This window comes from Andrena cerasifolii, chromosome 5, assembly GCF_050908995.1.
Source record: "Andrena cerasifolii isolate SP2316 chromosome 5, iyAndCera1_principal, whole genome shotgun sequence".
Classification (NCBI taxonomy): domain Eukaryota; kingdom Metazoa; phylum Arthropoda; class Insecta; order Hymenoptera; family Andrenidae; genus Andrena; species Andrena cerasifolii.
Window position 1 is genome coordinate 3444323 of NC_135122.1, and position 1146772 is coordinate 4591094.

At 37.2% G+C, this 1146772-nt stretch overlaps 49 protein-coding genes, 6 long non-coding RNA genes and 1 pseudogene across 100 annotated transcripts; 30 read left to right on the top strand and 26 right to left on the bottom strand.

The window, feature by feature from the left end:
* Positions 1-1590: 1590 nt before the first annotated feature.
* Positions 1591-5558, top strand: LOC143369101 (leucine-rich PPR motif-containing protein, mitochondrial-like). The gene is made up of 3 exons (XM_076812557.1): positions 1591-4994; positions 5081-5234; positions 5306-5558. Exons 1-3 carry the CDS (start codon positions 2295-2297, stop codon positions 5503-5505), a joined length of 3054 nt encoding a protein of 1017 aa, XP_076668672.1. The 5' UTR covers positions 1591-2294; the 3' UTR covers positions 5506-5558.
* Positions 4373-7656, bottom strand: LOC143369110 (intraflagellar transport protein 74 homolog). The gene is made up of 2 exons (XM_076812580.1): positions 7116-7656; positions 4373-7023 (listed from the first exon to the last, which is right to left on the bottom strand). The coding sequence occupies exons 1-2, from the start codon at positions 7448-7450 to the stop codon at positions 5499-5501; spliced, it is 1860 nt and encodes a 619-aa protein (XP_076668695.1). The 5' UTR covers positions 7451-7656; the 3' UTR covers positions 4373-5498.
* Positions 7657-8866: 1210 nt separating this feature from the next.
* On the top strand, positions 8867-16187 carry LOC143369120 (trans-1,2-dihydrobenzene-1,2-diol dehydrogenase). The gene is made up of 5 exons (XM_076812612.1): positions 8867-9153; positions 10908-11109; positions 14044-14335; positions 15111-15508; positions 15974-16187. Exons 2-5 carry the CDS (start codon positions 10908-10910, stop codon positions 16075-16077), a joined length of 996 nt encoding a protein of 331 aa, XP_076668727.1. The 5' UTR covers positions 8867-9153; the 3' UTR covers positions 16078-16187.
* Positions 16188-17618: 1431 nt separating this feature from the next.
* Positions 17619-20837, top strand: LOC143369116 (senecionine N-oxygenase-like). Of its 2 annotated transcripts, XM_076812603.1 has the most exons (8): positions 17619-17864; positions 18208-18444; positions 18519-18657; positions 18742-19003; positions 19781-19884; positions 19949-20036; positions 20094-20257; positions 20333-20837. In XM_076812603.1, exons 2-8 carry the CDS (start codon positions 18251-18253, stop codon positions 20639-20641), a joined length of 1260 nt encoding a protein of 419 aa, XP_076668718.1. In that variant the 5' UTR covers positions 17619-17864; positions 18208-18250; the 3' UTR covers positions 20642-20837. The 2 variants fall into 2 exon arrangements, with proteins under 2 accessions (XP_076668718.1, XP_076668717.1); XM_076812602.1 differs by lacking the exon at positions 17619-17864 and having other exon boundaries at positions 17886-18444.
* A 139-nt stretch (positions 20838-20976) lies between these two features.
* On the top strand, positions 20977-23599 carry LOC143369117 (uncharacterized). Of its 2 annotated transcripts, none has more exons than XM_076812605.1 (2): positions 20977-21627; positions 22374-23599. In XM_076812605.1, the coding sequence occupies exons 1-2, from the start codon at positions 21590-21592 to the stop codon at positions 23542-23544; spliced, it is 1209 nt and encodes a 402-aa protein (XP_076668720.1). In that variant the 5' UTR covers positions 20977-21589; the 3' UTR covers positions 23545-23599. The 2 variants fall into 2 exon arrangements, with proteins under 2 accessions (XP_076668720.1, XP_076668719.1); XM_076812604.1 differs by having other exon boundaries at positions 22387-23599.
* A 1345-nt stretch (positions 23600-24944) lies between these two features.
* Positions 24945-31806, top strand: LOC143369105 (uncharacterized). The gene is made up of 13 exons (XM_076812571.1): positions 24945-25157; positions 26852-27021; positions 27127-27405; positions 27481-27705; positions 27778-27969; positions 28236-28430; positions 28867-29000; positions 29606-29978; positions 30075-30287; positions 30378-30446; positions 30560-30612; positions 30677-30830; positions 31225-31806. The coding sequence occupies exons 1-13, from the start codon at positions 25112-25114 to the stop codon at positions 31408-31410; spliced, it is 2289 nt and encodes a 762-aa protein (XP_076668686.1). The 5' UTR covers positions 24945-25111; the 3' UTR covers positions 31411-31806.
* A 1247-nt stretch (positions 31807-33053) lies between these two features.
* On the top strand, positions 33054-38196 carry LOC143369114 (tether containing UBX domain for GLUT4). Of its 4 annotated transcripts, none has more exons than XM_076812596.1 (8): positions 33054-33215; positions 33362-33478; positions 33581-33636; positions 33724-33973; positions 35299-35721; positions 35803-36160; positions 37638-37803; positions 37881-38196. In XM_076812596.1, the coding sequence occupies exons 2-8, from the start codon at positions 33392-33394 to the stop codon at positions 38029-38031; spliced, it is 1491 nt and encodes a 496-aa protein (XP_076668711.1). In that variant the 5' UTR covers positions 33054-33215; positions 33362-33391; the 3' UTR covers positions 38032-38196. The 4 variants fall into 4 exon arrangements, 3 of the variants coding, with proteins under 3 accessions (XP_076668711.1, XP_076668712.1, XP_076668713.1); XM_076812597.1 differs by having other exon boundaries at positions 33208-33226; XM_076812598.1 differs by lacking the exon at positions 33054-33215 and adding an exon at positions 33226-33244.
* Positions 38197-38632: 436 nt separating this feature from the next.
* On the bottom strand, positions 38633-43612 carry Ecd (ecdysoneless cell cycle regulator). Its single transcript, XM_076812579.1, has 6 exons — positions 43218-43612; positions 41392-41807; positions 40827-41320; positions 40248-40746; positions 39247-39445; positions 38633-39173 (listed from the first exon to the last, which is right to left on the bottom strand). The coding sequence occupies exons 2-6, from the start codon at positions 41663-41665 to the stop codon at positions 38756-38758; spliced, it is 1884 nt and encodes a 627-aa protein (XP_076668694.1). The 5' UTR covers positions 41666-41807; positions 43218-43612; the 3' UTR covers positions 38633-38755.
* A 1422-nt stretch (positions 43613-45034) lies between these two features.
* On the bottom strand, positions 45035-50528 carry LOC143369119 (uncharacterized). Of its 4 annotated transcripts, XM_076812608.1 has the most exons (9): positions 50374-50526; positions 49181-49318; positions 48048-48384; positions 47589-47770; positions 46032-46142; positions 45861-45957; positions 45653-45700; positions 45378-45585; positions 45035-45306 (listed from the first exon to the last, which is right to left on the bottom strand). In XM_076812608.1, exons 3-9 carry the CDS (start codon positions 48380-48382, stop codon positions 45154-45156), a joined length of 1134 nt encoding a protein of 377 aa, XP_076668723.1. In that variant the 5' UTR covers positions 48383-48384; positions 49181-49318; positions 50374-50526; the 3' UTR covers positions 45035-45153. The 4 variants fall into 4 exon arrangements, with proteins under 4 accessions (XP_076668723.1, XP_076668726.1, XP_076668724.1 ...); XM_076812611.1 differs by lacking the exon at positions 49181-49318 and having other exon boundaries at positions 45378-45564; positions 50374-50528; XM_076812609.1 differs by lacking the exons at positions 49181-49318; positions 50374-50526 and adding an exon at positions 48500-49127.
* A 2000-nt stretch (positions 50529-52528) lies between these two features.
* On the bottom strand, positions 52529-94868 carry Dat (Sodium-dependent dopamine transporter). The gene is made up of 12 exons (XM_076812578.1): positions 94616-94868; positions 87667-87840; positions 74093-74227; positions 70322-70640; positions 69091-69229; positions 68180-68314; positions 63502-63605; positions 61295-61532; positions 58935-59063; positions 57393-57593; positions 56690-56857; positions 52529-55416 (listed from the first exon to the last, which is right to left on the bottom strand). The coding sequence occupies exons 2-12, from the start codon at positions 87827-87829 to the stop codon at positions 55204-55206; spliced, it is 1944 nt and encodes a 647-aa protein (XP_076668693.1). The 5' UTR covers positions 87830-87840; positions 94616-94868; the 3' UTR covers positions 52529-55203.
* A 516-nt stretch (positions 94869-95384) lies between these two features.
* Positions 95385-100514, bottom strand: LOC143368819 (uncharacterized). The gene is made up of 5 exons (XM_076811920.1): positions 100308-100514; positions 99821-100056; positions 99098-99299; positions 98370-98497; positions 95385-95486 (listed from the first exon to the last, which is right to left on the bottom strand). Exons 1-5 carry the CDS (start codon positions 100498-100500, stop codon positions 95385-95387), a joined length of 861 nt encoding a protein of 286 aa, XP_076668035.1. The 5' UTR covers positions 100501-100514.
* A 2380-nt stretch (positions 100515-102894) lies between these two features.
* Positions 102895-112609, top strand: LOC143369236 (E3 ubiquitin-protein ligase RNF10). Of its 2 annotated transcripts, none has more exons than XM_076812917.1 (12): positions 102895-103330; positions 105603-105778; positions 107348-107514; positions 108099-108189; positions 108251-108435; positions 108528-108720; positions 108798-108932; positions 109006-109246; positions 109317-109568; positions 109649-109823; positions 110529-110863; positions 111340-112609. In XM_076812917.1, the coding sequence occupies exons 1-12, from the start codon at positions 103261-103263 to the stop codon at positions 111426-111428; spliced, it is 2109 nt and encodes a 702-aa protein (XP_076669032.1). In that variant the 5' UTR covers positions 102895-103260; the 3' UTR covers positions 111429-112609. The 2 variants fall into 2 exon arrangements, with proteins under 2 accessions (XP_076669032.1, XP_076669031.1); XM_076812916.1 differs by having other exon boundaries at positions 102896-103330; positions 107288-107514.
* A 2283-nt stretch (positions 112610-114892) lies between these two features.
* Positions 114893-120664, bottom strand: Hsc70-4 (heat shock protein cognate 4). Of its 3 annotated transcripts, none has more exons than XM_076812918.1 (3): positions 120510-120664; positions 120178-120387; positions 114893-116990 (listed from the first exon to the last, which is right to left on the bottom strand). In XM_076812918.1, the coding sequence occupies exons 2-3, from the start codon at positions 120380-120382 to the stop codon at positions 115252-115254; spliced, it is 1944 nt and encodes a 647-aa protein (XP_076669033.1). In that variant the 5' UTR covers positions 120383-120387; positions 120510-120664; the 3' UTR covers positions 114893-115251. The 3 variants fall into 3 exon arrangements, with proteins under 3 accessions (XP_076669033.1, XP_076669034.1, XP_076669037.1); XM_076812919.1 differs by having other exon boundaries at positions 120178-120388; positions 120513-120662; XM_076812922.1 differs by having other exon boundaries at positions 120178-120382; positions 120506-120578.
* Positions 120665-126974: 6310 nt separating this feature from the next.
* Positions 126975-130684, bottom strand: LOC143369239 (uncharacterized). Its single transcript, XR_013085358.1, has 3 exons — positions 130670-130684; positions 128555-129268; positions 126975-128377 (listed from the first exon to the last, which is right to left on the bottom strand). It is a non-coding gene; the product is annotated as an uncharacterized LOC143369239 (long non-coding RNA).
* On the top strand, positions 128880-132380 carry LOC143369238 (malectin-A). The gene is made up of 4 exons (XM_076812923.1): positions 128880-129245; positions 130299-130481; positions 131227-131284; positions 131358-132380. The coding sequence occupies exons 1-4, from the start codon at positions 128880-128882 to the stop codon at positions 131564-131566; spliced, it is 816 nt and encodes a 271-aa protein (XP_076669038.1). The 3' UTR covers positions 131567-132380.
* Positions 132381-133277: 897 nt separating this feature from the next.
* Positions 133278-135909, top strand: LOC143369067 (uncharacterized). 3 transcript variants are annotated; one of them, XR_013085332.1, is made up of 4 exons: positions 133278-133462; positions 134382-134493; positions 134684-134764; positions 134835-135909. It is a non-coding gene; the product is annotated as an uncharacterized LOC143369067 (long non-coding RNA). The 3 variants fall into 3 exon arrangements; XR_013085331.1 differs by lacking the exon at positions 133278-133462 and having other exon boundaries at positions 133672-134493; positions 134835-134942; positions 134986-135909; XR_013085330.1 differs by lacking the exon at positions 133278-133462 and adding an exon at positions 133672-134338.
* A 14549-nt stretch (positions 135910-150458) lies between these two features.
* Fabpl (FABP-like protein) lies at positions 150459-154064 on the top strand. Its single transcript, XM_076812631.1, has 3 exons — positions 150459-150786; positions 152765-152869; positions 153936-154064. The coding sequence occupies exons 1-3, from the start codon at positions 150544-150546 to the stop codon at positions 153990-153992; spliced, it is 405 nt and encodes a 134-aa protein (XP_076668746.1). The 5' UTR covers positions 150459-150543; the 3' UTR covers positions 153993-154064.
* A 4027-nt stretch (positions 154065-158091) lies between these two features.
* Positions 158092-322115, bottom strand: LOC143369097 (uncharacterized). Its single transcript, XM_076812549.1, has 10 exons — positions 321937-322115; positions 314648-314757; positions 314356-314567; positions 314084-314272; positions 313846-313989; positions 312779-312875; positions 301754-301918; positions 205363-206079; positions 164832-165361; positions 158092-162352 (listed from the first exon to the last, which is right to left on the bottom strand). Exons 1-10 carry the CDS (start codon positions 322113-322115, stop codon positions 158408-158410), a joined length of 6288 nt encoding a protein of 2095 aa, XP_076668664.1. The 3' UTR covers positions 158092-158407.
* Positions 176402-179686, top strand: LOC143369138 (uncharacterized). Its single transcript, XR_013085345.1, has 3 exons — positions 176402-176857; positions 177066-177423; positions 177557-179686. It is a non-coding gene; the product is annotated as an uncharacterized LOC143369138 (long non-coding RNA).
* LOC143369127 (fatty acid-binding protein) lies at positions 310505-321687 on the top strand. 3 transcript variants are annotated; one of them, XM_076812623.1, is made up of 5 exons: positions 310505-310651; positions 316471-316618; positions 317091-317275; positions 320066-320170; positions 321347-321680. In XM_076812623.1, the coding sequence occupies exons 2-5, from the start codon at positions 316549-316551 to the stop codon at positions 321404-321406; spliced, it is 420 nt and encodes a 139-aa protein (XP_076668738.1). In that variant the 5' UTR covers positions 310505-310651; positions 316471-316548; the 3' UTR covers positions 321407-321680. The 3 variants fall into 3 exon arrangements, with proteins under 3 accessions (XP_076668738.1, XP_076668739.1, XP_076668737.1); XM_076812624.1 differs by having other exon boundaries at positions 310509-310651; positions 317103-317275; positions 321347-321668; XM_076812622.1 differs by lacking the exon at positions 310505-310651 and having other exon boundaries at positions 316471-316679; positions 317077-317275; positions 321347-321687.
* On the top strand, positions 312809-313851 carry LOC143369126 (cilia- and flagella-associated protein 299-like). The gene has a single exon (XM_076812621.1). It carries the CDS (start codon positions 313064-313066, stop codon positions 313763-313765), a length of 702 nt encoding a protein of 233 aa, XP_076668736.1. The 5' UTR covers positions 312809-313063; the 3' UTR covers positions 313766-313851.
* A 690-nt stretch (positions 322116-322805) lies between the features above and the next one.
* On the top strand, positions 322806-330226 carry LOC143369135 (uncharacterized). 2 transcript variants are annotated; one of them, XM_076812642.1, is made up of 3 exons: positions 322806-323442; positions 328997-329208; positions 329692-330226. In XM_076812642.1, the coding sequence occupies exons 1-3, from the start codon at positions 323410-323412 to the stop codon at positions 329783-329785; spliced, it is 339 nt and encodes a 112-aa protein (XP_076668757.1). In that variant the 5' UTR covers positions 322806-323409; the 3' UTR covers positions 329786-330226. The 2 variants fall into 2 exon arrangements, with proteins under 2 accessions (XP_076668757.1, XP_076668758.1); XM_076812643.1 differs by lacking the exon at positions 322806-323442 and adding an exon at positions 327224-328049.
* LOC143369128 (synaptic plasticity regulator PANTS) lies at positions 324392-325626 on the bottom strand. 2 transcript variants are annotated; one of them, XM_076812627.1, is made up of 4 exons: positions 325477-325626; positions 325092-325211; positions 324793-324957; positions 324392-324705 (listed from the first exon to the last, which is right to left on the bottom strand). In XM_076812627.1, the coding sequence occupies exons 2-4, from the start codon at positions 325161-325163 to the stop codon at positions 324484-324486; spliced, it is 459 nt and encodes a 152-aa protein (XP_076668742.1). In that variant the 5' UTR covers positions 325164-325211; positions 325477-325626; the 3' UTR covers positions 324392-324483. The 2 variants fall into 2 exon arrangements, with proteins under 2 accessions (XP_076668742.1, XP_076668740.1); XM_076812625.1 differs by having other exon boundaries at positions 325092-325577.
* Positions 330227-333430: 3204 nt separating the features above from the next.
* LOC143369130 (histone H3-like) lies at positions 333431-334002 on the bottom strand. Its single transcript, XM_076812630.1, has one exon. The coding sequence runs from the start codon at positions 333928-333930 to the stop codon at positions 333520-333522; it is 411 nt and encodes a 136-aa protein (XP_076668745.1). The 5' UTR covers positions 333931-334002; the 3' UTR covers positions 333431-333519.
* Positions 334003-334157: 155 nt separating this feature from the next.
* Positions 334158-334587, top strand: LOC143369137 (histone H4-like; annotated as a pseudogene).
* A 742-nt stretch (positions 334588-335329) lies between these two features.
* LOC143369132 (histone H2B-like) lies at positions 335330-335909 on the bottom strand. Its single transcript, XM_076812632.1, has one exon. It carries the CDS (start codon positions 335868-335870, stop codon positions 335490-335492), a length of 381 nt encoding a protein of 126 aa, XP_076668747.1. The 5' UTR covers positions 335871-335909; the 3' UTR covers positions 335330-335489.
* A 1905-nt stretch (positions 335910-337814) lies between these two features.
* On the top strand, positions 337815-342730 carry Bcl7-like (chromatin remodeling complex subunit BCL7B-like protein). 2 transcript variants are annotated; one of them, XM_076812628.1, is made up of 5 exons: positions 337815-338027; positions 338370-338445; positions 339738-339843; positions 339927-340029; positions 342382-342730. In XM_076812628.1, exons 1-5 carry the CDS (start codon positions 337936-337938, stop codon positions 342428-342430), a joined length of 426 nt encoding a protein of 141 aa, XP_076668743.1. In that variant the 5' UTR covers positions 337815-337935; the 3' UTR covers positions 342431-342730. The 2 variants fall into 2 exon arrangements, with proteins under 2 accessions (XP_076668743.1, XP_076668744.1); XM_076812629.1 differs by having other exon boundaries at positions 339741-339843.
* On the bottom strand, positions 340244-341737 carry LOC143369140 (uncharacterized). The gene is made up of 2 exons (XR_013085347.1): positions 340803-341737; positions 340244-340755 (listed from the first exon to the last, which is right to left on the bottom strand). It is a non-coding gene; the product is annotated as an uncharacterized LOC143369140 (long non-coding RNA).
* On the bottom strand, positions 342652-351179 carry Sni (SDR family oxidoreductase sniffer). 2 transcript variants are annotated; one of them, XM_076812619.1, is made up of 5 exons: positions 351046-351179; positions 350245-350296; positions 344776-344966; positions 344065-344217; positions 342652-342997 (listed from the first exon to the last, which is right to left on the bottom strand). In XM_076812619.1, the coding sequence occupies exons 1-5, from the start codon at positions 351169-351171 to the stop codon at positions 342773-342775; spliced, it is 747 nt and encodes a 248-aa protein (XP_076668734.1). In that variant the 5' UTR covers positions 351172-351179; the 3' UTR covers positions 342652-342772. The 2 variants fall into 2 exon arrangements, with proteins under 2 accessions (XP_076668734.1, XP_076668735.1); XM_076812620.1 differs by lacking the exon at positions 351046-351179 and adding an exon at positions 350548-350671.
* On the top strand, positions 346673-357752 carry Trxr1 (Thioredoxin reductase 1). Of its 4 annotated transcripts, XM_076812582.1 has the most exons (9): positions 351330-351453; positions 352829-352885; positions 354385-354608; positions 354684-354814; positions 354892-355121; positions 355204-355418; positions 355493-355675; positions 356761-357119; positions 357193-357752. In XM_076812582.1, the coding sequence occupies exons 1-9, from the start codon at positions 351330-351332 to the stop codon at positions 357320-357322; spliced, it is 1653 nt and encodes a 550-aa protein (XP_076668697.1). In that variant the 3' UTR covers positions 357323-357752. The 4 variants fall into 4 exon arrangements, with proteins under 4 accessions (XP_076668698.1, XP_076668700.1, XP_076668699.1 ...); XM_076812583.1 differs by lacking the exons at positions 351330-351453; positions 352829-352885 and adding an exon at positions 346673-346928; XM_076812585.1 differs by lacking the exons at positions 351330-351453; positions 352829-352885 and adding an exon at positions 350801-350970.
* On the bottom strand, positions 346942-348041 carry LOC143368774 (uncharacterized; the record flags this gene model as incomplete). The annotated part of the gene is made up of 1 exon (XM_076811833.1): positions 346942-348041. A coding segment is annotated over one exon (1074 nt), but the record flags the coding sequence as incomplete, so codon positions are not given.
* On the bottom strand, positions 357745-359253 carry LOC143369133 (matrix metalloproteinase-24). Its single transcript, XM_076812633.1, has 3 exons — positions 358944-359253; positions 358449-358601; positions 357745-357989 (listed from the first exon to the last, which is right to left on the bottom strand). The coding sequence occupies exons 1-3, from the start codon at positions 359049-359051 to the stop codon at positions 357894-357896; spliced, it is 357 nt and encodes a 118-aa protein (XP_076668748.1). The 5' UTR covers positions 359052-359253; the 3' UTR covers positions 357745-357893.
* A 226-nt stretch (positions 359254-359479) lies between these two features.
* Positions 359480-375140, top strand: LOC143368820 (cilia- and flagella-associated protein 251). Its single transcript, XM_076811921.1, has 21 exons — positions 359480-359742; positions 360351-360497; positions 361307-361410; positions 361570-361724; positions 363195-363310; positions 363690-363810; positions 364547-364673; positions 364829-364992; positions 365123-365398; positions 370414-370522; positions 370669-370940; positions 371302-371453; positions 372168-372367; positions 372440-372569; positions 372820-372909; positions 372990-373121; positions 373182-373273; positions 373575-373809; positions 373913-374195; positions 374282-374415; positions 374948-375140. The coding sequence occupies exons 1-21, from the start codon at positions 359626-359628 to the stop codon at positions 375023-375025; spliced, it is 3234 nt and encodes a 1077-aa protein (XP_076668036.1). The 5' UTR covers positions 359480-359625; the 3' UTR covers positions 375026-375140.
* Positions 375141-376216: 1076 nt separating this feature from the next.
* Mesr4 (misexpression suppressor of ras 4) lies at positions 376217-384689 on the bottom strand. 4 transcript variants are annotated; one of them, XM_076812553.1, is made up of 2 exons: positions 384441-384689; positions 376217-383474 (listed from the first exon to the last, which is right to left on the bottom strand). In XM_076812553.1, the coding sequence occupies exon 2, from the start codon at positions 383442-383444 to the stop codon at positions 378015-378017; it is 5430 nt and encodes a 1809-aa protein (XP_076668668.1). In that variant the 5' UTR covers positions 383445-383474; positions 384441-384689; the 3' UTR covers positions 376217-378014. The 4 variants fall into 4 exon arrangements, with proteins under 4 accessions (XP_076668668.1, XP_076668666.1, XP_076668665.1 ...); XM_076812551.1 differs by having other exon boundaries at positions 384337-384689; XM_076812550.1 differs by having other exon boundaries at positions 384222-384689.
* A 2237-nt stretch (positions 384690-386926) lies between these two features.
* Not3 (CCR4-associated factor Not3) lies at positions 386927-392806 on the top strand. 3 transcript variants are annotated; one of them, XM_076813028.1, is made up of 10 exons: positions 386927-387348; positions 388280-388512; positions 388595-388750; positions 388835-389014; positions 389119-389406; positions 390591-390846; positions 390929-391195; positions 391268-391536; positions 391642-391851; positions 391944-392806. In XM_076813028.1, exons 1-10 carry the CDS (start codon positions 387324-387326, stop codon positions 392040-392042), a joined length of 1983 nt encoding a protein of 660 aa, XP_076669143.1. In that variant the 5' UTR covers positions 386927-387323; the 3' UTR covers positions 392043-392806. The 3 variants fall into 3 exon arrangements, with proteins under 3 accessions (XP_076669143.1, XP_076669145.1, XP_076669142.1); XM_076813027.1 differs by having other exon boundaries at positions 386928-387348; positions 390929-391536; XM_076813030.1 differs by lacking the exon at positions 388835-389014 and having other exon boundaries at positions 390929-391536.
* A 2088-nt stretch (positions 392807-394894) lies between these two features.
* Pths (probable ATP-dependent RNA helicase DDX47) lies at positions 394895-397754 on the bottom strand. The gene is made up of 8 exons (XM_076813059.1): positions 397585-397754; positions 396645-396738; positions 396391-396555; positions 396135-396301; positions 395820-396056; positions 395532-395755; positions 395182-395443; positions 394895-395103 (listed from the first exon to the last, which is right to left on the bottom strand). Exons 1-8 carry the CDS (start codon positions 397651-397653, stop codon positions 394951-394953), a joined length of 1371 nt encoding a protein of 456 aa, XP_076669174.1. The 5' UTR covers positions 397654-397754; the 3' UTR covers positions 394895-394950.
* A 1082-nt stretch (positions 397755-398836) lies between these two features.
* Positions 398837-399765, top strand: LOC143369309 (uncharacterized). The gene has a single exon (XM_076813094.1). It carries the CDS (start codon positions 398968-398970, stop codon positions 399220-399222), a length of 255 nt encoding a protein of 84 aa, XP_076669209.1. The 5' UTR covers positions 398837-398967; the 3' UTR covers positions 399223-399765.
* A 49-nt stretch (positions 399766-399814) lies between these two features.
* Positions 399815-403512, top strand: Ppcdc (phosphopantothenoylcysteine decarboxylase). Its single transcript, XM_076813090.1, has 2 exons — positions 399815-400240; positions 401754-403512. Exons 1-2 carry the CDS (start codon positions 399815-399817, stop codon positions 401922-401924), a joined length of 597 nt encoding a protein of 198 aa, XP_076669205.1. The 3' UTR covers positions 401925-403512.
* Positions 403513-403707: 195 nt separating this feature from the next.
* Mmp2 (Matrix metalloproteinase 2) lies at positions 403708-623005 on the bottom strand. Of its 2 annotated transcripts, XM_076813040.1 has the most exons (12): positions 622834-623005; positions 615893-616222; positions 610295-611085; positions 551269-551370; positions 549524-549693; positions 438333-438479; positions 432457-432599; positions 418225-418383; positions 408208-408665; positions 406653-406951; positions 404980-405083; positions 403708-404108 (listed from the first exon to the last, which is right to left on the bottom strand). In XM_076813040.1, the coding sequence occupies exons 3-12, from the start codon at positions 610385-610387 to the stop codon at positions 403870-403872; spliced, it is 1914 nt and encodes a 637-aa protein (XP_076669155.1). In that variant the 5' UTR covers positions 610388-611085; positions 615893-616222; positions 622834-623005; the 3' UTR covers positions 403708-403869. The 2 variants fall into 2 exon arrangements, with proteins under 2 accessions (XP_076669155.1, XP_076669156.1); XM_076813041.1 differs by lacking the exon at positions 418225-418383.
* Positions 623006-630785: 7780 nt separating this feature from the next.
* On the bottom strand, positions 630786-633065 carry LOC143369223 (uncharacterized). Its single transcript, XR_013085356.1, has 2 exons — positions 632540-633065; positions 630786-631119 (listed from the first exon to the last, which is right to left on the bottom strand). It is a non-coding gene; the product is annotated as an uncharacterized LOC143369223 (long non-coding RNA).
* A 4303-nt stretch (positions 633066-637368) lies between these two features.
* LOC143369281 (beta-glucuronidase) lies at positions 637369-658884 on the top strand. 2 transcript variants are annotated; one of them, XM_076813034.1, is made up of 11 exons: positions 637369-637521; positions 646636-646818; positions 647367-647465; positions 648211-648387; positions 648846-649078; positions 653591-653870; positions 654434-654708; positions 655048-655309; positions 656797-656985; positions 658406-658544; positions 658630-658884. In XM_076813034.1, exons 2-11 carry the CDS (start codon positions 646651-646653, stop codon positions 658809-658811), a joined length of 2004 nt encoding a protein of 667 aa, XP_076669149.1. In that variant the 5' UTR covers positions 637369-637521; positions 646636-646650; the 3' UTR covers positions 658812-658884. The 2 variants fall into 2 exon arrangements, with proteins under 2 accessions (XP_076669149.1, XP_076669148.1); XM_076813033.1 differs by lacking the exon at positions 637369-637521 and adding an exon at positions 640305-640618.
* A 1454-nt stretch (positions 658885-660338) lies between these two features.
* Positions 660339-669807, top strand: LOC143369271 (uncharacterized). 2 transcript variants are annotated; one of them, XM_076813010.1, is made up of 2 exons: positions 660339-660460; positions 660927-669805. In XM_076813010.1, exons 1-2 carry the CDS (start codon positions 660364-660366, stop codon positions 667181-667183), a joined length of 6354 nt encoding a protein of 2117 aa, XP_076669125.1. In that variant the 5' UTR covers positions 660339-660363; the 3' UTR covers positions 667184-669805. The 2 variants fall into 2 exon arrangements, with proteins under 2 accessions (XP_076669125.1, XP_076669126.1); XM_076813011.1 differs by having other exon boundaries at positions 660403-660460; positions 661656-669807.
* A 2099-nt stretch (positions 669808-671906) lies between these two features.
* On the top strand, positions 671907-684449 carry LOC143369289 (ornithine decarboxylase 2-like). Of its 6 annotated transcripts, none has more exons than XM_076813049.1 (8): positions 671907-672124; positions 680790-681041; positions 681118-681194; positions 681282-681454; positions 681538-681838; positions 681919-682158; positions 683392-683600; positions 683686-684449. In XM_076813049.1, exons 2-8 carry the CDS (start codon positions 680858-680860, stop codon positions 683888-683890), a joined length of 1389 nt encoding a protein of 462 aa, XP_076669164.1. In that variant the 5' UTR covers positions 671907-672124; positions 680790-680857; the 3' UTR covers positions 683891-684449. The 6 variants fall into 6 exon arrangements, with proteins under 6 accessions (XP_076669164.1, XP_076669166.1, XP_076669163.1 ...); XM_076813051.1 differs by having other exon boundaries at positions 680801-681041; XM_076813048.1 differs by lacking the exons at positions 680790-681041; positions 681118-681194; positions 681282-681454; ... (1 more) ...; positions 681919-682158; positions 683392-683600 and adding exons at positions 673848-674100; positions 674180-674256; positions 674343-674515; ... (1 more) ...; positions 674980-675219; positions 675315-675523 and having other exon boundaries at positions 671947-672124; positions 683686-683990.
* Positions 684450-684511: 62 nt separating this feature from the next.
* On the bottom strand, positions 684512-690899 carry LOC143369293 (dipeptidase 1). Its single transcript, XM_076813060.1, has 10 exons — positions 690602-690899; positions 688921-689083; positions 687207-687490; positions 686263-686320; positions 686011-686187; positions 685845-685935; positions 685188-685263; positions 684963-685110; positions 684757-684872; positions 684512-684666 (listed from the first exon to the last, which is right to left on the bottom strand). Exons 1-10 carry the CDS (start codon positions 690724-690726, stop codon positions 684624-684626), a joined length of 1281 nt encoding a protein of 426 aa, XP_076669175.1. The 5' UTR covers positions 690727-690899; the 3' UTR covers positions 684512-684623.
* Positions 690900-694076: 3177 nt separating this feature from the next.
* On the top strand, positions 694077-697082 carry LOC143368726 (zinc finger HIT domain-containing protein 3). Its single transcript, XM_076811746.1, has 2 exons — positions 694077-694270; positions 696413-697082. Exons 1-2 carry the CDS (start codon positions 694119-694121, stop codon positions 696750-696752), a joined length of 492 nt encoding a protein of 163 aa, XP_076667861.1. The 5' UTR covers positions 694077-694118; the 3' UTR covers positions 696753-697082.
* On the bottom strand, positions 696960-703705 carry LOC143368725 (uncharacterized). Its single transcript, XM_076811745.1, has 3 exons — positions 703544-703705; positions 697409-703141; positions 696960-697323 (listed from the first exon to the last, which is right to left on the bottom strand). The coding sequence occupies exons 1-2, from the start codon at positions 703584-703586 to the stop codon at positions 698532-698534; spliced, it is 4653 nt and encodes a 1550-aa protein (XP_076667860.1). The 5' UTR covers positions 703587-703705; the 3' UTR covers positions 696960-697323; positions 697409-698531.
* A 767-nt stretch (positions 703706-704472) lies between these two features.
* On the bottom strand, positions 704473-708226 carry LOC143369034 (ornithine decarboxylase 1-like). Of its 4 annotated transcripts, none has more exons than XM_076812405.1 (8): positions 708085-708226; positions 706447-706699; positions 706290-706366; positions 706031-706203; positions 705652-705952; positions 705332-705571; positions 704777-704985; positions 704473-704686 (listed from the first exon to the last, which is right to left on the bottom strand). In XM_076812405.1, exons 2-8 carry the CDS (start codon positions 706628-706630, stop codon positions 704644-704646), a joined length of 1227 nt encoding a protein of 408 aa, XP_076668520.1. In that variant the 5' UTR covers positions 706631-706699; positions 708085-708226; the 3' UTR covers positions 704473-704643. The 4 variants fall into 4 exon arrangements, with proteins under 4 accessions (XP_076668520.1, XP_076668521.1, XP_076668523.1 ...); XM_076812406.1 differs by having other exon boundaries at positions 708060-708222; XM_076812408.1 differs by having other exon boundaries at positions 706447-706688; positions 708085-708189.
* Positions 708227-711911: 3685 nt separating this feature from the next.
* On the top strand, positions 711912-713775 carry LOC143369057 (homologous-pairing protein 2 homolog). Of its 4 annotated transcripts, none has more exons than XM_076812474.1 (3): positions 711912-712066; positions 712717-712904; positions 712966-713775. In XM_076812474.1, the coding sequence occupies exons 2-3, from the start codon at positions 712755-712757 to the stop codon at positions 713416-713418; spliced, it is 603 nt and encodes a 200-aa protein (XP_076668589.1). In that variant the 5' UTR covers positions 711912-712066; positions 712717-712754; the 3' UTR covers positions 713419-713775. The 4 variants fall into 4 exon arrangements, with proteins under 4 accessions (XP_076668589.1, XP_076668588.1, XP_076668590.1 ...); XM_076812473.1 differs by having other exon boundaries at positions 711915-712066; positions 712571-712904; XM_076812475.1 differs by having other exon boundaries at positions 711915-712066; positions 712732-712904.
* Positions 713776-718506: 4731 nt separating this feature from the next.
* Positions 718507-765289, top strand: LOC143369295 (trace amine-associated receptor 9). 2 transcript variants are annotated; one of them, XM_076813063.1, is made up of 10 exons: positions 718507-719126; positions 732499-733091; positions 740690-740815; positions 741703-741819; positions 743379-743518; positions 744882-745029; positions 751839-752093; positions 758841-758940; positions 762613-762741; positions 764183-765289. In XM_076813063.1, the coding sequence occupies exons 2-9, from the start codon at positions 732876-732878 to the stop codon at positions 762738-762740; spliced, it is 1230 nt and encodes a 409-aa protein (XP_076669178.1). In that variant the 5' UTR covers positions 718507-719126; positions 732499-732875; the 3' UTR covers position 762741; positions 764183-765289. The 2 variants fall into 2 exon arrangements, with proteins under 2 accessions (XP_076669178.1, XP_076669177.1); XM_076813062.1 differs by having other exon boundaries at positions 718509-719126; positions 743364-743518.
* Positions 765290-782440: 17151 nt separating this feature from the next.
* Invadolysin (leishmanolysin-like peptidase, invadolysin) lies at positions 782441-1092520 on the bottom strand. The gene is made up of 15 exons (XM_076813031.1): positions 1092380-1092520; positions 1081634-1081944; positions 869810-869910; positions 809896-809926; positions 803841-803923; positions 793853-793964; positions 792559-792740; positions 791380-791583; positions 789720-789945; positions 789375-789568; positions 788354-788486; positions 785843-786002; positions 784928-785094; positions 784055-784174; positions 782441-783388 (listed from the first exon to the last, which is right to left on the bottom strand). Exons 2-15 carry the CDS (start codon positions 1081811-1081813, stop codon positions 783233-783235), a joined length of 2049 nt encoding a protein of 682 aa, XP_076669146.1. The 5' UTR covers positions 1081814-1081944; positions 1092380-1092520; the 3' UTR covers positions 782441-783232.
* LOC143369085 (uncharacterized) lies at positions 928068-996989 on the top strand. Its single transcript, XR_013085337.1, has 2 exons — positions 928068-928238; positions 996928-996989. It is a non-coding gene; the product is annotated as an uncharacterized LOC143369085 (long non-coding RNA).
* On the bottom strand, positions 1083219-1092518 carry Fech (ferrochelatase, mitochondrial). 4 transcript variants are annotated; one of them, XM_076813073.1, is made up of 8 exons: positions 1092380-1092518; positions 1091474-1091672; positions 1091174-1091395; positions 1090955-1091056; positions 1089497-1089662; positions 1089293-1089400; positions 1083635-1083799; positions 1083219-1083558 (listed from the first exon to the last, which is right to left on the bottom strand). In XM_076813073.1, the coding sequence occupies exons 2-8, from the start codon at positions 1091629-1091631 to the stop codon at positions 1083361-1083363; spliced, it is 1119 nt and encodes a 372-aa protein (XP_076669188.1). In that variant the 5' UTR covers positions 1091632-1091672; positions 1092380-1092518; the 3' UTR covers positions 1083219-1083360. The 4 variants fall into 4 exon arrangements, with proteins under 4 accessions (XP_076669188.1, XP_076669187.1, XP_076669191.1 ...); XM_076813072.1 differs by lacking the exon at positions 1092380-1092518 and adding an exon at positions 1091949-1092089; XM_076813075.1 differs by lacking the exon at positions 1092380-1092518 and adding an exon at positions 1091949-1092089 and having other exon boundaries at positions 1083418-1083558; positions 1083635-1083815.
* LOC143369303 (EEF1A lysine methyltransferase 2) lies at positions 1092223-1094572 on the top strand. Its single transcript, XM_076813087.1, has 4 exons — positions 1092223-1092364; positions 1092446-1092544; positions 1093526-1093944; positions 1094453-1094572. The coding sequence occupies exons 1-4, from the start codon at positions 1092309-1092311 to the stop codon at positions 1094545-1094547; spliced, it is 669 nt and encodes a 222-aa protein (XP_076669202.1). The 5' UTR covers positions 1092223-1092308; the 3' UTR covers positions 1094548-1094572.
* Positions 1094573-1098279: 3707 nt separating this feature from the next.
* Sosie (oogenesis-related protein sosie) lies at positions 1098280-1104391 on the bottom strand. The gene is made up of 4 exons (XM_076813091.1): positions 1103871-1104391; positions 1103250-1103399; positions 1098930-1099067; positions 1098280-1098756 (listed from the first exon to the last, which is right to left on the bottom strand). The coding sequence occupies exons 1-4, from the start codon at positions 1104016-1104018 to the stop codon at positions 1098665-1098667; spliced, it is 528 nt and encodes a 175-aa protein (XP_076669206.1). The 5' UTR covers positions 1104019-1104391; the 3' UTR covers positions 1098280-1098664.
* Positions 1104392-1113787: 9396 nt separating this feature from the next.
* Positions 1113788-1120578, bottom strand: LOC143369285 (uncharacterized). The gene is made up of 4 exons (XM_076813043.1): positions 1120277-1120578; positions 1119220-1119614; positions 1116913-1118231; positions 1113788-1116848 (listed from the first exon to the last, which is right to left on the bottom strand). Exons 1-4 carry the CDS (start codon positions 1120302-1120304, stop codon positions 1116686-1116688), a joined length of 1905 nt encoding a protein of 634 aa, XP_076669158.1. The 5' UTR covers positions 1120305-1120578; the 3' UTR covers positions 1113788-1116685.
* A 1775-nt stretch (positions 1120579-1122353) lies between these two features.
* On the top strand, positions 1122354-1133882 carry LOC143369287 (uncharacterized). The gene is made up of 13 exons (XM_076813045.1): positions 1122354-1122513; positions 1122707-1122901; positions 1123016-1123153; positions 1123222-1123362; positions 1124605-1124754; positions 1124839-1124970; positions 1125774-1125896; positions 1125988-1126287; positions 1127873-1127989; positions 1128463-1128582; positions 1130215-1130370; positions 1131865-1132023; positions 1133603-1133882. Exons 1-13 carry the CDS (start codon positions 1122450-1122452, stop codon positions 1133680-1133682), a joined length of 1875 nt encoding a protein of 624 aa, XP_076669160.1. The 5' UTR covers positions 1122354-1122449; the 3' UTR covers positions 1133683-1133882.
* Positions 1133883-1146772: the final 12890 nt, after the last annotated feature.

A 1146772-nucleotide genomic window follows, 5' to 3' on the forward strand; every position in this document is an offset into this window, starting at 1 on the left:
AGTTATTTTAAGCTGAACAATAATTTTAATCAACCGCATTGAAAACTGCCATTAATTTAAAAAGTAAAATGCCGAAATTTTATTTTTCATAGGCGGAAATGTCTAAGGAATAAGTAAAAAAAAGGTTAGTGTTTAAGGCCAAGATAGGAATTAATCAAACTTATTCCAGGGCTGTGTTTAATAATTAAGATTAATTTTATATTAATTTGGGGTACAATCAAAATTCGAATTTTACCGACCAGGTTTGCAGGCACCTACCTTAACGTGCATCGATAAAGTCTAGTCCAAATACACGTTGCTGATACATCGAATTTGATCTCACTGTGAGAATAATCTTACATATTTTATAAAAACCAAAAGACAAGCCTATTCTTAACGTACAAGTAACGATCCAAAAATTATAACGAATTCTAGTCATGGAAATACGTAAATAAGACAAGCGTGTAGTTTATCTATGAAAGTAAATTAGTTACTAAGAGTGGCATCTAGTCAAGGAGACCACGGACGCCAACTCGAACAGTTTACACCAGGTGCATAATTTTCGAGACAAGAAAAAAGAACTGCAACAGTCATTGCAAAAGTTAACTAATGAAGAAAGGTTCCGTTTGTATTCTTTGCCCAATTTGCTTCTGAATTTAACTTGGGAAGCTTAGTAGAGTACTCGATCTCAGTCCGTGGTTAATGCATTTAGTATAATGTAATATTGTAAGTCAGATTATGTCAGTAGCTTTATGAAAACGTGACAAAAATATTAGGATTTGGCGGGAAAGCTTTCACTGCTATTGATTTTATATGGAAGTAATAATAAGGTATAGAATACTTGTATGTACATATTTCAAAGACAATACAATAGGTATGTATCGGGACGAATACCATGTTATAAGACAGTTGTGTGTGAAACATGTAACAAATCGGATGTTCTATATAATCATTTAATTTATAAGCTACTCGTATTGTATGTATTTAATTCATCATTTATTTATACTATCATGCGTATTGTGTGAGCGTGGGTGTGTCTTACCTATTTATTTATTTATTACATATTTATCAATAATATATTAATATATATCGCGACTTATATACGTTTTTGCATATTTAATCGTATCGTATACATTTTATCAAATTGGTTTGTTTCGTGTGTGTACTGTTTGTATCAAGTATATTTATTCATCCACTATATAGCTCAATTTGTATCCACCATTTTCGTTTATGGACTAAATTGTATTCACAAATATTAACAGTCAATTGCACGTAAATCTGAAATATTTCGATCGTTCCAAAATCGCCAAAAGTTTCCCCTGAAACATCAAATTGTGGAAATAAAGTTGTACAAAAAACAGAAACAATGCTTACCTTACTGATTACCCTACCGTCTCTTTCAATCGAAATGCTGATTTACTTATACTCTGAAACCTTAAGTGCTCAAAAGAATAAAGTACAAAACACTTTTTAAGCGTAACACGTGCCAAACAAGTTAAATTAAAAATATCGAATATTTATATTCAACTTTCTCCTTTTCAACTTTCAACTGTCCACTTCGATGGAAACGGCTTTTAAGCCTTATCGCAGTTGATACAATTTTATCATTCCCGTGCAATTAATGTATAGTACGTGTTTAAAAATATTTACACTGACATGGATAAATATATAATCCCATTAAACAACTTTTGAAGAAAATAAAATATGTTTTACCAAAATATAGTTTTCAAAAAGTAGAGTTGGCGTGACATGCTCACGTGTGTATACCTTCCTAACCTGAATTTGTTGGTCAAGTTTGATTTTTTAAACAAGTATGTAAAAATACAAACTTTAAATGCTTCTCATAAATAATTATTTAACTGTATAATCGATATAGAAAGTTTGCTTAATTAAAATATCAGTGGTCGATTTAATCCCGTGTTCTAAACTGCAAAATCAATATTTTATAACGGTTAGGGCACCGGCGAAACACAGTTGTGCCCGGTTAAGTTAATAATTTTACGGTTAGGTTTATACAAAATCATCCCCACCAGCATTTTTAACGAAGTTGATTCTGTACATTAATTTGTAGTCGAATTTGTAGTGTTGCTCGTGCAAAGTCATATTTCGTATCTTCGATTAAAAATACGATTGTTCGATAATATTATTTTGAAAAACGTACATAAAGCCTTGTACGATAATTTAGAAGTTAATAAACAGTAGTTTCTCTATGTCATCCGATTTTACGTTGCCAAAGATTATGCACTTGCATTTAAAACCATATTAATGAACGACACATGAAGTAGATTATACGTAAATAATAAAATATTGATACAATGATTCTGCTAAGAGGGTCCAACAAACTATTTACAAGCATAAGATGCGTGTCCGCTTATTCGAAAATTTCATCCTTATCCTCACATAACCAATTCGTCGGAAAATACATCGTGGCGTTGCGTGGTTGCGCGGCCGAAATTTCACCTTACAAATGCTGTGCAATGAGGAAAAGATATTTTAGCAATGATAGCGACAGAGATGACGATCAGAGCTTCGAATATAAGATAATGATGCTACGCCAAAGTATCAACAACCAAAATGTGAACTTGGATGAGTTGGAACAAATCATCCAGAGATTAGAAAGCAATGATTGTAATTTGCCAGCAAGTTTGGGTGTAATGTTGCTTAAATGTTGCGGAAATTTGTTATACGATACACCCTTGAAAACCAGGCAAGAATTGACTAGCCGCACGTGGAACCTTTTGAAAATAAGTAACTGCAAGTTGTCAATAGACCACTATCATGCGTTGTTGCACACTTACATTGATAATGCTTGCACTGTTGATCCGTATGAATTTTTGAACAGTATGACTGTTAAACCAGAGTACGAGACATATTGTCTTTTGTTGAAAGTATTATCAAATGTAGGAGACTTTAAATCAGCTGAGGCTGTTCTATCAGAAATGGGCAAAGAAGGATTGCCTTTGGGCGAACAAGAATACAATGCATTGGTGCATGCATACTCTGTAAATGGAAATACAGCGAAAGCCAAAGAAGTAATATCTTCTATGGCGGAAGCAAATATTCAACCATCGCCTACAACCAATGTACAACTATTGTTTGCCTCTGCCAAAAATAAATGCAATTTTGGGGACTTAATGGAAGTTATGAGAACCACTGTAATACCTACATCAGATATTCTGAAGCTTGTTAAACTTCTTAGTTTATCAGATAATGGAATGTATATACCGAATGTATTAAGATTTATGCAGCCAATAGATAAAGCAGAACTGGACGTTTTATCTGTTATCGCGCAGCTCGTGCACGAACAGCACTCTTTAGATGCGTATGCAGTTATTAATCATGTTCCTATAAATACTGGAGTCCGACAAGTAAGACGGACTCTTGCATTTTGCCTTGTAAAGGAAATGATTAAGATGAACGTGGACCCAAAACTTGTGTTGAAAATTGTAGCTGATTTTGCAATAGAGCATAATATTACAGAGATTTGGGAGAAAGCGGTTCAGTTTGCTTTATACAAGAATAATCAAACGTTAGTCTTTGCACTGTTTGAAGAAATGAAGGCAAAGAACGTAATTGTTAGGTCCGAATATTATTGGTCTTTGCTTTCGATTGCGTGTGAAAATGGCGAGGACAGCGATATATTTTCAATTATCAAACACATGATAGCTCTGAAGAACAAAATAGATTCCAGGAGTTTAACGCATTATGTATTTCCACATATCAATACCAGCGATCCTGCCCTTACAGTTAAGAAAATGTTTAATCACGGAATAGCGCCTATCTACGTAATACAGCCACTCATGATGTATTTATTAAACGAAAAAAGAGTTGAAGAAAGCCTTCAGTTGTGTAAGACTTATAAGAAGAAGATCGATTGTCAGAGCATGCTGAACCCTTTGATTTCTAATTATAAAACTTCGAAAAACATCGATCATTGCATAGAACTTTTATTCAAATTATCCCGTAATGGTCAGGGTTTTGCTGGTTCATTTTTACGAAAATTAGTAGATCAACCTGAATTAGAATTGAGAGATTTTACGAAATTTTTGAATGCTATGCGGGATCATAAAGCATTTATGTCTGCCAAGGACATAATGTACATGGAGAACAAAGTACTCTGTATGAATTTAGAGGAACAAGTTAAGCAAAATATTTTGCAGCTACTTGTGGCCTTAACTGCAGATGAAAATGAACACAACTATAATAGCGGAGAATTCGTGCATCCAGAGTACATGAATGAAAATCAATTACAGTCACATTTACAGGACCTTAAGAATACAGGGAAGAATGCCAGAGGTGTCTTACGAAAACTATTGATAATAGCCTGTAAGAAAAATGATGCAAAGCAGGTAGATGAAATTTTAGAAGAACTTAAATCGAAGGGTATGAAATCTTCACCTGGGATGAGAATAGCTTTATTCGATTTCTATACAAAAAATAAAATGATTAAGGAGGCCTCAATAGAGTTACAAGAGATTCAATCTCTATTCTCATACTTTCGAATCGATAACTTTAAAATTCTGCAGTTTGTTCTATTATTACTGCAGGAGAATATGGTAGAGGATGCTTTCAATATAATAAAGGAATGTAAGGAGATCAATCAGAAACCAGATGTAATTTCATTGTGCTCAAAAGTGTTAAGTCAACTAGCATGCAGCGATTACTTCAATCACACCGAAACGATGGTGCACCTTCTCGTTGAAAAAGGATATTGTACATATAACTCTTCTATTTTGAGATGGTTAGTAGTCGGCCCGTTGTTAAAAGGTGATATTGAATCAGCTGTAAAAGTATTCAGAAGATGTGTAAGCGAGTACAACAAAACCCCGGGGAAGCAAGAATTGTTAACTGAATTAATTAAGCAAGTATCGAAATCATCCCCAGAGCACAATCAATTTCTACAAGATGTTTATGGCCTCATAGACAGAGTTCATGGGCATAATGTCACAATTGCCAATCTCGCGATAGCGTTAGCGCTATGTAATAAAATAAACGAACTACGAAATTTAGTCGAAGTAATACATTATTTGTATTTACTGTTTACAATAAGTGGTGCACGGCACTCGTATCGAATAACTAATTGGAATGGTTTATTTTTCAGAAAGAAAATATATCTGGAGATCGTTTGCTAAGTCAAATTCAATTTTTAAAGGAGGACGACATTATAAAAGCTGCATTGACAATGCTAGAAGTAGGAGGAGAAATATTTCAAGGAGACTTTGAACCTATATGTTATTTAATCCTGACTATATACAGTGAGTGACTATATTTTTAATTCACAACTAGCGCTTGAACAAGTTTAAACTTAACAAACATTTATGTACAGATGAGCGGGGCGATTTTAAAAGTGCCGAGGAACTAGAGGAAAAAATGAGAAAATGCGGGGTAACACCTGGTGAAGATTTTCAAATAGTCTTCAATACGTTGAGAAGTCATAAATTCCCGGTATCGAATTTAAATACTGTATTCGATAATACGATTATAAATAAGTACGAAAAAGAAGAGAAGCATAATGTTATTCAATAAATAATCTTTAAATTGTCCTTTAAGATAGTATTATAAGTAGTCATTGAAGTAAATGTGTCTTCTTTCACTAAACCATAATTACCACGTTCCCTTTGCTTAGCAATAAAATCTGCAATATTTTCATATTCTTCCTTCAACTTTTCTACTGTATTCTCCAATACATTAATCTGACTGTATATTTCATTATTTTCTAACTGTTGTTTCATTTCATTATATTCAAGTTGAACTGCTTTGAGTTCTGGTTCACATTTTGATCGCTGCTTTTTTAACTGTTCGCAGTCCGCGATCAATTGTCCTTGTTTTAGTGTTAATTTAGCTTTTAGACTATCTAGATCCTCTAAACCCATTAGTTTACTATCTTTCTTATTCATTCGTTCATTCAAGTCGGTAAATTCTACTTTAAGTTTTCGCTCCAGTATCTCCATTTTACTTAATACTTGCTGCATCTTTAAGTTTTCTTTTGTCAGGCTTTCAAAGCTTTGATCATTGTCCATATTAGCGTAGTCGTCGTAAGAAGGTACACTGTTCAAAATAGCCATTTCATCACCGCCAGCGAAATCTATATCAATATCTACCATATTCGAAATATTTTTCAAATATTCAATTATCGTTTTCTCTAATTTGTGTAATTTGTTTGTCTCGTCAAGTTTATTTTGTTCAAACGAAGACATGAATTGTTCCATAAGCTCTTCTCGTGCACGAAGTTCGTTGTATTTAATTTGTTTCTCGGATTGCGTGTCCTCCATGTCAGTTTGCAATTGTTCGAGTTCTTGTTCCATTTCTTGCATTCGCTTTTTCTTCTCGGAAAGTTGCGCTTCTGCAGCTGCGATGTCCGTATTATCTTGTTTAATTTTCTGTAACAACCTTTCCTTTTCTTCCTCCGGCGAAATCCTGCGTTTCTCTTCTTCTCGTAACTTAGCTCTCTTCTCTTCTGCTTCTATAACTTTCAGATGTAATTTAAACGCTTCTTGTTTTAGAGGCGACAATGCTACCTCTTCCTCTAGATAAGCTTGTTCTTTGGACAAGTCGTCTAATTCCTGCTGCATTACATTTGCCTTTTCTTGTAAGCTTGTTTTCTCTTGCAATAATTCATCATACTTTTCTTTTGTACTCGAGTCCATGCTCTCTATAAGTCTCTCTGTCCTCTTCTTTTCATTTTCTAACTGGTTTTCTGTCTTACGCAATTGTTGTTCCAATTGCTTCCTTTCCTCAAACATGTTTTCAATTTTCACTAAACATTGCTCATTCTTCATGGCAAGTTCTTCCGTTTCTTGTTCTAGAATTTCCTTTCCAATATCTGATGTCATCTTGTCTACGACAATGTTATAGTCAGCTAACTGTCCTTGCAAGGCTGTCAATTCAGCAGCCAAGTCTTTGGCTCTCTTATCGTAATGCAGATAGGTGGCTCTTTCTTTATTTTGGTCTTCTATGTCTTTTACAATAGTGACAATTTCTTGATTCAGCTCTCTTGTCTTCAATTGCATGAGTCCGATATAGTATCTCTTGTCTTGAATTTGTCTGAAAGGAAGAGTTTTAAGGTAGTATGTAAAAGAGTCTGTTGATTACTTATAACTAGGAGACCATAGTTTTCAGACTGGAGACAAATTTACCTTGACAATCCTCTGCCTGTTCCAGGTCTAACACCTGCAACTCCGTACTGAGTGATTGGTCTTTCCATCATGCTCATATTCATCTGACCAGGAATTGAAAGTCCTACATTCATAGAGCCAGAACTAATTGAACTCATTGTAGCCAATCTCGAACCCCCTGCTTGATTGAATGTGGCTGGGGTCGACGGCGGTCTTGCCAGGACATTTTGTCCAGGCGTCGCTGGACGATTGGTTCCAGAAGTAATACGAGATTCTCCAAAATCATTTTTCAACGCCTTGCGAGGCCGTTCGAGTCTGCTTTGTGGTAGACTTATACCTGTTGATGGCCTCTGCATTGCGCTCAGTTTACTTCAAGTATTTTCATAATCTCAATATCACTCAGATACTGTTTTCACTGTAGCTTGCTATCAGACTAAACTAATTTGCATGCCACAGAAACTGAGCAATGAAAGTTTACAATTAGCTTTACTGAAATATTTCTCAACAACTGAAAGTGCCTTCCCCTTGTTTTATTTCTTGTTACCATGGAAACTAGTCGTGTAACATGGGATGTAAAATTTAAGACATAATCAGCTTGCACAGTTGTCTCAAAACACAATTTTTTATTAGATTGCAGGAATGGGGATTTATAAATAAATGTGAAGGGGGGAAGTTATATGGTTGGAACCTATTTTTGTCAATATTTTACTACAACTTATTTTAATATAAAATGTGTAGGAAATCAAGTTTTATGAATAAAACATACACTCTTTTTTACGTAATTTTATTTTCGAATTCTAATATTACAGTGAACGCACATTAAGTACTTACATACACCCAGGGTTGCTAGATCAGGCCTTATCTTTTGTCGGACATTTCAATTTCGCTGAGGATTGCAGACTGGCGGAGGGGGGAAGGGGGGGAGTGAGAGGAAAAAGTGCCAATAAGAAAACAGACATGTAAAATTCATTATAATAATTACTTCTTATAAAGGAGTAATAATAATAAAAGTATTATGAATATTTATTAGGATTTGTTACAGATTTTAAGTTTTTTATTTTTTTATTGCATGCTACACCAGTGCCACTGCGTGCCTGCCGAATTCGCTAATATTCTCTATTCTGTCGGAAATTTTTATTGTGCCTGCCTGAGGCCGGAGATAACGGTTCAAAACCTGAGACTCCGGCTGAATGCCGAAGATCTGGCAACTCTGCATACACCGCTAAATAAAGTACTTGACCATCCCACTCTTGCCTCTCGAGATACGCTGCGAAAAACGGCATTCCCATCTATGACACGAGGTTTTGTGACGTAGTGATCCTCCAGGGAGTGATCGGCATAACCGCAGCCATTTGGGGCAAAACCGGAAATAAATATAACCTAAACGTTTATCTATCTCTTTCTATCAGTATTTCTGTCCCTTTCTATCAGTATTTATATCTCTTTCTTTTTTACAGTTTCTTTCTCTATCTTCTTCCGCTTTTGCCCCAAATCGCGGCAACCAATCAGCGACGATACATGTTGTTCCTATCACTGCTTAGAAGATCACTATTGTGACGCAGGCCGCAGCGCCACGTTCACGTGGTCATTGATTGGTTCGTTTGAATTTCTAACTGTTGATCTAAAAAAGTTTCTTCAACTTTTACACCGATTACGATGCGAATGAGAATATAATATTATGAACAATATTCTGTGCAAATAAATAGCGATACAGAATGCCTCTTTCAGGACTACGTGTTACATATGCATATATATATGTAAATAATAAAAAACGTACGACATATATTTTGAATAAAACGTACGTTTTTGAACAATCTGTACCATATCGCCAACAAACTACTTATCGCTACTTATATCTATAAGTACTTATCTACACTCTACAGTTTCACAATTCGTATCTATTGCTCATGTAACCTGCATGAAGGATATTCAAGAGTCAAAGCAATAAGCTGTGTGGCAGTAGTACTATCTTTGTGGCAGTTATTGCAGTGTGTAAAATAGCAGATCAGAAAAAATATATGAAATCGTATTTACGCTTCATTGTATCTTCGTAAAAACAGTAAGTTGTTTCGCCATATTATTATAGGCTAGAGAAAGTACCTACTGTACCCTATTTAATAATAATACATCTTAATAAATAAAGCAAAAAGCTTCTATATGTTTGTGTGTATGTCTGTCGCCTAAAAACTTTCAAACGATAAACTCTGGGATCACGAAATGAGCCCCAGCTCAGTATGCCTGATTAATCCAGATGAATTTGACTATTTTCACAAAAATAACTAAACACAAATTTTTCTTATAAAATCAGAAAAAAAATCGGGCGAAGCCGAGTAGTAAAGCTAGTTAACTATATGTGTATGCAAGTACACGTACACAGAGTGATTTATGCAGCAGTTCTAGATTACCCATGAATAGTTCGTTCCATGAACGAGAGGTTGAAACAGAAATTGAATAGTGTTCAAGCAATATTTAAGACAACATTTTATACAACTACATAGGAATTAAAGTTTATTTGTATGTATATTCTTTATGATTTTAATGATACGTAATGGATCAAACTACTAAAGATAGAAAGTACGTAATGTAACGATTATTGGACTACTTTTTATAATAAAACGTATTGTGTAATATGTAAAAATCATTTAGTCAGGTCCTATATTCTATAACATTTTGTTACTTAATACTTAGAATTCTTGAAGAAAATATTAGATGTCCTGTTTAAACAAAGGAAGTATTTCTTCGTTTGATACAATCCAATTGTTCAAACAATTTTATACGATACACTGTTATTTAAAGCTATGGAGATGAATAAATTGCTCTCTGTGCAGTTTATTGAATTATATGTTTTATTATTATTAATGTTTAATAATTCACCATGAAACAATTATTTTTTTAATATTAATAATTAGGAACACATTTTCTTCTACAATGTATTTATCATGAAATATATTTAACACTTTGTTATGTATCATTTTCAAAATTTAAGTTATCAGTATAAATGAATCTGTTGTGGAAAAATAATAAGCTCCAAAAATTACAAAGAAGTTTAAAATAGAAAGGATTATTAACGCTTGAAAATTACATATATAGTTACTCATAAATAAGTATCCACTTACAGCCAAGACCCGATCTAATTCTTTCATGATTTTTGCCGCCCTAAATATTTAATTATAAATTATAAATAATTATTTTAAAATATAATGTTTGACAGTGAGTGAAATTTTTTGTGGGTAGTTGTTGAATAACAAAAGCGTTACCTACTTTATACCGCTTCTTCAAAATCTTTACTTTTTTATTGGTTTCTATTGATTTTAATTTTCTCTTTCTGCCAAATTGCCGCTCTGGGCAGTTCCCCTGCTGCAAATTTAATTTACGTTAGAATGAATCTCGAGTAATATATCTTTAGTTATTACTGTTTACCAAAGAAACTTTCAAATCAATTTTGGTTGAATGTTGGAACAAAATAAGTACGTATATCACAAAATTACTAGTTCCATCAATGCATAATAGATGAAAACTTATAATAAGATCATAGAGATATCCAAGAAGATATTTATTGTAATTAAACTCATATAGAATAAATATTGAATTTGTTCAGATACTTTTTTTGCATGTTCCTTTGATGCTTCTATCAACACCAATACTTTTTTAAGTTAACTATGTATAATTTTCCAAATCACTGCACTGCACCCACCCTACATATTTACTCGATATTCCTACAATATAGAAACTAAAACATTAATCGGGAATTTTTTTAATCGAGATTTCTTCTGTGTCATTTAATTAAATTTTTAACACTTTGTTTCATTACAGATGGCTCTTTGTTGGGGTATAGCAGGCGCTGGAAAGATATCTCATGACTTTGTAACGGCCATACAAGCATTCCCAGAATCCAAACATGTAGTTGTTGCTGTAGCAGCACGCGAATTATCTCGCGCACAAACGTTTTCTAATTTGCACAAAATTAAAACAGCGTACGACAGTTATGCAAAATTGGCAGAGGATAAAAATATTGGTATGCTTTTACATTTAAATATATGTATCGCAGTAAATGGGCCTTTATTATAGGTGTTACTGCTCAAAAAATTATCGTACACTAAGTACATCCCAATCATGCGTTCCGACCGACCAAATACGCACGTTGGAGAAACTGTCTCTTCCTACACTGCATTCCATATAAGAGTGTACCAGCGCCCCTACCGATTTGCGACCGATCTGCGCAGCTCCCACGGATCTGACGCACGCGATTGGTCGTAGCAGGTTCCCTGCCGGTTTACTACCAATCAGCAGTGTATCCCTGCGCGAAACGAGTATGCTTTAATGTGGAATGCAGTGTATTTAGGTGTCTTCGCATAAATGCGCACCTTCCTCGCTGTCTCTCCCTCTCTCTCTGATTAGCAGACGCGTAAGAATGGGTACATTCTCCACCATGCATGTGGTCGGCTAGAACGATTCATCAAGACGCAATGTACACCCGAGTAATTTGAACCTTTCGCACCGACTATAGGTTAGCATCACGGTGTATGAATCGATCCTTCCTAAGCGCAATGCACAAACGAAAGGAGTGCGAAATTAGTCTGCTCTCGGTTCTGGGAGGCGGGTCCCAGCTTATGAAGTACCATATTTCGGCGCCATATAGTCCCTTGACTCCCGGAATAGATTTTCCGAGAGACATCCACGTTAGTCGTTGACAAACCGAGTGAAAGGACAGCATAGCGAGAATCTGCTGTGTGTGTATGCCAAACTCTCCCTCTAAAGAAGTCACATGTACGCAAGCATCACACCTTTCGGAATTTCAACACATTTTAAAGTAGTTCTTGAGTTGCACGCTGTTTATGAACAGAGGACACTAAGTTCAGTTCTCAAATTATGGGTCGGTAACACAGTTTTGCTCGAGACTAATAAAACAGTACAAAATATTTGAGATCGAAAGGCAAAAAATAAACCTATTTACTACTACTACAGTAAAAAATATTTATACTTATTTTAAAAAATTTCAGTTTATTTAATGTTTATGGAACTACAAAAATATAACAAAATCACATTTACTCTGTATAAAGCCAATTAAAAAGAAACTAAAATAATTAAAATCCGTGCAAAATATAAATTATATCTTAAATTATAATATAAATTAAATCTTTATTTCATTTAGTATTATTCTTCTGGAAATATGAACTCACATGAAGATTAGTTTTACAATAAACTTTTACTACAATATATTTGTGCCCGAGGCGATTGCAAGTCAAAATGTTAACGTTTTTAATTAAATAATTTATTAATTTTTACATATTAATTCAAGTATCTAAAACCGGTTTTCGAATTTTACAAATTTATCAAAAACCACGGTTTATAAACCCAGTTTTGAAAAACCAACAAACCCTACAATGACCACGGTGCATCGCTGAAGAAAATGGACTTTAAATTTGTACAGAGAAAACGCAGTAGTGCCATCATCGAGCGGGAAGATATAATTCGTTGGCGCCGAAGTTATACCACGAGAATTCGAGAATTTAGAGCGGGGGGTAGGCCAATTTATAATTTGGGCGTGACATGGGCAAATGCGGGTGTCACACGACAGCGAGTGTGGGTGGACAACACCATAGCTTCGGCATCGAACGTTAGAGAAAAGGGCAAATGCGATTGGCACACCTGCTCGGACTTTAATGGGAAAGCGCCTCGTCGTGCTTCATATTGGATCAGAGGATGGTTTTGTCCCAAATGGCTTGCTGTATTTTGAGTCGAAGACCAAGAGCGCTGATTACCACGATGAGATGAATGCAGAAACATTTTTCGAGTGGTTTCAGCGCATTCTACCATATTTCAAGGAAATTCCGTTATTGTGATGGATAACGTACCATACCACTCTGCGAAACAGGAGCGTTTTTCCGTGCAGGACCGGACGAAACCGCAGATAAAACAGTGGCTTTCTAGCAAGGGGATAATAATGCCAGATACTGCACTGAAGTACGAAATAATGGACGAGATATGCAGAATTAAGCCTAATTACAATAAATATGTAATCGATGAATTCGCCAAAGAATCTGAGAAAACTGTTCTCCGACTACCGCCTTACCATTGCGACGTGAATCCAATCGAGTTAGCGTGGGCTGCAGTAACAAGCCACGTAAAATCAAATAACAAGACTTTCCACCTAACCGAAGTAAAACAGTGTACTTAGTTTTCCACCCCTACTGAGAGGGTGAAAAATTTTGTCGTCCACGCGAAGAAGGTAGTAGACCTCCGGAGTAAACCACATAATTATATATCTCCTTAAGTTACGATACTAAAAATGTTTGAAATAATTTTCAAGCGAGTTATGTACCAATGTTATTTTACATGTAAATACTTTGTATCTTGTACATACGTTGTAGTTGACATTAATATGAAATATATAACAGTGTAAGAACCTAAAGCTTCAGAATTTAAATATATTTAAATTCTCACCGCTATTGAAACTTTAATTCCTACCGCTAGTAGCGCTGCACTCTAATTTCATACTTAGCCGCTAACGTTGGTAGTGACACGGAAATGGTAATAGGGCTTATGAGTCCCAAAACCGTGGGACAGACAATATGTAGCATTGGGTAACAGGTCTATCGTACATCTCGCCTGTGCCAACAGTGTAAACAACTTTTACTCATTCGTACGTACTGTCGATCACATCTATTTGCTATTCTCTTTCATTCATACACTCCCTCTCGCTCTTCTCTCGCAAATGCATGCCTTACGACGCCAATGATCTTGTCCAATCAATTAAATGAGCAAGTATAGTTGTGAGGTGATGCTAGAATGTTTATAGTATGTTTATTGTATGAAAAAAATATTTATGAAAATATGTATAGGAAAACATTAGAAAGAGTTAATTCTTTTAATTTTAATATTATAGTTTTACATCATTACTGGACTTCGAATTTTGTTATATTATTTTATACTTATTCTGTTTTTGTAGATGTTGTATATATCGGAACTTTAAATCCACAACACTTTGAAATAGCAAAATTAATGTTGGATCATGGGAAACATGTTTTATGCGAGAAACCTTTAACTATGAATCTAAAACAAACAACCGAGTTAATTAATTTGGCGAAGAGCAAAAAATTGTTTTTAATGGAAGGTATTTGGAGTCGATGTTTTCCCGCATATGAAATCGTTAAAAAGGCGATTGACTCTGGAAGCATTGGGGAAATTCACCAAGTTATTGTGTCCTTTGGATTTAACTTGACGGGTGTTGAAAGACTTAAGTATGTAAATAATATTTCCCTTGCGTTTATTCTCTTATTTATCTGACTTATTTATGTATACACATATATACAGGATGGCTCTTTTAAATAGATCGTATAATTATCTCCCTATATGTGAGAATACAAAACAATGTTTTCTAGATAATTACACTGCATGAAAAAATTTCTTTAATTTAATTTCTTCGAGTCTTCAAGATCATGCATGTTTTTTTTTAAATGAAATTCAAAATAAGAATGTATTTATAATTTTGAATGTTAAAAAATGAGTTTGCAATATGAAAAAATATTCAGAGGGGCCACATCTTCTAGATTAAAATAAAAAAAAGAACGAACTCAATACGATAAATAATTTCCGAGATATAAAATTATAAGTACAGCGTGGATTCACAAAAGAAAAGCAAAAATTAGAAGAGTCAAAGCTCTTTATTTTTTAAACAAATTCGAAACCACCAAAATGATGACTTAAAACTTAAACTGTCCCTAATTTCATACGAACTATGTCATATCTTATTTTGAACAAAATCCTTGATGTCGACGTCAAAAAGTGATCCACGTACCGACTTGCGTACTGACGTCTGAGTTTATTTTGTACGTGCTGATAGCGCAGTTTTAAATGATAGAAGAATATTTTTTGTATTTCTTTTGTTCCAACTGGTCTCATTATTTTGGAATTCTTGTGTATAAGAGAATGTATGGTAATGCCAACCGGCTGTTTTACATATTTTTAATACAACACAGTCAAAGCTACTACACAGAAAATACTTTGTTTCTTTAGCACAAAAAGTTTAGGAGGTGGCACGGTATTAGATTTGGGTGTGTATGCAATACAGTTCGCTTGTTTGGTGTTTAACAATGAAGTACCTCATACTGTGCGAGCTTCTGGTTGTTTAAATGAGGAGGGTGTCGACGAATCTGTGTCTGTAAGTCTTTCTTACAAAGGAAATCGGACTGCCACCATCATCACTCAAGCTTTAGTTGAGTTACCCAATATCGCTTATGTTATTGGAACGAAAGGAATAATAAAAGTACCGAAGTTCTGGTGCCCAACGACTGTAGAACTACCAGGTGATACAATAAATGTGCCACTTCCAGAAGGGGATGGCAAATTCAATTTCATTAACAGCAGTGGATTCATATACGAAGCCGATGAAGTTCGCAACTGCATTTTGAAAGGTATTGTGTATATATTAAGCTATTTAAATTTTAAAATTTTACTGTGTGAATTCAGCACTGAAAAATAATTTAATATGTTCGTACTTTTTTCTATTACACCTCGTGTCATTCCAGAAACAATTTTCACACCCGTGTTCATCCCTTGTAAGAGCGATAATCCCGATACACTGTTTTAGTTATCCATTGATGAAAATTAAAATATTATATTTTTATATTTTTCAATGCATCTTCGTACGAGTATTAAATAAATAGACGAGGTTTCCCTCGTGAAATTGAGTTCAAACACGCCCCCGCCCGAACTATTTGTAATTCTATAAACTTTGGATCATTTTTTAACTCAATAGATTAACCATACATTTTGTACAATTACGAATGGCCCGAAAAAGCTCACACTTTGAGCTCGAATTCCCCGAAAAAATCTTGCCACTTTATTTCGTTAATTTTTCTTGCTATTGTATGTTTTAGGTATAACTGAAAGCCCCAAGGTGTCGCATGAAACATCTTTATTGGTGGCGCAATTAGAAGACGAAATTCGAAAACAAGTCGGCGTTGTGTATCCTGAAGATTGAAATGTGATATATAAATTAGATCAAGTTGCAAAAAGATACTTGACACGTGTGAGTCATCAATATACTATGTAACTTCTTACATTAAAAGTAAATACTTGATTGACAATGAAGGAACAGTCTACATTGACCTACTTTACTTTAACTCTTTTCCTACTAAGGCTATAACTACAACAGCCACCCATCGCCGAGCGCTCTCTGTTTACTAATTGTAAGGCCCAGTCACCCGCCGCTATTCTATCACAACAGCTAATAAAATAATACAAAAAAATAGTGCTAATGATAACGTTTTTTAAACATTACATTTGTTAAACTGTTAATAATTTGTCCAAGGAAAGCTGAAAGATGTTTTATAACTCTGAAAAATATATTAAATCCATTCCGTAAACAATGCGATTTTCCAAGGCGATAACAATGCAGAAAGTATTAATTCAATTATTACAATGTCTATTATTAAAATTCATTTGAGTATTCTTTAAATTCCAATTTCTAAATTACGAATCTATACTAAATTATGCATTGCATGGGAAATCGAAAATATCTGAGTTCTTGACAAATTTTTTGGAAAAGATATTTCTAATGTACATACAGGAGCACATCAAAGACTGTCTGACCACTCCGTTTACTTCTGATAAAGCGTTGATGACTCTTACGATTTCGATACGCGATTGCCGAGTTCAATCCCCTCTGTTCCCCTATCAACACTTCTTTAGTCAATAATTCATCATGTGCCCGTCATTCGTGAGCAAAGGATACTAATGTCCTGGGCCATGCTTTGCATACACCCAAAACGCGAGTCCGACCAATTCTCCCACAAATTTAATGCCCAATTTTATTCAGAGCAGTTCTGTAGCTTTGTGGGCACTAGCAACAAATTGCGATATTTAATGCGAAAGTTTATGTCAGCGAGTAACACCAGCAAGCTCAGTTTGTTTACGACAATTGGTCCCGGCCAGTGAATTCTCTCATAGTGTAAACATCTGATAATATTCTTCCAGAGAGAAACGTTTTATTTCGCTTCCGAATCCACGGGCACGCCAGCAGTTCCCTCACAGCACTTTTCTCATTTTCAGAAAATCTTCAGTTCTCAAGGAAGCAAGTAGCAGGAATAAACTCATAAAGCTAACAGACGTAACATCAGTCAATGCCTTTCAAGTCCACGCCAGCTTTTTCTTAAAAGAGAAAACTTTCACTTCCTATAGGTACTCTGTCCGCATTGTTTCCAGATCTACCAGTTTTATGACTCTGCATTTTGTATGTGTCAGATGCTCTGAGGCACTGACAAAAGTGGTTCCAATTTTCTAAACTACTGACTCATTGCTAGATATACCAATCCACGAAATTGATCTCGTAATGAAACTAGTACAACCTTTGTCTATCTACTCTAAACGAGAACCCTGAATTCGGTATGCGTATGGAAAAGTTTTCTGCGCCCAAGTATCATTTCCTGAATTAGATGCGCCCGTCTAAATGCTCGTTAAAAAAACTTCACTATCTTAAAAGTCCACCAACCAATTCAGGGTTAATGCAACAGCCGGCAGACTTCCACAGACAACGCGAGGTCGTCGATGATCGTGACCGTTTCCTGAAACAAGAGTTTTATAAGGCGTTTCTCCTATATAGCAGAGTTGAATACACGACGACCTTGTTATCAGTAACAGCCTCCTTTCGAACGATACACTTCGACTCGCCACACACTGATTACTTTACGATTCGTCATTTCGTATTTCTCCTCTGACTACAATACACCGATTCTGCTGGACAAACGTGCGCTTACGGTTTCTCGATTCGTGAGTGACTTGATTAATATTTGCTGGATCATTGTTTTATCTTATAAATCCTCGTCATCACATTCTGCCATCGAATGTTGTAACGAAGTTACCACGTCGATGCCGCTGCGCGCGTTTGATAAGCGGTGCAATACACTCGCGTAATAGCGAGGAAAGTGTATTACAAGACAAAAAGAAAGAAACGTTCGCGCGTACGACTTTCGATCGCAGCACCTTTCTCGCTTGTAACGTGGCTGACCCGAAAGAGATTGTACTACTCACGCTTCTCATTATTTTATCCGATTTTCGACAGCGATAAGCGACACGTGTCCGAGAGTGGATTATTCTTCCGAACTATCTGTAGCTGCTACCAAGACGGAAAAATTTCCTCGAGATCGTCAGCGAACATGAAGATCGCCGTAATCGGTGCTGGGTCCGCTGGTCTCGCGGCCCTAAGGCACTGCACTGCCGGCGCATACGACTGCGAAGTAGTTTGCTACGAGAAAACAGACCAAGTTGGAGGCACGTGGGTCTACAGGGAGGAAACTGGAGTGGACCAGTATGGTTTACAGATACACACGAGCATGTACAAAAATCTAAGGTAAACTCTACTGTATACAAGCGCAGAACACATTATCCTGAGTGGTGTCACTGAAGCCTATTCGCACCGTGCAGGACAAATCTTCCAAAGGAGGTAATGGGATATCCTGACTACCCTGTGCCGGACGCGCCTGAAAGTTACTTGACCCGCAAGCAAATACTCGACTTCCTCAACTCGTATTGCGACCATTTCAACCTCCGCCAGTATATTCGGGTTCATATCTCGCAGTGCCTATGAGCAAATTATGGTAATTGGTCGTGGAGGGGAGAAGTGTCTGAGTACATACGTATTTTGCAGCTGCAACACAACGTCGAGTTAGTGGAGCCAACGAATGGGGAGCGGAAGTGGTCGATCAAGGTGAAGGATCTGCCGAAGAATACCGTCGTAAGTGAATCGTTCGACGCCGTTATGGTATGTAACGGGCATTACTTCCAACCTAGTATGCCGACATTGAAAGGGCAGAATATTTTCCAAGGCCAACAACTGCACAGCCACGATTACAGGGTGCCCGAATTATTTGCTGATAAGACGGTGGTGGTTCTGGGGGCTGGTCCTTCCGGTACGTTATTATGTCACGTTACCACTGCTGGATTAACTAGTAAACAAAATAAGCAGGTGCTTAGGGCATCGGTAGAAAGGGAGAGCCATAGAAATTTTTTTAATTTTAAAATTGAACTTCTGTTAGAAACAGTTTTTAGTCAAATTATCGGAAATGGCTAACAAGGGAAGATCCCGAACTCGGAAATTAAAAAAAAATTCTGAAACTTTGTGAATATGTAGGGGATTTCCTCCTGATTACAACGCATTTTTTTTTGCTCCCCAAACTCACTCTAAGGGGGTGAAATCGACCCCTTAAATTCCGACTATTTTCCGATTTTCTGTTATAACTCGCGGAACTGTAAGAACTGTAGGTTGCCAAATGATAGTTCTAATTAAAAGAAGTAACTTTTATCTTGAAACTTTTTTTCTATCTCTTACAGATTGTGAGTTACAAAATAAAATCGGAAAAGAGCCGAATTTTCAGGGGTTAATTTCACCCGCTTAGAATGAATTTGGGCAGCAAACAAAAATTGCGTTGTAATCAGGAGGAAATCCCCTATAATATAGGGCTTACATATTCACAAAGTTTCAGATTTTTTTGAATTTCCGGTATCGGGATCTTCCCTTGTAAGAAATCATACATTGCGTTGAAGTGGTCACTTTGTATAAGGGGGCCTCAAAATCTTTAAAGTGCTTAAAGCCTCTGAAGGTCTTAATTCGGCCCTGCACGTTACTCTCGCCCTTTTTACGCCACTTTTCTGCTGTAAACATTAATATCTCGCGATAAACACGACAGGGATGGATCTGGCATTGGATATATCAAAGAAAGCGAAGCGAGTGATTCTAAGCCACCACCTGAAGGACCCTATTGGCACTGTGTTTCCTGGCAATGTCGTTCAGGTAATTGATGAACGACGGAGGGGGATGGATTAAAGGATCGTATGAAAGTGTATTGAATTTTCAGAAGCCTGATGTACAAGAGTTGACTGAACACGGAGTCCTCTTTAAGGATGGTGCCAGCGAAACCGTGGATATTATTTTCTACTGTACAGGTACACATTTCGTTAAATTGTATGTGTTAAAGTGGGTTGACGGGTTTTTAATCGTAGGATACAAGTACAGCTTTCCCTTTTTGAGCGAGAAATGTGGGGTGCGAGTGGACTCTAACATGGTGACACCGTTGTGGAAGCATCTTGTATCGATCGAGAGTCCCACCCTCGCTTTGATCGGTCTTCCGTTTTACGTATGCGCCTTCGACATGTTCGATCTGCAGGTGTGACCCGAAGGAAAATCAATGTTCCGATGAAACTTTTATGGAAACCATTTAGTTGCACCCTCTTGATTGCAGGTCCGATTCGTCCTCAAGTTTTGGTACGGTAAGAAGGATCTTCCTTCCAAGGCGGACATGCTGCGACAAGAGAGGGAGGAGCTGGTGAAACGGGAGAAGGAGGGCCTGCAGAAAAAGCACTTCCACATGATGGGGCCCAAACAAGGCGATTACTATGACGATCTCGCGGACACGGCGGGAATAACACCGCTGCCCCCTGTTTTCACGAAGCTGCACAACGAGAGCAGCGATGGATTCCTGAACGACTTGGTCCATTACAGAGAGAAAAGATACAGAATCATTGACGACTACAATTACATTGTACTTTGAATTCTAACGTCGTACATTTCTATTCATTTATCTCCTAATATGAAACGAACATAGACAAACCTCGCGAGAGGCATTCAGAAACTCGTGACATCGACAGAAAATCGCCACAAATTGAATACCCCTAATGTAAACTCTGTAAAGGCAGTTTGTAGTACGAGCTGACAAATAAACTCATATACGAGGGCATCGAGAAAAATTGATCCCTTTTGAGTGCATCGCACGATCAAATGTCGCGCCACGTTGCCTTGATCTAACCGTAAGGTGATGCACCAGCCGCGGCGCTCGGTTAAATGCCTCGCCGTTGAGTGGGAGGTGCGTGTGCCGTGCCATGTGTGATGTACATATGTATTGCCTATGTCTGGGCTGCAGGGGGTCATCCGGAGTCTCACCTGGTTAAAACCGTTCCCACCCTCGTTAATTTGTCTTTTTCTCCTTCCATTTCTATGAAGGAAGAGTCCGCGAAGGTCAAGAAACTTTGTTCCACCTACGAATCATATTTTTTTTTAACAGAAGTAACACTGCATTTGCAGCAGCATATCAAGATTTCTCTCGCAACTACTTGCAGGCAGTGATATGCGGGAACAAATCGTCGTAGTGGTAAACGCACATGCAAGTTTATAGTGCAATAAATGTCGCTAATTGCTTGCTGGTCCACAAGGCTTAAGGATTGGTGGGGATGGAAACACGCACTATGGGAAGCGCGAGAACCGCGCACTGTGGAAGCCACTAATTTATGCATTATGCATGAGAGAGACAGAGACAATTCGCATTCTAAACTCATTCTCTTGACTTTCACTTTTACTAGTAGGATCGTCGAATGAAAGTCTTCAGGAGTGTAAAGTTGTACTTGCGATCTTGATACTGTGGCAAGGATATAAATTTGCGTTTCAGTTTCTTTCGTCATTATCATGGGATATTCAAATTTGATTTTGCACATCACTGTCTGGCATGCGTTTTTTACCGTATGCATCCAATCTGAAATTTCTGTAAGTAATTAAAAATATTCGGCCATGTAATAAGTTTGCATATACTCTCCAGCAATGTAACATGGGATTACTTTGTTTAAAAATCTTTTCAGTTTGTTCTATACATTATGTAACTTACACCTCACCTTTGTAGAGTTTTGTTTTTGTATGCGAAACTTTTAAATACAAAAATAATATTTATATTTAATAACTGGTAAATAATTTTAGCAGAAATTGTTTACACTGCCTTCTCAGTGTTGTTCTTTGATATTAGAGAGTAAACTAAAATCTTTAAAATTGTTGCACAAAGCACACTTTCTTTAAAGAAAGTAAATTGAGTAATTTCATTTCTTAAAAATCGTACGTTATGAAACTACATACCAACAGTTTTTTATCGTTCTAAAATTCACATTCTTCTAAAGGATTAATGTAAACAATGCAACCACATTATTAGATCAGAGATGTGTAAAATAATTCTTAAACTTAAATGAATATTTACTGTTAATCGTGAAATTAATATTAAAGTAACATGGAAATAAAATTGAAGAATGTAATGTTGGTTTATATCTCAATGTTTTTAATTGAAGATCTTATTGTAGGAGTAACAATTGAGCCGTTTATTTTGAAAGTGGCGTAAGTCCATTCATAGCCATCAAACACATATTATTTCTTAAATAATGTTAATTATGCTATTATAATTTCTTATAAAACTGTGCAACAATTATTTTAATTTTCACAACATTGATAGTAAATTTTATTACATTCAGATATACTTTGCAGAACACTGCAATTCCTGTCAAGACCAATTTTTCGTGCCTGGATAAGACTGCTGGCTTTTACGCTGATATCAGTGCCGATTGTAAGATATATCATACCTGCGATGAATACGGAAACATATTTACTTATCGCTGCCCCGAGGAAACTGCGTTCCGACAGGATGCATTAATATGCGATCATGCGCATCTTGTCAATTGCCAAGGATCAATATTTTCTAACACGGAAGGCATAAGGGAAAGGTACAACAATTACTCTTGCGAGAAAAAGTCGGTGGACGATATTGGAGGTGAATTCCTTCCTCAACCGCTACAAGTGGCGCAATCAATAAAACCAAATACTAAAGTACAACATGGATTTACATTTAGTTCAAGACAGTTTCTTAGGAATCCTAACGAAACAGAAACCACTAAAAACAAAGGAACGAAATTGTTTCATCCATCGTTGAGCGAATTCAATTCCACGACAGACGTTCCTATTAATCAGTTTGCAAATATTAGAACGCAGTCTACTGCTTCAGTAAATCAAATTCAGCAAAGCGGTCTAAGAAAAGAGGAGAACTTTTTCATTCAAAGTCAACGTTCCGTGGATAAGGATAAATTCATGGAAGAAGGCATTAACGAGAAACATTATCCAAATCCAAGAACGAACGATGCCGCACGTACTTTTTGGAAGCCTACATCGAACACATTTCTGAGAAGTCGGAATCAGCAAGACGATACGAGTAGAAATGAAACTGCAAAAAATTCTCAAGATGGTTTGAAATTATCCTCTACGAATCACAGAAATTATCCTTATATCGAAACCCTACAATCTATACAAAAAAGCACAAAAATACCTTCAACTAGAGATAGTATTACAATAGCAGATGCTTTCCCTACGACTACAGAAATATCTGTGTATGCCCTGACACTGTCTTTAAAACCTTTATTGCCGAATGAAGCTGAAGACGACCCATACTATCCAAAACTTTCAACATCAACAGAATCGTATTATACCCCTACCCATACTAATAAGGAGCGACTACATGTCGGAGTTGGCACTCAGGCATTGTGGTCTAATACTCATTTGAAACTTCCATCTATTTTGCCGGATTTAAGTTCCTTAGAAGACATCGTGGACCGAAGGAAGCTATTTTATATTCCTCGTATTAAATTTCATTAATCTGAATGTTCTTTTTACATAGGTAAAATAAAACATGCAAATATTCATCACCTGTGTATTAATTTGTCCATAACAAATTCGATAGTTACGCGAGTTATGTCGCATGTCTTTTTGCGCATGGTCACGCAAACTGACAAGGGTAGATCCCGAACCTGGAACTTCAAAAAAATCTGAAACTTTTGGAATAAGTAGGGGATTTCCTCCTGATTACAACGCAATTTTTGTTTGCTGCCCAAATTCACTCGAAGGGGGTGAAATTAACCCCCGAAAATTCGGCTATTTTCCGATTTTGTATTATAACTCGCGAAATATAAGAGATAGAAAAAAAGTTTCAAGACAGTAGTTACTTCTTTTAATTAGATCTATCATTTGGTACAAAAATTATTTTACAGTTCACGAGTTATAGCAGAAAATCTAAAAATATCCGGATTTTCAGGGGTCAATTACACCTCCTTAGAGTGAATTTGGGCAGCAAACAAAAATTGCGTCGTAATCAGGGTGAAATTCTCTACATATTCGCAGTTTCAGAATTTTTTGAATTTCCGGGTTCGGGATGTTCCCTTGTGAGATGAAAAGATAAAAATATTTTATGAAACACGACTGAGTAAAAATAACAACCTAAACAATATTCATTGGTTTTTATTTCACATCAGATCAGAAAAAAATAACTCGACGTTTTTTTGTGGAAGATAAACGTACATAGTATAAATATATAAACATTTAGCAGTAAACTTCGCAGATTTTACTTTGCTATACAATACCATCATTACTTGCACCATCTGTTGATTGTTGAACATCGTATCGTATGCCCCGCTTCGTGCCTCTTTCACTGTGTTAGTGCGAGCCTGTCCGCACCTGTTCGAGCTTGAGATTTATCTTCACCCGGTGTACACTGGAATAAAATTATAAAAATTTATTTACTAGAAAGAATATTTTAATTCATAAATATTATACTATGTATATAAATAGGTATTAGTGCGTTTAAATTTTAAGGAAGGGGTACGGTGACTGTCACTACGTCACTGGTTTAAACACAGACTTGCCTGTCTTGGGATTGGTTGCTTGCGCAACTCATGCCCTTTGATTCGCTGTTGCGCCCTATTGCACCCATGTTCAAATTGTGTAACCGTCAATTGGAAAAACCGTTCCGCATGAAGAAATGTTTAGAAGGATTGTGCGAAGGGTGGGCTGAACAATCTTTCCCTCGCATACTGGCATACAGAGTTACCATACATACGGATTAAATAGCGGTGTGCCGAGGCATATTACGTCTACGGAATAGGAGAAGGGGAACACCTACAGCAATAACGGTATACTTGTGTTGGTGACGTCAAGCGACGTCATATGTTTTGGCGCGTACCGACTTCGCCTGGCAACGCTGCTACCCCTGCTGGCAATGCTGCCATACGAGCTGAGCGAGCGTTAGAATTCGAAGCGCGTAAGTAACGTATCTCGGGGATCGCGTGTGTCTGAAAACCAAGTCTCGTGGAAAGTGTCGATCAGGAAATTGATCCCAACGGTTTCTATCGTTTGTGTATTCATTTGATACGTTAAAGAACACTGTACAATGTCGTTTCCAAAAGCCAGAATCCAACGATTCAATGAATGCGAAAGTAAGTAGATACGTTCCTTTATTAACTTCTTAATTATGCAGAAAAATATGAGACCGCGAGTGTGTAAACAAATATAATGTACACGCTAAGTAATAGTAGTCGATTTTCTGTTAGGGTATATATTTATATGGCGATGTAATGAATATAATAAACAAATTTTGTGCACCCTGCACAGATAAATCGTAACACATAAAATATATGTAACTTCATCATTATAATGCCATGGTAAAGGACAGTGTGTAGTTTACATTTAACTGAACGTTTATTATATGGGTGATTCATAAATGCATGCCAATACTTGAAGGGGTAAATCGACACACTAATTTAAGTAAAAACGTCACGTGAACATATCGACGCCCCTTATGAAGAGCAGCACGTTTCATTTTTTTCTTACGGACAACTGCATGTAGAAAAAATGAAACGTGCTACTTTTCGTAACGCGCGTCGATATGTCCTATATATCTTGGTTTTCGAGTTATGGATGATTAATAAAGAAAATGATCGAAGTGTCCGGCATCGTGCCTCAACACACGCTATTGCATGCCTTGACACTTCTTGACCTTATCTAAATGTTTACAAACAATATCCATCGATATGAAGTAGGCAAAACTTCGGGCACCCAGTGCCTTATTCTCGTAAGTTCAATATTTTTCTAAAATCGGCAAAATAGTTATGTACACCGCTGCTGAAATGACCGACATGAATAACGTGCACTATCTGCGAGAAAATATATAAAATGGATTTAAGACTACATATTCGAAGAATACCTGGTAAATACGGGCGGGTGCGGAACTAAATGCTACGGCGTGCAGTGGCGCGTGTTGAGGCACGAGGCGGCGGGCAATTCAAACATTTTCTTTAACCATCCATAACTCGAAAACTAAGGTATACCTATGAATAGACATATGTTTATATGACGTTTTTACTTAATTAGTGTAGTATATATATATATGCATTTACTTGATTTAATAGCATGTATTGTATCCTTTTACCTTCATAACCACATTGAAATACACTGACATGCTATAAAGTGTAAACTAATAGATTAATAAGTTGCGGTATAATATTGGCCCACTCTTCTGCTAAAACTTTATAAAAGTCATTTTATTTTATCCATTATTTGTAGAAGCTTCGCCATTTAAATAATTCCTCAGGTACTCAATAAGATTTTAAACTTTGGGAAAGGCATTACAGTTGCAGTACATTACTTTCAAAAATAGTTTTTAGTTTATTTCATTAGATCATTGTGTTGCTGCTTAAAGCAATCACTTTAAAAAACCCTCTTTGGCAAAATTTATCTTTGCCTGACCATGACTAGCTCATTTGAGTTCCCTCAATTAAGGGGGGTCAACAGGGTAATGGCCCGAAAAGGAAAGGTATCTTTGGAAATTTATTAAAAGCAGACTACTGAATGAATCTTTTTGAAACTTTCAGGACTTTTTACTGGATATTTAAGTTACACGAATTGTTTGTTTGAAATTTATTTAAAGCAGATTTACAATTATATTTCATTTGACAAATATCATTTTTCTTACACACTTTGCATATATAGGGTATTCCATAATATGTGGGACCAACTACAGGGATGAATTCAGAACTTGAAAATAATCAAGAAAGTTCATATAAATATATATTCTATTTAATCTTGTTTCCAAGTTTTTTCTGTATTATTTAAAAAAAAAAAAAACTTACAGATGATGTCCCTCCACCAGGCACATATGATCCAAAGTTTGATCTTACGGGAAAAGGTCATGTTATTGACAAATCAGAAAGATTTCATGGTGGTAAAAGCATAAGTAGCGCAGAATGCGGTTTATCAGTTTGTACAAAAAGTACGAGCAACTTGGTTGGAAGTTTTAGAACGGTAAGGAACTATGTTTGAAGAAGAATCATGATAATTGAATTATTAAAAAAATGTCCGCTGCTTTTTCAAATGAATTTTCAATTGAACGAATCTATTATTTTTCAGCCGCCAATTCCACCGAAAAAGTTTCTTTCCAGGTCATGTTCAAAAGTGGCACCACGTTCCATTATTCCAACCAGAGAGAAGGAATTCAAATATAAATCACAGCATCGACTAGCAGACCTTCAAGTGGAATGCTCGAACAAAAGCAAAACTCTGCAAGAGCATGAAAAATACCTAGAAAATGTGAAGGAAGAACTGAAAAACTTAAAATTACAGTTGGAGGAATCACATGGAAAGCAACTCGATGTGGTGGAGCAGCACAAAAGAGACATAGAAATAATGGTTGCGGAATATCTTTTCTAATTGAAAATTTGATTTTATTTTCTTGGACCTTTGACTTGGAATTTTCATTTGTAGGCCAAACTGCAACAAGACATCTTGAACGCTCATAATGAAAAATATCAATCCGAAGTGGAGAACCTTCGTTGTCAATTATTGGAGGTTTCAGATGAGAAACAGCTCGAAATGCAGATCAGAAAAGCAACGGAGGGCGATCTAAGAAGTCACATTGCTGATTCCACCAAAAAGATTACTGCCTTAGAGTATGAATTGGCCGATGAAAGACATACAAGCAGCGCGAAAGTAAGCCGATTCAAAAAAATTAATTTCTGAAAAATTGTGAATTGATTTGGGAAATGCATTTTTAACTTATAGATTCGAAGTCTCGAAGCACAAATCGCAGAACTGAAAATGAAGCTGGAGAAATTAATTGAGAGTCACAAATACGAAGTCAATGTGTTAGAACAGGAGAAGTTTGAACTTGATTCTAGCGTTAAAAGTTTAACCGACAAGCTTGCCGAATGCGAGGAAAAATTAAACAGAGTGATGGCCGAGAGCAACGAGAAAGTAAGCTGGACGCGTGACATAAAATGCAAAACATCACTGGCTGTGTGCTTTTTTCTGATAATTTTGATAAAAATTTGTTTGTTACATATCAGAATAGAATATGCTAAACGAATTTCTATCGTTCAAGTTACATTGTCCAGTTCTCAAAGTTTTAGAGTTACTACTTACCAGTTTCTGTGATGTTTGCTAAATATTCTGTGATCTGGATTTCTGAATCCATGCTCTAGCATGAGCGTTCAACTTTTAATGGAAAATTATTGACGCAGGCAAATGCTATGATAATGGAAGCAAAAACCGCCGTGGAGGAGGAAATGCGACTCAACACAGAAAGATATAAAAGTTGTTTAGCACAAGTAGAAATGGACCGAGTAGCGTTAACCGAGAAACTCGTGGAAAAAGACGCTGAGATAACTCGACTCTCTGTTACCCTTGAAGAGTTAAAATCTTCTGCAGACACTCAGGTAATTGATATCATATGGAACAGACAAAAGGATGAAGTTGGGCATTATTCGACTAAATTGTTCTTCGACTAATCTTCGAATAAAAATTTTGAATACAGTGAAGTTATTCGAGAATAACGAATAAATTTTTATTCGACTAAATTTTTAGTCGTTATTCGAAGGACCGCCGTAGCGACTAAGCGTCACGAATAAGTCGCTTCGGCTCGAGTAGGTACAATCGAAAAGTGTTCCCCTTGCCTCATGATATCACCGTCGGCCCGGCCGGAGGCCGAGGGCCTCGGGGCCCGAGCTGGAGCGGCTCGGTTTCTGACCCCCGCGTATTCGTGTCGCTTAGTCGCCACGGCGGTCCTTCGAATAACGAATAACGACTAAAAATGTATTGTTAATTATATATTATGGTAGCAATATGTGAAAAGATTTGATTTGCAAACTTTAGGAGAGCTTTGGGCAAAGTCTGCAAATGGAACTGGATCGGGCAGAAACTGAGCTAGCAGAGAAGAAGGAAGAATTGAGAGCTTTCAAAGATCAAATTTTGTCGGAGGCCGCCGAAATAGTGGCTAGGAGACATAGGTACTTACATTTATTTATTTATACATATGCTAGCAAATATACCCGCGCTTCGCTTCGGGCCTAACAGATATTAAGGAATCCGAGAAAATACATTTTACACGTTTTCACCCCTTTGGGGACGGAATTTCCAAAAATCCTTGCTTAGTGGACGCCTACGTCATGAAAACAATGTACCTTCCAAATTTCACGTTCCTAGATTAAACAGTTTGAGCTGGGTGTTGATGACTCAGTCAGTCAGTCAGTCAGTCAGTCAGGACTTCTTTTATATATATGTATTGACAAACGATGTGATCCTCAAGCATCCCCACTGTGCGGGAAACCGTCACGCGCATCTCTTGCGCGCTGAACGGTGGGCGCCATGTAAGAGAAGGTCTATCTGCCTCTCTACACTATTTCGCTTATTACTCAGTCCCATTTAGTAATATCGAGATGAAATATAGCCTTAAACCTTCCCTGAGAATTGTACTACACGCTAAAAAAAGCCGCAACGAAATTGATCTATTAGTTCCTGAGTTGTGAGGGAACAGGAAAACATACGTTTTCCTTTATGTATGTAGAGAAGAAGATGTGTGTCCATATAATTGAAATACTGAAATATCGTTTAGGTTCGCAGTTATAATGGCGGAAAATCAATCTTCGGTTGCTGCTTTAACCAACCGCTTGACACAAAATAATGCTGAAGGAGAGAGACTGCAACATGAACTAAAGCGTGGTGAAGATTGCATAAACGAGCATCGCGATTTATTGAACATTATGCGTAATAACTCTGAGATCGTGCACGGACAAGTACATGCTTTGATGGAAGAGTTAGATGCCAAGAGGGGATTAGTTAACCAACTGGAAATCGACAGTTCGAGCGAAGTGGAATCAATGAAATTAGTGTTCGAAGCTAAAATCAAAGATCTTAAGGAAATAGCAACAAAGGAAGTAACAAAATTGCAAGCTGACTGTGACGCAAAAGATGCTCAAAACGTTGAGGTGCCTTTGTTTCTTTGATATTACAAATATTCAATAGAATAATAGCTTATTTCATAAAAAAGGTATTGTTAATCGCTATTTAATTTTATATATTAGACGAAAAACCAACTTCACAAGATGACTAATCATCTAAACGCAGCAGAAGCCATGTTACTTCAGTTAGAGGAGAGGACCGATGCTCTAGAGCTCGAAATTTCTAGAATGGAATTACTCAACGGTAAACTGAACGAGCAACTGAAAGAAAATAATGTAGCTTTGGAGAAGGCTAATAAACTGTTAGAGGATAAATCGGAAATCAGTTTGCATGAGGTATATATTCAAAAGTGTTGTGTTAGCTATCTCTCTTTTACGTAAAATAATGTGAAAGTAACATCACGTATCGTCGTGTGACATTTTTAGGCACAATCTAAAATCCAAGAACTTTCCGATGAAATTAAATCTCTTCGAGAGAACGAGAATGACATTCAGGTAATTGATACCCATCAGATAAATCGTTTTAATGTATAAAAAAATATTTGATTTATACATGAATTAATATATTGGGAACAATTTAAAGCATTCATTAAAATGTTTCTGTACAGGAGAAGACTGAGCTGCTTAAAGAAGAAAAATCCCGACGAGAAGCAGCTGAAGAGTAAGTTTTCCTCGTCATAGAGTTATTTGATAATGTTGTAATGAACCCGCTTTTATCTATTCAGGGAAGTGCGAAAACTTGTCGGATATAACGAGCGTCTCAGAAAAGATTATGAAGAAATAAGCGAGAAGTATGCGGAACTAGTTGGCCATCAGAATCATAGGCAAAGGATTAAGCATGTCAGCCAGTTGAAAGATAAAATCAACCAGCTGGAACAGGTGCGTCTCGTTTTCTTGGACTCGGTTTACAATTTAAATAAACAAGGAAAATATATAAGCATTCTTTGTTGGTCCTTTCGAGGAATTATATTCAGTCTGTTCTTATATATCAGCGCTGTCCAAGGTCGCTCACGCGTGAGCTTGGGGTTCTCCCAGTCTCGTCCGCGTTGTCAGGGATACCGTACGACGCTAACCGTGAAGACGCTAGCCGGGATAGCCCGTCATGGCAGCCTTCGTAGCGTCGCGCGGTCTCCTTGACAACGGAAGGCACGCTGCGGGAAAGATAGATTGGAAGGAGAAGCAGCCGCGTGAGAGGCCCCTGCGCTGGACAGCGCTGTTATATGTTAATACATACCCTAAGTATGACCTGAATAAGACGTTTATATATTTTTAGGACATGCGCGTCAAGATAAGAACGATAGAGCAGCAGCAAAGAGTCATAGAAAAGCTAAAAGCAGATGAAAAACGGACACATATAAAAGGGAAGGAAAATACGATAGGATTGTCAAAGATCGATCTATCGTCGCCTGTTTCTTCTCCGCAGAAACCACTGACGCCTCTGAGAAATCGAAATGAATAACTAGTTATTTCAGGCATGTTATTTGTATATAGTTGCAGTAAATGCATGCTGATGAAACTTATTGCAAGGATGACTCTAGTACAATTAAGTCGTATGATAATTTGTACAAATATGTACTTTAGCATTAACCTCGCGATACAGATGGGAATACATTTTTTGAATCAGGATTTCAATTTTTCCCCATAGTACATATTCCTAACTTGTTTAATGTAAAAAGCTTAATTAACATATTTTATTTCATGTAAAACGTTCAGTTTCGCAAGATTTTGTTTATAATCTGTGATGATAATGTTTAGTTATAGTTTACATTTTTATGCAATACCGACTGATTGAAAAGTATATTCAGTTTATAAGATCAATCTTCCTCTTCAGTATTTTAATAAATGTAGTTTTGCACACGGGCAAATGTTTGTTTTTTTTTTGTTATTTCATTGCACGTATTATGTCCGGAGAGGACTGCGAATCACCCTGAGCGGTTAGAGCGATTCGAGGGGTTCTTGCTCTTTTCAGGTGCGGAGGCACAACACCTTGATTATACCTACCGGTGGAAAAGAATAAGGAATGGAAATAGAAGGCTAGTAATTGACGCGAGATCTAGATCTAACAATACACACACAGATATTCTATAATGAAATAAAGAATTCACAAAACATACCCTTGAAGGGGATTTTACTTCTAGGTGAGAACACGGTTGGTTTCTCGTGTCTGATAATGAGCCGATCGTGCAGTCCCGTTACGGGTGTCTAGCTCACGCTCACGCGGTGATCAGGACCATGGGCGTCCGGAGGGGGGTACAAAAAGGCTAGTTGTCCCCCCATCCGGCTTTTGAGAAAAGATCGCTTATTTTTCAAAACTGATCTTTATTAAGTTTATACTAAAAAAAGCGAATATTTCTAAATTTTTTATTTAAATTTTTAAAAGGAATCCAACTCCCATGTAAACAAAATGTAAATGTATTTTTTTTTATTGTACCTCGTAAAGACAAAACATATTAAATAGAAAACAGGTGCAAAAATTTGGGGGCGCCAAAAATTTTCTTGCATAAGGGCGCCAACCATCCTTGCGCCGGCCCTGTTCCGTAACTCTATTTGTATTATATGAATTTTGCTCATAATATTTTATCCGCATTCGTATTATTTTAGCATTAGCATTACTATCATCGTTAAAGTCGAAGAAATTTTGTTAGAACACAAGTCAAATATTCAAAGGAGTCGATTATTACTGACAGAACGGCCACAGAATGTGGCGCTGTGGTCCGCGCCACAGTAGTGATCCTCCTTGTCATTTGACTGAACCTTGGCGTCGATTGATTTGACGCCAAGAGGTCATCACGCACATGCGTGGCGTGTTCCCCTTCCACTACGAGTAGGAATTCCATACCAGGCCTCTATATATATACGTAAATGCCGTTACACAGCTACGAAATCTGCCGGCCGCCAGAAGAACTAGGATGAAAAAGTCACACATACTGGACAGGAGTTGGAACACCTGTCTCTTACACCGTGGCCCAGAGGATCATACGCCACAGAACCTCGTGCCATAGATAGGACTGCCGTTTTCTGTAGCATCGCGTAGCATGCTCAGGAGGCAGGAGTGGTGGAGTAGTCAGGTATTTTGTTCGGCCGTGCACACAGCAAATCACAGCGAATTTAAAGGGCCGAGTCACCGAGCGCTAGCGGCTTCAAAGGTGCCGTTCGGAGTGTCATCTCGTATGATCTCGTATTGTTTTCCCTGTTTCCTCCTCCTTGACTAGAGCGAGTTAGAGCGTGAAAACGCATCATTGCCGGTCAGAAAGTTCGCATTGTGTATGTAAATGGTATATATATAATGAATGGTATATATATATAATAAATATATAAATTCACTAAATAGTAAGAGCGTACATATTGACAAATTTAACTTTTCACTTTACGTATTATATACATAAATTTTTCATATTCTTGCATATTAGTTTCGACAAGCAACTAAAATCTAACGTACTATGGCTATGAATAAAAACGTCATCGTACTTATGCCGAATGGTCATCGGCAGAATATTAAAGTTACACCAAATACTACAATACTACAAGTAAGTTATTCATATATATATATCAGTGTTTGTTTAAACCTACTCATAATTATAACATTTTATTACATACACTAATATTAAGCCAAACACGTTTTTCTGTAGGTACTGGAAGAAATTTGTAAAAAGCATGGATACAGCTCAGATGATTATGATATCAAGTAAATACTACCTAATAAATAAATTAATATAACGTACAGAAATTACAATAGGTTTTAATTGGTTATAATGTTTTATTTATCTTTTAGACACTTTAACCGTGTGTTAGAGCCTAATTCAATATTGCGGTTCACAGGATTATCGAACAATGCTCAACTAGAAATGATACCTTGTAAAAAAGCACATTCTACCTCTCCTGTTACCATAGCTATACAATTAGAGAATGGAGAACGATTACTGGGTGAATTTATACCTAATATAACATTAGCCGAAGTTTTACAACATGTACGTCTTGATCAGGATCTTGACAGAACTGTTTTAACTTACATGCATTGTGAGGTATAAGAATATATACAACGTAACTTAGAGTATAATTCATACTAATGTTATATAGAGTTTATACTGGTTAAATTTAATTTAACAAGCAGGGGGTATATTTAAAATAAGGGATCAAACTTTAGGAGTGTATCCTACTGATCGCAGTAATAGAAAAGCATAAACATAGGTCCACAAATGTTTTATTTCCAAGATACAGCATTCCAGAGTTTCTTAGGAGAGTAAATGAAATAACGTAAACAGTCATGTAAGAATGACAGTATTGGTTTATGATTGGACTGGAAATAATGGCAAACATTAGTCTAACACTGAAAAGACATGTATCGAATAATAGAGGTGGTCAGAGAGTGAGAGAGAGAGGGTTTAGAAAGAAGGAAAGGTCTCCACAATCATATTGCAGAAGGTTGTTAAAATATTCGAAATAATAAAAAGACTCTTGTGCGTGTATAGCAATCCATGAGGCAACACTGCAAAGCGTGTATTTTTGCTTGAGAAAATTGTGTTTTCGATACTTCCTCTAATAAAAAAGACTTTGAAACACTACAGCTGAAAATAAAGATTGACGGACGTGTGTTTATATGATGTTTTATCACTGAAGCGAGTAGAATGGAATCATAAAGTTTGACCCCTTATTTTGGGGTGAATCAGTATAATTATACCGGCTGAGTCGCGTAATTGGCATGGACAATATCTCTTATGTGGTTAATTATATGCAATAGTGGTAGAGGAAAATGTTGAATGTTAATTGTTGTTGCACATCGGTCTAGTCTGCGTGGCTCCATAACAATCAATTGTTTATAAACTTTTCTCTTTGTATCGCCGCGCTTCGGCCTTTAAAGGAAACCATATGCTTTTTTTTACATACCGTAAATTAATTCTTTTCCACATCCCGCGCATTCATTCATTCGAATCTCTTACAATGGCATTGTAACGGGTTCGCTCCTACGGCTTTCGTTCGTAAACATTTCTACCATGATATAATAAGATAATATTAATTCCATTGACTCTTCTATGAATTAGCGATAATCATAAAACGTGAAATAAAGTCTGTCGTTATTTTTAAATTTTTGGGAGCATAGTTTACTTAATTGTATCAAAATGAAGGTTCCACTTTTTACAAAAACAAACATAAATAAACAAAGATTCGCAAGTCACGTATATTACAAAATGGGAAATCTGAAAGTCGTAACTTACAATATTGCTATAAAATAAAATCTGTTGACTGAACAAAAATCTGAATTACTGTAAACCACTAATAAAGTTATAAAGATATTTAAGAGAAACCAAGTTCTACGAGATCTTTCTTACATTATGTAATTATTTTGCAGATTTATGGAAAGGAAGCTTTGAAGAATACCACCTTAAAATCATTAGGACTTAATAATGGTAGAGCCGTGTTACGATTAATGTATCGAGATCGTCAACAGATAAGCACTGAAGTGTCTACTTCTGATGCATCAGGAGTTGGTCAGGACTCCGTTGCAAGTAATAAGAATAGTGAAAGCGAATCATCTCTAGTTATTGGTTCTAACCAAAGTCTGGATGCGCCTAAAGACTCTGAAGCTAGTTCCCAGAGCGTAGAAATAACTAAACCTGTACTAAAAGAAATAAATGAAGAAGACAAAATTCTCATGACAGAGAAATGTGATTCGGCAGCATCGACTAGTACCGACTATTGTTTTGCTGAAAGCCAAACTTTAGGAAATTCATATGCTGAAAGTGAAGTAACAGATACAAAAGACATAAAATTTGTAAGAGTTACTTATTTAAACACACTGATTTAAAAGCAGGTTTTAAAATACGAGTATAATATTCGTACATTTTTGTTATAGTTAGGTGAAAGAAATGCTATAATATTTAATCAAGCTGCAATTCAAGCATTGCCCAGAGATGAGTTACCAGATGAGTTTTACGACTTAACTTTCGACGATGCGAAAGTACTGTTAAGGGATGCTAAACGTCGTAGAGAAGAGCTGGAAGAAGCCCCTCTTCTAACAAATGTTCAACGGCAATTTAATCGAGAAAAACAAACATTAACTCTATTAAATAAGTATCATTATACAATAATTCGCATACAATTTCCAGATCAGTTTATCCTTCAAGGTTTATTTCGGCCATTGGAAACCGTACAAACAATCAAAGATTTTGTGAAAAATTATTTAAATGATCCAAATAGTGATTTTATAATCTGTAAGTAAGACTAATAATTCACAATATACAGGTTGGTTCGGTAGTTTTTGCTACTCAAATATATTTGAAATTATGAGAATTAAAAACGAATTTTTTTAACCACACGATTTAGCAGGACCCGCTTTCTGTAGATTTGTATGCTTTTAACAATTAACCAGATGCACGTTCGAAGGGAAAACTTGCATAAACCACCAACCATTGTTAAAGGTAGGGCGCATCACATTTATGTTTATTAGTGATCCTCTAGGCCAGGCCTTCCCTATATTTTCACGTACTTTCTTTGATAAGATTTCAAGTTTTTTCATTAATAAGAACATAACTGTGTAGCATACGGACATACACGTAATTTAACATGGTTGCATAAATTATAGTGGTCTTCATGCGAGCTGTTTATTTTGAAAGTGGTGTAAGTCCATTTTCTCTTGTGACGAGATATTTAAGGGGGCAGACCACTGTAAAATATCGGAAAAATCGATTTTTTCTTTTTCACATTTTCTGAAAGACGTGCGTTTCAAGAATGCCCTCTCCAAATTTTATGAAGAAATTCATTATGTAACGATTTTTATAAAAACCACCTAAAAAAGTGTTTTTATAGACCATAAATGAACTTATACCACTTTCATAATTATTGCACTGTGGAAGTCGTCAGTTGTGAAGCATTTAAGTTTCACTTTCAGTTGAATCACGCTATGGTCTTAATCAGTTCTTAATATTAAAAAAAAAACGACTTATAAGCTAAAAGCGTAATGACTGTGATGAAATCCGAGCTATTCGTTATGTAGTTTATTTCTTAATTTTTTTACATTAACTTTATTATAATATGATTATGTATATGTTTATAATTATATTCAATTCTTCATTTAGCATCGTTATGTGAAAGTGTTTTAAAATATTCATACTGTACAGAAGTATTTTTCGGATGCACTGGATCTAACAGTATTATATAATTATGTCTAAATAGGCTTTGCGGAAAGTGGATTTGCATCACTTTCATAATAAATGATATTGCAATTTAAATAAAATGATTTAGAATTTCGACCGTAAAGAATTTTTAAAACTTAAAAGTAAATGTTATCGGCGCACCGGTTCGGTCTTGCAATTTAATTTAACAACGAAACCTATATCGTCCGAGGCATATGGATATTTTAAAATCTGGACTGTAAATTGTTTATAAATAAAAAGTTCAAATTAAATTCTAACAAAATTAAGCTCTCACTGAATTTTGTTAAAAAAATGGAGTCACACCACTTCCATAATAAACGGCTCACATCTTAATAGCACTTAAATTTGATAAAAGTTACCAAAGATCTGTGGGCAATGTAATTTAGAAAAAGTTTGTCGCGTGATTCTCATAGATCGATAAATATTTAGGTAGCAATAGTTATTGAACTACCCTAATCATTCTAATTTTAGAATATTCAAATTAGAATTATACATTACTTTTAAAATGTATTAAATATGTAATATTACACAATAGTTACTACTCCACCTAAACATATTTTGAATCCTGAAGCTCATTTAGTTGACGAGGACTTAGTTCCCTCGGCTATTGTTTATTATTCTGGATCATCGGATCTACAATTAGATGTAAAAGAAAGATCGACCGATCCTAAAGATGTTAAAATGCAAGTTTCTAGAATTAGGTAAGTGGTTATTAATGGCATTGAGCACAACTCGCAACAAAATTACTATTTAATTTCTTGCACTAACTCATTTTCAGAATATCAATGATGAGTCGAGAAAGTCAAATAATTAACGAGGATGCGATTGCTACTGCAAGTAGCAAATCAACTTGCGACGAAGATAGTACTGAATCATTAAGCAAAAATAAAAAAATACCAAAGTGGTTAATAAGTTCGTCATTTAAATAATTGATTGCCATTGTTATTATTAATAAATTTAAATAATTTTTATAAGTATGTATATTGTAAAGGTATTGCATTAATTTTTGTGTATGTACATGCACATGGTTTAAGTGTATGCAGTTGTGTATTATTGGTATATTCAGTATCATAATAAAATATACTTTCATAGAACGAATATTGAAATGAAATGAAATTTTTATACACGTAAAGAGGATTCTATTTTTTTTTTTGCAGTTTTCACTCACCAAAAGTGATACAAATTATGATATAATACAGCAGGGTTGACTAACTGGTGGCTCGCTACGCTGAACGGCCCCCCTCCATACCTACCAGACTCTGACGATCGCAATGGATTTCTCCTTCTTTCCTTCTATTTTCGACTGCGATCGTCAGAGTCTGGTAGGTATGGAGGGAGGCCGTTCATCGTAGCAGCAAGGCGGAGGTGACCCCAGTGGCCCGCGAGCCACCAGTTGGGCAACCCTGTAATACAGTATGACAATGAAAATAATTCATTTTCTCAATTATTGTTATTCGATAATGCTATATGTATGCATAAATACGAGACATTCTTTTTGTGCGTAATAAAGATATTATCCATATTAAATAATTTTTCTTTCAAAATCATAAATAGTCATAGCTTTATTTGTTTGCGCAAGATGATTAACAAGTTTTACCGAATTAAGTGGTAGTAACACATTTTCACGAAAATTTCTCTACAAGGTCGGTGTTATTAACTTTGTAAATCTGGAGGTACCGTAGGAGATGACTGTAATTGCAAATGCATAAGCCGCCGAACAGGTCCACCTATGATATTACCTGTCGGTCCTGAGCCACCTGCTTCTTCTTTAATACTTTTCATTAAATTCTCTTCTATTGCGTCAGAACTTTTATTCGAATCGCTTTCAGTTTTCGCCATTTCGGATTGTAAATTCGAATTTAATAATCGCATATACTTATCCATTTCACCGCCTTTATCTTCATCGTCTTCACCTAAAGATCCTTCCGAACTCCCTTCGAATTCACCTTCGCTCCCTGGTACAACTAAATCCAGTATATCTCGTAAAGTACAGTCAAATATGTCCGAATCAAATTCAATTTTCCCATTATCTTCCGAATCATGCATTATATCAGCTTCCGTGGAATGATCGCTAAAGAAAAAGAAAGCAACATAGAAATTGTACTGAATGGGATATCGTTAGAATTACAGTTTCTGTAACATACTCTAGAAATTGTACGCCATCGATATCGCTAGTCTGATTGAAGAAGGATTGTACTTTTTCTCTAAGACTCATCGATTCCTGTCCATGTTTTTTGTTTTTAACATTTCCCCATTGTTCGCTTAAAAATGCTTCTAACTGTACTGGATCTACATTTAACCAACTATCGTTATCCGCCGGACTTAATGTCGCTTCGTCTTGAGCTATACATCAAATATAATATAATGCTATAATTAAATATTAATGGAAGCTTTAAGGGGGAACAACACCTTGAAGCCTGGAAAAAAGTGCAATTTTTTTGAATTTTATGTTAGATATCCATACTTCGTAGGAAAGTCATTGATATGGGGTTTAAATGTGCATGTAGTGGACAGTATTTTAGAATTTTTGTGTGATAAAATATACAGTTTTAATCAAGTTATAGAGGTCGCCGTAGAGCGCGACGCGTCGAACACGATCTGATGGTTTCCCACTTTATTCACGTCGCGTTCATCTGAGAAAAAAAGGAGAACATTTTTTAATCTGCATTTCTAAGCGTACGGAAATTAAAAATAAATTATTTTTACTATTTTTTCCACCCCAAAATATATTAATTTTTTCCTTAAACTGACTCGAAATTTTAGAACTTTCCCCTTTAAGCTCCGCCATTTCTCCAAAAATTATTGTAATTAAATTTCCGTACGCTTAACTGTAGCTATATTAATATAGATTTAAAAAATGCTCTTCTTTTTTTTCTCAGATGAACGCGACGTGAATAAAGTGGGAAACCATCAGATCGTGTTCGACGCGTCGCGCTTTACGGCGACCTCTATAACTTGATTAAAACTGTATATTTTATCACACAAAAATTCTAAAATACTGTCCACTATATGTACATTTAAATCCCATATCAATAACTTTCCTACGAAGTATGGATATCTAACAAAATTTTTTAAAAAATTGCCCTTTTTTGCGGGCTTCAAGGTGTTGTTCCCCCTTAATAAAAATCAATTTCAAACAAATTACCATGCAGTTCAATGTCATTGGACTGTATATTTTCCCACGCTTCTAAAACTTTCTCCGCATTACTTTTAACAATATTTGCAGCAGAATGAAAGAAATTTGAATGTTTTAAATAATAATCTTTCGCTGCGCTTAGCAGCTTCTCGTATTCTTGACTACCTCTCACTAAATTTCTAAAGTAGCCGCTAGCTTCTAAACGTGCTAAATACGCATTTAGAGCATATTCGTTTGGTCTTAATTTCTCTGGATTATTGACTGTTTCTTTTACTCTTCTTCTACGTTCTTCGTTTGCATGAGCAACTAACATTTCTAAACCACATGCTATTTTAACACCAAGTATATGAGCATTGTACTTTGAACAAGTTATTGGTGGTATGTTCCAGCCTGTTCTTGGATCTCCTGTGTAACGGCAATGAATTGCCATTGCGTACAAACATTTAGTCATTTTTACATTAACCATAATTCGTTGCTCAGGAGGAAAGTATCTCATGGCACGGCAAACCTGTATCGCATAAAACATTTTATGAGAACAAATTAAAATTTTAATTGCATATTCAACTAAATATGATACTGAGTTTTTACTTTTCTCTCGAGCGGATCGGAGTGACAAATAGTTCTAATAGCTGGTGCGATAAGGCTTGGTTCTTGATGAAGTATCGAAACTGCTTTCTCTGGCAAAAAGACTCTAGCTTTGTGATGTCTCTTCTTAATCTCATTGGGATAAATACTAATTCGTTTCTTCACGACATCTTGGACTTTGTCAGAAGCTTTAGAAAGGTATGGATTTTTTTGTATATTATTCAATAGATCAAGAAACATTTTGTATTTCTCACACATAATATGCAACTCTCCGTTATAAATAAACACACGATTTTCGCATGTTTCAGGACTAGCCCATGAAGGTAGAACATTAGCTGCTTCGATTAACAGAAACTCTCCGTCGGAATCCGCTACCTTGGCGATTAATCCATCAAAAGTCTGTGTAAGTTTAAATATTAAGAACACTGTGAACCATTCGTCGCTTATATCTTCATCGAAATGCAGTGATATGTAAACATGAGGTAATGTATCGTATTCTATAAGAAAAGTACAAATTAATATACAATTATTACTGTCGCAAAGCTTTAGAACTAAAATGATATTTTACCTTCGATGGTCATTACATTTTCAACAAGTTTCTCTAACAATAATGCTTGCTTCGTTCTAGGACGGAAAATCAAAGGATCGCTATGCCAAATGTAATCTTTAATGTACGGTGCAATTTCTTCATTGAATTTTGCTATTTCTTGTAAAAGCATATCCTCCGTTACATTTTCTGAAGGATTTGTGTAACAGATTTTTGGATAAAGGAAACATTCAAGTACATCGTCTTCTTTTATTTTAGATATCTTTGTATCTGTCATAGTTTTACTATTCAACATTTTTAATATCTTAAATAGCAAAATAGTTTTTAATATTTTTCATTTTATCATTTTCTTTATATACAATAACAATATGTTTTAAGAAATATCAATAACATCATAGAGGAGCTCTGCTTGGTAATATTTCTTACACCAAATGTCCCTGTAAAAGTTTATGAGTATTTAATTAATCACTTTAACAGAGAGAGAAATAGAGTTATAAACAGAGGATTTGAAGCGGATGATTTATCCAAAACAGATATCAACACAGATAGCAACTAAGGTCGCCATCGGATATATTGGCCGGTGAGTTTTGTGAGGGATATTCTTCCACCACACCATTTGCCTGCCTCGGTGCACCTTTTCTCAACGTTTTCTGACTCAGTGAATAGAATGAATAACAATGTCAAACTTTTTTTTCCGTTTATTAAGCTACTTATAATGTATACGGAACAATTGTTTAAATACACTTTTAATTGTGTTTTTTCAATGTTATCTGGAGTTAAAAATCGCACCTTTGAAAAGACGGCGGGAGTGATTTCAGCTCACAGACTCATCTGAAACAAAAAAACCAAGCTGATTCTTAATCATTATGAGCACCGCTATCGCAAGTGCCAGAATTAGCCACGTAAGTCAAAATTTAACAAAATTGCGCGCATTCAAACTTCAGGTTTCGAAATTTTCCATTTTTACTTGAAGTTTGAATGCGCGCAATTTTGTTAAAATTTGACTCATGTGGCTAATTTTGGCACCTGCGATAGCGGTGCTCATAATGATTAAGAATCAGCTTGGTTTTTTTGTTTCAGATGAGTCTGTGAGCAGAAATCACTCCTGCCAGGGAGGTGGTTCTTTTTGAAGGCATGATTTTGAAGGCATGATTTTCAGGTAGGGCAAAACCGAGGTAATGCAAGTCTAGATGTGAGTGTGAAAAGAAGTCGCGCCGAGGCGAGGCAAAGCGTAGTGGGAGCCTATCTTTATTCATTCAACAATCACGGTATTCAGCAGCAAATCAAAGAAATTTATGTTATAGTCTTTAATAGCGAATTCGGTACCTCGCGCTGACTCTGCACTGGTGCCAGAAAATGACTTTGATTGGTTGATTCTTATAGAGCTCTCTTCGTTTCTATCAGAAACAACCAATCCAAGTCATTTTCTGGCACTGGTGCAGAATCAGTGCAAGGTACCGAATTCGCTATATCGATGTTCTTAACCTGCGCCACCTTACGATTTTCGAATATTCCAAGTGGGACCAACGAGAGAATTATAAAGAAATTTTAATATTTGCGGGTTCTTAAAATCAGAGTTAACGTGTGTAATAAATTCTAGTTGCTATAGTTATGTTAGCGATGATATTCGTATATTAAGATTTAGTTTATTGTTTTTAGATTAGGTTAAGAACGTGTCAATGTTAAGCTGCGAAACAAATACGAAATGATTGTTAATAACAGTAATGAATAACAACGGTCGAAGAATATTTTTCAGAAGTTTTATAAATTGATATTACTATATCGTACTTTCTGTTCAATTGAAATCGATTTGTATATCCAATATATCCAATTTTGAACATATTTACCTGGAACAAGTAGTGTCTTTCGGCCGTTTTACAAATGTAACTTAAATATTCTTCAAATTATCCAAGTTAGTGAGGGTTACCAGATACACTGCATATTTTGTTCCAGTTCCGATGTAGGTCATGTAACTTGCACGCTGTTATAAGGAGTGTATGCACTTTCGCAAACAAACTCTTGACTTAGTAGCACTATTCGATACGAAAATTTGTACATACGTATCTTGAATACAAGATGTTCGAAATAGTTATGTAGTACACAATCTAAGATAGAATAAATCTGACAAACAATTCCAGCCCCACAATATGTACTCCGGTTAAAAAATATCTTTTTATAATTACCACAGATACACTTTGGGGAAGGTTTAGGTATGTATTACCCCTTCCTAGGTGCCGGTCGACTCTGGAGGCAATGCGCAGGCTGGATGCTCATGAAATTATTATGTCGTCCGCTGCTCGATGTCGCGGATGAACGAGATATAACCTATGTGTCCTATGTGCTATATGGAAACAACTGTTTAGTTGCTACTTCGTTATTTTGCACGGTATTTGTAAACTTTTTATGATTTCGAACATCCTGAATAAGATACTATTATTGCATCGCATTTATGATGATGAGAAATGTAATTAATCGGGGTTGCAAAATAAACGTTTTATTTTACATATGTTCTGGTTTTGTATTTACATTTGTTTACTAATATTTTACCAACACTTTCACGCGGCATCACGCAGTTACATTAAAAAGTGACAAATATGTATTGTGTTAGAGGTGTTTATGTGCGATCACTTTAAAAAAATTCCTCCTTCACGGTTAGCATGATTGTGTCCGTTGTGTTCATCCGGAATAAAAAAAAAAACACTTTCGTTATATTCAGTAAACTTGCCTTTATCGTCCCTACCTGTCATTCATTCATTAATATCGAAGGGAAAAATGGCGGCGACCCATTGAAGAAGAAAATTTCATTTACACAAGTAAACAAATTTTTTTCCTTTAATCTGTTATAAAACATGGAAATATTGCTGATACAACCAGTGGCGGATTTAAGAAAAAGACCCAGGTGGCAAACGTTCTGAGGGGCCCATTTTTCGGGAAAATAATGCGGTAGTTTACTAAAAACGGGCTCAGTGTAATAATACAAAACAAAATATACTTTGGATAAAATCATAATTTCTTTTAAGGATCGGGCCCTGGGTGGGCCTTCTGGGCAGGGGCCCAGGTGGCACCTGCTCATCGGCCGCCCTGTTAAATTCACCACTGGCTGATACTTTTATAATTTTGGTAGGGACGATAAAGAGTGGCAATACTGTTGCGGTAATGATCCTTCTGATTGCAATTGAAACATTTAAAACTACCAGTATCAGTAGTGACCACCGTAACGTCACGAAGCACAGCTGGTTCCAAGTGCAGATAGAACAAAATCGTAGAGGAAAATTTTGCACTGTTTAATAAACACTATCATCCTGCGCAGTTACTTTTTTCGTAGGTGCGGCGGTACACTTGAAAACTGCATTTGAACTCATTTTTTAAATGGAACCATACAATTTTGTTTACATGAATTTATTCCTTGCGTTATTCTGCGTATAAAAAGTATAAGGTAAGATAGTCGAAAACTCAATAGCTTACGAGATATTTAATTTTATATAGGAAAAAATATTAGTACGAAGTTTCATCGTTTGGGGGCGCCACTTTTGGCGGCCGCAGAAATCGACAAACTGCGACTTCTCGATGGTCGGCGTTTCTCGAAGCCTTCCTTTTCTACATGCCACAATAGTAATTATTTTTCTTAAAAATATGGTAATAAAACTTGATTTAACATATGTCGTCGGATTAAATAAAACAGTCATATTTTATTTCCACAATTAATACTTGTAAAAGATAATTCGACAAACTTGAGTTAATTGTTTAACAACACTAAATGAATTTAAGTCACAATTATGTTACTTAATATTTTGTAGCGATATATATTTGCTGATCCACCATTGATCGTGGTGGAAATGTTCGTAGAGGTCTCATCATAGGAGGATGTGTATTATCTCCAAGAGGTCCTCGAATTGGGCCCCACGGTCCAACCATTAATGGTCTCGGTTGAAAATTCTGAGCAAAGAAATAAATGAGTTTTATATCATGGCTAAATTATCGCATTTTTATGTAAATAAAGTACCTACTCCATAATACATAGGAACAGGAATTCGTCCAATATAACGCCCTGGGGGAACCCTTTGTTCTCTAGACCTATATCTTTCTCTAGATCTATCTGTTTGCCTCCTGCCTCGGGAATGATTTCTGCGCCGCTCTCGATGGTCTCGGTAAGATCTCTCACCATCTTTTCGTTCTCTACTATGATCTTTCTCCCTATATAAATAATGTAATAGTCTGGTGAAATACAATTGGAAGAAATGTAATGAACGCAGATACATGAAAGTGTAATAATAGCTTTTACCTATCACTTCTGTAACTTCCTTCATCTTCATGCTTAGAATTGTCATACCTGAAAGAGGGTAAACAAAGTAGTAAAAAATTTATTTCCCTAAACAATTTCAGATTCTACATTAACACATTTAAAACAGCAAGTTCTTTGTACATGATTTACACTTATGTTTAACTTATGTTTATATTGCAATATTCTTGTGTAAAATCCAGGCACGAACCTGGAGTGATGTGAGCACGTGCGTCTAGGACTCTGATTTCGGGTTCTTGTAGGACTCAAGGACGCCGAATGTCTTCTCAATGTTTTCAACTTGTTTTCTACAAATTAAAGTGTCCATATTTGTGAAACAGAAGTTGTAATAAATTTTGTCAATTTGAAATAATAAACATACCTGAATTTTCCAAATTCACAGTTACGACAGTACGATGTTCCTCAACTTCTTCTGTTTCGCTTGTTGCTCTCTTTATTTCTTCTCTATCAAATATCGGCTTGGATCCCTCTCCTGCAGTTAAGTTTAGTAAAGTTAATAATAGAAAAGCAATCGTATGTAAAAATCAGGAAAGCATTTCAGCAATACTACCAGCTGTGACAGATCTTGAACATATCAACCTCGCTACTCAGATAAACCAACTCGCTCTGAACAATTGTAAGCCAAGTCATTCCGTATTGTCAATTTCAAATTATTTAAATAAATTATTGTTAATTTATATGATTATATATACTAAAAGTATGTATAAATTTATTTTTGTTCCTCAAAAATAAAGAGTATTTTACATAATTAAAAATGGCTTACAACTTTCTTGAGTGCCAGATATATTAAGAGAAATTTATTTTTTATAATTGTTTATTTTTTATAACTCTATATACAATGCTTTGGAACGCATACTTTTCAAACTAACTAAATTAAGTCTACGAGTACTCATACTTTAAAAAGAAAGTACCTATTTTCCAATTGTAGTTATTTATTTAATGCAATAAAATAAAAGATGAATAAGAATAAGAAATACCACACTATGCAAAAATTTCGAAAAATTCTAAGATTTAATTTCTGATTTCGTTTCTTCCAGTGTTGGAGCCTAATGTTTAATGTTTCACTATGCCTCTTCAGTTGTTGAATATCAAGATTTAAAACATCTTCCAAGATGCGAAAATCTTCCAGTTGGTCTGTTTTTAGTAAATAAAGCATATAAAAAAAAAAACACTTATTTGAACATGCACACATTCCCAAAACCAGGTCACAAGGAGAATGCACAAAACATGTTTGAACTACGTTTTTGGGGGAAAAATCAATTTGTACCAAAATATATTATAAGGTCATTCTTATTATAATCATTATAGCAGTTAACATAGCTGAAGCATAATTCTTTGTGCAAGCTCGTAAAAAACAAAAATACTGTACATAAAGCAACAAGCAAGAGATATGTTAATAAGCATAGCAATCTTAAAACAGTCAAAGTATAAAAAAAATTGTGCTTACATATTGCACATTATGCGATCAATATAGTGATCCAACGTTGTATTCCAAATTTGCTATATCCTGGACGAATCAAAAACACGTTAGTTATTTGATGAATAAAGTTGAGAAAATTCTTGAATATTACAGAAAGTAAAGTCCAGAATCTTCATGACTGTAGAAATCAGTGACAGGGATTCCATTCTTCAAATGTAGCGCTTGGTAAGGTGAAAACGTGGAAATATTTATCTAGACTTCGATAATACATTTAAACAGAAACTAAATGGATTCTAAAAAGTGGAGAGTAATATCTCACAGAGAAGAGACATTTTTACATTAGAAAGCATACAATGTTCTCAAATTTCAATTTGTTGATCAAGATTTCTATAAAACTCGAGAATCATCTTCCGCGTTGAGCTTATTTTCCTTTGTGGTACTCGTTCACTAAATGCCCGAAAATTCTTAAGAAGTTACGGTAAAAAAATAACACGTTACCCGCTCTTCTTTTAAGCACCACATCTTCCTTGTTGAGTATATCCCGTTTGAGTTCATTGGTAGATACTCTTCCAGGAATCTTTCTATGAATATCTACTTTGATTTTGCGAAGTTCTGTTGAACTAATTTTTGTGCCTTCAGGTCCTTTAAATAAGGGCGTTGTACAACTTAATGTTTCAAATCTAAAGTCCAGAATAATATTATTTGTACATATGGTTTCATAGATTTATACTTGAGACTTACTACAACTGTATTGAAAAATTATATCAACTAAATTCGATATTTTTTACAAATACAAGTTAACACTTTATCAGTGTACTTTTCTGGATATTGCCAAAAACATATTTAATTTAAATATATCCGTCTGAAGACGAAAATTGTTCTTTGTCTATGAAATCCTCCAGAATGAGACACTGCGTCTATTTCAACAGTTAATAATTAAAGACAGTTTATACTTACTTTTTAGAAAGTACAGTATCTTCGGGTCTATGATACGCAGAAGTTCTTCTATATCGACTAGGTGGAGATTCACTTCTACTCCTACGAGGTCTGTTGCATCTTCCTTCGGGAAATGCTAAGCTCATATTACGAGCGCGTCGTATCTCATACTCCATAATCATTTTTCTTTTCAGTCGATTATGACTGTTAATTTTTTCTTGTTCGATCATCCATTCGCGTCTACGCCGCCGCCTCTCTTCTGTCGTTCTTGCACGTAGAACCGCGTCACTATCTTCATTGCGCGAGGGATTAGGTTTTTCATCATGATGCGAAGTCCTCGATGTATGCCGTTTCATTCCTACAACGTAGCAGCGATAGATTATATTACGTATCAAAGAATTTCTTACTGGTTAGCCAAACGCAAAAATTGAATAGGTTTGTACTTTATACCGAATTGATGTAAAAGAAATTACCTCGTTATCACGCAGAAAAATGACGACAATGAACAGAATAACGAGTAAATGAAAGCATAAGAATTAAATATATAAGTATTATTTGTAAACTTTAAGAAAGAAACGCCTCACACACGCGCTCACTTCTACAAATGCAGCAAAGTGCAGCCAATCGGAGCCAGGGTCCCCGGACAACGTCTTGCAGAGCCGAATGTTTCGCGGAGGGGGAACACCTAGAGGAGTGGTGGTAATGTGTGCGCAAGACGCCGCGGCGGGAAACAAACCGACGCTACAGCCCAGCCAACCAGCGTCGACAACATATTTCCCGGCGACGCTGGTTGGCCGTGACTGGCTTCACGTTGAGGCCACTTGGCTGACTTGGCGCTGGCGTCGGTTCACGCATACATTACCACCACTCCTGTAGGTGCTTCCCCCTCCACCAGGGATTTATTCGTTGAGAATGTAATCGTCGAATATAACAATACATTCTTATTCGTCTCTAACCGGTGGTTTACCCGCGTTCTAGCGCGCGTTCGAGACGCCGAGGATCGGGTCGAAAAAAACTTACTCTTTCTTATCGACTTATAATAAGTAAATAAGTCGAGAAAAAAGAATACAATTTTTTGATATTGCGCTTCATTTTCGAGAAAATTGACTTTGAAATTCTTAACGATGCGTCCAGTCGCGTACAGGGAAACCTACCCTAATGAAACTCACGGGCGATTTGAGCGTAAGTGGAATTCGCTCATTGTAACGCGACGGGCCAGACCACGTAACCTCAACTCCCCGGTTCTCGGCGGCTCGGACGCACGTCACAAAATTATTCGACGTTGAATGAAGCTAAAGATAAAGTTAAAGATAAGTTAGTTTAAGTTGAAAACTTTCTTCGACGCTGAAGTTGAAACGCTCAACGAATAAAAGAATTAACTTCATTCATCGAATAAAAAAATTATTCGTCGTGCGTCGAATAAAGTTAATCCGGATAATCTTTATAAAACACATGACGAATAATTTTTGTAATTTTTATTCGTTATTCGAAATGTTTATTCAAATAAAAATTTTGCCTCATAACGTTTGCCACCTGTGCCATTTTCCTTAAATCCGTCACTGATTACGACTTCAATATTTATCAACATACGGCTTATAATATGCGATGCCCGACTGAAGGACGTATAGAAATACATTATAACGTAACAGGTCTCAGACGACATGAGACACGACCCAAAATATTTCGTTTACATGATCGGATGGCCGGTACTGGGTCGCGAGATGTATTTAGTATCATCCAATCATGAAAATTTCAATTTCTATGATTTTCGTTCCATCTTTTTAATACTATCTTAATTCGTACGTCTTATTCCGATCATTATTCAGGATAATATATATTCAAATTGGCTACTATTAAAACTAGTGCGATATATGTCGTGTTTCGGGTTATTTCCGTCGGGAAAACTTCACCAATCTATGGGTACAATTTTTAACAAGATAGGTTAGAAATTACGGGACACCCTTAAGTCTGAGACAGACGAGCGAGTTCCTAAACGGTCATTTAGCGGTCGTCAACTTAAGCATTGAAAAATCGACACTTGAGAGGGTTATAAACAAAGTCTTTCCGAGAACTGCGTCGTGGCCTGAACAATACAGGCTTTCGACAACTGCGATGCGGAGAAGCATTCGTGAATGTATCGCATTGTCGACAACGACGCATCATTATACTTTATCGGAGGAATTTAACATTTTAAACATTAATCTCCTGCGTTTTATTATTTTATTAGTCTTACACGACAGAAATGCCCGCGCGACAAAACTCGCTCGTCTGCAGCATGCAAGACATGTCTTATATATACCGATTTCCGCGAAGGAGATAATTTGAAATTATAATTGTTCATAATTACATATCTCTTCTTGGTGTTCAGAAGATGTTATTACGACACGTGGTACAATCACTTTGAATTCCTTGTTCTGCGTTGCACCTGTGCACTGCGACGGTTCAGCTCGGAGTGTTCGAGACAAGTTCGAGACCTACACGCTCTACATCTAACAAAAGAGGAGATATAATAAGAGGCGTCACTCCGGGCGGAACCTTTGAAGTCCTTACTTGCCCTTGGCATTTAAATTGGTTGTCTATTCGAGCGGGATATTCAAATCGACTAAATGTACCTTATCGCAATTTGCTGATTATTGCCGAAGTTTAGCGTGGTTTACCGATCATTGCCGAATGGGCATTTAAATTGGTTGTCTAGTGATTTTCCTAGTTTATGTCTGTCCTTGTCGAGTGACGCCTCTTATGTTATTTAACTATTAGTTGTTATCCCTTTGTATTGAGAAATATAGTTTTGTGTTACTGTGTTTAATCGAACCGTCAACCATGTCCGGGAGACATAGAGTTGGGATTTACGAATCCGAGATCTGTGCTCGTTTCTCGGCGTCATCACGCGCATGCGTGGACATGGATAGCCGGCCCCACTCGCAAATAGCTACCACTGGTAGCCAGTTTCCTCGCCACTGCTACCGCGTTTCCAGAGAAATGACAAGAAAACGTAATGTTACTTAACGCAAAACGTAATAAAGTATTTCGATAGATCGATATTTACTAAAAAGTGCTCTTTGATCGTCGATTGTTTACCTAGGCCAGCTTCAGAGAAAAGCTACAAATCACAAAAATGTCGGAGGTAGGAGCTACAAGCAAAGATCAGTTTTATAAGTTATTAAAATCGAACCTTCAACCATGGCCGCGATACCGCGGAAACGCAACAATATATGTTTCCTGCAATAATTCCCTTTCATGTGGAAAAATTATTAAATAAAAATTCTCTCGAAGATGTTATTTGTGAATATTTTTCTTAACCGGTTGGAAGGACGGCAGAAATGTAGAGAACCTTTTATTGAAAAACACGATAATATAGTTTAGGGAGAGTTATATTCCTCAAAGTAACAAGATGACACATAAAAAAATTGGTTTACAAATGGTTATACCATTACTAAGGTTACACGAAAAATGAAAGGGAAGGTCATTCCATGCAAAGTTGGACACTTTTCGGAGTAACATTTCAGATTTAGGTGAAACTTGGATATGTTGTAGTCTTTAGGGATATATAAACATATTTCAACGGATTTTTCAAAATGTCAAAAATTGTGGATCTTACAGCTCCTTGAAATATAGTGTTAATTTGTTTAAAAAAAATTATAACTGTTGAACTAACAAACTGATCAAAATGAGCTATTGGGTGCTTACAATGAAGACATAAGAGTATCTAATAAAAATTATTTCACGAAAAAAAAAAAATTTTTGACCGTTTATTTTGCAATTGCTCTAAACAATTGCCATGTTTTAATAGCGGGGCACTATTTAAAAATTTAAAAAGAAAATGAGGGTATAGTCCTATTTGCCCCTTTTACGGATTTGTTTTCAGAAATACAGACTTAATACTATGAATTGAAAGAATATTAATTTACTTATGATATAATGGCTGATTTTTTGTGAATATTTATTTATATATTTATTAGGTCAACAAGGCCTGAGCTGCTACCTATGGCTGTGGTCGCAACTCAGATGCGATGTATAAAATATAACATAATTTTACAGGATGATTTGTTTCCAATGGGACACCAGAATGCTTTTCTTAATTGTTGGGAATTAGAAAGATGTAAACATGATTGAAGTGTTTGTCAATGGAATTCATTATTTAAATCTTATTCAGGACATTCTTCCGAATTCTCACAATTAGGGGAAACATTTAGATATTGTATTTCTGGTGGTTTACTTTATACATATGTAAAAGTACGTGTACACACGTTCAGATACAATTATACGTACATACGTACCATTTTAGCTAACAACAACAACTATAAACTATATCGTGCATATAAGGCGGTAACAGTCATAGTGGTGTAAGTCAGCTAAACCTTATTCCGAGAACCAATGGTTCTATCAGAGTGATTGTAATACATGTTAGTGATCGTAACGCGTTTAATATTGTTACGAAGTCTTATTACAAAGTATTAGAATCGACAGAAGACTTAGATCCTTCAGTAAATATGATTTTCAGCTTCTGAAGTGTGCTTATATCTAACACTGTGTACTGGAATATTGGGTACTGATTTGAATAAAGAGAAATTGTTGGTTGTTTGAAAACTCTTATTACAAACACACACAGATGGCGTGGAACGAATTGAATTTTAGTGAAATGTTATATTTCTCTGTTTTCACTGTGTAAGAACTCCAGCGGACCTACAGCAGCGCTGCTCAAGGTCGATCCCACGGGAGATTGGGGTTCTTCCACTCTCGTCCGCGTTGTCAGGGATACCGCGCGAGCTATCCTATAGTTTTGTATTCCAGAAATATAAATTTTGTAATATTTTTTTCAATTTCTCGAGAATTCTCAAGAAGTATGATCTAATTTCTTATTTCTCGAGAAAGAAGAAATATCGAGAAATCAGGAACACTACTTGCACCACTACGATTGGTAACAAAACAACTGTTCCATACATTTGTTCTGCTAGTTCTGTCACTCACTGACCCATAAGCATATTAACGACTTGCACTTCTTCTTCTATCAATGAAGAGACATGCATAGATTTTGACTTTTTGACTTTTCACTTTGACTTTTATCGCCTCATATATATCTGTGTATATCTGCACATAGAATGTTTTCTAACAAATTTACGATGATAGTTTTTCGAATGCTTAACATCTATTCAATTACTGACACTGTCGATTCTTAAAATGAAGGATACAGCCAATTACAGTGGAACTCCTTATCAAAAGTACTGCGACAGATTAAAAAAGAACACATAATGTACAAGTTATCTAAAATAGTTAAGAAAATATATCAGAATTAAGTATTGAATTAAGTTTTATAATATTACAAAAAAAGGAACAAATGGAAAGTTACAATTCAAGGACCAAGTTAAATTCAACATTTTACCAAATAAAGCTAAAAATAATTAAATACAACAATTATCTTAATCGACTGAAGATAATTATCTGGTGTTAAATAATGTAGAAACTATGCAAATTCTATTTAAAAATTTCATTCCTTTAACAGGTACCTACAATTTCTCCAACATTGCCTATCTGTGAACAGAGCTACTCTAAATATTAGATCGACAAAGCCTGGATGCTTCTCGATGATGGGCTTCGTAATTTCAATACCTTGTAAACATTAACATCGTTTAATACAACATTTTACACCTGATCGCGGTGATTATAATTTGCGTATAGTCTACACAGCAGGTACGTCTGGCCGAGCCAGACGATGTAAAAGCATTTGAACAATCAAATGGAAATAATTCGGCATGATAATACTGTCTTCGATGTGCAATCTTAGTTTTGTACAAAATTTCTGTTAAACCTTTGCAATAGGTACAAATGAACCGCTTTATTTTGTATATTTCTCATTGAACAATTATTCGCGATACTGTGTCCAAGTTTGTACATTCATTTCAGTTTGCACTCTAACGCATTTCAACAAGTTTGTTTTTTTAATACTAGTTGAATTCAATTGTGTGATTATAAAGAACAAGTTATTTCATAATGAAATAAGGTAGAAAGGCTTGCAAATGCTGAGCAATCCTATTACACAGTAATTTACAGAAAAGCTATATTTGTAAAGGATTACTTTAAAAATATCTTTCCCCAAAAGAATTGCATACTGTGATATTTATTTGTCGTAAGGTGGAACAAAATTCACTGAGCTTGATGTAAGAACTTGAATAAAGATTCTTCTTAGTGCAACAATAAGACTAGGAACTTCAGAAGTACAGTGTAGTTTATAAATACATACATGGCGGTACCATTGAACTAGATAGATGGTGTTTCTTATTACTTTCAATCATCGGTTTTCTTCAACTTTACCCATGTCTGTTTCATGGTTTACTGTAGGTATATTTAGTATCTTCGTGTCAAAGATTTAATTTAATCCCATTAAACTTAAAGCTGTTGCTTATAGAGACCTTCTACTTCTAACTAACGAGAGCCTTACACATATTCTTTAGATTTATAGTTAAATCTACAAATTTAACGAGTTCGCCTAACAAGTTCTGCGATGTGCTCTCCCTTAAACATTGTAGGGAAAACTTGGAAAGGAAAACTTGTTCTAAAAATCGTAAAAATTGAAATAGAAGGTGATGTTCTGCTGGATCAATCCATTTCTAAGAAAGTCACCCTTTCAATGCATTTAACCCGTTCGCTACGATATCAGTTAGTAGAACTGAAGTGGAGCTATATAGTATGTCAAAGAATAAGTAAGATCTTATCTTAGACAAAATAATTGATCAGTTGAGTGTAATCTTGAAGGATACAGCTTGTTCGCAAACTGCAGGAAAAATAGATCGATTACTACCAGTGCCATTATTCGTAACAAAAGAGTCAACTATGCATTGAAAGGTTCTGTAAAGTGATTAAAAAGTTGTTTAGAAACCTGAGGACATTGTGGCCTATGACAGAAAGAGTTCTAACAGTGTCTCTTCAGACAACTTCCTGAATGTGTGCTTCTTCGCTGTCAAAAGACTTGAGTTCACTGTGCAAAGGTGTTGTAGTGAATCTTTGCCATTCAGGGAGTAAAGAATCATCGAAAGGATCGTGTCGTACAGTCTAAGTGAGTGCGTTCGAAGTCCACATGATTCAGTCCAAAGACTTCTGCATAAAATCAAATCCCGACGACGGAGTCTTAGCAAAGGTATACTTGGAACCTAGCACCGTGCAAAATCACAACCGCACTGTCCTAGACTGGTTCTGGAGGTGGATCCCCGTTAACATCTTCTCTAGACTGGATCATCACCTCTGTTTGCTCTTTGGTCAATTCTTGTTGGTCTTTGCTTAGAGTCAAGTCCTGGTCCCCAATGAAACTGCGGCGAATTGCACCATTTGCCACTGAAGACAAATCTGTGTTCATTTGTTGAGTATCCCTCCAGGGAGTTGTGAGAATATGCAATCTCTAAAAAATTGATTGATCAATGAATTTATCACGTGTTTCCAATACTTTAAGATTACGTAATATTTATTCCTCTCAAAATTATGAATGATTGGCGACACTTCCGAAAACCGGTCAAACCCGATTGGGCTGAAATTTTGAAAATAGCTTCATTTTGCATAAAAATAACGTTTGCGAGAAGGATTTTTGGCGACTCGAAATATTTTTTTTACCATTTCAATGTCGTTCCCTATCTTACCGACCTGGACTGATCTCTCTTCTAGGTAGACGCTAGGCTTCGCCCCGTGCGTAAGGCTCCAACAATAATAAAACATCCCCCTGGACGACCGATCAGTATCAAGCTGATATCTCTATCTAAGTTGATCTCTGTTTTATAGATTTTAGGAGATTAATAAGGAGAATGCATTGAATAACTGTTGTATCCGATTCTCCGCTCTGTCAGTAAGGTAGGGAACGACAATATATTTATAAATAACGGATCAAAGGGGGAAGTACACCCGAAATGCACTCATTTTTGCAGATATCTTTCAATTTATTTTAAAAATTAGGGGTCCAGAAGAAAATCTGACTACTCCACGCGATGCAGTAGATATTTTTCCTTCGGAGAACATCAACAAAAGTGGTAAGTCACGTTTTGTTTTCAATACCGGAGCGAAATAGTTTGGCAAAATGTGCGGCGCCGACAGCGGTAGTCGCGCGCGTAAGTAGCAGCTGAGTGGCAGTGGATACGCCCGCCGCTGTTGGCTTCTGTATTGAAAGCAAAACGTGACTTACCACTTTTATCGATGTTTTCTAGGGGAAAAATGTCTGCTGATGAGTTTATCCTTTAACTAATTTCACCATCTTTCCTTTCCCTACTATATTCAACCATGTCATACATTCGATTAATCATCCCACTTTTCAGAAAAGTGACCGCCAGGCGGCGCCCTCCGCGGTACTTACCTAGCCCAACATTAGGTGTAAACAAACGACTGACAGTGAGCGTTAGAGCTAAATTCTCTACAAGATGATTCGAAGTAATTAGTGTACACTGCAAAAATTCCAAAGTACAAAAAAAATCCGAGAGGGCCACTTGACGGCGTTCCCTTGTAATCCCCGCAGCGAAAGAAAATTAATTTAACATTTTCGACTAGTATTGACACGAAGACGGTTGTATTTTCTCTTAGAATATTTTATACACGGCATAGCTTCGGCATAATACTACAAACTAAAGATTTCTGCACGGAAGTGTGGAAGAATATAGAAAAACCGAGTACTTTAAGATCGAGTCAATTACCTGCATGAAGGTTCCGGGCGTTACGATTATCTTGTAAATTGCGACGCCTGGTATCATGGCAACTGAGGAAGTCGCAATTAACCAGCCTATTACGTTTGCCCAGACAGGGTACACGTAATCCTCGTAAGTCAGTGGTTGGTAGCCCATTAAACCATAAACGATAATGAACTATAAGAATACAAAAACCACTTTTATAAGCAAATTCTTTGCATGATAAGATGATTAGAATATTACACCAAAGTTCGACTATGTTTTTGACAGCAAAAGAATTTATATTACAATCTTGACATTTATTATATGGGGGGTTGAAGTTTTTATGATATTAACAGACATTGTTTACAAGAATTTCAAGATATCAAAGCATGGTGAAATCTCAATTTCGTCATTCTTATTTAAAATCGTAATTATACGATTTGAACGAGCTATAATGGAAATTTACAGAAATATTGGCAAATATAAATCCTGAGGTGCGATACACCTCGTGTCACCACGAAGGGTTAAGCCCCAATTCCGCCACCTACAACATTAAGTCCTTCAAGGTCACTAAAGCTCGTACAAACAAAATTTTCTGTGAACTGACGTTTTGTTTAATTTTCGACCTTTTGGCTTATAAATATAGCCGAGATATTTCGGGTGATAAAGTTAGGTGGAACACCCTGTATAAATTATTTAATTGCATTTAAAGCATAGACAGTATATGTACCATAAGAAATATCGGAGCGACGAATTTCCAGCAGACCCGCCAGTAGATCCCGGGCGAAAACCCGATCATGTCTTTAATATCCGCACAAAATCTGTCCACCCCGTAGATCCAGCTAATGGCGATCGCCTCTGCCAAAACTGCGAATAACATCGAGTAGCCGGCTGCGTAACGATCCAACAGGTGGAAAAAGTAGAAACCGCCCTGTGTGCAGATGCAAAGTGTATTCAATAATTAATTTAGTCGAAAAGTGGTGCTCGGTTACATTTCAATGAAATCTCCCTGGTAAAATTTCAACGGACCATTCCCACCACCTATTTTGTGTGACCGTCTTCACCTTGATCCTTCATTGCTTCGAGCTCGGCGAAACATAACAGATTCGCAAAGAAAGTGAAGAGATATATAAAAATTTCACTTTCTACAATTTCTATCCTGTCTTTATGAAAATAAGTTTGCGTGCGCGATGGTCGCAAGCGCTTACCGTGAACCGGGCCTGCGTCAAGAGTTTGCGAACCGGTTTTCGTGCTCACGTTAAGCGCTTGCGACCACCGCGCATGCTCGCCGCGCACGCAGTGTTGCAGCTCGCTCTCCCCCCTTCGGTCAGAAAGAAACGAGAAACGAACACTCGATATTAGGGCTCTGTTCACGATAAGGGCTCAACGCCGGTCCAGCGAGCCGTTAACGAGGAAATACTGTAGCATTTATAACGTTAATGTTAAAAGTATCCTAGAAAGAGTAGATAGATTTCTACGTTCATAAATTATGATAAAAATTAAATATGTAGGCTTCATCTATAAGCATACCTTAAATAAGTTCAGAGTAATCTCAATGCTGCCTCGTTATTGTTAGATTTTTTAAATCGATCAGTCGAATTTTCAAAAACTAAGGTTTACGCGCGAAAATTTGATTTCTCAGTTTCGAATTATTTTTTCGTGATGAATCCCTCTATAGTTGGATCGTAAATGCCGGCCCACGCCATACAAATCTGCGCGTCATAGGCATTAATTGGTTATCTTATTAATAATTTTGTCAATAATGATAATGGAGCTGTCTTTTAAACTGGTGCTAACTTTGAATAAGTTCGCTACGAATTCTGTCAACTTTAATTGAGAGACGATACAGCGCAGGTATTTGGAAAAACTCCATTCTTAGAGTCATTAATCAATTTCTTAATACTTAATAAGAATTAATTATTTACTTTTCACAAACGAAGCCTGTCCTTTGGAATCGTAAAAGTTTTTAGATTTTATTGATATTTCATAAGGATAGGTCAGATCAGATAAATAATTCAAATACATGGAAATTTAATTTTAATAATTCTCACTCAAAAATATAATAATAATGAGCCCACTTCTTCCTGAAAGTCTTTCCTTTAAAGTTAATCGAAAGAATGTTTAAAACGAGAATGATAAATATATAGAAATGCTCGACTGATCAATCATAATTATTTCGAATTCGATTGTGCCTACTTAGGACCTAAGTCTTAGGTAATCTTCATTAACCGAATATACTGTTAACATTAGCTTAATTAAATGTTAATTTTACCTGGGAGCAAGAGGCTAATCCAACGACGAAATAAAGCGTGAAAAGCAAAGCGACGAATATTTCCCGATTGTTTCCAATAATTGGGAATTCGTCGCTAAGAGCAGTTATTATAGCTTCTGAACCTCCAAACTAGAAGTAAATTCATACGTGATTATATCTTCTAATCGATCACATAATCTGTAAAAATAGAACTTATAGAAAAGTTCATTGAAACAGTGAAAGGGAAAGCAAATTTTATTTACTTAGGGGGGGGGGGCTAGTTGATACAGGGGTAGGTTGATACATATAGAGAAAAAGTAAATAGTTGTGTTCACTTTCCAATCCGTCTTGAGACGATATAGAGAATTTTATAACCCGAATTAATTAGGCATCACATTGAGCCTTTTGAAGGTAAGGTAATTACGTTTTGTTATTTTATTGATATGCTCTACATTTTTATGGACATGTTTGTACATAATGACTTCCAGTGGGGTAAGTTGATACGTTTTCTCTTGGGGATATTGACGCAGTGTATCAATCTTCCCCGACTACTTTTAATTGAATTTTGAAATGGTTCGAAATTATATCAAAAAGACAAATCGTGGCGAAATATCACAAAATATTTTTCAGAAAATTTGCGTCGCAATAGAAAATGACTCAATATTATTAGGGCAAAGCGCAAAATTATACAATATTGACAAAATGAGTTTATTAAGATATAGTACAAAAGAAGAAGACACCTTATGTTAAAGTGGGATATTTCAGGCATAAAAAAAATAAAAATAAAAATGTTTTTCTATGTTTGTTCAAAAATCTGTTTGGTTTTTAGAATACGTTTTTGTTCATTTTTAGTCTATATTGTTGGAAAGGTATTTAGATTAGAATTATATTTTTCAAATTTATTAGTTATTCATTAAACGGATATTTTACAGATGTATCAACATGACCCAGAGCAGTATCAACTTGCCCCGCAGTGGGGTAAATTGATACATTTTGCCATCGTCCAAATAACATTTTTTCATTCATTTTGTATGTATTTTCTCAAGTTTTCGTTTACTATAAATAAATAGTTTAATAAAAGAGGAAGGAGCAAAGTATATTTTAGCATATTTGTTATTAAGTAATTCATTCAAATAAAAATGAATAAAAATAAAAATTGAATAACGTATCAACTAGCCCCAGTCTCCCCTATACAGGGTCAGCGTTTTATTCTGCAACCCGCGCTCGCGCGAACAGGTAAAATGGCAACAGCGCCTCACGGACGCATATATATATATATAATTTGAAGATTTGAAAGAGTATATATATATAAGAGAAGAACTTACTTCATTTCAGAGAATTGTATTAATTATTGTTCAAAACCACTATACTCGAAAACCTTTGAGATCGAACCATTATATATAAGTTCTTCTCGGTAATAAGTATTTAATATTAATCAATCTCGGCCACAATCTAAGATTCACTAAAGGGAGAACCTGGTTTAGGACGCTGAAAGAGCTGATTTTCGCGAATTTTTGAAACACAGATGAGTAAAGCAGATCTTTCCAGAACTTTAGTGGTATTTTAATCTTATATATTTAAACAATAAAAAAAAAGTTAATTGAAAAATTTCAAGTTCATCGCGCCGAAATTGACTAATCATTGTCCATTGATGCGTCTCGCCACTGTAATTGTGAAATGGCGGCAAAAATACAGCCTTAGCTTTTGCCCAAAATGAATAAACCGAATTTGCTCTTAATTTTCATGAACTTACATTGTCGATGCACTAAGAAGATAAAAAAGTCTAAAATTTACAAAATTGTAGGACGTAGAGGAAAAGTTACGGTTTTGAGGACAAAATTTCGATGTTTATATGCAAAAAGTATAGTTTAATTGAATTTTTCATAATTGTTTCCAGTTCATCGACGATGGTTGGTCATTATTTAACTAAAAAGCCCCGGGAAAAGTGGATCGGTCAAATAGTTTTCTTGCCATCTTTCCTGCCAAACTTGAAAAATATTGTTTTGCGAAAAAGCGTTTTAAAGTTTGCGGTTTCCGGTAGGTAGAGGTAGGTACTGCGCGACACGTAACTGCTGATACTTCCGAAATTCTTTTGGAATATCACTCTGAAACTTTAGGAATATATTCTCGAAGAGTATTACTATCGATCAAAGCAAAAAAAAAAAGAAAATAGAAAATTTCTACCCTCTAAACCAGGTTCTCCCCTTGATATATCTTTCATAAAGAGTGACTAGAAATTAGTCATGAAGTCCTCTGTAATAAAATATTTAGATATACAAGCCGGTGTTCTATCCGTGTACGATTTGCAATTTATATTGTTTTTGTCTCCATTTCAACAGCTACAAGACAATGGTTCATCGAAATCGGAAGTAAATCTGTACCGAGCTGTCCAGTCCCAGCGTAAGCAGCATCATGAAAAAGATGAGCGCCCAAAACATCGAACCAGGCATGGTGGCGATAGCAGCGGGGTAGACGATAAACACTAGACCAGGACCTTCGGTTGCCACCTCCTGAATGGGCTTTCCACTTGCTTTAGCCATATATCCTAGCACGGAGAAAATCACAAATCCAGCAACGAAAGACGTCACGCTGTTGATCACGCTGGTCAACAAAGCGTCCCTGAAAATTCGAGCAACAGGTTTCATAGCGGCGACTTGTCGATCTGTGTTTATAGATTTGTCTCGAAAGAAGGTGACGGGGGGTACTTTTGGCTTGTCTTTATTCTTTTATCGCGTAGAGTGAGAGACACTAGCAAGGGGAGGACACCAAGTGATAGGCTCATTTTGATGAGCTTTGGCACGATGGATCTATGTCGAAAATAAGTAAATAGATGTTTGAGCGTTTCTGCCAATGGGCCTTAATAATAGAGATATTTACATGTAAATTATTAAACATTTCATAGCGCTCATGTAAACACACAAAAGCCATAATCTCTACTTAAAGATATGCCGTGGAGCGTTCGGTATGACGTTGGCGTGGTGTGTTGTTGCGGTCGTGAGTTCGATTCCGCCTTTGTCTATATATTTTTTTTATACATTATTTTTTTCCACACTGTATGAACAGTGAGAGAAAAAGGTAACGATAGTAACGTTCATTATTAATTCTTTTAAATGTATAAATAGAATTAAAGTTTTTTGTTTTAACGTGGGGAAGACTTATAAAGAAACCCTGACACCTTCAGAGGGGAATCCCCCGAGGGCGCCAGGTTACTATCGTTACCTTTTTGCTCACTGTTCATACAGTGTGGAAAAAATACAGTGTGAAAAACATAAAGTATAAAAAAAAATATATAGACAAAGGCGGAATCGAACTCACGACCGCAACAACACAACGCTTTTTTTTTAAATATGTGTTTATTTTGCCATATAAAATACATAAAAGATCATATAAATGAGAACTAGGTATAAACACAGCCGATATGGCACATCGTTACAATAACAACTTAAGAAATGCCACAGTCTCACTCAATTAATAATATATATAAAAAAGCATTAGATATGAAAGAAACTTTTCCAAATGTGGAAATTATTTTGAAAATTTTGTTAACCATGCCAATTTCAAACGCATCGGGGGAACGCCCTTTTTCTTGTCTAAAAAGAATAAAAAATTATCTAAGAAACTCAATGTCGGAGGAAAGATTAAATAATATGGCTATTTTATATATAGAGAGCGAGTTAGTTAAAATTATTGATTGTGACGAGATAGTTAATAAGTTTGCAAAACAAAAAGCAAGAAAAAAATTTATTTAAATTTTTCACTTCTGTAATTATAATTTTAAGTAAAGTTCTATAATTTTTGTTGTTTAAATGGCTAATTATTAGTTTATTATACGTATAGTATCATTAATTATAACCATACTTTTTCGTGTGTTCAACTATTAATTCAAAACTTTGTGATTATAATTGTATTATTAATTATATTGTACATATACTTTATTAAAATTTTATTGAAATTAAAACATTATGAGTACATAATCTGTTTATGTGTTTAAAGATATGGTTAACGTGATTTTATTTCTCCTGTCTTTCCCTTTTTTGTAAGGGGCCCTATTTTTTCTTTTGCACCCGGGGCCTCAACCGACCTTAATCCGCCTCTGATTCCTTTCAATAAATAACTATTGCTTCTCGGTAATGTATTAGAAAGAATTCGTTGAACCGAAAGAAGGAAAGCGTAGAATGTATAACAGATTTAACAAATAGGTTGAGAACATGAAATTTACCGCGGATAACATTAACCGAGCTACCAAAGGAGAATTCGTCAGCGTCGCTTTCCGAGCAATGACGTTATAACTCGCGTAGGTATCTATTAGATTTAACACGTTTGAATCACTTAAACGCCGAGGAAGAAGGTTGCACAGAAGAAATTTGCAGAGATCTGTAATATTTTTCATTTAACAGGAGATAAATTAACGGTAACAACCGCAACCTCGCATCAGGGTGAAACGGCCCACAGTGTCTATGCGGAAGAATGAGATCAACAGATATATTAAAGAAAAATGTGCCCACTTTGCATGCTTATGAGTAATGAAAATTCATTTTGCGGGGATTATTTTAAATTAAATATTGTTAACTTTGTATGGATTATTTACTTGTAAACGTTGTTGTGATATTTATTGTAACTCGCATAAGCCAGCAGCACCCCGAAGCCCGGGCCGAGGGAGAAAAACACCTGTGTCGCGGCATCCACCCACACCTGAAACGAGATTAAAGGTTCTTAACAAAAAGCCACGCAACAGTCTCGTATACCATGTTTAAGTATAGTTAAAATCAGATTTCACGTTTCTCCAAACAAACCAATGAAATCTTGAAATGTCGCATCGGTGAGTGTAGAGACTATCCTTATCTAGTGAATGTTTTAAAAAATAGCTTTCGCAAAATGTAATATTTACGCTACGCTCAGTTCATTGGGTATAATCAAAGTTACGGCTCGTGTTGGTGCCAAATATTTATTTAAATATTTTCAACGAATGCTGTCTATTTTTACTCACAACCAGTGTTTGCTGGAAAACACAGGTGAATCTGGAAATACTGTTCAATTTAATTTAGTTGTAAAATGCATGCTATATTTAAAAAAAAATTAAATTTGAACACTGGAACGTTAATATTCTTGATAATGCATATTTTATGTTAACTTTCCTTATTAAGAAAGGCTTCTTCGTTTTAAACGATTATACACTTGCATGTGCAGTAATGAAGTCTGTAATAAAATCAAACAACACACATATAAGTTTAGTGTGCTTCAATCTTTCCAAAACTGAAAATTCACTTTTATAAGTCTCTACAAACTTAAAAAAGAAAACAATTAATCAGTAAATTTATGGTGCGTTTTATATTACTGGTTACATAATTGAGTAATAATAGTAAGCCTTTGAATAGTCAATCAGTTTCTGCTGCTACATTTCTACGTAACTGTAACTGTAACTGTAACTGTAACTGTAACTGTAACTGTAACTGTAACTGTAACTGTAACTGTAACTGTAACTGTAACTGTAACTGTAACTGTAACTGTAACTGTAACTGTAACTGTAACTGTAACTGTAACTGTAACTGTAACTGTAACTGTAACTGTAACTGTAACTGTAACTGTCACTGTCACTGTCACTGTCACTGTCACTGCCACTGTCACTGTCACTGTCACTGCCACTGCCACTGTCACTGTCACTGGCACTGTGACTGTCACTGTCACTGTCACTGTCACTGTCACTGTCACTGCCACTGTCACTGTCACTGTGACTGTCACTGTCAGTGTAACTTTGTAACTGTAACTTTAACTTTAACTTTAACTTTAACTTTAACTTTAACTGTAACTGTAACTTTAACTTTAACTTTAACTTTAACTTTAACTTTAACTTTAACTGTAACTGTAACTGTCACTGTAACTGTAACTGTCACTGTAACTGTAACTGTAACTGTCACTGTCACTGTCAGTGTAACTTTGTAACTGTAACTTTAACTTTAACTTTAACTTTAACTTTAACTGTAACTGTAACTGTAACTGTCACTGTCACTGTCACTGTCACTGTAACTGTCACTGTCACTGTCACTGTCACTGTCACTGTCACTGTCACTGTCACTGTCACTGTCACTGTCACTGTCACTGGCAGTGTAACTTTAACTTTAACTTTAATCGACACTTGACGAATAATTTTGTTAACTTTTGTTCGTTATTTGAAATTTGTATTTAAATAAAAATTGCGCCCCTCTCTGAGTGAAACCACTGTTTATACCTAAATCTAACCGTAATCACTGAATCTTACACCACTTATATCACTTATATCACTGAATCGTCCTATTGAAGGAAAACTTTCTTCTACCTTTTTTATTTCGCGAATGGCGGTAGGAGGGGAATATCTCTCGAGACGCGAGGGACAAACCCGAGGCGGTTCTCCGCAGAAAAGGACGGCGTTAAAATGATTCCTCGTAAATCCACGGATTCCAGGAATCAACAAATTTCCACGGTCGCTGTATAAAATCCATTCCAGCAATCCAGAAGCTCGGCTAAGTCACTCGAGGGAAATGCATTCCACTTGCGAGTCGACGAGGGTCGAACGTGGCCAGCCAAACTCTAATGGTCATTATGACAGGTACACAGAGTTTCCATTTTCAGCGTCGTCAGATAAACCTGGCACGTTCCTTTCCCGGTCATTTTTCTCACGACGATTTCCCCGACCCTCTTATACGCCGCGCATTAACTCCCTGCCCTTCAGTTTTTCATTCTTCTCAGTGGCTACTGTAAGTGACCACTTCATAACCGGCGGGCGGGGATTCATCGAGTCCAGAAAGCTCCACAATCGGTCATGAAAGCGAAAGTTTCTGTGTAGGAGTTGCCGCGATAATCCTTTGATTACAACTGCAATTTATAGATTTCAATGGAGTCAAATTTTGGTGTTGTAAAATCGACCGATATCCATGTACCTACATACTTTATCATTAGAAGCAGATGGCGTTTCATTGTCTTTGGGCAATAATGTGATGATTAAACGAAATTTTGTTATTGTAAAATTATTTAATATTACGATGTAATCTGAATAACCAAATTACTTTCGATGGTCGTAAATTTCCAATCTTGATACCAAGGAAAATTAATCTGTACATTGTATGTACAGCTATGTTTAAAAGAAGAAGAAATATAAAATTATTTTTATGTTTTTACTATTTTGATACATTTATTGAAAAGCTTGGAATGATCTTTCTGAGTTTTTTTTCTATATTCAAACGTTGAACATTATTCATTATTCTCATCACTATATTAAAATAAATTCATATTTCACAGTTGATTCAAGAAAGTGTCACAAATATTTTAACGATTTTAAAAGAAAATTTTTAATGTGTTTATTTTCACCTCTCCGTATTTTTCTTCTTCAATTCACTGGCTTAAATAAATTTTAACAATCCCCATTTTCAACTTTGCAAGTTATATTTTATGAAATTCTCCAAGTTCGAAGTACACTTGAATTTGTTAGAAACAGTGTTTCTTAGTTCAGTCAACAAAAGAAAACATACATATACATATGTAGCTTTACTGCCCAGCTTCGTCCGGAATTTAGATTCTGATTTTATTAAAAAAAAATTATGTTTTATTTCCCTTTTTGTGAAAATAGTCACATTCATCTGGATTAGCCAGGCATAATGAGCTGAGGCACGTTTCGTGGCCCCGCAGGGTTTACCGTTCGAAAATTTTTGGGCCACAGAGAAACACTCAAACATATAAACTTTCTGCTTTATATATTAAGATTTGTATCTAAAGTTTATCTTTCAATAATAAATTATATCAGTTCAATTGGTAATTTGAAAAATGAGCAGCGATTTACTAACTGCTTACCGCTTCAATTAGATTTCAGATAACGTTAATCTGTTTTCTAATACATGTGCAGTAATTTATCACTGTATATTTTTAAATAATATTGATGAGTTTTTGCATTAGTATGCAAAAGATTCCAGTAAAACAAAAAAATAATCTCAAAGCATTCGGTCCGAGACTGATGATGATCTCACATATTCTATGCAGTGACGTAGAATTAATATTGTAACTTAAGAAGTCTTTTTATCGTTATTTATGACGGTGAGTTTCATATTTCCTTTATCGTTAAAGCCACTGTATTAACGAAGAGGAAATGTGGGTTAGGTAAATGGCTTAAGGGGAGGTTCCGGTCTAAAAGTCGATTTTTTTTATTTCATTTTGCGAATGTTCAATCTTTTAGGAATACGTGTTTAAAAGAATTTGTTGAAATTCGTAAAATTTCCGAAGTTATAGGCATTTGAGTAGCGGCAAGTGTTTGGGTAACACCCGGCGACTCGGCACTCACGTAAAACTTTAAACGCGTTTTTCTCGAAACAGTGTTCTCAAAACGGTGGGACCTGTATCTCCAAAAGTTATTATCCGATTCGACTGAAACTTTTTTTACTTTGAAGAATATACTTCTGCCTAGGAGGGATACCAGAAAAAAATACAAGAAATTGGAAATTTATAATTTTCAAAGGCGTTGAAAGGGTGACAAATATGGGGAAAATGTGATTTCAAACTTCAAGTGTCGTTATTTTCTAAAAAACTGTCATTTTTGCATTTTTTTTGTTTCCCCTCTAGCCAGAAGTATATTCTTCAAAATAAGAAAAGTTTCAGTCGATTCGGATAATAACTATTGGAGATACATGTCCCACCGATTTGGATCAATTTTTTGACGCCTTGACTTTAACAACTCCCCAGTGCTGTCTGTAACGAATTATTATAAATAAAAAAATATATTTCTGTAGCTTAAGACATCCTTAATACAATGCAAAAAGTCCCATTAAATTATATATAGTAGTTTTCCTTTAATTAATTCCTAAATATCACCTATTTTTGGGGGCTCTAGACCGGAACCTCCCCTTAATCTTGCTACATTTAACATTATTTAACATAATATCAAGGAATGAGGAGCATGCTACGTATTAGTAATAACTTTCTTAAAAACGAGAAGTATATTGGGTGGAAACAGACTCAAGGGATGTAATAAGAATTGAACTTGTGAAAAGTGATGTTTAATATTTCCAATAACACAATTCAATGTGCATATTTCACGTTGATAAATACATTTTCGGAGAAAACCGCGAAGAATTCACTTTGACTTACTAACGCCTAAGTTACCTAAGAATTAAATTGTCAAATCTTCAAGATTTGTTGAAAATTGCTGCAGTGGAGTTGCAAGTGATATTCTCAAAATATATGTATACACGCCCCGCCGCGGTATAGAAATGGCAGGAATTGTAAAAGTGGCTTTTATTCATTACCTCTGCTTTTGTGATGGCAGAGAAGTTTGGATTGAGGTAGTAGCGTATCCCTTCTAGACTTCCTGGCAGTGTGACACCTCGAATAAGTAGAATCAGTAGAACAGCGTAGGGAAACAAAGCCGTGAACCAAACTACCTGTGACAAAGAAGGTCGTTTTCCCTTTGTTGGTACAAGAAATATTAATTGCCCCTCCTTAACTAGAATCTGATATTACAATTTCAAAAATATTTTCCACAATTTAACGGAATTCGAAATCTACGATATTGAAAAATTATGAAACAAAGAAATCAGCAACTTGGGAAATAAAAAACTTAAGAAATTAAAAAGTAGAGGGCAAGCAATTGGAACAGAATTTTATTTACTTTACAAAAGTAAAATTTTTCTTTAAATTAATTCTTAGTTTTAGAAATATTGATATTATCGTTCACTGTAAACTTTTAGAAACTTCTGAAAGGATTGAAAATTGGAAGTATAATATTCATGTTAATTGTAACATCGAGGGTGTTCGGTAGCAGGAAATAGAAAATGAAATGGGCAATTAATATTTACGTGACGAAGTAAGACGAAAATCAAGGGTAACGAAATTGCAGTGGAGACTTTATTTTTTAGTTATTACTGTTTAAAAAAGAAAGACACATGGGCAGCGGTCGTAGAAATAGTAATAAATATGTCGCTGTTTTTCAATAACTAAAATTAAGTCTACATTAACTCTAAATTAGTAATTAAAAAACAAAGCCTCCACTGTATTTTCTTTACTCATTTTCGTCTCATTTTTACACGTAGAATCGCCCATTTCATTTTTCACTCTAGGTACTTGTTGTACCTGCAGTTTATTATAGAATAATCATCGGACTATTTCAAGGGAGAAGGCTTTGAAATATTTAAATATGAAGGATATACGCGGATCTCACCTTGCCGGATGTAGAAATGCCCTTCCACAGAGAGAAGTAACAGATGATGTAGACCACCAGCAAGCACAACGCAATGTCCCATTTAATTGCTCCAAGATCGTGCAAGCCTTCACTTTTATGAAGCTCTAGAATGGCTCGACTTTAAATAAAATTATTAAATTAGTAATTCTTCTTCTTTATTCGATAATAATTTTCGTTGTGAAATAATGCAGAAATAAAGGGAAACTCCACTATTCCCAAAAAACCGGTTAAACCGGTTTTCGAATTCCACTATTCCCAAAATACCGGTTTTCGAATTCCACTATTCCCAAAAAACCGGTTAAACCGGTTTTCGAATTCCACTATTCCCAAAATACCGGTTTTCGAATTCCACTATTCCCAAAAAACCGGTTAGACCGGTTTTCGAATTCCACTATTCCCAAAAAACCGGTTAAACCGGTTTTCGAATTCCACTATTCCCAAAATACCGGTTTTCGAATTCCACTATTCCCAAAAAACCGGTTAGACCGGTTTTCGAATTCCACTATTCCCAAAAAACCGGTTAAACCGGTTTTCGAATTCCACTGTTCCCAAAATACCGGTTTTCGAATTCCACTATTCCCAAAAAACCGGTTAAACCGGTTTTCGAATTCCACTATTCCCCAGAAACCGGTTAAACTGGTTTTCGAATTTTCACAAAAAATATATAATTAAAATGGTAAATAAATATTTGTACTTAATATTAGTGACTCATAGAAAAGCGGTTACTTTGGTCTTCCCAAATTGAATATGTTTGACGAATCAACTATACATGTTTCCCTACCCTCTTAAAACGTAAAGCGTTCAAAATTATGCCCCCGCGACTTTTTGGGACAACCAGTGGCATTTTATGTATCAACCAGCTGTGTCATACTGAGCAAATTATTTGCGTTTTAAACGAGTAATGAGTACCATTTTTTGGACAAGGATCCACCCCACCTGCACTTGTTCCACGGTTACTCCTTTAGTCTCCCCAATTCCCAGCCAAGTGTATGCGCGCTAAACGAGTTTTCAAATTCGACTTTCTCGTAAATGGACTTTCGTGTAAAAAAAAATTCGTTCTACACTTGCGACTGATTTTTTAAACGAGAAATCATTCTTCCAATTGTACTGCGATTTCGGAAGCGCCCTGTGTTTATTTGGAATCTAGGGATAGGCACAGTAACGCTATCGAAAGCGTCGATAGTAAAAAGGGATCAAAGAGTAGACTTACTTGAAATATTCTTGGGAAGCGGTCGTGTACCATGTACTAGTGTAGCTTTCGTTCGAGGTCCTGTCCAATTGTTCCTCGGTTAGGGACGCGTTGCTGAAGTCCTGTGAATCGAACGATTCGACGAGAGACAAGTCGTCGAACGCGTATGAGATATTCGCATCGAATACGCGACAATGCGGCGTGTTCCATGGATTGTCGCAGGTGGTCCAGGGTAGGATGCTGGAGAACGAGGCAAAGAAGTACCTCAGTGCCCAGGCGATGATCACGTTGTAGTAGAAGTCGACGTAGAATGCGATTAAGGCCACTGCGTATCCGATTCCTGCTCAAGGAAAAACTAGTATGTTAAATGTTTGGACAAAACATTTGCTTCCACTAAAAGAGTGAGGGGTCATCCTTAAATTACGTAAGGCTTTTTTTGGGGGGAGGGAGGGGGTCGCGAATTTCTTACGTTTTCTTACACGGGTGGGGGGGAGTCAGGTAGAGATTTACGTAATATTTTTAACCTAATTTTCAATAAATAGAAATTCTATCATTAATGTTCCGGAAAAGTAGTTTTAGTTTAAATTCCCCGAAACCGAGTTCAATGAATTATGTAAACGTTTAAAAGAATTTTTATAACTGAAAAAATTAAGCGTCAAAAATATTACGCAAGGAGGGGGTTGGAATATCAAATCTTACGAATTCTTATACTGGGGGAGGGAGGGGGTAAGAATTCGCGAAAACTACCCTTACGTAATTAAAGGACGACCCCTAATGCATTGCCTTATCTTTTCATTCATACTAGAAATACGATTTCTTTGCTTTGTCAACATGGAAACTTGGAAACTCAACTGTGTTTTAACATATAGAATACAGTACTGTACACGCTCGCAAATCAACTAGCACCAGATCAATTTTTGTTATTTGTAAATTTGCTTTCTGGGTGTAAATTCCATTATTCAAAAAGCGCAGTATTTTCGCGCCTATCTTCGCAGATGTAGTCCTCTTTTGTATCTATTCATTCCTATGCTATAAATGTTCGATAGTGAATAAAGAGTAATCTAAGAACACCTGCGCGTCACTTGTACGCCAGAATCTGGAAATGTAGACTGCTGTTCGTAAGTTAAATTAAAATTCCTACAATATGCGGAAAAATTTATTGAAATTTTTTTTAAATTTATTGGAGGCCTCTAACAAATTTTACTTTATTTGGTACTAGCGTCCCCCTTGTCGGAATCTGGAAATGTAGACTGCTGTTCGTAAGTTAAATTAAAATCCCTACAATATGCGGAAAAATTTATTGAAAATTTTTTTAAATTTATTGGAGGCCTCTAACAAATTTTACTTTATTTGGTACTAGCGTCCCCCTTGTCGGAATCTGGAAATGTAGACTGCTGTTCGTAAGTTAAATTAAAATCCCTACAATATACGGAAAAATTTATTGAAAATTTTTTTAAATTTTTTGGAGGCTTCTAACAAATTTTACTTTATTTGGTACTAGCGTCCCCCGTGTCGGCTCCGCCCGAGATATTAGCGTGAGTGCTTCATGCTTATTAGAATTAATATCTTTCAAGAAAATTAAGTATTTTGAAAAAAGGTTAATTTCATAATATTTCGGAAAATATAACATTCTCTTCTTTGGTAGATTTACTTTCCCTCCAGTGCCACATGTTCCAGACGCTTCTTCGTCCCACGTTAATAACGCGCTTTTGAGACATGCTACAGAGCCTATGTCCGCCCTAGAGTATCCAGGAATAACGAGTTAAAATTTGAGGAAGATCGGTTCAGTAGGTTTTGAGTTTTGCGCGAACATAAAAATCGGCTCTGTCTTTATATAATAGTATAGATTTTAATTTAAGGGGGTATACCCGTTTGAACCCTCGGAAAATGTATACATTTTGTGGATTTTTTTACAAGTCAACGGTTTGATGCAGATTTCCCGTTTTTTAACTATGTTTACATAGTATTATGAACTACTTATAAAAAAAGTTTCAGTTAAAAAACTATTGTTTTTCGGAAGTTACGGATACATGTCCGAAAGTCTCTCGATTTTAGACGGCTAAACGGTGGCCCTAAAAACTCGCGCTACGTTCAATCAATTCACTTCCAATTTTGCACGCAGAATCATAATAAGATTCCGCATCGTCCAACGAAGGCTTTTTTTATTTCGATTCCCCGTTTATTATTTATAAAGGAAAAAGGTGGATTTTTCTCTTAGAAAAATTTAACTTTACCTTTGATCTCTCACCATTTCTTTATTTTTCAAAATTTTCAAAATCGCCTTCGTTGGACGATGTGGAATCTTATTATGATTCTGCATGCAAAATTTGAAGTAAATTGGTTGAACGTAGCGCGAGTTTTTAGGGCCACCGTTTAGCCGTCTAAAATCGAGCGACTTTCGGACATGTATCCGTAACTTCCGAAAAACAATAGTTTTTTAACTGAAACTTTTTTTATAAGTAGTTCATAATACTATGTAAACATAGTTAAAAAACGGGAAATCTGCATCAAACCGTTGACTTGTAAAAAAATCCACAAAATGTATACATTTTCCGAGGGTTCAAACGGGTATACCCCCTTAAAGACAGCGAAGAGTATTCAATCCGTTCCAAATGTCACATTTTGCGCAAATGCAGCAGGTGTCCCAATATTTACGAACGGCATTGGATTTAATATCTCCTAATTTGCCAGTACCTAATTATCACGTAGTGCACATTGATATAGCATTTTGCAGCCAGAATCATTTATAGAATCTGCTGTCTGAGTATCGACATTTCCTCCCGGAGCATCGCGCATATAGAGCGCTAGCCTCGAAAGGATTAAAGTCCCCCGAGACGCGTTCTTATATCTCGATTCCCGAGTCGTGGAATATTCCATTATCCCGCGGGAGGGATTTGAACGGCGAATGAATTACGTGGTTCATCGATGCGGATCAGAAGGAAGAAGTACACGGGAGACAAGAGTCAAGAGGAATCCCCTCGCTTACATCGATCATGGCGACCGTCCCAGTTGAAATCGCCGCGATGAAGCAGGAAATTGACGGAAATGGAAGCTCTCCTCTAAGGGTGGTCGGCCACCCTCGGGTTTCCCCAGATTTATACGCGTCACATGCCGCGCACCCCGCCGCAGTGTGCAATAAAAGAAAATACACTGAGTGTGCCTAATGCGTCGCTCTTGATTGTGGGGGATGCCAGAAAAGTGCTCCAAGGAACGTTTTCAAAGATCTTCCGGTAGTTGGTCAGAAAAGTATTGCAATCTCGTGCATTAGGCGAAATGGCAGAAGTACCCTTTCCAATATTCTTGCTTTGAAGTTCGACATATTTATTTTCTGATCCTCCTAAACGCAATTCGTAATTGTCTACTAGCAGTAGTTGCCCCACATGTTTATCAGCAACTGCACGTGTATGAACAGTCGAGAATAAAGAATCGCTGATTTACTACAGCGATGATTAAAACTAATCATTTTTTGTTATTAATTGTACACTTCGAAACGTCATGCTTGAGTCTGGGAGATCCCAGGGGTAGATTGAGAGAACATATCGCAGTGTAAGTATGCCAGTTGGAGAAGCAATCAATTAGGAGCATGAAAGTTTGAATTTCGAAAATGTCAATACCAGGAATGGAGAATAACAGAATTCATAGATGAAGTGACTGAATTGTTGTGCAATTAGCTGTAAATAACTGAAACAGCAATGTGGCATCTTGAATTCGGAGATGAATAATGTTTACGTGCAATGCAGAATACCTAACGGAAGACAGAAGAGGAGGGAATAGGAATTAACGTCCACTTACCCTTGAGAAGTGGTACTAGGCGGCCCCAGCAGGTGATTGCACCCTTTCTATTGAACTGGCCTAGAGCGAGCTCCATATAAAAGAGAGGGATCCCACCTACCACCAGCATTATGCAATACGGAACCAAAAAGGCACCTGTGAACAGAAATCGATCCGCAAATTAGTCTCTTCCCTGTAGCGATTCGAGTTTCAAACTATGATTTTTTCATTTATCATTTACACTTTGCATATTTTATTATTTAACACTTTGTATAATTTAGATTTTCGCCTGCAAAACCACGTCCCTTTAATTAATTACTCAGTAGATTTTTATTGTATTATTTCGGTTCATAATACTCCTACAGCTTTTACATATTTTATGCATGTATACAGGGTGTTTCATTTAAATCGCAATGTTGGAATATTTCGCGAGGGGCTGAAACTATCAAAAAAATGTTTTTACAAAAGTTGTTTGGTCACATGGTGCAAATTATTTTTCAACAAAGATTCTTTATTTACAGCGTACAAGCAAATTGCCACCACCCAACGATTCAGGCTTACTCGACGCTTAATTTTTTCGGCCGATCACAGTAGAATCCAGGCTTCTCTTTCCTCTCATTTCCCCCATCTTCTTACATTATTCCTGCTGTATACCTACCCACAACTGTCCTTTTTCTATTCTAACCCCCTTTTCCTTAAGGGGGTAGGTTACCCTCGAGAGCCCTAAAAAAGGCCTTTTTTCAAACGCAAATTGTAAAGTGATAAATAACAGTAGAGAGAACGTTTTTCTCTAGTTTTAATCGTTATTCCATGAGCTTTAACACAAAAAAAGAAAAGTCTAACTATCTCTATGTACATAAAAGTTGTGAGTAAAAACGTAAAGGCGTGTACGCGGTGCACCGTTTGATGGTGAACATAAAATCTTGAAAACCGCTCCAACGATTTGGATGAAAATTTAATGAGAGATGCAGAAAACCATTCCCTACGATATGTCGAAAGCAGATTTTCTAGATAAATTCTTAAAAAAAAGATAAAAAATATTTTTCAGACAAGACATCGATAAAATCGTATTTTTCAACATAAAAATTGTATTATTATTTTTTTTCGAAAATCTGCTCTCGACATATCGTAGGGAATGGTTTTCTGCATCTCTCATTAAATTTTCATCCAAATCGTTTGTTTTCAAGATTTTATATTCACCATCAAACGGTACACCGGGCACACGCCTTTACGTTTTTACTCACAACTTTTATATTTATAGAGATATTTAGAGTTTTCTTTTTTGCTGTCAAAGCTCATAGAATAACGATTAAAACTAGAGAAAAACGTTCCCTCTACTGTTATTTATCACTTTACAACTTGCGTTTGAAAAAAGGCCTTTTTTAGGGCTATCGAGGGTAACCTACCCCCTCAAACCCTCTTCACCTTCCCTACAATTTACCGCATCTGTCACCCTTTCCCCCTACTTCCTACTGTAGACCATTCAACCACTTTTCAGTTAATCCCCTATCATCCAAAATTCTCCTCATCATCCCTCCTATTTCCCCTTTACTCTCTGACTCTCCTTTTCTATCCAATATGCATACGTAGGTACGTTACCATGTTTCCTCTTCCTTATCATACATCACGCAACCCTATTTCCCATTTTTTCTCCTAGGATCTATATTTTCTCGTCCATCCCCTATTCTTGTCACTCTAACCGTTTTTTCTTCTCCCTTTCTCATATCGCCTATTTTTCAGTGCTTACAATACTCGCATCTTCTCGTTAGATGTTTCCCTTAATCGCGATTTAAAATGCCTCTGATTAATTATCAGCGAATGCGCTGTTTGCTCGTTGATATACGAAAATGATGCAAAGCGACGAGGTCGGGTCAGTGGCTTCCAAGGAAGCTTAAAAACACTTTCGTTTTATTCGCGCGGCTCCGAGAACAACCCTCGGTTTTCATATCGTCTTTAATGACGTCCGCTGTGTGTCAAGAGAGCGGCGCCAAGAGCGGGGCAAAAGAGAGTGATGCGCGAGCCACTCGCATCACCGTGTTAGCTGCATAACTGAATTGCAGGATATTCAGAGCGCAGGCAGCGGGCGAGGTGCTTTTAGGTGCGTAATTCGATAGTGAACTTTCGAAAATGCGGCAAGGTGGAGCTAAAATGGCGATTCCGATGAGGCCGATTCGTCAAACGAACATAGACATACAGAGGCTGTCAAAAGGAAATCTGGGACATTTTTTTCAGGATCGATTCTGGGCGCCAAGATAATGGGAAAGGTTCGTGCACACGTGTGTCCGACAGCCTTTTGTTTTTTTTAGTTGGAACTCATTTTTTAAATATAATACAAACGGAATGGTTCACAGAACTCGATTTATATGTATAAGTTCTTGATAGCATTAAGGGGACTAACAACAAGTAGGCAGTCAAGTCTGAAATTAGAAAATGAAGAAGATTCTGTTAATATATGAGTTTATCTGGTTCGTGAACGAAGGATTTTTCAAAAAAAAGATTTCAGACAAAATGACGGCCGTTTAACGCAATCATTTCATTAAAAATAGAGTTTTCATTAAGAACAAAAATCCTTCGTTCACGAATTAGATAAACTCATATACTAACAGAATCTTCTTCATCTTTCGATTTCAGATGATCCGGCTCGGAGAAATCGGGCTCACCACAAAAAAAATAGCTTCCGGAAGAGTGGCTGTTATTTTTTCATTTTTTAAATATTTTAGTATAACAAAATTACTGAGAGTTGCTGAATATATGTACTTTTAAAATAAACAAATAGTTGTAAAAAATATACATTAGATTTTTCACAAAAAATTCTTGAAATCCACGTTTTTTCGCCTGCCAAGACCTACTAGGCATGACCTCTTAAAGATGGAAAGTCTTCAATATTATTTTAAATTTTCTATAGTTTCAAAGGGAAAAGGACACCCGAAATGCACCAATTTTTGCAGATATCTTGCTATATATTTTAAAAACTAAGGGTCTAGGAGAAAATTTAATTACACCACGCGATGCAGCAGAAAATTTTCTTTCGGAAACCACCAACAGAAGTGGTAAGTCACGTTTTGTTTTCAATACAGAAGCGAAATAGTTTGGCAAAACGTGCGGCGCCGACAGTGGTAGTCAACGGCGGCGCGCGAGCCACTGCTGCCCAGCGTTACAGAATCGCGTAACGCGCGTGACAACCACTGTCCGCGCCGCACGTTTTGCCAAACTATTTCGCTTCTGTATTGAAAACAAAATGTGTTTTACCACTTCTGTTGATGCTTTCCGAAGGAAAAATGTCTGCCGCGTCGCGTGGAGTAGTCAGATTTCCTCCTAGACCCTTAGTTGTGGAAATAAATTTAAAAATATCTGCAAAAGTGGGTGCATTTCGGGGGTTCTTCTCACTTTGATCGTTGTTTAAATATATTTAAATGTTCATAATGCACCAATAACTTATATCGCTGTACTCAGGAGGATTCATAGAATAATTTGACGCAACAAGCAACCGAATAACTATTACTGTTTCGACGCAAAAGATGTTCAAAGTTGAAAATTCGCAGTTTTTTTTTTCAAAATCGAATTTCTCAAAAACTGAGGGCGATGGCGACAAACGGTTTGCGGATTCGTTTTCAGCGCACAAAAATCTATAAGAAACGGCTATTGAATGTTACAGAACAGAAAAAAAGTTTAATTTTGTTGTACTGTAAGAGTTGTTCTTTGGGGTGATAAATTTTTGCAAAATAAAGATCACAAGATTTTGGGATCCGTGCTGGGTTTAACTACTTAATTAGTTGTCATTTTGAGGATTGGTGGGTTTCTGCATAACTTGGCCCATTTATTTCCTATGGACTCTACATATATTGCATCGCTATTTCACTCTGCCGAAATAAAAAACACCTTTCGTCTCTAAATTAAGGTAAACTACGTTGTGATAATCACTCTAAAAGGCTTTTGAAGGTCAGGCCGTAATCCACCAGACACGAATAGGCGGTAAGCGTGGCTACTGCCATTGCGTCTTTAAACGCGAATCCTCTGAAATATAGTGCACATTCCTTTCCACCGTTCTATTTTCTCTCCGATCAGTTCTCCATCGTAACCACGGAAACGTAATCGCATTAAGAAAGAATATTCCCTTCTCCTTATGTCTCGCGGTTGCATTGATTAATTTTGTCTTCTCGATGACGAGCAAATTCGATAAAAGTGCCGCCCTAATGATTTTCAATTCATTTATCCAGCAGCAACAGCAAATTTATTTCTACCTTACTGTTCGCGGACTGAACATTTGCTTTGAAAGAAGATAATAGAAAAACAATGTAGACTTACTTTATGGAACAAAGGAGTTCTGTGTTATTTGTCAAGAGGACGAGTAGGGGAGACCGGGGCTAATTGATACGTTTTTCAGTTTTTAATATTTTTCATTTTTGTTTGAATTAATTGTTTGATAGCAAATATGCTAAAATATACTTCGGTCCTTCCTCTTTAATATATTGTAAATGAAAAGTTGAGAAAATACGTACAAAATGAATGAAAAAATATTATTTGGACGAAGGTAAAATGTATCAATTTACCCCACTGCGGGGCTAGTTGATACGTTAAGGTGAATGTCCCAATTTGCATTGTAGGGATTAGGAATCTGAGACGAAGTCCTGATTTTCTGTGATTTCGTTTCGATTCACCTAGACCACATAAAGACATTTCCCTCTTGTGTCGCGAGCACATGTCCGGTTCCAAATGACACTTCCGTTTAATTCTCGTCCTTTGAGACCCGCTGTTTTGCATTTGACATCGAATCCCCGGTAAATTTAGCGTTTAAATAAAGAAACTAAAATAACTACGAGCTTCAAATTATCTTTAGATTCATCAAAGAGTAATAAACTTTAAGCCCTCAATTTTGATTAGGTGAAAAAGATGGACTGTAAAAATATTTTTATCATGAATTCGTATAGTACAAAGTGTGAGGTAATATCTAATTGTATCTATTCTGCACAGTTCTCGAACATGTTACCCTAATCAAACATGTCATTATTCTGATCTGATGTATGTAAAGGATTTTCCTGTAAATATAAGTAAATAACTCACAAGGGATGCTCGGCAAGTAGAAAATTAAAAAAAAAATTGAAAAACATTTTACAAAAATGTACTTCAAGTGATGCTGATAACGTAACCATTTTTCGTTTCTAGGGGTGAGAACACCCCCTCAAAGAAATTATAAGTTTTCATATTATAATGAATATCCGCGAAATCAGAAAAGATATCGAAGAAAAGCTTCATTTAAAGTTCTATTGTTCTTAAAATCCTACAACGTGGTTATAACAAAATTTAAAAAAAAAACGGCGATGGGCGTAGATTTTTAAAAAATTATTCTTTTTTCGAAAACTCTTCATCACCATATTGTAGGTATATGTATGTTATGGTTCGAAACCATAAAACTTTGAATTAATTTGTTTTCCGATGTCTTTTACGGTTTTGCAGATATTCCCGATAATATGAAAAATCACAATTTCTTTGATGGGGTATTTTCACCCCTAGGACCGTTTCATTTCCGGAACAATAAATGGTTACGTTATTAGAGTTACTTGAACTACATTTCTACAAAGTTTGAAATTTTTTCTTGAATTTTCAAGTTACCGAACATCCATTATCACAGTGTTTCCCAACCTTTTTCGAGTCACGACATCCTTTTATAATATTCAAAGAACCTGCGACTCCCCCCCCCCCCATATAAGGTAAGTAAAATTTAATAAGGGTGAAGAAAACACATTAAAAATAGGTATTTCAGAATATAATTCTAACTTAATAATATTTAAAAAATAAAAACCGTTACTACCCCCTAGAAAACAGTTCGAGACTGACTTGGGGGTCGCGATCCACCGGTTGGGAATCACTGTATATCAGATGTATATATATATGTATTGGATTGAACGGAAAGGTTTTGTGTTTTGTGCGGGGTACCGCTATCACATCCTATTACATAATTCCTTAGTACTTATTGTTTTTTACTATTTAATCTAGTAGATATTCTATCACGTGCTGTGTTTATAATTATTAGAGACTAGCAAAATACCCCCGCGCTTCGCTTCGGCCCTAAAACATATTATGGACTCCATGAAAACACATTTCACCCCTTTTCACCACCCCCTTAGGGGTTCATTAGGGCAAAATACTGAAATTGGGTTTTAGGAATTTATGTGGGTAACCTTTCGAAGTAAAAACCAAGTTCATATCTAATCGGGCCGAAGAGATTTTAAGAAATCCGTGGAAACACGTTTCACCCCTTTTCACCACCCCCTTAGGGGTTGATCAGGGCAAAATGCTGAATCTAGTTTTTAGGCATTTGTATGGGTAACCTTTGTAAGTAAAAATGATGTTGACATCTAATCGGGCCTAAGAAATAATGAGTCCGAGAAAACATATTTCACCCCTTTTTACCTCCTTCGGGGTGGAATTTAAAAAAATCCCTTCTTGTCGAGCATCTACGTCGCAAAAGGAATATACCTCCGAATTTCATGTTTCTAGGGTCAGCGGTTTGGGCTGGACCGTGAATCAGTGACACAACGATTATGTAAGTATCGATTATAGATGTACCGACTAAGGTTTTGGCCGACTAAAGCCGATTAATCGGCCCCCCAAAAGCCGACTAAGTAGTCGGCCCCCCAAAAGCCGACTAAGCAGTCGGCCATTCGTTTTCGTTGCTACAGTATTTACTCGATAAAAGCTCGCAATTCGCGATTGACAGCGAGCATATAACGTGTAGAGTACACATTTCTCAAATGAATGAATTCTCAATTTCTTCTTTTAGTCCAGGAAACAGCTGTATCACTTGCTTTCGTTTAAATACCAGAAATGGAGGGGATAGCGACGAGCTAATAGCGTAGAGGGCAAGCTGAGCTTAAAACGAGGAAGTACTGTACTTATTTAGTTGGTTTCGCTAAATAATAATTATTATTTCTAATGTTTTATGTAATTATTATGTTACATACAAATATGTAGGTGTAAATAAGTATACTACATATTAAAAAATATTAAAACTATACTAAGGATAGTAAAGAAAGAGCATTGTATATTTATTTCTATGCCAAATCAAGTTAACCGAGTTGTCGGTCAGTAAGTGGTCGATGCGTGTCTAATAATTATACATATTTTGAGTGTTCCCTTTAATTCTTTGTTCTAAACTTCGGTCCGACATGTCAGTTAGTAAAGTCCATACTCAACACGCACTACGTTATGAGTCCCGAAGAGGCACTAGAGTCACAGAAAGAGTAAAAAAGATTTGCGAAGTATATAGCGAATGTGGTGTTAAAGTTCGAATGTGTCAACTGTGGTTTGAATGATGCACCACGTTCTGGGCGACTAAATGCAATAAATAAGGACGATTAAATTTACAGGCTAGGGCTACCTTATGGCCGATTTATATCGACTTATATCACTACTAGAGAACTCGCGATGAAGTTTAACGTATCTCAAACATGTGTCCATACTTGAAACACTCTGTAAGAGTAATGCAGTGTTATCTACTAAAACAAGAACGTAAAAACTTTCCGTTCCACCCAATATATTCTAGCAAGCCAGTCTGCGAGGAGGCGAGAGGGGCGATCTTAGAGAAGAAACGCGGAACGTTCGGCAGAAATCGCGCGACATAATGGATCGCGTACGGTGATGTGGAGCAGGTGGAGGCGCCGCTGGCGTCCATGATCAAAGGCCGGCCCGAATGGGAAATTATAATTAATTAAGGTAATTGGAAATTAGCGACCGATCTTGCTGGTACTAATGGCTCGACCTGCTCTCCTCTTAATCGAGTTAGCAGCCGCTTTTGAGGAGGCCCCGTATCGCTGATAGCCATCCGTGTAATCGTGTTCCTACGGGGGGGGGGGGAGACACGATAGAGCAAGGCTAATAGAATCGTCGTAGACGAGCGTGGTCTCTTCTAAGTCGCCGGGATGCTTACAGGGAGTAGTTGTTGGAAGGTTTGTAAAAGGGAGCGATGGTACGCGAGCGTCAAAGGTGGCTTCGATTTCAGGGCAGGCAAATGCCGGCCCACTGATTCTGAGTCACGGAATTATTGTTGGGGCTAGAAGCTTGAACGAATTTCAGGTAAAAGCTGAATGAAAATATTTTCACCACTTTTGGGCAACAGCTTTGCGGGAAGATAGAGTAATTCGAATGCAATAGGGGATAGAAAGATTGTCTGAACTGGATAAGCAACGGAATATGCGAGCAAAGGAAAAGCTAGCGAAAGGGGGTGGCGAAATTGAGTAGCGGAAAGTGTAAAAATTGCGAAGAAGAAGGAATCTTAGAGTATATGTTGAAGAGATAGTAAGGGTGTAAAAATGGAGGATAAGGACATTGTTGAAGAGAACAAGGGAAGAAGTAAAGAGTGTAAGGGAATGGAGAAAATATGTGTGCTAGAGGTTTTATTGTAAATCAAGATATGCAGAGCCCAAATCTTAAGGGGTTGTGCCTAGTCAGGCGGTCGAAAAGAGGCGAATATTTGTGAATTTTTTTTGAAGAAGCGGAAGCGTATATTTTTACAGAACTTTTTGCGCTTAAAAGAGCAACATTTAAAGAACGTTTGGTAATTTTTTCGTAGAAAAATATTTTCGTTTATAATAAAATAACAAGCGACATCCAAGAAGCATTTTTAAAAATTTGCTTTTGCGGTGAGCATTGGCATTCGGAACCAGATTATCTAAAATCAAAAAACGAAAAAGATTTCGTTAGTATATTAATGTATCCTCAGGTTGACGGAGAGAATTTTCCGAAATATTAGGTTAAAACAAAATGGCGGCTATTTAAATTTGAAATCCTGATTTTTCGCGTGATTTTTGCAGTATCGTGTTGAGAATCACTGTTATAAAAAATTCAGGTCCAATATCATATTTCGTTTCTTTTCTAGGAAATAATAATTCATGTACATGCGAATAATAATATTTTTAACAACTGTATATTAAACATAAATATGGCAACATAGCACTCTAATAATTCGTATCTTTGCATAAAATGCGAAGAGAAGAGACCAACACCTGAAAATTTGTCCGTAGTCTGTAATAAGTTTGTCTGAAATTTAACAGAAATGAAAACCTAAGCTAAGACGTCGGAAAGAAATGAGGTCCCGAGATCACTCAAAGTATGAGATAGAAAATTAAATCCATTTGAACGGCGCAATCTGTTGAGCCGGTGGGTCACCCTTAAATTACTCTTTCGCTTTAATTTCGGCCAATTTCGAGTCCCACGGAGGCTTTCGCGGATAAGAACCTTGAAGTGAAATCTAAATATCTCGGGTCATTTTCCACGAGGTAAATGCCAATTAGCCGACCGGTTAACGCGGTATTACCTGGCTGGAGGAGTGCATTACTTGCTGCATCCCCCATTGCAACAGCGAAATAACGGTTGACGATGTTACGAGGCCCCGCCATGACAAAATCGCAGCACGTTCAAGTGAGAATGTTTCGTGACTGTGAAAAGTAGGGGACATACTTTTCTCTGCGACAGATAATGCTGCAAGTATTTTAATTCCACAACTAATCCTACAATTTATTAATTTTGGAATGTTTTTTTATTTTCTTCAATATAGGGGGATTTGGGGCCCTTTAATGCAAGGGGCACAATGAAACATCAAAATCATCTTGATATCTGTAGGGCATCATCTTATAACCTTATATCATCTACAGTTGTTCCATCCTAAGAAAAACCTCGTTCGCGCAGGGATGATTCTGAGGAGGCGCTGATTGGGCCGACTCCCCACTTAACCGCCTACGTTTTTCTCCGTCTTACCCTCTGTTACCTCTCTGTCAGCCGTTCCGCAACCTGCAGTGTTGACATCGGTCACGTCCCGCCCTTGGAGAAGCAGGGAACCCGGCAGGTAAAGCGCTGCGAACAATCGCCTGCGTCGGGCCCGTAAGCAGTAGTGGGGGGCTGAGCAGATCGCTCACAAAACGGTATGGACGTTAGGGTTTTTCTTAGGATGGATTCAGTATATCAAGATGATAGCTTATAGGGGTCTTGTGATCATGTTTTAAACTTCTAACTGTTTCTAGATATCAAGATAATATTAATTCATTGTGCCCCTTGCACCAAAGTGCCTCAACTTCCCCTACATATTCCTTGCTGGCACTGCTATGGACTCTGCCCGTTTTGAATAAAGGATTATGATTGAAACTTTTTTTTGTATTTATTACCGTACACATGACGTGGGTATTAAAAGTTGAGAAATTGTTTACAGTGGAAAAGGGCGAGAATATTGTTGCGAGCACCGGGTATAGGCCTGTGCATGGCCTGCTGGTGTTCGCAGCCGAATAGAAAAGAAGGTCACCCCTTCAAGAGGACGATCAGGAGGCCGACCAGAAGACGGTCTTGTACCGAACGCCATGGCGTTCGGTCGTACGGGTTGGGCTTGTACCACTGTATAGTGCCTCTCCGAGATATAGTGACTTAGGTGTGCAGTCCCTCAGCGGGGTCTTACCCGACTCTACTACCTCTTGCAGGACTGTATTTAGAGAAGATCGGGACAAAACCGGGGCCCTAGCAGAAAATAAAAGAGAAATTGAAGATACAGTTTATCATTATTAAAAGACATCAATTCAGCTTTGCTACTGGCTATTAAAAATTGTCTCATATTAAATACAAATACATTTTAGTAAGGTTTATGCACTGCATTAGAACAGTAGTGGAGAATTTATGAATCAATATAGTAATTAATCAAAGCTTAATTGATGTATTTTAATAATGATAAACCGTATCTTCAATTTCTGTTTTATTTCTGTTAGAGCCCCGGTTTTGTCCTGGTCTTCTCTAAATACAGTCCTGCAAAAGGTAGTAGGGGGGCACGTTTAGCGACCAGTACCCAGCAGGATGTCGGGTAAGACCTCGCTGAGGGACTTCACACCTAAGTCATCCGAAATATACAGGGTCAGCGTTTTATCCTGCAACCCGCGCTCGCGCGAACTTGTAAAATGGCAACAGCGCCTCACGAACGCATTCCACTACAACCATGCACCGGCCCAGCGGAGAGCTGTCAGCGACCGCTGGACAGCAGTGATGCCCAGAGTTCGGAGGGATTCGGCTCCACTGATGGAGGGGGAAGCACCTACAGGAGCGGTGGTAATGTGTGCGCCAACTGACGCCAGCGCCAAGCTAGTCAAGTGGCCCCAACGCGAAGCCAGCCACTGCCAACCAGCGTTGCCGGGAAATAGGTTGTCGACGCTGGTTGGTCGTGGCTGGCTTCGCGTTAGGGCCACTTGACTGGCTTGGCGCTGGCGTCAGTTCGCGCACACATTACCACCGCTCCTGTAGGTGTTTCCCCCTCCGTCGCTCCTAACTCTGGTGATGCCTGAGAATTTCCCGGCCCAGGTAATCAAGCCGCGCGCTCCACTTTTATGATCGGTTTACCACTCGCACCCCAGATTACTGTAATGAGGTTTGAAAATAAGGTCGACTGATTTCGTACTCGTCTCAATTTAAATTTTTTTAGCTACGACAGGGTTGACCGCGGCGCTATACCCTTGTACGGAGAGATTTTTCGCTACCTGCGTGTAAAAGCCACAATAATGGCGCATCGTTCCAAAAAATGAAACTAACGGAAGCCGCTATAGGCGTGGCGTTGAATAGCTAAAACATGCAGACACAAAAATTCTAGAAAAAAAATTCAAACACCGCTACAGTCAAAGACACGTCCCATTAGCTACCCCTTACGTCTGATCTAGGTATGCACTGCATTAAGGATAAAATCATAAAAAAGAAAATCAGAACAATAGATTCTGAGATCTGCAGAACTAACACATAATTGAATAACAATTTAATTTCTCAATTTCTGAAAGTAACGATACAGAAACAACTAGCCTATTGTTTACCAACACCACGAATTTTAAACACAGCATTAAATACAATATCAAATAAACAGTGTGCAAAAGCTTTTTACAACACTTATGGTTAAAAAATTGATAGAAAAAAAATTAAGTAAATGTAAAGTATTTTAAATTATTTATAGTTCAAAAGTTATACGAAAAAGGCCCAAAAATGTTCAACCCGGGCCGGGAAATTCTGAATAGCTTTTTGCGACGTTAATTTGAAAGAGACCATCCCAAAATTCTCGAAGCTCGGGCATCACTGCTGTCCAGCGGTGGCTAGCAGCTCTCCGAACGCCGGGACGGTGCATGGTTGCAGTGGAATGCGTCCGCGAGGCGCTGTTGCCATTTTACCTGTTCGCGCGAGCGCGGGTTGCAGGATAAAACGATGACCCTGTAGTTGTACAGTGTGTACGCCCGTGTAATTATTTTCTACTCCTTTGAGTCGGGGTGGCCAACGAGGAAACACCCCGGCGCAACAATATTGTGAATATAACGCTGCCAAAAAAAAGACGATGCTATATAGGCATGTACATGTATCTATAAAAGAACATCATAAGCGTTATAAGCAATTTTTTCAAGCACCAACCCAGTATATGTATAAAAAACATAATAACATATTCCAATGTAACTTTCCAATTATTTATACAGGGTGATTCATAAATACATGTCAATACTTCAGAGGGTAAATCTGCGCACTAACATAGTCATATGAACATATCACCAATATACATACCTTAGTTCTAGAGTTCTAGATTAAAGAAAATGTTCTGCACGCCGCACAGTGGGACAAACTGTACTGTCTTGTGCCAAATCGTAGAACTTTTGATAGAAATAAGACAGAGGGGCGAGTCTTTTTCGAGGTTTAAGCTAAGATGTTGTAGAATAAGGCAAAAATATTGAAGAAGTATGATAAACAAGTTTTGACTTTGAAAATCTATGTCAAAGAATCCTGAAGGGCAAGACGAATTCGAATACTGAACTAGTGGGAGTCTATAAATTTATGCACAAATTGCGTGAGCAATAGAAAATTGCCTATGCTACGGAACGCAGTCGAATAATTACGCTGTAAATATTAGGACTTAGTAAAACTTGGCTTCAACAAAAATTTTACGATTTAAAGAAAGCAGATGTTACATCTTATATAATTTCGTTAGTTATAGGAAGAAGTTTTGTCCTAAAACAATTTATCTTTTTAAGAAATAACCATATCTAGTCCAGTTGTACCTACTTTGTATTTTGGAATTGGTTGCACTTTGAACTCGTGAAAGAAATGGACAACTAGGTAAAGATGATAGGTATGACACGCATTTGAGTATTGGACTTCAAGAGCCTCGGAACGATTTTCTATAATTTTTTAACGCTATTATAGCTGTCTATGAAAGTGCAAATCTTGCTAAATTTACATATTTCCCAGCTATAATTATGCCAAGAGCCTTAAAGTGGTAAAAATTTACACATATTCGTTCTTTAAAAATATTTGATAATTAACTAGTTTTATGAAAAACTATTTCTCTGATGGGCTGGCAAACGAGTATAAGTCAGAATTATTAGTTTTGCAGGAAGACACTTAGGATATTCAAAATACTATGTAAGATCAGGTGTTAAATTTTGGACGTGAAAATTGCTAATATATAGTTAAAAGAAACTTTTATTTTTAATTTCGATTTACAAAAAAAAAAATAATAAAAAACTGTTTAAGCTTGACTTATACTCGTTTGCCCGCCCACCAGAGATTAATAAGCTTCGATGGGAAATATTTTATTCACTTACCACCACCGTTTTTGTAGCAAAGGTAAGGGAATCTCCACACATTGGCGAGGTCCACAGCAAATCCGATGACCGATAAAAGGAAGTCGACTTTGCCGGACCAAGTCTCCCTACCATCGGCCACGGCCTCCAGCTTCGCCGGATTCTTCACCACCCTCGACGACATGTCTTTCTTTCCTGCAAGCGATTGATCAATTAATCCCCGACTTCTTAGCAAAACTTTGTCAAAGGCATCTGCTAAGAGCGTAACTCCATAGCCATTGTTACAACATAATGGAACATCACTGATTCGTTGTTGTAGTGTTAGAATCTGGGCGAGAAACTCGCGAACCGCTTGTATTTTAATAATAGTAAAACGATAATATTTCATAATTTTAAAAATATGTTTTCCTATACGTGTCTAAGCGCAGCGTCAAGGAATTCAAAGTCGATTTCCCCGAAAACGAAGCGCGATATCAAAAAATGTTACCGCTTCTTTTTAGGGGTTGAAAACAGTTATAGTATCAGTTTCGGTTCCCGAAACATTTATGAGAACTGTTCTGGCCTACATCGGTTTCGATTCCAGTTCTACAGAACCGATGTTATATCAGTTCCGCGACGGTTATACCTATATCAGTTATACAGTAAACTCTCGCTATGGGCTGGGCTCACCCCTAACTTCAGGCATGGAAGCTCGGCCACCGGCTCGCGCGATTGCACGACTAATCATCGCTGCCGGACAATTTTAATCGCGGTCAGGGAACGCACTCCAGGAATCTCCGTTATGAAACGCGGCAACAGGATCGAGATTCATCGAGCGGACAGGGGTATCTCGATCGAGTGACAAGCGTAATAGGGTCCTCGTTCAGCGACGGATTTCCCTTTAACGGGGCGCGTCTAAAAAAATCGCTAATCCCCCGCCAATGCAGTTATTATATATAATTATACGGGGTGTGGGGGATGACGGGGGAGGGGAGGGAGAGGAGAGGGTGGCGCGAGGAATGGCAGTTGGGGAGGGCGGAGGAAGAGAGAAAAGGGGGTGGTCGAGGCGCGCACGGGCGCGGCCGCAGTCGCGATCGCGATCGCGTGTGTAATTTGGCGACGACAAGTTATCGATAGCCCTTCAGGCGACAACGCTTAAGCCCCCGAGCGAGGCTCATTGTGCCTCTGTGACGGGTTACGGACAAACAGCGTATATTTCAAAGGCGGCTGCGGCATCGGCCTCGAGGGGGCTCTTGACGAGGGGTTTTCTGTCACACGCACTGATCCACGCTTGTCTATGGATCGACCCGATTAATTGATATTCGGCAGTTATCGCCCGAACCGCGATGGAATACTCTCTGCACAGGTGCGATGAAAAATGCCGCCACCAAGTCATCGGTCAGCTCGGGCTCAAGTTAGGTTTTTTTTTGGACCGCCGTCGCTGACGCTGTTTGACGAAATATGACGATCTCGTTTTTCCACCTGTCCCGCGTGAGCCGCTGTAGCTTAGCGTCTCGAATAACTCTTTAATTCTTCGCGTGAGGCAAAGGGGTATGGGAATAGTGCGCTCCGTTCAAAGGGGTGCGTCGAACGACGGGATGGAATTTCTTTTGTAAATCCTGGTTTGTTTCTAGGATTTTAAGGATACCTTGCAGAGACCAGAAGTAATAGATACTTTTTTTTTAATTTTTTTGAAAAAAATCATTGAGAAAAAGTTAATTTTTATTTAAATGCGAGGCAGTGTTCATTAAATACTGCATCAATTTTCCGAAAGATAAAGGGATTAAAATGTATTCAGATTTATTTGTTTTGGTTACTGATAACCAGTATTGTCAACGGAATTATTTTTTGGTCACTAATAACCATTATTGACAAGGGAAATATTTTTTGGTCATTAATAACTGTTATAGACGACGGAAATTGTTTTCGGTTACGAATAACCATTATCGATGACCAGATTTTTTTCTGGTTACGAATAACCATTATCGATGACCAGAATTTTTTTTTGGTTACGAATAACCATTATCGTTGACGAGAATTTTTTTTCGTTAGGGTATAACCAATATCTATTGCGGAAATTTTATTTTGGTTACGGCGAAAAAAATATATAATGCGGAATTTTTTTTGGTTAGGTATAACCAATGAATTTTTTTTGTATAGTCTCTTAAGACAGCGTACTAAAGGTAGGCAATAACAATTTTTTATGAAAACTGTAAATTATTCCTGAAAAAAATTCTTAAAAATGGCTTACTTCTCCGGCCGTCACAGTGGTGTTACCCCTTAAAACAGAAACGCTCGGACACCTATTTACTTATTTTCGACATAGACCCATCGTGCCAAGGCTCGTCAAAATCTGTGTCTACCACATGGTGTCCTCCCCTTGTCAGTAGAAAACGATTAATTCGTTTATAAAGCAATACTGTAAGAAGCACCGTGGTGTCCAAATGTTAATGCGAGCCACTCGAAGTGCAGTAATTCATACCACTTTGAGTGGGGCAAATGGCACAAGAACTGTTGCATCAGTGTAATCACATTTCCGACATATATTTTGTAGAACGAGAAACGATACTAATCATGGGATAACCTGATAAAAAGCACTGCACCGACGCGCAATTAGATTCAATCTCGCAGACGTGCGAACGAGCGAGTTACGAAACAACGGCTTGCCCGAGAGGCAATTCTGATAATTCTGAGGCACGCACCCGGTCTGAGAGGCCACTGAGAAATCCAGAGAAACGCCTTGTTGGGACTAATTGTAAGGTGAACGAATCGAAGGTTGTAGGATATAAATGGTGCCACGCGAATGCGATCAAGTGAGAGACAGGAGGGATGCAGGTGCGGGGCTAGGTATTTTAAGTAACACACAAAATTGCTGTGTTAATTAATTTGTCGTTGAAGAAGTTGTTGGAGCTTCGACAGATATTATAAAACATACAAGACGAATTACTTCGATCACGCTCCTATTCTTCTTACTGCATGTCAACTTTAAAGTTCGCCTTTCTTCTTCACTGATGCCTTTTATTTTACTTCACTTCTTAATTCTGTAGCTTTACAAATTTTTTCTTCTGATTAAACTCGTTACAAACCTATTTCATCTTCACTGATGCCTTTTATTTTACTTCACTTCTTAATTCTGTAGCTTTACAAATATTTTTCTTCTGATTAAATTCGTTACAAACCTATTTCTTCTTCAGTGATGCCTTTTATTTTACTTTACTTCTTATTTCTCTAGCTTTACAAATTTTTTCTTCTGATTAACTTCGTTACGAACCTATTTCTTCTTCACTGATGCCTTTTATTTTACTTCACTTCTTATTTCTCAACCTTTACAAATACTTTTCTTCGGATTAATTTCGTTATGAACCTATTTCTTCTTCACTGATGCCTTTTATTTTACTTCACTTCTTATTTCTCTACCTTTACAAATACTTTTCTTCTGATTAACTTCGTTAAAAACCTATTTCTTCTTCACTGATGCCTTTTATTTTACTTCACTTCTTAATTCTGTAGCTTTACAAATATTTTTCTTCTGATTAAATTCGTTACAAACCTATTTCTTCTTCAGTGATGCCTTTTATTTTACTTTACTTCTTATTTCTCTAGCTTTACAAATTTTTTCTTCTGATTAACTTCGTTACGAACCTATTTCTTCTTCACTGATGCCTTTTATTTTACTTCACTTCTTATTTCTCAACCTTTACAAATACTTTTCTTCGGATTAATTTCGTTATGAACCTATTTCTTCTTCACTGATGCCTTTTATTTTACTTCACTTCTTATTTCTCTACCTTTACAAATACTTTTCTTCTGATTAACTTCGTTAAAAACCTATTTCTTCTTCACTGATGCCTTTTATTTTACTTCACTTCTTATTTCTCTAGCTTTACAAAAATTTTTCTTCTGATTAAATTCGTTACAAACCTATTTCTTCTTCACTGATGCCTTTTATTTTACTTCACTTCTTATTTCTCTACCTTTACAAATACTTTTCTTCTCATTAACTTAGTTACGAACCTATTTCTTCTTTAATTGAAAAGTCCTTTTAGAAAACACTGTAAGTGCCAAAAAATCAAATTCAATACTATATTATTACCATTGCCACTTAAAACATATTCCGATACATTTTTTTTTTAATTTTTGCACTTGCAGTGTTTTCTACAAGGATTCTTCAATTGCGTAGTAGCGAATGTGCAAAGTGTTTGTCGCGAGAGTAACCTGCTTATGTTAATCGAGATAGTTTTTTTTGCGAAAAATTGTGCAAATAAAAGTATCAATTTTCAAGCAATTTTTCTGTCCTAATAATTTTGCAACTCATGAATCTGTAGCTAAAACATCCAGCATTTCCCAGGCTTCTAATGATAAAAGACATTCAAATTTGCAAGTATAGCGTGGCGTTTTCCAATCAGTCCAGATTTCTCATTGCCTCAGTTAAGCAGAACTATATATGTTATGTTTAAATACCAATTAGTGTACTTTGTCGTATAAATTGCACAATTATTAATTTTCCCATTGCAATCTCCAAGGAAGAAGTACCTAGGTGCATTTGGTATCCAAACTTAAAAAAGCTTACAAGAAGTACTCGCGAAGTGTCTCACGCATTCTCATATTCACCGAATAAACAAAATGAGGAGGCACATTTTGTTGTCTGCAGAGCTCAAGTTGAACAGTCAAATATTGCCAATCAAGCAAATGCATAGTTTTAATACTTTGAAGATTTATTGTAAAGGAAATAATAAATTCGTTAAACTGTTAAGAAATTATTAACGAATTGTTGAAGACTTGCCAGAAAGGTTGCAGTAAATTCGCACAATGAATATGATAATGGGAACCATAGAAGAAACGATACTTATTTAAATTACAAAGGCACTGTTGCTTAAATTACAATAATCTGTTGCTAATTTCTTTCAGAGACGTTAACAACTGTTTCAACAATTTTGCCTCATTCGCCACATTTTTTCCAAGAAAAAATCTCCTCTCTTGGAAGAATCGTGCCTAACAAAACCTTTCGATTTTCCGCAAACACCACGCTTGTGACGAGAATCAATTTAATACATGCGATAAGTGTATCGAAAGGGAAATAGGCGATGAGCCACGAGACTAAGGATAATCACTGAAAACCGCAAACGACCGTGAAAGCTAAGAGTACTTGTGGACGCGACTCGCACATCTGCGACATCAAATCTGCATAAGCAGTTGCGCCAATTAAATTTATCACAAATCCTCGAATCTTCGGAATTCAAGTTCACAATTTCCTTTCTGTCTCTTTCTTCTGAACTTTCAATCATCCATCAATAAATCTTGAATGAAACGATAAGCCTGCTTGAACGACGTAAATATTCTCTATGAATCATTTTCCACCTCGTATCGATTACAAGGAATGGAATAAAAAACAGTTCGATCTCCCAGGACTGATTTTTAGAGTCACTTCGGAAAACGAAAAAGATAGCAGATTACTTATTAAGATCGCCTCGATGTAATTCCAAAGTTTCATAAATTTTTCAATTTTCGAGTTTAAAATTTCCCCTTCTCGGTGACGTTACCTTAAAAATTAGATCGCGAAGAGTGACCTGGGCATGTCACGTCACTGGCAAATATTATCAGCATTTGATGCCACATTAAACCACTACCGAAGGGTACTAGGCAGTCGTTTTGTCGAAAGTGAAGCATTTCGTTTTCATTTAATTACAAAGAAATAATTTGCAGCTGAGACTTCTTCTTTAACACAATGTTTATTAACATCATAAGCTTTAAAAAAATCACGTTTGTTTGGTGAAAAATATGCATTATACGCTACAGATGGATCATTAAAGAAGCACTTTAAAAAAAACTTTTTTTGTTTTGCAGTGATAACTAATAAGTTAATAAAACCTGTTATTCTGAATGAAAAGAAGCTAAAACCTCATCATATCTACAGAAACGCTCCCTTATTTAAAAAATCACCATTTCGTAGCTGTCATTTTCATAATTATGCTTATTTTCAATGCTGAACCAGAGGTATTCTGAAGTAGAATTTAGAAGCAAGTCACTAAATTTCGTTTCATTTCGTTAAAGTCGCTGCAAAAGAAAATAAACTTTTTTAAAAAGACTGTTTAATGATCCATGTGTAGTGTCATCTATAATGCATATTTTTGGCGAAAAACACATGTTATTTTAAACCTTATTATGTTAATAAACATTGCGTCAAAGGACAAGTCTCACAAGGGATGATCCCGAACCCGGATAATTAAAAAAATTCCGACACTTTGTGAATATGTAGGAGATTTCCTCCCGATTACAACGCAATTTTTGTTTGCTGCCCAAATTCACTCGAAGGGGGTGAAATTAACCCCTGAAAATTCGGCTATTTCCAGATTTCGTGTTATAACTCGCGAACTGTAAGAGATAGAAAAAAAGTTTCAAGACAAAATTTACTTCCTTTAATTAGATCTAGCATTTGGTAAAAAAAAATATTTTACAGTTCACGAGTTATAACACAAAATCGGAAATTCAGGGGTCAATTGCACCCCCTTAGAGTGAATTTAGGTAGCAAACAAAAATTTGTTTTACCAAATGCTAGATCTACTTAAAAGAAGTAACTTTTGTCTTGAAACTTTTTATCCATCTCATACAGTTCGCGAGTTATAACACAAAATCTGAAAATAGCCAAATTTACAGGGGTTAATTTGACCCCCTTCGAGTGAATTTGTGCAGCAAACAAAAATTGCGTTGCAATCAGGAGGAAATCCCCTACATATTCAGAGAGCTTCCGAATTTTTCGAATTTCCGAGTTCGGGATGTTCCTATGTCAGGTTCAACGTATTCCTTGGTAATTAAATTGCAAAAGCAATGCTTCATTTTCGACAAAAACGGCTGCTTAAGTGGTACCCTGCAGAAACGTACAGTGAAGGAAGCTCTACTTGTACAGAACCAGATAACTTCCCTCGCAACGCTGAAGCATACGGTTAATTCGTCTCATCCTCGAGAGTATATTCTTATCGTGCGCTCTACTTACCGAGGAGACACGGCCAGAACGATTAACGAACGAGACTGCCGACGCTGCGACTTTGCGAGATGCCGCGGCACTGACCGCGGGCCCCTTCGGTCCACGCGACTCCGTCGACGAGAACCCGCCACAGGGTCAAAAGTACCTCGAAACTCGTGTCCGTCAGACCCATTCCCGCGTCACTAGCCCGGCTGCGGAATGCTGCTATCCCTCCGGACGCGACGATCAACCCCCGAGGCGAGCAGCAGCTTAAACGAACTTGTTGTCGCCCGAAAGGTACAGCGGGGGTCGCGCGTATTTCCTTCCCGTCGTCTTCCTTAGTTCTTACAGGCGTCACGAGATCTCTGGATACCGAATCACGTGGATATCGCGCGGATCTACGGTCGGTCTTCCTTACGCGCGCTTTTTCGGATCGTTACGACAGGGCGGCCCGCGAGAGTTGCCGTCGCAAGAACGAACGGTATGCCCCTCTGCAGACAGAGCTCGCAAGCGGAGCGCACATCGGTGACGACAATGTCCCATCGGAGAACATGCGAATTCAAAAAGGGGAACCGCGCCGCAAAGGTTCGAAAGAGTGAGTGAGGAACTCTGCCCTGCGGGGGTAGGTATATACACGCTGCGGTCATGTGACGCCGCGCCGAGGCACGTGACGCGAGGACGGGGCCAATCGCTGTGCGCGGGCTTCTGCGGCCGACGAAAAGGCGCGCGCATCGCTCTTTCGGCTCCGAGCGAAACGATTCTTCGCAGGTAGGAGTATAATGCGGTGAAACAGATGCCATTAGGATTGTAGTGGTTTGATGGGCTTGCGAAGTCTTTCTGCTATTGTACTGTTGGATCCAAGAAGGCCAGAAGTGTCAAAAGTCAGTTCCGAGGAAAGTGCCTGTAAACATGACGAAGTTAGATATTTCTTGTACATACACTGCCCGAAATTACCATAAAGCCACTGTGTTTATTGATAAAATCTTATACTTATTCCATACTATTGATAATTTTGTGTAACATACCATTTTGGCAGAGTTAAAAAACAGCATATAGATCGGTTGGAATAATAGAAGTAACATTTCTTTTAAAAAAAACGTAAAAATAGAATTTAACAAGGAACAAAGTGCGAAATATCTATAAAGCCACTGGCTTTTTAAATAAATAAAATCAAAATTAACCATAGTTCATTTCTTTATCCTTCCGAGTACAGCCTTATTGGAAATATGGTTACAACTATGGTTTATTGAGTACAAAATTCATAAAGATTGCTCAATTTTTCGGCCGGATGACCAGAGTATGTACTCCCTTAAGTGTCTGCCTAGACTAGACTGTCTTATGTTAATAGTAACCTACTACGAGCTGATTAACCGGCTCTTTCTAGAATTTAGAAACCGTTCTCTCGCGGTAAGTATGGATTACAGTAACCTTCCTTGGTTAACCAGCTTCGGGTTAGGGTACAGCGCGGGTTACAATCCCTGCTTTATAGCGATGTGTGCCGCTTGCGTGGACAAAAAAATGCGTTACATGTACAATAAGCTGTGTAATTGAAAGCGAAACGTTTGTATCAGTTTTCGTAAAACACGTTGCGAAATCCTGGCGTGCCAGTGAAATTTTATACAACGCGCCATCTTCACACTGTTACTCGGGAAAATGGGAATTTTTACAAAAGTCTTGTGTTCCGCATCCCTCACAATAAAATAATAAAGTATATGTCAGCTTAGCGATAATGGCGTAGCTAGAATTAGGGTGGTAGCTTTAAGTAGTTTATAGTATTATTCTCAAGTCCCTTAGGAATAAGTTTTCTTCTATACATTGTCTTCCCCTGACGGGACTCGGTCCTTGCATATTTTTGTACCTGGTCGACAGTCGATCACAAAACATCAAACAAAAGGGTCATAAACCCCCACCGTCGGTAGACATTCAGAAACTCGGCTAAGGTGATCCACAAAACCTTTCCCCTTTTATAACTCCCCTGAAAATGTAAGGGTGGTTCCCTATCTTCAAAATCCAACCAGTTACAAATGACAATTCGTAGCTTTCCTCACGAGTGCAAGACTTTCGAAAAGTCAGTTAGCATCTTAAGTCAACGCAGAACGATCAACGCGAATCCGTCAACGCATTACGGTTAGCATAATACAGGTCATCCGCAAAACATTCTTCAGTATTTACTTGTCCATTCCGTTTATTTGGTGAGGTCGAGTCTCTTGGAAGTTACGCGCGGAAACTTGTATATTAGTCCACTGGAATTAGGATCTGTCTTCGGAATAAATCCCAGCAAGTTAAATATTGGTATGGGCCTTTATTTTGTCGTTTTAAATAATATGTCAAAAGTCCCTCAGGGGATACTGTACTTCTAACAAAATGAGGCGCATATCGATACAATTTTACTGAAATTTCGATTTTTGTACAACATATCATCTAAGCTAAACGGTCACAATATTTTCTCAACACTTATTAACACTTTTTCAAATAAGGTATATATTTATAAAACACATACGAATGTTATTAAAAAGTGATTACTACATAGATATGTACATAATTGTATATGTATAAAAAGAATATGTAAGATATCATTACCGCATAAAAATATGGGCTTGTGTCGACGTATTCATTCGTATGTACACCTTTTATTACTCTAGTCATATTTCAATTAACTCCTTCGGCGCGACATTGGTGCAGCACAGTTCATTCTTGAAACTTTCATAAGACACTTCATAATAGCTAGTTTACTATGCGACGGCTTCTTATTTTATTCTCGTTTATGAATGAAGCACCAGCGTCACATAAATATCCGTTACGTTATAGTTAATTATTATCTCGAAACAACTATGAAAAACATTACTTACTCTTATAATAGTATCGTCTATGTTATCCCCTGTCTTCTTGTTGATATAATACTGATGCTTACAATATAAAGAAAAGTAGTTGCGGGACGGAATTTTCAAGTGCTCGCTCGATGAGCATTCTTGATAGTGTGTGGGTGCCTTTAGTATTGTCAGCACCTATTCGTAATAGCCGCCGGGCCATTTGAAAATTCTGCAAAATAAATAGAATTTGTTTTATTTTATATGCTTGTACTCAGAGGTAGGCAAAATTTGTATTTAAATAAAAATTCCGAATGATGAATAAAAATTAAAGGAATTATTCGTCATGTGTCGAATAAAGTTATTATTTTTATTCGACGGATAAAGTAAAATTTTCAACTTTGACTTTAACTTTATTCGTCGTCGAATAATTTTTTGGCGTGCGTCCGAGCCGCCGAGAACCATCATTGAGCGATACTACTAATTGTAACGCGCGCGCCAGGCCTTAACACCCGGTCCGCGGTGGTTCGAATGCGCGCCCAAGAAGTATACGATGTCGAATAAAGTAAAAGTTGAAGTTGAAAAATTTATTCGACGCTGAAGTTGAAATTTCATAAAAAAATTAAGTTTATTCGTCGAATAATCGAAAGTTAAAGTAACTTTTACTCAATCTGTTATTTAAATAATTTTTTATTTAGTTAATCCTCAACTCTGCTTATACTGTATCAACTAATATGTAATTTCTAAGATTTCAATACTAATAAAAAGTAGATTAAGATGCTATTAATCAGCTATTAACCCTCTGAGTACCGTGGAAGTAGTAAACAAACATGATCGTAGAATTTCCACCTACAACATGCGTGTAACAGTGAAACTTTAACACTGAAAGGGTTAATACTAGACTTTCAATATATTATATCGAAAGAATGATATTTCAGTTACCTTTAAGGCAGTCATTTAGCTCAAGTTCGCCAAACTTCGACGAATTTGCTACCGGTGATAGGAATGCCTAGAATGTCCTTTATCTGGCTGGTCGCGATGATAATCGCTGCTGCCGATGTGAAGCCGACCGAAACCGGCCCCGATATGAAGTCTAACAGAAACCCTGATAAAAGAAGATATGGGAGAATTTATTAAATGCACTTACATTAGTACTTTCAACACTTTCGTGTATTACATGAAGGCACGTTAGAAAACTTGTGTGCTAATATTAAATAAATTATTAGATTCTACAAAGGTATTCTTCCTGTATGAATCACACAGAGTTATATAACACTGTAATATACGATGTCCAAAAATAAATGGTGCAGTACAAGTGGTGGTGATTCTTTTCGATAGAATTAGTCGAAAATGTGGAACAAGATTTATTTATAAGGAGCCTTCGATCATTACCTTATCGATTTCGATTTTTTTTTCCTCTTATTGATTAGTAAATTGACAAGGATACTGAATCAAAGAGATGCAAGGAAATGTACTTAATTAAAGTAAATTTTGCGTAGTTTTTTGAAAAAATAATGTAACTAGTTGTAAATTACTATTTCCTTACAAAGGAAATCTTCTTCTTTTGAGATGTTATTTACTTTGGAGCACCTTATCTATTTTAAACAACATAATAATATTTATATTAAAAGTTCAATATCGTTTGCAAGCTGACACAGAGAAACTGGACGAACTCTAATTTAAGAATCTTCAATGATGTAATTACCTAATCGTAATATTCCCATCAGCAAACACACGCAGCCAGATACGAAGGTTAAAAGGACCGCAAATTCGGGACCCAAGTCGGATTTTTGTAATGTTTCTCTAGTTAATATCCCGATAATCGCTGTTGGTCCAACTGGCACATCTTTGCAAGATCCTAGTATGGTGTAGACGAAGCAAGCCATGAAAGAAGAATACAAGCCGTACTGCAAAAAAAAATGTTTTCAATTGTTAAGGTTTTTTTTTAGTATTACTCTACTTTCTTAGCAGTTATCAAGCTTAACATCAAATGTGAATTTTAATCATTGAAATGATACTGCTGGAACGACACAAGAAGTGTCTGTTGCCTTAGACAGAATTATGAAAATTTATTCTTCTTGGTGATGAAAATTTGAACAAAAGAACGAAACTAATTACCACTTAAATCGAGAAATTATTGCTAACAAATTACTAAACTTTGAATTATATTTATGTAGAATCGTGGGGATCTAGATCTTCTGAATTTCAAAACCACACGTTCCAATGTCAATTAATAAACGTACAAAGTTTGGAATTATAATACTCAATACTTTTCTTTTAAAAAATTCCCCCAAATTTGCCTTAATTTCATAGCGTCAAACTAGAGAGATCCCTTAAACGAAGTAACAGCCTAGCAACATTTTATTCCTGAACTACGAAACTGGTCCACGGAGGATTTGCAAAGGTGAACGAATGTTAATGTCCTTACCTGTAAAGGAAGTCCTGCAACATTCGCGTAAGCTATTGCTTGTGGTATAACAGTTAGGCCTACGGTAATACCAGCAACCAGATCACTTGCTATGTAGTCCTTGCGATACGTTTGCGACCACGCTACAATGGGCACCCTTTTGTACAGTAACTTTTTCCAGCAAGTCTTTTTGATCCTCTGGTACAGATATTTCCTTCCGAGCGTGCACAGGATATTCTTTTCTGGACTGTGTGCAACTGAAACAAATTTCACGGACGATTGTATATGTATACTTCTTTACTTCTTTTTTAATACAACTTTTATGAGATGATATAATAAGAATTGCTAGTGAGTTACTAGGATTCTAATTTGATTTGTGGATCCACGAGGCTTCGGGGAAATTTGTCCTTTTTGTGAAACAGAGTTATTTAATTTCTTTTAAATTCATCAATATTATAATGAATTTCATTCATAATGAATCACTGAATTAGTGAAACCTGAAACTCACCATCGTTGTTTACAGCTTCGTCGTCCTTGCTGCAAATGTCGATGCTGGACAGCCCGTTGTCCAGGTGGCTAGTCTTATCAGGATTATTGTCGTAGCTGTTAAGTGGATCTTCGAAAGCGGCGTTGCTGTAGCCGGTCAGCCAGACCTGCTTCCCCGTTTCTAGGTCGAATTCTTGGATGTTGTACTTCGACATGTTCGTTGCAGAATATGACGTGTCGGATAAAGGAGTAAGTTTGGGCCAGTCTTTTTCGATCTGGTGGAGGGACAGTGGTGGTCTAGGGTAGCTAAGCTGCTGTACAAGTTCCGTTCAGACAGACTCCATCTTTACGACCCTGAAAAAATAAAAATACACAAATTGAAGTTATTCTTTAAGCTTTGCTTTAGCTAAACATTGAAGCTAAATATGATGTAATTTAATAGTTTACAGAACTATTCCCACCCACTATAAACACCTACAAACTACTTTCTATATATACATAGTCCAGTGATATTAGACGGAAATTTCGGGCAGCAAACAAAATTGCGTTATACTCAGGGGGACATCCCCTACATATTTACAGAATTTCATAATTTTCTGAATTTCCAGGTTCGAGATCTTTCCTTGTCAAAAGTATTGGGGTTGAAACTTAGTAACCCGACATACATGAAAATAGTTACTCCTACGACAAAAACTCATAACACTTTTTTTGTAGAGAATTTCCTAAGCTATAAGATTCATAATAACTCTTTTTATCGGAAAACTGCCAGATAACGAGATATTCGCGAAAAACTATTATTTTTTTCAACCCTCTCTCAAATTTTGGGATTTATTTATTCCGAAGACAGATCCTACTTCCACTGGACTAATATACAAGTGTTCGCGCGTAACTTCGAAGAGACTCGACCTCACCAAATAAACGGAATGGACAAGTGAATACTGAAGAATGTTTTGCAGATGACCCGTTGGTCGGAATTGCGATTTCAACTGTCTTATGCTAACCGTAATGCGTTGACGGATTCGCGTTAACCGTTCTGCGTTGACGGAAGATGTTGGCTGACTTTTCGAAACTCTTGCACTCGTGAGGAAAGCTCGAACAACTGAGTAGGCGGTTACGAATTGTCATTTGTAATTGGTTGGATCTTGAAGATAGGGAACCCCCCTTACATTTTCAGTGGAGTTATAGAAGGGGAAAGGTTTTGTGGATCACCTTAGCCGGGCCGAGTTCATGAGTGTCTACCGACGGGGGGGGGTTTATGACCCTTTTGTTCGATGTTTCGTGATCGACTGTTGACCAGGTACGAAAATATATTTGTATACCAGCAATTTAGAGTTTTTATGTAAAGCTTATATTATAGAAATGAAGGGGATGCCCAGGCTTGGATAGAATTGAAGGGGACGCACAGGCTTGGATGGATAGAAATGAAGGGCATGCACAGTGTTGAAGTTAATGTTTCAGTACTTTAACAAATGTATATTCATCTGTGATCTTGTACTACATTTTAAGATGCCACTTCCGCTGCAGCGAGCGTGCAGCAAACGGAGATTTTCAGAGGCGAAGCAGTCACTGCGCGCGCGCGCATGCGTATTTGTTTCTACAATCTTTGATTATGCGGCGTCCTCTACTAACCTAGTAGCTAGTAAAGGATGCCGAATGCTTAAGCATTTGCTTAAGAATAAGTAGCGACTATGAATACCGGCCTAAGCATATATTATTCTAAGCAAATGCTTAAGATCATCTTAAGCAACGTCTATGAATTCCTGATGTCTTAAGTGAAATAGGATCGTCTTCTAGAAGATGGTCTTAAGCATTTGCTTAAGAAACGTTTGTAAATACCGCCCTAAAACGGAACGGTTGGCTCTGTACTTCATGCGCAGTATTGGGAAATACTGTGAGAACGCCATCTACTAAAGTAAGTTCTGTAATCGGGTCAATCGCGTTACAGGACTGGTGTCACACAAGTATTGAAACAGTGCAATAACGTTTTTGTCATTAAATAGTCTGTTATATTTTACAAAATCGATCATCAGACAGTCGAAATTCCCAATACTGTCAATTACATGTGACAGCTAACCCGATTAGACTGCTTTAATTTTCGCCACCAGAGCGCGTAGCAGAAATAAGAAAATGCCAATGCGTGAATCGGAACGCACCCATTGTCCTAGGGAATATCCACTAGCTAATACTTCAAAAAAACGCGACTCATATCCAAGCCGATATCTCCTTTAGTTAATAATAATATCTCGTGAAAATTTAGAATAGTATTGTTAAAAAATGTACCTTTTAGTAGACAAACATTGTGTATGATTTTCACTTATACTTTTCCCCCCAAAAATTCTGAACTTGTACGTTGTTTCCGAACCTCTAGAGTGGACGTAACCCCTTAAAACGATTCAAAGAATCGCTACACGCGATAAGCTTTCAAATGCCGGAAGTCAGGGGACTGAGTGACGATCCAAATAAGACACGGTCATAAAAGCAAAATGGATTCTATGCTTGTATATCACTTCATTATTTTGGGCTTATGTATATATAAGCAAAGGGTATGCACTCGAAAGCCGTTCCAAGGATGCTCGCTTATTTAACCGAGTGTCTGCGAACCGTCAGGTTAGTCGATGTGTGTTGAACGTTGCACTTCCGGTTGCGCAAGTCATTAGTTTCGTCGCCATCATAGCGACGAGATCGCGACCACTTTTGGCCGCAGAGCCAGGGAATCGAGGTAATCGTCGTTTACGACGAGAAACCGAGGCAGAGCTCTTGCTCTGCTGAACACACGTGTGCGTAGGCAAGCGTAACACCGTCACATCGGGCGTCGATCATCGGCATCTCGAAGGTCTTTTCTCCATCTTTGACGCTGACAAAACATGGCTTATTGAGGAAGATGAAGGGCCTGCAGAAATACGCCGTTTCTCCATACGGAGGAGACCGCAGCCTCAACCACGCTGGAAATAAGCGCGACCAGATTCGTGCCGGAAATGGAAAGGAACACCAAATTCCCGCAGTCCTCTACGAAGGGGGTTCCTGCTGATTCAAAGAAGACTCAAGGTGCGTTGTTGATCGAACGTCGATCGCTCCGATGACGACGTCATCTTTATTTGCTGACGTCTTATGTGTGTATCTCGTTCAGGAACAGCGATTTTGTCCGTTACGATCCAAGGTATTCTTGAGATTCTATTTTCCCTCCTCGTTTTCGCTAATTTGTATTTCTTTTTTCAAGATTTTTTCTCCGTTCGCGGGTCCGTGAATTATATAAGAATCCTTCGTGTCCTTCAACAGGGTCTCAAGGTCACGAAATGAGCGATAATAATATGTAGAATATTTTATTTTAAACAGCATTATTTATATGTATCAGTGGCAGGTACTTTGTTACAACATTCGCGAAGAAACATTTGCTGTGAATATAGCAAGCAATATGTTTCAGGTTTCGTGAGCAAACGAGCAACTGGTATGCTTGGTCCTCTTCTCTGCACATGAATAAGCGAAAACAAAGCTATTAAAGAGACTTCGATTGTAACAGTGGAGACAAATCTATATTAACCCTCGTACAACGAATGCAGGGTCATTTTTGATCCAACTCTGACAAAGTCGATGCTACATTTCTGATGGCAATGGCAAAATATAGCAGGGATTGAAACGGTTCCGAAAATAACTGTTTCAAACAGTTATATATCGGTTCTGACTGAAAGTTAGAAACAGTTATATATTGGTTCAGAATATCGCTTCTTCATAACTGTTATAAGGAACCGAAATTTCTGACTATATCGATTTTGGTTATGGTTCTACAGAACCGATATTATATCGGTTGTAACGGTTCTAAAACGGTTCTGGAATCGATTCTCGCATCGATTTTACAGGAATTGAAATAAGTAGATATTACGCTTACAGATTACTGGTTCTAGAACCAAACGGTTCTAGAACCGTTATAACCGATATAATATCGGTTCTAGAACTGTAACCGAAATCGATATAGTCAGAAAATTCGATTCCTTGTTACAGTTATCCAAAATATCGGTTCTTCATAACTGTTTTAAACCCCTGCGTACAACGAATGCAGGGTCATTTTAATCCAACTCTGACAAAGTCGATCACCTTACATTTGTGATGACAGTGGCAAAATATAGTATAAGATGCCTAAATTGCAGTAACATTATTTGTAAAAATCATGCAAGAGATACACCGTTTTTATGTATCAAATGTACGTGAATATTTTTTGATGTATTTTCTTATTACTTATTTATGTGGGATTAATTCATTTAGAGGCGTATCTAGGGTGGGGCAAGTAGGGCTCATGCCTCTGGGTGCCAATTGCGGGGAGGGGGGGGGGGCAAAGAAGCCGAAAGAAATAGTGTTTCTTGAATAAATTTATTTGGATGGTTAAGGGTAGTAGTTTACACTTGTTATTTGTTTGCTTTGCATGCCTCTTTAGGGAAGTTTCGAAAAAAACTTGCTGCACTTTTCGGCTTCATTTCCCTCCAACTTTCGTCTCTTTCCCCCTTCAGCTCCAATACCAGTGAATGACCATTAGGCAAAGAAATTATAAATTTAAACATTATTATATATTTATAAATGGAGTGTAGTTGCACTTTTAATATCCTATATTTTTAGTTACGCGTATTAAGCAAACATTAATAAGTACAATTCTTATTAAAAGTATGTCCATAGATTCAACAATTCGGTCATACACTGGTTGGTTTACTCTATTCACTTTTTTATCGTGAAACCCGTTTACCATAGAAATGTTGCTATGAGTCATACTGACCCTGCATTCGTCTTACGCGACCATATCCACCATTCGTCTTCCGAGGGTTAACTTACGTAAAGAACGATCGGTCTTACCCAAATTTCTCTAATAAACCTAAAGTGACAATGAACAGGCACATTTGTTATACAAATATCATTAACCATGGGAATCCTTACATCGGAATCTGGCGTTCATGTATTAGAATCGTTGTTGGGCTTACTTTTATCTTTATTGTAAGTGCCATGTCTCTAGCAATATTACTTTTCATAGTTTTAATCAGGGAACGAAAAAATTCTCGAATCCTCGTTTTAAAAAAATACTGTTAGAACTTAAATGTTTCGTTTAAGAAATTATTTGTTCCTGTGGAATTTTTATTGAGAAAATTGTTACCTTTAGGAACTTCTTTAAAAAGTGTTCTCAAGGTGCGTCTCAGATCCCAATAGAAATTTTTTTATTTTTATATTTTATAAGTCCCATTCCAACTAGAACTTTTATTTTATCGGTTCTCCTGGGAATTTCCAAATTCTTGTGTAAGGCAGAAGTATACAAAACTAAATTCCAGTACTATTTCTACAGATATTACTAATAACAAGCACGTCCCAAGGACCTCGCGTCGACGAGAACCAACTGGCACTAGTAGCTTCTCAAAGTACGAACAACCACGGAAGTGCAATGTACAGAAAGCAAAAAGTTTTGATAAGAGACCAAAACCTAAAGGACAATATTATGGCAGTTCAAAGGAGGATACCAAGGTTCGTACCTTATATTTAATTGTTCTATCATGTTTAACTCTTTCAATGCTGTGCACTCATATGTATTTGGCAAATGTAATTAATGTACATATTCAACTTGTATTCTTGACAACAGGGATGGATTTGCATATAGCCTAAAGCCGGGAATCCACCGGGAAGCTAAGCTAAGCTATGCTATGCGATGCTGTTTTAACGTAGCTTTTGGTGGAAACGGTTCCATAAGAATGTATTGAAGCTAATTTTTATAAAACGTAGCATGGCATAGCATAGCATCGCATAGTATAGCTTAGCTTCCCGGTGGATTCCCGGCTTAATGCTGAGTTTACACCTGACGAGTGTTCGGCCGAGTGAGCCCACTGAGCACTCGCCCAGTCTGAATGCATATTCTAGTACTCGGCCGATTAATCCGGCGGGGAAGATTTTCACTCGGCTGAGTAGCAGACCCATGACTCGGCCGAGTCACTTGTCAGGTGTAAACCTACCTTTAAATAGCCTGCAGCCTAGGGTGGGAAATTTCAGGTCGAAAAAAATTGAAAAAGATAGCAAAATGTTTTTTCCTCTAACTTTTTATTATTTCATCATTCTAAAATAAAATGTCTGTGTATTTTCCCTAACGCCGAAGGTGATAGGTGATCTTTAAACATAGGGGCTTGAGGCAACTTTAAAAACAATTCACTTCTCTTCATGTAGCAAATCAGCAATAACTCATGTGAGTTGTCATATCGAATTAATTTTAAAATTGTCTCAACTCTTTTAAGGGGTCATATACGTTTCTCGGCGCTAAAACGTAGTCAATGTTTGCGAGTGATTCAGGGATAAACTATTAATCCGATTGGTTTAATTCTTTTTATGTTTTATAGGTATAGATTATAAAACAGGTATGAGAGAACAGGTATCAGATATTCTTTTTCTCGCAACATCATTTTCCAAGACGGTGGGCATGATAATTACCTCACCGTTCATCCGATTAACTTCATCATTTATACACATATTCTACGTAAGATTCGTTATCGGTTAACGGGAGCTTTTTTTAATTATATTGAAGCATTTTTGAATAACAAGAAGAAATGTACAACTTTTATAGCGAAAATCACGACCATTTTCTTCAGTGCTACTTTTTGTGTTACCATTGCTGCAAATTTTTTTTTCGAAAAATGGCACTTAAAAAAAGAATTAAACCAATCGGATTAACAGTTTATTCTTGAATCACTTGCAAACATTGACCACGTTTTAGCGCCGAGAAACATATATGACCCCTTAAATTAAAATATTTGATGATATTTCACGGAAAGGGCGGTAGACGCTTGTTAGCCTAGGGGTGCCAATCTTCAAACACGCCCCTGTTTAACAAGTGTATATTCAGCAGACCTCGGTGTTTGTAAAATATCGATATCTTTAAAAAAATAATGATTTTGCATGTTCACCTTTGAATTATTCTGCATGGAAAAATTTAATATAACATTTATTCCTCAATTTGGATGTTAATTGAGCTTCCTAATGTGTTCGTAGGTAGTGCAAGCAGAGTCAGCTGAGCCTGGCTCAGTCGTGGTCCAAGGAAGTAAAAAGCAGAATTTGAATCATCTGCTGAATTTTCACTATGAACCGCGCGATATGCAAAGTGGTTCAGGAGCATGGAACCACGGGAAATCGACAAAGGGTTATTCCCGCCACAGTAATAGATGGTTTCCACCAGTGCAGAGACACAAGTACAACAAGGAACAGTTTTTACAAGCCAGGTTTGAAATTGAAACAGATGATTTAATATATCTAGGTGTAGCCACCCAGAACAGAATTTATGGAGTTAGGTAACAGGAAAGTAGGGGAGTCGGTGTGGAATCGAACAAACCTTGACTGGACATTGATCCGTTAAACTTTCTTCGCGAACTTCTAGCTCTGATATTCTCCCTAACATAAACGAATATTCAATGAACACTCTCTGCACTGACAGAGCATATAAGTAAAGAATCATTTGTTTTGAGGAGTTTCCAACAATTGGTAACGTAGCTGGTAAACGCTATTGGATGATTGACAGTAAGGCCTTAGATACATAGGCGTTTAACGCCGCGTCAGACTTTCTCGATTCGATTTGCTTGGAGACCATGACTAATGAGATTCGAAGCGAGTCTATCGGTCATGAGCCCATTACTACTCGGAGGTAAAATTATAATGCGCGATCTGTAACACGCCGCGTGCAAAACGTCTATCTGCGGTCTAAAAGGCAGTCTACAAATGTCTGTTTTCCCCAGCTCCTTCAATTTTTCTCTGGGCAGCTACACATTCAAGTTTTATGTGTATGTATTGAACGTGATTCTTCTTTCAGCTGTCAGTTTGTTGTAACTACCAATGGCAATTATTCATTATATCTGAATGATCCCGATGCTCTAGTTGATTGGAAATTGGTTGAACAAATTGTAAGTCACAAGTACAATTGTTAGAAGGCTCCCGGAATTAATCAATATTTGACAATTTCAGATAATTCATAGTCCTGAAAACTTATCTTGCCCAATCTGTTTGTGTTCACCGGTTGCTGGAAAAATGACACACTGCGGTCATGTTTATTGTTGGCCCTGCATTCTTCATTATTTATCGCTGTCAGACAAAACCTGGCGTAAATGTCCTATTTGTGACGAGGCTGTTCAGAAATCTGATTTGAAAAGGTAATGCGTCAGCGGGACACGAAAATGAACGGAACTTTACCATTTTATAATCTCGAAGATTAAAAAAATCCCTTCTTATCTTTCGCTCTCAGTGTCACCGAAATTACGCAGGACACGTTAAATTTGGGAGATATCGTCACGTTACGTTTGATGCGCCGTGAAAAGGGATCGTTGCTTGCAGTGCCTTTTGGGTCAATAACACAAAGCCCAACAAATTTCTTCCCAGCTTCGGAAACAATTAGCAGACAGGTGTATTCGAAACTCCTTATCGCGAATACGAATGACGTAAGGAGCTTAGACTCTATAAAGATGACATACACGTAACTATGAAAACTTCAATGCTCTTCTACGAAATTTTTCAGGTCATGAACATCATCGAAAGGGAACGTGCCCAGTTAAACTTCGAGCTATTGGATAATCCTGATTCACCAGAAAATTGTTTCATCGAACAAGCACTAGACGAACTTGCCAAACGGGAGGAAGCATTGATGCAAGAGGTAACACTAATTCGCTTTAGTAAAGTAACGTTTCTCTAATTCTTTAAGGCATTATTGAGATTTCTATGTATAGGTAAAATCGAAACCAAAAGCAGAAGTGTCTATGGACGAGGCTACTGCTACACTGGAGCAGGAGAATGACACTGAAAAATCGGAGCCAGTTCAACAGGAATTCCACGACTGTGAGGAAACTAATAATATTTCGAGCAAAAAGGATGTAGAAAATATGGACGAAGAATCATCCAAGAACGTAGGGAATTCTAGTGGTATTCAATCAACTTTGGGCATGCAGAAATTCTTTTACTTTTATCAAGGTATCTACTTGATAATATTTATGTTTCGTTTCTCTCAATGAATTTATATTACAAAATAAATTTATTTCAGCTAACGATGGGCAACATTTATACCTTCACGCGATGAACGTAAAGATGCTGGAAATGCAGTACGGAAGGCTTGAGAACTCGCCTCACGTAATAACAGGGAAGCTTTTGGAAAAAGAGGGTGGGAGTCTTACAGAAGATCTAAGACGTAGAGTGAGGTATCTGTGCCACTTGCCACTTACTTCTCAGTTCGAAGTAGCCGAAATCGAGTTGAAACCACCGATTGTATCGGAAGAGGTTCTGTCTTCGTTTCACGGTGATTTTCTTTGTCTATTAAATAAAATGTCAGTCGATCTGCACTGAAACTTAAATCAGCATCGAAATTATTCCGTGCAGATCAAATTGCGCTGAGGCACAAACGCAGGCAACAGCAAGAACGCGAGGAAAGAAAAAGGGAGAAAAAGATCACCGAAGAAGAAAACAAACGAATGGGAAAGTATCCAACGCCTGTGGTGCACATAGATTCACAACGACATTTCCCCCAATGGCAGCCAGACTTGTTGTTTTCAGAGTATGTATATTGTCTTATATTAGATAATTAGATACTTGTTTGTAGTGTCACTGAATAATACAGTGTTCCGTAAGGGTCATTCCATGCGAAGTCGGACACTTTTCGGAGTAACATTTCAGATTTAGGTGAAACTTGGATATGTTGTAGTCTTTAGGGATATATGAACGTATCTTGACGGATTTTTCAAAATGTCAAAAATTGTGGATCTTACAGCTCCATGAAATATAGTGTTAACTTTTTTTCAAAAAATTATAACTGTTGAACTAACAAACTGATCAAAATGAGCTTTTGGGTGCTTACAATGAAGACATAAGAGTATCGAATAAAAATTATTTCACGGGACAAAAACAAATTGTTGACCATTTATTTTGCCTCAAAAATTTTTGGTAAAAAATTTGTTTGTGTCCCGTGAAATAAATTTTTATTAGATACTCTTATGTATTCTATTAGAGTTTTATAAGATTTATCCTATAAACTTCGATTCATTGTGCCATTTAGTCTTCTTCTAAAGTTTCTAACAAATATTGCCCAAGATAATTATTTGTACTATATAATCATTCAAAGAATTCCCCTTATTGACAGTTTTAGAGCAAGATTGCATGTTTCCGAGTGCTAAAGTAGGAGACAGAATATTTTTTCGCTAAGTCGACGTTCCCACGCATAGATATGTGAACTGCAGAGTTAAAGCGTTACCCTTGTTTGCAGGGATAGCGTTCCATCACCACAAGAGTCTGCGACCTCAAGCGTGGCAAGCAGTCCATCTTTGAGCACGTTTGATGAAATTGTTGCAAGCAGACAAGCTGACAACACAACTCACGAACAGGGACCATCGTTCGCGCAGATGTTACGAAATACCGGCACACGTAAACCGCAGGTCGCTTGGCCGTCTGTGAGCTCTACTCACGGGAAGTCTTACTCGAGCATGGCTCAATCGTCATCCAAAGACACCGAGGAAGAGGATTACGCCTCGGTGCCATCGTACAGTCAGAGCTTCCTTGGTGATGCCTTGCAAGCCGCTTTGGAACAAACAAAGTTGTCAAGTACGCTTTATAAATTTATAACTAGACGCTGGTTGTTTGTGCAAATGTAGTGTATCCTAGGTGCGGCAGAACTCGAAATGAATCAAAATTATTAGTACAGATTTGTCCCCTTAAGAAGACGCTCGGTGAACAAGCCACCCCCTTAACGAAACGGTATGCTATTCGGGCCGCCTTTCGTCTTTGCTGTCTCCTGTTAATTAAGTACTACGATGCCGCCGACATATCGAACGAAATTTATGGCTTGTCGCCGTCGCGTGTCTTCTTGCCTCGTCCCCATAGCGGGACAACTCTGTAGAGCCAAGTTTTATACGTAATTGATAGATATTAATCGATTTGACTAGCTCGCCCGAATTTAAATTGGCGGAAATGAATTTGGCAGTGTTATTTCTTCTATTTTCTATGAAAAATATACATTTGTATAAACATTAGCGGTATATTTGTGATTTTATTTTTATTATTACCACTATTATTTTTAGGATCAACGATGGATGGTGGAGGAAAGAAGAAGAAGAAAAAAGGGAAATCGACTGTACTGTTCGCAAATACTATGGCGCATTCATCTTAATTTGTTGTCCTTTTAATGTTTGCACTCTACGTTCTTATTTTCAACTTTCATGATTCAGTTGTTTCGTCACTTACTATATTCTAGATTACTTGCGACACACGTTAGAAAATTTGTGAAGTCTTATAATAGCAGTAAATTCTCGTTGTAAGATCGCCAATTTGTTCGTTGCATGATTATCTCTATCCTCCCGACTGAGAAGATCCCCCTCGGAACCAGAGAAACATAAAAGACGACGAAATTCTTTCTCATTCGCTCTTCCTTCTTTGCCCCATTTCACACATTCACGGCGTCCGTTTAGGCCCGGTGTAGACGAGCGGTTTGCGGCAGTTTGCCGCTGCGTTCATTCGCGGTGTAGAAATACGTGCGTTCGTCAAAACCAGCGCTGTCCGGCGTAGGGGCTACTCACGCGCCTGCTTCTCCTTCCAATCTATCTTTCCCGCAGCGTGCCTTCCGTTGTCAAGAAGACCGCGCGACGCTACGAAGGCTGCCATGACGGGCTAGCCTGGCTACCGTCTTCGCGGTTAGCGTCGCACGGTATTTCTGACAACGCGGACGAGAGTGGGAGAATCCCAAGCTCACGCGTGAGCGACCTTGGACAGCGCTGGTCAACACGAACGCAGACATGCCGCCTAGTAGCCGCAAAACTTTGCGTCCCGTGTGAACTGCTTCATATAAATTTATGTTCTGCTAAAACGCGCGCGGCAGATTGCCCGACGGCAAACTGTCGCAAACCGCTCGTATGCACCGGGCCTTGTACGGTAAAAAGAACGAAGATCATATGAGATCTTTCACACTTGCCGTCGCCGCATAGACGGAAGACTTCTATATGATCTTCGCAATTTTTAGCGTGAAAACGGTGCCGTATAAACGGATTCCGTGCATGTATGAAACGGGGCTTACTCACAAGGTGAGGTTTTCTTCGACTGCCGACTGCCACTATTGACAGAACGTAATAAACATCAGCTCGAGCCGGAACACGGTGCTAATCGCTTGCACCTTGCACTGTGCACGTCGTAACATGCTGCACAGTCCGAAGTGGCGATCTTACACCGAGAATTTACTGTATATAGTGTCCCATTGCACGCCTTGTCAGATTTCCGTCATTGTATTGTCGATTATCAAAATAATTGTTTTCTGTAGCAGCCTATTCTGCTTGCCAATAAAATTTCATTTCCTGGAAATTGTTTCCAATTGATTGCCTGTTAAGGCTGCCGTTCAAATGGGCGGCTGGCGACTGCGCCACTAGTGCAAGGGAGAAACAGATACTTCTCCCTTACACTAGTGTCGCAGTCGCCAGCCGCCCATTGGAACGGCAGCCTTTAGTAAGATACTTCTATATAATGCAGTAACGAATATTTGCTGCATTTTAAACGTTACCCACAAATAGGGAATACAATCTCGGGATCGTGATCCTGGCTGTATTTTTGGATTCCAGTTTTATATTTTTCAGTTGTTCGTAAAGTAATTCACGTTTTTAAAAAAATCCCGAAATTCTTGGGATTAGTTATATGAAATCCCGGGATTTTTGGAATCCAAAAAACAGCCGGCATTACAACCCCCGGATTGTATTCCCTATCCACAAAGCAAGATCACCTGCATTTGTGTAAATATACCAAAATTTGTTTATTTCCGTACGTGAATTTTTATATTTTTATTACTGTGCGATTAGTATTGGCGTGTTTACGTTGCAGGAACTCAGAAAGTGTTGGCGAAACATTTGATCAGTCGTCAATTTGTTGACTCCTAGACATTTGAAACCACTGCTAATTTCACAAAGTTTTGATGTAGCTAAACTTGTTGCACTTATTCGTAAAAATCAATCTTATTTGTACAATATATTGGTATTTCCTAATTTATGGTACGAGGGTGATTTGAACACTTGGCAGTTGTAACGGAGTATTTTGCAAAGCAGAACGAGACCTTTTACCAGTCCTAGATCATGGCATTGCAAGAGCAATAGGTCAGGTGTAGAGATTTGAAAAGGGGTTAATCCTTACTAATATATAAACGTGAAACGTTGTCTGTTCGTTTGTCCTTCTTTCACGCCTAAACGACTGAACTTATTTCAATGAAATTTTGAATATACATTACATACGTCCTAGATTAGATTATAGGCTATTTATTTTTTTAACCTTTTTTATTTTGGAAACATAAATAATTCCCGAGTGAAACGGAGTAACGGGTCAGCTAGTGTTGAATACCAATTGAACAAAATTCTTCAAAACACCCTTGTACATAGAAATATAGAAAATAAATACTGTATTAGCTGGGGTTACACGAGATAAGCTGGATGATGCTTCCCCGTAGGTAACTAATGCGCGAAAAGGCTTTCCAGATTTGAGACGATACATCTAGTGCCTTCCTGCCAATTACAGTCAATTATAAGTACTTACAACGCTATTTTATTAGACAGCATGTTCCAACTACATATAGTATGGTATAACTCCTATACGAAGTGATTTCTTTTGAAAAAACGGAAAATATAGGGGACACTCCTGCGAGCCTTCGATTTCGAGAAAATTGATCTTGAAACTGTGTGGAGTTATCGCGAAGACATAAATGATAAAAACAACAAACATGACAAAGAGTGTATAAAGATAAAAAAGTGTGTATTTGAATTATAATCATAATAAATGAGAAAGTACAGGATTAAATGTCTGATATCTACGAGCTCTTTAATCAGTATTTTCAATTTGTCTGCAGATAAAAGGAGCTAATTATTGAAACTAATATAGAGATCGCCTTATTAAAAGCAGATCAGCTTATTATCTTTTTTTAAATTGAAATTTATGTTGATTTACTGATTGATTATTTCATTGTCTCAAATACACAAAGTGTATTATCAAAATTACGTTGTAAAAAGAGATTATTGCATTTCGAACTTGTTAACCAAAGAAGATGGTTTAACTCGTCACTAATATTAAAAAATTGCCTGCATTGCGAAAGAATACAACTATCATGTTTGTTATTACCACTATAGAGGCAGTATACCTTCTAATATTTTCGTTTTTTATACTTTTATCATTTCCAACGCATATGGTCAGTAAATTAAAATTCATCTGTTTATGAATATTTTTGGAGTAACTTATTTATCGGCGAAACCTTCTGTCTTTAGGTTTGTCATTCTATTTATATCAGAAATAACATTAAGGCACATTCAGACCTGCTACAGGCAAGACTAACTCGTAATTCATTTGTCATTTATCACTACTCAACTAGAGAACACTTTTGATCGAAAAATGTGCTGGTTACAAATTAAAAAGAAATAACCGTGTAATGTTGTTTCGAAATTGGAGACCTGATCACAAATATATAGAGGTATAAAGAAATGTAACTAACGATTTCCCTTTAGAATAAGAATAATGCAGAATTTCGTAAGCTTTCACTGACAAATTTTATAAAATTTCTATTAATGCAAAATATGAAGTTCGCAAGAGAATGAAATGGGAGAATAAATCAAACAATTATATGTTTGGAGATTGTTTTTATTCGAACACAGAAAATCCACAACCGGATCTTTTATCCCTATCATGAAAATAATACAATAGTACGCAGTATAATTAAAATAAAGTTATATTTTGTACGCGTTCTATTTCGTGAGAAGGATTCACGAATAAATTACTATATCCCAGGCTTTAAAGGAAAATAAAATAAATAAATCGATGTATTGGTTGCTGAACGACGCATACAGGGGCAGTAACTAAAACATAAGCTAAATCATACTGAAAGAATGAAAGACCGCAGCTGTAATAATTCCATGTTCGGATGCTTCTTCGGATTCAGTCGTTTTCTCTATACAAGATGGCAAGCGAGAACACAGGATTTAGTCGACTTCCTCGATGGTAGGTCCACTGGATGCGCCGCCGCTAGGAGTTGCACCTGGAGCGGCACCACCTGCTCCTGGGAAGCCACCAGGCATACCTCCAGTTCCCTGATACAGCTTCGTGACAATAGGATTACATATAGCCTCCAACTCTTTCTGCTTATGTTCGTACTCCTCCTTATCAGCCAGCTGATTGGCGTCGAGCCACTTGATGATGTCGTTGCATTTATCCACCACTACCTGCTTGTCGCTGGCGCTAATCTTGTCTTTCAGCTTCTCGTCTTCCGCCGTACTCTTCATGTTGAAGCAATAAGACTCGAGACCATTCTTAGCAGCGATGGTTTCCTTCTGCTTCTCATCTTCGCTTCGATACTGCTCGGCTTCGTTAACCATCCTCTCGATGTCCTCCTTGCTAAGACGGCCTTTGTCGTTGGTGATGGTGATCTTGTTCTCCTTGCCCGTAGATTTGTCCACCGCGGAGACGTTCAGGATACCATTGGCGTCGATGTCGAACGTGACTTCGATTTGAGGAACGCCTCGAGGTGCTGGCGGGATCCCGCTCAGCTCGAATTTACCTAATAGATTGTTGTCCCTCGTCATGGCGCGCTCTCCTTCGTAGACTTGGATCAACACACCGGGCTGGTTGTCGGCGTACGTGGTGAATGTTTGCGTCTGTTTCGTTGGGATGGTTGTGTTCCTCTTAATGAGAGCGGTCATGACACCGCCAGCGGTTTCAATACCAAGAGACAAAGGCGTGACGTCGAGGAGCAACAGGTCTTGCACTTCCTCGGATTTGTCACCGTGCAGGATGGCAGCTTGTACAGCAGCTCCGTAAGCCACAGCCTCGTCGGGGTTGATGGACTTGTTCAGCTCCTTGCCGTTGAAGAAGTCTTGCAGCAACTTCTGAATCTTGGGGATACGCGTGGATCCACCAACCAGTACGATGTCATGAATCTGGGCCTTATCCATCTTGGCATCGCGCAAAGATTTCTCCACCGGCTCGAGGGTTCCTCTGAAGAGATCAGCGCAGAGCTCTTCGAAGCGAGCCCTGGTGATCGAAGTGTAGAAGTCGATTCCCTCGTAGAGCGAATCGATCTCGATGCTAGCCTGAGTAGACGACGACAGGGTACGCTTGGCACGCTCGCAAGAGGTTCTCAGACGACGAAGGGAACGCTTGTTTTGGGTCAGATCTTTCTTGTATTTACGCTTGAATTCCTGAACGAAGTGATTCACCATACGGTTGTCGAAGTCTTCACCGCCAAGGTGAGTATCTCCCGCGGTGGCCTTGACCTCGAAAATACCATCTTCGATGGTCAGAATTGAGACATCGAAGGTGCCACCACCAAGGTCGAAGATTAGGACGTTACGCTCGCCGGTGGTTTTCTTGTCCAAGCCGTAGGCAATGGCGGCAGCGGTGGGCTCGTTGATGATACGTAAAACGTTCAAGCCCGAGATGGTACCAGCGTCCTTGGTTGCCTGACGCTGCGAGTCGTTGAAGTAAGCAGGTACAGTGATCACGGCGTTGGTGACAGTCTTTCCGAGGTATGCCTCAGCAGTTTCCTTCATCTTCACCAGGACCATTGAACTCACTTCTTCAGGGAAGAAAGTCTTCGCTTCTCCTTTGTACTGTACTTCGATTTTGGGCTTGCCGCCATTGTTTACTACCGTAAACGGCCAGTGTATCATATCGGCTTGGACTGTGGTGTCTTCGAATCGACGTCCAATAAGGCGCTTGGCATCTGGAAATAAATCGACATTGTTATTCCAACGTAACTATAAAATACTTAGCACGCAACAACATTTTCAAATCAAAACTCTAATAGTGTCGCAAGCTTAGCACTTTTGCTGCAGATAACACTAATTAGCGTAAATTGGATTAACACTAGATCTACCAAAGGGGGTCAAAATGACTCGTTTGGCATTTCTTCTAATCATTACTCATTTCCAGTACAATTCTGTTTTCTAAAATTTTGTATGACTTTTTCTAAAATATGTAAATAATTCTGTAAAATAGTTTTGTTCTTCGTTTGTTTTTTCTTTAAAATTTATATGTATAGTTCAAGTACATTTTTAGAAAACTAAGTATATTTTCATACATATACGTCGTACAAAAAGTGCCATTAAAAGGTGTCAAATAGCATATTGTACTAATAATAAAGCGAAGAATATTTAAAAACTTGTAAAAAACTTGTAACTTGTAAAAAATGTCTTTGAATTTTATGCGTAATTATTTTCAAAATTACTATCATTATATTATTATTATTATTATTATACAGATTATATTCAATTTTCGCTCATAAAATAGGAAAATATATAACAACAAAATAAACTGCAAAGTCCTTTCTTAAATGACTTGTTAACAGGGCCGGCTTTGAGGGGGGGGGGGCAGGCAGGGCGACTGACCGGGGCGCTAAATCTGTAGGGGCGCCGCTGTATGCGTTTATTCATTTATATCCGTTCTGCTAATTGATTTTCGTGCCCTTGGAGGGGCGCCATGATAATCCCGGGGTGCCAAGTATGCTAAAGCCGCCCCTGCTTGTCAATTTAAGAAACAAGTCATTTGACCCCTCCGGTAGAAGTATACGTCAATCGTTGGTTGTTCTAGTGTTAATTACTAATCTTATACATGCCAATACAACCCGCGGAAAATGTGCGAAGAGCTTAGCAAGCTGGTATGAGAAACCCAATTTTAAAAAAATGTATTCCACAAAAAGGGTAGACATTAGTAGGAATTCTTTGTTAGTGGCAATAATCCGAATATTGCATACTAAACCAAAAGTCCCACCCCGTATGAGTGCCTGATTCATTCATCAGAGCAGAGTATTAACAGCTCTTGAAATATTAATCATTAATTGTTAACCACCTTTGTTGAAGAATGACTCTACATGTTATGATTCGAAGTTATTCAACAAATCTGTTAGACTTTAAAGTTTTCAAATAGTAAAATGCCCAATAGAAACGTCCCAGGTTACAGCCAGAAATATTGAACTTCTGAAGTTTGCAAAAGATGACTATTCTAATTCTAATTTTATGTTACTTTATGTCAAGTCAAAGAAGCTTTATTATTCAAGGTTTCTGATTTTCAGGAACATCTAGCAAAGTGAGTATTACACAAATTATACAGGGTGTAATATAATATGTATGATTTGCTTCAAAGATGATTCAGCATTTGAAAACAAAACATAAGGTCGTATAAATACATGTTCAATTTTCCCATGGTCCCGAGTTATGGCAAAGTGTTTGTTCCAAAAATTCTAACTAGTTTTATTCAAGTACTTGTAAATAATGCCCAGGTACCACATATCATGCATAAGCTTGTTGACTGTTCTCTAAATGCAATCTAATAGTATTCTATTGACAATTTTAGTTTGTTCTCTTCATAAGGGTAAGTAGTGTTACCAACCCTACGGATTTTTTTACCTTTTTCATGAGTTAGTAACCTATAATCAGCAAAAGAATCACTTTTTTGTAACGACTAATAGCGACATCTGTTGCCATTGATTTCCCGATCCAAACCGCCGATTTACTGCGGGTTGCTAAATTTCACTTCACTACAAGAGCTTTTGATCACAATTATCAAAGTTGATTTCAGAATCTTTGCATGTGAACATTTTTAATTCCTTTTCATGAATTTACGTCAGGACGAAAGTCTTTGGCGACAACGACTTTTGGAGAAATATTATTTTTGGGAAAAGCTCTTGTACTGAAGTGGAATGAGTAAAAGTCGATTTCACAACTTTTGCACGTGAACTTTTTTCGTAATTTGTGAATTTTTGTTGTGACAATAATTTTTTTGAGGTTGGAGGGTCGAAATACAAGATTTCTAAAAAGGATTTGGGAAAGGACGGATTCCATGAGCAGGGGAATTAGCTAGCTTCTTTCATACATGTAATAATTAACACTTATGAAGAAAATCCGTAGAACAACGGATTTTTCAAAGGGGTATCTACGTGAATGTTGAAATTTTCTCTACGGATTTTCAAAAATCTTAGTTGGCAACACTGTGAGTAAGCACGTACGAGTTATTAAAAATTGTAACGATTATTAGAACACGAAGTTCAGTACAAATTGGAACAAGCGGTTAAATGAATTTATACTATTGTTTTTAAGTGGCAAATTCTCAAGCTTTCTTCTGTTCAAGAACATTAAGCAGTTTCTTTCATAAAACAACTTCCAGAAAAGTTATTATCCTTGAGTTGACATTAGTCAGTTCCTCCAGTTTTAAACCAGATTCCAAAATGAAAAAAACACCCATTCATCGTATCATGACCTCCACTTCTAAAGAAGAGGCCTCTAGGAGCCATGACCCTAACCGCATCACCGCGCGTGCGTGTCATATCTATGTATATAGTATAAGTAATTGACCTTGCAGTCTTTTGCAATGTATGAATTTTTCGACACCTACTCGCAAAATTCTCATAATTTTGTTTTAAAATAACTTTCGGTCAGAACGCTAGTACCTTTCTTGATAAATGTTCTATATGAAAAACCACGATATTCGGTTAAAATATTTCGAAGAATGTTAAGAAAAAAGTTTGGAAGGACCAACGGTCGATCGTAATTCATTTAGTTTCCTACAAACAATTCGCAATTAATTCGTTAAATTCCAATAAATGCATTAATCGATTAAAACGAATTATCAACGTAAGTGTATGATTTCACTGTAATATGAATTTCGTTTCATCATCATCATTTCGAAGAATGAATATTGAGTCATAAAAAGTATTGCCACTTCAAGAGGGAAATTCCATTGTGTGGATAACGATAATCCTTAAACTACCTATAAGAATGGATTTCAAGAAACGCAAGGAACATCGTGATGTTCGAAAGTCCTACAGGAATTCCCACAAAACTAGCGCACTGACTAAAATGGAAGCTGCAACGGATTTCCTCGATGTGATGAGTCCATTTCATGAGTATGCTTACCGAAGATGGTGTTGTTGGGGTTCATGGCGACTTGGTTTTTGGCGGCATCTCCAATTAATCGTTCGGTGTCCGTGAACGCAACGTAGCTAGGTGTGGTACGGTTTCCTTGATCATTGGCGATGATTTCCACCTTTCCATGCTGGAATACGCCAACACAGGAATAGGTGGTGCCCAAATCAATACCAACTGCGGGTGCTTTGGCCATCTTTGCTGTTTTGTAAAAACACAGAGAAAAAACATTTGAATATTTATCAGAAATAACTAAATTTCTATGGAGAAGACTCTGAACAATCAAATCCGTTAAACTATCGAAATTAACTACGAGAACACACCTTTTTTTCGTTCGCTTTTCTATGCTGATTAAAAAGGACAGTGAAGAAGTTCGTCGCTCGACGATTCGCAGCGTGAGTGACGAGACCGCACTCGCGCGCCCGTATATATTACTTTCCTAAAGGACGCTTCTGGAATGTTCTTCCCGCCCAAGTGCCTCGCGCTAACCAATCAGAGGAGAGTTTCCATCGGCGCTAGGCAACCATTGGCGGGCGCGGCGGACTACGCGCGTCAACAGTGAAATTTTACAGAGAATATCGATCGACAAGAACGTGCTTTATGTTTCCAGCAGATATTTCAAATTTCATTTCTTCTTGCTCGATTAAAAATCCCCTTCTATTTCTGCGATTAATCAAGAAGGGGTCGTTTCGCGCGCGAAATCATTTACGGGCCTATTTCCTGCTGGAGCGGCAGACGACGAGGCGGAAGTGGATCGACAGGAAAGTTGGAGAAGCGTCTAGTAACTAATTCTAGAAGGTACAGTGCATGGCATACTCACACACAGCCACTATTTACATTTACACACAATTTACAGTCTCATAGTATTGATCGACCGTGTGTTTCTCAAGGACTTCTGTATTTCTTTGACAGACACAACCTTTGTGGTTTGCCTGTTCTCCTCGGTTTTTTTCATCATGCCATTTTTAACACGTGCGAGGCGAGACGAAGTATTTTGCGAGGTTTCGTGTCGTTTCAAGCAATACGGTTAATTCAATGATAGGTACATTGTGGATGGAATGATAGCGACAGGTGATGTCAATGAATCACGCGATGCTGTATCATCACGGAAATGATAATCGAGTTCCTTGTCATCGATAATGTTGTTAAGAGTGTGAGAATTCTCGTTTAAATATCGTATTTGCTAGCGAACCAGGCGTAATTTAGTTTTGGAATAAAAATGTATGTATAGTTCAAGTATATGAAATCCATTCGAACATCAGTTTAAAATTTCCAGTAAAAATAAATGTACGGTGTTCGAGATTTTGGCGGAGTTCGAGTTTTATATAAGTTATTATTGCAATTTTCCACATTTACCGCGGAAGTTTAACGTCCTAGTAACCAAGGTTAATTTAGTTGGTTGAGTTTACGTTTATTCGTTTATAGTTTTGCTGTGATAGATTTCAATCTGTGGACTTGATTACATCGTTGAAGGATAATGAGCGTACTGCGAGATAGAGGTTAGATAGGCACATGGCTCGATGATATAAACATTTGCTGCGTGTGCATATGTTGACAACGCTTCTTTGTCCCATATCGAAACCTAGAAAATTTCATGACGAACGGCTAAATGCGCATTTGAGGATTTTAAGGTTTCCATGTAACAAAAATACCTCGATTCACGTGTCCATGCGTACAAATTCCGTGAAACACGCATATGTACACGTGCGCGCGCAAATTATGCTTCATACATCATTGTGACTCGCATTTTGTGACGCACGAAGTATGTGCACATGTAAACCGCATGGTCTTCAAATAAATCTACAATATCATAAGTTTAATTACAATTAGGAATAGTTTCTGGACGGATGAGACGCAGACGGAGTGGCGCACCCAGAGGGAGGGGAGGGGGGAAGGGGCCCTGGCGCCCCCAAAGAAAAAGGAAGAAGGGACATTTCGTTAGGAGATCGACGCACGCAAAGGACGGAGTATCAGGCGCCCAATAGACGGAGCGAGACAGAGTATAAACGCGTTATCTGTCTCGTACCAAATCTCGCTCGCTTTCAGTCCCTCTGACTCGCTTTTATTGAATTTGCATTCAAAATATTTCTATCCGTTCAACTCGGCAGATGTGTACATAAATAAATATCTCATAGATTTGGTCATAATATTAGAGTAGATTTTTGTAAGGCGATTCCAAAAATGGTGTACTTTATTAGCAATGCATATATTAACAACAGTATTATATTCTTTTATACCTATATAATTTTGAATTATGTTACATTAATATAATTCATTTTGAATGTTTTACTATACATTAAATATAATCGGTTTATTCAGTTATATTAATTGAACAATAATATAATTATTCCATGAAATGACTTTCTTTTATCAGGAAATTTATGTTTAAAAATCTTTCCACGACATTAGTCGATTCTTTTATCAGCAGATACTTTATACGTCTAATCGCAGAATGTGCAACGCGCTTATTAGCTTAATACGTATTTATTTATCACCGTTTATATTCTATGAAATTGTGTTAAGATAAATGCAATTATCGAGTTTTTATTAGCCAGAATATAACATTAAAATTAGTAAAGGCATCTGTTCGTGATAGTTGTGCAAAAATGCGAAGTTTTATTTCTTCAAATTTTGCATTCCCTTCGGCACACGGCAACATATAAATTTTGCGGATATAATAATTATTAAACGACTAAAATTATCGAGTTTAAAAATGTTTATGTTGGAGTTTAAATTTTTAAAAAACAATTTTTTCCTAGTAGGTGCATTCGTATCTCGAAAACTATTTAAGACGAGAACTGAAATTGTTTGTAGTTTTTTAAAGTAAAGTTTAAATTAAAATAGACTTTTATTATTTCAGAAACGTAAAATTCAACAAACTTTGGCTGTAATGTAACGCAAAGGAAATCAAGTTCAGTATTCTATACATCAAGAAAAAATATTTCCATAGAAAATACAACTCTCGGAACATCATGTAAGTGTATTTTCAGCATAAGTACACATATCAGGAAAATGCATAAAAATTACAAGCCTCTAGTCTCCTTTCCAAAGAATCTACTTGTAAAGTTGTGCATATACAAAGAAGTTTATTGGAGCTGTCCAACTAAAAATGTCTAGGATAAAATTGTGAAACAACACCAGCAATTTCTAAATAAAATATTCCCAAAGCACTTACTATATATATATCCTATTATAGTTATAGCAAAAGTGGAAAGTTACAGGGCACATAGTAAGTGCTTTGGGAATATTATATATATATATATATTAGCAACATTTGCACATAGCTTTTTACTCGCAAGTACCTTGAAGTTATAACCGACGTTATATCTTCCGTATACGGAAATTTCTGTCCAAGGAAAACGCAGCCAATGCGGTAAAGTACAGTGTATGCAATCGATAAGCATTGCGGTAAAGTTTGCGAGCATCGTAGAAACGTTTACCGCTTTCTGGCACAGTAAGTACAGTTTTGCCACATCCGTTCAATAAGGTGGTAGCGTCGCATGTGTTTGTCTGTAAATAATTGCTGGTGCTATTTTATTATTTATTGCCGTCGGTCTTTGCAGTTTCCCAATGCATACCGTAAGTCAAGTGGTGAAGTTGTACAATCGCTTGCGCTGAAATCGTCCACCATATAGTTTTGATTTTATACATTAGTCTTTATGAAAGTTCGTGTGCAGTGTGAATTACGCAACTAGGATAAGTCATATATTTTTTTGGCTGCAATTAGAAAAAAAATACGGCACCGTGAAAAAAGTTGAATGATTAAAGAGATCTATTTCCGTATGACCAAGTCCTTTCTGCAAGTGCAACAGTGCATCTGTAATATGTAGATACTTTTTTTTGTACATCAGTTGATTCTTCTCGACATTCTGCGTGCAAAAATGATGAAGTACAAATCGCGCAATATGGCCGTCGGCGTTCTTTTAATAATTCGTTTGGAAAAACGTGCGATCGCACACGGACGAGTATCACACAAAGTAACAGGTAGCGCGATACTCATGCGTGTGCGATCGTATGTTTTTCGAACCAAATTAAAAGAACGCCGACCAGGGGCGGCTTTAGCATACTTGGCACCCCGGGCAAGATTATCATGGCGCCCCACCAAGGGCACGAAAATCAATTAGCAGAACGGATATAAATGAACAAACGCATACAGCGGCGCCCCTACAGATTTAGCGCCCCGGGCGGTCGCCCTACCTGCCCCCCCTTAAAGCCGGCCCTGACGCCGACGGTCGGTTTTTCTCGCACCCACGGCTGACTCACTGCCCACTCACGAGGGAAGGTCGCGAAACCGAAAATTCTGAAACTTTGTGAATACGTAGGGGATTTCCTCCTGATTGCAACGCAATTTTTGTTTGCTGCCCAAATTCACTCGAAGGAGGTGAAATTAACCTCTAAAAATTCGGCTATTTTCCGATTTTGAGTTATAACTCGCGAACTATCCTACCTTTCTTATCCTAAAACCAATTAACAACGTAGAAAACAATTTTTTTCGTACGAGGCTTCGCGTACAGGAAAATTCACTCTGAAGATGCGCAAAAAGCGGGTGCGCAGTGCTGAAGTTTGATTCAATAAATTGTTGTATAAGATTGTGAAAAATGGTATTCTTATACAATTAGTTTTGTGTAATTTGTGTATAAACTTGATAGTGACTTGTAGAAAAATTTACAAAATTGAGGCCTTTATTTTTAAAGCAGATCGTTTCGAATATAACATCTGGAAGGAAATTTTTGTTTTTAGTTTTTATTCATTTGGACGTCGAAACATTTTACTTTTATGATTACACAACATAATCGAAAAATGCAAAATTTTAAACAACGATAATTACAGTACTTATTGTTAGTTGAAATGCAATGTAATAAATGGACGTATTACTTGAAAGTTTCCACAATAAAATTGAAATAAACCGATGTACATACTTTTAATTCCAAATAAAATGGTAAAATGTAATTTATAATTTTTTTGCATATTTTCATTTCAAATAAAATTTACTCGACTCTGGAATATACCACACATTCTTGCAAGAAAATATATTCGCGTTTTTGTTAGTTGTTACGCGTTATGCAATAATTACATAAATAGGCTAATCGACTACCGAGAAAACATGCACGATGATAATTACATTGGACTGTTTGAACGTCATAAGGTACATTTGTAACGTTCACTAATACAATTTTCTTTTAACATTAGATTGAACTTTTAGAAATTATTAACATTTTTATTCCAACTAAATTTTAAAACAAAAAAGATATAAACTAAAGTTACGTGTGTTTAGCCTTGATTTGACAATAAATAATAATTTAAGAATATGAAATTATGTCAAACCATGTTATTCATGGATATAAAAAACAAATAGAAAATACAAATAGGACAGAACATATAAATGTGTATCGTATGTGTGATTTTAATATTAAATAAAGAAGGTGTATATTATTATTAAAATTGTGAAAATGAACTTCCAATGGTGTGTACCATTAATTATATTTGAAACTCTTTAACTTAGGGGTCTCTACCCCCCTCTTCTTCTTACCACCGGGACGACGGATACGGAACTAACACGGAACGGATATGTGTGCGCAGACCTTAAAGAGACGACCATGACAGACCATCCGCTAGCCTGGCTAGCCCGTTATGGGAGCCTTCGTAGCGTCGCGCGGTCTCCTTGACAACGGAAGGCACGCTACGGGAAAGAAAGATTGGAAGGGGGAAGCAGGCCCGTGAGGGGCCCCTACGCTGGGCAGCGCTGATATAGACGCTTTCTGCTTTATATATTAAGATTTATTGTAATGACGAATTTGCAGAATTTGCGAGTACATATCGCATACAGTCTTCCTCGAATTATTGACATACTTTTTACCCGCATTGGTGGCCGCTCGTTGAGACGACGCACTGGCCCAACGGGCAACGAGGAGCCGCCGAGTTTCCACCGAGTTCGGCGGCATCTCGCTGTCCATAAGCTTAGCATAGAGGCTCGGCACGGCACGGACGGCCCGGCTCGGTGGCTGTATAAACCGACCTTTATCGGGAGAGAGTCTTTCCGAAAGACCAGAGGCGGATTAAGGTCGGTTGAGGCCCCGGGCACAAAAGAAAATATTGGGCCCCTTACAAAACAGGGAAAGACAGGAAAAATAAAATCACGTTAACCATATTTTTAAACACATAAACAGATTATGTACTCATAATGTTATAATTAATAATACAATTACAATCACAAAGTTTTGAACTAATAGTTGAACATACGAAAAAGTATGGTTATAATTAATGGTACTATACGTATAATAAACTAATAATTTGACATTTAAACAACAAAAATTATAGAACTTTACTTAAAATTAAAATTACGATCCGCTTACAATATGAAATCAAATTTGGTGTGATTAAAAAAAAGTGGAAAGTTGGTTTATGTGGGGCCCCTCGGTTTGGTTAATCAAAATCAAAAGACAACTATCCCGCACCCAGGCCAACTGAAAATTTAAATTTAAATTTTCCGCTCCGCCCTACTATATAGTCTGTTATTACACAGCGTCAGCACTGATCACAGACAGACACTGCTACGCTCAGGTACACGTGTGCCCTGTGGGAACACGCGTTGAATCATACCTATACAGATATAAAATCTTATGTGCATTATTATATAGCGTTTTCAAAGGATCACCGTTTATACATACGATGGTCATCAAAAGACTTATTCTGCAAGGGAAACCGTCTGCTGCCGGCAGGTGTGCAACGTGTGCAACGTTCGCATTAACGGTCTTCTGAACGCCGTTAAGGCGCACTTTCATGCATGCTCGTGCGTACATACTGCGAAACATGTTTCGTGAATCCGTCTATCACACAACGTACGTGTATAATAGAATTATTCAAAATAATGAAGCTTATTGATTGTGAATTAATTTTACTTTAACAATTGCTTCTATAATTAAATCTGCATTATATATAACATTGCAGTCATATCGGTAGTGTGTAAATACTTGTAATTATTTCGAGTTGTAAAATAAAAATGTTTTTTTTTCACCGACAGAACCAGAATGCATAATATTTTCCTTTCCCCTCTTATTCGTTTCTCATACAAAAATGCAATATTAATACAATAATATGAACAGAAAGATCAAAGAAAGGAATACTAATAAATAATAAAATGTTCAAATAACTATCGCTATTATTAGAGAGGGCAAAATAGAGAGGTTATAATTAACTTATAAACGGATGGTTTTCAGATTCACGTTTATTACCACCGTCCTGTTCCTTTTTTTGATGAGTATAGTCATTTTACAATTGTTTCTTGAGATTATAAAGACCTTCACAGAGCCGCCCTTATAGTTTGCGGGGCCCGGGGCCAAAGTCAATATTATTGAAAACAGATAACCTTACTCGCCTCTGTACTTTATGCGTCACTCGAGCTTACTGAAACTCTATTCTACGAAAATTTGCTGCCTCGACAATACAACTTGATTCATTTAATTTTTACAAATCAAGTCCCTAAGCGCGGGGCCCGGAGCAAGGGCCCCGCCTGTCCGGTGCTAAGGGCGGCTCTGAAGCTTCGATAACGTTAATATATAATAAAACTCGCATTTGGAAGAAAAATTCCAAGTGTAATATGTACATCAGATGCACTTTTTACAAATGTAAAAAAGATTTTTGACTTACACGCTAATAAACGAGACAAAACAAACTTTTTATACAAACTGACATTTATTTTTTATGTGTACATATTTAGTAAAAGCATTAAGTTAAATTAGTAAAACGATTTGAAAATAGAATGCCCACAAAAAATTCTAACTTAACTCAGTAACCAGGGTTGCCAGATCAGGCTTGATCTTTTGCCGGAGATTTCAATTTCGTTGAGGATCATTGAGGATTGCAGTCGGGGTGGGGGGGGGGGGGAGTGAGAGAGAAAAAGGGCCAATAAGAAAACAGGCATCTAAACTTCATTATAATAATGACTTCTTATAAAGGAGTAATAATAATAAAAGTATTATATGAACAATTATTAGAATTTCTTACAGATTTGAATAGTTTTTTATTTTTTTATGGCATGTTACACCAGTGCAGTGCCAGTGCGTGCCTGCCGAATTCGCATTAGCGAATATTAATTCTCTATTCTGCCGGAGATTTTTATTGTGCCTGCCAGAGGCCGGGGACAACGGTTCGAAACCTGAGACTCCGGCTGAATGCCGAAGATCTGGCAACCCTGTCAGTAACATATAGTTTGAGAAATATTGAAACTATACACGAGTATCTCACAAAATTGTTAAAAATGTAATAAAAATCACACTTGCAAAGAAGCTAATCTTGTTCCCGATTGAAACGCGGCAAGTGCTTATCTTGCGTTATAAAAGCAGTTTCACATGTCCAGTGGTCACCTAACCTGGCAATCCGATGACCCACGTAATCCTAACGTGGCTGTTGTCACATATGTTTAGAAGCGCGTGAGTCGTGGCTCGAGGGTGCCGATATTTGTTGACAAAATAGAAGCAACGTGTAATGTCTTGACTTCGATTGAACGACACTAGAATCCCACGGAATCGAGTAACATGCGGATATTCTCGCACGTAGCATCGACGCGCCGCTGGCCTTAAATGTTCCTCCACATTTCAAGTGTAACCTCACTCGCCGGGAAAGACGAATTCAGGAGCAGCAAGTTATGATTATATCGTCGCGTCGGGAGAGTTGAACATCCACTTTATTCTGTAATGAGAAAGATGATGTCAAGATGGGAAATACATTCGCTAACAATATTAACATTGTTGTTCGCTCTCCGGGTACAAAGCTTCCAAAGTCTGGAGGTGATATACGCGATAAATACTGGCGGGGAGGCGCACACCGATAGTTATGGGATTCGCTACCTTAAAGACCCTTTGTTGGGTAAGGTCGGAACAGCCTCTGACTACGGCAAGCAATTAATTATCGGACGGGTAAACGCCATCGATCAAATATTGTATCAAACAGAGCGTTATCACCACAGTACCTTCGGGTACGACGTGCCGATCAGCGAAGACGGAGATTATGTTATGATATTAAAGTTTTGCGAAGTTTATTTTAATTCCCCGAATATGAAGGTAACATTTCATCACGCTTCCACCTAAGGATGCGAACTGTTGTAGAAATGGCTGTTAAAAGTTGTCTTAAAAAGAGTTCTTCTCAACTAGTTATAAGGAGCAAAGATAATTATTATAAAGAGCAAAGATAATATTATAACGTTACTCAAATTAAATTTTGAGAAAGGCATCGTTGCCAGAAACTTTTTTATGCACGAGGATTAGACACGTTAAAATTGTAGCCACACACTGATGTGTTCAGTAATTTTTGGTTCTTTACAACTGTTATTCGCTGTAATGGTTTTTGGAAATGTTTGTCATTTGGAAACGATATTGCAGAGGTTTTAAAATCATGTTCACGATTTTGATATTGAAACTTAAAATGTTTCCGATAGCACTTAGCTCAACTTGAAATGATTGGAAGATGAGTCCTTAAAAATGGGAACGATGGAAGGCTGCTTTGGACTCTAATAGCGAATTCGGTACCTCGCACTGACTCTGCACTGGTGCCAGAAAATGACTTTGATTGGTTGATTCTTATAGAGCTCTCTTCGTTTCTATCAGAAGCAACAAATCGAAATCATTTTCTGGCACCAGTGCAGAGTCAGTGCGAGGTACCGAATTCGCTATAAGAATTCAATTTTATTTAATACTAGCTTAAAGCACCCAGCGTTGCCCGGGTAAAGCTTATAAGGATTGTCACAGAGTGTCAAGGGGGTGAAATAAGGGGGAAGGGGTGGGATTTACTGGTAGATTTCATGGTAGTCCATATTTTCCGCAGGGTTCTAGAGAGTAATTATGTAAATTTTAGTCCAGATCGGTTAAAAAAGTCGGGATAAAAAGTATCCTATGTGTTATTCCTGGTCTTAGACTATGTATGTACAAAATTTCAGAAAGATTCGTTGCGTAGTTGTGACGTGATTGAGTAACAAACATCCAAACACACTGTCGCATTTATTATATTATAGTTTTCTAACATGCCTGGCTTGCACCATTCTCATTCTTAGGATTGTAAATCATATCTACGATACACAATACTGTTGATTAATTATTTTGTTTTAAAACACTTTTCAGGTGTTTGATGTAGTTTTAAACGGAGACCATACTGTTGTTACTGACTTAGATATCTTTGAGAGGGTTGGACGAGGTATAGCGCACGACGAATATATTCCATTCAAAGTTCAAGGAGGAAAATTAATATACAATGACGAAGAGTCTGACATCTTAGCTGGAAAAATTCGAGTGGAATTTATAAAAGTACTGAGCCTATTTTTGTTATTTATTTCGGATATACTACGGTACAACCCAACCACCGGAATGAACTGAAATTATGAGGGGTTGGGCGAGAGGGGGGGAGAACCTCTAGTATAAAATTTTAGCTGCGGGTATTTGTTAGTTTCTGAGATATTAATAAAAAACTTTCGGCATAATACATTGAAATCTACCTATACAGACGTTACTAACACAACCATCTTCTCGTCGCCGTCGACTGTTCACAGCCGACGATACAATGTACGATATTGACCTCATCGCGCAATGCTTGTAACTGCAGTCTCATTTTTAGTATTCCCAAACTCACATCGGTTCGGTACTATGCTTTACGCGCCCGCGAGCGGGCGCGCACCCTCCGCACTGATCTAGCCCCAACTAATACTAATACCTGGAAGAAGTTGGAAAGTGGAATGCGTTGTCAACAGCAATAATATCTGAGTTTCTCAACAACGATCGCACTTGGCTTGGTGAAGACCGTTCGCGTCCAACTTTTGTTACCACATCCCTGTACATACATTTTAAGACCAATATCGTACATTGTATCGTCGGCTGACAGCCAAACTAACAAATACCCGCAGCTAAAATTTTATATTAGAGGTTCCTTCCCCCTCCCGCTCAACCCCTCAAAATTTCGGTTCATTCCGGTGGTTGGGTCATACGGTAGTACAGTCTTCATTCCATGCTCTTCGCTTTCATTAATATTTCGTTAATTTCAATGAATCACTTGTAGGGTTACAGAGATAATCCGAAGATAAATGCTATCGCCGTTGTGAAAGGAAACATAGAAGGTAGTATTTAAAATTCTGGAATATCGGTTTGGAAATTAGATTATATTTTGTTATTAATCTCGACGATTTTCAGATATACCGCAGTTAGGCCCAATTCCTCAGGAGCCAGAGGAGTATCACAATATACAGGAAGACGAGGAGGAGTCTACGGTTCGTAGTCGGCACACAAGTGGACCCAGAACTCCAGATCCCTACTCGATTGACGACTCTTCGGTAATGTTACCGGTCTTTGTAGCTATTGGAACGTTTATTCCTTTACTGTTTTGCCTATGCAAACTGTAGGCGGTGAAATGTTTTGCACAGGAATGCCTTGTACTTAAAGAATAATAGTGTTCTGATCAGCTTAGGTGAATTTAGCGCATCCTGAGGAGATGCCTGCATCGATCGTGTATATAGAAAGAACATTTTCGTATTTAAGCTATGTCGTCGCACTTCATCGAAGCTATTTATTATTAATTTAATCAAATGAACATATCTAGAGGATGTTTTTGTATGAGAAACGACTAAAATTTTTGAACGAGATACAAGAGTTAGGGATGGGTGAAGATTTGTGCAATTACAACTTTTTTTTGCCATTTTTATGTGTTCATTCGTTGTATTGTTTAGTGTTCAACGTTTCGCTGCCAATTAGCACAAAGTTTTGCACAAGTCTTGTTCGCCTAGTCTTGAACCATTTGGTCCTAAGTATTTTAAACACGGTGCTGGCACACAATTATTAATTTTAAGAAAGGCTTTGTAACTTAAAGTGTTCGAGGGAGAATTGTAATGAATTTCGTGTGGTGTGAGACGTTTCCATTCGGAGATAAGAAGAACAGTATGAAGGATGTCACACAATGTAACGAGGCGAAGTATTTTCTTCCGTTACACGCACACGTAATGTTTCGATTACAGTGTATGAATTATGTACTGTAGAAAATTTGGGAAATCGCTATTTTCACCTGTTTCCGTTGTCTTTAGTGCGAAACGTGTTGCTTATAATTACACTCCGTGTATTATATATGTTTAGAAACGAAAATGAACCCAATAGTCCGTTAAATACCAAAGTAATTTCGAACTTTTGTGAATCAGAGCAAATAAAGCTGTTATTATTGTCATACCAACGTCGTTTTCTTCGTTTTTCATGCAAACTTTTTCCAATCCGTCGATTTACATTACTATAATAATCTATGTTAACGAGAATTAGTAGAACTTCTTTGGTATTCTCATCCGTTCATTCTTAAATCGAGTATCTGCTAATTATGGAACTATTCCATAGAATTATGCGAATTAGGTGTTAATTTTTTTCATTTCACATTTTATCCACAATTATATAAATTCTGTTTTTAATATATATTATACATGTATGTGTATATTTGTACATACTATCGCAGACAAGTATATGTAGAATAGACCGAACATTTTATGGGACTTACAAGGGAAGCCATTTTGATAAGCCTTGGCACAATGGATCTATGTCGTAAATAAGTAAATAAGTAGGTGTCCGAGCGTTTCAGCCAATAGGCCTTAATAATAGAGATATTTACCTGTAAATTATTAAAACTTTCATAATGGCCATGGGGTTTTAGTGGGTAAAAATCCCACACTACCTTGACGCCCCAGGGGGATTCCCCTCTGGAGGAGTCGGGGTGCCTTTTGAAGATTTCCCCAAGTTAAAGAAAAATTTATAAAAAAAATTATAAATTTTGTAGATATAAAAAGACACCCCGACGCCTCCAGGAGGGAATTCCCCGCGGGCGCCAGGGCAGTTGTGGCATTTTTACCCAGTAAAACCCCACGGCCACTATGAAATTTTTAATAGTTTACATGTAAATATCTCTATTATTAAGGGGGTAGACACATCACGTGACCTGGCCGATTCGGCAGGTCGGTATTATAGCATTTTTTTCTGCACAGAAATGGTAATACCGATAGATCGACGATTACCCGGTGAACGCGAGAGGGAGCTGTTTGCTATTTCTGTATTCTATTCTGAATAAGGAAAGAAATTCTCAGCTGTTCCGTTATATTTATAAAAATTTAAACGGAAAGTCGGCTGGTACTGTAAACTTAAAAAATTCATTGTACATTTTAATTACTTGAAATGTGCTTATGCTACAATATTCTACGTTAGCAGTAAGGAATTCTAAGTGAAAAGGGAAAATAGATGAGGGAATGTCCCCAGAAAATGAAATTTGTTAGGTTAGTCATTTTTTTACTAGCAAAGCACCGAAACAGAACATGAAATACACTTATTACACGTCCTCTGCAGAAAGCAGTTAGCAACAAACATTATATATACAAAATTGTATTGAATGTTGAATTGGACTAGTGAAAATGCGCAGACTGGATGCGCGTGATTATTATGTGGTCGGCTCCTCGAAATGAGAGAAAATATAACCTAAATATATGCTATATGACAACAAATGTTTAGTGGCTATTTCAGCTTCAAAGGCATCGCTTTAAAGTTGCAAATAAGAGGCGCAGGCCTTTCAAGAGGCGTTCGAAAATTCTGCGTCTCTTCGTTAAACAGTCACTGTCTCGAAACATCTGCGCCACTTCTCGCTCTTTGATTTGCTTTCCGGAGACGTTACTTTGTGCAATCTCTTTCGACGGCATGTTCTCCTGTTACAAAGCTCAATTTTGTGCATCCTGAAAATTTTCGCCCGATTTTGGCCAATATATCAGGAGAACATGAAGTGGAAAGAGGTATACTAAAGGGTATAGCCGGTTAAGATGGTCAAATGTGCCCTTGAACCGAATTCGACTCACGATGAATCATTCGAAAGCTTATTAAAAAAGAAACATTTGTGGCAATTTTCAACTTCGTATCTCCACCCGGAGGGTAGTAAAGGGCAAAAATAGGAAATCAGGTTTTTGCCGAATTTCTCCTATACTAGGGGATGAAAAATTTTGAAAAAAATCAGAGGCATTTCCGTTATCAGGGCACATATTAGAGAATCGTTTCAGATTTTTAAATTGAAAAACCAAGCTGTGAAAAATAAAAAACGCCCAAAAATGCTGAAAAATGCCGATTGTGTATCGAAGCAGGCTTGGCACTATAATTATATTTTTACTGTAAGTACGTATGATTGTTACTATTGTCCTGAATTTTTTTCAGATTTTTAAATTGAAAAACCAAGCTGTGAAAAATAAGACACGCCCAAAAATGCTGAAAAATGCAGATTGTGTATCGAAGCAGGCTTGGCACTATAATTATATTTTTACTGCAAGTACGTATGATTGTTACTATTGTCCTGAATTTTTTTCAGATTTTTAAATTGAAAAACCAAGCTGTGAAAAATAAAAAACGCCCAAAAATGCTGAAAAATGCCGATTGTGTATCGAAGTAGGCTTGGCACTATAATTATATTTTTACTGTAAGTACGTATGATTGTTACTATTGTCCTGAATTTTTTTCAGATTTTTAAATTGAAAAACCAAGCTGTCAAAAATAAAAAACGCCAAAAAATGCTGAAAAATGACGATTGTGTATCGAAGCAGGTTTGGCACTATAATTATATTTTTACTGTAAGTACGTATGATTGTTACTATTGTCCTGAATTTTTTTCAGATTTTTAAATTGAAAAACCAAGCTGTGAAAAATAAAACACGCCCAAAAATGCTGAAAAATGCAGATTGTGTATCGAAGCAGGCTTGGCACTATAATTATATTTTTACTGTAAGTACGTATGATTGTTACTATTGTCCTGAATTTTTTTCAGATTTTTAAATTGAAAAACCAAGCTGTGAAAAATAAAACACGCCCAAAAATGCTGAAAAATGCAGATTGTGTATCGAAGCAGGTTTGGCACTATAATTATATTTTTACTGTAAGTACGTATGATTGTTACTATTGTCCTGAATTTTTTTCAGATTTTTTAATTCGGTGCGCCGCAGTTAAAAAAATTAAAAACCGATTTTTTCGTCGTTTTTTCCGGGTCAGAGTAACTTATACGTCGAATAGCTTCATGAAATAAGTGTTTTATGCGATCTTCAATGTTTATACGTACAGCAAAACATCATAGGAATTAAAGAAACTGAAAAAACCTAATCATTTGCCTTAAAGTTGCAAATAAGAGGCGCAGGCCTTTCACGAGACGTTCGAAAATTCTGCGTCTCTTCGTTAAACAGTCACTGTCTCGAAACATCTACGCCACTTCTCGCTCTTTGATTTGCTCTCCGGAGACGTTACTTTGTGCCACCTCTTTCGACATCATGTTATCCTGTTACGAAGCCCAATTTTGTGCATTCTGAAAATTTTTGCCAGATTTTGGCTCAGGTATCAGGAGAACATGAAGCGAAAAGAGGTATTCTGAATTTCAGCTTCGAAGGCATCCTCGATTCTCTCTCCGAAGACGTTACTTAGTGCCACCTCTTTCGACATCATGTTATCCTGTTACGAAGCCCAATTTTGTGCATTCTGAAAATTTTTGCCAGATTTTGGCTCAGGTATCAGGAGAACATGAAGCGAAAAGAGGTATTCTGAATTTCAGCTTCGAAGGCATCCTCGATTCTCTCTCCGAAGACGCTACTTAGTGCCACCTCTTTCGACATCATGTTATCCTGTTACGAAGCCTAATTTTGTGCATTCTGAAAATTTTTGCCAGATTTTGGCTCAGCTATCAGGAGAACATGAAGCGAAAAGAGGTATTTTGAATTTCAGCTTCGAAGGCATCCTCGATTCCCTCTCCGAAGACGTTACTTAGTGCCACCTCTTTCGACATCATGTTATCCTGTTACGAAGCCCAATTTTGTGCATTCTGAAAATTTTCCTCAGATTTTGGCTCAGGTATCAGGAGAACATGAAGCGAAAAGAGGTATTCTGAATTTCAGCTTCGAAGGCATCCTCGATTCTCTCTCCGAAGACGTTACTTAGTGCCACCTCTTTCGACATCATGTTATCCTGTTACGAAGCCCAATTTTGTGCTTTCTGAAAATTTTTGCCAGATTTTGGCCCAGGTATCAGGAGAACATGAAGCGAAAAGAGGTATTCTGAATTTCAGCTTCGAAGGCATCCTCGATTCTCTCTCCGAAGACGTTACTTAGTGCCACCTCTTTCGACATCATGTTATCCTGTTACGAAGCCCAATTTTGTGCTTTCTGAAAATTTTGCCAGATTTTGGCCCAGGTATCAGGAGAACATGAAGCGAAAAGAGGTATTCTGAATTTCAGCTGCGAAGGCATCCTCGATTCTCTCTCCGGAGACATTACTTTGTGCCACCTCTTTCGACGGCATGTTCTCCTGTTACAAAGCCCAATTTTGTGCATTCTGAAAATTTTTGCTAGATTTTGGCCCAGGTATCAGGAGAACATGAAGCGGAAAGAGGTATTCTGAATTTCAGCTTCGAAGGCATCCTCGATTCTCTCTCCGAAGACGTTACTTAGTGCCACCTCTTTCGACATCATGTTATCCTGTTACGAAGCCCAATTTTGTGCATTCTGAAAATTTTGCCAGATTTTGGCTCAGCTATCAGGAGAACATGAAGCGAAAAGAGGTATTTTGAATTTCATCTTCGAAGGCATCCTCGATTCTCTCTCCGAAGACGTTACTTAGTGCCACCTCTTTCGACATCATGTTATCCTGTTACGAAGCCCAATTTTGTGCATTCTGAAAATTTTTGCCAGATTTTGGCCCAGGTATCAGGAGAACATGAAGCGAAGAGAGGTATTCTGAATTTCAGCTGCGAAGGCATCCTCGATTCTCTCTCCGGAGATATTACTTTGTGCCATCTCTTTCGACGGCATGTTCTCCTGTTACAAAGCCCAATTTTGTGCATTCTGAAAATTTTTGCCAGATTTTGGCCCAGGTATCAGGAGAACATGAAGCGAAAAGAGGTATTCTGAATTTCAGCTGCGAAGGCATCCTCGATTCTCTCTCCGGAGACATTACTTTGTGCCACCTCTTTCGACGGCATGTTCTCCTGTTACAAAGCCCAATTTTGTGCATTCTGAAAATTTTTGCTAGATTTTGGCCCAGGTATCAGGAGAACATGAAGCGAAAAGAGGTATTCTGAATTTCAGCTGCGAAGGCATCCTCGATTCTCTCTCCGGAGACATTACTTTGTGCCATCTCTTTCGACGGCATGTTCTCCTGTTACAAAGCCCAATTTTGTGCATTCTGAAAATTTTTGCCAGATTTTGGCCCAGGTATCAGGAGAACATGAAGCGAAAAGAGGTATTCTGAATTTCAGCTGCGAAGGCATCGCCTTAAAGTAGCAAACAAGAGCTACGCCTTTCATGGGCCTTTAAACAGTTCTCGGTTAATGTGATGCTTTTGAAAGACTCGAAGCTTGTAATTTCTGAATTTTCAAAATTTTCTTCAATATCGACTTATTAACAAAGGAAATCTATGGTATTCTTAAGGAAATACCATAGATATTTGAAATTTGGATAGGAATATGTAAAAGGTATTTCTGAATAATAATACAGTTTGTTTCAAGTTTCTTTCATTTTATTTGCATAAAAGGCCTTTACAGTGTTACAATAAAGTATAAGGTATATAAAGTCACTATTTTCTTGTGATTACTATCAAGGTTTCCATCATTCCGTCGAAATATTCCGAAGTTAAAACCTGTAAGAAGAAAAATATTTTTAGTAACTTGACTTGTCTATTATTGAAAATGGGAGAAACGTTACAACATTTTGTCACGTATGAAAATATATTAGTAAAGGGAATAATTCGCTCCAAAATTCTGTGTCTCTTCGTTAAACAGTCACTGTCTCGAAACATCTGCGCCACTTCTCGCTCTTTGATTTGCTCTCCGGAGACGTTACTGGATGAAAATAGTCTTGGAAAAATGTAACAATAAATAAAAAAAATTTAAAGTGTTCCTACATCTACCGCGAATTACTTTTTTATTCCTGTTACTTTAAAAATAAATATAATATTGAAGTGAGATTATTTCCAGTATTATTCCTTTCATTCATTTTTATATAATATCATTCAGTATAGTATGTCCTCCTCTGTACTTGGTTACAATAGCATGTCCAACTTCCAAGCAATATTGTCGAGTTATTATTATAATTTTGCAGATTCTAACTTATACTACTAATTACATACTTTCAGTGATACCTATATTACAATAATGCAAAAAGTATTTATGTAATTATAAAGTACCATTGAATGTTTGAACCTGTTTTTCTCAAAAACGCTAAAAGTGGACATACAATATGTGTGCACTAATTGTAAGCCATCGATGTACAATAGGAAATTTATTTTTAAGGTAGGTTAGTCCGTTGTTGTTCTAACTGCCTGAATTACTATGACATAAATACGACAGCGATTTCAAGTGATGTATATGTAACGATAAAAGCGTTAATTTAGTAAATGTATACAATTCCCAGCAGTTCCTATGTCAATGTATGCCTAAAATGAATATAACCTAACCTACAATCGTCTGAAAATGCATACATTGACTCCATCATGCTTCTTTGTGGCTCGTATATTCAGCTATCGCTTCAGTTTTGCTATGAATCCACGTTGGCAGTCCTCCCGAGTAGGCGCCATCTCGTATCTACTACCTCAACTAAATTTGTCACGTGACTTGCTATGTATTATCGCCAATATGGCGGAACTCTGATTTGGGAATGTAGTCACGAGTTTTCGTTTTTCGTTCTTATATGAGCAGATTTTGGCCTAGGAGAGGTCTCATTCGAAAGAAGAAGATTCAATGCGGAGCGCTCTGCTCACCGTTTTAGTCACAAAACGCTTTTAGTGACCTAAAAATGCTTGGATTCTGCGGGTATATTTTGTCGACTTTTGCTTTACTTTGGACACTGATATTATTACATATCAACACAATCACGTTGAACCATGAGCAGAGCATGAGACCTCGCCCAGCCCCAAATCTGCTCATATAAGGACGAAAAACGAAAAATTCCGAACCCATGTTTCGGGCCAGATTGTGTCGGTATACAGCGCGCTGCAGTACCCGTGTCTACCCCCTTAAATAAGTAACAATTACCCCTACAGCACCGGAACATTGCCGGAACGTTACAGCTATGTTACGGTGCAAGATTGCAACGATGCAACATCGCAAGGATGCTGCAATGAATTGTGCTGTATGGGTAATAATAATAAAGTGGATAAAATAAAAGAAATTCATTCTTCCTAATAAAAATGTCAAAGAAAAGAAAATTGTGTTGGAAATAAACACAAGTTACTGTAGACTGTGCATCACTTGAAAGATTTCTCTAATGAAAGTACAATACATAATGATTATGATTGAAAGATAAAAAATAAAATATTACATATAAAGTCAAACATATAAAATTATTCTGCCTACTTTAATTTTTGTGAATTCTTTTTTAAAGGCAGGTCTTGCAGACGCCATAGTAACAAAAAATTAATAAGTCTTTATAATACCAATATTGGGTTAAGGACACAATGTTTAAATTGATGCTTCCAATTTCATTCAAATAAGTCAAAAATTTCCAGTCTTGCACAATTAAGAAATCAGTTTTTATCGTAATGATCTGTGGTCGAAGAAGAATTGTTGCTATCTTATCAATCACGAACAGATAACGCTCTCTGCTAATGTGCAGTTAAACATTGGACTATGTTGATATTTTTTGATCGATAATTTGATCGATGATTTACCGAATTCAGGAATCGTGCCATATGTATTTACATGAATGAAACTTTTAGGATATTTAATAGAGATTTAGTATACCATACTTTAGTAATTGCAGTTTAGTAAGCTCTTTCGTTAAGAGAAATAATTAAAGTATCACCTATAAAGGTGATAAGGTGATTAAGGCCTTAATCCTCAATCGATTTATTCGGATAATCGTTATTTATTGGGTAATATTACACTCATAATTAAAAAATTAGAAACACAATAAATCCCTTGCCTGTTTGCGATAAAATTTTTGAATCTGCAAAGGTTTCAGAAAATTTTATGGGGCAAGTTGAATCGTACAAATTCCGTTTCCCTTTACCGTTTTGCAATCGGAGTCTTCGCTTGCAGTTTAGGGGGATTCCCTTCCGGAGCGCGCTGTTTAAATCTCAGACAGCTTAACATCCTTATACCTAAATTGTTTTAAACACATTTATTACCCAATCACAACAAAGTAACCTGGCATTCAATTACAGTGAAGAAAATGTTTTGTTATGTAATTTAAAATTTAAAATACGCTGTTGCTAACACATCAATGTATTATAATATTTATAAGGAATACATGTGGTATGGATATTTCTCTTCATCCTTGTACAATTCAAGGTAACTCTGGTGTCATTGCACAATAAATGTGTTTAAAACAATAGTAAAAATATAAGGACTGTGTGGTTTCAATGTGAGAAAAATTATTGAAACTAGTGCAGAAATATGTGAAGTATGCATCAACGCATGCTCCTTGTGTCGCGTGCGCCTCTGTCTGGGATTTGAACTGCGCGCCACGGAAGTCGGACCCATAAATTTCAATTGCTTATTGTATCTCTAAAACGAAGCCCCAATTTTCAAAAAATTAGGTAAAGGAGTTTTTCACCTTCATTTGCACCTGGAATTTGTACATATCGGCTCGTTTCAGAATTTTTCGGCACCCTGTACAGAAGTATTATTTTTAAAAGTATAATCTTCCTCTTCGTTAATACTACAGTAACTTTATTCTATATATTTACGTGCTTCACTATGTATTTTTTTGCAATGTTAATAACTACTATAGAGTAGCTTTCAAGACAGTCACTAATATAATTTTTTTATTTTATTAAATGCTGTTCGGATAATAGTTGAACATTCGGTTAAACGATTTTAAGGCAATAAGCGTTCTACTGTATCTAAAAATTGCCCATGACTGGCTCGAAACAGGCGCGACTTAATTGTTTAAAAATTTTGAAGTAACCTCAGGGCCCGATCTAGGCGGGCGCAAGCAGGGCAACTGCCTCGAACGGGAAATTTGGTGGCAACAAAATTGGTGGGAGGAGAAAATTAAAATCAATAAAACTGTTTACGTTGTTCACTTATTCATTTTTCAAAATATTTTATATGAGTTGTGTTTTTTTTAGATTTAAAAAGTAGGTAGGTACCTACCTCCTAGCTATTTAAGTTTGTATAAAACAAAAGTCTTTTTTGCTATTCAACAAATAGCTACCAAAAATTTCACGCACTGTCAAAAATTGGTCACTATTGGTATTCGATAATTGGGTAGAAAATAATTTTTGCAGTAAAAGTTCTTACTTAATAACAAAAACAGATACCGTATTGTGCTCTGGATGTAGTTTTTTTACTATTTTTGATTATTTTAAGTAGAAAAGAGGTGATTAGGTTTAGGGTCAAGTGAATCACCGTCGCGTCCGCATTTCTACTCACCAAAATTTTAGCAACATAACCTCACAATTCAATATATGCTGTAACCTCTATTTCTATTCGAAGGCATTTTATTTTTTGTTTATCATTATTTTATGCTTTAGTCTTGTGTTATAAAACATCTCCATAAAAGCTGTAACTTATTTTACCCTGAAAAGGCAACATATTATGTGAGCAGAAATTGGTACAAATGGTGAGTAGAAATACGTACATCGCTATTTTTCGATTACAAGTAGTTAAACATCTTGAAATATCTTTCTTAAATAGTTTTCGACTGGTTGATTTATTATTAAATAATTAATCAATTACTCTGCAAATTTTCATCGCAAACAAATTTTTTACACCTTCTTTCCGACGAGTAACCTCTTGAACGAGCAGAAATTGGGACATTCGCCTTACATGAGCGAAGGGTCGAAAACTCGAGTGTAAGAACGCCCGTTGCGCGGGCATTGGCTTTGTAAAGCAGATTTGGAAGGCCTCCTGTACCACGAACCCGCCTCAGGATGCGGTTGATGATCGATCGTGTGATTCGCGCCGATGAACAGAAGAAAGCACTTACCAACAAGTTCAATTGGCCGTGGAGCACTGCGAAAGCTGGTACGTGCATGCGCGTGTGTACGTCGACCGGCGTGTTCTTAATGGGAATAAGCTCATTCATCCCATATGAAACGGAAGATCATGCGACCTCCGATCGTCTAGGCCTCTGATGTATGCCCATCACCGGCAATTAACTGTCAATTCGAGGCCGCACTTGTGTGCCTACGAAACCCTCAGCCCTAAGTCTCGAGTGCCAATCATCCCCCGAAGAAGAAAACCAAATCCTTGGCAGTAACGTTCAAAAGTCCCTTTATATTCTCGATGCTTACTTTACCGGGGTTTCCCATGTTTTCTTTCAATCGCCAAAACTATTGTTGTGATATAAAAATGGGCGGATCAACTTGACGCTTCATTTGATTCGAGTCTATAGATTCCATCTCATTTGATATTCAGGACTGGGCAAAGTCTCTAATTGCAAAGAACTCGATTCTGTTGGGTAAGATGCGCTTGTAAATAATCCAAAGAATCAATTAATAATTTAGAAATTTTACAGTCAGACAGTGTTGAAGTCCATCCAGTGATTTTACGATCGTTAAATCGATCGCAATTAGACCGACTGTAATTGCAACAGGTCATCGATAAGCCCTCGTAAAGAGGAACCAGCTGATACCGTTTTTATCCGGACAATCGGATGAAAACACCTGCAAACGTGGCCTTAAAGATCGCGATATCAAACTTGATAAAATAAATGTTTGTATCTACTCGTATCTGGGCGGAATGACTTCGGGATAATATTTCTTATGTCATGGATCCGTCTGACAGTCTAAAGAAGCCTATGGATTCGTTCTCAGAGTATAACGATTTTAAACGTGTGAAATAAAAGATATGGATTCACAAAGGGAATAAAATATTGAAATGTAGTTGTCAAAAATATAAAAAAAATGTATGACGCAGCAGTACTTCTTTATTCATAAATTAAATACCAAGGCAATATATTTCGACTATATATCGCCCCCCCCCCTCCTCCAAGAGTAATAAAATAGAAAAATATTGTGACATTGTGTATTGTCCTGTATAAATAATTAATGTGAATTTAATTATTTAGGCTATAGTATCAGATAGAGATGTTGAAATATAAATTACAAGCAGATTTTAAATCCTGTAAAAGAAGGTTAAAAAGTGTACTTTTACATATTTCGCCCCCTCCAAGAAAGGCTCCTAAATCCGCCTCCGCAAAGCTTTGGGCGAGATGGTTTTTTTTTCGAGGAAAAAAAATTACCGTCACGAGAATTCAGAATGAATGATAATCTTGAATTGTAATATTTCACGAGGCAATGCATCCCAGCGAAGCGTAATTTTTGTCTGGCAGTGAAAGAGACACGAGGGTCGGGCATTGACACCCTTCCTATTGGCTAATGCTGTACGTTTTTCCTGTCTGGTTGCCTTTAATCCAACCAGTTGTTAGCAGTACTTGTTCGAATTCATCGTCTGATCGTGTGGCAAGAACTCATATCACTCGATTTCTTTCCAATCCTATCGTGCCCGGAGAATGACTCTCCTCGGGCAAAAATTGTTTTGGGAAAGGTTACCGGTAATTTATCGCGTTTAACCCTTAGTATTATGATTTTCTTATTTTACTTTTAAAAAATTTATTTTATTTTTTTACTTTTAAAAATTTTATTTTTTTTTACTTTTAAAAAATTTATTTTATTTTTTTACTTTTAAAAAATTTATTTTATTTTTTTACTTTTAAAAAATTTATTTTATTTTTTTTTACTTTTCAAAAATTTATTTTATTTTTTTACTTTTAAAAAATTTATTTTATTTTTTACTTTTAAAAAATTTATTTTATTTTTTTTTACTTTTAAAAAATTTATAATGTAACAACTTTTTATACAAACGAAAAAATATGGATATAACAGCAGTCTTACACAATGTATGAAGGCACCTATGTATTATAATGTTAAACCAATGCTCGGTTTTGCAGAATGTTACAATAGCGTTACATACATTATTATGTTCGACATCAAATTCATTCAAAAAGGAAAACTGACATAACTGAGGGAAAATTAGCATTTACCTGGTATTTTCAATGGTCCTGGCGAAACCAATCCTCGTAAAAGTTGTAATCAACAATACGAGAGTGTATCACAATAGGACGTGTTTCTAGAACCAATGTGTGAACCATTTATTTACAATGTACCTAAATTAATTAAATTCCAAGTATTTTTCAAAATTAAACATTTTGCACGGAAATGCAAGAATATTCAAATTCTTAATTTTCCTTCAACATCACTAATTTTTCATTTACAAGGTCACTTGAAGGTCAATGTATGATACATGGTTGAATTCGTGTTACTGTTCACTTACAAAGATATGATAATAAAAATGTGTTACCAACGTTAAAAACGTACGATGTTCTTGACCTTAAAAACTCAAAAGAGGCCTTGGAAGAAATTTTCTCTTTAATATTTATCTCTTTACAACAGTCGTGTTATTTCTGACAAATTCTTCCGTATCACTAAAAGTAGCGAAATTATTTAGATGAACAAAATAATTGAAGCACTCTGCATATTATGTTTTGCTATTTACGAATATACATGTATGTACTGCCTTAAATGAACGATTCTTATTGGCAGTGTCTTCCGTTTCCAACTCTCAAGTATGTTAAATGTATTTATCGTAGCTGAAGTTCCTACTTGATTAGTGATATGCATCAAATGTAAACAGGTTACGGCATTTCTCCTTAAAATAATTTAACCTTAAATATTCGTACGTAAATGTATTTTCAGCGTCACGCAATACGGCGACATTAACTGTAGCTGGCGTATCTCGTCTCGAATGTGACGCATTCAACGTTCCAGGATTAAGTGCGCGCGCAGACTCGACTTCACGCACGTACCAACACTTGCGTGGCGTCTCCGCTTCATTAAAAGCGCAGACAGCGGGCACGATGGGGAACGAGCCAGTCGGATTAAAATATAGAGTGGCAGACGTGTACATACTCGCAAGCATACGAATATATCAGTTTTTACTACTATAATGTCACATAGGAAGGAAATAAATTAATTTTCACCATGGCCTTTCTTAACGTGTATTTATACACTTTGAAAACACAAAGTAATTTTAAGTTACCTTCGAGGTTAAAAAGGGTAACACAAATAATTGATAGCTTTAGTCCCTATTGTTACGGACACAAACTTATGAACAACGTCATTGCAATGTATTATTAGTAGGTATACCTACTACTTTTGAGAACAGATATTAACATCTGTTCCAGTTATTGTAAGGTTAATATTTTGTCACCTTGCCATTTTGTTTATCGACTGAAGCACAACGTCTTTGTACAGATTTAATCGAACGAACACATCGGGCGACGGGAATAGAACACCGTGCATGTTCAATTACTTTATATAATTCATTGACAGTTTTTAAAGTACACATATAAACACACGTTAAAAATCATGAAAATTAATTCATTTCTTTCCTATATGATATTATAGCCAGTAAAAACTGATACATACTTATGTACCCACATACATACACACGTACATACGTACGTTCGTAAGTACATATATGTATGTTCGCCACTGTACATACGTATACGTCGATTCAGCATCGTTTCCAGGGGCGGATTTGGGTATAGGCCAAGTACCCTGCGGCCTAGAGCGGCAAATTTTGGGAAGCGACAAATTTTGGGATGCGACAAATTTTGAGGAGCAGCAAATTTTGGGGGCGACATATTTTGGGGAGTGGCAAATGTTGGGAATTAGCAATTTCCGAGAAGCGGCAAATTTTTTTTGGGGGGGGGGGCGACAAATTTTGGGGAGCGAAAAATTTTGAGGAGCCTCAAATTTTGAGGGGCGATAAATTTTGGGGAGTGACAAATTTTGGGAAAGCGACCAATTTTTTGGGGGGAGGGGCGATAAATTTTGGGGAGCATCAAATTTTGGGGAGTGGCAAATTTTGGGGGGCGAAAAATTTTGAGGAGCATCAAATTTTGGGGAGCGGCAAATTTTGGAGAGCGGCGAATTTGGAAGCAACAAATTTGGGGAGGGGCAATTTTTGAGAAGCAGCAAATGTTGGAGAGCAACAAATTTTGAGCGAGAGTAATTGGAAAAGGTTTAAACACAGAGGCTTCAGACAACTTTAAAACCAATTCCCTTTTTTTCTTGTGGCGAATTAGCAATGACTCAGATGTAAGTTGCCATACTGAATTAATTTTGAAATTGTCTTGACACTTTTAAATCGAAATATTTGATGATATTTCACGGAAAGGGCGGCAGGCGCTTGTTAGCCTATGGGCGTCAAATCTTCAGATCCGCCCCTGATCGTTTCCCAGCGATTGTTAGCCGAATAAGTAATCTTGTTTGCTCGGACCCCATTATCTGATGTGCAGTTGGTGAAATTCGAGCTTATGTATAGCGATAGGATCGATTTAACTCTTGATTATCCACCGATATGAGGTTTAGGGGAAACTGTCGATGAGATACTTAGTATGATTAATTCTGGCCGATTTTTTTCAGGATTCAAGTGGGAAAAGGAACGTGAGAAATAAAGCACAGTGAATTCATTTTCTTCATCTTTCTCTTTCGCTTTCTCTATCTACGGTCCCTCGGCCGTCAATCACAACTGGTTGTTTCAATTTGCTAATGTGCAACGTTAATTGTCCAGTTAAAGTAGTTAGTTGAATTAGCGGATCGACGAACTCTCTCGATCGGCACATCGCGTTGCGACTCGGTGGCAAATGCGATTTTCTGTGAGAGTTTCTGATAGACTTGTGAATGAAAGTCTGTCGCGTCTCGGTTGACGAATCAATAATTGCACACTACTCTTCAGCTGTGGAAATAAAGAGCCAATTCATTGATGAAATTTCTTTCAAGAGGACAATACAGTGTGGACATTCGAAAACAAGAATTTTTCTGGATTTTCTGATAGGATTCCATTAAAATTCATAGAAAACACTAAGATGACTATAAACGTTTTACCACCCTAGGGAAGACAAGAGGTCTGTTAGGTCCCAGTATTATTATTGCGCCATTATTTTATAAAGTTATTCTCGAACGAATTTCGTTGCATCGTGTCGGGGCTTCCCTATGATCCAGTTACATCGCGGTGGCAGCACGTGTACGCAGCGCTAAACTGTATCAAGTTATTGGGTATTTATAGTTTCAAGTAATATAGATTTAATATTTAATTCAATGTAATTATATAGATTTATAACGTTCAATGATAATTACAGTATATCCTGTGCGACGTTGATCAATTGAATATACATATTTACTTATAGGTTAGGTATCACGGTATGAATAGTCCGTAGGGAATAAGAAGGAAGCACAAAATTATCAACATGTTAACGTAATGAATAAAAATTATTTTTAATGTAAATTTAATAAAATTCATTAGGTGATTATAAAATTTATTTAAAGAATAAAATTCATTTTTTTTTCTTTTTACAAAGCTGTTGAATTACTTCAGTCGTAGTTACATTAATCTAGAGGTCCTTGCCCACTAATAGATGAAAAATACAATGTAAAAAATATTACGTAAGGAATGGGGGTGGGGTTGGAATATAAAACTTTACGAATTCTTATACTGGGAGAGGGAGGGGGTAAGGAATTGCCAAAATTACCCTTACCTAATTTAAGGGCGGTTCCCTACGGAAACGTTCAACCGTACTGGCCACAGTGAACAAACATTTGTTTCAGTCTCCGTTCTATGCGCTCTAAAAACATCGACCACTGACCTTCAAATGCCAGTTATCTTCGCGAGTGCGAAAGAACCGAGAGAAGGCAGCTGATTGCCTGCCGATTGCTCGAGTGCAGTAGGACATGTTTACTTTAACAGCTCTTCTCTGAAAAAGTTGTTTTCGAACGTTAACCGCCTTTTCGTAGTCCAGGGCAGATTAATATCATAATTGATAATTGAATATTTCATAATTGAAACGAAGTCATTTTTTTAAGCGTTAAACTTGAAAAATTCTAGGAAAGAATCGATATGCCTTGCTTAATATGTCGCCCGTTTGCTAAGTAGTTATTTTATATTTTTCGTTTATTATAGTTCGGGCGACAGCCGTAGATATTGTAGATTAATAATGCCGTTACATTTTTTATTACGAGCAGCGGGAGTATTGAAATGATGTCGGCAGGTGGACACTTTTTAAACGATTTTATAATAAAGGAATTCAACTCCCATATAAACAAAATGTAAATGTAATTTTTTTGTATTGTACCTCGTAAAGGCAAAACATATTTATAGAAAACAGGTGCAAAAATTGGGGGGCGCTAAAAATTTTCTTGCATAAGGGCACCAACCATCCTCGCGCCGGCCCTGCTTCAAATCTGGCAACGCAAATTTAACCCACTTCCAACTATCCAATTGTCTTGAAACTTTGCAGGCGTGCGTAGTTTGGATGACAATACAATATTAAAAAAAAAAATTAACCCCGAGCGGGTGAAAAAATTACCCAGTCATCAATAAACATAACCTATAACCACAAATCCAGGCGACTTGAAATGAGCCACTCGCGTTCTTTACGAAAACGACAAAAAGCCGCTGCGTTCGGGACGCTAAATACACAATTTATCAAGAAATGATCCGTCACGTATCACAGTGGGGAAATTTTGCGATTTTATGACCAAAACCACAAAAATAAATTTTTGAATTCGACAAAGTAAATGCAAATGTCAATTGAAGAACTAATATTAGCATCAAATGCCTCCAATTTTACTGTTAAATGTTTTAATACAAAGCTCGTGTAGACTCTCAAATATTTATGTTCGTGTGAGGTTAGAACGATCGCAAAGAATTAATCTAGATTTTCGAGTTACTTCAAACATTTGTATTGTATTATCCGAAGCTCCGAAAATAATTTGAAGGCATGGATTCAATTCCTCATGGTGCGTAAGATATCTTTTTGTCCTCAAAATAATTATGTTTCTGTCTTTAATACGCAATTTATACAATTTTTAAAGTAGCCTACTACTGTACACAAAATTTTAATTCATGGTCCTCACATAATCGAAAATTCTGTCCTTCAACTTGGACAGCTTTCGGGGGAAGCTCAAGAAGCACGGAATAAGGATATTAAAAAGTACCGACAAAATTTTTTCTCGAAAATGCTCGAGGGAAAAAACTACGGAGGATGTTTTCAATTGGCTTCTATTATCGTCAAATCCACTAATTAGTAATTTAAGAAAACTTCCCGATAAAAAATTAAAAAGCTTGTCACCAGAAGCGATAACCCTTCTTCTATGCCCTGCTGCACTGCAGCAGAGGCATGCTCTGACAAAGAAAAAAGCGATTGGGAGTACTAGTTTTAAGGGCATGTAATTTCATAGGCTTAAGTGTATAAATGTAAATAATAAAAAAATCTTTATCGTTCGTAATTTTTGTAAGTGCTGTTTTTTGGATAATTTATTCCCTCGTGTTTCAGAACGTAAAAGTGCTGAATTTTATGTATTAAAAATAAGTTTTCAGGTTTTAACCACGAAAATGAATATAGTTCTTCAATTCACATTTGCATTAATTTTGTCAAATTCAAAAAAATCATTTTTATGGTTTTGACGATAAAATCGCAAATTTTCCCCACTGTGCGTATGTGCGAATATTAAAACTAAAACTTTGCAGGCATTCGTAGTACATCACCCTCGAAATTGTAGTACAAGAAAATTATTTTTCAGTGACACTACAACGTTTAAGCAAACTGTTAAACCATATGCAGCAATAAAAGATATTTGTAAAGAGGTCTGAGCTGTGAAATGTAAATCCACAAACACTAGATACTAGAAAATAAAAAAATATATAAAATAAATTATGTTAAACGATTTTATTAAAAATGTAGTAAAAACCAAATTAAAATACCCTAAAAACTAAAAAATACTTCTTTTCTTGTACTTCAATTTTGACGGTGTTAATATCACTTTAAATAAAATCGTGGGGCTCCATGAGCAACCAGAAGTTGAAGGATTAAAGTGATTCATATGCTGTTTTGAAATATCGTGCCCCACGATTTTATTTAAAGTGATATTAACACCGTCAAAATTGAAGTACAAGAAAATAATTATTTTTTATTTTTTAGTGCCCTTATTAGTATGCTTATTTCAATTGTACGTCAGTAATTATTGAAAATATGAAAAGACTATCTAAGATAAATTATTTATTTGAAGTCATTCGAATAATGCCCGAGCTTGTAAGCAACAATAGCTACGCGACATCACCGCTGATGATAATCCCATTGGACACTTTGCTTTGCCGATCGTGTATTACATTGTGCGGGGCGGTGTGAGCTGACACACGTACACACCACTCCTCGCTGAGTACCCCCCCAGTGATCTTATAAAAGCGGCGGATTGCCCCTGGTACCGGCATATTTGCGCTGTCAGCAACATCTATACCGTGTCGAATTTTTCGCGTGTACCCCGAAACGCCGGCTTCAAGATGGTGCAGATCGTAGGGAAGTATCAATACCTGTCGAACGAGAACTTCGAGGAATTCGTGAAGGGCATGGGCTTGGCGGAGATGGCAACCCCGTTCGCAGGCTCGAAGCCCACCGTCGAGATCTCAAAAGACGGCGACCAATGGACCATCGTTGTCACCGCCGAAGACAGGACTAGCTCGACAACCTTCAAACTGAGCGAGCCCTACGAGGAGAAACTACCCTCCTTCGACCGCAAATTCCAGGTCAGTCGCTAAACCGTGAACCAGAGATTCTAAATATCCCTCTGCGCTTGGAGATACTTAAGGTGCTTCTAACGAAGTTAGCACAATCCAAGGGTCCTTGTAGACAACCCTATAACAGCCAAAATTAAAAAAAAAATTTAGCGGAAAATATTAATATAGTACTGTAGCATAGAATTTTATTTCTGGGACTTGCAGGGTTTTCTACGAGGACTCTTTGATCAGTAACATTTGGGACAGGTGTCGATATATAGTTTTGAGTTCTCAAGTGAGCTTTTTTTATGGAGTATGCTAATAGTAGGGAGTCTTATCGGTTAACTACGATCAGGGCATCGAACTCGAGGAGACTGACTGCCACTATACCCTAAGCGGCAATTGACATCACTTTGCTTGCGATGTATTATAATTTAGATGGTACATGATGTCGATATATGAGGCGATGAACTTTGTACAATATTAAGCCTGATAAGAGGGAGTTTGATAATATTCGCTATCTAGATTTTGAGGGACAACAAGAAGCAGGGCCGCATTTATTCGTTTGGAGGCCCTAGGGGCAACAGCATTATGGGCCTCAAAAGAACAAGTCTATTTCTACGATTGTGTGAAATATGTAGAACAACATAGATACTGGCCCAAAAGTTTTTTGCCTCGTTGGTGGTACGCTCACGTACACGAATTTTGTGGAATACAGTAGTTCCTGTTAGTTTTATATTCTGAGGAAAGAACGACGATTCTTTTCGAAGAAGAAATTTTTCAGATGTCTCGAGTTTTTATATTATTAATTTAATATTTTGAAAGAAGTATTTTATTTTGCTACCATGTATAACTAGGCTGTTTTTTTTTATTTTGTTGCTTGCGAGAAGTAAGGTTTTAAAGTGTGAAGTTCCCTGCGTGAAATGTTGCTTCGAAATGCACGTTCTCGTTTCAAATTTTAATGTGCAGGAAACACTTTCTAAGCAGAAAGAGAATTGTACTTTTTCAGTAACCATTCGAGCGAAAGTTTCAGTTAGTAACTTATAAGGGATATTTGACAAAATTAAAAAAAAAATGAAACTTCGCAGAAATGTAGTTTAAGTGAGGCTTAACGGAACCACATTTCGTTCCGGTAATGAAACGCCCATTGAGGTAAAAACACCCCATCAAAGAAATTGTAAGTTTTCATATTATCGTGAATATCTGCGAAACTGTAAAAGATATCGAGGAAAAGTTTAATTAAAAGTTTTATGGTTTTTGACACCCTAGCATATGGCGATAAAGAATTTTTGAAAGAAATTCATTTTTTAAAAATGTACCATACCACACTTTTTGTGGAAAATTCTGTATCACCATATTGTAGGATATTAAAAATCATAAAATTTTGAATTAATCTTCTTCGAATATGAAAACTCACCATTTGTTTGAGGAGGTGTTCTCACGTCTTATTTTCGAAGCAAAAAATAGTTACGGTTAGCATCGCTTGACTACAATTCTACAAATTTCCTAATTTTTTTTAATTTTCGTGTTACTGAGCATCCCTTGTTAGTTTAAGTTCCTAGCTAAAGGTCTGGTTACGAATAATAAATATTAGGCAAATCTATCCCGTCTACCCGGAGTAGTCATAGATAATTGATATTTCAGTTTTTTTTAAAAAACCTAATAGATGTATAAATTGTTGCATTTTGATTGAGATATAATCAAATTTAGTGTATTATGTACCTAATTTTAGTGATTCGGCTTTAGAACTCGACTATTATCATTAAATATTATTACATGTTGTATTTCTAAGTAATTTTACAGAATCTTAATATGTAGAGAGTTGTTTAAAATGCTAAGGTTATGTAATATGTGACGGTTGCTGAGGTTATGTAATTAAAATTCAGTCTATAGACCCGGTTCATCCAGTGATTAAACTCCACTCGCGCGAATAACATCCGTCACCTGTCATATCGATGGAAATATTCAGGATATCGCTAAATGAAATTTTCCTTTGATCGTTTTGCAGAGCTTGACGGTACAGGAAGGGGATAATTTCAGAACGGAAACGACGGTGAAGGATGCTATCAAGATCATTCGCGTCTACGAATTTACAGATGCCGGCATGCATGTGGTAAGCGAATTTTTTTCCTACCCACTTTTCGCCGTTTACGATTAAAACATTAACGAGCATCGTTTAGAAAATTGACATGAAACGATAGAATTGTTACAAACGGTAACACAAATGAAATATTTTCCAAACTATTTTACAATTACCCCACGTTTTCATCAACCAAGGAAGAAATAATGAAAATTATAAGATGCTCAACTGAAACTCGTATAATGTTAATAAATAATATTATTGTATTTGTATTTTTGTTTTTCCTGTGTTATTTACACAGGATGACGTTTCAAGCATTTTGCTTATATTGTCCAACGAACATTAAAAAGTCATTTCCATTTTTTCTCTCCTCTCTCCTTCGAGTCCCAGCAGCAGCAGCGCACCGGGAGAAAGGTGGTGTGGTCGTCCCCGGTCGGTCACCCATCTTTCCCCAGTACACCGCCCCGTGACGCTTAACTTCGGTAATCTAAAAGGCTGCCGTTCCAATGGGCGGCTGGCGACTGCACTACTAGTGTAAGGGAGACACAGATACGTACTTCTCCCTTGCACTAGTGGCGCAGTTGCCAGCCGCCCATTCGAACCGCCCTTAACGAGAACCGGTGTAAATAATATTATTGTTGTTTGTTTGTTTTTACTGTTTTCCTATGCTTTAAGCAGAATGGCATTTCAAGCTTATTTTTGCTTATAATGCCCAACGAACACTATTAGTCCCATTTTTTTGTTCCCTCCTCTCTCCTTCGGGTCCCAGCAGCAGCAGCGCACCGGGAGAAAGGTGGTCTCCCATCTTTCCCCAGTACGCCGCCCCGTGATGCTTAACTTCGGTGATCTAACGAGAACCGGTGTTTTCCATCACGGCTACGGCCGCTTGTAAATAATATTATTAAATAGAGTGATTGAAAACAATATTAACTAAGTCACCTTACATATTGAATAGTCAGGTATTTAAGAGTTTCAGCATTTCTGCAAAAAACAATTTTAAAAAATTAAAAAAGAACATTATTGTTTAATCGTGAATTGCGTATCTGTTACATAACGTTTTGGAGGTTATCCTTTAATTACTTGTAACCTTCTTTTTCAGCACCTGTCCTCCAATGTCAGCGATGCCAAGGCAGTACGTACATACAAAAGGCTCTAAAGTACAGGAATAATTAGATAAATAACATCGCCTTTTTATATTAACTAAAAATAAAAGCTTTTTACGATTTTACTTCGATTTTTTTCTTCCTCGATCCAACCTTTCTTTGCTTTCCTGGTGACAGCGAAGTCGAATCTTGTGGGAACTCAAAATACATAAAAGTTAGGTACAGTGAATGACACAACGTATTTACTTAATTATCATTAATTCTAAAATTTGTACTGAATCGTACTAATTCTTCAAGTTATTCTGTATATGTGTTCCAAAATTATGGGACAAGACGAAACTTTGTAGGCCCCTGGAATTTAAATAGTACGCCCCTTAACAATAAATCGGATTATTACGAATCCACTGCCTCTTCTCATACATTGTATATATTATTACTATTACTATCCGTGTCGTTACTATTATTATTATTACTATCACTGCTATTATTATTATTCTTATTGGTATCGTCACCATTACAATAGTTGTTAGCATCGACGTCATCAGATCTAAAACTCTTTTCCCTCCCACCACGCACCCATTGCAGCTCCTAACTTCCTCTCCGAGTTTTCCTTTACGACTATTCCGAAGAACCTGGTCACTCTGACCTCAGCAACCAGAAAAGTAAAGAAATAAAACAAACGTTAAACAGCTTTTGGAAATCTGGGCCCACGACGGTGGCCCCGTCAAGTTCGAGTTCTTATTTCTGGAACCCAGCATTCAGTGGCGGATTTAAGAAAAGAGGCCCAGGTGGCAAACGTTCTGAAGGGCCCATTTTGGGGGGAAAATGAAGAGTTAGTTTACTAAAAACGGGCTAAGTGTAGTAGTACGAAAAAAATGTAGCGTTTGGATGCCTACACCTAATCATAATTTTTTTCTGGTCATGGGGCCCTGCGGGGACTTTCTATGCAGGGGCCTAGATGGCAACTGCTCATCAGCCGCCTTGTTAAATCCGCCACTGCCAGTATTTTAACGGTTCCAAACGTCACGGCTCATTTCTTAACACGGAATGGTTCTGTTAACTTTAACTACTTATTTCTCAAAAACGAAACCACAGATTGCAAAATGGTAAAGGGCTTTTCGATTTCTATTCCCACGAGGAACTTGCAGGTTTGTCTTGTGTCATAATTTTGGGCCCGCTGTATAAACTTCGTCAGTAAATTCGAATGATTACAATTCTACTTTTTAGTAACTAAATAATTATCAAAGTATAACCTATATTCGAGGTTACGATTCAGTTGCTCTTGAAATTAAACCTTTCTGCTCGTGTCATTCCATTTGGAATCATTAAATTAGTTAACATTTATCACTCATACCATCAGCTAGCCGAAAGATTACTTTTTCAATCGCTAGAAAAAGTGAAGAGCAGAAAGGGTTGTTATATCTCATTTCCAATAAATACCATCGAGTGGCAGCGGGCATAGTAGGTACCTACTTTATATTCAGTAATTCTATAAGTACGCTTTCGTACTTATAGAATTTAGCTGTAATAGACGATTAGCATTCATTGGACAATATAGGGACTTAACGCTCCTGAAAGTGATGCCAAGGCACCGCCTAGCGACCTCCAAGGAAAAAAAGATTCATTAATTAATTAAAATTTAGCAGATATAGTATCGGGACATTACTGTCAGGTGGCTGACCAGCCAAGATCTTCCATGGGCTTCTCCTCGTCTCTGATCCCTTAGTCTTACCTAATTCTTCCTATAAACCTCCACTATTGGTCTGTAAAATATGTACTTATAACATACTTTTTGAACGATTGCGTCCTGCAAATTTCTCTTTTTTTTTTTTAGAAATTTACGAACAAGCAAACAAGAAAAGAACTTCAAAGTTTAATAACTCAGGCCTCATTTTGCATGTTCTGTATTTTGGATGTGATGGGCGGAGTAAAGAGCATGGTGGGAGCACTCATTTCGATTATTGTTAGGATTACTACGTACTTTGTCCTCAAATTGCGTTTAACGTAAGGCAAGTATTATGGGTGAGCTCCAACAGCAGACCTTCGGGCGAAACGTCGACTTCTGTGTGCTTTTCCTAGTAAAAAAGATGTTAATTTTCGCATTAGTGGAGCTCAAGTACAAGTGACCATCCTGTGTTAAATAAGTTACAACTTACTTGGAAAAGGATTTGGATCGCAGCCTGATATTTAGGTAATTATATCTTGGGAATTATCAACAGCAGAATTTAGATTGCTTGAATTGGTAAATTAAAACTGTACCGAGTGCTCTATTTAGCATAAAACTTTAAATATCCTTGCCTCTAAAAACCTGAAAAAGCATCTAAGGAAAAAAATCGTAAAGAATGAGGGTGTAAACATGATGGTATAAAGAAATTTTGCTTTTAATATAAGGCCATGTTTCTGGACATCACACTTGCATCTTTTAATCGTATAATTTTTTGTTTCAAGCTGGTTTTGTAACTTTAAAAATAATGAAGGTATTTTAAGGGTTCGTGATAAATGACACACTTGGCACATAAAATAACGTTTACTTCTTATGTTTTCCCATTTTAAAAAATAAACGCTAACACGATAAATGCATGAGAATTTTTCCTGTTTAACAAATTTTGAACTTTTCAATGTAAGCTATTTAATTACATTTTTTAAAAACATAATATTCGAAAATATTAAGAGAAAATTCAAGAAAAGGAAAATACGTTTTTACTTCATCAGGACGTAAAATAGCAATTCTGCGTTGTCAATCATCCACGGTTGTCTACTTAGTAGACAACATTTGCGAATGAACATTTTTTTGTATATAATGTGACACAATAATAAATCAATAATATTAATAATAGTTTAACAATAAATGTTTGTACGAATTCTTTTAAAAACATTTTTATGCATACTTATTGACAAAAGAAAAGGATTGGAGTTGTGTGTCGCAACAAATGACATTAAAATTGGGAGTGAAATCGGAAAATTGGATATTCTTGCGCGGTGAAATTCTTTGGCAGTTAAAAACACTCTGTGGTTCTGTTACAAATCGTTTAAAACATTCTTTGCATCTTTATTCGTATCGATTAGTGGCAGTAAAGACCGAATACCTGTTTCGCAGAGTGTATAATCAGTCGCATCCTTAAAATTCACAACGAAATGGTCCTACGAGGGGGTTAAAAACAATTCCTTCTACAGGATACAAAATTTCTTCCTTCGAAACATCGATCACTGAATGATGAACGATCCCTTGCTGTTAATCTCGTTTACTCTCCCTCTCTCCATCTCTTGAAGACATTGGTTCTCCGATCGAACGATTTTCGCGTGTGTGCACAAATCGTCTCTCTCGTTTCGTATTTGTTCGAATTTTTATTTTAATATAATATGTATCACATTGACTCATAAAAGTGCTGTACACATAAATGGATAGAGAATACATAAGAAATGGTGTTAATGAATGACGAGTGTATAATATTCTCTCGCATGTATACTCAACTTCGGAATAGGAACAAACAAATAAAAGAAAAAATAAATATATGGTACTTGTAGTTCGTTCGTGTATCAATGTTGTGCTCGTGTGTATGTGTACGTGATCGAGCGCGCGCGCGCGCGTGTATGTCAGCGCATGTTGTGTGTCCTCTGTGTGGGTGTACATAGTAAGTTCTTCTCCATAAAAAGTACGACGATTAATCCATTATCAAGTATAATGCACATATAAAATTAAGAAGTATAAAAAGACCGTCCAACTTCGTGTTTTACGTTAAGAATATGTTAAGAAACCGATTTCGTACGGTCAAGCGAGACGCGTCACGCTCCCATCGGATCTCGAATTTTCATTCTCGGCGACTACGTTTGGGCCTGTTCGTGTTTTTTCGTTTCTGTCTCTGTGTGTGTGTGTCGTTTTACAGGCCGATTACAGCACCACGTGGACATCCTTCCCCCGGTAATCTCAGAGACCGCTTGGAAACGCGTTCGATGTATTTACAATCAACCGATAGCTCCTGTCCGCAATTTCTCCTCTCATAATCTCTCCTCCTCTCAGCGGAGACATGTGTTCTATCCCAGCACGATCGAAACAATCCAGAAAGCCAAATCATAACATATATTTGTTTCCGTGTTCCTTTTTCAGGGCATGGTCTCTATCTCTCCCATCCCTCCTCTTTCTCTCTCTCTCTCTCTCGCTATCTCTTTCACACTCTCGCTCTTTCTCTCCTCACCAGATACAGATAAACAGAGTCATTATTTCATCGGTACATATACACATTAATATATATAATATATTATCTTTTATACTTTACGCTAGTTAATAGGTAAAAACTCCTCCCGTGTGTGTTCACGTTACATGTTCCCTAAGTAAACTACTTTTAGCGGATGTCTCCAGAGGCTCGTTCCTCGCAAAGAAAGGGCAACGTTTTGAAATTGGTGCACGACGTACGGTACGGATCAACATAAAACTAAGGGATAGAACCCGGTCATTCTATTCGCCCTGGATTCAATCGGAGCTCATGATCAGCTGATTATCGTTCGGGGTGACCACAGGCGAGAGGTCTTTCTTCGGCACGTCGTCGATTATCGCGTTCAACTCCACGTTCTCGGATACTCCGTTCTGCAGGACCTTCCTCTTTTCGACGGCCGTCGTCGTTTTTCCGCTTGCCGAGGTTCTGCTGGACACCTTGGTCGTGGCGGTGAGCTTTTTGGCGGGCGAGGCTGCCGTGGTGCTCTTGGTGGTGGAAGAGAGGCGTTTCACCGTGCTCGTAGTGGAGGTCTTTGAAGCGGACAAGCGACTCGTCGTCTTGGACGCGGAGCTGGTCCTTGCCATGGAGATCTGCTTGTTGGCCGTCTCTTTCACCTGCTTGTCGATGATGGGTGACTTCGCAGTTAACAAGCTGCGAGGTTTCGTTGCGTTTCCAGCGACGGGAGCTGTCTTCGGTCTGGCCGCAGGCGTTGTGCTCGCGGTGGTGCCTGTCTTTGCGGCCGGGCTGGGTTTGCTAGCCGTCGTGACCGACGCTGGTCTTGCTTTTGTCGTTGTCGTCGTCGTTCCTGCGGAGACTCGAGTGGAAGAAGCAGCGGTCTTGACTAGCGAGGTCTTCGTCGTCGTTGAAACCTTACTGGTGGGAGGTTTAGCCGTGGCTGGTTTGCTCAAGGATTTCACCTCGCCGTTTGTCGTGGGTTTCTTATCACTGGCGGCTGGTTTAGCAGCGGTCGTAGTAACTGGTTTCGGCTTCGAAGCGGCGCTAGTGGAAGTCTTGGTCGTGGATTTTGTCGTGGAAGAGCTTATAGCGGTCGCTTTTGCAGCGGGTTTTGCTGACGGCGGCTTGCTGGCCGTTGTGCTCGATACTGCGGCCTTCTTCGGCGCGTCCAAATCCTTCGGGCGAGCTGTCGTAGTCGTAGTCGACTTCTTTGCTGTCGTGGTCGACGTTTTCGTTGTGGAAGTTACGGCTTTCGAGGGAGACGTCGGTGTTGACTTCTGCGCAGTCTTTGCGGTCGCGGTTTTCGTTGGTTTCGTAGCGACTTTAGTTTTCGTTTTGCTCTGCGCCGCGGCTGCGACTGCGACTGCACCTGCTGCAGCTGCGGCTGTCACTACAGCAATCTCTGCGACTTTGCTCTCTGTAGCCTCGGTTGCTATTTCTGTTGTGGGTTCTTTGACTTCTGAAAGAGCTTCCTCGGCTTCCGAAAGAGCTTCTTCGACTTTCAGCGGAGCTTCTTCGACCTTTAGCGGATCTTCTTCGAATTTTAGGGGAGCTTCTTCGAATTTTAGGGGAGCTTCTTCGATTTTTAGGGGAGCTTCTTCGATTTTTACGGGAGCTTCTTCGACTGTTAAAGGAGCTTCTTCGGCTATTAAAGGAGCTTCTTCGGCTGTTAAAGGAGCTTTTTCGACTGTTAAAGGAGCTTCTTCGACCGTTAAAGGAGCTTCTTCGACTGTTAAAGGAGCTTCTTCAATTTTCGAAAGAGCTGCTTCTAGTTCTGAAGGAACTTCATCGACCTTACAAGGAGCTTCTTCCATTTTTGAAACAGCCGCTTCGATTTCTGCAGGAACTTCATCGACTTTACGAGGAGCTTCTTCCATTTTTAAAAGAGCCGTTTCGAGTTCTGAAGGAACTTCATCGACTTTACGAGGGGCTTCGTCCATTTTTAAAACAGCTGTTTCGAGTTCTGAAGGAACTTCGTCGACTTTACAGGGAGCTTCTTCCATTTCTAAAAGAGCTGCTTCAAGTTCTGAAGGAACTTCATCGATTTTACAGGGAGCTTCTTCTGTTTCTAAAAGAGCTGCTTCAAGTTCTGCAGAAACTTTATCAACTTTACAAGGAGCTTCTTCCGTTTCTATAAGAGCTGCTTCGAGTTCTGAAGGAACTTCACTGACTTCTGAAGGAACGTTCTTAACCTCTTCCTCCCGAATGTTATATTTCATATCGATTAGCGGTTCGACGAGCTTCTCCGACTCTACAGCCTCCTTTAGTTCTTCTGTCTTCAGAATTTCCTCCTGAAGCTCTGGAATAATTTTGGATACCGGTGTTTCCACTGACGTTTCCTCCAATTTCGGTTGCAACTGGCTCTCCAACCCCGTGAACTCCTGCATGGATTCAGACAAATTCAAAGCAGACTTCTGCACCGTTTCCTCCACTCCCTGTGCCTTCGCTATGGAGACTTCTGTCTCCACTGGTGCTTCTTTCAACTCAGCAATCTCCTCGGCTTTCTCCTCAGCTGTGGATTGAATAGGACAAATGATGTCATCGACACTGTCCGCAACTTCATCAGGTATGCGCGGACTAGAAGGAGGTGTTGGAATTTCGAACTGACTTTTCGTGCAAACTTCCTCTTCTGTCAGTTCACCAAAGTTCAGCAAGTTCTCCTGTGCTGGTTCTGCGGATACCATGTCAATGAGCTTTTCTTCAGTTGACTCGATGTCCTTATCCAAATTATGGGCAACCGGCGCCTTCGCGTCGCCAGCTTCCAGAAGAGGCGAGTGACAAACCTCGCCCATTTCAATGGTAGGTAACTGACAAACATCGCCTGTTTCAGTATCAGATAACTGACAAACTTCGTCAGTTTTCATGATGAGGGATTGACGAACCTCATCCGCTTGAGTGGTAGATGACTGACAAACATCATCCAGTTCAGCAGTAGGTGCCTCGCAAGCGTCGCCAGTCTCATCAGCGACCGAGTGGAAACTGTAATGCCCAGGCATGAATTCCGGAGCATCAGCGTGCAACGAGGACAGAATCGAGGTAGAAGAAACCTCCGACTCTTTGTCCTTCACTGAAGCCACAACGTCATCTTCGTCATTTACCGCCACTTCCTTCTCCATTGTATCAGGGACAGGCGACAGCGACGACGGCGTATCTGCCTCCTTTGCAGGCGCTTCCTTCTGCAAGGTAGTTTCCGGAACGGCCGCGTCCTCACTGGTTTCATCTATAGGCTTCGTCTCGTCGATGTCGATGCTAGAGGGCGACAAGGGTCGTTCGTTGTCCACAGAGAGGGCCTCCTTCTCCGACTCGCATTCTGCCGAATAGTTGTCCGTCAAAGGAGAATGGTCTGACCTCGTGACTTCCTGCTCAAGCTGTAAGGATTCCGATTGCACGCTCAGCAGGTCGACGGCGGCTTTTGGCTCGTCCGCGTGCCCGATGAAAGTGGTTTCGCTGTCCACTTGTTGCGCGGACAGGTCCACCAGCTCGGCGGGCTCTCCTGGGAAGGCGGGCGTGTATGTCGGTTGTTCAGTTTCAGGAGAAGCCAGAGTGGTTAGTTCAGGATGCGGCTCCGGAAACGGTGCGTTCAGACCCTCCTCCTCTTCCTCTATACTCCCGTTCTTGTCGTCCAAGTCGGTGTTGCTGAGACTGTGAACGGCGTTTAAGTCGACGCCCTTGTCGAACGCTGCTTCGAAATCACTGGGCGTGAAGGACATGGCCATAGGATCCTTGGCGATATCGTAGTCGCGCTCTGAACTGGAAAACGATTCGTCTATCGCCGAGATACCTGTTCTGTGGAATTCGGAGGCTGTTAGGAAGCTCGCTGCTGATTCATCGCCGAACTCAGCTTTCGTTGACGATATTTCGGAATCGTCCAGGTTCGCAGGGAAGGCGATAACTTTCTGCCGATCGGCCATGAAGTCAGTCTCGTCTGTACGCTGCGAATGGTCGCCATTTTGGTACTCTTTATCCTCGGCTTCGACTTCTCTTGGTCGTCGACATACTTCCTCGTCGAATTCGCTCTGGCTGGGCACTTGGATGTCGTCCATCTCGGAGACTTGTTTTAAGGGCGAGCCAGAGATGGGGAAATCCTCGGCGAGGTTCATTCTATTATTCATAAACTGAGGCGAGACCGGGACGAACTCTGCCGCGTTTGGGTTCAGTTGAAAACTCATGTCTTTTTGCTCCTCTTCCTCCTCTTCGATAGTCTTCTTCTTTTGTTCTGGTACCAATGCTCTGTCCTCTGCGCTAATCTGTATGTGAAAAAGGTGTTTCTGTTAGTAATACGATAGGGTTTAAGATATTCCGGGGAGGGCGCAAATTAATTCGAAAGGTAGCGGTGTGAACAAGCAGAGATTCATAAAAACATGTTTAAATCTATATTTTTAAATTCCTTCGTACGGGTGTAAAGGTTGACCCATTAGAAAAGGGTGACCTTAATATTCTCCGTTAGGCTATTGTTACAACAAATAGTATACTGAAGCAAGCTGGGTGGTTTCCAGGAGCAAAGAGAATCAAGGTCACTAGTAATTTCTTTTATAAAACCATTTGTTTCTATTATCATATTCTTATAATTAAGGAAAAGAATTTATTCATGTAGAATGTCGATCTGGAAGAGAGAGAGCAGGAAGAGTGGATACGTGCGTCTCTCCTCCCTCCATTGTATAGGTCCTCCTCCAAGGGCCAAAATATCATACATGGACGAATTCGTTTTTTCGTAAACTATAAAAATATGGGCATAAAAACCAATACTAGTGACATTGGTACCTTTGAAAAAAATTACCCTTGAACAGAACACATTATGTCACACCCTATTTACCGCTTGAAACCGTCTAGTGCTTGTCAATATACTCTTTTGTAACAGTCACTTAACAGAGGATGATATTGAGATGGCTTGTTTTTACGGGACCACCCTGTATGGAAATGAAAAGTCTTGATTATTAGTTGGAAAGTTACCACAACCTCAATCGCAGAAAATTAATGCAAGATGGTTATTCAAACTACCTCCTGATACGAAGGTTCTTTTCAAATAATTGTACTTCAGTTTATTTGAAGTTATCTAACGACTGATCAAATCGATTATTTTACCTGGCACTTGAATTTTGTATTCTGATAAATTTTCGAAGGAACACTCAAGCAATTATCACTGGAAAATTAATTGCTACAACAGAGAAGTATCAATGTGTGATAAATAATCTAACAAAATTAATTCATTAATTTATGTATGCAGTTTCTGCATTCGCAAATGAACATTACTTGCTTTGTATATCTCATAATAAGTGTTATATTTCTATGTAAAGCAAGAGAGAGGCTGTATTTTTGTAAAGTCTCATTATACGTGGTACCTTAAAGTTAGGTCTGGGGTAAGCACTTCATTGTTAGGTGCAATTACTTCTTTCTGGAATTCAAATTTAAGTTTCTTTTCTCGACAAGGCTGCAATGTTGGTGAAAAGAAGTTTAAAAAGGATTTTCCTTGTATTATATAAGACGAAAATAGCTTCAATACTGGGCCATCCCTAGTGTATTCTAAGCAATTCCTTTACATTATGAAATGTACGTATTTTCTCTTCAGTGGTAGTACCTTTATTACACTGTCCAACAAAATTGAACTTTTTTTCTGTTCTGTAACATTCAATAGCCGTTTCTTACAGATTTCTGTGCGCTGAAAACGAATCCGCAAACCGTTTATCGTCATCACCCTCAGTTTTTGAGAAAGTCGATTTAAAAAAAAAAAATACAAATTTTCAACTTTGAACATCTTTTGCGTTCAAACTATTGTTGCGTCAAATTATTCTATAAACCCTCCCGAATACAGCGATCAAAGGAAAAAGAACACCCGAAATGCACCAATTTTTGCATATATCTTTCTATATATTTTAAAAACTAAGGGTCTAGGAGAAAATCTGACTGCTCCACGCGATGCAGCAGACATTTTTCCATCGGAAACCATCAACAAAAGTGGTAAACCACCATTTGTTTTCACTACAGAAAAGAAAGAGTTTGGCAAAACGTGCGGCGCGGACAGTGGTTGTCACGCGCGCCGCCGTTGACTACCACTGTCGGCGCCGCACGTTTTGCCAAACTATTTCGCTTCTGTATTGAAAACAAAACGTGACTTACCACTGCTGTTGACGCTTCCCAAAGGAAAAATGTCTGCTGCATCGCGTGGAGTACTCAGATTTTCTCCTAGACCCTTAGTTTTGGAAATAAATTGAAAAATATCTGCAAAAGTGGGTGCATTCAGGTATTCCTTCCCCTTTGATCGTTCTTTAAACATATTTAAACGTTCATAATACACCAACAACTTATATCCTTGTATTCGGGAGGATTTATAGATTAATTTGACGCACCAAGCAACCGAATAACTATCACCGTTTCGACACAAAAAATGTTAAAATTTGAATATTTGCAGTTTTCTTGAAAATCGAATTTCTCAGAAACTGAGGGCGATGGCGACAAACGGTTTGCGGCTTTGTTTTCAGCGCACAAAAATCTATAACAAAACGGCTACTAAATGTTACAAACCAAAATAGCTGTTTAACAGTGTTATCATTCATCTCTTGCACTTTCTTTCGATCACCACTGTAATTTATTTCAGTTGTACAAATGTAATTCTTTAGCCCGGATCTAATTCGGACCTGATGTCCTTCTTAATGTTACAGCAATTTGTGGAGTACTACTAGGCAAAGGATCTGTCAGAAGAAAGAAGCAACTTGGTGTTAGAAAACGCACCTCTGTGTCAATAAGCTCAGGAAATTCTTCCTTCGGACTTTCGCATTTAATATCCTTCTCCTCTACGTCCTGGGATTGTGTTTTCGCGTCGGTATCCTCGACAAGAAGCTTTGAAGTTTGAAGAAGGCAGGCCAACTCGTCTCTGTGAGTTTCAACTTCCTCCGCGTTCTTTATCTCCTGGAGCTCCTCTCCGACAGGCGTTGTTGAATCCTCCTGCTTATTCGTGTCAACGCCAAAGCAGTTCCAGGCGTCTTCCGGTGTATCGAATTTCGCTTCGTTCTTCGGCTCCTGCAGCTCGTTGCCAGGCGCCGCCGAGTTTTTCTCCTTGCTCGTATCAACACCGAAGTTGTTCCACGCGTCTTCCGGGCTTTCAACTTCTCCCTCGTTCTTTCGCTCCCGCAGCTCGTCGGCAGGCGTTGCGGCGTCCTTACCCTTGTTCGGATCAACGCGAAAGTAATTCCACTCGTCCTCCGAATCCTCGCTGTCCGCTACATTATCCGCTTCAGGAGTCAGTGCACGCTGAAGAGGTTCTGCAATGAACAAACAGGGACAAATTAATCTCAGTTAAATCGGTCCACAATCAGAAGAGTAAAATAAACGATGAAACCAGGCGAAACGAAAAACATCCTGTTCTTAAGTGTAAACTGAAAACCTTGAGTAGATACTCGCAATATTGCCGGTACATTCACCGCGTTTATAAATTAACCCTTAACTGGTATACTGGGGTCGTGGCAGACCCCAAATAAAAAAGGACACAGAAATTTGTAAAGTCGAGAGCAACCACTATGAATATTTTCTTCTTAGGTAATGTAGAAAATAATAGAAGCGTAGAAAGTTAAACTATTATTATAAAATTAATTAGAAATTCAGTTTACCAACTTAGACAACCGAAAATTGTACATCGAACTTTGGGTGCTTGGGCTCACGAGCGACCCCAGGATACCAGTTAAGGGTTAAAGAAATTGTAAACGTGTGAGAGAATATGCTTAATGGAGCAAAACAAGTGGAAAACTTGGCTCTACTTCAGTTTATATTTCATCGAAAAGAAGTCAAGTAAGATCGCTGATACGGTTAATAGACAGTCTTTTTATTAATTTGTGATAAATAATCTAATAGCTTATTAGTTTATAAAATAAACATTCTGATCATTTGTACGAATTTATAACAGAAAATTGTAATCTAATTAATAGTGCGATTTAAATGGTTGTTGGGGGCTTTTGTTCTGAATTCTGAATTCAATGTGAAATCTTTTTCTTGAATCTTAAAGGTATTAAAGAGTGTTTACTCTAGATTCGTATTTTATAATTCTGGAAGGATAATTAGAATAAAATTTATCTGCTTCGATACGTGCAGAAATAATAGCTTTTATCCTGAATTTTATTTTTCTGCTTAAACTGTAGTGTCATTATTATTATTCCCAGGTATAATTTACGACATAGTTAATGTACGTTTTGTTCATACGAGGCCCATTAAAAATCTTATAAAAAATTCAGTAATAAATCTACTGCCATAAAATTTGAATAAATTCCAATTAGATTCCTTAACGGCAAACCTGAACTCAATAAGAAAATCATACGACTGGAATTTAGACGATAAGAAACTGAAGAATTATACATTAAGGTGAATGCCCCAATTTCTGCTGATGTCCCCATTTTTGCTCATTTAGTATTTTTCTTATTATAAGCGTCACGTTTGTACTGTAGTTGCAACAAAATAATTCTAAATTATTTGAACATTTCCGCGAGTTTTGGGGCTAATCAAAGTGCAGCATAAGCAACGAAAAACTTTTAACAGGGTCACTATTGGTATTCGATAATTGAGCAGAAAATAGTTTTCGCAGTAAAAGTTCTTATTTAACAAAAAAAAACAGATACCGTATTGCGCTCTGGACGTAGATTTTTGTACTATTTTTAATTTTTTTTAAGTAGAAACCAGGTGATTAGGTTTAGGGTCAAGTGAATCACAATGCAATAAATGCTGTAACCTCTATTTCTATTCGCAGGCATTCTATTTTTTCTTTATCATTATTTAAGCTAGACATTTAGAGCATTGTATTTAATTACAAATTACTAATAGTTAAACACCTTGAAACATCTTTCTTAAATACTTTCCGACCGGTTGATTAATTATTAAAGAATAATAAAAACAAATTTTCTACACCTTCTTTTTGAGACGAGTAACCTCTTAAATGACCACAAAATTGGGACGTTCACCTTATCACATCTCTGTAATACAGAAATAGTTTGGAGCATAATACTTCATCCAGTATCCTTAAAAACCGACGAACTTTCCGCATTCCTTCCACTTTCGACTGCGAAAGCTTCTGAATTTTTATGAGAACAATTTTTTCGTCGGGAAGAATCTTTCAACTCGACAGCTATTTCCTTCATTCTGCTCCCTCGGATTTCGCCGCATTACTGCGCTATTTCATTCTCGGGGGTGGGTATTTGAAATTGACGGCTGACCGCATTCGTTTCAGTCCGGACTGCCGAAAACTCTTCCACTCCCGCAAGGATAATAATCTGTCAGCACACTCCGACAGATGACACTTCATCCGCGCCATTCAATTTTTCAAAGAGAACTCCTAGCTTCCTCGCAGGGGTAGTTCCACTAAATTCACTTTCCGAGAACCATTCCGCAAGAGACACAACGCTGCGAGCCTCAAGACGATACAAAAAATCAAAAGAAGCTATTTCTCACCAAGCACGAAGCAACTACCCTACTCCCGGCCACAGAGGACGAGTGACAGTCGTTGGGCATCAAGGAAAGTCAACCAACGCAATCAGCAAAAAAAGGCGAGTTCGAGGCACTGATCTTAACGAAAACCTGCTGGTAGATTCCAAGGGGGAAGAGACCGTAACAGCGATCGATTCTAACTTCAGCATTCGATCCTGACACCTTCACCTCCGCATAGGGGGCAACCGAAGCAAGCATGAGAGAAAAGAAAAACAGCTAATACAGCAGGGGCCCGAGAAACTTGTTCCTGGCGGACGGTTCCGGTAGTGGCCGCGGTGGATGCCGGTACTCACGGGTTCCAGGAGGAAACGAGCAGGATACCTGGCCGCAGGAGCAATCGCCGCTGACTAAGAGGCACTACGCCCGCCAAGAGATGCATTATCGATCTAGTCTAGAGCCCCCGGAGCACCCCGCCCTGCTGTCGACCACGCCACCACCCACCTGTCCCTCCTCCTCCTCCTCTTCCACCACCACCACCACCACGGCGTAGCGCAACAGTCGCACCTCATCTCCGGCAGGAACGCCGCGCGGCTCCTGCGATTGGTGGTCCTGGCTTCGGTGCGCAACGTGGCTCACCCTGATGCAGGCCAGGGTGCAAAGATGAGTCTTTCGAGTTTAAAGACGAGCAACCAGCGATGCCTCGTCGATTTCAACGCGCTGATTCCGGATGACGGCGTGCAGGGGACCTGGGAGGATTTCGGTGAGTGAAGGGTGTGGGTCCTTGAGCTGGTCAGGGTGGTCATGCGCCCTCGATGGGACGGCTTCGCTGGCGCACCGGGTCAACCGTCCGCGAAATATTTAAACCCCTCCGGGCCACTAAAGGGTGGTAAACCCCGTGCTCCGCGTTTCATGTGTGTTCGATTTGCCCGAGTGGCTGCTTTAAAGGAAGAAAGCGCGATCTGTGGGAAAGGGGTAGTGGCGTTAAGACAGGGCGATGGATATCTGTGGGAGGACAGTGGGGAAGTGAATGTAGAAGTGACGCAGAGGCGATTAGGTTCCGCTGGAGGAACGACAGGCGAAACTGATGCTGACAAGGGAGTATTTTAGGTGTCCGCCTCCGATCGTTTTGATTTTTGGATATGTTACGGAGGACCGAAAATTAAGAAATACGTGTTTTTTTATTTTTCCCTGTTTTCATATTTGGGGGGTGAAAGCTGCGTTCGAAGTTAGGGGTGAAAAGTCATTTTTGTGGATTTTTGAAAATCTGGTGAGTCAGTCGTATTTTGTATTCAAAGACACAAAATTCGTCCATTGACACTGTTCCCCTATCTCTAATAGTTCTCGAGATATTCCACAAAAATGATTTTTCACCCCTAACTTTGAACGCAGCTTTCACCCCCCAAATTTGAAAACGGGGGAAAATAAAAAAACACGTATTTCTTATTTTTCGGTTCTTTATAACATATCCAAAAATCAAAATGATCGGAGGCGGACACCTAAAATACTCTCCTTGTGAGAATGGTGCCTTGATGTTTATTAACATCATAAGCTTTAAAAAAATATGTTTGTTCAGGCGAAAATGTGCGCTGTATGCGACGCTACAGATGGATCGTTAAGGGGAGGTTTCGGTCTAAATGTCGATTTTTTTCATTTCATTTTTCGAATGTTCGACCTTTTAGAAAAACGTGTTTAAAAGGATTTGTTGAAATTAGTAAAATTCCCGAAGTTATAAGCATTTGAGTAGGGGGAAATGCATGGGACTCACGTAAAACTTTAAACGCGTTTTTCTCGAAACAGTGTTCTCAAAACGGTGGGCGCTGTATCTCCAAAATTATTATCCGATTCGACTGAAACTTCTTTTATTTTGAAGAATATAGTTCTAGCTGGGGGGGGGGCTAGAAAAATTGTGGATCCAAGTGGATAACTTCTTACAAGGGAAGACCCCGAACTCGAAAATTCAAAATATTTTGAAACTGTGAATATGTAGAGGATTCCCTCTTGTTTATAACGCAATTTTTATTTACCGCCGAAATTCACTCAAGGGGGTGAAATTAGCCCCTGAATATTCGCCTATTTTCCGATTCTGTGTTATAACTCGTTAACTGTAAGAGATAGGAAAAAAGTTTCAACGCAAAAGTTACTTCTTTTAACGAGATCTATCATTCGGTAAAAAAAGAATTATATTACACTTCAGGAGTTACAACACAAAATCGGAAAATAACCAATTTTCAGGGGTCAATTTTGGGCGGCAAACAAAAATTGCGTTGCAATCAGGAGAAAATTCCCTACATACTCACAAAGTTTCAGAATTTTTTGAATTTGCGTGTTCGGGATGTTCCCTTTTAGAAGATTGCATGTAACGGGGGAGTTAGCGAAACATTCTATATTTTTTATATCTATTCTAAACATTTCTAAATAAGAGATTTATTCGCCCCAGAAAATGAACTTCAAGTTCCTCCACGGATAAGGAGGTAGTGAAATTTTCCTTATGCTACAACTACGAAATGAACGATAAATCACGAGGAACAAAGGAATCGAGGCTAACGAATCAGCAGCGAATCAACTGTGTTTCAATGAAGCGGGATAATTAATGGTTCGAATGACGATTGCTTGAATCGTGTCTAAGAGAATTTGATGGCAATCAGAATGCATGAAAGGAGTTAAGGATATTCAGAAAGAAACGCAGTTCTCCATACACAGGTTCCATATTAAAGAACGGACACTCTGGTACACAGTAATTCCTTTTATTTGCAAACATTCTCTTAATCCTTTATTTCAGAAAGTATTCTAAGCTACAATGCGCTACGTATCTATTAGACCGTTAATATTAAGTAAGGATTACTCTCTACACCTTGGAGAGACTTACGTTTACAGCATTCATTACACCAGCGACGGGTATAATACGTTTTATTTATTAACGGCGATCACTTATCTCCTAGAACTTCCAAAACCTGATAATCCTTTCTACTTATAGTAAGCTTAAAATAACATTACATGTAGCATCTATTCATTTACACCTACATCGAAAACTGCTGAAATAGTAAAAACTGATCAATGTAACGTGAATTATTTGTCGATCGAATTGTTACTTCACTAAAACAATTTTACCGAAATAATAATTGTTATTATTAATATAACTGTTAATAATTATTATTAATATAACTGTTAATAATTATTTTTAATATAACTGTTAATAATTATTATTAATATAACTGTTAATAATTATTTTTAATATAACTGTTAATAATTATTATTAATATAACTGTTAATAATTATTATTAATATAACTGTTAATAATTATTATTAATATAACTGTTAACAATTATTATTAATATAACTGTTAACAATTATTTTTAATATAACTGTTAATAATTATTATTAATATAACTGTTAACAATTATTATTAATACAACTGTTAATAATTATTATTAATATAACTGTTAACAATTATTATTAATATAACTGTTAACAATTATTTTTAATATAACTGTTAATAATTATTATTAATATAACTGTTAACAATTATTATTAATACAACTGTTAATAATTATTATTAATATAACTACTAATAATTATTTTTAATATAACTATTAATAATTATTTTTAATATAACTGTTAATAATTATTATTAATATAACTGTTAATAATTATTATTAATATAACTGTTAATAATTATTATTAATATAACTATTAATAATATTTATATATTTATATTAATAATAAGAATAAGAATAAGAATAATAATACTGTACTTAAATATCCCATGCTTATAACTGATCAATAATAATATGTAAGTTACATTAATTAATAAGTCGGAACTTGGAAATTACGGAGATGCAGCGGCTATGACGTCGTCGTGCAACAGAAGGTTCTAGAACTTTGCAGCGCGTAGAGAAACAGGCTAAAGGGATGCCAAAAAAAAGGGCAACCCACGCGGAGAGAACGTTGTCTTAACCCGTTCCTAATTCTAACCTTCCTTTACCACCAACGCGAATTCATTCAAACGATCTCTGTGCGGGACTTTCAACATTATCTGTTCCCACGAAGTTTCCCCTCGAGGAAGCAAGTGTTAAAACCCGATGGCCTTTTCAAGATTTTGTTCGTCGAGATTACTAGTTTACAGTACTGCTATGCTATTTAACTGGCAAAGAAAGCATCACAGGCTTCAATCGTCGAGAAATATTGAATCGCAGTTCTACTATTTATATAGGGTGGACAGAAATATATGAAACAATTTAACAGCTGATCCTGTGCCTTAAGGGGACTAGGCAGTCGATAAATCGATTTTTTTATCGCATTTTCCGAAAGTACTATCTTTTCTCAACAAAATGCCGCGTGGTTTATAGTAAAATTCGTAAAATTGTTGATTTGGTAGCTAAAAAGGTCGAGCGGCAACCTACAGCGTCACCTTTGCCCAGAAACTTTAAACGCGTTTTTCTTGAATATTTTTTTCCGGAAATTCGATTATAAACCCGGAGATGGAAAAAGCAAAAAAAAAGTGTGGTTCGCGAATATCCGAAAAACAAATGTGCAATTCTTTTAAACTCAAACATTTCAGAATTTAAAAGTATCTGTTTTTTAAATTAATAACTTTTATTCAATATAAAATTGAAACCATTGCATAATACCACAATTTCTTATTGTCTCATTTTTTTTTCAAACCCGGAGATTTTTCCAGTAAACCGGAGCCCGGAGATTTGCTTTAAAACCCGAAGTCTCCGGGTGAAAACCGGAGGAGGTGGCAACACTGGCTCCACCTAGGGTTGCCAACCTTTTTAGTACTATTCAGAGGAAAGTGGTACAGCATCAAACTAAATTAAAACATCTTATTTTTTAAACGTATACTTTATGTGCATTTTGCATTATTAATTAATTCATTGTCTTTAACAAATATGTCAAAGGTGTGATTGCACTGAAAGTCCAAATTAAGATAAAATAAGGAGCTCAATTTTTATGAGAGACAGACTGGCTCTGTTTCTCTCTTCCCGTCACTTCATATTGATTATAGAAAATATCCTCCCTGCTGAACTTAAAATTCGCAAATTAAAGTTTTGAGGTAGCTATAGAATGGAAAAGTAAGTAAACTTGTAGAATTTTATCGGTGTAACGGAAATATAGTATTTTCACGTACTCCATCTTTTTCTAACAGTATATAGTACACCAGACAAAAATATAGCACAATGCTATATATTATAATACAGTTGGCAACCCTAGCTGCATCCTGTACAGAGAAATCGCAATCGTGGTTTGAGTATTATGTTGCCTTCATCTCTCGTGGTTCGTCTCTCACACGTTCTTCTCAAATGACTTTTGTAAACGCCTTGTTATTATAATTGTACCACATTATGACGAGTATGTAGGTATATTACATCTAGCCGCGGTTTGGTACCGCAAACAGTATTATATACTGTCCATTGTGTGTCAATAATAAGTCTTCAGCTCAGAATACTTTATCTTACGTGCAAGTAAAGCGTGCAACGCGCTATAAAATTCCGCGATGTGATTACTCTATTTCACAATTTTTAATCTGTGCAAAATGAGCTACGAAAAGTTTTGCCATATTCCTACGAAAACTCTCGATTAAGAAAAAAGGTATTAATAAAATGGTTGGGCAACCTAAATTGAAGTGAACAACAGTCAGTGTACAGAATTTATACGGATTGAAACGAGAGCTACACGATTCATGGAAATGAAACACGAAACGCAAATACCCGGCGAAAAAAGGAGCAAGCTGGAAGAGATTTCGTCCCGAAAAAGGATCCCCGTTCGTGTCCCTACGCGTGCCTTCTTTTCGTTTTCGCCTGTCCTTTCTCTTTTTATTCCGATGGCACGATGTAACACGTATCGGTTCGGCGTGTGTGTATATATATATATATATATAAGGAGCAATGGGGAGCTAATTTTAACCCGGCGACAGCGGCGAGGAGAAGAGAAAATAAAAAACAAAAACGAACACACAGCAGACACTCCTCTCAGTCCTCTTTGCCTTGCTATTCAAGGCTCGAGGAGTTTCTCTCTCCACTGCACCTGACAGAAGCGCGATTCGGTTCGCAGTATGGGATTTGGTGGGCAAAAAATACGGTTACGAAAATACAGCCGAGTCGTAATTATCCGAATTCTGGTTAACCCGTCTGACTACGGACGAGCGGGACCATTCGCCTTGAATAATTAAACGCTACTAGGTACGTTAATAGTTACTAGGTAATTTCAGTGTTAACTTTTAGAACGGAAAATTCAGTTATGCGTATATGCTTAAATTCCCAATAAAATCGAATGGAAATTGCTTATAATGTCTACGCAGAAAGAACGTGCATTTGAAATTTTATTCTGCCGCAATTTCAGCGCCACTCAACTGAACACGACGCCTCCAGCCAAACGGTTTAACTAAGACGTTGGCTTGTTGGTAAAACTGACCAACTCCATATTTCTTAATTTTCGCTAAATACAAATTTAGAGTTCGATCTACTGCAATAAATCAGGTAATAATTAAAAGCTATTACAAAATGCATATTATATTTATTTTCCCCATTATATTTTCCCCCATACGAATTTTTATTGAACTATTGTTGCGAAAAACTAAGAAGGTAATTGCTGCCATTAATCATTAAGGATTTTAGGATGCAATGATGGACTTGGCCATGTATTTAAAATTTTTCATATATACTTCCGTAGTAGGTAGATATTAAAAAGAGTTACAGTATTTCCTCGTTATAATAAGTATATAACTTTCAGATTCCACTTCAGTGTTTCGCTAATAAAAAAAATGCCTAACCTAACCTAACAAACTTCATTTTCTGGGGACATCCCCTCATCTATTTTTTCTTTTCATTTATAATTCCTTACTGCTAACGTAGAATATTGTAGCATAAGCACATTTTTACAAGCAACAGTTGAGACTTTCTTTCCATATTCAGAATAGAATTAGGAAGCTGTGATGCCAGATCGGGGACGGGTTCCCTCGAGAATTCCCCCCACCTCGCGCATACTACGCCGGAGCAGCGTGTCCGTGAGCTCGGCGCTTCGGAGTCCAACTCACGGACACGCAGCTCCGGCGTAGTGTGCGCGAGGTGGGGGAAATTCTCGAGGGAACCCGTCCCCGATCTGGCATCACCGTATGGAAGTAGCAAGCAGTTCCCTCTCGCGTTCACAAGGCAGCCGCGTATCTGTCGGTATTATCATTTCTGTGCAGAAAAAAAACTGCTGTTTTACCGACCTGCCAAATCGGCGAGGTGTCCCCTTAAGTACGTCAAGCTTGTTTACTCTCAATATATGTAAGTGATGATCAGATAAGGAATAAAATAATTTTATTTTAAGAGCGAATAAAAATGTCCTTGTTTAGTTTCTATATTCCATGGTTGCAGAAACAATTTCATTTCTACTTTTCAACTATTTGAAATATTTAAAAAAAAAATCCTAAGGATGGAAATAGGGCAAGGTAATATAAATAAGGAAATACACTTAGAAAGGAATTCTTTGATAATAAAGATTGAGTAACGAAGACGTTCTGGTGCAACGAAGTTAAAGAATTCGTATACACATTGAATCCTAAGAATGATCGAAAAAGAGAAGAAAATTTCACTCGCGTGCATTTAATAGCTGGCGCTAATGTCATGCTTCCATAATTATCCGTTTCTCTATTACATGTTACATTTCTTCGTGCTGTGATAAATCTTTTGATACCGCGGATAAAAAGAATCGTTTCTGCTAATCAATTCCCAGGAATGCACATGCTAAAGATATACAACAACGCGTATCTTCATTTCTGATACCACTGATATAACGGTGCAATAACTTAATGTATGTACAGTTACTGAAATCGTTTTACCTTCAACTGTAATTACAAAAATCGCTGCATCTCCATTCATTGTCATTTGCTTAATGCGTTAAGCACGCCGCGGTGATCATACCGTTTTATTTAGTACAGGGTGCGTTCAACGAACAAACGTCTGTTCATTGTAAACATCCATCGCGTATGAAACTTGACCTACTCAAAAGCAAAGTGGACCAAGGTTTGCATAATTCATTCCTTATGCAAATACAGCGTGGCCTAAAAGTCAATTTACTTTAAAGGGGGAGATTACACTAAAAAAGATCGTCCCAAAAAATCGACTCTCGTATTTTTCTGAAAAGTCGACTTTTTCTACGATCACTTTCAGAAAACTAATTACCTATTTACTACGTTGTCCAATAAGCTCGTGCTGTTCTTGTTCCACGAACATTTAAAGCCAGAAAAAATAGGATGTTAAGTTCATGTTCCTACCATTGTAAAGCCTGTAATTTCCTCTATCTGACTAAGGGGTCTCCCTAGTTTAACGGGTTGCAAAAATCTTTTTTGTGCGCATTTTCTTACAGTTTACAAAGCATTACAGCTGAATTTGAAAATTTGACAGCGCTGGAAAACATTTAACCTTTAGAGGGCCGAGATTTTTTCATTGAAATTGAAAATTTTATTTACTCAAAATTTATGCATATATACCAACAAAATGGCCGGCAAAGTATCCAAATTCTTAGGTGGCCACTATAGTGGCCAGCCCGGCCCTCTAGAGGTTAAAGGTATTATAGATTTCAATCCATACGACGTGGAAATTAAAAAAACAAAATGCGTTTCGCACGTAGAGAAAGAAATGGGATCTAGATTGAGAAGGGAAAAGAAAAGACAGAAAGTTATAGGAGGAAAGGGACCTGGGAAATTAACCGATAAGCTGGTAATGATCTGACTGCTTATTACAGATTAGCGATTACACGAGATACAGATTCGCTTGATGAAGTGAGAAATGCGAGGAGTTAAGCGACTTACCGTCACAAATGTTCTACAGATAAAGAGTCTGAAACACGACTGTTGTCCTGCCGGAGCCAACAGCTGGTGTTTCTTGGCGTTGCGTCGAAGCCGATAGAACGCTGAAAGATTATACCTAAGTATGTACATATGCACGATCCACTATTCAGTGATCTTGTTCGACCAACACCTTATAAAACCGATTTATACTGGTTTATCTGCAAATGAATTACTGGAGCGATGTTTGGGCGGAAATACCCAGAATGATAATGGAAGTTTCAATGGATATTCTGGAGCAAATACTGTTGACACAGCTGGTTATTTAGCAACAGGAATATATAGGGAAGGCTATTACTTAATTTTGGAAACATTTGAAACAGGAATGGGCCCAGGAGCTAAAAGTTATGCCGACACTTGGGACGCAAAGTAATTACAGTTGCTGAGAGAAGACACTACAAAGCTACGAAGGAAGTTCAGACTGCTCGGAAAAAGGCAAATACGTACATAGTGCTTTGCATGAGTTTTACGAGGAAGAGGAAGGCGTTCTTTATGACCCTGGAGTAGCTTATTAATTGTAAGTATGATTTGTTACTTGTTATGCACTCTAAAACAGTGCCTGAAACTTTGAATGCGTTTTTCTCAAAATAGCTTTTTTCGATTTGACGAATATCATATTTCAAAAACCAATCGACTAAATTCCTTGACACTTGACAGATATATTAAGTACATGTCCTGTTTTCGCGCGAACTAGAATTAAGCCATTACTTAATTCTTAATTCTAGTATATACATATATATTTAACTATATTCGTATAAACTACTATTCAAAAAATGAAATGGAAAACTAAACAAAACGAAAACTACTGCACGTGCGTACAAACACATAAAATGAAAGAAAGCAAGTCTAATAACACGTGCCGAGATACAACCATTATGCACTGCGTCGCAAGCAACAAACACATCCTTCCAACGACCAACGGAGTCACGACGCGTGCACGTCAGACACCAGCGCGCCACTAACCGCTTAGCACCAATGCCAGAACGCACAAGCGTCTTACGAAACACGCGGGCCATCCAAAATACCAAAAACAAAAGTATTCGTTAGTACAACGCGGACTATATATACAGAAAAGGATACAAGGTAATTATGTAGGACAGATAAATAATAGTGCCGATTTATACAAGGTCCAACTGACGCGCTGCGCCTCAGAGTTTCCTCTATAGCAGCATTGAAACCAAGCAAGATGGAGTGAGCATTTTTAATCTCTTTCTAGGAGACCACCGTGCAGGCCACAGGGTGGACGGAAGAAAGCAGAGTGAGGTCTGAAAGACCACGTCTTAACTCGATGGGATATCACCGTAAGGAATTTTTGCTATTGGGCAGACCATAAGCTCACGAATTATAAACGTTCGCAACCGGGGAAACCTACCCGTAAGGTTGCCAGCAGCAAGCAACGCACCACGAGAAAAACGGTCACCCATCTTTCCGCGATACGCGCCCCACGATGCTTAACTTCAGTGATCGAACGAGAACCGCTGTTTCCATCGCGGCCACTGCCGCTGGCATTATATACGACAGGTGTTTCCTCACCCATTTAAATGATTTTTGGATACGTTGTCGGGGACATGGTTCTGAACAACTTTTTCCTATACATGTTTTACCGCCGCCCGACCTTAGTTTCCAAGATATTCGCGAAAAGCTGCTGCTAGTACTACAATGTATTCTCCCGTATACCTACCGATAAATTATTAATACTAAGACAATTAGCATTTCTTCGGTTTCGCAGCGCCAAGTATTTTGAATAATATATTTATTCGTATTAAAATATTTATTTGCATAAAAATATATCTGCTTAATATTATTTAATACCTTTTTTTCTTTGTAGGAATAGCTATTGTTATAATTGGCGCAATTTTTGTATATCATTAATTTTGATTCTTTTAGATGGGTTCATTAAAATGTCCGCGATATGAGTAATGGAAGCTATGAACACAGCATTTTAGCTGTGTATATGTAGTTGTGTCATCTTAAGCGCAGTGGGAAAGTACCTTTATGTACTTGCAGCTCATTTTGATTTCACATATTTTTTTTATTTTGTAATTATTATTGTCTTCTGTTTTCTGTGATTTATTTGATTTCATGTACTTGGCGTAATTTTTTTACTTTTTTAAAAGTTTTTTATGGGGATACCTATCGACTGTTCGCGTTCGTGGCAGCGTATGCGCCAGCATGGGACAAAACAAATTACGAAGCTGACCTTTGTTTCCGAGATATTTAAAAGAAAATTTGGGATTTTTTTTTATTGACTTTCATTGAGTCTAAACGTTATCAATTCATCGTACAAATTATACCGACAGTGAGAATATTCAAATAAAATATGTGAGAGTGCAATTGTGCCTCTGCCGTCCGTTAACGTTGTCAAATTGTGCCGTCTGACGAGGGTTAGTCGAGTATACACATTATTGTGACGTGACGTATTTGGCGGGAAGATTTGGATCTAACAGTTCCGTTATTATATTTTATACCCTACTTTCTCCTTTATGCTATTTCTTGCTTAATTTTCTAATTATTTCTTCACACTCCACTACTATGTTGCCATGCCAAAACCCATCAACAATTATGATATGTTGATGAATAAATGACAGATTAGAAAACGATGAAATTGCGATCATTATAATGTTAATTAGTTTGTCCTAGAAATACAATCTAATACATCCCTCAATATATTTCAACGAAAGGCAAAGTATCCAAATTTTAGCTGCACGTTGATGAAAAGAAAATTTCAGCAGATTTCTTTTCGTAATATCTTTGAATATAAAGGCAAGTATAAATTTCCGATATTATCAAAGATAATCTACGATACTAGTTACTCAAATATTAAATAATAAATTGGCGATTGTTATTGTAATATTAACAGCTATTTCTTTCCCATTTTCATTAATAAATATAAACAAATTGTTACATTTTTAGGTGCATCCACGTGCAATGCAATTTCTAAAAGTATCATCTTTTAATACAATGCGTTGTAAAAATATAAAGTAATAATATTGTTATTGCAGAACCGAGTCACCTTACTTTTTCATAGCGCAAAATTTATTTTTAGCTTCCATTTATAAAAGTTTGTCGTATATACTGACCATAATACCATAATGCTGGTAAATAATTATTTACTTCACTTCGATAGTCAATTATTGTCGATTCGTTCGCTGCTGAATTGAAGTTTATTGCAATGTTTTAAATTCCACTCACACAGTTTTTCAACAAGCATCAATGATAGATTACTGCAGGAAGTTGAGCGCCATGTTGAATTTAACAATCGTCCACTGATATGAAATATACTCTTACTTTATCGGCGAGGAACCGCGCGAGAGAGTATCATTTGCTAAAAATAGATCTTACCCTTGAAAAGTGTGCTTGTGTGTAACATCGAAGGTCTGCCTGTGATGTATCACTGATACAATTTACGTGCATTTAAAAAGAAGCTAAACTCTCCTTATGAATCGCGAAATAACAATTAATTACTCTGCAAAAACACTAAAATGATAAAAAATATATGCGTGTTGATAGACTTGCTCGAGAATCTAGGAGGACTTATGTACAACAAATGTAATTGCCGAATTTGTAATTCCTACTTTTTTTTTAATTATCCTATAACATGATTTTGCCTTTTAACAATTGATTTTGCACTCCGCTCAATTGTAATCGTTCTTAGCGATAGATCTTGTAGAATCTTCGATAAGGATTCAAGATAATCTAGAGCGATATTTCTTCGCTATACAGTTTTGTTTAAGAGGGGCATTATTTTCCACTGGCCTTAATTTATAGCTCCAGATTAATAGTTATGGAAACGTACAAAAATAAACGTCTGACGTTTGTAACAAAATCTTAAGAAATGTCTAATATAAAGAATCAACAAGTAAAAGGACATAGGTTTTTGATGAATATACAGTATATATATATCTAAGTCAGGGGAACTTTAAAAAAAAAAAACAAAAACAAAACATTTCTACAGATCTAATAATTTTCCACATTATTAAAAGCAGTTTTCCACATTATTAATAGCATTCTTCTATTATTTTATACATTACCTAAGATGAAAATATTCATAGTGGTTGCTCTAGTGTCGACTTTACAAATTTCTGTGTCCTTTTTTACTTGGGGTCTGCCACGACCCCAGTATACCAGTCACGTTTGTCAAAAACAGTATACCAGTTAAGGGTTAATCTGTCTGTACAAACTACCGAAGGGTCAAATTATTATTCCAATTATCCTTGACAAGATTTACTTAAATGAATCTGAGAAAAGACATCTTTTCTCCTCTGTTTAAACCTGCATTATTTACATCTACCTGCAATATCTTCACCTCACCCGTATGTAGGGTAAAGGACCCAATTACTGACACCTAAGCAACTACTGTCACCTTAAGCTATTTTACTTAAAATAACGAATAAATAAACTATAGTATATAATCTATAGTATAGATTATAGGTTGAATTACATAATTCTTTTGTGTATGACTTTACAACGTTTATTTATTTGTTATTTTAAGTAAACTAGCTTAAGGTGACAGTAATTGGGTCCTTTACCCTACTGTTTTTTGTATCGTATAAATAACAGTTTCAGTTGCATGCTAAAATTTTTTTATGCATCATTTTACAAGATTTATTCGTTATTTTACGTAAAACACCTTAAGCTATTTTACTTAAAATAACGAATAAATAAATTATAGCATATAATCTATAGTACAGATTATAGGTTGAATTATATAATTCTTTTGTGTGTGACTTTACAACGTTTATTTATTTGTTATTTTAAGTAAAATAGCTTAAGGTGACAGTAATTGGTTAGGTGTCAGTAATTGGGTCCTTTACCCTAATTTAACGCAAATTTATAGTAACAGATTAGAATCCCTCCACGCATCATGTAACACTTTTTACTGTTTTGTATATCAAAGGATTATTGCCGTTTATTAAAATAAATTAAAAAAAAACTGACTGAATGGAATAGAATAGGCAAAACTCATTCTAGATAGGATCGGGTCAACCCAGTCAATAAGAAGAGCGCATGAAAGTCATCGCGCACCAGTTACCCGTCCTTCTGAAATTTCAATCGCAATAAACAACTTGCAAGAATACAAACACGTGCACCGACTGCCAGCCACGTGAAGACCTGGTTATTAGTAACGGCATCGAGTTCAATATGTACTCGCAAATCTGAATCGATATAATGCTTGTGTGACCTGTGAGGAAAGTATGTATATTAATGCCGGTGTAAAGTTCACTGGATGAACCTGTCAAAATATTTGCGATCAAACATGCCAGCCAGAATAATTGCGAACAGAATGTGTAAGTAGATGGCCCCATTACGGCCAACTGTACGTACAAGTGTTTGTACTTTCCTATTAAAAATTACACGTAAATAAATCCAGTGTTATTTTATATTGTAAATAAATTCATTTTGTTATTTTTAGATAATAATTGTTAATTGTTCTACGGGCGATTGTGACGCGCATGCAGATTAAGAACCTTTTCGAATTTTTAGTTTTAGATGGCGGTATAAAAAATATTTAAAACAAATTAAAAATTTTTTTTATATTTTTTGTATAGCCTCAGAGTAGCTTAATAAATTCAGAGGAGAAAAATCAGTAAAAATAACTCAATTTTTCGAATAATGACTTAAAATAATCTTGCTACTGTAAGGTCGTAAATCTCTAAAAGTGTATTTCTTGTCACATTAATATTCGTAAGTTATTTAATAGCCTAATAAATTTCTAATAATAAATTTAGCGACACACATACTACTTTATATTTCATTGAAATATCTTTTCGTGTATTTAATGAAGAACTTTCGAACTCTACACTCAATGAAAGTCTTAATAAATTTGATAATAAAATTGCTACCTAATATACAAAATACGTTTAGCATTCACGCTTAACCATACAGCTCAACGCGTTTATTTACTTACCGTTTTTAAAGAACAAATGAGGAGCAACGCTTAGTGTTCCTTCTTGAAAATTTCTCGAGAAATATTGTAATTTCTATGAAAATCTAGGAAAATTATTATAAATCTCATTTAATTTCGGAAATGAATTTTTAGTTAGTTCAAATTGTGTATTTCTAGTTAATCCTGAACGTATAAACACATCCATAATTTTTTAAAAATCTTATTAATAATATTAGAGTCTATATGAATTATAATAGAAAATCCGAGTAGAGAAGTTTCGACATTATTAACTGCTCAAGGTGGCCTTATAAAATTTTAATTAAAATTTTAGAAAAATTGTATTCTGAATTAAATAATGATTTTCTTGTGGCTACTAAAGAAGAAATATAGAGATATATAAAAAAAGAATCCTTATAAAATTTTTGCATAATCAAGAATCTCTTCAAAAAAATTTAAAAAAAAACGCATTTTTCATTTAACATTCAAGACAGATATGTATGAAACGGCAAAACAAATTAATAAGTAGCTTGACTTTTCGGAAATTATAAGAGTAACCATGATTCTTCTAAAAATACTGAAAAACTTACGGATCCTCAAAATGAAGAATTACCATTAAAGACAATTAGAGTTAGTAATCGCAGAGGGCCTCCAAGAATTTAGTGTTAACCAAGAAGATAAATTCCAGACTTCAACAAAGAAATCTCATATTTTTTAGTCCACTGGAAAAAGGACACCCAATTCGCAATACCTAACTTTTAAAACGAAATAAATTTTTCTACAGATTTTGTTACAAAAAAGAGAAACAGATTGGCTGACGCTACATTAGACGCATTGTGCTTTTTAAACAACTACTTTAAAACAAAAAAGCAATGTCTCGCTTTGCACAAACGTTATATTAAATAAATAAATTTATCAATTATATTTAAATATCTGTGTTTTAATTTACACAAGTTTTGCATAAATCAGACAGGAATAATCATCTAGTTAAATTTTTCTTGTGCTTTTGATAAATATTACCAGCATAACTCCAGAAATATAAATTTTGCAATATTTTTTCTCGGCAAATTCTCAAAAAACATCATCTGATTCCTGACTTCTCAAGCAACAAAAAATATCGAGAAATTAGGAACATTAGCGACGCTTGATCTTGACCGTTAACAATTGATTTTAACAATTGAACTTGTCATGGAAAACGAAGAAGACAATACCACATACCTCCTACAAATATTCGCGGTACGTATACGAACTGCAGAGGTCTTGAAAACCGGATATTCGGTTAATAACCAATGAAACGATTAATATCCGGGTATACGGGTAATACAGTTACCATTATCTCTAACTGCAAACAGCGAGCTAACCCATACCATAGTTCAGTAGTATCCAGCAAAAGTGCATGCAAATTATTATTCTAATATAATTTCATTCGTTGCTATTCGTACACGTTTCAGTCATTAGCCAGCAAGTTTATAATTATTTAGAAATTAGACACTAGTCAAATTTTATTTGAATAGACACAACGAAAAACAACTTCTCCAATATGGAGAATATTACAAAGAGATAAAGTGAAAATTATAATTTGTTCAGATGCTAGTGACCCTGTAATAAAATGTTTCTAAATAACTGGTACAATATGTTTGGTCGAGTGTCGGCTCTATTTAGAAGCAACGATATTATTTTTCAATGTTCTCGCGCGGTATCGGGTTTCGATACAACCTGCGATACTTTTAATCCCACTAGGTGCTTATTATTAGCGCGGCGAAGATCGCGACCACGAAGACGTAAACGCATTATACGTAGGCCAGCATAATTTGCTTAAGTTTCGAGGTAAGCCAATCCAACCTACCTACCACCAATGCCACACCACACACGCACGCGCGCGCGTATACAGGGTGTCTGAGAGGTTTGTGCACCGACCTTTGCCAGCGCGTTGCATCGCTAAAAATAATATGAAAATGTTACATAAATGTTGGACCTATCAATGCCTTATTAACCCATTAACTGCCAAATTTTTTTTTTTAATTTTTGGCCGGATAAGTTATATATATATATATGCACAAAAAGTTGTGTAACAGTATAATTATATTCAACTTGCTTTGTTTTGAAAATATTTTTACAAAGTGCCAAATGGGGATTGTGGCAGGTTGCGCAAAAGAAAATTAATAAGAAATTAGTTATTTTATTATAAGCTTTATCTTATACATACAAAAATAGCTGTTATTTGTGCCATTTTTCCATACAGCCCACATGTAACCCGAGGCAGTTCCAATTCCGTTCCGTTCAACTTACAGACGCATTTCAAATTTGTTCGCTTGTAAAGAAACGAAGCACAGAATACACACTTTCAGGCGTACCAAATATATTTTCGGCGCCGAGTGGTGTGCGTAAAATTCCCAAATTTACAGATGGGGATCGCGGCAGCTAATGGGTTAAACAGTTACAACAGGAATATGGAATGTAAAGGAAATTATAACGAGCTTGTGTGCGTCTGATACAAAGTAAGAATAGGTTTCCAGTGTTTGTTGTTTGCTCATTCAAATTGTATTCACTATTTTACAATAGATCAGTACGGTCGCATAATTTAAAAAAATGAATATCAAAAATGGCTGGGCACGCGATCAGATGACTTTGTAGCACATAATGCACGAAAAGTAAACAAATTTCTTGGACGGGGGACCAGTTTTTTTAGTACCTGGGTCACTGGAGATTGCGCACCTTCAAATTTTGTGTAGGAAAGTGTGAAAGAGATTATACAAGGAGAGATAATTAATTTCAATGAAATGAATTAGTTGAGAGAATTAATATTGCATTTGTTGACGTGGGGAGAAATCGCAACGGAATTCGACCCATAACAAATTCTATGTGACGTCAGATTCGTGTTGGGGAGACACGTTGAAATGCAAGAATAGCTGCAGAGTTGGCTTCACTTTTTATTCTTTAACACTATTTCTACCGACACTTCACGTTTACCTATTCCTACCGTCAAATGACCGGTCGTGGAAGGTAAGACAGACTACAAATTTTTCCCCGAAAATAAACAATAAAAAAATAAGTGAATATTGAAAAATGTATTATACGTATATTTGAGGAAAAGGCGGGAAGTTCAACCCTTCGTGGTCACGCGGGGTATATTGTTCCCCAAGAATGATTTTCGAGCTAAAATGTCGTGTCTTTACGACTTCCAAAGGGGACTTATCGCAAGAAAAAAAAAATTTTAAAATCGCTTTTTTCCCACAACTGTGGAAAATCGCTTATTTTCAACTACAAATTTTATCATATCGAAATTTACATTTGTAGAAAAAAACTATTAGACTATGATTGCATAAGTATTACGAGCGTACAATTATCACTGAAAAGTTAAAAAATTGAAAAATACGGAAATGGTAATTTAAAAAATGACGCTGGGGTACAATGAACCCTGTGTGAGCAACTTGTGATTATAAGAAGGTGTGACCACGAAGGGTTAAAGGCGATTCCATTACGTTGTATATATGAAATTCTAATTGAAATTTTAAAAACGGTCATGTGACCGGTCGTGGTAGGAATAGTGTTAACCCTCGTTAGACGGCATAGGTACAATTGTAACTTTTGCGTCTTTAAATTGCGATAACTTTTTTTTCGAGAAACCGTGGAGGGCTGAAGTTTCGTGACATCTTTAAATTTTTGGTCCAGATTATATAGACCAAATTTCAGAAAAATATCTCAACCCCCTTCCGAGATAGGAGGTCGAGTCGAGGGTTGCATCCATAACAGCGGCATAGGCACAATGGCGCCCCCATATATTTTGTATGAAGATAATGCAAGAAAAAATGAATGCGATTTTTTTTTAATGATAATGTTATTTTATTAAAAAAAAACTAAAAAAAATAGATAATTTACATTATAAAAGAAAATTTGGGAAATTTTTTCTAAAAAAATGTTATCAATTTATCGTACAAATTATACCAACAGTGAGAATATTCAAATAAAATATGTGAGGGTGTAATTGTGCCTCTGCTGTCTGTTAACTTTGTAAAATTGTGCCGTCTGACGAGGGTTAAATTTAATTATTTTAAGTTGAATCAACTTCAATAATTTGGTTTCTTTCATATTTTTTTTATAACTTGTGGGTAAAGTTTTCATGGACTTATGTTTATTCTAGCTTTACAAATTTATACTAGCTTTACTATTCTGATTTTAGAAGAAAAAAAGTATTTTATTTTTTTTAGTTTTTTTTTTTTGGAAATATTCACATTCATCTGAATTAGTCAGGCATAATGAGCTGAGGCACATTTCGGGATCCCAGAGTTTATCGTTCGACAGTTTTTAGGCGACAGACACGCAAACATACAGAAGCTTTCTGCCTTATATATTAAGATAATACTTTCGTCTTACTTTTAGTCACAGGCCATGCTGGCAAATGATGTTACAGAAACCTTTTAGACATCCTGTATATGCACATCCAATTACCGACAAGTAGATGACGCGAAATACCTCGTCGTTAATGTCGTGACACAGAAAACTGGCCAGTAATGTATCGTCGAGTTCTCGAAACATTAAATACGGTCAGTAACACGCGATTCACGGGGCGCCTGGGGTGTCGAGGATTAATTACATAATTAAATAATAAAAAAAAGCACCCACTGGGACGCACCGCACAGCACGCGAACTTGTTAATTACACTGAGCATTGCGTTCTAATTTTTGCTGCGGAGCCCGATACAATCCGCAATGTCTATTTCGTGGTATAGAAGATGATCCGTGTGTGTATCATGACCGCTCGAAATAGAAAGTGTTCCAAGTCACTACCCATTTCACGAAATTCGGTGATTTTCAGACAAATCACTTACTGACCTGCTTTCACGCATATTTCTGTTTCAAATAGGGTTGCCAACTTTTTTTCGGGAAAATATAGTACTGTAAGTCCAAAAGTGAAAAAAATATAGTACTTTGTAAAATAATATAGTACTTTACAGAGGACAGTGATGAGAAAAATAATACTACGTTAAAACAACGACATCTTATTTTCTAACCGACTTCAAAAAGGAGGAGGTTTTATAAATTCAACCTGTATTTTTTTTTTTTAAGTTTGTTACCGCATAACTTCTCAGCATATGGACCGATTTTGATGATCTTTTTTTTATTCGAAAGAGGGTGGTGCCTAATACTTTGCCAGTACTGGTTAATAATAAAGACTATTGTCACCTAATTATTATTATGTTATGTACGTAAGTACACGCATATCTCCTAAGCATGTTGTATCAAAATATATGTAAAAGTGAAAAGACAAAAAAAATTAAATTAAAACCGACTCCAAGAAAATAAAAATTCACTAAAAAATAAACAATAATTTCATCCCTTATTTAATCTGCGACTCTCATATTTTTTAAGTCGGCGTCTCATCATTCGCACTGTATAAATCTGGCGCCAATTTAAAAAATATGAGAGTCGCAGATTAAATAAGGGATTACATTATTTTTACTTTTTAGAGCATTTTTATTTTTCTGAAGTCGGGTTTAATTTTTTATTTAAATATATATTTTTGTGCACTTTGCATTATTAATCAATTTATTGTCTTTAACAAATATGTCAAAGGTTTGATTGCACTGAAAGGCCAAATTAACATAGATATATGAGGGGGCTCATTCTTTATGAGAGAAAGCTTCCCGCCATTTCATATTAATGAATATAATAATAAGAAAAAACCTACCCGTTAAGATTTAAATCCGCAAATTAAAGTTTCGACGTTGCCATAGAATAAAAAAATAAGGAAAAATTATAAAATTCTATCGATGTATCGGAAATATAGTATTTTTACATACTATATCTTGTTCTGGCAGTATATAGTACATTAAATCAAAATATAGTACAGCACTATACACATAATACGGTTGGCAACCCTAGTTCCAAATAAGTATTTGCACCGAGTTGTAATAATTACATTTTAATTTTCTATGATTCCTTGAATCCTACTTTTTCAAGATGATATTCTCCATATTGTGATCTTCCAATATTATGCAGGGTGCGACAAACAATCATCTTCCAAATTGGTGGATTAGGGGTATGGAGCACATTGACCCTAGGCGACACGAATTCCAGACCTAATCCCACTAGATTTATTTACCTGATACTTCATTAAATTAGAGGTATGTATACCACAGAAGAATGCAGGATTAACAAGACTTTCGAAAGCACATTATGCAGGCACTTTCAAAAATACCTCCTAAAATGCTAATAAATGTGTTTCTCAATGCAGTCGACCGGTTTGGGATGTGCAGAAACGCTAATGACGTGTACGTGGAAAGTAATAACCAATGGCTTTGGCAGTGTATGTATTCTTTCCTTTACGGTTGATATACATACAGTGGATCACAGCCATAAACGTACACTCTTTAAAATGGCATAACTATTTTAAAATTAATCCAAACGACTTGAGTTTTTTTCAGAAGCTAGTAGGATTATTTTGCTACGTGACATGTTTCATCGTTTTGAAAGAAATGCAATTGGCCGGAGTAGCAAAAAAAAATAGTAAAGGTTGTTTTTCAACTTTTTCTGTGAGCCCGTAATGAAAATTAAAAAAAAAAAACCGTTTGTAGATTGAAGTAAGTTATATACGTGCCTAAAAATTCATGAAAATCGGTTAACCTTGCTCTGAGCTATAAACGTTTATAAAGGCTCCCCTAAACCAACACGAATATCCGCTCGGCGTCGCGGATCAGATAAGGCAGCAGTTTTTTGTACGTGACGGCTTATGGGCAGCCTTAAGGCTCCCCCAAACCAACCTTAGCTTTTTTTAAAAGCAGATTTCGGCATTGTCTTCATTTTCAACATAGAATTCTGTTTTTTATGGAGCATACTTTTAACAAAAGTTTATACACTGTTGTGTACGGTACCGCATACACACGCACACTACTTTGAGAAATAATGAGAAGCCCGCAAATTCTTTTTGCCAACAGAAAATGCAAAATCTGCTACGATTTTGCAATTCAAGGTTTCGTTGTTAAAATATAAATAATTAAAATATGCAGGAGTTTAGTTTTCCGTATAGACAGTGTTTGAATACCGAGTGAATGCACCGAGGATGCGCGGTGCATTCACTCCTTTTTTCCATGCATTTACTGATTATTTTAAAAGTATATGTATCCCTGACTTTTTCGAAGTTTTTGAGAATGTTTCAAATTCCGTTGTTTATACGAAATTAAATAAAACATTTGCAAGAAGTGCAAATTAATTCACGCTGAGGAGCTGTAATTTTTTTTACTTTGTTTTCGTACTACAAATTGTCGAAATTGTATATAAACTTGTCCTCTCTTGTGTAGTAAATGCAGTAATTTTATTAACGAGGTAAACAGAAGTAATTACAATTTTGCCACCTCATACCACGCACGTCGACCCCAAGTTTCACTTAACGCAACCTGACTTTCCAGTTACCTGCGGGTTGCGACAATTTCTTTTCGTTAATTAAGAAATGTATTCAATGTTAACAGGGGCATTTCGAAATGTAGAGAAATATTCGATAATAACTTGTTTCAGTGCATTACATATGAAGCTGGGTTCCCTCGATTATCGCGAAAAACATATTTCACTTATAACTTTATTTAATTGTTTATCGAAATACAATTTCGGTCCCGAACAATCGCCGTCTTTTTAGTTTGCCTTTATTCCTTCCCTTGTCGTATAGAATAAGAGAGACTGCGAATGAGTGAAAGAAACTGACAAAGGAACTTCGAAAATCTGAAAAAATCCGATTTTTTTAACTCGGTGGGAGGCGCTACTGGGTAAAATTTACCACAGAGGCGCTAGTTGCGAAAATACGAAGACTGCTTGAGTTTTTGTTACAATTTTTGAAAGAACTTTAACCAAGATTTTAAGATATTTCATAAATTTTCTTCGATTCTTAAAACACTGTAAAAAAAAATATTCTGAAACCGTGATTTTTACGTTTCAATGTTGGGTATTTTTTACCCGGCAGCGACAACCTGTGTTACAATATGGGGTGCGCCTCCCGCCGGGTTAAAATTTGTAGCTTTACAGAGCACCTCGATAGAAGTATCAGACAATTTTTCTTTTCTGCTACTTTTTGGTTCTTCAGGGTGAAAACGCCCCTTAAAGTTTGAGGTGCGTTTTCCTATTTTCCTATTTATACCTTGAAAGTATTCTTCACAGTGAATCGCATTGTATTATTGATTCAAGCCAATAAAAAAAGAAGCTAAAGAATAAGCGCCCGTAGATGATATTACAGAGAACTGATAACAGCTACCGGAAACCCGTATTCAGATCCTCACAAATGCAACCACGCTAATCGTTCGAAGACTAATACGGGTGAAATGATAAAAACAATCTTCGACAGACTGGCGCACCCGTTACAAACCCGCTGTAATATTCTGCGACATTAATATCGTTTCCATATGTAAATAATATTCCAGATAAATCGAATACGGATGTGATACTGAGAGGATCCAAAACACCAGTCGTATTTCATGAACACAAACTGGTTCATAATTTCAAAGGTGAATTCAGCACGCAGTAAGAAGTCGCTACGAACGTTGGTCCTGCTGGCATTTTCTTACTTCCGCTGCGCCATCTGGTGGCGAAAATTGAAGCAGTCTAATCGGGTTAGTTGTCAGCTGTTATTGGCAGTATTGGGAATTTCGACTGTTTGATATGATCGATTTTATAAAATTTAACAGACTATTAAATAACAAAAACATTATTGCACTGTTTCAATACTTGTGTGACCGGATTGCAGACCTGTATCTCCAAAAGTTATTATCCGATTCGACTGAAACCTTTTTTATTTTGAAGATTATTCTTTTTTCTAGGGGGGAACTAAACAAAATTACAAAAATGACATTTTTTTTAGAAAATAACGACACTTCAAGTTTGAAATCACTTTTCCCTGTATTTTTCGTCCTTTCATCGCCTTTGAAAATTATAAATTTTCAACTTTTTGTCACTTTTTTTAGTTCCCCCCTAGTCAGAACTATATTCTTCAAAATAAAAAAAGTTTCAGTCGAATCGGATAATAACTTTCGGAAATACAGGTCCCACCGTTTTGAGAACAATGTTTCGAGAAAAACGCGTTTAAAGTTTTACGTGGGCACCGAGTGGCCGGTTGTTGCCATGCATTTGCCGCTACTGAACTTCGAGAATTTTACGAATTTCAACAAATCCTTTTAAGGGGACCGTCCGCTCTAAAAATCGATTTTTTTATTTCATTTTTCGAATATTCAACCCTATAACAATACGTGTTTAAAATGATTTTTTGAAATTCGTAAAATTCCCGAAGTTATAGGCATTTGAGTAGCGGCAAATTCATGGGTAAAACCCGGCCACTTGGCACTCACGTAAAACTTGAAACGCGTTTTTCTCGCATCATGATTTTTCCGCTCGGTAGACAGTCTAACAAAATAAATTATTTTAACCGATTCCAAAAACCTTGGTGGCATTTTCTTCGTAATTGAATTCACTATCGCATCACCCTTTGATCATCAATTTTAGAGGTCATAGTTCTTCGTTATTAACATTTTTAGGCGCAGAATTACCCCCTCCTCTCTGGCTTGTTTGTGTTCAAACGTGTAGCAAACATCGCCATTTTGCTTTATTTGCATTCTTAAAGGCTGATGCGATAGTGAATGATACAATCTATAAGAATATGTTTGGCTTTTCGATGTCAGACAATCCTACGTCGCATTCAGGCTCCCCCAAATCGACGCGAATATCCGCTCCGCGCCGCGGATCAGATAAGGCAGCAGTTTTTTATACGTGGTGGCTTATGGGCAGTGTTATCTGATCCGCTCCGCGCGGCGAAATTCGCGTTGGTTTGGGGGAGCCTTTCTACTGTCTACCGTTTACGCCTCTTTTATTGCAGCAGTGCCCTGAGCGTCACGTAAAATTCGACCCACTATAGGAAAATGAAAAAAAAAGTTTCTAATACATCCTTGACGAACGAATAAAGAAAGACCATAAAGTTTTTTACTGCAAGTGCTATACGTTTTTGAAGAAAAAAAAATCTAAAGATCACCTATTTTTCAAGTGTTTTAACAGGACGGTCCCCTTAAACGCGTATTCCTAAAAGGTTGAAAACATTCGAAAAATGAAATAAAAAAAAATCGACCTTTAGACCGGAAGGTTCCCTTAATGAAATAGTGCATATAAAATTCTTATTTTTTATAACTCCTGCTTTAAAGTAAAAGAGAACGTAGTGCAGAAAAAAGGCAGCGAAAGCTGTATATCTTAAAACTGCGGCACTGGTTGATAACGAAATGTATATACAAGTATAATTAATGCTAAGTATGATAAAGTTAAAAAATTTCAAAAGAAACATTCAACAACGAGGTGTTACCCCCCCCCCCCCAAAAAAAAATCATTAATTCGTGAAGCTTACAAATTCCAATCTATAACCACTGGTTCGTAAACGTCGAATCGTATATTCCACGTTTAATCGTTATTATTATTTATTTATCGTTACGATGTTTTACGCTCTGCTATCCCAAACACGCAGTTAACGCATTTCACGTGCGTGATATTCGCAATCAAAAGAAACGAGAAGCCCCGACGATATGCGTTTGGGTGTCGTAATAAATCGATACCTACGTGCAATTCCCAAATCGACTATACAACCGCTTTTTGTAAACCACGAATTATGTACGCGTACATTCCTCACTATTTCTTTATTGTTACGCTCTAGCATCCCATTGTTTCATGCTCTAAGATTATCCAAACGGGATCCAGAAAATCCTCGCGACCAATCGGGCTGCAAAACAAAACATCAGAATCGCGCAGGATTTCGTAAACGTTGCACCGTTTGGTCCGTGGCGGGCCGCGCGACACGCAAATACCTGCAGCTTCATGCGCACTCGGCTCAAGTGCACACACGATATGTCGTCACTAGGCCACGAAACTTTTTCTACGAACCATTTTAGAAGCGCACGCGTCATTGCGCGGAATGCCCGGCCGTCGGGGACCGACCAGAAGCGCGTACATACACGCTGGGACAGGTTCCTAATTACGCAGCGACAAAAGAGAACGCATCTGCGGAACTTCCAGAATGATTATATCTCCCCCAAGAGATGCGGGAGCGAAAAGAATCCCTCGCACCTGGTGCGCGCATCTTGGCTAGGCGTCAACGCGAAATCGCGTTCGAATTCGTTTCCAAGAAATCCCGGCCAAGCCCGCAAAGTAAGATCACGTCGGCCCTCTCGCGAGGCGAACAAGAAAACGTCGCAGAAGACAATCTAGCGAACTGAACGTCGTAAGCGGCAGAGGGGAACGTGCGAGCACTCGTTCCACGAGCAACGCCGTGAACCGTCGCCGAGGAATCCACGGAATGACACGAAATCAGCGGGCGCACGACGCCGGCCGGCATCCGTTCCAAATTTAAATTCGCCGCAGACCGTTCATGGTGGACGTGATTAACGTACCTTGCAGAACGCTCTTTCGCTGGCACCGTGTCGACGTTTCTCTCCCTCGCGAACGGTGCTTTTTTACCAAGACCTAACGCCGACGAACCGCTCGATTGCGGGCTGCGACGGATCGCTCAGGGAGCACACAATGCACAAGCCTAATCGCGTTTGACGCACCACGAAAACACTTCGACCAAGATCAGGGAAGACGCACATTCGCGACCGTTCGGTGCTCGAGTCTAACTGCCGGAACCCCCTTCCAAACGGCCCACGCGGTACGCGGCGCGATTGGCCAACGCCCGCTGCGCCGGCAGCCAATAGCCGCGCGCCGTGGCCCTGCCGGCGAATCCTACTCGCCCGGCGACCGTTCGGGATTGCTTTTGTCAGCTGGCGGTAAATTTGACGGGGATTTCGCGTGCACGCCGGCAGAGGTGTTATCGGCGGCAGTCCGAAAGGTATTCCGAAGGATTACAATTGATGTGATTATGCCGATGTCTATAAAAGGCCTCGTTTTATATACTGCATGTAGAATAATCTAGCATGTGTATGCTTTTTTTATCTATACTGAAGTTAAGTAAGTTATAGAAAGTCAGGCACCGTAAAGCGTATCAACTGAATATTTTCAAAAGTATTGGTAATAGCAGAAAATGTTATTTGGCAAAGTTAACATGTTTTAGGGGACTTACTTTTTGGCATAGTTTACTTTTATGTATAGGAAGGATATATCAAGGGCGTACATGTTTTTTTAAATGAAACCAAATATTTTCACTGCTAGATTATTGTAGTGCACAGCAAGACGAGTTTAACTGGTGATATACATTTCAATTAATCTGCTTTATGTATGTAGCGCTTAACGGTATTATGATAGGTGTACAAAATGGTCACCATTTATGTCAATGTGATTTGGAGGTTTACAATGATATAACGATGAAATTTAGATACATGCAACAATAATTTCTTGTATCATACCTTCTGGGATTGTAGAATTATTTTAATGATTTGAATTACACTACTTAAAATATTAATTATTATTATTAAATTCCTCGTTTTATGCACTATAATAATATATTCGTCGACGTGGATGGTTCCATTTAAAAAAAAAATCATCAATAAGCATCTTTGACACCTTCCTTTACATAAAAGCAAATTAAAATCAAATGGTAAGTCCCCTAAAACAGTTTAACACTGCCTAACAACATTTTTTTATATCGTGAATATTTTTTAAATATTCAGTCGTCACGCGTTACGTGCCTTGGCCTGTATAAACAACTGAAATTATTGGGTATAAAATATTTTTTTGAAAAATTACTTTTTTTATGGAAGATAAACCACTTAAAAAATACGTAGAAAACCGTACTGTCAGATAATTTCGTAACTAAACAGACCACTAAAATCTTCGAATAATTAACCAGACAACATTGATTTATATATTTATGTCTCCATGTTGTTATTTAAGTGTTTATCGTTTTATTTCTATTTAATACTGACAAAATTATTCATACACCCGAGAATTATTACGTAACAGTGAAACTTGTAATTATTGAAAAGCTGTTGCACTGGGATGAATCTTATTTTCGACTTTTGAATTTTCTTCGAGGTACCCCCTCCAGAATAGTTCCAAATAATTAAAAAAAAATCCGTGTAAAGTTTGAGCTCGATCGGATAACGGGAAAGGGTGCCCCTGGACCCTTAAACATTTAAATCATTATTTAACAGCTCGCGAAGTCGATTTTGTATATCCTCCAAGTTATTGATTAAATAAAAAAATATCTCAAACGAAAGTTGCATATCCGGGCAAGGAGCATCTTTTATGTTCTATTACTTTTTCTCGTGCGTCAAACGGTTTTCGAAAAAAGTCCGAAAAACTAAAAAAACAAACTTTTTTTCTCAAATTTTGAAAGTTTAAATGCTTCTAACACTTTTTATTTATGAAGACGAACAAAAAAAATGGAATTTTTATTTTTGAGGACTACTTTTTTAACATTTCAGGGGGGGGGGGGCATATACCGAAATATGCGAAAAAGGTAAAAAAAATTTCTTATTTTCTGTGTTTGATATGTCATGAATGTTTACTGAAAATTTGGGACCGAAATTCGCAAAAATATCGAAAATATATATTGTTGTGTTATATTTTTGTAGATACATAAATATTAAATGAACTGAACATTTTTAAAATAAGTACAACTATTGATTTACTATTTTAATTATACTTTTTTTATGAAAAATGAAAATTCGAAAACCGGTCGAACCGGTTTTTTGGGAATAGTGGAATTCGAAACCGGTCGAACCGGTTTTTTGGGAATAGTGGAATTCGAAACCGGTCGAACCGGTTTTTTGGGAATAGTGGAATTCGAAAACCGGTTTCTTCAAAAGCCGGTGTTGTATAAACTCTGGATTCCAACTAGTGTTCCCCGGTTTAACGAAATTGGAAAAGTTTTTACTCCCCCCTCCCCACATTGTTTTGTTTCCTCGCTGCGAGCGGGAGCCTTCGGATTTATTTCGGAGAGCAATAAAGCCGGCGGGGACAGATAAAGGTGCGTCTCCACCAGCGTTCGCGAACTGTTGACGAACAGTATGGGAATTGAATTTCCTAGAAATCGTCTGTTCGTGAACAGTTTGCGAACGCTGGTGGAGACGCACCTTAAGCTGTTCATATTTTTGATAAATGTTCGTGAAAGTATTACCAATGGATTTAATGGTGTTAATGTTAATGGTCAGGTTGAAAATGTTTCTCAAATGTTTTGCTTTAATGTGCTGTCTCTACCTGTTAACCTTAACTAAAGCAATTAAAATTCAATTTAACAAGGAATCTTAACAATTGTATCTCCCATCGTTAATTCAATTGATTCACTGTATTCCCAAAGTAATTGCTCTCTAATAGAATGATAACATTAAAGAACCACGAGTAGCTAGTATTGGGACGTCCATACATTTATTTGCAAACAGTCAAATAAGTCAAGAATAGGTTGTGTTGAACCACTTTATTATTTATTAATTATAACTTACTTATCTTTATCATACTGAAAAATCTGCTCGCGTTTATTTCGTACAACTGATTTTATCCATAGTAATTGCCAATAATTCTGAACACACAAGGCGTCCAAAGTATTTGTCGTTCATTTCTGCGATTTAAATGATAGCCATTTGCTAAATGATGCAATGTGAAACTGACGTAGTTAACTGATTTTCATATAAATGACTGAATGATTTTCTATCATTTCAGGAAGATAATAATCGGTATCAAGAAGTAGGGGAAAGTGGGGCTAAACCGGGTACGCGGGTCAGACCGCGTATTATTGTTTTTCTAAGATAAGAGCTGCGCTATACGCACCCCAACGTATGGTGTTACATTCGGGTGGACCTCACGACGGTATGAGATCAATCGCAGCGCAAAGACCGTCGTAGTTTTTCGTCCGGAGAAGTTTGAAAATTTGAAGTTGAAAAGTTCCAGTGTTGCGTTGGTGAATTGCTTTTTTTTAGACCACTTGGATTTAAAGAATCTATTGCGGTAAGTGCTGCATTGTATTTGGCAGTCTTTACACAGTATTTTTACGTTTTACCCGGCTGTTTATCGCATGCTGAAGTGTAAATATTTAATGTTTAGTAAATCTCCTCATTTGGGGCAAAATCGGGTATTTGAGTATGGGGCAAAATCGGGTACCCATACTTTCTATGTATGGCGTAAATGTCTTATAGAAGCTGATTTTTAATCTTTATAAAATCCAATAATAATCTTGATTATATGTATAGATCGCGGATGGGCTCATGAGATTTGCAGAAATATTGAGGAGAGCGACGAGATCTTTATTTGTGATTTTTGTGCACTAGATAAATTGAAATAAATTTATGTACAAATTAATATTTGTAAAATATCTTTCTTTATGATTTCTAAAATAATAGTAATAATGGTTTTATAATTATATCATATTTTATGCGTTGTTTAATAGGTAGGGGAGACCGGGGCTAGTTGATACAGACGAATTATCTCGACACCGTATATATGTAGCTCCATTTGAGCGAGATATGTGAAGATTGTTGTTCACTTCTTTCCTACGAACCAGCGTACATGTCTGTACTTACATTGACGTTAATAATCATTTTTTAACTGTTTTCGTTTATATAGAGAAAAAGTAAATAGTTTTGATACATCCAAATTGATCGTCCAAATAACATTTTTGTCATTCATTTTATATGTATTTTCTCAAGCTTCCGCTTACTATATATTAAAGAGGAAGGACGAAAGTATATTTTGGCATATTTGTTATTTCGTAATTAATTCAAATTCAAAATGAAAAAAATTGAAAACGGAATGACGTATCAACTAGCCCCGCAGTGGGGGAAATTGATACATTTTAACATTTTTTCATTCATTTTGTATGTATTTCCTCAACTTTTCATTTAGAACATATTAAAGAGAAAGGACCAAAGTATATTTTAGCATATTTGTTATTAAGTAATTAATTCAAATACAAAATGAAAAAAATTGAAAACGGAATAACGTATCAACTAGCCCCGCAGTGGGGTAAATTCATACATTCTAACATTTTTTCATTCATTTTGTATGTATTTTCTCAACTTTTCATTTAGAACATATTAAAGAGGAAGGGCCAAAGTATATTTTGGCATATTTGTTATTACGTAATTAATTCAAATACAAAATTAAAAAAATTGTAAACGGAATAACGTATCAACTAGCCCCGCAGTGGGGTGAATTGATACATTTTAACATTTTTTTCATTCATTTTCTATGTATTTTCTCAACTTTTCATTTAGCACATATTAAAGAGGAAGCACCAAAGTATATTTTGGCATATTTGTTATCACGTAATTAATTCAAACAGAAATGAAAAAATTAAAACATATGATTTCGGCACACAGTTTCGGTCAATTAAAAGAATAAAAGCTAATTTGCAAATATAAGAAGTATCATCTTCGGAAGATTATATTTGCAAATTAGCTTTTATTCTTTTAATTGACCGAAACTGTGCGCCGAAATCATATCTCCGGAAGATGATACTTCTTATATTTGCAAATTAGCTTTTATTCTTTTAATTGACCGAAACTGTGCGCCGAAATCATGTTTTAATTTAAAAAAAAAAAATTACGGTCGAAATTCCGACTTCATTATTTAAAAATGAAAAACATTGAAAACTGAAAAACGTATCAACTAGCCCCGATCTCCCCTACCCGATATTACCCTCACCTATAGTGTAAAACCAGGTACTTGCATACTTCCAAGAAAACTTGTTTTCCTGCGAGCCAAATAGTTTTCTCAAATAAGAACTCTGATTTTCTGATCCTGTAAGGTCGAATTAAGATTTCTAGCTGTGTCCAAAGTTGATTTTGCCGTCAGACTTTATACTGACAGGAAAAATACATTAGGCACCCGGTTATGCCCCACTCTCCCCTACCAGTAAAAACGCCATTTTGCTAAGTGCTTAACATCTTAAAAGCCAATAAAATAACTATCGCTTTCCAATAACTAGATCATTCACGCGGCCAAAAACTTTCTCGAACTCAGAGCATTCAAAATCCTCGGTACTTCGCAAGATTGCGAACCTTCCATCTTTAATCACCACAAACGTTTCAAGATTTCTAGAGGTTCCTTTCTTGACAGAAGAGGTCTCGGGACGGTTTGAAATCCGTCACTGACCACGATCCAATCTCGATGAGTCATTCATAGGGTAGGCGTAATTCGGGGGGGGATTTCCCTGATACAGTCTATTACTCAGAGACCCTGAAGAGTTGAGGATTAAAACGTGGCAGAGAGCCCTCGGATGAATCCACTGCAAAAGGTCGACGCGAAGTTGCCGTAAGAATGGAAAGGGGAAGGAAGAGCACGAACTAGGAAGATTTGCTGTCAGATTTGCGAGGCGGATGACAATCAGTGCAGGAAGTTCAGTGACTGGCACGAGGTGGTGAAAGCCGAAGTGTGCAGCGGAAAGTGGGCCGGGTTCCTGGGCGATATAAAGAAATGCTGCAAGAGCTCCAACGTCCCACGTTTGGCATCCATATTTATGAGCGGGGCGCGGGTATGCATCGACAAATTCGCCGGCAGGCTGACCAAAACTTGACACTGAGGAAACCACGCGGGGGAGGAAATGTTTGAATTGCGCGGCACTTGGCGGAGTTCTACAGAACGCGCACAGCTGTTGGGTCACCAGCCTTCTGTTAGGACTGACTCACCGAACAGCCTAATCGATAAATGCGAACGAATTCGCGCGAAACCTGACTAACTCATCTACATAGTGTCTAAGGGTTAAGGGGTAGCTCTCCCCGCTTAATATACAGGATGTTCACAAATTAGCAAATTCTAATGCGACCTTCACGCGCATGCAGTAGGTTGGACCGGGGTCGAGAGTTAAGCCGGGAGTCCACTGGGAAGCTAAGCTAAGGTAAGCTAAGCTAAGCTGTGCTATGAGATTGCTATGTTTTAGCTTAGCTTTTGGTGGAAACGGTTCCATAAGGATGTATTGAAGATAGTTCTTTTTAAATGTAGCATGGTATAGCATAGCTTAGCTTAGGTTCCTGGTGGATTCCCGGCTTGACAATGGAGAACCTTGCAGCAAGAGGGTGCAGCTTCTGTTGGATTACTATAATTATTAAAAGGCAAAAATGATTGAATATTCAGGGGAACCTGAATATAGTAAAAGATAATGATACGTGTGCAGAGTGTCTTTTTGTTTCAATATCTGGCAACGGTGATAAAACAGACCGTTGTTAGAGAAGAGCTCACTTCTGTGAGGTATACTGTCTTTGAAAGACTTTCTTTCCTAGCTGCTAGAAATAAAATTAGAATATTAATCTAGAAGGCTGATTTATTTAATATCCAATTTCCAAGAGCTTCATCCTCACCAACATCGAGTAAATTAGGGAAAACTGTTTATAGAATTATTAATTTGACTTATTGGGAATAACTACCAGGGTTGCGCTGGTGCAACACTCATTTTAAGGGGACGGTCTAGAAGTAGATTTTTTTTTTATTTCAGTTTTCGAATGTTCAAGTGTTCTCAAAACGGTGGGACCTGTATTTCCAAAAGTTATTAGCCGATTCGACTGAAACTTTTTTTATTTTGAAGAATATAGTTCTGGCTAGGGGGGAACTAAAAAAAATTACAAAAAGTTGAAAATTTATAATTTTCAAAGACGATGAAAGGACGAAAAATACAGGGAAAAGTGAGTTCAAACTTGAAGTGGCGTTATTTTCTAAAAAAAATGTAATTTTTGTAATTTTTTTAGTTCCCCCCTAGCCAAAAGAATAATCTTCAAAATAAACAAGGTTTCAGTCGAATCGGATAATAACTTTTGGAGATAGAGGTCCCACCGATGTGGATGAATTTTTTGACGCCTTGACTTTAACGACTCCCCAAGGCTGTCTGCAATGATTAATTATAAAACAAAAAATATATTTCTATAATCTAAGACATCCTTGATACAATGCAACAAGTCCCATTAAATTATATATAGTAGTTTTCCTTTAATTAATTCCTAAATATCACCTATTTTTGGGGGCTCTAGACCGGAACCTCCCCTTAATGAACACAAAAAAAAAGAAGAAGGGTATGGTGTAAGTCATCAGACCGCCTTAAGAAGCGAAATATCCAATCAACCATTAAATACGACGGTGGCTCGATAATGCTTTGGGGCTGTTTTTCGAAAACGGGAACTGGAAAATTAGTCAGAATTGAAGGAAAAAAGACTGGTATTAGTTATGTTAATATTTTAAGCAATAATTTATCGCAGTCAGCAGAAAGAATGCACTTGGGGTCATTTATCTTTCAACAAGATAACGACCCCAAAGCACACTTCAAAAGTGGCATCCAAATTTTTCGCCGAAAATAACATAAAAAAACTCGAGCGGCCACCACAATCGCCAGACCTCGACCCGATTGAGAATCTTTGGACACTATTAGATGAGCATATTCCCTTAAGGGGTTACGCCACCCTGAGGCGCTCGAAAAAGCACTAAACTACACGAATTTTTTTTACCAATACTATGAGGTTGAAAATGATTTATTTTCTTCTTATGGGTAGAGCATGTATTAGTGCATATATTGTATAAATACTGTACAAAAATATTAAAAAATGACCGAGTTATTTGTTCTCCCGCGAAGCTCGTCCGCCGTTACACGCGTGACTAACCTAACAAATTATAACGAACATGTTCGTCTGAAATAAAAAACCCGATGATTTTCGTGGTCCTTAATAAAATACCTACGATGTAGCATAGGGATTTGAGAAAGAAAAAAATTATTGCACAAATGAGAGCAAAGTGAAAAAAATTATACGTTTTTCACATGAAAAAACGAATTTAAACCATTAATTATATATGAATGGGGCGTAGGATGGAAAAAACTGATATGCTACATCGTAGATAATACCATTAAGAATATGCGTGCCAAGTTTCAACTCAATCGGACAAATAGTTTTGGAGATATGGGTATTCGTTCATTTTTTTAATGTTTTTCTATAACAAAATTACTGGGAGTTGCTGCATATATGTACTTCTAAAATAAGCGAATAGCTGTAATAAAATATACAGCAGAAATTCCACAAAAAATTCTTGAAAATCGCGTTCTTTTTCGGAAGCTGACTAGGCATAACCCACCCCTTAAGCTACCTGCGAGCAGTTTCCCAATGGTTTTGGAATTTTTCTCTCCAGGGAACTCGCGACACTGTATGAAATTATTCCTGCACGGAATTCGTTGCTGGACGAGTATTTCTGCGTACAGAATTTCGAGCGCAGGGTTAAGAGCTTTCGCGGTGGCTAAATGCGTCGAGACGGTCGCCACCACCGAAGGGTAGAAGCTATTTCCGGTACTCCGCATGTGTGGGGGACAGCCGAAGAATGTGAAAATTCAAAAGAGTCACGCTCTACAGGCTCTTCTAGGAAAACATGCGTGTATTCCGTTAATGGCTTCTAAAGTTTCTTTCAAGTGCTTAATGCTTCTCTCAGCATTAACATACCCCCAGAAATAACAAATCTGAAGTAACAACCCCGAATAGCTTCGTTTTTTATGCAATTTTCTCCGGAAGCAATATTCAGGCGATGAAGACAAACAGAACACGTTGTAGATGTACGTACATGTGATAAGTAAAGGAAAAGTAAGATTAGTTTCAAAGGAGGGCAGCTAAAGCTAATCTGGCTTTCGAACTTTGAACCTCCCTCGTGACAACTATGGACATTAGAGAAATAATGTGTTAACGTTTAAGTCTCTGTATCCTTTCTTTTCGGTACTAGAAATGGCTAATTGAATGCCCTTGAAATGTGTAGATCAATCACATTTATCAAATCGCATAAGTGTGGCTCAATCTTAAAAGGCTATCATTACTATCGCACTCTCTACCTGTCAACGACTACGCAGCACGTACACTTACAAGGGGAGGACAGCATGTGGTAGACGCCGATTTTTATGAGCCTTGGCACGATGGATTTATGTTGGAAATAAGTAAATAGGTGTCCGAGCGTTTCAGCCAATAATAGAGATATTTACATGTGAATTATTATGAATTTAGGGTTTCAGGGGGTAAAAATCCCACACTACCCTGGCGCCCGCGGGAGATTCCCTTCTGAAGGCGTCGGGGTGCCTTTTGAAGATTTCTCCAAGTTAAAAAAATAATTTATAAAGTTTTACTAGTTTAGGGATTCCCCTCTGAAGGAGTCGTGGTGCCTTTTGAAGATTTCTCCAGGTTAGAAAATAATTTATAAAGTTTTACTAGTTTAGTAGTTAAAAAAATAATTTATAAAGTTTTACTAGTTTAGTAGTTAAAAAAATAATTTATAAAGTTTTACTAGTTTAGTAGTAAACTTTATAAATTATTTTTTTAACGTTTTACTAGTTTAGTAGTAAACTTTATAAATTATTTTTTTAACGTTTTACTAGTTTAGTAGTAAACTTTATAAATTATTTTTTTAACGTTTTACTAGTTTAGTAGTAAACTTTATAACTATTTTTTTAACGTTTTACTAGTTTAGTAGTAAACTTTATAAATTATTTTTTTAACTTGGAGAAATCTTCAAAAGGCACCACGACTCCTTCAGAGGGGAATCCCCCGGGGGCGCCAGGGTAGTGTGGGATTTTTACTCATTAAAACCCCACGGCGACTATAAAAATTTTAATAATTTCCATTTAAATATCTTTATTATTAAGGCCCATTGGCAAAAACGCTCGGACACCTATTTACTTATTTTCGACATAGATCCACTGTGCCAAGGCAGTTGAAATCATGATTTTTTCTTCGCGTGATTTTTGCACGAAAAGATCAGGATTTCAACTTTAAATAGCCGCCATTTTGTTTTAAATTAATATTTCGGAAAATTCTCTCCGTCAACCCGAGGGTACATTAATATACTAACGAAATCTTTTTTGTTTTTTTTATTTTAGATAATCTGGTTCCGAATGGCAGTGCTCACCGCAAAACCAAATTTTTAAAAAGGCTTCTTGGATGTGGGTTGTTATTTTATTATAAACTTAAATATTTCCCTACGAAAAAATTACCAAATGTTCTTTAAATGTTGCTCTTTTAAGTGCAATAAGTTCTGTAAGAATATATGCTTCCGCTTGTTCAAAAAAAATTCACAAATATTCGCCTCTTTTCGGCCGCCTGACTAGGTATAACCCCTTAACATGTTCCGATGATCTGTGGATTAGGGCGGAGCGACACTATATAGGTGAAAATTTAAATTGGAATTTTCAGTTGGCCTGGGTGCAGGATAGTTATCTTTTGATTATCCAAACACAACTGTAAAAAAATTTGGAAAATATTCATGTCTGCAGGTTCCTTTTTCTCCTAAAAATGATTATATGATTATACAATCATTTAAAAAAAAAATTGTAAAAAAATTTTGGAAAAAAATTCATGTCTGCAGGTTCCTTTTTCTCCTAAAAATGATTATATGATTATAAACATGAATATTTTTCCAAATTTTGTTTACAAATATAATCATATAATCATTTTTAGGAAAAAAAGGAACCTGCAGACACGAATATTTTTCCAAAAATTTTGTACAGTTGTGTTTGGTTAATCAAAAGACAACTATCCCGCACCCAGGAAAACTGTAAATTCAAATTTTAATTTTCGCATATAGAGTATGACAATATAATCATTTTTATGAGAAAAAGGAACCTGCACACATGAATATTTTCCAAATTTTTTTTACAGTTGTGTTTGGTTAATCAAAAGACAACTATCCCGCACCCAGGCCAACTGTAAATTCAAATTTAAATTTTCCGCTCCGCCCTACTGTGTATTCTGCTTCCAGAAGAACATCAAAAAGCAACGCCAAGGAAAAGGAACAAATGAAAGAATCAAAGTGTAAACAATAACAATTAAATATAGAGACACTAATGTTGACTTGCTACACAAGGAACTTGATTCCTCACAGTTGTTTCTAAATAAATAAAAACCTCTTTACGCTATAGCTCTCATAACCACCCATACTTCGCGTTGCCTCCCAACAGTGCTAAATCCTGATTGTCCAAGTGGCTAAATATTTATCAGCAGAAGTGTACTCGCTAAATTCCCCAGACTCCCTCTACCTCAGCCAACTAACCACCTACCAGCAAAATGAACATCAATCTGATTTCCTCGCTACAGAACAGAGGACTCGTCGGTTCCCCTCAGAATCCCGAGGAATCGTACACAGAGACGAACCTGAAGAGAATGAGCTTGCCGACCAAGAACGCGCACTTGAGGATCCAATCGGAAACGATTCGCCCGTAGGAGCGCGGCTCAATTTGTGATTCAGACTTACTGTTGGCTGGAGACCCCACGCGATCGTCGTCCTTCATCTCGGCTTCTTCCTCGTTCACGTTCTCCTCGATCTGCTCCCGAACACCCTCGCGGATGTCGTCGAGAGTCTGCACGGAGACTTGCTCCTGGACCACTACGTTGGCCGCCATAATTTCGTCGAGAAGCTTATTCTCATCAGCCCCGCGCAAACTGTCCTCAGCATCAGGCTGGTGGTTATCGTTGATCGTCGTTTCGTCGACGTCGGCCAGCAGGTTCGAGTCCTTGTCCGGGTGGTCGTCGTCGTCGTCCTTGTAGAACTCGTAGCTGAGATTCTTCACGGGAGTTGTGGCGACGTCGTCGATGGCGTCGACGTCAGTCTCCGGGCCCAGGTCCGCGTAATCGTAGTCGGCGTCGCCGTTCTCGTGTTTCCCGTTGCTGGCCGCCAGGATCCCGTCGTCTTCGTGGTCCCGCGGGTCCTGGGAGATGATCGCCTGCTTCAGTATGTTCGAGTTGATCGCGTTGTGCGCATCGTCGATTTCCAGGAACAACGGTTTCTCCTTCGAGTTCATCTTCTCGAGTATATCATTCACTTGCGAGCTATGGAGCGGATGAGAGTTTGGCGGCCTGGCTGCGATCTCGCCGGCTGGGGTCAACAGGACCACGACCAAGGTGATGTTGTCCTTGGAGCCCGCGTGCTTCGCCCACTGCAGCAGGATCTGATGCGCGCGCTTTAGTCCGTCTGGAACACGAAAGGACACCTCTGCTGTAGAATGTATGTTTTCTCAATTAAATCGGCTATTTCGGAAAGGACACCTGTGGCATTTTTTTGGGGCTTTCAGTTGGAAATATATCGTTATTCTGGTTAGCAGGATGAATCGTTTGGGTAGAAATGACACAGACAGAGCTTGAAACGGTTGAGAAAATAACTGTTTAAAAGTGTTATATAAGGTTCTGATTAAAACTGTTATGAAGAATCGAAATTTCCAACTATTTTCTGTTTCGGTTACTGTTCCTATTTCCCTCCTCATATCGGTTCCATGACTGTTATTTTTTTGGTTCCGAAACGGTTTCAGAATCAATTCTTGTGTCGACTTTTCTCTAATTGATATTTATTATTGTATCCTTATTGGAATTCTTGTGGAAACAGGAGGAACTGTTGATTTACTATTTTTGATAATATAGTGTGTGTGTGAATGTAAAAAATATGTGGTTGATTTGTTTATTTCAACGCTTTATTAGAAATCAATGATATGTATAAATGTTTCTCCTTTTTTTATAATACAAGAATTGATTTTAGAACCGTTTCGGAACCGATATAGAACCGAAAAAATAACGATTATGCAACCGATATGAGGAAGGAAATAGGAACCGTAACCGAAACAGATAATAGTTGGAAATTTCGGTTCGGAGGCCGAAAAAGGGTGGTCTTTGGAATTTTTTTACTCCAAAGCTATAACACATTTCTCACATTTTATGTACGTACGCGCATATCTCCTCAGCATATTGTGTAAATATATATAAAACTAAAAAGTTAAAAATAAAAAAATTTTAAAAAATTAAAACCGTCCTCAAAATAATAAAATTGTATTAAAAAGTTAAAAATAATTTTTTCCCGTATTTAATATACGACTCTCATATTTTTTAGATCGGTGCCTCATCATTTGCACTGTGTAAATCTGACGCCGGCTTAAAAAATATGAGAGTCGTAGATTAAATAGGGGAAAAAATTATTTTTAACTTTTTAGTGCAATTTTATTTTTTTGAAGACGGTTTATTTTTTTTTTTTAATTTTTTATAAAATATATATTTCTCAACTGATTTTTAGAGCAGGAATTATTGGGATGAAACAGTTTTTATCGGTTTTCGCACAAACTGGAAAGTGTCACATATGTCGTTTCTGAAATAACCGATTCAATAATCGACGAAACGATCTTGGATCGGGGTGATGGAACGATAAGATAGATTTAACGTGAAATGTCTTTTAACCCTTTCTGCTCTAATCTATTTGCGCATGGATCGATCAGATATATTTCTGTACCATGCTGCGCTTACCGAATACAGGGTTTTGAAGTGGGAAACACTATAGTTGAATGATTGCAAAACCAGCAGTTCACTCAACTCTACGAATTATAGATTCTTTCATGCTTGTGCCAGAATACCGAGAAGTTGTATAATTTTTCGTTACATAATAAAATCGTCCAATTTTAATTAAGAGGCACATTGCAAAAATTAAGGTTTGATTTGAAAACTCACGACACTCCTCAATAATTTTTTTTTGTATTTTGGTTCATCACACTGAAGCTGCCTGTGTATAAAGTAAAATAACGCCCTTTCAATTTTCTGTTTCAGCACAAATGATCATGCACAACTACTTATTATTGAAAATTAATAAAAAAAAAACTGCAGCTTCTTGAAAAATGCATAAAAATATGGTTCAAATTTCAGATGAATCGAATCGGTGGTTTTGCTAAATTTGGCTATGTTTTTAGCCCAAAAATTAGGATTCACCCTTGAGGGGTCTGTGACGGTTTGAAAAATTAAGCTGTTTTTAAAGATTTTTTTCTCAGTAGATAGGTACAACATATAATGCAATAAATCTTTTTGGTATTTATTAATCTGCTCTTATATTATACAAAAATATTAAAAATAATTTTTTTAATTTGTTTTAAAACTTTAAACGCAATTATCTCAAAACGACATTTTTTCAACTGCTGCAAGTGATTGCGAAACAACTATTTGACCAAATCAGTCTGAAATTTGTACACGTTATTCAGTACATTTTTTTATTAACCATTTCATATTTTTTACAAGGCAAAATGTTAGAAAAAAATCACCGTATTTCGACACTTAAAGTTCAAACGTCCGCCATTTCGTTAATTTTTTATCAGTAAATATAATCCTAGTCCCGGCCATAGCCACTGATGTGCTGAATAACGTGTGCAAATTTCAGACTGATTGGTCAAAAAGTTTTTTTGCAATTACCTGCACCATTTGAAAAATTGTCGTTTTGAGATAATCGCGTTTAAAGTTTTAGAACAAATTAAAAAAAATTGTTTTAATTTTTTTTGTATAATATAAGAGTAGATTAAAAAATACCAAAAAGATTTATTGCATTATATGTTGTGCCTATCTACGTAGAAAAAATCTTTAAAAAGAGCTTAATTTTTCGAACCGTCACAGTGGACTGACCCCTTAATGAAATCAATATGTAACATCGATTGAAACTTCGGCGTGCCGGGTAAGCATACTCGAAGTGAGAGAAGTTAGCCTCTTAAGCGGTTCGTTATATTCAGCACAGTGTGTTTCTAGGCGAGTGTATGAACATGACAATTAAAAAAAGAAGTCGTGTATACAGCTCCGCGACTATTTATTCGACGTGAATATATCCAGCTTAAGTGCTCCGTGATGCACAAGTACACGACGATTATATCCGCCACAAGCACTTAAGAGGTTAAACGATGCAGGAAGATACAAGGTGTGATGGAGAAAGCAAGGGAATGGTGATTGCCTATCGCCGGGCGCACTTTGAAAAGCAATGTGATGGCAACTATATTTCTCTGTAGCTTTTTCTCACGCATTATTGTGTATGCTACAATGAATTTACTATTTCTTCCTTTTAAATCCCCGAAAATACACATTTTTCTACACCTGCAAAGTAGAACCACCCTTAAGTGCTTGTATGTAAATATAAAACGTGTTTACCTTATTTTAAGCTACATTTTTTCAGGTGTAAGTGTTTTTCGTGCTATTGGAATATTGTTTCGGAATTGATTTCATTTTCACTTGAAACTTGCCTCGAACACAAGCAGATTGTAGTATGTAATAGTGTACTCATTAGGTATTGTAAAAGTGTATTCACGAGTTCATATTTTCTGAAGAGAAATACTAAATGGAATACAAATTTATAATTTGGTACCACTGCAAAAAATTTATATTTTGTGCGGATTTTAGTTTTCGTTTTCATTTGGTTTTGTGCGCAATCTATTTTATTGTGTTACATTTTTGTAGATCCATAAATATTAAATAAACTCAAAAATTGTACGGATTTTAGGTAATTTAATTTTTATTTTTTTGATTTTGTACAAATGCAGTATACTTTATTTTGTTATATTTTTATAATTCCATAAATATTAAAGAAACTGAAAATTTTAAAATAAGTACAAATATTTATTTCCTATTTTAATTAAATTTTTTAATCGAAATCTTCACTGCACCCCAGCGTCATTTACAAGCTTTTAACTTCCATGCACATTACAATCATCTCTAATAGTCTTTTTCTAGAAATGTAAATTTTGATGGGTTGAAATTTGTGTTTGAAAAAATAGTTGAGCTTTGTTTAAAATTATTAAGGTCTAACAATTTACAGAAATCATGCTCTAATAGTCTTTTTCTAGAAATGTAAATTTTGATGGGTTGAAATTTGTGTTTGAAAAAATAGTTGTGGATAAAAGCGATGTTTATGTTTAAAATTCACCAAATTTTTCAATTTTATTATTAAGGTCTAACAATTTACAGAAATATTTACGAAGACATATTATAGAGTCAATATTCATGGCAACGAAGGTAGAGGGATGGTGACTAGGGCGGAGCGAAAAATTTAAATTTGAATTTTCAGTTGGTCTGGGTGCGGGATAGTTATCCTTTGATTAACCAAACAAAAAAAGTTATTAGGAAATATAGTTTACATATATGTTTAATATATTCACTCGCCTAGTGGCGTCCACAGGATTTCATCTTGGGGGAGCCGAGTTGAACGGATAATAATATTTTTAATGCAAATTCAATAAGATTCATTAGGTGATTATACAAATTTATTTAAAGAATAAAATTCAGTATTCTTTTCTTCTTACAACGTCTGTTACAGTGTATATTCATGAAATTTATTAATTTTTATCTTCCTCGTAAACTGATAGAATATAATTATTATTTTTATGTTACGAGGAAGATAAAAATTAAAAAATTATTAATAGCATATAATTATAGAATATAATACTTATTCTCTCTATTTTTACTAATGTCTACAACTGCTCACAGATTTTACCATTCATTCCCATTTATATTTCTTAATCTGGTGCCACCGGAGATTTCGCACCATTTTGCTTATCGGCCTAATACCAGTTAAAGGTCGGTCACGTTCCTTTATATTCTCCGTCCTACGATTTGCAATGTACAATAGCTATTTGTGGCGCATGAATCAGCAACGATAACAGTGATTCATGTGCCCCGAAGCGCCTCAACGCAAAATTACGTAATTGTAATTATTACATTGCCGGTCTGCCGCCCGATATAATATTACGCGCGCAACAGTGGAAACGTAATGCAACAAGAAACACTGAAACCAACAGCGACTGCTGCTATATAGTTCTCATAGCGCTGTTTCAATATAAATAGTATAACTTTACGTAATAGAGAGGCCGGGAGGAAGTAATTATATTGCCTTCGAATTTTACATTTTTAATTGGCGAGTGGATTTTACACGGAAGATTAAAAGAAGTCTGGAGAAGATCGTCTTACAACACAAGAGTGGAACGTCAAAGAACCTTACCATTCAAAAAGTTCTTCTTGCCATCGGCGATACAACACACTGTCTGAGAAGACAATTTTTTAAGAAGAATTTTTTAAAATATTAAGAAGATCACTAAGGTTCCTTGAAACGGGTCTATGTACATAGTTTGTGTGCGTATGATTGTTTAACTAAAATCAAAATTTGACATATACTGCCCTCTTTAGTTAAATTGTCCTATCTAACATTTTGAAACAACCGAGAAAACTGAAGTTTTATCATTTACTTTGTACCGTCCTTATTTTCCTTCATTTAAATTAAAACATGTTGTTATTATCTCGTAACAGCCTAATATAATTTTTTGTAATAGGTGTACCGGTAGGTGATGTATTATTACCGTACCAATTGATTAATTGTTTTAGATAGGATATTATAACCATTTGGAAATAAGTTAGGTTAAATACATTATACTGTTTATAAACTTTTACGAAGCACGTAGAGTTTTCTAACTTTACGTAAAAGGTAAAAGACGCGTGGAACTTCAAATATTTCAACATATCTTGAAAAATGTAAAAATGCTAGATAGGACAGTTTAACTGGGGAGGGCAGTATAGTCTGTGTCATTTAAGAAGGAACCTGCCGACCGACGAGTTTAAACCGGTTCTGCGCAGGTTGACGCTCATTGGTGCCGGGAGAAGCCACTATTGGCTGTACCCCCACCAACGCTTTTTTAGAGCCAATGAGCTCATTCTACATGCGCGAAACGGGTTCCTTCTTAAATGACTGGGAGTATAGATACTATGAGGTGATGTTCTGATATCACAGATTTTCCACTGAAAACTGGAACTGTTACTGTGTTGAATTTGTATAAATATCAAGTAGAGTAGTTTGCGAAGAAACGTGCAATCAGTTCTGAAAGATGACCTTCGAATCTTGGACAGTATGAAACTGATAACAATGATTTGCTAATCTTAATACTTGGCCTTTTCATCCACTTTCTCCTGGTTCATTGGGTTGTATGCAGACATCATAATTGTTATATGATAAATTTTAAAAGTTATGGTGTAAGAGTTAATATCTTTCATTAAATGATTTTGGTTACGACTAACCAGTATGAATGATTAAAACTGTTTTGGCTTCCAGTAACCATTATCGATGACCGAAATTTAATTTTGGTTACCAGTAACCAATATAAATGACCAAATTTTTTTGTGGTTACCAGTAATTATTATTAATAACTCGATTTTTTTTTGTTACGGATAACCAATATCGACGGCAAAATTTTTGCTTTTCTTTTTTTTCTGAAGAGAATTTATTCGACGAATAAATGGTATTTATTCGACTCTACTGGTACCTTTACCCTACTTTCTTCTATTTTTTTTATGATTTGTTTAATAATACTGTTTTTCGTCCTCGACTTTTTCATGTACTTGGCGTAATTTTGTACCTTTTTGAAGTTTTTTTTATGGGGATAAAGTTAACCCGGTTTAACTTTATTCGACACATGACGAATAATTTTTTTAACTTTTATTCGTTATCCGAAATTTTTATTTAAATAAAATTTTTGTCTCTCTCTGTTCCACTGATATTAAAAAAGAGAACACTAAATAATATAGAGTATTCCATTATTTATGGCGCAGCCGCCATAGCAGTGATTCTTTATAAAAAATAATATCTAAAAACTATTTCAAATATCCAACAAATTTCATTATAAACTATGCCTCTGTCGTTATGTTTGCAAGTGGCATTAGTACCAGAGTACTATAAATCCAAATTTGGGATACTTGAAGTGACAACACTTTGCACCCATTAAAACACATTAAATATGTACAGAAATTGTCATTGCATAAAATTCATAAAAATCGTTATTACATACGCGATTCTGCTCTAAAAAATCTAAAATATGAATTCTTCTTACTATTGGTAATATTTGTAAAAACAAGCAAACAAAATATGGCCCGTAACAAGTTGCATCAGAGTAATTTTCAGCTCACTGCTCTTAATTAAACACGACAGCTAATTTACAAAAACTTTGTTCTGCATCTCCAATTTATTTTTACACAATGCCTTTCACCAGCCCACGCCGCACTTTCGATCGCACCAGCATAGCAGATTAATCCGCAGATGAAAATAAATTAAAGAAGAAACCAAGTGCCGAAAATTATTTTCCCAAAAATGTAAGATTCGTCGCAATAAAATTCTAACAAGCAAGCTCGTTTCGTGTCGACTAGCTGCGATAGTAAATGTTGCTTGCAAGCATCCGAGCAGTTACGGAACAGCGGTGTGTACCTATGCGTCTCTGAGAGCAAGTGCAACGACCCACGATCCACGTCTGCGTAGGTTTCCCTTCCCACCCTCTTCTGCGCCCCATCCTATTTCTCCTATTTTCCCTCTGCCAGCTCGTCTCAAGCTCCCCTATTTCGGTATTTCGTTTGCACGCCTGACTCCAGCGCGACGGAAAGCATCCATCCACCGCCCTTTTCCCATATTAAAGGTGGATTCACACTGCCCGCCTAGCCGGCGGCAGATTACCATCCGTCGGAACATTCTTCAATGGGTTTCGCGTGGGGACATTCACGTTGCCCCGTCCGACGACCGTTTAACGTCACCATGTAAAAGCCATTGAAGAATGTTTCGACGGTCGGTACCCTGCCGCCGGCTAGACGAATGGTGTGTGAATCTACCTTAATTCTCCTTTGGTCTGCTTTTCCACCGTCGTGTCATCCAACCCTCTCCTTTCTAGATTATTCCTAGCCAGACTCGTCCATTTCTCTTCCCCACGCGCCTTCGGAAATATGTACATACACAGTGAAATCTCTGCTATCCGAATTAGTAAGACGGCATAACTACTCGGAATTTAGGGATTGTAGTCGGGGGTTGAAACGGTTCCAGAAGTAACTGTTCCGAATTGTTATATATCGGCTCTGAATGGAACATTTATGAAGAACCGATATGAATAACTGTTATAAGCGACTGAAATTTCTAACTACGTCGATTTCGGTTACGGTACGGTACCGATATTATACAGTCGAACCTCGAGAACTCGGAAACCTTTATAAGTGGAAAATTTTCATCATTCCCTTTCGCTCCGGTGTAAACACCTCTACAACTCGAAATAAAACTTCCTTAACTCGAACTATATTTTGCATGTTAAATTATGTATTTCGCCTCTACAACTCGAATTCAGAACTCAGACCTCTACGAGTCGAAGTTTACTTCTACTAATAATTTTATAGGAACTTTTAGACTAAATTAAATTTTAATTTTTCCTACTATTTTTAAGTCATTATGAAATTTCCTATAAAAACTTGACACACTTGGCAGTTTCACCCTAACGCGCCCCCACATGCTTCCTAGCGGCGTTACTGTCTCCTCAGAGAAAAGGTAGTAGAAATCGTCCCACCTTAGCTGAAGGGGTAGCGTTGGAGGGAGAACCGAAATATGTGTTTCAGGAGTGGTTTACCCCTACTTGGGAAGGCCCGAAGTAAATAGCCACCCAATACTAGTTTGACGGGTGATAGGATCGTCCGGCTACGCGCGTCCCGCAAGGTGAATCGGGCCTTACAACCCTGAAAGAAAAATCGAGTTTTTGCACGCGCGTGTCGGTACGAACATAATTCAAATGGCCCAACAAATCCAACAAACTATATCGTCCAATTATATTTTCCGTTGCTTTTGAGAACATTTTCTGGATAAACAAAAATTTTGCACGGCGAATACAGTGTACTACAGATAGGTACGGTTATTTTCTATTTGAGAACGGAAGAAATAGTCGATCAAACCAATTTTAGCTCCCTTTGGATCAAAATTAAAATCATGAAATATTAAAATAGGAAGCGGTATTATACCTAACCAGGTGAACGGATCAATCTTAAACGGGGTGTAAAATATTCACGTAGGGGAGACCGGGGCAAAGTGAACTCCGGGGTAAAATGAGCTTCCTTAATTTATTCTTTAACAATAGAATATATTTACAAATTTTGGTGACGTAATAAATGTATGTAATACGACAATGATAATTATGCACATTCAGGTATCGAAAAATGGAAATTCATTTAAAAAATTAAAAATGAAGTTTTAGAGACTTCCAATTTTTTTTTTCAATTTAGCTTTTTAGATAAATGAGTCTTAAATGTGTTATTTTAACTCCATTTTTTTTCTGCGTGTTTATAACAAGCTTATAAACATACATGTACACGCGTTTGAGAAAACATTAATCCTAACATTATTAAATAATTAATTTTCCACTGAGTACACATTCGGGGCAAAGTGGCCGGGGTAAACTGAGCTGCAAAGAAAAGATGCGCGAGTGATGTGCGCAATAACCTGTCAGGTACCTAGGAAACGACGCGGAGTGGTGGTTCCAGCGTCCTCGCAAATAATTATTTTCAATATATAAGAAAAAAATGAGTTTAAGTTAGTAACAGAAAGTACAAATTATTAACATTAAGCTTGTATTAATGAAATATATTTAAAAAAAAATAGTTTAAATAGTTTAAAAGTTCTAATAAAGTTCTAATTAAATTTTATTTCTGCTCACTTTACCCCAGTAAAGTGGTCGATTTTGCATTTTCTTTTCAAGTTGAATTTTAATATACTTTGCGTTAATTTTAAGTATCGATATTCGTCATTTATCAATAGTAATGTTCAAATTATATTATAAATCTATTTTCACACATTTCTATTGAAAGGGAAAAATTTTATTCGACTTCAAACATTTTTCGTCCCACTTTGCCCCGGCTCCCCTACTTCGCGGAAACTTTCCTGACTAAAACAATCGGAGAACGGTACATCCCAATGAAAGTCGTGAATTATTTGCTTGATCGAGAACGCCAGAAACGGCTGCAAATTGGGTGTAATCCAATTTGATTCGTGAAAACGAGCTGCCACTTTTGGCGATCGAGCTGAAGTCGTGACTGAAGTAATAATCGCGAGTTATCCGACGTTCAGTTGCACTAAACGTCTCATCCTCAGGAACGTCGAGCACCGTCATCAAGCAAGTTGAAACGTGTGATCAGAATCAATTCGCGAATGCGATATTCCTGCGATTTGCGAATGAATACGGCGCGCCTCGGGATGCATCAATTGTGGATGAAGCATCGACGAACAATGGGAACGTGAAATTATCGACAGGCTTTCTGCGAAACAATCGTTTATCAAAACGGTACGCCCCGCTTTGCAGATGAATCACGAAAGGAAGGTGTTGCTTCTTCTTTTCAATTGTCCTCACGGCAGGGAGAGAATTGTGATATTTTTGTCATGAAAATTCATGACAATTTGTTGCAAAAGGAAAGTATTATTAATCACAGCAGTAAGTAATATTTTCATAATATTAATGTTAAAGCTGAAATTAATAAAAAATAAATTCATATACATGAATTTATTTATTTTTATGTGTATTTGACTGAACTATTTATGAGGTTGGATTTATGAATTTTAGTATAACTATTTATGTTGATTATGTTAGTATAATATTTTTAGGAGTGGTTTTGATTATTTCTTTAATAGTTCTTTTGTATAGGATGGATTATATATCTGGGGATAAGACTATTGATCGGTTGAAAAATCTTATTTTTTTTATTTGTTTTGTCTATATGTTTAATGGTTTTAAGACCTAATATTTTAAGTATTCTTTTAGGCTGGGATGCATTCCAACTAACAATTTTCAATAATTCCCGACCTAGAATGTTTAAAAAATGATAGAACCTGGCGATGTATAGAATGTATTTTAGGAATAATATGCTATTTTATACTGTCCTGTTTTTGGTTTTGCATTATTCTTCAGAAATAGTACAGAATATATAATTTATAAAAAAAATATATATCCTTTAAGTAAGCTTATCTGATTTAGTAAAAATGACCACTCATGTGAGTACAAAAAATTGATCTGTTTACAAAAAAAAAATGCACAGAAAAATTTTTGAAAATAATAATGCAAGTGATGATTGTAGACCTCTTTAAAAAATATTCAACTGCAGGCTGGTGGAGGGGGTGACACCCACAAGGGAAGATCCCGAACTCGAAAACTCAAAAAATTCTGAAACTTTGTAAATAAAAGGGGAATTTTCTCCTGATTACAGCGCATTTTTGTTTGCTGCCCAAATTCACTCGAACGGGGTGAAATTAACCCCTGAAAAATCGGCTATTTTCCGATTTTTCTGTTATAACTCGCGAACTGTAAGAGATAGAAGAAAACTTTCAAGACAAAAGTTACTTCTTTTAATTAGATCTAGCATTTGGTAAAAAAATTATTTTACAGTTCACAAGTTATAACACAAAATCTGAAAATAATCTGATATTCAGGGGTCAATTTCACCCCCTTAGAGTGAATTTCGGCAGCAAACAAAAATTGCGTTGTAATCAGGAGGAAATCCCCTACTAATTCACAAAGTTTCAGAATTTATGTTCGATTCTGATCCTGTTAATATAAAAAATTCGTGTTCTCTATAAACAAGTGATATCCATTTCAACTAATAAGCAATAACTGACGCCAGCAGATGGGTCTAAATGGATTTTCTGGGCACGAGATCTCCCCTACTCGAAAGATTCAATACTCTTTGCGAACTTCTAAATTTTCAAGCCAAACGAGGCAGGAGTTGGAGACTTTCTGCAATGGAGAGGACGTGCCAACATCACGGTGAGAAATCGTCACTTCATCGTGCAACGTACTTTACAGGCGAGGAGCGGTTTATATTACACGGAAATATTGGATTACACACACCACGATATTGCAACAGCGGTTAGACAATAAACGGCTATGTTAACGCCCGCGTAGCTCCTTTTATTCTGCATTACTTTTAGCTTCGAAGCTTCGTAAAATACGTCTGTGAAGTCCAAGTAACAGTAAGAACAGAAGAATCATGTCAACAAATTCTACAAAAAAAAAATTATATACTCAGTACCTATTTAGAAAATATGTTTACAAATATATTCGCGGAATTGGCCATTGAGTTTTGTTTAATATATTCATAGAAATCTATTTTTTTCTTCTGTTATTTTATTTATAACTTTTGTGTTTTTCCTAATAGAAAAATAAATTTCAGTATCCAATAGATAAGTTCGTGCACTTTGTCGTTTATTATTTACATAGCAAGGTGAACGTCTTAATTTTAATCTTTAACTGTGTACACTTACAGTAGGGTGGCTCTTATTTACTTAGTACAATTTTTTTTCAAGATTCTCTTCGGGGCACCCTTCAGAATAGTTCCAAATAATTAAAAAAAAATATCCGTGTAAACTTTGAGTTCGATTGGATAACGGGAAAGGGTGCCCCTGAGCCCTTAAACATTTAAATCATTGTTTAGCAGCTCGCGAAGTCGATTTTGTATAATATCCTCCAAGTTATTGAATAACTAAAAAAATATGTCAAACAAAAGTTGTACATCCGGACAAGGAGCATCGTTTATGTTGTATTACTTTTTCTCGTGCGACAAAGGGTTTTCGAAAAACGTTCGAAAAACTAAAAAAAAAAAACTTTTTCCTGAAATTTTGAAAGTTTAAATGCTTCTAGAACACTTTTTATTTATGAAGGAGAGCAAAAAAATGGAATTTCTATTTTCTCATATCTTAAGGGGAGGTTCTGGTCTAGAGCCCAAAAAATAGGTGATATTTAGGAATTAATTAAAGGAAAACTACTATATATAATTTAATGGGACTTTTTGCATTGTATTAAGGATGTCTTAAGTTATAGAAATATATTTTTTGTTTTGTAATTAATCATTGCAGACGGCACTGGGGAGTCGTTAAAGTCAAGGCGTCAAAAAATTCATCCAAATCGGTGGGACCTATATCTCCAAAAGTTATTATCCGATTCGACTGAAACTTTTTTTATTTTGAAGAATATACTTCTGGCTAGGGGGTAAACCAGAAAAAAAATGCAAAAATGACATTTTTAAGAAAATAACGATACTTGAAGTTTGAAATCACTTTTCCCCTATAGTTTTCGTCCTTTCAACGCCTTTGAAAATTACAATTCTTCTTTTTTTTTAAATTTTACTGGTTTATCCACGAGCCAGAAGTATATTTTTCGAAATAAAAAAAGTTTCAGTCGAATCGGATAATATCTTTTCGAGATACAGGTTCCACCGATTTTAAGAACACTGTCTCGAGAAAAACGCGTTGTTGCCCATGCATTTGCCGCAACTCAAATGCCTATAACTTCGGGAATTTTACGAATTTCAACAAATCCTTTTAAACACGTATTCCTAAAAGATTGAACATTCGAAAAAAAAAAAATCGACATTTAGACCGGAACCACCCCTTAATATATAAAGCAGAAAGTGTTGGTGTGTTTGTCTGTCGCCTAAAACCTTTCGAACGGTAAATTCTAGAGTCACGAAATGCGTTCCAGCTCATTATGCCTAGCTAATCCAGACGAATATGACTATTTTCACAAAAAAAACTTACTAAATAAAATAAAAAATTTTTAATCGCAATAAAACCAGAATCTAAATTTCAGGTGAAGCCGAGTAGTAAAGCTAGTCCTACGTGGTCCAAGAATCAGTTGAGTGTAACATATGCCATCGGTTTAGTCTACCGATTTGGCGAATTCGTACTTCCGGCTTTCATTGTCCGTTCTGCGTCTGTATCGTCGATGGGAATTCGTGGGTTGCACTAAACTGTTATCGATTGGCCCGCCCCAACGAAACGGGGTTGACAGTCGGCTCTAGCACGCATCCCACCGAACCAGATGGACATTCGACCGGATCGATAGTTTCCTTAGTTACAAAGATCGGTTCGAACGTATTTATTGCCGCGACATATTCACCAATTCCCAGCTATTACGCGATACCCAGGAGTATATAAGGTGTCTCAAAAACGTCGGTCTAAACTTATTGTTAGTTCGGTTATAGAACTTGGAAAAAGGAACAGAAATAGCTGAACACTTCAGGATTCTCATAACATAATTTAGAGACGTATTTAAAATAATATTTAAATATTCATGAGAATAATGTGCATGCAAGATGCACATTCTGCTTATACATGCTTGGTGAATCTTTTGCTCCAAGCCTGTATAAACGGAATTCAGTTTAAATTGTAGGTTTTCAGTTTGTAATTCAGGGTTCATTGGTAATGCAGGGAATAATTGAAGAGTCCTTGCAGAAAACACTAGGTAAATGCTAAAAATCAAAGTTTATACTATAGCATTACCATTGGCGCATAGAAAATTTTCTGATAACTTTTTTTTTAATTTTGGCACAGACAGTGTTTTCTACGAGGACTGTTTAAATCATCACCATCAGTACAGGCGCGATGATGGTCGGTTAGTAACAAAAAAGGTTCACAAACTACTTAGTCGTTTATAAGCTACAGGTTCTAAGTGGACTTTACGAAAACAATCAAATGAAAAAAAACAATGAGGAAGAGGAAAATCTATAAGTTTCATAATTTCTGAGAAAAATACAATGTATAAAAATTTTCTATCATTTCTTGCACAAAAATAAGACGTTTATATGAAAAATCTGTTTTTTTTTTCAATTACCAAAATAGCCTACCTTCTATATGCAAAATAAATACGTATTCTCCAAAACCGACTTACAAAATATTTTTTTCCTCAAAATATTATATCTACACAACAACTCTGTAGATTTGTAGGTTGTAATATTGAAATTTGTATGAGTTATAATTTTTTGAAGATATCCTTCGTCTTTTCTCGATATATGGTAATCTAGATTTTTTTTCACAAAAACTGTGATAAAATTTCAATATTGTCTGAAGTTATTTGAACAGGGACTATGATCTTCATAAAAAATTGCAATTAAGTTTATAATACTTTCAGTTGATTCTATAAAATCATGTCAAAAATGCATACTAATACTATTCACAATAGATTAAACGAGTCTGTTATCCGTTTATATTCGACACGATATAAGGGTGTTAATTCGTTCCACACGAAGGGCACATGCAATTTGGGATTAGTCACGATACGCGGCGCACAGGGGGAGATCGTAGAGGGTTAGGGATTTTCACGAATCTTGTCCAACTTGTCTCGATCAATATAATTTGGAAAGGCTCGCAACCTATAATCCTCCTCCCTTCAGAATTGGTTAAGGGGAGAGCCTTGTGTAACTGAGAATCCAGACATTTCCGGGAATTTTTTTTTTAGGAAAGTATTTAATCGATCGCCTGAAACTTTCAGGATATTGTATCGTCAGGTTAAGGTAAATAAAATAATTTTTTTGTTAAAAAAGAATGGCAAATAACACAGTTCGACAAATTTGATTTGTGTTTCGGACTTGTAACAATCAATAGCCGTTTCTTATAGGTTTTCGTGCCCTGAAACCCCCATCACCCTCAGTTTTTGAAAAATTTGATTTTGAAAAAACTGCAAATTTTCAAATTTTAACATTTTTTCTGTCGAAACGGTAATAGTTATTCGGTTGGTTGTTGCGAAAAAATTATTCTATGAATCCTCCCGAATACAACGCTATAAGTTATTATTGCATTATGAACATTTAAATATGTTTAAACATCGATATATATATATAAATGAATAATAAGATAAAAACTTATCACTGGTGTTGATATAAATGATACATAATTCTTTTCGACTCGGTCTCCTCTTAATAGCTGGCTTTCGAGTAGGGCTGGGACTAACTATTTGTCGAATTTTTCGGTATTCGAATACTTCAGTTGCTCAATTATTTCGCGAATATAATTCGAATATTCAAGTGTTCAAATACTATTCGAAAATCCAAGTATTCGAATACTATTCGAATATCCAAGTATTCGAATACTATTCGAATATCCAAGTATTCGAATACCATTCGAATATTTAAGAATTCGAATACTGATGTGTTCGAAAATATTCGAAGTTTATTCGTAGCATTCGAATACTCAAATATTCGAAGTTTATTCGTAGCATTCGAATACTCAAATATTCGAAGTTTATTCGTAGCATTCGAATACTGAAATATGCAAAGTTTATTCGTAGCATTCGAATACTTGTAAAATATTCGAATATTAAATTATTCGAATACTCCCAACCCTACTTTCCAGCCGATCGCGTCCGAGTTTTGCCGGGCCGACCTGAAATCAAATTGCCCGCTCATGGCGGTCATGCTTGTAGCCCGAATCGAGTCTCGGGATCCCGAAAACTTCGGGATCTCGAGCAATACGAAAGTATCGGGACCCCGCCCAATCCCGCCCGAATTTTCCCGACCCGTCCCGAAGGCCGAGAACCCGAGCCTCGGGACGATCCGCCCACTCCTAATGTATACCTACTATATATATTACTTCCCTACCCTTAAACATAAACTTACGGACATATCCTATTGCCCAAAGTTTTCGAAAACGAAGTTTAATACATAAAAATTCTACTGTAAAATTTCTGTTAAATATTCTTAATACTATTACGTAACCCGTGTTTAACTATTCTCCAAGCGCAGCAGAATCAAGCGTTTTAAAGAGTCTATCTTTATTATTCTCGCTATATTTGATACAGGTAAATCAACGCGATGATTAATTCAGCAGTTACTATTTATTACCCATTCAAATTACCATTCTCCTTATTATCGTATCAATCGCAACCTGCTTCAGAATTTGTTGCAACAGTTGAACGGGATTACTAACACAGTGTCCAGGGAACGATCCTAATAACTTCGACTTATTTAAATCGATTTATTTGTTAACGACGTAAAGAAATCGGGCCAGTACCGCTCTCGATCGCAGGCAAAGCTTCCTGTCCCGGAGCTTTTCTGCTTTCGAATTGTTACTGTATAGAAGCGATATGAATTATGTAGGTGGTGCGTGCATAAATCAAGGTCTGCTCGCGGAACGATCGTTGAACCAATGCTCATCGGCCCTGACCGTCGGCATCGCGAGCCTCCTTCGCTATTTTACCATAAGAATCTCACTACTTACGATCGAGTATGTTCGTTTCGTACCAATATCGCTGCGGTTTAAAATATTCGTGCCTTAGGCAGAGCTTAGCAAAGCTGAACGAGAATCGTGTTTTAATGCCAGGAAAGTTCTCTCTCTCTCTCTCTCTCTCTCTCTCTCTCTCTCTCTCTCTCTCTCTCTCTCTCTCTCTCTCTCTCTCTCTCTCTCCTTCTCTCTCTCTCCTTCTCTCTCTCCTTCTCTCTCTCTCTCTCCTTCTCTCTCTCTCTCTCCTTCTCTCTCTCTCTCTCCTTCTCTCTCTCTCTCTCTCTCTCCTTCTCTCTCTCTCTCTCTCCTTCTCTCTCCCCTCTCCTTAGATGCCAGAGGTTTCACTTATCCACCAATTCGAACAACGAACGTTTTGCTTCCCTATTTATTCCAGCAATAATTTAGGTAGCACGTTTCTACTAATCTCACTAGCAGGGTTCGCATACACCTGTGTCAGCTCTAATCGTGGAAATCCTGCTTCTCCCAAGGTTCGAATAATGAACATTATCTCTTTAATCGGTTATAAATAGTTCATTGATGCGTAAAATGGGGTGAGCAAATCCGAAACATATTTAACGCATTCACTGTCCATGCGTCACATCTGAGTCATGGCCACCGTACCGTTCATACGTCCATCTAGGATACGTGATTCATTCGGTGGTTTAAAATTAAACATACCTGCGCAAGGTCGGCGCAGGGTGGATTATAAAAAAATTAGCAGACGACGAATCTTTCGATTTCATTTGCCGTGAATATTGAACAAAAGTCTGACAGATATTTTCAGGTTTTTAGCTAAAATAATTAATTTTATTTCTTGGGCTTCTGTTGGAGGGATCAAATTATTACTAAAATTGTCAAGAGCTTTTTTTATAATTTAAATGCTGCAAATTTTTAATAACAAGTTTTTCTGAACTTGGTTGTATTTTTAACTACTGTACTTTGCAATATTCTGCTTAATTGTTTGTATAAAAAATATTCTGTATTGTATGTTAAAAAATATCATATAAGTTCAGTCATAAGTCACTAAGTGAAACACCAATGTCTAATCCCATGGTTTCGAGACTCGTTTTTATCAGAGAATTTAGTCTCAGAGGCAGAATCTGGATCAGTCACGCAACAGGGTACCCTGAATTCGCACTACAAAATTAATGTGACGTATACGAAATTCGAAAGTCCATTTAACGAACTGTTAACAACAAACTATTAATGAGTTCGTTAACAAAGCCACTGACTAGAAGAGTTTAATTAATAACACTATTACTTCCCATTATCTTCTTTGACGGTAATGTTCCCCAGATTTGCGTTATAATCCAATTAATCATCATACAGAGATTTATTTCGTCCGCCTGATGCTTATCCGCTTATTTGTGTTTAAACGATTTGATGCGAGTGATAACAACATTTACGGCTGCCAAAGCCTATCAGATCTACTTTCATTTACAGCCACAATGCGTATGCCATTCAATGCACAGTGGGGTTGCGATTTTATGGCCAAAACTACAGAAATGAAATTTTCGAATTTTACAAATTTAATACAAATGTCAATTGAAGAACTGTATCCATATTCGTGGTCAAAACCTCAAAACTTATTTCTAATATATAAAATTCGGCACTTAATTAACGCTGTTCTAGCGCGGTCGTCGCTTCTCGAAAATTACTGCAGCAAAAAATTAATATTCAGTGGATTAAGAGCAAATATTTAGCAAAAAATATGCTGCAAAGACAGCGTCGATATCTTTGTTATGTACTATGATACACATGTGGCTATGTTAGCTTAATATTACGGTAGCATAGCCACAGTTTTTCGAAAATGGCTGAGGAAAAAAAATTAATATTCAGTGAATTAAGAGCAATAAATTAGCAAAAAAATATGCTGCAAGATTGGGATTGATATCTTTCTTAGGTACAGTGATGCAATAAGTGGCTACGCCAGCTTAATATTACGGTAGCGTAGCCATTGTTTCTCGAAAACGGCTGGAGCAAAAAAATTAATTCTTTGGCAAATAATTAGCAAATAAATAGGTAAAAAATATCATATTAATTTTGTGTTGGGCTTTTCAAATGGCTAGGCCAGCTTAATATACGTCCCCGAAGAACAACTTAAGCGACAAAGGATCAACGCAAAGATTATTAGATTACCTAAAACATACCAAGCTGTACAATCAACTGTATACTAGACCCTAGGTCGCTAATAGCCCACACTAGTGGTTGATGCGACATTAAATAATGAAAAAAAAACATCCTGCTACAAAACGATAATTCGAAGAGCTTAAAATACTCTCATTTGTTAGTAAGATTTCTAATAAAGGATTGTCCAAGAAACAGTAAGCCTAGGGCTACGGTCAGTGGCGCACCCAGAGGGACAAGGGGTGGTCCTGGTACCCCCAAAGAAGGGGGGTTATTTTTTAGAAAAGAAAACTGAATTTTACTCTTTAAATAAGGTTTCATAATCACCTAATGGACTTTATTGAATTTGCATTAATATTTTTATCCCTTCAACTCGGCACCCCCCAAGATTAAATCCTGAGTGCGCCACTGGTTATCGTTAATTACACTGGATGCGCATTCGAATGATTAGCTTGTCGTCCGTATACATAGGTATACATCATACATACGTCCGAATTGGGTGGTAATAATGGAAAAAAATACCCTGAATTCACAGTTTTCCCAAATTATAATTTATTGCTTTAAAACGGTGTAGTGAAAACAATTGAAACGATAACAAAAAATACGTGTCAAATATGTTTCACTATTCCGCAAATCTGCGGAGTCTCGTCAAAATCGGCATCTGCGGGTTCCAAATGTTCCCTTTAAGAAATGGCAATTCATTGCTGAACTCGTGGAATTGTAGGTAACAATATATTCCTACTCCCTTCTGGTCTTGTGTTCCCCACTTGCAAGGGAACATCTCGAACCCAAAAATTCAAAAAAATTCTGAAACTTTATGCCCAAATTCACTCGAAGGGGATGAAATTAACCCCTGAAAATTCGGCTATTTTCCGATTTTTTGCTATAACTCGCGAACTGTAAGAGATAGAAGAAAAATTTCAAGACAAAAGTTACTTCCTTTAATTAGATCCAGCATTTGGTAAAAAAATTATTTCACAGTTCACAAGTTATAACACAAAATCTGATAATAATCGGATATTCGAGGGCCAATTACACCCCCTTAGACTGAATTTGGGCAGCAAACAAAAATTGCATTGTAATCAAGACGAAATTCCCTACATATTCCCAAAGTTTCAGAATTTTTTGAATTTCCGGGTTCGGAATGTTCCCTTGTTAGCCATTTTGACAATGAAAATGGTCAAATGCCGATAATCGCTACATTTTTTACATGTTTAACCCACACTAATTATAAAAATCTTAATTTATTTAGGAAACTAAAATTTCAAATGTTATTACAAGAATATTATATTTTAATTTACACAGCCTGGATTTTATAAATCATGGAAATGAATATTGTGTCCGGTAATAGGGGGCCGTCCGGTATATGGCTCATTTACCCTTAATGTTGCGCTTGGATAGGGGGCGGTTACGCCACGTGCCAAAATTAATTTCACTAAAATTAATTTCAAAATTAATTTCACTAAAAATTGCTGTCTATATTTGGGCCTATTTTTGCATTACCGATAATAAAAACGGTTAAGTCTTCGAACTGAATCGCGCGCATCTATGTAAAGCTGTGGTCGCCGCGCCCCACGCATCCGCCGCTATGTGCATAAATTTTCATAAAAATGCGGAGATCCGCTTTCTTTCCTGTTACACGGTGCAACGCGATACCACGCTGTCCATTGCACTCTCATGGTAATTCCGGCAATAAAGTCGGGCGCTAAAAATGACCGTTTGGTTTCACGCATTCCTGGACCACTTAGAGCCCGCAGCTCGAGAGCATTGGCTTTTCGAATGAATGCACAGGCAATATCGTAGAAAACAAAAAAGCAACGAAGATGGAAAGACCGACAGCAGTTTATACAGGCTCGATTTCGTCGCAGCTGAACGTTCGACGGCAGTCGAAGCGAGGGAGAAGTGATATCGATACAGTGGAGTACTGTTAGGGAAAGAAATCGAAATCGGAGGGGATGAGCAACGGGAAACAATGGCCCTGTTGTGTGATTTCGAGGAGGGACTGAGAATTATGATTTTGAGAAGACTAGACTTGAAATGCTACTTAACCCTTAACTGGTATCTTGGGGTCGCTCGTGACCCCAGGCACGCAAAGTTCGCTGCAAAATTTTTGGTTGTCTAAGCTCGTAAACTGTTTTTCTAATTAATTTTATAATAACAGTTTAACTTTCTAGGTTTCTATTATTTTACACATTACCTAAGGACAAAATATTCATAGAGGTTGATTCAGGGTCGACTTTACAAATTTCTGTGTCCTTTTTTATTTGGGGTCTGCCACGACCCCAGGATAACAGTTACGTTTGAAAAAAACAGTATACCAGTTAAGGGTTAAGCATTAGGTACAGTGGAATGGAGAATTTAAGGGGACTTTTTTTGCATACATCTGCAGTACAGTATTTGAAGAATATTCAGTAAAATTTATAACACGAAATTCGCAACGGTATAGATTCTATAACGATAGAAGCGAATCGACCGCCTTCGAACAGACGCAATATATGTGCAAGCAAAACTTTAAACGGTAATAAATTATGGACCAAACTATGATCAAGAAATTTAAAATCTTTGAATAACGAATAAAGAAAGGCTATAAAAGTTTTTTTTACTGCAAGTTGTGTACTTTTTATTTTAAAAAAAATCCTAAAGATCACATAATTTTTTAGCGATTTGATGAGAATGTCCCCTTAACTTCAGTAACATTCAAAATAAGCGAAAATGTTTGAAAATTGGAGGCGTCAATCTTTGTGCAATAGTAAAACCCTCTGCAAAATTTTAGAAAAATTGATTCGGTAGCTTTCAAATTATTTAACTTTCAATTTAACATGTATTCTTATGGGGAAACGCAATGTTGAGAATATAACTTCAAAATTAAGAGTGAAATAATGGGCCAAAGTTTTTAAAATCTTGTGTACAGAAAGATCAAACACTGAAGAAAATTGTCACAAAAATTCCGGACAATTGATTCGATGGTTTTTGTTTAAACGAAAGAAAATGACACGGAAAACTGGTTCTTCTTCGATTGTCAGCTGAGTGATTGTGAAAGTGCGGCAACGCCGCAATCACCTCTAGAGGCGGGAATATTTGAAACACATTACTGCGTTTTGTTCCATATTCGTTTTTTAAGTCACCAAGTATTCAATAAATTAGCAAAATAAAATTAAAAAAAATAAGAGCGAATTCAACTGAATTTGCGATAAAAATACACCATTGCCATTTCTGACTGGTTTTCGTCACAGGGAAAAGCCTTATTAATATCTTGGAAATGGATTAACTTTTGGCTAAGAGTGTCACTGAAGTTCATCCTTAATAGAAAACAAGCAAATTTCAGTTCTATCTAAACAAATCTCATGGAACCATATTTGAACTTTTTTTATTATCAAGGAATAGCTGATGAACGTTGCTATATTTGCAGCATCTACAGTTATAATGCATTCTGAAGTTCAGATATTTCAGTAATTTATGTCCCCAATTTCCCCAAAAAGATTTAATGGTACAGAAAAAGAGACACGAATATACCCACCGTGAATTAGAGAAAGAAATAATTTCCACAATCTATTTCGTAATTAATTTCTTTGAAAATAGTCAAATTTTTGTTTTTATGCATCACAAGAAATAACATTTCAAAAGTAACACATGCCTTTCATCCAAGTTGGTATATGAATGGATGCTTGGGTATGCAACTTACATATTACTTAAAACAATTCGAAAACCTCAGTGAACAATCTTGAAAATATTTTTTAAGCAAGTTGGTAAGCTTGAGCAATAAAATATTGTAATGACTTTGGTTGTCGTATCGTCTCCAACGTCCAAAGGAATATATCTAACCATCGATACCCAGTTTCAGGATCCCAAAATATATAAAGTACTTTAGTACTTCGTTACCACTAATTGAAGAGTCCTTGTAGAAAACACTGTAAGTGCCAAAATTAAAAAAAAAATGTTATCGGAAAATGTTCCACCAGCCGATGGTAATACTATAGCATTGAATTCGATTTTTGGCACTCACAGTTTTTTCTACAAAGCCTCTTCAATTCTTATTCCTATCATTACTTGTTCCACTTTAAATTTTTCAATTAAATTATCACCTTAAGTTTTACGTATATTGCTGAGACAGTACACTTCTAGCCAGTTCCTAAGCTAGTTTGTTTTACACGATAACACTGTGCGGATAATCGAATATTCAATTGGACGTTGCTCGTACAACAGACGCTCTAGTCTAGTCGATCACATTCTCCGCTACAAAAGGAAACCATGCAAGAAGTGTGTTATTCACGGTATCCGTTTCTTTTTCTTCTTCCTTCGAGGCGCTCTCCGCTTCAGAGATCCGACACTTTTCAAACAGAAAGTCCAGGCTAGGTTTTTCGAACGGCGGTCGGGCGGTTTTTTTTCTCGGCTTTTGTCCCGGTGCACGGGTGTTACGTTACGTTGCAGGGCCTGCGGCTTACCGCGTTCGCTCTGCTTTCGTTCCTGCCTTTGCTTCCCCGCACGAAACGCAATTAAGCACGGCGTCTATCGTCGCTCTGCGGTCTACCGAGTGCGCCGCCTAGAGTTACCGACCGAGGAAAATTCACGGCCACCTTTAGAGGCTCGATTCTACTTCCGCTTACGCGCTATACCGGCCAGCTAATTGGTGAATTTCGCGGGGACGTTTAGTGATACGAGACGCGAACTCTTCACTCTACCGAACTGTGCAATCGTGGAAACACTCGTGCTCGTCCACTCCTGCAGTGGGTCCCCATTAGGGACGTGCGTGTACCGAAGATTACGGGCTCGGGACGGGTCGGAAAAATTCGGGCGGGTTCGGGAGGGATGCCGATACATACTCTCGTCTTGCTCGGGATCCCGAAAGTTTCGGAATCCGGCTTCGGGTCGCCTCGCTAAAAATCGGACGCGATCGGCTCAAGAGCTAGCTATTAATGGAGACGGAAAGGCTTATATATCACCTTCCTGTCTCCTGTTAAAACATTCTTTGTATCTTATTATTCATTTGCATATATGTATTTTTTAATTGTTACCGAAGAGTCTGTAAATACTGAATATGTCTATGTACTTAAATAAATACCTATCATATTAAAAACTTGGCAGAAAGACTATTTTTACTTCAACAGTAATTTAAAATGTTAATAAAATATACTTTGCACTTACAATTAATAGTTTATGTGAAGGGAATATATATGATATTATGTTTTTCGGGCTAGGTTCAGATTTAAAATAGGAAAGGTATATGCAAACAACTAAAAACGCAGAAATTAATGTTTCCTGCATATTTTATGGTAACAAAAATATGCAAGGGGAATGTTTTATTCTTTTAAATTTATATGTAAAAAGCATAACTATTCTGCGTTCTTAGGTAACAATTGCGTTCGGTTATTGCTGACGATATTTCCAGCAGTGGAAAATAAGCGTTTACTTGTTTATGTAGTCGGAATTGCAAGTACATGTTTGCCGCTAATTGTAGGAGCAGGTACTACGTTTTCGGGATACAATTTTTTCATAAAAATAGGTGTGTATCTTCCGATTTTTAGGGGCAGTAAAACTTTGAGTTATTTCTGTTGATCCAAATGTTTTGCCGACAAAGTTAATTAAGTTCGATTGTCTTACATCTGATCAGTAAGAAATGCGTTGGAAATTCATTAACATAGTGTGATTCATTCCACATTTTTAACCCCTTGGCCTACAACATCGAGTGAGACTCGTGGCACGTCGATTGGGCCAAAGATGGAAAGCACGAGCGAGACTCGTGGTACGTCGATCGGGCGAAACGTAAACACCAAGGGTCAGGCTCGAGGTTAGTAGATACTGCGACTCAACTTTTCGCCGATGTATTTTCATCTCACAAGGGAACATCCCGTACCCGAAAATTAAAAAAATCTGAAACTTTGTGAATATGTAGGGGATTTCCTCCTGATTACAACGCAATTTTTGTTTGCTGCCCAAATTCACTCTAAGGGGTTGAAATTAACTCCTGAAAATTCGGCTATTTTCCGATTTTATTTTGTAACTCGCGAACTGTAAGAGATGGAAAAAAAGTTTCAAGACAAAAGCTACTTCTTTTAATTAGAGCTATCATTTGGTAAAAAAATATTTTACAGTTCACGAGTAATCAGACAAAATTGGAAAATAGCCGGAATTTAAGGGGTCAATTTCAGCCCCTTAAATTGAATTTGGGCAGCAAACAAAAATTGCGTTGTAATCAGGAGGAAATCCCCTACATATTCACAAAGTTTCAGAATTTTTTTGATTTTCGGGTTCGGGATCTTCCCTTGTTAGTATCATTCAACTCTGTTCGAAACTTACAATGCATTCACACTGAACCCCTGGTGAGCAGCATTCGAACCTTATCGAATGTATTAAAATATATGTATGTATAATGCGTTTATGAGTGAACGCGTGAGAACGAAAAAGAGATCATACCAGGGACGGCGCGAGGATAGTTGGCGCCCTTATGCAAGAAATTTTTTGGCGCCCCAAATTTTTGCACCTGTTTCCTATTTAATACGTTTCGCCTTTACGGAGTGCAAAAAGGAATAATTACGTTTACATTTTGTTTATGAGGGAGTTGGATTCCTTTATTATTAAGCGTGTGACATATTTTTTTAACGCCCCCTTCGGCTGGCGCCCTTATGCGGCGCATAACTTGCATAATGGCTGCCGCCGGCCCTGGATCATACCTACAAGAATTTAAAAAATATATTCTGTAAAAGAGAGACACTTTTGCGCCTAGGGATTGGTGCTTCGAATATTTTCATGTTTTCTTACACCAGCTACGAAGAGGCTCTAACAGTTCGATTGTGCTGAATACCTAAATGTTGTTTTTGTTTCTAAACAGTACTCTGTGACTATCAAATATATTGGATCATGCTTCAGTACTGTGATACCTACTTAATGTCTTTATTACGCTAATTTCGGTAAGATATATTTATTCATTATAATTATTTAATGTAAGCGTAATTGGTGAAATGCAGCAGAGTTGCTGTATTCAAACCTAGCCATAAGTATTTCTGTAGGTATGTACCTACTTTAAAAAGTATATGATTGAAATACTTCACTGCCCTAAGGGCGAATAAAGATTTGATTTTTTAATCAAGGGAAAGGAATACTTCCACTCGTTTAATTGTTATTTATTTCAGTACCTACTATTCGATTCTGAGGAAATGAGTCTTGGCTATCAAATGGATTGATAATTGTGAATTTAGGTTGAACATTTAGTTTTAGTTTTGATTTAGTTTAACTTAATATATTTGAGTTGACTATGAAAGCTTGAATGGTTGTATATTTTTGTAAACTATGGGATTTTCCTGTTTGTAATAAATAATAATAATAATAATAATATGATTTAAACAGTAATCAGAAATTTTATATAATGATCATAGAAATAAAATACTGCACATTTTTTGCTATCTTTTGTTTGATACAGTTGATATTTCTTAGAATCACAGAAAGAATTGAACTAAGGCATCTCTCACTAAATCAAAATACTTGCAATATGTTTGAGCTCATCACTACTATTTTTACCAAATAAGCTATAAATAATGCTCGACTCATTTCGATATATGTATACTTTCCCAAACATCTTGTTTAAATTTTCTCTTCCGTTAAAGTTCCATTATCTGATTCCTCGATATCAATATTCACTTATCACGAATGTTTAATTTTTTGCCTCAAATTTAAAAACCTTGACCTTTAGTGCCGTTCTAATAAAAAAATTTAAGCTTTTATGATTGCTTTTTATATCCATATAACTGCTTTTTACGTAACGTCTGATGCTTTATCGCCCCTAAATTTCGTTATCTAAAGAAATGCTATTCCAAGACATTCAACGAACCATGAAAATCATTCGCATTCATATGCTGCGTATCAAGTACAAATCGTCTGGTTAAATTTGAATGACCAACAGTACAGTCCTTACAGCTTATTTGCAGAGTGTACATGCTACGAAAACAGAAATTCGTGCATTTTATTTTAAAAATACGACCATTAAGTCCATCACGTTTGTTTGTAAAATTAAGCCGATTTTAAATTACTAAATATAAAAATGTCTCAATTTTTTAACAAATAACACGTGTACTAACATTGTCAGTTAGTGTTAATTTAATTTGTTCTTAATAAGCACAATTACTCCTTTGAAACACTTTTTGAAAAGACTATGACAACGGCAGCGACAACCAAACTTGAAATTAATGTGATTTATTAACTGACTAATAAAATTAAATAATACACCTAACATTGTTGATCTATTATATGTATTAAATATTAATAATATTGAGAAATTAGTGATAAGAGAAAACCTGTTATCGCATTATCTGTGAAATAAAATTCTGCAATATACAAATTGAAAAAATTATTAAAAGTATTTTGTTAGAAAATGCAAACATCTGACGTCATTTAATCCCCCCAAAAATAAAATTTACTTTTACAGTTCAGTTGATCTTTCAGTTCTATAACAAAAAAATGCAAACTCCTCCGATTAATGGTTCTGACAGTAAAAGTTATCTACATACATATTGTGTAACCAACCGAAGACAATTTCGAATAAGTGATGCAAGAGATATTATTTAACCTAATTGCCGAAACCCACTTTAATCAACTTATATTAATGGCGATGTCAATTTGTCTAAAATTAAAAAAGTTTAATGAACATGAATTTTCTAAAACAATTAAGAATTCAAACAAAAATATAAAAAAAAATTATTTCTAATAGCAGATCCACAAATCAGAAAATGTTTTAATTTAACAAAATTTAAAGCATCTACCAATAACGGTAATCAGACAACGCAATCTAATTTTTCATTTCCAAAATATTCAGGTAAAACCTACATTTTTAATCAAATTAATCACTTTATCAAACTCATTCATTTGGCAAAATCTCTATTTGATAACGTTTTATTGCAGACAGAATTTGTTATTACCAGGTCGCGATCACAATACCGTAAAATCGTGAAATTTAATACGAAACTTTATACAGACTATTTTTCTCGACATCGTAACAATTTCGTCGCGTGCTTGTTTGGTGAAAGCGGATATTAATGGAGTCGTAACTGTGAAAGAAATTAAAAATAAAAATTGTACCTATGCTCGAATTAATAGTAAAAACGATTCAATATATATATATTAAAAAAGTAGGCCATTGCACTGTTTTTGGCCATGTGCTTAATTATCTAATTTTTAAATAGCTTGCAGATCATTATTATGTGGAAAATTTCACATCATAAATATTTTGTTTAGTATACCGTCAGAAATATAAGGTTACATTTATTGCTTACACGCAAAAATATTATATTTTTTTAAGAAGTGGCCAAAACTGGTATAATACATTAAAATGGCCACAGATGGTGCATCCACCCAATTCCAAATAAATCAGTGCAAGGACATTTTACTTGTCACTCACTATGACTAATTTGCAAAAGTAAATTCACTAATTGGCTAAATTCTATCGAAAATAAAAATAAAATTACGGTGTAAAACAGAATGATTTGCATATTTTCTTCTATTTTGAATAAATAAATTTACATCAATTCATAAAATATCAGAAATTCTTGAGTTTCGTAGCCCTAGAATTAAATGTATAGTTTTAACAGAAATCACTTTCTTTTGTCTACACATGTTCGTAAGCCTGATTATCGAAAGCTATTCTAAAAAATAATTATTATTCATAAATCTACCCGAAGAAAATACTTATTTTCCTACCTCGAATAAAACATAAAAAATAAAGCATAGCTACATTGCCGCTTGTCAAAATAAAAGAAACAAAAATCATACACAATTTGTTCAGACGCCATCTACATGCACCCGAAGTTCGACGAATATTAATTTCTGGTTCGAAGTACTTTTTCCGTACGCCAGCGCCGGTGCGAAACTGCCGTTACTGGATAATCACTTCCGGAGAAAATCTCAGAGAGTTAACATCAATCGATAACTAATTCCGAACTTCGGCCGAACCGAGTCGGTAATTTGAAAAATATTAAGTCAGCAATTTTCCTTTAAGCTAACGAATTCCTATAATATCAAAGAGCGACGTGATAGCAATTATCGAAACATATCCATTTACTTATTTTTTCTCAAAGAAAATAAACTTTATTCGTCCCTGAACAATACACTAAACATTACACAAAATTGCCAATTCAATTTGCAAGAGTGAATCGTAGAATGTCTCGCTTTACTACCTTTTCCAGTAAAATCTTCCCCAAACAAAGAATTCGAACCTCTCCCCCAAGCAATAAAAATTCCTCATAGTCAATAAATTCGCGTAATGTGAGTGAAAGAAAGTCCTCTATACACGATACATACATATAACGGGTGGAAAAAATATAGCGAGGCAGTAAAAGCAGTATGAAGGGGAGACGGTAGTGCACTAGAGCAGAGATGGGCAAAATCTTGATTTAAATAAGAGTCAAAAGATACAAAATTAATCGTCATGTGAAATGATATTTCGAGTTTCCTGTATTAGACGAGCAACGGATGATTTCTGATATTGATTACTGTTAAAACTGTTTGCGATGCATACCGCGTTCAGGCTTATTTTCGCCGGGAAAATTTCACCAATCCGTTGCAACTATTTCCAAGAAGATAGGAGGAAAATTATGGAGACCGAAATTTTGAAATTAAAATTATAACGCGGGCGCTACAAAATTATTCAAGTTTGAATACACGTTCGATTAAAAATACAGGTACCTACAGCTGAAACGTTCGACGAATAAAGAAAATATCGACTAACTAGGATTAATCGAACCTCGAGTGAGAACTAAGGATAAAGCAGTATCTTTAATTCGATTCGTTACTTAAATAATTTCTTATTTATATATTGCCCAACTCTGCACCACAGTATCGAAAGTCAAGGGCTCAGGGACGCCGGTCGTGCTGTATCTCGACACCATACAACACAAAGGACCTGGACACACCAAGGTAAACAGGCGTTTAAAGCCCGTAACGAGGTTCGAAATTACCGGCTTGCATCCTCGAGGTGCAAAGTCTTACGGTTTTACACATCACTTAAGTATGCCCCCCAAGTACCTCACTAGATTTCTTCCACCCACTGTGCATTCCATTCCGAAATTACACCATGAAATATTCTCGGGCCACTCACACCGGCGGGATTTCAGCTGAGCGACGAAGAAACGACAACAGAATCAACTCACTGTCGTGTACCGGCACCGGGGAAACGTGGTCCAGGCAGGCGGCCGTCACAGAGAGAAACACCACTCGACGAGGAAAGCCGGCTACTCCCGGTCAGCTGGAGAAATCGTTCTCGTGTTCGTCCGTTTGCGTGCGCAGGCTCTCCCGGCCCGGTTTCCCTCGCGTTCGCGAAACGATCGTACGAGGGCCCTGTGGCTATCGGAACACACAACACACACACAGAGAGGGACCACGCAGAGAGAGAGATAAAGGAGTTTCTCGCAGATTCGAAACGGCGGGCGTGGCGTTTCGCGACCGACTGGCGGATTGCCGGCCACCGGATGTCGCCACCAGACCGTTGCCGATGACTCACGCCACCCTCCTCGAGCTCTCGGCTTGATTGGTCCTTTCGCAACCCCCACCCCTCGGCTCGGTCATCGCTCGGGGTCCCCGTTCGCCCCACTGGCCGCCGCGTGCTCCGCTCGCCGTCTGGTCTGCCCTGCGCGAACGAAAAGATAGCGATCTGGTACGTGGCGTACCAGGATCCGTGAAATCGCTTGGATCTACGAGGAGGTTTAGAGACGAAAGTTGGAACAAGCGTGGCGAGTATTTCGGTGGTAAGAAAGCAGGAGTGCAGAGACTATGGATTTCTGTTTGCTTTTCTTTAAGTCTGCGCCTATATACCACTCGCGCCACTGATTACCGAGGTAACTTGAGAGGGCAGATCCTGCGTTATTCCTTTTTCAGGTTAGTGTGCACGCTATAGGGTGAGCCTTACTGAAAGGTATGTGAGAAAATAATCGTAGAAGGTGTGTTTCTTGAATCTCTGTAGAGAGCAAGCGTAATCCAGATTATAGTTGGGGGAATACAGGCACATTTCTGACTGTATTTTATCATTTTATGAAGCAGGGAAAGTGTTAACACGCCAATGTCCGACTGCGCGTGTTGCCGGCGAACTTCTGCGCATGCGCGTCCATAGTACAAGCTTATAAAAGTCGCCGTAACTTCAAGAACGCGACGCGTATCGACATGAAAACTTGGGCTGAGGCACTTAATAAGTAAATATTTTCTGCTTTTGGGGGTGTATCTTGTATTATACGTACTAGGTTCCTAGCAAGAGGAGGTTGTCGATCGGAATGAGCGCTTTCTATATTGATGGAACCGAAATCGAATATATAAAATGAGTATAAAATAGTATGTACTTGTTTATAATAAAAAAAAAAACAGGCAAACAAACATTTTTAATTAATAATACAATTGCAAAAGGGAGTATATCAAAAAAATATTATTTCTTAATATTATATTAAAAAAATATTATTTCTTAATATTATATAAAAAAATATTATTTATTAATATTTTCCAAAGAAATATTATTTCTTAACCCTTCATTAACACACCTCTTTTGTGAAATACCTCGGTGGCTCACACTCAGGTCAATTTTTGAACGGCTGCCATTCTCACCTAAGGAATCCAATCGTTATGAAAAAAATCATAGGTCATTTTCAAGATCTCTAGAATGTATTCCAATAGTTTTTTTTATTGAAATTTTACCACAATTTTTGTGGAAAAATTCTACATTACCATATGTCGAGAAAAATCAAAGAAAATCTTCAAAAAATTGTAACTTTTACAAATTTCAATATTAAAAGCTAAAAATCTACAGAGTTATTCAGATATAATAATATAATAATATTTTGAGAAAAAAAATAGTTTATAAGTCGGCTTTGGAGAAAAGGTATTTATTTTGCATATAGAAGATACAGAGCGTCAAAATCAGCTTATGGGTGCCTCACACCCACAGTGCCCAACGAAGGGTTGATATTATCTCAAAGAAATATTATTTCTTAATATTACTTTCAAGGATTATTATTTCTTAATATTACTTTCAAGGACTATTATTACTTGATATTACTTTCAAGAAATTTTATTTTTTAATATTACTTTCAAGGAATATTATTTCTTAATATTACTTTCAAGGAATATTATTTCTTAATATTACTTTCAAGAAATATTATTTCTTAATATTTTCCAAAGAAATATTATTTCTTAATATTTTCCAAAGAAATATTATTTCCAAGAATTATTATGTCTTAATATTATTTCTTAACATTATTTCAAACCATTAACATTATTCCAATTTCTTTACAAAATCTGTAAGTAAATTCAGGGGAAAAGGAAGAACCATGATACTTTCCTACAATTAAATACTGCAATCTAACTTTCTGATCAAATATTAAGCTTCTACCTGCCTAATACCCGAGAACTTGAAGAACATTGCACGCGATAAGTTTCTTTCGCTCCTTATTATAAAAACACTCACATGTAATAAATGTTCTTGGTAAGCAACCGCGGATTATTCAGAGCAACGATTATTATCGGAAAAAGAAGGGCTAAAGTAGGTGAACGGGGGGGCCTATAGAAGTCACGATGTCCCTTTCTCGAAGGCGCAAAACTCGATTTCTGGGGCAGAAGATGACCGGAACCGCAGAAGTCACGTATGTGCTTATACCAAGTCATCAACCAGCTTCGTGCATATTAATAAGCGCGTTATGTACTTCAAAAAACTTTCGTCCACTCGCTGCTTCTTCTTAATTAGTAGTGAGAAGCTTTTAACCGCTTTGAGCCACTTCGATCATACGAAGAAAATTTCGAGTCATTTTGAATATCATTCGAATCTCAAAAACGTTGAAAACTCTTAACGAGTTTTGAAAGCACTGGCAGTCTTGAAAAATCTTGTTACATTTTTATTTCATTACCAATACAAATAAGTATATGGAGTTAGAATTAGAACAGCAAGCAGGGGCGGCTTTAGCGTACTTGGCACCCCGGGCAAGATTTTCATGGCGCCCCTACAAGGCAACGAAAATCAATTAGCAGAACGGATATAAATGAATAAACTCATACAGCGGCGCCCCTACAGATTTAGCGCCCCGGGCGGTCGCCCTGCCCCCCTAAAAGCCGGCCCTGATAGCAGGACTCCACATTATGTGTTACAAATGTTTTTCAATACCAACTTCTTGTAAATCGAGTACTGAACAAAATATTAATGCAGAACCTTCAAGGCCCCTTGGGACTTAAAATTTTTGAGACTCAAAAATTATTCAGGGGAATAATTCATATTTGGAATACAAATATTAAATTTACATTTATTGTTTTGAAACACGCTTCATAATTTTACCTAATAATACATCAAGTTTTGTTTTTTGTTTTTGGAATTAATCAGTAATCTTAATAAATAAAGCAGAAAGCTTCTAATAAGTTCGTGTGTTTGTCGCCTAAAAACTTTCAACCGATAAACTCTGGGATCACAAAATGTGCCTCAGCTCATTATGCTTGACTAATCCAGATAAACGTGACTATTAAAAAAAAAAAAAAAAAAAAAAAAATTATAAAATCAGAAACTAAATTTCGGGCGAAATCGAGTATTAAAGCTAGCATACTGATAAGCGCAAATATTTGACCGAAGTGACTAAAAATCTACTACGGTCAGCACTATGGATCAGCGTTCGACATTCTCGACGCGTTAGGGGAAACAATGCCCCGTTCCCTTGTGTGTGCCCCACGGCCCAGGCGCTACAGTACCCTCCCTTCTTCTTTCAATGCACACATTTACTGGACCCCGCCATTTCTCCTCCCCTCCTCCCCTCCCCCACCCCCCCCCCCCCCTCGCCCGGGCACCTTCACCATTGCTCATTGTTATTATAACGTTCCGTTTATTCCGCGTCTATTTACATATGCATGGAGGAGAACCGTGTACGCGCGCGAGACACGTCATCTGGGACGATGAGCTCTGTGAAATTTCGCGATCGCCATTTTGGATGCTCTTACGGACAGATTAATAGAGCGTGGAATGGCGAAGCATCCACGACAGCAGTTTTCTTCGCCGAGGTGAAGTGCCCTCTGCTGTCGTACGAATTATGGGCATTGGAAATTCTCTGGTCGCAATAACATTTTCGATTACTATAGACGGGGTATCCTTGAACACTATGCTCTTCCGAAGACAGGCGATTGGAAAGATGGAATGAGAAAAGGCCTAAACATGGTGCTTGAAATGTATCATTTATGAGATAAAGCCGTTCTAGCTTGGCATTCCAAATTTCATAAAGCTACAGTAAGTTCCTGAGATGGTCATCATTTTCTTGTATAGGGTTTGTCGGATTTTAAAAATCGGGTTTGGTTTTGTTAATACATCTGTGAAATTCGGAAACCGGGTTTTCAATTTAAAAACCCGGTTGTAGACAGTAGAATTAATATGTAAAAATTAATTAATTATTTAATTAAAAACGGTAACATTTTTACCTGAAATCGCCTCGGGCACAAGCATATTGTAGTAAAATTTTACTGTATTAAAAATACTAAATAAAATATATTAGTTATTTTAGTTTGTTTTTATTTGGTTTTGTATGGAGTATATTTTATTTTATTATATTTTTGTAATTCCCCAAATATTTAATGAACTAAAAAATTGTAAGATAAGTATATATATTTTTTTTACTGTTTTAGTTATATTTTTTTAAAATTCGAAAATCGATTTTTTGGAATACTGGAATTTGAAAAGCAATTTTTTCAAAAGTCGGTTTGTGTATAAACCCTATTCATGTGCACACATATGTCCGTTCGATAGTAACACAATCATTACTGTTTAAGTATCAGCCTACGATCTAGTCCTTCTTGTAATTAACCCAGAGCTGGTTTAATGCAACTAATCGATTACGCTATAGCTACCGTTCCTGAAGGTATTAAAACGAAATAAGAAAAATCGTTCTGTCCCAAGAGAAACAGTCAAGGTCCGAATGAGTTCTGTAACAGACCAGGGAGTGTAGAGGCTAATACCATCGACAACTTCTAAAATTAATATCTATTAATGATTAACAAAATTTGTATATAAAATTACTTCGTACATCTTTGTCAGTGTTTAACATCTTACAAGGAAAGATCCTGAACTCGGAAATTAAAAAAAATCTGAGACTGCGAATATGTAGGGGATTTCCTCTTGATTAGAACGCAATTTTTGTTTCCCACCCAAATTCGCTCTAAGGGGGTGAAATTAATATGCTGAAGAGTTATGCGGAGACAAACATAAAAAAAAAATACAAACGGGTCGAATCTATAACCTCCTCCTCCTTTTTGAAGTCGGTTAAAAAATCAGGCAATTTGGACGTTTTATGTTTTTAACTCTGGAATTTCCAAATCGTAAAATCCCTCTGATAAGTGACACCATTTTATTTACAGGTGGTGCCTGTCCTACTTCGTCCCTCGTACGAAGATTTAGGAGACAAACCTCTGCACAGTTGAACTAACAGTGAGTCACTAATTCCATATGTTGAGAACTGGCCATTCCCCCCAAAGTAATGAAGGAGGCATTAAGGCATATCGCTGAATAAATAGAATCCAACTGTTTAATTTCCTCAATCCCAGAATTATATGGCATTGGCTTAAAAATAGTTTGGACAAGATGTAAGACGCTTAATATACACTATCGCCGAAACATCTAGAGCAGTGATGGCAAAACAATGGAACGCGTGCCAATTCTGGCACATAGCAAATTTTTGCACTCAGCCTCAGGCATGTTCCATTCTTAATTTTAATACAGACACCGAAATGTTCAAACTATGGCAAAGTGTACGAAATATATTTTTTTTTTCTTTTAACAATTTCCTTCTTAACATATTTATGCCAGAGTTTATTTTCAACAGTGAATCATTTTTATCCCTCCAAAGAATAAAGAGACCAAAAGTTAAAAATAATGAATGATTTCTTCTTTAAGAATGATCCAACAAAAATCAAAGCTGATGTGTTTCTAACTATAAATTTATATTTATTCTTTCATTTAATATTGTTTATCAAACTTCACTTTTCAAGTATTGAATTTGGGGGAGAAATGAATTACTCGAATTTTGTAAGTTTTTTGGACAGCACATGTTTGATGACATATCCTGATATAAGTATACCCTGACTCTTATACTGTAAACACGCGAGCAGTTTCTGATTTGTCATCACTGGTGTAAAGTCATCGTGCTTCTGTTTTGTCAATTAGTTCTTAGCTTCTTAACACATGGCGCGCCCTGTATAACGTATACCGAGTTTCTTTGCTTTAGTTTTAACTCTTTAGTATATTTAGACTATAGTAGGAAAAAATAATAAATCGTCGAAATACGATGTTATTATACAATTAGCAATATTCCCATAATTTTTGTATCATATTTGATTTAATAAATTTTGTTCGTTCTTAAAAAGTATTCAGATAAATTAATGCATCAATTATCGAGATGTTTCTTTTTAATCAACCTACGCGATTATCTGCAAAATTTTTAGCCATGTAAAAGGAAGCTTCAGATAAAAGCTGAGAGATTTCAAAAGGGACATTACACAGTGACGACAACTTTTTTTTCATATCAAATTAATTTCATGATAATAATCATAATTAATTTTTCTCATTGAACAAATAGGATGAAATCCTTAAATAACTAAATTTTCGGAACTTTTTAGTACCATGGGCTGATTTAATCCTTTAACATATAATATATGCTCGATGAATATTTAAGTAATTGTAAAAACACTTAGAAATGCTCTGAGAGTTGTGTTTATTACATCGTCAAGCGCATCTTAGGATATTTTTTAATATCTCACACCATGGAAGTTACAGATTTAATAATTTAGTAAGCAAAATAGGTTTAGAAAAGCTAAATATTCTCAATAATTCTGTTGATCAGTCGAGCGAGAGCCATACGTTAAATTCTGTTAATTAAAAAGATCAAGGGCATGAAATAAGAGGTGCCCAAGGACGAGTTGAAATTTCACATAGTTTTTGCGAATCGCCATAAACGCAATGAATCATAAATGGTAGTTGAAGAATTACTTTTAATGTTTCGTGTAATTTACTAATGCAAATAACAATCTTTCTACTAAAACAATCTGACCACGAAAATGATCAGAGGTTCCAAAGCATTCATTACTCATCAAAGAAATAGGCATTACAACGAATGCCATGTGTATGTAATAAATAGCTTTCACAACAAGCACCTAGTATGAACGAGATAATAAGCATTAAAAGGAAATTTAATTAAATTTAATTAAAAGGAAAAAATATTATGTAACATTGGAATTGACTTTTTTTCTAAGATGATTACTTTTAAAGATTTCACTGTCGCCTCTATTCTTTTTAAATACAACTACATGCATATTTTGATCACACCCACTTTATTCTGCGTTGGAAAGCACACTCAACGATGTAAACAAGGTGCTTTTTTTATTTACAGGTTGACTGACACGTGTATAATTACTGGCTCAGATTATTATTGGCAATCTGTTAGTAGAACCACTTATAAGATCCTTGTGGTCGTCATGGTACAACTTCTTGCCAAATATCAACGTATAACTAACAACGTAACACTTATACATCTTTTTTTTATGTTATATAATACTAGATGCATACGGTACATCAATTCTGATACCAGATATGTTTTACACATTTAATTAATTAAATCTCTATAATGAAAATACATTGTGGCGGTATCATAAAATCTGTTAATCAAGTGCCAGCTAAACCAGCGGCCATGGCCGTGATGGAAACACCGGTTCCCGTAAGATCACCGAAGTTAATCATCACGGGCGGCGTACTGGGGAAAGATGGGTGACCATCACCTGTCTCCCGGTGCGTCGCTGCTGCTGGGACCTGAGGAGAGAGGAGGGAAAAAGGAAAAATGACTATCGTTCGTTGGGCAATATAACTACATTTTTATTCGACTAAATTTGTATTCGACTAAATTTCTATTCGACTAAATTTCTATTCGAATAAATTTGTATTCGACTAAATTTGTATTCGACTAAATTTCTATTCGACTAAATTTGTATTCGACTAAATCTGTATTCGACTAAATTTTTAGTCGTTATTCGTTATTCGAAGGACCGCCGTGGCGACTAATCGTCACGAATAAGCGGGGGTCAGAACCCGAGCCGGAGCGGCTCAAGCCCCTCGGCCCTCGTCCTCCGGCCGGGCCGAGAGGGGTATCATGAGGGAAGGGGAACACTTTTCGAGTGTACCTACTCGAGCCGCAGCGGCTTATTCGTGACGCTTAGTCGCCACAGCGGTCCTTCGAATAACGAATAACGAGGAGCGAATAACGACTAAAAATTTATTCGAATAAAAATTTAGTCGACTAAAAATTTATTCGTTATTCTCGAATAACTTCACTGTATTAAAAATTTTTATTCGAAGGTTAGTCGAAGAACAATTTAGTCGAATAACGTCCAACTCTGCTTGACGTTTCACATTTACTAGATGTGAAAGATCACTATTGGCATAGAAATTGTCCAAAGTACCTACAGAACGATTTCACAGTAGCAATCCACTTCCTTAATTTATTTTCAAACATGTACCTAACCAAAGTGAATCAGATGACTGCTTCTGCGGTCAGGCTGTATGAAATTGAGTTTACCATTGAATCAATGAATAAATGAAAATTCATAAATCTGCTTGCAAAATCAGCTGGCGCGGTTATCCAACTGGAGCCATCGACTTGCAGCTTCCCCGAGCAACAGCCGCGAAAAGTTTTGACGGGCCATCGAGCTGGAGCAACGGGCAGACCGGGTCAAACGTGACGTAATATCCGGACGACTTCTGTCGGCCGAGGTGGAAACACTGGAAACGCTCGAAGGGAACCGACGGAGCGTGCAGACACCACGCGTCGATCGCTTCTTCTCGCCCCCTCCCCGTTATATCCTCGCGCCGTCCTCCACCGTCTGTCTCTCGCGTCGCCCTATGGTGCATTGCCAGTTGCCACATCGCATTCCCCGCGAATGAATCACTAAGAACCTGACGTTGATACGCGAAAACACACCATCGCCGGACTCTCTTTGCTTCCTCCAAACGCCTCGAGACTCGAAGTTCGCGGGAACAAATTTTCTTTTACTACTCCGACGACTATAAGAGAGATCTCATGATCGGTATGCTACTACACCTAAAAATCAGCGCATATTATCGAATAACTTGTAAGGTGTCTCGTAACTGGACTAACAAGGGAAGATTGTTGTTCCGCATAATATAAAAAATTATTAAACCTTGGGGATGTGTAGAGGGTATATAAGTATGTATTACAAATTTTTTGTTTGCTACCCAAATTCACTCTAAGGGGGTGAAAGTGACAAATGAAAATCCGGCTGTTTTCCGATTTTTAACCGATTTTTGTGAAACTTATTGCATTTAGTTTAGCTTCAACTGACTTAGGTCATGGGGAAAGATTAATAAAAATCGGTTAAGTAGTTTTGAAGTTACACCAAAAATAAGAAATCTGTTTCATTATTATTATCAAGTCGCTTAATTTTGGACTCTTCCGTTTTTAGCAAACGGATCTTTTTCCGAGCAGCTCTTTTTGTAGGCCTACCCGTATTTTTTTAAATAAATGTAGTTGTATAACTTAAATAACTAAAAAGTAAAAAATAAAAATATTTTAGAAAATTAAAATCGACTTCAAAATTATAAAAATGCATTGAAAAGTGAAAAATAAGTTTCCTTATTTAATCTACGACTCAATTTTTTTAAGTTGGCGCCAGATTTACACAGTGCAAATGATGAGGCGCCGACATAAAAAATTGAGAATCATAGATGAAATAAGGAAAAAACTTATTTTTCATTTTTCAGTGCGTTTTTATTGTTTTGAAGTCGGTTCTAATTTTTCATTCTTTTTTGTGTTATAACTCGCGAACTGTAGAAGACAGAAACAAAGCTTTCACACAAAAGTTATTTCATTTAATTAGGATTATCATTTGATAATTTAAAGTTCGCGAGTTATAACAGAAAATCGGAAAATAGCCAGATTTTCAGGGGTCAGTTTTACCCCCCTAGAGTGAATTTGGGCAGCAAATAAAAATATATAAAAGAGTTTCATAATTTTTTGAATTTCCGGGTCTTCCCTTGTAAGCAGTATCGCAGAAACAAATAGGCAGAGAAGAGAAAGAAAGCATTCTCGTACAATTTTCCATGTTAAAGGAGGGTGGTAGAAAACGCCAAAGTTATGATTCTCCTAAAATATTCACACCTAAAATATTAGTAAGTGGTAATTTTACAGGTCCCAAGGAATTACAAAAGCACAATTGTTTATGGCAAATACAATGGGTGAGTTGAAAAAAAAAATGGAGATAAAGAGCACGGTGCATCGAGCGACAAATTCGACGCTGTTGACCACAGTAAGAAGCGTGAAAGCCTCAACGTAAATAAACACGCTTGACGAAAGCTTGTTATGGCCACGATGCGCCTTCCTTCACGCATCGCCTACTGTATAGATTCACTATAATTCTTTCATTGGGAACATCGAACTCCCTATTAAATAATTGTAATGTATAATTTGTTCAGTGGGTAATACTTTTTAATTACTATATTAGTCTCATCTTCCTCACATCTGACATACTTAGGGAAAACGTGAACAGGTTAACTTGTGTCCCTAGCACAGTGAAACAGAGTTCGGCGACAGCGAAGTGTGAAACCTTTGTTCCGGCTGCTGAACTCAGCCGGTGCGGGTAAACACAAAGCAACATGTGTAGAAGAAGGCTAGTCAGTCTGTCCACTGTTCTCGACGTGCGCTCCTGGCAGACGGTTGGCCTATTTTGTGCGCGCGGCTTCATAAAATCGACCCTTTCAAGTGCTCGAAATGTTTTGCGCGGCGCGCAGTTGCACAGATGAAACTCTTTAGGGGGAATCCGCAGAGTTCGGAGGGATTCGGCTGCACTGATGGAGGGGGAAACAGCTACAGGAGCGGTGGTAATGTGTGAATGAACTGCGCCTGCGTCAGCCACGCACACATTACCAACGCTCCTGTAGGTGTTTCCCCCTCCATCAGTGCAGCCGATCCCCTCCGAACCCTGGGAATCCCAATCAACGAGCGCAAGTTCATATAAATTTTTCTTTTTTCGGAAACTAAGCTGAGGTTCCATTTCGAATCCACTTGCGTTAACAAAATTTTGAAAAGAGTTAACAAAAAAAATATATAACTCACGAAAAAATTATTTTCAAAATTTTGTTAACGCAAGTTTGTAGCGCTTATTGCACCACTAAACTTTTGTTTGAAACATTTTTTTCCGTCTGTTGTACTTTGAGAGTTATACGCGAAAAAGTGGAAGTGCCAATTTGACTTTGAGGTTAGTTTTCACCTCCTTAAAGGGCAATAGGGCCCAAATGAAAGACACCATTGTTGTTGTTTTGAATCACTCTAAAACCCCCACAAAGTTGCGTTCCAATCGGTGAGTACGGGTTCGCGGTGTTGCCTTGTCAGATCTGGACCCACCCTAAAGGCGGATCCACACATTCGGCATTTGCCCAACGCGAAATGTGTGGTTCCGCCTTAAGGCTTAAGGTTGGGGAAGTGCAGGGTGTTCCATAGGGCACTGCGTATTTTATTCGAATAAAGTCCCCACTGAACGTAGCTTCTTATATAAAAATAAAAAGGTACCTTAACGGTCATTGCGCATTTTAGTGAAATGGCATTGACCTTGACGCGTTTGAATAATTCCTCGGACCCAATGCTCCTCTGCACGGTTCTAATTGCTTAACTGTCTTGTCTATATCGAAGAAACTTCCATCGAGTCCACCATTATATCTTCACTTTGTAAATCTTACGCGTAAAATGATCTTTGAATACTGCGGCGGCCAGGAAATTGGAGAGCATGGAGAAAGGCGTTTAAACTCGAACGAGCTTACTCATTCGGCCATGAATGGCAGTACATTTTCGAATCCGTTGCCGACACGCGGCAAGAGAGAGAGACAGAGAGGTGACAAGCAATATTACGGCCGTTAAACTGAATAGAAACGCGGCTGGCTAGAAAATATGACGCAGATGAGTTGCAGTTCTGTCGATCTAATAGGAATCTTCTCATCGAGCTGTTATGTCTTTCGAATTGTACAGAGTGTAAAGAACAGGTGTCAAACTTTAGCAGTGTATTTTATTTACTTCAAGGATGAAAGGAGTAAACATGAATCCAAAAGCTCTTCCCTGCGAGACATAAACCGTCTATGTTTACAGTAGAGTACTGTAAGAAAACTTCGTTAAAAAATTGTTGGAAATCATTTCCTACTACAGTAATGCGCAGTTCGCACCACAGTTCCGAAACTAGCGAAGATGTCCAAATAATCGCGAATTAGGTACCCAAATATCGTTGCATAAAGCAATGATACTACTAACTATTTTCACAAAAAAAAAGATCAGAATCTAAATTCCGCGCGCAGACAGGTGTAGCGGACCTATATACCTATAAATAAAATTCCAGGGGATTTAAATTAAGAAAATGTTCTCTTCTGCCAGTCTTGCCAAACGTCATCGCATACAAAAATATTTATATCTCGGACAGTAAGCATTTGCGAACATAAGCTTATACGACTTTCCTTCACCCCAAGGATGATCAGAATATACTCCTAAAGTTTAACCATCTATCCTTGCACACTCTGTATAGAAAGTGTAGTATGTACACACTGCTCCAAACTGTGGTAATGTAGTCAGTGGCAAAGAAGATATTCCAAATTTTTAATATGAGAATCGACAGGAGCAATTTTTATAAATTTCAAGGATATATCTATACTATTATATAAAGAGAGAGCCGATTTTTATGTTCGCGCAAAACTCAGGATCTATTGAACCGATCTTCCTCAAATTTTAACACGTTATTCCTTCAGACTCTAGGATGGACATAGGCTATGTAGCATGGCTCAGAAACGCGTTATTAACATGTAATTTATGTGTAAACATTTCATGTGTACGGCTGTTTTAAGACCACGTGACCTGGGTATACGACAGTCTACATCATGCGCGCATGCGCATATTCGACCCGCGCGATACCTCGCTCGCAGCAGTACCGTGATGTCACCACCAGATGGCAAAGCTTTTCACGCGCTTTCTCGCTAGAAAAGTGGATTACCGTGGAAATATATGTTAGAATGATCGAATGGTTAGAAATTGCTGTTGCAGATTTATTGTACCCCGTGTGGATGTTATTATGCCCCGGGTGCGATCAAATTTTTTGTCAAGATCAATCCACTCCTGCTCGACGTATGCAATACTAGCTTTTTGCTACTCAGCTTTACCCGAAATTTAGATTCTGTTTTTATAAAAAAATCTTAAAAATGGCTTACTTTTTCGGCGGTCACAGTGGTGTTTTTCCCCCTTAAGAAAAAAATCCTTTGAGCCATATTGCGTGTTAACAAGCCAGAAACCTCCAAAATAATAAATCTTTCATTAAAATAAAATTAGCAAAATTCATAAGAAAATGAATTGCTTGCAAAATACAAACACTAAAAAGTAAAAATAAAAAAAAATTAAGTTAAACGATTTCATTTAAATTGATCAATAAAGCACTAAAAATTAACAACCAATTCTTTTTTTGTACCACAATTAATTAATTCAATTAATAATGTTTTTTTACCTTTCAAATCAATTGTAAATAGGCTAATCACAGAGTTTTTAGGTAGCAGTGTAAAATAATTTTTTTAATCAATTTTTCATACGTTAACACTCTATGACTGACTGGATTATTAAATTATTCTGCCCCACGATTTTATTTAACGCCACATATCACCATCGGTATTGTAGTACAAGAAAAGAATTATTTTTAAATTTTTAATGATCACGCTAAATAAAATCGTTAACTTTTTTAAATATATTTTTTTGCACTATTATACATTAAAAAATTGTGTAGTTTAAATGCCTTAGTTTCGGATTTTGTTCGATTGCATTGGGTTTCTAGACTTCTCGGTGAAAGTATATGTACTTGTTTTCAGTAGCCGAGCGGCTGAATCGAATCTAGTCGGGCAATTTAACAGAACTAGGAGACCCCGACGTTCCCGAGCGATCGTTAGCCGGCGTCTGGAGTCGTATCTCTTCAAATTACACAGTGAGTCATCGTCGCTTGTTGCCACTGAAGCGAAACCCATTAAAGATCGAACGATAGAACGTATCAGGATCTCGGAAAGCATGGATCAGATCATTATCTTGTCAGCCCTAAATGCGGGCTGATTCCCAATTGATGTCTGATGTGTACTTAAGCTCGAGAGCAACAAAAAGGTCTCAACAAACACGAGGCATTTGCCTCTAACGTAGAACCAATTCAATTTTCTGAAAGATAATTTAGTTTCCTCCCTTTTAGCGATGTAGGCATCGCATACGATTTTGTGATTATTATTAGTTGAAGAGCAAGCCAGCTTTTCTTCATAAAAATTTGTATTTCTGCTTACGGTTCACAAAATGGAAATCAATAATAGTACAATACACTTCTTCGATATTGTCAGAATAAAATTTGGATTACTGATAGCATTCCTAATAATTATTAAAAATTGTTCCTCAACAAATCTTCTGTATTAAAATTAAATAAATAATAACAGAGCATGGCATTTGTTGTTAGTTCAATTTTCTTTATATACTTAGGATTCCCATCCACGCTAATTTAATTTAATTTAAAGATTCCAAGGGTCTGGGTTACATAGTAACTTTAAACTAAAAACGGACTTATCACTGCCACTACCAACAGTCGAAATTTAAACGGATATCTGCATCTGCAATTTTTTCTATGACACTATGAAAATGTGAAAGCACAAGTGCTCCACTTTACAAGATACCCTGCGAGCTAGCTACTTAATGACATCTGTATCAACGTTGACACGTACACTTCCGACCGCTATATTAGAACCACCCTGTACATTGGGCGTTGACAAAGTCAGCAAAGCACGAGACACACCCACGGTGTTTCGTTACAACGTTGCGATCATGCGCCTAATTAATGCCAAAGCCTTCTCCCCCGATGTGCTGCGTTCAACTACGACACGAACTTTCGACGAATAATTAACGTATAAATTCTCTGTCACGGGATATAATTAAACACGTAATGAGCGTGTGACTGTAATTAAATGGCTGTAGAAAAACGTCGTGTAGCGACGAATATATTTTGTTTTAAAAATAGTTACAATAATGGGCACTCAGCTACTTGTTACTTGGTTAAATTTTTTATGGAAAGAATTCCAATCTGGAATTTTATTATTCTTTCTAAGTCCTTAGAGATGACAGAACACTTAGTGACTTTGTGCATTCTATTAATGTGGTTGCACAGAAATTATTTACAGTGTTGAACAGCTTCGAATACTGCTTTTAAAAACAAGTAACAGTGATTACAAACATTTCTTTATATCTCAGGTAGTTGAGGAAATATTCTAGAACGTATAATCCACTAAAAATAATTTAAGGTGAAGATATGGTAAGGTTAATAACAGCTGACAGATGTACCTCGCCTTTTGCACTCCTCTAGTATTATTAGTGCTATTCAAATCTAACTATTCTTTTTCTCTTTCTTTTTCTTTTTCTTTTTCTTTTTCTTTTTCTTTTTCTTTTTCTTTTTCTCACTTCTTTTTCTTTTTCTCACTTCTTTTTCTTTTTCTCACTTCTTTTTCTTTTTCTCACTTCTTTTTCTTTTTCTCACTTCTTTTTCTTTTTCTCACTTCTTTTTCTTTTTCTCACTTCTTTTTCTTTTTCTCACTTCTTTTTCTTTTTCTCACTTCTTTTTCTTTTTCTCACTTCTTTTTCTTTTTCTTTTTCTTTTTCTTTTTCTTTTTCTTTTTCTTTTTCTTTTTCTTTTTCTTTTTCTTTTTCTTTTTCTTTTCCTTTTCCTTTTCCTTTTCCTTTTCCTTTTCCTTTTCCTTTTCCTTTTCCTTTTCCTTTTCTTTTTCCTTTTCCTTTTCCTTTTCTTTTTCCTTTTCTTTTTCTTTTTCTTTTTCTCACTTCTTTTTCTTTTTCTTTTTCTCACTTCTTTATATGTTTTCTATTGTAAAATCTACTGTGCAATAAAGAATTATTATTATCACTATTATATGACGTTTTATTATTTAAAATGTATGAGCATTTTCTAAATAAATCAGTCTGACGACTAACGTACAAGTTCTGAAAAATAAATCCTGCATTTTCTGTCGAAGCTTAGTCACGCGCATTTTGGGACTCGATTTTTTTCAAAAAGAGAGGTTCGCATATAAAAAGCATTCTTCTAAATTTTCGACGCGTTCAATTATTTCCCCCTAGTTGTGCCACTGATTGTGGATCACTCTGTACGTTGGAGGCATTTTTCAGTCACGTTGGATTTTTTTATTACGAAGCCCAACCACAAATAAAGGAGCATTACGTCCCTTCCTTGCGTTGCCACAACTGATACGGCACCGTGGCGTGCTGCGACGAAGCTACGGCCGGGAACCTGTTGCGCCACGATACTCCCGGAGTCTGCGCTGAGAACCTCGAAGGAGGAAGGAATCGCCGAGTGCGGCGCGTAGGTGTGGCAGACGCAGTCGGTTCCCAGAAAATTGTCATTTTTACGGCAATATATCTGGCCCCGCCGAGACGAGAGGCCTTTCACCTGGGGAACAAGATTAGTTCCGTGCATCGACCGAGGCGAGCAAAGATCAAAAGGGGTTGTGCAATTCGAATGATCGGCATCTGCAACAAGTGCAGCTGGCATTGTTATCCTGGTCCGAAGAGCAAACGAAAGGTCACGTCTTCGAGGAAGCAGCCGGGGGAATGGTGTTCAGAGTGGATACACCCGAGAAATTCTATTATTATCATCGTTAAGACTGCCATAAAGCCCCTAGAGAAGTGCATCCGCGAGTAATGCTGCGATCTGTGCAGCACTGCTCTGGCATTATACAGCACCATAATACGAGAAATAAGAGGGCAGCAGTGGAAGAAATTTAATATGCAATTAACAGATTCAAGGAGCACACAGTAAAATCGCTGGTGTCCAAATAGAGCATATCTTCACAGAGCATCCTTTCACTGAGATTTCGTTTAGAACTGTTAAAACTACAGTAGAATATTGGTTATCCCAGTGGTTCCTAACCTTTTTTGAGCTGCGACTAGGGTTTGTCGGGTTTTAAAAACCGGGTTTGTAAACCGGTTTATATCTATAAATTTGTACAATTCGAAAACCGGTTTTTAAATGTAAAAACCGGTTTTAAAATGTAAAAAACCGGTTTTAAAATTTAAAAAACCGGTTTAAAATGTAAGAAACCGGTTTTAAAATATAAAAAACCGGTTTTAAAATTTAAGAAACCGGTTTTAAAATTTAAGAAACCGGTTTTAAAATGTAAAAAACCGGTTTTAAAATTTTAAAAACCGGTTTTAAAATTTTAAAAACCGGTTTTACATACTAGAATTAATGTGCAGAAATGAATTAATTATTTAATTAAAAACGTTAACATTTTTATTTGAAATCGCCTCGGACACAAGCATATTGTAGTTGGTAATAGTTTACTGTAAAACTATGATGGGTTTTGATGGGTTTTGAAGATTCATGGGTTCATATTTTCTGGCGAAAAATACTAAATGGAATAAAGATTTATAATTTGGTACCATTGTAAAGATTCATATTTTTTGCAGATTTTAGTTATTTGGTTTTGTATGCAGTCTATTTTATTTTGTTATATTTTTGTAATTCCATAAATACTAAGGAAACTGAACCTTTTTAAAAGTAAGTACAAACACTTATTTACCATTTTAAGACTATAAGGAGTTGAAAAAAGAAAACTCAACGACCAGAGGGATATTAAAGGGAGAAGGAGAAGCAGCGGAGTGGATGCGTATGGTTCTGGAAAATAGGAGAAGAAAAGAAGAACAAGATGAAGGAAGAAGTCAAAACGAAACCTCAATCTTAAGTTAACAGTCCCAGAAACACACACGAAACACATGTAACCCCATTATGAGGCCGAAAGGCGAAAAATAAACCTATTTACTACTATTTATTTACCATTTTAATTATATATTTTTGTAAAAATTCGAAAACCGGTTTACCCGTTTTTTTTGTTGGGAATAGTGCAATTCGAAAACAGGTTTTTGTATAAACCCTAGTTGCAACCCCCTTTTATAATATTCAAATAACCTGCAAACCCCCACCCAAATTTAATAAGCTAAAGAAGACACATTAAAAATAGGTGCTTCAGAATATTTTTCTAACTTAATAATATCTAATTACCTTAATGAGAGAGACCTACCTAGAACGGTCTAAACAATATGTTTCCTTGAGCTTTTTTCAATAAAGATACTGTCAAAATTTCGTTCATCTTAACAAATTCTTCAGTTGATACCAATGAACTTTTGTCTGCAACATTTGTTTGTTTAACCAACTGAAATATCGTGACAACCGTTTCACAGATCACCCTCTACACATTCAACCTTTCATTTTTGTTGCTAAAAGAAGTTAACTAAACCGAATATGTAACAAGCTAATCGAAGGTATACAAAACTTTTAGAGCATTGTGTAGAACATCACGTGGAGCAATCTATGAATGAAGAAAACGTTTCGATTTAGTTTTTACGACCAATTTAGACGGAAGTCGCTACCGGTTCAAGTACAGTTAACATCTACATAATTCGTGACTGATTGACTAATAGATGGCCTAGAAAATAACTAACCACAAATAGTCTATTCGGAATACATATATCTTCTCTGTTGACATATTTTATCGCAATGATTGCTGTTTCTAAAATGCACCACCAAATCGCGATACTTTCGCTACCTGTTTAAAGTTGTATTTTAACCTGTATCAATTTCCTTGTCATCCACGTCTAGTAATAGAAGTTAAACAAGTTTCATGACCAAAGAGTTGTTTATATGTATGAGGTGGGTTATTGGCTGATCCTGCTACTCCATATTTATACAATGTAAATGTATATCGGCCAGACCGAAGGCTGCGTCTCAGAGAAATTAGAAATTAAAAATACACTATAAAACACTATAAAAAAAGACGAAAACCTGTCACAGAGTTTTTAATGGTTAATGTCTATACTGTGGGTAAACATAGTCGCAAATGATTTTTGAAATAGAAAACTAGTAACACTTAGACTTCCAAGACAGGATTTGTTGCATAAGATTTGACAGTAGAACAGTTTTTGGGAACTCGAAAATTGAGAATTCTTATACATTAAAAGCCACATAGTAATATTAATATTTTCCTTTTTATTTTGTTCTACTACTTTGATTTTACAGCTGTTTGAAGGTAAGTGCTAACTTTTTTTCAATAAATTATAACTATGGAAGTAGTAAACGGATGGAGATGAGGTTTACGGCGATTTGTAGAAAAGACATTGATGTTTTAAGAAAAAATTATTTCAGTTTCAGAAACAATTTTTTTTAACCATTTTTGTGCAATTATTTTAAACAAATGCAGTTTTTTACAACGGGGGCGATTTTAAAAATCTGATAAAAAAACAGAATATAGTTCTATCCTTCCCCTTCATGGTCTAATTGTCAAAAATATGGGCATTTTAAAATTGGCCTTGTAAAAATTGACGAAAGGTGACGCTGCGTCGCCCAGCACCGCGGTACTCGCAGCGGCTATACCTGATATTCTTATACAGGATTCTCGAAAATGGTAAGTATTTGAAAAAAACTGAAGGAGGAAAACTTCTACTGTTTTTCATATCCAACATAATACGATATCTCAATTTTTGGTGTTCGCAATATTTTCCTTGAAACGAGGGTGACTTTTAGTTTTTTAAATGGAATGCTATATATTTGATTACCCAATATGAAAGCGACTGTCAAGACAAATTCAACCATATGATACACTATGACCTTCAAGGCCACAGAAGGTTAGGAATGCAAGAAGGAAACCCTATCTACTAGATAGATAGTTCAATATATTTACTTCATTCCTAACCTTGCGTCAACTTTCGGCAATTCTTACAAGGCCAATTTTAAAATGCCCATATTTTGACCATCAGACCACGAAGGGGAAGGATAAAACTATATTCTGTTTTTTCAGATTTTTAAAATCGCGCCCGTTGTTAAAAATCTGCATTTGCTTAAAACAATTGCACAAAAATGTTTAAAAAAAATTGTTTCCGAAACTGAAATAATTTTTTCTTAAAACTTCAATGTCTTCTCTACAAATCGCCGCAAACCTCATCTCCATCCGTTTACTACTTCCATAGTTATAATTTATTGAAAAAAAGTTAGCACTTACCTTCAAACAGCTGTAAAATCGACATTTTTCAAAATTATCAAATATCCTTCGAGGTACGTTTATATATCCCTAAAGACTACAACATATTCAAATTTCAGCCACATCCGAAATGTTACTCCAAGAAGTGTCCGATCTCGCGTGAAAAGCCCATTTACAAGTTTACTGCCCCTAAGTAATTGAATTAAAAAGTCAAGATTAAACGAAAGAGTGGGAGTTCAGGGAGGTATACATATATATATAAACGGAGTACAGGAGAAGAATAATTATAGAACGATAGGGTAACTGCTCCAGACAACTAATTAACTAAGGCCGTGCTCGACATACACGTAACGCCAATAAAGTCGCGACAAACAATTCAATTTAAGAGCTCCAGCGGCGTCCCGTCTAATTAATCGGTAAAATTAGCAGACAACGAGGTGCGATATCCCCCTCTGCCATGGACGAACTTTTCATTCATCAAACCGCCATGACCCCATACTGCCTCATTAACAGGATACCGTCTAACGATAATGGCACAGAAGCACGCAAACTAAATTTCACGAAATTGTCATTCTCAAGGTCTTTTCTTTTCCAACGATAACTTTTCGCTATTAAATTCGTCTTATGGGAGCTGTGTATTATGCGAAGGCTGCAGGGGGAAACTAGAGCATTGGATAAAGGACTGCGAAAAGCTAAAACGATTGAATTCTATTGAATCAATGGTTGAAGATTGAATGTCACGGAGGAAGGCCAAAGTAACAGAGTGGCTAACAATGAGATAGTTTGAGAGGCAGAAGAGGGAAGCTAGGGAAAAAAAGAATTCCAAAGCGAAATATAGATCCTGTGTAGAGCTACTAGGCTAAAGTGACCAGATATTTTCTGTTCAAACGTGGGACCAGCAAGCAAGCAAAGAAAGGGTTAACAGATCCGTCAGATCTTTTCCGTAGTTTATTAAAGCATTTACAATATATTTAAAGATGCATACTTGTGACGATGAAGTGATACATTGAAACGAAATTAAAGATATTTCTTTTTTCACGACAAAAAAAGTAGAGGAAACTAACTTTATGCCACTGCGAAGATGTAAAAGGTTACATGTCCAATCCGGGACACTTTTCAATGCGGGACAAAGGGCTGAAATGTGGGACTGTCCCGCACAATGCGGGGCGTCTGATCACTTCATACTAGGGATCCCTATTTCACGTGTATTTAAATACACGTGAATTTAGATACACGTGTATTTATAATATATTAACGTATCCGTATTTTGATTCGTCTGATTCTTAATATCTATAGATATCCCAGAACTCTGAGGGATTGCGAAATTCATAAAAGAATTAATGTATTTAAATATATTTACTAGAATAATATGCGGAAAGTATGGTTTTACAAATTTTTAGATTGTAACTAATAACACAATTATAAAATTAACAAGATTTATTTAATCGATTACCTATTTTGATACAAAAAATTAAGGCACTACTGGTAATAAGCGAGCTTCTTTTTAGACGCAACGATAATCCTTAAAATTGAGAAACATCACTCGGTTTTATTACACTTATTGCTTAAGTGACCGCCATTGCCCATTCCCCCGTAGTTAATGCCCAATTCTGATCAAAATAAACAAATACGTTGATACACGTGTATTTAAATACACGTGAAATAGTGCACGGGTACCCGTGTATTAAAAGCTATACGGATCGAGGTACGGATATATGTAATACACGTGTCTTTTTGCTACACGTACCATACCGTGGTCTCTACTTCATACTAGGCGAATATATAAAGAGTTTAATATATTGTTGGAGAACATCCTATGGATGGAATCCAGGGCCTACGGGTGCTCGCGACAGAAACAAGAAGACGAGCGAGAAGAAGGCGATCCGATCGATCGCCTGTCAAGCTGGGATTCGAGAGTCGGACGTGATAGCGAACAGACATCGAGATTGCCACATTAAGGGGGTATACCCGTTTGAACCCTCGGAAAATGTATACATTTTGTGGATTTTTTTACAAGTCAACGGTTTGATGCAGATTTCCCGTTTTTTAACTATGTTTACATAGTATTATGAACTACTTATAAAAAAAGTTTCAGTTAAAAAACTATTGTTTTTCGGAAGTTACGGATACATGTCCGAAAGTCTCTCGATTTTAGACGGCTAAACGGTGGCCCTAAAATCTCGCGCTACGTTCAACCAATTTACTTCAAATTTTGCATGCAGAATCATAATAAGATTCCGCATCGTCCAACGAAGGCTTTTTTTATTTCGATTCCCCGTTTATTATTTATAAAGGAAAAAGGTGGATTTTTCTCTTAGAAAAATTTAACTTTACCTTTGATCTCTCACCATTCCTTTATTTTTCAAAATTTTCAAAATCGCCTTCGTTGGACGATGTGGAATCTTATTATGATTCTGCATGCAAAATTTGAAGTAAATTGGTTGAACGTAGCGCGAGTTTTTAGGGCCACCGTTTAGCCGTCTAAAATCGAGAGACTTTCGGACATGTATCCGTAACTTCCGAAAAACAATAGTTTTTTAACTGAAACTTTTTTTATAAGTAGTTCATAATACTATGTAAACATAGTTAAAAAACGGGAAATCTGCATCAAACCGTTGACTTGTAAAAAAATCCACAAAATGTATACATTTTCCGAGGGTTCAAACGGGTATACCCCCTTAACTAAGTCGTCGCAAGCCATTGTGCTTAAACAATTTGCAATTTCTTCCGCCCCAAATTTGTCGTCCCCCAAAATTTGCCACCCTAGCCTGCAGCCTACTTAACCCACACCCAAATCCGTCCGTGCAAATAATAAATAAGTTTCTTTAAAAAAAATACACGTACACAGCAAATTCAAAGTAGCAAAAAACCATTGTCAAGTTTTTTCGTGTTTCTGTTGCGTAGAAATAATTGCACTGTACAAATCAGACGATACTAATTAATGGAAATAATTAAGTAAACTCACGACAGACATGAAAACAGTCAGATCTCTAGAAATAACGTTTCCACAGACTTGCAAGCGTTCGCGTCTTCAGACACGGCTCTTAAAACGGTAAGAAGCGCAACAGCAGTCACACTTTGTGAAAATACTCGCTGCAAAAGGAATATGCGGCCAGATAACCCAGAAAGATTGAGTAGGTAACTATATACAGCAGTAAGGTGAAGGGAATCATTAAATTTCAATGGAGATTCTGATTTACAAATCGTAATAATTTATTATTGCCGATGCTCGAGTGGAATCGTTTAATTACTCGAAAATCTGATCCCTCGAAATAATTGACGTTCCGCTGCATGCACATGCAGATGAAAAAATAAAAGAAGAAACGACGGAAAGAAGAGAAACGTTCATTCCTCCCGCTGGTTATTCCCGTGAATGATGTAACACGTAATAACGTGGTATGCTAACGGGTGTGAGTCACTCGGGCACACGTACGTAATTCTACTAGTTTTACACATTCAGCACGTGACACCGGTGCAATTTTCCTATCAAACGGTTAACACCAGCGGCAACGCCTTCGCGATGCCACTGTCAGACGAGATTAGTCTGCATCCTTCCGACGAAGAGGCGTTCTCGTCGCACGAGCTTGTTTCGCGCTGCATTTTATTTATCCACGTAAGCAGGGCAATTCTCGCCGATGCAGAACTAATCAGGGGGGAGAAAATGTCACAAACTTGGGGCGTGACTGGAAATCTTTTTAGAGAGATTTACAGAAAATGCTGTTTCATTCCTGGCCACAAGTAATGAAACGCAATTGAGGACCTCTAGCCAGAGAGGTGCAGGTCTATTTTTTACAGTCTTTGAGTTATGACGTGTAATATGTGGAAAAGAAAAAATTCTACATCGTTTGGTGCACGGTTGATGCGATATTTGGTGAATGTTTACTTTTGGGCACAGTTGTGCTAATTCAATTACACTGTAATTTAATTACGTAATTTAATTATATTGTATTTCAATTACATAGTAATTCAATTATATTGTATTTCAATTACATAGTAATTCAATTACGTTGTAACTCAATTACATAGTAATTCAATTACGTTGTAACTCAATTACATAGTAATTCAATTACGTTGTAACTCAATTACATAATTGAAACTTTTCAATTAATTCAATTTCTAATTACTGTAATTGTGTGTGTAATTGAATTACAATGTAATTGAAATACAATGTAATTAAATGACAGCTCAAAACTCTGAAGAAGTGAGAAAAAAAGTGGAAAAAATGTAACAAAGGAGATTATTTCTCTTTATGTGTTATAAAGTAAACTTATGAATAATACTATATTCAGCACTCATAATAATTCTTTTCTGTTCGCAACCTTTACCTACATATTTCTTTCCCACCTCTTCCCTAGTAGCACAAAATATTGAATACACATACGTCCAATATTAAAAAGAGGTTCAATCTCTTTTTGATATTTAAATACGAATTACAATGTAATTGAATACGATGTAATTTAATTACTTTGTAATTATAATTCATGGAGTAATTCAATTGTAATTCTGCACAACTCTGCTTTCGTTTTTTTGTTGTATTTAAAAGATTGAAGGAGAAACCTTTCCAGCCGCGGAACACTGCTTTTCAGAAGAAGCTTCATTTGTTGCCCTGTGGCGCCGCCATTTCGTATTAAAAAAATTAAAAAATAATTTTCATCATACTTCAAGATATGTACAATAAACTCCTTCGCACAGATTCTGTGTTCCACTCACTATACTCGCATAAAAAATTCTCAAAATCAAGCTGCCTTTCCAGCTTCTACAGTGGCATTACCCCTTAAGTCAAAGCAATAATTTTATAAACAATTTTTTTCTAATTAACTTGGAGTTGGTAAAGATGGAGCTGCACCCCTCGTGCTCCATTTAGGTTCAATATATGGAGTATTCTCTCTTCCATTTTTAAGAATACATATCGCTAAAAACCAGACCAAATTTTACGATAATATAATCCACTTCAATTTTTTATAACACTGTTTCTCAGTGTAATTAGGATTTATACTCCGGTCTGCTGTTACGAAATTTCTGAATAGGGATATATCGAGCACCAGTCTTGGATTGCTTGACATTCCTGGGCAGGTATTGAACTTGGTCTTTAGAAAGACTCCGTACCGTACAGGTCGAGGACAGACTCAACGGCGAGAAAATTAGTAACGATGTTTGGACGGGATCCAAGTTATTTTCCTGGCATTCGACGTTGCGGTAGGCTAGCCTGTGCATCAGACTCAATTTATTAGGGAGCGTTTCGCCGCACAGATTTCCCGGCCTTTAAATGGAACGCTTTCCACCTCTTCGTGCTAGTATCCTGCCTAATTTGTATGGGTAACGATAGTTGGCAAGGGAGCAACTTCAATTAAATCTGACAGATTGATATCGGCGATTACGTAACTCTCCTTAATTATTATTAGGAGAGTAGGTATCTATCGTATTTCCTCGTGCACTGGCTTATTTACAAGTAACATTGTTAATATGGTTGTCAATGTTTGCATTTTTAAGTTATTTACGCTAAGTGACTGTATGCTTCAAACATTAATATATAAATGAATATTTATTATTGATTATGACAAACATAAGTGTTTTGATATAGTAAATGAAAATTCAGAAGGGGCAGTATTAAAAATGGGTCTCGACGAAGGATTTGGTTCCCAACAGGACGATGACTCTAAATACACTGTCGCGGAAAGTGAGAAATTTTTTGAGGATTCCAATATTAAATTGCTTGAATGGTCGACACAGAACACCAGCTTGAATCCTATAGTGAACTTATGGAGTTTACTCTACGCATAAGTTCCATTGGATAAGCGAAATAATGAAATTGACTTTTTCAAGAATTTACAGTCAGCAGTTAAAAATATTAGTAAAGATTATATTGGAAATTTAATAAACAGTATTCCACGACGTTTGGAAGCAGTAATTCAAGCAAAAAGCGGCAATACCAAGTATCAATTTTATTATGTGTTTTATTTATTACGTAAAACTTCAAATGCGTTTTTCTCGAAACAGTGTTCTTAAAATCGGTGGAAGCTGTATCTCGAAAAGTTATTACCCGATTCGACTGAAACTTTTTTTATTTCGAAAAATATACTTCTCGCTCGTGGATGAACCAGTAGAATTTAAAAAAAATGAAAAATTGTAATTTTCAAAGGCGTTGAAAGGGTGAAAACTAGAGGGGAAAAATGATTTCAAACTTCAAGTGTCGTTATTTTCTGAAAAAATGTTATTTTTGTAATTTTCTCTGGTTTACCCCCTAGCCAGAACTATATTCTTCAGAATAAGAAAAGTTTCAGTCGAATCGGATAATAACTTTTGGAGATACAGCGCCCACCGATTTGGATGAATTTTTTGACGCCTCGACTTTAACGACTCCCCAGTGCCGTCTGCAATGATTAATTATAAAACAAAAAATATATTTCTATAACCTAAGGCATCCTTAATACAATGCAAAAAGTCCCATTAAATTATATATAGTAGTTTTCCTTTAATTAATTCCTAAAGATCACCTATTTTTGGGGGATCTAGTCCCCTTAAATGAGCAGAAATTGGGACATTCACCTTATTGCCCACTGTTGTTCCTCATAAATAGTGTTAATAAAGAAACAGCTAATTTCGAACAACGAATTTCAACATCGTAATACTAACAAATCCTAATAAATTATGGCGAGAGATCATTTCAGACTATTCTACAAAAACATACACCAAGGAAAAAACAACAGGGAAATCACGGTGAAAAGAGAAAGAAATGGAACCACCACTACTACTGGTCAATTTTGCATCAACCTTGTGATAAAAAACTATCACCGCTACGTTTCCAGTAATCAACGTGAGCCTTGAATTATCCACACACAGCAGCCTGTCAAAACTAAACAGTGATATTTTCATAATGCACCGATAAGATCGATTATCCTTGTAATACAGTTTAACTTTAAATCGCGTGTGTAGTATGAATGCCATGTAAACGATATTACCCTGCTGCCTGCCAACGCAGATAATATCTTCTTGCTCGAATGTCCCTGCATATCGTTAGTTCGCTGCACGTACCTATCGGTAGCAGGCGTTTCTAAACACGTTGCAAGGTGCGTGATAAAAGCCAAGAGGAAAACGGTAGCGCTACAATTGAAAAGGAGGAGGATGGATATTATTAAGAACAGAAAAAAAAGAAGAGTGTTTCTGCCATAGTAAAGAAAACACAATATTGGAAATTCGATCGGCACTGGGACATTTCGCTCTGACAGAAAAATCAGGAATTAAAGAATTTAATTTAAAAAGTAAGTTTGGCATGGATAATTTAAAATTGTGGTACTGTGCACGACCTAACATCGCATTTTATACAACAGTATCGTGCACTGGGCCTTTTCTTATTTTTAGCACGTGCGACGCAGCTTCTTAGTGGATTTTTTATCCTCCTTGTTTTATCATTCCTGAACATAAGTGGAAAATTTCTTTTTACGAAGCGAAGGAAATTACGGGTACCGACAATCAGAGGCGCGCTCAGGATTTAATAGAAATATTTAATTAGGATATTCTCAACGCAAATTCAATAAAATTCATTGGGTGAATTATGCAAAATAATTTTTGGCGCCTCCAATTTGTGCAACTGAAATTTTTGCACCTGTTTTCTGTTTAAATTAAATTTACATTTTGTTTATGTGGGAGTTGGACTTCTTTATTATTAAGTGGCGATATAGTTTTTAGAGCGTCCTCTTTGGCTGGCGCCCTTATGCGTTAACTTGTGTAATGGGTCAGCCGGCCCACAGTGGTACATAATGACATTTTTTGTTCAAATCACCCTGCAGGTCGTAATTTTGCAGAAAACTTGACGATTTTTTTTTAAATTCTTCGCAATTAAATTCTCTATCGATCTGTCCGGCCGAAATTTTGAATTTCGATGCTGATTTTTTTATATTTAGCGAGTTATACAGCACTTTTCGAAGATCAGTATCTGTGGGCTTTTTTGGCCGCCTGCTCTGAATTTAAAGTTAGATTTTCAAAATTGCTGTCTAAAATGAAGCATTTCTGTTTCAATTAATTACAAAGAAACAAATTGAAACTCAGACTTGTCCTTTGGCATGAAGTTTATTAACATCGTAAGCTTTAAAAAACATTTTTGTTTAGTAAAAAGTATGAATTATATATGACGCCACAGATGGATCATTAAATAGGCTTTTTAAAAAAAGTTTATTTTGTTTTGCAGTGATAATTCAAAAACGGAGGTTCCAATCGATTCAAAACAAACTCGAGCATCTTCGCAAAACGTGTAGTTTCGGGCCAGACCTAAATTAAAGTTAATGAAAACTCTTATTCTTTATGAAAAGAAACTAAGACCTCACCTTTTGGGGTTTGGAGGATGGTAAAACCTCATCAATGGGGTTTTAATTTATTTTTATAAAGAATAAGAGTTTTCATTAACTTTAATTTAGATCTGGTCCGAAGCCACACATTTTGTGAAGATCCTCGAATTTGTTTTGAATCGATTGGAACCTCCGTTTCTGAGTTATCACTGCAAAACAAAAGAAACTTTTTTTAATAAGCCTTTTTAATGATCCGTCTGTGGCGTAATATATAATGCATATTTTTGACTACACAAACAATTTTTTTAAAGCTTACGATGTTAGTAAACTTCATGCCAAAGGACAAGTCTGAGTTTCAATTTGTTTCTTCCTAATTAATTGAAACAGAACTGCTTCATATTAATCTACAAACGGTTTTTGTTTTAATTTTCATTACAAGCTCACAAAAAAAGTTTAAAAATCGACCTTTACAATTCTTATCGCTATTCCAATCAAATACATTTTTTTCAAAACGACCAAATACGTCAGTTAGCAAACTAATCCTTCTAGCTTCTCAAAAAAACTCAAGTTCTTTGGACCAATTCTAAAAAAGTTATGCGATTTTAAAAAGTGTCGGAATATTAATGCGAGCCACTGTACCTTAGTTCTGTTGCCACAGAAAGGGCGAGACAGAGCACAGGTTATGCTTCCATTTCGCTCGTTTCTAAACGTTCCAAGCTGAAGTCGAGTCGGGTAGGTGAATTTTCGAAGAAGCGACTTTACGATACCTGGAATGTGCCTGCGCGTGAGTTCACTTGCCAACGGAAAGCTCGGAAAACGAGTGTAAGAGGCCGGCGAGCCGCCGCTTCCTCGATGAGAAATGCCTGTCAGCTGTTGAAATCGTTCAAACGCTGAAATGGTCATGGGAGATCACGCGAGCGATCGTATTCTCGGCGCCAAAACGTACAAGGAAGTAGCTAGCGAAAGGACGTCGAAAACGAAATCGATTTTCTTGAATTGGCATTTTGACGTATGTGCCCTTTTTCCACCAAATGCCTCAATTAAAAGCAGGCTGAATACGACGAATTTTATCTTCATTATTGCTTACATCTTAATAAGTATTAATTTTAAAATATGTGTCTACGAAAACTATCTTACTTGTTCGCATATCAGTCTTCAAAGTTTGTACAGGGAGTTAAAAAAGTGGTGGTCACTGTTTTTTCAGGGGTGAATCTACACCCCTGTATCCGTGGAGATTTGTAGAAAGACACTTGCTGCAGAATTGTATGTGTCATTGAAAATTAATGCTTAGGGATTCACTACATTACAAATTTATGAATATATGGAAGCACCTTTCTGTTTCAACGATAGAATTTATGGCTCAATTTTCTTCATAGCAACTGGATTCCACGGTTCACACGTAAATATTGGATTAATTTTTCTATCAGCTTGTTTTATCCGATTAAATATAAATCACTTTTTTAACACCCTGTAGCTTTGTATTAACTGAACTTCCAAACTGTCAGAGCTCGTACTTGAACTCCCCCAATTTCTGCAATCCTGAATGCCAAAGTTTCACATTTGTACCCCAGAATTGTGTGCAATCCCGAAGTTTAAACATTTTAGGCCTGTGGTCGAAATCCTATTTGTAACTGGGCTTAACCCTTAACTGGTATACTGTTTTTTCAAACGTAACTGTTATCCTGGGGTCGTGGCAGATTCCAAATGAAAAAGGACACAGAAATTTGTAAAGTCGACATTAGATCAACCTCTATGAATGCCTATTTTGTTCGTAGGTAATGTATAAAATAATAGATACGTAGAAAGTTAAACTATTGTGATGGAATTAATTAGAAATTCAGTTTACAAACTTGGACAACCAAATATTTTGCAGCGAACCTTGCGTGCTTGGGGTCACGACTGACCCCAGGATACCAGTTAAGGGGGTATACCCGTTTGAACCCTCGGAAAATGTATACATTTTGTGGATTTTTTTACAAGTCAACGGTTTGATGCAGATTTCCCGTTTTTTAACTATGTTTACATAGTATTATGAACTACTTATAAAAAAAGTTTCAGTTAAAAAACTATTGTTTTTCGGAAGTTACGGATACATGTCCGAAAGTCTCTCGATTTTAGACGGCTAAACGGTGGCCCTAAAAACTCGCGCTACGTTCAACCAATTCACTTCAAATTTTGCATGCAGAATCATAATAAGATTCCACATCGTCCAACGAAGGCGATTTTGAAAATTTTGAAAAATAAAGAAATGGTGAGAGATCAAAGGTAAAGTTAAATTTTTCTAAGAGAAAAATCCACCTTTTTCCTTTATAAATAATAAACGGGGAATCGAAATAAAAAAAGCCTTCGTTGGACGATGCGGAATCTTATTATGATTCTGCATGCAAAATTTGAAGTAAATTGGTTGAACGTAGCGCGAGTTTTTAGCGCCACCGTTTAGCCGTCTAAAATCGAGAGACTTTCGGACATGTATCCGTAACTTCCGAAAAACAATAGTTTTTTAACTGAAACTTTTTTTATAAGTAGTTCATAATACTATGTAAACATAGTTAAAAAACGGGAAATCTGCATCAAACCGTTGACTTGTAAAAAAATCCACAAAATGTATACACTTTCCGAGGGTTCAAACGGGTATACACCCTTAAGGGTTAAATTCATTGGTGTCGGTGGAAGAAATAAATTGTTGCGCCGGCAAATAAAACTTTCCCCTCGCTGCATATTCGGCTCGGCGAGCCGAGCTGGAGCCACCGCCAGGCTTCCTTTGTTCGCACGAAAATATAACCGGTGGCATCGTGGCCGGTGCACATCTCCAGGAACCGTGTCTCGTTCGTTTTTGCCGGGCAAAAATGAAATTCATCCGGCAAGTGATGCCAGGAATGTCGTCATGAGTCAGACGCGAGCGTACGCGTACGCGTTCGCGCGCCCGCGCGCTAAAATTGGAACCCCCGGCCGGCGTCATAAGCGCAAAAAGCCGCGTGGAAACGCTGCTTTCCGCCGTAGTGGATATCTCGATTCGTTCTTCGAGCGCCAGCTCGGGCGAGCATTCGGGACGGACGGAAAGGACAGATCGCGCGCGAGCGACGATTTCATCAGTCCGAACGGAAATCGTGTTTCAGCTTTTAACAGAAATTAGGGTAGGTACATGCAGGGCCGTTCCTGGGTTTTGGCCGCTCAGGTGCAAAAACAATATTTTGCCGCCCTTATTGATTCAATATTCTTTAATTAAGAATTTAATATGCAGTGTTTACTTTTATATATATATATAGATAAATAAATAACACAAAAAATAACAATTTACAAAAAATAAATAAATTATATATATATATATATATATATATATATATATATATATATATATATATATATATATAGCTGAGTATCTAAGAATTATTTTTTCTAAGATTTTTGATTTCGTTAATATTTATAGGATTTAGTTTGTTTAGGTTAAGATTTATTTTAGTTTGAATATTTCATATTTTTTTTATTATTTGAATTCGTGGAGTTATACCACGTATACGACATGATGAATTAATATATATGTGTTGAAAGAAGTTTCTTTCTTGTGTATTAATTTATTTATTTTTTGTGTTTGGTATTAAGTTATTTATTCAAATATTTATTTAAAGTTAATAGAAAATATTATTTCTATTCTATATTTTCAAAATATATGTCTTATTTATATATATATAAATAAAATTCTTATTCTAGTCTTATAAATAAAATATATATATATATATATAAATAAGACATATATTTTGAAAATATAGAATAGAAATAATATTTTCTATTAACTTTAAATAAATATTTGAATAAATAACTTAATACCAAACACAAAAAAATAAATAAATTAATATGCAGTAAACACTGCACATTAAATTCTTAATTAAAGATATAAAGAAATATATAGAAATATATAAGAAATATATAGAAAATAGATAGATAATACATAAGAAATACAAAATATTATCATCGATTAGTTGAAAAATAACAAAATAGCTACGCTTTGAAGCAAAAACCTCAGTTTCGTGTGTAAGAAAATTTTTTCGCGTAATTTTTGCAGGAAAAAATCATGATTTCAACTTTAAATAGTCGCCATGTTGTTTTACTTAATATTTCGGAAAATTCTCTCCGTCAACCTGAGGATACATTAATATACTACCGAAATCTTTTTTGTTCTTTGATTTTAAATAATCTGGTTCCGAATGTCAGTGCTCACCGCAAAACCAAATGTTTAAAAATGCTTCTCGGATGTCGCATGTTATTTTATTATAAACGTAAATATTTTTCCACGAAAAAATTACCAAATGTTCCTTAAATGTTGCCCTTTTAATTGCAAAAAGTTCTGTAAAAATATACACTTTCTTTTCTTCAAAAAAAATTCACAAACATTCGCCTCTTTTCGACCGCCTGACTAGGCATAACCCCTTAAGGTAAATTTTAAACCTGTTCCCCTCAGATATTCTACAAAAAAAATAACATCACGTGATTATCCCCGAGGAGCAGTTTCCAACAATCGCGGCTGGCTTATCAGACACAAGTCACCCCACAGATTTCTCATCGTCGATGCTGATGAAATAACCGATGATGAAGAAACCGCGCAGGCAAAGTATGCGTTTGGATGGTCATGGAAATTCAGACTGAGTTCGCTGTCTTATCAGAAGCTCCGTAAGCGTCTATAATGTTGCAATATTTCCTGGGTGCGTTTCTTCGTAGGAATTGGTAAAGAAGAGAGAGGACTGTACCCTGCTAAGGAGGAGCGACGTGCACTGCATGGTTTGTCGTGAAATCTTTCGACGACGAAGAAATCGCGTGAGAATAAAGTGGGACAAAATCAGTCGAACCACGACTTGCTGCTGCGGAATTTTTTCGCAGCATTTTTATTCCCCCCGGGTCGCATTAATTGCTCTGCGCTCGTTACTCATTCCACTTTGCGCAAATTCTAGAGTAAATTCATAATTACCGCGGCATGCCACAAGCTGCCCGTCCAATTTTTCCTTCACCTTTCTCCAGTGGCGAATTAACAGTCAAGCTTTTATGCAAAACACCTGGACTCTGCTACGCGGCTCTACTGTTGACCAGTCAGGGTGACGCGACTGGCAGAAGGCATTGCAACTTGCGACCGAAATCGATCAATGCAGCACGACTATTGTTCTTTGAAATTTGTTGGTGTGCCGCAGTCATTGTATCATTAGAAGGTGTCTGCGGACGAAACGCTTCGCGGTCTTCTTTTTTCACTGATACCGTTAAGAATTTGCTAGAAAATCGCGCCCCGGGAACGAAAGCGGTCTCGCAACATCCTCTCCGTTTCTAATTAGATCAACAAGCCGCGTTGTCGTTTCCTTTCCACCTTGCAAACACTCTGAGGTGATTCGTTTGCGACCAGAGCGTTGGAGCGGAGCTCGGAGCTGGAGCGCGGAGCAATAGGGTCTCGCCCGGAGCAGGAACGGAGCCGGGGAATTTTTACTGGGTCACTTTGCTACATTTTTCGTTTTATTTGAAATTTTTTATAAAAGGGGATGAATACAATTTTTTTAAATACTAACTTTCAATTTTTCATCGTTGAGGAAATGAAGTTTTATATTTGACACTTGGCAACACTGGTTATTTGATCTCACAGTTATTTGACGAAATCTGTTAAAAAGTTCGCGAGGGGTTAGATCATTTTTATTTACAAGGGAACCCGGACTCGTCGATTGCAGCGCAACTTTGTGGGCTTTCAGAGTGACTCAAAACAAGAACAACGGTGGTGCGCTACCAAAATCCGGTGATTTTTTAATTTTTTTACGAAAATCTCGAACTTTTACGGACCCTATTTCAATTATGTTAATAAGCAATCGATTAAAGTTGTACGAACAAAATAATGAATCGGCAGAAATTAAAAAATTCGTTGATGAGAAGTAAGGTAAAAAGATTAAATAATTAGCTTAATTCGTGTGCAAATGACAGCGATAGTGACAGCGATACGTCAAGTGATTACGAGATGTAAAGCATTCAATATTTTAAAATAAATATTAAAAAAATTATTTTGATTGTGTAATAATAAATGGAAATACAATATACCTTCAAACCAGTGGGTTATCAAGTCATTTCAACGAAAAAATTATGATTCATTAGTTTATTTCACAAAAATCAATTTTTTTTTCAAAATCCTGAGGGAGTAGACAAATTTTGCGAACGGATTTGAAATCAGCGCGACAAAATCTATGGGAAATGATGTGCCACATGTCAAAAAAAAAATTCTAACCGAACATGGTAATGGATAAAACATAATTTTATTGTAAAATTTCAAGTTTAACACAGATTTTCAAAGGTAAAAAACGTTCCTACCATAATTTCATTAATTTTCCCACATTCTGCAATCTTTCAGCTATAATTTAAAAAAAAAATCATCGCTCTATCTCATTTCTATCAAAAGTTCATTGATTTTAAAACAAACCACCTCACTTTTGCCCACTGTGCGCCGTTCTAGTTTAATGTTTATCCGAATTGACTGTGCGACGATCAACCGAGCATTTAAAAATACCTAAATTCTGATTAAAGATAGACAGTTTAAGTGCTGATAACGCAGAGGAAGAACAGATGTGGGTATTTTTGAATCTGAATGTTTTATGTGTCGCAATATCTCCTACTTTTACCCACGCCATCCTGATAGGTACTTATTCTAATTACCCTGCCACTTTGCTCGTTTGCTCACTTCGCACGAATATCGCTGGAATTAGGAGACATGCCAGGCGAAGAAATTAAATTGATGACAACGTACAGCCGGATAAAAGTTCAAGTAGACGAGAAAACTAACAGCTTGATAAACACAAGACTGGGTGGAACTGAGGGGAAGAAAACAAGCGTGGAAGGCAGTTTTCACAAAAGCTTACGAGTATCGTTCAAAGAGACATCAGCTTTTTGGGAAGTGAAGTGCCTCGCGAGCGTAGAATTACGGTGAAATCGGAAATACGAGGAAGAGTTTCAAGTTTACACTGTGAAACACTCAGAAAAATCAGTCTTGGAGAAACATCATTCCTAAGGAGATAATTTGGAGTTTCTAAGCGGGGTTAATTAATCGACGCAAAATCATCGATAGCAGTGGATTAAAAAATGATCGTATCACTTCCAGTTTAGAATGGAAGCTTCGAATTGTTTCGACTCAATAATACCGGAATCGCGAAATCTCGAGAAGCTTTGGAAGTTTCTTGAGATTTCTGAGTGTTCTGATGGTCGATTATCTATCTAGGGTAAATAGTACAATGGTTGGCCACTTAAGGGGAGGTTCTGGTCTAGAGCCCAAAAAATAGGTGATCTTTAGGAATTAATTAAAGGAAAACTACTATATATAATTTAATGGGACTTGTTGCATTGTATTAAGGATGTCTTATATTATAGAAATATATTTTTTGTTTTATAATTAATCATTGCAGACAGCCTTGGGGAGTCGTTAAAGTCAAGGCGCCAAAAAATTCATCCAAATCGGTGGGAACTGTTATATAACCAAAAGTTATTATCCGATTCGACTGAAACTTTTTTTATTTTGAAGAATATTCTTTGGGCTAGGGGGGGACTAAAAAAATACAAATAACATTTTTTTTAGAAAATAACGACACTTGAAGTTTGAAATCACTTTCCCCCTATATTTTTCACCCTTTCAACGGCTTTGAAAATTATAAATTTTCAATTTTTTGTATTTTTTTCTGGTACCCCCCCTAGCGAAAAGAAGAATCTTCAAAATAAAAAAAGTTTCAGTCGAATCGGATAATAACTTTTCGAGATACAGGTTCCACCGATTTTAAGAACCCTGTTTCGAGAAAAACGCGTTGTTGCCCATGCATTTGCCGCGACTCAAATGCCTATAACTTGGGGAATTTTACGAATTTGAACAAATCCTTTTAAACACCTATTCCTAAAAGATTGAACATTCGAAAAATGAATAAAAAAAAATCGACATTTAGACCAGAACCTCCCCTTAAGGGGTTACGCCACCCTGAGGCGCTCGAAAAAGCACTAAACTACACGAATTTTTTTTACTGATACTATGAGTTTGAAAATTATTTATTTTCTTCTTATGGGTAGAGCATGTATTAGTGCATATATTGTATAAATACTGTACAAAAATATTAAAAAATGACCGAGTTATTTGTTCTCCCGCGAAGCTCGTCCGCCGTTACACGCGTGACTAACCTAACAAATTATAACGAACATGTTCGTCTGAAATCAAAAACCCGATGATTTTCGTGTTCCTTAATAAAATACCTGCGATGTAGCATAGGGATTTGAGAAAATCCCTTAGGCCCGATTAGATATCAACTTGGTTCTTACTCACAAAGATTGCTCATACAAATGCCTAAAAATCAATTTCAGGATTCTGCACTAATCTACCCCTAAGGGGGTGAAAAGGGGTAAAATGTATTTTCTCGAATTCCTTAATATCTCTTAGGCGCGATTAGATATCAACTTGGTTCTTACTCACAAAGATTGCCCATACAAATGCCTAAAAATCAATTTCAGGATTCTGCACTAATCTACCCCTAAGGGGTTGAAAAGGGGTAAACTGTATTTTCTCGAATTCCTTAATATCTCTTAGGCCCGATTAGATATCAACTTGGTTCTTACGAAGAATGCTCATACAAATGCCTAAAAATCAATTTCAGGATTTTGCACTAATCTACCCCTAAGGGGGTGAAAAGGGGTAAACTGTATTTTCTCGGATTCCTTAATATCTCTTAGGCCCGAAGCGAAGCGCGAGGTATTTTGCTAGTTGTGAATTAAATGTGTTATATAATTTGTACCTTATTACAAACACATACCACAAATATCATTTACATAACAAGTAAATATTTAAATATAACACCCCTTTAGGGGCCTTTCCAATTACATTTTGCCCAACTCTGTTGCTTTACCCAAAATAGGTGGGTGTAATATGCGCTGTAAAAAGAGACGCCTCAATTGTGCGATCGATTTTGGAGGAACCATGTATCTAAAACAACAAACCCAAAAAGCTTCCTAATCACTATGCCTGCCGCTATGTCCCTAACTAAGTAGATTTAATTGTATTGCTGAAGAATTAACAAAATGGTGGACGTTCAAAGTTGAAACCTCGAAATTAGCTAAACTTTTTAATAATTTTGCAACGCAAAAGGTAAGGAAAAAACACCGAAAATGTGCGAATCCAGTTCCAGCCACAGCGACAGTCACACCGATTACACACCTCCCTGATTTCCCCGCCCCAGATATGTACATGGTCCCTCCAAAACCAATCACGCAATCGAGGTCTCTTCTTCTTCACAGCGCACACTACACCCACCTATTTTGGCGAAAGCAAGCATTAAAAAAACACGACATAAATCCCTTCGCATTCCCAAAGCACGCACTAGCAAGCAGAAAAAGCCTCAACCCAGGAGGACCATTCTTTATTCAACAAAAGCCAGTTCCAAAAAAAACAGCAATTCTCTAGGTGCTTATAGTTGCTCTTAATCAATCCAACTATGTTATTTGAGTAAAACTTTATTTCGTCACTCACGGGAAACAAGTTTCAAGCCTGAATTATGCCCGACACTTTTCAACAGTCCTGCTACATTCGAGCACTGCTCTTAAAACGATCTAGCAATGATACGAGATGCTGTGTTTATCTTAAAAAATCAAAGCGTCCGATGCTTCCAAGGCTTTCAACATTATCACGACCTTCAGGACTTTCTAAAATATCTTCTCCGGATCGAGATTCGAAGTGGCGCTCGGATCTTCGGTGGCATTGAATTGCTTGGAACCTTTTTCGGAATCGAAATTCCAAAGGCCGCGGCTACTCCTCCGCCACTTTCTTTAGAGGCTCCTCGATCAGGATTAGTCTAGACTTTTTCCGTTTCCACGCCGGCGAGGAAGAGAAGTCGGATTGCTCGGGGTTATTGCGCGGCTGGAGGATTCTGCCGATCCCATCCTGAATATCGCGGACGATGGATGAACAGAAAAATAAAAAGGTGCGAGACGGCTGTGAGGAGACAGGGAGAGAGAGCGTCCTTCGGGTGATTCACCGGGTTTGCGGTTAGGTTACTCCAGTCTGCACGTTGCCAGACGAGTACCAGGCAAGTGGTTCTCATCGCTGATGCGAAGCCCAGTGATCTTTCGAATTCTGAGAGGCTGCGGGGGACGACTCCTTCTGGATTTCACTCCCCAATGTCGTCACTGCGAAATCCTCTCGTCCGCGGTTATTGATGATGATTACGTTCGGGCGAGAATCCTCAAAGCACCCGAAGGGTACAATAGGGAGGAAATAACACCCGCGTTTACATACTCAACATCTCCCAGTGACTCTTTACAGGAGAAGTAGGAGAGTTCGAGCCACTTTCAGGAGCAATGTTGAAATTCAGAAAATTCCCAAGTAAAATTAACTAAGGGAAATAAAAATTTATTTTTTTGGAGGGTGCGAGGGTCTCCCGGCCTCCCCTCTGGGTGCGCCATTGCCGATAACGCTAAATAGTAATTTATTTGAGTCTTCAGCAATAAGAGGTGTGTTATAATATTACAAAATTATTTAATTTTTATTCATATTAGTAATTACATCTAACAAGGGAAGATCCCGCACTTGGAAATTCAAAAAATTCTGAAACTTTGTGAATATGTAGGGGATTTCTTTCTGATTACAACACAATTTTTATTTGCTGTCCAAATTTACTCGAGGGGGGTGAAATTAACCCCCGAAAATTCGGTTATTTTCCGATTTTTGTGTTATAACTCGTGAACTGTAAAATAATTTTTTCACCAAATGATAGATCTAATTAAAAGAAGTAACTTTTGTCTTGAAACTTTTTTCCTATCTCTTACAGAATGCTAGTTACAAAATAAAATAGCCGAATTTCCAGGGGTTAATTCCACCCGCTTAGAGTGAATTTGGGCAGCAAAAAAAAAATTGCGTTGTAATCAGGAGGAAATCCCCTATATATTCACGAAGTTTCAGAATTTTTTTAATCTTCGGGTTTGGGATCTACCCTTGTTAGATGTAATTACTAATATGAATGAAAATTAAATAATTTTGTAATATTATAACACACCTCTTATTGCTGAAGAATCAAATAAATTGCTATTTAGCGTTATCGACAATGGCGCACCCAGAGGGGAGGCCGGGAGACCCTCGCACCCCCCAAAGAAATAAATTTTTATAATCACTAATTATCATGCAAATACATATCTTTATAAGCAAAAAATATAGTAATGGGACCTAGACAGAAATTTGCTTTGAAATTACAGAAATTCAAAATTATACTTTTTATTTTGCATATTATGCATATAGCATATGTTTCGCATAATGCATATTTTGTGCATATTGCATATTCTTTGTATATTATTTGCACATTTCTTGCATATTTCGTGCATATTTCTTATATGTTTCAATAATTTTACATATAATACCTAAATAAAATAATAAAATGATGAATGTCCTATAGATACTTCTGCGTGAAACATTTTTAGCTACAATTAGCAGTTTCCAAGAAATATTTCAGGTTTCAACTTTGGATGCCTCACTTTCTATTTTGCATATATGTTGCACGACATATTATAGTGAAATTGTAATGTAAATTTTATTGAATTTGCATTAAAAATATTTTCATCCGTTCAATTCGGCTCCCCCGAAGATTAAATCCCGAGTGCGCCACTGATTATCGAAAACAAGTCACATCTACCTATTTCTGATAAGTTTAATTTTTCGATCTATATTTATAAACTATTTTTTTTAGTCAGTTTAGCGAATACTATGCACCTTTTAAATCTTGAACCCCCCTTTTTTAACATATTATATTATTAAGCAAACACATTCATACACGCTTAATTATGAATTTCAATTTCGATTAAAAAAAATATATAAAATTGTCTGAGCGTAAATCATTCCACAAACTCAAAATCACTTTCGCGGTTCTAGAAACTTTTTAGACAACGAATTAAGACACTGCCACTCAATTGATGGGACTCACTTCAATGGTGGACGAAGTACAAAAAAAAAAAAAACGATGAAGAAAGTCCAAGTAAACATGTGCCCCATTTGACTTCTTTCCCCAGTTTTTGGTACTGCAACAATTCTTAATGGCAAACAGAGATAGCGTAACTGGTTCTACTAAATGTTTGTATTCATTGTATTGACTGTATTGATTTTAGTAAATTTTAACAGTAATGGATTTATTTGCATATTTTTAATAAGAAATTGCAATAAATTAGAAAACTGATTTCTAAAGACTGATTTTTTAATTTACAGCACTCTCAGGAGTAGCTACTGTGCACCACTAAATTCCAGAGCCCCTGTGCTAAATACTCTGTGGTCAAAAAGCGACATTGTAAATAAATCGTGACAAGTCAATTCGATAGGAGGTGCGAAAACCGCGGGAAAAAAAACACACAAGTCATGAGACGAATAAGCAGGGAGGTAGGGAAATCGAAGAGAGAAAGCGACGTTACGGAGTAAGTACAGAGTGTCTGAAAAGTCATCGTACAATTTCTCTGCGAATAGCAGCTAAAGGAAAGGCGAAGGGAGGGATCCGCTATCTGCGTTTGCGAACACGGTTCTCGGAATTTTAGCAGCCATGTGGTGCTTCGCAGGAAAGCAACGTGCTCTCTGCGTGCCCACTTACTATCAAAACAACAATTGAGGAGTCCTTGTAGAAGGCAGTGTAAGTCCCCAAAAACAAATTTTTCAGAAGAGGGAACAAAACTACCAGGCTTTAAATTAATCACGAAATTTGATTTGTTTTGATTGCTAAATATGCTTAAGGGGACTAGGCAGTCAGAAACTCGATTTTTTTTGTTGCACTTTTCGAAAGTACCACCCTTCCCGAGTAAAATGCCGTTTGGTTCATGTTAAAATTCGTAGAATGAAAGATTTTGCAGCCAAAAAGGTCGAGCGCGTCATAAAACGTTTCTGCGCGCACGCAGGTAGACTAATTCCTCTTTCGAAACTTTAACCTTCAGAGGGCCGGGCTGGCCACTATATTGGCCACCTAAGAATTTGCATACTTTGCCGGCCATTTGGTGGTATATATGCATAAATTTTAAGTGATAAAATTTACAGTTTCAATGAAAAAAATCCCGGCCCTCTGAAGGTTAAACGCGTTTTTCTCGGAATCATATTTCCTCTTCGTTTGGCAGTGATTGCGAAAAAACGGAGGTACAAATCGATTTGAAAAAAAATTCACATATGTGAAACACGTCTAGTTACGACCTGGACCTAAGCATAAGTCTGTGAAAACTCCTATTTTGACAAAAAAAAATAAAATAAAGTCGCTCTTCTCCCTGGCGAAAAATCACATTTCTTTAAAATTTGTCGTTTTGCAACCGCTATACTTATAATTTTGATTTTTTTTTATTTTTTAATAGGTTCAGGGCAGAATGGGGTATAAATGGTCTGAGCTATAAACACTTAAAAACCGCAGAACACTCGAAATTAGGGCTCTGTTCACGATAAGGGCTCAACGCCGGTCCCGACCAGCGAGCCGTTAACGAGGAAATACTGTATTGGTAACTTATTTACAAAGGAAAACTGCATTAAAATTCTATGCTATAGTATTACCATTGGCAGGTAGAAACATTTTAAAAAAATTCTTTTTAATTTTGGCACTTATAGTATTTTCTACAAAGACTCTGTAATTATCTCGTTACAGCTCGACGTACAGACGTATGCACCGAGACCACTGCAATTTAACGGTGTTGGATTCGGCGCCGTGCAATTCTTTGATTAGGCACCGGATTAAGACATTTAAGGAAATCGAATCGACACTCGTGCCTAAACGTTCGGGTCGGTCAAATTCATCGAGACGCAATCAAACTGTGAAGAGTATGGTACGGGGTACACTTAAGGGTAAGGTGCATGAAAATTCTGTAACCAGCACCACTATAGCCGGAGTTAGTGTTCCTGATTTCTCCATATTTTTTGTTTCCCGAGAAATCAGAAATTAGCAATTATAAAATTTCTCGAGAAGGGACACTAGCTGGAGTCTAATATCGAGGAAGAAATTAATAACATTTCATCACATCTCTTACGCCACGTTGTCTATAATTTACAATTTACAGTTACGATTTGGGGAATGTCAGCGACCTGACAGAGGACATCTCAATGATGCGATTTTCCAAGCACAATTTCCCAATGATTTGTAGCACAACTTAACCAATAAAAATATCGTAGGTACCACTTACAATTCTCAGATTTCTTTTTCCCCAAAATGTACAAATACATTTAAGACACCCTGTAGTGTATACCACTCCTGAAGCTTTCCTTCAACATGACCTGTTCTCTCCCGTTGTGAAAATCTATTGACAAAATCTCGGACGTTTAACCAGAGAATATCAAATCTATCAAAGCTTTGATTTGGAGTCTATCTGAAGCCTAGATAACAATAGCCTTGGTATTTTCGCTCCAGGTTTAAAATTCCAATAGTGCGAGCCAAAATGGTCAAAATACGTGTTGCTCGTTCTGCTGAACGGAAGAAGAAGCTATTTGAAATTTAAACGACCAAAACTAGGGGAAACCTCGAGCTCTCACGGCCTACGCGCATTCGTTACGCGCGGCACGTAAGACGTTGTGATTAAGAAAACAGATCTGCCGTGTCTCGATTAAGACGCTAGATCTGGATGCCTCCTAAAATCAACGGCGGAAAGGACTCCGGGAGGCAGGAAGGTGGGGCGGGCGAAGAGGAGCGGAGTATTGTGAATGGAAGACTCCGGGGAGCGAGTCATTCCAAGCCGAAGAAACACACCAACACCGGCCGTTTCGCTTCAGTAACCGCGGTCTCGCTTCAGCTCCTCCCGGATTCCTTTGTTTAATGCCTTATTGCGATATTTTAACACGGTTCCGCTGTTGCCATGCGGCTCCATGCTTGCCCTCCTCTCGTCGTGTGTCGCCACAGTCGAGGAGGAAATATCGTCCTCCGTCTTGATGCAGTTATGCAATCGGGGCCCTGTTTTTCCTCGGGGATTCCACCTGACCTTTTTAAGAGGATCGCTAAGGTGAATGCCCCCCACCGACGACCTCGCCCCACTATTTATCCACCGACTGTTTTTATTTTTCTGCCACTTCTTGGACGCCTAGGTTTAGGTGTATGCCGCATAAGCTGGAGGCTGTCTGGGCCTGCGGTGCGTGCCCCTAATTATAAGATATTCTTCATCTAGCATTACCATATGGCAACAAAGGCTTTAGGGTCAATAGCACTTGTGCGTGAAAAGAAATTACGTCACATGCAGATGAGTGCTTTCAGAATGTTTCAAGATTAGAATTAGTGGTTAACGTTCCACAGTTTTTGTAGGTATTTGTAACTAGATGGTTGAAAGGAAAAGTAGATTTTATAGACGTAGCTTGAGATGTTTCCCAGATGATACTTGAGCTAAAAGTTCGAAGCTACTACTATATACAGTGACTCGCATTAATATTCCGACACTTTTTAAAATCGCATAACTTTTTTAGAATTGGTCCAAACGACTTGAATTTTTTTGAGAAGCTAGAAGGATTAGTTTGCTAAATGACGTATTTGGTCGTTTTGAAAAAAAATGTATTTGGACGGAATAGCGGAAAGAACAGTGAAGGTCAATTTTTAAACTTTTTTTGTGAGCTTGTAATGAAAATTTAAAAAAACGAATTGGATATGTTTCTACATAAAGGCGACGTGCTGAAGAAGTATTTCCATTGACAAGATCATTCATAAAATGCATGGCTACCATTTTTAACCGACTTCGAAAAGAAAGAGGTTCTCAGTTCGAGGTGTTTGTATGTTACACGTATTATGTTTGTCCGCGAATTTCTCCGTAACTACTGAACCGATTTCGGTGAAACTTATTGCATTTTGTTTGGCTTCGATCAACTTAGGTCATGGAGAAAGAATTATCAAAATCGGTCCAGTAGTTTTGAAGATATACCAAAAATTAGAAATCTGTTCATTTAAATACATTGTATGCACAGGCTGGTAAAGGACGGAGTATCCGGCGTTCGAAAAACAGAGCGAGACAAAATATCAACGCGTCGTCTTTCTCGTACCGTTTCTCGGTCGCTTTCAGTCTCTCTGATTCGCTCTCGTTCCATCTCGCTCTCGCCATGGGCAAGAAATGAGCGAAAACGATCGCTCGGAATCGTGTCCCCTCTACGTTGTTTGTAATATTATATTATATTTATTATATTATAATATATATTGTATATCATGTTATATTTATATTATATATTATATTATTTAAACAAATGTAGGCATATAACTTAAATAACTAAAAAGTACAAAATATTTTTTTTTATAAATTTAAAAAAAAATTAAACCGACTTCAAAAAAATAAAAATGCGCTAAAAAGTAAAAAATAATTTTGTTCCTTATTTAACCTACGACTCTCAATTTTTTATGTCGGCGCCTCATCATTTGCATTGTGTAAATATGGCGTGGACTTAAAAATTTTGAGAGTCGTAGATTAAATAAGGAACAAAATTATTTTTTACTTTTTAGCGCATTTTTATTTTTTTGAAGTTGGTTTTATTTTTTTTTTAAATTTTTTATATTTGAATAATGAGCCAATATTGACAACGAAATGATACCAATTGTCACTGTGTTATGGATAAGTACAGACAACTCGAGCTAGGTTTCTGTCTACTAAGTAATTTTTGTTGATATCAGTGATAACCTTTTGTTGTCATACAATCTACTAATAATCCTACGAGGGACGTTGCGTCGGCGTGTTTCCACGCCGAGGGATTTGCATCCTGTGCACGTTTTTGGCGTATGTTATGTCAATATGTTCTGAAAAGCATCGAAAATATTGCCCGAGTGTCTCCGAATGTTTGCTCGGGCCGAGTTAAGCATAAGTTTGTCGACAGAAGCGATCGCTTGGGAAGGCCGATTTGAAGGGGTATTTCTCAAAATATTGCGTCACTCAAAGTGCTAATGCACTTTCACACTGATTCCTTCCGTTTACATTCAATACGTTGCGAAAAGACCCACTTACGTTACCGAATACTCGTAAACACTAAAGTAAATTTTATACAGGAGGGAGCGATTTTAGAACCTACTTATGTCCATAAAGCATTTTTTTTACTCCTCTCGCCGAGTACAATAAGGGGCCGTCCTTAAATTACGTAAGGGTAATTTTGGCGATTTCTTACCCCCACGATCCTCGAGTATGGGAATTTGTAAGATTTTATATTCCACCCCCACTCCCACCCCCACCTTCCTTACGTAATATTTTTTTACATTGCATTTTTTTCTTCTAACCCACTGGGTTCTTTGAAGCTTTCCGTGTAAATTGAGCGGATTCTGGTTATTTTAATTTTTTATTTCGTTTTGAATTGATAAAGTATATTTTATTTTGTTATACTTTTGTAATTCCATAATATTAAGGAAACTGAGATTTTTTAAAATATGTACAAATATTTATTTACTATTTCAATTTTTTTGTGAAAATTTGAAAACCGGTTTAACCGGTTTTTGGGGGAATAGTGGAATTCGAAAACCGGTTTAACCGTTTTTTTGGGGGAATAGTGGAATTAGAAAACCGGTTTAACCGGTTTTTGGCGAACAGTGGAATTCGAAAACCGGTTTAACCGGTGTTTGGGGAATAGTGGAATTCGAAAACCGGTTTAACCGGTTCTTTGGGGAATAGTGGAATTCGAAAACCGCTTTTTCACAAAACGGTTTTGGTAAAAACCCTACAAAGAATGCCTCGAAAGCGTTGAAATGAACGCAACAAAGTACTAAAGCCCTGTCATCCAGGTAGTTCCGTTAGCAGAGAACTTAATAACACCGTTAACCCTTTGACTACGGAAGGCGTACATATACGCTCTCACACGTCTGTCAATATATACGAAAGAAAAACTGAATATTTTTAACTTATTCGCAATTATTTATTTTTTTTAACCCCTAAGAATGGTATCAAATCTCCGAGTACCGTTTTGGTCAGTAGGTAGTCAGCGGACAACCAGTCGCAGCGACTGATATGCGAATATCGCGCCGTCTGTATTGGGAAATATTGTGAGAGCGCCATCTACTAAAGTAAGCTCTGTAATCGGGTCAATCGCGTTACAGGACCGGTGTCACACAAGTATTGAAACAGTGCAATAACGTTTTTGTCATTAAATAGTCTGTTATATTTTACAAAATCGATCATCAAAACAGTCGAAATTCCCAATACTACCAATAACAGGTGACAACTAACCCGATTAGACTGCTTTAATTTTCGCCACCAGATGGCGTAGCGGAAATAAGAAAATGCCAATTGATGGTTCCCTCCGAGAGTGCGCCGCAGTCAAAAGGTGAAACAATGTAAGGGACGTAACAAGCAATTCGAACGAGCGACTTCGGCTTCTTCGACCAGCGCAAATAACAGGCTACAGGAATCGCGGATATCCGGCGGATATCCGCAACCAAGGATCTCTCAAGGGTCTCCGTTTAGACATCATAGACAAATCAGCCACTTTGTTGTACACATTCAAAATCCTTTACACATCGTTGTACGTTTCCTCTGCTTCCGTTACCCGGAAACTAGCGCGGCGCAACAACAGGATACGCGGCCCTCGCACAGCAAGCAACTATCGAGGACCATGCAATCGTTTTCCGTAACGTTCTGTAGAAGCAAAAGGCTGGATGATACTTCTGATCTTTTTAACAATTCAAATATTTCGCTGTATTTCCAAAATGCACCGGTGTCTGATCGAGATGAAACTCGGTGGGTATTACGAGGGGTGTGGAAAGACCCCAAATATAAAATTTTAGCTTCCCTAGTAGCATCTATTGTTGGCATTTTGATGGCCAACTAATTCCCAACTTGGGGATACTGTGGGCCAACCAGAAATGCTACTAGGGTTACCACGGTCCCCCCTCTTAACAATATTTCTGTTGACTTATAGCGACCCAACGCATTCCACTTTCCAACTTGTCCCGGGTATTAGTATTGGTTGGGGCTAGATTAGTGCGGCGTCGGCAGGCGGCAAACAAGTAGTCCGGGTCTACAAAAAGCCAACGCGACGTCAGAAAGCGAGGGAACTGCCCCGTCGGGTTAAGGAGGTGCCTTTTGGTAATGCAAGTCCGTTAGGACATGTCTCTCCCTTTGTGGCCTCTGCGCATCACGCCACCCCGACATACATATAAACTAAACTAAACTCTACTCCGTGTCATTTAAGAAGGAACCTGCCGACCGACGAGTTTAAACCGGTTCTGCGCAGGTTGACGCTCATTGGCGCCGAGAGAAGCCACTATTGGCTGTACCCCCACCAACGCTTTTTCGGAGCCAATGAGCTCATCCTACATGCGCGGAACGGGTTCCTTCTTAAATGAGTTCTGGTATAGATTAGCGCGGGGGGTGCGTAAAGCGCGGTGGAGAACCGATCTGAGTTTGGCAATGCTTAAAATGATTGTGGTTAGAAGCATCGCGTGACGGCGTGCAACGTGCAACAATTGTTCCTTGAAGAAACGCGAGACAGTTCGAATTGTGTCGTGGAGCGTGCGCTACCGTTTATTCGATTCTGTTTTTTTCGATCGTTTTAATGGCATTAGCAGACCTAAATAACTGTCTTCAGAGAAATTGGAATCTACAGGGTGTCCCACTAAGGAGTGGACAGCGCGATATCTCTTAAAGTATTGTCGATAAAAATATAAAAAAAATAGGGAATTGCATGGTTCGAGGGGGCCCATTTATTAGCGCGAACGAATTTTGTTTTCGATTATTATTATAAAAGATACGATGGTCAAGTTCGGTTTTTCAAATGGAACTATTTTTTTTGAAGACCTGAGTTGATAGTGCGTTCCAAGACAAATTCAATAAGCTTTAATGTATACACTTTATTTCCACTGGTTTTTAAGATATTGCGCTTGCAAATTTACTGATTTTCACTGCAAGAAACCCCTCTGGAATGGCAAAAACCGGGGGCGGTCTTACTGGCGCCACGGGTGGCACTGCCTGTTGAAATGGATACTTACCTGCCAAAGGTCTACGCCAGAAATGGCAGGCCCAAAGGCTGGACAATTCTTTTCTTTTGACACAATCTGCTCCCTATGGTTGAAATTTAGTCTAGCAACTTTCACTCCTCCTAACCTAACCAATCCAACTTGCATCCCTTCCAAAAGAACCGGCCATCCGAGCGTAGAAGCAAGTGCGAAATAAAAGTAACGATGCGCTTCTCGATACGGCAGATGTACCTACCTAAGTAGCATTTCTGACGGAAAAGAATTGTCCAGCTTTTGGGCCTGCGAACCCTGTCGTAGACCTTTGGCAGGTAGGTATCAGTTTCAACAGGCAATGCCACCCGTAGCGCCAGTAAGACCGACCCCGGTCCTTCCTATTCCAGAGGGTTTTCTTCCAGTGAAAATCAGTAATTTTGCAAGCGCAATATCTTAAAAACCAGTGGAAATAAAGTGTATGCATTAAAGCTTATTGAATTTGTCTTGGAACGCACTATCAACTCAGGTCTTCAAAAAAAATAGTTCCATTTGAAAAACCGAACTTGACCATCGTATCTTTTAAAATAATAATCGAAAACAAAATTCGTTCGCGCTAATAAATGGGCCCCCTCGAACCATGCAATTCCCTATTTTTTTTATATTTTTATCGATAATACTTTAAGAGATATCGCGCTGTCCACTCCTTAGTGGGACACCCTGTAGAAAGGCTTGGTTTAGGGGTATTAGTGTCGCGGGAGAGGTGTATCTTGTGGTGTCAAAGTATTGGACTATTACCATCCAGGCGAAAATGCCCGTGATTTTAATTAATTCGCTAAGATATTCGGTTGGAGGAGCTAAATTTGATTAAATTTCGTTGAGTTTGGCGATGCTATAAATGAGACTGAGGCTGCAAAATTTCGAAATGAAAAAATTGGGGGACGGGAGGGTGCCCGGGTAAGGGGGCATACGCCAACGTCCAAAAAATTTTCCCCTCTAGCCAGAAGTATATTCTTCAAAATAAAAAAAGTTTCAGTCGAATCGGATAATAACTTTTGGTTATATAACAGGTCCCACCGATTTGGATCAATTTTTTGTCGCCTTGACTTTAACGAATCCCCAGTGCTGTCTGTCATGATTAATTATAAAATAAAAAATATATTTCTAAAATTTAAGACATCCTTAATACAATGCAAAAAGTCCCATTAAATTATATACAGTAGTTTTCCTTTAATTAATTCCTAAAGATCGCCTATTTTTTGGGCTCTAGACTGGAAGGTCCCCTTAAATAAAAATTTCGCCCACCTCTGCCACGAAGCCCTAAAGTGACTGTATCCTAAATGGTCACAGCGCGTACAGTATTCTGAATACAGTATGGGTTATTAAATACACGGACTCCCCAGGAACAGCTGGTATATTTCGCCGCGCATGCACCGCGAGTACCCGCGAGGATGCTTTAATGCCCGCGTCATGAAAACAAGAAGAAACACAGCTCCGAGTGACATCGGGCGTCTAAAGTGCAGCTGCAAGTGGACGAGCGTGCGGTGAATTCCCAGCGCGTCTAATTAAAAGTCATCTGCATATTTATGGAAGGGGAGGGACGGTGGATGAACGCAGGGGAAAGAGCAGAGAAGAGGAGCATGGCGTATTAAAAACTAAGGGGCGAGACAAAGAAGCGGAAGAAACCTGTGCGTCTGGTTAAAGTGGACGAGCGTTTGCTACTTTTCGTGTCTCTCGTTACGCACCGGCGTTTCCGTTTCTCTACGAATCTTTGTTTTCGCGACACTTGGCCATTTCCAACAACCATAGCGACTTAACGAGGAACAGACCTCTTTTACCAGAGAAAAGAGGGCAAATTGAATGGCTCGAGGGTTAGCAAAGTTTTTTTTTTTAAATGAAAGGAAAAACCTGTTAACAAATGTTATTTTTCAAGATTTATTCATATGTTTCTAAACATTATTTAACTGTACACTGAGACGTCTGCCTTCGTTGCGATATAATATAGTTATAAAATCCTTCGAGCATCACCCAAGTGGTTACGAGTTTAAATCAATATCTGCTAAATGTAAATTAGATGCACAGATTTCGACATTTTATTCTTTCACATTCGCATCGCTTTCTGTCGTAGAAAAATTGACAAAGCACTCATACAAGCGTAGTGTACCTAATTGTACATTAGGGCGGAGCGATACTATATAGCCGAAAATTTCAGTTTGAATTTTCAGTTGGCCTGGGTGCGGGATAGTTGTGTTTTGATTAAGCAAACACAACTGTAAAAAAATTTTGGAAAAATTATATTCATGCCTGCAGGTTTCTTTTTCACCTAAACAATCTTATAATCATATAATAATTTTTAGGAAACAAATCATTTTTAGGGGAAAAAGACACCTGCAGATATGAATATTTTTCCAAAAATTTTTTACAGTTGTGTTTGGTTAATCAAGAGACAACTATCCCGCACCCAGACCAACTGAAAATTCAAATTTTAATTTTCCGCTTGGCCCTATTGTACATGCTACTGTGTGTTTAACATCTTAAAGGTATTTGACAAAAAAGAATTTAAAATAGTATTATGCTCGTGCTCAAATTTGTTGCACATTTTTTTTGTTATGATTGAAAAGCATATCTTCAAAGCGTGTTAAAGGGGTAGGTTACTAAAGGTAGGTTTATAAAGGAAATAAAATGTGATCGGAACTAATTAATTAACAACGTAAGAGGTGGGATTTCCCCTAATCCTACTGTTCGATTACATTTGTTTTATAAATAATGTTTACGTATAAATACTGTTTCCCACTAGTATGTGCATTCCATATCAATTTTTGTTTTATATGTGTTTCTTCTAAAATATAATATTATTACTGAAGAGTATCTCCTGAATTTCCACCCACTATTATAAAATCTCAATATAAGACATTTCGACTACCACAGAGGGGGCAAGATGCGTTGTAATAAACTACTGAAAAATGTCCAACTGAAATTATTGTGTATTCTTGTTTAAAATTGTATACATTCTATAAATCGCATGTAATCTGTTTTTTTTTCAAAGGGTATGACAATTTCAACCAATATCATCGAACTTTCATAAATTCAGAGGCGAGGCGAATTGATCAACAGCCGTGAAACAAAAAGGGATCCACTAACGCTTCGTCTAAGAACGATAATTACACGGTTCACGACCGAGAAGTATATTTTCACAGGCGACCGTGCCGGAGTTTCGCGGAGAAAGAGATTTCCGGGCTCCTTTCAATGGGCGGCCAACATTCTCTCGGTGAGAAAATATATTTCACACGACGATGATCATCGTCCTCGCGTTTCTCTTCCTTTCCAAAACTTGGCAGGCATATACAGCGAACTCGTGAAATAATGAGTTGCGTCACGCCTGAAAATTGTCCATTGACACCACCAACCCCGAATTTTCACAGTTGCTGCGGAACGAACTCGCAAAGTAACTGATATGCGGAGGGTTTAGAAGCCAGTCAGTGTAAGTCCAGTAGCATTAAAACCGAGATAAAAGAGATTTTTACAAATTAGTCGGCAAATAAAAAAATATATATAAAAGAAATTTAAGTTAAACGATTTTATTTAATTTCATCGAAAATGCAATAAAAAATAAATCTTTTCTTGTACTACAAATACGATGGTGATATGTCACTTTAAATAAAATCGTGCGACAGGATATTTCATCGCTTTTCGTCGCTCATGTCGACTCTGGATTCTGTATTAAATTGATTCGTATCCTGTTATGAAATATCATGCCCCACGAGTGTATTTAAAGTGACATATCATCATCGTAATTGTAGTACAAGAAAAGACTTATTTTTTAATTTTTAGTGCTTTTAATTTAGTTTTTACTACATTTTTAATAAAATCGTTTAACATACAAATTTTTTTATATATTTTTTTATATTCTTACGATATAAAAAAACAAGAATCGTCGATGGATAAGAAGCGAGGATCCTGTACGACAATTATATTCCAGTCACGCATACACAAGCGCATAATTGCATGCCCTTCGTTCGACGCTGGAATACGAAATACCGAGAAACATTGTCCGCAAACTATCGCCGATATTAATTAGAAAATCAGCTTCCTTCGCAGGAAGCAGGGTCGAGAATATTTATCGTCGCATTTCGCCAAAACTATCAACGACCGAATGAGCGCATCATCGATGCTCGGTGAAAAGCAAGGATTGTCGTCGACGTGGGTGTGGTGTTATTACATTCCTTACAATAAATATCTAAACGTAGTGTCATACCTTACGAATGAGAAAATGGAACTGCATCAACGAATTTCATTTTAAAATATTAAACTGTACGAATAATCTGTAACGCAATCATTAAATGGAATATTTTAGTAATAAATAATTTCCATGAAAATGTTATGGTGGAAATACGAAGTTAAAATTAAAGTTGCATAGTTTGAAATGCGGTTTCTCAGTAAATTTGAACTGTACGCACAAATGTGTTACATCACTTTGTTCGTTTTGGCGAGAGGAAGGGTGTAACGTTTTTATATTTTTTAAATACTGATTTTTAAATAAGAGTAGTTCGGGACGCCACCGCCAGGTGGCGGCGACCGGGCGAGCGCTTCTCGCTTGCGGTAGAGCAACGGTAGGGAATAAGTGGCCGAGGGCTTTCGAGTTTACAGATTGCAGATTACAGATTATGAATCAGTCACGCTAATATTTCGGGCGAGGCCGAGGCGGGGGATGTTAGTAAAAATATAAATTTGAGAAAGTAAATAAATGTTGTAAATAAATATACCCCTTAGAGCGAATTTGGCAAGCAAACAAAAATTGGGTTGTAATCAGGAGGAAATTCCCAACATATTCACAAAGTTTCAGAATTTTTTGAATTTCCGGATTCGGGATCTTCCCTTGTGAGTTATGCCTAGTGGCATGCAACGTTGCCAAATTTCCGAAGGGAAGCCGTTTTGACACCTAGTGTATGCACAGCCATTATTAAAATAGAACAAGAAAGTTCAGCACTCTGCAGATGGATTTTAAACGACATTTTAAAAACAAATCAGATACAGATGACGAAATAAGTGATGAATAAGTTATATACATTCATATTACATATATTTATTAAAACAGTTTTTAAAAATTTATAAATAAATCAATAATTTTAATACCTCATTACAAGGATTTAATCAATAAAATATACCTAATACCTACTTAGTCAACAGCCTGTTGCCTCCTCATTATAATGTTTACACCCTGTATATATACACCTATCTTGACATAATTTTATACATCTCTAAGAACTGTAACGAACAGTATTTTGCCTTGTGATTTACATTCACAAAAACATCCGCAGATCTACAGATTTTCCACGAGAGCATCTACAGAATTCTCCAGAATTTTCAGTTCTTCCATACGGACTTAGAAAAATCTACGGTGGCAACACTGCACAGAGGTTTTGTATAATGCGCGTGTGAATTCAATCGGTTTGATTTAAAATTTGACAGACCTAAATCTCTTGTACTCTCCTTGCAAGTAGAAGTATGCTCTACGAATATAAAATATAGCTTTACTTCTCGGCTTCGCTCGGAATTTAGATTCTGATTTTTTTTTTAAATTAATTTTTGTGAAAAAACTCACATTCATCTGAATTAGCCAGGCAAAATGAGCGCAGGCGTATTTCGTCACCCCAGAGTTTACCGTTCGAATCTTTTTGGGTGGCAGATAAAGACACTAACATAAACTTTCTGCTTTATATATATTACGATATGGATAAAGAAAATGTTGTCAATGCTGTGTTAAATAAACTGGCGAATTAAGAGAAATAATGCGCAGAGAGGCGCATTGAGAACCACCTCTGAACACTGTCTCCGATCACTGCACTCGGAAGGGAGGCGCACGCTTAAGTAATTACGGTGATTAAAGCGGACGAAAGACCGACATCTCGACCAAAACTACGCGCATTTATTCACAAGAGGAAGTGACGTCACAAGGAAGTCCCCCGACACGGCCTTCCTACTGTGCTCAATAACTCACGCGATCGCCTTCGAAAAGCTTATTTTTTTTATAGAAAAAAAGCTGGTATGAAATCGTTTAAAAATATGCAGAGCAACAGCCGAAAAAGTGAGCATCTCAATATTTCTGTTCCTTCCACATTTTTGGAAACGGGGCAGGAATAAGAGTTGCTCAATTCGAAAGGGGAAATTAAAAGAGGATTTTTTCTCGTGATTAGTTTCTTTAAAAAGTAGGGCGAATATTTTTTAATTTCAATTTTACTCCGCAAAATTTGTATTTTCATCGATAATTTTGTTTTAATCACATCTGACACTTTCACGCGCGATCAAACTAATTAAATAGAACTCTTCTTATTGCTCTGCATGAACATAAGTAAGGTGAATGTCTCAATTTCTGCTGATTTAAGAGGTAACTCGTCATAAAGGTGTGAAAAATTTGTTTGTGATCAAAATTTGCAGACTAACTGATTAATTCTTTAATAATAAATCAACTAATTCAAAAACTATTTAACAAAGATATTTCAAGATGTTTAACTACTAGAACTTTTTTATTAAATATATAATACTCTAAATGTCCGTATTTCTGCTGATTAGTTTAGAATTATTTTGTTGCAACTATAGTACAAACGTAACGCATATAATAATAAGAAAAATACGAAATGAGCAGAAATGGGGACACGAGCAAAAATTGGGACATTCACCTTACACGACAAATTGTAGCCAAATTTTAAATCTATCCTGTCCCGTTAGTTCCTTTTCCGTGAGAATTCGGACACCCTGTGAAACGTTACAAACAACAAATTCGTGCGCAGAGTTTCGACGCCAATGAGATATCCATAATTGTTAATTCTGATCTATTGTTACACAGACCGTGTAAAATGGCCCGAAGGAAAAACTAAAGTCTAACTGTAAATTCACTTCTGTTACAGATACCTTTAGGATGTAATTATAACTGGGAAAAATAGATAAAATCAAGCGCAGAACCCCGACACTACACTACCTTAGTTTCTCATATAAACAAAGCGATACTTTGCGAATAAAAATAAATAAAAAAAATGTCCCCAAAATTTTATATTACATCACCATTAGGATTTTCTTTGTCACTTCTCATCTAGCAAATTCCTTTTACATTGGAAAATAAATTCGTTCAGTTTGGAGTTAATGCACCTTCGCAAGAACGTCACTTCTGCTTTCTAAAACCTTCGGATCTGAGACTTACCAAGGCAGCGGAGAATTCGTAGGAAACGATCACCGCGAACGATATCCTCTTCCTTCCCCCGACGTCGATGCACACTACAGATCACTGTGAACCACCAAATTCGACTGCCGAATAACCTGCTTCGATTAACTCCAGCGAATGCGGTCGCAAATTCTAGAAATGAGCTCTGCCCTATGTCGATTAAAAAAGGAACTTGCGAGATTTAGAAAAGCCTGCCCCACTGTTTGCCTTCGCGACCCGTCGACCTCTACCGATCCTCTTATCAACCACGAATTTCGCTCGCGGATTCTGCGTGCGGCGTAAAATCGGCGGCAGGATGTTGGAAAGTGCCGAGCGCGAGACACCGGAAGGAACGTGACCGACGGAAAGGCGAGGTGTGCCGGCGTGGCCTCTGACAGACAACTTCGCAAACGAGTGACGAACGAGCGAATGGTTGGAGGATCCGTGGGCATCGGCTCTTTTGCCCGAGGATGAAGGAAGAGGCAGGCGCCGAGCCATGGCGCAGCCTGGAGCACCGACACGTTGCAACAGGCCCGCCTCGCATTCAAAAGCTTCGCGAGAAGAAATGTTCGAAAGCTTTTTTTAATTACGGACGCCCCTTCGACTCAACAGATGCTAAGCTATCTGTAGTTGAGGCCAAGTGAGACACAAAATTATTAGGACAGGTGGAAACTCGATAAAGAAAATACAGGGTGCCACACCTAAAATGGTCCAAATTTTTTTTTTTTTTTGCGAGACGATTAAAGATGGGGATAAAATTTGTCTGGTACCTAGTTATTGTAAGTGTTCGCTGGGGTTTTAGCATAAATTATAGGTAGAATGTCGGTATTGGGCTGGATATTTTTTAATACCTCTCTTCAACTGCAACACTTATCTGGCAAGGGAGCATCCCGAACCCGGAAATTCAAAAAATTCTGAAACTTTGTGAATATGTAGGGGATTTCCTCCTGATTACAACGCAACTTTTGTTTGCTGCCCAAATTCACTCTAAGGGGGTGTAATTGACCCCTGAAAATCCGGTTATTTTCCGATTTTCTGTTATAACTCGTGAAATGTAAGAGATAGAAAACAAGTTTCAAGACAATATTTTTCTACGAAAAAATTACCAAATATTCTTTAAATGTTGCTCTTTTAAGCGCAAAAAGTTCTGTAAAAATATACGCTTCCGCTTCTTCAAAAAAAATTCACAAATATTCGCCTCTTTTCGACCGCCTGACTAGGCATAACCCCTTAAACAAATTCTTTTCAACAATACACTGAAAGTAGGAATTCCTCTAAATGTCAATTTTTTCAAATAAAAGTATTACGAAACACAGAGTGTCTCTAATTGCAAGTGAACGAAACTACAGTTGACACAATTGGACTTTTTGCAATTTCTAGCAAATACAATAATTTCACAGAGTCGCCACTCTAACAATTGTCTTCGATGTTTAATTCGTCTTAATAAATATTAAAACATACCATCAGGTCTCAAATAAAAAGAGACACGCCCCATCGCCAATTTCGTATTAAAATAATTAATCATGTCAGTCTAGAATTGAAAATTTATTAGACAATCCGTTCCTGTTTTTAACAGAAAGCAAGTTGTTCTATCGAATCTTTTATCAGGCCAATTTCATGTGGCATTTATTAGTTTAACAAGAATGTTCATTAGCTGCACGAGACAGAAACTAATTTTATCGTCATTCTATAAAACCCTCTGGTTCTCGCCAATCTCGTGCTTGTAAAAAGGGAGGCACGGGAACGTGACAATTTCTCTCTGCACATCCGAGGTCCCTATCCCACCAGAAAGAGAGAGCTTCCTGCTAGGATGCACTTGACGGCCATGCTGCTTCAGACATTTCCATCTTTTTCCCTCACGGTTGGCCAAGCTGCCTCTCAATTTTATTTCGTTCCTCGATCATACACCGTGCTTCGTGGATGCTGCAATGCGGCCCTCCTGGCTCCCATCGATTCCACGAGCGTCGCTTTTCAACGAAGGGAAAAATAATGATTGGCTCAGTCTATGCACAGGGTGCTCCTAAATTATTCAGCCAAATTTTGCCAGTGTGCCGTACTAATTACAGTAATGAACTAGCGTCCCCCATCTCGGCTTCGCCCGCAATATTAGCGTGACTGATTCATGTTTATTAGAATTAATATCTTTTAAGGGAATTAAATAAGCATTTTGAAAAAAAGAATTAATTTATTCATAATATTTGTGGAAAGGATAACATTCTCTTCTTTGGGAGATTTATTTTCCCCCCACCGCAACACAAACCAGGCGCTTCTTCCTAACGCGGTTTTTACCGCAAACTGGGATAAATGGCTGAGTTTTAGGCGTTTTCATAAAATTTCGATAAGGGGTGGGTAAGTATATTTTGTCGCTTTATAACTAAGTAATGGATTGAAATACAGATCTACTAAGTGTTGTAATATTTAACAGTGAATGAAATAGTCTGTTTAAACACTTTAAACTTCGTTTTTAACTACATATGTGTTTCTATATAACCTCAAATTTTAGGGTGTCAATGATTGTACTTTTATGCCTATTTTTGTTTTTCTTTGAATATTTTTAAAATAAAAGACTTAATATGTACTCAAGATGTTTTAATTTAAAGCGAAATCTACAATCATTGATAATAACTGAAAATTAACCAGCGGCCGTAGCCGAGATGAATACGCCGGTTCTCGTTAGATCACCGAAGTTAAGCATCACGGGGCGGTGTACTGGAGAAAGATGGGTGACCGACCACCGAGGACCACCAACACCAAAACCACCTTTTCTGCGGCTACTGGGACCCGAAGGAGAAGAGGAAGGGAATAATAATGGAATGACTAAAATTAATGTTCATTGGACAATATAAACAAAATGCTTGATTTGCCATCCTGTGTAAAAAAACACAGGAAAAACAAAATACAAATACAACTGAAAATGAAAATTAAGACCATATAAAAAAATATACATATTCCAATTGGGATTTCCAGCTTAGGGTGCCAATCATTGAGAAAACAGTCCACCCTATTTGAGTTCCCGAATACACTGTATCAATTTGTTCTCAATCCTTCAAGACACCCTGTATGCAAATACAAACATTGCAGTGCAAAGTGATTGTTCTGAATACGAATTAACACGAATGAAAATTTCCTTCAGCGATTGCGAGGAATTGAAGACTTTGCAGCAAGGACAAAACCTCCAAATCTATTAACTTTTGGAAAATTAATAAGAGCAGTGTTAACAAAATATTTGTAGACATATGTCCAAAGTATTTTACTCACTTAAAATCTGCATATGAACACCGCATTTAGCAGGATTATTTAGCAAAAATATCTTTTCTCCATGCCAAGGTAAATTTTCAAAATTTGAAGCTGCCCCATTTTTGCACTAAATTGTAAAAAAAATCCATTTACCCCGGGTAAATAATTGCATCAAACACCATTATTATATTGTAAAAAACTATGCACTGGTATATACAGTATTGGAGACATCAGATAAATCAATCTACACAATTTAAAAAAAATTCTAGTGACATCCCTTCTTTCACTAAATCCAGATAGGGTGAACTGGCACCCTTATAATTTGCGACTGGATTATTTATTAAATCTGCCTCTTTCTTGTGGCAAAGTCTTCAATCCACAACTGACAGGGTATCTGTCACGGACAAGGGGATGATCGATCGAGGCCGTTTCAACGACACAAACTTTCCTGCACGCGCCAAATACTGCTTTCATTAGTCGATTGATTAACATGCACATGGCGCACGATTCTTATCCGCCTAATGGATCTTAGAAATCGCGAAATAGCCAGGAACAAGTGTTTCATGGCTGATCAAAATTCTCATCCGCGATCCCGTCAACTCGAGCGTGGGTAATTGCACTTGTCCAGAGTGCAGCTAGCGATGGGATCGAGTTCGATACGTAGGTACTAGAGTGGCTCTTATTTTCGACTTTACAATTTTCTTCGGGGCACCCTCCAGAATAGTTCTAAATAATTAAAAAAAATCTGTGTAAGGTTTGAGCTCGTGAAGCATAGACCAACAAGTGGTCGAAATTATATTTGAAAACGTATTCTAATTTTTTATCTTTACTGTAATAACTGAATACTGCAGCTTCTAAATTTAGATTTTAATTAAACACGCGGCGCGAATTGCCGATTACGAAAGTATTAATTACTCTCCCAATAAATAATGCATATCCTTAAAAAAAAACAGCCTTTAGAAGACTAGAAGCTTATTTATTTCGTGAATATGTACTTCGAAATATTTACTTACACTAAATAGACCAGTTTCATTCGCAAGACATAGCCGTTAAGATTTTCGGGAATCAATGAATAGTTGGGAAATTTGAGAAACGATTGACGAGAAATATGATTTTGGTCCAGAACGCACGTCAAATTGTGTTACAGTAGCTAACTTTGGAGCTAATTCTGTTGATATTATGGAGACTATATAACTTGTGGGTGAAATCTAATGTGAATTAATATTAAGGTGGCAATGTTTGAAACTGAAACTGTAATACAGTAATATAAATATATGGACATTAAGACGTACATCATTGAAATGAGAAGTAATGCGGTTATAAACGTTCATGAAACTGACAAGGAGAATAACGACTTCAGATTAAAGCTAATTTTCACAGATTGGAGAGAAATTACCGTAGCAAACAAATCTCATAACGTTCATCAGTGAAAACTGGAAAACAAATGAAAACTTTTATGCCGATCACGCGATTTCTACACAACAGTGAACAAGTAGCAATCGTAAAATTGATGATGATTTGTGTCTTAGGCTCAACGTACCAAGTCTTCAGATCACGATCTCAAAATATACGTTGAAATCTGCATAATTAATGAAATTATGATAATTTAAACAACCCCCTTGCTAGACAGGTCAATATGATATCCAATTTTGTTGTTATCTGCACACAGTTACCTACCACTACATTATAGTAAAATACAATATACATACATATATATATGTTTTACTTTAAAAGTATCTTTTACTAAATCTATAGCTGTGATTTTCTGAAAATTATATTTTTAAAGAATGATAAATTAACATCTTATCTATTTACTTGAAATTTTCAGAGAAATGAGAAAAAGGAGAGATTTTCTTGAAATTTGAATTTTGCTACCTCTTAATTTTTCTATAATTCCTTTCATTAGGAAAAGAATTAACATTCGTAAGTGCAAGGACTGTTACTCCATTTTAACTAAAAAATTTTAACTTCTGTGAACGCAAGCATCTAGGAGGTTACATGTACTTTGAAAATTTGTTTGACTTTCTCGTTTACAACGTTAAAACATTTGAGCAAGACAAAGATTAAAGAAAAAGAAAAATGGTATCAATATATCAGCTTGTCAGTATATCTTGAATAGTGTTTATAAAGTGTAGAAGTTGCTGGTTGGACGTCCTGAAGGAAAAGAAAGATGAACATATTTTGGAGGGAAGGAAATTGTACTAATGAGTGGAGTAGTACGAAAATGTTCCCTAATATTTGAAAGTATGACGTGAAGGGCAACGAGATCATTTTCACGTATCATAAAAATGGAGTTTGTCACACTGGCACTCATGATTGGTACAAAGTAGTTGGTGTAAATAGAAAAATGCCTAACCTATGTAAATAACATTAATAAATATAATATACTAGCAAAATACCCCCGCGCTTCGCTTTGGGCCTAAGAGATATTAAGGACTCCATGAAAACACAGCTTTCCTTTTTACCCCCTTAGGGGTTAATTAGTGCAAAATCCTGAAACTGATTTTTAAGGATATGTGTGGGAAACCTCCATATGCAAGAGCCAAGTTGATGTCTAATGGGGCCTAAGAGATATTGAGAAGTCCGTGAAAACACATTTTACCCCTTTTCCCCTTACGGATTGATTAGTGCAAAATCCTGAAATTTATTTTTAGGCATTTGTGTGGGCAATCTTTGTGAGTAAGAACCAAGTTGATATCTAATCGGGTCTAAGAGATATTAAGGAATCCGAGAAAATACATTTTACCCCTTTTCACCCCCTTAGGGATTGATTAGGGCAAAATCCTGAAATTGATTTTTAGGCACTTATATGAGCAATCTTTGTGAGTAAGAACCAAGTTGATATCTAATCGGGTCTAAGAGATACCTATTAAGAAATAAAAAAAATACATTTTACACCTTTTCAACCCGTTAGGGGTTGATTAGTGCAAAATCCTGAAATTGATTTTTAGGCACTTACATGAGCAATCTTTGTGAGTAAGAACCAAGATGATATCTAATCGGACCTAAACGATATTAAGGAATCCGAAAAAATACATTTTACCCCTTCCCAACCCTTTTGGGATGGAATTTCCAAAAACCCTTCTTTAGTTACAGGCGCCTACGTCATGAAAACAATGTACCTTCCAAAATTCACGTTCGTAAGTTAAACGGTTTGAGCTGGGCGTTGATGAGTCAGTCAGTCAGTCAGTCAGTCAAGATTTCTTCTAAAATTAATTTAAATAAACCAAAATGTATACTGTGCGACTCGTAACTGTCGTCCTACTTCACGTCCTGCTTTCTGAAATGTGGCAACCCTACTCGCGATTCACTCAATTCCATCCCTAGCTGGAACAATCCTGAATATCTGACGAAGGAAGCCACAAACGCGACCGACGTGTACGTGTGCCACGTGCCCGTAACACGCTCCTGCAATTAGGCTTAGGACTCGCCATTGTATCCAGAGGCTGACCCCTCTGAAACAGAATACCAACGATGAGAATGCCAGCAATTTGCTGAGAGCAACTGGCCCAATTGCAGCTTGATCAGGGAATCGGGCGAGCTCGAGGAATGGGCTGCTCCCCCATCCGAATCAGCATCCAATTCTATTTCACATTGTTGTTCAATTAAACGAACGATTCCTCGGCTGTATTTTCTTCTTTCCTGCCCGACGGTTCATTAATTACTGAAATGAAGGCGTCAAGTCGAGAGTAATCCATTCCTCTAGCAGTGTATCGCCGGATGATGGTCCTAGATCACGAAATGCATATCGAGTACGAATTTCAGCGAGAGCCAGAATATTCGCAAAATGACTGGACAGCTCGGCAAGAACGGTCAACGAACTTTCCATCGAGGAATTTCAAGCAGCAACAACGGGGAAAGATTTTCTTTGGGATGAACGGACGTTCGTGAAACGGGCACTGGGCAATCCGTTCCGTTCTTCGTCCCTGAAGCGGCAAGAAGCAGAGCATGACAGCGCCACGAAGAACAACTGGACACAGTTTGTTGGCAGCCGCTTCTAAGGAGTACGAATCGTTACGAGATTCGCATTTTCCACCGCGAAACTCCTTGCGAGACGGCATTCCCCTTACTTTCTAGAACCATCAGACGTTCGTCATCTTTTGCTCAACATTCGAGCCGCCACGAGAAACTTCAGCATTAGAATCTCTCGGCGGCGGCGGAGATGATAAGTGAAGGATAAGCGAGGCTAGTGTCATCGTGAATGGAGGCCGAGATGACATTCGACTACGGGAACAGAGAATTTAACAACCCAACTTCGGACGACTACGTTTTCAATCACTCTCTCGAATCTTCCTGTAGTTTGTGATTAATAGATTCACGCTTATTCACTGGACTATTTATTAACGACGTGCAGGGTGTCCCACGCAAGTGTCGCTACGATATTTCGGGACTTTCCTTGAACTTTGCAAAGAATTGTTTTAGACACAAATTGAACTATGTGTATATATTTATGTGTGCATAATTTCAGTGAAACAGAGTTTCTGTATCTGCACTTTTTCGGAGATGTGGATTAGGGTTATTAATGATATTCTAAGTATTCGAATACCAGAAAGTTTGAATATTGTAAGTATTCGAATACTAGAGAATTCTAATTCGAGATTCGAATATTCTAAGTATTCGGATATCAGAGAATTCGAATTTGGGATTTGAATATCAGAGAATTCAAATTTGGGATTCGAATATCAGAGAATTCGAATTTGGGATTCGAATATCAGAGAATTCGAATTTGGGATTCGAATATCAGAGAATTCGAATTTGGGATTCGAATATCAGAGAATTCGAATTTGGGATTCGAATATCAGAGAATTCGAATTTGGGATTCGAATATTCTAAGTATTCGAATACCAGAGAATTCTAATTCGGGATTCGAATATTCTAAGTATTCGAATATCAGGGAATTCGAATTTGGGATTCGAATATCAGAGAATTCGAATTTGGGATTCAAATATCAGAGAATTCGAATTTGGGATTCGAATATTCTAAGTATTCGAGTACCAGAGAATTCTAATTCGAGATCCGAATATTCTAAGTATTCGAATACCAGAGAATTCGAATTTGGGATTCGAATATTCTAAGTATTCGAATACCAGAAAGTTTGAATATTCTAAGCATTGGAATACCAAAAAGTTTGAATATTCTAAGTATTCGAATACCAGAGAATTCTAATTTGAGTTTCGAATAATCTAAGTATTCGAATATTAAAGAATTCTAATTTCTCTTAAATCGAAAAAAGAGTTACGTACAGAATGTGATTAAACGATATAGGAAGTTAGTGCTGAATAAATAATTTTTCTACATACAATCAAGACATGTCTATTATTTGTACTGATTGAAATTTGTTTGTATTCAAAAAGCATCATCGATTACGAAGTTGTATCCGATGGTGAACGAAATCGTTTACCTCGAATCAATAAAGCGTTTCTTAAAGCAAATCAGAGAATCAAATTCATAAATTAAGAACTAATGTTGTGTGCTTGAATCCATTGAAATGTATTAATTCTTGAACTAAATGAGAATTTATGTTCCTAGCCTGTTTCACTCAATCAATATGGAAATAAAAATCAAATTGATTTTCTGATTACATTATAAATGTATAAACAACAGCTAAGCACTTTTTGAACCCTGATCATGAATTTGCATTCGATCGTTAATAAAAACTACAACCTATAAAATAGTAGGTCAACTAAACAAACAAGTGTGTATACTGGTGCGATAATTGAAATTTTATTGTACATGGCCTACGATAAATACGAACTAATTGTAAGTAGTTTATTGTAGTTTCTATCGTTAACACTCGCTTGGGGGGTGCAGAGTCTATTTCGATCCATCCCAACTATCAAACTATTGTACATGAATTTCTTTAGCATGCCTTCTTCAAGAAAGTAAAGAGTCTAGATGGGAAATAAACAAAAAAAAATTAAAATAAATTATAACGAGATTGGATTCTAATCTGACAGCTTACTTTGAAGATATTAAAATTAACCCACCAAAGGAACTTTTTATAACAGGGAAACCCTCTGTACTCCTAACCCAGATCTTTTGTTTTATTACCTAAGTTAAAATAACACACTGTAGGCAACGTTTTTTACGGTGGAATTGAAGCAATTTCCGCTAAACAAATCTCTAGAAAATCAGTAGCAAGTTGTAGTAAGCGTAATGGCAACACGATTTAGGAAAATGTGTCGTAGAAATCGTCGGTAAATCTGCCTCGTTCCAAGTGTTAGAAAGTGTTTGGATGAACAAATACTTTATGAATACATCAAACAAGACAAAAGTATTAAAAACAGATGTGTTGGAGCAATAAATGAATTTTCAACCCGGCCAGATTCTTTGGCATCGTTCGCAAGACATATCTAATTAGACTAATAACGACTGAACGGGCCAAGATAATTTCGTATGGATCTGTTCCATCACGGCTCTGTAATTATTCGCTTCGATGGCTCCATTCATGACGCGTAAATCTTCTCCGCGTTCCAGCGATAGATCAACCAAATTAATGGAACACAACTAAGCACGCTGCTCGAACGACGACTCATAGAAGCATCGTTTTCTCTTCATTTTCTCTCGAGTGGGAATAATAAAATTAGATACACCGGAATGGTCGCGATTCCCATTTAATCTATTCCCATCACTTTTGAATACTAAAATTTTTTGTTACTCCTAATATCCTCCAGATTGTATGATCTTCCCCGGATATTCAACACTTATAGATAATTGTATTATATCATACAAACTTTTTTCTGCTTTATAGTAAATTTATTTCGTTAATTCGTCACTTCGTCATTTCGTCACTTCGTCACTCCGTCACTCCGTCACTTCGTCACTTCGTCACTTCGTCACTTCGTCACTTCGTCACTTCGTCACTTCGTCACTTCGTCACTTCGTCACTTCGTCACTTCGTCACTTCGTCACTTCGTCACTTCGTCACTTCGTCACTTCGTCATTTCGTCACTTCGTCACTTCGTCACTTCGTCATTTCGTCATTTCGTCATTTCGTCACTTCGTATTTTGTTATTTTGTTATTCTCGATGTATCTCAACAACATTTAAATATGTTACAAACTAATCATTTAATATTCCGTATACCCATTTGCCAAAATAATAAATAATACACTGCAGAGTACAATGTCCGCGTGATTGGTCCATTTATGTACATTTTTTCTTAATTATACTGAAGTACTAAACGAAGAAAGATCAAATACTGTCACGTGCGAAAACTCTTGGCGATCTTTTAACTGAAAATAGCAGACGTGCAACAGTTATGTAAGAAAAATTTTACTCACTCGGGTTGCGATGCATTTCATGGTAGAGAACAGACAAAATCTGCGTAGGTCCAACGTAATCTGTTAATCCATCGGTGGCAATGACAAGGAAATCCTCTGTGCCGTCCAGAGGAAACTGTTTAATTTCAGGGTCGCCTGATACAAACGGTTTATATCGAACGTCACCTGAAACAAAAAGATTGCACTAAGTTAAGGGCATCTGTGCCAGAACATCTGTCAAGAAACCGAAGTATGTGCGAAATAAACATTTCCTTATAATCGTCTGGTTAGAAATGGGTGAAGATAAACAAGCTTTTGATGCAATTCCTGATCTTAAAATTTTTTTTATCACTTTAAATTTTAATATGATATATTAAAGGTATAGTTCACATAAAATTAGAGGGGGTTTAAGTCATAATTTTTTCAATATCGTAATTGTTTACAAAATAGAGGCCCCCAAAGTTGACAGTTTTTGCCGCCTTTTTCTCGCAAACTGCCTTCACAAATGAATTCGTATTTTTGAAACTATTAAACATCCGGATCTCGTTTTTCTTTCATCTTAATCGCGAAGAATAGACCCTCCTCGTGGATTTTTTGTTTTATTCCGAAAGTCGTTTTTACAACATAAAAGTAATAAAAATATTTTTATTTTCATTTCCTGTCAGCGCTATATTCTTAACATATTTATATATATCGTCATATCTTCTACAATTATTTATTAATCAGTGTGAAAATTGTTGAAAATCTTCCTTGCATATTAAAGAAAAACTTTGTCGCTGCAAGTTATATGTACCTCGAAATTGCCTCGATACTTTTTAACGGCGAACGTTGAGAAACATGAGTTATGTCTAGTATTACTTTTTAATTAAATATTATTACATTTGTTAACATAAGGGGTTTGTGCATACATTTTGCGGCCTCGCTAGAGTTTTCTGAGGTTATGTTTTAAATCTCATAACGATCCGTTAATATTTACTCAAGTTATCGCGATTTATGTTTAAAGAAATAATGATCTTGGACCATGAAAATTTTTTTGTTTATAATTTTTAACTCGAATACTATTGTTTGGATAAACAAACTGTAAATAGAAAAAATGTGTGTCGTGGCGAGCTTTACAACACTATATTTTTTAAAATTCAGTTTAACAACATTTAATTTTCCACTCATTCTTAGCGTTTTTGCAATAATTTCTCCCATTTTCATCTGACCCTTCAATTACAGTCCTCGGAAATTGATGAATTACAAACGTAAGTGATAAGGGTACCTACCATAAATTAACGATTAAACACAACAAATAGTAATTAAAGGATTCAAATTCGACGAAATAATCTAATGATGGCAAAATTGCTTAAATACACAAAAGTGGTTATTGCTCGCAAAAAATGAAATGCGTTGTACAGGGCGTTCCGTAATATGTAGAACCCACTTCAGGGATAGATTTAGCACTTGAGAATAATAAACAAACGTCATGTAACCACATGCCCTACTTCACCGTGTTTACAAACTATAACGAATCTTGTATTCAATCAACCTGTATAATTGATTATCTCCAAAATAGATGCTCAAAATGGCCTCTTTACAGCTCAATGCATGCCTATGTAAGTACATCTTGTTACTGATCTTACCACTCTGCCGATACGTTTATTTAGGTAATGCTTTATCTAATTACTTTATTTAATTCTCTGGTGGAACACTTTAACTTCGCCTGTCGAAAGAAGAACTACAATACAGTACTTGCTATAACTCCTAACGAAAATCAAATAGGGCGGATGCTTAAGGGGGTAGGTTACCCTCGATAGCCCTAAAAAAGTCCCTTTTTCAAACGCAAATTGTAAAGTGATGAATAACAGTAGAGAGAACGTTTTTTTTCTAGTTTTAATCGTTATTCTATGAGCTTTAACCCTTAGTATCATGATCTTTCTATTTCACCCAGAAAAATTCTTATCGTTTCATTTTTCCCACATTTCAAAGTGAAAAAACCAGCAAGCAATTCCTAGTGTAACAAGTTTTTATATGAATGAAGAAATGTGGATATAACACCACTGTTAAACCATGCATAAAGGTACCTATGTATTATAATGTTAAGCCAATGCTCGTCTCTGCAGAGTGTTACATACGTTATTATGTTCGACATCAAATTTAATGAAAAAGAAAATTCGAAATAATTGAGAGAACAAATTAGCATTTACTTGGTACTTTCAGTGGTCCTGGCGAAATTAAGAGGTGTAATCAACAATACGAGACAGTGTATCACAGTAGAATTTCTACGAATGTATTTCTGCGCCCGATGGGGCCGGTTTTTGATGACATGACCTGCGCTTCGGCGTGTAACTTGTACAAATTTCAATATAATGCATTCCAAAAATTTGTGTTGATAGTTCAAACACTACTAAATATGTGTGCAAAACCCCTGCCCTGTAGGTGTGATAGGTTTTCCAGAATTAATTTCCAAATATCATCTTCAAAAACGAGTGTCTAGACTAGAACACCCCCTTAAACAGCAATTCATATAAATAATTTTTAAACATTGCTATACCCAAGATCACATAGAGGTCATTATGCAGCACTAGACCCATTAATGCGTCGTCTTAGTTGACACTCTGGGTGTGAGCCACCCACGAGCTGATATTGACGCTCTCTGCCTTCTAATATACAAAATAAATACCTTCCTTCCAAAGCCAACTTACAATCTATTTTTTTCTCAAAATATAATATCTGAACAACAACTCTGTAGATTTTTAGCTTCTAATATTAAAATTTGTAAAAGTTACAATTTTTTAAAAATTTTCTTCGTTTTTTCTGGACATGTAGTAATCTAGATTTTTTTTACAAAAAACGGGCATAAAAATTAAATAAAGAATCTACTGGAATACATTCTAGAGACTTCGAAATTGACCCATGATTTTTTCACAAAAATTGGATTTGTTAGAGGAGAATGGCAGTCGGTCAAAAATTGCTCTGGGTCCGAGCCACCCAGGTATGTCAAAGTCGATCGAAAAAGGAGGTGTGACGAGGAAGGGCTAAAACTTTTCGCATCATCGAAATCACCAAAAATGTTTAGAGTGGTCGCATTAAATGGAGCATCCTGTACAACACTGTGTAACAGACAATTTATTCTTAGATTATAATATAACCTTTTTTTTTTCTTTTCGCGAATGATGGCGAAGATTAGTCGTTGTTGTTCTCCTTTCGTTCGCGAACTGCCAGGTTTTATTTAGTCATTAACCGTGTACGGTTTCATTCATAGTTGTGGCAAAGCGGTAGAAATGACCGCATAAATTTATAGTAACCGGAAGCGTCTATGTTACGGCGGTGCCATTATTCAAATTAGTCGCGCCATTCATTAAATAGATAATTAAAGTTAATTACGGGCCAGTTGAATACTGATACTCCCCACGCTTCGCCACATCGCGTGGTTTCCAGATGTAAAAAGCATCTCTTCTGTGTAATGGATAACTGTAACAGTTCCCTCGGATTCCATAAAATTGCGCGCCATGGGGAATGAAATTTTCTGTCTGTCTCAATTTCAATCGAAAACCTTGCCCTCGAAACATACTAACCCTTCGCGGCCACACGGGGTGTACCGCACTCCAGGATATGTATTTGCCAATATTTCTGTAAATTTTTAGACCTCAATAATAAAGCTTAAAAATTTGGCAAATTTTAACAAAAAAAGAGAAAGAAATAGCTTTCTATTCACAACTATTTTTTCCAATACAAATACATTGCTCGTGTAAATTCAGATTATTGAATTATTAATTATGGAATTGTTGTGTTACTTTCGTACACTGATTTGTGGCATCTCTAATTTTCAGATCCAACAAGGGTTTAGCTTTTTCAATTGTAACATGAAAAGAGGAGCTGTGATTTGAATACAATTTTGCATGAATATTATAAAACTTAAAACTAAAAAAAAATTATTTTCAAACATATGATTTTCGATCTAAGTTTTCATCTTCTTTGGTTAATAAAAAACAAAGCAAGGCAGTAATTGAAAAATCGTCTCGACATGTACTAGATTGTGGTCTTAAGAATATTCGTGAAAAATTTCATTCAAATCGGTCCACTAATCTTTGAGATATTTTCGCTACAACAAATGCTGCAACTGTGAAGAGGCCTTGAAAGAAGAGGCTGCGCTATGGCACCATTTCTTAAGGTATCAAATATCCTTTTGAAGAGAATACAGTTTAATTTATACACGACAAGTTGTATATCTTGATTTTTAAATATGACGTTTCTTTATATGAAAAAAAAATCATCAAAATGACCCCATTTTCCAACCTGTCCAGTGTGTAATGATTGGATAAACAAGCTGTAAATAGAAAAATGGTGTGTCGTGGCGAGCTTTACAGCACTATATTTTTTAAAATACAGTTTAACAACATTTAATTTTCCAATATTTCTTAACGTTTGGACAATAATTTTTCCCATTTTCGAGCGCTAGTCCCCTTATTGCATCCGAGCCCTCAATTTATACATTTGCGGCGGGGCAAGTTTTTACGATAACAACGTGCCCCCAAGTCACGGTAACAACTACCCCTACCGACACATGTAGCAATTTGAAAGACTATTCTGCTTATACATATATTCAAACGATAAACGCTATAACACCACGTTCTTAAATGTCATTTGATCCATAAGAACGAATCAATCTATAATATCGACGTTACATAATTGAAATAGACCAAAAAAATAATTACAGACAAATTTTTACTTATCCGGTACGCGACTAATAGGTTCTTGCTTACAACCACACGATTCGCTGTCGCGGGCGCTATTAACCCTCGTCAGACGGCAAAATTTTACAACATTAACAGACGGCAGAAGCATAATTGCACCGTAACATATTTTATATGAATATTCTCACTATCGGTATAATTTATACCATAAATTGATAACATTTAGACTCAATAAAAATCAATATAAAAAATTCCCAAATTTTCTTTTATAACGTAAATTATCTATTTTTTCACTTTTTTTATAATAAAATAACATTATCATTAAAAAAAAATCGCATCCTTTTTTTCTTGCCCTATCTTCATAAAAAATATATAGGGGCGCCATTGTGCCTATGCCGCTGTTATCGATGCAACCCTCAACTCGACCCCTTATCTCGCAAGGGGGTTGAGATATTTTTCTGTAATTTGATCTATATAATCTAGACCAAACATTTAGAGATGTCATGAAACTTCAGCCCTTCCCGGCTTCTCGAAAAAATATTATCGAAATTTAAAAACGCAAAAGTTACAATTGTACCTGTGCCGTCTGACGAGGGTTAAAGTGGGCGACAGAGTGGCGTGATACACTCACGCGGAAAAAATAATTTAAGGTACAACGCTCTTTTTATTTTGAAGATAGAGCCGTCGGAACAACTTACCCCCGGAACTTTTAGCCCCTACAAAAACAAATCGATTTTCTGAAAAATTTTAACCGTTCCCTTAAGAATTTAAAAATAAGGATCACTTATTGCCGGTATTAATTTACGCAGGCCAGAGATCCATCATATCCGAGCTATTGCAGTGCAAGAATCAAGAACCATAAGCTCAGCGCTCGTAATGAGTCGCGCACTACTGAAACTTTCAAGTTATCTATTTATCGTTGCATCTTCATGAAAGTGGCACCAATAGATTCCTGAGATTTTCCTTATCAAAATGAGTTCACATACGACGTTATTCGAACTGTATCTAATTATGAGGAATGTAAAATTAATTTGCACAATGTGGAAATTATTCCACTGCCACATCGTTGAAAAGAATCGGAATAACGTCGTCTTTGGACTCGTTCTAATCAAGAGGATCTGAGGGACCCATTGGTGTCACTTTCGTAAAGATGCGATGTAAAATAGGAATCTTGAAAATTTCAGTTATGCGTGACTTATCCCGAGCGTCCAAGTTATCGCTGTCGGTTTCCACGTGGAATAGTTCTACCATAAAACTCAATGAAGCGTTGACAGATTCGCTACCTTAACCGAGCAGTACTGTATCTACTTACATACGTTAGCATACATTTAATGCGATACTATTATCTTAAATTCCGAATAACAGTAATCTAAATAGTACATTCCTTAATAGCTGACTGATAAAAACGATGAGAACTGGAAAAATATCCTTATTTACTGGTTATAAAGCCAAAGAGAATTATTAAAATATATAAATATTCCTGTAATTAATGTATCTTTGGGAACAGAACGTTTGCATTCGTGTTTTTAATTCAGTTACTACTTACTACTAAATTAAAAATGTAGGTTACTATTATTTGCAATGCAGAATGATTATTAGAACATGTTTTGTTTTTAATTTGTCAAATATTTCTGATTGCACTCATCCTTTAATTGAAAGTCGTTAACAATAATAATATAATACAGTTGATCAATTCTCCATTATGTAAGAAACTCCAAAGTAAAAAATGTTACAGATAGAAGCATTCGGTACAAAATTGCCTTTTTGTAAACTACCACAGGACAACCAAACATCAACAATCCCATTAATCAAGTATAAGAAACGTTGATAACTCCATCAATTTCAGCTACCAAATTCTGTTTGGTGTTCCACTAATTTTGGCTGGGTAAGCAGTTGCATCTTGATTATGAAATCCATACAGGATTCTGTGAATAATAATTAATGTTTTATTCTATAACATCAGGTTATCATTGCTACTTATTTTTAGGGCGAATCACCCTTTTTTATTCGCACCTACTGACGAGTCCAACAACACTAGTGTTCCTGATTTCTCCATATTTTTTGTTCCTCGAGAAATCAGAAATGAGATCATATTTCTTGAGAATTGAACAAAAATATTGCAAAAATTATATTTTTGGAATAATGTTGATAATATTTATCAGAAACACAAGGAAACTTTAACTAAATGATTATTCCTGTCTAATTTATACAAAACTTGTGTTCTTCATATACCACATCTGTGTATGCAGATTGGTTTCATTATTCGTATAATTTTTTCAACAGGGTCCATATCAAGAATCAAAATGCGGATGATGCATAATTTGATAATAAAAACAGCGTTTATTGCTACGCGTGGTAACTGTTATTTTTAACTACGCCGGCTACCTTCGTCCAATTATGATGATGCATCGTTGCTGCTTTCAGCAGTGCCCTAATAAGGCGCACCATTAGCAACCGCGCCACCGATCACAACTATCGAAATTTCGCGAAGGCGAAGAGAAACTGCCGCGTAGAACGGACAATCGCGAAGACAGCAGTCCTCTCGCGATGCAAAAGCGGTGTAATGAGCTGTTAATTATTCCGGGCATGCGATTGTAGCAGCCAGCCAGTAAAGCGTGCATTGCTCGGAGCATGGCTGCACGTACGATTGTGTCAGCGGTCGAACGGAACCAACAGGATACCTGACACGCGTCCAGATTCTTTTCTTTCCTTTTTCCTCGGCGATACTTAAGCCATAGTTGGCCGGCTGCTAAGCAGCATGCCGCCGCTCCTCCCTGCTCGGATTCATCGCGAGCACGCAACTTTTGGCAGCGCGAAATATTTGTTTATATATTTAAGGTGAATGTCCCAATTTCTGCTCATTTCAGAGATAACTCGCCATAAAGAAGGTGTAAAACACTTTGTTTGTGATCAAAATTTGCAGAGTAATTGATTAATTCTTTAATAATAAATCAGCCAATTCAAAAACTATTTAAGAAATATATTTCAAGATTGTTAGCTATTAGTCATTTCTAATCTATGCTAATATATAAAGAGAGAGCCGATGTTTATGTTCGCGCAAAACTCAAGACCTATTGAACCGATCTTCCTCAAATTTTGACACGTTATTCGTGCATACTCTAGGATGGACATATGCTATGTAGTATGTCTCAGAAACGCGTTATTAAGATGTAATTAATGTGTAAACATTTCATGTGTACGGCTGTTTTAAGACCACGTGACCTGGGTATGCGACAGTCTACATCACGCGCGCATGCGCATATTCGGCCCGCGCGATACTTCGCCCGCAGCAGTACCGTGATGTCACCACCAGATGGCAAAGCTTTTCGCGCGCTTTCTCGCTAGAGAAGTGGATTACCGTGGACATATATGTTAGAATGATCGTATGGTTAAAAATTGCTGTTGCAGTTTTATGTGTACCCCGTGTGGATGGAACTGTGCCTTGGGTGCGATCAAATTATGCCCTTGTGCGGCGCATAACTTGCATAATGGGTTCCGCTGGCCCTGGCTGGAAGCACATGTACATACATAGGACGAATTCCACTTACGCCCAAATCGCCCACGAACGTAGAATTTTTCCGTTTTGATAATAAAATGAATATCATAAATTATATGTTCCTGTTCTCAAGTCGTAGTTCATAGTTAAAACCCTACCAGCGGCCATGGCCGTGATGGAAACGCCGGTTCCCGTAAGATCACCGAAGTTAAACATCACGGGGCGGCGTACTGGGGAAAGATGGGTGACCGCCCGACCACTTTGTCTCCCGGTGCGTCGCTGCTGCTGGGACCCGAAGGAGAGAGGAGGGAAAAAGGAAAAAATGGACTATCGTTCGTTGGGCAATATAAGCGAAATGCTTGAAACGTCATCCTGCGTGTTAGGAACACACAGGAAAAACAAAAAATACAAATAGTTAAAAACCTGCATTTTCCAGTAAAATGGCTCTTTCACAGATTTCTCTTCCATATTTCAAGAGATTTTCATAAATCTTGGAATGTTATCTACGGGCGTTGCGAGCGATTTGGGCGTAGGTGGAATTTGCCCATAGTACTAGATGCACTTGACCAATTGCAAAAGAGTACATGCATCGCCATCTAGTGAATACTAGGCTCCTATGCAGGCGCACAGTGAAAGTAGTGCCACATCGACAGAACTCTATGAAGTGTCAAGTTGAATGAAGATAGAATTGATCGTGCAGAGGTATCGTTCACCTTGTGTGTTATATATGTGTCAACGACGAACGTGAGTACGAAGAATAGATACATAAATGACAATCGATAAAAGTCCTCAAGATACGACCACGCCTTAAATATGCGCAGTTTCCTTGTTCCCTGTTCGACATTTGTTGAAATGTCATTATGACAATTCCCGGATACACAAACGTATTCTTTTAAATCGCCGCGGCGAGTTAACCTAGACTTTTAACAGAGATCTGTAACAGTGAACACAAATAAATAAATCACAGAAACGTAATTATTTACTCGACGCTTTTATCTCTAAATCTTTGTTTACGAATTTATAGTCACGATGATAACGCATTTTATTCGATAAGAGGACGTTTAAGTACTCCATCGTTGATAAACTGGCTTCTAATACAATTATATAGAATTTTAATTACTTTCAGTTATAACACGTAGCAACAGAATTGTGACATTAATACCTTGTATATTTGCCATAAAACTTATCTGTTTTCTAAGAGGGAGATATAAGTGTTTAAATAAACACGAGTATGTGACGTGCTCTGGTAAAGAGAGGTTAAGGCGCGAAGAAATCGATTTTGAATTTTCCGTGATTTTTTTACAGGCAAACCCCAATTTACTACAATAATTACTGACTGCACAATTCACAATTACATTCGTGTATTGATAATGAAAGTAGACAATCGAGTATTAATAAAAATTGCAAAACATTTTTAAAAAATGATCAAATCAATAATTTCTTTTGAAGAGGTAGAAGGCAGTGGCGTATCTAGTGTAAACAGTGCCTAGGGCAAGGGTATATAGAATTTGCGCCCCCCCCCCCAAAAAAAAAACATTCAGAAATATATTATTTAGAATTTAGATAATCCTTTTAAAAAAAAGCAGAGCTGAAGAGCGAAAGAGACGAAAGTTGGAGGCAAATGAAGCCGAAAAGCAGGGCCGGCGCGAGGATGGTTGGCGCCCTTATGCAAGAATATTTTTGGCGCCCCCAAATTTTTGCACCTGTTTTCTATTTAATATGTTTTGTCTTCACGAGGTACAATAAAAAAAATTACATTTACATTTTGTTTATGTGGGAGTTGGATTCCTTTATTATTAAATGTGCGATATAGTTTTTTACCGCCCCCTTCGGCTGGCGCCCTTATGCGACGCATTACTTGCATTATGAGTTCTGCCGGCCTTGCCAAAAAGTGCAGCAAGTTTTTTTCCAAGCTTCTCTAAAGAGGCATGCGAAGCACACGAATAACAAGCGTAAACTACTAACATTAACCATCCAAATAAATTTATTCAAGAAACAATATTTTTTTCGGCTTTTTTGCGACTCCCGACAGTAGCGCCCAGGGCACCAGCCCAACTTGCCCCACCCTAGATACGCCCCTGGTAGAAGGAACACATGTAATTGATTGTACAAACTTCATTACTCAAAAATGCTGTGAACTAAGTACACGAGCATACATAATCTGATAAACTTTAATTGAAATACGTAATACCATCCAGCTGGAAATAACAGTATGGAAATGCAAGAGAAAAAGCTAAAAACGAAACAAACAACCTCACTATGGAGTACATAACTTTAAACAGTTTTATTTTTAAAAGTCATTTTGCACATTAGCCTCTTTTTACCAGAGCAAATAGCGTATTTTCAAACAGAGAAACCATCCTTTTTTTAGTATCACAGTTTATAAGTCGCAAAAAATAATAAACATACGACTTGTAAAGATGACAAAGCTGTGCTTAATTTTCTTGTATTTCCTCGTTATTTATTTTGGGTATCAGTGAACCCTTACTTGACGGATAAAAGATTCATTTAAACCCATTTGGAGAACTATTTACGTTTAAGTCTTCATTACAGTGCATTTTACACATCATGGCATGCAATTTCTATCAATTTTAAAGAAAACTTATGAGAATGTTATTAACGATTTAGATATCAAAGGTCTATTAAGTTCTGTTTTTAAGATACCAATCAATAGCAGAGCAACCATACTAAGTCTGTGACTATTCACAGGGAATCAAGTAGCTATTAATATGTTATTAATAAATTTTACTATAGTTGATATTTATGTCTCATATACAAACGAAAATAAAACAGAACATGGGAGATCATATATATTATATAGTATTTGCATGAATAAGAAAATATCTACTAGCAAACAAAATACTAACTTACCTATTGCTCTTGAAACACTTAATACTCCATTAACTCTCATAATTCCCATACTTCGCATCACCACTCCTCCCATCTTTCGTATCCTTTGTATTTCATCCTAGGAGAAGAAATCAATATGTCACGTACGCTTTATTATAAACCTTGCAAACACGCTATGTCTAACAAATATCATTTGTTTCTTACACCAGCATCGTCTAACCCAAAGTTCCCTGTCAAACGTGTCATTCAAACGGGAATTTGACAAATTATCGTGAAAATTATCAATCAAGAAAATTGCATTTCAAGATGACGGTCATAGGAACACAGATAGATAGTGATAAAAGATTATTAAAATTCAAAAGTTACGAAGATTATTTAGATTCGCTAGTAACATTTGTTGATCTCGGATATTTAGGAAATCTTAATGTCGCGCATGAATTAGCTGCGCTTGGGTATCGCTGTACAGGTGAAACTCTCAGTAAAAATGCATTCTATAAGCGTTTGGCAGCTTTAAAAGCTTTACTCTTTCCAATCTATAAACCATACGAGTTAACATCGGAATTTGTAAAGCCAGCTAACAACGTGATGGAAGAACTTACGCTCCGAGAGCGTGCGAACAGACTAAAGACCATATCTACTATTATATTCATCAGAAATCTTAAAAAACTGCAGTTCGAGGTGTCTGGTTACATTGATTTCAGCGAAAGACTTGAAAGGGAAGATTGGTGGGCATATTTTACAGGGCAAAAAAAATTATGGCCCCATCCATCTGATCTTGCTTACTATGATTGGAGAGCGAGCAAAACATATCTGAACGACACTTCAAACTATCAGCCAATTGTAGATCCAGATCGAGGCCTCCAATTCAAAAATTGTCACGACAGACAGATGATTAATGTTGACCCTGAAGCACCGTCTCCGGGTGTCGATACCACACGAATAAGAATACATTCTTCGGATTACGAGCATATAGTACTATACGATCATGTTATGCGGAGGAAAACTTAAAGAATATTTCAAAGATTCCCCAGTCTGTGTTCTAGCGCATTTGCAATGTATTAAGTAAATAACTCTGTACGTATGCTTACTTCGCGATGAAGACGATGAGGATTTACTAATTGAACAATACTGTCACGTTTTATTAGCATAGCTGAGGAATCTCCTACCCAGGAAACGTATAATTTTTTATTCAACAATAAGGTGCACACTGCAGTAGTTCCGCCGCATACTTTCTAAAAGAAGAGAAAAGATATTGGTAGCATTTTAAATGTTGATCATATTCATCTAAGAGAAACGTGTCGCTTTACGTCGATTTCTGTTACTCACTTGAGTCTTTGATTTCTCTATGAACTGTGCGTCGGTAGTAACAAAAGCATCACGTAAGGCACGCTCTGGGTTAGTAGGATAAAATATGCTTTCCGCTAAATACTGATGAAGGTGCGTAGCGCAATATACAGCTGCGTCTTGTCCTGCGTGTCCATCGAATACTGCATAATAATTTGCTATAGAATCATCCTGGAAATTAGAAATACTTGTTTAATATAACAATCGCTGTATATCTACGTATACTACAATAAAAATTTCATGGTAATACTTACGGTAATACCAAACGTAGCATGTAAGTCATGTAAGACCACGTAGCGGTCCTCCATTTTTCTTCTGCAATTCTTGTTCCCACCTGCTGCGACTTGTGGCAGTGGTGTTGACGGAGGTGGTGGCAGTAATGCCAGCCTACTATTGTCCAGGTAGCGAGTACATATTTCATTCACTTTTCCAGTAATGGCTTGCATCAATTTTAGCGAAGTGTATGCTGCAAGATAATGCGTGTCATTGAAGACTTGTTCTGTTTGTATGTAGCAAAATAAAGAAATTTATTGGGAGGAAACGTACTTTTCTCTTGAGACTTAAATCCACAATCTTCTGGCTGCTTCTTGCACATGGATTTGATTTCCTGTATTACTTGATGAGCCAAGTGTGCTTGTAAGCTGCATGGACATTGCCTAAAAAATTTTAAAATAACATTAAATGTTGTAGGAAACTGTGGTCCACTAAAATAACAAACTTCATTAGTTAGAAACTATTCTGAACATAGAACGTAACCTACACAAGATACCTGACAGTGAGAGATGTACGTAACTTTGGATTGGAAAGATTCGAATACTGTTTCATATAGTAAAAATTATATCGTCATAGTCGTAATCATGGATTTTTCGTTTCGAAATTCTTTCAACCGTAAGCGTAACAAATTTAATTTGTATAATTCCAAATTGCATAGAAACCCCTCTAACATTATAGACCTGTATTAACGTTTAGGAGGATCTTTTTTTATCAATTCCCATTTCTGATAATTGTTTAGAAAAGAAGCTTTGTCTTTTATTAATGAAGCTATATAATACTAAGAAATATTAGCAATAAAACATTTAAAACATTATGTTGTACGAAGACTCTTTGTTAGACTTTGGAACATGTTTAACGTGTAATATAAAAAAGATATGTTAGTAAGGGAATATTAACCCTTAAGTAGGCGCATTGGGGAAATCACACAAGTGGGCGCATGGGGTCAGCAGTGACACCAACTTCTTTTTCATATTTATCATAACTCAAAAGGTATTGAAAAGTAAAAACAAGTATATATGTTAATCAACATTTATTACTTTTACAAACACCACAAAAATGAAACCTATGCGTTCTGTATTTTCTTAGCGATCAAAGTGGCCTCAACCCCATGCACCTACTTACGGGTTAATGGCACTTAATTTAACCCAAGAATAATTTATTTGTTATTTGAAAATAATGTGTTTTTCATTCGTTATCTAGTAAAGGTAAATGAGGAATAATTTATTATTATAATACTTAGAAATGCATAATGTTTTAAAAAAACAAATATTAAATTAAATATGAAATAATTCATAACTTAGATATTTTACAGAGCTCATTAACACAAAGCTATGTCATTTACATGGTTATTATTTAAAATAACAAAGAATGTTAATACGTATGTTACAAAATAAGTACCTTAAACAAAGAATAATAAATAATATTATATTTTAATAATTTTTCACATGAAACTTTTACTCGCAAGCAGACGTTGTCAAGGCGATATCTCACTTTTTGATGAGACTCGTATTACTTAAAGTAGAGACTACGTAGAGATTAATGCATTAACCCTATTGGCTTTCCCTCCCATGGACCGTTTAAAAAAAAAATTAAATTTTGCAAACGCTTTCGAGTTTATAATCTTCACATTCCTTCTTTGGTGAACATTTATCAAGAACATGAACAGTTTGGTTCTCTGTACTGTATAATGGCGAAGCACATTTTCGTCATAGTCCCACTTGTTCAGTCCTTTCCTATAAAAATATGCATTTGCATAAACTTTCGCAATCTACTTATCAATTTTATATTTTCTTCTGATCATCCATTTAAACATTTACTAACAATTTGTGCAAAAAAAGGCAAATCTAGCGGACAGTAAACAACATTTCAACACCAAAAAATTGATATTACGCTATTTAGATATGAGAAAGTTATGGAGTGGAGAAGTAATTCGGAAACAGTCTTCGCCTCGGGAACAAGGAGACTGCGGTTTCGATAAATATTTAACCGAGATCGGAAGTACACGCAACAGCGACACGCACGTTGCGAGTATATTAGAATCCGAGTCTCTTCAACTTTTGCATGGAAGTAGGATTGAAGAACAGGCTTTGTTGCAGCCGTTGAAAGCAGAAGCTCCTGGAGAACCGAGCGCTACTATCTTATTACCAATTTTGCAACATCAAACGGTCCCCGGAATGACGTCGCTCGTTGGCAATTATCAACATGAACGAAATGACAATCTCGACGAGTATTTCAAGGCTGTGGGTATGTTTAAAAGTGCAACTAAAAATGATTGCGGCGTACCTTACGATGGCAGCAAAAATAAGTATGATCTGTAATATTATCTTCCGGGCATAATTATGGACGAAACGCGATCGTGAAACGAACGAAACTAAAACTTGATTTCAATGGACACTGTGTTCTTCAAAATTTTGTATTTTAACTAAGATGATATTTATATATTTTTATAACTATTTACGTTCACATCGCATATGGTATATTGCGATTTTGTGCTTATTAAATATTCCTTTTGTTAAATAAAAAATCAAACCATCGACAGTCTCAATGTATTATTAATTTGAAGACCTAGTTGTTAAATTGCATTTGAACGATATATTCTCGGTTTTACATGGGTAAGTAAAATTTTGTCCCGAGCGGTATCGCATTGGAAATTGCCACACGGCAAATCGAAATTAAAAAAGTTTAGTTTCTAATGATTGTAGATATGCACTCACAGCCTGTGTCACAGGTGTACCATACATTCCACGGAAAATGATGAGCATGTCCCATCCGCAACTGCAAATTTCAAACGACGGTGATAAATGGACTATTCGTACCATTTCAATGATACGAACGGTAGAACTGACGTTCACCCTAGGTGAAGAATACGAGGAGTACATGCCGGCTGGGGTTACGTTAAAAGTAACTTTTTCTGCATTTTATTAGGCTTTTCACGCAATTATCTCCAAACATTTAGGATCACATCGCCGCGACGCAATATTGGTTGTTACGGCAGTTAGAGTGTTATCCGGTTATGAGGACGGGTCCTCCGTTCATGAGGTCATGCTCAGTTAGGAGCAGAGTTAGGAGCGGTGGGGCCTAAGTGATGGAGGGGGAAACACCTACTGGAGCGGTGATAATGTGTGCGCGAACTGACGCCAGCGCCAAGCCAGTCAAGTGGCCCCAACGCGAAGCCAGCCACGGCCAATCAGCGTCGACAATCTATTTCCCGGCGACACTGGTTGGTCGTGGCTGGCTTCGCGTTGAGGCCACTTAACTGGCTTGGCGCTGGCGTCAGTTCGCGCACACATTACCACCGCTCCTGTAGGTGTTTCCCCCTCCATCACTTAGGCCCCATCGCTCCTAAGTCTGGTCAGGAGGCCGAAGAAGAGTGATTTTGAAGAGATTTTTTCTCAAAAACTGTGAGACCTTTTTCAAAACCTATTTTTGTGTTTGAAATAGAGTATTTTAGAGAGTATCTCATAATTTTGTTAGTTAAATTTTTTTATCAATAACGAAGTTGTGGCTGATCTCCCGGAGGTCTTGTAAAAAGAGGGGTTTTGCGGTGACCACTGCTGCTCGATTCTGGATCATCAGGAATTAAAAATTCAAAAAGCTTTATTTAAGATATTAAATTGTCTAGTTTTTGAATGAACTTTTCGAGACTTTTCGAAACAGTAATTCCAGACAAAATGGCGGACATTCTAAGCTAAAGTTGGACTTTTTAACCGACTTCAAAAAGGAGGAGGTTATAGATTCGACTCGTATGTATTTTTTTTTATGTTTGTCCACGTATAACTCCTCAGCACATGGACCGATTTTGATAATCATTTTTTTATTCGAAAGAGGGCGATGCCCCGGTGGACCCATCCTACACTGCATCAATATTGGGTCAATATTTTGCCAGTTCTGGTTAATAATAAAGTCTATTGTCGCCTAATTATTATTATTTTTATGTTCGAACGCACATATCTCATCAGTATGTTGTGTCAATATATATATAAAACTATAAAGTCAAAAATAATTTTTTTTTTTTGAAGTCGGTTTTAATTTTTTAAAAAATTTTTATTAACAAAACAGAGCCAGCGTCGCGAAGCATCGTACATGCATTTACACACACGCGAGCGCACAGGCGCACATTGGCATTTCCTTATTTCCGTTACACCATCTGGTGGCGAAAATTAAAGCAGTCTAATCGGGTTAGTTGTCACCTGTTATTGGTAGTATTGGGAATTTCGACTGTTTGATGATCGATTCTGTAAAATTTAACAGACTATTTAATGACAAAAACATTATTGCGATATTTCAATACTTGTGTGACACCGGTCCTGTAACGCGATTGACCCGATTACAGAGCTTACTTAAGTAGATGGCGCTCTCACAATATTTCCCAATTGCCTCCCCTACTTCGGGGAAGAGTTCGTCAACTGGCCGTCGTTCATGAACAGAGGACACTACAATCAGTCGCGCATTTCTAGATCGGTAAAGCAGTCAATGTTGGGCCGCGGAAGTCCACAAAATGTTATATCTATTCTGTACCATGTCTATTACCTGACTATGATAAGTTGTGTCTACTTAGTTACCAATAATCGTTCCAAACAAACACAAATGTAGATCGGAAACGCGTCAGTTTCTAACGCGAGTAATCGCCGTGTATTGGTTTCGAGTGGCACGAATTATCAACGGTCTTTACAGATTCAGAAGGGTTAGGGAAACGTGACGATGAACTGGGCCCTCGCCGATTTCGACGACCTTCACATATGTTGTCAAAGTCGTCATTCTGAACATTTCCCTTTAAACTTTTTGGTGGTCGGCTTTGGTTAACGAGATATTCGCAAAAAACGTAACTTAACATTAGAATTACCGAGTTTAACCCTCGTCAGACGGCACAATTTTTACAACGTTAACAGACGGCAGAGGCACAATTACACCCTCACATATTTTATATGAATATTCTCACTGTCGGTATAATTTGTACGATAAATTGATAACATTTAGACTCAATGAAAATCAATAAAAAAAATTTCCCAAATTTTCTTTTATAATGTAAATTATGTATTTTTTTCACTTTTTTATAATAAAATAACGTTATCATTAAAAAAAAAGTCGCATTGTTTTTTTATTGCATTATCTTCATTAAAAATATATAGGGGCGCCATTGTGCCTATGCCGCTGTTATCGATGCAACCCTCAACTCGACCCCTTATCTCGGAAGGGGGTTGAGATATTTTTCTGAAATTCGGTCTATATAATCTAGACCAAAAAATTAGAGATAAAAAAGTTATCGCAATTTAAAAACGCAAATTGTACCTATACCGTCTGACGAGGGTTAACACATACATCGGTTCGCTACCATGCTTTACGCCCCCCCCCCCCCGCTCCATCTAGCCCTAACCAGTACTAATTCCGTCCGCTGTGAAACAGATTTCAATATATTATGCCGAAAGTTTTTTATTAATATCTCCGAAACTAAGGCCGACCGCCAAAAAGTTTAAAGGGAAATGTTGATCAGAATGACGACCTTGACAACATATGTGAAGGTCATCGAAATCGGCGAGGACACAGTTCTTCGGCAAGTTTACCAAGGGTTAAAATATACCCAATTCGTTTCAAATATTTTTTTAGCATTTTTACATTAAAAAAAAAATAGTGCGTCGACTTTCACGTTTTTATCATTTATACTCACACAAATGTTTGCATGTTTCTGTTTAGAACGTGACTACAATGGAAGGTGATAGTCTGGTGACAGTTTCAGTAGGTCCAGATAACAACAAAGTCGTGCGGAAGTATGAAACCACAGAGGATGGTGTGCTGTTGGTACGTTCCATTTCATTATTTTCAACGACATTGGAAAGATACTTCTAATTTATTCTTATTGCTAATTTGGTAGAAGTAATTATAAGTATTTTAAATGAAAAAAAAACAATTTATTTTTATTTTTAAAATGTATGGAAAACAAGGTTGGATACAACTGTGTAGAACTAACGATCAAATGTTAAGTGAGAATTTTTTATTAGTAACTCCCGCGTTGCGAAAAAGTCACGCAATATCGATTTACCTCCATTTTGAAATATTGAATCCAAAAATAAAAAATACAATTTGTACAATTATACAAGTATAATTTTGATATAATATATAAAGTCACACAAAATCAAAAAAGAAGGAAAATATATAAAGGAAAACCACCCTCCTTACTCAAGCCTCCAACCCAAGTTTCCCCGGTTGTGATTCAGCAGACTTGACCTATGGCTACCGCAGCAATTGCGAGATCGTTGTCAGTTTCCAGTAATTACGGGTATACGATTAATATTATCCTCTATCAGAATGACGAAGCGTTAGCACCTAATATCCTAGAATTTGTTTATTTTCATCGGCCCGCACATTTTCGACAGGAATTCTTTTACATAAAAACAGCTGATTTTGTTGTGGAAACAAAATCGAGCGCCTATAGGTGTTAAAGCATTAATAAGATAAATTTAATTCGGAGATGTGCAAATTAAGTTCCGGAGCTTATTATTAACCACCTTCGCTAGTTAATAATACTATCGCTAGATAAAACCCCTTAAGGGCTCCATCTGTAGTCATCGCCGATATAAACTATGATTCATTGTTTAAATTGCATTATAATTTGTTTATCATGCGTGGGGAGTATATGTTTACGGTGTCTTAAAATTAATTTTAAATAAACCTACCTAAAAGAATTTTTTCATTAGAATCGTAACTTAAAGCTTAACATTCGTAGAGGATACTTAGGCATTGCAATTTTGCACATTTATATTATTTATAAATACATTTGAAGTCACAAATGCCTTTGAATTAATTTTGTTTAATTACTAGAATCATGAGTACTTAACATTGGTAACAAATATTTGGCCCTTCGAGTTTCACGTATTTATATAACGTAGATATCTCTCTTCTATATTCTTCTATTCCATAAGTTCCCAAAAATCTGGCAAAATACTAGAACACTCATGTCGCATTCTCTATTTTCAGACAATGACCCACGAAAAGAGCGGCCAAGTAGCGAAACGCTATTTTACGCGTCTTTCGTAAACCTCGAGTCACACTCGCAATGGGGAAAAGCGATTCTTCTATTTCTTATTCGCGTCACTGATACGTCAAAATAATTTAAAGATGGCAAATGTGTCGCGCGAGAACAAAAGCACCCCCCCGAAAAATGCCCGCGATCGCCGTAGGAAAAAAAAAGCTGGCGGATCGATTGTAAACGTTCCCACTGTCATTTAAAGCGTTACAGCCCCACCTACTTTTATTATCCCGTCACGTGTTGCCCGACGCGACGAACGTGCGGATACACAATAATTGCACGTGCACGAAGAAAAATAAAGTGACGATAAACCTTTTAAATACTTGTCTGTTATTCCACCAAAAGCCACCAGATTCTATCGACATAAGCACGTGACGCGGGTGAAAAGTCGCGAGAAATTGTCAGATGGCAATACCTGTACCGCGTCTGTTTACATTCGGAGCCGGCCGCCATAAAAGCCATCAAACGAATAAACACAGCCGATGCCTGTCCCCACGCAGCGCGCTGTATGGGTTGTTTAAAAACTACAGTGACTTACGTTTGGTTGAGATACTGTAGCGTCACATTGATGATCTCACCGACGATCTCGGCGTCGGTCACGTTATACGAGTTGACCGATACGGGCAGCTGATCGTACGGGTTTACCCTGGCGACGAATTCGGCGAAGAAGCGGCTGTACGCTCCGAGATAATCGGCATCGGTGCAATCTTCCGCCATTCTTTTCTATCCACGCGAAAAGTAGCAGGCGAACGAGCACTTCTGTTCGCACAAAGAGCACGCAACCCTACGCCACAACAAAAAAAAAACAGCGACTCTAACCGTTCACGAGGAGACGTTAACACGATACTGCGGCGGCTGTGTCTGCCGGGGAGTTGGATTACCGCACACGGAAATAGGAGAGCGGAAGTAGGAGAAAAAGTCTGTATGTAAATGAACGAGAGTGTGCGTCGTGTGCGTCTCGAGCGATGCACAGAACTGTCGTTCTTCCAACCGAGCCTGTACTCAGCGATCAGCCTAATCGACGATAGGCGATATTTGTATTTAGGTTACGTCACTCATTCAACATTGCTTACGCCCGTCGCACTACGGGCCGCCGGATCGAACGACGCGTTTCTCCGCTGCGTGTCTCGCTTTCTTTCTCTCTCTCTCTCCCTCTCTCGGAGAGCGGTGGGGAGGATTTGCCGCGACGTTTAAAACACTATCTCTCCCGCTTCTTCGACTCGCTTTTTGCGTTTCCTTTTGCCAGACTGGCCACTTGCGGATCGACTCTCTCGTAACGGAGGAAAAAATGCGTAACGGAATTCACCCGTGCGGCGCAGTGCGCATGCCCGGCACGGAATACTGCGTTCCCCGCGCGTGCACTACTCCGCCTCTTCTCTTTGTTAGGCGATTCTGCCGATTGTTATCTTCGAGGTAACCTGTGCTGGCGCACTAGTATACTTCCTTACGATTTTTATCGCCATTAAGGGCCTCGCACACGCTGAGATCTGTATCGGTATACATGTTGCAAATATCAGTGTCGCAATAGAAATTCCAATGTGTATTTGACTGCCTCGGTATCGATGCATCAGTATCAGCTGGTATCGTCGCCTGTATCAATCGCCGCAGATGTCGATACCTCGAGCGTGCAACAGATATAAATATCGACATGTTTCAGTGTACATGTTGCCCTTGTATCGCGCTACCGAAGTCTACTTTTTTTCGTAAGCAGACACTTTTCGATGCTTTAGATGCAACAACTGAGAAATAAGTTTAGCGTTTGAGAATGTTACCAGGAAATTCCACGAGACACGAGTGCAATCGGAGTAACGCATGAAATTCAGAATTACGCGCAGATGTAGAGTTGTGGTTGTATTTATTGCTGTTCTCGCTGATAATGTCGTTATGTTTCATTTCTAATGTTATTAATTGCACACGATTGAAAATTGTGGGCATTATGTTTTATTAAATATTTAGTGTATCGGAGAACTCAAGGCCGAACTCGATGTTTCGTGATTCCGCCTGAACGTGTATGTGTTGTTTGATACTAGACACAAATCGCAACGTAAATAGGCCCCTTTATTCGTTCGCGTATCATGGTGCGATGAAAACGTTTTGATTTCGATGAAAACATCACAAGTATTGTTACTTTTGAAACAATTTCACGCGCAAATTTTTAAATTCATAATGTCGTGTAAAGTATAAAGTATTTCGTTTATTTCACCGTGCGCAAATGACACACGTTTAGGTACGGTTTTGAGATTGATGTACATTGTATAGCTGATTTTTTATGTCTCCCTTGGAAACACTTGTATGCTACCACCCAAAGTAGATTTATCGGCCGGTATAAATTTTTGGTTCTGTTTAATTAAGTATGAAAATTTGTCAAATCGAGTATGAATAATGTAATGCAATTGCAAAAAGTTGTCTTCCTGTGTATCTCTTCGTTATTCGTGTCGTAATTTATCATTAACAATCATATGGATGTTTGCCTTTATAAATAAAAATATATATGTTGAATGAAAAAGTCAGGAAAAGATTTTGTATAATATATTAATAGAATTATGAGTTTTATGTACATTCTATACTATATGTACAGATTACTATACAGTTTTACCTATGAGAAACTCACATGCCAAATGACATAAATCTGTTTCCAGTTTTCACATGTTTTATTAATGTATATACACTTGACTGTTTCCTAAACTTATGTTTTTCACATTGTGCTTTGCAATCAATTATAACGACGTGCGTTGCGAAAAGTAGCACGTTTCAATTTCGTTACGAAAAACAGCACGTTTGTCTTCATTGTTACGAAAACTATCACGCTTCGGTTTTCGCTGCGAAAACAAGAATGTTTGAGCCGCGAAGTACGAAATGTGCTTCTTTACAACCTGCTGTTTTTCGTACGAAAAATGAAACGTGCTACTTTTCGTAACGCGCGTTGATAAATTCAGTAAATTTTCAGAGGCTTCACCGAAATTTAAATATCTTAATAAAATTTAATGCAAGAGTTAATTCCTTAACACGTATTTTAATGGATTTATGTTAATTTGTACCTTCGTTTCTCATGCCGCAATATTTTAAAAAGCTATATGTATGTTCTTTACATTATGGTACAATAACTTTTTTTTTTCCCTTCTCTTTCTGCTTTCATGTCGTCGCTCATGTACTTCAAATATGTATTCTCATATTTTTTAGCTATCTCCTCGGGTAACGGTGCGTTCCAATCCTCTGGAGGCTTATCCCTTCTCGTCCAAACATTGTTTCTATAATGGCCTTCTAACCTTTCCATTCTATGTTTCTTCTCACTGCTTATTAATTTTTCCTGTGTACGATAAAATACTTTTTAAAACGCTTGAGATATTAATATAAGCAAACCTTTGTGGATTATATTTTTGTAGTGATATTTTACATATGCTTTGTCAGATTTATATTTATCCCAGAGGTAACAGTTTTCGTAGTCCTCTTTCCACTGTGTGCAATCAATTGTTTTTCCAAAGACAAAATACTGATGGAAGCGTGCCCTTATGCTCCTACAGTCATCGTATTCTTCCTTGTATATCTCGCATGGTCTTACCTGAAATATACAAAGTATTAAACCATGATTACTTTGTAAAGTAATAATGCTATCACTTTATTACAAAAATAATATATTCAATAAATCATTATAGAAGTCTAAATATTTCATGCCACTATAATGTAAGACTGTACCATCCATGTATCTTTGCGGAATTCATTTTCTGGTTCAGGCCCTGTTTCAGTTGTTTTGTTTGGTTCAGGCATCTTATTTCGTATTTTTTTTGTATAATGGGGTTACCCCGTTCACGTTCCCTTTAATTATACAAATAATTATGACAATTTAAACTAACAATCACAAACGACCGATATACTTAGATTATTTAGAAAATTAAATTTTGTCGGGTATCATTTTTATACAATAATAGCATAAATGTTTAACCGCTACAAGAGGTTATAAAGTCTTTGGAATATCCCCCATTGCGTAATATTCATCGTGAGAAACAATTATGATAATGTCCCAACGCTCACATAACACGTACAAGTATTCAAAAACTACAAAATGAAATTTAATACTTGCTTTGAAATATTTTTTAATTTTCATCATCAGGTATTCAATTCATTGTTTGAATCACATTAAATCACATGTCTGTGTCGTCTGCAATCGTCTGTATATGTTATAGTTTGAACCATAGTGTAATTACAGACCAAAGAGGATAAAATAGAGTAGAAGCAAAAATATGCGCTGCAAGCGACACCTGTCTGTTCAGACTCAATAATATTCAGTTTGCGGGCAGCAGAGTGGGAAGTAAAGAAGCCAAGCCAAGCCAAACTGCCAAAGACCCCTGTTTGTAGCCATTGGAAGCCATTTGTAGCTGTTTGTAGTAGGCTTGGGATATTCGTTGATTTAAAGGTGAAGAAAGTGTAAAAAATGGTTCGTTAAAGGATGCCATAGATCACAAGCCAAAGACAAAAATCACCACTTTCTCTCAGAACCTGCAAATTTAATGATGTACGCATAATGATTTCAAGCAATAACCTAACTTTCAATGTTATTAAATAATGAAGTTTATGAAATTAGTGTCAATAACGAAATCTCTTTTCACCTTCAATTACTTCCTTATACTTATACTTTATGTATAATTTAAAAAATTAGTTTAACTTTATTTATTATGTTTTGTTTATATATGTATATGTAATGTAATGTATGTATGTAATATGTCTGTAATATTCTTAATGTAATTCACCATTAATAAATTTTAACATAATATCAAGTTTACAGTTCTTTTCATTATTTCTCCTTTAATTAATATTTTATTTCATTCATTTCTAACTTTAAAAATTTTAAATATTGCCGCTTTTATTGAAATTTCGAGGGCCTGAAGCACCAGAGGGCGCTGAAGCTCGTACATTACTTTTTAACACGGGCTCTTATAGGATGGTTCCATTCTGTCTTAACCTCTTTGTTACAGGCCTGAAGGATGGAGGGAGCATAGTTCCGAGCTTAAAGCCTCGTTCAAAATAATCAGGTTAACTTCAAGTCGCTTGAATTCAACCCAGATAGCAGACAGACGTCTAAAGACGCCCGAAAGGCGTCCTAAAGCTGTCTAGACCTAAAACGGACGTACAATTGACGTCTTTAAGACGTCTGTGCTATGTGTGAAGTAACTTGAATCTACTTTAACAATGTGAAATTGTTATTCACTTGACTTGAAATACCCTTCCAAGTTTCTTTCTCGAATAGTGTGACCATTCGTACAAGTGTGAATTCGAAGTCACTTGAAGTAAGCTGACAGCCTATTGTTTTTGAAAAGTTAGGTTATAATCATAAAACAATGACTACTTAAGAATATACAGGTGGAGTAATGACAAGATTTCTAAATTCTTAGAAATGTATCAAATCTTACGAATTCTTATACTGGGTAGGGAGGGGGTAAAACATCACCAAAATTACCCTTACGTAATTTAAGGACGGCCCCTAAAACAGAACCGAAGAATTTTTAATAAAGTTCTTGTTTCCTAGAAATGAATTATCTCGAGTCCTTAAAAATTTAATTTTTAACTAACCCAGACCTAACCTAGACCTTAAAAATTTAAGGACTCGGGATAATTAATTTCTAGGAAATAAGAACTTTATTAAAAATTCTTCGGTTCTGTTTTAGGGGCCGTCCTAACAATTCGTAATAAATCCTAAACAAATCGTAAGTGATAAGACCAAAGTACCTCCGTCTAATAGACCCATGGTCTGAAATACAGTAAAATAAATAAATAAATAAATAAATAATTTAAACAAATCTGCCTACTTTATTTCAACAATATTAAACAAACCTTTACAATCAATATATATATATATATATTCTTTAAAAAAATTTCATTGGAAGTTAAATTTAATTAATTTATACTATATATATTCTGCGATCTGCTGCAATCCTACCAGACTCGTACATAAAAATGCAATCAGGAAAGTATGGGGTCTCGTCATCAGTGTATCTGCAGCGGGAGAGATTTCATACGCATTGGCGGCTAAACGCGCTACACGGCGCAACCGCAGCGGCGATACGTCCCTCTTATAATGTTTCTTACAACGTCGTCGTTTCAAATTATATCGAAACGATATTTTCAAACCGAAAACGAACAGTCCCGCACCTACGTCATTATAATACAGTGTGCTTCTAATTTCGTTACATTCTGCGTTACTAAAGCAAGGTAATTGCCGTAAGCGTTGTCGTCGGCAAGAACGGCCGCCACAAGACCATGCAAGGCGCCGGCGGCCGCTCCTCGCACATGCAACCTATTGGAAAGCGATATTTTAAACATTTAATGGCGTATTGTAGCGATATTGTTGGTTCGTCTAAGAAGAACAAAAATATGTTTTTATGTCGTTATTCGAAGAGATACTTTACACTACATGCGCTAACTTAAATTAATAAGATAGAGTGTGGTTGGCCGCTACAAGGGCGGCTAACACTCATCGACGAAGGCGGCCAAAACGGCGCTGCTTTTACCGGCTTGATACATAAGGGACTGGGATAAAATGCCAGCTCAGTCTTCCTCGTCCACGCACCCAGTTACAACGCTACATTTCCTTCATAGTTCTGTAGAATTTGTTTAAATTCTTATTATAATATTAAATAATATATCTGGCACGAAAATGTACGTCAGAAGTATACGTTACGTTTTCAAATTTTGCAAATGCATCGTCCACTGTGCAATTCCTTTTTTACATCCAATTTGTTTCACTCTCATTTTGCTCAGAAGATATATATATATATATAATACTAGCTGAGCTCCGTTACCCGCTTTCACCCGGGAATTATTATTATTATTATTTATTATTTTAGTATATTCAAAATTTTACTGAAATCCGTTCAGCCTTTTAGACGTGAATGCAGGACAAACAAATAGACAACGTTTCACTTTTCTATATTAGTAAGGATAAAGATAAATACTCGGGATAATATTAAATGTTTTAGCGTAAAAAAGATAGAAATATCGATTTTTCTGAAGTGAGTATTTGTTAGGTTAGAGTACGTCTTGTAGTCGATCCGACTTAACGTAAGTAATTATCACGTGACATTTATAATTCGTTATTTGTTTCCATCGTATATATAAATTGTGGATTTAAATGCAACTTTGCAGGCTACTATGATCTTATAAGAAGTTCATCGTGTTCGTAATAGCATAAAATATATGATAATTGATAAAATTAAGGCAAAATTATATCGATATTATAAAGTTTACATTTTTTTAAATTTTGCTAAAATACTGTAAAAAGCTTCTATCTTTTTAGAAACGTTACATTGTATTACACTTCATTATGCGTAATTACTGTTTGGGCTCTATAATTTTGAAATACCATAAAATAATCTTAATAAAGTCAGAAGGAAGCAAATATGGATATTCACATAATTGTTAAGATACAAAATAAGCAACATAATTTGTTAAAAACTAGATATGCCCGGCTCATATTATCACTGTCCACGTTCTTTCATTGCGTTTCTATCGAATCCATTTGTCTCTTCTGCAAAAATCCTATAGATGAAGAAAAACGATACTTTGATTAATGTAATGTATGTTAATACCGTATTTACACATTATAGAAAATCATGCGGGCGAGCATAATCATCGTTCTGGTTTTCGCTGCCGGAATTGCTGTAGCGATATCTGAAAATCATCATTACTCGGAATTTAGTCCACATCCGAGCACAGGGACGGCGTACTTGTATGGAAAAAGGCAAAGTGTCGTTGATGCTCCGATGATGAATGAACACGAACAAATTTTATCCACGCTTTTGCGATATTTTCCACAGGGGTACGTATATACATATCTTCGTATTACCTGCAGTACAACGTCGATTATTATAAAATCTATTATTTCAAATAATAAAAAATGGTGGAAGTGCTTCTCATTAGTGTTCTGACGTAATAAATTGTTACCGTTCAAATTATATGCTTCTCCTATTCTCGTGTGACAGACTTCGCCTGTTTAGTCTTCTACACTCCCTATCAGTTAAGAAAGAACCCGTTTCGCGCATGTAGAATGAGCTCATTGGCTCCGAGAAAGCGTTGGTGGGGGTACAGCCAATAGTGGCGTCTCCCGGCACCAATGAGCGTCAACCTGCGCAGAACCGGTCTAAACTCGTCGGTCGGCAGGTTCCTTCTTACATGACATGGAGTATAGATCTATTATTTAAAATTTAATAACGACATCTCTACACCCCAAGGGGCAATGTAATCGTAATTAAAAATCCTGTAAACATTCAATTTCGTATTATATAAAATCTGTCGATTTTAGAATACCCATGGAGTGGCTATTCCAGCAGATGAAAACAAATCCTACTTTCGCTGCGAAGTTAACGCAGATACTGATGGACGTCCCGTCGATTTAACGTCAATAATGGATCCTTCCAATTCAGAGACCACCTGGTTATATTAAATCTATTATCTAGCAATCGAGTGGTGTACACGATTTCCAGCTCTATAAACCTGCGATGTGCGAATGATCATTTTACTGCTCTTAATACACTCATTTCTCGTTTGTACGTGCATTCGATTTTCAAAACCAGAAATCTCTATGCGTTACTTAATCATGTAAGCTAAATAATAAATGTATTAAAAATATTTCAAATGAATTTATACTTATTTGATATTTGAATGCATGTTGAAAAAAGGCATTCGGCAGTGCTATTTATTTGTGGTTTACGAATATTTCTCGTAATACTATATTCGCATTGGTACCATTTACGCATTAACATTAACATCAGTGTGAAAGTCGAAGAAATTTTGTTGGACTAGGTCAGATATTCAAAGGAGAATTCCCACAACTAACAACTCTTATTACTGTCAAAACTTTAATATTACCAAAAATATGATCTCTAATTTTAAGTCCGATGTTATTTATAATACTTATAAAAAAGAAAATGGTACAGAAGAAGAATTATAAATTTTTGGTGAATTTGGACAATGCTTCTCGTATCTCCTGAGTTTTTTTATTTTATAAAACAGTTTAGCATTGTTGTGTTAAAATGTTAATTTTAATTTTCACATCAGTTTTATTTAAACTTCTTCTTGTTCAAGTAGAGTTTATTTGTTGTACCTAATAGAAATAAAGAAAACAGTTCCAGAACAATATTAAGAAAATATGTAAACATCCTTCTCATTCAAGATATTTGAATTTTGGCGCTTTTGGGCTACTTTTCCTACGTGATCTGGCGGCTCGATATTAGGGCCGGTATTCATTGTCGCTACTTATTCTTAAGCAAATAAGGGACTATAGTTCGTTGGGCTATATAAGATATGTCTTGAAATGCCGTTTTGGTATAGTGTGTTTGTAACTGTATCAAAAGGAAAAATAAACCTAACCTAACCTAACCTAATTTTGAATCGACGTTCGGTTACGGCCCGAGCCGCAAAACGCAAGATCTATTGAACCGATCTTCCTCAAATATTAACACTGTTTTATCAAGGTGAAGCGCAGAAAACGAAGTTACAGAAATTTTTCCCTAGTTTGAACGTATGCACGGGCCAAAAAAATTATTCTCAGATAAATCTAATGGAGAGCTCTAATAGAGCAAACATTTCTCTTTAATTTCGTTGGTTCTTGTTTTGTTGTACGATTCTTATTGACCGAGTTATTCGCGATCAAAGCAAAAATGGTACTTTTCAATTTGAACACCTAGGTATAACTTGCGAACTCATGATGGTAGATAAATTTTCATGAGTGTGTTGGAAAGCTAAGAATGTTTGCTTTCGGGACCTTTAGTTGCCAATTTAATCAGATTTTCTTTTAATCGTATTAAATTAATTTTAAAATGATCCCAAATATTGGATATTTTCCATTTTTCCATCCAGACAATATAATCGCTATTGCTGCGTGACATGGCTTCACTCAATGAAAGCTCCGAAATTAAATTAACTTTAAAACCGATCTGAAAAAGATTCGAAATTCGAAATAACGTTACTCTTTACCGATATGATGAGAATGATTTCTTTATGCGAAAATACAAAATCTTTTTAACATAAACCCCTCTGTCGCTAAGATGTGCTATGTGAAACTGTATTTTAAACTTCAGCTTAAACAGACAAAGATTACAACGTTCTTTAATAAGGTAAGTTCGAGTAATAAGGCCCAGCAGGTAATAAGGCCCACCTGTAATTTATCCTTGGTAGGTCAATCCACAATCTTGTTAAGGCCATCTATTGCTTTTACTACACGTGATTAATATAACATTTGTCGGCTGTAAATTCAAGAAATGTTTTGCCGGCAACTTGTGTTGCTACAATTATAAGAATTACGACGGTTCCTTGGCTTTGTATTGGGAGTACTCATTATCCAATTACTGTACAACTATAGGTATGTACAAATACATATGTTGGCAACATATTCCCAGAAAAATAATGATTTTGTAAAGTACATGCTTAACATATAACCTTGGCAATGAGGAAGAGACAAAACAGAACAGATAATAAGGCCCACCAAAATATTAAGTGGGCTTTAAGGCTCAGGAAGTAACCAGAGACCCCTTCCAAAGCAGGAACGATATTAAGAAGAGCTTCCAAGCACGTGTCACTTCAACCGGAAGGAAAAAGACAAGATTGTGTGAACAAGAGCTCATGCCATCCACCTCCAGAGAAAACGTGGATGGGAACTGTGCAGACAATTGGTTTTGCAAATTATGCAGAACTGCATTCAAGACAGATATGCGACAGTGTGTAATATGCCTCACTTGGATACACGAGGAATACGTTTTTGTTTCCCCGAATTGTACATATTAAATAAGTGGGCCTTATTATGCACTACAGGAAATAAGGCCCGTTTACAAGGTTTTGAAAATCCTATTAATTTCCGTTGTTGTTGTGTTCATATATTGCTACAAATATTACAGTGTACAGTTTAATGTCCATAGATTTCTATAAAAAAAAAGTTTTCAAAAATATGTACGTTTTTTTTTAAAAAATTATAGAACCTTAGGTGGGCCTTATTACCCGAACTTACCTTACTATCGATACAATGAACAAACGTGCAATTCCAACTTAACTCTTTCCGTCACATTTGTCTTCTGTTATTAACGATCAATAAATGAAAAGCATGGTTACTTACAGGGCAAACTCGCGAGAATATAATTGCAGATATTAACTTACAATACAGTTTCTTTAAATATTGCAATGGGGACCAGTTAATTCAAGTACAGCGTATTCACTGATACTGTATAACCTCAAAGGTTCCACGTTTCGATTCGATAGATATATAGTAGCAAAGGTTCTTTTTCCTGATATAGCATTAACGGTGCTAGTAAGTATGTAGGAATAAGTATTGAGACGCGATCAAGGAAAATACGTATTTTATAAATGTCCTTTAGACATCAATAATTAATGTTACTCGATTATTTCACTCATCAGGACGGACAAAAAATGAAACCGCTTTAATGATTCGTGAGATTAGTAGGAATTACTACTGTTAACATAAAAATTAGTTTAAGTATCGCTGTACTTCACTCAATAAAAACGTCTGATGTATTCAATAACGGTTACGTCTACGATACATATATGCGATTGTATTCTATTGCTTAACCCAGACCATCTTCTTTACTAAGCAAATTTTAAGTTCGGACTGAAAGTACATGAAGTCTTAAGCTCGTCTTATTCGAATAAGGCGAACTTTGTTAAGCGCATGCTTAAGCAACGACTGATAATACCGCCCCTGGATCAGGAACCTAATAACAATATGTATAAACCAACATATAACGCTCACGATATTCATAATTCTAATGATTTCGAGAAAATCATTATTAGATGCACATTAATATAATCCCTATTAGAACACTTTCGTGTAAATTGCATCGACTTTGACATATGCGATGCTAAATGCATGAATCAAGCGTATGCTATTTCAACCATGCCGTTACTTGAACAAGTCCTAACGTGTTTTGATCCTAATACTTAAAAAACTTCCCTAGTTTCTATAGCATATCATTCATACAGGTTTTTATTAATTATCAGCGTGGATGGGATTTGATGAAAGGTAATATGGTATGTTAAGTTTAATATTTAAGAGTTGTATCTTCGATAGGATGATTTTTTGGCTCTTAAAAGGGCCGTTTTGTTTCTTCTTATAGTGTAAACCTTAAGCTCTCTCTCCACGGATTCTGCGGGCTAGCTGGATGTCCTTGGGCATGATAGTTACCCTCTTAGCGTGGATGGCGCAAAGGTTGGTGTCTTCAAAAAGACCGACGAGGTATGCCTCGCTGGCTTCTTGAAGGGCCATGATTGCAGAGCTCTGGAAGCGGAGATCAGTTTTGAAGTCTTGGGCAATCTCACGAACGAGTCGCTGGAACGGCAATTTCCGGATCAGGAGTTCGGTGCTCTTCTGGTATCTACGGATCTCACGCAGGGCAACGGTCCCGGGCCTGTAGCGATGGGGCTTCTTCACTCCTCCAGTTGCCGGTGCACTTTTACGTGCAGCTTTTGTAGCCAATTGCTTGCGAGGTGCCTTGCCACCAGTCGATTTCCTAGCGGTCTGCTTGGTACGAGCCATGTCGCTTCGAGAACGTTTGAGGTTGATACGTACCTAACGACAGCCAAAAAGAGTTTGTGCCTCGCGTTCCGAAAAATTGCGCTTTTATGTTCTGGAAGCGCCAACTGCTGACTTCTGATTCGTGCGTTGGCCAGTGGAGGGGGAGGAACGGTTGCAGCTGCGCACAACGATTCAGTGCGTAGGCGGGAAGCGTAGTAGCAAGAGGGGGGATAAACCTAAGGCATGCAATCGAGGTACCCAAAAAAATTTTCAAAAAAATTGATTTTGATTTCGCAGAGTCCAAAGGTATCTGTTCGCAATGACTGGTCGTGGAAAAGGAGGAAAGGGATTGGGAAAGGGAGGCGCAAAGAGGTACAGGAAAGTACTGCGCGATAATATTCAAGGAATTACCAAGCCAGCCATCCGTAGATTGGCAAGAAGAGGTGGTGTGAAGAGAATCAGTGGCTTGATTTACGAAGAGACACGTGGGTGTTTTAAAAGTGTTTCTCGAAAACGTGATTCGAGATGCTGTCACGTACACTGAACACGCAAAGAGGAAGACCGTGACATCTGTGGACGTGGTATATGCGTTGAAACGTCAAGGCAGAACACTGTACGGTTTTGGCGGTTAAAGTTGAACAAAGGAGTCTGTGAAGAATCAAATCGGCCTTTTTCAGGGTCACCAAATCATTTTAACGTGTGATGACATTTTGGTTACTCAAGCAGGGTGTAATGGAGCTTGAAGTATTTCAAAATTAAATGCTAGGGGTCTGAATACTAATGTCCTTTTCTAATTCCAATGCTGCTCGAAAAGTTGAATCCTTTATTGCCGTAAATTTGTAGATACAATACACTTTCAGAATTGTGAAATTCAGAAAACGTAATGTAGGTTTCTTGAACTCGCTGCAACTGGTAATTGTTTGACTTGTAAAGTTTTGGTACTTTTCAATTTGACTTACTATACTTTATAAAATACATGCTATAGCAAGGGTTCTGAAATTTATTTCTCGCGTATCTCCCAAATATCTACACGAACCGTCACGTACCAGCCATTAAAATTAGATGAATACTGCAGTCCAGTCTACGTATGCTACACTTTAACAATGTTAAAACATGCTATGGACGTAACTGACTTATTGCACACAAAAAGTATTCGAAAAGCATTCGCGTACCAGTGGGCAGCGCTACTCCTCCCATAGTTTGAGAAACCTTATTAATACTTACATATGTACACAGTATATTTCTGTCTACAAGCCTAGTCTCTACGCCGTAAATTCTGGAGTTCACAGCGTCAGCTTATCGCTGTTGTTCGTTCCTCCTCACTCGCTCTCACATTCTCTTACTCTCGAATGTTTCGCGCCAGGATCGTAGCTAGAACTGGGCCCATTACGGAGTTATAGACAGAAAATACTTTACGTACTTTCATTTCAGTTTGTAAATAGATTATGTTTATTGAGGGATAGTAAGTATTAAACCACTGAACGCAGATTGGAATTCCAACGAAAAAAGTAATTCATGGCCCTGAAAAGGGCCGTTTGCATTGTGGTCCGGAAAAAGACCTTGTCTTTCTTCTTCTTCATTCACTTCGAGCTCGTGAACTTAGTGACGGCTTTCGTTCCTTCACTGACTGCGTGCTTAGCGAGCTCGCCTGGCAATAAAAGTCTGACGGCAGTCTGCACCTCCCTTGAAGTAATAGTGCTTCGTTTGTTGTAGTGTGACAGACGAGACGCTTCGGTGGCAATCCGTTCGAAAATGTCGTTAGCGAAACTGTTCATGATGCTCATGGCTTTGGTCGAGACGCTTGTGTCTGGATGAACTTGTTTCAAAACCTTGTAGATGTAGATCCCGTAACTCTCCGTCCTCTTCTTCCTCCTCTTCTTCCCGTCCGATTTACTCATGATAATATTCTTCTGAGCTTTCCCGGACTTATTCAACGCATTTCCAACAGATTTTGGAGGCATGATGGAACACTATGTAAGCACGTCCAAATATAAGCACTGACTAAGTATTCTCGTCGTACCGTCACTCCTTAAGTCCCCTGCTTTTATACAGTAAACAGACCGCAGCGCCGCTCCAATCACCGTTAAGCGCGCTATTAAACACGTTCCTTTCGCATTCCTATTGGACGAAGGTATTCATGTTTGAACGTCCCCATCTAACGGCTTTCGACGCTCGAAAGTTTTAACGGTAGCGGACAAAGGGTTTGCGACGCGAGGGGAGAATCCATTTATAGTCTAGTGAAATTAGGTGCTGCCTTCGGAATAAATACCAGCAAGCTAAATTTTGGTATGGGCATTTATTTGGTCGTTTTAAGCAATCTGTCAAAAGTTCCCATCGATCCGACCGCCGCTAAAACTTTTACAGAGGGTTGAAAAGAAAACTGTTTTTCGAGAATATCTCGTAATCTAGCAGTTTAGCGACAAAAATAGTTATTACACAATTTATAGAATAGGAAATTCTCTACAGAAAAGGTCCTATGAGTGTTTTTCGTAGGAGTAATGAGAACGTCAGCATCGTCTTAAGCGTGTTTCACGTTGATGTTGGCAGCTTCCAATTTTTGAAACAGCATAGCAATAAACCTACTCTTGTTCTTTCTATTCGCTCTACACGGGCTATATCCATTGATGCTGACGTTCTCATTACTCCTACGAAAAAAACTCATAGAACCTTTTTTATAGAGAATTTCCTTGGCTATAAATTGTATCATAACTATTTTGTCGCAAAACTGCTAGATAACGAGATATTCGCGAAAAACAGTTGTTTTTTTCAACCTTCTGTAAAATTTTTAGCAGCGGTTGGATTGATGGGGAATTTTGACATATTGTTTAAAACGACCAAATAAATGCACATACCAAAATTTAGCTTGCTGGTATTTATTCCGACGACAGATCCTAATTTCACTGGACTATGACGAGGGGGAACAGAGGCAGCTGTTGCGCGCGCGGCCGTTTGGGGAACTTGTGCTTCGTGGGAATGTTCTGCTCGTTCGATTCAAACTTAACAAACTGAAACTAAATTAAATTGTTCAATAATTCACTACTCTTTAGGAACAGAACGAGGATATTTTATGGAGATCAAAACTGGTTTTATTATGACACATCTAGATTTTAACAAGATCAATGACGAATTGTCAAGATAAGAAAGAGGCTTCTTCGTATGTTCCTCTTTTTTATCGATACATATATTGTTTTCGAGCATTTAAGAAGGAGGCGAAGACAAATATCTAAATATCTAATGTTGAAACGTTCACCTTTAACTCTTTTCTAATAAATGAAACTTGTCCAGTTCAAACTTCGCGGTTTAGGAGCTTACGCTAAACACCGCTAGGGCGAGGATCGCAACACCGCTTAGTGATCCTCTAGGGGATCCTCCCTGGACCCAGATAGCACACGTCGTCTATAAGCCGTCTTTAAGACGGCTTTCAGACTTTCAAGACGAACGAAGACGTCTTAAAGACGGGTTATAGACGACGTGTGCTATCTGGGGAGGATTACTAACACAGAGGCCGGTTTTCTCAGTCGCTACTTATTCTTAAGCAAGTGCTTAAGCATTCGGCATCCTTTACTAGCTACTAGGTTAGTAGAGGATATAAGTAGCGACTGAGAATACCGCCCAGAGTGGGAGATACAGGGGTCATTTCGTTTCCCATCTTGGCGTTGATTGGTTGACGTCCCGACGTGATTTACCGCCAAACCAAGCTAGCCAAGCCAAGTGAGGCCGAAGCCAACCAGCGTCGACAACAGCTTCCCCGGCGACGCTGGTTGGACTAGCTTGCCTAGCTTGGCTTGGCTCGACGGTGGCGCCGTTTTGTTTCCCACCTCGGCGTGACGCTATCGCGCGCATGCGTGGCGTTCCCCCACCGCTGAAATAACTACCCGATAAGTTATTTCCACCCCACGCTGATTACAACACAACTCCATAGGAATTCTTACATACCTACTGTCAGTTTCCTAACCTCTCCACCGACGACGAATGTCCCGGTATTTCGTGTTGTGTTCAATTGTTAGTGAATTATAATCGCATAACATGATGTCGCGGTCAGTGCGTGCAGAGACTCGTAGTCGTGCCAAGGATGATATTAAGCGTGTAATGCAAGTTGTTGACAAAGTTCGCCATTGGTAAATCTCTTAACACATTTTATAGATGCACGAGGAAACGTCGAAATGTCTTGCTGAGAAAGAGTCAAGGGAAAAGAAAGAAATTAGTAGAACCGTATGGATATGTATCGGGAAAATGAATTAACGTTTCTGTCGCTCGCGGGATTAATAGAGATTTTGCATTACACATTTATCGGCTGTTTAAACAAACCTCTGTAGCTCTGAAATGTTTCGATGCGTGTTGATTGAGTAATAGCTGTTCTCTATGTGCGCTTTTTTAATAACAGTAAAGAAGGTAGCTTCTCTATCTGTTGCTTCGGTATTTATTCGAGGAATGTGTCTTTCATGCGGACACTTTTGTAGGGAAAAGAAATGGGTTACGATAGGGGAAACCACTATGAAAATTTACAAGTGGGTGCCTATATCAACGCTCGATCAGGTGAGTAGCAATTGCATGGTGTACTGTGTGTCGACGAGATCAAGGTCCTCAGAATTGCTCAGGGAGTTTCTTCGCTCGCACTATCTGTGTTATGTTCAGGGCTGCGGAGTTGGCAGTCAAAACTGCCAACCCTGACTCCAGCATTTATAATAGATTGTTAATATACTCAGTACATGTGTGTATATATATATATATATATATATATATATATATATAAGAAAGAACACATTTCTGCATTCATATATACAAACATACTATACATTAAATATTATTAATTTTTTTACTCAATTATTTTAATTTTAATAATGGTAATTGGAATGGCTTTTTTAATTTCCTTGTTATATATATATATAAGTTAAAAAAGCCATTCCAATTATCCTTATTAAAATTAAAATAATTGAGTAAAAATTTTTAACAATAAATAAATAATGAATTAATAAATTATTACCAATAATTTATTTACATATTTTAAATTCTAAATTTAACGTACTATTCTGCCAAAGAAGTAATTTATTTAAAATCTTAATATAATTAAAGAAAATAGTTTATAAATTAAGTCCTTTCGTACAAAAATTTATTAAATAAATATAGATAGAAACCAATCTGGCTCACGCTGATTTGAACTCAAATCATGTAAGATTTTAAAAGTCGATATATATATATATATCTTTCAAAGTAGCTATATGTATATAACTAAATTACTAATATTTAATATATAATATGTTTGTATATATGTATGCAGAAATGTGTTCTTTCATAGTAGGTACCCCGCTCACCATAGCAAAACAATAACGAAACAAAGTGCTGGCAGTGTTGCTTCAGAGCGACAACGAGTGTTCGAAAACTCCGTTGGCGATTTTAATCTGAGAACTGAGTCGAAGCCTGACTTTGTCAAAGTTGCGCCAAAATGACCCTGCATTCGTCGTACGACTGTTAAACAAAAATATATCGCGAGTGTGTATAAACACGCACAGCTCAACAGACTCGGATTTTTATAAAATTTACTAATATGAAGTCGGTGTTGGAGTCGGCATATATTTTTTCGACTCTGACTCCGGTAATCAGATATTCCTTCTGAACTCCGACTCCGACTCCACAGCCCTGGTCCCGTTCGCTTTTTTTGTATTTGTTGACATCGCATCGGCCAATAGCGACAATACGCGTGCCCTGCCTCTACAACTGTGTTAGAGAAGGGGCACATACCAATCGGAGGCTCGAGTTTCTCGTGACAACATCTCGTCGACGCACAGTACGTAAAAACAAAAATTAAAAATGAATGTCTTGTTGTTTAGAAGAAGAAAGGGAAAACAGCTGTGGACAAGGAAAATGGTTTGCCTAGAAAGTCTGGCCTAGATTCTTCGAATTCCAACTTCGGACTTACGGAAGATTCTAATACGTGTGAGTAGAATGTTAATTATTATATAGAATTAATTGCTATCGATTGGTGAATTGTACGTAACATGAATTCTTTGACGTACCAGGTTTCTCGACAGTCAGCGATTCTCAGGGATTAACCGATTTCTCTGCGCATCTGGGATTTTCGGAAGACTCGAATTCGCAAAATAGCGAATCAACGCCTAAAAGGTTAAAGACTGATTAATATTTGTTCTGTGACTGTTATTTCGAACATGGGATATTTAGAAAATCATTTATATCTTTTACCGACTCGCGCATGACGAAATTCCGAAATCATAGTTACGAATGGATAGATTAAAAGAAATTTCTTCATTTCCCACTTTAGCCTATATATTTAACAGAAACTTAATGTATCGAAGAGAAGAATAGTTGTACGAAATAATTCAAATTATGCGTAGTGGAATTTATTTTTTTATACATGAATTTATTATAAATTTCCAAAATGGTTCGGTTCGGAAGCTAGAATCAATGATAGCATATGAAAAATTAGTGTTGAATGTTCAGTCCGTTTACGCGCCTACTCTGGAGAAAATAAAAAGTCATTGGAAAACGGATTGTACGTTCTAAAGGATCTTCGTTCATCACAGTATTATTTCATTCTTCAGATAAGCATATAACATTTTCATTCGCTTCACAGATATATCTTACAAAAATCATAACAAAATATTGAAGCACTGTAATCTTAAAAATGTATGATATACAGCATGTTCGACTGCACGTGGGAGAAAATTAAAAATTCGGCAACGTTCAGGCTTTTTTTCTCAGCGAATACAATGAATAGCAATGTCAAACTTTTTTTCATTTATTAAGCTACTTGTAATGTATACGGAACAATTTTTTAAGTACACTTTTAATTATGTTTTTTCAATGTTTTCTGGAGTTCAAAATCGCGCCCTTGAAAAGAAAAACCTTCCTGGCGGGAGTAATTTAAGCTCACAGACTAATCTGAAACAAAAGAACCAAGCTGATTCTTAATCATTATGAGTACCGCTATTGCAGGTGCCAGAATTAGCCACGTAAGTCAAAATTTAACAAAATTGCGCACATTCAAACTTCGTTTCGAAATTTTCCATTCGTACTTAAATTTTGACTTACGTGGCTAATTCTGGCCCCTGCGATAGCGGTACTCATAATGATTAAGAATCAGTTTGTTTTTCTTGTTTTGAGATGAGTCTGTGAGCAGAAATCACTCCCGCCATCTTTTCAAAAGAGCGATTATTGAACTCCAGATAACATTGAAAGAAACACAATTAAAAGTGTATTTAAACAACTGTTTCATATACATTATAAGTAGCTTAATAAATGAAAAAAAAGTTTGACATTGTTACTCATTGTATTCACTGAGAAAAAAACCTGAATGTTGTCGAATTTTACGGCGTGATTACCAGAATGACCCCTTAAGGAGTGATTCTACATGAAAAATGAGACGATTAGGTGAAATGAAATAACGGTCTTATACTTTGTCGAACAAGTGAATATATTTTCGCTGAATACACCGCGGTACAAAACAGACAGCCCCGAAGCGTGCTGGCCTGTGTCTCGTCGCTAACTGTACCGTCCCTTCAATCGCAGCGTTTCTTCACAAGGGAAAGTCCCGAAATAGAGAGGCTGAGAAGGTTCCCTGGCCGAACGCCGAAGGAAAACGTCCCCAGCTGCAAAGCAACTGTTTTAATATTTTACGGCTTTGGCCATGGCCCGTTCCTCCTCTAAATGGGACTTTCGTCATCCGCCACAAAAGAAATGCGAAGAAAATATATAATAAAATTTTTTCATATCGCGCTTTCTTTTTGAGAAAATTCACTTTGAATTTTAGTTCACGCATGCACCGAAGTAGAGTTGTAGGCGCCTACGTAAAGCGCGGTGTATTCTCCTTACCTTCGCGTACTCGGCTAAAATTCAGAGCGATTTTTCTCGAAAACGAAGAGCGATGTGAAAAAATTTTAATCTCCATTTTCAACTCATTTCTTCGTGTAGAAATACCCCTTAAATTTCCTCCCACACGTAGCCGAACACTCTGTATAACGATACACTTAGTTTTGCTGTAAAATACTATTCTTAAAAATACTTATACATAATGCATATTACATTTATCTACGAGGTATTTATACCTCCAAACATGGTCATGTATTCGATAGTTGCTTAATAATTGAGGCTCATTGTACATATATCAAATATCATTTGCCAATTTAATATTCTAGAACAAATTTGCATTCCTTTGGATTATGTGATAGCACCGTGACATGTACAAAATAAGCTTTGACACGTATAAATAAATTAATACAATTGCGAACACTTGAATTCATGCCTGTAAAGGTTTTCTACAGAGGAAAAGGGCGTTCGACGAAATTATTAATAAATCGTTCTGATTTGTTCCAGAATAATTCTACTTAACGTTTATGATCTCTAAATACCTGCATCAACATTAATATAAAAGAATATCATCTAAATATTATAATTTCTGTATGACGGCTGTATATATGAATTCTTATTGATTATTTTAATACTCTCTGTTTGTTACAGAATATATACAAAGGAATATGTGAATATGAAAAAAGTTTGCTTGTTTTAATGCCTTTGCTTTTTCTATAATTAATCGGAATTGTGCGTAAATTTAATTTCACTCGACAACCTTTAATCATTAACCCTTTCCGCTCCGCAATGATCTGGAACGAAGTATTACATGGAGTCTGTGCAACATTGGAGTTTTAAGGGTTAAGGATGTAAAAGTCTGTTATCAATGTACATGGTTTTTTTTCTCGATAATATTAATATTATTTTAAGTCGTATAGCTTCCTTAAAAGAAATTTATTTGTACGAATACACTTCACGAAAAGTGCGAAATAAAAATCTGTTGATCATAGCACGGAAAGTTATGCCAAATTGTAGTGATTAATCGGAACACAACAACCATTCACCAAGGTAAACTGCTCCCGTCGTGTTGAATAAAGCAGCCTGTGTGCTCTTCAGTTAACGAACCTAGTGTACGCAGAATGTTACTGACACTGGTATCAACGTCCATGGGTGCATTGCTCCCTCCCATATCTGTCCGCACCCAGCCAGGATGTAAACAAGCGACTAGGATCCCGTCTTCCTTCAAATCGATGCTCATGGACTTAGTTGCTGCATTGAGTGCTGCCTAGAAATTAAATATGCTTTATCAACCATAATGTAGATTGCATAATTGCTTAGCTCTTATCTTGCTTAGAAATTATAGGTTTTTAGTAGACTTATAGGTAAAGATCAAATTATCTTAGTAAGATATTTGGTAAATAAACAATAAACACAAGTGGAATCAAACTTTGGATTTGGGAATACATACGATTTAAATGTAAAAATGAAAGGTTCTTCAAATGATAAATGGGAAACATAACACAGAAAATACGTCGATATTTATGGTTTTCTTAAAACAAGGTAATACATTTGTTATTCATACAATAAATAGTATGAAAGATTTTTACAGTGGCGTGCAAAAGTATTCGGCCACCCTTTAAAATCGCATAACTTTTTCAATATTAATCCAAACGATTTGAGTTTTTTTGAGAAGCTAGAAGGCTTAGTTTGCTAAGTGACGTGATTCGTCGTTTTGAAAAAAATGCTCTTGGAATAGCAAAAAAAAAAATAGTAAAAGTCGTTTTTTAAACTTTTTTTTATGAGCCTGTAATGAAAATTCACGTTACTTAGCAAACTAATCCTTCTAGCTTCTAAAAAAAACTCAAGTCGTTTGGATTGATTTTAAAAAAGTTATGCGATTTTAAAGGGTGGCCGAATACTTATGCACGCCACTGTATATCGGATTACAGTTTTGAAAAAATTGTATTCATTGTATATAATTTTCCTGTACTTTCACTTGTTTTATTTTATTTTTAATTAAATAGAGAGGGGGAGGGCGGAAGAAAATTATCTCTAATGAATGAAATGCAGGGGCGGATTTGGGTATAAGCAACAAATTTCGAACGAAGGAATTTGGAAAAGGTTTAAACACAGAGGTTTGAGACAGCTTTAAAAGCAATTCATATTTTTTTTTAATTAGTGAATTAGCTAGCAATGCCGCGTATGTTAGTTGCCATACATTGAATTAATTTTGAAATTGTCTCGACTCTTTTAGATGAAAACATTTGATGATATTTCGCGAAAGGGCCTAGTGGCGTCAATCTTCAAATCCGCCCCTGATAAAATGTGCTAATATATTTGACCGCGTATTACCTTGCTACATCTGTAAGCATACTGTCCACCCTGACTGTTCTCAGTGATACTTCCAAGTAAAGAGCTCATGTTGATGACTGCTGACCTGTTGATGCTCATCTTCGATTTCTCATCAAAATTTTTAGATGCTGCTTTCAACAGTGGCAAAAATGCCTTCAAATTTACAAAATTATTAACGTTTCTTTTTATAAACTGTAGGGATTCAAAGCTTGAGCCAGAGTGTATTGAAATATACAAATAAATGTTATAAAGTGATTTTAAAATTTCACAACAATTTTTAAGTGATTATAAAATTTCACAACAATTTTTAAGTGATTATAAAATTTCTAGAAGATGTTCAATCAAACTTGTAAAAATTAAATATCTTGCAGTCTGTTATATTTGGCCAAAAAATGTATTCCCAACTCATTTTAAGTTTACCTAATAACATTTTTGCTATCACTAACATTTCCGAGGTTTCTTTACTTCGAATAATTTTTGTGTTTTATATTTAAGTTTAAAATGGTATTTTAAAAAGATAAAAGAAAGCAAGTGGAATGTTCTATCATTGAGAAAGGAAACTTCGAACAGAATATAAAAATTATTCAAATATAAATACTGTTATATCCGTTACAGATTATAAATGTACTTTCTTAACATTATTTGTTACTCTTTGCTGAGTGATTATTAAATAGCGATTATGTTCCTCGAATTTTTATGAAATAGACTTACTTTTGTTAAAACAATCGGCACAACAACATTCACGAAATATGTACTCGTAAGTTGGTCTGGTTTCAGGAAACCTAGTCTCGCAAATTTCGGACTGATCCCAGCATTGTTAAACAAAACGTTCAATCCAGCCTCGCCCACTTTCTCACTTACAGTTTGCACAATTTCCTTGTACTTATCTATGTGCACCAGATCTGCAAATAAAAAGACGAAATGAATTAGAAAAACTACTCAAAATGCGACTGCCATTAAACGTAAATTAGATGCAATTAATTAAATAAAAACCTTTGAAAAGAAGTCGATTGCAAATTCAGTTATAATACAGAATAGTTCCTATATCTAATAACCATATGAGAGAAATTAAAGTAAACATTTTTTCAACTTAGATATAAATTTTTCAACTTAGATTTCCAATGGTAAAAACGATGCCACTACAGATGTACATATACTATTGCACGGTTCGCAATAAAATTCCGAATTCCAAGAATCTTTTTTCTAAAAACTAGTTTTGCTTAGATATTGTAAACGAAGTTGCGTGCTTCCTACTAAATTGTCATAAATTTCAGCATGCTTTTGTTCTTGAGTTCCACGAGTGTGAAAATAATTTGTTCAAATTACTTAAACCTTATCTCTTCGGTGTAAATAATTGTTTTCATATGACTGCAAATAAATGTTGACAAATAAATAAACAAGAAGCAAGGTCTTGCGCATAGCTAAATAGTCGCAAAGTAGTTTTGTCCAAGATTATTTTTTCAGAAACTATCGCGGCTAATCGATAAAATTAATTGTATATTTTTTTACATGTGAGGAATCACTTGCTGCTCGTTTGCGCCGCAATTTCCTGGACACCCTGTATGGTGCGAATAAACAGCTTTGCCAGTGATCTCTGATTCTTTGACTGTCGTGTATTAATGCAGCAAATGTTGTTCTGCTTTTGCACCATAGCAACTGTTCTAATCAATGTGCCTAGTGGTATTTTTCATAGAGTGACTACGTGGACCATATTTAGGTACTACATTTTCCGGAAAGTTTTCGAAAGATGGGCGTTTCGAGTTACTGCGATTTGCAGCGAGTGTACCATCGTTAATTTGGTAGTAACTACACTCTCCTCCCTTCGTTTGGATCTAGTGATATTCCGGCCATTTGTAAGTTGCCCTATTTTTTAATTAAATTAACTTAGATTAATTTTTCGTTAGCTACTTTATTTATCGTATAATACTCTTTTCACACCGCATTGCATACTTAATTAAGTCGTCTTATTACCAAAGATTATGTACTGTAATAAAACTTAGACAATTACATGAAACGTAGAGGAGTAGATTGTTTCTTATTCTTGTTGCCTTTTTGCAATCTTATTTGCCAATAAATAGATGCCTCTCAATTTTCTGGGTTGCAGGATAAATATAGAAGTACCTAAATACGTTGGTGTTACATTTGTTTTTTTTTGTTCATTAAAATTTATTTTTTTTTACGAAAACGTTGAACGTTTTACTTTATTAATTTTTCCTAGAATATCTTACCTTTGTGGCATATTTATTGCAGCGAGTTAAAAAAATTGTTTCTTAATTTTCCTCAGTATACTATACAGTAAATCGACATTCTTAATTTTTGTTGCTTTCTTCATCCCACAGAAACAATATTTCTCGATTTCTTACTGTTCTTCATTTCGCGAAATCTTCAGTTCTCAATCGCTTAATATTTCCCACGGCGCAGAGTTTATATCTGAGTTTTTCCTCGATTGTTCTCCAGGATTAGAAGCTTTCCTCTTGCGCAAGATTTAGAATACTCGACATTCCACCGATTAAGGTGGAAAAAATACTGGAATACTTATTATCAGATAGCAGAGGCGCGTATCGATCAGTACGGTTCAGCAGCTCTAATGAAATTTCAACGTTTCCATATCGGGAAACACGACTGATCGAATTCCTGCCTGTTTGAGTTGTGGCGCGAGTGTCTGTCAATCAATTTGCCGAACAACCTACCTTCTTCCTTCTGACGCGATATGAAATCTCGTAGCTCGAAGAAGAAGAAAATATCGTGGTGCTTGAGCTGCCGAGAAAAGCCACAAACTGTGTATTCAGACTCGAGCGATCAAGAAACTGAAGATAACATGAAGCCATTGGAGGAACTCGCAGAGAAGCAAAATGATTCAGCAGGTCAGTGGCGAGTCATCAACTTTGTTATGATTAGGGTTCTTACTGTTTCTCGGATTTACGTATATCCGAGTCTTGGGTACCCGAGTCTTGAGTATCGAAGTCTTTAATATCCGAGTCATTAGTATCCGAGTCATTAGTATCCGAGTCATTAGTATCCGAGTCATTAGTATCCGAGTCATTAGTATCCGAGTCATTAGTATCCGAGTCATTAGTATCCGAGTCATTAGTATCCGAGTCATTAGTATCCGAGTCTTTAGTATCCGAGTCTTTAGTATCCGAGTCTTTAGTATCCGACTCTTGAGTATCGGAGTCTTTAGTATCCGAGTCTTTAGTATCGGAGTCTTGAGTATCGGAGTCTTTAGTATCCGAGTCATTAGTATCCGAGTCATTAGTATCCGAGTCATTAGTATCCGAGTCATTAGTATCCGAGTCTTTAGTATCCGAGTCTTTAGTATCCGAGTCTTTAGTATCGGAGTCTTTAGTATCCGAGTCTTTAGTATCCAACTCTTGAGTATCGGAGTCTTTAGTATCCGAGTCATTAGTATCCGAGTCATTAGTATCCGAGTCATTAGTATCCGAGTCATTAGTATCCGAGTCATTAGTATCCGAGTCTTTAGTATCCGAGTTTTTAGTATCCGAGTCTTTAGTATCCGAGTCTTTAGTATCCGACTCTTGAGTATCGGAGTCTTTAGTATCCGAGTCTTGAGTATCGGAGTCTTGAGTATCGGAGTCTTGTGTATCCGAGTCTTGTGTATCCGAGTCTTTAGTATCCGAGTCTTTAGTATCCGAGTCTTGAGTATCCGAGTCTTGAGTATTCGAGTCTTGAGTATTCGAGTCTTGAGTGTCCGAGTCTTGAGTGTCCGAGTCTTGAGTGTCCGAGTCTTGAGTGTCCGAGTCTTGAGTATCCGAGTCTTGAGTACAGGACCGTTCCTGGCGGGGGTGCAGAAGGTGCCCCCGCAACTGGGCGGCTAAACTTAAGGGCGGCCGCAGGCCGTTTATTACATGTAAAGGTTTGACTAATAACAATAGTAACCGAAACTCTTTTGCACGATAACTGTTTAAAATGATGTATATATAGATATAAAAGTAAACACTGCATATCAAATTCTTAATTAAAAAATATTAAATTAATAAGGGCGGCAATATTGTTTTTGCACCTGGGCGGCCAAAACTTATTGAAATTTAGCTGAAATTCAAAGCCAATTTTCTCGAAAACGCAGCGCGATATTAAAGAAATGTATTCTATATTTTTGTCTTACTTTGGCCTGTAGAATCACTCCCCTAGAGTGTTGACTATCAATAGAGTAATAGGTATCCACCGTGTATAATAAGATGGAACGCATCCGCAAGTTTCTGGTTTAAATCTCCAACCTTAATTTTTTCTACACAAAATTCGCCAATTTTCTTATGTAACAAAAAAAACTTATCGGCATTCTGGTTCAGCAAATTGAAGCTACATATGTATAAAGTGAAACGCTGTGTCATTTTTCTGATTATCTGGAAGATAAATATCATGCACACCAACGGACGACGAACTTTGCGCGGCGTGAACTCCTATATTTATTATTAAAAATGAATAAAAAAACTGCAACTTCTTCAAAGATACATAAAAACATGGTCCAAATTTAAGACGAATTGAATCGGTAGTTTCTTAAAAAAAACATTCCCAAATTTTGCTGTTTTTTTCCAAAAAAAATAAATTTCGTACACGTTGTTGCGCAGATAGAAATTTAAAAATATGTACTTTTGCATGGTTTTTTATATTAAATACAATGGTGCAAAAATCAATTTTTGAGAAAAAATAATTACTTTTATTATGCATCTTTTTAAAATTTATACTAGGAAATTAAGTAAAAGATTAATGATAAGAAAACGTTTCCTAATAATCAGGAAAGTAATCTTCAAAATCTCAATCTCTGTTTTCTTTCCTTCATCTTTGGATTTGATGTTTTTCCCATTGAGCCAATTCTAAAGAAACTAGAATGCTCCACTTGTATACTGCCCGGATTATCGAAACGAAGGTTACTCATTGCCAGCTTCGGTGGGGGAAGTTTCGCCGCATCGGCCATACTCCAGATTTTACCCCGATTCGCTTCAAAGCATTCCAGTCGCTTCAGAATTAGCTGAATGGAAGAACTTCGAGACCAAAGATAAAGGAACGAAAACAATCCAGTAGATTCAAAATCATTCGGCTTCTGGGTCAAAGGGACAACTGATTTTCCAAATCAGTGGTTCTTAATTTGAGAATTTAAAAGTGATTACTCTCCCGATAATTAAAAATGTTTTCTTATTGCCATTCCGTTACCTACTTTTATAGTATAAAAGTTAAAAAGTTGTATAATAAAAGAGCACGGAGTTTTTAATCAACCAGATAGATAGTAAAATAATAGCGTGACGAGGGTAAAAATAAATCATAACCTGCCAAATCCTGACGCCGAAACTAACGGAAAATAAGAGCGCCGTTCACATTCTGATTCAAAAGTATTTTACGTTATTATACGTAAATGTACTGTGTACTTTTGAATAACAATAAAGTATGCGAAAATACTTTATTTCACGATTAATGATATTACGTGAAACGTAACGCAATATTATTGTACGTAATTCCCAAACGTACACAAACCATGATCACCCCGAAGCAATTCCTTATCTTCTGTCTGTTCCTGCCACTACGGCATTTACTGAGAAAGTTTTCTTTGCCATGAATGCGAAGTGGCCGGATGAGAGACACAAGGCCCCTCTTAATTTAATAAAGTACGAAAATTGTATATATTTTAATATCAATATTGAGTGTAACGCCATTGAGTTATTTAAAAATCATAAAAAGTTGCTGTGTAATGCTAAACGCAACAAAAAATATGTTTGGAAGAAATAAAAACTAATAAGATTAAAATGTACTTTTAGTTTCTTCGAACGTACTCTTTTTTACATTCCACAAAAGCAAATTTAGGTTATTTTCCTGTGAAAAAGGTGCCAACCCGGAAATTAAAATTTTTAAGGGGATGAAATTGATCCCTTGAAATTCGGGTATTTTCAGATTTTGTGTTATAACTCGCGAACTGTAGAGATAGAAAAAAGTTTTCAGACAGATGTTACGTCTTTTAATTAGGACTATCATTTGGTAACTTACAGTTCTCACAGTTCGCAATTCTGTTTTGTATTATCGCAAACGAGGTATAGAAATCCATACCTCGTCTGTAATATTTAATATGATCGTTATAAGGTATCCTCATCTATATCGACACTGAAGTGTTTTAAATTATCCCTCAACGATAAATAAGATAATCATTTTCCAATGATACGCTGCTGTACTTACCTATTTCGATAATGTGTACATTTTTTGACTCCTGAGCCAGCGCAGTTAATTCCTGAAAGAGAATATACGATTCCGTTATGATAAAAAAAATCGATCGTAACAAGGATTATCTTGATCGCAATAATTGCAAATTACTCCGCAAAAGCGAAACGTCTCCGAGCCTTTGCAATTTACGATTAAATTGAAACAAGTAATCAATTAATCTTAAAGACCGCCTGCAATTTCGAACCGCAGAAATAGAAAATATTTCGAAAAGCGACCTTTCGAAATATGTACATACTTGGCAAGCGCGAAAAAAAGTACCATATGCCATTCGCGAGAATTTCTATGAGCATCGATCTTTTGGTTATTTTAAATTTATGTAGTTGTACATCGATATCATCCCGCGAAAACCGGTTGTCAAAGCTCATTCTATAACGAAATCTACCGTGACTTGCACGCCATCGTTTTCTTGCGTAATCGGGGAATCGCGAATCGCATGAGTCACTATAAGTCAGACTTAAAACTCGTGCGTTTGTAGCAACCGTGTAACAGATGGCAGTGAACAAACCAAGTAGGCGTCAGTTCGTTCTTGTCTTCCAGTCGTGGGTAACCGTTCGAGTGTAGTGCATCGCGCAACGTTTCTCCTTTCTCTCGTTCGAGAAGTGAAATAAAGTATTATTCGTTACATTCCTTCGAAGCGTGGATTTTGTTAGCGACAATAGAAACCGAAGATGGCACCGATTTGTAAGTAGAGCTTGCGAAACATATCCGGTTATTGCGTAACGTCCCTTCCTCGTTTACTTCGGGGGCCGATCTTACCCTTGCTTTATTCACGTCCCGACAAGTCGCGAAGATATGCTGCGGCGGTTGCGGAACTTTCATCAAGTGTTTCAGCAGGCCTAGACCGAGGCCGCGATTGCAACCGGTGATCAGGATCGACCTCATTTTTTGCCACGCGTTTTCGGCCCCCGGGGGACTGTTCTCGGCACGATTCTTTAACCACGTTACGGATACTCGAGTAATCTTTTTCAAAAGTGTGTGTGTCGAGAAACTCGAGTGTCACTGGGGTGACGTCACGTGGCCGTGATCGCCTGGCAATAATCATGGCGACGTTAACGCTGCTCGCCAGGCTTGTGTCATTTCGTTCTGCTCACGCCAAATTGCTCGAGTTCCCATGGACTAGGTGCACGGTTCCCTATGGTAGAACTGCGATGGCCTGCATGTGTAGTGAGTCTCGGGATTTCATCATATTTATGTGTGCGGACGCGGCTTAACTCTGCTCTCGTTTACGACGTTACGCGAGAACTGTTTAGCGTATTTGACAGACTATCATTACACCGGCTAGGTTAAGGTCGTTCGAGTTCATTTCACGTAGCTAGATGATTTATGTATATAGTGGAATATCAGTCTGCTTGTATACAGTGTTTCTTTTTTTTAAATTGGAAACGCTGGAATATCTCGTAGGCCGTTAAAGATACGAAGAAATTGTTATTATGAGACTTGTTTGGTACAGGGGGTACGTTATGTTGTTTAAATATTTCTTTTATAATAATAGAATTTTTATATGAAATTGCAGAGATTTTAAGATCACTTTAATTTTTTTTCAAATGGAATGTTATACGTTTTTATTTATAGTTCGATCGCGTTTGTATGAGTTCAACATTGTTACGTAAATTAGTGATAATTAGTCATAAATTAGTGAGATCCCAAGGAGCAGGGGCGGATTTGTGAATAGGCTAAGCAGGCTGCAGTCTATATAGGGCGGCAAATTTAAATAGAAATAAAGTAGAACTTGGGTAAACTTTTCCTCTGGGAAACCTTTTTTTTTCACCGAAAATTTATACGGATCGAAATCACGTATCAAACAACATGCAAAGATAACAATTTTGAGTTTAGAAATCTATTCAATAAAAAGTTCGTAAAAGGGACTATGAAATTTTCGATCCGTATAAATTTTCAATGAAAAAAAAAAAGGTTTCCCAGGCTGCAGTCTAGGGTGGGAAATTTTTGGATGGTGGTAATTTCGGAGAGCCACAAATTTTGAGGAGCAGCTTTCTTCTCGGGGGCGGCAAATTTAGATCGAAATAAATTAGAACTTTAAAAACAATTCACTTTTTTCCGTGTAGCGAATTAGCAAAAACTCTCATGTGAGTAGACGTATCGAATTAATTCTGAAATTGTCTCAGCTCTTTTCAATTAAAATATTTGATGATATTTCACGAAAACGGCGGCAGACGCTTGTCAGCTTATGGCCGCCAAATCTCAAAATCCACCCCTGCCACGAGTTAAGTCAATATGAACCGCGTGTTGTTGGTTAGCTGTAAATGTTATTGTATCTTATCCAATCACAACTGTTACAGAGAGATAGGGATAGGGAATTCAATCCCGGGATCCCGGCTGTTTGTTGGATTCCATTTTTATATTTTTCAGTTGTTCATAAAGTAATTTACGTTTTTAAAAATTCCCGAAATTCTCGGGATAAGTTATAACTTGATATATCAAATCCCGGGAGTTTTAGAATCCAAAAAACAGCCGGGATCCCGGGATTACGATCTCGGGATTGAATTCCCCAGATAGGGATTAAAATTATTAAATGTATTAGTTTTCGCAGCTGTAACGAAGACTGTTTTCAAACAGAGGAACAACAAAAACGGTTTAAGTAATTTTACTGTTACTTCTATTTAGAAGTAATTCTTATATATATATATATATATGTATACTAGTAAATAGGTTTAATTTTTGCCTTTCGGCCTCAATATGAGGTTACATGCGTTACGTGTGTGTTTCTGGGACTGTTAACTCAAAATCGTGCTTTCGTTTTGAGTTCTTCCTTCATCTTGGCCTTCTTTCCTTCTCCTTTTCTCCAGAACCATGCGCATCCACTCCGCTCCTTCTTCTCCCTTTAGTATCCTGCTTATCATTGAATTTTCTCTTTTCAACCCCTTACAGTCTTGTAACACGTAACCCAGCACTCTCCAGCATAGCCCCTCGTGCGCCTGCTTCCCCTACCAATCTTTCGCGCAGTATGCCTTCTGTTGTCAAAGAGACTGCGCGATAGGGTGCTTCGATTTTCCAAAAGTGCTTTTTTCATGTAACTTCGCTCGTCTCCTTGGTTTTATTCGTCCAAGTGATTTGTATGCCAAATTTTAGACAAATTTAATAATAATTAGGGGTTGCACAGTTTTCTCACTAGGGTAGGCCAGCATTCTTCTACTATTTTACTCTTGTTCAGCCTTTTCGTTTTCTCCTCATATTTTATTGCTCTTTTCCCCACTTCTATGCTTGCTTTGTCCGTTTTTGCTTCCTCCAAAATTAGATATACTGGTGTATTGAAGTCTAAAAGTAAGTCCACCTTACGTACTTCTCCTGTATTTCCTCCACTTTTCCTGCTTCCCTCCATCCCCAAATTTCTGATGCATACAGCAAGATACTTCTTTCACTATGCTTCTGAATATTCTCATTCATCTCTCAAAATTGTTCTTTAACATTCTTCATCCAAATCCTTATATCTGCGCAGTTGCTATTCTTGCTTTCTTTATGACTTGCCCTATATGTCTGTCTCTGCCCCCATTTTTCTAAAAATTACACCCTAAGTCAGGGTTGCACAGGCTGCTGTCTTCAGCGCCTAGCGGCGAGCAACCCACTGTGTGTCGAGCTGTCCCATTGCTAAGGGTAGAATCAGTGAGGAGAACTGCAGTAGCGTAGGTGCAAATCCAAACGACTTGAAATCAGCTACTCGCGTTCTCTATGTAAACAGTTCTCCTCACTGATTCTACCCTTAGGTGGGTTGCTCGCAGCTAGGCGCTGAAAATAGCACCCTGTGTAGCCCTGCCTTCTCTCTTTTTCTTTCCTCTTCCTTTATGGAAAACCAACACCTTTGATTTCTCTGCGTTCAGTTGTAGCCCTTTCTTTTACATATATGTATATATAACATATATTGGCTACTATAGATGTGGTTACTTTTGATTTTTTATTTAATGTTCACAATAATTGAGAGCTAATATAGCAATCGGAATTGCTGTGTTCACTAATTTTGGTTCCTCATAACCATTATTAACATAATTATTCTTTAACGCTGTTTTAATTCCGTGGCCAGAAATTGCAAACGCGAAAGGATTCGGTTTCTTACGTTTTTAATAATTGTTCTCTTCTTCACAGCGGATCAGAAATTCATGTATGATCTCCTCGTCATTGGCGGTGGATCTGGCGGCTTAGCAGCAGCCAAAGAAGCAGTGAATCTAGGTGCAAAAGTTGCAGTTCTTGATTTCGTCACGCCATCTCCAAGAGGCACTGTTTGGGGCTTAGGCGGCACCTGTATAAATGTCGGTTGTATACCGAAGAAACTATTCCATCAAGCCGCACTGCTTGGTGAAGCCATCCACGTATGTTATTTGTTAAAAGAGACATTGCGAACGTCGAAGAACTACAGAAACTTAATGACTTCATTCTTTCTTTAGGAGGCAACTTTCTATGGTTGGCAATTGCCGGACCCAAAAACTGTTAAAAACGATTGGGAGGAATTGAAAACCGCTGTACAGAATCATATAAAATCTGTGAATTGGGTCACACGTGTGGAACTTAGAACAAAGTTAGTATCGCTGTAATTCTACGGGTAAGATGTAACTTTTCATTCTTTTGTAAGGGTGTTCGTTTTTGTTACTCTAGACAAATTGAGTATATCAATGCGAATGGATACTTTAAAGACCAGCACACGATATGCGGAAAAATGAAGAACGGGGAAGAAAAAGAGTTTACAGCAGAAAATATATTAATTGCCGTAGGCGGTAGACCAAACTATCCCGACATCCCTGGTGCTTTAGAGTATGGCGTAACCAGCGATGACATTTTTACCTTGAAGAAAGCACCGGGGAAAACCCTCGTTATTGGCGCAGGGTGTATCCTTTTCCACGACAGATCCTAATGTTACTTATTCTTCTCTTACATGTACATCCATCGTTTTCCTTAATAAATGATTAGATATTGGTTTGGAGTGTGCTGGTTTCTTAAACGGCTTAGGTTACGATGCAACAATAATGGTGCGTTCGATAGTCTTGAGAGGGTTCGATCAGCAAATGGCAAATACCGTTGCCGAGGAAATGACGAACCGCGGTGTGCACTTCATTTACCAAGCTAAGCCATCCAAGATTGAGAAACAAACCGACGGTCGGCTGCTTGTCTCTTGGGTTGATAAAGTATGCGCGAGGCTGCTTTTCAGTAAAGAATAATTTTGCATCTGACTAAAACGCCAAACTTGATATTGTTTTAGGACGGAAAAGTTCATCAAGATGTTTTCGATACTGTTCTCTTCGCTATTGGTCGTAAACCGCTCACTCAGGAGTTGAAACCTGAGAATGTTGGCCTGAAACTCGTTCCAGACACTGGGAAGATCGACGCGATTGACGAACAAACGAACGTTCCAAATATATACGCCGTCGGTGATGTCCTCCACGTATGTTTTGCATTTGTCAATCTATGTAAATTTTAATTCTTGCAAATAGACTATGCTTTCTTCCTTCATTCATTTATTTCAGATACATGTTTAATTTCGTACTACAATTTATTGTTTTTTATGATACAGTATGTGTTATTGTAGATATAATATATCAGGGAAGTAAATTTCTCAACGAGATTTTCTACAAATGAAAATATGTCTTTGAGATCCAAACACTTCAAATTTAAATTCATCTGTCTATACTTTTCCCAGTGGAAATTTTGCCCAGTTTACATATTCCTTGATCCATGAAAGTTTTCCATAAAAGATATGACGCTATATATAAATCCTGCGCGGCACCAACAGTCAACGCGAGCGCTAACAAGGGGACCTTCAGGTTTGGCAATTTCAGAAAATTTGGATACTGCCAAACCTGAAGATTCCCTTGTAAGACTGCTTAGTAGCGCATTATACGCGGCCGCTGACTGTTGGTGGCACGAGAGATTTATATATATCGTCATATCTTTTACAATTATTTATTAATCAGTGTGGAAATTGGTGAAAATCTTCCTTGTATATTAAGGAAAAACTTGGTCCCTGCAAGTTATATGTACCTCAAAATTGCCTCGATACTTTTTAACAGCGAACGTTGAAAGACATGGATTATGTCCAAAATTACTTTTCACTTAAATATTATTACATTTGTTAACATAAGGGTTTTGCGCATACATTTGACGGCTTCGCTAGAGTTTTCTGAAGTTATGTTTTAAGTCTCATAACGATCCGTTAATATTTACTCAAGTTATCGCAATTTATGTTTAAAGAAATAATGACTATGAACGATGAAAAATTTGTTGTTTATAATTTTTAGCGCGAATAGTAATGATTGGATAAACAAACTGTAAATAGAAAAAAAGTATGTCGTGACGAGCTTCACAACACTATATTTTTTAAAATTCAGTTTAACAACATTTAATTTTCCAATCTTTCTTAGCGTTTGGACAATCATTTTCCCCATTTTCGAGCGCTAGTCCCCTCATTGCACCCGACCCTTCGATTAACGATAGTAGTGGCTATTTACGATAATTTTTTGTACATTTTAGAAAAAACCGGAGCTTACACCTGTTGCTATACACGCGGGCCGATTGTTGGCAAAAAGGTTGTTCGGAAACTCAACGGAACAAATGGATTACATAAATATAGCGACTACCGTGTTCAGTCCTCTGGAGTATGGCTGCGTCGGTCTTAGCGAAGAGTCAGCAATCGCCATTCACGGGGACGAAAAAGTCGAAGTTTACCATGCATATTACAAACCAACAGAATTCTTCATACCCCAGAAGGATATTTCTCATTGTTACCTAAAAGTTATCACTCTTAGAGATGGTGACCAAAGAGTGCTTGGCATTCATTTCATTGGACCGAATGCTGGCGAAGTGATCCAAGGCTACGCTGTTGCTATGAAGTACGCGTTCATCCATGTTTCTTCTTACAATTTTGATTACGTTTCGTATTACTAATTCTTATTTCGTTTCCAGATGCAACGTAACATTCCCAAAACTGAAAGAGACGGTTGGCATTCATCCGACCGTCGCACAGGAATTCACGCGCGTGACCGTAACTAAACGTTCTGGGCTCGACCCCAAGCCACAGAGCTGTTGCAGTTAAAGTGCACGAATTCTGGACTCGTTGCATCGCTGGTATTTGTAAATATGTACTTTTAAGTACGATCGGCAGTATGCGTTCGTTCTTGCGCGCAATCATCATTCGCCTCGACGCTAATTTACCAAGAGGAGGGGCTTTAAAGTGGAAACATTTCTTTTTTTAATAAGCGCGAATAGAAGAATTTTCTTACAACGTTACAGTATTTTGGTCACGATATCCTAGTACTTAGATTGGTAAAGGAATTTATGACGTGTAACGTCATACGGAGATAGCTGCTTCTGTCGGAGCACATATCCACGCGAATCTGATTCCTAATTTTCTCGTCCAATCTGTTTTACTTGCAGCAACTTTTAGAAACATAACTTTGCCGCGTAACAACATACTATTCCCTTGTATACATTCGAATGGAAATAAAGAGCAGTAAAGAGGTTTACACGTGTTTATAAATATTTATTAGACGATACGTTACGTTAAAGCGTAAAATTGTGATGGATAAACTGCGCATAAGGGTACCAAAATTCGGCTGTTAATAAGGTACGCTATTGTCATGCTCGAGGTTTCTCTTTTTTCTCTCTCAGCCTTCTGATCCTATTAGGTAACGTTTCTCGCGTTGTTGGTCTTCTTTCTTTCTTAAGATGTCGGTAACACCGCATCTCGGAGCTGCCATTAACTATAACCAATATTACAGTCATACAACAACGAAGTGTACTTTGAATCTCACTATTTGGCCAGGATAAATGGGCGAAAAGTCCTTTAAACACGTTTGGAGATGCGGGAAAAGTATGAAAAGCGGGTGTGCAAACATTAACTGGTCGAAGAAGACAGAAAGACGTAACTTCGCAGGGAAAATATTAGAAAGGCTGAAAGGAACGTTTGGATGCACGCAAAAGAAATTTATGTGTGTGTGTGTGTGTGCCAGAATTTGTTTTAATGTTGGTTAGAAAGAATAAAGGGTGACGAAGGGAAGACTGATGAAAAGCAGAAGGATAATGGAACTCACCCCGCAAGGACAGAGAAGATTAGAAGGCATTAAGAGGAAATCTCGCTGCAGTCTTTAGTCTTTCACGAAAGAGCCATGTAAATGCACTAAACGCAAAATAAAAATTCACTAAATGTGCTGTAAATGCACCTCGAGCGTCATGTTATCCAGCTGCCCCGTGATTGGAATATTGCCAAATTTCTGCAAAGCTTTTATGGCACTTGTTATAGCGATTTCCTCGTGCAGCGCATCCGAATCGGCGGTGCCGGTTTCTAGGTACCCGTACTTTTTCATGAAATCCATCTACAACATAATGCAAATACTTGTACAGTTTTATTAATATCTTTGTGGACATGTACGGAAGTTTTAGTTCTAGTCTACGTGTTCGTTCACATTTTCTATAGCCGCACTATTTTTAAGTGCTAAGAAAAAAATAAATACGCATTTCGATGAGTTTGTAATTCGGAGAAGATTATCTCAATATATATTCCTTTGAAGTTGCATTTTTCTAACTTAACGGGAAACAAAAAGTTTCATACTGAAATACTTCGAAAAATGCTACTCTTTCAAATTAACTAACTTTAACGTAGAGTTGAACTTAAGGCTGCCGTCTTATTTTAGACTTATTAATTCATTTTTACCTACCGCAGACAACGATACCGAGGAATTGTTAACTTTCGAACGGACCGGCGCCGACTCGTATTTTCCCGGAAGAAAAAATATACAGAATAAGAGAATACATGACACCTCCATCAATGCAATGGCTTCACTGAGCTGTAAAATCACTTCAATTAGCCGCGATTTTATTCTTCTAACTTTGTCCCACAAGAGTTCACGAGACACCGAAGCAGTTCGTTTCCTTTTAAATTGAATGAACTTTCAATCTCCTCGCAAGTAGCTGCTCTTACTAGCTAGGAACGTCCACAGTGCTGTGGCTGCTTAATACAACAAAGAACGCTTCGGCAAATTGATAAAACGGGTCGATAATGGCGCCTGACCTCTGACAACATAGAAATTAACGAAGAGAGAGGGAAGAAGAGATGAGAAAGGGTGGGGCAGAGAATAAATTTATGTAACTATTGAATACAAACGCGCTATATATGTGTCGATGATTAATTAGAATTGTTCTCGATTCATTTCAGAAGGTCCCTTCCTTTATCAGGCGAAAATTTAACACGTAAAGGAAATGTTGCAACTGGACATTCATTGCCAAAATATCGAATAAGAAGCTTCATAGGGGAAAGAAACTGTTGAATAGCGTTTTGCTAATTTCAGGTCGTAAACATTAAGCTTTCCTTTAAACGTATGCGTTACCTATTTAATCAAAATGTCATCAAATAATTCGACGTGCTTGACTTCGAGTAATTCAACGGATTCCTCAGAGGAATCTGATGATGCGGGGACATCTAAAAGAGAGGACAATAAATCTAGTCTTTGTCCATTTGTAAGTGATATATTGCATTGACTCTGAATTTTTTCAACGGCTTAATTTATAGTGTATATTAAAGATTCTACCAATATTATCACGGATACATTATACAGGCTTAATTCATATTAATACTTTGAGTACCACTTTAAGTATAAGTCATACGTATGACATCAGTAACATTAAATGCGAGGACGTCTCACCAATGTACGAACGTAACTTTGAGCGATACTTTAATGAAGGTCATCCGTCAAAGCTATTTTTCACTGTTACGCATCGTTATTGGAGGGAAAATAGATTTATACACTGCTGGACAAAATTAAAGGATCGCTATAATTTCCCGAAAATTTTTGTAATTTTCAAACGGCTGTGTCTCCGCGAAAAATGGTCGCAGAAAATATCATTTTAACGCTTGAAGTTTCTAGTTTTGGAATCAAGGATAATTTTACTAAATCTATCAACTTAAACGGGCACAGCTGTAGTTTTAAAATGTTTTGTCCTAAACAGAGAAATTCGTAGGGGCCTGAGGCTTCCATTGATTCTAAATAATATTGTGACTATCGCTGTAGAGCTATACTACTATTACGAATGAAGTCCAGCAGTTCCTTTTATTTAAACACGTGTAGGAATTAATGTGGTCGTTCGGAATGAATGCGGAAGTGCCCCTGATAAATCTGACAACAGAAAACCGGACGATCATCACTTACGCCTGTTCGCATGTTGTAATAATCTACAATTATAAGTCAAAGGGAGTGACAACTCTTCAAGGTCACGTATGTATCTTCTTTTGCAACACTGTAATTAGGGCCGAGTTAAGAGCTTTATAGGCCCTGAGACTTAAAAGATTTTGAAGCCCCCTTATACAGGGTGATCGCTTCAACACAATGTACAATTTCTTAGGCATTTCCGATAATTTGCCTAAAAAGTATTCCCGACAAAAGTTAGATATTAAAATTCAGAAAATTTTTATGATGCTTATTTTGCTTATTGGTTAAGAGGCTGTCCCGGTGTATATAGAGCCCATTCAAATATGTGATCTTTAGGAATTAATTCAAGGAAAAGTACTACATATAATTTAATGGGACTTTTTGCATTGTATTAAGGATATCTTAAACTATAGAAATGCATTTTTTGTTTTATAATTAATCATTGCAGACGGCACTGGGGAGTCGTTAAAGTCAAGGCGTCAAAAAATTCACCCAAACCGGTGGAACCTGTAGCACCTAAACCATTGGTCTGAAATAAAAAATAATACCAGATTATTAAAGGGCATGAAACTCGCTCGTGGACTAAGCAGTAAAAATTACAAAAAATAACATTTTGTGAGAAAATAACGACACTTGAAGTTTGAAATCACTTTTTCCCTATATTCTTCGCCCTTTCAACGCCTTTAAAATTACAATTTTTCATTTTTTTTTTAATTTTACTGGTTTATCCACGAGCCAGAAGTATATTTTTCGAAATAAAAAAAGTTTCAATCGAATCGGATAATAACTTTTCGAGATACAGGTTCCACCGGTTTTAAGAACACTGTTTCGAGAAAAACGCGATTAAAGTCAATCATCATTTTTTGCTCTTGCAGCAAAATGCAGTTAGAACTCTGTCGATCTCAAAAGATGGAAAATGGTTGTTGTCGGCAGACTTCGAAAAGGATCCCGTGGTTGTAGTCTGGGACACCGAAACTGGGTAAATAGAACTAATAACAATACACAAAGAAAAATCAATTTAATTGAATAAAAGAATCTGTGAGAACAATAGAATTATCTTTTGCCGAAATTATGTTATACAGAATACAAGATATTGCAGGGGTGTCTTTTATAATTATTATTAAAATCTTTTCTTCAGCGTACCGATTTGCACATTATTCAATTCACACGACGGGAACGAAATTGCAGCTGCAAGAATTAGCCCAAATGCTAAATACATAGTGACTGTTGGCAACGAAAGACATCAGAAGGTCCATTTTTGGTTATGGACGTACGGGAAGGATAAACCTGATGGTTAATTAATTGAACTAAATTTTACTGTTCCGATGATATCAAGATAATCAATTATTTCAAGCGTAAGTGAACCAATTCAAGCATTTCTCAAAGATCTGTTGTCTTTGCTGAACTCGTCTTGCTACTGACTGAAATCTTAATGAATAAAATCACAAGATTCCATTCAAAGAAACTAAAGGTGATTTTGGAAACTTCGAGCCGGAAAATAATTTATAAGAAATATGCTTTATCCTTTAAAAAGGAACTTTGAATTGGTCCACTAGAAATAATCGAGTTGATCGAGTCATGTATTTAGTTCACTTATTATTTTGAAACTTATATTGAATTGAAAAAAACTGCTTTTGGGAGATTAAAGAATTTTGGTTATTCTATGATTGAAGTATTTCGAGAGGCGTTAAGTGAATTTTAAATTCGGTTTCGTTTTTTAGTTATAAATATCTCAAAATTCCGGTCAGGAACGCCTGAAGAATGGCAATTCGACGATCAGCGGCGCGCGTTGCGTAAGTAGCAGAGTTGCCAGGAAAGTCTCTAGCGTAGTAGAAGGGGAACATCTACAGCACGGCTCTCCAGCGTAGGGGCCCCTCACGCGCCTGCTTCCCCTTCCAATCCCCGTCTGCCATGACGGGCTAGCCCGGCTAGCGTCTTCGCGGTTAGCATCGCGCGATATCCCTGACAATGCGGATGAGAGTGGGAGAACCCCAAGCTCACGCGTGAGCGACCTTGAAGAGCCCTGATCTACAGAAATAACGGTATATTTGTGTTGGTGTATATGTGTCCCCTTTCTACTGCGCATAGGGATTTTCCTGGCAACCCTGCTGGGTAGGGCCTCGTACAGTCGCAGTAAAAAACACAGCGACACATTTATGTACATATCTGCATTATCAGCCAAAAGTTTAGGACCACAACATTCTTGTGCGGTGGTCCCAAACTTTTAGCCATTACTGTATGTACGACGTAAGCTGCTGTGTATTCGTATTTGTCTCTTGACAGCGACTGTACGCCCGCCTTCTGACCTACGCAATGCGCCCTGTTGATTCGTCGTTGCTCAAGCGTTCCTGACCCATTTTTTTTAAACATTTATAAGTAAAAAAATGAAACGTCCACCGCAATTTCGAATCTTTTGATTTTCGTCTTATTTTGTCACGTAGAATCACCTTTTTCATTTTCTATTATCTGTTCAACACCCTGTATTAAGCATCGTATATTTTTTTTTCCACCGAGAGATGGGAAGTGAGGGGATGAATTCAATGACACAAAAAATTTTCATAATTTCATTAGAATGTTCAGCAATAAAATAACAAAAGTAGTTGCCTTCAATCGATGTAGTTTTTTCGAAATACATATTATGAATATCTGTTTATGGATAACATGTGTCATCTTGTATTAGCTCTGTCTTCTGTAAAACCTTTTCACTCATAGATATACATCTTTCAATATTAATAACAATTTTGGAAATATATTTTTTTGTAGCTAATTTGGAGCTGACGAAACTTGTCTCGGATAGAGTAAAGGAAATAACTTTTAATGAAGATATTCCGGAAGAATTTGCTTTGATCGCCGATCACAATATCATATTTCTCACTTGGGTTCGTATTGAACGCTGAAATAAGAATTTCAGAAGAATATAAAATACGGAAATCACTACTATTTTATCTCGTTATGAATACGACGAAATGTAAAAAGAATCTGCTTATAGAAGTTTTCTTTTTCAAAGAAACCAACTTTAAAAAGTTGTAAGATAAGCGTACGCCTAATTAAAAATTCGCAAACATAGAAATCGGTTCCATATTTATAACCGATTTTCTTGAAAACGAGGGCTTCCATAAAAAAATTATTCTATATTTTAACTTGCTTTTGCATGTAACCTCCTTCTTGGTTGTACCACTCCTTGCAGGACATTGTGCATACATATAGCGTCCCATTATTTCGATGAAAAAGAGTAAATTACGATTGTTGTTTAATTAGGAGGGCGGCACGTTGCAGTACCATTATCCTAAAATTGTTGGTGATACAAGAAGATACGGCGTATTCAATTGCTCTTGTTACGTGCCGAAAATGAATCGGGCATTAACAGCAACAATAAACGGTACTGTTAAACCAATATTCCAATATTTAACCTTGCCACAGCCTTCAGTCATTTATACATTTATGATAATATCAAAGAACGAGAAACACACTGAGGGCCAATCTGGAACATGCAATATCCTGGTGCAAAAAGACATCGAAAAGTCCTTTACCGTTTCGGGATTCGAGGCTTCGTTCTCGAGATATTAACAGTTGAATATTACCGGCGGAACTTCCGGGCCGCGCAGTTTAAACTGCTTTAAAGCCGAGTCAGCTAAGCGCACGGTAGCGCGTAGATATAGGTTCGCATAGAGTAGATAAGCCGCGTTGATTCAACCGTAAAAATCAGTTACGTCTGGGTTAGCGCCGCTAACCCATTTTCACGGTTTGAACAAGCGCGGTCGGCTTTACTCTGTGTGTGGACTGTAACGGTAACCCTGGTTTGTATCTACACGTGCCTCCTCTGCTGCGTGCCAGGGGTCACTGCTCCGCGTCAGCTGTTTCGGCTTTATGATACGCAGTAAAACGTATCGCAACTCCCACGGATCTGACACACGCGATTGGTCGTAGCATTTTCGCCATTGGTCGTAGCACTTTCCCTGCCGGTTTACTACCAATCAACAGTGTATCCCACGCAAAACGAGTATGCTCTAATGTGGAACGCAGTGTATTAGAGATAGACGAAAAATTGGAAGCAAGGCATAATTAATTGAATTAACTCCGCTGCATACATTTAATTATTCAATTCTTACGTACAGGATACATTTTGATTTGGAATGTAATTTCTGAAAAGGGAAATGGCAACGTCGGCAAGGCAGAAAGGATTCACAGCAAGACCATACGATTGCAAAAAAGCAGCATCACTGCAATGCTACATCACGATGGGTATTTTCTATTTCAATTTACTGAAGATTAAATTACAAGAAGGGTCAAACTCTGCTTCTTTCAATGAATATTAAGAACTTTAAAATTAAATGTTTTTTAGTTTATTTCGTTTCGAAAGTTAACTTAAGTAATACATGTGTCAATTGTGATTTCAGAATGATAGTGACGGGGACTACGGAAGGTCGGATTAACTTCTACGATCTGAACTTAAAAATTCTTTACTGGTGTGAAACTAGTGGCTTGGATTCTATCCGATCAATTAGCTTCGATCTGCGTTCCACATTATTGGCCCCTGCAACTACTGTCATTGCATTTCATGGTCAGTTATTCCTTCTCAAATATTATAAATGTTATTTTACTGAAAATATTCAAAAACACAGAAAATATAAATAAATATTATATGTTATTTAAATGTCAAAGAGGGGTCATATATGCATTGTCTGTTACAGAAGAAAGTGATGAGAATGAGTTAGAGTACGAAGGAGAATTCGAAGAATATTCAGGAAGCAATATGCAAGACAATATTTGTGATGAAAAACTACAGTATTTACAGAAAATGCGGACCAGAACTTTGTCAGACGAGCAGAAAGTTTCTTCCTCATTGTCTGTAAATATAGAACACATGATCACCCATCGTCATAAGAATTACGAAACAATTATAAAACCACTTCCCGTAGACGCTACACTCGAGAATGCTCCATTTCACGCAGACAACTTCTTTACCAGTATGTCTATCTGAATCATTGTATTAAAGGGGATTTGCGCTTTGTTGGGCCGAAAAATAGGTAATTCTTTGTGAATTTTTTCTGCAAAAACGGTTCGACAAATTAATTTGAGGTTTGGCAGGCTGTTTTATTGTATCTGGAACTATTGTTCTGAATTTTTGTGTAACAATGAAAAAAAAACATGGCAGATACAAAAAGATCGTTGAAAAATAATCCGGTAGTCCTGGCGTTGACGAAAAGTACTGTAAGGTTTATCCGAAACCAAAAAAAGAAAAGAGTTTCTTAATCTATATGAATGTGGCTATCGGTGGTAGTCGCAAAACCCCCGTAAGGGGGTAGACACGTCACGTGACCTGGCCGATTCGGCAGGTCGGTATTACAGCATTTTTTTCTGCACAGAAATAGTAATACCGATAGATCGACGATTACCCGGTGAACGCGAGAGAGAGCTGTTTGCTATTTCTGAATTCTATTCTGAATAAGGAAAGAAATTCTCAGCTGTTCCGTTATACTTATAAAAATTTAAACGGAAAGTCGGCTGGTACTGTAAACTTAAAAAATTCATTGTACATTTTAATTACTTGAAATGTGCTTATGCTACAATATTCTACGTTAGCAGTAAGGAATTCTAAGTGAAAAGGGAAAATAGATAAGGGAATGTCCCCAGAAAATGAAATTTGTTAGGTTAGTCATTTTTTTACTAGCAAAGCACCGAAACAGAACATGAAATACACTTATTACACGTCCTCTGCAGAAAGCAGTTAGCAACAAACATTATATATACAAAATTGTATTGAATGTTGAATTGGACTAGTGAAAATGCGCAGACTGGATGCGCGTGATTATTATGTGGTCGGCTCCTCGAAATGAGAGAAAATATAACCTAAATATATGCTATATGACAACAAATGTTTAGTGGCTATTTCAGCTTCAAAGGCATCGCTTTAAAGTTGCAAATAAGAGGCGCAGGCCTTTCAAGAGGCGTTCGAAAATTCTGCGTCTCTTCGTTAAACAGTCACTGTCTCGAAACATCTGCGCCACTTCTCGCTCTTTGATTTGCTCTTCGGAGACGTTACTTTGTGCAATCTCTTTCGACATCATGTTATCCTGTTACGAAGCCCAATTTTGTGCATTCTGAAAATTTTCCTCAGATTTTGGCCAATATATCAGGAGAACATGAAGTGGAAAGAGTTACTCTAAATTTCAGAACAGTCACTGTCTCGAAACATCTGCGCCACTTTTCGCTCTTTGATTTGCTTTCCGGAGATGTTACTTTGTGCCATCTCTTTCGACGGCATGTTCTCCTGTTACAAAGTCCAATTTTGTGCATTCTGAAAATTTTCGCCAGATTTTGGCCAATATATCAGGAGAACATGAAGTGGAAAGAGGTATACTAAAGGGTATAGCCGGTTAAGATGGTCAAATGTGCCCTTGAACCGAATTCGACTCACGATGAATCATTCGAAAGCTTATTAAAAAAGAAACATTTGTGGCAATTTTCAACTTCGTATCTCCACCCGGAGGGTAGTAAAGGGCAAAAATAGGAAATCAGGTTTTTGCCGAATTTCTCCTATACTAGGGGATGAAAAATTTTGAAAAAAATCAGAGGCATTTCCGTTATCAGGGCACATATTAGAGAATCGTTTCAGATTTTTAAATTGAAAAACCAAGCTGTGAAAAATAAAAAACGCCCAAAAATGCTGAAAAATGCCGATTGTGTATCGAAGCAGCCTTGGCACTATAATTATATTTATACTGTAAGTACGTATGATTGTTACTATTGTCCTGAATTTTTTTCAGATTTTTAAATTGAAAAACCAAGCTGTGAAAAATAAAACACGCCCAAAAATGCTGAAAAATGCAGATTGTGTATCGAAGCAGGCTTGGCACTATAATTATATTTTTACTGTAAGTACGTATGATTGTTACTATTGTCCTGAATTTTTTTCAGATTTTTAAATTGAAAAACCAAGCTGTGAAAAATAAAAAACGCCCAAAAATGCTGAAAAATGCCGATTCTGTATCGAAGCAGGCTTGGCACTATAATTATATTTTTACTGTAAGTACGTATGATTGTTACTATTGTCCTGAATTTTTTCCAGATTTTTAAATTGAAAAACCAAGCTGTGAAAAATAAAACACGCCCAAAAATGCTGAAAAATGCAGATTGTGTATCGAAGCAGGCTTGGCACTATAATTATATTTTTACTGTAAGTACGTATGATTGTTACTATTGTCCTGAATTTTTTTCAGATTTTTTAATTCGGTGCGCCGCAGTTAAAAAAATTAAAAACCGATTTTTTCGTCGTTTTTTCGGGGTCAGAGTAACTTATACGTCGAATAGCTTCATGAAATAAGTGTTTTATGCGATCTTCAATGTTTATACGTACAGCAAAACATCATAGGAATTAAAGAAACTGAAAAAACCTAATCATTTGCCTTAAAGTTGCAAATAAGAGGCGCAGGCCTTTCACGAGACGTTCGAAAATTCTGCGTCTCTTCGTTAAACAATCACTGTCTCGAAACATCTACGCCACTTCTCGCTCTTTGATTTGCTCTCCGGAGACGTTACTTTGTGCCACCTCTTTCGACATCATGTTATCCTGTTACGAAGCCCAATTTTGTGCATTCTGAAAATTTTTGCCAGATTTTGGCTCAGGTATCAGGAGAACATGAAGCGAAAAGAGGTATTCTGAATTTCAGCTTCGAAGGCATACTCGATTCTCTCTCCGAAGACGTTACTTAGTGCCACCTCTTTCGACATCATGTTATCCTGTTACGAAGCTTGATTTTAGAGATATCTGAAAATTTTCGCCAGATTTTGGCCCAGGTATCAGGAGAACATGAAGCGAAAAGAGGTATTCTGAATTTCAGCTTCGAAGGCATCCTCGATTCTCTCTCCGAAGACGTTACTTAGTGCCACCTCTTTCGACATCATGTTATCCTGTTACGAAGCTTGATTTTAGAGATATCTGAAAATTTTCGCCAGATTTTGGCCCAGGTATCAGGAGAACATGAAGCGAAAAGAGGTATTCTGAATTTCAGCTTCGAAGGCATCCTCGATTCTCTCTCCGAAGACGTTACTTAGTGCCACCTCTTTCGACATCATGTTATCCTGTTACGAAGCCCAATTTTGTGCATTCTGAAAATTTTTGCCAGATTTTGGCTCAGGTATCAGGAGAACATGAAGTGGAAAGAGGTATACTAAATTTCAGCTTCAACGGCATCGCCTTAAAGTTGCAAATAAGACGCGCAGGCCTTTCAAGAGGCGTTCAAAAATTCTGTGTCTCTTTGTTAAACAGTCACTGTCTCGAAACATCTGCGCCACTTCTCGCTCTTTGATTTGCTCTCCGGAGACGTTACTGGATGAAAATAGTCTTGGAAAAATGTAACAATAAATTAAAAAATTTTAAAGTCTTCCTATATCTACCGCGAATTACTTTTTTATTCCTGTTACTTTAAAAATAAATATAATATTGAAGTGAGATTATTTCCAGTATTATTCCTTTCATTCATTTTTATATATCATTCAGTATAGTATGTCCTCCTCTGTACTTGGTTACAATAGCATGTCCAACTTCCAAGCATTATTGTCGAGTTATTATTATAATTTTGCAGATTCTAACTTATACTACTAATTACATACTTTCAGTGATACCTATATTACAATAATGCAAAAAGTATGAACCTGTATTGAACCTGTTTTTCTCAAAAACGCTAAAAGTGGACATACAATATGTGTGCACTAATTGTAAGCCATCGATGTACAATAGGAAATTTTTTTTTAATGTAGTTTAGTCCGTTGTTCTAACTGCCTGAATTACTATGACATAAATACGACAGCGATTTCAAGTGATGTATATGTAACGATAAAAGCGTTAATTTAGTAAATGTATACAATTCCCAGCAGTTCCTATGTCAATGTATGCCTAAAATGAATATAACCTAACCTACAATCGTCCGAAAATGCATACATTGACTGCATCATGCTTTTATTGTGGCTCGTATATCCAGCTATCGCTCCAGTTTTGCTATGAATCCACGTTGGCAGTCCTCCCGAGTAGGCGCCATCTCGTATCTACTACCTCAACTAAATTTGTCACGTGACTTGCTATGTATTATCGCCAATATGGCGGAACTCTGATTTGGGAATGTAGTCACGATTTTTCGTTTTTCGTTCTTATATGAGCAGATTTTGGCCTAGGAGAGGTCTCATTCGAAAGAAGAAGATTCAATGCGGAGCGCTCTGCTCACCGTTTTAGTCACAAAACGCTTTTAGTGACCTAAAAATGCTTGGATTCTGCGGGTATATTTTGTCGACTTTTGCTTTACTTTAGACACTGATATTATTACATATCAACACAATCTCGTTGAACCATGAGCAGAGCGCTCCGCATTGAACCTTCCTCTTTCGAATGAGACCTCGCCCAGCCCCAAATCTGCTCATATAAGGACGAAAAACGAAAAATTCCGAACCCATGTTTCGGGCCAGATTGTGTCGGTATACAGCGCGCTGCAGTACCCGTGTCTACCCCCTTAAACCTCTTTTTGCCATTTTATTAAATAGGTTTAAGTATGTTAGTTTCTTTCTTTTACTCAAGCAGGGTGTACCCTTTGCACCCTAAATAATTATGCGTTTCCTTCAATATTAGGGAGAACTATAGGATCATTCAAATTTGAAGATTACTGCCTGCATTAACCCGCTGTGGGCACACTGGGTCGTTTAGGTCCCGGCGAATTGCCTCTTTTCTGGAACTTCCTTCCGAATTTTTATTTTTCCTAATTAATCCTTTAAACGTACGACTCAAAGAACGAGCATATATTAAAGTAGACATTTGAACAAGTATCCCATAATTTTTTTAGATTTTTTGATAGGCAAAAGCTGTAGAAAAACAGCTATGGACATAAACGACTGAATGTGCCCATAGGCGGTGCAAAAATCAGTGTGCCCACGGCGGGTTGAATATTAGAAATCAAATTACAATATTAGAATAATTTGTAATATTTCTGTAAAGGTACTGCGACTGGAATAGTGGCGTTAATAGAAATTGCCACGCAAAAGTGTCATTTCATCTCGCAAAGTGTGGGCGCACCAATCACCAGTTTGGATGCACATCCTCAAAGGTATTTATAGATGTGTGTAACAGTAAATTGTAACAAAGTACAAAGTTTATTAATAATTTTATTTTCGTGTTTACCTCTATTCATGTCCTATGTTCTATGAAATTATAATTCTTCCCAATATTCTAATGCTAGCTTTTATTTATAAGTAATTACATAGTCACTGGAAATGCTCAGGGTACGTTGTGCTTGTACGACTATGAGACATACAAGCTCGTTGTATGCAGAAAAACTCCTCGTCTCCCAGATTTTAACGAACTACTTGATAAACAGGCAAAATGTGGTAATATAATTTACATCACATGCCCAAGTAGACACGAAAAATTGACCGCGATTACTGCGCTAAAATTTTCACCAAAGAGCAAGTATTTTATTAATCTCTATGCACAGGGTGGTTCAACAGTTATTTTCAGCGTAATATGATGCTATTCCTCTATGATAATTAGAAAAAAATTTATTTAGCCCCGCGGCTCCAATTTCTTTACTTCCAACAGAAATACGAAATATATATTTAATTGAAAAAAAGGTGTCGATATAAACAAAGTGATGAAGAAAAGCCTCTTATATTTCCTCATATTATTCCTGCGTATAAAAAAAGTCCAAGCGATTTTCTTATTTTGAATGCCAGTTAGAAAATCCTTACTGCTATATGTAATTCCTTTTTCCTCTCTCACCTTATTTTTCCGTGACTTATAGCATCAAAGATATCAGAGTAGCAATAATTACTGGATCACCCTGTATGTGAAAGTGTGAATTGTTTAAGTAAGAAGCTTTACGTGTAGATGATATGCTCATGTGTGGCCTCGAAAGTGGAGTCCTATGGATATTGCATCCCATCACTCTGGAATGCCTCGATGAAATTCCTTACAAGCATTCTACAGAGTCCATACTCAAAATAATTGTCGCAGAGTGCGCCGAGTACATGGCCTACTCAGTAAATATTAGAACAATTTGTTACAACAGCTAGGAAATACTTCAGTCTGAAATTTTTATATAATATAGAAAACTAAAATCTAAAAATCGTTTGACAACAGTCTGTAGTATTTCAATGAGCATTCTGACAAAGAGAGGTTCCCAGGTGTCCGCCACCGATTGCTTTGAAATTTTTATATGATTTAGAGGACCCAAAAATAATATATACGTGTTTTTTTTTATAGCAGCCCGTTTTCACATTTAGGGGGTGAAACCACCCCTGAAAGTTATATGGGTCCTCTAAAACATATCCAAAAACTAAAGCAATCGGAGTTGGGCACCAACTATTCTTATGAACTTTGGGGGGTGGTTTTACCCCCTAAACATGCAAACGGGCCAAAATAAAAAGACACGTATTTCTTATTTTTCGATCCTCTAAATCATATAAAAAAACCAAAGCAATCGGAGATGAAAACCTGAAAATCTTATAACTTTGGGGGTTGGTTTCACCCCCTAAATATGAAAACGGGCCGCTATAAAAAAACACGTATATCTTATTTTTCGGTCCTCTGAAACATATCCAAAATTCAAAGCAACTGGAGGCGGACACCTGGGAACCTCTCATTGTGAAAGAAACTGTCCCAACAAGAAGAAAATGTGGCAATTGATATATTATAAAATAACGTTGTCAATTTTTATTTCTTTGACAAATATAATGAGTCATTGACCTTTCTAGGATAATACATTCGTGATAGCAGCATTTAAGAGAAACCATGACTCGGTGATGACAGTATGGAACTTCATTGGAAAATATCGTTCACATTATGCAACGATAAGAGATATACTTTTTGAACCTGTTATTTCACCTAGCGATGTTCCTCGATTATTCTCTTTGGGGGAAGATAAGAAGCTAATTGAATACGATCTCAACACTAGGTACGAGAACATTTATAATCGAAAGAAATTTTCTTAGTACTAATTCTATGGTAATTGGTTTGTACTTTACAGTGGGCCTTATCCTTATCCTGGTCTAGTGATACTTAAAATTTATCAAATTGAGTGCACTGCGACTCCTCTTTGCTTCTCCTGGTATCCCGAATATGGCATCGAAAGATTTCTAATGGTTTCTAATTCGGAAGTAAGTATTTGAAAATTTTTTAAGTTTTATAGCATAAAGAATCCAAAATAGCATCTCCTGGACTCCATGCTATCAAGTGTCATTTATTTATTACGTATTTTCTATATAATATGCATTATACAGCCGATAAATCCTAAAGTATTCATTAGCATTCGCAATTATTTGAACAATAATACAAGTTATTCTTTGATGTCAGAGACAGACAAGTTTAAAACAAAATACTTCGTTAACACCATTATCTTTTCTTTAGTATAAATATAGATTGTTAAACGACACATCGAAAATGATACGAGGAACATTCCTAGGACCACTTTTTGGCGCACCCGTTCAACATTTTAAGGTAATCAACCGTATTAAATTGAATTTTATAAATGATATTTTCAACAATAATAAGTCGAACAAATATTACTAATCCTATAGCTATTATCTAGCAGAGGACATAACAATGATAAGCACATAGTGTTTGCAACTGATAAGGAAATTGGCCTTCAAATACTGCCTTTCGATGGCAACCCGTACAAAAGTTTGGGAATGATAGGTCATCCACGCAAGGTATTGGGAAATTTACACGTACAAAGGGAGCCTGAATTTTTATAAACCCGTTTTTAATAGATTACTAACGTTTGCATTAATCACGATGGAAACATTCTATTCACCTCCGGTTATAACGATCTCTGTGTTTTGATGTGGAAAATAAATTGCAGGTGAATTTTTATAAGTTGCATGTATCATATTGCTCTTTTACAAAAATTGCCTAACATGTAAGAAATATTGATTATTTACATTTATATTTTATAGTTACATTCAATTGCACATTTTCCTACAATGTGTCTATAATATTTACAGAGATCCTGAAATTTCAATTTATTTTACAACTGTACGTATTCGCTCTAATTGTTAGATTCTTTTCATTTTCTTCACATTTCCGAAATTTTTGAAACATAAATTAAACAGTTCCTTCTATATCCTCATTTTATGATCATTTCTGATATTACGTTTTCTTAGATCTGTGGATGTATTGGCACACATTGGAGGTGAAGGCCTCTCGTCATATTATTGCCTCATCCAGGGTGGGAGGAAAGGTTGGCTCATCAAAGAAATGGAAGATCTCTTTTATTATGCTCAAATTTTGCATCAAGGAGAGAACACAACTGCTACTAGGATGGTATCCGAGAAAGTAGCTATCAACCAGATACCAAATCTCATGCGCGCTATAGGATATTATCCCAGTAATGAAGAGGTAAGAATTTTACTTTTTTTTTATAAAAAAATTTCCCTGGAACATTGATTCACTCGCAAAGCAATGTATTATTCTGTTGTAATATACCTGTTTAATATTCCAGATAGAGACTTTTATGGGCGAGATCTCTTACAGAGATTATGCGGAAACTGGTCAATTGGTGGAAGAAATTACATTCGAGGACTTTGTGAAGCTATATATAAACCATCGTCCACCCTTTGGAATCTCTTTGCGTCAGTTGCGAGAAGCTTTTCAGGTTTTCACGAATTCGATATGCGATCCGTTTATGGCTGATGCAAATCCAGTTTTGACTCGAGAAAAGTTTATGAGCATAATATTTGGCGATGGTCCTGAAGAGTTATCGGAGAAAAGTGATGAAGTTTTTGGTTGGTTTACATTCCTTTTCCTAGTATTAGATATTCCAATAAAATTTTTGGAGTATTGATTATTCCAATTCCATGACGTCTTTCAGGTGAACCATTAACGCGTCAAGAAGCACACATGTACCTCAAGTTTCTTACTGGGTCTACTGACAATTTAGATGAAAAGCATCATCACGATTATAAGAAACGACCTGTGCCCACCGATTTTACATTTTTACCAGAGGTACCCTTTAATAAATTTAACTTTACAGAATGGTAGTCAATTCATTAGTTTTCGAACTTTAAATTAGAAATACTAAAAGGAACCCACCGTTATTTGTAGAACAGATTAATGTATTTTTTTTTATCTCGTATTACTAAATTCTTATGGAAGGGTTGCAGAGATTTTAATTGCTTTTTACTTATTGAAAGGAAAGACATCGTGTCACAAAAATGAGAAATTCTCTGTTATCTGTACATATCCAAATTTATTTTCCGATCTGTTCAGACTGTTATTGAAATATTTAACTTCGCTGTACAATGCAAGAATGCTATAAATGTCATTTTCAACCAGCTGAAAGTCTCACGAGCCGAATAAATAATAAAAAATTACAAACATCGGTAGAAAGCACATAGTTAAATGTTGAATGAAACATTGCTGGAAAATGTGCATCACCTCAGCGCGAAGAAGTTAAAATAAATAGGTGTTAACAGCAAGAAAGAAGAGTAATCGTTTAGGCTCGCCGAAAGTAATGTATTATTATTTTATGATACAGAGGATATCTTACAAAGATTTCATCGCGGACATCATGGGTATTGAATTGTCAGAGGAAACGAGGGCTGACGACGAATAATTAATCCGTGCCATTTTAGTTGCATCACTGGCACCTGAATGTCGATTACTATTATTATTAATATTATTATCTTTACAATGTACTGCAAGTTCTATTAAACATGTATGAACACTAACGTGTTTAGCAATCTTTCCTGTTTTATGCGTTAGAAGGGAACGATGTTCCAGCGACAGACTCAATTCCACGAAATTCATTTAACAATTACATGGGCCAGAGAATGCGGACGTCGAATATAATGTTAGTCCAGGAGCGACGGTACAAACTGTTTTTCCCTGCCTTCGGTACCGACTGATGTTCGTTCCTTTTTTTTTTCTGCTGTGGGATTTCATTGCAGTTGATATTAAAGAAGTCGAATACAATTCAGAACTACAGATCTTGCTACCGAACATCATTTTCTTTGCTGTTCTCGAAGGATTAAAGTATTCATTTATTAGAAATCGTACCGGGTGTGTCGAATTTATATCCACAGAATATCACGCTAACGGTTTTATCGAATTTCGCTGAACAAGAAGAGAAAAGTCGGAACGCTCGTTATAGGCCTGGCAACAGATTTCGATAAAGTCGTACAGCTGCGTACAATTATTTAGGAATCTTTCGTCGGCAAAAGAGCTGTTGCGAAGAACGAATAACTACTGGACTAGAAAATGATAAAAGATCCGCTCGTTAACTTTTCGATTACTCTAAAAACAAAGCATGTAGAAACCAATGGAAAAAGTCATAACAGGAAGTTTCGCTTTCCGTAACGTAAGGATAAAAGAAACATAATGGTGGGTGAAGAATGGGGGGGGAGGTAGGGGAAGGAACAGAAACCTCAATGTGCATAGTTATAAAATTTTTTAGCGATTAGAGTAATAAAAAGGAAAATAAGGCCGTGGTCTAAATGATAACACGGGTAGTTTAAAGCTTGCAAAATAATTAAAACTGTTTTTTTTTTTTAAGGGATGCGATAATCCAACGGAACACAGACACCGCCAGCAGTGCCGACAGTCGTATCAGCCACAATATCGCGATTATTTCGAGTTGATAAAAAACAACACAGCCCTCCCCTCTCGTGCTAGAACCGAAGAATTCTCGCTCTACAACGTAGTCTAGGATTTCGCTCTAGAATGCTACCAACCGCCTATCGGCTCGACTACGATCGAATTTATACACGGCGCGTTTTTGTCGTTTCAAAAGAAGTACAAACAAATGTACACAAAAAACCTTACTTCATTGTTATAAACTCTAGGGCGTATGTACAAGTTATATACAAATATTTTTTCTTTTTCGTTATTGTATCAGCTTAAGAAAAATATCAACGTGGAACAATATTCGTTTGTTCACTAAGAAGAAAAGAAGGAAAACGCTGAGAGTAACCCGTGACCAATCGATCTTCTTTCTCTTTCGGCCAGATTTTCTGGCATGTTCCTGCACACAATTACGTCGAATGTCGTTCAATAATTGTGAAAATGCGTCAACGTTTTTTTTTTTTTTTGGCAAGTGGTTGTTTTCAGGAATTTGAACGAATCGAATGTTTCATGAAGAATTGGAATTTCTTGAGAGATTTAAACTATCGAAGTCTGTAGTGAAATTGTGTAAGCGAAAAGTTATAGTAGGTCCTAAGATGAAGCTTTAATTGCTACGCCTCAAAATGTTTAGATTTTATTATGGTAATAGTCATTAATCATGTTAGGCATTTGGAATCTTCAAGAACATCGAATTTTCAATAGTGTCGTTCAGAGTATTTTAAAGCATTCAGTTTTAACAATAGGTAACAGTGTAACTAGCGATAGTTGTAATTACTTTACAAAACTGGTTGAGGATCTAAAAATGTTTGGAAGACTTGATAGTATCGACGAATATAAAAAAGTTAAAATTTTTAAACAGAACGATGTTTCACCACTGAAAGTTACAAATAATTGCAAATAAATCTATAGAAGTTACGACTAACTTTCGTGAAGATAAATTTGTTCAATTTGGAATATATATATAGAGCAACGTGATGAATGACTTTCGCAAAAATAATTCAAATTCTTTGATTTCTGGTATCAAGTTATAGCCAGATGTATAAATCGAAATTGTGGGGCCTCATAGCACTCTAAAACTAATTGTAAATAAATATCCCTATCTTTGAAAATTACCTACAAGAATTTCGAGCTATTTGTCAACTTCAATTCACTTTCTTTACAGTCTTTTCTGAAACTACGTCAAATAAAAAGAAAAGTAAGTTGCGCAATACTCTCTGAAGTGTAATTTCGTTATTGCACATAGTATGTACAGAGAGTGGCAATAATTAAGTTCCAGGACTGAGATCATTATGTGCATTTTAAAAGTATGTAGGAAAAAAGTAATTTAAAATGCAGAAAGATCTATTTCGAAGAAAACTGGAAGTTAGTATTTATTTCAGCACAATGCAAGGCTCACTCTGCAACATTGTACAAACATTTGTTCTTATTCATCAAAGTTCGATTTATGCTGAAAGGCAGAGATTTTGCAAATGCAGAGAACGTTAAAAGAAATGTGATAAAGTAGTTACTTCTGACTTTACCAGTGAATACAAAATTATGTGACGTTTGAAGCACATCATTTTAAAAAATATTAAATAAGATTGTTTTTAAACTTATAGTCCTAGTACTTAATTGCTTAACTTTGAATTTACTTTCTCCTAAATTCTTATATGATTTTGCAATCATTCTCATTTTATCATTTTATAGTATTTCATATTACGATCCATGTATTTTAACGTACGCTTAGAATTTCAAGGCTCTCAAGATATTCCAATGTAACGGAACTTGAAAAACCTTCATTTACCTCCAGAAGTCCCTAGGATTTATCAAGCTGTTAAAGAATTTCAAGTTCCACGAACACTTCCTGATTTGAACAACACTCGAAGTAACTCGAACATGCTTCACCGAGTCATTGGAAAACTTGCAAGAGGAAGAAACCCAAATGGCCATTCTCAAGTACGTCTAGAAAGCAAATTTCAACACGCAGACACTATCTGCTGCTATCAGTCGTAGTAGTCCTCGCTATTCTGCACGATATCGTGCTTCTTTCTACAGTCCGGACAGTACCACTTGCCCTTTGGAGGCACCATGATGCCCACGCACTCAAAATGAAACCATTCGATGCGACAGTCCTCTCCGTCACAGGCTATCATTTCTGAGACTTCGTCGTATGGACACTGACAGTAGCAATACAAATTAACTGGTCGCTCAGGCATCTGCGCGTTGCTTTCCGGTAGGTGGGTCTGAATCTGCTGGCTACTCTCTACTTCAGAGTCACTGGAATCGCTGCTACTTTCGGCAGGTTCCTCTGATTCTGTCGCCGAGGCCGTGGCGATTCTCAGACTCTCGGCCTGGCTTTCCGTCGGCCTGTACGGTATGGTTTTACCGCCGAAAGAGAGTCTCGGTGGCAACGGCTTGACGCTCGGCACTGGCACGAAAGGCGTGTCTACTTTCCTCCACTTTATCGTCGGCTGCTTCTCCACTTCCTCGTCGCTGGAGTCCCCATAAAATCGTTTTGGTACACGTTTCCGCTTCGATGACCGTTTATTCTCCGTCTCTGAGCCGCTACCGCCGATGCTCTGGCTCATTATTTGCATGGTCTGAGGCTCAACCCTCGTATTCACGGCATGCATATCGTTAGAAGAGATACTCGGCGCCGACGCTATATGTGGCTGCATCAACGCCGGCGACGAAGCCGAGAAACCCAAGCTCTTTTCGTAAAACGCTTTAGGAATGTTTAGTTTAATGGACTCCACGGCTCCTGTCGCGTTGCACTGCTTCGTCCTGTCACCCTTTTTCCGTTTCTTCGTTTTTACTTTCTTCTTCTGCTGTGGCTGATCCTCCGTAGTTCCGGGCATCGGGTCATGGGAGGGAATCGCGGTGTCTGTGTCTGTTAAACCATTGTTCAACGGGACCGCAGACTCTGCGGACGCTGGGGCGACTGCTGCTAGAAGGAGTAGTTGATTCCGCTTCTCCGCGAGCAGTTTGTTCGCGAGCTGTTGCGGATGCTCGTCGTAGAAGTCTTCGTCGGTCTCCGTCTCCTCGGTTTCCAGGTCTGACTCTCTCAGCAGAAGCAGCGGCGGGCAAACTGGCTCAAGTGGAACGCCCGCTTCTCCGTTCTCAATCTCTGCTGAGACCCCCTTGCTCTGAATATCTACGGATCCGACTTCCGCCTGTTGCGCACTTTCCTTATCTTTCTTCCGTTCCTTATGACTAGACTGCTTCTTCGGAGAGCCCTCCGAGGTGGAGCTGTCCGAATCTGAACTACTGCTGGAGCTGGAAGAACTACCAGACGAAGAACTACTGCAACTGCAGTTCGTCCCACAAGAACAACTGCTAGAGTCACTGTCACTAGACGAGTCGCTCGACGAAGTACTTCCGCTCCGCTTCTTCTTCTTCGGACTCTTCACTTTCTTTTTGTTCGGATCGTTTTCGCTGACGCTTTGCACTCCGTTGCTGCCAGAGGGACTCTTTTGTGCCTTGCTCGTGGAATCTTGGTCCCCGCCAGCGTTCACCTCTTCTTTGTCGTCCATTTTAGACCCAGACTCCTCGGTTTTCTCCTTGTCCGACCATACAACGCAGTAATCGTGGTCGGCCAATACAATGCTCCTCAGGAATGCTACATCAGTCTCTGTCTCTGGCTCTTGATCTTTGGTTGTGAAATTGCTGACCGAATCTTTCATCTCTAAGCTCGCGGTGTATGTTTTGAAGTTGTCCCAGATGCCGTCCATGATTTGTGCACCCTGCTCTTTCTCTTCCTCGTTCTGCTCGACCTCCACTATGCTGTCCGGGGCTGGGTGTGGAGAAGTAGCAGGCTTCGGCTGATCCGCGGGAGACGCTACACTCTCTTCCGTTAACTTAGGCTTCTCAGTTACCTCAGGTTCCTTCATCTCCGTTTTCTCCTCCTCGGAATCCGTGTCACTTTCAGAGGATAGATTTAGAGGTGGCAAGTCGTAAACGTCTAACACTTTCTTCACCGTTTCCTTGGGCTCCTTCGCCAAATCGGAGGTCGCAGTGACGCTGTCGATTACATCTACCTTTTCTTTGTCAGACTTTTCTTCGTCAACCACCAGTTGTTGATTTACCGCATCCGTCAGGTTTGAACTGATGGGGCACGGCTCTCTGTGAGTGTCCTTGTGCTTGGCTAACAATTTCCGGGATATGAAGCGCTCGGAGCAGTCGCTGCAAGCGTACGGTTGATCCCCGGAGTGTAACCTCTTGTGCACTTTAAGGGCAACAGCTCGGGAGAAACTGGATCCACATTCCTCGCAAACGAAAGCAGTGGGTGGTATGCAAAAGTGATAGATGTGCGGCCACTTTTTCTGCAAGCATTTCTTGCAGAGCACGCTTTCCGTTCCATGCTTCCAAAACAAATGTTTCGTGATGTCCGGCTTGTTTCTGTACGCAATGCCGCATCTGTAGCATAGATGATGGAGCTTGTGCTTCCAAACGTGGTTTGAAAGACGCTGCTGATTCCCAGTGGACTCCAGGCAAACGTCACACGCATGGTGCCTCTTGCGCAAGTGTACCATTAATCTGAATGCAGATGGAAGGCTTGCCATGGGACAAAGACAGCATCTGTATTTAACGTTAATGTTTGGAGAGTACGTGCCAGGGCATAAATGGCAAAGTAATTCGCTGTAACTATAGAAAGTGGATTTACACATTATACAGATTAAGATTGTCTTTTGATGCATCTTTCGATTATGCAGATAAAGTTCCTTGTGCACGGCAGAGTGAAATCTACAATGAAAGCACTCGTACGTCCGTATGCCTGGAACGTTGTAGGTACCATTTGCGCTGCTATAAGAGTCAAGGTTAAAATAATGTGTGTCCAGTTCGTTAAGAGACTTTTTCACTCTGATGATAAACTGTTCTGCATGGATAATTATGGCAGGGTGCTGCGGTTGAAATTTGTGTTCCGCGAGCATGTGTAATCCTAATTGTTTACCATTCACCGCTATATGGCGTGCGTGGTTACAGTAGACACAGAAAGGACTGGCTATTTCTATGCAACGTTTCAACAGATCTTCTGTCTCTATACTGTCCAATGTACCATCAACGTTAAGGTCGTTACAAGGAACATCCTCTCCAGCCAGCATAATTCCGTCGCTTTGCTGTGTTTGAAGTTGCGCATCACTGTTCGTCTCATTATGATTTACAGCATCAATTTCCTCCTCGTTAATTTGCTGCTTTTCTTTTGCATCTATATCAGTGGCTATTTCTTCAGCGTCTTCTTCGACTGGTTTCTCATTTTCCTCGACATCCATGGTCGACTCAGATCTAACTTCCGAAGCCACTTTAGTTTCAGCAGTTTCTTCGATTTCCTCGGCCTCGTCAGCCTCGTTACTGTCCACCACTGCTAATTTGAAGCTATCAGAATCGCTGTCACCATCGTTCATTTGAAAACTGTTATTATTGTCCCTTTCCCTCTCAAAAACATTAGAGTCTTTTTCTTCCACCAACAAACTCTCCGCATTGTTATTTTCCTCGGACTCTTTCGAAACATCGTGATCCTCTGCATTGTCATTACTAGTTGCAACAGAGAACTGGGAGTTCCGGTTGGTACAAATTTTTATAACTAAACTCCTGTCGGAAGAAGCGGTGGCGTTGAACGACACCAAAGACTGAGATTCATTAGGTACATCGAGGTTCTCTTTATCTTCGTTTTCGTCGATCTCTTCTTTACTCTGTTGGTCTGACAAATGTGATTCGTGTTGCGGACTGAATAACGACCGATTGATAGGACTTTGAATAGAGCTGTCAGACGCGTGAGAACTAGAAGCATCTTTCGTTTCCGACATAGATTCCTCTGTTTTGTCGTTAGTTGCATCTTCTTCTGCTATATGATCCACCGAATTAAGTTCATTCGTCCTAATATTACTTTCATCCGATGAATTTAAAACCTCCGTATCAAGCCTGCCTGCTTCATCAGAATCCGATTCCGGTTTATCAGACGCGTCTAAAGTATTAATCGAACCTGTGTCTTCCTTCTTACTGGTATCATCCGAATCTTCTATATTATTTGTACAACGCGATACCTCCATAATAACTTCTGTTATACTATCATATGGCTTATCATGGCTGATTGCATCAGGTAACGATTTATCTTCAGAATCATTCCGATAGATTTCCCTTTCGCTGGTCTCTTCTTTCTCTTCGGAAGAATCTTCGATATACTTTGAGACTTCCATTATTGTCTCCGAAACTGTGTCTTTAACTTCTGCATGAACTTCGCTTTTAGGAGCTTCGTCCACATTCATCGCGTCCGCAGGTGGCTGACTTTCGGTTAACAGAGACACAGTTTTGTTATTTGCCTTCTTCGCGTGCGTGTTCGCTCTCTGCTGATTCGGAACGCAGTCTTCTATGTGCCTGGACCTGTTATTCTTTACCGGCTTCCTCGAAACCATTTTGTTCCCAACGATCACTGCTCTGTCGAGTATATGCGTCGCGCTTGTCTGCGTAGTAGCTACTAAAGCGGAACTGACCTCTCTACTCGTCTCGTTACTCAAACTGCACGTACTAGCGTGCGAACCAGTCTGCCTACACAAGGTGCATATAGACGCGGTAACGTCCTGCTTGGTGGCTGGCGAACAAAAGTGATTATAAAAATTATCCGTCTCGGAAAAAACCTTCTCGCAGGTACAACAAACTAAATAACAAGATCCTTTGAAAGCACCATAAAAATCTTCAACAGACGTAAATGCCATTTCTGGAACACTATGCTTCTTCATCAGATGATACAGCAGCCTTTCCGCTTGGCCGAACATTCCCAGGCAAAATAAACATATGTGACGCTTGTGTATGTCCCTCATATGTAAAAATAAATTCCAATTCTCGAAGTAGGTGCCGCACGCCGCGCACAAGTAAACCTTCCTCGTGATCTTGAAGTTGGGGGAATGCGGCACCGTCGGTGATTCCGATGTGCTCGGCATCGGTGTCATCGTGGAGTTGCAAGTGCACAGATTCTGCTTCAGCATAGAACAGAAGCTTGGCGACGAGTCGCACTTCGAACACTTGCTCTTCGACGAAGGCTGGAGACCCAGGTATTGCGCATATTCCGTTATTTTCCCCCGCTTGATCTCCGCCCTTTTCTCCTTGCTAATCTTCGACGACGCATTAGAATGAGCCAATTGTTGCTCTGGCGTTATGCTTTTTAAAGTATTCGTCTGCGTCTCTTGAGCCTGTGCCAAAATACGCTTTTTGAAACCTTTAAATACACTTTTCGTTCCTGTACTGTTATTTTTGCTCGGCGAGTCTTTAATCCCGATTGAATTATACCGCAACAATTGCTTTTCTTCCTCTATTACATCGGTGTAAGCGGCGTCTATCGAAGGCTTCAATGGATTCCCAAGAGATGCGTCTTTAAATTGCTGTTCTCCCAAAATGCTCCACATATCCACAACTTTACTTTCACCGTCCTCATCTTCCATAATAGCACTCCTTGGCTATAGCGGTATTACCTATAACAAATAACATATAAAATATTAATATAACGACACTAACAATCTCAGCAAGCAATTTAACAACTTAAAAATCACTGTAGCTACTGTCGAGTGTTAGAAGCATAAAATAAACTTTTCACAAAATTATAGCAACAGTAAATTGTTGTAACATATTTGTCAACACGTTCGTGTCGACTGAGATGAATTTGCAAGCATTGCGTTACCACGTAGAAACCTATTATAATTGCCATTCTAATCGGTAAACGCGCAAAGCCACCTGTTACACTTGATATACATTTTTTAAGAATTTCGCTACAGTAATACCAATGTGCCTAGATAGCAAATTCTTCTGTGCACAAGACTCGAGCTATCGTGTTGCAGTTTCATGGAAATTAACATTGTGTTTGGAAATGGCAACCATGTAATACATTATATACATCGTGCCAACAACAGAGCGGACATTGGGTTTGAACTACGCTCGATCAGGTAAGGAGCATTTAGTATAATACCTCTGACGAAGGTATTAAAAAACTGAGCACATGGTACGACGCGTAAGAAGCCCTTCGCTGTGACCATCGGTTCGCTACGGTTCAGCCCTGAAGTTGCCATGAAAATCAGGTTGCTGCGACGAAACGAAGGTCGTGAGAGGACTAACGAGAGTGTACGCGGAATCGGGACGCCGGGATTAACGAGGTTTACTAAGAGAGTGTTGCTGTAAGCTTTTGCTGCACACAAGGATGATCCCAGTGCGACGAGGTTGCGTACCTTCCGGTAAACTCCGGCTCGGGCAAAATGTTTGGAATTACGAAGGAGCGTGCGTGAATCGTAAGCGGTGAACGACACGATCGAGACGCCGTGGAAACGTTTAGAAGTGGAGCACCTTAAGCGATTCGTCGCGATCCGCGCCGAAAAGGTTAGTAAAATGGCGTCATATCAATGAGCACGGCTCCGTCCGTGCTTCCAACACATCCCCAGTGATGCCACCTTTCGTCATGTTCCACCATAGCCCGCCGTAGGAGAGGTTAGACCGAAGCCGTCGAGAGGAGGATTCGTGGTGTTTCGGTTATTTGGTAATCGGCACGGGGCTTCGTATCTTCCTCGGTAAATGCGATCCGACTTGAGCGCGAGCGCGCTGTTGCCTGGTCCACGGCTGTTTTGCGAAAACTCGAAACGCGAAGCGACGGCATCTCTCGTGGACGTACTCATGTACGCCCAACGTAGTGTGTACTAGTGATACCCCCACTCCGTGCCCCAACGTGACCCAGCCATCCAGAGCGTCGAACTTGGGCGAACATCGGCTGACGGTGCTCTTTGCTCTCCTCCTCATGGATCTTGCAAAAGTATCAACATCGTTCCAATATCTGTCAGGTCACTGACAAAGTAGTCCGGTGTCATACTCAATTACTCTTTCACTGAAATCTTTTGAGTAATGGGGATCTTGTTTCTGCGGCATAGCTGCTCTTACCTTACCTTTGATTGAGTGAACATGCGCTTTGAATACGATTTCTAGACGCAGTTTTATTAAATACCGATAACACGTGATTTTGATGTTACGCGAAATTGCAAAAGACCTCCATTACGTCCTGTAATGTAAATTAAGTATACGTGCTGTGATAAAACTTATTGAAATGTATTAATAATTCGTTTAAATTTTACTTGTGTATTTTTTTATTGTATTTAATGTGCAACATAAAGAGAAGTCTGTTAATACTCGTTTTGTTCATTTTTCTAAACCCAACAAATTCGTAAAGTACTCGACATAGTTGTCGATTTTAAATAGTTCAGTGCTATTTTTTAGCATTATTATAAACATTGTATGTTAGGAGTTAGCTCTTTGAAATATCTTACATTTATTAAACAAAATTATTTGTGACTTTATTTCTAGGAAAATAATTTAATGCCTTTTCAGTTATTATGTTTATTTCCGCCGACTCATTAATATTTGTAATGTGTTACTGCCACTACTTCGAAATTTGTATCACTGGCATATAGGTAAAATTTATTTATCGTTTCGCAGTTAACCTATATATATAATTTAATTGGATGTTTATCTTTTTTCTTTAAATAAATTTCTCCCAAATCTAATTTGAAAATTTCTAGTAACGACAATATAACTTTACTTTAATACGGCGCAAAGCGGTTTCGCAAAAAAACGATTTGTTTTCCTAAATTAAAATATAATTAGAATGGGGAAGGTGACTGCAACTTTTTCCCACCCGTGACGCCACAAGCACACGTGCCACTTGTCAAAGGTGTGTTATAAAACATTAATATGTAAATACCAACTTCATACAATCCGCAAATGAAAAATTCGCGCCCAAACCATTCACACATGCGCACTCATGCAAAACCGCAGTACATGCGGTAGTGGCGCCTTCTGCGCCAACTTTGCGGCATCTTCCCCAATGCAATGATAATACGACGCAGGGCGAATTCCACTTACGCCCAAATCGCCCGTGATTTTCATTAAGGTAGGTTTTCCTATACGCGACTGGGCGCAACGTGGAGAGTTTCAAAGTCGATTTTCTCGAAAATGAAGCGCGATCTCAAAAAAAGTTACTCTTTCTTTTCGACTTGTAACAAATGAATAAGTCGAAAAAAAGGAATAAAATTTTTTGATATTGCGCGTCATTTTCGAGAAAATCGGCTTTGAAATTCTTCAAGTTGCGTCCAGTCACGTACAGGAAAACCTACCTTAATGAAAATCACGGGCGATTTGGGTCTAAATGGAATGCGCCCTTAGTCGAGTAGCGAGTAATTTAGTAATTTACCATTGTTTTTCTAAACTACTTGACTACATTTTAGTGTTCACAGATGAAAAATTACTAAATTACTCGCTGCTCGACTAAATTACTCGACGTGTCTGAATCAGCCTTTAAGGATAAACTTTACTACGTTAGAAATTTGTTTTCGCCTCCTTCCTTATCGCTCGAAAAAACAATGTATTGATAAAAAAGAGGAACGAACGTACGAAGAAGCCTGTTTCTTCGCCTCGCAATTCATCACCGACGTTGTTAGACCACACACGTGGTGCAATAAAAATCCAGCTTTTATCAATCCTAAAATATCTTTGTTTCGTTTCTTAATAGTTCCAGATAATATTCTATAATTTAATTTAGTTCAATTCAATAAGCTTTATTGAATTCAAAGTTATTCGTTACAAGTCGTTTCATTCAATTAACTTCACATGTTTTGCGAGCAGAGCTCATCAGGACTCCACGGACCACATAGAAATTCCCTCAAACCACCTTTACTAGCTACTAGGTTAGTAGAGGATGCTGCATGCTTAAGCATTTACTTAAGAATAAGTAGCGACTGAGAATACCGCCCCTAAACCTGAACCTAACTATTTACGAGTTCGTTGTTTTCAATGAAAGGTTAAATACGGCTTCAGTCTTATAAAAGAACATCCGCGTAGCGACCGTTGAGAACGCGGCGAAAGGTCCAATCGTATTTCGATTGGTTTACGAACACGGATGCATTAAGTATGTGCGTTAGGTAGAATGTGTGAATGCGCCAATGCATAATACATCATCTCATTTATTCAGTATTTCATATATATCATTTGTTGATGCTATCATTTTTTGTGTATTTCTACGTGCTGTTGATTTACGACCGAGCGTATCGTATATTGCACACCACCGGGGTTACAAGATTTGACGGTTAAACCAGAGCCAAGCATCAACGCAACTCGTTCACGGACGGTCGGACGTTGTCATTTGAAAACGGAAGCCATCTTGTGGCCGAGCCTCCCGTATTATACAGGGAATAATAGTTCAGCGACTATTTGTTCCGTAAAATTGTTCCGTACATTTTCCACTACGTCTAGACTATGCATGAATTATTCTATCACATGTTTACATAGCCATGGCTGCGACGAGAAAGTTGCAAGGTGAGGAGAAAATGTTTCCAGCATGTTTACATTTTAGTAAAATTTTGTTATGGCCCTCCACCACTACAACAATCCCTTCGATCTTGTCTTGAGTTCTGCAGTTCTCTACCGGTTTAAACGCTCGTATTTTCCGACTAGTAGCCGCCTATTTATAACCCGCGTTACCTATTTGCATGCAGGCTTCTGTGCCTGACAGTTGGTACAGGTTGTCAGGGTACGATGGATTGGTATGTTCTGCTCAACTTTTCACATGTTTCATTCGGAGAATTTTCTTCCTTTTCACACGGATCGTGTTCACTGTAGCCTAATGCTGCTTCCTTATGTCAGCATAACCCTCCAAAGCGGCTCCTCATTTAGCTTGTACGATACACACATATAGTGGTGCGAGGCACGGCATATATAAGGCTTTCGTCTGCGTAAGCTTTTACCATAAGTTGCTTAGATATAGGGCAATGTATTTATAAGAATCTGTAGATTACCACCGGTCTTGCGTTTCTATATTAGCACTTTTTAAAGAAGTTTATAACGAAAAAAAAAAAATAAAGACTTCTCACTGTTACTTACAATGTTTTATTGCACCCAGTACTCTTTCAGCTAGATTAGTCGTAGCGTTTAAGTTGTGCGATACAGAGAGATATTTAAAATGGCCTGATAATATATTTCATTTGATATTCTAGTTCTGCGAAATATATATATTACGTGCATCGTAACAAGTTTACTCGCTTCTCGTTCAAGCGAAGATAAACTTGTTACTCAAAGAATCATCCTTGATTCACTCTCGTGTATCTGTGTTGAACTTTTAGACTTTCGAGATAGATGTGCATATTCGTCGATAGAATTGCTCGCTAATAACATATGAGATTAAATTCGAATGTAAATGTTTCTTGTAGTTGCGCCGATTCACTGTATACCTGTGTTTTTTCAATTTTAGGTGAAATAGATCGGTGCCTTAAAAAAGTAACGGAAGGTGTAGAGACGTTCGAGGACATTTGGCAAAAGGTTCACAATGCTACGAACAGCAATCAGAAGGAGAAATATGAAGCGGACCTTAAGAAGGAAATCAAAAAACTCCAGAGGCTACGTGATCAGATCAAAACTTGGCTCGCGTCAGGCGAGATTAAGGATAAGAGCACGCTTCTCGAGTATAGGAAGTTAATTGAGACTGTAAGTATAGCTTATCGAGAATGAAAGTCGACGTTGGGAATGTTACTGCGCGATACTATATAGAATGTGTGTGTTCCTTTAGCAAATGGAAAGGTTTAAAGTTGTGGAGAGAGAAACGAAAACGAAAGCTTATTCGAAGGAGGGCTTAGGAGCAGCTCAGAAGCTGGATCCGGCGCAGAAAGAAAGGGAAGAAGTTAGCAATTGGCTTGCAAATTCCATAGACGCTTTGAACCTTCAGGTATGGAATAGGGGATTGTTTTTAATCAGACTGAAGAAAGTCCTTTATACGTCGAGTATAATATGCTGATTGGTTTTGGTATAGCTGGATACGTTTGAATCCGAGATAGAATCATTACTCGCAGGGAAGAAAAAAAGGTTAGATAAAGATAAGCAGGATAGGATGGATGAGTTAAAGGGGAAGCTCGATAAACACCGTTACCATATCCGTAAATTGGAAACATTGTTACGCATGTTAGACAATATGTCCGTTGAAGTTAACACTGTGAGTGTACAGACAAAAGAATAATCATTAAATCAGATTCCGTTTTATGTCGAGACTTCAACGCCTTGCAATCAATTAATTTCTGTCCTTTGCTCGTTCCGCAGATTAAGAGGATAAAAGATGACGTAGAGTATTATATCGAATCCTCGCAAGAACCGGATTTCGAGGAGAACGAATATATTTATGATGATATTATTGGTCTCGATGAAGTAGAGTTGTCTGGGGTTGGCATTCCTTCGTCGGCAACGACGGACAGCAACAACAGCAACGAGACTGGAGGAACACCGACTTCGACTAACTCTGGTACTTCGCCTATACCGTCGCCCCCATTGAGTTCCACCATGCACAATCATTCGAGTGATAGTTCTACAGATAATGACAAAAAAACAAAGGTGTGTACACCTACTAGTTGAGATTTGGTAGCGCAGTATCCAGTGGCGGATTTAAGAAAACAGGCCCAGGTGGCAAACATTCTGAGGGGCCCAATTTTTGAAGGAAATGAAGAGGTAGTTTACTAAAAGCGGGTTAAGTGTAATAGTACAGAAAAATATATAGTATTTGGATAGGGCCCTAGGGTCCTTCTGTACAAAGGCCCATTTTTCGGGAAACTGAAGAGGTAGTTTAATAAAAACGGGTTAAGTGTAGTAGTATGAAAAAAATGTAGCGTTTGGATACTTATACGTAATCATAATTGTTGTTGGTCATGGGGCCCTGCGGGGCCTTCTGTACAGGGGCCTAGGCGGCAACTGCTCATCAGCCACACTGTTAAATCCGCCACTGGCAGTATCCTCTCGCGATGGGCTCGCGGTTCGGAGGCGGCGCCGATTCCAAAGTTCCGAGCCGCTCGTTCGAATGCTCGAAAAATCGTGGGCATAGTGACGAGCGCTTAGCGCAGGGACCAAAGCGAGCCCATAGCGAAAGGACACTGTATGATACTATTGTCAAATGAGAAAAAGAACGACTACCCACAAGCTGAAATGTCACACGGGCAAGGGAAATCGCCCACTCGCTCCACCCAATTTCTTGCAACAAAGTCTACCGCGTATTCACCTGTGCATTCGCCCCGAATATGCATTCGGCGCGCACCGATTTTTTGCTCGTTCGGAGCTCGGCGCGCGTTCGGGGTTGAGTGAAATTTGCGGCGTCCATTTCATGGTATTGTTCGGATCCAAATGCACGCTTTGATGGACCGCCAGTAAAGCCGCGTATTCACCTGTGCATTCGAGGCTTAAGCGGTTCGGCCCGAACGCGCGCCGCACACCGGACGAGCAAACAATCGGTGCGCGCCGAATGCACATTCGGGGCGAATGCACAGGTGAATACGCGGCTTAACGCAGAACGCGAACGAAACAAATGACGACAGCCCGCGGATATGGACAGCCGCTAAGAACCTAAAAGGTAGGACTTCTTGGAGGGGATAGGGTGAAGCGAGCGGGCGATTCCCCATGCCCCTGTGATATTTCAGCTCGCGGGTAGTCGTTCTTCTTCTCATCTGGCAATAGTACTTTAACGATTCAGAATATCAGGTTTTAATAATTCATAATAAGCAGATTTTCATGAAATACTTTGATTTCAGCCTGTGAAACCTACAGCAGTCAGGCCACTATTAAATTCACAGGCGAGCATTCCAACCACGGGAAGCATTGCCACCATAAAATCGAATTTATTATCGAGCAGCACTCCAAGCAAGACCATTCCCATGACACCTAGCCATAGCTCGCCTAGTTCTACGAGTAATCACATTGCTACGACTAATGCAGGCAACTTTGCTACAGTAGCTGCTTCGCATAGTAATTCGCAAGCCATCCATTCTACCTCTAGTAAAACATCTTGTAAGTACTTTTTAAACGATCCACTGATCGATTTCTGATAATTATTCTAGTATGTTTGACGGTTTGCCTGTTGAATTTCAAGCTCACAGCAGTGAAAATGGTTTGTTGTCATCCTCATCCACGTCCAGTGTTACCTCGAACGTGCCGCAAACGATCTCACAGCAGCACAATAACCCGGCACCTATACAGGCGACACACGTGTTGCACAATCAACAAAACCAGAATCACAACAGTGAAACCGAAATGACGACGCCAATCCCGCCGTCTTCGTCACCGCAATCGTCAGTTAGCAGTAGGTCTTCGCCTCTGCCTGCAAATTCCTGCTCGCCAGCGCCATCCACTGCCAATGGTCTCATCCCTAAGCTTCCTGACGACATGTCCTCTTTGAAATCTATAGCCCAACAAGTAATTGTCCGAGCAGGTCTGGAAATACCGCCGTCCGAGTCGAATAGAAACATTTTTGATAGCGCTAAAGCGAACAATAACAACAACAACGCTACCTCGGAAGCGCATATCCCTCCTTTGCTTGGCGTCGCGCCGCTCGGACCAGTACCTCTTCAAAAAGAACACCAGCTGCAGTTCCAGATGATGGAGGCGGCCTACTACCATATGCCCCATCCGTCTGATTCTGAACGGCTGCGATCGTATTTACCGAGAAATCTGTGCCCAACGCCTCCCTACTACCAGCAGGTAACGTTGCATCATTTGACCTTCACAAGCCAATTGTATTTTAGAAATATCACAGTAATTCTTGCCGCGTTGTCTATTTTTCTTCATGTTTACTTTGCTCCTCAGGTCCAACTTCCCCATTCCGACACTGTCGAGTTCTTTCAACGTCTTTCTACGGAAACGTTATTCTTCATATTTTATTATATGGAGGGTTCCAAAGGCCAGTACCTGGCTGCGAAAGCTCTAAAGAAACAAAGTTGGAGGTTTCATACCAAGTACATGATGTGGTTTCAAAGACACGAGGAGCCGAAAGTGATCAACGAGGAATACGAGCAGGTTAGCGATGTAAAAGTATTAATATCAGATTGGGGAAGGAACGATAGAGATTTAGTGGGGAAACTAGAGCTTATCGTGTGATATCATTTCAGGGAACCTACATTTATTTTGATTACGAGAAATGGGGGCAAAGGAAGAAGGAAGGCTTTACTTTTGAGTACAAGTACTTAGAGGACAGAGATCTGAATTAACAGTCCTGTTGCTCGTGGAGTCTCCGAAAAATGCACTATTTCTGTACCGGTATTATCCAAAAAAGAAAAAAAGAAATCGAAAAGACAGATTTTATTTTTTACAATTCTATATTTTCGCAAAATATAATTTTATTTATTGGTAAAGAGTATCTCAGAAAGAAACGTAAATACGAAACGAAAAAAAGAAAGAAGAGCTCGTGCATACAGCAGGCAATGAAGGTACTTCATTATATTTCGATGTTGCGACGGTAATATCTTCTGTGTATATTCCTTTTTGAGAACAAAAAAAAAACGAAACCGAAACACTCGAATCACGCAATCGAAAGAAACAAAAAGAACAAAATGCAACTTTATTGGAAAGAAAATGAGGATGGAGTTAATCGGGGGACACAGTAAATTGTAACTATATATATATATAAAAGAAAAAAAAAAGTGAAAAGAAAAGAAGAGTAACAATACGAAAGGCACCAGAGACACACTTTCGACAGTTTAGTGTGCGGTGTGTGATAAAAGAGGAAGAAGTTATACTCGCTGGCGACTGACTCTGTAATACCAGTACAAACATGCGTGCGACCCATCTGCCGTTTGGCGGTAAGGTGGAGGGCGCTCATGCTATGGTATGTCTTAATGTTAGATTATAAGTAGCCTTTTTGTATAAAGTATATTGAGGTATAAAAACCCTTAAATTGAATTACTGTACAGAATGTGTAGAAATAGTGAATAATAATATTATGGAATATATTTTATTTCTCATTTAAATGAAACCTAAGTTGTTTCAATTTTTGTCACATCTGGCGCATCTTTGACACTACCTTGCATTCGGAACATTCCATCCATTAGAATTCTCAGCCCTCAAGACCGGGTCACTTGTTAGGCGTTATTTCGACGGATTTAAAGGTCGAGAGCGCGTTCGTTACTTAATGGTAGCATACTTACGATTAGTAAGCTGCCGTTGCTGCTGCGCATGTATATTGCTCTCTCAGGAGTCTGTTGATTTCGTGTTTCTTTTTCTCGGCAATCCCTGCGCGTAACACATTGTGTTCGTCTAACGGCGATTCGTGATAATCACTGTGCATATGTATTTATGAATTACTGAAAGAACGAGAGGGAGAGAGAGAAAGGGAGCGAGTGAGAGAGATAGAGCTATATTGTACGAACTTATTTATTATGAATTGCCGGTACTACCGAGGGCGGGAAGAGCGAAAGGCGAAACATTTTTCGGTAGTTTGATATATGTACATACATGTATATTTCCTTACCTTTTTGATCTCCAATGTTTCCTGTTGGAACGCCACCAGGCAGTATCGGCGTTCCGAATAAATAATTTCAGACAAAACAGTTTTCGCTTCGGAGACTGAAGTGATCGCTTGCATTACAAAAGCCTTCAACAACGAGATTAGCCGTATATTGCATCCCTTAGTAATTAAAGAGAACAAGTTGAGATTTCTCGTATGATCAAGTTTAGCGCTAGGATGGAGATCCATTTACCGAACAAAAGAATACAGACGTATTCTGAGCAGATACTCTTGTTACGAATGAAGTTCTGATCGCTCTGTTTGCATAATGATATATAGCCCATGGTCTTTTATCAATTTACTTTACTTTAGAAGCCATATCCGACGAGATGTAATCTCTCCGAAAGCAGATGGTGTTGCAGTAAATGTTGGCTTGCAAGCTCGCGGTGCATTTGAAATTTAGTTATTACCGACATATCCTGCAGAAATCTCGCGATATGTTTGGTAGACCATCCGCAGTTGATGACCCTTCAATAGTGTTTAATACGTTAACGTGTATCAAAGGTGTCACGCTTGTTAATAATACATTAATGGAAAATTAGGTCAGTAAGACTTACAGAATTACAATAAACCAAGGATTTTTCACTTTACGCAGCACTACATTATTCACCAGTGCACATCTTATCAAGATTCATTTTACAAATCCCCGACATTTGGAAGCAGACGTAATTGTTCGATGTTGTGCAGAAAGAGAAGGCGAGATAAGGATTTGTTGCCACTTTATATGGATGAATAACATCATAGTCTTTAGAAGTTGCATTATAATCGTAATGTTAATAAAATGGAACAGTATTGTTCCCGGATATTTTGTATTACGAGGACCTGTACAATGCTGATCCATCATTTTCTATAGAGTTTTAACGAGAAAGTTCAAAAGATTTTACAACAATACACTCTGTACTACACTTTCGCATTTGTTACAAGGTTTCGCTGCTATTTCGATGTATTACATTGCTTCTGATCTTTGTCTTGTATTTTCTAATAAACCCGAGGTTTCGCTTTGTAATCCAGGTAGAGGCACACGAGCAAGAAGCTACTATTGGTTGTGTACGTTGATGAGTTCTGCTTTCTAGTGCTTCATTAACTACTTTTAACAAATATTGTTGCAAGCGATAAATCATAACAGTTAACCGATTGTAATTTCCATTACATATCTTACGTTGTTTTTATCTGGGAGGAAAGATGTTTGTTCTGTGCAAAAGACTGGAAGGGAAACCATTATAACAGAACAGTGATTTGTTTTAATACTAAGAAACTTTTCTTACTTTACGAACTTAGGAGATAAACAGTTGGTTGTTCTTTGAAAGTGCTAGATTTAATCAGTTCGAGTAGTTGCGTAGTGATAAATTCAGCAGTTAGTCCATCGAAGGGATCCGTTCCTGTTATTCTGTTAGACATTCGAAAGTCGTAAAAGTGAGTAAAATGTGATTTTGTAAATTAACAGTGAATTAAGGATCTTAATACAAACTAATTTTTTGATCACCTCGCTCATGAGGGAAGTGGTGGTATGATTTATAAATAAAACAAACGACAATGATAATAAAAACAAATATCAACTCGTGTTCATGTTATTTATTAAGAAACAAGAAGCGCATCTAACAAGTCGAAATCATTTAACTCTTTCTTCCCTTCGATTTCCCCATATGTTTCCCTTTTATTCTTTTCCTCACTCCGACAAACTGCTCCGTGTCGTCGTCGTCGTCATTGTCACCTTGACGCTTCCTCCGTTTGCCCAGCTTCTTACTCTCCTCGATGTCCTTGATTTCCTGAAGCGATACAACGATGTGTTTCTGATTTTTCTTACGCTAACACGCTCGGTTTAAGTAACGAAAAATCGGATGTACCATTTTTACGATACGTTGCGCCTCAGCTACTCTTTCTTCGAGAACCATTACTTCCTCCTCCTCCGTGGGGTACAACGGCAATTGCTTCGATATTAATTGCTCTATCCTCTGATACAGTTCCACGTCGTACTGTGTTACGAATGTGATGGACCGACCAGAACGACCAGCACGCGCGGTACGCCCAACTCTGTGTATGTAATCCTTGCTGTGCGTAGGTATGTCGAAATTTATTACGATATCCACGTGAGGAATATCAAGACCCCTGTTAAAATTAGATAAAAATATCAATTAATAACTATCAGAGGAAATTACTTTTTTTAATTTTCCTCGGACTATATTTCACTCTTCACCTGCTGGCAACGTCTGTAGAAATAAGTATAGATCGGTTCCTCGCTTTGAATTTAGTGAGAGCAGCTATCCTTTTATTTTGCGACATTTGTCCGTGCAGCGGGACCGCAGTAAAGCCTAAGTTTCGTAAGAGAAGAGCAGTCCTTACTGTGTTGTTACAAGTTCCACAAAAAATCATAAAACTGTTGCCGGCTAGTTCGTTTAAAATATGTACCAGGTACACATCCTGCAATGAGAATTATTTGTAACGAGAGAAGTAAAAACTAGATAATTAGTTAAGATATTTTTACCTTGAATTTCACCGGAATGAATATGTAGTATTGCTGCAATTTTTCAACTGTCTGATATTTTGTAGAGACTTCCACCTTAACCGGATTCTGCAAAGATGCCCGTTGCAGTTTCTGCACTTTCTTGGTCATTGTTGCAGAGAACAATAACGTTCTCCTTTCCCGTGGAATCACTCTTAAAATCTTATCCACTTCTACCTCGAAGTCCATGTTCAGAATACGATCCGCTTCGTCCATGACCTACCAAAAACCGTATTAAAAATACAGAATTGTTCGCAGTTACCAGCAAGAGCCAGAATACAATGGAATACCAATTACCAAAAATTTTAAAGAGCGCAGATTAAAGCCCTTAGTATTTTCCAAGTGGTCAACCAATCTTCCTGGTGTGGCAATTAAAACGTGTGGCTTTTTTGCCAACAGTAGCGCTTGGGACATCATGTCCATTCCACCTACTATTACAGCACATTTTACGCCGATACTTGACCCTAAAGTATAGGAAAATTACAAATAATAACTAAGAGATCACGGTGCATCTTAGAACATCGAAACTATACAGCGTTACAACAATTATTACCTAAAGCTTCAAACTGTTCTGATATCTGAAATGCCAATTCTCTGGTAGGTGTTAAAATTAAGGCGAAATATCTTTGAGGGCTCTCTAATAATGCCTGTAGTATGGGAAGGGCAAAGGCGGCAGTTTTACCAGAACCAGTTTCTGCCAACCCTATTATATCTTTACCTACAAAATAAGGTTTTTTTTAAAAAGAAAAATGTATCAATGTATTCTTCTAATTTGTATTTGCAATGTACACACATTGCTGAATTTACCCTGTAATGTTAATGGAATGGCTTCGGATTGAATTTTTGTTGGTGACTTCCACTTCAAATCCTCGCATGCCTTACATAAAGTATCTACGATTCCCTAGAAATAATTAATTGTGGTAAATAATGCGTTATTATTATACATATAACATCAGTGGCGGATTTAACAGGGCGGCTGATGAGCAGTTCCGCTTAGGCCCCTGCACAGAAGGCCCCCACAGGGCCCCATGACCAAAAAAAATTATGATTAGTATCCAAACACTACATTTTTTTTCATACTACTACACTTGGCCTGTTTTTAGTAAACTACCTCTTCATTTTCCCGAAAAATGAGCCCCTGTCCAGAAGGCCCCCTAGGACCCATTTAAAAAAAAAATGATTTTAACCAAACACTATATTTTTTTTTCATGTATTAGTAGTAATACATAAAAAAAATATAGTTTGATTAAAATCATTTTTTTTTGTGTAGACAGCCCGTTTTTAATAAACTACCTCTTCATTTTTCCCCAAAAATGGGAACTGAGAACGTTTGTCACGAGGGTCTTTTTTCTTAAATCCGCCTCTGTATAACATACCCTATTTATCGTCTTTCGTAAAATACTTCGCATTTTACGTGTTTAATACAAAAATGTAAGTGCTAGATATTCAGCCGTAACATTTGAAATACTGTTTAGAACTATCACGAAATTTATTAATATGTTTTGTATCGTTATTTTTATTTACAATGCATTATAACCTAACCTACTATAACCTAACCACCAATGTTCCTTTTTTAAAAATGTATTTACATTTATAATCATCGAAGGACACATCACACAATCACATTATTAAAATGTGTATCCAATTAATTGTTATATCAATATTACTTAACAAGTGTTGGAAAAAGGTACATGAGGTGATTATTTTATTTAGGTTATATTTTTAGACATGAACGTTTTGGGCTTACCAAATCTTGCCACGTTATTTCCTTAGTATCTTCTTCATCTGCCTGCTCTGTTGGATTATTTTCTTCCATTTTTCTATATCTAATATTTACAAATCTATTTGCTTTTTGAATTTATCAAGATAGCTCGTTTCTGCTTTCTTATTATACAATAATTACACTGCCCACACTGGCTCACACTGTTAGACAGAAGACAAGAAAAACCTGTCAACCCCACTCCAGCAGCAGGGCCCCGGCCAACGTGGGGTGGAAATAACTTATCGGGTAGTTATTTTAGCGGGACGTCAACCAATCAACGCCAAGATGGAAAACGAAACGACGCCAGCGTCAAGCTAAGTCAACTACCAAGTCAAGCGAGGCGGCAGCCAACCAGCGTCGACAACCTAAGTATTTTCTGGCGACGCTAGTTGGCCGCGGTTGGGTTCGCGTTGGCGCCACTGGGGTTTGGCTTGGCGCTGGGGTCAGTTCACGCTAGAGCACTAAAGAGGTGAGTATGCGCATCCGCCATATTGGGTCCTCTGGAGAGAGAAGATTATTGAGTACCCGTCTTTTTGAGTATTGTCAAATTCGCTTTATAAACAAAATAGGCGTTGTTGATATTGATGCATGGTGGTACGATACATTATTAGAGTATTTTATTAGATTCAAGTTTATATTTGGTTTATACAGCGAATTTGGCAATACTCAAAAAGGCGGATACTCAATAATCTTCTCTCTCCAGAGGACCCAATATGGCGGATGCGCATACTTACCTCCTTAGGGCGGTATTCTCAGTCGCTACTTATTCTTAAGCAAGTGCTTGAGCATTCGGCATCCATTACTAGCTACTATGTTAGTAGAGGATGCCGCATGCTTAAGCATTTGCTTAAGAATAAGTAGCGACTATGAATACCGCCCTAGATTGGCTAAGCCTCGATATGCTACCTGATGGCGAAAATCAGAACCTGAAGGAGTAGGTCACCAGCAGGCAGCGTAAAGCCCGTTTCAGTAGCTGAACTCAATCCATATCCATAATTATCGCCAAAGTAAATTATTTTTCCGAAGAACGGGTATATAATTAACTGACTATTTTCTACAGATTTTTATTACACACTCCATTTTTTCAAAATCATTACTCTTAAATGTAAAACGTATTAAATTTTCATTGAAAACAGAAATATTCCGTTTACTGATTTAAATCTGCTGGAAACCCACTACGCATATGTAGCTGCGCAGAGGAAAGTTAAAAATACAATCGTATGACGGTGCTGATCGTATTTGTGTCATAATGGCGGTCACGGTTCTTCGTACGGTCCGCGAGAATTTCCCGTAAAGGAGGACATTCGTGCGTTTCGTTTTCCACATTAGTGCGTTGATTCTTCTGCATGATCACCACCGAGGGTAGTGATGACCTCGTACACGTTTTCGCAGAAGTCATTCAAGCCTGTGCCGCCGGAAAAGGGCAGCTTCCCCCTCGACCATGAGGGTTCGTGCAAAATGCTCATGATCGAGTATATGCGCTGTTTGTACAAGAATCAGAACGAAAACACAATGTGCAGAACCCTCGCCAAGGATTACCTTGCCTGTCGAATGGATAACCAGCTGATGGCGCGAGAGGAATGGTCTAATCTCGGTTACGCTGACCAAGTCAAGGAGACATAACAGCACGCGATTTATTGCTAATCGATTCTCGCGACCTTGTAGATCGCTCTTATCAGCCGACCAGAATTTACGAACTGTTACGCTGTGGCATTTCTCTTTCGTCTCGTCGAGAGGAATCTACGGATTTCAGAGGATATATACAAATTCACAGATAATAATATATACGCATTATAGATACGTGCGCGTTTATGTAAATACATCGGCAAACGATGGATCGATGGCTTCAACAGTGAATTTCATTCGAAACACGATCAAATTAAAGTGCAGTGAAGCCATTGAAACAATTTAACCCAGCATTTAAGATAGCCTGTTCCACAAAGACAATACCGCGTTTGTCATAAACATTTCGTAAGAAGATAAATCATCGTTAAACTTAGAGTCCCATTGTAGTTCCCTGTTGATCGAACTGATCGAGGCATCTTGAGTCAGGTGGCCTAAAACGTAGTCGTGTGTTGCAATATTCGGCTGGCTCGAGCCTACTTTATATTTCTCGTTGATATTACCCATAGCTTAGAGGTACATTTTATATTGCGACAGATAGCAGACAACGAATTATTAAGAAAGAAATAAAGACAAATAAGAATCCGTTAGAATGGCGTGTATTTCTAGAAAGAAAGTTCTGATTGGATGTACTGGTAGCGTAGCCACGATTAAATTGCCAATGTTAGTAGAGAAGTTATGTCACAGCAATTTGGAAGTAAGAGTAGTAGTTACTGAGAAAGCAAAGCATTTCTTGAAGGAGGCAGTGTTGCCACTAGGAATCCAGGTTTTATCGGACACAGTAGAATGGGCAGCCTGGGAAGATAGAGGCGACCCTGTGTTACATATCGATTTAGTGAAATGGGCAGATTTATTCTTAATTGCTCCGTTAGATGCTAACACGCTTGGCAAGATAGCTAATGGTATATGCGATAATATTTTAACCTGTGTCGCACGTGCCTGGGAACCTTCGAAACCTTTGGTCTTTTGCCCTGCAATGAACACAAAAATGTGGGAGCATCCTGTTACTGTTCCGCAGGTATGGACTATCATCAAAAACAATATTTTTCATTTTTCCGTTTTGTGTGATTTAATATATTCATGATATCTAATGTAAGATTCTTTCATTTTTTTTCAATGTCGATGTTTAGGTAATTATTTAGAAGTTTTCCATCCTCGCCGATTTCAATGATTTTTGGATATGTTGTCGGGGACACGATTCTGAACAACTTTTTCCTATACATGTTACGGCCGCTCGACCTTCGTTTCCGAGATTTTCGCGAAAAACTGCTGCTACTAGACAACTAGGGAATTCAATCCCGGGATCCTGGGATCCCGGCTGTTTTTTGGATTCTAAAACTCCCAGGATTTGATAAATCAAGTTATAACTTATCCCGAGAATTTCGGGAATTTTTAAAAACGTAAATTACTTTATGAACAACTGAAAAATATAAAAATGGAATCCAAGAAACAGCTGGGATCCCGGGATTGAATTCCCTATACACAATGTATTCTGCCGTATACCTACCTACAGTACGCGTCCGCGGCAGTGTATGCGCCAGCATGGGACAAAACAAATGACGAAGTTGACCTTCGTTTCCGAGATATTTGCGAAAAACTTCTTTTGACTTATTCCGACGCAACGCATTTCCACTTTCCAACTTGTCCCGGGTATTATAGTCTGATTTTCGAGAGTTGAGACCTGAGGTGGGTCCCTCGAACGGGGCGTGGTTAAGGAGGAACCAATGGTACGCTACGCCGCACGCAATCCGTAGCGTACCATTGGTTCCTCCTTAACCCCGCTCCGCCCGAGGGACCCGCCTCAGGTCTCAACTCTCGAAAATCAAACTATAGTTGGTTGGGAGTGGACTAGGGCGGCGGGCGCGTGCCCGCTCGCGGGCGCGTAAAGCATGATAGCGAACCGATATGAGTCAGGGTGTTGACGGGCATCCGCAAGTTTCTGGTTCAAATCTCTAAACTCACATCAGTTCGCTATCATGCTTTACGCGTCCCCCGCACTAATCTAGCCCAACCCATACTAATACCCGAGGATGGAAAACTACTAAATAATTACCGATGTTCATTAACAATCGTGATAGCAATTTTGCTTTGATATCTAAGTAGTTATTGATAGCGAATTCGGTACCTTGCACTGACTCTGCACTGGTGCTAGAAAATAACTTGGATTGGTTGCTTCTGGTAGAAAGGAAGATAGCTGTATAAGAATCAACCAATCCAAGTCATTTTTTGGCACCAGTGCAGAGTCAGTGCGAGTTACCGAATTCGCTATATGTCTACAAAAGAACCAGTACACTAGGCGTCAAAATCGGCTTCCCTTCGGAAATTTGGCAACGTTGCATGTCACTAGGCATAGCGCAGTGGTTCCAGTGACATGCAACGTTGCCAAATTTCCGAAGGGAAGCCGGTTTTGACGCCTAGTGTGCATTAGATTTAGTTTATATCAGTACTCTCGTGGTTCTATCCCATAATTCAAATTTATTTTTTTATCGACATAATATTTAATCTGTTTTGTATATTCTTATGTTGTCTAGATATCTCTGCTTAAGTCATGGGGATACAAGGAAGTTACTTGCATTTCTAAAACTCTTATGTGCGGTGATATTGGAATGGGTGGAATGGCAGAGGTGGATACTATCGTTCAAACAACATTGAGATTAATTAATCCTTGGGACCCATATTCGCCAGCAGATCTACGTTTCTAGCATCAGGAGGAAGTAACAAAATGTTCAACGAAGCTTTATTATCGTACATACTAAATGCAGAATATTTTATGGAAAGAAGAGAATTGGGAAGATAGAGGGCTGAGACCAATGTGTACTACAGCACTGTCTCCATAAGTGATACATATCGTGATAATTCGCCAGCTGCACCACAGTAACCTCTCGTTCGGGGCTCGCTTTGGCCGCTGCGTTAAGCGCTCGTTGGTACCCCCGCCAGTTCTTGGAATCATTCGATCGAGAGTGAGAGAACCCGGGAACAAGCGGCAGAGGACGAAAGACTCGACGCGACGTGACCGTCTGCTACGAATGAGAGAAAGCCTGATGCGATGTGAGCCGATATTGAATGAGCACTATGTATTGGAGTAGACTCGCACGCGGGTCGAGTTCGAAGAGAGAGCGTAGGCACATGAAAAACGAAGCGAGACAAAGTGTCATACTTTCTCTCTTTCGTAGCAGACGATAACGTCACGTCGACTTTCGTCCCCTCTCGCTCCCGCCATTGGGTGCGTTCCGCGGACTCAACCGTTCAGCTCAACCATTGAGAACTCAACGGTGATCAGTTCTGAGCAGCCCATCGTTCCGCTGAACGACACATGGGAGGGTAGGGATATTTGTAGCAACTTAACACGTTCCGTAAACGTAGCGGAGTTTCTTCAACTACAATTAAGCTAAACAAAAATGGCGACCGATCACTAAACGTGTTGAGAAGTGAGCAACTGAGCGGTAGCATTCAGCGAAAAATCAGTGAGCGGTTATTCAACGGTTGAGTTCGCTGAACGCACCCATTGGAATCATCGACGTTATTCGTTCAGCCAGAGTCGCTCAGTCGGGAGCAGAGTTGCCAGGCAATTCCCTACGCATGATCTCACATAGACTTATATACACTAATACGATTTGTGCACGCCACGCGATGAATTGTGGTACGTCAACGCGTCACCAACACGAATATACCGTTATTGCTGTATGTGTTCCCCCGTAGTAGAAACTACCTTGCATACTTGGATTGCTTGGCAACTCTGGTCGGGAGCCGTAAACCTCCTTAAGTTCTGGAACCTGGGTTCCGACCTTTTGCTGTGGTTAGCATCATAACAATTCAGCGCTCGGTTGTTCTCCGGGTCTCAGAACCTATAGAGAGCTGCGCTGGATACATGTATCCGGGGATTGTTGCCCAGTCTATACGTGTCTTTACGCGTCGCGGCGGAGAATAAAGGCAAGCCGAATAGACTACCCGATTCGAAAGCTGAGACCAGTGTCGAGCCAATTTCACTTTTGGAGACAGTACTGTACAGTGCAATTCAAATAATTTGCGCTCACAGTCAAGTTCAAGTCCAACAACAAGTTTTAACTTGTGCAACTACGCTTTTCTAAATGCACTGTGGTCGCAATATTTCGTTGCTCAAGTAAATGTGTTTCTTGTAATATCTGCGGCAAGAAAAGTAAGGTAGAATGAAGTTCACTCGACAAAGCGGAATATAAAAATTGTAAAGGAGTTCTGTTAACATATCCTTTAAAGTTGATCCACTGGACAAAAGTGTACATGGTTTTTGTTAAATATATGAGTTAAAGAATACGCGAAGGCTTATTTTCTCTCTCTGAGGTCTTTTTTAAATATAATAATTATTCAGTGCCAAAAATAAATGAAGGAAGTACTACATTTAAGCAATATTGTTAAATTGCAATTTATGTATTAAGTCTTTTGTATCCCAGGGGGGAAAGTACTTCAGAATGGACAAGAAAAAAACTTAAGAATCGGCATAAGTCGTAGTTTATTATTAAAATTATTTAAAAATTACTTTATTAAAATTACTTTAATTATACATAATCAGTATAAGGGAAGTGCGTTAAAATTTAGTCGTGTGCAGACTGGAGACATGTAAACGTGTCACGTGCCTCACTTTTGCACGCGGCTTTACATAAATATCACAGTTTACAAATATGTACTAAAATATACTATAAAAAGTAACCCGAGAGAAGTTTTCGGTGTGAGTGCGCGGCTGGTCAGCATGATCTTCGATTTTCTTGGATAATTCTCGACGTCGTTAGTCTCCAATTCTCGAGGACAACCCATCCAGACGGGCGCCGACAGTTTTTGCTTTTCGTGTGCGACCTTCATCCTCAGATCGTCGAATTCCCAAAAGCCTTTTCCTTTGAAGAAGTAGGTTTTGCCTAGGAAAGAATTATTCTATGTGACGCTTCATTTTTTGTGCGTGTACGATTTTCGCTTAAGAAATGTTTTCTACCTCTTATACTCTCAGTGATAGGGGTGTGCGAGTACTCGAATTCGGAGTTTGTCGAACTGTTTGAAAAAAAATGCAAGCTACTTGAAAAACTAAAACGGCTCGAATATTCGAGCCCTTGTTAGTTCGAGTTACTTGGAGATAAATTTTCAGCTCGAAAATGGTCGAATTGCTCGAATATTGCCGAACAAATCGCCAACTTTCGAGTTACTCGTGAATATTCGAATTACTCGAGTTACACGAATACTATCAAATACTATATTAAATATATACTATATTTACTATCAAATACTATTCTACGTGTAAGGAAGAAATATATAAGACTCTAATTTAATGTCTCTGCTTTATTTTCATGTTTTCACGAAGATAACATATTTCTTCTACATGCCGTAAAATCTTTGAAGGCAGGGCAGCGTGGAGCCATCCGCCCTCGACTCCGCCCCTAAATACGGTGACGCTAACATATTCGCGTAACTGGAATATTTACGAGCAACTTGAAAGTTGGAGATCTGTTTGAATATATTCGAGTAATTTGAAAACTTTTCAGCTGAAAATTTATCTCCAAGTAACTCGAAGCCCACGGTTTACACCGTGCTCAAGCCGTTTGATTTATTCAAGTAGCTCGCATTTCTTTCAAACAGTTCGTCGATTTCAAGCAGCTTAGAAAATTCAAACACTCGACTCGGCTCGAACAGTCGAACCCAGTTCAGCTTAATTCGTAAATTCCGGGTATTCGCACACCCCTAGTGATAGTTAAGGTGCTAGTAGGGAACCACCCTGTATAATATTCAAGTACTTACCATTTTTCCATTGGAAAACTGCATCGATATCGTTCCCGACACCGGCGAACATGCTGATGTCTCTTGGATAATCAAGTTCTACGTAGTTCGCGGATTCGTCAAACCTGCACGAATAAAGTTAATAATTAATAACAGCATGTTATAGCAATACCGTTTACAACAATACATTTACAAATGAAGAAACTTTAATGATTAGGGTAAATTTGTCTATGATTTTCATTATTCATCAAATTATGGATGTAATAAATGTGTAGTATGTCTCCAAATACATATCGGGGAGCTTGTAATGCCTTGTGGACACTAACAAGGAGAGTATTTTAGGTGTCCGCCTCCGATCGTTTTGATTTTTGGATATGTTATAGAGGACCGAAAAATAAGAAATACGTGTTTTTTTATTTTTCCCCGTTTTCATATTTGGGGGGTGAAAGCTGCGTTCGAAGTTAGGGGTGAAAAGTCATTTTTGTGGATTTTTGAAAATCTGGTGAGTCAGTCGTATTTTGTATTCAAAGACACAAAATTCGTCCATTGACACTATTTCCCTATCTCTAATAATTCTCGAGATATCCCACAAAAATGATTTTTCACCCCTAACTTTGAACGCAGTTTTCACCCCCCAAATATGAAAACGGGGAAAAATAAAAAAACACGTATTTCTTATTTTTCGGTCCTCTATAACATATCCAAAAATCAAAATGATCGGAGGCGGACACCTAAAATACTCTCCTTGTAAGTAGCAACGAATTGCGACATTTATTGCTGAGAGTAATGCCAGCAAGTTCAGTTTATTTGCGACAGTAGGTCTCGGCAAGTGAATGTTTTAAATATTTCCAAACGTGCCTGGATAATTTTGGGGAGAGTAGACCGCAAGTAGGCGCACCATAGTATTCGGTCCCGAATTGGGGATGTAAATATTTGAATGATTCGAATAGTACGGGGTATTCGAATAATTCGGAGGATTCGAAGAATTCAGTGTTCGAATTTCGGATTGTACCGAACACGAGTCTAAACGCGAAATATTGTTTCACACTTTATTGGGCTATTCTTTTTCACATTGGCCTTTACAATTATTTGTTTTTTCAATAAAAAACACGAATAAGAATATGATGAATTTTGTGACAGGTTTGTTAATGAAACTTATAAGAAAAGTTGTAATCATTACTCTTTTTAAATTTTGTACACCGCGTACAATGGACAATACTTTTTGAAATTCCTTTTCTCTTTCAATTTCGCTCTCAAGTATAAAACTAATTGATGGCCTTGCAGCAAGGCCGGTGCAGCGCCATATTTCCCAACTTCGAGTAAATTAGAAAAAATTGTTTATAAAATTATTACTTTGATTTAACATTAAAAGGAGAACACTAATTGAAAAATATATTGTGTTCACGCAATAAGTAGTAGTTACTGAGTTGATAAGTTTTTATTTCTAGTTTTGGCGAAAAAATATTCTATAACAAAAATATTAATATTTATCCGACTTGCATCAAACGCTGTAGAATTTTTTTTACGTACATCACACGTTATAACTCAAAAACTGTAAAAAATAGAGCAGCACCTCTCTTGCTGCAAGGTCCCCAATTGTGTCATGGTATTTAACTTTACATGTTGGGTTCTGCGAACTAAGAAGACAGTTTAATTTCACATAAATAATCTGAGACAAAAATTCTTCGACGTACCTCCAATACATGGACCCACTGAAGAAGTAAGTTTTCCCATTGTGTCCCCAAATCATTGCGCCGTCGATTTTCTCCAGCGATTCGGGGAGCCCTAATGTGGTCAGTGGCTTCGGATAATTGGGCTCGAGATTGTTAGCGTTGAAAACATAATACTTTTTGCCGATAAAAAAGACTATCTTCTTATCAGGCCTTTCGTAAACAGCGTCCACGTGGACGATGTCCTCTGGCAGATTGAACAGGCGTGTGATTTCTGCCGGATATCCTTCGTATAATCCTTGCTCGCCGATCCTCCACAGATACTAACAAGATTATCAGAAACGAAAACAAAATTATTATATACAACGATACGAAGAGTGCTACGTTTTATATAATTTTATTATTTCATTTCCTTGGCGTACAAGAGGAAATAAAATAATAACGTGTGTCTACCACTTTCGAATGTGAAAATGTTTTTATTCGAATTGCAATAATTTTGAAAAAGAAAGAATTGCGTACTCATTGCCGAATTAATTGCTTTATATTTTATTAATAAGACAAACGGTTTGCGGATTCGTTTTCAGCGCACAAATATCTATAAGAATCGGCTATTGAATCTTACAGACCAAAATGGCTGTTGGACAGTGTTATTTGATGAATGAAATTAATTTTTGTATTTGACGAATAAAGTTGAATTTTTTAATTCGTACAGCGTTTCAACTTCAGCGTCGAATAAATTTTTCAACTTCAACTTTAACTTCAACTTTATTCGACATCGCATTTGGGCAGTACCAAAGTTGGGCATTATTCGAATACATTTTTATTCGAATGATCCCGAATGAGAATTGCGAATAAAATGATGTCATTCGAGAATAACGAATAATGTTTTATTCGAATAAATTTGACTAAGAATTGCGAATAAAACGAAGTTATTCGAGAATAACGAATAATTTTTTATTCGGAATAAAATTTTATTCGAAGCAGCGAGTAAGTCTTCCGCATGGTACGCGCCGCGACATTTATTCGAATAAAAATTTACTCATTATTCTCGAATAACTTCATTTTATTCGCGATTCTTAGATTATTCGAATAATGCCCAACTCTGGGCGATACTCCATTGATAGCGCGCGCGCCAGGCCTCAATCCCCGGGAATCCCCCGGTGCAAACGAGCAGTTCGCGGCAGTTTGCCGCTGCGTTCATTCGCGGTGAAGCAATACGTGCGTCCGTCAAAACGAACGCAAACATACCGCCTAGTAGCCGCAAAACTTTGCGTCCCGTGTGAACTGCTTCATATGAATTTATGTTCTGCTAAAACGCGCGCGGCAGACTGCGGCAAACCGCTCGTCCGCACCGGGCCTAACATGATTAGACACATGGCGAATAACTTTTTTAGCTTTTATTCGTTATTCTAAATTTTGATTTAAACAAAATCGTTGCCCGTCTCTGTTTGAAAACAATACAAGCTGGAAGATCGCTTTGTACATATTTCCCGCTGGTAAAACCCTGATCGACTCGAAGGGACATCTTCCAAAACCTAGCGCCGCTCAAAGTGTTAATCGCAGTTTATCTAACACTCACTCGTCCTGTGAACACGAAAATCTCCCTGCGAATGATGCTGATGGCGTCGTAGCTGGTGTCACATTTATCCGGCACGTCGTTCCTGGGTGTTGGGGTCCACCGATGCCTCGGCCTCGATGTACTCGTGGTTCTCATGGTCGTGGTGGTGGTAGTGGTAGTCGTGGTGGTGGTAGTAGTAGTCGTAGTAGTGGTAGTGGATGTGGTATGATGTCTGTGGGGTTTGTGAGGTCTCTGAGATCGATCATCCGGCCTTTCCGTCCTGTAATCCGGCTTTTGGGGGTAACGATCAGGGCGTCGAGGTCGGTCGTCATTTGGATAGTGATTCGGTCTAGTCGGTCGTGTTCTCCATGGTCTGTAAGTTGTCCCAACGCTTGTCGTCGTTGTTCTGGCCGTTGTAGGACGTTCCGGAGGCGACGGACCGCCTGGCAAGTTACCCCAGAGCCTCTCCTCAGGAGCACCTACAACACAATCACGTGTTCCTCGGTGATCCTTAATTACTAGTTACGTGGGCGGTATTGTTTGTAATTTGAAGGATCAATTAAAACTATAGAAAATTTCTTTAAGCCCTTGAAAGCTGTGAACTGTCTACTGTATTATTAATGGACTTGTAAACGTTACTCTGATTTTCCCTATCACGTGTTAGAGACTACACAGGATGCACCCAGTAATAGTGCTACAACTGAGAGTAGACTTATTTTTCATGCAAAAACAAATAAGAAATGTAGAATACAATTTTTTTCACGAGCTTCTGTTATCGAGGAAAACCACTTTAAATATCCGTGAAGTATGCATTCTATTTTTTTTATCGAGGCTTGTAAAATAAAAGCTTATTCTGTGTATAAGAAAAGTGTTGAGGGGCAAAAGGCACAGGTTCTTGCAGTATTCGAGGAATTAGACACGTAACACACTGGAGTGCATAATAATTTTATTTACAGAGCGTCATCAGCCATTTTTTTCCAAATCAATATTTCGAAAAATCCTTCGTTCAAATACTAGATAATAAAATATAATAAGTAGATTCTTTTGAATTTTCTATTTTAGATGATCGACTTTCGAGCAGCAGTGGCCACCGCAGAAGCCTTTTTATTTAGAGAGCCTTCGAGTGATGGACAATAACTTAGTTATTGATAAATATTATTAAATAAAAAAATTACGATGCACAGTACTAGAGGCAATCCTTAAAAGGAAAAAAGATTTTTTGAGAAATGTTTTCTAGCTTTTGAGTAAAAAATTTCCAAAGACCACCCTTTTTTCGGCCCCCTTAAATACCTACCGCCACTTTTTAATTATGAAATCAAAAGTAATTTGTACAAGTACCGTACGTGTTGCTGCATTTATTCATTTCTACTGCTGTCAGAGGGGAAACGAAAAGGGCAGAAGCGGCGAGTTGGGAGTTGGAACGAGTTCAACTCGGAGGTAGGAGGCTCTCGGAATGAACGGACGCGAATCGATGAATCGACTCGTATAATATGCTGTAACTGAAATGAGAGGGGCGATAAGGGAAACTTATTTAGAAATCCGAGGGTCTATTATCCCCCTCGGCGAATGGTTCTATGCTAAATCCGTTTCCAATACGACAAAACCAGAGGGAGGGGGAGGGGGTGGAGGGATTTATTCTATGCTCAACGATGAAATCAATTTATCATGTCGCCTTTCACAGAATCTCCTTTTCAAAAGGGAACTTATTTGTGCTCCCGGTGCAGGACACGAGGCATGCAGAACCAGATTAATCTTATCTCCGCAAAAATAAATTGAGTTGCCCTGGATGCAATTAAGGGTACGACTAAAGCCAATTGCGAATCAATGGCCCTTTGAATTTTCTACGAGTGCAAATATTTGTCGGATCGATACTTGACCTTAAACGAATTTAGTAATATTAAAATGAAACGCGATTGAAGAAATTTTCGTAACCAGATAAACACAATACTTTTAAGCATTCGCATCCGCATTTGTTTTCGCGACAGCTATAGGTCTTTTGTACGTCCTGCGGCGTTAGAAAAAGGGTCGAGAACTTATATGATGGATTTGGTGCTAATGAAACTGACAAGGGACGCACCGATTTTTATGAAACTTTGTGCAATTGTTCACTACTTACAAGGGGAGGACACCATGAGGTAGACACCGAATTTGATGAGTCTTGGTACGATGAATCTATGTCGAAAATAAGTAAATAGGTGTCCGAGCGTTTCTGCCAATGGGCTTTAATAATAGAGATATTTACATGGAAATTATTAAAAAAATTATAGTGGCCGTGGGGTTTTAATGGGTAAAAATCCCATACTACGCCCCCGGGGATTCCCTTCTGAAGAAGTCGGGGTGCCTTTTGAAGATTTTCCCAAGTTAAAAAAAAAATTTATAAAATTTTATTTTCCCAAGTTAAAAAAAAAATTATAAAATTTTTTTTTTCCCAAGTTAAAAAAAAATTTATAAAATTTTATTTTTATAAATTTTTTTTTTAACTTGGGAAAATCTTCAAAAGGCACCTCAAAGCCTCCAGACGGGAATCTCCCGCGGACGCCAGGGTAGTGTGGGATTTTTAACCATTAAAATCCCACGACCATTATGAAATTTTTAATAATTTCCATGTAAATATTATTAAGGCCCATTGACAGAAACGCTCGGACACCTATTTACTTATTTACTTATTTCTTTTCTTTTGGTAGTGCGACACAGCATAAAGAGTGACAAACTCTTATATTTAAAGTTTTGTTCCATCTCACAGCATTATAAAGTTACCTACATTAAAAAAATAAAAATACGCGATAACTTTAAGGGCTGTTTGCATCACTAAAGAGTAAATTTTCGCAGAAAAGAAATTGCTGCTTGCCTACTCTAATATGCTCTACGTTCACACGAAGCTTAATTAAAAAAAGAATTCCGCACGTTTCCCTGTTAGACTAGTATCGCAAGCATCAGTGCGAAGGAAAAGTACCTCTCGAAATTTGAGGATGAAGATAAGGGTAATTATCGAGAGGCAAGATTATTACTGCATCGACCGCTGAGGGATTGGATAGGATTAAATTCGAGAAGCGGCAAGCATCGTCGAGTTGATGGTGCTCTGTCTGTTTATATCGGTTCCTTGAATCCGACGCGTCTACCTTACACAGCTAGCTGCAGATTCCGCTAATTGTTGAGTCCCTAGCGAATATTAATTATCATTCGATTCTGGAACACACGCTGTTCCTGAATAATGCAATAACGCGGATGGAACACTGATGTATACTTTGCACGCCATGTATTATGCATTACGTGGCCATTGACTTTTCTTGCTCGCGCAATTAGTGATCAGTTTTCAGAGAAACTTAATCTTTCTATGTGTATCTGAAGGTAAAAGCGGTTTATCCATTAACGTTAAAATTGAAGACAATGTTTAAAATAATAACAAAAAATATTCGTATTCTTTGGCCTTTCGATTTCAATGCACAATAATTTTTTACATAAAATTTTAAATAAGAATTATGTATTTCGGAAAATGGCCTAACTGTCTATCTTTTAGAAAATATATGTTTTATGTATTTATAAGAACATATCGGCTTCACTGCTTATATTATATTTTTCTGTATATCCTTTTTTCTATTTGAGTATAAAAACGCGTTAGTATAATGTAGATAATTTATGTTCGGAATTAGCCCTTTATTTATAATACTTTAATTTTATTATTTATAATACTTTAATTTTATTATTTATAATACTTTAATTTTATTATTTATAATACTTTAATTTTATTATTTATAATACTTTAATATTTATTCGAGCTTTTTCATGACCTTGTTCTGAAAATATGCCAACAATGAAAAGACTATTTTGCGCCCTTTGTCAACTTTACGCCCTAAATAGGCAGTTAACTAATTTTGCCTACAGGGAGGAGTCTGTGGGGGAAAATAAAACACACACACTTATCAGATTATCTAAGAAAAATAGTACCTAATAAGAATATATTATAGAAAAGAACAAAATACACGTGCGTATCATTTCATGCATGCTGACCATGAGGCCGGAACAGGAAGAGTAACCAATATATAAGGTGGATGTCCCAATTTCTGCTCATGTCCCCATTTCTGCTCATTTCGTATTTTTCTTATTATTATAAGCGTCACGTTTGTACTATAGTTACATCAAAATAATTCTAAATTATTTGTAGTATATAAGTAGTATATGCCAAGAGGGGAATCCCGCTTGGCGAGTGGCGGCGCTCGCAGCGCCATCTCATAGTAGAGTTGCCAATATTCAACCAACAAGTAGTTTATCGCTTTCTAATTTCGAAGCAAGTCTTAAACTCATTTTTAACACTCGGTATAATATTTTTTACTTATTTTAGTGCGTAGATCCACCCCCTCAAGTATCGACGTACATTTACGAATTGTCGCCTATACAGGTCTCTTCACTTCGAACATTCTACTTTTCAGTTTCCATCCCCTTGTCGAGCTTCGACCCTAACTCAAGGGCGAGCTACAAAGTGACTTCAATTAAGCGGCCACTCTTTCTGATGGTAATGACTCTTTAACGCCACCGCCACGTCGGCAGAGTGAAACCGAAAGACTGGCAGGGAATTTTATAAATTGTTTGAAGCAAGTTATTCGAAAGTTACATTATAAAATCATTTGCAGCTTTATGATCCATTAGTGATCCTGGAATTATAACAGAATTCCATAGATTACATGTCATAAAATAGCGAGACAAGCCGAAACATGCAAGCTCGTCATACCAAAGTGAATCGAAAAGTATAGTTTTCGAATTTTTATAAAAAAAAAATTAAAACAGTAAAAATATTTACGCATATTTTAAAATTGTTGAGTTTTTTTATAATATTTATGGAACTACAAAAATATAATAAAATAAAATATACTCCGTACAAAAAAAAAAACTAAAATAATTCATTTAGTATTTTTCTTCAGCAAATATGAACTCACGAAGATTAGTTTTAGAGTACACTTTTACAACAATATGCATGTGCCCGAGGCGATTTCAAGTCAAAATGTTAACGTTTTTAATTAAATAATTAATTACTTTTCACATATTAATTCTAGCATCTAAAACCGGTTTTCGAATTTTACAAATTTATCCTAAAAAGCGGTTTTCAAAAAACCGACAAAAACATTTCTTCCTGACTCTAAAATTAAAGAAGTTAAACTCGGGTGGCCTGCTTCAAGTGCCTCGTTCGGTATTCGTAACAGATTCCTTGGCCGAATACGCGCGAATCCTCTACAATGATGTTATACTTTGGCACGAGCCGTAAATCTCATAATTCCCCACCATTACCCCACGTGTAGGAAGCGGTACAGTTTCCGGGGAAAGCCATACATATCCGAACGCGTCGGGAAGAAACGTGAGAAATCAGAGGAGCGGGTGGTTTGGCAGAGGCTTTAGGCTCGTTCAGGTAGGATCAATAGGATCCACTATGCCGATGGCCTCGAAGGAGAGTCATCTTATTCCGAGAGTAAGGAAGGATTAAGTAGAGGAAGCTCCAGCTGGCGAGTGCATAATGAGCGCACTTCAAAGTGGCTGCCTATCCAAAGGGGGAAATGCACACGGTTCTTCGTGTTCTCATTCTCAGGAAACAGGGTTCTTGCTTTGTTACTGATACTTCCCCGAAGTTGAAATCCTGATTTTTTCGTGAAACAAATCAGGATTTCAACTTTAAATAGCCGCCATTTTGTTTTAAATTACTATTTCGGAAAATTACCACCGTCAACCTGAGGATACATTAATATACTAACGAAATGTTTTTTGTTTTTTGATTTTAGATAATCTGGTTCCGAATGGCAGTGCTCACAGCAAAACCAAATTTTTAAAAAGGCTTCTTGGATGTCGCTTTTTATTTTATTATAAACTTAAATATTTTTCTACGAAAAAATTACCAAATGTTCTTTAAATGTTGCTCTTTGAAATGAAAAAAGTATTGTAAGAATATATGCTTCCGCTTTTTTTAAAAAAAATCACAAACATTCGCCTCTTTTCGGCCGCCTGACTAGGTATAACCCCTTAATTTGAAAATTAAATTCTTCATCGTTTTCGATAATTCAAGACCCTAAGAGTTGCCTACCTTCAAACTATTATATTATTACAATGCCTGGCGAAGACGTCATTTAAATTATTTATTATAAAGATTCAGCAATATATAAGTTAGTTGATAAAGATTGCTTGCGATGTTTCCTTGTATGTACGTTATATTTTTGTTGAAATTTGTCTTTGCCTCGACATTCAGATCTTTCGGTTTCTCGTACGAAATTCCGTGCAGCCCGCAGTGGAGATCTTCGCGTTTCGACTTATTTACCGTTGGTAGAGCAACCCTTAAAGTTCTTGCAGCACAAAAGCTCGAGCTTTTGCGTAGGATGAAAGGAAAGCCGAGGGAAAACGTGTCGACGGGAAAGAAACGCGAAGAAACGATAAAAGAAACGCGCGAGCGTTGCAGCGGTAAAACTCGAGTAGAAGTTTCGATTAAACAGCGAAGGGAGGGGGGGTAGACTTCCGGCGAAAGGACTGCAGCTCCCTCGGAGGGTAAAAGGTAACCGAAAAAACGAGGTAATTAAGGCAGAGAGTAAAGGATCTTGAGAGGGACGTTTGTTAAACATCGCTTCGCAATACGAGTAAACACGATTCAGCCGGATAAAAGAGAAATATACGAGAATAATTCGGAGATTTGTATCTTGTTTCTCCCCTGGCGAATCTAAAATCAGGTATGAGAAAGGAGGAAAGACAAAGTGAAGGATTCACAAATTTGGAAAATGTATTGCACTCAAGCGAGATTAGACAACTAATTTTGAAGCATACAAAAACTGTATTTAATCAAATATGCAAGAGAAACGAATATGCACTTATATGCAAAAATGCATGGACGATCTTGAAAACTCGACCGAGAAAATTGACCTTGGAACAAAAATATTTTTTGCAGCGTATTCGTCCTTTGATACAATTCAAATTATTATGTAGGTAGCCTGTTTTATGTCAGACACCCTGTATGTTAATTATGGTAACTACTGTCCCTCAACGGCAATGTGTTTAACCCTTCGTTGACACTTTGGGTGTGAGCGACCCATAAGCTGATTTTGACGCACTGTACCTTTTCCAAAACGTAGAATATCCGGTTAGTGGCAGCATCTAGTGTTAGATTGGAAAGTTTACTACACTTTAGGATTATTACTCTAACGTGGCAAGCGGCAATTGTTGTCCTGGGGTCGTAGGTAACAGGGTATGGGTGTGAACCACCCAATGTGTGTTAAAGACGTCAATTTAGAGTGAAGAAAAACGTAATGTGCTCTCAGCTGTTTTCGTTCACACTTTTGAGAAAAAACTGTGAAAACTTTCTTTGTTACAATCTGCCCCTGTCTCCCCTACAGTGCACAACTTTAGCACCACTTAGATACATGTTCAAAGCATTCGAACTTTAGAGTAAGAATGCATAAATATTAATCATACAAGCTGCAAGAGCATGATAAACAATGAATTTCAACAAAATCTCATTGTAATCTCGTGAAAATACGAATTCCTTCAAACTTATAAATGAACTTATAACGAACAAGCTCGTCCTACTGGTTGTTAAGCTCTCTTTGTTGTATCTTGATTATTACTATTATTATTATTTACTTTTGCTGATATGAATCACGTTTCTTATTACAGGAATGTCTTGATTATAACTATTATTCTAATTTATTTTCGCTGATATGAACCACGTTTCTTATTACATTCTTGTAAGGAATGTAATAAGAAACGTGATTCATATCAGCGAAAGTAAATTGTAATAATAGTAATAATCAAGATGTAACAAAGAGAGCTTACTAACCAGTAGGACCGCCTTGTTCGTTATAAGTTCCAAAATACGATCCAACATGCTTTCAATGAGTTTTCGAAATGTTTCTTCAAGGATTTCATTGCACGCTGTAATTTTATCGTATTTTTTTTAATTCTGAAAAGTTTTGAAACTATTGATTTTCAGCATAAACGTGCCCACCGATAATGCCCCAGATATTTTCCATGGGATTTTGATCGGGTGAGATTTTTCATGGGATTTGATAATATTAATTTGATTTGTTTGAAACCATAACTTGGGGAAATCTTCAAAAGGCACCCCGACTCCTTCAGAGGGGAATCCCCCGGGTGCGCCAGGGTAGTGTGGGATTTTTACCCATTAAAACCCCACGGCCACTATGAAAATTTTAATAATTTTCATATAAATATCTCCATTATTAGGCCCATTGACAGAAACGCTCGGACACCTATTTACTTATTTTCGACATAGATCCAGCGTGCCAAGGCTCATCAAAATCGGTGTCTACCTCATGGTGTCGTCCTCCCCTTGTAAGTACCATTATCGACAATTTTTACATCGATAAATCACAACAAGAATTCAACAATACTTTAGCTTCATGCACAAACATATCCTAAATAGATTCATAGTATTTTTATATTTATCCCAACTTCAAATCAAAGCACCCAACACGTGTAAGAAGCTGTAGGCACTGCACCCTGAAAGTTGCTTTAACGAATTTTCAAACTCGTTCATCTCAAAAACTAAAGTTGACTTGTAAACACTATTCCCCATTTTTTATTTAATTCCCCCTAAAAAATAACTCCTCTTATTGGTTGCACCACCAATGTTGGATATATGTAAGTACCTAATATCTACATGCTGCACTCTACATGGCCGAAGGAAGAGGGTACGAACGATGTGCAGGAAGATTAGGGAGCCGGGATACAGATGCAAAAGAAAGGGGGAAGGGAAAAGGTCGAGTAAAGACGAAGGAAAAAAATCGCAGGGGATGAATAAAATTGAGTTGAGCAAACTGGAGAATTGAAACAAGTAGAAGCCTTTGTGCAAGCGAGGGACGGTTAAAGGGTGTAAAGGACGAAAAGGATGCGGATGCGAGAAGAAAGGGATGACAAGAATAGAAGCGGAAACTGGATCCTCTGGGATATGCAAAGCTTTCCAGGACACTAAATCACTCGAACGTACGGCCAACATATCCTGCTGGAAGCAAAGAGAAGGGTAGTCCTTCTTTATATTTTATTCACGCTTCATTTCACCCGCTCGTTACCACCGGGGGATGTCTTCCCGCGCCTCTAGCTGCTGCGATTATCCCGCGGGATTGTTTTTTCCGATTTATCACGAAATACGGTGGCGGCTATGTATTTTTCACATTTCAATTATCCGCTGTTACTGCCACCCCTGCCCTGTCAGATTTTTCTGTCTACGCACTTCTGTTTTTCGTGTTTCGCTAGAATAACCGAAAGTTCGTCTTGCAGGTTTGATTTTTTTTTATTAATTCAGCATGTGCACTCTTCAAAAATGGTTAGAATGAAAATTTAACGATTTTTATACTGGATATAACTATGCATTCAAATTGTTTAAATTATGTAGTTTAAATAAACAAACCTTCCTCGCTGAAAATTTTAAACAATTTGATTACACAGGTTTGTAGAGCATAAAAACATTAAATTTCATTCTAACAATTTTTTCATATCTATCATAGTTTTAAAGATATACAGGAAAATAGAAAAATTCACTAACATTTAAGGGATGATTTCATCCTCTAAATCAAAAAGTAGCAAAAAGTAAAAATTATCTGATACTTCTATTAAAGTTTCTAACAAACCTGCAGTGTAAAAAAAAACAAAATATCGGGGTTATCGAGGTTCCCTTGTTAGGAACAATTACTAGTGTTCTTTTTTTTTCTGTTCGACCACGTGGGTTAGAGAGTTTTCCATCGGGCGGGTTGTTTCCGGGTGTATCGGGTACTCGACTGCAGCCCATTGTTTGCCCGACGAATAAGGCGTTTTCCTCGAGTGAGAACAAAGCAGCAAACAAGAAAAGCGCAAAGAGAAACAGAAAGCAGATTTCGTTAGATCAGATAGGAAGCAATGATTAGCCGCCTGATCAGTAGATATTTAAAACGCCGGAGAGGTCCGCCGAGTGTGGAACTCCAGTTGCTCAGAACTGGCGAAAGTGGATTCTGTTGTCTCGCTAACGCGGATGTAACTACTAATTTCAGACGTGACTATCGTATACGCAGGCCCACTCACCGTACATCTGTTGAATCCCGTGTCTGTCGTCCTCCGGTAGCTCGTAATTAGAGCTCAATCCTTGGTACCACGGATACATGAGCGCCCCAGGGACCGAGCTGTGCGCCAAACCGAGAGAGTGGCCAAATTCATGCGCGGCCACCGCGAAAAGGCTAGTCCCTGAAAACCAAAAAGAACGTTCGAGACTCGCCGTCTTATCCCACCATTCATCCTGACCCCCAACTTGTCTTCATTCGCGCGATCCAGCTTTTCTTTGGGGTTCTTTTTAAAGAACGAAAGGGGTCTCATAAAATACGACGGGCTAGACCGAGGATCTCCGTTTCAAAAGGGAAAAGGGCGGATGACTTTGAGGCTCCCTCTGAGAGGACACTTGAGTTGATGCTTTGGTCATCTGTTTATAGTTCAATAGACGATTCTCGGTTTCGGCTTTTGTGTAAATTATGAAATGATGAAAGGTGACAAAATTGTAAATTCCAAACGTGAGGCCCTCTTTTTGACACTTTGAATGCCATGGTGTCATTTAGTAAAGGGCCATTCAGGGCTTCCCGAGATTCTTGAATACGTTAATAAACTACAGCCAATCTTTCATCAGACACTCTTCCATCCCCATTCGTAATTACTCATTATCGCTACAACTGGGCTATTCTCCACTTGTGATTAAAGCAAAAGCTCTGTGGATATCAATGCTGTCATTTGCCGCGGCAAATGTGTTTAGTCAGCACACGAGGACTTAACCATCATGCGGTGACTAATGTGTCCAGACTCTTCTTCTGCATCCCTTGGCAATCGACTGACATCTTTTACGAGAAACATTCCGCATATCGTCAATTAGTACATGATTCCTGCATATTTCTACAAATCCTACCAATCCAAATTAGGCAAACAGCCAACGCCTTCGGGGGTCTCACTAACAAGGAGAGGTCTGGGTTGGCCGTGGGGTTTTAGTGGGTAAAAATCCAACACTACCTTGGCGCCCCCGAGGGATGCCCTCCTGGAGGCGTCGGGTGTCTGTTGAAGATTTACGCACGTTAAAAAAAAATTATAAATAGAATTAACATTTTATTTCTTTATTTATATATTTATTAACGTGGAGAAATCTTCAAAGGGACTCCGACGCCCCTAGAGGGTATTTCCCCCCCCCCTCCGGATTTGTGGGGTTTTTCCCACTGAAACCCCACGGCCACGATGAAATGTTTAATAATGCATCGAACATAGATCCATCGTGCTAAGGCTCATCAAAATCGATGTCTACTATATCATGTACAAGTAGTTTGACGCTCTGAAAATACGGCACATTTTGGGGAATTTTTTAAAAGAGAAGTATTGGGTATTATAATTCCAAACTTTGTACGTTTATTAACTGACGTTCGAAGAATGTCTTCAATTTTTTTTAAGCAATAATAATAATTTTGTTCAAAGTTATAGTGGTAGTAGGAAAACGGGATTGAAAAAAGTGTGTTGCTGGCGACCATGAGTCTGGATGTCGTAGTTTTCTGAAATAAAAATTGCAAAATTATTTTTAATCTGTATGAGCATGGTTTTCGATTGACCGAGACTCAAGTATACATATATTTGCAAAAATCGAGTCACCGGCAACAATTTTTTTCCTTCAAACCCGGCTTAATATTGCTACTACGACTTTGAACAAAATTATTATTATTGTATAAAAAAAATTTGAACACATTCTTCGAATGTCAATTAATAAACGTACTGAGTTTGGAATTATACTACTGAATACTTTTCTTTTAAAAAATTCCTAAAAAATGGGCCTTATTTTTGGAGCGTTAAACGAGGGAGACCCGTTAAGAACGCATTAAGGGGAGGTTCACTTAAAAAAATTGCGAATTTTTAATTTTCAAAGGCGTCGAAAGGACGAAAAATATAAGGGAGAATGTGATTTCAAACTTCAAGTGTCGTTATTTTCTGAAAAAATGTCACGTTTTGTAATTTAAACTGATATATTCTGATATTTAGGTTCTTTATAACGCTTATTCATAATAAAGGTTCTTTATAACTCTTCCAAGACCCGAAATCTTTATAAAAACGGTTTCAAGCCCTGGTCAGAAGCAGCGGCATAGAACGTACAAATGGTGATCATAATTCCGCCGAAAACACACAGCTGTTTCAGAAAACAATTCCCTAAGGAAAAAGGTTTGATTGCGAGACCGAATTGTTTCTCGACCAGCGGTAATTCTCTGGAGGAAACCGTATCGGGGCGGTTTTCGTGGCCGCGCGTTGCTTTTTCCGGGCAATTACCTCCGGAACTGCGACGACTGCCTTGACGGTCTTGGCTTTGGAAGTTCTCCAATCGTAGTTATGCAAAAATCACATTTTACCATTATCTACACAAACATTATGGACATTTAATCAAAATCTGATTTATAATTACGTATATTTAACGAAAAACGTGAAGAAATGTTATTTTTTATGGATGGGAAATAACTTAAATTAGATAGTTCGTGGCTAGAATTGTAATTACCAAGATTTACGAGGAAAAAGAAAGAATGAGTGAAAGTAGTACCATAATGTCGATCACAATTGTTTATATTTGTTAATCTATCAAATACGTACAACATTTATGTTTATTAGGATATTAACGAAATTTGAGGATATTGCTTTTGGATAAATTGGGTTAATAGTTTCTTGCCAGAAACTTAAATTAAAATAACCGGCCACGAATTTGGTTATTTGCTTATTTCGTTTTTTTCACTAAATGATTCGTGCATAAAAGTTCCTTGTGACATGAATTACGTATAATTGATTTCGTGTAATTATCGTTTAACAAGTGAACGTGTTTCAGTAGAGGGTAAATTGCATTCGCTTAATTCATTCTTTCATTCACTGTTTAATAACATTTTTCGCAATGAAAATTAAATTTCTTTCGACCTTATAGCCTTCAATGCGACTGCAATTATACATTTAAATGTAACTGTTTTTTATGTAACACAATAAGAACGAGGCACTGCATTTAGTTACGAAATACTTTCTGTGCTATGAAAAAAAGAAAAACTTAATTATAAAATATACATTCATTTTCTAAATAAATTACATCGGATAATCATATCGTTTCAGTGAATTAAATTGATAAAGTAATGAACTACCGAATTCGTAATCACTTATATCGTTTACGTCGCAAATAAATATTTATTTCAAATTAATTTCGCGCAGATCTACTTACTGCGTACGTACGTATATATTTGTGTTTCGTCAAGTTGTGCCCTCGTTCCAGTTTGCCTCGCATCAAGGACGATTCGTGTGGAATTTGGGTCGAAATCATAAAATTAAAGCTGCCCGGACTATCGTTGAAAGACGACCGCTCACAAGGGAAGTTTGATTGCCCGAACATTCCGATTTTTTTTAAATTGTGCAGGTTTGCAGAGGACCCCAATAGATGTATGAAGCAATTTTGTGCCCTTCCTCGATTTTTCAGGGTGAAAATACCCTTTAAAGGTTAAGCAGTGTTTTCTTATTTGTCCAGTACATCTTGAAAAATATAGTAAATATAAAAGAATTATTAGAATAACAACTTAACGGCTTCTTATGACCTATAAAACTGTGTATTCGAATTGTTTAAAATTTGTGGTGTGGAAGATTTTACTGTTTAAATTACGAATTTTAAACAATTTGTTTACACAATTTTGTAGGTCGTAAGAAGCTGTTGAGTTGTTATTGTAATAATTTTTTTACATCTACTATAGTTTTGAAGATATTCTGAACAAATATAACACTGATTAACCTTTAGGGGGTATTTTCACCCTGAAGAAACGCGAATGTCTCGCTGAAATGGAGAATATTGGTGCTTCGTTACAAATATGCAAGTAGATTTTCACACACGGGTGTGCGCTAACTTTTTTGAGTTTACAAGGGCGGGCGCTCATCTTTCGAAAATGAAGACATTAGTTCAAAGAGCAGGTTTATAACTTTAATTTACTTTACAACAAAGTTGAAATCCATTATCGGTCGATTCCTCAGCATAACAAAAGCGATGTTAGTTTAAACTTAGATGAGATTTCCTGCCCCTATTAGCGCGCAATCCGCTGGTAAAATGTTGAAACAACGTCGATACGATGTCGATACTTCGTAACGAGAAAGTTTCCTTCGTCTCAAGGCTCTCCATAGATTAAACTAGTTGCAAAGTTTCTTGAACCAAACAGGATCAGAGATAGTTTAGATCTACTTAGTTATAGGAGTCTTCGGCAACGAAGTGATGAAAAACGGTCCCAATTAAGCTACTCGTTTTTATTCTCCAACCAAAAATATCTTAAAGCAAACTTGACGATCTCATTCGCTTTGCAAATTTCATTCGATTATTCGCGAAAATAGATAAGTATAATTTATTTCGTTTTTGCAAATTAAATATCTGCATGAAGTTAGTCTCCAAATTTTGTGGTACTAAAGATTATAAGTCAATGAGTAAATTTAATTCTAATCCGGTTACGCATGTACGATTGTGTCCAAAAATCAAATTGGCCGCTTATTCTACTTCAGTGCCTGATGACTACATTTTTGACAAAACATTAGTTGAAAAATTATGTCTAATTGTCTCTACTCTTTCTCTACGTAATTCAAATTTATTTACAAAGTGTTCAAGTATAAAGCTTCTTCAAATTAAATTTTAATCGTTGTGTGCTTGTGTGTGAATGAGAACATAAAATAATAATTTTGTAAGCAAATGGCCTGCTTCTTGAACACTAGAAGACACGAACAGAAATTCGTTTGGTGTAACTGTTACTTTATTTTTTCAAGTTTTGTCAGTAGTAATTCAATTTTATGTATCCTGGCTTGTATTTCAAAATTTTTAAATTATAAATATGATTATTTACAAAGTAAATTATTATTATTAGATGTCTTTATTAACGGAATAATTATCAACAGAAAACGAAGCATATTTTACCACTTTGTATAACTGATTTCAAAGGAGAAGCTGAATCTTTGCTAATATGTCCTATTTAATTGAAAAGTGAAAACAAGATTCCTATAGTCGTAGATTCATTTGAGACCTGTATTTTTCTTTTACGCTTGTAGGGGGTGGTTCAGATTTAAAAGCAATGATTTAACTGGTAATAGTACTTTCAGGAAGAAATAAAGAAGTTTGAATAAACACAGGCTCGGAAACTAATTATTTTAAAAATATTTAGCGTTTCCCTTCAGTGCATCTTTATCAAAATCGTCTGTAGTGCCTACCTAGTGGCATAATACAATTGCCATTCCCTTCTGGAACCTCTTGATTCACAGTTTCTTAAAGTTCACACTTTCTTTTAAACACGGATTAAAACTATACTCAACAATGTAGTCGCGGTGGTTTCGTACATGCATATTAATTTGTGATTTATAGTTCGGTTTAGACGCATCGAATAATGTAATTGAGTTGGAGGGTTTAATGAAGTGATTTGTTCACATCAATGAAGAAGCTCAGTCGGGTGGAGTGATTTAGTGGAATTGGGGTTGTTATTCACACCAGTTTAGCGAAACGTTTTAATTTAGTAGTTTAGTTCTGTTGAACAACGTACGTGTCATATGTTCGCCACCCCTGTTCTAACACTTCCCTCAGTGTGTCTAAAAAAAATAGAGTTAGCGCAGGGAGTGGAGACTCTCGTTCCTGAATTGTTTCCACATTGCACAAGTTCTTTCTTCCTCCGACCCAATAGTATTATAATTTACCGCCCTCGAATCTTGTGTTTAAACCAGTCGAACATAAATTACTAATGGAATCGATAATCGTCTGGACTGAGCTTATTTGCTGGTGCGTCATTGCTGATCAACCACAAAGACGGCGTTCATGTAGGCCTACCGTGGCATCGCCCAACACGATCTTCCGGAGGAAGTTTCCCCGCTATTCGAACTTTCGCCGCCGCGATACTTTGGGATCTCAACGTTAACAGCACCTGACTGCAATATACCGGCGAGTAAAGTGCTCTTAATCAAAAGCTCGCTCGAGGATGAGTAAGAAAATAAGTGGAACGGATTACGGTCGCCTTCGAAGTCCACTTCAGATCGGCGGGTCTCGGTAGCCCTACGAGATCTTCGCCAACTTCTAAGTCCTTACTGTTCTAGAAGAAGCTGAGCAGCTTTTGTCGCGACCCAGAGTCGAGACAAGATCAATTGGCAGCTCAAAGCCACTTGCTCGATTCAGTATTGCGCCTGGTAATACCTGTGCAGGTGTGCACCAGGGGTGGGACAATTTTTCAAGGATCAGCGTCATAGAATTTTGGAAGGAAGGTTTTCGGTTATGCTTACACGCGTTGAAGTGTCTGAGACGATAGAGAAACTTTTGTATGTGTTTGTAGGGAAGAGCTGCCAATACTGGTCATCTACATCGTACCGCATCAATTTCTCAATAATTAGTTAATATAAACGACATGTAATGGTAAGAATATCAAGTAAATGTGAAAGAGGAACAGAAACAAATCCTTTCGAACTTACACCCTATTTTGTGCGTGTTATAAACATTTTAAAGATTTATGATGTAACTTTTTTACCAGTTTATTTTAGCGGATAATAATCAAATAATGCGGTTTTATCCTGTATTTTTGTATTTTTCTAAAAGTGGGACTATTGTAGAATATTTTAGATTCGTTTTATGTAGCTACATATTACATTTATTATAAAGTTTAAATCGATATTGATAAATACATTGATCATGTTTCGTAAATCGTACCACTACAATCGTGCCAGTACGATTTGAGAATTCATACAATCTTATACATATAGGTTATGTACAATTTTTTTAATTATATAAACGATTCCATTTTTTCACCCAGATTTTTACTATTATTTTCAAATGACGATTTACTATTTTTAGAAGAGGTACGATTTTGGGAACCGAGAAATACGATTTAGGAGACCGGTTGCCTAAACAAAAAGATTAATAACAAATTAATTTGTTCTGGACAAAAGATTAAATATCTAATAGTAGGTGCCTAAACCATCACGCTACAATCTCCAATATTACCTTGCATTCAAATTAGTACCAAATACGAAATATAACGCAAAATATATTAAGTGGCACGATATTGGCAACCCTCTCCTACATTAATCCTTTTAATAGCCGGTCATCTAAAATTCATAGTTCTAATCATAAATACCCCGAGTAATTTAGATATCGTAATAGTGGATCAGATAATCTATATCTATACTATTATATAAGATTGAAATTGCATACTTTGAAATGCGATTTCTCAGTACTTTGTTCGTCTTGGCGAGAGGAAGGTTCTAACGTTTTCCATCCACAACGATTTCTTCAAATACAAATTTCAACGTATCAAAATTTACATTTTTAGAAAAACACTATTAGAGCAATTATCATTCAAAAGTTAAAAGATTCAGGAATACGAAAATGCTAACTCAAAAATGACGCTGGGGTGCAGTGACCCCGTGTGACCAATTTCTGATTACAAGGTGCGACCACGGAGGGTTGAACGAAATAGTGGTGTTCGTTCAATATCATTGTGAATTCGCTATTGATTCCAAAATGGTTTCGTTCTTTGGTAGACCGTTCGTATACGAAATGTAACACATGATGTGTTAGAATTCAGGATGAATCTGGCAGGGCCAATCTCGGAGAATGCTAATTTCCCAATAGATTTGCAAATCGCGGTTTCTCTCATAGCCATTTGTAAACGTTCTGGGGCTCCGAACGGGATGTGTCAGCGGCAACATTAATAATTCATAACCGACGTCGGTGCCGCATAATATTGCACATAGATAGCTACCCTTCTTCTAGTTCTTATTTTTCAATGTGACTGCCCCTAATTTATGAACAAGGTTCAAAGTAGAGATGATTTGAGGTAGTATTCTTATAATTACCTACGGATTTTGCAATCATACTCACGGCCCACTCGAAATTAAAATTACGAGACGATTTTATCACCCCAAAGTATGCATTATAATAGCAAACATGATTGTTACAGGTACAGAATCCCCTAACCATGCAAAGAGACCAAAATAAAAAGACACCTGTTCTTATTTTTCGATCCTCTAAAACATATCCAAAAACCAGAACAATCGGAGGCGAACACCAGAAAACCTTTGAAGGGTGGTTTCACCCTATAAACATGCAAACAGGCCAAAATAAAAAGATACCTGTTCTTATTTTTCTGTCCTCTAAAACATATCCAAAAACCAGAACAATCGGAGGTGAACACCTGAAAACCTTTGAAGGGTGGTTTCACCCTATAAACATGGAAACAGGCCAAAATAAAAGGATTCCTGTTCTTATTTTTCTGTCCTCTAAAACATATCCAAAAACCAGAACAATCGGAGGTGAACACCTGAAAACCTTTGAGGGGTGGTTTCATCCCCTAAATATGCAAACAGGCCAAAATAAAAAGACACCTGTTCTTATTTTTCTGTCCTCTAAAACATATCCAAAAACCAGAACAATCGGAGGCGAACACCTGAAAACCTTTGAGGGGTGGTTTCACCCCCTAAACATGCAAACAGGCCAAAATAAAAAGACACCTGTTCTTATTTTGCTGTCCTCTAAAACATATCCAAAAACCAGAACAATCGGAGGCGAACACCTGAAAACCTTTGAGGGGTGGTTTCACCCCCTAAACATGCAAACAGGCCAAAATAAAAAGACACCTGTTCTTATTTTTCTGTCCTCTAAAACATATCCAAAAACCAGAACAATCGGAGGTGAACACCTGAAAACCTTTGAGGGGTGGTTTCATCCCCTAAATATGCAAACAGGCCAAAATAAAAAGACACCTGTGTCTTATATTTCTGTCCTCTAAGTAATCATTGCCCGACACAGGAAACGGTTCGTGACTGTGATTATCCTGTCCGATGTCTTGCTCTCTGTACGCTGCCACCATGCTTGACAATCGTGACTCGAGTGGATGGACTCTCTCAACCGCACGAAGTCGTTTCCGAGGTCAATGATGCAAGAAATTCTAAAGTTCCGTTTCGCGGAGCCACGTGAAATCGTTATTGCTAATGGTATTAGACGAAACGCTACGATTACGATGCTCACCAAGTGCAATCGATTTCAACGTTCTCAGCTTTGTGTCTTCTAGCGCGTGCCACGTTCGTATTAGATACACCATTTAGACAAAGGCAACGGATTTCTGTTTAATACTTTAAAGGTGGAATGATGAACCGATGGGGATGGTGATATGCTGAATGGTGATTCCAACACGGAATCACTTTTCATTCTCACACGACTCCTTAAGGGGGTAGGTTACCCTCAAAATTTTCCAAAATTAGTTTTTAGGGTGTTTGCGTTATTCGCTAGCTACATCTTTTCTACGTATTTTAAACGCAACCGGGCCGCCAAACTCCAAAAATTGAAGGAATTACAGTAAAAAATATACGAGCCTGTACGTGAGATCGGATAACGATGTCCAACTTTAAACGCGATTTCCCAGAAACTACGATTTCCAACATGGTGAACATAAAATCTCGAAAACCGCTCCAACGATTTGAATGAAAATTTGCAGGCAGCTGCAGGAAACTATTTCCCTCCATTGGGAGCACATTTTCAATATAAATTCTTTAAAAAAAAAAAGATAAAAATATTTTTCCTGCAGAAAAAGGTTAAAATCAGAAATATCAACATAAAAATTGTATTAATTTGTTTATCAAAATTTTGCTTCCTGCACAAGATGGAGACTGTCTTACAGATTATAAAAATTACTTTACTTTGTGTTTTAGGCAATTCACCATGTCAAAGGTTTGGCGTAAAATGGCACATGTTTTACACATCCTGTCATTTTTTCAAGTCGATCTGAAGCTCTTTTTATTCGCGACTAGCTGAAAACCAAGAGAGAAAAGGATTCTGGGCAAAAACGACGTTATAAATTACCGCTTGACCTTTTTAGCTGTAAAATCAATAATTTTGCGAATTTCAATATAAACCAAGCGGCATTTTATTCGGAAAAGATAGTACTTTCGGAAAATGCATTAAAAAAAACGTCCCAAACGATTATTTGTTTCTTACTTTTGCCAGTAAGTGTACATGAAAAAAGATGAAAAATGGGAGATCTGAATTTAGTACTCGTTTTCAATAGTTGCGGAATATTTTCATTTACAGTTTACATTTTAATTATTCAAATTATGAAGGACCATTATTTACGTTCCAGTAGATAAACATTTCCTAAAATATTCGAAACCTTCGTACTCCCCGAAACGTTCAAGCCTCAAGCTACTCGACCCTCGCTACTCGAGCCCCGAGCCGAGCACCACTTTAGGCACATGTATAATTAAAAACAGTCCGTGTGAGGTCGAGTTTAGATTCGTTTTTACCAGTAGAATCTCGTTAGTCCATTGGGAGTACTTTCGCGAAGATATAATGGCGAATATCGAAATTAAAATTTTCAGTGTCAACCCCTCATCAGAGGCCCGGTTGCCGCGTGAGCGAACGATCGCCGAGGTGGCGAAGTACAAAGGGAACTTTGAGCGTAGTTAGATTATTCCGTGACTTTCGGACAATACTGTCGATGCTTTTGACAACATATCGACGTTTAAACACGTCGACACCGTGCAAGGGGTAGGTACAAATCTCAGTGTGTGAAAATACGCCGATGCCACTCGCAATGTTGAATTCTAGAGGCCCAGACCACTTGGGGTGCATTATTATGACTAATGGGGTAATTCTGGTAGAGATGGACCGCTGGGAGAGACGGACCAGGTAAATACTTTTCAACTATCCGTCGAATGCGCAATGTGTCAGTGTTCCTTTGTTATAATGATTGTATTCGAGCGTGTCTGTGAATTTTACATCACAGTTCTATAATTTTGACGAAACCCAACATTTCAATTTCTGGAAAGGATGATAATTTTTTTCGTAGTCATAAGAATTAGTATAACTCTGTTGTTTAAAGAGATATTTACACCGTTGTCATAAAATAAGTTCTAATAATATATAGCTATAATGCTAATAGTCCAGTGACATTAGACGGAAAACTGCCCAATCTACGAAATAAATCCCCGCAAGCTAAATTTTGGTATGGGCCTTCGTCTGGTTGTTTTAAAGAATATGTCAAAAGTCTGTAAAATTTTTACAGAGGGTTAAAAAAAATAAAAACTGATTTTCGCGAATATCTCGTTATCTAGCAGTTTTATGACAAAAATAGTTATTATGAAAATTATAGCTTAGGAAATTCTCTACTGAAAAGGTGGTATGAGTTTTTTTCTAGGAGTAACCATTTTCATGTGTGACGGGTTACCAAGTTTCAACCCTCATATTTTTGACAAGGGATAATAACTTTTTTATTTTGAAGAATACTTCTGTATAGTGGAGAAACCACTAATGTTTCAAGTGGGACACACTGTATGTTTACATATATTTCTGATAAACCCTTGTTCCTTCATAGCTTCGAAAATCCCCCAGATATTTGGTTCGTTCTTCTCCAGCAGCGAAAGAAAATATTTGAATTCTCGAGGTAAAGCTACACCTAGAGTCACACACTCATTCCTGGCTGATGCAAAACGGCTGCTATCGATCGAGAGTAACGATACGGCAATATGGTGGAAGGAAGGAACGCTTTGTCGTCGTTCCCTTATTTCTTCTCGGTCACGGGGTGACCGAATTGGCGAATCGCCAGGGAACCGTAAGGACTCGTTCGCCCTGGTGAAAATTCCACGGTTCAGAGGTCCTTTCTTCCACCCGCAAGTCTAGAAACTTCATTCCCGCTACGCTTTCTCCTGTTTTCTCTACGAGAACTAATTTGGAATCAGGATTTCAAACTGCCTCGGCAGAGGCAAATAGCCTAGACTGCGTACTGTTTTTGTCTGAATATTTCAACGAACTCACATCCCTACTTTGAAATTTAATTGCTGAAATTAAGTATACTGTTCTCGGTGGACATTTTGGACCACAGTGGCTAAGTTATGGGTCTGATTATTGCACGGTTTGCACCACTGTGAAGAGGCTCTCGGTTTATCCCGCCAGTCTGTAACGTAATGAAGAAATGTGAACACATAATTGGGCCAAGTTGTGCAGAAAGCTACCAACCCTCAATAATCTAAAATTTAGGGTTCAATAATCTAAGATTTTAATTCTTAAAGAAAAGTAGCTTTATTTCTGTTGTGTATATTTTATTCCTTGTTACTGTTTTACATTGTTTTTTAATTGGATATTTAATAGTGAGTAGTAGGAGGATAGAGGAACGGAGAGAGGGATGTGTGTGAGAAGAGGGAAGAGAGGAGGGGTGAATGAGGAGATGAGAGCGAAAGGGCGGCGGAGTTGAAGCGGGGGTCCAGGAGCGGGAGCGGAGACGGGATCGCGGACGAGCGAGTGGAGCGAGCGAGCGATAGAGTTGGCGTTAAGGTTAAGAGATTAGCATTAAGGAGGAGGATAGGGAATAGGTTAAGAGATAGATGTAAGTAGTTGTTTATGTATTGGGAGATTATAACCCCTAGGGGGAATAATAAATTTTATATGATTACGTCCGAAACCGAGATGGTGATTGATTCCGGTTTGATTGATTCCGGAACGTAAAGAGGGATGATCTTGCCCCGTCGCCTCCGGCGTAACCGTAATATCCCTCGGGCCGGTCAACGCTTTTTGGAGTACTGTGCGGGGCAGGTGGATTGGCATTAAAGATCGAGGAGGAAAAGAAGATGAGGTGCGGGGGTGTTTTTCATCTTGAGACCGTCAGCCCGACTCTCATCAGTGTAGGGCTATAGCTGACGGTCCCTGCCCTAGACACACGGGGACTAACAGGAAATAACTTGGAACTTGTATATATACGAACGAGAGTGGACGATAGGACTTGCGAGAATAGTAGACCTCTAGCGGCGCCGGCGGAGACTAACCGGCGTGACCCATGTGGTGGGGCCGGGAGAGATTCTCGCAAGCCCTATCGTCCACTCTCATAATAGTGAGTAGTATAATTAATATTATTTTAAATTTCCTCTAGTTTTGGTTTCTCAAGCCTAAAATGGAACTATGGCTTGGTAGTTTTAATAATTTTATAATGTAAGAGTTGTTCTATGGGTTGGTAATTTTTGCAAAATAAAGATCTGTGTTTAACTAACTTTTTGTTATTTAGGGGGTTGGTAGGTTTCTGCGTAACTTGGCTCAATTAATACCAAGACCACGAGAAGACACGATTATTGTATCCCTGTTTATCAATATTGTAATTTATTCTTTATTTTGAAAATAGATGTATTTCTTTCATATTCTCTTCCGTATGACCTACTGAAATTAGTTCCTCTGCTGAATAAGCATTGGAACAACATTTTAATAGGACACGGTTTACACCCTGAAGCTTCAAGCAACCCGAGCTGTGAAAGCCCTAAACGTCTCATAGGTGTAGATAGCCCCAGTCCAATTGGTCGCTCGAGGCTGTTTTTCCGACCGTGCATCACGTCGAGTGGCCCATAGACGGTTAAACATGCCTGCCATTCATCGTGCTTACACAAGCATTTTGATCATGTAAAGGTTAATTCTTAACAGCGCTCAAGGGACACTACACTCAAGCGACGCTCACGCTCGACAAAAAAGAATGGCCACGCTGTTTTAAACGCAAGCATTCACATCAGAGAAGATTCTCCGCCCACGCTATATCCGTTTAAAACAACGTAATCATTTTTCATTTCTCGAGGCTCGCGGCACGTCGCTAGTAACTATGTAGCGTTTCTAGAGCGATAGTGGGATTCAATCTTCAACCCTTAAGTAGGCGCACTGGCAAAATCACACAAGTGGGCGCATGGGGTCAGCATTGACCCCAACTTATGTTTTATATTTATGGTAAATCAAAAGGTATTGAAAAATTAAAACAAGTATATTTGTTAATCAACATTTATTACTCTTACAAAAAACAAAAATCAAATCCATGCGTTCTCTATTTTTTTAGCGATTAAAATGCGCCTACTTAAGGGGGGAATCCCATTCTTTGGGCTAAGAACATAGTGAAATTTTCGATTTTTTTTAAGAAACTAGCCATTCGAATAATGTAAAATTTGGACCATTGTTTTATGCATCATTGAAGAAGTTGTGGTTATTTATTTATTAATTTTTAATAATAAATGTATGAGTCAAGGAAATGTGGGCTTAATGCCCACCAGGCATTGAAACTTTTTTCAACATCTTGTAGAATAAAACATCCACTATATAGATCCACCCAATTATTGTGTATCGCTGAACGACTGAACGAACACAAATATATCGTATGTTGATCGACTATTACTACACAGTGGTCGAGCACTTCGCCATTATTTTCTTTCCTCCCGATGGAAGGGAAGATTGAAACGGTAAATGTGGTTTATCGAATTCCTCCTTACCTTCTTCGTTTTTATCGTCCTGCAGCATCCATATTTCTTCCTCGTCGAAATGAACGTCCCCACCGCGATCTTTACCTGGAAAGAAAGCGTGCGCCAGGATCTGGCCCCTGCCATCAAAAGGATATCCATCGCCGTGATAACCGCTGGAACAAGAGAGAAGAGGAGTGAGTGACCCAATTAAAAGTTTAACTGCCACTCCGTGTTTTTGTGACTTCGAAAATGAAAAATTATGAAACAAAGTTTGGTGGGACTGCTTTTGCTAATCGTTGCTTACAGCGTGTCCGCAAGTTGCTGGACTTTTTAATTAACAGCGCACCATTAGTACACCATTTTTATTACGACTTTACCAGATTTTATTCAGTCTATTAAATTATGGGTGGTATGCACAGTGAAGAATGATGAACTGATTGAACACAAACAGAATTCTTCGTCTACTGAGAGATCCGCAAGAATTTTACATTTTTGTTTATTTTTGTGTGTCAGAGAGTGCCGCGACCTCCTTCCTATTTGGTTCTTAGCGCGCTCTTCCTTACGAGGGGGCGCAGTGGTATCCGTCCTATATTCGGTAGACGGCACTTTGGCAACAATGTAAAATACCTGTAGGACCGTCGGGGTTTCACAAAATGAACAACCAAACACACCAGTGCAATGGGAATAAATAAAATGTAATGATGAAAATATTAGTATAAAAGAACAAAGAAATACAGAAGACAACAGCAACGTAACTGTGCTCTTAGCACGCTTTCCACGACTGCCCCCTCTCGACCATCGGCACGACCGCCGAGCTGTGATGCCAGATCGGGGACGGGTTCCCTCGAGAATTTCCCCCACCTCGCGCACACTACGCCGGAGCTGCGTGTCCGTGAGTTGGACTCCGAAGCGCCGAGCTCACGGACGCGCCACTCCGGCGTAGTGTGCGCGAGGTGGGGGAAATTCTCGAGGGAACCCGTCCCCGATCTGGCATCACAGCCGCCGAGCACTGTCTCGATTCGGCCGTCTTCGCCGAACTTCGTCCTCCGCCGACCTCCGTCTTCCGTGCGAGAATGTAACGCATGCCGGCCACTATTACCATTCCTACATACCTAGCCTCCAGGTCTAGAGTTCTCCATCTGGTACGCTGCTTGCCCAGAACTATTACAATTAATTCCTAATTCGCTTTCGGATATTTCTGAATTTATAATACATCTGATTGCTATTGTGGATGGGAGCAATAAAATTCAGAAATGTTGAGATAAATAATGCGAATATTACCTTGACCTTAGGAGTAATCCACGCGAACAGTTACATATGTCATTAATACAGGTTTATTGATATACGAGCAAATACACTGCGTTCCACATTAGAGTATACTCGTTTCGCGCAGGGATACACTGTTGATTGGTAGTAAACCGGCAGGGAAAGTGCTACGACCAATCGCGTGTGTCAGATCCGTGGGAGCTGCGCAGATCGGTCGCAAATAGGTAGGGGCGTTGGTACACTTTTATATGGAACGCAGTGTAGGATCAATAGTTACGGTTACAGTGGACTATAGCTACTATTAGCTTCTGGTTATCTGGTAATTATGTTGAATGTTACAGAAAATCTATTGCTCTATAAATTATTTAGGTAATCTTTGGGATCTAGTAGATGGCATCTGTTGTGGAATATTCAGAGATGGGCAAAATTTTTACTTAAATAAAAATTCAAATACCGAATAAAAGTTTTAAAAAATATTCGTTATGTGTCGAATAGAGTTAATTTTTTTATTCGACGAGCATTTCAAATTCAGCGTCAAATAAGTTTTTCAACTCCAACTCCACCTTCATCTTCATCTCTCCATCTCTCCATCTCTCCATCTCTCCATCTCTCCATCTCTCCATCTCTCCATCTCTCCATTTCTCCATCTCTTCATTTCTTCATCTCTTCATCTCTTCATCTCTTCATCTCTTCATCTCTTCATCTCTTCATCTCTTCATCCATCCATCTCTCCATCTCTCCATCTCTCCATCTCTTTATCTTCATCATCATTTTCATCTCCATCTTCATTTTCATCTTCATCTTCAACTTCAACTTTATTCGCGGTCGGATAATTTTCTGTCACGCGTTCAAGTCGCCGAGCACCAGAGATTGATGCTTGGCACGCGCGTTGCAATGTATTTAGTATCGCCCATTGACGGTTCTCGGCGGCTCGAATGCGTGCCAGAAAATTACTCAACTTTGAATGAAGTTAAAGTTAAAGATTAAAAATTTATCCGACGCTGAAGTTGAAACGCCCGGCGAATAAAAAAATTAACTTTATTCGTCGCATAAATTCTCGTCAATTAACATTATTCATGAAAGAATCTATTCTCCCTGTCATTTAAGAAGGAACCCGTTTCGCGCATGTAGAGTGAGCTCATTGGCTCCGAAAAAGCGTTGGTGGGGGTACAGCCAATAGTGGCTTCTCCCGGCACCAATGAGCGTCAACCTGCGCAGAACCGACCTAAACTCGTCGGTCGGCAGGTTCCTCCTTAAATGACAGGGAGAATAAAGTCCCAGTAACTTTCATTTGATCCGTTATTTAAATAATTTTTCATTTAGTTAATCCCCAACTCTGGCAATATTTCATCGCTGCAGCGATCATTCCAACGTCATAGCCCTTAGAAGGCTATCTGTTACTTTTGGCGAACACCTGCTAATTATAATCCAAAGTTCCTTAACACAGAAGCAGCCAGGGTTCGGTGACTGTTTTCTCATAAAACCTGCCATCGGCCGTGCAAACTGGATGAAACAGTCAACACCTACGAGAGAACTGAAGAGCCATCAGTACGTAGGTCACGCTCCGCACACTTCCGAGAGCCAAGGTAGGGGAGCATCCGTCAAACGGGGACACCTGTGTAAATGAACTTTCGTTGCAAATGTTCGAAAGTAGTGGTGCTCCATTTGGAAGCAAGAAACTCTCTGAGCGTGCATGCTCCGGCGTCAGCAGCCCCAGTCCCCGCTACCTGCTGTTTATTCAGACGTTGCGACAGCTACAAAGTTCTCACGGTATTTTAGCCGCACCATGCGCAATTTATCCCCTTGGCTTCGCAGCCCGTTTAATTCGCCCTTTCTCCGGATCGGAAGTAGACGAGCCATACTGTGCGCCGTAATTAAATTCCTCTCGCGAGTGGCCATCGATTAGCTGCAAGACAGCTGATGCGCCACTGACGCTGCGGTACTCGAATGCCTAATAGCGAGATTGTCATTCCCGCAATCCATTTTTTTCATCATATCCACTCGAGCCTTTCGGTCTGATGATATCATAATAGCTAGAAAAATGAACGATTTTTGTTTGGCCTGTCGTGGCTGGAATTAGACGTTTGGCGAGCCACAGAGGTGTCGTAATTAGCTTATTGCCCTCGACATACTAAGTACATATTCTCGGACAGCATCGCTTTTTGCTGATACATTCCAGGTAATATCCAGGAATCCGAAAACTACGTATGAAAGCGAAAATTGACGAAGGACGAGTTTATACCGGTAGGGTGCTTTCATCAAGATATTATCCTGATCGTAGACACCAAGTGGGGATATCTAGACAATGCATTTAAAATTTGTAACTCCGAGTTTCACGCAGAGATAACTGTACCAGACTCTGGGTAGACATACTTTGAAGATATGGGTACCTACTATTATTTTTGGTGCCTGACCTTGAAAAATATCATTGACGTATCTCTTGAATGTGGCTGAAGTCCTTCCAACCAAACGTGAGTTATTGACTACCATTTCCTTTGTCGATAAGCTCCAAATTATGAAATTCCGTTTGGTAGATATTCCCCTCATGATTGGAAATCACTCGTTACACTTAACAATTTGTTTTTCTTGCTTGCTGACATGCAGCGTGTTTTAAACATAGCAGGAGTCCGCAAAGTAACTAACTAACTTCTAGGATCTTTTTACTCGAAGCTGGTCTGTACAGAATGTACAGTAACACTCACAATTAGTCAGAAGATGTATCTACTCAAACTACAGTGGTGCTCATTGTCAGTTAACTTTGAATGAAATCAAAGTTTTTGAACCAACCATCCCCACCACCTTTCTGCGTGATCGTCTTCATCTTCATCCTTCAACACCTCGAGCTCAGTGAAACATGTCTGATTGACAAGGAAAGTGATCACACCTTATAATCACAAATTGGTCACATGGAGTTCATTAGATTACAGCGTCATTTTACTGTTTTCGTATTTTTGAATGTTTTAACTTTTCAGTGATAATTGTACAGTCGTAATACTCATACAACCATGCTTTAATAGTGTTTTTTGCTAGAAATGTCAATTTTGATACGATGAAATTTGTATTTGAAAAAATAGTTGTGGATAAAAGCGATTTTTTTGTTAAAATTTATAAAATCAAGATTTATGAAATTCCATACATGACGGTATGAAACCGTATCTTAGCATTCATGTATTTATATTTTTCATTATTCTAAAGTAGATAGAAAATTTTGTAAAAATATGTGTTCATCGGCATTACTTGTTATTGTTTATAATGACTATTTTACAGCTACTAAAAATATGAATCACAAGAAATATTGCTAAAACAGTAACTTGACAGGTTACAGTGGGCTCGCTTAGTATTTGGCAAAGTTTTTGTTTAGACCTGTCTAATATTTTCTAATACGCTATCTATGTTCGGAGTTTCATTAGAATCAGAAATTATGAATTGGGTGGTATTCCTTGCGAATTTATTTTCGTATTAGAATTTTAAAAGGTTTTAGAAAGAAAACTATTGCCATTTCCGAATGTGCGATTCTGTGGGTTATTTAAATTTCAGAATTTACTCGTCCAATTTTCGAACTTCCACGTTTAGGATTAAGTGGAGTTCTTGAAGCTCACACAGTTATTTCGTCCAGAGTTTCATAAAAACCGGCGGTAAATAATGCGCGAATGTTGAAATACAAAGAGAAGGAGAATAACGAGAGCAGACAAAGAGACGAAAGCAATAGCGCGATTTATGGAACACCTCGTTAGCGGCAAATTTACCGCAACGACGCAGCTGAAAATGAGAATACGATTAAATGGAAACCTATACCATATTCGGTGTATGCGCGAATCACTTAGTGACCGTGAACAATTACGCAACGCCAAACTCGTCCCTAGCTGCCAATGAGTGTTACGTAAGTACTCACAAGTACAAAACAGATAAATTTTATTCTATTTTTGTCACTCCATTTTTAAAAAAATTTCTGCAAATTTTACTGACGACTGACTTCCATTTGAATAAAAATTAACGTTCCCTCAATTATTTTTTACGAAAAAAAAATTGAAAAGCAATTGTTATTTCTGGTCTCTGCTTTTAATCTATTTTCTAGCTAAAAATAGAGTATAAACAATCGAAAATTACCATGTAAAAGGAAGCAAGGCATATTTGCATGTGAAATGAAATTCATTGAGAAAGTGTATGGAAGGCTGCACTGAAACGTGGTTTAAAAAAAAACAATTTAAAGTTTTCGGAATGTTTTGGTATTTGAAAAAAATTGTATATATTATTCAAAGATGTCTCTATCTTCATCGAAAAATTTTTATCAATAAAAGTGTTTATGTCACTTAGAAATAAATTCCCAAAGATGCAATATTTCTTGACCTGGCCAAGGTGGTTTAACCCCTCAAGTCTTCCGAGTATCAATTCGAATTTTGGAATTTCCTTATGCATAAAAATTAGATTCTGTGTATAAACCTTGTATTGCGGTATATGCACCGTACATGCAACAATTTTTAAGCTGTAAAGTCGCTCGTGGCCTTAGTTGTTAATGCCACTTAAAACCACAAATTAAAAAAAAGGGATTAGTTTAAATTAAGAAAAGCATAGAAATCTTTAATCTCGAATTAAGCCCCTATCGATGTCCTTAACAGAACGAATCCAGCGGGAAAACTCACCGATGAAAGTATACCAAAATGTCCGCTCGGTCGCTGTTAACCTCCTGGAAGATGAGTCTCGAGTTCCTCGCCCAAAGATTGAGGGCTTTGCTCAGCTCGAAGCGAACACCGCCCGTGTCGAGGCCGCTCGGTTGCTCGGTTCTCAGGCTGCGACAGAAAGGAAAAGACATCATTAGGAATGCCGCTGAGAATCGATTTTTCGATGGCGGAGAGCGATTCGATGCTTTCGCTCCCTTCAGACGATTCGACCTGATAACCACGAGAGAGGCAAAACCGGAAGGAAATATTTCCGGCGAGGGACGCTAAAAGGAAGACGATTCGATCGGTGGACGAGGGGGTGGGAGGCCTTAGGAAATTAGGTAAATTATTTCCGAGTGGAAAGGAAAATAATAAGGGAAATGTTATTGCGCGTTGGAAAGCGGAAATTCCTTGGAATTGCTGGAATTATGTTCCCGAGGAAAATAAGGAAGCGGGGGAGGGATGTGTTTTACGATGGGTTCGGGGGGAGGGGGAGGGGGGAATCGATATTCTGTTGGAATTACACTTCCAGTAAATTCAGCGAATTATTCTTTTCATTACTTGGGAGTTTCGACTCTTGCCGCGGAAATAACAGTAGTCTGGTGAGGTGATAGGAAAATAAGGGTTCGTTTACATTTTGTTCATAAAAATGTATACGGAACCAGTGGCCGTAGCCGTGATGGAAAACACCGGTTAGATCACCGAAGTTAAGCATCACGGGGCGGTGTACTGGGGAAAGATGGGTGACCACCTTTCTCCCGGTGCGTTGCTGCTGCTGGGACCCGAAGGAGAGAGGAGGGATAAAAAAATGGGACTTATAGTTCGTTGGGCGATATAAGCAAAAATAAGCTTGAAACGCCATCCTGCTTAAAACCAGGAAAACAATAAAAACAAACAAACAAACAACAAATGTATACGGAATTCAGAAACAAAGAAATGGTAGTACCATGCGGTAAATAACTGTGATAATCATTATATTTATGCTAGTTAATTCGAATTTGTGTATGGAAAATACACGCAGTTATAGATATTGTTGTGTACGTAATACGCATACCAAGTACATATGGGTTGTACCTAGTCAGGTGGCCGAAAAGGGGCGAATTTTTGTGAATTTTTTCTGGAAATGCGGAAGCATATATTCTTACGGAATATTTCGCAATTAAAAGAGCAACATTTAAAGAACATTTGGTCATTTTTTCGTAGAAAAATATTTAGGTTTGTAATAAAGTAACAATCCATAGAGTATTCAATTTTTTACAATTATTGTATATACAATTTTTTCGTGCTTCCAACCATTTTTCCGATAATAGCGTTTGAATATAGGGAGGTCCGCACTTTGCGCGTACCACCTGTACAGCGTGAGGTATTGTCTATACGCGCGTAGTGTGGACCTTTGTATATGCATTCAAACGCTATTATCTAAAAAATGGTTGGATGCACGAAGAAATTGTATATACAGTAATTGTAGAAAATTGAATACTCTTTCAGTGTTATTTGAACAAAATTTCGATACGGCTTACCATTTTTGAGAAATTCTTTACATCCAATCCATTGATGAATTCTAAACATTAAAGCCTGGGCGGCACCCTTTCCTGTTGTCCGATTGCAATAATCTTTGTCGGGGACTATTTTTTTATGAAATGGAACCATATTAGGGGGTGAGAGCAAAAGGAATCGCTTGTTGAAAATAGGGGCCACCCTAGTGCACACATATCAGTTCCATGTCCGTACCGCTTCCACTGCTGTCACTAACGACTATTCAGAGGTATCCGCACTCTGGCCCATTACAACCACGAAAAATAATCAGAATTATATCACGTTTTGGTGTCATTTCTTAAAAAAAAAACGCCAGTAATCCATTGGTGATACTTTTATGAAGAACTAATACTAAATAGGGCGGTATTCTCAGTCGCTACTTATTCTTGAGCAAATGCTTAAGCATGCGGCATCCTCTACTAACCTAGTAGCTAGTAAAGGATGCCGAATGCTTAAGCATTTGCTTAAGAATAAGTAGCGACTGAGAATACCGCCTATAGAGAAATTTGCATTTTCGTTACTGAATGGCTTATTGCTGTTTCCACGGTCATGAAAGAAGGTCCCCTTCAAGCGATGTTAACAAGCCATCAGTGCAATAGCCAAAGTATCGTTGCCACCCAATTTTTGGCCAGCACATTTTTACCAACAAGGGTGAACTGCTCCATTGTGAAGCAAGTAAACGATATTTTTTATCACTGACACTTACCGCACCTAACTGACACAGAAGTGACAGGTATGTGTGCAGAGAAGGTCTCAGGGAAGATATGTGTGCCCAGACCTTTATCGTCCTATGGCGACGCTCTGGCGATACGAAGCTAGGCGGCCGCTTTACAACGTCACCATTAACGAGGAAGTAAAAAAATATAATTGAAGCACAGAAAATAAAGTAATTGCCTGCGCGCGGCGTCCAACGACAGGTCCTTTAAGCGACCGAAATCGGATATCCTATGACTCTCGCAGCACCGTTTCAGGCGTGCATATAAAAGTGACGCTTTAAACTGCCCCACCCCGGATAATTAACGTCATTCAGCTTTTAAACGTGAACATTTTGAGAGGGCGCAAACGGGCCATGCTCGGAGCATCCTCTAAAAGGATTACACGTCGTGCAAACTACATGAGCTGTTTGTCTTATAGATGGATCGAGCTATCCATCTATCCCCATGGTAAACATTGCGCCGACCCACTGTCTCGTTGGTTCAACTAACGAAACAGGAATGTGTAAAAAGGTTTTTTGCGTATTTTCAAATAGCTTGGAAGGGAGAGGCTCTGTACCCATGCTTCGTGTGGAACAATAACACGACCAGTTTATTAGACAACTTAGGTAACATTAATGGGGGAGCTCAGAATCATAGTGGCGTAAGTCGAAATTTTGATAATTTGAGATAATAACAAATTTTTACGTTTTAACGCAGGGTTGACTAACTGGTGGCTCGCGAGCCACCGGGGGCACCTCCGCCTTGCTGCCACGCTGAACGGCCGTCCCCATACCTCCCAGACTCTAACGATCGCAGTCGCAGAGGGCGCTACACTTACTTTTAAAATTAAATTTTTGGCAGTCTACCATTTTGTTTTAAATGCGAAATTTAAGAATCGGCTCGGTCAACGACCACAAAATGTAATCAATTTTAATGTCTTGATTTCTTGTATGCTTCTGATGAGCACAGAAGGCAGATCTTATGGCACCGCAATTCTACTCACTCCGCGAGGGACTAACTTTGAGCGACTAGAGATAGCGAGGGAAGGAAGGGTGTTTTTTTTTAATAAAAATTCTTTTAAGACTTTCAAACAGTCATCTTTCATTTGCAACAAACCCAATCTTTCTAGCTTTTCATTATCATATAGAAAAAATTCATAAAGAAGAAAGTACTATGCCCCTTTAAGGTCTCTTACGATCGTGCGCGGTCTACCTTCGCTGAAAGTCCAGAAGATATTCCTTATCTTTTGTATTCAAAAGGACAGCCTTGGGCATAGGAAGACGTAGGAAGCTTAGGAAAAGGAAGCAACATACCTACCCTTCCCACCGAAGTTCCCGGATTCGAAGTCTCCAGATTTCTTCTTATGGGGCTTTGTAAAAGGCGAGGTTTACCGAGAAGAACCCACCACCTCTGATAATATGAAAGCCCGGATCGCGGATGCCTGCCTACAAATTACCAGGGCAGCTTTTGAGAAGGTAGAACGATCATTCAGGGAAAAAAATAAACCAATGTACATATTTATGCCCAAGGCCGTCCTTTCGAATACAGAAGATAAGGAACCATTTTCTGGACGTTCAGCGAAGCTAGATATCGAACGATCGTAAACGACCTTGAATGACCTTGAATGACTCATAATATTGGGTTGTTGGTGAAACGGACGAAGACCATATTGATTAGTTGGTCAATTTTACCAGCAAGGCCTGGGTCAATGAACTCGTCGCGAAGCGGGTCAAGCGTCTGGCTGAAAAAGATACATAATTCCATTTAAGAAAACAAAGATCACCTCCACCTAGACAAGATTTGCGTTCCTCATAAAATGTCCCCCTCGGAACGGAGTAAATCCTATTTTGCTTTGTGTCTGTGACGTCCCGGCCCCACCACATGGGTCACGCCGGTTAGTCTCCCCCGCCGCCGCTAGATGTCTACTCTTCTCGCAAGTCCTATCGTCCACTCTCGTTCGTATATATACAAGTTCCAACTTATTTCATTATAGGATTATTCAGTATTGAACAGAATCAGTAAAAAATAGCTGATAACAGAAGCAAGCTAAATAATATATGCACATGAACGTGGACGATTAATAGTCTCCATCGCCGGACCCTAATTCAATTGTAGATTCTGTAAAAGCGTCGTCCATCGCTCAGAGTCATATTTGGTACATATTTCCGAATATCAACAATGAAATAGCGGAGTACAAAACCGTATTGCGTGGGAGCCTAATTAGAAGAAATCACCGGAAAGGTTGCGATGAATAGGAAGCACAGACAGAATTGAAAGAGCTGAAAAGACTTCATTCCTCCCAATTTCTTCACCCGTCCGAACGCTCGTGCATCACAACTCGGTGAATTTCGAAAGGTCTTGTTGTCACCCTTTCCGTGTACCAGGATCAGCTTGAAAGACTAAAAAGCTGACGCGGAGGGCCGCGGGCGATGCGGATACGCAGTCTTGTGCAGCTCTGCAGCTCCTATAGCCCGGCGAAACACGGAGAAACAACTGCGCAGACCGCCTTTTCCGTGTCTATGTAGGTACGCAATATGTTGTTGCTGGAATAAATATAGCGGGACACTTACGGAATACGCAAGTGGTGTGCAAAGCGATATCCCTGAGGATATAAGCCGCTAGACGAACGTTAAAAGATTTCTATTACGTCCAGTAACTTCGTCCCGGTTACTATATTTGTTAGAATATGCGGATACAATCTATCCGGATTGTGCGCGGTAATCTCGGTCACCGTTTGACAAGAAGCGCTCGACAGAGCTGCGGCGTTAAAATTACTGGAAGAACTAATGTGTGGTTAAGAGAGGCAAGCTTATATACAGGGTGTCCCAAAATTCAGAGACTTCCCCAAGCATTCAATATCCTGATACAAAAAGACATCGAAAAGTCCTTTACTGTTTTGGGATCGGAGGCTTCGTTCTCTAGATATTAACAGTTGAATATTAGCGGTCCAAGTTCCGGGGCGCGCAGTTTAAAGCCGAAACAGCTGAGCGCGGAGCAGTGACCGCTCGCACGCACACGCAGGAGGCACGCGTAGATACAGACCCACACACACAGTAGACTGACCGCGTTGGTTGAAACCGTGAAACTGACGTATTCTACTTACTATTATTATTATTATTGCATTTTAAAATTGACCGTTCCTGCCAATACATGACTGATATCGAAACAATGGGCGAGGTTATGATGCGAAGCTGTGAAACTTACTAATTGATACTATTTAGTAGAAATTATATTGGTCATTTTCAAAGTCCTCAAGTACTGAACACGGCTCGCATAACAGATTAGACAAATATCGTTATTACCAAGCTATATATATTGTGCGAAAAGCAAGTTTTTATTATTTTTATTTTTGTTATAACTTTTTCTTAAAACACTTATGATTTCATGTTTACACGGTGTTTTATTATCTTCTGCCAATTAAAAGTGTTACAACCTCCGATTCAATCCACTTTTTCTTCGTTTGGATAAAGCAGGGAAATGGTAATGAAATTTTTAAAAAATTGTTAAAAATGTTTTTTCTATTCTAAGTAATCTTTGCTTCGAAAATTTGTTCATGGAACAAATAGTTTTGTAGGATAACCGTTGCGTTCGGCGAACTTTGAATGGATGTTTCCCTCCCTTGAACTGTATTTATAAGCAGAAACAAAAAGATACGTGTCTAATATATTTTATGCATCAGAAATTTATATCAATTTCAGTAAAAAAAATTCTCCCATTATTGTTACTAAATAATACATTTGTGAATATTTTTTTTTATTTAATCACCTTGTATTTAATAATTATCCGTATATGTATAGTAGTTTGTAAATAAATATATAGAATGTTCCTAGATTATATACGTATAAATTACGAAATATGTGCACTCGAAAGAAATTGAAAAGACTTTACACTTTGTATTGTAATTTCACTTTTTATTTTCGAACTGTACAGTATAAATGATAAGTTAATACCATACTCAGTATAAAATGAAAGAAAAATGGTAATGTAGTGTGTATGTAAGAATACACATAGGAATATACACGGGAATTTCAAATTATTTAAATTTTACAATTGTTAATGTCTTTAAAACAAAAGCATGAGTATATTTTCGCGAATTGAAACTGCATTTCGCGTACGTCGGGGGCAAAACACGAATAAGGGGATAATGCCAAATCGAAAAGTGTAATTGAAATGGTGTCGGGCAACAAAATGGTGGAGTGTGCACGAGTTCGCGCGAACTAGAACGAGGCAAATAAAGTAGAAAATGAAACAATGCGTCATGCTGCGACATTAATTTTCTACCCTCCGTTTCGCAGTTTCTACCCCTCTTCCTGCGGCTTTCGCACTGATTATAGAGGTTACAAAAAGTCGTTACCATTAAAAAAAAACGAAAAAAAAAATTTAAAGGCACAAAAATTATCCTGTATGAAATAGAGAAAATATATCGGGTGTTTCGTTATTAGTGCTAACAAGTTAGGGATGAATTCAACCCTCCATAATAATTAAGAAACTTTATATGTTCTTTCTTTCTATTTACAAGTTGCTTTTTATATTTTCAAAATTGTCGATATAGACTGAATAATTAATTCCCGTATCAATAAGAGGCCAAATGCTGTCTTCCAAATTACTTCGTAAGTAACAAAAAAATTATAACAAAATTTAACCGATTACGGCGAATTATTTCAAGCGTCAATCGAGTAATTAATGTACCTGATTCTACGAAGCTTCATACTTCATGCACTATTTTACTGACTGATTTTTGGTAAAGCATTTGCACGTAGACTACTTGGCGGTTGAATTATTTTCGCTATTCCAACCAAATACATTTTTTTTCAAAACGACGAAACGCGTCAGTTAGCAAACTAATCCTTCTAGCTTCTCAAAAAAACTCAAGTTGTTTGGACCAATTCTCAAAAAGTTATGCGATTTTAAAAAGTGTCCGAATATTAATGCGATCCACTGTATCTATTTCGTGAATCAGGACGAGCAGATACAATGTGTCAGCCGAATTTTTTCCTACTCCTTTCCATTTCATCGAAGGCCCCAGACTTCAGAACTATTGCGGTCGCGATCTACGGAATCATCGTCCGCGAATTTAGACCATGAAGTTTACGAGCAGCCATGAAAGAAAGAGACGAAGAGAAATCGTTTCTCCATACACGTCAAGCCCACGTTATTCCCATCTGTTCGTGGAGAGATTTACAATGCCTCCTGCTCTGCCATTCTCTCTGCGAATATTCGTATGAATTTCTGCCAATCTTGCCGCATTAATTCAAGATTAAATACAACTCTTTCTCACTCTGTGTTAAAACAACGAATAAAAAGCATCCGCCACTCTTGACGATACAAAAAAATGCTACAAAAACAGTGTTTTAATATGACGGCCCTTTTCCAATCGTGCACCTATGTCTGACAAATTTTTGCCAAAAAGCAGAACGCCACACGAGGAATAGGATACTATTCGAAGAAATCGAATTAAAAGAATTATAAATTCATTTCACGAAACAGGAATATTCAAAGTTTTGTCCACCACACTTTTCCACCAGCTACGGAGTTTAATTGTTACTGACGTTGTGCCGTCGAATTAATTAAACACAGAATAACCAAAGTGCAATTTCTATATTAATTTTTCCGGTTAAAATGTAGATGGATTCTGCGACTTTTGTCTCCGTAATGCGAAGCTGTTCGTGAAAGTTCATTCATGAAAATCACGTTCCAGGTGTTTGCTATATAGTCAGCAGAAGCAATTAAGGTTGATAACTTACAATAATTACATTTCCCCGCGGCGTACTTATCGTTTGGATTTTCAATTTCGCCGCTGTGCGCTGCCGTGCCATCGATCACGTGAGAATACTAGATTACACGCATCAGCGGCATGCTAATTAGTGCACCTGCATCTCCCACGAGCGTTCACACCTCTCGTTAATTGAACTAATCATTTGTGGTGCACATTACCCTACTATAAACGCGACGATGACTTTCTGCAATGATGGTTCTGTGATCCGGTGGAATTATTCTAAACGCAGATTAAAGTTTAGGTTTCATCAATGGTTTGTATTTAAAGAATTTTTCCAAAAATGGTAAGTTCTATCGAAATTTTGTTCAAATGATACTAAAAGAGCATTAAATTTTCTACAATTACTGTATTTATAATTTTCTCGTGCTTCCAACCATTTTTTAGATAAGAGCGTTTAAATATACAAAAGTCTGCGCTGCGCGCGTATAGACAATACGTTACGTTGTACAGGCGGTACGCGCAGAGTGCAGATCTCTCTATATTCAAACGCTATTATCTAAAAAATGGTTGGAAGCACGAAGAAATTTTATATACAGTAATTGTAGAAAATTTAATGCTCTTTTAGTATTATTTGTACAAAATTTCGATAGGACTTACCATTTTTGAAAAATTCTTCAAATACAAACCATTGATGAAATCTAAACTTTCAGCCCTGGTCGGCACCCTTTCCTGTTGTCCGATTGCAATAATCTTTTTCAGGGATTATTTTTTTATGAAATGGAACCGTATTAGGGGGTGAGAGCAAAAGAAATCGCAGGTTTAAAATAAGGGCCAACCTACTGTATACATATGTATTATAGATTAACAAGCATAAGTTTAAGATCATCGTCTTCAGGATGATATTTTGTAATACAATAAAAAACGGATACGAAAATCGACTTTGAAAACTAGTAAATACTAAAATCGCATGTATACCCGGCTGAAAATTCCCAGACAACAGGAGTAAGTATGGTATAATTGCAGGTGAAATAGATCCTTGTCCAAAAAAGAGGTGAAATTGTAGAACAATTTATTTAACGTCGGTCTGTTTTTGAAAAAAATCGACTTAAAGGTGGAACCAGTTCTTAATTCAGCGCACGTGCACTCAACGGATTTTCAAAATCGATTTTCTCGAAAGCAAGCCCCGCTCGGAAAAAGTCATTAAAAAATTGCAAACTACATTTTTATTTGAGAATTTATTTATATATAGTTATTCAGTATTTACTGATTTTGCTGATTTTTAGTGTTCGAAATCGAATTTCTTGAATTCGAAGCCTCAAATGAAAAAAATGTGCTTTACTGTGAGTGTGGCAGTTTCTTCAATAACTATTTACTGTCTTCTATGGAAACGATTATCGATCCACTTGTCATCTCTAATAAAAAGCCTGTTCAGGAAAGCCACAATTCATTGCCTGGACAGCAAAGAAGCGCCGCCAATATATATAACAGCCAAATTTTATTATGTAGTGTAGACCCAGCTTTAGACCACTGCCGGTGCGCGTTAGCTAGGCCAGGCACGGCGATAGCACTGCCGTAGTCACCTAGAAAGACCCACTCGACGCGTGACGTTATATGCTATCACTTCGGTGTGATAAAAAAATGTATAAAAATTAATTTGTTCTTGACAAAAGGTTAAACATCTAATAGTACGTCTCTTAAACATCCAGCTACAATATCCAATATTAACTTGCGTTCAAACTAGTGCCAAATATAACCAAAAATATATCAAGTGGTACGATATAGGCAACTCTCCCCTGCATGGATCGCGCGATCACTTGCCTAGTGTCTGGCGTCAAGTCGTTCGAGGGTTAAGTCAACCCAAGCCTATTCCACACGCTTCAAACATAGAGTTGCAACATTCGATCAAAAGAGTCCGTAAAGTGTTCCTTCTTATTTCATCCAGACGCTTTTACGATACCGCGAATGGTACTTTGTCGGATGAAAATCCTTCATCTGCCTCTCGCCTTGCCATTCGCATTCCGTTGATCGCGGATCCAATCACTCGAGCTGCGGTCCAAAAGCTCTCGAAGCTTTGCTGTCCTCGAACTCGTGTGATCGACAGATTATAGAGAGCCGCCATGTCGTCGAGTGGCATTCAACACTCTGTCCCTTTGGTGTCAATGAGCTCCAACAGTGGGAAAATCCCGGAGATCGAATGAACCGGTCCGTGACAGCCGCGGGACGGAATAGAGAGCACCCGAGGATCCTGTTTTCGACAAAGCCTGCGCTTGACAAAGACCGTTTATCATGCATAGAGATGATCCATTGTGCGCGGATCACGCAACGCGCGCATAAAATTCGTCCACCTTTTAGCAAGCGTAATTCGGTGGTAACCTATTTGGGTCGCTTAAAGCTATCTAGTAAGATGTAGCGTTTTGGCTACGTCACGTCTCTCTTGTGTGTATTTGCTACGACCTACGATCTCCAGTCTTCCGTCTCCTTTACTTTTGCTTCTTCAACTCTAATCTTCTTCAGAATTTGCTAACTCGTTTCGCTCATGCTATGTTAGTCTGCTTCCTCTTCTCTTTCGCAAATGCGAGAAAATCGAGTTGTTATTTTATTGATGATCAAAAGGAAAGTTACAAGTCATATTTCTCAATATGTATACAGGATATCACAAAAGTTACTATCCATTTCGTGGGTTTACATATTCCGAATATGTACAAGCAGTTATTATAATATTGTGATTGCGTCCCGAATCTTTGTGATCAACAATTACTCAAATCCCAACTTCTTCCGGATGCTATCCTCGACAGGACGATACATATAACTGAGAGTACCATCTCCAGATCTAATCTCATTAGCTTCCTTTGCTTAGAGGGAAGTTCGGTTGCCTCAACATTCCGACTTTTTTTAAACTGCACAGGTTTGCAGAGGACCGCGATAGAAGTATCAGGCAATTTTTCGTTCGTGCCCATTTTCGGTTCTTCAGGGTAATGACACCCCCTAAAGCTTAATGAGTGTTTTCCTATTTCCCAGTATATCCTGAAAACTATAGGAGATATAAAATATTGTTACAAAAAAACGAATGGTTTTTTATGCTGTATAAAAGTATGTAATCGAATTGTTTAAAATTTGTGGCGGCGAACGTTTTCCTGTTTAAAATAAAAATTGTAAACAATTTGATAAACCGAAGCAATTAATTTCTAAGTTCTTTACAACAATAGATTAATAAAAATCCACATAGGGACGGACTTATGTATTTTGCAATAGTTTCCCATTAGTGCCGGATTTATTGTAATAGATTGCACTTTAAAATCGCATTTACCGAAAATTAAGAAATATGGACTTGACCAGTTATATCAAGAAGCAAACGATATGTATGTGTATTGTCTAAAAATATACGATTAATCTTGTCCCAGGGTATTTGTTCGAAAGATGTCTCGTACAAATAGATAGGGGCTTTTGAGACACCCTGTATAAGTAATTTTAAGGCCGCTTTCCATCGCGTGTTTTCCTGTGATCGGAATCGGCGGGAAAAAATGGTCGATTGTCGCCAGTGGGTGGTTGGGCGGTACTCGCAATTCATTTTCTATTGAAAACATTGAAACCTCTTCGCTCGAGTGTTTTTCCGACTCCATAGCCGAGCAGCTGTCGCCCTGCAGTCGCCGATCCCATCTACCGTCGACAAACGGTAGTTTTTCCACACTGGCGACAATTGCGCGGGCGATGATTGTTTATTTATTTATTTCACGGGAAGAGAATAATACATTCGTCCCTCGATTTACACGCGAAATATTCGTTCCACGTGGTTCTTTTTTACGCGGTTGAGAATCGCATAAATATAGTCTGCCGGTAGAAAAAACTCTCGTGAGAACAAAGCATATGTATTTTGTAAAAATGTTTGTTTCAAAAACAATAATAGGTAACGGAAGTTCAGGAAACAAATTTAAATTTTATTCGTTGTCGGTTGTCGCTGTCAGTACTGTACTCCAAAGCAAGCAACCTTTTCTTTTTAATTGGTTCGAGGTTAGGTACTATCCTCATCACTGAAAATATTTGGCACTTCTGCTTCAGTTTCAGTATCAGCGTAGGTGTCTTTTTAGATGATTTTTTAAAAAAATTGCGGTGTCTCGACCGCAGTAGTAGGTTTGGCTCTTGCAAGAAGAGGTTCCCAGGTGTCCGCCTCCGATTGCTTTGGTTTTTGGATATATTTTAGAGGACCGAAGAATAAGATACACGTGTTTTTTTTATAACGGCTCATTTTCATATTTAGGGGTGAACCACCCCTCAAAGTCATATGGGTGGTTTCACCCCCTAAACATACAAATAGGCCGCTATAAAAAACACGTATATCTTATTTTTCTGTCCTCTAAAACATATCCAAGAACCAAAGTAATCGGAGACGAATGCCTGAAAATCTTATAGCTTTGAGGGATGCTTTCACCCCCTAAATATGAAAAGGGTCGAAATAAAAAGACACGTACTTCTTATTTTTCGGTCCTCTAAAACATATCCAAAAACCAAAGCAATCGGAGGCGGGCACCAACTGTTCTTATGAACTTTGGGGGGTGGTTTTACCCCCTAAACATGCAAACAGGCCAAAATAAAAAGACACGTATTTATTATTTCTCGGTCCTCTAAAACATATCCAAAACCCAAAGCAATCGGAGATGAACACCTGGAAATCTTATAACTTTGGGGGTAGGTATCACCCCCTAAATTTGAAAACGGGCCGCTATAAAAAAACACTTTCGCACACATTTGCGCACACTTTCTGTGAGGTAATTCTCTTTGCAACCGACTGTGAATCACCCGACATAAAAACATAAAGTTAAAAATATAGCGTTGAATTTAAAACACAGGGGTGACTTTCACATTTCGAAAATGACTTCACCTACAAAACGATTCTGACGGTGGTATGATAGTCTGTTTCGTATCGTGCTACTGTCTTCCGCAAATTTTCGTATGTCCTTAGTGTCGGCTATATTCAAAGTGCCAACTGTTATCGGTACACTTTGTACTTGTTTAGGAAACACTTCTTTAATGTTTCCTATATTAACAGCAAGAAATCTCATTTGCGCCTCGTAACTGGATGCGTGAGTGTATGCTGGTCACGATTCGCCAGTGAGAAACACGCAGAATAATTAGCACATTGGTTCGTGCTGGTGCATTCCTCTGGAGTCTATTATGCAGCAATGTTATGGATGGACAGTATTTTCAATGCACTGAATGTGTACTTGCCAGGGGGAATCGAAATGGGCATCAAACTTGTAGGCTATTTGTTTAAATCAGTTGCCAGAGTTTCGTATTACTTTTTCCAATCTCTTGACGGCAAATATTCGATTGAATTCTAGCATCAGTGGACACAGAAACACAGTGGCGGATTTGAGGAAAAAGGCCCAGGTGGCAACCTTCTGAGGGGCCCATTTTTTCGGGAAAATGAAAAGACAGTTTATTAAAATCGGGCTAGGTGTAGTAGTACAGAAAAAAATATAGTGTTTGGATAAAATCATAATTCCTTTTTTTATTTGAAGATGGGGCCCTGGGGTCCGTGTTAGCAGAGGCCCAAGCGGCAACTGCTCATCGGCTGCCCCTTCAATCTGCCACTGCAGAAGTGTATACTGTAAGCTTTTTATAAGGTGATATAGACAGCATGTATAAAATCATCATTACACTTAATGCATACAAAATAATAAATTAATTAAGTGTTTCAAACAAGCGGTAGTATAAGTTAATGAATTAAGGGTAAGGGAGGAAATATCGTATACAGTCTCTGACCATGTGTCTATCAGGAATCCATTTAGTTATTCCATCTAGCCATACATTGTATGGTAGAGCAAATATTTATTTTAAAATTAATTTTAAAATCATCATTTCTCTTAACACATGTCTAAACTATTCTGACTACAATGTTATCAGGAATCCATTTAGTTATTCCATTTAGCCATACATTGTATGGTAGAGCAAATATTTATTTTAAAATTAATTTTAAAATCATCGCTTCCCTTAACACATGTCTAAACTACCCTGACTACAATGTTATTATAATATTCTGCTGTAACCACTCGGACTAACTGCGCTTGTAATAAACAAACACATACATACAGTAGCGGACAAAAAAGTTACCACTTTTTCAGACCACCCTACGTCTATTTCTTTTTAATATCAACTTAAAACTGCAGGGTGTGCCTATTACACATATCTTGAAAGAGAATTAAAAGCTGTATAAAACCGAGTTACAGATGAATTTATTTAACTAACAAACAAAAACCCTACATAACATTAAACAAGCCAACACATTTTTTAAAGCCAACAAGAAGTTACCACTTTTGAACATTAATAAAAAAATCTAATATTTTGTGGGGGCACCTCTCGCTTTTGGGACAACCTAAAAAGCTACTAACCGTGGTAACTTCTTTGTCGGTCCCAAAAATGTGTTACCCCGTTCAATATAATATAACACTTTTGTTTGTCAGTTAAATAAATTCAACTTTAACTGGGTTTTATACAGCTTTAAATTCTCCAACAGAATATGCATATTAAACATACCACAGTCTCAAATGTATGTTAAAAAATAAAAAACAAATAGAAAAATCGAAAAAGTGGTAACTTTTTTGTCCGCTACTGTAAATAAACCCAATCTGCGTCATTTCACCCTAACACTACCTGCATTTACTATTTCTTTCCGTTCTCCAAGTCCCACAGAGTTCCAGTCGACCAAATAATGAGTTATCTCAATATATGCGACACATCCATCTCAGATTCTTTATGAAATCACTTTTGTTAAGAAGGACCATATGGAGAACAATGCCTTCCCAAATAAGTAGCATTGTGCTTCCTCTCGCAAGCACCATATTCAACTGGCTAAAGATAAAAACGGCCAACCATTTCGTTTCCGAGATAGCCCATTCCGCGTTTTCATTGTCGCTGGTAAATAAATCCTCGAAAAGTCCAGAGGAGGCTCCCTTCCTCCTTTCCAGTCGATCGATGGTCCTATCGGGGTCGTTTTCCTGACCTCACGAATTAATCTTTCGGACTTGCTCCGGCGATATCGGAAAACTCGGACACGTTCATGCCACGTGCACGCATTCTCTCTTTATACCTGGTCCAGTTTCGTTGAAACTTTATTGCTCTAGCTTCGGCGAGCTGAGAGGTCTAGGTAGGACAGCAAAGTTGCGAATTAATTAACGAGCAACGCATTTCGCTACATTTACCTATAGTGTTGAGGTTCTATCGTGGAGAACAGTCGAGAGCAGAAGATCTCCTTAGGTTCTGATCCGGGTCCCAGAACCTAAGGAGGTCTTCCGCTCCAGACTGGGCGTTTTCATATTTAGGGGGTGAATCCACCCCTCAAAGTTATAAGATTTTCAGGTGTTCGTTTCCGATTGCATTGGCTTTTGGATATGTTTTAGAGGACCGAAAAATAAGAAAAGGTGTCTTTTTATTTTGGCCTGTTTGCATGTTTAGGGGATGAAACCACCCCTCAAAGTTTTTCAGGTGTTCGCCTCCGATTATTCTGGTTTTTGGATATGTTTTAGAGGACCGAAAAATAAGAACAGGTGTCTTTTTATTTTGGCCTCTTTGCATGTTTAGGGGATGAAACCACCCCTCAAAGGTTTTAGGTGTTCGTTTCCGATTGCTTTGGCTTGTGGATATGTTTTAGAGGACCGAAAAATAAGAACAGGTGTCTTTTTATTTTGGCCTCTTTGCATGCTCAGGGGATGAAACCACCCCTCAAAGGTTTTCAGGTGTTCGTCTCCGATTGCTTTGGTTTTTGGATATGTTTTAGAAGACAGAAAAATAAGAAACAGGTGTCTTTATATTTTTGCCTGTTTGCATGTTTAGGGGGTGAAACCACCCCTCAAAAACACGTATATCTTACTTTTTGGTCCTCTAAAACATATCCAAAAATCGAAGCAATCGGAGGCGGACACTTGGGAAACTCTTCTTCTCAGTATATTATATTGTTAAAGTGTAATCGTTTTGCAAATTTCCCGCCTGGACTTCAACAGCACAAGATCAGCGGGTCAGTCGGTAAAAACTTCATTTACTACGCTATTTTTATTTTCAAGAGGAGCCCAATTCGCCTTTAGCTCCGTTAACCTGTTCCCCACCCCCTTTGTCTATATAATTCTACTGAAAACCAAATTCAGGAGCACGTACAGGCCATAAATCCGCCCTACCACGAGCAGAATTTCCCAGCAGGTCTGCCGACAAACCCGAATGAAGGCCGCTACGTGGGAACTACCCTATCCAGGCGATTTGATCGCAGCAAAATGACGAACTCGGTATACAGAATACGGGCTCGTTCGCGTTGAAATGGCCGCGTGATGGCCGCGATGAAAATCGAATCGATGTTGCCGCTTTGCCATGAATTTAACTGACCGGAAGACGAACACCGTCGATGTGACGTTTCGGTAATTTCTGTTGTGACTTGCTATCTCTTTTCCCAATCGATGGCATAATGATGTGATATATCGACGTTGTTACTTTGAAATACAGAAACCGTTGTTTCGATCAACAATAAAATGTAGATTGGGCTCAGATCGATATAAACGTGATATAGGTACAGGGTGTATAAAATAGCGGGACTTTACACCTCTGGACACTTCGTGGAGGTTTTTGGATTACTCCTCACTGTATGATGATACATTTCCTTAGGTAAACTGTCATTTTTTGCTGCTCCATCAATAGCACGTTATTTATTCTATACTCGATTGTAAAATAAAATAGAACAATATAAATAAGGGGAATGTGAGAATTATCGAAACTTTAACAGCGTTTTTAAGAGAACGGCTGGGTTGCGACCTGTGGTTCCTTTGGCACTGGCTGCCTGTGAGATAGCTGATTAACCAGGTGACTATGTTATAGTTCCACTGATTCCTACTGAAAGAAGTTTATAATTCACAAAATGGAATGATTGACTATGTCTAATGCTTTATGTAAGTCTGTATAAGCTGCACCAATCTGATTTTTCTTATTTAGTTTTTGCAATATGTAATGATGACAAAGGATGAGATTAATGACAGTGGATAGCCTAGAGTATCTCAGAGATAGCACATATATATATATATATATATATTTTGTCGTGCGTTTTTCAAAGGGCTTCCGTTAAATAAATAAATAAATAATATTCTTCGACAGTGGGGCGAATTTATTAAAGATTATAGCGTCAAATATTTTAGGAATTATATTTGATATAGAGATTGGCCTATAGTTGGGGATTAACGTTTCGTCGTCAATTTTAAGTAGAGATATATATGGGCTCTCGTCTTTCATGTTGTAGGAAATATACCAGAGCGGTAAGATAAATTGAAGATGCGCCACAGACTGTTGAATAATAATTGGTTGTGTTGAAGGTGACTTTGGTTGCGAGTACAGGCTTAGAAGTTCCGCAACAAATTAAGTTTTTCAATTTTAAATTCAATAAGAAGAAAGGCGTGATATGCATCGCAAGGTAAAAGCGTCTCTGAAGCTGGAGTTGTAATTGTAGAGTTGTCGTCATAACCTTGTTTTCTTGAAATCTCTGTTGCTTTTGACAGCGCAACGAAATGTCTGAGGAAGAAATTTAAATTATTTATTTTAAATGAGCAAATATCACTGACAAAGACAAATCTTTTTTTAGAATACGACTGTCGCGACACACAATGGTCATCAGTAATGATTAAAAATATTAAAATATTATATTAAACAATATCATTTTAAAAATCATTACTGATGACCATTGTGTGTCACGACAGTCGTATTAAAAAAAAAGATTTGTCTTTGTCAGTGATATTTGCTCATTTAAAATAAATAATTTAAATTTCTTCCTCAGACATTTCGTTGTGCTGTCAAAAGCAACAAAGATTTCAGTGAAACACTTCGATTATCAGGAAATCATTTCTAGATTCATCAGTTTAAAGAAACTCGGCCGTAAGCGAAGATAATTAACAGCTCTGTCGACGAATCGACTGAAAAGTTGATAGAGAGTGATGGACAGTCAATCAGGCGGACAAGTGGAATGGTTTTACAAGCAGATAAAGCGATCGATAGGCAAATTGATGAACCGGAGCGAGTGACGTGTCGTTATGAACCTGGGGTTCTTCACCTAGGCTCTACGTACCCTCAACGACTCTGCAATAGGTTCTAAGATTCTTTTCCATAAACTTGGATCAGAAAATAATTTCCACTGCATTCTTATTAAAGTCTAATTGAAATTTAACGCTTCCTTCTTGAATGTAGGCAACAAATTATTTACTATGAAATATACTTCACAATATTATTGCGATTTTTAACCCTCGTAACAACCAAAATCGATCAATCGCGTTGCGAACGATCAGCCTCTAGTCCAATAACACTATCCAACAGCGATTTTGGTCTGTAAGATTCAATAGCCGTTTCTTATAGATTTTTGTGCGCTGAAAACGAATCCGCAAACCGTTTGTCGCCATCACCCTCAGTTTATGAGAAATTCGATTTTGAAAAAAAAACTGCAAATTTTCAACTTTGAACATTTTTTGTGTCGACACAGTAATAGTTATTCGGTTGCTTGTTGCGTCAAATTATTCTATAAACCCTCCTGAATACAGCGATATAAGTTATTGGTGCATTATGAACATTTAAATATGGTTAACCAACGATTAAAGGGAAAGGAACACCCGAAATGCACCCACTTTTGTAAATGTTTTTAAATTTATTTCCAAAACTAAGGGTCTAGGAGAAAATCTGACTACTCCACGCGACGCGGCAGACAATTTTCCTTCGGAAAGCATCAACAGAAGTGGTAAGACACATTTTGTTTTCAATAGAGAAGCGAAATAGTTTGGCAAAACGTGCGGCGTCGACAGTGGTAGTCAACGGCGGCGCGCGATACACTGCCGCTCCGCGTCACACAATCGCTTAACGCGCGTGACAACCACTGTCGACGCCGCACGTTTTGCCAAACTATTTCGCTTCTGTATTGAAAACAAAACGTGACTTACCACTTCTGTTGGTGGCTTCCGAAAGAAAATTTTCTGCTGCATCGCGTGGAGTAGTTAAATTTTCTACTAGACCCTTAGTTTATAAAATATATAGCAAGATATCTGCAAAAATTGGTGCATTTCGGGTGTCCTTTTCCCTTTGATCGTTGTTTAAACATATTTAAATGCTTATAATTCAATAATAACTTAAATCATTGTGTTCGCGAGGGTTCATAGACTAAAATTCAAGTTGGTCCAAAGTTGAAAATTTGCATTTTTGAAATCTTAATTTTTTTCGCCTGATTTTTGCCCGAAAAAATCAGGATTTCAACTTTAAATAACCGCCACTTTGTTTTAAATTAATATTTCGGAAAATTCTCTGCGTCAACCTGAGGACATATTAATATACTAACGAAATCTTTTTTGTTTTTTGATTTCAGATAATCTGGTTCCGACTGGCAGTGCTCACCGCAAAACCAAATTTTTAAAAATCCTTCTTGGATGTCGGTTGTTACTTTATTATAAACGTAAATATTTTTTTACGGAAAAGTTCTGTAAGAATATATGCTTCCGCTTTTTCAAAAAAAATCACAAACATTCGCCTCTTTTCGGCCGCCTGACTAGGTATAACCCCTTAAAGCAGTGTTAACCATTATTTAAATTAACTTTGATATGGTCAGCGTGTAATGTACTGACCCTTTACTTATCGTTTTCCTCTGACTATCTCTGCAAAACGTGAATCAGAAAAACTACCCAAATGCTGCGTAAATGTAAATGCGAAATGAAATACTGAGTCATCCCTGCTACCCATCGTCATCTTAGCTAATGCGTCACCTACCCAAAAACCTGCATTTCTGCCCTATCCCGTCATCCCCTTTCTTACATTCCGAAACCTTTAAAACCCCATCGCATCCCCTGATCCAGGAGCATTACCATTCCAGAAGCCACCAGTCTCAGTCACGGAGTCGAGTTCAAAACAGTTGAATCTCCAATATTCTTAATTTAGTTGAATAAATATCTTTATAAATATTATTCATAAAACCGGTAGTTAAATAAAAGTATCCTTGTGTGCATTACAAGCGTAACAGAATCGCATAATGCATGTGACTATATTACCATGCTCCACTATTGTATTTGTTATTTATAAACAATTTCCTAATAAAACAGAGAACATTTAAATTAATCTGCATGCCTAGAAGTGTTTTCTATAACTCCATTTAAAAAAGCGATCTTTCTCGTTTTTTAGAAATTAATTTTTTTTCTTGGTGTAATAAAGGCGTTTTATTATTATTGTTATTATTATTATCATCTCGTTGTTGTGATCTTTCTGATTTGGTGTATACTTATACACTTCTTTTCGGGAAAAGTGTAGCTAGTTTCCAAGATGGAAACGGTGTCGCGCGTTCCCCAAAGTTATGGGAAGTCGAAGTGCCGGCACATGCTCCTAGCAGTCCTAGCGGGTGGAAATAAACAAGTTTTCCCGAATGGAAGAAAAGCTCGATGGAGAAAAGTCGAGAGAACAAACACGTTACTTGAACGGATAAATTGTCGCGACAGCTGTTTCCATTGTCGGCAAGACCGAACGATGTTCGGAGTTTCCAATTTTACTCCATTTCAGTTCCTTTAATTCTCATCTTAATAATTTCACCCTTCATTTGTAAACATGTGCCTAGTAATTGGCAGTGTATACATTTCGATTTGGGTATAAAATTTTGGTCAAAACGGATACAATTATTTTTTAAACAAATATTTATTTTACTATCAATAATTTTTTCATTGTTTGGGCAGATTTTTAACTAGGGGAAAATGTATGATATAGCTTCTGCTTCAATAAATCATCCAACTGATGAATAAAGTTAGAAAAAGGAATCTTTTTGTTAATTTTTGTTAATCCTCCAAGTGAGTGCTGGGCAAATGTTGACAACCCTAAATGTAACGTTTAATAGGGGTATATAATTTTAATTAGAGGTTGCAATCCCGCAATCCCGCGCAATTTTTGGGTCCCGCATATGTTAAATATGTAGGAGCTGGGGGATCCCGCAGGGTTTGCGGAACTGTGTGTGTAACCAAAATAGCGCCAATGCCGACGCGCACGACGAACTACTCGAAACACGCAATGCTCTGTTTGTGCAATGACGTGTTTCGCGAGAAAATGTTCCGAATCTCGCAAAAAACATTTCTTGTTATTTTCTTCTTATTTTCTCAATTGTGCACTTTTTTCTTCTCCCATAGCTACACATCGACAGTTCATTTCATTGTAGTCGAGCGCAACGGACGCCAGAACCTACACCGATTTGCAGCTCCCGCACTGAGACCACGGCGGAATCTGCTAATTACTCCATAACCACCGTTCATTTTGGAACATAATAATTTTTTTTTATTTGTTAACATGTGCGCAAACATATCACAAAAAATTTGAAACAGATTCGATCGACTGATTCTTTGAAAAATATTCCCAAACTTGTCCCTTTTTTATGCGTTTTACAGAAGGTTCCCTCCTTAAGAATTCTTCCTAGCTATTTTTTTTTTTTTAATTGCGGTCGGGCGATACTTTAAGTGTCTATTTTCATTTATCGGCATTGAAATCGGGTGACATGAGCGCGCAAAGTATGAAGGGATTATGAAAATCAGTTTTCTCGACAGAGTGACGGTTGTTGGAAAACTTCGACTATTAAATTCCACGAGCGAAATTAATTCAACGACGCGCGAAGCTAGTTCGTTCGATGAAGTTTCCGCCGAAGAAAACAACGAACGTGCGAAATTAATGGCCGGGAACTTTGTGAGCAATTATGGAACCGTTAAAATAGGCGTACGCGTGTTAATCCACGTGAAATACGGATTAAATTGTCGATTAAACTGAATAACGCACGCACGGCCGATAAATCCTACAAAACTGTACTATTTTAACCAGACAGTGGATTTGAAACAAATTCCTCGAGTACAGCCTTTGACAAATAATTCATTAATAATTAATTTCCGCGAGGCAGATACGCTGACAAATTTTTTTGCTTCTTTTGCTTTCGAGGTAATTAATAATTCGTCCGATAATATTCCGAGAGTGAATGTTTTTCATATTCAAACCGACATGAATTAAACCAAAAATATTCGTCGAATCGCCACATTTTTTTAGAAAAAATTTACTTAACCTATATCTGAAGACTATAATTTAGTACATGTACTCGAATTTTCTAACCGAAATTAACCGATACTAACCGAAAAATTCTTTCGGCAAGTATTAGATCATAGTCTTAAGAATATTCGTGCAAAATTTTATTCAGATCGGTCCACTAATCTCTGAGATATTTTTGATAGGCACCGCAAATGTAACTATGGACACGCAGTGGGAGAAGGGGCTGCTATTGCACCATTTCTTAAGATATCAAACTTCTTTTTGGAGAAAATACAGCTTAATCTATACACAACAAGGTGTAGACCTTGATTTCTAACTATGACGTTCCTTTGTACGAAAAAAAAAATCATAAAAGCCACCTTATTTTCTGACCTGCCAAGGGGATGTAACCCCTTAAAAGGGTTATCATTGACAAAAGTTAGGGGACTACTTTAACCACTACTTTTCATCGAAAAAGGCGTAGCGAATGGATTCGAGGTGGCCATTACACACCTGGCACATTTTTCGCAACAATCTCGACAAAAGGTACACTTTTAATCGGTTTTACTGGATGAAAGGGTTAAAACCGCGTCGGCTCGACACCGTGTCCGATGGAATCCAGTTCAATTAGCGCACTTAAACTTTCGAGACCGTGTGAATGTGACCCGAGTTCCGCGTAAAAACGCAAAATCGGATTAAGCGATGGTAAAAGTGTCATTAGAGGGAGATATTAAAAGTTTCCGACGGTTCCAGTTAGCAGAGTTAGGCCACGCGGCTGGAAAAGGGGCTTTGAAAATGGCTGCACTTTCAAATCGACTAATCACATCTAGTATTCAACTATCCACGAGAGAATAAAGCATAAGCAGGAATATCTCTAATCTCGTTAAAGTACAATAGTCATGATAACCGGGATAACTTTGATTCGGGACAAATTGACTTTCGTCTAATCCGAGGTCTGCTGAAACGCTACTCAAACGCGCGTGGAAATTTAGCGTTTCCTTTCGGGGTTGTAAGGCCCGATTCACTTTGCTGAACGCGTGTAACCGGACGTTCTTGTCACCCACCAAACTAATATTAGGTGGTTGTTTAGATGTATAGATTTTGATCCGCACGATGATCAAGTTGTGAGGAATAATTGCTCTGTTCGCGCGTGTAGTCCGAACGTTGACTCGATCCAAGCAGACGAACCTTGTTAGCCGATAGTCGATTGAATTCTGCTCTTGTCCACCTTTTCGATGTCAAAGACTTTCAAAATTTGGAAACAACAAGTTTTTTCTTTCCATTTTTTCGGACTTTTTTCGAAAACCGTTTGTCGCACGAGAAAAAGTAATAGACCATAAAAGATGCTCCTCATCTGGGTCTACAACTTTTGTTTGACGTGTATTTTAATGTATTCAATAACTTGGAGGATATTATATAAAATCGACTTTGTGAGCTGTTAAATAATTATTTAAATGTTCAAGGGCCCACGGGCACCTTTCCCGTTATTCGATCGGGCTCAAATTTTACACAGATTTTATTTTTATTTTTTGGAAGTATTCTGGGAGCCGCGAAGTAAAGTTTGAAAAAAATTTCACCAAAGGCGCATGTTTCGCTTAACCCCAGCTCTTAATCTTGATTCCACTGTAGGTATCGCAATCCAACCTGGCGATATTAAATTTGTAATCGACGATCAAGTCTAAAAACTAACGTTACCGTGAGTCGTAGTGATCAAGACGAAGCAAAGTTCAGGGAAGATGTTCCACTCTAGTCGTTGATTACACCTCTTCAACAAGAATTGGTAACTTACCTGCAATCAGAGAAAAAACAGATTAAGACACTTATATTTAAAAATGCCAATACATCATTATAAAGAATCCAATTAAAAGCACACTCCAAGAATAAGATTCAATCAATGAAAAACACACCAAGCAACCCATACGTTATAACGTCAAATAATCAACATGCTGGTAAAATAAATTTATGGAAAGATTATCATTTCCAAGTTCGTTGCAGAGACTAAACAGAACTACCGACAATTAATGTATGTATATCTATTTTTACAAGACCAGTAAAACTGACTGGTTCTTTATAAAATACGTTGTGCAAGGAAAGTAAACCTTTATTCATATTTTTCTAATTTTTATATCGTTAAGAAATATATACATAATATTATACATATTTACACTACTTAGAAATACACTTTTTCCATATTTAAAAATGGTAAATTTGTTACCAAATTTAAAACCTGTCATTTTGACTGGTTTGGTAGTTTTAATGTTAAACAATTGAATTGGGTTGTACAAAATATTCAGATATCACAATTTAATTTCAATATGATTCTTTACTGAACTTCACCTAGCAAACGCGTTCACGTGCTCCTTCCATTCTCACTGTCCCAGATAAAAGGATAAGTTTTACGCGCCCACGTAAAAGTCTTCACTGTTAACTTTGGCAGAAGGTATTTCCGGCATTTTACACGTGTCGTAAAAAACGAGATTCAGGTAAAAGACACTTCACTTTCATTCAACGACACTTATCTTCCAGCAATGAACCGCAGAACACCTTATGCAAGCTGCTTCCTGGGAAGCTAGCTCACAAACTTTTGCAGCATATCCACCAAGTCATTCTAAACTAAGAAGCTGATATACGGATCTATTTCCATTTATCCACGATATTTAATAGCTCTTCAATATAGATTTTCGTTACACGAATTTGGTGTGTGCGCACGCGCGCGCGTGTGTGTGACTGCAGGAGCGTGGATATCCTCACACCGCGTAATCGCTGAGCTCTTCTTGCTAGTTTACCGTGAAAGATCTCTCTTGTCACTGCTACTGTACTGAGTATTACCAAAGTTCGTGAAGTATGAGCGGGTGTCGACCTTCTACGAACTATTTTTGACTGCTGAAGCTTTTGGGGCGAAGAAAAATAAATTGCTGGTAGGTGGAGTCTGCTGGTTGGTAGGGATTAGATTTAGAGTGGGAAACCCTGGAAATTTGACGACTCGGTGTATGTACTTAGAGTCTTCGGTATCATTAGCAGCAGCGTTCAGCTGCGAGACACCTTCTGGGGTTTTGGTGGCGTGTACAACGCAATTAGGTAGATAATTGCATACAGATGTGGGATCTGGGTCAAAGGTATGAACATAAACCAAGTTAAGGGTCTGAACACATGATATAGTGTATGCCAGGGGTGCACAGGGAGCAGGTTTTAGCGCCTAGCTGCGGAGCAACCCGCCTGTGCCGTTGCTAAGGTTAGAATCGGTGAGGAGAACTGCAGTAGTGTATATAGCTGGGTTCAAGTCGTACCAAATGCACGTACACTCGTGCAGTTCGCCTCACCGATTCTAACCTTAGCAACGGGACAGGTGGGTTGCTCGCAGCTAGGCGCTAAAACGGCTCCCTGTGCACCTCTGGTGTATGATATAGTAGAGATTGAGGCATCACCCTCTCTTTCATATTGATAGGCATCGTACCCTGTATGGCAGATACAATTACGATGGCAGAATGTGTGCGCTCGCAAATAGGCACTGTCATCATGTTGACTTGTGACGTGAATACGTCTTTAAATTTGCTTCCATACCGGGGATAATTTGCTAGCATTCCAGAAAACCCGGTGATAACAAAATCGGGGGATACAGTTCCGCATTGCAGCTCCGAATCGATGGTCTACATACAAAATCCAATTACACCGTTCGATAGCCAAAGGATCAAAGAATTTGTTGCACTAACTGTAAGTGAGGACCGTGACAACGAATCCAAAATACAACCAGAAATCTAGAACCTCCACCTAGATTAAATACAGGTTACAAAATGCAACCAGAAATCTAGAATCCTCCGCCTAGATTAAATACACCCACCTTTTGGATTCGTTTTGCCACGTCTGGAAACTTCCGCGCAGTATAATTTCTGTATTGTCTGCGTTAATATTCTTACGAACTCTACCCGATGCCGAGTTTCATAAAAATCGGCGAGCAACAGTTGGGCGATATTTCTTGTCAGAACGATCTGGCGAACATGCTGAAGATGTTTGTGACGTCGCAAGACACTCAGTTCCTACATATTTCAGGAAGGCATGCTCGATATCCGTTGGTTCTAGTCGATCCACCAACCGAGGAACATTAGCCTCGATCTTCGATGGAATAATGAAGGTATCCGAAGGTAAAGAGATCATCTGGAAAGCAAATACGGTGTGCACAGGAAAGGTACGCGGCCCTGTCCGATCTCTGTGTAGCTTGCCACCTATGTAAACGCGTGTAACAGCCTATAAGCTCTTGAGCAAGCAGTGTTGGGGAAAATCCGACGATGATGTCGTCGGGAGATTCGTCTTTTGGTCGCCGGGTAAATCCAATTTCACACCTCTGATTTCTTGATTTTTCTATCGTCTCCGTTGATACGATTCTTTCGTAAGCTCATTTCATGTGATCCTGGAACGGCCTCGAGTTTCGAAATACAAACGCAGTCGTAAGATCTATGATTTCTATACTCGTTCTAGTCTTTTAAGGAGAAGCTTTCGAACAATTCCGAAGTGTTATAAAATATGGCTTGATTTGTTAATTAAAGGATCATTCTATTCTGGCAATTTGATAAATTGGTCGAGTTTGGGATTTTTTTTTAAGAAAGTGTAAGCCTCATACTCTTCAAGTTTGACACATGGCTTAATCCATTATTCAGCTATACATATGCTAGATTTTTAAAAATAGTAAAGCGATATATGTATTGGATACGCGACATGATCATACGAGCATGCCCTCGGGGCGTGTACTGTCGCTCTATTGCAGTTTATGTTTGGAATACTGAACATAAACTCATGAAAGGCGATTGAAAATTAATAAAATGGTACTACCTGAACGAACAAATTTCACTTTCCCGGTAATGTTTCGCATGGGTATATACAGTTACGAGCTGTAAATATTCGAATATTCGAATAATTCAAATAATTTTATCGAATAATTAGGAGTATTCGAATATTCGAATATTCAAATAATTCAAATAATTTCATCGAATAATTAGGAGTATTCGAATAATTCAAATAATTTCATCGAATAATTAGGAATATTCGAATATTCAAATATTCGAATTCTCTGATATTCAAATATTTGAATTTTCTGATATTTAAATATTAGAATTCTCTGATATTCAAATATTCGAATATTCGAAGAAATTATTCGATTTCTCTGATATACAAATATTCGAAAATTCGAAAAAATAATTCGAATTCTCTGATATTCAAATATTCGAATTCTCTGATATTCAAATATTCGAATTCTCCCATATTTAAATATTCGAATTCTCTGATATTCAAATATTAGAATAATCGAAGAAATTATTCGAATTCTCTGATATTCAAATATTCGGTTACTCGAACAAATTATTCGAATTCTCTGATATTCAAATAATTAAATATTCGAATACTCCTAATTAGTCGTATATTCGAATATTCGAAGAAATTATTCGAATTCTCTGATATTCAGATATTCCAGTACTCGAATACTTAGATTAGATTATTGAAACATTCGTTGCAGCCCCAGTACAGATACGATCTTGCACGTACACACACTACTGCAATTTCCCCCGACCTATGCCATGGTTAGCAACGAATATAAACAGCTCCACGCTCGGTTCTGTCTGCCCGCGCTGCGGCGCCCAGAATCGCAAAGAAGTTCTCCATTTTCGTTTGTGCAGCCGTGTTTAGAAGTTAAGAGGTTATGCCCACCCGCAAGGTCCGAAAACACAAGTATATTCGGGATTTTTTTTAAAAAAACTTGACGATTTTTTTAAAATAAACCTTTACGTATTCGAAAGTGTACATGTTAAATTACTTGTGGTAATTTTTGCGATGGAAAATATAAATAAATAAATAAAAAAATCAGCGATTTCCCGGCAGCGATTTTTTTTCAGTAATTTGCGGTGACCACTCTAATTCTGACCTGGTTTATCTGAAATAAAAAAATCGCGGGAATATAGTTAGTATATTGGATTATCTTGTCCTTAAACGTTCATTATCTCAAAATATTAATTTGCTACAAAATGTCGGCTTCTCATAGCAAAAGTATCGATTTTCCCCACAGATTCGCGCTCATGTTTCATCATTTTTCATCTGTAAAATAAAAACTACGCAACGGAAATGAAAAAGTCGCGATTAAGGACAAGATAATGTAATATACTAACTAAATTTGGTCGAATTTTTTATTTCTGATGAACCAGGTCAAAGCTACAGTGGTCACAGTAATAAAAAACGCTGCCGGGAGATTATTTATAATTCCATTATTTATTTAGATATCGCATTGCAAAAAAAACTACAAGAACTTTAAAATATATACTTTCGAATATATAACCGTTTATTTAAAAAAGTCTCCAAATTTAAAAAAAAAAAAATCCCGAAAATATTTGTCTTCTCAAACCTCGCAGGTGGGCATAACCCCTTAAATATGCCTCGCAACACGCAACAAAGCTGAAATTCGACAACGAAGAAGCAAGAGAATGTTCAGAAGCTTTCTCGTTTATCAGAAACCTGCTGTGTCATGGCTTCACAATAACACCACACCCCTGCACCCACCGTCGGGCTTCCGTCTGCTTTTTGGCCGCTAGAGAGCCTCTCGTTCTCCCTCACCCCTACAGGCGGTGCACTCTCGAATGCGCTCGTGGAAATGCAAGACGTTCCATCTGTATGCACGCAGGCTGGCTGCATCGGCTGGTGAATGTATCCCTGTCGTTGAGAGGACGGTGTAGGCACTTCTCGAGAGAGTTCTCGTGGAGACGGTGCCGGAGGGTGCGCCCAGGCAAGGGCAAGGGCACCCAAACAAAACATATCAAAGGGAGAACACGCCATCGAGACTCTTGAATAAAGAACGTGCAACTGGAGACGTAGTGAGACAGATGGGACGACGCTAGAGGAACGGAAAGACGCAGCTTCTTCGACGCGTGGAAACCCTCAAATGACAAGCATGGCTCGGTTTTTCTCTCCTCCTGTGCAACTGTCACGGATGGTTACAAATTCCGTCCACAACCGAGTCCTGAACAAGTCTTCGCACCTAGGACACTGGACAGCTTACCGCCACCAGCAGGTCTTATTTATAATAACTCTTACGCAACACAGATTCAGTCTCTGAAGATTTAGATGTTGGCTATGTGATTATTTTGCACAAAAATAAAACAATATTATACAGGGTGAGTCACATAACTTGTCCACCCCGAATATCCTCTAAAGTATGTGTTCTATAAAAAAGTTTTTTATATAGAAATTGCACAGTATCGAAGGGAACATATGATGCCAAAAAGATTTTTTAAATAACCTATTTGTTTACGAGATATCAAGGCGACCCTGAATTTTTTAAATGGAATGCATATCTATTTCTATCAAAATTTCAAAAAGAAAGTGTTCCGCTTTATTTGCCCTAAACCTAATAATTAGCCAGACATTTGCAAAAACGTTATTCATGGTCTCGCTACTTATCTACCTTAATTACAATAGGTGTTCAAAGTGATGCCCGTTGACTTCCATACACCTGTTAGTATTATTAGGTTTAGTACAACTAAGGTTTAATACTTTCTTATAGAAAATTCACTACTCTTTTCAATTTCATACTTTAGAAGTTATTCGGGGTGAAGAAGTTATGTGACTCACTGCATTGTATTATCTATTTAAACATTTTATGTTTTCATGATAATGACTTCATTGTTATGTAAGTTAAAGAAATACATAAAAACGTGTCGAACATCACTGATGCGTGGAAGATATTTCGGTACTTGATGAAACTAATTCTCTAGAACTGAATCCGCAGCTGACGATACCTTCAATGTTTGTTGAAGCTAAAAATTATAACGTACAACGATTTCATTGTTGATAACAAAAGAGTTAATTGGCAGAGTGGCAAGAATTGGAACTGCAATAGTAAAAAATGGAGCTAGGTTGGAATGAAACTAACAATGAGATCTACTGCTACTGAGGATGAAGATGAACCGGCACTGACTCTGATTGGACGAATATGGAGATTTTAAAGGGTTCTTTGCAATTGTTAGGTAATTGGTCGGAATGAAAGTGGGATAATTGTGCTCGATAACGTGGATGAGTAGGATGATGCAATTGGAACGACATAGTGTTTGTGTGATTTAGGAAATGGTTTGGAAAGCGTGTGTTTTAGAGAAAATCCACTTTTGCGGTGATGGGAACGAATATCAGAGAATTCGAATATTTTCTTCGAATATTCGAATATCAAAGAATTCGAATAGTTTCTTCGAATATTCGAATACTCCTAATTATTCGAATATTCGAATACTCCTAATTGTTCGAGTATTCGAAGGCTCCTAATTATTCGAATATTCGAATTCTCCTAATTATTCGAATATTCGAAAATTCGAATACTCCTGATTATTCGAAGAAATTATTCGATTTCGAAATTATTCGAATACTCCTGATTATCAACTTCGTTTTTTTTTTTAAATTGTTGAGGGTTATTTAAGGTCTTTCAAAGTCAAACTAACAATAAGAAGAATAGTGTGCATTAACGAGCAAATCGAACACATTCGTTTCTTCCCTGATGGTTGGTATGTATATCACTCTGCAACTCTTTCTATCAAATGGCCTGTTTTAGATGCCTCACCCTCATAGTTCAATAGTTACAAATGTGGGTATACTGAATCGCGTGCTGTATCTAGACTTCTGTCCATCATTTTATGTAAGCATACTAAATTTGCGGAGAGTCACGATCGTCGGGTAATCGACGAATCCTAATTACCGAGACGAGAGTCTGGGGGCTTCAGCGACGAAAGGGGGAAATTACGGCGCCGCTCGAATTTCCTGAGGCGCCCTGCAAGACGCCGCGAGGCTGTCTGTTACTTTATTGGGCCACTCTTGTGCTCGTTCGACGAATTCGTCTAATTCTGATCTGATTCGATATCACGGTGGCAGGCGCTGTTCTCGGCTTGCGTGACCGGTTTGCAACTTCAATTTTATAGACACTTCAAAAATCAAACATCAAGAAGAAAAGGACATTCAAGTGTGTGGCCAAGAAATGGTCCTCAGACGTTACAATTTGTCGTGCTATAAGTCGGAGAAGGCAGTTTTAGCGTAATTACCGAAGAGGAAAAGCCTGCTGTTTTTAACCCCGTCCCCGTATTTAAATATTTTATACAATTCCGCCGTTTTACGTATTCGCAAACACGTCATCCATCCGTTTTGGCGAACGTTCTCGTCTAGTCCCTACGAAGTACGAACCCTCGGGCGTTTCAACCTCCATATCTTCTACCGAAAGTTTCAAAACCTTTCCCTATCCCATTACACCCTCTCCCGCTTCAAATATCCTCGAAACTCATTCCATTCCCTCAGTTCATGCAGTTCCAATTCCTTTAAAAGCACCAGCCTCAATTATTACAAGTTCTAGTCGCGCATCCTAATCATTCGACCACTGCACCTTCGCGCTAACCTCTGCACTTCTTCGAAATTATGTCTTGTCAAGGAGTCTATAACGAGGGTTTCGTCCTACCTATAGAATTTCCTTTCAGAACACGAGTAACAGGGCAATGGCGAAGCTGACGCAAAAACTCAGCGCAGAGGGCGCCACCGGCGCATGTACGAAACTAAAATGTTGCTATAATATTAGAAGTTGTGTTTATTTAAATTTATTCGTTGTCTGCTGACTGTTGATTTTAAAATTAAAATGGCAACAGAAGGTGAAAATTATGGACATTTAATTGTTGTCCAACTAAAAGATATTTACGGAAATGTGCATTATGATGTAACAATTTCAAATATTCTTTATGGTAACCTTACATGATTTGTTTCAATTTCAGATTAGAAATCACCTTCTTCCTTACTATTGATTAGGGCGGAGCGGAAAATTTGAATTTGAATTTTCAGTTGGCCTGGGTGCGGGATAGTTGTTGTTTGCTTAACCAAACACAACTGTAAAAAAAATTTGGAAAAATATTCATGTCTGCAGGTTCCTTTTTTCTCGTAAAAATGACTATATAATCATATAATCATATAATCATATAATCATATAATCATATAATCATATAATCATATAATCATATAATCATATAATCATATAATCATATAATCATATAATCATATAATCATATAATCATATAATCATATAATCATATAATCATATAATCATATAATCATATAATCATATAATCATATAATCATATAATCATATAATCATATAATCATATAATCATATAATCATATAATCATATAATCATATAATCATATAATCATATAATCATATAATCATATAATCATATAATCATATAATCATATAATCATATAATCATATAATCATATAATCATATAATCATATAATCATATAATCATATAATCATATAATCATATAATCATATAATCATATAATCATATAATCATATAATCATATAATCATATAATCATATAATCATATAATCATATAATCATATAATCATATAATCATATAATCATATAATCATATAATCATATAATCATATAATCATATAATCATATAATCATATAATCACATAATCATATAATCACATAATCATATAATCATATAATTATTTTTAGGAGAAAAAGGAACCTGCAGACACGAATAATTTTCCAAAAAAAATTTTACAGTTGCGTTTGGTTAATCAAAAGACAACTATCCCACACCCAGACCAACTTAAAATTCGAAGTTAAATTTTCGCCTATATAGTATCGCTCCGCCCTACAGTATTGATGATGATATGCCCTAACCTAACTTCTTGGTCATTCCACACGTATGTAGCTGCATATAAAGATATAAATTCTAACTCAAATATCCCGAGATTAACAATGATAAATATTCTCAACTATTTGGACAGTCAAAATTTTTTTTATCATATTCTTACATTCTACGGGCGGTATTCTCAGTTGTAACTTATTCTTAAGCAAATGCTTAAGCATGCGGCATCCTCTACTAACCTAGTAGCTAGTAAAGAATGCCAAATGCTTAAGCATGTGCTTAACAATAAGTAGCGACTGAGAATACCGTCCTATTTATTTATATAAGACACCCATGACAAGTGGCACGTGTGCAGGTGGCGCCACGGGTGGCAAGAAGTGTCACTCAGCTTCCCCATTGTTCGTGTTCCATGCACGGTAAACTGGAAAAAAAAAGTTGACCGAGAGAACAGCAGAATGCAACGGGGAGTGACCAAACAGCTGACGCAACTTTCCATTGTAGTAATCCTCGATGATTCCTTTTGTTTTTAGCGCGGGGACGATTTCTCACGGTGGTTTTGGCGCTGCAGCAACGCCGCGCTTAGAATATAGGTTAAGGGAGAAATTCTGTCGAGTGGAAATTGTCCTCGCGGGACACGCGCAGACTCTTTCGTAACATTTCCAACGGCCGTTACGGATGTGCGCAAGGAAAACACGGACGCGATGAATATTCGAAATTTTCGCCGGGATAATATTGTAAATTCAGCGAATTTCTACGGCATTAGACAGCTTTTGTAACGGGGCAGAATTCTATGCACCTTGCGTCGACGTTTCGTAATACCGTTACTTCTGCTGGTTTTATTGTCGCTACGGTAAGCGCGAATTTCGTGTGACTAAAGCGCGCGAAATTTCGGAAATACCATTAATTTTCGTTAACTCGAACGGAGGGTTGGAAATTCTGCTAGTTTTCAAGGAAATTGTTTAATAACTCTTCGCCTCTCAGTGACCAAAGTTGCGCTTCAGTTTTCTTGACGCGGGCGGAGAAGACTTTAACCCTTTTAGTGCCAGGCGAAAAAGAGGTGCCCATGCGAGAATAACCGACCGAATTTCACGGTTTTACTAGGGTTTGGGAAAATGCTCATGAAAACCAAACAAGAAACAATATTTACATGATTCAAAAAACAGTATATTAAGGACGAAATAGAGAACAAAATAGTGATACTAGTTTTTCTATATTCATTGAAAATTATATAAATAACAAAGGTATAAAAGATCATAAAGAAAGTAAAAGCGAATAGTAAAGCGCTATAAGGCGCGGGCCGATATATCGACTCTGGCACTTCTCGCCAGTGCAGCAAGAGCCGATATATTGGCCTCCGGCACTAAAAGGGTTAATAAATACGTATTTGTAAGTCAAACAATATGTAGATTCTCTAGGGAGTGAGTGTAATAAAAGGATATTCTTGTGGTAATTTCAAAAGTCTTTGCTCATATTTTCGTAGGACGCAGTTGTGACGTTCTATCCGTTTGTTTTCTGGTTAAAGGTTTAAGCCGGGAATCCACAGGGAAGCTAAGCTAAGCTATGCTGTGCGATGCTATGTTAGGGGTTATACCTAGTCAGGCGGCCAAAAAGAGGCGAATGTTTGTGAATTTTTTTTGAAGAAGCGGAAGCGTATATTTTTACAAAACTTGTTGCGTTTAAAAGAGGAATATTTAAAGAACATTTGGTAATTTTTTCGTAGAAAAATATTTACGTTTATAATAAAATAACAAGCGACATCCAAGAAGCATTTTTAAAAATTTGGTTTTGCTGTGAGCACTGCCATTCGGAACCAGATTATCTAAAATAAAAAAACAAAAAAGATTTCGGTAGTATATTAATGTATTTTCCAATTGACGGAGAGAATTTTCCGAAATATTAATTTAAAACAAAATGGCGGCTATTTAAAGTTGAAATCCTGATTTTTTTCGCGTGACTTTTGATTATAAATAGCCGCCATTTTGATTTAAATTAATATTTCGGAAAATTCTCTCCGCTAATCGGAAAATACATTAATATACTAACGAAATCTCTTTTGTTTTTTGATTTTAGATACTCTGGTTCCGAATGGCAGTGCTCACCGCAAAAACCAAATTTTTAAAAATGCTTTTTGGATGTCGCTTGTTATTTTATTATAAACTTAAATATTTTTCTATGAAAAAATTACCAAATATTCCTTAAATGTTGCTCTTTGAAGCGCAAAAAGTTTTGTAAAAATATACGCTTCCGCTTCTTCAAAAAAAATTCACAAATATTCGCCTTTTCTCGGCCGCCTAACTAGGTATAACACCTTAACGTAGCTTTTGGTGGAAACGGTTCCATAAGAATGTATTGAAGCTAATTTTTTTAAAACGGAGCATGGCATAGTATAGCATCGCATAGCATAGCTTAGCCTCCCGGTGGATTCTCGGCTTTAAACTACCTCCAAGGTCTGTCTTCTTTTTAAATTAAACAAATTCATTTCGACGCTTGATGCTGTAGTAAATTGATTCATATTCTGTTATGAAACATCCTGCTCCACGATTTTACTTAAAATGAAAAAACACCATCGAAATTGTGGTGCAAGAAAAGAATTATTTTTTAGTGCATTTTAAATAAAATCGTTTAACTTAAAATTTTTTTTTATATTTTTTTTTATTTGAGCGTCAGTTTAGTATCAACATTCAATCAGTCAAGCGAATTTAGAGCGAGTGGTCGTTAATTTTAGTCCCAATGATAATGTATACTTTATGAATTCAACAAATCCTCAAAAAGCTACACAGGCTACTCAGAAAATTAACGAATTATATTCATTTTTCATTTGCTGCTCCATTTGTCAGTTTCACTGATTCATTCCCTTATTAATGGAAAATACAGCCAGTATATTTTTTAACTCGAAACATATTAAGTGTTTAATCACATTAATGATTAAACTTATTTCGCTGTATGTTTTTCTTCGTAACAAAGTTCAAAGAAAAATACGCAGACTTTTGAAATAACCTAATATTTTTGTTTCAAATAAGGGTCCCTACTTTCCTGATTTCGCATTCTAACTCGAATAAAGATTTAAATAATGATCCGTAGCGCATAGCCGAGTTCATTTTCAATCTCATTATTCACCCTAACATGCTTTATGTTCGCTTTTCAAATGGAACAACGATATTCTTCTGAGTAGATAATAATTTCCAGACAACGCCACAAAGAAAAATAATGGCAAAGAGCGTAAACAAAATTCTCGTTCGTGGAAGTTAATTAACATCGTGTCATTAAAAGGACGATATTACGGATCCGTCACCATCCGTAATTAATTTAAATTACAGCCGGCTGACGGGGGAGCATTTTCCCTGCGCGGCATTTAACCACGCAGTCATTATCCTCTATTGCGTCCAATTTCTCCTGTAATCACGCCGATACAGAGGTGTATACGGAATCTAATTCCAGCGAGGCGGAGGCGATCTGATAACGTATCAGAACACAAATCAGGCAATCGAATAGCACAGTCAACTCGATACACGGCTACATAATTGAAAGCAGCATTTATTGCGTAATTATAAGTCGTGGAATGGTCTATAAAGGCAGTATCTTTTCTTTCGGATATAGAAAAACCACAGTTAGGTTTACGGTATTTTCTATTAAAACTTGACTACTATATTGTACACCCATAGAATAAATAGGTTCGCCAATGTAATTATACTAGAAATACGAAAATCCTTAGTTTTTTTAATTTCAGGGAAGAATTGGGTCCACCATGACAATCGCCAATTTGCAACTCCGGCGCGTGAGTCCTAACGAACGTGTTGCTATATCTCCATTTCTACCGAACACTTTGTAACGAAAAAATTAATTTCTATTGTTTGAATGTGAACTAAAATACCCTCAAAGTTTGGGAAAGATCCGTTCAGTAGTTTCTTAGAAAAAAATTCCCAAGAATCACCTTACTCCTAGCGTCCTAAATAGAGCTTCCCCTTTAAAGTTCAGAAGTCATCCGACTGACATATTTCGGAAAGTAGTTTTCTATTTGAAGGAAGCAAATACCTGTTCATTAAACATGTTTCAATTTTTGAAAAATATTGAAACTGGAATGTTGCTTGAAGCTCGCGTTGTCATAAATAAAAATTGTTGAATACCCTTCGACGTCCGATAATAAGCGGAAGTTTTCAGTTCTTAAGGGGACATTCTACTCTCTCGGTCGAAAAATCGGCCACTTTTCGGTGATGGTTTTTATAATGAAATATACACTTGGGGACATATTCCACCACTCTTGAAATACAAGAAAAAAATCTTTATTTTCTGTTTATTTCATTTGTTTACATAAATATTTCGCAGTGAAGTTGGCGGCTTCAGAATTGCTGGCGGTTGAAATTTCGGGCGACTGGATCATCGGAAATAAAAAAACCGAACGTATTTCTAATTCGCAGGAGAATGGTTAACTCGCTTACCACGAAAGAAGAATTTTGAACGAAAATTATTAAAATGGGAGTCGATCAAAGTTGAAAGCACCGAAAAGGGCATTTCTTTTCTATTTAATAGATATAAAATGTGGGAAAATATTTCAAAAATATTAAGATATTTGTGTTTAACGAGATAGCCATACTCCTGCAAATTAAAAATATTGAAATTTCAACCGCCAGCAATTCTGAAAACGCCAACTTCACTGCGAAATATTTAAGTGCACAAGTGAAATAAACAAACAACAAAGATTTTTTCTTGTATTTCAAGAGTGGTAAAATATACCCCCGAAATTCGAAAATGATAAGTATTTCATTATAAAAACCATCGTCGAAAAGTGGCGGATTTTTCGACCGAGAGAGTAGAATGTCCCCTTAAGGGGTTACACTACCTTAACGTTTTCAAACAATCGAAGGAATCTTGTTCCATGAAATGGTAGTTTGGACCTTTACAAATAATGCGAAGGTACTATTGCAAAATTCGTTGCAATAACAAAGATATGGTCCATAAACCGAAAGCCTGCACGACAAGGTAGAAACGCCTGACGAACTTTAAACGTGTTTTCCTCGAAACTACACTTTTGCACTTGCTGTCAGTAATAACTCAAAAACCGTTCAATCAAATTTCCTGAAATTTGGTATATGTATTAGTAGGGTGGCCCTTATTTTTCAACGCCCAATATCTTGTCCTCTCACCCCCTAGAATTGTTCCATTTCATCAAAAAATTACGACCTGGCGACCAGGTTTTAAAGTTTAGAATTCAATTGCTTGAATTTAAAAAATTTCTGTTATCTAAAAAATGGTTGGAAGCACGAGAAGATTATATATACAATAATTGTAGAGAATCGAATGCTCTTTTAATATTATTTGAACAAAATTTCGATAGGGCTTACCATTTTCGAGAAATTCCTACTTTTCCTGCGAAACTAAAAGAATGGATTCTTATCTGCGTCTTCTGATATTTTCTAAGAAATGTTTAATGTTCGTGTAACGAAGGCACCAAGGTTCTCAGGGGCAATCAGTTACCAAAGGCAAGAAAGCACTTAACATTCTGATTCTTGAAGCTTCATCGATCAGCGGAGCGGCTTAGAATCCGAGGGATCAAGCGATCGGAATAAATGTCAATTGCATTGCGCAACGCGGCACAGTGAAGCGACTTTCAGCGGCTTCATAAATTGGTGCGACGTTATTTATGGCAGGGAAGATCGAATCGGAATGACATCATGTTCAATGTTAGTTTCATTGCTTGTCTCTATTCGGCTCTACGGGTGCATATATCATAGATCGTGCTTTGCTTGTATTTTGATTCATAGCCAAGCGTTTAAGGTGAATGTCCCAATTTCTGCTCGTGTCCCCATTTCTGCTCATTTCGTATTTTAAGTTATTTAAACATTTACGCGAGTGTTGCACGAGCTTGGGGCAATACATACATAGCTATTTTTCATCAGCAGAAATACGGACATTTAGAGCATTATATATTTAATTAGAAATTACTAATAGTTAAACATCTTGAAATATCTTTCTTAAATAGTTTTTGAATTGGTTGATTTATTATTAAAGAATTAATCAATAACTCTGCAAATATTTTGATCACAAACAAATTTTTTACACCTTCTTTATGACGAGTCTAGAGCTCCGGTCTAGAGCCCCCCCAAAATAGGTGATCTTTAGGAATTAATTCAAGGAAAACTACTATATATAATTTAATGGGACTTGTTGCACTGTATTAAGGATTTCTTAAATTATAGAAATATATTTTTTGTTTTATAATTAATCATTGCAGACGGCACTGGGGAGTCGTTAAAGTCAAGGTATCAAAAAATTGATCAAAATCGATGGGACCTGTATCCCCAAAAGTTATTATCCGATTCGACTGAAACATTTTTTATTCTGAAGAATATACTTCTGGCTAGGGGGTAAACCAGAGAAAATTACAAAAATAACATTTTTTTAGAAAATAACGACAGTTGAAGTTTGAAATCACTTTTCCCTATATTTGTCACCCTTTCAACGGCTTTGAAAATTATAATTTTTTAATTTTTGTAATTTTTTCTGGTATCCCCCTAGCCAGAAGTATATTCTTCAAAATAAAAAAAGTTTCAGTGGAATCGGATAATAACTTTTGGAGATACAGGTCCCACCGTTACCCATGCATTTGCTGCTACTCAAATGCCTATAACTTCGGGAATTTTACGAATTTCAACAAATCCTTTTAAACACGCATTCCTAAAAGGTTGAACATTCGAAAAATGAGCAGAAATTGGGACATTCACCTTACGTTACGATTAATTGTACACGCACACTTTGCCTAAGCATAAGCTTCTGTGATCAAGGAAAACAATAAATTGTTAATGAAGAAAATTATATAAGAAAATTAAATTCATTGAACCTTGTTCCTTTACTGATGGACTAAATTATTAAAATTTATTTTTCTTGATAAAGCTGTTTTATAACATTCCCTGCCCCCTCCCTTATCAATTCTAAAAAGGGAAGTTCAGCAATTCGAAAATTAAAAAAGATCTGAAACTTTGGAAGAATGCAGATCAAGTGATGCTAATAATGTAACTATTTTTTGTTTCGGATATAAAACGGTCCTAACGGTGAAAACACTCCCTTAAAGAAATTGTGAGTTTTCATAATATCACGAATATCTGCAAAACCGTAAAAGATACCGAAAAAAGGTTCAATTCAAAATTGCTATACTATCGATATCCTACAATATCGACGATAAAGAATTTTCGAAAAAGAGTGGAGGTGATAAAGTTTGAAAAAAAAAAATGTTTTCGCAATGTTTTTATCGCTGCTTTATAGGACATACAAAATCATAGAACTTTGAATGTAACTTCTTTTCTTATATCTTTTACAGTGTCGTAGATATTCACGATAATTTGAAAACTTTTTTTGGGGGGGGTGTTTTTACCCTTAGGAAAGTTTTATTGCCGAATCAATAAATAGTTACGTTATTAGCGTCTGGAGCTACATTTCTGCAGTTTTAGATTTTTTAATTATCGAGTTCCCCCCACTATTCTTGTAGTAAGTACAAAATTATTTCTTATACCGGCGTTTAAAAAGATTCAATAAAATCTCATTATCGCTACATTGGATTGTAACGTGTCGGAAAGTAGTTGAAAAAAACGTCGAAAATTGAGTGTATAAAAGTGAAGAGTAGACTAAACTTTGCTCCGATAGTAGCACCGATGAAAGTATTCTACGCGAACCGATACGGATGATTGTTCGGGAAATTTCGATGCTATACCCTCGTAAAATGTTCAGGTCATCGAGACTAATCGTCTCGAAGGAACAAGATCCATCGTAATTGAGTCCGATACCGATTGCTCGTTGAAACAAGCTTTGATCAACATCGTAAGTCATCGTCACCGGCAAATTGGCGCGATCGATCGGTCTCGGACCCTCGTCTTCTGACGTTTGATCGCTAGTCGGCTACTGCAATTGACAATTTACTCCAACACGTGATTGCAACCCCGCGCCTCCCTCTTTGGACCCTTGGCACATTATACAGCAATATGAATGTCCTCCATTGATTTTAAGTCGAAAGCAAGGAAACCGGAGGGTTTGACAAGAGTTTTAGTCTCTGCCATGTGTCAGCTGTGGCCCTATCCTAAGTTTTATGGAACGGCTGCTACTAAATAGAAGATACGAGGGCTGTGTAAGTTCTCGGAGGTAACTGCGAGTGCTGATACTTTATAAGAGGCACAGCTCAATATTTTTGGCAGAAGTATAGGGATTTATTATTTTTTTTTTTTTGGTGTTATGTTTCGTTGTGCTACTTATAATACTTTTAATATCTCAGATTTATGGCAGCAAAATTAGACTTTTGTCTTAATCTAAGATTCTGTCCTAAGAAGAACCTGCAATATGTTTCTCAGGGTTTCATATTTTCATTTTAATTAAGTTTCTATTCTTTACATCTGGTCTATGTAAAATAAGAGTGTATTTTTGGATCTAGGTATTTGGAATTTCTAAATTCAACGTTAGTGTTAATTCTTAATAAATTAATTAAGAAATTCCTCATTTCCATATTTTAACTACGAAGTATGGTATTTTGCTACTTTGCTTGTCGTCGTGTTTCCAACATTTATGTTAACTCATTTATTTATTAAATAATGAAAAGCTGTTGCGCTGAATAACCAATATAATTTACACAAAAACATAAGCGAAAAATTGGGCAATCTATTAAACAAAACTAATAATCAACAACGCCAAAATGAAATAAAACACAAATGAATGAACAATTGGAAACCGAAAATATAGACGAGTGATTTTAATATTAGATATATGTATTTTTAGTTATACGTTTGTGTATAAGTTGAAGTTTAAAAAAAAAATACTTCCGGAAAACAAATCGAGATTCTGTATTATGACGAATATTATTGGTAGATGCACTTATTTCTCATGGATGTAGTAAAAGTTTTATCTTAGAGGATAGAAGATAGAAGAAAAGTGTTGCAGACAACTATGGTACAAGAACAAAGAAAATTAAATTAACAGAATTTCTGGATTGGGCATTCAAACCCTAAATCTTCATATTAGAATATATATATATAATATATTCTAATATATTCTAATATATTAGAATAATATACATTAGAATATATTAGAATAATATATATTAGAATATATTAGAATATATTAGAATATATTAGAATATATTAGAATATATTAGAATATATTAGAATATATATGAATAATATATTAGAATAATATACATTAGAATATATTAGAATAATATATATTAGAATATATTAGAATATATTGGAATAATAACATATATATATATATTCTAATATGAAGATTTAGGGTTTGAATGCCCAATCCAGAAATTCTATTAATTTAATTTTCTTTATTCTTGTACCATAGTTGTCTGCAACACTTTTCTTCTATCTTCTATTAGCATTGCCAATTAAATCATCTCCTACTTTTTCTCTCAGGTTATAAAATTCAACAATGCTCAACCTTTTTAATAGCTATGCATGCAATAAACAGGAATCTGCAGGATTCTTTTGTGGAGGTCGACGTAGCAAACACTCAGCCATCAATTATTGACTGGCGCAAAGAAAACGGGTGAAGTGAATTAACTTCGATAGTACCGATTATATTAGCCAATTAGCAAGCCATTTTGATTGGCTATCAGTTTGAAAATCGATCCAGACGAATCGCTGATTAATTACCCGTTGCTCGAAAACAGACGGCCAAGAGATATCGTCACGCGTATCGGCTACACGAGCATCCCCAGCCAATATAATCTCATTAAAGTCTATTACGAGCACGGATAACGTCCCTCCATGTGGTCAAATTGGCTTCAACGATATCCAATCGGTGGCAGTGGTGCTCACTGGGGGGAAAAACAGCGGCTTAAATTGCTGCGCGACCAAGGCTGAAGTGTCTCCCAGTCAGTTGGACACATTGGGTCACGACCCTATTGAAAGGAAACTTTTGACTGCAAGAAGAAGAAGCAGTGAGCGGATCCCGTTCGAGTTTCTTCTTTGTCTCGACACTCGACTTTTGGGTCCAACGTTGCTTTCTCCTCATCCTGCCACCCCGTCCTTTTCTCTGCTCCTCATTTTCCTGATGCTGCAACTGGCGGTCTTGCGAAAAGGTGTTAGCGGAGTGCGACTGTAGGAACTACGCGAATGAACTAGTCTTCTTGCCTCTTCGTGGTTAACGAGCACCCTCGCCTCGACTATCTTGCAATATTCCTACGTAATTACATACATTCATATATCTTGCATACTGTGTACATAAAAGTGATTTCAAACTTCAAGTGTCGTTATTTTTTAAAAATTGCCATTTTTGTAATTTGCTCTGGTTTCCCCCCTAGCCAGAAGTATATTCTTCAAAATAAAAACAGTTGCAGTCGAATCGGATAATAACTTTTGGAGATACAGGTCCCATCAATTTAGATGAATTTTGTGACGTCTTGACTTTAACGACTCCCCAGTGCCGTCTGCAATAATTAATTATAAAACAAAAAATATATTTCTATAATTTAAGACATCCTTAATACAATGCAAAAATCCCATTAAATTATATATAGTAGTTTAGTAAAATAATTTTTTTACCAAATGATAGATCTAATTGAAAGAAGTAACTTTTGTCTTGAAACTTTTTTTCTATCTCTTACATTCCGCGAGTTATAATAGGTACAAAATCGAAAAACAGCCGAATTTTCAGGGGTTAATTTCACCGCTTTCGAGTGAATTTGGGCAGCAAACAAAAATTGCGTTGCAATCTGGAGGAAATCCCCTACGTATTCACAAAATTTCAGAATTTTTTGAATTTTCTAATTTAGGTACTTCCAACTTTCGAGGATAAATGCTAGATAATAATAATGTATAATGTTTATTCGAATAAATACGTAACCCAGGGGCGGATCCAGAGGGGGGCGATAGGGGCGATCGCCACCCCCTCAAAGAGTAATAAAATAGAAAAATATTATAACACTGTGTACTATTCGATATAAATAATTAATATGATATTAATTATTCAGATTATAGTATCAGATAGAGATATTAAAATATAAATTACAAGCAAATTTTAAATCTTGTAAAAGAAGGTTTAAAAATATACTTAAGTACTTTTACATATTTCGCCCCCCCCCCCCAAGAAAGGCTCCTGAATCCGCCACTGACGTAACCACAGAGTAACATTCACGAGAAAGCTGTCTTTACCCCATTTTAATAATGTTCTGTATGTCCCATCGATGTAAACTGAACGCCAGAATCCTGCAATGGCCTGGTTGCATGGCTCACGACACAAAGGATACAATCGGAATCCTCCTTTGTAACGTTAGGCCACAAAGAGAAGTGGTGGAAATAAATGTCTTGGCTTACGAAATCGCGATACTTTCCTACTCTTTGGTCTGAATGCATCCCGAACGATTCCAGAACGACCTGGACGTCAATTTTGCCTCTTGAGGTGGTCCTTTCACGGGCGATACGGTCGATAAAACGGTCGCGTTCGCTCACTCAAAAAGGTTGTGATGACCACTGGGGCCTGGTGTACAAGCAAGCATCACACCCAGGTTGAGTGAGTCCACGTGACCGCTATTTTCTTTCAATGCTTTCTCCGATATCCTCGTCGTGCTCTATACGCTGTCCGTTATTCCGTGTTCTTTGACTCGTATTGTTCCAAGGATACTGTTCCACTCTGATCGCAGTTGATCTTTCTTTAGGTGGTAGGATCGATTTGGGACAGCTAATGGATTTAGGGAGTCGTTGGGTACTGCAGTGACGATTTCAGCGAGTCGCAGACTTTGGCGTGACCAGAGTTATCACTTTGGCCTTGGCTTTGAGATCTTCACTTCTCCCATTCGTATTAACGATATTTCCGCTTTTGCGAGTAGGTACATATTACTGGATACACTTTGTCCTTCCTCTTCTTTTTCAAGATCTTGATAACGGCCACTGTATCTTGTGAATATTTTTAGTTTCCATATGTAAGAATGTATAGTGTACCTATAGCTTCGTACATTTGATGGTACTCATACCTAGTAGGATCGGCATGCGCTACACTTGTCGCTGAGAGCATGGGTTTGAGTAAAGGAAAAGATCTTGTTCTGCGTTCTATATGGTCGTTTAAATTTTTAAAGAGGAACCTTAAAGAGTTTATATAATATCTAGTTTTTGGAGATGCTGATTTCTGGTGATTGTTGGAAAAACAGAAACTGAGTTTCACTCCTGTAAGCCCAGTATTTCGAGATTGACGCCGTTTAGAATTTTGCTACAACGGCCACGGTATTGACTTCAGCTCGAACCAGTGCGATTAACAGAAATAGAATCATTGATAGGTAGAAACAACCTAAGCACCCCAGATAGTCCAGGTGTTTTACTCAGTGGCTAGGGCACTTGACGTCAAGCCGAAGCAACTTATATGTATATCGACATTGTACAGAAATAGACTCGTATGATCTTGTAAGTTCGGAATGATCTGGCAAACATGCTGGAGAAGTTCGTTGGTTACATCGCAGAACACCCTGTGTAATTAAGGTCCTTCCAGGATGTTCTGTGGTTAAGGAGTTAAAAGTTCTGTTCAAATTAGTCTAGACCTTCCTTCACAAGATCCTTACAGTGTCGATCCTACAGTAGCTCGTGTGTTAACATGCGAATCTGCTTCTAAGAACTTGTAAGCTTCCACACAACCTAGGATGTTGTGCCACGAGCATGGATCAACTGAGAATAAGGAGGAATTTCGTTAAAGTATGTTCCCATACTAACAACGTAAGACGCAGAATATTCAAAGCCAGAGACTTTCATTTAGTAATTTTTTCCCTCTCCTTTTCTTATCGTGATTTATTAATAATCAATGCAACTTTCTGGGATTGCTCTTTAACAATTCTCAATTTACAAGTCACCTTCTACAATCTTAATTTTTTGTTACGTTTTAACAACATCAACGGTGAATTCAGCACATAAATTATTGATAAAAAAAATCTGTAAAGTTATGTTTGAGTTGAGCTTGGTTTCGAATTTTGCGTGTTCTGAACAGGGGATGATATTTTGCAAGGAAGCGTTTGTTTTTTAGGAAAAACAGCCATGCGCACGGGGTTGAAAATTAGTGTAGCAAAGTTATACAAAATTCACTGTCATAACGCAATAATTTCAACAAATGAACCTATCTGTTATTACTAGTATTACAACACACAGAAACCTTTCCCAAATAAGTTGATGGCAGTTCGGTATTGACGCTATTCGAAAATAAAAACAGTTGACATTTCATGTTCCAAGATCTTTGGAATTTTCGAAAACGATTTAGGGTACTTAGAGCTAGTTGCAGAAAATTTAATCTTGCCTTCAGACTTATTTTTTTTTCAAGACAGTTCACCTTTGTACTATTTGTACTACTAATAAGGAACCACCCTGTAAGGGTAAAAAACAAGGAATGTAATAAAACAGCTTTACCGAGAAAATTAAGTTTTAATACTCTAGTCCATCAGTGAAGGAGCAAGAGGTTCAACGAATTTAATTTTCTTATATAATTTTCTTTTCAAATAATATCTTGCTTTACCTCGACGACAGAAGCTTATGCTTAGGCAGTGGGGACTTTCCGTTTTTGTTCCAGCGCAGAGTGGACATTTTCTGTTTGTAAACAGTATACCAAATCTTTAACGTTACCTTACGGGGACATTTGAACTTCATAACCCTTTGTATTTCGACAGTTCTGTAGTCCGAGTTGCTACTAACAAAATCTATACTACTATGTAAAGAGAGAGCCGATTTTTATGTTCGCGCAAAACTCAAGACCTATTGAACCGATCTTCCTCAAATTTTAACACGTTATTCCTGCATACTCTAGGATGGACATAGGCTATGCAACGTGTCTCAGAAACGCGTTATTAATATGTAATTTATGTGTCAACGTTTCATGCGTACGGCTGTTTTGCAGACCACGTGACCCGTGTACGACAGTCTACTTCGCACGCGCATGCGCGTATTCGGCCCGCGCGATACCTCGCCCGCAGCAGTACCGTGATGTCACCACCAGATGGCAAAGCTTTTCGCGCGCTTTCTCGCTAGGGAAGTGGATTACCGCGGACATATATGTTAGAATGGTCGTCTGGTTAGAAGTGGATGTTACTCTGCCTCGGGTGCGATCAAATTTGTCAAGATTCATCCACTCCTGCTCGACGTATGCAATACTAGCTTTACTTGCTACTCAGCGTCACCCAACATTTTTGGATTCTGGTTGTATAAAACAAAATTGTTTTTTATTTATTTATCTTTTTTGTGAAAATAGCGCCACGTTTATGTGGATTAGAGGTAAGTAATAAAATAAGGTAAATCCTGGACTTATAAAAGAGCGAATTTTACAGGAAATTAACTAGGGGTATGTTTTAACTTAGGAGAAGTTGAAATAGAGCGATATTTGCGCAACAACAATTCATCCTAATGTCAGAAAATCATTATACTAAGAATCTTCTCCGAAATATTACGAAGAAATCAAGCTTTTTTCAAAATACTTAATTTCCTTAAAAGATATTAATTCTAATAAACATGAATTAGTCACGCTAATATCTCGGGCGAAGCCGAGATGGCGACGCTAGTATGCTATAAATCGCAAAATCACGAAAAATGGACATTCCCTGTTTTCTCTTAACCTTCATTTACGATCACCAATTATAACTCACGGAACTCTGAATTTTTTAATTTGTTCAGACTTATTGTTCTGATAGTGACTGGAAGCTCACCTAAGTAATTCGAATTTGATAAAATTTAAGCTCAAGAGTGGTTCCAAATTACTTCAGAATGTCAAACATACAATGACCTGAAGTGATCGTAGAGTTAAGAGCCTAACAGATTCCAATTGTAGGTACACTATGAAAGATTCCCACATCACCTACTTACTGCGTGATCTACCATGACGATGTGGCTACTTTCATGAAACTTGCATAAAGACCCCGAAATTAAAGAAGCGAATATGATTATGCGACGAATTCTGTGCATTCGAAGAATGAATACCAACCATAAAACACCTTGTCCGCGGACACATTGCCTCGTTATTCTGGGGCAGAGATAGCGAGCCTGTGTACGGTGAAATACGATGGCCGATTTATTAACCCTTTGTTTGCTAACTACTCGCCAAAGAACGCAAGTTATTGCATGACTTGTGTTGAAAACCTTCCAGATTTCCACATCGTTCCCGCGTAATTGTTCCCTATTTCGCCCGAGTTGCACTGGCTGTACAACTTCCCGACTTGCTTCACTTTCTAGCTTCGATCCTAAAGCTAGCTGCATAGACGTTTTCTTCTTTTGTCACGGAATTTCAAATTTTTCAATCATGAGCAGTCACAATCAAAGGTGGGACGTTGAATTGAATGAATTATACAGTTTCTGAAGGTTTATGTACCTGTAGGAAACAATGATCAAACAATGGATTTTTTTTATGAAAATTAAACATTATTCGCCCCTCTTTTCAGAAATTTTCATTTAAATAAATGTAAATGTATTGGTTGTAAATTGTAAACTGGTTAATATTGTAAATACATTTGTAACGGTATCCCTCATTGTTTATTGGTTTACCGTATATCGCAGATATTATAATGTGAATAATAATTATACATCATTATACATATATGTAACGAGTATTTAAATATTCTTTTATCGAGATATTCACCTGAAAATTATGGAATTTTGATTAGTCACAATACGCGCAATAACGAAAATGTAAAGAAAAGAAAAAAATAAAAACCACCCCTTACAAGATTCGAACCCTAGTTCCTTGGCTCATGCGTACTTAAGTGACTATACTACGACAAAAACTGTATTTTCTGGTTAAATGATTGAATTTATGGCAATAAGGCGTAAGACTTTTGCACTCCATTTATCAAGATCTACTATTTAAAAGAAGAACGAAGTCGATCCAACGACTTCATGATTTTGATGTTCAAAGCAATTTTTTTATAAAATTGACTAGCCATTCATAGCTAATATTCTGGAATTTGTTCATACACATCGGCCCCAATATCTACTGCCCGGTTTCGTTAAAAAATCGCTCATGCCGACCGCGTCCTCCCCTCGTTAGAGGGGCGAATAGCTGTAGTACAAAAACGGTAGCCATTGCTGGCAAGACTGCGAGGAAACGATGCGTCGAAATGCATCTAAAATCTGGCCATCCACCAGAGTGTCCGCAAAATGGCCATTCAAGTGCTAACAGCGGTACAATAAGAAGACTTCGTGCGGACGTCTGAATGCCAGCGCGTTTCGCCAGCTTATTCATCCGATGGACCGCCAATTTTCTTGAGAGAGGAGAGAGGCTATCCTACGAATCCAGGGGCATTTCCAAAGGGCCACCTGGTCCCATGTAGTGTTTTCATTTACTGTAAAATTCTGTACAATCGTTACAAGAATCGGTTCTATAACCGCTTTTGAACTTATATAGAACCTCAAAATAAAACTTATGGAACTATATAAATCGGCTCTATAACCGGTTTGGAACTTATATAGAACCTAGAAATAAAAGTTACAGAACTATATAGGAACCGTAACTTAAACTGATATAGTCTGATATTTGGAGTCCTTAGAACGGTTATTCAGAATAAAGGTTCTTCATAACTCTTTCAAGAACCGAAATCTTTATAATAACGGTTTCAAGCCCTGCCCTGAACACGCAGACAGCAATTAAAAAAACAAGCGAAAGGTGTTCCTACCGCATCTTCGGGACAAACGTGGAAACTATTCGAGTTCCCCTGGTGATAGCTTTCCAAAGACGAATAATAGCAATTGTGACATACTCTTTGGTCTAAAATGCCCCTGCAGGTTTCATATTGTCGTCCATTTCGTCGGGAGAGCGACGAAGGGGCGCACGATGGCTGGAAGTAAGGGGATTATAGAGCTACAAATCCCGGAAGAAGAAAGTAATCGAAGGCTGCCAGAAGACGACGGAATGAAATGAAGCTGCGGAGACAATGACGCTCCGAGGAGGTGGATTACAGAAACAGGAGATGAGATTTCTGGGATTGCCAGCTAAGAGGAATTGATTAGCTAAGATTCTTTACGGGGGAATATACAATCGAGGAAGTTAATTGAGAAAAGCTTAAGTTACAATAATTGTCAGGATTCTATCAACCTGGCTATTCCAAAGGCATTTCTATTAGCACCATGAAGAGCTCCATGGAGTAACATTTTTATTAATATCCCAGACAAATCTTGCATTCAGGTATACGATCGGGAGTTTGTTAACACTAGAACTACCGTCAATAATTAATGTATACCTACTTTTATCAGTCAAAATGATTGTTTTTTTTATAAAATACGTTATGAAAGGAAAATAATCACACGGGGTGTATCGCACCCCAATAGCAATTTTCGAGTTGAAATGTCGCGCCTCTACGTCTTCCAAAGGGGATTTACCGCAAAAAAAATTTAAAAAAAATTAAAAAATCGATTTTTTCCCACAACCATGAAAAATTGCTGATTTTCAACTACAAATTTTATCATATCAAAATTTACATTTCTAGAAAAAGACTATTAGATATTACTGTCTAAGTATTACGAATGCGCAGTTATCACTGAAAAGTTAAAAGATTCAAAAATACGAAAATGGTAACTCAAAAAATGACGCTGGGGTACAGTGAACCCCGTGTGACAAATTTGTGATTTTAAGAAGATGTGACCACGAAGGGTTAAAGTCGAGAATCAATCGTCAATTTTTTCCCACCTATTTTCTAGAAGAAGATCTCAGTTCTAGAAGAATATGTTTTTTTTTTAAAACTCCAAATACCCAAAACATTATGCCAAATGCATTTTCTATGATGCGGCGTGCTCTGGACTCTAGACAATCGAAAGTCAAATGCTCGTTCTAAGAACTCTTCAATTGCATGCTGGTATATGGTTTCATTAGAGAGTAATTAATTTGGATTTACATTGGTGAATCGAGTGTTAGATCAAACAGACAGGAGGTATCTGGAATAAATAGGAAGCATGAGAAAGCACGAAAGGAATCAATGTTACAAGTTCGAAACGAAATAATATGGGTAGAAAGCAGACGAACGAGGTCGTAGCTCGATAACTGAGGGAAACACGGACCACTAAAAGCAGGGCAAGAGCCACGGAAGAAAAAGGTCAACGCGTATTTGTCCACGCTTTGCCTGAAGATAACAAGGCTGAGTTTAATAGAAGCTGCGGAAGGACGTCTCGTTGGAAATGCTTCTTTCGAAGGCACGGTTAAAACGGATTACAAGGGTCAGCCGAGTCGTTTCTCCTTCAAAGTTACAAAGGAATATTTAATGGCGGAATAATTTCGCCTCTAACGTCGTCGCTGCAGTGGCATTCGCTTTGAGGGTTTTCAGATAGACTTTCTGGGCGTGTTTGCAACCTGCGTTGTATTCCGCGTGAGAAATCCTGGCATAATTAAAGAATGTAAGGAGAAGTGGTGATTACATCTTTTATGGACGAATCTAGGCATTTGAAGAGGTAAACATTTGTCCCATTCTGCATACTGATCTTTGCAAGTTAAGTCTAGTTGCTGAAATTTAGAAAATTAAATTATACTAAAATACATTTCTAAAATTGAACTATTTCGTTTCAAACATTTTAATAAAATGATACGTTAAACAAATCTACACAAGCTTCAAAGTTATAGAATTCAATTATTCTTGAATACATTTCTAAAATTATTTAAAAATCTAGTAGAAATATTACTTGGCAGTTTAAGGGGTTTATAAAATTAAATTATACTAAAATACATTTCTAAAATTGCACTATTTCGTTTCAAACATTTTAATAAAATGATACGTTAAATAAATCTACACAACCTTCAAAGTTATAGAATTCAATTATTCTTAAATACATTTCTAAAATTATTTAAAAATCTAGTAGAAATATTACTTGGCAGTTTAAGGGGTTTATAAAATTAAATTATACTAAAATACATTTCTAAAATTGAACTATTTCGTTTCAAACATTTTAATAAAATGATATATTAAATAAATCTACCCTATTATTACATATAATAACTTCTTAATTTATGTAACTGTTTGGTTTTTCACACCTATGAGGGATGTATCTATCACCAAATAAATAATAATAAAGATATTAGGCATTGTTGGCGTGAATTAGTAGAGTTTCGCGTTTTCAAAAAGATTTTAAATTGTCAACGGTTATCGCTTCGTCGTCGTTTGGGTGCCCTTTGGCATACTGTTTGGATGTTCTCGCCTGATTTAACACTGTTTACCTCAGTCACCAGTTAGCAAACTCGAGAGTCGCATATCCAACTACGAACGCGACATTTCCACAATCTTTTAACTTCAAAAGTTCATTTAATATGAATTTTTATTTCCACTTTTTAAAAAAATAAATTTTAACTTTCCTTGAAAATAGTCAGAATTATTGACCGAAACATTGGAAACTGTTAAAAAAAAATATTTCAAAGTTGCAATTAGTTTTTGTTTAAATATTCGAAGGACCGAACCAGTGCGCCGCAACAGCACTCTTTTAATTGGAACGATTTATGCGGTCGAAATTCAAATTATTTTATGTAAAAGACTAAAGTTGAATACTGAAAGTTCCGAATATGTAGCATTCGGTACATGAAGAGACTGTAAGCAGTCAAGCCAGAAATCGAACGTTCAGAACATTAAAGTAAGCAGAAAGCGCAAAGTATTCAATTTCTATTTGCTACTATGCTATGACCCAGTTACTCAGAACTCTACTGAAAAGCTCTTAATTATAAACGAAATCACTTGGTACAGTTGAATGATATCCTTGAAAACGATCCCCAAGGAGGAACGCGTGGATTGCCTCGTTAAAAAATGCAAACGTTTCATCCGGCCTGACACTTTTCCCAATTAACTCTCAGCACCATGGGGATGGTTCTCTATACCTTCGTCATTTCAATCAAAGTATAAGACCTCAAACCCTTCCAGCTGTATTTCAGCTGTCAAGAGATTTCAAATGAAATTCCACCATGCGGAACTTTATCGAAATCTCGTACGAAAATTTACCAGTGATTTTGAACCAAAAGTGTCATATTTTTTCCCTAAAAATGATTATATGATTATATGATCATTTTTAAGAGAAAAAGGAACCTGCAGGCATGAATATTTTTCCAAATTTTTTTAAAGCTGTGTTTGGTTAATCAAAAGACAACTATCCCGCACCCAGGCCAACTGAAAATTCAAATTTAAATTTTCTGCTCCGCCAAAGCTGCTCCGAAAAAGCAAATTTTTAAAAATGCTTCTTGGATGTCGCTTGTTATATTATTATAAACTTAAATATTTTTGTACGAAAAAATTACCAAATGTTCCTTAAATGTTGCTCTTTTAAACGCAAAAAGTTTTGTAAAATTATACGCTTCCGCTTCTTCAAAAAAAAATCACAAATATTCGTCTCTTTTCGGCCGCCTGACTAGGTATAACCCGTTAAGCAAAATTCTATTTTTCCTACCAGGAGCTCCTCGGCGGAGTTTGATAAGACTCCCGGGTCAAGGAGGGAGAATTAGTAAACCAATGGGTGTTTGGGTGACACGTTGCGGCGGTTTCCTGAACTTGTCAATGTCCCGCCCACCTTCCCCAATGAAAAAAAATGCGGTAGGAGACCAAGGCGCGTAATTGTAAATTTGGAACCCACCTCAAGGTTCCGAGTTATCAGGAGCCTCGCGTGAGCGTCTTGTCTATGGAGTGCCAGGAAAGACTCCCAAGGGTTCCAAGTCCTAATTGAACTTTAGGGTTTTCTCCTGTTTATGATGCTCGATGTTAACTGTGTTAATTTATTTAGCTCACAAAGAGCGACCGCATCACCAAACCCAGTCACCTTCTGAAATCCTTAACACGCCTTTAACAAGTGACGAAGAGCACGGTTTGATTGTTTGTATCCGCAGAGATACCTACCGCTAATGGTATATCCACCGACGTAAAATCCTAACGACACTATCGCAGGGCTAATAAACACGAATACGGATCTACGAAACCGACGGGGTTTCCGCTCGCGATCGTCACAAAAGCCCCGCAAGTCCGTCTCACCTCAAGACTCGAGGTGTCGACTTTCATCGGCTAGGGCGCTAGGGTGTTCTCTCCTCCAGCACGATTTCAACGCCCTCTACGCCGAGGGCCCGACTGAAAGGGCACTCTCCCGGTGTCTCCCTTCGGGAAGCGAAAGTGCTCCTCGTTGATCACGAAATGCAACACCCGCGAAGGGGAGCGAAGGGGGAGCAAGGAAAGGAGACTCCTGTCTAGAACCCTTAGAAATGTCAGCGTAGGGATCGCGAAGCCAGCCTGGCTCGTTTCACCGCGACAAGCCTGTTTTCGGTCCTGTCGCACACGGACGAACTTTAATTAATGATCCCGAGCTTTCTGCGCGCTTCTTTAAATCAAGCTTTTAACCGCCCTCAACTGGCAATCCTGGGGAGACTCCAAAGGGGCGACGCGTAATTTGAATTACACGTGCAATTTGAAACGGCTGTCATGCCTCGGTGACCAACGGTGATTAACTATCGCTGCTTTCTCCACTGCAGAGAAATCTTGATAACTGCGGGGAAAGGAGGTCGACAAGCCTTGACAGTATTCAAGTTTTTCCGCACTTGACACCTTATAATTCAAGACTGAAGTTTTCGTTTCCAGGTTCAATTTCTAGTATTCGTTGCTAAGAGATGCACAATAAACAAGGTTCCCATGAAAGAGCGAAGGGATCTTCATTATCCGGATTAATAGGAAGACTAATAGGGTGAAGGACCCTATTACTGTATTCTTGACAATTGACTCTGACATTATTTTATAGCTTTCGTATTCATTGCACAAAAGTGTGTTTTTCTATTTATTTATTATTGTTTAGTTGAAGAAAAAATGTTTGCGACTCTCAAACCTCTATGTTTGTTTATAACTTCATTGATTAAAAAAAAAGATGTCGGGAGCTATTACTGTCATCCGTAGAACGTGGTCGATGGAATTTCGTGTTCATGAGCAACAGCTGCCATGACAGTAATACCAAAATGCTTGAACCAATCACAGTCACCCGAATATTAAATAAAAAAAAACTTAACCAACCGTTGAATTCCGATCGTTATTATTTCCTACGATTCCTATACTATCTAAAACATTATATATTGATTATAATATTACAATTCTAGCATTTCCTTTGTTCTCTCCTTCGCTAGTAAGAAATTTATCGTGTTTAGGTAGGTACAGTTCTAATATCCGTTTAAAATTTTTGACCGTCTCATCAAAATTAATAAAGAAAAAATTAAGTGCTGTTTCGATCTCTTTAGTTTCCACAGTCCAGAACATCTGGTTCCAGTTCCAGATGCGCTAGGATTCCCTTTAAAGAGGCCTATTAGTTTCTGAGCTCTGACGAGTGTTCCTTCCCAACAGTTCCCATGTTCCTTTTTTTTTGTTTCACGAATAAATACTTCACCATTTAAAAAAATCTACTTTTCGTCACGCACCAGTCGTCTGTCGATCGTAATGAACATTCATCGGTAATTGAAAGGAAAAGAGACGAGACAAAGTCCCAGACAGCAGAACGGTAAAGAATTCGTTAGTCACGCGGAAACAGCTTGCATCGGCACAGAAGAGTTTAATGACCGCCACGGCAGCGGCCGTAATTAACGTAATAATCGTTAAAGGGACCCCAGCCGGTCTTAGAACACACACGGACGACCTTTCAAGTGCTTGGAAAATATCTAGACGCGACTAACGATCAAAAGAGAGACCAAGAATTACGAGGCAACGGCGTATCGCGCTGTTCTTTTTTTTCAATATTCCACAGACACCGGTGGACCGCCATTATTCGAAGCATTATTCTGGAATGGCTGGCCTTCGAACGTGCCAACAGTCGAATCTGCTCCCCAACGACGTATAATCCTTTCTTTTTTACTCTAATGAGGCATTCGTAAGGATTTAAAATAACACTGTGGGCAACAATTTTTTCACACGCTACTGCCAGGAAAGAATGGCTATTCTGTTTGTGGCAAATGATTTACAGACGATCATGACAAAGCTAAATAACCCTTTGCGGAATCAGCGTTATCGTGCTTCACGGGGAATAATATGTGCTTCATTTTGTAGATTCGTGCATCTCATTCGCATCTCGTCAAAGAGTCTTGGAACGTGAAAGTTATGAGATAATTGTATAAACTTTTTGCTGTAATAATACGAAACTGCATTCTTCTGTGCTGTGGGGTGAGGAAGAGATTAGTCCGCCGAAGCGAATAAGACTGATAAGCTCGAGAAGCTGGAAAAGGTTCAAGATACTAGAGGAAGCTAGAGAAGCTGTACAAAGCTAGAGAAAATAGAAAAACCTGGAGGAGCTAGAGAACCTAGTGCAAACCAGACGCAATTAGAACACCTACTTCAGTACTTAAGGGGTCATGCTCAGTCAGGAGGCCGAAAAAAGGGTGGTCTTTGGAAATTTTTTACTCAAAAGCTATAAGACAGTTCTCAAAAAATCTTTTTTCCTTTTAAGCATTGCATCTTGTACCGTGCATCGTAATTTTTTTATTTAAAAATATTTAGTAATAACTAAGTTATTGTCCATCACTCGAAGGTTCTCTAAAAAAAAAGGCTTCTGCGGTGACCACTGCTACTCGAAAGTCGATCATCTAAAATAAAAAATTCAAAAGAATTTACTTATTGTATTATATTATCTCGTATTTGAACGAAGGATTTTTTTATCCGATGCTTAGTTTCCTTTTAATTGACGAAAATCAGGCAAGATTTATGATAAAAATTGAAAGTTTTACTTTAAACATCAGCCATTTTTTCCCAAATCAATATTTCGAAAAAACCTTCGTTCAAGTACTAGATAATATAATATAATAAGTAAATTCTTTTGAATTTTTTACTTTAGATGATCGACTTTCGAGCAGCAGTGCTCACCGCAGAAGCCTTTTTATTTAGAGAGCCTTCGAGTGATAGACAATAACTCAGTTATTGCTAAATATTTTTAAATAAAAAAATTACGATGCACGGTACTAGATGCAATGCTTAAAAGGAAAAAAGATTTTTTGAGAAATGTGTTATAGCTTTTGAGTAAAAAATTTCTAAAGACCACCCTTTTTTCCGCCTCCTGACTGAGCATGACCCCTGAAAGAAGCTACAAAAACTAGAGTTAGAAAAATGACAAAATATTAAACAAAGAAGCCTGGATTACAAATAGAAGGTAAAATTAGTAAAAATGAGAAAAATGTCTGCAGATAAAAAATATACCATCGAATTAATTCAAATTCGAATAAATGCAGCTTCTCTTTGAATAACCCTTACTTCGATTAATTATTATATTTTAAGTAAAGGTAGTAACTCTTTGGCTGTATTCCATACCTACTAGCTTAAAGCACCCGACGTTGCCCGGGTGAAACTTTGATTGTCACAGAGTGTCAAGGGGATGAAATAAAGGGGAAGGGGTGGGATGCCCAGATTTCGTGGTAGCCCATATTTTCCGCAGGGTTCTGGACCACCTGGCCATTCTCATTTAATGAACGGGGCAGAACATCCTCAGGTCTAACACAATTCACGAGTTACAATATTATATAAGATTCTGATTCTCAAAGTCACAGACAGCCACGCCATTTGGCTTCATCAACCTACTATTCCACCGAAACCAACTTGAGGCATATACCGTAAGACCTATAAAAGGGAGCAAGCGAATTCACGCACGGTGTTACAGCTGCACAATTAACGCCTCCAATCTACTCAGGTTCGCCTGGCGTCGGGGACGCGGCTGGAGCCTAACAGAATCAGAAAACGGGCAAAGCGCGACTCTAATGGATGTGCAAGACTGAAAGCACGGCGCTTAGTGACACACGAGAGGCGTCTAAATTGATGACCACACGAGCACGCGGATGACGCGAGAGGCATCGCGCCGAAGCGTGTTCACCTGGCTGGGAAATAGATGTGGCGGGGCGAGGCAAGGCGATGCTAGAGCAGACTACTGGCCGCGGCAGTAGTCCGCCAAAGGCGTGCAATAACGAACGACTAAATTAAGTTGAAAGCCCTCGCCGGCAGACGACCCTTCGCAGCTCCGCGGCTAACGTAGGCTTTCAACTAATTAGGTCGTCTACCCGCAAGAAGATACTCCTTGTCATCTGACACGTGTGCGCCGCTTCGCTCTCACGGTGCTGGAGGACACGCGAAACACTTCCCCTCGCCGGCTTCAATTATTTTAAGATTCTTTACAGGCACAGAGAAATGGAACGGTCCCGCGGATTTGTTGGGAGGCAACGGAGCATGTTTGGCACGTTACCTGTAATGCATGGTTAAGGATAATTTCGAGGCGATTGGTTCAGCGTTATTTAGCGTCTGCGCAAACCGCTAGCCTTTCAAAAGACTGAATAGGGATCTCGGCTTAGGACACACAGCTTTATGCCCAGACATTGGGCGCTGGCTGGTGGCCGAAAGTGGGAACTGATTATGGATAGATATTGTAAATATGAGATGATGGCTTTGCTTTGCTCTTAGTAATGTACATGTGTTCCCCAATGATCTAGCCACGAAGTGGGGAAAGACAGGAATGACCTCTGGTAAATCGTTTCTAACAAGCAGATGCAACGTGTGAGGGCAACGGCTATCTTAACCCGGCCGGAGGACCACCCCATATTGTAAGGCAGGTTACAAAAAATACCCAAAATTGAAACGTAAAAACCACGGTTTCGGAATATTTTTTTTTAACTTTGTAATTTTTATGTTAAAGTACAGTGTTTTAAGAATCAAAGAAAATTTAGACTAATCTAGCTATCTAACACGGTAAGTCTGAACTGTTCCATTTTTCACCACTGTGTGCATAGCCCTTAAACCGCCACTCAGGTGCGACCCCTGGCCAATTTTTGGGACCACTAATTTAATCATCTGTTTCAGGTGATAAGATATTAAAATTTATTAGAATCAGGAACACTGCGATCATCGTTCAAAGTGTTAAGTTCGAATTAGGAGAGTAGTACATATTTCTCGCATGATATGATTGTAATCAAACTCGACAAATGATTTCAAACTTTTGGCCGGTAGGGTATGTGTACACCGTGCTCCAGTTTCCCCCGCAAACGGGTGCCAGCATATTCTATGAGTAAAAATAAGAAAAAACTGTCATACAAACATAGGCTCGTAAATGCTTTATTAAAAAGTTATAACAAAAATACGAAATAACAATGGACTGGTTTTTCGTTTGACGCAGCGTCCGATGTGACCTTAATTAGTAACCACAGCCTGTATAAACAAATTATATAATTATCGCTCATCTGTTGCCACGCTGTACACCGTGTGACACAACATAAAATTTTAGAGGACTAGATGGAATCTACAAAAATCCTTTCCTTAAAATACCGAACCCTTAAATAGTGAAAAATAATTTGTCAATAAAAAATCAGTACTTAATAGGCTATTCACATTTTTTTTAAACTCGAAAAGAAAAGCTTCATACTTCAGTTGCCCCGTTAACTGGCGACAGTTTATAGGCTGGAAACGGTGCGCGGAAACTGCGAGACTAAATAGTACATAATGGCCTTAATAAAACAATTAACGGGCTCCGAAGTGGCGCTCGTCAAGCGTGAAAATTCCACTTAACGGAATAACCCTGGCCAAGTTTGAACTGGCTGGAAAAAGAAGCGGAGTGAATTTTGTACGGGAATTCGTAGAAGAAGAGCAGGTTTGTAAACTTTTGTTAGGGAAGGTTATTTCCACGTTCAAGTTTTCAGTGTATTAACGCCGATATGAGAATTGAAAGCTAACTTTTTATCAGCTGCTAAACTGTTTTGATAATAGGTGCAAATAGGTTTCAGGCATTGTTAATCGCAATCTTGCATGTATGTCCACTAGGGTGCGCTTATTTTTCAACATCCAATTTCTTTTGCTCTCACCCCCTAGTTCCATTTCATAAAATAGTAATCCCTGGAAAAGTTTATTGCAATCGTATATATATACAGTAATAATTGTAGAAAATTGAATGCTCTTTTAACCCTTCGTGGTCACACCTTCTTACAATCACAAGTTTGTCACACGGGGTTCACTGTACCCCAGCGTCATTTTCGTATTTTTTAATTTTTTAACTTTTTAGTGATAATTGTACGTTCGCAATACTTATACAATCATAGTCTAATAGTCTTTTTCTAGAAATGTAAATTTTGATATGATAAAATTTGTAGTTGAAAATCAGCGATTTTCCACGGTGGTGGAAAAAATCGATTTTTTAATTTTTTAAATTTCTTTCTTGTGATAAATCCCCTTTGGGAGTCGTAAAGACACGACATTTTAACTCGAATATTATTCTTGGGGTACAATACACCCCGTGTCACCACGAAGGGTTAATATTATTTCAACAAAATTTCGATAGGGGGTTACCATTTTTGAGAAATTCTTCAAATTCAAACCATTGATGAATTCCAGACTTTAAGGGCTGGTCGGCACTGTTTCCTGATGTCCGATTGCAATAAACTTTCTCAGGGATTATTTTCTTGTGAAGGGGAACCATTCTAGGGGGTGAGAGCAAAGAAATACGAAAACAAAAAATTCGAGACGTATAAAGAAGCGCCACCCTAATGTCCACGTATGAAGTTTTCTTAAATCCCTATAATATTTAGTTATGTTGTCGCTTCTTTTCGGAAGACAAACGACTGGATTACAAACAAGGTCAGAAGAGTGAGAGAGTCAAGGTCAGAGAGTCATTTCTATGTGTAAAATTTCCATCTTCGTGGTCGTACTACTTGTTACAGAACACCGTATATAGCGGGAAAGCCTGGGACAAAAATTATCACCGTGGATAAATTGTGGAGGAGATTTTATTTCGTTGACATTTCGTACTGGTCTGGACTTGGAACTGTGCTAATTAGTGAACCTGCCGGGTTTTCAAGTTTCTTTTTTTAGTAGGAATGAGGGTAAAAAGTCAAGGTAAGGTTTGTGACATATGTTCGACGACGCGAGAGGACTAAATGAAGCAGTGCTTGCGCGACGCAGGGGGTTAGGTTAGTATATGGAGATACATATATCCAGCAGTGGTAGGGCTTGTAGCGCAAGTTCAGAAGAGAGAGAGAGAAAGGGTATTTTTACGTTTTTCTGAAAAGTTGTCAACTACTGATGCATGATCAACTACTGGTACCTTTACCCTAAGTGCCAAAAATCAATTTTTATACTGTAGTATTACCATTTGCGCGTGGAACACTTTTCGATCAAATTTTTTGGTTTAATTTTGCCACTGACAGTGTTTTCTACAAGAACGTTTCAATTATAAAACAACCGACTTGAGTGAAAAATATATGAGTCTATTAAAGAAAAAGTGCAATTGCACTTTACAGATGCATCATTGTGTATACCTCAATCTTATTAAAGGGTCATTCCACTGTGAGTGGTCGAAAAATCAAGCTATTTTTAAAGATTTTTTTCTGAGTAAATATAACATATAATGAAATAAATCTTTTTGGTTTTTATTAAGCTACTCTTATATTATACAAAAAAAAAATAAAAAGAATATTTTTAATTTGTTTTACTTGTTTTTTACAAAGTGTCAATATGGTAGTTAAACAAAAACGGTACGTTCATGGTGCAGGTGATTTCCTGACTTAGGCTTATCTGAAACAAAAAATTCGAAAAGATTCTTAATCTGTACGAGTGTCGCTATCGCCCGTAGCTCAATTAACAATTGTTGTCAAGAAATAACAAAATGGCGCCGTTTTGAAAGAAAAAGTTCCCCAAAATGGTGTTTCCTCGGGTGTTCCCCGAGAAAAATCTCGGTTATTTCTCAACAAAAATTGTTAATTGATCTACGAGCGATAGCGACACTCGTACAGATTAAGAATCTTTTCGATTTTTTTGTTTCAGATAAACCTGCGCCGGGAAATCACCTGCACCACGAACATACCGTTTTCGTTTAGGTGTCATATTGACGCATCGTAAAAAACAAGTAAAACAAATTAAAAATATTCTTTTTAATTTTTTTTTATATAATACAAGAATAGCTTAATAAATATCAAAAATAATTATTTCATTATATGTTGTATTTACTGAGAAAAAAATCTTTAAAAATAGCTTGATTTTTCGACCGTTCACAGTGGAATACACCCTTAAAGGAACGACAAACAAACGATAAATTGATACCAAATACGCGTGAAACGAATGTCAATCTTGAGGTACCACTACGAGTGACGGAAGAAAAGGAAACCAATCTTATTTGGATCCATGAGCGATATCCGATATCGAGCGTCAAAGATGAAGCGAGGGGACCGAAAGCTCGGCTGTTTGTTAATCTCTACTTTACACACCGGCGTTGTGCAATCGTAATTATTTCTCCCCATCCCACCCCCGCTGGCCTTGGAAAAGAGCGCGTGAAAAGCACGACGGGATTTTATCCGTTGGTAATACGTCCTTTGTGAGTTGAAATGGCTGAAAGAGACCAGTGGCTTTCAGGAAATTCACGGTGAGCGTAAAAATGTATGCGTACTTGAATGGCGTCTAATTGGTATCTGGAAACTCTGTGTATTTTAGTATTTCTTGATAACCTTCCGCGGAACGTGCTATTTGTACCTAGTAGAATTTCTAAGTGTGTGAATTAAAATCTGTGCAGGCTTCATGAAATTATTAACCCTCTTTGGTCGCACCTGCTTACAATCACGAATTGGTCACGTGGGGTTCACTGCACCCCAGTGTCATTTTTCAGGCACCATTTTCGTATTTTTGAATCTTTTAACTTTTGAGTGAGAATTTTACAATGTACATTTGGAATATTCATACAAACATGCTGCAACAGTGTTTTTCTAGAAATGTAAATTTTTATATGATGAAATTTGTGGTTGGAAAAATAGTTGTAAAACAAGCGATTATTTCTGTTAAGATTCACGGAATTTTTAAACTTTAATATTCAGGTCTAAATTCAATTTGAATTCGTGAAGGCGCGATATTTGGGCTCGAAAATTGCCTGGGGTGCGATACACCCCGCGTTTCAGTTTAAAAGTTATTCTCTAAATTAATGTAACGGAAATGCATAATAAATATTCGTAATTTTAAGTTCGCGAGAGGAACAATACGTTTCAATAATCAAATGTGAACAAATAAATATTCACTAAATATTTTTTCCGCGGATATTATGATCATTTTAAGAGTACGCCTCAATTTCATCCTTCAAGCAAGGGAACAAAAAGAAAATTAATTTATTTCTGTAGATATACTGTTGACGTGAAAACATTGTTTCCTTAACATTTTCTTGTATCAAATATCGATTTCCGAAACGAAAGGGGCGAGTGTATGTTCTGTAAGCGGAGAATGTTTTTGAAATACAGAATATGTACTCTTTCTGCTTGTGTTTCTGCTCGTACCTTCAACCGTTTCAATAACTTACTCCATTTTCCAAACTTTCTCTACTCCCATCGCATCATCCCTCTTTAAACATTGGTTTGTATTTTAGAAAAACAGAAGGGGAACTAAATTTTTAGTACAGCAATGGCTATAAAAATTACTCAGTTTTCTTTCGTGTTCTTATAACGAACATTATTTCTCAAGAAATAAAAGAGAGGAAGGGAGTTCCATTTTCAAGAGGAAAACTAGTGATTAAGAGAATTTAATTTTCAGATGTTACTCCACAGAAGCGTTACCTGTTTCCTGATAGTTCAAAGTAGAAAACGAGGGGTAAATTATCAGAAATATTTCGAAAAGCGAGACGAAACAGTCGGAACGTGAGAGGAAAGAGGAAGTTGGTCCCTATTTCCAATCAGGAAGAACAGTTCCTGTCGCATTTACATAAATACATAATTCTGAAGCAGTTGCCTTCAGGAGCTGGAGCCTACAAAGCGGTTAGGAACACGTACGAAATTGTTGGCACAGGTAGGTATTGTGCAACAGTAGCGTTGCATGAATAATTCCGCAACTAAAACGTTATTATCGGTTTCCTTACTTTGCATGCACACAATTTGTCTTCTCTAGTAATTCCTCAAATCCCTGCTGGATTTATAAAAATAGAAAAAGTGTAAATCAGCCCCTAATTGAGTTATGAAAATAAAATTAAAAATACCTACATTGAACTCGTAAATGATTTCGTTAATTAATTCGTTATTAATATGCGTCATTCGTTATTCGAAGCAATAATTACTGTTCGTTAATTCAAAGTATGGTCATATCTAATTATACAGAGATGACGCAGTAATTTCCATTGGTTCTTGCTATTTATTATTTAAAATAATAAACGCATTTATTTGAAATAATAAACTTATTTATTTGAAATAATAAACTTATTTATTTGAAATAATAAACTTATTTATTTGAAATAATAAACTTATTTATTTGAAATAATAAACTTATTTATTTGAAATAATAAACTTATTTATTTGAAATAATAAACTTATTTATTTGAAATAATAAACTTATTTATTTGAAATAATAAACTTATTTATTTGAAATAATAAACTTATTTATTTGAAATAATAAACTTATTTATTCAAAATAATAAACTTATTTATTTAAAATAATAAACTTATTTATTTAAAATAATAAATGGTACACAGTTTCATAAGAACGAGTGGGTTGAATATAATATTTCGTTTTCACCACCCTTGTTCCGCCACGGAAAGATTAATAGCACCATGATGGCAACCTATCGATGAAAAAATGAACCAAGATCGATTGGACAAAGTAATTGATGAAATGTCGGCTTTAATATATCGTCCAACAAAATTTCCAAGTGACAGATTAAATTCTAGAAGTAAAGGACTTTAGACAAGGTGAAAATCAATCAGTAGTTTGTGTACTTGTTGGAGCAGGCGGTGATTCTTCTTGTTATAGTAAATGTTTAATTTTCTGTTATTGGGTGATCCTTTTATAGTCCTATCCGATGCAGATTCGGCTGTTATATATATGTAAGGCCCGGCGCAGACGAGCGGTTTGCGGAAGTTTGCCGCTGCGTTCATTCGCGGTAAAGCAATACCTGCGTTTGTCAAAATAGACCGAGAGCTGGCTAAATAAGGGTCAATGTGGCTCAATGCAGTCACAGTTCTTATTTAAAAATATTGGATTAGTGTTGCCGAATACGAAATCGCTGGTCTGCCGCGTCAGTCCGGGGAACTAACGCAGGGGGGCCTAGAGGCTGCGGTTCCAATATGCGGCTGGCGGCGGTCCCACTAGTGCAGGCCTGCCCCCTTACGGTGCAAATACCTCCTGAAGTTCTGGGACCCAGGCAACAGCCGAGCGCGGGACTGTTACGTTGCTAACCACAACATGGGCTGCGGGAGAACTGCATGAGTGCGCGGCCGTCCATGCAGGCTCGTACATGGACGCACACTCATGCAGTTCTCTCACAACTCTCGCAACGGGTAGCATTGGAACAGTTGCGCGCCCGGCTGTTGCCCGGGTCCCAGAACTTCAGGAGGTATTTGCACCGCAACGGACAGGCTTTGGTATACTGCCACTCCATTTCTTAACATACTCGCATGCATACGCTCATCGTACTCCAAGGCTTAATTTTAATAAAGTACGACTTTCAATTATTCCTCATCGACCTTATGTACCTATTCATATGGACGTTGCAGACACGACTTACGGAGAACCAAACAGGGAGCACGGGTGCTAAGAAGCTATGGAGCAAACATGACGTGATTTTGTAAACTGAAATTATTACAGGATTTATACTTCTTTTTCAGCATGACATACTTTACACATGCAGTGTGTAAATTTCTATGAATAATTCGTAGCACCAGGATAATTTGCGCGACCCACGTACATCTCTCTAAATTAGAGATCTCTTCTTCTTTCTTTTCTTCGTAATACCCAAAACACTACATTTTCTTGAAATGATTCTTTCACAGAAGAGATTGCAACGAACCGAGAGGCATTTTTTTTTCAATTTCTGAATAGGAACAGCGAACTCAGCACTCGGAAAAGCGAATGTCAACTTTAAGAAAGTAACGATTGGATTACCTACTAGGGAAAAGCGGGGTAATTCCGGCCACTTCTATTTCTTTAAGTAAAAACCGCGTAACTTGACTCTGTATGGTACTGCCATCTGTTAATGATGCGGCGAGCTAATATTCATGGATTCCATGACGATAGCAGTCTTTTGTTTAAAAAAAATCCGGGAGTGCTCATCAGAGTGATTTTTAAAGTTAAATAATTTACGCTGGGACTGGACCTAAAATTTTTATTTTACTTTTTATTTATAATTCTTTTTCGTCGATATAAAGAATAATATGAATCATTTGTTTAAGGAAAAAACTTACTTCTTCTTTCAAACGCTGTAATTCTTTCAATTTTGTATTTTTCTTCTTTATAGTGGACCAATCACAGCGTAAACTATCTGACTTTAAGAAACTTCTATTTTTTTTTTGCAATCAGAGGACTGTGATAGGTGCTACACATCTCGCCAACAGTGAGTAACATTTTGAATACTTAATGCTTCCATCACTACTGAACAACTTGGCAATGCAAATTGCGAGATGTGTAATCAATTAACCGCGAGATCGAAATGCTCAGCCAATCAAAATCGCCAGCCAATTTACCAGTGTAATTGTTGCTTGTTTAACCAATAATGCAGCGTAGCAGGAATTCTTGCAAAGTCACTTCACGTTTTGCGACACTCGGTGGTATATACTGGATAGCAAAACACCCAATATGCAACAAGTGAATGGAATTTGAAAGGAAGAACCTTCACCGGTTGCAAGAATTTAATCAGAACACAATAGAGGTCTGCAGTTTCGGGCAACTCTGTAGTACTTATCGTTTACGTTAAAATTAAGTGTGTAAAATTCATCTTTAACTGGGTTTTATGCAGCTTTCAAGTATCCACCAGAATATGCATATGAAACACATACCACAGTTTTAAGTGGATGCTAAAAAAAAAATAAAAATAAAACAAATCGAAAAATGGTAATTTTTTGTCTGCCACTGTACGTGATATTCTTGCACTATTTCAAGTAGGTAATGTCTAGTAATAAACATTTTGTCTATGCACCCTTCTAGCTTTCATCACACTGTTTATATAATTGTAGCGATTGTTAAACTGAACGTAATTGATATGTAAATAAACTAAACGAACTTGTGTAGAATGGCGCAGAATTTGAAACTTGGCATACATACATAATGTAAGTAGGTTAGCATGCAGGTCATTACATTAGGCTACAGTTTATGCAATAAAACCTACGTTCGTTTGTCAATTTTTATAAAGTTTTACACATCGTTTCATTTTTTACCCAAGTCAAAAAAAGCAGAACGTAGTATATTTCTATCCGGAAGATTTACTAGAATTTCGCTAGTGACACTTCCCGCAAATTAGTTCGTGTAAATTTCGAGATTGCACGACAGCCTTGTACATTCCTACGATTCCTGTCTCCTGGCTCCTTGCAGGATTATCGAGTGCTGTTCGAGATTTTCCCTCCTCAGTGATACCTGACAAGTTTTAATGGAATTCCTTCCGGAAGTTGGCTTTCGTGCTTCTGTGCAAATTGCAAACCTCCTCGCGTCACGGTTTTGCTTTCGGTTACCCACATTCGAGAAATGTTTAAATAAAAGTTGAGGATTCCAAATTGTGAAATATGTGTCAGACTGCGACGACTTTTCAGAACTTCTCATTTTCATTTTGCTCGCTGTTCATTGGTCAACAGCGATTCGAACTCAAAATCCGTGTTTAATGTTAAATTAATTTGTAGAAATTTGTTCATTTACAAAGTTCAATAATAGATATTAATCCCCCACGAAGGCGAATCATTTGCATCAATATTGTTTTCATTTTTTTTTTTGTAATATCAACATAGAGCTCTTTTAACATGTTAGTTTTGGCGTTTTGAATGTATTTAATATAGTTTCCTTTCAGCTTCTACGTCCATTGTAGAAGTTCGCCTTGTGGATACCATTTGTTTCGTATAAATGCAGAGGCGAATTTGGGTATAGGCAAAGTAGGCTAGAGCCTAGGACAGCAAATTTTAGGGAGCGACAAATTTTGGGGAGTATCAAATTTTGGGGAGTGACACATTTTGGGTAGCGATAAATTTTGGGGCGCGTCAAATATTGGGGAGTAACAAATTTTGGGGAGCAGCAAATTTCGGGTAGCCTATAACTTCCGAACTTTCTTTTTATTGTTCCAGAGTTCTTAATTCACTGTTCAAGCAGGTGCTACCAATAAGTAATGAAACACGTCATGGTTTTCAAAACAAATGGTTATTATAAGAACTCGGGCGATATTTATCGTAAAAGTTCTGACGTGGGATTATCTTCTACACCACAAGGAATATTGGCATTCAAAGCATTTATTGAATAAAAGGTTAATATTGCTGTGCCCACGTCTGTGTACCTGATGGAAGCTTTCGCCAATGCATAATTATTTTTATCGTTAAATTTCTGGTTTTACTCTACACACTAATATGTTTATGAAATACATTCGGAACAAAGCAAGCATGCGCTAAAATGCATTAGTTGATAAAAGGTGCAGGTGACTTTGATCGAAAAGATGACAATGACCCTCAAAAGAAAGGGCAGTTCTGCATCAGGTACCTTGGCTGAATTTCTGATTCTGCCAATCGGGTCTGCATGGTTAAATTTTGGAAAGAGTTTTTTTCGTCAGTTATATATTTTTTTAACTCTTTTCAAAATTTTGTTAATGGAACTTTGTAGCGCTTATTGTGCCATTAAACTTTTCTTTGAAACATGTTTGTCTGTCTGTTGTACTTTAAGAGTTATACGCGAAAAAATGGAAGTGTCAATTTGACTTTGAGGTTAGTTTTCACCCCCTTAAAAGGCGATAGGGCCCAAATGAAAGACACCGTTGTTCTTGTTTTGAATCACTCTAAAAACCGACAAAGTTGCGTTCCAATCGGTGGATTCCGGGTTCGCGGTGTTGTTCCCTTGTAAGTTTAAGGACTGGGAAGTCCCCCAGCTTCCCAATCCTCGCAAGTCAATCTTGTAGGAGTCGGAAAAAGAGAGCCACGGGGCGTCGGGGATCGAACCCGAGCCGTCCGCGTGCTGATCAGTCGCGTTTGCCACCACGGCTACGCCGACTCTCCGCGGTCCCTGTTTTCCGAACTCCTCATAAATGGACGCCACCTATGGGCCTCATCGCACACCATAGGCCGTTGCCTACTACAGTTCAGTTCGGCTATACCTGACATATGCGCTGCCCTCGGTCATAATCCGAGAGGCACGCCTAAGGGGTCAGGATCCCACTTCTGAAACTGTAGGAGTCGGGAAAAGAAAGCCACGGCGTCGGAGATCGAACCCGAGCCGTTCCGGCCGCGTGCTGATCATCAGTCGCGTTTGCCACCACGGCTACGCCGACTCTCCGCGGTCCCTGTCTTCCGAACTCCTCACAAATGGACGCCACCTATGGGCCTCAACGCGCACCATAGGCCGTTGCCTAAATGCCGGTTGCTCCTACAATCTTATGTATTTACGAATTAGTCTTCACTGTGTTACCTTTATTAGTTTGAACATGGAAAGCAATGTTGAGGTTCGACACGAGTACCAGATCACTCTGTGTCATGCTGCTTATAAGTTATAACTCGAAGTACCTACAAGATTAAAGCCTTATTTCTAATGCTTAGTTTACACCTGACGAGTGCTCGGCCGAGTGAGCCCACTGGGCCGAGCACCCGCCCAGTGTGAACGCATATTCCAGTACTCGGCTGAGTAATCCGGCGGGGAAGATTTTCACTCGTCAGGTGTAAACCCAGCTTAACAAACAGTGAAATCGACAGAAATTCGTTCAGCAAGCCTATTTGAATAGCAGTAGTATTTAAACTCAACGCGCTAGGTTCGTTCTCATCAGGAAAAGAAGTCCCTCCGAGAAATGGGATAACCAGAAAGGAAGGCCAGTTTTTGGAAAAGAACGCAATTGCACTGATGCACCCAGCGACGCATTAGGAATTCCCGGCATTTGGGTCAGCCGATGCCAATCGATTGCACCTGAATGGCTCATTATGTCCACGTTTCGCAATCATATTGCCGTATGTATGTAACCCCGCAACCACGGCAAAATGGGGTGGCATCCATCGTATAAGTAGCTGCGCATCTTTTTCACATAGACACGTTTCCTTTTGAACAGCGGATTCGGAACCCAGAGAATGCAGCCAGGTCACCGATTCTGCGATCTTCCATTTCCAGTGCGTATGAAAGAACCGAATGGTTTTATCAACTTGTTCCGTGACAATTTCTTACTACTGCGCATGTAAAATTTGATTTATTAGCTGGAAGGTTGCTCGACGAAACACCTACTATGTCAAATTTAAAAGAAGGCAAGACCTTTGGTCATAATAAATCATTAACCACTGCTTCAACCAGTACTGAAATTGTTTACGATTCCTGATTGTATGGGTTAGGAGTGGACACTGTGTGCACTGCACAGGGAGCCGTTTTTAGCGCCTAGCTGCGAGCAACCAGCCTGTCCCTAAGGTTAGAATCGGTGAGGAGAACTGTAGTAGTGTGCGTGCGTGCTCGTAGGCTCGTAAATTATGCCGCGATTCGCGACACTGGAGCATACGAATGACCAGCTTGCCATTTAATGTGTCCCCGTGACAAAAGCTTACATGTTCTATCAGTGAGAATGGAAAATCTAAAAAGGTCGCCGGGAAGTAAATACTTCTGTTTCGACTATTTCTGAATTTTTGTCCACTAAGTATTGCTTGATGTTTTTTCATGAATATTTTGTGGAAACGTGATACATTGATTATAATTTAGGGTATTTCATTTTATCCGGTGCGTGGAGGTTTTGTACGTACGACCCTTAACATGTTGACAGTGTAGGACGGGGTTACTTGACTAAGCATATGAATACCACTAAAAATTGCACAGTTTATCCTCAAGATGCAGTCGAGGCTTTAGAGTTTAGCTGGTCAAATCCACTTCCCCCACCATAAATCCCTCCGAACTCACCCCTACCAGTTTTAATCCTCCCTTCAAACTCCCAGGCTTTCCAAATAGATCCGAACAAACAAGTACAAAATAATTACAGTATCTAACACCATGATACGTAATAAAAAAAAAAATAACAGTGTGAAGGAGTGAAAAAAAATAAAAAAAATTTATTGGTCGTAGGATATATATGTACGCCTTTCGTATACTGTATTGATGGAATTGGCTGCGTATATATAAGCCTTTCGCGGGCAAAGGGTTAACACTGAAAAGTAAATGTCAAGTCAACTAACCCCATCATATTTGTCAACTAACCCCACGTCAGAAAACATTTATGGGAAGTGAAACGTTCAGTGTCGAAATCAAAATAGAACAAAAAAGAGATGGAATTATGAAGAATATAACACTAGTATTATACATCTTTTATAATTGAATATCGCAATCTACGTTTCTCATCACTTTTCATAGTCCTATCAAAAATCTGAATTTCCATGTAGAACTGAACGAGTTAAAGATTTAATTTTATCTCAATCCACTCACCAAAGTATTTTAAAATCTTCGATCGCTCCAAAGAAGATTTCATCGAGGTCATTCAAGCTTTTTCACTTACCTGAAAAAAGAAATAATAAATTGATTATTAGCCCTACATTAGTCTTTATTAATTTTATTAGCACTATGCGTATAATGACTATACGGAATGAAGATCAAAATATGTTCAATAAACGCAAATTCAACTTCTCACTGCGGAGGCAGATGAGAAAGGAAACTCGAGGATACCATTTTCCTCCTCCATCGTAACGCGGATGTTTCGCTTAGATTTCTTCGTCGGGGTAGTGGTCTTTTTCCACCACGACAATGCGTTACGTTTTTTCCCCATGAAACAACGCTTCATAACGGCAACTGTTTCCCAGCTTCCAGCTGAACCGAGCACTGGAAAAATACGATTTCTGTGCGCGGAAGTGCCACTCGACACTTTCCATCGCGCCCCCTCAAAGACCGGTACACGGAGTGCACTTATGGACACCAATATGGCCGATATGGACGCGTCATTCGAGGAATCGGAATAAATATTCGCAATCGCGCGGCTATGAAATTTTTCAAAAATACGCACACTGACTTTACTTGATAACTGGGTCAGCTTTCGCCTGAAAAGTGAAAACGTACTCTTCGGGTTTAGAAATGATTAAAGGAGAATTAACTGCTATTGTTCACGGCAAATACTACGTATGATTAGTATTTTTTTATATTTTTTTTTAAGGTCACACCTATGTTGTGTTTATTCGTGACCAGGTTGTTATAAATTACATTACATTAATATATAAAAATTCTTTGTAACATTGAAAATTAATGTTGAAGGTTCTTAATATATTGTACTCATATTTTACTATATACTATGTAGTTCTGTGATTGCATCAAATTTTAGAGGGAGAAAGTGAATGGTTCAAAGAGGATTAAATTTTTAGGGCCATATTTTTTTCGCAAGTGCATCGATGCATGTGCATTATGGTGGCCCTTATTTTCAATCTGCGATTTTTTTCTCACCCCCCAATATGGTTCCATTTTATAAAAAAAATAGTTCGCCGACTAGGCCTTAAGGGGGGGTTGCGCCTTGTTGGGCTGAAATATAGGTAATTCTTTATGAATTTTTTGTACAAAAACGGTTCGACAAATTAATTTGAGGTTTGGCAGGCTATTCTATTGTATCTTGAACTATTTTTCTGAATTTTTGTGTGACAGTGAAAAAAAGAACATGGCAGGTACAGAGAGAGTGTTGAAAAATAATCAGCTGGACCTGGTGTTGACGAAAAGTACAGTAAGGGTTTTGCGAAACACAAAAAGGAAAAGAGATTTCTTAACTATATGAATGTGACTATGGGTGGTAGTAGATTTATTGCAGTAACTGTTACCGTTCCTTTTTTATTTAAAGATGTTTTCCCGATTTTGAGGCAAAACTCAGACTCAAATTAGGGCGCTTCATTTTCTTCAAAAGGCTGCCATTTTATCATTTTTTTATTTTTCTAAATGCATCTACTAACTAAATTAAAATGCAATAAAAACTAAATTAAAATGCAATAAAAACTAAATTAAAATGCAATAAAAACTAAAAAATAATTCTTCTCTTGTACTACAATTTTGATGTTTTTAATATCACTTTAAATAATACGAGCTGTTGTTCTGAAGAATTTATGGTACAATCACGTATAAGTTTTTTTAAAAATATAAGGACACTGAAAACGCTTTAAACCTGCACGGCTTCCACCAATTAGCACACTGTAACGAAGAATATACTGTTATCGCCCTAGCGGGATAGTGGTCGTAAAGCAACGGAAAATTATTTAATCTAGATAGCTGCTATCTCGGAGGGTGGTACCAGCGAACACGAATCTCTTGGCACATAGTTTATACGACAAAGGAACCCGTCATCGCGAATTTAAATCATGAGGTTATTGCCCATTGCTTTTAACAGACCCCACGAACGTTACGATTTTTCGTACGACCTGTCGTATGACTACGTCGAATACGAGTGTCTGGATGACAATCGTACATACCGTATATGGGGCTATCGACACAACTTGTGCGATACGATCGTATCGGACGGTCGCACAGTGCTTCCATAAAATCTGCCGTACGATTTGCTTCACGGACGACAGATTGCAATATGTGCGCGTGCTCGGCGATTCATTGGAGGTACCTTCAGCTTTGGCCAGACCATACTTGACCAGAGGGCGAATTGAACTCTTAAAATTTTCAATTAATTATGGAATATGTAACTAGAATTTTATGACAACTGAACTGGACCAAGTAACTAAAAAAATTTGTGTTATAACTCGCGAACCGTAAGAAGCGTAAGAACTATAATTTACCAAATGATAGTCCTAATTAAAAGAAGTAACTTTTTCCTGAACACCTTTTTTCTATCTCCTACAGTGCGCGAGTAATAATTCAAAATAAAAAAAAATCAGGGGTCAATTGCACCCTCTTGGAGTGAATTTGGGCAGCAAACAAAATTGCGTTGTACTCGGGAGAACATCCCCTACATATTTACAGAGTTTCATAATTATTTGAATTTCCGGGTCCGAGATATTCCCTTGTGAAAAATATGAGGGTTGAAACTTGGTGACCCGACATACATGAAAATGGCTACTCCTACGAAAAAAACTGATAGCACCTTTTTTGTAGAGAATTTCCTGTACTATAAATTTCATAATAACTATTTTTGTCGTAAAACTGCTAGATAACGATATATTCACGAAACATTTTCACGTTTTTATTTTTTTTAATCCTCTGTAAAAATTTTAGTCGCGGTCGGATCAATGGGGACTTCTGACATATTGTTTAAAATGACCAAAAAAGCCCATACCAAAATTTAGCTTGCTGGAATTTATTCCGTGGACTGGGCTTTTTTTTCGTCTAATTTCACTGGACTAAGAAGCCAGAATAGCAACGGGCGCATACTGAATCAGCCCCATGAATAGCATCCCTGCCGAATCAACACTAATTCCAGTAGAACTTAGTAACTACAAGAAAAGACCTCAACTCTCTTTTACGCAACAGTTCTAATTCTTATTCTACATCCAACTATGTTGTGTATTTCGGTATTATAGCTGTTATCGTGAGCAATAGTCCCCGAATCAGTAGGGTTTGTGATAAAATTCCTGTGTAATTTTAATTCATTATGCGCCCCAGATTTATTAGTATTTTGTATTTTTGTTTTCCTGTGTGTTTCTTTGTGATAAAATTCGCGTGTAATTTTAATACTTTATGCGCCCCGGATTTATTTGTATTTTGTATTTTTGTTTTCCTGTGTGTTTCTAACACAGGATGACGTTTCAAGCATTTCGCTTATATTGCCCAACGAACGATAGTCAATTTTTCCTTTTTCCCTCCTCTCTCCTCAGGTTCCAGCAGCAGCGATCCACCGCGGGAGACAGGTTGGTGGTCACCCATCTTTCCCTAGTACGCCGCCCCGTGATGTTTAACTTCGGTGATCTTACGGGAACCGGCGTTTCCATCACGGCCATGGCCGCTGGTTAAATCGCCGCAGATTTACATTTAGTACTTTGAAAACAACCCTTAACACATGCCTACGTTGTGACGCGCATCTAAATGTTCATATTATTGTAACGATAAGCGATTTAGTGTGGGAAGGCTCAGAAACACGAGCCCATCTTGTCCCGAATCCGTAATAATTATTCCACCGTTGAACCGTAAACCGCGAACGTTCTATTGCCATAATGATACCTGAGAGATTGGGATCGAAAGTGGCGACAAATGAAACAGTTCCTCGCCCACCAAAACATGGAAGCAAGTTCTAAACGAGAATAAACGCGTCATGCAAGAAGCATGGTAAAAATGGAAGGGAAAGAATGGGGATGGATTCAGAAGAATAGGATGTTTCCCAAGCCAACGTACTGTAAGTGATAAATATATCTGACAGAAATTCTCCACGTGTCAACTAAACTTATGACGAATGTCCTATCCGTTAGCATTTCATTCTTTCACGAAAGCGTTTTGCCAGAAAATGATAAAAAGCAAGAAAAAACTTTGCAAGTGAACTATGTTATTCCTCATATTTTTGTTAGATCTCAAGACCGCCTGGGGTTATGATGCGAACGTTACATTTCTCCATTCTTTTGCAAAACGAAATTTCTACGCTTCTTTTATGTATGCTTCTTAATTTATATATTTGTAGCTGGAAAAACTCCTGCATTCCATTTAGGAATCCGGTGCATTTAGAGTAGTTTCCTGCTCATCAATAGCAATCGATATATCGTAATGTTACTGTGGAGTGTATCCGTTGTAGAGGAATATCACCTCTATGACAACTAGGGAATTCAATCCCAGGATCCCGATTGTTCTCTGGATTTTAAAACTCCCGGGATTTGATATATCAAGTTATAACTTGTCCCGAGAATTTCGAGAATTTTTAAAAACTTAAATTACTTTATGAACAACTGAAAAATATAAAAATAGAATCCAAAAAACAGCCGGGATCCCGGGATTGAATTCCCCAATGACAACGCACAAGGAGTTCCTTTGCGCAATGGTTTCATTGCCTGTCCTTGCGATGTTGATGACAAAAGTAAGAAATTAGTAACTGATAAGCCAAAATGATGGCAAATGTGAGATAAGACCCACTTACGAGTGCATTGCAGCTGATAGCACACCGCAGGTTCACATTATTACATTATATGTCGTATTATACCAGGGAGTCGAGACTGATATACCTAATTGTGGTCACGGTTTCGGTTACGGTCAGTGTGACGTCCGAAATGGCATTTACGGTCGTCTCAACTGGAATTGGTGAACGAAAATCGCTCAAGAGGTTCCTCTTAACCCAAATTGGTGGGCGAAAATTTGTCAAGGGTTTCCTCTCAACCGAAATTAGCGAGAGAGTTTCTCTAAGAATTACGGTTAGCCGAAATTCTTGAGAGAAAGAAATGCTGTCAACCGAATTTTTTTTAGAGATACATAGAAATGCAGTCAACGAGCATTCGTGAGAGATAGGAATACAGTCGATTAAAATTTATGAGAGAATTTTAGAGATTAGTTTAATTATTTTTCATCACGTTTATAACCTGACCTGTAATACTTTGTATTCCACGGCGAAATATCTTTATAGGATAGATGAAATACATTTATAATTAAATTATTTACAAAAATCTCTTTATTTATTTGTACTAATTTATTCATGTTTATAAACAAAATATTTATTTATAAATGAAAAAAGTTGATGAAAGATAAATTTGATTAGCAATTTATTTTTTAGAGAAAAACATTGATTTTTCGGGAAAATTTTCATGCAATATTAAAATAAAATTGCTTTAGAAACGGTGTGAAAATTTTTGACAAGCAGCTGGTCACGAGGTAATAAGTGATGCCGGGGGAAGGGGACTACATACCGCTGCTCGTCATTCATAGTGGCATAACTCAGGCAAAGTTACTTTTGATCCTTTTTGCACAAATATACTGTATATGTACAGTATTTTTATTATGTAAAACGGCAGATTTCTAACATCATTAGTTTCACACGAGTGAGCAGATATGCTGTTATGAAATTGGCCATGTTTTTTCAACAACGCTGATTCATTTTCAGTTGTTCCGTGCAGCTGCAAGTGGAAGGTTATAATGTTTCTTCAAATAGTGGTATAAGTGTTACTTTGATGTGGTATGCATTCATTGGTTGCAAAAAATATATTATTTGTTTACAATACAATATGTTGTTGCAAATTGAATATTTTATTTTATTTCAACATGGGTTACGACTTGAAATGTTAGAATTACATTTTCTCAAACAATAGCACAACTCTGAAGAGGGTATAAAATACAAGACTGGGAACAATTAATTTTTTAAATAGATAAATGCAAATAAATATTTTTATCACTTCCAGTGATACAGGATTTGACAAATGAACTTTTCTTTGAAATAGTAGTTACCTAAAGAACATAACCGCTTTGGAACTTATATAGAACCTAGAAAATAGAAGTTACAGAGCTATATAGGAACCGTAACTTAAACTGATATAGTCTGATATTTAGGTTCCTTATAACGGTTATTCAGAACAAAGGTTCTTCGTAACTCTTTAAAAGTAGAGTCAATTTAAGCGAATTATGTGATCAGTATTCAACTATTAGTCTAATGCAAATTTCAAACTGTTTTTCCAGTAAAAATGTACATTGTTTGAGTTATGCCACTGCGTACCAATGCGAAGCAGTAATATTTAACATTGCATGTAACTACAAAGCTTCCACTACTATGAGAATTTATTTAAACTACAATTTTTGAAAGCATGTATTCGAACTTATAGCAGATAAATCTTCCTGCGAACATTAAAAGTTCGAGCTTTATTGCCAGAACCCGTGCGGCGCATGCTGCCGTGCGTTTGGCCCGTAAAACAACTTTACACGTCAAAAGAATATTGTTTTTCGACGTACAATTAGGCTCATATACTAGGCGACAAGCAATCGCAACGACACTACTCCCGCCGTCTGTTCCTGAGAAAATTAAGACACGAAACTGTGCGAGGAGGAATGACGGAAAAACGATGGAAAGTTTATACACGGGGATATTGCGCGTACGTACGTGTCAGTTGGAGAGCATAAAAGCGAAAAGGACCAGCAACACGCTTGATAGAACAGTTTTATTCGGCCCTGGAGGGAAGCCAGAAAAAAAGGTCTTCCGGGGAAACAGATAAAACTGCGGATAGTGGTTTACGTAAAATCCAGCCAAAACGAATCGGTGGGCATTGAAAAAAATCAGGACACGATCGTGCCTTAAACACTCGCGGAACTTTTTTAGGCGTTCCTTTGTATTTCTTGCGTTTCGTTCTTCAGAAGTTCCTTCCACTTGAATGTATTCGCTTTCTTGTTCGCCAAGTAGTAAGGGAGAGTAGGGGGATTGCGAACGCGGGGTAAACCCGAACATCGCGATATTCGCTGAATTCGTTTGCCTCGTCCTCCCGCGATATTATTACGTGATGTAATTAGCTATGCTTAGTATTAAGGAAAGTGTCGCGACAGAAGGCAACCGTCTTTGCAACCGCGAAGATAATGGTCGTGAAATGTTTTCGTAGCTTTTCTTATAATTATACGCTCGAGTATTTTGAGTCTGCATGTCCCGATTTCTGCTCATGTCCCCATTTCTGATCATTTCGTATTTTTTTTATTATTACATGCGTTACGTTTGTACTATAGTTGCAACAAAATAATTCTAAACTGTTTAAACATTTACGCGAGTGTTGCACGAGCTTGGGGCAATACGTACATCGCTATTTTTCATCAGCAGAAGTACGGACATTTAGAGCATTATATATTTCATTAGAAATTACTAATAGTTAACAATCTTGAAATATGTTTTTCTTAAATAGTTTTTGAATTGGTTGATTTATTATTAAAGAATTAATCAATTACTCTGCAAATATTTTTATCATAAACAAATTTTTTACACCTTCTTTACGACGAGTAATCTCTTAAATGAGCAGAAATTGGGACATTCACCTTAATGCATTAAACCTATACCAAACAACAAAGCATAATTTTTTCGTAAATCCGTTACTTAATTCTAAATACAGTCACGGGGTCACTTTGTATATATACATGTCCATATTTGTTTATTTGAAATTTCTTAACTTCCGTCCATTTTTGGTAATTACGAACAGAATGTATGGGGCTATTACGAAGGATGGCATTTACTCTTTTCGCTTAACATTTCGGAGATTTTGTGTCCAATACCCCGGAATTATATTAGGAAGAATATAGGTACACTAGCATCCGCTGTCTCGGCTTCGCTGTAATCTGTAAACTCGAGAGCCCTCGGCCACTTATTCCCGCCGCGGCGCTATTTCGCAAGCGAGAAGCGCTCGCCCGGTCGCCGCCGCCTGGCGGTCGCGTCCCGAACTACTATTATTTAAAAATCAGTATTTAAAAAAAATGAAAACGTTAGAACCTTCCTCTCGCCAAGACGAACAAAGTAATGTAACACACTTGTGCGTATAGTTCATATTTACTGAGAAACCACATTTCAAAGTATGCAACTTCAATTTTATATAATAGTATAGATATTCGTTGAAAGATCTTGAGATACCCGTGAAAGAGGTTAAAGATAAAAGACTTTTAATCCGACAGGCAGCAAATAAATACTGAATCCCAGGAGCAACAAAATTCGATCAAACAAGAAGAAAGACTGTGTCAGACCCACAGCGTGAAAGAAAACCAGTATTTAGTAAAGATCAAGAGATCTTAAGCAACCGTTCGCATTTACCCCAGTAGCTACGGGTAATTGCGGACTGAAAGAGCTTGTTTTTCTTTCAGAAAATGATTTCTTTATTAATGTATCTATAATTCTTTGCATTGTCTTTGTAGATAATTAACCAAAGTTAATTTATCTATAAAGTAAATCTAATCAGAGTCAATACTTTTGTTCATAATTTCCCTACTCTTCCCTACGTAGGAAAAGATAGATAGAAAAATAATGGGGAAACTGTTAGGTGCTTATCGTTGGGTACCAGATTGCGGATTATTATAATTTCTAATTGTTCGCGGTGAAGTTCATTGGCTATTTGCGCTATGGTGTGTTAGACAACAGCTTATAGTGCATAATTCTTTATATGGCCCTCATCACAGACAGATAATGTAGCTATCTTACAAGGGAACATGTCAAAGTGACAATCGCCGAATTTGATTGCGACCTTGGTAGAAAGTATTTCCTAAGGGGACTAGGCAGTCAGAAACTCGATTTTTTTGTTGTTGCATTTTTCGAAAGTACTACCCTTCCCCAGTAAAATGCCTTTTGGTTTATGTCAAAATTCGCAAAATGAAGGATTTTACAGCCGAAAAGGTCGAGCGCGCCATAAACCGTTTCTGTGCGCACGCAGGTAGACTAGATTCCTCTTTCGAAACTTTAAACGCGTTTTTCTCGGAATCATATTTCCCCTTCGTTTTGCAGTGATTGTGAAAGAACGTAGGGACGAGTTGATTTGAACAAAATTCAGCATATGTGAAACATGTCTAGTTACAACCTGAACTTACGCGTAAACTGAGAAAATTTCTGTTTTGCCAAAAAACAAAAAATAATAAAATGGCTCTTTTCCCTGGCGAAAAATCACGTTTCTTTAAAATTTGCCGTTTTACAGCCGCGATTTTTATAATTTTTATTTTTTTTTCTTTTTCAATAGCTGCAGGGCAGAATGGGGGTCAGAGCAAAGTATCAATTCCATTTACAATCACTGCAAAATTACAACGGCTCCAGAAAAAACGTCCACGTATCAGACGACTGTAGCGCTATCATATTTATGTATATATTATTGAAATTTAGTTTAATAATTTGATCAAATCTGGCGGATTTGATCAGGAAACATTCATTATTTATGACGTATAATAATATTACACTTGAGTCGTAATATGACATTCACTTTTGACCAAAAACAGTTTACTCTTCATTGTAGAAACTTGACTACACATATTTGCAAATTTTTCAGTATTTTTCACACAGTGGCAGGAAATTTATTTTAGAAAATTCACAGTTTAAAATTGTACATACTTCTAGGTCTTTTAAATCCAATTGAATTTTCTTCATGTTCTGATAAATATACTGAAATGGTTGCTATAGTTTTATCGAAAAACATTTTATTTCTTCCACCGCGAACAATAAAAATTGCTTTTACCCTCTCACATTGAATTTCGCATGCAATCGTTTAACGCGCGGTGCATGTTTCTACAACGTTTTGTCGGCATTCGCAGGTTGGGATTCTGAAACATCAGTTGTTAACGGGCGTACTCTTTGTGCTGATCACTTAACAAAACAGGCACTAAAGGGAGGGGGGTGGAAAGGAAAGCACCCGTGAAACAATTCTACTAAATCAGAGGCAAATGAAATGTTTATGTAGTCGTTGACAATTTCGAATGGAAAAGCTGTAGTTTTGCAATCTTTGCGAACAGTTTCACAGTTTTATTATTATTATTCGTCTTTATTACTTGGGACATACAAAGAACAGTAATACAAAGAATAGCGAAGTAAAAGGCCAGGCTGCGGTATATACTGTTAGACGCCTAACCGTAACTGACTGACTCAAATAAAAATAAAACTAGAAAAGAAAAGTAAAAGCAGAAAAATTAAGAGAAAAATTATATTTCTAGGACAACCTGAGAGCAGAAATTCTTTCTCCATTTTATGTAAAATCCAACTCAATTACATTGCCAATAACACTGCGTGACTATGAAGGCAACCAGGGTGGAATAACAGAGAATATTCTTTCCTCAATTTCCATCGAACTTTTTTCGAAAAATTAAGCTTGCGAAGTTAAGTTGCGCATATGATTTCGAAAGGGGGAAGAAGGTCAGAAGATCGTGTTCTCTCCATTACTCGCAAAACCCCTTTTAAAGATACGAAGTGAATCGTGTTAAAGTAGAAGAACGCACAAGCTCTTGAACATATAGTAGAACCTCTGTTATCCAAACAATAGTATCTAAAGCACTACTATTCCAACGCTTTATTAGTCGAACAGTGCATATTCCTGTAACATATCTCTTCCCTCATTTCTACAGATAGAAGTGTCCTTAGAAAAGTCCTTGTTGAAAATTATTAATTATCTCTTAATATTGTCTTATCAATTTATTTCCGCGTATTTGCTTGTGGAGTAAATTTCTTGAGTAAATTTCATTTACTCTGTAACTGTTAGAATTATAGGTTTTAATAATAACAAATTGACTTTCTATTATAATATAAAAAAAAAATTAGTCTAATATAATTTAATCTGAAACTGATAATGCAGGTGTTCATATGCCAAGTAAGTAAGTTCTATATTTTACCACCCCCCTCTTACTCCTTAATTTATAGTATTAGAAAAAAATCTGAGAAGAAGGAGATATTAATTTATATATATATATATATATATATATATATATATATATATATATATATATATATATATATAATAATTTTTAGTATTTTTTATCATAGTCTCCTAGCTAATGTATAGGCGAATTCAATGGTCTAGAACATTATAACTATAATAATCTTTGATTTCAGTATCAGCATCGAAACTATGCGACTGACAGTGATCAGTGTTAAAAAGAGAAAAGTATATTCCACATGGTGTTAAGGAATCGATAAATTTTAACTGTTTACAATATAGAACAATATAGACTCTCTTCTCTGAAATTTTCTCTTCTGTAAATAGTTAAGCCTTTCTATTACTTTATATAATTAACGCTCTACTACATTTAGTTTCCCACTGTGCACTGAATTCTCTGTTAAAAAAAAACCGAAAATATTTTAAGCTTGGCAACTGTTCCTGTAATCTTACAAATACGTCACCAACTCCTCCGGCAGCTTTCGAGTATAAAATTTTCAGTTTTCTTGAACTTTCGGAGCCCTTGCAAGCCTCAGACATTTCATAATTTTATAATTTCAAAGGAGAACATTTTTATGAAAGAAACTTCATAAGAGAACCTGGGGAAAATATGGGATGTAACATTTTCGTAAACTTTTGTAATTTATGGAGATTTTGGGGTTCAGTATTTCACTTAAGTTTTAGAAAGGTAACTGCATAAAAAAAACGTGATTAAAGAATATTATAAGCTCAGATTTTTTATAAGTTAAGAAATAGGATTGCAAGGTTTTGCAGAATTCCGAAATTTGTTGATTCTCGCCATACTTGGTGCATAGTGAGCCTGAATTACTATTAAATTACGGTAAAATTTAAAATGTTTCTATTTTAGTGAAACCCACACCAATTCTGCCGTCTTTAGTTAAAATGTCCTATCTAACATTTTGAAACAACCGAGAAGACTGAAGTTTTATCATTTACTTTGTACCTTATTTTCCTTCGTTCAAATTAAAACATGTTGTCATTATTTCGTAACAGCCTAATATAATTTTTTGTAATAGGTGTACCGGTAGGTGATGTATTATTACCGTACCAACTGATTAATTGTTTTAGATAGGATATTATAACCATTTGGAAAAAAGTTAGGTTAAATACATTATACTATTTATAAATCTTTACGAAGCACGTAGAGTTTTCTAAGCTTAATTAAAAGGTAAAAGGCGTGTGGAACTTCAAGTATTTCAACATATCTCAAAAAATGAAAAAATGCTAGATAGTACAGTTTAACTAAGGGGGGCAGAATTCTTACCAAAGTATTCGTTATTATGGATTTCGTAGTTCTATTCTCTTCGATTACTAAAAAATTTGGTTATCAAAAATTTCTGCCTCGTCCTATTTTGGATAATTCACGTTCTACGTGATAATAGAAGCAAAAATTAAGATTAAAATAAGAAAAACGAAAGTTCATGTTACAAATGAAGTGAAGATGAAACAACGCATCATTAGAATTTAGTAAAAGTTTACTTAGCTCCATCCCAAGACGATTACAAGTAAATGAAAAATATCGCAATCTTCCCACTAAATATTAAAACCCAATGTATATTGTGTCCTATGATCTTTAACATATTTTGTTTCACACGAACGACTTTTATTAACCGACGATTCTTATTCAAAATTCTCAAACATATTTAACTTCTTCATTACACAATGAAGTATTTTTTACCACTAATTTTATTATTCTTCATCCCCAAATTACTTCTATCTTAAATGGCTAATTAAAACATTCCACAAAGAAAATCTTTCTAGCAACGCACTCCACGCTTTTAAGTGTCACTCACTGAATTTATACGTTAAAATACAACGCGCTTTATAATTACATAACAAGAAGTAAATTAAGTGTAGACATTCTACTGTCTAAAGAAAATAGTAAATAAATAATATACAGACGTCTCAAACAGACAGCAAAATTAAATGCACACCAACGTTTATAAAAATATTCATCTACTGTTCGCAAAATAAAAACCAGGTTACAGTAGTATAGAAGATATATATCAACGACAACTACTTCACAGCTGTCACGTATCAATTAGATTAAAATTTCTGCATATCGTTACATTGCAACAGACTGAAAACAAATATTTTAAGCTAAATGAATATTAATAAATGCTTAATATTACAATTACAATTGAACCCTTAAAAAAAAAAGGATTATGCCTTTTTTTATCGCGCGCGATTATTTTCAATTGCCGCAGACGGAAGTATAGTCACATCCTGGCATTGACAGCCTGTCGGGGGGACTCGGGTTTCTTCGTGTTGCGTTTGAAAGCAACGATTCAACATCCCCGCAGAAAAGAGAAACTATAAACGTGTAAAAACTTGCCATATTCTGTTGGAAATCCTTGCGTCGATCCATAGGTCTCCCCTGCAGACTCCGTTCGCAACGAGGAGAAAGATAACTAATATTCAGCAACGTAAACGAAGAGAAATTGCGAGTCGAATCGCAGCATATAGTACACGAGACAAGACGCGGCGAAATACTGAGGCAAAGCCCGAATGTCTGTCCCCACGGTGGCTCTATGTGCTCCGTGGTCGGGTGGTGGGGCGCAGCTTCGCACTTGCGCACCGGCATTTGCAGTGGTATCGCCGTAAGAATTTTGAAAAAAAAGCTTCCCCGCACGTTCACTGTTTGTCGGACTTGGCTTTATCACTTAGCTTTCTTTGAATTAAATTTTTTATGATCAAAGAGGCGGGGAGTTCAGACGACTTTTCTTCGAAAGAAGCAATTAAGGATAACGATGGGTACGGTAAACTGCACTGGTGCTGGCACTGCATTAATCATTGGCACTTCTGATTAAAAATAAAAAATATTCAGAAGTGCGAGCTTGGAAAGTGCTTTTTTATAATTTCTTATTTTGCGTTCACTACAACTAGGGAATTCAATCCCGGGATCCCGGCTGTTTTTTGGATTCTAAAACTCTCGGGATTTGATATATCAAGTTATAACTTGTCCCGAGAATTTCGAGAATTTTTAGAAATTTAAATTACTTTATGAACAACTGAAAAATATAAAAATGGAATCCAAAGAACAGCCGGGATTACGATCCCGGGATTTGATATATCAAGTTATAACTTGTCCCGAAAATCCTGTCTGTATTCCTCCGCTATATTTATATTTAATAATTTATTTAATATTTAAAATGTAATTAATATTTACCTGCATAATATTAAATATATCATGGGGTGTGTCAATTTTGTGGATAAATTTAAAATGTTTGAAAATTTTAAAATGACTCGTGACAAAGTAATTCTGTTTTTGATCCTGAATCTGAAACTATCTTCAGAAATTGATTTGAGCGAGGTTTAGCTACATCAAATCACAGTTGAAAAAAGTGAAAATTAAGTAAGATTTAAGTACAAATTATATATTCATATACTGCTTAAAGTGAGTCTTGCTTACATAAAAGCATGAAAATAAAAATGTGTGGAAATTCGTATCACAAAATGGAAATATATGTAAATTTAGCAACTTATATATGTAACTTTAGCAACTTTAGCAAACTTTAGCCATATGTCATCTATGTAGTAAATTCAATGCTATTTAACAAAGTCCACCAAAGAAGTGATGTCTTGTTTGCTTCTGTTGCGGTTCATAAGCTCAATTTATTATTATTATTTTTAATAATTTTAGTAATTTTCGTATTTTTCTATAATTTCAAATGAAATTCCTACTAGGTAAATAATAATTTAAAGGTAGTGGTTAATTTTAAAATTAAAACATTGAAAAAATTGACACACCCTAATATATAATATACATTTGATCAAATTTTAACTTTAAAAGGACGGCGAAGGGTAAAATATTTACTTTCGTTATTTATTTAATCACGTTTATCCATCGTATTATTTGCATCCTTTCAAATACCACAGAACAGCTTTAAAGCAACAGTAATGCAGCAATGGAAATTATCCTCCTTGGAATTCCGCTTTCCTTCGCTCTTCATCGACGTAAAAAGAATGTTGTCAGCATAATTTCACGACGACATGCATGGGATCGGCACCTAATATACTATTCATGGGGTGGCCCATTTACGGAGATCTGAATCGGTCATAAATCATTAACAGTCCATGGCCAATGAAAGGAAATGTGTTTTCCTTGCATGCAGCAACTCGTTCAGGCCTTCATAATTCAGCAACTAATGATACACCCCTTTATCTTGGAAGCAACTTCTCTTTACAGCTTATCATGGCAATTAACATCCTGTTTCTTAAATTCAAGAATCACAATTGGACACACAAAACTCATGCACCTGCATCTTCTAAACAGAGAAGAACCCCCATCCTGTGATCCATGCAACGTGCAACTGTCAGTGGACCACATCATCCTACGCTGCAGGAAATACTACCCCGATAGACAAAACTTCAACTTGGAACCCACCCTAAAGGACAACTTAAGCGACAAAGGATCAACGCAAAGACTATTAGATTACCTAAAACATACCAAGCTGTACAACCAACTGTAGACTAGACCCTAGGTCGCTAATAGCCCACACTAGTGGTTGATGCGACATTAAATAATGGAGATAAAAAACATCCTGGTCCAAAACGATAATTCGAAGAGCTTAAAATACTCTCATTTGTTAGTAAGATTTCTAATAAAGGTTTGTCCAAGAAACAGTAAGTCTAGGGCTACGGTCAGTGGCGCATCCAGATGGGCAAGGGGTCCTGGTACCTCCCCAAAGAAGGGGGGTTATTTGAAGAAAAGAAAACTGAATTTTACTCTTTAAATAGGGTTTTATAATCACCTAATGAACTTTATTGAATTTGCATTAAAAATATTTTTATCCGCTCAACTCGGCACCCCCAAGATTAAATCCTGAGTGCACCAGTTGTTATCGTTAATTGCACTGGATGCGCATTCGAATGATTAGCTTGTCGTCCGTATACATAGGTATACATCATACATACGTCCGAATTGGATGGTTACACACTGGCTGCGTATTCTAACGAGCAATTCGCATTTCTACGACACAGTTCGTTCGAAATGGATGTAGATTTCGCTGGCTGTTACTGATCTCGTGGACAATCCATCATTAAGAATCTTACTAACAAACGAGAGATTGGAAGGGGAAAATGATAGGCACCTACGTTGTCTTTGAGAGAGGAGAATCGAGAATTACAATACTCTGTTTCGAGATCCGTTGAATCGCTAATTTCTCCCCATTTTTGGCGAGACATATTGCTCATTTGCTGCAACAAAGGCAAAACTCAAAATTTGCTACTTTTGAGTTATTAGTATAGGAAAAGCGGTTGTTGTCTAACGAAACTTTCAAATCTGTTTCCCCTACAATCGTGAATTTTGAGTTATGTCGTTGTTGTAGCAAATGAGCGATATGTATCCCTGTTGTGATAATTCTTATTCTTCATGTACCACAAACCATTATGTGAGAACACGATAGTTACTGTAGGAATTAGGTATCGTAATTATTCCGTTATGTTCAGGAGCCACGGAAAAGGAGAGGCCTCGGGCGATGGGACTCGAACCCACGATCTTCGGATCCTCTGCGCCAGGGTTGGGCAACCCGCGGCCCATGGGCCGCATGCGGCCCGTTCCCCGACTTGCCTACTCTGCTGGGCCGCAGGGGAACGACCCCCACCATACTCCTTTAACTCCTACAGCAGGGGTGTCGAACTAGCGGCTCCCGAGCCGCAGTGGCTCCTTCTCCTCTTCGCCTGCTCCGTAGAGCCGTAGGAGAACTGCCCCCTCCACACCTACTTCGCTCTGACGAATTTCTCCTCGGGGAGCCGCGCTCTCTCCCTGCCGTGTCGCGTGCAACGTCTGGAGAAAAATAAGTGGGGGAACCGGCTGACCCGGGGCCCATAGACATATCTAGACAGAGCGTAAGCTGAGGGGGGTGTAAGATTCGCAGTAAGGGGAGCGATACAGGCAAATCGGGTAAAGCAGTGGTTATGTATACCGAATGCTTCCGAAGCTAACCCGACGTCGGGCCGACGTGCCTGTATCTGCCTTCTGCCTTTTCCCCTCCAAGCCTACCGTTCCCCTTGCCTATAGTCCCAGCTTCTGCTCCGTCTATATATGTCTATGCCGGGGCCCGACTCGTGCGGCTCTCGGAGTGGGGAAGTTCGACACTCCTGTCCTACAGTGTACGCCGTACCTATATATGACCGCACTCGTAGGAGTAAAAGGAAGGGACATGGAGTGGCGGCTAATCTGCTGATAGTGGGGGAACCGGCTGACTGGTAGTGGGGACTGTGCGGCCCGCGGCGGCGAACGAGTTGCTCAGCCCTGTTCTGCGCTACTGGCCAGCCGCCTTAAAGCTGGGTTTACATTAGTCCAGCCCAGTGATCCAGTCCAGCACTAAATTGGATACTGGAATAATGTAAACAGTGTGTTCATTCCAGTGCTGTGATTCCAGAAGGTTTCGACTGGATCGAAAGTCTACTTTTCGATCCTGTGTTTACCCCCTCCATCGAGAACACAACATTCCAGCGTTACTGGAATCGTCTAGACGGCTCATAAGACTGGAGACATCGATAATAATGTAGGCATCGACCAATTTCCAGTCGAACCACTCGCTTGATCCAGCGACTGGATTTAGACTGGAATAATGTAGACATCGACTAATGTAAACCCAGCTTAAGGTCGAGTTTCCTAGCCGCGATCGGCGGCAACGGCTAGCGGCGGTCCCACTAAACAGTGCAATGGAGGAGTATGCTTATCTGTGTCTCCGTTGCGCTAGTGGGACCGCCGCCGCCCATCGCGGCTAGGAAACTCGACCTTTACCGGTATCGCCAAAGCTGACCCTCCGAGGTCTCTTATTTCGGGCTCTCTCTTATATGGGTTCCTGATCTCACCACTGTAAGTTTTTCATTATCCATTTGATACAATTTTAAATAGAAAGTGGAACCAAGATACTGTACTGAGAATCTGCATAGTTATTATAAGTACAGAAAGAAATATTGTTTCTTAAAAATGAGAATATTTATAAGAATATAATACACACATAAAACATCATTTTTTTTAAAGGGGTCTCCCTACTGTGACGGCCTGAAGGGGAGGATTATTTTAAGAGAGACCCTCAAATCATATTAATTAAAAACTTAATGCCAATATTTGTACATATTTAGACAACATTTTAAAAAAAATTAATTTAAAAAAACGGTATCTAAAACTTTTAACGCTTTTTTCTCAAAACGATGTTTTTCCAATTGGTCAGCATGATATCTCAAAAACCAATCACCCGATTTACTTCAAACTTTGTACAAATATTCAATAGATGCCCCATTCTCGAATACTGATGTATTCGAATAGTATTCGAATAATAACTTTCGAATACACAAATATACCAGCAAAATATTCGAATATTAAATTATTATTCGAGTAGTCCCAGCCCTAGCCGAAATGTGGCACGTATTCACGCAACAAATTAAGTTTCACGCGATATAATCTCCACAAGAGGGTCGTGCGCAAGAAGAAAAAAGTCGACGTCCCCGAGCTTTGTAAATATCGGGCACAACGGGTGCATTTAGCCTGTTTTTTGGCACAAAGGGTTAGGCCAGCGATAGGGGCGAATGAGTGGGCCTATTGTTTCTCGTACGATGCCACGTGTCTGCCACTCGAGACACCCGGTATATTCGGGCGGGCGTCCCGCAAGGGGCGTCTCTCCGGCTATCGCCAATAATTGCTCCTTATCAAAAGGGAACGAAACGGGCGTCGACCATATGCGATCCACGACACGCGGCCATTAAAAACTACCAGGTTTCTGACTCGCGTTCCACCTGCGATATTCACTGGTTCTGTTCTACGGATTTTTAGAAAACTCACGGGGGCGTGTTCCTGTCGACGGAGGCGAGTCCATTTGACTGTAAACCGAGGCCATGAACCGTGGACATGTCCACGCGTTATTAGTGCGGTTTCTGCCTTTGCGAACCACAGTAATTAAAAAGGTTATGGATATAGAAGCTGGGGCGTAATGGGTAGTGTAATCTGGCAGGGAGTGGTTCGTTGTTTAAACCCAGATTAAAAATGTAGAATGCAATGTTTTTGTTACAAAGCTTAGTTTCCAAAAATGTTGAATTTTAAAATTTTTGGAAAATTGTAGCATTTCGTTTCCTCTTTTCGCCACACTTTTTGCTTCTTACTTTAATTAAATTATTCGTATTTTGTTGGTTCACTTGGAATATCACAGAGATACAATAGATATTGTTTTATCAAATTGAACAAGATATCGTGGAATATCTATATATATATATATATATATATTTAGTGATCGATTTGACATTAACTTTAATAAAAATAAAGAGAAAAATGACGTAGGGTAAAACTATACAATACGCCCCATCTGACAAAACGCCCCAGCATTGTTTTACGCACACACATAAGAATACATTGACGCTATCGTCAGATTCGAACTTGCCTCAGTCGCCCACAACTGCCGTAATAGTAATGCGAGAAAATAGTACGGCTTTTACAAAAATATACCAGAATTTATACTTTCTGCTTTCGGACCATTTGCGGCGAGTACGAGAGAAATTGAATTTTCTAAGTCACTAATGTTTTTGCGATAAACTCATACAGTGGCTCGCAGCCATAATCGTACACTCTTTAAAATCGCATAACTTTTTTAAAATTAATCCAAACGACTTGAGTTTTTTTAGAAGCTAGAAGAATTAGATTGCTAAGTGACGTGATTCCTCGTTTTGAAAAAAAAATGCACTTGGTCGGAATAGCAAAAAAATAGAAAAGGTCGTTTTTTAAACTTTTTTTTATGAGCCTGTAACGAAAATTCAAAAAACTCGTTTGTAAATTGGAGTAAATTGTATACGTGTCTAAAAATTCATGAAAATCGGTTAACGTTGCTCTGATTTTGGAAATTTCCGCGATTCTCGACCTTATTCTGCGATCTTTAAGCGTTTATAGCTCAGAGCAACGTTAACCGATTTTCATAAATTTTATTTATTAATTTTAAAATAACACACATAAGGTGTATAATAAATTGTAAGTGAATTACACGAAAGAGACGAAGAAAAGTACCAGCTTTGCATTGTAAAAGTTTGCAATAAAAATTACTGGGGTATTTGAAAAACGTAATATCTGAAGTATTTAGTGCCATTGAGTGCTATATAATTGTTACTTTAGGTTTCTTAAACCTTGTCCATTTAATTTTCAATATGTTTCAGAAAATGTTCTATGTGTACAATCGTACTTTACAGAATCCTCTTTACATATAGAGACGCTGAAAAATAGGGAAAATTATATTTTTCTCGACTACTACGATCCACCTGTAATAGATAAAGGTGCGAATATGCACTTGGCGCTGAAAGGTAAATAAAGTAGGAAATATAGAAGTAACGTAAAAGAAGACAGAAGGGAAGTCGTTTCGACGAATGGTATATAATCGTCACGGAAAAGGATGAGGGGGTGTGCACTTTCGACGAGTGCCTGGACCATATGTGTTTCCTATCATTCCTGTTATGATAAATGAAATGCCACCGTTACTATCTATTTTACTACGAAGTCTGTTCGTACCACGGTACCGTAAAATTAATTATAGAATTAAAATAAATAAGTCACGAAGCTGAATAAAAAGGGGGTGTATTCGCTCGAGATTGTGTGAAAAATGGGCGGTTTTTTTCTGAATTCGCGTAATTTTTGCAGGAAAAAATCAGGATTTCAACTTTAAATAGCTGCCATGTTGTTTTAACTTAATATTTCGGAAAATTCTCTCCGCCAACTTGAGGATACATTAATATACTAACGAAATCTTTTTTGTTTTTTGATTTTAGATAATCTGGTTACGAATGGCAGTGCTCACCTCGAAAGCAAATTTTTAAAAATGCTTCTTGGATGTCGCTTGTTATTTTATTATAAACTTAAATATTTTTCTACGAAAAAATTACCAAATGTTCTTTAAACGTTGCTCTTTGAAGTGCAAAAAGTTCTGTAAGAATATATGCTTTCGTTTTTTCAAAAAAAATTCACAAATATTCGCCTCCTTTCGGCCGCCTGACTAGCTTTAACCCCTTAATAGAGATTTCGAAAATATTCTGAGGAAGTTTAAACACAAGAATACAGTATAGAAGCAACAAATTGAAGATTTTTAGCTGAGATTTTAGTTTATCATATTGCTTTAGACCCATTATTTATCGTCAGGAAGTGCCGCTTGTCCTGGCATCCGCTTTCGTGGTGCATCACTACAGCTTGCTGTGTCAACAGGAACCCGTGTCTAGTATACGCAGACACTGGCTAACTTTTTGTTCAATTTGTCATGATGTTTTGTAGGTCTGAGGTTTGTGACAACCAGACAAACGTACTTTAACTCATTACTCCTAGTTTTCATTCCTCTACGGCTGCTGCAGCTTGCCTGCAATGTTTAACAGCTGTATTATGCAACTGAAATTGCACAAAACGTTGACAAATTTCTGGGAAGGTCATTCTAAGTGACAGGTATATGAACAGAGGGCGTATTTTAAATATTTACACATACAAATATAGTTCTAAATAAAACAAAAGTATTCATACACTCGGGCCTATTTGAAATTAAAAAAGTTCTACACATTCATTTACCTTTGTTGCAGAGTGTGAAAGAAGTATGCAGGTACTACAGGGGAATGTAGAAACTTGTGGAGAAAAGTTTTTATGCTTTACCCCTGTCAATAAAAAAAAATATAAATAGAACCGTAGAATTAGAGGGAAACCCTCCTATTATGTCTATTATTTATTAATTTTAGATATATTTTAATTTTATCTACTGATACCATTTAGTATGGAAATGAAATATAGATAAAAAAATATAAACAATACTAATAATGACTATAATAATATTGTCATCATATTATATAGTACATACTTCCTGAAAATGTTTGATGTCAAAGGGTCGAACTACGCAAATAGATTTATCTACATTCTACAATTATTATAGTTACAATAACTCGAAGTTTTATCATAACTGTTATACTAAAAATACAAGTGTATTATGTATTCTTCATTTGGTAATCTTTGTATTCAAATTATAGAAATATATGTCGGAGATGTATTCTAAACAACAACCCTAAAAAGAAATTGCGAGCTTATAAAATTTATTAAATAAAAACTAATTACGATAACGAATTGGTGCTATATACGAGCCGTTTATTTTGAAAGTGGCTTAAGTCCATTTGTCAATTTTTTTGTTGCTATTTCAAAAGAAACATCAACGAATGTAATTAAATAAAACAATCCTATGAAACCTAATTTAATTACATACTATGATAAAGTATAGTATGTAATGGTGCACAATTAGGGAATTCAATCCCGGGATCCCGGCTGCTTTTTGGATTCCATTTTTACATTTTCCAGTTGTTCATAAAGTAATTTACGTTTTTAAAAATTCTCGAAATTCTCAAATCAAATCCCGGGAGTGTTTTTCCATATGCACAATTGAATAACGATATAACTGCAGTCCCTAATCACGCAAGGCTGACGATTATTAAAAAATAGCTGTTACTTAAAGTTAATCGAACATTAAAGTTGACGTTTTTAAACGCTCCCTTCGAATAAATCAATTCAATAAAACTTAAAATTATCACTTTCTGTCTACTTTTTCTTTGCAGAACAATTTCGCTCTCTGCTCTCTGAAACAGTATCACGCTGATGACATTTAAGCGAACGATAAATTTCAATCATTCGACGACAGCAAATAAACGCAATTGCAAAGGGAGTCCCTCCTCTCAGTGAATTAATTATGACATCACGCACGAGATTCGAAACGTGAACGAACAAAATCCCAATTGATCCGTTTGCATAAACGGAAACGATTTACAACTGAAGCTGTGCCAATTATTTGCTAATAAAGGGGCGAAGTAGATGTCCATTTAAAAAGTAACAGTTAATTCCATGAATTTCAGTGACGATTTAAATTAATTCAAGTGAACATCGACTTTATTACAGAAGGCGCGCAAGGGAGGCCGCGAAACGTTGTTGCTAAACCTTCCTTTTAAATTATAAAGATCTGCTTTTACTTCTTGTGCAATAGTTGTAAAATGCAGCCCAAGTTCCAATATTCTAGTTCAATAATTGGGCGAGAATAAAAAGTAGGAGATAATTCTGAGTAGGTTGATGATTCTACAGCCACCGCAAACTTCGAGGGAAAAGTACGTCTTTGCCACGACATTATAACGTGGGACTTAGTTTAGCCTCTGGCATTTCGTAATAATTATCCCCGATAAAATCCTCGCTGCTTGAAATTTAAAGAATAATCGAATTAACTTCACCGACTAAAATTGCCTTTTAACCCTGCTCGATTGCCGACTGAAATTGCCTTTTAAGAGTGCATCAATGTAGTAATTACAGGTGCCATAACTGCCATAAAATTGATCAGCGACACGACGCGAAATAATTACGCGCAAATGGGGTAATATAGAATATTTAATTACGCCTCTAATCTTTTGGACAGCTCTCCTGGAAAACAGAAAGATTCCTTGAGAAGCTGAGATTCTGGGATTCTTTAAAACTGAAAATAACTATTAACAATTTATTTCTCGTGTAATATTCATTTATTCTTGGCTCATTTTCATGTATGTACCTCGTTGAATTCGTCTTGACGTTAGTTACAGCGCCAAATATGAAATCACACATTCTCATTAAAGAAATAAGAATATTCTTTAAAATTTTAAAAAGTATGCTTTTGAAAAATCTTGTGTCAATCATAGTATATGTTTTTTTTTTTTAAATAAGCACTTTGCTTTTTTCTCAACTTTTTGGCATCAGTATTAAAATAGAAATTTCAAAGAGTTTGCGTTAAACGGGAGATCCTGTGTGTTTGTATTCTATTGTTCTTACTGCTAGTCTCAAAAGGTTGAGACTAGCGAATTTTCGTTAAATTAAGTATTCGTAAGACAGTGATTACATAAGCATTAGTTAACCCAACGTTGTTATTGATCTGAATTATCACGAAAATCCCATGGAAAAAAAAAGTATCGAGGTACGAGCACGCTCAACAATTGAATTATATTTATTTCTTTCCCCTGGGAACGAGAAACGCGACTTTTCGTTCTTCGGATCCCTCGAATTTCGAGATGGAAATCAGATGGAAGCGAGACTTTCCCTTTGACAATCCATTCGCCTCGGATCGATACGGCCTTGATCGTGAGATTTAGCGAAATCGTTCCTCCTGGTATTCGCTAAGAGAAGACTCCGCAATGGAGTTTTCGCCAACCGGAAAAATGTGGGATGGAAAACCTTACTGCGGAGCCGCGGCCTTTTCGCAGGAATCCGAACAGCATTTTTCGATGATGCAAGAAGTGCAAGCCCTTCTCGAGCAGTCTTTTTAGACATTCTCTTTTCGGCGGAGCTGCAATCTTTTCACCAAGGAATTTCATTTTGAGGAAGTTGCGCAGGAAATTGTCTCGAGTGAAACACAATAGTATATGTAATAATATTAATCGATATCCTAATCCCCGAAATATTAAGTCGTTCAGGATTATTATTTTTTTGAAATAGGTACAGGGTGATTCACCTAACTTGACGACTTGAAATTGTTCGTAAACTATTAGCTATAGTTTAGTGATTCATATTATTATCATTTTCTTCTAATTTTTTGTGATCCATAATCTTTTATATAATCATACATATATATCATATATATTTTATGTAATCATATATATATATATATATATTATATATATATAAAATATATATATATATAAAATATAATATAAAATATTAATATAAAAAAAATAATAACAAATGTGTAACTTGTTCAAATTTTATAGCATTTACTGCTTATGTGGCCGGAATTACCCCGCTTTCCCCTACTTGGCGTAATTTTTTTATTAGCTATAGGCACGAAAAAGTGTATGAAGCAAAAGTTACATGATTTCATGCAGGACATACGTTAGAATATTTTTTGTCTACATTGTTTAGAAGTAGTCCTTAAATTACGCAAGCCTGGGGGGGAGGGAGGGGTCGCGAATTTCTTACGTTTTCGTACAAGGGGAGGAAAAGGAGTGAGGTAGCGTCTTACGTAACATTTTCTTAACTTAATTTTCAATATGAAACCTGTACAAAAAATTGTAATAGTTGAAAAAATGCTATGTGAAAAATATTACGTAAGGAACCTGTTCCTTACCACACCAGCTAGAATACGGTCGAAAAATCCAATCAGTTTGAAAATTTTCACGTTATGCAGCACATCAGTGGCTCTGGCCTGAACCACGGAAAACTCTTTTAATTAACCATTTCATACTTTTTACAAGGAGAAATGATTGAAAAATTCACCGTACTTCGACACTTGAATTTCAAACCTCCGCCATTTTGTTAATTTTTTATCAGTAAAAATGATCCTGGTTCCGACGATAACCACACTCATAATGATTACAACACACTTTGAATTTTCTGTTTCAAATGCGTCGTTCTCCCGGAATCACCTGCACCATCACTTCATCGCTTTCTCAAAGCGCTCACAAAAGTGCGATATATATTAAAAAAAAACTGTTAAAAATTAAAAATAGATTCTTTTTACACTGTCAATAAGTATATCAATAAGTAGACAAAAACTAAAAAATAAATTTTTCACGGCTGCACAGTGGACAGACCCCTTAAGGTGGGTATCCACTTGTTCGCGTATTTTCTTCACTAATCCTCCATTGTTGATATTTTTATACACTATTCCCACTCCGTTGCCACTTGATGCCTCACGACCAGAGTTTTCCAAAGGCGCAGAGAAATCGTGGTATACACTTTGGTCCCAAATTCCTCTGTAAACTGATACGGTTGCCCTTGCTCCTTTAGGCATCACCCGGCAAATCCATGGACTCGATGCAAAGTCTCCACGAGTCGACAGTGTCATAAGTTGCCTATGAAAATGCCTTACGACAAACGCGATTCAGCCGGCTTTCGGTGACCGATAAGTGTGTGTATCTAACTGCAATGTAATTACGAGGAAAAGGCAGATGCAGCGAGTACATGCGTTACAGCTAGCAGGTATGTACAACGATACACCGTGGCGCATTATGCTCACGGGTTTCTAGTTCGAGAACACTCGAGGCCAGGTGTAGGTTGAAGGTTTTGAAAGAGGCCCTTTGGCCTCGCGCAACGAGGCTCCTGTCGCAATTGCAGCGGGGGTTGTAATGTAGGTCGGCCCTCCTAATAGAGCAAAGAGACCAGCCAGGGAAAGAGTAGCTGGAACGAAGTAAGATTAATTAAGGTGATGCTTGATTCGCTGCAACTTCTTCCAAGGATTTTCGGTAGCTTTTGTGCACACTTTTTCTCAGCTGAAAATTCTACCACGTTTGCTGACAGAGACTTCTGAATTAATAGCTAAATGGTTGCACACTGATGTCTGAAGTTCGGTATTTATTACGTCTTCAATGTGATACCACTTAGCGATTCTAACATTAATAAGCTCCCGAATTAATTTACGGAGTTATTGCTATGAAATTAAATTAACATACAGCACGGCCTCGAACTTTCAGATGTAGGTACTTATGGGGAGCAAAAGATAAAGTTACGATCCTTCTTGTGATTTCATCCTTGCCACACAAGAAGAAGCTTCAAATTGATAGTCCCGAGGAATCGAAACAGTGGCATCTGTTGTTACGAACTGCTTTTAATTCCCTTTACGCGACAAAGCGTAGATAAGACGACGTCGTATCTTTATAGGGAACGCATTACTTTCATTTTAATTGCCTTCGTTTGTCGTAGGAAGGTCTTGCGGGTGAACAATGTCAGTGGCGTCCAATGCGTAACGAAGGAAGAACGTCTTCAGTCTCTCATGCCAGAGGTCATACGGCGAAGTTAATAAATCATTGGGTAAAGTAAAAGTGCGATACCCTGAAATCCTCGTGTGAGTTAGAAGGAACGACTGAGGGAAGGAGGAGCGGAATTCATCGTGCCCTAACGGCATCCTTGGCTTAAGTCAAATGATATAAATTCGCGTGTATTTATCTGACGAGAACGCGAGGAGCTTCTGGTCCGAACCCTTGGTTTAGCATTCCCGTTTATTTCCCTTTTTAGGCAACAGAATTTTTGGCCGGCTTATTTAAATGAGCGCACTTATTTTTACTACTTCTCATCGCAACATGCGGCAATAAACTGGTCCAGTAAAGCGGGGTTCACACCCACGGGCTGCATTGCTGTTTGTGCTTACACTTGGTACTCTTCAAAATCCTTCTCTGAAGAAGACAATTTTTAGAAATTTCAAACAGAGAAATTCACTACCTCGCACTTCAGTTTTCTAATTGTTATTGATTTGTAATGTATTGTTAAAAGAATAATAGATCTAAATCTAATAATTATTGATTTGTAATGTATTGTTAAAAGAATAATAGATCTAAATCTAATACTTATTCATTTGTAATGTATTGTTAAAAGAATAATAGATCTAAATCTAATAATTATTGATTTGTAATGTATTGTTAAAAGAATAATAGATCTAAATCTAATAATTATTGATTTGTAATGTATTGTTAAAAGAATAATAGATCTAAATCTAAAACTTATTGATTTGCAATGTATTGTTAAAAAAATAATAGATCTAAATCTAATATTCTTTTAACAAAAATGTCTGCTGCATCGCGTGGAGTAGTCAGATCTTCTCCTAGACCCTTAGTTTTGCAAATAAATTCAAAGATATCTTCAAAAATGAGTGCATTTCGGGTGTCCTTTCCTTTTGATCGTTGTTTAAACATATTCAAATATTCATAATGCAATAATAACTTATATTGTTGTATTCGGGAGGGTTCATAGAATAATTTGACAGAACAAGCAACCTAATAACTATTACTGTTTCGACACAAAAGCTGTTCAAAATTTAAAATTCGCATTTTTTTTTAAAAATCGAATTTCTCAAAAATTGAGGGTGATGGCGACGAACGGTTTGCGGATTCGTTTTCAGCGCACGATAACCTATAAGAAACAGTTATTGAATATTACAAATCTAGATGGTTATCGAACTGTGATATTAAATCAAGTTTTCGTGTATTATTTTCATAATATTTCGTGGTTTATGTTCATAGCTGTATCCAAGCTGTTCCCTCCGCGCACGCAATTGAATGACGAAGCCCGCCAAAAAGGACAGAGAAGTCAACAGGCGCTTACACCTACTTGAACGTCGACTGCATCCTTTGACCAGTTTGAGAATTTCCAAGCAACGTCTGCACGAGCGAGGAGAAAGACGGAAAGCGGGCGAACGAACGATAACGAAGGTGCAGATCAATCGATTGTGGGCGCAAAGGGCTTTGTTTACACGAACTTGCCGGGTTAAACGAAATTAAATGGATGTTAGACGGACAACTGCTCCGCGGGGCTCGTTACCGGCGGTAATGAATAATTAAAGCTGCAAAGACTACAGCCAAGACACGGCATGCATTTAAAGCAGCTGATTACAGATTGCGTAATGTCGCGTAATTATGCCGCAAGTGATCACCTCTCCGTCGCCAACAAATAGGAATCGCAAACTATCAACCGTCGTTCTTATCTTTTAAGTGCGTGTTAACGATGGCTTTGCATTTGATGCGTTAATAGAAGGATAATCATTTAACGGTATTTCGAAGGTTGCGTGGTTGCAACTTGGGGTAAAGAAATTTACTGGCTGAATGAGTTATACTGAATTGGGGATCATAACTGAGAATACGTGGCTGCATGGTCTGGATATTTAGAGTGTTTTAAGTATCGCTATTTGTCATTTATCAATAGTAATGTTCAAATTATATTATAAATCTATTTCCACACATTTTTATTGAAAGGGAAAAATTTTATTCGACTTCAAACTTTTTTCGCGTCACTTTGGTCCCGTCTCCCCTACTACATATTATGTGCTTATATCAGAGACCATGACTCGTATAACCAAAATTTTAAAAGTTAAGACGTATGAATTAATATCTTTCTTTAAATGATTTTTGGTTATGACCAAACCATTATAAATGTAAAAAAAATTGGTTACTGTCCAGACTTCCCAAACAGAATTGCAGCAATCGATATTGGTTATAACGTAATCAAAATACAATTCAGTCATTTGTAATAATTATTCACAACCAAAACAGATAATTCTTAATTTTAATTTGAAAAATTCTGTAAAATTTATTGACGACTGACTTCTATTTGAATAAAAATTCACTTTTTCTCAATGATTTTCTTTGAAATTTTTTTAAAAATAATTGTTATTCTTGGTCTCTGGCTTATATTACTGTGCATTCAATATTAAGCGTAAGTAATATGTATTACAAATAGTACTTATGACAGTATACATTCTTGACAGTATACATTCTTGACAGTATACATTCTTGACAGTATACATTATTGACAGTGTACATTCTTGGCAGTATACATTCCTGACAGTATACATTCTTGACAGTATACCTTCTTGACAGTATACATTATTGACAGTGTACATTCTTGACAGTATACATTCTTGACAGTATACATTCTTGACAGTGTACATTCTTGACAGTATACATTCTTGACAGTATACATTCTTGACAGTATACATTCTTGACAGTATACATTCTTGACAGTATACATTCTTGACAGTATACATTCTCGACAGTATACATTCTTGACAGTATACATTCTTGACAGTATACATTCTTGACAGTATACATTCTTGACAGTATACATTCATGACAGTATACATTCTTGACAGTATACATTCTTGACAGCATACATTCTTGACAGTATACATTCTTGACAGCATACATTCTTGACAGTATACATTCTTAACAAGTTATCGACAGATGACGCTATATGACGTCAAATTAAATACCGTTTTCTATTATGAATGCCACCAAGTAGCGTCAAATAAATACCGTCTGCAGAAACCGACCGTCTTACAATTAGCTGTAAGTAATCAACGCTATTCCCCGTCCCGTCGATAAGGTGTTAAGATTGCATACCTTAAGGGGCTATTCTAGTGCAAGATTCTAGACGTGCTTTTTCTTACACAATCTTTGGTATTTTTTTATGAAGCATCTACGCAACATTCTTCGCCACAATTTGGTTCATATATTTATCCATGTTTCAGTAATGTTTACAATTTTTTTTAGAGAGAAATTAATGATTATTAAAAATTTTGGCCGTGCAAGCTTTTGAACGAAATTGGTAACAAAAGTCTTCCCATGGTGTCCGTGATTCCGGCTATTCTGCTCATCTGAAATAAGAAAATCAAAATGATTCTTTATAAGGACGAGTTTGGCTACAGCCGGTAGCGAAGTTAATTCAAAGCCATGTTTTCCCTCACATTTTTAGTCCGCGAAAGATACGAAAAGCACGAAAATATCGACAGATAAACTTCAAAGCACTGCCATTTTTTTGATCGTCGGTTTTTTCTTTCATTCCGCTACCGGTTATAGCCAAACTCGTCCTAATTAAGAATCATTTTGTTTTTTTTTTCTTATTTGAGATGAGCAAAATTGCCGGAATTATCAGACACCATGAGAAGACTTTTTTTTGAAGAATGCGTTCAAACGCTTGCACTGCCACAAATTTTAATTATTTCTCTCTAATAAAATTTGTAAACATTACTGAAACATGGATAAATATATGAACCAAATTGTGACGGAAAAGGTTGTGTAGATGCTTCATAAAAAAATACCAAAGATTGTTTAAAAAAAAAAAGCGGGTCGTACACTAAAATATCCACTTAATTATGCAAAACTCTAAAACTCGATTTTTCCAAAGTGTCCAGGTATGTGCACCCTTTTAAACAACTCGTGCCAGACACCCAGAAGCCTGAAATTCTTTGAACGACCTGAGACTCTCGCGGCAACACGCCGCTCTTCGCCACCACAGCAACTCGCATCCATCTTTGAACGTGTTTATCTTGGGGGCAGAGCTAGTGCGTCTTATATTCCCACGAAAGTCTGACTTTCCATGCCAAGTACTACCAGCGGAAATCATTTTCCATCCCTTCCCCCTTTCCCTGCCGGAACGAGGGATGCTTTCACGGAAATCGTTTCCTCGGTCGGTAAAGCGATAGCGGTGCCAGGCATTAAGTGTACCGCAGAATTTCGATCAGCCTTGAAAGTTCGATCGTACGTTTCCCATCCCTAGAAATCTCTGGAAAAATATGGGGGATTTGCGACCTATGCTGTTTATTTAATCGCGAAATAATTATCGGAACTGCGAGCAAGGTGGAGGATGAAATAAAACGCGGCGCTCTATCGCCAAAGAATAAAAAAAAACGTTTCTGGAAGAACACATAAATCGAACAATTTTATATTCATTGCTAAAAGAGATTAAGAACATTAATGAATTAAACAGTGTCTGTGTGAGATGCCCTTTATATACGCCCTCTCTGTCCTTTAATTATACTATACTTAAAATGCTGTATTTAAGTGTATTGCATCCACTTTAGATGGAACCGGTAGGTTGACACTGAAGATGTAACGTGCTAATTGTTAAATCATTGCAAATTCTCGCAGTGAAAGGGTTAACACCGAGTAAAAGGGGCAATGCAGAATGCAATTGCAGCGGGTGTTACTCGGTCCCATGGGGGTATATACACCGGTTACCCGGTTACCCAGCCTAATAGTGATCAAAACGTGATCATGGTATTACGCAAGGCTCAACGGACCCGTCATTGATACAATTCCACTGGTCGTGGGGCGCGAAACGGGGATAAAAATTGGCACGGCCCCAATTCCCCTCTCCAACCCTTCTCTTCATCATTTCTCTCTCTCTCTCTCTCTCTCTCTCTCTCTCTCTCTCTCTCTCTCTCTCTCTGTCTCTCGATCTCTTGGTTCCTTTTATTCCCGAGCTAGCACAATAATCCCATTGTTTTTGGCAATTAAGCGACAGGAAACACGAGTCTAAGGGTTCGAGGGAAGTGTTTGGGGGGGTAGGACACCCCCGAGGACCTGGTTCAAAATGGTCTCGTGTCCGGGGCACGGGATCGCGTCTCTCGATCGAGACACATGATTGGCCGCCATTGTGCCACCAGTGATCTCCATGATTCCGAACAAAGGAGCCGTCGGTTGGTTGGCTGTCATGGTGGCCCATTGTCTTCCGGTTTGTTTGCGTTATGCGGCGCGAGGATACACAGCCGGTCGAGGGTTTGGAAATTACGAGATCTGTGAAATTTCTTCCTGTCACGTTTCATTTTTTTTTTTTTGCGACGTAGAAGTATACCGAATGTGCGGGGTAGTGCAGAACACCCAGCACGATCTCTATTCTGTAAACTTGTATGAATATGTACATATACAGGGTGTTCCCCTAATTTTATCACCTGGCATATTTCGGTTGTATCTAAAATTTTATAAAAATGTTTCCTACAAAAGTTGCATAGCTTTGTGGAGGCTGCCCTGGCGAACAGAAGCAACAGTTTTATGCTGTTGGCAGGGGTTAATGAATTTTTATCATAAATCGTGCCTGATTTTCGTCAACTAAAAGAAAACTAAGCATGGGATAAAAAAAATCCTTCGTTCAAATACTAGATAATATAATACAGTAAGTAAATTCTTTTGAATTTTTTATTTTAGGTCATCTACTTTCGAGCAGCAGTGGTCACCGCAGAAGCCTTTTTTTTAGAGAACCTTCGAGTGATGGACAATAACTTAGTTATTGCTAAATATTTTTAAATAAAAAAATTACGATGCACGGTACTAGATGCAATCCTTAAAAGGAAAAAAGATTTTTTGAGAAATGTGTTATAGCTTTTGAGTAAAAAATTTCCAAAGACCACCCTTTTTCGGCCTCCTGACTGAGCATGACCCCTTAATCTATTAACGAACAACGAAACCATTTCTCAATTATTAGCGCAATTCAACCACAATTGAGTGTTCCTCGATGACGCTCATCCCATAAAATGAAGCACCTAGCTACAAAGGATTAAGCAGCATCGGGATACCAGAGAAAACCGGGATCGATATCGTGTGCTGTCCTGCAGCGTCGTATGCCGGAAGTGAAGACGAGATGTGAGATGCATAATATGATATCCTATCGATTTTCTTCTTCCCCCCATGAGAGTTCACCTTTCTCGGGCCTATGGATTATTTTTCCAACGCGAGGTACGGCGGAAGGAGGCCCGCTCAAAGGTCGTCGAAGTTATGTGGCAAGAAATATCAGTTGAACATTTTAGCGAATGTTTGTGAAAATAGTCCGTAGAGGGAGTAAAGTTATTAGCAGCGTAAGGGGATCTCTTTAGTCGAGGAATGTGTTAACCTGTCACTATTAGAGTAACGCACAGTGATAAGGAATTTCAAAAAACCAGGTCAAAATGTCACTTTATGAATTTTAAAATTCGATATTAGCAATAGCGCACAGTTATGAATGAGTCTCACAAGGGGAGGACACCATGTGGTAGACATCATTTTGATAAGCCTTGGCACGATGGATCTATGTCGAAAATAAGTAAATAAGTATCCGAGCGTTTCAGCCAATAAGCCTTAATAATAGAGATATTTATAATCTTGCGATTGTTTTTAATTCCGATACAAAAGAAAGCGAGATGAAATTGTTAAAACAGACATTCGACGAACAGAATTGCTATTATATTTAATTGCTAAAAAAAATAACAAAGCAATTTTGAAGTGATTAATGTCGCGCTGTCAAGATATATAATACACGCAGTAATTATTACTGATAATCGTGTTAACATTTAATGCATCCATTAACTTAAAAGGTAATCGACAATCGCCGTCATAACGAAGAAATGCAATCAGGAAATCTCGTTTCTTTGATCGCAGCGCCGCCATGCCATGGCAATCGACAGAATTATCAAATTAAGCCATTAGCGTACGCGAACAGCATCGACCGACGGGAAAATTTAAACATATTTCAATTAAATATCCTCCTAAGTAGTTTTATACTTTTGTTATTTTCGTATCATAAACACAACCCTCTATTTAATTATTTCTTTCTATTTTACTAAACATTGGCGATTTTTTCAGCATTATTGAAATAATATTTTATCCCCTGGGTGATTTTATATTATTTTTTAATTTAACTCCCCCTACCTTAATTTGATCTCCATTTAAAAAGTTGAAGATGGCCTTGAAATCTTGAAAACCAAAATTAATATTTAGGAAATTTTAAAAGTGGCTTTAGTTGAGTACTCCAATTTGAATACTTTATTGTTATCTAATTACACGGCTTGTTCCATGGATTAATTTTAAACACATACAATTTCACTGCTCGTTTCCAGTGTACTGTATCTCGGGTCATTCCGTGACGTCAATTTTTCGCCTGAGAGATCTCGCAAGAAGCGTCACGAATCTGAAGAATCAGCCGGGAAAATTAGTAGACACTGACCTCAATTACTACCAGAGATTATTACGCCGGGTTAATATTCAAGATCGCGCTTTGGCTGTCGCGCAGGGTCGCAGGGAGGAACGAAGAGGTGAGGGGGTGCTGCAACGTTCTTTCGCGTCTGCTGAAACGAGCCAGCTTCTCACTTCTAGGCCTGAACGACGCTCGAATCTCTTTTCCCGTTTCCTGCTATCTTTCAAAATTAGCGAAAAGCCGTTTTTATGGAGACAACCTCGTTGCCCCGGTTTCTCGGCTTCCTCCCCCGCGCTGATTCTTCATTTCGCTTCAGCAAAATATTGCTGATTTTCATGTTCGCGAAAGCGTGAGGGGATATTAATTTAATACGCCTGTGAAATTTAACCGGGGATATTTTAAATGTATCAGTATAATGGATCTGTTCATTTGGATATTTTCTGGTCGCAGAATGCTTTTGTTAACGCAACTTCGGATACAGTTGGCGGCTTCGTTTCGGGGAAAAAATTGTTTGCCGATGTTTTGCGAATTGTGAAATAAAATGCCTTCGAATAGAAAATAAAATGCCTTCGAACAGAAAATAAAATGCCTTCGAATAGAAATATAAGTTACGGCATATATTGAAATGTGAGGTTATGTTGCTGAAATTTTGGTGAGTAGAAATGCGGACACGACGGTGATTCACTTGATCCTAAACCTAACCATCTGTTTTCTACTTAAAATAATAAAAAATAGTAAAAAATCTACATCCAGAGTTTAACTTTTATAGTAAAAACTATTTTCTGTCCAATTATCGAATACCAATAGTGACTCTGTTCCTTACCACACCAGCTAAAACGCGCTCGAAAAATCATGAGTCTCTCGTTTTAAAAGTTTTTCGTTGCTTATGCTGCACTTTGATTAGCCCCAAGCTCGTGCAACACTCGCGTAAATGTTCAAATAATTTAGAATTATTTTGTTGCGACTATAGTACAAACGTGACGCTTATAATAATAACAACTAGGACATGGATGTGTGTATTACAAATGTCATTCTTCATCATATACCCAAAATTTGTGTTAATATCTATCATATGTTTTGAGATATTTAACGTGTTACAATCGCACCCCTGTTACTATCGCGCCCGGTCTACCCTACGTAAGATTCAGGGGCATACAATGAACAAAAATATAATTTTTGACAAATTTTTTAAATAGAATATACATAAATGTAATTTTTATACTACAATACAGTGTTTTGTTGATGCATAGTTTGGGTGGTGTAGAAGCTTAAATCTGACTAGAAACACGTGTACCACACAAAATAGTTAATTAACTGAGATGATTACATTACACAATGTTCAGGAAGTTGAAAAAAAAAATGGTATTGAGTTTAGAACTCAAATCCATAGTGCACAGTTAATTAAACAAAAAGGTGTTAATAAACATATTTCTTAACATACATCCTATGTACTAAGCATTTTTAATTAATAATCCAATAGAGTTTGGAAAAATTATAATCCTTCTTTTGAAACACCCTGTACAATTCAGGAAACGCGAACAAACATTATGTATACAGGCATGGTGGAAATATCATTGTCCCACGTGGCGCGTATCCCATTCGTTTCTTTTATATTGATCGAAACGATGTTTGCAGATTCGACTAACGAGACTAATTTCACTCCGACATTTTGTTGACAGAGCTTGATTAACTCTCTTCTCCTTCTCTCGCCGCCAAGAGAGCCTTAAATTCCCGAGGACCATCATCCCAGCTCGACGTCCAGACGAAATTACCGGGAAATTTTCGTGCGACACCCCGTGTGGCTAAACCTGGTCGTTAAGGCGCGCAATTAAGGCGAACGATGGCTCATCCTCCACGCTCGCTAATTAGAGCCCCCTAAATACTAATGAACCCCATATTGTTTATCTCCGGCCATGATTACTGTGATGGAAACGTGAACTATTTTATTCGCTGCAGACACTACAGGTTCGAACGTTTTGCTGACGCTTAACTGTATTTTAGTTACGTTTTTGAGTCTGGATTACTAACTCTAGTAGAGTCGATCATAGGAATTCGAGTAGTAACTAAAATTTCTCACGGTACAATGTTTTTTAGGTGGTCGAATGAAATACATATAGCTTCCAGAGGACGCCACAGAACGCTGCAATACGTGATCGGTATCGCTGAAATACCGACAATAGGTAATTAATGCTAGAGAACTACAGTACTGGCTGCTTCAATTCTTCCCGCCGATATACAGTTTCGGCGGAACAGTTAAAAATGTAGAAAAACAGATATTCAATATGATACGAAATAGTTTGTGTTGTAGTTAATAATTCGCCAATTAATGTGATTACTTTTAATGAACTATATAGACAATGAACGAGTAATAATATTAAATGGTGTTTGTTAGACAAACTAATTGTACATAATACAATATTATATTCTTTCATGCACCTCTTGATAATTATTTCACTTTGAATTAGAATTCTAGTTTTCGTGTTGCACTTTTACTTCTCGTTGGTAAAACGAAATAAGAATAATTATTATGACAAATGAAATATTGAGACTTTGCTTCCATTTAAGCGGGCAATTGATGACGAAATATTCTATTGGAATAGTAAACTAAAGAAAGTATGTTTCCTTTGTAATAAAACAGCTCTGATAATAAGATTTACATAAACAACTTTTATTGTAATATCTCTCACATTCGCCACTAGAGGGTTTTCGATATGTAAGCAACACTTATAATTGTGGAAAGAATGGACCTCGCAAAGTAAACAGCTGAGCATCTTGAACACGACTAACTTACCAACCTATGTTCATGAAGACATTTTTATTTGCCTCCATGAGTTGTATTTGATAGAGACACTATAATAAGTGTCTGGACACGAGCCACTGTCCGCCATGTTTGATCGAAATCCCACGAGAGGGAAAGAGATATACACCATTACACTCTTCACCACTCTTAACAACTCTTACGTTTATGGCGGTATTTTACTTCTGTTTACTTCACATAAATAGGTATGTACATAGGTATATCAAGCAATTCTAATTGCGATTGATTCATACAAAATGGTTGGATGTACAACACCCTTTTGTAATAACACCTGAGAAAAGGGTTATATTTTGAGAGTTTTTCTTAAATGTCCCGAACGTCGAGCTTTATGGCTAAAAAAAAATTTCTTGCAAAAATGACCAAAAAAGGTTATGTTATGAATATGTATACATTATTTTTTTACTACCCAAATACACATTTTTAGATTAATAGATAGTAAAATACCGCCATAGACGTAAGAGTTGTTGTGACATCAATTAAGCTTTGCCACTGGCTATTAAAAGTTGCCTCATTGTCAGCACATATTAAATACAAATCCATTTTAGTAAGGTATATGTACTGCATTAGAACAGTAGTAATATAAATTATTTTATATTAATAACTTATTTGAAATTAAAATCACTGCGTGTCTTGAAGTAATTTTAGAGGTTATACTCTTTAGGGCCCCGGGTTTGTCCTGATCTTCCCTAAACACAGTCCTGCAAGAGGTAGTAGGGGGCACGTTTGGCGGCCCGTACCCAGCAGGGTGTCCGTTAAGACCCCGCTGAGTGACTCCACACCTAAGTTACTATAGCTCGTATAGGCACTATACAAGCCATCTTTTCTTCAGTATAGTAAGCAAAAGTCTCGAAGAAAGTTTTCCGTAAACAAAAGGAACTGCTAAAAATGCATCTAAATAAATAATTAGTAACTGTAGACATTTTTAACTGTTTCTACTAAAGATCTATTAATTAATGAATCTTGTATGATATTGGAACATTAGTGTTTGCTATTACTTTCAAACTTTCCGTACTAGCACCGCTGGGATTTTAGGTGCGAATTTAAAGAAAAATAAATTGGAAACAGAAATCACGAGGATGGATAATATTTACGAGCGGTGGGGTATATTTCAAGCGATTCAAAGGGTCGTGAAGCTCATCAGTAGCTACAGTTGCACCCTATCCCATAGGACACGAAAAAAATGGGGAACGTCCGAACTGCCAAGCAAATGAATCCACGGGCGCGGATTCGCCGTTGGCCGTCGACCAACAATGTCGTTGGCATTTCCGCCTAGGTAACGCTGCGTTCGCACAAAATTTTATCCACTTCGCGGTGTCTCGACCTACACGCAGCGACTGGCAATTAGAAGGCTAGACGTCCTGTTTCTTGAACAGGCAATTGCAACACGTTCACGAGTGTCATTATCCTGGAGTCGCGTCTGCTGACGCGTGAGCTTTCTGTTTTCGGCGATGGACGCGCGTCTTGCTTACGTGGTCACGTTTCAGGGTCGTTATATCTCTTTTCGGCAAGTAGCATTGATTACAGAGGGAAGGGACGCGGGCACAAGCAGTGGCAGCACAATACGTACTCATAAATATTAGAGACCTACGGTATGGTACGTGTATTAAAGAGACACGTGCACACGTGTACACGTGTATTACATATAGGGTAGATGTCTCGATTACCGTGCACCTGTCCCTATTACCGCGCCTTTATGCTTAAAGAAGCCGTACAAAAGAACTCGCATAAATAAATAAGGAAAGAAATATTTTTAATTAAGTTAAATTATTAATGTATGTGTTGCAGGAGAAGGTTGCATTTTTAAACAATTAAAGCATAGTAAAAAAAAATTATAAATGCTTATGAAGATTTCGATGCATTTACCTAAATCCTTATCGGATACTGTAAGGCACACGTACTTTACAGAAATTAATAAATTGATAATTATCATGATTTGCACTTATGTAAAGTGTTCATTATATCATAAAAGGTCCAAATTTTAGCAAAATGAGCACTTTTGAAACGTTTTTGTATTTTTAAAGTGAATCCGGTAATTGGGACAGGAATTTAATGCTTGTCCCTATTACCGTGCCCCTCGGTGCCCACTGGCTCCCTCTGTAACTGCTAAACCTAACCTTACTTTCGTTTCTCAGAACGGGTGAACAGAAATTTATATTTGCATATTTTGCGTTTGCAATGAAAAGGTCATATTAAAATTACATAAAAACACCTCTCGTAGGGCAAAAAAAATGTTTTGAACAGTTGAAAGTTGAAAGACATAACCTATCTGCGGAAACGCTATTCAAAAAAGGGCACGGGAATAGGAACAACGCATTTTTCAGGCCACGGTAATTGGGACAAAAACATAGATTTTTATTTCAATTAAAAAAATATGAAACATTAACATTTTCAATTCGATAAAAATGCCTTATTAAAGAGAAAAATTCAAAACACCAATATAAAGTTTCACCAAGCAAAATTAAAGTAATAGAAGTCAGTAATTAATTCCTTCGTGAGCAAGTCGGCGTCAAACCACCGTAATTGGGACATCTACCCTATCCATACTTCAATCCGTGTATCTTTCAGTACACAGGTACCCGTGCACTATTTCACGTCTATTTAAATACACGTGTATTAACGTATCCGTGTATGTTGATCAGAATTGGGCATTATCTAAATAAAAAATTATTTAACGGATCGAATAAAAGTTACTTTGACTTTTGATTATTCGGCGAATAAAGTAAATTTCTTTATTCGACGAGAACTTTCAACTTCAGCGTCGAATAAAGTTTTCAACTTTAACTTCATTTGGGGTGGAATAATTATCTGGCGCGCGTTCGAACCACCGAGGATCGTCTCTATCTTCATTGAAAATTTTTTATCGAAAAGGAGCTTTTTGTCACTTAGAAAGAAATTCCCAAAGATGCGGTATTTCATGCCCTGGTCAAGGTGGTCTAACCCCTCAAAATTAATGTTGCAATGAGCTGTTAAAGATCCGCGGTGCGCTCCGCTTCAGGTAATTGAGCCTTCCTATTAGGTTCGTTTCACCATACACGTTGTCCGCTTATGCGGCAGCGTTTCCACGGTAAAAAGGCGAAGATCGTATAAAGTCTTTCACACTCACCGTCGCCGTCTAAATACACGGAGAATGACCGCCGTGAAGTCGCTCTAATCGGCGCTAAAGTTATCACTTGTATTGACTTGTATGCGTGAAACGGGCCTAACGGTTGGCTGATCGTACAACTCGGAGCCCATATTAGTTCAATGAGGCCTAAAAACAACATCGACAGGTCTTGTACCCATCTGAATAGTGTGAGCTACATTTATACCTGCAGAAGAATTTTGCTAGCCCACTCTAGGCCAATGACAGATTTTTTATAATAATCAGATTTGTAAGTACCAGCTTGTCTGTTCGTTGATTAGTTGCTGAAAGTGTCTTTAAGATGTTTAAAGTTCAATTTAATAATTGCAATTGTAGATGTTGCAAGAAATGATAACAAATCGCTTACCTCCAGGTGAGATTCCGATGTGGCCACTGTTGCCCGTGAATCGTGTAACGTTTATGCCTTATCCGTGTGTACCGGGGATCCGCTTTGTCCGGAAGCCCGCATCGCGGCAGCCTCATCAGCTTCATCGTAGCTTCGTCGATTTCACCAGTCACAGAGATATCGCCAAATTTCTGATGGCAACCAAATCACATGTGACAATGAAATCAGTGCTCTCCCTTTTTGAAACGGACGAAGTAAGACTGTGCAAGAAAATGGCATATAAAGCGAATAAAAATTAACAGCTACTACTTTCACGAGTGAATCTTCGCACCTGAAAGTAGAGATCTGTTCAAGAAATCTGCTAAAAGATTCATGTGAGAAACATGTTTGGTCGAGTGTTTTGGGAACTACTAGAGCTAGGACAGGGCTGCTCAGGGAGCCTTTTTCAGCGCCTAGCGGCGAGCAACCAGCTGTGTGCTGAGCTGTGCCGTTGCTAAGGGTAAAATCAGTGAGGAGAACTACAGTAGTGTAGGTGCGGGCTCGTAGGCGCGTAGCGTAAGTATACATGGCTAGGTTCTTTGTGGGGCCCCAGTGCAGAGCAGGTCCCGTAATATGATTCGGTGGGGTCATGAAATTTCTAAAACATTTGCTACTGCCGGCATTTCGTATGACTTGACGATTTGATTTTACTGATAATAAAATATTTAATGCTAATAATTTACTACTATACAAATAAGGAAGTTACTACTATACAAATAAATAACTCCGTCACAAAGAAAAAAAATTTTAAGTAACGATATATATCATTTATAAGAGCCAGAACATGATATATATATGTAAGCTTTGTGTATGTTTCGGTGGGCCGGAGATGCTCGACAGAGGTCGGGACTTGACAAGTTGCATGGGATACCCATATAGTTATACGGAGAAACAGTTGGACTCATAATTATATAAATGACTGCACTACCGGTTCGTGAGTGGATTACTAATTGGGGATCTTGAGATATAAAATCTACAAGTGCAGATCTTCTGTAGGAATCTGTATTAAGATAATGTACGGAAGCACGAACATCTAATTGTTGATTCCCTATTTTTAGGTTAGTGTAGCACGTGGGAAGGACGCAATAATTACTTATGTAAAAACTAATAAAATCCCTATTTTTAGACGAATCAACCTAGTGTTTTTGCTGAGGAAGGGAACCCCTTTTTAAACATATTTCTTAAAAATCGTGTAGGAAGTGAATAAAACAGAGAAGACAATTTGAATATAGGAAATTTAGATACAACTTTAGAAAACTTCTAACGAGGGTTAATTTATTGCGATACATTTTTTTTTACGATAAAGTCTGTCGTGTTAACTGTTGTCACTTGTTTACTGATTCTTAAATTTACAATACGCCATCTTCTTCTAATTGATAACGGATAATTTATAACAATACCATATATGTACCAGATGATACACTATTCACTTTACATGAATTTCTGTTAACTTTTAGCGAGGCCGATTGGCAAAAACAAATGTCGAGCCAGGTATGGATACCATTGTACTACCTGTTGATTTAAAAATAACAATAATAATAATAACACCGAAACTGGAAAAAGTCGGAGTGCAAAAAGGAACACAGGGTTCCTTTGACACATCTGCCGACTGTGGAATTTGTCGCGTGCAAATTTATAATGGGCGCAGAAAACGCTCTCCGTATTCGTTACGTGTGCCGATGCCGACCTGTCAAGGTACAAAACTATCTTCGAAATCCTTCACTCACCTGTAAATTTTTAATGGCGCTCCTGAGCTGATCGTCCGTCCTAAGGTTTCCGGTTTCTAAATCCGACTGCGGTAGGTATCCAAATTTCATAAGATAATTTTGCTGTAACAGAGAAAAAACGAGAAAACATATCAGCGGTACGCTCGAATATGTACCTACAAATTAAAAAATTATTTCTATTCATTTGTCGCCGCAATGTTTAAATTGTTTATTGGAAGCGAATACACCAAAAATAAAACTTATACTAAAGCAATTGTAAAATAATTTTGTGCACGAAAGTCGTGCGATTTTTAACAACGCTAGTTTTAAAACTGGATGTCAAAAGATCTGGGTTAGGCAATATTTTATTGATTTACGGAATTCAAAAGCGATTCGAATTATGTATTGTACATATAATTAAAAATAGCCCGAATAAGTTTGCATTTGGACATATTTTCATTGGAAAAATATCCATTGGCAGTATTCGCATGAAGATTTAATAAACAACTTATTACATTTTTCAAAACATTGTTATCAAAACATCAATAACATTGTTAGCGAAAAATGTTGGACAGCACGTAAGTGTGGCGCCGGCCTGAATATGCGATGCCACGGCGCGTGGTTGGGCGAGTTTCGCGCCGTGGGATCGTACCTTAACATTCAAATATCTCGAGAATTCTCAAGAAATATGATCTCATTTCTGATTTCTCGAGAAACAAAAAATATGGAGATATCAGGAACACTAGTTACCACCACATTCTGGTGTGTCCATACTATTGTCACTTCTGCGTTTACAGCGTGAAATTCAAATCGATTTATACAATTAAATTAATTTTAATCAAATAAAAAAATTTCTTTCTCATCTTTTATTCTTTTATTTTCTCTCTTCTCCATGTTTCCTTTTTGGGGGGCCTCTGTACAGCCCAGGGTCTGGGTGCACCCGCTGCACCCCGCCTGTGGCCGGGCCTGGCCGTGCCGACAAAAGAAAATAAAGCTGGATTCACACGTATCAGTTCCGCGAGGGTTCAGTGCTGTCAGTGCCAATGGTAAGAAATATCGTTACCCTGTTTTGGAATGGAGCAGTCTCACACAGAATTCACACTTTTCCGTGTCAGTTACAGACACAAAACGGACATGTGTGAACCCGGCTTAAAGTCCCATGGATATGCGCTGTCGACATGTGTTCATAGCACAGGGCAAGCTACACGAAACATTCCCGATAGAAGCGATCGCCTGAAAGACCAGACTGATTTGAACGGGGATTTCCCTAAACTTGATGCTACTGAAACTGTTGATAGGAACGCCGGCAGTTTATTGTCGTTATAATTAACATGAACAAAAGTTTATTTTAATTCTATTCGTTTGTGGGTCAATTGCGCCAGCTGTGACAGATGACACTGTTTACGCTCTTGGCAGTACGGTGCCATATGGGATGAATGCACCCGCACAGGGCCCACAAGTGTTGCGATCTGTCGTACGAATAGGTCCGTTCCGACTGTCTGAACGACGATCTCTGTAACGTCTCTGGGACCTTTTTCTTCCGGCCAGAAAGTCCTATCAGTGGCGCACCCAGAAGGGGGGCCAAGGGGCCCTGGCACCCCCACAGAAGGAGCTTTGTAAAAAGAAAAGAGAACTGTATTTTATTGTTTAAATATTTTTTTTTAACGACCTACTGATTTTTATTGGATTTACATTAAAAATATTGTTATCCGTTCAACTCGGCTGCCCCAAGATTAAATCCTGAGTGCGCCACTGGCTAGAATATTTTCTATATGTGGGATGCGGATCGTCTGGAATATTCGTCGGGAAGCACGCGGCGAGCGTCTAAGCGATTTGCAATGGTTCTGCGCGCACCGAGAACAATTCGCAAAAGATGTTACAAGGGGAGCTCGCAGCATCGATGTCTTCCTTCTTACAAGGGAAGTTCGGTCACCCGAATATTCCGATTATTTTTAAATTGTGCAGGTTCGTAGAGTACCTCGATAGAAGTACCAAGCAATTTTTCGTTTGTGCACGTTTTCGGTTCTTCGGGGTGAAAACACCCTCAAAGATTAATCAGTGTTTTCCTATTTTCCAGTATATCTTGAAAACTGTAGTATCTTTTTGCGTTGTGTTGTGATGTGACCGTTAACAATCAATAATATTATTAACGTTGAAAATTTTAAACGACAATATTTCAAACGTGGAAAGGTGGATATTAACTTATTATAATATTAATAGAAGTTGCAATTAAATAGAAGCAGTTGTTAAGTATGTATCGTTATTCAATGATGCTTATTAATTGCATCAATGCACTTTGTAACATTTTTTCGAAAGAGGACAGTGTGAAAAGTGGAAAACTCAAAAGAAACCTGAACATTACAACAATGTTGCAAAACAAAATTTGGATCAGCTATTTCGTCAATTAACCGAAAGTACTTTCCCTCGCGAAGATGACGGAACAAGGCATAAAAATCTATTAAAATTCTTAAGACCCCAACCGTACGAAAAATTTCAGAATTCGATAAAAAGTGTGCTAAAGATAACAGGACATTTCGAAAAAAGAAGTGCCATAAAGCACAGCTCAAAATTAGAGTTCAGTGTCTTGAGAAATAAAATATATGAAAAAGAAAGTAAAAAGGGAAACGTTGCTTGGTTCTTTGCATTTTATTGATTCATGCGTGCTGCATGTTCTGAACAACGCCAACGGTTCTACTCTTCAGATCAAATAGGGCTGAAATGTCTGCCAGATTCCTCGTGCACGTTGCCGTTTCCTCGAAACGAACGGAACATTCTTCTCGTGACACGGTTATGAGAGAAAAATGCGACCCCTTAGAGACGTCGCGAACAGAAACTGACAGGCATAAGTCGCGGGAAATTGTGCTGCAATTCTTCCTGAAAATGGACCTACAAGTAACTGCAATATGTGTTTATTACTTCCACAGAGATGAAAGTATTCCAATTGAAAACGCGCGATGCAGGACAACGCGTAAATGTTTAATAAAGCTTTGCGCCTGATTTACATTTAGATGCAGTCAATTACGCCAATAGAAAGGAGGAATATTTTCAGACGAACATTTATGTAAAAATATAGAATAAAAATTGGAACTCTCACATAACATAATTTTTAATTGAAAACTCTGTAGGCCCTGTGCAATTCAACGAACTCGTTTAATTTCGTCCAAATTTTGAATACCAACGAATGATGGATTTTGCGCGGCGTGATGGTCGATCATGCATAACTAATATATTTATGGTCGAAAATTAATAAAAAAAAAACTACAGCTTCTTCAAAGATGCATCAAAACATGGTCCAAGTACCAGATGAATCGAAACGCTGGTTTCTTAAAAAAAAAATCCCAAATTTTGCTATGTTTTTAGCCCAAAGAATAGAATTTCCCTACTCTAGAGCTGTCACATGACAAATCGAGTGGTGGGGCGTTCCCATTCCTCGGTATCTATTCACCGGAAGCCTCTGGAGAATTTGCTTACATCTTGGCCGTTCTTGGAATATTGATCTACCCATGTATGGAATTACTTTTTACTCGGCCAGTACGCATTTTGCTTGCTACTCTAATTCTTACAATTAGTACATGATTAGCCATGCTATGGCCTTATTTAATAAGACCCAGGTGGACGTTTGTATATAGCAATATAATTCTACGCAGTTTCATTGTCAATCTTTAATTATAATAGTTCACATAGATTATGATTCCCACGGGAATCTTCGCGTGTCGACCGTGGTAACAGCTCCCAATTGCAAAAATGGCAACCCGAAGAGTGGAGAACTAGAGAAACCTGGAAGCGTGTCTAGCGAGGTATTAGTGAGGCATTAGGAGTTACAGGCAGCATACAAAAATTTAAAAGTATGTTGTTATGCCATTTCTTCAGTGGGACCTTTTCTGTATTATTTCCAAGGGTTTACACTATTACTGCATGGATTTTTGTCGGTGTTTCCACGTTGCAAAGGTGGCACAACCCCTGAAGTCCAAAGGACAGCACGAAAGATGAAGATTGCTGTTGAACAAAGGAGACGGTGTACCTATGCGGTATCATTCCTCTGCGGCGACAATTAGTATTATTGCAGCGGTGTCAAAGAATCCGCGGTTGATCATGATCCAGCGAAAGATCTCAAGTTCCTTCAAAGTCTGCTCGTTGCTTGAGGAACAGTAATGTCGGGTCATGATTATAATCGCTTAGACGCTTCAAACTGGCTAGATCGTAACAAAGCTTTCCTACTTGGGTGACTTGTCAAAGAAGAGTCGAAAAAAGGGAAACTTTCCACTGAGAACATCGAAGCGAGAAACAATTCCCTAGGGGACATTCCGTCAGCTCTTCTTCCGTCGTGATCATTATCCTTTCTGTCCGAAATTCGGGTGTTTCGTGGCAAGATGACGTTTCGTTAACAGGTAACACGAATGGTCCCAGCAGATCAAAGGAACTGCCCATTTCTGTGTTTTCTGTGCCAGACTTTGACTCTCGGCGGAGTGGAGTGCTCACTGAAACATGTTACAGTCATCCTTTGCGTTTTGTTGCTCTCTGCCTTTCTTTATTAATTGCCAGGCAGTTTCTGACGATATGCAGATCACTACGGATAATTATATAGCAGAATTAGTTTTAGTAATCTCCACTTAAACCAGGACTACTGAACCTCTTTTGTGCTAAAGCAGTAGGGTAAAGGCCTCTTCTCACAGCAATATTTTCATATGCATAACATACAGTATACGATTGGAAAGAAAACCAATTATATTGAAATTATGCAGTTATCAAAATATTTAAAAGATTAATTTATGATACAGTATTTTTCATATCATTCTCTATTAATCTAAGTGTATACATGTATATACATAAAAGAAGAACACTGACTCATCAACACACAGCTCGAACCGTTTAACCTAGGAACGTGAAATTTGTAAGGTAAGTGGATTTTTGGAAATTCTATTTCTAAGGGGGTGAGATGGGGTAAAATGTATTTTCTCGGACTCCCTTTTATCTCTTAGGCCCGGTTAGATATCAACTTGGTTCTTACTCACAAAGATTACCCACACAAATGACTAGAAACCAGTTTCAGGATTTTTCCCTAACCAACACCTAAGGGGGTGAAAAGGGGTGAAATGTGCTTTCACGGGTTTCTCAAAATCTCTTAGGCCCGATTAGATATCTACTTGGTTCTTACTCACAAAGATTACCCACACAAATGCCTAGAAACCAGTTTCAGGATTTTTCTCTAACCAACACCTAAGGGGCTGAAAAGGGGTGAAATGTGCTTTCACGGGTTCCTCAAAATCTCTTAGGCTCGATTAGATATCAACTTGGTTTTTACTTCGAAAGGTTACCCACACAAATGCCTAAAAATCAATTTCAGGATTTTACCCTAATCAACCCCTAATGGGGTGGTGAAAAGGGGTGAAATGTGTTAATGGAGTCCTTAATATCTCTTAAGCCTAAAGCGGATCGCGGAGGTATTTTCCTAATATATTATACATATAATAAGGCAATGCTATTAAATTGTGGGCTAGCCTTTAAAAAGTCGCATGCCACATTGGATGGTTCTGATGTTTACAAGGGTTGAAAATCCCAATTCTCACAGGTATATCGTTGCAAGTGATAGGTTGTCTATACTATTTGTTATTAAAGTAAATGCTCAATTTTAATCATAGGTTATTAAAATTTACGATGTAAGGTGTTTCCCCTACTTTAAGTCCCGGGGCCTTGTAGTCAAGATTGCACCATTTCATGTATAATAATCACGGAGCACCTTCAATTTACTAAAGCTTTACCGTAAAACGAAAGCAAGCGACAAGTCTGCTCGTTTTCACGTCAGATTCACTGCAGGTAAAATATTTAACTGGAATCAGCTTACCCCACAGTTTTGATCTCTCCTTGCTAAACCAGTAAACATTTGTTTCTGAAACTGGCATATATTCCATTCATTTCTTGCACAAATTATACGATCTACCCTCAGTGTTAATTTCCGCGAAGTATGGTAACCCAGATTAACGCCTCCGCGTTGGAAGATCAATCTTAAAATAGAATATGTTATCGATGACCATCGATGCAACGTGAATAAAATGCAAGAAGGTAGAAGGAACCGGTAGAATTGCGTCAGGCTGTCCTAAGAACAATCAACCCATTCATCTTCGTCCCTCTTCTTTCGCAGGTGACCACCTAATGGAGATCTTCCTACGTTTATGGTCGGTGTCCTCCATTGCAACACGAAAAAGAGGAACAATTCGGAGGGAAAAGGCGGAGGCAATAAAAGGGAGCCGTTCCCCCCTGAGCTGCATACTCTTCGGAGTTACAAATCCGTTTAAAGTCAAGAGTGACAATTTCTTTTGTGGACGTGCTGCAGCATTCAGCTATTCTGCTGCGCGGCCAATTACTTCGAGTACAATCGCGCTATCGTACTCGGCATCCGTGACCGAGATTCTTTTCGCGAGTTTTTCGCTTTGCCTCGATTCAGGACATTCAGCTGCTTGCCAGAGGAAAGGCGACGACCTTGCAATTTTCTGCTGCCAACGCGCGAATCCTCTCCAGCGAAGGTAAAGCACCGCTTTCTTCTCCTAGATGCGAAGATGGTCGATATTATTTCGTTGGACTTATTGTTTCATAAGTAAAAATTATTACTGGCAGATATGTACAATAAGCACTGATTTAATAATAACAGTGATCGTCGAACGTTGGAGGTGTCTAGACGAGCTGCCTTGTAACACAGAAGATCATTGTGCTAGGAACTGCTTAGTTTCTTTGGGGAGGTACTATCAGCAAAATCCCTGAGAAGTCTAGAGCAGTCCTGAAAGCTATTAGATGCAACGTGAAGCATTCTGCATTTACGTGTGTACCTAAATCCCTGGAGTGACAGTAGGCGAGACCAGGTGTTTTTAGCGTTAATTGTTACGTGGATGGAAGGTGGTTCAGTAACACGCTCGATTTTAAAACAATAAGTACTATTGCGAGATGAGAAGAAGCCCGGCTACCCACAAGCTAAAATTGTCACAGGGGCAAGGGGAATCGCCCGCTCGCTCCACCCAATTCCTGGCAACAAAGTCCGCCGCGTAACGCAGAACGCGGATATGGACAGCCGCTAAGAACCGAAAAGTAGGACTTCTTGGAGGGGTTAGGGTGGAGCGAGCGGGCGATTCCCCTTGCTCCTGTGACAATTCAGCTGGTGGGTGGTCGGTCTTCTTCTCATCTCGCAATAGTACAACAGGTATATAAAATAGCTTAAGGTGGCAGTAATTGGTTAGGTGTCAGTAATTGGGTCCTCTACCCTATTTATCAAACTGTTTACCCTTAACTTGGAGAGTAGGCAGGGTTATAAATAAAATTTATATCTATTTTCAATTTTGCTTGAAGACTGAAAATTAACTTCCTCATTACTAAAAAAAAAACAACTGTTATTTCAAGCTAACAGTAATCGTGTCGCGAAGAATCGCAGAATTGAATAGGTACCTACTGTACTACGAAATAAGAAACAAAGGGGTACCTAGTAGAAAAAGATATTTGACTTGAACCACAATTAAACACGCCCCCCGTTGCTGTATCAGCAAACTGTAGCTTGTTGAATTAAAGTCTTTTAACGGGCGTCTCTCTGATCGGCTGGGCACTTGAACTCGTTGACCCGATTTCCGGTTCGCTTGTGTCCTTGCCGACTTTCCTATTGCTCCTCTTTACGGCGAAATGAGACAAGAAAAGAAAAACGAAGCAGCTCTCGATAGCTTTATCGTTATTTCAAGCATTTCAGAAGATGTCCACCTTTTCATGTCCTATTTAAAATTGGGGTTTCAAAATGTTCCTTTCGGGGTAATTGTACCTTCAGCCTGTTTACCTAGACTCTGTTTGAAATATCCGGTTCCTTTTTATTTGAATGATCTCATATAACTATGGAGCAAGGTCAATTATATGGGGTGGGACAAAAAAGGCCTTCGCTATTTTGTAATTAGATTTTCTTGAGTTTTCATTTCGAGATAGGAAGATCAAGGTATCATACAGGGTGCCCGGTTATTCGCTGGTGTCCTTAAAGGGGGTGATTAGGAGGGTAAAATGAAGAAAATAATATTCTACAAACATGGTGTTCGAAAATTTTCGAAAATTATATCTGCAAAGGCGGGCGCGAGTCAGGAGCCCTGAACGCGAGCGAGCAGGGGTAGCCCGAGAGAGAGTGAGAACGTTACCGGCAGTCACAGCTACCTTTTACTTATACGGTCCAGCTAAGCCAGCAATTCCTTACGATTTTTATTCATATGAAAATAAGAAATTCCTTTTTTGTTTAAGCAATTGCCTTTTAAGCAATTGATTTGCCTAATAAGGAATTGCTTGTAGGAATTGCTTAGTTTTTATTCATCAGGCCCAATGTCGTCATATTCTAAAAAAATGTCATTTTTATTTTTTTTTCTGGTTTCCTCCCTAGCCAGAAGTGTATTCTTAAAAATAAAAGAAGTTTCAATCGAATCGGATAATAACTTTTGGAGATACAGGTCCCACCGCTTTGGATGAATTTTTTGACGCCTTGACTTTAACGACTCCCCAGTGCCGTCTGCAATGATTAGTTATAAAACAAAAAATATATTTGTGTAATGTAAGACATTCTTAACGCAATGCAAAAAGTCCCATTAAATTATATATAGTAGTTTTCCTTTAATTAATTCCTAAAGATCACCTATTTTGGGGGGCTCTAGACCGGGAGGTCCCCTCAAGAGGGATCCCTATTTAGGACGCTAGGAATACGGCGATGCATTTTTTTCTAAGAAACTGTTAAGCGGATCTTTTTCAAATTTTCAGGGTACTTTAGTTCACATTCCAACAATAAAAATTAATTCTTTCGTTACAAAGTGTTCGGTAGAAATGGAGATATATGAACACGTTCGTTAGGACTCGCGCGCTGGAGTTGCAAATTTGCGATTGTAATGGTGGCCCCAATTCTTCCCTGAAATAAAAAACCAAGGATTCTCTTATTTCTCGTGTAACTACATTGTCGATGAACCTAACAAACGGATAAAAGTTAGAAGTTGGCAAATTGTTGGGACTTCAAAGAAAAAATTAAGATTCTGCCTCAAGCTATTTCGTACTATTTATGGAAAAAGAGTTGTCTAATTCAATTTATTTATCAAACTTTTAGGTTCATCGACAATGTAATTACACGAGAAAGAAGAAAAACCTTGCTTTTTTTATTTCAGGGAAGAATTGGGGCGTCCAACATAATCGCAAATTTGCAACTCCGGCGCGCGAGTCCCTTCGAACCTGTTCATATATCTCCACTTCTACCGAACACTTTGTAACGAAAAAATTAATTTGTATTGTTTGAATGTGAACTAAAATACCCTGAAAGTTTCGAGAAGGTTCGCTTAAAAGTTTCTTAGAAAAAAATTCCCAAGTATCACGTTATTCCTAGCGTCCTAAATAGGGTTCCCCCCTTAATCATCCTAACGCAGAAAGGCGTTACCCAGGAGTCTCTTCCCAAACAATTCACTTGCTCTTGGAGAATACTCTCACCCCAAAGGCAAGTCCAGTTATAGGTACAGTGAATAATGAAATTGCGAATCCCATGGCCACGTCTAACTGCGGAAGATAATTAGACTGGTCGGAACTCGGCTTAACTGAAGAGCAGGCGACAGCTAACCGGAAGACAATGCAGCGGCCCATTGTGTTTGGTCCAGATCTCTCGGGAATCTCTCGCGAGGACACTCCTGCTGGCCTTTCACCTCTGGCCATTTGCTTTAACCTACTAACCGCCCTTCTCTTCCCGTTAACGGCCGTTAGTTGCAACCTCGAGACGCGAACTTGGCCAGACCATACTGGATATATGTATATCGGGGTTAAATGGTAATTAACTGCCGAAACTGGAGCCGTACGGTGGACACTTACACTGCTCGAATACGGCTACGTGCACGAGGTGTAGGCATCAATTCCTTGGGTCCTTTGTGCAAGACAATGTTAACGACAAGGTTAACGATATCCTTGAATGTCAGCTGCCAAATGCGTACCTCGCCATTGTATTCGTGACACGAATAGCGTACAATACATTTGAAGACTTTGGCAGCAAGAAGGGGAAGGCTCCAAATGTATTAATTTTTGGAAAAGTAGTACAGTGTTTTCATTAAAAATTAAAAAAATACCCACGACGATGTAAGCAAAACTTAACAATAAAAAATAAAACACTGTCCTCGAACAGGAGTGAAATAGTAAATAATAATATTTGGATAATTAACCATTTATTAATTAACAGCCGTCGAGCGTGGGGAGGTAGGTCGCGCACGACGGCTTTTAATTAATAAATGGTTAATTATCTAAATATTATTATATATTATTCCACTCTTATTAGAGGACAGTGTTTTATTTATTTTCTTGTCAAGTTTTGCGTACATCGTCTCACGAATCTGATTACGTGGCTGAATTTGTTCTAAAAAAAGGCATCATTTTCGTCTAAAAGATTTTTCTCTATAATGAATACTACCCGAGATATCGAAGCAAACGTGTTCTCCACCCCCAACTTTGATGGCTGATCTTACCCCTTAAATATGGATCATTCCCGATAAAAAAAATAGGTGTCAAATATTTTTTCAAGAACTATAATCTAGGTAAGTCAAGCTCGGCGCGTAACAGTTGTGAAATGTCAAAAAATGAATTATTGCGATGCACATCCCTTTGCTCACAATCCCTTCCCTTTGCAATCTTCGTTCCAACAATTTATGAATAACCAACACATTTAAAATCGCCATGTTGGATAAAGTGTCTTATTATAGGAAAGCGACGTGGAAAGTTTGGAGACAAATGATTAAGCACAGATCAACGAAAACGGGGAAGATTTTCACCCCAATATCTTCTGGCTGATAAAATATAAATTGGTGAAACGAAAGAGCTGCGACATCCACGAAATCAATTTATTCCGATTGCGTTGGAAGTCTACTCGGAAATGAGTTTAGATCCGAGCTGCGGGAGAAGGAGAGAGATTGCGTGAAAAGGTTCGAATCGAATCTTCTTTTTCTTCGTTTTCTCCTTTGCGATTCTGTACACGTTTCGTTTTCCGCTGGCCATTCGACAGAACCCCAAACGTCTTGCGTAACAGGAAATCGCTCGGCGGAATCGACGGCGGATATCGACAGCCATGACCGCAATGAAAAATCAGCACGGTAATTCGATAAATAATTTACATCATCTCCCTGAATCAAGTGTTCTTAACAATGTTCTCCATCAATATTATATTAATAATTATTTCTTCTACTTGGGATCAAATGAAAGAGTGCCTGTATCGTGCGCTCTCGTTTAAGGGGACTAGGCAGTCGAAAAATCGATTTTTTATTGCATTTTCCGAAAGTACTATCTTTTCTGAATACAGTGCCGCTTGGTTTATAGTAAAATTCGCGAAATTGTAGATTTGGCAGCTAAAAACGTGAAGCGGCAACCTATAGCGTCGCCTTTGCCCAGAAACTTTAAATGCGTTTTTTTCGAATATTTTTTGCTCTTCGTTTTTCCCTGATTGCCAGCGAATTGAGGTTCAGATCGACTTGGAAAAAATTACAGGATGTGTAGAACATGTGCCATTTCGGCGCAAACCTCTGATATGGTCTGTAAAAATTCGAGATCTTCATAAAAAAATTAAGAAACGCAAACAATGATGGTGCGCTACCAAAATTCGGTGACTCCTTAATTTTTTTATGAAAATCTCGAATTCTACACATCGATTTCTACATATTCTGTCATTGACAGCCCCTTGGTGGTATCTGGACTCACACGAAAACCACGAGTCGAATCTCTGGTCGCCATCAGCGAGGTAAACCGAGTGACACGTTTCGGGACGCGAAACGTGACTGAAACAGACAACTAATCAGCAATCTGTAGACCACTGAACCGGCCAGGTTCAGACGCATTTAATCCCTTCTCATAATGACCAGATACACTCGTGACGCAGATTATGATCCAAACATGGACAAACGATATTTCGTTATAGAATGTCACGAAGATGGAGCTGAAGAACTTTATAACAGCCGTTAATTTAATATTTTATCTTTTAATAATTAATTAATTTTTTTTTTGTTGCTTCAGTTAACCCTGACACGTGCAATCATGCTTGGGCGTTTCACGACGGTTGCGTGCTTAATCGAAATGTTTGAGTATCTGTTAGTGCATATATGTAGTTGCTAACAATGTGCCAGAACACTGAAGATTTATAGAGAATGCTTTCAAACTACAAGTATAATAACACAGTGCAACAGCCTTCTGGACTTGTAACATTGAATAGCCGTTTCTTATAGGTTTTCGTCCCCTGAAAACGAATCCGCAAACCGTTTGTCGCCATCACCCTCAGCTTTTGAGAAAATCGATTTTGAAAAAAATTGCAAATTTTCAACTTTGAGCATTTTTTGTGTCGAAACGGTAATAGTTATTTGATTGTACGTTGCGTCAAATTATTCTATGAACCCTCCCGAATATAACGATATAAGTTATTATTGCATTATGAATATTTGAATATGTTTAAAAAACGATCAAAGGGAAAGGACACCCGAAATGCACTGATTTTTGAAGATATCTTTCAATTTATTTCCAAAAGTAAGGGTCTAGGAGAAAATCTGACTACGCCACGCGACGCGGCAGACAATTTTCCTTGGGAAGGCATCAACAGAAGTGGTAAGACACATTTTGTTTTCAATACAGAAGCGAAATAGTTTGGCAAAACGTGCGGCGTCGACAGTGGTAGTCAACGGCGGCGCGCGATCCACTGCCGCTCAGTGTAACACAACCGCTTAACGCGCGTGACTACCACTGTTGGCGCCGCACGTTTTGCCAAACTATTTCGCTTCTGTATTGAAAACAACATGTGACTTACCACTTCTGTTGATGCTTTCCCAAGGAAAATTGTCTGCCGCGTCGCGTGGAGCAGTCAGATTTTCTCCCAGACCCTTAGTTTTGGAAATAAATTGAAAGATATCTGCAAAAATTGGTGCATTTCGGGTGTCCTTTTCCCTTTGATCGTTGTTTAAACATATTTAAATGTTCATAATGCAATAATAACTTATATCGTTGTATTCGGAAGGGTCCATAGAATAATTTGACGCGACAAGCAACCAAATAACTATTACTGTTTCGACACAAAAGATGCTCAAAGTTGAAAATTTGCAGTTTTTTTCCAAAATTGATTTTCTCAAAAACTGCGGGCGATGGCGACAAACGGGTTGCGGCTTCGTTTTTAGGGCACGAAGGCCTATAAGAAACGGCTATTGAATGTTACAAGTCCAAAAAAAGTCAAAATATGTTGTACTGTGTAATTAACCCTTCGTTGTCACGCCTTCTTATAATCACAAGTTGGTCACATGGTATTCACTACACCCCAGCGTCATTTTTGAGTTACCATTTTCGTATTTTTGAATCTTTTAACTTTTCAGTGATAATTTTAAATTCGTAATACTCATACAATAATGATTTAAGAGCATCCGCCGGTTCAATGCGTGGCTACATTAATCTCCTTTTTCCCTTTTCTTTGGGGGGTGCCAGGGCCCGTGCCCCCTTCTGGGTGCGCCACTGTCTTCCCGGATAATATTTTCAAACTTCTCGAACCGTTTAAAAACAAACACCGTCGAACTTGTACAGCTGCTAATAGCGTGCGCCGCCTCGAAACGAAACAACTATTTTCATGGAAGTTTCGTAGCAAAAGATTCCAATCACGCGCTGCCGATTGTTTCGGATTTCCGGAGAGCTTCCGGTTGGCTAGAGGGTCCAACGTTCTTCGGGAACACGAAGTGAATAAATGCCGGCCTCGATTTCGCATTACCATTCCAATCGTCGATGACGGAGACGACATTCGTGAAACCTCTTGGCTGACAACACAAGTCGGCAAAATCGAAGGTCACGAAAACTTGTTTTTAAAATAAGGGTTGTTTTTAAAAAAAATAACTCCACGACGTAAGTACAACTCTTTCGCCACTTGTTTTGACGTTTCGGTGCTGTAACATACGATCGAATGAAACTTGTAGGGCAAAATTAAACGGGCCGTGGAGTTTCTATTGTGTTTTCCGAATTCAGCTGAAATATTGAATTGAGATCAGGTTGCTTTTTCATCGCAGCCCTGTGTAATTTGTCGGAACGGCTCGTCCACTTTGCAAAATAAAATATTACGAAGGAAGTGGGTCTTTTTATATGTACGGGGTGTTTAAAAAATAATGGTCACTGCTTTCAGGGGTGAAACAGGAAACTTTGTATCCGGATCGGTGGAAATTTGCAAAAGAATTAGTGTAAAATTATTTATAACATTGCAAATTAATGTTAAACTTTTTTACACCAACGCGTTATGCTTCGTGAGAAGAAAAAAGCATTTTTCAAATGCTAGAAATTGTTAAAGTTTAGGCAAAAATTAGAGTGTCCAGAGGCGGCAATGTCAAAATGTGGATTGCTTGCACCCTCTCGGAGTGAATTTGGGCAGCAAAAACAATTGCGTTATACTCAGGAGGACATCCCCTACATATTCACAGAGTTTCATAATTTTTAGAAATTCCTGGTTCGAGATCTTCCCTTGTCAAAAGCATGAGGGTTGAAACTTGGTAACCCGTCATACACGAAAACGCTTCCTCCTACAAACAAACTCATAAAACCTTTTTTGTAGAGAATTTCCTAAGCTATAAATTTCCTAATAACTATTTTTGTCGTAAAACTGTTAAATAACGAGATATTCGCGAAAAACTGTAGTTTCTTTTTCAACCCCCTAAAATTTATAGCGGCGGTCGAATCGATGGGGACCTTTGCCATATTATTTAAAACGACGAAATAAAGGCCCGTGCCAAAATGTAGCTTGCCGCAAATTATTCCTTAGACTGGCCACGTATCCGTCTAATTTTACTGGACTAAAAAGACCATAGATCATGATGGAATGTATTTTGATGACCGAAATTATTTTTTGTTATAGTTCCGAATAAACGAACTGTTGAAATGCGAATATTCTCTAAGACGGGGTACGAAATTGAGTGACCTCGCACCGAAATTCATGTGCGGCATGCGAATACTACGTGCATACATATGCACATCGTAACGGAACCGCGATACAGGATTTATCGTCGGCTATTCATTTCTACTCACCAGTGCACCGGGCTCGGTAATGCCCGACAGCTACGTATCCGGAATGAAATGAGAAATTTCCGCTGCTGCGATGAAGGATAAGTATCGATTGGCGTCCACGCCGCTGGTTAGGATGGAACGCGTTAATTTATCGCGTAACACTTCGCGCAGAAACAATAAGAAGGGAAAAATAGTGGCAGCCTTTCCATCGGCGTCCGAAGGGAATGGAAACCGACCAGCGGAAATTTATACCGCACGAATTTATGACGGCGCAGAGGGATGAAAAATGTTTGTGGCAAATATCCGTGACTGGGGACCATTTTCGAGACATTTATTTCCGGGCACAGTCGTTTATTTGTTTAAATTTTGTATTCAACGCGACAAACGATGCGGCTGAAATTTATACGTATCGTCGGGGTTGTGGTGGACGTTTGCCGACGGTTTGTGAAATAGGAGGGAAACGTCATAAAAAGAACTGCCACCTGAAATAGGCCACTGATTTCCAGGTTTTGATCCTGTTACTTGTTTATTTTATTTATAAACGAGAAAAATATTCCATCTTTTTTTGTCCTTAAAAATGGTCTGGGTTTTTATATTTTTTGTACTTCTTTATTCTTTTCTTCAGGGGTTAAAATGCATAAAACGAGTGACTACAGGGTTCAGGTAGATTAATTTTTCTGTAATGAATAAAACCACTAATCTGGTGCAAACAGCGAATTTGTTCCACTTTTAAAGTAAAAATTCCCTCATACTGGAAATATATCACATATGATACGACTGGCGTTAAAGGGTTAAACAATTCGTGAGATTGTAAAGAACATCCGATATTATACAAGTTGTAGCTTTACTACTCGGCTTCGCCCGAAATTTAGATTCTGATTTTACAAAAGAAAAAAATTTTCTTAATTTTTTTTTGTGAAAATATTCGCATTTTTCTGGATTAGCCAGGCATAATGAGCCGAGGTAGGGGTGGTAGGGCAAGGCGGGGTATCCCCCGTATCTCGTGATACGAACGCACTAATTAAAATTGAATTCGTCCGAACAACTTGAGTTTTTTTGAGAAGCTAGAAGGATTAGTTTGCTAACTGACGCGTTTCGTCGTTTTGAAAAAAAATGTATTTGGTTGGAATAGCGAAAAGAATAGTACAGGTCGATTTTTAAACTTTTTTTTGTGAGCTTGTAATGAAAATTAAAAAAAAAACCGTTTGTAGATTGCAGTAAGTTGTATACGTGCCTAAACGTATACAGTTGTATACAACTTACTGCAATCTACAAACGTTTTTTTTTAATTTTCATTAAAAGCTCACAAAAAAAAGTTTAAAAATCGACCTTTACTATTCTTTTCGCTATTCCAACCAAATACATTCTTTTTCAAAACGACGAAACGCGTCAGTTAGCAAACTAATCCTTCTAGCTTCTCAAAAAAACTCAAGTCGTTTGGACCAATTCTAAAAAAGTTATGCGATTTTAAAAAGTGTCCGAATATTTTCGTTACTCGCGTCTAAGGCAGGGTCTGTTATATAGATTTGCCTTACTCATGAGTCCACTACCAGGCCCAGGACGAAACGCGCACTCTTCTTTCCTTTTCTCCTTTGCAGTCCCACCTTCAGTTTACATCTACTATACCTTTCCTCCTCAATTTAAAAAAAAATGTTTCGGACAAAAGTTGCTCGTTTTAATACACAGACTACGGCGATGATAGGTTTTCTAGGTATAGGTTTCCATTTGAAATTTTAAAGTCAACCCCCGTTTTGATCCCTTAAAACAGGTTTAGAGATCCCAGAGTTCTATAAAAAATCAGATAAGGGCAATTAAAAGTGATCGAGCAGTTTTCGCGATATATTAAGCTATTAAGAGTTAAATGGCCCAGCCTGTATGTATGTATGCGTATTACCACACTCGCGTTTTATAAATCGGAAAAAAAACTACTTTTAGGCTAGTGCATGTTGCTGAAGTTTGCCCCACCTTGTTCAACACCCTGTATAGAAAAATTATGCTTGCCTACTGGCTGGCGAGCGTATTTATGCGTGTTGAACGACAGGGTGTGGTCCTAGCTGTGGTTGTGGTTGTAGTTGGCGCACCCTCGTCTCTCGATTTCCTCCTGCGAGGAGTCCCAACCTCACAATCTCCTTTATCCTGAACCGTATCTCCTATTCCTGAATTCTTCTGTCTACTCTTCCCTCGACCTTTGCAGATTACGGTGGACCCTTTTTTATCTGAACTAATAGGGTGGCATAACTGTTCGAATAAACGAATTTCCAGATAATGTAACATCCACTTTTCCGGAGCAGATAATTCTACCGGGTATATCAGAAGTATCGGTATAGAGTCAAATGGCTAATCGTTAACTCGTGAAAAGTTGGAGCACCCAATGTAACAAAAGTGTGTTAAAAGTGGAATATTAACTGCTTCAAATTATAATAAAAATACTTAATGTCCACCAGCGTCAGGTAAATAAACAAATGCTCTTTTCCTAGATGTCACATTTTGCTTGCCTGACAAGGGAACATCCCGAACCCGAAAATTCAAAAAATTCTGAAACTTTGTGAATATGTATTTGTGAATTTTTGTTTGCTGCCCAACCTCACTCAAAGGGGGTGTAATTGACCCCTGAAAATCCGGTTATTTTCCGATTTTGTGCTATAACTCATGAAATATAAAATAATTTTTTTACCAAATGCTAGATCTAATTAAAAGAAGTAACTTTTGTCTTAAAACTTTCTTTCTATCTCTTACAGTTCTTATAACACAAAATCGGAAAATAGCCGAATTTTCAGGGGTTAATTTCACCACCTTCGAGTGAATTTGGACAGCAAACAAAAATTGCGTTGTAATCAGGAAGAAATCCCCTACATGTTCACAAAGTTTCAGAATTTTTTTGAATTTTCGGGTTCGGGATCATCCCTTGTGAGTTAAAGTGAAGCGACCCGTATGGAAAAAATATTTAAGAATGTTTGTTCACAAACAGAATTCGCATAGCAACCGCGAATAAGATTAAAATAAAAGTAAACAGAAGTAGTGACATGCAAAGTTGCGTGCACGCTATCAGACGCTGTGTCCAGACAATCGAAAATCATTCCGTCTGCCACGAAAAGTAATTCCTAGAATGAGTCAGCCAATTTTCATCCACTTGCGACCCTCCATGAATAAACACATTAACTTTCTGCTTCAATAGCCACTCGTGAGGGGTGGCTACTCCCTTGGATCGCATATCGCTCGGTGAGTTTCTTAATGTTCCTTAATTAAAATGGTCGATTAAAGCACTTGGCATTATACTCTCACTTAAGTCGTATAATGCATTGTATAGAATTACTGCTTTAATCAAAGATTTTCGTTGAAAAATCAAGTGTGAGTAAATAAATGGTAAATAATGTTTTGCACTACTTTTTAAAACTTATACATGGGGTTGCCTGGTTGGTAGAGTGAATAACGAAACTACTGGTGATAAGTATTTATTTGTACTGGGTACTTTGTTTGGGTAGATGTACCAATCACGAAGCCTGTCCCAATTATGGAGATTTTGAATTAAAATTATCAATAAAAAAAAAAAATTTATAAATGAAGGTAAACAATTTTTTTTAATTGAATTTAATTATTTACGAATCAGATTCAAAGTAAAAGACAACAATTTTAATATGTAATAATATTGTAAGTATTTATAAAAAAAGCGTAATACGTTTTCGATGATTTAATAGAATTTCTTGTCCAAAACATTGAGAAATGGTTACTGAAATGATTCATGAGTACGTGCTACAGATTCATATGGTATTGTTTAAAATACGCACACTCAGAAGCATTTTTTTTTATAAATCTGTGCAATCATAAAATTTTTAAGCAATTAAGCACAGAGTAAAAAGTTATTGATAATGGATGGTTATAGATGTTTATATTGAAATTCGGAGAAGATGTCACCTTAAGCTGTTTGAAAATTCTTCAAATTGTAAAAGAAATCTTACAGAAACGGAGAAGCTCGTTGTTATTCACAGAAGATAGCTATACTTTGAATGTTTAATACACAAATATCATTCAAGAATATGACGAAACAATGTTAGTCCCATTTGGAGGCTTAATTTTTCTAACATATGCAATAATTTGTAAACGAAAATCCTGAAATCGGATTTCGATCATCTGGTGTGTATTTTCGCGTTTCGAACCACTGTGCCGCGGCTGAAATCTGCGGTGATACGTTTTCGGCGGATGAGCCGCCACAATGTAAATTTGTATTAATATTTTTAAGTTAGTAGGACTAGAATCACCAAATAATATATTCTAAGGCCCTTAAATATATTTCTCAAAATAATGAATTACAATAAATTTAATTTTTGGATTAGTTAGTTTAATATAATTTTGAAAAATTTATTAAATTAATTTTATTGAAGAAAATTTTATTTAGCGTACAAATTGCCCGTCATTCTCATTATAAGTGAGGAAAGTCGTAACATAGTAAATGTACTGGAAAGTGTATTTTTTAGAAAAAATTGAAACCTTTCTTTTACACTGAAATAATTAGCTTCCAAAAGTTATGCAAACATTACTTCCAATAGAACAATAAAATCCTACGGGAAGTTTAAATAAGGAGGAAATCAAGTGGAATTCCAGTTGAAGCTCAAGCGCCGCGAGTTCGTCAACAACTACTTAGAGAATGCTACAGTTCTCCGTTGGAAAGTTGATGAACGTGCTAACCAAATCTGAAAGTTTTCGCGCGGAAAATTCAGTGAACTGATTACAAATGAAGTGTCTTAAAAACTTCAGCCCAATACCAAAGATTCTTCCTTCCCATTAATTAGCAACTTCCTGAGAAACTACGATTCCACTTTGCTTTGGGGTACGAAAATGACAGTGAATTATGAATCGAAAAGCGCCACAATGCATATCGAATACGCGCATCTTTGAACCATTTGCAAATTTTTTCAACTTAAACATAAATTACAATGTATGTATAGCATGGTAAAATTTAAACAAAAAATAAAAATCGCTTTCCGAATAACAAAATAACAATTTAAACCTTATTAACGTTATTAGTCAACCAGCCCCAACCGATCATTTAGACTTCAATGCTCTACATAACCTTCAATTATTTATATATAAACAAAAATACTATGTCAATAGATCGTCTAATAAACAAACTTTAAAATAGTCCCTTAACATTTATTCTATACTATCTATATAGAGCGTGAAAACATAAAATCTTTAAGAAAAAATATTTACTTACATCAGGCTCGGGAATTAAGTGATCTTTTCGGCCGAATTTCACAAGTCACGCCCTCTTTCTCCCACCGCGCGTCTTGGTCCCCGCGGCGGCCAAGCGGCTTGCAGCGTCTCAGGCCCGTACCACGTGAACAGCGCGTGGCGCATTAGGGCGACATTGTACCAATAGATTTCCACATCGTCCCAGAGAGCACGATTGTCGATACATTTTTGTGTTGTCAACGTGCCATGCGCGGGTCACGTGGTACGCGCCTGAGTTGGCTCCAGCTTTAAGGCAGTGGCGGGGGCCAAGACGCGCGGTGGGAGAAAGAGGGCGTTGCTTCTGAAACTCGGCCGAGAAAATCACTGAATTCCCAAGCCTGACTTACATAGTCAATTTTTCGACAAACGCTAATAACTGTTAAAAAACTTGCGATCGCTGGGTTGGACATAACTGCATGGCATAGTAGAAGTGACTTATTCTACAGTAAATCGTTCCGCAGTAGAGCATATGTCGGTGCAAAGTTATTAACAATTAGTCAACCTACCCCTTGGGACAACCAGCCCCGGTCTACCCTATAACGCGTGTTTGTTTTATCAGATGCAGGTGAATTTACGGAACAATATAACATTTGGGAATCTGGCCAAACAAGAAAATTTGGCCATCGATTATTATGCCACTACGTTGTAACAAAATCAAATGTATGGAATCCTTCCAGCTCACATGATTGAGCTGTGAGTCACGTTATACAACACTTCCATATTCGTGCTTGAAGAAAGGAGGTGTGGAGAAACAGTAGGAGGGTGTTTTGCTATCAGCAGGTGGAAGATAACTGAGGGAATAATAAGAGATATGTTAAAATATAATAAATCACCATGACAGCGGCTTTCCAACGCTTCCTCTACACGTTAAGCATACTAGATATTATCTTTAGAAACGATTACCTCGTGGAACTCACAATCAGGACAATAGATCCACTTCTGTGTGTGAAACGATTCTGTACATCGGCAACGCTCGAGTGTTTTTGCCGTCTTCGGTTCTCCTCATCGTGTGCCCGCGGGCGGATGTAGGTCTATTCCCGGGGCTCCGGCGGGCCACCGGGGGCACCGCCACTAGGCAGTGCTCCGGCACACCTGCCTTCAAAAGGCACCGCCAGCACGCAGTTCTCTGCCTATATCTTTTTCTTATTATTGCTTCAACGATAGCAGCTTGTTCCTCTTGAAGCTTAGTAGCGTCTTCTACTAATTATAAGATTAAAAACCAGCAAATAAGTCTCTGGGAAAAATAGAAACCTAGTAGTTCCACTTTATGAATCGATGAATGCGTTTAAAGGTTGGTAAATTGTTCCTTTTAACTGATTTCCCATCATAAAGCTGTCTGAGACATTCCGAAATATCTGCAGTTGGTCCTTTTCTGATGTAAGCAACTCGTATTGCATTATTTCCCTCAAGGAATCAAATATGACAATTGAAAATATTTCCGAGCCTGAACCTGTCGATACGTCATTTCCTCCTCCACTTTTCTTTTCAATGTCACTTCCCCCACTTTACCCGCATATTTATTGATTTAAATATATGAAAACTAAATGCGTAGCCGTGGTATGTAAATTACATGTCAGCAGAAACTTGAGATTCCGTAATGATTGACGTGACTGGGAGGGAATTTCCGGCTGTACCTTGAGGAGCCACAAACTATTTCGTGAAAGCGGTGGCCCGTCAGGAAAATGATCCAGAACCTCAGCCATCTGTTCATTTCCTTCACCCGATTTGTCCCAGACTGAGTTTCACCCAGTTCCACGCAAACATCGTGGATGTTCTAACGCTGTCGCTTACAGTTCCGGAGTTACGACTCGCGATTGCAGGAGATGTTGACGACCATAGCAAATGATCACAAACGAGGCGGAGGAGGTCCCTTCGGGCAACAATCCGTACGAGCTGGTACGCGATTACGTGACGAGCATACCGTTCCCTAGCGTGTGTCGTATCTTTCACCACTGCAATCGATGTATGTAAACTTTCCGCCAGCACCCGTTGTCTGAAGACGCGAAGATTAATTGCCTAAGGCGCAGTGCTTTTCAACTCGACGCACGTAGTCAACCACGTTGTCCGAGGAAGCGGACATTTACGACCGACGCGTAAGCTATGTAACGTTCTGGGGTGTAGAGTCTGCGAACTAAAAGGGGAATTTAGATCTCACCTAGAAGACGCTAACCCAGACGCTTCCGTAGTCACCTGATCATTAGGAATGTCAACAAAAATCCTTCGTGGATTTCAACATGAATTTGAAAGATATGTAGCAGCTATGGTGGGACACGAAACACTGCAACAGCTTAATACGATATTGTGATAGTCAATCGCATGCGAAGCCTATCTTTCCGAGTCATCCTGTTTTTGAAATATGCATTATACTTTGCCGTCAACATTCGCCTTCGTTCGTCATCTGCGCATTTGTCACTCGGAAACATCTCTCAGCCGTTGTACCTTTAGCCCCGTCTCACACATTCGCGGCACGGCACCGTTTATACGGTAAAACAGCGCTGTCCAAGGTCGCTCCGGCGGGAGCTTGGGTTTCCCCCACTCCCGTCCGCGTTGTCAGGGACAGGGATTGTAACCGTAACCCTAAGTCGGTTCGGTTCTCAGTACCGTAGGCTAACCCGCATAACCGGGTAACCCGAGGCATCCAGGCACTGAGTTACCCGGTTAACCCGCTCTCAGAGCGGGTTACAGTAATACGGTAGAGGGCGTAGTTTTTTCCCTATTTTCGTGAAATCGAGCTGTACTTATGAATTTTTATCTCAGGAACTGTATATCGCATTCGGTTCATTCTTTTTTTATTTTAATGTAGAAGGTTTTGCTTATTTGAATAATATTTTTTTGAAATTGTAAAATTATTTATGTAACGTCAAATTATTAACAAATTTTTATTTTGCAAATTTCCTCTGGAGGTTGACATGTTTCTAAATTTGAAAAATAGACAATATTCTTTGAATTTCGTATATAATAGTTGTGTTACAAAATATTATTATTATAAATAAATAAATTACCTTTCGAACTTCTACAGAATTGTTACGACTAAGAAACAACTTGCATGTAATAGCGTGAGTATAACTCAAGAAAATTCGTCACATTTGTCTTGAAGAGATTAAAAATTATACCGAGAAACAAAACCCTGCAAGTGATTGACGTCATTGCATGCAACCCGGTTCTTGTTAAAATTGCAGTTGCATCGCAGCGGTGGACGAGCGCGGAGCGACCATAGTCGGATTTTGGACGTAGAATGTCGTATGTCACTTGTAACTTGTAACCCGCACCGAGCGGGTTAACCGGCTCTCTGTACTCTCTCTACTCTTTGGTAGCCGTTCCTTCGGGGTTACTACGGGTTACAGTAACCTTCCCTCGGTTAACCGGATTCGGGTTAGGGTTAGGCGGCGGTTACAATCCCTGGTCAGAGATACCGCGCGACGCTAACCGCGAAGACGCTGGCCCGGCTGGCCCGTCATGGCAGCATTCGTAGCGTCGCGCGGTCTCCTTGACAACGGACGGCACGCTACGGGAAAGAAAGATTGGAAGGGGGAAGCAGGCCCGTGAGGGGCCCCTACGTTGGACAGCGCTGCGGTAGAAGGAACGAAGATCATATGAGATCTTCCACACTTGCCGTCGCCGCATAGACGGAAAGCTTCTGTATGATCTTCACATTTTTTACCGTGAAAACAGGGCAAAAAAAGGAAAACTTTCCGAATGCGCTTAGATTTTTAACCATAAAATAAGCCTACAAAGCCTCGAGTAAATCGGTTCATTAATTTTTAAGTTATGTGTGTCACCGACTTTGACATCATGATTTTCAGGAAAACGCGTTTAAAGTTTGGAGTCTGAACGCTACACCGTGGAACACCTACCTACTTACACACGTATAACTTTGTCAGTTTTGGTCGGATTAACTTGACATTTTCAGAGAATATTTTCAAGATACGTCAGGAAAATATAAAAATCGAAAAATCGATTTTTCGAAAATTTCTAGGTAGGCCTCCCCCCTTAATGAGATCCACTTAAAATTTGCTAATGTGATACAACTGGTGAGTATACAACCTATGATTGTTGCTACTAACACTCAGTTGTCACACTAGGTCAAAATGATCCACAATTTAATTTTGAGGTAAAATATTTCTGTGTCATGATCGAAAATGATAAACACGATGATACTTTAAATATTAATTTTCAACGATGAACCTATATATACATATTCTACAATGCTCAAACTTTATATTAGAATTTTTTCGTCCTAATTTAACAGATAGTTTTTAAACAGCAGCTAATGGAAAATTGTTTTGGGTCGAATTGACCCAGTGCCAGTGTGAAAAATACGTTGGACAAAATAGGTGTGGCAACCGAGGGTTAATCAAACTAAACATAATTATAAAATAGTCTGCGCAAGATAATTGGTTTTAACATTGACCGTATTTACTGGGAAACGCGAGAGCGATTTTTAACCTGCTTATTTTAACATGTGATTCCCAGGAAACAGTATCCTTTTGGATGCATCAGACTCTTGAATTAGCTCGAAACAGTAAAGCAAGTGGTCGCTGGGTGACGTCAACAACATCCAAGTTGCTCTTTTCGAAGACATTTGTTTAGTCAGTGTGTCATGTAACCAAACTGCTCCGCATATAAGTTTCCGATATATTTATAAAAGAGCACACAGGAACTAGGTACCGAGTGATCTGCTGATCGTGATCACAACAAACACCACTTTCAGTTTTGACGGTACAAGAACTATGCAAAGTAGATATTTCAAACAGGGAGTAAATGTTTTAATTGAAACGAAATTGTTCAGAGTCACAGTTATTAAAATTTCTATGTCACTACAATTCTTCCTAGTAGGAATATAATTTTATTGACATACCTTAACTCGTGCGCGGCTAACGTCAACAACTTTACTGTTCGAAATAGTTCATCCCACCTGAAAACAATAATAGGGGAGACCAGGCCAAAACCGGGACGTGAAGAATAAAATCTCATAACTTTGACATTATTAAGTAAAAAAGAAATTGCAGTTGGGATTCATTAGAATAAACTCTTTTTAAAATAATAGTATATATCCATTTTTTTAATAGAAGAAAAAATACAAAAAAAATTATTTAAAATATGATCCGCGTTTAATAATAAAAGTCTATCGGTTTTTCTAGAAAAAATTCTAGGTAGGCCTCCCCCTTAAATGCGATATTCGTAGAATTCATTAAAAAAAACTCTGACTCTTTATGAAGCTGATCGGAACAGTTGTGCCAGTGAATCATTGAAACAAAACTTCCTCATCTCTTCAGAGAAGCATGTCTAGACATGGTTTCGTACAACCCACCCTCTTAATGCGCCGTTCAAGTTCCTCCGCAATCTTCATGGACAGTGAAAAAGGAACAAACTATAGAAAAAGGGATCGTTTGACGCAATAATATTCTCGCGTATCGTTCTAATGTTCCATGGAACGTGTTCATTGGTCAGCAGGGATACGTCCGATCAGCGGAACAGTCACTGCGAAAAATTCGACCAGTGCGAAGGGTAAACGGAGGCAGGATTCATTGAAGCTTCCGAAGGGAGCCAGCCCAACGGTCTCTTCCTCTTCATACATCCAGAACCCGTAGACCGTGCTAGTCGTCAACCCCGTCGGAGGAATCTAATTTTAAAACGACCTATATTTAGCCGAAACTTATTCCAGCAGCGGCGTGCACCGGATCACCCTACTGCTCTTTCACGAATGCGATATCTTGATACAGCGACGGGCCTACGGAGGACAAGGAAAGCCTGTCTGGACTCTGAAGTTTCAGCTATACGAGCCAGCAACTATTTTACTTATCTTTTAACGAGAGTTTAATGTCGCATCAACTGCCTATAGTGGTTCCTACTGCTCTGCTCATTAAGGGAAAGGCCCCGTGGCACCGGACGGCCCTAGTACCAGGAAAACGTTCTAATTTGTTGTTTAAAGCCTCAAATCGATTTCTGTGCCCGTGAAGTGAGTGAGAAAGCTGGGAATAATAAGTGACTGCTATAATCTGACTCCGTGTTTTGTTAGAGTTACAAACAAATAAAGAACAAAGGATAGATTGTTTTCGTACGTCAGTCGAACTGCATCGCGTAGGAAAAGAAGCTTCAGAGTGTGCCCATTTTGGGTTTAGACATTAGTCTGTTAAGTGTACGTTTCTCATTGGTGAGTAGTCTCCGAAATTGATAGCATAGGATATTAATATTTTTGCATCTTTTCTTGTATTTTGCAGAAAGTAATTACCTATGCAGTCCCCTACTACCGGACACTTAGGGATGATTCCTATTAGGGTTCGGGGGACGCGAAGAGTCCTTGCAGAAAACACTGTAAGTGACAAAATTAAAAAAAAAATTATTGGAAAATTATGCCAATGATAATACTATAGTATAGAATTTGATTTTTGGCATTTACAGAGTTTTTTGCAAGGGCTCTGCAATTATGGATGAAAAGTTAATTGAACTTGTTTATAGGGTGTTCTAATTATAGTGATAACATTCATAAGATAGAAGTATGGGATGAAATTGCAATAACATTATATAAAACAGGTGAGTTCAATGTTTTTATTTTTTAATACATGTTTCACTGCCATGAAACAGGCTCCACTTCAAATTAAAAAAAGCTTCATTCCTGGTACTTTGAAAGTTACATTAGATGAGTTTCCTACTCGACTTAGTAAATTATGAATTTTCACTACCTGCTTTGATGCTTTCAGCAAAAGTAATAACTTTCTACACTAATAAAATATCAACCTGTTGGTTTTATTATTTTTTCTTCATCTTCATCTAACAATAGCGCTACCATTTCTACGTCCACGTGGAAAAGTTTTTAAACATGGCTATACTTTTAAATATAAAACGAGAACACAAAGAACTGTGAACTGAACGCCGTCTCTTCGTCAAACAGTTGAGCGCACTGACGTGCATGACATACAAGCGTGAGCGTAGCATGAGTGTCACTTGACTCAACCTTCATTATTCCCCTATAGCCGGACATTTTGTTTTGCTCTACCCCTTCGTAATCACACGGGGGTAATCATACTTTGCTGGTATTTTTGTAAATTCTTAGACCTTAACAATAAAATTTAAAAATTTCGCGAAAAGTTTAACGAAAAGTTTCCCCCACAACTATTTTTCAACTAGAATATATCAAAATTTACATTTCCAGAAAAATACTATTAAAGTATGTTTGTACGAGTATTGCGAATGTACACTTATCACTCAAAAATTAAAAGATTCAGAAATACGAAAATGGTAGCTTAATAATTACGGTGGGGTGCAGTGAACCCCCTGTGATTTTGTAATTGCAAAAAGGCAATTTAGTAATTTGTAACGTTCCGGACACAGAACTGGAAGTCTGGAGCAATTCCGCGTTGTTGCTACAGTGTTGTCCACGCATGACAAGTGTTGTTGCGCTACTGTTCGAGAGAGAACGCGCTAAGAACAAAGTGGAAGGGACGTCACGATGTGATCCATTGATTGGCAAATCAGTTGAATTAAGTAGCCAATCAGAAACCGACCAGGAAGCGCTCAGGCTTCGTACAGTTTTTGCAGTAGGTCGAAGGTTAGTTAGCACCAAATCACACGAATAGTTACAAGCAGGAGCACTTACAATTAGACTCCATAGAAGCAATCAGGTTTTCGGAATTAGTCAAACACTTACAAGGAGAATATCCAAGGTGTCCGCCTCCGATTGCTTTGATTTTTGGATATGTTTTAGAGGACAGAAAATTAAGAAACAGGTGTCCTTTTATTTTGGCCTGTTTGCATGTTCAGGGGGTGAAACTACCCCTCAAGTTTCATGAGAATAGGTGGTGCCCGCTTCCGACTGCTTTGGTTTTTGGTCAAAGCAATCGAAGACGAACAGCTGAAAATCTTGTAAAATTGAGGGGTGGTTTCACTCCCCAAACATGCAAACAAACAGGCCAACATAAAAGGACATCTGTTTCTTATTTTTCTGTCCTCTAAAACATATCCAAAAACCAAAGCAACCGGAGACGAACACCTAAAAATCATATAACTTTGAGGGGTGGTTTCACCCCGTAAATATGAAAACGGGCCGCTATAAAAAAACAATTGGAGGCGGACACGTGGGATACTCTCCTTGTTAGAATCGTCAGAACAAGCAGGCTTCACTCAATTCAAAACCAAATAAAACTCTTGTTGTTACATGTTGTTGCTTTTATGCCAAACTGTTGCATTGCAAAACCAGAAAATAGTTGAGAACCTATTTTCTGCAAAATCTGTATCTCCTCGCAAGGAGCATCCTTAAATTACGTAAGGGTAATTTTGGTGATTTTTTACCTCCTCCCTCCCTCGGTATAAGAATTCCAAAGAATTTATATTCCACCCCCTTCCCTTCCTTCATTACAGAACTTTTTTTATTCCTTTTTTTTCATGGTTTCATACAAAATTATCTAACGTATACGATGCAACGTCGTCTTTTAGGCTACTCATATTGAAAATTAGGTTGAAAAAATATTACGTAAGTCGCTACCTGACTCTCTCCCCTGCTTGTAAGAAAACGTAAGAAATTCGCGACTCCCTCCCCCTCAAAGAGCCTTACGTAATTTAAGGACGACCCCCAAACACGCTGTTCGTTTTACCTTAAACTTCTATGAAGGGATCGTCGTAAGTTCCTACCCTTAGACGGCAACCCCGCCGACAGCGCGTTCATCACGATACCTTTTTAAGAATATTTTCGAGAAAGTTCTAAGGCTAACCAATCAATCACATTCTAAAACCGATACAACAAATACGCCACGACACCACAAACTACGAAGAGGACAGTCACGTTGCACCCACGAAACGGACAGTTAAGTCCTTCTACGCCACCGACAACCCTTGTCGTCCTAGCAGATCATTAATATGTATGTAGCCACAATAAACCAACTTCAACCGCCACAAAGTACTGTCTTTCAGTCGGCGCGACTCATCCATTTCAACTCTGGCCTTATTTTAATACAGTTGAATCTTATTTGAAACAGGGACTACTTGAAAGTCATCTATTAAATGTCCTGTGAACTAAAACACAGGACTAATTACTTTATTTATTATCTAACAATATTACTTTACAATAATACCGAATACTCAACATTTGATAAACTATTCGCCAAAGTATTCGCACATATCTCCACACTATGCGCTTATTCGGCAAATGACAAGCGTTTCGACTTGCGATCGGGAACTGCGAACATTCGGATAAAAGCTCGGGCAAACATTTGGTAATCGGCGAATAGCGAACATTCCGCGTACGTAAATAGTTGCTTGTCGCATGACGAACATTCATTATTCGGCATTCGGCGAATGCGCGGTTCCGCCTTTAGACACTAGGCTTGGGAATCATCAGACTCCCCATTTTCAGACGCCGTCAGACAACAGAATTAAGTGTCGTGTCTTCCTGGGTCAAATGCATTCCTACTGAGACGATTACTATCGTCAATAAGACCTGGACCTTTTAATTCATTGTTAACTCGGAACCCAGTGACTAATCGTTGGGCTCGATCGAGTCACCGACTGCTCCGAGTCAAGTGTCTCGTCATTGTCTTCGTGGTGAAACTGTTTGGTGTGCTTTCGTTCCGTACTGCGAATTGATGCAAGTTACGCTGAGCTAATTATTTGCAATTAGCACTGTGATCAATAATCACAAAAAACCGTTGCTTTCTGCTATGATTCTTGGATGTATCGATTCCTGGTAGCTTGAACTTCGCGACATCCTAAACTCGGAGTTCGGCGTTATTCGAATAAATTCTGCTGCGAATAATATTCGAATAAAAGTTAAGAATAAAATTAAATTATTTAAGAATGACGAATAAAAGTTTATTCCAATAAATTTCGCTCGAATGACGCTATAGATTTATTCGTTATTCGAAATAAAATTTGAGCAACTCTCGTTAAACTTCGCCCTGTGCTACTTTTACCCCATTCATTTGACTCTAAAATTCTTTTCAGAAATTTACGTAGCTAAGATTCGCACATACACATCTATCCACATAAACAAATTCAGATTAAACAAATATAGTTTATAAAAGGGGAAAAACGAAAAAATTAATGTTAAAACTTTGACAAGTAATCCTCAGCAAAATAATATGAATCATAAATATTTACAATGGACGTTGTTATCAAAATGCAAATGGGACAGATGTCAAATAGTTCTTAATAAAAAATTTTGGCTCGTTAGAGTTATTAGCGTGACTGATTCATGTTTATTAAAATTAATATCCTTTAAACGAGATTAAGTATTTTGAATAAAAAGCTTAAACTCCTCATAATAGTTCTGAAAAAATAACATTCTTGGTAAGATGATTTTTTAACATTGCTGTTACATATGTCCAGCTCGGGCGGATTATGTTCACAAATTTGATCACACATGGGACATAGTAACATCCAAAAAAGGTACGGATAAATCCAAAGAAGTAATTTTACCCCGACAATCATTCTGACTTATATATCCGCGGTAATCCAGTTCTCTCGCGAGAAAGCGCCCGAGAAGCTTCGCCACCTGGTGGTGAGACATCGCGGTGCTGCTACGGGCGATATATCGCGCGGACCGAATATGTGAATGCGCGCGCAAAGTAGACTCTCGCATCCACGGGTCACGTGGTCTGCAAAACAGCTGTTGTTGTACACATGAAATTTTTGCATACAAAATTACATGTTAATAACGCGTTTTTTTAGACAAGTTTTTTTTTGAGTTGTTAATCCTTAATAAAATACATGCTTCCTTAAAGTTGGACTTTTTTCTGAGTCACAGTTCATTAGAATTAAGAAGTCGAGGTGTGTGGACCTTTTTCTGTCACTGTACACCTGCATGTCCATGAGTTTTCGGAACAAAGTAAGAAGTTTCCCATTACAGTGTTTATGCATTTTGACAACGAGAAAATTCATCTTAGTTCTTTAAATCACTTGTTCTGAGATGCTTGTAATTTTTAAAAGTAAGTTTAAGAAACGTCAGTCTTGAAGATGGACCAATTCTTACAATTAGTTAACCGCATGCGTGTTCGATATATTTTCCAACTCGATTTTCTCCGAAGACCAACTCAAAAAAGAGTCATTCTACAATTCTGATTTATTTTGGTATTATATTTACCACTGCGTTCTGCCAATTTCGAGATAGACACGTGTAACCCAGATGAGTTTTAAAAATTGAATTTCTCCGAAAGAAAGACTTGTACGAAAAATCTATATACTAAATTTTTTTCTTTTTATTTTATCTTGTACACATTACAATTGTGTAATGTGTAACTAAACGACACTTATATGGTGGTTGCTTTACTTTATCAGGATTAACAATAAGCTAGTCTTTTATTAATACAGGTGGTTTGTTTCCCTTGCGATAAATTCAAATTACAAATTAAAGTGCCTCACTCAGCACCTATTTTTAAAAATACAAACGACTCGATTGTTTTTCAAGTGAACAGTCTTCCTAGGGCAGTTAAGGGCTTATGTGGCCGTCAAGAACGTTTATTAGCCGTGGGACAAGAGTTTTACGAACGTCACTGAAAAATATGAAGCATTTCTGGTACAAGGGGAGGCCTTGTTCCTTGGACAGCCTCTTTTCACGAACATGGACTTTTCTGGCACTCGAAACGCGACTCGAGCTTCTTCGGAGCGTTTTTACGAGTTTCGGAGCACCGACCACGACAGATTGATCGATTTATAATCTTACTGCGTCTCGTTGACGAGATGTGGTGTAAGACGAATAAGAAGATTAAAACTGCTCGTACATTTCATTTATTAAACGAAGAAATTGAGGGCATCCATTGTTAGCTGGTAGGCTGCAGTGCAGAAATGAAATTAAAAGTATTTCTGCGTCAATCCTTTTGTTATCAGATATGTCATATGCAGGCGGTAAATAGGCATAATTCATTGAAAAACTGAACACCTAACATGCTTTCTATCAAATTTATTGACGAAAACTCTGGGCTGTGATTATAAGTTATTTCAAGCAGAGCTGGATAAATTAAATTTGAGATTAAGATGAAAAATAATGATCCAAGGTAATATTTTAGTTTCTCATTTGCAATCAGACTATTTAAAATTAAAACTTCAAACAACAAAACTATATCAATATTTCCTATATCAAGTGCTGATGAAAATAGTAATAGTTAAGATAATATCTTTGAGTATTTTATGTTCATATTTCTTAATAATATATGACAGTATAATTATTTTCTTTTTTAGTAATTACAGTGTTTAAGGGGGCCCACTTGCCATCGGACAAGCTGGCACGGAAAGCGAGCTGAAACTGAAGTTAAACATGGCCACATAGGTAACAAACATCAATGCCGCTCGAATAATTGCGACACATAAATGGTGATAAACCTTTCGCATGGAGCATCTCAGCATGATCCTTTTTAGGCTAGAGAATTCTCATATCCACCGAGGCTAACATAAGGTAGCATAGTCATCGCAGAACCTAAATGGTACAGTACTCGGTCATAGATGAAACCAACATGGCGCTCATTATGCGAGAGTCTCCGTAGAAATGACAGTGCGAACCAATAGATACGCTTTGTCTCTTCGTCGGTCTTAACGTTGTATTACGAAACTGCGATTGCAAGACGATTAAGGAATTAACTCCGTGGGATTGCGTGAAGGGAAGATTTACTGTTCAGTCGTTGCAAGGATTTCTTTATGGGAAACGCAACGGGAGAAGAATGTTGTTTGACTTTATTTCTTAAGCAACCTCTACCACAATGACTCGTTCGTGGATCGTGCGGGAAAGAGCTGCTGGGACTGTTTTCAAGTGTTCCTACATTGTCAGGGACGTGCTAAGTTTCTTGAAGCTTTCCGATTCTTCTAGTCAAGCATTCTTGCAGCTATTGCTTTCGGTCATTCAAGCTCAGAATATTAATATTAAAAATATTATCACGACCTGCGAGAAGAAGAACAAATGCTTTCTCGGCGTCACTCATCCGCTGGTTCCGACGTGATGTGGGGTGCGGTATCCTATTTTGGAGTAATTGATTTGGTATTGAATTGATTTGGTTATTGCTGAGAATGTGTTGCCAAAGATTGAACATGGTATCCGGCAAAACAGGTGGATGTTCCAGGAGGATGCAGGAGGATGATGCCGCTATACACGCAGCACGTGTGGTGAAACAGTGGTTTCATGATAAAATTTTTGAAGTTCTGCCGTGGCCAGCGATATCACCCGACATAAATATTAGAAAAAATGTGTGGGGATGGCTTCCCGGGAAAATTTACGGTTGTGGAGAGCAATATAAGGGTCGTCCCGATCTTATTACCGCTATTAAATTACATTGGGTGAATATCCCATGTATATATATATATATATATAGCGAATGCCACATGAATAGCCTCACTTTATAAAATGGGTGAAAATGTACTTACAACTTGATTTTCTTTTATTTATTAGTATTTGGTATGTTTGCTTTTATAATTTCAAAAATCCGGCGGGGATGGGAATCATATAATGAATGTAGGTAAGATGGATTATTATACATATATATAATATATATATATAATATATGTATAATAATCCATCTTACCTATACATATATAATATATGTATAATAATCCATCTTACCTACATTCATTATATGATTCCCATCCCCGCCGGATTTTTGAAATTATAAAAGCAAACATAACAAATACTAATGAATAAAAGAAAATCAATTTGTAAGTACATTTTCACCCGTTTTGTAAAGTGAGGCTATTCACGTGGCATTCGCTATCAACGGATATTACTGAATTTCGATTATAACTTTGCCTAATATGAACGTTTATTAATTTCCAGATCAGGATATAATAAAAATAGTATAAGTAAAAAATCAGAAGCCTTTTCCTTTTACATTCCGTACATTTATTTAAAGAAATAGTTGAAGCTATTCAAGTGATCAGCACCTTACTCATTAATAGTACATACCTACTGATATTTCCCCTCTGATTGTAATGTATTATTAGGATATAGTCTCCGAGTCCAAGGGCGTCCTAGACATTTTTCCGGGGGGGACAACTTTAGGGTGACGGTAAAAATATAGTACCGAAAAAACAACCCTAGCGATGACATCGATGAATCGGATAATGAAATATGTGGCGCGAGTGGACTACTTAGTCCTCTTGAAGTGTAAAAATATTCACTTTTTTAGTATAAACTTAATAAAGATCAGTTTTTAAAAGTAAGCGATTTTTTTCTCTAAAGCCAGGGGAGCAAGTACCCATTTTGCATCCCTCCTCCCCCCCCCCACCCACCCTACCGGACGCCGGGGTGCGAGAGTGTCTTCTTCAGATCCTAACAATGCTATAGGTACAATTACAGTTGTAATTTAGTAAGTATCATTGTTTTATTTGTTCGTAAGAATTTTCGGTCCACTCTCTCTCTAGACATAAATTATCATCCCCACGAAGGGCGGCTTAAACGAGTTTGCACTCGAGTCCAAACGGCGGCTGTGACAACTTCGCGGCTCGGTTTCGGCCGCTGTGTAAATATTTGTTACGCCAAACATGAAGCACCGAGGAGGGACAGCGAAATAATGTATACGCGATGGGTGTGTTATGTGTGCGTAGCCTGTGTCCGCCCACGCACGTGTATTTGGAGAAAAAAGGACATGAACGCGCAAATGAAAATGAGGAACAGTTGGAAGGCTGAGTTATAGGGTACGCAAAGATAGAGTAATGGAAGCAACAGGGTTTATATAACAACCAACTTTTAAAAAAAACAGTTTTCGAATTCCACTATTCCCAAAAAAACGGTTGAACCGGTTTTCGAATTTTCACAAAAATATATATATATAACTACAATACATAATAAATATTTGTACTTATTTTTAAAATTTTCAGTTTCTTTAATATCATGGAATTGCAAAAATATAACACAATAAAATAGACTGCATACAAAACCAAATGAAGATAAACTAAAATAACTAAAATCCGTACGAAATATAAATCTTTTAAAAGGTGGTACCAAATTATAAATTTTTATTCCATTTGGTATTTTTTTTCTGAAAATATGAACTCATGAAGATTAGTTTTACAATAAACTGTTACCTACTGCAATATGCTTGTGCCCGAGGCGATTTCAAGTCAAAATGTTAAGGTTTTTAATTAAATAATTAATTCATTTCTGCGTATTAAATCTAGTATATTAAATATAGTATATAAATCTAGTATATAAATACTAGATGCGACGTTGCCGCATTTCGCTCGCATATTTTACGCTACTTTTAATGAAAATTTTATATTTCTAACTCCATTAAACATACTTTTTGTTTAATTGAATTCCAAAACAAAATATGTAGTAATTTATTAGGAATAGACATGTAAATAACATTTTTGTCTACATAAGTTTTTTTTATCTAAGATTGGTATCACTGCAGAGCTCCCATGTATAAGCACAGGCTTCCCCCTCTCGCCGCCTGCCCCGCAAGTGAGGTATCGAACCTCCTTAAAGCTTTCAGAAATGAGTTTACTCTAACACAAGTAAATACTCCAAACTCTCATGCATTTTATTCAATAACTCTGCTACATATCTTTCTTCTGTTATTTTTCCTATTTTAAGTAGCATCGTCTACAACTTGATTTGTGACAAGACTGTGGGAATAAATTTACGACGCACTATCAGCTGGAAAGCTCATTTCAGGAACAGCCCTTATTCTATTTGCACTGGGATCCCGTAAATACGGAGTGCCCCTAACCTCTCGCTGCAACGTGTCTAGGATGAATGTATTGCTGGCGCCATGGAGGGCGACAGGAAGATGACGTCATCCCCTGCCCAAAAAACGTATATACACTGGCTGTTCGTTAATCATCGAGGGAAGGGGAGGCGTCTAGTCGCCGTGGAACAGACGTAATGTACATAACGTCCAGCGGGAGCAGAGTAGGCTAAAACTATTCACAGGTCGCGATAATTTCTAACGCAGTTTCAGGGAAATGGGATTGATTGAATGTAAAAGCGCGTTTACACGTGGAAGCATTGGAAGAGGATTTCAGACACTTGGGTTATTGCAGAGGGCACGCATGTGGTAGTCATGAAAACCTTCGAATTCCAGAAATTATTCAATTATTAGCGAAACCATGAAGTGAGATTATTGATCACTTATTGTTAGTACACCTGAGCTTAATCGTGGATTTCCAAAAATTGCACGATCATATACAGTGCCGTAAGAAAGAAAGTTTACATCTTGGTCCAAACGACTAGAGTTTTTTTTTAGAAGCTAGAAGGATTAATTTGCTAAGTGACGTGTTTCGTCGTTTAAAAAAAAATGCAATTGGTCGGAATAACAAAAAAAAATAGTAAAGGTCGTTTTTCAACTTTTTCTCTGAGCCTGTAATGAAAATTCAAAAATTTCGTTTGTAGATTTAAGTAAGTTGTATGCATGTTCAAAATTTCGTCAAAATCGGTTGCTCTGAGCTATAAATGCTTAAATATCGCAGATTAAGGTCGAAAATCGCGAAATTCCCGAAAGCAGATTCTAGACCTTATTTTGCGATCTGAGAAAACGACCTTTACTATTTTTTTTGCTATTTCGACCAATTGCAATTTTTCTCAAAACGACAAAACACGCCACTTAGCAAATTAATCCTTCTAGCTTCTCGAAAAAACTCAAGTCGTTTGGACCAATTCTAAAAAACTTATGCGGTTTTAAAGGATGTAAACCAGCGCCGCCCAACTTGCCTCTTAAGAGGCACAAGCCGTCCCCCACCATCGTCCGCTGTTGCCATGGCGCACAGACGCGGCCGATTCAAAGTAACATTGAAGGTCGGCGTCGCGCGTGTCGTCTGAGCTTCCTTGTCTACGGAAACGTCGCGGGCTCCTTTTCAGCGTCGCGCGGTTTCCTTGGCGGCAAGTTACGCTGCTCGAAAGGAAGGTTGGAGGGGGAAGTAGGCGCGTGAGGGGCCCCTACGCTGGACAGCGCTGATGTAAACTTTCTTTCGTCCCCCACTGTACGTAGACGGAAAATTAGAATCACCACTTTCCTACAGAGCGGTGCATACTGTGTCCCACACCACAAAACCCATACGTGTCTGCCAATCTACTGCACCACATCCATCTCCAACTCCACTATGTTTCTATTGTTATGGAAAACAGAGTTTTAAATATCCCTAAATTAATTCTCCTTTTTTCGTCTCTTGACAGCGCTGTTCAATTTTCTATTTGCATTGCAACACAAATTATATGTAGAGTTGACAAAATTTCATTTAAACTGATGATTAATAATTAATTTTAATTCACTATAAGACTCTTCTGGATTTTGTGGACTGATATTGGGAAGGCAATGTAGTTAACTTTCAAACGATTTTGCTGTCTCTATAGTTGATTGATTTTAATTTAAAAACGAAGAATGTTGTATTAATTATATTAGGATTATAATTATAATTTGGTAACAGAATATGTTTTGAATGTGACTATACGAGAATTCTATAAAAATTCAAATAATTAAGGAAAGAACGAGATAATGTTTTATTAGACTTTAAGCTACCCGCATGGATCGAACAGCTGCGTTGCGGAGGGTTGGGTTGCAATCTTAATCCTCCCATGAATCTACTCAAAGTTCTATAAATTATGGTTATAACTGGAATTAATACGCCAGAAGGGAAAAACGTTCTGGTTAAAGACATTTATTATGACACGGTAAGGAATAAAAATAGGTCTATGACATTTATGTTACCATTGCATTACGCCTTATAAACAATAAAAATTATCTAAAGAAAATCGATGGTTAAAAAGATATCCTTCGAATTTATTATTCTTTAATCTCTAAGACCAGCGACATTCTACTGAAATTTCTACAGAAATATTGCAAAAAAAAATATCGCATGTAGGAGCATAAATAATTAATATTACACTTCTTCTTCACAACCGCGTAAAGAAATTCTTTGCGAGATGGAATTTAGTACTGTGTACTATATAGGGTAGCACAACAGTCGGTGCTCCATTTCACAAATGAAAAACATAAATAAATTAATATTTGTTATCTAAGAATTAAAAAAGTTCAGTTGCACAGATCGTGAAATCAACTTTGCTAATTCCAATTGTATACAAATCAATTCAGTGCTCAGATTTTCAGCTTCGGTTTTAAGTAATTAGCGGGCCGTTGTATAAGAAAAAAAATCCGCATCTCTCTTTAATCCACTACTGACTTTGATTCGTTTAAATTAGTCTCTACCAAGTTTTTATTATCTTCGATCGTAAAATGATCTTCATACGGCCCGCTAATTACTTAAAACCGAAGCTGTAAATCTGAGCACTGAATTGATTTGTATGCAATTGGAATTGGCAAAGTTGATTTCACAATCTTTGCTTCTGAACTTTTTTAATTTTTTCGAGAATTAGAGGGAAGTAGCTTCTTTCATACATGAGTCATGTTTATGGGGGGTGGGGGGATAAGATATGCATCAAAGGGGACACCAATTTCGCTGATGCTAAGGGGGGGCACGATTTTTACTATTTATTTTCAAGGCTTCTTTTTATAGTGACTTTCACATACTTTTTGTATTTTGAATTTTTGGTATCAACCTGCGTCAGAAATTTTGTACAGAGCGAAAGCTATCGGAAACGGTTCAGTGGCAGTCACCGGAACGGTTTCGAAACTCGTTCGAAGGGTAGAAATGGAAGAAAAGCAGTGGCGAAACTATCAGTCACAGGGGCCTGTGAATTTTCATACAGCGTCAGAGCGCAGCTTATCAAGTCGAATGAAAAATTCTAGCTATTGAAAAGTTTCGACCCCGTCGAGTTCCCATGCCATCGAGCGAGCAGCGTTTGCAACGCAATTCTGCCCGTTGATTTCCATAGATATTCGTTTTCATCATATACCACAATGGGGCATAGCGTTTCCAAACGCTAAATTCACGGCTGGAACTTTTTTTCTTCTAAGACAAAAGAAATGGAACTACAACGTTACAAGAGCAGCAAAAAGCTTGATCTTTTTCTGATACGAGCGTAAAATATCAATCTTCTGGCACGACAAAAGCCTATTTTCATTTAAATTAACGAGAAATTTTTGAAAAACAAAAATTATCGCGAACTCAAAGCTGGACAAATTTGTAGAACATTAAAGAATATTAGGCAAGCAGGTATCTATTCCTTGGTGTTATTAAACCGTTTAGGGGTTGAAATATTTTTTTAAACCTTTTTCTTTTAAAATTACATACAGTTAAAAATGTATGGATTTGAAGTGTGGTAACCTAGGGGCCCAAACCCAATTAACCTTTGGGGGTAGTATTCTTTAATCTAATTGTATCCAGTCGCTCTTTGTCTCCATTTCTTTGACATTTATTGTCGCACTGAATTTGTGCAAGATAACAAAAATACAGAGAATTACTTCAAACAGTCAGCGTTTTTCGGAAGTCATTATGAGTCCATATTTTTTTATTATTCCTTTTGCAGGTATTTTTCTTACTTTTCCCTTAGCCCCTGTGGTAATTAAAATGGTTTACGGTTTATCTTGTTCAAATCCAAACATGGTGGATATTTACGTTACGTATGTATATGAAATTGTAACATAGGGTTGGCAACTCGATTGCATCATAAAGTTTTAAGAGAAGTTTTTTCTACTAAGAACAGAAACTGAAGATTGTAGAAGCTGTGTTCAACCTTCTACCATGTTCAAACGTCTTCGTTTGTTTTATGGCTTTTTTTCAGCTAAGTTTCTGACATATATTTAAGAAGGAACCCGTTTCGCGCATGTAGAATGAGCTGATTGGCTCCGAACAAGCGTTGGTGGGGGTACAGCCAATAGTGGCTTCTCCCGGCACCAATGAGCGTCAACCTGCGCAGAACCGGTCTAAATTCGTCGGTCGGCAGGTTCCTTCTTAAATGACATGGAGTATATACTTCTAAAACACCTTGTACTTTTGATTGAATTATGTTTTCCTCTTGTGATGCACAATGAAAACGTTATACAATCGAATAGAATATTGTTAACTGTCATTAATTTTCATTCATGTTCAGGTTTCGATCCCTCTGATACAAACTATCAATATTATATCATAATAAGTACAAATATTTTATATCGCTATTGTTATTAAAAATATTTTAAGCGCAATTACACTTTTCATCAGAAGAAATAAATAAAAAATGTAGAGTGAAATAATTTTCACACGAGGTTTCGTTTATGAGAAAAATGACTTCTAATGCCTACTATATAATTGTCGTGTCGCTTGCATTTGATTGTGTTTCAATTTAACGAATCTTGTTACAAACTAACTCTTTTTGTATCGGCACTATTAGCACACAGTATTTATATGGATTATCAGTCTCTACCAATCTATCGTCTATATAATTTATATAATTCAGATTATACGAATGCAACTTTTGTGTTTGTGTATACATGTAACATATCTTCAATAATATATAGCCTTCTACATTTTCCTGAAGCGAACATCTATATTATTGTATATCGTTTGTTTACAATAAGGCTTACATACTTCAGTCACTGTTTCAAAAATGTCCGCGAGTTGCAGTCGACAAAAAAAACAGCTCTAATATTTAATTATTAAGGTTCCTTTTATATGTTGCTATTTACATGCAGTTTTATGTGTAATAATTAGTTAGAAGATAGGGGTATGCTTTTTTTAAAAGCGTGGCTTTCAAACTCCTCTAACATTAATAATATGTAACAAGTATACAAAGCCATTTAAAAAAAAAAATGGAACAACAATCGATTAACACACACACAGAGAAACATCAATTTCTCGGATCTGCATCTGGTTACGGGTCGCCCTGTACACGAAAGTCAGTAGCTACGTAAAGCGTTCTTTTCTTGATACCCGAAGCCTATCGTTTCCACGATGTATTTGTTCATGGAACCGGAAACGGAGGTGATTGCGGCATGGAGTAATTACGGTGAAGTAGCAATCGAGTTGTTTATAATGAAACAAAGTTTACTCGCAATTACAGTCGACCCTGGGGAGCCTGATATAATTTCCTCTTGCAAATGCAATTTATACAGTCTGTACCACACTTTCGCGCGTACACCAACACTTCCACTACCAGGTCGCGGAAAGGGATCAATCTACATTATGGGGGAAGTTTCAGAAAGCGTATTCTTTCGATTTTTCACTTTGCGACGTATTAGCAATATTGTTTCGCAAATCTAAATTGGCGTTCGCATTGGTTAGGCTGGGGCATGTATTATTTATGGGAAAAGGTAATGCACAACTAATAATTCCATCTCTAATGAACGGAATGCGCATCTAATGATCGGCTCGAGCTCGAGTGTGCGCTCGCGCCCGGAATTGGGGGTCCTGCACCCCTGGTGTACACCAAACCGAGCCTGTAACGAGGAAATACCGTATACAGTCCTTGCCGGCAGTTCTACTGTTAAATACCGATTTCATTTTCGAAACTAATTTTCTTAAAACCAAACCCCTGTTAGGAAAAAGTTACCCTCATTTTCGACTTATCCTTGAGCAGGGCTGTATTTTCACCGCAAATTTAACATATTCACTGTTACGTTCTGCAATTATCATCGAAGCGCATGCGCGCTCGACCGATGTTCAAAATTAAAACTTCGTTCTGCGCTTTCGAATTATTTTACCACGAACAATCACCCCCTCCCCGTCTAGTTTGCGCCACGATTACCGGGGGCCACCCTATATTACGCTGCGAGTCTACGTTCCTCGCCCGGATTCCAGCAAACTTCACGGGATTCCTGCCGCGTTTCTCTCCTTTCGATAACCGGTGAATCGTGCGTGAGATCGAGATACGGTCGTGCGTGACTCGATGACGAACAGGGGAGTCGAAGAATAGCCTTGAATCTCTATACATTCGATCCGTGCGAAACGGCTGGCTTGGCGTAATTAGTAACACATGTGGTGGACGTCAAACGAACCCCACCCATCGATAGACTGTGCCAACGGGAGGAAACTCTCCCTAAGTATATACGCTGGAACGAAACGTGAAATACATGTGACATGCTGTTGATTGAATCGATAGACAGAATTTGTAGTTAAAAATTGTCACGACTATCGTGGGAACGGTATCCCGAAGTGGAATCGGCATTGTCACATATACAAGGTGTCTGAAGGCTTTCCGCATGAGATTTGACTGTACCTATGCTGTAAGGCGAAAAATAATATGACAAAAGTGTGGGGTAGATGTCGCAATTACTACCAGTGTCCCTATTACTGCCACTTTATTTTATCTTCGATATTTTTGCGAATTTCGGTACCAAATTTTCAGGAAACATTCATGACATATCAAACACTGAACATAAGATTTTTTTATCTTTTTCGTATATTTCGGTATATGCCCCCTCCCCTTAAATGTTTAAAAAATAGTCCTCGAAAATAGAAATTCCTTGTTTGTTGTTCGCCTTCGTAAATAAAAAGTGTTCTAGAAGCATTTAAACTTTCAAAATTAGAGGAATTTTTTTTTATAGTTTTTCGGACTTTTTTCGAAAACCGTTTGTCGCACGAGAAAAAGTAATAGAATAGTGTTGTTTTTTTTCTGTTGACTTAAAATTACGCACCATACAGATCTATTAATTTGCCAAAAAGTTCTATCGTTTGATGATGCGTTTATGTTTATATTAATTATAGATAGGTACACCGGTGATTACTTTACAATACTTTGTATGACCGTGCTCCAGTTTCCTGGTAATTTCACAATGCTTCCTTGCATACAAGTTCTTCGATTTCTTAGTGAAATATTCTTGGAATGCTCTCGGAGCACCGTCCTCATTAATGAAATCCCATTTCATCTAGACAGTTCTGTAAGGGCTCGAATGAGTAACTAAATAGCAATCTGATTCTGAGGTCCCTTGCTCGGATGAATATGGTGTGTGATCCAGAAGTTCCCACTCTGTTTCAATTAATTTCTATTTGAAGGAATACTATTAATGACCGAAGCGAAAAAAGTAAAATAGTCCTCGCATTTTTTCCTTTTCTTTATTTTCCAGTTTCTACAACGAACACTTCACTTGTTATCTCACGAAAGTCATACTTCGAAGTCATGCGGTCAGACAAAACTCATCAAGCTAATATAAGACAATTTGCCTGATCCGCATTTACACTTTTTGCTTTTGTTTTCGGTGCTCGAAAGTAATTTGCGCGCGCAAATTGTCCACATCTTCTGTCTTTCCAGGCTAGCCTTAATGACTACAACTTATCCTCTTTTTCCACAACGCTAGACGGTCATTGACGTCATTAATTGCGACGGCCATCATTGACCATGACCACGCACAAAGAAACTGCGAGATTCACGTACATATTAACGTTTTGCACTTGTCCGTTTGTTGTCCATCAGTTGTCGCCAAACATGGATTTTATAATAAAGACGTCATCGTTCCTTCAGCAGGTGTATATAGTAGGTGTAAATAAAATAAAGTAAAAACATAATCACCATAAAATTTTCCGCGCCGCACGTTTTGCCAAACTCTTTCGCTTTTGTATTGAAAACAAAACGTGACTTACCACTTCTGTTAGTGGTTTCCGAAAGAAAATTTTCTGCTGCATCGCGTGGAGTAGTCAGATTTTCTCCTAGACCCTTAGTTTTGGAAATAAATTCAAAGATATCTGAAAAATGGGTGCATTTAGGGCGTTCCTTTCTCTTTGATCGTTGTTTAAACATATTTAAATGCTTATAATTCAATAATAACTTATATCGTTGTGTTCGCGAGGGTTCATAGAATAATTTGACACAAACAACCAACCGAGTAACTATTACCGTTTCGACAGAAAAAATATTCAAACTTGAAAGTTTGCAGTTTCTTGAAAATCGAATTTCTCAAAAACTGAGGGTGATGGCGACAAACGGTTTGCGGATTCGTTTTCAGCTGACGAAAACCTATAAGAAACGGCTATTGAATGTTACAGAACAGAAAAAAAATTCAATTTTATTGGACAGTGTATTTTCTAAGTGTCTGAGTGTTGCAGTATTCACATACTATTCTTCTATCAAGTATTTGCACGGGTTAAGTCTAGAAAGTGGGTCAGACTCTATTCCAAGCGGAGATAAAGATAACGTATAGAAAGAAATGTTGCACGGGTCAAAGAGCTCTATCTTCCTGCAACCACCATTTTTTTCAAAAGCTAATTTTTCCATATACGAAATACATAAACCGATTCATCTCATCGTTATCTGCATAAATCTTCGATAAACAAACACTTTATGACATGGTCTGAATATTAAATGATCAAACATTTATCTAAAAACTTTCTTGTGACTCCAATAGCTTTCAAAACAGCATCCAATGCTTGAAACTTTGGAGGGTAAATTCAACCCCTAGATTTGACCCACCGCAGCTAATAAAAACCCAAAACTCTTGGCGAGGGTGGTTTTTCTACTAAGTAGTCGACACACACGTACAAGTTTCGCAAAAACGACTGATGCGCATTAACAATACGTGTTGCACGCGCGTTGTACCAACGCGTTAGCCACGCGGGTGTACCAACTATCAGCCCAGTACTACCAAGGGCACAAGTGCGTGTGTCACGTCGCCGACACACAGCCAGAGCATTCTGTTATACGCGCCGGCGCTTCCTGCAGTTAACGACCTCGATTGCATATAAATGCTTGCTTAATGATTTCGAAGTAAGGCCGAAGACCCCGCCTAATAAAATCCTCCCTCTCTCTCCCTCCCTCCCTCTCGCAGTGTCGTTAGCCACTGCAGTCTATGAAGACTATTTTACACGAGTCACTATCAGACGTTAGTCACAGTGCTCACAGTGCTGCAATAACGACGTGCAACAAACGTGAATGAATGTCAGGGCTGGGGACAATTTTGAAATAGTTTCAGACAAAATACTAAAAACTGAAATATTTACATAAGCAAATACTGTTTGCAAATAATATTTCATTTAGTGCTTAAAGCGACTAGATACTGTTTGAAAATACTGTTTCAGTAAATACTTAAATCATGAGCATATACTATTTACTATTTATAGTCGAATTCGAATATTGAAAATAGGGGTCGAAAATAGGAGCTACAAATTTCTAAACCAAACAGATCACGCTGCAAGTAATTCTGAACGCAAGCATGTATGTTTACACACAGTTTTGTGTTGTCAGTCAGTCATTTTGTGAAATACTATTTTCTTATATTTCAATGAAATACTCATTTCAAAATAGTATTAGCATGAATTAATATTAAAATATATATATTATAATATTAATATATATATTAAAATATATATATTTTAATAATAATTCATGCATTTTTAAAATATATATATTTTAATATTAATTCATGCATTTTTAAAAAATATATATTTTAATATTAATTTATACATTTTTAAAATATATATATTTTAATATTAATTCATGCAAATACTATTGTGAAATGAGTATTTCATTGAAATATAAGAAAATAGTATTTCAAATATATATCAGTCATTATTTGAAATACTATTTCTTTCTGTAACTACTGTTTCAAAAAAAAGTTTATTTGTCAAATCCTTTTATCACTCGAAGAAATAAAGATATTTAAAAAATCTATTTTCCCCAGTTCTGATAAATGGCAGTTTTGAATGAAAGTATGAACGCATACAATGTGTTCGTTTTTATTAAGTGAAATAATTTTTATTAGGTACTCTTATATCTGCACTGTAAGCACCCAAAAGGTCATTTTTATCAGTTTATTAGTTCAACAGTTACAATTTTTGGAAAAATAGTAAACACTATATTTCAAAGAGCTGTAACATCCACAATTTTTGACATTTCGAAAAATTGAGCGAGGCGAAGATTTCAATACCTCCGGTAAATCTCATTTTCAGTTGTTGCCAAAATATTTTTCTTAACAAAGGCTTTGATTTTCTTATAGTCTAAGGTCCACTTAAGACACCTGTTGAAGTCTCGTGTCTTTTTTCCTTCCGATTTTATGTTATCACCCTCCAAAGTTAAGCGTTCCATTTTACCCTACTCTCCCCTACATGTTAAGTAAACTCTTTCTCTAACGTGATAAATGTTATCAGCAAAATGCTTGAAAGTTTCCCAGCAGACGTTTTTAATGACCAGTAATCATAGATTCTTCGACATTAGTTTTTTACATTTAATGTTAGTTCTGCGAGTTATAAGAAAGTGTTTCTCATAAGAGGAAGAATGTTCCGTAAATGCTGCTGATATATTAAAACAGTCGACTAGCGAAGATTCGAATAATGGAGTTTCAATATTAGTTGATTGCAGAAGACTTGTAATTGGAAAAGATTATCACTGGAAATGAAGGTATAATCCGATATATGTGCTTGGTTTACCCTTCCCTGTGTTTTAACCATGATTAATTCTCGAATAGTCCATAAATGGAATATAAATGAAAAGGTCACAGTTTCCCGAGGAGAGATAACGCCACTTCCCTTATCAAACAAAGGATATACCTTTTAGGATATTATATCGCTACACACTGCACCTTAGGGAGATTCTTAACGTGATTAATGCGAATAGCTTTCGAGGGATAATTATTATTAACCTATCCCATAACGCGCCATTCACGATACAATATTCATAGACATACTAACATTATAAGGTACAATTAAGTCCAACTTTACCTTCGAATATTTATATTTTCATCTATTTCGAAAACATTTTTTCTTTATGAGAAACTTGCCTGGACTAAATGTGTGTAGGAATGTAATACAGAAATACGTATACCCCTATGTGTAGAATATAGATATACCAATAGTGAATAGAAGAACGAAATAAAAAATGAGAAATTATTTTTTATACAGAGTGTGTAGTAAATCGTGGTATCTACAAACAGAATGATAAAAATATAAACAAAACAAAAAAAAATTAATCCGTTGCTCACTTAGTTTTCGAGAAAAAGTGGTTTTGAATATGACTGTCTACTTTCGATAAGAAAATTCCATATTAATTAGTAGTAAGCGCAAGCGTACAGCGAAAGAGTGAGGGCAGAGGAAAGAGCGTAAACGTAAACACTTCGCGCGACTCACTTCCCCTCCCCCACTGGCAAAGGATTCATACCACGGGTATTCTGCCGGACGTATGACGGGCAAGTCGTTCGTGGCGCTCTACTTCCACGTTTCTAACCGATCAGCTGACCGATCATGAAACGAGGAATGGCTGGGACAATTATTCGCGATATGAGCACAAATACTATAAATAAAGGACAATTATTACAAAATCTTAGCCAATATCAGTGTGGTTTCAAAGAATTAAAAAATTTAACGAAATGATGTGCTCTTAAATATCAAGTTATTTCAAAGGTCTTTGTATATTTCGCTGAATCACTTTGTGACGCACTGCAATCGTGTTTATTCTTATTCGTGCCAGTTCAACGTACGTTTTCATATTCGTGCGCCCGTACGGTGTAGAGATCAGCGCCGTCCAAGCCAGAGTACACTATACGCCTGTACGCGTACCCTGTGGGTTCTCCCACTCCCGTCCGCGTTGCCAGGGATACCGCGCGACGCTAAAGAGGCGACCATGACAATATTGGCTGCGTTCAGCAGACTCAACCGTTGGGAAGTCAACAGTGATCAGCCCTGTTCTGCTGAAAGTGCTGAACGACATTTGTTTTGGTAATAGTGGGGAGCATTAGGTCCCAACTGGTTGAGGAAAAGTAGCGTACAGTAGAGCGTCAATTCCGATCCGAACCAGTGTTCCATCATCGCTATCTCCAGCACTTCTTGGAACCAGTGCAGTGGTATAATAATAATGTACTATGTACTGTACACATATATTTTGTGTAATATACATTAGATTTAAAATTACAGCAGTAGCGCTGTTGCATTTAATAAGTAGTTTTAGGTGTAATTCCTATAGTTATAAACTGGGTAAATACAGGCATGCAGAGCATTGCAGCGGAGCAGTGAAGCAATGGGGTTTTGCCCAGAGTTCGGAAAATTTTTACTGCTCCACTGCTCCAAATTTGTTTTTTATTATTTGAATTTTCTTTCATTTTATAAGAGCAGATGAATTAAATGTTCTTAATCAATACCAATTCTCAATTTTTCATTAAGAAGGCATAGTACTTTCTTTACCAGCGAATTAAGCATTCTTTATGATTTTTTTTTCTATATGAAAATAAAAAGCTAGAAAGATGGGGTTTGTTGCAAATTGAAGATCACTGTTTCACAGTATTAAATGAATTTTTATTTAAAAAAAGTAGTTGGAGCGTAGCAATTAAGAAATTGGTCTGCTCCAATTCCCTGCATGCATGTTCGATCATTCGAACAATTCGATTTTCCACCCCACTTCGGTTCCAAGTAGTTTGGATAATTGACGCTCTACAGTAGTTTATTTCCGCTACAAAACCGCTCACTAAACGTGATGAGAAGTTGGCAAGTGAGCGGTAGCGTGCAGAGTAAAATCTCTCAACGGTTGCTCAACGGTTGAGTCTGCTGAACGCAGCCACTGTGTGGGGAAGGAACGGTTGGAAGGGGAAGCAAGTGCGCAAGGGGCACCTACACTGGACCTGTGATGCCAGATCGGGGAAGGGGTTCCCTCGCGAATTCCCCCCACCTCGCGCATACTACGCCGGAGCAGCGTCTCCGTGAGCTCGGCGCTTCGGAGTCCAACTCACGGATACGCAGCTGCGGCGTAGTGTGCGCGAGGTGGGGGAAATTCTCGAGGGAACCCGTCCACGATCTGGCAACACAGCACTGGACAGCGCTTTGTTGATTGTAGATATTCAGTCACTGAACCGTACCTAAGTACGACGAGTAGTCGATAAAACTGTCGATAATCCCGAATAATGAACGTGAAAAAGATGCACATAAAAAAGTACCTATATACCTTGCAAGCTGTATATGAAAGACATAAACGTTACTCTTACTATATATACTGACATTATTATTAAAATGTACCGAACGAATATAATGACCGTAAGAAACTGTTAGTATCACGTTTCAAATTGGCGTGATGGAAATTACTGTAGACGATTAGCAACGCTTTGAGCATCCATCAAATTTTTCGAAGCTACGGCTAAAGAAAACCAAGTAATCAAAGCATTTTCTTAAAAACTAAGTTCATGAGAGGTGACTAATGATGTGTAACCATCGCCACTGATTTGTCTTAGTGGTAGAACATTGATTACCTTCTGAATGCAACTTGATAGTGTGTGTTCGTGTGTCTGTAAGAAGTGGATGTTGCACAGTAATGGTTCTCGGAAGAGATAAACAACAAACATCTGAGAACATTCTTGTACTTATTGTAAAATAAAAGTGGCATACAAACAAGATCGTGTTATGTATATGTATTCTGGGGTAGGAGGGGAAGCATCCATCAGGGATGACTTCTATCTAAACAGATTATCACAGAATATTGTTACTTAAGGGTGGAGGCCTACCTAGAGTAGTCAAAACAACATGCTTCTTTGGGAATTGTTTCTAGAAAAACCGATAAACTTTTATTATTAAACATTAGTCTATTGGAAAGAGTACATCTTACGGATATTTCAGTATTTTTTCTGGTAAAAAGTATTGAAAGGTTTGTGCGTTATAGGCGATGCCAGAGACGTCCTTGTTTAGGCGCTTTGCTGTGACAACCGTAGCTCATTGTCAGTGCAGGATCGTCCGAAAACTCGAATTTTTTTAGAAAATATATGAAATTATCTACACTGCGTTCCATATAAAAGTGTACCAACGCCGCCACCGATTTGCGTCCGGTCTGCGCAGCTCCCACGGATCTGACACACGCGATTGGTCGTAGCACTGGCAACAGTGTATCCCTGCGCGAAACGAGTATGCTCTAATGTGGAACGCAGTGTAGCCACTATCGGGCCCGATTTTGGAAAAATTATTTTCAGACAAAATGACGGCTGTGCAAAGTTGAAGCATCGATATTTGTCAAAGAAGCGCTCGTTTTTCGAGTGTAAAAAAATAGGCAAAAAAAGGGGAAGCTCCTGATAGCGCTTAGATTTTTAACCCCAAAATAAGCCTGCAAAGCCTCGAGTAAATCGGTTCATTAATTCCTGTGTGAGTTATGTGTGTCACCGACTTTGAAAACATGATTTTGAGGAAAACTTGTTTAAAGTTTTGGGTCTGAGGGCTACACCGAGGAACACCTACCTACTTGCACGCGTATAACTTTGTCAATTTTGGTCGGATTAACTTGACACTTTCAGGGAATATTTTCAAGATGATGTATTTCAAGAAAAATATGACAATCGATTTTTCGGAAATTTCTAGGTGGGCCTCCCCCCTTAAAGTGTGCCGCGAGTAGTATTGCTCTGTAAATCAAACGCGTCAAGCTGGGAATCAGATGGGTTCTCCGGAGTTCCCAGTGCGCTCCTATCGCACGATGGTGGTCACCGTGGTGTAATAGTGGGTAAAAAACCCACACCACATGTCACCCTCCCGGGGGTGGTGATGCGAGAGTCTCCTTTCGAGATCTCACAACGATAAAAAAAAGTAAAGCACCAGAAAAGGCTTCATCTTACAACGTGATAACGCTAATTATCACAGGACGTTCTATTGCTTTCCCCATAACCTTCAGACATCATCTTCTCCGATTACACTCTGTAAAAGGGTCTGAGTAATTGTGTAGAAGAAGTTAAGAATACTGAAGATGAGTCCATCGAATAGAATTCACCTTTTTCCTCCCCTCCCACACCTCGTACGCAAAAAGATAACTCGGGCAAACTTTTCGGGGGACATGAAAAATCACAAAGTAGCGCGAATCATTGGCTCCGGAAAAAGCTTAAAAATGTACGGCGACCGTGTAAAGTTTGCTAAGCTAATAAGAAAAGAAACGGAACAGGATTTATGTTTCCTCACTGTCAAATACGACTACATCTTGAACTGTGCTTCGAAAAATATCATACATGCCAGAAATAGTAGATACTGTTATTCTTGATTTGTAGTTCTTATGTGTACAGTAAATACTGAGAGCCGTTCACGCACTCTCTGTCAGATATTCATCCCTCGTAAGTGGGCAATGCAACCGCTGCGCTGGCACTGATGCTTTGAACAGCTGAAATCTTGCCAGCGTGGAAAATATTAAATACATTCCTTTGAGTGTTTCTTTTCGTGGTAAAGTTCAAAGTAACATGAGCCTTTGCAAATGATCTGGTAACTAGGGATTAGCAATATTAGCTTCCCACTTGGATTGGAAATGAATTGATGCCCATGCATTTCTACCATCAGTTACACATAAAATAATAATAATTATCTAAAAATGCACAGTATACTTTTTTGACAAAAATAGGGGTAACTCTAACGCGACGTTGTTTCAAACTATTACCCACGCATCGTAACGCATGTAGCATAAGTTTATTGTTGTTAAAAAACTGCGATCTATGCTTGGGGGACTCACTGTCACTTTCTCAAGAGGCAACTACAGGCTTCCAGACGTAGTGACCTTCAACTGCTTGAATGTTACTTGGGCCGTTTGTAGAAACCATTGCGAGAACGATTTCCGGGGGAAAGGAGAGAATCGTTTCACGTGAAAGAGGGTTGTGACGACGCAGGCGCCACGTCTCAGGGAACGTTGTCGATATACACGCGACTCTCGCACGCGGAATCGACCGTGGTTCTTAGTCATCGCGCCACACATGTGCAAATCGGTTCTGTTCGTGACGCGCGCTTGAAATAATGTTGCGTGCACGCGCGAGCGAGAGAAGCGTAAACTGGAACATGCAGCACCCATTAAATCGGCGCGCGCGGCAGGCTGGTTTAAATTGGGCACACATTATCGATATAATTAATATCACCTACTAATATTATGATTCATTCTCGAATATGGGTTGGTAATTTTTTGCAAAATAAATAACAAATTTTTTGTTATTTTGAGAGTTGGTAGCTTTCTGCACAACTAGGCCCAATTATCCTAAGAATTTTTTCCAACATCCTTCGTGTTCTTGGAGGATTCATTCAGTGAGCTTACCTCTACGGACTAACCCCACATTGAAAATTTTTTTTTTCCTATTTTATATGATTAGTAGAGCCTATTGGAATACATTATTACTACTAACTCAATTTCCAAAAAATGTGGGTTAGTCCGTTGTTGCTCTCACTGCCTCATATGTTTGATAGTTAAGGGACATTTGCACGTGTGTAGTGAGGTGGAGGACTTTTCCTTTAAGAGGACTCATGCGTCATTCTCGTGTGTCCTACCAGTATCCTGTTTAGAATGATTTCATTTCTCCTATCACTTTAAAATAATAACATAAACTACAATTCGTCTAATTTAAAAAAAAAAAGTAAAACATCAAAAACCTCATTGAACTAAAAGCTAAGAACAAAATTATAGTCAAAATAAATTTAAACCAATACAAAAAATCTCACTCTCTTCAATAGAATTTAAAATTACACCCATCATAAAAAAACCAATATAACCAAATAATAGGAATATAAATTCAATCTTAAATTATATCCAATAAAAAATCAATCCAACAAAAATCTACAATGAATCATTGTATATAAAACCAAACAAAAAAAAAAATTTCTCAAAAAATACTTATGAGAAATTTTCCCCACAAAGCTTTTGAATAAATCGTCCGAAATATTGTTCACATTTCTTGGTTTCTCAAAGCTCCACTTGTAGTTCCATTTCTGTTGGATGCGAATTGTTATCGTCTATTTGAAATCATGGTACGGTATATTGGTATGGTTCCAGACGGTGGAGTGTCTAGGGCTACTTTAGCTGCCTGATCAGCAGTTTCATTGTCCGATATTCCTTGGCGAGATGGTATCCATGCTATAGTAATTTGCATCACATTATTGTACAATAGAATCAACGAAGAAGACACAATACCGTAAAGCTATGTTCTCCGCAGGCTCTCATACGTTACAAGGATTTACGAGAGCCTACTTGGAATTGAGGAGCTGCTTATGGATATGCGAAGATGCAGCAAGTGCAAGTAATATGGCAACCTGAAAGCTGTACTTCAGTGCGCGCGTATTCGTCTAAATTCAATCAAATTTCTCGAAAACGAAGCGCGATATTAAGAGATTTTATTCTATACTTTCAAATTAGTTTTTCATGTAGAATCACCCCATACAGTTTCTGACACCTGTTGCTGAAAACTCTATACAGAGTACGGCATCTGAAGCAGGCCACGCGAATAACTTGCCTGCTTTAGGCGATAGAATAAAATGCATCAGAGTAATCTTGCTTTTTTAGTAGGTAGAGGTGTAGAGGAGATGCGAAACGCATCTTTAGGGATTGCCCAAATGCCCCCCAACTAGGGAATTGGATCTCGGGATCGTAATCCCGGGATCCCGGCTGCTTTTTGGATTCCATTTTTATATTTTTCAGTTGTTCATAAAGTAGTTTAGGTTTCCAAAAATTCTCGAAATTCTCGGGATAAGTTATAACTTGATATGTCAAATCCCGGGAGTTTTAGAATCCAAAAAACAGTCGGGATCCCGGGATTGAATTCCCTACCCCCGACACATTGATCGTAGCAACCTAGCTAGGACTGAGCAACCCCTTAGGCCGGTATTCATAGTCGCTACTTATTCTTAAGCAAATGCTTAAGCATTCGACATCCTTTACTAGCTACTAGGTTAGTAGAGGATGCCGCATGCTTAAACATTTGCTTAAGAATAAGTAGCGACTATGAATACCGGCCTTAGTGAACGAATGTTAAAGAAATATATACTGTGGGGTTATTTTTATTAATAATGAAGGTTCCTATGTATAGAATTAGTTTTTTTTGGAGGATGGTATGACTGGGGGAAGCGCGTCGGTTTATACACTTGATATTATAAGTGTTCATATTATTTTTAAATCTCAAATGTTATAACAAGTCCTTCCGTCAAACGTTTAATACTCATATATTTAGTGACAAGACGATTAATTTAACTTTACTAGATCATTTCCGGACAAGATTTTTTCTATCTATTTATTTATTTATTTATTTTTAAGAAAATGAACTACTGATTAGTATAGAAAATTATTGATATTGTAAAACAGTTATTTAGGTATATATTGTGACTGAATCTCAGAATTCTCAGATCTATGTCGTGTTTGTTTTCATTTTGATCAAGAAAATCTCGCAAATAGGTTCGAAATCTTCTAATTAAGTTGAAACAAAAAATGTAGTATTAATTTTTTCGTGGGCAAAGGGTTGTCAGACATTTCAAGGTAACCTCTATTTTTTTAAATAGCATACTCAAGTTTTTTATCCCTAGTAGAATAGCGGGTGTTCAGAGGATTCCAACGAGCTATAGTACAAAGTCATTCAACATTAAATAATAGATTATTAAGGACGGCTGATGCGTCAGAGGATTTGCTCGAAGTCCGGAAACTTCTTATTTCTTCCGGAGTGATTATAGCATAAGCTGCAATGATCGAATTATTTCCTTTCGGTAAACGTCTTGTGGAGGATGGGATGGTAATAAAACTTTCTGACGGTGAAAATCTCGCGTTTGAATCATCGAACGACAGTGCGTCATTTTCCTGTTCCGACGAATGGTAAAGGGACAATGTCACGTAGCCAATGATGCACAAAGAAATGCAAAACGTGACTGAAAAAGGTGAAATCCGATATGGCTTTGTTCAGAAATCGCTGCACGGTTAGTAGGAACACTCATTTTATCCAAGAGGCTAAAGAATGATATGAAAGAACGAAATGTAACGAGCTTTTGTTTAAGAATGGCTAATTTCACTGTCTAACAACCATTTTGGTCTGTAACATTTAATAGCCGTTCCTTATAAATTTTTTTTGCGCTGAAAACAAATCCGCAAACCGTTCGTCGCCACGACCCTCAGTTTTTGAGAAATTCGATTTTGAAGAAAACTGCAAATATTCAACTTTCAACATCGTTTGTGTCGAAACGTAATAGTTATTCGATTGCTTGGTGCGTCAAATTATTCTATAAACCCTCCCAATTACAAAGATATAAGTTATTGGTGCATTATGAATATTTAAATGTTTAAGGGTTGATGCCTAGTCAGGTGGTCGAAAAGAGGCGAATATTTGTGATTTTTTTTGAAGAAGCAGAAGCGTATAATTTTACAAAACTTTTCGCGTTTAAAAGAGCGACATTTAAAGAACATTTGGTAATTTTTTCGTAGAAAAATATTTACGTTTATAATAAAATAAAAACCGACATCCAAGAAGCATTTTTAAAAATTTGCTTTCGCGGTGAGCACTGTCATTCGGAACCAGATTATCTAAAATCAAAAAACAAAAAAGATTTCGTTAGCATATTAATGTATCCTCGGGTTGACGGAGAGAATTTTCCGAAATATTAAGTTAAAACAAAATGGCGACTATTTAAAGTTGAAATCTTGATTTTTTCGCGGGATTTTTGCACGGAAAAATTAATACTGCAGCACCTCTTAGACAGAAAATAAGAAAACTGTGTTTAAAATTTTATTAGGAAAATAACAGCAATACAGTTCATTCAGAGTTTCAACGAATAGAAGGTTAAAAATAATCGAGCGACAGCTGTGATCGGGCGTAATTGAACGTGACGCAGGGGTTGCTAAAAATCACACACATGTAAGAAAAACGGTCCCTGTTACCATTCAACATGTAATTTTAACTTGGAGACTAGTTTGTTCCCCTCGCACTGGATGCAAAAATAAATCGTATCAGGCAAAAGATTAAGCCTTGACTGCATTATGCTGCACTACAATGCTACAGTAGAATTTCGATTAAACGAATTAATTGATAGACATTTTATATGGAGAATCAAAGAAACACGTTTCAATAGTTTATATTACGTTAATGAACGTTGTACTATATTATCTAGTATTTGAACAAAGGATTTTTTTATCCCATGCTTAGTTTTCTTTTAATTGACGAAAATCAGGCACGATTTATGATAAAAATTTAAACTTTTACTTTAAACATCAGCCATTTTTCCCCAAATCAATATTTCGAAAAATCCTTCGTTCAAATACTAGATAATATAATATAATAAGTAAATTCTTTCGAATTTTTTATTTCAGATGATCGACTTTCGAGCAGCAGTGGTCACCGCAGAAGCCTTTTTTGAGAGAACCTTCGAGTGACGGACCATAACTTAGTTATTGATAAATATTTTTAAATAAAAAAATTACGATGCACGGTACTAGATGTAATCCTTAAAAGGAAAAAAGATTTTTAGAGAAATGTGTTATAGCTTTTGAGTAAAAAATTTCCAAAGACCACCCTTTTTCGGCCTCCTGACTGAGCACGACCCCTTAAAAGGACGTACACGATGAAACGAGCCCCCTTGGTGTTAAATCAAATTAAACTAATTGTATATACTAAATCATGTCACACCGTAGGTACTACGGGTCCAACTTGCGCAGTTTGGCTTACTTTAGACAACTATGAATCTAGCTCGTTATTTCGGGCGAAAGAGTTAATCATCCAATCCTTTTGGACTACCAGGTCACATATTCACTTTAAAGCGAGTATTTTCGTTAGGCCACTCTTTTCCGCATTTTACAGCGATGAAACTGTCACTGAAAATTTTATAATGTGCTACCATTTAACCGACCCTCCGAATGCCTTAACCCTCAAAGCGGCTGATCCGACTTTAGCTACAAAGTTTAAAAATCGCAGAATAAGGTCGAGAATCGCTGATTTCGGGAATTTTCGCGATTCTCAACCTTATTCTGCGATCTTTAAACATTTTTAACTCGGAGCAACGTTAACTGATTATAAGCTTCATGAGATCAGATTATTAAATCGATCGAACTTGATTTTGGCAGTGTAATTGTTCACAAACAACGCTATTTGAATATCGAATGGTCGGTGAAACGGTGTGCGGATAACCAAGGTTCCATTGTGTTATAATCTTCCTTCTAATTAGGAAAAATTGCCACCAACAAAATAGAGTCTCGAAGGTAACCAAAATTAATTTCCACCAGAAATGTCTTTCTCAGCGGTGTACTAAATCAAAAGAGGACTTCAGAATCATGGTGGAGTTTGCTGGGTGTCCCACATAAACCGTAAGAGGCGGGCTATTATTCGTGAAATAATTAATTAGCGCCTTCAGTGACCCGGCTTTAAATTATGGCGTGCCCGTGCCGATCGAGCTACTATCTCCATCCACATGATCGTTCCGCTTAATCAGGATTAGTTAGTATATTACAGGGCGTTATGAAGTACCGCGACCTAAATATTCTTGCTGTACGAATTTAATTTGCAAATTGCTTTTAATACTTGGGGCGCAACATCAATGTATATAATTTTATCGATAATGAAGTGTATCTCTCGTTTACTCAGTGCGAACAACTAAAATGAAGCTTTTTGAGCGTGAGGCTGCAAAATGCATTTGTAGTTACGTCAATGACAACGTTTCGGTCGAATCCTGAAGGCCTTTTTTGAAGAATAAACAATCTATACATTTGCATACCTAGGACATACATGCAGGGTGTCTGTCTTAACTGGCCACGATGAAATCTCAAATGGAACTGAATGTACGAAAAATCTTCTTACAATAGTTATTATTATTCGTATTTATTACTTGAAACATAGAGAAAAACAGTAGATTAAGACTATCGAAGTAAAGGGCGAAGCTGCAGTAGAATACTGTTAGAAGCCTAACCGTAACTAAATAACTAACATTAAACTAAAACTAGAGAAGAAAAATAGGAGCAGAGGGAATCTAAACATTATTCTGACGCATAGTGCAAAAGTATATATCGTCGAGCTTTACATTAAAAACCAGGAAACGAATTTAGCCCTCCAATATCAGGTGGAAGGGAATTATAATAATGAGCTGAAATATAGGCGAAGGTGGATTCGAATTTAGTTATTTGGTATGATGGAGGATATAATGTAATAGTTATTTGTAGGTGGAGCAGTGTTGACGATTTCAAGGCGAAACTAATTTTTTTAAATGGAACGCTATATTTTTTTATTCATCATCCCCTATAGCACACTTCGTTGCAGGAACGTTGCATAACCGTTGCTGTACATGGCAATGTTGCCGTTTGGTTGCAGGTTGCATTGCAATATTACTGCAACATTGTGGAAACATTGCCGTGGAATATTGCAATGGCTACGTTTGTGCAACGTTTCGGGAATATTGCGCACACATTGCCATGCAATATTGCAATATGGCTACGTTTGTGTTTTTCTCACGAAAAATTCCTGTAAGATCTCCGAAACGTTGCGTGACCTTTGCTATAAAATGTCCGAAACGTTGCGTGACTATTGCTATAAAATCTCAGAAACGTTGCGTGACAATTGCTGTAAAATGTGAGAAACGTTACGTGACAATTGCTGTAAAATTCCGAAACAATGTTCCAGAAATAACTCCTGCAATGTTACACAAGACGGACATAACAATTTCCTTGAAACGTTTCGGGAACATTTCGAGCAACGTCACTGAGACGTTCCTGCAACGAAGTGTGCTGTAGGGGATATGATAGTGTTTGTTGAGACGAGTTCGATGGCGAGAGGAAGGTTCTAACGTTTTTATTTTTTTTAAATACTGATTTTTAAATAATAGTAGTTCGGGACGCGACCGCCAGGCGGCGGCGACCGGGCGAGCGCTTCTCGCTTGCGAAATAGCACCGCGGCGGGAATAAGTGGCCGAGGGCTCTCGAGTTTACAGATTACAGATTACAGCGAAGCCGAGATGGCGGATGCTAGTGTACCTATATTCTTCCTAATATAATTCCAGGGTATTGGACACAAAATCTCCGAAATGTTAAGCGAAAAGGGTAAATGTCATCCTTCGCAATAGCCCCATACACACCGTTCGTAATTACCAAAAATGGACGGAAGTAAAGAAATTTCAAATAAACAAATATGGACATTTATATATACAAAGTGACCCCGTGATTTTATTTAGAATTAAGTAACGGAAATACGAAAAAATTAAGCTTTGTTGGTTAGTATAGGTTTAATGCATTAAGGGTGAATGTCGCAATTTCTGCTCATTTAAGAGGTTACTCGTCATAAAGAAGGTGTACAAAATTTAAGTGATTAATTATCCCAACGATGATTAGCCACCCTCGAGGGCCAAGAAAAACTCCCAGAATTCATTGACTCACCACTTTGTCGTCCACGTAGATGACAGAGGACCGCGGCGCTCCTCCAGCCAACGCACAGATCACCACCATCAGCACCATACGAAGTAGCACCATCTTGCAACCGCGATTATCTTCGTCCCAACGGAACTAAAACTCACCGATCTTTTCACTTGCACCAGGTGTGAACAGCACCACCGTACACGAGCAACAGCCCCACGAACGAACGATCCACGAGGGAGCGCGATTCAATGATGCACCCAGCAGCTGATCGAATCACCGGAGCCCACTGTACATGGAACCTCACGCACGTGTTAACAGTCGCAGAATCGTCGAAAGGAACGTGGACGCGTTTGACAGAAGAACACTTTCCCTTTCTGTCGTTCACGAGACCCGCGGCACGAGGTGTCACTTCACGAGGAACGGCTAACTTGACCGCGGAAGTGACTCTATCCAGCACAGAGGGGGGGAACAAGAAGACGCGACGATCTAAACGGCAGCACCAATGGCAGTGATAGAATCGAAGATACGAACGTGCACGAGACGGCCTTTCTAGGAGGCAGACGGCTTGGTCAGTGCCACCCGATGCACACTTTTTTTCCCTTCCCACTTGGATGATCTCCCTTCTCCCTGCTAGTTGGTGTAACGCGTCCCACTACTCTTCTTTCGCTCTCGTTTCCTTCGCGCGAACCTGCCAACTTCCGTCAATTCGGCGCTCCTTCGTCGCCGGCGCCGATGACGATGACGACGGTTTCCCAGTTCGTGCTTTCCTCCGTGTTCGGACTTCCCGGCGGCTGCCACGTCCATCCGCCGACCTGAGGCAATTTTCACTGCTTACAGTGGGCAAACTTACAGCTAATCACAGGGCTAACAGGGGATTTTTTTCTAGTAGATACCAGTTTTTCTCTCACAATTAGCGGCTAGGTTTGAGGGGGTGAAACAACCCCCAATATGGAAAAGTGTAATTCTATGGAACTGTGGAGATGAAGCAGAAATCGGACATGAAGTAGAAATAATTAAGTGGAATATAGATTATACAGTGAACCATCTATGTGTTATTAACTTGTTAATTAAAGCAGACGTGTGGACTCGGTATTTGAAAATACCACCGTGTTGCATGAAACGATTGCTGTTGGCTCATGAAGATTTAATAAACACACGCGTTCAAAGAGTGAATATGTAGGTGTATGTAGCATTTGCTGTGTATAAAACAAGTTAGTTTGTCTTAATGAATTTTAAGGTGAAGATTGACCCACTTACAGATGATTAATTCAGAAAGTGACTTTTGTCTGGGCTGAAATCAATTCATTTTTGGGGCACTGTTTTTTGAGGGGGTGTTACGTGGATTACAATATATTTCAATATCATCAAAATCCCTGACATCAAGGTATAAAAGTGACCGAGTTGACATGCAATATCCCGCACCTAAACAGTCGGGTCAGGTCTGGGTTAGGCACCGTTCTTTGTTTAAGGGGGTGTTACGTGGATTAAAATATATTTCAATATCATCAAAATCCTTGACATCAAGGTATAAAAGTGATCGAGTTGACATGCAATGACCAGCACCTAAACAGTCGGGTCAGGTCTGGGTTAGGCACCGTTCTTTGTTTAAGGGGGTGTTACGTGAAGTAAAATATATTTCAATATCATCAAAATCCCCGACATCAAGATATAAAAGTGATCGAGTTGACATGCAATGGCCCGCACCTAAACAGTCGGGTTAGATCTGGGTTAGGCACAGTTCTTTGTTTCAGGGGGTGTTACGTGGATTAAAATATATTTCAATATCATCAAAATCCCTGACATCAAGGTATAAAAGTGATCGAGTTGACATGGAAGGGTGCGCACCTAAACAGTCGGGTTAGGTCTGGGTTAGGCACAGTTCTTTGTTTAAGGGGGTGTTACGTGGATTACAATATATTTCAATATCATCAAAATCCCTGACATCAAGGTATAAAAGTGACCGAGTTGACATGCAATGGCCCGCACCTAAACAGCCGGGTTAGGTCTGGGTTAGGCACAGTTCTTTGTTTAAGGGGGTGTTACGTGAATCACAATATATTTCAATATCATCAAAATCCCCGACATCAAGGTATAAAAGTGATCGAGTTGACATGGAAGGGTGCGCACCTAAACAGTCAGGGCTCTCGAACAATACTTTCGACGCTTTCCATAAATTATTCGCATGAAATGTGGCTGAAACCGTGCACAGCCAAACACCACTGAATACCCACAGTTGCTGTACAGCGTACACATGCTGGGGTATAACGTAGGGGAAACTCGGAGTAAACCGGGTACCCGGGTGAAACCGGGACGCGCTATTATTTTTTAAACTGCCTTAAATATTCCCGCGTCGTTGCAGCGACATATTGTCGCGATGTGCATTATTTCATCAACAAAAGGTGATCGTGTTACAAACGTGCTTACTAAGGTTACATCGTCTTACTAACATCTACGCTCGCTTAAAGAGTGAAGGGATTTTAGAGAAGTGTGAACTGGCAGACTGGAATGTACCGCTTTCGGGTTGCGAACTATATTTGTGGTTATAATGGTAAAGTACGTCGAAATTGCATTTAAGGAATTTGCAGACAGTAGGTACTACTTGCCGCTTTGATTTCTTAAGAATTGGCATCTGTTGGAAGTAACAAATCTAGAAACAGTTTCTAATATCCTGTTACGCTTTAATAATAAAGTAAGAACAAACGGAACAAAACCAAAGGAGGCCTAGGTGCCAACAATAACTCTGCTATTATGAAAAACGAAGAAATTTTGTTGATATTTTAGCTAATATCGCATTATCCGTTGAATGTGCTCATTAAAGATACCTGCTAGATTGTGTATCATTTTCTTCAATAGCTTGTTTATACTGAATAGGTACTTGATTACGAATTTATCCCCTTAAGGTTAATGCAATATGTATTTCCTTCGCAGTTGAACACTCACTGCCTTGCAGTGCGCAGTAACTGTGTTAGTAAAAATTGGAAGTAATATTCGTCTGCAAAGTGGAATATTGTACTTCAGGATATAATAAAATCGAGCAATTTTCGTGTAGATAATACTAAGGGGAAAAAATGAAAAAATGTACCTAAATGTGAGAAGTCAAGAATCCGAAAATACTCACACATTAAAGTTAACACTATTCCTATTGATTTGCATATTACTACCTGCGGGAATTTTAAAATATTAAAACTTCTTCTGCTCAGAAGAAATCTGAGGAACTTTGCAAAATTTCAAGCTGATGACCGAGGCTTCCAAGATCGTAAAGATTTCTAAGAAGCACTCATTTGGTTAATAGACTTAGTCATTCAAAGCATCTAGAATTTCCCGTGCTGTTGCGGTTCAAAGATGATTTATCACGGAAGAAGCATGTGGTAGGAAACCAGAATATATTTTACTACATGTATGACACACACATGCCTTGAGTAATTACGCAAACCTTAGAGCAGTGGTGGCCAAACCTTGTCGTGGTAGAAGCCATGTATCGCCTATCAGAAATACTCGAGAAATATTTCAAGGTCATCGAAATCGATGTGGAAACACCTGCTCAGCAGAATTACCTATAATTTCATGCTTAAAGGGTGAAATAACATTTCCTACAGAAGATAATTTCGTATCGTGCAGTTCAGCCAATGGCTCGGATAAAACGGAAATCAGAGATCGTAGTTCAAAGACTCAGCAACCTCGGTTATCCTGGAAATGCTGCGAAGCGTTTGTAATCAGCGGGCTGGTAAAGTGGAACGCCCTCGACCAATGATCTGAAGTACAATATGCAACGAGAGAAGCGGGAGCATCTAAGCCTAAGACAGGCAACCCGTGACGAATGAAATGCAGGCGAAGCTGGCTGAGAAAGTATTGCGGCGAATCGTTAAAGAAAAACGGAAGCTAGTACTAGAACAGACCGGATGCCGGAAGGCGATCAAACTCGGCCAAAGGAATAAGAATCGTTATCTCAATGAACGTGCCAACGCTGGTTGACCCCGTTCTGCCCGCCGATAACTCGGGATTCTTTCCTCTCTCACATGGCACGCCACTGTCTCTGGAATATACGTATTACAGAATGTGATTCTGTGTAATTTACACTGCTTAAACACCCAATGCGATAAACTGAATATTGAAGAATTATCATAAAGAAAATTGCACGCATTGAAACTTTTGCGCCACCCTGAGACGCTCGGAACAGCACCGAATTAGATGATAATTATTTCTTTGCTTCTTATGTTTAGGGCGTGTATTGTTAGTGAATATGTTGCACAGAAATATTAAAAAATGGCCGAGTTATGTATGTGTTGTTCCGAGAGGCTCCTCGGAATCACTTTTTTTCTAATGGCTAGCAGCATAACTTGAACAATTTTTATTCGATTCACTTGAAATTTTAATAGTATCTTCTATAATAGTTATTATTTTTATATATATATATATATATATATATATATATATATATATATATATATATAAATATATATAGAAATTAAAGATCACAATTATTGCATATTATATTCAATGAAAACAACAATTGCTCTAAAATGAAGGATACTTTTCATACTTTGCCTGCAATTCTAATACCAAAAACGAAAACCAACAAATAGTGAATAATGCTCGTTATAATTAACAGAATTAAATAATCGTAACTGATCCCTGTTAGGTGCATTAACCGCTACAACATTTAACACCTGTTATAAGGGAGGTATAGTGAAGCATAAGGTATTTAATATTTTACGTAGCATTAATTTAATTTAATTTTTCGCATTGCATAAAATCGTCGCGTAAAAGTTGTATGATTTTGATATTAATATTATATGATAAAACTACTTTCTTAAGTAGTTTCTCGCTAATGTAATATCATCACAATTCTATTCTATTCTTGAGCACAATCAGTTCCTTGTTTTCCCATTAGGTACCTAACTAACATTTCCAATGTGTTTAGCAAATTATTCTAAATTATAGACATCATAGGTATTCACATTTCCGAAATATAGATTCGAGTTTGCAGGGTTAATAGAATTCATTAAAAGAAATCTGCAATTTCCGCTAAAACCCCGTAGACAATCTAGTAGTTGTTTCTGATACATTCAGTCTTTAGAGAATGTCATCGTCCTTTCGTAGCAAGGAAGATTAACCACGTAGCTTGGAATTTTAATTGCGACCTCGCGAGCCATAAGCGTTCATTTAAACCTGCAGTAGCTACGTATGAACGATATTTTTCGGTGGCAATTTGAAATAATACAGCAAAACGAAATCTAATTTTACAATTACATTACACAAAAACCATAGATACCTACACCTTACTATTTTGCAATTTTGGTGAGCACGATAGTTTTCGAAACGTTCAGAACTATCAAAGACAACAAAACATTTGTCAAACATTCCTTCGACTTTCCACAAAATTATCCTCGCCCTTTAAATGTTTAAAAAAACCACAACTACACCGAATGTTATTACACTTTCTATTTTTAAAAAGTAAAGAATCCTTGGTACAAGATCCCCTATTCCTTGCTATTAACACAGGGTGGTTAAATTATAAATTATAAGAAAAGGGTGTAAACGCAAATAGTGTTCCAGGTATGGTTGCAAGTTAAGTGGATATCGGTTAACCCGAGCACACAGGTGTCGCCAGCAACTTACTTTTCAAATCGGCGATCGGTAGGACACAGTCAGGGAAAAAGCCCCTCGCCTTCCCGACTCGGAGTGAGGTGCCTGCCGTACGAATCCACGGTGCGTCATGGTGGCCGTTCCTGTAATTCCCAGATGATGCAAGGACACTCGTGGAATCTCGGACACGCTCGGGCTTCCGGTCCCTTCGACGATCACATTAGTGCTTGCACCTTGTCTCCCTTTGTTCGCCCCCTCTCTTCTGTACTGGCCCAACGAACCTTGAGCGACCCTCGAAACACGCACGCCTTTTGTCGGTTTGCTCCGGTTTCGACGGCTCCGTGGAAGCTTTTCGTGAGGTCTCTGAAAAAAGAAAAGGCACCGGTGCACAAACCGGAGACTTCGCATCATCAATGCATCGGGGCATTGACATGTTGCTTGACGCGGGTAAACACAGCAGATAAAAATGGAGGCCGCGCGGTCAGAACACTGGCAAAGTGCGTTCGGTGTACAAGATTAAGCGAAGGCTTTTGTTGGATCTAAATCTGTTTTTTTTTATTTTATTTTACCCACTAATTCTATTATGTGGCGCAAATGTCTATTGTTCAGGTTAAAATCAGATAAATTTTGAACATAAGATAGCAAACTGTAATAAATTAAGTTGTCATTAAGGTATTTGTTGAAAATTATCTCTGGGAAATCTTGTGTCTCCTGGGTATTTGAAAATCGACTTTTTAAAGCACATTCCTTGTTAAATATTTATTTTTTGTGTTCGAATGTTTATACTTTATTCGTCCAATCCTGTTGGTACGGATAATTCTAAAGAAAAATCAAGATCTCTCAGAGTTGAGAATTTTGGAGGCCGTCTTATTATTTTTCAGATTAAATTACTAGAATTTTTATTAGTTTATTACACAGATAGCGATATAGTATGTTCGACACTTTCTTTCTCACAGTTTAATCTATAAGAGAAGAGTTTGAGAAATGTTAATCCCACATAAAGTTATCCACTTTTAAAATGGGAATCGACTTTTCCACCACTCTGTACTCCAAATAGGACTGTTCGAGTACCTATTCCAAATTCGAATCCAGAACTCGTTTTATTAAACTGAGTCGAGTATTCAACTATCGATATCAACTTAATTTTTTTAATTTTTCTTGTTTTATTCTTACTGAAAAATTACCATATGATTAAATTCGCTATTGTTTTTTTTCGTTTGACCTTGCAGAAATTATTGCTATCGATTACAAAGCACCATACGTTCTAATTACTTCACAATAAAATAAAATAAAGTTTTTCCGAAAAGTGGGCAATGTCACCCCGACGCGGGCAAAGTCACCCCAGTTTACGGTACTTGTTTCTATTCATATTAACATTTCTATTCGAATGTATTCAAAATTCAAATATTACGAATTGTACAAATTATCAAATCAAATTACAATTCACCAATAAAACCCGAATTTTCGAATATTAAAGCTGCGCAAAATATTCGAATAGTCTTATAATAATTTTTTGTAAATCCTTTCAGCCCAATCCCAAATTTGTCACAAAATAAAATGAAATAAAATTCATCCGATTCAAGAACTCATATAGAAATTCGATTACAAAATATTCATTCTTAACTAATAGAATTTGAAAAATTAATTTTGCGTATAGTTTTTCATAATTTCTTTTGAAAATTTTTAATAAACCTTGCCCGTGTATTCTGCGTTAATAACTTACTCAACAGAGAAATAAATTCAATGGTTATCATTGCAATTCATTGGAGTAGTCGAACAATGCTTACAAGGTTATATCGATAGTGGTGTTGAATCTCAAGCGTCAAGGGTTCAAGGAGAACGCAAGTAAAGAAACTCAAGCGGCGATTACAATACCGTCTCATTAATTGCGTCTGATAACCGAAATACCTAGACTGGATTATTTATACTGCTGCGAACGAAAGCGAAGAAGCTTCTCCTTCGCGTGAAGTCGTTCCTCGAGAAATTATTGTCGTCCTCGATGAAAAGATTCTTTGATTCGCGAACGCGTTGCTGCTTGGAACTCGATAAGATGCAACGACTGCAAACGCAGGAAATTACAACGGAAAAACTCGAGCCAATGAATTACACATGCTTTTGATTAAGATTGGGATCTATAGTTTAATATCTGAATATTCTATAAGTGTTCGAGTGTTGTAGTCTTCGAACATTTATTGCTCGAATACGAATCTACATTAGGTATGTGTATTTCAAATTTTGTTAATAAAAGATACGTCATTTTTCGCTAAAAGGTGATCCTTTTTACAGCTGAAAATGCAACTATAAAAAAACTATTTACAATAAAAGCATGTTAATATATTGTTATTTTTATATTAAAATTTCAAATTATATAAGCTTATAAAATGTACCAAAAAAAGGTGTAAGTTATATAAAAATTCGAACAAAAGCGAAACTTAAAAAGGATTGTCGCATTTGAAAAAATTCAATTCATATTCTGCACTACCAATATCCGACTATGAATATTCAAATATACAACTATGTTGTTATATTTATTAAATTAAGTGCTCCGTGATAATCCTACAATATTTTGCTTATAGTGGGTGTTTTTTTTTCTTATTTTTCTCCTTCTCAATCGTCCCACTATAAGAAGGCATTGTTATCACGTTAGTTTCACACGGAGCTGACCTACTTTATTTGAAGGAAAATAAGCTTTAGTAGAAGTGTTATCAGAGTGAAATAAATACGGGAAATAAATTCGGTTGCGGTATGAAAAATGGAGGGAATACATTAGAACGTCGTTTTGTAGGGCAATCAGTGCTTCTGAACTGTGCGCAGTGCTCAAACATATTTTTTAAACAACCGCTGTAAGGGAAATAGGATTAAGAACATTTGGAAGGCATCTCGTTTCGCTGTTAGCGCAACAGAGGTGAAAATGATGAACGAATATATTTCAATACCTATTTGCTTTGGTAAAATTGTAGATGTTGATGAACACAGATAAAATATTGAAGGATCTTGTTATGTTAAAATATTGAGAAAAGCAAACGAGAATTTTAAACTAAAAATGGATCTGGATCGAGGATACAGTTGGGCGGAGCGGAAAATTTAAATTTGAATTTTCAATTGGCCTGGGTGCAGGATAGTTGTCTTTTGATTAACCAAACAGAACTGGAAAAAAATTTTGGAAAAATATTCATGTCTGCAGGTTCCTTTTTCTCCTAAAAATGATTATATGATTATATAATCATTTTTAAAAACAAATTTTGTAAAAAAATTTTGGAAAAATATTCATGTCCGCAGCAGGTTTCTTTTTCTCTTAAAAATGATTATATGATTATATTTGTAAAAAAAAATTGGAAATATATTCATGTCTATAATCATATAATCATTTTTAGGAGAAAAAGGAACCTGCAGACATGAATATTTTTCCAAACATTTTTTCAGGCCAACTGAAAATTCAAATTTAAATTTTCGCCTATATAGTATGATTATATGAATTATATGATTAGAAGAAAAAGGAACCTGCAGACATGAATATTTTTCCAAAATTTTTTTCAGGCCAACTGAAAATTCAAATTTAAATTTTCGCCTATACAGTATGATTATATAATCATTTTTAGGAGAAAAAGGAACCTGCAGACAAGAATATTTTTATACTGAAAATTCAAATTTAAATTTTCGCCTATATAGTATCGTTCCGCCCTAGTGTACAGTATGCTTCACAAATGTTTGTTCTGCCCACAGTGATTCTCAGCAATCATTTATAAAAAAAATTTGAAAACCCAGACTACAGTATTTCCCAATTTTCTTACATATTCTTAAAAATAACCAACTCCAATGTACAGTTTGTAGTTAGCCTAACGAGTGTGCAGTTTACGAATTAAAGACTAATCACGTTAATTTAAAGCACTTGTCAATTTTACACATAACAACTATTTCAACGAAGCGTTCGGTAAGACAACAGACATTTTCACTTAATTTTGACCCCAGGGAGGTTGACAGCGGCGGAATTCGTAGGAGGCTCTTCCACAGACGCGCTCGATTTTTCTTTACCTCTAGAAAGCTAAAATTAACCTCCGACAAGAGAACGCTTCCTTCTTTTTCGCCATAGCGAATAATATTCCGGGAATTCTTAGAACCAACTCTGTAAACGTTTCTTTCTACACCGAAAAACTGATCCTTCTCGAGGTGTTCACTTTTCGAATATAAATTTTTATTTCCGCGCTTCTTTTTATAATTGAACTGTAAATCTCGTGTCATTGTATGTACATCCATAAGTTAAATAAATACCTATCGTCGTTCCATTGAAATAACCGTGAAGAATCATATCTCGGGACAAGCAAAACGACTGCTACCCACCCGTTAAGTTTTTAGCTATAATTTTGAAACATGCTGTATGCCTTCGTGGTTAGTTACAAGGTGGGCGGGCGCGCGTTTACGGTCAATTTAGCACCGAGAGAGAAACGACAAGGGTAGAAAGTAAAGTAATGATAAAACACACATCTGCACACATTATAATACGTCGTAATAAGCGTATTTACATTTTTTTGCAAATTGCAAAGAACCAATGAATGAAGCATTAAGCAAAAAAGAAGTAAGGAATGAATAGTGTTAGTTCTAGTCCCTAGCCGATCATGCAGATTCTATAACGTTAATGGCCTCGTTTCAGGACTTTTCGTGCTCTCTTTAAACAACAATTTTATGGTTCTTCTATTTTACTCGAGACCAACCCTCCATAAAGCCTACGAACTTCTTGAACAATTATTTTACGGGCGGATTATTTTCTAAACCAATGAAGACGAAGCATGATAATTATGTTAAATACACCCTTAATTACATTCGCGTATTCACACGTGTTGTTTATATTATAACTTTTCCAACACATGTTGGATAAATAACTATGGATTCCTGATTCCCTGTATTCTACATGTATATATATGTATTCCGTAACATTTTTATTTTTTCTACAAGAATCAACATTAACCATCGCCCCTCGCATTGGCGCACCCTGCGGGGCGCCAAGGGACCCTGGCACCGCCCAAAGAAGGAGCTTTGTAAAAATAAAAGGGAGCTGGATTTTATTCATTAAATAAATTTTTATAATCACCTAATGAATTTTATCGAATTTGCAATAAAAATATTTGTATCCCTTCAACTCGATTCATCTCCAATCGCATTCAAATGCCATCGAATCTACATGAAACGTATCACGCTTATATCAAATCGTCGTATTTGTAAATGCAGATGTGATTTACAATAATGTGGTAATTAGGGAACATTTTGTACCCAGGACCGTTCCTGGCGGGGGTGCAGAAGGTGCCCCCGCACCTGGGCGGCCAAACTTAAAGGCGGCCTCAAGCCGTTTATTATATGTAAAGTTTTGACTAATAAGAATAATAATCGAAACTCCTTTGCACGATAACTGTTTAAAATTATGTATATATAGATATAAAAGTAAACACTGCGTATGAAATTCTTAATTAAAAAATATTAAATTAATAAATAAACTAAGGTATATAATATGTACATATACATAGGAGTATATGATCATTTTAATTGATTTGTAAAATTAATTTTTAATTGTTACTCAAATATGGATCAAGATAAACTAACTAAAGAAACCAGTTAAATTTTAATTATTTGAAGAATAAAATTTAGATGACATACAGTTACTCATACTGAATACATACGTTCCTTAGTTTTGCTTTTATGCTGTGATCACAACGGAACATGAAAATTTAAACTTCTTTGCAATAATAACAAAAGCACAATGTTTGTATAAACATGTATGTACATACATAAGTTCTCACCAAAATTCGTTCATTTATGTTTACTTTAGAAATATAAACGCTCAAAAAAAAAATATAATTCGTAATTGTTAGAAATTTTCTTTCGGTTTTTTTATTTAATTTGAAGTAAATTTTTATTATTGAATCTTTTAAGGATATATTATATCTTATTACGATCCTGCTTTTGATTTTAACCCTATCACGTTGATATGTTTAACAGTAATGATAACGAATCGCTGGATACCGTTTCTGCTGTGTATATAGTTTGCTCCTTGTAATCTTTCATTTGATCAGAAACGCAATGCAATGAAATAATACAATGGGACTGGATTAACCTGGCATTTAGCAGACGAGAAGTGCAGGAAACCAATTGGTTCATAATTACATATTTTAGTTTTCTGAATCTTCAAACTTAATAAATGGATGCTTTTTAATAAAACATTTTTTCCTGTACCTACGTAATCACGTGCCTATAAACATCCTTCATTGTTAGTTCACAAAATTCAGCAGTATTCATTACATTCAAGCAAGTAACAATACAAACGAAATATCGTTACATTGAATGAAAATATATCATTTATAAATCTGCTACATTTTATAAACAGCACGAGAGCAAAAATGTGGTTTCAGGCGTGCTCGAAAATATAATGCAGTATTTAAATAAGCGAAAAACAAAAGTTCGATTCCTTGTAAAATTCCCTGATATAAAATAACCTCGCAGACGCGAGAAGAAATAAGCGATCCCTAGACGGAGCAGTCGGATAGTTTTTTACTGGACAGCCCAGCTGGGCCCTCTGTCACACTGAAATGGAAGCACGTGCGTCACAAAGGATACAAACTCCTCGCACCGAACGTCGAACAATTACAACGGAAACGGGGGCGCGGGAAACACGCCAGCGTCCAACACGTTCCATCCCATTAAGTAAGAAACCTTTCGTAATTCGAACGAGGTGACTTATCTCGGCAAGGAAACCGAAGCCTCTTCTATGGTTTCAGGGGGGACGCACGTGAAACACATCGTAGCATTCTCACAAGAAAGTAATCCATTCTGCCGAGAATCCTTCCCATAAACGAACACAAACCAACGTCACTGACTCGTTCATGAGAAATCACCTTACAGTATCCCGAATTCAATCGCGTTTCCAACGGTATACAACTCGGAGCAAATACTCTCTGGATACTGTAGTAAAGGTATTCGGTTCTTACCGGACGACCCGCAACCTTCCGTTTGGAGGAATTTTCACTAGCGACCGCGAAGCAGAGCGAGCCGTGTTTACAGGGCAACGTTAAACGGTCGCAGCTGAAACCGGAAAACAGCGTCCCGTGTGCACCGTGGAAAAGACGACACGAAAGGAACCCCACACGTACGGTGCGCCGCGTGCCGCGCGACTGACGCTACTTTCCTTCGAGGACCCACCACATACCCCCACTATTCGCCGCAATCTTCTCTCTCTCTTTCCCTCTTTCTTCTACGGGACACTACAGCGAGGCGTGTAGTGCCAGTACATATTGTACTATTTCGTTTCTGCGGAATTAGGCGCCCTTACCTGCAGTCATAAGTGAGCACTATTTAAATGAATTTTTAATTAGACAATCATTTTAACCCTAGGTTGTCACACCTACTTTTTCCAAAGTCGTTGTCACACTGGGTCAATTTGACCCTGGCAATTTTCAATCAGTTGTCATTTAAAAACTATTTGTTAAATTAAGTCTAAAAAATTCTGAGATAATGTTTGAACATTGTAGAATATATGCCCATCGTTGAAAGTTCACATTTAAAGTGTTATCATGCATAAAAAATTGAAGTAATAAGAGTTCCGACAAAAAATTTTTTGATTAAAAAATTGCAGGGTCTATTTGACCCAGTGTGACAACCGAGGGTTAAATAGCCTAATAAAAAAGCTTATTTGTTACTCCAAAATTGAAATCAGAAAGAAAATACTGATTTATTATTTTAAATAAATCAATCAATTAGAGTAATGAACTTTGGTGTGATTATGAATGATGTCTGAATTTGTTATAGCAATACCATTATTGTTTTCTGCGGGTTCTCTCTGAAAAGCTTGGATGATGAAGTAAATTTTAAATATACAACAGTGTGCGTCTTGAATGACCATGTAAGCAGCGATTACGAAGAAGGATTGGCTCCAATAAAACGATTTTTTCGGAACTATGACCTAGCTTGCAATTTGTTATTTATTATTTTCCACGAGAAATAGAGCTGGATTGCCTTTGCGTGGACTGCAATTCGAACTGGGATCAACCACTTCCCGGGTGACTACTTTGATCATAAGACCTTGGAGGCTTAAAGTTCAAGTTACCCAAAGTTGGCGTCAAGTCTTTTCCTTACAATTAGACTAATTATACTATCGGAACGCTACTTAATTGCCACTCACACACTGCTCCGATCCCTGATTAGACACCGCTTTCAATTTAAATAGATTCAACTTCGCCTAAATTTATGCACATTAATGTTTGAACATGGCACAATTATTCGTTATAAATATAATATAAACGTTCTAGAACATTATTTACTTCTGTTGTAGAAAGACAAACTATTTATTCTCGTTTGCAAAGACGTAGAAATTCTTTACATTTTAATTTAATAGTGTCTTATGTAATAGCTTTTAAACAACAAGATATACATATAGTGTTTATATTAGAAAAATACTCGGACACCTTGCAAAAGTAAATGTATTATTTAACTATTGTATCTGATAACTTGGTGGTACACCTGATTTTACAAGAAAAATTATGTCGGAACTGTAAAATAATTTTATTTGGTAATTGTTTACTTTAATTAACAGCTTTTCCGTATACATTTTATCGCCACTCAGCCTTGGTTTCCTAGATATTCGCAAAAAACTTTAGTTAAACTTAGGTTACGAGTACACTTCATTCTAGCGAGATAAAATTGCGTAAAATAATAACCAACAATTGGTTTGAGCTAGAATAATTAGGATTCGAATAATTAGGATTCGAATATTCGGATATTCGAATAATTAGTATTCGAATATTCGGATATTCGAATAATTAGGATTCGAATATTCGGATATTCGAATAATTAGGATTCGAATATTCGGGTATTCGAATAATTAGAATTCGAATATTCGGGTATTCGAATAATTAGGATTCGAATATTCGGGTATTCGAATAATTAAGATTCGAATATTCGGATATTCGAATAATTAGGATTCGAATTTTCGTTGCAGCCCTAGTTTCGAGAGTGCCTATGTTTATTCTATCCCGTTGCCTGAAACGTTGATACATGCATCATGATACAGGTTTCATGATACATGTTGTCTACGTCTGTAGATCGGTTTCCGTGTTTCAGCATCAGAAGCGGAACTGGCATCTTGCTCGTCAGCTAGGCGCGTGAGCAAGATGCAAGACTCATGAAACCTGCATCATGTATCAGCGTCTGGATGTCGCTTAAAGATGTCCTGAATGCCTTAGATTTTAGATACAAGCCTTTAAAACGTTCCCAAGATGTCTGTATGCTATCTGAGTTCATGTTTCGTGTTGGTGTCACTGGTTTAATCTAAATAGGACTGTAGGGCACCCCTCAGTCCATGTAGCACAATTTTTGGGATGTAATTTCTTCTTTGCTAAATTTCAGTGTTTCTATTACATTTTAATTTTTCTTTTGACCGCCACTATATACAATTTATGGACGACCTGAGTCACAATTGCGTTTTGCATATTGATATTTCTAATTACAAAATAAGGTATTTAACACAACTCAACATTTAAGGGTACAATTAGAGGGTTGCGAAGTTAATCAGTGCGAGTCAAAAACCTCTTTATTGTTAAAACTTCCAATTACGATGCAACCGAAAAGCGAGTAAGGAAATGCGGTGATAGTAAATTCGTATTCAGTCGCAGACCTAATACACAACCATCTCAATAATGCCAAACACTTCGCAAGTACATGAAACTAGACATTTGCTTTTATAAGCATTACTGGATTCGGACGGTCGGATGATATCGAATTGATTAATATTTATAAGTATGTATTGAACTTGGTTCCACCATTAAAGATTGATTGCCAGACGTCCCACAAGCAACGCGAACGAACATCGTGCGTCGGCGAACAGGTATTCGGCTATCTGACTTTCTCGTAACATTGACGGAAATGGTAACGGTGATTTGTTACATTAATAACCGAGAACCTTCGCATAATTAAAAACAAGTATCGAGTATATGTTTCTTCTCATATAATTCGCTTGAAAATAAGGTCAAGGCTTGTGGTCCGTTAAAATTTGCATACACTGTGTAAATGAATGGGGAAATTTGAAATCAGATGTAAGAATTTTCCAAAATCACAACTTAAAGTGTGATCAGATGTAAGAATTTTCCAAAATCACAACTTAAAGTGTGATCAGATGTAAGAATTTTCCAAAATCACAACTTAAAGTGTGATCAGATGTAAGAATTTTCCAAAATCACAACTTAAAGTGTGATCAGATGTAAGAATTTTCCAAAATCACAACTTAAAGTGTGATCAGATGTAAGAATTTTCCAAAATCACAACTTAAAGTGTGATCAGATGTAAGAATTTTTAAGCAAGAAAATCGGCTCCTGAATCGCAAATCGTGTCCCGTAATTTCGGGTACTCGCACGCCCCTAATTTCTTCCCATTTCTCATGAATTGGTGAATTCTGGTTGGCCGTACTTCTACTTGTGTCTCTCAGGAATTTCAGTTGACCGTATTACTACCTCTCAAGAATTTCGGTTGACTGTAATTCTGAGAGAAATTCTCTCTCGAATTTCAGTTGAAGGAAAACTCTTGACCGACTGTTGCTCGTCAATTACGGTTGAGACGACCGTAAATACCATTTCGGTCTTGTCATTAACCATGGCCGTAACCATAACCGAAATTATATCGGTCTCGACTCCCTAATAAATATATAGTCACTAAAGAACAACGAAAATAAGCTCACAATATACGAACCCTTTCATTTATTTTTCTTCGTACAAAAATCATCCCCCTACACTTTACTTTACTTGCAAAAACGAAACATTTAAACGCCTACTATTTAGTAACAATCATATAATACCTAAAATTTTATATTGAATTTAATCTGCCTTTATTCACGATTTCGGTATCACTGATCTATTCTCGGGAATTCTCTCCCTCTATGCAAAATAGACAGAAACATTTTTCCACGTGAAACTGTGATTGTTTTAATACTGTTCACATGTATAATTTTTTTCACTGCGTCTCTCAATTTATTTCTCCAGGTTTCTTTATTTGCTAAATATACAATTTTCTTCCCGTTACTACTTCGTACAAATTCAATTCTAATACCTCTTAGGAGCAACATTACAAAATCCGATCCTAGTTTCATCGTAATAAATAAACAAAAAAAAAATGTTATTTTGTAGATATAAATCCTCAGCTTATTTATAAACAGAAGCGATTATTATCTTGTTAATCGGATATGACACGAATGCTTATGCATTCCGTAAACGACCTAGGATACTCGAACCTGAAGAAGGGGTCCGAATATTAGATTATTCACGTCGGTCATTTCTAAGCCGTCGTTGGTCCGAGTTCACTGCGTTTCGCTCGTCTGAATGCAAGATGAGTATTCGTGGAAAATTCATAAGGTTCCTGCCTGCCTAAGAATAAATTTAATGATGCGGCGTCGTACGTTCTTGTCGTCCTTTTATATCCTTTACACTCAAGGAAACTAGTTGTCGAAATATTAGCGACACCAATAAGATATAATGCTCGTTCTGCATAAAAGTGCTGAATAATAATAATAATAATAATGATAATAATAATAATAATAATAATAATAATAATAATAATAATAATAATAATTATAATTATAATAATAATAATTAGAATAATAATAATAATTATAATAATAATAACAATACAAACTTGTACAACATCATACACCCACATATAAATACATACCACAGAGTGTATTAGAGAACGACAAGCACAAACTATATTGGAATAGAAGCATCACAACGGACAAAACCATACCACACAATAAACCAGACATCACAATTATCCACAAACAAAATAAAATAACACAATTAATCGAAATATGCATACCCAACACAATAAACATTCAAAAAAAAAAAAACAGGAGAGAAAATTGAGAAATACATCAACCTAGCCGAGGAAATTAAAGACATGTGGCATCAAGACAAAGTAGAAATAGTACCAATAATACTGTCAAGTACAGGAGTCATACCACGTAACATTCACCAATACACCCGTGCATTACAACTTCCTGCAAACATATAAACTTACCTTCTCCCGATGTGCTGTAAAATTATCACGGTTCAATCAATTTTTACAATATCAAGATTCACTAAAATGCTTCTCGCACGCTAGACGTTACAACCATAGTATGTCGGCTACTAATTCAGTTCATTACCAACGCATGTCAGCACGTACCTACTTTATGAGATATTACGAACGCTGATATTAGGCGCACTTACTCTGCGAATCATAGAGAGGCAGAAATACCGTGAAAATAGTAAAATACTCGTTTTAAAAACAATGCACGACTTAAACGCTCAAAAGAATGGAGAAACTAGAGTTTAAGACAAAGGAAACTGTTGAATATCTAATTTCTGGTTTGCAAAAGTAATATTGCATAATAAATTAACCATTCTCCGTATTAAACTGTAATCTTATTCGAACGTTATTTCCACTGATTAGTTCGATTTATCGAGGTTTACAGTAGTGCCGTTTTAGGGGTACACATCTGTGCATACCATACCCTCGTTTCCAATTGAATCCCAAACTCAATGTTTCTGCTTCATAAGATGTACAGTATTATGGAAACTGTCAATCAAAATAGTTTCAAACTCAGCGAAAATCATGAAAATGGGAGCATTTGAGACCTTAAAGAGAGAGAGAGAGAGAGAGAGAGAGAGAGAGAGAGAGAGAGAGAGAGAGAGAATTAAGTGTCACACATGGAATTGTGGGCCCCTTCCTATAAAATGTTCACTCGAAGTTACAATTTTTGGAACAATCGAAAATTAGTCTTAAAGTTACATTTAGTTGAAAAGAGTATCCAACAATAATTGAAGAGTCCTTGTAATGTACAAAACAGTGTAAGTGCCAAAAATCAGAGTCTATACTATACTATGTACTCTCTACTATAGTACGGTACTGTTTAGTTAGGTTAGGTTAGGTTATAGAGCAGCAGTTAATGCTGAACCTCGCCTACTCGCCACTGTAATTTTAATTGTAATGGTGCAATAAAGCCATTTATTATTATTATTATTATTATTATTATTATTATTAGTACCATTAGGACGTAGAACAGTTTCCGATATTTTTTTTTTATTTTGGCACTTGCAGTGTTTTCTACAAGGACTCTACAGTTGTAAATTACTAATTTCTAAAAATTCGATTTTTGCCTCGTGTTGCTATGACTCTGATATATTTTAATTTCTCCAACCCCTTTAAGAACCACAAGAGTGAAGATAAAGCAGTGATCGAAATGGCCACATATAAGCAGAGGCGGATTCAGGAGCCTTTCTTGGAGGGGGCGAAATATGCAAAAGTACATAAGTACGTTTTTTAACCCTCTTTTACAAGATTCAAAATTTGCTTGTAACTTATATTTTAATATCTCTATCTGATACTGTAGCCTAAATAATTAAAATCACGTTAATTATTTATTCAGAATAATACACAATGTTATAATATTTTTCTATTTTATTACTCCTTGGGGAGGGGGCGATCGCCCCTATCGCCCCCCTCTGGATCCGCCCTTGCATATAAGAGTTAACGTACACAAGAGATGAAGTTGTTAGAAATGATCAAGCAACCAGCTTGGATTAACCAGATCCTGGGTATCCGCTCGGAATAGTGTCCACTGTTATTGCTGCAGGACACTTCACCAAGATATCGCAGTGTCAGCGCGATAAAAAAGCAATATTTCCCCGAGCAAGTAATTATTTTGCGAAGGGTATCCATCATCTCTTCAGCAGCGGCGCGTTAGCGGCTGAGCTGGCCGCGGTTCCGGCGTTGTATTATATTTCCGGCAGAACACCCACTCGTCTTCGCGTATCTCTTAGCCTAACGCACTTTTATCTTGCGGGAAACGGCTGGTCGTTGGCCCACGTTACTCTTTCTGATATTGATCCAACAATCGTCGTCTTTCACGCGGTCCTTCCTGGAACAGTCGTTTTTTCCCTCATCGTTTCTCTCCTTAAGTAACGTAACTATTGTTATACTTTGCGGCGGATTTAGGGGGGGAAACCACTGTAATGGTTTGCAAAGTAAGGGTGTTTCCGAGATTTTTTTTTCCACCAAACAACGCAAGTATATGAATGTAGTAGTATATAGGTTTATTTTTTGCCTTTCGGCCTAAAAATGGGGTTACGTGTGTTAAGTGTGTAAGTGTTTCTGGGACTGTTACCTGCATGTTGTGCTTTCGTTTTGACTTCTTCCTTCATCTTGGTCTTCTTTTCTTCTCCTTTTTTCCAGAACCATACGCATCTACCCCGCTCCTTCTGCATCTCCCTGTAGTATTCCTCTGATCGTCGCATTTTCTCTTTTAAACTCGTTACAGTCTTGTAACATGTGACCCAGCGTCTCTCTAGCCCCATTACATAGTCCGCATACTGTCATTTGTGTTATAAATATTAAGGACAACGGTTCTTTCACTCAGAACAATAATATTATACTAATTCGGAAAAAACAATTCTTAAACTATATATATATATATATATATATAAATATAAATAGTTTAAGAATTGTTTATATATATATATATATATATATATATATATACATAAATATAGTTTAAGAATTTAGCGAATGTATAGATTCACTAGTGAATGTATGCACTGATTGATCGGATTGGCTGAACTAAAGTGTTTACAAGGAATGAAATGTATACTTAATTATGTATACTGTAGGTACAATAAATAATTTTACACACCTATATTGATGCTTATTTCGTTGACTTATGCATATATTAATCATATTTCATTTTAACGATTCAGTCGACTTCTGCATCACGAAAACACGTGATCATGGCTAAAAGGGTAAAATTAAATTTGGAATCTCATTAGAAAATTAATTTGATTCTTATTTGCATATCGATTTAGTTCAACACGCCTCTCATTTAACTCCGTAATTGATCTAATTGAACGAGGTCAAATAGAAAGAATTCATTCTAAAACTATAAATTTGATTACAACAATTTATGTAATATAAATTATAAAATATATACATTTTGTCATCTGGTATGGGTACCACAATATTAATTCGATGTTATTTTCATCGTTAATACTTAGATAAGATATAGGATTGAATTTTAGGACGTAATTTGTATTAAACTGGCTTTAATGCGCTGGCATTTCTATTGAAAGACGGCTATACAGGCGATATAGCGAAAAATCACGGTTCGTCGACGTGCACGTGAACGGCCTTTGAAGAACTTGGTCGTTCCTCGAGGACGTATGATGAACGATCCTCGCCGAAGTATCGTCTGGTGCCAAGAGCTGCAAAAAATTACCATGATATTGAGTACAAGCGGCGCGTTCGTCGTGGAATAGCGGTTGCATAAATTACAAAATATTGCAAGTACACTAGATGAAATTAGTCTTGTAAAGTGAAATGCACGAATTTAGAACAGAAAAATAGCAACGTAGGTAACTACAAAATTGTGAGTTTAAGGAAAATAGAATATTTAGAGGCAAGGAGATTAAAATATTAAGAAATTATTACAAATCGACGGTTTTGAATGCAACAATCACGACCTACGTCATTTTACAAGAAGTAAAAGTAGACGTTAACAATTTGGTGATGAAAAATCTGAGAGATTTTTTTTTACTTCTGCTCAAAATCGATTTTAAGTGGAAAAACTTGTTGGGGGTTGAAAACTGGCATTCCACGAATGAGGAACTTTTTACTTTTAATTTCTTAATGTGTTAATTTTTTACTTTCTTCAAGTTATAGGCGTCTAGACTTTTACAGAAGTGGTTGTATAATTGAAAGGGGGTGCTTCTATTCTGTAATGAAAGGCTAGATAGAAAATGTAGTTTAATTTGTTTTAATATGAGGCTTTACCTTCGGAAACAATATTTTTAAATAAAAAAGACTATCAATTGCACTTCATTTATAAATTTAGGAAAAATGGTGATTTGACAAAATAACAGTGAGCATCTTTGTCGTCGCTCTTAGCCTCCCCTGCATTTTCCATCTAATATCTGTTTAAAGTTTGTGGGGGGAATTGGACTTCTGGTTAGTAAAATAATAATTTTTAATATTTCAAGGCCCGTTTTACTTAATGTTAAAAGAATGTATTTCTTATTCTTATATTGGTTTGTTTAAGGGGTCATGCTCCGTCAGGAGGCCGAAAAAGGGTGGTCTTTGGAAATCTTTTACTCCAAAGCTATAACACATTTCTCCAAAAATCTTTTTTCCTTTTAAGGGTTGCATCTAGTACCGTGCATCGTATTTTTTTTATTTAAAAATATTTATCGATAACTAAGTTATTGTCCATCACTCGAAGGTTCTCTAAAAAAAGGCTTCTGCGGGGGTTTTTTGAATTTTCATTACAAACTCACAAAAAAAAGTTTAAAAATCGACCTTTACTATTCTTTTCGCTATTCCAACCAAATACATTTTTTTTCAAAACGACAAAACGCGTCAGTTAGCAAACTAATCCTTCTAGCTTCTCAAAAAAACTCAAGTTGTTTGGACCAATTCCAAAAAAGTTATGCGATTTTAAAAAGTGTCCGAATATTAATGCGAGTCACTGTATATGTAACAAATTCTTTCAACGTGGGAACTTCTACTATACCAAGTGAATAATCTGCGGCAACATACGTTACAAACAAGGTATGCGATTAGATGCTGGATTCTGGTGGAACTGAATTCTGGTAATACGAATAGACCGCGAATGTGCGTCATACTTACGTAAAAAATGGTGAATGAACCAAATAAAGAGAAGGATAAAAAACATTGATACAAGGGTATCAAAGTGATTCAGAGGCAGACGCGGCACGCCGGAAGTCACTGATTGTTTCGAAGGATGGTGACCTCTGTGTCTCTGTCTGCTGAGGGTCAATCGCCTTTTTGCCAATTAACACGATCCCTCTGCCGTCGTAAATTAGGCAGAAGCTGCTATTAACTCGAGCCCGGTAAACCAGAAAGTTTGGCAGTCCTCTGTGACTACTTCAGACGCAATAATAATTGAATTTAATATTTGGAATCTCAGTGTTTGTCTACCGTGGTGGGGCAAAATTTGTCTGAACACTAATGAAAACTGTAATTATGTAGTTTTGTTCGGACGAAATAGTATTTGAAAACTTATTTCACTTTGAAAGTGGCATTCACAAATTCATTGAAGTGTTTATTTCAAATGTAAAATTATTAATTGGAATAGTTATCAGAAATTCTGTTTAAGACACTTCTCAAAGTAGTTGAAATTGCCATGATTATTGAAAATATAGTTCAGCCACAAGATAAACATAAAAACGAATTAATAAGAACAATATTCTACTATATTTTATTTTTAACATAATTAAAGTAATTAGAATCGTTTATCTATAATTCCTATTGAGAAATTTGTATTTGAAAGATCTATTTCAGAATTCGTTTTGAATACAGATGAAAACTAAAAATATTTCCGCAAACTATTTCCCATACATTCATAATTGTTAATGTACAATGAAAATGTATTCCTATTTTAATTAAACTGTTACTTGAGGTATTTATTCCTAATATTTACAAGATTTGTTAATTCTATTTTAAATATTTCATTGCCCACCTTTGTTTGGCAGATATGGTAAACAAAGTAATTCACTGACTGATAGGAATATGTATAAATTCCATATTTTAATTGAAATGAATGGAACGTGGGATATAATTTCGATATGATTTTTTACCTAATCGAATATAAACTGCATATAACATATGTATAATAATGATGATTATTATAACATTTAGATGATTAATAGCGCCACTTTGTTATACATCATATGCAATCATGCTTTCACAAGTATCCAACTCGCGATAGGTAGGTAGGTACTATTTACTCAACATTCAATAATCTGCAAATATAAGGTATATATTATACTAGCAAAATACCCCCGCGCTTCGTTTCGGGTCTACGAGATATTAGGGACCCCATGAAAACACATTTCACCCCTTTTCACCACCCCCTTAGGGGTTGGTTAGGGTAAAATCCTGAAATTGGTTTTTAGGCATTTGTGTGAGTGACCTTTGTAAGTAGAAACCAAGTACATATCTAATCGGGCCCCAGAGATATTAAGAAATCCGTGAAAGCACATTTCTCCCCCCTTCACCCCCTTAGGAGTTGATTAGTGCAAAATCCTGAAATTGATTTTTAGGGATTTGCGTGGGTAACCTTTGTATGTAAAAACCAAGTTGATATCTAATCGGGCCTAAAAGATATTAAGAAATCCGAGAAAATACATTTTACCCATTTTCACCTCCTGGGGGTTGGAATATCCAAAAATCCTTCCTTAATGGGTCCCTACGTCATGAAAACAATGTACCTTCCAAATTTTACGTCCCTAGGTTAAATGGTTTGAGCTGGACGTTGATGAGTCAGCCAGTCAGTCAGGACTTCTTTTATATGTATACCTGGTCTGGGCCCTACTTCCGAAAACCCCCATTCTCCGAATTGGCTGAAATTTTGAAAACAGTTTCATTTTCCATAGAAATAATGTTTGCGAGAATGATTTTTGGCGACTTCAACATTTTTTTTTTACTTAAGTATCACTTCCTATGTTACCGAGACGTTGAAGGCGGCTCTAAATCCACTGAACCTGCTGTTGTCAATTGTTTTTATAAGGTATCGGGAATATTCAATTCGTTCTGGTTCAACTGTCCTAAAAATCTAATCCAAGCCTGTAACTTTGGTCATTGTAATTCCTACCGCCTAGGGAATGTTTTATATCTTATTTTGGCATTCCGACCCAATGCAAACCAGAGTTAGGCTGTACTTCCGAATGAACCAGACCTATTCCGACACAACGCATTCCACTTTCCAACTTTTTCCGGATATTAGTGTTGGTTGGGGCTAGATTAGTGCAGGCACGTAAAGCATGGTAGCATAGACGAGGTGTAGGATAGACCTATCACCTTATGGATGTTCGTGTCGCCATCCTAACTGTATTACCGACCCATAATTTGAGGTCTGAATCTGTAGTGACACCACAGACGAGGTATAGGATAGACCTATCAACCAATGCATTTTTCTGTCACCGGTTTGGGGGGTCCTACAACCCCCTTACCATTTTTGTGTCGCATGCAACGTTACCGATGAAGCCTCGCAACAGATTGTAACGCTACGCGTGGTAGAAATTAGAATTAAAGAAGTGTAAAATTACACATGCGCCTTTTAACCTTGCTGTCTTATTCAGGTTTATTTAACGCAAAACAAATTTATTTAACATACAAATTTATATAAACAACAGGACTATTTGTGGAAGACATGCTTTCATGATGTAGTGTGGAATACCTCGCCAAGGACGTACAGAGTTCAAAACCATTGAAGAAATCAACGAAATGAAATAAATCATGCAAAACCATCGAAGAAATGCATAAAATAGAATAAATCATGAAAACCCATCGCAGAGATACATAAAGTAGACGAGAGAATGGAAACATCGATAAGATGCATGACAGGGAAAAAGTCATGTAAAACCATCGAAGAAATACCTACCTGAAAGAGAATAAAATTCTGATTAGATATCTAGACCGAACCAAACTCACTGAATGTAAGTTTGGCTCGATCTGGGCCCTTAACCTAGATCGTAGGCTTTAGCTTGATATCGTTTTGCAAGTCGCAATGCTTGAGAAACGTTACCAAGGAACCGGGCACACCAACGCGGAGGTACCTACGAAAGTGACCCATCCCGAAACGAACACCGGAACCTCCCCTTTATACCCATGGTCACGCTACTGACTGAAAGAATTGTACAGCAGGCTTGCAAAAATGGCTGATTTGGGACTTACCGGGCCAGAGCAGGCCCCCTACACAGTTGTCAGTGAAATTAGGGACACCGCAGGGAGACGGAACGGACACCATACGGAGATGGAACGGAGACGGAACGGAGACGGAACGGAGACGGAACGGAGACGGAACGGAGACGGAACGGAGACGGAACGGATATGTGTGCGCAGACCTTTAGCCACGCTCCGTCTGAGGGGGGTGTAAGATTCGCGGTAAGGGGAGCGATACAGGCAAATCGGGTAACGCAGTGGATATGCATGCCGAATGCTTCCGAAGCTAAACCGACTTGCCTGTATCTGACCTCTGCCTTTCCCCCTCCAAGCCTACCGTTACCCTCGCCAATAGTCCCAGCTCTGCTCCGTCTATATATGTCTATGGTCTCAACTCTCGAAAATCAGACTATAGAGTTTTTCCTATCGGCCGCATGCCCGCCGCTTCGTTGGCTTCGAGCACCCCCTTCCACGCGGCACGTCGAAGGCGCTATTGATGCTAGCGTCCTCGGACCGCCCACTTGGACTTCGCTGCTCTACACGTTCAAAAACCTGCATCAGAATTGGGCCTTACTCACCAGCCAGGACGGTACACTGATTCCTACATCGATGTAAGCCGCTTTTAATGCTGAAACGCGGAAACCAATCCAAATTCCAAACATACAGTACATAACATGTGTCATGAAAGCTGAGACTCGATGCGCGCGTTACAACATGTTTCGCCGGGTGCAGGCCGCTTTACGATGACACGATACGGGAAGGCGCAACAAGTGGATACCTACCTTTAGAGTCAGTAGTAATCTACTCACCAACGCGTCGGTGCGGCACCGTACATACTTAGGCCACTGATCGCCGAACTGCTGTGCTTCGAGCGTCTCTGACCCAATTTTTTAAACATTAATAACTCAAAAACGAAGCCTCCGCCACAATTTCGTTACTCTTGACTTTCGTCTTATTTTCTCACGTAGAATACACCCATTCCATTTTTTCCTATCTGTTGTCCAGCACCGTGCTCAAAGCAAATAATTAAAGCATTAACACTTTAAGTAGCACGAGATTGACGAAATATGTAAGTACTGCTCCAAGTCGGTCAGGTTTCTCCAAACAGTCGCTTCTGCTGGTTGCGCAGCTCGCGTTGCGCAGTCAATGCCACTCAAAGTGTTTAAAAGTTTGACTTATTGTTAGTAAATTGATGTTGTAATAGAAAAATTTGATTTGATAAAAAGAAGTCAAACTTACCAATCATCATACTATCGCAGGTGTTGATATTGCATTTGCATTGAAATTACCCTGTAATTACAATTCAAGGAATTTATTACATAATTAATTATAATTTTAACTGATTACCCCCAACTCTGGTATGTATTGTTTATTTCACGTTTTGGGAATTGAAATGGAGTACTGTAAATGCACATGCTTCTTTATACAATATAATATGTCTTACAGTTTATATACTAAACACTGATGTAATTCTGAAATAGAAGAAATCTAGAATTTTATATGTTTTGAAGCTCTTGAATATCTTTACAGACCCTCATATTTTTAAATTTAATCCAACGCAAACCCTTCGATATCTCGATTCGAACATAAATGGACTTACGCCACTTTCAAAATAAACGACTCATGTATGTCACGGGCAATGTTTCATAAAGACTAGGAAGTTCACAGCGCTTTCATAACAAATATTGTAGATATCGGCGGAGAAGTGCATACTGTTGGAAATAGAAACATATATAACAGAATCTTTTATCTTGCGACAACTGAATTGTACAATTGATAAGGGAAAATATTAAGCAAAGAGATGGAACGTTCGAGTATATATATATGTATATAGCAATGAATCCAAAGTGTCATCGCGATAAAGTAATCTTGCACGCAGCGTTGGAAAATTGAGCGCCGAGCAAGACGCCCGGAAACATAGTTCAGTAAGTACGAATCTCTACGCAGTGTCAACGAACTAGCATAATCTCTATTTACACGGAATACTAATTAAACAAGTTGAACTACCTGTGGCTAGGCATATCTCAGGCTTAATTCCGCCGCAACCGTCCTGCAAACTGTTGTCGCGTGAATAATGAATAATTAACTTTTAAAAACTGACTAGAATAACTCTGCCCAATGCTGTTCATCATACTATTCTGCACCTAGCTTGTACATTTATTCCGTAAATTTCGCAACGACAGTATTTAACACGAACAAATTTTTTTTTAGAACTTCCACAACCAATTCAAATGTAATTAAAGAATTATGTTAATTAAAGTTAATTTTATACGACAAACTCAATTCGTTTTACGTTTAGCTTACGTCTGAGTGACACATAAAATTTGAGGACCTTGCAGCGAGAAGGGTGCAGCTCCATTTTTGACAGTTTTTGAGTTATGACGTGTAATATAAGTAAACAAAATTCATCGTCGTTCTATAGTGGCATAATTTTAATACCTAAATAATTCGGGGAGTAGAGAAGCAAAGAATTGTAAATCTGCAAAAATATTATTTATCTAAATAATCGGTGTAGATTCCGTTCTGGGAAATGATTGATTTGCAGAATGTATCAGAGTTTTAAAAATATTATCTTTGATATTGAAACAGTTCTCGTGCTTTAACGGAATTTAAATAGTTGACTGTAGTTATGGTTGAAAATGTTGTATTTGTTGATATCTGCTGTTATGAGCCTCTATATTATTAAACCATGCTCAAGCACGGTGATTTTGACCGCGAGTTTGCCACGTGGAAAAAGGATGAAGGCTGATTATACCCAAACGATCGCCGTAATATACATTTGTGCCCGTGATTATGAAAGTGGTGTGAAGTCATGTATTTTTTCTTTCGAAACGTTTGGATTGGGAGACAGAGAAAAATGTTTTGAATAATAGTTTAATGGTACAATAGGCACTACAAACTTGTATCAACAAAATTTAAAATACTTTTTTTTTAAATTTACCTTACGTTATTTTTAACAATTTTTACATTTCTGTAACAACTAAGAATATTGCGTGTTTTATTCTGAATTCAACAACATATATTGTGTTTACAATTCATCACTGACTTATGCAATTACACGAAGAAAAGTACGTGGTGCGCACGGTTGTGCGCTACAGCACATATGTATATACCAGAGTTGGGCAAAATGTAATCTAATTACAAATTATAAATTATGATTAAACTGTAATTGTGTAATTGATTACACATTATTTTCTGTAATCGTTCATTTAGATAGTTGACAAAACCAAATGGTCAACTACCTAAATTAACAATTACAGAAAATAATGTGTAATCAATTACACAATTACAGTTTAATCGTACTTTGTAATTTGTAATTAGATTACATTTTGCCCAACTCTGGTATACACAAGTTAAGGATTCAGATTTGTTTTTGTTGATGCAAACCATAATCCATGACGATAAAAAAATGATAACATAAGAATATCCCAATAAAAAATAATGTATCAAGATTGTTCGATTAGGTCTTATCTATAACGTGTATGCTTCGTGTATGTGCACACTGTGAATTCTCATACAATCAAGAGTTTACTCGAAAAAGTGAGAGCGTCTATTTGACTTTGAGGGTAGTTTTCACACCCTTAAATGGCGATTGGACACGAATAAAGCATATCGTTATTCTTGTCTTGAATCACTCTATAAACCCACAAAATTTCATTCAAATCGATAAGTACCTGTTTGCGGTGTTCCCTTCTAAGCAAAACGATAAGTTTGTTTAATTAAAGGAATTTTTCCTCATAAATTATTTTACGCCTGCTACCTTATACGAAAAATGAAATAAACACGAAAAATAGGTGCATTTCGGGGGGTTGATTTCACCCCTGTAGCCTGTAGAGCATATTTATCCCGGCAAGAGGCGCACCCCATATTGTAACACAGGTTGTCGCTACCTGGTCAAAAATACCCAAAATTAAAACGTAAAAAACCACGGTTTCAGAATACTTTTTTTTAACTTTGTAATTATTATGTTAAAGTACAGTGTTTTAAGAATCAAACAAAATTTACGAAATATCTTAAAATCTTTATTAAAGTTCTTTAAAAAATTGCAACAGAAACTCAAACAGTCTTGATATTTTCGCAACTAGCGCCTCTATGGTAAATTTTACCCAGTAGCGCCTCGCGCCGACTTATACAAGAAAAACATATTTTATACATTCTCAAAGTTTCATCCAATGTTTTCAATTACTGAATTCGGCATCTTCCCTTGTTAGTTTAATTTCTGTTAGAAAAAACTATATTAGAAATTTCGTTGATATTAAACCACTCATTAAAATTCAGCCCTCATTAATTAATCTTAGGTAGACGAACATTTTTGAATGACAATATAAATATTTTAAACAGTAAGATTATGTAAGCTTATAAATTAATAAATAAGAGCTTATAATTCGTATAAGAGCGTATCCATTATGTCGAATAAGTATAGATCTGCCCAGATAAAATACATTAGAAATTTGACTTCTTACATAGAAGTCACTTTATGGGTATAATGTTAACCAACAAACGATGGTCTCTTCCCATACAAACTACACTTTAAATGCAATTAAAATTTCAAAAAAACATATCGCAAGCTAAGGGTCGTTCGAACAGTGCCTCACTACGGTAGCAACGCGGAAAAACGTGGTCCGCGATAACCTCTCCCCCACCTATGAGTACTTAGCGCACAGCGAATACGATCGAATTGTTGCTTGGCCGAATGATTTCGAGCGCCACCAGCGAGACGGAGGACACCCGGTATATAAAAGCGAGCTGGCCGGCCGGCGAGGCTCGGTGCAGTCCGATGGGATAGGTATAGCCGATCCTCTGCTCTAGTGCCGTGTAAGATCTCGACAGGGGAGAACGTGCCAAGTTCCAACGACGCGGTGCCACGATGCTACGTTAACCGCGACCGGGAACAGAGAAAATCGCCGCGAAATTCCCTTTCTGGGCGCTCTTCGAGCTACGGGTGGCGTGATTCAACCGGGACAGTTTGCTCGTGATGTCAGAGACTCGTTCAACGAAATTTCGGGTTTGAAAACTGCAGAGGTGAGTGGCGAATCATTAGAAATCGTCAGGAGCTAGGTTTTGTGGGGCGGACGAATCAATGCTCGTGAGAACGTTACCTCTTTGACGAGGAAGAGTCGCGTTGACCTCGGGATTAGCGATGAGACCGAGTGTATTTGTAAGTCTTATTGAAACCTGATAGAACAGTGTTTCTCAAACTTTTACAGACCACCGCTCCCCAGAATTCTATCGAATTATTCCAACCGCCCCCTGGCATGCGTAGGGTGAACCATTTTAATCTTTCCACGCTGTTTGGGATCGTATCGCCGCGACACAACATTCTGCGTCACGACGGTTACGGCTGTTCCAAGCATTCTGAAGTTGCAGTCTGTCGAATATTATTGATATCACTAATATTTTATTGATATCGGAAAGTCTGCGTTTGCGTTTACAGTCAAGTTTGTAGGGCAGGGTAAACGCACCAATAAATGGCACCAACTTAAGGCTAATGAATGAACGCTTTTATGAAATTATGTTTGCACCGCGATTGATTCCACGTGCTGCAAATATTGTTTGGGTGTGAAGTAAGAAATTAGAAGTTTCTAATTAATTAGTTGCTTTAATAACTTAGTTTACTCGTTTTAATATAAAATGTCCGTTCACTGGTACGTGTTCATTTACTGGTGCATCCACCCTAATCATGTGTAAACTCATATTATTAAAATCCTAATCGCCCCATTTTCCGCCGCCTTATGTTTAACGGGGCGTTAGCCCTCGTGCCACCCCTTTAATGCCTAACGCCTCCCTAGATAATCTAAACGCACCCAGGGGGCGCTAGCGCCCACTTTGAGAGACACTGCGATAGACCATGTTCGAATCCTCATATAATGTGCACCGGTCTTACCTACATGAGTACCTATTTCTTTTGTTTCTTGCCAGTTCAGTCACCCATATAATATGCGTACCTTCGCATTATACATACGTGTATTTAAGGGGAGGTTCCGGTATAAAAATAGTTTTTTTTATTTCATTTTTCGAATGTTCAAACTTCTATGAATACGTGTTGAAAAGGATTTTTTTTTAAATTCGTAAAATTCCCGAAGTTATAGGCATTTGAGTAGCGGCAAATGCATGGGCAACAACCGGCCACTTGGCGCCCACGTAAAACTTTAAACGCGTTTTTCTCGAAACAGTGTTCTCAAAACGGTGGGACCTATATCTCCAAAAGTTATTATCCGATTCGACTGAAACTTCTTTTATTTTGAAGAATATTCTTCTGGCTAGAGGTGAAACCAGAAAAATTACAAAAATTACATTTTTTACAAACTAACGATACTTGAAGTTTGAAATCACTTTTTCCCTATATTTTTCGTCTTTCAACGCCTTTGAAAATTATAAATTTTCATTTTTTTATTTTTTTCTGGTATCTCCCCTAGCCAGAAGTATATTCTTCAAAATAAAAAAAGTTTCAGTCGAATCGGATAATAACTTTTGGAGATACAGGTCCCACCGATTTGAGAACACTGTTTCGAGAAAAACGCGTTTAAAATTTTACGTGGGTGCCAAGTGGCCGGTTGTTGTCAAAGGTACAGTGCTGTCTCGAAAAGAAGCCGCACATCGGAATAGGCCGCGGGCTCTTTTCAAGACGGATACAGTAGAGCGTCAATTATCCGAACTGCTTGGAACGGAGGTGGTTCGGAAATCCGAATTGTTCGGATAATCAAAGAGTTCGGAGAATGAAGCATGCATGTACTTACCCAGTTTATAACTGTATGAATTACACATAAAATTACTTATTAAATACCAGAGTACTGCTGCTGTAATTTGAACTGTAATGTATATTACGCAAAAATCAATCGATCAATTGGTACCGCTAAACTAGCTCGAAGAAGTGGTGAGGATAACGATGATGCAGCACTGGTTCGGATAATCGAGGGTTCGGTTAACCGAGGTTTGGATAATTGACGTTTTACTGTAGTCCAGGGGGCTACCACTCTCATTTGCGATTTTGGAACAGTGTTTCACCTTCGTAATCATCATTATTCATAAGGTAACGGACGCGTGACAATGTTTAATTGATGAAACTTAAAGAACTAATATTTGCTAACAAAACTTTTTAACTAGTCGATGAAGGTTAACGAAATTTCTCTGTGTCGTATTGAGATCTTTAAAATAAAATTAGAAATAACTAGTAATTGAAATTATTACTCTAAAATTATAATTATCTTTCCTTTCTTAATTACAAATGGGAGGAATGTTTCATTACAAAGCAATTGTTGTTGAGTAATAGCAAATTTATTTCCTTTAAAATAATATTAGAAATAACTAGTAATTGAAATTATTACTCTAAAAATATAATTATGTTTTCTTTTTTAAATACAAATGGGAGGAATGTTTGCAATATAATTAGTAACTTTATTGGAACCACGAAAATCGCTAATAAACGCTAAATGGTGTGTCGTTGATATAACGGGGAAGTGTATATGATCGTCGCCACGCTGGCTCCTTCTTCCTATGAGTTAATGAAAAAGAAACCCTGTTGACGCTGTCATATCTAGAGATGTTTGGTAACGCGAAACAGTGCAATTTACATATCTTACACAAAATACAGTAAACTCTCGCTATAGGTTCATCTCAACTCTGCGTAAGCCAGCGCTGTCCAACGCGCGTACGCGTAAGCTCAGGGTTCTCCCACTCTCGCCCGCGTTGTCAGGAATACGCGCGACGCGAAAGAGGCGACCATGACAGACGTCATCGACAGCGTCTCTGTCATCGAGCGAGCTCGGACATCCCCTTCTCATACGACGTGTGATTTCATCACGCCGTCGCAGCTAAAGATTGGAATGGATTGGAAGGGGAAGCAGGCGCGTGAGGGGCCCCTACGCTGGACAGCGCTGGTGTAAGCACTCGCCGCTAGGCCCACCACTTCTTGGAATCATTCGGTCGAGAGTGAGAGAACCGTAGAGGGAGCGCGAGGTGATGAATGAGTCGACGCGACGTTACCGTCTGCTACGAAAGAGAGAAAGTACGATACTTTGTCTCGTTTCGTCCTTCACGTGCCTACGCTCTGTCTCTCTCTCTCGCGCCATCAGCGGCTCGGAATCGTCGACGCTATTCGTTAAGCGTTCACCGCCAGCCACGAGCGCGAGTTCATAGCGCGAGTTTGCTGTAAATACGTACATATCAACTATATTTGTTTTTGCCAGAACCGTCAAATGAACAAAATTTTATGGGGCCCAGCCGAATAACGTATACATTGACTATACTTTACAGTATGATATATTTGGACAATGGCTTCTATATACAGAATGATAAATAATTATTATGTGACTTGAATTAAACCCTCGTCAAAAGTGGTACAAACGGTACCAGGGAAGTAATGAACTGTTAGCCCCGGTGCACACTAGCGGCATGCATCATTTTGCAGCCGCGTCAATGTAACGTTGTGTGCCAGCAGTATATATATGTGGGGAGAAATATAAAATATATGTATATTTTGCAGCAGTATGGTTGTATTGATGCGACTGCAAAATGACGCATGCCGCTCGTGTGCACCGGGCCTTAAGGTCTGGGCACCCTTATCAGTTCCATGTCAGTTCCGTGCTGGCGTACCTAGGGTTGCCAACTGTACTATAATATAAAATATTGTACTATATGTTTCTCTAGTGTACTACATACTGTTAGAAAAAAATATAGTACGATGTTAGGAAGAGGGAAACACCGCCAGGGAAATAAATCCTTATGCAGAAATAAGTCGGAATTATAGAATAATTTTTGTTCGAATCGGGCTTCGTTTTGGAGAAAATCGAGTTTGAAAAAAGTGCATACACTTGGCTAAAAATTCAGCTCCGTCGAATTAATTTCCTCGAGATGAAGAAGCTCCATACGAAGAAAGTTAATATGGAATTTCTGCTGATTGTTGCTCAGGTGGGCGCATACCTCACGAATTTATAAAATCGATTTTCTCGAAAACGAAATCTGATACAAAAAAGATTTACGCTACATTTTCAATTTATTTATGCCCAAAGAATTACCATGTGCCCGGTTGTATCGCCCGTTCAGTCCCACCCTGTATATTCTTTGTTTCTTCCGAAGAGTTGTATGAATTCTCAAAGTTGAACTGTAGTACCTGTAATATATGTACACTCTGTATATTACTTGATCATTAATTTACTTTCGAAGGGAATCATTACAGTTTCCGCAAAACTATTGGATGTCGCTTGCGAGAATATCATTCCCATCGCTATAGACAGCGTACCAATTGTTAAATTCTCGTGGTGTCTATTCGAGGAATTAAGGGCAGCGTCGACGCGGCACATGTGCGACACGAGGAAACGATTTGACGCTTTGGGAAGGGAAGTCTGCTCTCGTAGGAGGGCACCGTGCCAGGAAGCCGATATTGCTGTGCACGAGACCCTACGGGGTACACATGAAATACACCTCTGCATCACGTCAACAAGCCTCTGCATACATATTGATGCCCGGGCGAGACACACAGTCCGACCATGAGGTCTGATGGGAAACTAATGAAAGTCACACAGTACAAATTTATTTATCAGCAAAACCGACTAATGGGGCACGTTTTCATCCACACTCAATTTCTCTAGCCATTACACAATTATTGTCGACACCACTTTGAGGATATATACTTGGGTTCGTGTTCTTTTTCTTCTGATTTTAAATGTATTAACAGTCTGGTTTGTCCCTTTTTAGAAAATGCGTCAGTCATTTGGAATATGTCTACAACATGTACAACCCATGAATCGCTTATTGAAAAAGTTCAGCTCACATTCCTTCGGTTTGCGGTTTAAACTGTACCGCGCTATGTCATTCTATAACCGTGGTTCAACTTAACTGTTCTATCTGAAACTTAGAAGCATATCGGATCTTTCTTTTTTATTTAACCTGATCACTGCTTAGCAGTTATATCGACTGTCCATCTTTTCTGCGTAACACTTCTTTGTATGCACCATCAAGAATTTTGAGAGAAATAGCATCGTTTAATTGCTTAGATTGCAATCGTATTGTCGTCGTGTAAAATCTATGTATATTCAGACCACAGATTTCTTCAGTGGATCTGCATCAACGTTCAGATACCACCGTATCAAAATAATGTCCCACCATACAGGGTGTCCCAAAATTGCCGGACAATCCAGAACATGCAATATCCTGATGCGAAAAGACATCCAAAAGTCCTTTACCGTTTTGGGATCCGAGGCTTCGTTCTCGAGATATTAACAGTTGAATATTAGCGGTGCAACTTCCGGGCCGCGCAGTTTAAAGCCGGAACACCTGAGCGCGGAGCAGTGACCGCTCGCACGCACACGCAGGAGGCCCGTGCAGTTACAGGTTCACACTCGCAGTAGAGCCGACCGCGCTGGTTCAAACCTTAAAAATGATCACTGCTCTGCGCTCAGGTGTTCTGGCTTTAAACTGCGCGGCCCGCAAGTTGCACCACTAATATTCAACTGTTAATATTTCAAGAACAGTAGTATATGTTCTAAGAGTAAGCCTTATCGATGAGTCCACTAGCTGGCCCAGAACCAAACGCAACCTTCCTTTTCTCTCCTTCTGTCCTCCCAGAGTTACCAGGCTTTTCCCTACGCATAGTGGGCTACAGCAGTGGCTCTAAATGTGTAGCACGGCGTCATCGCACACACATATACCGCCACTGCCAAAGTCCCCTTTCGCTCTATTCCGTTTCTCTCACTCGCGTCATCGGCGCTGGCGCCTCGCAATCTTCTCCGCTACTCGTTAGAGGCGAATTTAAACTCTTCGCTTTGGATATGCCCTATCACAGTAACGCGTATAGAGTATGCGCGTAATTCCGGGGTCGATAAGAATCGTAACGGAGATTTGCGACCTCCGTTGACTCGACACTCAAAGATCGAGTCTCTTCGGGGTTATGCGCGAGCAACACTAATCGCCCAAACATGTCGGGGTACGTTATTATATGTATGACAGATTGTATGCGGCAGAAGAATAGGAATTTGGTTTAAAAGTAACCAAACAAAATAGTTATTGAAAAAGTAGCATTAATTCAATTTCTTTTATCTTAGGAAATTCGCAGAGAGATGTGGTGCCTAGTTTTGCTAATAACCGGAGCCGTGATGGCTGGAGAGTCGGGACCGGAAAAGGAATATCCCGAAATACCAATAGAATATTCACCCTTGCCCGAAGAAGAAGACACCCCTTCACCTCTTCCAGGCATGCTTTATCCACGAGAGAGTGAGTCACGAGAGGTAATTGTTCCATTCCTATTAGTGATCACAAATAGCAAGGCTTTTTTGAGTTGACCCCATCTAATCTTGAAGTTAAAAATTGTATTCTATTCGTCTTCGTCAGGCCCTTCGTTCACAAATGATTATACACTCTTAAGGGGTCATGCTCAGTCAGGAGGCTGAAAAAAGTATGGTCTTTGGAAATTTTTTACTCAAAAGCTATAACACATTTCTCAAAAAATCTTTTTTCATTTTAAGGATTGCTGAAACTCCTCGTATAAAAAAGCTTCTTTAAAAATCAATGGAGTATTAATTTTAATGGCTTTGAGCGATACTAATTTTGTAAAATTTCCAACACCTTTATAAGAAACATTTTATAAATAACTTATTCCTAAAAAATTAGCTACATTTGGAAGAAATATATTATTTATTTTCATTAAAAAAGAGTACATATAGAACTGTTCAAAAGCTATGCTTGTTTTCACAATCCGCAAAATAAGATAGGAAAAACTATTTTCTTTACATAAAAATATAAACAATTATATAAGCTATAAATTGTCCTTTGTTAGGTAAAAATTCTCGATGGTATGTGGGACTTCGTCGTTTCTCCATCGGGGGATACACTCAAGGGCTACAAAGAAGCATGGTTTGCTGACGATTTGTCAAAGGTAAAAGTTAAACAAGCTTATACACCACGTTTTATTTATTAGTTTCATGCATTAAACGGTTTTACGTGCTGACAAAAATCGACAATAAAAATTTTGCATTCAATTTAAAGCAAAATACTTTTACTTCAACTGCATCGGTTCACACGGCTAACTATAAAGAATCCACACAACAAATTACGCCTACCTATACATACGTATATAACAAAAAATATTACTTCGCTAACTAAAGAAATTTGTTTAGTATTAATGATTCAACAATAATTTCAGTATATGTACTAACAGTATCAAGGTACAATGTTCAAAATGTACAAAGATGAAATAGTCAAAATATTCACCAGTCCTGTGGTTCAAAGCATTCTAATTCTAAAACTAATATGTTTAAAAAAAACGAAAGTTGTTAATTTACCCTGCGAAGGTATTCTTGGTTAGATACATAATGTTCAAATTTGAAAGTAAAATCTTCAATGCGAAATTTTCGTACAAAAATACAGAAAAAACTTACTATTTAACTAAAACATAATGCTTTCCACTGAGAAACTTTTCATATCCATGTTCACCAGTTTAGAAGATCCCAAATGTTCTCGAGATCCACACAAAATTCGATACAGTTTAAATACCAACTATTATTTACCCGCAATTCTTGTGCATATATTCACGCGGCACATCACATTCAAGAAATATTAATTTCACATAATTTACACGTCATCCATTACAATACTTCATATAGTGGCGTTACTTTGCTCAGGTAGGAACAGTCATGCAAATGCCAGTTCCTTCGTCCTACAATGACATCACTACCTCGAGAGAAATTAGGGATCACGTGGGGGCTGTCTGGTATCAGCGAGCATTCTTTGTGCCTTCTCCGTGGCGGGAACAACGAGTCTTCATCAGGTTTGGGTCGGTCAACTACCTTGCGCAGGTGGTAAGTACTTTGGTATAACCTTCTGCGAACGAGGCCACACGCGAAATATGAAGCATCACTGTTTTATATTTTTCATTTCATAATTATGATTGCTTTAATAAAATTACTGAAGTTATATTTGAATAATTTTGAGTTAGACGTGCAATATGTAACTCCATCTCATTCGCTCCCAATTTCACTCTCGTTCACGACGCACTCAGATGTGACCCTGAGAGAGATAAGACCGACAATTCCTGGAACACCGACCTGCCTCGATAGTTGATGCGATTAGGTCCCACTCTGAGTCAGCTAACCGGGCACTACTGTAAATACTGACATGTAAAAATACTGATAAAAATGTAAAATGTTTTGTGACTAAGAAGGTTTGAGAACGCTGTTCTGGACTTTACAATTCTGTCCACGGAGGGGCGAAAAGAGTATGATCGTTGTAAAACTCCTGTGTTGTTTGTACATTTCAGTGGGTAAATGGTGGACTAGTAACCAACCACGAAATGGGTCATCTACCATTTGAAGCGGAAGTATCTTCCAATTTGTTCTACGGGGGTAAAAATCGCATAACGGTGGCAGTAGATAATACGTTGCTTCAGACAAGTGTACCGCAGGGGAAAGTAGTCGACACTGTCGTCGATAACGGGACCAGGCACACGCAAACTTATACATTTGATTTCTTCAATTACGCCGGCATACACAGGCAAGTACATATCTATATTACTTTTGTAGTTAGTTTAATTATTCTCTGATCAGACTTGTACAATCTTAGTCCACTGTTTATTCGATATACAACAGACGTATCAGGTGATTATTCAGTATTATTACTTTTGTGTTTAATTAACTTCGAAATTACTTCGGACCTTAAAAATGAATATTGATGAATTGCATATGTGAATTTCGAAAAGATAATTGTTACGAATCCACTGCCCCAAATTGAAAATGCTTTGTAAATTAATACCTTTCGAGTTTTTATTCTACTGAGTAGTCAGAAAGTGAAATTGGAGAATAATTTTTAAAAAAATTGTAAACCTCCGCACCGGGATTTGAAACCTGGATTTTTTGTTTGCAATCCAAGCGCTTGGTTTTCGATGAAATGAATTCTCGGCGGAAAGCGGCTGCCAAAGAGCCAAGCCTGGTTAGTATGTTTCGAGTAATGTGGTACAAGCCAGGAGGGAAGTACAGTTGGTCGTGGAGCAGTGTTACCAGGGAGAACTCCCTACAGTAGGGGGAAGGTATCGTCACGGACGGCTATATATATTTAGCCATGTCACGGAGAGTTGTACAGAGAATTCCCAAAATTCAGGGACTTCCCGAAACATGCAATATCCTGATCCAAGAAGACATCGGAAAGTTCTTTACCGTTTTGCGATGCGAGGTTCCGTTCTCGAGATATTAACAGTCGGATATTAGCGGTGCAACTTCCAGACCGCGCAGTTTAAAGCCGAGTCAGCTGATCGTACGGTAACGTACACTCGCGCGCACGCCCAGGAGGCGCGCGTAGATACAGATTCACACAACAGTAGAGCGGACCGTGCTGGTTCAAACTGTGAGAGAGGCTAACCCATTTCTAGCCGTTCTACTGTGTGTGGGTCTGTATCTACGCGTGTGCGTGCTAAAGGGCAGCTACCCCACGTCAGCTGTTTCGACTTTAAACCTCGCGGCCCGTAAGTTGCGCCGCTAATATTCAACTGTTAATATCTCGAGAACGAAGCTTCGGATCCCAAAACGGTAAAAGACTTTTCGATATCTTCTTGGACTCCAATTCTGGGACGATAAATTGTGGACCAAGCCTACTATTAAAAGGTGTTGAATTTGATTCAACTTACAATATTTTTCAACGTAACAAATAATTTGAGCCTCGTTATACAGAGGAAGACTATTTTAGGTGAAAAACTTTGATGGGACGTTTAAATACAAATTTATGCCGTTTTGAATAAGAAAAATTAATTTTGCTTCATTTCTGTACTCTACTCGTTAGAATCAATTCTTAAATATAAATAAACTTCTGAACTCTAAATTTTATTTGTAATAAAATATCGGTAAAAATCCAAAACATAAAGAAGTCTTATATTCCAAGAAAAATGAATAACATTTTTGTATTTGAAAATTTACCGCAACTTGTTTGTTAATGTAAAAGTACTGTGCGTGTAATCGAAACGTATTCATTAAATCATAATGGAAGAAACTCAGAGACAGTTTCATTATATTTCATAATGAGAAGTAGGAAATCAATGTTAGCTCATACATGATACAGTAAAAAATATTTTGTATTATTTATCCAACGGGGGCAAATTACAATACAGAACAATTAACTGGCCAGTCCGCCGCCTGAAAAATTCATGATGTTCGCTGGACCGGCGCAAGTTTCGCGTTAACGAATAAATTATCACTATGGCAGTTTGGTGACGGACAAAAGCAGAGTACTGGTGCAGAACAATCTACTTATTACAAAAAGAGGATACGCGACCCAACTCATTCACTTTTAATTGTCATTAAAAAATATCAGATACAATTGACAAGTTGGTTGACCAATCCTGTTGTAGCACTGACAAAGAGAGTGCACAAGGTTCGATGTACTCACTGTGCCCCAAAAATGATGAGTACGGTGCCCTATACATCCAACACATTATTATACATACTGTGCGTTATTTATGTGTAAAATTTGAATCAAGTCGATGATTAAATCTTGTGAACTTCCTTCTTCAGTCATAAGGTCACATTTTCCTCACAGAGTAGATTTGGAGATACATACAGAGTCACTGTAGCTTAACACCTAAATTACTCCCATTTCACTACCTTCTTCAAATTACGCGGTATCGTGTAACTTCATTTGACTATATTTCCTTCATACAAACATCCATGTAATAGCAAAGTATTATCGAATCAAGAAGACTTCGTTGCCATTTTTACAATTGAAGGACCCAGTGGAAAACAGGCACATGCCACCGTTTTATGATTTTAGAGGAAAGCAAGGTGAAGAAAAAATTGTTTTCCTTGCAAATGCGGTACAAAATTGTAATAATTTGAACCGGTACTTGAATTAGATGAAAAATGACAACTATTATCAAGTCTCCTGAGTTGAGTGGATACCTAACCCTATGAAAACAAACTAAGCAAATATCTACCCTGATAGCCATCTGCCTGCAGTCTGCCGGCAGATTGACAGCAGGGTCTGCCAGGAGAGTGCAGGATCTGCCGGCAGCTGCGATGCAGCCTACGTCCGCATTCAGCTACGGTTCTGCCGGCAAGGTCTGCTTGTCAGGGTCTGCCGGCAGATCGACGGCAGATCGACGGCAGGTCCTGCCGGCAGATCGACGGCAGATCGACGGCAGATCGACGGCAGGTCCTGCTGCTCGCCTGACACATCCAACAGCGCCATCTGAAGGCCACAATTGCCAAAGAATTTCCTACGCGTGACGTCACATGGACTTATTTCAAAAAGTATTTATTCTTTCTTTAATAATATACAGGATCAGTGATTACAATTGTTACAAAATAATATAAGCGCATATAAATCCAAAGAGGGACTTTCAACATTTACATTTACAAATCCACGTCCCGTAACCACTGGTACCTAGTAGGGGCGATATCAGGAAATTTCATTCAGTATTCTCGACTTCTTTTTTGTGTAGAATCATCATGTTCCGCGTTGTGTTAGCGCTGAAAACAAATACAATATTAGCATAAAATTAAACGTAACGCATGAATAAACAGAATACATGCGATACTTACTTCAGCTCCATCTCCACACAGTACACAGTCTAGGCGATCATACATGCTCCTGCGAACATTAAAATTTATAAGAAAATATGTCTTAAATTATTATCTACTAAACAAGACTCTGAACATTCGCACTTCGCGCATAACCCTACTTTTCTGTCTTCTAGATAATGCGAATCTCGATGTCCGCGACGTAGATAATTAGAAATTATTCAATTCCATAATTACGTTTGCCTTCTGGATACGCCGAGATGATTTGTTTGAATATTGATGGATGAGATTACTTAGAATATTCTTTGAGCGTACGTCTTCAAGCACAACGGGCAACGGGTGCCACTTCCAGTTTTCGAGGTCTGAGGTGGCAGTCACTGGCGGTGGCAGTCAGTGCCGGCAAAATCGAAGAATATTCCAAGTAATTTCATCCATCAACATCCAGACAAAGCATCTCGTCGTATCCAGAAGGCAAACGTAATTATGGAATTGAATAATTTCTAATTATCTACGTCGCGGACATCGAGATTCGCATTATCTAGAAGACAGAAAAGTAGGGTTATGCGCGAAGTGCGAATGTTCAGCGTCTTGTTTAGTAGATAATAATTTAAGACATATTTTCTTATAAATTTTAATGTTCGCAGGAGCATGTATGATCGCCTAGACTGTGTACTGTGTGGAGATGGAGCTGAAGTAAGTATCGCATGTATTCTGTTTATTCATGCGTTACGTTTAATTTTATGCTAATATTGTATTTGTTTTCAGCGCTAACACAACGCGGAACATGATGATTCTACACAAAAAAGAAGTCGAAAATACTGAATGAAATTTCCTGATATCGCCCCTACTAGGTACCAGTGGTTACGGGACGTGGATTTGTAAATGTAAATGTTGAAAGTACCTCTTTGGATTTATATGCGCTTATATTATTTTGTAACAATTGTAATCACTGATCCTGTATATTATTAAAGAAAGAATAAATACTTTTTGAAATAAGTCCATGTGACGTCACGCGTAGGAAATTCTTTGGCAATTGTGGCCTTCAGATGGCGCTGTTGGATGTGTCAGGCGAACAGCAGGACCTGCCGTCGATCTGCCGTCGATCTGCCGGCAGGACCTGCCGTCGATCTGCCGTCGATCTGCCGGCAGACCCTGACAAGCAGACCCTGCCGGCAGAACCGTAGCTGGATGCGGACGTAGGCTGCGCCGCAGCTGCCGGCAGATCCTGCCGCCCGATCTGGTTATCAGGGTATCATCAATTCGTGCCTCCCAAGTAAAGCCCCACCCATTCCGAACTCATGCGGTATCTAGCAGAAACCAAATAATGAAATTATATTGCGCTATAATTATAGTGTTGGAGCGAATAAATGTATTAGTAAAGGAGATTTCGTTTTGCATTGAACATACCTATACATTTACCATTCCTATTATTCCTAATCAGTTTGCCCCTCTCTATCTTGACCTCCAACGGAACTGCTAACATAAAAATTTTAACTTACAGGCCTGTTTTACTGCACACAAGACCGCGCGTGTATATCGAAGATATCACAGTAAGGACAGGCTTTGTCGATGATGTAGGTATCGTCAAGTACATCATCCAACCGGCTGGTTTACACGAATACGAAATTCCTATCTGCAGAGTGACCCTTCTCGACGCTGATGATAGTATAGCTGCAAAGGAGCCGGTTTACGGATTCTCTGGCACACTGAAAGTACCATTCGCTAACCTCTGGTGGCCTAGGGGCATGAGTCATAAACCTGGATATTTGTACACTTTAGAGGTACTACATTTCCTTCGTTACTCTTGATGCTCCAAGTACGTCTCCCAGATATAATCAACTTTAGATTACTGTTATGTTTTGATTTGAGAAATGCGAGAATTTGTAATTTTTATGGTTTTCAAATTACTCTGCTACGTGGTCTTTAAAGTACTATGGCATTATATCCTATTCGAAAGTCCCCTATTTCGTAACTGTAGTATTGGGAAAAATATCGTCAATCATCGTGTGGAAAATTTAAAGCGTAAAGAGTTAATATATCTTGTACCTAGTACAGTAGATAGGCTAATCATAGATTTGATTTTATCTGAACCAGTGCATGACCCAGCTTTTACAACACGACTGACTACCCCAATAAAATAATACAAATAGCAATCCCGCGCGAGCAGTGTAGGATTGTCGGGTGTAAAAAAAGATTAGTGGATAGAAGAAGTATAGCAAGCCCGTAAAAGTAGGAATGGTTAAAGGCGATATGTAGTGCGAAACGGCTGCGCACATTTCGTTAAAAGCTCGACGCTCGTCGCGCACAAATTTTACGGACTTAATCATAACATTTCAATCCCAAGGTCACATTATCCATAGTGAACGATACCAAAGTCGACATCTACAGGCTACCAGTTGGCATTAGGACATTGACTTGGACTAACACCAGTTTGCTCCTTAATGACAAACGCCTATATATGCGAGGATTTGGCAGGCACGAGGATTCGATCATTCGAGGACGAGGTCTAGATTTGGTCACTGTGGCTAGAGACCATGAATTACTACAGTGGGTCGGTGCCAATGCATACAGGACTAGTCACTACCCTTACAGCGATGAAGTACTCGACTTGGCTGACCGGTAATTTATTTAGTTCTTAGAGATCGATAATTTAGTAATTAACTAAACCACAAATGAAACGATTAATTTGCAGCCTATTCAATTTGAGCGCAAAGAACTTCTGATGTTTTAATCAAAATTATTTCGGTACTTTCTTTATTTTTTATTTACGAAGCACCTTAATATAAAAAAGAGCAGTACCATTTTTGATGCCATCTTGTTGTTTCTCGGCAGCTTGTCAATTTGGATTTTTTGAACATAATAACAAAACGTTAAAACGTTTTTATCGAATTTCCCTTTGTTTCATATTTTTCTTCCCGATGTAATTTAACATGTTATTTTTTTATCTGTTTTTGAAAGACTGGGCTTTCTCATTATCGATGAGTGTCCATCCGTGGACACAGAGAACTTTTCACCAGTTCTCCTCTTGCGTCACAAAGACTCGTTGTCGGAACTCATAAGACGAGACAAGAATCGTCCTTCCGTGATTATGTGGTCTATCGCAAACGAACCAAGAACGCAGCTCCCAGAAGCTGGAGAATACTTTAAACAAATCGCTCATCATACAAAAGCGCTTGATCCTACCAGACCGGTCACTATTGCCATGGCTCGGGCAGTTCAGGTATTTTTATAGATTTTCATATCCCTATGGATTAAAAATCATCCACAAAACTACATAATCTATAACATTTGTCGTATTCCGTACTATAAGTTACAGTATAATCTTCACTATTTGAATTTGCGTCATCTGAACTAATCCCATCGACCAGGCGCTGCACCTACTTGAAACGGGCGCACCGTGATGTTTCTCATGGTGCCCTGACTACGATTTTAGTCCTGTTACGCACCGTCGGCAAGTTGCCGGTAATCAGGTCGTCGATGACCACGAGGTCCACGGAAATATATGAGTTCGTACGCACTTGATCGTGGCGAACAACAAAAGGTTTCTGGTCTCTTGCCGACCAAGTCGCCGCGGCTAGTCGACAGTGCGCAAGGGCTCTTAGACTCCGCTATGGTAGAGTTCACGAAGCTCCCACCATGTCCCTTGCCTGGCTGGGCGCTCCTTTTCTTAACAGACTCAGTCTTCTTCTGGCTACACCATGCGACAGACCTGCGCAGTTGGGAGCTGAAGAACCCCTTAAGCCGTTAGTGTCCAAATACTTCCTCAAGTTCTAGGACCCGGGCAACAGCCGAGGGCTGAACTGTTACCCTGCTAAGCGTTGCGTGGGCTTTGGAAGAACTGCAAGAGTGTGTGTGCGTCCATACGTGTGAGATCCAGCTATATGGACTCATGGTACGAGCCAGTGTGGACGCACGCACAGTCTTGCAGTTCTCCCGCAGTCCATGCTGTAGTTAGCAACCAAACAGCCCTGCGCTTGACTGTTGTCCGGGTCCCAGAACTTGAGGAGGTATTTGCACCCTAAAGGGCAGTCCTGCTATAGAGCAGAGACGCACATGGAGCCGTATGGACCTCTTTGCCATTCTGGGTGCCGGGCCAGAATCGAGCGTGGAGCTGTTATGTTGCTAACCACAGTAAAGGGTGGAGGTAACTGGAAAACTGTATGTGCGTGGAGGCTCGTACTTCCGCCAGCTCCCCCTACCCATGCTATGTTTAGCAACGAAACAGCTCCACGCTCTGCTCCGGCCCGGCACCCAGAATCGCAAAGAGGTATTCGGCTCCGAGCGGCTCTTTGTGCGCCTCTGATCTAGAGCAGGCATACCCAACTATCCCTTTTTAGGGCGCGGGCGGATAATTTCGGGCCGCGAGGTTTTAAGCAGAGTCAGTTACGTGCGCGTGAAAAGGGGTTAGTGCTGCTAGCTGTTCAACTGTGTGTGGGTCAGCTGTTTCGGCTTTGAACCTCGCCTCCGGAAGTTGCACCGCTAATATTCAACTGTTAATATCTCGAGAACGAAGCTTCGAATCTCAAAACGGCAAAGACTTTTCGATGTCTTCTTGCATCAGGATATTGCATATCCCGGATTGTCCCTCATTTCGTTTCATTATCAAAATACTACAAAAACATTTTTTGCCATGAGATGTATGTAGATCCTCCTCCTGGAAATGAATACAAACTATTACTTAATGATCAATGGATAATTTGTTTTCAGGAAGACAAAGCCGGTGAATATCTTGATGTGATCAGCTTTAATCGTTACAACGCTTGGTACCATAATCCTGGTCGCTTAGATACGATTACGAATAGAGTTATAGGAGAGGCTGAAGCATGGCATAGAAAATATAATAAGCCGGTTCTTATGTCCGAGTATGGAGCTGATACTATGCCTGGATTACACGAGGTAAACTGTTTACTTAATAATTATAATATTTGAGATAAATGAAGTATAATTTTTTTCAAATATTTTACGATGCAATTTGAATTATTCTACGAAATATAAATATTAGTTTTTAGCTCATGAAAATATTCCAATGAAACATTTAAGGCCGGCGCCACATTTGCGTTTCGTTCGCGCGAACGGAAATGCCTCGATATTTAACTAGTTACACAAGGCTCCTCCCTTAATATAAAACTCAATATAAAAAAAATGTTGGGGTTCCAACACGTAACATGCCTGGATGTACTTTTTAAAGAGAATATTACATTTTTAACCCTCAAATACTACATTATAGTATCCTAACGCTACTACCACACTGGGTGTGCGCGACCCATTGACTACCTTTTTCCAGGGAGTCGACCCGATATAATTTTGGTTACGGTACTGCTTGTCAGGGTATGCCGGCAGAACCGTAGCTTAAGGGGTTAGGCCACCTTGGAAGGAGCAAAATTGCAGTCATTTTGGGCATTTTTTTGGAAAATAATGAAATAAACTGAAAATTCAATGTGATGCCTGTTATTGTACAATTCTCGCAGGAAAAAATCGTTTATCTTTTTCCTACAAAATTGGGGCGATAGAGCCGTGATACGCAAGATCTTGAGTAGCGACGTTTTCCACGGTGTCCAATCTCACGGCTATACTGTTTGATTTAGAAAGAAAAATCAAAAAGTTTTATTTTCTACATGCCTAAAACTAGAGAAGTACATATAGGTTTTGCGATACCTTGAACATATTTTTTGCAACTGACATTTTTATAAAAAAATGCACTTTTTCGCCGCATGTTCACCATTTCGAGACAAATGATTGTTTATGGATTTTCGTATGTACTTCTCTAGTTTTAGGCATTTAGAAAATAAAACTTTTTGGTTTTTTGTTCTAGGTCAAATGGTATAGCTGTGAGATTGGACACCATAGAAAATATCGCTCCTCAAGATCTTGCATATCACCGATCTACCGCTGCCATTTTGTAGGCAAAAAACATATGATTTTTTACGGCGAGATTTGTAAAATAACAGGTTTCATATTGAATTTTCCGTTTGTTTCATTATCTTTATAAACAAATGTCGAAAATGACTGCAATTTTGCTCCGTCCAAGGTGGCCTAACACCTTAATGCGGACACAGATCACACCGGATCTGCTAGCAGACTCTGCACTCTCCTGGCAGACCCTGCTGCCAATCTGCTGGCAGACTGCCGGCAGGTTGCTATCAGGTATTGTTTATGATAAACACGACTTCTAAAATGTATAATTTAATTTTTCTCCAACAAGCAATGCAAATCTTCAACTATTTTTATATCTTATTTTTGGTAGTCCATGACTAAAGCTGTTTTCTTTTATACTGAAATATCAATTCCCTTTAAAATAAATATTACAACATTATAGCTGCCTGAATACGTGTGGAGTGAAGAATATCAAAAGGCAGTATTATCTAAACACTTTGAAGCATTTGACCAATTAAGAAGTGAAGGTTTCTTCATTGGTGAATTTATCTGGAACTTCGCTGATTTCCGAACGGCTCAAAGTAAGTGAATAATTTCAGACAAATTTAAAATAAAAGAATAAATAATAATCAAGTTACTAATTATATCAAATATGTATGTTTATAGCTTATATTAGAGTGGGTGGTAACAAGAAAGGAATATTTACAAGAGAAAGGCAACCGAAAATGGCAGCTTACCATGTCAGGAAGAGATATTGTGCCCTTCAGAAGGAATTAGATGGAACAGAGATACCAACAGACCTCGAAGACTATATTTCTCCTCATTACTCACTACATTCAGAACTTTAATATTCTTTTTTGATACTATGCAACTTTCCCTAATGAATTCTTAAAAGAAATTACACATGAACGCTGCACAAAACACATTTTATTTGTCTCCTTTCATTTTTTGCATACAATTTTTATTTTTATAAAAGTATTGTCAATCATTAAAATATTGCAGCGATTTGAAAATCCATACATGAGATTATTTTCAACATAGCGTTATTTATCATTGTAATGTTCCTTAACCGTGGCAAAGACTGCGTACAGTTTTCATTAAACGTTTCATAAAAAGAAGAAATCAGACACATGTACTTATTTTCCATTATGGCAATTTTAAAATTAAGTAGACCAAATGTATAAATATTTTATATAGGAAAAAATATTAGTACGAAGTTTCATCGTTTGGGGGCGCCACTTTTGGCATATTTCGTAATAAAATTAAACATCTCGTAAGCTATTGAGTTTTCGACTATCTTACCTTATACTTTTTATACGCAGAATAACGCAAGGATTAAATTCGTGTAAACAAAATTGTATGGTTCCATTTAAAAAATGAGTTCAAATGCAGTTTTCAAGTGTACCGCCGCACTTACGAAAAAAGTAACTGCGTAGGATGATAGAGTTTATTAAACAGTGCAAAATTTTCCTCTACGATTTTGTTCTATCTGCACTTGGAACAAAGATACAGCCTGGCAAAGTTGCTTTTTATTACATGGGAAGAAATTAGATTTTTTTTCAATTGGGGGCGCCACTTTTGGTCACGATCCGATAGATGGCGCGCAGCGCCATTTTCTCGGATTGGGTGTTCTGTTTTACCCTACTGTTAAATTTTCAAAAAACTTCTTCGAGCAATAAATAAACAATTTTATTTTGCAAATTAATTGCATAATAATCTATAAAGCCCCCAAAAGATGCCCACGCCCTCAGATCGTAAATAAATAAATGTACCAACCTTTTGCGTGTTCGAGAACATAACCTTTCTTTCAGCGAATCGAACTACCGCAGGAAATGAATTAATTTGCATAATTTTGCAGTTGTATCTTAAAACACAAACCTCCTCCCACCTTCGTTATATTTAATTAATTGCTAACAGGTCAAATCCATCGCGGTCTTTAGTAAACGTTCATTTTATTCAATAAATTACAGACCCTAATAAACAATCAGTGTAAAAATAAAGTAAAATTAGGAACAGTTACCTTACAATAACAATACTTTGCATCGTTTCTATTAAATTACTTTCGGCCTCATATACACCTGTACATCATAAAAAAATACATCATATTTCGTAATAAAATTAAATATCTCGTAAGCTATTGAGTTTTCGACTATCTTACCTTATACTTTTTATACGCATAATAACGCAAGGAATAAATTCATGTAAACAAAATTGTATGGTTCCATTTAAAAAATGAGTTCAAATGCAGTTTTCAAGTGTACCGCCGCACCTACGAAAAAAGTAACTGCGCAGGATGATAGTGTTTATTAAACAGTGCAAAATTTTCCTCTACGATTTTGTTCTATCTGCACTTGGAACCAGTCACTGCCATCACTGACTCCGACTGAGTCCGGTGTCCGGATGTTTCCATTGTACACTCAGCACGTGTCGACTTATTTCCAATATAGATCCATCATGTCAAAGCTCGTCAAAATCGACGTGTACCACACTGTGTCTTGTGAGTTAACATTTATTTATTTGAGGAGATAGTAAAGAAAATCAGGGTAAACTTATGACGCCAAGCATGGATTAGTCAATAAAGAAAGGGTGGGAAATAGATATTTTCGATGTTAGAGAATATGAAATAAGGATAGAAAAAATATGAAGTAGGGAGTTAATAGTTCAATGCAGAGTACTTATGATCAATCTGAAAATAGTTCTTCGGGTAACCAAATACTGTTTCAATTATTGACATTTTTCTCAGCAAAATCTTCTCATTTAGAGGATTTACTGCGTTTTTCATACCTTTTTTATCTTGGTAACAAGCTTTAGATGTCTGTTTAAGAAAATATAAATATTATAAATCAAGTGATTGAATTAAAATTTGCATTTTAAAAAATATGAAAGAAACTTATAAATCTTAACATGATAACAGGCTATTAATAGCATTGAATCGTCGAGTTATACTGACTGATGATTTGTAGATCAGGCACTGCGAGATGCCATAACCACTCCATCGGAACAACGTAGTCTTTCAAGGAGTTCAGCTAAGGAAAATCTTGAAGCTCGTCCTAGCTGTAGCAAACGGAGACGTTCTGTTACAGACACAGATGATGTAGTATCAAAGAGGCTGTGCGCAGATTCAGAATTGCCTAGTGGTTTACAAGACAAATTTAGGCAGGATGTGCCTGGTGAATTGCTCAATCCTTGTCAAACCAATCAATACAGGAATAATCTCCCTCATGCTTTGATTAGACTTATGTACCAATTAAACTTGTCGGTGCTTTGCTCACTTAGAAAGTTGAAATATGAACATAAGTATCCTTCATTGTCATTAGCATTTGAATGTTCTGAAATTGATAAATTTAATAATATTGTTCTTCGCTGTAAAGAGAAGTCCATTCATGTACAAATTGAAAATGTAGACAACTATTATGTAGATAATGTTATTAGTTATGCTAAATTATTTGCTAAAGAAAGACGAAATCGTTTTTTTATTAATGATTACTTCAATAGTTTTGTTAAACATGTAATATCTCAGTCAGGTAATTTATTACATTATATAGAATATCTTATTATCTATACTAATTCAGGCTTGGATCTTACAGAAGAAGAGAAATTAAAACAAGAACGATTCAGAAATTTTTATCCTTTTAAGTTTTATAGAATAAATATCGAAAATTGTGACATTTTACGAAACTTTCTGTTCACAGGTGATAATAGACAAGGGTGTGGTTTTTATCAATTTTTGCAGGATAAAACAACGAGAGAAGAATTGTTAAAGCGATTAGAATTTTCGCCTGCTATCCAGAAAGTAATGAAAGGAAGAAAACTTTCTCACGAATTTGAAAACGAAATGAAAGGAGCATTTTTAGATAGATTAGTATTTGCAATTAATCAGCCTAGCAGAGAGAAAATGCGCAGCATTGTTACGAGGGAAATAGAAAATAATAGTGAAGTTCAAGTTGATTACATAGCATTACAAGAAAAAGTATTTCGTGACTTAATGGCTCCAGAAAAGCATACAAAATTTGGCGGTTATATATTGGGGATGACATATCAATTCAATTTATTAATGTCCTTCTTGCATTCCATGTTCTTGCATAAAAACATGTTTTCGGTAAATTTTGAAGGAAAAGGCGATGGTATATCTAATGATATTATTATCAATTACAGAGGTAGAATCACTTATGTAAAGGCTCATACTACAAATAGTAGTATTGGTTATAGTCAGTTATTTCCTTTCAACCGACAGGGGAAGAGAGATAAGTTATCTATTAATAAGCACTTCACTCTTTTTATTGAAGGACTAAAAAATGATATAAGATATTTTATTATCTACACTGATGCAGGCATAGATCTTACAGAAGAGAAGGTATTAAAAAAAGGGCATTCAAAAGATTTTTATCCTTTAAAATTTACTGCCATCGATATTAGAAAGAAAAAGTACAAAATTCTAAGAAATTGTTCGTGTATAAATGAGAATAACCTTTATCAATTCGCACAGGAAGAAACAGTAAGAGAGAAACTTTTGAGTCTATTAAAGCTTCCCCCGTCTTTGCAAATAGAAAAAGAAGAAGGGAGACTTTCCGGTGAGAATGAGAAAGAAATAAAAAATAAGTTTTTAGATAAGCTAATACTTGCAGTCAACCAACATAATAGGGAAAATTTGAATAGTGCTATTAGAAATGAGATAGATGACTCTAATGTTCCATATAATTACGAAAAATTACATGAAATAGCGTTACGTTGGTCAGAATCTCGCGAATTTGGCCCTATTACAAAAAATATAATGGAAAAGCTTTGTAAAGATATAAAAAACAATAGATCTAGTTACCAAAAAATTGAAAATAACAACATTAATGAAGAAATAAAATTTGCTAAAAGTGTAATTGGTAGAGAAGGAACACCTGCGTTTGATCAATTCTTGGATTTTTTAATTAAAGAAGGAAGACTAGAAATTCTGAAAAGAAACGGAATAAACCCAGCCAATATGTCCAGTATTTTAGGTAGAGCAGGAACTAATGCTCCTAAAGCTTTTAAAGACTTATACGATCTTTGGTTCGATGAAGAAGGAAATAAAACACAATATTTAAAAACTCTAGAAAAAGAAGGAATAAATTTGTCTAATATGTCCTGCATTTTAAATAGAGCAGGAGGTAATTCTGCAAAAGCTTTTAAAGACATATATGATCTTTGGTTCGATCTGAAAGGAAATAAAACACAATATTTAAAAACTCTTGATGAGAAAGGAATAAACCTCGCTAATATGTCGAGCATTCTACGTGGAGCAAGGGCTAAAGCTGCAAAAGCTTTTAAAGATTTATATGATCTTTGGTTTGATGTGAATGGAAATAAAACACAATATTTAAAAACTTTAGGGGAAGAAATATATCTACCTAATATGACCAGTCTTTTAAATGGAGCTGGAGCTGATGCTCCTAAAGCTTTTAAAGGCTTGTATGATCTTTGGTTTGATGAAAAAGGAAATAAAACACGGTATTTAAAAACTCTAGAAGAAAAAGGAATAAACTTATCTAATATGTCGAGTATTTTAGGTAGAGCAGGAACTAATGCTCCTAAAGCTTTTAAAGGCTTATATGATCTTTGGTTTAATGAAGAAGGAAATAAAACACAATATTTAAAAACTCTAGAAGAAGAAGGAATAAATTTGTCTAATATGTGCAGTATTTTAAATAAAGCAGGAGCTAATTCTGCAAAAGCGTTTAAAGACTTATACGATCTTTGGTTTGACGAAGAAGGAAATAAAACACGATATTTAAAAACTCTAGAAGAAAAAGGAATAAACCTAGTTAATATGTCCACTATTCTAAGTGGATCAAGAGCTAAAGCTCCAAAAGCTTTTATAGGCTTATATGATCTTTGGTTTGATGAAGCGGGAAATAAAACGCGATATTTAAAAACTCTAGAAGAGGAAGGAATAAATCTACCTAATATGTCCAGTATTTTGCACGGAGTAGGAGCTAATGCTGCAAAAGCTTTTAAAGACTTATATGATCTTTGGTTTGATATGAAAGGAAATAAAACACAATATTTGAAAACTCTGGAAGAAAAGGGAATAAATCTATCTAACATTTCAAGTATTTTATGTGGAGCAGGAGCTAATTCTGTAAAAGCTTTTAAAGATTTATATGATCTTTGGTTCGATGAAGAAGGAAATAAAACACGACATTTAAAAATTCTGGAAGGGATAGGAATAAATTTACCTGATATGTTCAGTATTTTATGTGGAGCAGGAGCTAATTCTGCAAAAGCTTTTAAAGACTTATGTGATCTTTGGATCGATGAAGAAGGAAATACAACTCGATATTTAAAAGCTCTATTAGAAGAAGGAATAAATCTACGTAATATCTCCAGTATTTTGCATGGAATAGGAGCTAAAGCTGCAAAAGGTTTTAAAGACTTATATGATCTTTGGTTTGATGTGAAAGGCAATAAAACACTATATTTAAAAGCTCTAGAAGATAAAGAAAGGAACCTACCTAATATGTCGAATATTTTACGTGGAGCAGGTGTTAAAGCTGCAAAAGCTTTTAAAGATTTATATTATCTTTGGTTTGATGTGAAAGGAAATAAAACACAATATTTAAAAAGTCTAGAAGATAATGGAATAAATCTACCTAATGTGTCCAGTATATTAGGTGGAGCTGGATCTAACGCTGCAAAAGCTTTTAAAGACTTATATGATCTGTGGTTCGATGAAGAAGGAAATAAAACGCGATATTTAAAAACTCTAGATGACAAAGGAATAAATCTACCTAATGTGTCCAGTATTTTAAATGGAACTGGAGCTAAAGCTGCAAAAGGTTTTAAAGACTTATATGACCTGTGGTTCGATGAAGAAGGAAATAAAACACGATATTTAAAAACTCTAGATGACAAAGGAATAAATCTACCTACTGTATCCGGTATTTTAAATGGAATTGGAGCTAAAGCTGCTAAAGGTTTTAAAGACTTATATGACCTTTGGTTTGATGATGAAGGACATAAAACGCAATATTTAAAAACTCTAGAAGATAAAGGAATAAACCTAGCTAATATGTCCAGTATTTTATGTGGATCTGGAGCTAAAGCTGCAAAAGGTTTTAAAGACTTATATGATCTGTGGTTCGATGAAGAAGGAAATAAAACACGATATTTAAAAACTCTAGATGATGAGGGGATAAATGTACTAAATATGTCGAGTATTTTAGGTGGAGCAGGAACTAAAGCTGCAAAAGCTTTTAAAGACTTATATGATCTGTGGTTCGATGAAGTAGGAAATAAAACACGATATTTAAAAACTTTAGAGGACAAAGGAATAAATTTACCTAATGTGTCCAGTATTTTAAATGGAACTGGAGCTAAAGCTGCAAAAGGTTTTAAAGACTTATATGATCTGTGGTTCGATGAAGAAGGAAATAAAACACGATATTTAAAAACTCTAGATGATGAAGGGATAAATATACCAAATATGTCGAGTATTTTAGGTGGAGCAGGAGCTAAAGCTGCAAAAGCTTTTAAAGACTTATATGATCTGTGGTTCGATGAAGAAGGAAATAAAACACGATATTTAAAAACTCTAAAAGGAAAAGGAATAAATATATCAAATATGTCGAGTATTTTAGGTGGAGCAGGCGCTAAAGCTACAAAAGCTTTTAAAGACTTATATGATCTGTGGTTCGATGAAGAAGGAAATAAAACACGATATTTAAAAATTCTAGAAGAAAAAGGAATAAATATGTCAAATATGTCGAGTATTTTACGTGGAGCAGGAGCTAAAGCTGCAAACGCTTTTAAAGAATTATATGCCCTTTGGTTTGATGAAAATGGAAATGAAACACAATACTTAAAAATTCTAGAAGGAGAATGTGTAAACCTAGCTAAGATGTCTAGTATTTTAAATGGAACAGGAGCTAAAGCTGCAAAGTCTTTTAAAAACTTGTATGAACTTTGGTTCGATGAGGAAGGAAATCAAACACAATATTTAGAAAATCTAGAAAAAGAAGGAGTAAATCTACTGAATATGTCCAGTATTTTGTGTGGAGCAGGAACTAATCCTGCAAATACCTTTAAAAACTTATATGATCTTTGGTTTGATGAAGGAGGAAATAAATCAGAATATTTAAAAACTCTAGAAGAAGAGGAAATAGACCTAAGTTGTACGTGTAGTATTTTGCATGGAGCTGGAGCTAAAGCTCCTAAAGCTTTTACAGAACTATGGAATAGTTTTCTTGATGAGCAAGGAAATAAAAAACCCAATTTAGAGCATTTTATTAAGAAAAAAGATCGGGAAAAATGTTTTAATCTGGGGAACTTATCCAGTATTTTAAGTAAAGCAGGAGATAAAGCTAAAGATGCTTTTGAAAAATTGCATAATGTCTGTTTTAATGACGAAGGAGAAAGAACAGAACTTTTAGATGATTTTTACAAAGCAGGTTTTAGACCAAGTAACTTATCTTCTATATTATGTGGAACAGGATTTCGTGCTTCTTCTGTGTTAAAAAGATTACATAGTGTTTGTTTTAATGAGAAAAGAGAAAAAACAAAACTTTTAGATGATTTTTGCAAGGCAGGTTTTAGGATGGGTAATATATGCCGTATGTTGAGTGGAGCAGCGGATAGTCTAGAAAAATTTCATAATTTTTGTTTTATCGGAGAAACAAAACGGTATTTAAATCGTTTCTTAAACGAGAACGAAGGTTTTACGCTAAGTAATTTATCTAAAATATTGCATGGAGCAGGGGCTAATATTTATTCTGCTTTAAAAGATTTTCATGACGTTTGTTTTGATGGAAAAGGAAACAAAACGCAGCTTTTAGGTAATTTCCATGGGGTTGGTTTCAAGGTCGGAGATTTATCCAATATATTATCCAAGGCAGGAAATAATGCCACGTCTATTTTAATTAATTTACATAATTTGTGTTTTGATGAAAAAAATTATTTAGATCACTTTTTAGCCGAGGAAGATCTTTTTACGCCGAAAAGTTTATCTAAGATATTGCATGGAGTAGGAGTCAATATTTGTCCTATTTTTGAAAAGTTGCATGAAATTTGTTTTGATAAGGCAGGGAACAAAACAAAGTATTTAAAGAATCTTATAAAAAATAATACGCCCGACATGGTACTTGATATGTTATGTGAAGACGTTAGAAAAGCTCGTTCTCCTTTTTTAAATGATACATCACTTGAACAGAATATTAGTGGTATAGAGAAAAGCAAAATAAAAAAATATAGATGATCTTGCACATTCAACTCATTCCAAAACGAACTCTTCTCACGGTCGTTGATTGTGGTTGCTGGAAATGGTTATATTATTTTTAGCATTTGATAATATGTGTTTGAGTACCAGCTTGTTCCCCTTCTTCTACTCCAGTCAGGGTTAATTGGAGCATTTGGGAGCACGGCCTTCGTGATGTGTACCAGAGCCGCGCAGAAGGAGACCTCGAAAGCCAATAATACCTACCGTGAGCATACAACGGATAAGGAAAACTGTGGTAGTTGTGCGTGCAGGCTCATACCGTAGGTTAGGCTTGAATGAATGGGATTCTTGGGGGCCCCAGTGTTCGGTGCCACTGGGACTCCCAAGGTGGCCAGTTATTTCAGCCTATGAGTAGGACCGCACACTCCTACAGTTTTCCCTGGCTGTTGTACGCTCACGGTATTATTGGCTTCGAGCTCCCGTCCGCACGACTCTGGAAAACACCATCGATGCTCGTGCTCCTAAATGCTCCAACTGGCCCTGACTGTAATAGTACAGTGGACCCTACTACAGGCCTGCCCAGTCGGGAGCCGAAGGCCTCCTTAAGTTCTAGGACCCGGGCAACAACCGAGCGCGGAACTGTGACGTTGCTAACCACAGCATAGGGTGCAGGAAAACTGCAATAATGTTGCGTGATACGAGTCTACACGCACATACTACAGTCTTGTGGTTACTCCCGCCCTTTGCTGTGGTTAACAACGTATTTTTAAGAAGACAAAGCCGATGAATATATCTTGATGTCATCAGCTGCTTTAATCGTTACAACTGTTACGTCCGAAACCGAGATGGTGATTGGTTATTGATTCCGGAACGTAAAGAGGGGATCTTGCTCCGTCGCAACCGTAATCTCCCTCGGGTCGGTCACGCTTTTTTGGAGTACTGTGCGGGGGTAGGTGGATTGGCATTAAAGATCGAGAAGGAAAAGAAGGAGGATGTGTGCGGGCGCGCGTCGGTGTTTCTCGTCTTGGGACCGTCAGCCAGACCCTCATCTCAGTAGGGCTATAGCTGATGGTCCCTACCCTAGACTCACGGGGACTAAGAGGAAATAAACTTAGAACTTGTATACATACGAACGAGAGTGTACAATAGGACTTGCGAGAAGAGTAGATCTCAAGCGGCGCCGGCGGAGACTAACCGGCGTGACCCATGTGGTGAGGCCGGGACGTCACACAAGGCTTGGTATGATAATCCTGGTCGCTTAGATACGATTACGAATAGAGTTATCAACAGACGCGGTCGCGTCTGGAAGCTAATTCCCCCTTCCCCTCTACCCATAGGCACACTGAGCGACCATGTCTCTATACACGAAAGATAGCGAAATTGACAGGTCGTCGGAGCTATTTTAGCCTTATTATCTTATTTTATGACATAGCGCCGGTGTTTTTACATGATTAAGCGAATAATTTTTTTTTCGAACCCATATGTCGTTTTACTTAATGTATCGAGCTATATGTCTAAAAGATATAAGATTTATTTTGAATTAATAGTTATAAAAATGATACTTTTAGCATTACGAGTTATGACGTCACGTTTTCCTCCTCCACTTGACGCCAGTAGGTGTCGCCTCGAAAGCATAATTTATAAATGTCACTTGGCTGTCATTCAACCATAACCTGCTAGTTGTTAACATTTTTGAAATGTCACGATGGTAAAGAAGATCTCGCGCGATAGCGGCGGGAGGTTCATAGGAGGCAATTTTTTTGCAAAAGATTCAACAAGACGCATTTAATTTTTTTTTTTAGCATTATGCAATAATTTACAAGGGCTCCAAAAAATAGTTAAATTTGAAATGACAACATCTGTACACTGCAGAAAATGTTCTCATAAAGAAACAACCACTACCAGCCATTATATTCTCCCCTTGACAGTTAAAGAATTGTGTTTAAAGTCAAAGAAAGGTACACCTTTACAAGATTATATTAATATTGCTTTACCGATTGGTTGGAAATCGGGTTCGCAAAAGCTGTGCAAACAATGTTCTGAGCAAATATTTACTAAAATTGAAATTACTACTCCGCCAATAATTATTATAACGCAATTGTTGTTGTTCTCTTATGATGAAAATGGCAACATTATTAAAGAAATTAATTGTAAAATTACCGCTGCTCCACAACCAATATCAATATGTAATAAAAAATATAAATTACTAAGTGCCGTATTTCATAACGGTCCTCATCCCCAGAACAGACAACGACAAAATTAATCAAACGAAATGGCCCAAAAACGCCAAAAATGTGTATATTCTTTTTTTGCAACGGCAAAATTGAAAAGAAATCATACGTTTACACGATTGTATTCAGCTTCGATCCTCTGTTTGCTTCTTGTATGTTTGCTTCATATCTGAAAACTCGAATTTAACACAAAATCCACCAATCCACTGAATACGTATTACCACACGTATAATATAATTTACATATTTAATCAGGATTAAAGGTAGGATTAATTAGAAAATATTTAATAAACTTATAAAAAAAAAAGAAACATATCTGAGTTTAACGTAAACGAACATGTAAAATTCGCATACGTTAATATCCACGCACAGTATCGTGGTTGTGGTCGGGGCCGTGGCAGTCAGGAGGAAAGCCGTTAAGGCGAAAAAGTTTATTAACTTAATATTGTTAATGTATTTATAATGTACTATGTAATAAATTTCTTTCCTCGCATATATGTTTTCTTTGTGGTGAAATATCCTAGAGAGTGACCGGCGGTACATTAGCTTGATAAGATCAACACAACAAAAATTCACAAATTATGAAAAAAGTGATGAAATCCCCCCCAATAAACATGACTCATGTATGAAAGAAGCTAATTCCCTTTAATTCACGAAAAAAGTTCTCATGCAAAGATTGTGAGATCATCTTTGCTAATTCCAATTGTATTCTCGTTCTCCGTTCGAACACTGATTCCTCTGTCACTTTTTATACTTGACATTCCTTTATTGGCCACAAATCGATTCGGCGCTCAGCTGTTTCAAATACCCGGCTTGGTTCGTCTTTTTGAGCCGAGTTATATGAATAGGCTCACTATTTTTCGGGTGCTTGAACAGCTCTATGTGCCGTACGACAAGTCAGAAAAACTGCGAATGAGTGAGAAGGCACCATAAATTACTCTTCGCTGTTGCGTGACTTCTTCACATTGGGACATAACACTTTAAATGATTCTAAGACCACTTAAAAAGCCATTTCGGTAATTACAACAAAAAGCATTTAAACGTAAAAATGACAAAGACATTAGTCTATGCGAATATACTATAACAGTAAATGACTTTAACGTTTGGTACTTTGTTTAAGGTCGGTTCCCATCTGTAACATTAATAAAGAAACGTTAATCGGTAAAAGTGATAAAACTTTCACTCTTGGTATTTTTTTGTATTATGGTCGATTCACACCGCAATGCGATAAAATCACATTCGCCTGCATAGCCTGTAAAAAAAATGATCGTTTGGTCCCAATTCCTTCAATACACCAAGTTATAGAAAAAAATTCCCGTAGTATATAATTGGTACAGCTTAATTTTTTAGTTATAGGCTCTTATGTATTTCACAAAATAAGTAACAGAAACACGTATGGGAAAGCTACCACCACACATCATACGCAGCACTCTCAGTTTTGCTAAAAAGACTTTAAGATTTCGGAATATTAAAAGCACTGAATGAAGTTTTTTTTAAAGATTAAACATTTATCCTTGATATTTTTAAACTCTACATTCTTCTTAGGATACAATATTGTGTAGATTTTGTATGACCATCATTTTTAAAGGGCTAAAGTTAATGAATTCAGAAATGGCAGTGCACTATGTCAAGGTGGAGGCTTGGAATGTTAGTAACACTGAGACCTCGACGAGAATCTACTTTGGGTACACTTACGTATATTAAGAATATGTAGCCAAAATTGAAAATCGTTAGTTCAGATACTGTCTGAAAAATGTGTACCTAAAGCTGTGTATATTACATCGTCTTTTTTATACCTCTCTAGGTAGAAATTCCCAGGAAGAAACCGTGAAACAATCAGCATAATTTCTAACTTCGAAATATTTTCTAGACACCCACGTGTAAGTTACAAATTTTGTATTTTTATCATTCCAACTTTTGGTGTAAATACAGCCAGAAACTGTGTAAATGCCTATGCGCTCACGTACAAACAGGCGCCCCAAAGCACTCAGGCCTAGTAAGCCCCGCAATGTAAGTCAGATTACAATTCTGTAAGCACTTCTGTTTGTAGTTCAACAATTGCTTATTGCCAAAAAACAAAATGCTACCGAACACGCGTGTATATAAACATTTTTCATTATTCTGACGTGTAATTTCCATCTTTTGAACGCCCTGTAAGTATGTACGCAAATCGCAAAACACATTAGAAATATGTCGAAAGAGTCGGTGTCCACATACATCATGCATCGACCTGGCATTTTACGTCTTTAACTCATTCGGTGTGTAAAACCCAAAAAATAGAACAAATAAAATAATTTAATTGAATAAAGGAATATTACATATTCGACGTCACGTGTTTCACACTCGGGAGGATCACGCTGACGATGAAAATTGAATGTATTCTTTGCCGTTCTGTTGCAAGTGTAAACGAACCCTTATGCGTTTAAAATCCGTTAAAGAACAAAGATAACTTTAAATTACTGGCACGCAGCAATACACACGTATGCGAGTATGAATAAAACCTACGTGTATGAAAAAGATATTGCTAATGTGTCAGTAGTAAATGCTCCGCTTACGACGTCACCGGCAAAGTGATATACAACCAGTATATATAATGGTCAATCATACGCATCGTGCAAAAGTTAAAGAAATTTTTTCCAAATTCCGGGAGCAATTTTATTGCTACCCGATTATATTATAGTTAAAGTTATTGCTCCCAAGAACAAATACCTGGGTGACCGTCGGTGAAAACTATTCCAAGTTATTTACATGTGAGTTCGTCTTAAATTTGACAAAGTAATAAACAAAAATTTATTTTCTTTATTACATATGTACAGCGCGTTTCTATGCAAAAGCTGTTTGCAATAACATAGAGAATATTGATTTTAGGTAATAATGATTGTAGAATGTTGTCATAACTTATATCTAGTTTTATTGTTAAGTGGGTATAGCATGATTGTAGTTCTCCATCGATACAAGAATTAGTCACCTGTCGCGTGGATTTAAATTTTACACAAAAAAGCGCATCATTCAAACACTTTGGCCGCTACGAATCTTTGTTACCATTAACACTGTAACTGGCGTCGACGCGTCCTTACGCTCTGGGATTTCCATCTTGGGCACGGTTTTGACATGATTTCACGCCAATACTTTATAAAAAAAAAACTTGGAAAGTATTGTCTGTAAGGCATATGGGATTTCGACTGTTTCTCGACTTGTTCTCAAGCGGTCATTTAGCTGTCGTTGAAAACACGATTGGCACTGGGGGATGTCATAAACCAGGACTGATAGAGTAAGGATAGTAAGGCGATAGGGAAATGTGAGGGAGAATGTCCCGTATCCCCGGAGGGGGATAGATTTATGGAAATAAATCTATCTATCGACTAGAAAATAGCATTTGCGGAGGTTTTAATTGATTTGGGTATACCAAGTAACTATACTTTACTTCCCTCGTTCGAGTTCGTACTATTAGATCTAGTCTTGTTCATAATTTCCTTTAAACTAAAGTACGTTGGACGGAAGGACGTGTTCCAACTCGCTCGCCTAGCGCTGATCTATTTTGTCATATTGCCGCTCGGCGCTTGTCGGCAATTACCGCCGACGCCGTTCGCTCGGCGCTTCGCGATCGCACTGGAATACTGGCCGCCTTCGTGCCTTGGCGTCGCGCGACTCTCGCCTCTGGCCTTATGGCCTAGCGGTATCGCGCTTGCTACACATTTATTCAAAACCCTATTTATTCGTTAATATGAGAGCTATCGCAACAAAAAGCCATGAAAAGCACACACACTTACCTGGTTCATCAGAATCCATGGCTTGCAGTTCTAACGATGCACCAAAAAAAAGAATAATGATGTTCAAATATACGTGTGCTAAAGGCGCGCCGAAAACGAAATGTACATTAACATTCACGGGCACTAGGGTTGTGCGGGAACGGGGGAAGTGTTGTACGATATTGACGCATGGATCAACTTTATATAGCGACCTTTTATGTTTTTCTGCATTGATGTTTTTATAATCGACTTTATGGCCGCCAAGTTTGGCAAAATACCCCTACCTATGCGCGATGATTTCCCACTGCCGCATGCTCTCGCTCATTCTCAGTCTCTCGCACTCGCCGCGGCGACTACAAAGGCAGTAAGTAGTGGGGATAGAAATGTTCTCTCAACGGAACAGAGAACCCGTTCTTATCGCGGGACAACACTATACACCTCTGTTGATTTGTAAAACAATGGAAGCCGTTAGTACAAAATATTTTGTAGTTGCCGACTTCGATTCGGATTACATTATGGTTTAATTTAATTCTGTCGCCGACTGCACGCTATGTTAACAAAAGAAAAATATGGATAGAGAACGCATAGAATTAACGTGAATCGTATTCCAAATTTCGCATTGCTAAAGAAATTCGGGCATAGTGTCTATTAAGTTCAAAATGCCACATATACAATTAAATGTAAAATAAATCATGATTGTATTTATAACGAACGGATCTTCTAGATTCATTTCAGATTACTTCGAATTTTTTAAAGCGGTTCCTACTTTCCTTTCGGAGAGCAATTTGCAGCGATGTCCCCTTTAAACTTTGACAATGTAATACTGTGCGAGGATACGGCAAACGATGATGACATAATAAAGACTATAATCGACATGGAGAACAACCAAGAACCCTTCTGCATCCTAGACGTCGCTAACGTGATACAGAAGCATCAGGATTGGATTGAAAAAATGCCAAAAGTCGTGCCATATTATGGTACCATTGATATAATATTTATTAGCTTCGATTCTGGTCTTATGTCTAGATAATTCATTGCATATTATTATAATTACAGCTATCAAGTGTAATTCAGATCCAACAGTCATTAAGGTCTTAGCAGCTACGAATGCTGGTTTCGATTGTGCTTCCAAAGTATGTCTCTACTTCTGTCGTGGCTAAGTAAGAGTGGTGACTTTCTTTAAATGTATGTCTTTTATTCTTTCATACATTCGAAATAGAATGAAATAAGAGAGGTGATGAAATATGGAGTAAGCGCGGAAAGGATTATCTTTGCGCATCCAGCGAAACTGCCTTCCCATATAAAGTATGCTAAAAAAATGAACGTCGAGATGATGACCGCCGACAGCGAGAGTGAACTTGTAAAAATTAGTGAACTTTTCCCAGAAGCGAAGTAAGTAGAGCAACGGATTGACAATCATCCCCCATTGACGAACTGCGTTTCGAATAATCTTTCACCCTTCTAATGATTAACAGAGTAGTGATTCGAATCCGATGCGATGCCAAGGTGACGCCACTGTGTCTAGGATCAAAATTTGGCTGCAATCCTACAGAAGATGCCGTTCACTTGATACATCTTACGAAAAGTCTTGGTTTGACTTTGCATGGGTTCAGCTTTCACGTAGGCAGTCCGTGCGGCGAAGTAAACGCTTACAGTAGAGGTATTTCAATGTGCAAACGATTGATTAACATAGCTAGAACAATTGGCTGCAACGATGTTCAGTTAATCGACATTGGGGGTGGATTTCCTGGCGACAGCGACTGCGAAATTGACAAAGTGAGACGGGTTATCCTGTACCTACATATCCTTATCATTTTATTCGTTACCAGATTTGCAATTTCGTTTTTCATTGTTAGTTTGCCAGTGTCATTAACAATGCCATTCAGGATATAGACCCTACCATACAAATTATTAGCGAGCCAGGTCAGTATTACGTGGCATCGGCATTTACTTTGGCATCGTACGTGCATACAAAGAAATTTGTTCCCATGGGAGAGAAAATGATTCGAATGTACTACATGAACTGCGGCGTGTACAATTCTTTTATAGATGAGTTATTGAACTTGAAGACGAGACTTCCAATTCCCCTGCACGAGGTATCGGTATTATTTTATGTTCCAAGATATCATCATTCGACTAGAGGGTTTTAAGTAATAATGTTTTCTACATGGAATATTTATCTGTACTTCAGCCTACAAGCAACGAGAAATTTCTTTCTATTCTTTGGGGCCCAACATTGGACTCCACGGACTGTGTATTGAAGAATGCGCTGCTACCCGAATTTAATGTTGGCGATTGGCTAATATTTAAGGATATGGGGGCATACAGTATAAGTTTCACTTTTCCATATAATGGTTACATGGCACCCACAGTGTATCCATTTGTGAGGAAAACTCAATGGTGCGTATTGTTTTGTGAATTATTTACGTGGCAGATGTAAAACGAATTTATTTTAACATATATTTAAGTATTAATCGATTTTCAGGAAAACTATTATTGAACGGATGAATTTAGAACACAACAGAACAGAACCGCAAATATCGTATTAATTTATTGTAATACTAGAGGAAGTGCAGTATATTTGGAATATCAGTTTGTAAGACGAATAAAAAATTTCGGCAGAGGATGGGAACAAATAAAACTACATAATATCATAGGGAAACTAATAAACTTTTATATTTCAAACTTTCAGTATTAATAAAAAATAAAAAGTAGTTGAAACTTTGGTCTAAATGAAAAATGACAGGAAGTTGCGATTTCGTTAAGGTGCAGGTAATTTGGAATACAGTAAATCTTCGTTATGAGCCCGACGAGCTCGTATCGCGTAGTAGACACTATTCCGCGCGGCCAATGGCGCGAGTGAGAAAACACAAGAGCGAGCGAGAGGAAATGAAAGAGCCTCTCGCTCGTTCCCGGGTTCCCTCACACTTTATCGAAGGATTCCAAGAAATGGTGGGGATAGTCGACGGGCTTTAAACACGTGGTAGTAACGGGCTCATAACAAGGATTCACTGTACCGGTATTCCAATTTACCTTCTTTTTATGAGCTTAAGAAAACATGTAGTTAATAAAATTATTTTCTTTAATTCCGCCAATCACAAGTGTTTGAAAAAATGCACCGAGATTTGGAATAATTCTTGACTTTTGTACTTGTACATTACATCGAACACAGTATTCCAAACCCTGATAACCATCTGCCTGCAGCAGGGTCTGCCAGGAGAGCGCAGGATCTGCCGGTAGCTGCGGTGCAGCCTACGTCCACATTCAGGTCTGCGCACACATCTCCGTTCCGTGTCAATTCCGTATCCGTCGTGCCAGTGGTAAGAAGAAGAGGGGCGTAGAGGGTCTCTTCTTCTTACCACTGGCACGACGGATACGGAACTGACACGGAACGGATATGTGTGCGGAGACCTTTCAGCTACGGTGGGTAGTACGTACAATGGCTTCGGACCCGTACATAGGTACAGTTGTTAACCGCCGCGGCGCTGGCTCGCGGGACAATATGGTCATGACCTGATACCACACACGTTTAACACGTAATTATAGAAATGTCCAGAGAGTCATTTCATGCCAAATTCATCATACTTGGCGATGCCTGGGACTTTGATGAAACTGGAATAGGGTAAAGGACCCAATTACTGACACCTAACCAATTACTGTCACCTTAAGCTATTTTACTTAAAATAACGAATAAATAAACGTTGTAAAGTCATACACAAATGGAATTATGTAATTCAACCTAATCTATACTATAGATTATATATTATAGTTTATTCGTTATTTTAAGTAAAATAGCTTAAGGTGACAGTAATTGGTTAGGTGTCTGTAATTGGGTCCTTTACCTTACGTCTTCCCTACAAATTTGAGAGAGAGCACTTATCTCGAGTATAAAATAGCGGTGGAATATCAAAACAGAAGCACGCGCTGACACACCAGAGAGCGCTGAATCTCGTATATTACTTTTTAACACGAGCTCTTATGGGATGCTTCCACTCTATCTTATCTTCTTTGCTTATAATATAATCCCCTGCCTATGGCTTACCTTCTCTCGCATCCAATCTGTCAGCGCGTGCTTTTGTTGTGATACTCCAACGCGTCTTTATACTCGAGAGATAAGTACTCTCTCTCAAATTTGTAGGGAGGACGTAGCAGGCGGGAACACGCGATAAGGGATCCGTCTTTAATTTGTCTGGAAGACGAAGCAGGCGGGACCACGCGCAGGCAGCTTTCCTTCCTGTGCCTTTCTCCACGAGGCGTATTGATGGTGGACTTGGCGGATAATACTTCTTAATTGCTAAATAAAAACTGAACAGGCTTACTTATGTCCCTAGCACGCTGGAACAGAGTTCGACGAAACGACCACCGTTGTTTGTCGTTTACCTAACTCGTTGGAGGCCTGGATACTTATATACAGTGTAAAAATTATTCGTACAGCGACCAATTTAAAGTAAAACTTTGTATATCCATGTCAGTAATAAATTTTAACAGAAAAAGATAATTAATAAATATTCTTATATGTCTGTAGAATAGATCTTGTATATAAAAAATTTATTCCCCTTAACATTTATAAAAATATGAACAAAAGCAGATAAACGTGCAGAAGTAGGCGCGTAGTAAGTATTAGTACAGTTAAATAAAGAAATTAATAAACTATGGAAATAAACTAAGTATTTAATGTTTTAATAATTTGCGTATGGAAATTATTTAGTTGGATGTTATAGGAGGGTGATTCTCTCGGTGCGCCTGATCAAAGAGATGCCGCCTGGTCAACCGTGACGAAGTCAACCCCCCGTGGTGCCTCTCCTAATTGATGGATTTCACCCCTTGAAGGGGTTGGAGTACATATTAAGAAGTGCGAAATGTCCCGTTTCCGCATTTCTCGTCAGATCTCTGCGGAAACGGTGCCAATCGATTCCTTATGTTTCGCCAATGAAACTAACACCAAGAACGACGCAATTCGGAGCATAATGAAGGAAATTACATGAAAAATTGATTCGCATAATTTCAAGCTAACTTCGTTGAAAGTAGTCCGATTTGCATGATATTTGGTATGGTTTTTATCGGAAAAACATAAGGGATCCATTGGTGTCACTTCCATATCGATAGAACAAAGAATAAAGAATTATGTTATTTCTGAAACAGGTATGTATCCTCGGCCATAGACCCTTTCAAGCCAGCTCGAGCCCAAGTGGGATTCTGAAAGCTGCGCGGCTGGAGTCTGGCCGCCGACCGCGGCTAGGAAACTCGACCTTTACCCGGCTAGCTCGTCATGACTGCCTGTAGCGTCGCGCGGTCCCCTTCACAGCGGAAGGCACGCTGCGCGAAATAAAGATTGAAAGGGAAAGCACGCGCGTGAGGGGCCCCTACGCTGGAGAGCCCTGTCATAAACTAATTGTACTCATTACATTTGGCAAAGTAAAATCTTTGTATTTGGAGTTTTGGCCAGGTTTCGGGGCAAACTCGCCACTGTGCGCTCGGTTGTTTCGGGTACCCGGCTCGGCTTAGTTTTTCGAGTCGAGTTAAGCCGGGAATCCACCTGGAAGCTAAGCTAAGCTATGCTATGCTATGTTAAAAAAAACAGCTTCAATACATCCTTTGACATCAAAAGCTACGTTTCTGTGCTATGTTTTTTCGGGGTAGCTCGGCTGTAGGCTTGCTTTATTGAACTGCTCTATAAGCCACGCGGCAAGTGAGAGAGAGACTGAGTGTGAGTCAGCACGGTAATCTACTTGTCACTGTCGCATGACCACTCACTCATTCTCGCTTGGGGAGACAGAATTCTAAGAATATTTAAAAGGCCACTTCGGTAGGAATGATAAAGAAAAGTTAATTGGTAAAAGTGATAAAACTTTTACTCTTGGTATTTTTTTCTATTATGGTCGATTCACACCGCAATGCGATAAAGTCACATTCGCCTGCACAGCCTGCAAAAAAATGATCGTTTGTTCACAATGCATTTAACATACCGAGTTAACGAAAAAGATTCCGTTAGCATATATTTGGTACTGCTTAATTTTTTAGTTATGGGGTCTTTTGTTTTACTTAAAATAAGTAACAAAAGCACACATGGAAAAGATACCACCACACATCATACGCAGCACTCTCACTTTTGCTAAAAAGACTTTGAGATTTCGAAATATTAAAAGCACTGAATGAATTTTTGTAAAGATTAAACATTTACCCTTGATATTTTTAAATTCTATATTCTTCTTGCGATATAATATTGTGTAGATTTTGTATGATAATAATTTTTAAAGGTCTAAAGTTAATGAATTCAGAAATTGCAGTGCACTATCAACTTTTTTATACCTGTCTATAGGTATAAATTCAACAGTTGGCGTAATTTCTAACATTGAAATATTTTGAAGAGACCCACGTGTCGTAAATGTTGTATTTTTATCATTTCAACTTTTGGTGCACGTAAGTACAGGATCATCCGTTAAAACTGCAACCTACTTCTGCTTGTAGTTTAACAATTTCTTATTACCAAAAAACAAAATGCTGTCGAAAACACGTGTATATTAACAGTTTTCATTATTCTGACGCGTAATTCACAGAACACATTAGATCACAGATCACAGAACACATTAGAATTATCCAGAAGAAGTCGGTGTCCACATACATCATGCATCGACCTGGCATCTTATGTCTTTAAATCATTCGGTGTGTTAAAACCAAAAATAGAACAACTGTAAAACGATCGATACTTGTATTGTTAGAATTAAAATAATTTAATTGAATAAAGGAATATTATGTATTCGATGTTACGCGTTTCTCACTCGGGAAGATCACGCTAGTGGTGACATTGAATTTTTTTTTTGCCTTTTTAATGCAAGTGGAAACGGACCCTAATGCATATCTATCAAACAGATAATAATATGACAGTAGTAAATGCTCCGTTTAGGACGTCACCGGGAAAGTGATACAACCAGTATATATAATGGTCAACTATGTGAATTGTTCAGCAGTTAATAAAAATTTCCGGAAGCAATTTCACTGCTGTACGATTATATAACACTTACAAGGCCGTTCGTATTAAAGTTATTGTTCTCAAAAACAAATACCTGGGTGACCGTCGGTGAAAAGTATTCCAAGTTATTTACGTGTGAGTTCGTGTTAAATAGTAACAAATATTTATCTTCTTTATTACGTGTGTACAGCGTGTTTCTGTGCAAAGCTAATTGCAATAACATCTGAAATTCTGATTTTAGCTAATAATGTTCGTAGAAAGTTGTCATACTTTATTTTTTTTTTAAATCGGACTTTATACTTTATCTGCTAGTATTTTGATAGAAACCTAGGTGTGAAACGTTGTAGACCGATATATTCTATATTATTAATAAAATATTATGTTTTGGTAACGTTGCCTGTAGCAGCACAGATTACAACAATGAATACTTCAGTCAAGCGTATAGAATGTCTAGCGGGAAAGAGCTCTCGAGCCGAATCTCCTCAAATTCAAATTTTTGGAGCTACAGTGCTTACAAAATAAAATCTTTTTAAATTAATTTGTATAATGCAAGCGTAGCGTAATAAATACCAAAAAGATTTATCTCAGTGTATGCTGTATTTAGTGAGAAAAAATCTTTAAAAATAGCTTCATTTTGATCGTCATTTTGCTGATCAAAGCAGAACGGTATATATTTATAACGAGCGGGTCTTCTAGATTCATTTCAGATTTCTTCGAAATTCTTAAAGAGATTCCATTTTTCTTTCGGAGAACAATTTGCAAAGATGTCCTGCTTGAACTTTGACAATGTAAAACTGTACGAGGACACGTCAAACGATCTTGACATAATAAAGACTATAATCGACGTGGAGAACGACCAAGAACCCTTCTGCATCCTAGACGTCGCTAACGTGATACAGAAGCATCAGGATTGGATTGAAAAAATGCCAAAAGTTGTGCCATATTATGGTACCATTGATTTAATATTTACTGACTTTGATTATTGTCTTATGATTCGGTAATTCATTGCATATTATAAATACAGCTGTCAAGTGTAATCCAGATCCAACTGTTATTAAGGCCTTGGCTGCTATGAATGCTAACTTCGATTGTGCTTCCAAAGTATGTCTTTGCTTCTGTCGTCTTTAAGTAACAGTAATGAGTTTCTATAATTTTATGACATTTTATTCCTTCACACATTCGAAACAGAATGAAATAAGAGAGGTGATGAAATATGGAGTACCCGGGGAAAGAATTATCTTTGCCCATCCAGCGAAACTGCCTTCCCATATAAAGTATGCTAAAAAAATGAACGTCGAGATGATGACCGCCGACAGCGAGAGTGAACTTGTAAAAATTAGTGAACTTTTCCCAGAAGCGAAGTAAGTAGAGCAACGGATTGACAATCATCCCCCATTGACGAACTGCGTTTCGAATAATCTTTCACCTTTCTAATGATTAACAGAGTAGTGATTCGAATCCGATGCGATGCCAAGGTGTCGCAAATATGTCTTGGAATAAAATTTGGCTGTGATCCGAAAGAAGATGCCGTTCAGTTGATACATCTCACGAAAAGTCTGGGCTTGACTTTGCATGGGTTTAGTTTTCACGTAGGCAGTGTGTGCGGCGAATTAAGCGCATACAGTCGAGGTATTTCAATGTGCGAACGATTGATTAACATAGCTAGAACAATTGGCTGCAACGATGTTCAGTTAATCGACATTGGGGGTGGATTTCCTGGTGACAGCGACTGCGAAATTGACAAAGTGAGGCGGGTTATCCTGTACCTGCATATCTTTATCATTTTGTTCGTTATTAAATTTGCAATTTCGTTTTTCATTGTTAGTTTGCCAGTGTCATTAACGATGCCATTCAGGATATAGACCCTACCATACATTTTATTAGCGAGCCAGGTCAGTATTACGTGGCATCGGCATTTACTTTGGCATCGTACGTGCATACGAAGAAAGTTGTTCCCGTGGGAGAGAAAATGGTACGAATGTACTACATGAACTGCGGGGTGTACACTTCTTTTATACTTGAGTGGTTGAACTTGAAGTCGAGAATTCCAATTCCCCTGCACGAGGTATCGGTATTATTGTATATTCCAAGATATCATCATTCAACTAGAGTATTTTAAGTCCCTGATAGCCACATCTGGAGAGCAGAAGCTGACATCAGAACCGTAGTCGTCTGTGTTCACATTTGGCTACGTTCTGAGGTGCAGAGAGTTAGTGCCTGGTGTCAGAATGGCAGCAGATCCACAGTAGATTCTGTCGTCTGCTTGACACAGCCAGCAGCGCCATCTGAGGGCCAGAATTACTAAACAATTGCCTATTCGTGATGTCAAATGGACGACCCTATGCACTAACACAAATGTACCATTATTGCTGTAGGTGTATCCCTACTCTTACATAACCAGCAAACAGATTCTGCAGTTTATTAAATAATTAATTCTTCTTATTTCCAAAAGTATTTATTATTTAATATTATACAGGATTGGTAATTGTTACAAATCAATATAATAATAGAAGTAGTACATATAAATCCGAAGAGGAATTTTCAATATTTGAATTTACAAATCCATGTACAGTAAGTTCCATAACCAGTGGTAACCTAATAGGGTGCGATTTCAGAAAATTTTCTATATTTTCGACTTCTTTTTTGTGTAGAATCACCATATTCTGTATTGTGTTAGCGCTGAAAACAAATACAATATTAGTATAAAATTAAACGTAACGTATGAATAAACAGGATACATGCGGTACTTACTTCAGCTTCAGCTCCACACAGTACACACCCTAGGCTATCATGCATGCTCCTGCGAATATTAAAATTTATAAGAAAACATTTGTTAAATCATTATCTACGAATCAAGACGATAAACATTCGTACTTCGCGCATAACCTAAAGTGACCAGACGTCTCGCATTGTGCGGGACAGTCCCGCATTTGAGCTCTTTGTCTCGGATTGGACATGTAACCTTTTACATTTTCGCATCGGCATAAAGTTACTGTTTTCTCTACTTTTTTTGTTGTGAAAAAAAATCACGTGTAGGGACCTTAGTAATTCTGGCCCTCAGATGGCGCTGTTGACTGTGTGAAGCAGACGGCAGAATCTGCTGCGGATCTGCTGCCGATCTGACATCAGGCTCTGCACCTCAGAACGCAGCCAAATGCGGACATAGACAACTTCGGTTCTGACGTCAGACTCTGCGCTCTCATGCCGAACCCTGCCACCAATCTAATATCAGACTGCAGACAGATGGTTATCTAAGAGTAATAATGTTTTCTACGTGGAATATTTATCTGTACTTCAGCCAACGAGCGGCGAGAAATTTATTTCTTCTCTTTTGGGCCCAACATTGGACCCCATGGACTGTGTATTGGAAAATGCATTGCTACCAGAATTTAATGTTGGCGATTGGCTAATATGGAGGGATATGGGGGCATACAGTGTATCTTCCGCTTTTTCATTTAATGGTTTCAATGCACCCACAGTGCATCCATTTGCGAGGAAAAGTCAATGGTGCTTATTGTTTTGTGAATTACTTACATGACAGATATAAAGCGAATTTATTGTAACATATATTTAAGTATTAATCGATTTTCAGGAAAACTATTCTTACACGCATGAATTTAGAACAGAAGCTTCCGGTCTCCGGGGAACCAACAGAAGGAACAAGAGTGAGCAGAGCGAAAGAAAAGAGGAAAGAAGGCGAGAATAGGAAGGAGCTGGATGTGCGAGAGATAAGTGAAGGAAGAGGGACAGGTAAGGAGGGAAAGGAAAGGAATGAGGAAGGAAGAAGCGAAGATTAGGATAAAGGCGGGGGGAGGGAGAAGGGAGGACGGAGAAGAAGAAGGTGGCGACATCGGGTAGTAGAGAAAAGAAGCAAGGTGGAGCATAGATAAGGCAGGAGTAAAAGATAGCCTACGAGAGGAGCAAGGACGTGGGGGACGGGAGAGAGAAAGAGTGGAAGCACAGCAGGGGGAGGAGAGGAAAAGGAAGAAGGGATGGGAAAAGGCAGGGGTAAGAAAATGAACACGGAGAGACCGACAAGAGAGAGAAGTATGAGTAGCGGAAATGACATAAAGGAATGTGGAAAAGAAAGAGAGAGAGAAAGAAGAAGAGGAGCAAACGGGTGGGAAGGAGGAAGAATGGATGTTCCAGAAGAGTAGGAAGTTACAAAGAATTTAGAACAGAAACCGTAGATATTGCATTAATTTGTTGTAATACTACCGTGATACCATATTAATCTCCTGCCATTCAACGATTTAAAACATTGGCTTTAGCTAAAGCTATTTACACAATGTAAAGTTATTTACAGCACTGACGTGCATTACATTGTCCAGTCTTTCATATTTGATTTTGTAAATATATAGTACATGTGGAAACAATTGAAAAAGCTGTCAGTATGTGAGAATTATCAAATATTCCACACGTTTAATAACAATAATTGCAACACATTGACATAAGTAATATATAAAATGGTAAACACTTTGCTCGATGAATGTGCCGCAAAGTTATCTGTCTTCAATAAATGCCATATTATTATTGTGTATTATTACTCCTCGTAACATTAAGTCCGTTCCACCTGTATGAAAAAGTATTTGTAATGAATGAATAAGGAATTAAATAAATGGAAGCATATTACAAAAATTTGTCTGAACAAAAAAAAACATACTCTATCGCAGTGTTGCATGAGCCTGGTTTTACGTTGCTATCTAATTCTGCATTGTATAAGTCCATTCCGCTTATGATATCTTCTCGCGGAGACTCCGCCGCTAACGAATCTCGCACCTTGTCATACGTAAAACGACATTCGTTCATATTTTCCGATTTCTGTAATCACCGTTGAGAAATTCTCTAATGTAATTTTCTTCTGCTTACCGCTTCTACAGCTTCAAACACACGGATTAAATTCTTGCCAGCTAGCTTCCCAAGATCCTCTTTGGTCCATCGTGGTTCCGTTTTGCTACTGTAAAGACTGTTGAATATCTCTGGATATTTGGAAACATCCTCTAAGCCTTCAGGCGCCCTAAAATATTTCAATAAATATCTTAGAAAGTTTCGCTAATTTTGATGTATTTTGATGTATTTTGATGTATTGCTTACGATTGTACACCATCATAATCAGCGCCGATACCGACATGATCCGTTCCGATAAGATTACGAATGTGATTTATATGATCTGCACAGATGGAAATCGCCGATCGCGATAAAACCATAATTAAACTTTTTAAGTTAATTTCAGCCACTTAGTCGAGTCGAGTTTTCTTTTCAAGTCACTTTTAAGACTAAAAATATAATACAAGGTGAAAGAAAAAATGTTATCTTTCAGACAAACTCGAACAATGATCTAGCTAAAAGTGAATTTAATACTGTAGTTCAGGGTTTGACTAACAGGTGGCTCGCGAGCCACCGGGGGCACCCCCGCCTTGCTGCCACGCTGAACGGCCCACTCCATACCTCCCAGACTCTGACGATCGCAGCCAAGAAGAGAAGGAAAGAAAGAGGAATCGACTGCGATCGTCAGAGTTTGGTCGGTATAGACGGGGGCCGTTCAGCGTGGCAGCAAGGCGGGGGTGCCCCTGCTGGCTCGCGAGCCTCCAGTTAGTCAACCCTGCTGTACTAAATTGTAATAAGCTTGCCAAGTAAAGTTTGTCTAGAGCCAGATCTAATTCGTGTAAAACGTTCCTCTTAAATTAAAACAAATTGTGCATGTGATACAAATGAATTCAAAGAGTAGAGTACTAATTATTTTGATTATACCAATAACATCTTGGATCGTCGCATTTCTCGAGGAGTTGCAATTTATGAAATGCGGGTAAAAGTTCACCATCACCACTCCGTTGTTCTTTTTCTGAAAGAGCATTCAAAGTTCTACAGATACCGTGTATTCTTACGAAACGTCTGCACAAATACAATAGGAACTCACAACTGAATGCAGTACGTCGTCAGGAACGTTACGATAGTTCCGGCATACACTGAACGCTGATGAATGAGAAAATATAACCGGAGCCTTCGTTACTGCGAGTACTTCTCTCATAACATTATGCGACACATGTGATAAATCGACCAACATTCCCAAGCGATTCATTTCGTGGACAATAGTCTGTGTTAAAATGCAGGACATACGAATTTCCCTTCATTGTTATTCCGCATTGAAAACGTAAAAATTTTAACGTACCACTCCAAAGTCTGTCAGATTGTGAACAGAACCATCATTCACTGGCGACGCGTCAGCCCTATAAAGATAAAGAAATACATTTATTAATTTCGTATGTTTTTTTTCTTCTATTTTCTATTTTCTTGCCATTTCGAAATGCCAGTTTAAAATATAATTTTCCCTACTATCTTTAAGTCATTATGAAATTTCCTATAAAAACTTGACACATTTGCTACTTTCACCCTAAAGCGTCCCAACATGCTTCCTATCGGCGTTACTGTCTCCTCGGAGAAAGGGTAGTAGGAATCGTCCCACCTGAGCTGAAGGCGTAGCGTTGGAGGGAGAACCAAAACATGTGTTTCAGGAGTGGTTTTCCCCTACTTGGGAAGGCCTGCCTTACGCCGTTACTAAGGGTAGAAATCAGTGAGGAGAACTGAAGTAGTGTAAGTGCGGGCTCGTAAGCGCGTAGCGTAAGTATATATAGCTGGGTTCCTTGTGGGGCCCCAGTGCAGAGAAGGTCCCACAATATAATTCGGAGGTGTCATGAAATTTCGAAAACATTTGCTACTGCCAGCATTTCGTATGACTTGACGGTTCGATTTTACTGATAATGAAACATTTATTCCTAATAATACTTATCTTTTCAGCGACACATAAAATAATTAGACAATTAATACTATACAAATAAATAACTCGGACACAAAGAGGTGTGATTAAATCTGCTAATTATTATTATATATTACTATGTGTATCAGTGGCAGATTTAAGGAATAGGCCCAGCTGACAAACGTTCTGGGACACCAAGAACACGTAACAGAGTTACAAACAAGACGCGCGTGTGGTATGAAAATTATGGGAATAAAAAAAGTATAGTCTTTGGATAAAATCATAATGTGTTTGGCTGCTCATCGGCCGCCCGTTACATCCGCCACTGATATGTAAAGCTTAGTAATAATGTAGCATACCATGGTGTATTGCACGCGTGAGTCAACGTAAGGTACCGTACACCGAGCTCGTAATAAAGCCTAAGAACCGCCAGACTGGAGTCGATGGAATGACCCCCTTCGACGCCTATCATGGAGCCGATTTTTCCATTGCGCCAGGCTGCCTCGATGTGCCCTGCTTCGGTGACGAACTGCAAGTCGTTCGGGTATCTGGCGATCAGTCTTTTGATGACATCGATTTGCCGCATCGTCAACTGTACCGCGTCTTTGTACTGAGACGCGCATGAAACGTACGCGACCCAGAACTAAAATGTAAAACTATTATTATAATTATTTGTGTGATGTAGGAGGTGTAGTATGGGTTACGTCCACTGGAAGGACACCAAATTTACCATAAATTTACCATAACATCCACTCAAAACGAAATAAATTTTTCTACAGCTACAGATTTTACCACAGAAAAGAAAAGAAGTAGATTAAAAAACCATTTTAAAACAAAAAAATAATATTTCGCTTCGCACAAATTTTGTATTAAATAAATAAAATCAATTATATTTAATATCTGTTTCTTCATTTATACAAATTTTGTGTAACTTAGACAAGAATGATGAATTAGTTAAAATTTTTCTTGTGTTTTTGATAATTATTAACAACATTATTCCAAAAATATTTATTTACTAATATTTTTTTCAATTTCTCAAGAATTCTCAAGAATTTGATGTGATTTTTGATTTCTCGAGAAAGAAAAAGTATCGAGAGGAACACTAATTGCTACTGATTGCATAAATTGCTTGTACAAAGTTCGTGACTGTGCCACTCGTTTCGGCCCGGTCAAGGTTGCGTAACCCCTTAATGTATACAGAATAATTTTAGCACATTGGGTCATGATACGCCCATTCAAATATGAATAATAAGCCACAGTGGCCGAAACTGCTGCGTACGCTTTATTCTTCCTTCAAACGAGTACCCGATCCTGACATAAAAACCTATAAAACTGTAGGTATTTTGATGTCAGTGACTCCGACTAGAGCTGTAACGAATATTTGAATACCAGAGAACTCGAATTTGAGATTCAAATATTCGAATAATCAAGACTAAATAGGAATTTGAACATGAAAGATTTTTTCACACTTTATCGTGAAATTCTTTTCACATTGCCTTGGAAAATATATACGTTTCTTTTCATATTCTTAAACTATAAACTACTCCAGTAATATACATATATATCATATATTAATTATTTCAGCATATCCATTTTGTTGATCGTGCAACTCGTCCGCACAGTAAAATAGATGATATCTGAATGTGTTACGTATGTATCTGGATATTTTCAGAATTTCCCAGTACCTACGTATAATCTTGGTAGCCTTAATAATATTTCAAAAATATTAAGTGTAATATATAATACAATAATAGTATGATACATATTGCATATCGTATTCATTATAGATTTCGATTATCTTATAAACGATTTAAAATCAATTTTGTAACACAGTGATATATCTATCGATGTTAAATAAGTACAATTTCGATATCTAGTTTGAAGGAACTTTAGTATTATCCCGGGGCATGATACATAAGAAAGAAAACAAACTGAGTTTACGTAAGACACGGAGCTTGAAGCAGCGAGAGACTCTACTACACGAGTTAATTAATTGTTTCGCAACGCAAAAGATAAGGCGGGATTCCCAGGAATTATCAGGCTATCAAGCGTGCAAGTGTATATCTGACTCACTTGTCCGCCCACTTTTCCCTTCTTCAATCGGGGAAGGTCCGTGAAACATGAGCGGCAAGCTTCTCTCCCCCAGATGCTGTCATCGCTGAGATTTTTCTTGAAATCGAAATCCGATAACTTGTTATTCAATATTAAGTATAAGTTGTACGGTAAATCGTTGTGTCTGGAACAAAAAAGGGTCAAAGATGTGTTACGTTTGACGTTCTGCTGAACAATACAAAATATATTTTGGTAATTATTTACAAACGTCGGGGGCATGATGCTGAATAACTTTTTCCTGTGCGTGTTGCCGTCGTACAGCTTTAGGTTTCGAGATATTTGCAAAAAATTGTGATTGGTAGTTGGTGGCGATTAAATGGTTTAACACACACACACACACACACACACGCCGGGGCCGCTGACTTTTGGGGGATTTACACATTTTTTATCTTAAATCCCCTAAAAATTGAGGGGGGGGGCGCTAAACCGTCTAACCCGCATCAACTATCAACGCCATCCTGCTTAAAACACAGGACAACAATAAAAACATACAAACAAACCATAAACCTTCCACTTCCTATAAAGGTAAGTATGTACCTGCACATTGCGTAAATAACTAAATGACTATATCTCCGAAAGAAGATCAAATAGGGCACATATTTATATGAACTTCCTTCATTGCTTCTGTGCCCCACCGTCCGTCGCTGAAATAGGTCCCACATGTTGTGAAGCACCTTGTATAAAGTATAGTACACAAGCACTATCCATACAAAATACTATAAACTAAATTAGACAATATAACAATATTATAAACTGTAATAGAAAATTACTAATTTTTCTATAAAATCAGAATCCAAATTTCGGGCGAAGCCGAGTAGTAAATCTAGTAAAATACAACATATAGCGCGGATAAAATGGTAAAACGAGAGCTCTCCCTACCATCTCAGCTATAAAGTAGATATTTTCCCACGCGTCATTTGACGTGGTTTTAAAAAACATCTGCCGTGATTCATAACTTCTACAACAGCAAAAATTATCTACTTCTCATAGAAGTTTCTACTTTAATCAAATCAAGTATTTGTGCCACCAAGCAGAAATATAGACAACTTGAAAGTCCATGCTCTCCTTACCCCACTACCATTTGTTGTTAAGTACTCACTCGATATCATCCCTTGACTGCGTTTCTTCACGAATTTTGTTTCGTCTTAAAGATGTCTTAAAGAATCGTCTTTTTTACTATGTAATGCATGAGGAAGAATTCTGTTGTTATGCAAGCAATCATGCGAATTGTAAGTTTCAGCAATCATTTGATTGCAGAAAGGAGAAACTTTAATGCGACGTAGGTAATTTGCTGCTGCCGTAGGCAGTATGCATCACAGCAGATATTGAGAAATTCAATATGAAAAAGCGCATACAGATATGTAACAACTGGTTGGGAAGGTAGAGAAAGCCGCGCCTCTTGCCATATGCCTACACTTCTACTTTCCCATACAGTCATTTCCTGCAATCTCCTTCATTCGTCTATCTACTCTATTATAATCCACTACAGTCCTTAATTACTTTCCGACTGCCTGTAACTTAGGTGACAGCAAGTTGATTTAAAATATTGTCTTAATAATCTTTCATTTATCTACCTTGCACTCAGAGTACGCACCTTCTCTTTTTGTCATTAATTTAGCACGCTATAAACGACAGCACTTACCCGTCAATAAGTGGCACTGAATCAAGGATATCGCTTCCTTTAAAGGTGGTAACGTTAAGCCCTACCGACAGTCCAGTTGCCAGAACCAACGCTGACAGGTACACTGCAACGTTCACGTACACCATCTTCCCGGTAAAACACTTAGCTATCTATCTGAAGAGTATTCGGCAACTGTTATACTATGGGTACTGTTGATTATTTCTGTTGGAGCGTTTTTATATGAAAGCTTTGAACAGATGGATGCGAATGATGTCGTTATCTGTACACCGTGTCCACTGATACCTCGGACACCAATCGCACTGACACAGTGAAAGAGCCAATGAAGTTAGGGGAATGCCCACAGGCGAATACACGCGATTCACTTAGGTTGCCTCTTTCACTGTGCGAGTGCGACTGGTGTCCGAGATTTCATTGCACACGGTGTACATATATCATCGGTTTCGAGCAATCAAACATAGTGTCATGCTAATCCAGACAGCGCACAGACATCTTAAAGACATCTTAAGGACATCTGAAACCAGACGTTCAAGATATGTTCCCAGATAGCACACGACGTCTATAAGCCGTCTTTTAGACGTCTTTCAGACTTTCAAGACGTCTGCAGACGTCTTAAAGACGGCTTTGAGACGACGTGTGCTATCTGGGAGATTTATGTCGCGTCGTTTTATGTCACGAATCAAGACATCTTAAAGATCTCTTTAACGCGCAATTAAGATATCTTTAACACGTCCATAAGATATCTTAAAGATATCTCTGTCACAAATCAGAACGTTCAGATATTCAGACGTAAAACAGACGTAAAATGGACATCTCTAACATATCGTGTGCTGTCTGGGTACCTAATACACCCCTGGCTGGAAGTTTGGAAGCAAACGCGAAGATACAAAACTAACGAGAAATACCAATATATTTTATGTATAAAATGCAACGTTACACATATGAGACACATGGTAATGTTGCATTGGGCTATTTGAAAGTTAAAACACCGAAAATAATTAAGAATTTCGTTTATTATGTAATAAAAAATATAGAAGAAACAAAATGTTGCTTGGAAATAAGTATGGAAGGATATATATAGATATATATATATATATATATATATATATATATATATATATATATGTGTGTAGATTTTAAGGTCTAAGTAATTAATGACATTTATTTGGACACGTCTACAAATATCACAGGTAAAATGTTCGATATTTTCTTGGTCTGTACAGCGCTCGTGAGCCCAACCCTTGCATTTTGTGCACTGCACCAAATCTTCGTTGAATGATTCTTTATTAATGATGCACTCAGTGACTTGTTCATCAGAACCTAGTTTAAGTTTACTTTAGTTTAGTTTAATTTTGTTTTATAGTAGCATCTTCAAAGCCGCATTCACATCGTTCTGTGTCCATTTTCCTTTTAGGGTAGACCGGGGGCTGAAGTAACACTTTGGCTTTGGAATACCATTAAGCAAGAACTATTGCAGTTACAACAAAAGTTTTTATACAAAAATGTTACTTGCTTATCTAACATTATTAAGACATAACAGGTTCACTGTATTTCAAGTAATGTGCAGGTATTAATAAAAAATGAGAAGCGGAGAAAGTGTTACAACCGTCGCTGACCCCGGGTTGGTTGTAACACTGCACAGAGTCGATAGTAGCACAAATTTAACTTTACGAAATTAAAATATTTATTGATTTTAATTGTAATAATAAATGAAAAAAGTAAAATTTATAACCAATTATGCGGTGTTGGCATTGTGGCAGAAATAGAAAACGTTTCGGCTGGTGCATTCCTAGGCCGGTATTCATAGTAGCTACTTATTCTTAAGGGGGTAGACACGGGTAATGCAGCGCGCTGTATACCGACACAATCTGGCCCGAAACATGGGTTCGGGATTTTTCGTTTTTCGTCCTTATATGAGCAGATTTGGGGCTGGGCGAGGTCTCATTCGAAAGAGGAAGGTTCAATGCGGAGCGCTCTGCTCATGGTTCAACGAGATTGTGTTGATATGTAATAATATCAGTGTCCAAAGTAAAGCAAAAGTCGACAAAATATACCCGCAGAATCCAAGCATTTTTAGGTCACTAAAAGAGTTTTGCGACTCAAACGGTGAGCAGAGCGCTCCGCATTGAATCTTCTTCTTTCGAATGAGACCTCTCCCAGGCCAAAATCTGCTCATATAAGAACGAAAAACGAAATACTATATGGTACAACCGACCCCGACTGCCGATGTTACAATCGTCGATGTTAGAATTAAATTATAAATTTTTATTAACGAGAGATTTAGACGTGATAAGTAACGATCAGTATTACTTTAAAACTGGCCAGATTAAATATTAAAAAAAAAAAAAAAAAACACGTATTTGCAAAGGGAGTAGATATTTATATTACAATTTTAAACCAGTAAGAAAAAGTTACTTTAGGGTATCAAAAAGTTATTTTCTTCGCTATACATGTGTATTGTGTATCTATACTGCTAGGCTAGGCTTTTGAATTAAGTGAACGCGGCGGCCGATTTTCATGTGGTACGGGCCTCAGGTGCTCCCAGCACCTAGGCCGCCGCGGGGGCCAAAACGCGTGACGGAAGAAAGAAGGCGTTGCCTCTGAAAGTCGGCCGCCGTGTTCACTTAATTCCCAAGCCTGACGTAGATGACAGCACCAGTGGCCTCTACCAAGATAGCTGACAATGAAACGAGCTCACAATAGATGATCGGAACAACTTGTATCGTCGCTGATTGGTTGTCGCCATTTATGGCAAAAGCGGAAGTAGACGGAGAAAGAAACTGTAAAAAAGAAAGAGACAAAGAAACGGATAAAAAGAGATAAATAAACAAGCAGCTTGGAAAGCAGACGATTTAGTGAATGCTTAGGTTATGTTATTTCCGATTTTGCCACAAATGGCTGCGGTTATACCAAAGAGGAGATATAATAAGAGGCGTCACTCGACAAGGACAGACATAAACTAGGGAAATCACTAGACAACCAATTTAAATGCCCATTCGGCAATAATCAGCAAATTGCGGTAAGATACATTTAGTCGATTTGAATATCCCGCTCGAATAGACAACCAATTTAAATGCCAAGGTCAAGTAAGGACTTCAAAGGTTCCGCCCGGAGTGACGCCTCTTATTATATCTCCTCTTTGGTTATACCGATCACTCCCTGGAAGATCACTAACTCACAAGAAACAGACGGTACCTCTTCCGTCTTTTGCTTCAACTTCCGCATCAGTCTAGTGCTTCGTTCTACAGGTCCACGGTTTTCCTCAGTGTGTCTCGAGAGGCAGAAGTGAGGTGGTTATGTAAATGTTCATTTTAATATTATATTTTAAAATGTATAATGAATAAAACAGTATTATATATTATAACGTACCCACGTTTTAAATTTCCCGCGTATAGTAATTGTTTTCTACTATGGACCACAAGAGGGTACTGTCCACGCTAACAAAATAATGCATTCGGTATCAATACTCAATAGTGTCAATACCATGGATTTGATTTCGTGGGTCATGCGATAAACATGAATGAACTTAAACACTATAAAATTCACAATTGTTCACAAATTACCATTAAACATAATTAGGATACAGCAAGATCTGATTAGCATGGAAAGAATTTGTTGCGTATGTAATAAGACAGAGTGCTTTTACAAATGTCCTGTGTGTAAACAGTCATAGTAAGTAAATTGAAGAGGTTATGTTACAGAATGCCGACAAATTTTGACGCATGATGATTTTTAAATATGCTGGTCACGTGTAACAAATTCCTTGTTAATTTGTTGAATACATAGCTTAGATATCGCTGGTTTACATTTTAATAAATGTTCATATACAAAGTTCAGTGTACTTTATTTAATGTATGAGTGTACCAACAACAATAGGACTACATTGTAATTGCAAATATATCTAATTCTAGTCACATATTCTTTTAAATTCTATCAAAAGACCTAAAAAATATTGGATAGTTTCTTAATTTATTCACAGTATTATCATGAAGTATTGCAATGCTTGCATGAAAAAATGATTTCATCCATTGTCTGCCATTGGCATCTTTTCACACCAAAATAATACTTTACAAATAAAGAAACTATTGACTCACATTGTGAATATTTGCTTTGAAAGTAAATACTTTTAACTATTTCATGTCATTTAAGACCATTAACAGCTACAGACATATAGATAAACTTTATAAACCTTTGCTGTAGGTATGTGAGCTTACAAAATTTCCTAGTATTCATAGAATAGTATTAAAGTTGCCTTGGTATCACTTGGAGTGTTTACATCTTCACCCTTAGATGGTAGGTAGTTAGACTCAGCAATAGATGCAACATCCATTTGTAGTCATAGATTGATTTATATATATATATATGCATCTCCAGATAGACTTATATTAAATTTTAATTTTATTATGATCTAAAATTCTTATTTTCTAGAATTAGTTAAGTCTTAAATCTTTCTTCAAGTAAACTATTTAATAAATAACACATATACAGCTGTGCCTGGTTAAGATGATCATTGTACACAACACTTATCCTCACTACTTGCTTACTTGGCACGCGGGAACTTTCACAACCGAATGCTCAGCGCTCGAGAATAGGGGACCACGAAGACAATGCAACGCTAGCCATTAAGATGTGAAAAATGTCAAGTTCCGCATTTCGCATTGGATCTTCACGAAAGTGACACCAATCGATTCCTTGTGTTTTCCCGATGAAAATAATACCAAACTCGACATAATTCGGACTATTATGCTCGGATGGAAAGAAGTCGGTCGAGAAACTCTAGGGTCCGAATAGTATATCTCCAATGGCCGGCGCGACAACGTCGACGAATACAAAGTAAGCAAACGGGACACGGGCGGCGGGAGCCAATGCGAGCGAAGAAGTAGCAGGTGTACTTAACGAAATTACATATAAAATTAATTTACACAATTTAAAGCCAATGTCGTTAAAAATGGTACGATTGAGGATGTATTTTCCATCATTTTTATCAGGAAAATCTAAGGAATCGATTGGTACCATTACATCCAATGAAAAGTATAGGAATTTCAATATGCAGTAGTGCGTATTTCGTGCGTCGCTGCGCGGCGCCTTTTAAATTTCGACGGCTACGTGTGCCTAGTGCTAGTCAGACATTTACATAATAAAATTTAAATTATTTATTTTTCGTCGTACCGATATGAAAGTGACACCACTGGAATCCTGGCATTCCCCCGATTAAAAGATACTAAGTACCATGTAGATCGGGCTATTTTTAATGAAATTTGCTTTAAATTCTGCAAATTAATTTTATACGTAATTCCGTTAAGTATAACCCGAATTATGTCGGATGTAGTATCATCTTCATCGGGAAAACTCAAGGAATCGATTGCTGTTACTTTCGTAAAGATTCGATAAGAAATGCGCAACTCGACATTTTCCCTTCATATTGACTCATGTCTGACTTTTTAGGGCTCCTATTCTCGAACGGCAAAAGCCATACAACTTAGTGGGACGTGAAATCGGAGATGTGAAATTCATCTACCACCCCAAATAAAAGATGATTTTGGAAACCTGCAATTATCAACTTAACCGGGCATAACTGTAGTTTGATATTTACAATGGGACCCTGTGTCTGCCAGACAATAATTAAAGACATTTATACTACGTGTTCTATCAGCGATTTGTTACCTTTTCTGTAATTACAGAAAAGTACTTACACGAAAGGTATATTTTTGTAATTACACGAAAGGTATATTTTTTAGAAATATGATTGTATTCTGCAGTTTAATGCGATACACGTGCAATTATTTACAAATATTTTTATTTCATGTGTCTTAGTTGCTCTGCAGCTTGCTGTAATGTACACAAAACAAGTAACTGTCAACCACCCAATTCTCAGGAGAGTGAGGCCACTGTCAATGCCGAACCTCATGCCACAAATTATGACTTTCCTACAGAGGATACAGTTGCCATTGAAAAATTGCAACAACTATGTGACAGTGAAGAGTTAAAAAATTGTTTAAAAAATGTACATCTACGTGATATTATGCGCGCGATTCTGACAGATGCAAATCCTACGAAGGCCATTGCTCTTGCCATGACTGAGCCAATATTTGTCGAAATGGCAGATGCGTGTTTGAAACTTGTAGAACCACCAGTCGATGAGCAACCGTGTTAACATAAAATCTGTACACGTTCATTTAGGACTAACTTTTGTACAAAAACTGTTATGCATTGGGTCTGCTTAAGTTTAAAATTACCCTAATGGAAAATAAGTACATGTATTTGGTTTCTTTTTTTTATGAAACGTTTAATGTTAACTGTGTACAGTTTTTGCAATCATTAAGAAACATTACAATGATAAATAACGCTATGTTGAAAATAATCTCATGTATGGACTTTCAAATAGTTGCAATATTTTAATGATTGAAATGACAATATTTTTACAAAAATAAAAATTGTATGCAAAAATAAAAGGAGACAAATAAAATGTGTTTTATGCAGCGTTTATGTGTAATTTCCTATAAGAATTCATTAAGGAAAGTTGAAAAGTATCAAAAAAAATAATTAAAGTTCTGAATGTGGTGAGTAATGAGGAGAAATATAGTCTTTGAGGTCTGTTGGTATCTCTGTTCCATCTAATTCCTTCTAACGGGCACAATATCTCTTCCTGACATGGTAAGTTGCCATTTTCGGTTGTCGTTCTCTTGTAAATAATCCTTCCTTGTTACCATCCACTCTAGTATAAGCTACAAATATACAAATTTGATATAATTAGTAACTTGATTATTATTTATTCTCTAATTTTAAATTTGTGTGAAATTGTTCACTTACTTTTGTGACGTTCGGAAATCGGCGAAGTTCCAGATAAATTCGCCCATAAAGAAACTTTCATTTCTTAATTGGTCAAATGCTTCAAAGTGTTTAAATACTACTTCCTTTTGATATTCTTCACTCAGAATATTGTAATATTTTTTTTAAAGGGAATTGTTATTTCAGTATAAAAGGAAGCTTTAGCTCTCAAAAATACGATATAAAAGTAGTGAGAGATTTACATGGCTTGTTGTAGAAAAATTAAACTATACATTTTTCAAGTAGTATTTATCATAAACAATGTTAAAGTACTGGATTATCTGATATATAACAATACAGGAGGATTCTCCAGCGACTCCCGTCAAAGAGATGCCGCCTCGTACCCCGTGGCGAAAACAACCCCCGCAGTGTCTCACTGAATTTTATGGCTTTCGACCTTCGAAGGGGTTTCAATATCATTAAAAAGTGAGAAACGTCCAGGATTTCCGCATTTCTCATCAGATCTTTGCGAAAACGGTGCCAATCGATTCCTTATGTTTCGTCGATGAAACTAACACCAAGAACGACGCAATTCGGAGCACAATGAAGGAAATTACATGAAAAATTGATTTGCATAATTTCAAGCTAACTTCGTTGAAAATAGTCCGATTTGCATGAAATTTGGTATGATTTTAATCGAGAGAACGCCAGGAAGCCACTGGTGTCACTTCCATATCGATACGATAAAGAATAAAGAATTTCTTAATACGCTGAAATGAATATTTCACATTTTCACCCTGGGCTGCGGGGCGCCGACTTCAATTTGCTGCGGTCGGCCGAGGATTTATACCTGTTCCAGAAATACAATAATTCTTTATTTTTAATCGTATCGATATGGAAGTGACACCGATGAATTCCTTATGTTTTTCCGATGAAAATCATAACATAACAATTCCGCGCTCGGTTGTTATCCGGGTCCCAAAACTTAAGGAGGTGTTTGGCTCCTGTCTGGGTAGGCCTGTAGTCGAGAGTAGTAGAGGGGGAACAAGTTGGAACTCTAGTACATATTATATTAAATGCTTAAATAATTTAACCATTTCCAGCAACCAGAACCAACGAGCGTGAGAAGAGATCGCTTTGGAATGAGTTGGTCTACTGTGTAAGATCATCTATATTTTCTTTTTTTGTTTTCCTCTATTCCACTAATATTTTGTTGTTGAAGTGATGTATCATCTAAAACAACATAAGGAGCTTTTCTAGCTTTTACATATAATATATCCAGTATCCTGTCTGGCGGATTAGTTTTCATAAGAGTGTTTAAATACTTCGTTTTGGTCCCTGCCTTATCAAAACAAATTTCATGCAATTTTTCAAAAATAGAACAAATATTGATTCCTACTCCATGCAATATCTTAGATAAACCTTTCGGTGTAAAGAGTTCTTCCTCAGCTAAGAAGTGATCTAAATATTTTTTTTCATTAAAACACAAATTATGAAAATTGCTTAAAATAGAAGTGGCATTACTTCCAGCCATGGATAATATATTGGATAAATCAGCCTGCCTAAAACCTGCCTTATGGAAATTATCTAAAAGCTGTGTTTTCTTCTCCTTTTCATCAAAACACACATCATGAAAATCTTTTAAAGCAGAATAAATATTAGTCCCTGCTCCATGCAATATTTTAGATAAATTACTCAACGTAAAACCTTCTTTCTCATTTAAGAAACGATTTAAATACCGTTTTGTTTCTCCGATAAAACAAAAATTATGAAATTTTTCTAGACTATCCGCTGCTCCACTCAACATACGGCATATATTACCCATCCTAAAACCTGCCTTGCAAAAATCATCTAAAAGTTTTGTTTTTTCTCTTTTCTCATTAAAACAAACACTATGTAATCTTTTTAAAATAGAAGAAGCACGAACTCCTGTTCCACATAATATAGAGGATAAGTTACTTGGCCTAAAACCTGCCTTGTAGAAATCATCTAAAAGTTCTGTTCTTTTTCCTTCGTCATTAAAACAGATATTATGCAATTTTTCAAAAGCATCTTTAGCTTTAACTCCTGCTTTACTTAAAATACTGGATAAGTTCCACAGCCTAAAACTTTTTTCACGATATTTATTCTTAATAAAATGCTCTAAATACAGTTTTTTATTTCCTTGCTCATCAAGAAAAGTATTACATAGTTCTTTAAAAGCTTTAGGAGCTTTAGCTCCAGCTCCATGCAAAATACTAGACATATTACTGAGGTCTATTTCCTTTTCTTCTAGAGTTTTTAAATAATGTGTTTTGTTTCCTTCTTCATCAAACCAAAGATCATATAAGCCTTTAAAAGCTTTTGCAGCTTTAATTCCTGTTCCATTTAAAATACTGGACATATTTGCTAGGTTAACTCCTTCTTCATCTAGAGTTTTTAAATATTGTGTTTTATTTCCTTCTTCATCGAACCAAAGATCATATAAATCTTTAAAAGCTTTTACAGAATTAGCTCCTGCTCCAGATAAAATACTGGACATATTAGGTAGATTTATTCCTTCTTCTTCTAGAGTTTTTAAATATCGCGTTTTCTTTCCTTCTTCATCGAACCAAAGATCATACAAGTCTTTAAAAGCTTTTGCAGCTGTAGCTCCTGCTCCACCTAAAATACTGGACATATGAGGTAGATTTATTCCTTCTTCTTCTAGAGTTTTTAAATATCGCGTTTTCTTTCCTTCTTCATCGAACCAAAGATCATACAAGTCTTTAAACGCTTTTGCAGCTTTAGCTCCTACTCCATGCAAAATACTGGACATATTAGGTAGATTTATTCCTTCTTCTTCCAGAGTTTTTAAATATCGCGTTTTCTTTCCTTCTTCATCGAACCAAAGATCATACAAGTCTTTAAACGCTTTTGCAGCTTTAGCTCCTACTCCATGCAAAATACTGGACATATGAGGTAGATTTATTCCTTCTTCTTCTAGAGTTTTTAAATATCGCGTTTTCTTTCCTTCTTCATCGAACCAAAGATCATACAAGTCTTTAAACGCTTTTGCAGCTTTAGCTCCTACTCCATGCAAAATACTGGACATATTAGGTAGATTTATTGCTTCTTCATCCAGAGTTTTTAAATATCGCGTTTTCTTTCCGTCTTCATCGAACCAAAGATCGTATAAGTCTTTAAAAGCTTTAGGAGCATTAGCTCCAGCTCTACTTAAAATACTGGACATATGAGGTAGATTTATTCCTTCTTCTTCTAGAGTTTTTAAATATTGTGTTTTATTTCCTTCTTCATCGAACCAAAGATCATATAAATCTTTAAAAGCTTTTACAGAATTAGCTCCTGCTCCAGATAAAATACTGGACATATTAGGTAGATTTATTCTTTCTTCTTCAAGAGTTTTTAAATATCGCGTTTTCTTTCCTTCTTCATCGAACCAAAGATCATACAAGTCTTTAAAAGCTTTTGCTGCTGTAGCTCCTGCTCCACCTAAAATACTGGACATATGAGGTAGATTTATTCCTTCTTCTTCTAGAGTTTTTAAATATCGCGTTTTCTTTCCTTCTTCATCGAACCAAAGATCATACAAGTCTTTAAACACTTTTGCAGCTTTAGCTCCTACTCCATGCAAAATACTGGACATATTAGGTAGATTTATTGCTTCTTCATCCAGAGTTTTTAAATATCGCGTTTTCTTTCCGTCTTCATCGAACCAAAGATCGTATAAGTCTTTAAACGCTTTTGCAGCATTAGCTCCTGATTTATTTAAAATACTGGACATATTACCTAGGTTTATTCCTTTTCTTTGAAGAATTTCTAGTCTTCCATCTTCAATTAAAAAATCTAAGAACTGATTAAATGCTTGCGTTCCTTCTCTACCAACCACACTTTTAGCAAATTTCATTTTTTCATTAATGTTTTCATTTTTAATTTTTTGATAACTAAATTTATTGTTTTTTATATCTTCCAAAAGCTTTTCCATTATTCCTTTTGTAATGTCGCCAAATTTACGAGATTCTGACCAACGTAACGCTACTTCATGTAATTCTGCATAATTATATGGAACATTAGACTTATCTATCTCATTTCTAATAACATTATTCAAACTTTCCATACTAGGTTGGTTGACTGCAAGTATTAGCTTATCTAAAAACTTCTCTTTTACTTCTTTCTCATTCGCACCAGAAAGTCTCCCCTCTTCTTTTTCCTTTTGCAAAGAAGGGGGAAGCTTTAATAGACTCAAAAGTTTCTCTCTTATTGTTTCTTCCCGTGCGAATTGATAAAGGTTATTCTCATTTATACACGAACAATTTCTTAGAATTTTGTACTTTTTTTTTCGAATATCGATGCTATTAAATTTTAAAAGATAAAATTCATTAGAATGCCCTTTTTTTAATACTTTTTCTTCTGTAAAATTTATGCCTGCATCAGTGTAGATAATAAAATATCTTATATTATTTTTTAGTCCTTCAATAAAAAGAGTGAAGTGCTTATTAATAGATAATGTATCTTTCTTCCCCTGTGGGTTGAAAGGAAATAAGTGACTATAACCAATACTACTATTTGTAGTATGTGCCTTTACGTAAGTGATTCTACCTCTGTAATTGATAATAATGTCATTAGATATACCACCGCCTTTTTCTTCAAAATTTACCGAAAACATGTTTTTGTGCAAGAACATAGAATGCAAGAAGGACATTAATAAATTGAATTGATATGTAATTCGCAATATATAACCACCAAATCTTTTATGCTTTTCTGGAGGTGTTAAGTTACGTAATACTTTTTCTTGTAATGCTATATAATCAACTTGAACTTCACTATTATTTTCTATTTCCCTTGTAACAATGCTGTTCATTTCCTCCCTACTAGGCTGATTAACTGCAAATACTAATTTATCTAAAAATGCTCCTTTTATTTCCTTTTCAAATTCTGGAGGAAGTTTTCTTCCTTTTATTACTTTCTGCATAGCAGGCGAAAATTCTAACCTCTTTAACAATTCTCCTATCGTTATTTCATCCTGAAAAAATTGATAAAAACCGCGCCCTTGTACACTATCACCTACAAATAAAAAGTTTTGTAAAATATCACATTTTCCTGCATTTATTCTATGAAATTTAAAAGGAAAAAAATTTCTGAATCGTTCTTCTTTTAATTTCTCTTCTTCTGTAAGATCCAAGCCTGAATTAGTATAGATAATAAGATATTCTATATAATGTAATAAATTACCTGACTGAGATATTACATGTTTAACAAAACTATTGAAGTAATCATTAATAAAAAAAATATTTCGTCTTTCTTTACTAAATAATTTAGCATAACTGATATCATTATCTGTATAATACTTGTCTACATTTTCAATTTGTACATAAATGGACTTCTCTTTACAGCGAAAAACAATATTATTAAATTTATCAATTGCAGAACCTTCAAATGCTAATGACAATGAAGGATACTTATGTTCATATTTCAACTTTCTAAGTGAGCAAAGCACCGACAAGTCTAATTGGTACATAAGTCTAATCAAAGCATGAGGGAGATTATTCCTGTATTGATTGGTTTGACAAGGATTGAACAATTCGCCAGGCACATTCTGCCTAAATTTGTCTTGTAAACCACTAGGCAATTCTGAATCTGCGCACAGCCTCTTTGATACTACATCATCTGTGTCTGTAACAGAACGTCTCCGTTTGCTAGAGTTAGAACCAGCTTCAGGATTTTCCTTAGCTGAACTCATTGAAAGACTCCTTGGAGTCGTTATGACATCTCGCAGTGCCTTCGGAGACTCTTTGCCTAGCACAAAAATTACTCATGGTTTTCATTATCATTGTCTTCTTCTTACATGATAGTACAAAAAAAGGAACTTATTTTTTATGACTCACAGTATGAGTTCAGGGTATTAGATGTAATATGTTAAGAGATTGCAATAATATCTACAAATCATCTGTCAGTATAACTCAACGATTCAATGCTATTAATAGCCTGTTATCATGTTAAGATTTATAAGTTAGTTTCATATTTTTTAAAATGCAAATTTTAATTCAATCACTTGATTTATAATATTTATATTTCTTTAAACAATTTAATAATATATGAAAATTTTGCATATTCTCCAAAATCGAAAAAATCTATTCCTCACACTTTACCCTGATTTTTCTTTACTATTTACTTTTAAATCAATTGAGGTTAACTTACAAGACACAGTATGGTAGACACCGATTTTGAGGAGCCTTGACATGATGAATCTGTATCGAAACCAAGTCGTCAAGTGTCTGAGCGTTTATTCGATTAGGCCTTAATAATAGAGATATTTACATAAAATTATCACATTTCGTAGTATCCATATAAGACAAAAAAAGCTAACCTTATATTCAGCACGTGCTATATATATAGTTATCGGGAAAGACCCGAGAATAGGGATGCCGATTTAAAATCGATCTTTCGTGTCACAATTTTCGATTTTTTTAAATCGATTCTCAAGACAGGGATCGACTCGAATATCGTATCGTAACCAATGGCTGCGTTCAGTCGACAAAACCGACGAGTGATCCTTACAGCGGTATTCTCAGTCGCTACTTATTCTTAAGCAAATGCTTAAGCATTCGGCATCTTTTACTAGCTACTAGGTTAGTAGAGGATGTCGCATGCTTAAGCATTTGCTTAAGAATATGTAGCGACTGAGAATACCGCCCTTAGAGCATATATACATGGAGGTCTCATTGCGAGCTTAAAACTGTCGCCAACATGGTGCGAGAGAAAGCATGTGCGAGCGAGAGAAGTATAGAGGTAGGTCCCAATAGACTCTAATGCGCATGCACCGATATCGCCGGCGACGATCCGCGGTTACTATGATAATCGTTGTTTACGCGCGTACTTACCTTTTGAAAAACGGTTATATGTATCGTGTTGCGTGACCACGCGAACGTAGTCACAGAAATGTATATAATCGATAGGTAAATCAGGAGCGAAATTTGAAAGCCGATGTTTGCGTATTATTGAGAAAGTAATATTAAGGATGCGCGATGCGGGTGGCATACGTGGGAAAGATCTTGGGCAGAGTTCGAAAACAGGAAGAGGACACCAATTAATAGACCCCGAAACGAATTGCGAGTTTCTTCGAAGTCACGTAATCTCTTGAGATCAAATCTGAAAGACTCGATAATGTAACATATGTCTTTACTGTAACTAACTTTACATTGTATAAAGCTTTAGGCCAATATTTTAAGTTTTAAATCGTCGAATGGTAAGAGATGAATATGGTAGCATGGTAGTATTGCAACAAATTACTGCGATACCTACGGTTTCTGTTCTAAATTCATGTGTGCAATAATATTATTCCTGAAAAACAATTAAGACTTAAACATATGTTACAATAAATTCGTTTTATATCTATGTCGTGTAAATGATTATACACAAAACAGTACGCACCATTGACTTTTCCTCACAAATGGATACACTGTGGGTGCTTTGTAACCATTAAATGGAAAAGTGAAAGACACACTATACGCCCCCATGTCTTTCCATATTAGCCAATCGGCAACCTGAAGTTCTGGTAGCAACACATTTTTCAATACGCAGTCCGAGGAGTCCAATGTTGGGCCCCAAACAAAAGAAAGAAATTTCTCGTCGCTCGTTGGCTGAAGCACAAATAAATATTGTAGTTGAATGATAACATATTAGAATTATGGACGTCTGGTGGGTGGGCGGGGGGGGGGGGAGGTGTTATGCAAAAGGCGCAGTTGCTCCCCCGGCTTTTGCGAAAAAATAGCTTATTTCTCAAACCTGACGTTTATTAAGTTTATACTGAAATAGGGAATATTTTTAAATATTGGTTTTAAAATTTTAATTAAATTGGCACTATAAAATGTGTTAAAAAAAGGAAGAGGGGTATATTTTTCTTTACCATCATCCCAAAGTAACCCTCCCCCCCCCCGGAAAAAGTCTCCGGATGCCCCTGCTTGGAATATACAATAATACTGATACCTCGCACAAGGGAATTGGAATTCTCGACTTGAAGTTCAATAACTCATCTATAAAAGAATTGTACACGCCACAGCTCATGTAGTACATTCGTATCATTTTCTCTCCCACAGGAACAACTTTCTTCGTATGCAAGTACGATGCCAAAGTAAACGCCGATGCCACATAATACTGACCTGGCTCGCTAATAATTTTTATGCCAGGGTCCATATCCTGAATGGCATCGTTAATGACACTGGCAAACTAACAATGAAAAACGAAATTGCAAATTTAATAACGAACAAAATGATAAAGATATGTAGGTACAGGGTAATCAGTCTCACTTTGCCAATTTCGCAGTCGGTGTCACCAGGAAATCCACCCCCAATGTCGATTAACTGAACATCGTTGCAGCCAATTGTTCTAGCTATGTTAATCAATCGTTTGCACATTGAAATACCTCTACTGTAAGCGTTTACTTCGCCGCACGGACTGCCTACGTGAAAGCTGAACCCATGCAAAGTCAAACCAAGACTTTTCGTAAGATGAATCAACCGAACGGCTTCTTCATTCGGATCACAGCCAAATTTTGATCCAAGAGGTACTTGCGACACTTTGGCATCGCATCGGATGCGAAGCACTACTCTGTTAATCGTTAGGGAGATGAAAGATTACTCGAAACGCAGTTCGTCAATGGGGAATGATTGCCAATCCGTTACTCACTTCGCTTCTGGGAAAAGTTCACTAATTTTTACAAGTTCACTCTCACTGTCGGCGGTCATCATCTCGACCTTCATTTTTTTAGCATACTTTATATGGGAAGGGAGTTTCGCTGGATTCGCAAAAATAATTCTTTCCGCGTTTACTCCATATTTCATCACCTCCCTTATTTCACTCTTTTTCAAATATATGAAAGAATAAATGTCATAAAATTATAGAAACTCATTACTCTTACTTAAAGACGACAGAAGCAAAGACATACTTTGGAAGCACAATCGAAGTTAGCATTCATAGCAGCCAAGACCTTAATGACAGTTGGATCTGGATTACACTTGACAGCTGTAATTATAATAACATACAATGAATTACCGAATCATAGAACAAGGATTAGAGTCAAATATATTTTACTTCAATTGTACCATAATGTGGCAAAACTTTTGGCATTTTTTTAATCCAATCCTGATGCTTCTGTGCCACGTTAGCGACGTCTAGGATGCAGAAGGGTTCTTGGTTGTTCTCCGTGTCGATCATACTCTTTATTATGTCAACATCGGTTATCGTGTCTTCGCACAGTTTTACATTGTCAAAGTTTAAACCGGACATCGCTGCAAATTGCTCTCCGAAAGGAAAGTAGGAACCCCTTTAAAATTTTCGAAGTAATCTGAAATGAATCTAGAAGATCCGTTCGTTATAAATATAATCATGATTTATTTTACATTTATTTGCATATATGGCATTTTGAACTCAATAAACACTATGGCTTCATTTCTTTAGCAATGCGAAATTTGAAATACGATTCACGTTCATTCTATGCGTTCTCTATCCATGTTTTTCTTTTTTTAACATAGCTTGCAGTCTGTGACAGAATTAAATTAAACCATAATGTAAGCCCGTAAGGAGTCCCGCGATAAGGAGGGGTCCTCTGTTCCGTTGAGAGAACATTTCTATCCCCACTACTTACTTCGTTTGTAGTCGCCGCGGCGAGTGCGAGAGACTGAGAATGAGCGAGGGCATGCGGCAGTGAGAAATCGTCGCACATAGGTAAGGGTATTTTGCCAAACTTGGCGGCCATAAAGTCGATTATAAAAACATCAATGCAGAAAAACATAAAAGGTCGCCATACAAAGTTGATCCATGCGTCAATATCGTACAACCCTTCCCCCGTTCCCGCACAACCCTAGTGCCCGCGAATGTTAATGTACATTTCTATGTTTTTAACTATGTTTTTCACCGTAATACTGTTACCCGGTTAGGCGGGTTAGTCGACGCTACGGCGTACCGAACCGGGTACAGGTTAGGGTTCAGTTTCCTGCTTCCAACGTACTTTAGTGTAAAGCAAATTATGAACAAGACTAGATCTAATAGTACGAACTCGAACGAGGGAAGTAAAGTATAGTTACTTGGTATACCCAAATCAACTAAAACCTCCGCAAATGCTATTTTCTAGTCGATGGATAGATTTATTTCCTAACCCTTCCCCTCCGGGGATACGGGACATTCTCCCTCACATTTCCCTATCGCCTTACTATTCTTACTCTATCAGGCCTGGTTTATGACATCCCCCAGTGCCAATCGTGTTTTCAACGACAGCTAAATGACCGCTTGAGAACAAGTCGAGAAACAGTCGAAGTCCCATATGCCTTACAGACAATACTTTCCAAGTTTTTTTTATTATAAATTATTGGCGTGAAATCATGTCAAAACCGTGCCCAAGATGGAAATCCCAGAGCGTAAGGACGCGCTGACGCCAGTCACAATGTTAATGATAATAAAGATTCGTAGCGGCCAAAGTATTTCAATGATGCGCTTTTTTGTGTAAAATTTAAATCCACCCGACAGGTGACTAATTCTTGTATCGATGGAGAACTACAATCATGCTATACCCACCTAACAATAAAACTAAATATAAGTTATGACAACATTCTACAATCATTATTACCTAAAATCAATATTCTCTATATTATTGCAAACAGCTTTTGCATAGAAACGCGCTGTACATAGGTAATAAAGAAGATAAATATTTGTTTGTTACTTTGTCAAATTTAAGACGAACTCACATGTAAATAACTTGGATTAGTTTTCACCGACGGTCACCCAGGTATTTGTTCTTGGGAGCAATAACTTTAACTATAATATAATCGTGTAGCAATAAAATTGCTCCCGGAAATTGGAAAAAATTTCTTTAACTTTTGCACGATGCGTATGATTGACCATTATATATACTGGTTGTATATCACTTTGCCGGTGACGTCGTAAGCGGAGCATTTACTACTGACACATTAGCAATATCTTTTTCATACACGTAGGTTTTATTCATACTCGCATACGTGTGTATTGCTGCGTGCCAGTAATTTAATGTTATCTTTGTTCTTTAACGGATTTTGAACGCATAAGGGTTCGTTTACACTTGCAACAGAACGGCAAAGAATACACTCAATTGTCATCGTCAGCGTGATCCTCCCGAGTGTGAAACGCGTGACGTCGAATACGTAATATTCTTTATTCAATTAAATTATTTTATTTGTTCTATTTTTTGGGTTTTACACACCGAATGAGTTAAAGACGTAAAATGCCAGGTCGATGCATGATGTACGTGGACACCGACTCTTTCGACATATTTCTAATGTGTTTTGCGATCTGCGTACATACTTACAGGATGTTCAAAAAATGGGAATTACATGTCAGAATAATGAAAAGTGTTAATATACACGTATGTTCGACAGCATATTGTTTTTTGGTAATAAGAAACTGCTGAACTACAACCAGAAGCGCTTACAGAATTGTAATCTGACTTACATTGCGGGGGTTACTACGCTTAAGTTTTTCAGGGAGCTTGTTTGTACGTGAGCGCATAGGAATTTACACATTTTCTGGCTATATTTACACTAAAAGTTGGAATGATGGAAATACAAAATTTGTAACTTACACGTGGGTGTCTAGAAAATATTTCGAAGTTAGAAATCACGCTGATTATTTGACGGTTTCTTCCTGGGAATTTCTACCTAGAGAGGTATAAAAAGACGATGTAATATACACAGCTTTAGGTACACATTTCTCAAGCAGTATCTGAGCTAACGATTTTCAATTTTGGCTACATATTCTTAATATACGTAAGTGTACCCAAAGTAGATTCTCGTCGAGGTCCCAACGTTACTAACATCTCAAGTCTCCAACCTAGACATAGTGCACTGCCATTTTTGAATTCTTTAACATTAGCCCATTAAAAATTATGGTCATACAAAATCTAGACAATATTGTATCGCAAGAAGAATGCAGAATTTAAAAATATCAAGGATAAATGTTTAATCTTTAAAAAAAACTTCGTTCAGTTCTTTTAATATTTCGAAATCTTTAAGTTTTTAATTAGCAAAACTGAAAGTGCTACGAATAATGTGAGCTAGTAGCTTTTCCATACATGTTTTCGTTCCTAACTTTGTGTAATACAAAAGAGCCTATAACTAAAAAATTAAGCGGTATCAAATATATGCTAACGGAAGCAGCTTCGTTAACTCGGTATGTTAACGAATCAAATATTTACTGTCTAAATGTTACAGATGTGAATCGACCTTAATAAAAAAAGTACCAAAGGTTAAAGTTATTTAGTGTCATAGTATCTTTGTGTAGACTAATAGTTACGTTTTGTCAGCTTTATCTTTAAACGCTTTTTATCATGACTACCGAAATAACTTTTAAAGTGTTCTTAGTGATAAATTCTACTTTTAATACCTATTACTAGAATAATACGCTATCGTGGAACAAATAAGGAAAAACCTTGATGCAGTTCAGTTGTCGGGCGTGCTTTTGTAAGCTATATATAAGAAATATATTTTGGGCAGTATGAAAAATATAATAGAATAATATGAAAAATATATACATAAAGAAATTAAACAGAGAATCTTTTTCAATATGTTTTAAACAACTCAACATAAGTTATTGCTGGAGTTTTATCTCGATTTCGCTTATTCATTTTTAATCGCAATGGTGAGCTTACCCCTACGCTTTCGCGATCGCAGCTAGAAGGAGGAAGCCCCGAAAATCATACGCGCTTCCTGTCGCACGCGCTTACCTGCATGTTTGACCGAATACATTTAGTATAGTAAAACCTATCAGGTTGTAGGACGGACCAGAATTAAACTATTAGAGATCATGCGACAGCGACAAGTAAATTACGGTACCCTCTCCCTCATTCTTACTCCCTCTCAATCGCCGCGCGACAGATAGAGCTGCTCAAGTACCTACCCGAAAATGGCAAGCCTTATTAAGAACTAGCTTAAAGTATCCGGTGTTGCCCGGCTGAAACTTTGATTGCCACAGAGTATGAAGGGGGTGAAAGAAGGGGGAAGGGGAGGGATGTCCAGATGTTATGGTAGCCTATCTGTTCCACAGGGTTTAGAGAGTAATTACGCAAAATTTGGTCCAGATCGGTTAAAAAAATCGGGATAAAAAGTATCCTATATATTATTCCCGGTCCTAGACTACATGTATACCAAATTTCAGGAAGATTCGTTGTGTAGTTGCGACGTGATTGAATAACAAACATCCAAACATTCAAACACACTTTCGCATTTATTATATTAGTAGGATAGTAGGATAATTTGAAACTGTTACAGAGGTATAATTATAATTCAGTGTCACATATCTGTATATATGTATAGTGCATTACAACTATGCAATATCTAGAAACAAGTATACCTGTCGCAGCAGTATAATTGTTGCTATTTACAGCAATAATTATCATGTTATTGGTTTATTGAACTTTAATGTATGAACTAATAATAGTAGATCATAAATACACGTATGCAAGTGGTATGTAGAAAAACATACATTTTTCTCATTCTTTACTTTACACGTACAGTTTTGGAGCGCACGCCTGGAGTGTACGCTCCAAAATTGTGAGAAAAACTTTTGATACAATGTCACCCTAATGCGCCACGCGCGGTTCACGTGGTACGGGCCTGACGCGCTCCAAGCAGCTAGGCCGCCGCAGAGGCAGCACTTAATTCCCAAGCCTGCTCTAGGGGGTGATTCTACAGGCCAAAATAAGACGAAAGTATAGAATACAATTTTTTAATATCGCACTTCGTTTTCGAGAAAATTGGCTTTGAATTTCAGCAAAATGCGCGTACCATTTAGGCGCCTGAGAGGCACGCGGAGGTAAGGGGAACGCGTCCAGCTGTCCGTAGAACAAATTGGGGGTAGGGTGAATCCCCGTTAGGGCTACGTATATGCAGTTCAAAAAAATAATTTGTAAAAAAAATTAACAATATTTTTTTATTAATATTTTTATTATATACAATTTTAGATTTAAGGTATACACCCCCTTCCCACCCGTCCCCTCAAACCTCGTGTCGATCGGCCACTGGGGCCGTTCGGAAGTATATCACTTTTTTGGTATAAACTTAATGAAGATCAGTTTTGAAAAATAATCGATTATTTCTCAAAACCCAGGGGGGGCAATTGCTGATTTTCCACCCTCCTCCGGACGCCCATAATCAGTGACTGATGAGCAGTTGCCGCCTACCACATCTAGGCCCCTGCACAGAAGGCCTCCGCAGGACCCCATTTCCAAAAAAAAAAATGATGGTTAGGTATAGGTATCCAAACACTACATTTTTTTACGCACTACTACACTTGGCCCGTTTTTAGTAAACCACCTCTTCATTTTCCCCCCAAAAATGGGCCCCTCAGAACGTTTGCCAACTGGGCCTTTTTTCTTAAATCCGCCATTGCCCATGATATCTATGCCGTGTAAACAGTTTAGAAAATAAGCGAAGTGACGGAAATTTCGATCGCCACGAAATACATTCGGGCCGCTCGGTTTTTACGAGTAGGTTACTCGGCTCGGCTCGATTCGGTTCTTCGAGCCGAGTCCGAATCGGCTCGGCTCGCTTTACTCTGTCCGCGTCCGTAATGCTAGGTATGTTTCTCGTGTGACAGCAGTGACAGATTGTGTAGTCTTGTAACCTATCCAGTGATTTCTGTGACGACAGGTTAATAAGTAATTACATACAATTAATTAACAATCAAAACCAAAAGTTGGTAGGTAACAGTTTCATATTCCGTAACTTATGTGGTTAAAAATTGTATCTATAAAAATATATGAGATTATAATACATTGTAATGTTTCAAATAATCTGTTATAATTGTTATTCCGAATAATCTACTGACTATTACTTATTGCTCAATCAAAATGTATGTCAACTCATATGTCAAACTAATTATGTTTTCATTACATGTATATTTTAAACATTTCAAAATGCTATATTTCACAAGCATGTTGCAAATCCTGTTAATGTAATTCGTGTGATTTCTTTATACGAAGAATATATATGTTTTGAAAACATAGACAATCTTATATTTGTATTATTCATGATAACAAATATGAATAAAACACTTAGAGATGTCTGAAAACGTATCTGTAATGTTTATACAAGATAGAAATAAAAAAAATGATGTGTATATTATTCTTTGAAATCAGATTAAATATTACTTGTCCGCATTTTGTGAACATATTTTGTTTTCCTTTCAACTATTACTCGTTAGATTTCATGCCATAAGAAAAAAAGGATTAGCAAATTTGATGAAATTAAAATCTAATACAAAATGAAATTATACTATGGGTTAAAATGGACTTGGCATCCAAGATCTAAGGATGAAAAATTATTAATACATTAATTGTTGCTTTGAAGTTTTGGTACAAAAAGAGAGGGATACAGGAGCAACAATAATGGCAGATACTGTACTTCAATACATGAAAGTACAGAATAGGCCTTATAGCATCAACGACATTGTGTCCAACTTGCACCATGAATATGGTAAAACAGCTGTACAGAAAGTTATAGACAAGCTGGTGGCTGGAGGAAAACTATTTGAAAAGGTACAGCGACTGCTATTAAATCTAAATATCGAGCGACACAACTGATAGACTTTCGCTTCAGGTTTATGGAAAGCAAAAGGTTTATTGCGTAGTTCAGGATTCAAGCCACAGCGTAGAGGAGCTGATGAGGATAGATAAGGAATTACAAGCACATGCCAATGAAGTTGAAAGCAAGTATCAAGAATTGGAAAATGAAATTAAAGTGCAGGAAGCTTTGTTGGTGTCTATAAAGTCTAGTATCACAATCGAAGAGGCGAAAAAACAGAAAGCTGAGGTTCAAGAGAATATTAAGGTGTTAACACATAAATTGGACGGGCTAATGGAAGCAAGCGGTACAGAAGATTTAACTGAGTGCAAAAGGAAAACAGAGAAAGCACTCAGTAACTATTCACGTGAACACGTAAAGCGGAAACGTTTATGTATCGATATCATGGATTGCATCTTGGAAAACTATCCTGGTAATAAAGCTGAGCTTTACGAGGAAATAGGAATAGAATCAGAAACTGTTGAGTGACTTGATATTATTGTCTCTCAAGAACACGTACGCGTTTAATTTTGTGATATATATACATAAATTCACAATCTTGTATGTAAATAACTACTTAAAGTATTAATAAATGACTATTCAGAATGTAATTTAATCATTTCCTCAAATTGAATAAGTAGTATTTCAAGTGATTAACAATTTAATTTATGGATATATTATTTAAGGTTATTATAATATTTAAGAAGTTACATTTGTAGCGACTAAGTACTTATAGGATGCGCCTCCAACCAATGTGCCTTACTGTTCTTACTTTTTGTCCTGTAAAACACTTCAGTATTATGTTCATAGTTATTAGCAACACTGTACATTAAAGAAATAAAATGCATTAAGTATTTATCGCAGTATATGAAATGTAGTTGCTTGTTGATTTATATTCAATTTTTAATAAAAAAAAACAGTGGTCTAACATGGTAGGGATATACTTCTATTATTATTTTATTTGAAGAACTTTTTAATGAATAAGTATCACATAAACTTATTTCATTTTCGAAACATAATTTTGTTCATCCTTAATTTCTGTTCCTTCCAACACGTATCTGTAAAACTAATAAGATATTTATGTTGCCACGATCTTCAGACTACGCCAAAACAATATTAATCTTTAGGTATTGTAATATAAAATTCGTAAAAATTATTTATGCTGATGATTCTTTTATAAATTATGAACTTACAAGATCACTTCCACAAGTGGAACCTTCAGCTGCAGCTGCAACTGCATTACAGTAGCTATTCTGTTCGAGAACTTTGCAATCTAGTCGATAGAAAATCGGAGACGAGTCTTTCTATAAAACTATTCCAAATGTATATAGTGTAAAATTGCTTTATAGACCATTGTAGGTTAAAGAAAAAGAGGTTTACAAAAAGCGGGTCAAAAATCCAGATACGCTCAATGGAGGGTGATATTTTCCCTTAAAATACATAAAAATAGCATCAAACATTCTTCTGTATAATAAACAATCTACGGAATAATTCGCAGCAAGCGAAATTTTGGCATGGGCCTTTATTTCCTCGTTTTAAATAATATGTCAAAAGTTCTCATCGATCTGACGTCCGCTAAAATTTTTACAGAGGGTTGAAGATAAAAATAAAGCTGTTTTTCGCGAATATCTCGGTAGCTAACAGTTTTACGACAAAATTAGTTGTTATGAAATTTGTAGCTTAGGAAATTCTGTACAAAAAAGTTTTTATGATTTTTTTCGTAGGGGTAACCATTTTCATGTATGACGGCTTACGAAGCTTCAACCCTCATACTTTTGACAAGGGAAGATCCACACTCGGAAATTCCAAAAATTATGAAACTTTGTAAATATGTAGGGGATGTCATCCTGATTACAACGCAATTTTTTTTGCTGCCTCAAACTCACTCCAATGGGGTGCAATTGACGCCTGAAACTTGTGCGATTTCGTGTTGCTACTCGCGAACGGTAATTAAATTGGCGCTACAAATGCAATAAGGAAGAGTTTAATTTTGTGTTTTCGTTACTATATTTTTTCTTTAACGTCATTGTTTCTTAAAGTGCCCACCCCCCCTGGGGAAAGAATCTGCGGATGCCCTTGTATCGCAGAATCATATGTCGTAAATTTTGTCGCAGTTTCTCTGAGATGAATGACGCCGTGCGACAGTGGCTTTGAACACCACTGCTCTATCCCTGGAATACCTTCTCCCACGTGCAGCGCTGTTGCCCGCCTTCAGGCGGGATATACCGAATTTTTAAACGCATATAATCACAAAACGAAGCCACCACCGCACTTTCGTTATTCTTGATGATCGTCTTATTTTGGCGTCTAGAGTCACCTTCTAAATTTTTTCCCACAACCGCCGAATAACTTGCATACTGTAACGGATATTGAGACGTCTTTAATGAAGTATAATAATATGACTTTTAAATAACCCTTAGCACGGCAATTTATATCGGCAAAATATAATAATTACTTATGTTTGTACAATGTCATAATCCTAGAAATTTGTTTGTATATAAGCCAAATTTATAATTTTTTTATGCGTTTCATCGAAATATGGATCCGTCTTCTATTCAATAATTTGGATGATTATGATATCGCGTCCAAACGTACGCATTTAAACGCACGTTTGGTCGCGCATGTCTGGACGAAAAAGTTATAAAAAATCCTTATAGAAAATGCAACTGTGTTCGCCGACCTGGTGTCAATATAAATTTAATACTTGTCTAAACTAAAATTATATTTAATTTACTAAAATTTAGTTTACTAGTTCACTAAAAATATATTTAGTTTACCATTGTAAATACAATATGAAATCTTGAACACACTGTTAGTTTAAAATATTACTTTATACAATAATAAACAGTGTAAGAAAAACGTTTGATTAAACAGATGAATATCGTCATTTCTGTCACATTTTCATATCTTCTCCCCAAATTAAACATGTTACACTAGTATAAATTATAAAGATGTATTCCAAATTTTTACACACAGCATTAGATACTTAATTATCAGTAGTACGGTGTACATAGCACAAAGCAGTTATTGTGGAAAATTTAAGTTTTTGCCCAGCTTGACCAACGAATATGTCTTGTTGCAAAAAGATTGACAGACCTGAACCATTTCCTTGTGGTGATTGCTATGGTTAGTTTATCAATGAAAAATATTCATATCCGTCACTATCTTTTAGAACCTTTACAGTTTGAAAGAAATTTTTAATGCAACTATTTTGTCTGAGTGTTTTTATTATGCACTACGCAGGATATTATATTAATTGCTTTGTAAATAACGTGAAACATATCCCCGTTATTTTTATGTAGCAAGTATGATACAAAAGTTTGTTGTATTTCAATTTTTTATGCAGCAAGTTGCCCGGGTACTGAAAGGAGGGGCATTTTGGCATTCAATGCTGATCAGTATTGTTCTTGTCGGAATGATTATGGATGCTGTGTTCCTGTTAAGTGCAGTAATTCACGATTTAGTGACACTGGTTTACAAGCTTGTCAATGTGCTGAAGAAATGGCATGGAATAGTAACACACCACCTAAGCCCAATTGCGAGTGGATAAACAATTTTTCTGAGTTACGTCGGCAATGGAGTAATCATGCCCGTCAGCAGAATTGTAAATGTTGTAACTGTAGGCGCCGATAAGAACATGCTGTGTAAAACTTGATTTTGTACTTAAAAAAATCAGTCTTTTATTCATAAAGAATGGCATATTATAAAGAAATTAATGAAATAAATGTATTAAACTGACTGTCTTCTTTTTCATAACACAAATCACGCCGTAAAATAGTTGCATTTTCATAATACATACAAGGTCATACGAATCCGAAAATTTAAATATTTCTGTTACATTTGGAGATACAAAAACATATGTAAAATAACCCACTTGGCAGTATAAAAATGTTTTGCATAAATACATTTCATATTAATCTTGTCTTAACAACTGGTAGATCCCGTAGATTATGATAGGGGGCTAATGACTACGGGGTCAGCATTTTATCTTGCAACCCGCGCTCGCGCGAACAGGTAAAATGGCAACAGCGCCTCACAGACGCATTCCACTACAACACTAAAGTCCCGATCGTAGTCAGCGGAGACTTCAACGTCGACGTAACTACAAACACTTCACTTCTCGACTTCATGAGCAGAGAATTCAACTTAGCCAACTTAAAGCCCCGTTTCGTTAAAAGTAGTCCGATTTAAATTATTTTCTGTCCATTTAATCGGGAGAATGCAATAAATCCATTGGTGTCACTTTCATATTCATACGATGAAAAATAAAGAAATTCACTTTCCGTATAATCGATGACACATCGCCGAGCATCTCCAGGCACCAGTTTAGACGGGTGAACGATACATAGTCGCTCGGCTCGGGCATCGCGCGGCTTCGATCAAAGGCTCTCGAGACTCTCGAGGCTCACCAACGTTAGTCGAGCGTCAATCGACTAAAGTAATCATGAATACGAAAACATTGTTCAGTTAGTCATGATTGAATTCCCATGATTGAACTAATTCAATCATGGCCGACGATTGAATCCCCATGATTGAATTATTTCAATCATGGCGCTTCGATTAAAAAGCTGACTCGGGTTATTCTTATTCATGACGAATAAGACTAAAGTTTCTTTTGTTTTTGATACGTCATTTAAATAATTTGTTATTTAAATAATGCCCATCTCTGGCTCGCACCACGAGTCTATGTAACGGGGCCTCACGCGTATGGGCGCACACACACTCTTGCAGTTCTCGCGAACCCACGCAACGGTTAACAAGGTAACAGTTCAGCCCTCGGCTGAACTTGAGCCCGGATTCCAGAACTTGAGGAGGTGTTTGCACCCTAAAGGGCAAGCCTGCTCTAGTGCATACGCCTGCCTTAAGCCGGGTACCTGTTTAATCCACGGCTTCGGAATTCTCATTTGCTAGCCTTAAAAGTAGTGCCACAGCGCAAATATTGATCTAAGAAGCACGCCAATCTGACGTTTCGATTTGACAGAAATCTAGTTTGAAGTGCATTTTTGAACTACGCACCCTGCAAAAATTATTATTATTATTATTTCCTCACAAATTGGAAACAGACATCGGATTCGGTCTTTTCATCCTCAAATTAGACTACTTAGTCTAATTTTTACAACTGAATTAAAAGTCTATGCACTAGAAGATTAACTATTGTAGACGATACATTATTGTACAGATACTTTGCTCAGAATTATTTATGACATTTAATTAATATCCATTTCCCCGTTACCACAAACTAAACCCTTTCATACCTAAACATGTTCTACAGCGTATTCGATTAAGTATTAAGTTGGAAACGTAACGTATAATTTCGTTGACATGTGCATTCGACACATTTTGTCCGATAGAAGCTCAAATTTAGAATCTTGTAGCTTGGCCAGTAATAATCCTCCCATAATGTGCATGGAAATATCGTAGGTAAGTACGTTATGCGATTCTCAATGTTTTATCTGGTGGATCATGCGGTTTCGATCGGCAAAGGCCGAGGCCGAAGACAAGGACACACAGAACTCGAGAGGATTGCGTGGGAGGATGGGGTTTTGGCTCAGGAAGCATGTCGGTGCGGTAGGGGAGAATGGGTCGGGAGGATGAGTGTTCTCTCCCGAGTGTTCGACTGCCGGGTGCAGCCAGACGGGTAGTCAGTGCGTCGTCAGCCCCCGCGTTGGTTTGACGATGTTCCGTGTTTTCTTGTCTTTATCGTTTCGTCCTTATAGTTGGTTCAGCGACTTCTTCGATATACAAAGTATTGCCCTGTCGCCATTAACAAGTTTATCGTTTCGTGCAGTGGAATGATTGTTTCTCCGGAGAATTAAACAACTTAGAAGCTTTATGAGTGCCTACGTCTACTTATTAAGTGGAATTGATTTTACGGTTACAATTACTCTTACTTTCTGCAACGGCATGGACTAACATTAGTCATTAGAGGTAGCACAACAGTTCCCGCGAGGAGTGCAAAGACTGATAGAAAATACAAGAGAAATGAACGACACCAAATGTGAATAAAGAAGCATTTAGTGAAGAAATGACGCGACTTCATCGGTTCGTCTTGAATCCATTTTCTAGTGGTTCTTATCGTGACTTAAAGAATCATTAACATCGGCTAAGAAACTGCTTTTCTTGCAAGTGCTGAATATTACCTGCTGAATCTGCGAAGTTCACGAATAATTTGTACGAACTTATTTTTATAAAAACAGGTATGTATTTGATAAATTACACGATACTCTTCGGTACTTATGGGGAATGAATCGTATTATTTTAAGCAACGATATTTCTATCGTTTAAAAATTAGTTTAATTAACTTTAAATTTCACCCCCGTCAGGACTAATTAAAGCTTTAGTGTAAATTAAGGTTAGTGACAGTGCTAGTGTAATCTGCTAGCCAAAAATCGTTTTTGGTACAATTTGAGAAAACCCTTCCCTCCTTAACAAATTTTAAGAAGTAAAACTCTTTACTGCCGTCTTTAATAATTTTGAATAAGAAGGGAAACAATAAAAATATCCTGTATAATACAATCAGTATTGTTTACATTTTAATGCATAATAAGACATTTCTCTCAGTTACATTTTTTGCATTACTTCGTCTAAGTTAATTTTATTACTTATTAATCTACGTAGTGTTACAGCTTAAATATTATATTTTAAATTACGGCATTACTACTTTTAATATCGATGTGTATAGTACGTGAAACAATGATTTAAAAAACCATTTCACACATGGCTATTCTTTACAGAAAAAATTATTATGTATTGATAATAATTCCTTTCCGTTATAAAGTGTGTATATTTAATTACTGTTTATTCCATTTTTATATTTCTGCAGCTCATTGTTACTCATTAAATAAAAGTATGTAGCACAATTTTCGAAACGATAAGAAAACATAGTATTTTTAGTTAATTTGACTTTAAATAGATTTTAGCTTGAAGTTTACTTTACATTTTATACAACAGTTTACACGTTAAAACTGAGTGTATACAAATAAAATTAAAGAAAAAAAAATTGATGTTGGGTCTTGCAAGCATTATGCATTATCTTATTATGATCGATTTTCCTTTATATCCCTTTGTATGTAATTTGATAACAGCTTTAAGTAAAAGGTAGTTATGTAAGTCTGAACGAAATGTAATCAAATTATATATGCACACCTAAATATTAGGAGATCAAGTTCAGGTTTGTGTAAACTGTCCATTTTTCTGCCAAGTTTACGGAAAGTTCTACTATCTTCTTTCACTTCTTTACTCGTCGGCGTCGTTTCGAACGTTTTAAAAAAATTATGTAAGAGAATGAATCTATAGTATAATATCCATAGCAGTTTAAGATAAACTGACACTTACTACGCAGCTTATCAGCAAAAAAATGTTTTGAAATACTCAAGCGAAACAAATTTTAAAACGAAACAGTACCTATGATAGATAATTAATTATTCTTCAACTCCGAATGAGAAACAACCGTGCTTTATTTTAAAAGTAAATATCTTCTAACGTATAATACAAACGACATAACTATTGTCTGATGCAGCTCCGATTTTGCAATTTGTGGTGTCAATACTTATTGTTAGTTTGTTTTACGATGTATATTATTCGTAACAGAAGATAAATACAAATAGATACGCTTATTCTATAGCAAGGCTTTTGTAGTCATGCTAGCCAATTACCTCTTTCGATTGTTTCCTTACATTTGGGTATATTAAATAATTAATATGTAGGTATATATTAAAGACATATTAATACTACAAACAATGTAGTAAAATTAATGATATAGGCGGGGATAGTAAGGTATTTACCTCGTGCAAAAATAAGCTGAAATTTTTAAAATGCATATTATTTATGTAAGACTTTGTTTTCAAGAGAAACGACTTTGAAAATCGAGTGCATGTGCACTTAAGGGTTCATGCTCAGTCAGGAGGCCGAAAAAAGGGTGGTCTTTGGAAATTTTTTACTCAAAAGCTGTAACACATTTCTCAAAAAATCTTTTTTCCTTTTAAGGATTGCATCTAGTACCGTGCATCGTAATTTTTTTATTTAAAAATATTTATCAATAACTAAGTTATGGTCCGTCACTCGAAGGTTCTCTAAAAAAAAGACTTCTGCGGTGACAACTGCTGCTCGAAAGTCCATCATCTAAAATAAAAAATTCTAAAGAATTTACTTATTGTATTATATTATCTAGTATTTGAACGAAGGATTTTCGAAATATTGATTTGGAAAAAATGGCTGATGTTTAAAGTAAAAGTTTCAATTTTTATCATTAATCGTGCCTGATTTTCGTCAATTAAAAGAAAGCTAAGCATGGGATAAAAAAATCCTTCGTTCAAATACTAGATAATATAATATAATAAGTCAATTCTTTTGAATTTTTTATTTTAGATGATCGACTTTCGAGCAGCAGTGGTTACCGCAGAAGCCTTTTTAGAGAACCTTCGAGTGATGGACAATAACTTAGTTATTGATAAATATTTTTAAATAAAAAAATTACGATGCACGGTACTAGATGCAACCCTTAAAAGGAAAAAAGATTTTTCGAGAAATGTGTTACAGCTTTTGAGTAAAAAATTTCCAAAGACCACCCTTTTTTCGGCCTCCTGACTGAGCATGACCCCTTAATCATACAAGGGAACACCTCAACGTGACAATCACTGATTTTAATGTGGTTTTGGTAGAAAGTAGTTCTTACAAAAATGTTTGATAAATACGTATTCGAAGAATACTCTTGTTAGCTGCCATCATCCATCTAAAGGGGTGAAACAGTCCTCAAAGTTGTGAATACAGAACCTATTTGATTGAATCCCTGGAAACTATTAGAGGTAGAAAAACTGTTGAGTGGCAAAGTTGTGTATTTCTTTATAAGGAATCGAGTTACGTAATCAGAGTCTGGAAAAATGGATTTGTTTAAATAACATTCGTAACAATAAAACTTATTTGATAAATTCTCTGGTCAAATGCTAATCCAGTTCCCTGTAAATTTGTATGTGAAAACTATATACCTAAACACAAAATCCGGATAAATTGGAATTTTGATTTTCGCATTGTAAAAACAGTGATTACATAAAAAATTTACTTGTATTTTGCGAGATATGAATTCGTTGCGTGCATCTAATAAACCGGTGGTAAAATTTTGTAATATTTTAGGTAATTATGTTACGGTGCGCCTTAGTAGTTGATCCTGAAGTGATCGAAATTGACGATACAGGTAGAAAAGTACTCACGCTGCGGACCCTTAGCGTAGGTCGGCGCAAGAGGCACGTCGGTAAGACCGAAAGACCTTCATTAAGAAAACAGTTGAGCCGGAATTGTTTTACATCTTTAATAAGATGAGTCTGAGATATTTTGTGCGCGTAAAAGTATGGCAGCATTAAAACTAGTTGTATTTATTGTCAGCGCCTGCAGCTTTCCCTAACGCGTTTCTCGTTATTTGTAGATGCTGAAAACTCGTGTTTGAAGTAATGCATACAAAAACTTAAAGGAAGTTGTTCAGGAAAATTACAGGGATTCTTAAGTATTTAACTCCTTTATTTCCCTAGACAGAAAAATTATTGAAATTATTGATCCTACTGTTGGGTAGGTACATGCACCCAGAAACTCGGTCAAGTAGAGTGATTTAGTTGAGTGCAACTTGCTGTCCACACAGATTTAGTAGTTTACATGTGCTTAACACTTTCGGCGTCATGCCCATAGGTGCTAGACGAATGTGTTTCATAAATGCGACTGAAAGATTTTCGCATCTACCATCCACTAATTGTAACCGTTTGAATCTCAACACGTACAGGATAAATAGTATGTGATATATACAAGCATCAATACATCATAGTATCTAGTGGAATTAATAAGGTTAAAAGTTGTACGGGTTCCAGAAAATTGTTAATTTTATTTGCGCTCTGGTTGGGAGTCAAAAATATTTTTGAGATATAGGTATGTATGTACCTACTTATGTGCGTACAAGCGTAATATCTGTACCACACAGATTTTGTGTAAGTACAGACGTCCCTGTTTAAAAAATAAGCGGTACATTCCATACCTTCCTGTAAAAAGAACGTGATTATTCATTGGTGGAGTCAGTTTTTAACGATTACTAACGAGGAACATCACCAAATGTGACACTCCGATTTTTATGAAACCTGACATAAAAGTAAAGTATGTAAATATTTGAAACGTATTGTTTTTAGCAGTCTATATTTATATTTTAAGGTGAAGCTAACTTTCAAATTTCGGTGTAGGAAAGTTAGTTAACTACATATGTATATAAATGGAAAACTAACATAGCCAGAAGTAAATGTTGAGTATAAAAGTTTCTTGGTGTCACGTAAGGAGTAAGTAATACGGTGTAAACAGAATCTCGCAAAAGTCGAAGAAAGTGCCACTGTAATTTACTTTGATATACATATCTTTGCATATGTAACAAACCCGTGCCGAGTAGGTACTATCGTTTTTTTTCTCCCTTATTATAAAATATGCAAGGGATTGGAGCAGACCAATTTTTTATTTGCTCCACTCCTGCTCCGTTCCTGCTCCGTTCCAGCTGTTTTTTTTTTTTTAAATAAAAATTCTTTTAATACTTTCAAACAGTGTTCTTTCATCTGCAACAAACCACATCTTTCTAGCTTTTAATTTTCATGTAGAAAAAAAATCATAAAGAATGCTTAATTTTCGGGCAAAGAAAGTACCATGCCTTAACACCAGGCTGCGCGGCCCTACGATATAATTATTCAATGATGAAAAATTGAGAATTGGTAAATAAATTAAAAAATTCCATTCATCTGCTCTTATAAAATGAAAGAAAATTCAAATAATAAAAATAAACTTGGAGCAGTAAAATCTTTCCGTGCTCCGGCTCCGCTCTTACTCTAGGCAAAACCCCATTGCTTCACTGCTCCGCGCTTCAGCTCCGAGCTCCGCTCCAACGCTCTGAAAATACGATTAATTGTACACCATACGACTACAGTGGGGCTTGCGTGCACACGACCGTTGTACACCGCGCGTTTTGTACGCCGCCTGCGCGTGCCAATGCGAACGTTGCGCCATCTGCCGATGAGCACGAGCGTGGGGCGACTTATGTGCGCGTGCGCAAAGATTAGTAGATCGTACGACTCGCGTGCGGATAGTGAGGCGCATGCGCTAATATTATTACGCGCTTAATACCGATGTTGTGATTTGTACGGGCAATGGCGAACTTTCTGATTAGCGCGCGTATTACTCGATTCCAGGAATTGAAATTACGGCCCGACATAAACGTAGCCGCGCTAGCCAAATGAATTCAGTGTATGGAGTTCGGTACGTGAAGAGTAATCGTTTCTTTTTTACGTGGGGAAATCTTCAAAAGACACCCCAGCGTCTCTGACGAAGCATCAGGGTAGCGTGGCACTCTAACCCACTAAAACCCCACTAGGAGCCGGAAGCTCTGTAGTCCGACTTTACAGGGACAGTTTTTCTCATAGTTTTGGAACGTACACTCTAGGTCTGCGCTCCAAAACTGTGTGTGTAAAGTCTCCGATGTGATACAGGTCTGTTCGCAGCGCGCGAATCTGGGTTGCAGATCTGAACGTTCACTTATTTCTACACGTTGGGACGTAACAGATCGACATGTCACACACCTGATCTTGCATAGGCACGCTGGCATTGTAGTCAAAATTTGATCCATAGGCAATTTAGAAGAATTCATTAAAATTTATAGAAGTTTCTCCTGCTTAGCAAAAATAAAATCAGATGATTTCAAAAACAAAAATTTCAAAAATCTTTTGTATCACGAACTTATTGAATTTAGCAAAAATTTGTCACAATGCAAATAAAGATTTTGTGCAAAAAAAGATGAATCAAATTGTGGAGCTTTTTTAACTAAAAAAAAATAATGAAACCACAGGGAGTGGCGTGTTTTATTGAACTGTCCACTCGACGGATTTGTCACGCCCGACGCGAAAATTTGGAGCGGACGCTCCAAACCTGCGGATCTGGCGAGCGCGCTTGGATTGTTGCGCTTTTCACATCACGCTCCAGGAGCGCACTCGAAGCGCGCGTTTCAACACAGCACGCCGGAGCGACGCGTTAAGCCCGACGATCTGGAGCAGCCGTGTAAAGCCGGCTGTCTAACCGGCTAGCGGAGAAAATCTCCAGATCCCCGACGTCCCAAGGTCTGGGCACACATATCAGATCAGTGCCAGTTATGTGCCGCCAGTGTCGTCATAAAAGATATCTTTTGCTTGTTTTGGGATGGAGCAGTTCACACTTGTCAGTTCCGTACCTGTACAGTGGAATTACGTCTGTCTCTCCGTACACGTTAGTTCCCTGCCGTCAATGTCAGTGGAAAAAAATATCGTTTGCTTGGTTTATAATGGAACACTCCACACTTGTCTGCGTCAGCAAGGTCAGCATGGAACCCGTATCCGTACGGCAAAACTAAAAATTGGTTGGCAACGATATTTTGGCTTTGCACTGACGGTCTGTTTGACGGGGACCTATTTTATGATCGTGAAGGGTTCTCGGATCGAAGCTCTCGAACCACGCGCTTTGCGGGTCCTAGACCCTAGAGTCATAAAGACAAAGACAGCAATAGACCATTCAGTACTGAAGATGTCAATTTCTATATTTTGAATTAGATCTTCATAGAAGTATCACCAATGCTGGTATCTTTTTATGAAAATGGCACCAAACGTGATATAATTCTGATTAGTTTTAATAATTGTAATATGCCAGAGCAGTCCTACTGTAGAGTGCGGACACCTCTGAATAGTCGTCAGTGACATCAGTGGACAGTGGACACGGTACGGACACGGAATTGTCACGGCACTGTGTGCCCAGAACCTTAACCAGCTCCTTGGAACCCACCCAAGGTAGCTTTAACCAGCTCCTTGGCTTCCATCCTAGGCAGCTTTAACCAGTTTCTGGGCCACGTGAATCTTCCATCCTAGGCAGCTTTAACCAGTTTCTGGGCCACGTGAATCTTCCATCCTAGGCAGCTTTAACCAGTTTCTGGGCCATGTGAATCTTCCATCCTAGGTAGCTTGAAGGTCTAAACCAGCGAAGGCCAGTTGGAGTCATTTGGGAGCTCGGGTGATGATGTTTCCCGAGTCCATGATATTTATCAATGCTGCGAGGAAGGGGAGCTCGAAAGCCAGTGATAATGTGGGCGCGCAACGGATAGGGAAAACTGTATTAGTGTACGGTGCAGTCTCATACCCGTACGATAGGCTTGCATGACTGGGATTCTCGGGGGCCTCAGTGATCGCTGCCACTGGGGCTCCTAAGTGGGCCAGTTATTTCAGCCTGTGGGTACGAGCCATCACCGCAAGCTACTGCTTACACTCTTATAGTTTGCCCTATCCGTTGCGCGCCCACGTTATCATTGGCTTTCGAGCTCCCCATCCTCGCAGCACTGGCAAACATCATGGAGCCCGGGCTCCCAAATGACTCCAACTGGTCTTCGCTGGTCTAAACACACTTATCAGTTCCGTGACGACACAGTGCCGGCGTGCCAGAGGTGAGAAGAAGAGATCCTCTACGCCCATCTTCTTCTTACCACTGGCACGCCGGTATTGTGTTGTCACGGAACTGATAAGTGTGCCCAGACCATTAACCAGCTCCTGGGCAACGTGCACTGACATGGAACTGGTAAGTGTGCCCAGACCTTTAACCGGCCGCTTTGCACCGATAGGAGATAGTCTTAACCGCCTCCTTGTCACCGTGGTTCACTAAACATTCTGTATTCTGAAGGACCAAACTCTAATATATAGGTACACATAATCTAATTCTATTATATCGAGCAGTGCTCCAACCTAGTTCTGTCTCAATCAATGTTATCAAATATTAAGTATTTATTCTACCGTATTGAGCAAGCGTCTCGATCTATTCTGTTCTGTCGACTAAAGCATTCGGTTCTATATTATTATTGTAGTAGTATTGGGAAAAATATTAAAAAAAAACGCAGACAAGTTTTGACCTTGAAAATCTATGTCAAAAGATCCTGAAGGGCAAGGCAAATTCTGGAAGGGTTAAGTTAATTATTAAGAGTTATTACTTTTAATTACCTGACAATGGGTGCGTGTAAATCTGATCTCCTTGTGGCCAATTTTAGTGCGAATAAATTTGATATTTTTTGCGTGTTCAGTGCGAGTAACATTTTTAATTTATTTACACGCTTTAGTGGAGGAAATCTGATTCTTTTTGCTAGGCATGAGTTTGTGTTTTGGGGTTTTTGCTTGGCGCGTTTGTATCGATAAATCAATGGACTACAGTCGATGCAATGGAAACAATGGATTTCATCGGGTAGGCAGTCTAGTGCAATTCAGAGATACCCTTCAATTTCGGATCAAGTGTCGCAGAATCATGTGTCGTAACACGACGATCCCGTGCGGCGATGGATTTAACTACTACCGCTCTACCCCTGGAATGCTTTCTCCCACGTGAACCGGTGCTGGGCCTGGTTGCCCGCTTTCATGCGGAAGATACCAAATCTTTAAACGTTTATAATTACAAAACGAGGCCTCAACCGCAAATTCTTTATTCTTGCTTTTCGTCTTATCTCGACGTTTAGAATCACCCCTTAAATTTTCTCGCACATGAAGCCGATCACCCAGTATATTGCTATGCTGTTTTCTATCATTACCCCTAACGACCCTCATCAGTTGTTCTTAAGTACAACCCGCGAAGGTTTTAGTGTAATCGTACCTTCTTCGAACGCGGATATCTTTCAAGCCATTATCCCATCATAAGTCCTACGTGTAAATGGGATAAAAGCAGCAGCCACAAGTTTGCGAGGAGAAAACGCGCAGAATACTCCGTTCAGGAAAACTTAATTTTCCATCCCCTAAATGCATCCGGCGTGGTACTGACTAAATCTTCACAGCTCGTTGGAGATCAGTGGTATTGTTGCATTCTTATTGTTGTTTCTGGTATAGAAAACTTATTGCGAAGTTAATTCTCATCTTACTGTCACGCCCTTAGCTTCCATCCATTTCAGTGGGTATTCCGCATTAATAATTTCGCTGCTGGAATAGTAGGGGAAGGTGGGGCAAGACGGGGTAGTTAAGGATTGATGATGAATGAAACACAGATTTTCATAATCAACTAATCAATTTTATATCCGAACCATTGTTTGGTAATAAGTCTTTCAGTTTAACTGCGAATCAACCTAAGTTTTACAGGTTTCAATGGAATAAATAAAAAAAAATCAGAAATAGTCGTTTCACCCCATCTTGCCCCACAGGTGGGGTTCCACGCCCTTAACATAAGTACGCGCCGCGACACACAAACACATGTCCAGTGTTTTTATATGTCCTATTTCTATGCTAAGTTTCTTCAAAATTGACGTGTCACATTCAATTTTAAGGTAACATTCTTTGTTAATAGTGTAGATGAATTGAAACGATGAACACAAAATTGTTCTTAATAAATAAAAAAGATCAAAAGAAAATGCACGGTGTTTAAAAAGTGAGAACTTCGATTTATTTCATTTATTATTTTATGTTATCTGTGTCCCTTTCGCTCAGGAAGAATAATATATGTTAGAAACGACTTTAGGCGAGGTTGTAGGATGCTCGCTCTAAGACAGTTCTGGGGTAAGTGCCGTGTGGTTCATCAAAGTCCTCTTACCAAAAGGCAAAGGCTTCCCCACTCCGTGGCCAGATCCTTCAGGAACAGAGTCTCTATTCTTTAATAATACGGTGTCGGGCCACCTGCCGTTCCCATATTCTCTATCTCACTCTAAATAACCAATGCTTCGACACCCAATAGCTAGGGGTCTGTTACAATTCACGCATTGAGCGCATGAAATTGGTGGCATCCTCACTTGCCACCAATACGATGCCACTTGCGGTGCATGAGGCGCGCAGGAACTGCAGGATCTCGGAGTTGCATCAGTTCCTGTACGCCTCCTGCACCGCAAGTGGCATCGTATTGGTGGCAAGTGAGAGAAATTCTAGGGAGTCGTACTATGCCACCAATTTCATGCGCTCAATGCGTGAATTGGAACAGACCCTAGGAGACCCAACGTGGTCATCAGCCATCACCCGTCGCCAGGTCTGTTCAGTCTCGCGTACCCTCTACATATCGATACCGAGCGGAGGCTAAAGGTCTGCGCACACATATCAGTTCCATATCAGTTCTGTATCCGTCGTGTCAGTGGTAAGAAGAAAAGTAGAGGGTCTTTTCTTCTTACCACTGGCACGACGGATACGGAACTGACGCGGAACGGATATGTGTGCGCAGACCTTAAGTCCCTGCCACAAAATCCTTGAAGGCAAGACAGCATGGGGCCATCCGCTTTCGATCTCACCCTTAAGGGAAGGTTCCGGTCTAAAAGTCCGATCTATTTTCTAATTAACCGATTAAACTATTGAGCGTACTTATGCAATTTACTTGCTTTTCTCGCATTCACATTTCAAAAGCACCTTTTCTCTTTGAATCCCTTTGAAAGCGTAAAAATGAGTGCAGAATATTATTGTGTATATTAATGTGAATATCAATAATTGTATAATCAACTATAAATGTGCAATAAGTACTAAATACAGCCGTGTGCACTGTATTTACAGATCCTTAGTATCGAATGAGTAACCTTATTAAAGGGATCGATATTTAAGCATAGAAATTGCGAGAAACAAAGAATCTGTGATAATGGAAAACATGTTATTGTTGGCAGTGGAAAAATGTGAAGGCTGTGAAAACGAGTCTACAATGTCATCCTATGTGAGCCTGATGCTCGCTATTTGTTTCACTCATAACTTCGCGTTTACCTTGAACATCACTGTGCTTATCTTATTCATGAACGTTCGATCCATTTTTGCCATTAATAAAATAAAATTGTATAGTCAGCGAATAACTTTAAGATTGCATCTGTAGCAGGAAGCAATGTGGAGAGAAGAAGAACGTATGAACAGAATTCGAAACTCATGACCCTCCCATTGCCAGCTATGTGTCTTAACCAACTTGACCACAATCTCATTGTAGGACGTGTCTAACACTATAATTAATCATCGGGTTAATATCAGATACTTGAAGAATAATTTTCCTGCTTTTCCCGGGAACTAGAACCTATGGAAGAGAAAACCAATAGGGTTCGTCTCTACGTAGTTTAAGTGATATGAATCTCAGAAAATAGTAAAATCAATTTGACAGTAGTTCCTTGTAAGTCAGTATCCCTTCCCGTGTTTTACAGCAAATGCTTCTGTGGTGGATATCATTTTATTTTACAAAAGACCTCATCGTTATATCGCTTCTCTTTCGGCACACTCGCGCTGCTCTCTCATTCGTCTCGGTCGAACCCTTCCCAATCGAATCCCGCTCCAATTTTTTGCTGACTGCTCATAACGAATTTGAACTTAGATTTTCAAAATTCACGAAAAAAAATCAAGAAATATAAATGTCTGCGTGGTAGGTGCGTTTTTAATATATCGTCCACAATGTTGAATTGGCCATTTGATTTTTTTTTCGTGAATTTTGAAAATCTAAGTTCAAATTCGTTATTAGCAGTCAGCAAAACCCCTGGAAATAATTGTTTAAATTATCGGAATGACATAAAAGTTTATACATCGAAGCGTATGGGCTGACGCGTTAATGAATTTTCACTTCTTTCACCTCTCATATCTCAGAAACTAAATTATTGTCACCTCAACTTGAAAATTTGTCGTGATTGGTGTCTCATCAATAAGCTATCATTTGGCACAAAATTCAGTTCCAAAATCGTGGGACCCAAAAAGAGGCTATTTCTTGGGTCACTCTTTCCGGTGTACAGGGCAACAGCAATAGATTACAATATTACAAGCCCAACCCGTACGTCCGAACACCACGGTGTTCGGTACAAGACCGTCTTCTGGTCGGCCTCCCGATCGTCTTCTTGAAGGGGGCCCGACCTTCTTCTATCTTCAGCTACGAGCACCAGCAGGCTATGCACGGTCCTATACCCGGTGCTCGCAACAATACTATATCTGCACAAAAGTGTCCTTCAATCTACAACTACTGTCTCCAAAAGTGAAACTGACACTGGCAAGTTAAGGGCGGCTTTAAACATGTCCGTTCCGTGACGCTTCAGTGCCGGCTTCTTTCTACTAACATATTTGTTATGTTATTTTCCACCGTGGATATTTATGCAATAACAACCTCAGTTTTCATCCGTTGCAATTGTGTATCGAGTCTGGATCGGTGATACTTGTCGTCGAATCGCAGATTCTAGCAGGCATCGTTGAATTTTCGCAGCACGCGTTTCAGTACGGACATTTTAGTCGTCACGGTGCCACTCAAATCCTTCGCGATACTGTCGAAAGTACTCGTGACGTTCCGTTCGCTGTCGCTATCATACGCGTACATATGTACAAACATCATCGCCGCATCTATATCATATTCCGGATGCACCAGGCGACGATCCTCGCGGTCTCTCGCGTTAAACGTCTTGTTTTCCAGGCAGGGTACGTCATTACAAACATATATTATGTCACGGATTCCTGAACAGTTTATTTCAAGATCACCACGCAACGACAAGATAAACTTGTTGATTGACATGTCATTGTCACAGTTGGTGTGATCAGTCGCTAGCGACGTCACGAACAGTTTTATTGTAATCTACCGACTAATTCGTTTGGAGCGTCTCAGGATGGGAGGTCACAATCGGGACGAGCGATTTTTGTAATGGAACCGGGCAGACAATGTTCGGGCCGATGTGCAGAATAAAATCCCGGAATATTAGCCACTAGCAAGATACCCCCTGCGTTTCGCTTCGGGCCTAAGAGATATTAAGGACTCCATTAAAACACACTTCACCACTTCTTACTATCCCCTTCGGGGTTGATTACGGCAAAATCCTGAAATTAGATTTTAGGCATTTGTGCGGGTGACCTTTGTAAGTAAAAACCAAGTTATTTTAGGCATCTAATCGGGCCTAAGAGATATTAAGGAGTCCGTGAAAACACACTTTACCCCTTTTCACCCCTTTGGGGATGGAATTTCAAAAAATCCCTTCTTATCCAGCAGCTACGTCGTAAAAGGAATATACTCTCCGAATTTAATTTTTATAGGGTCACCGGTTTGGGCTGGACTAAGGGCCAACCAGTTTTAAAAAAAATGGCTTTTTACAAAAAAAATTTATAAAAAATGGCTTTTTACAATTTTTTTTATAAAAAATGGCTTTTTACAATTTTTTTTTATAAAAAATGGCTTTTTACAAAAAAAATTATAAAAAATGGCTTTTTACAAAAAAAATTGTAAAAAAGGCTTTTTATAAAAAAAAATTATAAAAAATGGCTTTGATCATTAAAATTGAGAAGACGTTCTTCTTCATTTAACCAGAAAATGTACTATTTTCTCGTAATATAGTGCGACACCTGTCTCGAATCACGAGTCGAGAAACTATAGGTACCTATATTGTTAGAATACTGCGACCCGTGATTTTTATTATGCTCTTTATGTATATCGTTATAATAATTTAGGTAAAATAATACCATACCCTCACTAACTAGTATGTAAAATATAATTTCAGAAAGTATTGCGTAAGGTGCTCTGTTCACATTTAATTGTATAATTCAGTCGAACTGTAAAATTACGCGTAGTATGGTGGATAGTTTACTACATTGGTTTTATTCGTTTATGTTGCAGATATTTTGGTTATAAGATAATCAGTTGTGCCTTGGCACCATGTACCAGGTGAAGATTAAATTTCCTAGCCGCAACTGGCATTCCGATTGTATTCGAATAAACAGTTCTTACGTCTGATCAATATAGCGCAGCGTTTCATAACGCGGCTAAGGAGAGTGAGGACAGAAGAACCGTGACGTCTTGCAACGATGAAAACGATCCTTACGGCTATTTTAAGTTGTTGGAACGCAGGCCCAACAGGGCTGATAGTACGGCTGTAATGAGATTTCGCCAAAGGACGCGTATATCAACTCTACCTCGCACGAGACTGGAACGTCTCGTCTGGGCTAGAAGATCGAAAATAGTTCGCGAAATTGGAGACATTGTTAAAACAAAGAATGGAGCACAAGCAGACAATCATGTTTGCCCCTGCGTTGAGCAACAGCAGTTGTTGGCAGAGAGACACGCCCGAAAACAATTGGACTGGACCAGGACCAGGACAATTGATACGTGCCAGTTTGATCCTTGTACTCAGTCTTGGTATTCTTGGGGCCAATCTGCTAGTAATATGCGTCATCAACAGTAGACGATACAGCAAATATATTCACGCACAGGTTAGTGGACCATAGGAATTTTTTTTATAGAAATTGTATTGGTTTATGTATTCTTGCCATGTTCTAAAGAGATTGAGAAAGTACATACAAAATGAATGAAAACATGGTTATTTGGACGTATCAAATTTGGTATCATAATTTGGACGTATTAAAACTATTTACTTTTTCTCTATATAAACGAAAACAGTTGAAAAAACGATTGTTAACGTCAGTGTACACACTCGTACGCTGGATCGTAGGAAAGAATTGAACAACAATCTTCACATATCTCGCTCAAATGGAGTCTGAATCAACTTGCCCCCTGTATCAACTAGCCCCGGTCTCTCCTACTCGCTAAAAGATGTTTCCAAGCTAAATTTGAATGCGAATATTGCACAGGATAATGGAAAATCTAAATTAAAGGAATAAGTTGAGGTCCCGGAAAGGAACAACCCCCTGGCAAATATTTTCTTTCGCCATAAATAAGTCCGCGTGTACATAGTTCACGCCTGCGCCCACCGGAGGGTTAAATAGACCCTATACCATTATTTATTTTGATAAAAAAAATAAGGATTAATTCAGAGATATCTCATAATGTGATCTTGAGATAACTCGGGGTAGAGAATTGTATGTAATATTCTGGTGAAAAATTATATTTCTCACAATGCTTGACCAAAACGATTACTTATACTTAGGCAAGTAAACCTTCCATTTCCTAACTATCCAAAGTGGTTTTCAGTTTACCTTTTAAGGGACATTCGTATGATCTGTATACTAATAAAGAGGTCTAAGGGCAAAATGCATAGCGAGATAATTATGAAATTTAAAATATACCAAGGAAATCACGTTCGTGGGGTGAACCGAATTTATGTTACACAGTCGGTTAAAAAATGTTACTTCAATTACCAGAAATTCACTGAAGGGAGGTACCCCTTTTCTAGCCGTGTTTTAACTTCAGCCGGTGCGCAGACTGGATGCGCATAAAATTATTATGCTATTGACCGCCCGATGTAGCGAATAGAAGTGAACAACAATATGTATGCGACATGATAATAAATGTTCAGTTGCTATTATGCTATTCTGCGCTGTGTCGTTTAATTTTTCATCATTTGGAGCATCCTGATACTAAGTAGATCGAACATTCTAAATTGCGCCGCAGCAGTACGAAATCGAGAGATATAGTCTCGCTCAGAAAATGATGCTATCTATTTATAACAATAAGGTTTAATTGTATTTTTTATATTCCCTAGAATGGAGCGCCGGCTAAAAACAGCTTTTCCCGTCGTGCATCAGCGGTAGTTAAAATATACAAAGTCACTTCGGTGAGCAATAGGAAGGAAACTAAGGGATGGTTTAACTAGAAAAGAAAAGTAGCTGCTCCAGTCAATCATCGCATAAATTGATATTTTTACCAGAATACGATATGCAATTTCCAAGTGCTGTACTGCCTTAAGATTAGATTATAGGACATCTTTTAATTTGTCTTTTTTATCTACCAATATTCTTTTTAAAAAAAGCAAGTTCACCTTGAAATAACATTAAACGAAAGAAAATAATAATATCAGTTTCATTTCGTTAGATTTTACGGTAAAAACAATACCACTGTAAGCAGTAGTTTAGGCGTCATTTTAACCGACGATTATTTCTAAAGAGTCTGTATGTATAGCAGGCCCGCACAATTGGTGCCCAAACGAGCAACTTCAAGAGTGCTTGGCCACGGAGCTCTCGGCGGGCATGATGCTGCGCCTCCGCGACCAACGTGGTAGAATGTTCTAGGAAGGTAGAATCAAAAACGAACGACACATGCTTGTTTACATACAGAGTTTAAGAGAAATAATTACGGTAAATATAGTACTCTACGGTAGCAGGTGTTAAGGGGTCATTCTGGTAATCACGCCGCAAAATTCGGCAACATTCAGGCTTTTTTTTTCTCAGCGAATACAATGAATAACAATATCAAACTTTTTTTTCATTTATTAAGCTACTTGTAATGTATACGGAACAATTTTTTAAATATATTTTTAACTAGCGTCCCTCATTTCTCTCCCTCATATTTTTAACTAGCGTCCCTCATTTCTTCTTTCATACTAATTCATGTTTATAAGAATTAATATCTTTTAAGGAAATTAAGTATTTTGAAAAAAACAGCTTGATTTCTTCGTAATATTTCGGAGACGATAACATTCTTGGTATAATGATTTTCTGACATTAGGATGAATTGTTGTTGCGCATCACCTGCCGGAGTAATGATGGCAAATACTATCTCCATTGCTCCTATTTGAACTTCTGCTAAGTTAACATACCTAGTTAATTCCTGGATCATAATTCAATGCAAACCTTCCGGTAACATTCACTCTTATAAGTCCAGGATTTACCAGTGTATCTTAATATATAAAGCAGAAAGTGTTTGTGTGTTTTTGTCTATCGCATAAAAACATTCGAACGGTAAACACAGTGGTCACGAAATTTCTCCCAGCTCATTATATCTACCTAATCCAGATGAAAACGTGGCTATTTTCACAACAAAGATAAATAAATAAAAAACAAATTTTTTTATAAAATCAGAATCTAAATTTTGGGTGAAGCTGAGTAGCAAAAGCTAGTATTGCATACGTCGAGCAGGAGTGGATATATCTTTACAAATTTGATCGCATCCGGGGCATAGCAACATCCACATCGGGTACATAAAAATCTGCAACAGCAATTTGTAGCCAATAACCATATGATCATTCTAACATATATGTCCGCGGTAATCCACTTCTCTAGCGAGAAAGCGCGCGAAAAGCTTTGCCATCTGGTGGTGACATCACGGTATTGCTGCGGGCGAGGTATCGCGCGGGCCGAATATGCGCATGCGCGCGCGAAGTAGCTGTCGTATACACGGGTTGCGTGGTCTCAAAACAGCTGTACACATGAAATGTTTACACATAAATTACATGTTAATAACGCGTTTCTGAGACATGCTACATAGCCTATGTCCACCCTAGAGTATGCAGGAATAACGTGTTAAAATTTGAGGAAGGTCGATTCAATAGGTCTTGAGTTTTGCGCGAACATAAAAATCGGCTCTCTCTTTATATAATAATATAGATTGTGTTTTTTCAATGTTATCTGGAGTTCAAAATCACGCCTTTGAAAAGAAATACCTTCCTGGCGGGAGTGATTTCAGCTCACAGACTTATCTGAAACAAAAAAAACCACACTGATTCTTAATCATTATGAGTATCGCTATCGCAGCTGCTAGAATTAGCCACGTAAGTCAAAATTTAACAAAATTGCGCGCATTCAAACTTCAAGTTTCGAAATTTTCCATTTTTACTTGAAGCTTGAATGCGCGCAATTTTGTTAAATTTTTACTCACGTGTCTAATCCTGACACCTGCGATAGCGGTACTCATAATGATTAAGAATCAGCTTGGTTTTTTTGTTTCAGGTGAGTCTGCGAGCTTAAATTACACCCCCCGTCTTTTCAAAGGCGCGAATTTTAATCCCAGATAACATCGAAAAAATACAATTAAAAGTGTATTTAAAAAAATATTCCGTATACATTACAAGTAGCTTAATAAATGAAAAAAAGTTTGACATTGTTATTCATTGTATTCACTGAGAAAAAAAGCCTGAATGTTGCCGTATTTTGCGGCGTGATTACCAGAATGACCTCTTAAAATATGCAGAGGGGTTTGCGTCCGCGAAATTCAGAATTGTATATCTTAACGGTCAGATTTCTCTAACAATAAGACCTGTATTTATTACTATGGATACGAGAAAACTACATGTGATGTGGAACATCCCTCTGAGTGAATGGACTGTTTAGCGCGAGGAACTCGCGTTTTCTATGCTTGGAATTAAAAATTTTTCTAGAATACGAATACCTAGGTATATGTTTGAGAATTAACATTCTGATAAAGAATACATCATTTCCTCAAAACAGTCGTTTGAACACGTGGGAATATAACAAAATATTAATTATATAATCTAAAATAATTTCCTCATAAATTTAAATTAGCAAATCGGATCGAAAAGTTTTTCCAGGATTTCTACTAATCGGAAAATTGTTTCCATGTAACATTTTGTTATTTCTCTTACTTCTCCTTGATAATAAATAGAAGCTTGTATTATTTTGTTGTTATTTTCTTTATACTAAACCCCTCTTAGTTTCCCGTCACTTTTAGCTATATATGTATAATAATATTTTGCAGTTATAAAGCATGAACGTAAATACACATGAATGTGTATTTTTGTAAACTTTTAATTAGTGCGTATGATCGGAAACTTTTTGCCAGAGGTTCTATCCGCCCAAAAGTGGTATTTATTTAATATTAACTTATTTACAATAAATTAGCTAGTGTTGGATTTCATCGCAAACATATTATCTCTTGGTACATATTATGCAAGGACTGAACTAGTTTTTTTTATAAAATTTGGCTTACTCTGTTCTATTCTGCCGCCAAAATATTTTTGAGCATTTGTTTGGTGGGTGGTCTGTGTTTGTGTACAAAATGTTTTAATTCGGCCGATAAATGCTCGATGGGGTTTACGCGAGTTGATGGGGGTGGTATGTTTAAACGTTGGGGTTAATTATAAAGGATCCATTCTTCTGTAACCCGACCACAATGCTTGGGATCATTATGTTGTCAGAAGCAAACGTTATCTTTCAGTCCCAATTTTTCTGTATTTGTTCTTAATTTTTTTTTCAATATATCGATGTTATAAAACGATCCATTGTACCTTGTACCTTCGATAGAATGCAAATGAACTAAACCAGAGGCTGCCATGCCTCCCCACACTATTTGGCAGTCGGTTGTAAATTCTTATCCATTCCTTTTTTTTTTGCTAAAAGAATTTAAAATTTAAAATTTACATTCGTCACTGAATATAACACGATTCCAGAATTCGTCAGAAACGTCTAGATATTTTTCAGCAAATTCTCTTCGCTTTTGTTTGATTTCATTGTTCCCTTCTGGCAACTCCACTGTGATAATCAGCTTCTCCAATTGTTCTTCTCACGGTTTCTGTATTTACAGTTTTTTCACCAACGACTTCAACCTGTTTACGGATATCTATTAATGCACTAATTCGCGGATTTTCCACAACATTCTTAATTATTTTTCGCTCCTCTCGTTGGTTTAGAATCTTAGGATGGCCAGCACGAGGCTTATTAATTACACCATTACTAATTTTATAGTATTTGTTATTATATCTCTTACTGCGTGATATTTTAACAGTATTTGCCATATCTCGTTGAGATTTTCCATCTTTAAATAGAGAAGTGATTAGTTTTCTTTCTGGTACCGAAATCTCCCCTGTTATTGTCATTTTTCTGTTTAATACGTCTCCACTAATAGTCAGGTTTCTTACAACTGAATTAGTACACCAAATATAAGTCACACAAACAACAGAAGAGCGAAAACAAATGAAAAACACAAGGATTTTCTTTTGCCATTCTGTGGTGGTCGGATATTTCAGTGTGACTTCTTCTGGCATGTCCATAAATTAATAATGCAGATTTAAGTAAACTGTACACAATTTCTTAAAAAAAACTTATAATAATTGAAAGCACATTAACCCTAAATTTATACTAGTTTAAATTATAATTAATAATTCTGGCTTTAACATTACTTAAATAAACTGTATTTGAAAAACAGAATGACTGGAGAAGATGGATTTTGGATTCGGTTGACTGTCATAGTGCGTGTTTAGGCTTGGGTATCGATTGCGAGCGAGAAAGTTTCTCGGACAGCACGTTGAAATTTTGGGGAATGTGTATGATACGCGTGGTGGCGCGTGTCATGACTCTCCCCCTCTGTGCACGTGTGTGTGATTGTGCAGGATTTAATTCAATGTTGGATGTGGGGGCGAATAGAGCGAGAGCAAACTTTGATTAGAGATAGCTTCATTAGCGTACACGGTGTCCGACAGCTGAAGTGCGATTAAAACTTTGTTAAAACATGGATACCTGGTTCAGGCCACGAAAAGACAAAGGAATAAAAGCGATAAATGAGTGGGAATCAGAGTTAGGCGTAATCAATTAAAAGTTAAGAGTGTAATTAATTATGTATCAATTACTTTAGTTTTAATCACAGTGCAATTGCAATTAAAAAGAAATTGCTATTGAATGTAATTACAATTACAGTGTAATTGCTATATCAATTACAAACTACTTTCTGCGATCCTTAATTGCTACTAGCCTCAATTACAAGGCTTAAAGCCAAGTTTACATTAGTCAAGTAACCGGTACAGTACAGAGCCGAGCGTGAAAAAGCATATCCAGCTCCACTGTGTAAACAGTTGGTCGAGTAAAAAATCGTGTAAACGGGCGAGTATTACCCGAGTCGAGTGCTAGAGCGGGCAGCATAGTAGCTCGCCCACTCGCCCGTCTCCACCACCGTCGTTTCTGTGTTTTAGCACCAACATTACCCAAAAGAGTGATAAATTGGTGTGGAGTCATTCTTAAGGGGTTGGACTACTGTAAAACGGTCGAAAAATCGTAATATTCTTTTCCGCTTAAATATTAGTTTAAAACCTTTAGAATGACATGCGAAAGGTTTGAAATATAAATATAGCTTAGTTTTGGAGATACAGAGCCGAACGCGCACTGGGATGTCCGCGCGCTGAACGATACTTTTCAAACCGGTGTACATGATTTCTCCATCTGCATTGATGCAATTGTGACCAAATTTCGCAGCCACCTGTGTTCCTATATTCTCTATGCATTAACTGTCCATTTTTTGAAAATTCTTCTTTTTACGGGAGTTACAGGCGAATCGTTACGAAAATCGGCATCCTTTTTTTCAACACGCTGTTATTCAGCGAATTTTCAAAATATTGAAAAACGGGTCCGTTAATGCTTAGGAATAACATTACACTTAATAGACAAATTTTGTTTTTTTGCTTTAAACAATCCAAAGTTGAGTTAGGAGGTACAGCGTTTAAGAAAGACCATCAGTTCGGAGCTACCTCGTGACATATATATATATATAGTTTCTTAATTTTTATAATGGTTTTTAAGGCTTTACAACATGCCAAATTCAAGTGCTAAACCGCAATTTAATCGGCTGATTAGTTTCTTTATAATTTGCGTCAGAATATTACGTACCTTTTCGGGCGCCACAGTAGTTTACCCCCTTAAGCACATTCTGTATTCCTTAACATCCTCAGCTGCAAGCTCTTTGAGAAGAAGTGCAGAGGCACCTAATCGGTTTCTCCTTCCTATGCAGTCACGTACCCATAACTGTTTTCTTCTGCTTTGCTCTTCTTCAATAAGATCAGGAACCTCATTCAATAAAACGTTACACACTCCTAACAAAGAATTTTTACACAGCGTAAGAAGCCGACGACGTTGAACCGCACTCGCACTCGCCATTTGTGCTACCGTCACACTAAACTACCTACTTAGCATCGTGTAAATACCTACACAAAAATCGAGGGCGAGTCGAATACTGGGCCTAGTTGCTTGGCTAATGTAAACCAGGCTTATTGCCAAATGCTATTGCAGAGCAATTACAATTGTAATCATCGATAAACGATGAATAAAATTAGTTTAGAATTCGTTTGCACAACGAATAACAATCCAACAATGTAATCTAAACGATCAACAGGTTCTCTTCAACTTTATTGCAGCCAAGGTATTTGCTGACGAGTCTAGCGAGTAACGATCTCGCTATTGGTTTCTTGGTGACTCCATTCGGCTTTCTACCAGCTGTCTACGGGTGTTGGCCTTACGGTGAAGTCGTCTGTCAAATTCAGGTAAAGATGTAATATATCATTACCTTTCAAGGCATTTCCAAAATATATTTAAACACTTCGACTGGTGTCCACTTGACTTCTCGCCTTGGTATTTGCATTCTGATCACGATTTTGGCATGATTTCACACCAAAAACTTATGAAAAGCGTCGAAAGTATTGTCCCAGGTTTCCAGAATGTTTACTATGAAACAAATCAAGCTCGGAGTTCACTTTCCGACAAATCCTGTGTGCGGATGAGTCAGTCATTAATGGAAATTAAAATTTTTAAATTTTTCATTACAGGAATGTGTTACGTCTATCTTAACCCTCAAACACCACACTATTATTTTTCTAACGCTTCCACCACACTGGATTTAAACATTTTTTTTTAATCAATTCGTCAGACAATAAGAAAATGGAATCTATCGATGGTTGGGTCAAAAATCTTTTGTTGCTCAAGATATTTTTAAAAAAAGACGTCCGTGTTCTGAAAGTTTAAAAACATGTTATGTTTGTATTTTTTTCTGGTTTCTCCCCTAGCCAGAATTATATTCTTCAAAATAAAAAAAGGTTCAGTCGAATCGGATAATAACTTTTGGAGATACAGGTCCCACCGATTTGGATCAATTTTTTTACGCCTTGACTTTAACGACTCCCCAGTGCCGTCTCAAATGATTAATTATAAAATAAAAAACACATTTTTGTAACTTGAGACATCCTTAATACAATGCAAAAAGTCCCATTAAATTATATATAGTAGTTTTCCTTTAATTAATTCCTAAAGATCACCTATTTTTTGGGGCTCTAGACCGGAAGGTCCCCTTAACTCCACTTTTCCGAAAATCGCTAGTCTATGTGTTAATGCAGGAAAAATGCCCTTTATTCTTTGGATAATTTTATTGTTCCAGGCACTTCTTCGAGGGGCTTTGACGCAACAAAGTGCCGTTATTCTTGTCTGCATGGCAATTGATCGTTATGTTTGTATGCTGCATCCTCATCATTATCATAAACACACATCTAAAAAGGTATGTTATGCAAATATACTGTATTTTATATGCTCTTAGGTCGTTAATTAAGTTCTGCGGATTTTTCACCTTCAAATATTTATTAAAGTAATACCTTGACAATTTTTTTCTCAATTGAAATAATGGCCGTCAGTTCCCCATTTCTCCGGCAAGAGTTGGATTCCACGGCGAAAAAATCCAGGGTCCTCGGAGGGAGGTCTGGGTTAGGTCTGGGTTAAGTAGATACCAATCAAATTTCTTTCTTCATTGAGATTTTTCAATTTGCATAGAACAAAACAGGTAATAGTCCGAAGGTGTGGCGCCGGTATTTGGAGAAGTGAGGAAGAATTTTCCGCCCTAACTTCGATATCGTTTTGGCGGTGCTTTCAGCGGCGTGCGGCTTTCGATCCTTTTAGCGCTACTTTGATGTCGTTTTAAATCAAAATAAACAAATATTTTTGTCTACAAGATTGGACTTGTCCGCATATTTTGATGCAGTGGAATGGCCAGCTTTTGAGAGACAAACAAAATTTTCGTGAAATATAAACTCAGTATATCGTACCTGCACCTACAAGCGATCTACAGAACTTAGTTAACAACCTAATGCTATCTTATAGTTAATATCTAGTAATTTAGATTATATTCAATGTGATAATTAATTGAATACAGTAGGATCTCATTACTTATGTATTAGACAGACTCCATACTCGGGTGCGATATATACATCCTTACTACTTCATGGAAGTACAGCAATGATTCCATAGAAGTGATAAAATCTCTGATTGTTGTGAATTGCTACCCACCCGCCCCCAAACCACAAGACCTACCACGACCCCGGGCACCCGTGAAACATAGCAAGACGTAGGCTATTTGTATCCTAACGACCGGCTGATATTTAGAAATCCAAGCATGTGCTACGATAAATAAGTTATTTATTCATGAAAAATTAAATTCTTATATTTTTGGTTGTATTCTTATAAAAATATTTTCAACATATTAATGGAATGTAGTTAATGAAAGTAACACTAATCACAACATAATTGTTTCGTTATATTAATATTAATAGCTATTATTGTCTTTCATTATCTCTTTCGATAAATCATTAAAACGGGTTGTTTGTTGTATTTTAAATAATAATGCGGCATTGGGCGATTTTAAATGGCTAGAATACACCAAAAATACACAGTGCGGGAAGATATGATCGAGATCGTTATCGTTTTGGTATACCTACATTGCACTGATCCACTCTCCCGAGCTCGGAACAAGAATCGAAACATTACTGTACTTCCTGCGAACAACTCTCTAGGCCAGGGTTAGGCAACCCGCGGGCCGCATGCGGTACCTTCCCCGACTTACCTGCTCTGCTGAGCCGCAGGAAAACGACCCCCTCCATACCTATTTGACTCCTACACTCTAAAGTTTAGAGTGTCGAACTTCCCCACTCCGAGAGCGTTGCCAATTGAGATTCATTGAACCTCACATGCGTAGACGCATGCATGTACACATATACTAAAGCTTTTAGAAACAGAAAAAGAAAATGACCATTTTCTGTGTATGTGATGCAGTATTACATGCGGCAGGGTTGCGTAGCTGTGATGTCAACTACATGGATAGCAAGCATGGCGATTTTTGGTGCTCTCGTACTTCCAAGAGGTGGTTATTACTTCAATGGTTCCGGTCTTCTCGCTTGCGACCCATTCTTCGCCAGGGCTTCCCTTAGGTATTTTATACATTAATTATGAACGTCATTTACTCTTGCCTGAAAAAAAATGATAGGTAGTTTTATTATATGTAGCATCGCAAAGGTGTTATATTAATTACAAACCAACTATTAAGAAATTTACTAATTGAAAAAGTTTGTATGTATATGTTACTGTGAAAGCCTGAATATCGGTAAATCTTAAGATTTAGCGGTAAGACTTAAGATTTACCAGCCAACGTTGGTAAAAGTCCGAAATAATGTTTTCCACTGGGGAGTATAGTACTCCGTTGAAAAGCTTATAAGTAGAGGAGATCAACGTGGGTGGCCACGGCTACCGTAAACGTCCCATTCAGAAATTATAGATTAAAAAATATAGACCCGGCATTGACACACTCTTCTCTACCCCAACCAACGGCGGCAGTCAATGCAAGGGAAAACTCGGAAAATTCCAGAAAAATACACTCGTCCTGGGTTTTTGTATCTACGCATCGACTGGTCGGAGTTGGTTGGGGTCAGATTTATTTAGCTTCTGAGAAATTTAAGATAAAAAAATGTGTTTCTCAAAAGTTCTTCTAGGTAGAAATACACTAGGTACAAACAAATTTTCATTTTGCAAATTTCTCCTCGAAGGTCAGGAGTCTAAAAATTTCAAAAAATATGACCATATTACTTGTAATTCTAGCTACGAAATAAACTCCTTTTTCAGTTGGAATTTTTAAAATTAATGTCGCAATGAGCTGACAAGACCATGTCTGGTTTTTATGCTGGAAATTTAAGTAATAGATACTAATAGAGAATAAATTGTTAATTTCATTGATGTAGCATCTGAGATCCTTAAAAAGCTGCGATTTAGGGGCTCAAGAATTACACTACATTTGTGCCCGGTTAAGTTTATAAATCTAGATTCCGGAAATTATTTTTATCGGCGTTCGAGAATACCTAGAGGACCGGGAATACAATGTAGCACTAAGTAGGCATAAAGAAGTGAAAAATGTCAAGTTCCGCATTTCTCATTGGATTTTCACGAAAGTGATACCAATCGATTCCTTGTTGTCCCCCGATGAAAATAATACTGATTAAACTTCTTTAAAAAATAGTCCGATTAACGTGGTATTTGGTGTCTTTTAATCGGGATAACGCCAGGAATCCATTGATGTCACTTTCATATCGATACGATGAAAAATAAAGAATCTGATTTTTTGAAAAATCGATTTACGAATCGGCGAGTGTTTAGCGGTGAAATTTAAAAGGCGTTGTGTAGCCAAGCGTAAAATACCTACTAATTGAAATTTGTATATTTTTATGTTTTCCTCTGATTTCGTGTACTGCTTTGCTATATTGTATTTGAAAATACGTCTTATTGAGTTTTTCTGACTTCCAGGATTCTCGCATGTTGCTGTTTTTATTTTCCTACAACGATGGTGCTGATGTACTGCTACGGTTCAGCTTTCCATGTTAACAAGCTGCGCTTGAAAAGGGTAGTCTGTGTTAACACGCCGGAGGTCGTTAGCGGAGGCCACATGGAGAGGGTAAGTTTGGCTTCATTGGGAACACCAATCAATTTAAGGGGGGATATCCACCTAGAGAGGCTTAAGAACTGGCAGTATTTTGGAACTTTTTTTAAAGAAAGTATAAACGTTATTGTGTTTGTATTTTTTTTCTAAAAATTTAATCTGACCTTTGGCTATAGTAATATGGCTATAATGCACTCCTGAGTAAACAGGTTTTACGGGATATCAAAAAACAAATTAATTTCTTAAAATATATTACTAAACGCTGTCTCTGACGTGGCCATTTTAAAAAAAATGTTGATTTTTAATGAAATGCTAGTTCTCTGAATGAAAAGGTAAATTTTATTTTCGAATATCAAACACTCCCTATTTTATACAATAAAAAAAATACTACGAGTTGAATAAATAATCTGGTACGCCAAAGTCTGCAAGCTAATGTACCATGTAGCCGTGCAAATTTTAAAGTAAATCGGTTGAACAGTTTCTGAGTAATCGTGCACACCGCTTTTGAAAAGCTGGCTTCGATAAAAATGCATTTGACGTTCTCATTAACGCTTGGCAACAACGGGTCGAATGAAACTGTTAAAATTTTCATTTAACTATGAAATAACCGTAATTTTATGAATATTGCCTTTTCTGTTTCCAGAAAACTGTTATAAAATGCAGTGTGTTAACTAAAACTTTCATTCCATTCATTTTTGTGTACACAAGAAACTATAATTGTCTTGAAAGTAGAAAGAAGTTCTAGTTAAACAGGAACATTTATTCTGATCTGAAAAAGTTAAACAAAATTTTCAGCTTTAAACATTTCAGTCAATCGATTTCATTTTTTTAACATGTTTATACGAATGACAGTAACATGCCGTTCCGCAACTAAGGTGGCAGAAGATCCTTCTTCATTGTCATATGGTGTCTAATATTAGTACGCAAATTTGAACTTGTAAGGATTTTGGTCCGACTTGTAAGGAGTTGTTCCGCTGGTGCGCTGGCAGGATAAATCAACTTGAAACGAATTGGCCAAAAAAATGTGTCGCTGACTCTCGGACTAGTATGTTCGACACGACTGTCTGAGGAACAATCGTAGCATGTGTGGAGCAGACTTACATGATTGTATCGAATGGTCGCACTTCTAATGGTAGGACTTCTAACTGGTGATAATATCAGCTTTAGCTAAATCCTTATTACTAAATCCATCAATGAGTTGAATATATTATCAATTCTTAAACAGTTCTTACAGTTAGACAGTTCACCTATTAATTTCCTTTTTGCACCATTTTCTCTGTGACTTTTTTGCTGTTTCTTCGGAGCCACCAGTTGCTAATGAAATCGTTGCAAAAATAGACGCTACTTTATTCGACAGTACTGCTGCCATGGAAATACACCATTGTTCCTTCTTGTATTCAGGTATAATCAACCATCTGTACGGTGGGTAATCTTTTGCGGACGACAGGGCGCTAAGTGTGTGACAAAACCCTCGTACGATAAAGTCGCTAGAACTGCTTTCTCCAACTTATTGTGCGACAAATTGTAATGTCCGTGGGCACTTTAAGGAAGACTGTCACTTTCATCTTTTTCATCAGTCTGCTTCCTCTCTTTCATGTGTGGTAGCTTCGATGTAGGTCAATGGGTGCGGGAATGTCTTCTAAAGGTGTTCTTAAGATCGCGACTGTGCCGATGTAAAAGATTTTGCACGGAAAATGGAGTAAGCTTGCTGTGCACATGGTTGCGGAAGGAGGGATAAAAGAGAATATACATGTAGTACCTCTACGTTTGATTAGAGGCTATTAGACCGCGGTATATACAGATTGCCGATTATGGTGTCATTAACACTAAACGTATCACGCCCCGTAAAATGACCGGTTTTAAAATTCGATTCGAAATTCTGCATTAATAACATTCGGCCATCCAATTCATGCAATCTGGCATAACCCAGAGGTGTCGAACTAGAAATATCCTCTTAGTAGTCAGAGAAAGGGGGAAAGGAGCGGTTGGAAACGTGTGACGTAAGAGGCTGGTGTCTGTAGAGGTTTCTGTTTTCACACTATTAAAAATAGTCTGAATTAGGGTGTGTTCAATTCATTTTAGTTAGGTAAACATCTTTAATCCATTGGCAATACCCCCGCGAAATTGAATGAAAAGTATAAAATTTGAAGCTTCATTGTTGGGTAATACATTCTATGGACTGCGATAATCATTCCTGGTTTGCGAGCACTGAGTGCACATGTGGGGTACGTCACTCGCACGACCTGAAAGGAAAAAATGATACAATGGCACTTTTTTATACTTGTCGTCCAACTCCACTTTAGTGTTGTGATTAGGATATATTTCGGAATACCTAATCCGCCGAGCATACGTAGACTAAGGTTCACTTTATCCAACTTGATGAATTAAACGCAACAGGAGAATAAACTCGCACTAACTGAAATGTTGATCGGTACTGTCTGTCACTGTCTCTTGGGTGAGTTATTGAACGGAACTGTAGTCTACAGGTGCGGGCTACCAGTCGTAACTTTTACCTACTTGGTTTTCATAGTCTTCGATTCGGACACGTAACTGGGCCAAGCTAGAAACCATCTGTTACCGATTCTGCTGACTCGTCATTGGGTTACCAGTTGAAGTGTCGACATTGAATCGTATTGCGGGCGACCTCGCTGAATCGCTATTGGGTTGCGGTGTTGGCATGTTACACTTTATGCAATGGGATGACGGATATAAAACGAAGTTGTAGTCGACAAAAAAAGGGGATTCGCGTGAATATGAGATGCAATGCTGACAATTATTTTTGGATATGAACTGTTTTTCCAATCGAGTAGATAATTGGTACGTACCTAACAATAAATCTACTTTTGTCAATTACAGTATTTACTTTTTCTTAAATTGTTCCGCGTAATAGGAGTCGATTCTTACTTTTTATTATTGACAACGAAATATTCCCAATCCGCAAATTCTGATATCAAATAAAAATATGGAACTTAGGTACCTGTTTCATTTTATTAAATTAAATAAAATTAAATTTATTTTATTAAATAAAACAGGTACCTAAGTTCCATATTTTTATTAAATAAAACAGGTACCTAAGTTCCATATTTTTATTTTTTAAATCATGTTTAACTGCCAGGGAACCCACCCCACTTCAGAATGAAAAAGGGTGTGTACATTCCTCGTACTTTGAAAGCCAAATTTTATTAAATAAAACAGGTACCTAAGTTCCATATTTTTATTTTTTAAATCATGTTTAACTGTAAAGTATATTTACTTGCAATTTCATTCCATGTTTTTATTTTGCGAGTGTTATCGTCCGTAACTTAATTAGACGGCCTCATGTCATAAAGTTCTGGTTTATCATGCACAAGTTTAATTAATTTTCCATCCATAATTAAGAAAAATTAATTATGCGACGCTCGCGCCCGACCACGCTGGAAGATTGTCTCGATAGAATGTCCGTGCTCAATAAATTGAGTGGCGCGTAATCGGAGCGTCTCCTCTGATATGAATGCTCTTGTTTAAAACAATCCAATCGATTCTCGGTGAGCGTGATTGTCACTTGAGCATCGCGTCCCGTTAGCGCTAGTGGGAATCAAACTTAAAGGAATTAAGCTGTCGTTTTTCGTGAAAAATTTTCTTTTTCATTTATTTGTAAAAAAGCAAAAGCAAGTCCAGATGTATTCTTTTATCCAACGTTTAATACTATCGTACAGATTGAAATAAAAAATTGATATGAAATATATATGTGCTTTAAAAATGGCAGAATGGTAAAGATTTTAACGTTTTTCTGTGGTTTTGCCTGAATGCTATCGGCTTTAAAAAGTCACGTATTTCAATTTCCCAGGTGTGATGCTTGATTGTTAAATCGGTAGTTTCCGGTGGAATCAATAAAACTAAAAATTAAAACAAAATTATTAAATTGGTGGCAGAAAAATGGCGATTTTTTAAAAGAAAAATCGTTCTTGTTTGTAGCCTACTAAAATACCGTGACTGTTTAATTTTTTTGTGCAAATCTCATAACTGTCATAATTTTTTTGGGCACTTGTTCTACACATCCTATAATTTTTTCAAGTCGATTTGATTATCCGTTCGTTCGCAATCAGGGAAAACGAAGAGTAGACAAATTTCGTGAAAGACTGGTCTAATGCTCTTTTGCGTTTTTAAGTACTTTACTTATATATACCTCGCTTAATTAGCGAATTTTAATATAAACCAATTGATGAGCTCCGAAAGAGCTCTTAGAGTGAGTGATTCTGACAGTAAATTTATTGATACATAAGCATTTGTTCATAGAATAGTAGATAATTATAGTTTGTTTTCCGAAAAACGGATATATTCGAATAACTGCAGTTATAAAACAATACTATTATTAATTCAGAATTGTAAGTATTGTAGCAAGATGTTAGATCTAACCGCATAACGAATTTGAGATGCCACGTCTAAGAATAAAGTATTAGATGTAATAATTCATCTTTCACATAAATATTTTACGGTCACTGAATAGGCAACGAACGTGATCGCCCCGTTCAATTTTTCTTTCTATTATCTCTGCCATTCACCTCATCTTCCTCCCGTATATTGTGAGATAACGAGCTGGAACGAGCACAATGAAGAATGCAATCGAGTCCATACATTCTATTCATGGCGCTCTTCTGCAGAAAGAACCATTTTCTCTCACTTTTTTTTCCGTCCATTTCTCTTCTTCTGAATTCTGCCCATTAACGTAATGCGTCCGTTTTTTACCTGTATGTGATATTATTCAAAACTTATAAAAACTGGCGACACATATGACTTTAAGCCTGCTACAGGTTGTACGTGTGATACATACTTGCAGAAATTATACGCACGGAAGGGAGTTTTTAAAGCCCTTTAGTAAACAATTATTGTAGTAGATTGATGAAAGAATCATTTAGGGAACGTATATAACAGACGCAGTATTCCAGTACTATTCCAGATTGGAACGATATGTTATTTACATATACAGGGTGTGCCAAAATTGCGGGATCCCCCGCAACATGCAATCTATACTATTATATAAAATTGAAGTTGCATACTTTGAAATGCGGTTTCTCAGTAAATATGAACTGTACGCAGAAGTGTGTTACATCACTTTGTTCGTCTTGGTGAGAGGAAGGTTCTAACGTGTTTATTTTTTTTTAAAATAATTAAATAATGATTTTTAAAGAATAGTAGATCGCGACGCGACCGCCAGGTGGCGACCGAGCGTGCGCTTCTCGCTTGCGAAATAGCACCGCGGCGGGAATAAGTGGCCGAGGGCTCTCGAGTTTACAGATTGCAGTTGACTGATCATGAATCAGTCACACTAATATCTCCGGCGATGCCGAGGTGGGGATGCTAGTATCCCCATATAAAAAGCATAGAAAAGTCCTTTACTGTTTGGGATCCGAGATTTCGTTCACGAGATATTAACAGTTCAATATTATTGGTCCAAGTTCCGAGACCCGCAGTTTTAAGGCAGCGTGTACGCGCTCGCATGGACACGCAACAGGCGCGCGTAAATACAGAGATGGATGATTCATTTCACGGTTTGAACCAGAGCGCGCGCAGCGGATCTACTGTGTGTGGGTGTGTGTGTGAAACTTTTACTACACGCGCTTCAAACGTGTGCCCAATATACGGATTAACGAAAAATAAGCGTATTGTTCAAAACGAAGAATGTCTCAATTCTTAAAGTATGCCCGATGATTTGGTTGTTTTCAGAAATAAAACACGCAAATGATTTCGAAGCGTTCATCAAAACTATTGAGGAAGATGACAAGAACTTTTTCCCACCTGTGACGCCACGAGCACACTTGTAAAACAACATGTAACCATCCACTTCGTACATTCCACAAATGAAAAATTCGCGCGCAAATCATTCACACATGCGCACTCATGCAAAACCGCAGTACATGCGCTAGTGGCGCCCTCTGCGCCGAGCTTGCGTCATCTTCCCCATTGTAAGAAATTACCAATCATAGAATAACGAATGAATTTTCATTCTCAACTGAACTCGCTTTTGTCCCATAAAACGGAACAATATGTACCTATGTATGTACGGGAAGTGAATCTAATTCCCTCGGACCAACCACACTCACACAGTAAAAGAGTCTGTCTTTCTTAGGCGCTCCCTATATACAGCAATATTCCGTTATGGAGACGGTTCCTCCATTCCGTTAAAAGAACATTTCTATCCTCGCTACTTCCTTTGTAGTCGCTGCGGCGAGCGCCAGTAGTCTTAGAAAGTAGCCTTAGTAAGATCGAGTTTAGATTCATATTCATCAAGAGAATCTTGCGAAGAAGCGGAAAGGACTACAAAGCGGACTCCGAGCTCGGATTATTTTCAAAGCAAATATTGAAGCGCTGCTGGTGCTTCCCAAAAAATATCTCTGTGAAAGCACGGGAGAGTCATGCATCTGGTGGAAATTCCGCGGATTCCGGTGAAATCACGCGGATGTCACACATGGGCGCCCGCGGGGGGGGGGGGGGGGCAGTTGTCCCCTGGTTTGAGAAAAAATCCCTTATTTTTAAAAAGTAATCTTTTTTAAATTTATAAGTACTAAAAACGTGAATATTTTTAAATTTAAAATTTTAATTTTTAATTCAATTGGCGGTACAAAATAGGTTCAAACAGACGACCAATAGTCGCCTGTCAACTTGATGGTTTCACAAATCCCCCCCCCAACCCTCCCCGCTGAAAAAAATTGCCACGCAAAATGTTCGACTATTTAGATACATATTAATTGGTCTATAATAAGTCTTTTAGGACCTCGATGTAAAAACGACAAAATAATGGACAAAATGGTATAATTTTAAATGGGTACATTGCAAACGTGTTCCAGCTGGTAGCTCATGAAAGACGACTGTCAACTTCTGCCTCGCGAACAATGGCTGCAATGAGTTTGGGATTCATTGTAATGGTCACGCCGTGGACGATTCAGGAAGTTGTTGCAGCGTGTACAGGGAGTAAGCCGCCGCCATTTCTGGATTTCCTTGCAACCTGGCTTGCACTCTCTAACAGCTTCTGGAATCCATTCCTGTACTGGCTTTTCAACAATCACTTCCGCCGTATTTCAAGAGAGCTTCTCTATACTAAGGTAAGTAAGCTTAATTTCTTCATGCAAGTATGTTACAACAGGTCTACGTACTTACATTCTAAGAATTTATATTTGAGATGCATTTGAAATGTTAAAAATTCTGAGAGCAATAAAGCCACATGTTGAAGTAAAATAATACAATGTATGATGTTGCGAAGGGAATATTATACTGTGTTTCCTGTATAATAGTATACGCACAGATTCTCTGAATAGATTCTATAGGAAATATGTCAACATATTGTATATGGATTCCACACGAAAAAAATATGAAAATAAGTCAGTATAAATATGTAGCAAGATGTTTTATTCTGGACTTACATAATAAAATGAGTGATAAATGTTTACTTTAGGGGAGGATTCTCCGATTTCAATGACATATGTTGTCAAGGTCATCATTCTGAGCAACATTTCCCTCTCAACTTTTTGGCGCTCGGCTTTAGTTTACGAGATATTCGCAAAAAACTTTAGTTAATACTAGAAGTACCGAATTTAACACATACTCACATCGGTTCCCCACCGTGCTTTGCGCGCCCGCATGCGGGCGCGCGCCTCCCCGGCCTAATCTAGCCCCAACCAATACTAATATCGTCGGCTGTGAAACAGTCGACGGCGACGAGAAGATGGTTGTGTTCGTAACGTCCATATAGGCAGATTTCAATGTACAATTATGCCAAGTTTCTTGCGAATATCTCGTAAACCAAAGCCGAGCGCCAAAAAATTTAGAGTAGCGCTGTCCAGCGTAGGTGCCCCTCAGGCGCCTGCTTCCCCTTCCAATCTTTCTCTCGCACAGCGTGCCTTCCCTTGTCAAGGAGACCGCGCTACGCTACGAAGGCTCCCATCACGGGCTAGCCAGGCTATAGCGGCTGGTCTATCATGGTCGCCTCTTTAGGGCCGTTACCCCCACTCTATGACCAAGCGTACCCCCATTCTACGACCAAGCGTACCCCCTCCTAGCGCCTGTATCGCACCGCACAAGCATACAATATGAGCATGGTTAGCATAAAATCAGCCGTTGTAGTTGTCTGAATTAGAAAATTTAAAAATTTGTGTAATCTGTATGAGTGTGACTATCGTCTGAACTAGATTAAATGAGAAATACTGAAAAGTAAACAAAAATGGCAGCGTCTAAAACAGACATCGATTTCTGCAAAAAGTTCGCTGTTTTTTTAAGTCGCAAAAGTCCAATTCTGCAAAAACCGACTTAGTTTTAGTAACAACGAGAATGGGATATCTACTGAAGATGTATAGGTATATTTTACTATTCGGTCCTCTAAAACATATCCAAAATTCAAAGCAATCGGAGGCGGACACCTGGGATACTCTCCTAGCTTCTAAGAGACATTTCTATTATTTTCTAAACATTTAATAGTTACACTTCAGCGTGATATAAAGAACCGGGTAAAATGTCAAAATGCAGTATAAGTACCATACAGTTCAATGCTGTATTTATCCGCGTTATAAAGTTTATAAATACAAGTTAAGAAAAATGGTCAAAATACCAACACAGTATCGAAACTTCCACAGCGGAAAATTTTCGAATTAAAATTTTTGAATAAAAAAGTAACCTGTGCACGGGTCCACGTTCGATCACAAACTGTTGCGTGCACCGTATACGTATATCATGTCACGCGACAGCAACTCATTCGCACCTCACAGCCCTTATTTAAGAGAAAGATTAATGTGCCGTTTTGTCCACCCGTACCGTTTCGCCCCACATCCCCCAATAAAATCTACGATTCGCGGGTGAAGGTTATGCAACCGAATGGGTTTTATTTTCTGGAAATAACAACATTGGATCTGGAATTTTAATATTTGATCAGCTACAGAATCAGGGTTAAACTAAATGTATGGAAGATATGCATATCCTTACTGTAGTGGATTTTCTATGGATTTTTCCTGAAAGAATAAGAGAATAATTATCTTAGCTGCAGTAGCTTTTTCGAAAATAAGCTGTTTATCGAAACCTGATGTAGTCCACATGAAATTAGGGGGTGTTTAAGTCATCATTTTGCTGATTTCAAGTCTGTGTAAAAAAAAAATCAAATTCTCGTGCAAATGTTGCAATAGTTGCTTATTTTCGCGAAAATAGTTTCTACAAATTAATTTTTATCCCCGGAACTATCCGTTGCACAAAGATCGTTCCTCTTTTAATTTTAATCTGGAAGGTTTGGCTTTTCTAAAAACATTTACTTTTGGTCCGAAAAATCGTTTTTGGAATCTAAAATATTCAGATTGATTTCTAAAGGAGTTGGTGAGTATGGAAATCGATGTACTCTTACGTGATCGATGTAGCGTTGTGAAGAAACAGAAAGACGGTATACATGTCCATTTCGAGTGGGAGGAAATGCTAAACGTAGGTACGTAGCGATTGAACAAGTGCATCAGCTTGCCACTGTCCAGTCTACAAACATGTCTCCGGCTCAAACTGGAACGAATTCGGTTAATCGTTTATACGGGTTTTGAACATCACCTTAAAACGATCAAGTCAGAACAGCAAGATGTCACAGCGCACCTTCTCTTTGCGCGTATCGATCGGACAGTTACGACACCGCTTGTATTCAGTGGTTCTTGAAGGGTCGTTCACAGCGAAGTCACCACGGTCGCATAACTATTTGAAAAATTTCGTTTCTTGTGCGCGTTTACCCTTATACACATACGTATGTCGACGTTTCAAAGTGGCTATTGTTTTTTGTTGGCTATTGCAGTGTCATCATGGCACACATGATTTCTTATGATTTCAAGGGTTTGCGGAAATTAAAATAACGCAGCCTTTATTATCCATGGTAACATGAGATAAAAACTCATCAAAAACATCCTTTTTGGGAAAGAACAATCTACAATTCTTAGCGAATACACTTTTAATATAACCCTATGTATTGAACCTTAATCGAAAAACTAGAAATTTAAGTGAAGATTTTATGAAAAGGAGGAAACGTCAAGAACATAATCTTTTTTCGGGAATGGGTGAATATATATTTGATCGACTCTCACAGTTTCAAGTTTGAGACTTATTCTTTTGTTCTATTAAATCTTGAACATTTCAATTTCTGTGATTTTCGCTGACTTTAAAGTTCAACATCTTTATTGCAGAACTAAATACGATTCTGAAATTATCCTCTTATAAGTAATACTGCTCTCATTTGTTACAATGTCCTATCTAGCAATTTTTCATTTTTCGAGATATGTTGAAATATTTGAAGTTCCACGCCATTTACCTCTTATGTAATGTCAGAAAACCCTACGTGCTTTGTAGAGATCTAGGAACAGTCTAATTTAGTTATCCTAACTGCTTTTCAGATGGTTAAAATATCCTATCTGAACATTTAATTAAATTCTATGTTAAACATACATTATCTGCAGGTACACCTATTAGAAAAAATTATAGTAGATCACGAAATAATGAATATATTTTTTAAATTGAATGAAAGAAACAAGCACGGCACAATGAAAATGATGAAGCATCAGTTTTCTCGGATGTTTCGAATGCTAGATAGGATATTTTAATTAAGAAGGGCAGAATGTGCGGGGTGTATTGTGTAGCCAAAATTTGAAACTGAGATACGCCATACACAAATATGCGAATAAGCACGTTAGTATATTTAAGAATTGTAGATAGTTCTTTTTAAAAAAAACAACATAATTTTTGTCTATGATCTTGCCAATAACAAAGACTGACTTATTTTAATTTCGATAAACCCTTGACGCCGCAAAAAATGATATTCCTCACAACACAAGTAGGTACTAATGTGACAAGCTAACAAAAAATGATGAAGATGAAATAGTAATGAAAGGGTGAAAATAGTAATAGAAGGGTGAAAAAATAGGTTAAATATTTTAAAAATGGTCGAGCAGTCGCATTGGAACCCTTCGCTGAGAATAACCCTAGAGAAGATACATGAGCGGTCTAATCGTAAAAAGTCCGAATCGATTTCCCTTGGGTGGGTACCCATAAAACAACTGTCCAAGAAATAGTTCACCGATTATTGTCGAGTTGCCAAGTCCCTTTTCTCAGGAAGGATATAAAAGTACGTGTCCTTGATATTTACAACCAACGATGTACCTATGTTTTTCGATGGCACCAAACAAAAAGATAAAAAAAACAGTAAAAACCGACGTATCTTTCTAGTACGGCATGGATGTTATGTGATACTACACACCTTTTAACTTTTCTGTGAAAAAAGTGTAACATTCATTTAAAATTTATTGCAATTACAGAATAGATATCGCTAAAATCAGGTTCTCCAAGTAGACAAGAGAATAGCAATAACAGGATGTCTCCATAACGGATTAATTGAACTACGAAGATCAAGCATATTTTTAAACTAACTTTAAACTTGCCTTTATTGCGCGACAAAGTGGACTTGAGGAAAATGCAATCGTCATCTTTCAGACGGGACAGAAGAAAAAGTTCAAATTTTTCACTAATATAAGAAATTTACCGTTTTGTACGGGTAAAAAATATTCTTCGTAACTTATCGAAAAATGACTCGTGGCACTGTGGATAATGTATTTCGACATAATCTAGCAGAGTTTGAGGATCAAAGTGTCAACTTTAGGTAGATAGGTAGGTGTTTCTGAAAATACACGTTACCAGATTATAACGACATTAGCCGGCTCGTCAGAGCTGGTTCAACCCGAACTCTTGACAGACTATGAACAGAATAATTTCACGCGCAACTCCCTTGCGCGTTGAGTCTGGAAAGACGAGCGGTTCAAATTCCCCCACTGTATTTACGGGTGTTTTACGGTGTGTCACAATCGAATACAAAGTAAAGCACATATGTACATAGATATTTTGTACCGATTGGTTAGGTAGAAATTGGAGCAAATGTTAATCTAGATAACGTATATCCTTACGAATAATAATATTGTTGATCTAATGAACAAAGGTTTGACAGTTACAAAACAATTATTAACGGGACTAAATTAATTAACGGGACTTACAGTCAGTACACATAGTTCGACGTCGCCAGAAGTGGAAAGTTGAGGGAGTGCACGCTATTTAGCAAACAGCTAGACAACCTATAATGATTAACAATGTACATCCAATTTTTAGGCATAGGAGGGTTACGTATATCCGAATGTAATACTGGGAAATTAAGTTGTAATGTGCAAAATCGTAATTTTGTTGAATATTAAATATAGTGGGCAACGTACAGAGGTGCCTCGTTAGCTGATCGGATTTCTGCCTCGTTAGATGACCGGATTTCTGCATCGTTAGGTGACCGTCCCTATCCCCATCAGTTCTTGGAACTAGCTTCGCGAAATCGCTTGTCCCGACACCTAAGGAAGTCTGTTTTGACAACCTACCAACATAAATGTGACCTCCAACGGCGCGTGACATTGTCAGCCAGGCTCGGCGAGCCTGCTTGGCGAGCACAAGTCGACGATCCGACAAAGAACGGGAGACCAGGCTCGCTTGACTGTGGCTGATTCTGAAGATTCACGAAGGGTCACAGAATCGAGTGTAGAAGAAATAGAGAAGTGATATTCATGCAAAACGTATGGAATGAATTACGAAAATGATTATTTCCAACTAACGCCGGGGAATCATTGCCTGAATTGGCGAATTGCATGATGTGCTCTATAATAAATACATACGAGAGCTTTTTGAGTTTGAAAATGATTGGAGAATGGATTATAATGCGTTTAACTCATTAATGCAATTAGTAATAACAATTATAACAAAGCTGAAATCCTGCCTGCTAAAGCTGGCATCATTTCCAATTAGTCACTGAATACGTATGCTCGCTGTAATCTATTGTCCACGAAGCTAATCGATACGACCGCATCGTATAAAGGTGCGATTCAACGGCGCGGCGAGTGGCGAGTGTGGGTTAGCGAACCATGGGCGTTCCCACGGCGCGGTTAGGCTCGCCGTTTCAGCCAAGCCAGATTAGCTTTTCTTTGACTCGTGCGACATTTACCGGCAACGAACGGGAAGTCCAAGTCGAGCCACGCGAGTCCAAGCTTAGCATTCCCACGCGTGGCTCAGAGAGACGTAGTTTTCTGCCTCGCTCTCGTTCCATCTCGCCCTCGCCTTCGCAAGAACAAGAGAGAGCCGAGGGAGCCAGAAGTGGGGGAGGATAGCGCCAAGCTCCTAACGTGTAGGCCAAACCGAGCTCTTAGCGAAGAAATACGTACGTTAGAATAGGTGTGGGTTTGGTCCGAAAACACTCAGAAGTTATATTGGTCAGAACATTGTTTCTTCCTCGATAACTTCATATCGTATTGGTGTACGCATACCTTTAGCCCCGTCTCACACATCTGTTTATACGGCACCGTTTTCACGGTAAAAAAATACGAAGATCATATAGAATTCTGCCGTCTATGCGGTGACGGCAAGTGCGAAAGATCTCACATGATCTTCGTTCCTTTCACCGTATAAACGGACGCCGTGAATGTGTGAAGCGACCTCTGTACATAATAGATAAACTGCTGCTATGAAGCCATTTCAAGCCAGTCTTTGATGAACGGTAACAATTTATGATAATATGCATAGAAAACTGTGAGGTTTCAAGTTTTAGGAAATGGGACTGCATTTCAAATTTTCCAAAACTATTTGAATTGAAAGAAGTTGAAGAATTTACAAAATTTGTTTATTTGTATTTTAAGAACGTATCGGAAAAAGCTGCAATCTTGCTTACAGTTGGCATGCTTTAGTGATTGAATAGTGTGAGAAATCTCAATTTTCACAGATTTCCTATTGATCGTATGAATGATTTATATTTTGTTCTGTTTATACAGGTACTGTGCAGACCAAAACCATTGGGACCGAAACAGCATTGTTGTGCAACCAGCACGGGTGGTCTTGATATCTGTAGTATGGGTGAAGTTGATTTATCAGGTAAATAAAAAAAAATTGAATACACAATTGAATCGATATTATCGATATAATTAAAGATATACATTATCGAAAATTAAAAAAATTATAAACCTTTGTTAATATGTAGGGGATTTCCTCCTGATTGCAACGCAACTTTTGTTTGCTGCCCAAATTCACTCGAAGGGTAAAATATCGCCTCTTTTTCGTCGAGTTACATGAGAATGCCCCCTTAAGGTGCGATCCAACGGCGCGCGGCGCGCGGCATTAGCCTGTGTAGAGGTTACGCCGCACTGCACCAATAAAATAACCGAATTTGGTTAAAGAGATTGAGCTCCACCCACGCAGAATCTATGTTGTCTCTATTTCTGAGACTCTGTGAAGTCGTCTTTAAACTCTCGTAGAATTAGTCTTGAACAGTCATTTTCTAAACCACATAGAATAATTCTTAATCGTTCATCCGCGACTACTTTAGTTTTCGTATTAATAAGTTAGTGGTAGGAGATACTGTAGTGCAGTTATCATCGCCAGTAAACGCGTGTCGAAATTACTGATAACAGTATTTCATCATTATCATTGTATGTACCAGAGTATTACGCACCTTGCTTAAATTTACGATTTACGTAAAAAGTAATAAAAAAAAAATGAATTCTCACAAAGAGTAAGTTTCCATGAAACAGTTTTAAAATCTTTCATATTGTATTCAAGCACCATATATGTGAAGTATCAAATGGCTTTAAATTTTGAAGAATATGCAGTGAGACAATCGGCTCATTCGATTGTGGCCGCTCACCCAGTGATTCACTTCACGTGGTTGCCATGATTTAGGCTAAACCATGTTTACGTGACATTATAGAAATGTTCACGAAAAGAATGTCAACATCGGGCAGCCACGAACGAATGAATCGGGTTTACAATCAGTTAAAAAATATCGTTCCACCTCCGACAAATAGGGCTGGGACTATTCGAATAATTTAATATTCGAATATTTTACAACTATTCGAATGCTACGAATAAACTTCGAATATTTGAGTATTCGAATGCTACGAATAAACTTCGAATATTTAAGTATTCGAATGCTACGAATAAACTTCGAATATTTGAGTATTCGAATGCTACGAATAAACTTCGAATATTTGAGTATTCGAATGCTACGAATAAACTTCGAATATTTGAGTATTCGAATGTTATTATTCGAATACTATTCGAATACTGATGTATTCGAATAGTATGGTGTGAAGTGGGTCAAAATTAGGTTACAAGATTTCATCTTGACAAATGAAACTAAAGAACTTGATTTATAATTCACACCATACTATTCGAATACATCAGTATTCGAATACTTAAATATTCGAATAGTATTCGAATACTTAAATAATCGAATACTGATGTATTCAAATACTTGGATATTTGAAGAGTATTCGAATACTTGGATATTCGAATAGTATTCGAATACTTGGATATTCGAATTATATTCGCCAAATAATTGGGCAACTGAAGTTTTCGAATATTCGAATACCGAAAAATTCGTCAAATAGTCCCAGCCCTAACGACAATTGCATGTCGGGGCGGTGCCCATTTCTAGACGCCGATCGACTACAGGCCATGCGCAGACTGAATGCACATGAAATTGTGACGATATCTCCAGTCACGCCGCAAGAGGACAATTCAATCGATTCCGCACTCGCTAGTTCTCAGTTTCTTCTTCATGTATAGTATATATAGGGTGTTAGAGATAGAAAATATTTCGGATGGCGAAATTAAATGGTGTTATATGTCCGAACATTTCGGCATTAATTTTATGCATTCTTCTTCATCGATGCGGTTGCAAAGTGCAACTGCAGTTCTTTTTTAAATGAAACTGTATAATTTTCCTTGCATAAATGGATTCTTTAGGTTATTCTGCGTATAAAAGTATTAGAGTTAGATGAAAACTAAATAAGTCACGAGGTATTTCAACTTTTTTAGAGACTGGCTTAAATGCAGCGTAAAGTAAAGCACAAGCGCTTTTAAAATCAGTAAATAGAAATGTACTACGATGTTCTGAAGAATTTTATCGAAATATTTATAACCCTTGATTTCGTCTTCCATTAATTAATCCCACGATTTATCGGTTCTCAAAATGAGTAATGACTATCCTTTTCTGTCGTTAAAGATTTTCGAGATATGTTTGCAACTTTTAACAACAAATTCTTTTTCTGTAATTATTTTACTGACGAACATCTGAAGAAGAGCATAAAAAAGCATAAAATTTCTTCTTCGCGTTCAAAACATTAGGTTTTTTTACACGTATGTAAGTTAGAGTATAATTTTACACACATTTTTGTGAATATCTGCATTGTTAATTTATCGCTTCTTATGATTCTTAATTAATCTTTCTTCCGTTGATTTTTTACGCACAACGAAAGTGTCAACTTTCATCTACAAAATAGCGTTCGAATTGTTGGATTTCATGCATTTCTTTCCAACTTATAATTATTTAAAATCAACGATTTCCAATTTGTCGTTCTTTGGATCTTCCTCTCTTATCTGCTTTTTACAACTTTCCTACGATATTTCCCGTAAGTAGTTATGCTTTTACAATTAGCTTAGTTTTGCTTAAATTAAATTAGCTATTTTCTATTAACTATTTCCAACAGCATTTCTTGATATTTTTTTCATATTACTTCTTAAACGCCAACCTTAAGATAATAATTTTGTTACACATAATATTACTGATGACGTTTTAAACTAGTATTTTAACATACTGGCGCCTCGACTAAAAAAACTTGTGGTCGAACTAGGAAGACTGACGCCAGGAAATATAACCATTTCTCTCCAGGCGCCAGTCACAGAACTTTGTCTAAGGACGGAACATTCCCGCTATGGGAAGAAAAGAACGAAAACGATCATGCGCGAACTCTTATAGCGCGATTCCACGGTGCGTGACTCAGTGAATTTGCCGTGTCATTGAACCGCCAATAGCTTGCCGACTCGGGTTTGTTAAGCAGATTTAACTGGCTTACAAACAGGCCTGTTCAGGGGTTTGTTCGCACGAGCAACCGCGAGTTGCTCTTCGCTCTTGAAGGCACCGAGCCAGGCCCCTTGCGTCCCTCAAGAGCGAAAGGTCCCCGTGGTGGGTCACAACCGTCGCTCTTGCCTTCGCTCGCAACCACCTGCTGTTGCTCTTCGAAGGTAAGAGCAAAAGTTGGACGGGCCTGCTACATACAAGCCTCGTCGAGCCACGCGCAGTGGAATCGCACTTTTAGCTTGCATGTGATGATGAAAACCGAACAATGTGTCTCCAGAGATGTAACTTCGGCTTACAATTAGTTAAAGGCATGCTTAGATAGAATCGTACTGAGCATGGGTGGCCGGAGGCGGGTGCAAAAGGGGCTGGTGCCCCCCCCCCTGGCATTTGAGAAAAAATCACTTATTTTTTAAAACTGATCTTTCTTAAGTTCATACAAAAAAGCAAGCGGGCTACTCGTTTTTTCATTACTATATTTTTCTTCGTCGTCACTCCAAAGTTGCCCCCTACTGGAAAGAAGTCTACGGACTCCTTTGTTACTGAGCGGCGATAGGTCAAGAGTGCGGAATTCCTCACACATTCACAAAATATTGAGGTTATGCAGTTACGACATTCCGCGCGCGATCGCTGGAAGATTAATTCCATTGTTGTAATACATTACATGTTATGTGCACTTCTTGTTATAGGATTAGAGCGCTGCTCTATTGATCGGTGTTCAGTGACACGGTGTTCCTCTTCATCTTTAGCTAATACACCGCCACCACTCCCTTGGGAAGTTGAACATGTACTACATGGTGATATTGCATCGACGTGAGGTACGACACATAAATAATACTTTCATATAAAACTTTATTTACATATATACTGTATCCCAGCAGTTTAATATTGGGTAATTACATCCATATAACTTTGTCCTGAGGAGTTTTTTCGTACAACCATAAATAACGGACATACAGGGTGTTCGGCTAAATGTGGGAGAAAATTTAAGGGGTGATTCTAGACGTTAAAATAAGACGAAAATTAAGAATAACGAAATTGCGGTTGAGCTTTCGTTTTGTAATTACAGTATTGTCTCGTTATCGGCTCGCTGGTCGGGACCGGCGTTGAGCCCGTATCGTGAACGGAGTCCTAATTCCGAGTGTTCGTTTCTCTCTTCTTTCTGGTCGAAGGGGGGAGCGAGACCTTCGCCGGACAAGAGTGAGACAGAAGTGGTGGGGATAGCGAAAAGTCCGTATCGTGCACACCAAACCGAGCCCGTAACGAGACAATACTATTAAGCGTTTGGTGATTTGGTATATACCACCTGACAGCGGGCAACCAAGCCTTGTAAGTTACCTTAACCTCGAGGAGTTAGTAGTGAACTAAATATCACACTCGAAGAACTTTATAATGACGCAGCTGCAAAATGACGCATGCCGCTCGTTCTGAGAGCCAGAGCTTCAAATGAAGGATAATCCGGAACATGCAATATCCTGATGCAAGAAGACATCCAAAAGTCCTTTACCGTTTTGGGATCTGAGGCTTAGTTCTCGAGATAGTAACAGTTGAATATTAGTGCAGGAACTTTCAGGCCGCGCGGTTTAAAGCCGAAACAGCTGACGCGGAACATTGACCCCACTAACCCCTAGCAGTAGAATCGACCACGCTGGTTCAAACCGTGAAAATGAGTTAGCGTGGTCGGTTCTATTGTGTGTGTCTATATCTAAGCGTGCCTCCTGCGTGTGCATGCGAGCGTGCGCTGCCGCGCGCTCAGCTGACTCGGCTTTAAACTGCGCGGCCCGGAATTTCGACCGCTAATATTCAACTGTTAAAATCTCGAGAACGAAACCTCGGATCCCAAAACGGTAAAGGACTTTTCGATCTCTTTTTGCATGAGGATATTGCATATTTCGGATTCTCTCGCAATTTTGGGACACCCTGCATGTTCGTTCCCGGTCCCGAGTGATGAACATGTAACGAATATTTACATACTGCCTTCCTCGCGGTTTCCTCGCCGCTTCACTATAAACACTCGCATTGGAATATATTTGTTTGATTTTACCCTGCTCCTCACTTCGCCGCTATCCTTGCTCCCCACCGCTTTAGTATAATCATAGCCTAAGCGGTAAGATAATAAACGCAAGCCGAAAAGACTTCTTTTTCGAAGGTCTTCGGTCCTGAACGTCGTCTTCTTTCAAGACAATTATGTATTCGTCAAATTATTGAGGCAAGATTTCATGAAAAAAATGATGCTTAATTCTAATTTTCTATTTTCAGTTAAGCATGTCGCCACGCAAACAGAGGACCTGGTAATTCCAACACATGCTAGTTAGTATAGCGTGGCGGCAGAATGGCAACCAACGTTTTACAACCTTCAGCAAATACATCGGTCATCTCAACGTCAGTTTTTTCGAAATAATTCATCTTCTTCGATAGGCGGATTCGGTTTGCGCGTCGAAACAATGGCAAATGGAGAAATAGCACAAATTCTACGTGATTATCGATTTCACTCGGAAAATGCACGCTTCAGAAGTATGCCCGATTTGATTCGAGACCTTGAATATACTTGACAGAATTTCAAGTGGACCTGTGCTGCTGAAGGTCAACGTGCTACGTGAATCAGAGAACTTTGACGATGTGAAATCGAGTTTATCGATGATGTTTACTACTTTCTGTAAATTAAGGATTTAAGATTTTATATGTATAATAGGTTAACGATATTTAATCACACATGATAAAACGTCATGTTGTAAAGTAATGTTATACATTTTTCATGATACGAATCGAAGTCAAAGCAGCTGTTTTGGACACTAGTGCACGCAGGAGAACTATAAACATTGTAATAGTGTTGTCAAGTTACTTTAGTTTCGACAGTTTTGCATCATTCAAAAGTAAGGTAAAGATAGAGAGTCCTTTATACGTATCTGTTGAATATGGTGTTATTGTTCCCAGCACGTAAATATTGCATTACTTTAATATTACATTATTAAAACGTGCATATTTATTATTTGCTACAAGCATACCGCTATGGTAATCGCACAAACTGCAACTAAAAATTACTGTTTAAGGAGCTATATAAATAGTGTTATTACAAACAAACTATTTTTTACATTGCTGTTATTCTAAATTTTAAGTTAAACTTATCACATTCCATGTTTCGATTAATATGGTATGGTGTATGTCTTGAGAATTTCAACAGCTTTGAAAATTAATATTTTTGGATAATATTCTCTGTAAATAATAAAAGTTGTAATTACATTGTTTCAACTAGCATTATGTTTCTGTATTTTTCTTGGAATTCTTTATGAAGGTTTTGGGTTTGCCATAAGAATAGTAGAAAGTGTATATAATTATTTAAATAATCATTTTTAATCGATATTGTTTATTATATATATATATTATAATAAACAATATTGATTAAAAATGATTATTTATATAATTATATACACTTTCTTGTGTATATAACTATTAAGTAGTATATAATCATATACTACTTCTTTCTTTCTATATATATATATACTTGAAATATATATATATATAATTCATGAATTCATATATAATTATTAAAGCATTCGCTGCGGAAATAAAAGAGCTCCGCAGTGGGTGCGACTCAGGCCTCCCGCATCCTGAACGGTTTTCTAAAAAAATTAGAAAGTATCACTATAATATCTGTGCAAGAATGAATTATTCGTAAAGATACAGAAGAAGTAAGTGATCACTTAATTAGAGTACATATTAAAGTTTCGTTGCCGCATTACTTATGTTACTCCATTCAAAATCAAGTTATATTGTTATAATTGTAAGTACGAGAAAGACTTTATTTTCCAATTACACGATATTAATGTTATCAAAAGTAAAATGTTATACTAAAAACGCAAACCCTCATTTAATATAAGAGGAAATTATGTACAATGTGCAGAGTGGTCTATGTAATTTGTCCACTCTGAACATATTGTTAGAAAATGGATTTAAAATTTCAAGGTCATCTTTAGTTTTCATTTGAATATTCTAATTATTTTATCTATTTTTTACTGGACATTGGTGCGTAATCAATGATTTTTTTAAAGTGTCCTTTTTCTATCGCCTGTAAAGATACAGCGAAAAAATAGTCGACAGGAAAAATTTACGAGCTTAGTAGGATGAGCTGCCACATGGTGTTTCTTATGCTACACTTTTACAAACTTTCCAGATTATTATATAATTAGTATTAGTCACCGACACTTTACAATTGACAATTAGTGTTTAATCTTTTGTATAATGTTTCTAAACACATTTCTTAGCAGTACTAAAAGTAAATAATGTCAGATTTGTATTCGGAAGAAATTATTAAAAACCTTTGGAATATCTTGACTAGCTTCCTTATTTGCTTACGATTATAAATTGCATTAGTGAGGGAAAAAATGGAACCTTTTCGATTTTCGAGGTGTGCTGCAATAGCTACATTAATCAATGATTCGACGTTGAGTAAAAAATTAGATCTTGTTAAATTCAAAATAATCGTAGGTGCATACTGAACATTTATGCCGAATATTTGTATCATCGAATAGAACTATGGATTCACTTATTTGTCACCTACAAACAGTGGCGGATTTAAGATAACAGGTCCAGGTCGCAAGTGTTCTGATGGGCCCATTTTTTCAGCAAAATGGGAAGGTAGTTTACTAAAAGGGGGCATGTTTACAGAAAAGTATAGAAAAAAATATAGTGCTTGGATAAAATCATAATTTTTTTGGAAGACAGGGCCCTAGGAGGCCTTCAGACCAGCGACCCATTTTTCGGGAAAATAAAGCGGCAGTTTACTAAAAACGGGCTCAGTGTAATAATACAAAAAAAAAATATACTTTGGATATAATCATAATTTTTTTTAAGGATGGGGCCCTGGGGGGCCTTCTGTGCGGGGGACCAGTTGGCAACTGCTTATCAGCCGCCCTTTTAAATCCGCCACTGCCTACAAGAGTACCATGAGTATTCCAAAAGTCTTTTACATTTAAAATATTTCGCTGTATCTTTGAAGGAAAAGGTATTTTTTATTCTCATTGAATTCGCCTCAAAGCCCACTACAAGATAGACGAAAAAAATTCATCTAAGATCTCATGTAAAACATCGAAAGTAACCTATAAAACTTAAGAAATGCTATTCGTAAAGGCGAAATGGTCACTGATCATAATAATGATAAAACTAGAGAGCGCCCCAAAATACCTAATATAACTCCGACAAGGATGATTTTACAAGAAAAAAATAACTTAAAGCTGTAGAATATTTTTCATAAAATACGTCGTTTTCGAGAAAAACCATTTTGATCATCTGCCGAGTGTATGTGCACTGAATCAAGATAGTGTTAAGCAAATCTTAATATTTGATTTTATAAACAATATTACAATTATAGTTGTTCGCAATACAACACTAAAATTGATCCAGCCATTTAAAAGAATAAATATTCAATAAGTCCTGTTGCACTGTCAGGTAATACTTCTGCTGTTACACAATTTTTTAGTTGAACAAATAAAACTATTAAAAAATAGTTATTTTGTTCGTTATTAATCGTCTTTATTTTAAAACTACTCCTCACGTGGGAAAGATGAGTGAGTAGGCTAAAGTACATGTGCACTTAGCAGATTTTCAAACCCCTCTTTATTCCAAAATCTGTCTATAGATTTAACACTGTCCTTTTAAAAGACAGTTATTGACAAACCTTTTTCTCTTATATGTACTTAGCTACCGATACAGAAGTCATTTCGAATTCCCTTTATGCGTTTCAGCTACAGCTGAGTATACCCAACAGTCGTATAGAAATAATGTGCAGCCCTTAACAGTATAAAAAATACTAAACAACTATGTACCCAACCAGAATAGTGAACTCTATACACCAGAGCTGCACAAACCGTGATCGGAGAACTCTGCGATTCTGAACGGCGGATCAGAGCCGAGCGCGGCGATGTTAAGGTGCGATCTCATGACGCGTGACTCGGTGAGTTTTGCGCCGTTAGTCAAAATAATTACGAAATACCGTCGAACGATTGGCTGCGGAAAACATTTGAAAAGTTTTGTTCAGTAGGTACTCAGATGAAAATCATCAAATTGATGCCGTATTTGCACTCATCTTTATTACACAGGTCCTGCTAATGAATTAAGAATCTTTTCATTGAAAGGGAATAAGAACTACAATAATTTAATTCTTTTATAAACCTGGGCAATAAGATTGCTCAGCTCCGAGTGCAGATAGCCTGGAGGGATATTTGCTCAAGACAGTTTCAAGGAATGATTGGTGTAACTTCTGCACAACTAACGACTCTGTTCACAGTCTTCCCTGCATTAATGCGCGCTGTTGTTCCGCTGATCAATGCGAGAGGACCATTCTCACCACTATTTGGCTTACTCAGCGTGAGCGATGCATTGCCGACGGGAAGTCAGCGTGTCGACAACCGAGATAAGTAGAACTGACTTGCTAGATCAGACATCTACTACGGAAAGTTAAAATGTTCATGTTTTATTGAATACTTTCCATATATCTTCACGAGAACACTACCGATGGATTGGTGAGATTTTTCTCATGAAAAAGTCTGTTTTTAATAAAATTATATGTTGTATGTAGGGCTACTGAAGTGGCACTGAGGAGTCCGAGCTACGTCGTCCTTGGACATCCTCTTAACGACTAAATCTCACTAATTTATTGATACCCCTCTCATGTAGGTCAAACGAAAATTATGAAAATTTTGATTTTCAGTAGTGGATGGCTCATGGCCACGCGTATGTTATCGGTCTTGGCTGCCAGACAGGGCAGTCGGCCAAAGGTCTCCCACAGGTGCGCTATTATGCTCACTTTCGGTGTGTCTCGTTTATTCTCCTTGTCGGACGGTTAGAGTTTATTGTTAGTTAGACTCAGCCAAGTGCGACACATTAGGTACAGGCCATTTCGTGCCAACACCATCACTTTTGTTCCTCGAATGTCAGAAATTTTGATGCTAATATATTGTAGTTCATATGAAGTTAAGAGGGGTAAGTCACCATTTTCCTAGTTTAGAAATTGTTTAAGAAGTATAAGCCCTCAAAGTTGACAGTTTTTGTAGATGTTTTCGAAAACCAGCTTGACAAATGAATTTTTGTCTCCAAAACTATTACAGATAAAGATTTTGGTCTTCTCTTGTTTTAATCCTGAAGGATGGATCTCTCCGAATAAATTTCGTTGTATTTTAGAAAAGGTCTTTGCTGCATAAAAGTAATACAAATATTTTTGGTTTGTAAATTTGACCGCCGGCTCAACATAAAAATTCCCACGCGGTAGTAATGTCGAATATAAATATGATAGAATCTTTGTATACATATATCTATATTACATTCTTCGACACCACCATAGATATAAAGAGACAATGTTAAATCTATACACAGAAAATTTGTAATGCTGTTGTAATGTTGTTAAAAACAAAAAATGGTTACTGCGAAATCATGTGGAAACACTTTTAAAACAGACGTAATTCCATGATTGGCGACGGGGAAAATATAGTTTTGTCTCGGGAAGAACCCTCCATCGGGCCTGGGCGCGAGCTCTTTTCGAGACGGCTAGTCTTTGCTCTCTACCGTGGCGAGTGAGAGGGCACGCGACAGCGACTGGCCATACTTCGTGGTCGGCATTGTCGCGGCTTTGTCTATGGAAAAAGTATAGGTCTCCCTGGCACCTCTCAGTCGCTGCGGCTACCACAAAGAAGTAGCGGGGTCAGGGAGGGCTTCTTTTCGAGACAGGAGACGCGGGCTTTGTTGAGACAGCACTGTAGTAACAAACTCAAGGTGGAAGGACTTCCGGACTACACTTAGGAAGCACGTTAACGATATCTTTTTAGCAGAGTTCGGAGGGAGTCAGCTCCAATGATGGAGGCGGAAACACCTACAGGAGTGGTGGTTATGTGCGCGTGACTGACGCAAGCGAAGTTCTGAAAAGGTGTAGCTTCATTCTCGCGAGGCCCCTCTGGCATATCTTCAACTCGTCGCTAGGCAGCGGCAGATTTCCTGCACTCTGGAAGATCAGTCTTGTTATCCCAGTATTTAAGACAGGCGACCACGCGGTTCTTAGAAACTATAGGCCTGTTTGCAAGTTATCAACCTTACCAAAGTTGTTTGAGGAAATTGTCACTGATAAGTTAACACTTCGTCTCACCAACGTCATCTGCGACGAATAACATGGATTTGCAGCGATCAACCACAACCAATTTGGCGGTGTACTACTGCTCTGTCTCGGCCGCCCTTGACAAAGGTCTGCGGGTTGATACAGTTGCTGATTCCACATGGGATCCTTTTACCTAAACTGGGAGTTAACTGAGAGATCGTGTACAGGTTGTCAGGATGGAGAACCAAATATCCACTCCTGTCGCAGTAGACTCTGTAGTACACCAGGGGTCGCATCCTAGGTCCTTTGCTTATTCTTTTCATCAATGACCTTAAGGAGGCACTCCAGAACAGCAGATTTTTAATGTACGCAGACGATTTAGAAGTGTTCCGTACTATCGGGAACGGGCAGGACGTGGAAAAGTTGCAGGACGACCTGAGTCGATTTGAGCGGTGGTGTAACGCCAACGGGATGGGACTGAACATGGCCAAGTGTGTTTTCGTGAGGGCTCATAGGTCCGTCGATGGCATAACTTCCACATATACCCTATGTAATGCCCCGCTAATTGAAATAGCTGAAGTTACCAAGTTAGGGGTAATAATTTCGGCTGGTCTTGATTTTCGCAAGCACTACCAGAATTTAACGTTTAAGGCAATGAATAAGGCAATAAATCATGGAAACTATTATATGTCGCGCTCGTTAGGCCCCAGCTGGAATATCAGAAGTGAATTCAGAAGTGATTCGAATTCTGTGTAATTAAATACAGCCGGAATAACGTCGTGTTTGGACTCATTTTCATCGGGAAAACCTCGTCTATCCATTTGTAGTACTTTCGTGTGTAATAGACAATATAAATGTTTAAATTTTCATTAGCGTTGGCACGTGTTCAAAGCGCGGGGCGAGTTGGAGAATAGGTACTTAGAAGCGACTGCTCGGAATCGTTTTCACCGCGTTAAAGAAGCAATTTTCAAAATACCTGCGTCAGTCAAAGTGTCAATTTGGACACTCCAGTTTCACTGGGTAAGCGGCCAAACGTGGTTTTCGTCAGTCATTACTATACTGCTAACATTCAAGGATATTGTCAACGTACCACCTGAGTGTGATTCTAAAGTCTTTCCACCTGGACATAGTGTTGCTAGCAGTTTCTTTGACCTGCAGCTAAAAATCACAAATTGTACTTAAAGTCGATTTTGGAAGGTTTCCTATCTGACTTTCACAATGAAAACGGTATTAATTGATTCTTCCTGACGGAAGTTTTCCATTGGCGTGTAGCAGTGCTGCCTCAGCGCATGTATGCACACGTGAACGTTAGCTAATACAGTTGTTTCTCGTTATAAATACGAAGCTCGGGGGACTTAACAAAACCATACCTGTAACGGGACAACACTGTACTCTATTGTGTGCATGTGTATGTGTGTATTCCCCATAAAAAATGTACGGCATATAAAGAGGGACAATGGTGTGTAAGTAGCCCTGCCCGTATACATGAAAGGGTGAATAGAATACAATCGTTAAAATTATAATGTATGAATATTTTATTAGGAAAAAGATAAAACTAGGATTTTATATAAAATTAAGCTTACATTGTTCTTCCATGATGGTATTACAGTACATTAATATGATTAAAATTAATTACCACTGAGAGACGGTAAAATTGAAACACTGCCTCTTGAGGATACATTAGCGACGTGAAAGCTCCTCCGTACAGACGAACTGACATAGTTGACGTTGCCTCAAACCTTGAGCATTAATGGCTCCTTATCAAACAGGGCACAAGTCATTTCTGTATCGCATAAGACAAAGCGTATCAAGTTTGCGTAGTCGAAACATTAGTGTAAGAATGAATAATGAAGTACTAAGCGTCGACTAGATCAGTAATAATTCATAATAGCGACAGTAATGATTTGTAGTTTGTAGTAGTCACTATACCGAAACGATTGCCTTACTCAAAGGAATTTTTTGTATATTTATGACGACGCGAATACAAAGATAAATCAATATACATACTTATATCGCGAACATAAGTTTCACATCATTTGTACATTATGAAAATTTCTACACGAAATTTGTAACAAAGTGCGCACGGAATACATACTTGTACTGAAAGTAGTATTATTACAGTTTACACTCCACGAATTGGCTGGTCGTGGAACGATTTTCGTTCCTAAAATTTAGTAATTACAGTTTTAAGAAAAATTTCCTTAAATATTATTGCTTTAATTGTTGTTCCTCTTGCAATCAGGTATTTTGAAAACATTTGTTATAATTCTGAGTAAATACATAGCGCCCTCTCCTCACTATATGCACGAGACTTGACGCATTATCCTTAAACAGGGGGGTAGCGATCTAAAACTTTACATTATGGTGTTTCAGGCAAGGAGCATTGTTTAAAAAATAACAACTCCAAGAATCGGCATGAGGGCCGTTTGCCCATGCTTACCCTGCTAGACCCTTTATAAACTTGATGGAGAGTCATTGAAAATTTGAATATTCTGAAAAAGCACTTAGTTCGAACTAGGGGGCTGACTTGACACAAACTGTTTTCTCGATAGTAGCCATAAGCGATCTGAATTTGGAAAAAATCGGTAATTATGTGGCAGGTCTTGTGCGATTTAACGTGAAACGACTCGTACACGAGAATTCGATGAAGAATTAGAAAATACGAATGTGGTATTCTGAACACGATTGTTACTGTTTGAATAAATGCCTATCGCATTGACGGTAGAAACGACGACGTAAGTACGAAATAACGTAAGTCGCGAGGAGGTATAATCTCGGGGCATCACTAAATTGCATTAGTACAAGTATCCATTTCCTGAGCACAGAAGTGTAGAATATATAATAATACAATCTAGGAATTTTTAATTGCGTCATAATAAATTATTTGTAATTTGTAACTATTACATAAAAGAACTTTATTAGTACGACTTTGTAGGATTGCCTAATGAATACGCGCAATAAACATAAATGTACATATATGTTTACAAATTGCATACATACTAACTATACGTTTCGTTCGTAATAAATAAATAAACAGCTGCTGTTGTTCTTACTATATTCTTAAGACAATTTGTAATGATTCGGCTAAAACGATCGCAGGTCGGTCGATGTTCTCTGTATTACATGGAATATATTATTGTGTACTTATATTAAATAGCATTGATTGTGTTCAACAAAGGAAACTAATTTAATTTTAATTGAAAATATAAGAGCAAATAATAAATTTCAAACAATGGAGTTGTTATTCATTTCTTGTTTCTGATATAACTGATACTGCAATTGTTTTATACTATTTTAAATATTGCGGGCTTGTAATATTATTACAGTACTGGCACTCCTATTTACGAAAATGCATATGTATCGAAGCATAAGAGATAAATAAATAGTTTTCAGTGACACGTATTTTACATTTGAACTATTTAACTTTAATGCATATGGTTTACAGAGACTGTCTTCAACAGCATTACTATTTATATGAAATAAACAATGCACACAGAAAATATTTTGCACACACCATCGCTATGTATTTTTTATTTTAACATTGCGTACTGAAGGTGAATATTAACATTTTTTCCAAAATGCTTTATCCCATGGGAATAAAAATAATGCTTGACTAATAAAATTTTAATAATCCACGAATAACGTCACAGTACACAAAATTAGAAATTTCATAGACAAAAGGAATCTGTTCGCATCAGTGCGTTTAAGAAATAATAACACGTAGCGCGAAAATGTTAACTTTTTAAATATTATGTATGTTTTTCTTTCGCAATGATGGTTAATAATTATCTATTATCTTCTAATATCTTCGTACTATGATTATTTTTGTCGTTCTTTACATTTAAATATTGTTTTACTGGTTTTCTAACAGCGCACATATATTTTAGGATTCTTAGCTTTGATTGCGAGTACATACTTACGTGAGTGATCAAAGTATTAGAATCTATCGAGTGAACATTTAGATTTTTATATTTTTTTATTAAATTCTTAGATGGACGAGATTCTTCCGATGAAAATAAGTCCAAACACGACAGCGTTAGGACTATTTCTCATTATGTTTGACTTGCAGAATTCAGAAGTGGTTCGATGTATGGTTAAAGGTGGGTACCCATTTGTTACGTATCCACGTAACGTATCGTCGTTGTTATAAAAATAAGAAGTAGATGCTTTGTTTTTCCATATTATGATATATTATTTATATTGTAGTACATTACTCGTAAATAATAAATTATAAACCTAAAGCCGGCTCCAGACTTGAATTAGTATACGTTGAATAGAGCTGAGCGCGCACGAACAACGCTTGCGGAGGGTTCGAAATTGTCATCTGTTTTTCTTCACATACGTCTGTGCGTAGCCCGCTACGCATTCGTGAACATGGTATCGATGGAACAACTCCTCACTGCGAGCACAGTTTTTCTTTTGGTGTATAGTTTATCGAGAAAAAAAGTAAAACAAATACTTTTCCTTAAGGGGAGGTTCCGGTCTAAAAGTCGATTTTTTTATTTCATTTTTTGAAAGTTCAACCTTTTAGGAATGCGTGTTTAAAAGCATTTGTTGAAATTCGTAAAATTCCCGAAGTTATAGGCATTTGAGTAGCGGCAAATGCATGGGTAACACTCCACCACTCAGTACTCACGTAAAAATTTAAACGCGTGTTTCTCGAAACAGTGTTCTCAAAATGGTGGGACCTGTATCTCCAAAAGTTATTATCCGATTGGACTGAAACTTTTTTTATTTCGAAGGATATACTTCTGGCTAGGGGGGATACCAGAAATATAATCATATAATCATGGCACATTTACACAAAGATAAACAGAAATCATTGAACATGTTATTATTCACAAATAATATGTTAAATACTAAGTAGTATGTATATTAAATCTGGAAATGAAGATTACCTCAGGGAAAGAGACGGTACAGATTACAAGTTGACTTTCTAAACAAAATTGTTTCTTATTTCTATCATAAAGATACATTTTCTACATTTTTCAATACAAAACGATACGCCCTTTGATTTGTATGACCTACTACAATGAATCTTGATGTAAGATAATGTACGTACCTTTACTTAATACACATTTTCTAGTTTACTGGTTTCCTTATCGAATTGCGAAAGATAATTCATCCTACTTTAATTTCTCAACGAATATTTTGTCTTTTTTGAGAAAGAATCAAGATAGGAGGAGATTAAATAGAGTCTTTCGAGAATTCTTACGAGTATTTCACTTTATTTGTCCGTAATAGGTTGCCGGTAGCTGAATTGCGACTGACTCGAGACGAAGACGTAGACACCAGGAAGGAGGCAATGAGGATGATAGAGAAGGAGCGAACAAACAAGTTATTGTATTGTGCGCCTCTTCCTCACGATCAACATGTAGTCCTTCCGACTCCATACCGATGTGGCCACACATTTCAACGCTTCTAAGGGGCGAGGAGGGAAAAAATGGGGCTATAGTTCGTTGGGCAATACAGTGTTTCCTCGTTAGCGGCTCGCTGGTCGGGACCGGCGTTGAGCACTTATCGTGAAGAGAGCCCTAATTTCAAGTGTTCGTTTCTCGCTTCTTTCTGGCTGAAGGGGGGAGCGAGATGGAACACTGCGTGCGCGATAGTCGCAAGCGCTTACCGTGAGCACGAAAACCGCTTCGCAAAATCTTCACGCAGGCCCGGCTCACGGTAAGCGCTTGCGACCATCGCGCACGCGAAGGACAGAGTGTCAGGCGTCCGAAAGACGGAGCGAGACAAAACATCAACGCGTAGTCTGTCTCGTACCGTCCTCGCTCGCTTTCAGTGCCTCTCGCTTGCTCTCCTTTCATCTCGTTCTCGTCTTCGCCGGACAAGAGTGGGACAGAAGTGGTGGGGATAGCGAAAAGTCCGTATCGTGTACACCGAACCGAGCCCGTAACGAGGAAATACTGTATACGCTTGCAACGCCATCCCGCTTAAAAACGCAGGAAAACAATAAAACAAACAAAGTAGCGATACGAAAAAACAAGGGAATAGCGACGCCTCGCGCGTCGCTGATTATGATCGAACTTCACTTACAGGTAAGTTCGTTTGGTCATTTAAGAATAGAGGCAACGAGCACGGAAACAATAGAAGGTGGAGTCCGTTGGTCGAGGACTAGACGAGGAGAGGTAGTGGCAGTATTACGAGATGACATTAACAAGAAGGAGGTGTCGCATGCCGGCAACCGCGCATCTGAAGCCAGAACGAGGGCATAATGATCCTTCTAATTGATCCATATAATACAAAGAAATTCAAACAGAAACATTTCGTACAAAAGATTGAACGGTTTTTGCGATCTGAAAACAAGATGGTGTACTTATCATTAAAGCATGTGATAAATATAACAACCTACTTTTAACTTGTTAATCGGGTAAAAATCTTACGTTTTAGTGTAGTATATATATTTATAGGCTTTTAGACACTCTTACGTGCAGCAAACATTTGCACATTTCTCATTCCGTCTACAACTACTTAATTGGGCCACGTAGTGCTCTTAAAACATTTCATCCCTCTAGTCTTCATTCGTATTATCTAGGACCTACATAGGTTATCCAACGTTTATTACGCCGGAGAAATAACTCCACAAATTAATAAGTGTTGCTACACTAAGCAACAGGTTTTTAGATATTCTAATGTTCTTCAAATATGATACTTTAAAATTTAATTCTTTCATATCGATATTAAAGTGTCGTAGCAAAGGTGTATCATCATTGTAACAAAATTTCGACTTGTTGACTCACGCCAATGTAAAATGAGCAATTAAATAAATTTTGTCATTAACAATATTTTATACAGGGTGGACAGAATTTGTAGTGTGGCCGAGAAGGGATGTGATTCTTTGGGTCAGAAAAATCGAAAATGTAGGCTGAGTTTATTTTGTTAGGAGGTATTCGTTTTTGACCTTATTGATTTTAAAAATTCGGCACGTACTTACGTAGGGTTATTGAAAATTCACTTCGCGTAACATTAAATTGGAGATTTAATATCCCCAGACTTCAAGAATATAGTGGTCCTTGCTTGATCAATATATCTTGTTAACTGTTAGGTCTAGGACCAATCAATTTTAATGTATTTGTATGCAGAATTCGACATTGTTTCGAATTTTCACATAAAAAATTACAATATTTTATTTAAAAACAACGAAGTTAATCTTCAAATGTCCGAAACACAATCGTCCGGAGACTTTCTTCCGGGGGGAGGGCAACTTTGAGATGATGGTAAATATACCCCTCTTGCTTTTTAAACCCATTTTATAATGCCAATTTAATTAAAAATTTAAAACCGAAATTTAAAAGTATTCACTTTTGTAGTATAAACTTAATAAAGATCAGTTTGGAAAAATAAGCGATTTTTTCTCAAAAGCCAGGGGGGGGGGCAACTGCTCCTTTTGCACCCCCCTCCGGACACCCATGCACGTTATGTATTGTCTCCCTCAAAACCATGCAACTTTTGTATATAACAATTTCTTCCTCAACATATAATTTGGGGGCTATTCAGGTGTACAAGTTAGGCAGTCCACCCTATATGTATATAAACATTATTCCACGTTTCAGATTTATTTTGACACGAAGGACGACCTCCCTTCCGATCGTTCGACGAAATTCATGATTTGAAAAAGCATTTTTCAAATTCTTGCGATAGATACAAAGTTTTCGTACAACTGTTTCCACCAATTAAATATTAATACATATGTATACCATAATATCAAATATTTTATATTTCTTCTTAAAATCATATTTTGCAGTAACACAAGACTAGTTTACCATTATTTCTAGTAAATGCTCTACAAATGCAGATTTTGTAAATATGCAGTGAATCTTTACATAAACGTTGATATGAAAGAATTAATATCGTATTGTACCATTGTTTTCGGACTTGTTTGCCGTTAATAATTTCTATAAAAAATTATAGATTATACGTTTCCGTTATTACAACTATTACGTTGAAGATTCTCAAATACATTAAATTTTAATATTCGTATATCATTGTAACGTGTAAAAAAAATTCTAGCCACTATACATAATACATTGTGGAAAAACGCAGGAATCGAATGCTTTTACACACGTTACAAAATTATCACTGATGAAAAATGTTGAATTAAATAATATTCGGCAGATAAGTACACTTTGTACAATCTTTTTAAACTGTACGGGCTTTTCGTTTGTTTCGTCAAGTACTATAGGGAAACTGAGCAAGCGAGAGACCAGCATGCTGGCATGTCCAAAGAGAGAAGTGGGGAAGCAGGAAGAGTCAAGCAGCCCTCAATTGGATTGTCAGACTCTTCTTCACTTCGTATGACTTCTATCCGCATTGTCCAACTTACAATTAGAGGTGCACATTAATTTGTATCTAAATCAGAGTTAGCAATCTCCTATTTCTCGTGTGTTCGGCTCAGACATGCCCCTGTAAAGCCCGCCTAACCACTTCCGAGTCTTCGCCAGGGGCAATTGAGAAGAATAGTAGCAACATAATATCTATGTACACCTGGGCAGCATATTTCAGAATACTTTTGCGTTCGAACTTTCTGTATGACTCTTCCTAAGCGATCCCTGACTTGCTCAATTTAACTATGTTCCATTACATATTTACAAATACTTTATCTGTTTACATCTTCTGTATTTAATACTAATTGTTTATTATTTACACGTTATGTATGGCGTAACTGTGACCCTCGCGAAATATTTTTACAATGGAATATTAAAAATTCCTGTAGTTCGTACACAGATTAGGGCGTTTCAAAACGGTGCCCAAAATGTTGGGTTATGAATTCTTCGTATCAAAGCAAGAAGAAGCTTTATATAAACATAGCTTTACTACTCGGCTTTGGCCGAAATTCAGATTGTGATTTTATAAAAAAAATATTTTGTTTTTAGTTTTCTTTTTGTGAAAATAGTCACATTAATCTTGATTAGCCAGGCATAAAGAGCTGAGGTACATTTCATGACCACAGAGTATACCGTTCGAAAGTTTTTAGGCGACAGACAAACACATAAACATTTAAACTTTCTGCTTTATACATTAAGGTCAGTTTCAAGACGTTTCCTTTTCGAATCATAATAAAAAATTATTTCACAAAGTCTGGTCGAAATGTCTTGCATAAAAGTCTTTATTATCTGTCTAACTTTCCAACATCAACCCATGTTGTCCCTTTATAAGGACGGGTCCTCCGTTTCGTTAAGAGAACTCTCTATCTTCGCTCCATTTTTTGTAGTCGTCGCGGCGAGTATGAGAGTCTGGCAATGAGAATTACTGAAAGAAGACAGCAAACGGAAATGCGAGCTGAATAGCATACAGTTTCGTTAAGAGACCACCTTGTCCCCCGAGTTTCGTACTTATAAGGAACAAAACTGTGCATGGGTTATGCTTTGACTACCCTGGTTTTTTATTTGTAGAAGACATGTTAAGAATTTCGTGTTTTATGCTGGTGATCAATCACAACTTAAAATGTAATTATTTCCAGGGAAATGTTTATTTTTTACCCTATTTTGATACATAGAATTCATATCTAATCTTTTGACCAACCTTTTTAAAACACTCTGTGTAAAGAATAGGACTTGGGCAACGTTTCATTTCTTATTTACATAAAGAAATACATACTTCATTTCACAAACATAATATGCATAAAACCGTTTTAGAAACTCTCATCAATGAATACATTATGTACATCTTACTCTCAATTGCATGCAAGTTTTATTTACGTCCATTGCCACTTTTGTCAAAGGTACAACTTTTCATAAGTGATTTAATATGAGGTGGTCTTTCTTTAGTTGCCTTTTTTTTAAAATACTATTAGGTATGTTCTTGGATATGATATCGTATTCTCTTACATCCTAATAATACTAAAATTTCAACATAAAACTTTTGCCTACGTTTACCAATTTCTTAATTTTTTTTCTCGAAGTTATTCTACAAATTTCTACTAAAATTAATAACTATTTATTTCAGTTATCAAGTGTACGAAGTTTAAAACTTTAACTCTCTGACAGGCACGCACGTCTACGAAGCACATGCAACTTAAATTTTGTGTAAAAAGCTTTTCCCCTGATCGAGTAGACCTGAAACTTCTTTGTGTTCCAAAAATGAAGGGTTTTCCGTTATACTATGCAACGGGAACACTGAAATTTAGTTTGGAAGCGGCTTTGAGCGGGGACAAAGCAATTCATGTCGTGATGTTCCTAATGACTCGAATAATGAATAAAAAATAAGGAAATGGCGGCTTTGTAAAGAATTTTTTTTCTGTTCATTGAAACAGATTGGCTTTGAAGGTTTACAAAAATTTAACAAGTTGAAATATGATAAAAACCGTACACTACATTGAAGAACATCTATTTTTATTTAAGTTAGTATAAGAATTTTTTGCTGACAAGGTCCTGTCAGACATGAACATAGCTAATCTTGCATAACTCTGCTATTTTAAAACTTTAAGTAATAAAGAACGTATGAAAATAAAGTTAAAATTTTGCCTAACATCTCATAAAAATATCCCGATAGTTCATTGACAAATTACCTGTAAAAACAAATTTTAAATTCATCTATTCCTTTCGGCCTACAAGATAGTGCACCCCCTTATATATTTTTTGAAAAATCAATTATTTTCTACAAATTTCTTAATTACAAGTTTAAAATCATTGAACTGATGTTCTGTTCTTTCCCAGTAGTTTAAAAAATCTTTTTCAAGTCGTGTCATATGAATTATGTGTAAAGCTGAAAATCTGATAGAAATTGTTGCACATAATTTAATTCATTTAAGACCTGTTTGTAGATTTTGCAAAAATAAAAAAAACATGATATTGTCTTATTGACTTATACAATTTTTAACATTACACAGACTAATAATTATATTAATGTCCTTGCACTGCACAATTACGAACCCTCGCCCGGCAGGAACGTCACCATTTGAACCAATTTCGGAAAGTTTACACAATTATGGGAATATAAAAATTGTGACGGAATGACTAAAATATAGAGGGCGTTCGGCAACAGATAGTAGAAAATGAAATCGGTGATTCTACACGACAAAACAAGACGAAAATCAAGAGTAAAGAAATTGCAGTACAGGCTTCGTTTTTTAGTTATTAATGTTTCAAAAATTATGTTAGGAGCGCCTGAAGAACGGCAATGCGCAGATCAGCGGCAGGAGTTGCGCAGGTCAGTTCGACGTCGTACAGACGCCGTGAAAAAATAACGGCGCACTTATCACTACGTCTTCGGCATAAGTTGCTATCGATGTGTCTTTGTTCATTGGACAATTTTCAAACATTAATAGCTAAAATACGAAGTCTGCGCCGCAATTTCGCTATTCTTGATGTTCATTTTATTCTGTCACGTAGACTTAACCGTTTCGTTTTCTACCACCTGTCGCCGAAGAATACCCTGTACTTATAGGCGGCAGATGCCGTAACCATATTTGTAATAACTCATATAATAAAGAAATAAAAAATAGGAATATACTGCTTTCTAATAATATTGCATTAACACTTTGACAGTCCTTTGCGAGCAGTCGCTTCTACCGAGAAAGTTTTATGTAGTTCCCTACGTACTTTGAACACGTGCCCCCACTAATGAAAGTTTAAACTTCTGTATTGTCCATTACATTTTTATAAGAGTACTACAAACGGACAGGCGAGCCTTTTCGATGAAAATTAGTCCGAACACGACCTTATTCGGGCTATTTTTTTAATTATACCACGTATAATTGAAAATGTGTAATCCAAACGATGTCGAGTTTAGTCTCATTTTCATCAGCAGAATCTCGCCAATTCATTTGTAATTTGTACCTACGTATTTATAGAAAAATATAATAATTTTAACTTCCGTTAATGGATGTCTTATCTACGCGCAGGTTTTATCGCACTCGACGGCACGCTAATGAGAGATTTCTGAGGCGGCGAAGTACAAAGAAAGCGACCCCCGTCCTCGGTTTTTTTTTCCAAACAAACAATATGGGATTCCGAGGCAATACTTTTGGCGTTTTTAAAAAATTATTGACGTGAATTCACACCAAAACCGTGTACAGGCTGCAAATCCCAGAGGGTGAAAACGTGCCGTCGCCAGTCAAAGTGTTAAAGTCAAATAAAACGTGATATATTTGTGAAATAAGTATACGTTATCTTTCTATTAAATATTACTTTGTCGTATCACTACTTCAATGGCAAAAAGAATTTACAAACGTGAGATCAAAATCTGTTCTGGAATGTAATAAATGAAATTAATCGTGGATTAAAATGAACCCTGCATCTACCGCGTGGTTGTTCCCCAAGCTGTCTGTCGCCAGAGAGTTAAAATTTAAATATTTATATTATTATCTAGAATGTCCTTTCATGGCGACAAGAAGTGGCAAATAATGAACACCGAAACATTCAGTGGAATAATTGATTTTCGCTAAAATCAATGTATTTACGTAGGATAAGGACTTACTTTTTTGTACAAAAAATAAAATAATTGAATAGGTACTTTGAACTTTGCTCGTCAACACAATGAAATATTCGTAAAATACTTACAGCATTATTGAAAGAATACGTAAAAGGTTATTTTTGTTAGGAGGGAATTGATTATAAGCGGTGCGTAAGGGTTGTTGGGATATTGTGCATGTATGCGTGTCATAAATAAAATAATGTCAAATCTAGACGCGTGTTCGGCAGATAATGTTGGCACTTACTCATTTTGATACTTCAACAAAAGAACCATTCGTGTTTAATTCTTTATAACAGATAGATTTCATTAAGATGGCATAAAGTGAAAGTAGAGATGATACACTATAATGTACATTTGATATGAAATGTCACATCGCCTGCATGGAAAGATAACAACCAAACGGGCTGCGTAATTAAATAAGCGTATACAAACAGTATGTTTTAATATTGGCACTTCAAGAATGCCTTGTCATATCCATTACAGTCATTATATGAAATGTGAAATGCAACATGCATCAATTTTTACGCACATAGAATCTCAGAAGTATTATCCTATGGTTGCAATAATACTTACACTATGTATATAAATCATTGAAAAGTGTTTTTTCCCAATAAAGTATCAAAATAAAATTGTCGCTTCCGTCGACACTCGCTTTACGAAACTATTATTTGGTTCCAATGATACTTCTGTCTCATAAAATCTTCGTGTTGAAATTGGGAAATGGTTTTCAACGATATTTCAATGATATATCATTATAATTCGATTTAACTTGGACGCTGACAAAAATATTACCTAAGTTTGATGACACATCATCTAAGAGCAGAAAAATATATTAGAACAATAAACGTTGATAAACTCGTAAATCTTCCTGCTGATGAACAATAGAGATTATCTCTATGATAGTACGTCGCAGGCGGGTGTTCGTCTCCTGGTTTGCAGTGCTCATGTTTTTCTTTCAGTTCGGCCTGAAAAGAATGAAATAAGTCGCCGTAAATGTATAATTTCTTAATGCAAAATTTATGCTTTCGAACTAATTGTAAGATGATTTTGTTGTTGTAAATATTATCAGTCTGAATAATATCATTTAAAAAAGTTAAGTTGTACATACTGTATCATACATACTCAAATAATGAGTTTTAGATAAAATCAAAATGTTAATTTAAATATAGTGATTGATGATACGTGGTAAATATCCCGCCGGCGGGTGCGTAAGTGGATTTAAAGAAATCGATAAAAAGTTTAAAACATCTTCGTTTGTATTGTAGGGGGAATATTTTGGGCTATTCTTTTCTCTACAGTTTTTAAAATCATTATTTCTGGCTTCTTGGGTTTTTTTCCACCCAATTGGCCGATTGGAAGATTGGCAAAGTACAATGCTGGTCAAAATTAAAGGAGCACTATAATTTCCCGAAAATATTGGTCATTTTGAAATGACTGTATCTTCGCGAAAAATGGTTGCAAAAAATATTTATAAATACATATATGTGTCATTGACATAAGCTTTTAAAATGTTGTACAAATATATGAAATGATATTCTAGGAAAACAAGAAATTTTAAGAAAATAATGGAAGGAGAGATTATAAAATCATGAGTGTTAATAAATATTTGTATACATAATATCAAGTCTCACCTGACAGATGTCTCGACATGGAGGACAAATTAAAGCACCCTTATGGAGCCAACTATTTTGCAATATTCTAATCGCAATTTCTTGACCAGCGTGGTAGCAAGTATAGGTGTAGTTTGCAACCTGTGGAACCAAATAAATATGATATTGTATGCTTTAATAAGTTGCTAGCAGGGCTTGAAACGGTTCCGAAAATAACTGTTTTAAAATGTTATATAAAGGTTCTGATTAAAACGGTTATGGAGAACCTTTATTTCAAATAACTGTTATGAAGAACCGAAATTTCCAACTATTATCTGTTTCGGTTACGGTTCCTGTTTCCCTCCTCATATCGGTTCAAAAATCGTTATTTTTTTGGTTCTATATTGGTTCCGAAACGGTTTCAGAATCAATTCTTGTATCGACTTTTCCCTAATTGATATCATTCATTATTGTATCCGTATAGAAATCTTTATAGATACAGTAGAAACTTTTAACTTCCTATTCTGAATAATATAGTGTGTGTGAATGTAAAAAATATGTAGCTGTTTTATTTATTTCAACGATTTATTAGAAATCAGTGATATGTATAAATGTTTATCCTTTTTCTATAATTAATGATATCAATTAGGAAAAAATCGATACAAGAATTGATTCTAGAACCGTTTCGGAATTGATATACATAGAACCGAAAAAATAACGATTATGGAGCCAATATGAGGAAGGAAATAGGAACCGTAACTAATAGAGGTTCCGTATTAAGAATAGAGGTTCTTCATAACCGTTTGGAGAACCGATATTATAACAGTTGTCAAGCCCTGCTTGCTATTGGGTGAATTATGCTTATTACAATAGTAAGTACAAAATACGTAATCTTGATTTTATTAGCAAACTAACCATAATATGCAATCTTCCAGCTTCGCATTTATATTGGTAGCATCCAGAACCCCAATGTTGCCATTGGCGAACTTGTTTACAGGTTCTTTCTTCCCACATTTGATTTGTATGATCGAAACACCTCGAATGTGGACCATATTTTTCTAGAGCAAAATTTTTGTCTGGATCTAAACAAAGAGTACAATCACCAATAAAACTCTTAGTTTATTAATACATTATTTTATCTTTATTATGAATGAAATTTAACTGTTCATATGTTTGTTGATACTGACATCAAAACTGTTAACTGCCTTAATGTAGTTAATTTATCCTTGTAATCATTTTCAAAATGTTAGGTACTATATAAAGTGGGACTACTTGATTCCTTGTGTTTTTTCGATGGAAATGATACCAACCCTGACATAATTCGGGTTATAATTAACGAAATTACATATAAAAATAATTTGCAGAATTTCAAAGTCAATAGTGTGTGTAAAATGGTCGTTCAATTTGTGTAAAAGAAGTTATGATGTCATTTAAAAAAGTGTAATATGTTTACAAGTGTTGTGGTACACATTTTGAAAAAAAAATGATGCTATGATAATAGGTATCACAAGATTTTATAACATTTCCCTTCACAGATATTTTTCAATTGTATTCGGAAAAATTTAATAGCTTGGATCAGTTTCTACAATTACTGTGTTAAAAAACTTTCCGCTACAAGGCAAAGCGAATAATTTGTATATTTTCTTCTAGTTTCTCCCATGAGTAAGTTTCTTCAAACCATTGAAGGCTATACTATATTGAGAGATGGATTCATTGTAAACGATATTTTGTTCTTTCCACATCAATATTTTCTGTTGTATCGATATTACTATAACACCATTAAGATTGTATAAAACAAAAATGGTTATAATTAGTAACGCTATGACTTACCAGGATTATTTTCTTCGTAAAGACAATGGGAGCCTCTGACTACTATATTCCGTGCTCTCCATGTAAATTCTTGTATGTAGGGACAATAATCGGCCAGAGATACCGAACCACCATAGTATTCTTCTTCTCCGGCTGGAACGTGAGGTATTGTGTCGAAGTTCTAAAAACAAAGAGAACGAATTCATTAAATGTCTCGTTTAAAGTAATTGCAAAATTTGTAAGGAGAAACAGTCTCCAAAGGAAAAATTGAAGTTATTTGTTATTTTTGAAGTTATATGTTAAAAACATATTATGGACTAGCAAAATACCCCCGCAATTCGCTTGGGGCCTCAGAGATATTAAGGACTCCATGAAAATACATCTCACCCTTTTTCACCACCCCCTTAGAGGTTGATTAGGACAAAATGCTGAACCTGGTTTTTAGGCATTTGTGTGGGAACCTTTCTAAGTTAAAAAAAGTTGATATCTAATCGGGCCTAAGAAATAATAAGGAGTCCGAGAAAACATATTTCATCCCTTTTTACCCCTTTAGGGTTGGAATTTACAAAAATCCCTTCTTATCGAGCACCTACATCGCAAAAGGAATATACTTTAGGCTGGACGGTGATGAATCAGTGACACAACGATTATATAAGTAAATACAATAAATAGAAGATATAGATCTATACTATTATATAAAGAGAGAGCCGATTTTTATGTTCGCGCAAAACTCAAGACCTATTGAACCGATCTTCCTGAAATTTTAACGCGTTATACCTGGATGCTCTAGGACCGACATAAGCTATGTAGCATGTTTCTAAAGCGCGTTATTGACATGGAACGAAGAAGCGCCTGGTATATTATAAATCTGCCAAAGGAGAGAATGTAGAAGATAATCTTTTCCGAAATATCATGAGGAAATTACCCTTTTCTTCAAAATACTTAATTTCCTTAAAATATATTAATTCTAATACACATGAAGCAGTCACGCTAATATTTCGGGCGAAGCCGACACGGGGGCGCTAGTAACGATATAAAATAACACTACATATAGCCTGAGTTGCTCATATACACCAACTTATTCATAATTATACGCAACTAATTATCTTTTGCCATGAGTTCGGTTTGGCTACGTTATAAGCTCGTCGCTATTAATCCTACTTCTGTTTCATTCCTGGCTTACAAACGTAAGAGCAAGATGAAATGAAAAATGTCAAAGGGACTGGAAGCGAGTGACAAAGTGTACGAACCAACTAAGTATGATACTTTATCTTACTCTATCTTTCGAAAGGCTGACATTCTGTTCTTCGTGTGCTCTACTCGCGTACCAGCCTATATAAAAAAACAACTCCACCTGTTCGCTATAAGTTCCCACACAAGCCGAAAGAAATTGTGAACTCTCTAATTATTTATCTGTATTATTCAGTGGCATTTCTATAAAATATATAGTACAGAGTTACGAATAGTAACAGATATCACACTATGTCAATGGATTTATTATTTCCTAAAGGTCACCACCGATAAATAGGCGAGGTTTTCCCGATGAGTCTAAAACGTCCTTAGCTGGGCCATTTGTAATTCCACATATGTAATTCAAATTGCTTCTGAATTCCGTGGATAAGGTATATGTCACGTATGCTTAGAATATAGCTCGAATGAAGTCGAGTTTAGGCTCTTATTATCAGGAGAATCTCATCAATCGATTAGTAATACTGTTATAAAGATTAAATACAGAATATTGTTGTACGAGAGTAGATACCATAATTGGTAGCTGAAAGGATGTGTGACTAAGTAGGTAAGTACGTGAGGAGGAGGAGGTACGATAAGGAATGCTCATGGAAGGATAGCATGAGAGTGAGAGAGGGGTGGGAGGGAGAGAGAATGTGTTTGGAAACAAAACCAGTGTGCGTGCGAAAGAAGGTATAGAATGATCTATCTCGAAAGGTTATAGAGGAAGGGTGTGTAAGTGAGAAGAGCGCAAGAAAAAAGTCTTTAGCAACAGTCTTATCGGAGTTAATCTTTTTTTTGCAGCTGACGCCCGACAAGCTTTTCGCATTTTGTAAAGCCACAATATAGAAATTACAATTTACATTACTCGTCGAGGGTTCGGCTCTCGCGGTGGCGAAGGATGGCTGAGGAGACGAAGTATGCATATACAAAATACAAAAAGAATTCTCAGCTTGGTTTGCTATCTAAGTAAACATTTGGGAACTCTCGGATAATTTTATCCATGTATTCCAGAAAATATTGACATGTCATATTACATTCGGGACTCGTCAAAGCTCTGCGCAGGATAGAACTCCCTCGGCGTAAAAACACACTGACGTTTTTCAATAAATGTTTCTCTCTTTATTTGATAATTTGTATTTTTCCTGTATGTATACTTCATTTGCGAAATATTTAAAATTTATGCAGGCAGAGCTCCTCATTCGTGGAATAATAATTTTCACTGCAATTAGCACTGCATACTTGGCTAATGTCTCTTGTTAGAAGAAAGGATTTACACCTTAGATATGTTAGAGAAATTCGTACCTGATATTTCTTAGGCAATGGCTGGGGATGTTTAATTAAGTTGCATAATGCACCAGAGCTGCGGTCATCAGTACATTCCGTTTGTAAGGGATCTTGTTTCACTTTGTTGCAGAAAGGATGAATGGATTTACCCCTGGAAAATAATATTTACCTTTGCAATCATTGTAAAATACTTATAATAAACACTTTGAGTGGCGCAAGGTGGTGAAAAATGCCACTTCAAGTCAGGCCTTTCCCAGAAATTGCTTCTACTAGTGCTCTCAACACATGCCGACACTAATGAAAAATTCAACTTCTGTATTCTCTGTCAGATCTTCATTACAGCACAACTAATAGATGGGCGATGCTTTTTCGATGAAAAGTAATCCAAATACAACTTCATTAGACATCTCTTTCATTGTACGTAATATAATTAATTTATGTATAATTATTTGGGCATATATTATGAATAATTAATTATGAAATGTGTAGATAATGATGTATACCGAAGCATGTCTAATTATAAATACATAATTTTACAGATTCATATACAGGGTGTTTCATTACAGGTGGTAAACCTTTTAGGGGATGATTCAACAGCCCAAAATAAAGGCGAATTTAGGCTTTTCACTTTGGATGTGCATCCCGGATGATTCATCCACAGTGAAAAGTGCAAAGATTGTTTTCATCTGCATCTCATCCAAAGTGACCAGTGTAGAGCCTGTGCCTACTGTTGATAAATAGAATGGATGTGTGGATGAATCCGCGATGCACATCCAAAGTGTAAAGTCGAAATTCGCCTTAATTATACATAAATCCATTGATACATAATATTTTCATGAAGATCTAAGAGAGAATATGTAATTTAAAATTATTCATGTTTCCCAGAAGATATCGACGTAAAAACACGCCAAAGCTTGCACAGGACAGAAATCACACCATCTAAAATCTTGCCATCGCCGTTCAAAGTGTCATTTTTGGAAAAATTTGCTGTAATGTTCTAAAGGCATCAGATAACTGTATAAGGAAGGGAAGTACTTACGACAAACGAGATGACTTAGAAGATATCCATTCTTTGCAAGATTTCATCGCAAAATTGCAACCAAGATTTTTGCCCCATCCTAATTCTTGAGCCATCGAATAATTTGCACTGTACCATCCGGTATCTTCCATAAGAGCAAGCGTTATCCTTGAATAAACCGGATTTTGAGTATGCGTTCCTGTCATAGCTTCGTTCTACATAAACAATAAACGTACTGAATGCAATAAACATAATAAGTAATATACAGGGTCAGTGTTTTATCCTGCAACTCGCGCTCGCGCGAACAGGTAAAATTATTCCGAATAAGCTTTTTTTTTATTTATATACTGTGACTTAAATACTTACTTCAAACACTCGCTTTTCCCAGTGTGTTAATGCTGTACCATCCTCCCCTTGGTCTTCCAATTCTGCACCCTCGAGTTCTGGACAATTGAAGTGGGCTTGAACTTCAGCACGAACCCTGGGAGTTACTATCATTTGCATCGATCTCTCCATATAGCCGCCGTGCACTTGCCAGTGCGGTCTGACGACGGTTTTGATCGTGTTTTCGCTCCACTGATGAGTTTGTAACCTGTACGTAACGAACATCGAATGTTACGACTACTTTTTCTACCTAGCATTCTGTTACTGTTACGCCTTCAACGTAAAATTAATATAATTTGATGATTTATAAAATATTTGACACCGTGCTTCTGAAAAGTAGCTGGGCAGATTTCCTTCATTATGATTTATGTATTTCAAATTATTTATCAGTACAACATACATAGTAACATTGGAAATAAATCATACTATGAGATATTGCATACAGTTGTTCGATACAATGCTTGGAAACACAACTATCAACAGCACACAGTTTGGATTTTAATCAAACTTTGCACAAAACCAGGACGTTCGAAAAGATGTCACATATTTGTTTTTCTGACTGCCCCAATTCAAGTTTACGGGGTGAAAACAGCCCTCAAAATCGGGGATGAAAAATCTACTTTGTTGAAGTGCTGGGAACTACTGAAGATAGAAAAAAGTTTGATACAAAAGTTGCTTGTTCAGCTTATGAGGGACGTGAGTAAAATTTCTAAAAAATCATAGATGGTGACAGTATAACTTTAATGGCCCCCGTTTTTGACAACAGTTTTGTAACCGTATAATAGTTTCTCCTGAAAGGTGGTGGGTTTAAAGAAGGAACCTTGGGTCCAAACGTGTGCCACTGACACTGCTACGTCTTTCCCTCTAAAGCAGGACACAACTTCCAATAGTCAGTGGAATTTCGACCGCAAACTCGAGAACTGTCTTCGAGTAAGTTTCCTATACCTAACTTATTGCTGCTATACCGAGGTTAAATTTAAAATCTGAGTGAAGTGTTAGTGAAATAAAATTCCTTTGCATTAAAATTCCTTCGTGCGTAAATCAAAATTCAGAAACCACCGACTGGGTAAATGAAACAAATTATGATCGTGGCGTGTTCTGCTGTGCATATCATTTTACAAGAACGAACACAAATATTCATACCACATGTATTTCGGGTAAATATTAAGGGCCACCACTGTGGCGGCCGGAAATGTAAGCCATTTTTAAGAATTTATTTCTTGAATAATTTACAGTTTTCATATCAAATTTTTATTACCTACCTTTAGTACAATGTCTTAAGAAACTATAAAAAAAACTAATAGAAAAACATGCATAAATTTTAATATATTAATTAAGCTCCTAGACCCCTCACGCACGCTGGTCGAATGTGTAACTATGGAACAGCAGGTCCAGTTATGTTACTTGTCAAAATATGCATAAATTAATATGTGAAGTTTCAAATTTATATCTTTGAAAGTTTTTTTATCTTCGAGTACTTTTCGAGAGACTACACTTCATTATTCCCTTTAGACTTCTCATAAGAAAACTTTCAAAAGACTGATAAAAATAACATACAATATTGAACGTCGAGAATAGTAATATTCTGTAAATAATATTGCTTATAAAACAATATTTAATGGTAATAAGAAGATGTACTTACTTTTCGTTTAACGCTGGTTTTCCTGTATCGCTTCTTCTAGGAGTTCTCGGCTCACCATTTTCGTCTCGGTAGAAAGCATACAGACTTATAGAAAATCCTAAAGCGTGCAGTATCTCATGCTTGACAGTACTTAGGACAGTTTCTAGTTCTTGTGGTTTGGTGCTGATATTTCCTGGGCATAAGTTGGCGTGGCCAGCTATCGGTCTAAAAAACATTGAATTATTTTTAAGATTCCATGAAATTCAAACAAATGTTATATACACGTGGGAAGGGCAACTACGGCAAAAATTATAACGACTCTGGCGCTATTCTTGATACGGCTTTTTAAAGGTTCACTCTCGCTATTATACACGGGAGTCAGCCGTCACCATTGTTTTTTTTTACGTCGAACGAACGACCCATTAGGTACCTGCGCCCAGCTCCAAACAGCCCGAAGCAGTTAATCTGGTGTTCGGAACGGGTAATGCAAATACTATCTCATTCAGACTATTTTTAGTTGTTCATAATTGGAATCACCTCTTAACCACTCAACAACGAATGATTTTTCGTAAATAAGAATTCATTTCAATCTTGTTATGATCTTTTTTTTGAAAGCAATATTACTAATAAGTAATAAGTAGATAACATTATACAGGGTGTCCCAAAATTCGGAGACATCCCGGAACATGCGATATCCTGATGCAAAAAGACATCGAAAAGTCCTTTGCCATTTTGCGATCCGAGGCTTCGTTCTCGAGATATTAACAGTTGAATATTAGCGATGCAATTTCCGAGCCGCGCAGTTTAAAGCCGAAACAGCTGAGCGCGCAGCAGTGGCCGCTCGCACGCACACGCACGGGGCGCGCGTAGATACAGACCCACGCACACACAGTAGAGCCGACCGCGCTGGTCTATTTCCACGATTCGAACCAGCGACGTCGACTCTACTGTGCGTGTGGGCGTTAATCAGCTGTTGTCTTTTTGCATCAGGATGTTGCACGTTCCGGATTGTCCCGCAGTTTTGGGACAGCCTGTATATGCATTCTCCAGCACTTTCCCTTTGTTGTGGCGTTATAAAATTGATCAGTTTGTACCATTTTTCTTTCATCTTCTCCTTCATAAAATAATACACACTGCACCCAATATAAAGTATTGTTTTTTCAATCCATTTTAGAAAGCACTATGTATACAGTAACTTACCGATCTAATGCTGCTTCTTGTTGGCAGTGCGCAGCGTAGGCTACAGTCAGTCCTTTATGACACCTCTCAGTTTGCATTGCGGATACATAGATAACAAAATCGGCACCGTCTATTCCCCGACCTGCCTTACTGCCTTCTGCTATTCCACAATTGTGTCCTGTTGCATTACACGTTCGGCAAACCTGAGTATTAGATAAATGCATGTTATGTTATCATATATGAAGGGTAAGGAGAAAAAAAACAGAATGTCACAAAACAGCTTTATCAAGAAAATTAAGTGTTTTGTTTCAGTGGAAATTGAACATTATCTGTTTTTAACATTAACGTTATCTTACGGGGGCATTTGAACATTATAACCCTTTGTGATTCGACAGTTCTGTGGTCTCAATTGATATCAACAAAATATGCTATAAATCGCAAAATCACGAAAAATGGACATTCCTCGTTTTTTCCCCTTATCCTTCATATATTACAATTGCAAATGATTGTTTTGATCTTATAAGAGTTATTTTGGACTTCGAAAAATTCCGTTTCATATACATTTAGTAATGGAAAATATTAACATTTTCAGTGGCGTAGGGTTTTCAAAAATGCCCCTTCAAGTTGACCATTTCTTTCTAGGCGATGGCTTCTAACAGGAGATTTATGTGCAGTTCGCTCCGCTTTTTAAACATCTACCACTAATGAAAATTTGAACTTCTATATTGTTTATTAAAACCCCTTCGCGGGAGTACTACCAGTGGATATGCGAGATTTTTCTGATGAAAATGAAACCAAATACCACCATCCTCGGTCGTCTATATTTAATTATACATCATTCGAATCGTTTCAGAATTCTGTAGACAAATTATACATTATTTATAATTAAAAATAGCCCGAGGGAGGTCGAGTTTAGATTCATTTTCATCTGGGGACTCTCGCCAATCTGTTGGTAATACTTTTATGCATGCACATGAAAAATATAAAAATTTTATCGTCCGATAGCGGATAACTTCCGCGCGCGCTGGCTTTATCACGCTCAATTGCACGCGAGCGGGGCATCTCTGTGGCGGCGAAGTACAAAGCGAACTCCAAGCTCGGTTTATTTTCATAGTAAACATTCGGGGACCCTTAGACAGTACTTTCGATGCTTTTAATAAAATATCAACGAGAAAACGTAACCGAAAACTGTGCGCAAGATGCGCGTCCCTTGAATTGGAAACACATCGACGCCAGATAAAGTGTTAGCATCTAGTATTCGGGAGTAATTGTTCCTAATATATGTTTATTAAATAATCAATAACTAATTTCTTACGTCAAGATGATCTTCCGGAACGACTACTTCGCCGCACATTGTAGTGGAACGACAGGTGTCTATACAGTGTGTATGATGATTTTTAACGAACAGTTGACTACTGTCGCATTTCCTGCAACATAAGAAATTAGTATCTAGTGTTATATATACAAGTACATTAGTATCTAGTGTTAAATATACAAATAAAAAACACGAAGATATTTTTTTTTTGTCAAATAGAAGATTTTAGGAGAGTCAGACAATATAAACTTTAAACTTGAAAAATAAGGACCACCCTAATATATATATATATATTATATTTATTTTTCAAGTTTAAAATTATATATATAATATATATATACTTTTCTAAAGTAACTTTTATTGTTACATATTTTGAAATTTTATTTTTTGACACTGCATTTTGTGATATTTAAATCTGTATATATATATATCGCAACACAGTTTTAGAGTTTGGTAATGATTGAAATATCACAAAATGCAGTGTGAAAAAATAAAATTTCAAAATATGTAACAATAAAAGTTACTTTAGAAAAGTATAAACTTACTAGTGTAAAAGAAATTAGGCGAGGCAATATTTATGGAACATTGTGTTCCCACAACCAATACATATATACAATCTCCAATACAATAGTTTTTTTATAATTAATATTGTATAGTAATCAAATTTATTTCCGCTGCCAAATATTTTGATTTTGCAATAATTGCAATATTCATTTTTCAACTTACTTTCAACTTCCAACTCTTTTCAAAGGAGACCATCACAAAGTACAGAACTTACGATTAGTAAGTATATTATAATTGTCATGGGAAATATCCGAGTGAAAATATTAAAATTGATTTGAATAGGATTCTCCCACTATTTAAAAAAAAAAAATGTTCTGATAAACGAGAAACGCTGCTGAAGGTAGTAATATAATGTACTTTGTGAATGTCAGGAATGCCGTTCTGCGTCGACAAGATCTATGTATATCTTTTGGTATATAATAGTTCGGTCGTGGAATGCACATGCCGCAGTGAATTCCTGTTATCTCATCTAATATTTATGACATAACAGGACAATTCTCGAGTATTTCGTATTAATGAAACACACACGAAAATTTCTTCAACTGTGAAACATGCACTTTGGTACATTAACGTGTTTATATCCAAGTAAAATTAATAAAAAAAAAAACGAAGCTATAAAGTGTGAATTTATTAACTGTTTTACATGAAGGCAGTTTACCTTTTCTAATTTGAATTGCACTGTTGTATAACAACGCCACTTAAATTTATTTTTCTCTAGTTTACAGAAGTATGTATATGTAGAAACAGATAGCAATAGCAAATATCCTAAATTCCTTTTCCTGTGATTTCATCCGTCCCTTATTACTCATCCTTGTACCTTGATCTCTACGCCTCATCCCTTTCAACCCCCACTTTCTCAACCACCGAAACCACCTATATATAACACGCAATATCTCTTTCAAATCACTCTTGTTCCAAACAGTCTCGACATCACAGTCTGGCTCTAAAATCTATTAAGCTGTGTTTCGTCTAAGTTTCCGTAAATTGTATTTTTATATTATTATATAAAATAATTGGAAATATTATAATTACGGAATACAACAGCACACTTTGTTCCAAACAAAGGTTCAACAATTTTGTAAATATTAAATTAACACTTCTGTGAATAACTGGGTAATTGGATAAGTTAAATCTCTCTAGCTCCTCACTCTTTGGACAATTTTAGACAATTTAGACAAAGTCATAAATTATCTATTTTTTTACTGTTTTTTTATATTAACATAATTTGAGTTTAAGAAATAAGGCCCAAAGTGCTTTAGAGAGAGTTATATCTTCATGTCGAGCCAAGATTATTGTGCAATTTTTTGTTCAAGCTGAATCTGTGTCCTGTATTTTCATTCCTTTGTTTAAAAAATGATGTAGTAGTATTTCCTCTCAATATTGTATACCAAAAAAAATTGATTTAATAAATATTTGTTGAGTTGAAAAGAGTTTTTTATATTTTACCTGGGCAAGGGGTAAAAAGTCCATTTTGAATTGACACACAATTTGTGATATAACTCAACAAAGAATAACAGTATCAACCAACAACTTTGTAAAAGTAAAGCTTAATGGTTGTAGTTTATACAAAACAACACCGTATATCTCTAGATTGTTATTACTAAATTTTACATAGGTTAAACGAAAAACGGGACTTTCAACCGCACCCTACTTTCTCACCCCGCTTTCTATACGAATGATAAATTTCCTGGAACCTGGTTAAACATTTAAGGATATCATCCTGTCCTTTGCTCTAGTAAAATAATTTTGTGATCCGTCGTTGAAGCGTTATCGAAACCGTAAATTCAACAAAAAGATATATCCTCTTGGGTGACACTTACGGAGCTAGCAGATTCTCAGGAACGAAGAAAAGCTGGACAAAGGAAGAGAGAGGAAAGGTAAAGGAACATGAAGCCAATAATGAAAGAGAGTGCAGATGACGGCCGGTCGTATAAAAGTAGAAGTTATGGAGAAGCGGCTGCGAGATCTCCAATGATTTAGACCACTTTTTGGGAAAGAAACCTCGTGAAACTGGCGTTCCTACTAAATTAATGAATCATGTCTCTTCACATCGAATATAATATAAGACATCATACTACGAATATTTAATGAGGATTTCGGGTTCGACCGTCAACCGAGTCTGGCGTGTTTGCGAAGGTAGAGCAGAGTAGTGCATTTGTCCATTCAATAGTAACGCGAGAGTAAAATCTGTTGTGGGTGGGCTGACAATAACTCTGGCGCTCGTGGACAACGTAAATAAAATATATTTGAAATAACATAAGCGTGGTACACTTTTGGCATTTCTGCGCATCGGTGATGAAAGTAGATACAGATTTTCAAATTTTTATCTGCCAAAATTACTGGTAGTACTTGATCATCGCGCGAATACTGAATACCCTCCCTTAAATGAAACTAAAATAAACTCCTTACGGATAAATTACTTGTTTTCAGTTAAATATTTATCGCACTGATCTAAGTAAGTAGATCTAAGTAAGGACAAAATAATACATGCATTCACTAAAAAAAGAAAAAAGCCGTGAACTTCAAATGTCGAAACCGTATCAACCTGCAAAATAGTTAATTCCTGCAAAATAGTTACGTCTACTGTGTAATTTCACCCCCCCCCCCCCTCCCCAAAAAAACACTTCAATTTTTCCCTACAACTATTTTTAATATTACTAATAATAATTTCAACGATATTTCGAGTGGTATGTATAGATGCATTAAAACGGGACACCTTGTACAGACGAAAGAGAAGGATGAATTGAACGAGAGAGGTAGTAAGGTGGGAGGCCGACAATCAGATTAAAAGTTTCTGCAGGAACTCACCCGCCGAGCTAAAGTGCATTTCAGAGTACCTAAACCAACGAATAGGTCAGAATGTCACTATTTTTTTATTTCGTTTCATTCAGGAATTAAGTAGCTCTGTCAACATACCTTTTATCTTGATAGATGGCAATGAATGGAAAGCTACTTTGCGTCTGGTAGCGAAACAGTCATTTGTTCGCGAACTGCCCCAAATATTTTATTTTGCAAATATTTCGTAGCTAAAGTAGTTTTAGGTGACTCAGTTATGCAATTCTTAATATTCGTTATTTTCTTTTTACTTTTAATTGATAGAGATATTTAGATACACATTCTAATATTTTAAGTGGCGCATGATTTGAAAAATGCCCCCTTAAGTCGGTTGGGCTTTTCCAAGCGATTGCTTTCACCGGGAAAGTTTTGTCGAGCTCATGTTGATGTTAATGAGAATTTTTACCTCTGTATTGTTTATTAAATCTTCATGAGAGTTCTACTAATGGATAGGCGAAGTATTTACGACGAAAATGAGCCCAAATACGACCTCATTCGGGCTAATTTTAATTTTTAATTATATTATAATCTGAATCCCTTCCGAATTCCGTAAACCAATGATACCCCAGCGTCATTTCTTATTTACTATTTTCGTATGTTTGAGTTTTCTAACTTTTGAGGGATAATTGTACATTCGCAATAATCATAGAATCGTGCTCTAATAGTCTGTTCCTAGAAATGTAAATTTTGATATGTTAAAAGTTGTATTTGAAAAACTAGTTGAGGATAAAACCGACAGTTTTTTTTTTTGTTAAAATTCACTAAATTTATAAATTTTATTATTATGGTGTACAAATTTACAGAAATATTGGCAAATACATATTCTGGGGTACGATACCCTCGGTGTGGTCACGAAGGGTTAATGATAGCCCAAATGAGGTAGAGTTTAGATACATCTTCACCCAGATTCTAACCCAGATCCATTTCAAATTGTGAGGGTATTTTTTATACTTATAAACAAACAAAACACCATTACTTAGCAAACAAGTATTAATTCAAAGATGGCGGCTCATTAACTGCGCAATTTTCTAAAAACAAAATCTTTTTGGTTTCTTGTTTCAAATAAATAGAACAACTGCTACTCCGCACGACAATTGTATAACTGTAAATAATTCTTTCAATTAATATTTTTTGCTAGCTAATGGTTTTTTTGTTCATAAAAAATACCCTCACAATTTGAAACGCTCGGCGAGCATGCTCGCTGGTGTATGGGGCCTTAAAAATGAGCGAGAGCCTGGATATGCTGACGAAGTTAGTCGGTTTAACTGCCAAATACCCCGTACGTAACGAGCGATAAAATCCTTTTGGAACTTTTATTAATTTGGAATTTAGAATTTCTTTCTGGGAATGTTGTTTATACATTCTCTATCCACAGAGTCAAATATTTGTAGGACAAATTCTCATGGAAAGACACCAAGCTCAGTATGTAAAAATAACAAACATTTCTCCTCACTATCAGCTCTATGTTCCGTATGCGCTTGTTGAATAATGCAGCGGATTCTCTGCCGAACCATAGATGTCAACCTACCCATCCACCTGCCTCACTCGAATCCCCGTCTTTTCGGGTACAGTTGAAGCTCCGACGGAACGTTAAAGTCATTGAGAATCCCAGAAGGCTCGTGCAAAATTGATTTACCGCTTGGATTTCGTTACCTGTGACTTGCTAGCCTCGTGGATTTGGTAAGAGCCAAGGGAATACACAAGTGAAGCTAAATCTCAATTCTTCGCGTGTTACATTGCCAGAAATAGAATTAAAGGAGAATCGAAAAGTAGAAGAAGTGATACCACTCCTATGTGTCTCCAATACGTGTCATTTGTAATTTAACACGAGATTATTTTTAACTAATTTTAATTGATTCACAAATGTTTTTCTTTTTGGTCACATCTTGTACGTATATTCGGAGACTGGAATTGATTTTTCTCCATAACTTGCAAATAAAATATATTCGTAGGAACAACATAAAATAAACGGAACTAGTCGTGTTGAACTAGTCAATTCTTGTATCTTAAAATGTTAATAAAGGAACGTAGGTTTTAATGCCACCCATAACTATTGCTGAGTTTACCAATTTGTTGTCAAAAATGGCACTAGAAATTTATTCCAAATCTCGATGCATATTTTCAAACACGTTCCATAGGCAGAATGTTTATGCTTTTCATTTGATTTTCATAAGTTGTGTTTAATACTGTCATACCTTTAAAACTGCCAAGTCGGTTTTTTACAATATTAACAATTTGTACGATTTTTTATGTTAAATGTTTATCAACTTCAAGGAGACTTTTAAAAAAGTACCTCCGTAAATTTTTGTATATTAATTTGGGGGACATTAAACTTTGTATTAATGTTACTCCATTATTTTTTGCCGATGCAATTCACTCTAAGGGGGTGAAATTGACCCCTGAATACCCGGCTATATTCCGATTTTGTGTTATAACTCGTGAACTGTAAGAATTAAAAATTACTAAATGATAGTCCTCATTAAAAGAAGTAACTTTTGCCTGAAAACTTGTTTTCCATTTCTTACAGTTCGCGAGTTATGTGACTACTGACGACTACTGTGCCGCTGATAAGTTACGAAATTGCGAGTAGGAGCTACATGTTCATCAGAGTCCAGGATTTTCCTCACTTGTGTCAGTTAGTGAAAGTTTAAACAACAAGTGCCATCTCCGAGGCTGTCATAAAGACCAAAGCATTATTTCTAAACATATATACTTTGGGAAGACTCAACAGTTTAGGTTTAGTGCTAAACAGAACTCAGTAGCCACCACGGAGGCCAGAGTTAATGGTTTATATCGAAGTAGAATTCTGCTGCAGCAGATTAATCTACATTAAAATGAAGATACTAAATTCTGCCTTAAAAGCGTCCTTGGTGAGTTATCGATAAACGATTCCTGGGAAGTTTGCTGAATTTTCTACGCACATAGTAGAATCCTGGTGCAGATGGCATGTACTTACATACGTACCCTATGTCGAGAGCTTGCACGTGTCCGTAAATTGGGAAACGTGGCAGCTAACCCACGAGTTCAAATTCGCACCAAGTTTGGCGTAGGTACTCATGAGTTTACGACACCTCAACCGTTATTAAGAGCCAAAAAGTAACCTCAAGTCCTTGAACTCTTAATTAGAAACTTACAGGTTTCCCTGGCTAAAAATGCGCAGACTAAAGTTAACACCAAAGCGATATATACAAATTACAAGGTCACAAATAATTAAGGAGTCAAGTCCGCGTCGTAAATTCAGTTCATGTTAAAAATTGTATTCTATATTTTCGGCTACGTTTGGCCTTTAGAATCACTCCCTAAACCCGGATCCAGATCTGAATACCGGGTCCAAACTGTGTTTGTGCTGAGAAAGTTCCTACGAATCGCGTAGCCCAGTGTGTGCGAGTAGTAGAGTGGTTCATTCAACAGCAGCTTTGTCGTAGAGGGGTGCGTTTAAAATTTGGGAGAGTTTAAAATTTAAACTCTCCAACACCTTTCGCTACGTCGAAGCTGCTGTTGAATGAACCACTCTACTACTCAAATATACCGGACTACTTTACATCTAAGTTTCACATAATTAGCTGCATGTCTACGGTCGAAATTACAATCACGCTTTGTTATAGATATATGTGAACGTATCATCCCACCAAGATTTGTTGAAATCAGTGCGAGCCATGTCTGGTGCTCCCCTCGTCAGCTCGCTTTGCATTCGTAAACATTACATCGAAGGAAGAAGTCCTCATTGCAAGCGTGTATATGTACCTAAGATACCTAAGTATCACTTAAGTCGTCCTTAAATTACGTAAGACTTTTTGAGGGGGGATCGCAAATTTCTTACGTTTTCTTACAAAGGAGGAAGAGCGCGTCAGGTAGCGTCTTACGTAATATATTCCTAACCTAATTTTCAATATGAGTAGCTTAAAACACGATGTTTATCGCACATACGAAATCGAGAAAAATGAATTATATGAGGCTTTAAAAAAATTTTAATAACTGAAAAAATGCAATGTAAAAAATATTCTGTTAGAGGGCGGCGGAGGGGGGGGGGTGGAATATAAAATCTTACGAATTCTTATATTGTGGGAGGGAGGGGGTAAGGAATCGCCAAAATTACCCTTACGTAATTTCAGGGCGGGCTTTAAGTGTATTTTATTCTTAAATTTCTACTCCTTATAATAAAGTGCGTTAAGTGAACCTGAGGATCTTTGCGTAACTTCATAACAGGGCCCACAGGTCGTTCAGCTGACGAACGTTCAAGCGCAGGAGGCGACCCATGATGTGTTTCGTCTGACGAAAGAAAAGTGGGTTCAGAGCGAAATGAATATTCTTTTAATTTCCGAAAAAACGCTTCAAGGCCATCCTTTATTTCAAGAGGCAGGCAAGAGGTGTAGTCTTTAAGAATTCAGCCATTGTCACTCTGAACAATATACTTTCATTAATCCGTACATGCCCCTGGCCGATTAACGTGATTAATTTTTGGGTACCAGGTGTTCAAATTCTGCTCGTCCTCTTCATCTAGAAGGAGTGGTTTCCTCCTCCACCGGCGAATTCGCAGAGGGGAGTTCCGCCCTTCTCCAGGAAAATTCATTCATTAACTTCATGTCAGTTTTACGAACTTCGAAAAAGTTGGGCGTTCATTCTCGCCGTGGTAGTTAAAGAAGTGACATTCGCGTCGCGTTCGTCAAATGAAACGATTCTCGTCGCAATCATCAAGATTGGAACATTTCCCTACAAACTCCAACGAGTCAAAACATTTTCATCACGGTTATCGCTCGGACCATATTCGCACGATATTACCTAAGTTCAGTTCAACCAGTCATGCACCGCGTTTCGCCGACAATAGTGCGAAGCTTATTATAGTACCTACCACCACTAAAATCAGTCAATCAAAGATTAATTTGGCAAGTGACAATTGCGAGCGAACGCACACTACGAAGGTACCTTGGGCTTCACAACCCCAAGAGGATCGAAGAGGAGAACCCGCGCGCGTGTTCGTGACGTTCGCGCACGAAGGAAGAATAATCGCAGGCAGCGGAACTCGTCACCCTGTAAAGGTGTTTTTGTTACTAAAGGCCCCCTATTGCCCGTATCAGTATCGCGTACAAATCTCAACGTGTATTTCGGTATCTGTTTCGGTATCGGTGTATCGGTATCTGCTGGTAGCGTCATCACTGAAACGTCGATACATCGAGCGTGCAACTGATACGAATATCTACATCAGGAGTGTCGAGCCTCCCCACTCCGAGAGCCGCACGAGTCGGGCCCCCGGTCAGCCGGTTCCCCCACTTATTTTTTTCCAGGCGCTGCACGAGACCCGGCAGGGAGGGAGTGGGGCGCCCGGAGGAGAAATTCATCAGAGTGAAGTAGGTGTGGAAGGGGCCGTTCTCCTACGGCTCTACGGAGCAGGCGAAGAGGGGAGGGAGCCACTGCGGCTCGCGAGTCGCTAGTTCGACACCCCTGATCTACATGTTTCAGATATGTTGTTATCTCTTGCATCGTGCTGCCAAGGTTCGTTTTTTTTTTCGTAGACAAAAACTTTTCTGGAGAAAGCAGATGTTGTTGAAGCGTTTTTCGAAAATAAAAAACTAACCGCCTTGCGATCTGTATCGACTCATGTATCGATACATATCTCAAAGTGTATGGCGCCCTTTAGATGTTTAAATGCAACAACTGAGAAATAAGTTTAGTACTTAACGGGGGATTCTCGTGTAACAGCTCCAAAAGTAACTGATATTTATGATTTTTTTTTTTTAAACACTATTGTTAATATTGGATTAAACTGTTTTGGGATATAAGGAGGCATATGTAAACTTGCAGAATTTTTTTTATGTAGATCCTTCTTATTAATTATTGTGGGATTTTGGTAACTTCTTGGACGAAGTCGAGAACTAATCGATAGCTTCATTTGCATTTTGCATTGACTATTCTTAGAAACGTTACGAGGTTGTTGAAATTACATTTTTTTTTAAATTTCTATCTGAATTTTCTAATAGCTACAAAGAGGAATGATTTTTTGTACAGATATTTGATGCTTACTCTTCAAAATGACCGCTATTTGGTAAGAGAATATAATATTAAAAATAGGAGAACCTCAACGACTGCTACTTTTAATTTATTTCTAATAATATGTGTTTACAAGACATTGCCTCGACAAAAACACGCGTCTCCCATAGGCAGTGATATAATTCATTTAGTCATTATGTTTTAATCAAAATGTATGAAAGATCTAATTAATAAGTTTACCTTTTAATAGGAAACAATTTGATAAGTTTTCCATTTACGTATAACTTTCTCTAAAAGGATTACTGAATTTTTATATTTTTTGGAACCCCTACTACCTCCCGATGTATTAGAAACTATTAGCGAACGCTGGTTAAAACTCAACGTAAATTTAAATAATATTAAAATGTATATAATAATATATGGATTGAATTGATTCTTACACCCTGTATGTTAAGAAATCTACGATTCAAAACAATTAAAAAATGTTTATCACGAAGCACAAATAATATAATAGATTTTTTCTTGTTACCTAATATTTGTTAGTGTCGTAATAATAAACAAATATGTTTAGACTGTTCGAGACATACAATATAAGCTTTAATACCTGCTTAATCTAATGGTGCCCTTCGTTTCACGAACCATCAACGCTCGTTCCCAAAAGTGTACAGCTTCAGGTAGAATAGTGTTCTGAAATGAAACAAGAAACAAACTTCAGACTTCGTATAATTATACACTAAGCTATACTACTCGTATTGATAAACGTATGAATACACTTTATTAGCATTCTTAGTATTTGTGTCAATACTTGGGGTTGCGTCGACGTGTTTTCACGTCGATATTTTCTGGAGAGCACCCAACGTTTCATTCGAGAGTTTCCAAATGTTTTCTTTAAAAACAAGAGCTTGGAGTTCACTTTGTACTTATTGTTAGCCAACTTACCGACCCTTTGCTCGCGAGGCAATCGGTCCGCAAAAATATGTCATCCATTAATGGAAATGGTAATATCTATATTCTCTATTAGATTCTATATTCTCTATTAGATTCTTTATTATGAAAACCCGATTAGAGTTCCAGTTCCCCAGTTTAAGGGGGAAAGCACGCTTCTCGTGATTAACTCACAACATTTCTCCTGCAATTATTATCGAAGTAATTTGCCAATTCTCGTAGTACGAAATAGGTACTAAAAATCCAGGCAATCGTGTTGTAAATCCGAATAAATTAATTTCTTTTTAACAGCAGAACGATGCGGCAAGTTCAATTTTTCTTATGCGCCAGCATGAATCTCAATGTGTGCTGTCCATTATGCTGACCTTTTATCCTTGTTTGTTTCGTCCCGCTCTCTCCGTTCTCTCTTGTACCTACTGTTCTGTTTCTCTCTCTTAAGGTACCGCACGCGTCCCTGAACATCCTGACAGGCGAGTCCTCCCCGTTTATCACTACATGGGAGGGTTGGTGTTCTCCTTTATCACAATATTGCGTAACTCTTGTGGCCTTATCAGCGTCCCACGAGTCGTCCACTGTGTGGGGTTTTCTGGTGGCTGTTGGAACTTTCTCTTACTGCTTGTATATTCCGTACACAGTACGAGAGTAACTTGCTCAACATCGTTGACATGGGAGCATTAGAACCACAAGATATCGTGTCCGTAAAGACTGTTCTCCATTCTGCAAGTGAATTCCTTTTACACTACTGCGTACATTACAAAAATACGAAACTGACGCTCCGTGTCAGCTTGGTAATCCCTTATAACTTTATACTTTGTACACAGTTCAGGCTAAGTCTGGTCTTTACTGCCTCAGGTTACGAAACTTTGAGTGTAACTATTTCTTCTGCAATTTATTTTTTCGTTTACTGTGATAAAATTATTTATGTTGATAAACATGAATCTAAAATTCTTTAAGCTCAGTAGAGTCATACGCAAAAAGAATTATGTAATTCAACCTATAATTTATAGTATAGATTATATACTGTAGTTTATTTATTCGTTATTTTAAGTAAAATAGCTTAAGGTGACAGTAATTGGTTAGGTGTCAGTAATTGGGTCCTTTACCCTATGATGTAATTGACGTGAAATTAAAGAAGGTGTTAAGTCATCATGTTGCTGCTTTAGAATTTGTATAAAAAATATAGGCGTCAGATATTGCAAGCTTTGCGGGAATGAAATCTGTAAATAAATTTCCATTCCGGGAGCTATAAGGGAGAGTGGGGGAATTGCGAACGCGTAGTAAACCCGAACATCGCGATATTCGCTGGATTCGCTTGTTCTGTCCTCCCGCGATATTGTTACACGATGAAATTAGCTATGTTTAGTATTAAGGAAGCTAATTTTTTTCGGTTAATTTTATAAAGATTTTGAATAGGGTTCTTTACTAATTCTTATGTTCTATATAGGTACTAATTTCCTAAGCCTGGTTCACACCACTGACAAGGGAAGATCCCGAATCCATAAATTCAAAAAATTCTGAAACTTCGTGAATATGTAGGGGATTTCCTCCTGATTACAACGCAATTTTTGTTTGCTACCCAAATTCACTCGAGGGGGTTGAAATTAACCCCTAAAAATTCGGCTATTTTTCGATTTTGTGTTATAACTTGCGAACTGCAACAGATAGAAAAAAAGTTTCAAGACAAAAGTTACTTCTTTTAATTAGATCTATCATTTGGTAAAAAAATTATTTTACAGTTCACGAGTTATAACACAAAATCAGAAAATAGCCAGATTTTCAGGGGTCAATTCTACCCCCTTAAAGTGAATTTGGGCACCAAACAAAAATTCCGTTGTAATCAGGAGGAAATCCCCTACGTATTCACAAAGATTCAGAATTTTTGGAATTTGCGGGTTTCGGGATCATCCCTTGTGAGTCCATAATCGTTGGCTTTTCTCTAACCTTATAAGGCATTCGAGTTTTGCAGTCTCTTTTAAGTACAGGCAAAGCTGGTGCATCAACCTTTAATGTATTCCGGATTTGGCTGTACAGCTAGGTCGCAATTAATGCAAGTTCAAATAGTGCGGTATGCGAGTTACTGCGAATTGCATAATGATACCAGGGTGTGTTTAATGCGAACCAAAATTCAGCTTTAATACGGTGCTGTGGAGCCTCAAAGAGAGACTACCCCATCTTCATTACCATTATAAAGATTTAAAGTTACCCCTATAAAGATTTTTAAAAAAAAGAGGAAACAGTTCAGTCTGCGCTGCTAAAATATTTCGAAAGAAAATGAAGACGCTGTCGGGAATGTAAAAGTAGAATTTTCTATCTATGACAGACGCGTGGGGCTGTTGCAAGCGACTGCAACTCAACTGTTTTAGTAGCAGTAAAGCCACAAATGCACGCGATTCGTCTAGTGTGATGTTCTGAGCGACACGATTGCGTGCGTTTGTGGCTTGACTCCTATGAAACAGCCGCGTGCAGTGGCACGTGTCTGTTGCGGATAGGAAATCCCACCTTAAACTTACTTTCAAAAATGATATTAAGACGTCTTTCCAGTGTAACGCCCCAAAATAATTACCGTTGTCTGGAACTCTTTTGTCACAAGAAGAATGTGCTTACTGAATTGAAGTTTTTTTTTATTTATTAATATTATACCTATTTATTAGTTTCCATATTTTTTAGTGCTTGCTTTCGTCCAAATAAGTGGGTGTAATATAAGCGGTAAAAAAAAGAAGACACGTCGATTTTGGAGAAATCAAGTTTCTGAAACAAAAAAAAATTAGCAGAACTATATAGATTTAATTCGGTTCGTGAAGAATTAACAAAACGGCCGACGTTCGAAGTTGAAATGTCGACATTGGCTAAAGTTTTTAATCATTTTGCAAGACAACAAGAGATGAGAAAAAACGTCGAAAATGTGTAATTCTGATTCAGCCATAGCGACAGTGATACTGATTACAAACCTCCCTGATCCCCACCAGGTACGTGGTTCCTCCAAAACCGATGGCGTAATTGGGGCTTTGTTTTTATACAGCGCATTTTACAAGCACCTATTTTGGCGAAAGCGAGCATTAAAAATATGACATTAAGTTTCTCTGCAGTTCCAAAACACGCATTAACAAGTAGAAATAACCTCAACAAAGCAAAACTATTCTTTTTGTGACAGAAAACAGTTCCGAAGCGCGGCAATTTCCTATGGCATTACAGTGGAAAGATTCTTTCCTAAGGGGGTATACCCGTTTGAACTCTCGGAAAATGTGTACATTTTGTGGATTTTTTTACAAGTCAACGGCTTGATGAAGATTTCCTGTTTTTTTACTATCTTTACATAGTATTATGAACTACTTAAAAAAAAAGTATTCGTATTAAAATATTTATTCGTATTTATCATTATCTTTATGTACGTGCAGCTCATTTTGATTTCACATCTTTTTTATTTTATAATTATTATTATCTTCTATATTTTGTGATTTATTTGCTTTCGTGTACTTGGCGTAATTTTTTTACTTTTCTGAAGTTTTTTATGGAGATATATTTATCTAAACATTGTCAGTTTAACATCATTCATGACATAAGTTATTTACATCTCTTATTCGCAAAGTTGTTACCATTTATCAATAGCAGAATAACATCGAATGTTACTATCGTTAAATTCAAAGATCTTCCCGAAACCGTATCCAGAGATGGAAAAAGCGAAAATACAAAACAAAGCAGCTAAGAAAAAAGAATTAATCTTACTTTATCGAGCTTCGCGTGGCTAGTTAGATGTTGGTATTAAATGCAAATGCGAAGCCCTATTTAAATTTCAAATGCAATTAGATTCATTTACTCTCAAGGACGGCAATTATTCGACCTACGGGCCAGAGTCGAGATAGGAGCATATCGTGGTGAAAATTTTCTGAATAAATCAACGTGGTGAAGCACGAAATCCAGCCGAATTCGCGAATACTTCTACTTTGCCTGTCAGCTTATGCTCCACATTCTTTTATAGGTACTATACGATTTACGATGCCGGTAACGAGCATTTTATTCATGGAATTTACGCGGTCCCTTCCACTGAGGGCAAACAAGGGCACGTTTCCAACTTGGAAATTATAATTTTAACTAAATTTTGTGAGAATGAAAAGGATCGTGAAATATGCAAGAAATTTTTTTTTTCAACTAGCGACCAGAACGCAGCGGCTTTTTCACGTTTTCGTAAAGAACGCGAGTGGCTCATTTCAATTCATTTGGATTTGTGGATATGGGTTACATTTATTGATGACTGGGTAATTTTTTCACCCGCTCCAGGTTAATTTTTTTTAAAAATATTGTATTGTCATCCAAACTACACACACCTGCAAAGTTTCAAGACAACTGGATAGTTGGAAGTAGGTTAATGATTTGCCAGACTTGAACCATACAAACCTACAAACAAACATACAAAACAGAGGATCGAAGCTGAATAAAATCGTTTAAAAATGTGTGTCGTGACGAGCTTTACAGCGCTATATTTTTTAAAATTCAATTTAGCAACATTTAATTTCCCAATCTTTCTTAGCGTTCGGACAATAATTGTTCCCATTTTCAAGCGCTAGCCCCCTTATTGCATCCGACCCTTCAAATATGCCTCTTCGCAGTGCTTGGCGATCGATCGCCGCCGTTCACGGCGATAAGTTCGTCAGAGAACGGAGCAATCGGTTTTCAGGCTCTGCTCCCTGGCTCGATTTGCGAGATTATCATACGACTGACTATTATGCGGGGTAAACGATGACCCCACGAGTTTGAAGCTTGCTGGGTGCTCTGATTGAAATGCGCCTGGTAATTTCCGGTTATTTGGCGCATACAGCTATGCCTGCGACGCGGTGCATTAGACTGCTATGACGCCGGCAACGTTTGATAGGACGTAGAACGCGTCCATTTACCACGCTCCATTTCCAGTTCCTGCACGCCATACGTGTACACGCGGAAAGGGAGGAAAGCTGCTGTAATTACGTGCACACCTTGCTACTTCCACAAATTTTAAGGGCTTAAAATTAATTAAGAAATTCCAGGGTGAGTAATAATTTTTATAATATAAATTGAATAGTCGCCTTCTCTCAAATAACAGGCAAACATTGAATCTTCTTATCACTTCAATCTTTTAACGCGGAAATAGGATATTCAGCGTTCTTTTTGCTGTAATGTGCTCCCCGCTCGAAAGAGCTTTTTTTTTGCAATATTTTTTTAACAATAACTCCCTGACGGTTTACCGATCGCGAAACTGTTACTAGTAGCAGTGGTCACCGCAGAAGCCTTTTTTTAGAGAACCTTCGAGTGATGGACAATAACTTAGTTATTGATAAATAGTTTTAAATAAAAAAATTACGATGCACGGTACTAGATGCAATCCTTAAAAGGAAAAAAGATTTTTTGAGAAATGTGTGATAGCTTTTGAGTAAAAAATTTCCAAAGACCACCCTTTTTTCGGCCTCCTGACTGAGCATGACCCCCTTAAAAAGCAAAAAGTTACCTAATAGGTACTTCAAGGTTCTTGCGGCACCGCATATTTTTTTGACAGATCCTAGCTTCTGCGGGCTTAATCTGAATCAATTAAAAGCAACTTTTTTTTTACTATTAGAAAACAATCACACAATTTTGATTTTTTTCGTTCCACCCTATTATACAGGCCCCGACATTTATGCAGTAACATTTTATTAGTTTTTCTTTCAACTCGCTTTACATCAGTGTCATGAGATTAAACTACTTACATTGATAAGGTCCAATTTTTCATCATCCAACCTGCAACAGAGGAAACAAAAAATTATATAAATACCACAATCACAAATAACTACATATGTAACATGGTTAATTCAAACTCATTAGTTCAAAATAATTTTATCTATATATTTTTATATATTAAAATAAATTTATTTACAAAATAATCGGAGATCCGCGCGCCGTCTGATCGGTCATGGCTCGGCTCGTCCAGGTTCGCCAAGCCGACTTGACGAGCTAGACGAGGCGAGCCGGCTCGCGGAACCACGAGCCATCTGATTTCACCTTAAGGAAGCGCACAATGATACATCGGCGACAGAAAACTGTTTTCCACGTCGTACGTCACAGCAACAGAAGTTTATAGCACAGACAAGGTATAGAATAGACTTAACATCTTATACGTAGACATTCGCGACCCAACTTTGAATACCTCACCGATTTAGAAATTCGGGACCGATCGTAGGGTCCTCTATTCATGAACGACGTTCGGTTGAATAACTATTCCACGAAGTATTATTGCAGGCAAAGGGAAACTGCGTGTGTAGAAATGCACATGACTTATCTATGGTGGGGCTGAAACCATCGGCAGCGTTTCGGTAGGGAAACCTTTTACGGTAGTTCGGTCGTGTTTTGCGCTCAAGTCAAGGAGTTACTAGCCTGCCAAGGGTTTTAATCAAATTGTTCTACCTGAAATTAGAAGAGAGGTGTAAACAGTCGTTTTTCTAGTTTCGAATTTGTTTAAGAAAACACGGGATGTCCAATTTCCTATACCTCGCCTGTGCTATACAATACACCGAACATTCAAGGCATTATTCGGCCCCGGGTTTGTGGGATCCCGGTCCCCTTCGATAGATGTAACTTCGATACCTCAACGAGGAATTGGAACTTGGTATATTTCAGTAAGGTGGTGAAGTAGAAAGGACATTTAAAAATTTCAAAATCCCATCAGCTCCATCACCTCGCTGAAATACTCCAAGTTCCACTTATCCTTCTATTTTAACAGTATACTTAACAATGGAACAACACTTAATAATTTCACATATCTTTATTTCATACAGAAGGAAAGGGAGGATGATTTATTCAAACACTTCAAGTTATATTTATTCTTTCATTCTATCAAAGTATTGCAAAGAAATTCTTATATATTTACAGTGGCTCGCATTAATATTCGGACACTTTTTAAAATCGCATAACTTTTTTAGTATTTGGACCAATTCTAAAAAAGTTTTGCGATTTTAAAAAGTGTCCGAATATTAATGCGAGCCACTGTAACTAGAATATTCGACAATCCCAGCCATCACATCGGCCCGGTTTTCATCAATTATCAGGCCTCGCCACGAGGAGGTTGCTGCGTTTAGAGGCTCGTAGAGAGATAGATGAAAACGAAGTTCCATCGATGTCTTCACTGCCAGATTAATTCGAAAGGGCGTATCTGGCCAAAAGGTGGTTTTGAGATAAATGTGAATTCTAATATTTTCTGTTATGCCATCGGTATTTTATATACATCGGATTAGATTAAATATTAAATCTGGATAAAAAGGTACTTAAATATTTGTGACAAACCCGTTAAATATTAATTCATAAACTTCAAAGGAGACTTTGGTAAATACGCCCAAAATCAGGCATCGTTTCTCACACACCGAAATATAAACTGTTACATCTTCAGTTCCAATGCAGATATGGATTTTTTATTTAACCCTTAACTGGTATCTTGGGGTCGCTCATGACCCCAGGCACGCAAAGTTCGCTGCAAAATTTTTGGTTGCCTAAGCTTGTAAACTGTTTTTCTAATTAATTTTATAATAATAGTTAAACTTTCTACGTTTCTATTATTTTACACATTACCTAAGAACAAAATATTCATAGAGGTTGATTCAGGGTCAACTTTACAAATTTCTGTGTCCTTTTTTATTTGGGGTCTGCCACGACCCCGGTATACCAGTCACGTTTGCCGAAAACAGTATACCAGTTAAGGGTTAATATACACGTAGATAAACTATTTCTGTGCTAGCTCACGGCAGCAAGTAAATTTAAGAGAAAGTTGCAAATACGCTCTTTCGAATTAACACGACAGTTGAATTTAACCTTACGTTCGAAGCTACATAAAACAATTTCATCCGTAGTACATAACGATTCCAGCAAGATCATCTATCTTAAAGTCGATCCAAGATACCGACAGAATCTTTAACATAGAGTTACACCCATCTCCATCGCCAAAACTTTGCTTATCCGTCGCTAACACTTTTATTAAAATTAAAATTTTCGTTGGTAAATTCATCCACAGGCTGATCTTCTCATTCTTGATCGCCGGTCGTTAGCAGCAGGTATGACGAAGATGGCAAACTACTGTTTCATTTCTCTCCCTCTTGGTGCATGCACATATCTCATTCATTCTCCCCCTCAAACGGCTCGAACGAGGACCGAATCAGGTGAAACAGAATTGGATTCCAAATGCATACATACTCTAGCTCTCCTTGCCTGTATATGAGTGGTCGGACTTGATGAACATGGTGGAGACCGCGGAGGGTTCATGCCAGCCGAAACCAATACAGCAATCACTCGTTTTAGGATCAAGCAATTCTTCCACCATGCACTTCAGGCTAAGAATGTGCTTTAATAAGATGTTGGAAGGAGGCATTATAATTTCTTGCTGTTGCAATAATTATTATTATTATTATTAATCACAAGACGGACAGGAGCCCTATGCAACGCTTAAATACAATACTTAGGACGTGCCAGGATCTTCTTAACGCAATAATATCAAATGGTCTAACTTTGATTAGTTTGTTAGTTAGTTTGACCACAAAACTAGATTTTAAAACAAATTCATCTAGCATCTATTCTAGAACAGGTGTTATTTTCAGACAAAGTGCCTTGGGTAACTTTAATTGCCTACTTCAAGGTGTTTCAATTTGTTTTAAAATCTAGTTTTGTGGTGAAAATTACCCCACTTGACGGTAGTCTAGGCAAGTCGCGTTATGTCACGAGAAACGTTTTATAAAGCTGAAAGCTTTTAACGCTGTGTTATAATGTCGATGGCGATAATTGGTTAACGTTTATTCACGAAGAAAAGGCAACCACCGCCTTAATTTATTATCCGTCTGTAGGAAATGGAACTTGAAATGCAGTTTGATCTAAAGACGATTGCATGCAATGGCGTCAATCACTCGCAGGGTTTTTTATCTGGCCAAGACACCCTCCTTTTAGTTAATTTCTTAAGGAAAAATTTCACGAATTTCCTCGAGTTGTACCCACGACTGCAATCGTTTTTTGGTCAAATTACAGTTGTGTTGCGGTGATGTATTGAGGAAATCGGAACAGTATCGTTTGAAAGAATTAAAGTTCCCCATCGAAGGTGAACGCCGAATCTATGACTCCCTGAGTATTCGAATATTCGGAGTGATCGATTTTCGGATTGCACCGAATAAGAATCTGAACATGAAATATTTGTTCACACTTTACCGTGAAATTATTCTCATATTGAGGTTTACAATTATGTGTTTTTCAAACGATAAATTTGGAATTTTATTAATCTTTGGTAAATTTATACATTTTGAAGCGAAAACAACCATCAGTTATTAATATTATTATTCTAATAATAATGAGTGGACAACCCCAACTTCCTCCTCTAGGCTCACCCGTGCCCCGTCATAAGCGGGTGATAAATAGTATAAGCAGAGTTTTTTCTAGGAAAGTACAACCCCATAAACGATTTTGAAGAACTATAATATTTTTATTTTCACCTCCATTACTATAACGAATATTCGAATATTCGAAGACTCCTAATTATTCGAATATTCGTTACAGCCCTATGTCAGAATATAACTGATTTTTAATACGCAAGAAAAAAATTTATTTGACATTGGAAGTGCATTGAAGCGTTAAAAAATATTGCTCGAATAAAATTTGTTAATTTGTCAATAATGTTTAGTTATTCACTAACGAAGAATCTATAAATACATGCAAGACTATTGATGAAAAAGCACCCTCGATAGAAAGCAATATATATATTCTCTCGCTTCAAGAATTGGCGAATGACTTCTGCAATTTTTAGACAACAACAAAATCATAAGCCATTAAGTCTGTGGGATATGCTTAAAGTTACTTGAGCTAATGCGTCGTTCAACGTCAGTGGAACAATTGCAATTTCGCCGAAAGTATTCCACTGAATACAATACCTATATTTATTATAAACTGCTTACCTATACAAGAATATAGCATACGCGTAATCAGAATAGGCTACGCTGCGGAAAATTCAACTGACCATTTTCATACACCGTTCTTCCTTGAACCTAGGCGCAGCAGTTCGCTTTACGCTTGAATTTGAACTCTCCAGAAAATTATAGAGGTTGGTTTGCGGCGGTGGTGGCGTCGGCTAAGCTAATCCCACCGTATAATTAACCACTAACAACCATCCTAGTTTCTCGTACCAACCTACGCCATAACTCGTGACTAAGCTTACAGGGATGCGTACATCTGTACATGTACAAGTAGAATCTTACATTGTCAATAATGTTTACATAAATAGCAAGGAACTAATCGCGATAGTTTTGGAGCAGAATATAAATAAATAACTACCGCGAATCTCAAGTGGCTCGCAGTGTATCATTAAAAGCAGTAATACATTCGGAAGATTTGTTTGGAAATATTTGAAGTAATATCTGCTACAGTAATAGTAAGAAGCCGTAGGCTAATAATTATACATCATGCAAGCTTAAAAATAGCCGGAATAAACTCGAGTTTAGCCTCATTTTCACTGGGTGAATCCATTAGCACTTTCACGAAGATTTAGTGGCAGGGAATGTAGAAATTAAAATTTGCATTACTAAATACATAGATGACTCGTCGGAGGCTCGACTGCCTACTGTAGGCAATAGAATGTAGAAAATAAAACTTTTTGGTTTTTTGTTCTAGGTCAAACGGTATAGCCGTGAGAGTCAGCACCGTTGAAACGGCGCTCCTTAAGATCTTGCGTGTCACGGCTCTACCGCCGCCATTTTGTAGGAAAAAAAATACGATTTTTCCGGCGAGAGTTGTACAATAACAGGCTTCATATTAAATTTTCTGTTTATTTCATTATCAACCTAAAAAAAAATGCCGAAAATGACTGCAATTTTGCTCCGTCCAAGGTGGCCTAACCCCTTAAAGGAGACAGGGTTTTGCCTTGGAGAGGCGCAGGTCAGCTAAGCCCTTGATGTCCGTGACTGTATAATTTATTTGCTAAGGACAGTCACGTACGCGTTGACTGTAATAGGTTTGCAACTAGTTGATGACAGATACTGGCGGTATCTAACATTATCTTTAATCGAGATTCTTTTTCATGTACGCTAGTAGACAAACGAATAATCGAAGAGACTGCTATGTGATTGTCAGCCCATTTGGATGCTCGGCACGCCTCCCATTCCCTCCCAAAGCGACAGATATTGCTTTTCTACAACGTCGTAAATTCACGGCTGCACGTATGAATGCTTGTCCCGTCACGGAGAGGGACACCCGAAATTTCATCCTTGCTCTTGTCGCCTCTTGTGTATGCCACTGTTCAAAGCAGTCTTCTACTCCAAAATTCCTTAGAAACCTACGTCTCACAAGGAGACATTCCGAACCCGAAAATTCTGATTTTAATGGAACATCGACTGAATGTAGAGCCCATTGGAGTATGCAAGGAGCAATTTGTTACTGCAGAAATTTACTCTGATCGGGTGAAATTAGCCTTTAAAGCTATCGGGTTTTTCGTTTGTTTTTTTTTAATATACCTTTATAACGGTGCTAGACAGAACAAAACTTTGAATATAAGAATTGTTCAGTGTTTTCTGTTCTATCGCACTATCAAAAGAAAAATAAAGTTATATTTATATTTATGCCTCGACAGTATTTTAGGGTTACCCAGAAATGAACATTAGGTAACCCAGACCTAGTTTAGTTTAGTTTAGTTTAGTTTACCGTGCTGTTGGGGTGGCGTGGTGACGTCAGAGGCCACAAAGGGAGGGGCATGTCCTATCGGACTAGCTACACCCCCGAAGGGGAGCCTCCATTACCCAACCGGGGAGTTTTACCCCACTCTCGGACGGCGACTCGACTTTTTCTGTGGCCCCGGCTGACTAATTTTGGCCGTATGGAGAGTCGCCTCGGCCCTACGCAGTGGGGTTCCCGCTTGTCACGGAGATCGTGCCGGCCCTAGCCTAACTTTGAAACAGGGACAAAGCACGTCTCTCAAGCGGTGGCACAGAGTAGGCTGTGTTCCTTCCGCGCGCGTAATTTCAGTACGTATCTCTTTCGGTGCCCGTCGGTCGGTCGTCAAGCGTGACCGTGGTAGATCCTGATCGTTGACCCAGACCTAACCCAGACCCCTGCTTGAAATCAGCATTGGGTATTAAGTTATTAAATAACAGTACCTATATTTACTCTGAATTAACTAATGAAGAGACAAGTGATTGTTTCTTAACGTGTCCGGAACTTCGACCAAGTTTTACTATTTCTGTAACCTTCACTGTCTCTAGTGAAGGTTAGAGAAATTAGGTGGCAGAGTTAGGTGGCTTCTGGTCTAACAATAAGATTTTAATTTTTGGGAAGTGTCTCAGCCTCCCCTGCAGTGCATCCTAAAACGCGCCTTCTCTGGTAGGAGTGCGCGACAATGCCCCAATTGTGAGAGGATGGGCCCATTTTCGGGGACCTATGCCGAGTCTGCAGATGTCACAGCTCTGATTATACATATGTAGGGAAGAGTCGTGCAGTACCGACCGCTCTAAGTTTTTTTATTATATCTTCGGCTGGAGTCGATAAAAATCAGAACTTAATTAGAGGAGGGAAATTATTTTTGTGAGATTTAATAATAAAAATTGATAATTCGCAAAAGTAAAGAAGTAATTTCTAGGAAATGAAAAATTGTCGTCCATTACCGACTAACTATTAAATTAGTAGATTTAATTGTTACAATAGAAGATTTTTTTCAAATTTTATTTGTATAAACATCGCGAGTAAAATAATTAATACTCTTCACAAGTCAGCATTTTCTCCTTGAGCGCCAATCTAGCGCCAATCTGAACCGGAGTCAGAATGTGTAACTTTTTCGCCCTAGTTCTGCTGGCGACCGCTAGATTGGCGCTCAAGGAGAAAAGGCTGCCATTTTGCGCATAATACGACTAAGCTATACTACTACAATCACATATATGCATGCGTGCATGGCTTTCTTATCATGACGCGTCTCGCGACGGCCAGAGGAACCACACAGAAATCGGCACAAAGAATCGCTGTGGTAAAGGTGCCGAGTTGGAACACCTGTCTATTACACCGTGGTCGGTACCTACTGTACGACAAACACGTGGAAACATTTTAGATCACGGTATATTATGTACAAAAAAAATATTGAAAAACTAGGGCGTTTTATTAAACTTAATAGACCAGAGAGAGTATACATAATAGAGCAAAATCCTTTACTTATCTGAGAAACAAAATATCAGTTTTAAAAAAATAACTTTTAACCCACTGAATATTAACGTAAACGTTTAATGCCTTAGAACATCGAAAGCAGTGGAGTAAACAATATGGCGCCGAAATAGACTATACAGAATTGTGATTTTCATTTGTTAATTCAATAAAGTGCTAATATCTAGTCGAAGAAGGGAGAACTAGCTTTAGTCGGTACTGTATGCCAGGGCTGGGCAACTTGCGGCCCGTTCCCCGACTTGCATACTCTGCTGGGCCGCAGGAGAACGACCCCCACCATACTCTTTTAACTTCTACAGTGTACGCCGTACCTATATATGACTGCACTCGTAGGAGTAAAAGGAAGGGACATGGAGTGGCGGCTAATCTGCTGATGGTGGGGGAACCGGCTGACTGGTAGCGGGGACTGTGCGGCCCGCGGCGGCGAACAAGTTGCTCAGCCCTACTGTATGCTGGCGGGTACTGCACGACTCTGCCCTACAGTTAGGACTCTCTCTTAACCATGAGAAACACCCGAAGACCGTTCCCAAACATAAGTAAAGAAAGCAATTAAGTACACTTAGGCAGTAAAGTATGAATATATTCTGTGAGATTAGCAAGTAGGAAAGCGGGCGAGCAAAATGCTATTCAAAGTGTTTTTCCGAGCGAACGATCGTATAACGGCTATCGAACGATCCATTTAAATTCGTACCACGCACTAAACAGATTTACCCGTAGCAAGGGGATCCATTGGATCTTCGGAGCGGTACCAGGTTCTGCCTGTCTCGGGAGCGAAGTTACGAAAAGATATGAGCCGTGCATGACTTGGCTTGCACTTCTACATTCGTCGATTTCACGACACTTTATCTCGTTTCGTATTCCGTAGCTGGATCTATCCAATAGTACACTCTGCAGCGTAACGCTCAATTTAATCCATATTCAATCTAGAATCTTAAACTTTACCACCCTTTAAAAAAAGTCTTATTAGCATTAATTTTCACTAGCTTTACTTTGTCTCATTTAACCAAAGCGGAATACTGCGGCACTTCTTATTAATCTAATAATATTTTACGATTACGAAATATGATTATCTGCTGGTTTGTTAGATGAAACAGTCGACAGGTGGTACACACGGTGATTTAGGAGTCGCACGTGCTTTTTTTTAAATATTAGCTTAACGTCGCATCAACTACTTGGTTATTAGCGACAGCTATTTACAGTGAGGTTTTTTCGTTCACATTTCTAGCGCGTATATTTGGTTCGAATAAATTTATAACATCCGAAGTAACTTTTCTCATACTGTGATCGAATCCCTAGAGCAGCAGGCCGACGCGCTTCAATAAATCGACAAACCAGTGTCGGTGCTCGTGGAAGGGTGCCAATTATTGGACGAGGTAACGGGGATCAGTGGCGACGAAGCGTAACTACGCTCGTGCTAAATCTAATTACAATAACCGATCTTTGGGTATGTATTATTCTGCAGGTACATAATTGGCATCTGTGTATATGGCAGCAAGGGTAAATATCACCGCACCTACACATCGCTAAATATATTTCTATATTTATATACGGGGTGGACCACGTCACTTGAACGCTTTAATTTTTTTCGTTATTATTGGACGAACTAAAATTATTTCTCTCAAATACCTTGATTTAGAGGGGCCTACAAGCCCTCTGTAGTACATTTTTTATAAGTTTTCAAGGTTACCTTCACTTTTTTAAGTGGAACCCTATAATTTCTTTTAGCGGGCAGGAAGACGAATTCAGCAAACACCGCAGTATAGTTTTTTTTATCGTTAGGACTAAAGATATGGTAGGTACATTTATTTTAGAGGAAAAATATTTATGGACTTTATCTACTTCTGGATATTCGCCTGAAATTTAGATTCTGATTTTATAAAAAAAAAATAATAATTTTTCATTTATTTTTTTATTTTTTTAAATAGTCACAGTCTCATCTAGATTAGCTAGGCATAATGTGCTTGGTACACATTCCGTGACCCCAGAGAGTTTACCGTTTGAAAGTTTTTAGGTGACAGAAAAACACACAAACACTTTCTGCTTTATACATATACTAGCATCCACCCGCCTAGGCTTCGCCCAAAATATTAGCATGAGTGATTCATAATCTGTAATCTGCAATCTTTTTTTTTTAAGTCTGCTGCAGTAGGGGGAGAGGTTTGCTCCACCTCCTTTTCTCTGGGCCGTCCCTCTGAGCGGGAGCTCAGTTACCAGCCTAAGTGAAGTATAGTGGTGTTACCCGCAGAACGTAATCTGCAATCTGCAAGCTCGAGAACCCTCCGCCACTTATTCCCTCCGCGGTGCTATTTCGCAAGCGAGAAGCGCTCGCCCGGTCGCCGCCTGGCGGTCGCCTCGCGAACTACTATTATTTAAAAATCAGTATTTTTAAAAAATAAAAACGTTAGAACCTTCATCTCGTCAAGACGAACAAAGGGATGTAACACACTTCTGCGTACAGTTCATATTTATTGAGAAACCGCATTTCAAAGTATGCAACTTCAAATTTATATAATAGTATAGATTAAGGTAAGTGAATGCTTACAAGGAGAAGTTTCTAAGTGTCCGCCTCCGACTGTGTCCTTGACTGTCAATCACCATTGGCCACTGCCACAACTCAAACAATGAAATTCGCATGGTGCGAACTTTTACCCGCTGCGAACTTTTATATTGGCCCGTTTGCATGCTTAGGGGGTGAAGCCACCCCTCAAAGTTCATAACACGAGGTACAAAAGTGACAGACGACAAAGAACATCACACATACAGCAAGTTACGACGCAAATGAAATTGATACCAAGTTTCATTCAACACAATGTTATAATATTCTTTGAACCAACAACTGGAACTTTTTTACCTCTTCTTATGAACTTTGAAGGGTGATTTAACCCCTTAAATATGAAAACGAGCCAATATAAAAAAAGGGTATTTTTTGGTCCTCTAAAACATATTCAAAAACCAAAGCAATCGGAGGCAGACACCTAAAACCCTCTGCTTGTTAATTAGTTGCTTCGAATACATTAACATCATCCAGCTATAAATCTTTGTCGCATGTTTCCGGATGTTGTTGGAATAATTTTCTAAACTATTTCTTTCAACGTGCCCCATAAAAAAATCTATCAGGTTGAGGTCAGAAAACCGAGCTAGCCAATTTTTGCGATACCGCCGTGACCGATTCAACGGTGAGGAAATATTTGGTTTCCTAGAGCTATCATACATATTCTAGAACTGTCGGTAGTGGATATGAAACATTTCACCGTTTATAAACGTCACGCGAAAGGTCAGACCAATTTGTTCGCACAGTTGTGTATGGCGTTGCAGGGTTCCTGTGAAATTTATTTTTCCACTATATCTTTGCTCCTGACGAAAAAAATATAAAGCCTCATTTGAAAACCTGATGGTAACCTTGAAAACTTCGAAAAACAAAAGGCTTACATAATATATACTATACTCTAAATCACAGTAGTTAAAATAAAAAATTTGAATTTGTCCAGTAATAATGGAAATCAAGTTTTCTGCAACGGTTATATATTTGGTCGAATCGACAGTTTTTTTTACCCCCAACTACCTACTGGTAACTGCAAATTTTTGTATCGGGTAACCCACAGAGGACTTCAAAACTCCTACTTTCTCGGAAATTTCTCTAACAGAGTGGCCTTCTTTTGATAAAGTAACAATCGCTGATCAGGACCCGATCTAGCTGTTGCGCCGCTCTGGGTAAAAATGATATTTGCCGCCCTTTATGTTTAATTAATAATAATTATTGTAAAATATTTTTTGACAGCCAGTTAAAAATTTATAGGCACCTACTTGTCGAATAAAGACCTTGTGATTTATAAAAAATTTAGTAATTATATGGGTGATTTAAAAACAATTAATAAGTTTGATACTAAATTCAAACATGTAGGTATCACCTAAATTTTTACCGCTTTTTCAAAAGGTTTTCCTTTTTTATTGGTTTTTATTAATATTAATTTACTGTTTTTACCAATCTTGCCGCCCCCAAATTTGCGAATCTGGGCAGTTGCACCCCCCCCCCCCTAGATTGGTTGTTGCTGATATTTTTTCGACCCTTAAAGCCGGGAATCCACCGAGAAGCTAAGCTAAGCTAAGCTCATCTATGCTACGCGATGTTTATGTTTTAATGTAGCTTTTGGTGAAAACGATTCCATAAGAATGTATTGAAGCTAATTTTTTTAAAACATAGCATAGCATAACATAGCATAGCATAGCTTAGCTTGCCGGTGGATTCCCGGCTTAACTCTTTCCTAATCGTAGACATTGTGCTCGCATTCGTATTCAAACGAAACTGATCTCGGATGAACGACTGGAAAGGTCTAAATAGGTCCTTCTTTAAGTGTTCTGTGTGTCGCATCGTAGACCAAAATATTAATATAAACTGAGTGGATCTTTTCGACCTGAATAGTTGGACAGCGTATAGAATTTATTTTCTTGATGCTTGATTGATTTTCAGTTCACTGTGAATTAAAAAAAAATTATATGCATAAACAGACAAGAACGTTCCCATAATACCTCGATTGGCTTTACAACACACTAAAACGGCGTATAAAAAACAGTTTCATAAAAAAGGAAATTTTTTATGCGCAAGGAAAATAGAAGGTCGAGATTGCTTGAACTATTCAAGATTTTATGTTGCAAGTTTAAAGTTGATACCGAGACGAAAAGCGTTCTGATATCGCATAAAAATATCAAAGCCGCTTTACCTTCTCTCTTGCGAGTTCTTCCTTTTCAATGTACAAACGTGAGAGATGAGTCGTGTATCAAAGCGGCAGGATTCACAAGGAGCAATGTAATTTGAGACCTCCGGGCGTGTCTATACGGAAGAAGGGAAATGCGATATTTCACGGATCAATTTTAGAAGCATTTCTTCCACTGACATTACAATACTTCGGATGGAAGTCAAAGTCAACAATCGCTTAACCCATTAACCCAGTGTTTCCCAATCTTTTTTGAGTCGCGACCCCCTTTTATAATATTCAAATAACCTGCCAACCCCCACTCCCCCCATATAAGGTAAGGTATATTTAATAAGGTAAAGAAAACACATTCAAAATGGATATTTCAGAATGTAATTCTAACTTTATAATATTCAATTATCTTAATACATACCTGTATCAAATATATCTACTTAAAGATATTTAATATATTTAATAATCTGATTTAATGTGATGGATGTGTTTGCATCTAGGTAACCAGCTCTTTCTTTGTTCATTAATGATAAATCAGTGTTACATCATTAGGTAACAGAATATGGCAATGTAACCATATTGAAATAAATAAGTGCTAAGAATTGCCAACTAAAAATAACCGCGGCAAACCCCTAGAAAAAAATTCGCGTATATGCAGGTTGGGAATCACTGCAATAACGCTACCTAAAGATGCAAATCCACGATGAGACAAGACGATCGTGTCTCACACGAGACTTTAATCTCGTGAGCCAATTATTTCATTATTTTATTATTTTTTTAATTATTTTGTCATTAGGTTCATGAAACTATTTAGTCTCTCATGAGCAGGGATTGTCACCCGCTCGGAGCCGGTTACTAGTAACATAAGACAGTCTAGGCCAGACAGCCACTTAAGGGGGTCAAATTTTCGATAAATTCATTTCGGCATCTCAGGACAATCTCATGAATTCACTTTAAAGTCTCTCTGGGAGACTTTGGTTTTGAGCTGAAAAAGTCGAATGATCCGAACAAAATGATACTGGACTATCTTTCACTACATGACGCTTATGCCATGTACACAGACGGCAGTAAAACTACTGACTCGTACGTCGGCTCGGCCTGCATTTGTCCTGCTCTTAACATAGAAACAATAAGGACGATTGTAAAGGATGCCTCCGTTTATACAGCCGAATATATTGCCCTCTTTGATGCCACAAGTATTTCTAGACAGAACCTTAACCACAACTTTTATATATTTTCTGACTCTCTGACAAGGAACACTATTCAATTGATGATGGAATGGCGCAGATTTTTTTTTTATAGATCGAAAGTATATGTCACAAAGGTCAGAAAAATGTAAACTAATTGCGTTTGAGGCTTTGGTTTCGAGTTATTAATTGTTGGAAAAAACGCGTAGAAAGCAGGGAACCATAACCCGTACCCGGTTCGGTAGGCCGTATCGTCGACTAACCCACCGAATCGGGTAACAGAACCCAATATTTTCCAAGCGGTTCATTTATGACATACTTACATACGATTTCTTTTAAACTTTATCTCCCCTCAACGTGCAGAATACGTTGATGTAAAAATGTAATATTAATTTTCAATGTTATAAACAATTTTGCGCACTGATTTTTAAGAAGTGTCCATCGATCCAGAGGTGTGGACTCACCCCTGAAAGCCACGACAAATAATTTCTTTAGGTCCTGAATATAAAAATAAGGTTGGAACCATTCTTTCAATTCTTTCATTCAAGGAGCAGATTGTGTTTATATAAAAAATCTTTATAACAGTGAAAAGAAGTCCCGTAATGTAATGTTATTTAATTTGTTGAAAATGTGTGGAATAATGGTAAGAAGAGCAGTGAAAAGTCACCAACGTTATCTGTTCGTGACAAACGAGCTGTTTTACTCTCTGCCTGAAATTCGTGCTCCAGAGCACAGAAAATTATTCGGATAACTGGTGTTAATGTAAATATTAAAAGTGTTCACTGCCAGCTCCAGATGTGTAATAATTTAAAACGAACAGAACTTAAACGAAAACTCCAATTAATGACACAACAGAAACAAGGCCATTTCGCATTTATAAAAGAGCAAATGCATTGAAAATCCCCCGAGAACGCGTCATAGGTATCTACTACTTACAGCAGATGGCCCTGGCGAGTTTAATTATAACTACTGCGATATATGGAAAGAAGAAATAAAAAATCGGTAACATATAATTGAATTAAGAAGATTACAATGGTAAAATTGCGAAATTTATAATAAAATAAAGCTAATGAATTGTAAAAATTTCCATCAAAACGGTTTGCACCGCGTTAGGAAATGTTTACGTATTTTTTTACAAGCAACTTTGCAAATACTAAACACACAAAGCATGTGATTCTGAAAAACATATGGCTAAAGCAACAAAGTTATTGTTTACCGAAATATATTTGAGGCATCGGTGTTAAATGAGAAGTATGACTTCTAAGGAATGATAAACTAAACTTGCCTGGAATCTAACAGCGGAAATTAAGTTAAGATTCTTTTCATTGTTTTCGTGGCGAAGATCCACATTAATAAGTATTGCTATTAGTTATACAAACATATCTATTTTCTGTTATATCATTTTATATTTTATGTTCAGAATAGTTTTATTTCCATATATTCTTTATAATGCTCGATTAGAGTTAAAAACAAAAAGTTTTTTGTAATGTTTACTCCTATATTTTCAATACCGGTAAATTACCGATAAACCAGTTTCGATTGGAAATGTTACCGAATTACCGGTAATTAAATTAAATCGGTAAATTTGCAATCCCTAGACACTGGCCTTTTTAAATTGAGAATAGGTTTCCAACTCTGGCAATGCAATTTTCTCACCTATGTACCCTACACATTTGTCACTCACAATGCAATGACTGTTATCTCCATTATATTACTACTGTGTACAACAGTTATTCTATTATTATTTAGTATGCCACAAAGAAGAGAGACATTACAAAATCACTTTATAAATAAATAAATTCATTGCGTGTATTTGAAGTCTTTTCGCAAACATTAAAATAGAATTCGTGTATGTAAGTATACCCAGCCAGACAATTTACAGCGAATTTACATAAAGTTTATCGAATATCAAATCACGTAATGCAACAATGTTATGCGCTTTGTGAGTGCTCACCTTGGCGTTAAATTTAAGACATGTAACGATGCAATTAGAACAGAAAATATCGTAGCAATCTTTATACACTCGATGAGGATATTCTGTTCAGGTCATATTTGAATCATATTTCAGTCATGACGTGCTGCTAATATTTACAGAAAATGAAAAATTATCCGATCATTCTCGAAAGCGGATTGCGAACGTTCCCGCGTCAGACCGCCATCTATTTACCTTATATTTGTGCAAAATTTACCTACAGTTGTGCATTGAAAAATAGGGATCATATTTGAATCACATTTGCAGCAATCAATGCAGCACACAATGATTGCAAATTGCCATCATCACTTTACATTACGTTTACAACATATGTTTTAGTCATATTCAGTGAATTAACATGATTCTAACGATGTAGCAATATTGATCAAACATGTAGTAAATGTATTGGTTCATTGCATGATCAAGAATTTAACTCATGATACGATGTAAAATTTGGGTAAATTTGATGTTATATATTTATTCAAACAGAATTTACTGTACATTGCTTCAAACTTTCGATAAATTCATTTCGGCATCTGAGGACAATCTCATGAATTCACTTTAAAGTCTATCTGGGTAGACACGGAGCGAGAGCCTGCTGCAGTCGCGGAATACTATCAACCGCGATAATGTGAAACGCCTCTGGTCGTGCTGGGAACAATACGCCCTTTTGTGTGACTATAACCTTTCGTGATCGAGAATCCTACAACCAGATGATAGCTTCTTCCTTACTTTCAAACGTGACAGTGAATTGTTATACTAATTCAAAGTGATCTACACGACGAAATCACGATTGATAACGAAATACACTTCAAACTCAAAAATGGTTATTTAAAATTTGTTCAATAAATTTGGAGTCTTAATGTTCACTTTCCCTTTCAACAAATTATTAAAAATGGAATCATGAGGTGACGTTTTTCTATTTTAATCCGTTTTTTTTAAATAATACATGTGTATAATTATACGTGATTACTTTTTAATTCTATAGTGTAATAATGTTCTACAAGTGAACAATTAAGAACCGTAAACTCAGTTAAGCTTGATTTTGCTGAATGTTTTCCTTTGAAAAAATGTCTGTTGCGAGTGGTGTATTTTCAAATTCATTTTTTTCAAAAGGCACCAACTTCGGTATAATATTTATATAATATATAATAATCACGTGGCTCCGTTTGTAGATGATGTTGACAATTTACTAGAAGCTTAAACGCTTTCATATCCGCGCGAAACTGACCCACTGGAAATTCATCCGCTTAGAGTACACGCATAATTTTATCACCGTAACTTATTCCCCAATTACAAGTTACAGCAAAAGTTCTGCCTCGATTGCGAGATTCGATGAATCGGATTAAAATCTGAATTGTCGTAGAAAGCGAGGCGGAGCTCGGTGCTATAGGAAATCAAAAGACGGGGCTCTAATCGCAGGATTAAAGTTTCCGGAGCTGAGCTTTGGATTATGGGATCACTAACTCTTGCTTTCTAACAGCGAAAGGAATAACGAACCGAGCCTGGATCTTATGAAGCGTGCGATTCCCTCGTAACTTTTACGTTCATTAAATCCACTTCAATGTTCTGTGACACCAACCGAGCAGCTCGTTACTTTTCCACAGCGAGGCCAGTATTAACTTTTCAACTAACTTCGTAGTAACAATAATGCGACTTCGTGTGTGTTGCAGAAATAGCTTCGAGTCTTTAGCTCCGAGAGTCCACAATCCACGGTTGAAGCCGCAATCGCTAGAATCCTTTAGGTTTGAACCACGAGCTGAAAAGATGTTGATTTCCTATCAGCGTTAGATGCGTGCGTTTAAGGGGGAACACCACTGTGACAGTCGGAAAAGTTAGCCATTTTTACGAATTTTTTTCAGGAATAATTTACAGTTTTCATAGAAAATATGTATTACCTACCTTTAGTACGCTGTCTTAAGAAACTATACAAGAAAAAATAAATAGAAAAACATCCATAAATTTTAATATATTAATTAATCTTTTAGACCCCCCCCCCCCCCGCGCGAGCTGGTCGAATCTGTAATTATGGAACAGCAGGTCCGAAATCTAATTTAGCAAGAAATAATGACCAGTATGCCCAACCATCTTTTAGGAGTTATAATAGCAAAAGGATATCAAACATCATGCGAAGTCAAATAGAACATATGTTTATATGAATTTTTTTTCATTGTTTTCAAGTGCAGAATCTATCTGTCAAGTGGATCCCACATACCACGAGACTCCCTGGGATTTCTCGTCAACTTCAAAGAACTGTCTTCTCTTTAGTGTATATGGCGAGGCTTTAATTTTATTCGTATTTGATTCCGGTTGGTGATTCTGACAATGAGACGTGGCCGTTCGACCAGGACGCATGTGGTGCACTCTCTAAAATTAAAGTGTCTGGAGCCACACCTGCACCCGAATGCAACGATGCGGAAGGGTGGATGCCTCTTTGATGGACGACAGCATCCTGCACATTTCAGACATTCCTTCTATTTTCCATTTGTTAAATCCCTCCTTCCTGTTAGTTTTCTTTTTATCTTCTACAACGGTCGAAGCCCCTACTCAGTGTCCCGTTTATTGTAAATGTATGTTAAAATATTCTGGCTCTGTTTATTTCCTATCTTCCTCGCTATCAACCTCCCATTGTCGTAGCTAAAATTTTTTAAATTGAGACGGGTACGAGATCAGTCGACATTATTTTCAAACCTTGTTACAGTAATCTGGGGTGCGAGTGGTAAACCGATCATAAAAGCGTAGCGCACGGCTCGATTACCTGGGCCGGAAATTCCCCATAGCCCTTGCGACGTTAATTTGAAAGGGACCATCCTAAAATTTTCGAAAGCTCGGGCATCACTGCGGTCGCTGGCAGCTCTCCGCTGGGCCGGTGCATGGTTGCAGTGGACTGCGTCCGTGAGGCGCTGTTGCCATTTCGCAAGTTCGCGCGAGCGCGGGTTGCAAGGTAAAAGGCTGACCCTGTACACTGTAGGGTTTTGTGTTGGTATGTTGTCTGTCTGTATGATTAGTTGGCGCGCGAATTTGTAATTTATGGAACGAATGAAGTGGGTTATTAATGTTTTATATTCAGCTATCTTTTATTGCATATATTTTTTGGTATCTAAGATTCTGTTACTAATATTTGTAAACAGTTGTTTTGTTCAGAATATAATTTGTCCCCAATCAGTTTTACGTTCTTAACCCTTCGTATAATCACAAATTGGTCACAGGGGGTACCGTTTTCCTATTTTTTAATCTTTTCGAAATTATGCTGTTTTAGTCTTTTTCTAGAAATGTAAATTTTTATATGATGAAATTTGTTGTTGAAAAAGAGCAATTTTCCAAGTTTTCATCTTTTTTTTGCGATGAACCCCGTTTGGGAGTGGTAAAGGCGCGACATTTGAACTCGGAAATTGCTCTTGGGGTGCGATACATCCCGTGTGACCACGAAGGGTTACAAATAACGATCGTTCTTAATTGGAGATCCCCCGCAACACTTTTACGTTACTTTTAAACATTAAACGAGTATATATAAATATAACTATACATATATGTATAAGTAAAACTGCGTGTGCACAGAATTTGTAGACGATACACAACAAAAGTGGATCGAACAGGTCACTTTTAGTTTCCTGCCATTTTCATTTCATTTCTTATATACTATGTAAATGTAAGTCAATATCGTGCAGAGAGAAGTATGACAGCGTCTTAACACTGATCGTTCCTACATAAATGTCTTCGGGAATCCGCTGATCGTGATAGATCTGTGCATAACGTCCATAAAGTTCTTGTATAGTGCAAGGTTTACGGTCTCCCCTCAGTCCCACGAGACTCGCATCGTCCGCATTGCCTCTATCCTCATACAGCTGTAAATCACTACCAGATCCCTGATTCATTGGACTTGGATTCCTGATTCATTGGCATACCACAAATTGCCTTTGTGTTTGAACGCAAATGCCATTTTGTTTATCATGAAACACCATTAATCTATGGAAGTCTTTGTCTGTTTATGATACATTTGTATTGTACTGTTAAAATGTAACATAATATTCGCTGTTAGTTAAACGAAAGATTATTTACATAATTGGTTTAAATAAATGTCTATATGACCTCGATGTGAGTCTTAAATATACAGCACTATTAAGTTTTTTTTTATAGATATTGCGCACTTTCTTTCATGCAAATTATTTACCAATTAGTGCAGCATAGTGAGGAAGTATTCCTGTTACTATCAAATTTCTTTTCCTTCAATACCAGTTAGTTTAATAAAAAAAAATCTATTGTTCGCTTAAGGACACTGCTTTGACTATCAATTATGCTAGGCACAAGTGTTATTTACTAGCTTATCTCGTCAAGGCGAATCGATTGATACCAATTTTTAACTTCGAAATCAGATGGGATCACTTTAATGACGACACAACGTTGATGGTAAGGGTGTAACTCCTTTGACAGGGTGTACCGCTGCTCTCTTGACAAATTAATGCCTCGAGAACGAGTTGAGAAGTAAAATGCACGTGGGACGATAAGAACTTGTCACTTTATTGTAAACTGTTAGTGGAATAAGTGACTGGACGAGAATGATCGCTTGGGCTCGTCGAGCTCGCTGAGGAAATCCGGAGGAGGCGGAGGTTTTCGAATTCTGGCAAAATCGGTGATGCCTAATTGGACGTGGAGGAGTCGCCAAGGCTCCTGAAGTTGGGTGATTGTCTTTGGGGAAGGGGCACCTTCGCGGACAACCCTTGATGTGCGTCACCGTGTGGAATTTCCCTGACCCGTTGCAGGGAAAGTTCCAGCTCTTTGTATTTTTAATTGAAGCAAAAATGGAGACTTTGAACCTTGGTGGCCTCCTGCCACATCTGGCAATAGCCATACAATAATTAAGGCTCCAGGCGATTGACAGGCTCCAGACCCTAATAGCCACGATGGCCCACAATAAAAACGACGCTAACGCACCTCAAAAAATCGCCTCAAAGCTCAAGATTTTGCGGTTTTGAACAAAAGCAACCGATACAGTAATCACTCGTTATGAGTCCGTCGAACGGGGCTGGCGGCGGACTCATAGTGGGTTGCGGACATGGTTCCGCGCGGCCAGTGGCTGCGTCGACCCTTTCGTTTCCTCTCGCTCATTGTCCGGTTCTCTCACTGTCGTCCGCAGGCTTCCAAGAAGTGGTGGGGATAGTCGCCGGACTCTTAACGTGCGGAAAAACGGACTCATAACGGGTGATTACTGTAGTGAAGTCCCATCTGGCCCGAGGGACCTTGGGTAGGGATCTGAGGAGAAACCAAGGGATGTAAGCGATACCCTGGCAGGTTGGCACAGCAAATGTGCCTTATGAACTTTATTTCAGGACCGTGTTGGGCCTGGGTTTGCCGCATGGGCCGCTTTCCTAATTCCCAGTACGAAATCGCCAATGGATCAGTGGCCTGGTCTACGCCAGGCGCGGCAGGCCCATAGGCTGAATAATAAAATTCCGTCACAAATGCTATATCTGCGGTGTCGAAAAGCACACTGTTAATGCTGCAAAACGTCGTCAAATTTACTTAGAGTTCGTACGGAAGAAGTACGAAAAGATAAGTCAATTTTCACTTTTAATAGTCTTTTATCTCGGATTTCCTTCCACGTGTTCTCTGTCACTTAAAATACAACTTTGAACATACATTCAAAATTCGTTCTCCACCTTTGTTAACACCTCTATGGGTATATTACAGCACGCTTTTTAACGCATTCTTTTGAATCCTCCCTGTTTTCCATAGGGATTCGGTAGATGAATTTTATGTAACCCCATAAAAAGAAATCACTGGCCGAATGGGCTGGCGACCTTATCGGGTTCTAGTTCCATTTGTTGGAGAATGTTGGGTCCAGCCATCTTCTCACCGCTGCAGAATAATGTGGAGGAGTACCATCTTGTTGGAACCACAAATGTTGCCTTTCACTAAGTGGCATTTCGTGTAAAATATCATTCAAATAAGTTTACAGAAATTCTAAATATTTTTCTCCCGTTACAGTTCCTTCAAAACAATTTGTGTCAAACTTGGTATTTTATTTGAGTGGGTGAACGGTTCCGGTAGCTTAAAATAGTTGACATGGTTTTTTTTATGTAAAAACATACCGATTTCACAGAATCAAGCTTGCAATAACATACCACACAGTTTTTCATGAATATTAATTCCACGTGGGAATTTAAGGAGCCAACTGCGCTTGTTATATATCATCGGTAGAGTCCGCGATTTAATTAATTATCAGGAAAAAATGTTTCCGTGTAGAACCTACAGAAACTCGTTAGCGGAGCAATTCGTGAAGGAGCGTGTATCCGCTCGAGTTTGCAAACTCTCCAGAAAACAATAACTCTAATTTAGTTTCTGGTACAAACATTCGTTGTCAGGGCAAGCGTATTTCCAATCAAATTTTCCACTTGTAACTATCCCCAATTTGCATTTTAATAGTTGACCTCGCGTCATTAAGCTAGTCAATATTCTCTTATAAATTAAATTATGTATATACTTTGTACATAAAAATTTCAGTCTTATAACACACCTACAAAATTTTACTTTCCATTTTCTTCTGTTTGTTTAAGAAAATTTTGTATAAAAAACGAGCAAGGTTCCAGAAATCTGCGCGACTGTTTTATTAGATTTCTGTATCAATTTCTCGAATTTGTCTGCTCGAAACTATGAACACGTTTCCGATTTATGGACGTACTTTCTTCAGTGGTCCAATATAGGAAGGTTTTCCCTGCTCTGTTAATGTAAACGAAGCATTTAAGTTAGCTTAAGAAAATTTACATATATTCTAGTTAAATAACTTGGCCTAATCCAATAAATTACAAATTGTTATTCTATAATTATTTACTTCTTATTGCAGTATTAGTTCGCTATTTTGTATAGCGAAAAATATATAGAAATAATTTATCGTTCGTTATACCTTGTGAATTCCTGTAGAAATTAACAAAATACCACGGCAAACTCGTTGTAGTAAAACTCGTGTTGTAATTACACAATAATTTGCGAAAATAGCAGGCCAAATTGCCAATGCTATTAAATAGGGATTGCCCTAAAACGGCTAATGTGAGGCTACATGGATAATTGTGCACTCACTTTGTATGACTTTAATTCGCAACGCATCAGTATACGCTAATTCCTTCAATTCGGGAGATGTGTTCGCTTTTACGCACGGAACTGGTGTTCTATTATGTTATATCGCCATTAGCATAAGTTCTATGCTAATTGGGTCTTTAGTACTCACTACTAATTAATTGCGTGGACAATACTATCGTTAAAGCAACTCAATTACAAAATTGCAAAATAAATGTCATAACATTTTCCGCTATTCATTATATATTTACAATAATATCTTCAAACAATAAGGGGATGGTGTTATCGTTAGCCTACCTATTTACCAATTTCTACCTAAATTTATTATTCTGATCTAACAAACACTTTAATATTTGTAACGCCGATTTAACATAATAAAAAATCAATACGATTCTTTTACGTCGTAATTTTGCAATAACCTCCTTGTCGAAACGTAGATGTATCATTTCAATAATATAATAGTATTTCATCCCAACAGCAACAAAACATAGAAATATCTGTTTTAAGGAACACTTCTTACTTCGTTTATTATTATTCTTAATTATTACATACAGATTGCAAAGGCCATAGGTAAACCGATTATTTACCTATATAGACATAATACAACTTGGTTATTATAAAATTCTTCGGCAAGAATTTCTTCGCGAAAGGCAGCATTCTTTTCTTCAACAAGTTGTTATTGAGCGAATGTTCAAAATATTTAAAACAACGGGCCCGTTAATGCTTAGACATTACAATGTACTTAATAGATAAATTTGTTTTTTTTTTGTTTCAGACAATCCGAAATTGTGTTAGGAGTTCCACCGTTTACCCACTGTAAAAAAAGGAATGTTACCTCGTAGCATATATCTATATATAGGTCCTTTTATATATATATATTCTTAAATTTTATAATTGTTTTTAATGATTTACAATATGCTAAAATTAAGCGCTAAACCGCAATTTAATCGGATTATTAGTTTCTCTACAATTTGTATCAGAAGATTACCTGCTTTTTCGGGCCGTCACAGTAGTCTAACCCCTTTATGGTCGGCCGGTCTGTATCTTGGAAAGGGTCCCTCTTACCCAGGGAACACACCAGTATTCGAATACTTAAATATTCGATTACTATTTCGACACTTGGATATTCGAATTATATTCGCCAAATAATTGAACAACTGAAGTATTCGAATATTCGAATACCGAAATATTCGACGAATCCCAGCCCTATTCTCTACAAAGAGCCCTCCATTAGATTTACTTGAAAAACATTTTTTTGGCCCGTACATACGTTGAAATTATAGAGAAATTGTTAAAACTTACAATTAGTTTTGCGCTTCATTTGAATGAACCAATATCATAATGGATGACAAAAATTGAGTCCTTGATTCAAAAACTAGAAACTTCAAACGCGAAAATGCTTTTTTAAATATTTTTCACGACTACTTTTCCGGAGATACAGACATTTGAAAATGTTAAAAAAATTCGGAAAATTATATTGATCCTTTAAGTTTGTCCAGCACGTATGCTCATAATTATTTCTGCTTTCGTTTTTTAAGTAAAAAAATCCGCGCCACGAGCATTGCGTATACACGTCCTATGTCTACGTCATGAAAAAGTATCTTCTGACTTGCGAACGTCGGCGTTGTACAATTCGTCATGGAGAACTGTTCGCTAAATGCGGACGTCGGATATACATATTAATGCGGCGGTCCGTAGTCTCCATCTGCAGGGTGGGGCAATCACTGTGGCCACATACAATTTTCATTATGTTTCAAACAAGCGTATTTCGGAAAAGTATTATTGGCGAAAGTTTTAAGGTATCAAATAAGCCATAGCATGCCAGTAATTAAACAACAATAGAGCGTACTGCTCTACATAGTTCTGATGCAACGTCGCAGCGACCGACAAACGAATGTCGTTCCGCACACGGCGGACGATTTTCACTCGAAGCGCGGCGCAGTCAAAGCGTGAATAGCTCAGAGCAAATGCGACTCCGTTACAGCGGAATCGATGTGCGTTCCGTTTTACGAATGGAACGTCGAATAATATCAGACAGCCTTGAGTCGTTATAAGTGGAATATTTTAATGATATGCAATTCGCTGACTTATTCAAATGTGGAAGTAAGTTGCCGAGAAGAACGTACTCGTATGAATATTCAAGAACGATGTTTCTATATGTACATACATAGCAGAGGTATATTTGATTCTGCCGCAGATATCTGTAACTACAATTTCGCTGACTCGGTTTGAAGTGCATGGTGTGCATGGTGACCGTTCGTTCCAAAGTTCTGTGATTCTTACAAGTAGAAATAAATTATACAGTTGGATGCAAGAAGAGCTCCTTTTTTTGCATAAAACGCATAAATAGATTCCTCATTCTTTTCTACATACCCCCTCTAAATTTCATTGCCATATCTTTAAAATTGCAGGAGCTATGATCAATTTTGTGAATCGATGTTGACTAATCGACTCGTATTAAGCCAAACATACCTATATCAATCTGAACAGGATCTATGACTATTTTTATGCCTATATTTATTTCCAAATATTATTAAAATATTAAATACATGATAAAATATAATGTTAAAAAACAAAATTGTACTCTATATTTCTCCATTTCATGCAAGAAAGGCCTGAAAGAGTTATAATTAAAATTAATTTAACTGATTAATTTATTACAGAATTTCGATTGTTATAAGGTAACTACGAAGGGGATATATCTAATTTTTAAATATTATGGACAGTTTTACAACTTCACTGTGTATAAAGAATATTTAACTTCGTAATGTTTACAGATACTTTTCTCGAAACTGACTTTTCGCACTAAGGCCCTTCTTGCAGGGACTTCAAACCGGTATGATTTTGATTTCGGTATTACGTGAACAAAGCTATACCGAAACAGATGAGTACCGAAACCGTTATAGAACCGAAATAGGTGGATACCGAAATCGTTAAAGTAACGAAACCGAAATAAATACCGGTATTTTTCCGGTTTTTCTTTCGGTGACACGGTAGATTAAAGTAATATCTTCTTAACCCTTATTAAGTCGAGCTGTAAAAACACCGACATAACGTAATATCTTTTCATGAAAATAGTAGTACATGTTTACCGTATAGATACTTGTCTAATAATATTTTGAAAACGGTAATAAAATCCGAAAGCCGAAAAAATCACCGGTAAATATAAGTAAATATACCGGTATTTGCATATATCGGTATGATGTCATACTGGTATTTGCGTATTTCGATTTTTATAAAGGTTTTGAAGGTGGAATCGAAAAATATTATATAAAAATATTAAATATTAAAATATAACCGGTGTTTATTTCGGTTTCGGTACTTTAACAATTTCGGTATTAACCTATTTCGGTACTGGTACCATACCGGTATTTTCACTTTCGGTAGAAGTCCCTACCTTCTTGCACCCAACAGTAGGTACAGTTCCAACAACTGAATTTAGGTATATTTGCACGCAAATATCATGCACATCAATTTCAATCACATGTGCGATAATCGTACGACATGTTGTCTGTTTACTCGTCAATAGTATCTATCCGAAAGAATCAAGGGACGTTGATCGATGCTTGTCTATTATGGGCGTTTAATCTACTTCCGCTACACCATCAACGGCATACATTCTCTAGCCAAACGTCAATAACGGACTAAATAGATATAGTCCTGTCCGCGTTAGAACATTCAGTGGTGCTAGGTTTTGACAAATGTCCCTTCGAGTCAGTCAGGCCTTTTCGAGCGATCGCATTTACCGGAGATTTTGTCCAGCTCTCCTCGCGTTTTTAACACACGAGTACGTACCAATTAAAATATAAACTTCCACATTGTCTACTGAACCTTCATGAGAGTAGGTACTGCCAATGAATATGCGAGGTCAGTGGCGCATCCAGAGTGAGGGGGAGGGGGAGCGGGGGCCCACGGCAACCCTCAAAGAAGGGACTTTGTAAGAAGAAAAGAAAACTAGATTTTATTGTGTAAATAAATTTTTAAAATCACCTAATGAATTTTGTCTCTCCCAGTGCGGCATCTCTCCCACAATTACCCCATGGGTCGAATCTATAACCGCCACCATTTTAAATGCGGTGAAAAATAGCGCGAGCGGGGTCGAGTTTAGACTCTTCTTCATCAGGAGAATCTTGATCACCATTGGTCACGAAGATCTACCACAGTATACGTGGAATTATAATTTTCATTACTCGATGACTGATCGGGGGCTCGACTGTCGCGCGAGCGAAGGATCCCTCATACGGCGAAGTATAAAGTGAACCGTACGTTTGGTTTGTTTTCAAAGTAAATATGCGGGGACTTTAGAACAATGTTTTCGATGCTCTCCGGAAAATATTACCGTGAAAACAGAATGACCGTACGCTGGAACTCCCATCGGGTATATGGGCGTTCGGGACAAAACTCGTAACTTCTGAATTAATCAGTTTTCGACCTATGTGCCCTAACACTTTTTTAACGGGAACATAAAGATGCATCGATTGGCGTGTAAAAAATATACAGTTCCATTATAAAAATGGAAATGATCTTGATTTTTCATTGATTAAAAACATTTTTATGCCTCCAAAGAGTGACCCAAAAATCAGACCCGTTTTAGCCGCTTTTTGGTCCCACGATTTTGAAACTGACTTCGTGCCAAATGATCCTTATGATGAGATATCATTCGCAATAAATTTTCAAGTTGAGGTGACAATTAGTTTCTGAGATATGGGAGGTCAAAGAAGTGAAGAAAATTCATTAATGCACCAGCCCATACGCTTTGATGTACGGACTTCTATGTCAGTCCGATAATTTAAACAATTATTTCCAGGGGTTTTGCTGACTGCTAACAACGAATTTGAACTTGGATTTTCAAAATTCACGAAGAAGAAAAAATAAAATCAAGAAATATAAATGTCTGTGTAGTGGGTGTTTTTTTTAATATATCGTTCCATTCTTTTTTTTTATCCCTCCTCTCCTTCGGGTCCCAGCAGCAGCAGCGCACGGGGAGAAAGGTGGTCTCCCATCTTTCCCCAGTACACCGCCCCGTGATGCTTAACTTCGGTGATCTAACGAGAACCGGTGTTTTCCATCACGGCTACGGCCGCTGGTGTCGGAAGATGATACTTCTTATATTTGCAAATTAGCTTTTATTCTTTTAATTGACCGAAACTGTGCGCCGAAATCATGTTTTAAATTTTTTAAAAAAATTTTACGGTCGAAATTCCAACTTCATAGTTTATGAAATAGATTATGGTAAACCGTACGTAATCTTATCCACTGATATTTCACGAGGTTGATGCAAAATAGTCGACGTAACTAAAGGGAAGATCCTCAACATGGAAATTCAAAAAATTGTAAAACTGTTGGGATATATCGAGGATATATAGGTATATACTATATATTTTTTGTTTGCTTCCCTAATTCACTCTAAGGGGATAAAATTCACCCCTGAAAACCCAGCTATTTCCCGATTTTATGTTATAACTCAAGAACTGTAAGGGATAGAAAGAAAGTTTTCAGACAAAAGTTACCTACTTCTTTTAATTAGGATTATCATTTGGTAACTTACAGTTTTTACAGTTGGCAAGTTGTAACACGAAATCGGAAAATTGCCGGATTTTTAGGGCGCGAACTGTAAGAAACGGAAAACAAGCTTTCAGGCAAAAGTTACTTCTTTTAATGAGGACTATCATTTAGTAATTTATAATTCTTACAGTTCACGAGTTATAACACAAAATCGGAATATAGCCGGATATTCAGGGGTCAATTTCACCCCCTTAGAGTGAACATGGGCAGCAAAAAAAATTGCGTAATACACACCTATATATCCTCTACATATCCCCAAAGTTTAAATCGTATTCAAAGCACCAGAAAACCATATGTGCATGTGTAGGTGTATAATTTTATATTCCTTCAAAATTCAAACGTCTTACATGACTAAACCTCACATTGTAGTGGTATGTGCTCTACATTCCATGTAACGTTGCACATGGTATCAAGGCGTTCATAGTCCTGCGATGTGAGGAAACAGGCAGACGATTAATAATTCCATTCCATAATTGTGACAGGTTGGACGATACATCGTCTATTAGGTTGGCGTTGGAAGGCTGCATGGCATGCTTGTGTAAATCGTTGGGGAGAAAATGAAACATGCCATTTATCATCTGATATTACGATGTACATACTATTATTGATTTATTTAGGACAGGAACATTTTCGTCTATTTGAATAAACGACATAACAAATCAAATAAACGCGAGCCTGAACGCAGAAGTTTGTCAAACATCGATAACAAAATGTTCGAACAAAATTCCAATATATCTTTGCCGGTATACATAATTTATTATAAACAATACAATGTACAAAGTCTCTTCAAATATGAGGGTCAACTTTGCTTTTTTTAAATGGAATGCTATATTTTATTTGTCGGTAGGTACCCGATAGCCACTTTAAAGACGAATTCAACGATCTACAAGTACATTGAGAAATAGTAGGTATTAAAAACAGTGAACAAAATTGAGAATTTGTTAAACTATTGACTTTTCTCCTGGTATCAGTATGCCGTAGGTGGTTTTTAATTTTTTTTTTTGCGAAAGTACTTGCTCTCATTTATTCATTTTCAGCTTGACATCGATTTTTAAGAGAATGTTTATTCTTTCTTTCTGAAATATATTACATTTGGCTGATAAAAGTCTTACGCGTGACCGTCATTAATGCCCAAAGGTGTCTAAAATAGCCTCACGAAGGTTTGAAGGAGGAAACCAATCAGTTTGTTTGAGGCGACAATTTGGGGCAGTTTATCGAATTTTCCAATATTCCATTCACCTATGTTTGCATCAATTGCTCGTGAGCGTGAGATTTCAAGATTTTCACGTCTTACTTGGAATTTAGAGTTCTCTCTCGTATACAATAAATCAACAGACGTTTCTGTCATAGCACTTCTACCGACGAGTTTCTTGATCTTGAAAATGGTAAAGGAGCCACGTTCGCATCATGAACTCTGTCACCGTTCGAAACCATAACAAAAATAATAAGATCAGATTTTTATTCGTTTTTTTTACTACCCTGTTGGACAAGATTAAGGGGTTATACCTAGTCAGGCGGTCGAAAAGAGGCGAATGTTTGCGATTTTTTTTTGAAAAAGTGGAAGCATATATTCTTACAGAACTTTTTACACTTAAAAGAGCAACGTTTAAAGAACATTTGGTAATTTTTTCGTAGAAAAATATTTACGTTTATAATAAAGTAACAACCGACATCCAAGAAGCCTTTTTAAAAATTTGCTTTTGCGGTGAGCACTGCCATTCGGAACCAGATTATTTAAAATCAAAATACAAAAAAGATTTCGTTAATATATTAATGTACCCTCTGATTGGCGGAGGGAATTTCCGAAATATTAATTTAAAACAAAATGGCGGGTATTTACAGTTGAAATCCTGATTTATTTTCGCGTGATTTTTGCATGAAAAAATTAGCGTGGTTACCTGGTTACCGTGAAAATACAACTATTTTGAAGCTGTGCCATTTCTACAAAATTCTGTCAGAAACATGGTTCCAGAAATTAGGGTGGTAATATGGACCCAAAGGTAAACAACACGTAAGAAGTAGTTAATTTTTTACAGATGTATTTTAACATTAAAATAAATTCGTTTATTTTATTTTTTACATCTTAACTAAAATCTAATCTTAACATTCGCACATAATATAAATAACATTAACAGGTTAAGTTTTACTAATCTGAAGTCAGTAAGATATACTGACACTTAAATTCGTTTATTTTATTTTATTCTTTACATCTTGACTAAAATCTAATCTTAACATTCGCACATAATATAAATAGCATTAACAGGTTAAGTTTTACTAATCTGAAGTCAATAAGATAAGTTATTAACAATACAATATATAACATAACAAAGTTACCTGTTTGGCAGTCGATTATTGGACAATATCTAACCGCAAACGTTGAAGCAATTGAATACCTAAAATCTCGATCTCGAATGTGAATTTATATGTTCATGCGTTTAGCTACCAATGTAACCCCGGCGTATGCCAATGTTCCCCCAGTTTACGGTACTTTTCTTCGTAATTGATTTTCAACAACTTGCACGATCTTCAATCATAAGTCGTTGTACGCATCTTCGAAGTCTCTATACATTAGAATGTAGCTAAACAAACATCATTTCATTTAAAAAAATGAAGTTAATTTTTATATTTCCTTTACACCTCCATATATAAAAAAACAACGATATTTATATCACATGGACTCGTCTGAAAGAAGGCAACATTTATTTGCAGCAATTGTCTCTGCCACCAAACGTTGACGAATAATGCAGGTGACCTGTTTTATTTAGATGCCTTACTTTATATAAGTGACACATGAACTGCGACCAGAAGCAGTAATTAGCCGAGGTGTACGTGTCGGTTAAATAGGTCGACTACAGTTACATATTTACGGGACTCACTATCGGACTTGAGATGAGATGCATTGGGACTTGATCGGAATGCTAAATCGCTATTTGAAACCAGGTCCTGTTGCATTTTTATGTGACACTGACAATTGCTAATAAATAACTTCAGATCCTGTGACACGCTGTAGGTAAATATTAACGGAGGGGTACAGACATGGTGTCTAGACTTTAGAGTTCAATGCAGCGTTTAAATTATCTAGGAGAGCATTAGGCATTAAAGGGGCGGCGTGGGGGAGTATGACATAAGGGGGTAGAAAAGGGGCCGATTAAGATTTTAATAACTCGAGGTTACACATGATTACCCAACGAAGTTAATTAAGTATGCGTACCTGTAAACGCATACGCAGATTTTCTTATATGAATTAAATATTTTTCATATCAATTATATCAATAATATTCTACGGATGTGCAACTTAAGAATAATTTTGGGAGTTCGTCTGAAAATATATTTCATGTTTCTCAAAATTGATGGTGCCAACACGTGTGCCGAGTAGGACAAACATCGATACGTTGTTAATAAATATTGACAATCGTGTTATGCTGCACACTGATTGCGTATGATTTCAGCGGCCTATCAATTAGAAAATTCATGGCGACTGTTTAAATAGATTGTTAAATCAGGTAATTATTTACACATCTGGACATTAAGTGTTTTATGAAATTGGAAAGCACAAAGTCTCGCTAATTATTCTTTTTAAAGCACATAGGGTGACCGTACCTAATATCGCCTACTCAAGAAATACTGATTAATTCATGTATATATGAGTTTTTAAAGTCATTTTCACATGTGCTTTTATTATTTCTTGCTCTATAAATGTGTTTTTATCAGTTTTTGATTTTATTTTTATTACAAAAATATAGAAATAGCATTTTTAAAATATTTTATTTTACGTTCGGATGTACATATTGGACAAATAAAGTTTATTTCGGTTGCTTAGGTACAGTCACCCTACATATTTTGATTAGTAAAATTCAAACCAGCTCTATAGGTTGAGATTCATGATAAAGTAACAAGTATAGACACATGCGTAGAAAAGAAATTAGTATAGGAGAGTCGGTGGGATTGAGTCTTAGGAGGGATGGGTCTCTCCCATATTCTTCCACTCTCCCCTATTTGGATTCGTATCCTGGGCAAGTAATTCAATCCGCCACCCTTTTTTCCTGCTACAGTTGGGATTTTGTTGGTAGGAAATTGCATTTGTTTTTTTCTGATTTACGAATTTTTTATTTGCATTTCTCATATTACACATAGGTACGTATATTTTGCAGTTTGCAAGAAATTTCTAATGAATAAATATACATATATATATATTGAATAGCTTTGTAAATACATAAATGTATATCATATAATAAATGTCTACTTATTACATTCATTAGAAATTTCTTACAAACTGCAAAATATACGTACCTATGTGTAACATGAGAAATGCAAATAAAAAATTCATAAATCAGAAAAAAATATAAATGCAATTTCCTACCAACAAAATCCCGATAGTTCCAGTTTGACTTTCCAGTTTTACCTTCTGACATCTGTCCGAGTGATCATGTTGAGTTACAAAGACTTCAACCACCGTAATATTTATTCACCAAAAAATCCTCGATTTTTCATTTTCTGTTTCGCCATCACCGAGAAATAATCTATCTACGTGCACATTTGCCTCTCTCCTCCGTTGCCGCTTCGTTCATCCGGAAATCCATTATAGCCGAGAATTTACGGTAGTTCATGTAAAAAAGGATGCCACGCTTTTAATTTAATTGAGCATAATGGGAGAAAAAACGAACGTTGCTATTGCAAGTTGTGTTGAACGAACTTTTCGCTCACTCGATATTAAAAAACGGTTAATAATGAAATACTCAAATTTGCTATTGCAAATTGTGTTGAACGCATTTTTCGCTCACTCGATATTAAAAAATGGCTAATAACGAAATACTCAAATTGGCAATTGCAAATTGCATTGAACGAACTCTTCGATCAGTCGATATAAAAAAATTGTTAAGAATGAAATACTCAAATTTAATCACCTAAACTGTAAAATACATGGTCCAAACACTAATATCATTAGTGCGAAACTAAAGGAAAAATTAATTTATCCAATAAAAGAATAAAAATTATTACGTTAGAAATTTCTCCATGCTAATCCCGGTTTAAAATATTGGTTTCTGATTAATTCCTGTAACGATTATTAGACAATAAGTAAATAGAAAAACAATGGGGAAAAACATTTTATCTTGTACCATGTGATAATAAACCTGACTGACCTTCTGTATTCTGCAATACGTAGATTGTAGAAAATCCCAGCTTGTTTATCATATTTAATAATTTGTTGAATGATTACATATCTTCAAAGCGACGTGCATTTGAATTAACTACTACACGGTTGTTACCACGGTACGTACCACGTTCGATTTTCGTTACAGTACATGTAGGTAATTTGATGAAATGCAACTACCTATCTATCCAATTTCCAGAATGGAAACGCAGCCCTGAGTTTACACTGAACGAGTACATATGTACCTATAACGGCTAAATGCAGCTAATTTGTAAAACTTTTTGGTTTAGAAAGGGTAGCGGGCACTATACTTGATTGATTAAAAAATACACGGCTTTGTAGAGAAACTAACCACTCCCATTTAACGATTCACCGTCAGATACGGAAGTTATTTTTCGAATTACATACACGAAAATTTCAAGTATTCCATCAAAAGGGGTTTATAAGTTAAAAGCTATTTTGCGCCTGGATTTGAAATACACATGTGGGCAAATTAAGGGAATACACTAATGGAAACCGAAAATTCTGGTTTTTCAAAATATGAATGGGTACATAATAGGGTGGTACTTAAAATCCAACTTTTAAAATATTGCAGGGGCACCCTAACATTTTGTTTTCTATACTGAAAAACGGACATGGTTAAAATTTTGAAGGTTCCTACCCCGTTTATTAATATTGTAAATAAAACTGTATTTTTTTCTAAGATCAATTCGTAGACCATGTCCTCTGTACCTATCCTGGGTCGCTAATTGAGACATTTACTTTACTGAAGATGTGTATAATAAAGGCGTTTAAACATATTATCGGCTTATTTCTTTGTTTACCCACAGACAATTGTTAAAGGTACACTACGTTCTTGTACCGTTACAGTGGTGTTACCCCTTAATACAATACATATTTGCACGTGAGCTGTGCTGAAATCTGTCTGTCATAGGAAATCAGAGAGTAATCAGTAATGCAAATTCCGTTGTAAAATGCGCCAAAAAAGCAGCTTTGTAGTAAAGAATAAAAATACAGTAAATATTTTGGTGTAGGCTCAATGTTACACGTAAACATTACTCTCGCTTTCGTAACATGTGTGACATCCCACTGCGCTTTCTAGGACGCCTCTGTTTCCATGCAGTGAAAGTAACTACGTTGGAAAAGTCAAGTTGAATAGCATGAGAATTAGGTGCACCAGCATGCACACTGTGGGATTCTATATCCCATGTACGACCTCTGTACAATCTCACCATTAGATGAAAAGGCAAGGAGATTCTCAACTACCATGCTATTGTGTAGAAGAAGTCTACGAAGCACATAAAATGTGCTGTAAGAACGTGAAAGTGTTGCTACCATTTCAAAGAGCAATGAATAATTGTGTTTGTTAAATTATTAAGTAATTATATACCATAATAACTAAAAAAAAACGGAAAGCATTTATATCTTACTAGCATGCCCCGTGCCGGCTTCGCCCGAGTTATTAGCGTGACTGATTTAACGAAATTAAGTATTTTGAAAAAAGCTTAATTTCCTCATAATATAATATTTCGGAAAAAATAACATTCTTGGTAAGATGATTTTCTGACATTACTGTTACATATGTCGAGCTCAGGCGGATGATGTTGACAAATTTGATCACACGTGGGACATAGTAACATCCAAAGAAGGTACGGATAAATCTAAAAAAGTAATTTTACCCCGACAATCATTCTGACATACATATATATCCGCGGTAATTCATTTTTCTCTCGCGAGAAAACGCGCGAGAAGCTTCGCCACCTAGTGGTGAGACATCGCGGTTCTGCTACGGGCGATATATCGCGCGGACCGAATATGTGAATGCATGCGCGAAATAGGACTGTCGTATACAGGGGTCACGCACGTGGCTGCACAACCAACAACAGCAGCACATGAAATTTTTGCATATAAATTACACATGTTAATAACGCGTTTTTTAGACATAATTACAATAGATATCCATCCCTATAATGTCGGTCATGGAGTATCCAGGAATAACGTGTTATATAATTCGAGGAACATCGGTTTTCAAATATGTTTTGAGTTTTGTGGAACATAAAAATCGACTCTCAAATACAGAGAGTGACCATACACGATCTGCTCGACTCTTATAGGCATGCGTGCTGTATTCCACCGGCGAGAAACGCTCGGCCCAATCGCCGCCTGGCGGTCGCGTCGCGTAGTATCCATCGCAGCCGGCGGAGTCATGATTTCTTTATGTACATATGTAATTACACAGATTCATTATATTTTACGTGATTAAACATAGCCTATGTCTGTTCTTGTTGTTCAAGGATGCTGTAGTTAAAATTTCGTAATGATTGGTTCAGTACTTTCTGAGATTTTTGTGTAGATATAAACAAACGCTGTAGCTTTATTATAATAGTATAGATAGACCAGCAAAGTACCCCCGCGCGTCGCTTCGGGTCTAAGAAATATTGAGGACTTCATGAAAACACATTTCACCCCCTTTTCACCACCCCCTTAGGGGTTGATTAGGGCAAAATCCTGTAATTGGTTTTTAGGCTTTTATGTGGGTAACCTTTCGAAGTAAAAACGAAGTTGATATCTAATTCGGCCTAAGAAATTTTAAAGAGTTGTAGAAAACATACTTCACCCCTTTTTACCACTTTCGAGTTAGAATTTCAAAAAACCCTTCTTATCCAGCACCTACGTCGCAAAAAGGAATGAACCCTCCAAATTTCATGTTTCTAGGGTCAGCGCTTTGGGCTGGACGGCGATGAATCAGTGACGCAGCGATTATATAATAAGTATAGATATGTAAATATGTACATACATGCATTTAATTATTTATCACTGTGGGCAAAACAGGATTTAGTCGATTTAACGAAATAATAGCATTGGAAAAAGTGAGGAAGTAGCACAATGGTTAATGGCCGTACAGAAGAAAAGCAAAAAGAAAAAGGGGCGGATAATGGCAAGTGCGAGAGTATGTGAGAATGAGAGAGTGTGAGCTCGAGAGATAAGAGTTTATGTAAACCAAGTCCTTTTTCATGCCTGTGAGACTGAAAATAGTAAAGTTCTATGTATTCTATTCTACTAACATTGCAAGAATCTTTTTTTGGTATTAATAATTTCGTTGCTTACACAGCTACATTTATTATACAGCGAAATAGAAAGTGCAAACAATAGAAATGTCTTATATTGTTACTTTCTCGTAAAATAGGGTACGAAAGTTTATGCCGTGCAATAGATTAATGTTAGAAATAATTAAAATGTATCAATACTTTTGTTTCTATTTATTCATTTTGATCAATTTCGGTTGAAATTGAATTCCAGCACAATACTTCGATGTGACACAACTTGATTTACTTTGTTTTTAGTCGGTACGTTTCGAAGCACGGTCGCGCGCGCCAGATGCAATAAATGACTGCGTACGAGAGCGAGGAATTAATCAAAAACAGCTGGAAATGAGCCGGATTAATTATTACAATTGCTATAATGAACGGGGTCAGTTTTAGCAATGCGTGACTGTAACACTAAGCGTTGCTGCAAATAGCTTTTACTGTAACGTTCGAACAATTTGATTGTGGAAGAGTGCAAAATATAAACATTTTATTTGAATATAACTCCGAATAAATCAATCCAATTTTTATTTAATCTCAATTTCATTTTTTAAAGAAATTGGTCCTTTATAGAAAAACAACGAATCATATTTAAAACGGCGAATTTACATAAACACTACAATTACGAATAATTTGTTATTTCAAATACGAAGTTCTAAAACTAGGTAATCGACAAAATAAGACGAAAATCAAGAGTCACGAAATTGCAGTGGAAGCTTCGTTTCACAGTTATTAGTGTTTCGAATTTCGGGGCAGAAATGACTGAAGTACGGCGATTCAGCGGCTCGCGTCGCGTAGATAAGTAGGGCCGCGAACCGCCGCCCTAAAAAGACAGACGCATGAGTAGCAGCTTAGCTCGAAGAACTTTTATCACTTTTTACGATCGAGGTCAGGGATTTTGTTTAAATTAAAATATGGTGCAGTCCATATGAAATTAAGGCGGGAGAAAGGGCGGAGGTTAAGTCATAATTTTAATGGTTTCGCATTTGGTTACAAAACGTGGACACTCGAAGTTTGCAAATTTTGGCCGCTTTCGCGAAAATGTAACAGTAATTGTACGACAGTTATTTCTTTAACGGAAAGATTGTTTTTTTTTCAATATAAAAGTTATGAACAAATTCTTGTTCCTCAAATGTCACTTCAAGGTAGGGTTCCCAAACCTTTTTCGGGAAATTACAGTAGTTTACGGCCAAATGTGATACAAACTATAGTACTTTTCAGAGGAAAGTGGGAAAAAATAAAACTACATTAAAACAAGCGCATTGATAATTAATTTATTGTCTTTAACAAATATGTCAAAGGTTTTGCAGTGAAAGTCTAAATTTACATATATTAAGAGCTCATTTTTATAAGAGATAAACTGGCTCTGTTTCTCTCTTCCCGCCACTTCATATTAATTATAGAAAAAATCATCTGTTAAAGTTCAAATTCGCAAATTAAAATTGTAATGTTACCATAGAATACAAAAATAAGTAAAAATTGTAGAATTTGCAGTGAATCGGAAATATAGTATTTTTGCTTGCTATATCTTTTTCTAACAGTAGATAATATAGTGCACTAGACAAAAACATAATACAATATTATATATTATAGCACGGTTGGCAACCCTACTTCAAATTCGCATTTTTAAAAATCTCCCAACATTATGATCAGATCTTTAGAAGCCTACCCTACGAAGACGTCCTTTACCGGCTCCCTACCGGCTGATAGAAAGCTCTTATCGCATAGATACAATAGTTTAGTGACAAAAAGTGCTAACAGGGGGTTGATCATTCAAAAACCAGTTGTACCTCAGGTATAATTAAAAATAACCCAACTGAGGTCGAATTCAGATTTATTCTCATCAGTTAAGTTTTACCAATCCACTGATAATACTTTTACGAAGATCTATTAGAGAATATAGAAGTTACAGTTTGCATTACTGAATAACTTATCGGAGGCTTATCTTCCGCGCTAGCGAAGAATTGCTGACGTAGCGAAGTACAAAGCAAGCTTCGTTTGTTTCCCAAGTAAACATTCAAGAACTCTCAGACAATAGATTTGATGCTTTCAAGAAAATATTGACGCGAGAACACACCAATCCAGTGCGCAGTATGGAACTCCCTCGGCGTAAAAGCACGTCGACCCTGCAGAGAATGTTAAAAGTGCAAAAGAACCTCTGAAGAATCATCCTGACCAATCGCGGGGACTTGTCGTAGTAGCGCTGATGTAAAAACTTTAGGTAATCAAGCCGCGTCCTTAGTATGGCGAAACTTTAATGTACAAAGCATTAAATTTTGTATATCGGGCACATTTGCATAAACACTCGGTTGCGCGTCTGTTTATTTTCCCTCTCGGTTCACCAGAAACAGTTTGGTCAACATCAGCAACTCAATTGCTTAAGGCCCTCATAACCTATGCGCCAGCGAGCATGCACGTATGGGGGCCTTTAAACCTCCGCTTGTTATATACGCAAAAATGTTCAGGTTCTATGTCGCCCGTTCAGTCTAATTCAATTAGAATTCAAGTGTCAAATAGGACAGTCGGATCAATCAGGTGCGGAATTACAAGTTATACAAGCAATAAGGCTTTCAATCAGTGGAGAGACACTTACAATGCATTAGGCTTTTAAATAATCCACGGTAACAACTATACCGGAGGAATCGAGATTCTCAGGCATTTTACTAATTAGTGTTTCTGCGATACTGTAGACAATTCAGAGAAAATGAAAAATAAGTGCCAATGGCTATATGTGGAAGAAAATTTAAGGGGTGGTTCTACATGAAAAAATAAGTCGAAACCACACAATAACATTTTTTGATATCGTGCTTCGTTTTCGAGAAAACTAACTGAATTTCAGCCAAGTACACTGAAGTACTTATATGTATGTGTACAGTTTTAGGCAGAGCTAAAGGGAACGCGTCGCGTTTTCCGTAGGACATTCCCCTTGCCTCCGCGTGCCCTTCAGGCGCCAAAGTTAATTTTCTTGAAAACGAAGCACGATATTATTCTATATTTTCGTCTCATTTTGGCCTGTAGAATCGCCACCAAAACGGTTTACCACCTGTAGTGAAACACTCTGTAGGTATATGTTAAACTAACAATAAGTAACTACTTAGGCGCAGGCGTTAGTAATAGAATGTTGATCAAGAACAGCGTGACCAGATCGAGGGAAAAAAGGGAAAGAGTCGGATGATAGTGGGGGACGAAACCCAAGTTACAAATGAGGTAGGTGTTGAGTAGCAGTGGAAGTAATGCGAGGTAATAGTATCCTCACATAAGGGGATTCTCCTGGCAACGCTGCTCAAGAATATAAGTACATATATTTAAATATACAAAACATATGCATCGTTTATGATTGATCACAACATTACAATGCTAGTCCTACTCCATTTTCGCTTCACACATTTATCATTACTCTGTTGTAACGTACTTACCCTTATATATCAGCCCCGACTTTCTCCGCAAACATGCATCATATTACCTACGTGAACGCTATGTAATTGTGAACACTGTGTCATCCCTGCTATCCATCTACATTTCCTCAGTCACATCTATTACTATTTCGAAAGCCACCAGTCTCTGTCACAGAGTTCAGATCAAAACAGTCGACCACTGTGTAACTCTTAATTTAGTTTAATAAATATATTTTTTAGAAACGGTAGTTCAGTTTATCCCTGTGTCTATACACTGTACAAGTTACTGTTCTCATTCAACGTCGCGTCGCTGTAACGAAAAGGCTCATAATATTTAAAAGCCCGCCTATGAAATGAAGCGATCATTGAAGTTTGTTAGAAAGTTTAACAGCGGCTATGTTTAAAAAAAAAAAACAATATGAAAGTTTCCTTCATTAGCGGTGTAGAAGGCGATTTCAAGGGGTAAAAGAGTTACGAGTAGTTGGAAAAGTAGCGCAATTTCTAGCAATCTCTGCTGTACGAATCGTTCGACCGCACCGAAAGGAACTCCGCATTCGGAAATAGGAGCTTATTGAGAAGTACCTTTAAAAATTATGTATAAACGGTTAAAAGTAGTTTTATTTCGGAATGTTAAATAACAATTCTTATTTTCCGACTTATTCAGAGGCTACAGAAAATGGAAATAAATTAGTGCAAAAATTGAAAGATTATTCCTCAATTGTTCATTAAAGCACATGTGTTCAGTACTATTATTCTGGATTTTTCAAGGTATCTATTACTCATTGGGGGTTGGAATTGTGACAAATAATTATCTAAAAGTATAGTATAGTATCAAATACAATTATTAAGACCATGGAGTATTTACACTACGACATGGATCATAATTCCCGATTTAACGTGGTTTTACTTTCTGAAATTTTCATTGCTTTCGCTCGCTGTCGCTGCACAGTTTATATTGAAACTACTATTTCGGGTAACCTTTGTCTCCGCGTCGCGTAAACGTGTTTTTGTTTTGACGGTTCGGGCTCGCGGGCCTAACGACTGTGGCGTCAGGTTATCGCCGAAATCAAATTTCTGCCATGCTCGGGTATCGTCGTAGCGATGTGTCGCGAACGTGTTTAATTGGAGGTCCCTAGAAAACTGTAAAAAACAGTCTCACAAAATCGTTGTGAAACTATATTTTTTCCCTATAGGGTCATTTCCTGCTCCGGCCGGACTGAACAATTGGCAGCATTGATTGAATTGTTAACACTGGCATTCTTGTCTATGAACATAATTTCATTAAACAAAACACATGGAATGTGTTGATTAAGTATATTAAAACTGAAAACAAATTTTCATTGCCTTGGTTTTCGAAATATTTATATGAACGCTGAGTAACTATGTGATCACCTCGTTACCGCGTAGCTTTAACTATTATTATTGGTTTAAATAGTGGCAGTAGTTTTTTTTGTCGGTATAATGTTTTTTAACATTTTTTTTTGCCTACTGTTTTTTTTTTGTGCTCAGATGCATCTATCTAATTCTTTTCAGGACAGGCCGAGGGTATATAAGAAAAGTAAATGCTCCTGGCAGAGCGACATGGACAGATGAACAGCTGAAAGAAGTTCTTTCGAAGCTAAGAAACAAAGAAATGGGTCTAAATGCTGTTTCTAAGGAGAATTGCGTATAAAAAAAAACTCTGTTAAGAAGATATAGATGAAGTACTGGCGAATCTAGAAAATATAAGTAAAGGAAAGGTATTGGAGGCAGTGAAACGAGAAGAAGTAAGTAGAAAAGGCAATACAGAAGAACATAAAAAGACAGTTGGATTGCAGCCAGCGATGATTAGAACTATAAAGAGTGAGACCAAAAACTGCGCGAGCGACGGCCGCAGCAGCTAGTGTGATACGCGCATATCGAGAACCGGTGTTTCCCATCACGACCACCGCCGCTGGTTGAATTCAAATACTTGAAACTACTCTAGAATGTGAACCTGTTATTTACATACTTGACTGGAAATATTCTTTCAAGTTTCTTTCAAGTTTCAAGGGAAGTAGAGGTTCTCTCAACTTTACCTGCCTTGCAATACAACTTGACTAATATAAACGAAGCCTCAGGCGCATTTCGCCACAAAAATTTCAATTACCCATGACTATTTTTGACGAAGCTGCCATTATTTTCTGAAAATTAATTTTATATGTAAATATATCGAGCTTGGTATCATTTTAAAGGGGAAGACATAAGGAATCGATTGGTGTCGTTTTCGTGAAGATCCGCTGAGAATGGTGGAACTTGACATTTTTCACTTCTTAATAGCTAATGCGATCCTCATCTTCCTGGCCTCCTATTTCTGAGCACCGAGCGCTCAGTTGCGAAGGTTCCGACGTCCAAAGTCCTTAGTAAGCAAAACATGTTAGTAGGAACGATTTTGTATTAATCTAATCGGGGAAAAATTAGCAATTTAAGGAGGGTCGATATCGGAGAAAAAATAATGAGAAATCTTTGAAAAGTGTTTTAATCTAAATCAAAGTTGCGCTCTTATACACAGGCTGTTATGGGAGAAGCGATAAAATTTCTATAAAATGTTACACAGAGTCCTTAAAAATAGTGAGAATGTCCTAAAAAATGTAGCAATGAAAAGCTTAAGTATTCCTATGAAATGTTAAAAAAGATTTAACTTTCTACAAAATTAAATTTCTACAAAAGATTTATTAGATAATTGAATAAATAGACAGCAATGTGCTCGTATTTTTGGAACTGCCTGAAGGAACTGTTTGAAACGTGGCAACGCTGCGCGCCGGGTAGTCATCTATACAATGTATACTTGTACAAATGATACAGTAAAAATTGGTAAAAACACTACCAAGCTGTAAATATGTATTTATTAATTCATTGCGAACCGGTACGAACGCGCAAAAGAACGCCTCAAGTGTGAGATGAGAAGAGAAAAAAAGATGGCCGCGAAGCGACGTTGCCGCATTTCACTCCCATATTTTACGCTACCTTTAATGGAAATATACAATTATAGGTACTTTTTGTTCAATTGAATCCCAAAGCAAACAGTGTAGTAATAATTCTATTAGGAATAGACATGTAAATAACATTTCTGTCTACATCATTTCTTTTTATCTAAGATTGGTATCACTGCAGAGCTCCCATGTATAAGCTTACCATATATAGGCTTACCCCTCTCGCCGCCTGCCTCGCAACTGAGGTATCGAACCTCCTTAACCGGGCACAGCTGTATTCAGCAAAATTTCAAAGTCATTGTTCTGGAAAACGGAGCTTCGCGTGGAAAAATTTATTCTAAAGTTTTGCTTTATTTTTACACGAGCAATCACTCGGTCCTCCCTTACACCACGAATTTCCCCGCATGATGTATGTTTCAAGCTTTACAGACCAATCCGTAATTTACTGTTATTACAATGGTAAATTTATCACATATTACAATTTAGCTATAGGAAAATAGGATATTTTATTCGCCACGATTTTCATCATATTGTTACCGTGCGTGCAATACTGCAATGCAATTCTGTAGTCACACAGAAAATCTCATAAAATCCTCCAGCAGCGCAACAAGCCACGAATGTCGTACATTGCGAATTCTGAACAGCAGGAAACATGTGCGATGTAATTAACAGTGCCGATAAGCACGTATATGAATATTATGGTTAATTTACGATCGCGGGGCACTGCCAGTGAATTTACGCGGATGCCGCTCGGAGGCATTAGGACCCGTGGTGTACGGTAGCAGCATACCAGCGCGCCGGGGCAAACATTGACCGAAACGAAGGGTAGAGAGGCAGAAGTGAGAGAGTGAAAAGGGTTGTGATGGGCGAGAGGAATGGTGCGCAATGTACAATTTACACGCGCAAATGTAAACAGCCAATTAGGGCGATCCTTTGACGCCGAAACGAGTGAAACTCGTGCGCGTGTGTCAGCATCGCCAAGACCTATCGCCTTTGAAAAACGGCAGGAATGGTAATATTTTATAAACGGCTGATGACGGTAAAAGCGGTAGCATCCTATTGGCTCCGCTCAGCTGTCGTTTGGTGTGGGTATCATGTGAAAGCTTGATATCTTCCTGTGAACACCGTATAACTGTCAGCCTTGTACACGTTTCCACGTTTAAGATATTTTTACTGAAAGTAAAATATCCCCGTGCATTTAAATTCACACAAAACTTGAGCATTTACGTAAAAATTTAAACACATAGTATCAGTAGGTACATATTGTCTTCAGTTTTGGATATTCAATCTTTATATTCTCTACAGGGTGTGCCACGCAACTGGGACTACCTGTATCTTTAAAACGGTTAGGGATGAAAAATATCGTAAGACTGCAGCATGTTCTTGAATTAATTTTATGCACTTTTATGCATCGGTGCATATTAAAAGTGCAACAGCACCCATTTTTGCAGAGGAATTTCTATTTTTCTGAGTGCACTTAGCAATGAAACCTAATACTTTGCAAGAAAGTAGCGAGTAGGGAGCCGAGACCAATATAATTTCGGTTACGGTCACGGTCAGTGAGACGACCGAAATGGCATTTAGGGCAAAGGACCCCATTACTGCCACCTACCCAATTACTGCCACCCTAAACTGTTTTACTTAAAATAACGAATAAAACTTGTGAAGTGATACATAAAAAAAATTTGGCATACAATTGAAACTGTAATTTATACGATACAAAAAAAAAACACTTCATTTTTGCTTCATTAATTTGGATGAAACGATCAAACATTTTAAGCGGATATTAGGAGAGTGAAAACGATGACTTCCTTACTGGCAAAAGAGAAAACAAGACGTTAAAGGAAATGCTGTAATTTTAATATTTAAGCTATTAACGAAACAAAATATAATGTTTTAGATAATATAAGCTTCATAGAAAGTAATTACGATCGGAATTCAACGATTCATTAAGTCTGTTTATTTATTAATTGGGTGACAGTGATTGGTACAAGCGTTTCAAGGATTTTGGTATTACTGTCATTACAGTAGTTGCTCATGTAAGGAGAGTGGGGTGAACACGAACGCGGGGTAATCGCGAATGCGATGGTTACGGCGTTTTAATAAATAAGAACGATGTTCCCTCTGCACTAGCTAATAGTTTAGGTCGTATCCAACGCCGGGCAGAAAGTAATAAATACAGAACGCTCATGCTATTCAAGATAAACACAATTTATTATTTTCATCATGTTTCAAGTAATATTTTGTCAATTTCCAATTGCATGTAATTACTGTTAAATTAATGATACATTGTTTTTTTTTAAGCTGAAATAAAGCGCTTTTTTACCAACACTTTGTGACCAAGGCGTTGCTTGAATCATGATTCTAACCTCTGAAATAAATTCTTTTTTATTTTTTGATGTCGTGGGGTAGTGACGAACAAATCGGATGGAGTAATCTCGAACCTTCGAGATTAGCACCGTGAACCGATTTTCATGAAATTTTCTGCATGTATAAAACTTACTTAAATCTACAAAAAGGAGTTTTGAATTTTCATTACAGGCTAAGAAAAAAAAGTTTAAAGAAACGACCTTTACTATTTTTTTCGATATTCCGACCAATTGCAATTCTTTTCTAACGCATAAGAAGAGGAAATTGAAAAATAGGTGAAAGTTGAACATTAGGTATAGGTTGTAGCAATATTTTTATGGGTTGACCACTGAAGTTGCGCTTTCTGTGCGACTTCCGCGATATTTAGCACTCTGTTCGTGATTACCCCACGGCAGTCGAATAATCACTAACACCAAGGGTTTCGCTTTTTCACTAAAAAGTTGATTTTTGTTATAATTTTTCAAAAATTCGTAACAGTACTTTATAGACGAATAATTTAAGAATGTTCGTAAGCTCACAAAAAAAAGTTTAAAAATCGACCTTTACTATTACTTTCGCTATTCCAACCAAATACATTTTTTTCAAAACGATCAAATACGTCATTTAGCAAACTAATCCTTCTAGCTTCTCAAAAAAAAAACTCAATTTGTTTGGACCAATTCTAAAAAAGTTATGCGATTTTAAAAAGTGTCCGAATATTAATGCGAGTCACTGTAAGTTACGTATCCCTCAGTAATTTTTGTTATGTTTCTGACAATGATTCTAGTAACGATACTAATAAAACAAAACACTGCGAGAAACTGTTTACATAAATATTAAGCGCGACGTTATAGGAAATAGAGTACTTATCTCGTTTAAAAGAATTTTCAAATTTATCCAGGGCCCTCGGAAATTGACGTCACGCTCTCTACCTCTAGATTTATAGACGTTGGAACGCTTTTTTGCTAATCACGTGTTGCAACTATGAAAATAATTAATACAAGCCGAAATAACGGCGCTGGGATCTTAAGCGCATTATAGCAAGGTTATTGAAACAAATGTAATGTAATATAGCCAGAATGGTACGCTGTTGAAATGAAATGGTCGGTATCCAGGTGTCTCTAACTGCGAATCGATTGGGTGACATTCTAACAGCAATTGTGTTTTGTACGCAACAGCGCTGGGGCTTTTTTCACTGTGGATGCACGCGGGATGTAAATTCTGATATTGGACATCATGGAAAATGCATAGGTACAGATAAATGCCATTTCTGTAAAATTCCATGTGAAGCTGCAGGTTTTTGAGCAAGCAGACTTGAAAGAGGGGTGCATATGTATGAGGAGTTTCACACCAAATACGATATCATTACTTTCAAATGGCAATATCTGAATATTATTGCTTCGCATTATATTATTATTAGCAGTAACCAAAAAAATAATATGTACATATCGACGTGCGTTACAAAAAGTAGCACGTTTCATTTTTCTTACGAAAAACAACACGTTAGTAAAGATGGAGCTGCACCCCTCTTGTTGCAGGGTTCTCAATTATTCTAAAACCAGTTCGACTTGTGCCGTATTTGAACTCATTTTTATCAGAGAGATCTCGCCAATTCATTAGCAATCTTTACTTTGCTATAAAATAAAAATTATACAACCTCCAATTCGGCGGTAAAGAGCTTGGTAACTCTAATTGTCTACCCAGTACCGTCTTTAGGCATGGGCACACTGGGCAGTCGCCAGGGGCCCCAAGTTAAAAACATTTTTATTCCCGTGAGTTGGCAGGGGCCCCACTGCATTGCTTTGCCCCAGGGCCTACAATGCAGTTAAGACGGCTCTGTGTCTACCCCTCCCGACCATAAAAGGAAACATGGGTGCGAGTGCCATCAGAACTTGAGCAACTATTTGCATACTAAAAAGAAACGCACCAGTCCACAGAATACGACATTTCGGTGTCAAACCAGTTGCATTTTGAGAAACTGTTAAACTATTTCCTTCTGAATTGTATTTCAACGAAACGCAGTTGTAATAGATTTCGCAATCTGTTCTATTCAAGTTAATTGGTCGAATACTGGCGAATAGATACAGTTTTGCAGATAAAGTTGGGATAAAAACCACATCGGATACTCTCGCCAAGCACAAAAGGCGAAAAAATGTACGCTTTCATGTTCGCTTGTTGTTGAAAAAAAGAGCGAATATTGCGTCACCTCTCCCCTTTTCCCTATTTCTGCGGGAAATTTCATTACACGCAATTTACACCCAAGTCTCTACATCGCCCCGACCGACGTGAACGTGAAAGTTCGTGAATGGCGAGGGTGCACGCCACCCTCTCCTTGCATCTCCAGCAGGAGTTAAGCACTCCTCCATCGTAGGCATTACTTCCAAAGTGGAAAATAATAAATTGGTAGACCGCTTTTAGGGGTGCGCTCTAAATGCACACAACTCACCCCCTCGTTTGCGCAATATCAACGTACGGTTAGATAATAAACAAAAATAATAGTCCCGCGAAGAACGGGAAGCTCGAGAAAGCCTGGATCTCGATAGACGTACTTTCCATCCATAGTATTATAAAAATTTATTAGTTCTCAGACTACGTGCAAAGTAAACAGCACGTGTAAGCAGCAAAGTAAACTACTAATTAATGAAAATATGACCCATAAACATGACTCATGTATGGAAGAAGCTAATCCCCTTTAATTCGCGAAAAAAGTTCTCACGCAAAGATTGTGAAATCATCTTTGCTTTTTCCAATCGTACCTTTAACCCTTTAATTCATGAAAAACATTAAAAACATTCTCACGCAAAGATTGTGAAATCAACTTTGCTAATTTCAATTGTATTCTCGTTCTCCGTTCGAACACTGATTCCTCTGTCACTTTTTATACTTGACATTCCTTTATTGGCCACAAATCAATTCAGTGCTCAGATTTTCAGCTTCGGTTTTAAGGAATTAGCGGGCGTTGTATAAGAAAAAACTATGAAGTCGACTTAAAACAAACTGTTTCATATCACTAGTGCAGGTTGGCGAATGTGCTATTAATCTATTACCGACTTTGATTCGTTTAAATTAGTCACTACCAAGTTTTTATTATTTTCCATCGTAAAACGATTTTCATACGACATTTTTAACAGAAGATGTTCCTCTTATAAAAGTTTTTGTGTCAACTACAGGCCTCGCCCGCTAATTCCTTAAAACCGAAGCTGAATATCTGAGCACTGAATCGATTTGTGGCCAATAAAGGAATGTCAAGTATAAAAAGTGACTGAGGAATCAGTGTTCGAACGGAGAACGAGAATACAATTGAAATTAGCAAAGTTGATTTCACAATCTTTGCGTGAGAATGTTTTTAATGTTTTTCGTGAATTAAAGGTACAATTGGAATTAGCAAAGATGATTTCACATGAAAAATATGAAAAATATAAAAAAATATGAAAAATATGAAAAATATGAAAAATATGAAAAATATGAAAAATATGAAAAATATGAAAAATATGAAAAATATGAAAATATGAAAAATATGAAAAATATGAAAAATATGAAAAATATGAAAAATACAAAAATTAAATAGATATAATATGAAATATAATATTTTATTTACGTCTTATTTCTTATTGTTAGTCAAGTATGAAGTTACAACCTAATACACTATGCCAGAAAACAGATGGAGCTTTTAAGACTTAAAAACTGTTATTAACTCAAATTATCAAAATTTACACTTACACCACTATGATCCTCAGCCCTCCATATATTTCTGACTCGCAATACACCATTGTACACATTTGGTATTTCAATTTAATACTTGTGCAGTAATTCAAAGTCGCCCAGAACAGATGCAATCGTTTGGCATAGATCCATCCCAATGAAGTGAACTTTTTTCAAATACCGTCGACGCTCACGGGTGCATTTCAAATTGAATAAGGTCCCGTCACTCGCGTCGCGATCTATACATACAAACAGCGGGCGGTTATCTGGCGCGTGCCCAAGTTTTCGGCCATAGAGGACGGACATTTTAACGCTTTCTATTCCATTGGTTGCCCTCACCCATCTCCGGGGAGAGATCGTCGGACGAGCAAACACAGGAGATGTCGATCGATCTGGCTCTACCGATTAATTCGGTACTCTTCGTTTTATTATCTGCCCCTGAGGGGCACGGGATTAATTATCGGTAACGAGGAAACACGATTAACCACCGGCGACAGTTTTGGAGCAACCGGAACAAAAATTTGGCTTTGATGTATGTGATTCGGGGGAAAGGGGGTACAATTTCGAAATTAACTGAAAACATATTCACATAAATCGCCGGAAGTACCTATAGTTTTAATAAAATGTCAACGGACAGAGAAATTTTGTAGTATATCGAAACAGATGGAATGTATTTACCCCCTGTTAAATAATTTCAGCAATATTTATTGTAACACTGTCTCTGGTCAAATCAGAATATTTACAATTATTCGACGAAAGCAGATTGTTAATTCTAGCTAGCACTGTAATTCCTTGTAAAGGCAAATTTATGCGATTCATTTTGGGTTTAGGACCCCCGAAGCGCGGCGTTCGAAAGCTTCGGGACGAGAACCGATCTCAAGACAGCGTCATTAGTGATGGGATCCGAAGCACGTCGAAGCGCTTCGAATCTGTCTTGAATATCAGGCGAAAAATTCGAAGCTTAAAACTCTTGAAAGTCTTGATAAGTCTTGAGTCTTGATAGGTCTTGAATGACTTGAAAGTCTTGAAAATCTTGAAAATCTTGGAAGTCTTGAAAGTCTTGATCGTCTTGGAAGTCTTGAAACTCTTACTTCAAAGTCTTGGATCATCTGACTGATTAACCTGGCTAGATTTTGGCAACTAGATGTTCATTTTCAACACTTCCAAGACTTCCAAGACTTTCAAGACCTATCAAGACTCAAGAGTTTTAAGTTTCGAATCATGTTCGAAGTGCGCCGAAGTTTTCGTCATATATATATAGATTCGAAGGGCTTCGAAGTGCTTCGGATCCCATCCTTAGGGTACTTGTCCAAATTACGGTGTTTTGACGTCGACTTGCCCACGAAGGAATTAATTACTGACTTTTCTTACTTTAATTTTGCTTGGTGAAAATTTATATTTGTTTTTTGAATCTTTCTCTTTATTAAGGCATTTTTCGGTTTAAAAATGTTAATTTTTCATATTTTTTTAATTGAAATAAATATACACGTTTTTGTCTCAGTTACCGTGCCCTGAAAAGTGCGTTGTCCGTATTACGGTGCCCTTTTTTTAATAACGTTCCCGCGGTTAGGTTATGTCTTCGAAATTTGAACTGTTCAAAACATTTTTTTCTCTACGAGAGGTATTTGTATGTAATTTTAATATTACTTTTTCATTGCAAAAGCAAAATATGCAAATATAAATTTCTGCTCACCCGTTCAGAGAACCGAAAGTAAGGTTAGGTTTAGCAGTTACAGAGGGAGCCAGTAGTGGGCACTGAGGGGCACGGTAATAGGGACAAGCGTTAAATTCCTGTCCCTATTACTGGCTTCACTTTAAAAAATACGAAAACGTTTCAAAAGTACTCATTTTGCTATTTTTTAATAAAATTGGAACCTTGATATAATTATCAATTTATTCACGTTTGTAAAATACGTGTTCCTTACCGTTTCTGGTAAGGATTTGGGTAAATCCATCGAAATCTACATATTCATTTTTGAAATATTTTTTACTATGCTTTAATTGTTGAAAAATGCAAGCTTCTCGTTTGTCACACAATAGTTTAACTTACTTAAAAAAAATCTTTCTCTATTTATTTATGCGAGTTTTTTCGTACGACTTCTTCAAGTATAAAGGCTCCGTAATGGGAACAGGGCACCGCAATCGGGACACGTAAGTACCCGAAGCGTCAGTAAAAAAGACAGAATGTCGTGGCCAGGGTCGGCCACAGGGAGGGTGCAGCCCGGCCTCGGGCTGTATAGGGGTCCCAGAGAAAGGAAAACTGAAGAATAGAAAAAATGAAAAAAGAAACAATTGAGAACGAAACATTTTCATTTGATTAAAATTTATTTAATTTTGTAAACCGATTTGAATTTCACGCAGAACTAAAACCGCTGTATTTTAATATAACAATAATTATTATGTTATTATCATGTATATCGAACCGCTGCGAAAATTGAAACCACCTCACATTCACAAAATGGGAACGTAATAATATTCAGCTGATCGCGTTATTCGTCAACCGGACACCAACTCGCTTCTCTCTCAACCCGTTGGAGTAGAGAGCAGGTCGCGAATCCAAACACAGTAATCTCGGCGGTGAGTTTATGCCGCAGTTCATCTATGCATGTATATCTCTACTTTGCTGTTTCAAAGAGCGGTCTAAGACAATGCTTTTTGCTCATTGAAATAAAGAGTTCTTCGGAACGACGGTACCCACTTATGGCGAGATTCTATTTGGTGCTTGAAGGAGTTGGTTAAGGATCTTACTCCCTAGCGTTCTGATTAAATCGTGCATGAGTCAAGATGCTGTGTAACGAGCTGTACGAAACTTTAGCTGCAAGTGCAATTTTAATTTTGATAACCAGTAACATCATTACATCCTTATACAGGGTGGGACAATAACTTTTACTACCTGGAATAACTCCATTATTTTTTGAAATATGAAAAAACTTTATTCACAATGTACGGTGCCGAGGGGGCAATATCATGCCAGTAGTAATTTTTTTGTTGGTAGGATTATCGGAGATTTCAAGTTTACCTCTATCTTTTTTAACCCTCATATTGAATTTGTAAAATTACACGGATAGGTAAATTTGGGTCAAATTAATCCAATATATATTTACAAGAAACGAGCATACAAAAATAAAACTCGGTTTATTTAATTATTCCGGTTTAACATTTGAAGAACTTATTAAACTTCCAGAATAAAAAATAAATAAAAATAAAAAGTTACAAAAAAATGTAATAAAATAATTATTATTATTTAGTATTGACGGTGATTAGTTATTTGAAGATATGAAGGAGTTTCAGTGCAAATAATACATTAGTAAAGGAGGGATGAGGATTTGTGATTCGATTTCAAGTAAAAATGACCCAAATTTTGGAAAAGGGTTAAATTGCATATGTATTACACTTTTTTTATCCCTAGTAGAATAGCAGTTGTTTATACAATTTCGCCGACCTGTAGTACAAAGTCATTCGAAGGATGTGTTACTCTTTTCTGATATCTATGAATTTGGGGTTTCAGTCTAGCTAACAAAGGACAGAGCGCAGGTAAATCCATATTTTATATGACCTAACCCAGAACGAGTGTAATGACTAAATAAAACGAATTTATTTTTGTGTAGTGGAAGGAGGCCACGTGAAGCTAACCACCGGTGATTATTCATCACCTTATATATAATTGACTTGAATTTTTACTACACTGAATTGCTAACGTGTCAATTTTAAGGATTTTTTGCAATAAAGGAGGTTGTAGAGCTCTGTAATATTTAAGTTTGTGGTTTGGAATATTTTAGAGTTTGGAAAACTGCAGGGCTGCAATAATTTTGGGTTCTGAACTGAATAAAGGGTATTCTAGTGCAAGGTAGAATGTAGTTAAGGTAAGTAAGGCTTACAATTAGTAGAACGTGGCGTTCGGCGACATGGCGACTGAATGAATGTAATGGTTCAGAGGGCTCTAGGAAACGGTCTAGAAATATCTGGTTTCACGAAACTGTTTCGTCTAGCCCGCTTGGATATATTACAGAAGTTTCAATTGTAAAGCTTTAGGAAATAAAATTACCATCGTTTTAAGGGGTTACGCTCAGTCAGGAGGCTGAAAAAAGGTGTGATTTTTGGGAATTTTTTTTTCCGAGAAGCTATAAAACTTTATTCAACAAACCTTTCTACCTCTTGACGGTAGCTAACCCCTTAAGAGGGTTGTGTTAATTTCTGAAGCCTGTGCGAATAATAGTGTTTCCTTAGGAATTTTTTTTGTGGAAAAGTATAAGTTCAATCAAAACAGTCTATTGGTATGTTGGTATGGGGTGTCCACAGTGTATTGTTCAATATTTTTTTACACATAAAATAAATGTTCTTTATAAAGATATAATACAGGATAACGTGTTGATCTGTAATCAATATCTTGACATTTTATTATTCAATAGGGTTATGTTCAGTGCTGGTACTAGAATCAACTAAAAACATGAAATATTTTTTCTTTTATGAACAAAAACCTCCAAATGTTTTGTACAATTTTCGATTTTCCACCTTTTCTACGACTGTCATTTAGAAAATTTTCAGCGAATGATGTTGATTCTAAACAGCAAGATATTGATTACAGATTAACTTGTTATCCTGACATTTGTTCCAGCAACGAGGAACGTTTTCACGCAGTACGTGTATTATATCTTTATAGGGAACAATTATTTTATGTCCGAAAAAATACTGAACAACCCCTAACAACATACCAAAAGATTGTTTTGATTGAACATATACTTATTCAGAAAAAAATCCTAAAATAAAACGTTTAAACGTTTCGTTCGCGGGAGGTTTCATCCTCCTTTAGAGAGTATCAACAGCTCCTTGAGCAAAGACGAAGTCAAAGGACAGATGAAGATAGTATTTAGTCAAAAGTTTGTCGTGCTGAGCACTGTACTTATCCGCAGACACTCAACAAATTTGTTTCACTGTTTAAACAGAAAGACCAAACTACACCTTAACAGTCTATAACTTAACTAACATTGAAGTTCAAAGCGTACTTGCTGGTAAACAGTAAAAATTGATTCTATCCTGTGAAAGACTGTTATTTTATTATACTAAATATTAGGGGGTGTCATTTTTTTCAACGTTTTAATTTTAAAAACGACTAGTGGAAAAACGCTACAATTTCAGGTTTAAAATTAACCACTGCCTTTAAATTTGGTGTAACACATTATTTAGCTAATTGGAATTTCATTTGAAATTATAAAAAAATACGAAAGTTATTAAAATTATTTTTAAAAAAATTAATAATTGAGCTTATGAACCGCAACAGAAGCAAATAAGATATCGCTTCTTTGGTGGGTTCTGTTAAATAGCATTAAATTTACTACGTAGATGACATATGGCTAGATCTGTTGCTAAAGTTACATATTTTTTCATTTTGTAATAAATACACATTTCCATACATTTTCATGTGAATGTAATAAACACTAATTTCCACATATTTTTATTTTCATTTTCCAGTTTTTATGTAAGCAAGTTTGTAGTTAAATCTTACTTAATTTTCACTTTTTTCAACTGTGATTTGAAATATCTAAACCTCACTCAAATCAATTTCCGAAGATAGTTTCAGATTCAGAATTAAAAACAGCATTACTTTGTCACTAGTCGTTTTAAAATTTTAAAAAATTTTAAATTTACCCTCAAAATTTACACACCCTACTACACATTAGCCAGTAAATAATAAACAAATCGTGACTTATAATTCCTGTGTCCCATTTTGTTTATCATAATTTTATAATAAACTTACATTGTACAAAGAGTATATGCAAAGGAGGTATTTGATTAGAACAACGATCCATGTGTAACAACAATTGTGTCGTATCCCGTAGGGTTGGCCAATGTAATGCCGGATAGGAGACCGTTCAAGTATAAGAGGTTGCTTAAGGGTGAATACATGTCCAAGGGGAGAAGAAGAACCACGGCGAATGTACCATAGAAACTTGTAAACTAGTACATACTTGGAAAGTTTGGCTCCGTGTGTCACGGAAGCATTTAACAACTGCTGAACTTCTGGTTCGGAAGTTAAAAGTTACCTTGTCGCAATGCCAGCCGCCTTAATGCGTGTCTTACGCGATACACGTTCTGCTTGTGACGTACCATGCCTACAACTTCACCCAAGAATTTCCGTCAACGACTTTCGACATAAAGCCGTTAATCCATTTACTTCTTTGCTCCGCCGTTCCGTCGAAACGAATTTCGTTTAATTCCTGCTTAAATGGCATCGCGGCGAATCACTTCAATAATAAACATTAACTATGCACCTTGCTATGATCAAAGGGAAAAGGACACCCGAAATGCACCAATTTTTGCAGATATTTTTTTATATATTTCAAAAACTAAAGGTCTATGAGAAAATCTGACTACTCCACGCGATGCAGCAGACATTTTTCCCTCGAAAGCCATCAACAGAAGTGGTAAGACACGTTTTGTTTTCAATACAGAAGCCACCAGCGGCGGGCGTACCCACTGCCGCTCAGCGACGACGCGCGCGACTACCACTGTCGGCGCCGCACATTTTGCCAAACTATTTCGCTACGGTATTGAAAACAGAACGTGACTTCCCACTCGTGCTGGTGTTTCAAAATTATTTTTTCAGATTATAGTCTCTGATATTAATACCTTTTGTGTTGAAAAAATAATTTTGCTTTCTATTAACAATTAACCTTCTTTTTATTAACAAAGTTTTGCGAAATAAGACAGTTATGTAGGTATTTGTTATTTTTGTTATTTTTATATATATATATAGAAAACAATGCGTGTTATTTAATATATATTTTATATATATATATAACACATACCTACAGTGTTATTAAATAACACGCTTTTAACAACGTTGTTAACGTTAATAGCATTATTTACGTATAATAATCAGGCGATCAAACTGGATGCTATAAACTGTAAAAGAAATTATGATTCATTATTTATATTATTTTTGTTATCACTATGATTAGTGCTGCATGGTACCTAATAAAGTTTTGTCATAAACCTAAGAACAGCCTACTGAACCGCAAATCAACCTTAAATGAAAATCTTAGTTTTATAAAGAAAATGTTCGTGTGTATCTTGGATTTCAATAGCCTTGTAATAGTGAACGAATAAAGTACATTTTCAAAAATATTTTTGAATCGTGTCGCGTTCTTTTCCAGGCACTTTATATTCGCCGTTTCAAATCTTTCATATCATAAATTTGGGACATAGAAACTAAAGTTTTCCGTGTATCACCATAAAAGGAGATCCAGAGGGTCGTGGTCTGAACATCAAGAATATCGACAAGACAAGAAAATATTGCTGGGCAACCTCTGCGTCATGACATATCACAGCATGTGTGTGATTGATTTCCATAAATAAAATAAATTGCTTGTATGTCTATCAGGATTGATTTACGGACCTACATACGTTGGCTGCGAAATTTTTGTCTGTGCTCGTGAGTGTATATTATATTATGCCCCTGAATTCTTCGATCTATTTCAAACGTCAAGCTGGGCATAAAAATAATAGGTTGTACATTTTTCTATACAGAATGTGACATAGCGAATTGCTTTTCACAATTTTCAATGGGCTTAAAATTGTAAAGGTGATTAAGCTTTTTGTTATCGTGCGATGGCGGCTGTCAAGTAAGCTCAGCGATAAACGATATAGCAATGTTCAATTTGATACAAATTTTTAATCTTCCCATGTTCGATTACAATAGAACAGATTGAACTTGTAAATTACACAGAAGATGCCAAAATTTGGTCTTCTTCTATTTTTCAATACATCTTAAATACGCACAAAAGAAAAATCTTAAATTCTACTAATAATCAGTCTTTGTTTGTTGATAAATACACACTGAGTTGTACATTTTCATAAAAATTTTGAGCACGAAAAATATACCTATATTTTTTGTGCAGTTTTTGCTCAATACTTTGAAGATTATGAATAAAATGAATTGTTGCTCCTTGAAATACCAACAATATTTACGTATGTAAATAACTGCATGTTTTAAAATAAAGAATGAAAACAAATTAGAAATAAGATTAGGAAATGTACGATTTCTTGAGTGAAAATAAGTCGTAAGTGCAAAAAAAAATAATTTTTGTCTCATACTTTATTTTAGAGAAAATCGAATTTGAAAACCGCGCGACATATACCTAGGTGTATGTAGCATTTGAATACAGTGTGGTTTTCAACCGCTAATGTGTAGAACAAAGTACTCTATATTTTACCTTCAAAATTACTGAGTGCTGACTTAAGGAGGTTCGATAACTCACTTGCGGGACAGACAGCGAGAGGGATAAGCCTATGCTTATACATGGGCCCTCTGCAGTGATACCAATCTTAGATAAAAAAAATTATATAGACAAAAATGTTATTTACATAACTGTTCCTAATAAAATTATTACTACATATTTTGTTTCGAAATTCAATTAACCAAAAAGTATGTTTAATGCAGCTAGAAATATAATATTTCCATTGAAAGTAGCGTAAAATATGTGAGTGAAATGCGGCAACGTCGCTTTGCGTCCATCTTTTTTTTCTCTTTCCATCTGACACTTGTAGCGTCCTTTTGCGCGTTCGTGCCGGTTCGCATCAAATTACTAAATACATATTTACAGCTTGGTAGTGTTTTTACCAATTTTAACTGTATCCTTTGTACAAGTATCCGTTGTACAGATGACTACCCGGCGTACAGCGTTGCCACGTTTCAAACAGTTCCTTCAGGCAGTTAAAAAAATACGAGCACATTGCTGTCTATTTATTCAATTATCTAATAAATCGGTATGGTTCATGTCCGATTTTCTTTTTTAGAATTTCACAGCAATATTTAAGCTTTTCATTGCAACATTTTTTAGAACTTTTTCGTCATTTTTAAGGACTCTGTGTAACATTTTATAGAAATTGTATCGCTTCTCCTGTAACAGCCTGTGTATAAGAGCGTAACTTTGATTTCAATTTTTTCAAAAACCGTGCGGTCAATCGACTTGAAATTTTGACACAATGCGGACTACACTTTGAACATTAGATTAAAACAGTTTTAAAAAATTTCTCATCATTTTTGTTCCAGTATCGAACCTCCTTAAGGGGGGATTCTCGCCCAACAGCCCGAAAAGTAACTGATATTTTATAATTTTTTTTTTAAAAACTGTTGATCATATTGGATTAAACTCTTTTGGGATATAAGGAGGCATCTTTAAACTTGCAGAAAGTATTTTTTTTATGTCCATCCTATCGATTATTTATTAATTATTGTGGAATCTTGACCACCTCTTCGACGGTGTAACTCGCGTTGGCGGGATGTGTAGCACTTATCACAGTCATCTGATTGTAAAAAAATAGAAGTTTCTTAAAGTTAGATTGCTTACGCTCGGATTGGTCTATTTTAAAGGAAAAAACTGAAACATTGAAAGAGTTATAGCGTTTGAAAGAAAAAGTAAGTTTCTTCCTTAGACAAATTTTTCATACTATTCTTTATACCGACGAAAAAAGTATTATAAATAAAAACTAAAGTTAAAATTTTAGCCCCTGTCCCAGCGTACATTATTTAACTTTAAGAAAATTTTCTTCTTTTTGCAGTCAGATGACTGTGACAGATGCAACACCTGACGCCACCATCGTCAAAGAGATTAAAACGAATCCACAATAATTAATAATTAATACGAATGATCGACATAAAAAAAATATTTTTTGCTAGTTTAAAGATGCCTCCTAACATCCCAAAACAGTTTAATGCAATATTAACAATAGTTTTTTAAAAAAAAAATCATAAATTTCGGGGGCTGTTACACGAGAATCCCCCTTTAATTACACTAATGCTTAATAAACTGCACGGAGTACCTATCCTTCAGAAAACGCACGATCAACATCCCTACCTCAAGTTCTATCTCACTCACTCCCGGCGTGTCTTACATAGGCTCGATCCCGCGATAAAATCGTGACCGTGCACCGAAAATCGCACGCGAGCGTTTCCGAACGGTCGTGCGAATAACGGAGCACTGTACATTTCTTACCATACTCACGCAACACTGAAACCGTACGTTCATTTGTCTCTAGCAAGAAGCAAGTTAACATTATAACTAATGCCCACGATGTCAGATTAGAAGAGTAATCGCGGAGCGTTTCACACAAAAACGGCGTGAAGAAATGTTGGCAACAGTACTAGTTGCAACAGTAACGGCGATACCCTTACTGGCATAAGAAGTTCGCCAGCCTTGCCTTACAGTATTGCACGGTTGATACGAAGAATTCAGAACTGATTTGAATTACGAATAAAACCCTGTACAGAGTGGTCCGTTATTTATAGAATGTTCAAATGAATTATTCTTCAAGCATGTATCAGTGGGGGGCGGATTTGGAGAATTCGCGCCCCTAGGCTAACAAACGTCTGCTGCCGTTTCCGTGAAATATTAACAAAAATTTTAATTTAAAAGAGTCCAGACAATTTTAAAATTAATTTAATATGGCAACTCACGTATGAGTTATTGCCAATTTGCTACATGAAAGAAAGAGTGAATTGTTTTTAAAGTTGCCTCAAGCCTCTGAGTTTAAAGGTTTTTCAATTTCTTAAGTCCAAAATTTAACGCCTCCTCAAAAATCCCCTTCTGTGTATCAAATCTACAAGCACATAAAAAATTCATACAGACACGCATTCGACTGTTTAACCCTCCGTGCATCACGTGAAGAAATGTCACACCCCGTACAAGGTGGGATATGATATACCCCACCAAATAAGTAGCTTTTATATAAATATATGTATCTTAAATTTTGTTTTACATACATGTCGGGATTATAAGAAAAGAAGAGGGAAGATTATTCATATTGCGGTATTTTATTATAAAATTAAAAACTAACATCAATTTTCGTTAAAGAAATTAGAAAATTAGAAATTTAATCGTGCCACTGCACGAAGCAGCGACGTCGCAGCTCCAGCTACACAGAGACCCAACACCCGCAGTTTCCTAGTTCAGTTATGCCTAATTTTGATATTTAAACACCTGGTGCACGGAGGGTTAAATTGACGAGTAGGTATAATCCAATATTTTGAGAGAACATAAGTACTATCTGAACAAACACTGCAATATTAATTTATGTTTAGAATAGCAGCTATATATGACAGAAAATTCCATCATTCGTCTGCCACAATGCCTCGCAAGAAGACTTTGAATTCTTACTTGTTTATAACGAATAAATTCTATTCAACTGATATTTCCTCAAGTATATTTCAATGCTGAATTTTCAGCGTATGCACCGTTTCAAATAAAATAATATAATTACCGGTTGCCACAACTTTAATTTTATACTTAGAATCGGGAAATTTTAATTAAGTTAAATAAAATAGGAGCTCACCTGTAGACACTTTCATCGTATGACAGCAGAATCCGAACCGGCTGGCTGATACTACGCTTCCTTACTTCATGTGCTGGTTCTATATGAACGCCATGAATAACCTGTAAAGCAAAGGGGGAAGACGTTTTTAAACCCATTTTTGAAGAATTAAAGAAATTAAATTCTATTTATAAATCAAGAGATTTATATTTGCACGTGATGTCCTACAATTAATATGAGTTAAATAAGAATATGGTAACAAATAAAATGGGAAAGTCTTTTAACTTTTTAACCGACTTCAAAAAGGAGGATGTTATAGATTCGACCCATACGTATTTTTTTTGTATGTTTGTCCCCGCATAATTTCTCAGAATATGGACCGATTTTAATGGTCTGTTTTTTATTCGAAAGAGGGTGACGGTGATCCCATCCCGTACTGCATCAATATTTGCCCAATATTTTGCCAGTTCTGGTTAATAAATACTATTGTCACCGAATTATGATTATTTTATGTGATTATTTTATACATATATATATATATAATTTCCATGTAAATATCTCTATTATTAACGCCCATTGGCAGAAACGCTCGGACACCTATTTACTGATTTTCGATATAGATCCATCGTGCCAAGGCTCGTCAAAATCGGCGTCTACCACGGTGCCTCCCCTTGTAAGTTCTCACATGAAAGAAATCGACTGAATATTAAAGGAAGTTGAACTTGAATGAATCTAAAAGCATCCAGAATGCAATCCAATTTTTCAAATCCTTATAATTAAGCATTATGTAATTCAATGTATAGTGTAAAAACTTTGTAACCAAATTTCAAATATGTAATCATTGCGCGGAGGTAAGTGGTCGCTAATGACTGTGTTATTAATACGACCACTTCAAAATAAACTCATATATAAAAAAGAATACTGTACTAAACACTTCAGCAACAGGTGGAGATATTGAATGGTATTACATACCATAGGACTTATCAAAAATTCATTTGAAGTATTCAATGTGCCCCATTAACACTATGATTGGCGTCAGCGTGTTCCTACACCGCAGGAATTCCTTCCTATGTATGCACGACTTAGCTGTCTTTTCCCGTCGATATATCCTCGACGATGAACGTGACCGTCTCTTGAGCGTCGCGTCCCGCTAGAGCTAGTGGGAATCAATTAACCTTAAGGCTGCGAGTTCAAATTCCGGCGATACGACCCCACCCCATCCCCTACCCTGCATATTCCGCAGCTCCTGCGTTACTGTGGGGTTGAACATAAATGTGGGATCGATATTCTTTTCTAAGGCGCTGCAGAAAATATAAACATTGCCCAAAATAGAAAGCAGACGAACCTGGTACAAGCTTGGATCAAGAAATTTCAAGAGCACATTTACACATTAAAGATTCTATTATCAAAATTGATATTATTTCAATTTAGGGGTAGGTAAATACAGGTTGAGCACTTTGAGCTTAATGGAGATCTATTGAAGACTTAATCATGTCCATTAAATGTCAACAAGTGATCTAAACAAGATAGTGGAGATCGTCTTGGTGAGATCTAAAGAGCCGCTGTGCACCGAAGTGTTAGCTAATTAAGACGCCTTAAAGACAAACTGATTTGTAACATGAAATGGGCCTAGTTATGCAGAAAGCTACCAAACACCAATGATCTGAAACCGACAAAGTTTAAATATTTTAATTGTTACGGTAATGTAGCTTTACTTTTATTGGGTATGGTTTCATTTCTTGTTATTACTTTACAATGTTCTTTAATTGCTTATTTAATAGCGAGTAGTATAATTAATATTACTCTCAATTTTCTGCGGCTTTTGTTTTTTAAGCCTAAAGTGGAACTATGGCTTGGTAGTTTTAATAATTGTATAATGTGGGAGTTGTTCTATGGGTTAGTAATTTTTTGCAAAATAAATATCACAAAATTATTGGGATCCATACTGCGTTTAATTACTTTTCAGTTACTCTGACAGTTGGTAGCATTCTGCATAACTAGGCTCAAATGTGTTTACGATGTCTCCTGGACGTCTTCGCAGTTTTAGTGAACGTCAGGGTCGGTGGAGCAAATATTTCCCCAGTGTACAGTTGGGGGGAGAGTAAAGAGTACGAATTAAAAGATCAAATTTCAACAGCCTAAAGAACAGTAGTATGCAAGCAAAAAATAAAAAGTGGTAAAATGCCTTCCAAATTCCTGAATGCCACACACAAGGGTAGGAATTCCAAGCACAGCGAAATCTCAAGTGTGGAATACTCCACACATTCCACACAATTCACGCCGGCCCTGGTGAACGTTCCTACCTAAGACGTTCTGAACGTTGTTAGCTTGAAGTTCTTAAGACGTTTGCAAAATGGCTGTCTGCTATCTGGGTCTGGAGATTTAAATTGTAAAATGTCTCTTTCTCATAATATGTCTGGATGCTTCAGAACAGGGATTAAACCTCTAAAAAGAACTGTTTCAAACTGGTATGAAAAGGTTTCATTGCTAAACTATTGTGAAAACCCGTTATTCTAAGTAACTTATAAAAATCTGAAATTTTTTAATATATCGGTTCTATTTATATATGTTTATCGTACATATGGATTCTGCAGCGATTCCAAATGAATTTTATCTTCGATGCTTTAAAAAATGAAACTGTAAAGTAGTTTATAGCATCACGTACTGCGTATGATGTAATTAGGTGAAACTACTAAATTGTTTAAGAATTTTCTAAATCCAAGTTTCAATGTCGTGTTATAAAAGTTTACTATATTATCAAATAAAATTGATGCGCGAAATGCATGGCGGTGTTACATTAAATTCTTTACAATCAATTATCCCAGTAAATATATTACCTTCTCGGATATCTGCAACAAGAATTCCTGCCCGCGGATACATATATTACATTCTTCAAGAAATATGAAATCACTCTTTTCACAGGCCAAGCCTTAAAAAATGGTATGATCTCGGCTCGGTATGTAGGGCGACAACGCTGTGAAAGCTCACAATTTCATATCAATACTGTCAACAGTCACGCGACGCACGTGCAAGCTCGGGAGCGTTGGAAGCGGTACGAACACATCAGCCGAAAAACAAAAGAAACCGAAATTGTGACAGTACCAGGAGCAATGTCTCGGCAGCCCCTATTCTTAACTATTTTATACGAAGCATATATATCACACAGACCATCTAGCGCAGTGTTTCCCAACCTTTTTTGTGTCGCGGTTCCCTTTCATAATATTCAAATAACCTGCCCCCCCCCCCTCTGTAAAAGGTAAGGTAGATTTAATAAGGCAAAGAAAACATATTAAAAATAGGTATTTCAGAATATAATTCTAACTTAATAATATTTAAAAAAAAAACTCAGAATTCACATCGAGACCCACCGGTTGGGAATCACAGATTTTGCGCATAGGAACCACACACATTTAACCGCTTCGCTATGTAACGAATAGAAGATAAAAGTATATAAAGGAAATGCGATAACTTTAAGGGCTGATTTCACCCCTTCAGAGTGTATTTCCGCAGAAAAATAATTTGCTGCTTGCGTGCTTTAAGATACTCTACATTCACGCGAAGTTTCATTAAAATCAGAATTTTCGCGTTGCGAACGTTTCCTTTTGAGACACTGACTTGTTCAAGATAACTACAGATAACTGACTTACGAAATAGGATTGACCGGAAAAAGCTACGTAGCTTAAACCAGGTCGTGTAGGTATTCGCAATAATAGTAAAGATGTTATGATTAATATTATTATAATTGAGAGCGTCATTTCTGACAGTTTTTGAGTTATGATGTGTAATAGGTATATGTAAAAAAATTCTACATCACATGGCGCACATTTGATGCAAATCCGATGAAAACTCAGCGATTTATTGCAAATAAATAAAAAAATAAATATTAATATTTTTATTATAGAATATATTTTCGCAAAAATAGAAATAAAAAATTATCAACACAATAACTACTACTTACTGTCTGAAAATATGTATATACTTTTCAGTTAGTGTTCTCTTAATTTAATGTTAAGTCAAGGCAATAATTTTATAAACAGTTTTTTCCAATTTACTCGAAGTTGGTAAAGATGGAGCTGCATCCCCTCTTGCTGCAAGGTCCTCAATTTTATGGTTGTATTCTATTCGAATTTTAAATGAAATTATGACAGGTACATACTACATTTATATATTATAAAATATATGCTGCATATAATTCGATGGATAATATACGATATATCTATTAAATGCAAATGTAGGGAAACAGAAATAGAATATTTTATACGTTCATAAGTTTTGGAACGCAATTTCTACGTATACACGTGAGTAGGTATATACGGACAAGACAATTTGAAGTAACGAATACATATTGGCATTCGCAACTCCATTCGTTTGTTCCTTTTTTCCCCACGTGAATCTAGCATGAGATACCTACCCTCCGGTATTTTGCGTGTCCGCTAACGGGAAAGAGAAAACCGATAATAGAGGGATCATGGAAGCCGGACAGGTGCGCAATTTCCGTGGTAACCAACTATTGTGGAATCTGCTTCCCCTTCTCTGTGCTGCCCTTTCATACCTCTACGCACAACACCGAAAACCCGCAGATTTCTGAATACCACACATTTTCCTCTTAGTGTGCGCGCTGTACCACACCGGTGTGCTACGAGACGATGTTAAGTATGCCACGACGCAATGCCTCCAATAGGAGGATAAACACAAGTTTTCCAATTCTATTTTTAATAAAAAATGATAAGCGGTGGTCCTCGAAGAGTCCTCACCAAGAACTTCGAATTGTTCTGTCAAATATCGAACCGAGAATAAAACTACTGTGTTCATTGAAACAAGCACAGTTATTACAATAGTTACAGTCAAGACTTAATATTAGTTATAAGTAATGAAATTTTAGTTCGTCAGTTGCGATGTTAAATTTATCAAATAGAAAACAGTAAATAAACAAATGTAATTTTTGTATATACACTCGTAACTCCTATATGTTTTGTATATTTTCGCTTGTGGTGTTCCGAGAAATTCTGGGAAGGGCTTAGGTGTGCCGAGGGTGAGAAAAGGTTGCGGAGCACTGTAGTATTGCCTACATACATAGTAATCAATTATCTAATTATTATGAAATATTAGAAATATTTATGCAATTGAGAAAACACAAATTAATGCATAGGTACATTATCCAGTTGGATAAGTCAGCTGTATAATAAAAAAGCTGTCTACCAATGCTTCCTTCAATTCCTTCAACGAGGAAGTAGGTACTTGCAATTAGTTTTTATGAATAATATAACATCTATTAATTAAGACTTTAAATTGAATTCAATATATGTATAACAGTCTGAACTTATAACAAAAGATAAACTGTAACCATGACTGAAGTAATTCAAGAGCTTCGTGAAAAGAAAAGAGAACTGGATTATATTCTTCAAATAAAGTTTCATAATCATCTAATGAATTTTATTGAATTTGCATTAAAAATATTTCTATCCGTCCAACTGGGCTCCCCTCAAGATTAATTAAACCCTGAGTGCGCCACTGACATTAGTGCTTCTAATCAAACAGAATATTTGTCGTGAATCATGCACAGATACATAGAATTTTGATAGATAATGCGTATCAGCCTTCGGTTGATGTCCTAGAATATACATGTTAGTGCATTAACGTTTAAGTCCGCTTGTTGACCACACGATTCAACCAAGGCGATCAAAGCCTGTTTCACGGCTCCCGGCATTGTACACATGTCTGTAAAACAAACCTTCGACCACGTCCCCGCACACGAAGATCGACCCAGTAACGTTTACACAGCTACACATCCAGAAATACGTATGCGTGCCCATGTACGTATGTTCCCATATCCATTCACATGCACGAGGATCATTCCTATACTGTTGCTAGTGCCAAGTGAGTATCAGGTAAAAGCATTTCCGTGCAAGGTGGTCCCGCAGAGTCATAACTTCTCTCATTGCGAGAGTCTTAGGCACCAATAGAGTTGCCAAGATCAAGAGAAGCAAGTTTGTGGAGAACTGTTCATCGTGCATATTGTTTTGCTTTTGAGTTTGTATCTGTGCGTTCTTTTAGGAATGTATTTGAATTCATAGGAAAATATTAACCCTCACTTCGCGTACTAATAATTTAACCCTAACCGTGTACAGGGGTGGAATCACACCCCACGCATTTTCAGTCCCCAATGTACAGAAGAAACTTTGGCTGCGTAAATTATAAAAAACATAAATTTACAATTTGATTTTATATTCAAGGTAAACTTTATTACAGATTATATTATTCACATAGGAGAGAACGTCCTATCCGCTGTATATGTATATGCAAATATCGAGCTTTCGGATTTTTGCATAACATAATGGATATAAACTGCTTTTTCCTTTCTTAGAACAGATAGAAAAATGATATTAACCAGTTTAGCTGTTAACCCATTAACTCATTTGTCACAATTAACTTATTTTTTACCAACACCTCCGGCCATTCTTTTGGCAGCAATTCACGGCACTTCTACCGGAAGATATAATTCCAACGGGTAGGAGCTCCCTCTAAATTCTTCACGGGTAGAAAAAGAAAATCTTTCATTGCATTGTACAATGCGTAGATGCCTGCAGAAATTAAATTGCGAGGGATGCTGAATAATAGAGAGCTAAGGTGGGAAGACAGGAAGAGATATTTTCGTATAATTATAAAATTATTATGGAAGAGATTGTCAAGACTACGATTTTTTAATGAAAATATTACCGAAATAAGGAATTGCAGAAGAAATGAATTACTTCACAACTATATTATTATTATGCACACGCATACTAATTAACGATTACATCAAATATTATAACCGTGAAATAAACAAATCAAAGAAAAGTCTATTGATCGTTTTTAATATACATAGACTATGTTACTGCGACACAATATATAAAGTTGCTTAACATTGTACTTCGATGACTGCGCACCTGGTCAAAGTTCAAAGTTAATTTTCTAAAAAATTAAAAAAAAAAATTAAATCCGACTTCAAAAAAATAACAATGCGCTGAAAAGTAAAAAATAATTTTGTTCCTTATTTAATAGGAACTACGGACTCTCAAATTTTGTATGTCGGCGCCTCATCATTTGCACTGTGTAAATATGGCGCCGACTTAAACAAATTGAGAGTCGTAGATTAAATAAGGAACAAAATTATTTTTTACTCTTTAGCGCATTTTTATTTTTTTTAAAGTCGCTTTTAATTTTTTTAAACATATTTTTTGTACTGTTTAATTATTTAAGTACCTTTATTTAAGTTATTAGGTATTAACTACATTTATTTAAATAATATATATAAAATATATATATATTATAAAATAATAAATATAATATAGTATTACAACGTAGAGGTGACACGATTCCGAGCGATCGTTTTTGTTCTTTTCTTGCCGATGGCGAGAGCGAATCAGAGGGACTGAAAGCGAGCAAGAAACGGTACAAGACAGACGACGCGTTGATATTTTGTCTGCTCTGTTTTTCGGACGCCTGATACTCCCGACTCCGTCCTTTGCCTGTCCGCGCATACAATGTATTCTAATGAAACAGATTTCTTATTTTTTGGCGTAATTTCAAAAGTACTGGACCGATTTTGATAATTCTTTTTCCACGACCTAAGTTGATCGAAGCCAAACTAAATGCAATAAGTTTCACAAAAATCGGTTCAGTAGTTACGGGGAAATTCGCGGTCAAACATAATACGTATTACACACACACATACATACACAAACACACGCGCGCGCGTAAATACAAACACCTGGAACTAAGAACCTCTTTCTTTTTTAAATCGGTTAAAAAACTAAGCGAGTTTAGACGAATGTGATCATTTTCACAAAAAAAAAACTAAAAAAAATGATATCATAAAATCAGAATCTAAATTTTGAGCGAAGCCGAGTAGTAAAGCTAAGTTATCTCTTCATATAGAATCACCACCCCTCCGCTTGTACCATCCATTACGGGGCACCCCATGTACCTACATACGTATTTGGGTCACGCACAAGCGGTGCGAAAAAAAAATATCGACGAGGGTGCAAAAGTTAGATATTATCAGCAATTTGTTCAATATTGTTCCTGTATATAAACTGCTTGATAACATGAAAAACAAGCATCTATATTCTACAACGATTGTAGATTGACGCAGCAGATGGAGCGAAGGAGTACATAAGCACAGGGCAATGGCGAAACTTCTCTACTATACCTAGCCACTGTAGTCAGGAGCTTTCCTCACGTTCCAGGCCGGCACCATCATGTCAATAGTCAATACAATGATTTGCACAATACTTCTCAGTATGCCAACATAATTGAATTGTGTGTGCTAGCTGTCTCCACACACGTGCATACGAACGCAAGGCAATTTTCGTTTAGTCTTGTGCGCTGAAGTATCAGTTGTCTTAATTAAGTAATTTACCGCGCATTGAAAGAAATGGAAAAGGCTGAAAGACAAACTGGGACACCCAAAGAGATTCTTACATTTCTGCAGAGTTCTGTGTACACACATCACACAGCTTCATACGCGCATGTATACGCGCACCCATTCGTAAACACGTACACCACGTTTATACGTGAGCATAAATGGCGAGGGCTGCGTTGCATAGTGAAAACGAACAAATTTGTGTACTGTGACCCGTAAATGAATCTCATCTCGTGTAAATTACATTGGTATCGCTGGCTGGATAAAGACAGTAGGGAAGGAAGAAAAGGAGGGGGAAGAAATATGTAGAATGAGGAACAGCTTTCATGTTCAGTTGAATATTCTACTCAACATGCCTGCAAACACGACCTCGTTCAAGTTACTTTTAACACATTGCACTACGCGTTCACGCATTCGTGCACTGTATTTAATTTGTGGCAAAGTCAAAACGAATTTTATTTTTTTAATTATAAATTTGTGTAAGTTACAATGGTTATAATAAACTGTCAGATTAAGACTTGACTTTAAGGGGGAATCTTGTGTAATCGGTCCAAAAAATCAATTTTTTGGGGGGGGGGGGCATCATTGATAGCATTATTGCCATGTGGAAAAGATGTTCATAAAGCGTCCAGCCGAAATTCCAACTCTGAAGGCCTATACAGGCTATTTTTGCGTACAAGCTATACGCGCGCGCGGCAGGAGAAAAAATTTGAACGCATTTGTCTTGGGAACAATTTTTTCACATTTACAAATCACACTGTACACGATAGCTCAAAAAGTATTCAACCAATCAAGTTGCGCTTGGGCATACATATAGTTTATTGCATTCTGTCGTCGATGAACCTAAAAAAAAGGAAAATTTTTTACCATAGACAGAACGAGAAAATGTTCACGAAAATGTAGGTACCGTCATTTAAAAGTTCATTATTTTTTCCATTTTCCATTTTTTTCTTCTCCCACAGCTTCATCGACAGCGTAATTTCATACAGAACAAGAAGCTGCCTGGTTTTCTCGTTGTAGTTGAGTACAACGGACGCTAGAACCTTCACCGATTTGCAACTCCGATGACGAGACAATTACGGAATCTGCTAATTTCTCCATAACCAGCGGCCATATTTTAAGATAACGAATTTCGTTTATTTGTCGACATGTGCTGAAGCAGATCCCTAAAGATTTGAAACAGATTCGTTCCACTGGCTGTTTGCAAAAAGTCCCAAACTTTTGTCCCTTTTTATGCGTTTTACACAAGGTTCCGCCCTTAATTCCCGGTATCAATGTCAGATTTTCAGGATTTTTACTCGAACTGGTGGAAGGATGGCCTCTCTGAATTTCCATTAATTTTCCGAAAACGACAACTGTGCTGCTACCGCAAGACGGATATTCAAAATCGAAATCCCATATAAAAAAATACCATTCTACATTTTGGACTTATTTTTTCACGTAGAATCTCTCTCTTTCAAGTTGTATCAGTTGAGTGTCACCCTATGTACTACATATGCCAATATTAAATGCCGTAATTGCTCTGAAAGCTATTTTATTATAATAAAGCTGCCAGTTTCACCGCGATATAGCGAGGAGCGGGGCTATTAAAAAGGAAGCATCAAGATAAGTATTGGTGCTTTACTTTGCAAAGCTGAGAGTAATAAAGGAACAAAGGAAATGGGAATTTTAAAGGACGGAGGAAACAGGGATCGAGCGCTTATGCCTGTAATACCATTAACTTTAAGCGCGTCCTAAATCTATTTTGATAGAATCTCGAACATGCGTACAATCTAAACGAGGCTTTATTTCCTGCAGCTAACTTTTTCAACTTCAAATACTTATACTTCAGATTTATTGGCAACTGTGTAAAGTTAATAGATCGAAAGAGGTAACTGCACTCGATGCTACTTCGTTGTCTATGTTTTCATTGACATTGATACATATTGTGTTCATGTATGAACACGTTAGGTATGAACAATAGATTTGTTCAACACAGAAGCAAGATTATGATTCTCTGAGCAGCTGCTTCCTTTATCATAGTCCTCCCTGTAATGCGTGAGTGTAAACATAGGTTAAGATACCTCGATTCGATTATTTCTATGCTTTAGCCCGGGCTTATTATTTCTATGATGCCCGCGAGCACAATGCACCCCTTTTCAATGTGTTAGCTACGCGGCACTGCGCTTCCTTTACACGAACAGTTCCCCACTTCTCGTCTACTGCTCATGACATCGGTATTTGCCCGCAGCTCTGTGCCCGCGGGCATTGTGCGGGCGCCCGTAGGGCTGCCAGTTGCGCAGTGGCGGATTTAAGTAAAAGGCCCAGGTGGCAAAAGTTTCAGAACAAGGGGCCCATTTTTTCGGGAAAATGAAAAGGTAGTTTACTAAAAACGGGTAGTAGTTCAGAAGAAAATATAGTGTTTAAGTCTAGTGTCATTTGAGCAGTACTGTATATTATGTATGCGGCCATCATTCTTCGCAAAATTGAAACATTCAGACTAATTAAAATGCACTAATATGCATTAGAGATTCTAATGAATAAGTACCTCCTTTATAATACTGTATTTATAATATCGTTAATATTAGACGTGACATTTCAATCTTATCCAGTCTTATAATTTATTGACTGTATATAACCATGATCCTCTTAGCTTCGATCCTATACAAGGGAGGTACAAGCTACATAACTAGGCTTCTATGCCAAATTGGCATCCTCGACGTGCCGCAGATTATACTACTACTCCCAAGGTATTTGTTTTTATAACGTTCAGCAGCTATAGTATCGCAAGAGGTATACATAGACTATCTAGAGAGTGGACAATCTTGTTTAACCCTTCGTTGACACACCTCTATTTTCGGTTAACTTTGACATACTGGGTGGCTCACACCCAGAGCAATTTTTGAACGACTGCCATTCTCATCTAAAGAATCCAATCCTTGTGAAATAAATCATGGGTCAATTTCAAGGTCTCTAGAATATATTCCGATAGTTTTATAACTGAAATTTTATTACAGTTTTTGTAAAAAAAAAAATGTAGATTACCATATGTCGAGAGAAAACGAAGAAAATCTTCAAAAAATTGTAACATTTACAAATTTCAATATTAGAAGCTAAAAATCTACAGAGTTCTTGTTCAGATATAATATTTTGAGAAAAAAATAGTTTGTGAGTCGGCTTTGGGAAAAAGGTATTTATTTTGTATATAGAAGGTAGGCTGGTAAGCCATTTCGGTAATTGAAAAAAATAGAGATATTCCACGAATATCCACGATATTCGACGTAGAATCTACGTACCTATTGGAAAAGGTACAGAGCGTCAAAATTAGCTAATGGGTGGCTCATGCCCAGAGTGTCAACGAAGGGTTAATAATTAATACCAAACACATTTAAGAAATTGTCTATATTACACATAACACCTCTGACGACAATGGATACCCTCTTAAAATATGCAACTATACGTAATAAGTTTGTTTGAAAATAGAATAAGACAAGTGGCACAATTGCAGAATACGACTATTAAACCCTGTCAAATAATAGCTATATGGAAATAAAATATCTAGTAAATCATTGAAAACCTCAGATACGGCGAATCCTCCACCCAATTAAGTTTAGATCATACAATTTTTGTATATCGTTATTATCCATGACTCAGGTCCACAAAGTTTAATCTAACAGACTGCAACCCGCCATCTTGTTATTGTCTAATATAATAATTAATAAAGTACGAGAAAAAATATCTGTTATGATTTCTATCATAATCTAATAAAACCTGTACCATAGTGTCAGAATTCTATAAATAAAGTCAAAACTAAATTAATATGGTATTGTTACAATGTGCAGGGTGGATAGCGTAGCTTGTTCTCTCACGAATCGACATTTACAAATTAGGAGAATCCTCGGTTGGTTACGATAAGCGGGAATTTTTTTAGAGGACACTATGCAAGTTCCTTCAGAAGCCAGACTGTTAGAAATTTAGATGCAAATATTGTAAATATCCCAGCATGACGGCTGTCAGACACATTACGCTCGTCCGACACATTATTCTTATCCGACACGTCAAGTTTTTTAACCGAATATTTCCTCACCGTCGTCGCGGTTGCATCGCAAATTGGACAGCTCGGTCTCCTGCCACAAAGGTCGCCACTTCTATTGTGGTCTTAGCAGTTACACTAAATTGAACGGATTTAGTGCAAATGGTAACGGTATCTGTGCATTATTTAAAAAATTATTGAGAAGTTGCATATTACCCCGAATTACCTTACCCCTACCCTACTACATATTCCCACCATTCCTTTTATTCTAATGACAAAAAATTATGATCCGACACTTGCCAAATTTGTCTTTCTGTCCGCTAAAAGATAGGAGTAAAAAGAATATAGGTTTCCATTTAAAAAACTAATGGTGACCTTAAACAATTTGAAAAAAATGACCTGTAAAAATTACACTACAGTCAGCCATTAGGTTCCTCTAAACCAAGGTATTTAAAAGAAAAATAATTTAAATTGGTCCAGTAGTAACGGAAATAATTAAGATGATCAAGTTACGTTGTCCACCCTGTATATTAATTATAATTCGCAGAAAAATATCATACGTTTGCTGAGCATTTGTTCCATTATTATATTTTAGGCAATAAATGAACCTCGAGGCTGCCACTACTTCGGGGGTCCAATTAATGAAACACTGATATCAACACTAAACGAGATTCTCAAGAATTTCAAGGAAATATAATCGAGCATACACAAGATCCGACACTGACAGCGGAAATTTGAAATTCATATAAGAGGAGCTGCACTGTCAGCTATTGTGAAAGTAATGCAGCGTGTCTCGCCGCAGCTACGGATACCGTTTGTGGATCATTTCAACTTCTGCGGCCAATCCTCTTTTCCAAAGTCGTAACAACCTGGGAAGTCCTCGATGCTTCTGCAAGTTTGGGATGCATCGGGGTCTCTTCGATATTACGGATCTTTGCCCGTTCAGTTCGTGGTTCGCTAACGCTGTTTATACCATGAATGATGTAACAGTCAGTTCACGGACCAGCCTGAGCGCGATAAAAAGCTCCGTCGTCGTCGTATTTCAGAATTCCTATGCAAACGAACGAACGCGACTTGACTTCCAATAAGGACAATGATTAATAGCGAATTCGGCACCCCGCACTGACTCTGCGCTGTTCTGTTGCTGCTCTTGTTGTGCGATCTCGCGGGGATTTTTATTGGAACGCGAGTTTTTATACCTTTCTCTTTATTAAGGCTTTTTTCTGGTTAAAAATGTTAATTTGTCATCATTTTTTTAATTGAAATAAAAGTGAGACATGTTTTTGTCTGAAATACGGTGCCTTTTTTTAACAGCGTTTTCTAAAATCTCTAGCGTTCCGTTTCTTTCTGAGAAAGGAAAATAAGGTTAGGTTTAGCAGGTACAGAGGGAGCACTGAGGGGCACATTATACGGACAAGCGTTACAACCCTGTCCCCTTTAGAGGCTTCATTTAAAAAAAAAAGAAATCGTTTCAAAAGTGCTCATTTTGCTATTTTTTCATAAAATTAGAAGCTTTTATCACATAATTAACGATAATTATCAATTTATTCACTTCTGGAAAGTACATACATATTAATTAATTAAAAAACCTTTGGATAACTTAACACTAGGTTTCTGTGTTGTCATTGCCACTACTCGTTCCCAATAATTCCATAACGAATAAATTTCGGTCCATTTCGAAAGTGATCTGAAGGTTATTCCTCCATAAATCCAAAACTCCGAAATGAAATTTGGTCAAGAAGGGAGAAAATGTGCCAAACGTAAAATAAATTCGGTTGAAAAGGAGGAGGGGGGGATGTGTGAAACGAAAAAAAAATTAGGTCAAAATGTGTCCAACGAAACGTTTTAGACGTGGCAAGTGAACCAGCGCTGTCCAACTCGCCTCTTAAGAGGCAAAAGCCGTCCCCACCATCGCCCGCCGTTGCCATGGCGCAAAGAAGCCGCCGAGTCAAAGTGATTTTGAGCTGATTTTGCGAGAAGGAGGTAAAACGAGGAAAGGGGAATCACCATTATAAGTAGATGTCCCTGTGATCAAAGGCAGACGTTAAAATTGTATCGAAGAAAAATATAATATAAATTGTATAAATAAAGTTGCTAGTTTACAAGTTAAAAAAGCTACAAGAGCTCAGATGTTGGTAAGATTATTAGTTTGAATTATAATATACGTTTTATTTTATTTTCATTTCTTTAAAGTTAAACACACGCGCATATCGCTGATGTGGCGCGCGGCGCCGGACACGTGGCCGTGACAGTAGTCAGGCACGCATAGTCACAGATTATCGAGTGCCACGGGACGAGTAGTACGCTGCAAAGCGTGGCAATCGATGCTCAGACACGTTCGCCATACCCCCAACCTCTCTCCAATTTGGTTAGCAGTCGCTAACCAGCCCAAACAATGGTCTCCAGGTACGGTATATATTAAAGCGATTTACATATCACGCACGTTTCGACGCTCCAGAGATGAAATTCGTTGCAATAAGCGCGGCTGAGATTGAACCTCGTTATGTCATCAATCAGATATCTTCCATTAGATAGGTACATACAGAATGCTTTAATGTTATAAAAACAAAATGCGAGGCACAAGGTGAAATTGAGGGAGACATATCCCGAATGATTGAAGTCGTGTTAGTAGAATTTTTATTCAATTTTGTTGTGATTTAGACTCGCTCTTGTACAGGGTGCATTCAGAAACCGAGTCCAGCTATTGCCTTTTTTCTAGGTAAAGCTGGAGAAAATTGGTAGAGGGAGATGTTGAACTATTCCAGTTCTGTTATTTTATGACTATATTCTATTTAAAATTAAAATTTAAACTAGTTTATGTAATACATTTTTTGTAATTCTTTTTACGCCATTTTGAATGCAGTAAAGTTGAACTTATGTGTCCCAATTTCATTTTTTTTTTGGATATAATCATCGGATCAATGTTCGACAATCTATTAAAAAAATGATATTTCCAGATTGTGTGTTCCTGATCATCAAAACATCATCAGAACTATCTCCTTGAGCTAGTCTGAATCACAACATTGTGCCGTCCGACAACCGCCTACCGTCTCCATATAAAACCCATTGGACAATGTTTCGACGGACGGTAGCCTCCTGCCGGCCAGACGGATAGTGAGAATCCACCTTAAGTGTTCTACACATGCTGAAACATGTTGCTACGCCCGCATCGACTCTCAGGTTTCATTACACATGTTACTATGTGCATACATATGTGCGTAGATTGGTTTCCGCGTATAGACATCAAAAGCGGCTTGCATCAATGCAGGAATCAGTGTACCGACTTGGCTGATGAGCAAGGCCCGATTCTGATGCACGTTTCAACGTGTAGAGTGTAGACCGTGGCATCGATACCAGTCATGGTTAAAAATGAAAGCTCATTAAGAATTTTGGGAACGATTTATTAATATTTGTGGAAAAAAATCAATGTTTACGGAATAAAAAAAAAAACAGAATATTCAGACAAAAATTTACGGAATACCCCGTACAAGGAACTTGTTGAAAAATGAAAAGGAACAATTCTAGCGGATAATAAAGATTATATGGTTAAAAACATTCACAGTGTGAGATGCAGTTTGTGAAGATAATTAAGGAAAATAGGGGAGAGGTGCTATGAAAGGGATAGGTTTTAAATAGGACAAATCGAATGGCCAAAGAGAATTTTACATCCCAAGTGCATCCCTCATATTTTATTTTTCAATCCGTGGGCGGATTTTATCCAATAAATGCCGGAGAGTATGGCCGGTATTCATAGTCGCTACTTATTCTTAAGCAAATGCTTAAGTAGCGACTATGAGTACCGGCCTATAATCATCCTACGTAAATAATTTTTATAATCATTCGGTGCGAATTACGAAATTTGTTTCTCTCAATTAACCACCTCTTTGCTCATTTCTTTTTGGTCTTCAATTTTTTATTTTTTATAACTACTATACCTCCTATTATTTAACTGGTAATAACACTGGTATTAGAATATAATCAGACATTTTTAAAAAGGTGTTTCAGCGTTAGCATCAGATCACAAACTGCCAGGAATCGGTAATGCGAAAGCTGAGAATCAATACGTACGTCCGTCGCAACATGTTTCAGCATGTGTACACCGCTTTGCATAGGACGTGGGAACATTCGCAACCGAGCGCTTGGCTCTCGAGAATAGGGAACCGGGAATAGTACAATGTGGCATCCGCCATTAACAAATGAGAAATGTCAAATTCGGCATTTCTCATCGGATCTTGACGAAAGTGACACCAACCGATTCCTCGTGACTTCCCGATGAAAATGATACCAAACCCGACACCATTCGGACTTTAATTAACGAAATTACATATATAATAAAATTGTTTTGTAAATTTTCTGCTTCGTTTAAAATTGTCTGATTTACATGGTATTTGGTGTCTTTTAATCGGGAGAATGCCAGGAATACATTGCCGTCACTTTCATATAGATATGATAAAAAATAAAGAATTTTTTATTTTTAACTATCAAGCAGAAGAAAACTCAAAATTGCGTTATGAGGACGTCGGTACAATTAAAATTAAAGTTGAAGATAAAAAATAATAAGAAATGCTTTATATGTACCGCAGCTCAAATACAAATTGCTATCAAATCGCTGCGCTCAGATTGAAGAGTTACAAAATTATACAAGAAATAGGCCACAAAAAAGGTAACGCAATTTTGTTTGGTAAACTTGCCGATAGACGTGCCTGAAATTCTTACCTAAATACTGATAAGTACTTTTAACATCCCTATAACGTTGGGAAAGCGATTGGCCATGAAATATGACACTAAAGGTTGAGATATATAGTGCACGTACAGGGTAGCCCATGTAATAGCATAATATCTCGAAAACTGTACGATCAATGTTAATCATTCTTATCTCGAATTTTATAGATCCATGGGGCCACTAAACCTATATTAAGGTTGACCCCCATGCGCGCCCCCTAGGGGGTAAGACCGAGGTTAGCTTTAAAATTTCAAATGGAAACCTATAACTTCGGTAAACTGTGTTACAAAAAGAACAACTTTTATCTGAAACATTTTTTCTTTTAGGTACCATTCCCTTCTGTTCCAAAGCTTGTCCACAAGTCCATTACGGTATTTTGCAGTATCGAATAGCTATAAATAAAACAGCCATCCAATAGCTGTAAAAAACAACCATCGAGCGGCCAAAAGGTGTTCGTTCGTGTAACAGAACGAGCCAAGTAAACAAAAGGTTTCACTTTGCACATGACAAAATACAGAACGGGGAAATTAATGCCAGTCTTATTGACACGAGATATATGATTCCTGATTTCTGAACAAAGGCAGTCAGTCATGAAGAATAATGTGGGCATTAAAAGAAATTGAATTAAAAGACTGTACATTCTTCAGGCAGCGATGCTTGCAAGGGGAGAATGAAGTTATGTGTATCACTCAGGGCCGGCGCGAGGATGGTTGGCGCCCTCGTGCAAGAAAATTTTTGGCGCCCCCAAATTTTTGCACCTGTTTTCTATTTAATATGTTTCGTCTTTACGAGGTACAATAAAAAAATAATTACATTTACGTTTTGTTTATGTGGGAGTTGAATTCCTTTATTATTAAGTGTGCGATATAGTTTTTAGCGCCCTCTTCGGCTGGCACCCTTATGCGGCGCATACCTTGCTTAATGGGTTCCGCCGGCCCTGGTATGACTTGATGCAAGCAACGCTGTCAGAAAGCGGTGCTACGTTATGAGTTTTTGAGTTAGCACTGCTGCTGGTGCGTTGTATGATGGAGATAGACGAAAGCATACATATTCTAGGTAGCAGCTAGTTTTTACCCAGCTGAATTGACAAGGGAAAATCCCCAACCCGGAAATTCAAAACATTATGAAACTTTGGGGTTATGTAAAGGATATATGGAGATGTATTACGCACTTTTTTTTTGCTGCTTAAATTCAGACTAAGGGGGTGGAAATGACACTCGGAAATCCGGGTATTTTCCGATTTTGTGTTGTAACTCGCGAATTGTAAGAACTGTAAGTTGCCAAATGATAGTATTAACCCTCAAACACCACACTATATTCTCCTAACGCCTCCACCACACTGGGTCTATGCGACCCAGAATTTTCTTTCCTCTATATATAAAGATTTTCTGCATCGATTTATGGAAATATATATATGTCATTATGATTGGTTCCAAAAAATATAATTATTTCGAGATGTGAAGTCGAGTGATTTTTTACTTCTTCCCAACGAATGTTCTCTGTGAAATTATACAATGAAACGGTTGGAATAATAATTTATTTCACAAAAACAGTATTAATCATTTATTTACATTAAGAGTAGTCGGAACATATTTTCGCCACATATTCTCTACACATCGGCCGATCGCATTTTAAACACTTTTTCTATCGATTGAAAAGTATGTGTTTTATTTTACACAGCGTAGAAATACTGTCGGAACAACAAATCACTGCACAAACAATAATGTTCTGTAGCAATTGTTAACTCCACTTTTCCGAAAATACTGACGTGGACCCCACACTGGGTCTGCGTGACTTATAAACTAGCTTTTTCACGATGTCACTCGGCTTCTTCGGGTAAATTAGGGGCGCAGAATCCGTAGTAAGGGTCCCAAAGTTTTTCCCCCACCATTTACCGTTTAGTAGTGGCCACGAATCTTTCAAACTTATAAAAATTTCAGAGAAATAAAATTTTTAGAGAAAATTTTTTAGAGTTCCTTTCATCCATAAATGAACAGAAATACGAGTACCCCAGCAATTGCGGCGTGGCTATTAATACCCATAGTTCGCATTCCAGATATTCTATAGTTCAATAGTTATACTGTAATCGAAAAAAAATTCCGCAGTTCGTATTCGTTATACCGTAAGCAAAAAAAAATCTGCAATGGATATTGGTTATACTGTAACCAAAAAAAAATCTGGTCATCGATAATGGTTATCCGTAACCAAAACGGATAAAGCTTAATATTCTTTAATCACTTCATTTTTCGGAAAATCTATGCAGTATTTAATGAAGACTGACTTCCATTTGAATAAAAATTAACTTTTCCTCAATGATTTTTTTTTATCTCGGCGGGAGGCGGTACTGGGTAAAATATACCACAGAGGCGCTAGTTGCGAAAATATCAAGACTGTTTGAGTTTTGTTACAATTTTTTAAAGAACTTTAATAAAGATTTTAAGATATTTCATAAATTTTCTTTGATTCTTAAAACACTGTACTTTAACATAAAAATTACAAAGTTGAACAAAATATATTCTGAAACCGTGGTTTTTATGTTTCAATTTTGGGTATTTTTCACCCGGTAGCGACAACCTGTGTTACAATATGGGGTGCGCTTCCCGCCGGGTTAAATTTAAAAAATAACTGTTATTTCTGGTCTCTGCTTTACAGCGGAGCGAAAGGGAATGAAGAAAATTGTCGACTTACAGAGGTTTTCGAGTTATCGAGGTTCGACTGAACAATGTACATGCAACCTATCTTTTGTACATAGCAAATAAATAAATGGGCGTGAAATCGGCAGGATAGAAAATGGCGCACTAACGAACCACAAAGTACTTAACGGAATTGAGTCTTTTGCAGTTTTCCTCGTGCCATCCGATTAATTTGTCTAGCTCGGCTCTTAGTACGAGGAAGTCGGTTTTCCGACCCGTCTCTCGTTGGTCTCATCAGACGCCCCATCCTCCAGCCACCTAATGCTGCCTCCCCCATCGAGGGAGATGTCTTTGAATTGCATTTCGCGAGGGAAGAAGAAGTAGATATTGCTTATCTCCGTCGAGGCTCCGCCATGTCGTCCTCGACTATGTATTACATAATCATGCTTTACCGCTACCGTAACTTAGCGGAAAGAAAGTGCAACTCACTTTAAGATTTCAAATTAATATAATAATCTAATGAATACTAAGATATCGAATGCAATCTTACTATAAAGAGGAAAACTTTAATGAAAGGGTAAAAGTCTGGGTTAGGGGTTTGACTACTGTAGAACGGTCGAAAAATCTAATGTTTTTGTTCCGCTTAAATATTAGTTTAAAATCTTTAGCTTAATTTTGGAGATATAAAGCCGAACAAACAACCCGAATGTCTGCGCGCCGAATGATACTTTTCAAAACGGTGTACCTACATGATTTCTCAATCTGTATTGATGCAGTTGTGACCAAATTTTGCAGACACCTTTGTTCCTACATTCTCTAAGCATTAACGGACCAGTTTTTGAAAATTCCTTTTTTTACGGGAGTTACGGACGAACTGTTGCGAAAATCGATATCCTTTCTTTCAACACGCTGTTATTCTGCGAATTTTCAAAATATTAAAATATTTTAATGCTTAGGAATAACATTATACTTAACATATAACTTTTTTTTTGTTTTAGACAATCCAAATTTGAGCTAGGAGGTGCACTGTTTAAGAAAGAAAAAGAAAACGCCGTAAAATGTTGAAAATTCTGTATCGAAGCATTTGCAGAATTATAATCTGAAATAAATCCCTATTGTGTGCCTCGGTAACAGAGGTGCCTCGGATTTATTTGAAAATTTTGCACACACTAGTAGATAGGTGTAGGAGAAATTCGGCAAAAACCCCTCGAGTTACATACATATCGGGTCAGGCATAATAGCAGCCACGCTGAGCCTCGCCCATTCTGTATTTGCGTTTTTAATTCTACTGCGTCTGTATCATATATTATAAAAGAATAAATACGATTTATTATTATTATTATTATTATTATTATATACAGGGTGATGCAAAATGTTGGTGTCGAACTGGTGCAGCGTATTCAGGAGGTCAAATAGTTGAGGAATATTGATATGAACCCATGCTCGAAAACGATTCATTAAGGAGTTATAAGAAAGTAAATATTTGTTACCCCTCTAACAAAATTGTACGTCGCTTGATTTTTATTTGTGGAGTCATATAAAACAACTCGTCTACTCGGCCTTTCGACTCGACGAGGCAATGCCAATGACGTACACAAATTGCACGCTGGCAAGTCAGTAATCAGCTTACAAACTTAACATTCTCCTTTGGAAATCCAAACACTTGCCCCGGTGCAGAACTCCAGCGGCTAACAAGGCATTCTTTAAAAGTTTCTCAATCTCGTTCGCAGGGTACGCTTCCGCGTGGACCGATTTGATTAAATCAATGCTTAGGGGAGAGCGGGGACAAAAGTAACATTTTTTACATTTGGCCTAACCTACGATTACCCTTTATAGATATAAAAACGACAATTATGCCTGAAGATAGTGTGTTTCTTGGTCCACCATTTGAGCCCAGATTCAGCCTTAGGTAAGTGATAAGTGGTCAAAGAGTTATGGCAGTTTTACGAAGTGATTGTCATTGTTACTTTTGTCCTGCAGGGGTAGGACAAAAGTAACATACGGTGGGGGCGAAAGTAAGACTAATTATTTTCAGGAGAATTAAGTAAAACACTTCTTCCAACGCAAAATAGGATTTTTTATTATAAAAAAGCGATAGAAAAAAATATTTAAATACACATATTTTAAGTAACGAAAGGTAGAAAGCATAACCAGCTTTGGACACTTTTGTGTATTTAGTTGAATGATAGGTATTAAATTTCACCTAATCCGAATTAAAATTATGACATATGTAGTGAAGATCGTCCAGGCTGCAGTCTTCGTGGGCCTAACCCTTAAAATCTAGACATTTGGGATCATTCTCTCTCGAACAGTTTTCACTGAAAGGGTCCAAAGAAACCGGACATAGACAATCATTATCATCTAAAAAATAAAAAAATAAAAACACAAATACAAATACAATACATCAATATTGTATTGTATTTTAGTTTTCCTGTTAAACAGGATGGCGTTTCAAAGCCTATAGCTTTATATTGCCCAACGAACTTATTTTAGTCAGTCCTTTCTTTATCCCTTTTCCTCCTCTCGCTCATTCGGGGTCCCAGTAGCAGCGGCGCACCGGGAGAAAAGGTGGTGTCACCCATCTTTCCTCAGTACTCCGCCCCGTGATGCTTAACTTCGGTGATCTAACGAGAACCGGTGTCTCCATCAATAAAATGTGCTATTTGTAAATAGATTTCACACTTATTGCAACGTTCACTTTGAATTTATTACACTGCCAATATTTTTTTTACGATAAAGTAATCTGTTTTGTTTTTAAATACAGAATTCACAATATACACATTTTTGTGTGCAAAATGTTCTGCCCAAACCAATGCATATTTCCTTCATACGATTTTAAATTAAGCACAGTGATAGGAAAATATGGTTCCATTACAGCATGGAAGCATACCTACATTCAATGATTACCGAAGATACGAAAATGTATAATAAACGATACCAATAACCGTGCTCGCATGACCTGGATTAACCTTTCCCGTTAATAACAATGGAATATGCAAGCAATAACTTCGTTTATCAGACCTTATTTTCCACTGAAACATTGTACAAGTAGGTATACCAATTATTTCGTAGATACATAACCTGTAACAAAATAACTCGTATAATCAATTTAAATTAATTAATATTAATTCATTCATTCTTTAATAAATCATTGAATGAGAGCACATTTAAATACAAATTTCTTGTACACGTACATATATAAGGAACTCGGAAAATGTAAGATACCTAAATGTTTTTCCTCTGAATTTAGTTGTCAATAAAATCGGTTTAAGACTTGTAGTGGGTATGACTGATTAATTTGTTGTCATTACAGATTGCAACGTAAATTACTTTAGCGTTCCCTATTTGTTTTGATAAGAATTCACACATTAATAATTTGCATATTCATTTTCTCATTGATATGTCGTAATCTGATGGGTGCATGTGTATTCCCGAAAAATTACAGATCACACAGACGTGTTATCTTTTCGTCCGAAAGCAGTCCTTGCAGTAGATGTCTCGAGTATGGGGACAGTTGGTTCGAATTCTGTAGCATCGTAAAGAAATGTCTCCATGTTAAATGCCGCTGTATTAAAGTTTGATTCTGCGCTGTTGAGACCCGAAGATAGATGTAAACGGTAAATCCGCGCGGCTATCATTTGAGAAGTCCTTCACGGAAGATAGCGGGGTTGGAAAGTCCTTGACGAAGAACGTTACGATTCAAAGCCGCAAAACTATTTTCCGATAACGACCGACACTCGGTTGGTGGGGTACATTTGTTCCAGGCTCGCGCTCTGATTGCGCGGGACGCACCCTTTCCCCGGATGCATATTTTACTACGTTGACAGATTTATTGCAGGCACGGTTATCCGACTGCACCAGCTTCTACCTTTATTTTATTATTTTTATTGTCACTTGTTTTTGTTTCATTTGTCTCAAAGACCCCATACCTTCGGCTGTCAGTAGCACGCTGCTCGGGAGACGGATGGGGAAGTTGCTCCATTATTAAACTGTATGCCAGATAGACGTCCAAACCAGGTTCGGATTAAGCCGTTTTCCAAGCGCTAAAGAATCTTACCTTCCTGTCCAAACACTGGCAACGTAAAACTTATATATATTCATGCGTGGAACTTACAAATTGGAGCATTTTTTAAAACAGTTCTTTTATGTTAATAATCGTTAAACGTCGAATATATTACGTGCAGGCAATAATGTAGAATGACAGTTGTACTCATAACATATTTTATTTGTAAGCTACTCGATAATTCGCATACGATGTTACATAATTAGCTTAAGGGGAGGTTTCGGTCTAGAGCCCAACAAAATAGGCGATCTTTAGGAATTAATTAAAGGAAAACTACTATATATAATTTAATGTGACTTTTTGCATTGTATTAAGGGTGTCTTAAGTTATAGAAATATATTTTTTGTTTTATAATTGATCATTACAGACGGCACTGGGGAGTCGTTAAAGTCAAGGCGTCAAAAAATTCATCCAAATCGGTGGGACCTGTATCCCTAAAAGTTATAATCCGATTCGACTGAAATATTTCTTATTTTGAAGAATATACTTCTGGCTAGGGGGAAACTAGAACCAATTACAAAAATAACATTTTTTTTTGGAAAATAACGACATTTGAAGTTTGAAATCAGTTTTCCCTATATTTTTCACCATTTCAACGCCTTTGAAAATTATACATTTTCAATTTTTTGTATTCTTTTCTAGAGTTCCTCCTAGCCAGAAGTATATTCTTCAAAGTAAAAAAAGTTTCAGTCGAATCGGATAATAACTTTTGGAAATGCAGGTCCCACCATTTTGAGAACACTGTTTCGAGAAAAACGCGTTTAAAGTTTTACGTGAGTGCCGAGTGGCCGGGTATTACCCATGCATTTGCCGCTACTCAAATGGCTGTAACTTCGGGAATTTTACGTATTTCAATAAATCCTTTTAAACGCGTATTCCTAAAAGGTTGAACATTCGAAGAATGAAATAAAAAAAAATCGACTTTTAGACCGGAACCTCCCCTTAACGTATCCAATTTCATTTATTTATTAATTTATTTTTGTTATGTGAATATAATACAAATGCTTATAATGTTAATAGTATTTATTAATCCTGAAAGTATGAAATTACTGAAACTTTAAACCCAAACTAAATGTTCAATACTGTTCCGTTTTTCGCAACGAAAGCGTATTCGGAGCAAAGTGACAATTCATTCGTTATTTTGCGACCGGTAATTTGTTATTTTCGAAGGACATTTCGAAGATATCTACTTGCTGTATTTCTAAAAACGAACAAAGCTTGTAATTTATAGCTTGCTGTTTTACTTAACCCCTATATTGCTCTTTCGGTACTGTTGTCCACCACCAACTCGCGGGAGAATTTGATTGTAAACCACGACACTGACGAGATGTTCTATCCGATCAACCTGATTAATTTTTGGGAACCAAATTAGGGGATGTTTACCCCGTCTATTTAGAATGAGAGGTTCCTTCCTCCACTGGGGAATTTACAGAGAGGACGAAATGGAACCAATTAGATTTCTGTCACCTCCCAAATAGCTATCTCCCAACCACGATTCGGCAAGTAGCGCTCTTTCCGTATCGGTGCGCTCGCAAAGTAACAAGCTTTGCAAAGGAATCTTTTCTATTACATGTATATCCACATAATACATGTTCTGATATAATACTGTTGCACGTTTTTCAAATAACTAATAAAAATCTAATTGTGAATTTTCTCCTTAATTCGATCAAACAAAAAGCCATTTTATAATTTTAAATACGCTAGGACTTATACGTCAGAGTTGGGCATTAGCCGAGTAATTTTTTATTCAACTACATTTTTATTCGAACGAACTCGAATAAAAATTTCGAATAAAGCGAAGTTATTCGAGAATAACGAATAAATTTTTAGTCGTTATTCGTTATTCGAAGGACCGCCGTGGCGACTAAGCGACACGTATAAGCGGGGGCCAGAACCCGCGCCGAAGCGGCTTATTCCTGACGCTTACAAGGGAAGATCCTGAACCCGAAAATTAAAAAAATTCTGAAACTTTGTGAATATGCAGGGGATTTCCCCCTGATTACAACGCAATTTTTGTTTGCTGCCCAAATTCACTCGAAGGGGTGAAATTAACCCCTCGAAAATTCGGTTACTTTCCGATTTTGTGTTATTATGGGGAAGGGATCTTATTCTGGCGAATTTTTGTTCGTAATGTTGCATGAAAAAACAAAATCACTTCAATTATTCAGACGTGCAATTCGAAATACGAATTGAATACGTGAATCCGAAAAACTTATGCTGTTGTAACATACCAACTGCTTGGAAAGCCGAGTCATTCAGGCGGTTTACTGTTATTGCATCTGTAAATGTTTAGAAGTTAATGGAAATTGTATTTATTTAGCGAAATAAATAAATTAACACCTTAATCGGAACATAATTAGTTTTAAATTAGTTGAATTATAAATTCTTTAGATTTAGACTACTTACTGACGATTTTATACTCGAAGCTTTGCAGTTGCCTTCTTTTAACTACTTTTACAACGAATCAATTACATTCCTTACTGCAAGAAACGTTCATATTGGCAACTTTAATTTTAAATCTCCATTCTACACGAAACAAAATATAGTGAATTTAACAGCTCGCGTACCGGCTCGGAAAATAAATGGTTAGTGTGCTTTTACTATAATTTAAACTGATTTTATAAATCAATGTTTAAGCCGTATATTATATATGACCCGCACCATATTATAATTATTATAAATAAATTGGATATGATGTGATGCAATGAATAATAAATCTCAAATAATCTCGAAACAGATCACGAATTTAATATTTCGCATTTCAGGTATCCGGAATAAATGAAACGTAAAATCGCTACACAACAGATACTTATGAGATCTATCATTTTAATAAACATTCGTTATCTTTATAGTGACAGCAAAAATAATTACCTACGTCTTTCTATATTTTACAAAATCTTTCAATCCTTGTAGGGGGTAATGTAAACGCCCGAAAAGTATGGGTTGGTTTGAATTTTCGTAATGCAAAAACTTCTAACGATATCAATTTGAAATTTTACAACTTAGTTTATCAACATTCGGTGAAGTTACAATCGCTCGTGCGAAATTTGAGTGAGTGATGTGAACGCTTTGAGTGGAGTAAGATTATAAGAAATGACCTTCGAAAATTGGCAAGCTTTTCCGAGCAATCGCTTCTACCGAGAAAGCTTTGTCCAGCTCGCCCTTCGCGTTGAAGTAAGTACATATACGCCGACGGTAATGAAAAATTTACGTTTCTAAATTTTCTGTTAGATTTTTATGCGAGTGTTCTTATCAAGTTGGACATTTTTTCCAACAACACTGACTTATTTTCAGCTGCAAGTGGAAGGTTATACTGTTTTCTTGACTTCACTGTATATCAATAATATTGTAATGTATGAGATTTTGTATTATTTTTTTTCTATATTCTATTAAGTTTTTATTATATTTCCTATTGTGTTTTATTTCCTTTCAACATGGGTTGCAACTTGAAACGTTAAAATCTTAAAATTATATTGTGTCGATCAACGGCACAACTCAAACGGGGGTGTAAAATATAGGGTTGATTAGTGTTCGGTTAATATTCTGTTGAATTTCTTGGTGAACATGCTATCTGTGATCCTTACTCTGGATAGATGCAAAAGTATAGTCAATTTAAACAAATTATACGACCAATATTCAACTATTAGTTAAATGCAAATTTTCAACTGTTTCTCCTGTAAAATTTATATTTTTTTAATTACGCCACTAACGATGCCAAGCAGCGATGTGTTATGCGAATTCTCATTAATTAGTTTTCCCCATTTTGTGGAATCCAACAGTTTGTTCGTTCATTAGTACTTTTTTGCCCTGAATGAAGGGAAGCAGGGATTCACTTGTTAAACAAACACCAGTAGCTTTTTCAACTGAAAAAAATATTAAAATTTATTGGAATCAGGAGCAGACTTGTAAATCGCAGAAGACTTGGAATTTACATAACATTTCTCGTAAGGTGCAATTTTAATGAAAATCTCCGAGTGATTCACTGCTTTTGGCTGATAATTTGCATCCACGCAGTTAAGCAAATTAAACTGTTCGCTGAAAAAGTTCACTTGCATTTAGCGCTATATCGAATGTGCCAATTATATGTACGGTAATAAACGGACAACTTTATTATCATTAAGTTTGTGTACACCGCGAGTGTTTGTCGGAGAAGTTTCCGACTGGTATTTGAATTGGATTCAACCAAGTTTCTTGCCGGCACGTTAAAATTCAATCTTCCCGAGCTAAAGTATATCCCAGCTTTTTGTTTCCGGAAAAGTAATTAAAGCAGGATTTCGCGTGCCACGCTGTATTGCAACGCCGTACGAAAGAGATAGAAGTTAGAGATTCGGTTTACCCGCCGTTTTCTAGGGAGACTATGGTCGTAACAAAGGGGGATAAAAACGTATTCCTTCCTACGTCTCTTCTTCTCTCCTGCGTTCCCCTTTCGGCCGAGCACTATTTCGTACTCGCGGCGCGCCGCAAAACTCCCACATGTTACCACGGTGTCAAATAATCCTGTCGTCGAAGGCGAATCTACATCCTACTCCTTTCTAATTTTCCTTCGAGTGTAATGGTAAAATATTTTTTCCCTCGCTAGACGTGCCGTCATATTTTCCATAATTGTATAAAGTAAATTGGGCCGTATCGTATTTCTGACTGTCGGCCAGAAAGTAGCTGTCGAAATGAAAATGCACATCGAATATTTAGACGCAATTGAAATTTTATGTTAAAATAACAAATTTACAGTCAAATCTAATTTTAAAAGTCTCGCAGAAAGTTGCATGATGCATGAGTGTCTTAAAAGTTTGTCTAGCCCTGAGAAATTCATCGGTTCAGTCAAGTGTGTGCATGGCATAGTGCATATTATCTCGTGATTTCTCAATTCGCGATTACTGGACCATGTGGGAGGCCTTTTAATTTAACAGGATTCCATTCAGATATACCCGTTACTTAGAAGACTTTTTCAGAAACTGAAGGATGTTTAAAAACAGAAAATGATTTTGTAATCAAAAAGTGTTTCATAGAGTACCGTGCCTCTACGTGTTAGTGATGTGAACGCGAATTCCCCTAAGGTGATAGGTCTATCGTTTTAGCCTATACTTCGCCGATGTTAGTAACTAAGGGGGAGAAACAAGTATCTCACTCATATTTCTCCAAATATTCCTGCAACTATTCACTTACACTAAGTTCAACTAAAACGTATTTATACATTATAAATAATACTACGTGATATGTATAAGCATTAACAATAATGTATCGAACGATTAAACATTGAGAATAAAAGAGAATTCAGTCGGCGCAGAAAATCATTTGCAAATCCAAGGCCAAATGTTACAAATTGCTTGCTATCTCGAGTTCTATCGATTATAGTTAATAATAATTTCTACTGGGCGGTTAGTGTAAATGTTGTTAACATTATTTGTCACAGCAATAGCCACTGGAATGGATATTTTAGCCGAAAATCCATTTTTGCCGAAGAATTCGCTGGATTTCGCAATTGTAACTAACCGTCGACCTTGTTTTGATCGGGGGACATCATTCCTCGAAGTCTACATAAGGAGCTCACAGATCTTCACGTACTCAGTCGTCGTCGGTCCTCCGGTCTTGAAGGACCTCCGGGAACCCTGGAGCTGCCGAGCCATCTGGATCCACTGGACTTCCTGGGGACCTGGTTCTTCCTCCCTCTCCCCCCGGAGCTGCTGAACTTGCTGGGGACCTGGTCAGGATTTCAACCCTGGTTCTTCCGCCACCCTCTCGCCCCTCTGGCCTGGGTTCGTTTATTCGCTTGGTGCTGATGAAATTTTGGGGTTCGGTAAGTCATTTAAAATTTTATTGTTTTGCGAATGTCAAATCGTTTTCCATCATCTGTCCTATTTCCATGCATACTTTCGAGAATTTTGCGCGAGTCGTTATATTTTGTGTATTTCTTCGATGGGTTTGCATGATTTATTTTATTTGATGCATTTCTTCGATGGGTTTAAATGATTTATTTCATTTTCGTGAATTTCTTCGATGGTTTTCTCTGATTCATTTCATCTCGTCGATGTCTTCGATGGTTTTCCCTGATTCATTTCATGTCTTCGATGGTTTTCCCTGATTTATTTCATCTCGTCGATGTCTTCGATGGTTTTCTCTGATTCATTTCATCTCGTCGATGTCTTCGATGGTTTTCCCTGATTCATTTCATCTCGTCTATGTCTTCAATGGTTTTTTGTGACTTCTGTCACTCTGTCATGCATCTCATCGATGGGTCTACATTCTCTGCTCTTTCCTTCAAGTACTTATCTCTGCGGTGGTTTTGCATGCTCGTGCGTGCTCTGCTGTTGGTCGAAATTATCTCGATCGTCTCCAACTCAATAAGCTTTTCCTTAATTTCTTTCCAGGCCGACCACACCGTCACAAACATATAGTAGTTGATTGTTTCAGCTTTTCAGGTTCACCGTTACTCGGGGAATGGAGTTAATAACGCGATATATTTAAAAAGAAACTAGTGAAAAGTGATAGTGAAAAGTGATCGTGCAAAGTGACAGTGAAAGAAGACATCTAAGGTAGGCTAGGCTAATTTATTATAGTATGAAGTATTTAAGGTCCCATGTAAAATTGCCAAGCAGTCACTAAATCATTAACTTTGTTGTTCGTTTATTGGCTCCTCATCTGCGATGAGGAGGTTACCGCTGCTTCCGTTTGCGGAAGCAAGTGACTGAGCATGGAATCGGTATGGGTGGATCAGTTTCATCCCTTGGTGTTCTTGTCCAAAGGGAAAAGTTTCGGGCGTAGGGGGTGCACCTTTTGGTACACTGCCTGCGTAAGTCACCCGGTTCGATTACCCAATCTCCGTGTTAGACGGCTTGAGTCAGGTCAAGTGTGTGCTCCTGACGAGTCGAATCGGAGCAACAGGAATCGTCTGGGAGGCGCCGAGCGCTTTTCCCTTTCGACTTGGACAGCAGGGTGGTAGGAACTGCGCCGTCCAATACTTGTTTCATGCTTACCCTTCGCCTTTCCTTCTTTCCTGAATTTCTTTTAATCGAGTGATTGCTTGGCAGTTTCCTAGATTCTATATCTAAACCGAAGGGATCGGTGGAACTTTGTTTCCATCCATCTCTTTGGTTTAGTAGGCTTCATGTACAGGGAGATCGATGGAACTTTGATTCCATCTATCTCTCTACGGGTCTCCAAGCGCAGCAACCTCCTCGCGGTGAGACCTGGTAATCGGTGAGAACCGAGCCGATGGCTGCGATTGTCAAATATTCTAGTCGTATACAAGAATTTCTTTAACTTGCAATACTATGGTAGAATGTAAGAATAAAATATGTAACTTAAAATGTTGTTCGATTGTTCCTACCGAACCCCAGAATACGAATATAGTGTTAAGATGGAAGAATAAGTGCAAGTTGGAATATTTCAGCGAGATACTGGAACTGTTGAGTTTTTCACAATTTTTAAAGTCCTCTCTGCTTCAGCATTTTATTGAAATATACAAAGTTACAATTCCTTTGCGAGGTATTCCACGTTACATCATGAAAGCATGTCTTCCACAAATAATGTTGTTGTTTATATAAATTTGTATGTTAAATAAATTTGTTTTGCGTTAAATAAACCGGAATAGCACAGCAAGGTTAAAAGACGAATGTGATATTCAGTATTACATAGTCGTGTGAGTTCTTAATCTAGGGGAAAAAAAGTAGTGCCTAACCAGAAGGAAGGCAGCAAGAAAAACCCATGAACCCCTCCTAGTCCCCATGTGTCTAGGGCAGGGGCCGTCAGCTATAGCCCTCTACTGATCAGTCTGGCTGACGGTGCCAAGACGAAACACGCACATCTTTTCCTCCTCGATCTTCAATGTCAATCCACCTGCTCCGCACGGTACTCCAAAAAGCGTGACCGGCCCGAGGGATTACGGTTGCGACGGGGCAAAGATATATCCCTCTTTACGTTCCGGAATCAATCAATCACCATCTCGGTTTCGAACGTAACAGTATAATTATCTGCGTCGTCTGAATTTTTTATGGATTCTTCTATTCCCCTATGGTAATTATTTTTAAAAACTACTCCCGCATTAAAACATCGAATTTCATTGTAATCCTTTTTCCGTCTAAATAATTTCGATACTTCTACTAGATGAAATCTGGTTCAGTCTAGAAGGAAAAGCTAATCATACAATCCCACATGATCTAAAGACTGAAAGCGTAACATGTTTTCCCTCTCAGGTAGAGTCGCATATAACGTCGCAACACGAAGTCCAATGGTGAATCAGCTGCTTTGCTCCGAATTACACGTTCAAGTTGCAGGCAGCTCTCTTCAGGGTACATTCTCCTGTAATTCCTTCAAAAGTTTAGGATTTTTTTAAAGAAAACTGTAATACATAGTTTAATACATATTTTAAGATGACAAAAAAATTGTATTGTTTTTTTCTCAATGTAATTTTAAATAAAATAATACCTATAACTCTGGCGGTGATAAAAACATAAAAACGACAGAACTAATTGACGGATTTAAAAAATTCTTTCAAGATTTGTTTCGTAAATGAACTCGCTATTGTATTAAAAAGTTTCATAACTTTTGGCCCACTCAGTTTGATTTTATTCGGCATAAAAAATTACCGGTTTCAGGACACTTTTACTAAAACATGTTCCAGTCGTAGAATTTTCATTATTCTGCAGTTGCGATTAGTAATACGATAACCATAGTCGTATATTTTGAGAAAAACTTTCGATTTTTTATTTCAAATAAGCCTGCCTTGAAATATCATATATACCGTGCTTTTATCACCGTCAGAGATGCAGCTATGTATTCAAGATTACATCAGAGAAAGAACAATAAAAAATAAATTTTTATCAAGTCTCGAAATCTTCCATTTTTACTTGAAGTTTGAATGCGCGCAATTTTGTTAAATTTTGACTTACGTGGCTAATCCTGGCACCTGCGATAGCGGTACTCATAATGATTAAGAATCAGCTTGGTTTTTTTTTGTTTCAGATAAGTCTGTGAGCTGAAATCATTCCCGCTGTCTTTTCAAAGGCGCGATTTTGAACTCCAGATAGCATTGAAAAAACACAATTAAAAGTGTATTTAAAAAATTGTTCCGTATACATTACAAGTAGCTTAATAAATGAAAAAAAGTTCGACATTGTTATTCATTGTATTCACTGAGAAAAAAAACCCTGAATGTTGCCGAATTTTGCGGCGTGATTACCAGAATGACCCCTTAAGTAGGCACTGCGTAATAATTAATGAAGGCACCAGTTAATTTTAAAATATTAATGCTACCGCTATAAATACATATGAGAAGCCCGGCTACTTTATCCTAGTAGGATATAAATGACGTTTGTGAAAATCGACTAGCAAAGTACCTGCATCATGCATCGTGCGACGTCTGCGTGACGTGTAAAGTAAACGTTCTCAATCCCTCTGAGGGTTGCCTAGATCGAAACTCGAGAGTGGCACCAGTACTTCAAGTATCAAGGGACTGTTTATCAATCAAGTTAAGTAAATACTGTCTTGTTAAGTAAATACTAAGTAAATGGAGGAACGTGTTATGTAAGTAATACGCAATTACATTCATATATTGTATTTACATGAGTTTCTAGAAGCAAGCGCAAATAAAGGCAAGTTATTAATTTTAGTTTATCCATTCGTTTCAACCTATGCTGGTTCCAACCATTCAATCTTACACTTCTACTTAAAAATGAGAATCAAGAGAACAAGGAAAAACAGTAGGTAATTTACAAAAAGTACATTTTCTTCAATTACAGATAAGGGTAGTAAGGGATTTTTACCCATTAAAACCCCACGGCCACTATGAAATTTTTAATAATTTACATGTAAATATCTCTATTATTAAGGCCTATTGGCTGAAACGCTCGGACACCTGTTTACTTATTTTCGACACAGATCCTCGGGGAGAGTCCTCCCCTTGTTAGGTAATACCAAGAATAATCAGAATGGACCAATTATGCGATTTACTTCCTACAAAATACGTAAAATTCATTTCCCATATTATTCAAAGGCAGTATTATATTGCAGTAGAAATATCCATCAACTAATGGTTTCGCTTGTACTTATGTTCCCTTTATTCGTATATTTTTGGGTAATTTAATTATCTGGTTTATTTGAATGACAACGTAATTGCACGAGGTAGATAATCAGCGTAATGAAATTTCCGAGACTATAATGTACATTTTAACGAAATGATACATAAAATGGAACTCCAGCTCGTTCCGCGTTCGAATGCTCGTGCATTTCAACGTATGCATTCACCTGCAACATAACATGCAGGTTAAACAATCCACATTTTGGGAAAAAGACATTTGTATACCAGATATTCAAATTTCAATGCAACCTGAAAATATAAGCCACTGAACTGGTAGCGCGATACATTTAGATAATAATTTTATCAGAAGCAATAATGGTATTTGTGCGATAACATGAAGCGATATCTACATGGCAATCGGAACCATCGCACTGTGTATAGGTTTAGAGAAATGTTTCAACATTTTATCTTGATACTTCGCAGAGATTGGACCGCTGTGATATTTCATGTCCCAACGGAGACCTATACATATATGTATAGAAGGACAAAGAGGGGGTGAATATTCGGTGGAGTTACATACTTGACCAGGTCGGGATTGTTAGAGCAGTACAACGAGCTTATTAACATGCACAACAAACAATTGTTTTTGCAACGAATACTTATTTTTTCAGTCTATAGTCTATAGTAGCCTAATCACTATTGTAGTTTTTTTTTATAGCAACAGAAATGACGTTTTTGCATTCTGTACGCCGATAACGTATTCCTTTATTTGTATATCAACGAACTGGTACTTCTACCTGCTGTTAACACAGCCGCACTGATCTATTTGCATTAAAAATATGCACGTAAAATTTTATTTATTCGAAGTTCATACCAATTATATTGATTAGTTTGTACTAAAATACGTAGAAAATAAAAAGTATTTCATATTAGGGCAACTCACCCTACAAAAATATTCATTATCACACAATATCTTTAGTTTCAGAAATCAAATTTAATTAATATAATTGGCATGAACTTCGATTAAATAAAATTCTACGTCCATATTCTTAATGCAAATAGGTCAGTCAAACTTGTTACGTGCTGCTATGATGAATTTTGCCTGTAATATGTTTTCCTGACTCAAATTACTTATGTTGGTGTATTTGTTACTTAAAATTAATAGGTGGCTATATAAGTTATTTGCAGTTTACTGTGTATATAAATCCACCAAGTTTACTTCGTTATTATACTTATGTTACTAGTGGTTAAAAGTATCGAGTTGTGTATCGACTTAAGGTCGTTATAATAATTTCTATTAGGTACTATATCTCAATTATTAAATTCACCCATTTTTGACATAACATTATACATAAGCCTTTATAGAACACGATTGCATTAACAACGAATTGATTCCCAGAAGCCCTTTTCATGCCACGGATATTACATAATTGCATTTTCCTATATTGCACTCTGTGTCCCGCGCTACGCATGTACTTGGCGCGACACACTACCGTGTCTCTTGATGGACAATAATCGATAATTTATTGTTAATCGATATAACATTCTATAGAGTGTAAAGGCGTATAATACACCATACCATGTTACATAATTAACATTGTAACCTAACTTTATTATTTTACACTTAACTGAATCATATCATATCTTATTGCGGAGCACAATTTCAAAAATCAACCAAAATTTTATTGTTTTTATGGTTCCTCGTTATTTTAAAGAAAGAGTTGGGAAAAATTGTAAAACATAAGAAACAAAATGAAATTATTCATCTGCTTTAAACATTCAGCAAGCGGTAACTCAACAGATGAAATTAAAATGGAGACAAATGAAGAATAATTTAAAAATTGCTTATGGGGTAACGCGACCATGATAAGCCAAAAATGGTAGGATAATTATAACTGTTTCAACAATCGAAACCGATATCATAACTGTTTTAAACCCCTGGAAAGTACGTAGAGTTAACAAAAAAAATGTATGCCATAGATGTAAGGTCGTTTTATGCGATTTCATAACAACTGTGTTTAACGTCATAAAAGCGAAAGAATTTTTATCACGTGAAACGATGTTAAAGCGAGTGAAAGCCTGCTTTGAAATCCTCAAACGTGCATTAAGATACTCACTGTTAACGATATAATGAATGTAATGTCCATCTGCGTGCATGCTACACGCCCCGTCGGGGAGCGCGTGTATCTTCTGGTGCGCGCTCTGCCGCTTGGGATTTATGTATCTTTCACGGGGGTGCCATACGAAGTGCTGCGCAATGATTTTAAGTGAAACTTTCCAGGTGGACAGAAGACTAACAAATACTTCATGCATTTCGGACTGTTTTCGTAGACACCTAATAATTTAAGAAACGTCTAACAATAAATATCGTGTTCAGTTCACCACTACGTTAAGTGTTTGAAACATTAACTGCTATTTAAGGAAGACGTCACTCAGGTATTTTTGTTTAATCTTTTGAATCGAATTAAGTTTTCATGCTGTGGTTATATTTATACGGATTTTGTTTTAATTGGCCCCAGTAAATAATAGCTGAAACGAAAGAGAGTATATTTGAGAAATACAAAAACTCAATATTTTATTAACTCAATATGTAATCTGAACGATGTATGCACACAAAGTGTTCCATAAAAGGTGGTACAACCAGAACAAAAATGATTTTACATGAAAAAGTGAGGAGAAAATAAACAATACAATTTTTTTATACAATGCCATTTGTTTGCCTGTATTCTTGTGTAACAGCATCCGAAATTTATGATTTTTTTTGGAAAAAACTATTGTTAATATTGCTGTTAATATAACTCTTGTATAAAAAAAAAGTTTCATACAACGCCTACTTTATAAGATATTCGCGGTGTACAAATTGCGCGGGCCACCATGTATATGTACTTGGTAGAATGTTTACAAAACGCGCGCGGGCATCAAGCCTGAGTGATTAATACATAAAAATTTAAAATTTAATTTTCTTATGTAAATAGTGAATGTGCTTCTTCAGCAATCACGTTAGAGGAAAATGGAGTGCTGAGAAATTAAAAGATTAATAAACAATTTCAACAAGTGGGCATTAAAAAGTACGCACGCCAATGTGGTATTAAACAGGTCCAATAATGGAACTAAGTTAGGTGACAATCTTCAGAATTTATCACAGTTTCATCATACATAATTCATGTCCCTACCCGCGAGTCCAGAACTACCCTAACCCGCACACTTACTAACAGACGTAATTATTTTAGTACGACTAACTTTCCCAGCCACGAAAGCACTGTACCGCGATGTTTCCTTTAAAAATTTAAATTCCACTGTCCCCGGGGCTATCGCGAAAGAGAAAAACACCTGAACGACGGTAAAGCTGTATGCGAGGCCAAGTTTAAAACCTAATTTCGCGCGCGCGCGCGCGCGCCGAGATGAACGTGCGTCGAAAACACTCGAGACAAGGCTTTGGATGTTCCTTTTGAAGGCAACTTCTCGCCGAAGGAAGGACTCACCCTTTTAGTTTTAATAAAAACCCGAATGCACACCATCGTTGCAGAGCTCCTCACCCTCCTATGCGGAGTTTCCAATGGATGGACTCGGCTTCTTATAAGAACTCGCTTTTAACACCTCAATGTAGAGGATAGTCGATACCTACTTAAAATTCGATACTTCGGAAGCACCGTATCGGATACCGTCAATTTTATTTGCCTCTGTCAGACCAAAGTGATTAATTACATTGTTAAATAACAGTGACCGTGGAGTAGACTCTACAGTCTAGACTCAAGACGATGAGGAATCCAAACTTTGCATCCTTTTTGTTACTTGCAGAAATTTTATTTCCCCACTTTTTCTTCAATCGCCTCATGTAAGTGAAACCAAATGGCTCCCTGTAATTATGTAAATGTAGGGAAGACGAATACCCATTTTATGTAGGTGTAGTGATTCAAACTTTGGTGTCAAAATAGCGAGTCGATAGTGTCACAGAAATTCAAAAGAATTCAGAAGAATTAATAATTAAATATTCCAAGAACGAATAGTTTGCGAAACTGTGTTAATGAAAAATTATTTTTTGCAGTAATCTCTATTGCCTAGTTGAGTTTGTTCCTATAGTTCTCGAATAGCTCGCATGCTATATCTAGGTACTGTGATTCCGCTTTACAAGATGCAGCGTAGATCGGGCGAAGCCAGCGGCTAGACACAGTTCTGATATGCGTCGTTTGTCCTTCATCACTCTGCGCACACAAAGCACGGCTTCCTCGTGTTTATGCAAATATGCGAAACTGCAAGCGCGGACGAAATTCTCGCAGATTATGCAGGAGATTGTGCTAAGACAAATCTGTGTTTACGCTGCACGCTGGCCTTCGTGCACACAGAGGTTTTTATAACGTATCAACGTTTCCAGTCATAATCGGACAGCATTGGCACGTTGTCACAAATCTTAAGGTGAAATCAGGCGGCACGTGGATCGGTGAGCTTGGCACGAGACTGGCCGAGCCTACGCGCCCTGAGAACGCTCATGGATCGCCGATTCGCGAGCCTGGGCGAGCTGGCCCGGCTCGCCGAGCCCACGCGCCGACTGATTTCACCTTCACGGACAACACTCTTATAAAGCGGTTGAAATTCTCTCGTAGCTATCCTTCAAAGAGTATCTGTTTTCTAAGAGCACTCCATCGACAGCAATGGAACTTGGAAATAATGCAAAATAATGACGCCAGATGTCCTGGAAATATATCTGCAAATATATCGGACGATATAATATTAACGTTACGTTATTATTAAACGGACACGCATAAGTGTTCGAGATTGTTAACGTGTAGAAATGAAATTAACTATAATAAATAGGTGAATATTATTGCGTTGATAAGATGTATTCAAGAGCTTGGCGTACTATCATTTAAGAAACTTTCAATGGAAAGTTATAAAGCATGACATGGATTTTTGATCAATGATTAATTATAAATAAAAAATATATTTCTATAGTTTAAGACGTCCTTAATACAGTGCAAAAAGTTCCATTAAATTATATGTAGTAGTTTGCCTTTAATTAATTTCTAAAGATCACCTATTTTATGGGCTCTAGACCGGCACAACCCCTTCAATTACATTTATATTTGAACGGGACCAACTTCGTGCTCAATAGACATACGTATTAGCTCAGTTTTCAGAGATGTGAAATACAGACCAACCTTCTATTTCTGTATAATTTCACGTTATAAGAATATGTCTACCTAGTAGGTAACCACAAAAACTTCAATTTCTGTTGCTTGAATATTCCAATTCGGTTTCGAATGTTCTAACAAGTTTAACTTTCTAAACACATTTGGAGTGTTCGGAGAATGAATTGAACATCAAGCTAGTTGGCTAGTTCCTTTTAACTACTTCAGAGCTTCAATGGCAAGGAGGGTTGTCGCGCAAAGGTGGTGTTTAGACATACAGGCGCACTACCACATTTGTCCCTGCTCTGTAGGTGTACCATTCCTTTGATGCGCCGGGTAAAGGCTGACATCGGCTCCAATTAGCCTGAGCATCCCAACAAACCTGCATTTTGTAGAGTCAAGTATCCCGAGGTTACTTCTCTGGTCATATTAAAGTGAACTCTTAAGTGTGTACTACTCTAAACGCTATCTATCCTTTAATTCTTCGCTGCAGGAACGCGACAGTATTAGATTTCAAGCGAGTCTCGGCTCGGGGTTAGTTGAAGTCTGGGCCAATCTTTAGTGCTTTAAGGCTCTGCGATGTGTGGAGAGGTGAGCAAATAAGTGCGACTCTGTAATGAATGGCGGAGAACATATTTGGTGGTTCGTAAATACTATCCTGTATACATATACTACCTCGGTGGTATTGCTTTCTATTATACCCACTTGCGTGGATCACAGATTTACCGTTGCGTAGGTACGTATACGTTTGCAAAGTATTATACACAGCGTCCCCGGATTTTCCAGTCCAACTGTGCCAGTATGTTTTACAATTAGAAAGCAGAAAAATATTACATAAATATGGGAACATAAATTCGTTATTCCAAAGTTATAATAAAAACATGAAATGTTAATTAAACGATAACAATCTTGCTTTCAGAACAGTGTAATAAATTTATTACCTATTTCTTTATAATGGTCCGATTCATGTGTAGAATTTTTAGTGATTGACGACCTCTGTACGCTATTTTCAAATATGATTAATTCACCTATTACAAATAAGGCTTTTAATGTCTACTATCGTTACATATTAAATGAAAATATATTAATGTATTTATTTCTAAATTACCTTGGTCTTAAATTCTACAGCATAACAACAATTTTGTTTATAACATATATGCCCATATTTTGTAATATTACGACCATTGATCTTACATTGCAAGATTAAGTTGTTAGTAAATAGGTATTGATAAGGTGTGTACGCCGAGTTTTTTGTTAAGTTAAAAATATACGTAAGTTATATTCGCGATGTTGCGTTTGAGAAGTTGTACATAATTTGACCTGCAGCAGTTCAAGTTAATCGTTAGTGACTTTGGAAAGTCAGTCAAATACGGACATGGTAAATGTTTGCGGCGTGTCAGTGGCATAAGGACCAACCTAGGTGTAACCACCAACTGTTTTCGAATACACTTGCCACTGAGAGTCGGAACATGTGTGGCGACTAACTGGTTGAACGGTCAGTCAAACTTCCGGATACGAAATTCGGCAAATATCCGAGAGGCTTGGTTTACCTCTCAGGAAGCCAATTACAGGACTGAAATTAATTCTGTGTCGAAAGTTTCTGTAGAACTGTGCCCCATAAAATTATCAAGGACATTTTACTTGCATGTAACATGTACTTACGAATTTATAATTACATACGAACCCTGGCTTTTACCTAAATAAAAACCTCCCTTTTTATTTTTCACTTTAATTATTTTCTACATTACTGATATTTATTGTCCTGGAATAATGGAAGTTTTGCCTACAACAGACAATCGACATAAAAATGAGGCATATAATTCCATCAAAATACATTTATATGTACTGTATATACAAGGTATTTTTTAATAAAAGGTCAGAACTTACAAGCTTGATAGTATCTACTCATTGAGTAAAGCACATTTAATTAGCATGAGTAGTAAAATAACTCTATCGAAATTAAGAGCCATTTTCGGTTTTGGTAACGTAAGTGATTTCCTTGCTTGTACAGTATTTCCTCGTTACGGGCTCGGTTTGGTGTACACGATACGGACTTTTCGCTATCCCCACCACTTCTGTCTCACGCTTGTTCGGCGAAGGCGAGATGGAACGAGAGCGAGCGAGATGCACTGAAAGCGAGCGAGGATTTGAAGATTTGCCCAAATTAAAAAAAAAATTATAAAAAAAAAAATTTATAAAGTTTTTTTAACGTGGAGACATCTTCAAAAGGCACTCCAACGCGTCGAAAAGGGAATCTCCCGCGGACGCCATGGTAGTGTGGGATTTTTACCCACTAACACCCTACGACCACTATAAATTTTTTAATAATTTCCATGTAAATATCTCTATCATTAAGGCCCATTGGCAGAAACGCTCGGACACCTATTTACTTGTTTTACCAAGGCTCATCAAAATCGGTGTCTACCTCATGGTGTCCTCCCCTTGAAAGTGGTAATGTATAAGTAAATGTCGGGACTGGAAAAGCTCGCTCTTCTCCACAAGGACCCATCCGGTTTTAAATAATTGTGTATTTAATACACGTTCTCGAGTGTACCAACTATGAAATAAGCATTGGTATTTGTTCCTGTATCGAAACTGGGGATGTCTCCTTCGTTGCATTTAAAATTGCTGATGTCGATAGCACTTTGATTTGCTAGGTCTACTAGCTACCTTTTTTCGCTTTCTTTTACGAACATCAAGCTCGCGTTGAAAATACAGGTAGGCAGCACTGGAACTTAAGTACAACGAGACGCAGCCTTCAGAGTATGAGTTATGTACTTACCTACAGTTTTCCCGTAAACCAGATCATTGGACATTTCTTAAGCAGACTGAGTTGGTTCAAAGCTCCACAGCGCAAGAACCGTCTCATCCGTGAGAACGATAATCTCCATTGCAATGAAATCGTCAGTTTCCATTTCGGAACCTCGCGAAGCTACGATAACCGTTGGTTTACTGTTCCTTCGCGAACTATAGGACTATTCGCCATGACGGGCAGATTTTATGTTATGTGAGTTCGCGAACTACGTTCGTTAAAGGACTGTATTTGACGATACGGTCGTGCGGGATCAAGCAATAGACAGTAGTACTCCCGGGGACGTTCTCTTTGGATTCGAAATCTATTCCAACGTCTACTGCAGCGGTCTTGGCGGACTCGTTTTGACAAGAACTAACCAGGGCGGAGATGGGGAATCTACGTAAAATAATGAAGCGTCAACCATGTTACCTTTTTTGGATTATTGCGAACATTCAGTCCCGACAATTTCGCATTGACGGGAAAGAGACTGTATTTCGTGGGACGAGGTTATCAGGAAGCGCCTGTAATCTTCTACACTGCATTCCACATTAGAGCATACCTGTTTCGCGCACGCACGACCCTCAGGAGGCGTTGCTACGCCCGACTCCCCACTTAACCGCCTATGTTTTTCTTCGTCGCACGGCCCTCTACTTTCTCTGTTAAATTTTCGTTTGGAACGTTGTTTACGGTGACATCGGTCAGGTCCCGCGTTTGGGATGTACCAGTTATTCCTTCGAAAACCACCACGACCAATCGCGTGCGGTTCAAACCGTTTGTAATAGTGGGAGCTGCGCTGATCGGTCGCAAATCGGTAGGGGCGTCGGTATGCTCTTATATGGAATGCAGTGTAGACGTCCTATGTACACTTTAAATGATGCTCTTTTAAACGCAAAAAGTTTTGTAAAATTATACGTTTCCGCTTCTTCAAAAAAAAATCACAAATATTCGCCTCTTTTCGGCCGCCTGACTAGGTATAACCCCTTAAGACTGTAGTAGCTTAGGCTGCGTTCCACATTAGAGCAGCCTCGTTTCGCGCAGGCATACACTGTTGATTGGTGGTAAACCGGCAGGGGAAGTGCTACGACCAATCGCGTGTGTCAGATCCGTGGGAGCTGCGCAGATCGGTCGCAAATCGGTAGGAGCGTTGGTACACTCTTATATGGAATGCAGTGTAATTAAAACTCTGCGTAATTTCAGGAATCTGCTATGTGTACGCTTAATTTTGTGTCACTGAAATATCTTAGTTTTAAGGTTCTTTTTTTATGAATTTAGGCATTGAGAACAAAAACGAACTAACCCACATTGAAAGAAAATTAATTTTTACTATTTTATATGATTAGTACAGCTTATTGGAATACATTATTGCTACTAACTCAATTTCGGAAAAAAATGTGGGTTAGTCCGTTTTTGTTCTTAATTCCACAATTGTCCACTGAACCACGCGATTGTCGTAAATATAGTATTCTTGTCCACAAATATTTACGTTTAGGTATATTTATTTTCCCAGCAAATGCTGCTTTAGACGTAAGTGTACGCTCAATTTTGTGAGTACGTAACTGTGCGTTACCGCATAAGATTATTCAGTTATGGACGTTAATTATATAACACTAGTCTAAACTTTGATGTGTTCGGAAGGTACGCGTGTTCCCTAGGATGTAAAGAAACAAGTATATGTATGTGCCTACTGATGTAACAAAGATACTATATCGATGAAGATCTCTACCTATACGAAGAATAATGAATTTTGAATTGTGGTGCAATGATGGATGAATGCGCCAGCACAGCCCGACATAAAAGACAATCAATATAGTGTTGGTACTTGATGTGACATGTACAAATGAATCAGCGAAACGAACGAATTTGACGAATGACTGGGGAAAAAGGAGCAAACACGAATGCGTTGATAACGGAGCAAAATCGGTCAGTTCCTTCATTATTACTGCATTAAAGAGTAAAGTTAAAAAGTGATCTGTAGGACGTATCTGTATTGAACTAGAATAAACATTCTAATCATTAACGCATAGGTATTATGTAAAAGTACTGTTTTTAATTAAATTGGACTGTATAAACATGAAGATGACACAAGTGGTTAGATGATGAAATATATGTAATTGAATTTAATAAAAAAAAATTTAAGCAGTGTACTTGTTCTAGCATTGCCTGTTACTACGATTTGTAGCAAAAATCAATGTTTCTCGACGGCGAATGCACGCAGCTTCAGACGTTTCTGACTCGAGTTTTTAAACATTAATAACTAAAAAACAAAGCATCCACCGCAATTTCGTTACACTTTATTGTCGTTTTAGTTTGCCATGCGGAATCAACCATTTCATTTTCTACTATTTGTCACCGATTACTCTGGGGTTTAACATATGTCAAACCCAAGTGCAACTGCTCTAACTGCTAAATATGTACGGGCAAAATTAAGTTTATTCGAAATTATTATATACCTCCATATCACAACCTCAAACGTTGAGGTTATAACGCTTTGCAATTTATTAGTCTGGTTAGACTATTCAATTAAAGAAAATAAAATGGTTATACATTTCTAAAGCCAAATAATTGTAGTCTAATAATATATGGGGTAAAATGTAATACTAATTGCAAGTAATTAGGAGCAGGGTGTGGTTCTTCATGAAAACAATTTTAAAAAAAAAATTAAAACCGACTTCAAAATAATAAAAATAATTTTTTCCCTTATTTAATCTACGACTCTCATATTTTTTAAGTCGGCGTCTCATTATTTGCACTCTGTAAATCTGGCGCCGACTTAAAAAATATGAGAGTCGTAGGTTAAATAAGGGGAAAAATTATTTCTTACTTTTTAGTGCATTTCTATTATTTTGAAGTGGGTTTTAATTTTTTTAAAAAAATTTTTATATCAATGATAAGTTGACAAAATGACAAACTCGCATATTATTTATAAATTTTAAAAATTGTGTAGGTCTTCACGTATTTATGATATAGTATACAGGGTAATTGTTCATGAAAAGTAAATCGAAGATGTGGGATAAATTTTCATTGTTGCAAATCTTTATTTTCGAAAGAATCAACCCTGAAAAATTGTCAATTTCGCTTGCACCTACTTGACTAATGGCAACACAGTTTTTAAATTCATTTCATTGAGACTGTGCCATTTTTACCTATTTATCCAACGGCAAATGTAACGAAAATATTCTATTGTTGCGCTGGCTATTAGGATAATATTGGAATAATGAATAAATAATTCCAGTCTTCTCTGTGAAAGTCTCATGACAGATCGTTGAACAGCAGAGGAAAACGAGGAATAAGGGTATCGATGGAGACACGGTTGGAATTTTAAAGAGGCATAATCTATCATCGTCACGTTTGAAACTCTGCTGATCTTCAGACAGCACGCCTTTTAAACGAGTAGGATTGCACTTGGCATTCAAGCTGACGGTGTTATCTAACCTGATGATTCTGACACCGCTAAGTTACCAAAGTACCTTTCCGAGTTCAGTTCGAGAAGAAAATCGAGAAAAGGAGGGACCATTCACGTTGAGAATTGTAAGATAACCGAAGGATATTTCCTATCGGAGGACCAGTCAAAGATTAGTATACTGTAGCAAAGAGATAAAAATGTTAAGTCCCTACATAGCACGTTACTTAATGCTAGGGTTTGAAGTGTCTTTAATCTTTTCAGAGATATGAAACATTTCTTAAGATATGTTACGTTCGAATAGGCAAATAATATAGTGATTTTTCGTAGATAATGAGATTATTCACGTTTCTTTCTTTTAATAAAATCAGCAAAGTGGTGCGTAATGTGTATACGCATGAAATGCACGGAATATTCAGCGTGGCTGGCGAATCGAAAATGTTGGAATAAAATGTTTTGGCACATACCTTTACTTTGAACAAAATCGATTTTGATTTTATCGTTAATACCTTATTGGTAGAACTGACCAACTCCATCATTCCATCCTAGAATCGTCAAACATTAATGCGAGCAATTACTTTCTAAGTTTTTAACAACAATCGATTAATAATAATCCATATGGGAAAAAACTTACGTATTTTTAATACTTTTCAACTATTAATATAAGACCTGAATTATTGTAATAGATTGAACTTCAAATTTGCGTTTACCGAAAATTAAGAAGTATGGTCTTGGTCAGTTTTACCAACAAGCCCAACGACGACCTGTATATTTAATAATATCTTTAAAATATATCCCAAGTAGAAATCAAAAGTTGTGATATTAATTTTTATTTATTAATTTTTTAACCCAAATACGAATTTTAGGATAATACAAAATTGACAATCTGTAGCATTTATTGTATTATGTGAAGTTTAACCAGACCATCGGCAATAATGTCAAATTGTCAATATTGCCGAACGCTAGTGTATAAGTAGAAGCAGTGCGTAATAGTGCAATCGCACGCAATCGTATGCGTACCCGACGAAACCCTGTTTACTTTCTCTAATGTAAACAGAGGTAGCACAGTAAAGGCATAATACCATTTCATATTATTACAATCCTAGTTTCATAATGAGAAATGTTATTTTAATTGGTTACATCCTGACCTGCTTCAAACTTTGGCGAAATGAAAGGAAGTTCGTTAAGAGTTTGTTAAAGTCCTTATAATATTGATAAATATTTTTCTGAAATCAATTAGATTACTTAATTTGATCAGCTAATGCCGAATATTTGATATTTGAGAAACTATTCGCCAAAGTATTCGCAGAGCCCGATTTAGGGGGGCGCAAGCAGGGCAACTGCCCAGAGCGGCAAATTCGACGGCGGCAAATTGGTTAATTGGTAATTTATGAATATTAAATTTTTGATAAAACAAAAGGCTTTTGATATTCAACAAGTACCTACCAACCAAAAAATTCACTCACTGTTAAAAATTATATTTAAAAAAAATACTCATAATTAATTATAAAAGCCGGCATAAATGACTTTTGCCCAGAGCGGCGAAAGAGCTAGATCGGGCTCTGGGTATTCGCGTATATTTTCACACCATGCGTTTATTCGGTAAATGACGATCGTTTCGACTCGTGATCGGGAAATGCAAACATCAAATAGAAGGTCGTGAAAACATTTGATAACATTAGTGTTAGTTTCAAGTTCTAAGTTCTAAGTTTCAAGTTCTAAGTTCTAAGTTCTAAGTTTCAAGTTCTAAGTTTCAAGTTCTAAGTTTCAAGTTCTAAGTTCTAAGTTCTAAGTTCTAAGTTTCAAGTTCTAAGTTCTAAGTTCTAAGTTCTAAGTTCTAAGTTCTAAGTTTCAAGTTCTAAGTTTCAAGTTCTAAGTTTCAAGTTCTAAGTTTCAAGTCCTAAGTTTCAAGTTCTAAGTTTCAAGTTCTAAGTTTCAAGTTCTAAGATTCAAGTTCTAAGATTCAAGTTCTAAGATTCAAGTTCTGAGATTCAAGTTTCAAGCTTCAAGCTTCAAGTTTCAAGCTTCAAGCTTCAAGTTTCATGTTCCAAGTTCCATGTTCCAAATTTCAAGTTCCATATTCCAACTTTCAAGTTCCATGTTCCAACTTTCAAGTTCTAAGTTTCAACTTCTAAGTTCAAAATTTTAAATTTGAAGTCTCAGGTTTTTTCTTCATCTTTTGTATTCAAATATTATGTTCTGACACTTACACTTATGCAGAGGTTAGACCTAATAGCAGATTTCGCTGGGCCTCGCCTTTTCACTCCTATGTATTAAAATTGGCAAAATAAAGGCGGGGGAAGAATAAAATAATAATCAACGAATAGGGAACATTTGCTCGCCGAATGATGAACATTCGTTACATGGCATTCGCCTAATCCCGAACGTTTTCGAATACCGAATATTCGGCATGTAAGCGTTACCGAATTTAAGGGTGAGGTTGAGGGCGGATGGCCCCACGCTGTTCTGCCTTCGAGGATTTTATGGCAGAGACTTAGAGAGTGCATGAGGCTTAAGCCGCGTATTGCATACCTGTTCATTCGTCCCGAATGCGCAGCAGGCGCGCACCGATTTTATGAAGGCGACGCACAGTGTTCGATATAATGTACAAAAGTCAAGAATCCACAAATTCTTTTATCTTAAAATGTTAATAAAGGAAACGAAGGGACAGGGCATTCGTAAACCTAAGACTAGTCAACCCACAACGCCGTTCCGAATCGACACTGTAAAACTTCTAAATTGTACCAGTTATAATAATAAAGAACCAGTAGTTAATAAATCGGAGTTACCTCGACGACAATGGCAAGCGGCCCGACGCCGTATCCCCAATGAATAGGGACTCTGTTCCTGAAAGATCTGGCCACGGAGTGGGAAAGGCTATGCCTTTTGGTGAAAGGACTGTGATGAACCCCACGGCACTTACCCCAGAACTGTCCTGGAGCGAGCGTCTTCCAACCTTTTTCAAAGTCGTTTCTAACAGGCATTCACCGAATAAGCCATCATGTTTCCAGTTTCGTAATTATTATAGTCCACAAATATAGGCCCTCAATGTTGCCAATTTTTGCCAATTTTTAAAAATAATAAACATATTTTTATTTTATATCTTGATCTTAGAAAGATGCTTTTATAAATTTATAAAAGTTGTCTTCGTATTCTGTCCTCTTTGAATTGAGCTCCCTTAATTAGCACACGACGACTTCCTCTCGAAGGGCATTAGCGAGTAGCGACTTTTTCGAACAATATAAACCTTGTGGAGGTAATGATTTGATATCGTTTGCCCTTATTCGTGATGTATTATCGTTCAAGTTAAGACTATGATCAATGACGCGATAAAGATAATAACTCTATAGGAACGTGTGGCTGCATAACGTCTTATCAGGACCTGCATATCAACGTTACCGCGTGGGCGTGTTGACACGAAGGAGGGAAATAAAAGCAGTGAGTTTATAGGTGGCTACCTAACCCAGCCGTTTCACTAAAATCGTAAATCAAGAGAATCGCACCTGCGGTGTCGAGATCGTTACATGTTGATGTGATTTTCAAACTTGCAGAATAAATAAGTCCTTGACGGTTATATCCTTCTACATTCCACTTTTACAATACTTTATATGCCGGGACCGATATCATCTATAACTCTGAGCTTCATTACCTCCATTTACAAACTTTTTATCTGGAAACATAGTATTCGTTTATGAGTCATAAAAATGAAATCTCCTTTTTAAACCCAGGTATTTTACGTTCTTGTATCAACTATGCTTATCAATGTATTAGGTTGGTGCAAATGAGATGTCCAAATTCTACATATATGAAACATTTAGCGGCTATATTTTTATCAACAGTTTATTAATCGCAATATGATCTACAATAATTCATACATTTTGTCTATCGAGATGTAAGTGGATTTATTCCTTTTTTAAGAAAATCTGTGCCTTTGGATAGTGTGAATTTCTCGAAAGCATTCTTACTCCTTTTTCGGCATTAAGCTTTTGCCCTGTTAAAAAATTATCTAAATCGTTAAATACAGCATAATCGGTCACAGACAGGTCTGGCCGATGTGGAGGAGCATCATATTGTCATTGGGGGCGTAAAGGGAACTGCATATCTTTTGACTGTTCGCTAGGGGGTGCGGAAACCACTTACTGTAAACTAGGGGAACATTGGCAGTACAGTGTAATGTTGATTGGCAATTTTACTTAACATGTATTGAAGAAGGAAAAGGATAGAAATTTTATGCGTAATGTTTGTTATCTGTTGACTCAAGTTACTACATATTTCACACGATTTAATACGATTGTAAATTAAAGAACAATAAAAATTCAAATGGATGGATATAATTAAACAGCTATTCAGTAGAGGTGTGCGAGAACCCGAAGTTGTTGGGGAGGGTCATGCTCAGTCAGGAGGCCGAAAAAGGGTGGTCTTTGGAAATTTTTTACTCGAAAGCTGTAACACATTTCTCAAAAAATCTTTTTCCCTTTTAAGGACTGCATCTCGTAGCATGCATCGTAACTTAGTTATTGATAAATATTTTTAAATAAAAAAATTACGATGCACGGTACTATATGCAATCCTTAAAAGGAAAAAAGATTTTTTGAGAAATGTGTTATAGCTTTTGAGTAAAAAATTTCCAAAGACCACCCTTTTCGGCCTCCTGACTGATCATGACCCCTTAATAGTATTTGTTACTCATAGCGTTAAATTTAATTGTCTTGTGAAACAGGGTTATTTTTTACTTCTAAACCAATTGGAAAAAAAATCTCTCTTCTTGGAATCTAGCTTCTTAATGTAAAATTCCACGTTGGACCCTTCATGTTGAGTACAACCTACAAACCGTGTCTCCATCGCCAGAACACTGCATTACCTAAAACGTATTCAGACATCGCATGGGAAAAGAGGATACTACACTCTGGGGGAATTATTCATCGCGCAGCGATCGAACGTTACTCTTTCAACCGAACGACCGCATTGCAATTTTGCGGCTGTTTCATGCCTGAAAAGAGAAAGAGATTTGTATGCGAAGAGACGAACGACACGTGAAACAAGGAGCTACTTACATACATAGCGAAACGTTTTCGGACTGGACAGCAGAGACAAGCGAGAAAGAATTGTAGCTACTACATTCTGCACAATGTCAAACAGTAGGTATACTTAGGGTTGTCAACTTCTTTTCGAGAAAATATAGGTAGTAGGTAGTAGGTCATTTACGGCCAAACGTGATAACAAAATATCGTGCATTGTGAAAAAATATAGTACTTTTCAGAGGAAAGTGGTACAAAATAAAACTGCATTAAAATTTTGGCATTATTAATTAACAAAATATAGTGCATTGTGAAAAAATATAGTACTTTTCAGAGGAAAGTGGTACAAAATAAAACTACATTAAAATGTTGGCATTATTAATTAACAAAATATAGTGCATTGTGAAAAAAATATAGTACTTTTCAGAGGAAAGTGGTACAAAATAAAACTACATTAAAATTTTGGCATCATTAATTAACAAAATATAGTGCATTGTGAAAAAATATAATACTTTTCAGAGGAAAGTGGTACAAAATAAAACCACATTCAAATTTTGGCATTATTAATTAATTCATTGTCTTTAACAAATACGTCAATGCTTTGATTGCGCTAGAAGTCCAAATTAACATATGTACCTATTGTATGAGGAGTTCATTTTTTATGAGAGATAAAGTGGCTCTGTATCTCTTCCCGCCACTTCATATACATTGTAGAAAAATCCTCTTCAATGTAAAAAACAATACGATGAACAAATGGAATCGAATGTTTCAAGTACTTTATGAGTACAGGTACGAGCCGGGGCAGCGGCAACGCGAGAAGCCGGTGAGAGCTGTATTTACCAAGGAATATGTTTTATGAGTTTATTAGTTAGGAGCGCGGACGAATCTGATGCGAAAGCAGAGAGCCGCTAGGATTATTGTAAGCGAGGACGAACCTGAGGCGAAATCAGGGAGCCTCTAGGAATGGAGTCAAACGCGGAAGAACCTGACTTTCATAATCAGGGAGCCGTAGGAGGGTGAAACGTCGTGAACCGAGGAGTCACTACTTACAAGGAGAGTATTTTAGGTGTCCGCCTCCGATCATTTTGATTTTTGGATATGTTATAGAGGACCGAAAAATAAGAAACACGTGTTTTTTTATTTTTCCCCGTTTTCATATTTGAGGGGAGAAAACTGCGTTCAAAGTTAGGGGTGAAAAATCATTTTTGTGGAATATCTCGAGAACTATTAGAGATAGGGGAATAGTGTCAATGGACGAATTTTGTGTCTTTGAATGCGAAATATGACTGACTCACCAGATTTTCAAAAATCCACAAAAATGATTTTTCAACCCTAACTTTGAACGCAGTTTTCACCCCCCAAATATGAAAACGGGGAAAAATAAAAAAACACGTGTTTCTTATTTTTCGGTCCTCTATAACATATCCAACAATCAAAATGATAATGTTGTCTGATATATTAGATATTAGAACGATAAGTAAAGATATAAAGGGGATTTTACGAATATTCGATGAACAATGTTTGAATATCGATTGGACGAATAAACACATATTTTTTTACGGATATGTTCATCGATGAAACGTCATAAAAGGTATACAATTTTTTTTCCTACATGAAAAGGTATTGTAACATTCACATTTCATGTTTCCAGTTACAATAAAAATCGTTCAGGAAATTGCTCGCTGGTGAAAATAATATTGATTTTACTGGTTGATACATAACATCTGTTGCAGGTAATTTGTACTAGATGCATTGTGTTTGTAACATTAAACTGTACCTTTCAGAAAACCTATATGTTATCCGTTTATTATATCCCTTTAAGGGGTTACACCTAGTCAGACGGCCGAAAAGAGGCGAATGTTTGTGAATTTTTTTAGAAGAAGCGGAAGAATATATTCTGATAGAACTTTTTGCACTTAAAAGAGCAACATTTGAAGAACATTTGGTAATTTTTTCGTAGAAAAATATTTACGTTTATAATAAAATAACAAGCGACATCCAAGAAGCATTTTTAAAAATTTGGTTTTGCTGCTATTCGGAACCGGATTATCTAAAATTAAAAAACAAAAAAGGTTTCGTTAGTATATTAATGTATCTCTCGATTAACGGAGGAAATTTCCGAAATATTAATTTAAAACAAAATGGCGGTTGTTTAAAGTTGAAATCATGATTTTTTTCGCAGGAATTTTGCACGATAGAGAAAATCCAACATTGATGCGAAATTTCTACACGATAGAGAATGGAATTCTACAGCTCCATTTAAAATTTTAAGTAAAAATATTCATTCGTTCAAGAGTTATGATGTACACCGTTTCTGAAAATGGTGTTTCGAGAAAACCGGCTTCAAAGTTCGAGGTGTTGCCATTATCGCGCGGTTACTCGGCGGTACACTGTGTTACGTTCGCTGATATAATTTCGACAATTATTTAATTTTTTTCATGAACATTTGTTTAAAATATTCGTAAAGGATAAGACTTTCAGAAGCAGTAAAATAAAAAATATCGATTCCTTTAAGCTGAAATAGTCCACTACCCTCTTAATGAATACCTGTGTTTCTGATCGTACTGGCGGCAACAAGTATGGCATTAAATGTCATGTCCAATTATGGCAAAATTAATTATCCTTTTGTTGTAATTTAAGTTCCATGTTTCCATAAGAGTGACTGCGCAATAAAAGGTTGCCTATACGCATGACTGCATATTAGAAATATGTACGAGGAATGTGTAAGTTAATTACACACAACGGTCAAAGCGACTGAAACGAACGAGAAATTTAATATCAATTACCGAGGCAATAAAGACGAGAAAAATGTGAAAATATAACGCCAGAAAAATATTGTTTGGTATTTAAAAAATTTTTTTCTCATAGATTGAACGTAGAACACATGAAATGTGTTAAATAACCAGTCAAACACGTGCTTACGATATAAATGTAGTTATGTCATATTTGTACGTTGAGTGTTGCAATAAAATTACCGGCAACTACACTGTTATTAATAAATTATTCGCTCTGCGTACTTATTAGAAAGAGATTCTCTAGTGCACTAATTTAAACTTCTGTGGACAGATTGAGGGCGAATATTAATAAATTGTAACAATTAGGTAATAAAATATTGTACAAACTTGATATTGCTCACATCACGAGTTACTTTGTTTTTTTCAGAATTCGATAGTTTAGTTTATTCAGAGTTTTAGCTACTTAACTTATTTCAAATAATTTCTCATTCTTTTAATTACCATTATATCTCTGTTCTGGAATGAAAATGTAACTACCCTGCTGTATTTAATATAATATATAATATAATTGCGGGCGGTTTGGTTCTTAAGTTTCACGCAGACATGTCTTTATGCTCAGCATGTCGACAACTGTACACAGTATCGCGTTTCGCCTTAATGTCATGCTTCACTCTTTTAAATTACGTCTCAAGACCATTGAACGCCACATGTAATAGGCGCTCTCAAAATGATAATGGCGTGTTGTTACCAGTGATATATCGAGCAATGTCCGGGTTCAACATTCATTCACTGTTATTATCGTTGACCGTCAGGAGGTAGAGGCTTCACTCGTGCAAGTAGTAAGACTCAACGTCGAGGCGGACTCACGTAGACCCGTGGGTGTAAAATTAAGGCATATACGCTGGCAATACTAACGTGCCGAGAATATTTCTAAGAAACGTCGACCTGCGCGCGGCTGCACGTTCTGTTCTTTCTTCTCGGACTTGCGAGCACGCGAAACCGAAGATTGGAGACTTTTATTTACGGCAATAAAAATCTATTACAAAAACAGAAATAGCTTGAAGGAGGTTTTAGACTCTGCCTCGGCAATTAATCGTTTAAATAAAACACAAATGAATACTGATGGATCGATTGACAGACACTTGATAATGAAAGCAATTTGAAGTAATGTTATTAATATACGTTTAATATTATTCTACATTTCCTTCGGCTTGTCTTCAAACAACTATGGTACGTGTAAAAATATATGAGGGCATGTGGGAGAGAATATGACGAACTACAATATGAGCATACGTGTGGCGCGTAAAAAGATAAAAGAGGGCTGCAGTGGCGAGGACTGGAGGAAAGGTGTTTTAGCCATCCAAGTGATCATGCGCGCCGTTGCAATTAGGACTGTGTTCACGATAAAGGCTCTGTTCACGATAAGGCCTCTGTTCACGATAAGGACTCTGTTCACGATAAGGGCTCTGTTCACGATAAGGGCTCTGTTCACGATAAGGGCTCTGTTCACGATAAGGGCTCAACGCCGGTCCCGACTAGCGAGCCGTTAACGAGGAAATACTGTAAGGCGGATATCAAGAGTGACGTGATTGCGGTGCAGGCTACTTACTAATTTATTTATTTATTTATTTATTACGGGTAACAATCCTTTGAGACATTAGAATGAAATGAAACGACATGACTGGAGAGCGGACAAATAAGACAACATTGCGATTAAGATTAAAATACACAAATAGCAAAGAAAACAACAGAAAGAGAAGAAATAACAAGTATTTATCAGTATTGCAGCTTAATCATCCTGCATGCGCAGAACTGAATTTCTGAAAGTAGATAAGGAAGTAGCGAAAAAGTAAATATTATGGTATAAGTGTGGCGACGCGGAATAAAGATTAACAGATTTTACTAGAAATTGCGAAGTGATATCATAATTGTGGTTATAACGCTTAGGAAGATAAGAGTCTGATTGCCCTTCAGACTGCTTGAAGTGTAAGTGCTTCGTGAAAGTAAGTAATGACTGGGAACCTGATTGCTCCGACGAACTATACTGACTAAGTTTAGAGTCTAACTGCTCCAGTCCGACCAACTAACTTGGAGTCTAATTGCTGCCATCCCCTCTCTCGAGCTCTATCTCTCTTTCTCACTCTCGGCTGATGGAAACCAGCTTCTACCGAAAAATAGAATACCTCGATCCTGATTTATGGTGGTGCCGCTTTTTCCTACCAAATGCATCTTCACCGCGCTTTGCTTAGAAGGAAGGGAAGAACGTTGCTTTGTCTCCACAGCGCACGGCACGTTGCTAAGACAGTCAGAGAACAATGTTAGATCTGTATGGTGAGTACTGACAGAAGAGCGTGCATCTCATTAAGGGGTTACATATCTTCGGCAGGTCGGAAAATAGGGTTATTTTTATGATTTTTTTTTCATGTAAATGAATGTTATATTTAAAACCTAAGATATACATATTTTTGTGTATAAATTAAGCTGTATTCTCTTCAAAAAGAGATTTGATATTTTAAGAAATGACGCTACTAATCTCTTTCTCCCAAGGCCTCTTAATATTTGCAGTAGCAAAAATATTTCAGGGATTACTGGACCGATTTGAATAAAATTTTGCACGAATATTCTTAAAACTATGATCTAGTATCTGTCGAAGCCGATTATTCGATGTGTGTCATGTTTTTTTTATTAACAAAGGAAGATGAGAACTTAGGTGGAAAGTCACATGCTTGACTTTGAGTAGCTGACATTTCTCAAAAAATAGAATTTTTCAAAATCGGCGCCGGCAAGTACTAGATTATAGTCTTAAGAATATTCGTGCGAAATTTTAATCAAATCGGCGCAGTAATTTCTGAGATATTTTTGGTACAACAAATATGAAGAAGCCTTGGGAGAAGAGGCTGCTATGCCAATAATTCTTAAAATATCAAATTTATTTTTCAAGACAATACCGCTTAATTCATACACAAAAGGTGTAAGTCTTGAATTTTAAATATAATGGTTTTTTATATGTATAAAGAAATGGTATTTCCTTAAGTTAAATTTAGTAGAGTGTTATATTTAGTGGAGAAAAAACAGAGTAGAGTTAGCATAGAATAACAAACATTAATATGTACTACAGGAAATTTAGAGAATTTACTTAGCGAGCGATTAAAGGCCAAGGATTCATTTCTCGATTAATTTCCCGTATAATTTTCTGCGAATGAATTTGCAACTAATTACTTCTTAATTTCATTTTCCCAGCTTCCCTTATCATGCGGAGGCGTTTCTCTATGGGAATAAATGGCAATGCTTGTAACTTTCATAAATGGAACAAGGAGGATAGAGAGGGAGAATCGAGCCTGATATCCTATCCCTCGGAGACTCCCATTCCGTTCAAGTTTATCACCAGAAAGCACGACAGGAGGGTCAGATTCGCCGGCAGGTAGCCCTAATCGATCTAAACTACGAGATTATTCCGCTAATTGATACGTGCATCCCATGCATCTGGAATAACGGGACACGACACTTGCGGCGAAATAGTCACGAGTCATCGGGCATTCCAGCCACGGATCATTGATTTTAATTACTTACCGCCAAATTGTCATTTAATTGGAATCATTACCGACTGCGCACACCTACAATGTCACACAGCACATCACGCTCATTTATTTCGTGGAGTCAAGTCAGTCAAGTCCATAATATTATACCATTAACACCGTTCGTTTCTGTTAAAGCATAAGTAAATAAGTACCTACTTACCTTTCTCAAAAAAAAAGACGAATGCAATAGGTACGTGAATGCATCAAATAAACTATGAATCAACAGATTTTTCTATGAACATAAGTGACAATAGAATCAAACATCACAAGGAACATACCTAATCACTTTTTCTATGAAAACAGTTACACTAACAATAAGCGGGAAAAATACTAACAAGGGGAGGACACCATGTGGTAGACACCGATTTTCATGAGCCTTGGCACGATGGATTTATGTCGAAAATAAGTAAATAGGTGTCCTCCTATATGGAAATTATTAAAAATTTCATAGTGGCCGTGGGGTTTTAGTGTGTAAAATCCCCACACTACCCTGACATCCGCGGGAGATTCCCTTCTGGAGGCGTCGGGGTGCCTTTTGAAAATTTCCCCAAGTTAAATAAAAAATTATAAATATTTTTTATAAATTATTCTTTTAATAAAAATTGTGTTATAATAAATTGCTGAATTGTAACTTTAATGCAACACTAAAAGATTTCCCTTCTTCAGAACGGATGAATGTTTCTTGTAACGCTCAACAACAACAACTGCAGTTAGGAAGGTAAAGTTAAATGACACATCCCGGAGAAAGGGAAGCAATACAAAAGTTACGGCAGTATCGACCGGAGCTTCCATTCCCGATTGTTCTTTGTTGATGGTTACAGTATTCCGTGAGTCAAAATGGATCGTATCTAGCTTTATCAGTGATATATCTTGTAACAATATACACACTCTTTAGAAACAGAATTTTGCCTCTATTTTTCACCTATAGTACATATCTATATAGCCAGATAGTCAGATTCTCCTTTTTTAGGAATTCTTTCTGATTGGATTATCGCCTCTTGGCATTAACTCGGCAGGAGGCGCTGCTGGGTAATACCACAGAGGCGCTAGTTGCGAAAATATGAAGTCTGTTTGAGTGTTTGTTACAATTTTTTAAAGAACCTTAATAAAGATTTTAAGATAATCCATAAATTTTGTTTGATTCTCAAAACACTGTACTTTAACATAAAAATTACAAAGCTAAAAAAAAATATTCTGAAACCGTGTTTTTTTACGTTTCAATTTTGGGCATTTTTGACCCGGTAGCGACAACCTGTGTTACGATCAGGGCTTGAAACGGTTCCGAAAATAACTGTTTAAAAGTGTTATATAAAGGTTCTGATTAAAACGGTTATGGATAACTTTTATTCCAAATAACTGTTATGAAGAACCGAAATTTCCAACTATTATTTGTTTCGGTTACGGTTCCTATTTCCCTCTTCGTATCAGTTTCATAACCGTTATTTTTTCGGTTCTATATCGGTTCTGAAACGGTTCCAGAATCAATTCTTATATCGACTTTTACCTAATTGATGTTCATCTTCTTCACAAAATCCGTATAGAAACAGAGGAAAATTTTAACTTCCTATTCTGAATGATATAGTGTGTGTGAGTGTAAAAAATATGTAGCTGATTTATTTCAACGCTTTATTATATATACGTATAACTGTTTCTTCTTTTTCTATAAGGATTTTGTACAGAATATGCACATATACAGTAATCTGCAGCTACAATAATTAATGATATCAATTAGAGAAAAGTCGATAGAAGAATTGATTCTAGTACCGCTTCGGAACCGATATAGAACCGAAAAAACAACGGTTATAGAACCGATATGAGGAAGGAAATAGGAATCGTAACTGAAACAGATAATAGTTAGAAAATTCGGTTCTTCATAACTGTTATTCAGAATAAAGGTTCTTCATAACCGTTTGGAGAACCGAAATCGATATTATAACAGTTTTCGAGCCCTGGTTACAATATGGGGTGCGCCTCCCGCCGGGTTAAAAGACGTGCATATTGTGCTAGCAGAGGGCAGAACAAATTTCGAGCATTTAAAATGTTATAACATATTCTTAAATGGATCTACATTCACTAACGCACCATTGCGAATGGCGAGAATGAAAAAATGTATTAAATAATATTAAGCAGATATATTTTTATACAAATAAATATTTTAATACGAATAAATATTGTATTCAAAACACTTGGCGCTGCGGTTCGATTTGGTGTTGCTAAACTGAATAAATATGTTTAAATTGCATTAATCTTTTTCTCTCTTTCTTGCGCGTGCGTTCGTGAATGTGTGTATGTGTGGGTGTGCATGTGCTACGTATGATATTAGAATTAAATATTAAATATATGTAGAATAAATCTGGCTGCGTTTCTAGTATGTATATGTATATTATGCATTTTAGATTGTAAGGGAGTTATTGTAAATAAGATTATTAATACAAAGACAATTAGCATTTCTTAAAATATTTATTTGTATAAAAATATATCTGCTTAATATCATTTAATACATTTTTTCATTGTACCATTCAGATTTTTCCTTTGTATAAATAGCCATTGTGATAATTGGCGCAATTGTTGTACATCAATATTTTTGTAAAGTTAAATATAGAACATTACTATAATATTAATTTACGACAATGCTTTTAAACGGGATTCTCTTCGATGGAATTATATACTTGGCGCTCTTTTTTGTACCTTTTTGTAAAAAGGTAATTTTGTGGGGATTGTTATTTGTCAATGCGGTGCAAATTCATTTTTCGTGTTTATAAGAAATCTATACAGTTGCGTTTTTATTTTATATCTCTTGTTACCAGTATTCGAAAAATGCACACGAACGAAAGTGCTGTAATTTTATTTTATTTTATTTCGCCGTTCTAAAGGTGCAATTTTACTTTCAATTACAGAAAGGAACAAGATTGTTACTTAGTCCCCTTAATGCTTCCTTCAGTACTATTTCATTACAACGTGTAATTTTAAAGAGCCCCCATCTCTGAATTTTGCAAATGCAATTTGCTACGCGATAATGAATAAAAGAGAGCGCATTTCTTAATAAATCTGTATGCATCACCCTCTGTATTTGGAATGCATAAATATGGAACGTATATAAATAGAAAGGTAATTAGAAGGTGGAATGGTGCACAGTTTTAATTTATGTGGATACATATTTTAAAGGGGTATGAGCTAACGCGTAGAGGAATTCGAGGCTGGCTGCCCTGACTGAAATCAAACCACTGTAAACCACTCGCCGGGAAATGATCACGAGCTCCGCCAATACTTGAAATTCTACTAGACGTAAGATAGCAAGGCTGAGTCGTGAATCTCGTTGAAAGGTAGAACAAGGTTAATCCGTGTGCAGCTCCTCAGCTCACGAAGCAGCTCGCTCGACAAATTTGATTTCGCCATCTGGGTACACTTGATATACGAGAATCGCTCCTGCAGTAAGAATAAATTAATACAACCGTTATGTGAGTTTCGAAATGACTGAAAGACAATTACCAGCGCTTTAACGTCCCCTGCTTCAAAATACATTTAAGTACCTATTTAGATACACTTGGCTACACAAAGAATCTATATAATTATATATTTTCAACAGGTGCTTTGCAACTCTGAAAACATAAAGATAGTAAGGATTCGTTGGTCTGCATAGCTTTCAAAGTCCTCTTAAAAAATGAACGAAACCCCATTGAATTATTTCATTTTTATCCAAGTGAAAATCCATTAAATCACGCTGTCCAACAGCCATTTTGATCCGTAACATTCAATAGCCATTTGTTATAGATTTTTCTCCGCTGAAAACGAATCCGCAAACCGTTTGTCGTCAAACGCGGCACAAAACATTTTCTGACAATTAAGCAGTCTTTATGAATTTTTTTCTATCTGAAACTGAAATCCAGGAAGATCGGGTTTGTTGCAAATGAAAGATCACTGTTTGAAAGTATTAAAATAATTTTTATTAAAAAAAGGCACCCTCCCACCCTTCGCTACGGGTCATGGACCCCTTCTCGCCCTCTAGCTACCCCAGTAGCAGCTAGTCGCAGCCAATTTTTTTTGCGCGATAAAGATAAGGTTTACCCTTTCCAATGCGACCAGTAAGAACACTGAACTCCACTGAACTCCCGTTCAAAATAAACAATGAAAATTGGGAAATTCAGTAAAGTATAATTCCAAAAATATCAGAGATATTGAAATCAAGTTTGGCACACTTCGAATATATACCTCAACACTTAATCCCACCAAAAATTAGTTGAATTAAGCAAACAACAAAACTATAAATAACAATACAAGTTCTGAAGAGTTTGGTGGTTTTCCTCTTCGAAAATTTCGATTTTAAAGAAAAAAAATGCAAATTTTCAACTTTGAACATCTCTTGAGTTCAAACAGTGATAGTTATTCGGTTGCTTGTTCCGTCTAATTATTCTATGAACCCTCGCGAGTACAACGATATAAGTTATTAAAGCAACCGAATAACTATTACTGTTTGACCACAAGAAATGTTTAAAGTTGAAAATTTGCATTTTTTTTCAAAATCGAATTTCTCGAAAATTAAGGGTGATGGTGGCAAACGATTTGCGGATTCGTATTCAGCGCACAACAATCTGTAAGAAACGGCTACTGAATGTTATAAATCAGAAAAAAAGTTAAATTTTGTTGGACAGTGTTATTTACACTTTGGCGTTGTTTAACACTATACGTCATACATATGTACTACGCATGTGGGTTACGTTTATTCTCGTCTCAATAATAATATTACTGTAGCATGGTCGATTCGTATAAAGCTATTTCGCTGTCTAGAGGGTAAGTTTCGAATGCGAGTTCTCTCCGAGTTGCAATTAAGGACCAGTTCGGATTGTACGTTGAATTCGACCAATACATACTCGTTGCTCGCAGCCGGCGTAACTTGACGTTCACCTCTCCAGAGGAAATGTATTTGACACCGACAACACCTTCCTGGCGGTTTAACTTAATGTTATTTGACATTTCAAATGAGATTTTGTTTCGCTTGCTTTAAACGGATAAGTGAATTTACTAAATACGGGTACGTTGAATTAATCATTTGCCAGTTGCCGTTTTCGGAATTAATTGTGATTCGCTGTCAGTACTTAATAAAGACAGTCATTAGAAGGAGTAGCAACAGCTTTCAAGAACTATTTCATGATTCATATTTCATTTTTTTTTTCAACGTTTCACGGTGTTTTTTTTTATACCTTAACCTTTAGAGGACTGGGATTGTTTCATTGAAATTGTAAATTTTATTTAATTAAAATTTCTGCATATATACCACCATAATGGCCGGCAAAGTATCCAAATCAGGGCTTGAACAGGTTTCGAAAATAACTGTTTCAAACTGTTATATAAAGGTTCTGACTGAAAGAGTTATGAAGAACCTTTATTCGGAATAACCGTTATAAGGAACCTAAATATCAGACTATATAAGTATAAGTTACGGTTCCTATATAGCTCTATCTAAAGGTTATCGAAAATGAGGTAAAGAAAAATTATACAGGTATGTATTTGTCGCAAGAATTTGTATACTCCTCACTTGGACGTACAATGTTTAATTTACTTACTGTTTCACATAATTCTAAAGTGATTAAAGTTTTAATTAAAATTAGAAATTGTACAGGATGTTCTCTGCCAGCTGACATGTGTTAGTTTTACAGGGACCTGTACCATCTTGTACATCTTCACTTTATTTGTTTCCTGGGTCTTTTTCTTTTTAGTTTCCTTTCTCCTATAACCGACAAAGGGGTCAACTCACTTCGGATTTCTTCCAGATTAGAAAAGCGGGTGGCCGGAAACTGTCGAACTCGGCACTTTGTTCTTATAAAGGGGGAAAAAGGAAAAGGAGCGATTGCGTTGGACCAATCGTAAAATCATTCTTCTTCGCAGTGACGGCAACGTTACAGGAAACGATCCTGACTTCCTTCAGCACTCTAAAGAATTCGAAATGCGAAACAGGAAGACCTTCGCTCTCTTATCGACATAATAAAACTGGGGATGTGTTACATGACGTTTCTTTTATAGAAAATATTACTTTGTTTAATTACGCCACGAATAATTTTCTGGCGAGCGTTCGAGCCGCTGAGGGCCGCGGCATTGAGGCGTTAAGACCGGGCGCGCTCGCGTTACAATGTAGTAGGTATCGCCCGATCACGAAGAAAGTTTAAATCTTCATCATTTTTCATTGCGAATAGTGCCAATGGATTGTTGAAGTCTTCCTGGAGAAAATAAGCCTAAGCACGAGCTATATAATCAAACTAGTCGTAACAGTAATATGTACCACTCTTCAGGATAGTGTATTAAAATTGGATACTGTTAGTTGTTAATTAGTAAATACGTGTGGATAATGTTTATCTTCTTTTTTGTGGGTGGTCCCTAATGAGAATACAGGATCTCGTCCCTCTAGTCGAGAATACCCCCTTCAGGGGTTAGACCACCTTGACCAGGTCAAGAAATACCGCATCTTTGGTAATTTAGTTCTAAGTTATAAAAACACTTGTTGTTTTTAAAGAAAACTTAAAAATATTGTATATATTATTCAAAGATGTCTCCATCTTTATAGAATAATTTTAATCGAAAAAGGTGTTTCTGTCTCTTAATAAATCCTAAGTATGTGGTACTTCTTGACCTGGTCTAGGTGGTCTAACCCCTTCGAAACCTTCACATGCCCCGCAATGGCATCGGAGATCTGGCTGCTTTAGTTGTGGGTGAAAATAGCTTCATCAGTGAGTAGTATTAATGGAAGCAATTAACGACGAGTGTGTACTAGCTGGAGATTTTGCAGATGCTGTAGGTGAAACGGGTGCAAGCCGTCTTCCATCAATTTTCGCCATACACGTGTTCGTGAAGCAGGGAGACGTGGAGAAATTCTTCGTGTGCTGACAGAGTGCAGTACATCTGCGCTGTATCATTTCAAGATTGTTTCCTGTTCTCCCACATTTTATTGGCGTGCTTGTTCAGATAAAACATGAGCACTGGGAAGCGCACCACAATGCTCAGTGTATTGAAAACCTCGGAAAACACTATTATCCGAAATTCTGTACGTAGGAAACTGTCAACGGTTCTTTAACAGGTGTCAAATATTTGTCAGCCCTCTATCCACCTACGAAGTTGCAGAAAAATTGATGCGCAACACGTCATTTGGTTCCCTTGCTAGAGTCCTTATCTTCTCGTGCTTCTATGAATTCATTTGTGCCGATACTTGAAATACTTGGAGTGTGACAAACCAAACTTTTCCTTGAACAACATTTGACAGTATAAAAAATAAACACAGTAAGCGCCATTTTCCTTTTTATTCCTTATTTTCTACGTATATTTGTGCACTAATGAGAGGCTTCCAGTTCAACATCTTCCTGAAACGTAAGCTATCGATCGACTGTTGGGTAGTATGTGGAGTGCACTCGATTATTACTCGGCGAAATTGTTTTGCCGGTGAGAAATTATGGACAGTGCTCGGTTTGACTAAACAGTTTAGTGGAAGGAAAAGTTGATAGGATCACGTACAACCACCGTGGGACGTAACACGTTGTACAAATGTTTCGACTATTTCAATAATGCCGAGAGTTTCAAGCGTGAGCTTTAATATTGCCAAACTGTAATAACATTACTTTTCGCATTAAATTTTCTGACTGGTGTAATACACGGGCTGGAATTGTTCGTTATCAAGGGATTTCCGTAGTAAGATGGCTCTGCGGCTCCAGATCTCTGCATACACACATACCGGAATGTAGTTCAGCTTTATAATTCGGATTGTATACGCACAAAACGAGGCTTTGTACCCAGTTGCAGCACATAGCAGAGAATGGGGACTGGATTACACCTCGGTTAGGACTAATCCATTGCGCGTTGTGCCATTGCCTTATGATGGATTAATATCGCAGGACTGGTTCGGGTAGGACCTATTGGCTAAGTATTGTACGCCATGCTTACTAAACTTAGGAAATTTTCAATAGTAATAGATAGGGTAAAGTAAAGTGACCAGGTATTTTCTGTTCCAATGCGGAACAAGCAAGCAAGCAAAAATAAAAGGGTTAACAGATCCGTGAGGAGATGTTTTCCGTAGTTTATTAGAGCATTTACAATATATTTAAAAATCCATACTTGTGATTATAAAGTGATACATTGAAACGAAATTAAAAGTATTTCTTTTTTCACAACAAAAAAAGTAGAGGAAACAGAAACTTTATGCCACTGCGAAAATGTAAAAGGTTACATGTCCAATCCGGGACACTTTGCGGAACACTTTTCAATGCTCAAATCAGGGATTGTAATCCGCTCGGAGCTGGTTACTAGTAACATAAGACAGTCTAGTCCAGACAGCCACTTAAGGAGATACTCTGGTCATCTGACCGAAAAATTGAGTAGGGCACAAGTAGATGAATATTATGTAAAAAGTTTTGCACGATTATATTTGTTATTGATTGAGTAAAAAATTCATAAAGATTGCTCATTTTTTCGGCCGGATGACCACGGTATGTTAAGTGGCTGTCTAAACCAGACTGTCTTATGTTACTAGTAACCCGCTCCGGGCGGGTTACAGTCCCTGGCTCAAATGCGGGACGCCTGGTCACTTTAGGGTAAAGGCAGGTAATATGGAATAACATGTAATATGGATCTTCATAAAATTTCGATAAAGAAATAACGAATTCTTCAGGTCGAAGTCAGATATATTGGCCGGTGAGTTTTGTGAGGGGTACTCTCCCACCACACCGTTTGCCTGCCTCGGTGCTCCTTTTCTCAACGTTTTCTGACTCGCTCTCGTTCCATCTCGCTCTCACCTTCGCAGAACAAGAGTGAGCCAGAAGTGGTGGGGATACCGCCAAGCTTTTGGCGTGTAGGCCAAACCGAGCTGTCAGCGTAGAAATACACACATCAGAATAGGTGTGCGTTAGCTCCGAAAAAATTCAGCAGCTTTATTGGTCAGAGCATTGATTCTTTCTCGATAGCTTCATCTGGTATTGGTCTACGCATAGCTTCGTAACGCACACAACTATTACGCTAAGAATAAATAACAGCCAAGCGGCTAGGTTCAGGCGGAGCCGAGCAGCGTTCCCGCTACCCCACCATACCCTGTGAGGGCCACGCAACTCCATCTGACAAATCCACGGTCGTCAGTCAGGTGGTGGTGGTTCATTTCGCCTCGATCGCTGCTCGCGAAAACGAATTCACCGGCCAATATATCTGGCTTCGACCTTAGATGCCTAGATACAATAGACAATGATACTGACAATTGAGAATTAGTCGAGCATCCATTATTGAAAGAGAAACGGTTATATTTTTCGTGGGGTGTAAAAGTTTGAGAAAAGTGCATCGAACAGTTAAATATTGTATATAATTTTGATATAATTTCTCATGAAATATGTGTGTTCTTGATTATTCAACAATAGTTTACCAATAAAGTTACTTTCGTCTCAGTATAATTTTTAATTTCTTGTCGGAACATGTATGTATGTGTTACGTCCGAAACCGAAATGGTGATTGGTGATTGATACCGGGGAACGTAAAGAGGGGTATTTATTTTTCCCCGTCGTCTTCGGCGTAACCGTAATCCCTCGGACCGGTCACGCTTTTTGGAGTACTGTGCGGGACAGGTGGATTGACATTAAAGATTGAGGAGGAAAAGGAGAAGAGGATGATGTGCGCGTGTTTTTCTTCGTCTTGGGACCGTCAGCCAGACTTCAAACCTCAGTAGGGCTATAGCTGACGGCCCCTGCCCTAGACACACGGGGACTAAGAGGAAATAACTTGGAACTTGTATATATACGGACGAGAGTGGACGATAGGACTTGCGAGAAGAGTAGACATCTAGCGGCGCCGGCGGAGACTAACCGGCGTGACCCGTGTGGTGGGGCCGGGACGTCACACACGGATTCCTCGAAATCTTTTAGGCCCGATTAGATATCAACTTGGTTCTTTACTTCGAAAAGTCACCCACATAAATGCCAAAAAACCAATTTCAGGATTTTGCCCTAATCAACCCCTAAGGGGGTGGTGAGAAGGGGTGAAATGTGTTTCCATGGACTCCTTCATATCTCTTAGGCCCGAAACGAAGCGCGGGTATATTTCCTAGTTTATATATATAGATTGACTCCAAATATAGAGTCATACAGCTATGAATAGTTACTTTAAATGCGTTGATAATTAAATAAAAAATAATAAATTACGGAAGCAGGCACGGTGTAAGAGCACGCAGAGGAATGTAACGACTACGTAACGGACAATAAGAGTAGCAGCGGCGAACCGTGAGTCTAATTTCAATTTCCATGGGAGAAGCACTTTCCTGCTCACCTTCGGTTTAATTAAATTTGTTTGGAGATCAAGTAAAATGGCCTTGCAGCCAAGAAGGTAAGGTGAGCGCTGGCGATAGCGCTAGGAATGCTGAAGATACTTCAGTCGCATTCATTCGCTGTGAACGAATACTGGGTACTTTCTCCTTTATCCAGTCGCACGGTTCAACTGTGTCGCGACGAGCAACGACGCCCAAGATGAAACTTTTTCCGACCTTCGCTTCGTTGAGATTTTTTCGTCGCGGGTACGAAAGATTCTCTCTAGGATGGAAATTCCGTAAGAGATCGCAATTTCGCAGCAACGTGTCTTGGGGATCGTTCGCGCTCCAAGAAATTGTTTGCTTTGCCATAAACGAAGGAAATTAGAAGCTCCGAAGCTTTACAAAATATATGGAACCCTAAAAATCCTAAAGTCTAAAGTAAAGTGATAGACAAATGTTAGTATTGTTTGAGCCTATATTAAAACAGAAATATTTTAAACAATATAATATAAATATACCACTACAAAATACATTATTCATTGCAACATTTCAAATATTACTATTAATATAGCTCTTTACAGTGCACGTTATATTAATAAACTAAATTGCAATTATAATGCCCTTATAAAGTAGATACAGCAAAACAATTTTTTGAATTAACAGAAGGATTTACTACTGAATTTTCGTCGTTTTTCTTTTCTCTTTTATTTCTCGGTATAACGATACTGATTAAACTGCTGTCTTCGTTTAATTAAAATTCTTAATATTTCAAAATAATAAAAATTCAGTATAATTTTCTAGATTATTTAATATTTAAGACATTGCGGACGTTTTCATTTAAAAATTTATTTCATATATAAGAATGGTGTATACAGTTTCATCCATGAAAAGACATGCCTAAGGTAACAATTTTTCTGTCTTCGTTGCGCTGTAATTTTCCCCTCGAGTGTAAGAAACATCTTGGGAAGGGTGGAGACTTTCTGAGAGGTCGCAATCTAGGATAGACAGGTTTCCCAGGCCATTCACGCCCCAGAAAATGACTTGACACATCGTGCAACGTTGAAAATTTAAAGAAAGCTTCTCACCGTATCAAAAGACGGCGATCAATCTGGGAATAAGGGACCTTCGTCAATTTTCTCCTTTTTTCTTTTCATATGCGCTTCTATGAACAGAAGTAATTTATCGATGACCTGTGAACCTTCGCAATAACGCGAAGTTCATTTTCTTTCTCGTTTTTTAAATACAAATACTACTTAAAGCGTGACATTAAAACATTATTTAAGTTGACAGCTGAAAGAATCCGCTCGCCCACCCGTGCGAACGCACAATACCGAAACTTGAGCTTCACTCGCGAAAAATTATGGTCACAGTTTAGTGGTTCAAGGAGAGGGTCATTCACTATTTCTTCTTAAAACCAGGAGAAAGTATTACGGCGGTAACACATTGCTGTGAACTTAGCGAACTGCACATAAAAATCTGTCTGCAAAGCAGTCGAGTTCAACAAATCGTAAAACGCGTATTTTCCTCCCTGATAACTAAAGACCGCATATTGCAATATGGATCTGTAAAAAATTGCAATCGTTCGAGCTACGAAGTTATTTCACGCTCACTTTATTCGTCAGATATTTTTCCAACAAGCTGTCATTTATTTCCAAGTCTGTGGAAATTTCTTAAAAAATAGTAACTTTTAATGAAGAGCGCATTAAAAATGCTTTAAAAGAATTTATTAGATGCAATGATGGGGGAACTCTTCGAATCGGAAATTTAAAATCTCATTATTTGTTGGCGAAAGTGAGCAGATGCTAATGGAGATTATTTTTAGTACCTAATAAGAAACCTTTTAAATGTCCAATATGGGACTTCAGTTCTATGATTCGGAATTCTTAAGAATCTGCGTAGCAACTAGGACTGGTACTATTCGAATAATTTAATATTCGAATAATTTACAAGTATTCGAATGCTACGAACAAACTTCGAATACTATTCGAATATTTGAGTATATATATTATATAATAGTAATAATAATAATAACAACAACAATAATAATAATAATAATAATAATAATAATAATAATAATAATAATAATTATAATAATAATAATAAGAATAATAATAATAATTATAATAATATCGTAGACATGTGGATATTTTCCTTTATATACAGGTTACTTATAAAAATGTAGGACATTTTTCCAGGATCGGGTCTGTTCACCAAAATACTAAAAAAAAAAATTGGTACAAAGTGCCCCACATTTTTATAAACACCCTGTATACATTTCACCTTTAGAGGGTTGGTCGTGGAGGGCGGTTCAACCAGACATATGGAAATTCCTTGCACAACAAATAAATCGAAAATGTAGAACAAAATTTTTTATATGAACCTCCGTTTCCGAGAAATTCGATTTTGGAAATTGGCGGGGCATGTGCGCACCTGGCTAAAAGTCAGCAGAATTTATCGGCAAGTATGGTGCAACCGCGAATGGTCTGAATCCTTGTGCACAACTAAGTCGAAAGTATAGAATAATTTCTCTCCGCATTGGGCTTTATTTTCGAGAAAATTAAATTTGCAAATCCATCGAGAATGCGTACATGTTAGTACACTTGACTAAGAATCAAGCTCTCTACCTTCAAATAAATATCCCCCACAAAAAGGCTTAAAAAAAATTATTATACATTTCGGATATATGTTTGTGCTCTGTGTACAGGCCACTCTTAAACTCTGGTACAAAAATTTACCACCTCATTCTGCGCTTCATTCTGACCCAGAAATATATTCTGATTATATAGTATATGGTCACAATTCAATAATTTAAGGTATAACTAATCGAAGTTATTAATTTCAGGTAATATTAATGTGTCTCACTTCTCTAGGTACATTTTTATTTTGCGGGACTGATAATCACATTGACATGTTGTTGATGTGGTTTCGCTGAGAAAAGTTGAAACTTTCCACGTAATCCTTTTGTTAAAACGTACTGTCATTTTTACAATGCACAAGTCACAAATAGATTTTTATGTGGCAGTTTCCGGCGTGAAAACCTATTTGTAGAAGTCTGCAAAAGCACGAGCAAATTCTTTGAAGTACTTTTTAAAATATTACATGTTTTTGCATAAGGTTCATTTGGAAATTATCGTGAAAATGCGCCATCAGACGTCAGTTTATTCGGTTAACCCTTGTCGCATAGAGTAATTTATGTATTATTCATATTCTTGAGAGGAATGGCGAGTACAATGGTAAAGAAAGTTTTGTAAGATCTTATTTGCGTTACAATGAGACGAATGAAACAGGCGCCTTCAAAATTCGCGAAATACTTCGAGGTGGTCGGTGTGCAGCTTTAGAAAACAAAGTGTACACGAAGCAGTAAAGTGGTTTCCCGTGGCGCTTAATGTTAAATCACGACTAACTCATTAACACGTGAGATGTAAATTGCGATAGCCCAGTGCTCGATTGTAACAGATTGTGGATTCATGTGTAAACTTGCAGTTGGTGTACAGTGTACGTGAGAGCGAACGAGGGCGGAGAAACGAGGAAAATTGTGCATAATGCAAAGTATATTACAGGCCTTAGTATGCAAAGCGAGGTATCAAAAATTTTGCATATCTTTTAAGCTTAAGACGTTGCTACCATCGAATCGTACTTCTACGCCAGCCTTATTTTATGTGAGACATGAAATGTTGCGTTCACTCTTACACGGTGGTATCGACCCTTCTGTAGCTATGTATGCACGTACATACATCGATTGTTCCTGCGATCTGGAATTTCAGTAGAATAGTGTATACGATCTACTTCAGTGAATTAACGCATTCAAATAAAAGTAATAGTACTAAATTTCAATGTGCGCACTTTGATCGTAAACTTTGCATAAAAAATAATATTAAAATATTAATATTAATATAATATAAAAATAATATTAATATTAGTTTAAATATAATATAAATTTTTAATAATATTAATATAAAAATAATATTAATATTAATATAAATATAATATAAAAATAATATAAAAATAATATAAAAATAATATAAAAATAATATAAAAATAAAATAAAAATAATATAAAAATAATATAAAAATAATATTAATATTTGATTTCGGACCTGCTGTTCTATAGTTACACCTTCGACCAGCTCACGTATGGGGGTCTAGAAGATTAATTAATATATTAAAACTTATGGATGTTTTTCTATTTATTTTTTTCTATAGTCTCTTAAGACATCGTACTAAAGATAGCTAATACAATATTTCTGTGAAAACTGTAAATTATGCCCGAAAAAAAATCTTAAAAATGGCTAACTTTTCCGGCGGTCACAGTGGTGTTCCCCCTTAATGCCAGAGCAAAGAGATATTAAATTTGGGGGTTTTGAATAGTTGTAAATGGCCATCAAAGTTTAGAAAAGCGCCGAGTTTTGCATTTTTACGAAAAGTTCCTTCTCCAACGCGAATACGCCACACAGCCTCGGGTTCTGTAGACATTTCTGAAGAAGAAACCATTTACAACATGAACGGATTCAGATCTTTTTATTTACACAGTGATCAGCAATCTCGTGGGGATAAAGCGTGCGAGAAATTCTTCCATTTGCTGGATTATTGAAGTTCACAAGCACAATTCCGACGAAACGGATAGAAGACTGTAGGGATGGTTACACGGAAGCAGAAACCAGCGTGTTTCTCCTGCTTCATTCTATTCAATGGTCGCGACCGCGGCGGTTACTCTAGCATGAAATTAGACCGGCTGTTTCCAGTTTTCACTATTTCGGCCAGTTGTACTAAATAATTGCCTGTCATTTCGTACCATTTGGGGTAAGTGGCTCCCCGTGAAATGGGTGCGGACTGAAATCCTGCAGATCCCCGCCCCTCCGCTCGCTTATTCTCTATTCAGGAGGACATACGTTCCCGGGGGGTTTTTGGTTAATGCGCGACAGTAATAACAATATTTATGGTGCTCGCTGTGTCACTGTGATGTCACTATCAGGAACTAACTTCAGACTGGTACAGAGAATAATTCGAATTCCAAGCACATTTGAATCGTAGTTTATGCACGGTAATTCGTAAATTGCGCGGAAGTGCTGGGAATCGGTACAAATATGTTGGATGTGCGTAGGAAGTAGAAAGCGTGGTTTCTGGGCGCACGAAGGATTAAAAGAAGCGCCTAAATGTCCGAGTTGTGCTCCAACGCATGCTGTAGAATGCTTTTAACAAGTAATAGCGAACTCGGTACCTCGCACTGACTCTGCACTGGTGCCAGAAAATTACTTGGATTCGTTGTTTCTGGTAGAAAGGAAGATAGCTCTATAAGAATCAACCAATCCAAGTTATTCTTTGGCACCAGTGCAGAGTCAGTGCGAGTTAGCGAATTTCAGTGGAAAATATCTGACGTTATACGGCGTAGTTTGTTACTCCTCCGAGCCCAGACTTTACTCAGATCTTAATATATTCTTTAAAATATATTTCAGGTAAGGTAAAATATATTTTTGGCAGCATTGAAAATGGTTGGTACTGTTTAAACATAATGATATCTAATTTAAATGTTAAGGGGTGACCCCACCCTGAAGCTACTAATAGAAGACAGAATTAGGGATTTATTTGTTCGTATAAATAAAAATATAGGGCTTGGATTTTTCATACAGTTTTAAAGTATGTATCTTTGGTCTGCTAGAAACATTTTTTTTTATGAAAAATTGTACAAAGTAACGGCGAACAAAATGGCTTCCCGAAGCACTGCAAAAAAACTGACCTACACTCCCGGGAATGACTGGATCATCTGAGAAGGAAATACAAAAAAGATATATGAACAGGAATATATTTTCCTTGGCCTAGCGTAGGATTTTCTCAAAATTCGAATTATTTTGGAAATTACAGCAGTTTGAAGAATTGACTTTAATTTTTTACATAAAAATTTGCACTGAAATGCTTGTAAAAAACGAATAATTGAAATATTCAAAAAATCCTATGCTAGGTCAAAGATAATATATTCCTGTTTATACATATATCTTTTTTGTATTTCCTTCGCAGATGATTCAGTCATTCCCGGGAGTGTGGGCCAGTTTTTTTGCAGTGCTCCTGGAAGCCATTTCGTTCGTCGTCATTTTATACAATTTTTCATAAAAAAATGTTATAAAATAACGTTAAAGAGTACTTATTGTTATTGTTATTTAGGATCTCTCGTCATTAATGCATTAAATTGCAAAACAGTTTTACGAATGAACCTCGTCTTTGCACTATTTTATTTCTTTGTCTTTCTTTATTCCTTCTTTTTATATCTTTGTGCAATAAATTCGTTTAATAGTAATATATTAAGTTGAACCAAATGAATAAGAACTGGTAAACATCGCAGTTATATTACCAGAAACATATCAGAATAATTTATGTATTTAATTTTAAAATAAACCCTGATCCCTCCATAAATAAACACCAAACTATTAAAAAAAAATTATATTTGTATCAGGTGTTCATTGTACTATATTTTTAAATAGTATTTACAGTCTATTCAAACAAAGAATAGAATATGATTTAATTTAAATTATTATATTCATCCACTTCAGATTTTTGCTTTGAAACATTACCGATCTCACTTACGTTTTAACGATAAATGTAGGTTTCACTCCGTGATCGCAGGTTTTGTGCTGTGCGCGAAACCATCACTACAAAAAGTATTACGTAACACTGTGTTACAGAAAAAATTACACTTGTTCTTCTTATGTGAGTCATTAGTCTAAGCGTTCAGCGTATTTGTTTTAAATCCTCGTGTTTTCTTCACTCTCCTCTGCGATAAGTCTCTCGGTACTCAACCCATTAATTCAACATGTAGCAAAAAAAGTACATCAGCAAGATGCTTTACAACGCAGAAGCATTTGCTGCAAAGACGAAGTAGTAAATTGCAATTTTCTCATATCCTCGCTAACATTGGATAAATACAGCAAACTTAACTTGAATCGTGCAACGTCAATTTATCTTTCTTTAGTCATTTAGTTATTTAGTTTGCTGTGTATGTTTTAGTATACTATTTTAAATATTAAAATGCTAAAGAATCTAGACTATTACGAGAGCTCTTTTGTCAGTGGCTGAACGTTTATATTATAATTCCATACTTTTTTCCTAAACACACCCAAAACCACCAATAGCACGTGTCCACGAAATTTTGATGAAGTTGGAGTGGTCATAGTCATGTACCAAACAGGTGGATGGACCAGCTTTGCGTTGAAAGGAAAATTGGATCAGGAAATGATGTCCCTGATGGTTTACTTGGGTTACCATTGGAGTTACAGCAAGCGATGCTGTAAAGCCAGCACTAATTGTAACAACTGAAGCGAGATATAACACTATAATTGAATTCCGGATTCAAAACTGACTACGTATCGAAACCTGATTGCTTCTGTTTCATCTAACAGGTGGAAGAGTTGGTTTGTCTCTAACGACCTAACTAACTCTTGAGATGCTTCGCTTGTCTGTCTCTAATAACTTGTTTCTCATTGGTTGCTTACAAAAATTAACCAGTCAGTTAGTTTATATGATGATCTCGCCCCCACCGTTTCATTGCATCCTTGGTACATTTTTCCTGCAAAGAGAGAGAGAGAGAGGAAAATATGACCTATACCCTGCAAATGTCAGGTTGGCAACTAACAAGGGGAGGACACCATGTGGTAGACACTGATTTTGATGAGCCTTGGCACGATGGATCTATGTCGAAAATAAGTCAATTAGGTGCCCGAGTGTTTCAGCCAATAGGCCTTAATAATACAGATATTTACATGTAAATTATTAAAAATTTCATAGTGGCCGTGGGATTTTAGTGGGTAAAAATCTCACACTACCCTCGCGCCCGCGGGAGATTCCCTTCTAGAGGCTTCGCGGTGCCTTTTGAAGATGTCTCCACGTTAAAAAAAACTTTATAAATTTTTTTATAAATTATTTTTTTTAATTTTTTTTTAACTTGGGAAAATCTTCAAAAGGCACCCCGACTTCTTCAGAGGGGAATCCCCCGGAGGCGCAAGGGTAGTGTGGGATTTTTACCCATTAAGACCCCACGGCCACTATGAAATTTTTATTTGGCAGAAACGCTCGGACACCTATTTACTTATTTTCGACATAGATCCATCGTGCCAAGGCTCATCAAAATCGGTGTCTACCACATGGTGTCCTCCCCGTAGAAGCGAAAATTCCTCCAAACATTGGATCCATTTCGCATGTCGCTTCGTAAGAGCAGCTAAAATTAACTTTTATCTTGTCCTCCGGAATTCCGGGATTCATAACACGTCAAATTGAATCGATAATTTCGAAAAGGGACAGAAGTCCAATTTTTGGCGATATTCACACTTTGCATTTCCTGCTTCGTCAGGTGTTGTCTCGTCGGTTCCTTCAAAAAAGGTGACAAATCTTTGTGCTCAAAAGGAGCCCAAGATTTAGGTCCTGTCAGATTTCAAGGATTTTTAGGAAGCTCTAACAAGTTAGCCTACAACAGAGCATGAAGAATGTCCAGAACAGGATTTTTGATACTGATTGTATCTTTTATTTTATCCAAGTTCTTATCTGATTGTTTTTTGGAAACTAACTACCTACAATGAGTTTGAGTTTATATGTATTGAGTCTCTTTGCAATTATTTGCCAGTTCTAGCAAATAAAATGTTTTATATAATCATCCCTACAGTGCCAAGTCCAAACAACAAAAAATGAAATCAGACTACCCTAATAATTTTTAAAATCAAGGAAATTTCACTGAACACAAGATATCTGATCGAAGAATAATACAGCCAAGTTTGATTATTCTAACATTAATTGTATCTATTTAATTTCCTGTAAAATTGGGGATCATCTATCCCCTTTTCGAAATTAAATTCTTGACTGATGTCTTATACACCTGGTAGGCACAGGAAAACTGCAAGCTTATATCAGTAAGGTTAAGAATAGCGAAAGTTCGTGGCTATCGCTTAAGCACTGCCAGCAGCAGGCACTACTGTAATATCATACGATGAACAATCTTCCTGTCTTGCGTTTCGCATGCAATGAGTTACGCCCCCTGAAATCAAATTAAATCAGAACAGCAGTGTTCCGCTCGCAATTTTATTATTTTACTGGCTATTCTAATGTGCGAAGTCTGGAGCAATCCTGACAGACATGAACCCCCCACGCCCCTAATAAAGTCGGCACACGCAATCACGCTATTTTGGTATAGGCACTGAAGGATTATAGGTTTAGTTAAGATTGTAGGTATTCAGTTTACGTATAAAATTACCCAAGATGGATTTTCTTCTACTATTGCAGGTTTGTAGTTCTATTGAAGGGTCATCAACGTGTGCCACTAATTAAGTGGTACTAATTTCTATTCTAGCTTTAAGGAAAGACATAGGGGGAAGAGTACTCCTCGTGCAAAATACAGAAAAGGTTATAATTTTTATTCAAATTGTTGAAGATATTTAAATAATTCTCTTTCTAAAAAATTTCTAAAAAATTAACGCTTTCAAATGACATGTATATGTATCTTCTAATTATTTCAGGTTAAATCCGTGTAAAGAACCTCCTTTAAACATTTATAGCTGTTTGGGACTTGGAAGAACAGATGAGTGTAAGCTAAGAGTACCAAGATAATGTGGAACGACGTGATTATAAGAAGTTGTGCCTACATTGCAAACTTTTATCAAATTGGAGACGATTAATATAAGGAAAGTTTGTCCAATGAACGTTTTATATAACTTATATAACTTAAAATTTTGTATCCAGAGTGAGTCACATAACTTGTCCACCCCGAATAACTTGTGAAGTAAGTGTTCTACGAAAAAGTGTTTTTTATATAGAGAATATATAATGCAAAATGCATTGAATAATAACGAGAATAAAAGAACCCACTGAGTGGTTCTTGTTTCGTGTTAACACCTGCATCTGTTACATAAAAAGTGTAATGCGATAGCAAGATGCAAGGGGCTGAAAATAATGGTAGGTACAACAAACGTGGTATGGTGCAAGAAGTAACAACCCTTAATGAACACCTTTATAATACCCCGCCGGTGGTGTAGATTTGGAAATAGACCATGTAGGCTATATATCACCCCCGTTAGCTACTCCACATAGTAAATAGAGTAAACATCCCAAACCTGACTGGAGGGGCGTAAGCCCACCTGGCCGCCATCTTAATAGAATCAGGATGATGCTCGGACTATCTAAATAAGCAGCTGCTATGTCTCACATTCCCCTAGCAGTGACTGTCATCGAACATCCAAAGAGTTGTGTGTTCTTTTCGAAATACATAACTCGTAAAATTCTGTTGTATCAAATCTATTTGCACTTTTTTTATGTGCGTTCATTTATAGCCGCATCAACAATTGAGTCAACACCGACTAAAAAGGTATTATACTAATTAATTTTACATTAGTATTGTAGTTTTAGTTTCCTTTATTATTATTATATAATAATAGCATCCCCCGTCTCGGGTTCGCCGGAAATATTAGCGCAACTGATTCATAATCTGGAATCTGCAATCTGTAAACTGGAGAGCCCTCGGCCACTTATTCCCGCCGCGGTGCTATTTCGCAAGCGAGAAGCGCTCGCCCGGTCGCCGCCTGGCGGTCGCGTCCCGAACTGCTGTTATTTAGAAATCAGTATTTTAAAAAAATAGAAACGTTAGAACCTTCATCTCGTCAAGACGAACAAAGTGATGTAACATACTTGTGCGTATAGTTCGTATTTACTGAGAAATCGCATTTCAAAGTATGCAACTTCAATTTTAGATAATAGTATAGATTATTGTATACTTTAACTTCTTTTAGAAACTTTATACTATCTTCTATCTTATATGGGTAATTTCAGTAATTTCTTCTAGCGTGGTAACGATGTTCAACATTTTTCTCTTTTCCGTATTTGCACATTGATGATTTGTTATTCCTATTTTCGCCCCTACTAGAATCATTCATATCTGATAACGTAAAGAAATATGGCAACGCGATAAACAAAGCAGTTCAATATTTTACGAAATTTTTAAGCTTACATCTAAGAAAAAAATTAGAAGCAGTTTATATATTAATTTATTAAATTCTAGTAGGGGCGAAAATAGAAACCATTTTGAATATGAAAATAACTTTGTTTTTCATTTCAGTTGGACATAGGGTATATACAAAAACCGACTTTTGAAAAAACCGGCTTTCGAATTCCACTATTCCCAAAAAACCGGTTAAACCGTTTTTTTTTTTAATTTTCACAAAAAATATATAATTAAAATAGTAAATAAATATTTGTACATATTTTAAAAATGTTCAGTTTCCTTGATATTTATGAAATTACAAAATATAGCAAAATAAAATATACTGTATCTATACAAAACCAAATGAATAAATAAAAATCAAGAGACACGGTAGTGTCTCGCGCACAGTTCATGCGCAGCGCCAGACGTCCGTGCCTATATTACGCCGAGCAGGATTTGGAAGAACCCTTCGATTATCGAATCTCAATAATGGTTGATCCGATTAAGTTTTGAATGGTCTTAATGGATAGCTTGGGTTTCATCTACATAAGAAAAGAGTGTTCGTTTTATTCCTACGTGCCTTATGAGCTGAGATATTTCCATGCAGAGTTGCAATTTGCCGAATTTTATGCAAAGAGGATGAGGAAATGTCTCTCAGGCACTTCGTTCATTCGATGAAGGTTTCGGCCAATCGCGTAAGAAATTATTGTCACGTGACAGCCAAACAAAGAGCACACCTGTCAAGGCAAACGTAACGTCAATGGCTCATAACCTGCCAAGTGTCAAATAAGGTAAGTTGTCAAAATTTTTTAAATAGGACACTGAATTATTGTTTCAATTAGCAAGGTAAGTCGCCAAAATTTTTTAATAGACTTTTTACAGGCTTGGTGGTTGTCCGGAGAATAATAATAAAAATAATGCTAACATTATTAAATAATTAATGTTCCACTGAGTACATATTCGGGGTAAAGTGACCGGGGTAAACTGAGCAGCAAATGGCTGCTAAGAACCGATGCGCAACTGATGTGCGCAATATCCTAACCTGTCAGCTGGCCAGAAAACCACGCGGCGTGGTGGAACAGAAACTAACCCCAAAAAAATGAAAAAACTGTCATAGTTTTTGACAACCACGGTGCAAAAAAGCCAGAAGTTGCCGTGCTAAACATGTCACTCCAGCGCAAGGGGTTAATATTTACCTATACCCTTAATTAAAATTCTTATTTTGTTGCATCTCACTTTACCCCGGATAGGAGTTCACTTTACCCCATATACCACTTGCATCATTTCTTTCAAGTTGAATTTTAATATACTCTAAGTTTATTTAAAGTATTGCTATTCGTCATTTATGAACAATAATGTTTAAATTTTATTATAAACCTATTTCCACGCACTTTTATTGAAAGGGAAAAATTTTATTCGACCTCAAACTTTTTCGGGCTCACTTTACCCCGGTCTCCCCTACAAACATTACCACGATAGATACACAGTAGCGTGACAGCAGGCACAAATTGCCAATATATTAATTAAAAAACTGCTGTGATCATGTATCCCCGCTGATCAGCTATTCCACCTTTCCCCTACTATAAAATAAATTACTATATTTCGTGTGAAAGGTTACACTGTGACTCGTTCAGTTACCAGAAACATTCGATTATCCAGTAACTAATTGGTTCGGATAACCGAGGTCCTATTGTATTTCTAAATAGCAATGGTTCAGGTGCAAATGAAGTATATATAAAAAGTTAACAGCATTCCGTGGAAGTACGAAGAGTAATTTTATCTGTGCAAAATTATGTTTGCGGCACTATCTTCTTTTTTTTCTATTTTCCCTTATCCTCTCAACCACTCTATCGTTCAGTGTTCCTTTCTCTGCTCTATAACGAACACAGGCGACGCCGTCACCTCAGCGAGCCCTTTCATTTACCTCTTTTCGATATTTTAATATTCGCGACAGGAGATGAAATTCCACCCACCGAGGCCAGCCTCATACCGCTTTCGTGAAATATTCATGCCAGTTTCGCGCTTTCCGCCGGCGCCGACGAAAGAAAACACGGTCGCGTCTCTGAATGAAAAGGGGTGCCGAGGGGGATGGTAAAAGACCGAAACGAAGCGGACGGAAAAGGAGAACATTAAATCGCCACTCCTTTGACACCAACGAGAATTAGATTTTTGATACCTAATCACTCCTTCGGATCGCTGCTCAGAGGAAACAAAATACAAGTCAGGAGTCATCTGCTAAGGAATAACAATTAATTGTTCGAAATGTTTCTAGAAAGATAAGCTTGATCGTGATTAGTAGAGGGCATTATTACAACCTCGAAGGAAGAAACTTGATAGATATGCAGTTTCTAAAGATTTAGTTTCATCCCTCCGAAGTCAAACTAGAGTAGGTAGGTGCATAATATAATTTTCGGAGAACAAACTTACCATGGGGACCTTTCGCTCTGAGAGGCCCGAGGGGCCTGGCTCGGTGCCTTCAAGAGCGAAGAGCAATTTGCGGTTGCTCGTGCGAGAAAATCCCTGGACAGGCCTGTCTTAGAGCATATAAGCTAATTATTTTCTTGTACTACAATTCTGATATTGCTAATAGCACTTTAAATAATTCACTTTAAATAAAATCGTGGGGCCCGATTTCATAACAAGATATGAATCACTTTAATACAGAAGCAAACGTCGAAATGAGTATGTTGTTAAAAAGTTTGCATTCGCATTAATAAAGTAAAATATTTTAAATTTTAATAAAACTGATAAACTGTAGTTGATGATGTTCCACTTGCCAATCGATATTTCAACTTCTGGTTAAAAATGTGCCCCACGATTTTACTCAAAGTGATATTAATACCACCATAAATGTAGAACAAGAAAATAATTATTTTTTTATTTTATAGTGCATTTTAATTTATCCTTTACTACATTTTAATAAAATTGTTTAACATAATTTGTTTTTATATAATTTCTTCAAAGTATAAGATGAAACTTTCGCCACTATATTTAATAGTTTCGGCAGGGAACATGCTTGCAGTTGTTTATACAATATATCTCATTGCTTTCATACATTAAAATCAACATTATCATATCTCTACAATTTCACTGCGATGATAATTAGTTTATAATTCTGCAAATCAGTGTAAACTGATATTCTCGACCACCAATACGTTTCTACTCGAACTTCGCAAATTAGTAACACCTGATAACGTTACAAATTATGTAACAGTTTTCCACCGTGTCGTTCCGTAATTACTAATAGCTATCCGAGTCTCCGTCACGGGGAAAACAGCATGGTCTCCGAATTGTGGTCGTTAATTAAGGAGAAATTAACAGCGCCGGAAGGCCGCTGGAAGGGCGAACTTAACGTCACGTCTGAACAATGTATTAATTCAGCAGTGCGTAAAGATTCTCTTCAACCTGGTCGCACTGAAGTGCCTGCTCTGAAGCTCATCCGGATGTTAAACACGCTGGATACGCCCCTCGCTTCTTCTGGAGACACCATGGTACCAGTGCCTTCATAACTCATACCCGACCCCGTTACCCTGCGAACCACGAGAGCACATGCGTCATATCGTTACATTATAGAAACGAGTCGCGTACGGGAGGAATGCCTGGCACCCAAAGGGCAGAACTTAGCGCTGTCGTAATTTCATTTTTACAATCATTTCGCCTTATCTCACGATAACGTTCTTGACTTATGCCGTCTCTTCCTTGTGCTCCAAGGCACACGTGTGCACGATGGTAAATTTCAAACCGCCCCGGGGTATGATCGATATCGCGCCGTAGTTACGCCGAGTTATCTACTTCAAAGTGTGTAAGTCCGTAAGGATCACTACAATGTGAGGGTGCAAGTTTTAGACGGCAGACATTAAACTGTAAAATGATAGGCTAACATGAATAACAGTGCGGCCCGAGTAATGTGTCTACGACGAAACAGTCTTAAAAAGTTATTCAGCATAGTAATAACAATAACAATTAATTCAACAATCATTTAATGTATGCTTCGTTACCGCGGGAAATAATTACGCGTGATATTCAACCACTGAATGTGAGTTAGTGTTTGGGGTCATGTGATACCTCTCTAGCAGGGTAAAATGATCCCGGGAATTGAAAGTGGTGCGGGAAAAAAATTGAGTCTGTAAAGCTGATATCATTTTCTTACGTTTGCTAGTTGATTTTAAGTATTTCTACTCATTAATTGTGAATAAAAAATCATCTAAGATTTGATTTTTTAGAAAATGTTTTAATTTACTATCATCGTATGTTTTGTGATTGCGTTTAATTTCGGTTTTTAATTAAATAAAAGTTTACGAAGGCAGACAGTAAACTGCAAAATTGTAGGCTAACATGAATAACAGTGCGACCAGAGTAATTTATTTATCTATGCCAAAATAGTTTGAAAGAGTTATTCAGCATAATAATAATAGCAATAATGACCAACTTCTTGAAGAAATAAATCTATTATTGATTATGTATGACGAATATTTGCTCTCTCTGGAATCTGAAGAAGTAGACTGGCGCTGTCACACTAGATTCCTTTGCGCCCTATCTAATTGTGTGCCACGAGGCTCGGGAACCCGAGCTTCGAGAAGGGCCACAAAAAAATCAATTATACCCATGACTGCGAATTCGGCGGATGAACGTAATACTTATTGGTATCAGATGCTCGACGAGGTAGAAAAGGTAGATTCGTGGGAAAGATGAGACGTAGTGATTTAACCCTCATCCGTTCCTCATTTCACGAACTGAATCTGGCCCTCGGTGTCAGATTGACACAGTGGTAAAAGACCGATGAAATGACAAGGTAAACAGTTATTTTTCGATACCTTTTTTTATTCAAATTGATGAGTTAACATTTACATCTTAGATTTTTCCAAACCTTCGCATAAAATAAAACGATGCGCAGGACATACTGCTTGATACGAGAATCGCAAATAACAGAACAGTGTAACTTATTACGGGAAAACTGTGTCAAATTGGCACGAGGGACGGATGAGGGTTAGGAGAAAATGTCACACGATTGTGGGAGAAGTATGCAGCTGAAATGAAAAAGAGACAATGCGGGCAAGCGATCAGATCTTACAATTAGCTTAACACAGAGAACGATCGAAGGAAGTCAGTGGGAATTGCTATGAAAGAAAGCAGAAACGACACAAAGCCAGGGCTGAGAAAAATAGATTTTTGATATAGATGAATAGAAATAGATATTTTTATTTCTTCGAATGATATAGGATTTCCACCTGATTACAACGCATTTTTTTTTTTGCTGCCCAAATTCACTTTAAGGGTGTGAAATTGACCCCTGAAGATTCGGCGGCTTTTCGATTTTATTTTGTAACACGCAATCTGTAAGAGATATGAAAAAAGTCTCAAGACAAAAGTTGTTTCTTTTAATTAGATCTATTAAATCGTAAAGGTTTAATCAATTATTCAATCAATTAGAAAAAGTTATAAACAAAAATATTAATAATATTTTCTAAAATTCATTTCTTTCACTTCAGGGGTTAATTTAACCCCCTTAGAGTGAATTTGGGCAGCAAAAAAAAATGCGTTGTAATCAGGAGGAAATCCCCTACATATCCACAAAGTTTCAGAATTTTTTTGAATTTCAGGTTCGGGATCTTTTCTTGCTAGAGACAAGTTCTCACTGACAGCAGTGAATTATCGTGACCACGATATTGATCGTCGCCAGAGGCTACATAGGTAATACAAAAGTGCTATTAACACACACTGAATAATAACTTGGCGAGTAAACAGACCTGCGAATCACTAATTTAATTGAAAGAAGGGAATGTATAGGATGCAAAATGGGTTTAAAACTAAAAGTCAATGCCGTAGGTGAAGTGGCTAGATGTAAAGCAACGTTTGTAAAGAAACGTACCCATCCCTTGTAACTTTCTTACTAACAAGATTGCTATTAGCACGCGCAGTAGCGCTTCAATGGCAGAAAGTGTACATAAAATTATCTTCGCTTGAAAGCTGCGAAGAGAGCAGTAACTAATTTACAGACTGAAGTGAGTTCCTAATTAGTCAGAGCTTAGAAAGATTGCGACCATTAAGTAGGTACTTACCAAATTTGGATATTGAACTGCTAGATTCTCATCAAAATTCTATTTTAAAAAAAAAAAGATTTTTTAAAAAATAGAATTTTTGCATCTCGACAGTGCATTGCAATTTGCAAAATTTCACTGTCAAATCGCGCATTACTTTGCAAATTACACAGTTAAAATTCATAATATGCATGTATTTCTGTGCATAAGTCAACCCGCATAAAATGTACCTATGTTTACCAAGTAATAATGAATTTCTCACGGCAGTCTTTACGTTTTTAGCAACACATTTTCGGTAAAATATGGTACGAGGCACGTACGATCAATTCGGTCTACTTTCATCGAGCGTTTACATAACACAGAGGTTAACCTGCGATAGAACGTGAAATACTTTTAGTCGTGAAAATTGAAATAGAGGTCCCTTCAGGTCCAAGTTGTCTGTCGCGGAATGCCTCGGAAACGCGCGATGTTACGGGAAGGCTCTCTCTGAGTGTGCCCGCAGTTGGAATAATGTAGAATAAGAATCTGCATTTAGCTTCGAGTTGGGAATTTCTAACGAGTGCCTTTTTCCCCAAAGCTGTTGTTACCGCCACAGCATTTAGTCTCGTGAGTTCCAACTTGTGGGTCGCAAAGTATTTTCTGGGGCGTCGCCACGGCTTATTTTATATTATTCCGAAGGGGACCAGTGGCCGATCGACATGAGGTTTGGGGGGAGGGGGTGTGGACCCTAAATCTAAAATTGAAGCCTCGGGTATTTATTAGTTTCCAAAATATTAATAAAGAATTATTGTTAATCTTTGGGGGGAAATTTTATTTGGACGTTGGTGCAGAAAAATTACTGGTAGCTAGATTGGATTTGTCAAGCCGATAACGATCCAAAGCAGACAGCAAAAATTATCAACCAAGTTTTAGATGGAAGGAGAGTTAATGTATTAAAATCGCCAGCACGAAGTCCGGATTTAAATCCCATCGAGATCCTATGTGTTGATGTGGATAAAGATGTAAGAATAAAAAACCAAAAAATATCAGTCAATTATATAAAATAATAGAAGATCCATGGTGTTCTTTTCCCGTTGACCGATGCGTCCGCTTTTTAACATCTATGCAAAGGCGTTGCGCTACAGGCAGTGGCGGATTTAAGAAAAAAGGCCCAGGTGGCAAACGTTGAGGGGCCCATTTTTTCGGGGAAATGAAGAGGTAGTTTACTAAAAAGGGTAAATGTAGAGAAAAGTATAGAAAAAATTGCTTGGATAAAATCATAATTTATTTTTGAAGACAGGGCCCTGGGGGCTCTTAGCAGGGGCCCATTTTTCGAGAAGCTAAAGCGTTAATTTACTGAAAACGAGCTCAGTCTAATAATACAGGAAAAAAATATAGTTTGGATAAAATCATAATTTTTTTTAAGAATGGGGCCCTAGTGGGACCTAAGCAGGGGCCCAGGCAACTGCTCATCGGCCGCCCTGTTAAATCCGCCACTGGCTACAGGCATTAAACAAAATGGTAAGCCGACAAAATAAATACTAACCTTACAACAACTTGAAAAAATATTTCATTTAAATTCGTTCTCAAAAGTGGTACTAACATATCGAAAAGACGTTGTTCGTAAGAAAAACGACTGAAGCTACTGTTATTTTTGTTGCCCTCTTTAATCTTTAAATTAATTTAAAATTACTTTGTGTTTTTAAAATATATAAATACACGTTAAAAAAGGTAATCGTGAAAATTAATGTTCAATCGTGCAGTTAAAATAATTGTACTAACCGGTTACGAGCAGTCTATGCCATCGTTCAATTTAATTTTTATGGGATAGATTCTGTTGGAAAATATTAGAAAGAAAATTAAAGTACGCCACGAAAATACTTTAGAACCTGACAGGTAGAAACGCTGTCTCCAGCAAATGGACCATTATAATGACAAGGGGGAAGGTATATTGAGTTCGAGTGATATTAAGAGAACGAATAGAAGAACCGGTAGAATGAAAAGAGAAATTTTATTAGGCGGTAGAGATTTAAACTCTGCCAGAAGAGAATGGGGAATAAAGGCATAGAAAGAGATTTATTATATCGCGAGACAAAGTACCTTTCATTAAACACGCATCTTATGGAAGAATATTTGCTCGTGCTGGAAAACATTGAAACTATTTAGGAATATATTGACATGTCTATAAAAATGAAATTCAGAAAATTATCGAAAGCAATACTATCAATTATATAGAAAAAAATTATTCTATGATGCTAAACCCATGAAACTATATATTACACTGAATTATTTCAACGAGATTCAAAACCCCTACAAATATTTATAAGAGTCAAACGAGCAGAAAACCGTAAACACAATATATTATACAAAATTATTAAACAAACTTATGCAAAGTATTGTATAGGTACAACAATTTATTCGATCACGTTCTCAATCTTGCAACTTCTGGTAGAAGTCTTCTACTGGCACAGAGTCGAACATCTCTTTATATTCTGACTATAGAAGATAGAGTTGAGTACACGCTCGTGAATCTGCCCTCTCAGCTTCTATTTAACATATTCTGTTATTCAAAAGGTGATTTATAGCTTGAATGAAAACAATTAACCAACGTTCATTAATACTCATTTCCAGTTATTAATGCAAATGGATTTAGCCGTAGCAATAAAAACGAGAAAAATGTTAAAGATAATATCATTATTGAAGATCATGTAATTCGCGGAAACTAATTGAAAACAGATGTGCGTATATCTATATGAACTTCTTTTAATTTTTGTAAGTGCTGAATTTATCTCTAAAGCGAGACTTTTTTTTTAGTAGGGTTTTATTTTAAGGTGGTTGCATCTACAATGAAGTCACCCACCTCCGCATAATGATTAAATATTTAACATTTGGTTACAAAATTACATAATGCTCAATTATAAGAGGTCAAGTAAATTATCGATTTGAAAAATTGGATTACATTCTGGATGTTTTTAGATTCATTCAGGTTGAACTTCAAATTTGACTTAACATTGAATCGATTTCTTTCCTGGGAGAACTTAGGGCATGCCAATTGCATTTACTTTTAATGCATAGCAAAAATTATTTGAAATTCCGTTGGTTATTTCACGTTGCACATTTTCCAATATAAGCACACTTGCTATATCAGCACAGCCTCGGACGGGTTATGATAATGTTGGATAAGCACCGCCGCGCATTATCTCCGTTGCATCTTTTATTGGCTTAAGTGCACTTATTAAAGCATCTAGGAAATTCCATTCCTCGTCATTGAAATTGTGCAACATGTATTTTTGCGCAATATCGTGCTCTAAGGTGCCCGTAACAAGGCGAATCTTTTAAAAAGTAGGTATGCGTCAAAGTGAACTTCTTGTATTATTGTATAATTGGAGGGACATTATATTTGAGCGTAGAAACGATTAAATTCTTAAAAAATCATTTTCTAGTGGGCAATAGGGATGATCATAAGAACAATACTGATGCAAGTATATATGTAGGGTAAGTCCGGTATAGTTCGACCACTGGGGAGAGTCCGGCCAGTGTTGATATTTTAAGACTGGCGCAAGAGAGGGCACTGTGTGTCATTGATACAAAAGAAATGGATGCGCCTGTTGTTGATCTTGCATTGAGCATTGTCACAAATCCATATTTAAATTATAAGAAACACTTTATGCGAGTCGGAAAATTTTTACACCAAGTTACAGTGCTGGTGATATTTGAAAGACCGTTAAGTTCATTTACACTATTCCGATATCACAGTTCGACAGCCATCTGGACTTGTAACATTCAATAGCTGTTTCTGATAGGTTTTCGCGCCCTGAAAAGTTTGTCGCCATCACCCTTAGTTTTTGAGAAATTCGATTTTGAAAAAAAACTGCAAATTTTCAAGTTTGAACATTTTTTGTGTCGAAACGGTAACACTTATTCGGTTGCTCGTTGCACCAAATTATTCTGTGAACCCTCCCGAATACAAGCAATGCTAACACGTTATTGTTTCTTAACGAAGCATGTAGGATACTGTATTGGATAGAAAAATGTACAACTAAGAAAAAAAGTAACGAAGTATATTACCGTTTTCAATATCCGCGCATATTTCATTTGTAACAAAATTTTTAAATCTTTACACATCTACGAGGGTAGGTATGATTCTCGAGAATGTTGAATGAGACGGAACTCACCCCGCGACTCATTGTTACTGATAGTTATTAAATCTCGAAATCCCATATCGTTGACAATATTGGATGGTTTCAGGTCTAATGCAATCATACGCGTGATTGCATGTGTTAATTGGTTTGCTCCTGTGCACTCTGCGTAATATCGGAACTGGATTGTGCTTCGGTGTATGCATTTTGCAAGATTTTCTATTCTAGGATACTCTGCTTTTACACGTCGCGAAAAGCCAAGGGTATTAGCATATTTAATTATGAATCCGAGTTTACCGACATAGCATTTTGCTGATCCAAAATGTACAGAGAAATTAACTCGCCGCTGTCACGTCGATTAGAAACTAGACAATCAAGTCCAAAAGTGGTCCAACAAAATATTAACTGTTAATATATTTATTACATTTAACATAAATTGCACGAGTACAAATACTTTTGTGACCTCAAGTCTGCGACAAATTATTTCAATTTCTATTTCTATTACATTGGATTGTTATTTCTCAATATATCAATCGAAACCTTAATTATTTTGTACACTATATATTTTTATTGATGAAGAATTCAGAATGTGTAATATTAAAGAATATTAATCGTGTGAATTTAATAATTCAGAAGGTAATACGAATACTTCCGTGACTCACTATGTAACTTGAATAGTTCCAAAGGACGAACATCATAATCATTTAATAATTATGATGCCATACACGAATTTTTTCGAATTACTGTGTATGGCTGAACTCGTTCTTACGTCAGTTATAACAAGCGCGAGAACAAAATACCTGGAAGCTTTAGAGATTATAGTCAACCACCGCATAACACGGAGGATACATACCGCGTTATACATGAATCTGTGTTATACGTGTCCGAATAGTTTATGTGTACATAGATTATACGAAAGTACCTGCTATACCCAGATGAAAAGAAGTCGGTCGAAATGACACGGGCAGGAGGGGTTCTTCGCTCGCATTGGCTCCCGCCGCCCGTGTCCCGTTTGCTTACTTTGTATTCGTCGACGTTGTCGCGCTGGCCAATAGCGACAATACGTGTACCCTACGCGGGCCTATAGGGATTAGGGATGTGTGGGTAATCAAATGTGTCGGGTACCCGAGCGGTCGGGTCGGGTCGGGTAAAGTCGGGCGGGCTCGGACGGGGGCCCGGGACAGACGGGCCCACGGGTAGTCCGACTGTGTCGGGTAGCTCGATTATTTCGGGTAATGCGGTGTTTGATAAGTTGATATACGTATTCAGCGTTTTTAAACAACCGAGTACTCGACAAGCGTGTACAAAACTCTTTACCTACATGAAACTTCAGAATACGATAATTTTCACGTGAAAAAATAATGCTTCTAACGGATTTGTTCAAAACCCTCCTTAAGTAAAAATTCAACTTATGCACCTTATACAAAATTAATATACTTGGTTGTTTAAAGAAGCTGAATACGTATATCAACTTATCAAACACCGCATTACCCGAAATAATCGGGCTGCAAGTCCCGGGCCCCCGTCCGAGCCCGCCCGACTTTACCCGACCCGACCCGAGCCCGAAAAGTCGGGTACCCGCACACCTCTAATGGGGATAGGCCAGGAGTGTCGAACTTCCCCACTCCGAGAGCCGCACGAGTCGGGCCCCGGTCAGCCGGTTCCCCCACTTATTTTTCTCCAGGCGTTGCACGAGTCCCGGCAGGGAGAGAGTGCGGCACCCGGAGGAGAAATTCATCAGAGTGAAGTAGGTGTGGAGGGGGCCGTTCTCCTACGGCCCTACGGAGCAGGCGAAGCGGAGAAGGAGCCACTGCGGCTCGCGAGCCGCTAGTTTGACACCCCTGGGATAGGCCTTTCGGACCCCAAAGTTTCTCGCAGATTTCTTTTCATCGGAGGACAGTACGTATGTACCGTTAAGTAACTATTAAGTAGTTCTCGATCAGGAACTATTTTTTTTTTCATGAAATAAATCGTTCTTGTAAATTGATGTCGACAAATAATTGTTCGAAATAATTTCTAAAATACAAACTGGCAATTAAAAAATATATGTGTTGCATGCGAAAGCAGTAGGTACTGGGAGTTTTCGTGATAATAAATGTGCAAGGTAGGTACACTTGCACACAAGGCACACTTGCAAAAGGCTCTTGTTGGAAATTAGTTCGCATGTATTTTAGATGATCCAAAATTAGTTCCTTGCCTGATCAAAAATTAGTTCCCATGTATTATGGACGATGAAATACTAGTTCCCAGTTACTTTAGTATGCCGCCACAGTTTAGAAATAAGTGAATTATACTTATTTTCGACCATTCTAAATTTTCCTCAAAGTTGAAACATATATTTATTTTATTACGTTAAAAATCAACATTAAAACGGGGAGCCCTCTAAAATGAGCGAAACCTAGTTCCTTAACGGTGCATAAATTCATAAAAGAATTAAGCGTTTATTTCAGAAAATATAAAATGTATCTTTTATATCGTGACAGTAGAGTATCTGTCATTCTATTTGAAAACAAAACAAAAATTAAAATTAAAGAAATTTATTCATTTTATTTATTCATTTATTCATTATTTATTCGCTGTCGGAGTTTTTTCCAAAAGTAAATTCCAACGACAACGTCTTTCGAATATATTGCCCTTGAAGGGACAATTTCCAAAACCCTGCACCACTCAAAGTTTTAATCATTTCGTCGTTAGGAAATTATCGTTGGGACTTATTTTACAAAGATGCGTGCGATGAAGATTAATTGAAATTTTTAATTTATTTGCCCCGTGGTACGACCACTGCCGCAGTTTCTTCCATCGCGTTATACGAAGCCATATCATACAAAAACGCGTTATACTATATTGAAACCCCATTTGTTCTAGGAAGCCGTGTACGGCGCAGGACAACTTAATGATTGGCAGCATTTTGCTGCGCGAGTCCGCACAGCACTTGGTGGATATTGAATTTTGTTAGGAGAGGATTTCCTCTACAAAGCGATAGTAGGGTAAACTGTGAATGGGGTAACAAGCTGGGCGCCATACGGTTTGCCGTCAGTGCTTTGACACCACGCAAAGACCGTTCCTGCCAATACAGGCGGACCAGCATACAGGCGTGAACGCAATCAATGCCTGGCATTTCTCTTCTCCTACCCTTTCCATTATTCGCAAATCCTGTAGACGCTCTCGCCGCCACATCCCAAATCGAGAGTTTCAGGAGTCACGTTGAAGCTGGTGACTGCCTGAAGTTGCTAGGGGATATATATTCTCGAGTCCCACATTATTGCGAGGCAATAGCAAATTCTACACTTGGGAGTATTTAGTTGACAAGACGAGCGTAACACAACTTGCCGTTAAATATACACTCCTCGCATTAATTAAAGGATCACCTCTAGCAGCCCGAAAAATAGGGGCAAGTTCACACGGTCATAACTCCGGCAAAAATAGTCGTATCGATATTTTGAAAATATGGTTTGAAAGCGTGGAATCTCTACTTTCAGTCGCTATTTTATGAGACGCAGTCTCACGCATAACAAATAAGTGAGAAATAAAATATCTGACAATTATAAAAATGAGTGGCTTTCCTTGTTTTGATAATAATAGAAGTGGATTTTTTTATTTTGTTTCTGCTGCCCTGTTCAATCTTGAAAAGTATTAAAATAATGTAAAATAATTATTATTTTCTTAGTTATTTTGTTCTCATGCCTAGTTAGGGTATATAAGCTTCGTGTTATGACGAATCCAGATGAATTCATTGAACCTTGTTTCTTTACTGGAGGACTAAAATATTAAAACTTGATTTTCTCAATAAAGACTTTTTAGGATATTTCCTGTTTGTCTCCCTTACCCTTCAAACAGTGGAAGCATAGCATCAACAATTTCTCTTCTACTGTATTTCACGGGTACCTGTCATTTTTATTGGAATTTTAATATTATACTCGATAAAAGTTTAAAAAATTCTGTTGACTGACTGTGTTATTTCAACAAATTTGATTGAAATCAAAAAGCTTACTGCACCGATGGGATCTCAGTTAATGAATGTTATTTAAACAAACATGAAACAGTAATTAATATTGATAACACAAAATGGAATCATACTCATGGATCGAGAATTATTTTCATCCTAGATATTCCACAGTATTTTACTTCGGGTAATAAAATTCGAATGTACCAGTTTGCAATATTCAGATAATAAAAGCAATGTGATATTTTAAACATTCATACTGTTTTTCTTTTAATACAACGTTTTCAGTATCACTGTGTAACATAAATGCTAGCCACAGGAGGAAAAAAATCAAGTTAATATAAAATAGAGATTATTAACACGGAGAGGCATACAATATTGCTTTATTATTTCTGGAATATGTTAGCACATTTCATAGATAGGTACTATTTTTTATTTCTTTTGAATTAAAGTACAATGAATGAAAATTTAAAAAAATGTTAAGTTCATAAGAGTACGGTTAATTAAAGCCGGGAATCCACCGGGAAGCTAAGCTAAGCTATGCTATCCGATGCTATGTTTTAACGTAGCTTTTGGTAGAAACAGTTCCATAAGAATGTATTGAAGCTAATTTTTTTAAAACGTATCATGGCATAGCATAGCATCGCATAGCATAGCTTAGCTTCCCGCTGGATTCCCGGCTTAATATGTTTAATGTATACTCAAAACAGTGTGTTATGAAATATACAGGGTGGCCCACGCAACTTGCACACTACGAATAATATCTAAAGTATGCGTTGTTATGAAATTTTTTTATGCAAGAATTGCATACTTTTTTTATAGGTGGAGACGTTTCAGAGATTTCTAGGTGAACTTCGTTATTTTAAATCAGATGCTATAGCAAAATATCAAAGGATGTTGAATTCTGAGTAAAAAAGTATTGACTTGTATTAGCCCTAAACCTAAATAGTTAACGAATACTTTCGCTTCACTTCTTGAAAATTCGCTTTCCATAATATCAATTTGGAGATTCAACATCAAATATTGAGAGATGCACTCTGTATATTTCTGACAAAAGTTTACAATATTTAAAAATATTAAATATCGTTAAATTAAATATTTTTTGCTATGCAAAATATAGATGTATTTTTTCTAATTTTCATTATAACTGATTTTCAAGCGAATCTGGCAGAAACGAAAGAGTTTGGCGAAAGGCGCTAGAGGCGCCGAATAGCGCTGCACTGTCCGCGTCGCACGTTTTGCCAAACTGTTTCCTTTATGTGTTGTAAACAAAAGGTGTTTTACCACTTCTGTTGATTGCTTCCGGAGGAAAAATATCCGCTGCATCGCGTGGAGTAGTCAGATTTTCTCCTGGACCCTTAGTTTTTGAAATCTATAAAAAGATATCTGCAAAAATTGGCGCATTTCGGGTCTCCTTTTCCCTTTCAATCGTTAATTAAACATATTTAAATGTTTATAATTCAATAAGAACTTATATCCTTGTGTTCGCGAGGGTTCATAGAATAATTTGACGGAACAAGCAACCGAATAACTATTACCGTTTCGACACAAAAGATGTTCAAATTTGGGAATTTGCATTTTTTTTCAAAATCGAATTTCTCGAAAACTGAGGGCGATGACGACAAACGGTTTGCGGATTCGTGTTCAGCGCACACAAGTCTATAAGAAACGGCTATTGAATATTACAGATCAAAATGGCTGTTGGACTGTGATACGTGAAACGGGAACGAGACGCTTGGGGAGCACAGTCACTGTACCTCCAGTTCTCAGCGATGTGTTTTCTCCGCGTTTCACAGCGCAACACATCCCTCCATATTGGTTTCAAGCAATAAGAAGTGCTTTTACGTTATATTACACGCATCAGAACGCAACAGAAACGAAACCGTTAGATATTCTTCGCTTGTCAACATTTTGGCATTTTTCCGCCCTATTACGATGCGCTCCCACGAAAAAACTGTTTTTCGCTACACCCTAGTACCCGGGTACCTTGGTTAATGAGAATCACTGTGTAAATTTTGACGAAATATTTCCCCGAATCTAAGACCAATAAAAGATGCCTGAAAATATTTTTCGCTTTCAAAATGTTCAAATAATGAAGATCCAAGCGGGCATGACGAAATTCCCACGGGGAATTTCCGCGGCTCCTGCGTGCGCGTGCCAGCGTACGCTGCCGCGCGTGCAGCTGACTGGGCTTTAAACTGCGCGGCCCGGAAGTTCCACCGCTGATATTCAACTGTTAATAACTCGAGAACGAAGCCTCGGATCCCAAAACGGTAAAGGACTTTTCGATGTCGTTTTGCATCAGGATATTGCAGGTTCCAGATTGAAAAGTCGACGACAACGGCTGGGACCTTCCCGAAAGGGGAAGTTGTGAAAACCCCAGACCTGACGGCAGCGCTGCAGGAGGAACTGTAGGATCTCGTGACCAGGACGCGGTGACTCTTCTATGTTCCCTTGTGCCTGCAGCACGTCAGCGAGGAAGCCCTCCGTGTATTGCAATACGCGTATATAGTTTACACAATACATTCAAGACATTTTACACGTGCTCAAGTTTACTGAGCATTTACTTAAGTAATCTTACAACATAACCTATTCTTTGAAAAGAAAACAAGCTTGCTGGAATAATCACCAATATTATTCGTAATCGAGACGTGCAGTATTTATCTCATTCCACACTTTATTGAGAAATATGAGTAAAATCGTTGTACGACCCGCGTACGAAGAATTATTTTTAGCACCTATTTTTTAAGAAATACTTTTTCAAAACCTACATAATACCCAAATTTCATCACAATCGAGAACTATCTGTTCGGGAGTGTCGCTTGTTTGTTTAGCAAGAGAAAATTGACTATGCATTTCCCTTGAACAGGTCATCCACAGACACGTAACGAAACCTTTGAGAAACACGCGTGGAAATTCAGCGTGCTTGTCGTAACAGTCTGGCAAGTTATAATGCCATAATAAAGCGCACGGAGCTGGCAAGCATACAAGTTAAAACTACCAGTGACTGTTACGGTAAAATGCCTTCGTTAGGCGCACAGTGGTCGTCACACTGTGTGCTGAACTTCGGCGCTGATTGTTTGCACGGAAATGCACCAACTACCATCACACGTCGAATATACATATGTAGTTGTTGCATTGAACAAAGTGGGATTAGGTGTTCGGTGGTAGAGAGACAGAATATGTACTTATAAGGGACACTGTCGAAGTGTCCGGCGCCGATTTTGTTTCTCCTTGAAATTGTTAACTGTTGTTAAGCACACAAATCTAAGGGACTCGTTATAAGCTTCGCGGAGCGATTTTTGGCAAACCATGAAGGGCCGAAGTTAGCCGCAATACGCACCTGGTTCTGGGAATATCTAAAACCATCTTCGCGTTCATTCTATAACATCTGATTTCAATTGTTTTAGTGACACTGAGTGTCGGAAGTCGTCGAACGCGCAAAGACCACGAACCGTCTGAATCCGATTAGGCTCTACATCCCTATCCCTACTAGGTAACATATAAAAGTGTAACTTTGTCTGTTTGTTTGTCCTTCTTTCACGCGTAAATGGATTTCAATGAAATTTGGAACATACATTGCATACGTCCTAGATTAGATTATAGGCTATTTATTTTTTTAGGCTGTCTTATTTTGGAAACTTCGCAAATAATTCTGGGGTGAAACCGAGTAACGGGTCAGCAAGTGTTAAATAAATATATATATGAGTTGGTAAAGATAAAAAATACGTTGTAGGTATAGTACGAGATTAACTGATTGTCAGACTCTTTTTAGAGAGCAAAAGAGTAGTTATATTCCCAATATATTACCCACTCTCAATTTTAAGGGATGAAGCAGCCCCTCGAATGTATTGTCTATATGTATTAAAGAAGGCACATCGTTCCGTCTTACGGCACAGAAGCGGGTTCCGAGTGAAGCGAGAATTCATTGGCTAAGTTACCGCGTCCAATTTCGTATTTTTCAAAGAACGTTTCGAAGACATCTGATTGCTTTATTTCTAAAAACAAACCAAGCCGCGCAGTCGTTGAGAATTTAGATATTCTTCACTCTGAACATCTGAAACCAGATGTTTTAATTGACAGGGAGTGTTCCCTTCTCCTTCTCCAGGAAAAGACATCCAATTAGTTTTCCGCCCCCCGCCCCCCTCCCCCACAAATCTAACTCCACGTCCACTTTCTGAGCATCGGAAAAGTTTCGCGGACATTATCATTGCGCTCTTCTAGTGAAAAACATCATTCTCGTCGCGAAAATTAAGCATTCAAGCATTGTTGCATTCTCGTCGCGATATTCAATGAAAAAGCGCTGTGTATCATTTGTGACAGGTTAGTTCCAACTTTCATATGGTCCATCATTCGGTGCCAACTTTGCTTACAGTTTAAAGTTTAAACATCAATTGCATTCCGTTAATTATTACGAAGTCTATTATAAAAATTTGCCCCGACTAGCTCTATCATTTTTAACCCTTACACAGGAATTTGTAAAGTAACACGGATAAGAAAGTTTGGGTCACATTGACCCCAAATATCATATATATATATAACTAACGAGCTAACAAAAATACCACCCAGTTCGTTAATTAATACGGTTTAATAATTTAAGAATTTATTAAATTTCTACAATTAAAAAAATAAAAATATATTATTATTATTATTCATTATTATTGACGGTTATTAGTTATTTAAAGAGATGAAGAAATTTCGGTGGAAATAATACAAAGGAGAAATGTGGATTTGTGACTCGATATTTGGTCAAAACGCCCAAATTTCCGTGCAAGGGTTTAAACAGTCACTCGCTATTAATTTGGCGAGTATCATTCACCAGCAGACGCGTACCACAACAGTGAATTCGGCTTTACAACCCGGGGAGGACACTTGCGTGCTCATGTAGTCTCAACTTGCCCCTCATTCGCGCCCGTGCTTAAGGGGTTATACCTAGTCAGGCGGCCGAAAAGATGCGAATGTTTGTGAATTTTTTTTGAAGAATCGGAAGCGTATATTTTTACAAAACTTTCTGCGTTTAAACCAGCAACATTTAAAGAACATTTGGTAATTCTTTCGTAGAAAAAATATTTACGTTTATAATAAAGTAACAACCGACATACAAAAAGCCTTTTCAAAAATTTAGTTTTACGGTGAGCACTGCCATTCGGAACCAGATTATCTAAAATCAAAAAACAAAAAAGATTTCGTTAGGATATTAATGTATCCTCTGATTAACGGAGGGAATTTCCGACATATTAATATAAAACAAAATGGCAGCGGCCACCATGAAATGTTTCATAATTTATTAATTAATTTAACTAAAATATAAAATATAAAAGGCTCGTTTATTTAATAACCAATTTCGAATAGTAAGAAGAAGAGACCCTCAATGGATATGTGTGCGCAGACCTCTATCATCCCTTCAGGCCCTACGCAACGTCCACTTTTCTTGCTGCGATGTCTATAAATGTACCTTGAAATTGATATTTGATAAAACTTCACGAAGAACCAGGTCTGATCGTGATTATAATATAAGGACTTTAAAAAATAGTGCGATACACTTCGTGTTTGAATTCATTTTCATCGGGAGAACCGCGCCAATCAATTTCCACGCTTTTCATATAAATAGGATGAAAATGATGGAAAGTGAAATCTTTGTTATTAGACAATATTTCGTAAGAAATCATGCAGTGGTGGAACATAACTGATTTCAATTGATTCTCGTTCCACTTTTGTGATTTCGATGGTGTTAACTCTGCGGTACCTTGTTCCACGCTTATTGTTCAAGCAGCTGCTTTTCTATCTCCCGAAATCTTTAGTTAAAGCGCACTCCACGCGGTTATAAATAAGGCCGGAATGTCTCCGAAGGATCGACGCGAGTAACTTCATCCATCGGGAAACTTTCGGCTTAAAAACTGTTCGCTTTTTAGTTGAAGTTTCTTTCCGCTCAGCAGAGTCGTTGTCTTCGGCTCTTTCTTGAAATTAATCGTGATCTCCGTGAGATCCCTCCTGGGAGCCCAACTTCAATGAACTGAACTCTTTCCATTTATCGGTTTTACGTGCCTCTCGTTTTTTAATTTCTGCTCATTCTCTTCTTTTCGTATAATTGCAGTAAAAGTGGAAGACCACCATCCAGAGTGGCGCATCTGTACATCCGTCCGGCGAGAAAATCGTAAACGACCCAGCGTTTCTTCTTTACGTTTCATCGTCTTAGCGTTTGGAAGCCATAAGCTTAATAGGTGCGAACGCGCGAATAGAAACATGCAAACCTATCTGCATACGTCGCTATTGCCCGCAGGAGTGACGCGTATGCCTGTTCTTCGTGCATGCAAAATGTTGAGAGGGAGTAGGATTTGTCATAATGCGGACTGAAGTTTCTTTTTTAAGCCGATTATGTTGCGTGAGGAAAAGAGAATTCGGAATTGCGAATTATTAGTAAAGCCGCCTACAACAAAAGGTTTCAGAGCGTAATAAATCATGTGTTAAAGCTATTTACGAGTTAAAGCTTCAAAGTAACACATTCGTAGATTAAATGAAGAATAAAATACATGGGTACATAAAATCTGTGTGACTAGCGTTCAATTTTAATAAAAAAAGTTCACGATTCATGTATATTGTGCTGAAATACAAGAAGACGCTAATATGCAAATTACAGTACAGATAGGCACTAGAAGAATCCAAAAGTTTTGTCTGCTTCACAGTTTGGAAATTCAAGGATTTATAATTATAAGAACTCATTTTAATATCAGTGCACGAAGCATGTTTTCTATTACTTCTGAAATATTTTTGGAAGATGGATTGTACATATATACATAGAGTCGTGAGCAGTCTAATAAACGTCAACTTTAGGTGGGCAATTTTTTAAATTCTGCACTTTGTACACTTTATTCAAATTTGTTACGTGAGGTGTCTAACAATAAGTAATAATTTGGGGAAGTTGATAATTCTTTAATACAGGACTTTATGATATATATTCTCCAGGTCCGTGAAGATAGCACCCCCAAATTCGAATTTTTGGAAAAACTCAACGGTATTCGTTTGCCCATTGTTTGCCCACGTTTGCCCATAAAAAAATTTCGTTTGCCCACCATTCAAAAAAAAATTATGGCAGAAAAAAAAATTTTCATCAGAGCCCACATGAAAACATTTTAATGATTTGACGGTGGGAAATAATTGTCCATCGTTTGCCCACGTTTGTCGATAAAAATTTTTTTTTGCCCACCCTCCAAAAAAAAGTTATGAACAAAATAAAAAATTTATCTTCATCACCCACCATGAATGCATTTCAAAGTTCGATTTTTCTGGAAAATATTATCGAAATCGTTCTTTCAACGATGCAGTCCGTTAGTTTAGATATAGAAGAGATTTGCCCATGCATTAATTTCGTATGTCCACTCTCCAGAATTGAATTATTAATAAAGATAGCCAAGAAGTGCGGTACCCGTTGAAGCGATCGTGTTAAAGTTCGATTTTTTTGGAAAATATTATCAAAATCGTTCTTTCAACGATGCAGTCCGTTAGTTTAGATATAGAAGAGAATTGCCCATGCATTAATTTCGTATGCCCACCCTCCAGAATCGAATTATTAATAAAGATAGTCAAGAAGTGCGGTACCCGTTGAAACGACCACGTATAAGTTCGATTTTTAATTAATTAAACGATGAAATCGTTCTTTCAACGACGCAGTCCGTTAGTTTAGATGTAGAAGAGATTTGCCCATGCATTAATTTCGTATGTCCACTCTCCAGAATTGAATTATTAATAAAGATAGCCAAGAAGTGCGGTACCCGTTGAAGCGATCGCGTTAAAGTTCGATTTTTTTGGAAAATATTATCAAAATCGATCTTTCACCGATGCAATCCGTTAGTTTAGATATAGAAGAGATTTGCCCATGCATTAATTTCATATATCCACCCTCCAGAATCGATTTAAAAATTAAAAACCTTGAAAAGAAGGGTACAGGTGAAGCGATCGCGTTAAAGTTCGATTTTTCCGGAAAATATTATCAAAATCGTTCCTACAACGATGCAGTCCGTTATGTTTACGTTTCGACAGTGGCACTCGGCGCTGCGATCCTTTAGGGTATCAGCGCTGCGTGTCGTCATCGAACGTGCCGAAACGTAAACAGATGTCTGCGATACCCTCGAATTGTTTCCAACGACGCACGAAAGTCAGTCGGTCTACAGAGTTCGGACGCAACTCTTGCAAGATCGTGCATTCATTTACGGTTTGTGAAGTAACTGTGCGATTATATTATTTTCCGTTGTGCGATATCATTGCGGTGATTAGTGAAAAATGACTAGAAAACCACTCTGGTGTTATTCTGCACATGCTGCAGATGTGTGAAAAGTGTGAAGTATTCGATGAGCGATGCAAATTGAAGTGTCGTTCGAATAAAGTGAGAAAGAAGTGAGTGCAACATTTTTTGGATAACATGTCACCAAACACCTTTAACCTTTGAGGTAAGTACAATCAATTTTGATAATTCATTCGGAAAAAAAACGAACAGAAAGGTATTCGGTTCAACGGGCACCGCACTTCTTGGCTATCTTTATTAATAATTCGATTCTGGAGGGTGGACATACGAAATTAATGCATGGGCAAATCTCTTCTACATCTAAACTAACGGACTGCATCGTTGAAAGAACGATTTTGATAATATTTTCCAGAAAAATCGAACTTTAACGCGATCGCTTCACCTGTACCCTTCTTTTCGAGGTTTTTATTTTTTAATTCGATTCTGGAGGGTGGACATACGAAATTAATGCATGGGCAAATCTCTTCTACATCTAAACTAACGGACTGCATCGTTGAAAGAACGATTTTGATAATATTTTCCAGAAAAATCGAACTTTAACGCGATCGCTTCACCTGTACCCTTCTTTTCGAGGTTTTTATTTTTTAATTCGATTGTGGAGGGTGGGCATACGAAATTAATGCATGGGCAAATCTCTTCTACATCTGGACAAACGATATGCATTGTTAAACAAACGATTTCATCGTTTAATTAATTAAAAATCGAACTTATACTTGGTCGTCTCAACGGGTACCGCACTTCTTGATTATCTTTATTAATAATTCCATTCTGGAGGGTGGACATACGAAATTAATGCATGGGCAAATCTCTTCTATATCTAAACTAACGAACTGCATCGTTGAAAGAACGATTTCGATAATATTTTCCAGAAAAATCGAACTTTAACGCGACCGCTTCACCTGTACCCTTCTCTTCGAGGTTTTTATTTTTTAATTCGATTCTGGAGGGTGGGCATACGAAATCTGAGAGTGGGCAAACGTGGCCAGGTCGGGTACATTCGTATCCTTCTTTTAAAAAATTGAAATGCATTCATGTTGGGTGATGAAGACAAATTTTTTATTTTGTTCATAACTTTTTTTGAAGGGTAGGCAAAAAAAATTGTTTATGGGCAAACGTGGGCAAACGATGGGCAATCATTTCCCACCGTCAAATCATTAAAATGTTTTCATGGGGGTGCTGATGAAAAATTTTTTTTTTGCCATAATTATTTTTTTTAATGGTGGGCAAACGAAATTTTGTTATGGGCAAACGTGGGCATACGATGGACAAACGAATGCCGTTGAGTTTTTTTAAAAAATCGAATTTGGGGGTGCTATCTTCACAGACCTTAGACGGCCCTACTTTTCAGAAATGTTGATAAAGTCGTTCTATTACATTCCGACGTTTATTCTGGGCGAATCGCTGGGTTGGTCTTCTTTCCTTCGAGGACACTCTCGTCGTTCTACCGAAATTATTTCCGCAGGGCTTGGCAAAGGACGATGCCAGTCGACGAACTTGAATTATACATGCACGAAGTCGTTCATTTCCGAATACTTTGATGTCCTGCCTTTTTCCGTTCGCGAGGACTTCCCCCGATATTATCGTACCAACATTGCGGTCCGTCGTGATATTTGATGAAAACCGCTAGCCGACATTTGTCTCCAGGCTTCCTCCTATACTGTAACACCGTGTTACGAGCCGGGGCTGCGGCAACGCGAGAGGCCGGCGAGAAGGGTATTTCCCAAGGAATATGGTTAACGAATTTGTTAGTAAGGTGCGCGGACGAACCTGATGCGAAATCAGGGAGCCGCTTGGATTATTGACGGCGAGGACGAACCTGATGCGAAATCAGGGAGCCTCTAGGAATGGAGTCAAGCGCGGACGAACCTGATTTGAAATCAGGGAGCCGCAGGAGGGTGAAACGTCGTGAACGAACCCGATGCGAAATCGGGGTGTCACTAGGATGATGTTCACAGACGAACTCGACGCGAAGTCGAGGAGCTGTTAGGAGGTTGGATTATTCACAGACGAACCTGGTGCGAAACCAGGGAGCTGTTCGGAGGTTGGTAGACTTACAGACGAACCTGGTGCGAAACCAGGGAGCTGTAGGATACGGACGAACCTGATGCGAAATCAGGGAGCCGTAGGAGGGTTACACGTGGACGAACCCGATGCGAAATCGGGGAGCCACTAGGTTGGTAAAATTCCTTTATTTGGATGAAAGGTTGCTAACTAACCTGATGCTAGATCAGGGAGTCGCGGGAAATGTTATTAATGCCTCGTAACTCTTAATTTTTATTTGATACAACTCGAGCGGTAAAGTTGTATCAGTGGGTGAGCGCTACTAAGTTTAATAAGGATCGCTGGGTAAAAGATGGGTTTTAACGAATCAACTCGATTTAGAAGTGAACACCATTCGTGTATTCAAGATTAGTTGGTACAAATGTGAATGTCGCGATTAAATAGTGTAATAAATGTGTGAAAATTACCACTAATTTGCTCGGTGTTGACGCACTGGCGATGCGGGGCGTACGAGCGGCTATTACAAAGTGTCCAATAGAATGTAAACCGAACTCGCGGATTCTATGGGGTCAACTGTGATTCCGACAGAGACTTTAGCTCGATCTTACTGAATTCAACCGACTCGGTACGAGCGTGACACAACGTTACTCTACGCGTAACTGTACTGCTTTTAACCGCAGAGGGTAGAAACCAAAGGGTTTATATAGTCCCAAAAATGAGTGGGGATGCATTTGAAATTTCCATATAAGGAAATTCTTCGGGGTCGTCGTCGTGTCACTCCCGTTCCCATGGTCGTGATCCAGATGGTCGAGATCATGACCCCCCTTAGTGGTATGTGATAAGCAAAAGGATTTTTAGGGCGTTTTCCCTTCGTAGACGCGAGCTCGAAAAGTGGTTGAGAGCGGCGTATGGGGAAAAATCCACATACGTAACATCTCCCCCCGTAGACAAAACATCGCGATTCTCGCGATGCTTTTCAAAAGAAGGAAAAACGCCCCACAAATCCTTTTGTAAACAAGAGTGTGAGAAAGAATTGTCGGGTGTAGTGTAATGTAATGTGTACTTATCGCTAGGTGTTGCGGGGTGTAAAAGTTTAGTCGTCGCTGGGTATCACGTAGCCCAGCTCCAGCCAGTGGTCAACGACGTCTAGTGGAGGTTGTCCGGGTAGCCGGTCGAGCGTCAGCGTGGCCGTGAAGCCGTCCAGTGTTGACTGTATGTTGCTGGTCTTGCGTGAGCATCGTAATAATTTTTCGAACGAATTTTTGCTTTGTTTAGGTTATCGGAAGCTATATTACGAATATTAGTCATGTGTGTTATTAATTCTATTAAGTAGTCTCCAAACGACTTTAATTTTTTGCCAGTTGGGAAAGAACTTGGTTCTCGAGCTGGTTTTCCAAAGATTAATTCGTATGGGGTGAAATTCGTTGCTTCGTGAACGGATGTGTTATAAGAGAACATTGCAAACGGTATTAGTAAATCCCAGTCTTCGTAATTATCCATGTAATGCTTGAGATATTCGGTGAGTACGATGTGACTTCGTTCTAAAGATCCGTTGGTTTGTGGTCTATATCCCGAGGTTGTGATTTGTTTGATTTTAAATATTTCGGATAAATTTGTCATAAGTGTTCCGATGAAGCTAGTTCCTTTGTCTGTTAATATTGCGTGGGGTGTACCGTAGATTGCGATGAAATGTCTAGCGAACGCATCTGCAATTGTAGCAGCTCGAATATTAGGTATTGCTACAGCTACGCAATATTTCGTTAGATTATCTTGAATAGTGAGAATATGTCTGTTCCCGCTGGGTGTAATTGGTAAAGGTCCCACTGTATCCAAGGAAATTTTGTCGAAGGCTCCTATAGGTGTGTCGGTGATCAACATCGGCTGACGAGTTTTCGCGCGAACGAATTTCTGCTCTTGACAACTTTGACATCTTCGGATGTAGTCTTGAATGTCGTTGCGCATTTGTGGCCAATAGAATTTTGATCGGATGCGTTTGTAGGTCTTCGTTACTCCTTTGTGTCCTCCAATTAAACTGTCGTGAGCTTCGCAAATAATGTGCTGTCTGTCCTCTTCGGATGGTGTAGTGATGATACAGTTGCATAAAGTAATCTGTAGGCAGGTTCCTATGAAAACCTCTTCTAATATCTTGACGAATTCATTGGACGGTATTTTGTGAAGGTCTCCCGTGGCAGAAATTCGAAATGATTTAATCTGATTTTGATCCAGGGTGTGTTGAAGAGTTTTCAATCCGTTAAGCACGTCTACTCTTTTAATATTATCAAAGAAGTTATCCGAGACTATTATACTAAAGGTTTTAAATGATCCATTGTCGGTTGTTATCACCCGTCCCTTTTTCGGTTGAGCTGCTAAAAGATTCGGTTTATTAATCATTTCGGTGTCCAGCAATAATTTTCCAACTGGGTTTACTAAATTGCAATCGGCAGAAATGAAGTGTACATAATGTCCTTCTTCAGCGGTAAAGGTGTTTGAAGAAATGATAATCTTATGTGGTTGGTCTAGCGGGATCTCTTCCAGATTGTCAAGGTCATTTGAATTCTCGGTGTCGGTAGTGAAGAATGGGTAAGGGTCAAGCGTGCGGTCGAAAACCCTTGATTGAGTTGACCTGCTGTCAGGTGGTTGTTCCACACTGACTTCGGTCGTGGCTCCTGCAGGTAGCTGGTTTATTGAGGGTTGTAAAGGTTCATCCATGACTTCTGTTGATACTTGTGGTGTACCAAATAAATCTTGTTGAATGTTTCTTGCATTTTCTATTACAGTATTTTCGGCCGGTTCCTCAAAGGATATCAGATCGTCAAATAAGGTCTGGTCCTTATCTAAAGGAACGATTTGAGTGGAGTTTGCTGCGGGCGAAAAAGTGTTTATGGTTTCCTGGCGTTCATCTGGCATGGTTACCTCTTGAGATAAGCTGGGAAAAGATCTGTTCTTGTGTATAATTGGAGAATGTTGAACGTTCCCACGTGCGGTGTCTTCTATCTCGTCTGAACTGCTACTTGTCTCCCGGTACTTAGGTCGGTTTTCCCTGTCGCGACGTAGCTGTCGTATACGGTGCCCAATTGTCTCGGTGTTAGCGTCTGTTTTCGGTATCTGGACTTTGAAGTCAGGATCCTGGAGTTCTCGTGGAATAAGTGGTAGGCAGGCAGAAGAGGGGTTGCGCGATAATGCGTCTGCGTTCTTATTCGTCTTTCCGGATTTGTGGACAACCTGGTACTCGTACTCCAAAAGTCGGAGTTTCCATTTCATTAGTCTAGAAGTGGGGTCTTTGACAGAGTGTAGCCATAACAGTGGTCTGTGATCTGTAACGAGGGTGAATGGGGTTCCATAGATATAAGGCCTGAAGTATCTTACGGCGTAAACCATGGCCAAACATTCCTTTTCAGTAGCTGAGTAGTTCTTCTCAGGTTTATTTAGGCTGCGGGATGCGTAGGCAATCGGCAGGTCGCTTCCTATGTCGCCTTGGCTAAGTACAGCTCCAATAGCGTAATCGGAGGCATCTGTTGTTACAATAAATGGTTTACTGAAATCTGGATATTGCAATATGGGTTGTTGACAAAGTTCGTTACGTAATTGCTTAAAACTTTGGTCTTGTTCTTCAGTCCATTTGAATTTGATGCCTTTTCCTAATAGGTTAATTAAAGGTTTTGCCTTTGTGGTGAAATTAGGTACGAATCTTCGGTAATATCCTACAAGTCCTAAGAATTGTTGAATGTTCTTCTGCGTTGTAGGTGTAGGAAAATCTTGAACAGCTTTTAGTTTCCTAGGATCGGGTCTTACTCCTTCCTTTGAAATAATGTGTCCAAGGTATGCAACTTCCTTTCGCAAGAATTGACATTTGTTGGTCTGCAGGGTTAATCCATGTTCTCGAAGGCGATTTAGCAACTTTTTGACTTTAATATTATGTTCCTGTAAGGATGATGCATAGATCACTATGTCATCCAAGTAGACAAAGAGGTCTGTTCCTTGAAGTCCAGTGAGTGCTTGATCCATGAGGCGTTGAAAAGTGGGTGGTGCATTCTTTAATCCGAAAGGCATTCGAGAGAATTCGTAATGTCCATTTGGAGTAGTGAATGCTGTTTTTGCTTTATCTTTCGGATCCATCTCTATTTGATGAAATCCACTAGCGAGATCAAAGACTGAAAAATATTTAGCTCCTCCTAGTCGATCTAAAATCTCGGTGATTTGAGGTAATGGATATTTATCAGAAATTGTTATTTCGTTGAGACCGCGGAAATCTATCACCAATCGCCAACGTTTTACTCCATTTTCATCTTCTTTCTTTGGTACGATCCATAAAGGTGAATTATATGGAGATTTAGAAGGTGTAATTATACCATTTGATAATAAGGCGCTGATTTGTTTTTGAATTTCCTTTTGATGAATGAGAGGATAGCGATATTGTCTCGTATTGATTGGAATATCGTTAGATGTATGAATTGAATGTTTAAAGTCGGAAGCCTTACCTAGTTTATCTCCAGGAAGATAAAATCGGTCAGGAAATTCTTTAACTAAATTTGTAACAAAATTTAGTTCCTCCTTGTTCAAATGTTTGGTGTTTAGAGTTTCCAAGATTTTCTGTTTCTTATCTTCGTTAGTTTTAAAATTTAACGGGTGTTCTGCAGCTGAGTAAAAATCTTCATCTGATGAACTGAAGATATCAAACGGCTCCAATGTTTGCGGTTCTATCTCCACGTCTAGGGGTTCATCGCTGGTGTTTGTTGCCATAACGTAGCACTTTCCTTCACTGTTCTTTACAACTGCTTCCCCTATGTACAGATGTTCGAGGGTCTTGATACGTGGTAAATATCCTTCCCTAATCCTGGGGTTTGTTATTGTTATAGCAATCTGTTGCGACGTCCTAGGTTCAATACGATGTTTGGTAGACGTCGGTAGTTTGTTAGTTTGAGGTATGTCCTGATAATTTGAAAAACGTAGAGGTCGGGTAGGTTTATTTTTTAATACCAAAGTCCCATGGTAATAGGAAATTTCGGCCTCCTCCTGTTTTAAAAATGGGCTTCCTATTAGTCCGTCTGCTTCTATTGCAAGCTCTTTTACCACATAGAAAAGTGCGGGAGCTTCGTGGATGTGAAGAATTGTTGTTCCTAATGTATGAATTGGATTAGTTGTAATTCCAGTTAATTCAATTTCTTCCCGAGAGTTTATCGTAGCATTTTCTCCCAGGGCGGTAATAACTACTAAATTTACGGATGCTCCGCCATCAATTAAGAATTCTCCCGTTCCCGACTCCAGTTCTGGAACCTTGGTTTTGATGCGTGGGGCAGGTGCTTCCTTGACGAGGTTTCCTCTTCGAAGCGGACTGTCCTTTGGCGAGCTTCTTTGTTTCCGCTCATCGTGTCGCCTATACGTTGAGCGCGATCGAAGTTTAAAGACTTGTTAGATTCGACAGATGAATCTCGCGAGTCTCGTTGATATCTCGGACTACGCGGATGTTTCCTACAGGATTTTCCGTCATGTCCGGTCGTACCGCAATGCCAGCAGTATAAACTCGGCTTGCGATTTTTATCGGGATTTTTTAAGATGGAATAATGTTTTTCTCCATCATCTGCGTACGATGAGTCGGAGCGATAAGAAGGGGATTTCGAGGGGCTCCGGTGACGCAAAGTCCAGGCCGTCGTACGTGTCCGTCCTTCTCGTTCCTCTTCAAAACCAGATGTTCTTGTAGACCGATCCCTGTTTTCGTCGTACCTACTTGGAGAATGTGGATACGACACTTGACGGTCGTTGTGGCGAGAATCTTCAGCGTAATGTTCTCGACGAGACCACCTGGAGGGTGAATCATTACGGGGCGACTGTCGCCGATTCCTTAATTTTCTGTCTATCTGGAGCACGGCGTCGTAAGCTTGTTCAAGTGTTTTGATGTCTTGAGTTTGAGCCGACACTTTCCAGGAAATTCGATCTGGTAAACCATCGATGAAGTTTTCTTTAACGTCCTTTTCCATTTCTTTGACGAAGTCTTCAGCATGATCCAGATATCTTTCCCGAATAGCTCCGCGCGCACAATAAACGAGATGACTGGTCCTGTCGACGTATTGTCGCAGACTTTCTCCTTCACGAATATGTAATTTCGCGATTTCTACTTGGAAGTATGACAAACTTCTTCCCGGCGCGAATCTCTTTTTCAAATGTTGGACTAATGTCTTAACAGAGTTGAATTTGTGCTCTAACGTGCACCTACGTGCCGGACCGATCAGTTTTGTTAAAATTATCGCAAGATACTCAGCTTCCGTACCCTCAGGAATCAAAGTTAACCCGTCTTCCACATTTTGTGCAAAGCGCGTCAAGGGTGGACTTTCACCGTCGAAGGTTGGAATTGACATAGTAATGTTCTGTATACATGTCCGTTGCGTCAAAAGCGACATTGAGTTTGCAATTGAAACTGTCAGGTTCATAATGTCGTTAGAAGAGACGTTAGCCTGTGTGCTTGTCATTTTGAAACTTTCTTAAGTGACTTGACTAGCGAAAACTAGTATATTGTCAATAATAAATTACGAGTGATTTTAACGTATTTAAAAACCAAATTTTACGGCGATTCTAATGCAGTAGCATCCCACCGCTGTCACCAGTTCTGTTACGAGCCGGGGCTGCGGCAACGCGAGAGGCCGGCGAGAAGGGTATTTCCCAAGGAATATGGTTAACGAATTTGTTAGTAAGGTGCGCGGACGAACCTGATGCGAAATCAGGGAGCCGCTTGGATTATTGACGGCGAGGACGAACCTGATGCGAAATCAGGGAGCCTCTAGGAATGGAGTCAAGCGCGGACGAACCTGATTTGAAATCAGGGAGCCGCAGGAGGGTGAAACGTCGTGAACGAACCCGATGCGAAATCGGGGTGTCACTAGGATGATGTTCACAGACGAACTCGACGCGAAGTCGAGGAGCTGTTAGGAGGTTGGATTATTCACAGACGAACCTGGTGCGAAACCAGGGAGCTGTTCGGAGGTTGGTAGACTTACAGACGAACCTGGTGCGAAACCAGGGAGCTGTAGGATACGGACGAACCTGATGCGAAATCAGGGAGCCGTAGGAGGGTTACACGTGGACGAACCCGATGCGAAATCGGGGAGCCACTAGGTTGGTAAAATTCCTTTATTTGGATGAAAGGTTGCTAACTAACCTGATGCTAGATCAGGGAGTCGCGGGAAATGTTATTAATGCCTCGTAACTCTTAATTTTTATTTGATACAACTCGAGCGGTAAAGTTGTATCAGTGGGTGAGCGCTACTAAGTTTAATAAGGATCGCTGGGTAAAAGATGGGTTTTAACGAATCAACTCGATTTAGAAGTGAACACCATTCGTGTATTCAAGATTAGTTGGTACAAATGTGAATGTCGCGATTAAATAGTGTAATAAATGTGTGAAAATTACCACTAATTTGCTCGGTGTTGACGCACTGGCGATGCGGGGCGTACGAGCGGCTATTACAAAGTGTCCAATAGAATGTAAACCGAACTCGCGGATTCTATGGGGTCAACTGTGATTCCGACAGAGACTTTAGCTCGATCTTACTGAATTCAACCGACTCGGTACGAGCGTGACACAACGTTACTCTACGCGTAACTGTACTGCTTTTAACCGCAGAGGGTAGAAACCAAAGGGTTTATATAGTCCCAAAAATGAGTGGGGATGCATTTGAAATTTCCATATAAGGAAATTCTTCGGGGTCGTCGTCGTGTCACTCCCGTTCCCATGGTCGTGATCCAGATGGTCGAGATCATGACCCCCCTTAGTGGTATGTGATAAGCAAAAGGATTTTTAGGGCGTTTTCCCTTCGTAGACGCGAGCTCGAAAAGTGGTTGAGAGCGGCGTATGGGGAAAAATCCACATACGTAACAACCGAAATATTTTTTACCAGGCATCGAACACTAACGAAATACTTGAAATTACACAGGTACGAAGTTTTTACTGTGCTTTTCGAATTCAGCACCGAAAAATACATCAAAGACAGCGAAAATATTGAGAAAAAAGTTTTTCCTAAACTCCCAAGGCGTGAGAACAAACCGGTGTCAGTTAAAGCGTTAAATTCAACAGAGATGCGAGGTGAAAAAAAAAAGGAAAGCTGCTGTATTTTATGTTGCCATTTCCTTCTGCATTTTCGTAGCACGTTTTGCCGACTGTTAGCAACAGTCTTAAGAAACAAAGGGAACCTGAAGGTGACACTCGATGAATCGCGACCAAGTGAATTAACGCCTCAGTTGCAAGGAAGCTGCAACAGTGGAGCCTTTGTTTCGTTGGGTACTAGAAAGAGAATTCCGGCTTGTTTTCTCCTCGCCCGTCGCATCCTGAATTTACCTGATCCGAAAGACGTAACGAGCTCGAAGGCTTTTTTTGTCGATCCACTGGGTCCGCGGAGGAATACGTGTGACAATGCTGGGCAGGGCAAATTGCTTTCGCAACGGAAGACTGCCTGGGGCAAAGGGACCTTCAAGGGAAAATGATTCAACTCGTCACTCGGCCGTGAAAGAAGAAATTTCTCCCTCTCCCTTACCTTCTTATACTCCCACTCCCCTTCGCGGCCCATTTTCCTCCCCTCCCTCTCTGCCTTGCCATCGTTTTCCCTTGCATTTCTTATTCCCCCCTTTTCTCAACCTCTTTTTCCTCCTTCTTTTTTTAACTTCGACTCAAGTTTCGCCGCCTTCTTGCTCTCGCCTCCTTACTCATTACTTCCCTTGTTCAGCCATCTGTTTAATTGTACACCGTACTCTCCTCTCGCGGCTTTCTCTTTCCAACATCATTTCAATCATTCTCTCGCAATCTGTTGCTCCGCGTTGCGTGTTTCTTATACGCGATATCGCTGCGGCTACGTCGCCTGTTTCTAATTAAACGGAAAGTTAGTTACAGTTGTGGAAGCGACACGCGTAAATCGGGTTACTAAGTCGGGTAATGCCACTTGACCGGTAGTAAGAAAGATTAAAAGCGATGTTATTTGACAAATAGAGTTGTCTGGTGGGGAGTATTTTATGCTTAGAAATGTAGGGGAAGAGTGGGTAGCCACGGACACTTAAACGAAGCACAAAAGCAATATACAAGCAATAAATTGTAATCAAATTACCAATTCAGAAAATCAAAATAAGCACCTCCTGCTGCGTTATAACTAAGATAAAGAACACATTTCTTAAATAATTTAAGAAAAAAAAAATCAGAAACCTGTAGCCTCTGTTTTTACACAATCAAAAAATAGGCGGGTAGCCCCGGGCTTAATTTTCAACGTTCATCTGGGCGTATCGCGTATCCTTATTTCGTACACACATCACAGAAATACTAAAAATTTGATGGATCAATATTTGCACAGTCGTCGTATGCTGAATCTTTGCATTTATTGCACTGGATTCATGAGCGTAGCCAAAGTGGGGCAGGGGAGAGCGTTTGCCCTCCCCCCGGCACAGGGAAAAAAAATTAGTCGTTCGTCCAAAATTAAATTAATTTATTATAAAATACAAAAATACAGAATTGCGAAGTAATTCTGCATTGCGTGCAAGTTTCTTTGTCTATCTAATTATAAGTGAAATGTAATATCAAATTTTGTTGCAATATTTATTGCCCCTCCCTGACTGGCCACGCCCCCGACGGACTTGATTAAAACGACTTTGAATGTTTTGTTTTGCCGTAGATTGCTTTCTTTCTTTTTCCATGCTTTTTGCAACAAGTACATCCTTATATGGAGAAGATGTTAAAATTTCACTTTTCTGTGTATTTCGTGAACGAGATGCAATGCGTTTTTGAGTTGGTCGAGTGACTGTATTCAAACTCTATATCCGTGTGTATACAAAAGTGTGCTAAGGTTCGGAACAATTAAATCTCTAGGAGTAAACTGTTTCGACCAACTCCTCGGCCCAACCGCGTCTCCCGGATTTATCCTACAACCTAGAAGATCTCTGCGTGGCCAGGATTTCGAGGACCGTATTCATCCTCCAATAATGCGTCCTAGTCCATGTCCAGGCGAGCGCGCTGAGCCCGGGTGGCCTTCGGTTGCAGTGCTCGAAAATGCATTGCCAACACCTGGGAGCTGTGTCTAGAACTTTCCTTGAACTTTTTCTGGGGCTGCAGATGGCCATTCGTTACGGACGTAACAGTGTGTAAAGCAACCGGCTCTCTATCGCGGAAGCTAGTAGTGATACTACGTACTGGAATTAAATATTTTTGCAATTCGACTGGGCTAGGTCTTATTGGAAATTGGATATTAAATAAATCAGCCTTCTAGATTTATATTTTAATTTTATTTTTAGCAGCTAGGAAAGAATGTCTTTCAAAGACGGTATACCGAACAGAAGTGAGCTCTTCTCTAACAACGGACAGATATTGAAACAAAAAGACGCTCTACACACGTATCATTATCTTTTACTATATTCAGGTTTCCATGAATATTCAGTTATTCTTGCCTTTTAATAATTATAGTAATCCAACAGTATTTTGCTAAGATTTCATATTATTTAATTCTCCTAGCTCAGACGATCACTAAAACTCACGCAAATTAATAATATCTTTGTTCCTTTTATTTTTGAAATTCTTTCGACAACGCAGATGCAACAGGGTTATATTTTTAAAACCATTTGGTATTTGTGTTTGAACAAAATTCATGTAACTTGATAAAATATGTATGACAGAAAGCACGAAGTTTGAAACTGATATCTGGAACACTTTTACCTGTATAAAATTTTAAAGATGTTCGTACTGTATTACTGCCTTAATGAAATATAGTATGGAGGATGTGAATTATTGTAAATCCTGTATTTAAATTTAGCGATTGTTGGTACGAGCATAGTCAATACTTTTGGAAGTTAGGTAAAGAAATTTTGGGTCCTTAATGTTTGGAGCCAGCACTATCCGTGAAGGGAAGACCACTTCTTCGTGCTCGATAATTAAGAGCTTGGGAATATTGAAGATACTAAAGAGGGTGATCAAACAGCAACGCTGAAGAAGCCCATCAAGTAGGGAAGGTCCTTGCATCGTGGCATTCTCGCCTATCATAAGACGATTTACCTATACCCTATGAGCAGCATATACTCCACAGTAAATATCAATTAAGATATTCAGGGTATTATCTAGGAGGTATTAAATCTTGTATGGTAGATTATATAGTACATCTAATTTGCATATAGACTAGTATTTAATTTTAAGAACTGAGTATCCTTTCAAAATATTCTTCACATCCCCCAATATGGAAACATGGAAATTTGTATTAATTATTTGATATCGAATAACTTTTTACTGGTCACATTTTTTCTCTTCTTTCACAATTTCGAAATTGCCCAGATAGATTGCTTTGCATACATTGTATATTCATGAAAATGCATGTAGAAATTACAAATATAATGTTTTAATATAAGTGCAAGGTATTTAATATCGTTCTTTATATTTAGGGGGCCGGTATTTTTCTACAGAAATTGTGAATTTCTTTACGTAAAATTTATGCATATACTTGCCTGTATTTTCCGCAAAGTTTTTAAGTTTAAATATTGCCTCAAAATTTGAGGTTCAAATATTGAAATTTTCAAAATTTCAATTTCAGTGTTTCCAAGGGTTTTTGATATCGCTAATAATGATTCTAAGGTCAGATTATCGAGATATTACACAGAAACAGTGTTGGCAACTTAAACAAGCCTAAATGAATAACAGTAGTTAGGTCCATTCATGTGTAAAACTTTGGTTTGGAGTTACTCAGAACTAACGACGTGGACGTAGAAAGACATACATTTAAGATATACATCCGTGGATGTATATGCACATGCACATAAAATATACCTAAGCACCTACTTATACATGCACATTAAATAGTTGTCTACCTTGAGACACTACATATAGCGGCCACCCCGGCCCTCTAAAGGTTAAGAGCCGTTGCTATGCTTGTTCTTAAAGGAAATAACACTTTGTGACCAAATATATATATATATATATATATATATATATATATATATATATATATAAATATAAATGCATACAAAACTGCTGATGTTTTATATGTTATTGATTAAAAATTGAAACTGAAGAAATATTGATTTCTGTTTGCTGTATCTGTTCTATCTACATACACCGTATCACACTTGAGTGTGATTAGTATACATGCATCAGTATTAATCCTTCGTCGACACACCTCTTTTTTCGATCAACTTTGACATACCTGGGTGGCTCACACCCAGAGGAATTTTTGAACGACTTCCATTCTCATCCAAAGAATCCAATTCTTATGAAAAAAATCATGGATAAATTTCAAAGTCTCTAGAATGTATTCCACTAGTTTTTTTATTGAAATTTTATAAAGGTTTTTGTAAAAAAAATTCTAGGTTACCATATGTCGAGAAAAAACTACGAAAATCTTTTTAAAAAAATGTAGCTGTTACAAATTTTAATATTAGAAGCTAAAAATCAACAGAGTTGTTGTTCAGATACAAACTATTTTTTTTCTTAAAATATTATAAGTCGGCTTTGGAAAAAAAGGTATTTATTTTGCATATATCTAGAAGGTACCTACAGAGCGTTAAAATCAGCTTATGGGTGGCTCACACCCAGACTGTCAACGAAGGGTTAATAAAGGAAAAAAGTGCTGAATTTACGAGTATCTCACTCGTCAAGCGGACTTCCCGCTGTTGATCCCGATTTTTCGAAAATGAGTGCACGTCTGCCTACGCCTAAAGAGAATTCTAAATCCCAAATAGAACAGAATTTTTATTAAAATTTGAGTGAGACCTTCCATTGATATCTCATAGTTCCCACAAGCCATCTACAGTTCACAAGAAATATTTATTCATATTATAAATAAGAATGATATTGCATGCGCTGATATTAAATGCCTTGCTCTGCATTCTTTTCAAATTGTATTCACACTCTTCCTATTTAGGGACTGCTTCCCTTTTACAAACACTTTACGAACCCCTTAATTATCAATCACTTGTTACCCTTTTCATCTTATCTCTTCGACGAATAAAATTCTGCTGCAACCGATTGCTATATTCCCCGAACCATCAGTTACTGAAACGAATTTCAACGCAACTCTCGATATTGGCTAACCGTGTTAACCGGCATACGTGTTGTTTCTGATACGAATTCAATTTCACGCAGGGGTTTCTGCTGGCACGCTCGGATTTGATGCTCTCCCAAGAAGAACAAGCGGGAAACACAGAATGGAAATTAAACACCGCAAGAACGAAAGCGATTAAAATTCTGCTATCCGGAGGAATTCGATTCCACGTTTTATTTACTCTGACCAGTGAGCATCATTCAAAGCAACAGCTTTGTACACACTGCATGTTGATTTTGTACCTGACAGCGAAAATCATAGTGGAAACAAAGTTTTATCGTATCATCAAAATGTTATTTTTAATTGTTAAATACTAAATTACATTAGCGGTACTCTTTTCGTAACAGTTAATTAAATTTTTGAATATTACCACTTTAAATTTTCTGAAAATTTTGATAAATTTAATTTTACGTAGACTTTACGTAACTAGATTTTGTATTTATTGTAACATATTATATCTCAATAATAAATGAAGTTAATACATTTTTCAAGAAGGGGCAAATATTTTAAGCAACGTTTTGCTGCAAATAGGTTACGATATATCATATTTAGTTCTCTAGAAAGAGTGACCCAAAAATGAGGCCTTAGCCTCTTTTTGGTCCCACGATTTTGGAACGGAATTTTGTGCCAAACGATACCTTATGATGAGACATCAATCACACGAAATATTCAAGTTGAGGTGACATTTTTCAAGAAGGGACGAATAGTTTGGCACAAAATTCCGTTCCAAAATCGTGGGACCAAAAAGAGGCTAAATAGGCCTCACTTTTGGGTCACTCTTTATAGAGAACTAAATATGATATATCTTAACCTATTTGTAACAAAACGTTGCTTAAAATATTCGCCCCTTCTTGAAAAATGTCACCTCAACTTGAAAATTTCGTGTGATTGATGTCTCATCTTAAGGTAGCATTTGGCACGAAATTCCGTTCCAAAATCGTGGGACCAAAACGAGGCTAAAAAGGGCCTCATTCTTGGGTCACTCTTTCTAGCGTAAAATCATACTGCAACATCTTTGATGATTAATGTTATTCTTACACAAATTATAACTAAGAAGAGCTAAAACAGTTTTACTCTACAAGTTCAGTGAAATCAGCAACATCCATAGTCGTTAATGCGTGTACTCGACAGATTACATATTCGAATTTAGGTTCTTCATTCTCAAACGATAAATCATGTTGGAAATAATTTCATGCGTTATGCGAATACAGTGCTCTCCGATGCTCCCTCAAGTGGTTATGAAGTCTGAAGAGTTGACTCTCAGGCTGTCTGGCTTCGATCGACCTCTTCGACGGTCTCTCATGAACGAGTCACGTCAAAAATTCTGTTTCTGCTGGAAAAATACCTGCAAGTAAAAATACCTAGCGTACCTATCTATGGCACGAGGAACTCTCAATTCTCGCTGTTTTTTTTGTTCATCTCTAGTTTCTGCACAACCTGCCCGAAGCAAGTCGCAATTCTCACACGTCTGTGTAAGTCAAACACATAGAAACCTGACAGTGAATTTTCAATTGGAAAGCGTTGCTTGCTACCGAATGTTCGATTGGACTTTTGATTTGTCATGAAGCACGTTTAACTGGAAACATACAAACTGTGAATAGGTTCCTAGCTCTAAAACACGCCTGTCCCCGGAAGTTCAATGAACGCTTTGATTTATTATAAAACAAGTTTGAAACGCTGCGGTGGCATGTGTCAATAAGCGCAGCAACTATCGCAGTGCGCTGTTTAAAACGTGGTCGCGATTTCCTCGGGGAAATGGTAAAATCAATTGCTATTATAACAGATCAGAATGCAAATTCAGTGGTATTTTTAAAGTACTATATTGATGTGAAAATAGAGCAAATTTCGAAAGGCCTTTCTGAAAATTTTAAATATACTTAATATCTTAAATATCAGATTAAATCAATTTCTACAGATTTTACTCATCGAATAAAGATTGAATAATTTTTTATCTAAATACTGAACGTTTCTAGTCGAAAGATCTGCGCAAAATTGTTCGAGTAACCCTTGAGTAATAAATATAATTCCATGACCGTCAAATCACGCGATGGATTGGTACTGTGAAGTTACAAGCTTTAATAGTGCATACAAGGACTCCCTCGCTGTGGGCCAGCGATTCAGAAACAATCGATTCAAGGCATTCGTTGCTTCTAACGCACAGTGAACATAGTATTCATTTCCTTTTTTTGGCAAACAACTGCAGCTGCCTGGCCCCAGAAAGCCAGAAACCTATAGCGGTTGTATTCAGAATAATATGCACTGCATTGCTGCCATAAAAAATATTGCCATTCAAGAAAGTAACATTTAAATCTTCCAACAGCACCAGTTTAAAAAATTCATTTCATTGGATATGACTTGCCAGTGGACCCATGCACTTTGTTATGCCATTTTTTTTACAGATAATATTATAATACTGGCATAAATTAACGTGGAAATTTGGGAATTTGCGGAAATTTTCAATTGCCTTGCATATTGCAGATTGAACAGAAAATAGGTTCTTAAATTCGTTTATCAGAATTATTAGTTATCAAAAATATCTTTCAATTTTACTAAATTAAGTGATTTTTCGATCATGTTATTCGTCACTAATTGGTAGAAAATTAAAAGGTCGTACTAAATACTCCCTTTATGGACACTTTGCGCGCGTTAAAAAAGGACTTTTAACGTACGTTGCTAAAATGTTCCGGAAAAACGACGAGTTTATACGAGTTGGAGCATAAACGGCACCGATAGAGCGGTCTGATAAAAATGCATCGAGGAGACAACCCGCCTGAGAGCACCGTGGAACGTTGAAGCCACATTTCTCTTGTGTAAAATGGAAGATTAACCTTTTCTCCGACAGAAGGGCGTGAAGGGATAGGGACGCATGGGGACGTTAGACGACGTCCTTAGAATGGCGTAGTAGTTCCTATACCATGAATACTGAAAATAACGGGTGACAATTCCATTTAAACTTGCTGAAACCATTCTCGGTTAAGCATAACTCCTTATAGCAATTAATCCAAAACGTGGTGTACACTATTTGTATGTACACCTATAGGTACTTGTGGAGTTTCAAAAAATGTACTTAGGCATAAGTATTGGGAACAATTCAACACTTACGAGGCAATCTAATTTATAATAAAACAAGCGTCCTCGCCTCGGCTTCGCCGGAAATATCAGCGTGACTGATTCACAATCTGTAATTGCAGTCTGTAAACTCGAGAACCCTCGGCTACTTATTCCCGCCGCGGTGCTATTTCGCAAGCGAGAAGCGCTCGCCCGGTCGCCGCCTGGCGGTCGCGACGCGACCTACTATTATTTAAAAATCATTATTTAAAAAAAATAAAAACGTCAGAACCTTCCTCTCGCCAAGACGAACAAAAATTGGAATTAGCAAAGTTGATTTCACAATCTTTGCATCTGAACTTTTTTAATTTTTTCGAGAATTAAAGGGAATTAACTTCTTTCATACACGAGTCATGTTTATGGGGGGGGATTTATATAAGCTGTAACTTTTGACTCGTAGGTAAATTTTGAATTCCAAAGGGGTGTCATTTTTTATGAACGTCATATCTCTAATGTTATCATAACATTTATCTGATACTTGCACTAGTTTTTGTTTAAATAAACATTAAAGTTGGGCTAGTTTCTTAAATTGAAGCATTTAATGGTTCTTAAATTGCACCGGTCCAAATTATGCAACGATAAAATAGTCAGAGCGTGAAAAATATGGGAAATGGGACAGATTGTGGTACAGAATTCTCCAAGTGAATCAGAGGATGAAGAGTGCCTTTGTGTTGATTGTTCGCATTTTCAGAATCAGGTATCGCCCATAACTTACGGGAGAAGAGTGGATTCACTGCCTTTCTTGCAAGAGATAGGTCCATTTCAGATGCACTAACGGTCGTAATAACGATTATTATAAATGCATAAATTGCCAGTCTGTCAGTGACTGATTATTTTGTCAAATGCATATTTATTTTTTCTCAGTATGCTGTAAAAAGCTTCTCAGAGATATTTTTTAGTTTTTTCTTTATAGAGTGTAAGTATATTTTTAAACAAATGTTTTTACATATCTGTGGTCGAAATTAGCAAACCAGTTTCCTAGATTCGATCATTAATGCCATTTTGAAAATATATTTTTGTAACAAGCCACATAGCGTTTCAGTCTATTTTATTAGATTTATGTATCAATTACAATGCTGCAATTGTTCTCAGATTTTTCTGCTCGAAACGACGAACACGTTTCCGATTTATGGAGGTACTTTCCTAAGTGGTCCAATCTAGGGAACTTTCCCCTAACAAGGGAACACCGCGAACCCGCACTCAACGATTGGAGCGCAACTTTGTGGGTTTATAGAGTGACTCAAGACAAGAACAACGGTGTGCTTCATTCGGGCCCTATCGTCCTTTAAGGGGGTGAAAACTAACCTCAAAGTCAAATAGGCACTTCCACTTTTTCCCGTATAATTCCCAAACTACAACAGACAGAAAAAAAATTTTCAAACAAAAGTTTAATGGCGCAATGAGCACTGCAATCTTGCGTTAACAAAATTTTGAAAAAAGTTTTTTTTTGTTCAGGTATATTTTTTTAAAACTCTTTCCAAAATTTTGTTAACGCAAGTTTACAGTGCTTATTGCACCATTGCACTTTTGTTTGAATCATTTTTTTCTGTCTGTTGTAGTTTGGGAGTTATACGCGAAAAAGTGGAAGTGGTTATTTGACTTTAAGGTTAGTTTTCACCCCCTTTGAGGGCGATAGAGCCCGAATGAAACACACCGTTGTTCTTGTCTTGAGTCACCCTATAAACCCACAAAGTTGTGCTCCAATCTAAGTAGGGAATTTAATCTCTGGATTTAATATATCAAGTTATAACTTATCCCGAGAATTTCGAGAATTTTTAAAAACATAAATTGCTTTATGACTAACTGAAAAATATAAAAATGGAATAAAAAAAACAGCCGGGATCCCGGGATTAAATTCCCTTCTTGTAAGTTACATTATGTAAACTTACATTGTTGTTGCAATTCAACGCGGGGTGTATTAATTTATACAAGTTTTCGATTTGAATTTATATTCGGTGTAGTAACAGTGAGGTATTACCCTGTCACTAACGGGTGAAGCATAAAAAGGAAATATATGACAGATCAGAAACGTTCGATCAAAATGATAAACTGTTACCTAATATAATTGAATCAGGAAATACTATCGTAAAATGTTGACAAGGTAACAACTCCAACAAATTTTTCAATTAATTCTCCTTTGACCTTTATTAAATTGACAGGCTATACGATAAACTCGTATTCAGCTGTGACTGTTCATTTGTTCATTGTGTCTACATTTACATTACGGGATAGGATCAAAGGATGAATTTTACCTCATGACATTCATCTTGTACAACAGTCCACATAAATTACAAGTTCAGCTGGAGATTTCGTATTACATCATGTGCGTAATACAGTAGTTGGAGATCTATGCCGTGAGATTGAATCATAAATAACTTTACGCTTCTAATTTTATGAACGTTTCCCACTATAAATTATTCACAACTACTTGAACGCTTTAGCATGATTTCATTTACAAGCGTATCAGATCTAAAAAAATTCATCGGTACACATTAAATCATTTTATTAAAATTGTTTATAGACTACTGAGTGTCTTCTATCTAAGATAAACATTTCCAAATACCAGGAAAATATGAATTTCTTCACTTCACTGACAATGAGTTATATTATATACCTACCAAAGAAATATTACCAAATTTACATTTTTAAGCAGAACACGTGTCAACACTTCAACTATAACTTATTATATTTAATAAAATGATAACGTTCTAAATACTTTCGCGTGTAGCTGTTTTATCAAAATGATCAATGTTCTATAACTACAGCTTGTTTAAGGCTAAGCAAAGTTAGATGAGCTCATACAAAGTTGCCATGATAGTTTTGCTAGTTAGGTGGCACAATCCGCTAATAATTATGTATGATGCTCAAACTGGTAGCTCGCTGCATGGGTACTCCTCTCTTAGAGACCCTTCGATTTGCGTGAGTGTAATGGAGAAAGTACTTAAACGAGCTACTTTATTCATTTATTGCTTTAAACCAGATGTGGTTTACTTATTGCATTTATATAGCATACAATTTGCAAATTACAAGCTACCAATTTATATAATAGCATTAACAATTTTAATAGATATTTATATCAGACTTGGCAGGAGTTCAATTCTTACATTATATTTTTTAAGAAAATTAAAGATAAGTTTAAGACCTTCGATATCAGGTTCATAGGGAAAATAATTAGCAGAAAGTAGTGGATTGTATTTGCGTCTGACGAGCAGATTTAACAAATTATATGTTCGTCCTCATACAACTCAAGACATTTCCGGATGATATGATTTAAGTCTTGGGATTATGCTTCGCAGCCACAAGCATTGTTCGGACAAAAACCAGCTAATTAGTAGCTAATTACGTCCAACATGTCGTGTCACCTAGGACAGTGAGGTATTTTACTTGAAAAAAATTTCAGCAACACTTTTTTAAATAAACTAGAGCTGTAAATATTCGAATGTTCGAATCTCAAATTCGAATACTCTGGTATTCGGATATGTGAATCTCAAATTCGAATTCTCTGGTATTTGAATCTCAAATTCGAATTCTCCGATATTCGGATATTCGAATCTCAAATTCGAATTTTCTGATATTCGGATATTCGGATCTCAAATTCGAATTTTCTGCTATTCGAATCTCTAATTCGATTTTTCTGGTATTCGAATCTCAAATTCGAAATCTCTGATATTCGGATATTCGAATTTCAAATTCGAAATCTCTGATATTCGGATATTCGAATCTCAAATTCGAATTTTCTGATATTCGGATATTCGAATCTCAAATTCGAATTTTCTGATATTCGAATCTCAAATTCGAATTCTCTGGTATTTAAATATTCGTAACAACCCTAAAGTACACTTAGACGCGCCACTGTGACTACGATCACGAGCGTTTGAGGCATTGCAAACTACAATAAAAAAGAGAAAAAAATGATTATGGCTCTGAAATTTCTAAGTTTCCACCATCTGAAGAAGAAACACGCTATACCTATGTGAGGAGATAAATTTGAGGCATCAGAAATTTCAATTAGGGTAAATTGCAATTTAGACAGCAATAGAGATTGATTACTACTGTATTGATTACCATAATAAGGTGACCCGGTGGGTTGCGTTCCTATGCGACTAACCAGTGGCGTACTCCGGATTTAATCTTGGGGGAGCCGAATTCGACGAATAAATTTTTTTTCATACAAATGCAATAAAATTCATTGGGTGATTATAAAAATTTATTTAAAGAATAAAATCCAGTTTTCTCCTTTTCTTACAGAGCTCTCGAATTACTTCAGTCGTGCTTACATTAATCTCCTTGTTCCATTTTTTTAAGGGGGTGCCAGGGCTCTTACCCCCCCCCCCCCAACATTGGGTGCGCCATTGCTACTAACTATGCAATATTGCAAATTGCAGATTATTCTGGTACAAAAAAACGCAACAGACCACCGACTCGAATGATAAATTATTTACCCGCCAATGTAAAGGGTTTCCTTTAAAAGTCAACAAACAGTTTGCAAACCGGCAAATTAGTAAATATATTCCCTTTTATTAGTTTTGCATTTCACAAGCAAACAATGACCATTTCTCAACACAAAATTTACAAATGCACCGTATTACCGGATGATTGCTATTTCACGTATTACACGTATTCGGATTAATTAGTTCGATTAATATTTCAAAACTTGCGATCTATTTCTTTCTGCTTCCTTATGAAGAATAAGTAAGATTTCGTGTTAGTTCCAGAAATTAACAAACACAACATTTTTGTGAAAAATAAAAATGTATTTTATTCAAATCAGTTTCTCGCAAGAATAAATTATCAATAGCTAGGGTAATGTATTCTGTTAACAAATAAGAACTTAGCACACGCTGAAGCAATCATTCCAAGCGTTCCTTTTTTTTTTAATAATTTATTTAAAGTCGCCTCAGCATAAGGTAAGGGGTAATGCCACTGTAGAGCCCGGAAGAGTAGCCTGATTTTGAGATTTATTTATGCGAGAATAGTGAATGGAATACAAAATCTGTTTGAAGACCTTTATTGTACATACCTTGAAGTATGATAAGAATTTTTTAAAAAAATTTTAAATATAAAATAGCGGCGCCACAGCTCATCAAAAGAAGCTTCTTCTGAAAAACAGTGTTCCGCGGCCGGAAAGATGAAGATGATAGAAGAAGACCAACAATTTCTTAATTCTATATAAGATTATCTCGGGAAGTACCCGAGGGAATTAAAAAAATACTGTTTTTTGTTCTGGGTCAAAAATTGAAGGAGAAATCTTTCCGGCCGCGGAACCCTGTTTTTCAGAAGAAGCTTCTTTTGTTGAGCTGTCGCGCCACCATTTTATATTTAAATTTTTTTTTAAAAATTGTGTCGTCAATACGAATACCTCTCATCCTTGCGACCCAGCCTCTCGAACTCTCGTCGATGACCCTGACGTCATCTGTCTTCCTCGTGCGTCCAAGTTACATTGTATGCCTTATGCATCCTACTGGGCCTCGCCTTCCAAGTAGAGCTGATCACGTACCCGGAAAAAGCAAGCCGAGCCTGGCTCAGCTTGAAAAACCGAGCCGAGCCGGGTGGTACCCGAAAGAACCGCGCGGCTCTGATAGAACGAAGTACTTGAATTTTTCCAAGCGGCCCGAAAGAAACCGGGCGGCTCGGAAAGTAAGCGGGCGGGCCGTGAGAAACCGAGTGACTTGGGAAGGAACAAACGGTCCGAATGAAGGTCGAGCAGACGGCTCGTTTCTTTCCAAACCACCCGGTTTCTTCCGGGCCGCTTGGAAAAATTCAATCCTCTTCGTTCTATCCAATCCGCCCGGTTTCTTTCGGGCGGCTTGTAAAACATCAAGTACTTGGTTCTATCCGAGCCGCTCGGTTTCATCCAATCCGCCCGGTTCTTTCGGACCGCTTGAAAAACATTCAAGTACTTGGTTCTATCCGAGAGGCTCGGTTCTTTCGGGTACCTGGCTCGGCTTGGACACCGAGTCCCGGATTGGTTCGGACTTCAAGCTACCCGAATATTCAGGTACTCGTACAGCTCTACTTCCAAAACTGTGAGCGATGCCCAGTGTTGCATTCGATATTCCCGCGTTGGGCGTTATAACTTCCTTACCGGCGTTACGACTTCCTTAAATAATATTCCATCTTTACATTTTGTTATTCTCATTACACTGGTGTGTTTGGTTGTTCATTTTGCGAAACTCTGACAATCCTACATTTATCAAGGGATTAGGTTATCATTGTTTGGACTGCGGTTTAGATGGGTTAGGATGTGTGGCTAGGGGCGAGGCGACTTTTCTTTGATCCAAGCGTTCCTTTTTCGCGTATCGTTCCATAAATCCGTTCAGCAAGGTGTCAGGCATTAAAGTATGTATAAGAGAAGCTGAGTTCGCACGCATTTCTGCGTGCAAACAGGCGTGGCAGAATGGACGTACGTGGATTTGCATGCTGCCTGCTTCCAAGCAACTTCCCCCTGGTCCGACATTGACGGATGCGGACCAATGAGGAGGAACGCGGAGGGCGAGGAAAACGAAAAGCAAGAATGGTAGGGATTTTGTAAATCTTCTGCTAGGGGAAATCGAGTTTCGAGAGTGTCCCGTGGAAGGGGATAATAAAAGGGGATGCAAAGGCCGGATGGGAAAGGAAGAGACACCGTGGTGAATTATGTATTGGTGCGCAAAGCAGCCGTGAGGTGATATGTATTATGCACGTGTCTGTGTACAGTATATATGTTATATATATATAGTACAACTATGCGAGGGTGGAGTACCGATTCATGTGACGGGCAAGGAAAGTGGCACTGTTCACAATTTCATGGAGATTTGCTTCTTCGTTACATTATCCTGCTCCGAACAAGTGCCGCTTAGTATCGATTTTTTTCACTCATTCGATTTTTCTATAAAAAGTAAATGGCTGTACAAAAATCTGTGATAGCAAAGTGCAAGTGATTAAGTAGTTATCGAATTGTAGAATAATCGAAAATGTATGTACATAAGTCTTTGTTGCTCGTGCTTTGTTTAAATTGTTTGAAACATGATTCTGTGCACAGAACTAAGCAGAATTTTCGAAAACGTAAGGTACACTTAATTCTGTTTTTACACGGATTTTTTTACTATTTTGATTTAACACGGTCTACAGAAAAATTAAATTCACTTTTTGCACGATTTGTTTTGGTCCAATAAGAGCCGAGAAATTTTTCTTTTTTTTTTAATTTTTGCTTAATTTTTATTCTAAGAACAAATGTTTTTATTTATTTTTCTAGGAATTTGCTCTGAATTAAAATAAAATTCTTAGGATTTATATTTAAGGCTGGTACGTGCTGTGTAGTATATGATTTGTTTGTGTTTTACGATTCATTTGAACGTGTGACAGCGGCAATCAGTCTTCCATTACGATTTTATCTCGTAAGTGACGCAGTCAGAAAAAATTGAGTTCGAGGTATGACGATTTGTTCGTATGATTGCGTATGATTACGGTCTGGATGCAATGCTCCATTTTTCATGTGCACGGTATCTTTATCTACACAGATTTTGCGGGAACGTATCTATCGTATAAAAACGGAATTAAGTGTATTATTATTATACGAGGCATTGAGAACAAAAACGGATTAGCCCACATTTTGCGAAATTGAGTTAGTAGCAGTAATGTATTCCAATAGGCTCTACTAATCATATAAAATTGGGAAAATTAAATCTTTTTCAATGTGAGTTAGGGTTGGGAATATTTGTAAAATTTTATGGTATTCGATTATTCAATTATTCCAATAGTCCCAGCCCTAATGTGGGATTCTAAAAAAATTCTAAAAAAAACTCAAGTCGTTAGGATTAATTTTAAAAAAGTTATGCGATTTTAAAGCGCGACCGAATTCTTTTGCACGCCATTGTAAAAGAGTGCTATAAGAATAAATATATTTTGAAATTTACTTCTAAATGCCACTAATTACAATGATGCTCGTCAACGCGCCAAATAAATCAATTAGTACGAAATGAATATGAGTCGACACGAAAAAATTTCCATCATAAATTTATATTTATATATTTAAATTTATATCTAGCTTGACAATATACCTAAGAGAATGCGTTTACAATTTAATATTTCTTTCGAAAATATCTTTCAGCCCTGCTAGTAAATTTGAAGTAATTTATGTTTAAAGTTACTTTTACGTTTTCGTATGATTTACGGTACGTTCAAATAATTCCCTGAACTCGGTCACACTCATCCTTTCTCCGATAAAGGAAACTAAATTTATTCTCGGGACTTGATCTCCCGATTTGATTCGATCCAGTACTTTGCATCAAAATTCTCCGATTCGACCAGCTTCGATATCACGATCGTACATGTAGGTATACATAATCTTTCGGTCATACTTTAGCATTATGGAGAGAATATGTAGTAATACCTAACAAGGGAAATTGCGAAATATTTTTTTATTCAAACCAGCATAGATTTGTTATGCATTAAGGAATATTCGAACACGTATTTCTTTGTTATTTGTAATAAGCTGTTTAAAAGAATGAAGCACCTCTTTGAAACGAACGCACAGCCATGATAACCTGATTTCGTCGGTGAAAATCAAAACTTTTGAAACTATAATTCAATTTAAACGCAGAGGTAAAATTGAATATCAACAGAGTAAAAGGAATTGCACATCCCTTTGTAAAATATTATTTCAAAATAAACGGTAGGTACGGAATTCGCTCAATACAATTTGAATTCCAGAAAATAATTTACATTTAAACGTGACTCTAACTAACAATTAAGCATGTCCAATAATAATTATTTATTGCACCAGTAGAAATTGTGAAAGTATCAAGAAGATAAAGAAGCAGAAACAAGTACGCATAAGAAAACAAGAAAGAGAAAATAGTAGAGTTAGTAATTATGTGGAATTAAAATGTATAGTAGGGGAGAGGTGCTATAAAAGGGACACTTTTGTTTAGCCTCCCCTTCTGACAACGTCATTATTTGGTATTTAAAACGCAAGTGCATCAATAGAAAGCGTGTTTATTTCTCTTTAATAAAAATGTATTACAAACTCATAAATTATAATAAAAAATAACCAAATCTTCGATTTTCAAAAAAGTGGGAAATGCCCCTTTTACGACTAAATAGGTGGATTTAAATGGGACATTATAAGTCATGAAAGAGACACGTTAATAAAAATAAATTTATTAAGTATTACAATTATAATTGTAAATCTTAATGATACAAAACAATGGTATCAATGAAAAAATTAACTCTTTGTACAATAAATGGTCAATATTTTTTACTATCTTCGTAGAGTGACTTATCGTTAATGCTTTCGCAGCTTTTTTAGTTACAACGTAATATTTTTTATAAAATTTATGTCTCACAAGCTAAGTTCAATTTGCAACCTGTCCCTTTTATAGCACCTCTCCCCTATATTTAAAAGTAGAAGTAGTGTGCCAAAGAATGCAAATAATGTATTACTTTCCCACACTAAATAAAAAGTACTTATATTCAATGGATAATCAGTGAAGTATACGCGAGTTGATTTGATTGTTAATAAATTTGTTGTATGCATCGATATTAATCGATATCGTTGCCTTGGCAATTTTACTTCTGCATATTCATTAAACAGAGAATACTGTCTGCTTTTATATCACCATTCTTTTTCTATTCTTAAGCTCTTTGAAGTGCTGGTAATTATCTCCTTTACAGGCATGAACGGCGGGTGCTAGTAAGAGAAATTAATCAATGTTCTTCCTATAATACCGGCACAATGGGTATTCATTATTATTCCGTCGCTCTTCTCGCCGTACATTGTAATCAAATGATCGTTTTTGTGATAATTACGTTGGGTATGAATGTACCGGTGGTGTATAGGTGGAATGAAATTCGACAACAGGGGTTTAATTACTCGTACGGTGTTTATACCATCAATTCGATTATTCTAATCTGTGAAACCTTAAAAGATAACGGGATATATGAAACCAAATAAAAAAAAAATCTATTTAACAAGCACTAGACGTACGAAGTATGAGGACTCTGGATGAGATTGACATTCCACGTCAGAGTCCTGGATTACAATCAGGTGTTCGTAATTATAGCTGAAAGCTTTCACAGTCGCGTGCTCACGAGATAACAATACAGACTCGTTCGCCGACCGTGTGAAAAAAGACTGAATATTCCTAATTAAGGGAAAGGAAGAGAGGATTTCCTCCATCACGGAATTGCGTTGCTTTAGGCACGGCTTGATACGTATATGTGTTTTATATCCTTATGTATAAGCCGGAAATAACACTTTGGGTGGCGTCGGCGTGGTTTCACGCCGAGGGATCTCTATACTGTGCTCGGTTTTGGCGTGTCACCGCGATGATATTTTCTATTCGTTTTCGCGATGATGTTTCCGAAAATACTTGAACTATTTAGGTTTCTTTATTTGACTAATGAAGAAGACTTTTTGAAAAGCACTTATCGTTAGAGGTTCCACATCCGAAAATAGGTAGCTTTATTTATCACATAAAAGTAGGGTTTATACAAAAACCAACTTTTGGAAAAACCGGTTTTCGAATCTTTACAAAGAAATATTGTTAAAATGGAAAATAAATATTTGTACTTACTTTAAAAAATTTCAGTTTTTTTAATATTTACGGAATTACAAAACCATAAAAAAATAAAATATACTGTATGTATAGAAAACGAAGTAAATAAAAAAATTTTAAATAACTAAACTCCGTACAAATCTGTACAATTTTTTACTTCGTTTAACATTTATGGATCTACAAAAATATAACACAATAAAATACACTGCATACAAAACCAAAAAAAAAAATTAAAATCCGTACCTACGAAATATAAATTATAAATCTTTATTTCATTTAGTATTTTTCTTTCGAAAATATGAAGTCATGAAGATTAGTTTTACAGTAAACAGTTACCTACTACAATACGCTAGTGTCCGAGGCGATTTCAAGTCAAAATGTTAACGTTTTTAATTAAATAATTAATTCATTTCTGCATATTAATTCTACTATACAAAACTGTTTTTTTTTTAATTTATAAACCGCTTTTCGAATTTTACAAATTTATAAAAAAAAAACGGTTTGTAAACCCGGTTTTTAAAACCCGACAAACCCTAGTTATTGCCCACTTAACAGCACAGCATCAGATCAGCGGCGGTCCATTTTCTCCGCATCGAGATGTACTGTTTGCCGCACATTTCACGTATCGACATCAAGACGACATTAGAACCGCATCGGCGGCATAGTGGCAGATATTGATTATTTAAAGAAACGGATTTTTTTGGAATCTGTTTAGATTCGTTTAGAATAGATCTGTTTAGAAAAAGATCGACAACAAATTAATTTGTTCTGGACAAAAGGTTAAACATCTAATAGTAGTAACGGGTGGCCCGCGGAGAATCATGTAGCCGCTACATTAAATGAAAAAAATTATATTAAATTAAATTGTAATTTTATAACGTTAGATTTAATAAATTAACTACATCTATAAAAATACATCTATTTTAGTTTATTTTGATAATGCAGTCATATTTAAAAAGTCAAGTATTTTGTGTGCGTTTGAGGTTAATTATAAAATGGTAGCTCGGTACACAGTGGCTCGAGTTGCCCTGGTACACAGTGGCTCATGTTGCCCTGGTACACAGTGGATCATGTTCCACTGAACTAAGGTCGTATTCAGATATATTGGCCGGTGAGTTTCGTGAGGGGTATTCTCCCACCACACCGCTTGCCTGCCTCGGTGCTCCTTTTCTGAACTCTTTCTGACTCGCTCTCGTCCCATCTTGCTTTCACCTTCGCAGAACAAGAGTGAGCCAGAAGTAGTGGGGATAGTGCCAAGCTTCTGGCGTGTAGACCAAACCGAGCAGTCGTTACCCCTTGATAGGGGTAATTTTGGTTATTATTTGTTGATTTTGAACCACAAAAGTTGCACGATATTATCTTAAATTTAAAAAATTCCACTGTTTCAGTTAACATTTCATTATTAATATTGTTAAGTAATGCCAAAGGCATAATTTTCGTTTCGTTTGTGTTAATATCCACCATAATATTTACAGAGACTGCATGATTAAATAAAAGACTGATTTCGCTATCATATGTGCCTTATTTTCTATGTCTTTCACATCATGATTCACTGTCTACTGTGGTGAGCCACTGTAGATTTTTGGATGCTTCACCGTAACCGACCTGCAGTCCACAGTGGATCATTTCCCATTTTTTCAAAAACAATTTATATCTTTTTTTAATCGCTCGACATTACAAAATAATAACGTATTTAAAAGCATCCAATAACTAGGCTATGTTGATACCAAATTTCAGCCTCTTTGCTGAATCCATTATAAAGTTACAGCCCTGCATAACAAGACTGAACCACTGTCGGCACCCTGACCCCACGTGTAAAATCAGTGCAAATTAAAACCCTATGGAGGGGTGGAGTCAGGTAGCATCTTACGTAATATTTTCTAACCTAATTTTCAATAAATACAAATTCTATCAATAATATTCCGGAACAGTAGATTTAGTTTAAATTTCCCGAAACCGAGTTCAATGAATTATATAAACCTTTAACCGAATTTTAATAACTGACAAAATTAAGTGTAACAAATATTACGTAAGGAGGGGGTTGGACTATCGAATCTTACGAATTCTTATGCTGGGGGAGGGAGGGGGTGAGAATTCGCCAAAATTACCCTTACGTAATTTAAGGACTGCCCCAAACCGTACGCCAGCTGTAAACAATGACTTAAAACAATGGACTCGCTATTGCGGTAGGTGCGTGGTAGAGGGACGATGCACTACGAACGATCGAAATACTAATTTTTATCGCGATGTAAGAAGTATGGACTAAATTCTTATTTCGATCCGATTCGCCCCGGTCTACCCTACTTCCCTCTGCCCACCCAGAAACTAATACCACGATGGTTTCAATGTTCGGCGGTATAAAGATCTGGTCTTTTTCTTCGTCATTACCACTCTTCCTCCCCTACTTGCCCGAGATTGCAAACTACAAACAGTCCTTGGCGGTCGGTTTAATTAAAATCTTCCAACTACGATGCGTTTAGTGCTCTCATTGCTCGCTGCCTGCCTTCCTTTCCGAAGCATCCTCCTTTCCACGTTACAATTCTTGGCAGTGACGTTTCTTGGCGACAATCCAAGATCAAGCGGCTCGCGATATGACTGTAGGAGAGGATCCATCCGGCCGAGATAACGTAATTAAGGCTTTTGCTTCGAAATCCCGCGATGCTCGACTCGACCCTACTCCCTGGTTTCTTAAATTCCCTACTTACCCGGGGCAGTGCCGGTTTTAATTTCTAGAACGCTTTTCAGTGCACAAGACGAGCAGCTTTTTTATCGTATTTCCCATTGTCAGTATGAGCATAAGACGCTTTCAGTACTGAGCAGATTTTCTCGTGATTTCTTTTAGACTTGATTGCCTGGCGTGAGATTTCTTATCGCGAGAAACAATTGCTTGGGTTCCAATGCAGACGTCGCCCCTTTTTTTTATAAATTTACAATGAAAATGTGTATATTTATAATACGGATTTATGAAAGGTACTATTAAATTCACGAGGCGATGGCGGTACATGCATCCTCCGGAGCAATCATTGAGGACCTTGCAGCAAGAGGGGTGCAGCTCTTTAACAACTTCGAGTAAGTTAGAAAAAACTGTTAATAAAATTATTACTTTGATTTAAGGGGAGGTTGCCGTCAATTAATCGATTTCTTTTATTTTGTTTTTCGAATGTTCAACCTTTTAAGAATACTTGTTTAAGGGGTTGCACCTAGGCAGGCGGCCAAAAAGAGGCGAATATTTGTGAATTTTTTTTGAAGAAGCGGAAGCGTATATTTTTACAAAACTTTTTGCGCTTGAAAGAACAACATTTAAAGAACATTTGGTAATTTTTTCGTAGAAAAATATTTAAGTTTATAATAAAATAACAAGCGACATCCAAGAAGCATTTTTAAAAATTTGGTTTTGCGGTGAGCATTGCCATTCGGAACCAGATTATCTAAAATAAAAAAACAAAAAAGATTTCGTTAGTATATTAATGTATCCTCAGGTTGACGGGGAGAATTTTCCGAAATATTAATTTAAAACAAAATGGCGGCTATTTAAAGTTGAAATCCTGATTTTTTCTTGCAAAAATCACGCAAAAAAATCAGGATTTCAACTTTAAATAGCTGCCATTTTGTTTTAAATTAATATTTTGGAAAATTCTTCCCGTCAACCTGAGGATACATTAATATACTAACGAAATCTTTTTTGTTTTTTGATTTTAGATAATCTGGTTCCGAACTGTAGTCACAAAAACAAGTACCTATTAAGCAACAGTCATTCCATCTTTTTTTACTAACATGTTCTTTAATCAATCAATTAAAATGAATAGTACACCTTCTAATTTTACAATAGTTTCTAAATATTATTTGCACATCAAATTGTATGCATTATAAGTCTATGGTTTCTGGTTTTTATTGCCATTTTTATGAAGCAGTTAATGCAGCGTTTAGTTCTACTTATTTTAAGTTTTATTAATAATCACTTGTAACGCTTCAATATTCTTTTAATAAGAAATTAAGCCTTTTTTTGCATACTTTCAGTTTTGCAGAATATCACAATGCCATATTTAATAAATATTTGAAGTAAATAAATTCTATGGCTAATTACTGTCCATAGAATAATAATAGCATGCACACCTGAAATATGTTAGAATTTTAAACCTCTACGATATAATGCAAACATTAAAAATCATGTTATAGACTTACATTGTCTGCTATAACTCGTTTCATTAAGTTTAATTAGAATAGAAATTGTGACAAAATAACTGCAATTTTGCACTCACATTAACACTTGAAAAAAAAAAGAAATTTGCACAAGTGCCTGCTTGAGGATAACAATTTTTGTTCAAATTATAAGGAAGGAACAGAATTTTTACCCAGTGTGATGAATTCTAATAAACTATTAATCTTTGTCTGTTTTGTAAGATAGTGAAAATAGGTGAAGCTCTCGCTATTACTCATACAGTGTTTGTAGCCATAAAAATTACAAAAATGTCGAGAAAAAAAGTGCTTGATGACATATGTAACTACCAGCAAAGTTTGAAAAAGCCTGAATTTTCGATTAATATTGACTCTACAAGTCTCGAAATGGAAAATGGTGAAACGACTAGAGACCATGTTTCAAATAGATTTAAAATTGTTGGAAGTTTCACTGATAACAGCGTACGTTCCAAAGTTTACCCAATTCAGGGAAACAACAATACATCCCTGCGTGCAATGAAGTAGAGTTTGTGAATTTTTTTTTTTGCTCAATACACTGAATTGCTTTTCAGTCAGGATGACGATGCTGTTCCCACGCGATTTCGATCAGTCTCTGTTGCACGACGCTATTCATAGGGCAGACGAAATCTTTATATCTACAAGATGGGTCTTAGAGGAAAGAAAGTCTATTAATCTTAGCGAAAGCTTGAGTGACGATGCAATTTTTTCCATGCTTTTGAAAAACCGCAACTATACTACATCAGATAGATACTTCATGACAGTTTTTTGACCACCTAAAATTTCGAAATTTGACATTAAATTATCTAATATTTAACTAGGCGATAGATTATAACATACAGTGGCGGACGAAAGAAAGTTTACAATTTTTAAAATCGCATAACTTTTTTAGAATTGATCCAAACAAGATGAGTTTTTTTTTAGAAATTGGAAGGATTAGTTTGCTAAGTGACGTGTTTCGTCGTTTTGAAAAAAAATGCAATTGGTCGGAATAGCAACAAAAATAGTAAAGGTTGTTTGTGAACTTTTTATTTTGAGCCTGTAATGAAAATTCAAAAAACCCGTCAATTGATACTAGTTTGAATTGATTGTTTATTAATAACAAATTTTCGATGAGTGATCATTTAAAGATACAATGTTGTTATAGGAGAGAAATAAGAATAGGAGATTATTATTAAGAAAAATATTATTTTCATTTTTTATTAATATTAAATAAAAATCTGTACAAAAAAAACACTTCTTATTGTTAATCAAACGCATGCCCATTGGTTGGATTTTCAAAATCAGTTTTCCCGAAAACAGAACCTCGTTCAAAAAAAAGTTACTCTATAATTTCGGTGTATTTTTAAACGCATATATATAGTGTCACTGTTGGTACGTTTAAAAATACACCGAAATTATAGAGTAACTTATTTTTTAACGAGGTTTTGTTTTCAGGAAAACTATATACTAATTTGTATAGGTAATTACAAATTTGTGTGTGTGTGTGTGCAGAAACTTTGTCAGTCAATGGTTAAAATTAAGTGATATTATTTTCCATATCATAATATATTACATATGTATATAGTACTATTTTCCATTTATTAACTGTAGTTTATTTGTTGCTACCTGAGAATGATGTCGACACGTTAGTTGCTTTTGAGCATTATAGTAGAAAAAGGGGAAAGAAGATGGAGGTTGAGAGAATGAATGCGTGGAAGCTTGAGAACAATCCAGGGGAGGGGAATAGGAGGTCCTTCAACTTTGGAAACGCAGAGCCATTTTGTATCCCGAGATTCATTGTTCACCGCAACTCAAGTAACCCACGAGCTTAAGCTATGTATTATGCGAGACCACCGGCAGGACGCCATATAAATGTCCCGGAAGGTTGCTCTTCCCTGTCGGACCTCATACTGTCCGGAGTCGGAGTTCTGTCGCGTGTTACTATGTCACAATACCATTGCGCTTGTGGAAACCTGTGTTTCCCATAGACGAAGACGTTCGCTGGCAGCAGTACACGACCGCTCCATATGCCAACAGTAGGGGTTGTTCGAGTACCCGGTTTGTCTAACCAAGCCGAGACCCAAACGTTTCAAGCAATTCGAATATTTCGAGCAGTCGAAATATTCCAAATGCATATGAAATATTTTACTTGCTGGGATAATTCGATCCAAATTGAAGTAAACGAATAAGGCGCTGGAATCTTTTTCCAGAATCGAAATTAAGTAAATTAAAATTCATCTAGGTACTCGAATGCGTCTGTACCAATAACATAATAAGGCCACGCTAAAACAGGCCAATTTTTGCGAACTTTTTCTGGAGAAATTATGAAGCAAATCATTTTTAACTTGTTTATGGCTTCATATTTAACTTTTGAAGATGAGACAAAAAATTATGTTAAAAATATGCATTGTTAGATATCGAAGCATTTTGCTGCAGCGTAGCCGCCGAAGTTGCAAAACGGTGGGGACAATTTAGAGAAAACTATTCAACCAATCGGCTTGCCCTTACACATACAACTAGATAATTCCAAACTATTGCCGATGAACCTCAAAAACCCCAAGAAAGTCGAAAATTGACAAAATTGTAGAGCTTAGGAAAAGAAGTACGATTTTACAGGAACTTTTGTAATCTATTTATGCAGCACTGAAGTATAGAAATTAATTTTTGTATAATACTAGAGGTTCACCGACAATAGTTTGGAATTATCTAGTTGTATGTGCAAGGGCAAGTCGATTGGTTGAATAGTTACCTCTAAATTACCCCCACCGTATTGCAACTTCGGCGGCGACGTTGTAGCAAAATGCGTCGGTATGTAACAATGCATATTTTTAACATAAAACTTTTATTTCGTATCTCCAAAAGTTAAATAAAAAACCATTAAAAGTTCAAAATGATTTGCTTCATAATTTCTCCAGAAAAAGTCCCAAAAATCGCCCTGTTGTTAGCGATGCTTAAAGTATAGTCGCCCCTTAAGTCAGTAGGAACAAAGTACCAATCGTGATCCGCAGAGGTGTCTCGTCTAAAAAGGTTCCAACAGTCGTACCTACTTTATCCCACTCTCGAGTCAGGTTCAGCTTTATGGTCTATGTTGCGACTAATTCGGTGAGCGACTGAAAACACCCGCGATTGAAAACTTGTTTCAGCGTCATTCTAGTAACAAGATCTACGAGGGATCTGGTGACACGTGGTGTCATTTCAATCGATACAGTCTGGCTGTAAAGCAAGAGGAAAGCGGTAAAGCATCATCATCAGCTAATGTCTGCAATGACAAGCACCCTTCGAACCAATAGCTCTTCGCGGTGGTTAACGACGCTCGTAACGAGCGATCGCTCACAATTATCTTGAAGCGGATACGACGTTCCCACCGGATCCGGTGCGCGACGCCGACATATCGCGAAGCGTTATCGTTGCCAGTGACATGTACGTTTAATTACGGTTACCAGGAAAGTGGGTACACGGACCTGGGGTATTGTACCAGCCCCTGTTGCCGATGCTGTATTGATTAACGGCTAAATAGATGATGTATTAATTTCTGTTCAAGGCAAGTTATTGCAATTTGTTCGTTCACCCCCTGTTTGCCATCTCATAAATCGATCTGTCACAATATTTAAATCCATTTAAGGGGGTAGGTTACCCTCAACATCCCAAAATCAGGCCCTTCTCTGAACGCATATTCTGAAGTAATAAATGGATACACAGATAGTTTCTGTTGTAATTTTTAAGCATCATTTCGTTGACTTTAATGCGCAAAAAGAAAATTTTAAATATATTTACAGGGGAAAAAGTTTGGAGTATAAATGTGAGAGTGTGTACGCGATGCACCGTTTGATGATGAACAACGATTCCGGACAGGTGCAGGAAGCAAAATTTTGATTAAAAAAGTTAATACAATTTTTATGTTGATAATTCTGATTTTTCTTTTCTTTTTGTAGGAAAAATATTTATCTTTTTTTTAAGAATGTATATTGAAAATGTGCTCCCAATACATGGAGGGGAATAGTTTCCTGCAACTCCCTGTAAATTTTCATTCAAATCGTTGTAGCGGTTTTCGAGATTTTATGTTCACCGTTTTGGAAAACGTAGTTTCTGGGAAATCGCGTTTAAAGTTGGACATCGTTATCCGATCTCATGTGCAGGCTCGTACATTTTTTACTGTAATTCCTTCAATTTTTGGAATGTCGGGGCCCGCTTGCGCTTAAAATACGTAGAAAAAATGTAGCTAAAGGAATATGCAAACATCCTAAGAACCAATTGTAGAAAATTTTGAGGGTAACGTACCCCCTTCAGGGGACCTTCCGGTCCAGAACCCCCCAAAATAGGTGATCTTTAGGAATTAATTAAAGGAAAACTACATTATACAATTTAATGAGATTTTTGGCATTGTATTAAGGATGTCTTAATCTATAGAAATATATTTTTTGTTTTATAATTACTCATTGCAGACGGCACTGGGGAGTCGTTAAAGTCATGGCGTAAAAAAATTAATCAAAATCGGTGGGACCTGTATCTCCAAAAGTTATTATTCGAATCGACTGAAACTTTTTTTAGTTTGAAGAATATACTTCTAGCTGGGAGGGGGGGGGGGGGGCAGAAAAAATTACAAAAATGACATTTTTTTACAAAATAACGACACTTGAAGTTTGAAATCACTTTTCCCCTATATTTTTCATCCTTTCAACGGCTTTGAAAATTATATATTTTCAATTTTTTGTATTTTTTTCTGGTATTCCCCAGAGAACAAACGTCACCTTGAAATCTCACGGACACCTCCACCTGGAAGAAATATGCGTTCACCATGAGGTGTCCCCCTCGGAACGGAGTAAGTTTTACTTGAAACATTTTTCGAATCACAAATAATTTGAGAGACAATCGTCGAAAGATTGTAATGGATCACCCTGTGTATATGGTGTCCAATGCAACTGGGCCAGGCAATAACTTTAAAACGGTAGAAGATACCAAACATTTCATAGGGCAAATTTAAATGCTTCCAAATGGTACATCACGTGGTGTACGTTTACCATGAAATTTATGACTCCAAATGGTATACATCACGTGGTGTAGGTTTACCATAAAATTTATGCTTCCAAATGGTACATCACGTGGTGTAGGTTAACCATAAAATTTATGCTTCCAAATGGTACATCACGTAGTGTAGATTTACCATAAAATATATGGTTTCGTTTAAAAAAGTAAAGGTGGAAGCGTAGGTCTAAATACTGTACTGCAAAGCTGCAGCTAGATTATCTTTTAGACTAATCATTTTTGGACGCAAGTACAGTCATGCTTTTTTTATAAGGAATAAGACAACACATCGATTAATGGATAAAAAATATGATTCCAGTTGAAGGAGTAAAGGTGACCTTGTAATCTCAAAAACCATTTAAAACCATTTAATTATTTTAATTATTTAAAACTATTTAATTATTTTAATTATTTAAAACTATTTAATTATTTTAGTTATTTGAATTATTTGAATTATTTGAATTATTTGAATTATTTGAATTATTTGAATTATTTGAATTATTCTAATTATTTTAATTATTTTAATTAGTTTAATTAGTTTAATTAGTTTAATTAGTTTAATTAGTTTAATTAGTTTAATTAGTTTAATTATTTTAATTATTTTAATTAATTTATCTTCTCCCGGTTTAAAGCTATAGTTGGGTCAGTTGCATGGGGCACTCTGTATACATTATTTCAGGTGATCCTGAAGGTACAAAAATCATTAGAATTCGGGAAGTTTATTCAATTATGATAAGCCGTAAATATGCAAAGCACATACATATATGCAGAAAATATGCACGCTCGTTGGGATCATGAAATTCATACAACTTCGTTTAATCAATATATTTATACGTGCATTGCACATTATAGTATTATAGGAACTATTATACATATTACGCTTGAGAAATAGTTCAAATTACCATAAACAATTATCAAGTGAGAATTGGTGGCGTTTGTCGGAAAAAATAAGGTTAAATGCTGAAAACGATGTTACTAGAGCATATTTAGTGTAATTTCAATGGTATTTTGGAGTCTCGTATGGGTGTATTGTCGGTAGCACTTCTAGAATTTGTGAAAACTGTTGCGGGACCTTTATTTCTTTTTAATACGCCGTCGAATTTTGAAGATATTTTTTTACCATAATCACCGGGGATGTACAATTCATGTTTGAAATCACTTAACTCCTCAGATCCATCAATTTTCTTAAAAGCACTCTTACTATTGCATCTTGGGGGCTGTCCTTAAATTATGTAAGGGTAATTTTGGCGATTTCTTACCCCCCCCCCCCCCCTCCCCAGTATAAGAATTCGTAAGATTTGATATTCCAACCCCCTCCTTACGTAATAAGTTATCAAAATTCTCTTAAAGGTTTGTATAATTTATTCAACTCGGTTTTGGGAAATTTAAACTAAAATTAATTTACTGAAACATTAATGATAGAAATGAGTTTGAATATTTGCTAAGTTCGAAGGGAGGGTCCCGCCTTTTCGAATAATTTCGTGAATTGTCACGAAATTAAATTAAATTAGATTGCTAATTTTTAAACAAGTTCTATATATGCCAGAAATTTGCGAAATAAAAATATATTTTTAAGACCTTCTGATGAAAACTCGTATTTCCGCTAAAGCTCCACTTCTTTAGTTCTTCTTTCCCATAAAACTATGCATTTGCACAGAGTTTTGGAGTCTAATAATCACGTAAGACAAAGAAAAACTTATGGTGGTATAGATTTATATTGGCTGCACGAAAAGATGAGTCAGCGTACCATAGTCAATTTATTACAACAATTAATATTTTTCGTAACAAATTTGTTTCGAATATACCACATATATGATGCTTAAAATTTCAGTATTTTAGTAGGTACTTCGTCTCTTTCAAAATTCACTATTAATTAATATTTCTTTACCTTCTTCCTGCTGCAATAAAAAAAAGTGTTCTCGTCCCTTTGTCGAATAATTTCTTTGTAATTTCATTGTAACCTTACACAACTCAAACTTTAAAACTTATATCGTAATATATTATCTTTCTTAACTGCATCGTCCTTAACAGAATTTACTTTTTTGTGTATAAAGAAACATATATATTAGCTCTCGCGAGATTTAAAAAATGAAACTATCTATCCAGAATTTGTCGAAATGATTTAAAAAATACATTGGTTATAGATGCCTTCAGGAAATTCTCATTTACATTACAATGCACGTAATATAGATATGCGATACATATATATATATATATTAGTATAAGCATCATTGTGGTATTGCTACTGGTGGGTTTTGAACTCCGTTCATTAACAGTACCCATTCGGTATTCCGTGGTTCAACTCTCCTAATTATCTTTGCGCTATTCTACATAGCCTCTAATAGAAGTCTAACTAGTACGCGCGAAAATCGAATTAATTACATGCACCGTATTTCAGTGACGTCTCCTGATGAAGACGTATTATATTTGTGGAATTCTCGAAGGGATATTGCACAGAATTCGTGTAAAAGTTTCGTCGTTAAATGTAGAATATTATTTACCACAGCTGTTATAAATTATATTAAAATTAGAAGGAAAAAAAAATTGAAAATTAGATTTGTGTATTTCATAAACTTCTTACACTTTTTACATATGATATGAAAGATAACTTTAGAACAAATCGTAGTAAGATTTCTCTGCTTTTACATCGCACATCAAACTAAAAATATTTAACTATATTATGCAATTAATACTTTAAATAAAAAAATAATTCTGTCAGTTTAAATATCATTTAAGTGCTAAGTAAAAACATATTAAAATTAAAATAAGTCTAAGGACACGTTTTGAATTGAACAAATACATATTTATTAACGGAGGATATACAGGGCAAGTCACAAAACTTGTCTATCCCGAAGAACTTCTGAAATTTAAAACAGTAAGTTTTCCTACTGTAACTAACAAGGAGGGGTGGTTCCCAGGGGTCCACCTCTGACTGCTTTAAATTTTGGATATGTTTTAGAGGACCGAAAAATAAGATATACCTGTTTTTTTTATTTTAGCCTGTTTGCATGTTTAGGGGGTGAAACCATCCCTCAAAGTTATATGTGTCCTCTAAAACATATCCAAAAACCAAAGCAATCGGAGGCGGGCACCAACTATTCTTATGAACTTTGATGGGTGGTTTCACCCTCTAAACATTTAAACAGGCCAAAATAAAAAGACACGTATTTATTATTTTTCGGTTCTCTAAAACATATCCAAAAACCAAAATAATCGCAGATGAAAACCTAAAAATCTTATAACTTTGGGGGTTAATTTCACCCCCTAAATTTTAAAACGGGTCGCTATAAAAAACACGTATATCTTATTTTTCGGTCCTCTAAAAGATATCCAAAATTCAAAGCAGTCGGAGACGGACACCTGGGAACCTTTCCTTGTTACTGAGACCATGAACAACGTTTTTGCAAATATCTTGTTAATTATTAGGTTTAGGATAAATAAAGCTTATTACTTTCTTATGCAAAACTCACTGCTCTTTTAAATTTTGAAACAAATAAGTACAAGTCCCATTTAAAAAATTCAAAGTCACCTTGATATCTCGTAAACAAATAGCTTATTTAAAAAAAAAAACGTTTCAGCATTATATAGTCCCTTCGATACCGTGAAATTTCTATATAAAACACTTTGTTGTAGAACACATACTTTAGAAATTATTCAGGGTGAACAAGTTATGTAACTCACCCTGTATGTATACACAGAACGGAGAAGGGATATATAGAGAGGCCGTAAAAGCTGTGAGAGCTTCAAAGTTTTCAGCTTTGAGGTTTTGAAACAAAGGTCTGGAAACCTTACTTTCCAAAAAAAAAACGCCAAACATCTTGTTCCGAAACCTCAAAGCTGTAAACTTTGGGACTCCTGCAGCTTTTACAATTTCGCTACATCCCTTCTATTTACTATAATAGTATTTATAGTATATAATAGTACTTATTTACTATAATATATAAATGATCATTAGAAGAATACTTTTATTCGACAGAAATAAAATTGTCTTTTATTTCTCTGCGAAATTATAGAAAATTTTTCGTTCGAACAGTTTTAATGATAATTAGCTGTGTGCTTTGATTTTTTTAAATAACCACGTATGTTTTCACATTCCGAAAACACATTTTTTAAATATTTTCCTTGCCAAAAATAGTCGAAACCGAAACCAATACGCAAGACAGACATTAACTAATTTTCCTTTAATTTTTCAACCCTTTGCCATTTTTAATGTCGTGGTTTTTGACAATTTTTTTCGCGAACACACTGACAAATTCGTTTGAATACTTGCATGACGAAACCCGTTACATTTTTTTTTTAACTTTGACTAATGACAGGAAGAAATTTTCTTGATATTGAAATTTTCTTGAAATTTCCTTGAGCGACAATGACGAAAAACTTTTCGGGTAACCATCGGTGGCTAGAGGTGAGATTGAGGCTACAAAAACGATTTTATGCTGTTTCGAGAGCTCGTAAACGCTTGCGTCGCAGTGAACAACGAGGTCTTTGAAACTCTTAGAGGAATATCGGAGAACTCGTAAACCCCAGCTCGGGACTACTGAATAATGCGAGTCATTCAGTTAAAAGCACTTTTCCAGACATCAACGGAGTGAATTTAAAGATGCGCATTCCTCGATGATAGAGCAGCGCTTATTAACGCTTCTCGATGTTTAAATTTATAATGTGTTAAAAGACAACTGTCATCACTTTAGAAAAACCGAAGGAAATATAAGATACCGGAGCCGTTAACGTTGAATGGTGCTGCCGTAGCGAAAGGGTTAAAACACTTTTCAAAGATTTCTCATTATTTTTCTCTCCGGTATCGAACCTCCTTAAATCAGCTAAATGCGAAGGCAAAGAAATTTATTTTACGATCGTAATTCTAAGTAGGTACGCACTGTTGGATGCAAGAGCAGCCTCAGGACACTCAGGCGCTTTTTGCATAAATCGCATAATTGGATTCCTCATTCTTTTCTACATATGCACTCTAAATTTCGTTGCTGTATCTTGAAAATTGACAGAGCTATGGTAATTTTTGTAAATCGATGTTGACCAACTGACCATAACTCGTGTCCAAGCCAAATATACATCAACCTGAGCATGACACGATCTGTGACTATTTTCATGACTATATTTTTTCAAGAATGGTACATGAATAATTAACCTTTGTACGTATTATTCAGCTTTTATATACGGCATGTACAAAAGTGAACAATTTCTGGAATATACAGGGTGAGTCAATAAGAACTGCTATCTGAGATTTGTACAAAACATATTTGATAAAATCTAGAAATAATTAATTATTTCAGACAGCTGTTCTTATTGACTCACCCTGTATATATTATTGTAATCACGTGTTCACAGAATAATTTTGCATTCATCATTTTCATGGTGTAGTGGTGTTATATGAACGATGTAAGCTTACCAATAAATGTTTACCTCTTTTACTCAGGTCTTGACAACAATAATCTGAAACTTCTTATCGTGATACGGATTCTAGTCTCGCCTGTAGGTCTGGATATTACGCTTACCTGCAATGCAAATTGGAAAAATCTAATTATTAAAGTACTAACAAATGAAATTATATTGTTTCAGTGTCAAGCGAGGTGATATTAGTCAGTACATACTTCTCTTCACATTAGTTGAGAATTTTATGACTTATAACTGTAATAGTCCACACGCATACACCTAAACGTACTTAGAGGGTGTGTTGGCATAAGTAAATGATCAATCTAGCACTTTTCTGGCCTATTTTAGTGACAGGCGTGATCCTACTCGTCTTCTACTGGGTTTTGACGATGACTTGCTCACGAATGAATTAGTTACTGATTTCTGTTACTTTAATTTTATTTGGTGAAAATTTATATTGGTTTTTTGAAACCTTCTTTTTATTAAGGCATTTTTTCTGGGTTAAACTGTTAGTTTCTATATATTTTTTAAATTTAAATAAAAATACATGTTTTCGTCCTGATCACTGCACCCTGAAAAGTGCGTTGGGAACAGAAAAGCTGTTAAAATTATTTAAATCCCTTCAAAATTTCAAGTATTAATTTACGTTTACACGACTTAAAAAAATTGAAAGAGTACAAGAAAAAAGCACTGTGCGCGTAATCAAATTAATTATATTTATGAAACCTTTCAAACTGAAGCGAAATAAATTTTAGAAATAATTTTATACAAACATATTGAACAGTTTCGAAGAAGCTTCCAAATTATGAGCAACGAATACGCGCATCGCGATGACATACAACCGCAAATGTTTTAGCAGTTTCAACATTGTGGAAACTTATCCCAGTGATCTTATCCAGTCGCAGGAACTGCTGAAAAGAAACAGGACACAATGAAGAAAGGAACATCTACCTGCATTGACAATCTTTAATGCGCTTATAATTTCATTATTTTCCCGGCTTTTCTTGCAAACTTCTCACGTGAAACAATTACGCTGCAGCAGCTACTGAGTTAACAAGACAATGAATTCCTTGCACTGTAGCGAGTTTCATTCTGATTGCACGGTAATTATCTAAAGTTTGGAAGAGGCTTCGCTTTCTTAGTGGAATCACTTCAGCGATACCATAAAATATCGGTCGTATACAGGTCGCATTCGGTACACTGAAAACCCGCAAGTGCACAACTTTAACTATACTTTACAAATAGAAGAGCTTGATATCGAACTTAGCAATATGTTGTATCAATTTGTAGTTTTATTGCAGAAAATTATGCACGTACAATTGTACACTGTAGAATTTCTTCTGTATAAACTGAATTACTCTCAATACATCACAAAGTATTATTTATTAATTAGTTGGTGCCTATGAAATTGCCGTTTCGCGCAGGGAAGTTTGAATGAAAATGTTTTTCGCTTTTTAACTAATTTATTTATTTTGTTCGTTGAATTTCTGTGCCGTTTCTCGAGTCATAAGCCAGCACTAGCAAATGGATCAAGTTATGCAGAAATCTACCAACCCCCAAATTGTCAAAACATTAGTTAAACACAGTGCGGATCCCATATTTTTGTGATCTTTATTTTGAAAAAAAAATCACAGTTGAAATCCTGATTTTTCTCGCGTGATTTTTGCAGGAAAAATTCAGGATTTCAACTTTAAATAGCTGCCATGTTGTTTTAACTTAATATTTCGGAAAATTCTCTCCGTCAACCTGAGGATACATTAATATACTAAGGAAATCTTTTTTGTTTTTTGATTTTAGATAATCGGGTTCCGAATGGCAATGCTCACCGCAAAACCAAATTTTTAAAAATGCTTCTCGGATGTCGCTTGTTATTTTATTACAAAATTAAATATTTTTCTACGAAAAAATTACCAAATGTTCTTTAAATGTTGCTCTTTTAAGCGCAAAAAGTTCTGTAAAAATATACGCTTCCGCTTCTTCAAAAAAAATTCACAAATATTCGCCTCTTTTCGGCCGCCTGAGTAGGCATAACCCCTTAAGAAACTGGACCGCAAAATTGTGCCTGACCCAGTTTTTCGAGGTCAAATTTTTTTATTATCGCGTGCTCTACTCGTCGAGAGGACAGAAAGTGTCAAAGTAACCATGGGTCATAACTCAACTGTTCCCTTAAAAAAACAATGTTATAATTTTTCCATTACTCCTCACGGAATAATGATAAATTTCCCAAGGTGAACTTTAATTTTTTGCTGCTTCGTTAATAACACGGTATTCACATAGTTTTTTAAGAGAACGGTTGGCTTGCGATCTGTGGTTACTTTGACACTTTTTATCCTATCGACGAGTAGAACGCGCAGCAATAAAAAAATTGATCTTGAAAAACTATGGCCAAGGATAAATTAGCGGTCCACTTCTTTTTAACAGATCTGTATCGATCCAGAGGGGTAGAATTCCGCTCTAGGCGTCGTGACGTATAATTTTTATAATCGCTAAGTAATTTCAGTCCACGAGACCTTTTTACTGTTATTAAGATTTTTTTTTGTTTGTTAATATGATCAGAGAAAATAGGTATGCATACCTTATGTTTCAGAAGAGATATTCCATTTTGCACTTAGAAAATGGATGCTCGCACTTTATGTACTTAATCATGCAAATATACAGATAATCCCCGCGATAAATACAACCGCAACGGCGCACTAACTACAATGTTTAGCTTTTGCTCCAAACCGCGACTAGAATATTGTGATTTCCGAGTTACAACGGCCACGTTTCATTATTACATTACTCGGAAGGCTATAGGAGTATTCTCGCGCGATGAATAATCGTTCAGATCGATTGCTCAATGAAGAGCTAACGAACGGCTTAACTAGGCGTTCGTTAACCTGAAGTGTTCGTAATAGCATAGCCAGTGGTTCCCAACGTTCCCAATAACACAGTTAACAGTTCTCCAACACAGAGGTAACGTGGAAACAAATTGTATTGGTCCATTCATGACAAATAAAAAATGCCTTCGTAATATTTAAAACTGTTTGGATATTTATGCTGGTATTCTGAACAACAGTATCTTGTGTTCATTGTCAGTTGTAGCTTTAAGAGTGCTCTTAAGGGGACTGGGCAGTCGAAAAATCGATTTTTCTTTTTTGTTGCATTTTTCGAAAGTATTATCTTTTCTGAATAAAATTCCGCTTGGTTTATAGTAAATTTCGCGAAATTTTAGATTTGGCAGCTAAAAACGTGAGGCGGCAACCTATAACACCGCCCTTGCCCAGAAACTTTAAACGCGTTTTTCTAAAATTTTTTTTCTCGAATTTTTTCCTGATTGTGAACGAATTGAGGTTCAGATCGCCTTGGAAAAAATTACAGGATGTGTAAAACATGTGCCATTTCGGGGCAAACCCCTGATATGGTCAGTAAAAATTCGAGATTTTCATTAAAAAATTAAGAAGTCACTGGATTTTGGTAGCGCACCATCATTGTTTGCGTTTCTTAATTTTTTTATGAAAATCTCGAATTTTTACAGACCATATCAGAGGCTTGCGCCGAAATGGCACATGTTCTACACATCCTGTAATTTTTTCCAAGTCGATCTGAACCTCAATTCGCTCGCAATCAGGAAAAAATGAAGGGAAAAAAATATTCGAGAAAAACGCGTTTAAAGTTTCTGGGCAAAGGCGACACTGTAGGTTGCCGCTGGACCTTTTTAGCTGTCAAATCTACAATTTTGCAAATTTTACTATAAACCAAGCGGCATTTTATTCGGCACACCTCCCAAAATTCCGAAGTCTTGTCCACCTTTGACAGCGAAAAGGTGGACTAAGCAGAAGTCAATGAGCTCGCGACTAGCAAGGTTCGGTGTCTTGATCGGGTCAGCGTTCGCACCATCAGCAGGAACAGAGCAAAACTTCTCTGATCGTCGTACGGATCAGAATCTACATTTAAACATCGAAACAGTCACCCAATATTAATTTGGCGGGTGATAGATCGTCCGGCTACACGCGTACCTCCAGGTGAATCGGGCCTTGCAACCTCGAAAGAAAAATTCCGATATTTTTCACGCGTGTGTCGTGCGAACAAATATTGGGCTGCAAAATAGATTAGTAGCAGGTACTAGCACACTTCCACTTTCCTCTCTACTGAATACTGAATAAACGTTCGAATTTCGTAAATGTGTGAATTTATTTCGCTGTTCCTAATTTATGATCTCTTTTTACATAATTCATACAAGAGACAGTCGCAAAGCTTCAGCTACTGAATGTACACATTATGATGTCATATCACAACGGTGTGATGCTTACATATAATTCACTGAATTTAGAAAATTTCAAACACGCCTTTGGGTAACATAATGATAACGCATGCGTGCTATTCTTTTGTTCAGCACTGTGTCTCTGCTTTCGCGATGATCCCTTAATAAGAATAACACTGAAATGTTCCCCGCTTTTTCTTTGTATGCTAATTGGCAGAGGGAACCCTAGTAGGTCTACGTACAAACTTCGCAAGATAAATATACCATCCCTCAAAAGGCAAATTGCTTCGCAATGCTCGTTTGTCCGTTTGCAGACACGCAGACGAAGGAGCGATGTTAAAGGGTGATCCATCAAAGGGCACTAAATGCCTCTGCCAGAGATGCCTTACACTCATAGTACAAAGCATAGAAGACGTGCAATTACGTATATGCCTTTGCACGGATGTAAGAGCGAATCACTGCTATAAGCTTGAGTGAGCGACCAGCAGCCAACCGAGAGCGACAACTTCGTTGTCGAAAACTCTTTTTGGCGTCGTAGCTTCCCCGATACTCCCGGTAGATCTGATTATTCCACGCTTTGATAGATTGTACTAGGTTGTTCCATAAACGGAACGTGTCCAAGAACCGCGCAACAAGGCAATAAAGCTGGGCATGATCTACATCTAAACACTTGCTACATGTAGTAGCTTAAACAGAGATTCTATTGGAACTTGACTTCGCGTTTGTGGCCAAAAGGATTAACGCAAGGTTATAATACATGTCAGAAATTACTTTTAAGCGCAGCAAAGACTGCGGTAAAACTGGCTCAAGGACAGTTCTGGGGTAAGTGCCGCGGGGTTCATCACAGTCCTTTCACTAAAAAGCATAGCCTTTCCCACTCCGTGGCCAGATCCTCCAGGAACAGAGTCAATATTCATTAGCAATGCGGCATCGGGCCGCTTGCCATTGTCGTCGAGGTAACTCCGATTTGGAAACCGCTAACTTTTTATTTAGATAACTGGTACAATTTATAAGTCTCTACAAATTATGTCGGAACGAAGTTGTAACCTTGCTGGTCTGAGATTTGCGACTGCTGCATCCCTCTGTTTGCGACCGGCGTTTAACCTAGCTACTGAAGGGGTAGGGTAGGTAAGGTAGGCGAGCAGCGTAAGGTATTTGGAAAAGGGGCGTTTGTGAAATCTGATATCAGGAGGAGTCATGTTGGCGACACTCGGAATTTGGAAAAAGGGATCTGCACGGGAAATCAGGATATTGCTAAAGGGATATAGGGTAGATGTCCCATGTACTGTCAGTGTCCCTATTACTGCCACTTTATTTATTTCACTTAAAAAAAAAGGAATGTATAACAAATAGAAATATAAAGAATGTACTATAATAATAAGAAGAACAGTCCCAATTTTATTAATTATTTCATAGAAGTAATAGATTTGTTTCGATGGAGTAGGGGAGTTTCACCTTGACTTCTCTCATTTCATTAAATGTGCACATAAAAACAAATTATCAAAAGAGATCATTGTTTGGTGTAAGTAAACATTTTTAATTATAATTCCATTTATATATTGTAAATTATGTTCTGCAATATGTTTTCAAATTTTCATATTTGTACTCGTTCCAGAGTAACACTTAAGTAACAAACAGTATTATGTAACACTGTATTAATACTTTACATTTTATTTCTATTTCTGAATACTACTTATTTTCTAAACAACATTTAACCCAATTTCTTAATTGACAATCTTAATGCAAAGCGATAAAATTGTAAACTTGTAAGAATTATAGATTAACGTAAATATTGTAATATTCTTCGATGTAACAATTATGTTACAGTAATATAAACTGTGAGCTTTTGTTAGCAATACTGCACTCATATTAAAATCGTTTAAATGTCTAGTCATTTATTAATTCATGCGCATACGTGCATTTGTGTGAGATTTGCATGAGCATTATAAGGAATGAAACAATTTGTATACAAAAACGAGTTAAACTTAGTCGCGCGTATCAAGCGATCATTGACCGACTATGCTACGTTATGCTATGTTGTATCCTATGTTGCCAGCTGCGCGCAATCCTTGATATGACAAAATACAGCCATAACTTGTAAGATATATCCTTCTCTCCGCACCAATACTTTGACGAATGTCAGGTTTACGAGGCTCGTTAATGGCTCGGGCTGCGTAGGGGAGCACACATCTACAGAAGTACACTGACGTCGCTAGACCCCCAAAAGCTAGACCGCGAAGCTACACTACTACAGCCCCGTTTCATCAGTAACCATTTCTGAATGTACATTTCGATTCAATATACAACGCTAAATACGTTTGACAAGGCAACATACTACCTAGCGTACTATACACATTTCCTTCCTATTCAGTACCTGCACTCGTGTGTTCGCGGTACATTGCATGCATCTGTACCAGTCGCTCCTGTTTCAAAGCTGTTGGCAACAACCAATCGAGCTTGAACGTCGACGAAGTGTGTAGCTACTTGTAACTCTGCTGTCACCTTCTGTACCCTAGACCGCTAATAATTTAATCAGGGCGTAAATAAAGTATTCGAGAACATTTCTGTACCAAATTACGGCATGACGCAGAGGTACTTACTAACGCGAGTTAAAGGGGGAATACCACTGTGACGGTCGGATATGTAAGGCATTTTTAAGAATTTTTTTTAAGGATAATTTACAGTTTTCATAGAAAAAATTTATTACCTAGCTTTAACACGCTGTCTTAAGGACTATATATAAAAAATAAATAGGAAAACATCCATAAATTTTAATGTATATTAATTAATCTTCTAGACCCCCACACGCGAGCTGGTCGAATGTGTAACTATGGAACAGCAGGTCTGAAATCAAATTTCGTTTTTTTTTTATAATCTATATGAGTGTAGTTGCCGTTGTACGTACCGATTTTTGAAACAAATTATTTTTGTAAAAATGGTGCGCTTTAGAAGAAAAGTTTAAAAATCCGCAAATAAGGTGGACAGTTTTTCGAGCGTATTTCAAAACATTTGTTTCCAATCAAAGAATCCGTACGTACAACGGAAACTACACTGATATAGTTTATAAAAAAAAAATGAAATTTGATTTCGGACCTGCTGTTCCATAGTTACACCTTCGACCAGCTCGCGTCGGGGGGTCTAGAAGATTAATTAATATATTAAAATTTATGGATGTTTTTGTATTTTTTTTTGTATAGCCTCTTAAGACAGCGTACTAAAGGTAGATAATAACAATTTTTTATGAAAACTGTAAAATATTCCTGAAAAAAGTTCTTAAAAATTGCTTACTTTTCCGGCCGTCACAGTGGTGTTCCCCCTTAATATTCAGAGACGTTTAGACTACGTAGGCTGTAGCCAGAGCCAGATCTAGCTTTTTCGCCGCTCTGGGCAAAAATGATTCCTGCCTCGCTTTATATATAATTATAAATAATTATTTTAAAATATTTTTGTTGAACGTGAATTAAATTTTTGATAGGTATTTGTTGCATAGCAGAAGCCTTTTGTTGTATAATAAATATAATATTCATAAAAAAACAGTAACAAAATTAAATATATAGGTAGCAGGTAGGTCTCCATTTTTTAAATCGCAAAACAAACAGAATTCTTATAAAATATTTTAAGAAATCAATAAAAAAGCAACGTAAACATAAAATCACAAAATAAGTGCATTATTAAAGCTTTTAAAAGATTTTCGACTTTAAAAAAATCTTCTAACTCTCGTGGGTGATTTAAAAACAATTTATAAGTTTCATACTAAATTCAAACATATATTACCTACTTTTTTACCACTATTTCAAAGACTTTTACTTTTTTATTCGTTTCTATTGATTTCATACAGAGACTTGCGACAGCTTTAAAAAACAATTCACAATAACACTTTAACAAGAATGTGAGCTGCTATATTGAATTAATTTTGACATTGTCTCGACTCTTTTAGATTAAAATATTTGATGGTATTTCGCGGAAAGGATGGCAGACGCTTCTTTGCCTAGGGGCGCGAAATCTCCAAACCCGCCCCTGTATATAATGATACTTTACACTCTTTGGATGACCCTGTCTGTTAGTCACTGAAGTCGAAGCCATCAGTATTAGTCTCTGAAGGCAAATGAGGGGCAATGTCCATGGTACCGCTTGGGTACCTCGCCACTCCGCCTCCACAATCTCTTCACCGCGCTACGAGTAATTCCCGCTCGGCATCTGCGAAGCGCACGAACACTACCGCCCGATTATGGGGGAACCCGTCGTGTGCGTGTGTCAAACACCGAAATGCATAGAAATACGTAGAAGACCGAAAGCGCGAAGGTCGTGCTTCCACTGAAACGTTGGAGAAGTAACCCTGACATGCCAATACTGGTGGCTTCGACTTTAGTTACTCTATAGTACCAAGGGATCTTTCCGATAAGGGCCATCTAGCAACTCCCTTCAAAACAAGTTACCCATCAATGGACGCAGTTAACATTCCAAGGTTGAAATTCCTGCGCGGTCCAACTTACTCATCCTAGAACTAAGGGCTACGGTGCCCCTCTAATGAAACACATAGTCTACGCAGAGGCAGACATCTAAAACAGGCTATGTACTTGAATAACTCGTCCTTCTTCACTGACACGAGAAATGCATCAGATAAACGTTGTTTCAAGGGGAATATAATCTGATATCAATAGTCTTCTGTGAGTGGAGACGCAAAGAAGATACAAAGATCATGGGTATCTTCTTCGAAAGAGTTCTAGAACTTTTCAATAGGTTCTATTTGAAACATGGACCGCGGAAATTTTTTTAAAAATGTTCTCACATTATAAGTTCCCACGAGAACTGATAAAGTAAAAGTTCTTGAAAATAAAGGTTCTAGTTGGAATGGAACTTATAAAATATAGAAATAAAAATTTCCTTATAACAGGAACAGATATTTTGTTCATCGATATTGTAAATGTTCTCAATCGTTGTAAGAAATACTGAATAGTATTCAATGAATAGTACTACAACAATAATGAATAATTATTACAGTTAAATTGATATTCTGAATGTGTTATTTATTTGTAATAGATAACGCAGGTATTATAGGTATTATCATTTAGCACTTTTGGTAACTTATTTGTAAAGGCAAATTGCATTCAAATTCGATACTATAGTATTACCACATTTTGGTAGTTACAGTGTTTTATACATGGAGCCTTCAGTGGCGTGGCGTGTCAAAGTATATTCCCGACTTTAGCCAGGTCAGACCCGGCAAGGGTAGCAGTGACTAACGCGCGCTGGCAGTAGTATAAGCCTCTCGAGTCAGACACTTTTCACGCGTGTGTTCAACAATCAATAACTCGGTAACGAAGCCTTAATCGCAATTTCGTCATTCTTTATTTTAGACTGATTTTGCCATGTAGAATCACCCCCTAAAGTTTTTGACACCTGTTGTTAAACACCTTGTATAACGATTAAAGAACTTTTATGATAACCGTTGTAGAACCGATATAGAACAATTACACACACCACATAACGTGATAATGTGAAGCAGATACATTTAACAATTTCACTCTGTAAAGAACCGAGTATAAAATCGATCTAGAACCCAATGATAGTCGCTGTGAAATCGACACAGCAACTTCGGTTCTTCATAATTATTATTCGGAATAACAGTTTGGAAAATTTATTACTATAGAAGTTTCAATTTCTGCTTTACAGAGAATTTTAATGCGAATCAGAGTTTAAAAATTCAGATAAAAATTTTGCGCATCCCTGCGACAGAGACACTAACATTAAGGCTTCGTTACACTGTGCCAGATGGCAACACAGTAGAAGCTGCTGGTGCAATAATCCAAGCAGATTCAAACATGTACACTAAGTTGGACTTTGAGATAGCTCTTCAGATAGATTCGAATGTAGCAGATTGTAAACAGCGCTCTACAGAATGAGCTTTAGCTTCCTAACTAACTCCTCAGACAGAGACTTGAAACCTAGAGGATTTATACCGGCACCCTTGGATATGAATTTATCACGTACCTTAAGCAGGCGACCTGTTTAGATCGCAATTGCACAATTTCAAATTTTCAAATTGTCAATTTTTCAAATTACACAATCTCAGATTTCGTTAGCAAATAGGGAATCGTCCCGAATGAGACTTTCAGCTCAGTAGGTACTACACTATTTACTTCGAAACGAAGCGGTGTCTAACAAAGGTAATTTACAAATTATTGTACTAATTCATTTTCGTTCGCATAGAACACATAGAACTGCCCCTAAAATAAAAATTTATCGCATATTAAGCGTTTTATTACAACGCAATTCCCGCTGAAACGTTAGCTAGCATAACAATCGCAACGAGTTGTTCGGCCGTAATAACGCGCTTGTAATAAGCCGAACATTATCTGTTAATGCCGCTGCGACGTAGAAGCATAGACCATCGCACCTTCTATCAGAAAACGTTCAAGCGAAACACGCCGTGCATGTGGCAAACCGTTCCGCAGGCAGCGCAGACAGTAAAAATGTGTTCGGGAAAAGATACGAGCCGCTCAACACCTTTGATCGATAAGCTTTCCGCCGAGGTGTATCAACCCTGTATATTACTACAATCTTCAATAAACGAGGCTCTCAACGGCCGCTGCAAAGTTGGAGGTAGCGAGGGACCGTGAGTGGTGCACAGAGGTCGCTGTCGGCTTACAGGGTACAATGAACGAGCAGATAATACGTAGTCACGTAGATCGGGCTACAGCAGGCTACAGCGCGGCGCAAAATGGAAAGGAGTACCGAACCAGAGGTTAACCGAACAAAGGCAAAGGACATGGGGTTAGAGAAAACGGTAATCCAGTTTATCAGACCAAAGTGCATAAGATCAGGCCAAAACCCCGCGCTAAGATTCGCTGGATGAATGGTATTACAGGTTCTGTCAGCACTTCCTATACATCTCCCTTACGATCTTCACGCTCTTATGAAGGAATTTTACGAGGATCTCAAGATTTTGTGAATCGACGATTCACGCGATATTTATGACAACTACGGCTGGCACCCGTTAGTCGGAGGTGAAATTCGAATCGATTTCGCAATCTGAGATTCCATCGCGGAGATACTATTTTATAGGATCTCGTTCTAAGGGGTATTTTAGGAACGAACGAATCAGTGTGAGCGGAAGCGCTTTAAGACAGATTGCTGCTTCATCGATTTCGCGTAGGAGCTATCTGGTCTGGGAGGAAGGTCTGCAGCTTCCGTCATTCACGGTGCTGAAGTTTGAAAATGGTGGGTTTAAATTATGAAATAGTATCTGCAGTTATCTGTCCCATTTAATAAGGCATGTATCCATCCCATTGACATAGAAATCCAGATCGCTTAAGTGGAAACACTTGGAGCACGTAAATTCCTCATAACTATAACATTCCTTATTATTCAAAATGTTCTGCAGTGACAAAAACAGATAGCGATCTTAATTATTATCCAATGAGAATCATGTGTTTTGCAAGTACAAAGTCTCAATTTCTACTATCTTACATGCATAGTCGCTTCCAGGTACATTATCACTCTGTTTACAGTTGATTAGGTGTCCTTCTTGGTCACCCATCTACACAGCGTTTATCAGTAATGAGGGTTAGAGGGAAGTTTCTAAAGCGCATACTCGCGTGGAATGTGCTGGCCCAATCGTGCCTAAGCTTACTCTTAACTCCGCTTACAAAGCCCCCTGTTCTTTGGCACACCTATAATCTCATAGACTTGGGCGGGAATTTTCTTTGAGAAATGCATAACAGGAAAATGAAAGAGTAAGAGTTGATAGACTTTGGTAGATTGATACTACCTATAGGACAGGGTTAGGCAACTACTTAGCTGCTCGCGAGCAGCGCTACCAGGTTTGAGGGAAAAACGGGAGAGAAAGGGAAACAGCGGGTGGTAGTGGAGGACGTAACTCGAGTCACGTGATGCAAGTGAGGTAGCTGATAGGTGTAGAATGAGAGTGGGGTACTGTGACGTCATAGGATTCTCCTTGCTCGCGAGCCGCACGGAACTCTCGCTCGTACATAGCGGATACTGTTTATAGTGGGGGAATCGGCTGACTGAGAGTGGGGCCGGTGCGGCTCCCGGCGGAGAAGTCCGTCAACCCTGCTGTAGGATGTGAACTTTCCTTTGTCCAGTTTAATTAGACGCAAATATGGCCAGTCTACGGAATAATGCATAGCAAGCTAAATTTTGGCATGGGGTTTATTTCGTCGTTTTAAACAATATGTGAACAGTCCCCATCGACCAGACATTCGCTAAAAATTTGACAGAGGGTTAAAGGTAAAAACAGCTGTTTTTCGCGAATATCTCATTATAAGGAAACAAATTTAAGAATTTATTCATCCGTCGAATAAACTTGACCAGGGTTGAAGTTAACGTTAAATTTGGAAAATTTATTAGGCGCTGTCAACAAACAAAGAAATTAACTTTATTCGACGAATAATTTTTCGCCAAATAAGGAGATTAACTTTATTCGTCAAATAATCTAAGGCTAAAGTAACCTTTATTTGATCCGTTATTTAATTAATGCCCAACTCCCTCTCAAACTACCAGCTTTGACATGCAGCTCGAACGTTACGGCACGAAAAATCCTATGTGATTCACTGCTGAACATTTTTGCATGTTGTAAAACACTCGGCTTGTCCGACCTTGTTTCGAAAAAAGAGCATGTGATGTATATGTTTACGCATTTTCAGCATTTGTAGTCGCATACTTTCGATCAAGTCGAACAACACATGGCACACATGAATGAGTTCGGTACTCTCTTTGTTTATGATCTAAAAAAAAGACTGTACATGCCATTTTAAAATACTAAAGGAGGGTGAAAACTAGAAAACTGTGACCTGAAAGGGAAGCAATTTATGTTCTTCAGAATCAAACCCTTATTCCCTTCACTGAAAATGGTAGAAATTAGTTGTCGCTTTGGGTGTTTCATTTTGTGCACAGGGTGTCTCAGCACGATGGTACAAATCACTAAATACTGTTGCGTCACAATAAACCCAAGAGGGCTGGGGGAGGGGCAAAGAAGCCCTGGCACGCCCTAAAGAAGGGGCTTTGTAAAAAAAAAAGAAAACTGAATTTTATTCTGTAAATAAATTTTTATAATCACCTAAAGGCCCTAAAGAATTGCATTGAATTTGCATTAAAAATATTTTTATTCGTTCAATTCGGCTTCACCCGAGACTAAATCCTGAAATTCAAATATTAAGAGATTAGAATCTTCGTTCACTGTCCTATGACAGCAGAATACTTCATTAAACACTCATCTTCCACGCTACGAGCATGCTCTTCAGACCTACGTGCTTTATTCGCCAGATGGAAAGGTTCATTTTACTCGCTCTAAATCGAATAATTTTAATGAATCGAGTGCAACGACCATAACAAATTCAAAGCTCTCGCAAATAAAGTACTTCGCGCAATAAGCACTTTCAATTTTACAAATTAATTGCAATTTGTAAATTTGTAATATTTAGGTCATCCTGAAAATCCATACTTAGCTAATCAATACTTCTATACAATACACTTACAAATTTGACTATGTCATTTTTCAAGGCATACTGCATTCGCAAAAAGCGGTTTCCAGAAGAGCATGGTATTAATATTTAACTAACATTCATCATGCGCGTAATGAACATAATAAATGGCAAGCTTATGCAGGAAACATATGTGTCATTCCTGCATTGGTGGCCACATTTGAATTATTATGGCATCGCGGTCGCTAGATGGTGCTCACGTTAATTACTACATAACCGCGTGAAGTCAGAAACTTCACCGTGCATTTGCGGTCGTGCGACTAGAATCAAATGAGCTAAATATATTTATAATATTCCTCGCGCAGCGGTTACCGGGTCCCTTTAGACCCACCCGGCTAACTATTATAAAGCCGTCCAATTTTCATTAATTCATTTCTGCGCGTCTGATCTAGCGATAGGGTAATCCTGGGACAGTTGCCGCACCTTACGCAAAATTCTCACCGCGCCTAAATTTTACAATGCAAATTTGTCCCAAGAATACATGTTATTAGTTGAACATCTTGCCCTACTACTGGCATTAAAGAAAATCCAAATTTTAATATTTGCCACCCTTCAATAATTGAAATTAAAAATATCCAGTTTTTAGGAGAGACGCCGCAATTCGAAAAACCTTAATTTTCCATTTAAACTTGTTAATTTTAACTTTTTATTTAAAAAATAGTAAAAGCAAAGTAAAATGAAGCATCTTTTTAATTTATGCAGTTATAAAATACAATAAAATTGGAAAAATAAATAGGTGCAGATATTATTTCTGTTTTTCTAAATTTAATTGTCTTTTCTTCTTCCTTCCACATTCATTATACATAAATTAAAAATAAAATGTGAAAAAAGAGTAAAAAACACAGTAAGAATCATAGTTGCAGTCGTGCTTAAAAATAAAGCAGAAAATTCTTTAGTTTCATTTATATACAACTTGTGCAATTATTTTCCTTGTTAATTCAATTTGAGTTCGTATTGTTAATAATAAAAGCGTTGCACGTACAACGGCACAAGTTTTGCCGAAATACTGTTTCATGTCGAGCAGATTTTTCCGAGCGATCGCTTCTTCCGAGAAAGTTTTATCCAGCTCGCCTCGCGCCTTGAACGTACGCCACTATCAATGAAAAATTCAATTTCTATATTTTCTCCTAGATCTGCACGATAGTATTACAAATAAGTAGGTGATATTTTTCCAATAAATATGAGGGAGAATGTGACATCGCATCTGAATTTTGTGGACTAATTTTACATTACGCATAATTGAAAATAGATTAAGTAAAGTCAAGAGTAGAATTATTGCTATCAGGAAACTCGCGTCAATTTACTGCTAATACTTTCATGAGGGTCTAATAAAAAAATGGAGCAACGAACCTTTCCATTACTAAGTAGATGGCTTATCGAAAGCTCGATTACAGCTCAAGTGAGTGGCCGCTGAGACGACGAAGCACAAAGCGATCTCCGAGCTCGGTTTGTTTGCAGAGCAAACATTCGGGGATTCTCGGACAATAAAATGTTCCAGAAAATATTGACGCGAGAGTACGCTAAAGTCATAGAATGCGAATCCCTTGGCGTGAGAGGACGCCGATGCCACTCAAAATGCCACTCAAACATAAAATCTGCTACTTCACGAACTTCTCGGTAATACTTCTCGTCTCGGACAAAAGATTCCCCTCTAATGTGGAGCTCGCTCCTTTGTTTCCTTCGTCGGCCCATTTCACGAACAAAAGTTTGATGCTGCACTGTTCAACTATCGTTTCACTACAGACGGCAGCGCTGGAAAATGTTAATACGCCGTGAAACGCGGTATTGGAAATGAAGTGTATTCAGTTTACGTAGGAAATTACCCGAGATGGATTTTCTTCTACTTCTGCAGGTTTGTAATTCTATTTAAGGGTCGTTATATCTCTGGTGGGCGGGCAAACGAGTGTAAGTCAAATTTGACTTCAAGCTTGAACACTTGTTTTGTGAATCGAGAAATAAAATGTTCTTCTAACAATATGTTATCAACTTTCACGTCCACAATTTAACACCTGGCCTTACGTATTCTAAGTGTCGTCCTGCAAAACTAATAATTCTGACTTATACTCATTTGCCCGCCCACCAGAGGGATGCGAGTTCAATTTTATATTCAGGGTGGGATGAAAGTACTATCATCTAAAATACAGAAAAAATTATAATTTTTAAATGGCTGACGATATTAATAAGGATTCTTTTTTTAAAAAATATGAAAAGATTAGGGGTTTTAAATGACAACATAAGTCCTGTTGTTTTATTGCACACTGAACCATCTGTTTTTTTTCAGGAGCTTTATTTAGTTTACCTGAACGTATTAAAAATGGTTTATTCCAAATTATAATAGACACAATCACTAGGGTGGAACGAAATATAGGGGCAAAATATTTTTGTATTATTCATGACTTCTAATAGTGGGCAAAAGTTGCCTTTTATAATGTTAATTAAGCTGTGAAAGAGGTGCCGCAAGCCATTCAAAAGTCACACAGTCAGTAAATATGAATTTTTAATGGCTTGTGGCACCTCGAAAAATTTATTGATCAAGGTCAAACTTTCACAGCTTAAATCTATACTATTATATAAAATTGAAGTTGCATACTTTGAAATGCGGTTTCTCAGTAAATATGCACTGTACCCACAACTGTGTAACATCACTTTGTTGGTCTTGGCGAGAGGAAGGTTCTAACGATTTTATTTTTTTCAAATAATGATTTTTAAATTACTACTTCCCGCCTGGCGGCGACCTACTATTGTAGTTCGCGCCGCGACCGCCAGGCGGCGACCGGGCGAGCGCTTCTCGCTTGCGAAATAGCACCGCGGCGGGAATAAGTGGCCGAGGGCTCTCGAGCTTACAGATTGCAGACTGCAGATTATGAATCAGTCACGCTAATATCTCGAGCGAAGCCGAAAGGGCGACTTTTGCCGACTATTAGAAGTCGTGAATAATGCAAAAATATTTTGCCCCTATATTTTCTTTCCACTCTAACATTCACTGCTGTGACAGTCTCAGTAATATCACTAAGTACTGTGCCCGGATGGAAAGAAGTCGGTCGAGAAACTCCTGAGGTCGGAATATATCAGGTTCAAATAGTGCCCTAAAAATAAATCCCTATTGGCCGGCGCGACAACGTCGACGAATACAAAAACTAAGGAAAAGGGACACGGGCGGGAGGAGTCAATGCGAGCGAAAAAACCACCCCTCTTGCCCCTGTGACATTTCAACCGACTTCTTTCCATCCGGGCACAGTAGGAGTAATCTGACACGAGAAATGCACCACTGCACTATTGATGAGTTTGCTTTTAATAGCTTGCTTGACACAAGTCTGGAGCTATTTATATTAGTTTTTTTTTCTCAATATTTTAAACAAATTCCCACTGTGAACTGGGTGAAGGAACCTGCCAACCTTTCCTGAGACGGGATAGCTTTGCGGAAAGTAGTATCATTTATAGATATTTTATCTGTGATAGCATTTAAAAGAACAGTGACAACTCCTTTCGACATTCTAACAAAATTTCTGAATTTGCCGTTTTCTTTTTCAATCGACAAAAGACGGAATTGTCAATTATTTAAATACCACTGTGATGACCACCAACGCCTTCGCTTTCCCACATTCTCCTTCAACAAACTGTACAACACAATGAAATTTGTACAAGCCCCAGCTTGCCTCGTGCAGGCCACACGGTGCGGAAAATTTCCATTTTTCCAGCCCGAGGCATCGGTTCGACCTCGGCTTGTCTCATCTGCGCCCTAAGAAATGCAGCGAATCGTCCTTTTACTCGCATGAATATCAATCTGTTAGGTAACATACAGCGAATACGCTTGAAAGGAGTGATGGAAAATGGGTGGATGGTGGCTGTGTGAACGGTACTTATTGTCACAGATGCAAGCGCAATCGTCAAAAAAACTCATGCCCCGATGTCACAGCATTGTTACATTGCACAATGTGAACCGCCATTGCACAAGGGAAAGCAACTGCACCTGTATGTCCCCGTGGATTTTTACGTTCTTTGTGCAGAATTTTCAAAGTATAATATACGGCTGAATATATATGATTGCGCAGTAACAAATTAACGAATCCTACACACGATAGGGTGAGTGTGGGTATTAGGGGAGACCGGGTATGGTTGTCTCATTTTATTTTGATTTTTTTTGTGGGTTATGGCTGCAGGGAAGTTCATTTAAACTTAGATTAATATAAACTACGTACGCCCGACTTTATAAAAAAAAATTGGTCCGGCGGATTTTGTTAACCAGATTAGCAGCTAATTGACATTATTTGCAGGAACTATTTTGTGACAACTTCCCCGAAGTCGGGTTGTTTGTCACAGTATCAGGATAGCTAAGTTTATGAATAAAAAGTCGATTCAATTAAATATGTTTTAATTGTCTGTAATATTATTTTTCACTGTAACAATAACAATAAAGAAGTTATCCTATATTTTAACTATAATGATCCACTTTCATATTTATTAATTTGAAACGAATTGTCTCATTTATAGTCCACAAATGCACTGCAATTTCTATGGAAATAATATTGAGCGCCGTAATGGTATTTACGAGTATACTGACGTTACTCATTGTTCTCTCTGTTTATACTCACTAAAAAACCGAACGTGTGAATTCGAACTGGGCGAGTTGCGGTCAGGTTGTGGAACCTTGACACTAACTCGTGTGCCAAATCTCAGCTCGATCGGATCATTTTTATTTGCTCCAATTCCAAAATTTTTGTTAGTATTGGTGGAATAATGAAACTGATGTGTTTCCAGACCTCTGACACGATGAGTGCAGGTCTCTTCCTTTTTCTGTTACCGTCCTAATTTCGATCACTTTGTGCTACATAGGGTAAACTCGGCTTACAAGATCCCGAACCCGGAAATTCAAAAAATTCTGAAACTTTGTGAATATGTAGAGGATTTCCTCCTAATTACAACGCAATTTTTATTTGCTGCCCAAATTCACTCGAAGGGGGTGAAATTAACCCGTTGGGAAATATAAGCAAAAATAAGCTTGAAACGCTATCCTGCTTAAAACACACGAAAACAATAAAACATAACATAAAAATCGAAAATCATCAAAACTCTCGTTCAAGGCAGGGTCTGCTAGGTCAGCCTTACTGATGAGTCCCCATTAGCAGGCCCAGAAGAAACGCAACCTTCTTTCCTTTTTCACCGTTTCTGTCGTACCTTCAACTCCACACCCTCTTACCCTTTCCTCCTCAAGACCTTGCTTATGTTGGAGATTCTTCAATCCGGTTTCTTTAAATTGATTTTATACAAAGTTTCTCTGTTCCCCCCTAAAGATCTGCGTCTACACCAAAATTCAATAATTCTGCTTTTTTGAGTTTATTTAAATTGTAAAAGAATTCTTTACCACCTTACAATTTAATTTCGGTTCAATCCAGGCAACTCAAATAATGATCCAATTATATTAACTGACAGACCGTTTCACAGCTGGTATGTACATTTTTAAAAAATTAAATTTTGTATAAATTCCGCATATTAATCGCGGTCTCGTAACGCTGAAAATTATAATTTTTGTCTGAAATTTATGTCGCGTTTAAGCTACTTCATTAATTAAATATGTTTTCCGTTATTCATACCATCCGATTCAACCGATTCGACAATGATATTCCGTTTTGCCTCGCGTCATGATATTACTGCCATTTATTAGGGGACGATTCAAGAATAATGAAAATTAACTTCCCCTCACATTGACGTATATCCGATAGGTAGAATTATTATTTTCACGATTGAAAGTAGAAAAGCTCGACCGTGATATCCATTGTATTTAGTACCCGTGCTTCATACCTAACAATTATAATACCTTCATACCTAAGTTCGTTGGATCTTTCTGTTACGAAATTTCATATTAAACTAACCTTTAACCGAATATTCTACTATAAGAATTCTTCGAAAAAATCGCTCACTTCTTTCTTCCGATTTTTCACTACAGCGACAACTTACAATTATTCTGCAAAGATTCTACGCTCGTGTTTCGAATCAAATGCAATTATTATTGGTCTCAACTGCAAGTAGATTTCTTAAATATTCGCCACTTCAAAGGTTCCTTCATTAACATTTTACGTAAACCTTTTACAATCAAGTTCTTTCGATGTCATCCTTTTGTATGAAAAATACTGCGAAATAGGTGAGCAAACGTGTGAGAATTGTCAAGTACGCAATAGAGATATACATCAATGAGAAAAATGCTTTTAGCGTACTTCTTCGCGTCCTAATTATGATGCGCGGGGAACAATTCAACAGTTTGTTAATAAAAACAGATGTGTCTAACAATAAGCCACGGGAGAGTCTCGGCAGCAGGTATGCAATGTATGGTGTAACGTTTGAAACATACTGTACAGTGAGATTCCAGCTGTCCTATGTGCATTACACTATTACAGCAGAATAAATAGACCCTGTACAACGTCAAGAAGAGCTGAATGGTCGCCATAGCAATGGAAATCGAAACTTATGGTCAAGCTCTGAGTATCACGGTTCCTCGCTTCGTTATTTATTGCATGTAGAATTCAAGGATATCTGTATCCAGACACAGAAATATGTAGGAAACAAAGGTGAATGTCCAAATTTCTGCTCATTTAAGAAGTTACTCGTCAGAAAGAAGGAGTAAAAAATTTGTTTGTGATAAAAATTCGCAGAGTAATTGATTAATTTTTTAACAATAAATCAACCACTCGAAAACTATTTCAAAAAGATATTTCAAGATGTTCAACTACTAGTAATTTGTAAATAAATATAATGCTCTAAATGTCCGTATTTCTGCTCACGAAAAACGTCCGCATTTCTGCTCACGGACCAATTTTAAAAAATTTATTCTGTTGTAAAGGGTGTCCCAGTACTTTTGTGCGGCACTGTAGATGTACGACACATACATACATACTTTTTCATTACATGTCCACATACACGTGTATATATGTGTACGTATTCATATCTACATGTATACAGGGTGGCCCATGTAACTACTAGATCAATTTTAATTATTCTGGTCTCAAATTTTATGAATTCCGTTGGTCTTTAAACATATGGCAAGAATGATTCTTAATCACTCCTCTTGGAGGGTTAAAATGGGGCGTGACTTCAAGATTTTCAATGGAAACCTATATAACTACAATCATTTTCGTAATGTAGGTACTGCAGAAACCAAACAACTTTTGCCTGAAGCACTTTTTTGTTCAATTAGCTCTTCGTAAATTACGATCGCTTGGAGTTCAAAATGAGATGCCTTAGTAAAGTAATGATGGACAGAAAATAAATGTGGAACGCGATATAATATTATGTAATTTTATTTATTAGATGCTCAAAATATGGACCAGCAAAGTGTAATCATTTATTAATTCTAAAAATGAAATTATTTCTTAAACGAAATAACATTTCGGGGATCCTGTAGTCGTTTCTTGAAACATTACTTTCTCTTTTACGTATCCCTGGAAGAAAAAATCTGAAGCGGTGAATAAGGGAGGCATATGCTCTAGCAACCCCTCAAATGTTATATCTTCCAACACTCGCACTTATTACCGTACGATTACTCGTATAATTTTATCAATTTTGTGAAGATCAATCAGACAAGTTTCGCCAAAAAATACGTGTTAGAATAATAAAACTGTAACTTAAAACAATGTGCTCACATAAAAATTTGTAAATTAAGTGATAGACACTAGAAATTATGCTATCTAAAAATAAGCATACCTAAGGCATTCGGCAACTTATTTCGTTAAAAATATAATAAAATGAATGAACGAGAAATGAATACCACAATTAAATGTATAAAGTCTAGAATAAAAAAGTGATTAATGTAAAGTGCTATGCCGAATAATTCGAATATTTCTTAAACCCACTAAACATGTGTAGTAGAAACGTTTAAGTGTAAGCTTTACCCGCGATAAAATATTTTTAGATATTTTCAAGAAGAAACAAATTTCTGACTTTTTACACCATCTTAAAGTATTAAGTCTCGGGAAGATTTCTTCAAAACATTATATTGGAATCTACATAATTAACGAAGTTACGGAATTTCAAGCGAACCAAATCCTGAGCACACCAGCGTGCAGCACGCCACCGCCCTACAGCTCAATAGTCAATAGTCAATAGTCCCAGCAGGATTTGAAATTCTATTACATTCTCCACATAATACTCTCTCCCTTGCTGTTATATAGGTACATACTTTCTTGGAGTCTAGCCAAGAATCATTGATTATGGTAAAGCATGATATAAGTACGTATTTTGCATTAGAACAGGCTTCAATGATTGTTATTTAAAATGTCAATAAGAAATGAAGGAGATAAATAACAACTAAAATGTAAATAACAAATAATTTTATTGAATATGATCGAAAATAGTTTTCTACATTTTATTTGATGCACAAATTATTTTCAAATGATTTGTTTAGTGAGTATATTAATATGTCTAATAATAATATAAGATAGCAATTAATAAATCGCTGATTATGTGATAAGAGATTGCGATCTTTTATCAAGATTGCAGCTAACTTCGGCGAAGATACACGAACGCATTAATACCGAGGAAAAAACCTATTACCCGGCTTGCAAAGGGCTCACAACTAACAAAAAATTAACTTGTTCATCCCCATCCCAAGTATCTAGTTTACACTTATTTAAATTTCACATAGAAACTATTAACCCTTAACTGGTATACTGTTTCTGGCAAACGTGACTTGTACACTGGGGTCGTGGCAGACCCCAAATAAAAAAGGGCACAGAAATTTGTAAAGTCGACACTAGAGCAACCACTACGAATATTTTCTTCTTAGGCAATGTAGAAAATAATAGAAGCGTAGAAAGTTAACCTATTATAAAATTAATTAGAAATTCAGTTTACCAACTGACACAACCGAAAATTGTATACCGAACTTTGGGTGCTTGGGGTCACGAGCGACCCCAGGACACCAGTTAAGGGGGTATACCCGTTTGAACCCTCGGAAAATGTATACATTTTGTGGATTTTTTTACAAGTCAACGGTTTGATGCAGATTTCCCGTTTTTTAACTATGTTTACATAGTATTATGAACTACTTATAAAAAAAGTTTCAGTTAAAAAACTATTGTTTTTCGGAAGTTACGGATACATGTCCGAAAGTCTCTCGATTTTAGACGGCTAAACGGTGGCCCTAAAAACTCGCGCTACGTTCAACCAATTTACTTCAAATTTTGCATGCAGAATCATAATAAGATTCCGCATCGTCCAACGAAGGCTCTTTTTATTTCGATTCCCCGTTTATTATTTATAAAGGAAAAAGGTGGATTTTTCTCTTAGAAAAATTTAACTTTACCTTTGATCTCTCACCATTTCTTTATTTTTCAAAATTTTCAAAATCGCCTTCGTTGGACGATGTGGAATCTTATTATGATTCTGCATGCAAAATTTGAAGTAAATTGGTTGAACGTAGCGCGAGTTTTTAGGGCCACCGTTTAGCCGTCTAAAATCGAGAGACTTTCGGACATGTATCCGTAACTTCCGAATAACAATAGTTTTTTAACTGAAACTTTTTTTATAAGTAGTTCATAATACTATGTAAACATAGTTAAAAAACGGGAAATCTGCATCAAACTGTTGACTTATAAAAAAATCCACAAAATGTATACATTTTCCGAGGGTTCAAACGGGTATACCCCCTTAAGGGTTAAATATCAGTTACAGATTTTGATTTGTACATTTCCAATCTTCAAACGACCGCGTGTGAAAGATAACCATATTAGCCATGATTCAAATTCTCGAATGTATAAATACCTAGGTGCTTCATACGTTTGAACAGGAATTTATACCATCGCTATCCTCAGAGCAATCTGGCGAGTTAAATAAAATTGAGAGTGGTATACGTATCCTAAAATTAGCACGTAATCACTTTCCCGATAACGCTACTGAAAAGTCTGGAGATGAGTACTCGCGCTGAAAATTTGTTGCGAAATAACTATCTACGGAAGTATCATTAATTCGCGGGCACGATCCACTTGTACGCGTACATACTCGCGTAAAAATCCCCTCGTATATCACGCAGAGCACACAGAGATACGGCGGCCAGGACAATAAGGCTTGAACTATGTATAACGTTGCGTACAGCGCAGAGCGCAGGCAAAGATTTCATTACAGATACTGGGAAATGAGACTGACATTGCACAACGGCAATAACACTCGATTCACCATGCCGCACAGAAAGCCAAACGTACACAGAACGCTTATCCGTGTCGCTTGAATGTAACTCAGCAGATTGAAGTGTTCTGGAATGTAACTGATAACTGTCCATTTAACCATCTCGAAGCAGTTTGGCATACATTTGCATCTATTTTTATGTCGTCTAGGCGGAACGGTTTGGGGATGCTGCTATTTCGTCATCGCAATTTCTCGAACTAAATGTTAACATACATTTAGCTGCAGCGTAGAGTATTCAGGTGAGAACGTTCCAGTTTGCAGGTTCCAGTTTAAATTTAGAGACTTCGTTTAATTCAAAGGTCTTCGCGCAGTTACTATTGTACAGTTATTCACGAAAATATCTGACCATCCTGTCCCTAACATATTTGACGTATTAAATCGACTTCGAATAAGAATTCGGAATTCTAATTCAGATTAATATCAAATTTGATTAACATACTTTTGTTTTTGGGTGTACTCAATTGAAAAAATTTATGCAGTTTATTGAAAAAAGTGTTATTATTGGTGGAAGTAGCAAAGATCGTGCAAAAAAATATTCGCCAAATTTAATATTTAATTTATACAAAGGTAATTAGAATTTTAATGGATAATTCTGAATTTAACATTACTTGTGTTAGTAAAATTGACTGTGTAAGCTGTTAAATAATTATTTAAATGTTGAAGGGCCCAGGGACACCTTTTCCCGTTATCCGATCCGGCTCAAACTTTACACAGATTTTTTTTTATTATTTCGAACTATTCTGGGGGGTGCTGCGAAAAAATCTTGAAAAAAAATTTTACCAAGTGTGAATAAGAACCATTCTAGTATACATCCTTCTAGAGGGTTGTATTTAATTTCAACGGACCATAATCTAAGTACCTCAGTAGACATATACTGATAAAAAAATAGTGCATAAAATATAAGTCTGCAAATTCTTTATTTCTGATTTATAGGCAGGGGCGATTTATATATAGGCTTAGCAAAATATTAAACATAATTTAATAGAAAGAACCACTTTCTTATTTTGGCTGTTTTGGTCGCAGGATCATTAAACATGGAAGCTTGAGACAATTTTAAAAACAATTTACTTTTTTCATATAGCAAATTAGCAATGACACATGTGTGAGTTAAAATTGTCTCAAGTCGTTTAAATTAAAATATTTGATGATATTTCTCGGAAAGGGCGGCAAAAGCTTGTTAGCCCAGGGGCGCCAATTCCGCCCCTGTTTATAGGAGTCTTTCATATTGCAGGAACTGCTGAAAATGGCTTCCTTGAGCAATCCAGAGATCCATGCTTCATAACTTCGTCCCATGCATTGTCAAACGCGTGCCAAAAAAAATCTTTGTTATCTTAAATTGTTGAACAATTTTCCGTTGTAAGATTGCAGGGATTTTCTAACTAAACAAGTGGTTTTAGATAGACAAGTCGTTTGAGATATCCGTGAGCCACGAAATCAAGTGAATTGGTGTCCAGAGAGCGTGGAGATCACACGGTTGGTGCTCCTCTACCGATCTAACGATCAGGATATTTGTTATCAAGGAGATTCCGTGCAGCGCGGAAACAGATATTTGCTATTTCAGTATTAGAATAACGTGTCGCATCGTCCAGCTAATTGTAAACTAATGCAATCGCTCTCGTCGTTATACGGTATCTAACTGCGATTGTTTACATTGTGTTATCATGTTCGGTCGAATTAGAAACGCATTTCCGTGCTTGACATTTCATTTGAACGGTTCCTCCTGCAAATGTTGAAATACTGTAAGTTGGAATTTAAGAATTCGTGGACCTGTGTTTATATAATATTTTTTATATAACTGCACTGATCTTGAGTAGCATACACCAGTAAAATTGAGTCCCTATATTTGAGGCTATCAGCGCAATAGTGGCCTAAATCACAATTTTGGGTGAATTAATATTTCTGCCTAAACCACCGCTTATACAGCAAAATTGTATATGTTTAGTAGCCTGAGCAACCTTTCAAAATTATCCACAAAATGGAAGCACAAAAAGGTGTTTTTACACTAAATATTTTGTTGATTTATATCACGCAATACTCGACTGTGCAGCATTGGACATTATTGTATATACTAATAATATACAGCTTAGCAATTATATTTTTCAAAAAACACACCCATGTGCTTAAAATAGAAATTAAAGCAACGACTTTAGAAAGTTAATAATTTCATTAAAGAAAAAGATTTGGGTTTACACCATTATTGCGCTGATAGCCTCATTTTAGAAACAGTTTGTATATTTTTACAGGGGACTCATTTGTTTACTTGACTAAAAACAGTCAATGGGGAAGAGGGAGCAAAGCTCGGCGCAGAGGGCGCCACTAGCGCATGTACTGCGGTTTTGCAGGAGTGCGCATGTGTGAATGGTTTGCGCGCGAACTTTTCATTTGTGGAATGTATGAAGTGGGTAGTTACATATTGTTTTACACGTGTGCTGATGGCGTCACGGGTGGGAAAATGTTGCAGTCATCTTTCTCATTCTATAGTGTCAGATTTAACCCTCATCCGTACCTCTGTGTCAATTTGACACAGTTTTCCCTAATAAGTTATACTGTTCTGTTATTTGTGAGTTTTGTAAACAAGCAGTATGTTCTGCACATCGTTTTATTTTATGCGAAAATTGTGAAAAATCTAAGACGAATCAATTTGAATACAAAAATATCGAAAAATAACTGTTTACCTTCCTTGTCATTTCGTCGATCTTTTACCACTGTGTCAATTTGACACCGAGGGAGAGATTCAGTTCGTGAAATGAGGAACGGATGAGGGTTAATATTTAAAAGAAGACAATAAATAGGGCAAAAAATTCGCAGTCCATTCTGATTTCCTGTTACTCGATTATGTTACAAGAATCTTAATTGTGTGCCAGCTGCCTCCTTCTTCCACATCTCGCTGTGAAGACGTAGCTTTTCCAATATTATAAGTTTATATGTATAATACTTTCCAGTATTAAATTAACGTGCATGAATATTATGTATATATATTGTTTTACTCGGTTGTTCATCAAAGGGAAGATCAGTCACGCGCACGATTTATTTAAATGAAATGGGGAAGAATAGAACTCGATTCTTTTATTATAGTGTCAGACGTTCTCGGTAATAATTTTCACTCGTGCACGGAGATTCAGAGATTAGCATCTGAACGTGCATCAAATAGTTACGCGGCATTGATGACATGCCGGAATACAGGCCGTTAACTTTCTCGAGCAACGCTTTCACGTGCACGATCGTTCGGATGGCAGTCACGTTATCGTTTGATTACGGTTGAAAACTGTCCCCTTTCGAGCAAAACCCGTTTGCTTCACGGTGAAATATAATACTGTCCTCAAAATTCTGACTATTATTTCATTCGAAAGAGTTATTCAACGAAACGAAAGGAGAAAAGTCATGAAGTACGTATGAAATTATGTAGGTTACCCACGGTAAAAAATCTTTCCGCTGCAATGAAATTGATTCGTAGAATTTATAAAAGTTTAATACCACCTTTCTTCTTCCTCCTCTTCTCTCCTCTCCTCTCCCCACCTTTCCCCTCCTCACCTCTTCTCTTCTCTTCTTTTCTCTTCTTTTCTCTTCTTTTCTCTTATCAACTCTTCTCTTATTTTCTCTTATCAACTCTTCTCTTCTTTTCTCTTATCTACTCTTCTTTTATTCCTCTCTTCTCTTATTCCTCTCTTCTTCTCTTATTACTCTCTTCTTCTCTTATTACTCTCTTCTTCTCTTATTCCTCTCTTCTTCTCTTATTCCTCTCTTCTTCTCTTATTCCTCTCTTCTTCTCTTATTCCTCTCTTCTTCTCTTATTCCTCTCTTCTTCTCTTATTCCTCTCTTCTTCTCTTATTCCTCTCTTCTTCTCTTATTCCTCTCTTCTTCTCTTATTCCTCTCTTCTTCTCTTATTCCTCTCTTCTTCTCTTCTTCTCTTCTTCTCTTCTTCTCTTCTTCTCTTCTTCTCTTCTTCTCTTCTTCTCTTCTTCTCTTCTTCTCTTCTTCCCTTTTCTTCCCTTCTCTTCCCTTCTCTTATTCACTTATGTTGGTATCGCAAATGTCAATACTGCAATACCTACATACAATATTTCCCCCATCCTACACAGACTTCTATCCTCATCACACTCAACGCGTAGCTGTCCTCACTGAAAATGAGTGACAATGCAAAATAACTACAGGATTTGACTGTGATATGATGGATTATTGGAACAGACTGTAATCGGTGGACATGTGCCTCGCGACAATGGCACTGTCACAGAATCGGATATAACTGTGAACGGATAGTACACAGTGGTCAGTCCGTATTTATTGGATTTCTAAATTGAAGACTTTGCTGCAAAAAGGAGGCGGCTCCATAACTGGACAATTTACTCTGCCATAGAGAAAATATATTTTTGGTGAACGGAGAAATCAACGCGTTAAATACCGCTTCTTTATATTATTATATACGTAGATACGCATCTCAGCTTAAGAGCACCATCTATCATCCCCCAAATAGCACGATCTTCTTCATGACCGACAGGAGTAAGTTACAGAGGACGACAGATATATCATTAAGATTAACTGTTCAATTTCGATCGTGGGTGACTTTTGGGAACAGAGGGACTGCTTCGTCACTTCCAATCTCGATTGTCCTAAGAAAGGAGAAGTTGAATGGGAACGGAAACGAGCGCCGATAGATATCTCCTTTACGCGAAAAAGTGAACGTATTCAATTGAAAACACAAAGGGAGCTGATATCTTGCTACTAAAAGTAAGAGGCAATTTCTGACATTACCGAACGTTACTACAAAATGCGACGAGGTATGAACCAAAACGATCCTCGACACTTAAAGTAATAAAATACAATCTAATTCTGTGACACCGTCAGAAAATATTCTAATGAGAACATTTTACGTGGCGTAAAAAGAATTTTACAAACGATGTACAAAATGTTTCTCTCGGAATGCAAAAATCACATTAAACAACGCAAAACATTTAAAACAGTATGTCGACACATTCACGTTGCGTTTGAATGTATGCAAGATATTCAATTTAAAAGGAAACCTATTTTTCCTAACGCCATTCTTTGTTGGGTTTTAAAAATCATGTGGTTTTTATATTTTATTAAGTTATATTTCTTTGTGTCAGCTAAGCAAGAATGAAAAAACGAAATAAAATATACGAAACAAATAACAAATATCTAAACGGTAGCAAACATTATTTTCAATGATGTTAGTTACAAATAATATCGACGAAAATACTAAGAAAAAATCAGGGGAACACAGGGAATTATGCGTGAGTTTGTATACAGGGTGAGTTGATAAGAACTGCCATTTGAAATAACTCGTTACTTTTTTCTTTGATCACAGATTGTTTTGGGTGAAACACATTGTATTTGTTGGGGCTCGTCAAATAGACTTATTTTACTTTTTTTTGTTTTATATTTTTTGAGACAGCAAGGTGATCTTAAGTTTCTTAAATGGCACCAGATATTTTTGTTATTACTGCATTAAAGTCGATAAAAAGAGGAATTCAGTGCCTCATAACAAAATGTCATTGAGCTGAGTTTCAACTATTTAGAATCCTCACAGCTACTTTGATATCTAACAAATATAATACATAAAAAAATTAAAATTCATACGAAACAGTTTCTGCTAAAATCAAAAAATGCAACGAGTTACTTCAGATGGCAGTTCTTATGAATCACCCTGTATAATATCGTCCTGTCTTCACAGTGGAAATTAAGATGGTTATAAAATCGCATATTCTCGCGTGAGTAAAATGGTCCACCTTAGTGTTGCGTCGCAAGTCCAGGGCACAGTTGAGACGCCTGGCTGTAAAATCTTGGGTTTATCGAAGAACACGTCAAATCGGTCCACGGTGGATTTCGACGGAGGCAATGTCATAAACCGTCACGATCAGTTCTAGGTTCCTCCTAGGAAACACGCAAGCTTTTGCGACTCGTCTACCACGTGCTGTATTTTTCGGAAGAAAAATTAAAAAAAAATTAAAACCGACTTTAAAAACATAAAGGTGCACTAAAAAGTTAAAAATATTTTTTTCCCTTCTTTAATCTACGACTAAAATTTTTTTTAAGTCGCCTCCAGATTTACACAGTGCAAATGATGAGGCGCCTATTTAAAAAAAGTGATAGTCTTAGATTAAATAAGGGATTAAATTATTTTTTTACCTTTTAGTGCATTTTTATTTTTTTGAAGTCGGTTTTAATTTTTTATTTTAATTTTTTATTTGTTGTCTTTTTAGTTTTATATATATTGACACAACATGCTTAGGAGATATGTGTGTACGTACATAAAATAATAATAATTAGGTGACAATAGTCTTTATTATAAACTAGAACTATCAAAATATTGAGCCAATTTTCATACAGTGCTGAGGAGTTATACGGTGACAAACACAGAAAAAAATACCTACGGGTCGAATCTATAACCTCCTCCTTTTTGAAATCGGTTAAAAATAAAGATCGCGAGGTTAACCGACCACAAAATTCATCGTACATCAACGAACACCCAGCAACCTCTTCGGCAGTATTTTCGACTAACAATAAGTAGTCACGATTCAATCAATCTGCACCCCACTGTCCATCGAATCGATATTACAAAAAAACGAGCAATTTAGTCTGAAACACCGACATGTATATACATTTGTCATCGCGGTTCCTGTCATCTTAAAAAATACCATCAAAGTTGGTCTTCGATTTGGTGAGGCGCAATTTCAGCTTAAGTACAAAGAGAGCTCCCCAAGCGGGGCCCTCACTTCCTAATGAACCGTTTCCACTTTCTAGGTCACGTCAATCCGAGTCCGCCAGTACTCTATCTTAGGGACAGACGGGTAATAATTTATAAGATATAATAATTGCAGCTCAGCCACAGTCCTATATGTAAGGAAACTTTTTAAGTAAAGATTCTTGCAGAGCCAGTGTGCCTTCACTGTAAACCGGAAAACAGTAAATTGCACCACCCATTTGGTGAAATTTTTTGTATTTGAATGTAGGGTAATTCCAGAGAAGATGACCATAGTTTCGTTGGGAGTCTCCTATAGCCAACCTATTTGAACTAAAGCAAGAAGCATGGCATAGAATAAAATTTTGATCTTTTGTCTACATATCGCACATATCCCTTAATAAAAATAAAGGAATAATTATTATTTAATAGACAAATTTCACAAATAAAAAAAGTGTCATTAGCCATCTCTCCCGCAGTGCCCGGGCAAGGTGGTCACATGTAGCTCTCAGGCTAACCAGTTGAGGGCATGACCTGGTTCTCACCGATTTCGACCAGTTTTCGTCCGTTTTCGCGTTCAATCGCTCAAGTCTTCCCTGGGCGTTTGTTGTAAGCCTTTTAATTCACGCGTATGGCAAACACCGTGAAACTCCGCGCAATTTTCGTGGATCCAATAAGCACGTGCACGAGCTTAAATTTTAAAGTGGATTTACATGTGACAGAATATTAGTGACCAGAAGTGTATGGATCAATAAAGTTATTACTATGAGCGCAATAAGCGGATACCCGAATATATATATAGAACTGATTTAGGCACGCGACAGCAACGTACCTGTTGCCTGTGCATCAACACAAAGACTGAGACTAACTGCTATAATGAAAAGGAGTGCCGAAAGTTCTGGGCGCTATCCACAGCACACACATGCATATAGAGATTGGGGAATCTCTTCCGTAAGCCTACGTCGATCACACATGGAAGGTTACATTCTAACAACATGCCTTGAACAACGTTTTGTTTCAATGATGCGGACTGAGAATGACGTACATTAAGCTGGCGTGGCCATTTGAAAAGGCCAACGCAAAATTAATACGATATTTTTTTCCTATTTATTTGCTAATTATTTGCCAAAGAATTAATTATTTTGCTCCAGCCGTTTTCGAGAAACAATGGTTATGCTACTCTAATATTAAGCTGGCGTAGCCACTTATTGTATCTCTGTACCTAAGAAAGTTATCAATCCTGTTCTTGCAGCATATTTTTTTGCTAATTTATTGCTCTCAATCCACTGAATATTAATTTTTTTGCCCCAGCCGTTTTCGAGAAACTGTGGCTGCTCTAGCTTAATATTAAGTTATCGTAGCCACATGTTTTATCACAGTACATAACAAAGATACCGAAGCCGTTGTTGCGGTATATATTTTTGCTAATTATTTGCCCTTAATCCACCGAATATTAATTGTTTTGCTGCAGTCATTTTGGAGAAGCGATGACCGCGCTAGAACAGCGTTAATCTAGCATAGCCTAAAGGCTGTACAATACTGGTTGCAGGTAAGTGCAGAAAAAAGAATGAAAGATTTTATATCAATTTATTTTATTTTATTTCTTTTATATACATGAGTAATCGTGGTACAAACGTGGTTCTAGCGCGGTCATCGTTTCTCGAAAAAGACTGCAGCAAAAAAAATTAATATTCGGTGGATTGAGAGCAAATAATTAGGAAAAAACTATGCCGCAAGAATGGTATCGATAGCTTTGTTAGGTACAAAGGCGCGACAGGTGGCTATGCTAGATTAACGCTGTTCTAACGCGGTCATCGCTTCTCGAATATAACTGCAGCAAAAAAATTAATTTTTTTAAAATTAAAGTTTCTGATCACCTTCACACGTTTGACTATGAGCTATCAAATTTTGCGTATAAATTTCAAAATACTTCATAATTATTTAGTAATTTGTTAGAATAAATTTGTATCATAATAAGCTTATTATTTGCTTTATTTTCCTAAACTGATCAGGAATTGGCTTCTGATCAGGAACTGGGTCCTTGACAGTAAGCCGCTTTCCGTTCCTTTCGTGATTGAATTTTGGACAAAGCATGTTTTCCTTCGAGACTTTCATTCACGGCCTCAATAGTTATTGCGGGTATCATAAACCTCGAGGTTCCGAAGGGCCCGCGATGCGAGGCCGGGCGGCCTGCGACCGGCCACGTCACGCGCCTCGGGGGGCCTGGGGGAAATCCCGCTGCATCGCCAGGAGTATTTCTCCCACCAAATCTGACCCCCGTGACGGTGGAAACGCGCCGAAGACGCGCGAAATAGGTGGCGCGATTTTGGGCCTGAAAGGTACCGATTGGTTGACACCGGCATCGGGTCAATCAATTAGGAAGTATTTTCTAGTCGCGCGTGTCTTGCCGGAAAATGTGCGTCCGGTAGGCGTCAGTCTTCGCCCACACCTTGACTAAAGCTAACAACTGGTCCACAATTGGACTCTGAAATAAGGACTACAAAACTGAACTACTGTGTGATTTCTATAAGGGAACTTAGATAATTCATATTCCTTTAACGTTATTCATCTACATTCTACAACATAAATACGTATTAAAAACGATGCGATGGCTTTACACCATATATAATTCTCCCACTTTTTTTAAACAAGTCAATTACTTTGATGACTTCCAATTATCGCACAAATTCGTTTCTACATTCTAGTTTCTCATCATAGACGGTGGCTTCTTTAAAACATGCATCTTATTGGCTTTTATAGAATAACAACATTTTTAACGACGTATGAATTAAGTTCGGTAGATGATAAAAATTATGAAGGGATACAACTGATCGTAAGAAATAGCAAGAAAATTATAATAAAAAGAAAAGGGCAAATGCTTGTAGTTAGCAGAACATTGGCAGCTACACGGTTCGTGTAAGAGTTTAAATTTCCATATTATTGGAGCGAATGCATCGTTGGATGAATGCAATATTCATGACAATGCCGGGAGAATTCTTATGTGCATTAAGAAATCGATATTTCCACGTAACTTTACTAACAATAAGCTATGCCGGTACGTAATATATAACTCCACAAACTGTGTCGCTATAGCTTGGGGAATATTCTTATGCGAATCATTAGCGATCAGTGCAGGTAAAGTTTGGTCACGTTTGCTATTGTGACACTGACATCTCCGTTTACGCATACAGATGAAGGAATATCTAGTACTTATCACACGAATTGCTTTAACAAGTTGCGCTGTTAAGTAATTACGAAACGAACATCTGCGATTTGAACATCTGCTTCGAGTTCGGGCATAATTATCACGTCAACGATTCCTGTACGGTTATAAGAGTGAAGGTGCATACTTCAAGATTTTTTAAAACAGAAACGTTTACTCATGAATGTACTAGCGATATACAGTACTCCAAATGAATCGAATCCTTCGAGATATTTGCACCTCATGGATGATGATCCCAAAATTGACTAAGCAACTAATAAATACAATTCGAGATATAACAAATCAGTTGCGAAAGTATTATTAATATCACTAGGAATATAACAGAAAATGATCTGGACACACCAGAAAAATTAGGATGTTGGATGCATTTATTTACGATATTAATAATAATATGTTTGCAATCAGAGTTTGGTATATTTACACAGAGAATACTTTCATTTTTTGATTTGCTATGATATCCAAGAAGTTACTTCTTACACATGGACGTTGTTTTTTAATATTGCGAAGAATAACACGTTTGCATTATTTTTAATATTAAACATTAAATTTTTTACAACATACAGGTACACTTTAAGTTATATTTAGAATTTACTTCCACTCACGATAACAGCATTTGGTATTAAGGAATCGAGAATCGATTTTTAAAAATTAAGTATGTGTTTCCGAATGGTTTTTAATGGATTATCCGAAGGGTATGGAATTGTCATGAAACCACTAAAAAAGTAATTTGCCTGATCTGTTTCCACCTCTGCCCACCATTGTCTAAAAACGTCACGGTAGATGTATATAATTCAAACTTCCACTTCGTATCATATTACTTTTCTAAATCAGAAATCCTCAAATTCTTGGATTGTCACAAACCTGCATTTCTTGGACGCATTTAGATCTAATGTATTTTATTACATTAAAGCCGGAGGCGCACCCCATATTATAACACAGGTTGTCGCTACCGGTTCAAAAATACCCAAAATTGAAATATAAAAAACCACGGTTTCAGAATATTTTTTTTTTAACTTTGTAATTTTTATGTTAAAGTACAGTGTTTTAAGAATCAAACAAAATTGATGAAATATCTTAAAATTTTTATTAAAGTTCTTTAAAAAATTGTAACAAAAACTCAAACAGTCTTTATATTTTCGCAACTAGTGCCTCTGTGGTAAATTTTACCCAGTAGCGCCTCCCGCCGAGTTAAGGATGCACTTTTCCATTTGAACTTTCTATGTATGAGCCTTAATAAATATGAGATATTCATCATTATTCCAAGGTTTTTTAAAAAATCATATTTTTACCGCAACTCTTGGAAATAATACAATCGCGCCCCCAATTGACAAATGCGATTTTTTAACTACCCTTTACCTCACAATTTATTTTAACCAAACTTTCGTGTAAAAATCCTCGAATCGAATTTTGCGATTCTTATTAACGTTTTCAGCAGTTTGAAACCGATATTATCGTAAAAAATCCAGAGATCACGTTATAATATGGGGATAGAGATGAAAATTAGAACGTGGACCAGAATAACGTAACAGGATGTCAGATAATTTAAAAAAATTGTTGCTTCCTTCAATTTATTTCTATTATATTTGTAATTGTCCGAATCGATGGACCGAAATTTGAGAGAAAAATAAACCAACAGCCACGCGAATGTCAATAAAAAGTGAAGAGGGCAAAAAATATTTTCAACATAATAACAACCGAGTAACAGGGAAAATTGCCCTATGTCGCGAAATCGCCAGTTACAGTGCCAGCAAAAAAATATCTATTCCCCTCGGATTTTTCATTTCAACCAACAATAGCTATTCGCAAAAGAAGTACCAGAAAATATGTATTTCACTGAAGACTAGCAATTTGTTAGAAAATGTAAAAGAAATATCGTATTGAAATTCAGAAACTAATGAGAAAAATATTCACACTTTAATATTCATACTTTCTTCATGTACGAATTTTTATTCACATTTTATCTACTGACGCCCATTAGTATTAAAAGAGTTATAAAAGATAATGGTGTAACAATAATAAAGTGTATATATTTTTTGGAAGATAGACGATTTCGGTACGTACGTAATTTTAAGTGTGGGATTTTATATACAAAATTATTGTTTGAAATTCAGAGGCCGTAGTGTATGGGGTACGTCCTTAAATTACGTAATTTTTTCTTGTGGGAGGGGTCACGAATTTCTTACGTTTTCTTACACAGGGGGAGGGGAGTCAGGTAGCGTCTTACGTAATATTTTTCAACCTAATTTTCAATAAATACAAATTCTATCATTAATGTTCCAGAAAAGTAGTTTTAGTTTAAATTTCACGAAACCGAGTTAAATGAATTATATAAACTTTTAACAGAATTTTAAAAATTAAAACAATTAAATGTAAAAAATATTACGTAAGGAGGGAGTTGCAATATCAAATCTTACGAATTCTTATACTGGGGGAGGGAGGGAGTACGAAATCGCGAAAATTACCCTTACGTAATTTAAGGACGGCCCCTATGTGCTGGTATATTTTTCTGTTACTGCACTTGGAATAAACAAATTTGCAGTCGCAACAAAATTGACAGTAGCTGTAACTTCAACGCGAAATATCGAGAATAATGTCGCAAATGGTTCGTCTTATTGTTACTTGTACAGCAATTCACTGGGCTGTCGAACTACTGGTATGTAGACTGTAGACGACCTCCTTCAAAATAGTCTGTTAGGTGATGTATCAAAATTCGGGGCACGTACGGAGCACGTGCGAATACTTACAACAGAATTTTAACATGATGGCGCGTAACAGCAATGTTCAGAACAATATCAGTTAATGCAATACGAGTTTTAACGCACCTACCACTGAATATCTCTATGTTTGTGCATAGTCAACAATATTCGAAACCTGATATTGTTTCATATCGCAATAAAATTGATTGAAAAACAGTACAGTATACTTTTTGCTCGATATATATTTTTTGGTGAAATCCATTAACATCTAGAGACGCGGTAGCGTCTCGACGCCAAGTAGGTACATGTTTCGACACACGACTCGTAAACCGGCTAATGCAACCTTATCTGAAACTTATTTCATTAATATCTCACCATGAAACAGTCGAGGACGGAAAAAGAATATTATCAAATAAATCACAAAAAAAAAAATAGAAGATAATAATAATTACATTTGTTAACATAAGGGTTTTGTGCATACATTTTACGGCTTCGCTAGAGTTTTCTGAAGTTATGTTTTAAGTTTCATAACGATCCATTAATATTTACTCAAAGTTATCGCAATTTATGTATAAAGAAATGATTATGGACGATGAAGAATTTTTTGTGTATAATGTTCTTTAAATTTTTAGCTCGAATAGTAATGATTGGATAAACAAACTGTAAATAGAAAATATGTGTGCCGTGACGAGCTTTACAACGCTATATTTTTAAAAATTCAGTTTAACAACATTTAATTTTCCAATCTTTCTTAGCGTTTGGACAATAACTTTTCCCATTTTCGAGCGCTAGTGCCCTTATGGCATCCGACCCTTAAATAAGACTCGCCAATTAATTAGCTTGCCTTCGAATGAAGTTTGGAAATTTAATTGCAATTCTCTCTCTAAATTATTAGATTGACAGTTGCTTTTGCATTATTTAAAGATAACGCAAATACGTTCTATCCGTTCCTGTTGCTAGAACAACGAACATATAGTATAAGATCAGTCACGCAGGATGATAGTACCTATCCCTTTATTCCTGTATGACCTACATCTTCCTAAAACCAAGTTTGAACAGAGGACTTACGTTTTTATATAACGCTCTACGGAAGGGAGGAAAAATTCGATTAAACTACACAGGAATAAGGAGGAAAAAGAAGGCGCAGTCTAACCTGTGCAACCGTGTGGTGCGTACATACAAGCAACCTCTTATTCCGTTAGCGCACTCGGGTCGCCGGATATGTGCCTTCGACCCCTCGATTTTCCAGCCTGGAGGGCACGATCATGGCCCGCCTACAAACAGGATCTGATTAGACGAGCGAACGGGCGCCCCGGAGAACCAACCAATCGATTCGAATTCAGAATCTCGAATTCATGTCTGTTCGTGCCCTCCAGTTGTACCTACGTATCCGAGTCCCAGTATCGAGGTTGCCAGTGCATCGCCCACCTAGATTTCCGAAGGCAGTTCTCGTGTTGTGAGCTGACTAATGGCGACTGATACGAGGACCGCGTCTTCGATTCGCATTCAGTGCCTGAGTACTAATTAGCATAGCTTCTAGTCTCTGTGGAGATGTACTATGGAGGTACGTAGCAACCTTGCTTGTAAATTAATAATGAATTAACGCGTTGAATGGGCGATTATCTGCCAATAATTTGTGAGGTACATATTAGGTACTTTACGTTAGACTGCTTAAGGCTTCTGGATATAATTATCAATGAATGGACGATGAAGGGTCGGGGAGAGATTGAGCAAGACAAAAAGAACGCCTCATCGTTTCAATATTTCGTTTAACGAAACTTGAATACGATAATCAAACGATAGAAATACATACTACTTACAAGCACGAGTAAATTATTCAAATGTGCGATATAAAGATTCAATGCTACGGATACCTATACACACAGATACTTAAGGGGTCTTTCCACTGTGACGCTCTGATAAAGTACCGTGGTTTGGAACTTTTTTTGCCACAAAAAGAATGTGTTAACTAAAGTGAGGTTTCGCCTATCTATTATTATTTTCCTTAGTTTTAGCACCCGTGACAGTGATATAATAATATAGAAGATCTCCCTTTATTTTGTTTATGTGGAATTCCTTTTTTGTCTGGTTTTTATTCAAAGGATTTAATTTTTGAGTATTTTTTGGTTAGATCAATAAATTTTTCCCTTTTTCAAACCTAAATATACCTTTCTGTATATTTCCAAAACTAAGGGTCTAGGAGAAAATCTGACTACTGCACGCGATGCAGCAGATATTTTGCCTTCGGATTGCATCAACAGAAGTGATAAGTCGCGTTTTGTTTTCAATACAGTAGCGAAATAGTTTGGCAAAACGTGCGCCGTCGACAGTGGTAGTCAACGGCGGCGCGCCATCCGCTCAGCGTAACACAATCGCTAAACGCACGTGACTACTACTGTCGGCGCCGCATGTTTTGCCAAACTATTTCCCTCCTGTATTGAAAGCAAAACGTGACTTACCACTTTTGTTGATGCTTTCCGAAGGAAAAATGTCTGCTGCATCGCGTGGAGTAGTCAGATTTTCTGCTAGACCCTTAGTTTTGGAAATAAATAGAAATATATCTGCAAAAATGGGTGCATTTCGGGTGTCCTTTTCCCTTCGATCATTGTTTAAACATATTTAAATGTTGTTAATGCACTAATAACTTATATCGTTGTATTCGGTATGGTTCCTAGAATAATTTGACGGGACAAGCAACCGAATAACTATTACTGTTTCGACACAAAGGATGTTCAAAGTTAAAAATTCGCAGTTTTTTTTCTAAAATCGAAATTCTCAAAAACTGAGGGTGACAAACGATTTGCGGATTCGTTTTCAGCGCACAAAAACCTATAAGAGACGGCTATTGAATATTACAAGTCCAGAGGGCTGTCGAACTGTGTTATCAACGTTTACGTAATACAAGCACTTACGGCCGACTGTAATTACCATTTTAATATATGCATCTGGAAATCAAATTGTTTCTAAATTGAGGATATAAATATTCGCTTCGTGTCGTAAATATTTAATCGTTGTAATTGTTTCGCTACATTTTTCTCGATACACTGAATAATTCGTTCCTCTCTGATATAATACCTATCCTGAAATTTTCATTTGCGCTCACAGCTTCGGGGATCAAAAAATAAAACTGCACGGTGTCAGAAAAATATGCCTCTCGCGTCAATTTTCTAAATTCATGTGTTGTTAGCTCCTTAACTTTCGAAATTGTGAAAGAGATATTATCCGCTATAAACACACTCCATTTTACTTGAGAAACAAACTTCCCAGATTTCCTGGACCAAATCTAAACCGTTTCCTACCATACAACAAAGGAAGGTGAAAGTAGTTTTCCATTACACGTGGGACGAATTGCACCGCTTCCTCTATCACCTTCGTTCACTTCATTGTTGACATTCTTGCAGAGTGTATTTCAAGGCTGAAATCTTTTTGGACTAAATTAAATATATTAATAAACCTATTCTACACAATCATGGTTTAATTAGCTCATGCTCAAAGTTTAACCCTCTGACAGTTTATCCCGTGCCTTGCACTGTCCGAAGAAGGCAAAAGAAAATAAGAAAAAAGGTACTTGTACAACATGTTTTTTACCTACTCTTTTTATCATAAACGGAAATATTTTAGGACATAAAAAATATACACTTTTCAAACCGGAATTTGAAATTTTATTAGACTGTCAAAGGGTCATTTTTTTATACCAACCCATGGTATTTTTTTAATTGCGATAACCACCTATGTGAGCCCTTACGCAAGGAACTCGAATCTCGATACGGAAACCTGCGACGTAAAATGCTGAAAGACTTTTAGATTTCTTTTGGTAAGAACTTTCTGTCGGAAAGAGAACTTTGCACAGATTGGTTTCTGCCGTCCTTTGAGGACACATCAGAGTGGTGCTTCGCGTTAAAATGTTTTCCCGCAAAATCAAGGGTGTTTTGAAAATTATTTACAATTTAAATAGCCACTCGGTGACCTTTCACGGATACAGAATATAGCAGGTGCAAAGAAGTTTTCTTTCGTATCGATGTCAAGCTTGTTTTTATGTATAGAAGCATATTGCAATATCAAAGAATTTCTGATACCGAGCACAGTATTTCTTACGCAAACAAGCTTCGTTACGCTTACCAACTCGAGATTGTGAAATACACAATGGAGTCGCGTAGTTACTGTAACCTCTCGGCTGGTGTTGGCTCGTTTGTGAATATTGAATAAATGTAAAAGCACATCGAAAGAAAAGTAGCTTTGCGAGTTCAGATACCTCCAATGTACAATGCCGAGCGAACACATAATAGGTGAACTGGACTAGAAAAAAATTATGAAACATCTTGACGACCATTTCCATACATATGCATAACTAAACAGCTGCTCTACCCTCTTCCACGCGGGCAATTTTATGTTGTAAATGTTTTAGTTCCTACATAAAGATAGACTATAATATATCGCGAATAAATAGTCAGCATAGGGTTTTGGATTGGTAAAATAATTGACAACTACGGACAGTCAAAGCTATGTAGATTGTATAGCACAACTACTACATACAGCCATCGCACAGTGATCCGGATACCGTAGAAAGGATGTCTCTGAACTGAGTTTTGGCATGTATGCAGATTGCTACAAGTTACCAGATTTTTTTCGAGAGCTTTGAAAACAGGGAAAAATGCCTGCTTCAGAACGATCACATTTTCTGTTGAAATTGGCATACCTACTTTGCTCCACTATATTTTTATATTGATAAGAATTAGCTTAACCCGGCGGGAGGCGCACCCCATATTGTAACACAGGTTGTCGCTATCGGGTCAAAAATACCCAAAAGTGAAAAGTAAAAATTCACGGTTTCAGAATATTTTTTTTAACTTCGTAATTTTTATGTTAAAGTACAGTGTTTTAAGAATCAAACAAAATTTATGAAATCTTAAAATCTTTATTAAAGTTCTTAAAAAAATTGTAGTAAAAACTCGAACAGTCTTCATATTTTCGCAACTAGCAGCTCTGTGGTATATTTTACCCAGTAGCGCCTCCCGCCGAGTTAAGGGGTAGGGTATATCGATTTTGTGGGTAAATTTAAAATTTCAGAAAATTTTAAAATGACTAGTGGCAAAGTAATGCTGTTTTTAATCCTGAGTCTGAAAGTACCTTCAGAAATTGATTTGAGTGAGGTTTAGCTACTTCAAATCATAGTTGAGAAAAGTGAAAATTAAGTAAGATTTAACTACAAATTACATATATTCATACATTGCTTAAAGTGACTCTTGCTTACATAAAAGCATGAAAATGAAAATAAAAATATGTGGAAATTAGTATTTATTACAAAATGAAAATATGTGTAACTTTAGCAACAGATCTAGCCATATGTCATCTATGTAGTAAATTTAATGCTATTTAACAAAGTCCACCGAAGAAGCGATATCATGTTTGCTTCTGTTGTGGCTCATAAGCTCAATTATTAATTTTTTAAAAATAATTTTACTAATTTTCATATTTTTCTATAATTTCAAATGAAATGCCAATTAGCTAAGTAATATGTTACACAACATTTAAAGGTAGTGATTAATTTTAAACCTGAACTTTTATATATTTAATATAATATATTTAATGGTTTTGTTTTAAAAAATTCCCAGAGTTCGCATCATTTTTCATCCGTCAAAGTAGGGAGACCCCTTAAGTCTAGTTATATAATTTTAAAAAGTGGACTTTGTGCTGCACGTATGTAAACAATGAAGATAACCATATTTAAATTCTTTAAAATACCATGCAAATGCCAAACGCAGAAACTGTCAACCCAGTATAACAGTAAGTATCAACATTACAATTACCTCGTACCGACGAAGGCACAGAATGGCAAGAAATTGAAAGGGAAAGTTTGCCCAATACCTTTTTAAACACTTCGTTCCTTCGTCTTGCTAGCCCGTATTACTCTATGTCGTGTTTCCTCCCCTCTAACGAAATAAGTTTAGGGTAAGCCAAATTTCATTTGGACAAGGAGCGGTAAGCTCGGGACGTTCCACTGAAAAGTTTCCCGGACAATTTATCGAGTTGTAAAAGCAAGTAGGTAGTACGACGCATCTTCCTGTCTACTCCCTCGCTGGTATGTAGTTATTGGTGCTTCCCCGTGATACCGCTCGATAAGACGAATCCTAGGAGATACATCGACCAAAGGATTTCATCGAAACGAAAATCGTTTGGATACCACCTTATCATAAATATCTTTTGGAATTCTGTCAGGCACCAGAGCAGAATGCAATAAGTTTCAGGGCAGCTTTCACTGTGCGCCACGGTACATGCCGCTTCTATCGCTTTTTATTTATCTTACGGTCTGTGAATTCACTAAAGTGCGATAGGCCTTTTCATCTCAGGCGTTTCGTAACGAAAATACTGCCACGCCCCCATGCTTTTTATTGCTTCGAAATCGTTCGACAGCTTCTAAACGAAATGTGATCGATCAAGGAGATGTTTATAGTGGAAAAATCGTAAATCTGCGAGTAGCCATCTGAATTGAAACCATTTATACGCACTTCCTCTTTTTTTTTTTAATATTCGTATCACGATTGAAGTTTTCAATAAAGTTAATTAAGACGAACTTTTAAATATCAGGAGATTTAAAGGTATGGCAAAATTAGGGGAGACCGGGGCAAACTGAACCCCGGGGTAAAATGAGCTTCCTTAATTTATTCTTTAACAATAGAATATATTTACAAATTTTGGTGACGTAATAAATGTATGTAATACGACAATGATAATTATGCACATTCAGGTTTCGAAAAATGAAATTCATTTAAAAAATTAAAAATGAAGTTTTAGAGACTTCCCTCGATAAGATCACGTATTTTTCGATGAGATGTCCCTTTTGCATTTTTCCATCTATTCCTGTTTGAAGTAGCTATTTAAAAAATTTAGAAAGCTAGTGTTCTCAGCTGGAGTTGTTTCGATACGTTGTAGCGGAAGTGCTTCTTTGGCAGCATTATCAACCCTATCATTATCCGATATTCCTCGATGAGATGGTATCCATATAATTGACACTGACGTTCCTTTGTTTAGTAGGTCGTTGTATAATACAACTCATGAATGATTCTCATTATTCTATTAGTGGCTGGCATGTTTTGTGTCGCTTTTATTGTATTTAATGAATCACTAAAAACGATGGCACTTATTCTATTGAATATCATTAATATGTTGGTTGTAGAGCTATTAGGATTGCATAGCATTCAGCTGTAAATATGCTGAATATATACGGAGTGCTGGTTTTAACAGTCACGAATGGTTGCACCACTGCTGTGCATACTTTTTTTATTCAGTTTTGAAAGCGAAAGACGCATTATTATTTCCATTCATCGTTTTTGCACTGAATTTTATTTGCAGGTACATTTATAGCCTCTAGTTTTTGAGATTCTAACTAAGAGCTTGAAGTTTCCTTCTAGTGTTCAATAGCGACTGATGTGTGTTACGAATTCCCAAGGATCCCAGGATAGCTACGGATATTAAACTGCACGTGAGTTTTCCCAAATTTCCTACATCCGGATGCAACGTCTCCGCGGTGCAATCTATCGGAATCAGCAATCTCTTGTAAAAGACTTTCGCAGAATACATGCAAGGTCCAAGAAACCGCCAAAAAATTCTTCAATGTTGTTTTTATGCTCCCACATCTGATGAGAACCTTCCAAAATCGTCTTCGAGAGAAAAATTATCGTCTCGCTTAACAGTAGATAGTTTTGTAAAATCGGAAGTTATTAAACTATAAAACTATACTACTAATCACTTTGGAATAATATGCGGATTTTTATTAAAATCACATTGCAATGTATGTACATGATTCCAGTAAATTTTAGTATCCTATAACCAGTGGCGGATTTAACGGGGCGGCCGATGAGCTGTTGCCACATGGGCCCCTGCCCAGAAGGCCCCCCAGGGCCCTATGCTTAAAGAAAATTGTGAATTTATCCAAACTATATTTTTTTCTGTACCACTACACTGAGACCGTTTTTAGTAAACTACCACTTCATTTTCATGGAAAACGGGTCCCTCCAGAAGTCCCCCTAGGGCCCCATCCTTAAAAAAATTTGATTTTAATCAAACTATATTTTTTTCAGTATTACTACTCTTAGTCCGCTTTTAGTAAACTACCTCTTCACTTTCCCGAAAAAAATGGGTCCCTTAGAACGTTTGCCACCTGGAAACAAAAGGTTTGTAAATACTGACACTGTACCTAGAAGTTACTGCCTTTTGATTAATGTTATTTGAAAGTTTTATTAACAAAGAAGGATCCATGCCAAGGAAATTAGTTTGTAGACAGTTGCTCTAGCAATTAACATGCACACAGCACATAACGCAAGAGGCAGTTCAGTGCAGTTAAATAAGTAATTTGATTGCCAGTGACATGATTCTGTTAACATGTATCTGTTCTCTCTTTCTCTGCATAATCACGTAATCAACTTTACATAGAGCAAGGATACATCAAATTAGGTTACTTTCTCTTTCAAAAGTAAAAACGCTAGCTTGTTGGTAAAACTTGCCAAGTCCACTTTTTCCCGAAAATGAGACATTGGTCTTTAGCAAACGCCAAGTGCATTATCTTTTAGGGGTAAAACATAACGAAAATTAAGAAATACGCACTTAGTCAGTTTTACCAACAAGCCAACGAAAAGTGTTCACGACCTGTTGGAAAGATAATCCCAACAAAACTAGGTATCTTTCACACGAAATTATTTACAACAATTTCGTATTTACTATACACAAAAAATTCCAAATTTCCATGCCACGGAATCCAATTATTTATTTATCAGAATCTCAAATTTCCATTTAAATCCATGTACTTTACGGTGCGTTATTCTTAAATACACAATAATATTTACCCTTAATTTGCACAAGCCATTTTTTATGCATTGCAAATAATTAAAAAGGTAAAGTGAGCTACGCCGATTGACGACACGAGGCTTGCGCGACGGTAGGTGTGATGCACCTTCGAAATCAGCTAACTGTGCTCACCAGCAAAATAATTAATAGTTTAATTTAAGTCCTCGCACCCGGGGGACGCGTGCGCGCAAATATTTGCGAAAAGCGGCGCGATCGAATTGCAATAGCAACGGCCGGCTCTGGTTCTGATTTCGATTTTGATCCAAATCGATCGTACGTTACCGTCGAATTAACGGAAAGCCGCATTGGGACGCGAGGATTACCATTATTTTCGTCCTGTGCAAATCCAGTAAATCCGTTCCACCGTACATATATACGCTTACCCGTAACTGTCCGGCCATCTGTTCATAAATATTGATACGTTAAAATCCCGGGCTAAATGAGGCATTTCATGTTTTAATTTTTCCCCTTTTTACATTTACGCAAATTCCCTGCGATACTGCAGATTTGCATTTAATTGGCTCGTATCTAGCTTCCCGAATCGGTTGACTATTTGTACATTGAATGATTAAAACGCAATCAATCCCCTGCAGTAGTTTCCGGGCTTTTTCACGCCCCCTGGTGTACTTTTCGCCGCTTAAAATTTATTTACGTACTGGCTTAAGTATATTCTGTGATATATTCCGTACGAAATGTAAATAATTTGTCACGAGGCAAATGATGATAGATCTCGCCTCGCATTTCTTCATTTCACTAAGTTCAATGTTGCGGAATTACAGGGTACGGTTCGAAATATGACTTCGAAGATTTATTGCAAACCGTTGGGGCCGTATTATGTTCGTTTTTAGAATAAATTTTCTTCACACTGAAGAAAATTATTGGTTAACCCTTCAGCGCCAGACTTACTGTTTATGATACATTCCCTTTCTTCGTTGCTTCGCAGTTTGCACTCGCAATTCGCTGCTTGCACCCGGTTAGGTAGGGTATAGGGCCCATTTACCGGACGTTTAGCGATGGCATGAAAGTTATTTAAGAATTTCAACATAAGTTTTCATTCAGTCTGGGAATTTTTTGCACTGAACTGATTATTAAGCATTTCCGTAAGTTCAGGACTTTTCGTAATCATTTTTGTACATTGTATCATTTGAATTGTTATTATATCGACTCTGAAATGTAAGCGATGCTTAGCCATTTCGATAATGAAAATGGTCAAATGCCGATAATTGCTAGAATGAGAATTTCTATACATTTTTTACACGCTTAACCTACATTAATTAAACACCTTCATTTATTTAGAAAATTATAATTTCAAATGTTATTATAAGAAGACTATATTTTAATTTATATAGCCTGGATTTTATAAGTATGAAAATGAATATTGTGTCCGGTAATAGGGGGCCGTCCGGTATATGGGTGCTTTACCCTATTTAGTAGGTGCATGTTTAGACTTTTAGAGGAGTTTTATTCATTAAAGAAAGCTGGACCTACCTGAACCCAGTATTCATTTGTTTCATGCATTTTAATCTCTGGAAAAATAAAAGAAAGAAAAATTGTATACATACGGTAGAGCGTCAATTATCCGAACCTCGATTAACCGAACCGTTAATTATCCGAACAAGTGCTGCGTCATCGGTATCGGGTGCAGCTCCATATTTACCAACGATATAGATATATTCACAGAAAAAGAAGTATAGTTATTGGCTGATTACTTTTCATTTCTATTTTTGGCGAATTTTTCAAATCTGGAGCTGCCCCTAACTGCAGCTAACTTGCACCAAAGTGTATAAAACACAGTTGCTTGTGCATAACAATGCACAGTAAACAACAGAATTTATTGATTTATTGTTGCTTTATTAATCAAATATATAAAAAAATATGTTGACATTATTCTTGAGCCTGCTCGTCATCATTGTCTGTGGAAATATCCTCATCCCCAGTCAATGCACATTTCAGAGCCTTTTAAAAATGCTGTGGGACGTAGTGCAATTCATATTGCACAGCACAGTAACGGGTGCAGGTTGGAAATTTGCAATAAATCGCTCAGTTGTTATCGGATTTGCATCAAACGTGCCCCAAACGATGTAGATTATTTTTTCGTATGTTACACGTCGGAACTCAAAAACTGTAAAAAAATAAAAATGGAGCTGTACCGCTCTTGCTGCAAGGTCCTCAATTGTTAATAGATGGTGTCACAATGACAATACTGCGCCACTACAGTCTGCAGTTTGCAGTCCAGGTATTTTTTGATCGAACCGCATTTTTGTAATAATATATACGATACGACTTTACGGATTACACAGTTCGACAGCCATCTGGACTTGTAACATTCAATAGCCGTTTCTTATAAGTTTTCGTGCGCTGAAAACGAATCCGCAAACCGTTTGTCGCCATCACCCTCAGTTTTTGAGAAATTCGATTTTCAACTTTGAACACCTTTTGTGTCGAAACAGTAATAGTTATTCGGTTGCTTGTTTCGTCAAATTATTCTAGGAACCATACCGAATACAACGGTATAAGTTATTAGTGCATTATGAACATTTAAATATGTTTAAACAACGATCAAAGGCAAAAGAATACCCCAAATGTACCGATTTTTGCAGGTATCTTTAAATTTATTTCCAAAACTAAGGCTCTCGGGGAAAAACTGACTACTCCGCGCGATGTAGCACGTTAAGCGATTGTGTGACGCTGAGCGGCAGTGGATCGCGCACCGCCGTTGACTACCACTGTCGACGGCGCATATTTTGCCAAACTATTTCGTTTCTATATTGAACACAAAACGTGACTTACCACTTCTGTTGAAGCTTTCCGAAGGAAAAATGTCTGCTGCATCGCATGGGGTAGTCAGATTTTCTCCTAGACCCTTAGTTTTGAAAATAAATTCAAAGATATCTGCAAAACTAAGTGCATTTCAGGTGTTCTTTTGCCTTTGATCGTTGTTTAAACATACTTAAATGTTGTTAATGCACTAATAACTTATATCGTTGTATTCGAGAGGGTTCCTAAAATAATTTCACGGAACAACCAACCGAATAACTATTACCGTTTCGACACAAGAGATGTTCAAAGTTGAAAATTTGCAGTTTTTTCAAAATAGAATTTCTCAGAAACTGAGGGTGATGAGGACAAACAGTTGGCGGATTCTTTTTCAGCGCATGAAAACCTATAAGAAACGGCTATCGAATGTCACAAATCCAAAAAAAAAGTCAAATTTTGTCTAACTGTGTTATCTGTCTAAAGGCGGATTCAGATATATCAGTTCCGTGGAGGCTAGGTGCCGTCAGTGTCAATGGTCTGTAAATACTATCGTTTCTCTATTTTATAATGGAGCAGTTGACACTTGTCCGTGTCAGTTACTGACACTGACGGCACCGAATCGCCACGGAACTGATGTGTGTAAATCCGGCTAATCCTCTCAGGGTTGTAAGACCCCAGTAACCCTCGCAGTGCGCGTCTGCTGGCGATTGTCACTCGCCATATTAATAATGAGTAATTAGTTTAAAAACAGCAGAGCCAGTGGTGCCGAATTTCGTGTATTAAATTTCGCGTTAGTTGATAGATTGCGATTAATGTTGAAATTGATTATAATGTAAACAGATATGTTCCGAATGATAACCACAGATAGGCTTTCGCTTTAAATATTACGAGGGGAATATTGTGTATTTCGCTCGCAGCATGCGACGAGAATATCTGTTAGATTTTTAGGGAGGCAACCGAAATGCAATTGGTTGAATTTTCCTGGGGATGAAAAACCTCTATTCTGTGAATTTTCTGATGGAGAAGGAAGCCTCAGGTCGAAGCGAACGAGAAAATTCGAGCACCTGGTTCGCAAAAACTAATCAGGTTGATCGGCCAAGGCGGCTTCCTGGGGTCGCGGTTTATGACCGAATTGCCCCAGTCGACGGTGGACAACGGTGCGTGCGAGTCCGAAGTCACCATATGTATACCGAGTTCCATTGATTCTTGGACACCTCACTTCAGCCGCGTTCACACAGTGTCAGAGCCCCCTCCTAAGGTCGGGATCAGATACATTGGCCGGTCTGAAGTTGTTACGCGAACAGCGATCGAGGGGAAACCCCTCCAGTGAGCCTGCTCCTTTCCTTAAGGGGTCTCTCTAGTGTGACGCCTGAGAAAAACCTAATTTTTCGGGAATTAAAAAAGAAGCAAGTATTGCATCTATCATTTTGCACCTTTGTGGCTTCATTCTATCCCCTTTTACGACTATAAAAAAAAATTTGTAAGTAAAAATATCTATTTATAGCGGAATAGGAGCATCGTGAAGAGAATATCCTCCCGGATGCCAGACCTGATTGCCAAAAACCACAAGTTCGATCCACTTGAAATATAGCAGGCATACTCAGTAGGCATTATTTTATCTTTGGAAGTAGAATTTTGCAAATATTTGTAAAATTGAATTACTACGGTCAACAAAACTATAAATTTATTGCTAAAATTGGTAAAAAAAGTGTTAAGACGTTGCCATTTTAGTGTTTCTCAATATTTTTTCATGATGCTGGTTCAAACGATAGCCACACGTCTACAGATTACCGATCTTTTTGAATTTTGTGTTTGAGATAACTACAATTGCTGATATCAGGTCTGGCATCTGAGAGGATATTGTTCTCTTCTCTCCTATTTCGCAATAAATTTTCACTTACAACATTTTTTTACAGTCTTAAAAGGTGATAGGGGAGAGTAGGGTAAAACGGAACGGGTGGGTAAAACGGAACATCAATGTTTCTCTTAGATAAGACCTGCGAATGAGTTGGTATCGCGTGACATAGGACCAAAGGGTCCTCACAGCATTTTGTAACAGAACATAGACCCGTGTACACGTTACCTTTTCCGTTAAGAGAGTTGGAAAAAATTCCGGTATCGACGTTTCAATATTGTGTTGTACTTTCAACCACTTTTCGGCACTTGAATTTCGATTCTTGGACGATGCTCCTATTTCGCAATAAATTTTCACTCGCAACATTTTTTTTACAGTCTTAAAAGGTGATAGAATAAAGCTACAAACGTGTAAAACGATAAGTACAAAACTAGTATCATTTTTTTAATGTCCCCTTAAATTTTCGCTATCTCTCGCGCGCTACACCATGAAGGCTCCCTGGAGGGGGTCGATTCCCCCTTGATCGCTGTTCGTGAAACCACTTCAGACCAGCGCGCGAAGGAGGGGCCCGCTCCTTCACCGTTGAATGCGGTAGCTGCGCGAGAATCAAGAGAACTCGATGTACTACCGACGGAGCAAAATGCGGACTAACGAGAATAGCGCACTGTTCAGAGGGAAGAACGTCTAAATTCTTAAAGACTCCCCCCACTTTGGCTGCCTTTAGAGGTAAGCCAAGCAGACGCCTCCGACCCGTCCTTCGAAAACTAAGAAACTGCCGATCGTAAAGCGACGAATGAATTTTCGCTTCGCTCCGAACTCGCTTTTATTCTGTACAGCGAAACACTGTTTCTTCTAAAATATGTGGCTCTCGCGTAAAGGCGCGACGCAGTGCCGGCGGACCAGGAAAGCCTGAAATATATTATGCAAAATTCGGTATCCTCATTTTCCACGAATGTTACGACTAACATTCGGATGATTCGTGGGGGCTGGCGATTCTCGCCACATACACATATAACACCTTCGGTTACTTGGGGTCTTTCGCCCTATCCACTGAGAAACTTGTAGTAAAGAACGAGATCGATGCGAAGTCCGACCAGATTGGTTTACTTTTATAGCCACTTCCCTTCGAATTCGCAGTGGTCGTAGAAGACTTACAAGACGTACCTTCGAAATTCTGTCGTGTGTCGTTCGTGAAGAAGTCAAGACGCACTTTTCGTTACCATTTTGCCTGACTTCGCATACGTTCTAACGCTAAGATGAAAGTAAGAAGTTACACCGGATTAGATCATAATAAATGTACGTAACATTAATCATAAAAGCGTCGGTGGATTGCATACGTGCAACACGCATATTTGTATATAAAATTTATTTTCCGTCTATCTGTTCGTAATACAAATTTACACCGCTGCACGGATTTCGTTCAAAGGCACATATGTTCTATAGGTTTCATAGACCACGTCCACTTTTATGCTCTGTTATATTATGTTGTGCTTTTTTAATTGTAATAATAACAAAAGCCATCATTTTAAAATCTATATGTCATGACTGATCAAACCAGCCGAATTTTGTGTTGCTGTTATCATTGTAAGCCGAGCTGTGTGCAATTTTCTGATTGGATCTGGGCGGGTTGTTTTCAATGGATTTTTGGTTCGAAGCCAATGTTTGTACTTTTTTTTCTCTGGAATTTTTTTAAGCAAATTCTTATACTCTTGTTAATATTTGGTATTTTGGTAAGTTTTTTGATATTAGGGTAGTTTTACCGATATTTGGATACTTTCGTATATGTTTGGGTTCTGTTGCCTGTATTTAGATTCTATCTTTTCACAATGCCTCCGAAAAAGCGTGGTTCTATAGGGCGTACCAACTCAAATGCTAAAAGGGTGAGGCTAATTCGTCTACGGCGAACTATGAAAAAATAGTGTTGCCTTTCTCGCTAACTTAAATAACGCTAACAACTGTTTTGTTTATATACTGTGGCTTTTATTTCAGAATCTGCATTAACCCGCGTAACACCGGGCATTTCAGCTGAGTAATATTACAGATTTAGTCAATGTTAAGGGGGGCCACCACGGTAATGACCCGTAAAGTAAAGGTATCTTTGGAAATTTATTAAAAGCAAACTACGTAATGAATCTTTTTTAAACTTTCAGGACTTTTTATTGGATACTTAAGTTATACGAATATATTTTTTTAATTTTATTTAAAGCAGATTTACAAGCTGTACAGGACCAGTAACTTAGGGCTGCAAAAAATTTCCGTTAACATGGTTGACAGTTTTCCGACGAGACGGTTCTTCGGAAATTAAAACACCAAAATTTTTTAGAAACTATGTGCGCATGGCTATGCCACGACAGGTTCGATATTGAAAATTTTGAAAAATGACAAAATGTCGAACCTCTGAAAAAAATTGTGAAATTTGGTTGTAGTAAAATAACCTTTTTCGTTGAAAAAAAATAGAAGGAAACGACCATTCAAAAGAATCTCTCGGCGTACCATATCCATGCGAATATAGTTTCTAAAACATTTTGGTTTGTTTATTTTAGAAGCACCGCTTCGTTAGAAAACTGTCAAACAATTTTTTGCAGCGCAAAGTTACTGGTTCTGTACAGCTTGTAAATCTGCTTTAAATAAATTTAAAAATATATATTCGTGTAACTTAAGTATCCAATAAAAGGTCCTGAAAGTTTAAAAAAGATTCATTAAGTAGTTTACTTTTAATAAATTTCCAAAGATACCTTTACTTTTCGGGTCATTACCGTGGTGTCCCCCTTTAATAATTAGAATTACCAAATCGTAATTCGCATTAAGAGCCTTGATTAATATGCTTTTTGTATGTACCTATCATCTACGAAAGTAATGCTCAAACAAAAATCGAATAAGATGAGTGTGAATTTCATAAGCCATTAGTTCGATTTCTGTATAATAGATTTGAATAAGCTGACAATATAATTAAACATATCATAAATGATAACAATTTTTATTGTCACACGTGATCAGATACTTCATTTCGCAGGAATCTACATAGGTAATTTTGAAGTGCAATAATTTTTATTACAATGTAGAAATTCGAAATTTAAAAATATCCATGTATTATGTTTTGGAATAGTTTACTCACGAAATTACGCATACGTGGATCAACAGTTTACGCGAGAAATTAAAATAAATATGCCAATATTTCATATATTATTTAAATAAATCAATTCTTCCGAAAGCTGCGTATGTAAATAAATTAGCCGTTCAAAAATGAATAATTGTTGCATCTAATCTTTTTTCCTAAATCTAATAGTGTTTAAAATATTAGATTAAATAGGTCGGTACGTCGTTACCGACTTTGAAGAGAGCTATTACTACCCCCTACGTATGGATGGTAACAGATAAAAAAAAACGTGTCAAATCTTTTTTTAAGAACTACAAAATAACCAAGTTTCATCAAAATTAGCGATCACATACATAAGGTGTAGCAATAATTACCGTCGAACTGCAATTCTTCAATTTTGAAAAAACCTGTTTTTGCAGATTTCAAAAATCTTTGCGTATTTTTGTTTGAACTTTACTACGAAGAAAAACATACAACGAAATAAGTTTAATCATTAATGTGATTTCCCTGTTTTTCTTGCCATCGTTTTAATAACTGGTCTGTGCTTCGTTAAAAAAATTCAATAGATTTTGAGTTAAACAATGTAATGGCTGCAGAGTCTGTTACGTACTTCTATGTATATTAATATTTTATATTAATAAGTAAATGAATGAGTGAAACTGACAAATGAAGCTGAGAATGAAACAAATAAATATAGTTTATTAGTGGCCTGTGTAGCATTTACGAGTTTGTTGAATGCATAAAGCGTACATTATTGGGACTAAAATTAGTGACCACTCGCTCTAAATTGGGTTCACTGATTGAATGTCTTAAGCAGAAAACAAACGCATAGAACGTCACAACTGCGTCCTACGAAATACGCAGTCGTTTGAGATGACCTGATAGAAAGATTCCAATGTAAACTTCAGTAGAAAGTTAAGCCTGCTTCAATAGAAAAAATATACCAATAACTGATTTAGCAACTATTATACATCGGCTACATTAATATCTAGTGTTCCTTCTCGAGAATTTCTCGAGAAATTTTATAATTGCTTATTTCTTATTTCTCGAGAAACAAAAAATATGGAGAAATCAGGAACACTATTAATATCACACCTGTTAGTATGACACGTTAATTATTCAAAAACGTTTTCATTGCCACCCCTAGCAGTCTATTACAATTGGACTACAATTGAAATAATTTACAGTATAGATTGAGAATTCTGTAAATTTCATACCAACTTTTGTATTTTAATATGAGCTTATAGATTTCAATATATCATATTAATAAGAGTTAATTTAAATTAAGAAACGATTGTTTCAAGAATGGCACTTCCTGTTAAATACAATTTTGAACGCAACGAAGAAGAACTTCTAATTTATATGCTTGCTAGGCAATGTGCAATGACGCGTATTTACTTCAAATATTTAATCATAGAAGCAGGGGATTCAGTAGATACACTGATACATATATATTACTAAATCAACAATAAAATTGTTTTACATGTGTAATATATGTTAAAATGACATATTAGTTACAATGCAATGATACAAATTAAACAAGCTGGAGTAATATCGCCACCAATCAACTACATATGTATATGCATGAAAGTGTATGACTGTATTAAGAATTATCTAAGACTGTTTCAGCATTACATTTGATAGTTGGTGATGTAGAGCTGCCTGTCTTCGTGCAGATGGAATATTGTATTCGCCCTACAAACGCCGTACTAATTAGTACAACGACATTGCCCGAAACCTTCGTGATCCTCTGCTCTGGACTCTATTCAGTCCGTTTCAAGTTTACCATGACTACCATTGTCTGTTCAAACAATCCCTCGTGATTAATTCGGAACGTTTTCAGTGAAAACTGTGACAAACACAGGAACATGCGGACAAGAAGTTCAATGAAAGCACTACGGTATTCAGGTTGATTAAATCCCTAACGACGATTGGATTAACCATTATAACAGTGTCATTCGGCAAAAATAAAACGTAAATAATAATTGAAAATAATATTCAACCTAGCATTGGCCAATCAATCTAAATTATTCTAAATCCGTTGTGCATGAAACATTCTACATACATACACAGGGTTAAACCAGAACGCGCGCGCGAAAACAGTTGACTTGACCAAGTAGTCCGTCAATGTTTTAAGGGGTTATACTTAGTCAGCCGGCCGAAAAGAGGCGAATATTTGTGATTTTTTTTTGAAGAAGCGGAAGCGTATAATTTTACAGAACTTTTTGCGTTTAAAAGAGCAACGTTTAAAGAACATTTGGTAATTTTTTCGTAGAAAAATATTTAAGTTTATAAGATTTTAATAAAAATATTCAATGACGTTGCCCAGTTAATCATAAGGGCAACTAATAATTATACTAATAATCATAAAATAAATCATACCTTAGATAGAAATTTAGGAACAGAATAGTTAATTTTCCCCACCACCATTTTTATGAGTAAATTTTACAGGTTTTTGTCAAAAATATCAGTAGGAAATTGTAACGTAAATGATGATATTAAAAAGTGATACAGAAGCAGATTAAATATTTCACTGATGTTTTAGTCACTTTTTTATAAATTTAATTACTTCCGACGGATTATTCAATGCACGGGAGCTTTAAACATAAAGTCTAAAGTATTAATTAATCAGCAAATGCTCCGGGCACTCCACCAAGATAACACAGCGGAGTGGAGGATCGGTATTTCTAAACTACAGCCTTTGTTATCAAAGTATGTGCTTTAATAAAAACATTCCTGTTATAACCCACGCCAAAGTGGAGAATTACAGTCTATTTTTGCGATCGATAGCACATCCTAAATGGACCGTTCTTTATTAACGAAAGGCAGAGTTGAAGTTGGCGAACCATCAGAAAGCCGTAGAAAAGTTGCGAATATGCATGGCTATGCAATTCGTGCAATCCCTAGAGGCGAAAAAGTTGAGCGGATAAAAAGCGAGCGTAAAAAGGAAGAAAAGACGAATGACGAGAGGGGGACAGGAAGAAAAAGAGAAAAGAATGTTTCGCGCCACGAAACGGTCGACCATCTATTCTCATTCGTCTACCGAAGGACCGAAACTTTCAGAACCTCTGCAAAAGGTATACGCAATCTTCACTAACGATGCGTTAATCTACTAATCTTCCGATCCACTGTAATAAAAATGGCTAACTAGGTCTGGCCAAAGTGAAGCTCCGGCTAAAAGCAAAGTAACACTATACGGATTCCGAACGTAAGCAATCGAGACAGATTTTAAAGTACGGAGGACAATTTACGATGCTAAGAGGGCACTGAACAAAGAATTCACAGATTCGTACATCATGGTTTCAATACAATTTTTAATCCTTTGGTTTAATCAGCTACCGCTTTCTGGGTCAAGCTGTTTTTTTCGCGGATTTAATGACAATATTCAACAATAATTTAATGTATGTTTCGTTACCGAATGTAGTAATTTGACGTTATATTCAACCATTGCATGTGAGTTGGATGTTTGGGGTCATATGATCCCTCTCTTGTGCGGTAAAATGATCCCAGGAATCCCAGGGGGTGCGCGGAGAAATTTGAGCCTGTGAAGCCTCTCTCATTTTCTTATGTTTGTTAGTTCATTTGAAGTATCTCTACTCATTGATTGTGCGCTAAAAATTATTTTAGATTTGATTTTTTAAAAAAATCGTTTTAATTTATTATGGTCGCATATTTTGTGACTCAGTTCAAATTCCGTTTTTATTTAAATAAATCAATGCTTTTTAATGTTCGTCTTATTCATTATCAATAGATATAAAATGATCCCAGGGGTTATTTTCCTAAGGATCCCTCGTAAGGATCATTTTATACACATAGTTGTACAAAATGATCCTTTAGTATGCCTTCGCAAAAATGCGAATAAAAAATTTAATTGATCGAGTATGTAAACTTAATCTTAGCCAATAATAAGGTAGATAAACTAACTTACAAAAACTACTTTACTTTTATTTAAATAATGTGCATTTGCATTTTTTATATGAATTACGCCTTAAGGGGATCGTTTTGGACACATTTCCCCTACCCCCTAACGGAACGGAGGACCGATTCTCTTAACGAAACACACTGTAGTATGATACAATTACTTTACAAATAATCACAGAAGCATCAAGCTGATATTTATCAATCTACTAGCTTTAAACTTAGATTCTGATTTTATAAAAAAATGTTGTTTTTAGTTTTTTTTTTTATGAAAATGGTCACATTCATCTGGATTAGTCAGGCATAATAAACTGCAGCACATTTCGTGATCTCAGAGTTTATCGTTCGAAAGTTTTTAAGCGACAGACAAACACACAAACATATAGAAGTTTTCTGCTTTATATATTAAGACTATACGATAAAGGCCATTAGCCAAGTCTGGGACAGTAAAGCTCTTCAGCAGATAAATGACATCAGTAACAATAAGAAATCTACGAGCTTTATCGACATTATTTGATAGACATCATTTCAACAAGAGTTTGACTGTCGAGGGATTTGCATCCTGTGCACGGTTTTGGTACGTTTTCATGTCGACATGTTCTAGAAAGCACCGAAAGTGTTGCGCGAGTGTCACTGAATGTTTGCTTGGGAAGAATTAGGGCGGATTCACACATATCAGTTCCGCGACGGTTCAGTGCCGCCAATATCGGTGGTAAAGAAATATCGTCCCCCTATTTTGGAACAGAGCACTTCACACTTGCCCGTGTCAGTTACTAACGCTGAGACAAACAGACCATCGACACTAACGGCACTAATCCGTCACGGAACTGATACGTGTGAATCCCCCTTCAAGCAAAACTTTCTCGGCAGAAGCGATCGCTCGAAAAGACCTGACCGACTTGTGAACGATAATAATATAGCATCCGAGCAGTGCGGTCAGTTGTTGGTAACAGCCGAACACATAAGCCGATTACTGAAACGGAGCGCATCTTCGTCGTTAACAGTACGACGTGATGTCACTCCAACAGGGAGCACCGTTCGACACTTATTTAAGGGGGGAACCTTATGTAAATGGTCTGTTTTTCAAGAATTTTTTTTTGGAAAATGTAATGCGCAGATTGATTTAAAATTTGAAATACCATTTATTAACGTTATAATGTAAAAAAATATATTTTTTATAAATTTTAATTGTTAATAATAATGGTGCAATGGCGGCTTGAAAATGGCATCCTGTAAATTCGCCGTGCAGTGTACAATGCACAAAAATGATCTGAAACAAAAAAATCAAAATGGAATAGTTACTTTATGCAAAAACGCTCAGCATGACATTTTTCTTTTATTAAAATTTTCAAAATTGCAAAAATGGCGAAGTTTTGAAGAAAGAAACGGATTTTCGGTTATGAACAATTGTTAATAACAATATTTTACATAAAAAATAAAGAAATCGGAGCTCGTCATGCTGAGGCCAATTATTTATAGAATATATATGCCAAGTTTCATAAAAATCGAGTAATTAGTTTTTGAGCTACGTTGCACGGCATGCGAAATTTTGCGTTTCGAGAAAAATGCGTTTAAAATTTGAGTAACAGAAAAATCGTAATTCATTTTGACTTACCGCAGTTTTTTGTTAATCTGCGATTCCAGGGCCATAAAATAGATCTTCCTCTTCTTCAAAAACTTGTAACTCAGCCGTTTTTTCTTCTTTTCGAGAAGCACAAGCCTCTTTGGCCCAAGGAAGGCTGCGGCGCTCCTGCTGTTGAATACGGCGTTTGTCCTCATTTTCGGCAAACCTTTTGCTCTGCTGTCCAATTACTATGCTAAGTTGTTGCATTGTTTGAAGGACAAACGAAAATCCTTCGTTAAACAGGCCGGCAGCCAAAAAAGCAGCTATTTCAACAATTTTAATACCGCAGTTGAGATGTTTAGGTGCTAAACGCCAAACGATAGCGTTAAAGCTCTCGTTAGCATTTTGCGTATGTCCACCTAAACATCTCTCTAACAAATCATCCCGTGACAAGTCTTCATAAATTGGGCGAATATGTTTTTGTACATCTTCGTGTAATGGAGGTGGATGATCAAATTCTTGCCCCGAGGCTTGTGCGACGCGCCACTTACACCACGAATCGGCGCCGGGGGGACAATCGTCGTGCTGCGGTTTTTTATTTGTCGAAGATAGGTGATGAAATGTTGCCATTATCGCCTTTCTCATCTCAATCACAGAATCACTGTTACGCCTAATAGCGAGACCGTAGTATTTTGTTAATTTTTTTATTAACACGTCTGTCAGTTTTCCTTTTCCTCCTAATTTTGCACTCTTTTTTACATTGCGCAACCGACTGCCCATCCTCTTTTCCACATGTCCAATGCACTCGTTCTTTTTAATTTTGAAATTATGACCATACGGTTCAATATCGAGTATAGCCTTGAACGTCTTAGCGTCACCGTCTCCTATATAATTACTGTAGCGTACTCCGTGTAATTCTTCAGAGCGAAGAAACATTTCAACTACAGCATCTACTTCCATCTTACCCGAAGACCCACTGTGATTTACTGCACAATGCCCATCTTCTTTGTGCTCTAAATATTCGGGATTCTTTTTATCGTTTTTATAAAACGTACATATTTGGCAGTAGCTACTTTTCACCAATAAATCGATGACTTTCCCCGTGTTATAACCGATGAGCGTCGTTACACCGTAGTGTGAAGAAAATCCTCGCTTTTTCCAAGAGCCGTCTCCAGATACTTTGAGTCTTGTCAAGGGTTGTTCCTTTTTTTCATTCAATTGTTTTTCTTGTTCAACAGCTTTGTGACACGTGTCATTATACATTTTTTGCGCTGCGGTATGTATATGCTGTATAATGCCGTCATAAGCACTTACACTCAATTCACAGCCTAAATCCATCATGCCGCAAAATATATTTATTCCTTTACGTGCCACGCCTAGTAAACGCATCACAAACACAATTCTGCGGTTAATTTCGAAACTATTATTTAGAAATGGTCCCGAATTGATTAAAACAGTTCCACACGCACATGTAACGGCGATTTTAAAACCTAATCCACGGCTGCCTGTTTCTCCATATGTTTGTTTTTGTTTACACGTTTTGCACACAGAAATATCTGATATTGCACTAAAAACACTTATGAATTCTATAATTCGGTAACAATGTGTAAAATTAATAATTACATCTGCCGACGTAGCTTTTATTTTCTTAGCAGAAGAGCTCGTTCCTTCGCCTCCGCTCGTCTTTTCACTTTCTATCTCAGCACTCTTAAATTCGAATTTTTTAGGAGCTTTTCGCCGTCTGGGACGATTCGGACGATAATTTGGATTATTATCTTGCAGCTTTCGACTCATTTTCAATTTATTCGTATATATTCGTATAAGGCTCTGTAAACGACCGATTTCACTCAAGAGACGCTGCTGAACTGACAATGAGCGAGGACCCCTCGCCGAAGGGGCATCTTTTTCAAAACCGTTATACACACAAATGTACACGTATAGACGCCGAAAAAGGCAGTGCTATGGTGGGTCTAACAACTGGTGTACATTAGTATAGGTTTTAACACAGTTAGAAGGGACAGAAAGGCCGAGCGCCCGACGAAGGCCGACTACCTGAGCCGCTCCGCCCAATACAACCGTTCACTTTATTTTGAAAATAACGTACAAGAACATCTCTGATCACTTTCTAACTTTTCTACCGTATTCCTGAGGAAATTTCCTATCGATTTAAACAAAAAAAAAAAAATGTTCAAAAATTTCATTTTACACAAGGTTCCCCCCTTAATAGAGAAACCGTCAAAGAAGGGAGTGTCATTTTTTTTTTATTTTTAGAAACGCGATTTTGAAGCGATATTTAAAAGCTAAAAATTTGTGTATAATTTTTGCGTTGCGAAAGCGAGTTTTCGGACTAAGAATAATTTTTTTCATAAAAATTCATTTATAGTCCTTAGTTTCATATTTCATTTATAGTCCGCATTTTTTAAAGATATTCGAAACTATGGAAGTGGTTATATAACCCCCCCCCCCCTCCCCCAATTTGATGTGAGCCACATCATATTCCACTTTAATTAAAATTGAAGTCATCCATCGCGAAAAGTGATGAATTTGGTATTGAGTTACCTATATGTTTAAATCGTCCATGTTCTCCGAGCGCCGAGCATACCTAAAACGCATTTTAAAAGCGTTTTTCTCGAAACCACGTTTTCAAAATTGGTGCCGGGGATAACTCAAAATCTACTTGACCAATCAACTTCAATTTTTGCACACTTACGGTTTATAATATTCCTCAAAATATGAACCGCAAGGTTTAACCAAATTATTAATTTTAACCATTGTTTTTAAAGAAATAAAGCGCAAACTTTTGGCGAAAATCACACTTAATTGTTTGAAGTTTCGTAATTTTTAAAATATGCAATTTTTTACACCACTTACGGTTAATATTCTTACAATTGGCACATAAATGAAAAAAAATTGTATTGTTCTGTTTCAGATAACTACGAGGGACGTTACAACCGGCGCCGTTTTGCATCTCGAAAAAACCTACTTCAGATACTGCCCAATTTCTTTTGTATTTATTATAATTTTACTGTTATAAAATTTTGTTTTACTTGTAATAATGTTAAATAAATTACCCTTAAAGTTCCGAAAAGATTAGCACTTTGGTACCCAGGGGCGGATTTGGGATTTTCCGGCGGGGGTGGCGCAGGGGCGAATCCAAGATTTTCTTGAGAAGGGGCGGCGTAGGTCTGAGAAATAAACCATGGACCTTTCCCGATAATATTTTTCTGCTAAATGAAAAAGTGTTTTTTTTATATCAATTTATCATATTCTATCATATTGCTAAGTTAAAAAACTATTTTGCAAATTAAAATAAGTATTTTTCCCTCTGAATCCGCCACTGTTGGTATGTTTGCACAAAATTCTTAAACATTGATACAAAAATAAGCCGATTATACCGGCTTCTCACCTTAACAAGCGCAGTTACCACTGCACAAAAAATATAAAGTAGATAAGTTATTCGGGTACTTTTCACTAAAATTTTGTCATGATTCTTAAGGATTTTGTACAATTACTATTTGCGAGAATCGGCGAATCAAATTTCTACGTGAAACTACGTCTGTTTTCAAGTTTATTTCTTGTTTTGACATCAACGAACAGTGCCCTATATTTTAGCACCGTAGATTTGAATTCAAACTGACTTATGTGCCTATTTCGTGCCACCGCGTGCAAGCTTAAATCGTACCGGTACGAACATACAAAAACAAATTGAAAAAAAAAATTGGATGAGGCTAAAAAGAAAATCGTAATCAGAAAAATCAGAACAGTAAAGGAATCGAGTTTCATTTGCAATACATTATCATTGAATAAATCATGATCGTTGCATACTTAAGTCCATCGTCAACGTTTCCTTATTCTTAGTACGAGTTTTTGGAGTAAGATGAGCGTATTGATTGAATTATACATTACAGGTAAGAGTGGCGACAAAATTATTTTTGTTTCGCGTGGCGATACTGTAACAGAATATCATCCGACGAATTGTGTTTTTAGAGTGCTCAAATAAAATTCTATTTGATATGATCCTTAAAGCAAGTGAAACGCTTTCTAACAATTTAAATTAAGAATAATCGTCTTTTGAAATAATTAGGAAATGGTCTTGAAATGCCAAACACTAATTCATGATAATCTTTCCCATTGAAGTTCTTGAACAACTTTACTGCGCAGAATGTGAAACCATTATTGGTCACGATTTGCATAAATACGTGTAGGCTGATAAAGATTTATTCAAAGAGTGTAGCACAAAATTCTTTGACAAATAACTACTGGTGAAAATAAGACGAAAATATAGAATCAAATTTTCTGATATCGCGTTTCGTTTTTGAAAAAATTTACCTACAATTTTAGGCGCTTGAGGGCCATGCGGGGGTGAAGGGAACGCGTCGCGATTTCCGTAGGCGGTATATAAAAACGGGATTGTATAAACAAAATGGGTAATATAAAACTAGAAAAAATGTGTTTTGAAACTATTTCTCGTCTGGAAAAAAGTATTGACACACCCGTGCAAAACTTTATGTATATATACATAGCATAGATAATATTTCAGGGAAATATTGATTTCTACTTGTTCAAACAAATTTCTACCACGCGTGAGTAAATATTTTTTTCTAGGCGTAAAATAATACTAAAATACAGTTTTACTAGTTTTGTATTATGTATTTTGTTTATTATGAGTAAATTAAAAGTAAACACACAAATAAAGAGCATTTATTCTGTACATCGTATACATAATAAAGTATTGTTTGCTAAAGAATATATTTTACATATATATATTTGGCAATTATTTTCACATTTGAATTTATATTCGTTATCGTTATTGGAACATACAATAAAACATCCTCCACTCTTTTGAACTGTTGTTGAAGCAGATCTGTGTATTTTTCTTCCTGTATTTTTCTAATATTAAGAACCGCCAGCCTGACAGTCAGCGCGAGCTGAAATATGCGACGGAGTTCTCGGAAAGGTGGGTCTGAATAGACCCAGCGTGGGCCACCGAGGGTTCAAACGCAAACAGAACGCAAAGTTGCCGTAACAAATTACATCACGCGTGAATCTCTCCATCTTAATATACCTATAACGCAGAAAGTGTTTGTGTATTTGTCTGTCGCCTAGAAACTTTCGAACGGTAAACTCTGGGGTCACGAAATGTGTTCCAGCTCATTATGCCTAGCTAATTGAGATGAATTCGACTATTTTCACACAAAAATAAATAAAATGATTTTTTTTATAAAATCATAATCTAAATTTCGGGCGAAGCCGAGTAGTAAAGCTAGTATAATTATATATGTACGCAAAAAACGAGCGTGCCGCTCGTTTGCACCGGCGTTATGCTTATTTCGCATATTTCCATCAAATTCTCGCATGTGCGAATAATTTTGTGACTCGCTGTATACAAGGAGATACTGTAAATAAAGATCCACGCACGAAAAACTATATATTTGTAAATAAAATTTCTTCAACAATTACAAATGGTTATGTATTGAATCCCGCGCTGTGCCAATTCTGTTGTCCAGCACTTGATAGTTTTAGTTAAATAATTTATATTCATGACGTGGTCATGTTTTAAATTTTCAATGTCACACACGCCGATGCTAGAAAGTAAATGAACAATTACGTCATTGAAATAATAAAATGTGAGATCTGTGATGTCGTTTACCTAATAATCGAAACAATATTGGTTGAGATAAACAATGTAATATATTTAATTACTTCGAAGCGCTAATTTTACGTTTCTATTTCTTCAGACACATAGAACAGAGAGCCAGTTGGTTTTGCTTCTCACTGATTCTTTGGAAAAGTGGAGGAGAGTACGGTGCAGGTGAATGAACCTTACGTGTGTTGAATGCGAATGAGAAATGTTTAGGACAGTGCGGGGGAATTCGAGTGAGTATGATAATCCAAGACTCGTTTACAAGGGCACTGATGTTTAGATCGCAAGTATGTTGAATATGAAAAAAAATGAGTAACACGAGTGCAATGCGAAACAATCAAGACTTGCTTACGCCACACGTATAGCTACTAATATTGCTTATGCCAGTGATTCCCAACCTGTGGGTCGCGACCGCCAAGTGGATCGTAAAGTGTATGCGACAGGGTTTTATCTTTTTTTTATATTATTAAGTTAGGATTATATTCTGAAATGCCGATTTTTCTTGTGTTTTGAAAAATTTGCTTTTATGGCAAAATATAATAAACATATAAAAAAAAAACTTTGCCTTGTATGGGGGGAGGGGGCGTTGCAAGTTATTTGAATATTTCAAAAGGGGATCGCGACTCAAATAAGAAAGGGAAACACCGGCTTATGCTTTACAAGATGAAAATCTCCACAAAACTTTAACGGCACAGATCTTGTACATTACTAACATGTTAATTGTTAACTTTTAGCGATGCATTTCGTATTCGCCAGAAGAGAGCTTTTGCCGTCGATTCCGTCCTCACCTAACTACCGATTCATACATATATACGTATATCTATTACATTCTACCTCACAATGCATCCCTTATTTGATATCGAAGATTAATCCGTTCAACCTGCGATATATGTAATTTATTGTCAAATCACTATAAAACAAATTCTCCTGAATTGTTCTCAATACTCAGAGTCCGGTAAAAAGTTTCAAATAAGAGCAACCCTATTGTAAGTGAAAATTTCGTACTTAAACAAAATCAGGAAAGGAATAGATGTGTGTAAGAAAAAGTACGTTTCCGTTTAAAAAAATTATGCGATTGCATATTGTATACAGACGTTGCAATTAGCCCTCCTTAAACGATTCAATATTTTTTTCTAATTGCAATCAGAAAAGAGATGTGACTTGACCCAGTTCAGTGGACCACCCTGTATCATATTTACACTGTCAGCAGAGCTGAAAGACAGTTTTGCGTTTATGAGGATTAGTTCACCATGTGTCTGTAGCCAAAGACTGTAGATTTTATTTAGAAATTGTTGCATTCCTTCTCAAAGCGTAATTTCCGCCAGCATGGTTAACTCGGCGGGAGGCGCTACTGGGTAAAATTTACCACAGAGGCGCTAGTTGCGAAAATATGGAGACTGTTTGAGTTTTTGTTACAATTTTTTAAAGAACTTTAATAAAGATTTTAAGATATTTCATCAATTTTGTTTGATTCTTAAAACACTGTACTTTAACATAAAAATTACAAAGTTAAAAAAAATATTCTGAAAACGTGGTTTTTTACGTTTCATTTTGGGTATTTCTGACCCGGTAGCGACAACCTGCGTTACAATATGGGGTGCGCCTCCCGCCGGGTTAAGAAAAAGTGCAGATTTTGGAATTTTTTCTCCAGGCCGCGGTTATAATTTTTCTTCAGCCTCAAGATGAATAGAATATACTCATAAAGTGTTGTCATCTATTTCAAAATCATCCTGTATAATCTTTCTTATTGTTAGTTTATTACCTTTATCTCTATCAAATTTAATTCGCTTCTCGGTGTATCGGAACGGACACGATCTCTGCATTACGCCAAACCAGCTTATCTTCTTGCGCGAGCGTGCCTGAAGATTTGTGCGAGAAAACGAGGTATAAAACGACGGAGTATCTGAACGGCACAACAGTAGGGATAATCCTTCGATAGCCTGAAGCGGACAGTTGAATTTGGGCCGACTATAACAAATCCGTGAGACTGAAGTATGTCCCGTTGAGCAGGTTTTCCGCATGGAACTTTTGCCCGCTATGCTACGTACGACTTGCGAGTATTTTATGCAGAAAATTGTAGGAAAACTGGATACAGGAATGGCGTGTCTCTCGGATCTATTAATCGTCTAGGCCGTGTAGTGAGATCATAGCTAGTCAAGCGCTATTGAGAACAGTGAGGAGTGAGAGTCTAGAGACGCACACGATCAATAAACATGTGGACGTTTTATCACAGAATTATAATTTCTAAATGTCGACACCAAGTCTCCCAATTATCTTTTAGTTTTTAGTGCATTTTGGATCAAATTAAATAAAATCGTTTAACTTAAAATTATTTTTTTTTCATACATTTTTATTTATTATCTAATACAGAAAAATAAGGAACATAATATATTTTAATATTCAGAAACACATGCCGATTGAAAATTTTTATACCGCAAGAGGGTAGAGCGTTTGAACATGCGCTATAGTAAAATAATTTCCGGACACAAAATAGGACATATCTCGTAACGTATTTCGATCTCAAACTTGAGTAGAGGAGACCGGGGCTGGTAGGGCAGTTTTGCAGATTTTGATTTTTAATTAATTATGTGAACGAAATATTAAACCGGTTAGTATATTTGATAGGGCATACAGTTGGCTATCCGATTAAATTATTAAAGTTCACTCGATGCGACAACAATTAAGGTATTTTAATGTTTCTCTAACACCTTCCTTGCTGGTCAATCAACTCCATGATCAGGGTTGGTTGACTTGCAGTATGGGGTAGGTTGCTTATAGATACAATTTAGTTAAGAAAATGTTATTAGCAACTTATTTTAATATTAGCAATTAGTTTTTGGATAATTATGACGCAAATGGAATTTATATGAAGTTTTACTTAACACAATTTCGTAATCCTTCTGAGCTTCGAGGGGTGGTTGCACCCTCCTAAGCATGCAAACGGGTCGAAATAAAAAGACACGTATTTCTTATTTTTCTGTCCTCTAAAACATATCCAGAAACCAAAGCAGTCGGAGACGAACACCTGAAAATCTTATAACTTCGGGGGTTGATTTCAACCCATAAATATGAAAACGGGCCGCTTTAAAAAAAAACACGTATTTCTTATTTTTCGGTCCTCTAAAATGTATGCAGAAACCAAAGCAGTCGGAGACGAACACCTGAAAATCTTATAACTTTGGGGGTTGGTTTCACCCTATAAATATGAAAACGGGCCGCTTTAAAACAAAAACACGTATATCTTATTTTTCGGTCGTCTAAAACATATCCAAAATTCAAAGTAATCGGAGGCGGACACCTGGGAACCTCTCCTTGTTAAAGGCGAAACGAAGCGTGAGCAGTAAAAGGTCGCACAACTAAAGACGCAGTGGCGCGTGCTCGCTTCAAAAACACGTGGTTCGCCGGCGCATGAAAACAAGTTCACGAACATCTTAGCCGGCACGATCGAAGTCACGTTCTACATTTCTGTACAGGACGACAAAAGGCACTAGTGCGGCTAATCAAATCACGTTTAAATCACCAACAGCTTACACTCGCCAACAAAATACGATAAAAATCAATTACCGCTATGACCGATCGCAGTCGCACATCAAACAATACGGGAATTGAGCGGGTAACGATAAAAGGGTCATCGAGGGCCTCTGGTGACGATCTTTTCAAACCAGTTAAAGAAACGTTCATTCCGTCTGCAATAAAAATATCCTGCAGTCATATCGCGTAACAAGAATGTAGACCGTACGTCGACGATACAATGATTAATAGTACGATAATGCGGAGCATTTAAACGACCGATGAATACAAGAGAACGGTGTGCCCGCTAGTTCGGAGTAAAGTGGGACGCACGCGAGACACAGGTGTGCAAGAGAGACAGCACGAGCACGTGACACGTGAAACGCACGCTTCGCTGAAATCACGCGATTTCTTCCCAATAGCGGCGAATGAGGATTTGTTCGATCAGACGGGGAAGAGGAACTTTCCGAACGATAGAAAAAGAGGGGTCGAAAGAAAGAGTAGTAAACATCGGTTGGCAAGAAAACCGGCAGAAGGGAAGTGGCATCGACGACCAGAAGCCGAGTTGCTTGGCTGGTGTGCGTCTACCAAGCGAACGCAGGCAACAAAGGTGAAAAGGGAGTAAGTGAGAGAGGCAGGACGAGCGAGGGAGGCCGAGGGGGGAAGAGAGAGAAGGAGAGAGAGAGGGAAAGAAAGAGAAACAGGGACAGACGTCTTTTTTTTTTGTATCGCTTACCTCGTGTGCTCGGGGATGCTGGTGACTGCAGTGTTGATGCTCGAACATTCCACACACTAAATCCACATCACACACCATCACGATAATAACGAGCGGCAATACGATGATGCCGCATTGTATCTTCAACCGCACTAAAACCGCCATCACGGACGACGCTCGCACTCGCAAGGCATGACACATACTGAGCGCGCCCGCCGACGCCGCGCATTTATATAGGCGTCGCGGCACACAGCGCCACACCACTCACGTTCGATACCTCGAGCACGGCAGACGCTCTCTGCTGTCGCCGCGATAACTCCCTCGGGAGTAACCTGCAAAGAAATCGAACGAATACTACTATGAATGCAATAAAACCGCGTATTTCAATGCCTCTCTCTAACACTCGGTTAACTAATTTACACGATATTTCGATCAGTAATAAATTATTGCTCGTCTCTAACGACTCGGCCGATTTCGGTACTGATAGAATTTTGATCTTCCGATACTTCGCGCTGCGTTTTAACTTTACATGAATTTGAAATTTTTTTTGAATTTATTGTAACAGTCTTTGTAATACGTAAATGGGAGTATTTCTTTTAGTCTCAGTATGTATTGATAGTACTTATGATAAGACGGGGATTGGGTTTTATTTTGTCATTTTTTTCTTATAACTAACAGTGGGGATGAAGTATAGGATCACACAAAAATTTATGAAGCAGGTGATCTGGCTCTATAAAATGCAAATATTGATAGCTTTAGATTCTGCTGGAGGTGCAGTTCTTTGTATGTATGAATGTAGAGTTTGTTTATAGCATATGCATATGATTGCGCGACAACGAATATTTGTAATTTCAAAATTTTCAATGACGAAGAATAATTTGATGGTTGAAATAATTTCTGTTATTTTTCACATATTATTGCTTCTTCACTGATAACTGTTATAGATGTACTTAATTCTCAGAATAATTTCTGGAATCGGAAATTATTACAATAAAAAAGACAAAATTAATACGAAACTTGATATCTATATTTTCTAAAAAGACAAAAAGTCATGCACTAAAAAATTGATTAATTTCTAAAAATAGAAATTGTAAAAATTCCTCAGCAAAAAGTAAGTAATTTTCAAAACTTAAATACACAAGGTGTAACTGAAATAGGTGGTCAGTCATTAGAAGCCTACACTATACATGTGTACAGTCGTCCTTGAGTTCATCAAATGCGAAGACAATGCTTTGTTTTAATTATTCAAGATTTAGTATTTCCTCGAAGTAAAATTGTTGTAAATTGGAGAAAACTAAATTATATGTATCAATAGATAATCAAATGCTTCGGATCACGGCCATCTCTAGTAACAGGCCGGAACAAATTTGTTAAACATTTGTTATAGACAGACCTAACATTCGATTAAATGGGACGTCTCATATTTCGAGTGGAAATGATTTTTAAATCCATGTGCTTTTAACTTTTTTTTTGCTTATTTTGATGAATACGACATATTCCTAAAATTTCTGAAAATAATACACTATAAACATAGGCAAGTGTATAATAAGGGTGACATTCATTAAAAAATAAATTGCATAGGTAAAAGTAAATGAAGATACCAAAATATTTGGCAAAAAAAATTAGCAATTTATTCATCATATTATTATACAGGGTTGTGTATTTTAAAATGGCATAATGTAAAAAATAATAACGAGAAATTCTTAATAGTACGTATAAACTGTATTTTACAGACGCATTCCTTTGTTCTATTTTTTACATATTTGTGCGTACCAGTTCTTGCTTCTTAAACAATTTTCATTTACGCAATGAGGACAACGCGTTAAAAACTTAGGGCTTATTGCTCGGTTTGATTTAAGATGAGAAACAACAAGATCTGTCAAAGCATCTATGAAGATGGGGTGGTCATTTGGTGCAGCAGCTCTTCTGATTGGTTCAATGCCAAGCTGTAAATGAAATGGTAAACAATTTTTGCTTACAATTTTATTTTTATACACGTCATATATATATATGATCTCTTACTTCCTCCGCTAATTCTTTGCAATACTCGATATCCATCTCGTGAAGAGTTTCAATATGTTCGTTCACAAAGGCTACTGGGACTAATATAAAATGCTTTTTTCCTTGTTTTACGTAAGCTTTCAGGGCCTCGTCGGTAAAAGGAGCCAACCAAGGTAACGGGCCAACCTAAATAAGTGATATGCTAATTTGATAAATAAAATCTGAGCTATTTATATAATTCAAAAGATGGATGGAAAAGTATGTAATTTCACATCTGTTTTTGGAAAACTAATGTTTTAAACTAAGAGAAAAAAAATAAGTCGAAACACCATGTATATAAAGAAAAGCTGTGCAATAGAATTTCAGTGAAAGTCTATTATAATGAAATGCGAAAAATCTGTACGATATTCCACAAACAAGTTATAGATCAATACAACATGAATTAATGAAATTAGTAAATACAATTACTTAAACTAGGAAATGAAAAAGGGCAAGTATTTGTATATTAGTAATACTTTTTCACGGTCGTATATACAAGGTGGACTAATAAGAATTGCCATCTTGAATATTTTCAGAACCATGGAAGTAAGACAATTTTTCGCTTACAAGCTATTTTTCTCTAATTTCCATGATTTCGGGGATATTCGAAATGGTAATTCTTATTGGTCCACCCTGTATACTTTGCTTTGCTACAGCAAATTTGAATAATTAAAAAAAAAGTTATTAGAAGCTATTAAAGCGATTAGAAAACATGCGACACTCGCAACAGGTTTTCTTGCAGAAGCCATGATTGCACAAACTGTATTTACCACGGATCGACGACGAATGCACACGATACGTTTTCGCTCGCAAGCATGTTTTTGTGGGAGACACTCGGCAAATATTTAAACGCAAACGTTCGTAAACGTTTGTCAGAATTGCGCGTTTGATGGATACTCGGCTTTGAGTATAGTGTGAGTGATTTTCGGACACCAGCCGCCCTCACATAGTGAAAGAACCCACCTTTAGACGGTCCGTATATTTTCCTTGCGCAGCGCGAGAAGGAGGAGCCAGCTCTTTCAATGTTCCAGTGCGGATGATGTCCGAAAATCGCTTGCACTCCGTGCATACGACGGACGCTTTCACCACTAGGGATGCCAGGCTTTTCCCTACGCGTAGTGGAGGGGGAACACTCACTTACAGCTGTGACGGTATATATGTGCCTGGCAATCCAGCTCACTACTCCTCGTCCACTGCTTCAGACGTCACTATTTTCTAGGGATGCCAAAAGCAGGGACAACAGGGACGGGGTATGACGTGGTAGAAAGTAGTAAAGGGGGAATCCTCGCATAGTATGCGCCCAAGGTCATCATTCAATGTTGCAACCCGCGCTCGCGCAAACAGGTAAAATGGCAACAGCGCATCTCGGACGCATCCCACAACACTCATGCACCGTCCCGGCATTCGGAGAGCTACGAGCGACCGCTGGACAGCAGTGATGCCCGAGTTTCAAAATTTTCAGAATTTCCCGGGCCGGATTGAAGAATTTGGGGCCTTTCTCGTAAAACTTTTGAACTATACAAGATATCGGAATGCAATTTGCGCCGCAAAATGAGGAAAAATTATTCCCTCTCAATGGATGGATAATTTAACATATTTTACGTTTACTTAATTTTTCTGTTATCAATTTTTTAACCATAATTGTTGTGAAAAGCTTTTGCAAACTGTTTATTTGATACTGTATTTAATGCTCTTCTTAAACGTCATGGTGTTGATAAACAATAGACTAGTTATTTCTGTATCATTACTTTCATAAATTGAGAAATTAAATTTTTATTCAATTATGTGTTAGTTCTGCAAACCTCAGAATCTATTGTTCTGGTTTTCTTTTTTATAATTTTATCCTTAATGCAGTGCATGCACAGATCGTACGTAAGGGGTAACTAATGGGACGTATCTTTGATTTGTAGCGGTGTTTGAATTTTTTCCTAGAATTTTTGTGTCTGAATGTTTTAAACTTTTAGCTATTCAACTCCACGCCTATACCGGGTTCTGTTATAATGTCATTTTTTGAAACGATGCGCCATTATTGGCTTTTATACGCAGGTGGCGAAAAATCTCTCCGTACAGGGGTATAGCGTCGCGGTCAACCCTATCGTAGCTAAAATATTTTAAATTAAGACGGTTACGAGACCTGTCGACATTGTTTTCAAACCTCATTACAGTAATTTGGGGTGCGAGTGGTAAACCGATCATGAAAGCAGAGCGCGCGGATCGATTACCTGGGCCGGAAAATTCCGCACAGCTTTTTGCGACGTTAATTTGAAAGAGACCATCCTAAAATTTTCGAAGCTCGGGCATCACTGCTGTCCAACGGTCGGTGGCAACCCTCCGAACGCCGAGCCGGTGAATGGTTGAAGTGGAATGCGTCCGTGAGGCGCTATTGCCATTTTACCTGTTCGCGCGAGCGCGGGTTGCAAGATTAAATGATGACCCTGTATAGTACACAGGGTGATCCTAGAGCGACTGGACTCAAAGAGATGCCGCCTGGCACCCCGTGACGAGGACATCCCCCGCAGTGCCTCACCGAATTTTATTATTTTCGACCCTCGAAGGGGTTGGAATATCATTAAGTGGTGAGAAATGACCAGGATTTCCGCATTTCTCATCAAATGTTTGCGAAAACAACGCCAATCGATTCCTTATGCTTCGCCGATGAAACTGACACCAAGAAAGACGCAATTCGGGCCATAATGGAAGAAATTGCATGAAAATTTGGTTTATATCGTTTCAAGCAGACATCGTTAAGAATAGTCTGATTTACATGAAATTTGGTATAATTTTCATTGGAAAAACATAAGGAATCTATCGGTGTCACTTCCATATCGATACGATACAGAATAAAGAATTATTTTATTTTGTGAAACAGGTCGGCCGGCAGCAGCGATTCGAAGTCGGCGCCCGATCATGCGCATGCGTAGTGTTCCCCCTCCACTAACAATCTTGTGCGTCAGCAACATTCCTGGCTACCCTGCTTTCTACTACTCCATACTGCGCCACGTCTTCCCTACGCCGCCAATAATTCCCTATGTAGGTATTGCAACTCTACAGTGGCGAACATCAGTGGGCGTCTGTGTCCGCTGAACCACCAGTTGTAGAGCAGTGTTTCTCAAACATTTTTAGGCCACCACCCCATATTAGTTCTACCAATTTAACCGCCCCCTGCCATATACAGGGCGTTCCATTTTAATTAAACGTTTAGAATCGCATTGCAGCAACGCAATATTGCGTGTTATATACGACAGTTATGACTATTCCGAGCATTCTAAAGTTGCAGTCCGTCGAAAATCATTGATATAATTGAAATAAAAAATATTCTACGGTTGTAAGAAAATCTGCGTATGCATTTACAGTTTCACACACTTAATGAGCTTTGTTGAGAAATCATGTGCAACCTCGTGTTATTAAAATCCTCATCGCCCCATTTCTGCCCCCTTTTGTTTAACGTCCCTATGCCGCCCGTATAATGCCTAATGCCCCCCCCCCCTAAATAATTTAAACGCTCCCAAGGGGCGGTAGCGCTCCCTTTGAGAAACACTGGTCTAGAGAAATAAGTTCAATGCACAAGGTGAGTCACCCACATAATGAAGGTAAAAGTTTGTTTTCTTACAATCCTCATGGAAATCTTACCCAATGGACTGGTGAAGTAATTCTATTTCTAATTATACGTGTGTACGTTTCGCACACTAAGAAGTCAGTCTAGGAAGTCCGAATTAAGTACACTGTGTTCCGATTCATTTTCATCGGGGGAATCTCAACAATCCATTGATAATATGCTCACGAAGAACTAACAAGACTTCCAAGCCTCACTCGTGTGTCTAGTTCCTTCTACTTGTTGAGCAGTTTCAGCGAGGACCCAGCCAAGCGTGAAACAGTGATGTGCTAAATAGGCGACTGGCAACGGAGTCGATCATCATGATCAAATACACCACAAAACAATAAAGGTATAACTTTGCCCATTTCCTTACAAAATACTTAAAACAAATGTTAAATCTTTTTCCATCCATCTTTTTTAGTATAAAAGATAAATAAGTAAAATATAAATATTTCGAGTAATGATACATATTCAACTGGCAACTCGGAGAAATATTACTTTAAATTATTAATACATCCAGTGTGCAAAAATTCAATAAAGCACTTGATATAAAGAATACTTGCAGTAACTTCCCCCAAATTTTTTTAACTTCATTTGTAATAACATAATAAATAAAGAAAAAATAGTGCATTTTACACAACCCTTACATTTTATGATATGTATAAAAAAAGGCGGGTAGGCCTAAACTGTTATCGCGCGGTGTACCCATATATTACGGGGGTACAGGACTATTCAACTCCCGAAAAATCGATTTTTGTATTACTATTAATTCTGATAGTGCCATCCTTTGTGAACATTAACAGCAAAGTTTCATGAGGAAATTCGAATAATTACGGAAATTATAGCGCTGAACGTAACTGAGTGCACTGCCGAGTAACGTCCTCAACGAGCGGTATTGGCGTAGGGCAGCGAAGGCCAGTTCTAGCGATTTGGGAGCCCGGGCTCCATGATGTTTACCATAGCCGCGGGGAGGGGAGCTCGAAAACCAATGATAGCGTGGGCGCGCCACGCATAGGGGAAAAATTAGTAGTGTGCGGTGCAGCCTCATACCCGCACGATAGGTTTGAATGACTGGGATTCTTGGGGGCCCCCAGTCGTGTCGTTTATGCCAGGGCCTACATAACATACGGAAACGCGCACACAGAGACGACAGAACAACGATCAGTCGTTCAGTTGCCGGGCACCTGCGACTGCTTCAGATTTTTAAGTCAGCCGACCGTCACAGGATTTGCGCACGACTGTCGTACGACTTAAAGTCGTATGTGTAGCCTAGCCCTAAGAGGGCCAGTTATTTCAGCCTAGGCCTAGGGGTACGAGCCTGCACCGCACGCTACTACTTACACTCTTACAGTTCTCCATATCCGTGGCGCGCCCTGTTATCATTGGCTTTCGAACTCCCCTTCCGCGCGGCTATGGTAAGCATCATGGAGGCAGGGCTCCCAAATGGCTCGAACTGGCCTTCGCTGGCGTAGGGGACTTAACTTTGAAGCCGTTTATTTCGAAACTACATTTTTAAACGCCGTGTACATCATAACTCTTGAACGAATGAATATTTTCACTTGAAATTTTAACTGGAAGTGGAATTTCCGCATCAACGTTGGGTGTTTGTAAAAGTTTTTATAAACGATTAAAGACGATTTTTTTCTGTAAAAATGTGGGGAAAAATTGATTCGTGTGTAACTTTCACAATTTTTGTTCCAATTCGCCAGTAAAGTTCCATGCTGTAGATTTTGGTGTAGAAATTACTCACCCGAAAGCATTTTGCTTTCAGATGATTGGTTCACCTGATTCTACGTATGTACAATTATTGTACACAGCTGCGCACTACACAGAACCATCTTCAGCGCTAAATAATTTCAACAAATTTGAGCATTCCAACAATTTTTTTTGGGCAATTATTCCGAAACGCGTCCACAATAAACTGTGAAAAGTACGGGTATAATGATTACTTGGTATCGAAGCAATCTGACACAAAAGAAACCATCGATTTTACGTGTCCAATAGTCCTGTATCCCCTTAATGATAATAAAAACCAGTTTCTGTACCTTCGATTGCCATACTAAATTGTACGGATTACAATAGTTTAATTCTTGCATTACTAAGGCAACTGTTGCCCCAACTTCGGATGGATAGGGATCACCTCTATTTACTGCCTAAACATACAATTACACAGTAGCCGAACTTTTGTAATAATAATAATCATACTGTGTTAAAATATAAATTTATTCTAAATATTGAAATATAGTAACCTTTAATGGAAGCGAATGCGCAGAAAATAAAACTATAACATCGTCCCTTATATTGCTAGGGAATTTAATTAATTCTTCCTTAATTCTTTCAGCAATTGTCTTTACAAACAATGGATGCGTTGCCCATCTATCTATTATACTCCATTTCATATTATTAGGTAGTTGCCTGGAAATTACGACTTTCTAAACACAAGATGAGGAATCGATTTATGGGAGAAATATTACAAGTTTATCCTATGCTACCTTACTATTTCACTTAATATATCTAGGCAAGACAAACCCAAGCCAAATACTACATGTAATTTCAGTCTTGCACCGAGTTCCTATTGCTTTTAATTCACTCAGGTAATTTTGTTGAAAACTGAAGTAAAACCGCTGCAGTACACATACCCTTACTACCTATACAAAAATGGTGCAGCACTATTTGTACATGCGATAAATTTTTCTGTACGAAGTAGAACTATTCATTTGAATAAATGAATTATGAAGAAATGTATTAAAAAATTAAATACAAATAAATACAGAAAAAAAACTAGATTACTTTAGGGAAGAAAAATAATTTATAATTTAGCAGACGATATAAAAAATTATACACAAATGTAAACAAATAAACTCTCTTCAATATACTAAAACAATTATGTGCAATATAATGATACAGTGCTGTCTCGAAAAGAAGCCGTCGCTATACTCGCTACGTCTTTCGTAGTTGCCGCGGCGAGTGTGAAGCGCCAGTGAGACCTATTCCGTCTGTTTTCGATAGACGGCGCCGCAGCAGTGCCGATCGTAATTTATGGCTTGACTCTCTCGTCTGGTCATTCCCAGTCCCTCTCACTCGCCACGGCAAAGAGCAAAGACAGGCCGAATTTAAGTGATGGCGATACATTCCAATTATATCGATATTTCGTATCCATATATATTGATAGTCGAAGTATCGATACAAATAATATATCGGAAATGAAGTATCGATACCATCGGTATCGATACGTAGGCACTTTAAAGAGCCCATACACGTTGAGAGCTGTATCAATACATGTTGCAAGTATCAGTATCACGATACAAATCTCAACGTGTATTTGACTGTCTCAGTATCGAAATATTACCAGCCAGGAGGGTGAGCAAGATTCAAGATGCATGTCTCAATATTTCGATACTGACATGCATCTTGCATTTTGCTCACCCTCCTGGCTGGCACACTATTACAGCTGTATTAAAAAATAAAAAATTTTAATTACAAATATCACATATTTTCATTACATACTATTTCCATAAAAAAAGTTGTTTAAAATACTGATATCTATTTGAGTATTAAATTCGATAAGTGTTCTTATCATAAACTGCATCATACTAATAATACAGTAACTACTTAGTAATTTTCTATTTGGAATATTTCTCCAGTTGTAAATATAGATACCTAAAAATTGAATGCACTAATTTTACAAGACATTAAAAAATAGCTACCTGTTCTTATAATATTTATATATTGCATTGAAACTTGAACCAGTCGTAGCACAACTATACTGTGGATATTGAGAGAATATTACTGTGTGCTGAACATTGTCCCTGAAAAGAAAGCGTGTACATATTCTATAAATGAAAAATAAGCCCATTACTTGCAACTATTACTGTCATTTATGCCTCTAAATTTTTATTATTTTTGGGACAAGTTGATATCCTTACTCCTCTAACTCTTTGAGAGTAGCTTCAGTGAGAGGATTCGCGTATCGAAATGCAACATAGTGTTTATGAGGTGCAGTTTCCGGTGAAACTTTATCCAACTGTTTGCACAGTAGTTCACCCTGTGTGTTTGTCCATTTCAAAATAGGAGACCCACCACCAATTTCGTCATATTTCTTTTGCACCTCAGGTGTGCGACGTTTAGCTATCCATGGACCCAACTGACTGTAATAAACATTATAACAGCGGTCCGTTTAATATAATATTCACTGTGGCACGCGATACTGATTTATCTAACTGAACCTTTGAACCGGCAGTTGAATCATATCACGATCCGTCATTATGCGGAATAAGTATTCGTGCACCTGTTCAGTTGTAGTAGGTCCACCCATATTCAGCATTAAAATACCTGTCTTTGGCTTAATATTATTCATTTGTTTCAAATTTACTGCTACCGACATTTGACGCCAAGGCAAAAGAGAAAATTTCCCACATTGCTTCCCTAAGTAACAATACACAAAAAACTATATTCGGATATCTGATATCAGATATCATATAACACAAAACAAAGCCAAAAGAATGTTATGTGACTATAAGAAATATTAATTAAAAAGCTAGGTATTTTGCATTAAAGTGTATTAAGAGAAAGGAATCATCAAATTGAATTTCAAATTTATTATTTCGCTACATTCAATATTCAACATATATCTTCACAAACGTCATGAGTTCACAATAGTATTTACAGATTTCGAACATATTAAGTATAATCTTTACTTACCGAATAGTAGTAAATTTGAGAGGCTACTTGCCATGTTTATCAAGGTAACACTACAACTTGTAACGAACACGATAAATGTTGATGATAACGCTAGAGAACTTATAGTTTACGCACAGTCACGATGATGGTACGAGTAGTAAACCCACAATTTGTTGGTTAGGTTTGGAAATAAGGTTATGGTTCCTCATTGAAGTTCCGTTATACCGCGAATCCACACCACGTATTTGTAGAAAGTTTTAACATACATTACACCATTTGTGATTAATTGGATACCAGTATGTCAGTGAACATGTATTAATGGGATTAATAAGATAAGTAATAAGTACGAAGCAGTGCTTTTGAAAAGGTTAATTTAAAATCATGACGGATCAAAGCATTGCCGAACTGGGACCATCGGATCTAGGTACTCTTGATTAGTAAGTGGTACATACCGTGTATATAAATACGAAACACTCGTTAAGCATTACTTTACGCGTCACGAGTGTAATTTTTTACAGTTGGGAAAGAGTATATGCGGAGGAACTTGATAATTTTAAGGATCATGGAGACATAGGCGAAATATGGTTCGGTAGGAAGAATTCACTAAAAGTTGTACGGTAAGTCATTTGGATAGTGATGAGAAAACACTGTAAAATACGTAGGTATATGAACAACGCGAAATGTCAATGCTCACGTAAACAATACTTGAAGGTCAGGCTAGTGGCGCCATCTTTCGTGTATTGGAAACGTTAACGGTCTTACCATCATTCGGAATTGAAATTTTGAAAATAGAAGGATCTATGTAAAGCATTATCTAGTTATTTCCAAACATTAACACTTTGAGTGGCGTTAGGTTTGACGAAATACCGTTTCGAGTCGGTTAGGTTTTTCCAAGTAGTTACTTTTGCCAACAAATTTTTGTCCAGTTCGCCCTGCGCTTTGATCATGCCAACACTAATGACAGTCTAAATTTTTATACTATTAGATTTTTATGAGAGTACCACCAATAAATTGGTAAGTTTCTTCCATGAATACAAAAGTATGTGTTCTACAAAAATATTTATGTTGAAACATTAATAATACATATTAATAAGTGTGTTATGGGTGAAATACTGAATTTTAAATAGTGGATCGGGGCGTGACCGCTAGGCGGCGACGGGGCGTGCGCTTCTCGCTTGCAAAACAGCACCGCGACGGGAATAAATGGCCGAGGGCTCTCGAGTTTACAGATTGCAGATTACAGATTATGAATCAGTCACGCTAATATTTCGAGCGAAGCTGTGACGGGGGATACTAGTACACTGATAAATCTGCTTCTCGTCAGTTACAAAAATCCATAGTTTCACTTTACAAAAATGAAGCTGAGCTTGATTGAACTCTTTTTGAATAAACAAAATTAATAAATAATTTCTTCCCATTACCTTATTTACTCCTTAAACCTATACAAACTTATAAAATAATTCATTTCTCCTTACTACAAATAATATTTTGGATGAACGTGGTATATGGGCCATATAACATGTTATACGATTATTTACTATGGAAATATTTTACGCGTTCCCAAGTATATTTTAGGTAACAGTCTTATAATATTTCAGTTGGATTACTACACAACTAAACGTTAACAAAGAAGATGATAAAATCCTAGATATAGGATGTGGAAATGGAATGACGTTGGTGGACCTTGCGAAGGAAGGCTTTGCAAAACTAATTGGTGTTGATTATTCACAAAAGGCGATTGATTTAGCTCATGAAGTTTTGAAGGACAATAGTCTATCATACATTGATTTGCAAGTCTGTGATATACTTGAGTTAGAAAATTTCGAATTACCGACGGATTTTAAGTTAGTGCACGATAAAGGCACTTACGATGCTATCAGCTTACATCCAATAGATCCTACAACGAACCGAAACAAATACATAGAAAATGTGTATAAAATTCTACTGCCTAATGGTTATTTAGTTTTAACTTCGTGTAATTGGACCAGAGAGGAATTGGAGAAGCATTTTCAAAATTGTAAGTTATGTTGCTGTCTGAAGAGTTAATTACATTTGATGGTCCTTTAGATTGGGTTATGAAATAAATTAACGTTGTATGATATGCTTGGCAGTATTATGTTTCCTTTTAAACTTGAGACCAATACATTCGAAGTATGCCTAAGTATTGAAAAAAATATTGAACCCTAATTGTAAGAGTACCCATGCTGTGAAATGGAGTTTGTTTATATGAAAACTCTTTGGGACATAAGCAAAAATTCAGAAAGTACCAAATGAACGAATTGAACAAAATTATTATTATTTTGCTTTTTAATACAATCGCTTCAAAATTTCAATCGTTTCGGTGCCCATTGGCAATTGTGATGTATGTACCATATCATCATTATAGTATATTTTTTATTGTATTTTTTCCAATTATTGATATATATATACCTATTGTTTAAAATACTACTACTATTTGTTATTTTATAATAATACATTTAGAATTAAAATTTCCATTTTGAATAATTCGCATAATAATGTTTTAGATTTTAATATCTTGCACCTGTTGCCGTCGGATGTATTCCATTTTGGTGGACAGACCGGAAATACTGTAACACAATTGGTTCTACAGAAGAAATAATAAATACAGAAGTTGACAAATAGAATACATGAAGTATTTTCTTTTATAATTGGTACCTACCCTGTAACTGATAAGTGGCGAGATTAAATGTCATAACATTCGTGTTGAGGATACAGCAGTGAAGTGTGTAAAGGATATTCTTAGGAAGGCAAAGTATTTATTCGTGCATAAATTGTTTGTACCGGTAACCCGTTTATGTAGTGAGGTAAATAACTCATCTTACTATTACACTGTTATTAAGTTACAAACGTTATAAAATGCATTATAGTTAAAATAAACGCTGCTGTAAATTCATATGTTGGTAGGATTCGTATTGACGCAAATTATACCTATTTAATTATTATATATCTTGCTTCGTACAGTCGCATTGATAATTAAGGCATCGTTGGCATTTAAGAACTTTGCATATATGTCTAATAAGTACACTCGAATTAGTGGACCAGAATGTGCGATACATATAGCATGTATTTTTAATTAAGAATAAAATATTTAAAAAAAAAACCCAGTGTGTCTAGACGTACATTTTCTTCAGTCAAACGGTCTAATATAATTTATAATTATGTACCATTATCAGTAGTGGTGAATCAAGAGGCTTTTCTCTTATCTTTTAGCATTATCATTCGATTATGCAACAAACTTCTATATGTTCATATGCTAGGAGAAACTCTTAGATCGTCCTACGAAAATTCACTGTGCCTATTCTAATATAATACTACAATCTTTACGAAACAGTGAAGTACAAATTTTGAAAGAATGTAATTTTTCGCAGGCAAAAATTTATGATTTAAGCGTATTGTGCAAGATTTTTAAACGTGCAATGCTATAATACCGTTGCACAAAATTTCTCACTTTTCAAATCAAAATAGTACGTGGAAATACACTCTGGCGCAAAGAAGTGAGACACTCTGAAAATATAACGGATGTATTTGGATTCTGTATTATTTCGCGACTGTTGGATGCTTTTGGGATATGAAGACAGTGATTTTCGTCCCTTGTAGCTACATATTAACTACAGCTGTAATGTATAGTTTCAATCGACAGCATCCAAAAGCTGCCTGAAGATTCCAGAAAACATTTACCTAGGGAAGAAATTCTCTGAAATTCGATACCACCTTCGCCAAATGTGGTAAGCAAACATGAATGTGTGAACCATCTTCTAATTGTTGCAGGAAGAGAATTTTATAAACAGAAGATCAGATAGATGTATGGTTTTAACATGTTAGCTCCTCAGCTTCAATTTACACGAGAACATGTGACAAGGATCAGTGTGTCCATGTTCTATTTACTGATTACTCCAGATTTTCCCTACAGTCGCGTGGTGGTAGGGAATGGCCAGGAATCAAATGACAATGGGAAGAAGAGGAGAAGGCCTGGACAAATATATACAGCTAGTGCTATTTCGAATGGGAAAAAAATTCTAATAGAGCATACCCTACCATTTATCCCCATAATTGGGGAAAGTTTCTTATTAGTTCAAGGCAAATGGAGTTACCCTTTTATTTTTTAAAGGAGTTAGAAGTACGGCGAACAAACTAAACATCGTGAAGCCCACATCTAAAACCCACTGAGCATGTTTGGAATATACTAGGAAGACATTTTCAAGGAAGAAATCGGGTGCTGCAAACCCTTACAGAAGCTACTAGTACCTTGAAGACACTGCGAATATTTAGAATACACATCAAAGAGTGACACTTGTTATTGGAGCTGCTAGAGGAAATACCCTGTACTAATATTCATGTATAATCTAAGATAGCGAAATAAAATATCTTGGAATTCGAATTCTGTGCCTATTCAATGTTGTAAGTGGTAGAGACGGGGAATCAAGAAATACCCTAATTACGCTAAATCCCTGGAAACTGATATTTGTGCTTTTTGCTCTGAAGTAATCTCAACCAGTGGCGCACTCAGGATTTAATCTTGAGGGGGAGCCGAGTTGGACGGATAAAAATATTTTTAATGCAAATTCAATAAAATTCAATAGGTGATTATAAAAATTTATTTAAAGAGCATAATCCAGTTTTCTTTTCTTCTTACAAAGCTCCTTCTTTGGGGGTGCCTGGGCCCCTTGCCACCCCCCTCAGGGTGGGCCACTGATCTCAACAATTGTGTAAATGTCTCCAAATGTGAAAATTTACAAAACGGGCTTACTATAGAGCCAATTACGTGTTCGTATAAAATTTATTGAGTGCTCCACTTTTTTCTGCACCTGAGTGTATAAACGTACCTACATTCGAATATCATAATTCTACGTAGTTGTGTAAAAGTACTTATTTCGATTTAAAATAGCATTAAAAATATTTTTCTACATATAGTAATGCCTCGCTACCAGTGGCGGATTTAAGAAAAAAGGCACAGCTGGCAAACGTTCTGAGGGGCCCATTTTTGGGGGAAAATCACGAGGTAGTTTGCTAAAAACGAACTAAGTGTAGTAGTACGAAAAGAATGTAGTGTTTGGATACCTAGGCGGCAACTGCTCATCCAACCGCCCTGTTAAATCCGCCACTGCTCGCTACCAATTCCTATGCTAAACCTCGATACTACTCCATCGGTATCCCCTCCTCCTTCCCATCATTGGTATGAACTTAGAGGAGCAAGCAACCTTTCACTCACGGGGTAGATACCAAATTCTGTCACCCACTAGTGCAAATGAAATTCTTTGTTTTGTGTTTATAAAAGTATCTCTAATACACTGGTGACTATCTGGGTCACAATGAGACCAAACCAAGCCTTATTCGGGCTACTTTTAGTTGTACATTGTTTGTGATTGATTTACAAAATTTAGAAGTCTTCGTACATTGTTCAGAAGAAGTAGTTCATTCATTTATCACACTAGTGGATGACATGCTGAGCGGTTGGCTTGTTTAGCTGTCGGCTGCTGGCTGTAAGTAGGCCAAGATCCCTAGCCGTTGTTCCACTTCATTCATTTTTAATGTATTCGCTATCGTCGTTAACAATTCAAACGAGGATCTAGTCCGGCCTAAAGTAATTTGACTAAATTCCTGAAGTAAACACGAGACCCAATTTTGTTCGTAGTTCATCGCAGGCTTCCAATCTGTGATATTGTAGCGGAACGTTGCCTGCAGTTTGAGAAAATGAACAATGAAACGTTTCATATTATATATCATAAGTGTTCGTACATTATTCGCCCATTTAAAATCGCAATGCGTTTTACATTTCATCCAGCATTGTACTACGGTAAATTACTTACTATACAATCATTTAATATGAATAATTGTAGGACGGAAATTAATTTTCAAACTTTTCTTTAATGGAAACAGGCTGTTTCAAACAGCACTTACGTGAATTGAAATTACATTCAATTGTGTATGAAATTTTGTATAGAATCTTATCAAGACGTTTAAAGAGAATTGGGATAAAATCTCCATTGTTTATTCATATCCAAATGATGATACGATATTATGATTAAGTACTTAGGTGACACGTCTTACTATAGTATACCGCACTAGGGGATAAATTGTAATCCTTAATTGCCTAGGATGCGATTTTCAAATTTTTGAATTTCCGTAATGTTATGACTAACATGTTATGAACTGTAATGCTATAATCTATGAATATGTGGATGTGTCTTTGAATTATGAATATACTGTTAATTGAAGAATATACCAGTAATTTAATTGTGGAACAATTTAATCGAAAATGATAAGGAGAATAAAATTACTAAGTAGGCGATTAAGAATTAAAGCACATAACACTTAGGAACAATTATTGATATTAGGTATATGTTCCTTGTTCTCAAACGAGCCACCAAAAAATACAATTGTGCACTTCGGTTATAGTATAATTTAAAAGATTCATATATACCGATGTATTTGAAACGTATATAATAGAATATTATTTTATTAATAAATAATTTTATACTTCACAAATGTAAGTTCTGAATTTGAAAACATTATATGGTTAGTTTTAATGAGTAAGCATTATGCAGGCCATATTTTTATTACAGCCAAACGCTGTAAGTCAGATTTCCGAGCCAATAATTTTTTATATATACACTATCATATTTTTGGTTGATTTATATTTTCACAGAATCAGCGTAAATATACAATGTTAAGATTAGTAGGAGTCTATAATATTTTATTAATAATATTTCGGAATTTTATATTGTATATAAGGAACTGACGCTTCCTTTTATAAGATTTATAATAATTAACAGGATTGGCGTATGGAATGTAAAGATGGATGCACTGCCTGTGGAAAAGAATATATAGTATTTATAAACTTCTGTGATGCTGGTTACCTATAAACTTAGCAAAATAAAATCGATTAGATATTAGTACTTAAACAGAAATTACGCGAGACATAACTTCGCTGTAATAAAATACGAAAAATGTTCATTTACTTCAAATTCAAGTTAAACGTACCGCTACAGAGCAAATGGGTCTCTTCGTAATATCCTTCTTGACAATAACATCGTTTCCCGGACATGGTGGTGGTGTTCCGTTGTATGCAATGCGCACCATCCATGCATTCAGAGTCATCGTTACATAGACTACGTAGAGCTGGAAATGAAATACATACATTTATCATTTGTGTAATGCTTGAATATTTTTACACGTGGTAATCTAATTTTTTTACAAAATCTGCGATAAAATTTCAATCAGAAAACTATTGGAATACATTCTAGAGACCTTGAAATTGATCCATGATTTTTTCCATAATAATTGGATTCTTTAAATGAGAATGGCAGTCGTTCAAAAATTTCTCTAGGTGTGAGCTACTCAGGTATGGCAAAATTGATCGAAAAAGGAGGTGTGTCAACGAAGGGTTAACCCACTATCGCCACGTTAAAAAATGCAATTCTTGACCTAATCTAAAAATTCATTCGGGATTCTACTCATAATTACATTTCTACTCATATTTGAATTTTCATACACTCAATTTTTTTTACGAAACATTTCTGTGCGAAAAACCCCATGTTTCGAGGACCCTATCGTTTAAACATTTGGCAATCATCGCCCAGTCGTTTCTCAACATTACACGAGGGTAGCGCGATAACCACACATGTGTAATTAAGGAATATCTTTGGCTTTTTGATTTTGGATGATCTTGTCAGAAGTTATCGTGCCGATAGTGCTGGCCAGTTTTTTTTACAACGATGCAGCACGCAATGCATGCTAGAGGCAGGGGTGGGCAAAAGTGAAATAAAAAATTGTTTTATACTCTATATTTGTAGCAGAATAAAGTGCAAAAAGTTTTCGGCCCATACATTGTATACTTTTTTCTAGAAAAAACCTTAAAGTCACCTATGTTTTCGCGCGATTTGACCGGGGGGTGCCCTTAAATGTAATTTTACAATATTAAAGTACCAAAATCTACACTAATTAGGTTATCATATATGAAAATGAAATTGTTTAATTAAATTAAAATTCATGATATATTATATAATCTTCTATTATTTTCCGCCACAGTAAAAAAAGTAAAGATAATATATGATTTGTCAAATAAACAATTTACCTTCTATACCTAAGCTTTTCATTTACGATAAAAGTTTTTACTGCTCGTATAAAAGTTTAGTAGTAAATGTCCATGTATATAAATTTCAAACCTACTTTTGAAGCTAGAAGTACCCCTTCCACATTAACGAATAGTCCAATGTTATTAATCTGTCTTCCGTACTAGAATTTCACGTATCTATAAATGAATTTATACTACTTCCTAGTGTGAGCTAAATGTGCTCAATTTCCGCAAAGGTGGGTGCGTTTAATTTCACCCTAACACGCAATTTCACGCAAATATGCTCTCGACATGACTTTTAGCAGTCAATCAATTTTCAACCCTTGTAAGAACGTGTAATGTTACTTAAAACTATCTAAAATTCTACGTTCCTGATAACGGGGAAATTAATTACGATAATTCTGTAATTACACTTTTAATCGTTTTCATAAAAGTCTGGTCTCTTCTACTGCATTATGAGTCATGTTTCCACGAAGCTTGTCAAATTGTCATTATAAAAAACATTACTACTATTATAGACCCCAAAATTTGAGTTAAATAAAAAAGGCTTATCAAGATTATATAAGTTCTGTTGTTCAGTTCTCTCAGACTACTGAAAAAAGATTATAAATTTCTCATGGAAACTTAAGGGGTCAGTTCACTGTGGCGATTTGAAAAATTAAGCTATATTTAAAGATTTTTTCTCTCCATAGATACAACATATAATACAATAAATCTTTTTGGTATTTATTAATCTACTCTTATATTATACAAAAAAATTAAAAGAATTTTTTTAAATTTGTTTTAAAACTTTAAACGCGATTATCTCATAACGACATTTTTTCAACTGGTGCAGGTGATTGCAAAAAAAACTATTTGACCAATCAGTCTGAAATTTGTACACGTTATTCAGCACATCAGTGGCTATGGCCGGGACTACGGAAACCTTTTTTGATTAATCATCTCATACTTTTTACAAGGCAAAATGTTTGAAAAATTCACCGCATTTCGACACTTAAACTTCAAACGTCCGGAATTTTGTTAATTTTTTATCAGTAAATATAATCCTAATCCCGGCTATAGCCACTGATGTGCTGAATAACGTGTAAAAATTTCAGACAGATGTATGATAATATATAATGAAAAAAAAACATAGAATTTAGAACGAAACATATCGTGAAAAGTGCTACAATGAATGAAAATAAAATAAAAAATTGATACTTAATCATTTCAGTTGTTAATTGCATACCTGAAGCTTCTACAATGAAAACTCAAACTTAAACGTTATATTTACACAATTGTCAACAAACTTTTCATATATATTTCACAACTTTTTCTACAAATGTGTAATATTCAATTTTATTGCGTCTTACTGTTGACGTTAGTATTTGAATAATCCGTGCATTAAGTAACACATTCGTTTTCTAAGCTTGTTTCATCAAATGCCGAATGTGCTTTAAAGAAAGCAGTAAAACGGTGTTACAGTATGTGGTACACAGCAACGGTATTCTTAAAGCTTTCGAATTTGCATAGATAACCATAGACCTAGTAGCACCTCCGCCATTTGTTCACATATTGCAGGCGAACACGTGAGTGTATGCAAATGTGTGCGCTAAGGAATTCAATTTCGATTTTCAAAAGTTCACTTTAGTTCCTCTTTAACCCTTTCGCTGCGACACTGCGCATTTTTTTGTGCAAAAAAAAATTAGTTTCTAACGTAGATTTTGTCTGCGAATCCGAAAAAAATAATGAAAATATTTTGAGTTAGGTGTGTATGTTTTTATTGAAATTAATGTACATGCATCATATCTGCTACATCGTGCAGCGGGAGCAAGTGTATTTAATGTAAGTGCTTTATAGATTATGAAATTTTACAAAACGAAAAACGAGTCAATGCAGAAAAAATGTCTCTTTTATTTTGAACTTAAGGGGACATTCTACTCTCTCTGCCGAAAAATCGGCCACTTTTCGGTGATGGTTTTTATAATGAAATACACCCTTAACGTTTTCGAATTTCTGGGGGTATTTCACCACTCTTGAAATACAAGAAAAAAATCTTTGTTGTTTGTTTATTTCATTTGTTGACATAAATATTTCACAGTGAAGTTGGCGGCTTCAGAATTGCTGGCGGTTGAAATTTCGGACGACTGGATCATCGGAAATAAAGAAACCAAAAATATTTCAAATTCGCAGGAGTATGTTTATCTCGCTTTCCACGAAAGAACAGTTTTCAACCAGAATTATTAAAATAGGAGTCGATCAAAGTCGAAAGCACCGAAAGGGGCATTTCTTTTCTGTTTAATAGATATAAAATGTGGGAAAATATTAAAAAATCTTAAGAAATTTGTGGTTAGCGAGATAGCCATACTCCTGCAAATTAAAAATATGTTTGGTTTTTTTGTTTCCGATGATCCAGTCGTCTGAAATTTCACCCGCCAGCAATTCTGAAAACGCCAAATTCACTGCGAAATATTTAAGTAAACAAGTAAAATAAACAAACAACAAAGATTTTTTCTTGTATTTCAAGAGTGGTGCAATATACCCCCCGAAATTCGAAAACGTTAAGTGTGTAGAAGACAGTAGAATGTCCCCTTAAAAGTGGTGTATCAGATCGTGTAAATTGTGCAGTGTGGGGTTACATTCTCGGACGATTCTCGAAAAGTGTCAATTTTAGTCGAATAAAAGAAGTTTTTAATTTTCAAATTCTGTTTCCCAATACTGTCTCACAGGGGTTGAAGAATGGAATCCAAGAAATAAAGAGTCGACCAGATGTATCGGAGAACATTGTTGACAATGAGTATCGCAGTACAAAAAAAAAACATTTTTGAATTCGTGGTCTAAAGTCGAATACCGCAGAGAAAGGGTTAAAGTGCAACTAAAATTACACGAGCTTACTTGAACTCTCGTAATGTTAAACTGTCCATGTTTTCTACCCTCGGCATGTATATTTATAAAAAATATGTAACATCAATAAAAATTAATCAATCTTTGATTAGAAAATTTCTGTTCATAAAAAGATTATTTATTTTTACGAAAAAAAATTAACAGACGCTACCTGTTCTTAATCCTATTTCTCCGGAGTACTGGCGTGTATTTTTTTATACAGAATGTTCTAGCATTTCATTTTAGAACTTTCACGCTAGCTAATGTAATTGGATTCTGGTGACAAAGTTAGAAGACAAGTGCGAGTGCAGCTTACGTGAGTTTCGCATACGCATAAATTATTTGTTTCTAAAAATTTCAGTCACCTTTAAATTTGTTCATGCATGCACCGTTAAGAGGTGCAGAGGAGTCACTACACAGACAACGTGTCCTTCCATCCCGAGGATCTGCCATGCATGTTGTATTTTGTATGCCAGCGCAATCAGCCTCTAATTTACATTCACGAGCTTTTCCACCTGAAATCGTAACAAGTTCCCGCGTGTAATTCCAAAGAATATTCTAAAACAACGCTGGATATACAAACTCACATTTACTTGAATATAATATTTTACTACCAAATTGTTACACAACTTTTACTCGAATATATTACTACACTGTTATGTGCAGTCTTTATCTGTTTTGCGAACGTTATTTTCGGAATAAACTAGTGACTAACCGTGTACCCTTTACATGCTGCAAGTAATTTCGTAATCACAGTTCGAACGTCAGTGCAATTTTCGTCTTTAATATTCAACACACAGCGCTTATCAGAAACCTATCTTTCGGAGGGAAAATGTTCTGGTGCGACGTAAAGCCCTCGCAGTACAAGGGACGATCAGAAAGTGAATAAATGTTTCTCTGAATTAAATCAAGTCCGATTTTCTATTCACACCAGTGTAACGTACTGCGATAAAAGTGTAAACAAATTAATAAAAATCTTTGCAAACCTGGCGTGGGCGGTGGTGGAGGATTTTGATTTTGATTCTGAGGGTTGGTTTTGCCAAAGGTCGTAAGAGCCCAGGTAGCGGATGGTGACACAAAGAACACCAGTAAAAGAAACGTCGCAAATATCTGGACACTTCTTCCCTTTTTCATTTCTTCCGGATTTCTTTGTCGCAGTTACAATGTATGGCGTGTCGAAACTTTCCAACAGATTATCACTTAGCCCATTCACTGATCACTAAATTAAGAAGCTCCGCAGCTTCGACTTTACAATAAAAAAGTCACTTTTCTCACTAAAATTTCAATCCTGGCGATGCTTTACTGTAATTACTTCGGGGCCCACTGGGCCTTGTCTAACTAGTTTCGGATGCACTGACTTCTAAATTAACGTTAGCGTTGTCGCTAGAAGCAAACGCGGTGGAATATCTATGGATTAGTTTAAACAAGAATATTCTCGCACTTTTAAGCTACTTTTTACTTGAACGCAGTACTATTACGTTCTGTTCCAGAACTGCGTGTCGCAAGGACGTTGGAAGGCCTTTTAAGCCTTTGAAGCACCCCCACCGCTCACCCTACGTGCTGCCACCACCGAAGCAGAAAGCACCCTACACCAAAAGGTAGTTAGTCTACTACATCGCTGAAGAATCGGAGTATGCTTTGGTTCCTTTAAGCTTCGATCGCAGCTTGTGGCCAAGGGAATACAGCAATATTGTGCTGGAACAAAGTGTTCCGGTTAACTTTGGTGGAAGCTTACCATCCTCTCGTAGACTGAATAAGCAGCTGTCAGTTGTATCTAGTAGTTAAGCACGTTTAGTGAATTTCGTAAACAAATTGTTATGCTGTGTTGTTAAAAAGTAGAAAATCGGGTAACACACACACAATGGAATGAACAGAGAGTATTGAACGAAATGGCTGGCAATATTTTGTAATTTTGTAAAAGTTGATAGGTACATTTTCAAGTAACGAAGTAAAGTTTCTCAGCATTAACGTATATTTTAATGATTATGAAATGGTGCAGGGCAATTTATTTCATCTTTCGAGATATTTCGATATGTTTCTGTAGGTACTATAATTATGAGAGCTTGTATTTTATTGAGCCGGACTCAAATCACTGCAAGTTCATCCTTGCTTTGTAGTGCGCGCAATTATTTTGTTCGTATAAATTATATACAGTGGCGTGCAAAAGTATCAGGCCACCCTTTAAAATCGCATAACTTTTTTAAAATTAATCCAAACGACATGAGTTTTTTTAGAAGCTAGAAGGATTAGTTTGCCGAGTGACGTGATTCGTCGTTTTGAAAAAAATTCACTTGGTCGAAGTAGTAAAAAAAAAATAGAAAAATCTTGTTTTTTAAACTTTTTTAGCGAGCCTGTAAGGAAAATATAAAAAACCTGTTTGGAGATTTAAGTTATATTCGTGCCTAAAATTTCATCAAAATCGGGTAACGTTGCTCTGAGCTATTAACGCTTAAATATCGCAGAATAAGATCGAAAATCGTTGATTTCGGAAATTTCGCGATTTTTTGCTATTCCAACCAAGTGCATTTTTTTTAAAACGACGAATCACGTCACTTAGCTAACTAATCCTTCTAGCTTCTCAAAAAAACTCAAGTCGTTTGGATTAATTTTAAAAAAGTCATGCGATTTTAAGGGTGGCCGAATATTTTTGCACGCCACTGTACGTGTTTTTTTTTTGCAATCGCATTATTTCCGTTACACACCGACAAAACTCTTCGAATCTACATCTGAAAATAACAGGCCCCGAAATTTTCACAGTGTCAGAGAATGTTATTGTAGCCACACGGTCCCGCGTTTGATTTTTTTCTGCCACGTTGCCGCTACTCGCTTTATCGCTCTGCTTTCAATTCTGTTTCATATTTGAATTTTTACCGCTCTTTATCTATCCGCGGCCTGAAGGTCTTATTTGTGAATTCATATATTTTCAATTTTCACGGATAATGTGTAAGGTACAATTTGTTTAAAACGTAATTCATTTCGATACCTCTATCATCCTGATTTTAACCGTGCGTGTGCTTGTAACAATATAGTCTAATAATATAATGGAACGGTAAAAAAATATAGCAGTTCTTTTCTGAACTGATAACTTTTCTACGAATTTTTCTGCAATTTTTACAAAATTCCTACTTAATGTATATATGTAACAAAGGATAAAATAAATGCTTCCGTCGAACACGAAACATTATTGTTTTATTTGCGACTGTTTTATTTTGTTACGAGTACTTTCATGACCGAAAATTCACCAAGAATAATATGTCTTCTTCGCCCTCAGTAATTATTTGCGCCGCTGAACTCGTTGCATATGGAAATTACATAATTAAGTAGTGACTGACTGCAAATCAGTTATTGATGAATCCAGTAATTATAATCGCAATTCTTTAAAAATAGCGATAGTCATGATTATAACTAACAGCATTCAGGTACATATTTAGAACTTTCTAAACAGTGATGTATGTAACTATTTACACACAAATATGGTGATAAATGTTTTCCTTTACTCCAATTACTATTTATATCAAGCTGCTGACGCAATATATTAGTTTGACAGTTCAACTTCAGGTATTAGGTTATTATTAAGAATTTAATTGATGCAGTGTGCAGATAGCAGGGGTTTCTTTATAAAAAAAAAGTAATATACGTAGAATTTGTGAGAAATAATACAGATACATAAAATTGTAGTTCAATCTATGAAAAAAAAATTTCTTAAGGAAAGTAGGTACTATATTTGGCATTGAAAAAGCATAAATTATATTTAATATTAAGTAGTGGTAATTGTAGTGAAATATGTTTAAAATCCCTTGTAAAATCGTACCAAATGTATCTACATGGAAACCGTGTACAATAAATGTGGAAAAAAATGAGGAAGTTTATCACTGTTTTGAGGGAACTTGCGCACGAAAACCTGTGTTTCGCTTTGCACGAGTCACGAAACCTTAACGGTCATATAACTTCCCTATCTATTAGAAAATCAAGTTTCATTTAAACCGAGGTTAGCATCTAAGGTTATTAATCTAATTACGAGCGATTCATTCAATAGAAATTGTGTTTCTCAGAACGCATTTAAGTGGACTTAAATATTCTTGTAGGAGGACAGTTGCAATAAAACACATAGTAATAGGTTTCCAGTTACTTTAATTTTAGGGGAGAGCGGGGACAAACGTAACGGCGTCATGAAAGTAACACACCTTCTCCCCCTTCCACAAGCATTTCCAAAATGTTTTCTTTGCACAGCTACATATGTATAGTGTCTCTTTTATTGCACTGACAAGGGAAGATCCCGAACCCAAAAATTCTGAAACTTTGTGAATATGTAGGCGATTTCCTCCTGATTGCAGCGAAATTTTTGTTTGCTGCCCAAATTCACTCGAAGGGAGTGAAATTAACCCCTGAAAAATCGGCTATTTTCCGATTTTGTGTTATAATTCGAAAGTGAGAGTTTATTAAGATATATTAACAAAAAAACTCTTGTTAAAGTGGGATATTCCAGACAAAAAAAAATAAAAAACCAATGTTTTTCTATGTTTGTCCAAAAAATCTGTTTGGTTTTTAGAATACGTAGTTGTTCGTTATGAGTGATATATTGTTGGAAAGGCATCTAGATTAAAATTTTATTTTTCAAATTTATTAGTTATTCATTAAACGGATATTTTACAGATGTATCAACATGCCCCAGAGCAGTATCAACTTGCCCCGCAGTGGGGTAAATTGACACATTTTGCCTTCGTCCAAATAACATTTTTTCATTTATTTTGTATGTATTTTCGCAAGTTTTCGTTTACTATATATTAAAGACGAAGGACCAAAGTATATTTTGGCATATTTGTTATTAAGTAATTAATAAAAACAAGAATGAAAAAAATTGGAAGCTGAATAATGTATCAACTAGCTATGTTCAAAACTAGGAGATAATGTATCTCCTGGTTTTAAACAGCAGGCGTGCAGGAAAAATCTGTGCGATAGGTAGGTAATTATGGAAATTCTGGTTGTAGGAATTATAAACTTTTAGGGCTCGGGTATAGCGTGACCTGTACGTAGCGTTTATGAGGGCGCGTGCCTGGCTGTTCGTCCTCACCCTTCTCCTTTGTGGCTTCAAGCTCTGTGTTAAAATAGTCGCCTGAAAAGAATAGAGTCGCAGAAGAAATATCAACATATTCACGTTTTTATTCGAAGAAACCATATATGTATATCAAAATTAATTAGAAACAGCTACATCAGCATTTCGACTACGTTTTTGAAATTTTCAACCACTTTGTGATCAAATCGAAGGTCCGTGATGCACACAGGAAATTTGTATTTTTCTTGTGCAATAATTCACTAATTATGCGTAAGTAAATCAATATTATATCTATATTGACTATATGTAGACTATACGCTTTCAAAACAGAGCAAGTTTAATTTTTATTTACATATGTGTATTACTGCCGTATACACCGCTACTATTATATTATTGTTAATTAATTATTACACAAGCTTATGTTCATTTATTTCTCATTATTACCAAATAATCTCAATATTCACTATATTTATTTAGAAAAAAAGAAATGTAAATTAAATACCTACACAATTTTTATGTTTTCTGTAAGTCTAGATTCTTGACTTATTTTCCACGTAGCTTAATATACTAAAGAATAATATTTTCCTACCAAGGCGAGGAGATAACAATTACACTAAATGATGAGTTAAACTTCTATCTTATACCTACTATTATGATATCCAAGCGGGTTGGAACTTATAAAGGTAAACAAGTTGAAAATCATTTCCTTTTTAAAGAGTAGTAAGTTTAACTAAACTTCCTCTCTGCTTAGTGGAACATATTTTTAGTAGAACCTATTTATAGTAAAGCGTGTACCATATGTTGCACGATTTAAGTGGAAAAGTTTTAAATACAAGTGTAAAATTGCATTTTATAAGTTGCAGGCAGGAAAAGTAATTGGCGTGTGTACGTACTTAATACGTACAAGTACTATGAAACTTTTATTGCAGCTGCTGAACTCACCAATCGAGGTCAGTTGACGCAAAAAAAAAAAATGTTTGAAGGAGGAGTGTTTGCTATGTTGACGATGGACGTACGAGCATTCGTGTTTGAAATGTTCATTTCCATAGAAAACGGAGAGAGCTTTTAGGTCAGTGTCGTCTAGCAGAAGTTCCGGTGCTTAAGGACCTTCACCCAATTTGTATTTCTAATTATACGTGCGAACGATAAATAGTTGACGCCACATTATACGAATGTGTGTACCATGCGAAGAAAATAAAGCCGCGCAAGTGGCGGCATAACGTAAATGTAAATATCACTGAACTGGAATGTTTGTTGCGAATAAAACTGCAATTTATTCTAAAGATTAGATCGGTTAAAAATAAAGGAAACTCATTCGAGACACAGGTACCTATGAGGAAATAAATTTACCATGCTGTTCCGAAAGTTATGTGGCTGAAATTTGCAGAGTGTCTTCTTGCACGCTAGCACGCTAGGCTCTATCCTCGAACACCAATTTACAGAGGGCTATCGACATATCACGAAGATCTCGTGACAGCCGATGCTGCCTTGTACTTTCCAAAGAAAACGGAATTAGGTATCTGCATACGTTCGTAAATATTCACACCGCACTTATTTGGGCGCGTGACTTATTGAACAGCTGTTCTTCGCGATCAATTACCTTTAATTGAATAAGACAGCTGATTTGCTTATAATTTATGCAGGCTACTATTTAGTCGAAACATCGCGGTCCAATCTTGCATGTCTTCGGGAATTAACAACACGAAGTCAGCGGGTTGTGAATTTATACTGTCAGTGTTATAACTGATAAATGTGGTACTGAGGGAAAAACAGTTTTGTGAGCACAAATAAAGGATACCTAATGCAGGTACTTGATATAGTTATGTATATCAAATACAGAACTACTTTGAAATTGAATTTTGCAATTTAAGAATACGTCCACAGTAATACACGAAATAAGTATGCGTATTGAAGTACTGTAAACTCTAACTCAATAAAGCAGAATTAAGGAAAGAATTAAAGTAGGAAACAAACAAGTATTGACTATTCTCGTTGCAGGTAATCACAAATATTTCCTTATTTATTTATGATATTGAATACCATCGTCAGATTAAAAAATTATAACAAATAATGGATTAACATCCTTGTTTTATATGAATACATTTTATTAGTACATATTTACATACTTGGGCATAGAGGATGGTGATGTGAAAATACATTGGAAATTTGGTATAAATTGTTTTTTTTAGGGGGCTATGATTTTGAGATAATATGTCAGTGAATGTGCTCTAGATACTGCCGTAATATTGACTTCATTGCTACTTCCTTCTATACTTTCAGAAATTCAGCCTGGAGGAATAAGTTGCAATATAGATACTTGTTATTTCATCTCTTTCTGTTGTTTTCTTTGCTATTTGCGTACTTTAATCTTTATTTTAATGTTATCTTATTTGTCCGCCCTCTACTCGTGACGTTTCATATCACTGCAATATATCAAAGGGTTATTACCCGTAATAAATAAATAAATAAATAAATGTATAAAAGTAATTAACGTTTGAAGCCAATTAAGTACACGAACCACTGATTATAAATGGGTCATTCCACGCCAACTCGATCACTTTTTCCCCACGGAGTCACGGATTTTGTTGAAACCTGAATATGTTATATTCCTCATGAAATTAAGGGGGGGGGGGGTGAATCACCATTTTGTCGATTTCGAGTTTGTATAAAAAACACAGGGCCTTGAATTTTGCGATTTTTGCCTATTTTCGTGAAAATGGGTTGTACTTATGAATTTTTATCTCGGAAACTATTCGTCGAATGTAGTTGATTCTTACGGCATTTTAATGTAGAAGGATCGGCCTTCCTGAATAATTTTTTTCCATATCGAAAAATTAATTTTGCAATATTGAAAATTATAAATAAATTTTTATTTTGCAAATTTGGGCTCGAGGTCACTATTTTAAAAATCCGAAAAAATACTACCATATTCCTTGAAGTGTTTTCTACAGAATAAGCATATCCACAGGGTGGTGCGACTCCTATGAACGTCGAAATTTAATTTTTCACGGCCTGAATCCTTTCACTTTATTTATATGTCATATCGTAAAATGGTATGAAGAAAACATGTTTACTTTTTCATCCTGTAGAACAGTTTAAATTTATGGTATGGAATTTTGAATGTGATATATGCACAGATTACTTGGTACGTAAGCAGAGATAAGAATTCACGAAGCTAGATACAACTAAACGTTCCATTTAACTAACAATTTATACAAGTATAAATAGAATTCAGGAATATATGAATATTTCAAAGTAATATTCTCTAAAACTATGCCTCAGAATATCTAATGTTCAACAGTTTCTTCGTACTAACTGACCCACACAATTTCAGCTGAATAGAAAATTTCGCAGGGAGATGGGGCAACTCGGAATGTATTGTACATTTGAAAAACTAATGAAAACTGTGTTAACAAAATACTTTTAGACATATATCCAAAGTATTTTGTCCACCAGCAACCGGGCCTCGAAGTTGAAAAAATTAAAGGAATTACAGCCAAAAATGTACGAGCCTGAAAATGAGATAGCATAACGACAAAACTGCATGTCCAACTTTAAACGTGATTTCACAGAAATTAAAATCTCGAAAACCGCTGCAACGATTTGAATGAAAATTTACAGGGAGGTACAGAAAACTATTCCCCGCAATGTGTCGGGAGCACATTTTCAATATAAATTCTTAAAAAAAATATATATATTTTTCCCACAAAAAAAGGATAAAATCATATACATCGACAAAAAAATTGTATTAATTTGTTTATCAAAATTTTGCTTCCGACACAAGATGGGGCTGTCTTTCAGATTATAAAAATGCCTTTACTTTCTGTTGTAGGTAATTCACCTGTCCGGAATCGTGTTCACCATCAGACGGGGCGTCGCGCCCACGCTCTCACATTTATATTTATAACTTTGTTCCCTGTAAATATATTTAAAATTTTCTTTCTGTGCATTGAAGTCAACGAAATGGCGATTTGAAATTAAAACAAAAGTTAACTCTACATATATTCATTTATTACTTCAGAGTCTTCACACTATGCGTTTGAAAAAGGTCCTGATTTTGGGCTGTTGAGGGTTACCTACCCCTTTAACAACTCCTAGGCCCAAGCGAAGTGCGGGGGTAGTTTGCTGGTATTTCATAATTCAGTTATATCCGATATTAGTCGCACAAACAAGTAGTTTTTCAATAAGTGTATATAAAAGATCCGATGTGAATTAACACAGTTGTGCAACGTTCCTCCATTAAATTCATGATCTTCTCTAAGCTGAAATCGCGGGAAGCTTATTAACGCATTATGTTCGTTTTTTTTTATTTTTATTAAATGTAAGAATATAATTATGAGATTAATATGATGCATAGTGAGGTTAAATAAAGACCTCCTGTATACAAATTCTTCTATTAAAGTTCTTTAAAGACAAGTTTCTTAAATAATAAAGGTATGACATGCCTAAACACAGAATTTTAGTGTACAAAATAAATGTTAAGTTAAATATTTCATCATTAAACTAATATTGGGACAGCGGAATTTATTTAAAAAAGTTTCAATTGTATTAAATTTACAAGCTATATACACAGTTCATTAAATTTCAAGATGGGTAGTACTGTCGTTATCATTTACGTTAACAAATTGTTTAAAAAGGGCAAAACTATTAAAAGAAAATACTGAAATAGCTTTGAGTTTTAAGTTATATCGTTATCTGCTGTATAATACACATTTAATAATTCCCTATCAAGAAAATAATAACGTAAACTGGCTGCAATGAAATTTCCATAAAATTTCTACAATTTTGGAATCCATTCAACAATATGTTTAAATTAATGAAATTCGTGTCAGGACGCACGTTACTTGGGTATCGCATATCGTGTTTTAACCGACCTAAAGCAGAATATGTTAACCTTTGGAACTTATAAAAATAGCAAGAAGTCATTAACGAACAAGAATTTTCAGTGTTGTATTGCGATGTGTGCACCAAATAAGTATCATAAAAGCACAGTTAACTGTGACTATACCTCAAAATGGACATCTTACGGCTTCGTTTGTTCTTTCGAGTAGTTTCGTCGAACGTTTTCCACTTGTTTATAATATACAGCTGTAATGCTTAGGTACGCTAGGGTAGACTAGGTTTTTTTTATTTCTATTGACAATTGCCCTTGGCACGATACTATGGACCCATCAGTATCCAACAGTCATAAATATCTACGGTCGCACTATTTTCAGAAATTAATTATTTTCGCACACTAATGCAAATATTCTTAAACTTAAATATTCCTTACGTGTTAAGGAAATTATTGCAAAATCTCGCAACTAAATCTAGAACTTTTAGAAAATTAAAGCGTTATAATAAATGAAGTGTTAAACAGCGCACCGTCCAGTTAGGTATGTGACAATTAGCGTTACAGAGAACGCTAACGTAGAACGCTACATTTGCTCGCCGAGTAAAAGTATTGAATTTATAGCATACCATAAAAAAAGTTGTGAGGGTTATGTGCGTTATTTGATAAGGATCTCTTTCGAAAACGCGGTAAGACTGACCTACTTCACCAGTTCGTAATCGCTGACCAACCAATTGTAATTGCCTATTAGCCGACGTATGGAAACGTTATCAGACTAACTCTTGCGTAAATCGTTACATATTAGCATAAATAAGTTCAAGGCTCATGCGCAGCAGCGTGAATGATGCATTAATTAAACTGTGACAGGATTTCGTCAAACAGTGGTAAACTTTGTGAGTGATTTTTGTAATAAAAAAAAACAGTAAAGTAGAAGTTAAATAAGACAAACCAATATGAGAGTTCGTAAAAGCCTTTTCTTCGTGGCTGCGTCAGGATATGGGCATACAATACAATTCATAAACAAATAATAAATATTATTTAAATTACAAAGTAGGTACATAAAGCGTAAAGTATTATCATCTCTCCTTTCTCCACTTTCTCGGTATTTTGCATTTTAGATATGTATGTAATATTTAATTTGCAATTCATTTGTTTTAATAGTTTTCTGACCTCGGTCATGCATGTAAGTTGTACATTTTGGTACTTGACGTAATGCAGAAACTACTAAGTGGGAGGAGTCATGTTTGTCAAAACTTTTTGCTTGTGAAATTAATCAATGCGAATCAATGTAGTAGCTAATCAGAATAAAATTATTTTGAATATTTTTCCATGAGTTATTCACACCGAATGACAACTTCTGTAACCTTTCCTGCTGATACAATCTTTCTTTCGCGAATGTCATCAGGCTACAGTAACAGTTTTTTTTATTTTTAGTCTTTTATTATAGTATTAACACTTTGAGCGGTGTGGCCGTGGATGTACGGCTGACTTTTGCATACCAAATAGAGTACAACTCTGCATACCCGGTCGTCAACTATGCTTTTACATTTGTATATTAACTTTCATTTATTTACTGTTATTTCTTCAAAGCGTTAAATATTCAGATTTATATGTTTATCACTGTCGGAAGGGAAACTCCATTCGCTGGTACTATAGCTAGTAACAAAATCTCCAGATAGCCCTGTAACATTCAGTAAGGTTTATTAACTCATTCAGGCTAGGGTCCCTTCAATATACAGCTTATTTACTTTCTAATGCTAAGAAACACGAATCCCTCTGATATTTCGATTTGTAGATAATACTAATTTTTTTATAGGTTAAAAAATACACAGTTTCTTGAATACATTAATGAATATCCATTAATGATCAGCTATTTTGTGTAACCAATAATTTAATGGATAGTAGCCTTCCTTCTACAATTATTAGTTGCTTATACTGATAAAAGAGACATAAATTAGATACAAAGGTTTACTTTTTATGATTCTAGAGTAGGGTAAGTTTTGAATGCATAAATTAGCACGCATTGCAATGGAGTATCCGTTGTAAAAGTTACTATTTTTTCGATTTGTTCTATTTTTGTTATTTTTTAGCATACGTTTGAGACTGTGGTATGTTTAATATGCATATTCTGTTGGGGAATTAAAGGCTGTATAAAACCCAGTTAAAGTTGAATTTATTTAACTGAGAAACAAAAGTTGGATATGTCATTGAAAGGGGTAACGATTTTTGGGTCCAACAATGAAGTTACCACTTTTGCTTCTTAGGTTGTCCTAAAAGCAAAAGGTGCCCCCACAAAATATTAAATTTTTTTATTAATGTTCAAAAGTGGTAACTTTTCGTTGGCTCTAAAAGTGTGTTGTGTTGTTTAATGTTATGTAGGGTTCCTGTTTGTTAGTTAAATAAATTACACTGTAACTGAAAAGCAATAGAAGTAGGGTGGTTTGAAAAAGTGGTAACTTTTTTGACCCTAAAAATTTGCGTAGGCACAAGTGCCGGACAAAAGTATTTGAATACCCTTTAAAAGTTTTCGAGAACCTAGAAGGAATAGTTTACCAGGTGACCTGTTTCGTAGTTTTGAAAAGAAACTGCAATTGGTCGGAATAGCGAAGAACATAGGAGGAAACTCGCTATTTCAACTTTTTTATCTGAGCCTGTAATGACAATTTAAAAATCCCGTTTGTAGATTTAAGTAAGTTGCATGCATGCTGAAAATTTCTTGCCAAAGTTGCAAATAAACGCAACCAATTTTTGGAGGGCTATTAGTACATGGTGTCTGCTTTCAAATAGTATTATCTAGAGCCTGGAGGAAGGTGGTCCTTTTTTATGAACCTAAAAGAGTTAATGAAAACCTAAAGTACTAGGTAGCTCCATTCGAAGTTGTATAGTGGGATTACGGCGAAGAGTTTCCACAAAGTATTTATGTCACAAATAAGCTGAGACTATGCACATTCGAAATACATGAGGTACAAAAATAAAAATATCTGGAGGAAGTAAAAAAAAAATCGACAATCTGGTACGAATTTTGACACGATTCCCGTTAGAATACGAAAGGTCAACTTCAGATCAATTTTTCTTTGCAATTAACATAAATATGGTATATCTGTCATATAGATTAGATACGTTGATCCATTAGCTACCAGGGCACAGTGATGGATACACAAATATACAAATTTCAGTTTAAGGCGCGACCCCCCCCCCCCGCAGAAGCCACTAAAAAGTTTAGGATTTTTTTGTTCGCGTAAATAAAAATATTGGGCTTGGATTTTTTACATAGTGTTAAAGCAATCTTTATTTTGATAGAAAAAATTTTTTTTTATGGAAAATTGTACAAAATGACAGCGAACAAAATGGCTTCCCGGAGCACTGCAAAAATACTGGCCCACACTCCCTGGAATGACTGGATCATCTGAGAAGGAAATACAACAAAGATATATAAACAGGAATATATTCTCTACAACCCAGCTTAGGATTTTCTCAAAATTCGAATTATTTTGGAAATTGTAGCAGTTTGGAGAATCGACTTTAATTTGTTACATAAAAAATTGCACCGAAATGCTTGTAAAAAATCGAATAATTGAAATATCACTAAAACCCTGCGCTAGGTTGTAGAGAATATATTCCTGTTTATATATATTTGCTGTATTTCCTTCTCAGATGATCCAGTCATTCCCGGGATTGTGAGCCAGTATTATTTGCAGTGCTCCGGGAAGCAAATTTTTTTCGTCGCCATTTTGTATAATTTTCCATTAAAAAAATTTTTTTCTATCAAATTAAAGATTGCTTTAACACTGTGTAAAAAATCAATGCCCAATATTTTTATTTATACGAACAAAAAAATCCCAAACTTTTTCGTGGCTTCCGGGTGGGGTCCACCCTTAAGACTTTGTTCCTCTCCAGCCCCACTGTGCGCCGTGGCACTAGATGGGCACTGGCGTTAGCATAACTAAGCTATACTTTGAGCAACCAGCCAATTTTAGTGTTCGGTTCCAATATTCGCAGAATGCCTTTGTATGTTCGTTACACCTATCTTGTGCGCCCCTATCATAACTATTATTATTATCTTCATGGTCTATCAGCACCCTGCAACAATAACGAAAAATCATTTCCAAAATGCTCCCTCAACGTTTTAATAACAAGTACATACCAAGGAAAACTTGTTCCAAAGCAGGCGCTCTGTGCCTGTATTAAAAGCGAGTTGTATGTTTCCCAGTCATAACTATCCGACTCAGATGCTTCATCACTCTGATTCTCCAATGAAGATCCGCCTGTGTCCGAATGCAGGCCTAAACTGTGTGTATTCTCGACGGAGTCACGAAAATTAAATGGAAATTGTGGAGTTCCATCATCTTCTATTTCAGCTTCGGTTTCGCCTGATGCAATTGTTCCAGTAGCTTGCTCCTCATCGTGTTTACGTTCTTCGGAAGCACTTCGATCAAACCCATCCACAACTCCGGGGTCCATCGATTGGTGCATTTGCTCGTTAGACTTGATCAATGTTTCTTCTTGCTCTTCAGGAACAATTTCATGAGTATTGTTTAAAATATTCAAAGTAGCACTCTCGTAGTTATCGTCAGTTCGCGTGGAACTTGCTTTTTCTTCCGAGTCTTCCAGGTCGCTGCCAATTTCCTTTTGCGATTCTAATCGACCCGAATCATCCCATTCTAGTGGAGACACAATTTCAAGTGGACCCGAATTCGCTATTTCTAATATCGCCGATGTGAGCTCGTAACTCTGATCAACGTCCTCGCTGTAATCTTCAAAAGTTTCCGCATTTCGTATAGCACTTTTTTCTAACAACGATTGCTCCTCTTCGTATTTACCTTCTTCCCCCCAGGCGACCATCGATTCGTGCATTTGCTCGTTAGATTTGATCAGTGTTTCTTCTTGCTCCGGTTCAGTGCTATCTTCAGGAACAATTTTATGAGTATTGTTTAAAATATTCAAAGTAGCACTCTCGTAGTTATCGTCAGTTCGCGTGGAACTTGCTTTTCCTTCCGAGTCTTCCAGGTCGCTGCCAATTTCCTCTTGTGATTCTAATCGACCCGAATCATCCCATTCTAACGAAGACAAATCCTTCGATGCGAATCGATTCAAATGCTCCCATTCGAATGAACCCGTATCCACAATTTTTAGTGGACCCGAATTCTCCAATTCGAACTCGAATTTAGGGTCAACTACCTCCTTAGAATCTTTCAAACCTTGCGAAATGCTTGCTGCATTTTGCACTAACAACGATAGTAGCATATAATTGTCCAAGAGATTTTTTTCCTGTTCTTCCAACTGCTGCGAGTCTTCGCTTATGTTGTCGAACAATCTCTCCGCGCGTTCTGAACTCTCTGGTTCTTTCTCACGTTCATCCACTTCCATACTGGAAAACGATGGAAAAAAGAAAGGGAAATTCATTGCTTCTGGCAAAGTAGGGTAATCAATATAAGCTGGCCAGCCAAGAGAAGACTCGGTGTTCTGTAAAATTATAGTCGATGTAAAATGTTTGTAAAAATGTGACTGTAAAATGTTTTCTGGATGGAAAAGCGTATCAAAATAGTGGACGGTCTTTTCAAGTGCTACAAATAAATATGCACAACTAAATAGATAAGATTTAGAGCTTCGCGCGTCTTTTTACAACAATAAAAACAAACTCTGTTAAAAATCATTCACTATGAGCTGGACAATGCGTATATGCTTAGAAATTATAATAACGCTGTTGAAGTCCTAAGAATCAATATTAGACACGATATAATTACTTAGCTTCGCAGCGGTGGAATTGTAACAAATTTTGCACAAGTATATATTATGTTGGATAACACTAGTTTACAAAATAAAATAGAAATGTTCAGCAGATGCCACTAATTTTTTCTTATGTGAAATGGCCCGCTGATTCTGAAAATAAGGTCTATAAATGTTTTAATTTCATAACCGATATGAAAATGTTGTCAGGCACATTTGTTGGTGATTCAATTATCTTTAATTTGATATAATGTTCGACCATATCGGTCGTTCGCAACACGAGATATTCGCAATTAAGTGGGACCACCTTTTTGACAGACAGGTAAAAAGTTCACCTGTCGATATTTCGAAAACGTGTCCATAGAATAAATTTTAGACATTACTTTCATAATCAGCGGGCCATTTTACATAAGAAAAAAAATAGTGGCATCTGCTGCGCAAAACGACTGTAAACTAGTGTAATCAACAATCACCGGCATAAAAGAATAGGAACGATTTATTAAAACGCTTCGAATCTGCAAGCTTGATTCTTTTCTTTTATATCGAAAATATGTATAGTTGGAAAAGTATTGATCTAAGTTCAACTTTATATTAAATACGTAAACTTTAACGGCCGAAATTTGGTGCACTGTTTGAAAATTCGGTTGTCCACTTTCATTTCCTTATCAGCTCGGATAATGGAGGATTTATTGCATTTTACATTTGCAGAATTAACGATACTAACTTCACTGTTAAAGATCTCGTCCCGGTCGGCAGGTACAAATTTTTGTAAATCATACTGCGTCTCGCCTTCATCTTGTCTCTTCAACGTGTCCTCAGATCCGTAAAATGGTCTTGCTGCGATGGTACTTGTTTCGTGCGTTGGTTGTTCTTTGAGTAAAAGTAAATTTTGCGATTTCGGTTCTTGAATAATGTCCGTAACCTTGACCTCTATCGATTGGGCGTGATAAGGCTTCCATATTGAATAACAAGTCCATCCGACGATCATCAACAATACCAAATACAAAATTAACTTTATACTCTGTATGGCTTGTTTGCAGGCATTACTTCTTCCTGCAGGTTTCGCGCATTCGTGTTCCTCATTGCGAGATGTCCCGTCCTCCAAAGCTACAAGCTTGTCTACACAGAGGCATTGAGGAGCAAAATTTCGTTAGTGTATATCAGTGAAACAACTTAATGGAAATATGGACGAAAGTGTTGGTTAGAGGAGTGTCGTACATTTCTCTATCGCTTTTAATGAAATACAATCAGTATTTTAAATAAAACACCATTAACATTAAATTCAATTTCTTTTGGATGTAGTTCTATATTGATTATCGAAGCTTTTATCTGTAAAGGTATTAGAACATATTTAAATTAAAGAAGATGCGTTCATAATACTAGTACACTGGTACAATTTAACATTAGAGCGAGGAACATATTTTTTCTTTCTCAATTGTTTAAAAATATTCACTTTTCTCACTCACTTTGTGTTTCTTTTGGCACGATATATAAATTCAACTGTCATTTACGCGAGTTCAAGTTAAGAATTTTAACAAAACTTGAATTAACAATTTTTACAATTCCTCTTGCTTCCTTAAACATTACTCCAACAAGTATTTTCACTGAAATGCAAGTTAAAGAGCTAGCGCTTTACTCAGTCGCGTTAATTGAATTTTAATTTTAAAAGTCGAGGGAAATTGTCTGCCCCCGCAAGCGACGCAAATGAAGAAAATTTATTTAAATTGACTGCAATGTGATGTAGTGAAATGTAGTGTCTGAAGCAGAGAAGGAAGTCTTACCCTTACTGATGCTCCACTGCTCCTTCATGATGGACAATCACTTGCAAACTAGCTACTCAGGATGAAAGGCCATTATATGGTAAAGGCAAAAGTACAAATTAGGAGGAAAAGAGGAGGAAAAGATCGCTTCTGAGATCAAACTTGTCCCCCCTACCACAAGTTTCACGCTACGAGGAAGATGTCCACGGGTCGACTTATATCTCGTATAGGTCACGCATGATTATTTCATGCTCGTTGTCAACAAAGAAACCTATTCCTCTTATTAATTGTTATACGTTCTCTAAATTTTCCAGTTTTAACTCTGAGCACCTAACGTTGATAACTGAAGAAATATGCAGCCTATAGTAGTTCTATGCAGACAATAGAAGAGAAGTAGTAATATGAAAAGTATAAAGCTAAGTTACAGCAGCAATGTGACCAGTATAAGCGACAAATTAATAAAGGGCTGTAGTGGACATAAGGATAATTCAAACCACCGTTTTATGAATAACATATTTATTAAACTAAATTAAGAATATTCGAGGTCCAGCTGTTTTAAACCGGACTCCGTGACTGAGACTGGTGGCTCTCGGAATAGTAATGCAAGTGGATGCGGGAATGTAGTGGGATTTTAAGGATTTCGGGAAGTAAGAGAGGGGATGACGGGGTAGAGCAGAAGTGCAGGACTTTAGTTAGATAACGCATTGGCTAGGATGACGACGGGTAGCAGGGATGTGAGTGATGAGACAGTGTTTACAGTTACGTAGCGTTTGGATGGTGAGTATGATGCATGTCTGCGGAGAAAGTCGGAGTTAAACAATAGGTAAGGGTCAGTAGGGGAGAGCAGGGGAATTGCGAACACTTGAGGGAAAAGTTAAATTGAAACAAAAGTATTGCCTCTAATCAGGTAATCGGGAGTCCGTTGGTGTCACTTTCATATCGACACGATGAAAAAATAAACAAATTCAGATTCTGTAGAATCGATGACCGAGCAACGGCGCCCGCGCGCGGGTCAGACTGCAAAGGCTCTCGGCGGTTATTCGACCTTCTAGTACAGGCCTTCCCAAGTAGGGGAAAACCACTCCTGAAACACATGTTTCGGTTCCCCCTCCAACGCTACGGCATCAGCTAAGGTGGGACTATTCCTACTACCCTTTCTCCGGGGAGACAGTAACGCCGCTAGGCAGCTTTTCATCGAAGAATGTTGGACCTTTGAAATAACCGTGCGCGTTGACCTGCTTTGAACACCATAGTAAACATTTCGAACGAATTCTGCCTGATTAGGCAGAAGTGTTTACACAGATGGACGATCATTTCACAATCTGTAGGGTTTAAGAGATCAAGTGACCGAAAAATACATAGAACTTAGGTAAAAAAGTTAAAGAAATTATACAAGTCCATACCTAAGTGTTTAAGAAATATCCTGCAAATTAATAGAGGTACAATATACCTAATTCATGTTTGCTTTCGTTACATTTCTTGTTTTCTTATATGTATTGGTTTTTTTTATCTTCTTGTTATTATTCTTAATATCTACTGACGCAATAAAGAATTATTCTTAATCATTATCATTATTATTATCATCATCATCATCATCATTATTATTATCATCATCATCTTTAGTATTATTATTATTATTGTGTATTCTTCGTATTCTTATTCTTATTCATATTAATATTATTATTGTTGTTATTATTGTTATTATTGTTATTATTGTTATTATTGTTATTATTGTTATTACTACTACTATTATTATGACTATTATTATTATTATTCTGAATTCATATTGTGCTGCTAATTTGTCTCCCTTATTCTATATAATTTTTACAGTGTTTGGAATAAACTGTATTGTTTCTAGAAATGACTTTGTCACATTGTTATAAACTTAGTTAAAAGACATTAGATAAGAAAGCCTATTATACTTAAGATTGTTTAGCGCGCTGAAATGGAAACATCGCACGTGGTACGCTATCGTTTTATCTGAAAAATATAGGTGTCGTAAAGCAGTTTCCCTTGTCTTACGATTCCTGAACGCAAAATTCAATGATTATGACGAATTTTTTTCCGGACAATTTGATAACCGTGTCGATAGCGATGCAGGTGTGCGATTTCCATCAGATACGGCTGTCTTGATAAAAGTTCTAGAATCGCTCCACAAGTTTGGACGCTTCGATTAGAAACAGATGTGAGAAACATGGTGCGCGTTCGGGATGCCGTATTTCGTCTCTTATTGTGTTTACAGTGTTCTCTCCACGTAGGTAAGTTGTTATACAAATTTTTAATCGCTGTTATTCTGTAACGTCACTCATGCATTCTTGATGAACGCAATTTTTCTGTCATTCTCCTCTATAAAATTCGGAACTCCACCTAATTATGGAATTAATTATACACGCCATGCCGCATGATAGTAGTGAAATTTATATCCTATTTAATCCTGAATTTTGTAATTAGTTTTAGGATCTATGGTTGGTAGCAAACCACGAAACGATGGTGTTGACGTTCAGGAAGAATATACGAAGGAAATTATTGATTGGAAATGCAATTCTAATTTAGATTGTACTGTAATTAACAGTATTTGCATCAGTAGCACGTGTCAATGTACTGCTGGTTATATTTACAATGGAAACATGACGTCATGCATTAGAGGTATATATCTCACCTAACAAATTCCATTACTAATGAACGTTTAATGGAAAATATGGGATATTAAAAAATGGTAAATCGAAATAGCGTGTTAAATTTGTTTTTGTAATGGTATAGTTGCTGGATATGGTGAAAATTGTGAGGAATCGATACAGTGCTCCAGATATTTGTACAGTGGTGGCACTTGCGTAAAAAATATTTGTGAATGTGCCGAGGGATATTATTACATGCACGGAAGGTGTAATGCATACACAGGTACGTAATGGACTGTACAACGCAACTGAAATGATGTTTTAAGGTGTTCGTAATGTACGCTCTTACAGGATTACATAAACGTTGTTATAAGGACGATGATTGTTATGTATATGCCGATTACAAGGCAGCATTTTGCAATAACGGAATATGCAAATGTAGCCCCGGGTTTTACCAACGAGAATATAGAACCTGTCGCCCAGAAGCAAAGAGTAAGGATTTTCTCAGTTTGTCTGATTCGATGGTCAATACATACTGCATTCGCAATACATTCATATTAGAAAATGCAATCATAAATTGCTGTATTCAATAAGGACGATTCGGTTTTTACTTTTAGTTTGAATTTATGAATTCCACATTTTTTTTTTATACCACGAAGTCAATTGTGACAACGAAAGAGGTTTCGTGTAGGGTGTAAAAATAATAGTTGTCGCGGCTATCACAGGTGATTCTTCACGTTTCAATCAGTACAGATCTGTTAAACAATGTGCCGCAAAATTGACCTTGACCTCGAAATTTAATTGAATAATGTGTTCTACTCGCTGAGAGCATAAAAAGTGCCAAAGGAACAATTTTTTTCGTTCCTTGGAACATTTCGTTGGAACATAGTTCCTTTGACACTTTTTATCTTTTTAGTGAATTAAACATGTTATCATAAAAAAATTGACCCGCAATTTGTAGGACAGGGTCAATTTTGAGGCATATTTTTTTAACAGATCTTCAGCAATCCAAGTGTGGAGAATCATCTGTGAAAGCCGTGATAAATAATTTGTTTACACACTACACACTGATAAATAGTAGATTAAATAGACAGAGATGTCTACTGTGGTATTTTTAAATTGATATTAGAAGCTTGTTAATACTACAACTATTAATTTTCATCATAAAACACATTGCGAGGTATAAAATGTAACAACAGTTTGTCATTGAAAATTGTGTTCTTTCATAGTTTATTTATCCCTTCGTGGTCACACGGAGTGTACCGCAACCCAGGATATGTATTTCCCAATATTTCTGTCAATTTTTAGACCTGAATAATAAAATTGAAATATTTGAGAATGTTTAACCAAAATCGACAATCACTTTTATCCACAACTATTTTTTTAAATACATATCAAAACTTACATTTCTAGAAAAGTACTATTAGAGCATGATTGTATGAATATTACGAATGTACAGTTATCACTCAAAAGTTAAAAAATTAAAAAATACGAAAATGTTACTCCGAAAAGTGTCCGACTTCGCGTGGAATGACCCGATTATAAGAAGGTGTGACCACCGAGGGTTAAATATTTTTATTGTACGTATTGAATATTAAGGAACAAGGTAGAAAGGACACGTTCTTATCATGCACTATAACATATCCACTATTACCATATTGTCAAAAATAATTATAATATACTTAGCGATAGTTAATAATTACGTTATATGATTTTGCTATTGGTGTTACATAGAAATTGGCGACGCATGTACGATAAATAATGATTGTACATTTAACAGCAACGCGTCTTGCGATGATTTTAAATGCGCTGTCTCAAACGATAAACGTGCGCCAGAGTCATACAGTACCAATGATTTGTTTGAAAGTTATGCAGTTGAAAAAGGTTTGTACACGTGTTCTGTACTGTTATGTACCAATACCTTGTACATAAGAAATGCGTACTAACATAAATATAATTTTTTAATAGACAATTCCCGTGCCACTAATTGCACAACGGACAAAGATTGTACAATGTTAAACAATGCATTATGCGGGCCTTCGGGAGCATGTATTTGTAAGCGTGCACACTTCATGGAAGAAAACGGAACATGTGTTCCCGGTAAGTCAAATTTTATTGTTCAACATGTATTAGAATTGCTGGTCGACCTAGCAACAGCCAGTTGTAATTTCAAATAGAGAGGGGAAATATTTAAGTCGATATTATTACTTTTATTAACCTTTAGAGGGCCGGGATTTTTTCATTGTAATTGTAAATTTTATTTACTTCAAATTTATGAATATATACCACCAAAATAGCCGGCAAACTATCCAAATTCTTAGGTGGCTACTATAATAGCCAGCCCGGCCCTCTAAACGTTAAAGAGAAATGGGTTATATAAAAATTGCGTGGTTTCATTTAGCCCATTCGTTTGATCAAACAAAAAAATTTTAGACGAAGATGTTTTTAAAGTTAGAAATTTTAGACTCTTTTCTTAGTAAATGCAAACATGTATTTCTCCATGGTAGAATTGAGACATACGTACATTATGCATTCTGAATGCAGCCATCAGACTTCTCAGTTGGTCCTACAACGAATAGAATGATTTAATCTCCAAGGAGGAAGTATCACTTTGCTAACAAAAGATATTAAATTGAATTGAACATCGATTGTCGTTGATAAGCTGACAGCCTTCGAATAACTCTAAGCAGAAGAAGAGTTTACGAAATTAACACTAATATAAAAATATCACGCTACACTTTTTTTAATTAATTTCATAAGCAAAATTGCAAAATAACACTTATTCCCATCGGTATCAGTTTTTAGAAATATTATAAATATAAGGTCCCTGTATTCCTGCAATATTGTCAAATTTTCGTAGAAAATAGGAAAGCATATCCTAACGTAAGTGAATACTATTTCAGAGCTCGGAGAAGCGTGCCAAGCCACAGAGAATAATACTATCGAAAATTCAGAATGTCGAAATGGTATATGGACTTGCGAAGCGGGATACGTTATATCTTTGGACAACCGAAACTGCCAGAGGGGTATATGACGCATTAACAAAGATATTTGTATAATACCGTATTCCTTGAAAGACATATAATTCTAAAAGTTGACTTTTTACACTAACCGCAGCCAGAAGGAAATATACATTCCAATGTTCCGAGGACATACACTGCAGCATTTTTGGACCAGATGCTATTTGTAAAGAGGCGGGAAACGGCATGGGATGTTTCTGTAACGAGAAATCTCGATTTAACGAAACTGAATTGTTTTGTTGGACAAAGAGAGGTCTTGAGGAAGAATGTCAACAAGACATTGATTGTTACATTGATGGTGCGAATAGTACGTTTTCGTGTATAAACAATATATGTTCCTGTCCCAGTGGAAGTCACCCGAATTCTAATCGCACTGTGTGCGTGAAAAGTGCAGCAGGTAAGTGAAATGCAATTATTTTTTCGAGTCGCGACCTCCTTTCGTAATATTCAAATAACTTGCTCCCTCTCATATAAGGTAAGGTAAATTTAATAAGGTAAAGAAAACACATTAAAAATAGTTATTTCAGAATTTGATTCTAACTTAATAATATTAAAAAAAAAAACAAACCATGGCGACCCCCAGAAAACACTTCGCAACCCACAGGTTGGGAATCACTGTGCTAGAATTTTGTATATTTTTTTCGATGAAGTAGCTACTCATTATAATATTGCCATTCAGAACGTTTGATTTAATTTTTTTCGTGCGTACAGGGTAAAGAGTACTCACTGAATTAAGGGAGTGAAGTAAACTCTGTCAGCATTAGAAGAGATTTCCAGTTTTGGTAATGAAAGTGATTTGCCTGCTTCCATTTATTTATTACATCTGTACAAAGTGAAAACACGAAATCATTTTACTACATTATCAGTTATATTTACTTCAATTCATAATTGCGAATTACAGTTCTGTTGTAATATCGTAATCTTATGAGACGCATTACTGCAAGTTTCACTTGAGTAAGTGGAAAATGCTAGATAAGGTCAGACCACATTGTTTTTAAGAATTCGCAACTCATAGATGCGAACTGTTCGTGGGGAAGGAAGGGGAATACGTAGAACATCTTTTGTAAACATCGAAGTTAGATTGTGTGGAAATAATATTTCGTTTTCACTGTGTATGCTTTGAATAAAAGATGGCAAATCACTTGCCTTGCTATCGTTGAAAATAGCTTCTAATTAAAAGGGTTAATTTTTCAACCTACGTTCATTAAGCATTTTCTACTTATACTACAATTAGTGATTAGTATCTACCTCGTATGTCCCAGACTCCTTTTTAAAAAACACCCTGTATATAGAGCAAAGTGAATAAACATTAGTCGTGTTCATACGTAGATACAGGCCTAGTTCTACGTACAGATCTGCTACGTCTCAATTTTTAATAGTTTACATGACGATATCTCTACTTTCTAAATAAAGCTTCTGATGTCATTATTCACAAACTACGAATACCCTTCGAACTGTAAGTTAAAAGTGTTCTCCGTATAGGAACATTTTCTGATGAACGATCATCAGTTTCTAATACTATGTACCTATATCAGTTATCAGTACGTACAGAGTGTTAAAAAAGTGATGGTCTCTGCTTCAGGGGTGAATTGGGGTGGAGATTGGTAAAAAGAAGGCTGCAAAATTGTTTCTAACACTGAAAATTAATGTTAATTTTGTCTCTTCGCATCAATATATTTTTCTCGCTGAAAGGAGAAAAAGTCAAATAGGAACCATATGTCGCAAGCGCACAATTTTCTCAAAAACGTGAAAAATGGTTTCATCAAATACATGGATCACTTCAACCGTGCCAAAACTTTATCAATTTTTTTTCTAGGAAACAGTACGTTTGCGACATATGGCTCCTTTTGCATAGAAAAAATTAACATTAATTTGCAAAGTTATAAACAATTTTGCAGCAAGTCCCTTTTACAAATCTCTTCAGATTCAGAGGTGGGGATCTTTCTTCATCATATACTTTAAAACGTTGAATTTAATTTCAGACCTTGGAATGCCATGCGAAACAGTCGCCGATTGTGCTACGAAAAATGCAGCTTGTGTAAATGACATTTGCGTTTGTAAAGACAGTTATTACGAGTCGGAGGGCCAATGTAATCAAGGTTGTATGATTTTAAATTCCCAATTTGGGGGCCGTCCTTAAATCACGTAAGGGCAATTTTGGCGATTTCTTACCCCTCTCCCTCGCCCAGTATAAGAATTCGTAAGATTTGATATTGCAACCCCCTTCTTACGTAATATTTTTTACATTTAATTTTGTCATTTATTCAAATTCTTTTAAAGGTTTATATAATTCATTGAACTCGGTTTCGGAAAATTTAAATTAAAACTACTTTTCTGAAATATTAATATTAGAATTTGTATTTATTGAAAATTAGAGATTAAAAAATATTACGTAAGACGCTACCTGCCTACCCCCCCCTTGTAAGAAAACGTAAGAAATTCGCGATTCTCCCTCCCCCCCCCCAAAAAAAGCCTTACATAATTTAAGGACGATCCCTTTTGTTAAAGAATGTGATATTTTTATTCTAATAATGGGCCGTCAGAAATATAATTCACATTTTCATTGTTAAAGGTATTAATTCCAATTGTACCAGCAATGCAGAGTGCACACCCGAAAACTCACAATGCAAGGGAGGTCGTTGCATTTGCAACGAGAAATATGTTGCTGCATCATTTGGTTTATGCGTACCAGGTAAGAATTATTACCGTATCACTATAAGCAACATTGATTCGCATTATAAAAAATAAAGGCAGTTTTCGCGAGTCGAGTGTTTAAACAAAATCCTGTGTCCAGTTAGAATAGTAGTATATGCTGAATAGTAGTATAAACTTTGCAGAAATATAGTTCAAGTGGTGCTAATAATGTAACCCTACTTTGTTTCGGCAAAGAAACGGTCCTGGGGGTAAGAACACACCCCAAAAGAAATGGTAAGATTTCATATCATCAAATCGATAGTTTAATTGAAAGTGTTATGGCGTTTTGTATTCTACAATATGATGATCAAGAATTTTCGGAAAAAGAGTGGTGGGGATAAGTTTTGAAAAATCGGGTAGGTTGTGTCGGGGACACAAACCGCAGTTTTTGACGCGAATACTCGGATATTGAAGAAGTAAGTTTGATATTAATATTCAAGGAGAATATTATTGATTATAGGCCTGTGATAGCTAAAGTATGAAATATCAAATGTAAGACCACATACTAGTTTTTGAAGTATTTGTTACTACAAATAACGTTACTACGTCGACGTTGAAGTCTACTCCCATTGTGGGTACAACTTTCTTTACACTTTCTGTATATTTTCCGAGCATTTGGAACATCAAGAATTCAATGTTAGCCTTCGAGAGATTGGGACGAAGAAACTCACTTTCGCAGTTCTTACAAGCTCGCGCTTCGGGATCGGCGGTAAGCGTCTAACAAGGGAAGATCGCGAATCCAAAAGTTCAAAAAATTCTTAATCTTTGTAGATATGTAGGCAATTTCCTCCTGGTTACAACGCAATTTTTTTTGCTGCCCGAAGTCACTCTAAGGGGGTGAAATTTACCCCTCCAGATTCGGATACTTTTCGATTTTATTTTGTAACACGCAATCTGTAAGAGATAGAAAAAAAGTTTCAAGACAAAAGTTACGTCTCTTAATTAGATCTATGAAATCGTAAAAGTTTTACCAATTGTTTAAACAATTAGAAAAAGTTATAAATAAAAATATTTATAATGTTTTTGGCAATTCGTTTTTTCACGTGAGATCTGAACTGGATGGTTAAATAATTATGAAACACCATGATGCATATTTTCTCCATACAATTTCAACTTTTGTTGTATTGCGGAACTGTGCTTCTCGACAATCGAAGAACTTTTGAATCTCATTGTAACTTGTTCTTCTAACATTTATTAGGAAATAATATAGAATAAAACTTGTTTTCGATATCTTTTACAGTTTCACAGATATTCATTATAATATGAAAACTCACAATATTTTTTGAGAGGGTGTTTTCACCCCTAGAACCGTTTCATTGGTGAAACAAAAGATGGTTACGTTATTACTATCACTTCACCTACATTTGTAATGACCTATTAACCTTCATTTAAACAGAGATAATGTTCCTAATATACCAGATGACATATTTTTTGCCTTCGCAAAATCTGAATTTTTAAAGGAAGTTACTTTTTAGTACATTAACTTGAATGTGTTAATGTAATAAATTCTACACAAGTTTATACAAAATGAATTTTGTTTTACACTTTACCATGTGCATTCAATTGTTGCACAGTGTACACACATAATATTGTAGCAATAAAATGATACGTGGCATTAACGCTTTTTCAGTCGTGTCTTTTGGAGACCCATGTGAAAAAGATGTTCAGTGTTCTGCGGTCGTGTCAGATGCAATTTGTATAAGTGCTGATAATTCGACCACAAATAAAACTTGTGCATGTAGTGAAGGCCATCATAATAAGTTCAGCAAGTGTTATAAACGTAAAGGTGAGAATAATAAACTATTATATTATGAAATATTTAAAACCTTTTTGTATTTTCGATTATCACAAGGAGAAAGGAGAGTATCCCAGGTGTCCGCCTCCGATTGCTTTGATTTTTAGATATATTTTAGAGGACCGAAAAATAAGATATACGTGTTCCTTTATAGCGACCCGTTTCCATATTTAGGGGTGAAACCACCCCTCAAAGTTATAAGATTTTCAGATGTTCGTCTCCGATTGCTTTGGTGTTTGGATATATTTTAGAGGACCGAAAAATAAGAAATACGTGTCTTTTTATTTTGGCTTGTTTGCATGTTTAGGGAGTGAAACTACCCCTCAATGTTATAAGATTTTCAAGTGATTTATCCACCTTCGATTACTTTGGTTTTTGGATATCTTTTAGATGACCGAAAAATAAGAAACAGGTGTCTTCTTATTTTGGCCTGTTTGCATGTTTGGGGGGTGGTTACACCCCCTAAATATGGAAACGGGCCGCTATAAAAAAAAAACACGTATATCTTATTTTTCGGTCTTCTTATTCATATCCAAAAACCCAAGCAATCGGAAGCAGACACCTAAAAACCTTGAGAGTTCCGCACGCGCTCGAAAATAATAATTCGCGGGAATAACGCACTGACTGCCCGGAGATTTGTCTACTTTATATCGATGGATATTGTTTGTAAATATTAGATAAGGTCAAGACGTACTAAGGCGTTCAGTAGCGTGTGTTGAGGCACGAGGCGGGCACTTGGAACATTTTCTTTAATTATCCATTACTCGAAAACTAACGTTCATATGACGTTTCTCCTTGCGTGTGTAGATTCACCCAAGTATTGACATGCATTTATGAATCAGACATTTTTCATCGCCAAATCGGTGTTGCTGTATTCCTTACATTTCTGACACAACATATAATTTAACCTGTCACGAAATATGCCAAAAAAGTTTACTTTAAAATTATTATTTCAAGAAGGAAGAACTTTTCATAGAGTGCGTGAAATATATTTTAATTGATGAAAATTAAAATTAAGTAACATTGAATTACTAGAAGATCTAAAGGGGGTGCACCACTTTGTAGGCCAAAAAGAATGGGTAAATTTAAGATTTGTTTTCTTAGTTAATTTTTCAGTGAAATATCTGAATCTTTTTAGGAGACGATAGGCAATATTTTAACTTTATTTTCATACATTATTTATGTCCTACCGTCATGTCTGGCAGGACCTTGTCAGCTGGCACCCAGCGCCGAAAGCGACTGGAGAAAATAAAATAAAAACTTCTTATGTCACCTCAAAGAAAAATACATTTTCCTCCATGTAGCTTACTTTCTTCATCGTTATATTCAGCACACTATGCCCATAAAGTTTGATCCCTTACTTTGGGAATATCATACACAAATGTCAGTCAATTAAAATCCGTCGCATTACGTGCCATTGAAGTTCGCTCGTAGAACTTTGCGTGTAGGCTGGTGAAAATATTAAAATGAATTTGGTTCTTTTAGTTCTTGGTACGAGCTGCGAGAACCACGGGGAATGTTATCTGGATTCCAACGAAAGCCAAGTAGTCTGTAAGAATGGCAAATGCGCATGCGACTGGAATTATGTTCGAGTAAATGATACTGTGTGCAGAATACGCTCGAACATTCAACCTTCGGTTAATGGTAAGTAACCTTGACTCGTGACCGATCGAGAGGTCTCCTTGCATTTGATTTCCGACGATGCAAGAGAAACAAGGGGTCGAAACTTTAACGAGTAGTTTTTTGGATCGCGCGTGGAGCTCCTATGCGGCAAGGTTGTAATGTTCTTGCAATTACGACGCGACGCTCGCATGCCGCCCTCAAGTTGCGTTGCAACTTTTACGATTGCAAATGCTGATAAAGCGTATCTGCAAGGCGACATAACCCATCTGAAACGGACCTTTTTTCCCAGGAAAAGGGACACGGAACGGTGATGGTCCTAAGAAATGTCGTTTTGCAGTTGCTGTCTGTATTGCCACGAATTTTATTACTGCTGGCAGATGTGCGATATACAGTGGCTCGCAGCCATAATCGTACACGCTTTAAAATCGCATAACTTTTTTAAAATTATTCCAAACGACTTGAGTTTTTTTTAGAAGCTAGAAGGATTAGTTTGATAAATGACGTATTTGGTCGTTTGGAAAAAAAATGAACTTGGTCGGAATAGCAAAAAAAAAAATAGAAAAGGTCGTTTTTTCAACTTTTTGGGAATTTCCGCGATTCTGATTTTGGGAATTTCCGCGATTCTCGACCTTATTCCGCGATCTTTAAGCGTTTATAGCTCAGAGCAACTTTAACCGATTTTCATGAAATTTTAGGCACGCATACAACTTACTTCAATCTACAAACGAGTTTTTTGAATTTTCATTATAGGCTTACAAAAAAAGTTGAAAAAAGCGACGTTTTCTATTTTTTTTTTGCTATTCCGACCAAGTGTTTTTTTTTCAAAACGACGAATCACGTCACTTAGCAAACTAATTTTCCTAGCTTCTAAAAAAACTCAAGTCGTTTGGATTAATTTTAAAAAAGTTATGCGATTTTAAAGAGTGTACGATTATGGCTGCGAGCCACTGTATGTGCCTCTGATTAAGAAAGTGGTGTAAGTCATGTGTTTTTTGTTTCGAGATAAGTATATTGACTGTTGCGTTTGGCCGTATTAGTGACACTATCATGCCACTGCTTACTTGACGGCTATTTGGCAACACGTCTTTTATAATATTGGAGTATAAATCAATATAACATAATATAAGAAAAATCTAAATTTTGGGGGTTTTTTTACTTACACCACTTTCATAATCATCGACACACATGAGACTCAATGTACGGTGGTGTAAAACAGTGCACTTTTAGTCGGAGACTGATAGCAAATGTCTTGATCACGCTATTATTATCTACTTAATTAATCGATATTGACTTGAGCATTCAGGAATTTGTAAATTTATTTAAAAGAAGCTTTCCAATAGGACTTCGAAGTTGAAAGAAATTAATAGTTTAAATTATTTAATATAGTGTGCAATAATACGTAACCAATTATTACATAGAAACATAATGTTCTTTTATTATTTTAGTCATTTTGTTGTCTTCTGATATTATCTAGTTTGCCCTGTATGTAAAAATGAAGACAAAGAAGTAATTGTATCTACTTTGAAAATTAATATTTTTTAATTATGAAGATAATGTATCAACTGGAATTAAAGAACTTATGCTATCTTTTCTTTTTCAGGCGGCACAACGAGAATCATTTCAGGATTACTACCAGTGCTCTTATTATTAACAAATTTTCTTAATGCCATTAAAAGATAATACACAAATTTCCTAGTTAAATTAACGCCATGTAATATAAGAATAATAATGTCAGATTCGTAATGTAATAGTAAGTTTTAAACATTAGGCATGACACAAGCATGTTAAATGCTGTAATTTAAGAGGGCACATGAAAATATTATAGTACATAAGATTCGTTATCTTCTTATGAAAATAAATTAGGTTCAATGCGAAGTGAAGAGGCATTATTTTATTATTAAAATTGACCTATTTGAACCGTACTTTTTTATTGAAACTTAATATGTTACATTGCATTCATGAGTCGAAAAATGCCGTTTCTGTTTACCATGATTTGTCTCATAGTGCGTAATTGTTTCGTTCAGTCTTGGAATGTTATCCATAAACACAATGATTTTTCCTTATCTTTGACGCCCTAATAACTACCTTACTAATCTTTTGATATGTATGTTATCAGCACTGAAATATGATGAGTGGGATTAGAGAAATGTGTGTGTGTAATGCGAGCATTGTGTCTCACAATTAATCAAGTCTTACCAAACCTAGTATCGGTTCTACTAATCAGTAAAGTTCATCGTCTAAACTGGCGAATGACTCAGAGAAAAAGTCTTCCGCATTTTGCATGGGCGCTCGATAAGAGGAACATGGCCGTACAGTGGCAGTGACTGATGGGAATACCACGATCCACACCGTTCGAAATTCATAAAGAAAACTTCCTATGGGTGGAACATTAATTTCAACTATTCGAAAGAAAAGCGAAGCTTAAGATCTCATAGGATTTCCAATACTTTACAGCAATTGAGGTTTAAAATAAAAAAAAATGTTTAGCATTAAAAAAAAGTCCACTTTTCAAGAAAAATAGTATTCGAAATTATTGTGCCTATCCGAGATATAGTTACTTAGGTGTGAAGTCCCTCAACGGGGCCTTACCCGACACCCTACTGGCTGCTGGCCGCTAAACGTGCCCCCTACTACCTCAAAAAATAAAACAGAAATTGAAGATACGGTTTATCATTATTAAAATACATCAATTAAGCTTTGATTAATTATTATATTGATTCATAAATTCTCCACTACTGTTCTAATGCAGTACATATACCTTACTAAAATGTATTTGTATTTAATACGAGACAATTTTTAATAGCCAGTAGCAAAGTTTAATTGGTGTCTTTTAATAATGATAAACTGTATCTTCAATTTCTGTTTTATTTTCTGTTAAGGCCCCGGTTTTGTCCTGGTCTTCTCTAAATACAATCCTGCAAGAGGTAGTAGGGGGGGGGGGCACGTTTAGCGGCCAGTACCCAACAAGGTGTCGGGTAAGACCCCGCTGAGGGACTTCACACGTAAGTCACTATATCTCGGATAGGCACTATAGGTTAGATGCGCGTGGGCCTTACCATAGGTACGTAAGAAGCGTTTGCTTTAAAGGCGGGCTCACACATGTCAGTTCCGTGACGGTTCACTGTCAGTGGTCTCTGCGCGTCAGAGTCAGTACCTGACACGGACAAGCGTAAATGCTCCGTTCCCAAACAGTGGAACGGTATGTTTTATCGCTGATACTGACGGCACTGAACCGTTGTGGAATTGATATGTGAATCCGCCTTAACTCAGCGCACGTTTCAGGCCAGGAACTTCAATATATTTTGAATTTCTCAATTTTCTCGAAAACGGAGAATTAAAATTTGTGCTTCAATTAGTATCCGTATCTGCCAGTCCTTATTATAAAGGAGTTCTGCAAACTGATTACGCGAATTGCCGTAGTATAGTATAAACCTATTGTTGGTGATTATTCGTCTTGATAGAAGGCAAATTGGTGGGCTGGCACGTTGGATATTTCAGCAGTCTTGCAGGGTAAATTTAACCTACAGTTATACTTAGCCTTAATAAATCACAAAGTCCGTTACTGCTGAAATAGGTATAATCAACTTAGCTGTCATTAGGATCGATAAATGGAGATCCGCTACTAATATATACCTACACGAATTATTCTGAGCTTCGACGTTAATACGGGAATATTTGTACCTATTCATATCGGATCCATCATATTTAGCAATCTAAATTAAGATAATATAATTAAGACGCAACTATAAGTGAAATATCTGCATTGATATACGAATAGCAAGAAGATCGACGACGTACTAAATCCTACTGTAATACCGATGCATGTCAGCTTATATCAATATTAATAACCTCGACTTTAATAATGAAAGGTATCAGTTTTTATGAAACATTTTTTTATATCTCATAAATATTCTTTACAATTTGTCAGTTTGGGCATTAGGTAAATTGTTATATTGTTAACATTTTCTTTTGACAAAAATACATGTCAGTTTCTGGTGAGAACATATTAGAATAAAAGCAGACTACATTCATGAATGATAGGTCTCAATCTCATCTTTTGACAAGCGAGTTTAAAAACTAAAAACATTATTATAACGAGATGACTATTGATGCATCACTCAAGAATTCTTTTATTAACATATAATTTAAATGGAATAATTTACGATTTCTCTGATTATTTTGTGGAAATTGCCCAGTTAAGAATCTAGTGGTCAACTGCAGGATACAATAGTAAGCACGCGATCATAGGATTAGCCGCGAATCTTAAGGCAACTTTCATTAGTAGAGCAATGCTCTCAGAATAAACCTCCGATGACGTTTCAGCCCGCATGCGTCATAACGATAACGTCACTGACGCGGGAGGTCAAGGCACATCCCTTAAGTCGGATCCAAACCAGAATGAGTATACGTTGAGCAAGGCTGAACGCGCACGAATATTCTGATGTGGACGGGTGAAACGGTGGACAGGACCGCATGCCTCTACGTCAGGAAGGGTGAGCGCGAACGCATATGCTAGTGTGGACGTATCATTCGTGATGACTCGATGTATGCGACCCGACTCGCGAATGCCGGTGAAGGCACATGGCCTGAACCGACATTATCGGTTTTCTTCCACACATCAAAGGGAGTTTTGAGTGCATTGCGCTAAGCGTAGATTCGTGGAAAGGTGGAATCAGACGGCACGTGAATCGGCGAGCTTGCTCGGCTCGCCCAGGTTCGGCGATTCGTCTTGACGAGCACGACTCGGCGATCCATGACCGATCAAACGGCGCGCGGATCGGCGTGGTTGCTCGGCTCGCCCAGGCTCGCCCAGGTTCGGCAAGTCGACTTGGCGAGCTTCAGTCCGCGATCCATAACCGATCACACGGCACGTGTATCCGCGAGTTTGCTCGGGTCACCCAAGTTCGGCGAGTTTGCTCGGGTCGCCCAGGTTCGGCAAGTTTGCTCGGGTTGCCCAGGTTCGGCGAGTCGGCTTGGCGAGCGCGAGTGGGCGAGCCATGAGCGATCTCACGGCGCGTGAATCGGCGAATAAAAAAAAATGGGTCCCTAATATGAGACCCAGCTTGTTTTGTCCTGACACTTATTTTTTCTTCCTTTTTTTATAAAGTCAGAATGTGAAATCTATTTCTTCACTACCGCAGTCTTCGTGGGCAAAATCCGAAAGTTAAGGAGCGATGACGCGGCGTGAAAAGAAATGCCGTAGGCATGCCAGCAGATTAAATGGAAATTGAAAATCGATAGGTTAAAGGGCATCTATCCATTTCGTAAGTTTCTGTATCTTGTTATCTGATATTGGGTGAAACGAGCAGCAGGCGCTCTATCAGTCACAAGGTTCGTCCCATTCGTTATTCGCAAGCAGAGTGCATAAGGATGCAAAAGGTCACACGCCAACCAGATGGACAGCCGATAGAAGCTCGACCTGGCTTCTTTCCTCGTGAAATGGGTTAGAAGCCATTCGTGCGATTAGGAAGTGACGCTATCGCTGAGGCCGGTGTACTTTCGGTATTCGAAGCTTCTTCAACGTGTGACTTTGTGTACGTAAGCTAGCCTGAAAAAGCCACGAACCTTGCTCTTTTTTCGTTGCTATTCAATGTTACCTCATTTTCATGGAAGAAAGCATCCGAGGGAAGGTTCCATTTGTACATACAATAGGTTCGTTTCGGCGACGCATCCTATATGGCACGCAGAAACATCTCGAAAGGAAGTTCGGTTACCCGAATATTCCGATGTTTTGTGAAACTGTGCAGGTTTGTAGAGGACCCCAATAGAAGTTAGTCAATTTTTCGTTTGTGTTCGGTTTCAGTTCTTCAGGGTGAAAACACCCCTTAAAGGTTAATGACTGTTCCACTACCTATGTATTTTCCAGTATATCTTGAAAATCATAGTAGATATACAATAAATTGTTATAAAGAAAATTGAATGATTTTTTTATGCTGTATAAGACTATGTAACCGAATTGTTTAAAGTTTGTGGTGAGAAATATTTCCCTGTTTAAAATACAAATTTTAAATAATTTGATTACACAGTTTTATAGGGCATAAAAATCGTTAAGTTTTATTTCTAATAATTCTTTTATATCTGCTATAGTTTTCAAGATGCACAAGATATTAATATCATTATCAGAAGAAGATGAAAATTGTTTTACGCTATAATTGCACGCGAAACGAGTATGCTCTTATATGGAATGCAGTGTAGACGTCCTATGTTCACTGCGTTCCGCAAAGTTTAGACTAATGTTAGACGCCCCAAAGTTTAGACTAATGTTATATAATTAACGTCCATAACTAACTAATCTTATGCAGTAACGTACAGTTACGTACTCACAAATTTGAGCGTACACTCACGTCGACAGCAGCATTTGCCGGGAAAATAAATATAAACGTAAATATTTGTGGACAAGAACACTATATTTACGACAATCACGTGATTCAGTGGACAATTGAGGGATTAAGAACAAAAACGATCTAACCCACATTTTTTTCCAAAATTGAGTTAGTAGCAATAATGTATTCCAATAAGCTGTACTAATCATATAAAATAGGAAAAATTAATTTTCTTTCAATGTGTCTTAGTCCGTTTTTGTTCTCAATGCCTAAATTCACAAAAAACCCCTTAAAACTAAGATATTTCAGTGTCACAAAATTAAGCGTACACATAGCAGATTCCTAAAATTACACCGATTTTTAATTACACTGCATTCCATATAAGAGCATACCGACGCCCTTACCGATTTGCGACCGATCTGCGCAGCTCCCACTACTACCCACAGTTTGAACCGCGCGCGATTGGTCGCGGTGGTTTCCAAGGAATAACTGGTAATCCTAAACGCGGGGCCTGACCGTTGTCACCGTAAACAACGTTCCGAACGAAAACTTAACAGAGAGAGGGTAGCGGGCCGTGTGACGGAGAAAAACATAGGCGGTTAAGTGGGGAGTCGGGCCTAGCAACGCTTCCCGAGGGTCGTGCCCGCGTGAAACAGGTATGCTCTAATGTGGAATGCAGTGTATATACAACTACGTACACCGCAGATTAAACAAAAAAGTAAGATTTTCGTTACACGGCAATTGCGCAAAGCATAAAAGAAAAATTAAAGGAAAGGAGTCTGGTATCGTACCGCGATGTTTGTACTACATTGCACGGTACTTTCGCATAAGATATCAACGTTGATTAGTCGATGATGTAGATCTCTTACGGAGAATTCGTGCCAGCCATCGCGGTGCACACCCGCGACAAAGTCCCCGGCGAAAAAGACGTCGTCGTTGAGTTTAACTGCCCGCCGGCGATCTGTAACTGCAAATTGCAACGCGTGGCTGAGCTGAAAAGGGCATAAATCCTGGTGGGTTTGTATAGATATGTACGCTGTATAGCTCTAAACCGAGAACGCGGAACGGGCGAGGGTTTTGTCGCAGCGATTTCCTTGCAGTTCGTTTATACACATCGGATCGCGTGCCCGGCATTACCCTTTTCTTATGTATGTCTTGCGTTATGTGCTAACCAACCACCACAGAGGCCAAGGTCGCCATTGACGATCCTCGACTCGTCTCAACGGATTATACAGCGATCTTTAAATTGATTCGCAGTAGAAACGCAATGCCTTTATTTACTAGAAGAAAAAGCATATACAACTCTCACATTTGCAAGTTTATATGTACACATTGAGTGTAATTGAACATGCAACCGGGAATTTTGATTGGAGGTGAATCCAATAAAAAATATAGTAGGTATTGATAAAAACGCATAAAATGGGTTTGTAATTAATTATGGTTAGTCTAAAATTTGTGGTAATAATTTATTCTAATGTATAGTATGAAGATTTATGCATTGTTATGGGCATTATGTATTATTTTTGCCAGTGGTTTTCTGGTGTGCCACTTTTTATTGTGTAGATACATGTATGATTTATGGAGAACGCGTGAAATTGGGTAACTCTCATTGTCAGTTATACTTCAAATTGGACTTTTATTCAGGCTTTTTACATTAATGTTGCAAAACAGTTTTACGACTGAACCTCGCGTTTGCGTTATTTTTTCTGTTCATTCTTTTTTTGCATCGTTGTGGAATAAAGACGCTTAATGGGGAGTCAAAGAGGAAGAATTGGGGAAATATGTCGAAAATTTACAACGAAATGTAATAAATGCCTATTAATAATAAATTAACATCACAGGGTGTCCTACCAAAATACAACTAAAAAAATATCTGCATTATTTTTAATGATAGGGGAAAATATTTGAGACACAATTTGAATTGTTTCGAGAAAGAAACACGGTGAAAAAATAGTGTAAAATTAATGCCACCCATATCGCAGATAATACAAAATTTAATTTTCTTTTCAAGAAATGTTCGCGCTGTTGAACTAAAAAAAACTGATGTAATTCCAATTTCGAGTTCGTAAAATATTTGTCAGATAAAACATTTTGTAGGCAGTGGAGCACAGAAGTGGGTTGGTTATTGCCAAGATTGGGTGGCAGGTGTAAAAGCAGTTGTCAACTTTACTGTTTAATTTCTCGTATACACATACAGCAATTCGGTGTATGAGGGCAGACGTTGCAATAACGGAATTTTTTTACCATTCAGTACTAATGGTCGTGTTTTCAGCAATGCTGCATGTAAGCTCTCCATTTGTCGACTGTAGGTGTCAGTTATAATAGCCTGGCTCTGTTTTAAAAGTTCAAAATGAATAACGTCTACCATATTTCACTAAACTCGTATCAAAACTTTCCTCGAATGAAATTCTGGTTCTGAAAGAACTAAAAGTATTTACCTTGCGTCACCTATTGTTTTTAGTGTTTAAGGTTATTATGTAATATCCATTTTTTATCGCTGACAAAGATTTAACTGGAAAACAGACGTTCTGCCGTCTTGAAATAGTAACAAACCACTCGCACATCTGCTCAATAGAATTCTGCAATCAATGTTTGCAAATAACTCATTTTTCTAGTCTCTACTACTGTGCGATTGCTTGTACTTGTCCATAAAATTGAAAACAGCATCGACACTATTTGACGTTTAAATTTTCAATTTAAAGCATATTTCCTATACCGTTTATAAATGTTTTTAACAACATAGTCACGGTATAGTCACCATATCGTAATATTCTTTGGGGTATAGTCACAATATCCTAATAGTCTTGGGATTATAGACACCAAATCTTAATATTCTTGGGAGTATAGTCACCAAATCTTAATATACTTAGGTATATAGTCACCAAATCCAGTATTCTTGGGGGTACAGTCAACAAATTTAATATTTTTGGGTGTATAGTCACAAAGTTCTAATATTTTTGGGATTATACTCACCAAATCTGAATATTCTTGGGGGTATAGTCATCAAATTTTGATATTCATAAGGATATAGTCACCAAATCCAGTATTTTTGGAGGGTATAGTTCAAATCTGATATTATTGGAGGCATAGTCATAAAATTCTAATATTCTTGGGATTATAGTTACCAAAGTTTAATATTCTTGGGGGTATAGTCACCAAATCTTAATATTCCCAAGGGATATAGTCATCGAATTTTAATATTCTAATGGGTATAGTCCCCAAATCTTAATATTCTAATGGGTATAGTCCCGAAATCTAATATCCTTGGGAGAATAGCAATCACATCCAATATTCTTGGATTATAGTCAACTATGATGCCCCTTTTGAACTCGCAAAATATAATATCTGAAATGAGTTTCACTAATATCCACGATCCAAATTTGTATGTAATTAAGGTATAGACTTTATAGGTACATAAAAGAATTTTGGATGTGTACGTGTGCAGCCGAAAAATTCATATGTATATGGAGCAATAATGATGTGTCTATTGCGCATGCGTAGAGAAGAGATAGACTAGTGTCTCTGTGCTCCACAGCGCGAATTTTGTAATATAGCGATGAGTAAATTTAAATTGTGGTCTTTGATTCTTGATTTGAAATTAAACGATCAAGTACTGAGGCATTAATATTGACTGACTGGTAACTAAAGTGATCTCACATAACCTGACCTATCGCATCCCCTGCTGCTAATTTATTCTTACTGCTTTCCACTTAGGGGTGGCCCAATAATTACATACTAATTTGCATGCTGTACCATTTATTGCTCTAAGCATATTTAAACACTGAGGTTGAGAATTATGTACATAGTGGTAACCGTTCTTCCTTTTTATTTGCAATGAATTTCTTGAACGAGTGATGTTGAATGATCTTTCGGTTGCTTAATTAACAATTGTGTGACGTCTAATGTAATTGCTTAATTAACGCACTAAAAGCATTTCAACGATCATGTCCAAGTTTCTTTTCCCTTCGTATTTTCACTTACTGATAATTCCTAATGTGGCGGCCTTAACTTAACACGACGTGCCATGCGATATAGATTATAAAGTAAATGCATAATTAATCTAACACGATTAAATCTATCGAATGAATGTTTGACACCTATGCTCGACGCCGTTCAATATTTATATGGTATTGTACGTTTTACTTTCATGTTTCGTGAAACACTTCTGACCCGAAGTAGTACTAATTTAAATGAATTTCATATGCGGGACACGCAAGTGGCTACTATTCCTACGAATGTATTAGCATGTTTTTAGTGTGGCCGAGTTATATACAGGGTGTTCCATATGTCATCGCCACGTAAACTGTTGTCTGGACTAATTACTCCTTCAGAAAATGAATTACCTACATGAATTAGTTTAATTCCAAGGAGCTAGACGAAAGAAATAAATTCTTTGCAATTGTTTATTTAAGGTAGATATCAGTCCACATTTTTTTTAATGAAACCGTACATTTTTTCATCTTGAATTTACAACCGATGACACATTAAATTCATATCTGAAAAGCATGTCGACCTTCAATTGACCTTGAACGAAAAAATGTCACGTTCAATGGGTCAGAAGTTGGCCCATAAGAAAAATAGTCCCGTTTAAAAAAAATGAAGCTGATTTCAAAGTTTACCTGAAGAAAATCGTTTACAAAAATCTATTTTGTGCTTCTTGTCCGCACCTCCAATCTGTGCAAATCTGTGAGAATTAATTTTTCAGAGAATTTTTCAAATGGTACAAGAAAAAGTACTACTTAGCTGAATGATAATATTATGCTTTCATTCTTTGCATTTAGGTTAATGCACTTAGGTCTGGTATCCAAATGTTTTTATATTCTAACGCATTACATTCAGTTAAAGTGTTGCTCGAAATTCTAATGAGTCATATAGAGGGTGGGTCAGGACGGATGATACATCCGCTTATACGGCAATTCTTTAGATAAAAATAAATCGGAAATGTAGAAGGTACGTATGTAATGATGTATTGTATCGCAAAGTGTACTTATGCGCGCACTAGACCAAAAGTCAGCCATGATTGATCAGTAAATATGTGCTGCCAACTATCGCATAGTATAGGAAGCTCAAAGTGAAGCAATACTCCTCGGAGGAAACGTGTGAAAACGTTGCACTAGCTCAAGCAAATCATTAATCTTTCTGCTTTTTTTAGAAATAGCAAATGCGTATCTTTCATCATAAAATGGAAATTGAAATCGAAATATTTGATGATAAAAAGTGAGACTTAAAAGATGTTAAAACATTATCGTAACAACTGTATCAACAAAGATTTGAATCTCTGACTGAAACTTATATATCAGCGTTTACCCGTAAAACCTGCAATACGATTGTATAAACTTCCTTTCATATAAACATTTATAAAATTATGACTAATACATGAAATTAGCGATTTCAGAAATTTTGGAAAGTCTAGTCCATCACATGGTGAACGCTAAATACATAAAAGTATACAATTTTTTTTAAACAATTTCTTGTTTGACTGTATAGGATTTAAATTTGATATGAATTGCATTCAAAGGATTGTAGCACTTATTTCATAGCGTGGTATGGCTTTCTGCGATATGCGAGATGCAACATGTAGGTGTCAATCAATTTCGACAGTGGCCAGAAATTATCCGTTTAGAAACAGGAATAATTGATTGCATCCGATTTCCCTTCGTTCATCTTGATGGCAATGCAATTACCATTCGTCGATGCTCCCTACGGTCTCTCCGGATATAGCGAGGCACTAACAAACCAGTAGACGGAAATTCGTTGGTCGGACGAACTTCGGGGTGAATTCCCGATCGACTTGTACCGGAACGCGAAAAAGTCAGATTAAACTTTCCTACATGACATTCGGTCTCTCTTTTCGTGGCGCAGGAACATGATTCATGTAAATTAATCGGAGTCAAGTACCTACACAGATTAAATTTATTACATGAAACAGTCATGGACAGAGTAATCAAATCGACCTTTACTTAGACCTTTATACAAGGGTGACATTTTACCAGCAGAGTAATATTTAGGTTCAATCACCTGACTGGCATCGGCGTGCTTTCACGCCGAGCTATTTCCACCCTGTGCACCTACGGCTTTGGCGCGTTTTCATGCCAATATTTTGTGGAAAGTATTTTTTTTTGTATTTGTATTATGTGCCTCTCCTCTGTAAATTTCGAATACAGACACTTGAAAGACGTAGATTCATAGCGGATTTATTTCTTAGTTATAAGATTATTAATCACGTTATTAAGTGCCCTGAAATTCCACAACTCTTTAGATTACATATCCCTCCTAAAAAACTTAAGCACCGTTCACTCTTATATGTAGAACATCATCGTACTCCAATGGGTAAATACAATCCGATAAACCGTATGTGTATGAACGTTAGCACCGTATCTAATGTGCTCGATTTCTTCGACTGCTCAATTCATACATTTAGAACTAGAGTTATTAATCATATATGTAACTAGCTGTTATTTCGTTTTACATTGGCTTTTATGTGCTTATCTCTATGTGACTTATTCTGCCACCCTATTGCGTATTATGTTTGTAATTTTCTAATCTGTGCTTTATTTCTCAGTGTATAAACTGCTCTATATTGATTTGTCAAAGGGCTTCCGTTTAAATAAATAAATAAATTTTGTTTTTCCTGTGTTATTTACAAAGGATGGCGTTTCAAGCATTTTGCTTATATTTTGCCCAACGAACGTTTTAGCCATTTCATTTTTCCCTCCTCTCTCCTCAGTGGCGGATTCAGGAGCCTTTCTTGGAGGGGGCGAAATATGTAAAAGTACATAAGCACATTTTTTAATCTTCCTTTACAAGATTTAAAATTTCCTTGTAATTTATATTTTAATATCACTATCTGATACTATAACCTAAATAATTACATTCACATTAATTATTTATACAGAATAGTACACAACAGTGTTGTAATATTTTTCTTTTATTACTCTTGGCAGGGGGGCGATCGCCCCTATCGCCCCCTCTGGATCCGCCCTTGTCTCTCCTTCGGGTCCCAGCAGCAGCGGCGGCGCACCGGGAGACAAGTGGTTCACCCATCTTTCCCCAGTACGCAGCCCCGCGGCGTTTAACTTTGGTCATCTTACGAGAACGATTTTTTTCATTTTATTTTTATTTTTTTAAATATGTTTATTAATGTTTCCATCACGCCCATGGCCGCGGGCTTGTGGAAAGTATCGAAAGTATTTTGCGAGAGTCCCTGACTGTTTGCTTTGAAAACAAAGCAACTTCATCGACTCCTAAGGAATATCACTCAATTGGCATGCTCAAATTTTGATCAAACTCTGCACACGTGTAGAGCATGAAAAAATATTAGACACGTACTTTTTTTTACAGTTGCTCAAATCATGTTTTCAGGGTGAAAAAAGCCCTCGAAGTTGGGGATGGAAAATCTATTTCGCCAAATATCTTGGAAACTAATAGAGGTGGGAAAAAATGGTACATACAAAATTTGCTTGTCTTTTTAGATAGAATCAGACACAATTTTTTTGAAAAATCATAGGAAATGCTAATCTACCTGTAACGACCTTATGTTTGTTAAATATGTTTGTAACCATACAATCTTTTTTAATGAAAATTAGTTGATATAAAGTACTAACCGAATTGATGAACACACAATTTTTCCAATTTCATTAAATTATTTGTGAATGGGAAAAACAAATATTAATTAAACGCAGTCATAGTATTAATAAAGCTGAATGACCTTGAATACCCATGGTCATTGAAAAGCTCTTGAGAAGACTACAATCGTAGGTGTTCAAAAATACATGGTTCCATTTAAAAAAAATTAAGTTGACCTTCAAATCTCTTAAGCACCTCCACCTGAGAACCAAATCCGCCCACCACGTAATGGGTCCCTCGAAGCCAAACAACTTTTATCTCAAACGTTTCTTCCTATCTCAGCAACTATAGAAGTTAATCAGTGTTTTTTCTTAAGTGACTCACCGTGTATATTTCCTGAAATTTAAACGGTTCGAGTATGTACACATAATTTTTCATTTAAGGATTCATAGAAAAACTAATTGGTTGAAATCGACAGCGTGAGCTATGGGGATACTTTTTTCTCTCACTGTAACTTGAAGATGATGAAGTAATATCTTACAACGATATTTTACAACGGAATCATAAGCGCGAACCGTCCCACTCTGAATGCGCAAGTAAGCCGTAAAAACGAACTTGATCGCGTTCGTGCTGTCGGATCTAGTTAGCGGAGTATACACCTCGTTATCTGTCTGACTACATTAATGACATACAGGGCACTGTCGCTTAAGTAATAGCTGCAGGTTATTCACGCAGTTATTCGATATTATCTACGTGGCTTGAAGCTGGCGGTTAGATCAGAGGGGAGAATATTAAAAATCATTTTAGGGAATGATATGCAAAAGCTGAAAAGTGCGTTATAAAAAGAAATCCTGTTACAGGAATGTTAATTCCTCGTACAG

Coding starts and splice junctions, on each gene's coding strand:
- Fabpl (XM_076812631.1), top strand. CDS start 150,544: ATGGTGCAGATCGTAGGGAAGTATCAATACCTGTCGAACGAGAACTTC. Junction 150,787..152,764: donor CCTTCGACCGCAAATTCCAG/GTCAGTCGCTAA, acceptor ATCGTTTTGCAG/AGCTTGACGGTACAGGAAGG. Junction 152,870..153,935: donor CAGATGCCGGCATGCATGTG/GTAAGCGAATTT, acceptor CTTCTTTTTCAG/CACCTGTCCTCCAATGTCAG.
- LOC143369057 (XM_076812474.1), top strand. CDS start 712,755: ATGGCAGATACTGTACTTCAATACATGAAAGTACAGAATAGGCCTTAT. Junction 712,905..712,965: donor GAGGAAAACTATTTGAAAAG/GTACAGCGACTG, acceptor CTTTCGCTTCAG/GTTTATGGAAAGCAAAAGGT.
- Ecd (XM_076812579.1), bottom strand. CDS start 41,665: ATGTTGAATAGTAAAACTATGACAGATACAAAGATATCTAAAATAAAA. Junction 41,321..41,391: donor AAATGTAATGACCATCGAAG/GTAAAATATCAT, acceptor CTTTTCTTATAG/AATACGATACATTACCTCAT. Junction 39,446..40,247: donor CAATGACATTGAACTGCATG/GTAATTTGTTTG, acceptor TTTGATGTATAG/CTCAAGACGAAGCGACATTA.
- LOC143369309 (XM_076813094.1), top strand. CDS start 398,968: ATGACCTCGTACACGTTTTCGCAGAAGTCATTCAAGCCTGTGCCGCCG.
- LOC143368725 (XM_076811745.1), bottom strand. CDS start 703,586: ATGTCAAGGCTCCTCAAAATCGGTGTCTACCATACTGTGTCTT. Junction 703,142..703,543: donor TGTCTACCATACTGTGTCTT/GTAAGTTAACCT, acceptor TTTTTGTGCTAG/GCAAAGAGTCTCCGAAGGCA.
- LOC143368819 (XM_076811920.1), bottom strand. CDS start 100,500: ATGTCGAAGTACAACATCCAAGAATTCGACCTAGAAACGGGGAAGCAG. Junction 99,300..99,820: donor TTGCAGGACTTCCTTTACAG/GTAAGGACATTA, acceptor TTTTTTTTGCAG/TACGGCTTGTATTCTTCTTT. Junction 95,487..98,369: donor CCGGTAGCAAATTCGTCGAA/GTTTGGCGAACT, acceptor TCATGTTTACAG/GCACTTTCCTCGGAACTGAC.
- LOC143369133 (XM_076812633.1), bottom strand. CDS start 359,051: ATGGAGGTGTCATGTATTCTCTTATTCTGTATATTTTTTCTTCCGGGA. Junction 358,602..358,943: donor CCTCGGTATCGTTGTCTGCG/GTAGGTAAAAAT, acceptor ATTATGTTGTAG/ATGGATTTCATGAAAAAGTA. Junction 357,990..358,448: donor TGGATAACATGACGCTCGAG/GTGCATTTACAG, acceptor TATTGGTTATAG/TTAATGGCAGCTCCGAGATG.
- Ppcdc (XM_076813090.1), top strand. CDS start 399,815: ATGGCGTGTATTTCTAGAAAGAAAGTTCTGATTGGATGTACTGGTAGC. Junction 400,241..401,753: donor ATCCTGTTACTGTTCCGCAG/GTATGGACTATC, acceptor TATGTTGTCTAG/ATATCTCTGCTTAAGTCATG.
- LOC143369271 (XM_076813010.1), top strand. CDS start 660,364: ATGTTTCCATTGTACACTCAGCACGTGTCGACTTATTTCCAATATAGA. Junction 660,461..660,926: donor CGTGTACCACACTGTGTCTT/GTGAGTTAACAT, acceptor GATGATTTGTAG/ATCAGGCACTGCGAGATGCC.
- Fech (XM_076813072.1), bottom strand. CDS start 1,091,982: ATGGCAAGTAGCCTCTCAAATTTACTACTATTCG. Junction 1,089,663..1,090,954: donor TATAAATATTATAAGAACAG/GTAGCTATTTTT, acceptor CGTAATTTCCAG/GCAACTACCTAATAATATGA. Junction 1,083,800..1,089,292: donor ATTTAGTATGGCAATCGAAG/GTACAGAAACTG, acceptor TCACTTATTTAG/GTTGGCCCGTTACCTTGGTT.
- LOC143369295 (XM_076813062.1), top strand. CDS start 732,876: ATGGAGCACAAGCAGACAATCATGTTTGCCCCTGCGTTGAGCAACAGC. Junction 741,820..743,363: donor ATAAACACACATCTAAAAAG/GTATGTTATGCA, acceptor TATGTGATGCAG/TATTACATGCGGCAGGGTTG. Junction 758,941..762,612: donor GGGTGAAGTTGATTTATCAG/GTAAATAAAAAA, acceptor TTCTTGTTATAG/GATTAGAGCGCTGCTCTATT.
- LOC143369034 (XM_076812405.1), bottom strand. CDS start 706,630: ATGTCCGGTTTAAACTTTGACAATGTAAAACTGTGCGAAGACACGATA. Junction 706,204..706,289: donor ACTTCGATTGTGCTTCCAAA/GTATGTCTTTGC, acceptor TATTTGAAAAAG/AGTGAAATAAGGGAGGTGAT. Junction 704,986..705,331: donor TTCCAATTCCCTTGTGCGAG/GTATCAGTATTA, acceptor TTTGTGCTTCAG/CCAACGAGCGACGAGAAATT.
- LOC143369289 (XM_076813049.1), top strand. CDS start 680,858: ATGTCCTGCTTGAACTTTGACAATGTAAAACTGTACGAGGACACGTCA. Junction 681,042..681,117: donor AAAAGTTGTGCCATATTATG/GTACCATTGATT, acceptor TTATAAATACAG/CTGTCAAGTGTAATCCAGAT. Junction 681,195..681,281: donor ACTTCGATTGTGCTTCCAAA/GTATGTCTTTGC, acceptor CATTCGAAACAG/AATGAAATAAGAGAGGTGAT.
- LOC143369117 (XM_076812604.1), top strand. CDS start 21,550: ATGGGATATTCAAATTTGATTTTGCACATCACTGTCTGGCATGCGTTT. Junction 21,628..22,386: donor GCATCCAATCTGAAATTTCT/GTAAGTAATTAA, acceptor TATACTTTGCAG/AACACTGCAATTCCTGTCAA.
- LOC143369303 (XM_076813087.1), top strand. CDS start 1,092,309: ATGACGGATCAAAGCATTGCCGAACTGGGACCATCGGATCTAGGTACT. Junction 1,092,545..1,093,525: donor AATTCACTAAAAGTTGTACG/GTAAGTCATTTG, acceptor ATAATATTTCAG/TTGGATTACTACACAACTAA. Junction 1,093,945..1,094,452: donor GGAGAAGCATTTTCAAAATT/GTAAGTTATGTT, acceptor ATAATGTTTTAG/ATTTTAATATCTTGCACCTG.
- Dat (XM_076812578.1), bottom strand. CDS start 87,829: ATGTCGTCGAGGGTGGTGAAGAATCCGGCGAAGCTGGAGGCCGTGGCC. Junction 68,315..69,090: donor GCATTTCTACATCCGGCAAG/GTGAGATCCGCG, acceptor TCTTTGTCACAG/GTAGTTTGGTTCACGGCTTT. Junction 57,594..58,934: donor GATTAGCCTCTTGCTCCCAG/GTAAAATTAACA, acceptor ATCTGCACACAG/GGCGGTTTCTACTTTTTCCA.
- LOC143369285 (XM_076813043.1), bottom strand. CDS start 1,120,304: ATGAAGGAGCAGTGGAGCATCAGTAAGG. Junction 1,118,232..1,119,219: donor ACGAGATCTTTAACAGTGAA/GTTAGTATCGTT, acceptor ATAATTTTACAG/AACACCGAGTCTTCTCTTGG. Junction 1,116,849..1,116,912: donor TTTGGAACAAGTTTTCCTTG/GTATGTACTTGT, acceptor TTATTGTTGCAG/GGTGCTGATAGACCATGAAG.
- LOC143369135 (XM_076812642.1), top strand. CDS start 323,410: ATGTGTTGTTTGATACTAGACACAAATCGCAAC. Junction 323,443..328,996: donor TACTAGACACAAATCGCAAC/GTAAATAGGCCC, acceptor TACACATTATAG/AAAATCATGCGGGCGAGCAT. Junction 329,209..329,691: donor TTGCGATATTTTCCACAGGG/GTACGTATATAC, acceptor TGTCGATTTTAG/AATACCCATGGAGTGGCTAT.
- LOC143369120 (XM_076812612.1), top strand. CDS start 10,908: ATGGCTCTTTGTTGGGGTATAGCAGGCGCTGGAAAGATATCTCATGAC. Junction 11,110..14,043: donor GGCAGAGGATAAAAATATTG/GTATGCTTTTAC, acceptor CTGTTTTTGTAG/ATGTTGTATATATCGGAACT. Junction 15,509..15,973: donor TCGCAACTGCATTTTGAAAG/GTATTGTGTATA, acceptor TGTATGTTTTAG/GTATAACTGAAAGCCCCAAG.
- Hsc70-4 (XM_076812918.1), bottom strand. CDS start 120,382: ATGGCCAAAGCACCCGCAGTTGGTATTGATTTGGGCACCACCTATTCC. Junction 116,991..120,177: donor CCCCAACAACACCATCTTCG/GTAAGCATACTC, acceptor ATTTATTTCCAG/ATGCCAAGCGCCTTATTGGA.
- LOC143369126 (XM_076812621.1), top strand. CDS start 313,064: ATGACGGTCATAGGAACACAGATAGATAGTGATAAAAGATTATTAAAA.
- LOC143369110 (XM_076812580.1), bottom strand. CDS start 7,450: ATGCAGAGGCCATCAACAGGTATAAGTCTACCACAAAGCAGACTCGAA. Junction 7,024..7,115: donor ACAGGCAGAGGATTGTCAAG/GTAAATTTGTCT, acceptor TCTTCCTTTCAG/ACAAATTCAAGACAAGAGAT.
- LOC143369105 (XM_076812571.1), top strand. CDS start 25,112: ATGTCGTTTCCAAAAGCCAGAATCCAACGATTCAATGAATGCGAAA. Junction 27,406..27,480: donor AAAGAGACATAGAAATAATG/GTTGCGGAATAT, acceptor TTTCATTTGTAG/GCCAAACTGCAACAAGACAT. Junction 30,447..30,559: donor AGAACGAGAATGACATTCAG/GTAATTGATACC, acceptor GTTTCTGTACAG/GAGAAGACTGAGCTGCTTAA.
- LOC143369281 (XM_076813034.1), top strand. CDS start 646,651: ATGTGGTGCCTAGTTTTGCTAATAACCGGAGCCGTGATGGCTGGAGAG. Junction 646,819..647,366: donor GAGAGAGTGAGTCACGAGAG/GTAATTGTTCCA, acceptor GTCCTTTGTTAG/GTAAAAATTCTCGATGGTAT. Junction 648,388..648,845: donor TCAACTACCTTGCGCAGGTG/GTAAGTACTTTG, acceptor TGTACATTTCAG/TGGGTAAATGGTGGACTAGT.
- LOC143369128 (XM_076812627.1), bottom strand. CDS start 325,163: ATGCCTGAACCAAACAAAACAACTGAAACAGGGCCTGAACCAGAAAAT. Junction 324,958..325,091: donor TCCGCAAAGATACATGGATG/GTACAGTCTTAC, acceptor TGTATATTTCAG/GTAAGACCATGCGAGATATA. Junction 324,706..324,792: donor ATAAATCTGACAAAGCATAT/GTAAAATATCAC, acceptor TATCGTACACAG/GAAAAATTAATAAGCAGTGA.
- Mesr4 (XM_076812553.1), bottom strand. CDS start 383,444: ATGGAAGATGAGGACGGTGAAAGTAAAGTTGTGGATATGTGGAGCATT.
- Invadolysin (XM_076813031.1), bottom strand. CDS start 1,081,813: ATGTGTCATGCCTTGCGAGTGCGAGCGTCGTCCGTGATGGCGGTTTTA. Junction 869,911..1,081,633: donor AGCATCCCCGAGCACACGAG/GTAAGCGATACA, acceptor TTTGCTTTACAG/GTTATTCATGGCGTTCATAT. Junction 783,389..784,054: donor CATGTCGAGACATCTGTCAG/GTGAGACTTGAT, acceptor CATTCTTTTCAG/GCCGAACTGAAAGAAAAACA.
- Bcl7-like (XM_076812628.1), top strand. CDS start 337,936: ATGATGTCGCGGTCAGTGCGTGCAGAGACTCGTAGTCGTGCCAAGGAT. Junction 338,446..339,737: donor CTATATCAACGCTCGATCAG/GTGAGTAGCAAT, acceptor CTTGTTGTTTAG/AAGAAGAAAGGGAAAACAGC. Junction 339,844..339,926: donor TACGGAAGATTCTAATACGT/GTGAGTAGAATG, acceptor TTGACGTACCAG/GTTTCTCGACAGTCAGCGAT.
- LOC143369114 (XM_076812596.1), top strand. CDS start 33,392: ATGGCTATGAATAAAAACGTCATCGTACTTATGCCGAATGGTCATCGG. Junction 35,722..35,802: donor ATACAAAAGACATAAAATTT/GTAAGAGTTACT, acceptor TTTTTGTTATAG/TTAGGTGAAAGAAATGCTAT. Junction 36,161..37,637: donor AAATAGTGATTTTATAATCT/GTAAGTAAGACT, acceptor ATTACACAATAG/TTACTACTCCACCTAAACAT.
- Sni (XM_076812619.1), bottom strand. CDS start 351,171: ATGAGGTCGATCCTGATCACCGGTTGCAATCGCGGCCTCGGTCTAGGC. Junction 350,297..351,045: donor GGGACGTGAATAAAGCAAGG/GTAAGATCGGCC, acceptor ATTCTCTTTCAG/GAATTAACTGCGCTGGCTCA. Junction 342,998..344,064: donor ATGCTTACAGATGTAGCAAG/GTAATACGCGGT, acceptor TTTAATTTCTAG/GCAGCACTCAATGCAGCAAC.
- LOC143369127 (XM_076812622.1), top strand. CDS start 316,549: ATGACGTCGCTCGTTGGCAATTATCAACATGAACGAAATGACAATCTC. Junction 316,680..317,076: donor TACGATGGCAGCAAAAATAA/GTATGATCTGTA, acceptor TAATGATTGTAG/ATATGCACTCACAGCCTGTG. Junction 317,276..320,065: donor CGGCTGGGGTTACGTTAAAA/GTAACTTTTTCT, acceptor GTTTCTGTTTAG/AACGTGACTACAATGGAAGG.
- LOC143369097 (XM_076812549.1), bottom strand. CDS start 322,115: ATGGCGGAAGATTGCACCGATGCCGATTATCTCGGAGCGTACAGCCGC. Junction 312,876..313,845: donor CTCATCGTCTTCATCGCGAA/GTAAGCATACGT, acceptor TTCTTCTCCTAG/GATGAAATACAAAGGATACG. Junction 301,919..312,778: donor AAGTGTTTCAAGAGCAATAG/GTAAGTTAGTAT, acceptor TTTTTGTTTCAG/GTGACGTTCGATATAAACCG.
- LOC143368820 (XM_076811921.1), top strand. CDS start 359,626: ATGTCATCAAATAATTCGACGTGCTTGACTTCGAGTAATTCAACGGAT. Junction 372,570..372,819: donor TAATGGTTTCTAATTCGGAA/GTAAGTATTTGA, acceptor TCTTTTCTTTAG/TATAAATATAGATTGTTAAA. Junction 373,810..373,912: donor ATTATCCCAGTAATGAAGAG/GTAAGAATTTTA, acceptor TTAATATTCCAG/ATAGAGACTTTTATGGGCGA.
- Trxr1 (XM_076812582.1), top strand. CDS start 351,330: ATGGCGACGTTAACGCTGCTCGCCAGGCTTGTGTCATTTCGTTCTGCT. Junction 351,454..352,828: donor TGCGATGGCCTGCATGTGTA/GTGAGTCTCGGG, acceptor TAAATGTATTAG/TTTTCGCAGCTGTAACGAAG. Junction 355,122..355,203: donor CCTCGTTATTGGCGCAGGGT/GTATCCTTTTCC, acceptor ATAAATGATTAG/ATATTGGTTTGGAGTGTGCT.
- Pths (XM_076813059.1), bottom strand. CDS start 397,653: ATGGAAGAAAATAATCCAACAGAGCAGGCAGATGAAGAAGATACTAAG. Junction 395,756..395,819: donor TCATTCCGGTGAAATTCAAG/GTAAAAATATCT, acceptor TTCTCATTGCAG/GATGTGTACCTGGTACATAT. Junction 395,104..395,181: donor CGCAACGTATCGTAAAAATG/GTACATCCGATT, acceptor GTATCGCTTCAG/GAAATCAAGGACATCGAGGA.
- LOC143368726 (XM_076811746.1), top strand. CDS start 694,119: ATGAACTTAAACACTATAAAATTCACAATTGTTCACAAATTACCATTA. Junction 694,271..696,412: donor CCTGTGTGTAAACAGTCATA/GTAAGTAAATTG, acceptor CATGTGTCTTAG/TTGCTCTGCAGCTTGCTGTA.
- LOC143369101 (XM_076812557.1), top strand. CDS start 2,295: ATGATTCTGCTAAGAGGGTCCAACAAACTATTTACAAGCATAAGATGC. Junction 4,995..5,080: donor AACTACGAAATTTAGTCGAA/GTAATACATTAT, acceptor TTTATTTTTCAG/AAAGAAAATATATCTGGAGA. Junction 5,235..5,305: donor TTTAATCCTGACTATATACA/GTGAGTGACTAT, acceptor ATTTATGTACAG/ATGAGCGGGGCGATTTTAAA.
- Sosie (XM_076813091.1), bottom strand. CDS start 1,104,018: ATGAAAAAGGGAAGAAGTGTCCAGATATTTGCGACGTTTCTTTTACTG. Junction 1,103,400..1,103,870: donor TCCACCACCGCCCACGCCAG/GTTTGCAAAGAT, acceptor TTACGATTTCAG/GTGGAAAAGCTCGTGAATGT. Junction 1,098,757..1,098,929: donor GACCCATTTGCTCTGTAGCG/GTACGTTTAACT, acceptor TCTTTTCCACAG/GCAGTGCATCCATCTTTACA.
- LOC143369130 (XM_076812630.1), bottom strand. CDS start 333,930: ATGGCTCGTACCAAGCAGACCGCTAGGAAATCGACTGGTGGCAAGGCA.
- Not3 (XM_076813027.1), top strand. CDS start 387,324: ATGGCTGCGACGAGAAAGTTGCAAG. Junction 388,751..388,834: donor TAGACGCTTTGAACCTTCAG/GTATGGAATAGG, acceptor GTTTTGGTATAG/CTGGATACGTTTGAATCCGA. Junction 390,847..390,928: donor TACCTCTAGTAAAACATCTT/GTAAGTACTTTT, acceptor TTGAATTTCAAG/CTCACAGCAGTGAAAATGGT.
- LOC143369116 (XM_076812603.1), top strand. CDS start 18,251: ATGAAGATCGCCGTAATCGGTGCTGGGTCCGCTGGTCTCGCGGCCCTA. Junction 18,658..18,741: donor ACCTCCGCCAGTATATTCGG/GTTCATATCTCG, acceptor CGTATTTTGCAG/CTGCAACACAACGTCGAGTT. Junction 20,258..20,332: donor TCGACATGTTCGATCTGCAG/GTGTGACCCGAA, acceptor TCTTGATTGCAG/GTCCGATTCGTCCTCAAGTT.
- LOC143369238 (XM_076812923.1), top strand. CDS start 128,880: ATGAGAAAGATGATGTCAAGATGGGAAATACATTCGCTAACAATATTA. Junction 129,246..130,298: donor TTAATTCCCCGAATATGAAG/GTAACATTTCAT, acceptor AACACTTTTCAG/GTGTTTGATGTAGTTTTAAA. Junction 131,285..131,357: donor TGTGAAAGGAAACATAGAAG/GTAGTATTTAAA, acceptor GACGATTTTCAG/ATATACCGCAGTTAGGCCCA.
- LOC143369236 (XM_076812916.1), top strand. CDS start 103,261: ATGGAAAGGAACACCAAATTCCCGCAGTCCTCTACGAAGGGGGTTCCT. Junction 103,331..105,602: donor TGATTCAAAGAAGACTCAAG/GTGCGTTGTTGA, acceptor CTATTTCTACAG/ATATTACTAATAACAAGCAC. Junction 105,779..107,287: donor GTTCAAAGGAGGATACCAAG/GTTCGTACCTTA, acceptor ATGTGTTCGTAG/GTAGTGCAAGCAGAGTCAGC.
- LOC143369119 (XM_076812608.1), bottom strand. CDS start 48,382: ATGAAACGGCATACATCGAGGACTTCGCATCATGATGAAAAACCTAAT. Junction 46,143..47,588: donor GGTGCTTAAAAGAAGAGCGG/GTAACGTGTTAT, acceptor ACTTAACTGCAG/GAGAGGGATCCAAGCCGATA. Junction 45,701..45,860: donor ACGTGCTCACATCACTCCAG/GTTCGTGCCTGG, acceptor ACCCTCTTTCAG/GTATGACAATTCTAAGCATG.
- LOC143369293 (XM_076813060.1), bottom strand. CDS start 690,726: ATGGTGTACGTGAACGTTGCAGTGTACCTGTCAGCGTTGGTTCTGGCA. Junction 689,084..690,601: donor TCAGTGCCACTTATTGACGG/GTAAGTGCTGTC, acceptor TTTTTGTTCCAG/ACACAACGATTTACCGTACA. Junction 686,321..687,206: donor CACGCGTGCAATACACCATG/GTATGCTACATT, acceptor TTATCTTTATAG/GGCTGACGCGTCGCCAGTGA.
- LOC143369132 (XM_076812632.1), bottom strand. CDS start 335,870: ATGCCTCCAAAATCTGTTGGAAATGCGTTGAATAAGTCCGGGAAAGCT.
- Mmp2 (XM_076813040.1), bottom strand. CDS start 610,387: ATGGTGCTACTTCGTATGGTGCTGATGGTGGTGATCTGTGCGTTGGCT. Junction 432,600..438,332: donor ATTTTGGTATACTTTCATCG/GTGAGTTTTCCC, acceptor CTCTTGTTCCAG/CGGTTATCACGGCGATGGAT. Junction 405,084..406,652: donor AGTGGGTCCATGTATTGGAG/GTACGTCGAAGA, acceptor TTATTCGTGCAG/GTTTGACGAATCCGCGAACT.
- LOC143369287 (XM_076813045.1), top strand. CDS start 1,122,450: ATGGTGCGCGTTCGGGATGCCGTATTTCGTCTCTTATTGTGTTTACAG. Junction 1,122,902..1,123,015: donor CATGACGTCATGCATTAGAG/GTATATATCTCA, acceptor GTAATGGTATAG/TTGCTGGATATGGTGAAAAT. Junction 1,127,990..1,128,462: donor GGAGGGCCAATGTAATCAAG/GTTGTATGATTT, acceptor TCATTGTTAAAG/GTATTAATTCCAATTGTACC.